The 1,045,558-nt window shown below is 43.7% G+C and overlaps 2 protein-coding genes across 6 annotated transcripts; one reads left to right on the plus strand and one right to left on the minus strand.

Moving 5' to 3' along the window:
- Positions 1-68,898: 68,898 nt before the first annotated feature.
- Positions 68,899-114,917, plus strand: KLHL25 (kelch like family member 25). Of its 4 annotated transcripts, XM_030189713.1 has the most exons (4): positions 68,928-68,968; positions 86,611-86,651; positions 87,740-89,570; positions 111,356-111,438. In XM_030189713.1, exon 3 carries the CDS (start codon positions 87,758-87,760, stop codon positions 89,525-89,527), a length of 1,770 nt encoding a protein of 589 aa, XP_030045573.1. In that variant the 5' UTR covers positions 68,928-68,968; positions 86,611-86,651; positions 87,740-87,757; the 3' UTR covers positions 89,528-89,570; positions 111,356-111,438. The 4 variants fall into 4 exon arrangements, with proteins under 4 accessions (XP_030045575.1, XP_030045572.1, XP_030045573.1 ...); XM_030189715.1 differs by lacking the exon at positions 86,611-86,651 and having other exon boundaries at positions 68,899-68,968; positions 87,740-89,366; positions 111,356-114,917; XM_030189712.1 differs by lacking the exon at positions 86,611-86,651 and having other exon boundaries at positions 68,899-68,968.
- Positions 114,918-164,585: 49,668 nt separating this feature from the next.
- AKAP13 (A-kinase anchoring protein 13) lies at positions 164,586-807,478 on the minus strand. Of its 2 annotated transcripts, XM_030189716.1 has the most exons (39): positions 807,408-807,478; positions 708,849-708,940; positions 687,222-687,265; positions 634,125-634,272; positions 606,729-607,028; positions 575,612-575,795; positions 499,487-499,679; positions 484,491-487,422; positions 465,886-465,953; positions 385,836-385,917; positions 378,566-378,702; positions 342,782-343,152; positions 341,149-341,202; positions 336,972-337,034; positions 334,340-334,499; positions 324,596-324,704; positions 305,062-305,104; positions 299,292-299,424; positions 252,662-252,833; positions 239,075-239,142; positions 235,665-235,728; positions 232,865-233,003; positions 229,106-229,218; positions 226,896-227,042; positions 223,253-223,503; positions 215,882-216,007; positions 215,672-215,789; positions 213,119-213,367; positions 195,515-195,591; positions 194,984-195,165; positions 194,807-194,889; positions 191,503-191,691; positions 190,532-190,693; positions 189,242-189,312; positions 184,857-184,898; positions 180,553-180,603; positions 178,437-178,886; positions 176,215-176,530; positions 164,586-166,447 (listed from the first exon to the last, which is right to left on the minus strand). In XM_030189716.1, the coding sequence occupies exons 3-39, from the start codon at positions 687,252-687,254 to the stop codon at positions 166,398-166,400; spliced, it is 8,130 nt and encodes a 2,709-aa protein (XP_030045576.1). In that variant the 5' UTR covers positions 687,255-687,265; positions 708,849-708,940; positions 807,408-807,478; the 3' UTR covers positions 164,586-166,397. The 2 variants fall into 2 exon arrangements, with proteins under 2 accessions (XP_030045576.1, XP_030045577.1); XM_030189717.1 differs by lacking the exons at positions 465,886-465,953; positions 484,491-487,422; positions 499,487-499,679; ... (4 more) ...; positions 708,849-708,940; positions 807,408-807,478 and adding an exon at positions 404,098-404,249.
- Between the last annotated feature and the right edge of the window lie 238,080 nt (positions 807,479-1,045,558).

Consider the following 1,045,558-nt stretch of genomic DNA (forward strand, 5'->3'; position numbering starts at 1 on the left):
AAGCTTCTCCTTCTTACCTACAAATGCACTCAGTCTACTGCCCCTCACTATCTTTCTACCCTCATCTCCCCTTACGTTCCCGCCCGTAACCTCCGTTCACAGGATAAATCCCTCCTCTCAGTACCCTTCTCCACCACCGCCAACTCCAGGCTCCGCTCATTCTGCCTCGCCTCACCCTATGCTTGGAACAACCTTCCTGAACCCTTACGCCAAGCCCCCTCCCTGCCCGTCTTCAAGTCTTTGCTTAAAGCCCACCTCTTCAATGCTGCGTTCGGCACCTAACCCTTACCGTTCAGTGAATCCAGACTGCCCCAATTTGACTGCCCCTATCGGACCGATTGTTCACTTGTCTATTAGATTGTAAGCTCTATGAGCAGGGACTGTCTCTCTTTGTTAAATTGTACAGCGCTGCATAACCCTAGTAGCGCTCTAGAAATGTTAAGTAGTAGTAGTAAGTAGTTATCACTAGGTCAGTGGTGGCAGTAAGGGCTCAGGCAGTAAATAGCTGCACCCTATTTTTATTCTAGTGCACGTCCGTTTACCACCCAAATAAAAAAAAGCCTTATTTATTTATTTATTTATTTATTTTAAAGCATTTATATCCCACATTTTCCCACTGGTTGTAGGCTCAATGTGGCTTACATAGGCTAAATCAGGAATACAGTACTAATGGCATATTAAAACAGTACAGACAGTAAATTAAAGTTTGGTATAATATTAAACAGTAGAATAGTAAAGAAAATAGATTCAAGAGTTTCTGGATTATTTGAGACCAAAGAAATTGAACTGATTATGATGCATCTGGAGAGTAGACCTTTTTGAATAGGATGGGTTTTAATAATTTTCTAAACTTTAGATAGTTCTGGGTTCATTTAACTAATTTAGGTAAGGCATTCCACAGTCGAGTACCTAAGAAAAGGAAGTTAGAGGCATAGGTAAATTTGTGAGCAGGGACTGTCCTTCCATGTTAAATTGTACAGCGCTGCGTAACCCTAGTAGCGCTTTAGAAATGTCAAGTAGTAGTAGTAGTAGTACTTGAGGCCAAAACAATCCGGATAGTGTAGGTTTAAATAAGATCGGGAGGAATTAGATCTGTTCCTGGGTGGTAAATCAACTAAATCTAGCATATAATCTGGAACAATGCGATAGATGATTTTGTGAATCAAGGTGCAGGCCTTGAAGGCATAAGTATTTATTTTACATAAGTATTGCTATACTGGGAAAGACCAAAGGTCCATCAAGCCCAGCATCCTGTTTCTAACAGTGGCCAATCTAGGTTACAAGTACTTGGCAAGATCCCCAAACAGTACAATACATTTTATACTGCTTATCAGGAATAAGCAGTGGATTTTCCCCAAGTCCATCTTAATAATGGCTTATGGACTTTACCTTTAGGAAGCCATTCAAACCTTTTTTAAACTCTGCTAAGGTAACCGCCTTTACCACATTCTCTGGCAATGATTCCAGAGTTTAATTACACATTGAGTGAAGAAACTTTTTCTCCAATTCATTTTAAATTTACTACTTTGTAGCTTCATCGCATGCCCCCTAGTCCTAGTATTTTTGGAAAGCATAAACAGATGCTTCATGTCTACCCGTTCAACTCCACTCATTATTTTATAGACCTCTATCATATCTCCCCTCAGCCACCTTTTCTCCAAGCTGAAGAGCCCTAGCTGCTTTAGTCTTTCCTCATAGGGAAGTCGTCCCATGCCCTTTATCATTTTTGTCACCCTTCTCTGCACCTTTTCTAATTTTTCCCAGCCACGGTAAAAAAATGGCCCAGAGTGCGCCAGTTTCACATGTCAAACTATCACAGGCCACATTTACTGCAGCTTAGAAAAAGGACCTCTTAGTGCACATCATCTCAACGCCTCTTTAACATTGCTTTTGACTCGTAACCACTCGCCTCCACCTACCCTCCTCTCTTCCTTCCCGTTCACATTAATTGATTTGATTTGCTTACTTTATTTATTTTTTGTCTATTAGACTGTAAGCTCTTTGAGCAGGGACTGTCTTTCTTCTATGTTTGTGCAGCGCTGCATATGCCTTGTAGCGCTATAGAAATGCTAAATAGTAGTAGTAGTAGTAGTAGTAGACCTATAGAGAATTACCCCCTAAGAGTCTTTCAGAAGCTAGAAGAAAGGAATATTGCCTCAGGAAAAGCTGCAAAAAGAAATTGATGCAAATTTAAGATTCCTAACGTTAAATATCATAGAACAGTAGTACATAAGTGATAACATCTTAAAACAATTGAGGACTTCTGTAGAAAAACAAATAGAGAAAAGGAGACTTCGGTATATGCAGAAAAAGGAGGAGCCTCAGAAAGGAACAACAGAAGAAAGGTTGGTGGGCTGGCAGGAGTTGGAGCTTAGGAAACGAATATCACTGGAAGAGCTGGTGAAAAGAAAGATGGGAAGGGGGGGAATGGGACTTGATATACCGCCTTTCTAAGGTTTTTGCAACTACATTCAAAGCGGTTTACAGATATTCAGGTACTTATTTTGTACCAGGGGCAATGGAGGGTTAAGTGACTTGCCCAGGGTCACAAGGAGCTGCAGTGGGAATTGAACTCAGTTCCCCAGTATCAAAGTCCACTGCACTAACCACTAGGTTACTCCTCCACTCCAATAGATAAAAACACAAGAAAAAAAGATTCATAAGAAGTCTGAGGTAAAGCTATAGAGAGGAGACTCTGAAACACAAAAGTCTGAGATAAAGGAAGGACAAGCCAGGAAGTCAACTGAAGAGGAAAATGAAAGGCAAGATAAAGATGAAGGAACTGATGATTGAATTGGCTTCTGTGGAAACAGATGAATATGCTGAGATTCAGGAGAAGGGAAGATTACCTAAACTGAATTTAACACCTAAAGCAGAGAGTATAATAAGTAAGATGAATAAGGCCATAGCATGTATAAAAGGACTGTCTATTGATATCATTGAAATAAATTGGATAAAATAATGCTGGAAAAATTATTACTGAAAGAATCCTACCAAAAAGGATACACAGTCAGAAAAAAAGGAAAAATATAACAACTCTTCTTTGTGGGGGGAAAAAAAGGCATATTGAAGGAAAAAATAAAATCACTGTGTGCAGATGTGTCCCTGATAGGTATCTCAAAGGAACGAGAACGTCAGAGATAATGAGAAAGATTCAAAACATCAACTGAGGCATTTTGCTTTAACAAAAGATGACCTTAAATTCATACATTCCAATAATAACTGAAAAAAAAGCAGCCAGAGAACAAAAATGGTGGAGGTATGAAAAAAAACAGAAAAGAGAGCTATTAAAACCAACTCTTTAGACAAAATCCAAAGCAGTTCTATAGAATTAGAAAAAATAATCAATGAAGTGAAAATGTCACCAACTAAAGCCAACAAATAACATAGGAGCCCTATTACTAAGCCGCGTAATAATCTACATGAGCCTAACGCACGCCAAAATGGAGTTGCCACCCACTACCATGTGGATCTTGTGGTAATTTCATTTTTGGCGTGCGTCCTATACGTGCCTCTGAAAAATATTTTTTTATTTCAGACGCGCGTATCGGATGCGTGCCGAGTGACATTTGACGCGCATAGGTCATTACCGCCCGGTTACCGCATGAGTCTTTACCGCTAGGTCGATGGCTGGCAGTAAGGTCTCAGACCCAAAATGGACGCGCAGCAATTTTCATTTTGCCGCACGTCCATTTTCAACAAAAATTTTAAAAAAGACATTTTTTACAGGTGTGCTGCAAAATGGATCTGCGCGTGGCCAAAACACGCGCCTACACTAGCGCAGGCCATTTTTCAGCGCACCTTAGTAAAAGGACCCCTCAAGGTAGTGAAAATGCTGTCACCAACTAAAGCCAACAAATAATATAGTTTCATATCATACCAGACTGTTCACAAAATACATAACCTTCACAAAAGTGTAGTAAATTTAAAACAAATCGGAGAAAATTTTTCTTCACCCAACGTGTAATTAAACTCTGGAATTCGTTGCTGGAGAAAGTGGTGAAGGCGGTTAGCTTAGCAGAGTTTAAAAAGGGGTTGGATGGTTTCCTAAAGGACAAGTCCATAAACCGCTACTAAACGGACTTGGAAAAATCCAAAATTCCAGGAATAACATATATAGAATGTTTGTACGTTTGGGAAGCTTGCCAGGTGCCCTTGGCCTGGATTGGCCGCTGTCGTGGACATGATGCTGGGCTCGATGGACCCTTGGTCTTTTCCCAGTATGGCATTACTTATGTACTTATGTACAAAAGACATGTATGCTGCTAATGTGATATATTCAATTTCAATTTAATGAATGGCTATCTATTACGTGGCTGTTACAGCATGTATTTATGGAGTCAAAAGCCTCTGAGTTCCCGGTTCAGAATATTTGATCTGAATTCTCGGGACAAAATCTTCATCGGCAAGCAAACCTCCCTGATGCAACTGTAGGTATAAAACAGACTTAATTCAACACTTACCTTGATGTTGCGAATTGCAGTTGGTAACTCCGTTCTGTTCCGACGGGGTCCTGTTTCGCCGTCCTCGGCTTTCTCAAGGAAAAACAACCTCTTACTGAAATTGTGGTCTGCGAACCAAAAATATTTTGTCAGCCACTGGAAATTGAAGCTCCCCTCCTGCATTTCACCTTTTACCATATTTTTCGGACTATAAGACGCACTTTTTTCCTACCACAAGTCACACCGACGAGGTGAGGCGTTTTAAAATTCTGAGGGAGGGAGAGAGGGGGGTGTGCCTATAACAGAGGGAGGGAGGGTGCCTGTAATAGAGGGAGGAAGGGGGTGCCTGTAACGGAGGGAGGGTGCCTGGAACAGGGAGGGGGGCCTGTAACTATTTTTCAGACTATAAGATGCACTTTTTTTCCCCTCCAAATTTGGGAGGAAAACCTAGGTGCGTCTTATGGTCCGGTGCGTCTTATAGTCTGAAAAATACGGTAATTTCTTTTTGTCACCATACAATATGAATTTCAAATTCTATGTACTTACTCTTAGCTCTGTAAGATCTCTCTATGGAGGCTTTTTCCTCCATAAATACACGCTGTAACAGCCACGTAGTAGATAGCCATTCATTAAATTGAAATTGCATTTATATCTAATATTTTGGCTAAGTCCAACAAATTCTATAAAAAATGTGATATATTCAACAAGTACTCCTATAACTGTTCAGTGGTGGGAGGCGGAGCTGGTGGTTGGGAGGCGGGGATAATGCTGGGCAGACTTATACGGTCTGTGCCCTGAAGAGGACAGGTACAAATCAAAGTAGGGTATACACAAAAAGTAGCACATATGAGTTTATCTTGTTGAGCAGACTGGATGGACCGTGCAGGTCTTTTTCTGCCATCATCTACTATGTTACAACTCTACTATCTCATTTCACAATTATTGTAAAAATAATAAAGGAAATGCCCTCAGATTGTTCCAATCACTCATATGGTATCCAGCAGGGGACACCACAAAGGTGAAGGTATATTGAAATCTACATCATTGGGTCATTTCCATTACCATCACAAGACAATTCAATGTTCAAGTGTTCAAGTGTCAAAAAATCAAAACTATATTAATAATGTATGTCATGTATATAATAACAAAACAAAAGGCACACAACTGCTTACAAAACAGTAGATAAAAAACAACAAAGCAGTGGAATCAAATGCATTTATTGGAACAATACCCTTTTCAAGCATGGGAAATGTCCCCAAACTGGATCTTTCCTTACAGGTACTGGTAATGCTGATGGTGCTAAGAAATCTTTTCAATTTCTATTTCTCTTAAATGCTGTTTCTCAGAAAAGCATGGTATATTCTGAACAAGTGTCCAATGTTTTCTAAGTATTTTAATAATATCACGTGACACATGGTCAAAATAAAGGGTACACACAATTTTATCTGTATTCTTATCAGGAATATTATTATTTCTATGGAGGAGGTTACCTCTTTGATGTTCTTTTGTTTTTAGCATCCCTTCCTCTATATATCTATGTGGATATCCCCTCTGTTTAAATCTATCAGCCATTACATGCATCTGTTTCTGAAAATCATTAGTATCTGAACATAATTTTTTAACTCTTAAAAACTGACTATATGGGAGGTTACGTTTCAACGGTTGGCTATGACAGCTATCATATTTCAAAAGTTTATTCCTGTCTGTTGATTTACGGTATATTGTAGTTTTAAAATTACCATGTTCAAATTGTATTTTTATATTCAGATATGGTATTTCTTTTCTATTAAAATACATTTGAAATTTCAAATTATTATTACGTGTGTTCAACCATTCGTGAAACTCTCTCAGCTGTATTTCACTACCTTCCCATAACATCAGTATGTCATCTATGAATCTCCTCCATGTTAAAATGTATTTTCTCAAGGGACTAGTCTGTATATATTTCCTTTCAAAATTACCCATGAATAAGTTTGCCAACGATGGGGCTACCGTTGCCCCCATGGCTGTCCCTTTCACCTGTTGGTAGTAACATCCTTCAAATTTGAAAAAATTTTCTTTTAAAGCTATAGTAATTATTTGCATGATGAATTCCGTGGGTATTCTTCTATATGATTTCCTTTCAAGCAATGCTTCTTGAATTACTACCAATGCTTCATCTTGTGGGATACTTGTGTAGAGAGACTCGACGTCAAATGTTACTAAAATAATATTATTATGAACCGGACCCAATTCGTCCAAAATATTAATAATGTGCGTCGAGTCCCTCACATAAGATGGAATAGAGGGAATGATTCCACTGCTTTGTTGTTTTTTATCTACTGTCATGTATATAATAAAGTACTTCTGCTTGTATAAAAGAGTACCTAGATAATCACTTATCTTTTATATACCAACTAAAGCCAAAACAAAAAGATTTGGAGAAATGTATTGAAGGGTCATGCTGAATGGCTACCCAGCTCACAAGAGAATTTAGATAAGGCAAACGTTAAAGCTATGGAGTGGCCTGAAGTAACGAAAAAAAAAAAGGAAAAACAGGTTTTAAAAATCCCAGACTGAAAGACCCCTGAGCAAAATGGAGTGACCAATGTTTGTCTCGGTTAACATCTTTCTTCCAAGATCTAAAACTACAAAAACCAATTGCTCAAGTAGCCAGACTTGACACTTTCATGGCATGCACAAAACTCATCTATCTAGAGACATTGCCCCAGGAGATTTTAAAGGGTTGTTTTGGTTTTGTTTTGTTTTTAGATGAATTCTAGAATACCAGAAGAAATTCCTATAAAAAAAAAATCAACATTTATAAACTCATCTATCCAACGTAGAGTCCAGAAGAGGTGCTGTGAGAGGACTTCCAGAAAGGAGGAGATCTTTACTGGTAAGAATTTGCTGGGAAATTGTTTTTAAACTTGGGTAAAGGTAGACTTAGAATTAAATAGGTAACATCTGGGACTTTATTTTAAGTTATTGTGCTCATTTAGGGGATTATTTTACAGTTACTACAGAATCAGTATAAAACAGAGCTAATAGGCACAGGAAGCCTCAGTTTAGACTTTAATTTCCTCCCACCCACCCCAACTCCCACTCGCTCCTGGTCTAATCTCTGATTTATAGGCCCTTGAACCAATTAGGAGGCTACAAGTTTAATTAGGGCATCTCTATCAGCCAGTAATTAGCTCTTAGAAATACAGTCTACTTAGATCCATAGAGAGTTACCTACTAATAACATTAAAAATAATAATAAAAAAAAAAAAATTAAATATTAGCATAGCCTAGCATATAACTAACAATCTCAGGGGACTTTAGTTTACATATTTCCACTCCATTAGCAACTAAATTAAGAAATCAACAATAATAAGATGCAAGCAGCAGTCTAGCAGCAAGATGGTAGCTATCCAGTCTTCTGCACTGTGTCACATGTTTGATCATCTCCCAATTGGTGAGAAGTCAAATGTGTGTACTCAGTGCAAAGAGCTCCTAGCAATTGGCAAATGGATCCAATCTCTGGAGGCTAGAACAGCAGAGTTAGAGAAGCTGACAAAGACAGAGAGGTTTATAGAGGAGGCCCTCCAGTGACATAGTAGAAAAATCCCACCTCCAGTCTAGCAACATCTGTGCTGCCATGGATGAGAAAGGTCTCCTGAAGGGAGAACATCACTCTGTAGAGGCAGGAAGTGATCCTGTAGCCAGGACCTACCCTCCAGGGGATGTAATATCCTCTCACACGGAGGATGCTTCTCCAGGGGCTTCCATCCAGGAGGGAAGGGTTAGGATGGCCGTTGTAGTTGGAGATTCGATCATTAGGCATGTAGATAGTGGGTGACTGGTGAACATGAGGCTCGCTTGGTCACTTGCCTGCTTGGTGTGAAGGTGGTGAACCTCACATGTCACCTAGATAAAATTTTAGATGGTGCTGGGGAGGATCCTGCTGTCTTGGTCCATGTGGGTACCAATGACATAAGAAAATGTGACAGGAGGTTATGCAGACTGGATGGACCATGCAGGTCTTTTTCTGCCGTCATCTACTATGTTACTATGTTACTATGAAAGCCAAATTTAGGCTCTTAGGTAGAAAGCTGAAATCCAGAACCTCCAGGGTAGCATTTCCAGAAGTGCTCCCCATTCCACATGTAGGACCCTAGAGAGAGGCAATACTATGGAGTCTCAATGCAAGGATGAAGCGGTGATGGTGAGAAAAAGGTTTTGGATTTGTTAGGAACTGGGCTAGGGAAGGGGAAGCCTATTCTGGAAAGATAGGCTCCACTTTAACCAGGGTGAAACCAGGCTGCTAGCCTCAACATTTAAAAAGGAGATAGAGCAGCTTTTAAATTAGAAACTTGAGAAAGACTGACAGTCACTCCAAAACGCATGTTCGGAACAAGGTACAGTGGAACCCCAATATAACGTGCTCTGCAATAACACAAATCCATATATAACATTGATCATGTCTTGTCTCCCCTTTTTTTACATACAGTTCCTATTGCAACAGATCAATTTTGGTTCAGTTGTGTTCATGTTCTATTGACCCCACTATAACACGACCCTGCATTTAGGACAATGATATTTTACGGATCCCAATCATCGCATTTGTCACAAAACCCTGCGGCCACCTGAAGGGTCTGTCATAGCACTGCTCAGGCACACTGCCACTTGCACACATGCTCTACTCTGGCATATCATTCTTTCCACCTGCTGGGTTATACTTGCCTCTGGATGAGTTTCCCACCCGCAACTTAATTCCCTGATGGTTTCTAAGGACACTGGGGCCACCATCTCAGGGATCCCACAGTTGCCAGAAAGCACCCACAGACCAAGCAAGCAGAGCTAATAAACAATTTGGTTTATTGTCATACAAAAAGTAGAACAGTGAACTGAGGAAAAAAGTGTAATAAGCAAACAATAACAGGTAACGTAACAGATGTCAATAATAAAACTAACTAAACACTTTTTCACTACCCGAGTAGTACCTGGGGAGTTTCAGGAAAATGACTGCTCACGGGTCTTGAACAGGGTCTCTGGGAAGATATCTTTCTCTCTCCACTCCCTATCTGAGACTAAAGATTTCTAGCAGATTCAGTCAGAGCCCAGAACATAAAAACAGAGGGCTGAGTGGCATCTGGCCAACAGCAGTGCAGGTTACTTTTTTCCTCAGAGCTTAGGCAGGAAGAAAACAGTCACTTCTGCAACAGCTTTACAAACAAAAAACAGACACCATCTGCTGGCAAAACAAGGGAAATGCATTGGGAACAAATATGTCATACATTCACATATCAAATTACAGACATTAGTCCCCTGTTTCACCACAGCGTTATATCGGGATTCCACTATCTTTAAAAGATATCACCAAAACAGGGAAGATAGGGCATCCCGAGACCATAGTAGTAACATAGTAGATGACAGTAGGTAAAGACCTGTACAGTCCATCCAGTCTGCCCAACAAGATAAACTCGTATGTGCTACTTTATATGTATACCTGACCTTGATTTGTCCTTGCCATTTTCAGGGCACAGACCATAGAAGTCTGCCCAGCACTAGCTTTGCTTCCTAATTACCGGTGTTGAAACCCAATCTCAGCTAAGCTTCTGAGGATCCATTCCTTCTGAACAGGATTCCTTTATGGTTATCCCACGCATTTTTGAATTCTGTTACCGTTTTCAGCTCCACTACTTCCCGAAGGAGGGCATTCCAAGCATCCACCACTCTCTCTGTGAAAAAATACTTCCTGACATTTTTCCTGTCTGCCCCCCCCCCCCCTTCATCCTCAATTCATGTCCTCTAGTTCTACTGCTTTCCTGTCTCCAGAAACGGTTTGTTTGTGGATTAATACCTTTCAAATATTTGAACGTCTGTATCATATCACCCCTGTTTCTCCTTTCCTCCAGGGTATACATGTTCAGGTCAGCAAGTCTTTCCTTGTACGTCTTGTAATACAAATCCCATACCATTGTTGTAGCTTTTCTTTGCACCACTTCAAGTCTTTTTACAACCTTAGCAAAATACAACCTCCAAAACTGAACACAATACTCCAGGATGGGGCCTCACCAATGACCTGTACAGGGGCATCAACACCTCATTTCTTCTACTGATTACACCGCTCTCTATACAGCCTAGCATCCTTCTGGCTACAGCCACCGCCTTGTCACACTGTTTTGTCGCCTTCAGATCCTCATATACTATCACCCCAAGATTTCTTCTCCCTGTCTGTGCATATCAGGCTCTCATTGCCTAACACATATGTCTCCCGTGGATTTCTACTCCCTAAGTGCATCACTTTGCACTTCTTTGCACTGAATTTTAATTGCCAAACATTAGACCATTCTTTTAGCTTCTACAGATCATTTTTCATATTTTCCACTCCCTCCGGGGTGCCCACTCTGATACCAGGTGTCTTTAAATAAAGGGCAGACAATTTTACAGATTGTAAATTATCACTGTCAACTTCTGAACAAGTTGTAAATAGGAACAACAAACATTGTTTTAAACATCTGTATACAAATGCCAGAAGCCTAAGAAATAAGATGGGAGAGTTACACTTTGTAGCGCTCTAGAAATGTTAAATAGTAGTAGTAGTAGTAGAGTTAGAATATATTGCACTAGATAAAAAGATAGATATAATAGGCATCTCTGAGACCTGGTGGAAGGAAGATAATCAATAGGACACTGTCATACCAGTTTTAAAGCCGTTATTTCTGAGGTCTTTTTTTTGCTCAACATTGTTTTGGGGAATGCGTGGCAGTAGGAGGTACCCTGAGTAGAAGACAGGTGATTTTTTTCTTGACTTCAATTACCCCAATATTGACTATGTAAATGTAGCATCAGAGCATGCAAGGGAGGTGCAATTCCTTGATGAAATCAAGGACTGCTTTAAGCCAAGGAGCAGCTGGTTCAGGAACCAACAAGAGGAGGAACAATTCTAGACCTACTCCTTATGGAGTGCATGATCTGGTGCAGGAGGTAATGGTCCTGGGGCCTGGTCAGATTTAATATAATCTCTGGAGTAAGTATACACAGGAAATCTAATACTTTAGCATTTAACTTTCAAAAAGGAAACTTATAGAAAGAGGAGAATGGTCAAAAAAACTTAGATGAGCAGCTGCAAAATTCAAAAATTTACATCAGGTATGGATGCTATTCAAAAATACCAATATGCAAGAGAAGATGTGGAGACGGGCACAATATCTTCCAACCAAGGACAGCAAACCCAAAAAGTCTTTATTAAGCCAAGCACCAGAGTAGAGACCAAAATATTGAAAAATACCACCCTGGAATCTCACTTCAGATATATTCCATGTATTTAAAAAGGAGGAAGAAAGGTCAAACGATAGCCAGCATGATTAAAAAGTTAGGTGAAGGAAGCTATTAGAGCTTCTGAAAATGGAAGAAGGATCTGACTGAAAATAATAAGACAATAAAAACAAACTGGGGAAATAAAGTCAAACCAAAATCTTATATTTAAGTTCACAGCAGACACTGTAACGCCGATTTTTTAAAAACGTTCCAGAGGAGATCCGGGAAATTATAGACTGGTGAGTCTGACGTGGGTGTCGGGCAAAATGGTAGAGACTATTATAAAGAACAAAATTACAGAGTATATTCAAAAGCATGGATTAAAGAGACAAGGTCAACATGGATTTAGTGAAGGGAAATCTTGCCTCACCAATCTACTACATTTCTTTGAAGGGGTGAACGAACATGTGGATAAAGGTGAGCCGGTTGATATTGTGTATCTGGATTTTCAGAAGGCATTTGACAAAGTACCTCATGAAAGACTCCAGAGGAAATTGGAGCATCATGGGATAGGAGGTAGTGTTCTAGTGTGGATTAAAAACTGGTTAAAAGATAGAAAACAGAGAGTAGGGTTCAATGGTCAGTATTGTCAATGGAGAAGGGTAGTTAGTGGGGTTCCCCAGAGGTCTGTGCTGGGACAGCTGCTTTTTAACATATGTATAAATGACTTAGAAATGGGAGTAACTAGTGAGGTAATTAAATTTGCTGATGACACAAAGTTATTCAAAGTCGATAAATTGCGGGAGGATTGTGAAAAATTACAAGAGGACCTTACGAGACTGGGAGACTGGGTGTCTAAATGGCAGATGACGTTTAATGTGAGCAAGTGCAAAGTGATGCATGTTGGAAAGAGAAACCCGAATTATAGCTACATCATGCAAGGTTCCACGTTAGGAGTCGCAGACCATGAAAGGGATCTAGGTGTCATCGTTGATGATACGTTGAAACCTTCTGCTCAGTGTGCTGCTGTGGCAAAGAAAGCAAATAGAATGTTAGGTATTAGGAAAGGAATGGAAAACAATAGGTATTAGGAAAGGAATGGAAAACAAAAATGAGGATGATAAATTGAAGAGTAGTAAATTGCCTGAACTATACATCCAGAGTACTGATAGAACTGAAAAATGAACTTGCAAAGTTATTGTTAGTAATACGTAATTTATGTTTAAAATCAAGCATGGTACCAGAAGATTTGAAGGTGGCTAATGTAATGCCAATTTATATTTAAGTACACAGCATACACTGTAACGCCGATTTTTACAAAATGTTCCAGAGGAGATCCAGGAAATTATAGACCAGTAAGCCTGATATCAGTCCCAGACAAAAAGATAGAGATTATTATAAAGAACAAAATTATAGAGCATATTCTAAAGCATGGATTAATGAGACAAACCCAACATGGATTTAGTGAAGGGAAGTGTTGCCTCACCAATCTACCGCATTTCATTGAAGGGGTGAATAAACATGTGGATAAAGGTGAGCCAGTCAATATTATGTATCTGGATTTTCAAAAGGCATTTGACAAAATACCTCATGAAAATCTTAAGGAAATTAGAAAGTCATGGGATAGGAGGTACTGTCCTACTGTGAATTAAAAACAGGTTAAAAGATAGAAAATAAGAGAGTAGGGTTACATGGTCAGTATTCTCAATGGAGATAGGTAGATAGTGGGGTTCCCCAGGGGTCTGTGCTGGAACCGCTGCTTTTTACAAATGATCTAGAGATGGAAATGATCAGTGAGGTAATTAAATTTGACGATGACACAAATTTATTCAAAGTTGTTAAATCGCAAGAGGATTGAGAAAAAATTGCAAGAGGACCTTACGAGACTACGAGACTGGGCATCCAAATGGCAGATGACGCTTAATGTGAGCAAATACAAAGTGATGCATGTGGGAAAGGGAAACATAAAGTATAGCTACATGATGCAAGGTTCTGCATTAGAAGTCATTGACCAGGAAAAGGATTGAGATGTCATAGTCAGTGATACTTTGAAATCCTCTGCTCAGTGTGCAGTGATGGCTAAGAAAGTAAATAGAATGTTAGGAATTATTAGGAAAGGAATGGAAAACAAAAATGAGAACATTATAATGTCTCTGTATTGCTCCATGGGGTGACTGCACCTCAAATACTGTGTGCAATTCTGGTCACTGCATCTCAAAAAAGATATAGCAGAATTAGAAAAAGGTACAGAAAAGGGCTATGAAATTGATAAAAGGGGTGGGATGACTTCCCTATTAGGAAAGGCTAAAGCAGCTAGGGCTCTTCAGTTTGGAGAAGAAATGGCTGAGGGGAGTTATGATAGAGGTCTCGAAAATACTGAGTGGAGTGGCACTGGTAGATGTGTCTCGAAAATACTGAGTGGAGTGGAACTGGTAGATGTGAATCACTTGTTTACTCTTTCCAAAAATACTAGGACTAAGGGGCATGCAATGAATTTACTAAGTCGAGACACTTGTCGCGGAAAGCTGTTTTTAATCTCAAAAAGGAGTTTTTGGAACCTGCTCAGGCTTGTTGTGCTCTTGAATTAAGTTGGAAAGCAAAACCCTTCTTCTGATTATGCTATTAGGAAAACGTTGCCAAAGACAGCAAAAGTGCTGAGGCCCTTGTCTGCCTGTCACTGCACAAAATTTAAATGGGGACGATTAACTAATTGGATATGATTTGAGAACATCAGTAGATGCTTCATGGAGTTATTCATGTACTGAAGAATATATCTCAGCCCATTAATACACTAAGCCACACCTCACATTTATCAGACCATGAATCTACCCTTTGAGATATGACAAACAGACAGTAGATATATATTGATTCTTGGATGGCTATTACATCACATGCAAACTTTCAAGGGATTCTAAGTATCAGAGATCCGTGGAAAGCATGCAATTAAAAATTACAATCCACTTTAATAAGTAATGTACTTTCTACAGAAATAACAAATAGAACCAGGAAACAAAGTACTCCAAAATACGAGTTCCAAAGTTTATTAATAAAAATATGCATGACGTGGCTACATTTCACCTAACAAGGTTGCATCAGGGCTCAGTAACATAGTAACATAGTAGATGACGGCAGAAAAAGACCTGCACGGTCCATCCAGTCTGCCCAACAAGATAAACTCATATGTGCTACGTTTTGTGTATACCTTACCTTGATTTGTATCTGTCCTTTTCAGGGCTCAGACCGTATAAGTCTGCCCAGCACTAGCCCCGCCTCCCAACCACCAGCCACGCCTCCCACCACTGGCTCTGGCATAGATCGTATAAGTCTGCCCAGCACCATCCCCGCCTCCCGCCACCGGCTCTGCCACCCAATCTCAGGGCTCAGGGCTCAGTAGATGTTTATAAGGCACAAGAACAGTATGACAAAAGTCTTCCAACAAAAAGGAATATACCAAATATTCTATTAATGTCTCCCTCACACACTGGGCAGGAAACCGTTGGCTAGTTAAGATAGTTTCAGTGGATCCAAGATGGCATGTCTGCCTTCAAGCGCTGCTAGAAGACAGACATGCCAAAGACAGAGGCTTCAGGATCCAAGATGATGGGTAGATAGTGGGGTTCCCCAGGGGTCTGTTCTGGGACTGCTGCTTTTTAACATATTTATAAATGATCTAGAGATGGGAGTAACTAGTGAGATAATTAAATTTGCTGACGACACAAAGTTATTCAAAGGTATTAAATCGTAAGAGGATTGTGAAAAATTATGAGGACCTTATGAGATTGGGAGACTAGGCATCCAAATGGCAGATGATGCTTAATGTGAGCAAGTGCAAAGTGATGCATGTGGGAAAGAGGAACCTGAACATAGCTACATGATGCAAGGTTCCACATTAGGAGTCATCAACCAGGAAAGGGATCTAGGTGTCATTGCTTTTGATACATTGAAACCCTTTGCTCAGTGTGTGGTGGTGGCTATGAAAGCAAATAGAATGTTAGGTATACTACTACTACTACTTAACATTTCTAGAGCGCTACTAGGGTTACGCAGCGCTGTAAATTTTAACAAAGAAGGACAGTCCCTGCTCGAAGGAGCTTACAATCTAAAGGACGAAATGACAAGTTGGGGCAGTCAAGATTTCCTGAATAGAGGTGTAGTGGTTAGGTGCCAAAGGTGACATTGGAGAGGTGGGCTTTGAGCAAGGATTTGAAGGTATAATTAGGAAAGGAATGGAAAACAAAAATTGGGACATTATAAAGCCTTTGTATCACTCCACGGTGCAACTTCTGGTCACTGCACTTCAAAAAAGATATAGTGGAATTAGAAAAGGTACAGATAAGGGTGACGGAAGTGATAAAGGGGATGGGACGACTTCCCTATGAGGAAAGGTTAAAGTGGCTAGGGCTCTTCAGCTTGGAGAAAAGATGGCTGAGGGGAAATATGATAGAGGTCTATAAAATAATGAATGGAGTGGAACAAGTAGACGTGAATCGCTTGTTTGCTCTTTACAGAAATACTAGAACTAGGGTGCACGCAATAAAGATACAAAGTTCTGAGAGAAGAGGAAATTTCACTGGATAAGTGACATTATTTTGCTTTGTGCTTGGTAACAAAGATTAGGTTTAAAAGAGGAATTGTAGGATATTGATAAACACAGAATTTAAAAAAAAACCTTTATTAGCTAGTCTCCATACCCTTTTCCCCATAGTTTTAAAACTTGAATTTTTTGCCACAGCTTTAACAGATTCTAGAAGGCACAGTAGGACCTAGTTCAGTACTCATGTTTTGACTACAGAGGTCTAGCTTAACCAGCGATGGTAAGCGTTTAAAAAAACACTCACTTTCTTTGCTGTTGAATTCTTTTCTTGCAATATTTTTGTTGTTGTTGCGATTGTTTTCTGATTATAACTCTCCTTATTTTTGACTGTGCCCCTAATATAATGGACTTTAATTGTAGGGCTAATGTTTGAAGGATTATTTTCCGCTGTGGAGATGATTTTCCTGATTCTTTTGATTTTATCATTTCCCTAATATTTCTAAGTGTAATACTTATTTGTTAATTGCAAAACATTAAAAAAAAGAAAACAATAAAAGAAAAGAAAAAAAACGTTCTTGTCACCAGCTGAATATTGGCCAGGTGATTTCCAAAATTACATCCTCATACTAGTAAAATTCTAGTAGATACTAGTAAAAAAAAGCCCGTTTCTCATTGAAATGAAACGGGCGCTATCAAGGTAATCACCTTCTGCCATTAATGTTTTTAAGGGAAGTTCCAGGGTCCCTCCCTCTCCCTCCCTCCCTCCCTCCCTCCCAGTTCCCTCAATGGATGGCCATCTTGTTTGGGGGGCTTTTCACCCACTGCGGTAAAAAAGGCCCTGGCATGAGGGAGAAACGGCCCCTGCCACTACCGCAGGACCCTTTTCCCCACAGCTTAGTAAAAGCACCCTAAATCTATTAGCTTACCTTAGTAAAAGGACCCCTAAGTACATAAATAGTAAAAATGACTTTTTTCCCCTATAGTTAGAGAATATGGAAAGTCTTCTAAAAATACAGTCCAATATCTTTCTCTTTTATGCACGTCAGGTTGCATTCCATATATCAAATAATTGAAAATTGGCTTTATTAATTTCAACTACCCTGTTGCCCCACATGAAAATAATTATTAAAAAGCGAATTAATGTCTCAACTGTGGATCAGGAGTGACACCTAGTGTTGTTTCATATTATATGCTAAGGATAAAATGAGCTGTTTTGGAAGATCAAAGTTGTAACACATACATTTTACGTATACTTTACCATTGATATGCTTGGAAATGTGATGTATTTTTAATTTTTGCAGAAAACTAGTCTAGATATATATACAACCAGCATAAAGTCCTTTCCACAGTACTGCTGTGTTCATTGAAGGCAAAGCCAAGACCCTTAAAGACATCAAGCGGCATGCAATCCCAGTGTTTAAATATATATTTAGGTAAAACAAAACTAAAGTTCAATGAACAGAAACATTTATTCAGCAGAAATGTAAAATGAGCAAAAACATTTAAGGGTCATTTTAATAACCTATGGTAAAAAGTTGCCTTAACAAGCCCTTACGTGAGTCTTTCCCATGTACTAAGGCCATTTTTTAAACAACTAACTGCTGCTGGCAAGAGCATACTCCTTATGCAGTTTGATATGTCCAGCGCATTCGACATGATTGACCACAACATTCTGTTACACCTCTTGGATTATTTCGGAATTGGTGGAACTGTACTAGAATGTATTAAGGGTTTTCTTTCATTTAGATCCTATCGAGTGAAAATGAACTCAACCTTATCTTATTCATGGAACATAGTTTGCGGAGTCCCCCAGGGATCACCACTGTCACCCATATTGTTTAACATAATGATGGCCCCCACTAGCCAATGCTCTATCCAGGTTAGGTTTAAATCCTTTTATTTACGCAGATGATATAACAATATGCATACCATTTAATAAGAATTTGGATGAAATCACCAACCAAGTCACTCTTGGACTGTCCACAATGGACAATTGGGCTAACTCTTTCCACCTGAAATTAAATGCTGAAAAGACCCATTGTTTAATTCTGTCATCACAGTATAACAAATATAATGGAGATTCAATAGGGCAGTATGTCCCTTCCCTAACAGCAAGTTTAGACATTGCTGTTCACAATATGGACAAGGTTATTCGGCAGTCAAGTGCCCTAAGAAAGGGGTTGGTGGAGGGGCCCTTGCAAGGAAGTAGGGATCCGTATAGTCAGGTGCCCACCCCAGTCAGGGTTCATGCTATGCGCCCATAGCTGCAGCAGAATAACAATAGGGAGGCAGTGGAAGTGTTGAAAAAGGGTTTCACTGAGAGGTTTCTTATCCCATTCCAGGGAGTGCTGGTAAATAACGAGGTACTTAATTCACCATCCACTAGGCGGCTGCATGAGGTCGTGCAGAAAAAACTGGGCAATGAGCTTCACCTGGGAAGGATTGCAGGCCCTTTTACCAGCAGGTCTTTCCCAGTGTTGGTACTCTCTCCTTTGGCAGTGATCCCTAAAAGGGATCCAGGAAAACTCAGATTAATTCATAACCTCTCACATCCATCTGGTTGGGTGGTCAATGATGGGATACTGAAAGAATTGTGTACGGTGCAGTATACTTCGTTTGACTCTGCTCTAGATTTGGTCTGCCTCCTTTCCATTGTTGGGTTTCCAGTCTGATGATGCATTCAATTTTGATGAATGCATGCCCATAGGCAGTTCCGTTTCCTGCGCATACTTTGAATTGTTCAGCTCATTTGTGCACTGGGTAACTCGCAGAAGGCGGATGACTTTCTGTTTGTGGGCCCTGCAGACAGCGACTGTGACAGAAGTGGCCAGACATTTTGGAATACCTCTGGTGGAAGACAAGACTGAGGGTCCTGTCCCTGTTATCACTTTTTTGGGCATTGAGATTTTTTTTTTGTTACATTTGTACCCCGTGCTTTCCCACTCATGGCAGGCTCAATGCGTCTTACATGGGGCAATGGAGGGTTAAGTGATTTGCCCAGAGTAACAAGGAGCTGCCTGTGCCTGAAGTGGGAATCAAACTCAGTTCCTCAGAACTAAAGTCCACCACCCTAACCACTAGGCCTTGATCACAGCCTACTCCTTGATACGCTGTCCTCACTTGGATTTCAGGGCTCTGTTCTTTCCTGGTTTTCTTATCTCTCCCAGTGTACCTCTGGTTGGCGAATTAATATCACTAGGCTACTCCTCCACTAGCAACATTCCATGTAGAAGTCGGTCCTTGCACATCACCAATGTGGCCGCGCAGGCTTTTGCTTCTGTGAGTCTGACGTCCTGCACATACGTGCAGGACGTCAGACTCACAGAAACAGAAGCCTGCGCAGCCTTCTACATGGAATGTTGCTAGAGGAATAGCAACATTCCATGTAGAATCTCAAATAGTAGCAACATTCCATGTAGAATCTCCAATAGTATCTATTTTATTTTTGTTACATTTGTACCCTGAGCTTTCCCACTCATGGCAGGCTCAATGCGGCTTACATGGGGCAATGGAGGGTTAAGTGACTTGCCCAGAGTCACAAGGAGCTGCCTGTGCCTGAAGTGGGAATTGAACTCAGTTCCTCAGTTCCCCAGGACCAAAGTCCACCACCCTAACCACTAGGCCACTCCTCCACTCCTAACTGGATGGTTATTAGATTGTCGAAAGAGAAGGTGGATCAGTTAGGAGAGCGCATTAAGTGCCTGAACTCAGCAACACAACAAAGCCATAACCTGCAATGAACAATATATCGCTCTTCTTCTCTTGATTCTCTAATGTTCTGTAACAACATCACTCTGTATTCGTTTCATCACCGGAGGTGGCTAACACCTCACGGTACCATGTAAGCCACATTGAGCCTGCAAAGAGGTGGTAAAATGTGGGGTACAAATGCAACAAATAAATAAATATTCTGGGTGCTAAAAAAGTTACCTTACATACTGTCCAATCCCTGTTGGTTAGCCTAAACTTTGCTTGCTGTGTCTTGCTGATGGGCAGGGCCTTCTTGCAATGACTTGCTGCAGCTATAGCTGGAATCAAGAAGCCTCATCATTTCATGTGCTCATCAGCAGACATAGAAGGTTAAATAACTATCAGCCATTTTCGTTACCATCCCTTAAGAGAGTGAAAAGGTTCAATCTCTTTAAAAGATTGTTGCCTTTCCAAGCTCCTAAACATAGGCGGTCAGTGGCCCAACTGTTTGGGGAGGCTAAAGGGGGCGAGGTTAGGGGTGGGGCCAGGGGTGCAGCTTAAATCCATAATTGTCTGATAACACGCAGAAAAAAATAAATAAATAAAAATAAAAGTCACAATTAATACCTTTTATTAAATTTAGATATTAGATATGTATCATATGTCAAAGAATAAAGTGGTTGCTCAAAGCATATTATTTATTATTTATTGCATTTGTATCCCACATTTTCCCACCTATTTGCGGGCTCAGTGTGGCTTACAATACATTGTATTAATGGAAGTACAATTTGTTACAACTCGATTGTGGTTACATTGTTATGCATTGCGTTTAAGACAGAGTCTACGTATCGTTAAGAGAATAGTACAATGGAACAAAACAATGGAACAAAGGAAGAACAACGGATACTGATAGGACTATAGAACAATAGCGCGAAAAACTTTCGGGTATAGCATTTTATCTGTAGATTAAGGTTTAAGTATGTTAAAATGATGTATTACTAACAGTGTGCATAGATTTCATGTGTTTTGATCCTTTCGATAGATCTTTTCGAAGAGATGAGTCTTCAATAGTTTGCGGAAGTCGGTCAACTTGTTGGTCGTCTTCAGGTTACGTGGAAGATTGTTCCAAAATTGCGTGCTCATATAAGAAAAGGTTGATGCGTGCATCACTTTGTATTTTATGCCTTTGCAATTTGGGAAGTGGAGGTTCAGGAAAGTTCGGGATGATCTTTTAGCGTTTCTAGGTGGTAGCTCTATTAAGTCAGACATGTAGGCTGGGGCTTCACCATAAATAATTTTGTGGACTAGTGTGCATACTTTAAAAGTGATGCGTTCCTTGAGTGGAAGCCAGTGTAGCTTCTCTCGTAAAGGTTTTGCGCTTTCGTATTTTGGTTTCCGGAAAATGAGTCTGGCAGCTGTGTTCTGGGCTGTTTGAAGTTTCTTCAGTATTTGCTCTTTACAACCTGCGTATAATGAGTTGCAGTAATCCAAATGGCTAAGTACGAGTGATTGCAGTAGGTTGCGGAAAACGGATCTTGGGAAGAATGGTCTTATTCTTTTCAGTCTCCACATGCTGTAGAACATCTTTTTGGTTGTGTTATTTGCGTGATTTTCGAGTGTTAGGTGGCGGTCAATAGTGACTCCAAGGATTTTTAAAGTTTCAGAAATTGGAAGGTTTAGTTTTGGTGTGTTTATAACGGTGAATTCATTCGTGTTGTATTGGGAGGTAAGTATCAGGCATTGAGTTTTTTCTGCATTCAGTTTCAAACGAAATGCATCTGCCCAGGTGTTCATGATGTGGAAGCTTTGGTTGATTTCATTGTGGATTTCTTTAATGTTTTGTTTGAAACGGATATATATTGTTACATCGTCAGCATATATATGTGGGTTAAGGTTATGGCTTGCTAGAAGTTTTGCCAAGGGTGTCATCATTAGGTTGAAGATAGTTGGTGAGAGGGGTGATCCTTGCGGTACTCCACATTCTGGTGTCCATGCTGCAGACGTAGTTGAATTTGATGCTACCTGGTATGAGCGTAAGGTTAGGAACCCCTTGAACCAGTTTAGGACATTGCCTCCAATGCCAAAGTATTCAAGTATATGTAGTAGGATTCCATGGTCCACCATGTCAAAGGCACTTGACATGTCAAATTGTAGAAGGAGTATATTGTTGCCGGTTGTAATCATTTGTTTAAATTTAGTCATTAGTGTAATTAGTACTGTTTCGGTGCTGTGGTTCGATCAGAATCCTGATTGGGCATCATGCAGTATTGAGAATTTGTCTAGATAGTTTGTAAGTTGTTTTGTTACCATCCCTTCGGTTATTTTGGTTATTAGTGGTATGGATGCTACTGGTCGGTAATTGGTTATTTCACTTGCACTTTTCTTTGCGTCCTTGGCATATTCTAACCACAATTGTTCAACTGCAAAACACTATGCACAACTTTGTCCAAAAACACACTCAGAACCTTACTGTACCATAAATATTACACTGGGCAGAACCTAATACACCAATATACCACCCATACGGAAAATGCAGACCGTCAACAATATGAAACAAGGGATCATATAATCACAATTCTCATGTAGAGCCACAAAACACCCTAATTCATGTTTAATGTGGGATAAAATGCCATAAAGAAGTAAATAAATATAAACTTTTAATGTTGAGCACCTGATTCTCAAAGGGAACATATTCCAAACACTATAATGAAAATAAAATGATCTTTTCTACCTTTCTTGTCTGGTGACTTTTTCTGATCATGCTGGCCCAGTATCCATTCTGCTGCTATCTATCCTCAGTGCAGGTCAGGAAGTCATCCTCGTTAAATATCTCCCTGGCAACCCAAGACACCTCCAGCCAACCCTCCCTGCTTTCCCAGCAGTAAGGTAAACAAACCATAAACCAATTTCTACAACTGCTAGAGGGCTTTCACTGCAGCTCCTGCTGTGAGGATGGAGGTAAATCAACAATTTAATCCCCTCCGAGCAGCTGGACTCCACAGCTGAACCATTCTGCTGCAGCAGGGGGGAGGCTTAGCCTCTCCAAGCCTCTTATACCGGGCGCCTATGCTCCTAAAGTTTGGAAAACTGTACTGATAGGTATGGAAATGAAGATAGATTAATTGTGTTTTAGGAAACAACTTCAGACTGTATTTTATAGAAAATGTGTTTAATTTTATTGAGAGTAATGAATTGTATGCTATTTTGTGAGCTATGTAATTCCTAAGGACTATACCTTAGTTTCTTGATTATGTAAATTGCTTAGAACACATGGTTGTGGAGTCCAAGATGGCTGCCGACTGAGTCAGACGTGTTTCTGAGCTCCTGCGGTTTTCTTAAATTTATATTTTTTCCTTGAAAATGCCGAAGAAGAGAGGCAGAGCTGCTGCTGCTGCAGCCCAGCAGCAAAGACCTTCTATCCTCTCAGGCTCGATAGAAACATACCTGCAGAGAGCCCAAGGTTCGTTGTTGCCGTCGGTGAGCGGTTCGCTCGGGAAGCCTGGAACTGGAGATCGTGGGCTGCCCCTTGAACTGGAAGTTTCTTTGAGCCCCGACGGAAGGGCGCCTCCCCCTCAACCTATGCGGTGCAGTTCTCCGCTGGTAGCGGCCGTCACCCTAAACACCGAAGCATTACGGGGTGAGTCTGGGCGGGAGGCAGCCATGGCTACAGCAGAGAAACAGGGAAGTGGTTTATCTTCCTCCCTGTCTGCTCGCATAGTGGAAAATCTACAAGAGGGGGAACGAGAGATAGCTGAAGGTGAGACGCATGCTTCATATGATGTAGCTGAGGATATATCACTCGTAAAAATTTCTCAAAAACCTAAAGAAGTGACTCTGGGCAGTTTGTGGCTGTTAATTGCAGAACTGGGGAAGACTTTACATAAGTACATAAGTAGTGCCATACTGGGAAAGACCAAAGGTCCATCTAGCCCAGCATCCCGTCACCGACAGTGGCCAATCCAGGTCAAGGGCACCTGGCACGCTCCCCAAACGTAAAAACATTCCAGACAAGTTATACCTAAAAATGCGGAATTTTTCCAAGTCCATTTAATAGCGGTCTATGGACTTGTCCTTTAGGAATCTATCTAACCCCTTTTTAAACTCCGTCAAGCTAACCGCCCGTACCACGTTCTCCGGCAACGAATTCCAGAGTCTAATTACACGTTGGGTGAAGAAAAATTTTCTCCGATTCGTTTTAAATTTACCACACTGTAGCTTCAACTCATGCCCTCTAGTCCTAGTATTTTTGGATAGCGTGAACAGTCGCTTCACATCCACCCGATCCATTCCACTCATTATTTTATACACTTCTATCATATCTCCCCTCAGCCGTCTCTTCTCCAAGCTGAAAAGCCCTAGCCTTCTCAGCCTCTCTTCATAGGAAAGTCGTCCCATCCCCACTATCATTTTCGTCGCCCTTCGCTGTACCTTTTCCAATTCTACTATATCTTTTTTGAGATACGGAGACCAGTACTGAACACAATACTCCAGGTGCGGTCGCACCATGGAGCGATACAACGGCATTATAACATCCGCACACCTGGACTCCATACCCTTCCTAATAACACCCAACATTCTATTCGCTTTCCTAGCCGCAGCAGCACACTGAGCAGAAGGTTTCAGCGTATCATCGACGACGACACCCAGATCCCTTTCTTGATCCGTAACTCCTAACGCGGAACCTTGCAAGACGTAGCTATAATTCGGGTTCCTCTTACCCACATGCATCACTTTGCACTTGTCAACATTGAACTTCATCTGCCACTTGCACGCCCATTCTCCCAGTCTCGCAAGGTCCTCCTGTAATTGTTCACATTCCTCCTGCGACTTGTGCCCCCAGATGAAGAAAATAAATGAAGAAGTTGTGGTTTTAAGTGGGAAAGTGAGGGAAATTGAAAATGAGACGAAATCACTTAAATCAGTAGTTGTTAAACAGGAAAAAGAATCTATACAGATGCAGACACTTCAAACGACTATGCTTAAAGATTTACTTAATTTGCGGAGAAAATCAGAAATGCTAGAGAATGGTTCAAGACTTAATAATTTAGGCTTTATCAATTTCCCTCAACAGCCACTAATCTCTCCTAGAGAAATGCTAAAGAACTATTTCAAAGAAGTTTTAGAGGTTGAAGAAAAAGATATACCACCTTTTTCACAGGTCTTTTGTATTCCTACTACTACTACTACTTAACATTTCTATAGCGCTACTAGGGTTACGCAGCGCTGTACAATTTAACATAAAAGGACAGGCCCTGCTCAAAGAGCTTACAATCTAAAGGACAAGCGAGTAGACGATACGATGGGGGCAGTCAATTTGGGGCAGTCCAGATATCCTGAAGGTAAGAGTTAGGTGCCGAAGGCAGCATTGAAGAGGTGGGTTTTAAGCAGAGACTTGAAGATGAACAGGGAGGGGGCTTGACGTAGGGGCTCAGGAAGGTTGTTCCAGGCATAGGGTGAGGCGAGGCAGAATCTATGGCTTGTATGACTGCTCGTGCCAAACCACATATGTGCATACTGTATATACCCGATTAAAGAAAGGTAGGTACCTTCTTTCCCTTATAGAATATGTTCCTATCAGGTGTCTATACATAGGTGCACTGCTAAAGAATTAACCCCTAGGTGTTCAGCACAAGTTTTAATGGATGTTAGTAGTGAGAGAAATAGAAAGTCAACAAAGAAATGATATTCAGAATGATCAACCATTGGACGTTTCAGCTTTTCTTGAAATGCCGGACACAGTGCAAATAACAGCAACAACTCTATTGGCTACAGTGGCGTTATCCTCGGATAAGGTCTGGATTCTAAAGAAATTCTTCCAGAAGAAAGATAAAACTTTCCGTGCTTTACATACTCGTGTTTTTCCAGACCTTGCGAAGGAAATGCAGAAATGAAGAAAAAAGTTTTTTGCAAATGAAGCAAGAGATACTTCAATTGGGTGCTACATTCTATCTTAAATCTTTGCTGCTGGGCTGCAGCAGCAGCAGCTCTGCCTCTCCTCTTCGGCATTTTCAAGTAAATACCTGTGTAAATGTGTAATTTACTATCAATCTGTGAAATATGTGTATTTTGACCCTGATCAGCTTTCTTCTTTTTTAATAGCTAGAAGTGCTCCTAGTTAAAGGAATTCGAACAGAAACACGTCTGTACCTCAATCTTAATTTAAATAGATTATTTTGATTCTTCTTTCTCTCCAGTGTAGGAATATTGTGGACTTTTATGAACCTATAGAGTACAATTTCTTGGTTAAAAATGTAACTTTGTGAATTTAATTATTATAGTGGAATTTTTCCAATTACAAGTGATATGCTGGTTAAATTGTATTGAATATCGAACCCAATGTAGTCTACAATATTCTATGTATAAGGGCAGCTAATTAAGGAAACAAGTTCTTAAAGGTAATTTTTTACATTTAAGAACAGTTAAAATACCAGAGTGTTTGACCCCCTCTGTCTATCCTCTAAATCCCTGACTGAGACTATCAGTATGCTGACCCTTATACATACCTCAAAATAGGTACAAAAGCCAACAGAGAAACTTTTAATAATATAGATGTACACCCAAGCAAAACTGGGAACTCAATGCTGACTGCACCTGACTTCCTTCTGCGACTGAGAAAAGAAAACAGGATCCAACGTGTTGCCCTCCAGTCAAAGAGTATCTGACCCCAATGAAGTACCTCCATGGAAAGGCATGGGGGCTTAGCTCCAAGACACCAGAATCCAGGACATCTCATGCCTAGAAGCTAGCTTACACATTCCTGACTCCAATTTGACTGATTTTGTTAAACTTTATACTCCTGCATGAAGCTTGCATTCAATGGTGGAAATGAAATTGACTAATCAATCTAAGGCTCTCTGCAAATTGAAAGCTTACAGGACAACGAACATTAGTAGGAAAAGGTTCAGAGCTCTGGAATCTGCTTCCATCTGTCATTCGCAACATTAAGAATTATATGACTTTTCAACAAGTTTAAAGACTTGGTCAACAAATATCTGGTTAAGCTTACTTAATCACTAACTCTTCACTCTTTGAAATATTATGATTTATAGCAGCTATATCATTTTGCCATTTTTTTATTTTGTCATTTGATACTTTTGATTTATTAGTTCTTTGTTATATTTATATGCATTAATTATTTTTCAGTATACTGATACTTCTTTTTTTTTTTCTGTAATCTGCTCTGACCTGGCTGGTTGAGGCAGAATATAAAAGACTTGAATTAAAGTCAAATAAATTAAATTAAGCGTGAATAAATGATAGACGATAAACTTGCGGAGCTACTGTTAGAAATATGCAATCTGTCCCTAAAATCGAGTGTAGTACCGGAAGACTGGAGGGTAGCCAATGTTACTCCGATTTTTAAGAAGGGTTCCAGAGGAGATCCGGGAAATTATAGACCGGTGAGTCTGACGTCGGTGCCGGGCAAGATGGTGGAGGCTATTATTAAGAATAAAATTGCAGAGCATATACAAAAACATGGACTGATGAGACAAAGTCAGCACGGATTTAGTGAAGGGAAGTCTTGCCTCACCAATCTAATGCATTTTTTTGAGGGGGTAAGCAAACATGTGGACAATGGGGAGCCGGTTGATATTGTATATCTGGATTTTCAGAAGGCGTTTGACAAAGTGCCGCACGAAAGACTCCTGAAGAAATTGCAGAGTCATGGAATCGGAGGTAGGGTATTATTATGGATTAAGAACTGGTTGAAAGATAGGAAGCAGAGAGTAGGATTGCGTGGCCAGTATTCTCAGTGGAGGAGGGTAGTTAGTGGGGTCCCGCAGGGGTCTGTGCTGGGTCCGTTGCTTTTTAATGTATTTATAAATGACCTAGAGATGGGAATAACTAGTGAGGTAATTAAATTCGCCGATGACACAAAATTATTCAGGGTCGTCAAGTCGCAGGAGGAATGTGAACGATTACAGGAGGACCTTGCGAGACTGGGAGAATGGGCGTGCAAGTGGCAGATGAAGTTCAATGTTGACAAGTGCAAAGTGATGCATGTGGGTAAGAGGAACCCGAATTATAGCTACGTCTTGCAAGGTTCCACGTTAGGAGTTACGGATCAAGAAAGGGATCTGGGTGTCGTCGTCGATGATACGCTGAAACCTTCTGCTCAGTGTGCTGCTGCGGCTAGGAAAGCGAATAGAATGTTGGGTGTTATTAGGAAGGGTATGGAGTCCAGGTGTGCGGATGTTATAATGCCGTTGTATCGCTCCATGGTGCGACCGCACCTGGAGTATTGTGTTCAGTACTGGTCTCCGTATCTCAAAAAAGATATAGTAGAATTGGAAAAGGTACAGCGAAGGGCGACGAAAATGATAGTGGGGATGGGACGACTTTCCTATGAAGAGAGGCTGAGAAGGCTAGGGCTTTTCAGCTTGGAGAAGAGACGGCTGAGGGGAGATATGATAGAAGTGTATAAAATAATGAGTGGAATGGATCGGGTGGATGTGAAGCGACTGTTCACGCTATCCAAAAATACTAGGACTAGAGGGCATGAGTTGAAGCTACAGTGTGGTAAATTTAAAACGAATCGGAGAAAATTTTTCTTCACCCAACGTGTAATTAGACTCTGGAATTCGTTGCCGGAGAACGTGGTACGGGCGGTTAGCTTGACGGAGTTTAAAAAGGGGTTAGATAGATTCCTAAAGGACAAGTCCATAGACCGCTATTAAATGGACTTGGAAAAATTCCGCATTTTTAGGTATAACTTGTCTGGAATGTTTTTACGTTTGGGGAGCGTGCCAGGTGCCCTTGACCTGGATTGGCCACTGTCGGTGACAGGATGCTGGGCTAGATGGACCTTTGGTCTTTCCCAGTATGGCACTACTTATGTACTTATGTACTTATGTAAGATCACCCCCAGGCAGCATCCCATATGGAAGCTGGGCCAACAAAACCCCTGCATCAGTGATGCACTTCAGGTACCCCTCAATTCATCAATACTGTAGAGGCCCAGTGGATCCAAACCTGGAATACCATTCCGGAAAACTCCTTATGAGAATCCTTCAGTGTCCACTGCTGAACACTAAAAGGAAACATAGGCTAAGCAGCTGCTTTCCCCCACCACACCCCCAGGATGAACTGATCTCTACCAGCATGCTTTGCAGCCTGCCCAGCTAGTCCTAGCAGGCACCCATCCAATGAAAGATAGCACAACCATGATGAAGAGGAGAAGCTGAAAGGACCTCCATCACAGGGGGAATCTTTTGACCCAAGCAGGTCAAGAGGTGTACTCCTGCCAATAGAGTATCATGGAAGGCATGAGTTGAAGATAATCAAAATCTTTGAAGTTGGTGATAAACCCAAGATCTGGGGCTGTGGACATAACCTGTCCATTTTGTCCCATGTCAGATGACTGAACCCAAAGAGCTCTATAAGTAAGAGCCCTGGCACCATTCTTTGTGACAGTTCAAAATAGCTAAGGTTACTCTTCTGCTCTTTTATGGATGGAGAGGCTGCCAGTACTACCATAATCTCAGAAATATCCCTCAAATCCTGGCCAATCCAAAGGGAAAGACCTGAGATGATAATGCTTGGCAAAGGATGCAGAGACAAGGGAACTACAGTTATAGAATTGACGCTTAGAATTCACATGTTTGGCACCTAACTTTAACCGACCTTTCTTGAATTTACCCTTAAGCACTTGGAGTGCAAGCTTGTACATACAATGCACTGAAGAGTGGATGTGCACCTTCAGATACCCATATGACATTGTGCTGTTCTAGGCAAAGTATAGTGTAGCTTCAACAGCCAGCTAAACCATCCCCAAGTAGAAACTTTACCAGTAGACTCTCAATTCTTAAGCAAATCTTCTTTATTGAGTACTCATAATAAACAAAGAAAATCCAACTTACAGTTCAATTGCTTAGACAGAATTGTTGCCTTCCTACAAAAGAGTCTGCATCTAGCCACTCCAAAGGCCAGGAGATTGCCAGAACCTCAGCCACACTGAGAAGAAAAGCTGTAACTCTCAAAGGAAATAAGGGGGAGGAACTCAGGGTACATAAATGAGAAATGACTTGGGGAGATGGCAAAGAAATCTTGATTGAATTACAGTAGATTAAGGAGGGATCAGCTTTAGAACATCTGCTGATCACAAAAGAATACTAGTAAGACTCGGCTCTCACACACAGTCCCCTGGGGCAGAGAGGGAGGGCTGGCCCTAGCTCAGAACTAAGAGCCAATAGGGAAAGCTCACAAGGAGTCAATCACAGGATACTGAAAACTATAGGGGGGAAGCCCCAGCACACAGTTCTATCTAATACACAGACAATGCAACTTGAATGCAAATAATACATAACAATATACCCTGCCTCCATGAATATGGGGAAGAGAAAAGACATTCTTTAACAGATACAATTCCTACTAGAGGACTTGCCTAGTACATCTCTAAGTAAATGGACAAATGATCACAAACAATCTAAACAAGTAAAAGAGTCCTTTTTCCATTCTGCAGCTTCCCCTGTATACTAACTAAAGGTCTCAGAGCCAATACATAACAGAATTGAATAACAGAAATCCAATGTACGTCTTTCAATTTTAAGAGACTTTAGCAATGTAGAAACAATTTGTGCTGTATGCAGTATTTTTTACAGGAGTAAATGAGGCATGGTCCTACAAGGAACTTGTAATAACAGTGTGCTTTGCTTATATTTATATTCATAAATTCTAAAATTTTAATCTTAATACAATAGCTTTGTGCTGTTGAAAAAGTCTAGCATCAAGCTCAGGATAATATTATAATTTTGGATAAATGTAATGATTTAATTCAGCAGAAGGCCCTGTGACTGGGAGAGGTGTATGTGTTGGATGGATGTTCTCTCCCCCGCCTATGTTTTCTTTCCACCCCTTACACTCAACTCCCTTTCTCTCCTCCTTCCCTTACGCTCCCCCTTTTCTGTTCCCTCCCTCCCCCTTTCATATCCCCTTTTTATTCTTTTCTTCTCCCTTTCTCTCCTCCTTCCCTTACGCTCCCCCTTTTCTGTTCTCTCCCTCCCCCTTTCATATCCCCTTTTTATTCTTTTCTTCTCCCTTTCTCTCCTCCTTCCCTTACGCTCCCCCTTTTCTGTTCCCTCCCTCCCCCTTTCATATCTCCTTTTTCTTCTCCCTTTCTCTCCTCTCCCTCCCCTTGTACACTTTTCTCCTTTTCTTACCACTTGTACTTAGTACTTTCCTACCCCACCCCACAGCTTTATATTATGTTTTTCAATAGTCCGGCTCTTCCTCTGCCACAGGTTGCCTCCTCTTCTTGTAGCAGCACACTGCTTATATGTGCAGGATGTCAGACTCACAGAAACAGAAGCCTGCGCGGCCGCTTTGCTGATCTGCAAGGGCAGGCTTCTACATGGAATGTTGCTAGTGGAATAGCAACATTAACATTCCATGTAGAATCTCCAATAGTAGCAACAGAATCTCAATAGTAGCAACATTCCATCTAGAATCTCCAATACTGCCTTTCTGAGGTTTTTGCAACTACATTCAAAGTGGTTTACATATATTCAGGTACTTATTTTGTACCAGGGGCAATGGAGGGTTAAGTGACTTGCCCAGGGTCACAAGGAGCTGCAGTGGGAATTGAACCCAGTTCCCCAGGATCTAAGTTTGCTACACTAACCATTAGGCACCTGTCAATTAATGGTGCTTTTGACACATATAAGTTTATAGAATTACCCAGATATTGTTTAGCTCCACCTCCAAAATTAATGAAATTGCATGAGCTTGTCTTTTTGGTTGTACAGGGTTAATGGTTGGTTTGAAAAGAGGATGTTTCTGTGATGTTTGTTTTTGTGTAAACTTTAAAGAAATCATTAACTTATAAGTGCTGCAAAGTAGTGAGGCAAGATTTTTTTTTTTTTTTTAGTCTACAAGTTTGTCAAATTGCAACACTTATTCTCAAGTACGTATGTACAATGCACACATACTTAAGGGTAAGTATAAACACTGTGCCCCTCATTCTAGAACTTGGCAACTTCGATTAGGCGCTAACCCCCAGATTCTATATAAATTGCCCAAATTTGGGTGCAGATCCCAGGGGTGCGTACAAGCTAATCGATCAATTAGGTGCTAGCAATCAATTATCGGGGTTAATTGGCACCGATTTGGATCTGCTCTAGTCACTGTTCTATAACATCCATGCCTATTGGAGGCATGGCCATGGGACGGGCATGGGAGGATCAGAGGCATTCCCAGAAATTAGGCACGATGTTACAGAATACTTCGATTTGCACGCATAACTGCCATCAATTGGGTGTGAGGATTTACGCAAGGTTTCAGTAGGCATAAGTCCTCGTGCGCAAAGTTGGATGCAGGAATCTGCTCTAAGCGCTATTCTATAAAGGTCACTTTATAAGATATTAACTGCAGCTATCTTTGGGCACTATTTACTGAATCCAGCGCTAAATGTGCATGCAGTTTATAGTTTGCTTGCATTAAGATTGCTTAATGTGTAACTGTGAGGGGGTATATATTCGGGCATGCCATCAAGTGACAAGTACAACCAAGGGTGGCCCAAGACAATCTGCCGACTGAGGTGAGGAAAGAGCCTCCACCTCCCCTGAGGCAAGGAATGAGCCGGCGTTGCTGCTGCTCCCCCTGAGGAGAGAAATGAGCTGCCGCCCCACCACAGCCCCTCCCCCGAGGCGAAGAGTGAGCTGCAACTGCCGCCACCCCCCACTATGATCTGGCATCTCCCCCCTTCCTTCCCTACCTCCTCCACCAATTTACCTTTTCTTTCTTGTTTTTCCAAAGGCGGAGGCAGCATTTCCCAGAGGCTGCCCTACTGCCAGTCCCAGCCCCTTCTCTCTACTGCAGCCAGCCTCTCTGACAAAACTTCCTGTTGCCTTGGAGATGGGCCACAGTAAAAAGAAGGGGCCAGGATCGGCGTCAGGGCAGCCTCTGGGAATCGCTGTCACACCGCCTTTGGAAAAACGAGAAACATAGTAACATAGTAGATGACGGCAGAAAAAGACCTGCACGGTCCATCCAGTCTGCCCAAGAAGATAAATTCATATGTGCTACATTTTTATTTGTACTGTCCTCTTCAGGGCACAGACCGTATAAGTCTGGCCAGCCCTATCCCCGCCTCCCAACTACCAGTCCCAACTCCCACCACCAGCTCTGGCACAGACCGTATAAGTCTGCCCAGAAAAAAAATATGGATTGATGCATATATGTGATATATTTTTTTTTTATTACATTTGTACCCCGCGCTTTCCCACTCATGGCAGGCTCAATGCGGCTTACATGGGGCAATGGAGGATTAAGTGACTTGCCCAGAGACACAAGGAGCTGCCTGTGCCTGAAGTGGGAATTGAACTCACTTCCTCAGGACCAAAGTCAACCACCTTAACCACTAGGCCACTCATAAATTGGTGAAAAGGGGTTGGGGAAGTAAGGGCAGGAGGTGATGCCACCTCAGAAGAGTGCCTCTGCTTCAGGTGACATTAGGGCCACCCCTCAGTACAACTGATAGAATACTTAGGCACATCAATGCACACCAGCCATTGACCTGTTATAAGTGGGCACACCCAAATTTTAGTGTGCCAACTCAGTTTTGCACTGGTATTCTATAATACTTTAGGTGTGCCTAAGTGCCATTATAAAATTGATGCTAGGCACGACCCATTGTGGCACCTACATCTTAAGGAGCAGTTCTCATTTTTTTTTTTCAAAGTTATCTTTATTAGTTTTCGTACAAAATAACAACATAGGTACAAATGTAGAAAATCAAAAACTGCAACAATGTGAACAAGAAAAGTTCCAAATGTATTAGATAAACCATAAATGAAAAGGATGGGTAAATATACGTTAAATTTTATAGCCCTGGGAGCAGTTCTAAATTGATGACATTTGCATAAGAGAGGTAGAGGGGTGCACCATCCAGGATCTAAGGCGCCTTGAATCCATTCCCAAATGTTATACACACTTCTTACTAACTTTTTCAACACATCCCATTTTCCCTTTGGTATTGTTTCCACTTAATTATCTGACCCAGCTTACATTATCCAGCAAACTGTGTGCATGGCTTTGCAATTGTCCCTTTCAAAATGTGACTATCATAAGATTTATTCCCCCTTTTCTGTCTTTGTTCTTAGTGCAAAAGATATCACAATGTCGTCTCTGCTCCTGAAATACTCTGGGGCTCATTTTCAAAGCACTTAGACACACAAAGTACCACATTAGGATAATATAGTACACTGAATGTCTAACTACTACTACTACTTATCATTTCTATAGCACTACAAGACGTACACAGCGCTATACACTTGAACATGAAGAGACAGTCCCTGCTCCACAGAGCTTACAATCTAATTAGGACAGACAAACAGGACAAACAAGAGATAAGGGAATATTAAAGTGAGGATGATAAAATAAGGGTTAGAAGTTAAAAGCAGCATCAAAAAGGTAGGCTTTTAGCCTAGATTTGAAGACGGCCAGCGATGGAGCTTGACGTACCGGCTCAGGAAGTCTATTCAAGGCATATGGTGTAGCAAGATAAAAGGAGCGGAGTCTGGAGTTAGCAGTGGAGGAGAAGGGTGCAGATAAGAGAGATTTACCCAGTGAACGGAGTTCCTGGCGAGGAATGTAGGGAGAGATGAGAGTGGAGAGGTACTGAGGACCTGCAGATTGAATGCACTTATAAGGTCAATAAGAGGACTTTGAATTGTATGCGGAAACGGATAGGAAGCCAGTAAAGTGACTTGAGAGAGGGCTAATATGAGCATAGCGACATTGGTGGAATATTAGTTGTGCAGCAGAATTATGAGCAGATTTTACTCCATTCAGTGTACTTGTTTTTTCACACACAGGCTAAACAGCTTATGCTTGCCTTTCTTTCTTCAACTGCCCCGTGCAGCAGATGTGAAGTCCTCAGGCTGCACCTCACTGCACCTAGGAGGCATATCCTGCAGAAGAGCGCATTCATTTCCCATCAAATCTGCAAATGTAATAGCTACAGATGAAACTGGTTTCCATGTACAACCCTAAACAGTGCCCCGTCATCTCTCTGGGTTGTTTAAATTATCTTTTGCTAGGTTAACCTTCCTAAGTTAACCTTGTCTAAGTGCTTTGAAAATGGCCCCTCTGTGATCTAGCACTCCTTCAGAGACTGCTTTCTGAGACTCACCTAAAGGAAATCCAGAAACCCTGCCCCTTACTGGTTGACCACTTGAGGGCAGTATAGTACACAACCTGACCAAATAAACATTACTGTACAACTCTTCTAATCAGGGAAAAAGAAGGTTGAACTCCTTGAACAAGGTAGCTATGTTTTGCTTTGTAACAATCTACTTTGCACATACATTTTAAGGGCATGCTATAAATCTATACCATTCAGATTATCTCAGATATACTCCTTAAATCAGGCCTTTCTAAATTCCAAGCCAGATGTTCAGGACATCCTTAAGCAATATGCATGAAGTAGGTTTGCATACCCACTACCTTCACTGTATGCAAATCTCTCATCCAAATTCATTATAAATCTCTCTGCCAGTTAATTCATTTTTAGAAAATACCTTTATTATTTATTTGCTTACAAAACCTAATACCTTAACATATCATTCCTTCATACACACTCATGCACACTCACTTACAAATGTACTCTCATACACATTTCACAATAAAACCTTAATGGAGCAAACCCACTAATACATGTTATATCCTAACTGTTCAAAATGCCCAGTAACCTCAGCAGGGTATTTGTTCAAAAAGTTCCTCTGATGCTAGTGCTGCACTGCCCCCACAGGGTGTGCCTGTTGCTTCAATCTTCCATACTAGTCACAGCACTGCACTGCACTGCAAGTTCAAAAAGTTCATCTAATTTTAGTGCAGCACTACTCCATAGGGTATGCTTGTTGCTTTAAACTCCCATCATAGCCACAGCACTACACAACATCCAATCCTTTTCATATGTGCTGGGTCCAAGGAATTCCAAACGAAAATGCAAACATTTGCTTAGAGTTCTCCACTCCTGTGGTCAATCCACTTCCACTCATGCGATGTGCTTGAAACTCTTACAGTCATCCGATATACCCCAGACTCTACACAGCCTGTGTTTCGCTACATCCGCGTCATCAGGAGTCGGGACTGTGTAAACTTGTAAATCCCTTATGGCTGCAAGACGGTGGGGATTCTACTTCCACCTCACATCTGCCTACCAAACGTACCAAATGTGTATGAGAGTACATTTGTAAGTGAGTGTGCATGAGTGTGTATGAAGGAATGATATGTTAAGGTATTAGGTTTTGTAAGCAAATAAATAATAAAGGTATTTTCTAAAAATGAATTAACTGGCAGAGAGATTTATACTGGTAGTATTGTTGGTTCAGTTAGCAAGTAGGGTATAGCCCAGTATTGTAAGGTTGTTAATCCAAATTCATTAGGGATATGCTGAAAGTCTGGCCTTTTTGCAGCCCTTAAAAACTGAACTTAGACAGGTCTATTTTAGAAAACACATGCAAGTTATTGTGATGAAAAAAAATCAGTGATTGTGATGAAAGAGCTCCTCGGTTGATATTTAGATTCATATCCCCTTTATTACTTAACATATATCTAGCCCATTTGGTACTATTGGTTCAGAGATTTCAAGTAGCATGCCATCTCTATGCTATTATACAGCCCCAATATAAGGTAAGTGAAGTTATAAGAAAATCATCAAAAACACACCCCACTACAAATAATAGGCTGAAAAAAGGAAGGCAAAATGCCTCAGAGATCAGCACTATGTTGAAATTTCAAGGGCTTAATCAGTACATTCATAGGCTAAAATACCTTTCTCTTTATAAACCTATCAAATATGTCTTCTGAAAGCTTCATAAACTTCAGAAAGCCATAAGTATTTGGGGAGGGGAGAAACTCTTAACTTTAGCAGACTGACTTGAGTATAATCTTCAAAAAAACGATCTGGGACTTCTGGGATTGACATCTGCTAAAGTTAATTTTTTTGTAAATTCTCCTCATGTATCGTTGTTTCCTCAAACCTATTTAATAATTCTCAATACCCAATTTAGGAATCTCTTGCAGATACCTCTGTGTTTTATAACAAGAGCTACAGATACCAGCAGATCAGAAACGAGAAGTACTCCTTCTGTTTTACTTTCATCAACAGCAAAACAGGATGTATACCACAGTTGCTGAGACAATCATTGCAGAAAATATACTGGGCTAGTCAGTTATATTAAGGAGTTTCTCTTACTTTCTAAGATCTAAGCTGACATGTCCACATAGAACCTCTCAAACACAGAGGGGTCCATATTCAAAGTGATTAAAACGGCCAGAGGAGGCTCCTGGCCATTTAAATTACTTAAGGGCTATCCGGGGATATTCAGTGGCACTTAACCACTGAATATCCCTCTGACTGCCTATACCTTTAGGCCTTTAATGGAAGAAGTAACTAACTTGTTAGTCTCACTCACACACACAAGGAGTGACACGGGCTGCACATACTGCAGCGGGACATATCTCTCTATATAAAAAGCAACACCAACGTTCTATGAAGCCTCCAGCCGGAAGTGTGAAGGGGGCGAGATATCCGGTTTCCCTATGAGTGTCTGCCCCGCCCTCTCTGTAACACAGTCAGTGAAGGAAAACAGCAGAGCAGGAAATCAAATCGCTGGCTCTGTAACAGTGAAGGACTCAGAGGGGGGAGGGGAGAGAGGCCAGAGCGCAGGGACACACACACTCCCACATGCACACAGAAGAAAACATTGCTAGCCCCCCGTTTCATTTGCATCAGAAACGGGGCTTTTTTACTAGTATATACAGTGGGGGAAATAAGTATTTGATCCCTTGCTGATTTTGTAAGTTTGCCCACTGACAAAGACATGAGCAGCCCATAATTGAAGGGTAGGTTATTGGTAACAGTGAGAGATAGCACATCACAAATTAAATCCGGAAAATCACATTGTGGAAAGTATATGAATTTATTTGCATTCTGCAGAGGGAAATAAGTATTTGATCCCTCTGGCAAACAAGACCTAATACTTGGTGGCAAAACCCTTGTTGGCAAGCACAGCGGTCAGACGTCTTCTGTAGTTGATGATGAGGTTTGCACACATGTCAGGAGGAATTTTGGTCCACTCCTCTTTGCAGATCATCTCTAAATCATTAAGAGTTCTGGGCTGTCGCTTGGCAACTCGCAGCTTCAGCTCCCTCCATAAGTTTTCAATGGGATTAAGGTCTGGTGACTGGCTAGGCCACTCCATGACCCTAATGTGCTTCTTCCTGAGCCACTCCTTTGTTGCCTTGGCTGTATGTTTTGGGTCATTGTCGTGCTGGAAGACCCAGCCACGACCCATTTTTAAGGCCCTGGCGGAGGGAAGGAGGTTGTCACTCAGAATTGTACGGTACATGGCCCCATCCATTCTCCCATTGATGCGGTGAAGTAGTCCTGTGCCCTTAGCAGAGAAACACCCCCAAAACATAACATTTCCACCTCCATGCTTGACAGTGGGGACGGTGTTCTTTGGGTCATAGGCAGCATTTCTCTTCCTCCAAACACGGCGAGTTGAGTTCATGCCAAAGAGCTCAATTTTTGTCTCATCTGACCACAGCACCTTCTCCCAATCACTCTCGGCATCATCCAGGTGTTCACTGGCAAACTTCAGACGGGCCGTCACATGTGCCTTCCGGAGCAGGGGGACCTTGCGGGCACTGCAGGATTGCAATCCGTTATGTCGTAATGTGTTACCAATGGTTTTCGTGGTGACAGTGATCCCAGCTGCCTTGAGATCATTGACAAGTTCCCCCCTTGTAGTTGTAGGCTGATTTCTAACCTTCCTCATGATCAAGGATACCCCACGAGGTGAGATTTTGTGTGGAGCCCCAGATCTTTGTCGATTGACAGTCATTTTGTACTTCTTCCATTTTCTTACTATGGCACCAACAGTTGTCTCCTTCTCGCCCAGCGTCTTACTGATGGTTTTGTAGCCCATTCCAGCCTTGTGCAGGTGTATGATCTTGTCCCTGACATCCTTAGACAGCTCCTTGCTCTTGGCCATTTTGTAGAGGTTAGAGTCTGACTGATTCACTGAGTCTGTGGACAGGTGTCTTTCATACAGGTGACCATTGCCGACAGCTGTCTGTCATGCAGGTAACGAGTTGATTTGGAGCTTCTACCTGGTCTGTAGGGGCCAGATCTCTTACTGGTTGGTGGGGGATCAAATACTTATTTCCCTCTGCAGAATGCAAATAAATTCATATACTTTCCACAATGTGATTTTCCGGATTTAATTTGTGATGTGCTATCTCTCACTGTTACCAATAACCTACCCTTCAATTATGGGCTGCTCATGTCTTTGTCAGTGGGCAAACTTACAAAATCAGCAAGGGATCAAATACTTATTTCCCCCACTGTATATAAATACTGAAACCTGCTATTATGCGGGCAGTCCAGGGGCAGAGTTAGGGCGTGGCAGAAACTTAGTTGGTTAGCAGCCATTTTCAGTCTGCTAACTGGCTAACAGAATAAAGTTAGGACAGCAAAATAGCTGCTTTCAGGGTTGGTATTAGACATTCAGGGGCCCAGGGCAGAAACTGAAGAGGGGGCCCCAAAGCTGCTCTTCAGCCTATGCCTTCTTCAGCTTGAAGCAGGTTTGGAGGCACCCTGAAGTATGGGGGCCCAGGGCAATTGCCCTGTTTGCCACCCCTTAACACTGCCCTGCTAACTTTATCCACTGAGTTAACTGAGCAATGGTCTGAATATTAGTCAGTGGCCGGTTAACTGCCAGGACGGTGGTCATATCATAGATATTCAATACCAGGATCCACATATGCCCGTGCATTAAATATCTTGAGGTTAAGGCGGCCTGCAGCTGAAAGCAGTTTGTAAGTCACTCTCCATCATGGGCTGAATCAGGGACTTAGCCAGACGTCGGCAGGAGGGGGGTACAGAGCCCCCCCTGGCGCCACCACCACCACCAACTTTGAGCCCCCCCTGCCGACGACCCTCTCGACCCCCCCTCCCACCAACCCTCCCCCGCCGTCGTCTACCTTTGCTGGTGGGGGACCCCAACCCCCACCAGCCGAGGTCCTCCTCTTCCTTCGTTCTGTTTCTGAGTCTGACGTCCTGCACGTTGTACGTGCAGGACGTCAGACTCAGAAACAGAACGAAGGAAGGACCTCGGCTGGCGGGAGTTGGGGTCCCCCGCCAGCAAAGGTAGGCGACGGCGGGTTGGTGGCGGGAGGGGGGTCAAGAGGGTCGTTGGCAGGGGGGTCCAGGGCCAAATCTACAGGGGCCCAGGCCCCCTTGGCCCCACGTAGCTATGCCCCTGGGCTGAATACTGCCCCACAAGGCCGGTCTTAGCAAGTGCGGGGCCCTGTGCAGACCGATTTGGTGGGGCTCCGCCCCCACCCTAACTCCGCCCCCATTAACAAGATTATTAAATTTTTAAAAAACTTTTTATGAAATTTCAAATAAAGACATTATTGAGACTCGGACTTTGATTGTTCTTCTGTTCCAACCCCTCCCCCCCAAGTTAGTACTCACTCGTTTCTGTCCTCAGTGGTCAGTTCTGCTGAAGTGAGTGCTGCCTGGAACTTTCTGCCCTGACCCGCCCTTGAGGAAGGAAGTTACCTCAGGGAATGGGCCACACGGCAGACAGAAGTTACAGCATCAACAACCACGTCCTCAGTGGACCAGGTGGGCGGGGCATCAATTCAGGATGACCGGCAAGTGCCGCAGCTGCTTGGCGTATCGACATGGCAGAGAAGATATGCACAGGCAGCGCAGCAGCAGACATCGTTGTGGCGGGCTGGCGGCAGGAGTGGGGTGAGGGGTGCCTAGGCGGCCAGCGAACGCACAGAGTCAGATGAGAAATTGCGGCAGGAGTGGGCTAGGGATCAGGCAGGCGGAGATTGATCGCAACACAACAGGGACGTGACCGGCTGCGGGGCCTCTGTGAGCGGAAGACCCTGTTTGGTCGCCCCTGTTGCCCCTGCCTAAGACCGGCCCTTGCCCCAATAATAAATTGGATTTCACTTTCTGTACAAGAAAAGGTGCAAAAATGTTATGTAACTAGTAAAGTAACTGCAGAAATTTCACTTTTAAAGATATTTTTCTGATGGATCAGTATTTAAACCAGGGTTGTCCAATTTCAGTCCTCGAGGGCCACAAGAAGATTTGGAATATTATACACCGAATCTATCAATGCAGATTTGCTCCTCAAGGCGACATGTTGGACTGATATACAACGCGATAAGTTCTTTTCATTACAAATGACACTATTTTTATTTTGTTGAATTTGACCATCATTTTTTTGTGACTGTGGCCATAAATGAATGAGATAGCGCAATGATAGAAAAAGGTGGCTATTTATGTGAGTTTCACTTGAGTCACACTGGGTTCTCAGCATTGCAAATTGTAATATATTATATTTATAGTTAGCCTGGGATTTTTGAGTTCATATACTTTTAGTGTTACCCTGGGTTTAGAAATAAGAAAGATAATTGGTTGAATCTCATGAATAAATTCCAATAAATATGCATGAGATCTATATGCACTGCCTCTATTGTATGCAAATAGACCTCATGCATATTCATTGGGGAAATCCTGAAAACCCGACCTGGCGAAGGCCGAGGTTGGACACCCCTGATTTAAACTAGCATTCCCTTTAAACATTGGCCACAGCATTCAAAGATATACCTGAATTATTCCGTATCAGCTGATATCTGGTTATTGGTGAATATTGGGATATAGCAATTCCTGCTAGCATTTAGAATACGTCCGTACATATATGAGTAAATGTAAGCCCTATTTTGCAAATACCCACTTGATTTACAAAGCATGTATTTTGAAGGGGGCGTACAAAGGGGAGGAGCTTGGGTGGGACATAGGTGGAGCTCCTACTTTCATAGGTAACTTACAGAATACCGTCAGTTGGATGTGTCCCTGTTGTATTTAGGCACCTGAAGGAGGATGATCAAATCCCCTGCGCTGTTTTGAATAGTGCTCTAAAATCAGCCTTGGAAAAGTGTGGGGAAACAATGCCCCTAAGATCGAAGCTAATACCATGCAAATTTAAGTGCACTATTAGCTTCGATCATGGGGGTATTTCTGGCTCAAGGCACAATCCTCCGGCAGAAATTGGCAGGTCCCAGCTGTCAAAAAAAAAAAAGCCCTGACCTGTCAAACAGCAGAAGCCCCCCCCCCCCAAACACACAGGTGATCCAGTAGGACTGCTAGCACCCCCCAACACTAACAAGACCCTGGTGGTCCAGTGGAACCGCTCTCTTCACCCTCACCAGCAACCCCCCTCCAGCGGTCTACCTTGAAGTTGGAGGAGGGAGGGATTAGCACTCCCACCCTCCTCTTTGGGCACCTCCTCAAAATGGTAGCACCCTGTTCTGCCCAGTTCGTTAACCAATTACGTAGCATACGTTGTTATAGAATACTCTTTGATTTCTGCACAGAAATTTCAGGGAAGGAGAGAAGTGACTTTTATAAAAGCCTTATGCAGACAGCCTTAGACATCAGTTTAGTCACCTTCAGGGTGAGGCAAAAAAATGTAACCCCCCTAAAGGTTTTTTTACAGATTTGATTGTAAGCTCTCTTGAGTAGGGACTGTCCTTCCCCTTGTTTAAAATTGTACAGCGCTGCGTAACCCTAGCAGCGCTATAGAAATGCTAAGTAGTAGTAGTAGTAGTAATTTCAACAAGGAATTTTACATTCTTATTTCATCATCATACTTATGTTTTACTATTAAACAATATTTAATTATCTCAAGCTATGTTTATGTTACTGATATTTTAGTGTTACTACCTAGCGATTTTTGTTGCAGGCTGTCCCAGATCATCTGTAGCGCTTACTTGAGTTTGGCGATTGTTTGTGGCTTTGGGTGGAGCTTATGATAACTCTGCAACATTGCTCCCCAGACAAAAGTTTACGTCACTGTGTCATCATTAACAGTAAGCTGGTTCCGTTTTATTTCAAACTAGTAAAAGAGGCCTGTTTCCAACAGAAAGGAAACAGGCGCTTGCAAGGTTCCAGGGCCCCCTCCCCACTCCTCCTCCCCCCTCTCCCTCTCCTCATCCCCCCTCCCCCAGGACCCCCCACCCTCTCTCGTCTGAGGACCCCACCCCCTCCCATCCCTCCCCCCTCTCTTCTCAGGACCTCCACCCCCTCCCCTCACCGTCTCAGGACCCCCCCTCGTCTCAGACCCCCCTCTCCGATTTCAGCCACCCAGCGCCTCCCTCCCTCTGTGGCCTCCGAGTGCAAGGAGGACGCGTGCGAGTGCCCCCGCCCTTCGTACATGGCAGCTACTGTTTAAAAAGTTTTACCTCCTGCTCGGCCAGTAACACTGAAGTACACCAAGTACAGACGCCGCTTCAGACAGGCTGTGGTTCGCTGTTCCTCTGGTCCCGCCCTCATTTCCTGTTTGCGGAAGGGCGGGACCAGAGGAACAGCGAACCACAGCCTGTCTGAAGCAGCGTCTGGACTTGGTGTACTTCAGTGTTGCCGGCCGAGCAGGAGGTAAAACTTTTTAAACAGTAGCTGCCACTTACGAAGGGCTGGGGCACTCGCACACGTCCTCCTTGCACTCGGAGGCCACAGAGAGAGGGGGATGATGTACAGGGGAGGGGCCGGACTGCTGAACTGGGAGGGGATGGAGATGGTGGTGCAAACTCGTAGTGCCCGTGCTTGAGTCGCATCACGGTTTACCAGGCAACACGGTGACGTCACCAGAAGGCTTCAGACATTTCGAACCGGGCTTCAACTTCCTGGCAGTCAGCTTCAGAACACCGGAGGTGCAAATTGTTATAGTAGATAATGGTAGTTTTACAATGCAAATATTTTTGAAAGTGCGAAAATCATTGGGTGGTCAGGCTGAAAAGTCTGCAACTTCTCTGTGTTTAAAGCTAATCTCATTCCACTTGGCACATAAATGTAGATAATAACAACAAATAAAGCTGTAAAATTTCACATTGAAATTCCAAGTGATTGCTGAGTAAACAGCAAAGAAACACTAGGGCGTTACTTTTTTTTTTTTTTTTTTGCTTCATCCTGTATCTGCCACTTTGGATTTATGTGCTTTTCAGGAATGCCTTCATGTTTCCTCAATGGCATTCATGCCATTTTTCTCAGTGTGTTAATAACATGAAAATACACTTCTGGTTAGAAAACTTACACATAGCTAAGGAAACAAACTTTTTCCTTTCTTCTTAATTATTACAAGACATGTTTGTGTTGAAATATTTTCTGAAGACAGTTACTGCTGGAAGTGACTTATAAAAGAAAAAGTGTGCATTGTGGTGGGAAAGTATTGTATTCGAGGTACTCAAAGAGAAAAAAAACCTCTGCTGAATCATTGCAATCTTTCACAAATTCTTTGGAACAGTACTAGCTGCCAGATAATCTGTCATATGCAGAGCAAAGATCAGTTCACAAGCACCGATCTTTGATGTAGAAATGCTGCTGACAGACATCTGTAACATGAATCATTCAGGAAGAAGCTTTGGTAAATACTGTTAAATAAGCCCATGTCATTATCACTAAGTCAATAACAGGTTTTCAGAAGATGTTTTCTTTTCCTTCTCATGACAACAGTTTCCTAATCAACTAATTAAACAGTGCTGGAAGCTTGCATGGCAACTTTCTCTTTTTTATCATGTCTTCTTCTGTGCCTTTGAGCTCCCAGCTCATTCAGAACCAGGGCTAGATACTATGCCATTGAGAATGACACCAGGGCAAAGTTTCTCCCTGTCCCTGCCCCATCCCTGCAGGCCCTGTCTCCGTCCCGCCTCATCCCCCCACAGGTTCTGTCCCCATCCCTGCCCCATCCACATGGGCACTGCCTTATCTGTAGAAGCCTCAAACAATTATGATTTTATATTTAAATCTTTTCATTAACAATATGTTGTGCAACTGTTGTGTATAAAAACAATAATAACAACTAGCAGCTATAATAACCCTCCCACCACCACCACCCTTCCAACCCCATCAATAGCTGATTTCTACTACCCCAAGGAATCCTAATCCACCCTGTTAAAATGTCCAGGGGTACAAAACACTACCTGTTCTGTATGCCATAGAGGGGAGAAATATGCCCTATGAAGGTAAAATTATGTATAATCATACCTGATAATTTTCTTTCCATTAATCATAGCTGATCAATCCATAGACTGGTGGGTTGTGTCCATCTACCAGCAGGTGGAGATAGAGAGCAAACTTTTGCCTCCCTATATGTGGTCATGTGCTGCCGGAAACTCCTCAGTATGTCGATATCAAAGCTCCATCCGCAGGACTCAGCACTTAGAGAATTACACCCACGAAGGGACACTCTGCCCAGCTCACCACCGCCGAAACGGGGGAGGGGAATTAACCCAGCTCATCCCCACACAAGTGGGGGAGGGGAATCCGTCCAGCTCATCCCCGCGGAGCGGGGGAGGGACACCACACCCGCCGATGCGGGGGGATCTGGCTTATCCTGCAACCGCAACCGCGGGAGGAGCTGACTGACCCTAACACCGCCGAAGCGGGAGGGGTACAAAGCTGCCCTACAGCCGCACGAAGCGGGAGGGAGTGCCGGCAGAATTTATGTCTCAATCCAGCCCCGTAAAACGGAGGGGAGAGGAATGCAGCAGCTCACTGTAACACAAACTCGTCTCAACTCTTGAAGAATCCAAGTGAAAGAAGAACTTGAACACGAAGTCCTCCTGAAGTAACTGAAGGCTAAACTTGAACCTAAAATTCAACCAGAATATAAACAGTACAGATATCTGGGAGGGGCTATGGATTGATCAGCTATGATTAATGGAAAGAAAATTATCAGGTATGATTATACATAATTTTACCTTCCATATCATCAAGCTGATCAATCCATAGACTGGTGGGATGTACCGAAGCAGTACTCACCCAGGGCGGGACATAGAAATCCCTGACCTCAACACTGAAGCTCCAAACCGGGCCTCCGCCCGTGCAGCCACAGTCAAACGGTAATGCTTGGAGAATGTATGAGCCGAAGCCCACGTTGCCGCCTTGCATATCTCTTCCAGGGAGACGGATCCGGCCTCTGCCATCGAGGCCGCCTGAGCTCTCGTGGAGTGAGCCTTCAGCTGGATAGGCGGCACCTTCCCCGCGGCCACATAAGCCGCTGCAATGGCTTCCTTGACCCATCTTGCCACTGTAGGCTTAGCAGCCTGCAGACCCTTACGAGGACCTGCAAACAGGACAAACAGATGATCCGATTTCCGGAAATCATTGGTCACTTCCAAGTATCTGATGATGACTCGTCTCACATCCAGATATTCAAGAGCGGAGTACTCCTCTGATTAGTCCTCCCTACGAAAGGAAGGGAGACAGAGCTGCTGATTCACATGGAAGCGAGAACCAATCTTGGGCAGGAAGGCAGGCACTGTGCGCATAGTCACTCCTGCCTCAGTGAACTGCAGAAAAGGCTCTCGACATGAGAGCGCCTGGAGCTCGGAAACTCTTCTGGCTGAAGTGATAGCCACCAAAAAGACTGCTTTCAACGTCAGGTCTTTCAGAGATGCCCTCGACAAGGGTTCCAAAGGCGGCTTCTGCAATGCTCTTAGCACCAGGTTGAGATTCCACGCAGGCACCACTGAGTGCAGAGGAGGGCGCAGGTGATTAACTCCCTTGAGAAAGCGCACCACATCTGGCTGCGAAGCCAGGGAAGCACCCTTCAGGCGGCCCCTGAAGCAAGCCAGAGCCGCTACCTGGACTTTAAGGGAACTGAGCGACAGGCCTTTCTCCAGACCTTCTTGCAGGAACACCAACACTGAAGAAATTGGAGCAGTGAATGGAGAAAGTGAGCCTGCTTCACACCATGCTGCAAAGATACGCCAGACCCTGGCGTAAGCAGTAGAAGTAGAGCGCTTCCTCGCTCTCAGCATAGTGGCGATGACCTTGTCTGAGAAGCCCTTCTTCCTCAGACGCTGCCGCTCAATAGCCAGGCCGTAAGACCAAAGGGAGAGGGATCCTCCATCACCACGGGACCCTGATGTAACAGGCCCTGCTCCACTGACAGCCGCAGAGGATCGTCGACTGAGAGCCTGAACAAGTCCGCATACCAGGGACGTCTGGGCCAATCCGGACCCACCAGGATTACCCTGCCGGGATGCTTTGCCACCCGGTCTAGCACCCTGCCCAACATGGGCCAGGGCGGGAACACATAGAGGAGCTCTTGTGTCGGCCACTGTTGGAGAAGAGCATCTACTCCCAGGGATCGAGGGTCCCGTCCTCTGCTGAAAAAGCGCGGCACTTGGCCATTGGCCGATGACGCCATCAGATCTAGGCTCGGCTGGCCCCAGCGCTTCGTGATGTCCAAGAACGCCTGAGCAGATAGTTGCCACTCTCCGGGCTCCAAGGTATGGCGACTGAGAAAGTCCGCCTTGACATTCATGACTCCGGCAATGTGGGCCGCTGAAAGCTGCTCCAGGTTCGCTTCCGCCCACTGGCAAAGACTCATAGCCTCCTGGCTAGAGGGGCGCTCTTGGTACCTCCCTGGCGGTTAATATAGGCCACAGCCGTGGCATTGTCCGACAGGACCCGTACAGGCTTCAACACCAGTACCGGGATGAACTCCAATAACACCAACCGAATGGCTCTGAGTTCCAGGAGGTTGATAGACCACTTGCCTCTGCAGGAGACTAGAGCCCCTGCGCTGTCCTTCCCAAGCAGTGGGCTCCCCAGCCCATCAAAGAGGCGTCTGTCGTGACGACAATCCACTCCGGGGTCACCAGAGACAATCCTGCAGACAACTTGTCTGTCTGCGTCCACCAGCTCAGCGCCTTGCGCACTGCTGGGTCCACGGGAAGGCGCACAGCATAATCCTCCGACATCGGAGTCCAGCGCAGCAGCAGAGATAGCTGTAGTGGTCTCATATGAGCCCTGGCCCAGGGCACTACTTCCATCGTGGCCGTCATAGAGCCAAACAGCTGCACGTAGTCCCAAGCCCGAATAGGAGAGGCTACTAGGAACTAGTCCACCTGAGCCTGAAGCTTGACAATCTGATTGTCTGGCAGGAACACTCTGCCCACTTGGGTGTCGAATCGAACTCCCAGATACACCAGGGACTGAGTCGGGCGCAGCTGGCTCTTCTTCCAGTTGATGATCCATCCCAGGGAGCTCAAAAGAGCAACTACCCGGTCCATAGCTTTGCCGCACTCTGCATAAGAGGGGGCTCGGATCAACCAGTCGTCCAGATAAGGATGGACTTGTACTCCTTCCTTTAGCAGGAAGGCCGCTATGACCCCCATTACTTTGGAAAAGGTCCGCGGAGCAGTAGCCAACCCGAAAGGGAGGGCTCTGAACTGGAAGTGTCGTCTCAGGACTGTAAAACGCAGAAAGCGTTGGAGAGGAGGCCAGATGGGAATATGCAGGTACGCTTCCTTGATGTCCAAGGAAGCCAAGAACTCTCCTGCCTTCACTGCCGCTATAACAGAGCGGAGAGTCTCCATGCGAAAGTGCCTCACTTTCCAGGCCCGATTGACCCCTTTGAGGTCGAGGATAGGCCGGACAGAACCTCCTTTCTTTGGAACCACAAAGTAAATGGAGTAACGTCCCTTGCCAATCTGATTTTTTGGCACCGGAACGACCGCACCCAGGCGGATCAGGTTGTCCAAGGTCTGCTGCACTACCACAGCTTGACCGGAGACTTGCAGGGAGAGAGTACAAACCCGTCTCTTAAGGGTTGGCAGAACTCTAGCTTGTAGCCGTCTCTGATGACTTCCAGCACCCACGCGTCTGAAGTTATAGTGGTCCACTCGCCCAGAAACGAGGACAGCCGTCCTCCAATCTGCACTGGGGCGTGGACCAAGGCCCCGTCATTGGGTACGAGACCCTGGGGGAGGACCGGAGGGAGCACCTCCGGGACGGCGGTCTCTGCGAAAGGAATGCTGCTTGGGGGAGAAATTCCTCTTGAAGGAAGAGGGGGCAGAGGAACCCGACTTGCCCGGGCGGTACCGATGGGCTTCCTGCAATCGTCCTCTGGAGGTATCGGGACGAGTACTAACCCGAGCCCTGACCTCTGGTAATTTCTTGCCCTTAGACGTGCCGAGATCAGTCACGATTTTGTCCAGCTCGACCCCAAAGAGCAGCTTGCCTTTAAAAGGCAATCTAGCCAGGCGGGATTTAGAGGCGTGGTCAGCAGACCAATGTTTCAGCCAAAGCCACCACCGCGCAGAGACTGTCTGAGCCATGCCTTTAGCTGAGGCTCTCCAGACATCATACAGCAAGTCTGCCAAATAGGCTAAGCCCGATTCCAGGGCCGGCCAATCAGCCCTCAAGGAATGATCCGAGGGGGAAGCCCGCTGCACCATAGTCCGGCACGCCCTGGCCACATAGGAGCCGCAAACTGAGGCCTGCAAACTTAAAGCAGCTGCCTCAAAGGACGACCTTAAGGCCGCCTCCAATCTTCTGTCTTGGGCGTCCTTTAGGGCCGTGCCACCTTCCACCGGCAACGCCGTTTTCTTAGTCACCGCAGTGATTAAAGAATCCACGGTAGGCCACAGATAGGCCTCACGTTCACTCACAGCCAAAGGATAGAGGCGGGACATAGCCCTAGCCACTTTAAGGCTCGTTTCCGGGACATCCCATTGAGCCGCAATTAAGGTGTGCATGGCATCATGCACGTGGAAGGTTCTAGGCGGGCGCTTCGTCCCCAGCATAATGGCAGAGCCAACAGGGGCTGAGGGAGAGACGTCCTCCGGAGAGGAAATCTTCAAAGTGTCCATGGCCTGTAACAACAGGTTGGGCAAATCCTCTGGGCTAAAAAGCCGCGCTGCAGAGGGGTCATCCGCTCCATCCGAGCGGGGATCTATCTCCTCCAAGGAATCCGCAAAGGATCGTTGGGAGACCTCAGACACGCTGCCCTCATCTACATCGGAGGAGACAAAAGTCCTCCAAGGCCTGGAAATCAACCCGAGGGCGTTTACCTCTGGGAACCTCAACCTCTTTATCAGAAGAGGGAGCAGGGGCAGCGTTTGCATGAGGAAAGCCTGATGCAGCAGCAAAACAAACTCGGGGGAGAAACCCCCCAGACTGTGCACTTCCGCAGCCTGGGCAACAGCCCTAGACGCACTCTCAACCGGCGCTCGCAATAGCGGGGGAGAGACATGCTGCGCATCCAAAATGGCGTCCGGCGCGAAACTCCGTGAAGGAGCCGCGCGGGAAGAACGGCGCTTAACTTTAGCCGCTTTTGTGCCGTCGCCCAAATTAAGGGCGTTCATGGCATTAATGTCTCCAACCTCAAGGGCGGCCCCGAAGAAGCCGTCCGAGCCGCGTGGCCGGCCAAGATGGCGGAGGCGAGGAGCGGGGGATGGGCGTTTATGGCGGGAAAAAAACCGCCACGCCGGAGGAACGACCGGGACATTCATCGGTCACTAAACTATCACCCATCAAGGGCGAATCAGGTTGTAAAACCCCCGCATCCCCTCTAGAAGCGCTCCAGCGATCCGGGGAGCGACCCTTTGCGCCCTCGCCCTCCGACGCCATTGCCACGAGGAGAAGAATCGGGGAACCCCCTGCCCGCTATAAAAAGGTAAAATTACCTGCTTGCCGCTCCGAGCTGTAACGAACTGGTGTCCCAGTGAGTAGCTGCAATGAACGTTTAAAGAAACGTCGAATTAAACGCCTTTAAAGACGTTTAAAATTTTTTTTTTTTTTTTTTTTTTTTTTTTAAACGGAGCCAGCGGGAGGGGGAGAAAAGGAGGGACCTGGCACCACCAGGTTTGCACTTGCTCAAAAGAGCCCTCAACCCCAGGCACTCAACAAAACCTAAAAATTAGGCTTGGAGGCCTAGCCAGAGCTGCTGCTGTGTGTGACCACCACCTGCTGAGATAGAGAACATACTGAGGAGTTTCCGGCAGCACATGACCACATATAGGGAGGCAAAAGTTTGCTCTCTATCTCCACCTGCTGGTAGATGGACACAACCCACCAGTCTATGGATTGATCAGCTTGATGATATGGAAACACTGTTATGATTTTTTAATCTGTGGATGAATAAAAAGTCATCAACAATCTCAAGATTCAGTCTAGCTCTCCTGTCTTCCACAGTCCTCCCTGCAATAGAAGATGTCTTCTTGGAAGATGTGTTGGTAGCAAGATGTACAGGATCCCCCATGCAAATTTTGCTAGTTGTGGCCAGCATGTTTGCTTGTTTTTCCAAAAAATCAAAATATTGATGTAGGCATCACTCGGACATAAATAACAGTCCAGTTCATTAACAGGCTTCAAAGTAGAAAATGATACGAGGACAAAGTTTGTCCCCATCCCCATCCCCTTGGTTACTGCGAGTCCCCATGTCATTCTCTACTATGCCATGGATAGAGCCATCACAAGGACCACTACAGGCCTAGGGTACTAAGCTGGTGAGGGGCTACTGACTGAGAAGTGTAGCACCCATCTGACAATGCCACCTCTCCTTTGCTTTTCTTCCCACAGCCCATTCTGTTTACAAGTCAGCTATTTGGGGCACTGTAGATACAGAGTACCTCATAGTTTAAACAGATGATCAGTGAACTACATGGACACTGAAGAAAAAGCAGCCTGGAGGCCAAAGCAGGAGGAGACAGTGCAATGATACTACAGGACAGGGGGAGAGAGCAAGGACAGTCTCTGGAGTCAATAATAAACTCCAGTGGGGTCACAAGAGGGTGCTGTTAAGCGATAGAGGTGCAGAATTGGTTCTGGTTACTGAACATGGGAGATGCATATCTGCAGGAAGCAGAACAATGCCTGTATAGGGCCACTGAGGAAGCCACCATTTTCACCGAAAAGGAAAGTGTCTAGACAGCACTGTGACTGAGCCCCCACCAAAGCAGGTGGATTCAAGAGTGCTGTACCAAAGTGGCATCAGAAGGAGGAGGAAGGCTTCTTTCTGTGGCAGTGTGAGAGAAGGATGTTCTTGCACAGCAGAGAGAGACACACACACACAGAAAAGGAGGAAGATGCTGCACAGTATGGAAGGAGGAGGGAGAGACAGAAGTAATTAGGGATGTAATGGAACTGGGAAAAGGGTGGTGACAAAGAGAGGCAACAGCACGTATTACCGAGCAGAGGGAAGGGAAAGAGAAATGCTATGCCAAAACCACTATCATCACTAAAGGAGTGCCAATGTTAGCTTTCACATAGTATGCAGGTTAGCCTAGAACCGGACACAGTAAGGGGATAAGAACGAAAGTCAGTCCTGGCTATGAGCTTTCATTCACAATTACTGAGGATTTGGGGGAACTATTTTACACCTCTCAGCATACATAGTTTTTTATTTATTTATTGCATTTGTATCCCACATTTTCCCACCTATTTGCAGGCTCAATGTGGCTTACAGAGATTTGTTATGGCGTTGCCATTCCAAGTTAACTACAGTGACAATCCCTTGCCAAAGAATATGCACCAGGGCTCCTGCAGTCATGCACTCTGAATCTGGCCCCTAGGATTTACCTCCAAGCAATGACCAAATTCCTTCCCCAGTGGTGACTGTGAACACTACATCTGCAGTAACTCTAGTCAACCCAGAGAGCGGAAGAGCAAACTTGGAACAAAACAGCACCTTTTCATAATGTCAACCCCCCTTTTTTTTAACCACCTCCGGAATTATGTAAGCCACATTAAGCCTACAAATGGGTGGGAAAATGTGGGATAACAAATGATATATACTCAAATCAATACACTCCTATATTTTCTACTCACTCGGTAACAAATTATTAAATAGGAGGAAAAAAGCCTCAATTACGGGTAGAACACTCCTTCATTGGGCTTCAACTCAGGGAGTGTCTACCTAATCATCATGGGCTAAAAAAACCTCCTTATTGTGAATTTCATATCTCCTAGCTTCCACTTTTATTTATACTAGGATCATTTAACTTACCTTATAAATTTATCGTCTCTGCATCTCTCAGCCACGGCCCGACTCTGGCCGAGTTTCGACTCCTGCTTCAGGGCACAGTGGATTGTGCAGTTCGATATTTAACTTACAACATCTACGGAAGGGAATTACTAAGGTGGGGATAGTAAGGGTCCTGAGCAAGTGAGTAGTGGTTAGGAGTTCAAAGCAGCATCATAAAGGTGGCCTTTTAGGCTAGGTTTGAAGACATTCAGATACACACATTGCTGACACTACTCCCCCCACCCTCCCTCCTCCTGTCCCCCAATTGTGTAAAACAGAGTGTAGTGCAGCAGCACAACAGATACCCCAGCTTCATAAGGGTCAACCTACCTGTGCCCTCAGGCTGTGCTGATGTGTCAAGGGTCCCAGGGATGCCATGAATGCCCTCCTGGGGTAACAGGCGGTGAACAATCCCTTCCAGGGGCGTCAGGTTAGTAGTGTCATGTGCTGGGGGGGTTCCCACCAGCCTTCCTTCTCACATCCCGCCTCAGTCTGCGCCACTTCCACCTCTCTGCCACAGTGGAAGACTGCATGCAGGTGGTCCCAGACCGCCTGCCATTTCCGCTGCTTGGTAGTAGCAGCGAGTCTCTGGCCTGTGGGAGCAAACAGAAATGTGTGTCTCCTGTCTATCTCCTGCACCAGGAGCTCGATTTCGGCATCGCTAAAATTACCCTTGCGGGTGAGAGGCAGCCTCAGTGCCATTGTAGCAATGCGATTCGAAAATCCGGAGAAAAACGCCTGAATACTCGCCAGAGACGCCCATGTTGAAAGGGGGATGGGCAGCCTTGAGATAGGCGTTATGGACAAAATCCCTACACGTATCCATCTCCTCTAGCGATTTGGCGCGCGCGATTTCGATTATGGGCTGAGCACTATGAGCGTCTCCAGCTGCTCTGTGTTGTGGGTGCGATTCTGATTATGGGCGGAGCCGTATAGGCGTCCTCACCTGCATTCCTTTTAGTGCTGGCCTTTTAAACGCGCTGTTTGCTTGCACTTTACCGATTGTTCTTTACATTAGGGGGGGGGGGGTGTATGCGTTTCAACACCTGTTTGTTTGTAGGGTTTTTATTTTTCGTGTCATCTGCTGGGGGGTTGGCCTCGGCACCTCTGTTTGCAGTGTTCCACATCCCTTGAACTCCATTTCCGCATCAGTGACATTTCCCTTGCAGGTGGGTGCTTGCTTAGAATCTTGCCACACACGTTCAAGGTAAGCTCATAGTTCTCATCCACTTGTTCAAGGGCTCCCCATTCTCTGGATGTGCTTTGCATTCAACTTTTACTTCTATTTTCACCAGGTTTGCCAGTGGATGCTGTGCAGTGGAGGACATTGAGGGCACTTATTGGTGGTGCTTCGAGGCTGTACTGTGTGGTGTTCCTGTTGGAGTTGCTGGACCATATCATGTTGGGCCTGTGGGACTCCCCGGTAGGTTCCATGCTTTATGTGCTGCACCCCAAGTCCCCATTTATGAAGTGCTCACCCATTGTGAAGGTTGCTGGGAGGGGAAGAATATATGCAATGAATGTCTTTTCCACATTATTGAACACACCCCTATAATTCTCCATAGTTATGGAAGTGAAGCATTTCTAACTTTTAGTCTGCAAACGATTTGCACAGTGGCCACAGGTACCTGCCTACTGAGCCCTTCAGTCATGGTGACGGTGAGGGTGTTTGATTACAGTTCCTAATCTAAATTACCTGCAGCTGCCTGCAGCCTGGTGGCTGGTGTGGCATAGTGGTTACAGCACCAGTCTTGAAATCCACAGGTTGCCAGCTCAAATCCCAGCTGCTCCGTGTGAACTTGGCCAAGTGACATTACTGTCCTTTGCATCAGGAGGAAACTTAACACCCTCCTGGGACTGAGACAGATCCAGAGTGCCTGAATGTAACACACCCTTGAGCTACCACTGAAAAAGGGGTGACCAAACTCAATGTAAATAAGCACATATATATTTGGGTGCCCTTCTGTACCTGTTGTATTATATTGCAATTGTGCTGATATAAATATCCATCAAATACTGTGACTATTGTTTTCCCTTTTCTCCTCAGCACTATATACCATTGTTGAAGGATTAGAATGTGAAAACATGACCCAGCTGCTTGTAGCTCCTTGGTGGCCCCACCAATGTGGTGTGGTTGTGGGTAAGGGTGTCTGGTGATCAGAGAGCAAACATCGTCTATGCGCTACCTAGGGTTATCTGCAAGTTTCTACTTGGCAGATCACTAGTGGCAGACAACAAATCTATTATTTACAGCACTCTGTGCTGTGGGGCTCTATGGTAAGGGGGAGGGAGGGAGAGAGGCTGGATGGCCATGTGTGCCTCAAGAGTAATGGCCACACACCCTCACCCCCCCCCCCCCCCCCCCCCCACACACACACAGCCATGCAGGTTGGAATGAACAGGTGGCCTTCTGTATGGGCACAATTATCACAGATATGCATCAAATTTCTCTTTCACACTTCACATTTCAAGCAATGCATATTGCTGCCTCCTCTCACATCAACACCAGCATTTGATAATATGTAATGCACAACGTACAGCCACACACACCCTGTTATATGCAGTATAAAACACATATATTTATTTAAACACGGAGACACAAATTCCCCCCCCCCAAAAAAAAAACATACACCCCCCAAAACCCTACAAATCCCCCCCCAACCCTACAAATCTCCCCACCCCCCAAGGTTTTTCACAGGCGGCCAGGCCCCAAGTGTAGTGCCCTTTGTAGCAGGGTAATGAGCAGCGCCAGAAGCACCCTCAGTGGCCTGTGGAGCTGCTCATTACCCTGCCTTATGGCTCTCAGCTCCTGCAGCACCTGGTTCTGGCCATCTACCAGGTGCTGCAGGAGGCGCAGTGCTGGAGCTGGGCCAGGGGATGAGGGTGATGGAGCTGCAGCTGGTGAGAGCTCCTCCATAATGCCCTCATCGATTATGAGGACCCCCTCCTCCTCCTCCATCATGGCCTCATCGATGAGGAAGACTTGCTCCTCCTCCTCCTGTTGGGCCTCCTTGGCTGCTGCCGCCGCCGCTGCCTCCTCCTCCTGTTGGGCCTCCTCGTCTGCCTCCTCCTCCTGCTGCTGCTGGAGGCCTGTATATGTAAAAGGATTGTGGTTGAGATCAGCACATGCAACATGGCTTGCATAGTACAGGAGCTGGGTGGCTTGAGGCGGGGGATGGGGAAAGGTGTGGTGAGGCGTGGCCTATACCCATGGGGACTGAGATGCGTCAGATGACATGACAGGGAACCCTGGAAGGTGCTCTGACACAGAACACACAGGACATGTTGGCAGACCACTCATTGGTGCCCAGCATGTTTGCATTATGATATGTGAATAGGGTTGGCTGACCTGTTTTTGTTCTTTGTATTGTTTTTTTGGGGGGGAGGGGGTTTAGCACATAACTTTAATATGAGGCAATGACATCCACTAAAAGTAGGACCTCAGGCAGAACTACCAGGAAACAGTATCCACCCACCCAGAAAGGGGGATACTAAAGTGAGGCATGTCATCTCATTCATCTCGGAGGAGGTTGGTTGGAAGTTGCAGCCACACTCATGGGAGGGCACCTGCAACCTGAGGCCTTGATCTGGGACAGAAGTGTTATGACTTACTAGTTGCCTATTAGCCACATGGAAACTGATATTGTACAGTACATTTGCATTATTCAATAAATACATTTACAAATCAGTACGTGTCCTGTTTTGAATACTTACGTCGAGCCCTCAGGTGGCGTCGCACTGCCCTGATGAGGTCAGGGCTTTCCCGCCTGACTCACCAGAAACTCCTGTGCAGGGACTCTAGGTCCCTGTGAATGCCAAACCGTCTGTAAGATATAAGTTTGTACAGCAGGAGTCAGGGGATGGTCGTTCTTGCCTTTAGCACAGATATTCATTTGTAAATCCAATAGCACAGAGGCACAACACTGTTGGGGGGGGGGGAGGGGGACAAACACTTACCTTTCCAGCCTGTCCCTTATCCGGGACCAGGCTCTCATTGCCTGTATCCTGGGGGGGAGGTGATGGTGGTGGATAAAGAGCCTGTGTCAGTGCCTAAGGCACAGCCGCACCAGCAGCAGGCTCTCGGCCTCAGTATAATTGGGCTACCTATGGAACTCCTCCATTTTTCTCAGTGAATAAGCATTGGAAAAAAGCGCCTTATATGGACGCCCTTGCGTGACGGACGTCATTTCGTGCACAGCTCCATATATGGATTACCATCCCATATATGGCCAAGTCAGCACGTGGACGCCGTCGAAAGCATAGACGTCCTTGACGTGCATGAATGGTTGTTATGTGTGCGGGCCCTTGATGCGTGCGGAGCTTGCCTTATATAGATGAGTATGAAGATTGCGAACCTTTTCACATATACACAAAATGCATATAGCTGCATGTTCCGTAGGTACAGTGCATGTAGTTACGGACATCCAGATACGGAAAATATGAGGAATATTCGGTGGACCGGCATGATCCTCCTGTAGTTTACGCTTATGAACGTTCCTCATATTTCCCGTACCTAGATGTCCGGAACTGCATGCACTGTACGTGCGGAACAACTAGGTACATTCTTTTGACTATAGTTTATGCGGGCCACATTTGGTCGTTTTCAAATGCGATAATCAAATGTGTAAAGGTGCCCTTTTAACTACCCTTTGTGCGGCCGTTATTTGGCCGTTTTGAACTGCGATAATCGAATGTCTAAGGACGTCCATATTAGTTTTCAGTTATACCTACCTGAATTTGGCCGACTTCGCAAGGGCGTCCTAATTTGTACTTGGACGACCTATCGATTATGCCCCTCCACGAGATCATCCATCCACGGAGAAGTACCACTACAGTTAAGTCACTTTCATTTCTCCCCAGACTTTCAGATCTTATAACCACACAGCTGAAGTGACATCACGGTGATGTTACTGACCTGGCCTTTTTAAAGCTCAGAAAGCTCTAATGGAGGTCTCTGCGCATGCCCCTGGGCTCGTGCCCTACTGTACCTACTATATACACTGTCCACTATCACTTCCCTTCTCAGTTTTATTTTCTCAGCGGTTGTGGTAGGACCCATGTTGCCTTTCAGTCACTTAAAAAATTATATTTCTACTTTTAGCTTTTATTTTACTTTCTTTTATATTTCTTAGTACTTTTTCTTTCACTTTTTAAAATTTGCAGATTCAGTTTAGAGATATTTCCTTGTCGGGTCTAAACTGGGTTTTTAGCAGTGTCAGTTCTACACCAAGAAATTATCCGATACTGCCCTGCATGTTCACTGCTGGACTCTGTTTCTATTACTTTTGGTGACATATAGTGAAACTCACTGTATGTCACCAAAAGTTATAGAAATAAGATCTTAGAAACTGAATAATGTCTGCAGTCTCAGTCTTCTCTTCACATAAGTGCCAGCTTCAGGCTCTACTCACAAGTAACATTCTATTACTAATGTTCTTCATAATGAGCCGCAGTCTGTTCCATCTGCTGTTGCAGTTGAAAAATTCAACCACATCTGACCCTCCTCGATCCCATGCGGTGGCATTGGTAGATCAGGAGCAGGCTCATAATGGGGTTCAGAGCACAGTCAGTGCCATACCAACTATTGACATCGACTCAAATGACTCGACAAGGACGTGCAAAGACACTGGGAGGAATTCCTGCTCCAATGACCCTCCTTGATCCCATGCATTGGTGCTGGTAGATCAAGAGCCAGTTCATAATTCAGTCCAAAGCATGTTTGGTGCCATTACAAATGTCAACAATGACACGCATGGCTCCTGCAAGGATGTACTCAGACATCAAGAGACAGTCATTGGAGTCAAGATGGGGATCTCCATGCCGAAGCTGCCGGCGTAATAAAACTTATCCATGTGTCCTGGGAATTCTCAATGCCGTCATTGGCAAGCCAACTTTCTAAAAAAGTGCATGTTCCCTCACTTTCTCATGCAGCGCTGCTGGAAGGTTCAGAACAGGATTACAATGATGGGCAGCACACAATCAATGCCATGCCATCTGTTGCATTAAGTATGCACAACTCCTGCACAGCTGCAGAGATGTCTACAGCAAGTAAGGTAAATGGCTTTTTTTCTGGCATGCCTCAACTGTTTTTTTTTTTGAGGTACCGCACCTAGCTGTTATGTGCTGGTCTCAGTTTCAACTGCGACACTGACATAAGCATCGTAATACTCCTTGGACTGACAGTCGACGCTGAGGCTGGTATTGGTAATGGACTTCCTCTAGGGAATCTTACCCTGGTTGTTCAATCTGGTACATCTTATATCAGACATCAGCCTTTTTCTACTGTGTCTCTCTATGCTTTCCAGACAGGCACCTGTATGAGATGTGGTTTTTTCTTCTATTAACTTACTTCAGCTGCTCACTGTATTTATTTAAAAGCAGCAGCAGCACCTAATAGTTTACACAGCCAGCTGAAAGCCAGTGCAGAGCTCGGTAGTTTGGCAGTTCAACTCCTTCTGTCATCTTCCGACTTTACACTCTCCTTGGGGGGGGGGGGGGCTCTTTCTTTTTCTAATAAACAGGTAAGAAGGATCCTTACTTCCAATTGAAATCCAGACTTACTTCATCTACTAGCCTGTGACTTCCTCTAGAAAGTTTTAATGCTTCATTTCTCACTAGTAAAAAAGGCCCTTTTCTGGCTGAAATGAAACGGGCGCTAGCAAGGTTTTGCGCGGAGTGTGTATGTTTGAGAGAGTGTCTGTAAGAGTGACTGTGTGAGAGTGAGAATGTGCAAGTGTGTGTGTGTGACAGAGAGTGGGTGTGAGTGTGTCTGTGAGAGAGCGTGTGTGTATGTGAGAATGAGTGTGTGCGAGTGCTTATGTAAGACAGTGAGTGTCCTTCCCTGTCCCCCCTGTCAGGTGTCAGGACTGGGGGGACTGTGGAGAGTCATGAAGGCAGCCCCTACCAAAATAATGAAAGCAAGACCATTTGTATAATAATCACTGCATTCCAGAGAACAAAATGGAGCAAGATCCCACATGCTATCTTTTGCTTTCTGTATTCAGTAGCTGACAGGCTTGCTAGACTTACCTAAGTGGCTGCAGCTGCAATACACTGAAAAGAAAGCAAGGAAACCTATGAGACGTAGATACGGCCATCCCCTTGGCCTCTGACGCTCCTCCCTTCTTCTATTTGACTTCCCTCTGATAGGTCCGTCATTCGGTGTGACGTTCCTCCCTTTTCCTGTTTCAGTTCCCTTTGATAGGTCAGAGCGGTGCAGCTGTGACACTCCTCCCTTCTCTGATAGGTCAGGGCGGGGCAGAGATGTAGTGTGCTTAAAAATGGTTACAGAGCTTCGAACATACGAACTGTTGAAGCCTCAGAGTGTGCTTTAGAACGTTGAGGGTGCTTTTTATGTGCAGATGGGGCGTGGCCTACGGCCCAGATGGGCGTGGCTGAGACTGAGGGTGAGTAGTCCGAATAGTCTAGCCTACCAGGAGGACAGGAGTTCAGGACAGATGGAGTGAGCTTCAGAACGTCTAAGGGGGGATTTTATTTATATAGATTTGGGTCTTTCAAGAGCATGAACTTTATTTCTTAGTGCCCTTATGACCCCTAAACTACTATAGTAACATATCTGCTCCTCCTATATCTCAGATTTCTTCACCTACCACATAGCACCAATGTGGAGGAATAGCCTAATGGTCAAAGCAGCCAGCTGAGAGCCAGAGCAGAGACCTAGAGGTTGTAGGTTCAAGTTCCACTGCAGCTTTTTACAAACCTTTCTCAGTGAATTTCCCTGCTAATAAAGAACTGGGACACCAAGCAGATGCCTCTTATTCTAAACTTTTTACCATAGGAGTTCTGGCTTCCTAAAGTGTTTAAGTTGAATATACTGAATGCTCAATGTACAGTATAGGAATATTTGACTCTTAATAGTGTCTCTATAGCACTGCCAAAGGATGGTATTGTACAAGATTTTTTTTATACATGTAACATATGGTCAGATCCTTACACAATTAGCCTGACTAACCAAATCCTAGATACTTCATGACATGTTCATGACATATTAAGGCATGCTAAACAATGATTTATGTAATCCTGCACTCGTGATGAGATCAATGATGAGGAGGCATAAATTGGCTATGGACTGTTCAGCTCAACTACCTACTGAAAACCTAAAATCTATGCACTTAATAAACAAACACATGCATCAGACCATATTCCTTCTATTCCAGTCCATACTTATGATTCCATATAATATCTTTACAATATCAGACATAGAGGCATATTTTCAAAGCACTTAGACTTACAAAGATCCATAGGTTGCTATGTAACTTTATAAGTCTAAGTGCTTTGCAAATGAGCCCCTCAATCTACATCGATCCATTGAAGAATTTCCAGTAACAACTAAACCTTCTTTCAATCAGTACTCAACAACTTGGAAGGTTGCTCAACAATATGATTCCTTCAGCAAATGATAGCTATGACAGTATGGTTCGAGGAGCCGTTGTGGCAATCTTTATCAGATGTCTATCCTACCTTAGAGTGTCTGCATTCTAGAGGGATGTCTAAAACTGAGTGGCACCTATCCCCATATGAGGGAATCTTTATTTCAGAATGAAGTCACTGAAATTCAGAATAGGTACCAATTTAACTTCATTCACTCACCACCATCATGAATACTATCTAATTTGAGAACTCTAGTACAAAACATACATCTGCTGGAAATGTACATGTCCAAAATCGTAGCAGCACAGGCAATGTAAAGAGTGCATCCCACACAACAAGAATACTGAGTTTTTACTCTGAATATTTCTTTATCCCAAAGAGGAAAAGAGGAGATTTTTCTGTATGATTCTGAATCTCCAAAAATTCAGCACAAAAAATTCTGGATGTTTACACTACCTACTATCCTTCCAATCTTGCAATGCAATGTATGACTCATGTCTTTGGATTTACAAGATGAAAATCTTCATGTTCCAATGCATCAAGTATGAAAGCAATTCTTTCCCTTTATTCCGAGTACAAATTGCTCTCGCTCTTTGGTACTTCCGTCCGATCCGTCCTCATTACTATGACTGTTTGCAATATGTGTGATCACAGTAGTGGCCCATCTTCATCAGAATGGTCTAGTAGTATTCTTGTATTTAGAACTTTAGTTAATTCTAATCTGAATATCACAGGATATCTTTCATGCATTGCAGGTTATTGTTTGTTGTTTTAACAGCCTGAGGTTTTTCCTCATATTTATTTATTTTATTTATATCCCACATTTTCCCACCTCTTTGCAGGCTCAATGTGGCTTACAATACATCATGAATAGTAGAGATACATGAGAATTGAACATTTAGTATTACAGAAGGCTCTTGGGTAACATGATAGTGAAAAGCATGATATTAATATAATAAGCAAATAGTAAAGACAGTTCTGGGTATATGTGGAGGAGTTCATATTTGTTGGTCTTTGTGGTATGCCTTATTAAAGAGATGGGTCTTCAATAGTTTGCGGAAGTTAGTTAGTTCGTAGATCGATTTTAAGTTGCGCGGCAGCGCGTTCCAGAATTGTGTGCTCAAGTAGGAAAAGGTTGATGCGAGCATTAGTTTGTATTTTAGTCCTTTGCATTTGGGGAAATGAAGGTTGAGGAATGTGCAGGATGATTTCTTAGCATTCCTAGGTGGTAAGTCTATCAGGTCTGACATGTAGGCTGGAGCATCTACATGAATGATTTTGTAGACCAGGGTACATATTTTGAACGTGATGCGTTCCTTAAGAGGGAGCCAATGCAGTTTTTCTCGTAGGGGTTTAGCACTCTCATATTTTGTTTTACCGAATATGAGTCTAGCTCATAGGCGCCCGGTATAAGAGGCTTGGGGAGGCTAAGCCTCCCCAGCCAGAACTTAACATTAACAGCAGGATCAGCAGTTTCTAAATTCAGCGTCTTTCTCTTCCTCCAGACCAGTAGTCTCTCTCTTCTTTGCAGTGCCCCGCGGTTTCTCCGCTTTCCCTCCCCAACGCGACACTCACTTCGCTACCACTAGTGGTACTAGAGATCGGCGCCATCAACTCTGCGCACGTCGGGGGTGGGGACCTATGGGCAGTGGCGTACCAACTCTGAGGGCGGGGCGTTGGGGGCGGGTTCAACTCCTTCGGGGGTGCGTGCTGCCATACATTGACGCTGCCATCCATTGACGTCTTCCCCCTCCCCCAACCGGTGCGGTCCTGCATGGCATGTCCCAGCTTCTCCCCCCCCCCCCCCCCCGACTAGTGCGGTATCACTCTCCTCGCTCGCCCCATTCTGCTAGTGTTCAAATTTGGAAGCCTCCGGCAGCATCAGCAATGTGAGTGCTGCCTTCAGCCAGTCCCGGAAGCATTCTCTGTTCAGCGTCCCGCCTAAGCGGGAAGTTGTATAGAGGAGGCTTCCGGGGCAGGCAGAAGGCAGCACATTCATTGCTGCTGGCAAGCCTAGAATCTTAGAGGCGTGCAGGAGCGGCTGTGGAGTGAGGAGGGGGAGTGCAATACTGCAGTAATCGGGGGGGGGGGGAGGACGGAGGGAGAGTGATTCCAGCCAGGCCAAAGGGAAAGGGGGGTGGGGGTGGAGAGAAGAGGATGGAGAGATACTGGCCCTGGGGTGGGAGTACGGGAGAGAGGGAGAAAGAAGGGTGAGGAACATCAAGGGACGGGGATGCAGGGCAGATACTGAACTTGGGGGTAACAGGGATGGGAACACAGAGAGCAAATACGGAACATAGGGGGAATGGGGATGGGAACACAGAGAACAAATGCTGAATATGGGTGGAATCGAGACAGAGACAGAGGGGACAGGGGAGGTTATGGATAGGAATAGTGAGTCAGAGGGAATGACAGTGGACATGGAGAGAAAAAAGTCAAATAGGAGGTAAGTAGAAGATGGATATGGATGGGGAATAGAGGAGAAATAAAGATGGAGGGGGGAGATACTGGAATGCATATGTACAAAGAAAAGAGGAAGACACAGGCAGAAGGGAAAGAAAAGGCAGGCAGTGGATGGAAGGAGCAGAGAAAGCTGCCAGACACCATATGAAAAGGGGAAAAGGGCAGACAGTGGATGGAAGGGGCAGAGAAAGCAGGCAGACGCTGGATGAAAGGGAGAGAGAAAGAGAGCAGATGCTGGATGGAAGGCAGAGAGTGAAGAGAAGAGGAGGAAAGCAGAAACCAGAGACAACAAAGGTAGAAAAAAAGATTTATTTGCTTTAGAATAAAGTAGTATTGTAGCTGTGGTGATAAATAGAAATGAAAATAAGGTGATTTTTTGTTGGACTAATTTTAATACAGTTTTGACCAACTTTCAGAGACCAAAACCTCCATCCTTAGGTCAGGACAGGACCGTAACAGCAGTACTGACCTGAGGAAGGAGGTTTTGGCCTCTGAATGCTAATTGAAAAAGTATTAGTCCAATAAAATGGTATTATCTTATTTTCTCTGTTTTGTTTTATTTCTATTTTGTAATTTGTAAAGTGGTGATTGGTATTTGTCAGTTTTTTTCAAATTTACGTCTGCTATCTTTATATTTTGCACAGTACTAGGGATATGCATCACTGTTTCTGTGGTGTTGCATTGAATGTGGAATCTGGCCTCTTGGGGGGTTCAGTTTAATTTTTGTCTATATATTTCTATTTTAGTTTGTGGTTACTTATTCTATACTTGGTGAGGATGTATCTGTGTTCTATGTGTTTTTGATGACTTATACTGTGCCAAAATTGAAATTTGAAAACTCTTATCTCTATCTGGTCGTTAATAAAAGGAGCTCATTGTGAATACCATACACCCTAAAATGATGTTTTGTGGCTGTACATGAGAATTGTGATATGATCTCTTGTTTCATATTGTTGACGGTCTGTGATGTTGTTCGTATGGGTGGTATATTGGTGTATTAGGGTCTGCCCAGTGTAATATTTATGGTACAGTAAGGTTCTGAGTGTGTTTTTGCACAAGTTAGTGCATAGTGTTTTGCAGTTGAGCGATTGTGGTTAGGATTGAGCAACCACTTTATTCTTTGACATATGATACAATTTAATAAAAAGTATTAATTGTGACTATTTTATTTTTACTTATTTTTTTTTGTGTGTTGTCAGACAATTATGGATGTAAGCTCCACCCCTGGCCCCACCCCTAACCCCGCCCCCATTAGCCTCCCCAAACAGTTGGGCCACCGACCGCCTATGGTCTAGCTGCCGTGTTCTGGGCTGTCTGAAGTTTCTTGATTATTTGTTCTTTGCAGCCAGCATAGAGTGCATTGCAGTAGTCTAAATGACTAAGTACTATTGATTGTACCAGGCCTCATATACATTGGAAACTAACATTCATTTACTACAATAACTGGAGTGTATGGGAGCTCACATCATCACTTCGTTACCTCTCGCACAATTACCACTCTCAACAGTGCAGGGTATCATCTCGCTCATACTTCATATTCAAGCCATGAAGATCTGACAACCAGAGTCTTTCTCCCATTATTCGGCTATGTGGTGACAACACTCCATGTTTTACCTCTAGCAAGGTTCCACATAAGAAAGCTGCAGCAGTACTTACAGACTGGTGGCCGCATCTCGATCAGCCGTTGACAACCAAGATACCAATTACTCTTTACTTCAGATGATCACTTCCGTGGTGGGCCATCCAAGAACATTTTATGTGGGAACACCTTTTTAACCTTTGTCCTCCTCCATATTACTACCGACAGAGGCTTCTGAACAAGGCTGGAGAACGCATCTGGCACAACATACATTCCAGGATACTAAGACAGTGAATGAGCAGGTGCAAAGCATCAGTCTGTTAAACCTGAAAGACATTTGATTGGCTCTTTGTGGTTTTTTTTTCTATAATAATTTCACAAGTCAGATAATTCAAATACTGTCAGACCTGTGAGTTCTTGTACCAAGTAGAGCGCTGCCGAGCCTGGTACTCGGACCAGGTTCTGCTTGGCGCCAGACAACCCTGGGTTTCACCTGCGCTGACCGCCGTTCCCCAGAGGTTGAACCCCTAGCTGCGGACGGCCTACAGGGTTTTCGAGATGGAGCAGGAAGCGGGGTGATGAAAGTGACGGCCAGACAGGCAAGAGAGTGATTCAGGTACAGGCAGAGTCAGTAGGCAGGAAGCAATTCAAGAGAGTAATCCAGGTACAGGCAGAGTCAGTAGGCAGGCAGCAGTCACAAGAGTAATCGAGGTACAGGCAGGCAGCAGACATAAGAGTAATCCAGGTACAGGCTAAGTCAGCAACGAGGAACAAAGTAGAGGAGAAGCACACTACTGAGCAAGTAACACCTACCAAAGTAGAAGCCGAAGCAAGGAATCTAGGGAGAGCTCAGCTGATAAAGTGCTGGCGTCTGACATCAGCAGGGAGAAGGGGCACAGCCATAGGACAAGAGAAGGGAGGAGGAACCGGAAGACCAATAGGAGAGAAGCAAGGGAAGCCAGGCAGAGGAAGAGCAGATCCAGGTGGGTGGAAGCAAAGCAATCAAGGAGCCTGGAAGCCAGGCAGAGAGATGGGAAACTTTGTTTAACACCTGACTCGCGCAACAGATAAAATTTGAACAAAATTGGAGAACATGATGGTGGGAACTTTCTTTTTAAATTTTAGACCAGTTGGCATGGAATGACCCTTTTACAAAAGTACAACTACATATTGTTGTGTTCTCCAGACGTTTCAGGGGTTGATATATTTTCATCCTCCTCCATTAGCGTGGAATTTTAATCTGGTACAATCTAGCTCTCTAGACAGTTTTTCTGATTACCATCACATCTGCATCACGCATTGGTGAGATTCAGACACTAGTTCACTATGAACTGTTTACTAACAACTTATTGTTTTGTCCGCACCTACAATTCCTCCCTCACATGCCATCTTTTTTCCATATCAGTCCATCTTTTATCCCCCCCCCCCCCCAAGTTTTTCTTCCATCTCCACACATTTTTAAGTATGAATTTCGACTGATTAGTTTGATCTGTTCCTGTGCATTTTGGATTTACCTTGCCCATACAAGATATTAGACCAGACCATCTCATATAATGCAGGCCATCTCAATCTGTCTCTAATGGATCTTCTCACTCTTACGTGGATTCTTGCATGTATTGATTTCTATTATCAGCAAGCAAGTCAATAACATTGTACACAGATTCCTCACGTTCTTGCACATCTTTCTTGAACAGTGCCCAGTACAGCAGCTCATCTTTACAGTGCTTCTTCTGTACATATTTCTTTACACACTTTCACAAAGCACTTGCAGATTCTAATTTTTGGACAGGCTGTTTGTTATCTTTCCTACGAGCAGGGCTTTTTTTTGAGGGGGTACTTGGGGGTACTGAGTACTGGCACCTTTTCCATTGTCCGCTAAAATTGACTCATGGTCCCCAAATTATAATGAAAGAGCTCTGCCTCTACACACCAATTCTGCTTTGTCATACATTCTGTGACTGGTTGCAGGGTCTTGGCTATTGTGGGGTGGGTCCCTCAGTGATCACCCCCACCCCTGAAGGGTGGCCTGGCATTTGAGTACCGGCACCTTTTTTGATAGAAAAAACGCACTGCCGCACTCCTCTCCTCCAATACCAGGAAACAGTCAACGAGAAGCTCCAACCATGTCCTTTAGTCCTTATTGCCACGGCTGTTCCCTGTTTCAGCTCGCGAGTCTTCAGCTGTGCGGCCATGAGATCGGAAAATCCGCGGGAAAAATGAGAGTTGCTCACCTGTAACGGTACTTCTCCGCGGCGCACAGACTGAGGACTACACAGAGGGACACTGGTAAGGAAATCGGAGGATCCCGGGAGAATAACCCTCAGCTTTAACTACATCAGCTGTCTTCTTCTAAAAACATTTATTTTTGGAAGATATATGTAAAATGTCCACATGTAAACGTCTGGGCAAAGAAAAAAATTTACTTCGGCACCTAACTCTCACCTTTCAGGAAATCCAGACTGCCCCAATTTGACTACCCCTATCGGACTGACTGTTCACTACTACTACTACTACTTAGCATTTCTATAGCGCTGCCAGGGTTACGCAGCGCTGTACAAGTCTAACATGGGGAAGGACAGTCCCTGCTCAAAAGAGCTTACTATCTAAAGGTTACAAACTATGTAGTCAGTGTAGGTAACATGAATGGGGAGGGTGGTTAGGCGCCAAAAGCAAGGGAGAAGAGATGGGCTTTGAGTAAGGGTGAGGGGCTTGAAGATGGGCAGGGACGGCGCATGACGTATGGGCTCGGGAAGGCTGTTCCAGGCATAAGGTGATGTGAGGCAGAAGGGGCGGAGTCTGGAGTTAGCGGTGGTGGAGAAGGGTACAGATAAGCAGTGTTGCCAGGTGGGCGGTTTTACCGCCCAATTGGGCGGTTTTCCGCGACCCGCCGCGGGAAATTTTTGCCCGCGGCGGGTTGCGGTTTTTTGGGCGGCTTTTTGGGTTTCTGTGCGGTTTTTTGGGCGGCTTTTTGCCTTTTTCGGCCGCGGGGGGCGGGGTTAGTGACGTTTTTTGGGCGGGGTTAGTGATGTTTTGGGCGGGGCCAATGACGGGGAGGCGGGGCCGATGACGGGGGAGGCGGGGCCGATGACGGCGGGGGTGATGACGCGGGGGTGGGGGTGTCAGGGGCGGGGTTTGTGTTTGGGCGGGTTTTGGGCTGGTTTTTGGGCTGGATTGGGCTAGAAAAAAATTTTCCACCTGGCAACCCTGTAGATAAGAGTGATTTGTCCTGAGAGCGGAGGTTACGGGTGGGAACATACGGGGAGAGGAGGGTAGAGAGGTAATGGGGGGGGGGCTGCAGATTGAGTGCACTTGAAGGTCAATAGGAGAAGCTTGCACTGGTCCTTTAGACTGTAAGCTCTTTGAGCAGGGAGTGTCCTTTATGTTAAATTGTACAGCGCTGCGTAACCCTAGTAGCGCTTTAGAAATGTTAAAAGTTTTTAAATGGGATCCTCTGTATCCGTTTTTTACCTTTTGCCCTACAACACAGCTGTCGCCAGCTCTTAGGGACTAACCTGAGGGAAAACCCTTCCCGCCTCGGGTAGTTCTTCAGCTTCGGGTCTGGGTGACTAAGAAAAAGCGAATCTTCTTACTTCAGCCCGCGCGCGCCGCCGTGCGGAGAACTACCGTTAGTAGCGACGCGTTAGGTGGTTGCTAAGGAAACCCCTGGCGTCTTCGTTGTCCCGCCCCTTTTGACGTAACTTCCTGTTTGCGGCTAGGCGGGAGGGGGAGAGGAGGACGCCGCCGAAGGAGCGCAGCTGCTTCAGGACGGAGGAGGAGGACTGCTCAGTGGCAGGTAGCGTCTTGCTGGTTGTTGGAGTTCTTAAGACAAGTTTGGAGGTAGGGCGGACGCGGGAGCTTCAGAAAGAGAGAGAGAGAGAGATACCCGTGGGGGAGGGGGACTGAAGGGAGAGATACTGGACCGTTGAACGGGGAGGAGAGAGGACTAGAGGCACGCTGGACCACCGGCAGGGGGGGAGGGTCTCGGGACGCCCCCCCCCCCCCCCCAACCTTCGGGTTTCTCGCACTAGCGTCGTGTGAGGTGCAGTGAAATGCGTGTGACTTGGTATCTCTGGCTTAGCTGGGGGACAGTGACAACAGAACGTCTGGCTTGTAATTGTTCCTGTTGCGTTCGGGCAAAATGTTTGATGAGGAGGCCCGTGGCCCACTCGGTTCCGCCGTCTCTTTTACGGGGACACCGGGGCTAGGGTTACCATATGGCTCCAGAAAAAGGAGGACGGATTGAGCCAGCCGGGTTTTACTTCCATTGCTTTCAAGCAATGGAAGTAGAGGAGTGTGGTAGCCGTGTTAGTCCACTCTTAAGGTTATCAATAGAAATCAAAATAAAACATGGAAAAGAAAATAAGATGATACCTTTTTTATTGGACATAAGTGAATGTTTTCACTTATATACACTGTCAGCTAGCACATTTGCTTATTTCCGATCTGAGGAAGAAGGGCGACCTTCGAAAGCTAATCAAGAAATGTATTAAGTTATGTCCTATACAAAAGGTATCATCTTATTTTCTTTTCCATGTTTTATTTTGTTTGATTTCTATAGATTCTACATGGAATATTGCTATTCCACTAGCAACATTCCATGTAGAAGTCGGCCCTTGCAGATCACCAATGTGGCCGCGCAGGCTTCTGCTTCTGTGAGTCTGACGTCCTGCACGTACGTGGAATAGTGGAATAGCAACATTCCATGTAGAATCTCCAATAGTAGCAACATTCCATGTAGAATCTCCAATGGTATCTATTTTACTGTCATAGTAATGCTTGAATGTTTTCACTTATATACACTGTCAGCTAGCACATTTGCTTATTTCCGATCTGAGGAAGAAGGGCAACCTTCGAAAGCTAATCAAGAAATGTATTAAGTTATGTCCAATAAAAAAGGGATCATCTTATTTTCTTTTCCATGTTTTATTTTGTTTGATTTCTATAGATTCTACATGGAATGTTGCTATTCCACTAGCAACATTCCATGTAGAAGTCAGCCCTTGTAGATCACCAATGTGGCCGCGCAGGCTTCTGCTTCTGTGAGTCTGACGTCCTGCACGTACGTGCAGGACGTCAGACTCACAGAAACAGAAGCCTGCGCAGCCTTCTACATGGAATGTTGCTAGTGGAATAGCAACATTCCATGTAGAATCTCCAATAGTAGCAACATTCCATGTAGAATCTCCAATGGTATCTATTTTACTGTCATAGTAATGCTTGAATGTTTTCACTTATATACACTGTCAGCTAGCACATTTGCTTATTTCCGATCTGAGGAAGAAGGGCAACCTTCGAAAGCTAATCAAGAAATGTATTAAGTTATGTCCAATAAAAAAGGTATCATCTTATTTTCTTTTCCATGTTTTATTTTGTTTGATTTCTATTGATAAGCAATGGAAGTAAAACCCGGCTGGCTCAATCCGTCCTCCTTTTTCTGGAGCCATATGGTAACCCTAACCGGGGCGCTCCTCGTAGTACGAACGAGAGTCCCGGGAGAGCTGCAGCGAGGATGCCTGGTGATCTTTTGAGCGCTCTTCCCGGTGCCCTGACTGAAATGGAGCGAAAGGAGGGGATGACCGGGCTCGGGTTTCCCTGGACTTACACGGTCCGGCTGAAGGGGGGGGGGGGGGTCATGGGTTTTGCGCACAAGCCAACGTTGGTTGGACTCCGCACTTTGGATGTTTAGGTGAACCAAGCGCATCCTCTTTGCTAGTTCAGGTTTTATTGTCTGGAAAATAAGGATCTATTTTTCGTCGTGGCCTTAAATAACATTAACGCGTTCTTTCCTGTAAACTGCGCTGTTACTGTTGGGTGTGCAATGAATGCACGCTATTACAGATTTCATATTTGTATTATTATTTTTTTTTATTTTTTCTTCTTCAGTTTTCCTATGTGTGACCTTTTAAAGCGATGTTTCAAGGCCACTGCATGTCACCTCATCTTACCCATGAAACTGTCCTCGGAGTAGGCGTTAAAAGCAGGATGAAATAATTTGGCCATAGGAGCCAACTTCTCAAAATTATTGGGGGTTGCAAAGCCCAGTGGAAATACCCCTTCCTTGTACAAATGCAAGGAATTTTCTCAATATTGAGGGTGCTCAAGCACCCACAGCACGGCTGCTATGAATTTGGCTGTGCTTTAAATTGTATTGTACTCTGTTGTACTTAAAATACAGTAACTTACAAAAATTCTTAGTAGTTTTTTTCCTTCAGACTTGCTTGATTTTTGGTCCTAAAGGATATCTCTCCCTTGAACTGATCAATGATCTGAGCCATATGAAGTCATAGTACTAATGAAAAGATAGAAAGCGTAACTGAAAGAAATTTGTTTTTAAGCATTTAAGAACTTGGCTCTTATGAAATATGTAGTGGTGTGGTACCAGTAGCTTACTTAGGGTATTTGACACCCAGGGCCAGTCATTTTTTAATACCGTCCCTCCAAAATCCAGTGGTAGGCATACTGAGAATACAAATCACTCGGTACTTATAGAGCAACACTACCATACCATAAACAGTAATTTCTATGAGTCACGTAAGGAAAAGGAAAGCATCTTAAACACTGCAGTGAGCACTAGAACATCAATTCACCTATTGTAAAATGAAACCAGCAAGAATAGTGCAGGTCTTCAATCCTGCACAGTCAGTGTCAACCGAAAGCCATGTCTTTTTCACATACACAGATACATCCAAATCCACTATAGAATAAGAAACCATAAACTTTCTATTTAGAAAAAATTAAACTGAACCCCCAAGATACCAGATTCCACATACATTGCAACACACCACAGAAACAGAAAATGTCTCCTAGTACTGTGCAAAATATAAAGACAGCAGATGTAAATTGTGTGGTGGTTTAAAAGAACTCCTTTGGATGGATTTCCAGATATAGGGGCCCTTTTACAAGCTGTGGTGAGCACTAACACATGCATACTGCTTCAAAAAATGGACTACTGCTTTGTGCGCTGAGACATCCCGTGGTAATTTTGCCACGTGTGTGTGCTACCCATACTCTAAAAAAAATAAAATAAATTTTTGGATGCAGGGAGCATGTCTAAGGGGGACAGAGAATTGGCATGTTCTTCGCTAATTGGGTAACGCAGCTACATTACCGTGTGCTGACCAATTAGCGTATGCTTGGTGCAGGAGCCCTTACCACGTAACAGGTGGTAGTAAGAGCTCATGCACTAATCGGTTTTAATGGCCACTCTCTAATGGCAAAATTAGCATGTGGCCACTAATACAAAAAAATAGGAAATTTTGCCATTTTACTCCAGTGGTGAACATAGCCTTAGCACGTGGGCAAGACGCATAAGGGCGTGCTATGGCCACTGTTTACTATTGTTGGGTAAAAGGGCCCCTTTAATGATTAACTGCTGGGTACACTCTGCTTTGAAGACTTTAGCTTCTAGTGGGGCTGTAACAATTTGTAGTGGTGAGAACTACCCTCATGAACTTTCTTAAGCTATATACACAGTATGTACAAAATTAATAAAGTAATTCCTTAAATCCAGGGAAGAGACGTGCTAGAAATCTGTTTTTATTCCAGATAGTTTACATGCTGTTAAATTTTCCCTTGTTTCTGACATCTTACAGGAGCACCGTTTCCTAGTGATATTATGTTTTTGTTTTTAATGGGGAGAGGAGGGTGGAATTTAGATCTGTGGTTTATGCAGTACTACTACTTAACATTTCTAAAGCGCTGCCAGGGTTACGCAGCGCTGTACAATTTTAACACAGAAGAACAATCCCTGCTCAAAGAGCTTACAATCTAATGGTCAAGTGTAGAGTCAGTCAAGTAGGGGCAGTACCAGAGATGATATGCTCTGTAGTAACTACATTGAATTAGCAGGAATGCTTTTAGATTAAATTCATACACCACAATATTGTCATTAAATAGGAACACGTTTGCAATTAGCATTACTATAATTCGCTCCTTGATCTTACTTAGAGGCAGATGCAGCAACCAAACGTAAAAAAATCAAAATCGTTAAAGTCCCTAACGATTTTTAAAAAACGAAGAATGCACCAAAAAAAAAAGTCACACATGCTCAGATCGGTATTCAAACGTACAATGTATCAAAGAATCACAATACACATCGGTAATCGGCCCCTAAATCATGCGCAGAGCAGCCAAGCGTTTTGCTGGCTGCTCTGCGCATGCTGCAAACGTAAAAACAAACAAAAAAAAAAGCCACAACACATACACGTGGCTACCCGGTCTGCACCAATATAAAAATACAAAACCAAAAGATCGGGAGGGGGCAAGGGCGCTCATCAGGAGCGTCCTGTACGGACGGCCTTGCCCCCCCCCCCCCCCCGCTGCTCCCCACTTTCTGCCGCTCCCCCCCCCCCCCCGAAAAAGCAAAATGCTAGCTGGCTGCCCCGGTCCCCCTCCCTTCCTGGTTCCTGTGTTCTGCAGAGCTAACTCCGCCTCCCGTCATTCTTTCGCACCGTGCCCCGCCCCCGCTGCCCCCCCCTGAGGTCGACTACGCCGCTCCCCCCCCTCCACCGAGACCCCCCTCCCTATTAACGACCCGAGCAGCGCCTCTCACCTCTTTCAGAAGCGCTGCACGGGCAGGAAGATCTATTGTGTTGGTTGTAGAGTCTCCATGACGTCTCTTCTAACCTGGCCCAGGCCCCGCCTCCTTCTGACGTAAGTAACCTACGTCAGAAGGAGGCGGGGCCTGGGCCAGGTTAGAAGAGACGTCATGGAGACTCTACAACCAACACAATAGATCTTCCTGCCCGTGCAGCGCTTCTGAAAGAGGTGAGAGGCGCTGCTCAGGTCGTTAATAGGGAGGGGGGTCTCGGTGGAGGGGGGGAGCGGCGTAGTCGACCTCAGGGGGGGCAGCGGGGGCGGGGCACGGGGCGAAAGAATGACGGGAGGCGGAGGAACACAGGAAGGGAGGGGGACCGGGACAGCTAGCATTTTGCTTTTTCGGGGGGGGGGGAGCGGCAGAAAGTGGGGAGCAGCGGGGGGGGGGGGAGGCAAGGCCGTCCGTACAGGACGCTCCTGATGAGCGCCCTTGCCCCCTCCCGATCCTTTTTAAATTTTTTTTATTTGATGTGTTTTCTGACGTCCTTTGGACCAATCACAGCGCTTTTAGCTCTGCTAATGCGCTGGGATTGGCTCAAAATTTGTTTATTTTTTCACTTAATGATTTTTCCTGGCACAGAGCTGTCCTAACGAGAGGTCCAGACCTCTCGTTAGATTTCCTGCTTTTTTCCTGCGTAAAGGCAATCGTAAAAGGTTAGTGCATGTCGTTTCAATGGGGTTTTCACACTAATTGCTCATCTCCATTCCGTTTTCGTTAGCTGCTGGCTTCCTCGGTAAAAGCCCTTTGATGCATGCAACGGATCAAATTTTCCTCGTTGGAGGGTCATTAAAGGCTCATTTAGCTTTAGTGCATCTGCCTCTTAGAGGAGTAACTTGGTAAGTGTGAAGCATTGTGTGAGGAAATATTTTATACTTTTTGAAATCCATTCTTAGGCAGGAGGAAACATGAAATCATTGAGGATCTTTAACATGCTCAAGGACTTCACTGATTCCTAGTACGAAGATCTGTTAGTTGGGAGTTAGAAAGGTTGTATGCCCCATATATTCTATTTACAGAGTTGAATAAATCAGATGTTTCATGGCTTATATGAGCAGTACTTTTTATTCATGGTATCTGATGCCTCATATGACATCATAAAAGGCAATGACCAGCTTGTGAAGAAGCTTCACATTTTCACTGTCCCATCTGAAAATTCCATACACTGTTTTCTGATCTTACAAACCTCTCGGTAGCGGAATCTGGATATTAAGACAGCTTGGTAAAAGGTACAGAATGTTGTATGTTTTACCTGGAGCTATCAGTGAAGACCTTCTCTGAATTAAGGGTTTGCAGTTCTCACTGTTGAACATAGAGCAGATTTGATTGAAATTACTAGGGAAGTTCTACACTGATGATGAAACTGTGGGGATAGCTTCCTCTTTTGTTTTAACTGTATAGACATTTGCTTATTTCCGATCTGATGAAGAAGGGCAACCTTCGAAAGCTAATCAAGAAATGTATTAAGTTATGTCCAATAAAAAAGGTATCATCTTATTTTCTTTTCCATGTTTTATTTTATTTGATTTCTATTGATAAATTTTAACTGTATGAAAAGCCTTTGTATGAGTGAATTAAAAGTGACTTGAAATAAATACAACTATTATGGGCCTAATATTTAAAAAGACTTATCCAGCCAGTGTTAATACCAACCACATAAGTTCTTGTTTTCTAAAATATTAGTCCTAGCTAAACACACAGTTTTATGCATAGGCCACGCCATTGCGAGCAATATACCTAAAAAAGATGTGTAGCCAGGAAACTTGACTATGGGCCTCTGGCACAAACATGAGTGATGAAATTTATAACTTAAGCTGCTTTTTTCACTGGTCTAATGCATATGGGCTGGTGCTTCTGACTGTAAGCATGGCATTGGCACTTATCCCTGGATTCTATAAACTTGTGTGCCGAAATTCACGGCTTGGTTGCAAATTGTAGAATAAAGGCAGCTGCAAATGCAACTTTATAATTGGCTGGTAATTGTCAGCATGAATGTAAACCAATAATTGGGTGTTAATTGGTATCAATTAGCATTTGCATGTGCAATTGCCCTTAATCGCTATTTTAGAAGTTGCACGTGCCAATTCCATTTTCAGGGGGTGTGGACACAGGAGGGGTATGGGCGTGATTAGGCGTGAAGTGCACAGATTATAGAAAACAAAGAGGTGTGAGCACTTAAACAAGCCTTAGAAATGGCGTAAGAGTTTTAGTCTAAAGTTAGTCATGTAATTACGGACTTACGCTAGTATCATATAATGGGAGTTCTGCACAGAACTGCCTTTATAGATCTTGCGCTTAGTGCATATCGTCCCAGTGCCTAAATTTTGCCCTCTACCCCTTAATGCTTAACTTTGCATTAGGTGTGCTGATTGAATATAGGCCCTGTGTTTTTGTTTGAACATGATAATTTAAGTATTAAAACATAATATCAATAGGAAACAGTGCTCCTGTAAGATGTCAGAAACCAGGGAAAATTTAACAGCATGCAAACTATTTGGAATAAAAAAAACTATAACCCAAGAAGACAGTTCTTAAAGAAAGAATAGCCTGAAGATGTTGTGTATTCAGGTGCACTCCCTCAGTATCTTCAAACAAGATGAGCTCATGTTTCATTTCAGGCAAGCATACATTGCATTTCTTTTGCACTGTTTGCATGTGGGCCTGTCTTAGTACATAGTAACATAGTAGATGACGGCAGAAAAAGACCTGCACGGTCCATCCATCTAGTCTGCCCAACAAGATAAACTCATATGTGCTACTTCTTGTGTATACCTTACCTTGATTTGTATCTGCCATTTTCAGGACACAGACCGTAGAGGTCTTGTCCAGAACTAGCCCCACCACCCAAACACCAGCCCCACCTCCCAATCTCGGCTAAGCTTCTGAGGATCCATTCTTTCTGCACAGGATTCCTTTATGTTTATCCCACGCATGCTTGAATTCTGTTACCGTTTTCATCATAGGAGCCAACTTTTCAAAATTATTGAGAGTACTAAACCCAACCCAAATTCTCTCTCCCCGGACACAGTCAAGAGGTTTGTTCAGTATTGGGGGTGCTCAACCACCCACAGCACCCACAGAGCTGGTGCCTATGAACTACATTATGATATTCCCATGTTGTATGTAAATACAAGTTAAGTAGCTCATATGGTAAAGGGAAGGGGAATGGATTTAGCTCATGCCTTTGTAGTATTAGTTCAAGGTAAGTTACATTCAGGAATAGCTTGAGGTAACCTTTTTTTTTTTTTTTTAGCACATGATGCCATTTCCTCACTGAATCCAAAAAATTAATGCAGGTTATATTCAAATTCAAAAACTTTATTTCTCAGGGCTGCAGACATGTATTTTGCTGCTTATTTTTGGATTAATTTTCTATTCATCTTCATTATCACTTACATTTCTACCTAGACTCTCACTGGTTAGATCTTCTTTATCCACTAAAATCTTGTCCTGATAGACCAGTTCAGACTAATGGGTTATATTCCGTTACCAGCAGATGGAGGCTGAGAAACAAAAGATTCCAGTGAGATCACCAGTATATGAGGTGGTACCGCCAGAATCCTGTATTTCTTTGCTTTCAGCTGCCCCTGTGGCCACTCATTGCTCAAGCAATGCACAGGATATCAAAACATCTGTTCCTGGTGATTTCAATAGCTGCAGATTGACCTCATCATCCTTGGTATGCAGATCTTGTGCATCTCCTAGTAGGCCCTCTGGTTGGGCTTTTCTATTTATTTTTGGCAGTCCTTTTCAATTTTTAGTTTTGTTTTTATTTTTACGGCAGTATAAACCATTTTGACTTGGGTTCATGAGAAACGGTATAGCATACTCAATGATAGACAATACTGTTACTGAGAGGACTGGGCAGGGGGGCACCGGATCTCGCCCTCTGTGTCAGGAAGCCGTCCAGGTGTGGCTTTGGGCACTCCGTCACTGCACTTTTCTCCAAGCCACTTATCTGGCAGGTGTAAACAACAGTCTGCCCAACAGACTGAGCAGGATAATGCAATCTCACGAATGGTCTCTAAACATGGGTGTAGTCCGCAAAATCTTCAGAGCGTGGGGCACCCCCTCGGTGGATCTTTTTGCCACTCGGATCAATCACAAGGTCCCTCAGTTCTGTTCCAGGCTTCGGCCCCACGACAGACTAGCGTCAGATGCCTTTCTCCTGCATTAGGGGACAGGCCTTCTGTATGCGTATCCTCCCATACCTCTAGTTTGGAAGGCTTTGCTGAAACTCAAGCAGGACTGCGGAACCATGATCCTGACAGCACCTCTCTGGCCGCGTCAGATTTGGTTTCCTCTTCTTCTGGAGTTGTCCTCCGAAGAACCGTGGAGGTTGGAGTGTTTTCCAACCCTCATCACTCAGAACGAGGGGCCGCTTCTACATCCCAACCTTCAGTCTCTGGCTCTCATGGCCTGGATGTTGAGAGCTTAGAGTTCACCGCTGTGGGTCTTTCAGAGGGTGTCTCCCGAGTCTTGCTTACTTCCAGGAAAGATTCCACAAAGAGATGTTACTCTTTCAAATGGAGGAGGTTTGCCCTCTGGTGTGACATCAAGGCCCTAGATCCTCTATCTTGTCCTACACAGACCCTGCTTGAATACCTTCTACACTTGTCAGAGTCTGGTCTCAAGACCAACTCCGTAAGAGTTCACCTTCGTGCGCTTAGTGCTTATCGCTTTATGAGAGGTTTGCTTTTGTCAAAGCCCCCTGTCAAACCTCCACCAGTGTCATGGGATCTCAACATCATTCTCACCCAGCTGATGAAAGCTCCTTTTGAGCCACTGAATTACTGCCATCTGAAGTACTTGACTTGGAAGGTCGTTTTCTTGGTGGCAGTTACTTCAGCTTGTAGAGTCGGTGAGCTTCAGGCCTTGGTAGTGCATGCACCTTATATCACGTTTCATCACAATAGAGTAGTCCTCCGCACGGCACCCTAAGTTCCTGCCAAAGGTGGTGTCTGAGTTCCATCTGAATCAGTCAATTATCTTGCCAGCATTCTTTCCCTGTCCTCGTACCCGCCCTGGCGAAAGCAGTTTGCACACCTTGGACTGCAAGAGAGCATTGGCCTTTTACGTGGAGCGGACGAAGCCCTTTAGACAGTCCGCCCAGTTGTCTCTTTTGATCCCAACAGGAGGGGAGTCACCATCGGAAAACGAACAATCTCCAATTGGGGAAAGGGAAATGGGACTTGATATACCGCCTTTCTGAGGTTTTTGCAACTACATTCAAAGCAGTTTACATATATTCAGGTACTTATTTTGTACCAGGGGCAATGGAGGGTTAAGTGACTTGCCCAGAGTCACAAGGAGCTGCAGTGGGAATTGAACTCAGTTCCCCAGGATCAATGTCCACTGCACTAATCACTAGGCTACTCCTCCAATTGGCTAGCGGATTGCATATCCTTCACTTATGCCCAAGCTGGGCTGACTCTGGAGGGCCATGTCACGACTCATAAAGTTAGAGCCATGGCAGCGTCAGTGGCTCGCTTAAAGTCAGCCTCCATTGAGGAGATATGCAAGGCTGCAATGTGGTCATGAGTCCACACGTTCACATCTCACTACTGCCTCCAGCAGGATACCCGACACGACAGTTTGTTTGGGCAGTCGGTGCTGCAGAATCTGTTCGGGGTTTAGAATCCAACTCCACCCCCCAGACCCATTTTTGTTCTGTTCCAGGCTACACTCTGTTATTTATGGTTTCAGGTCAATCTATGTTATGTCCTCGCCGTTGCGAGGCCCAATTGACCAATGTTCATTGTTTTGAGTGAGCCTGGGTGCTAGGGATATCCCACATGTGAGAACAAGCAGCCTGCTTGTCCTCGGAGAAAGCGAAGATAAATACCTGTAGCAGGTATTCTCCGAGGACAGCAGGCTGATTGTTCTCACAAACCTCCCCTTTGGAGGAGTTGTTGTTTATTTGCTTTTTGATTTAACTGAGCGGGAACGCTCAAGCGACGGGCGGAAGACGGCCGCTCATGCGCACTGCACGCGCGCCAGAAGACTCTGGAAAATGTTTTAATATTTTGCTGGCAAAATTGCCAGTTTCCTGGGCCAATGCGGACATCGACCCACATGTGAGAACAATCAGCCTGCTGTCCTCGGAGAATACCTGCTACAGGTATGTATCTTTGCTTTCTCTGCTGGTAAGCGGGCTTAACCCATTAGTCTGAACTGGTCTAGCAAGGCTTAAGGACAGGTGAGAGTAAAGCTTACCTTATTCATTTATACTCTCTGCAGGTTTAAAGAGAGAGGGTAGGGCCTTCACTGAGATCGGCACATGTACACTGTCTGCAAGTGCTGCTGAGGTCTATTTCTCATCTTCATGTTTTGCTATTAAACATGTTAATACAATATAATTAGAAGCTATCTTTGTGATATCTTTGAGCTTGGTTCAGTTTTTACAAAACATTTTTAAAAGTTCTGAAAGTTTTTTTTTTAATATTGTATATTTTAAATCGCTGATTTTTTTTTTACCCCTTTTTTTTTTTTACTGAAGTATAGCTAAGTATAATTGTGGATTATTGTTTATACATTTTGGTGCCTTCCTGCTCTTGTATTGCAGTTCAATAGGCAGTATGTATCTAATAAATACAAAACTGCTTTGTATTCTGACTTGGTGGAGAGATTGTAAGTGCTGACAGAACCTTATTTATCTGTACACATGGAGTGAACTTTCAAAAACTTTGAGGCATGTAGCTAGAAAACGAGTTTTTCAGATTGCCATAAGCACTTCGCACCTGCTCCCATAAAAGTGGAAAGTACATAGATACTGCATTTTCATTAATGGCTGTCTTGGGGGTTCTTTTGCTAAAACTTAGTGTGCGCTAACGGACAGTATCGTATCCTAAATGCTGTACATCCTACTTTATACCTATGGGCCATGTGGCATGTAGTGCACACTAATATGAGCCTCTTGATGTATATGCATTGTGTATGTCTTGTAGCGCTATAGAAATAAGTAGTAGTAATAGTGCTTGTCCTTTAGTAGCCGCTCTGGCTGACCAGAGGTATTGAAACCATGCACATTACTACCTAAAGTAGTAGTGTCATCTGATATTGGAAAATTCATTAAGGAGTTGAATCAAATCCAAGCTAAAAGCCCACTTTTTTGAGACTGCTTTTAATTCTTAACTCTTTTACCTGTTCAAGATCCATGCTTTTTAGTCATTCCTGTAATAAATTAAACTCCTTGGTCCTATTTTTCTTGAATAGATTGTCCCCTCACCTTCCCTTAGAGTTGTATTCCTTCAGATATAGTATTGTACTGCTGGACCCGCACTTGAGTGTTGGGGGAGGGGGGCACCTGCGCAGTGGGATGCAGCCAAAGACCTGTTAAAGAGATGATATGCTGGGCAGTGTCTGCACTGGGCTCCATTGGATGACGTTGCCCATATATGAGAATACATGTCCTGCTGTCCTTGCAGAATACCTGTTACAGGTAAGTAACCAATTTATTAAAGGGCTGTATATTAGACTTTAATCATATAAATCCCAGCATGCAAATTATCTTGATAGTTACAGTTAATATTATTTCCAAAGTGTTTCAGTTTGCCCATGTCAATGACAGAAGTCTTCTAAAATGGATTTGGAATGGGCGAAATACTAAAAACTAATTAGAGGTATAGCAAATGCACGTTCTTCAGTCATGTGTTTTGTACCTTTAAAAAAAAAAATAAGTATAGTATTTAAGAGCCATACTAATTAAATCAAATAAAAATGGTTCCTAGATCAGGCGTAATCAGAAACATTTGAAAACTATTCATGGAAATCAGGCCTATTTGTCATTCTTGAGGACTAGAGATAAGAATTGCTGGTTTTGAATGTTTTATTCCCTCAAGCTGCTTCCTTTCAAGAAGTGTTTTGGTCCTGTAACTGCCATGCTCCTGGGAACATGATGGCCTCTGTTTTATTATGCTGACTTTATAATAAGCCTAGTGTATAGTGTTACTGAAAATCTGCAATTTGTCCATTTTTTTAAAATTAGGTGGCATCCATAGGAAGACTAAAAAAAACAACTGGGAACCAAGTTAAGTGAAAAAGGAAATTGGTGGAAAACCAATTGTGATCTAGTTCTGGAAATTCTTGTTCCAGTGAACTCTGCATAAATTGGGCTGTTCGCCTTCCATCATTATGTTAATTTGTGGCCTAAAAGGGTGATTGTATTGCAAGCTAATGTATGCAGAAGGGAAGGAAGAAAGTGTCCCTTTGCTCAGTAGCTGATCTTGGGTTTGCTGGAGTGCATATGTACTTAATCCACTGAATTAAATCTGTCTGCAGGCTTTGTTAAATGGGTGTTTCTGTTGCAGAAAAAATAATCAGGCAGTTCTGATTAGTAAAAAGGGCCCCCTATGTCACAAAAGTGAATTAAGCACTTGTATGTAAAATAGCAGGAACTAATGATTACCACAGCTGGCTTGACTCTTAGCACACACAGTTTTACACATTGAAGTGCATAACCTGAGATGATATAGGAAATGGAGGTGTACTTCTTCTTGCAGTTAGCAACTTAACATGGCAGTCACCTCCTGCCACCTCAGTATTTACCTCAGAAGCTTTCTATTATCACACACTAGAGGTAATTCTTTAGCTGAGCATCATTTATGTGGCAAGGTAGATGCCTATTCTATTACAGAACCTAGGCACCTAGATTAAGTACATAAGTATTGCCACACTGGGACAGTCCAAAGGTCCATCAAGCCAAGCATCCTGTTTCAAACAGTGGCCAATCCAGGTCACAAATATCTGGCAAGATCCCAGAAAAGTGCAATACTGTGAAGCCTCCCGCTTCGGATCCCCCTGGGCACGCCCTACTCCGCCCTCTAAGTACAGGTCCTGCTCATCACGGAGGCAGTTTGCAGTTTATTTAGGCACAAAACATATAAGACTAGTAAAAGAGGCCTGTTTTTGATAGAAATGTAACGGGCGCTAGCAAGACTCCATGCCCCCTCCCTACGTCCCTCCCTCCCCTCCGAGTTCCAACCCCCTCCCCTCCGAGTTTCATGCCCCCTACCTCTTTCCCGCTCTCCCTCTCCTCCGAGTTCCAGGACCCCTCCCTCCCCTTCGAGTTCCATGCCGCCCCTTTCGTCTGAGTTCCAGACCCCAGCGCCTCTCTCTCCCCTCTGAATGCAAGCACGACCTGACCGCCTGCCCCTCGCCTTCCTAAGTGCCGGCTGTAATTTAAAACTTGTTACCTCATGGTCTGGCGGCAACGGTGAAGTGGAGCAGGCACGGCTCTTCAGACTGCCTTCCCTTCTGTATCGGCTCTGCCTCTGGTCCCGCCCTCATTTCCTGTTTCCGGAAGGGCGGGACCAGAGGCAGAGCTGAGACAGAAGGAAACGCAGGCTGAAGCGCCGCTCGCCTTCACTGCTAACGCCGGACCCCGAGGTAAGAATTTTTAAATTCTGGCCGGCACGCAGGACGGCGAGGGGCAGGCAGAGGACAGGTTGTGCTTGCACTCGGAGGGGAGAGGGAGGGAGGCGCGGGGGTCTGGAACTCGGAGGAGAGGGCGGGCATGGAACTCGGAGGGGAGGAGAGGGATGGAGGGGGGCAGGCGGGCATGGAACTCGAAGGGGAGGGGGGCCTGGAACTAGGATGAGAGGGAGGTAGAGGGTCATGGAACTCGGAGGGAGAACGGGGGGGAGGGAGAGGGGCAGACCAATGGGAAGTGTGTTACGAACCCAGGCATCCAGACGTAGAACGTTGGAGGTGCAAATTATTATATAGGATAATTTTCTAGGTAACAGTATGATAATCCACCGAGTAAATAAGGTACTGACTCTGCTGTCCAAGCGGCTTGGCCCCCAATGTCCAAAACCTCGCACTCCAAAAAGGAATGATTCCCAAAATACAGTAGGTAACCCAAAGAAAATAGTTCAAGCACCCCAGCAGTTCATATAAAGCAGTTTATGCCAAGCAATTCCCAAAACAGTAGTTCAAAGGGTTCAAAGAAGAAATCCCATCAGTTCATGTAAAGCAGTTCATGCCAAGCAATTCCCAAAACACAGCAGTTCAAAGAAAAAAAAAACCCAGCAGTTCATATAAAGCAGTTTAAGCAGAGCACTACCTTACCCCTCTCCCTCCTCTCCTAATCACCACAGGGAGAGTAAAAGGGTCCCACCCAACTTGGCCAGCACTACCTCCTGACCACCACCCCAATACCCAACATTTGTAAACATGTTCTCTTAACTCCCCTTCAGGGCTAGCCACATTTTCCCTTTTTCTACCAAGCCTTCATACCATGCAGCCAGCTGCTGTTTTACTTGGGTGCCCAGTTTAGCCAGAGCAGAAGTATCCATCAGCTTGTCTTCCCTCCTCCCCCTTCCCCTTGCCAGTCCATGGGTTCTTCACCACACCCATCACTCAGCTGCTCCTCATCTCCCTGATTGGGTAGGCTCAGAACCTTTTCCCTTAGCCTGTTTCTTTGTGACTGGTTTTCCCAATTCCCCCTTCTTGTCCTTCTCCTAGCAACCTCTGGGGGCTGTTGGGAATGGAAGTCCCTGTTTCTATGGTATGTCCTACTCAGGGGCTGTTGGGAGTTGTAGTTTTTCCCTTTCCTCATTCTTCAGGGGAGAAAAAGAACCCTCTCTTTTTCTCCAGCCCCCTTCTTCCCCCTTGCGCTTTCATTCTCCCTCTCCTCCTCATATTCCTTACAAATACATTTTATGCTGCTTATCCCAGAAGTAAGCAGTGGATTTTCCTCAAGTCGTTTTAATAATGGTCTATGGACTTTTCCTGTAGGAAGCCACCCAAACCTTTTTTTAAACCCCACTAAGCTAATCTGGCAACAAATTCCAGAGTTTAATTACATGAGTGAGTGAAGAAAACTTTTCTCCGATTCTTTTTAAATTTACTACTTTGTAGTTCATTGCATGCCCCCTAGTCCTAGTATTTTTGGAAAGAGTAAACAAACGATTCATATCTACCTGTTCCACTCCACTCATTATTTTATAGTCCTCTATCATATCTCCCCTCAGCTGTCTTTTCTCCAAGCTAAAGAGCCCTGGCCACTTTAGCTTTCCTCATAGGGAAGTCGTCCCATCCCCTTTATCATTTTCTTTGCCCTTCTCTGTACCTTTTCTAATTACACTATATCTTTATTGAGATGCGGTGACCAGAATTGAGCACACTATTTGAGGTGCGGTCGCACCATGGACCAATACAAAGGCATTATAACGTCCTCATTTTTGTTTTCCATTCCTTTCCTAATAATGTTTTTTGGGATTGTCCTATTGCATCCTTTTGGGACAAAATAGGTACATATATTGGATGTTTCCTGGGCTCTCATATAACCCTTTCTTTTGCATCCTGGATATTGCATCGTGGGGGGATATGGGTGCCCAGGGTCGGGGTCCTAAATTGTTTATCCATAAAGCAACCCTAGTGGGGAAGAAATGTGCCATTTTAGCAGTGGGTTGCCATGGAATGTCACTCGGCACTGTGGACAGTGAAGAAATTGGCTGCATGCCCTTTTGTTGTGGGAGGCTCATATGTACAAGCGCGCTAAACGCTTTCGTAAGATCTGGTCTATGTTCAGTCTCTTCCCCTGTGGGCTCGGAGTCTCGTTTTGATCAAGTTGCACCTTAATGCCTCATATTGCTTTCCTACAGAGGCTTGCTCTCTCTCTTCTGTAGTCACAGCTCTATTAGGTTTCCAGGGTTGGGTTTGGAATGGAGGAAGGGGTTTGGGGGCCAGGGTACTAGGAGATTTATGGGGTATGTTTTGGGATGGGGTGGGATCAGGGGAGGCTATAGAGTCCAAGCCTCTCTCCTTCATTATGGGTGAGCATGTCTTGGTAAAGTTTGATTTCATCTGAAGCGTTTTGAGAAAGGTATGTTTTTGCTGTCTTACAATTAGCTTTACATTTTTTAGCTGTTTTTGCCATATGATGTTTTGTAGAAAGTATCCTTTGCCACTTTGTCATTTTCTTCAATAAAAATATTCAACTAAGTAGTAAATTTGAGAACAAATCGGAGAAAATATTTCATCACACGGCAGCCATTTCGATTTTTCAACTGGCATAGGCAGGAGCAATCCCCACTCACTCATGCCCATGCCGTATCCAGTCTGAAAATGACTGCCCCAGCTTCCAGCAGCAACCATTTTGGAGGCTGCTGTGGGAAGTCGCAGAAGCCAGTTTGACTGTGAAGCCAGCGGGGGCAGGAGCAGATCAGGATTGTGAGGCTACTAGACCATCATGGCTTCAAAGGTGAGTCCAGGGAAGGTAGAGTTTGTGGTTAGGAGATGGACGGGCTTTCTTCTTGGGGGGGAGGGGGGAGGGAGGGAATCTGCAACGGTTTCGGTTTAGTTCTGGCTGTAACCAAGAGACGAATTTCGGCTGCAGATTCAGTTTCAGCTGAAACAGAAAGCCCCTATTTCAGTCACCCTCTACTATCTAGAATGCTAAGTAGTAAGGGGACCCACTCAGAGGTGGACTACAAGAATTGTAAGTTTCATCCATCTTTTGTTTCTCTGTTTCGCCTAAAACACCAGGCATTTTATGGCTTGGGAATCACTCCTGGCAAACTCCCCTTAAACTCACAACTGTAATTTGCTTAGTATCGTAGCGTTTCATCCAGTATCAGATGCAAAGCAAGAGGGTTATAAATGCTTAAGAAAAGTAGTTTTCCTCATTGTAATTAACCTCCTCCTATGATAGTGATTGCATAGGTGTGTATGTATTTATTAAGTATATATAGTAAATATGTATATGGAGAGGCAATGTGGATGACCTGGCTGAGCTCCTAGCCTGCTGTCTCATCAATTTAATAAGCTTTTGATCTGTTACCAATCAACCACACTACCAACCAGTGACTTAACGCCGCTGTTTTCTCTTGTTGCAGAAATGATCTACATACGCAGTACATATCTCTGCATAGAATAGGTGATTATTCTAGTTCAGTTTATATGGAAAGTTGACAAGCAGTTTGTTGAATAAATCTGTGGCAGTTCAACTAGTTTGTTATACAGATGCACAGTCTCGTGTCTGAAATCTTTGGGATCAGACACATTTTGGATTTTGGAACTTTCAGATTTCGGAATGCTAGTCAGAAAGTTTAGCGATTAGGAGCGTATTGAAAGTATTACACAATTTATCAGTACTAATTGGTAAATATTGTTCCTTTTTCTGCTTCTCACTGTTACCGTTAGGGCAATCTACAGCTCTTTTGGGTTGAGTTTGTGCCACATTGGAACATGTTTGGCACCAAATATGAGCTTTGCTGTATAGACAAACCCCCATGGAAAAAAAAATTCAAGGTTTTCAGAATTTCAGATAAGAGATTGTGTACCTGTATTCTTTATTCAGTTGTTCTATGGTCTCTACTTCAGAGAGTCTGTATCCAGCATTTTGAAAAACCTCTTAATTACAAAAAAGAAAATTAAATGCACAAATTTTTCAAATTATGTAGTATTTAACTTGTAGTGCTTAATGTATAGAAGTCACTTTTATCCTTAAAGCCTCATAAAAATTATTGCCATATAAAACTGTCTGATTTCTTAGCTAACATCATTCAAGAGAATGAGCAATGTCTAGTGTTGCCAAGCCCTGAAAAACTCATACCGAGTCCTACTGAATATAAATCTTAAAACCTCAAGTAGGTCAATCTAAAAATAGAGATATATAGGAGCTCTGAGTTCAGGTGTAGCCTATGCTTTATTCCCTTGGGATTAATTAAGTTAAATATTGCAGTGGTTGTTTCTAAGAGAAACATATAATGGCTTATGTGAACACCACCACAGTCAGCCAGTTTCAGGAAAAGCTATGCTGTCTGCTTGGAGCATGTCACTTGATCTTTTATGATTAGAGAACCTTAGTCATAGTCAACAGAATAGGGGATAAAATGATCTGTGGAAATAATAAACCCGGGGATAATATGGGAACAGAGCATCTTAAATTTGTTTGTCATGATGAGAAGAATGTATTCTACAGCAAAGAATATAATGAACATGATTTGCTTTGCTTTCCAACAGGTTGTTGCAGAACCCATCATGTCAGTCAGCGTTCATGAAAACCGGAAGTCTCGCACAAGTACAGGCTCCATGAACATCTCACTGTATCATAAACCCACTCATCCAGATTGTGTATTAGCTCATCTGAACACACTCCGCAAGCAATGTCTGTTCACAGATGTTACCCTCTGGGCTGGAAACAAATCCTTCCCCTGCCATCGGGCTGTGCTGGCAGCCTGTAGCCCATATTTTGAAGCAATGTTTAGCAATGGTCTGCGAGAGAGCTTAGATGACGCCGTGAATTTCCATGACAGTCTTCATCCTGAAGTTCTAGAACTCCTGCTAGACTTTGCTTATTCTTCTAAAATCATTATTAATGAGGAAAATGCTGAATCCTTATTGGAGGCTGCGGACATGCTTCAGTTCCATGACATACGCGATGCAGCAGCTGAGTTTTTAGAGAAGAACCTTTACCCATCAAATTGTTTGGGGATGATGTTGCTTTCAGATGCACACCAATGTAGAAGACTTTATGAACTATCCTTGAGGATGTGCCTTGTTAACTTTGAAACAGTAGTGGAGAGTGAAGACTTCAACAGCCTCTCTAAGGATATCCTGTTAGACTTGATAGCTAGTGATGAGCTAGAAATAGAAGATGAGCAGATTGTTTTTGATGCCATTCTCCAATGGGTAAAGTATGACTTGACTAAACGGAAAGCTTTCCTTCCCGAACTCCTTAAGAACATCAGACTGGCATTGCTGCCTTCTGACTGCCTCAAAGAAGCTTTGGTTTGTGAAGACTTAATTGTGGCAGATGAAAAGAGTAAACTGATCGTGAATGAGGCTGTTCATTGCAAGAACAAAATTCTTCAGAATGTTGGTGTGGTTACCAGTCCTTGTGCTAGACCTCGAAAAGCAGGCCATACGTTACTGATTTTGGGTGGGCAGACATTTATGTGTGACAAGATCTACCAAATAGATCACAAGGCAAAAGAAATTATTCCCAAAGCAGACTTGCCAAGCCCAAGAAAAGAATTCAGTGCTTGTGCCATAGGTTGTAAAGTTTACATTACTGGGGGGAGAGGTTCAGAGAATGGGGTTTCCAAAGATGTTTGGGTGTATGACACGGTACATGAGGAATGGTCCAAGGCTGCACCAATGCTGATTGCTCGGTTTGGACATGGCTCAGCTGAATTAGAAAACTGCCTTTATGTTGTGGGTGGACATACTGCAGTAGCTGGAATCTTTCCAGCATCCCCTTCTGTTTCTTTAAAGCAGGTGGAAAAGTATGATCCCATATCAAATAAATGGACAATGGTAGCCCCTTTAAGGGATGGAGTCAGTAATGCTGCAGTAGTAAGTGCCAAGCTTAAGCTGTTTGTCTTTGGTGGAACCACTATACACCGTGATAGGGCATCTAAAGTCCAGTGTTATGATCCAGTAGAAAATCGTTGGTCTATCAAGGCAGAGTGCCCTCAACCTTGGCGCTATACAGCAGCTGCAGTTCTTGGCAGTCAGATTTTCATTATGGGAGGTGACACAGAATTCACTGCTGCATCTGCATATCGCTTTGACTGTGAAACAAACCACTGGACTAGAATAGGAGATATGACTGCTAAACGCATGTCATGCCATGCTTTGGCATCTGGTAATAAACTTTATGTTGTGGGGGGTTACTTTGGAACCCAGCGTTGTAAAACTTTAGACTGTTATGATCCTATCTCAGATTCATGGACTAGCATCACTACTGTGCCTTATTCACTTATACCAACTGCTTTTGTTAGCACATGGAAGCATCTGCCAGCTTAAGAAGATCCGATGTGCAACCTGTAACAATGAGGAGTTTAATGAAGTAAGACTTAATTGACCCCAATAAATTGATTTCACATGCTCTAATTTTTAGCCATAATTTGAGGGGAGTTGCATGTGCCATAATAACATAAGAATAGCCATACTGGGTCAGACCAGTGGTCCATCTAGCCCAATATCCTGTTTCCAGTAGTGACTAATTCAGGTCACAAGTGACTGATAGATCCCAAAGAGTATCAAGATTTCATGCTACTGATTCCAGGGACAAGCAGTGGCTTCCCCCATATCTATCTTAACAGCAGACTATGGACTTTTCCTCCAGGAACTTGTCCAGACCTTTTTAAACCCAGATACACTAACCACTGATACCACATCCTCTGGCTATGAGTTCCAGAGCTTAACTATTCAACGAGTGAAACAATATTTCCTCCTATTCATTTTAAAAATAGTGCCACGTAACTTCTTTGAGTGTCCCCTAATCTTTTGTATCTTTTGAAAGAGTAAAAAATTGATTTATGTTTACCTCTCTACACCACTCAGCCTGTAGTAAAAGACTATACAAAGGTCCCCTCGACATTTCACTTGACTGAAAAATATCGAACTGTTTTGCTGAGAAGGTCTGCTTTATAGTGTTTATGGCATTTATAAACTGATTTAAGAAAGCAAAATTATAGGTAACTGTTAGTCACACAGTCGTAATTTATGTTAGTCATTTTTAAACATTAGCTGTTGTAGAATCTAGTGCAGAATTGTTGTAGACACAGCAACCATCCTATGACTTTGAATACTCAAATTTTGACTTTCTCATTCACAACACCTTAATTGGTTATAAAACAGAATTTCTTAGCTTGGCTATTTTTATCATTCTTGCCCCTCTTTGGTAGTTACCCTCCTGTTGTCAAAGTTAACTCAAGAGGGCTTGAAAAGTACAGCATTGCCTGTGTGTTGAGCCTTACATGGAGAAGCTTAGGGGTTTTATTTATTTAAGCTTTTCTCCATTCTTTTCAGGAATTCTGGGAAAGCTTAGTAAATCAACCACTGTAAGAGTAGGGTATCCTTATTCTACAAGAAAAGAGGAGAAGAGACAGTATGGAAGGAAGCATTCATATATTGAGGAATAGTTTCCATAAATCAGAAGTTGGAGGGGAGGAAGCTGAAAAAAATGAGAATACTCTTTACAGAGATTGATAGCTAGAATAAATTCAGTGACGGTGATAGAGGAGTCAAAGTAGTGACAGATAAGGCCTCAATGATTAAGCAAAAAAGGGAGGTAGCTAGAAAGTTGAAGTCAGCATGGGCACGGGATTTCTGCCAAAGGCATTCAGCAGAGCGGGCACATGAACATAGGTAGCGGATTCTTGCTGACCTCCTTCCAGTCTGCTCTTTTACTTGCCAAACAGGACTATTACATCCAGTTGACAAATTCTCTTGGCTCAAAACCTCAACGTCTCTTTGCCACACTGAACTCTCTCTCTCCTCAAAGTGCCTTCACCTCCAACTCCCCCTTCATTTTCCCCCCAGACTCTGGCTGAGTACGTTCATGATAAGGTTCACAAGATTAAACTTGAATTCTCAACCAGGTCACCTCCACCTCTCCTTCCCTTAGTCCATTCTCTCAACCCTCCAACCCCTGCCTCCTTTTCTTCCTTTTCTGAAATTACTGAAGAGGACACTACACATCTTATTTCCTCCTCAAAACTAACTACCTGTTCCTCTGATCCTATTCCCACCCATCTACTTAACACTCTCTCTCCTACTGTCATCCCTTTTATCTGTCATATCCTCAATCTTTCACTTTCCACTGCGACTGTTCCTGATGCCTTCAAACATGCTATAGTCACACCACTCCTTAAAAAATCTTCATTGGACCCTACCTGTCCTTCCAACCATCGCTCCATCTCCCTCCTCCCTTTCCTATCCAAGATACTTGAATGTGCTGTTCACCACCGTTGCCTTGACTTTCTTTCATCTCAAGCTATTCTTGATCCACTTCAATCTGGGTTTCGCCCCCTTCATTCAACTGAAACAGCGCTTGCTAAAGTCTCCAATGATCTGTGCCTGGCCAGATCCAAAGGTCTCTATTGTATCCTCATCCTTCTCGATCTATCTGCTGGTTTTTTCAGTATGTTTTTTTTTTTTTTTTGTTACATTTGTACCCTGCACTTCTCCGAGGACAAGCAGGCTGCTTGTTCTCACGACTGGGTGACGTCCGCGGCAGCCCCCACCAACCGGAAAGAAGCTTCGCGGGACGGTCGGCACGCAGGGCACGCCCACCGCGCATGCGCGGCCGTCTTCCCGCCCGTGCGCGACCGCTCCCGCCAGTTCCTTTTTTTCCGCGCCTGGAGAGAGTCGTGTTTTGCGCTCTCTCTGTTCAGCCGCCGGATCGTTCGATCGCGTATACGCTGATCGTGTTTTTTTCTAACTTTGTTTATCGGTTTTAGTTACCGCCCGGTTTCCTTTTAAAAAAAAAAAAAAAAGAAACCCTGCGCGTGTGGGACACGCGCTCCCTTTTTTCCCTCGCTTCCAGCGGGGACGCCACATTGCGGCCTAGTGGCCGCTCGGTCGTTTGTTTTCGTGGTGTGATTTTAGCCACCATTGACGACTTTGACTTCGCCGACGCGATTTTTCCGTCGATGTCCTCGAAGGTCAAGAGTGGATTTAAAAAGTGTGGTCGCTGCGGCCGGCCGATCTCGCAGACCGACACCCACGCTTGGTGCCTCCAGTGCCTCGGGCCGGAGCACAATCTCAAGTTGTGTTCTTTGTGTCTCGGTCTCCGGAAACGGACTCAGGTTGCGAGGCAAGTTCTGCGGGACCGTCTTTTTGGAACTTGCGCCGGCCCCTCGACGTCGACCTCGAAGGCATCGGTATCGACGCCCGGCCCTTCGGTACCGGTATCGATGCCCGAGACATCGGCACCGATGGCAGCGACCCCAGGAGAACAGGTCCCGTCGGCCCGCCGGTCTTCCGGTGAGAGTGGGGGTGAGAGGCCGCGTGGGCAGTTGGCCCCGGTCACGCCCTCAGCTCGTGGGCCGCGGGACCGAACCCTGTCTGACCCGGTACCTCGAGACCGAGGGGGATCGACCTCCTCCTCCTCCATGCCCTCCGGCGCCGGTGACGTGCATCGGAAGAAAGACAAGAAGCGTCGTCACCGGTCGCCTTCGGTGCATCCCGATGTCGGAGAGGAGACGACGCCGAAGCGTCATCGTCGTGAGGAGAGGTCTCCGTCGGTTGTGGAGGTACCGACGCGTCGGGGTTCCGGCACCTCGGTGCCGTCTCCTGGCCCCCAGCAGCTTCCGGCACCGACACCCTTACCGGCCCCACCGCCTTTCCCGGCAGCGGGCCTGGACGAGTGCCTCAGAGCCATCCTTCCGGGGATCCTGGAAGGGCTGATGCGCCAGGCTGTGCCGGCGCCGGGGGTGCTTGCGCCCTTGGCGCCGATGACTGTGGCGCTGGCGAGCTCTAGCCCGGCGCCGGGGCTGTCGACACCGCCGCCGCTTGCGGTGCCGGTCTCGACCGCCACGCAGGTGGAGTCGACGTCGATGGAGGGAGCTCCGTCCCCGCCGGCGCGGGAGTCCACCGCTCGACGACACCGAGACCTCGGTGCCTCGACGTCGAGCCGGGCCCGGTACAGGACTCAGCTACATGAGCTAATGTCCGATACCGAGGATGAGGACTCGTGGGGGGAAGAGGAGGACCCTAGATATTTCTCCTCAGAGGAGTCTACGGGCCTTCCCTCGGACCCCACGCCTTCACCGGAGAGGAAGCTCTCACCTCCTGAGAGTCTCTCCTTTGCCTCCTTTGTGCGGGATATGTCTATCAGCATTCCCTTCCCCGTGGTCTCTGTGGAAGAGCCGAGGGCCGAGATGCTCGAGGTCCTCGACTATCCATCACCACCTAGAGAGTCCTCCACGGTGCCGCTGCACAATGTCCTGAAGGAGACGCTGCTCCGGAACTGGGTGTGACCATTAACTAACCCCACCATTCCCAAGAAAGCAGAGTCCCAGTACAGGATCCACTCTGACCCAGAGCTCATGCGGCCCCAATTGCCCCATGACTCAGCGGTCGTGGATTCTGCTCTCAAGAGGGCACGGAGTTCGAGGGATACCGCCTCGGCGCCCCCGGGGCGGGAGTCTCGCACTCTGGACTCGTTTGGGAGGAAGGCCTACCAATCCTCCATGCTCGTGACCCGCATCCAGTCATACCTGCTCTATATGAGCATCCACATGCGGACCAATGTGCAACAGCTGGCGGACCTGGTCGAGAAGCTCCCGCCGGAGCAGTCCAGGCCTTATCAGGAGGTGGTCAGGCAGCTGAAGGCGTGCAGAAAGTTCCTGTCCAGGGGTATTTTTGACACCTGTGACGTGGCATCTCGTGCTGCGGCCCAAGGTATAGTGATGCGCAGGCTCTCATGGCTGCGTGCCTCTGACCTGGACAACCGCACCCAGCAGAGACTGGCTGACGTCCCTTGCCGGGGGGATAACATTTTCGGTGAGAAGGTCGAGCAGATGGTGGACCAACTGCATCAGCGGGAAACCGCTCTCGACAAGCTCTCCCACCGGGCGCCTTCAGCATCCACCTCCACAGGTGGACGTTTTTCCCGGGCCCGGCAGGCTGCACCCTATTCTTTTGCGAAGCGTAGGTACAACCAGCCGGCCCGAAGGCCTCGTCAGGCACAGGGACAGCCCCAGCGCGCTCGTTCTCGTCAACAGCGTGCGCCTAAGCAGCCCCCTGCGCCTCCACAGCAAAAGCCGGGGACGGGCTTTTGACTGGATCCACGGGAACATAGCCGCCCTACAAGTGTCCGTACCGGACGATCTGCCGGTCGGAGGGAGGTTAAAATTCTTTCACCAAAGGTGGCCTCTCATAACCTCCGACCAGTGGGTTCTCCAAATAGTGCGGTGCGGATACGCCCTGAATTTGGCCTCCCTGCCTCCAAATTGTCCCCCGGGAGCTCAGTCTTTCAGCTCCCATCACAAGCAGGTACTTGCAGAGGAACTCTCCGCCCTTCTCAGCGCCAATGCGGTCGAGCCCGTACCACCCGGGCAGGAAGGGCAGGGATTCTATTCCAGGTACTTCCTTGTGGAAAAGAAAACAGGGGGGATGCGTCCCATCCTAGACCTGAGAGGCCTGAACAAATTCCTGGTCAAAGAAAAGTTCAGGATGCTTTCCTTGGGCACCCTTCTGCCAATGATTCAGAAAAACGATTGGCTATGTTCCCTGGATTTAAAGGACGCATATACTCACATACCGATACTGCCAGCTCACAGACAGTATCTCAGATTCCGCCTGGGCGCACGGCACTTTCAGTATTGTGTGCTGCCCTTTGGGCTCGCCTCTGCCCCACGAGTGTTTACCAAGTGCCTCGTGGTGGTAGCGGCCTACCTACGCAAGCTGGGAGTGCACGTGTTCCCATATCTCGACGATTGGCTGGTCAAGAACACCTCGGAGGCAGGAGCCCTCCGGTCCATGCAGTGCACTATTCAACTTCTGGAGCTGCTGGGGTTTGTGATAAATTACCCAAAGTCCCATCTCCAGCCGAATCAGTCTCTGGAATTCATAGGAGCGCTGCTGAATTCCCAGACGGCTCAGGCCTACCTTCCCGAAGCGAGGGCCACCAACCTCTTGGCCCTGGCTTCGCAGACCAGAGCGTCTCAGCAGATCACAGCTCGGCAGATGTTGAGACTTCTGGGTCATATGGCCTCCACAGTTCATGTGACTCCCATGGCTCGTCTTCACATGAGATCTGCTCAATGGACCCTAGCTTCCCAGTGGTTCCAAGCCACCGGGAATCTAGAAGATGTCATCCGCCTCTCCACCAGTTGCCGCACTTCACTGCTCTGGTGGACCATCCGGACCAATTTGACCCTGGGACGTCCATTCCAAATTCCGCAGCCCGTGAAAGTGCTGACGACGGATGCATCTCGCCTGGGGTGGGGAGCCCATGTCGATGGGCTTCACACCCAGGGTCTGTGGTCCCTCCAGGAAAAGGATCTGCAGATCAACCTCCTGGAGCTCCGAGCGATCTGGAACGCACTGAAGGCTTTCAGAGATCGGCTGTCCTGCCAAATTATCCAAATTCGGACAGACAATCAGGTTGCAATGTATTACGTCAACAAGCAGGGGGGCACCGGATCTCGCCCCCTGTGCCAGGAGGCCGTCGGGATGTGGCGTTGGGCGTGTCGGTTCGGCATGCTTCTCCAAGCCACGTACCTGGCAGGCGTAAACAACAGTCTGGCCGACAGACTGAGCAGAGTCATGCAACCCCACGAGTGGTCGCTCCATGCCAGAGTGGTACGCAAGATCTTCCGAGCGTGGGGCACCCCCTCGGTGGACCTTTTCGCCTCTCAGACCAACCACAAGCTGCCTCTGTTCTGTTCCAGACTTCAGGCACACGGCAGGCTAGCGTCGGATGCCTTTCTCCTCCATTGGGGGACCGGCCTCATGTATGCTTATCCTCCCATACCTTTGGTGGGGAAGACCTTACTGAAGCTCAAGCAAGACCGCGGCACCATGATTCTGATAGCGCCCTTTTGGCCCCGTCAGATCTGGTTCCCTCTTCTTCTGGAGTTGTCCTCAGAAGAACCGTGGAGATTGGAGTGTTTTCCGACTCTCATTTCGCAGAACAACGGAGCGTTACTGCACCCCAACCTTCAGTCTCTGGCTCTCACGGCCTGGATGTTGAGGGCGTAGACTTCACTGCGTTGGGTCTGTCTGAGGGTGTCTCCCGGGTCTTACTTGCCTCTAGGAAGGATTCCACTAAAAAGAGTTACTTTTTCAAGTGGAGGAGGTTTGTCGTGTGGTGTGAGAGCAAGGCCCTAGAACCTCGTTCTTGCCCTGCACAGAACCTGCTTGAATACCTTCTGCACTTATCAGAGTCTGGCCTCAAGACCAACTCAGTAAGGAATCACCTTAGTGCGATTAGTGCTTACCATTATCGTGTGGAAGGTAAAGCCATCTCTGGAGAGCCTTTAGTCGTTCGATTCATGAGAGGCTTGCTTTTGTCAAAGCCCCCTATCAAGCCTCCTACTGTGTCATGGGATCTCAACGTCGTCCTCACCCAGCTGATGAAACCTCCTTTTGAGCCACTGAATACCTGCCATCTGAAGTACTTGACCTGGAAGGTCATTTTCTTGGTGGCAGTTACTTCAGCTCGTAGGGTCAGTGAGCTTCAAGCCCTAGTAGCTCATGCTCCATATACCAAATTTCATCACAACAGAGTAGTGCTCCGCACCCACCCAAAGTTCCTGCCGAAGGTGGTGTCGGAGTTCCATCTTAACCAGTCAATTGTCTTGCCAACATTCTTCCCCAGGCCGCATACCCGCCCTGCTGAACGTCAGTTGCACACATTGGACTGCAAGAGAGCATTGGCCTTCTACTTGGAGCGGACACAGCCCAACAGACAGTCCGCCCAATTGTTTATTTCTTTCGACCCTAACAGGCTAGGGGTCGCTGTCGGGAAACGCACCATCTCTAATTGGCTAGCAGATTGCATTTCCTTCACTTACGCCCAGGCTGGGCTGACTCTTGAGGGTCATGTCACGGCTCATAGTGTTAGAGCCATGGCAGCGTCAGTGGCCCACTTGAAGTCAGCCACTATTGAAGAGATTTGCAAGGCTGCGACGTGGTCATCTGTCCACACATTCACATCACATTACTGCCTCCAGCAGGATACCCGACGCGACAGTCGGTTCGGGCAGTCGGTGCTGCAGAATCTGTTTGGGGTGTAAATCCAACTCCACCCTCCAGGACCCGAATTTATTCTGGTCAGGCTGCACTCTCAGTTAGTTGTTCTTCGTAGGTCAATTTCTGTTGTTTCCTCGCCGTTGCGAGGTTCCATTGACCTGGGTTCTTGTTTTGAGTGAGCCTGAGAGCTAGGGATACCCCAGTCGTGAGAACAAGCAGCCTGCTTGTCCTCGGAGAAAGTGAATGATACATACCTGTAGCAGGTGTTCTCCGAGGACAGCAGGCTGATTGTTCTCACCTACCCTCCCTCCTCCCCTTTGGAGTTGTGTGTTTCATCTTTTGCTAGTCATTCAACTGGCGGGAGCGGTCGCGCACGGGCGGGAAGACGGCCGCGCATGCGCGGTGGGCGTGCCCTGCGTGCCGACCGTCCCGCGAAGCTTCTTTCCGGTTGGTGGGGGCTGCCGCGGACGTCACCCAGTCGTGAGAACAATCAGCCTGCTGTCCTCGGAGAACACCTGCTACAGGTATGTATCATTCACTTTTCCCACTCATGGCAGGCTCAGTGCGGCTTACATGGGGCAATGGAGGGTTAAGTGACTTGCCCAGAGTCACAAGGAGCTGCCTGTGCCTGAAGGGGGAATCGAACTCAGTTCCCCAGGACCAAAGTCCACCACCCTAACCACTAGGCCTTGATCACAGCCTACTCCTTGATACGCTGTCCTCACTTGGATTTCAGGGCTCTGTGCTTTCCTGGTTTTCTTATCTCTCCCAGTGTACCTCTGGTTGGCGAATAAATATCTGACAGCCTGAGACTGCACGTTAAGTTCCCCTTGAGAAAGCCAGGAGGGCGAAACAGGCTCCTGTTGGGGTGTGCTTGTCTAACGGTATGCAGGTAAGTTATAAGTTATTAAAGCCATCTTTGGCAAGTTTGCTACAGTAATATGAAAGCTAGCAGCATGTTAGAATAATATAAAAAACAAAAATAAGAAAAAAAGTGATGCAAAGAAATCAGCATTGCTGCTAGCTGAGATCAATGGTAGGAGGGAGGGCATGTGTCTATGATTAGAACGTTAGCAGCAAACAAGTTTAAAATCAGCTGCGACTTGAATATGAGACTTTGCCCGTAAATTCCACCATAGTGATTCTCCCATAGCCCTCTACTTTTTTTGTGTTGTTATAAGTGCTATATGTGCAGTCTTGGGTGATAGTATGTAAAAAAAAAAAAAAAAAAAAAGAGAGAGCATACTTTTTAATTGACTGCAATATCCTTCTGGACATACCACATTATTTTAGGCTCTCCATACATCTACCGATATAAACTTGAGTGACTTGGATTTTTATTTTGTTATGAACCCCCCCCAAAAAATCAGCTCTACCTGTGACTAGGGATAGGCAGCCAGAGATTTTTTTTTTTTTTTTTTTTGGGGGGGGGTGTTGCTTTAGTGATGAGTTTGTTTTTTCGTTCTGCATGTGTACACTGTTAGAAAAGAGTGCATCCTCTTTGCACATACTGCACACTTGTTTATTTTATTTTTTTTATTTATTGGGATGTATTAACTGCCTTTATGAAGAAGTTCACCCAAGGTGGTGTAAAGCAGGTACAGTTTAACATTAAACTTCTAATTTTGTTAACAGCATAACAGTAGTAAAATGACCAAACACATACCACACATGAAGAGTGCACTATTGTCATAAGTACATAAGTATTGCCATACTGGTACAGACTGAATGTCCATCAAGCCCAGCTTTCTGTTTCCAACAGTGGCCAATCCAGGTCACAAGTACCCAGCAGGATCCCAAAAAAGTATAATACGTTTTATGCTGCTTATCCTAGTCTGTTTTAATAATGGTCTATGGACTTTTCCTTTAGAAGGCCATCCATACTGCCATCCATACCTTTTTTTAAACCCCGCTAAGCTAACTGCTTTTACTACATTCTTTGGCAATGAATTCCAGAGTTTTATTTATTTATTTGTTGGATTTGTATCCCACATTTTCCCACCTATTTGTATGTTGAGTGAAGAAAACGTTTGTGATTCATTTTAAATTTACTACTTTGTAGCTTCATTTCATGCCCCCTAGTCCTAGTATTTTTGGAAATAGTAAACAAGCGATTCACTTCTACTCTTTCCACTCTACTCATTATTTTATAGACCTCTATCATATCTCTCCTCAGTCGTCTTTTCTCCAAGCTGAAGAGCCATAGCCGCTTTAGCCTTTCCTCATAGGGAAGTCCCATCCCCTTTATCATTGTCTTTGCCCTTCTCTGCACCTTTTCTAATTCCACTATATCTTTTTTGAGATGCGGTGACCAGAATTGCACCCAGTATTGAAGGTGCGGTCACACCATGGAGCGATACAAAAGCATTATAACATCCTTGGTTTTGTTTTCCATTCCTTTCCTAATAATACCTAACATTTTATTTGCTTTCTTGACTGCCACCACACACTGAGTAAAGGGTTTCAAAGTATCATCAACAATGACACCAAGATCCTTTTCCTGGTTTATGACTCCTAATGTGAAACCTTGCATTACGTACCTATAATTTGGGTGCCTCTTTCCCACATGCATTACTTTGCAGTTGCTCACATTAAACGGCATCTGCCATTTAGACGCCCAGTCTCCCAGTCTCGTAAGGTTCTCTTGTAATTTTTATTTTATTTATTACATTTGTACCCCGCACTTTCCCACTCATGGCAGGCTCCATGTGGCTTACATGGGGCAATGGAGGGTTAAGTGACTTGCCCAGAGTCACAAGGAGCTGCCTGTGCCTGAAGTGAGAATCGAACTCAGTTCCTCAGGACCAAAGTCCACCACCCTAACCACTAGGCCACTCCTCCACTGTTGCTACTATTTGAGATTCTACATGGAATGTTGCTATTCCACTAGCAATTCCACTAGCAACATTCCATGTAGAAGTCAGCCCTTGCAGATCACCAATGTGCATCAATGTGGCCGCGCAGGCTTCTGCTTCTGTGAGTCTGACGTCCTGCACGTACAGAAGCCTGTGCAGCCTTCTACATGGAATGTTGCTAGTGGAATAGCAACATTCCATGGAGAATCTCCAATAGTAGCAACATTCCATGTAGAATCTCCAATAGTAGCAACATTCCATGTAGAATCTCCAATAGTATCTATTTTATTTTTGTTACATTTGTACCCTGCGCTTTCCCACTCATGGCAGGCTCCATGTGGCTTACATGGGGCAATGGAGGGTTAAGTGACTTGCCCAGAGTCACAAGGAGCTGCCTGTGCCTGAAGTGAGAATCGAACTCAGTTCCTCAGGACCAAAGTCCACCACCCTAACCACTAGGCCACTCCTCCACTCATGCAGCTTTGAGAATGCAGATGTGTTTGAGGAAGTGTTTAAGTGGTTACAACAGAATCTGTTAAAACTGAATGTGGTTAAGACTGAATTACTTTGTGAGTACAGATAGATCTTTGGTTTCCCCGATACTGTTTTGGGTTTTTTTAATCAGGAAACTCTGAAGATCTCAACTCGGGTGCGGATTTTGAGAATATTTGTTTGACTGGCTTTTCTTTAAAACCCTGGATTCAGCAGCTGATTCGAAGCACTTTTTAAAAATTGCATCTGTTGAGTCAGTTGTGGTGCTTATTGCCAAAAATAAATTTTGTGAGAGTGGTGGAGGCCATGGTTTTCAGTGGCCTAGATTACTGTAATATTGTTTAGCTGGGGTTGCCTGCCATCCATATCCAAACATTTCAGGTGGTACAAAACTTTGCAGTTCATTTAATTTTTGGTTTGCCAAATTTGAACATATTTCAGTATATTTGAAAAGATTGCGATGGTTGCCTATCACATAGTGGAGGAGTGGCCTAGTGGTTAGGGTGGTGGACTTTGGTCCTGTGGAACTGAGGAACTGAGTTTGATTCCCACTTCAGGCACAGGCAGCTCCTTGTGACTCTGGGCAAGTCACTTAACCCTCCATTGCCCCGTGTAAGCCGCATTGAGCCTGCCATGAGTGGGAAAGCGCAGGGTACAAATGTAACAAAAATAAAATAGATACTATTGGAGATTCTACATGGAATGTTGCTACTATTGGAGATTCTACATGGAATGTTGCTATTCCACTAGCAACATTCCATGTAGAAGGCTGCGCAGGCTTCTGTTTCTGGTCAGACTCACAGAAGCAGAAGCCTGCGCGGCCACATTGGTGATCTGCAAGGGCCGACTTCTAGTAGAACAGCAACATTCCATGTAGAATCTCAAATAGTAGCAACAGTGGAGGAGTGGCCTAGTGATTAGGGTGGTGGACTTTGATCCTGGGGAACTGAGGAACTGAGTTTGATTCCCACTTCAGGCACAGGCAGCTCCTTGTGACTCTGGGCAAGTCACTTAACCCTCCATTGCCCCATGTAAGCCGCATTGAGCCTGCCATGAGTGGGAAAGCGCAGGGTACAAATGTAACAAAAATAAAATAGATACTATTGGAGATTCTATGTGGAATGTTGCTACTATTGGAGATTCTACATGGAATGTTGCTATTCCACTAGCAACATTCCATGTAGAAGGCTGCGCAGGCTTCTGTTTCTGTGAGTCTGACAGGACGTCAGACTCACAGAAGCAGAAGCCTGCGCGGCCACATTGGTGATCTGCAAGGGCCGACTTCTACATGGAATGTTGCTAGTAGAACAGCAACATTCCATGTAGAATCTCAAATAGTAGCAACAGTGGAGGAGTGGCCTAGTGGTTAGGGTGGTGGACTTTGGTCCTGAGGAACTGAGTTTGATTCCCACTTCAGGCACAGGCAGCTCCTTGTGACTCTGGGCAAGTCACTTAACTCTCCATTGCCCCATGTAAGCCGCATTGAGCCTGCCATGAGTGGGAAAGCGCAGGGTACAAATGTAACAAAAATAAAATAGATACTATTGGAGATTCTACGTGGAATGTTGCTACTATTGGAGATTCTACATGGAATGTTGCTATTCCACTAGCAACATTCCATGTAGAAGCCTGCGCGGCCACATTGGTGATCTGCAAGGGCCGCTCCTTGTGACTCTGGGCAAGTCACTTAACTCTCCATTGCCCCATGTAAGCCGCATTGAGCCTGCCATGCGTGGGAAAGCTTGGGGTACAAATGTAACAAAAAAAATATCAGGTAAAGTTTAAATTGTTAATGTTGGTTTACTGTACGCTACATCAAGATTCCCCTGCTTATTTGAGGCATGCAATTATGAGATATATATACCATCATAAGAGCTAAGATCAATGGCAGTTGACAATTTGGTTGTACCTTCACTGAATATGACCAGAAAAGGGTCCTTTTCAATTGCTGGGCCTACCGAATGAAAGAAGCTGCCCTCTGGATTGAAACATGAGACTCATTTGCTGACATTTAAATGCCATTTGAAAGCATACTTACTGTGTATGGCTTTTTTTTGTCCCTGCTGAACATACATATCTTTCCGTTTGGAGGTATGCATTCCTTTTATGGGATGCTAATGAGGTGCACTGTATAGATTCTTTGATTGAGTTTGATTGTTGTATGGTTTTTTTTGTATATTTTATGTATGTTTTATTTGTACCTTGCATGGATAAGGATGGGTTATAAATAGTAAATCTAATCCAAGGGCTTCAGAGTGCAGGTATAGTACCAGAGATCAGTTGCTTCTGCCACTGGGCAGAGAGCGATTTCGGAGTGATATTGGCAGCTTGCTTAGCTTTGGGTTTGGGGTTGTGCAAGTGGTCTTTAAGCACAAAATACTATGCATGGCTCCTGACATTTGGGAGTTGTGGGAATAGCAAATATTGTCCTCAACCCGTAAAGGGTTCACCATGTCAGAATTCAGTTTGGCCAGTTTTATTAGTCACAGTGTGTGGGACAGATGCAGTTGGTGTCTGCTTCAACCTTGTACTCAGCAAGATATTCCATATGTTATTTCTCCTCGTGCTTTCATTTAAGACAAAAGCTTACATATGTTTGTGGAGTTTTTTTTTTTCCTGAACTCTGACCAGGCTTCACTGGTCATGGCATACTAGTGGGTTCAGACCGTGTTCAGTCTCTCTATTGATGTCCTGTGAATCGGAGCTTCTCTCCATGCGAGATGTTCCTTTTGGAAGGTTTCATTTTTGTAGGCATTACGTCTGGACCCTGGTCTGAAGCAACAGAATAATGCAGTGATGGACTTCATGTGATTAGGGTGGATGGTGCAAGCACCCCTCTGGCTGTGTGGCTGATGTTTAGGCCTAGTCTTTTTTTTTAAGTTTTAAGGTGGAGGCAAAAGTCACTTGTACTAGTCATATGGCAGGAATGCATTGTCCAGGTTCCTTTTGAGATGCAAGGAGGTGGTCTTCTCCTCCTTCTTACCTACAAATGCACTCAGCCTGCAGCCCCTCATTACCTCTCTACCCTCATTTCCCCTTACGTTCCCGCCCGCCTGCTCACAGGACAAATCCCTCCTCTCAATACCCTTCTCCACCACCGCCAACTCCAGGCTCCGCTCATTCTGCCTCGCCTCACCCTATGCTTGGAATCAACTTCCTGAGCCCTTAACGCCAAGCCCCCTCCCTACCCATCTTCAAATCCTTGCTCAAAGCCCACCTCTTCAATGTTGCTTTCGGCACCTAACCTTTATACCTTTCAGGAAATCTAGACTGCCCCTATTTGACTGACTGTACATTTGTCCTTTAGATTGTAAGCTCCTTTGAGCAGGGACTTAAATTGTACAGCGCTGCGTAACCCTAGTAGCGCTTTAGAAATGTCAAGTAGTAGTAGTAGGTGTAGGAATTAAGAGCAGTGGTCCCAGACTTGTGATTCAATTGGGGAAACTTTGTATATAGACAGCCCCATCTGCCTACTGGTTTCACAGTGGGATCTTAGGTCCTGTTTAGCCTGATAACTACTGCTTCAGTTTTTTTTTATTGCAGGTTGTTTCACTGCCCCTAAATATCAGACAACGAAACTTATACCAGAACTGGACAAAACCGAACTCTCTATACCTGACTGCTTCATTTACTTTGTCTCTAATTTATTTATTTATTTATTGCATTTGTATCCCACATTATCCCACCTTTTTGCGGGTTCAGTGTGGCTTACAGTATGAGATGAATGATGGAAATACAGTTTGTTACAAATTGGTTATGGATTACATTGTGCAGAGATATGCGAGACAATCGAAGTGTCGTTAAAGAATGTAACAATGGAACACAAACATTGAAACGTTGGAAGGAGACAATGAGAGCTTAAAGGGCGATAATAAGGCATAAAGACATATGATATGCATATTTCTGTGAGTAGGTATGAGTGATGTGAGATTACGGGGGATGAGAGTTTAGAAGTGGATGTATGATGCATTAGTGAACAGTGAGTGAGGACTTTATGTGTTTTGGCTCTTTCCGTAAATTTTTTCAAAAAGATGGGTCTTCAATGATCTGCGGAAGGAAGCTTGCTCGTGGATCGTTTTTAAGTTGCGCGGCAGTGTATTCCAAAACTACGTGCTCATGTGAGAAAAGGTTGATGCGTGTAGCGTCTTGTATTTCAAGCCCTTGCAATTGGGGGAAGTGGAGGTTGAGGAAGGTTCGGGATGATTTTTTTGCGTTTCTGGGTGGTAAGTCTATTAACTCAGACATGTAGACATGTAACGCAGTACCACTTTGTATTTCTCATTCGGGAAATGGCGATCGCCATTGCGGCATAGTGTAAGCCACGTTGAGCCTGCAAATAGGTGGGAAAATGTGGGATACAAATGCAACAAATAAATAAATGCTGCGAGTCATCTTGTTCAGACTCACTTTTCTTTCCTCTTCTTGGGAGTTCCGGTTGCCTTTGGTAGGCGGCAGATGTTTTCCCTTAATATTGCATGGTGGACATCCTCATCTGCTGAACCAAGTCCGCTTTGTTCTGATAGATTAAGCAGGTGCTTGGGGTAGTGTTTGTGTTACATTTTGATGAGCAGGATGGTTGGGGCTTATAATCCACTCAACTAGGACACGAGGAGGCTTCCTGGATGGTGCATAGGGTGATTTATTCTAGTATCCAAAATATAGAACAGGAAAAGTTCTCTACGATGACGAATCACAGAAGGCAAAAGTAGAGACTAATAGACGATTCACCACTGGAGACGTGAGTCCAACAGTCTTTATTATATCACAGATAACGACCCGACACAGGCCGTGTTTCGACGCTAAAGAGCGTCTGCATCAGAGGTCAATAAATACACCAAGTAATGAATGCAAAACGAAGAGTCCTACTTGTATATGTAGCACGTAGCACCAAACAGAATACAGTGGTGGAAATAAGTATTTGATCCCTTGCTGATTTTGTAAGTTTGCCCACTGACAAAGACATGAGCAGCCCATAATTGAAGGGTAGGTTATTGGTAACAGTGAGAGATAGCACATCACAAATTAAATCCGGAAAATCACATTGTGGAAAGTATATGAATTTATTTGCATTCTGCAGAGGGAAATAAGTATTTGATCCCCCACCAACCAGTAAGAGATCTGGCCCCTACAGACCAGGTAGATGCTCCAAATCAACTCGTTACCTGCATGACAGACAGCTGTCGGCAATGGTCACCTGTATGAAAGACACCTGTCCACAGACTCAGTGAATCAGTCAGACTGTAACCTCTACAAAATGGCCAAGAGCAAGGAGCTGTCTAAGGATGTCAGGGACAAGATCATACACCTGCACAAGGCTGGAATGGGCTACAAAACCATCAGTAAGACGCTGGGCGAGAAGGAGACAACTGTTGGTGCCATAGTAAGAAAATGGAAGAAGTACAAAATGACTGTCAATCGACAAAGATCTGGGGCTCCACGCAAAATCTCACCTCGTGGGGTATCCTTGATCATGAGGAAGGTTAGAAATCAGCCTACAACTACAAGGGGGGAACTTGTCAATGATCTCAAGGCAGCTGGGACCACTGTCACCACGAAAACCATTGGTAACACATTACGACATAACGGATTGCAATCCTGCAGTGCCCGCAAGGTCCCCCTGCTCCGGAAGGCACATGTGACGGCCCGTCTGAAGTTTGCCAGTGAACACCTGGATGATGCCGAGAGTGATTGGGAGAAGGTGCTGTGGTCAGATGAGACAAAAATTGAGCTCTTTGGCATGAACTCAACTCGCCGTGTTTGGAGGAAGAGAAATGCTGCCTATGACCCAAAGAACACCGTCCCCACTGTCAAGCATGGAGGTGGAAATGTTATGTTTTGGGGGTGTTTCTCTGCTAAGGGCACAGGACTACTTCACCGCATCAATGGGAGAATGGATGGGGCCATGTACCGTACAATTCTGAGTGACAACCTCCTTCCCTCCGCCAGGGCCTTAAAAATGGGTCGTGGCTGGGTCTTCCAGCACGACAATGACCCAAAACATACAGCCAAGGCAACAAAGGAGTGGCTCAGGAAGAAGCACATTAGGGTCATGGAGTGGCCTAGCCAGTCACCAGACCTTAATCCCATTGAAAACTTATGGAGGGAGCTGAAGCTGCGAGTTGCCAAGCGACAGCCCAGAACTCTTAATGATTTAGAGATGATCTGCAAAGAGGAGTGGACCAAAATTCCTCCTGACATGTGTGCAAACCTCATCATCAACTACAGAAGACGTCTGACCGCTGTGCTTGCCAACAAGGGTTTTGCCACCAAGTATTAGGTCTTGTTTGCCAGAGGGATTAAATACTTATTTCCCTCTGCAGAATGCAAATAAATTCATATACTTTCCACAATGTGATTTTCCGGATTTAATTTGTGATGTGCTATCTCTCACTGTTACCAATAACCTACCCTTCAATTATGGGCTGCTCATGTCTTTGTCAGTGGGCAAACTTACAAAATCAGCAAGGGATCAAATACTTATTTCCACCACTGTATGCTGGATACAAACTATCAGAGCAGAGTAGTCATGAATAAGGCAGTGTTCACTAGGCTGCCTTGCCAGGTGTTACAAGTTAAATTATACAGCCTAGGATTCACACTGTCTTGGTTTGGTTGTGCCCCCCCCCCCCCCCCCCCCCCCCCCCCCCCCCCACCAAAAAAAATCATTGACATAAGCCAGTGTGGCATTGTTTTCCCTTCCCAGTGTGTTAAATCTTTGGTAAGTCTCATCAGACTGGACTGGTCTAGCAGGATAAGGCAGTGCTTTTCAACCCAGTTTCAGGGCACACCTAACCAGCCTAAATAATCATGGAGAGAGATTTGCTTATGGTGTCTCCTTGGTATAAAAAATCTCTCTCATGCATATTTATTGTGGATATCTTGAAAACCCAACTGACAGGGTGTGCCTGAGGACTGAATCGAGAAGCACTCCTGCTAGACTAGTGCAGGATCCACCTGGGAAGGCAAAGTCACTTCATGTTATTGCCATCGAGAGCTCTCTGTAGTTTAATTTTCACTGTTTTATCCTTGTAATGTTCCAGGGTCACTAGGGAGCAATTATGTTGGGGTTGGGTTCTGAGTATTTGTCTAATTTTTCTTACGTTCTGTTGTGTTTTGGCAGTAGTATACTGGTAGGTTCTTCCTCCTACGGTGATGACATCACTGAAAGTCAGTGTTCCCTGCTTCCATCTGCTAGTTAGGGAGCATAACCCATCAGTCTGGGCTGATCTAGCAGGAATCAAAGAAAGAAAGGAAAGAATATATTTTGCCATGAATTGCTTAGCGCACTTTAGTAAATAAGGATCATGTGTACTATGCTGATATGAGTGTCATATTATCATTATAATTAGACAGTTTACAGTTGCACTTGCTGTTCATTACCCTGTGTGAATTTCTTCACAAAGGCAGTAAATCTTAAGTAAAATAAATGGTGTGCCTCATGATCTATAGAAAAGAAAATGCATTCTGTTCCCCCCTGAATTTGTTTTCCATTTATATCCCATCAAATTCAAAATATTTGTTCATAGCAATATGCAGCGTGTGTGTGTCATTTGGAAACATTATTATTATTAACATTTGTATAGCGCTACCAGACGCACACAGCCCTGAACACCTGACACAGAGAGACAGTCCCTGCTCGATAGAGCTTACAATCTAAAAATACAGACAGACAAGACAATTAAGGGCGAGGAAAGTACTGGGTGAGAAGGAACAAGGATAGGGGAATTGAGTAGTGGTTAGGAGCCAAACGCAGTGGTGAAAAGGTGGGTTTTCAGCATAGATTTGAAAACAGGTAGAGATGGAGCTAGGCGTACAGGCTCAGGAAGTCCATTCCAGGCATAAGGTGCCGCGAGGGAAAAGGAACGGAGCCTGGAATTAGCAGTGGAGGAGAAGGGGGACGACAAGAGAGATTTGTCCAGCGAGTGGAGATTACGGGGAGGAATGTAGGGAGAGAGGAGAGGTAATGGGGGGCTGCAGAATGGATGCATTTAAAGGTCAGTAAGAGACGTTTGTTCGCGGAAGCGGACAGGGAGCCAGTGAAGTGACTTGAGGAGTGGGCTAGTGTGGGTAAAACGATTTTGGCGGAAAATAAGTCGTGCCGCAGAATTTTGGACAGACTGGAGAGGAGAGAGATGGCTGAGCGGAAGACCAGTGAGAAGCAAATTGCAATAATCCAAGCGAGAGGTGACAAGGGTTTGGATAAGGGTTCTGGTAGCGTATTCAGAGAGGAAGGGGCGAATTTTGCTAATGTTGTAGATAAAGAAGCGACAGGTTTTGGCCTTCTGCTGGATGTTAGCAGAAAAGGAGAGGGAGGAATCAAAGATGACTCCTAGGTTGCAAGCAGATGAGACAGGGAGGATGAGGGTGCCATCTACTGAAATAGAGAATGAGGGGAGGGGTGAGGTGGGCTTGGGGGGAAAGACAATAAGCTCAGTTTTGGCCATGCTCACAACCATCACCTGTTTATATATAGACAGCATGCCATTAGTCACAAAATGGAAGTGCAAATAAAGGAGCCTTAACTTGTTTTCCTAAAACTTTATTGCTTTCAAACTGAACCTTTACTAGAAGGGAATTCCACAATGGTCAACCCTCTGTCATGAGTTGCTGATAGGGGGAACCATCAACAATCCTATATTAGAGGACCTTAGAACATGATTATTCATATGTGGTCAAAACACAGTCATCCACTAATAAGGAACTTCCAATGTGATTTAAATATCAGCAGTAGAACCTTAATTTTCATTTCCTAGTACATTGGCATCCAATGAAGTACCTTTGAATTTGGAGTCAGTCATATACTCAAAATAACCTCAGTCAGTTGTCAGTGTAGCCTGCAGCATCTTTTGTTTTCAGAACCATTGGTGTGGAACCTGACCAAATATGTAAAACTAGGAAAAAATGCCCGTTTGAGTGCAATGAAACGGGCGCTAGCAAGGGGCCCCCTCCCTCCGTCCCTCGGAGCTACTTGCGTTACTTGTTCGGGATTCGCCTCGCGTTTCGGCCCTCGAGTGTTATAGCTCCGCCCTCGACGTCATGACGTTTTGACGCGAGGGCGGTGCAGACACTCCAGGGCACACCGGATATCTCGGGCGCCTCAACTTCCGTGGAGGCTTCAGAACGTGGGGGTTGCCTTTTATATAGAGAGATGTCACACCAGGCAGGAGAGGTCTTTGTGCTAGAGTGAGAAGAACCTGGATCCTACAATGTTCACATTTCATTCTGTTCCATCTATTTTTCCGTTTAGCTTTACATTGCTCTGACACAGCTCCTATATCATGCCTTGAGGATTGGCTAACTTGGAAGATGAGAGTGAGGAAAGGTTTTATGGCATGGAGTGTGTTTTGATACCGAGTTTAGCTGGCAGATGCCTTTTTAGAGAAGGCTTTTCCAAAAAGGGTTCCTGCAGTTGGCAGAACAATGGTGCTGACCTTTTTGTTCTGTAGTTGTAAAGATCTTGCTACTAGCAAGATATTGAGGATTATTGTTATTTCCCTGTTATGTGATGGGGCTAAAACAGTTTATTTCCCTTTTCTGCCATTTGTATGTATTGTACTTTGTGACAAGAAATAACAAAGAAAACCCCTCTGATATTTTTGCATGCATCTGTGTGCTGTTTTGCTCTTTAACACAGTTCAGTTGGGACACATTGTTGGTGCTCTTTTTTCATATAAATGTTTTCTTCATCGTGGGTGAATATGATTTCTCTTTTCCCTTAACTCTTAACCAAGACTGATTGATGAAGTACCGTATATACTCAAATATAAACTGAGATAACATTCCCCTCCCCCATGTTTTAGGAGAAAAATGTAAACTCAAGTATAAGCCATGGGTTTATATTCCAGCATTCCTCCACTTCCTTCTCTCCCTCCCACTGACCTGAAGTCTGGCATTCCTACCATTTCCCCCCCCCCCCCCCCCCCCATAATGTCCCTCTGAAAGAGAATAGGAAATGCATGTAGTTTGTTTACATTCTGTATCTTCCTTCCCCCCATCCCCCAATAATTTCAAAACACATAGACCTCACTATACTACTACTACTACTTAACATTTCTAGAGCGCTACTAGGGTTACGCAGCGCTGTACAAAATAAACAAAGAAGGACGGTCCCTGCTCAACCAAATGTCATCCTTGGTGAAGGGTGCTTAATCTATCAAAAGGCTCTCAATACAGTCAAATCACCTCAAATTAACAATGCAACAAGTAATGGGCCGAGTGGTTCACTATTGAAATATATATATATGGATGGATAGGGAGAGATTAGTGGAGTGTTAACCCGGTGCTAGATGAGACTTTTCTCCATCCATCCATGTATATATATTTCAATAGTGAACCACTCGGCCCATTACTTGTTGCATTGTTAACTTGCTGAAGGGTGGACATCAACCATTTTCCATTTTTCAAATGTGGAAGGACATCGTAGGGGCAAAACTTAGTAAACATAGGGGTAAGCTGAAGCTATATTGAATGTCGCACTTTCTACTTTTAAGAATGCTATACTTCAGTGTTTGTCACCAGACATCAGTTTTTAACTAAGCATTATTTTGGTTTTATGATGCTGTCTCATCTAAGAACCAATTAACTTTTCAAGCCAGAGAGTGCATATTTTTTTACCATATTCAGCCTACAGTGAGTCTAAATGCTATCAATGTTTTTGACATGAGATCATCTTTAAATTGATCCCCAAGCTAGTCAGATATGTTTACCATAGTCTAAAAACATGTCACAGTGTAAACAAGCAATGCAAGTTGGGTTTTAATGAGCTTTCTCTTTTTTTTTTCCTTTGACTTTTCCCTAGATGCTGTCTTAAAATGTTCTGTTGGTACACTGTTAATGTGGACTGGCTTTGCTCCCGTCACAGCTGAGAAAAGGGACTTACCAACTTTTTCATCACCAGCAGCAGAAGAATGACCGAAGAAAAACTGTTCTAACACACGCCCTCTTTTTTTATTCAATGTGAAGAAAATGATAAAGATGGTTTTTTAAAGGACAAAATAGTTCTTTTCAGCAGCTTTTCTCTGACTAACTTTTTTCTATGAGAGCTCTTGTATACATTTTCCGTTGCTCAACTTGTGAAGAATTCAAAGTGGGTTCACTTGCTGGTCTTTTTATAAATGTGTGAGGTCAATCTTGTTTTTTATGCATGGCATGTTTTTCGAGTCAATGTTTACGGAACCGGTATGGGTTCCTAGCAAAGCTGAATATGTGAGACGCTTTTTAGTTTGTATGTTTAAACAGAAACTGGGTTTTGGTTTTGTAAAACAGCAACTATCTTAACTAACCAATTTCCTAAGGTACATTTTCTAACGTTGGTTTTTTTGTTAACTAGTTTACAGAGGGAGATAGGAGAAGTAGTGTCATTTCTACATTTGCAGCTTTTAATACATTTTGGTTTAGTTATGCATAAAACGCTGGCATTTGAGCACTGTTGCGAACCTCTGGGTGTCAGATACTAGCATAGAAAGATAAAATGACAGCAGATAAGACTGTAATATTCATCTGAGTCTGCCTGTTTTCCTTTGCTGCTGTCCTATCACAGCCCCTGCTTGATCCGTTTTAAAAGTAAGTTCATGTTAAGCATCCTCTGTTCTTGCCTGGTGTTTTCTTGAATTCTGTTTTTAGCTCTTTTCATATATCTACTAACCTGTCTGTGAAGAATATTTCCTTAGGTTACACCTCAGTCTATTTTGAGTGTTGGGACAGTAATGTGCAGTTTCTGGTCTGCTGAAAAACGTTTACCTTTTGTGCATCATTTATACATTTAAGATAGTTTTATATAATACCCTTTTTATCTAGGGTATATAGAGTTAGAAACATAATTGCAAAAAAGGGGCAAATAAGTCCACCATTTATGACTGCCTTTTGTGCTGTTACAGATTGGTGGCTGCTTCCAACCCCTTTTGTCTGTCTCATTCATTGTCATCTGTAAAACATAGAATATATGTTTTTCTCTGTTATCATTTTCTTTCCTGAAATTGCGTAGGTTAATATATCAATGCTGTGTACTTTTCTGTTTGTTTACATTTGGATATTCTGCTTACACTGCTGCAAACTGATTCCTTGTCCAGTGTCCTGGGACTATATCCCCATGATATGGTAGTAAGTGATGCAAGGCTTTTAGGCCCCATATGTCCTACAGAAACCCCAAATCCAATTAACTAGCAATTATGCCTGATTTGATGCTACATACATAAACGCCATTGGGTTTAGTTTCTTAGTTTGCTTATTTAAACAGCAACAACATTTTTTAGTATCCTGTTTTTCTGATCAGGTCCACTAAACATCTGCTCTATATATTCCTTGGTATATAACAACGTTTTTTTTCACAGGTTTTCTTCCATGGCTTGTTTGGCACATGTATATCCCAAAAGCTGTTCTTAATGTGAATGGTTGCTGTAATTCTATCAATGCAGCAGTCGTAATTGTCTTTGAGAAAACTAAAGTCTATGGGCCAGATGTTCTAATTGTTTTTCCTGTAGCCATCTGGAGCAGAGAATTGAAATGTTGAGGTTGGGGCATAGACAGTTCCCCCTGTATTTTACAATGCCGTGCTAAACAACCTTTTGTAAAATACATGGAGGATGGGCAGGACTGCAAATCCAGGTCTTCTCAGGTGTGTGGGAGCAGATTTCTAAAACTGCTGCTCTTGTTCTCTACCACCACTTATCACAGTCATCTGCCATTGATCTCTCCCCCCCCCCCCCCCCCCCCTCAGTCCCTTCACCCTAGCTCTTACAGGGTCCCTGGTGTCCAGTGGAAACAAGAGCAATGCCTAATCACCCCTTCTACTCTGTGTTCCCAGCTTCAAAATGCAACCTGTGACCTCTAGTGGAAATATGGTAGTACTGCTTATCAATCATTCTGTGGTCATTACTCCATTTACACAGTTAGAGCCAAGTGCATAACCCCCATGTTCTACCTTTGGTAGATACTGCTGCTGTACCTAGTCCTCTTGCATCGTTAACTGTAATACAGACATCCATTCTTTGCCTGCTGTAGAGCCCACACAGGCCTAATTTTAGAGTAGGGTCAATGACTGGTGTGGACCACTGACTTTACCTACTGTGGTCATAACCATAACTGCAAATTTTGTAATGCCATTTGGGAATCACTGTATTAGACAGTATGTATGGTAGGTCCCCAGGTGGAGCCAGGAGGCGGAATCACATAGTGAAGCTGGCCTCAGCCTTCTCACCTTCCCTTCTAGCAGGTACATGTGTGTCTTGGTGTATAGAACAAGCATTGGTGTTTCAGTTTCCCACAGTATTCCCTCTTCCATCCCCTAATAATACCTCTTTGTCATCTAGATGTGGTGTTGATCCTCACATTGTAGAATTGGCTTTACACATGTATGACCATCTAAACTTGTAAAAGTTATTTACACACGGAGATCATCCTAAAATAAGGACCAAAGTGTGCATCTGACCCAAAATGATACTTTTCAAAGAATGTACCAAGAAAAATGCACGTGCTGGTTTTATGAGCTATGACTTGTGTATGTATCTATATATGTATGTAGCTTTTGACAATGCATAGGCCTCTTATTCTGACAAAGAGGTCCATTAACATGTCATAGCTCATAAAGCTAGCACATGTGTGTTTCTTGGTCAATTCTTACTCCTTAAAAGAAGAAAAAAAAAAAAAAAAAACCTGTGACGACCCACTCAGTGTAAGCACATGCTCAAAAGGCTTTTTACGTTGGGAAATTTCCACCATGTTAGTCTGACAAAAATTAGGCTCTTCCTGAAACTTTTTTTTATGCAGTTTAACAATTCACAAGGTTCACCAGTAAGAAAATTCACAAAATTATTTCAAAGGAAAAGCAATTAAGGAAATATGTGCATAATATAGTCTATAATTCAAAAAGGGAACCAATCGCAAATAGATCAAAAAAAGGAACATACTCTGGGCGTACAAACACTTTAGGGAGTAAAACTTCTTTACAAGTCAAAAACTCTTGAAGCTGCCTGGGATCGAAAACCAAAAAGGATTTACCTTCAAACGAAATTGAACATACACAAAGAAATGTCAACCTATAACTAGCTCTGACTGAGAAGACTCTAGGCTTAAGCAGTAGAAATTCTTGATGTCTCTTCTGTTAGGAAAAATACGAACTGTAGATACCAGCAAAGTTTGTCATATAAGTAGCCGGTTTCGCTCGGTTTCTAAAGCAAATGAAACTACAAGAGCAGTCCTTTGCATGATTGCTTCCAACAATGTCTCTAAAAAGCCTCTCAAATCCATGGTCCCCTCATTTTCTGTTTTCTAGCAGATCTTTTGGGCAAAGATACATAAAGAGGAGTGGCCTAGTGGTTAGGGTGGTGGACTTTGGGCCGGGGGCACTAAGGAACGGAGTTCGATTCCTGGCACAGGCAGCTCCTTGTGACTCTGGGCAAGTCACTTAACCCTCCATTGCCCCAGGTACAAATAAGTACCTGTATACAATATGTAAGCCGCACTGAGCCTGCCATGAGTGGGAAAGCGCGGGGTACAAATGTAACAAAAAAAAAATTGTTCTAACTAGGGGAGGCAAAGCCTCTGATGGTATTTCCAGTACCTCCGTCAAATATTTACATATATTCAAAGCTGCAATCAAAGGTGACTTAGGAAAGCTTAACATTTATAAAATGCTCTTAACTGATGCTCCAAGTATTCTATCTTTTGGTGTGTAAATTCTTTATCCTTAAAGCAATGTTGCCTTCTTGCAAAGATGTTAATTTATGCTCCATAGCTTCAAACTTTAAGAGGAATGAGAGTCCATTACAACAGCCTGATCAACCTGCACCTTCTTGAAACTAGCACAGTCACAAAATGAGAACTCACACCATTGGGCACGCACCCATTGAGAGAAGCATTCACGCCCTGGATGGCCTCCCGAAGCGACTATAAAGTCACAATGGCTGGTCCCTTAGCAGCGGCAGTCCAGCTCGCAAGATCTATCTCCTGAAGGCAGGCTCACCAGGACAGGCTCTCCCTCCAAGGGCGCCATACCTGTTCCTTGCCCAACTGAAGAGGAACCTGCAAGAGAGGGGTCCCTCCAGCAGGATTCCCAACACAGTTACCAAATTGGATGTGCCGCCCTGCTCCTCTCCAACACTCTGCATGCAGTTTTGGGTTGGCGAAGAGCCATTCTCTCCTTGAGGCTCAACGAAGCTTCCTCCACACTATGGGCCGCAGCCCAACGGCCCCAGCTGATATAGCACCTCCAATTTCCCTGATTCAGACCTGACAGGCTTCCAAGGTAAGCTGCCTCGAAACTTGGACAGTGCCAGCAGTCGAGGGAGAAGACTTAAGTGGCTCCCTGCCTTTTCTTCCCATTATGCTAGGGAAGAAATGTATTGAAGCAGTATTCCTCATTACACTGCAGGAACTCAAGTCGGCACATTCATGTCTGACACCATCTTGGTTCCCTTTGGAAAGGCTTTCTGAAACTTTAATTTGTGGTGCTGATGCTGTAACTCAAAACTAACTATGGTTCTCTCTTTTATTTATTTATTTTTTAAGCTGCTCCTGTGAGAACTGTTACTAGCTTTGACATCAGTGTTGATCACAATGTTGTAATAAGCTATTGTGAAGTACCCAGATGGGATTTTTTTTTTAAATGAGGTTTGAAGAAAATGCTAGGAAAAACATGGCAAACAGCATATATTGTTGATGCTGGTGACTTTGCAGTTACCTCCTTCTCTGCTGTTTTATCTTCAGATTTAAAGTACTAGTTTTGCAATGGGATAGAAATGTACTGCTTGATTTTTGGTTGTTTATTTTTCAGTTCCTAGTCACATTATCATACTTAAGGATTCATTTGCATCAAATCCTAGTCTTGTACTATCGTCTTATAAAGTCTTTTAGAACAAACTACCAAGGCTGTATGTTTTGATTTTAATTTTGTTTTGTAAATGGGCTTATGTTCATTTGACATGCTAGAATCTGTGTTCACTGTGTGTTAAACACATTTCTATGTTAATAATACTAGCACACTAATGCATTCACAGTTTTAAGGAGCTTAATCTGTGCCTGCAGCTTGTTAATATGAAAGTGTATCAATCTGCATTGTGTGCTAGATAACTACACCTAAAAATGGCTGCTGACTTTGCCCAGCATACCCCTAGTAATCGTTCTTGCTCCTCTTGTAGCTGGAGCCTCTGCCAGTTTGAAAGAGAGTGGAGGAAGCCATAAGCACAAGAGGGTTGCTTATTTTGCAGGGGAGGGGGTGGAGAGCCAGTGTAATGTTTTGAAATGCGGTGTCATATGATGATGTCAGCAATGGGGCAGCAGCATTCTGCACCAGTGTGCTTTGTGCATTCTTACGTATTTTGGAGTTGACAAATGGGCATAGACTACAAACCCACACTAAATAGGATATGATAGATATCTTTGCATATGATGCTAGCAGAATAATCACCTCATACAGTTTGTGATTACAGATGAACGGTCTTCATGGTAGTCTCTAACCTCCATGCATGGGAAAGGGGCAATGAAGTGTCTGGCCTGTGGAGACTTGCGGCTTTATCTTCATGGTGCACGGAGATGGAATATTAGAGCAAAAAGCCAGCACAGGTGTAGAACCTGAGCAGGATGATCAATCAAATATGTACACAGGAGCAGAGTATGGCCAGGGTAACGTTCACATCCACAAAAAAAGGGGAGGGGGGGATGTCGTTGATACATAGAAACCTTCTGCATCACAAAAAAGATATAGTGGAATTAGAAAAGGTACAGAGAAGGGCAACCAAATGATAAAGGGGATGGGACGAATTCCCTATGAGGAAAGGCTAAAACAGCTAGGGTTCTTGAACTTGGAGATATGATAGAGGTCTATAAAATAATGAGTGGAGTGGAATGGGTAGATGTGAATCGCTTGTTTACTCTTTCCAAAAATACTAGGACTAGGGGGCATGCAATGAAGCTACAAAGTAGTAAATTTAAAATGAATCAGAGAAAATATTTCTTCCCTCAACGTTTAATTAAACTCTGGAATTCGTTGTCAGAGAATGTTATAAAAGCAGTTAGTGTAGCAGGATTTTAAAAAAGAGGTTTCGCTGGCTTCCTAAAGGAAAAATCCATAGACCATTATTAAAGTGAACTTGGGAAAATCCACTGGTTATTTCTAGAATAAGCAGCATAAAATGTATTGTACTGTTTGGGGATCTTGCCAGGTACTTGTGACCTGGATTGGCCAGTGTTGGAAACAGGATTCTGGGCTTGATGGACCTTCGGTCTGTCCCAGTATGGCAATACTTATGTACTTATGTAGTAAATTTAATATGAATCAGAGAAAATTTTTCTTCACTCAACGTGTAATTATGTTACAAGAAATGATTTATTTTGGGGAAAATAGCTCTAGAGAGCACTCGCTACTGTTTATAATTTAAGAGCAGGTGCTGTATTTATAAGTTTTAGGATATTAATTTCTCCACCAATCACCAAAGGTGATAATTGCAATAAATTAAATAAATTAAGTATATATAAAAGATACCATATACTCAGAACACAAAGAGACCGTATTTTTAGCTTCAAAAAGGTTGATTTAATATACAATTGCACACGAGAGGTAGGTTTTAAGAGATCTTTACAGATAATCTGTGCTTAAGTAAGGTAAAGTAGAGTAGCAGGTCTAGATCAAAAGTTATAACTTACAAAGCAGTCTGTTGCAAAAGCATTTTGTGGTCCATTGAAGAGCCATGAGGCAGGTGGACTGCAGATCAGGAGCAAGGCATCTGGATTGGTGCTGAAGAGAGAATCTCCTGGAGGGAGAGTCGAGAAGAGAGAGAGAGCGTCCTTCTGCAGTGAGTGGATCTGAGTTGCTTGCAGTTGAAGAGAATCTCCTGGAGAAACAGCTTGTCCTTTTATACCTTGCAAGCTGCAGGAGGATATGCCATGTGGATCTTTGTCCTGGTTTCCACACGACCTTGGGCATTTGCAAAGCATTGTGGTATCTTGGTCTCATGTCTGCACACGACCCCTGAGTCTTGGTCTCATGTCTTATGACATCACGAGACTTGCTGTCTGGATTTTGCTGGCAAATGGTCTTTTGATGTACAGGGCTTCCTGCTCAGTCTCTGGAGCAGATACACATTACAAGTCCTTCCTTTCTGCACATGTCTGAAAGCTGATGGGAGGGGCAGGTATACCTTTGACAAGCAAATGTCCTGTTTATGGTTTCCCCTCTGAAGTCTTCAGTGGGGTATTCCAGACTTTCGGTCTCTTGGGTCTTTGGTTTTCAGAGATGTCCTGATGAGCGTCCAGGTACCCACCTTAGTCATGCTTTTGTTCAGTCCTTTTAGGTGGGAGGGCAGACAGAGTTATATATCTCTCTTTTGTCTTTAAGTGTTTGTAATTAACTATCCCTGCTATCAGAAGTTCCCAGAAAAAGGGGCTTGAAATGAAACTATTTTCTCTGCTGCAGTGTCAAATATATATATATTTAAAAGCTGCACAAATATATTGGTGTATATATATGTATCTGATAATAAACTGATACCATTACAATTAAACTCTGCTAAGCTAACTACTTTTACCACATTCTCTGGCAATGCGTTCCAGAGTTTAAATTACACATGGAGTGAAGAAATGTTTTGTCCAATTTGTTTTAAATTTACTACTTAATAGCTTCATTGCATGCCCTCCTAATCCTAGTATTTTATAGACTGTACAGGGACAGCCTAATCGAGCCAGTGTCTTGATGGTGTTGGGTTGAAAGCCCCTAGGTTTGGAGGGAGTACAAATAAGGGCAGATCATGGGTGTATCGCTGAGACATGTACATAACTTATAGAATGCTATATGTTATGTGCATTTCAGGGCATATTTAGGTGTCAACAGTTACAACTGCCATTGACTTGGCATATCTGTTGTCGCCCAACTTTAAGCGATCCAATGGCAACTTACACTTGTATCCTAGAACAGAATCTTGGTGGCCAGATGCTATGATAAAATTGGAACTAAGCACAAAGAATTGGGGCATCTTAAATCTTGGTTCCAATTTATAGCATTGCCAACTTAAAACCTTTGCTTCAGATACACTTGATACAACAGAAACAGTTTGATTCTTCATCCAGAAATGTTGGAATCAGCTCAATTGCTGTGACTGGACACGGATGGACTCTATTTAACTTAATATGGATCTTGTTAAAGTAATTTTTGGAACCAGAACTAATGTGGGGTTGCTCTGACGAAGAAAGTAAAGATTTATATACGGTAGTCAAAGCTTTTTGATTTGTTTTTAAATTCTTAATTCCTTTTGAATGTTTCTATAATGGTTTTTCATTTTAAAAGTGAAGCATATGTTATGTAGATCAGTGAAACAAATTCCTACTTTAATGCATTATGGATTTGTACTTTTTAGATAGCAGAATGTAAAAAATGCAGTATTATGAAACCGATATCTTTTCAGGCAATGCTGTTTTGTGTAGCATAAGCTCAGAGAGAGAGAGAGAGCATGTACAGGGCCTTATCTGTACGCGCTCGCGCTCTCTCTCTGAGCTTATGCTACACAAAACAGCATTGACTGAAAAGATATCGGTTTCATCCAGTGCAAAATCCTAGATTTCCATTTTCTTTTTAATGAGAATAGAACGACCTTGTAATTAAATGCAGCACTGGCCTTTCCCTCAGCCATTGCTATGGTGGAAGAAGAAAATTTTCAATGCACCTTAATACAAACTAGGATTTTTAGATTATTGTATTTGTAATTTCTTTTACAAAGAATCCTGCCTTTCTATGTCACATGCAATACCGGCTGTTATGATAAAAGTGGTGCAAGGGTTATTTGAGGTAGTGACTCCACTTCCAACCACAATAGAGGAGTACTTGAGGTCATTAGTATGTTCAACTTGGCCATTCTACCATCCCAAAGAAAATGGGCATTAGCAAGAGCTTTCCATTCATTGGCTTGTCGAGCATTCACACGTAAAAGCATGAAGACCTTCCCATCGGAGTTCAGTAGCCCCCTGCATTGCAACTCTCACACTCAGATATTGCTGAGCTCTTCGCTTTCCTAACTTTTGAGTTGTTCAGCATCCATCACAAGCATCATTTTATTTATCCTTTCATGTTCTTCCCAGGGGCGTAGCCAGCCTTCCGTGGGTGAGGGGTCCAGAGCCCGGGGGGAGGGGGCACATTTTAGCCCTCCCCCCGGCGCCGCCCCCCCCCCACCGCCGAAATTGCCGCCCCCCTCCCACCGCGACCCCGCCGCCGCTGCAGCCTACCTTTACTTTTGCTGGCGGGGGATCCCATTCCCCGCCAGCCGACGTCTTCTTCTTAGTCGCTTCCCGCTCTTCAATTTGTTTGCTGACGTCCTGCACGTACAATTACGTGCAGGACGTCAGCAAACAAATTGAAGAGCAGGAAGGACTGAGAAGACGTCGGCTGGCGGGGAGTGGGATCCCCCGCCAGCAAAAGTAAAGGTAGGTGGCGGCGGGGGCGGGTTCGCCGGGAGGGGGGTCCTGGGGTGAATCTGCGGGGGCCCCGGCCCCCTCAGGCCCCACGTAGCTACGCCACTGGTTCTTCCACCATAGCATCAAAACTAAACCATTCCTGGCTTATGAGCTTTAGTTCCCAGTAAGAGCAATTTTTTTTTTTACATTTGTACCCCGCGCTTTCCCACTCATGGCAGGCTCGATGCGGCTTACATGGGGCAATGGAGGGTTAAGTGACTTGCCCAGAGTCACAAGGAGCTGCCTGTGCCTGAAGTGGGAATCGAACTCAGTTCCCCAGGACCAAAGTCCACCACCCTAACCACTAGGCCACTCCTCCACTCAAATACTGATGTTATCAAAGACATATGAACTAATTGTTTCATAACAATGCAATCAAGCAGTAGAAGAAAAATATGCAAAAAAAAAAAAATAAAGCAAGGTTTCTGACGTCCTTAAAGAAAAATACTTTAATACATCTTTCCTTTGTAGTATGTAATAGAACTGCAGGAGGAAGTTCTCTTGCCAAATTGATTTTTGGTCTAGGAGAGGGGACAATAACCATGCAAATAGAAGGGGCTACTACTACTACTACTATTTAGCATTTCTATAGCGCTACAAGGCGTACACAGCGCTGCACAAACATAGAAGAAAGACCAGTCCCAGCTCAAAGAGCTTACAATCTAATAGACAAAAAATTAAGCAAATCAAATCAATTAATGTGTACAGGAAGGAGGAGAGGAGGGTAGGTGGAGGCGAGTGGTTACAAGTGAATTGTGTTTTATTCTGATGTAAACAATCGATCCTGAAGGTCCAAGTTTGTTTTAGGAAAAGAGATCTCTCCATCTCTTTCAGTGGCTTTCCATACAGGCTGGGTCAAGCACCAGGCCAAACAGAGAGGAAAGCTTTACAATTCCTCACCTCTCTTTAGAGAACAATAGAAATGATAGTTCAAGCCATACAATTATTCCACTCTATATTCTTGTAACAACTTAAATTTGATAGAGGGCTTCGGTGGACATTCACATTTCATTTATATCTGATATACTGCCTATAATATAAAACAGTTAAGAGTTTACAACAGAGAAAATGAAGAGAGAATTAAAAAAAAAAAGAGAGAAGGAACACAAAATGAGCCCAGGTTAAAATTTATCCAAAGAACATTAGCATTGGGGAAAACCAATAAAACGTATACTGAAACAGAAAATGGAAGGAGGTAGTGGCAGCTGGGTACTGCCCAAATGGGAAAACCCTGGTTAGGATTGGAGGGAAGGCCTTCATAAAGCAAGTTTTTAACACCTGTTTATATACAGTAATGATATAAAGAACGAGTATAGTAGGGTATCTCTATAAAAGATCTGGTGGGCTATGATGAAGAATTCTGAATTGTATCCTACAGGATACAAAGAGCCAGTGTTCTTCCTTTAGAAGGGGGGTGACTGTCAAATTTCTTCATCCTTTCATAAGAACATAAGCGTTTGCCATACTGGGACAGACCGAAGGTCCATCAAGCCCAGTATCCTATTTCCAATAGTGGCCAACCCAGGTCACAAGTACCTGGCAAGATCCTAAAACAGTATAAAATATTTTATGGTGCTTATCATAGAAATAAGCAGTGGATTTTCCCCAAGGCCATGTTAATAATGGCTTTTAGGAAGTTATCCAAACCTTTTTTTAAACCCCGCTAAGCTAACTCCTTTTACAACATTCTCTGGTAATAAAGTCCATAGCTTAATTACACATTGTGTGAAGAAGTATTTTCTCCTATTTGTTTTAAAATTACTACCTTGTAGCTTCATTGTGTGCCCCCTAGTCCTAGCGTTTTTGGAAAGAGTAAACAAGCGATTCACGTCTACCTGATCCACTCCACTCATATTTTATAGACTGCTATCATATCTCCCCTCAGCCGTCTTTTCTCCAAGCTGAATAGTCCTATCTGCTTTAGCCATTCCTCATAGGGAAGTTTTCCCATCCCCTTTATTATTTTTGTCACCCTTCTCTGTACCTTTTCTAATTCCACTATATCTTTTTAGAGATATGTCTAGCCCCGTCTTTGGCCGTTTTCAAATCCAGGCTAAAAGCCCACCTCTTTAACGCTGCTTTTGACTCCTAACCACTACTCACTTACCCTGTACTCTTTTATCCCCTCTTTAATTCCCTTATCTCTTAGTTGTTCTGTCTGTGTGTTTGTCCTATTTAGATTGTGAGCTCTTTGAGCAGGGACTGTCTTCATGTATGGTGTACAGCGCTGCGTATGCCTTGTAACGCTATAGAAATGATAAGTAGTAGTAGTAGATGCGGTGACCGGAATTGCACACAGTACTCGAAGTGCGGTCGCACCATGGAGTGATATAAAGGCGTTATAACATCTCATTTTTGTTTTCCATTCCTTTCCTAATAATACCTAATATTCTATTTGCTTTCTTAGCCACCGCTATACACTGAGCAGAGGGTTTCAACATATTATTTTATTTATTAGGATTTATTTACCACCTTTTTGAAGGAATTCACTCAAGGCGGTGTACAGTAAGAATAGATCAAACATGAGCAATGGGCAATTACAGCAGTAAAAATATTCAACTAACAATACAAAGTATGGCATGGTATACTATTTACAATGTTAACACAATCAACAATGACACCTAGATCCTTTTCCTGATCGGTGACTCCTAATGGGGAACCTTACATCATGTAGCTATAGTTCAGGTTCCTCTGTCCCACATACATCACTGCACTTGCTCACATTAAATGTTATCTGCCATTTGGATGCCCAGTCTCCTAGTCTCATAAGGTCCTCTTACAATTTTTCACAATCCTCTTACGATTTAACAACTTTGAATAACTTTGTGTCATCAACAAATTAAAATTACCTCACTAGTTATTCCCATATCTAGATCATTTATAAATATGTTTAAAAGCAGTGGTCCTTGTACAGACCCCTGCGGGACACCACTATCTATCCTTCTCCATTGGGAATACTAACCATTTAGCCCTACTCGCTTTTTTCTATCTTTTAACCAGTTTTTAATCCACAATAGAACAGTACCTCCTATCCCATGACTCTCCAGTTTCCTCTGGAGTCTTTCACAAGGTACTTTGTCAAATGCCTTTTGCCTTTTGAAAATCCAGATACACAATATCGACTGGCTCACCTTTATCCACATGTTTGTTCACCCCTTCAAAGAAATGTAAATAGATTGGTGAGGCAACATTTCCCTTCACTAAATCCATGTTGTCTTTGTCTTACTAATCCACGCTTATGTATATGATGTGTAATTTTGTTCTTTATAATAGCCTCTACCATTTTGCCCAGCACCAACGTCAGGCTCTGGGATATATACCATCCGGTCCAGGTGATTTGCTATTCTACTCTAATTGCTCCGTTACATCCTCCAGATTTATAGAGATTTGATTCAGTTTCTCTGACTCATCTGCATTGAATACCATTTCCAGCACCAGTACATCTCCCACATCTTCCTTAGTGAAGACTGAAGCAAAGAATTCATTTAATCTTTCCGCTATGGCCTTGTCTTCCGAGTGCCTTTTTTTACCTGTCCGTCATCTAGGAGTCCAACTGATTCTTTTGCTGGCTTCTTGCTGCTAATATACTTAAAAAAAAAAAAAAAAAAGTTTTCACTATGTGTTTTTGCCTCTAACGCAATTGTTTTTCCAAATTCTCTCTTTGCCTTTCTTATCAGGACTTTGCATTTGACTTACCATTCCTTATGCTGTTTCCTATTATTTTCATTTTGATCCTTTTTCCATTTTCTGAAGGATTTTTTTTTTTTTGCTCTAATAGCTTCCTTTACTTCACTTTTAACCATGCCAGCTGTCATTTGGCCTTTCTTCCTCCTTTTTTAATACATGGAATATATCTGGCTTGAGCTTCCTGGATGGTATTTTTGAACAGCATCCACGCCCGATGTAAATTTTTTTGACCTTTGCAGCTGCTCCTCTGTTTTATTTTTTCCGTTCTGCTTATTTTATCATAGTCTCAACGTGTAATTATACTCTGGAATTCGTTGCCAGAGAGTATGGTAAAATCAGTGAGTTTAGAAAAGGTTTGGATAGCTTTCTAAAAGAAAAATCCATAAGCCATTATTAAAATGGGAAAATCCACTGCTTATTTCTTGTATAAGCAGCATAAAATGTATTGTACTTTTTGCGATCTTGCCAGGTACTTGTGACCTGGATTGGCCACTGTTGGAAACAGGATGCTGGGCTTGATGGACATTCAGTCTGTCCCCGTATAGCAACACATGTACTTATATACTTATTCTAACTCTCCCATCTTATTTCTTAGGCTTCTTGCATTTGCATATAGACATTTCAGACTATGTTTGATGTTCCTATTTGCATCTTGCTCAGCAGTTGACACTGCCTGGTACCAATGGTATATCTGTCAGTCGTAAAAGCCTCTGGTAGCTCTAGATTCATTCTCTGTGAAGCCCTTTCAGGGACCAGGTGGAGGAAGGGCCACATAATATGTTATAAATTGAATTTGACAACATGTTGTATTAAAATAGCAAGTACATTTCTGTCAGATTATTATTATTAGGAGATTTTGTGAAGAATGCAGCTGCAAGCCAAGGATCATCAGTCATTTGAAAAATCCCATAATCCTTCAAAGCTACATACCCTAGTCATGGGCGTAGTTTGACTGTTTCATTTGGGGGGGGGGGGGGGGCAAAGGATGGGGCGGAGCATATTAGCATATTCTTTTGTGTGCGTGTGTGTGTGTGTGTATGTATGTATATATATCTAATATAATAAAACGCACCCTCAACGTTCTGAGGACAACGTTCTGTGAAGCCCTGAAGCCTTGAAGCCATCTGACGTCACTTCCAGGCTGAAGGGTTCGTGGATTCGTGGTGTGAAGCCTTCAAGCCAGCCAGCCGTCTCTGCCCTGCCCTCGCCTCAAACCAAACAAATCCGGAAGCGAAGCGTCAGGGAAGGAGGCGGCGCTCCCGACGTCTAGCCTTGCGGAACACAGCGAAGGGAAAGCTAGACGTCGGGAGCACCGCCTCCTTCCCTGACGCTTCGCTGCACGAACCGCCACGGAGGTAAAGTTAAAACGAAGAAGAAAAAAAAAAAAGGATGCATAGATGCGAACGGGGGGGGGGGGCATGGATGCGAAGGGGGGGGCATGGATGCGAAGGGGGGGGAGAAGAGGGCGGGCCAGGCTGGGACATGGGAGAGAGAGGAGCATGGATGCGAGGGGGGGGGGGTCATGGAAGGGAGAGAGGGGACTTGCTGGAAAAGGATGAATGGAGGCGGCAGGGGACAGAGGAGCATGGATGGGCATGGATTGGGAGGGCAGGGCTTAGGGAGAGAGGGGAATTACTGGAAATGGATGAATGGAGGGGGCAGGGGACAGAGGAGCATGGATGGGCATGGATTGGGAGGGCAGGACTAAGGGAGAGAGGGAATTTGCTGGAAAGGGATGAATAGAGGGGACAGATGGGCATGGATGGATATGGATTGCAGGGCAGGCCTCAGGTAGAGAGGGCAATTGCTGGATAGGGAAAAATGGAGGGGCCAGGTGACAGATGAGCATGGATTGGAAGGGCAGGACTCAGGGAGAGGGAAATTGCTGGATAGGGATGAATGGAGGGAACAGATGGGCATGGATGGATATGGATTGCAGGGCAGGCCTCAGGCAGAGAGGGGAAATGCTGGATAGGGAAAAATGGAGGGGCCAGGTGACAGGAGCATGGATGGGCATGGATTGGAAGGGCAGGACTCAGGGAGAGGGGAATTGCTGGATAGGGATGAATGGAAGGGACAGATGGGCATGGATGGATATGGATTGCAGGGCAGGCCTCAGGCAGAGAGGGGAAATGCTGGATAGGGAAAAATGGAGGGGCCAGGTGACAGAGGAGCATGGATGGGCATGGATTGGAAGGGCAGGACTCAGGGAGAGGGGAATTGCTGGATAGGGATGAATGGAGGGGACAGATGGGCATGGATGGATATGGATTGCAGGGCAGGCCTCAGGCAGAGAGGGGAAATGCTGGATAGGGAAAAATGGAGGGGCCAGGTGACAGAGGAGCATGGATGGGCATGGATTGGAAGAGCAGGACTCAGGGAGAGGGGAATTGCTGGATAGGGATGAATGGAGGGGACAGATGGGCATGGATGGATATGGATTGCAGGGCAGGCCTCAGGCAGAGAGGGGAAATGCTGGATAGGAATGAATGGAGGGGGCAGGTGACAGAGAAACATGGATGGCCATGGATTGGGAGGGCAGGGCTCAGGGAGAGAGGGGAATTGCTGGAAAAGGATGAATGGAGGGGGCAGGGGACAGATGGCCATGGATTGGGAGGGCACGGCTCACACTCTCTCTCTCATATACAATGTCTTTCTGACTCTCACTCTCACACACTCTGTCTCACACTGTATCACATTCACTCTCTATGTGCCACACAGTCACTCACACACTCGCTTGGTCTCATACACACACTCTCTCTCACACTGTGTCTCACATACACACTTGCACACACTCTCATTCTCACACACACACTCTCTCACAAACACACTCACACCCAGACTCACTCTCTCACACACTCACACTTTCACTCTGACTCTCAAACAGTCACTCTCACATACACTCTCCCAAACATACACACTCCAAGGAAAACCTTGCTAGCGCCCGTTTCATTTGTGTCAGAAACGGGCCTTTTTTACTAGTATATATATATATATATATATATATATATATATATATATATATATGCATGCAAATGAATATGCTAATATGGAGGAAGGAAGGGAAACAGCTGGCTTTTTTGGGGAATAACCATAATGAATATGTATGAGATATCAAGCCATCTCTTTCTCCCTTCCTTCCTTCCTTCTTTCCTCCTTACCCAGCACTCCCTCTTCCTCTCCAGTAGTATTTCCCCACCCCCTTTCCCATACCATGCCAGTGTTGACCTTAGAAATGCATAGGCTCTATATGTAGATCCTTCAAGAGGTAGTGTGTGTCATGATTTAGGCTCTAAAACCCTTTCTGATGTTTTGGTGCCACCTCAGTAAGGCCAACACACAATCTCTCCACTGCAAAACGCTATACACAAACTTGTGCAAAAACACACTCATAACCTTACCAAACCATAACAGCATTAATTCCAAGGACAGGACGAGCTACAACCTTATGCGTGGAAAGGCAACACTGTAATTACACCAGGATCTAAAACACTAGTACACAACCTAGTGACAAAAAAACAAACAAACAAAAAGGGCTGCAAATACTACTCACTAGCAGAATACTGCACCTTGATCACACATGAAAAACACATGACACAACAGACATGACACAAGGAACTAGAAATAAAAAAGTATGAAGGCAAACTACTGAACTGGAAAGTTAACTCAAGAAGTCAGACTCAGCATGCAGCAATACCAGAAAAATTGAAATTTACATGCAAAATATTACAGATGCATATTTCAAAAAGCTGACATATTCCAATTAATACATTCTGAATAAAATACTTTTTTCTACCTTTGTTGTCTGATCATTTAGTTTTTCTATTTGCTTTGGTCCCAGTGTCTGCGTCCCGCCTTCCTCTAATGTCATTTCCTTTCGGGCGGGATGCTGAGAGGGAAGCAAAGCGGACGGAGATGAGCGTGCCTGTTTCTTTTACTACTGGCGCCAGTCGTCGCCATCATCGTTTTGGGGGGGCATTGCCCCCCTCCAGTCTACGCCAATGACCCTAGTGCATCCTATTTCTACAACAGTGTTTCTGAAATGCAGACACCAGTTCAACAACCAAAGATGTAGTTTTCTCGGCAAAGGCCAGCTTAAGTACACAAAGCAGGAATTAGTTTACAGCTGAGGCATGCCTGAAAATAAAAGGGCCAGTCAGCAAGTGTAAGTTAATACCTTTTTTTGGTCTAACTTAATGCATTTGTGACAAGCTTACGAAAGTTGTCCTCTTGTCAACTGGGTGCAGAGGAAGAGCACTGGTGGAAGGGGTGTGTGTTTTGTATGAAAAGCAGGCTCACAAGGGCCAGAAAGAGACACGATTCAGAGAGAAAAACCTGCCTCCATGCGCTGGGTGCTAGAAGAGTAGAAAGAGTAGGGATGGAAGAAAGAGTAGACACAGTACAATGAGCAATGGGAAAGGGAAAATGTCGAAGCAGAAACAAGGGCAAAAGGATTGAGGAAAGGTGAGGGAAGAGGAAAAGAAACGGAGTGAGAAAAAGTGAACAGAGAAAGGGGAAAGGATCAAGAAGCAGATAAGGGAAGGAGAAGTGAAGTAAAGAGGATGAAAGAGTGGGTAGGGGGATTGAGGAGCTCAACCAGATTCAGGTATAGACAACTGCCTAGGGCTCCAAATACCCATGTTGAAGAGAAGCCTTCTCTTGGATAAGGCCCATGAGCCTACCTTGCTTCAAAGTGGAGCTGTCATAGTTCTCTCTAGTCCCTTCCCGCCCCACTTGCTTCAAGCGAAACCTCATTCTCTCCCCTCAGGAGTGGGAATAGCCCCCCAACCCCATCATCATATATGCAAGCTCTGTGGGTGCTTAAACATGGGTAGTATTGAACAAACATCTTCCCTGTGTGTCCTCATTTATCAACACCTTGTCATTTTGAAATGTTGGCTGCTACGGGCCCTGCTCTGTGCCACCAACAATCTGGCTTGAGGAGGGAGAGATGAGAATCAGAAGAAACAGTGAAATGAGGGGAGGGGTTATGATAAGAAGGAAGGGAAGAGATGTATGGAGAAAAGAAGAGGAAAGAGAGTGAGAGGAAGAACAATGCAGGAGACAAAGTGAATGTAGCAATCGCCCAAAAATGTATTGCTAGAATCTCTACAAAATGTAATGTTCGAAAAGGCCAAATGCACACTTTTATTTGGGATTATCATCATTGGTAGGGCACACTAGGAATGTATATTCATTAGCATCTTAAAATTGTAGTGTGTACAAAATTGATTTGATGTGCATTAACCAATGAATTAAAATGAATACAATTTATTTGTATACCCTGAAAAGTTCTAATCCATATTAACATTAGTATGTCCAAAATCTTCAAAAACAATTGAAACATTTATTTTTTGTGTTGCTAAATAATTTCAAGCAAAATACAAATAATCATAACCAGCTCAAAAAAAGAGACAAAGATTAAAAACAAATTCTACATACCAAGCTCATGTTAATAAGAGGAGAGAATAATAGAAAAAAAAGCAATTTAAAAAAAAGGAAAACCCATGATAAATAAGTCAACATTTCAGAAGCATCTCAGAGACTCTTTTATTTAAGGGTTTTCATTGTTTTGATTAAGTGACATACTTGTGATGTCTTCTGATTTTTCTGTTTTGTACTTTGTTTATTGTATATTTCATGGATGTTTTTATCGTAATCCACCTTGGATAAGAGCGGAAAACAAATAATAAATCTAACCTTTCATACCTTACTAACTCCTCCTCTTGGACAAAAATTTCTCCAACCATATAAGGTAATCAATAGAAATAAAACAAAATAAAACATGGAAAAGAAAATAAGATGATACCTTTTTTTATTGGACATAACTTAATACATTTCTTGATTAGCTTTCGAAAGTTGCCCTTCTTCGTCAGATCGGAAATACACTGTCAGCTAGCACATTTGCTTATTTCCGATCTGACGAAGAAGGGCAACTTTCGAAAAGCTAATCAAGAAATGTATTAAGTTATGTCCAATAAAAAGGTATTATCTTATTTTCATTTCCATGTTTTATTTTGTTTATTTCTATTGATTACCTTTAAAAGTGGACTAACACGGCTACCACACCTCTCTACTCCAAACATTATAGGATCTAAAAAGCAATATTTAACGATATGAAAATCAGACATTTACAGGGAAATTTTACATAAAAGTGCCCTCTCACTCTGGGCTCTGACCTCCCACCTCAAAGTCTGGCTACACCTCTGATTCACAGATGATCCCAAGTTCATTTAATATTTGCTACCCCACCACATCAGGAAATACATCTGAGTGATTTACAATTTCTATAATAGGTGGAAGTAGAACAGTTAGGAAGAGTAAGTAAAGGAAACAGAACTACAATTGGTTGACAGTTCAGAAGAAGGAGAGAACGAAAGCATAGGAGGCACCAAACCTCCTAACTAGGAAAATCCCTGGGTGTCTAGGTGGGGAAAAATACAAATAAGATTAACCAAACGCATCTGCAAATAAGTGGGTTTTTAGTCGCTTTTTAAACTTGTCCAGGGCCTTCTCCAATCTAAGATCTCACAGAAGCGCATTCCAGAGACTAGGACCTGAAACTGAGCAAATAGAGTCACAACTGGAGACATATCAAATTTGCTGAAAAGTTGGAATTAAGCGATTCTGATGAGTAGACCTTAGGTCCCATACAGGACAGAAAGGAATTAAGTAGCGGGCTAAGAAGAATGGGAAATTTGATTGACAGATCTTGAATACAATGAGCAAAATGTTGTAAACAATCCTGTGAGTGATAGGAAGCCAATGTGCAGACTTAAAGTGTGTGTGTGTGGGGGGGGGGGGGGGGGGGATTCACATGATCACATTTCCTTTATATTGTTGTAAGCTTGATGGCAGTATTCTGTACAAAATGCAAATGCCATATGTCTTTAGCAGTTAAATCTTTTTATAGGGCATTACAGTAATCAAATGTGCTAAGCACTAGGGAACAGATGATGAATCAAATGGAGCATTCTTCAATTGGAAGAAACAACAGCCAATAACAGTTGAAATATGAGCTTGAAAATTAAGGGTAGAATCGATTATCACTCCTAGAATGACACACAGGTACCTGAGTGTTGAGAAGAATAATTGGCATTGAAAGAGTGGTGTCTCCATGTTCCTGAAATGATGAAGGCTTTGAATTTATTTGGATCGATTTCAAAATACTGGATAGATCTAAATTCTGAGAGGTGATTACTTCCAAAAGGCCTTCTCTCACTGCTTAACAAAAATCGTTTTGGTAAGAAGATAATCTCATTTAGAAATCAATCACATTGGAATTAGGTAGAAACAACAACCGCATTAAAATATTGCATAAGTAAAATTTCAGGCAATAACACTATGGAAAGAGAATGGAATCAAAGCAAAATTTAGCTGTACTTAGATAACAAATCCAGTAGTTGGGAAGTGCAAAGCAGATTTCTGTGTTCTGACCCAATTATGGCTAGACCAATCTAGTTGGGCTGGAGTGGACTTCAATGGCAACTCCAGTTATTGAAAATTAAGCCAGTGCTGGGTTATAGCCCTGAAAATGGCAAGGACAGATCAAGATCAAGTATGGATATATCATATACTATGAGGTTTTTTTGTTGCGTAGTCTGGATGGCCGATGGCAAGTCTTTATCTGCCGTCATCTACTAACTAACAACTTACAAACTGGAAATGGCAAAAACATAACTTTCTAGCTTTTTTTCCCCAATTTTTCAATGATTCTATCTTATGATATAAGAATAAGGAATCTCTACTAGAAGAGACTCCAGTTGCGTGTAAAGTAGTGATCTGGGTCTCACAACATTCTTCATTTTATTGTCCACCTGAGAAAGGGGCTCATTTTCAAAGCACTTAGACTTACAGAGTACCATAGGTTACTATGGGGCTCATTTTCAAAAGAGAAAAAAGTTCAAAAAGTGGCATAAATCTGCATTTGGACATTTTTCTCACAAAAACATACAAATTGATATTTTCAAAACCAATTTTTAGACTTTTTCTATGAAGTCCATCAGAAGGGGATGTGTCAGGGGCATGTTAAGTGCGGGATCTGGGCTTTCCTAACGTTTGGATATTTTTCTGCCATAATGGAACAAAACAAAACCGTCCAGGACTAAAACTAAGATGTTTTGAGCTGGACCAGATAACCACTGGAGGGAATCAGGGATGACCTCCCCTTACTCCCCTAATGGTCACTAACTACCTCCCACCCTCACTCCCAAAATGTGATTAAAAACATTACTTGCCAGCCTCAGATGTTATGCTCAGGTCCATTAGAGCAGCATGCAGGTTCCTGGAGTAGTCTAGTGGTGGGTGCAGTGAACGGCAGACAGGTGGACTCAGGCCCATACATCCCCCCTACCTTACACTTGTGGTGGAAACTATGAGCCCCCCAAAACTCACCAGAAACCCTCTGTACCAATATGTAGGTGTCCCCTTCACCCATAAGGGCTATTGTGGTGTACAGTTGTGGGAGGTGGGTTTTAGAGAGCTCAGAATATAAGATAAGGGAGCCATGGTGAGATGTGTACCTGGGAGCTTTTAGGTGAAATCCACTGCAGTGCCCCCCTAGGGTGCCCCACTGCTCTTCTGGAATGTCTGTGTGGAAAAAAAAGAAACTGAGAGAAAAAGGATAAAGGGGATAGAGGTTAAGAAATAGTACATAATTGAATAAGAAAACCGTTCAAAAATTACACAGTTCTAGATACCACATGCCAAATATCTTTCAAAGAAATATCAGAAAGCAAAAACTGGTTTCAAAAGCAGCAAAGTATGTAATGCAGACCCAGGATTAGGCAAAGATGTAAACAAAGAATACCCCCCAAGGGAAGATGAGGCAGTTTGAAGGAACAGAAGATGAATGGGGGCAAACCTACTATCGGGAGCCTATCGAAGCACCCAAATCCAATGCTGCCACAGTCTTGAGTAAATTAAGAAGGGGTACTCTGAGATAGCTCTTGTACATGCCTATCCATAGGGCCAGTAGCATTAATAGATGTGGTTTTAATGGGGGAAGAGAAAAATTAAATCAGACTGCAAGAGCCTCAAGTCTTCGAGCCATTGACTACAGTGAAAATGAAAGTGGTAGGTGATATAATGCCACAAACGTTCATTACACCACTGTGGCTCTGCCATGGCCCCAAAGGGGTAGGACACGACCCTTTGGGCATGTTCCTGCGACGGCCCAACAGTAGATAGTTCAGCAGCTGATGTCCATGAGTGTCCACGTCCTGTGCCACCTCCACAGATCTTGTCTCACAATTCAGCAGCAATAACACCCCAAACTACAGGCCAAACATTCTCAACAGCCAGGTAATCCCTGAAAAAACTGAATTTTTATGCATGAGCAGCTCTGTATTACGCACATGTATAGAGGTTGATGTAATAAGGTATTACTTAGTGTAGTGCACCTCTTCAGAAGTTAAACGTTAGTCATAATAAGATTTTAATGCATAAAAGTGGTGCACTAAAACAGGAGTTAAAATGTGCGCTAAAATTAGTGCGGAGGTCTGTCAGATATGCTACATGGTTGGATTAACGGAGGTCAGATAAACGAGACTGTATTATGTGTGTGTGTGTGTTAGTCTTGAGTCAGAAATGAAATAAAGTTCAATCACAGGTCAAAGTCCCTCGGGCTCAAGTGTCCTGCATCTGGGTCTTCTGGGTATGGGGACCCTGGACTTCGGAGTTCAGAGGGGATCCTTGTATGCACAAACTTTAGGTCTAGGACCACACCAGCATAAAATAACACTAGACCAAGAAATGCGAGTTAACTTTACCTCATCTTCCACCCAGTCTTCCATATTGATCTCTGGCTATTAGCACAAATATGTCCATTGGGCCAGGCAAGGAGACAGTTCCCTGCTGTGAGATATCATACCCGGAATTCATGCTTCAGCGTGAGTGCTCTCACCTTCTGGAATGCCCTTTCTTTATTTATACGGAATGTACCATCATTCCAGCACTTTAAAGCATCACTAAAAACATTTTGATCTGCTTCTATTCTGAGTAAACTGATCTGGTTACTCATATTTTGGGGGCGACTCCAGTAGCAACTTCCTTTAGTGCTCATGGTCCTTGTATTTTTTTTTTAAATCACCTTTTCTTCCAAATGTCTCTTTGTCTGCTCTGTAGTTAATTTTATGGAATTGGAGCTGTTTATATTTATTATTAGTAGTATTCAAGCTCCTCTTTGAACCAGAAAAGGGATCCAAGATGGCTGCCAGCACCTAGGCAGTGAGAGAAGCCCAACGTTTTCTAGTGAGAAATGCCGAAAGATGTGGGAAGGCAGTAGCTCGAGCTTCGCAACCCCCTTCCTTACCTTTCCTGGGTCCTATGGACAGATATGTGGGAGCCTTGGGATGGAATTATTCGACTGGGAGCGGACCCCTAGAGATCGCCGGCTTGAAGCAGGAAGTATCAGCGACCTCGGGGCAGGATGTTACTCTGAGCCCCGATCAGCGAACTCCACCCCCGCAGCCGCAGATGACTAGTTCTCCCCTCGATAGAGCACCAGGACCTCAGCCAGAGAACGAGATGGTAAACCCGGTGTTGGAAGCTCAATTACAACCCGAAGGGCAATCCGAGGGCCAATTAAGGCCGTCTGAGTTGAGCAGTCCTGCTGATATGACCGCGGGGACACAAGGTATGAATTTGTTGAAAATTCCGGAGCAAGTTGGTAATGTTCCTCTAAGAATATTGCAGAAACTGGCAGAGGTAACGCTGGACTCTCTATGGGATTTAATTTACCAACTTATATTAACCTCTACATCCTAAATAAAGCTAGAAAAATTTATTTTCAGATTTGATGCAGTTTTATAACAGAGTCATGACATCTGGATTAAACTGGATTAATATAAGCATTAGTCAAAAATGTTATACATGATCTGTTGAGACCACATAGATCCCTTCTTTGAATATGGATAACGTCTTGGATGTGACATCTAATGAAGTGACCTAGAAAGCTTTCTAAAAGTTTTCACCCCATTATACATCTTCCACATTTTGCTGACTAAAAACACAGCTCGTTAGGTATTAAAGTAGGAGGTTATTTCACTGATTTACATAACATTCTATTCTTTCAACGCGAAGGAACAATGAAAGCAATAGCATAAGTATTCACACCCTTCATCATAACAAACCCACAGATTAGCCCTGGTTCCAAACATTTCCTTTATAACACCCATAAGAAGCTAAATAGAACACACCTCAAATCATAGTAGCTGAGCTGATTAAGAAAGCTGGTTCTGTTGCATGAAGTGACTTTGAAGCTAAAGTCTAAACATGCCAAAACAATTGTAGCATTCACAGGTGTGAAGGATTTATAAACCTTTTAAAATATTTCTGCAATCGTTCTTTGACTTTGAAAATGTAGAGTGTGCTCTGTAGATCAGTGAAAAATTCCTACCTTAATGCAGCTTCAACTATGTTTTTTAAACAACAGAATGTGAAATGTACAAGTGAAGACTTTAATAGGCTCTGTAATTATTATTTATTTTATTGTATGTGGTTTAAAAATCCCATGTACAGTGTGTTTACCTAATTTGTATTCTGATCTAGTAGAGTATGTCAGAATCTTCCCAGATCCTCATGATTGGAATTTAATTTGAATCTTAAGTTTGTAATTTCAATGTTAAGTTTCTGTGTGCAGAGAGATGTGGTGGAAGGTTAAAAAATTTGTGAATGCAGAGTTCTGCCACTAAATGGAACAGAGCTTTTGGGAGTTCCTTAATGAGATATTGGCAGCATATCACTGAACATCCCCAGAAGCTTCACGGGGATTGGGTGGCAACACTGGTAATTGGGAAGAAAAACCAGTGCTAGGCGGACTTCTACGGTCTCTGCCCTGAAAATGGCAAGGATAAATCAAGGAATCCACTAAAAAGTAATATGTGGTATGGATACAAATCAAAGTTCAAAAAAGGCAAACAAATCCACGTAGTATGAAATAACAATCAGGGAAAAAGCCTCAAAGAGCTTGGGGACTAAACAATGAGTCTCAACAAGCTAAACGGACAAAAAGTTCTCTCTTCATCATAGGCAAAAAACCCCGAGGCTACAGCAGTGTAAACAATTTTTTGCAGTAGCCAAAACACTTTATTTAAATGTTTTGAGTTTTTTCATTAGTAGATACATTTTCTGTACATTGAACGCTCCAATAGGAACACAGAAAAACATCCATAAATAACTGGTTCACTTATCTGTTCAACGTTCTCAATCAAAAGCTGCTCCCGCTGTGCGGTCCCTCCAAAGTTGCCCTGAGCCGACGGTGGCCAGCGTTTCGCTGCTTCTTCAGGGTCTCAGGCTGCAAATAGAGTACTCGCACAGCTTCCTTTGGCAGCGTATTGGCTACTGCAAAAAAAATTTTACACCGCTGTAGCCTCAGGGTTTTTTGCCTATGATGAAGAGAGGACTTTTTGTCCGTTTAGCTTGTTGAGACTCATTGTTTAGTCCCCATGCTCTTTGAGGCTTTTTTCCCTGACTGTTATTTCGTACTACGTGGATTTGTTTGCCTTTTTTGAATAAGGATAAATCAAGGTCAGGTATACATATGAAGTAGCACATACCATGTGAAATGAGTCTATCTTGCTGGGCAGACTGGATGGACCCTACAGGTCTTTACCTGACATCATCTACTATGGTATCATGTAAAAATCAACCAGTTTGGCATCTCTCCTTAGCTCTTCCACTGTGATCAGTGTCCATTTTTAAAAAAGTGCCTCTATAAGGCAACAGGATATCAGTAACAGAACTATTCACTGCTCTGTGCTTTAATAGAAACATTTTTTTTTTTTTTTGGGGGGGGGGGGGGGGGGGGGGGGGGGGGGGGGGGGGGGGGGGGGGGGGAAAAGAGAGGAAAAATCTTGCTTGTTAAATTTACATAAGTGTTGCCATATTGGGACAGACCGAAGGTTCATCAAGCCCAGAACCCTGTTGCCAACAGAGGCCAATATAGGTTACAAGTAACTGGCAAGATCCCAAAACAGTACAATACATTTTGTGCTGCTTAATAAGCAGTGGATTTTCCCCAAGTCCATCTTAATAATGGCTAATAGACTTTTTTTTAGGAAGCAATCCAAACCATTTTTAAACCCTGCTAAGCTAACTGCTTTTACCACATTATCTAGCTTTGAATTCCAGAGTTTAATTACATGTTGGGTGAAGAAATATTTTCTCCAATTTGTTTTAAATGTACTACTTTGTAGCTTCATTGTGTACCTCCTAGTCCTAGTATTTTTGGAAAGAGTAAACAAGCGATTCACGTTTACCCATTCCACTCATTATTTTATAGACCTCTATCATATCTCCCCTCAACCATCTTTTCTCTAAGCTGAAGATCCCTAGTCACTTTAGCCTTTCCTCATAGGAAAGTCGTCCCATTCCCATTTTCGTCATCCTTCTCTGTACCTTTTCTAATTCCACTCTATCTTTTTTGAGATGCAGTGACCAGAGGCACCAGGAAGGGGTTGGGCACCACCGTTTTGGAAGTGGGTGGGCCCGAGGCAGGAGGGAGTCTTTCTGCCTCCAATCGAAAGGTAAGTGGGAGGGTGGGGGATAGAGGGAATCCTGTTAGACCACCAGGGCTTTTTAGTAGCCACTGGGGGCCCCGCCCCAGCCCAGATCGGGTGATGGTGGGGTCCACTGGACCACCAACAATGCTCTTAGGAGAGGGGAAGGGCGGGCAGGCGGTCAGGGATTTGTTTAGATGGGGGGTTGAAAGGAATCAGGTTATTCTTTGGAGGGGGAGAGGTTGGGGGTCCAGTGGACCACCCAGGAAGTTTTTTGAGAGGTCCACTGGATCTGTGCCCAGAAAGCTCTGTTTGGGGGGGGGGGGGGAGGGGTCCAGTGGACCACCAGGGAAGCTGTCAAGGTGCCAATGCATAATTGGCAGAACAATCCTGTTCTGCGCATCAGCTAGGCACCCGACTCGCAAACAGCAACCGATGCACAAAGAAGAATCCATGCATCTCATTTACATGCCATCCCCTTGCATTGGTCACAGTTTGCAACTTGATAAGCTCTCCCATGGCCTTTCATTTTTATGGGGACTTTTGTGCATCAGCGCCTCAGTGTCCAGGGAACCAAATTAGACCATAAGTTCTTTGTGGCTGGGATATATTGACTGGAACTCATTCAATAAAGATCTGTTTGGACTTTTTCCTGTCTGCTTTGCCATTTGCCTGTATTCTGTCTGGGATTCATATCACCTCTGTACAGCATTGTGCATGCCAGATAGTGGTGTAATAATGAGTATGATGTAGAAATATCTGTACCAAAGAAGAAAACCAAGCATCATGAAACAGTCATACTTTTTGGGTAGGGGGAGGGGTTAAGAAACAGGAATCTAGAATAGAGAATTACTGCTTTAGAAAATGCAGAACCCGACACCTTTACTGATTTCAGTGAGACATCTGGAAGCTTCCTACACGCCGCTTTGGATATTACTACTACTACTACCCAGAAACACCAAAAGATCATCCCGAACCTTCCTCAACCTCCACTTCCCCAATTGCAAGGGCTTGAAATACAAGACGCTACACGTGTCAACCTTTTCTCACATGAGCACGCAGTTTTGGAATTCACTGCCGCGCAACTTAAGAACGATCCACGAGCAAGCTTCCTTCCGCAGATTATTGAAGACCCATCTTTTTGAAAAACTTTATGGAAAGAGCCAAAACACAGAAAATCCACACTCACTGTTCATTAATGCATCATACATCCACTTCTGAACTCTCATCCCCCGTAATTTCACATCACTCATACCCTTACTCACAGAAATATGCATACCATATGTCTTTATGCCTTATTATCGCCCTTTAAGCTCTCATTGTCTCCTTCCAACGTTTTAATGTTTGTGTTCCATTGTTACATTCCTTAACGACACTTCGAGTGTCTCGCATAACTCTGCACAATGTAATCCATAACAAATTTGTAACAATCTGTATTTCCATCATTCATCTCATATTGTAAGCCACACTGAACCCGCAAAAAGGTGGGAAAATGTGGGATACAAATGCAATAAATAATAATAAATACTTATCATTTCTACAGCGCTACTAGACGTACGCAGCGCTGATATCTGCATTATTACAATGGATCACTATAAAAGAAAAAAAAAATCAGAATATGAATGAAACTGAAAAAAGAGAATAGACAGAGAGACTGATAGCTTCTTCTATAATTGTTATATATTAATCCTTGACTACACAACTCATCAAATAAAGATTAGTCATTTACAGAACAGGAATGCTGAGCACAAGAAAGCCAGGTGTCTTGCTCAAGGCTACACTGAGATTGGGAGTTGAATTGGATTCTGGGAACCTCAGAGCTCTCACGTTTCATAATTCTGAGCATCAGACAAACCGGCAAACTAGTTGAACCAGTAAAGTGTTGATTACTAGTAGCAACATGAGTAAGTCCTTAAGTGGAAAGAAAGAAAGAAGGAGCTAAGTAACTATCACCATATAGCAAGGACAGACAAGGAAGCTGAAACCTTAAATCATTAATGAGAGAGGACAGAGACTGTACACAGGATAGCACTTCTGACCACCCAATTTCAGTGCCTACTAAATCAACAAATTAAGAACATAAGAATAGCCATACTGGGTCAGACCGATGGTTCATCTAGCCCAATATCCTGCTTCCAACAGTGGCCAAGCCAGGTACAAGTACCTGGCAGAAACCCAAAGAGTAACAACATTCCATGTAGAATCTCAAACAGTAGCAACATTCCATGTACAACCCTAACGAGTAACAACATTCCATGTAGAATCTCAAATAGCAGCAACATTCCATGTAGAACCCTAAAGAGAAACAAAATTCTGGAATCCTAAAGATTAACAACATTCCATGCTTCCAATCCCAGGTCAAGCAGTGGTTTCCCCATATTTTTTTTTTTGTGGAACATATGTTAAGTACAAGGGTTCCTTATTCTATTTGGTTAATAAATATGTAGTAAGTGTGTAATACTACTGCTACTACTAATCATTTCTATAGTGCTACTAGATGTACGCAGCGCTGTACACATTATATGCAGGTACTTTACTTGTCCCTAGAGGGCTAACAATCCAAGTTTTTTGTACCTGGGGCAATGGAGGATTAAGTGACTTGCCCAAGATCACAAGGAGCTGCATGTAATAAGTTTAATTCTTCGAAGACAAGCAGGCTTATAACTCTCACAATTGGGTATCACGGTCCTGTGTTGCCCAGACAAGAGCTTTTGACAAGCTTTACAAGAGCTTTGTGGAGTGCGAGACATGCCACGAAAGGGCAATTCCCACAGTTATTTTTCTACCATGCTGAGAAGCTGCTTTTGTGGCGTCTCTTCATGTCTGGTCTGGAAAAGAGTTTTTTTTTGTGCCTCTTGGCGTGTATTTTCACCTTATTTTTGGTGTGACTGTGTTCTGGTCTTCTTTTTTCCCACTTGTATATTCTCTAGTTTCATTTTTTCCTAGTTTTTAGTTTCCTTTATTTTCCACGTCTTTAGGCCACATTTAAGCCTTGACTTTGGCCGGGATTTTTCCCTTGTCTTTTGCTGGTGCCTTGCCTCTTTTTTTCAGGCACTATCGCTTTGTTTGATTTGGCTGCAAAGATTTCTCTGTCCATGTCCACTCAAGTTCCCAGTGGCTTCAAGCACTGTATCGGTGCAATCGACCATCTCTGGCAAAGACACCCATTCTTGGTGTCTTCAGTGTTTAGGGCCAGACCATAGCCCTGCTGTGTCCTCTGTCTTTGGATGAAGAAGAGAACTCATGTTGCCAGGGAGGCTCAATGGAAGAGGATTTTTGGAGCCAAGCCCGATTCCTCGATGTCGGCTTTGACGTTGAGAGCTACACTGGCATTGTGAGCATCTGTCTGAATGACTGGTAAGGCTCTCTTGACACTGGGAGCAGTAGTGCATCGAGTGGGTCTCCACTTGTCTTGACGAAGACTGCTATGCAGGGCCCCAGGTACTATCCAGTGTCAACGTCATCCTTGTTGGCACTGAGGAGCCTCGATGGGAAGCTTTGGACAAAGGCTAAGAAGAAGTACCAGCATCGATCATCCTCGATGCACAGTGCCAGTTGCTCTGGGACATTGAGAGATTCAACACCTGAGAAGCATTGGCGCCAGGAGGACCGCTCCCCCCTCCATCTAGGAGGAACCGATGCATCAGTCCCCTAGAAGCCAGAATCCAGCTCCAGTCTCGACCCTATCAGTTCTGCAGTCTTTCTCTGAGCCGGCACCCCAGCCTTTCCCAGTGTCGGCCCTCGATGAGCTTATCCAGGCTTTGCTCCTTGAGTTGCTGGATGGCCTGTTGCAACAGTGTGCATCGGCATCAGGGGTATTTGCACCTAGGCTGCCACCCATTGTGGCCCCAACTTGGCCCTCATCCTGCAGTGTTGGCCTCTGACTCCGGTGTCAATTGCCACCCAAGCCGGTACTCCCTCGATGTCGGTGGAGGAAGATTCACCAGAATTAAGGCATGAGTCGACTCTTTGACACCCTTCTCAAGGACATGGTTCCTCTAATTCAAGGCAGGGTTGGTCTCAGACCTCCCATGAGGAGTTTTTGACTGACACTAATGAAGAGTGCTCATGGGACTCATCACAGGAGGACCCAAGGTACTTTTCGGCAGACGAGTCCTATGGCATTCCCTCTGAATCCTCCCCTCCACTTGAAAGATGAAAATCTCCTCCAGAGAATCTTTCATTTCCCTCTTTTGTGAAGGAAATGGCTGAGGCCATTCCATTTCCTTTAGAGGTGGAGGATGAGCCCAGGGCTGAGATGCTTGAGGTCAAGGCTATGACTATCCCTCTTCATGAGGTACTCCAGGATTCTCATCCGGAATTGGGAGTCCCCTCTATAAGTCCCTGTCCTGCCCAAGAAGATCGACACTATGTACCGGATCCACAGCACACCTGGATTTGATAAGCCACAGTTGCCTCACTAGGCAGAGAAGCTAGGACCTTGGACTCTTTTTGGGAGGAAGATGTTTCAGGCCTCAATGCTCGCGTCCCATATACAATCCTACCATCTCTTCATGAGCTTGTACTTGTGGGACTCTGTGCGCAAGTTGCTAGATTTGGCTGAATCTCTCCCACCAGAGCAGGCCGAGACAGTGCGCCAGTTGGCCAAGCAGTTCTTGGCCAGGGGTGCCTATGACACTTTTGATATAGCATCCAGGAACTCTGCCCAGAGTATAGCAATGCGCAGACTCTCATGGCTGTGCGTTTCTGACTTGGAACCTGCAGCTTAGCAGAGGTTTGCAGATGCCCCATGTCGGGGGGGGGGGGGGGGGGATAACCTTTTTGAAGAGGTCACTAACCAAATCAAGAAACATACTAATACCATCTCTTCTCTCTCCCGCTGGACATCTTCTGCATCAACCTTCTCATTTCAGAGGTCTTTTGGCAAGTCGACGAGGGGTGCCTACTACTCCCAGAGACGTAGGTATGCCACTTCCTCTTGCCAGCCTGTTCAGGCTCAACCCCAGCATGCTTGTTCTCAACATCATGTGCCTAAGGCCCCTGCTGCTCCCCAGTCAAAGCAAGGGATGAGCTTTTGACTGGCTCCAGGTGAGCATAGTCATTGTCAAGGAGTCCATCCAGGATGATTTGCCAGTCGGGGGGAGGCTGAAGTTTTTCCATGAAAGGTGGCCCCTTAGAACCTCTGACCAGTGAGTTCTCCAAAAAGTCCATCTCGGATATGCCCTAAATTGGCATCAGAAACCACCAAATTGTCCACCAATTACTTCAGCTCTCAACACAAGCAGATACTTGCAGAGGAATTCCCAGCCCTTCTGAAGGCCCATGAGGTTGAGCCCATTCCACTAGGGGAGGAAGGGTGGTGATTCTAGTCCAGGTACTTTTTCATATAAAAGAAGACGGGGGGGGGGGGGGGGGGGGGGGGGGGGGGTCCCATCCTACACCTAATGGCCCTGAACAAATTCCTGGTCAAAGAAAAGTTCAGGATGGTTTCGCTGGGCCCCCTTCTCCCAATGATTCAGGAGAACGATTAGCTATGCTTTCTGGATTTATTTTTTGTTCCATTTGTACCCCGCGCTTTCCCACTCATGGCAGGCTCAATGCGGCGGGCAATGGAGGGTTAAGTGACTTGCCCAGAGTCACAAGGAGCTGCCTGTGCCAGGAATCGAACTCAGTTCCTCAGTTCCCCAGGACCAAAGTCCACCACCCTAACCACTAGGCCACTCCTCCACTAAAGGATGCATACACTCACATCCCGATACTGCCATCACTTCCAGTATGGAATGTTGCCCTTCGGTCTCATGTCAGCTTCCAGGGTATTTACCAAATGTCTAGCAGTAGTCACAGCTTTGTTACACAGACTGGGAGTCCATGTGTTCCCTTATCTCGACAATTGGCTGGTGAAGAGCATGTCAGAAGATGGTGCTTGGGAGTCCATGCAGAGGACTATTCGGATGCTCAAGCTACTAGATTTCATTTTAAACTACTCCAAGACCCATCTTCACCCTGCCCAGCAATTTGAATTAATTGGAGCCCTGCTCGATACACAGAAGGTTGATATTGTGTATCTGGATTTTCAGAAGGCATTTGACAAAGTACCCTATGAAAGACTCCAGAGAAAATTGGAGAGAAGTTCTGAGGAGAGAAGAGGACATCTGAGTGTGGGTAAGTGACATTATTTTATTCTGAGCTTGGTAACTTAAAGTTTAGGGTTTAAAAGAGGAATTGTAGGATATTGATAAACACAGAATTTTAAAATAAAAAAAAGCAAGCAAAAACTTTATTAGCTAGTCTTCATACTCTTTTCCCCATAGTTTTAAAACTTGAAGTTTCTGCCATAGCTTAAAGATTAGGGTTTAAAAGAGGAATTGTAGGATATTGATAAACAGCAGCTGGAATTTTAAAATAATTTTTAAAAAGCAAGCAAACTTTATTAGCTAGTCTCCATACCCTTTTCCCCATAGTTTGTATCTGCCACAGCATTAACATAGTCTCTAGAAGGTACAGAAGGGCCCAGTTCAGTTTTAGAGAAAAAATAAAAATTTAATAGAGGGAAGTATTATTAACTAGCCTCCATAGTGTACAATCCCTTTTCCCTATAGTTTTAAATTGAAAATTTCTCTAGAGTTAGAAACTTAACAGCCTAGAGTATAAAAAGGATAGTAACTAGGTTGAACTGTTCTAAAAGAAAGTTATTCTTTGTTCTTGCCTGCTGGAGAGGTAGCACTATAGTTGACCTGAATTAGGTATGAATTAAAGTGTGAAGAAGCAGGGGCATAGCCAGACAACAGATTTTGGGTGGGCCTAGGCAAGAATTGGGTGGGCACCAAGTGTTCTCCCCCCCTCCAAAAAAAAATCTCAGCTGGTGGGAAAATGCTTCTTTCCACCTTGGCAGCAGGAATGCACTGAAAACTGAGCATGCACAGGTGCCGGTGTTGTGGAGAGTAGCGTTTTCGTTACCATCAGGGGGAAATCTTCAGCTGGCGGAGCTTGGGATTCTCCGAGGACAAGCAGGAAGCTTGTTCTCACTGATGGGTGACGTCCACGGCAGCCCCTCCAATCGGAAACTTCACTAGCAAAGTCCTTTGCTAGCCCTCGCGCGCCCGCGCGCACCGCGCATGCGCGGCCGTCTTCCCGCCCGAAACCGGCTCGAGCCGGCCAGTCTTCTTTTGTCCGCACTCGGTACGGTCGTGTTTTCGCCGTGTCGAGCCCCGGAAAGTCGACCTCGCGCGTCCAATTTGTTTTGAACGTGTTTTTTTTTTCCTTCGGGAAAGCTTTGTCCTAGTCGGGAAGTGCTCCGGAAACCCCCCGCCGGGTTTCGTGTAAATCCTCCCCGTACTTCCAGCTTTTTTGCTCCGGTAAGTTTTCTTTCGTCGTCGGGGTAGGCCTCTTTTCGGCCTCGGTCGAGATTTTTTCTCCCTCTAAATTTGGTGCTTCAAATTTCGCCATTTCGGCTTTTGATTTCGCCGGCGTGATTTTTCCGCCCATGACATCGAAGCCTTCCAGCGGCTTCAAGAAGTGCACCCAGTGCGCCCGGGTTATCTCGCTCACTGATCGACACTCGTCGTGTCTTCAGTGTCTGGGGGCCGAGCACCGCCCTCAGAACTGCAGTCTGTGTTCCCTGCTTCAAAGGCGGACTCAGGTAGCGAGACTAGCCCAGTGGAACGTGTTGTTCTCGGGCTCTTCGTCGGCATCGGCACCGGGATCTTCGAGTGCATCGACGTCGTCAGCGTCCAGACCATCTTCCTCGGCCGCCCCTGCATCGAGTGCATCGAGGCATCGGGCCTCTGCATCGGCGCCGAGACATCGGATAGCTGCATCGACGTCGGTGGTACCAGGACCCTCGTCTGCTGATGTCGTCGGACGGTGGTGCATCGGGTGGAGTGCAGGTGAGGGCTGTCCATTCCCCTGCTGGTGGCGGTGAGCCCTCGGGTGGGTCTCCTCCTACCCTGAGGGCTCCCGCGGTACAGCCCCCCCGAGATCGACCTTCTTCAGTCTCGGCCCCGAGGAAGCGACGGATGGATTCGACGTCCTCCTCGTCGGTGCCGGGGAGCTCTGGTGACATGCTTCGGAAGAAATCGAAGAAGCATCGACACCGGTCTCCTCCCCGTGTCGGCACCGAGAGCTCTGGGTCGCCGAGGGATTCGGCACCCAGCAGGCATCGGCACCGAGAGGACCGCTCACCCTCTGTTCAGGAGGTGTCGATGCGCTCCGCTCTGGACAGCCCGGAACAGCCTCCACGCCCGGAACAGGTACTGACGTCGACGCCTGCATCGACCTCTCAGCCTTTCTCTGCAGCCGCTCTAAACGAGAGCCTCCGGGCCGTTCTCCCAGAGATTCTGGGAGAGCTGTTGCGCCCTACCCCTCCGGTACCGGCGGTGCTTGCGCCACCGGTACCGTCGAGCGTGGCGCCGGCTGGCCCATCGCCCAGGTTGAGGTCCCCGACGTCGGTACCGCGTGCGGTACCGACCGCGGCCACCTCCCAGGAAGGCTCCCCGACTACGTCGGCGGAGGGAGCTTCGCCGATGCGGGCGAGGGAGTCTACCTCTCGACGCCCCCATCATGGACGGGGTTCCACGGAGTCGAGCAGGGCGAGGTTGCAGACACAGGTCCGTGAACTTGTGTCTGACACCGAGGGTGAGGCCTCGTGGGAGGAAGAGGAAGATCCCAGATATTTCTCTGACGAGGAGTCTGAGGGTCTTCCGTCTGATCCCACTCCCTCTCCTGAGAGACAGCTTTCTCCTCCCGAGAGTCTGTCTTTTGCCTCCTTTGTCCGGGAGATGTCTACGGCCATCCCCTTCCCGGTGGTTGTGGAGGACGAGCCCAGGGCTGAAATGTTTGAGCTCCTGGACTATCCTTCTCCACCTAAGGAAGCGTCCACTGTTCCCTTGCACCATGTCCTGAAGAAGACATTGTTTGCGAACTGGACCAAGCCATTAACTAATCCCCACATTCCCAAGAAGATCGAGTCCCAGTACCGGATCCATGGGGACCCAGAGCTGATGCGCACTCAGTTGCCTCATGACTCTGGAGTTGTGGATTTGGCCCTAAAGAAGGCTAAGAGTTCTAGGGAACATGCTTCGGCGCCCCCGGGCAAGGACGCTAGAACCTTAGACTCCTTTGGGAGGAAGGCCTACCATTCCTCTATGCTCGTGTCCAAGATCCAGTCTTACCAGCTCTACACGAGCATACACATGCGGAATAATGTGCGGCAGTTGGCGGGCTTGGTTGATGCTCTTCCCCCTGAGCAAGCCAAGCCTTTTCAGGAGGTGGTCAGGCAGCTGAAGGCGTGCAGAAAATTCCTGGCCAGAGGAGTTTATGACACTTTTGATGTTGCGTCCAGGGCCGCTGCTCAAGGTGTGGTGATGCGCAGGCTCTCATGGCTGCGTGCTGCCGACCTGGAGAATAGAATCCAGCAGCGGATTGCGGACTCGCCTTGCCGTGCGGATAACATTTTTGGCGAAAAAGTCGAGCAGGTGGTAGAGTCTCTCCACCAGCGGGACACCGCATTCGACAAGTTCGCCCGCCGGCAGCCTTCAGCTTCTACCTCTACAGGTAGACGATTTTTCGGGGGAAGGAAGACTGTTCCCTATACTTCTGGCAAGCGTAGGTACAATCCTCCTTCCCGACAGCCTGCGGCCCAGGCTAAGCCCCAGCGCGCTCGCTCTCGTCAGCAGCGTGCGACTCAGCAAGGCCCCGCGGCTCCCCAGCAAAAGCAAGGGGCGAGCTTTTGACTGGCTCCAGCAGAGCATAGCCGACATCCAAGTGTCAGTGCCGGGCGACCTGCCTGTCGGAGGGAGGTTGAAAGCTTTTCACCAAAGGTGGCCTCTCATAACCTCCGATCAGTGGGTTCTCCAAATAGTCCGGCAAGGATACACTCTCAATTTGGCTTCAAAACCTCCAAATTGTCCACCGGGAGCTCAGTCCTACGGCTTCCAGCACAAGCAGGTACTTGCAGAGGAACTCTCCGCCCTTCTCAGCGCCAATGCGGTCGAGCCCGTGCCACCCGGGCAAGAAGGGCTGGGGTTCTATTCCAGGTACTTCCTTGTGGAAAAGAAAACAGGGGGGATGCGTCCCATCCTAGACCTAAGGGCCCTGAACAAATATCTCGTAAAAGAAAAGTTCAGGATGCTTTCCCTGGGCACCCTTCTCCCCATGATTCAGCAAAACGATTGGCTATGCTCTCTGGACTTGAAGGATGCCTACACACACATCCCGATACTGCCAGCTCACAGACAGTATCTGCGATTTCAGCTGGGCACACGCCACTTCCAGTACTGTGTGCTACCCTTTGGGCTCGCCTCTGCGCCCAGGGTGTTCACAAAGTGCCTAGCTGTGGTAGCAGCGGCGCTTCGCAGGCTGGGGGTGCACGTGTTCCCATATCTCGACGATTGGCTGGTGAAGAACACATCCGAGGCAGGAGCCCTGCAGTCCATGCAGATGACTATTCGCCTCCTGGAGCTACTGGGGTTTGTGATAAATTACCCAAAGTCCCATCTTCTCCCAGTGCAGAAACTCGAATTCATCGGAGCCCTGCTGGATTCTCGGACGGCTCGCGCCTATCTCCCAGAGGCGAGGGCCAACAACTTGTTGTCCCTCGTCTCGCGGGTGCGAGCGTCCCAGCAGATCACAGCTCGGCAGATGTTGAGATTGCTGGGCCACATGGCCTCCACAGTTCATGTGACTCCCATGGCCCGCCTTCACATGAGATCTGCTCAATGGACCCTAGCCTCCCAGTGGTATCAGGCCGCCGGGGGTCTAGAGGACGTGATCCACCTGTCCACGAGTTTTCTCGAATCCCTGTATTGGTGGACGATTTGCTCCAATTTGACTCTGGGACGTCCCTTCCAAATTTCTCAGCCTCAAAAAGTGCTGACCACGGATGCGTCTCTCCTGGGATGGGGAGCTCATGTCGATGGGCTTCACACCCAAGGAAGGTGGTCCCTCCAAGAAAGCGATCTACAGATCAATCTTCTGGAGTTGCGAGCGATCTGGAACGCTCTGAAGGCTTTCAGAGATCGGCTGTCCCACCAAATTATCCAAATTCAGACAGACAATCAGGTTGCCATGTACTATGTCAACAAGCAGGGGGGCACCGGATCTCGCCCCCTGTGTCAGGAAGCCGTCAGCATGTGGCTCTGGGCTCGCCGTCAAGGCATGGTGCTCCAAGCCACATATCTGGCAGGCGTAAACAACAGTCTGGCCGACAGGTTGAGCAGGATTATGCAACCTCACGAGTGGTCGCTCAATTCCCGTGTGGTGCGACAGATCTTCCAGGCGTGGGGCACCCCCCTGGTGGATCTCTTCGCATCTCAAGTGAACCACAAGGTCCCTCAGTTCTGTTCCAGGCTTCAGGCCCACGGCAGACTGGCGTCGGATGCCTTCCTCCTGGATTGGGGGGAAGGTCTGCTGTATGCTTATCCTCCCATTCCTCTGGTGGGGAAGACTTTGTTGAAACTCAAGCAAGACCGAGGCACCATGATTCTGATTGCTCCCTTTTGGCCGCGTCAGATCTGGTTCCCTCTTCTTCTGGAGTTATCCTCCGAAGAACCGTGGAGATTGGAGTGTTTTCCGACCCTCATCTCGCAGGACGAAGGGGCTCTTCTGCATCCCAACCTCCAGTCCCTGGCTCTCACGGCCTGGATGTTGAGGGCGTAGACTTTGCCTCTTTGGGTCTGCCAGAGGGTGTCTCCCGCATCTTGCTTGCTTCCAGGAAAGACTCCACTAAGAGAAGTTACTTCTTTCATTGGAGGAGGTTTGCCGTCTGGTGTGACAGCAAGGCCCTAGATCCTCGCTCTTGTCCTACACAGACCCTGCTTGAATACCTTCTCCACTTGTCTGAGTCTGGTCTGAAGACCAACTCCGTAAGGGTTCACCTTAGTGCAATCAGTGCATACCATTACCAAGTGGAAGGTAAGCCGATCTCAGGACAGCCTTTAGTTGTTCGCTTCATGAGAGGTTTGCTTTTGTCAAAGCCCCCTGTCAAGCCTCCTACAGTGTCATGGGATCTCAATGTCGTTCTCACCCAGCTGATGAAACCTCCTTTCGAGCCACTGAATTCCTGCCATCCGAAGTATTTGACCTGGAAGGTCATTTTCTTGGTGGCAGTTACCTCGGCTCGTAGAGTCAGTGAGCTTCAGGCCCTGGTAGCCCAGGCCCCTTACACCAAATTTCATCACAACAGAGTAGTCCTCCGCACTCACCCTAAGTTTCTGCCAAAGGTTGTGTCGGAGTTCCATCTAAACCAGTCAATTGTCTTGCCAACATTCTTTCCCCGTCCTCATTCCTGCCCTGCTGAACGTCAGCTGCACACATTGGACTGCAAGAGAGCATTGGCCTTCTATCTGGAGCGGACACAGCCCCACAGACAGTCCGCCCAATTGTTTGTTTCTTTTGATCCCAACAAGAGGGGAGTGGCTGTAGGGAAACGCACCATATCCAATTGGCTAGCAGATTGCATTTCCTTCACTTACGCCCAGGCTGGGCTGGCTCTTGAGGGTCATGTCACGGCTCATAATGTTAGAGCCATGGCTGCGTCGGTAGCCCACTTGAAGTCAGCCACCATGGAGGAAATTTGCAAAGCTGCGACGTGGTCATCCGTCCACACATTCACATCTCATTACTGCCTGCAGCAGGATACCCGACGTGACAGTCGGTTCGGGCAGTCAGTTCTTCAGAACCTGTTTGGGCTTTAGGATCCAACTCCACCCCCCGAGGGCCCTGTTTGTTCTGTTCCAGGCTACACTCTCAGTTAGTTGGTAAATTTTTTAGGTCAATCTCAGTTATGTCCTCGCCGTTGCGAGGCCCAATTGACCAATGTTGTTGTTTTGAGTGAGCCTGGGGGCTAGGGATACCCCATCAGTGAGAACAAGCAGCCTGCTTGTCCTCGGAGAAAGCGAATGCTACATACCTGTAGAAGGTATTCTCCGAGGACAGCAGGCTGATTGTTCTCACAAACCCGCCCGCCTCCCCTTTGGAGTTGTGTCTTCCCTTGAAGTGTATTGTCTTGCTACATACTGGACTGGCCGGCTCGAGCCGGTTTCGGGCGGGAAGACGGCCGCGCATGCGCGGTGCGCGCGGGCGCGCGAGGGCTAGCAAAGGACTTTGCTAGTGAAGTTTCCGATTGGAGGGGCTGCCGTGGACGTCACCCATCAGTGAGAACAATCAGCCTGCTGTCCTCGGAGAATACCTTCTACAGGTATGTAGCATTCGCTTTCCCACCAGTTACCACTAAACATGTGGTATTGTTGGGTGGGCCTGAGCCATAAATGGGTGGGCCCTGGCCCACTCAAGCCCACCTGTGGCTACGCCACTGTGAAGAAGTAGAACAGTTGCTAAGGTTACTAAGAGCAATTTGATTACTGGGCTAGCTTCAAAGGGTTTGTTTGAAATAGTCTCCTTAGAATCCAAACTATATAGATAGGAAAGGTCCCACTCAACTTTCTTTCTGAGACGTTCTGAGAGAAGAGGACATCTCTGTGGGTAAGTGACATTATTTTATTCTGAGCTTGGTAACTTAAAGATTAGGGTTTAAAAGAGGAATTGGCCTTAAGTCATATGTTTGTGCAGAGTTGAACATATGACTTCAGGACAGATGACTTTATTCAAGCTAAGTACTTAATCCTGATGAGTTTCTTTTTGAAACATTTGATACCCTAAGTTAGTGGGCTTTTGGGTTTTGCACGTTTTGACTTATACAAATTTTCAAACATTTTTCAAGTTGAATCGTTAAAGAGGGAAGGTTTTTTTTCAGCCAATGATGAGGAACAGATCAGATTGATCGCTTTCAGCTCTATAGACCAGCTGGTCTGGAGCTCTTTGAGGCTTTTTCCTTTCCTTCAAAATAAATTGTGCTGTCTTGTCAAGTTTGGTTGTTTGTTTTCAAGATTTTGGATGGAACTGGCCTGGGACATACCTAAAAATAAGCATGTAATGCCTGTCTCCTTGCAGAAGAGGAATGCTCATTTATGTCCAAAGAAGATTGATAAAGGGATTTACACCTGCTACATGGGACATCTAAGTTTCGGAAAAGTTCTCCTATTGAGCAAAGGGGAGGGAGTAGTGGAGTGCCTCAGGGATTATTATTGGGATCAATTCTATTTAATGTGTTTGTGATCAATATTGCCAAAGGAATAGAAGGAAAGGTTTGCCTTTTCTGGACACTACAGAGAGAGTAGAAAACAAGAGAAGAGATGTACAGAATTTGCATAAATAGTCTAAGATCTGGCAACTAAAATTGAATGAAGAATTGCAGTGATGCATTTGAGGGGTAGAAATCTGAAGGAGATGCATGAGATAGGGGGTGAGAGGCCTTGGAGTGAAAGTGTCTGAGGATCTCAAGGTGGCAAGACAATGTGGATGACTCAGTCCACAAAGGCACTTGACCAGGAGACTACCACTAGGAGCTGACAGCACCATTTTGAATCCAGTGTTAGGCGGAGCAGGAGTGTCTGAAGATTGCTCCTGCTCTGATCCCAGTACATTCCCGAGGATTTACAAGATAGATCCATGGGAGCCTATGAGGGGTGGAGAGCAATGGGGTTGTATGGGGGGCATTTGGTGGGGTGGGGATCTGATTTGGGGAGGCCATCTTGGGGGTTCAGTATGGAGGGGGGGGGGTAGCCATCGAGGGAGGAATGCTTCAGGGTTGGGGGAGTTCTGTCCGGTCTTTTAAATTAGCCAATGCTCCTGGAATGGAAAAATTATACCAGCTTTTTGCCGACAGTATCTTTCCATGAATAATGATTTAGATAGTAATGAGCTGTTTGCGTGCTTTGCATTTCATTACTGTGTACCCCACAGTAATATAATGCATATAATTGCCCTTTAACATGATTTAAGGCACAAATAAAGCACATTAATAACTACCCCTCCCCGTTAGTGCGCAATACTTTTTTTAAAAGCACAATACACATTAACCAATGTCTAGACAAAAGTATGCTTTGTTGCCATCTTGATTGCTAGTGATTAGTAGAATTGCTTTTGGCATTTTTTTTCCCGATTCTCCAGCATGTCAATGGAATAGAAAAGAAATTCACTACTGCTGTATGAAATGCTAATGTTTGGAAGCTGAGAAGAGCCACCTAGATTAAGTGCACAAACTCCCTAGATTAGTATCTGCTTAACTGGCAACCATAGTTGGAATATCTCTTAAAAATCTTCAAATTTAACATATCATAAACCTGACGTACACTGCTGCACCAGTGAAAAAGCTAAAATTGCACTAGGCAAGGATGAGATGAAAACAAGTCAAAAATATCATCGTATGCGCAACCTAAGTTCCATTCTTGGTTTAGGAATCTGCTCCCTGATCGGACCAGAACTGCAGAGTTTAATGGGGCCTGAAAAGATGGGGAATCTGCAACAGGAGCATCTAGCAATAATTTTCTGAAAATTTTGAAAAAAAAAAAAAACCCGCACCTTTTGAAAACTGTCTTCCACCCAGTTTCGGAAAAACGGATGGCACCTGGGTTGTCCAATGTACATATGAAGGGTTTATTTTTTGAACTCCCCTGGTGGTTTTTTTTTTTCCAACAGGCAGTCTTGCACATGCAACATGAGTACTTTTATACCCGCAGTCCCTTCCAGGCAAAAAACTTCACTAATAACAAGGCTCAGGCTGTATGGTTCCAGGAGAATCCAGAGTCTGTGGCCCCCGGCCAACAATTCCTGGACTAAGGATTTTGAAAAACATATAAAAATACTAGGAAAAAAGGCCCGTTCCTTAATGCAATGAAACGGGCGCTAGCAATGTAATGAGTTCCTGCCGTTAATGTTTCCACGGTTGTATTCTGAATATAATTGTTGTTTACATGTGTAAGATTTCTTTATATACAATAGTTTTTGTGTAAACTGTGTTACAATGTGGTAAAAGTTTTCCTTGTTCAGGCCCTTCAATCAGTTTAACAATCACATCAGAAGAGCTCCTTACTCCTGAGAATGCAACATACAGTTGCCCATGTGAGAGACTGAGAGTGACAGTGTGTTTTACAGACAGCGTAAGAGATCTCTCTACACAGAGTGATTGTGTGTGTGTGATGTGTGTGAGTGACAAAGTGATTAAATGTTTGTCTTCCCTTCCGTTCTGTTCACTTTCCTCCACTGATGTTCGTACTTCCCTGTATATGATTGTTAGAGACAGGGTTGCCAGGTGGAAAATTTTTTTCCCACCCAAACGAGCCCAAAACCAGCATACCTGGAAAAGAAGGCGCTTTTTTTGTGCTGGAAAATGGACATGCAGCAAAATTAAACCACTGTGTGTCCATTTTCGGGCTGAGACCTTACTGCCACCAATTGACTTAGTGGTCTCATGCGGTAAGCGGCCAGAGCACGTAAACTGCCGATTACCACCGGGTAAGCGCCACACGGTAGAAAATAGAAAACATTTTCTACCGTGTTTTGGGCTTGCGTCAAAAATGGAATTACTGCCCGGGGCATGTGGTAGCCAGGTGGCAGTGCTGTTTTGACACACGTTGGATGCGCATAGGCCCTTGTAAAAGGGCCCCTTATTTAGTTATTGAGATTAACCACCTTTATGAGGAGATTCACTGGTAAGCGGCTTAAAATGGAATACAGTGGGAAGTGCTCATGCAGAAAATATGCAATTTAGTAGCAGTCTCAAGCAGAGGCGTAGCCAGACTTCGGCGGGTGGGGTGTCCAGAGCCTGAGGTGAGAGGGCACATTTTAGCCCCCCCTGCCATTGCCAATCCCCCCCCCCCCGCCGCTGCCACCACCTTTGACCCCCCCCTGCCGCCGCCATCACCTACCTTTGCTGGAGGGGGACCCCCGCCAGCTGAGGTCCTCTTCTTCCGGCGCAAGGCTTTGTTCTGTTTCTGTGAGTCTGACGTCCTGCACGTGCAGGATGTCAGACTCACAGAAATAGAACGAAGCCTTGCAGATCAGCCAGCAACGCGGCCGCTGGCTGATCTGCAAGGCTTCATGCTGTTTCTGTGAGTCTGACGTCCTGCACGTTGTATATGCAGGACGTCAGACTCACAGAAACAGAACAAAGCCTTGCGCCGGAAGAAGAGGACCTCGGCTAGCGGGGGTTGGGGTCCCCCGCCAGCAAAGGTAGACAACGGTGATGGCGGGTTGGCGGCGGGAGGGGGGGGTCAACAGGGGGGTCCAGGGCCAAATCTACAGGGGCCCAGGCCCCCAAGTAGCTACTCCACTGGTCTCAAGACACAACTATTTAGGAAATATGTCTTGAATGCTAGAGAATGACTCTTTAAAGTAGGGGCATTACACTGTTAAGTATTGCTGTTATATTAAATTTGTCAGTTAGGTTTAAATTGATTGTAATTTAACTGGTTTACTGTACGTTCTTGGTGACTGCCCAGCTTCTAAAAAAATGCAATCCGTGTAGAACCGAGAGGTTGACAGCGGAGTATAAATCACACTGTAACATGTCCTTAGTAAACTGCCAAATTAGTGCATGCTAATACAAGTCAATACATACATCCAGCTTCTCATACATCTGTGCGCAACGATGGAAGGAATTACCAACCACTATAAGAAAAACACGCTACTAGATGACCTTCCGGAAACTACTGAAGACTTACTTGTTCAGAAAAGTGTACAAAATGGATCCCTCATAACGATCTGACTCCTAAACTACACCAGACACAATGTATATTGGAACCTCCTATTTTATTTACACCCTAATTACTGATAATCATACCCTGTCCTGATATTGTTATCCTTTTATCCCAATTACTGACAATTATACCTTGTCCTGATATCATGTTATGTTGTTACCCATCTACCCACTTCTTAATCAACATAATTTTCGTATGAACCTTAACAGCAATAATTCTGAAATTCTTCTCTGTTAATATGATTACCATAATATTCCTATGCACCTTATCTGTTATATATAGTCTGATTCTCTGTTCCATCAATGTGATTGTAGTTGTATTATATTGTAAGCCACATTGAGCCTGCAAATAGGTGGGAAAATGTGGGATACAAATGCAGCAAAATAAATAAATAAATCTATGCTCTAAAAAATATTTGTTTTTTTTTTTGGGGGGGGGGGGGCGGGGAGAAGGCATGTCAGGGAGCGGAGAGTGGGTGTTCCTATGCTGAACAGCACCTCCATACGCTAACTGGTTAGTACAGGAATACCACTTGAGCCTTTACAGCCTACAAAATGGGATGCGGTAAGTGCTCATGTGGGTAATATTTTTCTTTGTCCTTGGATTGAAGTGTTTGATCGGAGCTCTGAGAGCGACAATTTAGAGGACAGACCTTATAGCATGACCGCCAATGTTTTTGAATCAATAATGTTAATGGTTATTGGACTATAATCACCTCAGTGGCATTTGACTCCTGATGCAGTCTGGGTGGCTGAAACACAGGCCTGTGTCGAGTCAAGCCATGCTTTGATTAAAGTTTCACAGTATCACCACTGACTTGTGTGTTTTTCATTGTCATCTTCGCTGTGCCCGTTTGCAAGGTTTCTTATGTATTACTTTCTTTCTTCAACATTTTGTAATGCAGATCTCTTAATTTTTTTTTTTATTGGTCCTCTCCTATCTCTTTTTCATTAATATTTCTTAATGGCAACATTAGCACTTGGCCACTAATACCAAAAATAGAAAATTGGCCATTTTATAGCAGTGGTAAAAACGGTCTTAGCATTTGGTTTGGGGAAAAACCCACGTAAGTGTGTGCTAAGGCTAGTTTTTGCTCCAGCTTAAAAGACCTTTGTTAGGTTGATTGAGATCAATCAACAACCAGAACAGTGTTCCTTTAAATGCATGAAACACAGCATTTAATATCCTGTGCATGAAATTTTCTATCATGCCTCCAGAGAATTTTTACTTATTTCCCAAAGATATCTCGAAGAGGAATTGGTGAGAGCAAGAAAATCAACAGAAGCGTAAAGGAAATAGAGCAATAAACTCACATCAAAATTTTTTAAAAAAAGCCTGGGATTTAGAACAAAATTTATTTCAAGGAAACTTACTTACAATAAAGTCTGCAGATGTTAACTAGACAGCAGGGATAAATACAATCTGTTACCAAAAAAAAAAGAGTGCTGACAAATTACGTAAGACAATTGAAAGACTTTTGGAGTTATAATTTGCGTCTAGCTTACTTTTTACATAATTACAAATTAACATACAATAATTAAATTCTGATTTTTCCTTTTCAGGAAGAAAAAAAAATACAATATATGTACCTTGGTACAAGTATTTAAAAAAATATGAAAGTACAGGGTATAAAGTGTGTTCTAAACCTCCTGAGCATTCAATCAATTACTCTAGTGCATTACAAATAAGAAGATAAGCAGTTGAAAACACAAAGCTAACTCTTAACTTTAGACAAACTGAAACTGAAATAAAGTCTCTGTTGGTATGTGCAATGAATGCAGAATTTGATCAGGTCAATAATATTCTCAAAATACACAGACTTACAAAAGGTTAAATGGTGCTCCTTTGGATTTCCAGTTCCAATTCAGGTAGGAAGTGAAACAGACATCAGAGGGGAAATGGCACATTTGAGCTCTCTAAGATTTGACTGAGTTTCTATTTTTTCATAGACAAAAGGACAATCTGATAGGTGCCAAGATATCAGACCTTGTTTTGCAGTCCTCTGAGTTCTGACACTCTTCAAATGATACTATAGCAGTTAGATGAACACATTTCAGCTTGTCTATCCTTAAAACTTAGCTACATTGCAGAAAGGGAATCGGGCTGTTGGCTTCCAACAAGTGCAGTAACTAGGAAAGTACTGATTAATTTGACTGAAAGGTTTCATTTCATTATTTGAATTTGGCAAACCTGACCAGCAGGCCGCATCTCCAGATTTTGGTTAACATGGAATGTTACCTCCCTTTGATAAGCTTTGTTCCCCAAATCCTAGGAATCGTTTTATAAAAGCTCTGGGATGTCTAGTCACCTGACCCGAAAGAAGGCATGATGCTTACCACACACTAAAAGAGGCATTTTTCTTTGAAATTTGCAGTTAGGCTATAATTACAATAAAGCAAAGCACGAAAACCCATATTGTATGGCTTTATCTAGGGTGACACCCACTTTTCAGCTATGCGCCTTTGAATTTACGCACATCACTTTACAGAATACGCTTAGACAGTTGACGTGTAAATTCTAATTAGTGTCAATAATTGCGTGTTAAGTGGCAATTATTGGCACTGATGGGCTTGTTAACTAAGTTGCATGTGCACGACCAGATTTGCGCATGCAACATAAGTCGCAATGTATAGAATCCAAGGGTAAAAGGGCAATTCTGTGAATTGGCACCTGCTCTACATGTGCAAGGGGCATGTAAATGTATAGAATAGTAGCACTGATGTGCATACGTGTACACTAACCACAAAAGTGCAGACAGGGCACTTAGGCTGTAGTCTACAATTTCACACATAAGTGGCATATTGAGTCAGTACAAGGGGGCATAAACATGGGTGGGGCTCCCGCTTACACAAATAACTTACAGAATATTATAAGATGCTTGCGTTCCTACCAGACTTATGCCAGGTCTATGGCTGGTGTACCTTGCCAGCACAAAAATGTAAGGCACCCCGATGAAGGGTTATGCTTCTATTCTATAATGGAATCTGGTTGCTCAGATGCCATTTTAGCATAGGTTCCCTAAATGGAGGTGACCCAAGGCCACGCAAATAGGAACCTACTCTATTACAGACCCTGGACGCCCGAGTTCTATTATATTATAGAAGCGTTGCCTGGTTTCGGCGTACCTAACATATAGGCACCCACATGTAGATGTGTAGAGATGCGCACAACTATGTGTAAGTGGCACACAGTCTATGTCCCGCCCATTCTCGTCCCCTGCGTGTCATCCTCTTGCACATACCCACTATGTGTGTTACCAGATAGTCAAAAAGCAGCAAGGCAGGTGTTCCGCCAAATCACAAGGAAGACCTTGCAAAAAAAACAGTTTTTATTAATAGATTAAGAGTTCCCAGAAATTTAACATAAAATGCACAACATGGCCATGTTTTGCCAGTATAAAATGGCTGGGGCAGTGGGTCACCAGCTGATTTAAAATTCCAAAAATAGCCTGGCTGGTAAAACTAAAACACAGCAAGCTAGATTCAGGATCAAATGCTGCCATTTTATACTGGCGAAACATGGCCATGTCGGGCATTTTATGTTACATTTCTCGGAGCTCTTAATCTATTAATAAAAACTGCTTTTTTAGAAGGTCTGCCTTGTTGTTTTATCTTCCACGTTACCAGATAGTTACAGAATAGCACTTAGGCAGATTATTAACATGTATGCATTGATGTGACTTTAAATGTCAGTATTCTGTACAGTCATGCACATGTGTAGAAATAGAAGCACCCAGTTTCTAGAACTAGCCTTCACATGGAAAAAAAGTGCTCTCTTCCATTTCAAAGTAATATTGCATGAGGTCAACAGCAGAAGTAAAAAAAATAAATAAAAAAAAAGTGGTTACATAGATGCCTTACTAAATCGGCTTTGCAAGACCCCAAATTATAGTGATTATAAGTGTATTTTCCTTTCTAGTTCTCTCAAATATTAATATTGTGACCTATATTTAAAAAAATACTGAGCTCTTTAATTTAGAAATATAAATTAGATGCCTAAATAAATGTTTATTTCAAAATTCACCTAAATCTAGGTGCTTACAAAGTTACGCTTTTAAATTTAGGCCTGCCATTCATTTGCCAGAGATAGGAGCCTAAGGGGCCCCTTTTACTAAGCTGTGTGTCTACGTACGCCCAACACGAGCCAAAATGGAGTTATCACATGGCTACCATGTGGCTCTTGCGGTAATTTCATTTTTGACGCGCGTCTGATACACACTTCTGAAAAATATATATTTTTTTACTTTCGGACACATGGAACGGACACACGCCAAGTGGCATTTGGCGTGCATAGATCATTACCTTCCGGTTACAGTGTGAGTCTTTACCATTAGGTCAATGGCTGGCGGTAAGGTCTCAGACCCAAAATGGACGCACAGCCATTTTCATTTTGCCTCACGTCCATTTTTGCCAAAAATTTTAAAAAAGGCCTTTTTTCACAGGTGCACTGAAAACTGGATCACCGCAAGCCATTTTTCAGTGCGCCTTTGTAAAAGGACCGCTAATTTAGGTGCCTAGTGCTGAAAATCAGTGCTGAGTACCTAACTCCCTCCCTCCCCCCACCAATCTTAAATCCCCTTCCCCCAGCTGCCACCCACCATTTGAAGTTTCTTAACTTAGGAGCCAAGTGAAACTAGAAGCATAAACCTAGGCATTCAGTCCTAGTAAATTTTAAAAGGTGCCAATTTGAGAGCCAAATTCTTAAAGTTAAGAGCCTAAATCATTGGAATACTGGCCTCATTTTGTTTTTCCCAATTTTGCATCTCCTACCATTATTAAAGTTAAATGATAGAAAAGGAACAAGAGAAAGGCCCTGCGATGCTCTCCAACATGATACAATACTACAAATCTCAAGTTCATTGGCAGCTTTCCTCTTCCCTGTGCCTTAACAGTATCACAGTGCAATTTTTCACCCAAATGGACTTTCCTTAGATCCAAAGAAATTCTTCTTTTCATCTTTTCTACTAACTAAATAATTAGTTTCTTTGGACACAAAGGAGTCAGACTTGGAGAAAATCCACAATTGCAGAATAGCTCAAGATAGTGGTTTTTCAGTGGCATCACCCTTTGTGAATTAAATTTATGCTTTAACTTTGTATTCTGCTAAAAGACCACCTGGCTTTTCATACGCTTTATAGTTCCAATCTTCATGCTACTTCTACCCCCCCCCCCCCCCAAGACAATTTAGCTTGCACTGCTTTAGTGATCTGTGCATTTCCAAAGTTGAATGTGTTGCTGCTTTCATAAAAATAAGATTTACAAAACAAAAAAGTAAGATTTTGATTGTCTCATTTTATGACAAAGCAAAAGAGAATGACAAAAGATGCCTTTTAAAGTGCTTTGTGGCACCAAACCATGATAGATAATGGAATTAGATGATTACACAGAGAAAAAGTTACAAGCAGGATATTTGTTAATCTCACTAATTCTTGGAAACTGTAATTACTATATACTAGTGGAACTTAGAACTCTGCTCACTTTTGATATATGTATAAGCACAACGCTTAGCTGCATTTTCTCATCTACTGACCCATCCCTTACACATGGAATTGCTTTCTTGTTCATAGATTTTGCCTTGTTGTACACCTTACTTTCATGACAATCTATGCCATAAAAGGGAAAGCATGTGTGATCCTAACAGCCCACGAATTTTGTCAACGAGGACTTACACACAGAAAGCTGGGTGTCATAACCCTCCTCTAACTTCTTTCCCTGAGTAGACACGTACTATTTCCAACAACAACAAAGGATCCAAACCTAAAAGGGCCATCTTTGATTTCATTAAAAGTAAAACATATCAGCTCTCTCTCAACCAGGTACTGTTTCAAGGTATTCTTTTCTAATATTTTCTAGTATGTCTGGGTAAGTTGTTTCCATGAATAAAGGTTGGAGTTTAAAAGAATCACAGAATTAATTTTTACATTCTTAAATCTGAATGGGGGTGAGCGAACAGTAGAACAAATAAATATGACATTTAGTCTAATTCCTCTGTAATATCTTCCAAACTGAAACTACATGCTAAAAGCAGTACATTCTGAGAGAAGTTTCCAAGTCCCTGGTGTATTTTTAAATCCACAGATTAGCTGAGAAGACTGTAGGTTACGGGGGAAAGAAAGGGCCTGTCCTCCTCTAGAAGGAAAATATGTATTCCTATAAACATATCACAGTTATGCATTCGTGGAGGACTTAAACGAAGGACCCAAACCACAAGATCTAAATAAAAAGCAATACAGTTCACCTCCTTTTACCGTTTAATATGTGCCAGGCATATCCATTCTATCAGTGGATCCTAAACAGCCACACCAATAGCCCTGCCCTTGTCACAAGTTCAAGCCACGTGACTAAATGCTTGTGTAGGCTGAAAAGGGCATGGAAAAAAAAGTGGACACTTACAAAAACTATAAAAGAAATTGTTTTACACTAATTGGGGTCCTTTATAAAGTATATACACCCTAGAAAGTCACTACCAGATCAACACTAGACAATCTATTTTCTGCTTTTAAGTGCACTCTGCTGGTCACAATCACCAATGTCTAAAATATACAACTCATATACAGCTTTCTCCACAAAGCACCTGAACCTGAATTCAAAATGGCCTGAAATGTCATTTTAATATTTTCCAAATGAAAGTAAGTGAAATGTGCACTAGGGTCATCAATGCAATTCATTTCCAAATACAAATTACATGCAGCAACAGCTTAACATGAACAAAAATACATGCAGAAAAGAGGTTGATGTACTAAAATGGCCTACATATCAAAAAAGTGGAGGAGTGGCCTAGTGGTTAGGGTGGTGGACTTTGGTCCTGGGGAACTGAGGAACTGAGTTCGATTCCCACTTCAGGCACAGGTGCAATGGAGGGTTAAGTGACTTGCCCAGAGTCACAAGGAGCTTAACCCTTGTGACTCTGGGCAAGTCACTTAACCCTCCATTGCCCCATGTAAGCCGCATTGAGCCTGCCATGAGTGGGAAAGCACAGGGTACAAATGTAACAAAAATAAAATAGATACTATTGGAGATTCTACATGGAATGTTGCTACTATTGGAGAATCTACATGGAATGTTGCTATTCCACTAGCAACATTCCATGTACAAGGTGCGCAGGCTTCTGTTTCTGTGAGTCTGACGTCCTGCACATACGTGCAGGACGTCAGACTCACAGAAGCAGAAGCCTGCGCGGCCACATTGGTGATCTGCAAGGGCCGACTTCTAGTGGAATAGCAACATTCCATGTAGAATCTCCAATAGTAGCAACAGTGGAGGAGTGGCCTAGTAGTTAGGGTGGTGGACTTTGGCCCTGGGGAACTGAGGAACTGAGTTCGATTCCCACTTGGCACAGGGGCAACGGAGGGTTAAGTGACTTGCCCAGAGTCACAAGGAGCTTAACCCTTGTGACTCTGGGCAAGTCACTTAACCCTCCATTGCCCCATGTAAGTCGCATTGAGCCTGCCATGAGTGGGAAAGCGCGGGGTACAAACGTAACAAAAAAAAAAATGTGGAAAAAATGTTGACATTTTGGCATTTGTGCGTTTTTCATGCATTGGCCCTTTAAAAGATTTTGCATACTTGGCCATTTGCAAGTAGTTTGTACATAGACTGCTATACATGAAATTTTACCATGATTCTGAATTAATTAGCTGCTGCGATGCAATAGTACACACAACTCAGCAATTCAGAATATGGTGAAAACTGGTGCTTTAAGATTTGGTCTAGCCTGTAACAAAATTTTTAGCAAATGCAGAGCTCATTTGTGTATGTAGCAAACAGGCCATTAACACAAGAAAAATCCTGCAGGTTAGTACCTCAGCTCCCATTTTTTCTCTTGATATATTTCACGTGCTCAATACTGGAAAAACAGTACTGGAGGACATGAGATGAGAAGCTCCACTCAAAAGGACACAGCAGCAGAAAATACCAACATAGAAAGTTAACAGTTTGGAAATGTTAATATGTCAAATTACTTGGCAAATAAACAGTAATAACAGGCCAGCAGCCATTGCATTTATCCTGAAGAAAAGTATTACTTTTACAAATATTACTCTTTCAACAAATCAAACTGTGCTTAAAGACATACTTCAACTAAGCTAAATGAACGTGGATACACCAACATGCCTTCCCACAGAATAGCACCAAGGAGATATCTATCTAATTCAATTTTTTTCTTTGTATCTTTTGAACTTTCTGCCAGGTAATGTGCATCTTGTTACCTTCTGTTTCCAAGCTTGGACCCAGTGAGGATTCTGGTGCAATGGATTCCCTGATAGGTTTGGCTAGGGCAGAAGCACCAGTAGAGGGGAGCAACGGTTCTTTAATTTAAAAAAAAAATACAACATTTTTTTATCTTTTCAAGGGCATATATCACTGTAGTGGCGTAGCTACTTGGGGCCACGGGGGCCTGGCCCCCCCCCTAAAAAAATTTCCTCTGGTACCCTGGTTTTGCTGGCAGGGGTCCCCAAGCCCCCACCAGCTGAAACATTGTCCAGTGCCGGTCTCCAGCGAAGCCGCGTTGCCTGGCCTGCTCCATCTTCCCCTCACGTCCGACACGCTCCTTTTACCAAAACTGAGCATGCTCAATTTCACTAAAAGGAGCGTGCCCGACGTGAGGGGAAGACAGAGCACGGCAGGCAATGCGGAACCACTGGAGACCGGCGCTGGACAACACTTCAGCTGGAGGGGGTTGGGGACCCCCCGCCAGCCAAGGTATTTGCTGCAGCAGTTGGTAGGGAGTGGCAGGGCAACGGGGGCAGCAGGGAGGTGGTGGTGGGGTGTAGCGGCAGCAGGTCGGCAGACCAAAATGTATCCGCCCATCTCGGGCTCTGGCCCCCTCCCACCACAAGGCCTGGCTACGCCCCTGCATCACTGACCTTTAGAACACGTTCCCCCCCACCTTTAAGGGAAGCATTTCCATCTGGCCAATTTCTGAGTTGGATACATTGAAGTGCTGCAGTGAAGAGCAAAGAAAGATTTGTTTTGGGATGAGGGCTTTTGCCACAATGTAGTGAAACTAACTGGATTATGTAAATCATTCCTTAAAGATTCATGAAAAGACAGGGCCAAAAGGGGGCATGAGTTGTCTTTTGCCCTTCTCCCCCAGGCATGACTTACTTTTTAGGACTTGTAAACAAACATTTTTTTTTATTAGAATTCTCTTATATTTAGAAGGATACATAAGGATTTTTTTTTTAAATTTGCAAGCCCTGCTTGCAAGTCATAGCATGTCCTAAATTAAAATATAAAAACAAATCTTGAGAAGCACTTACTCATCTCAGAGTGAAAACTGCTCGCAAGAATCTACACGGCGGCTAGAAAATATCTAGAGATAATTCTCGGAGAGCACACACTGCCCAGTCAGCTTAGACATATACGCTGTGAGCACTCTATGAACTCATTGTGCATGCCTCAAATCTTTTGCTAAAGGCTTATGTTTTTAAAACATTAACTATGTTGGACTAGTTACGAAACAATTAAATTTGCAACAGACATGATAAAAATAAAATATACATATATATATATATATATATGGATAAAATAATGCCCATGGGTAAACACTGGAAAAGAAATTATGCGTAACTGCTTAAGCACTAAACAATAACAGAATGAATTGTAAAACTTTTGGGCTAATGTCTTTCCCCTCTTGTGCTAAATTCTCAAAGCAGCTTAGTAACCCAAAGTCACTGTACGGTACAGTTCTGTACAGAAACAATTACGTAAAACAAACCAAACCAAACCAATTTAATTGGACAGTGTAACATATGCTCCTACAGCATGTAAGCTATTCAATCATTTAAACACTGCCAATACACTACAATTACCTAATTTACACATATAAGCAAGGCAAGTACAATGTTCTCTTCCTCAGGATCAGGTGAGCCTTCCCGCAATACTGTCTCTGATTCTGGGCAGTACGTAGTACAATATTTTTTTTTAGAATGAGCACACTGTTAAAAATAAACCTATTTCATAGGGCTGGTATTTTACATTTTCTCCTCCTCTAAATAAAAATAAATTAAATAAATGGAGGTGGGAGAGAGCTCTTGGTTACATAACGTACATTTTGGAAGGTTTTCAGTAGGCACTTGGTAGATGGCATTTGAACTAACCAACCATATAATTTTATATTTGAAACTGCATTTACAACTACTGCATGGGTTTTCGGTGTAACTACAACCCACGGAGATGTGGGCCAATTGCTAAACACATACTTCTGGAAAGATTTGCAATAGAAAATTCCAGTACATATTTTTTTTTTTTTTTTAAATAATGCTCTTCTCTTCCCCTCATCCATTTTATAAGACCCACTTTTTCCTATCACTTGAAACCAACATGGCAAGTAGCATTCAGCTAAAAATTACAGTGAGCAGTTGCCATTTTCAGTCAAATCTCAAAAAGTCAATGTGGACAAGGCACATATAGTATTCAGAAAGCACATGCACCAAGTTATCTTCGCCTCCCATTAATGCACAAATTGCACGAAGAATCCTCAGTAGTATGGCAAACCCATTCTGGGATTCCACACTCAGCAGGTTCGTCTATTGAACAGGCAAGAGCAAAAAGGATAGCTGGAAAGCTTTAGCCATATCTGGTCCTTTATACGATCTGCTGAAATCCATCCTGCAGAGAGGCAAGAAGAAAGGAGATTTCCTGCTAGGCAGGTGACGGACATGAGACTAGCAGAAGATCTCCTCACCATCTGGTGCTGCTTCTGAAGACTGAGAATCTGAAGAATAAAACAAACAAACAAAATTACCACAAAACCATGAGCTTCCACTAAAAGTAAATGCAAAAACTATTACTACTACTACTACTATTTAGCATTTCTTTAGCGCTACAAGGCGTACGCAGCGCTGTACAAACATAGAAGAAAGACAGTCCCTGCTCAAAGAGCTTACAATCTAATAGACAAAAATAAAGTAAGCAAATCAAATCAATTAATGTGTACAGGAAGGAGGAGAGGAGGGTAGGTGGAGGCGAGTGGTTACAAGTGGTTACGAGTCAAAAGCAATATTAAAGAGGTGGGCTTTCAGTCTAGATTTAAAGGTGGCCAAGGATGGGGCAAGATGTAGGGGCTCAGGAAGTTTATTCCAGGCATAGGGTGCAGCGAGAGAGAAGGCGCGAAGTCTGGAGTTGGCAGTAGTGGAGAAGGGAACAGATAAGAAGGATTTATCCATGGAGCGGAGTGCACGGGAAGGGGTATAGGGAAGGATGAGTGTGGAGAGATACTGGGGAGCAGCAGAGTGAGTACATTTATAGGTTAGTAGAAGAAGTTTGAACAGGATGCGAAAACGGATAGGGAGCCAGTGAAGCGACTTGAGGAGAGGTTTAGTATGAGTAAAGCGACCCTGGCGGAAGACGAGACGGGCAGCAGAGTTTTGAACCGACTGGAGAGGGGAGAGGTGACTAAGTGGGAGGCCAGCAAGAAGCAGATTGCAGTAGTCTAAACGAGAGGTGACAAGGGTGTGGATGAGGGTTTTGGTAGAGTGCTCGGAAAGAAAGGGGCGGATTTTACGGATGTTGTAAAGAAAGAAACGACAGATCTTGGCGATCTGCTGGATATGAGCAGAGAAGGAGAGAGAAGAGTCAAAGATGACCCCAAGGTTTCGAGCTGAGGAGACAGGGAGAATGAGAGCCATCAACAGAAATAGAAAACGGGGGGAGTGGGGAGGTGGGTTTGGCGGGAAACCCACCTATGTAGTTAAATCTTAAATGCAACAAAACCCCCTACAACTTCTATATTTACAAATGATAAAACGCATCCCAATTACTGTTAATGACTCATACAACACATCCTGGGCATGCCCAGTTGCAGCTATGAAGTAGTTCAGTTTAGATTCAGGGGAGGATGTAGCTGGGATCTCTACGATGAGTTCTGTCTCCATTGGGATTTTGGTGAAGCCAGGGGAAGGGAGAGGATATATGGTTAAAAATACAATAACATTTATAGAAAAAAAAATAACAATTCTGTAGTAAAAGGGGACATTTGTATGGAAACATGGAATCCTAGACAGGTGAGAAGTCCTTTTTCAGATATACTGGGGAAAGGACAAAGGCTACGAATGGAATTGGTAGAATGAAAGATGCTGAGAATAGCTTTGTGGAGAGTGATTAGGACAAAGCGAATGTACAAAAGAAATACTTCTCTTTGGTTTTCATAGAGGAAATTCCTGGAGAACAGTGGTCGGCTGTCATGGGTATATCTGGGAACGAAGTGGATATTGCACCATTCATGGAAGAAAGTGTCTGAAAGTAGACAAAGCTATGGGGTGTTTACATCCCAGAATACTGAGAGAGGTCAGAGAAATCCTGGCGGGACCTCTTTTAATATTTAATAGATCTTTAGAGATGGGAGAAGTTCAGCAAGACTGGAGCCAAGCGGATGTAGTCCCTCTTCACAAAAGTGGACACAGGGAGGAAGCGGGAAACTACAGGTCAGTAAGACTCATGTCGGTGGTAGGAAAAATAATGGAAATCGCTACTGAAGGACAAGATAGTTAATTTTCTAGAATCCAACAGGTTGCAGGATCCAGGGCAACATGGTTTTACCAAAGGAAAATCCTGCCAAATGAATCTGATTTCTTTAACTGGGTGGTCAAAGAACTGGATGAAGGACATGTGCTAGATGTAATATACTTGGATTTCAGCAAAACCTTTGATACAGTTCCTTACAGAAGACTCATGAATAAGCTGAGAGGGCTGAACTGGATTGGAAACTGGTTGACCGACAGGTGACAGTGGGTGGTGGTACATGGAATTCACTTAGGGGAAAGGAAGGTGAGTAGTGGGTAGTGGAGTGCCTCTGGGGTCAGTACTGGGGCCGATTCTCTTTAATATATTTGTGAGAGATATTGCTGAAGGGATGGAAGGAAAAATTTGCCTGTTTGCAGATGACACAAAATCATCAGAGTGGATACCTCAGAGGGAACCATGAGAAGAGATCTCCAAAAATTAGAAGAATGGCCAAAGGTCTGGCAGTTAAAATTTAATGCAAAGAAGTAAAGAGTGACGGACTTGAGGTGCAGAAATCCACAAAGATGGGTGAGAGATCAATAAGCCCAGCTCAAGAGAGGGACCTTGGGGTGATGGTGTCAGAGGATCTCAAGGTGAAGAAACAATGTCACAAGGCAGTGGCCATGGACAGAAAAATGCTGGGCTACATACAGAAGGATATAACCTGCAGAAGGAAGTGTTGATGCCCCTGTACAAGGCCCCACTTGCAGTAGTGTGTTTGCTAAGGACATAAAAAGACTTGAAGCGGTTCAGAGAAAAATGATGAAAACGATAAGGGGTTTGTGCCACGAGACGTAGAAGGAGAGACTTGAGGACCTGAAGATGTATACCCTGGAGGAAGACATTCACACACCTTTTCCAGAGACAGGAAAGTGGTAGAACTAGAGGACATAAATCTAGGTTGCAGGGCGGCCGACTCAGGAATAATGTCAGGAAGTACTTTTTATGAAGAGGGTGGTAGATAACCTGGAATGCCTTCCTGTAGGAGATGGTGGAGATGATAACAGTAATGGAATTCAAAAATGTATGGGATAAACACAAGGGAGTACTGAGAAGTCTGCCATTCACCACTGCTATCATCTTACAGACTTTCCAAGGAGTCCTTTTTTGCAAAGTGCTACTGACCTCTGCACCATTATTCCTGGGTGTGGGAGCAAGCTCCTCCCCCCAGTGACATCATATGCTGTTCCTCCTTAGATTAGCGGGGTTTAAAAAGGTTTGGATGGCTTCCTAAATGAAAAGTCCAGACCATTATTAAAATGGACTTGGGGAAAATCCACTGCTTATTTCTAGAATAAGTAGCATTAAATGTATTGCACTGTTTTGGGATCTTGCCAGGTACTTGTGACCTGGATTGACCACTGTTGGAAACAGGATGCTAGGCTTGATGGACCTTCGGTCTGTCCCAGTATGTCAATACTTATGTACTTATGACTAAGGTGCAAGACAAAGGTGCACTCCTTTGTGTGATGACGTGAGCTGCAGTGGTAGGACAATTAATATTTAGCTCTTGTTTTGGATATTTTAATCAAAGTTGATAACCATGGCTTAGTTTTGGTCATTAATGTTTGGCTTACTAGTTATTTATTTATTATTTATTTGTAACGCTTATACCCCACGTTTTCCCACTTATTAGCAGGTTCAATGCGGCTTACATAGTATATCAGGTTTACAAAGTGACATAGAATGGATATAGCTGCAATATAGTAAATAAAGAGGTGATCGTTTAGATGAGGATAGGTAAGATAGGCAAGGGAAGAGGAAGGGAAGTGGGAGGAGGGTGTGTATTGGGATTAGCGTGCTCTTTAGTATGTGAGAATATATAGGGAGGGGTAGGAAGAGGGATGTACTTAGGATTAAATAGGGGAGCATATTCCAGGTTCCGTCTTCATAGTCTGATTCCGTCTTGATAGTTCTTTCTAACACTGTTATTGCAATATCAAATTTTATGCAACTACTGGTTTAACTTTGTCCGCCATTAGGTTTGACAACTTTGATGAACGATTGAAGTTAATTGAGACTGTTAGAATTTTAGTAGATCGTTCTCAAATTATGCCTTGTTGTTTTGAAGTATTGACTGGCAATAGTCCTAATTCTCGCAAACAAATACAAGGATGCCAGAAAAGCAATTTGAAAACCATTAGTACATTTTATGATGCATCTAATTCTGTTTTACATTACCTGTTCCTTGTAGTTATTTTAATGCTAGATCTGTTTGCAATAAGGTGGAACTAATAAGGGATTTTATTAGTGATGCTGATCTAGGATTAGCTTTTATCACAGAAACATGGGTATCCAATTATTCTACACTGATTATTAATGACCTTTGCCCCTTAGGTTATTCTACGATTAGTCCACCATGAGAAAAAAGAAAGGGATGCATTTTAGTGATCATTTATAGAGATTTTTCTTTTTATCTTTAACCCTAGTAAACGCTTTCACTAAGCCAGGATTAGAAATGATGGTTTGTCAACTATCAGTACCTGATATTATTAGTACAATTGGTTCGTTGTTAGTTTATAGAGCCCCTAGTTCATGGTCTACCATTGTGCCAGACTTATATGAACAAAGTCTTGATGCAGGTACTGAATTTACTAGTGATTTTAGGAGATTTTAATTTGCATTTAGAAAATAGATCAGATACTATGGTACATGACTTTTTATCATTTTTGCCCAATTAAAAACTTTTTATTACCTACAGTTACTGTAAGTCATGAGAAAGGCCATATGTGCCAATGATTCATCTTTATTGACTTTTTCTAAATTGGAACCTATATTTTGGTCAGATCATTATCTTTGTTCTTTTACTTAAACTATTATTCATCTAAATTATCTCAGCCTTCTTTTGGAGTAACTTGAAAATCATGGGGTAAAGTTGACACATCTCTGTTTTAGTCCTCAGTTATTCCTTTTTTCAACTAAATTTGAATCGGATCCTGAATCTATATTTTCAAATGAGAAGACGTCGTTGTCATTTAGAAAGAAAATGGAGAAAATTAAGGACTGATGCTGTTAAGTCTGAATGGAAATTGGAGCTACAGTGTGCCAATACTTATGTAAGTATGATTCAAATACAGCTAAGAGAATCTATTATTCCTCTCTAGTGGGACTTGAAAAATCTAATGTAAGAAAACTGTTTATTTTGGCTGATTCTAGTTTATCATCCTCTCAATCAGTTAATGTCTCTCAGCCTACAGCTGAGGAGTTCGCTAAATTTTTTGCTAACAATGTGAATTGTATTTATCATTCATTTGATAATTCTCTTTATAGTGATTCATTAGATTTCAATTTTACAACAGTAGGGTAGCTTGTTCTAGTTGCCCATTAATATTCCTTCATGTTTATTGAAAGATCCTCCGAATGAGATAATACATTGGACCATCTCATTTGTCAACACAACCTTGGTTAAAGGTAGGTTTTCTTCTAATATGGGTAACATTGTGTTAACTCCAGTCCCAAAGCAAGTAAATAGTGATATGTCTTTGACTTCCAATTATCTACCAATTGCCAGTATTCCATGTCTAACTAAATTAATTTAATTTGTAGTTAGTTCTCAAGAAATAGACTATACAGAGCAATCCAATTTATTTCGTAATTCTCAGCATGGATTTGAAACCTTTCACAGTACTGAGACGTTGCTTATATCTTTGACTTCAGAAGTTAAAAAAGTCCTATCGGGTGGAGATCATATGGTTCTGCTGCAATTCGACATATCAACAGCGTTTGATACTGTCAAACCATACCTATTGTAATGGTATCAGTTTATTACTGAAATATGTAGCATATTTGCTGGATTATATATACACCAATATATTTGTGTATCTTTTAAAAATATATATTTGACACTGCAGCAGAGAAAATAGTTTCATTTCAAGCCCCTCTCCCCCCCCATTCCTCTTTCTGGGAACTTCTGAGAGCAGGGATAGTTAATTACAAACACTTAACAAACACAAAAGAGCTTCCTCTGCCCTCCCATCTAACAAAGGCATGACTAAGGTGGGCACCTGAATAACCCATTGAAAACAAAGAACTCAGAGGAAGCATAAACAGGACATTTGCTTGTCAAAGGTATACCTGCCCCTCCCATCAGCTTCCAGACATGTGCAGAAAGGAAGGACTTGTAATGTGTATCTGCCCCAGAGACTGAGCAGGACATCAAAAGAAAATCCAGACTGTAAGTCTCGTGATGTCATAAGACATGAGACCAAGACTCAGGGGTCGTGTGCAGACATGAGACCAAGATACCACAATGCTTTGCAAATGCCCAAGGGTCGTGTGGAAACCAGGAAAAAGATCCACATGGCATATCCTCCTGCAGCTTGCAAGGTATAAAAGGACAAGCTGTTTCCCAAGAGTCAGATTCTCATCAACTGCCAGCAACTCAGATTCTCTTCACTGCAAACAACTCAGATTCTCTTCAGCTGCAAGCAACTCAGATTCACTCACTGCAGAAGCCCTGATGCCTTGCTCCTCAACATGTGCTCATCAATCAGCTGGACCACAGCATGCTTGTAACAAGGACTTGTAAGTTAACCTACCTGCTACTTTGTTCTATTTTATGCACAGATTATCTGTTCTAAGATCCTTTTAAAACCTACCTCTCATGTGCAATTGTATATTAAATCAACCTTTTTGAAGCTAAAAATACGGTCTCTTTGTGTTCTGAGTATATTGAGTATATATATACTTAATTTATTTAATTTATTGCAATTATCACCTTTGGTGATTGGTGGAGAAATTAATATCCTAAAACTTATACATACAGCACCTGCTCTTAAATTATAAAGAGAGGCGAGTTGCTCTAGAGCTATTTTCCCCAAAATAAATCATTTCTTGTAACACTATTACTGAATTTACTTTCTACCTTTGGTCTGACTGGTTCTGTTTACTTATGGTTTGAATCTTTTCTAACACACACATTATTCTGTTTTTAAAGATAACTCTTTTTCAAATCCTTGGCGTTTACTATGTGGCATTCCTTAGGGATCTTCCTCGTCTCAAGTACTATACAATTTATATATGAGTACATTAGGTCAACTCTCTTTTGAAGATAATGCTAAACTTTGGTCTTATGCAGATGATATTTTTCTTTTGGTCTCGGTAGATACTGTTTTGGAAATGTTTTATTCAAAACTTAGTTGGAAATATAACTGATTGGTCTAAAACTTTAAAACTAAAACTAAACAAAGATAAAACAAAAATCCTTTGGTTAAACTTTCCATGCAAATGTGTTATAAAGTTAAATTATGTTAAATATATATTTTATGATTCTAAACAATTGACCTCTTTTTTGGAATCCAAGTTAGCTAGCTCGCCCGTCTCGTTACCAGGACCTGTAATAACTTCTATGCCGTAATGTTTAACACTCAGACCTTCTGCTTAGCCACCTTTTCCTTAGTTGGTATTAATATAATTTTCCTGATGTATAGTTTAGTACTGCCTTCATATTGTGGACTAAAGATGAGAAATAGATCATGATTTAGTTTAATCTAGATTGTTTTATGTATTTCCTTTATATTATAAATGACTAATAGTCATCTTTGCTGATTTCAAGAATTGTACTTGAGCCAAACTGTAAAAAAGTGATAAATAAAATAATTAAAAAAAACAAAAATCCTTTGGCTTGGTTTTGATCAATCAATCAGTTATTCCACATACCATTACGTTATAAAATGTTTTTTTCTATTAAAATTGAGTGGGACTCTAGAGTACTGGGTGTCATCCTTGATACCTCAGTTTCAATGGAATCTCAAATTAAAAATATTGTTCAAAAAGCTTACTTCAAATTGTAACAATTACGTTTAATTTGTTCATATTTTTCATTTGAGTACTTTAAAATTATAGTTCAGTTGACTATTCTTTCATTCTTTGTACATTGGACTGATAAAAAGACGTCTAGATTTCAGATGATTCAGGACTCAGCAGCCAGGATGATATTTTGTCACTCACATTATGAGACTGCATCCTCTTTTCTAGCGGATCTGCATTGGTTGCCGGTTCAAGAGAGAGTTCATTTTAAGACACTATGTCTTGCTTTTACATTTTTGCATGGAATTTGCTCTACTGATTTTTTAGATGAGCAAGCTCTTAAAGAATTTTATCACATCAAGAATATGTAATTTTTTGTTATTGGAATGTTCCTCAACTAAAAGTATTCGTTTTAAAGCATTATTTTCTAGATCGTTTGTATAGTCTGCTATTTGCTTATGGATTTGATTGGCCACTGTCGGAGACAGGGTGCTGGGCTAGATGGACCTTTGGTCTGACCCAGTGTGGCGATGCTTATGTCTTAATAGATTACCGGTTCAGCTTCGATTAATATTGGATCATTTTGCTTTTTGAAAAGCTTTAAAAACTTCTCTTTCCTCATTATAAATAATTGTAATATTTATTCTGCTCTATTATGTAACATCCTGTATCAGTTTTTATTTCTTTTTATTAGCTTGCCTTGAATTCATGTTGGAAGATTTGGCGGGTTATAAGACTCAGATAACATAACATAATATAAGAACGGGAACCAAACAATCTTAGCGATGTTTAGATTGCAACTCCAGTAACTGGGCAGCAAGGCCAGTATTGGGCAGACTTCTATGGTCTGTGCCCTAAAAACGGCAGACATATTAAGATCAAGTATGCATATATAGTTATTGCATCATACCTTATGAGTTTATCTTGTTGGGCAGATGGAATGGACCACAAAGATCATGGTTTGTCGTCATCTACAACGTTACTATGTTAGTACTAGTCTTGTGCAACTACCACTAGAGCCCTATTTTGACAGAAGGCGCAGGCAAGGACACGTGTGACTGGGGATCACTCCTGCCCACAGACCCACTACAGCCCCAGGTTCTGCCCAGTAGGGTCCACAGGTGGGGGTCCAATGGGGTGGGGCAGGTGAAGTACTGGGCCATGCTTTGATGCCCGATGCTCCTGGGATGTAAAATAATCCCAGTTTTTCCATCTTAGCTGGAAAATGGTCATATATGCATGTAAATGATTAGAATGCTGAATACTGGCATTTATGTGTGCATGTGCTGTCCAAATCTAGACAGCTTCGTACAGAATGACCACTTTACTGCATGGCTGCAACAATTACTGCTCTCTAATTCACAAAGTAACTGCTTGCTGTGGCAGGGATGGAAGAATGGACAAGTTATGGGTATGAACAGTGCCTGCAACTTGCCTATGGTAAGTCACTGTGTGCTGTCATTGCAGCAAATAGCATGGGTTCACTTAATACCTCATACTCACACCACTGGCATTCTTTGAGCATGGCCAGTAGAGTAGAAAAAAAACAAAAACAAAAAATAATTGCCTGGTCAGCATCCAGAGCTTCTCCCCCCCCCCCCCCCCCCCCCCCCCGATAAGCATCTTGGCCTCCAATCTTCATACACTCCCATCCCCTAATTCTCCCATGCCCATACTGGAGGGTTCCAAGTTAGTTTGGGGGAGGGGGGGGGGGGAGGCAGGATCAATCTCCAGATGCTCCTGTCGAACTGCAGGCACAGATTCAAAATGGTAGTTCTGGCCTCTAGTGGCAGTCTCATGGTACTACTGCTAGTGGTCAATCTGCCAAATTGGGTCTTAACTGGTAAATAAAAACATGCACAAATGTGATCCCTTACTGGATATAATTACGCAGTTAAAACGCAAATCGATCTGGGTAAAAAGTGAAAAAAAATCTATCTGGGTAAAGAGGGGCTGAGCTCGAGAAGGAGCAGGCTTTCAAACTTTACTGGCTAGGATGATAGCCCAATGTAGATGATTAAATTTAGCCAGATAATCCTTACTGTGCATACATTTAACTGGATAGTTGGCTATACAATTAACTAATAAATACAGTTGAATATCTGCGTAAATAAAATTCCCTGATTGCCTGATCTGCTCAATAGAAGTTTTTTTGCCTTTAAAAAAAAAAAAAAAAAAAAATGTTAAATATTGATATTCATGCCCACCCGATACTCATTTTGAAAAGCTTACCAGAAGGTTGGGAACGGCTTCCTTTGTTCTTTTTCTTCTTTTCCTTCTTCTCCTTTGGTTTGCTTAAACCAAACAAGCGACTGGTGTTCTGATTCTGCGCCTCCGCTGACTTGTTTGTCTGGTTTGTGGAAGAAAGCAAGTGAAACGGACCCTTCCCTTTTTGTTTACAGTCTGTCCTTAGGAAGCTGTCCCTTTTGGGTGATATAGACAGTTCCGTATCCAAATGTTCTGGGTTTGAAGAAAAAACACTATGCCGTTTTGTGTATTCCACAGGAATGGATGAAGTCCTTCCAATTTTATCATGCTGATATGAAACCTGCAACCAGCAGAAAAGCAGTATTTCAATAACCCAGTACATGATGATACATAATCAAAACACCTATTCAAAATTTTATTGTCTTAAGAGTTATTAAAGGACTCAGAAGATGACTTTTATGACTTAATTAAAGCCACAAGATTGTCTCAGGATGTGCTCTTTGATAGATACTGGTCTATAATTTCCATCAAGCACCACAGAAGACCTCAAGTTTCCTAATGCCACAGCTGAATTCCACATCCCAGGCAGCAAGCTGGCTAGCAATCCACTGACCAATTAGAGAAATGGCAAAGTAAAGCAACAGACAAGGAATATGATGCATGCAAACCAGAACCATTTCACATGTTTAGCGAAGTTAAAAAAAAGAAACAAATACAGTACATCACCTTTTCTCCAAAAAAGGCTGGGACAACTGTTGGTCTGGATAGTGAATATTTACAAATGCATGGTAAGTGCAAGGGCAGGGCAGTGCAGTAGCTATTGAGGCTCAGAGCCGCTGAGAGGGGGGGGGGGGGGCAAGATTCCCCTGGGCCCAGTCTCCAAGGGGGATCCCGGCACCAGGGTTTCTCTCTCTCTCTCCTGCTCCTGATGGGACCCGGGTGATCACATGCCAACAGGAGCAAGACAGAGAAACTCCAGTATCGGGCCCCCCTTAGAGGCTCATGGAAATCAGGGATAGGGAATTGGGGGCAGAGCAAGGTGCGTGAGATACAATGCAGACTTTTAAAATATTATGCATGGAATTTTCAAAAATTTTGCATGCAGCATTCACCCAGGCGTAACTGATGTATAAAAAGCTTGTTTGATATTTTTAACTTCGTAGTTTTAAATTGTAAAAACATTTTGATTCTGGGTGCACAGAAAATGTCAAAGGTTTTCTTTCCAGAATCCAGTGGGTTGTTCTTTTAAAATAAACCTGTTGTTTCTTTCTCTATAATATCACCAAAATTTGGCCTTTCCTTTTTGAGCACACTACCAGAACCCTTATCCACACTCCTATCACCTCTCGCTTAGACTATTGCAACTTGCTTCTCACAGGTCTCCCACTAAGCCATCTCTCTCTCCTCTTCAATCTGTTCAAAATTGTGCCACACGACTTATATTCCGTCAGCGTCACTATGCTCATATTAGCCCTCTCCTCAAGTCACTTCATTGGCTCCCAATCTGTTTCCGCATACAGTTCAAACTCCTCTTATTGACTTACAAGTGCATTCACTCTGCAACTCCATGATTTTCCATGAGCTAAGGCTTATACCTCTAAGTCACCTTTACACAGTGATTCTAAACCCAGTCCTTGGGACATAGCCTCACCCCATGCTTGGAATAAACTCCCTGAGCCCATACGCCAGGCCCCCTCCCTGCCCATCTTCAAATCCTTGCTCAAAGCCCATCTCTTCAATGTCGCCATTGGCACCTAACCACTATTCAAGAAATCTAGACTGCCCCAACTTGTCATTTCGTCCTTTAGATTGTACGCTCCTTTGAGCAGGGACTGTCCTTTTTTGTTAAAATGTACAGCGCTGCATAACCCTAGTAGCACTATAGAAATGTCAAGTAGTAGTAGTAGTAGCCAACCAGTCAATAAATATTTACGAGATAGATTTGTATACAGTGGAGGCAGTGCCTTCAAATGTACCTATGAATATTCATCAATACCCTGAAAAGCTGACTGACTAGGAGGCATATTTTCAAAGCACTTTGGGAGGCTAAGTTCCATAGGTTTCTATGGAACTTTGGGAGGCTAAGTGCTTTGAAAATGAGCCTGTAGGTGTGTTCCGAGGACTGGATCCTGAACAAACTGGACACAAAGGCTTAACAAGGCACAGAAAGTATACTGGAAATCCTAAGTTCACTGAAAAATGTATTAAGGAGGAGGAGGAGGAGGAGGAAGGATCGTGTTTATTACCTGTTTAGTATCCATTTCTGTAGGTCTTAGGGATGTTCTCTCCATGTTCCTCTTCAGTTGTTCCTGCTCTTTTTCCAACTGCTTTTGGGCTGCTCTGAGACGCTCCAGGTCATGCTGATACTCTTCTTTCCTGACCTGAAGCTCAACCCTTTCCTTTTCCAGATCTTGCTTATCCTTCACTGCCAGCTCCTCCCTCTGTGTCAGCCGTGCCTCCCTCTCCATCAGCTCTTTTTCTCTCAGGTCCCATTCCTTTTCCCGTTTGCGTTTTTCCTCCAGGTGCTGAGCTTGCTGCTTCTGGAGGTTTGCCAGCTCCTGGCGTTGTTTTTCTAAACTGCGCTGTTTTTCTTGCTCTATTAAAGAATTTGGTCTTGATAAGGTTCTGGTTAAGGCCCTCTCGCTCAACAGCAGCTTTTGGTCTTCTATGTAGGTGTCCTGTAACAAAACTACAGCCTGATAAAGGGAAAGACAAAAGTCGACATTAATTTGGATGCACAGTGCTATAAAACAAGCCACAATCCGACACAGATTATGCTTTTCTAGAGCTGAAGGACTAGCACAATTGGTGTGATGGGATGTTCTTTATCTATATTTCAGTACTGAAACAGCTGCCCGTCTCGTCTTCCGCCAGGGTCGCTTTACTCATACTACCCCTCTCCTCAAGACCCTTCACTGGCTCCCTATCCGTTTCCGCATCCTGTTCAAACTTCTTCTACTAACCTATAAATGTACTCACTCTGCTGCTCCCCAGTATCTCTCCACACTCATCCTTCCCTACACCCCTTCCTGTGCACTCCGCTCCATGGATAAATCCTTCTTATCTGTTCCCTTCTCCACTACTGCCAACTCCAGACTTCGCGCCTTCTGTCTCGCTGCACCCTACGCCTGGAATAAACTTCCTGAGCCCCTACGTCTTGCCCCATCCTTGGCCACCTTTAAATCTAGACTGAAAGCCCACCTCTTTAACATTGCTTTTGACTCGTAACCACTTGTAACCACTCGCCTCCACCTACCCTCCTCTCTTCCTTCCCGTTCACATTAATTGATTTGATTTGCTTACTTTATTTATTTTTTGTCTATTAGATTGTAAGCTCTTTGAGCAGGGACTGTCTTTCTTCTATGTTTGTGCAGCGCTGCGTATGCCTTGTAGCGCTATAGAAATGCTAAATAGTAGTAGTAAACTAAAATTTTGAGTACGTTTAACAAAACATTACAAATTTCTCCAGAAGTTTCTTGGTGCGATTCAGGATAAGGCTTTCTGCATACCAACTATTATAATCAATCATATATTCTGGTTCACATCTCAAATACCCAGGGCTTTTTTTGAGGGGGTACTTGGGGGTACTGAGTACCGGCACCTTTTCCACTGTCTGCTAAACTTGACCCATGGGTCTCGTATTTTAATGAAAGAGCTCAGGTTCTACATACAAATTCTGCCTTGTCATAGATTCTATGACTGGTTGCAGGGGTCCTGGCTATTGTGGGGTGAGTCCCTCAATGATCACTCCACCCCTGAAGGGTGGCCTGGCATTTGAGTACCGGCACCTTTTTTTGCTAGACAAAATGCACTGCAAATACCTTACAACAACTATGAATCCTGTTCAAATGTCTTCTGAAACAAACTTTCAATCTTTTTCTACAAGTCAGAATCTTAGAGCAAAATACAGAAAAGAGTACTTTACACTATAAAGCATCATAAGACAGTAATCCTATATTTGAGGAAACAAAGTGTCTTGGTGTTGATCTGATAAGTCTCTTGCTGCCAAGTTGAGCATATTTCTCCAAGATCTCTTGCCTCATGTGACCACTGGCTTACAAATGATGTTTCTTGGTATCCTTCAGATGACAGGCCTCCTTCGTGCCAATTAAATTCATTTGCCTCACAAAGCATTACAATTATATAATCATCACCACAGACTACCTTTTTTGGATTGATTTTCAATTTGTTGTAACCTGGACAGGAGGGGCAGTTTGTAACCCATGTCGCTTTAAACATTCCTATGATAAATGTAACACTCTAATCCCTTATTTGTTCCGTTCGTCTGCCTTGAATAGATTGGACGCTCTGTCGGGTGGGATAGTCTCTTATGGTTGTGCACAGTGCTGTAGACATAAGTACCTGCAATGTGCTGAGTAGTTCGTGGAGCTGAGCAACACTGTGAAGAACTTGCTGGAAGGAAAGAAAGAAAGCAAAAGTACGTTGTCATTACAGATACGTTACCCATTGGCTGCCCTGCAAATACATTTTTTTCAATGGCCATTTAATAATAAATGGCAAATTCTAACTCTGAAATGATTCTGTCTTTCGAATAATGTCATCGGGAGGAGGAGACTAATTTCTCATGTGGTAGGACAGATAGCATGAGAGTAGAACTGAGTTTACAGAACTTCCTTGAATTAATATGGGTTTCCTGAGATCTATCACACCCTGAACTCCATGGCGTGCCATCAACTTTCAGATTATTGGATCTATAAGGAACTAAAAGTTTTAATGGAAGCCACAGGCAATCACTTAGCTGGCCTGGCACATCAGCTGCAGTGGAAATTCTAGCAGCTGAGTTCTAGTGGAAATGCAGGTATTCATGTAGCTGGGGATTTGTCTGGAACCCAAGAGGTGGAATCTATTTTGATTATTACAAACTCTGTGCTTAGACATGGGAAGGGAGGGGTGCTGGGTGTGAATTACATAGAGGATCCTGTATATTCTTATGCCCAAGATAAAAGAGTATAAATGAGGAGACATCAAAAAATGTCCTGGATTTAAAACAAAAATCCAAATAAAATAACATATTCCACTTCACAAAAGGAGAGTTAAATTTCAAAATAGGAAGGAAAAGCCTCAAAGAGCTCCAAATCTAATGGTTTGTATGCAAGACTTACGAGCCCTGATGTCTAAAGAAAACTATGTGATCAATAAAGATCTACTCTTCATCATCGGCATAAATCTTCCATTCATGTGCAGATATACTACCCATAAAGCGTTCAAATGAAATAGTGCAAATATTCAGCAAACAATGCACTTATCTTTAAAGAAATTGTAGAGAGTCAGCTTCATAAACATGAGCAGGATCCCTAAGGACCAACAATGGCCAGCATTTTGTAAAGCTGTTTCAGGGTCCACAATACCAGAGGCCCCCAGTATTTGGGTTTAAAGATTTATACAGCAAACCTTCTGATATTATGATTGTCATGAAACGCCTAACCACCTGCCTGGGGCTACACCGTGGCTACTTAGAGGGTCTATTCTCATCACAGCTCAGGTCTGCCTGCACCTGCCACTTGTGCTCTACACTAGCACCCTCCTTCCACCGACTAGGTCACAACCGTCTCTGGGCGAGTCTTCCGCTCTCAAATTATCCCCAGTGATTTCTAGGTTACTGGAGACCACACTCCCAGAAAGCACTCACAGACCCAACACACAAACCACCAGGATTCTTTATTAGCCCAGACAAGCAGAGGCAATAAACAAAAGGAATGTTTATTGCCTGAAGAACTGAACAGTGATGCAACCAGCAGAACAATAACAGGTAACTGAAATATGGATCAATTATAACACTAACTAAACATCTGCATGCTATCTAAGTAGTACCTGGGAAGATCAGGTCATATAACTGTTTTCACAGCCTCTGCAAAGAGATCTATCTACTCTCTTTTCATCTTGGCTAAGACTGGAGCAAAAGCTAGTACATTCTAGAGGAAATTGAGCTCCTGGGCCAATCAGAGCTCAGAACAAGTAGTTTCAAAAATAGCTTGCAACATCACTGCAGGTATTTTCTCTGTAACAGCTTTAAACAAAGATGTATCACCTGCTGGCCAAGCTACAGAAATACACTTCAAGAAATAATTAATACAAGTTACAGGCTTAAAACCCACTGTTTTGTCACACTGATATTAGAATATTTGTTCACGCAATGAGTAATTAAACTCTGGAATTCGTTGCCAGAGAATGTGGCAAAAGCAGTTAGCTTAGCAGGGTTTAAAAAAGGTTTGGATAATTTACTAAAAGAAAAGTCCATAAGCCATTATTGAGATGGACGTGGGAAAATCCACTGTATATTTTAGGATAAGCAGCATAAAATCTGTTTTACTATTCTGGAATTGGCCACTGTTGGAGACAAGATACTGGGCGTGACGGATCTTTGGTCTGTCTCAGTATGCCAATGCTTATGTTCTTATGGTACAGGCCTTGACATTTAAAAAAAAAAACAACTGACCCTATAATTTTGTCTCTACTGCTTGCCACATGTTGTAATACATCCACTTCAACTAGAGCAAAATGCTGCTGCTAGAATTATTACTTGGAGGTCAAAATTCGCAAGTATTTGTACATGATATACCGTACTTTTCGGACTATAAGACGCACTTTTTTCCCCCCCAAATTTGGGAGGAAAATGGGGGGTGCGTCTTATAGTCCGAAGGTAGATTTGGCTGGCTGGCAGGCCGCCCGCCCGCCCTCCGAGTTCGGGATCGCCATCAGGGTTACCTCCTCTCCCCCCCCCCGGCCCTGTCACCACTTCTCCCTACTCACGCGATCTTCCCTGGTGGTAACCCTGACGGCGATCCCGAACTCGGAGGGAGGGATTCGGACAAGATGCACCGGAGCACCTAGGTTTTAGAGGAGGGAAAAAGGAAAATTTTTTTTTCCTATTTCCCTCCTCTAAAACCTAGGTGCATCTTATGGTCTGGTGCGTCTTATAGTCCGAAAAATACGGTACTTTGGAACTTTGAGCGCAGGAGATATTGTACTGTCTTCTGTGTTGTCTCCTGTTCTTTACCTTTTCTGTCAGTATTTGCAGCTCCTTTCTTTTAAAATTCTTGTTTTAATTTGTAAACCGCTCTGTTTGGCTACATCAGCTGGGCAGTATATCAAGCTCGCAGTGAACAACCTTTTTTGTTTTTTTAATTGGTACTGATTTGATGTCCAGGTGAATTATTTACAATCCTGCTCATATATTGCATTCTAGTCAGCAAGAATTGTTAGAGATTCCACCTGTTTCAGTTCAATACACATTCAGGCTGTTTTTTTTCCATCGCAGGACCAAAGATGTGGAATGTGCTACTTTTAGATATCCATTTTGAGCAGAATTAATTACATTTCATAAGACACTGAAATCGTACTTCTTTAGACAAGCTTCCTCTGTCTTATGAATGCTGCCCTTGTTTTAATGTTATGAATACTAATTTGAGATCTGTCTCGGATTGTAAAAATAGGTAGAATATGCATATATTAAATGAAATGAAATGAAATGAAATATTGCTTCCCAGGGAAGCTGAGTACAGGTACAGACTTTCTTGCCCGACCACCATACAGAGCAGGGGCGTAGCTACGGGTGGGCCTGGGTGAGCCCAGGCCCACCCGATCTCGGCTCAGGCCCACCCAATTTTACAGCAGCTGAGCAGCCACAGACTTAGTTTCTGCCCAATCGGCTGTCGGCCCGCTCAGCCACTCCCACCTGGTTTTCTCAGCAGTCGCACTCACTGGAAGCTCCTCCTTGGCCAGACGCCGGGCCGCATGTAATCTCGTGCACAAGTCTTAAGGAGTTGCAGCTGGCACCACGCACGCACACGCGCTGGAGCCACGCACGCCACCACACTGCTGTCTCCGCCCCCCCCCCCCAAGCCTGGCCAGGGCCCACAGTGTGCAGTTGCGCACAGCACGATGGCGCCACACCACATCACGTCACACGCAGCGCCGCATGGGAACGGTCGCGGTTGCGGCACCAAGTCCACCCTGTGCCCTGTCCTGCTCGCTGGATCTATGCACAGTCACAGCAGCAGCACTCCCCCGCTGCCCCACACAGCTACGGGAGCCAGGTAATAAATACATATGTATTTTAAAATATTTTGTGTCATGTTTTAATTGATTTGTGTTTTTGTCTGAAAATACTTGCTGGTGGTGGTGGGCTTCTGGGTGGGGTAAGCACCACTGCTTAAGGCAAAAAAGGTATATTTAATGATTAAAATATACCTTTTTTTGGTCCTAGGTAGTGAAGAGCCCACCACCACCAGCGAGCATTTTGATTACTCTTGTAACCAAAATGATGGCTCTGGTGGTGGGCTTCTGGGTGCCCACCCATATTAGCTCTGGGCCCACCCAAAAAGTCAGGTCTGGCTACGCCACTGATACAGAGACAGGTTCCACGAGACTTTCAGTTCTGTTGACTTAAATAGGGGCTGTCATTAGAGTAGCTCCAGGACACCATCAGCATTCACAGTCATAGCGCACATTAAGCCAAGTATCAAAAGCTACAGTCGAAAATGCAGAGCATATGGTACCCTATCACTGAACTGGTAGCTCCATTTGTTGCTTCTATACTTTATCAGTATTAAAAAAAACAAAGTTACCTGAAGCTAAAACCATTTATCTAACATCAGTCTCCAAAACGTCTAAACTTTATCTTTGTCTTGCACTATTTTTCTTACCTCATTATGTCTCTTAAGCAAGGTCAGATTTGCATTTCCACCCTAGAAAACAAAATTAAAAAGCATCATAAACAGAAATGAATGCACTAAAAATGTAAACCTAAAGAAAAGCATCATGTTTCACCTTCTATTCTTATCTACCAGTTAATATTCATAACCAGACCAGAGACTATTTTACGGTAGCCCCTTCATTATAGTACTACAAGGTCGATGCAAGAGTTTGCAGCAGCCATTTTGTTGGGGCAGGAGCAAGTGGGCTTCGCTCCTTCCTCCACCACCCTCTACCTGACCACCAGAGATCCCAAGTAGGCCCAGAGGTGTATTAGGATTGAGGGTCTTAACAGGACCAGGGATGGGCAGGAGGGAGGGGGGGGTGTCTTCTCCTTTGCCTGGGGGAGGGGGATTGAAAGGGGGAATGTTCCAGGGTGGAAAGGCTGATTTCTTTAAAAAAGTTATACGGGCCCCTGCTGAATATTGACCAGGTCCCGCATAAGCTCCAGCAGTCAGCCTCACTTAAATTAGCACCAGATAGTGCCAGTTCCCAGACATGCATCGGCACTGAATATCTTGGAACTAAAGATGATGCTGGCAGTCAAGTGTTTAAAAACAAAAATACAAAAACGCTGACCGATAGCTGAATATTGGCCCATATATGTATATTTTCCATGGACTTACATGTATTTTGCAAAAGGCTCCTCATTCAGTGAGCCTTTGTTATATACCTTGCTCATCCTGGACATCCTTTATTTACGTATTTGACCTGTGCAAATCAGGCTTCTACTGATTCAAGTTGAGAAAGGGGATAGGAAACAAGTTTGCTTTTGTTCCTTTCAACTCCCAGCTCAATCAGGACCAGTCTTTATTGGACTATGCTGTCATAAACCTTTATTTCAACTACCCAGAGCTTTTCTATTCCATTTTTATCCTCTGCCCAACTCAGCCCAGATGATGTGAATACAGTCTACAGTAGACCCAGTACTAAACAACTAATACATCAATATAAGAACAGCAAATACAAAACAACCACTCAAAAGAAATAAAAGGGCAATTTTATTTAGTTTTTTTAATTATTTCATTTTTCTTAGAAATGTTGCACTTTTATAACAACTCATTTACATTTACGTGCCAAGTGTGTGCCTAAATGTACAGAATATCACATAGAGGCCTAAGTGTACACTTACTGTGGAACATGTCATTTGGACGCCCAAAGGGTATTCTACAAATAGGCATTCAAATGGCATAGTGCGTATTTGTAAGGGAGGCATTCACATAGGCAGGGAATGGGAAGGCTGACATCTAGGCAGGCAACTTACAGCATACTGTAAGTTGTTCGCGTGCCTGCTACATTTAAGCACACTCATTTATATCAGGTCTAAGGCACTTAAATATACACCAATATTCAAGCAAATTCTCAAAACCTACCGCTGGTGGTAAGATAAATCTGCGTGGCATGCTCAGAGGGCTTTAGCGCAGGAAATAACATGTGCGGCAGAGATGGCCGCAAATTGTACTTAAATGTATGTTAAAGATGTTATTTGCTAAGCCTTCCCAAAGCGTAGAGAACAGCGCACAAACGCTGCTCTTAATGCTGGAAAAATAACGCCAGCTTGGAGCTGGCGGTGGAAGGTTTGAATAGAGGATTTCTTTAGTTTTCAAGTTTAAAATCTGCTGGTTTTAATTTATTTTGCAAGCCTGTAAGCACCAGTGCTGAGAAACAAATGTGTGCGAATCCGAGCAAACCCGAAAGTGAAAGCGCACATTGGCAACTGCTTTCTGTGCTTAAATATAAGCCTTTCAGGTAAAAAAAAAAAAACGAAAAAAATTGAAAAGCTTATATTGAAAGGCACAGAAGAGCAGCACCAATGTGTGCTTCATTGTCGAGTTTGCCTGGTGTATGTGCACAAGAGCTATGCTTACCACAAAACTCTACCACGTATGCACCAAGTACATTCCCACCCCTCTGTTTTACAGCATGCATATAATTTGAACATCATTTCCTTTGAACATTGGAGAGCTGCTATTTTTCTGCATTGTCCCGGTGGTAAGGGATCTACACTGTTGGCTTTACTGCAGGAGTTCTGAGAATTGGGCTGAGTGCCCACACGTAAATCAGTATTCAATGAGGAATCCAAGTGCCCATATAGAATAAGCTCTCACCCCAGGATACAAGGTCACCTAAATGAAGGTGCCCTGTTGTAGAACTGCCTCCTAAGAGGCTAATTTTATAACAGGTCACCTAAATTGGTGGTGGGAGGGGGGAAGGGGTACACTTTGAGCCTATTTTATAAAAACACATGAGGCATATTTTCAAAGCACTTAGCCTTCCAAAGTTCCATAGAAACCTATGGAACTTTGGAAGGCTAAGTGCTTTGAAAATATGCCTCATATATAGACACCTATGTGTCTTTAAAACATTGCCCCAGAAAAGCTGCAGAAATGATGGCTAAAACGAAGTTACAGTTTACACCTGCTCAGGAGCAGGTGTAAATGTTTGTACAAATTTTATAAACTATGCATGTGAATCACGATTCAGCCCACACTCTGCCTAAAACCCACCTCTGAACACGTCTATAGTCAAGTCACATAAAGTGCACATGTTCTTTCATCTTGGGTACTTTTATGCAGAGGTAATTTTATGTGGATACAGTGTCATATATGAACAAAAATGCCTTTATAAATTACCCACTAAATAAATTTCAACCAAAAGAAAATTCTCAAAAATCATCACATTTTAGAGCCACTGCCCTTTCTTTGGAGGTAAGTTAAGAGGCTTTCAAAGATATTCCATTTGTGCATACTGTATGGAAATTAGGACCACGAAAAATACAAGTCACATCAAAATAGTTTTTTTTTCTTGTAGAACACCCATCTGCACTAATTTAAAAGTTGTTTCAATATTATATTATTTTAAATACACTTGGTCGTCTTCTACTGTGTTGCTCTGTAGTATAGCTATAGGTTGGCCCACAACTCTCCCCCTCCCCCACTCTAATTCAGCACTTTTGCTGGTGGCAGCAGTAATACACATCCACCGCCTTGCCTGCACAGGTTCCCCAATGCCACGTCCTGCTTCCTCTTTGGCAATGACGTAGCCAGACCTCTCAGTGGAAGGGGGCCAGAGTCTGAGGTGGGGAGGGCACATTTTAGTCTGGCACTCTGCCGCTGCCTCCCCCCCCTTCGCCGCACCCCAAAGCAGCAAATACCTTTGCTGGTGGGGGTCCCCAACCCCCGCCAGCCCTTCTTCAGCACCGGTCTCCTCATCACCCCCACCGCCTCGCTGCTCCCCCCATCGCACCCCACAGCACCAAATACCTTTGCTGGCGGGGATCCCCAAAACCCCTGCCAGCCGAAGCCTTCTTCGGCGCCAGTCTCCTCGCCTCCCCCCCCACCGCTCCCCACTACACCCAATACCTTTGCTGGCAGGGGTCCCGAACCCCCACCACCCGAAGCCTTCTTCAGCGCCAGTGTCCGGCGCACTGCGTTCGCTGCCCTGTGCTTTTTTCCTCCTAACGTCCTGCATGGTCCTTTAAGTGAAACTGAGCATGTGGAGTGCGGTGGGGGGGAGCAGCGAGGCAGTGGGGGTAGGCAAGAATGGCGCTGAAGAAGTCTTCAGCTGGCGGAGGTTGGGGACCCCCGCCAACAAAACCAGGGGCTCGGACGAAATCGGGGGGGGGGGGGGGGGGGAGGGAGAGGCCCCTCCTAGCTATGCCCCTGCTCTCTGTAAAGACACAACAAAGGGAAGCCGGCAGGGCCTGTGCAGGTAGCAGAAGTGCATTGCTGCTGCTGTCTATGAAGGTGCGGAGGTAAAGTGGGAAGGTGAGTGGGGGAGTTGCTGGGCTGTGGCCAAAGGGCCAATGTTGGATCCAGGAGCGAAGGAGAGGGAGAAACATGTAAACATGATGGCAGATAAAGGCCAAATGGTCCATCCAGTCTGCCCATCCTCCGTAACCACTAATTCTTCCTTTTCTTTAGGGATCCCATGTGCTTAAGATGCAGTACAAGGGGGGTAGGGGTTTGGAAGCCCACCCTATCTTAACTCTAGGTCCACCCAAAATGACAATTCTAGCTACGCCCCTGTCATTGTTTGGTTTGACTAATAAAGATGTATGAAAAAAGTCACAGATGAGAGGAGCTGATAACACACAAACCTGAATACATTCTGAATTTTCTTTGGCATCTGTTTACAATCTAAAGACTATTAAACAACCAAATTGTTCATAATTGGAAACCTTATGAGACTTTTCTTGTCAATTTTAACAGCACACACATTGTGCGAAAATAGAAAGCATCATGCAAGAAGTCAACCTGCAAACCAAGCACATCATATTTGCATACAGGAATTGAATAATAAAAATAACTAAAAATAAAAATGTAGACACGCATACCTTTTTCAAAACACCGTCTGATTCTGTCCTGCGAAGATCTTGACCATCTTCTCCTTCATCTTTCTCTCCATCTGAAATAAGTCACAAGGCATATTTAGTTTTTCCAACATATTTCAAGAACTCTCTGTTTATATAAGCAAAGGGGATGGGACCCTACATCTTCCACTGTTAAAATGACGGTATGGACTTGATACCAACATGTTGAGATCTGGTGTAATACTGCATCATTTATGGATCCAAATTATTTAATAAGCAGCCTGTCACTAAAACTCTCATGGTTTCACAGGTGGTGGTGGTGGTTTCACAATGTGAAACGTCACCAATACTACTGTGAATTTCAGTGCTTCTTTAACTTGACATCTCAAGCCTTGTACCCAATTACTGTTCATCACTACATATTATTAATCTTTAAGTTACTGGTATGCCCATTTCAAAGACACAGACCACTACAGAGGGTAAATGGACAATGCTTAATTAAGTTGAGAATGAAGGGGTGGGGGGAAGCAAGAATAAAAGAATTCCCCCCCCCCCATAACTGAAAATGACATGAACTAACTCAAAAGTTGCTGCAACAACATTCTTGATGGTTACTCACAAATCATACACCATTTAGTTTTTGCCATACATTATTTCCTAAAATTAAAAAAAAAAAACAGCAACAAAACAAACCATGGATGAAAGAAAATTGGGTTTGTATAAGAAGGAGTGTATACGAAGGAGAGTATACGAAGGAGTGGAGGAGTGGCTAGTGGTTAGGGTGGTGAACTTTGGTCCTGGGGAACTGAGTTTGATTCCCACTTCAGGCACAGGCAGCTCCTTGTGACTCTGGGCAAGTCACTTAAGCCTCCATTGCCCCATGTAAGCCGCACTGAGCCTGCCATGAGTGGGAAAGCGCAGGGTACAAATGTAACAAAAATAAAATAGATACTATTGGAGATTCTACATGGAATGTTGCTACTATTGGAGATTCTACATGGAATGTTGCTATTCCACTAGCAACATTCCATGTAGAAGCCTGCGCGGCCACATTGGTGATCTGCAAGGGCCGACTTCTACATGGAATGTTGCTAGTGGAATAGTGGAGGAGTGGCCTAGTGGTTAGGGTGGTGGACTTTGGTCCTGGGGAACTGAGGAACTGAGTTTGATTCCCACTTCAGGCACAGACAGCTCCTTGTGACTCTGGGCAAGTCACTTAACCCTCCATTGCCCCATGTAAGCCGCACTGAGCCTGCCATGAGTGGGAAAGCGCAGGGTACAAATGTAACAAAAAAACAAAACAAAACAACTTACTTCTTGATGCGTTCATTTGATGACTGTCAAATCCCCCAAAGGTTTCAGCTCTCCTGGGGAGAGAGATTGGACCAACACCTGCTTCCAGCTCAGTGGGACTGCTAGCCTGCTGCCCAAGAGTGCCTGCTAGATTTTTATTCATCATGATCTGGAGCATCTCCACTAACAGAATGAAAAACAAACAACATTATATAACTGATAAGAAGCATTTAACCAGGAAATTTAAGGCATGATATAGGGATGACCCCCCCCCCCCCCCTCTGGAAGAAAAGGGGACTGGAAAGTTCAGCCTTGGAATTGTGCTTATGTTCAAGCCCTTGGACTGCAAAGCATTTCTGTGAGATCAGTGTAACCATCATGGAGATGGAGGCGGTCTAAGGGTGGAAAATAAAATCACACATACACATGCAAAAGGTAGAGAAAGTCAACAGTAAAATGCTGAAGATCTTATCATGAATCATAGATTCATCAAAACTATAATCTCTAAACTTAGCATAGTGAGAAAACCAGATATGTGGTCTTGCCTTTTTTTCTTCACAGATGTATTAAGCTAGTCCAATAAAATAGTTATAACCCTACAACTTATTTTTTGACCTCTACTTCTGCTAATCCAGGTGAATTAATAAGGCCATCACACTACGTTATTTCTTCACATGAGAAAATAATGACAGAAAGTAAACTCAGATTTGAAAACAGACATGAGACTACATCTCATAGTAGCATGTAAAATTCAACTGGTTTAATTATATTGTCCAAATATCTATTTTTTTAGAAACAGAATATGACAGCAAATACGGACACCAAGATTTGTCTAACTTGTTCAATTCCATTCCTGCTGCATTGCTGTAGACTTCAGTTAACTTTGGCTTTTAAAAGAAAAGACTATAAAAAAAAACACATGTCATGGTGCAAATAATAATAAATTGTGTGCTTTGCAAAGGCAAAACCCAAATCTATATGAGTTTGCTCACCCTCTTTGATTGCTTTCTTCATGGTTGGCTCCCCTTTGGGTGCCTCTTCTGTGTTTGCTCTGAACAGAACTCTTGCACCAGGAGCTGGGCAGCTGTCATCCAGACCATTACAGTCATTGAGGTCTCGGAAAATCTTCTCTTTCTCTTCTAATAATGTCAGGATCTGCTGGTCCTTCTGCTGAAGTTGATCTGCAGGTGAAAAGAGAGGAAAATAGGGAAGAAGTATAGTTAGGATACAGTATGCTCACAACTCAGCAAATCTAACTGGCTAATAGTACTGAACATCAATCTTGTAATGTTCCACAAAGGAATGCAGCAAGGACCAAGTGGTTACTCTGCAGATTTCCTCAGAGCTGATCAGTTGAACTTCCACTCAAGAAGTTACCTGAGCTTTACTTGAGTGAGTGTAGAGATCTACTGGAAACTGTTTCTAACCGAGGAGGTAAGTTGCTCCTATAGTTTCCTTAACCCCAATGGGCAAAGTAGACTGGTGCCACTTTGCCTTTGCACAGTCCATGAAACAATACAAATAGCCTACTTGATTTCAGGGGAAAAACCTTTCATGACCGCCAAGTAATACAAGAGGGATCTGCATACATCCAGTTTTATGAAAACAGGAAAGCATGATCACCTATTTTATATGAAAGGGAGAAAATCATCTAATGGAAACAGAGTGAGCCAAAAAGGATCTCTGCAAGAAAGCCTGCAACTCAGATATGTTCCTGGCCAAAAAAATTACCACTAAAAAGAGTGTTTTCAATGACAAATCCTTCAAAAGAATTATTCAAAGGCTCAAAGGGCAACTTGAAAAGAGCTCTCAGGACCAAAATGAGGTTCTAAGGGGGCACTAACATTCACAACTGGGGCTGAACTTGCTTAACAGTCCACAACAAAAACCCAGCTTGGGCCCTGGAGGGAAAGATTAACTCCATGTTCAACCAGAGGACAATGTACCTGGGAGCAATACCTCCAAGGCTCAACCTCAAGGGCTGCAGGCCATGGGCTGCACCCTGGGTAGGCAGACATGAGCAGAAAAAAATCCTGCTGCACCAGTCAAACTGTCCTATCTGCTGGAGGCTGAGAAATAGGCTGCACAATTTGAGGAGAGGAGTGGCCTAGTGGTTAGGGTGGTGGACTTTGGTCCTGGGGAACTGAGGAACTGAGTTTGATTCCCACTTCAGGCACAGGCAGCTCCTTGTGACTCTGGGCAAGTCACTTAACCCTCCATTGCCCCAGGTACAAATAAGTACCTGTATACAATATGTAAGCCGCATTGAGCCTGCCATGAGTGGGAAAGCGCGGGGTACAATTGTAACAAAAATAAATAGAAATAAAATAAAATAAATATATTGATGACATCAGAATCTTCAAGTCTTTGCCTCCATCTGCTGACAGAGAGCCATAACCATTACTCTGGACTGGTTTAGCAGGATAAGGAATTAATATAGCTAAAACAAATTGTAGAAAATATTTTTTCACTCAATGTATAGTTAAACTCTGGAACTTGCTACCAGAGGATATAATAAAGCAGTTAGCGTAGCTAGGTTTAAAAATGGTTTGAAAAAATTTCCTGGAAGAAAATTTCAAAAACTGTAAAGGCAGACCTGTGGAACGTAGCTGCCTATCCCTGGGGGTAATTAGCAAGAAGTCTTGTAACTTTTGGGGATTCTTCCAGGTACATGTGGTCTAGATTGGCCATTATTGGAAACAGAATGCTGGGCTAGAGGGAGCTATGGTCTGACCCAGTATAGCAGGTCAGACATGGGGGGAAGCTGCAAAATTTTCAATTATGGACTGTGAGATGAAGACAACCAACCAACCAACCAACCAACCATTCTGACTGTTGGAGCAGAGACTGATTGCCATAGAGGTTAGGATAGTGGTTTATATCCTATGGTTCAGAGGTGACGTAGAACGGTCTTCCTTTGTGAAGCAGAAATCAGACTAGCTTAGTGCATCGTTCTCAGTTTTAAATCATCAACAAAACTATTGGTTTACTTGGAAAGAATTATTAGTTGTCCTGCTATTACTAGAGTGGATGAGTAGCCTATTGGTTAGTACAGTGGCCTGAGAACTAGCGGAACTGGGTTCAATTCCCACTGCAGCACCTTGTGACCATGGACAACTTAACCTTACATCCCCCCAGTTACAAAAAAAAAGGTACCTGTATATAAGTAAATCAACCTGTACCCCAGAAAGGTGGTAATATCAAATTTCTTCCCCTTATATATTTTTAAATGTAATTGCTACTAGGGATTATTGCCATATGCTTTGACTGCCATATGTATATTTTATTTTACCATTAAATTATTTTCAGAACTAAACACATTCCTCCTTATTGCTAGCATACATAGTCTGAACCTTCTCAATCCTACCAAGAGTAATTACCTTATCTTTTGCACCTACAGACTAGTTAACAGTATCATTTTGGTAATGGGTTATTTTTCTTCTGGCTTATTATTAAACAAATGTAACATAGTAACATAGTAGATGACGGCAGAAAAAGACCTGCACGGTCCATCCAGTCTGCCCAACAAGATAAACTCATATGTGCTACTTTTTATTTGTACCTGTCCTCTTCAGGGCACAGACCGTATAAGTCTGGCTAGCACTATCCCCGCCTCCCAACCACCAGCCACACCTTCCACCACCAGCTCTGGCATAGACCGTATAAGTCTGCCCAGCACTATCTCCACCTCCCAACCACCAGCCCCGCCTCCCACCACCGGCTCTGGCACAGACCGTATAAGTCTGCCCAGCACTATCCCCACCTCCCACTAGCCCCGCCTCCCACCACCGGCTCTGCCACCTAAACTCGGCTAAGCTCTCAAGGATCCATTCCTTCTGAACAGGATTCCTTTATGTTTATCCCACGCATGTTTGAATTCTGTTACCATTTTCATCTCCACCACCTCCCGCGGGAGGGCATTCCAAGTATCCACCACTCTCTCCGTGAAAAAGTACTTCCTGACATTTTTCCTGAGTCTGCCCCCCTTCAATCTCATTTCATGTCCTCTTGTTCTACCGCCTTCGCATCTCCGGAAAAGATTCGTTAGTGAATTTTCTTCACTAAGGATTTGTAGTGTTGGCTACTGGCCTCACAAGGACAGAACCAGCTGTCCAGAACTGTAGTAGCATATAATATCTGCAAATGATAAAACTTACACTTTTGGCTTTCACAACGTGCCCATGAGCTTAGAGGGACAGCCTTTCAAACTTGAAATTTACAGGCAAAACATTTTGACTGCTCCCACAACAGATACGTTATCCCGGGTTTTACCATTATCCCTGTAAGTACATTTACCCTTTAGTTCTCTGGCTTTGGTGTCCAAAACTTTCTTTTCTTCTTCTGACTCGCTAGGGATTCCTTCATCTTCGTCCTTGTCCCTAAAAAGAAACCACCTTCCAATTAGCAGCCAGCTACGTAGCAAGAGGCGTCTGAACTAGTGAATCAGCTTTGCAGAATTACAGTCTCACTTACATGGTATTTATAGTGTCCTGAATGATTTGTATCCAGCTGTTCCTCTCTTCTTTGGAACTAGCATAGACCTCTACCATCTCTGGATCCTTCCCTCCCATGCTAATCAGAAACAAACCTCTCTCTTCATGAGCAACGTCTCTCACTATCAGCCTTTTCAAGGAGATCACTGTTGATTTCTGGTCCTTTAACAAGGAAGAACACAAAATTACACATGGATGATTGCTAACAAGATAACATAGAAGCTACAACTATATGCTTGTTGGACTGCGAAACTACTAATCTGTTAATTAGGTTTTGGTAATAAGAACAGTTCAAGGGATTCAACACAGATAATATAGGTTTGTATGAGTCATATGACGCATACACACACATATTTACAAACTGCATCAATTCTTCCTATGTGAATGGAAAATTACAGACTAAAGTTACCATTTCAGATATACTACTGTTTCATTAGACTACATAGAAGCACGTGTTAAAGGAACACGATTAACAAATTCATCAAAATGTAAAACAAAACCAACTCCTTACCAATGAAGAAAACACATACTTCTGGTCCTTTTCTTGAAGAAATACTAAAACGTCAGAGAGGAGCACAGCTTGTACCTCTGCAGAAAGGGAAATGGGTCTTAAAATGTAACTTGAAAATGAGGCATTGCATCTTTCTTACAATTGCTGGACGTATTCTTTAATGGTACATGAACATCAAATTCTACGAAGCTAAGAAGGTGCTCCACGCTCACAGTCATGTATGTATGTGCAGAGCCAAAGTTATTTTGTGACAACTGGAAAATCTGCTCAATTGTAAAACAGCTCTGCATAGACTATAAGGGGAGCATTTTCATCCTGAAGGCAGGAAATAGTGAAAACTGTGAATTCTGCAGTATTTTGCACCCTTTTAAAGGGTATTTATAAAGGTAACAGGAAAGAGGTGTATTTCTCCTAAGCTTTTTTGAAAAATATTATTGCGAAAAATTTGCAACAGACATTTTTGGGGTAATTTTATAAAGCATTTAAAACATGTTTTATACACAGACAATGGCTATTATAAAATTGTGCAAGGGTGTACACATGTTAAAAAAAATAGGCCTAACAAAAGACAATCTGTGCACAGGCATTCTAGGGGGCATAGTCTGGGTGGAGCTGGACTAATAGACATTTATGCACACAGAGTACAAGCAAACATTTACGCTGGTTTTTTCAAACAAATATACATTTACATGAGAGAATCTGTGTTCTACTGGGTATCACTGTATGAGGTACGTAGAAGGATATGACACCATGTAGTGGCAACAGAATAAAAACAGCGGGTCTTAAAAACCCCAAAATGGAACCAGCCCAAATTAGATACAAAACTGATTAATGTTCAAAGCACAGCTAAAGAAACTCTTTTTCCGGAGATATAAAACAGACTTTAATATTCAATCCATCAGCCAATGTTCGTGACACAGGTAAAAGGAGTCGACCCGTGAGAGACAGCATGGCAGTGAAGCACCAGTTTGTGCGTTTCTTTCAGATTGTGTGCAGCAGTCTGGTTTGACTGTCTTTAACAATTCATCAGTCTTCTTTTGTGGCTTGATTCTTAGACTCTGTGACTCCTGACACGGGCATTTTTGCTGAAACACAGCCATATTGAGTCCTTTTAGCTGTGCCACGAACATTGGTTGAGGGACTGAACATTAAAGTCTTTTTTTATATCTCTAGAAAAAGTTTCTTTAGCTGTGCCATGAATATTGGCTGATGGATTGAACATTAAAGTCTGTTTTATATCTAATGGTTCCATTTTGTTCTTGTTTTGACCCACTGTTTGTATCTTGCTTGTTATCACGGTATGACCCATTTTATAGACACGTAGGCACTTTTGATGCCTTTATAAAATACTAGTAAAAATGGCCCGTTTCTGGCGGCGATGAAACGGGCGCTAGCGGGCAGGGGACTCCCTTCCCCTCCCCTTACGCGTGTCTCCCTGGTGGTCTAGAGGTACCTGTTCGGAGGGGGCAGGAAAGAAAGAGCCCCCTCTTTCCTGCCCGTAGCGGTGGTGGTAGTTTCCTTGCTGCATCGTGTGGGAGTCCGGCACTCGGCGTTTCAAAATGGCCGCCGAGAGTTGAAGTCTCGCGATGCAGCTTGAACTCTCGGCGGCCATTTTGAAACGCCGAGAGCCGGACTCCCACACGATACAGCAAGGAAGCTACCACCACCGCTACGGGCAGGAAAGAGGGGGCTCTTTCTTTCCTGCCCCCACCGAACAGGTACCTCTAGACCACCAGGGAGACACGCGTAAGGGAAGGGGAGGGGAGGTGACAGGGGGGGGAGGGACGTTGCTGAGGGTGAGTGTGGTACCGTGGGCGGGGCGGTAACTTCTAAGGGGCGGGGCTATGTGGCGAAAGGGGCCGGGTTGATGTGGACGTCGTGGGCGGCTGGGATTTTTAATTAGCCTTGTTTTCGTGTTCCGCCCTCGACGTCATCACGTGTGACGCGAGGGCGGGGCATGAAGATGTTGTGGCTTCACCACCATGAAACCACGAACCGGTGTGTGAGTGACGTCAGTGACGTGAGTGTCCTCAGAACGTTGAGGGTGCGTTTTATTATAGTAGATGTGTTTCATTTCACATTTCACTTATACGGTCTGTGCACTGAAGAGGACAGTACAAATCTAGAGGAAGTAAAAGTATGTTCCCACCCGTAACCTCCGCTCTCAGGACAAATCACTCCTATCTGTACCCTTCTCCACCACCGCTAACTCCAGACTCCGCCCCTTCTGCCTCGCAGCACCTTATGCCTGGAACAGACTTCCTGAGCCCATACGCCATGCGCCCTCCCTGCCCATCTTCAAGTCCTTACTCAAGGCCCATCTCTTCTCCCTTGCTTTTGGCGCCTAACCACCTTCCCCATTCCTGTTACCTACACTGACTGCGTAGTCTATTACCGTTAGATTGTAAGCTCTCTTGAGCAGGGACTGTCCCTCCCCGTGTTTAAACTTGTACAGCGCTGCGTAACCCTGGCAGCGCTATAGAAATGCTAAGTAGTAGTAGTAGTAGTAGTAGTAAAAGCTCCTTGTTATGAAATTACCTCCTTTGTGTCTGTGAGAAACAGGCTTAGGACTATCTGGCCCATTACTATTAAGTACAATCAGCTGATTACCCACAGAGCAGTTTTCTTTCATAACACTGAACAGAAACTTCATGAGCTTCTTTGTTCATTGGTTTAGAATTCTAAACATTAAAAAAGCCACACACACAAATTTATTAATACCATTTCAAAGCTTCATTTTTTTATGCTGAATACGATTTCTGTGTCTGTTACATGAAGCATGAAAATCAGTACTTCTATATGGCACTACGCACACACATGCGGAATCAGGGAAAGTACATCAAAACGGTCTTCCTCATGCCTCATCTACTCGGAAATGCTTTTGATGTGCAATGTGATATTTTGTGCACAACACTGATATTAAAAGAAGCAAGTATAATCTCATATCCTCAGGAGCTTAGCCTAGAATGGGTGGCAGAGCTGGTAGTTGGGAGGCGGGGCTAGTGCTGGGCAGACTTATAAGGTCTGTGCTGGGGCTGGTGGTTGGGAGGCGGGACTAGTGCTGGGCAGATTTATATGGTCTGTGCCGGGGCTGGTGGTTGGGCGGTGGGGATAGTGCTGGGCAGACTTATACGGTCTGTGCCGGGGCTGGTGGTGGGAGGCGGGACTGGTAGTTGGGAGGTGGGGATAGGGCTGGCCAGACTTATACGGTCTGTGCACTGAAGAGGACAGTACAAATAAAAAAAGTAGCACATATGAATTTATCTTCTTGGGCAGACTGGATGGACCGTGCAGGTCTTTTTCTGCCGTCATCTACTATGTTTATATCTGTTTCCATGCTAAAGGGATTCAAGCCCAAATCCTACTTCAATCCAGAATACTAATTATTATAAACCCAGGGCTAGTGGACTAAGGAAAAACTAATGTTCCTAGGAAAGGTAGAGGCCGGGAGAACTTGTTGTCTATGGCAACATCCCATTGCAGGTTAAGTATGACTAACAGTGCTTCAGATTTTCTCTAGAATCAAATCACAGAGAAATCCATTCAATGAAAAAGAGCATAGTTCCCTACAAGTATTTTGTGCTTGAGTTTGTTTTGTTTTTTTAAACAGGAGTTCAACCTAATGTGAATTAACCCACTGATTTCATCCAACACTTGACAAACTGCTATACAGTGTAAGTAAAAGGTGATAACTCCTTCTTCATTTTAAGACAGTTCTAAAGAATACCAACTGCCGATCTAGTTTGTGAAAAGAAATCCTGAGAGGTTGCTAACATATGAAGAGGGAAGGGAAATGGGACTTGATATACCGCCTTTCTGAGGTTTTTGCAACTACATTCAAAGCGGTTTACATATATTCAGGTACTTATTTTGTACCAGGGGCAATGGAGGGTTAAGTGACTTGCCCAGAGTCACAAGGAGCTGCAGTGGGAATTGAACTCAGTTCCCCAGGATCAAAGTCCACTGCACTGACCACTAGGCTACTCCTCCACTAGCAACATTCCATCTAGAAGCCTGCCCTTGCCGCGCAGGCTTCTGTTTCTGTGAGTCTGACGTCCTGCACGTACGTGCAGGACGTCAGACTCACAGAAACAGAAGCCTGCGCAGCCGCGTTGCTGATCTGCAAGGGCAGGCTTCTACATGGAATGTTGCTAGTGGAATAGCAACATTCCATGTAGAATCTCCAATGGTAGCAACATTCCATTTAGAATGTCAAATAGTAGCAACAAAATCTCAATAGTAGCAACGTTCCATGTAGAATCTCAAATAGGGAAAGGGAAATGGGACTTGATATACTGCCTTTCTGAGGTTTTTGCAACTACATTCAAAGCGGTTTACATATATTCAGGTACTTATTTTGTACCAGGGGCAATGGAGGGTTAAGTGACTTGCCCAGAGTCACAAGGAGCTGCAGTGGGAATTGAACTCAGTTCCCCAGGATCAAAGTCCACTGCACTGACCACTAGGCTACTCCTCCACTAGCAACATTCCATCTAGAAGCCTGCCCTTGCCGCGCAGGCTTCTGTTTCTGTGAGTCTGACGTCCTGCACGTACGTGCAGGACGTCAGACTCACAGAAACAGAAGCCTGCGCAGCCGCGTTGCTGATCTGCAAGGGCAGGCTTCTACATGGAATGTTGCTAGTGGAATAGCAACATTCCATGTAGAATCTCCAATGGTAGCAACATTCCATTTAGAATGTCAAATAGTAGCAACAAAATCTCAATAGTAGCAACGTTCCATGTAGAATCTCAAATAGGGAAAGGGAAATGGGACTTGATATACTGCCTTTCTGAGGTTTTTGCAACTACATTCAAAGCGGTTTACATATATTCAGGTACTTGTTTTGTACCAGGGGCAATGGAGGGTTAAGTGACTTGCCCAGAGTCACAAGGAGCTGCAGTGGGAATTGAGCTCAGTTCCCCAAGATCAAAGTCCGCTGCACTAACTACTAGGCTACTCTCCTCCACTCCAGAAGGAGAAGCTCAAGAGCGAGCTACTGGGCATTATGAGCAGGGTTCTGCTCAGAGCGTACACATAAATGAGAAGCAACAGGAAGGCTCAACAGTGCACACTTGAGTGTCTGAAGTCGGACTCATAATGAAATCGAGGAACACAAATGACTCCAGTCTTCCTTATTCTTGTGAAAGTCAACTTTTGTATTAAATGGCATCATACAGTTTCTGCACTTTTTTTTAATGAATCCTCCTCTTTTCTAAACTGTCAGAGCAATTGAGAATGGACAGTCACATCCATTTTATTGCTTGACCAAAAATATATATAGTAATAAAAATAAAGTAAACTTTACGATGATTTGGTTCAAATTACCAGTGCTGGTCACAATTTTTTAAACTGGTAAACTTCATGTCAATATATATATAACAATCTGATTAAAAATAGGAGAACTGTGGGAGATTGTTTGCCTTCAATGATACACTGGAGGGAGAGGGACCTTTTCCAATATATGACTAGTGATGGATATGCCACTGGAGGAGGACCAGTTGGCTACAGAAATAAAGATTACTTCCCCTGATGGAGGTGGCATGGAGCACTGGCACTCAACTCGCCTGCAATGCCAATGGCCCTGCTTAAAAACAAGTGTTCAGGACCAACCTAAATGTTCAGTGGCAAACCTATACACCGTCATGCAGATCATGGTTCAATTCCTGAGCTGCAGAGATGGATAGGTTTGCCTGGAGGATAGTGGTGCAGAAGATCCCGGATACATACTCGTTTGCTCTGGTAGGTTATGACAGGATGACGATCTGGTGGAGGAAGAAAGCGAGATTTATAATAGCGATATGTTTGGCAATTGCCACAAAGTGAAGGCATATGTGGGCACCAAGGCTCACTGAATGGCATAATAAAGTTTGGAGGATACATACAATGGAAAGACTGACAACACAAGTACAAGGGACAATGGCAGACTTAAAAGAAATGGGCAGTATTTGAGTGCCATGGATTGCCTGGGGGACTGTGAAACATCGGGAATGGGGGTATAGATGGTTACGGATACTCTATTAGATTGGCAGGGCTGGATCCATGAAAGGTTACTTGCCTAGAAACTGCCAGTATTTTCTTTAACAAGCAGTGTAGCAAACTCCACATGAACTCTTGGAGAAACCCAACAAAAGATAAATGAAAATGTAAAATACAAGCTCTACTAGAAGCAGCATAGATGGACAGAAAACCTTGCAAGTACCATATCTCTATAAACGTACATTTGTAAAGCTATATATAAAACTTAGTCAATAAGTAGATTCTGGATTGGTCTGGTGGGACTCAAGGAAAGAAAAATTAGCAGATAAGAATTTCATCTTACCAATTATTCTTCCAAACTAGTCCAGATGCTTGGTTCTCCTCAACGATAGAAACTAGTGCAAACCGGCCCCAAAAGCTGCACTTTGCCTGTCATGTACATCTAACCTGTAGTGTTTTACAAAGGAATGCAATGACAACCAAGTGGCCACCTTGCAAATCTCGAAGTGGAATGAGTTTGTGTTTTGTCCAAGAGGACACCTGGGCTTAAGTGGAATAAGGTTTGAGAACAGAAGGAACTGAATGGCCTGATAAAATATGAGCAGAAGCAATTGCCTGTAATCCAGTAAGCCACTTTAGCTTTCAAAGTTGCTTTACCATTTCTAGGACCAGCAAAAAGGACAGTCTATCCAATAAACTCACTTGTTCTCAACAAAACAGTGGAGTGACCGTCCAACATCCAATTTATGACACCCATCACCATCATTCAGCTGCCTAAAGGCTTTCCCTTCAGAAAACACCAAGAATAGCTCCTGGCAGGAAAGAGCCTGCAACTCTCCTCACCAAACAGATAACTATCAGGAACACCAAAGTAGGATCTTTAGCAGAAGAATCATGAAAGGCTCAAAGGAAGAATGCGACAAGATTCCAAGGGTGTCGTCTAGGAGGTCTGAGCAATTTCACTCCCTTGAAAAATCAAGATATCTGGGTATGCACCCAAGTACCAACCCAACACCAATCTTCTGTAGAAGGCCACAGCTGCTAAATTTATTTTATTTATTTATGCATTCTTGTATCCCACTATTATCCAAAAACAAGTTTTGGTTCAAAGTGGCTTACAATTTACATTTTTGTGGTGTTACAATAGTTCTGTGCAATGTGGACAGAAGAGAGCACCCGACTCTTATTTAAACTATCCTCAAGGAACTCCCGACATCTCAGAAATTGAGGTCTAACTTGCTGTTCATGCAGTTGACCACCTAACTGAGCTTTTGAAGCAGCTGAATCACTCTACTTGTGGCCTCCTCACTCTCCACAAATGGCTTCCTCTGAAGAAGCCAGTCATTTAAGTAGGGGTCTACCAGGATTCTTTCTGCACAAGGCTGCTGCAACTACAACTATCATACTGGAAATGTGGTGCTACTGCAAGATCAAACAGGGCATGAAATTAATAATGCTATCTTAGAACTGATAATCTGAGAACACACTGATGTTGCTTCCTACAAGAAAGTTGTAAGCATGCCTCCATGAGATCTAATGAGGTCAAAAACTCCCCTTATTGAAGTGCTAGTATTATCGATCTCAAGGTTTCCATGTGAAAATGAGGAACTTGTAAGGCTCTTTTTATCCCTTTGACATCCAAACAGGATGAAACGAACCACCCTCCTTTGGTACTACGAAGCAAACAGTAACACAGCATATGACAGCAAATAAAGACCTGCATGGCCCCATCCAGTCTGCCCAAAAAGAAATTCATAGCATGTGTTGCAATATAACACATTTTTGATTTTGATCTGTCCTTACCAAGAATATCTTCCTATCATTCTGTTCCACCAAAACAGATTAGTTTGTCCAAGGAGGTTCTTACTGCTGCCACTCTGACTCAAGAAAAGCAGGGAGACTCAAATACCTTTGACAGAGGACAGGCAAACTTGAAGGCACAGCCTTTGTGAACAACTTCTAGAACCCACTGATCTGAGGTTAACAGAAACTACCTCTGATTAAAGTTGAATTCTACCCCATATGAGAATCGTGGTCAATCAAGCACTGACGGTTCAACTTGAAAAACACTATGAAACTTGCAGGCTGTGACTGTCATAGCGTTTTTCAAGTTGAACCGTCAATGCTTGATTGACCACGATTCTTCAAAGGGGTACAGCTATCCATTATCCCCTGAAGAAGCCTTATGGTGAAACGGGTCCGTCGGGATTGGATACCCGTAGCAGGGACGGTCTAACACAACCAAGCCAAGCTAAGTTCAATTTAGATCTGATACATTATGATCAGAGAATTGCTGTGGAGAGCTTTTGTTGTATGAATGCTGTTTGCACAAAAGCAATAAAATAACAAGAAAATTGTGAACACACATCAGGTTGGTTCAGAGGTTTTTATGACCAATGATTAAAGCGAACAACTGTGGTTTGAAAGATACAGATTGATTTTTAACCGGCCACTGAGACGGTGACCACAGCTTTCTGAGGTCTTTTCCCCTGTTTATTTCTTTTAAAGTGATTCACCTGTGCTGACTACAGTCCGCTATTGGTTTTGTTTTAAGGAGTGAGAGGAGTGGCCTAGTGGTTAGGGTGGTGGACTTTGGTCCTGCGGAACTGAGGAACTGAGTTCAATTCCCACTTCAGGCACAGGCAGCTCCTTGTGACTCTGGGCAAGTCACTTAACCCTCCATTGCCCCATGTAAGCCGCATTGAGCCTGCCATGAGTGGGAAAGCGCAGGGTACAAATATAACAAAAATAAAATAGATACTATTGGAGATTCTACATGGAATGTTGCTACTATTGGAGATTCTACATGGAATGTTGCTATTCCACTAGCAACATTCCATGTAGAAGGCTGCGCAGGCTTCTGTTTCTGTGAGTCTGACGTCCTGCACGTACGTGCAAGACGTCAGACTCACAGAAGCAGAAGCCTGTGTGGCCACATTGGTGATCTGCAAGGGCCGACTTCTACATGGAATGTTGCTAGTAGCAACATTCCATGTAGAATCTCAAATAATAGCAACAGTGGAGGAGTGGCCTAGTGGTTAGGGTGGTGGACTTTGGTCCTGGGGAACTGAGTTCAATTCCCACTTCAGGCACAGGCAGCTCTTTGTGACTCTGGGCAAGTCACTTAACCCTCCATTGCCCCAGGTATAAATAAGTACCTGTATACAATATGTAAGCCGCATTGAGCCTGCCATGAGTGGGAAAGCGCGGGGTACAAATGTAACAAAAATAAAAATACAAATAGCTTGTATCTTCCCCATCAGAAAAAGCAAGCTCAATACCATTCTGACAAGAAATCTCTTGCAAAAAGGGTCATCCTTACTAACATGTTCAGCTGGAGAATATATACAGTACGGGAGCTAGAACTACAGACAGCGCTCAGTACTGGTTTATTTACAGACAAAACCGTAGCGTGAAACAACCTGTGTCCTTAATGGCATGTCAAACTCAGAATTATATATCATGAAAGTTGAGGCCACAGAAAATATTCTGTGTTCATGAGTTTGCAAACAGCATTGTGGCATAAAACAACCTCCTTTTATCTGGTGAACGCGCAAAAGGGATCAAAATTGGTATTCTCAACCGTGGGTTGCTGTAAAATGCTGTACACTGCGTATGCAGAACGCTTTGTTCACATATATGGTAAAATTAAGTATCATACCTGATAATTTTCTTTCCATTAATCATAGCTGATCAATCCATAGACTGGTGGGTTGTGTCCATCTACCAGCAGGTGGAGATAGAGAGCAATCCTTTTGCCTCCCTATATGTGGTCATGTGCTGCCGGAAACTCCTCAGTATGTCGATATCCAAGCTCCATCCGCAGGACTCAGCACTTAGAGAATTGCACCCACAAAGGGACACTCTGCCCAGCTCACCACCGCCGAAACGGGGGAGGGGAATTAACCCAGCTCATCCCCACACAAGTGGGGGAGGGGAATCCGTCCAGCTCATCCCCGCGGAGCGGGGGAGGGACACCACCCCGCCGATGCGGGGAGATCTGGCTTATCCTGCAACCGCAACCGCGGGAGGAGCTGACTGACCCTAACACCGCCGAAGCGGGAGGGGTACAAAGCTGCCCTACAGCCGCACGAAGCGGGAGGGAGCGCCGGCAGAATTTATGTCTCAATCCAGCCCCGTAAAACGGAGGGGAGAGGAATGCAGCAGCTCACTGTAACACAAACCCGTCTCAACTCTTGAAGAATCCAATTGAAAAAACTTGAACACGAAGTCCTCCTGAACCGGAACTGATGACTAAACTTGAATCTGAAATGCAACCAGAATATAAACAGTACAGATATCTGGGAGGGGCTATGGATTGATCAGCTATGATTAATGGAAAGAAAATTATCAGGTATGATACATAATTTTACCTTCCATATCATCATGCTGATCAATCCATAGACTGGTGGGATGTACCGAAGCAGTACTCACCCAGGGCGGGACATTGAAATCCCTGACCGCAACACTGAAGCTCCAAACCGGGCCTCCGCCCGAGCAGCCACAGTCAAGCGGTAATGCCTGGAGAAGGTATGGGCCGATGCCCAAGTTGCCGCCTTGCAAATCTCTTCCAAGGAGACGGACCCGGCCTCTGCCATCGAGGCCGCCTGAGCTCTAGTGGAGTGAGCCTTCAGCTGGATAGGCGGCACCTTCCCCGCGGCCACATAAGCCGCTGCAATGGCTTCCTTGACCCATCTTGCCACTGTAGGCTTAGCAGCCTGCAGACCCTTACGAGGACCTGCAAACAGGACAAACAGATGATCCGATTTCCGGAAATCATTGGTCACTTCCAAGTATCTGATGATGACTCGTCTCACATCCAGATATTTGAGAGCAGAGTATTCCTCTGGGTAGTCCTCCCTACGAAAGGAAGGGAGACAGAGCTGCTGATTCACATGGAAGCGAGAAACAATCTTGGGCAGGAAGGAAGGCACTGTGCAAATAGTCACTCCTGCCTCAGTGAACTGCAGAAAAGGCTCTCGACATGAGAGTACCTGGAGCTCGGAAACTCTTCTGGCTGAAGTGATAGCCACCAAAAAGACTGCTTTCAACGTCAGGTCTTTCAGAGATGCCCTCGACAAGGGTTCAAAAGGCGGCTTCTGCAAGGCTCTTAGCACCAGGTTGAGATTCCACGCAGGCACCACTGAGTGCAGAGGAGGGCGCAGGTGATTAACTCCCTTGAGAAAACGTACCACATCTGGCTGCGAAGCCAGGGAAGCACCCTTCAGGCGGCCCCTGAAGCAAGCCAGAGCCGCTACCTGGACTTTAAGGGAACTGAGCGACAGGCCTTTCTCCAGACCTTCTTGCTGGAACGCCAGCACTGAAGAAATTGGAGCAGTGAAGGGAGAAAGTGAGCCTGCTTCACACCACGCTGCAAAGGTACGCCAAACCCTGGCGTAAGCAGTAGAAGTAGAGCGCTTCCTCGCTCTCAGCATAGTGGCGATGACCTTGTCTGAGAAGCCCTTCTTCCTCAGATGCTGCCGCTCAATAGCCAGGCCGTAAGACCAAAGGGGGAGGGATCCTCCATCACCACGGGACCCTGATGCAACAGGCCCTGCTCCACTGGCAGCCGCAGAGGGTCATCCACTGAGAGCCTGATCAAGTCCGCATACCAGGGACGTCTGGGCCAGTCCGGACCCACCAGGATTATCCGGCCAGGATGCTTTGCCACCCGGTCTAGTACCCTGCCCAACATGGGCCAGGGCGGGAACACATAGAGAAGCTCTTGTGTCGGCCACTGTTGGAGAAGAGCATCTACTCCCAGAGATCGAGGGTCCCGTCCTCTGCTGAAAAAACGCGGCACTTGGCAATTGGCCGATGACGCCATCAGATCTAGGCTCGGCTGGCCCCAGCGCTTCGTGATGTCCAAGAACGCCTGAGCCGATAACTGCCACTCTCCGGGATCCAAGGTATGGTGACTGAGAAAGTCCGCCTTGACATTCATGACTCCGGCAATGTGGGCAGCTGACAGCTGTTCCAGGTTCGCTTCCGCCCACTGGCATAGATTCATGGCTTTCTTGGCTAGAGGGGCGCTCTTGGTACCTCCCTGGCGGTTGACATAGGCCACAGCCGTGGCATTGTCCGACAGGACCCGTACTGGCTTCAACGTCAGTACCGGGAGGAACTCCAAAAGCGCCAACCGAATGGCTCTGAGTTCCAGGAGGTTGATAGACCACTTTGCCTCTGCAGGAGACCAGAGCCCCTGCGCTGTCCTTCCCAAGCAGTGGGCTCCCCAGTCCAGCGCTGCAGCAGAGAGTGTTGTAGTGGTCTCATATGAGCCCTGGCCCAGGGCACTACTTCCATCGTGGCCGTCATAGAGCCCAACAGCTGCACATAGTCCCAAGCCCGAAGCGGAGAGGCTACTAGGAACTGGTCCACCTGAGCCTGAAGTTTGACAATCCGATTGTCCGGCAGGAACACTCTGCCCACTTGGGTGTCGAATCGAACTCCCAGATACTCCAGGGACTGAGTCGGGCGCAGCTGGCTTTTCTCCCAGTTGATGATCCACCCCAGGGAGCTCAAAAGAGCAATCACCCGGTCCACAGCTTTGCCGCACTCTGCATAAGAGGGGGCTCGGATCAACCAGTTGTCCAGATAAGGATGTACTCCTTCCTTTCTTAGGAAGGCCGCGATGACCACCATTACTTTGGAGAAGGTCTGCGGAGCAGTAGCCAACCCGAACGGGAGGGCTCTGAACTGGAAGTGTCTGCCCAGGACTGCAAAACGCAGAAAGCGTTGATGAGGAGGCCAGATGGGAATATGCAAGTACGCTTCCTTGATGTCCAAGGATGCCAGGAACTCCCCTGCCTTCACTGCCGCTATAACAGAGCGGAGAGTCTCCATGCGAAAGTGCCGAACTTTCAAGGCCCGATTGACCCCTTTGAGGTCGAGGATAGGCCGTACAGAACCTCCTTTCTTTGGTACCACAAAGTAAATGGAGTAACGTCCCTTGCCAAGCTGATTTTCTGGCACCGGAACGACCGCACCCAGGCGGATCAGATTGTCCAAGGTCTGCTGCACTGCCACAGCTTTGACCGGAGACTTGCAGGGAGAGAGTACAAACCCGTCTCTTAAGGGTCGGCAGAACTCTAGCTTGTAGCCGTCTCTGATGACTTCCAGCACCCAAGCGTCTGAAGTTACCCTGGTCCACTCGCCCAGAAACGAGGACAGGCGTCCTCCAATCTGCACTGGGCCATGGACCAGGACCCCGTCATTGAGTACGAGACCCTGGGGGAGGACCGGAGGGCGCACCTCCGGGACGGCGGTCTCTGCGAAAGGAATGCTGCTTGGGGGAGAAATTCCTCTTGAAGGAAGAGGGGGCAGAGGAGCCCGACTTGCCTGGGCGGTACCGACGTGCTTCCTGAAACCGTCCTCTGGAGATACCGGGGCGAGCACTGGCCCGAGCCCTGACCTCTGGTAACCTCTTGCCCTTAGACGTGCCGAGATCGGTCACAATTTTGTCCAGCTCGACCCCAAAGAGCAGCTTGCCTTTAAAAGGCAACGTAGCCAGGCGGGACTTAGAGGCGTGGTCAGCAGACCAATGTTTCAGCCAAAGCCACCGCCGCGCAGAGACTGTCTGAGCCATACCTTTAGCTGAGGCTCTCAAGACATCATACAGTAAGTCTGCCAAATAAGCCAAGCCCAAGAAGAAGCCGTCCGAGCAGAGTGGCCGGCCAAGATGGCGGAGGCGAGCAGCGGGGGATGGGCGTTTATGGCGGGAAAAACCGCCGCACCAGAGGAAGACCCGGGACACTGACCGGCCTCCGAACTGACACCCAACAAGGGCGAATCAGACTTTAAGACCCCCGCATCCCCGCTAGAAGCGCACACGCGGTCCGGGGAGCGATTCTTCGCGCCCTCGCCCTCCGACACCATAGGCCACGTGGAGATCGATCGAGGAACCCCCTGCCCGCTATAAAAAGGTAAAAATTATCTGCTTCTCGCTCCGAGCTGTAACGACCTGGTGTCCCAGTGAGTAGCTGCAATAAACGTCGAAATAAACGCCTTTAAGAACGTCCAAATTTTTTTTTTTTTTAACGGAGCCAGCGGGAGGGGGGAGAAAAGGAGGGACCTGGCGCCACCAGGTTTGCACTTGCTCAAGAAGAGCCCTCAACCCCAGGTACTCAACAAAACCTAAAAATTAGGCTTGGAGACCTAGCCAGAGCTGCTGCTGTGTGTGACCACCACCTGCTGAGATAGAGAACATACTGAGGAGTTTCCGGCAGCACATGACCACATATAGGGAGGCAAAAGGATTGCTCTCTATCTCCATCTGCTGGTAGATGGACACAACCCACCAGTCTATGGATTGATCAGCATGATGATATGGAATGCACATGCTGTGAGATTCCAAAAGAATTTATAACACCATGTTTTGATTACTGCAACAGTTTGTTACTTGGGATTTCAAAATCCCAATTGAGGGCATTACAGATTGCACAAAATGATGAGAGTTTTAGGAAATATGAGTAGATACGAACATATCTCACCAGTGCTAAAATCTCTACACTGGTTACCGATTGAGTATTGTGTGAAGTTTAAGCTTTTACTTTTAGTTAAGATCTTAACTGGATCAGTTTCAAAAATATTAGCAGCAAAATTACACAAGTATCAACCGCCTAGAACTCTAAGATCGATGCAACAATTAAATTTAGACATTCCTTCATTTTGGGTTATAAGATTGAATGAATACAGGGCATCTATAGTTTTTGTAATGTGTCCAACACTATGGAACAGTTTACCATTGAGACTTAAGAAAATATAGGAAATTAAGCAGTTTAAGAGAGAACTGAAGACCTTTCTTTTTTTGAAAGTTTATGGGTCAGATTTTTTTTTTCTGTTTGTGTTTGCTGAAGGGATTCTCAAATGAGGGCACTCAAGAGGCTCTCTTCCTGAATCAGGGAGAGAGGACTGAAGCACAACAGGGGCAGATGGGTGGGGGGAGGGAGGATAGGGAGAGGGATTTGGGAAACCCCAGGTCTAACATCCCAAGGCACTCAAATTCATTGAAAAATTTGAAGAAACATACCTCAGATTTTCAATGCCTTATCCTTAAATTTATCTTTCCTTGTATTTTTTCCTTCTACCTGACCAACTAGACAGCACAGAATATGTCATCTACCAACTGTTGATGAATGAGAGGATACTAGCTGTTTCTAGGCAGCATAGAATATTATATACAGTGACCCCATAATTTATTATTTCTCAGTTGCCACCTGCTGGCAGGAAAGCATATACACCAGCATCTATAGTGGTCTGGAGGAATGATAAGTAATGTATCTCTTTCTCCTTGCTGTTTACGTTTCAAATGTTATACTTGTCGGACAAAATGCTGGATAAATGATAAAGAATCAAAACACCTGGGCTCTGGAGGAAGCCGCAGTCTACAGCCCCTGAAGAATGGCCATGAAGAAGATTAGGCTAGATAGACAAAGAAGGGTGATTAAAATGGGGAAACCACCCAGGGAGTTGTAAATGAAGGTGCAGTGTCACATCACTTGTGAGGGCTGGTTCTCATTGAGCTGATAACAGCATTTAAGCAATAATGAGCTCTAATTGGAATGCACTATTCGCTAAGCGTATTTTGTAATGAAGCACACCAAACTGCTAACGTGCGCAGGAATAAAGAGGTGTGGTAACTGGAGTTTCGTGTGGGCTCCAAAATTCACAAGCTTAGTTATAGTAAATGGCCTAGTGAACCTAAATTTACACACAGGGATTTACACCAAGTTTTCATTGGTGTAAATGGATGCGCGTAGATTTAGGTACTGAAATATGAACTAAGCGTATTCTATAATCGGTGCCTAAATCTAGAATACTGTATACAGTATACACTGATTTCAGTGCTGCTTTTTTAGGTGCCATATATAGAATCTGCTCCTTAATGTCTAACAGATTTAACTTCTGCCAAATTTTGTGGAAATTGCTGATTCTGATGTAAGCAAATGCTGTCTTCAGCCTGATCATATTTGGCGGTATCAGCTTGTGGCTCTTACATAGAATGTGGGAGTTAGAAAGCCTTGGATAGCATTTTATTCTGGAATGGGTGATGAATAATTTTCTTTCCAAGAAATAAAACTAGAAACTCTTCTAACATGTTTAACCACACCACAAAGAACAAGAGGATGTATGGATGAAAGGTGTTACATGCAAGCACTACATTCCTCTTTGGGTGCGACACTGCATTTTACAACAGAAACTTCTTTTGCAGTAGTAGCACCAAAGCACAGTACTGACTTTGTTCAGCTGTGATCTGTATCCTGCAAGACTCATTCAAAAGGTTTCTTACTAATGGTGAATTTGGGCTGGGACTCTATTTCTGGATGTTTATATTGGTTAAAAGGGAGGCATTAGCAACCTCAAAGAGATACTGTGCTGTGATCCTTCAACGACTGAGCTGGGGAAAATCTTACAGGGCAATGGAAAACTTGGCCATGGAAAAAGTATACAACAGTTGCATACTAAAGCCACAGGGTCTCTCTCAACAGAAGAAATTATATAGGTATTACGTGTTCTGAGTTTGGTTACTCAATTCCCAAAGTTTAAAAGATATAATTTCACTTTAAGACAGTCACTGCACTGTTGAGAAGCATACAGGCTATGAAATATAATCTGTACTACCTATGAAGCCTAAGTAATGGTCATGGGGTGTTTAAAAAAATAGCTTTGGACAACCTAATGTAGACTACATACAAGGAAGTTAAAAACACAGTAGGACCCCCCCAACCAGGGGCGTATCTGCGTGGGGCCACAGGGGCCTGGGCCCCCGCAGATTTCGCCCTGGACCCCCTACCACAGACCCTCTCCACCTCCCCCTCCCGCCCGCCCGCCACCAACCCGTCGCCGATCTTTGCTGGCGGGGGACCCCAAGCCCCCGCCAGCCGAAGTCCTCTCTTCCGTGCAGGATGCAAGTTTCAACGCTTCCTGTTCTTCTGAGTCTGACGTCCTGCACGTACAACGTGCAGAACGTCAGACTCAGAATTTGGAATTCAGTCTGACGTCCTGTGCGTTGTACGTGCAGGACGTCAGACTCAGAAGAACAGGAAGCATTGCAACGTGCAGCGGCGCAGCCTGCATGGAAGAGAGGACCTCGGCTGGCGGGGGGTTGGGGTCCCCCGCCAGCAAAGGTAAGTGACAGCAGCGGGGGAGGGTGTCATTGGTGGCGAGGGGGGGGGGGTCCGGAAATGGCGGGGGGGGGGGGGGGGTAAAATGTGCCCCCTCCCTCTGGCTCTGGCCCCCCCTACCGCCCGAGTCCAGATACGCCCCTGCCCCCAACCCCCAAAGATCTATAACAAACAGAAGACAATTAAATCTAATGAGTTGTATGTCATTATGATAGAAGTACTATCCCTTCTATTTTGAGTGTGTGCGTGGATATTTTCTTGGGTGGGGGGAGGAGGCAGCACTCAGAAAATCAGAACTGGCCTCTACTGGTTTATGGTGCTATGGATCTTTAATCACAATCACCTCTTTTTTGAAACCTATTTTATAACCACCCCCCCTTTCCCCAGCCAAGTCATTGTAGTAATCTAACCCGAGTCTTCCCCATGCAGTCCTGCCACTGAGCCACTGGCCAGCCCACATACCATTATTTTTAAATAGCCCACATCATCAGTTTCTTCTCTCACCTTTCAGCCTTCCAGCTGCAGTTTTCAAAGAGACGGGACCATCTCGGACTAGTTTCCTGCGTTTCAGGTCCTCCTTGGCAAACATTTGGCCACTCTTCATTCTCTGGATAGACTTGCTATCTGTTCTGTTGTAGATTTCATTGAGTCGCTTCTTTTTTTCATAGTTATTGACTTTACTGTTCACTGCTGCTATCACATCCTTCACCAGATTCAATGACTGTGTCACATGCTCATATTCCTCTTCATTTTCTTAAATACAAAGAGAATTCATTGCACTTAGAAAATAATTCTTTTTTGTTTACAGTAAGCTAGGAATGAATTTTGACTACCAATAAAGGAATGCTGGTTCACCAAGCACAAGTGGAATGATTAAAGATGGGTGCCATGAACTATGATGCAGCAACCAAAGTACAAAATATATCAAAATATCAATTTGAAAAGGCTACATGGATACATAGTAACATAGTAGATGACGGCAGAAAACGACCTGCATGGTCCATCCAGTCTGCCCAAGACAAACTCATATGTGTATACCTTACCTTGAATTTGTACCTGTCCTTTTCAGGGCACAGACCATATACGTCTGCCCAGCAGTATTTCCCGCCTCCCAACCACCAGCCCCATCTCCCAACCACCAGTCCCGCCTCCCATCACCGGCTCTGGTACAGACCGTATAAGTCTGCCCTCCCCTATCCTCGCCTCCCAACCACCACCCCCTCTTCCCCCCAACTGCTCCGCCACCCAATTTCAGCTAAGCTTCTGAGGATCCCTTCCTTCTGCACAGGATTCCTCTATGCATATCCCACGCATGTTTGAACTTCGTTACCGTTTTCATCTCCACCACCTCCCACGGGGAGGTTTTAATGAAACAGCCCTCCTGACATGTGGGTACAAATGTGTGCATGGTCCCTATACATATGTACTTTTACCCATAGCCTTTACAAGGGTTTCATAGGGCAGGGTTTTCATTTACATACAAATGTTTTTATGTTGAAAAGTCTGTGTATAAATCAGATGAGATCAGCTATATATTCTAGCAGGTGTAGAACGTGTGTGAGCAGTTTTGCTGGGGTAATTTTCAAAGTGAACTTGCACACCAGTGGCGTAGCCACAGGTGGGCTTGGGTGGGCCTGGGCCCACCCATTTATGGCTCAGGCCCACCCAACAGTAGCACATGTTTAGTGGGGGGGGGGGGGGAGAACACTTGGTGCCCACCCAATTCTTGCCTAGGCCCACCCAAAATCTGTTGTCTGGCTACACCCCTGTTGCACACAAATGTAAAATGACTTGGTGAGGGGACCAAGGGTGGTAGGGTGGTGGGTAGAAGGGATGATCCTAAGAAAGGCCATGGGGGAAAGCAAGAGGAAAGGCATTTGAAAAGTGGACAACAGCGGGTGAAGCAGAACAGGAGGGAAAGAATTCAGAAAGGGGGCCACAGAGGTGGAAAAAGATGACTGCTTGAGATCACGAGGAAGGAGGCCCTGAGACAGCTGATAGAGATCAATTGTGGGGGGGGGGGGGGGGGGGGAACAAACGACCCTCATGGGTTATTTTGATATTCCCACATCTAAAATCTGCAAGTACTTAATTACCTTCACTGCCACTGGACCAAGAATATTCAAAGAAAAACCCTGTGGAAGCTATTCTTTGAAAGTTCATCTGCAGGCCAATGGATACAAAGCACAACATTGACTACTGGGGAGGGGGGGGGGGGGGAAGTATTAAAGAGAAAGAGGCATGTAGAGAGGAAATGGACAGAAGAGAGAGGAGGACTGGAGAGAAATTGCTAGGGAGAGACTGAAGAGAAAATGAGAAACAGACTAATGTGTTTGCATCTTGAGAAACTATGGAGTGGTATGGGAAGAGAGAAGACTAAAGGTGGTGAGAGGGACATGCTGGTAAAAAATGGCTGAGAAGAGAGCGAGACAGAGAGGACTGAGAAAGACTTGTGAGAAGAGGCTGATGGAGGGGACCTGGGTAACAGGAACTAATGTGAAGGGGTTGGAAGAGAGAGACTTGTGGGGAGTGACTTGGCTGAGGAAGAGAGACATACTAGTGGGAAGAGGCTTAGGTAGAGGAGAGAGATGGAAGGGAAAAGGCAGAAGGGGGTCTCTAACATTTTTGGGAAGTTAAAAAGGATCTAAAGTGGCCCTAACTTTAAAAAATAGTGAAGACCACTGTTCTAGTTTATTTTTTGTATTTCATAAAAGACATGGTGGGGGAGGGGGGGAGCTAGATTTAGCTCACACCTTTTTCAGTTGATGTGAATTACATTCAGGAATGGTAGGTCATTTGCACTCTCCAGAAGGCTTACAATTTAATTTTGTACCTGAGGCAACAGAGGGTTAAGTGATTCGCCCAAGATCCCAACCCAAGCAGCCACAATGGATTTGAACCCTGGCTTCCCTGGTTCTCTAACCATTATGTTTCCCGTCAACATGATGTGGTCACTGTGGTCCCTTATGCACATTTTCAACTACTGCATAATTAAGAGTGTAAATTTCTATTACACCTTTTTTTAAAAGTTTTTATATCAACACATCTAACACTCACCTTTGGTATATTGCAATATTCTTTGCAGTAGTACTGGGTACTTTGTGATCCTTTGCGTTACCAGCAATATACATTCTGGTATTCCTAACCTCCTTACAACCGAACTGCTAATTTTTTTCTGAAATGATGAAAAACATGAATTAAAGCCCCTTCAGCAATATGTAGAACATGCAGCTCTAACACCAGCACATACTTTACAACCTCCAGTACCTTGACAAATGCTTGAAACCGTTTTTCCTTTGCATGTAGGTCTTTGAAATAATTCATGGCTTCATTGTGGTGCCCACAGAACTTTCCATATGTTTTTTTCATTTGCTCTGCGTTCTCACCAGAAAACTACAAAATATAAACAAATGGCAGGAAATTGAGTTAAACTAATTTGTGTCAGCAAAGCATATTACTTGCAGAAAGGGGTTGAACCTCTAAACCTCCCCTGACTCACGAAAATAAGATGTTTTTAGAAAATTATCGTGATATATAATAAAGTTGGTTTCAACTGTATCATCTTTCATAAGCCTCAAATTATTTCATTCTATGAGGGGATTCCTTTAACAAGCACATTCTGTTTTTAAGGACATTTATAGCTGGTGGTGTGTGCTCTTACAAACTGAATAGCCTACTCAATGAAAAAAAAAATGTAAGTACATTCTGAACCCCATTTTACACAGAACATAAAGATCAGAACTGAGATGTCATGGTCAGGACACACTCAATTATAGTAGCATTTTAGAAAAGGATCTGACGACACAAGAGTCTTTTCTAAAATACCTGCAGGAGTGTGTGTATTTGCCGGCAAAAGCAACAGAAGCAGCTATTTTAGAAATATATACACTGAAAAAAACAAATGGCACAGACCTGGCAACTTCCACGTAGAGATGTTAGAACTTCCACATGTAGGTGGTTTCACTCCCATGTGTAGCTGTGCCATTTCACAAATTTACACAATTAAGTAGCGAGACCTCAATTTTAACATGGTTTCATTTTAGAGGGAGAAATAAACTATATGAGATTAAGGAGACTAACCAGCTTATAATTGAAAAAGAAAAACGCCTATATTGCGACCCAAATCGGGAGATAGACGTTTATCTCACAAAAACGAATAAAGCGGTATAATCGAAAGCCGAATTTGGACGTTTTCAACTGCACTCTGTCGCGGATGCGGACAAAGTTGATGGGGGCGTGTCGAAGGCGTGGTGAAGGCGGAACTGGGGCGTGGTTATTGGCCGATCAGAGATAGGTGCCTTTCGCCGATAATGGAAAAAAAATATGCGTTTTTAGCGAAAATTTAGGGCACTTTTCCTGGACCCTGTTTTTCCACGAATAGGGCCCCAAAAAGTGCCCTAAATGACCAGATGACCACTGGAGGGAGTCGGGGATGACCTCCCCTGACTCCCCCAGTGGTCACAAACCCCCTCCCACCACAAAAATATGCCGTTTCACAACTTTTTATGTTCACCCTCAAATGTCATACCCACCTCCCTGGCAGCAGTATGCAGGTCACTGGAGCAGTTATTAGGGGGTGCAGTGGACTTCAGGCAGGTGGACCCAGGCCCATCCCCCCACCCACCTGTTACACTTGTGCTGGTAAATGGGAGCCCTCCAAACCGCCCCCCAAACCCACTGTACCCACATGTAGGTGCCCCCCTTCACCCCTTAGGGCTATAGTAATGGTGTAGACTTGTGGGCGGTGGGTTTTGAGGGGGATTTGGGGGGGCTCAACACACAAGGGAAGGGTGCTATGCACCTGGGAGCTCTTTTACCTTTTTTTTTGTTTTTGTAAAAGTGCCCTCTAGGGTGCCCGGTTGGTGTCCTGGCATGTGAGGGGGACCAGTGCACTACGAATCCTGGCCCCTCCCACGAACAAATGCCTTGGATTTATTCGTTTTTGAGCTAGGCGCTTTCATTTTCCATTATCGCTGAAAAACAAAAACGCCCAGCTCACACATTATTGAATAAAACATGGACGTCTATTTTTTTCGAAAATACGGTTCGGTCCGCCCCTTCACGGACCCATTCTCGGAGATAAATGCCCATGGAGATAGACGTTTTCGTTCAATTATGCCCTAACTCTCTTAATCCTTGTGTAAAGCCCTAGACAAAACAGGCATGTTTTATTTTTTTATTTATTTCAGCATTTGTACCTCACATTTTCCAAACTAATTGTTGGTTCAATGTGGCTAACGGATAATTTAGATTATGACATGTAACATGTTACAGCTCAGGTTAGGGTTGGTTTGGGCCTTGACCAGTGTTGTAGCGTTCAGGTATTGTGGTATGTGGGCCGATGGTTTGTTGACTATGAGGGTTCGACAAGATGGGATTGTCTGAAGAAGTGAGCTTTGAGATGTTTTCAGAATGTGAGATAATTGTTTCTTGCATTTGATGTCTTTTGATAGTGTGTTCCATAATTTGGTGTGCACATGTATGAGAAGCTGGTTTCTTTTGTTGATTTGTATTTTAGTCCTAGACATCTGGGGAAGTGCAGGGTGAGGTAGTTTCTTACGTTTGTGATTGCATTGCATATTGGAATTTCTATTAGGTTTGTCATATATTCTGGTGCGAGGCCAAAGATTATCCTGTAAATTAAAAAGCATACTTTTAAGGACATACATGCTTTGATTGGCAGCTAGTGTAGGTCTTGTAGTAGTGGTCTTGTGCTTTCAAATTGATTTTTTCCGAATATTAGTCTGGCTGCTGTGTTCTGTGCAGTTTGAAGTCTCTTTAGTGTTTATTCCTTGCATCCAGCGTATATTTCATTGCAGTAATCTGCATGGGCAAGGACCATGGATTGGACTAGACTGCGGAATGTGTTTGTTGGGAAATAACTTTTAATTCGTTTCAGTTTCCACATTGTCTGAAACATGTTCTTTGTGGTGTTAGAAATCTGGGTGTCAAGTGTAAGAATGCGGTCTATGGTGATTCCTAGGATTTTTAGTTCCTATAGCATTAACCTTAGTGAAGTGTTCGGAGTTGTATGGCGATGTTAGTATTAGGCAGTGTTTTTTCCCCCCTATTCAGCTTCAGCTTGAAAGTTGATGCCCAAAATTCCATGGTGTTTAAGCCATTCGTGATCTTGGTCATGATTTCGGGCAGGTTCTTTTTGAAAGGTTCAAGATGAACAAGTCATCGTCATATATGAAGCGGTTGAAGCCTTGTCTGAATAGTGATCGGGCAAGGGGGAGACAGTGGCAAGCCCTGGGGGACTCCGCATTCTGTTTTCAATGGAGGAGAGGTTGTGGAGTTCATTTTTATTTGATGGGATTTGGAGGACAAAAATTCAGTGAACCAATCAAGCACCCTCCCCTCCGATGCCAATTTTGTCGAGTATTCTTCTTAATATTTGGCAGTCGACCATGTCAAATGCACTTGACATGTCAAACTGAAGGAGCATGTTGTTTCTGTTTGAAACTTCCTTTTTGAAATGTAGTCAGTAATGTGATCAGTACTGTTTCTGTGCTGTGCTGAGGGCGGAAGCCCAATTGGGATTCATGTAGTATAGAATACTTGTTAACATAGTCAGCTAGCTGGTTGGCTGCTATTCCTTCCATAACTTTAGTTATTAGTGGTATGGATGCATCTTCTGTAAGTGATACAAATGCACTCGATCTGCGGCCCCTCCTTACCTCTCTACCCTCATCTCCCCTTACGTCCCTACCCGTAACCTCTGCTCTCAAGACAAATCCCTCCTTTCAGTACCCTTCTCCACCACCGCCAACTCTAGGCTTCGCCCTTTCTGCCTCGCCTCACCCCATGCTTGGAACAAACTCCCTGAGCCCATACGCCAGGCCCCCTCCCTACCCATCTTCAAATCATTGCTCAAAGCCCACCTCTTCAATGTCACCTTCGGCACCTAATCACTACATCTCTTCTCAGGAAATCTCATCTACCCCAACTTGACATTTCGTCCTTTAGATTGTAAGCTCTTGTGAGCAGGGACCGTCCTTATTCGTTAATTTGTACAGCGCTGCGTAACCCTAGTAGCACTCTAGAAATGTTAAGTAGTAGTAGTAGTGATGCATATGGTTCTCTTTGTTGCACCTTTAGTGAAATGGAAAACGTTTGAAAAATTAGGTGCGACATTCTTTAACATACTTCATAGCGAATATGCGTTTTATACTTGGTTTAAGCGCACATTTTAGGTCTGGAGAATGTGGGAAACTGATTACTTGAATAATATTAATAATGCAGCTTATCCTTTTGTTGTTGTTAACTAAGTTATCTGTTACAGTTCCCTTAGTATGGACCCTCAAGGACATTTCCCTACCTGCGGGAAAATAATAAAGGCAGTAACTAGTCTGCAGTCTCCTTAGTATGGACCATCACAGACCAAACAGGTCAATTGCTTGTTCACACGATAGTTCTTTAATTATTGGCCATTACCAAACTGAACTTTATCCAAAATTTTTAAAAAATATAAATAAATAAATAAATAAATAGAAGAATGCATCTTGTAAAGATTAACAGCTTATTAGCCAGGGTGGACTCTCATGGGTCTCGCTGCTCCCTATGCCTGGAATAGACTCCCTGAGCCAGTACGTCAGGCTCAGTCTCTGGCTGTCTTCACGTCTAGGCTTAAAGCCCACCTCTTTGCTACTGCTTTCGACTCCTAACCATGACTCTCTTACTCAACACCCTCACTTATCACCCCTACCACTGCAATTTCCCCACTCCTAGCTGTCTGTTCGTCTGTCCAATTTAGATTGTAAGCTCTGTTGAGCAGGGACTGTCTTTTCATGTTCATTTGTACAGCGCTGCGTAAGTCTAGTAGTGCTATAGAAATGTTTAATAGTAGTAGTAGGTCCCAAAATGGATCACGTTTCGCTGCGGCTGTTTCAAGGAAACCACACTGAAAACAAACTGAAACTATTCGGTATGATTTAAATCTCTCATACATTCACAATGGTGTTTTCTGATGTAAAACAGAAGAGACTGCATGAGAGATTTAAATTACACAAAACTGTTTCAGTCTGTCATCAGTGTGGGGTTCCTTGAAACAGCTGCAGTGAAATATGGTCCATGTCGAGACCCATGAGAGGCCACCCTGCCTAATAAGCTGCTAATCTTGACAAGATAAGTTCTTCTACTTATTTATTTTTGAAAATATTTAAAACATTTTTTGGATAAAGTTCAGTTCGGTAATGGGCACGAGGGTGTGTCACAATGCTAACTGTGTGTGCAATGATTAAATGGGGAAAGGGAATGGGACTTGATATACTGCCTGTGTTTTTTGCAACTACATTCAAAGCGGTTTACATATATTCAGGTACTTATTTTGTACCAGGGGCAATGGAGGGTTAAGTGACTTGCCCAGAGTCACAAGGCACTGCAGTGGGAATTGAACTCAGCTCCCCAGGATCAAAGTCCACTGCACTAACCACTAGGCTACTCCTCCACTAGCAACATGCCATGTAGAAGCCTGCCCTTGCAGTTCAGCAATGCAGCCGCACAGGCTTCTGTTTCTGTGAGTCTGACGTCCTGCACGTCAGACTCACAGAAACAGAAGCCTGCGCAGCCGCGTTGCTGATCTGCAAGGGCAGGCTTCCACATGGAATGTTGCTAGTGGAATAGCAACATTCCATGTAGAATTTCAAATAGGGAAAGGGAAATGGGACTTGATATACTGCCTTTCTGTGGTTTTTGCAACTACATTCAAAGCAGTTTACATATATTCAGGGACTTATTTTGTACCAGGGGCAATGGAGGGTTAAGTGACTTGCCCAGAGTCACAAGGAGCTGCAGTGGGAATCAAACTCAGATCCCCAGGATCTAAGTCCACTGCATTAACCATTAGGCTACTCCTCCAACTATCGTGTGGACAAGCAACGGACCTATTTGGTCTGTGATGGTCCGTTTCAAATTATGAGCACATTTGGTAATACTTTATTTAGTATCTTTAAATTGATATATAGATATGTTTTACTGTGGGATGATTGACTTTAGATCCTCTCAGTAACACATTGGTTCCTCTCTTGTATTTGTTGGGTCTCCTCAGTATGGGCACTCAAGGGCACTTTCCTATCTAAGGGAGAATGACCGAGGCACAAACAGTCTAAAAAAAACCCCAATTATTATTTTACTGGGGTGAAGAGGGACCTAGGACACCCCCTGGTTCTACATGAATGGGAAACTACTCTCAGCCACGACCACTAACCCTAGAGCATGGTAATTAAATAAAGCCTTTTAAAAAATTCCTCACAGAAAAATAACACAATCAAATCCTACCACACCAAACCCAGGCTGCTAAGGATAGCTCATCCTACCACCTGCTGGAGACAGATGTACTGACTGACCACTGGCTACATGGGATACTTAAGCTGTGAGGTCAGAAGTCATTAGTTCTCAGTCTCTATCTGTAGGCAGTAGAGCATAAACCCAAACGTTTGAACTGGTCGGGAAGGAGAATAAGGAAATGATTATTTTACACATGCAACATAGGTGGCCTATGTGGCTTGATAAAATAGACTCCTATACACCTACTCAGAAGATGTAAATGTGTATAAATATTCTGTGTGCGTACATGCTTATTTTATAAAAGATGCTTGTATATTACAATTCCATGTCAGCTCCACTCAAACTATGCCTCATTCCGGGTTCCCATAAAAGTAAATGCAATATTTCAGTCTACTATTTATGCAAGTTTATGCCCATGCAATTTTTTAAGAGCCATTTTCCAATGTGTAAACATAGAAACATGATGGCAGATAAAGGCCACATGACCCATCCAGTCTGCCCATCCTCTGTAACCCCTAATTCTTCCTCTTCCTAAGCAATCCCACATGCTTATCCCATGCCTTTTTAAATTCTGGAACAGTCCTCAACTCCACCACCTCCACCGGGAGGCCATTCCATACCTCCACCACACTTTCTGTGAAATAATACTTTCTTAGGTAACGCCTAAGCCTATTCCCTCTTAACTTTGTCGTATGTCCCCTCATTCCAGAGCTCTCCTTCATTTGAAAAAGGCTCTCTTCCTGTACATAAATGCCCTTGAGATATTTAAACATTTCTATCATGTCTCCTCTCTCCCTCCTCTCTTCCAGTGTATACATGTTGAGGTTCATAGGCCTGTTCCTATAATTTTTGCATTCAAGACCGCTTACTAATTTCGTAGCCGCCCTCTGGACTGACGCCATCCTGTTTATATCTTTCCGTAGGTGCGGTCTCCAGAACTGCACGCAGTACTCCAAATGAGGCCTCACCAGAGACTTATACAACAGCACTATCACCTCCCTTTTCCTGCTGGTCATGCCTCTCTTTATGCACCCAAACATCCTTCTGGCTTTGGCCGTCACTTTTTCTACCTGTTTGAAAGCTTTAAGGTCATCAGACACAATCATCCCCAAGTCCCGCTCTTCCTTCGCACACTGAAGCACTACACCCCCTATACTGTACCGTTCCCTAGGTACAGTATAGGGGGTGACTTATACATGGAAACAGCTTTATAAAATTACCTCCATTATGTCCGTTTCATAAAATCATTTGACTACAAAGTGAATGGCTGTATTTTGAGCTTCTCATTGCATTCAATGTCTTCCCAATTATATACTACTATTGTGCTTTTTGACATAGTCCAGTACTCACCTGATTCACCAGAACGTCACCTATCTTCTTGATGACAAAGTTCTTTTCGCTTTTTTCTGACAGAGACTCTCTTTTGCGTTCAAGAATCCGTTGAAAAAACTGGCTGTGAATGTTGAGCAAGTCATCAAGGCATGGGAATATCTTTTCTACCATTGGCTGCTCAAACTGAAGTTCTGTCAACATCCCTCTGCTGTACACGTCGCTCATGATCTTTAGGGTTCGGACGTGGTGCATCTCAGTCTGCATCAGTTCTGCACAGGACATCACAACGCTTAAGACAAACCACTTAGGGCCAGTGTTTAAAGAGATACTAAGCGAGTGTCAGATTACAGAAAGAATGAAAAAAAAGGATAGACAGGAATGCATTGAGGTTTGACAGACATCAATATGAATGTTACATTTTGATTCTTGATTAAGGGAGCTCTCTTTTTGTTTTTTTTTTTACTAATAAAGGAAAAGGTCACCAGACAGTTTAACTTTTTCTATTTAACTAAAAACATAAATAAATGAAATTAATAACTGTAATCTTGTGTAATGATCCATTTACATCCCACTGGTGGGAGAATGTAGTATTCAGACAACAGCATAATGGAATGATAAATCCGCATTACTACAATTTGTCTACAGTTCATTAATGATCCTCATGTTGATGTCAAAAACCAAATTTGATTTGTAAAACTATCAAAGAAGATTACTTAACAAATAGGAAGAGTACTGATACTCTCCTTGAGGTCTTTGTTTCATATTTTTTCACCTAGGGGCCCTTTTTACTATGCTGTGGCAAAAAGTGGCCTGCAGCAGTGCGAGCGCGTCTTTTGGGTGCTCAATGGGCCAGTTTTTACTACGTACTGGAAAAAAAGGCCTTTTTTTAAGGATCCAGAAAATGGATGTGTGGCAAAATAAAAACTAGTATGTCTCCAACTTTTGGCCTGAGACCTTACCGCCACCCACTGACTTAGCAGTAAGGTCTCACATGCTACCTGGGCGGTAGGCATGCAGCATGTGCCCACTGCAGTTTATTGCTGGGTAAGCACCACGCGGTAGAAAACAGAAAATATTTTCTACTGTGTATTTTTGGCGCACGCCAAATTCAGAATTACCGCCCGGGGCACGCTGGGCGGTAATGCCGATTTGGCATGCGCTGGACGCGCGTAAGCCCTTACATGCCTTTGTAAAAGGGCCCCCATATTTGTTTCCAGGGGTGTAAAACTGCTCAATAACTATTATGCAACTGACGGAGCCAACAGTACAGTTTTGGAAGAATTGTTTTCATCTATTTTGGTGACAGTTTTGCCTCTCATTCTATATATATATATATTTTTTTTTTTTTAATTTAAATTTCACAAAGTACAAGCATTTACATCTTGTTACAGAAACTCAAAGTATTTTGTAAGAAATACATCAAATTTTAAAAGAAAAATAGCTAACTCTTTCTTAGAGCACCTAATCAAAAAAAAAGAAAGAAAAGATAAGATAAGGGTGTTAAGTAAAATCGGTGGCATTTATATAAGAAAAGAAAAGAAAATGAACATAGAAGGCCTGGAGATACTCCACATTTTCAAACCATTAATCCAGATTTTCTTAACACTCAGATAACTACCTAGCTACTTTTTTCATTTGCAAAAATTCTTTCAGCTGCTCTGGTTCAAAGAAAACATATTTTTTATCTAAGTAATTTACTAAACATTTACAAGGATATGAAAGAAGAAATCTAGCACCCAAATTTCGTGTCTCTTCTCTAAGCATCAAGAAAGCTTTACGTCTATCCTGAGTGGTTTTCACCACGTCCGGATATATCCAAATCCTATCACCAAGAAACTCCTCTATTTTATAAACAGGTAAAAGTATGAACATAGTCCTATTTCACATATAAGTTTGTTTCTCTCATACTCATTTTTCAATGTCATTTCATTTTTGTAATTTGTAATCCGCCAATGCCATTGAAAAAAAATGCTTGGATCAGTGGAATATACATAAAAAAAAACACATACCTGTGATGGGGAAGGTGTTTATATGTTTTTTTTTGTCTTTTAAAAGTATTTGCACATTTTTAGTAAAAAAAAATACTCACATTAATTAGCAGCTATTTTTCCTGGGAAAATTTACATCATGAAAGTGCAAGAACACAGACATTTTACTTTGAGAACGCAATTTTATAAACCTTTTTCACATGTGTGTGTAACAGACCTCTTATAAAATTAGGTCACGCCTAAAAGTACATGCTGGTGTGTACTTGTAGAGAAGGCATGCTCAGAAGAGGAGTGTGGGCGGAATGTTATAAAATACATGCTAAACGGGCCTTTAAAAATGGAACACAGTTCTTTAATGAATGAGCCTTGACAAAAAGACCCGACACGGGCCGTGTTTCGGTGACTAACACCTGCGTCAGGGGTCACAGTGACCCCCATTTGAATACAGAAAGTGAAAGTGCCTTGGTGCTTTGTAGCTTTTACTATATGAGACGTGAGGTAAGGAATAATAATATATTGTAGAGGAATATATTCGAGTTATTCCCCAAGTTTTCCACGTCATCACTGTGACCCCTGATGCAGGTGCTAGTCACCGAAACACGGCCCGTGTCGGGTCTTTTTGTCAAGGCTCATTCATTAAAGAACTGTGTTCCATTTTTAAAGGCCCGTGGTGCTGTTTTTTTGTTTGGACTTTAGTTTGTACTTCGTTCCCTCTCTTTTGTTATAAAATACATGCTAACATTTAAGCCTGCTCCTGAGTCCACAATCTAGGTGCTATTTCTGCAGGATTTGTTCTGATATTTTATAAAGACACATTAGCGCCAATGTGTCTTTATAAAATAGGCAAAAAAAAAAACCCAGGTGCCTTCCTGTTATAAAATTACTCTGAATACTCTGCAAAAATCCACAGTTAAACATGGATGTGTACTTTTTACTAATGCAGGCAATATATAAAGCTGCCCCCCTCAGTTACAATATATAAATAAGTGCTCCACGGATAGGATGGGTAGGGAGTCTCCTTCATTGTGTAATGGTGACACATGGAGAGTATTTCATTTATAACAGGCCACTTAGGTGTGAAGGTTAATAGGTGCCTATGAGGCATATTTTCAAAGCACTTAGCCTCCCAAAGTTCCATAGAAACCTATGGAACTTAGCCTCCCAAAGTGCTTTGAAAATATGCCTCTATGTGTCTTTAAAAAATGAATAGGATAAACCAGCTAAATTGAAGCCATGGACATTTAAGCAGGCATAATTGTTAGTATATAAAGTACAGACGTATATGTGTATTTTTCTAAAACAAACAAAAAAAACCCACATGAAAATCATGACTCTACCTATACTCCATCCAAATTCCGCCCTGAACATACCTACATGCAGGTCATGTACAATTACATGCCTTCTTGGCACCACGTGCACTTTTATGAATGCAACCTTGGGATAATTTTCTAAAATCCTTTTACCCATATTAAAAAGGCCTTTCTAACATTATTCCCTCAGTGGTCAGATTAAGGGCCCACTGCAGGAGCCTTCAGTTGCAAGAGACTGGTTCTGACAAAGCTAGATGCCCACGGAGCTGAAAATCTGCTGAGCAAAATAAAAAAAAAAAAAAATAATCTAGAAAAAAAACAACTTAAGTCAAACAGAACCACAGAATCAATGTGTAATCTCACCATAAATAACATCCTGACGTTTGACAACATCCTTCTTCTGTTGCTTCAAGAACTTGCTGTCCACCACTTGGCTCCAGGATTCTGCCTCTAGCTGTTTTGAGTCCACTTCAAAATCACCCATGAGTTGCCCTTCATTCATGTCAGTTCCTGCAAGAAAACCAACATCTGATTCGTGGGCATAGTGTCAAAAGTGCACAGTGGTGCATGTGCATCACCGACTTGGACGAGGAGCATCTCAAAATTTGTGCTTTTCTACAAAACGGCAGCAGAAACATTTCTGGTGCACCATCATCTTAAAATATCACCCTACGTTCTTGATCTGATCCTATTGTATACAACCTTTAAAGGTTAACTACACAGTAGAAGCTCAAATTGGTACTGTTTGTTTACACTGCTGATTGTTTTGTTTTGATGGTGTCTCATGGTGTTATTTTATTATGTATGCAATTCTGTTCCTCACTTAGAATTTTACAATAATGTGGGTTATATATATATTTTATTATTATTACTCAGGATATCCTGAGTAATATCCAAGTGTACAGCGCTGCATATGTCTAGTAGTGCTATAGAAATGATAAGTAGTAGTAATATCCTAAATGAATATGCATGAGATACATTTACATAGACTAGAGGCTGTAAATGCAGATCTTTCTCGTGTATATTGATTTGGAATATTAAAAAAAAAAAATCTGCTGGAAAATGGTGGCGAAGGGGAGAATGGATGACTGTTTTGAGGTCTACCATGTCAATCTCGAAGCAACATTTAGCACAGTTGACTAGTTAGTCAGTATGCTAAAAGTCTTATCCTTGGAGTGTACTGCAATACGTTCATCCATTAAAAGAAAGAAAAACAAAACAAAGAAAATTTGCAAATCTGAATGTTATTTCCTTTTAAATTTTCTCTGTCATTGATGCTATTTTCTTTCATCTTTAGCATGCTTCAGAGGCCCTGCTGGATGCTATTAGATAATCTGCAACTTGCAAACTATTATTTCTCAGCATGGCTGCTTCTGGTACAAGGCAGCTATTTTTTTTTATTTAAAGCTATTTTATCTTTGCAGAATAGACTATATCATGGTACACGCATTGGCTTGAACATTTCAATGCACATGACCTTCAACAGAATGTACTAAATTTAACAACATATCTGAGCGCACAGGATAAAACACTCCTTTCAACCACTAGATATGCAAAAATACTTAAAGGGGCAACTCTGTAGCTGGGCACCTCCACTTATGAGCTCCAAGGGCGGGTGGTAGGAGTCTATTCTATGATGGGACCAAGGTGCATAGGTTTCATTTTAGAATGCTAGAGTAACCCAGTATTGGTTCACCTAAAACTCAAGAGCTCGCACTTACACCAGTCAAAGAACTTGTCTGTGTAGGCGCCGAAATGTAGCAGGGATGTACGTAACTTACCGCATTCTATAAGTGGGAGCTCTGCCCATCAGCTTATCTTCCCTTGCAAACATGCTCTATTTAATTATGTATGTATAGAATAGCACCTGCAGCAAGAAAGCAAGAAAACAGCACCAAGAGCCTTCAAATAGGGATGGGTCTTTAATTCATAGACCTGACACGGGCGCCTGCATTAGGGATCCAAATAAAATAACACATTAAAATACAAAAATCACATCTGGTATACAAAACCACAGATAAGTGTGAACCACCAAAGAAAAAGACTTGATTAAATGTGAAATATCATTTTTGGGATTATGTAAGCTGTACATCTTTTTCTTTGGTGTTTCAAACTTATTTGTGGTTTTGTATACCAATTGTGATTTTTGTATTTTAATGCATTATTTTACTTACACTTCTGATGCAGGCACTGTGCATCGAAACACGGCCTGTGTTGGGTCCATGAACTAAAGACTTGTCCCTATTTTGAAGGCTCTTGGTACTGCTTGTTTTTTTTTGTTTTACTTTGACCCTCTCTGTGTTACTGTCTAGAATAGCACTTAATGCAGCATACAGACATGTGTATTTGTTAGTAATCAAAACATTTGTGCATGCAACAGGCACACAAATTTTAGCATTCAGTTTATAGAATTGCCTTTCACAGCCATCTTCCAAACTCTTCTCGTGTCTTACAAAGAAACTAGAAAACTCCTCCTTTCATAGTTGAAAATGTCTTCCTCTAAATTGATAAGATTTTTGATAAACTGTTTCCTATTAGCTCCTTGAGATGAATGAATATTAATGATTCCTTACCCTCATCAGTTAAAGACTCCATGGACTCGTTGACCTTGTTGATTTTGTGTAAAGAGTCTGTTGACTGTGAAAGGACCCTCCAGGAACTTAAAGTGTTTTCATCCATACCAACTCTGCAGACAAAATAACAAATCAGTGAGAAAACTGAATGCCTCTTTTTTCTAAAATGCATACTGTAAGACTGCCTACCTATGCCAAACGCAGACTGCAGAGCCCTCACAGTATTAAAACAACAAAACAAAAGCCACAAGTGGAAATGGAAAAATACTACTACACATTTAAACAGCAAAGGTTTTAGATATAAAGGTGGCCATTTTACAAGCATTATTTGCACTTTAAACATCCAAATCCCAGCACTTATATGTTTTTGTGGCCAAAACATACAAGTTGGTATTTTATAATAGGGCAGGCCAACATGTATAAGCCATTAAAATGTCTAGGACCTGCGAGGACATGTCAGGGAAGTGTCACAGGCAGTGTGGCGTTTTCTCTGTCCATCTCCAAATCCGGATAGCACATTAACCTACAGGTACTGCAGAATCTACGCTGGAACTTAGATCACCTTTAAATCATAAATGAGTGCCGTCACAGCATGTCCCTGTGACTGTGTTGGTGCTGACTGCGAGACAGCAAGAGTGAGTCTGGGAGAGCCAGATTGCCATTTCTGTCCTAGGTCTGTCGTCTGAAACCCCTCCGTCTCCACACCTGCTACCTCTCCTACTCTTCTAACACCGTCAAATACCTCTTACCCTTCACCTGTCCCATTCACCTCAACCCCCTTAGGGGTTTCAATGGGTTCCTTCGGTGATCTTGGCATGTTCATCATTCTGGCCGTATCCCCTTGTACTGTCTGAGTACCTGGAACAGTCCTCCATCACTATGGCAGATCCTAACCCATGCCTTTTGTATGGTGTAGGCACTGAGCCCTTGTCCTGCTACAACAAAAAGATGTTTGTGGTGTCTCAGCACTTCCCCCCACCCTCCCTTGTCCTCTGAAGAGAGGTTTCCCTTGAGGGGAAAAAAAAACTTTTGCTTTGGAGTCAGACAAACCTTCCCATGCAGCTTCTGCCAGAGACTGTAAAATGAAAGGCATGATGCTTAAATATGTCTTATAAAAATGTCTAGGTAGGAGGACTGCGAATACTTCTATTTAGTATGTCCAAGTTTCTGAAGCTGCTGGAAGCTCTAAACATTAATGGGCAGATGATCAGTTCCCTGTGCTGTTCCAAATAGTGTGGGGAAAAATACCATCGGAACAGAGTCCCGCCCACCACAAAGGTCTGGAGGTCCAGGTCCAGACCCCCACTACCCCCCCCCCAAAAAAAAAAATAAAATAAAAATACCCCCACTCCACTAGGTGGGCTGGTCTGGTGGTCAACTGCCCCCCCCCCTTCAGATCCCCCAATCTCTGGTACCTTCAATGTAGGAGAGACACAGTCCTAGTCCCTCGTCATATGAGTGCTGCCTCAAAATGGTGGTATTCTTGATGAAGGCCTTCTGGCCGAAACACAGCTTTGTATTCAGCAGGGGCGTATCTGCGTGGGGCCTCAGGGGCCTGGGCCCCCGCAGATTTCGCCCTGGACCCCCCTACCGCTGCCAACCCTCCCCCCTCCGTTGCTGTCGCCTACCTTCGCTTGCGGGGGACCCCAACCCCCGCCAGCCGAGGTCCGCGTCCTCCTGCCGCTGCCGGCTGCCTGTAAAAGAATTCCGTCAGCTGGCGGGGGACCCCCAACCCCCGCCAGCCAAGCCGAGGTCCTTTCATTTCTTCTACTAAAGCTGGCGCCGAAAGTTTCTTCTGAGTCTGACGTCCTGCACGTACAACGTACAACGTGCAGCGACGTCAGACTCAGAAGAAACTTTCGGCGCCAGCTTTAGTAGAAGAAATGAAAGGACCTCGGCTTGGCTGGCGGGGGTCCCCCGCCAGCTAACGGAATTCTTTTACAGGCAGCCAGCAGCGGCAGGAGGACGCGGTCCTCGGCTGGCGGGGGTTGGGGTCCCCCGCCAGCGAAGGTAGGCGACAGCAACGGCGGGGGGAGATTGGCAGCGGCTGGGGGGAGGGGGATCGGCAGTGGCGGCGGGGGGGGGGGGGCTATAATGTGCCCCCTCACTCTGGCCCTGGCCCCCCCTACCGCCGCACTTCAGATACGCCCCTGGTGTTCAGTCACTTTGATTTTCAATAAACACTGTTTCACTCAAGATCATTTGCGGTCCTGTTTCTGGAAACTCTGGTTTTTACTCCCACTCCCCTTCTTGACGGTGCCTTGCCCAGTACATCCTAGGATACAATGGGTGGGGATTCAAGGATATAAGGGAGAAACTCCATATATGGAAGTTAAGTCCCATCCAGTGCATCCTGTATGCACCAGGCAGGGCGCCACCATTTTAAGGCAGTGCTCCTAGGAGAAGGGACTAAGACCTTGTCCCTACTCCACTGAAGGTACCAGGGGTTTGGGGACAGAGGGGATCGCCAATAGGCTACCAGTGATGTCGGGGGGGGGGGGCTTGAAAGGGGTCCCACTGGACCACCAGGGTGTTAGCAATTGTGGGGGGTCCAATGGACCCCTGGGCTCTTCCATTTGGGAGAGGTTAGGGCAGGACAGGGGTCCCACTGGACCACCAGGGTATTTGTATTTGGGGGGTCTATGACCCCAGGAGCCATACCCATTGAGGATGGGGGTCTGGGAGGGTCCACTGGACCCCCAGGGCAGACAGTGAGAGCCTGGGTGGAGAGCTGCATTCTGCTGCCCAGCTGCTGTCCTGCTTCCCCTCCTGCCCTATTGCCAGCTCCAATGTGGGATAGGGTTTTAAATGGTAGAGCGCTGTTATTCAGCGTGTTCTACCTTTCCATGGGGCGCCACAACAAAAGAGCACACCAGCATAAGTTAACATGTATTAGCATGCTACTTGTGTCAATCTGCTGCGCGCTCTTTCATTCCGACACTCCAGGTAGCTGATCATGAAGTGCAGGTAAATGCGGGTGCTAGTCCGGCGCTAATGGCCTTTATCACCCGCATTTACCTCTTATCTTTGGCTTTTTCAGGTTGCAAAATGCCAGATAAGCAGCCATTTTACAAGGTTGGCTGCTTATCTGGCACAGTATCTGTCTCCACTGCCAGGGAGTATAACCATTGAAACGTGAGCCAGAGTTGTTTACAGAAGATTTGGGTGGTACAACATTCTTTTTCTTTCAATTGCTTTTTGTGATTTGATGCCCTTTATATAGTATTTGCTAACGTGCATATACCTTGTTCCATTTGTGTGCAGTGCTGATTAAATAAAGGTTTAAAAAAAAAAAAAAGTCAGCTGCTAAATGTTTTGAACTGCCAGAGAATATGGTAAAAGCAGTTAGCGCAGTGGGGTTTATTTTTTGTTGGATTATTTTTTTATGTAATTTTTTTTTTCTTTTATGTGGGTTTTATCAGTGTATTTTGTACCTCGCTCTAGATAACAGTCGTCTTTTCTCCAAGCTGAAGAGCCCCAGCCGCTTTAGCCTTTCCTCATAGGGAAGTCGTCCCATCCCCACTATCATTTTAGTCGCCCTTCGCTGCACCTTTTCCAATTCTATTACATCTTTCTTGAGATACGGCGACCAGAACTGACCACAATACTCAAGGTGCGGTCACACCAAGGAGCGATACAACGGCATTATAACATCCTCACACCTGTTTTCCATACCTTTCCTAATAATACCCAACATTCTATTCGCTTTCCTAGCCGCAGTAGCACACAGCAGCACACAGTTCATTACATAACACTTACCCCGCAATGTTTTGAATTGACATGCTCTTGGCCAGGGCTATGGCAGTCGTCTGGGGTCGTCTGTTATTCATCAGTGTAATAATGGTGTTCTCATCGGGTGCAACTATGGCAGATCTAGGACGCTCCTTAGGTTGTGAGGCTAAATAAACAGAGCAAAGGGTAAAAATATAGTCATAAAAGTCACAGAAATGTAGGATGCTGCTAAACCTTACCAGCCCTACCTGTGTTAGGTTCGTTCAAATGCAACCATTTATTTTACTTCCTTCCCTAGTCAAACATGTGTTATCACCACCACCCAGCTTCCAAAACACACAGCCTTCCCATTTCTAAACAGCATTGCTGAGATTAAAACCACACTATAATTCTGCTTTAGTACTGTTAAGTAAACATAGTGACCATAAACAAGGCCTTTTCCACATAAGTACAGCAGGTGGTTTGATTTACTGGTTAGAAATCACAAACCACATTTTTGTGACCTTGTGGAATGAATTTCCTCTCCCCACACCTCACTTTATTCAGCTGCATGCAGATAATAATTTAGGATAATTTAGGGGCCCTTTTACTAAAGCACAGTAGATTGTGTTATTACCATGCCTTAATGCAATAAATTAATAAGTGGTAGGTGCTAATTTAACATCGCCTATTGAGGGTGTGCCCAGCCTGTCCTCTGCATGTCCTGCATAAAAAAAATCCATTACCCCACCTAGTTACTTCCCCCTAACACAAAATGCCCTTAATGCATGAATTAGCACAGGCTGTTAAAATAATGCAATGACAGCTTACGTATTACCCCCCCCCCCCCCCACGGATTCTATATAGCGCGACTGAAACTGAGCGTGCAAATCCGGTCATATTATGGATTTGCACGCACAATTTAATTACTTAACAAGCCAATCAGCACTGATAATTGCCACTTAAGCAATTATTGACACTAATTGACAATAATTAGAATTTACGCGCACAAATTGCTAGGCGTATTCTGTAAATTAGTGTGTGTAAATTCTAATATGTGCTGCCAAAAAGGGGGGCATGACCATGGAATGGGTGAGCAATGGGCGTTCCAAAACTCAATGCGCATGGTTACTGAATAAACCTGCTCCATGCCTAACTTAAGACGCCAGCACTTACACTAAATGGATGTGCCTAGAGTTAGGCGGAAGCATGGCCACTAGGCGTATTCTATAAACTGTGCCTAAATCTAGGTGCAGTTTACAGAATACGCCTAGGCTGAAATATTTTCAGCGCCAATTTTTCTGGTGCCATATATAGAATCTAGTCCTGCCTATTACACTTTGATAAAAGGGCTCCTTATTTCCCATTTCCGTTCACAGGATAGGCCATGCATTACCACTGCACTTAAAACTCGTTGCAACATCCATGCCATGGGTGGCTGATTCCTGAATATAATTGCTGTTATCCATGATAGAAAACTATTGTTTCCATGGGCAGGAAACGCACACATGATTAAGCCTGTGTAAAAGGTACCAAAGCAAGTGCACTTTGTTAATCCAAAGCACAGAGTGGGTAATTCTGCAAGGGGGTGACTATGTTTTGGTGACAGGAACACGCACAAGCGGCCACTTACATGCATAAATGACCTCTTAAAGAATGCTGACTAGGATAAAAGTACATGCCATATTTTGGCGGTGCAAACTTTGCTGCTGGGCATGTGCTGAGTTTGGGCAGAGCATGCAAACAAACACAAATTCTAGTATTCTCTAATTAATGCACACTCTGGCTAATATCTGGGCACGGGAATTTATGCACAACTGTTTTATAACAACAAAAAAGCAAGCATCTACTTTTCTTTGCAGAATAAGCTTGGAACAGGCACATACTTATCCTTTTATCTTAGGTGCCCTGTTAGACCTTCACAGGGGGTAATTCTAAAAATTGGGTGCTAACATTTAGCCACCAACCACATATGAAAATGATTAGAAAACCAGTATATATGTGTGTATGTGCAAGCAAATGCTCCAAATCTATCCAAGCACTATTCCGTAAATACAGGCATATCTTACAGATAGGCTTACATATAGGCAAAGTCTGAGCAAGGCATGGGCAGGACTCACGGGCCTAATTTACATGCACATCTTACAGGTAGGCTGACACAATGATGGAGTCTGGGCAAGGTATTGGGGGGGGGGGGGAATCATAATCCTAATTTACACGCACATCTTACAGGTAGGCTGACACATTGATGGAGTCTGGGCAAGGTATGGAGGAGGCGGGACTCATAATCCTAATTCACACACATACACATCTTACAGGTAGGATGACACATAGATGGAGTCTGGGCAAGGTATTGGGGGGGGGGGGGGGGAATCATAATCCTAATTTACACGCACATCTTACAGGTAGGCTGACACATAGATGGAGTCTGGGCAAGGTATGGAGGAGGCGGGACTCATAATCCTAATTCACACACACAAACACACACACACACACCTTACAGGTAGGATGACACATAGATGGAGTCTGGCCAAGGTATTGGGGGGAGGGAACTCATAATCCTAATTTACACGCACATCTTACAGCAGGCTTACACGTTGGCAAAGTTTGGGCAGGATACATGCACATGTATTTCTGCATTTAGGCATGGGCACTTATACCAGCTCTATAGATGCCATTAAGTGAACATGCCTAAATGCACAAGTGCATATATACCTGGTTATGCTACTATTTTATAAAGGAAAGTAGGTGCCCTTTTATGCACAAACTGGGTCACTGTTTTGAAAGTTTAAACTTTTATTATGGAAACATTCTTATTTCACATAGCACTCTAAGAAGAAATACGTACATCTAGTTCTCATAACAACTGTGGGCAATGAAGAGCTGTCCTGAGCCTGAGGAACTCTTGGATACTGAAAGGAAAACAGAAATGAATTAAACATAAAATACTAAACTGCAAATGCTACCTAAAGGCAGGGAATAATACACGGGTATCTGTGCAGTTATAAAGATAGTTTGCAACCAGACCACCCTGAATTTGCTTCCATAAGATCGTATGGCCAAAGGGAAAGTGAAATGGGACTTGATATACCGCCTTTCTGAGGTTTTTGCAACTACATTCAAAGCGGTTTACATATATTCAGGTACTTATTTTGTACCTGGGGTTAAGTGACTTGCCCAGAGTCACAAGGAGCTGCAGTGGCTGCAGTGGGAATTGAATTCAGTTCCCCAGGATCAAAGTCTACTGCACTAACCACTAGGCCACTCCTGTGCTAGCAACATTCCATGTAGAATCTCAAATAGAAGCAACCACTAGGCTACTCTTCCACTACTTGGGATTCCGGAATCTTGCTATTCTTTGGGGTTCTACATGGAATGTTGCTACTCTTTGAGATTGTGCATGGAATCTTGTTAATGGCACTTGATATACTGCCTTTCTGTGGTTTTTGTAACTACATTCAAAGCGGTTTACATATATTCAGGTACTTATTTTGTACCAGGGGCAATGGAGGGTTAAGTGACTTGTCCAGAGTCACAAGGAGCTGCAGTGGGAATTGAACTCAGTTCCCCAGGATCAAGGTCCACTGCACTAACCACTAGGCTACTCCTCCACTAGCAACATTCCATGTAGCAGCCTGCCCTTGCAGATCAGCAACGCGGCCGCGCAGGCTTCTGTGAGTCTGACGTCCTGCACGTCAGACTCACAGAAACAGAAGCCTGCGCAGCTGATCTTCAAGGGCAGGCTTCTACATGGAATGTTGTTAGTGAAATAGCAACATTCCATGCAGAATCTCAATAGCAGCAACATTCCATCTAGAATCTCAATCAGGGAAAGGGAAATGGGACTTGATATACCGCCTCTCTGAGGTTTTTGCAACTACATTCAAAGCGGTTTACATATATTCAGGTACTTATTTTGTACCAGGGGCAATGGAGGGTTAAGTGACTTGTCCAGAGTCACAAGGAGCTGCAGTGGGAATTGAACTCAGTTCCCCAGGATCAAGGTCCACTGCACTAACCACTAGGCTACTCCTCCACTAGCAACATTCCATGTAGCAGCCTGCCCTTGCAGATCAGCAACGCGGCCGCGCAGGCTTCTGTGAGTCTGACGTCCTGCACGTACGTGCAGGACGTCAGACTCACAGAAACAGAAGCCTGCGCAGCTGCGCTGCTGATCTTCAAGGGCAGGCTTCTACATGGAATGTTGTTAGTGAAATAGCAACATTCCATGCAGAATCTCAATAGCAGCAACATTCCATCTAGAATCTCAATCAGGGAAAGGGAAATGGGACTTGATATACCGCCTCTCTGAGGTTTTTGCAACTACATTCAAAGCGGTTTACATATATTCAGGTACTTATTTTGTACCTGGGGCAATGGAGGGTTAAGTGACTTGCCCACAGTCACAAGGAGCTGCACTGGGAATCAAACTCAGTTCCCTAGGATCAAAGTCCGTTGAACTAACCACTAGGCTACTCCTCCACTCCACTCCACTCCAAACAAGCACTTGGACTGAAAATTTGCGGGGAACACTGGCTACTGCAAGAAACAGTACATTTGTCTGAGAAGAAAGGAAAAACCACCGTTGTTCAGAGGTAAAGCAATTCTTCCCAGTTATCTTTCAAAAAGAACATTTATATATTTATTTATACTTTGCCTTTCCATGTAAGACTCAAGGTAACATACAAAACAGATAATGCAAATACAATAAAACAAAATATAAATTTAAAATATTATATATTAGTCCACCCTTATAAATAATTTAGTTATTCATATACAATACACTTTACAATAAACGGTGAAAACTAAGGTTCCATCTTCACAGTGGGCTTTAAAGCTGCCCCGTTACTTTCCGTGAGAAATAGGATTTAACTATGACATTAAGACTAATATTCCTATTGTGGATTAAAAACTGGTTAAAAGATAGAAAAACAGAGAGTAGGGTTAAATGGTCAGTATTCTCAATGGAGAAGGGTAGTTAGTGGTATTCCCCAGGGGTCTGTGCTAGGACCGTTGCTTTTTAACATATTTATAAATGATCTAGAGATGGGAGTAACTAGTGAGGTAATTAAATTTGCTGACGACACAAAGTTATTCAAAGTAGTATAAATCACAGGAGGATTGTGAAAAATTACAAGAGGACCATACGAGATTGGGAGACTGGGCGTCTAAATGGCAGATGACATTTAACGTGAGCAACTGCAAAGTGATGCATGTGGGAAAGAGGAACACGAATTATAGCTACGTCATGCAAGGTTCCACGTTACGAGTCACGGACCAAGAAAGGGATCCAGGTGTCGTCGTTGATGATACGTTGAAACCTTCTGCTCAGTGTGCTGTGGCGGCTAAGAACGCAAATAGAATGTTAAATATTATTAGGAAAGGAATGAAAAACAAAAATGAGGATGTTATAATGCTTTTGTATCGCTCCATGGTGCAACCGCACCTGAAATATTGTGTTCAATTCTGGTCACCACATCTCAAAAAAGATATAGTGGAATTAGAAAAGGTGCAGAGAAGGGCGACAAAAATGATAAAGGGGATGGGACAACTTCCCTATGAGGAAAGGCTAAAGCGGCTGGGGCTCTTCAGCTTGGAGAAAAGACGACTGAGGGGAGATATGATAGAGGTCTATAAAATAATGAGGAGAGTGGAACAGGTTGATGTGAAGCGTCTGTTTACACTTTCCAAAAATACTAGGATTAGGGGGCATCCATCTAGTTGGGTTTTCAGGATATCCATAATGAACATGCATGAGAAATCTAATGGCTGGAGATTCTCCAGGCCAACCAGTGTTCTAGAGTCACATCAACACCTTGTGCTCATCTCATCAGCATTCAACACCTGGGAAATATCAACTAAGCAGAGTTTAAAAAACGTTTGAATAGCTTCCTAAACGAAAAGTCCATATGCCATTATTAAGATGAACTTGGGGAAAATCCACTGTTTATTTCTAGGATATTTATTGAGTAAACTGTTAAAATCCAAGGGCACTTCTCTACTAAAATATAAATTCAAAAAAACCAAAAAGAGTAGAGGATATCTCAAAGTACTCTACTCTTTTTGTTGCTTTGAATTTATATTTCTAGGATAAGCATCATAAAATGTATTGTACTATTTTGGGATCTTCCCAGGTACTTGTAACATCGATTGACCACTGTTGGAAACAGGATGCTGGGCTTGATGGACCTTACCAGTATGGCAACACTTATGTTCTTATGAAGAAACACAACTGCTCAGTTATTTGGCAGGTCTTACCTTCATTTTGACCTTGGCACAAGCCATGTAACTCTCCCTACAGCCTTTATGGACAATTGAATTGCAATCTGTAAAGAAATCAAAAGCAAAAGAAAGTCAGATGATGTTTTCCTCTCTTATGTTTATGTTTTTCGTGGAATTCTTGAGTTCTGGATTACCAGGCGAAGAACAAAAATATTTGTGTAGCGAGCAACATAGCCTGAAGACACAGACCAGATCTCAGAAAATGCATTTGTTTTTGGTGTGCCTTCCTGAGCAATATGCACTTAACCCCTATGCTTTTTAAACATTTGTCCTTCTGTCATAAATAAGAGTGATCTGGTTTCATCCCTCCTCACTGGCTATGCCTTGCCATCCTCTGTTTGTACAGTACTTTATAGGATATACTCATATAAGAGGTGCAATGTGAACCCACATGTGCTAGTTACAATAAATGGTGTTAAGGATACTTTACTATGATAAACTTATAGTGGGGTTTTGTGCTTTTCTTTTTTATAAACCTTTTCACTCTGATTTCATATAACATAGCTACTGGATACCAATGGTAAGCTACGTACTATGAAAAAGTTTATATTAGTTAAACAGATCTAAACTTCCAGTACCTTGTTAAAAGTGTCACTTTTTTCCCATGAAGTTGACATTTCCCAGGTATCCAACAGGTTTTTCAATACTCGCTTAATGAGCATTTACAACCTTTTCATCTACTTCAGTTTTATGGTGACTGAAGTACCCTTTATTTAGAGATGTCAGGACCAAAAAGAAAAGAGAAGATTTTAGAGTAGAAAAGGTATGTAGTTTCCACTGTTCTTACTTGTGGCAGGAGACCCACCCACCCACCCTCACTCTCAAATGCTTTACATTCCTCTGTAAGCAATCAGCTGACTATATGTTTACACATTATGGTCAAACTAGCTTTTGGAAACATGTACAATGTAATACTGGGTTGTACGGAGATGGGCACTGTTGTGTCCCATCACAAAGAAAAGAAAAACCAACCATGTAGTTGTATTGAGATTTTCCATCCAATATTCAACTGCAGTGGTCAGCATTTAGGCGAAATGCCGGCCACCACATCACACCACAGGGTGATGAATACAGTGCAATGCCCCTTATTACACTGGCCTCTTTGTGGGCAAATGTCCCATGGAGAGCCAAACTGAGTTTCTGAATGTTAATAGAAAAGTTGAGAACGGAATCTGCTTCTCATTATTTGGTTCAATCAAAGCTAGTGTTTGGATAATGAACAATATCAGCAGTTACATCTCCATGAAAAGCCATCAGCAAGTAAACTATGAACCAATTTGTTGCACTAGCCAAGTCAATTTGAAATCAAGTTTGACAAACATAGTAACATAGTAGATGATGGCAGAAAAAGACCTGCATGGTCCATCCAGTCTGCCCAACAAGATAAACTCATATGTGCTACTTTTTGTGTATACCTTATTTGTACTCACATTGATAAGCCCTGCTGATGCTTAAGATGAACATTTACATTTTACATAGTAAATGACAGAAGATAAAGACCTGTATGGCCCATCCAGTCTGCACAACAAGATATACTCATTTTACATGGTATGCGATACTTTATATGTATACCCGAGCTTGATTTTTCCCTGCCATTCTCAGGGCACAGACCGTAGAAGTCTGCCCAGCACTCTTCTTGTACTAAAAGTTATGAAGCTAACGTCGAAACCCCTTAAAATTTACACTCAAGCCCATCCATATCTATTTAGTAATGATCAGGGCGTAGACCGTAGAAGTCTGCCCAGCACTGGTTTTGCTTCCCAATTACCAGCATCGCCACTCAATCTTCGCTAAGATTACGTGGATCCATTCTTTCTAAACAGGACTCCTTTGTGTTTATCCCACACATGTTTGAATTCCATTACTGTTTTCATCTCCACCGCTTCCCACGGGAGGGCATTCCATGTATTCACCATCCTCTCCGTGAAAAAATACTTCCTGACATTACTCCTGAGTCTGCCCCCCTTCAACCTCAATTCATGTCCACTGGTTCTACTGCCTTCCCGTCTCCAGAAAAGGATTGTTTGTGGATTAATACCTTTCAAATATTTGAACGTCTGTATCATGTCACCCCTGTTTCTTCTTTCCTCTAAGGTATACATGTTCAGGTCGGCAAGTCTCTCTTCGTACAGTTTGCAACACAAACCCCATACCATTTTTGTAGATTTTTTTTTTGCACCGCTTCCAGTCTTTTTACATCTTTAGCCAGATACGGCCTCCAAAACTGAACACAATACTCCAAGTGGGGCCTCATCAACGACTTGTAGAGGGGCATCAACACCTCCTTTCTTCTGCTGGTTATACCCCTCTCTATGCAGCCTAGCATTCTTCTGGCTATGGCCATCGCCTTGCCACATTGTTTCTTTATCAATATCTATCCCATCACATGAACTGATGGGGTAGATATTGAAAATGTATTAAACGGTCAAATCATGCTGAGCGGGCAGCCGCCAATATTCATCAGCACGTAACTGGGCAGTGCCACTGAATATCAACTTTAGCCACTACAGTACTATCCGGGCAGTGCCAGGGTGGTCCCTAAAGTTATTCAGGTACCAGCAACATTCTGTGCCAGTGCCTGCACAGCTGAGTAAATGGGACTGCCTAAATTAAAATCTAACTTTGCCTGGTTATATATGCGGGGTTGACACTGAATATTAGCAGTACTCACATAACTTTTGGATATCGCTGCTCACTAGATATTTAATACCAGTGCCCAGTAATGGTCAGACATTGAATATTCAGGTCAAATTTGGTTGATGGTAGTGTGTTCTTAAAAAAAAACCCCAAAACAAAACAAAATGCTCATCAATGATTGAATATCGATCGTAATGTTTCTGAGCAGGAGTCTTGCCATTTTTGAGTCAAACAGGAAAAAAAAAATTCATGACTATATCCTCCATTCTATCACCAAGTTCTTATATACCTAGGTTGACAGACCTTGCTTTCAACATTTAAGCTTAAAAGGCCAAGTTTTAGCCAACAGAACTTCAAAGGGCCTAAACAAGATCCTCGTGATTAGGTATACCCGTGCACCATGAAAAAATGGGTCACATGATCTTGGTCAGGTTGTGAACACATGTTAATTCAGAGCTAAACAGATGATTACACAATAGAGCAACATAAAAACAGTTCATACACTAAAGTTCAAACAAACTGAAACTATCCTAGATAGCTTCCTTAAGCAAAGAACAGTGACCTCTGAATACAAGACACACTTTCAATGAAATATACTGCTTTCCTACTGGATTTGAAACCAAGACAGCATGAATAATGTTGCCTGTACAAATGTCCTCCTCCTGAGAATCAACAGTGAGTTTTACAGCAAGTAGGATTCCAACATAAACCACTTACCTGGTAGCTCCATTACAAATAACCAGTGACTTCTTTGATTCTAATTTCAATCTAAAATTCCAGTTCAATTTTTACTTGCTTGAGGCAGGGGCGTAGTCCAATTTGGGCTCAGGCCCACCCAGCAACGGAGCACCCAATGGGCCTTCTTTCCCCTCCCTCCGTCGGGCAGCGCGTGCCAGCCTAACTGTACAACAAAGCTGCACGGCACCGGGTCCGTCAGTATGCTGCCGCTAGCTCCTACCTGTCATCTTTCGGCAGAGCAGAGGTGTTAGTTCTGCTGCTAAATCTGCAGCGGATCCACGCGGTGCCAGGGCTGTCTCTCTGTACACTGCTGCGACTGCTTCCTCTGCGCTAGCCCCGCCTCACCTCCGATACTCTTTCTGAAGAGGCGGGGCTAGCGCAGAGGAAGCAGTCGCAGCAGTGTACAGAGAGACAGCCCTGGCACCGGGTGGATCCGCTGCAGATTTAGCAGCAGAACTAACACCTCTGCTCTGCCGAAAGATGACAAGGTAGGAGCTAGCGGCAGCATGCTGACGGACCCGGTGCCGTGCAGCTTTGTTGTACAGTTAGGCTGGCGCGCACTGCCCAACGGAGGGAGGGGAAAGAAGGCCCATTGGGTGCCGGTAGGTGGTGCCGGAGAAATCTGCAGTGGTGGCTTGGCGGGGGGGGGGGGGGGGGGGGGGGGGGGGGTAGACAGCCAATTTTGGGGAGAGAGAAAATTCTGTGCCCAACCACTTTGTGCTCAGGCCCACCCAAAATTGGCTGTCTGGCTACGCCACTGGCTTGAGGCTCTCTAGATTGGTTTAATTTTCCCTTTCTGCTGCACAAGCTCACTAAGGAGCACTGCAGATATTATACAGAATTCCTGGGTACGCATAGTACATTGTTCTATTTCAATTTTTTTTTGCCTTCACAACAGACTCAAGCTGGGTATGAGAAGCATTTTTAACAGCAAGATAAAATCACTGGCCCTTCACAATTTCTAGGTTTCATTATTTCTCAAAATTGCAAAGCAAGCATGATACACGCCTTCACTTACTCATTCTACTGCTTCCATACAGCTGCATCTGTCTGTCTGTTCACGGGACCTGTGGTCTCTCTCACAAGCTAGAAGCTCTGCGTATGACTTCAAGTGAAAAATAGCTACTGACGGAGTAACTTCAAGTATAGACCTCTCAGCGGTGAACAAAAAGGGTGGAGTAATGGCAATTGTTTAATACATAAACAGAGAGATGTGCAGATAAAACTAGCATGCTCACCAGGAACAAAAACAGAGAAAAACTATACTTCTCTCCCATCAATTGCAAGGAAGAAAAACTCCTGAGAAACAGAGGAAAAAAAGATTGGGGATGTTTAAGTCCTGGGCATCATTCAAATGGGTTAACTTTATAGACCTCTCAAGCATGCCTGAAGGACAGGGATAAGGCTGCAGCACTACTGTGCAATCTAAATCAACCTGGGAAAATGTGTGGCCACAGTAACTGTTCCCTATAGCTGGCAAGTAAGCAGGGGTTTATTCCATATTTGCGAGTGAGTTTCTAACAGGTCATCTGTCTGAAGGCCTATTTCCAGCCTATGTTATAAAGATATACAGCTGCCTGTGGGCTGTTACAATATACTACGGGCAAAGCTACATTGAAAGCATGGAAACTGAATACTACCAAGAAGCAGGTATTTGAGTGGTATTCATGCACTGCTGCATTTATTTGAAAAAGATCTTAGTATTGTTGGCTTTGTGTCATACCTCAATTTTTCTGTGAAACAGTGGCCACTGTATACACACATACTCTGACTCCTGAAGCAGGCATACATCTGCCGAAACATGGGACCATGTCGAGTCCATTATATCTAGTTTTTGAGTCTATTGTATTTGGTCTTTTTAACAAATTTATATAATTTTTATCATCTACCTCTGTAATCTTGCCTGGTGTGGTTGCCCTACGTCTATTCTCTACAGTTTTGGACATTTTGACTCCTAATATGAGAACATAGGAATAGCCATATTGGGTCAGACCAAAGGTCCATCTAACCCAGTATCCTGTTTCCAACAGTGTCCAATCCAGGTCACAAGTACCTGGTAGACACCCAAATAAACATTCCATGTCACCAATCCCAGGGCAAGCAGGGGCCTCCCCATATGGCAAAAAATTCCAGAACTTAACTTTTCGTTGAGTAAAAATCCACTTCCTCCTATTTGTTTTAAAAGTATTCCATGTTAACTTCATTGCGGGTCCCCTGGTTTTGGAGGAGTAGCCTAGTGGTTAGTGCAGTGGACTTTGATCCTGGGGAACTGAGTTTGATTCCCACTGCAGCTCCTTGTGACTCTGGGCAAGTCACTTAACCCTCCATTGCCCCTGGTACAAAATAAGTACCTGAATATATGTAAACCGCTTTGAATGTAGTTGCAAAAACCCTAGAAAGGCAGTATATAAAGTTCCATTTCCCTTTGTACTTTTTGAAATAGAGTAAAAAAATTGATTCACTTCTACTCATTCTACATCACTTAGGATTTTGTAGACCTCAATCATACCTCCCCCTCACTTTTCCAAGCTGAAGAGCCCTAACCTCTTTAGCCTTTCCTCATATGAGAGGATTTCCATCCTCTCTATCATTTTGGTCCTCCTTTTTTTAACCTTTTCTAATTCCGATATATCTTTCTAAAAATACGGCGACCAGAACTGAACACAATACTCTATGTGAAGTCGCACCATGGAGCTATACAGAAGCATTAACGCATTCTCAGTCTTATTTACCATTCCTCTCCTAACAATTCCTAGCCTCCAGTTTGCTTTTTTGGTCGCCACCACCACATACTGGGAAACAGATTTCAGCATATTATCTACAATGACACCTAGATCTTTTCTTGGGTGCAGAACCCCAACGTGGACCCTAGCATCAGATAACTATGATTAGGATTGTTCTTCCCAATGTGCATCACTTTGCATTTGTTCACACTATATTTCATCTGCCATTTGGATGCCCAGTCTTCTAATTTCCTAAGGTCTTCCTGCAATTTTTCACAGTCCAATGTGTTTTAACAATCTTGAATAGTTTTATGTCATCTGCAAATTTAATCACCTCATTTCTGATTTCCAGATTATTTATAAATATGTTAAATAGCACTGATACCAGTAAAGCTCCCTGCGACACTCCACTACTCACCCTCTACCATTGAGAAAAATGGCCAAAACCCTACCCTCTCTTTTCTATCCAATAACTAATTCCTAATCTACAACAGAACATTGCAAACTATCCAATGATTCTTTAATTTTCTCAGAAGTCTCTCATGAGGAACTTGTGAAATGTTTTCCGAAAATCTAGATACACTACATCAACTGGCTCATCTTTATCCACATGTTCAAAGAAATGAAACAAAAAGGTGAGGCAAGACTTCCCTCGGCTGAAACCATGCTGACTCTGTTTCATTAAAACATGTTTTATGTGTTACATAATTGTACTCTTTATAATAGTTTCCACTATTTTATCCAGCACTCAAGTTGGCTTTGAATGTAGATGCAAAAATCACAAGTCCCATGCCTTTCCATTTCCCGGATCACTCCTGGAACCCTTATTTAAAAGTCATTATTATATAGGCCACTCTCCAATCTTCAGGTTCTACGGACAATTTTAATGACAGCTTACAGATTACTAAGTGTATAGATATACAAGCTAGAAGGATGAAACGAGAGAACACAACACAGTGTACAGTTAGCAGATCAAAAAGGTCTCTCTCAAAAATGAGTAAAAATTAAGCACATTTATTTATTGTTATACAAAACTTCAATCCAATCAAACAGTCAAAATATTCAGGATAACTTGATGATAGCTAATGTGTAATTATTTCAAGAGAAACAAAACTTAAAGCTTCTCAAACGGATAACACATCCACATCAATATTTAAAATGTCGTGATCTAAACGGTCCCACGGATTCCCTTGCGGTCTTTCTACATCTAATGTACTTGGAAAAGCTTTTACTGTGAGTTTTAGCCTCTGCTGCAAGTTTCACTTCATATTCTCTTTTAGCCTTCTTTATCAATACTTTGCATCTAACTTGCCAGTGCTTATGTTGCTTCTTATTTTCTTCATTTGGGTCCTTTTTCCATTCTTTGAAGGTTTTTCTCGTGGTTCTAATAGCTTCTTTCACTTCACCTTTTAACCAAGTTGGCTGTGGGGGATAATTGGTATGGATATCAGAGGCTTGCGTGCATGGCATGGATGGTTGGGGGGGGGGGGGTGAGTGTGTTTGGTCTGGGGGCTCATGTTCTCTTCTTCCCAGTCAGGAGGCCCCTTGGCTGTGTGGGGGGATTTCTGGCTCATAGATGTTGTGTGCTATTTGGGGGGGGGGAGGAGAGGGGATATGTTTTATTTGGGAGGGGGGTTGCTGGGTTCGGGGCAGGGGTTTTTGGAGTTTGGGTTCAAGAGGGGGTAGGTTATGAATGGCACCAGGGATGTGTTATTTTGCATTAACCTATGGGGTGTTTTGCTTTTGTATATGTCCCATGGCTGATTTAAAATTCTTGACTTATGTCAAGGGATTAAATTTGCCTTATAAACAGCAATATCCGAAGGGATCTGTACACCCAAATATCGAATTTCCTTGGAAGCCCACTTAAAATAAAAGGAAGTCTGCAACGTCTCCAGGACAGCCGGAGCTAACCCCACAGGCAAAACCACAGACTTGGTGGCATTTAATTTGCAGCCCGAAACTGCAGAGTAAGCTTCAATCTCCTTCTTCAAAAAGTTTGGAAGGGAAATCAAAGGATGACTTAAGAACAAAAGAACATCATCTACAAACACCACAATTTTAAATTCCTGGCCCCTTGAACCACCCCCTTGTGCCATGCCTCCAAGCCTCTCCAAACATTGGGCCAAATGAGCCCTTTGAATTTTTGCTCTCTGGATAGCCAATTAAGAAAATAGCCTTGAGAAACAGCTTTAATTGCATCCCAGACATCACCAAAGAGGGTCCCAAGGATATATTGATGTCAAAATACTCACGAAGGGTCTTTGCAAAATCCTAACAGAGATCCCCATCTTGTAACAAAAATTATTAAAAGTCCATCATTTACTCCAGACCTCCTCACACAAAGTAAGTCATAAATGTTTATGTAGCTGATGTCAGAGGAACACCCCACATGAGGAAGACATCCATAAAAATATAGTTCAAGTATGAATACATAGCATGAGCATGGAATTAAAGTGTGATCCTACACGTGGGCTTGGGTTAATTGCCAAACATCAAACCCAAACAATACACCATCTGCACAACGAGAGTTTTGAACATCCATAGCAGATAGAGGGACCATGCAGTACAGAACAGGCTGCATGATGGCATTAAAATCCCCTGACAAAAAAATTTTTTCCCTTTGCAAAACTCTAGAGAGCAGTAAGAAGCTGGGCAAATGGGTAAAAAAAAAATGATCCTGATGCTCATTAGGAGCATAAATAGAAGGGTTAATTGGGAAAAGGAACTGGGGATCTCTACTTCTGCTGATGAGTGGACTGTTATGGAGATGGCCTTAATGAAAGCTTCTTTGGCACTTTGGATTAAGGAAAATGCCATAAAATTCTTATTGCTGGTACCTTATGTCAGCTCGATTACAGCATGTGTTTCCTGGTACTTCTCCTTGCTGTTGGAGAGGATGTGACGCCTTGGGGACTATGGGTCACCTTTGTTGGTGCTGCCCCAAGGCCAAAGCGTATTGGCATGCTGTGCAGGTACGGCTACAATGGTAACTTGTTCGTCCCATGCAGTGGCATCCAGATGTGTTCTTGCTGGGCAAGATGTCCCAGTGCCTTAACCTGTACCAATCCTTGTTGGTCCGCCAAATTGCTTATGGTGCACGTATTAACCTGGCTCGCCACTGGCAGCAATGTGTAGTTCCTTCATTAATACAGTGGAATACTAAGTTATGGTACAACTGTGACAATGAGCATCTGCAGGCTGTGAAGCGGTGGACCCTTGCCAAGTGGGAAGGTGTCTGGACTCCCTTCTTGACTGCTTCAACTCATTGCGGGTCTCATGTTTGGGGTGGTATTGTGTTGTCTCACTGCACTGATTCATTCACAGAAGGGAAGGGGGTATTAGTTGGGGGAGGGGGGAGTTCACTGTAAAATTTAAATCATGGAAGTTAGTTCATTGGATACCATTATGTTGGATTTTCTTGACACTGTGCAGCATTCTTACGTCATTTTCACTTTTGCCAGTATTTGGTACCTGTTGTGCTTCTTTGTGTTGAGATTCTTAATAATAATAATAATAATAATAAATTGTCCCTTTCTCTGTCAATGACTAATGTGGTGGCCTAATTCTTCCGACTTTCCATAACAAAGACACATTAAACAATCACAAGAGATAGCAAAACTAATAATCACATTTTGCAACGATTGAGATTTGCTTAGACATGATGCTCTAAGAAAGGAGCATCCCAATGTTGAAAAATCATCCAGAAATATAACTGTTACCTCAAGTCACAAGCACACAAGATCCAACTTATGTCACCTAGATCAGTATTGCCACACAGAGTCTTCAGATTGGAACTACTTTCCCATATCAATGAAAAGAAATAAGGCAAATATTTTTGTTGCTCCGTCTTGCAAACTTGTTCACCACTTTTAATGATGACAGTAGTGATGACTCAGAAGGGTTGAGAGCAGCAATGGGAAGGCAGAAGAGGCTGTAAGGTATTTTGAGGGGAGCATTGCCTCATATGGATACCAGGCAGGCTACTCTGTCTCCTCCTTCTCTGATAGCAGACCATGTTTGAGACACCCAGAAATGCCCCAGATAACTGAACTGCTTGCTGTATACTAAACCCAGCTCTGAGTAACCCAATATGGAAATAAAATAGTGTGAGCTGAGTCTCCCTTCCACGTGGTGGCCAGAGCTAATCCTGCTTAGCTTGGCTGACTGTTTCCCCGGTATGGGCTCCAAACCACCTCCTCACTGCACTGCTTGTCCTGGTTTAACCGCTTCCCAGTTGACCTGCGCCCAGGATCAGCTCACGACCGGGACACACAAAACTTCAGCAGTCTTATAGTTCTTGAAAACCACAGGTCTTTATTTTCTCAGCACCTTTTAATACAGTCTTAATCTTCAAGCAGTTTCCTCATCAACAATGCAAAAGTCAATTCAGTTTTTCCACATTCAGCTTATTAACCCAGTCCCATCTTAACTCAGGATATCACAAACAGCAAACCTTTGTCTTGCTCCCAATTGTAGCCTCCCCTCATCAGCACTATCTTCTACCCTTAGATAGTTTATGGGTTAGATTCTTCCACCAGTGGCTTCCCCACTGGATTATTTTCTCCTCTCCAAGTATACACGGCTTGGGCCACACGCCCGCCACCAGAGCCTTTCCCTTTCCTGAGGAAGTTTGAGCAAGCCCTCCAACCTCCACGCACTTCTCCTCCTTCCTCTATTTCCCATTCCATCTCCTCCTCCACCCTGGGTTCCTCCAGCTGCTGCTCATTCCCTGGATCAGAACTAATTTCCCAATCATTCACCCCTCCCTCCAGTTCCTGAGAGTCCTGCTGATGCCCCAGTGGTTTGTGGGACTGGTAGTTTCTCTCCCTAACTAGTGTTTTCACTGGGGCTTTGACCACTAGAGGGCGAACCTTTTGTCTAGAAGGGATTAGTGAAGAAGAATCATTACATTTCAAAGGAAAACCTCTTCGCCGCCCCGGTCTCAGCATGACTGGAACTGGACTCCTTTCAGAGTCCTCACAATAGATATAAGTAGTTTCCCTCAGTGACCCTCATCTACTGAGATAACATGAAAAAAAATAAGCACGCAATTTTATACTAGTGTGTCATTAGATTTTTCAACGTATTTTATTTTTCTTTTACAGGGAGTTTAATCCTCCCAGTTTGGCCACAGACTAAACCAGGGGTAGGCAACTCTGGTCCTCGAGAGCCGCAGGCAGGTCAGGTTTTCAGGATATCCACAATGAATATGCAGGAGATAGATCTAAAAGCACTGCCTCCATGGTATGCAAATCTATCTCCTGCATATTCATTGTGGATATCCTGAAAACCTGACCTGCCTGCGGCTCTCGAGGACCGTAGTTGCCTACCCCTGGACTAAACCATTACAACCCCAGTGATGTTGGCAGTACGCTAACTCCCCATGTTGTACAAGTCGTGTGTGTTAAACAAAAGGCCATGAAAGCAAATGTCTTCAAAATCACGACTCAAGAGACCACGATCTTTAAAAAAGGTAATAAGGTATCAAGAGAATTTACTAGAAAGATAGTTTTAGTAATTTCATGCTGCAAATCCTAACATCCAGTCATTAAAAATGAAGTGCTAACATGCATTTTAGTAGTAATGAATTGGTGCAATTCAGCCACCTGACTTCTGTGAGATCTTACAGGAAAACAGCTGATCGGAATATAAACAGAAGATTACATGAGCACATCTGCAGAACTGGCTTTTTGTTTTTCTTTGAGAGGAGGAGAAAATTTTAATTTGGATGTTTGAAGAAGATGAACACTATGGGGACAATTCATAGTTATTTATTTAATTGGATAATTTACTGCCTTTTTGAATGAATTTACTCAAGGCAGTGTACAGTATATATAACTGGGCACCTAAATGCAGCGGGGATGTGAATAACTTACAACACTCCGTAAGGTAGACGTGTAAGTGGGAACCTTACCCATGTACACTTTTCCCTTGCATTCATGTGCTATATATGTTAGGCGTGCTGTTACAGAATGGTGCTTAGGCGCTCTGAGGGGTTAAGTGCTAGAATTCTATACATTTACACAAGCAAGGGCCGTGTAAATGCAGGAGCCTAGTTTACAGAATTACCCCTTATACCCCACCAGCAGCTTATCACACTGCTAACATACATATCGGCCTACAATGTATAGTCAGGAGTAGAATTTAATTGTTGTTCTGTACATTCCAGGGACTAACAACCAAATCTTCCTTAAGGGCACCATTTTATGACACAGTAATAATTACTTTAACTGGAGGAGTGGCCTAGTGGTTAGGGTGGTGGACTTTGGTCCTGGGGAACTGAGTTCGATTCCCACTTCAGGCACAGGCAGCTCCTTGTGACTCTGGGCAACTCACTTAACCCTCCATTGCCCTATGTAAGCCTGCCATGAGTGGGAAAGCGCAGGGTACAAATGTAACAAAAATAAAATAGATACTATTGGAGATTCTACATGGAATGTTGCTACTATTGGAGATTCTACATATGGAATGTTAATGTTGCTATTCCACTGCAACATTCCATGTAGAAGGCTGCACAGGCTTCTGTTTCTGTGAGTCTGAGCAGGACGTCAGACTCACAGAAGCAGAAGCCTGCGCGGCCACATTGGTGATCTGCAAGGGCCAACTTCTACATGGAATGAGTGTTGCTAGTGGAGTTCGATTCCCACCTCAGGCACAGGCAGCTCCTTGTGACTCTGGGCAAGTCACTCAACCCTCCATTGCCCCATGTAAGCCGCATTGAGCCTGCCATGAGTGGAAAATAGATACTATTGGAGATTCTACATGGAATGTTGCTACTATTGGAGATTCTACATATGGAATGTTAATGTTGCTATTCCACTGCAACATTCCATGTAGAAGGTTGCGCAGGATTCTGTGAGTCTGACATCCTGCACGTACGTGCAGGACATCAGACTCACAGAAGCCTGTGTGGCCACATTAACAGTGGAGGAGTGGCCTAGTGGTCAGGGTGGTGGACTTTGGTCCTGGGGAACTGAGTTTGATTCCCACTTCAGGCACAGGCAGCTCCTTGTGACTCTGGGCAAGTCACTTAACCCTCCATTGCCCCATGTAAGCAGCACTGAGCCTGCCATGAGTGGGAAAGCGCAGGGTACAAATGTAACAAAAAAAAATAATATGTATGGTGCATTTTTTTCAGTCAAGCTCAGGTGGCTATATGAGTTCAAGGAGCACAGAGACCACAATACATAGCATTAGTACTTGAGTGTAACGTAATGCAAAAACAAAATAAAACAAAACATAAAGCAAACAATAAAAAACAGGTCTCACAAGCTATATCAGATCATTAAACATTCAGTACTTTATGTACTTATATTTAAAATATAAACTATCTGATATGACCTACTTCTGACCAACTGTGGAGGATGAGGAGAAAGCTAAAGCATGAAAAATCAGCCTCCCAGAAAGCCTTCAGTCTCTTTTCATGTCTTTCAAAAGGGAGTACAAGAAAAGGGCCTCTTACTTGCACAGAGGTAGGCTTCTTTGCTGGTGAAGTTCTTTGAGCAGTGATAGCAGTTAACAGGACCCACTATTGGGACTGTGCTGAAACTGTGTCCATTTAGGGTCTTCTTATCTTTCTCCTTCTCCTTGACATCTTTATCTTTCTCTTTAATCTTGTCTTTGTCTTTTTCATGCTGCAAAAATAAAAAAAAGGGGGAAATGATGAAATACAGAACTTGACAGCAGATAAAGACAATACAGCCGATCCAGTTTGCCCATCCAAACCAACTGCTTCTTCCTCAGAGACCCTTGGCGTTTGCCCACACTTTCTTGAATTCTGATACTGTCCACATCTCCAACACCTTTACTAGGAGGATGTTCTATGCATTCAGCATGCTTTCTGTAGAGAAATATTTCTACCCCCTTTCATGACTGTACTGAACTATAGCTGTATCCTCTGTGACTCACCCCCTCCCCTGCCAATTTCACAACCAACGAAAAGAGATGGGGGTGCTGAGAGCAATTTTTGTGTCCCTCCATATCTTCACCCTGTGTAGCCACATTGCTCACGCAGCCCTTGGTAGAGAACTGCCCTCTTGCACCCTTATCCCATAAATCCAGCGCTTTAGGATGGAGGTGTGGCCTAGTGGTTAGGGTGGTGGACTTTGGTCCTGGGGAACTGAGTTCGATTCCCACTTCAGGCACAGGCAGCTCCTTGTGGCTCTGGGCAAGTCACTTAACCCTCCATTGCCCCATGTAAGCCGCATTGAGCCTGCCATAAGTGGGAAAGCGCGGGGTACAAATGTAACAAAAATAAAATAGATACTATTGGAGATTCTACATGGAATGTTGCTATTCCACTAGCAACATTCCATGTAGAAGGCTGCGCAAGCTTCTGTTTCTGTGAGTCTGACGTCCTGCAGGACGTCAGACTCACAGAAGCAGAAGCCTGCACGGCCACATTAACAGTGGAGGAGTGGCCTAGTGGTTAGGGTGGTGGACGCTGGTCCTGAAGAACTGAGTTCAATTCCCACTTCAGGCACAGGCAGCTCCTTGTGACTCTGGACAAGTCACTTAACCCTCCATTGCTCCATGTAAGCCGCATTGAGCCTGCCATGAGTGGGAAAGCGCGGGGTACAAATGTAACAAAAATAAAAAAAAGTAAAATAAAATCATGGAAGACAATAAACACACATAAGACAGTCAACAACAGGCCAGTAAAGGACATCACTTTTCTTCCACAGCCAAGTTGTTGAAAGAGAAAGAAAAAGCTTGTTTCTCTGAACAAATTCTGTTTCGCTGGTCGCCCAGGTTGCCATCTCAAAACTTTTCAGGCTACACACACCACTGTTTTGAACTCTTGTCTTAGTTGCTCTAACCACATCCTCCAGCAACTGATTCTGCACAGCATGGGGGAGGGAACATCTTTCTAAGACTTGTTTTTAGTCTGCTGGTCATTTGTTTCATTTAATGTCCTCTTGTTTTGGTGTTATTTGAAAAGTTAAAGAACCACGTCCTATTTATCCATCCCATCCTACTCTGTTATCTTTTTGTTTCAAGATTAAGAACCCTAATCGATTCTGGGCCCGATGCACAAAGGCAGCTGTAAAATACGGCTGTCTTGGTAAAATTTAGTGAGTTGCAACAGCAACCAATGCACAAAGGGATCACATGCAAATGAGCTGCATGGATCCCTCTTTGTGCACCTCTCTGTTTGAGACTCTGAGCTGTCAAATGCATTTGACAGCTCTGATGCAGAGGCGAGCTGAGCCAACCCCCGCAAGGATCGAATACTGGACTCCTGAACCCCCCCCCCACACACACACACACCTCCTCCTGGCCCCCCCATGCAAGCAATTCCTAGTGGTCCAGTGGATCCTGACACCATGAACCCCCCCCTTGCACCCTCTCCTGGCCCCCCCTGAAGCAAGAATGGCCCTTGTGGTCTAGTGACCCTGACCCCTCTCCCACCAAAGGTAACAATGGCCCTGGTGGTCTAGGCCCTCCTGCCTCCATCGTTTTTCCAGGTACGAGGGGAGGAGGAGAAGAGGAAGGTCATTAGACCACCAGGGCGATTCTAGCTTTGTGGGTGGGGGGGGGGGGGGGGGAGAGGAGGAGGTTCAGGGAGTCTGGGTCCACTGAACCACCAGAGATTTTAATCAGGTATACCAAAATGTTCACGGGGGAGGGGTTAGGGGGGTCCGTGTACTTGAGCGCATAGCTTATGGGGAGCAGTCTGTTTGCACTACTATACAATGCAAGCAGACTTCTCCCCATAACAACAGGTCCAGACCTGCTATAAAATTTAGCACATTAAAGGTAGGCGCTCCATGCACGGAACTGTCTATGAATTACTCGGAATGCTCATTAGAATACTAATGAGCTCCTTGTAATGCATTTGCATAAGGTTTCGATAGCTGCTAACTACTCATGTTAGAGCCACGGAAAACACCTTTGTGCATTACTGGCTAGATAATGTTTGCTTTAGACTGGCTACAAGCCAGACATGAGGGAGGCCGTTTCCGAGTATTTAAGGAAAGCAGGTATGCCAAAATTGACAGAGGCAGAGGTGGAGTCCCTCAACTGCCCGGTCACGGCAAAGGAGCTGCAGAGAGCTATCACGGCTCTGAAAACGCACTCAGCGCCAGGACCGGACGGATACACAGGGAAGTTTTACAAACTCTTGAGGGTGCAAGTGTTGGGTCCCCTATTAGATTACTACCGAGAGGTGATGGAGGAGGGGCGCTTCCCTATACATGCAAACACGGCGCTGATTAGCTTAATACTCAAAGCGGGGAGGGACCCACTCCTGCCCGGGTCGTTTAGACCTATTTCATTGATAAATGTGGATGTCAAAATCTTATCATGTGTGCTGGTGGACAGATTAGCCCCTTTGATGGGGCGACTGATAAAGGATGATCAAGTAGGATTTGTGCGGGGTAGGCATTCATAGTAACATAGTAAAAAGTAAACATAGTAAATGACGGCAGAAAAAGACCTGCATGGTCCATCCAGTCTGCCCAACAAGACAAACTCATATGTGCTACTTTTTGTGTATACCCTACTTTGATTTGTACCTGTCCTCTTCAGGGCACAGACCGTATAAGTCTGTCCAGCACTATTCAGTGCAGAATGTATGTAAGTTAATTTCAGCAGTGTTGCAAGCACCGGGGGAGAGGGAGGGTGGCCTAGTGGTGAGCCTGTATGCTGAACGGGCATTCGACTGTGTACACTGGATGTTCCTGTTTGAGACGCTACACTGGGTTGGGATGAGGGGCTGGTATATGCAGGCAATCTTGACTTTGTATTCGGAGCCCAAAGCCCAGGTACTGGTCAATGGGGTAAGGACAAAAGAATTCATGATTAGATGTGCTACTAGACAGGGGTGCCCGCTCTCCCCATTACTGTTTACTCTATCACTGGAGTCGCTACTCTGTAGGATTAGATTAAATAAAGAAATCAAGGGAATGACCCTATGGGGCCACCCGGTAAAAGTACTCGCATATGCAGATGATCTGTTGCTGCTTTTGAAATCCGCACAAACTTCGCTAGTGCACCTCCTTAGCACAATAGCCCGCTATGGGGAGCTTGCAGGGTTCCATTTAAATCTAGATAAATCATTAGCAATGCCACTGCACCCAGATATGAGGAGCACTTGGCAAAGGCAATTCCCTTTGAAATGGGCAGAGGGGCAACTGAAATATTTAGGAGTCATAATACCAAAAGACTTGAGCAGGCTATATGGGGAAAATACAGGTGCCCTATTAGAAGGGACCAGACGCACTTTGAGGCTATGGGGTGATTGCCCACTATCTTTATCAGGAAGAATAGGGCTGGTCAACATGATGGAGATGCCCAGATGGTTATATGTGTTTCAGGTGTTACCTCTGTTTCTGAAACAGAGAGATGAGAAATTGTTACATAAGGCAATGCAACAGTTCTAGGAAAGCACCCCAGGCTCCCAATAAGCGTGCTGCAGAAGCCCAAAGAGCATGGGGGAATGGGACTACTAAATATCCGATGTCTGACAATGGCGTGTTCTCTGAGACATGTACGGGATTGGTTAACAGGGCAGCAGGATTTCACTGCAACACAGATAGAGCAGGATATGTCTCCCACGGCACACTTGAGTTGGTTGCTACATACGCCCGGGGGCCATGTCACAACAGGGAATATCTGGGAATTTGCTAATAAACACAGCAAGGTCAGCGTGGAGGTGGCTGTGCAGAAGACACGGCTTTTCGGCGAAAGTGACTCCTTTTGTGGCACTGCATCGGAATCCCGATTTTCCTGAAGGAACCACGTCAGCAGCCTTTGCACGCTGGCGAAGGCTGGGTATTTGCTATATTTACCAGCTGGTAGACGAGGAAGGGAAAATCAAATCCTTCGCAACTTTGCAGAGAGAATATGCGGTGCCACAACTGGACTTCTTTGCATACATGCAGGTACACCACTATGTTCTATCCTTAGGCGCACAGAACATGGTTCCTTTAAGGTTTCACCACAGATTTTTGCAGGACACCACAGAAGATCTGGACTGCATAAAGAAAGTGAGTGCCTGGTCAGTAGAACTGGGAGCGGAGGTGTCAGAGGATCGATTTTGGAGATATGTGTGGACTATCCAAACGAGCTCCCCTTTTATTAAATTTTGGGAACTTCAATATAAATTTGCACTCCGCCTCTACATCTCCCCAACTAGGGCGAATAAAGGATTTGGGGAGTCAGGGGCATGTTTTAAATGTGGTAAAGACTTGGCCACCCTTGGACATATGTTTTGGACCTGTAAATACATAGAGAATTTCTGGGCTCAGATACTGACAGAAGTACATGGACAATAGGGATGTAAGGTGCATAGACATCCAATACTGCTGTTTGAGAAGTTTTAATATGTAAAGCCAGCCCAGCCGGGGTTCCTCTGGTTTCTGAAAAAAGCAGTCCTTGTAGGGAAGCAGGCCATTCTGCTGTATTGGAGAGAGCAGGAGGCCCCCGCTTTGGGAGTGTGGAGAGTTCATATGGTAGAACTATTGAAGATGGAGAGATGTGGAGTGGCGACTCTGGATTCAAAAGAAGGGAAAGCTCTGCAGAGGACTTGGGAGAGATTTTGGGACACATTACAACCTAGAGCAAGAAGTAGGATTCTTAATTAAACGTGCACACACACAAACGGACTATGTTTAAGAACAATGTCGAAGGCATCGGGGTGGGGGGGGTGGAAGAGGGGGGAGGGAGGGGGGATGGGAGAAGGGGATAACGGGGGTTCGACGAGAGTGAGGGGGGGGGGGGGGGGGGGAAGGTTGAATTGTTAATTTGACGGTGTGGCAGGAAGACGTTGTAATCTGTTATGTGTTGTGTTTGAGCCATACAATAAACATGATTTTAAACATAAAATTTATAGAAAGGAAATACGTCAATTGCTTCAAGATTCTGTGGCTGTTAATAACTTGTATGATTTGCCTAGGTCCTCTAACGAGTCAAGTAGCCAAGGAAGGAGTTTTGTGATGTTCTGAATTTGCCGACTAGTTTAGATATATCCAAGTTTCTTGAGTCATCACAGGAGCCTATTACTAAGCGCCAAATGGTTGGTTTCTTTTCAAATGGAAGAACATAAGTGAATTTCAAAAGCATGCTTTACTAAGAAAATAATCTCTTTCTCTTTGAACAGAGGATTGTGATCTTCCATGTTGCCAGAGCTACTCAATTAGGTGTAAGGCCTTCCTACAGTTAAGACCAAGAGTCTTGACTTTGGAGGCCTCTTTTTTCCTGAAGTTTCCCTATAAGTGTCTAGTAACGTTTGGGAATAGTTCCTATTTATTCTTAGAACTGACTCATTTGTAGACTTTTTTGTTAGAGAAGGAAAAGTTGAAAAAATGTCTTATCTTTTTAATTTTTTTTAAATAAACGGCAGGTAAATAGGGTTTATATCATTTGTGTCTCACTGTGATTTTGTTTATTTTTGTTTAACAGTATCTATGGCTAATATGTGATGCTTGTTGCTCATTTGGCTCTGCATAATATGGACTACAATGCATTGTGTTTTCTATAATGATTTGTATTGTTTCAATACATATTTATAGTTTTGTTGAGACAAATGTAAATTGAAATTTCACTAAGAAAATATTCTCATGGAAAAGTACTCATAAATGCACAGGAGGTGACTCTCAATTGAAAGGAAGCTCTGGAACAAGGCGGCATTGGGTGAAGGTGATAGGGGATAGAGTAAGAAGTAACTTGTGGAAATAATTCTTCATGGAAAAGGTGGCAAATTTGTGGCATGCCTCCCAGTGGAAGTGGTGGAGACAAAAACAGTATCTGAATTCAAGAGAGCTTGGGACAAGTACATAAGATCTCTAAGGGAGTGATAGGGAGAGTAGACGGTACGGATGGGCAGACTAGATAAGCCATATGGTTTTTAACTTGCCTATATTTTTCTATGTTTCTTTGATTCTTGCTTACACAATTTTGAAAATTGCCCATCTATTCCAGTACCATGGCTGCCAGTGCTTGCAAATGTTTATCCAACCTCTATGTACGGTAATACTACCACTCTCCTAGAATACCAGCAGATCAATGTTGATGCCAAGACACCTTCCAGGACTTTACCCAATCTTCCCTACCACTGTCCTCCTAAGCAGGTTTAAATTCCATTAAAGCGCTGGCCTCCAGCATCTTCATTGGTATGCTATTTCTGGTATATTCTGGTAGCACAGGAGTACTTATAGACAGAAATTTCCTAGACTGTTACTTCTGCCTCTTGAAGGTAATTTTACAATACCACAACTATGCTGAAAAGTCTAAGGTGACACTTGTTGTATTCTTATCTTTATAAAGGCAACATAGCCATCTATGTGCCTTTATAAAATACATAGAGGGGCATAATCGAACGCGAACGCCCATGTGTAAAAATGTCCATCTCCGGAGACGGCTCCGCGAAGAGGCGGAGCGAACCGTAAAATCGAAACGAGATGGCCGTCCATCTTCGGTTTCGATTATACGGTTCGGCCCGCTGAAATCCCATCATTTGTGTCGACTCTAGAGATAGACGACACAAATGGTGAGATCGCTGTACCTAGAGATGGCCGTCCGCGGTTTTCAGCGATAATCGAAACCGCTGCCGGCCATCTCAAAAACGGACCTAATCCAAGCCATTTGGTCGTGGGAGGGGCCAGCATTTGTAGTGCACTGGTCCCCCTGAGATGCCTCTATGCCAGCCTCAAATATCATACCTAGCTCCATAACAGCAGTATGCAGGTCCCCCGAGCAATTTTAGTTTAGTTGGTGCTGCGCGGGACCCATGCAGAGAGCAAAAATCGGAAGAAAAAAAAACCATGCAAGTGCAGTCAGGGACGTCCAAATTAAAACAATAGTAATAGTGGGATTTGAACCAGCCATCTTCTGATTACAAGACCTGTGCTCTAACCACTGCACCACTTATTCAGCTGCCTAGAGCTCCTTCCCTTTCCATTAAGTCCCTCCAAGTTTCTGTCAGCCAATCACAGCTCGTTTAGCTGACATGGATGTCAGGTAAATGAGCTGTGATTGGCTGACAGAAACTTGGAGGGACTTAATGGAAAGGGAAGGAATGTCTAAGCAACTGAATAAGTGGTGCAGTGGTTAGAGCACAAGTCTTATAATCAGAAGGTGGCTGGTTCAAATCCCCCTATTACTATTGTTTTAATTTGGACGTCCCTGACTGCACTTGCATGTTTTTTTTTGGACGTCCCTGACTGCACTTGCATGTTTTTTTTTTCTTCCGATTTTTGCTCTCTGCATGGGTCCCGCGCAGCACCAACTAAACTAAAATTGCTCGGGGGACCTGCATACTGCTGTCATGGAGCTAGGTATGGTATTTGAGGCTGACATAGAGGCTGGAAAAAATATTGAAACAGTTTGTTTTTTAGGGTGGGAGGGGGTTAGTGACCACTGGGGGAGACAGGGGAGATCATCCCCGATTCCCTCCGGTGGTCATCTGGTCAGTTTGGGCACTTTTTGGAAGCTTGGTCGTGAAAAAAACAGGACCAACTTCGTGTGGACTAAATGCTCATCGGGGACGTCTTGCTTCTTTCCATTATCAGGCGCGGAGGTCCATCTGTTAACCAGGCCCCGGAACGCCCCTGTCCCGCCTTTGCTACCGTTCGGCCATGCCCCCGAGAATTTCGCCCGTCCCCGTGATGGAAAGCAGTTGGGGCCGTCCAAATTCAGCTTTTGATTATACCTGTTTTTGAGACGGATGTCCATCTCCCGATTTGTGTCAGAAGATGGGCGTCCGTCTCTTTCGAAAATAAGCTCGATAATCAACCGGAACCAGGCTCAACAACAGTATGCAAATTCAAGCATACAAATGCACACATTTCCACCTTTGCACAAATTATGTTCCAAAAACACCCGAGTATGCACAACGTTTAGCATATAATATAATATTTGCTTGTTATACTACTATCATGCTTTATCACTTTCATGTTACCCAAGATCCTTCTGTAATACTAAATGTCTATTTCCTTATGTATTTCCACTATTCATAATGTATTGTAAGCCACATTGAGCCTGCAAAGAGGTGGGAAAATGTGGGATACAAATGCAATAAATAAATAAATAAATAGTACCTACTCTTTATATCCATATACAGCTGCATATATAAAGGTTTTTTTTTTCTGTATGTAAAAGGGGCTTGACATACAAAAATTACTTTGTAAAATTATCTCCTCTCTGACTTAAAATAAATGACTGTTGCAGAGAAACAAACAATGGCGTTAGGAAAAGTAGAATTTGTATTTATATGCAAAATAGGGCAAAACTCTAAGCTACCTAAAGGTGTCTTTCTGAAGGAGGCATGCCTTCCTTATTCCCATGCAGCACACCCTACTAACTGAAATAACTGTCTCTGGACAGCAGAGTTTGACAGCTTTATTAAGAACTCTGCCAAAATAGTACAGCTGTTTTGCAAAAATCAAAAGACATTTTAGCCTACCCAAAGCCACAAAACCCAATTAAATTCAGTTGCTAGTGAACATGCGATACAGCAAGAAGGGCCACTGCTGGCTTGTAATTATGGTTTCTGAAGAAATGCTTATCATATCCAACATTAGGAAGACAAACTGAAACATCGTCTTCACTCACAAACAGGAAACCGAGATACAGTTCAGTGAGCAAAATGTAACAACGTAATCTAAGTACGCATGAGGATATGATCATAACCTCAATGCAAAAGATACGATGAACATTCATAAATGTATTACTGAGCTAACATGATTTCAACTACAGATCTGCTTTTTCTAACATTGCTCCAGTACTTAAAATATTGCTAAAATGGAGCCTAATGAACTCAATGACTTCTACAACACAGTGCCTTAAAAGTACATTTTTCTGGATGCTTATATGACAAACTTGTACCTTTTAATGATTTTTTCTGAAAAGTGAGCATTTACATTTAAATTCTAGCAATGCTTTCAAATATGTTGAAGCAAATTTCATTAAAAAAAAAAAAAGTAATCTCTTACCTTCCCATACCTAAGTCCTACAAATGTCACCATTATTTGGGGCAGTTCAGAGCTTTTGCCCCATGACATGTTGCCCCCAGTGACAGGAAGCTCTGCTACATGTTCGCATTAGACTGTCTTGGTTCCAGCTGCCATGACACTGCTCTGCAAGAGGAAGCTAGTGCCTAGAGACCAGGAAGAAGGACTGCCTGTGACTTCCTTACAGACATTTAACCATTTGGAACCTGCCTGCTGCTAAGAAAAAAGTTACAACAATAAAAGAAAAAAAAATGCATGCAGCAGTCTGGTTCACACGCAACCTTAGCTTTAACCCTTAATTATAACTTACATCAGCCCTAGATCATTCTACAATTACCTAATGAAGTTACACAAAAAAAAGTTTTAAATGAATCCAATTAAAAAGGCATCACCCACAATTTGCTTGTTGATTTTGGTTTCCATATTTCTCTAGTGGATCAGCACAACCACATTACCTCCTTAAAGCTCCTTAAGTCATTTAAAATACAGTATTGTATAGAGATGAACAACAATGTACTTTTTGTTCCTTACACATTTATCACAGTGAGGCATTTTGCTGCTAAATCTGAAAGTGTGTGAATTGTTTTTCAGTCGTGTGTGTGTGTGTGTGTGTGTGTGTGGGGGTACTTTTATAAAGTTTTTTTTTTTTCAAATTGATAGCATGTTTTACACTTGGAAAAGTACATTAGTACATAAGTATATAAGTACATAAGTATTGCCATACTGGGAAAGACCAAAGGTCCATCAAGCCCAGCATCCTGTTTCCAACAGTGGCCAATCCAGGTCACAAATACCCGGCCAGATCCCCAAAAAGTACAAAACATTTTATACTGCTTATCCCAGAAATAGTGGATTTCCCCCAAGTTCATTTAATAACGGTCTATGGACTTTTCCTTTAGGAAACCGTCCAAACCTTTTTTAAACTCTGCTAAGCTAACACACAGCACAAGGTCACACATACTTTTATGTAGACTGTGTGTAGGCATTCCCAGGGGAATAGTTTGGGCAGGGTGAAGATAGAATTGCGACATATGCTCATTGTATAAAATAAACAGGTCCACCTGTGGGGTATACGCTGTCACGTCTGTGGCCGTGACCACCCTCAGCCTTACCTTGTTTCTGGGGGTCAGCCTCTGTGCTGGCTTCTGTCTGTCTCTGTGTTAGTTTTGTCTCTGGCTCTGTGTGCTAATTACCTCACTAGACCTCACCTGTGTGGGCTATGCCTCTCTGGGGAGCCAGCATCTAAGATGGCTGCCGCCTACTCTGTGCCAGCTCCCAAGATGGCTCCTGCTTGTCTTTCCTGTGTGTTCACTTCCTATGTGTTCCCAGCCTCCCCTTGGTGTGAGTGTGTTTCCTGCTCCTGGCCTGTGCAGGTGTCATAATCAGTGAGGACCTTCATAAGGAAGTGCTGTGCTAGCATTCAGGGCCTTTGCATGGTGTTATGCCTTTAGGCCAGGTCAGGTTAGTTAGTGTTCTGCTGCACTACTGCTTAGCCTTTCTCTGGGTTCTGGCCCAGCTTCTCTTTGTGTCTGTGGACTACTAGTCCTTCTGTGTGGGCTCTGCCCTTCTACTCCCTTGCTCTGTGTTTGCAGTCTGAAGCCTTCAGCCACTCTCCCTCGGTTTGTGGTGGGAGTCTGTAGCTTCAGCCTGACTTTGATAGTTCCTGGTGTATTCTATCGTCTGCTGCCTGTCTCCGACTATTGCCTGAACCCCGATATTCTCTGCTTGCTGCCTGCCTCTGACTATTGCCGGAATCCCGATATACTCTTCTGCCTGCTGCCAGCCCTCAGACTCCATTAGTTCCTGGTTCTGCTTCTGTTTGCCTGATGAGTTTGACTCCTGCTTCTTCCTGACTTTCCTCGCTTGCTGCCAGCCCTGACCTCTGCCGGTTCCTGTCTACTACTACTACTATTTAGCATTTCTATAGCGCTACAAGGCATACGCAGCGCTGCACAAACATAGTTAGGGCATTTACCCTGAGGGGTTATCCTGAACCCTGCCTCTGCCTAGCTAGGGCGTTTACCCTGAGTGCCTATCCTGAACCCTGCTTGTATATCCTGAGGGTATATCCTGAACCCTGCCTCTGCCTAGCTAGGGCGTTTACCCTGAGTGCTTATCCTGAACCCTGTCTCGCTAGGGCGTTTACCCTGAGTGTATATCCTGAACCCTGCTTATATATCCTGAGTGTATATCCTGAACCCTGCTTGTATATCCTGAGTGTACATCCTGAATCCTGTCTGTCTAGCTAGTGTGTATTTCCTGGGTGCTTCTTGTTGGAATGTAATTGTATTTTACATGCATTGCCTGTCACCTATTATTTCTCTGTGATTACTCTGTGACCTCTGATGTGAATTACTTAGAGAGGTCACACAGCTATGCAACTTCCTGTGGGGGTTAGACACAGTAGATGCAGCAGATGCAGCACATGGAGCACATGGAGTTCATGATCTCTCCTAACCTGAGAGGATCTATGGTGGTGTGAGCATCCATTACCATCTAAGCACATGGAAGGAGCTGATAATACAAATGTATAGTAATATGTATATATAAGCCTGTCTGATTATAATCTAACTGCAAACTGTGAGTAAACAGATGTTTTGTTACTTCAACTTTAAAGTGACTCAGCAGTGAATTATTCAGGGGTGAATGAGAGAGAGATGAAGAAAGAAATTAACATTTCTAAAGCTGAAGCTGTGTGTACTAAAATCTGCTAATTATTTACTACAAATAATCCAACAAAAGGGTTATGGGCCCAGGGTCCAGGAATTGAAAAAGAAGAGAAATATTACCAGGCAGAAAAAAAGGCCACATTTTTCTCTTAAGTTTTAAAGGAAAGATTCAGTCTGTCTCTCTCTCCCCCCACACAGCAGACAGAAGGCTAAGAAAATGGCTGAGGGAAGAAATTCACCATTGTTCTATTCTCTCAAGGTGCCTAGATTAACTGAGTTTAATTATCGGCAGTGGGAACTAAGATTCATATGTCTCCTTCGAGCAAAAGGATTAAATATATGCTTAGACCAAGACAGAACAGCTGAAAATATGGCTGAATGGGACAATGCAAACTATTATGTGAAGTGCATGCTTTTGGAAGCTCTCTCAGAGAAACAAGCCATATTAGTGGAGGGAAAAGATACACCAAAGGACATTTTATATAAACTGAGAACTATGTATGCAACTACATATGCAAAGCAGCAACCAATTTGGCTGGCAGAGTTGAATGAAACCAAATTAAGGGATAAAAGTAAATGTAATGATCACATTATGTATCTTATGTCTTCATTTCAAAAGCTAGAACTTTCTGGAATTCCCATGTGTGATGCATTGAAAAGAGCATTTCTTTTTACCTCACTATCAAAGAAGTTTGATGTTTTTAGGTCTGTAAATGAGGCCATTGAAGGGCAATCTTTTGAACAGACAACATCAAAACTAAGGCAGGAATGCATAATAAATGATTCTGAGGAGATGTGTTCTCAAAGTCAGTCAGAGAGAAATGAAACAAATTTCTTGGCAAAGAACAGAGGAAGGCGGAGCTATGGGAAAACTCCACCCAAGGGCAAGCTGATTTGCTACTCATGTGGAAAGGAGGGACATGTATCTAAATGGTGTAAGGAAACACAAAACACTCCCTCTAGCTCACCTAAGCCAATGGAACTAAAGAATTTTCAAACCAGGAATGTATGAAGGACAAAGATAAACACAAGGGCTTTCTAATGGCAGAAAAATCTTTGACTATGGTAAATAATAATTCAAATGAAAGTACTTGGATTTGGATTCGGGGAGCACATGCCATTTAACCAATTGTAAAGATTTCTTTCAGGAAATGTGTCCAGAGGAAGGTATTCTTAAAACTGCAAACGCAGGGACTGCTAAGATCCAAGCAAAAGGTATTGGATTCTTAAAATGCAAAGTGTCTAATGAAGTTAAAGAAATTCCTGTAAGTGATGTCTTGTATATTCCCCAAGCAGTTTGCAATATGCTTAGTGTATCTACATTAGATAAGAAGGGATTTGCGATTCATTTTGAAAACAGTAAGTGCACAATCTCTAAAAATGATGAAGTGTATGCTGAAGCTTTTATGCATAATGATGTTTATAAACTGAGCATTTCAGGTGAAGCCTCACATATGGCACAAGTAAGGAAGAATGATGGTAAATGTAGTCTGGAAATCTGGCACCGCCGCCTGGGACATCGTGATTTTAAGGTGATCCAGGATCTTTACAGTAAGCAACTGGCCACCGGCATTCAGATAAGTGCAGATGCTGGTAAAATGGAGAAATGCATAGACTGTGTTACTCAAAAAGGTGTGAGACCCTCATTTCCTGCATACACAGGAAATAGGAGTAATAAAGTGCTGGACTTAATACACAGTGACTTATGTGGACTGTTTAATATCCCATCATTGGGAAATAACAGATTTGTGCTAATATTCTTGGATGATTTCTCTAGATACTGTGTGGCCTATTTGCTGAAAGAAAAAAGTCAAGTCACAGACATGCTGAAGAAATACGTAGCCATGGTGAGCAATAAATTTGAAAGAAAACCAAAGGTTCTTCAGACCGACAATGGTGGTGAGTTCACTTCACAAAGCATGCGCACATTTCTAGAACAAGAAGGCATTCAGCATATCACAAAGTAGCTTATACACCAGAACAAAATTCTGTTGCAGAGAGAAAATTTAGGTCACTTGTGGAAATGACCAGATGTATGCTGTCAGATAGCAATCTCCCTAAAAGACTATGGGGGGAAGCCATTCTCACAGCAGTGTACCTACAAAACAGAATGCCAACTAAGGGCGCTGAGCGCACACCACATGAGACATGGCATGGTAGGAAGCCAAACCTGTCACACATAAGAACATTTGGAAGTACAGCATATGCTCATGAACCAAAGCAAAGAAGGCATAAGCTGGATTCCACAACAGAAAGGGGCATTTTAGTTGGCTATGCTCCAGGACACAAAGGATATAGAATTTTGAATCTGAAAACTGGCATTGTTGGCATAAGACATGTTACATATTTTGATGAAAACAAAAGGGTTGATAAAGGCTGGATTATCCCAGATGAGCCTTATCATCCAGAATATGAAACTAGAACCATAATAGACATGCCAGTGTATATAAATGCCATACCAAGGCAGATGTCTGAAAGCAACTCATCTGTATCTAACGAGGAACAGGCAGAGGAAGCAGACACAGAAAGGATCATTGAAGAAGACAGTACAGTTGGAGAAGGGGAATCAATTGGAGAAGTACTCTCAGATATAGAGGATGCAGAAAGGTCAGACCAACCTGTTGTCAGACGCTCATCCAGGGAAAACAAAGGTGTTCCACCCCCAAGACTGTCTTACCTAACAAAGTCAGCAGAAGCTCAAGAGCCCTTAACATGGGATGAGATTGAGAAAATGCCAGCAGAAGAAGCTGCTGAATGGCATAAAGCTGCACAAGAAGAAATTGATGCATTGGATAAAAATAATACTTGGATTCTTACAAAATTACCTCCTGGCAAGAAAGCTATAGGATGCAAATGGGTATTCAAGTTAAAAAGGAATGCACAAGGAAAAGTGGAAAGGTATAAAGCCAGATTAGTGGCAAAGGGATATCTTCAAAATTATGGAGAAGATTTTGATGAAGTGTTTGCACCTGTAGTGAAACACACGACAATAAGAACACTTCTGAGCATTGCAGTCTCAAAAGGCATGCAAGTCAACCACATTGATGTGAAAACAGCGTTTCTTCACGGAGATATAACTGAAGACTTGTACATGGAACAGCCAACAGGTTTCATAAATACAAAACAAAGACAGCTAGTGTGTAAATTAAACAAAGGTCTTTATGGATTAAAGCAAAGTGCAAAATGTTGGAATGAAAAATTGCATGAAATATTGACAAATTTAGGATTTAAGCAAGGTGAAGCAGATAAATGTTTGTACACTAGGTGCACAAATGGACAATATGCATACATTTTAGCTTTTGTTGATGATCTGCTCATTGCAAGCAAAAGTGAGCAAGAGTACAAGGACATTGTAAAGTGTTTAAACCAGAATGTTGAGATAAAAGAACTTGGTAATGTGTCATACTATCTTGGTATAGAAATTGAGAAACAAAATGATGGTTCTTATCTTCTAAGCCAGAAGCAGAAAATAAATGAGCTTATTGAAAGTTTAGGTATGCAAGATGCCCAAGTTGTAAGCACTCCCATGATCACTGATTTTCTGAAGGATGAAACAGTAAGAGAACCTTTACCAGATAACATCCAATATAGATCAGCCATAGGTAAGCTTTTATATCTAGCTACCACATACAGGGCTGATATAGCAAATGCAGTAGGAATTTTGAGCAGAAGGGTCAGCTCACCTACCAAATCAGATTGGACTGCAGTTAAAAGGATGGTAAGGTATTTAAAGGGTACCATTGATTGTAAATTAAAGGTTTCAGCCAATAGTAATCCAAAACTAATATGTTACTGTGATTCAGATTGGGCAGGGGATCATTCTGATTATAAGTCCACAAGTGGATATGTGTTTATGTATGGAAATGTACACATTTCATGGGCCAGTCATAAACAAAGTATTGTGAGTTTGTCTTCTACAGAAGCTGAATATGTGGCCGTATCGGAAGCGTGCAGAGAACTGATGTGGATTGAAAAACTTTTGCTGGATTTCGGAATAGCTGAAAAGAGACCAATCCAGTTAATGGAAGATAATCAGAGCTGCATCCGACTGTCACAGAATGACAAGGTTCAGTCACGCACCAAGCACATCGCAACGAAATACCACAACGTGCGAGAGTTGGCGAAAGAAGGGGTCATCAGTCTACACTATTGTCACACCAGTGAGATGACAGCTGACATCATGACCAAACCGTTACCCAGAGAACATTTTGTGAATCTGCGTATAAAGCTTGGACTTTGTATGAATAAATAATTGCATGACAGTTATGCATGAGAAGGGGTTTGTTGGAATGTAATTGTATTTTACATGCATTGCCTGTCACCTATTATTTCTCTGTGATTACTCTGTGACCTCTGATGTGAATTACTTAGAGAGGTCACACAGCTATGCAACTTCCTGTGGGGGTTAGACACAGTAGATGCAGCAGATGCAGCACATGGAGCACATGGAGCTCATGATCTCTCCTAACCTGAGAGGATCTATGGTGGTGTGAGCATCCATTACCATCTAAGCACATGGAAGGAGCTGATAATACAAATGTATAGTAATATGTATATATAAGCCTGTCTGATTATAATCTAACTGCAAACTGTGAGTAAACAGATGTTTTGTTACTTCAACTTTAAAGTGAATCAGCAGTGAATTATTCAGGGGTGAATGAGAGAGAGATGAAGAAAGAAATTAACATTTCTAAAGCTGAAGCTGTGTGTACTAAAATCTGCTAATTATTTACTACAAATAATCCAACACTTCTTGTATCCTGCCTCTACCTAGCTAGTGGGTTTACCCTGTGGGTATTCCCTGAACCCCGCTCTGCCTAGCTTGCTGTGTGCCCTAGTCCTTGCTTCTGATACGTGTTTGTTCGTCTTGTCTCCCTGGTCTGTCTTGTGTTCCTTGCTAGTGGCAGCACAGCAGCTTTCAGTCTGAGTCTAGTAGTTAGTCTAGCTTCATTGTGTTCCCTGACCCAGGGTGGTTCCTCTGGATCTCCAGTTCCGGCCTCGTCCTGCCAGTCCTGCCGGCCACCCGCACTCCGGAGCTCAACTCCGGAGGAATGGTGGCTAAGTGCAGGTGAAGCTGTTCCTGTTCTGCCAGTTCCAGTTGCCTGCCTCAGTCCCGTCCAGTCCAGAGGTCCAGCCCTGTCCTTCCGTGTATCCAGTTCTAGGGTGGTCTTGCCTGCTGCTGCTGCTCCTCGGCAGTGGTCCAAGGGCTCACGTCTTCCGGCTTGGCCTCGAGGACCTGACATATGCACAGATCTGCAATATCTACATGGCAGGTACAAGTTTCTATATTTGAATTTGCATTGTACTGGGGATGATTCTGGCAGCCTAAAGGCACATAGATGGCTATGTTGCCATTATAACATATGGATAAAATAGACATCTTCTTGGATGTTCAACACTGGCAACCTGTTAAAAAGTGCCCCATTGAGGATAATTAACAAGGCCATCTTGTCTGTGCAGTCGAAGGCATATATGTTGTGCCTATTTTATAAAAACAACATAAGCACCCATGTGGCCTTTATAAAGTAGATCCTCCACCCTGGAAAAGAGAGATATTTAGTCTTGCTCTGAACCAGATGCAAATGATCCAATAAAGTTTTAATGAATACATCTGTGCCAGTAACATGGGGCACAGTAGTTACACGGTGCTCTCAGCACAACTAATGCAGAATGCAATAAACTGCATAAAGAGTTCCAAATTGGCAATTAACATCCATGGTAACATAACATGGCAGATAAAGACCTGTACGGTCCCATCTAGTCTGCCCAAGCAGATGAACTCATTTCATATACAGTGGGGGAAATAAGTATTTGATCCCTTGCTGATTTTGTAAGTTTGCCCACTGACAAAGACATGAGCAGCCCATAATTGAAGGGTAGGTTATTGGTAACAGTGAGAGATAGCACATCACAAATTAAATCCGGAAAATCACATTGTGGAAAGTATATGAATTTATTTGCATTCTGCAGAGGGAAATAAGTATTTGATCCCCCACCAACCAGTAAGAGATCTGGCCCCTACAGACCAGGTAGATGCTCCAAATCAACTCGTTACCTGCATGACAGACAGCTGTCGGCAATGGTCACCTGTATGAAAGACACCTGTCCACAGACTCAGTGAATCAGTCAGACTCTAACCTCTACAAAATGGCCAAGAGCAAGGAGCTGTCTAAGGATGTCAGGGACAAGATCATACACCTGCACAAGGCTGGAATGGGCTACAAAACCATCAGTAAGACGCTGGGCGAGAAGGAGACAACTGTTGGTGCCATAGTAAGAAAATGGAAGAAGTACAAAATGACTGTCAATCGACAAAGATCTGGGGCTCCACGCAAAATCTCACCTCGTGGGGTATCCTTGATCATGAGGAAGGTTAGAAATCAGCCTACAACTACAAGGGGGGAACTTGTCAATGATCTCAAGGCAGCTGGGACCACTGTCACCACGAAAACCATTGGTAACACATTACGACATAACGGATTGCAATCCTGCAGTGCCCGCAAGGTCCCCCTGCTCCGGAAGGCACATGTGACGGCCCGTCTGAAGTTTGCCAGTGAACACCTGGATGATGCCGAGAGTGATTGGGAGAAGGTGCTGTGGTCAGATGAGACAAAAATTGAGCTCTTTGGCATGAACTCAACTCGCCGTGTTTGGAGGAAGAGAAATGCTGCCTATGACCCAAAGAACACCGTCCCCACTGTCAAGCGTGGAGGTGGAAATGTTATGTTTTGGGGGTGTTTCTCTGCTAAGGGCACAGGACTACTTCACCGCATCAATGGGAGAATGGATGGGGCCATGTACCGTACAATTCTGAGTGACAACCTCCTTCCCTCCGCCAGGGCCTTAAAAATGGGTCGTGGCTGGGTCTTCCAGCACGACAATGACCCAAAACATACAGCCAAGGCAACAAAGGAGTGGCTCAGGAAGAAGCACATTAGGGTCATGGAGTGGCCTAGCCAGTCACCAGACCTTAATCCCATTGAAAACTTATGGAGGGAGCTGAAGCTGCGAGTTGCCAAGCGACAGCCCAGAACTCTTAATGATTTAGAGATGATCTGCAAAGAGGAGTGGACCAAAATTCCTCCTGACATGTGTGCAAACCTCATCATCAACTACAGAAGACGTCTGACCGCTGTGCTTGCCAACAAGGGTTTTGCCACCAAGTATTAGGTCTTGTTTGCCAGAGGGATTAAATACTTATTTCCCTCTGCAGAATGCAAATAAATTCATATACTTTCCACAATGTGATTTTCCGGATTTAATTTGTGATGTGCTATCTCTCACTGTTACCAATAACCTACCCTTCAATTATGGGCTGCTCATGTCTTTGTCAGTGGGCAAACTTACAAAATCAGCAAGGGATCAAATACTTATTTCCCCCACTGTAGGTATAAAGTGATACATGTGTATACCTGATCTTCATTTGTTCATTCCAGTTTTAGAGCATAGATCGTAGAGGTCTGCCCGGCACTGTTCTTGTTCTATAACTTTATGACGTGAATTCCAAAGCACACCCTCTGCCCTCTAAGTGGCCCTTTTACAAAGGTGGCCTGCACTACTTTTAGTAGATGATTTCCCATGCACTCGGGCCATCTCTTAGCACGTATGCCAAAAAGCCGAATTTCTATTTTCAGCAATAATGGGCACTAGTCCAAAATTGGCACCTGGACCTTTATCGTATGAGTCCTTACCACCTATTTACTCGGCAGTAAGGGCTCATGTGCTAACCCTGTGGTAATTGGGCAGCGTGCCGATTACTGCTGGGAACACTCCCTGCAATAGGAAATAGAAAATTAATTTTCTACCACAGGAAACTGCACACACCAACTTCGGAACTCCTGCACTATCCTGGCAATAGGGCCGATTTGGTGCACCCTACCGCGCTTTTGTAAAAGGACCCCTCAATGTTTAATGTGGCAGCCTAATGTTTGCTGTTAACATGATGTGCCAACATAGGGCTCAAAAAGCACCTTACATTTTAACACGTTAAAACCAACATTGAACACCTAAAGTGATCTGGTAAGAAGACCCTTAAGCAACAAGCTGACACTTAATGTAATCTATATAAAAGAAGTTATATCTTATGAGCTAAAATACTTAAGTTTTTAAAAATGTTATGTTATATGGTGAACATTCATCAAGGATGGAAGCATATTTGCCCACACTATATTGAAGCATGAGTCCTGGCTAGAGAATGACAAAGTTTGTCCCCGTCCTGTCCCCTTGGGTTCTGTCTCCATCCCCGCACCATCCCCACAGGTTCCGTCCCTGTCCCCACCCCGTCCCTGTGAGTTCTGTCCTCATCTGCAGAAGCCGTGAACACTTATGATTTTATATTTAAATCTTTTTCTTAAAGTATAAAAAGGAACAATATGCTGTGTAACTGTTGTGTATAAATTACAAATAGAAAACAATAACAACAATGAGCAGCTATAATAACCCTTCTTCCCACCAACCACCCTCTACCCTTCCATCTAGAAAATGATACGGGGACAAAGTTTGTTCCTGTCTCTCTGGGCTCTGTCCCCATCCCCACCCCGTCCCCATGGGATCTATCCCTGCCCCGTCCCCACAAGCTCTGTCCCCATCCCCGCGGTTCCCCGTCCCTGTGTCATTCTCTAGTCCTGGCCACAACATTAGCGTGCTCATTTTGAAAGCACGTAAACTTTTAAGTCTATGTGCTTTGAAAATGAGCCTCTAAATGTATTTATTGTTTTATACGTTACTAGTAAAAAAGGCCTGTTTCTGACACAAATGAAACAGGCGCTAGCAAGGTTTTCCTCGGAGTGTGTATGTTTGAGAGAGTGTATGTGAGAGTGACTGTGTGAGAGAGAGAGTGAATGTGCGAGTGTGTGTGTGAGAGAGAGAGAGTGTGTATGTGAGAATGACTGTGTGAGAGAGAGAGTGAATGTGCGAGTGTGTGTGTGAGAGAGAGAGAGTGTGTATGTGAGAATGACTGTGTGAGAGAGAGAGTGAATGTGCGAGTGTGTGTGTGAGAGAGAGAGTGTGTATGTGAGAATGACTGTGTGAGAGAGAGAGTGAATGTGCGAGTGTGTGTGTGAGAGAGAGAGTGTGTATGTGAGAATGATGTGTGTGCAAGTGCGTATGTGAGACACAGTGTGAGAGAGAGAGTGTGTGAGAGACAGACTCTCTGTGAGTGTATGAAACCAAGAGAGTGTGTGAGTGACTGTGTGACACATAGAGAGTGAATGTGATACAGTGTGAGATGTAGAGTGTGTGCGAGAGAGAGAGAGAGTGTGTGTGTGTGACAGAGATACCTACCCCTCCCCTCTCTGGTGTCAGGCTCCCCCTCCCTCCCTCTCTCTGGTGTCAGGCTCCTCCTCTCTCTCTGGTGTCTGAGCATTACTGTGCAGGACGCTGAGCTCTGGCTGTGCTTCAAGGAACTGACCAATCCTATTTCATAGAATGCACCTCCAACATTCTGAAGCCGAGAAACGTTGTGTGGTTGGTCACTTCTGCTTGTGACGAACCCAGAAGTACGTGATGTCAATTCAGGAGATGGATACAGAGAGCAGGAATGCCTCAGCCATGCAGTCAGCTTCAGAATGTTGGAGGTGCGTTTTATTATATAGGATGATTTGATTATTTTGGGTTCAGTCCCACTACAGATGGCATGCCTACACAACTTTCAAGAACGCTTATTGGCCTTGTCAGCTGCTTTTGATAAAATAGAGCAGGAGCTTCTTATAGTTTAAATCTAGTGTGTTGAGAATTACTGGTTCTGCACTTCCTTGGTTTAGAGAATTTTATCATACAGATCCTATAGGTGTTCTGTCTTTCTCCTGGAAAGTTTCATGTGGAGCTCCTTAAGGGTCTCCTTTATCACTAATTCTTTTTATATGTTTATCAGTTTTTCTAGATGGGGATTGCAAGATTTTCAGTCTCCTTTTATAGGAATGCAGATGACATTCTCTTGCTAGTACTGGTTTTGGATGAGATGGATGCTGCAGTACTTACTCTCATTTAAATGAGGACTTACGCCTACTGGAAAATTGGATAAATATCCAAAAATTGCTGCGGTTTAAGCAGAGCCGTAGCGAGGGGAGCTAACACCCGGGGCGGGTCGCATGGTGCACCCTCCTCCCGCTGGAGCGCACCGCCCCCTGGAGCGCATACCCCCCCCCCCCCCCCCCCCCGGAGTGCATACCTGCGGCGAGGGACGGGCGGGACGGCCGATCCGCCCCGACTGCACGTTGCTGGGGTGTGTGGGCTCCGCGCTGGTTCACTGCTCTCTCTGTCCCGGAACAGGAAGTAACCTGTTCCGGGGAAGAGAGGGCAGTGCACCAGCGCGGAGCCGACACCCCCCAGCGGCGTGCACCCGGGGCAGACTGCCCCCCCCCCCCTTCCTATGCTACTGGGTTTAAGCAATCTCCCAGAGACTATACCAAATCCAAATCCAGTGCTTTCAGGAATCACTATTCCTTTTAATCTTATTGTAAAGATTTTGGGTATTATACTGGATTCAGCATTAATGGATAGTTAGCTACATTCATTAGTAAAAAAAAAAAACAAAAATTGAAACTGCATCATTTGAGTCAGCTCTTATTTTTTGAGGGTTATTTCAGATTGTTAGTGCAGGCATTTATTGCTAGTCAATTGGACTATTTAAACTTTATTTGAGAATAATGAACTATCTGTTAAAGTTACAACTACTACAAATTTCAGCAGCTTTTATTAGAACTTTTAATATTAAGTGCATAATCATATAATTACAAGAAATATAAACAATTTCACATCATGGGAGAGCAGATAAGAATATTACAAGAAACAATATTTCACGAAAAGCAAGGATAAATATACCTTAAATACAGATCCCAATATTTTGGACCGCACATTCCACCTTTTCCTTTAAAAGTAAAAAAAAAGATTCCAACCAAGAAAAATCATAACAAACGTATCTCTGTGATTGAAAAGGTAATCAAACAATGACAGGGATACTGAAGAACAAATAATTCACCCAGAGTTACGACTCGTCCCTTAAGAGCCAAAAATTGTTGGCTTTAGTTACATCAGGGAAAACGTTCGTCAATTTTCACTGGCTTCCAAGTTCAGGGCCAAATTATTTTCAAACTGCTCTGCTTTATGTTTTAAATTTTTGAGGGATTAGCCCCAGAATACATAATTTATTTATTATAGTTTTCCAACCACTAAAAGATCTTTATATGTTCCAATGAAGAGCTAACTTTACATTCTCCTAATGCAAATAAGTATTCAGAGTAATAAATTATTTGCAAGATCTTTTCCATATGCAGCAGTTTTTGAGTGGAGTAATCAACCAGTAGAATGTAGGTTTCATTGTTAATTTTCTCTTTCACCACACTGGTAAGACCTTTTTGTTCTATACATTTTTAGGGACGGCTTTGAATTGAATTGCTTTACATAATTTTAAAGCTTAGGTTATATCTCCTTTCTGTACCTTTTTTTCTTTTTGTTACCTGCTTTGAACTATGGGGGATTTAGCAGGATTATAACAATCCAGATGAGATTGGATTAAATTAGATTAGCAGAAAGTCTTCCCCGAGGCTGCTTTCAGTGCCTCAAGGACCGGCAGGAGTAATAATTTTCCACTAAATACGTTGCTTCTGTAGCAGGGGCGTATCTGCGTGGGGCCTGGGCCCCCGCAGATTTCGCCCTGGACCCCCCTACCACAGACCCTCTCCACCTCCTCCTCCCTCCCGCCACCAACCCGTCGCCGATCTTTGCTAGCGGGGGACCCCAAGCCCCCGTCAGCCGACGTCCTCTCTTCCGTGCAGGATGCAAGTTTCAACGCTTCCTGTTCTTCTGAGTCTGACGTCCTGCACGTACAACGTGCAGAACGTCAGACTCAGAATTTGGAATTCAGTCTGACGTCCTGCGCGTTGTACGTGCAGGACGTCAGACTCAGAAGAACAGGAAGCGTTGAAACTTGCAGCGGCGCAGCCTGAATGGAAGAGAGGACCTCGGCTGGCGGGGGGTTGGGGTCCCCTGCCAGCAAAGGTAAGTGACAGCAGCGGGGGAGGGTGTCATTGGTGGCGGGGGGGGGGGGGTCCGGAAATGGCGGGGGGGGGGGAACCGGTGGCGCCGAGGGGGGGGGCTAAAATGTGCCCCCTCCCTCTGGCTCTGGCCCCCCCTACCGCCCGAGTCCAGGTACGCCCCTGTTCTGTAGCAGCCCCAGGTTCTGTCATCCATACAGACAGCTGACTAAAACATGTCTCTTTTTAGTTTTGGGTGTCTTCTTGTGTGATATAGAGGCACATTTTCAAAGCACTTAGACTTACAAATCTAAATAGTAACCTATGGAACTTTTAAGTCTAAGTGCTCTGTTTACTAAGGTGCGTTAGTGTTTTTAGTGCGCGCGCTAACCATGTAGGCACCTATAGGGATATTGTAGGCACGTACATAGTAACATACATAGTAACATAGTAGATGACGGCAGAAAAAGACCTGCATGGTCCATCTAGTCTGCCCAAGATAAACTCATATCTTGAATTTGTACCTGTCTTTTTCAGGGCACAGAACGTATAAGTCTGCCCAGCAGTATTTCCCGCCTCCCAACCCCCAGTCCAGTCTCCCATCACTGGCTCTGGTACAGACTGTATAAGTCTGCCCTCCCCTATCCTAGCCTCCCAACCACCAACCCCTCTTCCCCCCACCTGCTCCGCCACCCAATTTCAGCTAAGCTTCTGAGGATCCATTCCTGCTGCACAGGATTCCTTTATGCTTATCCCACGCATGTTTGAATTCCGTTACCGTTTTCATCTCCACCACCTCCCGCGGGAGGGCATTCCAAGCATCCACCACCCTCTCCGTGAAAAAATACTTCCTGACATCTTTTTGAGTCTGCCCCCCTTCAATCTCATTTCATGTCCTCTCGTTCTACCGCCTTCCCATCTCCGGAAAAGATTTGTTTGCGGATTAATACCTTTCAAGTATTTGAACGTCTGTATCATATCACCCCTGTTCCTCCTTTCCTCCAGGGTATACATGTTCAGGTCAGCAAGTCTTTGGTCATACGTCTTGGAACGCAAATCCCATACCATTCTCGTAGCTTTTCTTTGCACCGCTTCCATTTTTTAAACATCCTTCGCAAGGTACGGCCTCCAAAACTGAACACAATACTCCAGGTGGGGCCTCACCAACGACTTGTACAGGGGCATCAACACTTCCTTTCTTCTGCTGATCACACCTCTCTCTATACAGCCTAGCAACCTTCTCGCTACGGCCACCGCCTTGTCACACTGTTAACGCCCTTACATAGTTAATGCACATTAAAAACATTAACGTGCCTATAACACTGCTTAGTAAACAGGGCCCTAACTGCTAAATGAACCCTATAGAGTTACTGGTTCTGGTCACTTGACTGGTGTTTTGACATTGTCATCATCTAAATAGAACGTGTTATGAAAGCAAATGATCCCAGAGTTCAAAAAAAAGGAGCTTTTATTAAAAAGTTTTTGATGTCTCCATTCCACACTAGGCCCTTAAATAACTATAAAGTAAATAGGAGGCAGTGAGGGCTTCCTAGGAAATGGCCGAGTGGCAAGTGTTTAACTTAACGTACGGCCAGCTCCTTCTTAAAAAGGGGACCTCAGCGTGCAGCAAACCCAAGCACCCAACGCCATCACAGGGGTCATTTTGTTGCAGCTTTTTTTTTTTTCTTACATTTGTACCCCGCACTTTCCCACTCATGGCAGGCTCAATGCGGCTTACATGGGGCAATGGAGGGTTAAGTGACTTGCCCACAGTCCCACTAGCAACATTCCATGTAGAAGTCGGCCCTTGCAGATCACCAATGTGGCCGCGCAGGCTTCTGCTTCTGTGAGTCTGACGTCCTGCACGTACGTGCAGGACGTCAGACTCACAGAAACAGAAGCCTGCGCAGCCTTCTACATGGAATGTTGCCAGTGGAATAGCAACATTCCATGTAGAATCTCCAATAGTATCTATTTTATTTTTGTTACATTTGTACCCTGCGCTTTCTCACTCATGGCAGGCTCAATGCGGCTAACATAGGGTTAAGTGACTTGCCCAGAGTCACAAGGAGCTGCCTGTGCCTGAAGTGGGAATTGAACTCAGTTCCTCAGGACCAGAGTCCACCACCCTAACCACTAGGCCACTCCTCCACTGTTGCTACTATTTGAGATTCTACATGGAATGTTGCTATTCCATTAGAAGTCGGCCCTTGCAGATCACCAATGTGGCCGTGCAGGCTTCTGCTTCTGTGAGTCTGACGTCCTGCATGAACACTCACAGAAACAGAAGCCTGCGCAGCCTTCTACATGGAATGTTGCTAGTGGAATAGCAACATTCCATGTAGAATCTCCAATAGTAGCAACATTCCATGTAGAATCTCCAATAGTATCTATTTTATTTTTGTTACATTTGTACCCTGCGCTTTCCCACTCATGGCAGGCTCAATGCGGCTTACATGGGGCAATGGAGGGTTAAGTGACTTGCCCAGAGTCACAAGGAGCTGCCTGTGCCTGAAGTGGGAATCAAACTCAGTTCCTCAGGACCAAAGTCCACCACCCTAACCACTAGGCCACTCCTCCACTGTTGCTACTATTTGAGATTCTACATGGAATGTTGCTATTCCACTAGCAACATTCCATCATCAATGTGGCCGCGCAGGCTTCTACATGGAATGTTGCTAGTGGAATAGCAACATTTCATGTAGAATCTCCAATAGTAGCAACATTCCATGTAGAATGTCCAATAGTAGCAACATTCCATGTAGAATCTCCAATAGTAGCAACATTCCATGTAGAATCTCCAATAGTAGCAACATTCCACGTAGAATCTCCAATAGTATCTATTTTATTTTTGTTACATTTGTACCCTGCGCTTTCCCACTCATGGCAGGCTCAATGCGGCTTATATGGGGCAATGGAGGGTTAAGTGACTTGCCCAGAGTCACAAGGAGCTGCCTGTGCCTGAAGTGGGAATTGAACTCAGTTCCTGAGGACCAAAGTCCACCACCCTAACCACTAGGCCACTCCTCCACTCCACTCGGTAAAAGGACCCCTTATTGTATTTATGTTACTATTTGATCATTTTACTATAGTTATATTGCTAACAAAATTGTAAGTTTTATGTTAAACTGGACCTGCTGTACACTGCCTTGGGTGAATCCCTTCATAAAGGCAGTAAATAAATATCGATAAATAAGGAAAAAATGAAAGTAAATACATTGATGGGTAGCCAACGTAACAAAACTTCACAGTCAGCCACAAGGCCAAAAATATCATAACTTAATGGTTTCTGTTAAAATGAAAATACTTTAAGCTACATCTACATTAACATTTAATTAGATTTTCTGAATAGTACATATCTTCTCTCATTGGATTTTGAATTATTTTGTTACAGCAAACTCTCATTCCTTAGTGCATAGCTGGTGTTAAAAATGCTGGGGCCCAGGGCAGAAATTTAGCTGGGGGCCCCAAAGCCCATCAAGCCAGATCTATCCTCTTCAGCTTCCTTGAGGGCCCCTGTAGCCTAGGGGCCCAAGGCTATTTATCTGTTTGCACCCCAACCCCCCAAAACATTGGCCTTGCTTTACTGAAAGATACTGATCTGCAGAAAGTTGCATGTTGCAAGGTTTTATTAAGCTTATAAAACTTTGCCTCCTCTTCCCGTTCCCTCTACAAAACAAATGACAGTTAAGACTTGCTGCATTCCGGAGTTGCTGAGTTTATTGTTCTTTCAAGCACCATATACACTGTTTAAGACTTTTTATACATTTGATAAAATTAATGACTGGGGCTTTTTTTGGAAGGGGAATCCCTCTCTTTAATTTTAAGTCACAAAATTGATCATGAAAATGATTTATGAATGCTGCAAAATCTCATTTTAAAAAGGGGGCATGGGAGGTAGAATAGCGGGTACACACACTCAGGGCCGTGCCAACACGGTAAGCGGGGTAAGCACCGCTGGGGGGCGTCTGGCTTCAAGGGCGCTGCTGCGGTGCTGCCCCGCCATACTGCTCCACTCACGCTGCTCCGCTCGTCTCCTGCCACCACCCTGCCTTTTTTGTTTTTAATCCATGCAGCAACGCAGGCAGCGCCTCACGTCTGCCCTGCGTGCGCTGTGAAAAGGAGAAAATCGCCTCGCTGGCGTCGGGCCTTCCCTCGCTGTGTCCTGCCCTCTTCTGAGGTAACTTCCTATTTCCTTAAGGGCGGGACACAGCGAGGGAAGGCCAGACGCCAGCGAGGCGATTTTCTCCTTTTTACAGCTCACGCAGGGCAGACGCGAGGCGCTGCCTGCGTCGCTGCATGGATTTTTTACCCAGCCGAAGTAAGCCTGCATTAGGATACCTTGAACCAAAGGTAAGTTCCTTGTCTATCTCTTTATTCAAAGCTCATTAAAACAGGTCTGAAGATCGCATGAGATATGCCAACCAACCTCAGCTTGAGGGAGACAGGCTAGGGACTGGTATGGAGTCAGATATCAGGTGAAATGTTAATGCTTAGAAGCTGTTCTTTCATTTTCGACTTTTCAAAGAGCTTTTAATGTTCATCTTTTCCTATAAGCACTGAAGAAACTGTTTAGGGACCAAATTACCCACTCTATTTCTTTTACAGATTGCTTGTAGAGCAAAGATTTAATTATGGACTAATTCACCAATTACATATAGTGATAATTCTTTTAAACATTTTCAATTAAAAATGCCCCTCTTCTTTCATCCTACTTACAACCCATCTGATTTAATTCTTTCCTATCATGGTCTCAGACAGAGCTCTAGACTCGAGGGTCTATTTTTCAGTTTCTAAGGACAGTGGTGTAACCAACCTTCCGATTTGGGGGAAACCCAGAAATGGGCTGTGGGGAAACGTATTCCCTCCCCCCACCCCTGCCTGCAACTCGGCTTCACAAAATTGTTTTTAAAGATAGGGTGGTAGCAGGAGAGTCGGGAGGGGATTCTCAGATGGGAAAGGGGTGTTGTGGGGGTTCTCAGATGGGGAGGTGAAGGGGTATTTTATGCTAGACGGGGGGGCGCCAACTGATAGTCTGCAGGGGGGCGCCAGAGACCCTAGGCACGGCCCTGCACACACTGTAGTCACATCAGAATCAACAACTAGCATGTCTTTTTCCAAAGAACTATATCACTGTAATTAAAAGGAAACCACTCTTTTCTAACTAAAAGTTACAAAAGGTTTGCAGTAACACTGGCAGGAACTGTAAAATTATTACTCTGAAATGCATTAAAAAAGAGCTTCTCTTTAAGTTATGCCAGGGGTAGATTTCAACTCTACATTACATACAGTACATTCGTTGTGCAGTTTCTTAATTGTGTCAATCTACAGCAAGCAAACATTTGCTGACGCCCCATTTTTCTGAGCCTCACTAAAAGCAACTTCCTGTCAATCTACAGCAAGCCAACATTTGCTGACGCCCCGTTTTTCTGAGCCTCACTAAAAGCAACTTCCTTTGAATTCCACACCTCACTGTAGGTGTACAGTGGCTACAGAAAGTCTCTACCCCATCAACTTTTTCACATTTTTCCCACCAACTTTAAGGCAACAAAATATGCTTTACTGGGGGACAAAGCCTATACCCAGAACAAAACTGAAGTGTGATAATTGGATACATTCGCTGTCCTCTGAGTCGGTCACTGGTGGAACTGCCTTTGTCAGCTGTGAGTCTGTTGAGATAGCTTTGTCAAAATTAGACCATCCTTTTTGATAAAACTGTTCAAACACTGTCAGTTTATTTGAGTCATGCCACAGATTTTTGATTAAACTGAGATCAGGGCTCCGAGTGGACTCTCAAGAACACTTACTTTTTTTTGTTACTTATTTATTTAGATTTTGCTCACACCTTTTCCAGTAGTAGGTCAAGGTGAGTTCCATTCAGGTATTCTGGATATTTCTCTGCCCCAGGAGGGCTCACAACCTAAGTTTGTACCTGAGGTAATGGAGGGTTAAGTGACTTGCCCAAGATCACAAGTAGCAGCAGTGGGATTTGAACCGGCCACCTCTGGATTGCAAGACCGGTGTTCTAACCACTAGACCACTCCTCTGTAACTTTTGCTGTGTGCTTCAGGTCATTTTCATGATGAAAAGTAAATTCCATCCCAGACTCCGTTTTCTTGCAGAGGGCAACAGTCAGGGGCTCTTCTGTACTTTTCTCTATTCGTTGTCCTTTCTAACCTGACAAGCACTCCATCCCCATAACATGATGCTGCCACTGTCATGCTCCACAGTAGGAACAGTGCTCTCTAGATAACGTGCTGTGCTGTACCATACCAGGAATGGAACAAATGTAATGTTTTGTATTCAGGCCAAAACATTCTAGCTTAGTTTCAGACCACAAAACATTTGCAGGTTATTATTCAAAGTGATTTAACCGGCCAGAAACAGCTCCTGGCTGGTTAAATCAATTGTTCAGGGCTAACTGGTTAGTGCTGCTGAAGATCTCTGGTTAGTGCCCATCTTAAAAACCAGCTACTTTGGGGGCATTCTGAGGGCAGAGTCAGCATTTGGCCAGTTAAGAATGTGGCTGCTCGAGTTTTAGTGGTACTACCAAATTTCTCTCATATTTCCCCAGTGCTTCAGCAGTTGCACTGGTTACCAGTTCAACAAAGAGTATACCAGCCGTTGTATGCTGCTGCACCATATTATTTGAAACGAGCTTTGTCCATCTACCAGCCAAGATGGGTACTAAGATCAGAGACTGCCATGCGACTGTCAACACATGAGGTAGTGAATTACAATATGCTGACGCAAGGGTTTCTGCATTTGTGTCAGCGGGAATTTCATAATGGAACACTCCCTGTACAGTTTTGCCTTTTGTTGATAATCTTGTGCAGTTTAAAACATTGTTGAAGGCTAAGCTTTTTGTGGCTGCATTTCTTTACTATTTTTCTGACATTGCGGGGACTTTCTTGTATCGTGTTCTGCTATGTATTGTTTTGTGCTATAATGTGTAATGGATTATGGATATTTTATTGGAAACCACCTAGTTTTAGGTGGTCTATAAATTATAAAAATAAATAAATAAATAAAATAAGTGCCGATTCAGCACTTAACCAGCCAAGGTAACCTCATAAACGGGACCACATAAAAGTAAGTCCTATCTTTATGCAGTGCCCCATAGCTGGTTAAGCACTGAATATCGCACTTAACCGGCTCCACAAACCCAGAAATGCAATGCTGAAGCCCGGATGTGGCCCAGCACTGAATTTCTGGGCATAACACTGGCATCAGTCAGCAAAATGCTGAGCGCCGCCACCTGAAAATTGATCACCCTGTGGCTTCCATCCTACCACCTTGCTATACACATCAAATTTGTGGAGTATTTGAAATATTATTGTTACATGCACACTTTAACTAGTCTGGACCTTGAGAGCCTGTAGCTGCTTTAAAGTTGCCTTTGGGCTTTTAGTTGCTTCTTTCATGCTCCTCCTTGCTCAGGTGTCCGTTTGAAGGAATGGCCTGATCTAGGTACAGTCTTATTTGTGCCATATGCCTTCCAGTTCTTAATAATTGTCCTAGTCATGTTCCAAAGATATTCAAGAACTTTGCAGTTCTCTTGTACCCTTCCCTGATGTGTGCCTTTTTCACAATTTGTCTCACATTTTGCTTGGTGCTCATGGTTGGGATTTTGGTACATACAACAGAAGGAACCAAACAGAAAATGTTCAATTAATCCTGTCGTCAGGTGGATGAATACAACAACACAGGTGGGCCAGTTCACTTGGTATATGCCTTTGGAAGAGGTTGATTATACCAGAGTTTAAAGTATTTAGGACTGGTTAAAAGATTAAAGATTAAAAAAAACAGAGAATAAGATTAAATGCTCAGTATTCTGAATGGAGAGAAGAGCAGATAGTGGACCAGGGGTCTGTGCTGGGACTGCTGCTTTTTAACATATTTATAAATGATCTAGAGATGGGAATAACTAGTGAGATAATTGAATAACTTTTTGTCATTAGCAAATTTAAAGTTGTTAAATCGTAAGAGGATTGTGAAAAATTGCAAGAGGACCTCACAAGACTGGGCATCCAAATGATAGATGTTTAATATGAGCACATGCAAAGTGATGCATGTGGGAAAGAGAAACCCAAACTATAGACGCATGATTAAAGGTTCCAGATTAGAAATATCTGCCCAGGAAAAGGATCTAGGTGTCATCGATGATACGTTGAAATCCTCTGCTCAGTGTGCAGCAGTGGCTTAGAAACAAACAGAATGTTATGTATTATTAGGAAAGGAATAGAAAACAAAAATGAAAATGCTACAATGTCTTTGTGTTGCTCCATGATGTGACCGCACCTCAAATACTGTGTGCAATTCTGGTCACTGCATCTCAAAAAAGATGCAGCGGAATGAGGAAAGGTACAGAGAAGGGTGACAAAAATGATAAAGGGGACGAGACAACTTCCCTATAAGAAAAGGCTAAATCGGGCTAGGGCTCTTCAGCTTGGAAAAGAGACAGCTGATGTCTATAAGATACTGAGTGGAGTGGAACAGGTAGAGGTAAATCACTTGTTTACTCTTTCCAATTATACTAGGGACTAGGGGGCACACCATGTTGCTACTAAGTAGTAAATTTAAAACAAACTGGAGAAAATATTTCTTCACTCAACATGTAATTAAACTCTGGACTTCGTTGCCAGAGAAAGTTAGCTTAGTAGGGTTTTAAAAGGGTTTGGATAGCTTCCTAAAAGAAAGTCCATAAGCCATTATTAATATGGACTTGGGAATCTGTTTTACTGTTCTGGGATCTTGCCAGGTACGTATGACCTGGATTGGTCACTGTTGGAACAGGATACTGGGTTTGATGGACCTTCGGTCTGTCCCAGTATGGCAACAATGGTGGAGAAACACATTCATCCAAGCTATTCTATGGATTTTTTAGTCCTTTATTTTCTAAGGATTTCTGAAATATATTTCTCTCTTGAGTGTTGTGGGATGGGACGTATGGATCTACTACCACTACTACTACTGTGGCAAACAAATTACTTTCAAAGGCCACACCAAAGGAGGAAATAGACCTCAGAAACCATCCAACCAGATGCTATACGGTCTATGTTGAATCAGTTTCAGTTTCAATCAAAGGTCTTAAAAAACCTTCTCTGAATTTTATATTAGTGCCAATAATATCCAAACTGTGAATTACTGCTTAAGTTTCGTTCATTTATATATTTATTTATTTATTGCATTTGTATCTCACATTTTCCCATCTATTTGCAGGCTCAATGTGGCTTACATAGTTTAGTTATGACATTTTGTCATTCCAGGATATCAGATACAATTAGTATTATATACTTAAAACAAAGAACGTCATCACAACAAAACATTTTTAACAGCAGAGCACTTATATTAATGGAGACCCAACAGAGGCTACCGTTTCACCAATGAATGCCTTCCAAACACGTCAATTGTCAGCAGTGTCTTTTTTTCACAGAAGGTGCGAACAGAGATGCTCATGTTGCAAATTCTTAAGTGGCGCTTCTGTATCCGGCCTTTTAATAGACTTCTACAGTTTGAACTATACAGAAGGTATACTCTGCATTGTGAAATAAAATATCTTTTTATTTATTACATTTGTATCCCACATTTTCCGGAATAGCAGTAGGCTCAGTGTGGCTTACAGGTTCCGTAGAGGAGAGTACCAACTCCGGGTTATATATACAGAGTGGAAAATAGAGTAACAGTAGGTGCAAGGAAGCTGATAAGGTTCCGGAAAAGTAAATACAACTCTGGAACGAATATATGGTAGCATATAGAGAGAAGTAATCCCAATGAGGTTGATAAGTCTCTGGAGATGGGACTATAGCTTCTAGTGAGCAATACAGAGCAGGATAAGGGTAGAAATACACTTAATTATAACTGGAGTGGTAAAATTCGTACAGTTTGAAGTAATAGGATTATGTGGAAGGGGTAATGTTCATTTCTTAGATCGAAAGATGTGATACATTGTTCATGAATTAGTTCGGGTCTGCTGGGTAGGCTTTCCGGAAGAGGTGAGTCTTGAGGTCTTTTCAAAATTTTAGATGGGTGTTCACAGTTCTAATGTTTCTAGGTAAAGCACTCCAGAGCTGAGTGCAAATGTAGGAAAAGCTGGATGCATATGTTGATTTGTATTTTAGTCCTTTACAGTTTGGGTAATGCAGGTTTAGAAACGTTCTTGATGATTCGATGATGTTTCTAGTTGGTAAGTCAATAAGTTCGGTTATGTAGGTTGGGGCCAGACCATGGATTAGTTTGTGGACCAGAGTGCAAATTTTGAAGGCTATTCGTTCCTTGATTGGTAGCCAGTGCAGTATTTCACGAAGGGGTTTAGCACCTTCGAATCTTGTCTTTCCGAAAATGAGTCTAGCTGCTGTGTTCTGCGCAGTATGGAGTTTCCTTAAGATCTGTTCTTTGCATCCCACATATACGGCGTTACAGTAGTCAACATGTGATAGTACCATTGTTTGAATTATGTTACAGAAAGTTTCCCTTGGGAAGAATTGTTTGATCCGTTTGAGTTTCCACATTGCATGGAACATTTTCTTCGTGGTGGCAGAGGCTTGGCTCTCCAGGGTTAGGTTGGTGTCAATAGTAATTCCAAGGATCTTCAGTTTGTCCGATATTGGGAGAGTATGTTCCGGGGTTTTTATGGATGAAGGGAGGTTTGTTTTGTGGTGAGAAGAGAGAATAAGGCAGTGAGTTTTTTCCTTGTTGAGTTTGAGTTTGAATGCCGATGCCCAGGCATCCATTAAACTTAAACTAGTCTTTATTGCAACAGCGATTTCTGTTGGATTAGAGTTGAACGGTATGTAAATGGTGACATCATCTGCATACACAAAAGGATTAAGATTATGCTTGTATAGGGCATGAGCAAGGGGGATCATCATCAGATTAAATAATATGGGTGAGAGAGGTGAACCCTGGGGTACTCCGCAATTGGTACTCCATGATGGTGATATGTTTGAGTTTGCTTTTACTTGATAAGATCTCGTGGTTAGGAAACCCTTGATCCATTTGAGTATATTCCCTCCTATACCTATCTTGTCGAGTATTCTTAATAGTATATAGTGGTCAACCATATTGAATGCGCTTGACAAGTCGAATTGCCTAATGCGATTTCCTTTTTGAACTTGGCTAGGAGAGTTACCAGGATAGTTTCCGTACTGTGGAGAGATCTGAAGCCCGTCTGTGATTCATGAAGGATTGAGAAATTGTTGATGTATTCAGTAAGTTGTTTAGCTATAATGCTTTCCATCAGTTTGGTTGTAAGTGGGATGGATGCCACAGGTCGGTAGTTGGTGATATCGTTAGTTTTCTTTTTGGTCTTTTGGTAATGGTGTGAGTAGTATATTACCTTTGTCTTTGGGGAATATACCATGCTGGAACAAGAAGTTGAGGTGGGAGGTAAGTTCAGTGATGAATCGAGCGGTGGGGGGGGGAGGTCATTAGATAATTGGGGCAGGTGTACAATTGACAGTAGGCTGTAAAGATCTTATTGGTTGCTAGTGCTATTGTTTCTTGTGTGATCTGTGCGAAATTTGTCCAAGTTCAGTCGGCTGGGTATTCTTCTGAGTGTGGGTCTAGCTCATTAAGGAAGGAATCAAGTTTGGTGTAGTCCTGTGACATATTTTTGCGTACATCCACAATTTTGCCTTTGAAGTAGTTAGCAAGATCGTCTGCTGTTGGGATTCCTGATTTTGTTGAGGACACTGGTTTTGTGTCTAGTAATTTATCCAGTAGCTTATACAGTGGGGGAAATAAGTATTTGATCCCTTGCTGATTTTGTAAGTTTGCCCACTGACAAAGACATGAGCAGCCCATAATTGAAGGGTAGGTTATTGGTAACAGTGAGAGATAGCACATCACAAATTAAATCCGGAAAATCACATTGTGGAAAGTATATGAATTTATTTGCATTCTGCAGAGGGAAATAAGTATTTGATCCCCCACCAACCAGTAAGAGATCTGGCCCCTACAGACCAGGTAGATGCTCCAAATCAACTCGTTACCTGCATGACAGACAGCTGTCGGCAATGGTCACCTGTATGAAAGACACCTGTCCACAGACTCAGTGAATCAGTCAGACTCTAACCTCTACAAAATGGCCAAGAGCAAGGAGCTGTCTAAGGATGTCAGGGACAAGATCATACACCTGCACAAGGCTGGAATGGGCTACAAAACCATCAGTAAGACGCTGGGCGAGAAGGAGACAACTGTTGGTGCCATAGTAAGAAAATGGAAGAAGTACAAAATGACTGTCAATCGACAAAGATCTGGGGCTCCACGCAAAATCTCACCTCGTGGGGTATCCTTGATCATGAGGAAGGTTAGAAATCAGCCTACAACTACAAGGGGGGAACTTGTCAATGATCTCAAGGCAGCTGGGACCACTGTCACCACGAAAACCATTGGTAACACATTACGACATAACGGATTGCAATCCTGCAGTGCCCGCAAGGTCCCCCTGCTCCGGAAGGCACATGTGACGGCCCGTCTGAAGTTTGCCAGTGAACACCTGGATGATGCCGAGAGTGATTGGGAGAATGTGCTGTGGTCAGATGAGACAAAAATTGAGCTCTTTGGCATGAACTCAACTCGCCGTGTTTGGAGGAAGAGAAATGCTGCCTATGACCCAAAGAACACCGTCCCCACTGTCAAGCATGGAGGTGGAAATGTTATGTTTTGGGGGTGTTTCTCTGCTAAGGGCACAGGACTACTTCACCGCATCAATGGGAGAATGGATGGGGCCATGTACCGTACAATTCTGAGTGACAACCTCCTTCCCTCCGCCAGGGCCTTAAAAATGGGTCGTGGCTGGGTCTTCCAGCACGACAATGACCCAAAACATACAGCCAAGGCAACAAAGGAGTGGCTCAGGAAGAAGCACATTAGGGTCATGGAGTGGCCTAGCCAGTCACCAGACCTTAATCCCATTGAAAACTTATGGAGGGAGCTGAAGCTGCGAGTTGCCAAGCGACAGCCCAGAACTCTTAATGATTTAGAGATGATCTGCAAAGAGGAGTGGACCAAAATTCCTCCTGACATGTGTGCAAACCTCATCATCAACTACAGAAGACGTCTGACCGCTGTGCTTGCCAACAAGGGTTTTGCCACCAAGTATTAGGTCTTGTTTGCCAGAGGGATTAAATACTTATTTCCCTCTGCAGAATGCAAATAAATTCATATACTTTCCACAATGTGATTTTCCGGATTTAATTTGTGATGTGCTATCTCTCACTGTTACCAATAACCTACCCTTCAATTATGGGCTGCTCATGTCTTTGTCAGTGGGCAAACTTACAAAATCAGCAAGGGATCAAATACTTATTTCCCCCACTGTATAACTTTTTCATTTCTTTGTAGTCAGAACCTAGTTGTTCATTATAGTAGTTCTGTTTGGATTTTTTGATTTCATATTTGTATTTTCTATGTGATTCTTTCCAAGTGTTTAACATTTCGATCGTTTTTGTTTTTTCTCCAGGCTCGTTCGAGTTGTCTGGTTCTAGATTTTAATTGTTTCACATTTTCATTGAACCATGGGGTCCTGTTTGGTTTGTGAATGTTTTTTGTTTGTAAAGGAGCTAATTCATTTAGAACGGTGATACATCTCGATTCCCAATCTGCAAGAAAATTGATGGAATCAGATGGACTAGACCAATTGTTGTCGTAAATTGACTGTCAAAATGCAGTTGTGTCCACTTTACCTCTGGTTTGGTAAGATTTTTTTCATCAGCTTTGAGATACCCATTCTTCAGCCAATGTAGGGTCAGATTTAACTTGAAGTGATCTGACCATGGAATTCCGTCCATTGGTGGTCAATGACTTTAATGATTTGGTCTGATGCGAATTTATGGGTTAGCAGGTCAAGTGTGTGGCCTTTTCTGTGGGTGGCATTCGGATGTGGCCATTCGAAATCCCATAGTTGGAAGAATTCCATACAATCTTGGACACCACTTGAGTCTGGGTCTTCTAAATGAAGGTTTATGTCCCCAATGACCAGTATGTTTGAGTTAGATGTACAAGTGGCCGATATGAAATCCATTAGGGTTAAATATGCTTCTCTCCAAGTGCCTGGTGGTCTGTAGAATTTAGATTGCCGGCTACACTTTTATGTTGCAATCTGATTGAGGCAATTTCTAGTTGAGGTGTGATTGATTCAGCAGTGATTTCTAAAGTGAGATGGGATCTGTAGATTATGGCAAATGCCTCCGCCTCTTATCTATTCTGGTCCAGTATGTAATGTTGTATTCCGCAGGGCAAAGGTCCAGTATTATGGGATATTTTTGGTCATGGATCCAGGTTTCGCTGATGAAGAGTAAATCTAAGGTTTCCGATGTGATCCAATCTTTTATAATTTCTGTTTTGTTTACTGTTGATCTGGCATTGATGTAACCTATTTGAATTGTAAGGTATGGATCTTCCATAATGGTGAAAGTGGGAACCTTTATTAGTTGTCGTTTGTATGTTGATTTGGATTTATTAGAGCTTTTTTGTTTTAGGCACATTTCATTTAAACAATAGCACCTACTGGGGAGCATCCATCTGTATCTCTGTTTATCTGTCTGTACATATTTCCTAGCTCATGCACAAACAGGTGGGTAGGGCTTTCCAAACAGCTGCACTAAACCATGGAACACACTGAACAGCCGGTGGGAATCCCCATCTCCTATCAGCAGAGAGAAGGACAAGAGCTGTGTGAACAGTCTGCGGGAGTCCATACTTCTCACTGGCACAGAGATGGAAGAGAGCTGTGTGGAAGGCAAACAGGAATCACCAAGTCCTACCAGCAGAAAGAAAGCAGAGCCATAAGGAATTCTCAGGCCCTGCTTGCAAAGACTGCTCAAGCTTCAAAGAAAGGATGAGTAAGGAGGTGGGGTTAAAGAGGATGAAAAGACAGATGGGGAGGGGTGCAGCATAAAGGAAGGGGGTGGGAGGAGGAAAGAAGGGAGGGAAAGGGGGAGGGACTGGAGCATAAAGAAGGGGTTCAGGGTAAAACCAGTGTACAGCATTGCGTACGTCTAGTAGCGCTATAGAAATGATAAGAAGTAGTAGTAAAAGAAGGGAAGGAAGTGCAGTGCGAGGACAGAGTGGAGGGAGGGAATGGAAGCAGAGAAGGTAGGGGAGACACTGCAGTAAAGGACAGGAGGAGGGAAAGGAGAATGGTGAAGAAGAGTAGGGAAGGGGAGCAGTGCAAAAGAGGAACAGGGAGTTTGAGTAAAAGAATAAGGGAAGTGCAAAAGATTATACGCCCAAGGCCACACATACACACACCAGCAGCACACCCGTACCCCACCCACACCACCACTCCATGACATTCTCAAATATATAACATGCACACAGCCTCCAAAACATACTGCTGACATATACACACATCCCCCACCTTACATTTCCACAGATAAACTATTTCGATAGAGATATACATGTCATACCATTGTTCTCACAAACATCATGTTACTAGCCTTACTATGCTCACCCATTCGTACGTCCCTTGCTACTCTACCAAGACATGACATGACTATTTATTTCAATCAAATCTCCCATAAAAACACACCTGAATCTGCAAATGGAGAAAACATGTGACTGGGTCTCACTGTAAGCATGCACTGTTCAACTTTTTTTTTTTTTTTCTCTTGCTGTCAGTTGACAAGGATGCTTCAAGTATAATACAAACCAAAAATGTGGCAAAGCTCTAGAGCCAACCACAGAATGTGTCCTCTGCCCAAAAACAAGAACTAGCTTCATTTGCACAATATCCTAGTGGTGATGTAATAAAATCCAAGGAAGAAAGTCTCACACACACAAGCATTATGATTTTATATCTCTGTTTATCACCCTCCTCTCACCTTCCCACACCATCCTGTTAGAATATCAATGAAATGCTTTGATGTCCCCATGCATACCCCCACCCTGCCACTCTGTCAGATTGTCAAAGTAATGCTTTGATGTTTCTCTTATATATACTATCTGCTACCACATTTGCTTATTTCCGATCTGACGAAGAAGGGCAACCTTCGAAAGCTAATCAAGAAATGTACTAAGTTATGTCCAATAAAAAAAGGTATCATCTCATCTTTTCCATGTTTTATTTTGTTTGATTTCTATTGATAACCTTTAAGAGTGGACTAACACGGTCTACTTGATATAGGACACAGAAACATGACAGCAGATAAAGGCCAAATGGCCCATTTAGTCTGCCCATCCTCTGTCACCCCTAACTCTTCCTTTTCCTAAGCGATCCCATGTGCTTATCCCATGCCTTCTTAAATTCTGACACAGTCCTCGACTCCACAACCTCCACCGGGAGGCCATTCCACGTTCCCACCACCCTTTCTGTGAACTAATACTTTCTTAGATTACTCCTAAGCCTATTCCCTCTTAACGTCATCGTATGCCCCTTCGTTCCAGAGCTCTCCTTCAGTTGAAAAAGGCTCACTTCCTGTACATTGTCCTTGTGATATTTAAACCTATCATATCTCCTCTCTCACTTCTTTCTTCCAGTGTATACATGTTGAGGTTCATAAGCCTGGCCCTATAATTTTTGTGTTCAAGACCACTTACTAATTTTGTAGCTGCCCTCTGGACCAACTCCATCCTGTTTATATCTTTTCGTAGCTGTGGTCTCCAGAACTGCACACATTACTCTAAATGGGCCCTCACCAGAAACTTCTGCATGGGCACTATCACCTCCTTTTTCCTGCTGGCCATCCCTCTCTTTATGCACCCAAGCATCCTTCTGGCTTTGACCGTCACTTTTTCTGTTTGGAAGCTTAAAAGCCATCAGACACAATCACCCCCAAGTCCCGATCTTCCCTCGTACACTGAAACACTTCACCCCCTATACTGTATCGTTTCCTTGGATTCTTGTGACCAAGTGCATGACCGTGTTTTTAGCATTAGAGCTTAGTTGCCAAATATCGATCCATTCCTCCAGCTTTCCTAGGTCATTAGCTAATGCATTTGATGTTGGTGTGCTGGGTATTAGGAAGTACTATTTGGTGGAACATATGAGTTGATCATGATAGGTTACATCAGTCTCATTTAAGAATAAAAACTTCCAGGAGACATCTATCTATAGATTTTCAAAAGTAAAGCCCCATTAGCTAAGGTATATAGTGTGGGACATACACAGCACTATATGAAGATACACAACAAGGGCTATATAGGTAGCAGGCCACTGGTTGGAGAATTACCTCAAAGAAAACCAGGGGCCAAGCTGAAAACTCAATCTAGGATTCCATTCCTAAATATCAGGCCAGTGCTGGGCAGACTCTACGATTTGTGCCCTGATTGTGGCTGAATACATTTAGCTGGGTTGGAGTGGAGCTTTTCAGGGGCTTCGATGACATCTTCTGAAGTTTTAGAACAAGGACTGTGCCGTGCAGACTTCTACAGTCTATGCCCTGAAAATGGCAAGGACAAATCAAGATCAGGTTTACATATGAGGTATCACATCATATCTTATGTAATCAGTTTATCTTGTTAGACAGACTAGAGGGACCATACAGGTCTTTATCTGCTGTCATCTACTATGATCCTTTGGGAATTTTTAAGGATTTTTTCATGGCTATTATAATTCTATTTGACAGATATTGTGGGGTTGGGTAGGGAAAAGCTAAATGACTTCCCACACAATTCGTGAAGCTCAATCACTGCAGTAGCAGTCCTTGAGTTCAGGGCCAGTTTTAGACATGCTGGGGCCCAGGGCAGAAATTAAGGAAGGAACTCCTGATCCTATACCCCCTGCCCCTCCCCCGATCTCCCCACCTGCCATTACTACCACTAATAAAACAACTTTAAATGACTTCTTTCACACATAAAACAGAGACAGATCTTCACCAAATACAGAACAAATAGTAACACAGTAACATAGTAGATGACGGCAGAAAAAGACCTGCATGGTCCATCCAGTCTGCCCAACAAGATAAACTCATATGCGCTACTTTTTGTCTGTCCAGTACTATCCCAGCCTCCCAAACACCAGCCCTGCCTCCCACCACCAGCTCTGGCACAGACCGTATAAGTCTGCCCAGCATTTTTCCCGCCTCCCAACCACCAGCCCCGGCACAGACCGTATAAGTCTGCCCAGCACTATCCCCACCTCCCAACCACCAGTCCTGCCTCCCGCCACCGGCTCTGGCACAGACCGTATAAGTCTGCCCAGCACCATCCCCGCCTCCCGCCACCGGCTCTGCCACCCAATCTCGGCTAAGCTCCTTAGGATCCATTCCTTCTGAATATGTTCACTCAAATCTAATCAATCTATAAGGGTATATAAAATAATTTGTTCCTGGATTACAAAACATTGAATTATACCTTACACATATCTTACAGAAATAAACTAGTAACATAATGGGGTTGATCTTAGAAATGGAACTGGGAACCCCAGGAAATTAATCTCAGCAAGTACTACACCACTAGAGAAATAAAAACAGATAAGCACTTCTTTTTGTACTGAACACACAAGGGTCCCAGGCCCAGTCCCCCCCCCCCCTCCCAATAAATTAGCCACCTCCCATGTTGTGGTTGGTGGGGATCCCGAAGCCCTGCCAGCTGAAGACCACCTCCTCCAGTCTGGCAGCCAGAAATCTCCAAGCTCTTTAGCTAGCAGCAATGTCCCCGAGCTGCCACCAACTGCAGAGCTTGGAGAGTTCTGGCCACCAGACTGGAGGAAGAGGTCTTTAGCTGGCGGGGGCTTGGGGATCCCCACCAGCTTAGGTATTTATATTTTGCATTTGGGCAGAGGGCATGGGAGAGGGAAGGGAAAAATTTTTATGCCCACTCACTTTGGGCTCAAGGCCACTGCCTCCCTCCCTCCCTCTCTCAGCTGTTTGGCTAAGCTACTGAACACAATACAAAGATCTGTGATGCACATATCCCAAAGCTAACATATTCCACTTAATAAATTCAAAATAAAAACACTTTTTTCTATCTTTGTTGACTGGACATTTTATTTTTCCATTATGTTGGTCCCATTTTACCTCTTCTGCTTTCATGTGTCTTCTGATAATTCCATTTCCAGTGGTTGCTGTCCATTTGTCTTTTCTCCTCTATCCGGTCTTGTTTCATTCTTTCACTACACGTGGCTCTGATCTTTCATTTTTAGTTCTTCCCTCCATTTTTTTTTCTTTTCTGCCTTTTGATCCAATCAAATTTTGCCCCCTTTCTCTTTTTACTTTTCAGCTACCTTCCAACTTCTCATCTCTATTTCTCCTGCTCAAGCTCTCCCATTGCCCATCTCACTCTTTCTCCACCTTCCTAATCCCTTCTATCTTTCATCTACTCCTCATTACCACATTTCAAACTTTGTACTCACTATCCTCCTCATTACCACATTTTCACCTCTATACTTGCTATCCTCTTTTCATACATCTCCTTGCCACCCCCACCGCCTCTCCCACATGACTCCACAATTCCTGGTATAACCTCTTATTCCATTCTTGTCAGGCCACGATGGGGAGAGGGCGAGAGTATGCTGGCTTACATCTCTCTGTCTTCTTTTCTCTGTCATTTTCCTGTGCAATCTATTTTCCCTCCTCTCCCTCCCCCCATTGTCCATCATCTCACCTCCTCTCGCTCCTCCCCCTCATGGTACAACATTGCACCCGCTCTCTTTCCTACAGTTCTTCCCCCCTCTCACCCCGTGATCCGGCATCTATGGCTCCCTCCTGTCCGCCCCCAGGTCCAGCACTTCTCTTTCTCTCCCTTCCTCTCATCCCCTGGTCCAACATCTCTCTTTCTTCCCGACTGCCCTTGCATCCAGCACCTTCCCTTCACCCGGACCCACCTCCCCTGGGTCCAACATCTCTGCCATTCTCATTCCACTGTCCATCATCTATCTCTCTCCCCCCTCTGTTTCCGGGCCCATCATTTCTTTTTCTAGTCCCCTTCCCCTTTTTGAAAAAAAAAAGGTTACCCTGGAAATTGAGAGTGAGACTATTGTAAATGTGGAGTGATAGAAAGAAAAAGGCACTGTGCCTGGTTGATTTGAGATGGGCAAGTTTAGAACTCAGGAGAACAAGATGATGATTGTTCAAGGACTGAAGAACTCTAGCTGGAGAAGTCACCTTGAGCTACTACTGAAAAAGGTGCGAGCAAAATCCAAGTAAATAAAATAAAATAAAATAAATAAATAAATAAATAAGGAATAATGAGACAGGAGAGATAGCTAGGAGAATATAGCCTGAAAGCCTTAAATGTTAAAGTTGCCACTTTATAAGCAATGCGTTGTTGAACCGGAAGCCAGTGATATTGTTTCAGCATGGGTGTTGTGTGGTCAAGACCCAAATAAAACAGGGGCTCCCATGGATCCTTAACACAAGTGGTCACCTAACCCAACAAAACATTCTTTTTGGGAGCTATGAACGCCCCCTTAAATCACAGTTTAGGAACCTTGGGGTGCAGCTGGACTTAACACTTGTGCAAATCCCCAAATCCAAGCAATTTTCAGGAGCTGCCTCTATCGTCTGCAATAATTGCTCACACCATCATAACACTGAATGGATTACTGCAATGCACTTTACATTGGTCTCACTATAAAGGGTTTGCTCCAGTGCTGACTGATGTAGAATTCCACAGAGCAACTGATTTAAAGTCATAAGTGATATGATCACATCACACCATTTCTGCAAAAACTTCCCTGGCTACCACTGCAATACAGGGCCAAATTAAAAATGGGACAAAGCACTTAAGAACAGGATCTCCTTCTATGCACCTTCAAGGTCACTAAGGTCCTCCCAAGGAGTATTCCTAACTACACCCTCTTCAAAGGAAATCACACCCTCCAACGAGCCTTCTCTGGAGTAGCCCCCATGCACTGGAACACACTCCCAGAAAAGCTTTACCTAACGCAAGACTATCTCTACTTCAGGAAGCAGGTGAAAGTGTGCATTCGTGGAGATAGAGGTGGTCCCCTTGGAGCAGGCCACATACTAGGGGGCTCAGGCCCCCAGGCTGTGTGAAAGGAGGGCTGAGAGTTCCTTGATCTTCACTGAACTTCGGCAATGAGTTAGTTTTACATACATAAGGACTAACACTGGCTACACTTACTGTAGGATGGGTTTTTTTTTTTTTAAACGAGGAAGAAAAGCGGGGTAATTAGTACAGTCCAAAACCAAAACAAAACAAGAAGCACAAAGTGGACCTTCAGGAACAGGACAAAGGAAACTCTTTTATTAAGTGGACCCAACACGGTCTGTGTTTCGGCGACCAAGTGCCTGCGTCAGGGGTCACAATACTGTTGGATATCAATGTTTATGAAAGCATCATCAAATTAAAGACAGAAACAATCTTGAAACACTATTGCCGTAACTCAAAGTTTCCCACTTTGAAGATGGGAAGAAAAAGTTGCTTCTGTCTGTAGTAGGTCTGAAGTCCTGCTGTGATGAGTCTGTTATGTCACATGACACACACACCTTTTATAACTAGATGTACAATTCTGCTTAACATATTCATGCTTACCTTCCATCTAAGCTCGTATTACTCTGTCTTATGTGTCTATAATGCATGTTGTGTTAACACTGGAAGTGGCATACTGTGTTACAGTATGTACTGTTACCTCAAAAAAATGTTTTTAACTTTACTGCTGTAACTGCTTATTTCTTATATGCGGGTTTTTCTTGCTGTATACTGCCTTGGGTGAATTAATTCAAAAAAGGCAGTAAATAAAATTCTATTTGCCTCTCTTTGCTAGAAATTTCTCTTCCACAGCTTTACCATCTTGAATACATAGATCAAGTGCAACAATATTTCTCCTAGGAGTATTGCAAGAAGTGCAACAAACTGCTGTACTTCACTGGCTCCCTATCCGTTTCCGCAGACAGTTCAAACTCCTCTTAACGACCTATAAGTGCATTCACTCTGCAGCTCCTCAGTACCTCTCCACTCTCATCTCTCCCTACATTCCTCCCCGGGAACTCCGTTCACTAGGGAAATCTCTCTTATCTGCACCCTTCTCCTCCACCGCTAACTCCAGACTCCGTTCCTTTTATCTTGCTGCACCATATGCCTGGAATAAACTTCCTGAGCCGGTCCGTCAAGCTCCATCTCTGGCCGTCTTCAAATCTAGGCTAAAAGCCCACCTTTTTGATGCTGCTTTTAACTCCTAACCCCTGTTCACTTGTTCAGAACCCTTATTTTATCATCTCCACCTTAGTAATTCCCTTATCTCTTATTTGTCCTGTTTGTCTGTCCTAATTAGATTGTAAGCTCTGTTGAGCAGGGACTGTCTCTTCATGTTCAAGTGTACAGCGCTACGTACATCTAGTAGTGGTATAGAAATAATAAGTAGAAGTAGTAGTAGTAGTGCTGTATACAGAGAAGGCAGTGCACTTCTGGAATCCATTATAAAGAATAACTCAATACTGAAACAACATATGGAAAGATATCTGAACCAGTAATCATGTTGTGTCTGTGCCATGGCACTTTCCCAGCTATGAATGCAGACGAATTCAGCATACTGCTTTGTGTTGAACCCCTATCAATCAAAAACACATCACACGGCATGGACAAAGACTTACTTTGCTCTTCTTGTTGCTGGACATTTTATTCCGGAGGTAGCTGAAAGTACGACTGACTTTAGTTGGACCCTTCCCATCTACGTCTTTACGGGAAGGACTGGGAGGTAACTGGTTACAGCTCTCTTCAGATATACTAAGTAAATAGAAAACAGGAGATTTTTGTTGTCATTGTTGAATATCACAAGGATCATTGAGTAGATAAGATTATGTAGAAATTACAGGTCAAAAAGCCAAACTTTTGATGGGCAGTACCGATACAACTGTGACTAGCTTTTGAGATTCAGGCTCCCTTTATCGGGCCAGGCAGCCATAACACTATTTTAGCTAAGATCAGAAGCAAAAAAATAAAAAGTCATGTCATAGGAAATAATTCTGTTACAAAAAGGTCATTCTTTCTATTGTCTTTGTGCTCTTCAACCATTGTTGGTATGATCTGTCCTGTTAAAAATAACATGCCTCTCTCCTTCTTCATTACCAAATCAGTGCTATCATCGGCTTCTATGAGAAAGGCACGTGTGCAGAGACATTGCATATGATAACTAGTCTGTGCTTACTACAAATTGGTCATGTTTCATACTACTGTCTTATTAAGGTTAACATAAGTACATAAGGAGACACGTTGATAAAATCAGCTGAGAGAAACTTCATAGTTAAATTGTTTCAAAATGCATATGTGCTGGTTATACTTATTCTAGAGGACTTGTAGCTCTGTAAACATTTATAGTACATAGAAGCAGGGTTGCCAGGTGGAAAATTTTTTTCCCACCCAAACGAGCCCAAAACCAGCCCAAAACCCGCCCAAAGTCAAATCCCGCCCCTGACACCCCCACCCCGCCGTCATCAACCCCGCCCCCACCGTCATCGGCCCCGCCTCTTCCGTCACAGCCCCCGCCTCCCCGTCATTGGCCCTGCCCAGAACGTCACTAACCCCGCCCAAACGCCACTAGCCCCGCCCCCGCGGCCCGAAAAACCGCAAAAAAACCGCCAAAAGACCCCAAAACGAGCCCAAAAAACCGCAACCCGCCGCAGGCAAAAATTTCCCGCGGCGGGTCGCAGAAAACCGCCCACCTGGCAACACTGCATAGAAGTTAAAAGGGCAGCTTTGTTTGCAGGCTATTACACACCTAACTTGCATCAGTGTCAAAATAAATTCAGCAAGTGCTAATACACAATAGCATGTATTATTTACCACAGGTCCTACTTTATGCAAAGGGGCCTGCTTACAAATAATGCATACTAACCCAGTAGTGCACTTTAATAAATGCAGCCCTTTTTCTGCAAAACTGTGTGAACAAAATTATACCTGCTCATTGTGTGCATTTTGTTCACAGAGAGGCATATTTTCAAAGCACTTTGGGAGGCTAAGTTCCATAGGTTTCTATGGAACTTTGGGGGGCTAAGTGCTTTGAAAATGAGCTTGAAAGTAAACCTCAACCTCCTCATCTAGAATGTATCTCCAAAATGCCTCTTTGCTATGTGCTTAAAACTGTATGCAAAGTATATGAACGTAACTTTATGTATATAATGGGAGAGCAAGTTTCAAAGGGGTCATTTCTGCAGGTGAAGTATTATTTTACCCAAAGAAGTTCCTTTGAACATTACCCTCTAAAATCTCTGAAAAAAAAAATTCATGATTTTCTAGGATTATGCTTTATAGAAACTGCTGCACCTTACAGATGGCATTTTATGTATGGATGGGCAAACATTTTCTGATTTATTTCAGCTCACAGCTCTTGCTGCACTGCAAACATTTCACCTGGATAATGAAGTCAGCTTTGACCTGCTCTGCATCTGGCCAAATGACTTGGATGCAAAGTTTTTCTAAACATCAGAAGGCATGATTGTGAGTTCAATATGCAGACATTCTTTTTCAGAATGGGATCAATTTACTTAAGGTAAGGTACTATGGGGAGCCCACCAGTAGTCTGTGCCTCCAACTTTGACCAGGCTGGGGGCCTAGGGTAACTGCCCTGGTTTCATAGCTTCCCACCCATAATGCATGCTCTTAGGGATCACTGTAGTAAAGTTTGTTAAGGACAACAAGATATTATACAAAAAAAATAATTCTGTATCAGCTTTGTTGCTTATGTAGAATAACTAAAGAGTGCGTTGGGGAGTGAAGTGGGGGAGGGGGGCAACAAAGTACTTGTATGAGGTTGTTGGTGCCAATCTGCAAGACAGAGCCAGTGAAACAGGTCCTTTCTTCTAACCTTTCAGCTTGTGGAAAGAGCTGATGAGGTTGTCAGTGAGATCTTGGTCCAGAGGACGAGCAGATCAGCCCATAAGGTTCACTGCCTTGAGGAGAGTGAGCTTTATCAGTCTTGCGAATTGCCTTTGTGTGACTACAGCTCATAGTGGACCTTGTGAAAGTCACTGCCATTAATGAATTGGTGTCATTGTCCATAAAACTCTAAGTTTAAAGCCTCATAGTACACTGGATGCATGCTTAATCTTTTGTTCTGCACAAGCAATAATGTATGGTTTTAGTTTAGTACAAGATTCATTTAACTGCGGATTTGATATTGAAAATAAATATATGTTCACTCAAATCTAATCAATCTATAAGGGTATATAAAATAATTTGTTCCTGGATTACAAAACATTGAATTATACTTTACACATACATATAGAAATAAACTAGTAACATAATGGGGTCGATCTGGGCAGGAGAGGCTTCTGTCTGGTTAAATTAAGCTGGACAGCCCAGGAGCCAATATTCAGTGATATTTAACCAGACAGCACCACTGCATATTGGTCTGTTGTCATATTTGCTGGTTAGTGACTGGGTGGAGTCAGGGAGGATCCAGGAATTATGAAGTCACTGGCAATACTCAGTGCTGGTGTCCACAAAGCTAACCAGGCATGGAGGACTGCATAAAAGGCCAACTTAAACTTGTCTGGATAGCTATACAAATATGGCACTGAGTATCCGCTGTGCCTTCATAACTTCTGCAGCACCACTGAAGACCAGGATATTGCGGATCTAAGTTAGCTGGCCACAGTCATCTTGAAAGAATCAGTGACCACCACCAGCTGAATAATGACCCAAACATGCTTGGAGAATTGCAGGGACAGCTCTAGGATGGGTGGCATCTTGGGCAGGGTTGTTGGTGTTCACCTGCTCCCCACCATTCTGTGCCGGAATGGTGGCTCCTCCTCCTCCACTGTTCCCTTAACCTTATTCACCACTTTTTGATTTTTTTTTTTGAATGTAGTAAAGGAAGCCTGGAAAGATGAAGTGCAGCAATGCCAAGGCACATAAGACTGCAAACTATTCTAAGACAAGCACTTACTTATGACTTCTGGTAAGAGTATGAGGCTCTTCTTCCGATTTGCGCATGCTCTCCACTGTATGTCCTCCTTCCCTGGTGCCAACCTCAGCTTAGGGCTCTTGAGGGCACCCAGAGCAACTTCCCTGCTTGCCCTATGCTAAAGTCCAGCCTTGGTTAAGTATTTTACATACTCAGATATGTAGCCAAATTAAAAGACCCTTTTACTATGCTACATTAAGCAACTAACATGGGGTTTACTGCATGGTAGACATTAGCAAAGGCCCAAGTTGTTTCCTGTGCTAGAAAGGCATGCATCATGGTAAAAATCCTGCATTAGACATGGAATCTGGGTGTGACATAGGTGGGCGAAGGCATGGCCAGCTATGATTAGTGCATGGGTCATTACTATGCACTAGCGGTCACGACCGAAGAAAGCGCAACTGAACTTGCTGCCACCTCAAGAGGAGGCAGTAAGAGCAGCTATGCTACTGACAGCTGGGTTGCTCAGTGTGCTGTCACTGGTCATGCAACAATGCTACCATCAACTCCCCCTCCCCCAGAGCTGAAACACTCCCATTGGCAACCCAACTCTCCCAATTCAAGACCTGACCTTCCAATCCAAGATCTGACCTCCCTGAACAGAGGGCTGACTCTCTCATTGCAAGTCCTGAGCCCCCTGATCCATACACCCCACTCCACAGCAAGAGCTTCAACCCCCCCCCCCCCGTGCCCTGCCCTCTACCATTCCCAACCCTCCTGGACTTACCCAGTGGTCAGCAGAGGTGGATAAATGGTCCTGGGAGCAGCGATCCTCCTCCACTGCCACCCAGGAGTGGAGGAGTGGCCTAGTGGTTAGAGCACCGGTCTTGCAATCCAGAGGTGGCAGGTTCAAATCCTACTGTTGCTCCTTGTGATCTTGGGCAAGCCACTTAACCCTCCATTGCCTCAGGTACAAACTTAGATTGTGAGCCCTCCAGGGACAGAGAAATATCCCGTGTACTTGAATGTAACTCACCTTGAGCTACTACTGAAAAAGGTGTGAGCAAAATGCAAATGCAGGTCAGTGTCATAATCCAAAATAGCATTGATGACACCTAGTGATAGCCTCATATTACTACCATTAGTGGGTCATCCTAAATAGAAGGGGGCTCTGTTTGTGTAGGAGGGGTTTCAGACCTTGGATTGGGGTTGTGACTGGTGAATGCTGCGATGGGTATCTGTCAAGTAGGGTGTTAATGCAAGGCCAGTGTTACATATTCGAAAAGATTGCCGTGCTGCAGTATTGTCTAGAGTCTGAGGCTCGTAATGTGATACAAAGTGTGCAGTGACTCTAGAACACAGATTTAAAAAAAGTGTGCTTAAAAGTGGAGAAAACCCTCAGAAACCTGGGACAGACTGTCACAGGTTTAGAGCGAGGTTACTAATATCACAAGTAACACACGCCCAGATTCTATCATAGGGTATAAAAACTCCACTATGTGTTTGTTTTTAAAGTTATATCAAACATGTATGCTTATTATTTCAAAGTTTTATCAAGCATAATAAGTTTGTCTAAAGGTATGGTTCTAAATTATTGCACTGTTAGGCTTCCAGCATTGCTTCACTTAATAAAAAAAGTTAAACACTCTTATCTTTGTGTTCGACGGGGGCCACTTTCGTTTCACCCTAACATCAAGGCTTCCTCAGGAACAGAGCGTTGATGACACCTAGTGATAGCCTCATATTACTACCATTAGTGGGTCATCCTAAATAGAAGGGGGCTCTGTTTGTGTAGGAGGGGTTTCAGACCTTGGATTGGGGTTGTGACTGGTGAGTGCTGCGATGGGTATCTGTCAAGTAGGGTGTTAATGCAAGGCCAGTGTTACATATGCCTGAGCCGATAGCATGAGGGCCCACACTGTTGGCCCAGGCACATAACATGGCTGTGCATTAACTGTCTACCCTGTGATCTATATGCAGGGCAGATTCAGGAAAGGCTCTTTCATTTATTGTACAAGTTTTGAATTTACCGCATATTATATTTTGTGTTAAATGTGCAGTAAGTGCAAAAACTACCACACTTTAGTAAAAGAGCCCCAAAGCATGGAAAAAAAAAACCAGGTCTGAATATTTTTTCCTCCTTAACACAATGTATTCCATATACCTGGAATGAATGAATTTATTTATTTACTTACTTATTTTTATAAGATATGGAGCAGGTTTGAAAGTTCAAGATGTGACTAATGTTTAGACACTATGCTCAGTCTGGTTCACATCAAATATTCAATACATGCATTTTTTTTTTTTTTGAAACAAAGTAGCATGAAACATAAATATCTTAATCAGAAGAGAGAAAAAAACAGACTCTTGAAACAGTAAGACCTGCTCAAATTATTACTGAAGCAGTAAGCATAGCTGTGCTCTTAATTTTTGAGGGAAAAACTCGCTACTACAAGATTTCTCTCAAGGCATTGTTTGAACTGGAAGAAATGCAAAGACAGCAGACGTGTATATATTACCTTTGAGCCAATGTGCTAGTGGTTCCAGTGAAGGATTGGTTATCTGGAAAACAAAAACAAGAAAGGTTATGAACTCTGGAACCAATAATCTATACGTGCCACTGGTCTCTAAAATATGGAGGAGGCTGAAGGGAATATTGTACAAGTTTATTAGTAAATCTGCAGCTACAGATGTGCTCTAAATAAGTTTTCATAACTGTTTATACAGTGAAATATCTAAAACTACAAACCCTTCAAAACACAGACATAAGACTACTGTGTTCTGCTCATACAACTCCTTTACTGAAACAATATCAATGGCTACCGGTTCAACAATAAATCATTTATAAAGTGACTATCCTTACATTCAAAGCCTTCAGGTTCGGCTTCCCTGACTCTCTCTCCTCTCACTGTCCCCTACTCACCAGCCAGGGTTCTCCGATCAATCAACAATGATCACCTGATCCTCCCGAGTCCTAAATTTGCTCATCTTGAATCTACTAGACCAGCCATTCCAAAACCAGTTCTTGTGGCACACCTAGTCCCATTGGCTTTTAAGGATATCCACAATGAATATGCATGAGATAGATTTGCATGCAACTGAGGCAGTGTATGCAAATCTAACTCGTGAATATTCATTGTGGATATCCTGAAAACCCGATGGGACTAGGTTGGGAATGGCTGTACTAGACACAGTGCCTTCTTTTTCTTATCACCAAACATTTGGAATAATCTTCCCTTTCTTCCCAGTAACCTCTCTTTTCATAGTTTCAAATCCGAACTGAAAAAATGCCAGCATGGTTTCTAAGTGCCATGCTGCAAATACCTGCTTAATTTACATAGGGTGTAATTGCAGCGGGACATACACAGGGATGGGGCATGGATGTCTCAAAGGCAGGGCTCCCACTTAGGCGTGTAACTTACAGAATACTCTAAGTTAACTGCATCCCTTGCTGTACTTGTGTGCACACTTATAACAGCTCTATGCTGGAGAAAGTGTGAGCTCCTAAACACAAAGCACATTAATACCTGGTTACACTTGTCCTATATAATAAAAAGCACCTCCAACATTCTGAAGCTGACTCTGTGGCACTGTAGGGTATGTAAGTCTGTAGTTCAGCATTTCATTGGCTCTCACTGTCCCTGCCCTCACCAATTAGACAGAATGGAACTTGGAGGAGGGAAGTGGAGTGGATTGAATCTCTAACAAACAATCATATACAGGGAGGTACGAACATCAGTGGAGGCAAGTGCACAGAACGGAAGGGAAGAGAAACATTTAATCACTGTCACTCAAACATATACACACACACACACGCAATCACTCTGTGTATCTCTCTCTTACACTGTCTGTAAAACACACTGTCACTCTCAGTCTCTCACATGGGCAACTGTATGTTGCATTCTCAGGAGTAAGGAGCTCTTCTGATGTGATTGTTAAACTGATTGAAGGGCCTGAACAAGGAAAACTTTTACCACATTGTAACACAGTTTACACAAAAAATATTGTATATAAAGAAATCTTACACATGTAAACAACAATTACATTCAGAATACAACCGTGGAAACATTAATGGCAGGAATTCATTACATTGCTAGCGCCTGTTTCATTGCATTAAGAAACGGGCCTTTTTTCCTAGTTTTCTATAAAGGAAAGGAGACAATTATCTTCCTTTGTAGAATAAACTCCTATAGAGCAGTGTTTCCCAAGTCGGTCCTTGAGTACCCCCCCTTGCCAGTTAGGTTTTCAAGATATCCACAATAAATACAACATGAGATTCATTTCCATAGATTGCCTCCACTATATGCAAATCTCTTTCATGCATATTCATTGTGGATATCCTAAAAAACCTGACTGGGAAGGGGTTACGCCAGGTCCGACTTGGGAAACAGTACTACAGAGAACCCTCCAGGTACCTAATCGGAAGTACCCAGTCATAATTAAGGATCAATTCCATGATGGTTACCTAATAGTTATTTAACTATTTTTCCTTAAATTTACACTAATGACTCCTTAGAATGAAGAAAAATTCAGAACATAAATATAGGATCCTAATGACAAAGACTTGTCTTGAGCTGGAGGAGAGCTGTAGCACCATGGAGTAATTAGAATGTCGTCACCATCCAGTGTGGCTGCATTCCCCGGCTGTCTGTACAGAGAACCCCCATTAAAGGTAGGTTTCTTTTCTTGTAATGTTTATATTTATTAATGCATATGATCCGGTGGTTCATGCTGATACTTTCAGCTGATTTTTCCTTAGTGTTGAAAGAGACATATGGTGAAAAACTGAGCACCAGCAATGTGGATAGCTGCCCATATTTAAAGCGGATGCCCCTGTATTACTCTTAAAGAAGGAAGTCACTGGATGGAGTAGCATTTATACATAGTTTTTAATCTGGTGGCAAAGATTGTTAAACAATAGTTTATGTGGAGTGTCTATATGGTTGTAGTTGATTTGGATGAATACAACTACAGTTTAAAAATACAATGTAACTCAATTAAAGCAGAATTACAGGAAAAAGCATGAAAAAAAGTATCCAGCACTATGGAGTGATCAGTATGGTATCACCATCCTTGCCTAAATGTCCCCTGGTTGTCTGTGGAAAGAGCTTACCTGTAACAGGGGTTTTCCATAGATAGCATGAGAATGCAGCCACACTCCACAGTGATGTCATCCAATGGAACCTTGTGTGCCAGAGCCTCTGGTTCAGAGAAGTCTAATTTTGATCTCTCTAAGCATATACAGGGGTTCGTTCATGTACTGCCTCAGTTGCCCTTCCTTCTTTATTCCATATCCAAGCAAAGATGTAAATAGGAGTTGAGTTTTACCTTTTTATGAGGAGATGGAGGGAGAGCGTGTATGGCTGCATTTCCCCTGCTTTCTACAGAGAAGAAGTTACAGGCACACAACTTCGCTTTCTCCACAAAGAAGCAGGGAGATGAAAGCACACTCCACTGTAAGTTTCAAGCAGCAAGCCACACCATTTTCATTACTGGGATGACCCATGACTACTGTATTAGGGAGAGGGAATACAGTATGCATACTGTTGAGCTTTCATTTGGGAGAGAGGATGCAAAGTTATGCTTGGTCGAATTCTTGGGCTGAAGAATAGTCCAGGCAGTAATGCCCAGCGGAAGTGTGCATTGAAGTATATATGGCTGCTCTGTCAATGTCTGCAATGGAAACGAATCTGTGGTTTACAACACAGGTAACTTTACATGTACGTTAATGTGCCCAGATGTATCTAGCAAGTATATAACAAAAGAAGTACACATCTGATAACCAATTAGACAGTGAGTCTGGAGGCAGGACAATGGGGTATTGGAACTCTTTCTGAAAATGGAACGTAAGGAGGCTTATAGTTATTGGAACTCTTTCCAGAAATGGAAAGTAACTCATATCAGCAGTAGTAAAAGCATCAGGAATGAGCAGAAGGCACAGGTCAGTGCACATTATGTACTTCACTCACATGGAAAAATGTCCATCCAATACTTGTTTTATGCTGGCGCATTACAAATTGGGCAGACAAGAAAAAATGTTAAGGTTATACTTGTAAACCAGGACGTGAGCTTGAACAGGTGAGACCAGGGAGTCCAAAAGGTTTATACCATTAATGCAGTTAAGTGGTAGCTCGGGCATGCAGAATAGGATTACGGTATGACCATTAGGAAGACGGGTTTAATTTAAATGAAAGCTACATAACTCAGGTGTTCACAGGCCCATTTGGAGTGTAATGTCAATTTACAAACCCACGTGTACTTGTAAGAGTAGGCATAAGTACATAAGTACATAAGTAGTGCCATACTGGGAAAGACCAAAGGTCCATCTAGCCCAGCATCCTGTCACCGACAGTGGCCAATCCAGGTCAAGGGCACCTGGCACGCTCCCCAAACGTAAAAACATTCCAGACAAGTTATACCTAAAAATGAGGAATTTTTCCAGTCCATTTAATAGCGGTCTATGGACTTGTCCTTTAGGAATCTATCTAACCCCTTTTTAAACTCCGTCAAGCTAACCGCCCGTACCACGTTCTCCGGCAATGAATTCCAGAGTCTAATTACACGTTGGGTGAAGAAAAATTTTCTCCGATTCGTTTTAAATTTACCACACTGTAGCTTCAACTCATGCCCTCTAGTCCTAGTATTTTTGGATAGCGTGAACAGTCGCTTCACATCCACTCAGGGATGGAGTGTGGGCAGAGTCACAATTTATACATTTACATTAATACTTGCTCTCCAGAAGGCGTGATATCCCCAATTTCAAACTAGACACTATTTCTTTATGATTTGTGCTAGGGGAAGTTATCCTTATGTGTTTGGACTGCTTGAACCAAGAGTAACATGGAGGCATATTTTCAAAGCACTTTGGGAGGCTAAGTTCCATAGGTTTCTATGGAACTTTGGGAGGCTAAGTACTTTGAAAATGAGCTTGATAGTAACATAGTAGATGGCGGCAGAAAAAGACCTGCATGGTCCATCTAGTCTGCCCAAGATAAACTCATATCTTGAATTTGTACCTGTCTTTTTCAGGGCACAGACCGTATAAGTCTGCCCAGCAGTATTTCCCGTCTCCCATCACCGGCTCTGGTACAGACCGTATAAGTCTGCCCTCCCCTATCCTAGCCTCCCAACCACCAACCCCTCTTCCCCCCACCTGAGTAAATCTGAAGTACTAAAGTCCAAGAACTGACTGAAGTCTTATAGCTCCCAAGTAAAACGGATAATGACATATGTTTTTATTATTGTAAACATTATGACAAGGAAGAGGGAAATTGGCATTTTTCCTCTCTCTACCAAAGGTCCAATGATAAGGGCAAACAGTAGTGAGGATAGTAAGCACTGTTCCCAGCGTAAATGTCAGAGTATTCATTTATTCTTAAACAGTCTTCCAGCAAAATCGACATCACTTGTACCCATTTAAGGACATTTATTCTTATATCTATTTTTTTTTTGAGTAATTTGAAACAAAATCCCAGTGTACCTTGTCAAAGGCCTTTTTTTTTTTGGCATCAATAGCCAAGAGCATTGAATGTGAACAGCTCTGATGCATAGTCCAAAGAAAATGTGGAAACTGGCAGTGTCAACAGCTTGACTGCTTGGGATAAATCCTAATTGATTTTCATGGACTATGAGTATAACACAGTAGCTTTAATTTTAGCGAGTTATATTTAAAAGGACTCAGAATGTGCCCTGTCCTTGTATTTTTCAGGTATGAAAGTGATCCCTACCACTCCTCCATAAATTATGTCTGTGAATCTATTGAAACTTGGTGCCATTCCTAATTTTCCACAACATAATGGCTAGCAGTAACTCGGCATCAAAGATTTTGCTATCCAATCTTCTATTACTACCTCCATGCACACATTAGTTAAGTATGCGTGCATGGAGGCACTCAGAGAAATAGATGGATCTTTGTTATATAGTTTCTTATAGAATTAAAGCAAGCTCAGATTGTATTATCAAATCAAATCAAATCAATTCTTATATACAGCTAGTATCCCTTTTTCCAGGGTTCAGTGTGGTTTACATTCTAGGTGAGACAAAAGCCCATAATGTTAGTGTGAGGGATGAAAACAATTAAGAGACCACTGGTGTAATGCATGAGACCAAAACACTATAGGAAAGGATAATGGATGATACTAGGTGGTAGACGTCAAGATGGATTGTTATGAAGCAGGCTTTGGGAAAAAAAAGGTTTTTGGCCTGTTCCTGAAGGTAAGATAACTGTTTTCTGTTCTGATGGCAACAGGTAGAGAGTCGACAAACACAGAAGAACAAAGGATCCTCGCTCAGGTAAAAGCAAGCAGACAAACACAGCGAAGGTGACAACAAAGATGATGGAAATACAAAACGTCCAATGGACTCAGTGAGTTCACATCAGAAGTTTTATTCACAATCTGCAATGGACTCAACACAAATAGTGTTTCGGCCACAGAGGCCTGCATCAGAAGTCCCTGTAGTGTACAACAATTTAACTCCTCAGCGCTCTATAACGTCTGAAAATAACGCACCTAATAACAGATGTTAAAACACAGGAGCATTCACAACCAAAGTCATCACAAATAGGTAGAAAGTTCCATATTTTAACTCCAAGTACAGGGAATAGAGAGCTGAAAATCTTCTGATTTCAAACTGTCTTTTGAAACAATGATGCTAGCATCAGTTGTTCTTTCAGTCTGTTAAGACTGGACCAAATGTAGCAAAGCGGTCTTGAATAACATAGAGGCATATTTTCAAAGCACTTAGCCTTCCAAAGTTCCATACAAACCTATGGAACTTTGGAAGGCTAAGTGCTTTGAAAATATGCCTCATAGTAACATAGTACATGACGGCAGAAAAAGACCTACACGGTCCATCCAGTCTGCCCAACAATATTCAGGATATCCTGAATATTCAACCAGCTTGTGACACTCAAGGACCAGGGATATCTACTCTTGCCTAAGCCAAGCAGCTCTGAAACCTGCATAAATCACTACAATGTTTGTATCTTACTAATAAGGTACAATTGTCATGCATCACAACCAGTCTAATAGGTGACACAATTGAATAATATCCATCATTCCAGCCATACATACAGAGCAAGTGTTAGTCAAATACTGTACAGCTATTCAAAAGAAAGTCAAATCGGCATGTTAGATATGTTCTTTCTTTTCTAACGCCTTGTCACTGGAAGAAGAGCCAATAGAAAAGACGTTTTTAGACTTTGGAACGAGAAGTGGATTAGCAGTAGACATTACAGCATGCACGAATTTTGAACTGAGACAAAATAAGCACAGGAAAATTTAATAAAAAAGGAAAAACAAATAGCAGCTCCTCTTAGAAAAGCAAATGCTGACCAGTTTTTAATCAGTTGAATCTCTAAAGTTGGTTTGAAAGAAATCTTTTACTTATGGGCAGGCTATATTTTGATAAGCAAATTCTGGTTTAATATCTAGGTAAACATACTTGATGTTGGCTCTCAGCTGTTTGGTTCCAGGGTTGTTGTTTTTTTTTTTTTTTTAGTAGGCAGAGAGAATAAGCACATAATTATATTGCATTTCAAGGCACTTTTTTTTCCTGCTGGTTTTAATACTTAGTAAAGGTGTCAGACTAATTAAACTGGAAAATTAGCCACTTGGCTATCTGCTAAGCAGACATGGTATAGGCATTGTTAGGGTAAGTTTCATCATGCCAGTCGTGGGGTAACAAATTTATTTATGACATTTCTACCCCGTATTTTCACAAGAAAGCTCAGGTTCAATGCGGCTTACGTAACAAATTAAGAAGCAACATTACAAGACAATTAATATTAATACAAGAATACAACTATTAAAAAAAAAAAAAATTCACAAACACTGTTCATATTCCACATCCATTCAGTTCATGGCCTCTCATATAAGATCATCAACCAAAGAGACAGTTGTGATTGTGCTCTTAATTATATACATGCCTATGTGGTAGGACTACACGTGACATTAAAAAAACCCCACAATGTGGCCTTTACTTATTATAAGCCCGCTATAATCTAGCACCTCACCTGCATGAAGTTTATTTACCTCTGCGAAAGTACAAAATGAATTTGAATGAAAATGGCTAATTGGTGGAGGGAGGTAAGCGACTGAATTTTTAACAGAGTAAGAAAATAAACATATTTTAAATGTTGCAACAAAAGCTAGACTTTTAAGTTCAACATCTTTCGAGGACTAACTTTACCCTAACCTTGATTCCAATGCAAATGGAAAACTTTCTATGATTTAAAATATATAATGCACCACATCAGCTCATCTCCGCTCACAAAATCTGAAATGAAATCTGGGCTTTTAAGAAGCATTTTAAACATTTATTTATTAGGATTTATTTACTGCCTTTTTGAAGGAATTCACTCAAGGCGGTGTACAGTAAGAATAGATCAAACATGAGCAGGAGGCAATTAGAGCAGTAAAAATATTCAAACAACAATACAAAGTATGGCATGGTATACTACTTGCAATGACAACATAATATGTACTAGAACATTATGATTGGTAGTGAAGGGTAGGGGAAAGTTGTAACATATAGATGAGTAAGAAAGTAGGAAGAATTAGAAAGTAAGGTGACTGATTTGAAGAAAGTTGCATGTGAGGTCAGAGAGATGGTTAAATATTATCTCAGCTAGGGTAGGAGTGGATAAACATGTCCCGCTGCAGTATGTGCAGCCCGAGTCAATCCTTGTGTGTGTGAGTGAGTGAGACTAACAAGTTAGTTACTTCTTCCATTAAAGGCTTGGTTGAAGAGCCAAGCTTTCACCTGCTTCCTGAAGTAGAGATAGTCTTGTGTTAAGCGGAGCCTTTCAGGCAATGCATTCCAGAGTGTGGGGGCTACTCTGGAGAAGGCTCCTTGCGGGTATCACATCGTGTAATGTCTTTTGGAGAGGGTGTAGTTAGTGAAAGTCCTTGGGAGGACCTTAGCGTCCTTGGCAGTGTGTGGAGGATCAACCATTAATATAATAACACAATTACATTTCTGTATTTACAAAAAAATGAAATCTAATGCATTAAAAGAACTGTCAGTAAATGTTGAAGCTCAAAAAAAGGTAACCAAATAATTTATCATCCAAATCAAAACCAAACATTCCCTTTTCTGTAAGGATTCAGAGCAAGAATAAGAACGCATGATTCTGCACAGTTAGTATAAGCTGAGAGAGAAAAGAACCACTACATCTTTACTTCATTTAGGAAACCGAGACATAGGACATGTTTGACTTGCAACTACTGTACAGTCATTTGTTATCGCTTAGAGTCAAAACAAAGGAGAGGTCGGTGCTGCACCAGTAAAAAAGTGAAAGAGACACCAGGAAAAAACCAGAACCAAATTAAAATAATAAAAATTACACTTAAGAAATAAATTACATGCCATGTTTTACTTTTTGGCTGCTTCAGGGCCAAAACGATGGAACAAAATTCTAACTTATGGATGAAGCTTCTAGCACAGTGTGAATCGAGATTTAGAAGCTAAATCTTTTCAAAAGGTGATGAACTTTGAAGACTAGAACCCTTCGCCCTCCACACACTGTGGTAGCAAAGTAGGACCTTCACAACTTGAGCAAAGAAGGGGCCCTCCAGTGCACACAGCCGCATAACCAGTCTATGGACACAACACTACACCAGCAACAAAGAGGTGGTCATGGCTTGCTGACATAGTGTCCGTGTCTGGAGGCAAAACATGGCCATGACAAGTTTTATTCTGGATGCTTTTATTACGTAATTTCTCTCTTATTAAATGTGATTTTTATAATTCTAACTTGGTTCTTTTCTTTTTGGGGGGGGGGGGGGAGGAGGGAAGAGAGGTGCTGCTTCTCTGTTTCTTCTCATCACTTAAGGGGGAAGTTATCAAGATGTAGTAAGAGACATGCTTTTATTATTTATTTACAGCAAAGGATTTACCAAAGGAGTCAGCAAGTGTTATTACAGCAACCTGGGAGAATCGGGCTTCAAAGCTCAGCCGGAGCTTAAAAGGGCCACTGTGCTGATCAAAATCCTCCACCGTCCTAAAGAAGCAACTGCTTGCCCTTGGACTAGTAGCATGGAATGTTGCCATGATTTGAGTTTTTCTACCAGGTATTTGTGACCTGGCTTGGCCACTGTTGGAAACAGGATGCTGGGCTAGATGGACCATTGGTCTGACCCAGTATGGCTACTCATGTTCATATCAGCCCTGTACCTGGTGATCCAATGGTCCTAGGGCATTGGCACCCCTAGTGGAAGTCTCACACTACTACCACTAGGGGGGTCATATTTTCATAATGCAACTTGCAGTGTACATCTGGTGTTATATACAATTGCATGTTTTGCATCTCATTACAATGTAAACTGTGGTGACCTAGATATCACTGCATTAAGGCAAGACAACCCGTGTTAGAACACTAAGTCACATTAAGGGGCTAATAATGCAGGTTATTAATCGAGCACAGCTGGATAATTTCCCCTTAAAGTCTACAAAATAGGGTAAAACCACAAGTGGGAAATTAAGAATATGTCCAAGGACAATAAACAGGGTAGACTCATTTTTTTCATCTTCCCACTAACCAGGCTCTACTTTTTATTCTCTGTTTGAATAATTTCATGAGAATGCTTTGTTCTGCATGGGCTACAACTGTAGCTTCAGTTACACTTTTCCATGATAGACTACTGCACAGAACTCGACATGTTTATTGTTTTAGCTCCCACCCACGTCAATTCTATATGTAGGTGCATGGTATTCAGGCAGCATAAAGTTTCCACCAAGATTTTCCTTATTAAAGGAGGACTGTACATGCTCACTAAATTTATAGCTGGCTTTCCATAAGACTTCCATTTCAAAAACAGCCCACCTCTTTAACATTGCTTTTGACTCGTAACCACTCACCTCCACCTACCCTCCTCTCCTCCTTCCTGTACACATTAATTGATTTGATTTGCTTACTTTATTTTGTGTCTATTAGATTGTAAGCTCTTTGAGCAGGGACTGTCTTTCTTCTATGTTTGTGCAGCACTGTGTACGCCTTGTAGTGCTATAGAAATGCTAAATAGTAGTAGTAGTAGTAAAAACAGCTGAAGCACTATATCTAATCTCTCTCTGTCTCCTCGTCTTTCTATATATCTTTGCTTTAAAAACAATGGGCCTGATATTCAAAGTGACTTAACTTGGAAGGACAGGCTTCTGCCTGATTAAACTGCACTGAGTGCATGAGGAGAAAATATTCAGCAGCATTCAGCCACACAATGGTCCTCAGTGTCCCCTCTAATTGCCACAGCACTTTCCAGGCAGCACTGGGATGGTCTGGTGGCAGAGATCGGGTGGTCCTGAAAGTTATATTCAGCTGCTGGTGCCTGCACAGCTAGCTGGGCAAGTAGAATCTAACTTTGCTTGGTTATCTGTGCATGCATGGTACCGAACATTGGCCGTACCTTCAGAATTTCCGGGTGCTGCCACTGAGAAGGATATACAATGTCAGTGCCTGGACATGGCCCAGCACTGAATATCTGGGTCTAATTTAGCCAGCGGTGGTCAACGGTTAAAAAGATGTTCCCACATAAGGTTGGGAGCTGGTGGAGAGGGAGGAACTCCTTGCAGCTTCCCCCTGCACTTAGGTATCGTAAACTGCAACAAAAGGTAAAAAGAAATTACCAATGTGGGAGCACCCAGCACTAGCGTCTTACTTTGACACCAACTTGGTTCTAGTAATAGTGGCTTGTTGCATAAGGCTGGGAGCCGGTGGAGGAGGAGGAAAGGGTACATCTTTTTAAGAAAAACGCTATTATATCTTATGCGGTACCCTCTCCTATTGTCAGGCGTTTCTGCTGCTTGGACAGCGAAACTTCGCTATGCCCTGGAGGACCTACTCTCCGCCCCCCCCCCCCCTGATTCCCAGAAGCATCACGCAACCTCTTACTAAGAGGAGTGGAGGACGCCAGTAATTCTGGAATCAAGGAGGTGGTTCAGCAGGTGAGCTCTGGTGTAATGGATCCAGCTGTGGCACAAATAGAATCTTTAGAACCAGTATCGGGGAAAAGTAAACCGGAGAGTCCAGTGGAGCAGGAGGAGATCATTCTGGAAGCTGTGTCATCACAGGCAGGTGATCTGCCTGAATCTTCGGTTGGTTCTCTTCCATTGAGACCACTGGTAAAGCCAGATATAGTGACCCTGGACACGCTGTGGACTACCATCCACAGTTTGCACCTCATTTGTTTCAATTTTTACAACCTCTTCTGTTAAACTGCAGAACTTGGAGACTAAAGTTAACTCCTGCATCCACCAGGGTTGACATGTTGGATAAAACTACAGCTGAGATTAAATCTTCTCAATCGCTTCTAATACAAGGTAAATCACTAATGTTGAGGAAATTTGAAACCTTAGAGAACTCTCATAGAGGTCTGAATTTACGATTTTTAAACTCTTCATAATCAAGATGGACCCTGGTGAGAGATCTCTCTCATAATTTTTTGCAAACTATGTTAATATATGGAAGCAGCTTTCTACCTCTGCAAAAAATATTTTGTGTGACCTCAACAAAAAAACAAAAATAACTGATGTCTCTGAAGACTTGAATATTTCAGAAATTTTGGAATGTTCAGAAGTAGACGTAACAGTTAGAGCTAATTTATTAGTTTCCTTTGTTTTCCATCGGGATAGAGACTTGATATTATAAGACAGCAGATACCTCATACATGGGTGAGAAGGTGCAGACGTTTCCTGAGGTCTCTAATTGGACGCAATCTAGACGGAAGAAGTTTTTGGATTTATGTTCTGCTGTTACCTCTTTAGGAGCTTCCTTTCAACTTAGATTTCCTTGTAAATGTTTGGAGTTATATCAAAATGTTCGGTATATTTTCTACGACTCAGTTCAGCTAAGATTTTTTTCTTGAAGGGAAAGGTGTTACCCTTCCTCGATGTACAGCTTGTTAGGATCAATTCTGGTCTGTTATATGAGTGGGGGTTTCTTACTCTTTTTTTTTTCTTTCAACTATTTTCTTATAATTTATATCAATCTTCCAATGTTAATATGCAAATAAAAAAAAATAAAAATAAAGAGATGTTCCCAGCTGCCTGCTGAATATTGACCTGAATAAGCAACCTTTAAAAAAAAAAACAGAGGTCTTAAATTTTAAATAAAAAAAGATAAACAAAGCAACTTTCCTAGTCATTTTTATTGGTTAAGCTGGACTGCTTCTGTTTTAGCTTGAAGGAAAATAATTTGGTCTTAGTCTGTATTGTGGGACAGAAAGAGACCGGAGGAGTTGACAATGTGTGAAAATATTTATGAGCTATCGTCTTTCATCCCTGGTGAAATCAGCAGCACCGATTCTATGGGGGTATTATCCAGAAACTGTTACACTTTAATTTAATCGTGGATGATGGCAGCAAATGTGCTTATTCCCTAGGCAAATCCAGCACAAACTTTCCCATGAACAGGAAGACAGAGTTGCCATGAATTCTGGCAGTCAGTACAAGTCTGTTTTCTGTGGCTAACTGCGTTATTTATAGTGTTGGTTAGCAACTGAAAATGGTGCCAAGAAAATTGTTTTGTTTTAAATATGAAGTGCTGCAGTCACGAAGTACAGAGGGTGCTCTGCAACACAGACTGTGATATGTTATGTCTGCTGGTATTTTGGGATGTTGCTCTTTTTGTTGCTATGGAACTTATCTGGGAAATCACAGAATCCTCAAAATTACTTTTGGAGGGGTTTGCAGGTGAGGAGATCAATAGAAATCTAACCAAATAAAACATGGAAAAGAAAATAAGATGATACCTTTTTTATTGGACATAACTTAATACATTTCTTGATTAGCTTTCGAAGGTTGCCCTTCTTCCTCAGATCGGAAATAAGCAAATGTGCTAGCTGACAGTGTATATAAGTGAAAACATTCAAGCATTACTATGACAGTCTGACAGGGTGGGAGGATGGGGGTGGGTCGGAGGTATGCATGGGGACGTCAAAGCTAATCAAGAAATGTATTAAGTTATGTCCAATAAAAAAGGTATCATCTTATTTTCTTTTCCATGTTTTATTTTGTTTGATTTCTATTGATAACCTTAAGAGTGGACTAACACGGCTACCACACTCCTCTACTTCAGGTGAGGAGAAAAACAGCAGAAAACTTAAAAAGGTAATTTATATAGAGCACAGCTCCACCAGCTCTGTCTTTTTCACAGATTACATGGGTATTTCTATAACGGCGTGACTGATTTCTTCTTATCTCTCCCATCGTACTTATAGTGTATACTTGGGTGGATCCTCCTCCACTTCTATCCCACTGTCAGTTGGTGTACCTCAGGGATATGTCCTGGGACCGCTTATTTTCTCCATCTATACTTCTCCCCTTGGTACTCTGATCTTATCCCATGGTTTTCAGTATCACTTTTACGCTGACGACTCCCAGATCTACCTCTCCGCATCAAAAATCTCAGCAGGAATCCAGGCCAAAGTATCAGCCTGCCTGTCTGACATTGCTGCCTGAATGTCTCACCGCCATCTGAAACTAAACATGACCAAGACTGAGCTTCATATCTTCCCCCTAAACCAAACTCTCCTCTTCCTCTATTCTCTATCTCTATGGATAACACGGTCATCTTCCCTGTCTCATCTGCTCGTAACCTTGGGGTCATTTTCCGACTCCTCTCTCTCCTTCTCTGCACATATTCTACAGAGTGCTAAAACCTGTCATTTCTTTCTCTATAACATCACCAAAATTTGTCCTTTCCTTTCTCAGCACATTACCAGAACCCTTATCCACACTATTCTCACCTCTCGCTTAGACTATTGCAACTTGCTTCTCACAGGTCTCCCACTAAGCCATCTCTCTCCCCTTCAATCTGCTCAAAATTCTGCCGCATGACTTATATTCCGCCAGTGTCGCTATGCTCATATTAGCCCTCTCAAGTCACTTCATTGGCTCCCTATCCGTTTCCGCATACAGTTCAAACTCCTCTTATTGACTTACAAGTGCATTCACTCTGCAGCTCCTCAATACCTCTCCACTCTTATCTCTCCCTATACTCCTCCCCGGGAACTCTGTTCACTGAGTAAATCTCTCTTATCTGCACCCTTCTCCTCCACCGCTAACTCCAGACTACGTTCCTTTTATCTTGCTGCACCATATGCCTGGAATAGACTTCCTGAGCCGGTATGTCAAGCTCCATCTCTGGCCGTCTTCAAATCTAGGCTAAAGGCCCAACTTTTTGATGCTGCTTTTAACTCCTAACCACCATTACTCACTTGTTCAGTACCCTTATTTTATCGTTCCCACCTTAGTAATTCCCTTATCTGTTATTTGTCCTGTTTGTCCCAATTAGATTGTAAGCTCTGTCGAGCAGAGACTGTCTCTTTATATCCACTGTATAGCGCTGAGTACGTCTAGTAGCGCTATAGAAATGATAAGTTGTAGTAGTAGCAGTGGTACATATTCTGTAACAGAAAGTAGGCATATACTTTCCTTTGTACAAATTTTAGTGTAACCAGGTGTACAAGCGCAAACCAGCTTAGGCATGAGCATTTACATGCAAGTATGAGCGCCTGTGTTCCAGAGATGTGTATAACATAGTATGCTATAATTCATGCATATGACTTTGTGCTCTGCCCATGGGTATGCTCACCTGCAAACTATGCTCTATAAGAAATATGCACACAGTTTAAAAAAAAAAAAGGCCCGTAGGCGCATGTCTGGTATGTGCATGCATATGTTCGAGGCTCAACTTTATTTAATATACCGCAAATCACAAAATCTAAGTGGTGTACAGTAAGTAATACAAAAAAAAGAGATTAAAAGAAAAAAAAGGAAGCTTAGAAGAACACATCAGGAAATCTAGGTTACAATAATTGTACTTATAAGGGAGGGGGACAAGGGTAGGGAATGATTAAACCGAAATTAAACAAAAAGAGGGAAAAGGAGAAAATGGTCAAAGTGACCAAGACAATTCCAAGGGCCCACAGAATCATGAATGAGTCAATGGACAGAAACGCGATATCCTTAAGACAGAATTATGTAATACTGAAAGCTTTTATGAAGAGGTATGTTTTCAAAGCTGCCCTAAAGTTCAAAGAAGAAAGCTCAGTATGAAGATCTAAGGGTATAAGATTCCATTGGGTAGCGCAACCATGGAAAAGCAAGTTAATCTGGCATGATGTGAATGGATCTGTAAGTGAGAAAAGACACTGAGATGTTGGTTGAAAGAGCACAAAGAACGAGAAGGGGCATAAGGGACAAGTGACCTAAACAGAAACTGTATTCCAGAATGAAGAATTTGTTGCCAAAATCTTAAATGTAAAGTGGAACTGAATGAGAAGCCAATGCTCTGACCTCAAGAGAGGTGCAACACTTATCATTTTGGACCCATGAATGAGTTTAACTGCAATGTTTTGGATGAGTTGTAAACGAAGGAGCTGATAAAGTGGAAAACTGCGACAAAGGGAACTATAATAATCAAGGCGGAATATTACTAGGGTGTGCGTTAGCAGGCAGAGTGACTTGTGATCAAAAGAATGAACGGGCAGCTCTAATCTGCCATAAGATGAAGAATTACCTTTGCACAACAGTAGAAATATGTTGAGAAAAAGAGAGGCTGTTATCAAACACTACCCCAGGAACTTTGACAGAATTCTGCAGAGGAATAGACAAACCATAAAGGGATGGGGAGAACGGAAGATCGAATGGACTAACTAGGGGAACAAAATACCACAACGGTTTTAACAACGTTAAGTTTCAGCTTATTGGAACCAAGCCAATCGGCAACATTAGAGAGTTTTGCGGTAACTGAGTCAATACAAGAGGCAGAATGGCTTTTGAATGGGAAGAGTAACTGAATATCATCAGAGTAGATATAAAAGGTAACATCAATTGTTGGCAGAAGTGGTGTTAGTGGAGAAAGGAATATCTTGAAAAGAATACATCTGAGAACGTACCCTGTGGCACCCCAAAAGAGAGAGAAACAGGATCAGACTGAGATTTATGCCACCACACCCAAAATGTTCTGCCAGAGAAGTAAGAACTAAACCAGGAAAGGGAAATGTCAGGAATACCGACAGATTTCAAGCGGTCTAGGAGAATACTGTGGTCAATCAAGTTGAATGCTGCACTAAGATCAAAATAAACAAGGAGACCTCCTGGCCCCTGTCATGATTAAGGTGAATGAAATTAGAGAGGGAAAGGAGAGTTCACTCAGTGCTAAACCAGGCACAGAAGCCAGGAAAAATCTGTTGGAAGTCAAAATCTGCAACATTTATGCTCATGGTGACGAAGTTGGTGTTTCAACAGGTGAAGGCCATCGTGGTACCATGGATGAGTTTTGTTTATGAGAGGACTGTACAGAAGATAATGGAGCAGTCTTATCTAGGACTTCAGACAAAGTGATATCCCACAGCAAAGACTGAACATCTAGAGAAAGCGATGCAAAGTCTGACAGAAAAGGAGTACAAAAAGTGAAAAAAACATTAAGGAGTGAGGTCTCAGTCTCCTAGACAATATGGGGTATGAAGTAGTCAGACAGGAAACTGAAGAAAGCGGATAGCAGAAAGTTAAAAGAGAATGGCCCGATGAAGGGACTGGAAAAATTGGAAACAGAAAGAGGAACAGCTAAAGAAGGGTGTGGCCTGCAGAATGGTCTGAAAAGAGATATATTGGTTTAAGGCAGTCTCAGAGAGGAAAGAAACAAAATCTGCGGTGATATCATCAGACTGGTCCTCAACAGGGATGTTAAAGTCCCCCAACAGAACAAGAGTGGATGGGTTAATGAGATAAGGAGAAAGGACATCATAAAGAGTTTGCAAGGAGGAAAAAGATATAAGTGGAATCAGATAAACCAGAAGGAGAGTAATAGCGGGTAATGATTTTAGGTGGAGTGAAGGGACCATAGCCTCGAGAATGGGGGGAGAGTATATCCAGTCCACCGCCACGCTTATGTGGGCAATTAGAGAAGAGAAAATGATAGCCTGGAAGACAGAATTGTTCTAAGTGACAGAGATCAGAATCTTTCAGCCCAGCTTCTGTAAGACAAAGGCAGTCCAATTCGTGCTCCAAGAAATCATAAATAAATTGGGATTTACGATGTAGAGAATGCGTGTTTTAACAGACCAACAAACAGCCGTTGTGGAGAGTCAGGTAGACAAGGAACAGAGGAGGGAAATGGAAGTAAAAAGCGCAAACTAACTTGAGAGAAAAGGTATTGTGGCCTAGGTGCAAATACACAGGCGTATATTTGCACACTAAAGTTTTATGCACACTAACTAATGCACAAATGTTGTATGTGATATGCATTAGCCATGGAGTGCTCCATGAACAACAAAAAAGTCCAAATATCAACACCTAACTTGCTAATGATTACATACCATAAAAAGGAATAAAAACATTTACAGGTAGGTTCTTTTGCTGTTCATGACTGAGTGTCTTGATTTTGAAAACTGGTGCAAAGTCCACAGGTAAAACTTACAGGTGGCCTTTGTCCAAATGTGGACAGTTTGAAAGTAGTCTAAAAAATAATCATATTTCCAAACTGCTGGAGAATTCCGTAAAACAGTTACATATAAGCCCCCTTATTTTGGTGGTGGTGGGAGGGGGGGGGGGGAAGATATATTTTATAAAGCAAAAAAAAATAAAACAAAACAAAAATCAGCAATGTTTATCCTTGGTTCACTAGGAGAGGCTTATCAGATCTAATCAGGGCCAGTGTTAAGGGGTGACAACCAGGGCAACTGTCCTAAGCCCCTATGTTACAGGGAGCCCCAAGACTGCTTTAAACTCAAGGAGACACAGCCTATAGGCAGGCAGGCTTTGGAAGCCCCTCACCAGGTTCTGCTGTGAGTTCCTCAGTGTCTAACACTGGCCCTGGATCAAACTGATGATTGAGTACGACCCCTCCCCTCATCTCCTTATGACATGTAAATAGGCAAATCCAGGTCAATCCAATTTGGTGAATAGTTAAGTTCTTTGGGGGGGGGGGGCACTAGATTATTTTAGTTTAAAACTTGAGGAATATTGTGGGAGGGAGAATAGGAGGGAGGCCCAATTCCGATATTTATAATACAAAAGGTATTGGGCCTAGAATCAAGACTAGATTAAACAAAATTAGAATAAGCAACATTCTAATTCAAATGAAATAGGTTCAAGTGCATAACTTTGCATGTGTCATACAGAACCATTTTCAGGCATGCAAATATATACACCTGATTAACAGTCTGCACTGTCCATCACATTTGTGTATCAGTTGTGTAGGGATGTGCATTCGTTAAAATGCATTTTGTTTCTTTGAGCACCCTAAAAAAGTGCAAGCAGAATCGACCGTCTGCATACAAACCTGAAGTACAATTGATTTCTGTCTGTAGAAAAGTTCTAACGTGCATAAATTATTTTTTTTTTATTAAAATGTGTGAAATGAACAAAAAAACACAGCTGAATATGGAGAAAAATTCAGGAAAAACAAAAATGAACAGAAAATGTTTTTGTTGTACATATCCCTCACTATTGCTGTCTTAACAAATGGTAGATTACTGTATGCTACCTTCAAGGTGCACTCCATGCCCATTCCATGCTATGCAGAAAGCAAGAATTAGCACGCACTATGATTCAACAGCAGAACACTAATTCCCAAATTAAGTGCTTAACACTTTAGTTAAGAAGCCCCAAGTTATTTTGTTTGGCATAATCCATACAAGCAAGGTTGTTTCTTATTGATGTTAAAATACCCTGTGTAAAATTTAACTGCAGAGTCCTAGATAGGTAACCTGTTGAAATGACAATATAGATCTACGTTATTCAAAAATAATGCACTGATATAACTTGAAAGCTATTGAACAAACTTTCAGATGGCATAAAGTCTGCAGAATAATGTTTAAATTTCAATTAATAACTGGTCATGCAGGCATTATTTGAGTTACAGAAGCATTAATTTCAGCTTTATAAATTTGAGATATTAATACCTGTGAGGAAGGAACAATCAGAGAAACATATATGCAGGCTACGAAGGAAACACGGATTCAGCACCTACCTTGGCACCAGCAATTTTAAAATGGGGTTACAATTACAGATGCAGCATATGAGATGGAAGTGAAAATCCGGTATACTCACTTTCCAAGCCTGGATGGTTTATTGTCATCAGCGACATGGATTTGGTAAGTGGAGAACATAGAGCTGAGGTGGAATAACTTAATCCTCGTGGCTGAAATATCTGGTGAGCCTGTACAGCAAAGTATGGAAGAACAGACAGGACCATTGAGGAAACAGTGGATTAAAAACCACATTAACCATCTCACTTTAATGCATCATTGTATAAAGTAGTTTTTCTCTCTTTTTTTTTTTGGGGGGGGGGGGGGGGGTGCAGAGATTACAAACAACTTACAGAAGAATCAGATCAGAAATTGCCATCAATACCAACTTCCATCAAGCATACTTCTCTGATTTCTATGCTCTAAGAGAACAATTCTATTACAGAGGTGCTAACACTTACTTGCAGTTGTGTTTAGAATAATGGCATTTATGTACGTGTTTGTGAACATACACATGTAAATGCCAAAATGTTGCCCAAATGCTATTCTGCAAATAACCTTATAACTTAACAGTGTGTACTTGAAAAGGAGGGAGAACATGGGCGGGACTCAAACTTACATGCATAATTTTTAGAATTCTATAAATTATATGCATATCTGGGCAATTAGGTGCTAATACCTACAACTAGCTCTACGGCTGGAGTAAGTACTCACACATACTAGGCACCTATATATCCACTTAGGCTAATATTACAGAACAGGCTCCTACTAGGCAGCCGGTTAAAGAATGACCATGTACAAGGGGAATTCTATATATGGCGACTAAAGTTGTGCATGAATTTGGCAGTGTGGCCAAATTAACAAGCCAATCGGTGCTGACAATTGGGCAATAACAAGCAATTATGGGCACTAATTAGAATTCACTTGCACAACTTTCTAAGCATATTCTGTAAGGTGGTGCGTGTAAATTCTAAAGCGTGAATCTCATAAAGAGGTGTGGCCATGGGAGGGCCATGGGGGCATTCCTATAAATTACACGCAGTTATAGAATATGCCTCATCCGTGTCTAAGTTAGGTATGGGCATTTACACCAGATTCTAGTTGGGGTAAATGGTCACACCTAAATTTTAGTCATGGGGACAGGCGTACATGTATTCTATAATCCCCACCTAACTGTAGGTGAGGTTTATAGAATAGCGTTAAGCGCAGGCCTTTTCAGTACCATATTTTATTTATTTATTGCATTTGTATCCCACATTTTCCCACCTCTTTGCAGGCTCAATGTGGCTTACAATACATCATGAATGGTGGAAATATATTAGAAAATAGACATTTAGTGTTACAGAAGGATCTTGGGTAACATTATAATGATAGAACATGATAGTAGTATGACAAGCAACTATTATAAGACAGTTTTGAATAAGTGTGGAGGAGTTATGTGTATTCACATTGGTTGATCTTTGTGGTAAGCCTTGTTAAAGAGATGGGTCTTCGGTAGTTTTCGGAAGTTCGTTAGTTCGTAGATCGTTTTTAAATTGCGCGGCAGTGCGTTCCATAACTGTGTACTTAAGTAGGTAAAGTTTGACGCGTGAATTAATTTGTATTTTAGACCTCTGCAGTTAGGGAAGTGCAGATCAAGGAATGTGCGGGATGATCTTTTGGCATTCCTGGGTGATAAGTCTATAAGGTCTGACATGTAGGCTGGTGCATCTCCATGAATGATTTTCTGAACTAGGGAGCAAATTTTGAACATGATGCGTTCCTTAAGTGGGAGCCAGTGTAGTTTTTCTCGTAGGGGTTTAGCACTTTCATATTTTGTTTTGCCGAATATGAGTCTAGCTGCAGTGTTCTGGGCTGTCTGAAGTTGCTTGATTATTTGCTCTTTACAGCCGGCGTAGAGTGCGTTGCAGTAATCTAGATGACTGAGCACCATTGATTGTACCAGGCTACGGAAAACATTCCTTGGGAAGAAAGGTCTTACTCTTTTTAATTTCCACATTGAGTGGAACATCTTCTTGGTTGTATTTTTCCCCCCTAAATGCACAGATCTGCAAATTTTATCACTTAATCTTACCTGTCAACTTCTCATCTACACCTGAAGCTTTATTTTTATTAGAGCATTTTTTTATTCAGGGGTGTCTGCTCAGTTTCAGATCCTAGTTTTTTTTCTGTGAAAAGGCAAGCTTTTCTCTTTAACCTCTCTGCAATATCATTTAGACAGATACTGAGCACAGCAGGTTCCTGGACACATTCTGAGGCACTTCCCTCATCGCTTTCTTTGTTCAGAGAAATTTCCATTTATTGCTACGCCCTATTGTCTATCATGCAACAATTTCTTATGTCAACTCTCCAACTAGACACCCTACCCGTGATGTCAAGTTTATTTATGAGCCTTTTATAATGAGACTAGATGTTAATTCATAGGAGATTTAAACTAGAGAAAATAGTCCCAACAAAAATATGTCCAAGTTCTAGGAATATAATATAAGGCATCAAAAAAAAATCTTTTTTTTTTTTTTTGGGGGGGGGGGGGGGGAGGGGAGTGGAAGTGTCTTATAAATAAGAACAGAAAAGAGCACAATAACTAATTGTTTGAACAATAAAGTGCACAATTGATTTTTAATATGTACACTAATGGAAACAAATTACTGAGCATTGAGAAATCTCCAAAACATGAAGCATTGTATCATATGATTGGGACAGCTGTTACTAGGTATAATGCAGCAGCTGAAAGCATCTAGATATCTGTAGCATTTTCAGGATAAACAAGTGGTCCCACTGAAGGCCAGGATGACGCAGTGGCAATTTGCAACAATCTGGGGACTAAAACAGTCACTGCCACAGTTCAGTTTGATCTTAGCGGAAATAGCCAGACCTCTGACTACATCCTAGGCCAATTATACTGACCTCCAGCTCTCAAGACCCCGGACACCGGTCAGGATTTTATGCAATGGAGCTGGTATGCATACAAGTCTATTTCCTGCATATTTATTAACAGTGTCCTGAAAACACAATGTGACCCCTTAAAGGTTGTCGGTGATTACCACTGTTCAAGACTGACAACAGGACCCAATGATTGGCACCTCTAAATGCTTTCTCTTCTGGAGTGTGTACAGGGTATTGCTTCACCATATGCTTTTTTTTCTAAGGGACTCTGGGTTTGTTAATCCATATTAAAAACCTAAAATGGATGGTGGCACAAAGGCTCTCACAAAGTTGTGCATACTACAAAGTAGGTCCTGCAACTATGTATATGTATTCTAAGCAGGTATGTGCAAATGTTATATGTGTGCACCTCACAACTCCTCCCACGTCCTGCCTAAACTACATCCATGGGAACACCCAAACACAAGTCAAGCAAAAATATGTATACTAATTTAGGGCAGTGATGGGCAACCTTTTGAGCTTGGTGTGTCAAAATTCGCCAAAAAACCGAGCATAACTCGGGTGGTGTGTCACTTCGAGAAAAAAAACCATAATTTCGCGATATTTATAGTTTAAATAACAAAAATGTATAATTGTAATATATAACTGTATTTAATAAACCAAAAACTAATTATTTAACTTACCTGCTTAGTGACTTCTTTGTTCATCTGTCAGTCGGTTTCTTTTGTTGGTCTTGATATTATTTAACTTGTGTGGGGTGCCGTGAACTAAGATAAGTGAGGGGGAGGGGGAATTCTTTAACTAATCTGCCTATTAGTGACTTTTTTGTTGCTGAATTTCATTGGCTAAATCTTCACTTGAAGGTTGGTATTTTGTACACTTCAAGCCCAAGCAAGCGCTACTAACATCATCTGTCAATCTGTTTCTTTTGTTGGTTTTGATATTATTTAACGCTGAGAATAAGGTTTCACAAAAGTACGTAGAGGGAAAAATTGTGAGCCATTGCTATATTTTTCAGGGTGCTAAAAGTGTCTGGTAATTGGTTCCAGGCACTCCAAATTTCCTGTTCGTAGTGGCACTCCTCTTGATTCTCCAAGCGGCACCTTTCCAGATTCTCAAGCTTTGTCCTCAAGTCGACAAACACCTGAGCCCAGATGCTGTCTTGAAATTCTACAAGTTGCATCTCCAAATCATCAATTTGCATCCATTGGAAACCATTTAATTCCAAACTACTGTAGACTACTACATCAGGATACTTAATTATTTTCATGGTCTGTTCTAGGCTTCTAAATTGATTAAATCTATCACTGAACTGCTCAAGTAACGAGTCTAAAACATGCTGGTACTTTATATGCAAGGGTTCCATTTCATTTTGTATAGCTGCACTGGCCTTCTCAAAATACTTTGTTACTCGAGGAAAATACTTATAAGTTTTAGTTTCTACATCTCGCTTGAAAATTTTAAGTTTACTTTCAAAAGCTTTATGTATCCAAACATAACGTCAATACTTTTGCCAAAACCTTGTAACTTTAAGTTCAGGTCATTAATATGAACAGAGAGATCTGTAAAAAACATCTGGGTGTTGACCCACTTATCATCATTGAGCTGAGGAAAGTTTCCCAGATCCTTATCCTCAAGAAATACCTTAATTTCTTCAAAGCACTCCACAAAGCGCTCAAGAACTTTGCCTCGGCTCAACCATCTTACATTATTGTACATCAGCAGTCCACTGTAGGTGGAATCAACCTCCAGTAAAAGTGCAGAAAATTCTCGCTTGTGAAGGGGGCGAGCAGCTATTAAATTAACTATTTTTGTAACAACTGACATTAAGTCATTTAAGTCGGTGAATCCTGCCTTGGGACATAAAGCCTCCTGATGGATAATACAATGAAAAGGCACAATCGGATGTCCAATAGCTTCCGTAAACAATTTGACAAATCCAACTTTTTTCCCCACCATGTTTGGTGCCCCGTCTGTCGTCACTGACACAACTTTAGAGATATCAATGCTTAGGTCACGGAATGTTTGTATAACAACCTTACATATTTCGCTTCCTGATGTACTTGTTGGCACTGATACTAACTTTATCAACTCTTCTCTCATTGTGTGACCATCAGAATATCGACCAATAATGGCCAACTGAGCATGCGATGTGACATCAGTAGTTTCATCAAGAGAGATCGAAAAATATTTACAATTACTTATGTCTCTCTTTAATTGATGTTGTACGTTTCTGTTCAGTCTCATTATTTGGTCTTTTATGATATTTCTACTGAGTGGTAACTCAGATATTCTCTTAATAATTGCATCTTTATTCTGCATATCGTGAAATAGAACTGGTGCACATCTTAGGAGAGTTTCTTTAATAAATTCTCCCTCACTGAGTGCTTTTCCATGCTGAGCTATGGAGTGAGCAATGCTCAAACTTGCAGATGTTAAATTTGTAGAACCTTTTACAAATTTAAGGATGGAATTAGATTGGCTCTTATAAAAGTGTAGCTGCCTGAAAATGTATTCCTTCCTTTCATCCTCACTTTTTTTCAAGAGCTGGGAATGATTAGTTTCAAAATGTCTATTTATATTCCACGTTCTGCTTACTACCGTTTCAGTACATAGAACGCAAAATGATCTGCCATTTTTTTCTATAATGCCATACATCTCGGTCCATGTCTCTTGAAAGGGTCGGCTACTGCTACTACCACTTCCTTTACTTAACCTTGTTTTTTTATTTTTTGGGTTCTCCATCAGGGGGGCAGTGACAGAAGATAGAATTATAGATAGCCTGTTAGCCCTGCAGGCAATTAGGGGTTAACTAGCCTAACTGACCACCTTATGTAAATTAAGATGGCTGCCGCTATTTCTAATGGCGGGAAACGGCACCCATAGCACATGCCCTCGCCTCTCCCAGCCTCCCCCTCACCTATCTCAGTAATGATGGTCAATTACAAATCCATGACACCCCAGAACAGTAGATTGGATGATGGTTGCTGTGGTTATGTGGTTGCTGGTAATGGCGATCACAGGGCCCCCAGAGATGCATCCCCCACGGCAGAGGGAGCAGCAGGGAGGGAACGAATGGAGGACTCGGAGGGAGCCAATAGGAGCGCACACGGCACCCCCCCCAGCGGGTAAACATGCACCGGGGGGGGGGGGGGGGCGGTGATTTCGCCAGGGGGGAGGTCGCGCTGCACTTGGGGGGGGGGGGCGCATCGGCGATCCGCCCCGGGTATCAGCAAGGAACGCCGCTGCTTCTCTATATGCGGCCACATGCGGCCGCGTGTCACCGAAAATGGCTACGCGTGTCAGTACTGACACGCGTGTCATAGGTTCGCCATCAGGGCTTTAGGGATAGCCATTTTCTTATTGCAAAAAATTGCTTTATTTATTTAATTGTAACATTTGAATCCCACATTTTCCCACTCACTAGCAGGCTCAATGTGGCTTACATATTACTGTAAAGGCGATCGTCAAGTCCGGTGGGGGTAAACAAATACGATTTGAAGTAAGGGTCAGGTAAGGGGAGGGTATTAAGGTACAGTAAGGGTCAAAGATAGTAAGGAACATATAATGTCCAATACAATCTAAGGTTTTGTTTTGTTGCAGAGTTGAGGCATCTAAGTTGGGTCGGTTGAATAGGCCTTGCAGAACAGGTAGGTCTTTAATGATCTTCTGAAGTTTAGATGGTCATAGATCGTTTTCATAGTCTTTGGTAATGCATTCCACATTTGTGTGCCTAAATAAGAGAAATTGGATGCATAAGTTGATTTATATTTGAGTCCTATGCAGCTTGGATAATGGAGATTCAAATAAGTACATGATGCTCTGGTCCTGTTTCTGATTGGAAGATTTTTCCAAGTCAACCATGTATCCTGGGGTTTCACCATAGATAATCTTGTGGACCAAAAAGCAAATTTCGAAGATAATAATTCCTTGATAGGAAGCCAATGCAGATTTAATCGGAGAGGTTTGGCGCTATCAAATCGTGTTTTGCCAAATATCAACCTGGCAGCTGTGTTTTGGGCTGTCTGGAGTTTCTTCATAAGCTGTTCTTTACATCCTGCATATAATCCATTGCAGTAATCTGTATGGCTCAGAACCAAAGACTGATCAACTTACGGAATATTTCCCTTGGGAAATACTACTACTACTACTTAGCATTTCTATAAGGCTGCCAGGGTTACGCAGCGCTGTACAAGTTTAAACATGGGGGAAGGACAGTCCCTGCTCAAGAGAGCTTACAATCTAAAGGTCTTAGACATTTAAGTTTCCACATAGAATGAAACATCTTCTTTATAATGGAGTTAACTTGGCTCTCAAGTGTAAGGTGGCGATCAATTGTAACACCTAAAATTTTGAGGCTATCAGAAATAGGAAAGAATGATCAGGAGTGTTTAGGGTTGTGGGTTTATAATTATTATATTGGGATGAGAGAATAAGACAATGTGTTTTTCGGTGTTTCATTTCAATTGAAATGAGTTTGCCCATGAGTCCATGATGTTCAGACTTCGCATGGTATCGTTGGTGATTTCAGAAAGGTCGTGTCTGAAAGGGATGTAAATTGTGAAATCGTCTGCATAAATGAACAGGTGAAGAAGACCTTGATTGGATAAGAATTTGGCCAGAGGGGACATCATTATATTGAAGAGTACTGATGATAATGGGGAACCTTGAGGTACTCCACAATGTGCTTTCCACGGTAGTGAGATGTTTGTTTTTGATTTAACTTCGTATGTTCTGGTGATTAGGAAACCCTTGATCCAATTCAGTATATATCCTCCAATCCTGAAGTGATCAAGTAAACGTAAAAGTATATTATGGTTTATCATGTTGAATGCGCTCGACGTGTCAAATTGGAGGAGAAGTGTACTATTACCGATTGCAATTTCATGCTTGAATTTAGCCAGAAGTGACCAATACAGTTTCAGTACTATGGAAGGGGTGGAGTGAGAACTTGTCCATATAATCCATAAGCTGTTTGGACACCATGCTCTCTATCACTTTAACTACTAGAGGGATGGATGCAACTGTGCGATAATTGGTGAGGTCGTTCGATTTATTCTTTATATCTTTCGATAATGGGGTGAGTAGGATGTTGCCATGTTTCTCGGGGAAGAGACCTTGTTGGAGCATATAATTTAGATAAGAAGATCTTCAATGAAGCAATTGGGGCGGATTTAAGTAGGTAACTGGGACAAGCATCCAATTTACAATGTGTATTGGAGAACTTTCGAATCACTTGGGTAACGGATTCAACAGTGATAAGAGCAAATTTAGACCAGCAACGGTCAGCTGGGTATTCTTCATAGTTTGGATTCAGTCCATTGATGAAGTAATCAAAGTCAATGTTGTATTGAGGAAGTGTATTACGTAATTTTATTATTTTTTCCTTGAAGCAGATGGCAAGTTCATCTGCAGATGGAATGCCTGTGTTAGTTGCTGTGAATTGAGTGGTATCTAGTAGCTTGTCTACTACTCGAAAAAGTTTCTTCAAATCTTTGTAGTCTGGTCCTATCTTACATTTGTAATAGGATCTTCTAGTTCGTCTTATTGTATATTTGTATTTTCTCTGTGTTTGTTTCCATGCATTAAGTGTATGCTCATGTTTTGATTTTTTCCATGCTCGTTCGAGCTTTCTGGTTAGTGTTTTGAGTTTTTTTAGTTCATCATTGAACCATGGGATAACATTTTGTCTTCGTGAAATTCTTGTACTAAGCGGAGCTATTTCGTCCAATACGATACTGCATCTATCATCCCAGTTAGAGAGGTAATGTGGGGAATCCGTACGACCTTTCCATTCATTGTCATATATCTGTTGCCAAAATTCTGATGGGTCAATATGACCTCTTGTGCTATAACTTATATGTACTGGTGAATGATATGATCCCTTCTTCCGCCAATTTAATGAGAGGTTTAATTTGTGATGGTCAGACCAAGGTGTTTCTGACCACTTAAAATCTGTTACTAAAATATTATGGTTAGTGGATAGTTTGTGAGAGAAGAGGTCCAATGTGTGCCCTTTAATATGGGTAGCACGCAATTGTGGAAGTATGAGATCACAAGTGTGGAGAAAATCCTTGCAATCTCGTGCATTGGTAGAGTTGGTGTCTTCCAGGTGAAGGTTTATGTCACCTAAGACTAAGATGCTAGGGTTGGATACACAGATGGTAGATATAAAGTCCAGAAGGTTAGACTGACATTCGTTCCAGTTGCCACTCTATAACTTTATTTTACCTATTTACTGCACTAATGTTATCTACTAAGTGTTATGCTTGAGTATTGTAAATTTGATATTAAATTTAAAAAAAGGCAAATGGAAGCTGAAAGCACTATGACAACTTTCTGTCCAGAATCACATGGGAAAGGACTGATCAACTCTGAACCTTGAATAAAGATCAGCAATAGTCCTACAAACAAACTTTTGCAGCTGGGCAGTACTTGATCACTGATACAAGGTGCCAAAAATATGTTCATTCAAATGCATGATTTCACTATCTTGCATCTTCTCTACAACTGACAAGAGGCTGCAGCTGGTTTGCTGTGGCAGCACAATGGTTTTAGACAAATTCTGAAGAACACCAATTTTGTTTTTTTTTGGAAACTGTGTATTTTCCTTCTTAGAACTTAATCTGTCTTACATTACATGTGGAAGACAAACAAATATCATTAATAGCTAATGTTCTGTACAAAATCTCCTATGAAATATATCTAAAGTTTTCAAAATATAAGACGATAAAATATCATGTCAAAGTAAGAAGTAAGCCATGTAACAGAATTAAGCTACTCTTATGAGATTTATGACTATTTTCATATTGTTACAACTATATGGCTTTAATCAAATTGATGAGATTATTCGGTTTCAGAGCTGCATTTTATTACTATGATTTTTGGCAGCTGATTTTTTTTTTAGAAACACAATTCACTTAAACCCTACTGCTTTTACCTGATGGCTGAAAGTTCTGTCTCTCTGCATGGATTCCAGCACTTCCTCATCATTGGGAACTAATGGCATTCTTAGCTCTGTGGAACTCACAGATGATGGCTCCGAAGACGAAGAACACTTCTTCTCGTCAGCATCTCCTACCAGGCCTTCCAGACTGTAACTAAGTGAAAAATTCTACATGTTACTTCTCATAATTTTTGAGATGATGAACAAGGGGATGGGGAAGGAGTGATCAAACTTGCATTTTTCTAATCATCTTGAAGTAGCCATCCTTATCGTTTCACTGTGACCCATCTTCCATTTTACAGGAGCCAGTGAAAGCTGATAAGGCCTAGGAGTATAAGATTCTGCTTTATGTTTCCCTAACAACAGACTAACATCTGTGTATTACCATGATGCTCTTGGAAAAGGAGACTAAAAAGTATATTGCTGTTAATGTGCAGCTTCCCTGTTTTAATCCTTCAGAATTCCCCAGAGACAGAATTTCAAGAAATGGCTGTAATGTGCCAATGCCAATTTATTTAATGGCTGAATTTAATAAATACACATTTACATCTAAATTATATGGGGATCCTAACCACCAATGCACACAGTATTTGTGTTATAATGTTCACTGCTGCATCAAAACGAAAAGAAATCTCTTGCAGACTAGTGCAAAAAAGGTAATACTCTCTTTATTTAACACAATAAAGAGATTCAGCCCACCCTATTCTATTGGAGTCTTACATACTGCCCACTTTCCATAAAGGATTCATAGTGCTTTACAATAAGGAAAGTGAAGCTCCTCATATAGAGCGAAGTGACATCCCGATGAATGATAATAGGAATAAATCAGTTGCACGGGTGATCTGAAACCGTTCACATAATACCTATTGTCAAACAGATAAGACTTCAAAGCCTTCCTGATGGAGAAGAGGAATCTTTAATTGGAATGTACATGCTTAACAGGAAGGTTCTTAGACAATGAGGATGAGGTAACGTAATCTGAAACACTCATATCAAAATAACCATCCATAAAGCAGCTCTGAAAGGGATGGCACGTAAAAATCCATTCTTCGCAGGGATATGTCTAAATTGCTATACCACATATAATGGGATGGCTTAGTGTTTTTAATTTATTTTGTCTCCCCCTTCCCTGCTGTCTTACACAACCCAAAATAAAACTCTAATCTTGCAAGTTCAAATATTTGAGCATTCCAGTCACTGTCATCATGCTAAAGTATTTCATGCGTCTACAACTGAAACGTATTAGTAGTTTCAAATATTTTCTTATTGACGTTTAAGGCTGACCGATGGCAACATACATGTTAACTTCCCAGTAAAATCAAGCATTTGCCTGAAGATAAACAGAACACAAAGTTAACACTCAGGTTATGCTTCCACAGCTCTGATGAACTTTAGGCTCCACTGCGACAGACACACGAGTGCACATAAATGCGCTCTCTCTCTCCTTGTTAGTTGCTACCACACATGCATTATTTTGCAAGCTAAAGCTGTTATATAATCTTGGGCCAGAAAGCACAGGCTTTGGTTCTGTACGACCACGTTCACTGCAATCAACAACATACAGTAGTATTCTTCTCAAAAGTGAAACTACTTCAGCAACCTGTTATTTGCGTTGTTACCCATCAGCACTGCAGCCAACTCTACAATTAGGACTTCTGAGGTCTTACGCCTTATGTAACATAGTAACATAGTAGATGATGGCAGAAAAAGACCTGCACTGTCCATCCAGTCTGTCCAACAAGATAACTCATATTTGCTGCTTTTTGTGTATACCCCCTACTTTGATTTGTACTTATGCTTTTCAGGGCACAGACCGTATAAGTCTGCCCCGCACTATCCCCGCCTCCCAACCACCAGCCCCACCTCCCAACCACCGGCTATGGCACAGGCACAGACCGTATAAGTCTGCCCAGCACTATCCTCACCTCCCCAGCCCTGCCTCCCAACCCCGGCTCTGGCACTATCCCCGCCTCCCAACCACCAGTCCCGCTTCCCACCACCAGCTCTGGCACAGACCGTATAAGTCTGCCCAGCCCTATCCCCGCCTCCCAACCTCCAGCACACTCAGTAGTTTACTTTATTTAGGATACAAGTTAGAAAGCTGAAGAGTGCTCCAAATCTGCTTGAAATCCACGGTTTAAAAAATTGCTGTTAATCGTTTAATATGGGCTTTCAGGTTTGCATACCACATATCGCCTACAATTACCTGAGAAATGACAAATCAGCTGTACCCTATTTTACTTGAGGAAAGAAATTTGACAGAACATAAATGCACGTTAAAGAAATGTTAATCTAGTGAAGCCGTTTATTCTTCTCTTGTCCAGTTATTTATTTTTTGCATGGTTCTTACAACTTAGCAGTTATCGTGATAAGAAATGTAAACCGAAGAATACTACAATTCTCTGCATGCTAAAAACTGAACTGCGCATTCACTTCTGCCCTTCACATCCAAGGCACTGTGATTGTAAAAGCTCAACACCAAAAGACAAATCAAACACAAAAAGCTGGCTTGTGCATACCACATTTCAGCTGAAGCAAACGTACATGGACAACACACAAGCTTCATGATGTGTTTTGCAGTACCCCCATATGCTACTTTTAAAGCATATATTTAATGATACCATACCTTCTATAATTAAATTCACTTCCCATGGGAATGCACAGTGCATCAGAAGGACACCAGCTCATACTGGGAACAGCAAAGGCAGAAGAGAGGACAAAAGGATGGGGGTTAAATGGATTGTACAGATGACCACAATGGACATGGTAAAAGGTTATTAAGGAATGTGTTATCTCTTTGGAAAGTCACCTTGCTTACAAGTTCAAAGCATGAGTAAATTTCATGAAACATAAGGTGTGTTGTTATAAATATTACAGAAAGATAAGTTAGATAAGTACTATGGTCTACCAAAACAGGAGTAATAAGCTAGTAAATTCAGATTCAGGAATGTTTTAGAGATGAAGGAAAGAAGAGATGTTAATTGAGCAGCTAGATTAGTAAATTAAACAACAAAAAGATGTCTGTCTTAACTTGTGACAGAATTTGAACCACAAAGTTTAAAACTTTGTTTTCAGGCAATAGCTGAATTTCTCCACGTTATCTACATATGCTCTGAGGGGTCCTTTATATTGCCATGGCACTAGGCATTTTCAGAACCCAAACATCTATCTAATGTATTTGCAGTGGCGCTCCTAGGGGGGCTGACACCCGGGGCGGATCGCTGATGCGCCCCCCCCCCCCCCGGGTGCAACACGACCCCCTCCCCGGCGAAACGCGACTATCCCCCCCCCTCCCCTTACTCTGCTATCCCAATCCCTGGTGGTCTAGAGGTACCTCTTCGGGGCAGGAAAGAGCCCCCTCTTTCCTGCCCGGAGCTGCTAGCTGCCCTGCATCCTCCTGTCCTGTGGTGAGTCCGGCTCTCAGCGTTTCAAAATGGCCGCCGAGAGCTGAAGTCTCGCGAGGCCGCTTCAACTCTCAGTGGCCATTTTGAAATGCCGAGAGCCGGACTCACCACAGGACAGGAGGATGCAGGGCAGCTAGCAGCTCCGGGCAGGAAAGAGGGGGCTCTTTCCTGCCCCGAAGATGTACCTCTAGACCACCAGGGATTGGGATAGCAGAGTAAGGGGAGGGGAGAGGAGGGGGAGGAGAGATGACAGGGGGGAGGTGAGAGCGTGGAAGGGGCGGGACAGGGGACGAGAAAAGGGCAGCTCCCCCCAGCGAAACGACAACCCCCCCGGTGCATCTTTACCTGCTGGGGGGGGGGGGGGGGTGGCGGCGCGCGTCTGTCAGCAACGCTCGTTCCTTGCTCCCTCTGCTCCATTATAGGAAATAACCCGTTCCAGGGCCAGAGGGAGCAGAGAACGAGAGTTGCCGACAGACACACGCGCGGGGACACCCCCCCCCCCCCCCCCCGCGGCGTGCACCCGGGGCGGACCCCCCCCACTGCCCCCCCCCCCCCCTTAGTACGCCACTGTGTATTTGGGTCTGTAAAATACTTGAATTTTGGAGTTATCTGGCAACCTCATCTCACCCCCACCCTAAGAGGTATGGCCTAACAGCCTATTAAAAATCCCAGGAAAACTGGTAGAAAATAAAACTACAATGTTACAAAGGAAATGGCCAGGATCCTTTGCATCAATGAATGCCGTTGCATAGAAAAACATTATGTCTGTGTTTTTGTGGTAAAGGCACAACAAAGACCATTTTCCATGGAAACTGACAATTACTCTTCTTTGAATGGTGCAGCTGAAATCAACCTACTTAAGTATATAAGTACATTAAGTACTGCCATACTGGGACAGAACGAAGGTCAATCAAGCCCAGCATCCTGTTTCCAACAGTGGCCAATCCAGGTCACAAGTAACTGGCAAGAGCCCAAAAACAGTACAATATATTTTATGCTGCTTATTCTAGAAATAAGCAATGGATTTTTCCCCAAGTCCATTTTAATAACAGTCTATGGACTTTTCCTTTAGGAAGCCATCCAAACTTTTTTTAAAACCCCGTTAACCTAACTGCCTTTACCACATTCTCTGGCAACAAATTCCAGAGTTTAATTACACGTCGAGAGAAGAAATATTTTCTCTGATTCATTTCAAACTTACTACTTTCTACTTTCATTGCGTGCCCCTTTGTCCTAGTATTTTTGGAAAGAGTAAACAAGCAATTCATGTCTACCCATTCCACTCTATCATATCTCCCCTCAGCCATCTTTTCTCCAAGCTGAAGAGCCCTAGCTGCTTTAGCCTTTCCTCATAAGGAAGTCATCCCATCCTCTTTATCATTTTCGTCACCCTTCTCTGTACCTTTTCTAATTCCACTATATCTTTTTTGAGATGCGGAGACCAGAATTGAACAAAATATTCGAGGTACGGTTGCACCATGGAGCAATAGAAAGGCATTATAACGTCCTCATTTTTATTTTCCATTCCTTTCCTAATAATACCTAACATTCTATTTGCTTTCTTAGCCACCACTGCACACTGAGCAGAGGGTTTCAAAGTATCATCAATGATGATGCCTAGATCTCTTTCCCGGTTGGTGACTCCTAATGTGGAACCTTGCATTACCTAACTATAATTTGGGTTCCTCTTTCCCACATGCATCACTTTGCACTTGCTCTCATTAAACGTCATCTGCCATTTAGACGCCCAGTCTTGTAAGGTCCTCTAGTAATTTTTCACAATCCTCTTGTGATTTAACAACTTTGAATAACTTTGTGTCGTCAACAAATTTAATTACCTCACTAGTTACTCCCATCTTTAGATCATTTATAAATATGTAATAAGGTTTCAAATATCTAAGGACCCTATTTTGAGATTCATTACTCCAAGAGATTATGTCCCTACATAGTTATTTGGTATTTCAAAAAACTGCAGAGATCAAGTTTTTAGGTTAACTAATTATTCATAATTGTATTCTGAATTAGGTGGGCTTCTGTGAGTGTTCAAGTTGCTGTAGTTATACTACACTCTATTATATTGTATTTTATTTTTTGTTATATTGATTTTATATTTTTTAATGGGCTGTATTATTTTAATAATTATTAATATTGTACTTGAGTCGTGTTGCTGTACTAAGGTCATTGTATGACTAAGCATAGAATTATATATAATAAATATTGGAGTATTTTGAAGAGAAATAAGAAATGGAAACAGTCAACGGAAAAACATGGAGATCAAGAAACTGCATGTACAGGGTTTTTTTTTTTTTTTTGGGGGGGGGGGGGGGGGGGGAAGATATACTAGAAAAAAAAATATTCACCAATAATAATCTCAACTACAAACTGTAACCCTCCATGAGTCTGTTTTTCCTTAATTGTGGGTAAAGGGCATTCATTTATTTATTTATTAAATTTTGTAGCCTGCACTCTGTAAAAAGTCTACATGGGTTAAATGTAATTATGGACTGTAATGTAACTGCTTCACAGCAAGACAGTGGCACATGAATTCAACAGGAAACCGTATGACCATTTAAGATAAGAATGTAGGCAGTAGCATAAGCCCTCTAGAACCTTTAGAAAGATATAGATGAAACTGAGGTGACTCACAGTATAGTCATCATGAATACCAAGTATCTTTGCAACAAAAAGCAAAAGACAAAATGTTCTCAGAGATTTAGGAGAGGAAATCTGCAAACACTGCAGGATTTTTAGGTGTTTAGGCAAGGATAAATGAGGTGAACAGCGTAATAAGTTACTACTAAGGAGTCTTCCATAAAGAATGATGGGTGAAAATGGCACTCAAGATATGTGCAGTTAGAAAAGCGTATAGTACATGGATTACTACTACTACTACTTTACATTTCTAGAGCGCTACTAGGGTTACGCAGCGCTGTACAATTTAACAAAGAGAGACAGGCATGTAAACTACTGGAGGAACTGACTAAAGTTAATAGGGCTCAAGACATAACACCTACTACATATCAAAAAGCAAACAACATTTGGACTTCCAAAGTCACAATGAATGTTAATTTGCAAAGTTGTTGCACCTAATTCTAAATATCTTATCATAGAAATTAACAAGTGGAGGAGTGGCCTAGAGGTTACAGCAGCAGAATGAGAATCAGAGAAGCCAGAGTTTAAAGCCCACTGATGCTCCTTGTGATCATGGGCAGATTACTTCATCCTTTATTGCCTCAGGTACAAACTTTGACTGCAAGCACTATAGGGCAGGGAAATGCCTACTGGACTGGACTGCAACTTCCTTTCATCTTGGGTTTGGAAAGGTGAGGAATTATAACTCCAAATCCAAATGTTAGTGTATATTGAAATATAAAATGGTTAGATTAGTAAACAGTATACCTTCTTCTATGAATTGGAGGCTTCTTTATAACATCCCCCAGAAAGCGCATTGAACTGAAAATGAATCATGAAAAGCGGTCAGCGAATCATAAGGGATCAAATGAAACACTTAGATGAAACAATGATTCCCAAAGGGGGAAAGCAAGGATATGATACATGTACGAGAACAGATCATCAGAGGAAAAAAGATGAACCATTTGTTGTCGGGATAGAAATATGCATCATAACAGATATTTCTTACAATGTCACATCTAACACATCATCAATACATAAGCTATAAACCATTAAAAACATTCTATATCAAACCTCCAGTGACAAGAAAAGGAAAACAGAATGCTAAGCATTGGTCTTAAAACTAAAATCAAAAAAACACCCTGGAAGTAGTGATTCCACTGAGCAATGCTTGAAAAGAATTCCCATATTCTCTAAACTAACAGTATTTTGGTCTAAAAAGTTTCTTTTTAACATACATATATATTCTACATATTACTATGCAGATCCTAACATACAAATCAAATTCAACAGACATCAGAAACATAAACCCAGTTCAAACAGACATCTGGATTTCAGAAATATCACCATGAATATTTGTGAGATATAGAAGTAAACATCTCATTTATGAGACAGTGAGTCATATTTTCAAAGCACTTAGCCTTCCAAAGTTCCATAGAAACCTATGGAACATTGGAAGGCTAAGTGCTTTGAAAATACGCCTCAGTATATTTTTATTATTTTGCAAACCAAATCTCTATGGGCTTGAAGCACCAGAATTGAGACTCTGAACTCTATGGTAACAGAAGCAGGAATTGCTTAGTACCATGTTTTGCATTAGATGTAATTATCAAATACATGGCATTTATTGCTCCCAGCAATGCCTTTAGCATGCACCATTGCTGCAGATTTTGCACTTTGAAACTACACCCAGCTAAAAGAGGGATTAACTAGCCCTTTTATTTTTGTTTTGGTGCTTATTCATTTAAAGCTATGGGATGGTCAGACACCACAGCAAGACCATAAATCAACTGTAAATGTAGATGCAGGCCTAGTTTTACTGTTTTAAAACATCCCCAGAGGAGGCTAGGAGCCGCGTCAGTGGACCAGAAACGGCAGATAAGCAGGCGCTCCATCTCTGTGGAAGTGGACTGAAAGACATCATTGGTGGCTGTTCACAATTTAGTCATCCTGGAGAGAAAGATCACCCTTGAAAGCAAAGACAACTTTGAAATGTCAATGTTTGCAGTCCAGTGAGGGTTAGACATCGCCAACAGCTTCTGAGATAAAAGGCTGGACCACTACTATACAAAACTTAATTGTACTAATTAACGATCCATGACAAATACATTGGCTAGGAGCGGTGTTTATTTAGAACCACCTAGGTGAAACACCCAATGATTGCATAATAAAACTATTAAAAACAGAAGATTACGATTCAACTCTTACAGGTCTCTTCAGAACAAAACTAAGGCATATGTTTTATCCATTATTTTTTGGGGGGCGGCCAAAAAAAAATCCCAAACACATATGTTTACTCATCAGGCATTTTCTTCTGAATTTGACTTCTGTAAAATTGCCAGATCTGTGTTGCACATGTACCACCACAAAAGGTGTTAAGAAATATAAAAAGTACACTTACCTCCTCTGATTGATTTCGGTCTCGTTTCCTGCATTCTTTCCTGGTCCCCAGCTGTGCCGCCTGAAAGGCGACAGAGAACGCATAGAGCTCCGTGAAAGGGAGGAGTGTGCGGGTACTTCAGTGATGCTGTCCATTTCTTCCCCTTCCATCTCACCCATGCCAGACTGACCACTCTCTTGTCTCTCTAGTGCGACTGCCACAGTACTGCTGCAGGTGCTGTCCAGGCTGTGGTTATCCTTCTGCCATTTTAGGCTGAGGCTACGAGGAAGGGAGATGTCACTGCCATGGGGAGAGTTCCTCTCCAGAGACACCACATCATCTGCAGAAGAGCTGGAGCTAGTGACGTCACAGGTACAATGTTCCTCTTCGGGCTGCAAAATAAAGGCCCCCCAAGATGAGCTAATGACAGATAGTGACCACATTTGCCTGCATTTCTACGTAACACCTCCATTTTACCAGCACCTCTTATGATCTAGGCCAGATTTTAGCTATTGCACAATGAAAAAGACTCTGCATTAGCCAGTGACACAACCTAATTCCCAGGAAGAAAATGATGTATCCAAAGATATAATCAGCTCCTGAAAAGCAAGGGTTACTAGTTTCTTCCATTTAACAGAAACTCAAAATGCAGAGATTTTTCAGCCAACTTGAAATTGGAAGATACTCCACTTTATAAAGAAAGATCAGATTTTATTACAGCTGCGCATGACTCATAATTTTAGGTTCAATGCTCCTTAAACCATAGCAGGAACCCATGTTGGCCTTTGCTGGATACGGACTGCATACTGATGGTAATACACTAGAACAAGGTTTTCATTATGCTCTGTGCCCATGGGACTCACTCCCCAGTCTATGAAAACAAACATCCTATAGCTTTGACAGTACTTTAACTTGTGGTCTGACATGGTGCTTTTCTCAGGGACTGAAACAAACCTTAAATCATAAGAAAATGGCTAATGAAAAACACTGCCTAGGGAACCCCAGAGATGTGTACTGATTTATAGGACAGTAAAAATGGCTGTGCAAATTTGGAGATAAGTACTGGGGTACTTAGGTAAAAGGGCTGACCACCACCCATCTTAAAACACAGATAAAAATATGTGTCGGGTTCCGCATGCAGTTTGCCATATTAGAAGCAGGTATTCTCTAGAGTATGATTGGGTCAGGGAAGGAAATATAATTCACATGGACTGCATTTTAAAAACTATCTATATATATATATAAAAGGCACTTTGAAGCCTCAAGCCGGAAACTTGAGGCGCCCGAGATATCCGGTTTGGCCTGCAGGCTCCAGTCACTGTAGCTCCGCCCTCGCGTCAAAACGCGATGACGTTGAGGGCGGGGCGGCCCTCGCAACCACCTCACTGAGGGACGAAGGGACGAAGAGGAGAGGTGTGCAACTTGGAACGGAGGCACGGAGGGGGTGTCTGCAACTCGGGAGGGAGGACGGGGGTGGGAATTACCCTGCTAGCGCCCGTTTCATTTTTGCCAGAAACGGGCATTTCTTACTAGTGTGCAATATTTTTCATGGAAATTATACCTGTGGGAAAAGAGCTGGAGTTGTCAATCCCCGGGTATAACGCAGAAAACAAAAACAGCTAACTAGATTGGATGGGTCTAATGCTACTTTGCTAACTCACTCTGGGCTTCATTTTGAAAAAAACGTGCAATCTTCAAAATAATAAAACCGTCTTGTACACAGAAGCGCAGAACATCATTGAGCCTGCAAAAAGGTGGGATAATGTGGGGTACAAATGCAATAAATAAATAATGAATCAGTATGAGCATGTCTCTAGCTTGTCCATGTTCCTAACTTCCTGCAACAGGGAAATCCTTCTTCATTCTGGCTCTGTTCTTACTCATCACTTCTGCTGGTTTAAGATCTTCTCCCCTTCTGCTCCTATTCTGCTTGTTATCTCTACTTCCTTTTTATTTTCTGCAAGATATACTTTTAGAATAAAAATGAAAGAACCTTTTACAAAGAAATTTTTATTTAAAAATCACTTCTCCCTGTTATAATTATCTATATATATAAAAGGCACCACTGAAGCCTCCAGCCGGAAGTGTGAAGCGCCAGAGATATCCGGTTTCCCCATGAGTGAAGGAAAACAGCACAGCAGGAAATCCCAGGAAACAGTGAAGGACTCAGAGGGGGGAGGGGAGAGAGATGCCCTCACTCTCTCTGTAACACAAACACAGAACAGCAGGAAACAACACTGAAGGACTGGACTCAGAGGGGGGAGGGGGGAGGGAGAGAGGGCAGAGGGCAGGGACACATACACTCCCACATGCATACTCTGAAGAAAACCTTGCTAGCCCCCGTTTCCATTTGCATCAGAAACGGGGCTTTTTTACTAGTTTATTCATATTTATACCCCACATTAGCATGAAATAGATTCAAGTTCAATGTAGCTTACAAAGTGAATAAAACATAATAATGTACAGAATATAACACAAATTACAATAAGTTCAAGAGGCAGATGAAGACAATTACCATGTATCAGTATGATACTTGCACAGGATGCCTGCTAACACACAGCCATCCAGGGTCTATTAGGTCTACAGTGCTGGAAGCAACTAAGAATAACTAGAATACAAATAGCTGGTATGTAAGACTAAAACAAAAATTATTATTTCCGCATTTGTACCGCACATTTTCCCAACTGTGGTAGGTTCAATATGGCTTACAGGAGACTAGGTTGAATGGGTTACAGTTTAGATAGAACAATGTTAACGTTCACATGGAAGAGTGGGGTTTACAGTTCTCTTCTATTTTGCACGTTATGTTTTGCATTTGTTGTGGGTAGAATATCTTGACTGTTTATGTTTGGGAGTTTAGGTTGTCAGAAACCTACTACTACTACTACTATTTAGCATTTCTATAGCGCTACAAGGCGTAAGCAGCGCTGCACAAACATAGAAGAAAGACAGTCCCTGCTCAAAGAGCTTACAATCTAATAGACAAAAAATAAAGTAATCAAATCAATTAATGTGTACAGGAAGGAGGAGAGGAGGGTAGGTGGAGGCGAGTGGTTACAAGTGGTTACGAGTCAAAAGCAATGTTAAAGAGGTGGGCTTTCAGTCTAGATTTAAAGGTGGCCAAGGATGAGGCAAGACGTAGGGGTTCAGGAAGTTTATTCCAGGCGTAGGGTGCAGCGAGACAGAAGGCGCGAAGTCTGGAGTTGGCAGTAGTGGAGAAGGGAACAGATAAGAAGGATTTGTCCATGGAGCGAAGTGCACGGGAAGGGGTGTAGGGAAGGACGAATGTGGAGAGATACTGGGGAGCAGCAGAGTGAGTTCTGTCTATTGTCTAGGTCGGTTCTGTCTATTGTCTTGGTCCTGTAGTTTTTGCAGGAGGTCTGCGTGGTTAGGTCAGGTCGGCTTGTCCGGGAGGAATGTTCTGAACAGATGGGCTTTCAGATGTTTTCAGAAGATTAGGTAGTGGTCCACGAGCAAAAAGCAGATGACTTAGTAGCAGAGCTGCTCAAACAGACTGCATTCCTGAGCCTGGAGTACTGGGCTGCGTTTGGTTGCTATTATAAAAAACTCAGGCTGAGTTAGAAGAAAAAAAGGAATCTTTATTTCTCACTAGCAACAGCACAAGAAATATTATTGTCTCTTGGCATTAGTAGTTTTACAGAACAGAGTCGAACAATAGGAAAGAAGAGAAAGAAAGGAAGGAAGGAAGGAAGAAAGAATAAATGAAAGAAAGATTCTTAGCTGTAAAAAATTTGTTTTTACGAGGTGGGGTAGGTGAGTTTTTTTTTTAGTAAATAAGTAACGAAAGTAAAGAATTTAATTAAACAATAAAGCTTTGGAGGCAAATAATTGATGAAATTCTAAAGAGCTTGGATTTGGAATAGCTATGCACTATAAGAGAATCAATAGCTCACTTTATGTATCCATCTGATGCCTCCATGCTTTTTAGTAATTTATCATAATCTATAGTGGAAATATTCTGAGTGAAGTTTGGGATATTAGATGTTTTGGTTTTTTTTTGCTGCTACATAACTACTACTCCTTTTTACCATTTTGATATTATTTGGGATTCTTGTAACCTGGATTGGCCACTGATAGAAGCAGGATACTGGGCTAGATGAACCATTGGTCTAATCTAGTATGGTTATTCTTATGTTATGTTAACAAGACAGTTGATATTCAAGAGGACTTCACCGGCAAACATCAGCTCTTTACCAAAAATAAGTCTTGTTTTATATACTCAGTTCAGAGGTATTCTGGAGTTAACTGGATAACGGCAATATCCAGCCGCTATCTGATTAATTTTATCCATTTTTCTCCGCTCCAGATTTAGCAGGCCTAAGATTTACTTATTAATCATCCTCATCAACTTTGCATATCATTTTACAATAAAAAAATAATTTAAAACAATAAATTCTCCGCTCCTTCCCTGCATTCAGCTGGTGGCGGTCAGCATTTTTTAATCGCTGACCATCACCAGATGAATTAGATCTGGATAGTCAATTCCAGGCAAATGTCCAAGCATCAGCATCGAATATCCAGGGCTGTCCAGGAATGTGATGGCTGCCAGCTATTATGCAACTCTCAGCCAATATTCAGCTGTACATTTGTATCCCACATTTTCCCACCTATTTGTAGGCTCAATGTGGCTTACATCGTGCCGGAGAGCTGTGTACAGACTCCGGAGTAAACAAATACAAGGTGATGTTGTGGTAGGATGAAGGTTCATGTGGTAGGATCACAAAAAGTAATCCTACAACGGAAGAGTTGTGTAGTGACTATTTCGAACTTTAATGTTGGTGTGTTGCAGAGATCAGGCATTTATGTTGGATCGGTAGGGTAAGCCTTTTTAAAAAGATGGGTTTTAAGTGTTTTTCTGAAGTGTAAGTGGTCATACGTGGTTTTCAGGGCTTTTGGTAGAGCGTTCCACATTTGGGCACTGATGTAGGAAAAGCTGGATGCGTAAGTTGATTTGTATTTGAGACCTTTGCAGCTTGGATAGTGGAGATTTAGGTACGTTTGTGTTGATTCGGATGTGTTTCTGGTTGGTAGGTCGATCAAGTTTGTCATGTATCCCGGGGGCTTCACCGTAGATAATTTTGTGAACCATAGTGCAGATTTTGAAGGAGATGTATTCTTTGATTGGGAGCCAATGTAGTTTTTCGCGGAGGGGTTTTGTGCTTTCAAATCATGTTTTTCTGAAGATGAGTCTTGCTGCCGTGTTTTGTGCGGTCTGAAGTTTCTTTAAGGTTTGTTCTTTGCAACCCGCATAAAATCTATTGCAGTAGTCTGTGTGGCTTAGTACCATTGATTGTATCAGGTTGCGAAATGTTTCCCTTGGGAAGAATTGTTTCACGCGTTTGAGTTTCCACATTGAGTAGAACATTTTCTTTGTTGTGGATTTTACTTGGCTCTCTAGTGTTACGTTGTGGTCCAATGTAACGCCGAGGATTTTCAGGCTGTCTGAGACGGGGAGGGTGTGGTCTGGGGTGTTGATAGTTGTGGGGTTGTCCGTGATATGTTGAGATGAAAGGATGAGTGTGTTTTTTCTTTGTTGAGTTTTAGTTAAAATACATTTGCCCAAGAGTCCATGGTGTTCAAGCCAATCTTGATTTTGATAGCAATTTCTGTCAGTGTGGATCTGTAAGGGATGCATATGGTGACATCGCCTGCATAGATGAAAGGGTTAAGGCCTTGGTTGGGTCCTGGCTGAATATCAGGTGGGACCTCACATAAGAGAATATCAAATCCCTTCCCCCAAATCCCTCCTGACCTCCCCTACATGTCCTGACCCTCCTCCCAACATGTCCCCCTCTTCCCCCAGGATCCTAGTGGTAGTATGACAAAATTAGCGCTAGAGATTGAAGCCACCATTTTTTAGCATGAGCCACTGGGGCAGGCGCAAATGAGGCTCGCTCCTGTCCCCTATAACCACTGGACTCCCATGGAAGTTTACACCGCTTAGATATAAGAAGGACAATAAAACAAACAAACCCATAAGTAGGCCTGATGGAGGTGGAGCTACTGGGGCTTGGAGGGTGTCCAAGTGCAGGGATCAGGATGTGTGTATTGAGGGGGGAGGTCTTACCATCAAATGCTAGAGGCCGATAACTGGAAGCTATGTGACTCCTGACTCAAAAAATTTTGCATTTAAAGTGTGGTATATATATATGATCTTGGACACTTGAAGAGTACAATTTGATGTTATTGGTGTCTCAATAAGTTGTTGCCATTCTACCTGAAGTTGTGATATTCAGTGACGGCACATGCTTAGCTAAACAGGCATAGTTATGACTTCTTTTGTGCAGTCCTATCTGCCAGCTTATCTATGCAAGCACTGGCACTTAATATGTCAGCACCCACATAGCTCCTCCCTGAATTCACCCTCTGGAAGGCCCCGCTCTGCTGAATATCGGTGGCCAGCTCACTGAGCACAATCACTTTGATCTTAAAAGCTTCTAGAGAAAAATGACAGCACCGCCAAATAAAGAAACAAAGTCATCATCTTTAAATTGCTTTATTTAGTGGTACCAGGATAACAGGATATTTTGTTGGCTATTTAACTAAAAATAAGCTTTTCTAATTATCATTAGCCAGATATAAATATGCATCAAAATTCTCATATCCTGATAAGCTCTTTCAATTTACATCTCAAGGTGCACTGTGAAACATCTTTTTCCATCTTGCTCTGTCGCTCCAATTTTTCAAGCAGAAACAAAAAAAAAAATGAAACAGCTTCCAGTTTTCACAACAGGATGTGAAGCAACTCTGAAGTGATTAAATATTGCTTTTTCTGGGCTCATAGACTCCAAGTGTGATTTTCTGTTGAAGAAAACTGTTTAGCTATTGAATTTCTCAAACACTTTACGTAACGTACAGAGGTTCTTGAACTATGGTGATGAAATTTAGCTACAGGAAAATAGTACTTTCAGCTGACAAATGACACCCCACAAACAGCATCAACTTCACTGTCTGTAGGTGCCAGAAGAGATTGTTTTTTTTATGCATTATGAAGCAGAGAATTAGTAGATTAATTACCAGTGTTTTATTTTATAAGGTCTAGCCCTTAGGAGTGTGGGAGACCAGGAGAATAGTGAGAAAGGAGAAGCGGGAACAAAGCAAGCTGATAGAAAGAAGATGCGAAAGATGACTGCAAAATGAAGGGGCAGCTGGACAACCTAATGAAGTGTCCACATGAATGGACAAAACCATAAAATGAAATGTGGGAGAGATGGGCTTCCCTATAAAAATAAACTGCTCACAGTCCTTCGCAAATAAACCTAGCACTCTTCCAGGAGACACATCTTAGTAAAGTTGAGCATGGCAAACAAGCAAGAATGGGAGGGTAAAGTGCTATTACCATGGCTTTTTTTGAGGGGGTACTGAGTACCAGCACCTTTTCCATTGTCTGCTAAAATTGACCCATGGACCCCAAGTTTTAATGAAAGATCTCAGGCTCTACACACCAATTCTGCCTTGTCATAGATTCTGTGACTGGTTGCAGGGTCCTGGCTATTGTGGGGTGGGTCCCTCAGTGATCACCCCACCCCTGAAGGGTGGCCTGGCATTTGAGTACTGGCACCTTTTTTGCTAGAAAAACTGCACTGGCTATTACTCAACGGCTCATCAGGTTGCCCAATTCATTGAGCGGGTAGTTTTGAAGGACACAGCTCAGAGAAGGGTGATAGTAAAGGGAAAGGTGTTTCACAAGCAGATGGCAGTAGAGTCCATATATGCACCTAATGTGTACAACAAAACTTTTTTCCTAGGTAGCTCAGAGATTTGATGTGGTTTTTGGAAGTGGGAGTGTTAATTAGAGGAGACTTCCTAAGATGGATTGGGAAAGTCAAGCAACAAGGATAGAAAGATTTGAACAATGGGGAAGCTGAGTGCTATGCTCAGGCTTGGGAATACCGGATGTGTGGACAAAAAGGAAGTGGAACTGAGGAATCAGAAAGGAAGGCGGGAAGACCAGCTGCAGGAGCAACAGAAGAAGAGGGACTGGAGTAGGGTAGAGGGAAACTGTTTTCTGCTCCGCTCCAGGCTTACTTCCTACTAGAAAATGACATGCTACCGTTACCGCAAATATAACTGTGGTAACGGCAGCAATCTAAAAAAAAAAAAAAAAATTACCGCCGATGTGAGAATAAAACTTTTTACCAACCTGGTAAAAAGCCTTGTTCCCGCAGTAAAAAAAAAAAAAAAAAAAAAAATCCTCTCCTCCCCACGAGTGTCACTCAGGTATTGGAGCCATTTACACTAAACCGCTTGGATGATATCATATTGTTGAGAGGAAGGGGAGCTCCTTCCTTCATGCTTCTAGAGGCTGCACCAGAGTCTACAGTGGGGAGTTTATAAAAAAACAAAACAAAACACAGTGGCTGGCTTCTATCTGGCCTGTTGGTGTCCTTGGGAAAATCTGTTTGTTGAATATAAAGTCACAGGTGATGGAGGAAGCTTTAGCACAGTGTTAAAAAGGAACCATAGATCTTTCTCATCCTGTGGATCCGATGGCGGCAGCTCAGCCTAGTTTGATTTGGGATAACAATAGGATTCACAGAAGGCTGGAAGATTTTGATATTATACTAAGTGTCTAAACTTGAAATGGTCGGTTTTTTAGAGTCTAATTTGCCCCCTCAGATCTCTTCAAGAAATAATTGAATAAAGTTTTAAAGATTCCCGTAGAGGCATATCTATTCTTGGCTAAAATCTGTTATGTTCCTGTGAGTCTTTTGGTAAAGCAGTCTAGAGACGGACAAGGCGAAGGGAATGTATCTGTGGACAGCCTTGACCTGACCAATCTCCACTGAAGAAGTAGAAAGATCCACTTTGCTTGCTGTATTCAAATTTTGTTAAGATAGGAACTCTTGTTTTGCTTCTCCTTTTCCACAACCCTAGTATTAATTTTATGGTTGAAAGGATTTGGATTCACCCATATTAACATAAGGTTATTCTAGATCAAAGGAACACATTTCTAGCAATAATGAAAGAGTTTTCAGATCCTCAGGCACATTTCTTGCTTTATTTTCTTTGTACATGCACTGTTTCCAGACAGGCAGAGTTCAGTGAGGAGTATGGAAAATCCATGGGTTTGTGCCAGCTTTATATTTTGCACAGCACAGGAGTAAATACATCTCTTTCTAGATCTCTGGCATCATACTAAAAAACAGTTTGAGGCTTGTGCAGATGGGGGTCAGAGCTCACGCGGACAGAGAGAAAATGGGGACAGAGTAGGGACAAAGTTCGCGGGGACGGGGGGGGGACAAACTTCTCGAATCCTTCTCTACTCCTTTTCACTCCAGACTGCCTGGAAAGGAGGGAGGAGCAGAACTTCTTCCCCTGATGCTCTGGAATATGAGAAGTGGCAGAACTGCATTCCAGGACATCCTCCCAGAAATTACGCCCTGGAGTTATCATCAACCCCAGACAACCCCATATCTAAAGAATCAGCGTTTACTATCTAATTCCACTGTAACTGAAATAAATTTCTCCCTGTTTACTGCCCTCACCGCTCAGGCCATCTTCCATTCATGCTTATTTCAAATCGCTACTCAGGAAAAGTATCTAATAAATACTCATACATACTAATATTACACAACAACCTTTAAGTTCAATGCGGAGTGGCCTAATGGCTATTTATCGATTTATGTGCATTTTTACCCCACATTTTCCCACAGGAGCAGGCGCAATGTGGCTTACATTAATTCAAGAGGATGCAATACAATACATAGATGGAACAGATACGGAATGAGACAGGAAAGGAAGGAACATGGGTTAGCACGGGGTGATTGTCAGGGGTGAAGCAAACGGCGAATAACCTGTACAGTCAACAACAGAAAGAGGTTAAACAGTGGAATAAGCCTTGTCCAATAAGAATGTTTTTAAGGACTTCTTGAACATGTATTCAGGGGCTTCTCCACATATTATCTTGTGCGTGAGTGAGCAGATCTTTAATCTAATACGGTCTTTTACAGGGAGCCAGTGTAGCATAAAACATAGTGGTTGAGCATGATCAAAGCGCGATTTGCCCAGTATTAACCTTTGGTTAGTGCAGCTGACTTTGATACTGGCAACCTGGGTTTGATTCTCACTGCAGCTCCTTAATCCTCCATTGCCCCAGATGCAAAAAGATTGTAAGCCCTCTAGGGAAAGAAAAAGTACCTGCACATAATGTGTACAGCGCTGTGTATGTCTAGCAGTGATATAAAAATAATTAATAATAGTAGTAGGATTACATCAATCATAAGAATACACACAAACTCAACAAATTTACAAATCAATAAAAATGCATTAATACTATCCTCACCATGTAAGCAGTTCTAAACTCAAAACATCTCTTTTATATTTCACATATTATTCCCCCCACACCCTCATTACTGCTTTCACTATTTGCCAAAACAATCCAGAGGTGTCTGCATATTGTTGATTGTTGCAGGGGGCTTTTTACAATGGATTTATGCAATGCTACACTACTACTACTTATCATTTCTATAGCGCTACCAGACGTACGCAGCGCTTCACACTTGAACATGGAGAGACAGTCCCTGCTCAATAGAGCTTACAATCTAATTATGACAGACAGACAGGACAAGTAAGGGATAAGGGTTAGGACAGAAAGGACATATCAGGGATAGGGGACAGTTGAAGGGTTAGGTCCTCTATGTTCAAAGCAAGAGCACAAAATGGGCCAGGGACAGAGTGGAATATTCAGAGGAGGATATACAGGAAAGGATGGTGAGAGGGGAGGGCTTAGTTGATAGTGCCCAATTAAGATAGATCCATTTTAAGTGGTTACATCAAATGTATAATTATCTGAAATGGGTAAAGGTGGCAGATTTGAGTAACGTTAAGATTTGTGATAAACCTAAGGGAACTTTTGTGCACTGTGTTTGGGACTGATCACCTATAATGAAAACCTGGGAAGAAGTTTGAATTTATTTGGTAGCATTAACAGAGGTACAGATGAATTAAAAAAAAAAACAAAAACAGACGTAAGTCTGGGTTTCACATTCACTATGATGTTTTTAAGATATATCAGTATGATACAAACTACCTCTGGACTATAAGGAAGGAAATTTTAAAATCAAAGTTTATTTGTACACAGAGCACATCTTTTGAATCTAAAAATTTGTAAAAGTAAACAAAAATATAAAAACACAGGCCTGTTTGCTACAGTGAAGTAAGCCGTTACTGCATAATTAGCACATGGTAACTGTTAGTGTACAACACCGGTAGGCATCACAATTGTTCAACTTCCACTGTCTCCTCTTCTTGGCTGCAGCACAGTGGGTGAAGGGGAGGGGGAGGAACAGGGCAGCTGCCCTGTGTCCCACAGCTCCAGGGGGCCCCCCCGCGGGCCAGCATGTGTTTTCCTTCTCTCCATCCCTGACCGGCATGTTTCCCACCTTCTTTGCAGAGGGTTGCCGGCGCAGCAGCGATTCAGACATGCTGCGTTTGGCTGCCTCAGTGCTCTCCCTCTGCTGTGGTCCACAAAGGAAGAAACAGGAAGTTGCGTGAGCAGTGGGGCAGACCGCGGCAGAGGGAGAGCACCGAGGACAAAAGCAGCACGTCTGAATCGCTGCTACACTGGCAACCCTCTGCAATGAAAAATGCATTTACCGGGAAGGTAAGGAAGACACCAGATGGGGGAGGAGGAATGCTGGACCAAGGCAGAGGACGGAGGAATGCCGGACCAACGTTGTGTATGTGTGTGTGTGGGGGGGGGGAATAATGGGCGCAGAAACAGAGGAAAGGGAGAGAGAAGGTGGACAATAGGATGGAGGGAGGGAAGAGAAAGGGGCAGAAGTTGGATGGGGTATTGGTACAGAGGAAGGGAAAGAGAGATATTGGTTGGGAGGGCAGTAGTGAAGAGAAAGGGAGAAGTCGTGTTCTCAGGAGTGGTGGGTGGGGAGCAAGGAAGGAAGAGGAAGCTGGGAAGAGAAAGGGAGAGATGGTGAACCTGGGGGTGGTGGGGAGGGAGGGATAGATGTTGAAAGAAAGAAAAAGAAGTTGAACCAGGGGATGGGAGGGAGGGAAGAGAGAGGGAGAAATGTTGGGTCTGGGGATTGAAGGGGGGGGGATTGATGCTGAAGAATGGGATGGAGGGAGAAAAGAGATGCTGCATTGGGGGGGGGGAGAAGAATAGAAAAGAGAGGGAGTAATGTTGGACCATGGGGGTGTGGAGAGAGGGGTGTGGAAAGAGAGATGAGGAGAGATGTACCCATGGAGGGGCAGGAGGGAAACGAGGTGAAACAGGAAGATGCAAAGTGGGGGAAGGGACAGGGTGATAGACAGTGAGACTGGGGTGGGCTACAAGAGTGAAGAGAGAGGGTGGCAAGAAGATGAGTGAGAGGAGAATAGTGAGTACAGAGGTAGAAATGTGGTAATGAGGAGTTGATGGAAGGAGATAGGAGGATTGGAAAGGAGAGATGGGAAATGTGTGATCTAGAGACTGAGAAGAGATGGAAAACTGATAGGTAGCTGAAAATTTAAAAGGAGAAGGGTGTGAGAGAGGTTGAATTTGAGTGGACAGAGGCAGAGAAGGAAAAAAAAAGGGAGGAAATAGCTGAAAGGAAAAAAAAATCAATATAAGAACATAAGAGTAGCCATACTGGTTCAGACCAGTGGTCCATCTAGCCCAGTACCCTGTGCATTGAGGGAATAAAGAGAAGAGAGAAGAAAAGAAAATGGACAGCAGACACTGGAAAAAAAAATAGTGGAAGACAGACAAGAAAGAAGAACGAGAAAAAACTGGGACCAAGATGATGGAAAAAACTAAATGTCCAGACAACAATGGTAGGAATCATCTGCTCAGTGTGTGGTGGCGGCGCCAAAAAAGCAAACAGGCTGCTAGGAATTACTAGGAAAGGGATGGTAAATAGGACTGAAAATACTTTAATGCCTCTGTAGTGCTCCATGGTACGACCCCACCTTGAGTATTGCGTTCAGTTCTGTTTGCCAAATCTCAAAAAAGAAATAGTGGAATTAGAAAAGGTTCAAAGAAGAGCAACCAAAATGATAAAGGGGATGGAACTCCTCTCGTATGAGAAAAGACTAAAAAGGTTAGGGCTCTTCAGCATGGAAAAGAGACGGATGAGGGGAGATATGATTGAGGTCTACAAAATCACGAGTGGTGCACAACAAGTAGAAGTAAATCGATTTTTTACTCGTTCCAAAAGTACAAAGACTAGGGGACACTCAAGGAAGTTACATGGAAATACTCTTAAAACAAATCGAAGGAAATATTTTTTCACTGCCGGAGGATGCAGTAACTAAGTTTAGCGTATTTGGGTTTAAAAAAGGTTTAGACAAGTTCCTGGAGGAAAAGTCCATATTCTGCTATTGAGACAGAAATTGGGAAGATGCTGCTTGCCCTGGGATTGGTAGCATGGAATGTTGCCAGTAATTGAGTTTCTGCCAGGTACTTGTACCTGGCTTGGCCACTGTTGGAAGCAGGATACTGAGCTAGATGGATCATTGGTCTGACCCAGTATGGCTATTCTTATGCTCTTATCTAGAAAAAAGTGTTTTATTTTGAATTTATTATGTGGAATAGGTTAGTTTTGTGATATGTTTTTTTTTTTGTTGTTGTTACATTTGTACCCCGCGCTTTCCCACTCATGGCAGGCTCAATGCGGCTTACATGGAGCAATGGAGGGTTAAGTGACTTGCCCAGAGTCACAAGGAGCTGCCTGTGCTGGGAATCGAACTCAGTTCATGATAGATAGTTTTCTTATTGTATTCAGTGGCGTAGCCAGATGGCTGATTTGAGGGGATAGGGGGCTTGAGCCCAAAATGGGTGGACACCATATTTTCTCTCCACCCAAATACAAAATAAAATTACTCGATCTGGCAGGGATCCCCAAGCCCTGCCAACTGAAGACCACCTCCTCTCATTTGGCGGCCAGAAATCTCTATGCTCTGCAAGCTGGTGGCAGAATCCCTGAGTTGCCACTGCCACCCCCTCAACCACCACACATTCGATATTCCTGCATGTGTGAAAGCTGAGCAGGAGTGGAGGGGGAGGGTCAATAGCAGCAGTTCTGAAATGCAGCAGCTGGTTGCAGAGCTTGGAGAGTTCTGGTTACTATACATGAGGAGGGGAAGGATCTGGTCATCAGCTGGTGAGGCTTGTGGAGCCCCACCAGCTACAGCAAGGAAGATGTTAACCCCCTTGTGTTCAGTACAAAATGAAGTGTATTTCTATTTTTATTTCTCCAGTGTTGTACTGTTCTGTATTTGGTGAAGGTCTGTCTGTGTTTTGTGTATGAAGAAGTCATTTAAAGTTGTTTTATGTGTGGTAGTAATGGTGGGTTAGGAAATCGGGGGAGGTGCAGGGAGGAGAGGAGATTGGGGGTCCCAGCATGTCTGAAAGGGTGGAGCAGGGTGTCAGGGAGCACACTATCCAGGGTATATTCTGGCTCAGTATGCTGCTGCAACACTAGGGGGAGGGGGGGAGGAGGTTATCAACATGGGCTGAAAACTTATTTTAATGTTAACCTGAGTTATTATTAACTAGGTCTAATTACATGAAGTGGGACCTGCTAGTGGGGGAGGGCAGGAGCAATCCCCGAACTAATAAAGCTTACTCCCAGCAGTAGTTTCACAGTACTACCACTAGGGGGCAAACTTTCAAACAAGGAACGTGCTCCTGCCCCCTACTAAACACCAGAGGGACCCTAATAGCTTGGGGGGGGGGGGGGAGAGGAGAATTTGAAATCTGCTGTTCCAGGGGGAGGGGGTGGATGGTCATTTAACCTCCATCAGCTATGATACAATATCTACAACCTTATCAGCAATGAACTTCCCATATAGTAAAAGCATGGGCAAAGGCTGGTCACTCCCCCAACACTTACTGCAAAAGCTTTCAAGAGACTATGCATTAATTTTAGCAACACACCAAGATTAAAACTTTACCGCACTTTAATAAACAGGCTCCCAAGACAAAAGGAAGCAAAATTTGTTAATGTGAAACATTTATATAGGATACACACATACAATGGCAACAGGAAGTAAAAATCAGAAGGAAAAACAATTTCATCCTCAGAATAGAAACAGCAATTTTTCCAATGATGCAATGTAATTACATTTATATAGGAAACTTTCAAATCTTTTTACTGAGATGCGTCTCCTAAAATTAAAGTAATCCAATAAACTCACATGACTTGTTTAACAACATTCAACAGCTGATTGAACCGATGACAAGCCCACCTACAATATCAACACTGTCTCTTATTCTGAGTTATCATTTCTGTGGCTACATCACTCTTCACAACTTATAACACATACTTTAAAGAAACAAAAATAATCATTTGGGTCTATATCCAAAGAGGAACCTAAAATGTTTGCATAATTCTAAGACTCTGTGCTGCAAAAACTTCCCAAAAATTGATGAAGGGAGACAGAGCATCGAAATTATGTAACTGATGAAGATGGACAAACTAAAACAAAAAGATACAAAGGGGCCCTTTTACAAAAAAATGTGTTAAACGTTTTGCACTTATTGCGCATTACATGAAAATGTTAAGTGCAATGTCTGTGTGCTGGTTGAGACATTTCTGTAGTTGCCTGTTAGCATACAGGGAAACTACAGCACCGCATGGTACTTTGTCACATGCTACCATTAATTCAAGTTTCAAGTTTTATTAAATTTTTTTAATTTTTGTTTCATTTGTACCCCGCGCTTTCCCACTCATGGCAGGCTCAATGCGGCTTACATGGGGCAATGGAGGGTTAAGTGACTTGCCCGGAGTCACAAGGAGCTGCCTGTGCCTGAAGTGGAAATCGAACTCAGTTCCTCAGTTCCCCAGAACCAAAGTCCACCACCCTAACCACTAGGCCACTCCTCCACTGTTGCTACTATTTGAGATTCTACATGGAATGTTGCTATTCCACTAGAAGTCGGCCCTTGCAGATCACCAATGTGGCCGCGCAGGCTTCTACATGGAATGCTGCTAGTGGAATAGCAATATTCCATGTAGAATCTCCAATAGTAGCAACATTCCATGTAGAATCTCCAATAGTATCTATTTTATTTTTGTTACATTTGTACCCCGCGCGTTCCCACTCATGACAGCCTCAATGCGGCTTACATGGGGCAATGGAGGGTTAAGTGACTTGCCCAGAGTCACAAGGAGCTGCCTGTGCCTGAAGAGGGAATTGAACTCAGTTCCTCAGGACCAAAGTGCACCACCCTAACCACTAGGCCACTCCTCTAATACCCCTCCCAAAAGGGAACCTGTCAGCACAGTTTACAAGTGGATAAATATGATATAGTGAGTGAAAGGAACTACAATCTACAATAGAAGAAGGGAAAAAAGAAAGACATTTAAAAAAGAAGGGGAGAGGGAGGAGGAAGAACAGGGCTAAGAAAAAGGCAGGATTTATGCCACTTTTTGGATGTTTTTCTCTTTTGAAAATGAGCCCCAAAGTATTTTATGGTTTCGCTCCAGACTACTTGGTAGATATTCTTATTCTTGGAAATTCAGGTCGGTCCCTTAGGTTGCAAGACCAAGGTTTTTTGCGGTTTCCTATGCCCAAAGGAGTCAGTTATAAATATATTCATGCAATGAGTTTTGCTTATTTCTAAGCACAATGTTTGAACTTTCTGCCTTTGGAATTAAGACTAACTCGTAATCATCTACGTTATCATAAGATGATAAAAACTTGTTTGGATTACATCCATAGTTATATGAATGAGGTATTTATTTAGTAGTATTGGCCATTCGCTTAGGGCAATGTTACTTCCTAGAGTTGTTTAGTCTTTTTTTATATATTGTAATCCGGATGGATCCAGTAATGGAATATAAATTGAATTTTTATTTCATCCACTTGCTTTTTTTTTGTTTGTTTTGTTACCCCTGATGCAGCAGCCATTTGGGCAAAACATGGCCATATTAGGAGTGGCCTAATGGTTAGTGGAGCGGGTTGCGGACCTGAGGAACTGGGTTTGATTCCCGCTGTTGCTTGGCTGTTGGCAGTGGGTTGAGATCCTGGGGAACCAGGTTCAATTCCCTCTGCAGTTCCATGTGACCCTGGGCAAGTCACTTAGCCCTCCATTGCCCCAAGTGCAAACTTAGATTTTGAGCCCATTAGGGACAGTGTGAAGTTATTTAATACAAATTTAAATTGCATAGTCACCCCCGGGATCACTTGCGGTATATTACCAAGTGCTGAAAATAACTAAATAAATAAACTGTTCATAAAATAATAAATATTGGTTTTATCCTCTTTTCTGGGACCATGCCACTCGTCTTCTCTTTCTTTATAGTCTATTGCATCTCCATATTCTTTCATTTTAATATGAGCTGTTCCAGGGCCTTGCCCCAAAGTATCCTTGAGCTTTAGGCCCAGCTCTAAGCTCTGAGTGGTAGCTTGCAAGGCCTCTACTATTTCCTAAGGTGGACCTGTCTGCATCCTGAGCTCTTCGGCGCATTTCCAACCACCACAGAGACCTCCCACTCCCTTATTGGTGACACTGCTCCTGGCAAACTTGCCGCAGAGCTCACTGGCTCTGAGGTTGATCCATCAATCATGCTCAGCTTAGTGGGCGGGGAATCTGAACCTCCAGGCTGAGTGTTACAACCATCTTAAGGGACTTCATCACCTGGCCCTATCCTGCCTCCAGCATTTCTAGCGAGTGCAACGAAAAATTCAATGCCATACCGAAGGTATACATCGGCATGCATACTACTACTACTACTATTTAACATTTCTAAAGGGCTACCAGGGTTGCGCAGCGCTGTACAATTAACAAAGAATGACAGTCCCTGCTCAAAGGAGCTTACAATCTAAAGGACAAAAAGTGCAGTCAATCAAGATTGAGGCAGTCTAGATTTCCTGGATAGAGGTACAATGGTTAGGTGCCGAAAACGACATTGAAGAGGTGGGCTTTGAGCAAGGATTTGAAGATGGGTAGGGAGGGGGGCTTGGCGTATGGACTCAGGGAGTTTATTCCAAGCATAGGGTGAGGCGAGGCAGAAAGGGCGGAGTCTGGAGTTGGCGGTGGTGGAGAAGGGTACTGAGAGGAGGGATTTGTCCTTTGAGCGGAGGTTACGGGTAGGAGCGTAAGGGGAGATGAGGGTAGAGAGGTAGTGAGGGGCTGCAGATTGAGTGCATTTGTAGGTTAGTAGGAGAAGCTTGAACTGTATGCGGTACCTGATCGGAAGCCAGTGAAGTGACTTGAGGAGAGGGGTGATATGCGCACACTGGGCCAACTGTCTGTGCCACTAAGTGCTGCTACACCTTCTGACCCATAAATAAGAAAAACTTCAAAGGCAAAAGCAAACGCCACAGAAGCCCAGCTCAGATGCACCCAACTTCAGCCATCTTGCTTTTCCCCCTCACACATTTGCTTTAATAAAAATACTTAATACACACTAACCTACAAATTAACATGTAAAGTGGGCTTGCACTTGTTAAACTGATACTGCACCATAAATTTAGTGTGTGCAAGAACAAGCCAAATGCTTATTAATGAATACACATGCCTAGCAGCAGTCAGCCGTCTCCAACACTGTTTCACATCTACTCTGACACTAGCCAAGAAATGTCACCATGAGATCCTGAACCTCTCTACTCTCGTGCTCTAAAAGTAGCAATTCTGACCCACTCTCTTGCTCTTTTTTTTATGTTTTTATTTTTAATTTACAAGGGCTGGATTTCAAATTTCAGCTCCCATAAGCAACTGAGAGGCAGGGTTGGTCTCCTCAGAAACTATCAAAAATTCAGAGGGGAGAGGTACTTCTCTCCAAATTACTCTTACCTAGATCCTCCCCCTCCATCTCATCTCATGTGCCCCACTCTTGTCAAGAGCTGCCATGCTGAAAATTCTTATTAAAAACCTCTGTGTGGTGCGCCACTGAGTCAGTCTGCACACTCACAAGCCTTGTGGTAGTCTTCCTTCCTCCTTCGGCACTGCCTGCCTGAAAGCCAGGCAAGAAACTGACAAAAAGGCCCTCCTGTATCTCTCCGCAGACATTCAAGATAATGCTCATAACTCACCTCTTTGCTGAGGCCTTTGGCCCTTCCTCACCTTAATAACCTTTCCTCTCACCCTGCTCTGAATGCCATCCTTTCTACTCCTTCCCTTCCCCTTTTTATTCCAGTTGTAAATCACATAGATACCATCACTGGCCCTCTTGCAGTATATCAAACTTTGTGAAAAACTAAACAAAAACCTGTGTTCATGTGCTCCAACTTAGAGGTTCAAAATTAAAGTTTTATGCAGTAACTAACACAGGAACATGGCTTGGCTGATGATGGAAGCTCTCTTCTACCTATGAAAATTTAGCACTAGAGGCAGCTTTGCCTATGTTGCTTGCGTCTAAATCTGGGCTCCAGTGCTATCACAGTCTGCATGAGTCCACATCTACATACTTTCACTAGAACTTGTTGCAGATAACAACCACTAATTCTACACTGTACTCAGTGGCGTACCAAGGGGGGGGGACAGTGGGGGCGGTCCGCCCTGGGTGCACGCCGCTGGGGGGGGGGGGGGGGGTGCCGCGGCGCACGCCTGTCAGCTGACTTTGCTAACTTTGCTGCAGCTCCCTCTGCCCCGGAACAGGTTACTTCCTGTTCCGGCTGGGGCAGAGGGAGCTGCAGCGAAGTTAGCGAAGTCAGCTGACAGGCGCGCGCCGCGGCACCCCCCCCAGCGGCGTGCACACGGGGGGGGGGGGTGTCATTTCGCCGGTGGGGGGGGGGCCGTGCTGCACCCGGGGGGGGGGGGGGGCGCGCATCGGCGATCCGCCACGGGTGTCATGCCGGCTAGGATTGCCACTGACTGTACTTATATGACAAAAAGAACTGTCAGAAAAAGTATGCAACACAGATTTAAAGCTGGTGATGACTTGCACACAAGCAGTGCTCTGAAAAAAAAAGGGGAGATGACAAAGACAACTGAATGCAAGTAGGAGACAGATTTAAGAAACTACAGAACTAACAAAAAAAAAAAGTCTGCAACAAAGGCTAGATTAACTGGCAAGCTTGAACATGATGAAATGAATCTCATCAGGGTGGGGTTAGACAAAAGATGAGAGGAAGTGACTTCAACTCATGAACTGTCTTTCAGAGAAAAAGCTGCCACAACATCTGGCTAATAATATAAACCATTCGTGAGAGCAGGTCGAGAAAAGACTGTTAAAAGAAAAATAAGAGCACTAGGTCCCGGGACTAAACACCGGAATACAGTCTGGTGCCGTTATAGTGATTTATAGTGGAATGCATGAAAGACCGTGATTCAGTGCACTCCTAGCACAACCATATTCACAGCATGAAGAGAAACGCCTGAATCCACTACAGAAAATAGACAATCTCCAAGAAGGACCTTGTCAGAGACAGTATTAAAAATAGCTCCTTCACATATCCACAACCTATATGAGTTATTTTTCCTTTTTTTGGAGACAGAGGGTGTGAGAATTAAAAGATCTGTTTGCATGCTGCCTTTAGTAGGGTAATTAGTAACTGTTCCTTAAAGAGAAACAGTTCCAAAATCCAATTAAAACCAATGAATATCAATCAGTGCTTCATGCCCAAGAAAGGTATCCCTATCCTAAGACTATACCTTGTAGGACCCTTTTTTGTTGTTTTTAAAGAATCATAGTAGATGACGGCAGAAAAAGACCTGCACGGTCCATCCAGTCTGCCCAAGAAGATAAATTCATATGTGCTACTTTTTTATTTGTACTGTCCTCTTCAGTGCACAGACCGTATAAGTCTGGCCAGCCCTATCCCCACCTCCCAACCACCAACCCCGCCTCCCAACCACCAGCTCTGGCACAGACCGTATAAGTCTGCCCAGCACTATCCCCGCCGTCCAACCACCAGCCCCGGCACAGACCGTATAAGTCTGCCCAGCACTAGTCCCCCCTCCCAACCACCAGCCCCAGCACAGACCGAATATGTCTGCCCACACTAGCTCCGCCTCCCAATCACCAGCTCTGCCACCCATTCTAGGCTAAGCTCCTGAGGATCCCTTTCTTCTGCACAGGATTCCTTTATGTTTATCCCACGCATGTTTGAATTCTGTTACCGTTTTCATCTCCACCACCTCCCTCAGAGACTGCAGTAACAAGTAGATACAAAAATCTGACACGTTTTAAGAACATCCTGAGGGAGTTGGCTGGACCATTACTAGATGACAGGGTTAAAAAAGGCACTCAGGAAGGACAAAGCCATACAGGAGAGAAAAAGGAGACCAGTTACTAAGCTTAGCATTTTACTGCAGTTTAATTTACAGTGGGAGACATGGGCTTGCACTAACTCTGTCTGGTAACTCCTGTGGTAAATGACCACCACAACTTGCTATCAACCTCACAGTTACATTTATTTTCTCCTTCCGGGAGAACTGGGCCACTAACACGTACTTCTTTTGGAGGGTATGGGGGGAAGGGGTAGGTGCAAACGTCTTCATATATGGATCTATGTCAAGTTCCCCACCAAGACCACTGAGGGGAGGGGGGCATTCCCTGGTGTCTATAGGCTAAAGCGTAGAACAATACCAACTAGTTCCTGTCCTTTTCGTTACTAGGCTCAAAATGGCATGCATCACCCCTGGTGACAGTCATCATTAGAATTGTGGTCAACCCACCAATTTCTGAAAAAGTCCAGGGGAGATCTACGAAATAACAGACTGGTGATGCTGATGTTGGTGTCGAGTAAATTTGTAGAAACTATTATAAAGGACAAAATAACTCAACCTAATCAACACAAGCAAAGTAAATCATGCCTCATTAATCTGCAATATTTTTGTTTTTTGAAAGTGTGAACAAACACGTTGGAAAAAGTGATCTGGGATCTATATAGGCCCTGGTGCTTTTTAACATATTTAAAAATGATCTGAAAATGAAAAGCATTAAGATGTAATCAAATTTGGAGATGACACAAATTAAGTTGCTACATACATCTTAAGAGAATTGTGAGAAATTAAAGCAGGGCCTAGCAAGACTTGAAGATTAAGCATGCAAGTACAAAATAAATTTTCACAACTGCAATATGATGCACTTATCAAGGCTTAATTTGTAGACAAAATTAAATGGAACTATGGAGCCCATAGAAGGGGCAGCAGGCCAAAGACTGGAACAACAGGAGAAAATAAATTGAATAAAAGCAGTGGCGTAGCCAGAAGTCAATTTTTGGGTGGGCCAACAGGTTGGATGGGTGGGCACTAGACAGTGGTGTGCTAGTAAATGTTTAACAGGTTCTCTCCCCGGTCCACCTCTGCCCAGAGAATAATTCAAATTATAGCTACATGATGCTAGGTTCCACATTAGGAGTCACCATGCAGGAAAAGATTTAGATGTCACATAAGACACAGTATTGAAATTCTCTGCTCAGTGTGTGAATGTGGCCAAAGAACCAAACAAAATTAGGAAATATATTTATATCACAGATTTGTTATACTGCTCTTCATATCAATATATATCGAAGTGGTTTAAATTATAAAAAATGATCAGAACAGGGAAAAAAAATTAAACTTCTCTGGGTCCCTAACACAAGTGGACACATACCTGACATCAAAATCCCTTTTGGGAAGTATGAACTCCCCCACAAATCACAAGTCAGGAACCTTGGAATACAGTTAGATTCAACACTTACTCTGATTCACCAAATCCAAGCAACCTTCAAGAGCTGCTTCTACTATTTGCGACAGCTACGCTGCCTCTCTCCTTACATCAAAAAGGTAAATCTTATCCCAGTTGTGAATGCCATGGTAACATCAAGACTGGATTACTGCAATGCACTATACAATGGTCTGACTACAAAGGGCCTGCACCAGCTCCAGTTGATTCAGAATGCAGCAGCAAGACTCATTGAAGGTTGCAAGTGACGTGACCACATCACACCATTTTTGCAAAAGCTTCATTGGCTACCAGTACAATACAGGGCTAAATTTAAAACTCTTATGTCTGATCTTCAAGGCCCTGAAAGGAAATGGCCCCGAGTATCTGAAGAATAGGATGATCCTCCACACACCGCCAAGGACACTAAGGTCCTCCCAAGGACTTTCACTAACTACATCCTCTCCAAAAGACATTACACGATATGATACCCGCAAGCGAGCTTTCTCCGGAGTAGCCCCCACACACTCTGGAATGCATTGCCTGAAAGGCTCCGCTTAACACAAGACTATCTGTACTTCAGGAAGCAGGTGAAAGTTTGGCTCTTCAACCAAGCCTTTAATGGAAGAAGTAACTAACTTGTTGGTCTCACTCACACACACAAGGATTGACTCAGGCTGCACATACTGCAGCGGGACATGTTTATCCACTCCTACCCTAGCTGAGATAATATTTAACCATCTCTCTGACCTCACGTGCAACTTTCTTCAAATCAATCACCTTACTTTCAAATTCTTCCTACTTACTTACTCATCTATATGTTACAACTTTGCCTTACCCTCAGTACCAATTATAATGTTCTAGTAGAACATTGGAGAAGAGACGGCTGAGGGGAGACATGATAGAGGTATATAAAATAATGAGTGGAGTGGAACAGGTGTATGTGAAGCGTCTGTTCACGCTTTCCAAAAATACTAGGACTAGGGGGCATGCGATGAAACTACAGTGTAGTAAATTTAAAACAAATCGGAGAAAATTTTTTTTCACTTAACGTATAATTAAACTCTGGAATTCGTTGCCGGAGAAAGTGGTGAAGGCGGTTAGCTTAACAGAGTTTAAAAAGGGGTTGGACGGTTTCCTAAAGGACAAGTCCATAAACCGCTACTAAATGGACTTGGGAAAAATCCACAATTCCGGGAATAACATGTATAGAATGTTTGTACGTTTGGGAAGCTTGCCAGGTGCCCTTGGCCTGGATTAGCCGCTGTCGTGGACAGGATGCTGGGCTCGATGGACCCTTGGTCTTTTCCTAGTATGGCATTACTTATGTACTTATATTGTGTTGTCATTGCAAGCAGTATACCATGCCATACTTTGTATTGTTGTTCGAATATTTTTACTGCTCTAATTGCCTACTGCTCATGTTTTATCTATTCTTACTGTACACCACCTTGAGTGAATTCCTTCAAAAAGGCAGTAAATAAATCCTAATAAATAAACCATAAAACAAGAAAAACACACAAGGTAGGGAATGTAGCAATAGCACAACAATTTAGACATTGCTAGGAAATCAGGGACACAGTACAGCGAAGAAGCTTACCCGTAGCAGGTATACTCCAAAGACAAAAGGCCTTCTATTCTCACAAGTGGGTAATGCAGCACCGTGTTGCTTGTCAGGGCTTTATACCAAGCCTTAAGGATTTTGTGGAGCAAGAGACAAACTCCACGTGCAATTGTGGGTGTGTCTTGCCTGCTGCAAGGACACGGTTACCACAGATAAATACTACAGCAAGAAAAAGAAAAATAGGAGACAACTCCTAGGAGGGTTTGTGAGAATACAAGGCCTGCAGTCCTCAGCGAATACCTGCTACTGGTAAGTATCTTTCTTTTCTACAAGGATAAGCCTGGGCATAAGTGAAAGAAATTCAACTGCTAGCCCATTAGGGATTGTGCATTTCCCAGTGGCGACCCCCCCCCCCCCCCCCCCCCCAAAAGAAACAAAAGTTGGACAGACTGTCTGTGGGGCCTTGTCCGCTCCATGTACTAGGCCCATGCTCATTTGCAGTCCAAGGTGAGCAAGGTGCTCTCGCCAGGATAGGCATGAGGTAGGGGAAAGAAAGTTGGCAAGACAACTGATTGGTTCAGATGGAATTCTGACACAACCTTTGACAGGAACTTAGGGTGCATGCAGAGGACTACTCTGTTGTGATGAAACTTAGTATAAGGTGCATTCCACTACTAAAGCCTGGAGCTTACTGACCCTAACAGCTGAAATACCAGCCACCAAGAAAATGACCTTCCACAGCAAGTACTTCAGAAGGCAGGAATTCAGTGGCTTGAAAGGAGCTTTCATCAGCTGGGTGAGAATGACATTGAGGTCTCATGACACAGACAGAGGTCTGACAGGGGGCTTTGACAAAAGCAAACCTCTCATGAAGCGAACAACTAGAAACTGTTCAGAGATGGGTTTACCCTCTACACGATGATAAGCACTGATTGCACTGAGGTGAACCCTTACTCGGAAAAGTGCAGAAGGAATTCAAGAAAGGACTGTGTAGGACAGTAAACAGGATCTAGGGCCTTGCCCTCACATCAGACTGCAAATCTCCTCCATTTGAAAGAATAACACCTCTTAGAAGAATCTTTCCTGGAAGCCAGAAAGACCCATGAAACACCCTCTGACAGACCGAAAGAAGCAAATTCTAGGCTCTCAACACCCAGGCTGTGAGGGCCAGAGACTGAAAGTTGGGATGTAGAAGAGATCCCTCGTTCTGTGTGATGCGGGTCAGAAAACGCTCCAATCTCTATGGTTCTTTGGAGGATAACTCCAGAAGAAGAGGGAACCAGATTTGTCGAGTCCAGAAAGGCATGATTAAGATCATGGTCTCAAGGTCTCACTTGAGTTTCAGCAAAGTCTTGCCCACAAGAGGAATGGGAAGATATACATACAGCAGACCTCTCTCCCAATGCAGGAGGAAGGCATCTGATGCTAGTCTGTCGTGGGCCTGAATCAGAACTGAGGGACATTGTGATTCAACTGAGTGGCAAAGAGATCCACAGAGGGAGATCTCACGGCAAAAGCCATGCGGTTGCATGACCCTGCTCAGACTGTCAGCCAGACTGCTGTTTTTGCCCACCAGATAAGTGGCCTGAAGGAACATACTGCCCAGCACCATATGCGGACGGCCTCCTGACACAGAGGGTGTGATCCGGTGCCCTTCTGCTTTTTGGTGTAATACATTGCAACCTGGTTGTCTGTTTGAATGAGCACTATTTGGTTGGACAGCTGATCTCTGAAAGCCTTTAGAGCATTCCAGATCACCAGGAGCTCCAGACGATTGATCTGAAGACCTGGAGGGACCATACTCCCAAAGTGTTCAGCCCATCTACATGAGCACCCCAACCCAGGAAAGATGCATCTGTCCTTAGCAATTTTTGAGGTTGAGGAATTTGGAATGGAAGTCCCAGGGTCAAACTGGATCGAACAGTCCACCAGAGCACAGAGTGAATAAGGACTGCAGACACTCGGATGACATCTTACAGATCTCCCGTAGGCCTGATGCCACTGGGAGGCTAGGGTCCATTGGGATGATCTCATGTGATGGCGTATCATGGGTGTCACAAACTGTGGAGGCCATATGGCCTAAAAATCTCAACATCTGCTGAGTCGTGACCTCATGAGAGGTTCGAAACTGAGAGGTCAGAATGACTAGAGTGTCCCAGGCGGAAAGCTTGAACCTTCTGAGTATCGAGCAGGGCTCCAAAGAATTCCAATTGTTGTGCAGGGTGAAGATGAGACTTGGGGTAGTTTATAATGACCCCTAGGAGTTTCAGCATCCAAATAGTCCTCCACATGAATTTCCGAGCACCGTTCTCAGACGTGCTCTTCACCAGTCAATCGTCGAGGTAAGGGAACACATGGACTCCCAGTCTGCGTAGCGACGCTGCAACTACCACTGGATATTTGGTAAAGACTCTGGGAGCTGATGCAAGGCCAAAAGGCAACACACAGTACTGGTAGTGATGTGTTCCCTGCCAAAATCAAAGATACTTCCGGTGGGCTGGAAGTATCGGGATGTGAGCCACGTTGAAGGTGTCACAGGCGCCCCTGGCAAAGAACTTTCAACACACCTTCTGCTGATTGGCCAGCTGGTGCACTGACCTGGCCTGCTCCTGTGGGAGAGAGTCTGCCTAGTCCATCAGCTTGTGCACCGAGTCCTGCAAGTACACACTCGTAAAAAGCTGGTAAGACCATTTCTGTGACACAAGCATTGAGGCCTGGAACATCTTCCTCCCAAAAGAGTCCAAGGTCCTAGCTTCTCTAAGACATAGTCTATAGATCTCCTGGCTCTCTTAACAGCGGATTCCAACACTACGGAATTATGAGGCAACTGAGGACTATCAAAACCAGGTGTGCTGTGGATCCGATACTGGGTGTTGATCAAAAGAAGGAAATGAAAGGCTCTCTGGAGGACACTTTCTCCTTTCAAGTGGAGAGGAGGGTTCAGAGGGGATGCCATAGGCCTCATCCTCCCAAAAGTACCTTGGATGCTCCTCTGACTCCCATGAGTGTCAGTCAGAAATTCCTTGTGGAAGGGCTGAGACCGAGCCTTCCTCGACTTTGAGGAGCTATGTCCTCGTAAGGGACGTCGCAGAATAGGGTCCCATCTCACTACCAGCAAAGCTTCCTCCACTAACACTGAAAGGGTACCGGCTTAGGTGACAGAGTTGACACCAGGGCTACACGTGACGCTGGCAGCTGCACTGCAGAATGAGAGTCAAGCAGGGCCACAGTGGGCAGCATAGCAGCACAAGCACCCCTGATACCAATGCACACCATTGCAGAATGCTATCCAGCAGCTCAGGAAGCAAGGCCCAGATACGCTCATTGAGGGCAGACACGGGGAAAGGCTAGGGTGCCAGCTCTAACACAGGCTGCAGAACTGATGGGACCAAGATGGGTGCTGGGTACTGGCTGCCCGGAGACAGATGCATTGGCACCTCCTGGATAGAGGGGGAGCGATCTTCCCAGCACTGAAGCTTCTCGGGTGCCAAATCCCTCGACGCCCTAGAACTCCCAGCACCATGCATTGAGGATGACCGATGCCAATGTCAAATCCTCACATTGCCTCAGGGTCGGGCATGACCTGTCCAGCAGTTGGCATCGAGACAGCTGGAGACCCACTCAATTCACCACTGCTCCCAGTGTCAATGGGTCTCAAAGCAGCCATATAGACTGATGCTCCCGATGCAGTCTTTGACGTCGATGCCGAGGACTTAGATCTTGCTCCAAAAATCCTCTTGCGTTGAGCTTCTCTGGCAACCTGGGTCCGTTTCTTCATCCAAAGATAAAGGACACAGTTGGCAGGGCTTTGGTCAGGGCCTAAGCAATGAAGACACCAAGAATGGGTGTCTTTGCCAGAGACTGTCCGAATGCACCAGGAACAGTGCTGAAAACCACTGGGAACTTTAGTGGATATGGAAGGAAAAACCTCCGAAGCGAAATGAAAAGCCATGATGGTGCCTGAAGAAAAGGCAAGGCACCACAGAAAAATTCACAGGAAACACTTGACCAGAGAGTAGGCCTAAACGCAGCCTAAGGCAAGGAAAATAAAGGAAACTTAAAAATTGGCAAAAAATAACTAAAAAGGTATAGGAAAATAAGGGGAGAAAAAGACTGAGAAAGAAGTGCGAAAAATCGCACATAAAGAAGCCAAAAAGGCACTAAAAAAAGAAGCTCTTCTGAACCAGATACGAAGAGAAACTACAGATGCAGTCCTCTCTTCACTGTGGTAGAAAAACAACTGCGGTAACCTTGCCCTTGTGGCAGGCAGGAAGGCAACCGTGCATGCACGGTGGAGCATGTCTTGTGCTCCACAAAGCTCTTAAGGATTGTTAGAAAGCCCAGACTGGGCAACGTGTTGCTGCGCTACCCACTTGTGAGAATTAATGGCCTGCTTGTCCTCAGAGAAGAAAACTGATCATCCTGGAGTGCTTAAGCATAGTAACATAGTAGATGACGGCAGAAAAAAGACCTGCACGGTCCATCCAGTCTGCCCAACAAGACAACTCATGTGTGCTACTTTTTGTGTATACCCTACTTTGATTTGTACCTGTGCTCTTCAGGGCACAGACTGTATAAGTCTGCCCAACACTATCCCCGCCTCCCAACCACCGGCTCTGGCACAGACCGTATAAGTCTGCCCAGCACTATCCCTGCCTCCCAACCTCCAGTTCTGCCTCCCACCACCGGCTCTCAAAATCAGACCATAAAAGACTGTAAACAACCATGTTTTCAAAGCCCTTCTAAATCTTGGTACCAATTCCAGTGGAAGAGAGTTCTGTAGAAGTAGGTGCTACAATATTAAAGACAATTCTACTAGAGTAGTACAATCCAAGTCGAGAGCAAGAAGGAATAACTAAAAAAATTAGCTTAAGAAGACCAAAGTTTTTGAGTAGGTTGATAAGGTGGAGGAACTCCAATATAACGTGTCTGGTGGGCTAACACCAAAATTGTATATTTGATCCACGTTAGAACAGGCAGCACTATATTTTCCCTTCAACAAGGGAATTACAGAAACCTAGATCTTGACATTGCAAAGTAGCCTAATTGCTGTATTCTCAATCAACTGTAAATGACTCAGTGGTACAATGGATATCCTACAAGCAGAGAATACAATAGTCAATTTACACTGTGACTGAAGTGTGCAAAAGTATATTCCTCACTCTCTTATCCAAAAAGTGGCTCGTAGACCTAACTTTCCTTAAAAAAAAAAAAAAAAAAAAAAGAAGAGGTTTTAGCAATATTCAAAATAAAGCGGCAAAAAGAAAGTTTTGCGTCCCAAATCACCCCTTAAGTGTGACAGTCTCTTTAATAAATATTGGATGATGTTGAATCTGGAGTAAATGGCAACACTCTCTTAGGAAAGGAGTGGAAAATAAAATTAAGGACATCATCATAATACCTCTATATTGTCCCATGGTGCAGCCACACATTGGAGGCTATTTTACAACCGGGTACCTGCATTTAGACATCTCAAGGGCAGGCGTTAGCAGCCTTTTCAATAACAGAACCTAGGCACCTAGGTTGTTATATAATACCAGCATAAATGCATTTAAACCATAGAGCTGGCCTAAGTGTGGATAACTAAATGTAGCACGGAATGTGTAACTTACAGTATTCTTTAAGTTATTTATTTTTAGGTCATTTATACCCCGCCTTTTGCCGCAGTTTTGCAGCCCCAAAGCGGCTTACAATGAACTAATAAAATAAAATAATTACAATGGAAAGTGAGAGGGAAGGAACGGAAAGAGGGAGAAAGGAAGGGAATAAAAATACAATCTTAAAACAAATAAATAGGCAGGCATGGGAGAGAATAGGAAGAGAAGGAGGAGGAAGGAAGGAAAAGGAAGAGAAAAAAGTTAAAAGTTATACAAGTAAAAGCCCTCCCTATGCCCTGTCCATGCTCTGGCCCTATGTGTGCTCCCCCCCCCCCCTTTTGTAAATATGTGCTATGTAAGATAATGACTTTCTTTGATTTCAAGCTATTCTTGATCCACTTCAATCTGGCTTTCCCCCTCTTCATTCAACTGAAACAGCGTTTGCTAAAGTCTCCAATGACCTGTTCCTGGCCAGAACCAAAGGTCTTTATTCTATCCTCATCCTTCTCGATCTATATGCTGATTTTGACACTGTTAATCACCACCTACTCCTTGATACGCTGTCCTCACTTGGATTTCAGGGTTTTGTTCTTTCCTGGTTTTCTTCTTATCTCTCCCAGCGTACTTTTACCGTATACTCTGGTGGGTCCTCCTCCACATCTATCCCACTATCAGTTGGTGTTACCTCAGGGATCTGTCCTGGGACCTCTTCTTTTCTCCATCTATACTTCATCCCTTGGTACTTTGATTTCATCCCATGGTTTTCAGTATCACCTTTATGCTGATGACTCCCAGATCTACCTCTCCACACCAGAAATTTTAGCAGGAATCTAGGCCAAAGTATCAGCCTGCCTTGATGTCTTACCACAATCTGAAACTAAACATGACCAAGACTGATCTTCTTATCTTTCCCCCTAAACCAACCTCTCCTCTTCCCCCATTCTCTATCTCTGTGGATAACACTCTCATCAGCTCGTAACCTTGGGGTCATCTTCGACTCCTCTCTCTCCTTCTCTGCACATATTCAACATACTGCTAATGCCTGTTGTTTCCTTCTCTATAATATCACCAAAATTTGTCCTTTCTGAGCACACTACCAGAACCCTTATCCACACTCTTATCACCTCTCGCTCAGACTATTGCAACTTGCTTCTCACAGGTCTCCCACTAAGCCATCTCTCTCCCCTTCTATCTGTTCAAAATTCTGCTGCACGACTTAAATTCTACCAGTGTCGCTATGCTCATAATAGCCCTCTCTTCAAGTCACTTCATTGGCTCTCTATCCGTTTCCGCATACAGTTCAAACTCCTCTTATTGACTTACAAGTGCATTAACTCTGCAGCTCCTCAGTACCTCTCCCTACACTCCTCCCCAGGAACTCCATTCACTGGGTAAATCTCTCTTATCTGCACCCCTCTCCTCCACTGATAACGCCAGACTCCGTTCCTTTTATCTTGCTGTACCATATGCCTGGAATAGACTTCCTGAGCCAATACGTCAAGCTCCATCTCTGGCCGTCTTCAAATCTAAGCTAAAAACCCATCTTTTTGATGCTGCTTTTAACTCCTAATGCTTACTCACTTGTTCAGTACCCATGTTTTATCATTCCCACCTTAGTAATTCCCTTATCCCTTATTTGTCCTATTTGTCTGTCCTAATTAGATCGTAAGCTCTGTAGAGCAGGGACTGTCTCTTCACGTCCAGTGTACAGCACTGGGTATGTCTAGTAGAGCTATAGAAATGATAATAGTAGTAGCATATATTTAGAATAGTGCTTAGGTGGCATACTGACATATATGCATGTGAGTGTACACCTATGCATGTTTATGCTAGTATTCTAAACATGCACACATGCAATGGGTGTGTAAATGTTAGCATCTAGTTTATAGAATTGGTCTTGAGTATAGTGTGCAATTCTGGTTGCAGGATCTCTAAGTAGATATAGTAGAATTAGAAAAGACATAGAGAAGGATGACCACAAATGATAAAAGACTGAAAATAGGTTAGGACTCTTCAGTTCAGAGAACAGGCAATTGAGGAAAGATATGACAGAGATCTATACAATTATCAGAAGAGAGACAGATAAATGCAACTCAGTTGTTTACTGTTTCAAAAAGTACAAAGACTAGGGAACACATCATGAAATTACTCAGTAGCAAATTTAAAACAAATTGGAGGGAATATTTCACTCAATGCACAATTAGGCTCTGGAATCTTTTGCTAGAGGATGTGGTGAAAAGCAGTTAGCATAGCTGGGTTTAAAACAGGGTTGGACATGTTCCTGGAGAAAAAGCCCACAAACTGTTATTAACAAGGTAGACTTGGGAAAGCTATTGCTTTTTAGGATCCTGCCAGGTACCTGTGACCTAGATTGGCCACTGTTGGAAACAGAATTCCGGGCTGCATGGACCTTTGGGCTGACCCAGTCTGGCAGTTCTTATGTCATGCCATATATTCTATTTTTCCATTAAAACCACAATTGGCAGTTCCATGTTTGCTGCTTACGCTGTGAAAAGCTCTCTCCCATTCCCGCAAAGTGCTAGAACTGGTGTGCAGCTTCAGGCTGTGGTTAGAACAGGCTTCAAATTACAAGCAGCGAACGTTTTTTTCTGATTCATGCTCTCTGTGGATATGGTATCACTGTACAGAAACTGTTTTGTCTGTGTGCTAGGAAGCATGCCCACCATTCACAATGGCAAAAGCAACAACGCTCTGGGACAGGCTGAAGGGAGGGGATGGGTGATGTCACCAAGGCCAGTAGTCCCAGGAGTCCTACCACATTCATTAGTGTAGCTCAAACTAATTTATAGTACATGACATCACTTTGTCTAGGCTGTGGTCTCTCACCACGCGCTGGAAAATGTTCCCTGTCATCCCATTTGATTTAAGCCAAAGAAAATTCAATTTGTACATGTCTGAACATCCAGCTACTAAAGTGCATTCACAAACCTAAAGACAACTATTATACCACACTTTTATATTCATGTCATGAGCTGAATGTTGATCTATAAAAGGCTGGTGGAATTATTTTCTTTGTAATACATTTCTGGGCCTTTTCTCAGACAGTATGTAATGGCATCAATAGATATTAGTAGCTTCGTGATAGCAGAAAGGCCTATTGCTGAAGGATAGGAAACAGAGGGCAGGGTCTCCTTGCTCATAGTGGTCACTAAGCATTGCTACATCTCACAGAGCTGCTCTTACCCTGATGGAAGGCACACAGAACTATGAACTGTATATGCCTTCCACTACTCATGTGCTCTCAAGACAACTGGGAGACAAACAAACATGACCAGAACAAATGCCTTTTATATAGAAAGGCGGCTATACAAAGGTAAAAGGATCAATTATATTCAAGTTTTGATCATTCTTGCCTTGGTCTAATAAAAATTGTCTACATATGAAGATATACATTAGCTTTCAAAACCCCAAAGGTCTCATTCTCTTAATGTGGTCTGAAAAACTAATCCTCTTCCTTGTCTTTTGATAATTTATGTTGAGCAAGTAAATCTTATCGAGAACACACCAGGCTATTATCTGCCCTTAAGATGATTAAAAATGTCAAAGGCAACATATGTTGGCTGATATAAGATCTTATTTCAAAAAGAAAATCCATCTATTTACCTGATCACAGGACCTTCTACTGGTCAAGTGGCTGAAATAAGTAGGGACACTTGGATACTGAACCAGTAAGAAGTCAACTTGGAGACAATTTTATAAAGAACTTGTACATGTAAAACAGCGACTTATATGCTCAGTCTGTTACAACATTTCTTGGGGTTATTTTATTTTTTATTTTTATTACATTTGTACCCCGCACTTTCCCACTCATGGCAGGCTCAATGCAGCTTACATGGGGCAATGGAGGGTTAAGTGACTTGCCCAGAGTCACAAGGAGCTGCCTGTGCCTGAAGTGGGAATCAAACTCAGTTCCTCAGTTCCCCAGGACCAAAGTCCACCACCCTAACCACTAGGCCACTCCTCCACTGTTGCTACTATTTGAGATTCTACATGGATTCCACTAGCAACATTCCATGTAGAAGTCGGCCCTTGCAGATCACCAATGTGGCCGCGCAGGCTTCTGCATCTGTGAGTCTGACGTTCTGCACGTACGTGCAGGACGTCAGACTCACAGAAACAGAAGCCTGCGCAGCCTTCTACATGGAATGTTGCTTAGCAACATTCCGTGTAGAATCTCCAATAGTAGCAACATTCCATGTAGAATCTCCAATAGTATCTATTTTATTTTTGTTACATTTGTATCCTGCGCTTTCCCACTCATGGCAGGCTCAATGCGGCTTACATGGGGCAATGGAGGGTTAAGTGACTTGCCCAGAGTCACAAGGAGCTGCCTGTGCCTGAAGGGGGAATCGAACTCAGTTCCTCAGGACCAAAGTCCACCACCCTAACCACTAGGCCACTCCTCCACTAGTGGTTATATGAATGTAGCATCTATTTGATATCAATATTTATAAAATAAATTTTGCTCAAAAGACTGGTGCAGACTAGTCCCCAAATGCTATAAACTGCAAATAAACAGTGAGTATTTTAGCTTCCGGTTTGCTAAAATATTCACTGTTTGCAGTTTATAGCATTTGGTGATTACACCAGTCTTTTGAGCAAAATTTATTTTATAAATATTGATTTGCATCTGTTTTGCTCTCCATATTGAATATTGTTTTAACATCCATTACATAGACGGGACTTAATTCTATGAAATATACATGTAAGCATTTCTAGGGGAAGAGAACAGGCAGAAGGCAGAGCAAAGGTAGGACAGGCCTTTACAGTATGTGTATAGTTAATAAAATATCCTTATAATAAAGACTCCTAAAACTAATAAATAAACTTAAGTCTCACCTTGTTTAGTTTATTTATTGGTTTATAAAATACACATATATGTACCTCTTCTTTCAGGCATATAGGAACCAATACCACTAGCCTCAGAGCAGGTGCAAATGTGTACTCCTGCTTTAAGTGGGGCAATTTCATAAAGGCACACAGAAGCATACATTACATTTATAAAACACTTCAAAGGCTATAAAATTATCCTCTCCACCACCATGCTCATCGTTGCCAGAGAATGTAATAAAAACAGTTAGCTTAGCAGGGTTTAAAAAAAGGTTTGGATGGCTTCCTAAAGAAAAAATCCATAGACCATTATTAAAATGGATTTGGGGAAAATCCACTGCTTATTTCTAGAATAAGCAGCATAACCTGGATTTGCCACTGTTGGAAACAGGATGCTGGGCTTGAGGGACCTTTGGCCTGTCCCAGTATGGCAATACTTATGCACTTATGTAAGTAGGTGGACCATTTTATTTCACTGTGTCAGGGAAATATTTGAAATGAATTTTGTTTTTCAGGAAATCAGTCGAAACATTAACAGCATTTCAAGTAATCTTCAACGCACTGCTTGCTAAAGATTACTTGAAATGTTGTTAAAGGTTGCACTGTCTGCAAATGAAATTTGTTTTTCAGGAGATATATCCTTGATACAGTGAGATGAAACATGATATCATGTCCGATTATCTTTATCTGAGAAGTGTTCCTTTTTAAAGATAATAGTGTGGTTAATTCCATACATAAACGGTTATGATATGGAAGTCCCAGACCTACTGATGGTTCGCCTACTTTTAAAACAATGAGTGTGGTATGGGAATAGTTTGTAGCATTTCAAGTATTTTATAATTTAACTTTCTGATATTTACCACTATTTTCCTATGGACATTTATAAAACAGGCAGAGCATGTGTGCCTATGCACCTTTCCTTCCTAGGCAACCTCTTATAAAATAACCCTCCAATGTCTCCACAGCTAAAATGCTTCAAAACTTCACATGACTATCAGCTGAAATCTAGGCAGTTGTACTGAAAAGCCAACATGATAAATACAGTAACTGTTTGAAGCTTGTGATTATTTGACAAATGTTTAGGCGATTTTGACAGGGAAAACATGCTGCCTGTCCTCATGCAAAATAAGTTAATTTTATTGAATTTCAGAATTACCACGTGAGGTATTCTGCGGAGAAATTCGGTGACTACTATTTTTTGTAGTGTTGAAATAATTCAGAAAGTAGACCATACCTTTGTAAAGACCATGTCTTCGATTCCTTCTCCAGACAACTGAAAGATGTCAGAGTCACTCCCAGATTCTGTCTTAAAGACTCCCTGCGATGAAGAATTATTGCTGCCCAATCCATCCTCCAGAAAACTGTCACATTCTTGAAGAATGAAAACAAGAGGAGTATTTTAATTTTACTTTGCATGTATTGTGAAAAATATTTTATTTAAAATAAATTTATATTGTATTATTATAACTGTTATATGAAGGGTCACATATAATGATTATAGCCTAATATACATATGGCTAAGTATCAGCTAAAACAGCATATTAGTGATGACACAGAAATATAGGAAGGTACAGCTCAGTAGGGAAAAAAATACTTTTGCACCATGAAATGCCATTAACACACATTTCCACTGATGATTACTATTTCAAAGGCAAAAATTCAATACATTGGCCGTATAAATACAAGCTTCTATTCACAACAAAACTATAGGGTCCTTTTACTAAAGCTTAGCACATGCATGTGTTGGAGCAAAATAAGCACTATAAACAGCACTGTATGTTCCTATGTATATAGGATTATAATACATGCCACTATCCAGCATTAACAACCTGTTTTTAAAATGCAGACTCGGACTTATTTCATCTTTCAGTGCTAAAGCCTGTTGCTTAATGAGCCTTGGCCTTGCATACAGAGAAGAGAACACTGCCAAGGGTGCCAATGTACCACAATAACAATGTGGTTATCGGTACTGACGTCATGGCCAGACCAGTCAAGGGCTCTCAGAATTTCCCTTGCAACCAGAGAGGCACTGTGGCTGGCAAAACTGCACATTGTTTATGAAACCCTGGCTCATTGTCAAGGTGACCTCTTCAACATCGTGCTAGTGAGAAATATTGTGGCCCTGGAAGTCACAACATTTGGGATGTAATTTGTGAATCGACAACAAGGCCAAAAATGTACATCATTAGCCCAGCTGCAGCTCGTGATTTCTGTATAAAAGATGCTCATATATGAGGCAAAAGGCTGCTGGTTTTGTATTCCATCTGACAGAAGCCCTGCTGTCCCGCTTGACCGGGTCCTTCTGAAGAACACTCTACCATTTTCTGGATGTCTCCCTTCAGGTTGTATAGTTGCCACATATAGGTTTAAAGTAAATGGATAACGGTGAGCCGGTTGATATTGTGTAGCTGGATTTTCAGAAGGTGTCTGACAAAGTGCCCCATGAAAGACTCCAGAGGAAATTGGAGAGTCATGGGATAGGAGGTAGTGTTCTATTGTGGATTAAAAACTGGTTAAAAGATAGAACACAGAGAGAAGGGTTAAATGGTCATTATTCTCAATGGAGAAGGGTAGTTAGTGGGGTTCCCCAGGGGTCTGTGCTGGGACCGCTGCTTTTTAACATATTTATAAATGACCTAGAGATTGGAGTAACTAGTGAGGTAATTCAATTTGCTGATGACATAAAGTTATTCAAAGTTGTTAAATCGCGGGAGGATTGTGAAAAATTACAAGAGAATTTACGAGACTGGGAGACTGGGCGTCTAAATGGCAGATGACGTTTAATGTGAGCAAGTGCAAAGTGATGCATGTGGGAAAGAGGAACCCAAATTATAGTTACGTCATGCAAGGTTCCACATTAGGAGTCACCGACCAAGAAAGGGATCTAGGTGTTGTCGTTGATGATACGTTGAAACCTTCTGCTCAGTGTGCTGCTGCAGCTAAGAAAGCAAATAGAATGTTAGGTATTAGTAGGAAAGGAATGGAGAACAAAAATGAGGATGTTATAATGCCTTTGTATTGCTCCATGGTGTGACCGCACCTCGAATACTGTGTTCAATTCTGGTTGCCGTATCTCAAAAAAGATATATTTGGAATTAGAAAAGGTGCAGAGAAGGGCGACAAAAATGATAAAGGGGATGGGACGACTTCCCTATGAGGAAAGGCTAAAGCGGCTAGGGCTCTTCAGCTTGGGAGAAAAGGCGGCTGAGGGGAGATATGATAGAGGTATATAAAATAATGAGTGGAGTTGAACGGGTAGATGTGAAGCGTCTGTTCACGCTTTCCAAAAATACTAGGACTAGGAGGCATGCGATGAAGCTACAATGTAGTAAATTTAAAACGAATCGGAGAAAATTTTTCTTCACTCAACGTGTAATTACACTCTGGAATTCGTTGCCAGAGAATGTGGTAAAGGCGGTTAGCTTAGCGGAATTTAAAAAAGGTTTGGATGGCTTCCTAAAGGAAAAGTTCACAGACCGCTATTAAATGGACTTGGGGAAAATCCACTATTTCTGGGATAAGCAGTATAAAATGTTTTGTACTTTTTGAGATATTGCCAGGTATTTGTGATCTGGATTGGCCACTGTTGGAAACAGGATGCTGGGCTTGATGGACATTTGGTCTTTCCCAGTATGGCAATACTTATGTACTTACGTCTATTTATGGATTCATATGCATTTACTCTATGCTATTTTTATAAGACAAGACCTTCATTGTCTTCATTCTTGCCTTTTCGTTTTTTTCTTGTTGCTAATGTAAATAAATAAGCAACCTATTTTTATAATATCCTTGGGTGTGGAAATAGTTCTGTTATTATTTGGGTGTTATGAACTCAGGTCTATAGGTAAAAGGGAAAACAATTTCTTCCAGACAGTACTCTAATGCCAGAATATGGCAGAGTCTGGTCAATCTATAAGTGTCACATTCCCAATAATACTCCAAAAGGTTGTTATCTGTGTACATTCCACATATGAACAGTATGCACTAAGTGAAGATCTGAAAGAGAGTAGCGGAAGACACACGGTGCTCAAGATGGGAAATTAAAAATTGTTGTCTTTATAAGTACCAAAAAGATGACCCGAAACAGGCCTGTGTTTCAGCGGGGGAGCTGAATGCATCAGGGTCACAAGACTCTGTGATAGCTGGTCTTGGCATGTTACCTATGGAGGGTATATGGGTTTTCAGCAAATAGCTACCAAACCACGGGTCAATCCAACCAAAATGTGGCAGCATTCACAGATTCTATGACAACATAATCTCTGAACATTGCCACATTTTCGTGGGATTGTCCCGTGGTTTGTTTAGCTGCAGTTTGCTGAACAACCCATATACCTTCCATAGGTAACATGCCAAAACCAGCTATGTCTTGTGACCCCTGATGCAGGCAAGTCACCTGTCAAGACACAGGCCCGTGTCGGGTCTTCTTTTTTTGTGCTCAATAAAGACTTCAATTTTCAATTCCCCCATCTTGAGTACAGTATGTCACCTTCTACTCCCCTTCAGTTCTTCACTGCTTTTTGTAAAGGATACCTTCCTGTTGTCCTTCGTGGACAGCGTGCCCTAAGTGCCACGTGGCCAATAGACATATAATAGAACGTGCTGCACTTAGTGCACACTGTCCATTAGCGCACCCTAAGTTTTATTATAAGGTGGAACTTTCCTTACTCAATATAATCCAAAAGTTGTTTAGGCTCTTAAAACAAAATATTTTCAGAACCATAACAAACCGACAAGTAAATTGCAAAAAAAAGTCCCCTCCAGGGCTAAGATTCCAAGCCGAAAGGCTAAGAATTCTTTTCACCTTTTTTGGGTTTCACTACACAGATCAGGATATATACTCTTACCATAGAGCCTAAAAACATTGCATCCATTTACCTGAGCAGTGGTTCTCAAACTTTCTCAGGTTATGGCACCCTAATGCTGCACATTTCCTCTCAAGTCTCTCCCCCCCCCCCCCCCCCCCCACTACTATAGAGTCCTACCTTCCATTCACCTTCTGTCCACCTTCCATCCACGCTTCTGCCCACCTTCTCTCCCCCTTTCAACCAGCTTCTGCCCAACTTCTCTTCCCTTTTCCATCCAGCTTCTGCTCATCTTCTCCCCCGATTCACCCTCTGTCCCCTCAGCTTATGCCCTCTTTCTTTCCCCTCTTCCATCTAGCCTAAGCCCCCTGTACTCCCCACACACAGTCTAGCTTCTGCTTCCTCTATCCCTCCACCCCCGCTGCTTCTCTACACCAGCAGCGGTGGCACAGTAAGATTAAAAGCATCGTTCCCCCACCACCACCACCATAGCAGTCCCAAATTGTGTGCCATGGTTAGATTGCTACAGAGAGCTGAAGCCACAGCATAACAAAGCCCCCTGCAACCTGGATCAAGAAGGATACTTCCCTATTAAGGTGGGAGTGGGGGCACTTTTAAGAGGAACACCATGGACAAGCTTGTTTTGTGGCTGCCGCTCATCTACAGAAGTAGCGGCGGCGGCTTAGGTGGTGGCAGGAGGGAGGTGCGGAAAATATGCCGTGGCACACAGTTTGGAAACCGCTGCTCTAGAGCAAAGGAAGCGCTCATTTCTCAGTCACCACCAGTGAACTCTCCAAGAAAGATGTTAAATTCATACTTCCATGAGATTAATCTTCCACACTCCTTCCTGATGACAAAGATAGATAGTATGCCTTCATAAGAAGTGGCAAATTATAAATTGAAAATTCCAAGACCTCTATCACATATTTATGAAACATATTTCAAGGACTTATCACTGGATATTTGGGAAAGTTCAAAAATTGAAGATATAAAGTTCTACTTTGATTTTCTAAATATTCAATATTTTTGAAAAAGCCTACTGTATTCCTGGTGCAGTTAGCACTTCTGCCTTGCTCTTGTTTGGGTGCCTGGTGGCACTTCTGAATCCTGCCTGCTATTGGCTTCCCTTCCCTCCTGTCTGAGTACCCTGAACCCCTGTCTGCCTTGCTTTTGTCTAGGTGCTTGTGGGCACTTCTGAACCCTGTCTGCCCTGCTTTTGTCTAGGTGCCTGTGGGCACTTCTGAATCCTGATTCCTGGTGTGCCAGCCTGCTAGTTCCAGTACCGGTTTCCCTCCAAGTCCTGCCAGCTGCCTGCACCCAGGGGCTCAACCCCTGGGGAATGGCGGCTAAGTGTAGGTGAAGCCTGGTTCTAGTCCCGTGTGTTCCTGTCCAGTGTGCTCTAGTTCAGTGCGTACCAGTCCGGTGTGTTCCCGTCCAGTGTGTTCAAGTTCAGTGCGTATCAGTCCGGTGCGTTCCAATTCAGTGTGTTCCAGTTCAGTGCGTACCAGTCCGGTGCGTTCCAGTCCAGCGTGTTCCAGTCCGGTGTGCTCTAGCCCAGTGTTGGTTCGTGGGTTTTGACTGCTGCTGCCTCTCCTCGTCAGCAGCCCAAGGGCTCACGATTACTCCAGAGTCCGTGCCTACGTGTTTTGAACCTGAGAACCTGACAACTGGTTGAACTCATTTGCACATATGACTTCTTCCTTTCTATCATTCTTTTTCAATAATTCTTTTCTATCACATGATCATGACTTTTTCTGATTTACAGGGGTAGCCCCTTTCTGAGAATCTGCCTGTCATGTCATGTGCCTAATTATTGAAGTCAGACTCATCTGAGAAGAGGCGTTCGGTCTGAGAAATTGACCATATGACAGGTTCTTCTTTTAAGTTTCTGCTGTGGCAGCTTTCAAAGTGTAAGAGTTTGTTCTCATCTGTCTTTTTCCTGTATTTGCTAATATATATCTTCCCTCTATCCTTTCCTATTAAAATGTCTAAAAACATGATCGCATTCCTATTATACTCTAATTTAAATCTCAAGTTTTATTCAGGCTATTAATCCATCCGCCACTAATTGTTCTTCCACACTAAAAGTGAAATCAAAATAAGGTTTATCAGTTAACAGCCTCTTCTCAAATTCAGCCACATATAAACTGGGAAATGGGGAGCATCATACAGTCCATCGCTGTACCCTTAATTTGTTTTTAAAATGTTCTATCAAAACAGATATAATTCTCTCAATATAAATTCTGCTAAAGTCAAAAGGGGGACAATAGGTATTCTGTTGTTCTTATAATGTTTCACTAAAGTTTAATAATTTCTAGTGCATCTGTCTGACGAACATTTGTAAATGGTGCATCCATATCCACTGCTGTCATAAGGAAGTCGTTTTCAACATTCGATGTCTCCCAAAAATTAAACATGTCTGTTGTGTCCCCTATGTAAAAGGATATAATCGGTACACTGGGAGGCTTATTTTCAAAGCACTTAGCCTCCCAAAGTTCCATAGAAACCTATGGAACTTAGCCTCCCAAAGTGCTTTGAAAATATGCCTCTGGGTCTCTTAATGGACAGGGTTGAAAACCACTACTGTAGAGTACTTGAAGCCACTCAAAACTTTTGAATGAGTCAAAACACTTGAAAAATCATTAACTTGTAATTCTGAACAAATGAAAGAAGAGTCCAAATATCTATTATGCTGGAATCAACTAAAGCTGCAGCCAGTCAAATCTACTTATAACCCAATCCAGCCAGACTCAATTAGCAGAGGCAAGGTTTTGATTACTACATGAAAATGCTGACAACCTTAATTAGATATAGCTATGTTGTTTTAGAATTACCGTATTTTTCGGACTATAAGATGCATCGGACCATAAGACGCACCTAGGTTTTAGAGGAGGGAAATAGGAAAACATTTTTTTTCCTTTTTCCCTCCTCTAAAACCCAGGTGCTCCGGTGCGTCTTGTCAGAATCCCTCCCTCCGAGTTCGGGATCGCCCTCCCCCCAGCCCTGTCACCACTTCTCCCTACTCACGCGATCTTCCCTGGTGGTCTAGTGACGTCGGGGCAGGAAAGAGCCCCCTCTTTCCTGCCCAGCGCGCTGCTCTCCATTCTCCTGTATGCATTGCTGCCTGACGGTCTCGGCGAGATTCAAAATGGCCGCCGAGAATTGATGTCTCGGCGGCCATTTTGAATCTCGCCGAGACCGTCAGGCTGCAAACAGGAGGATGGAGAGCAGCGCGCTGGGCAGGAAAGAGGGGGCTCTTCCCTGCCCCGACGTCACTAGACCACCAGGGAAGATCGCGTGAGTAGGGAGAAGTGGTGACAGGGCCGGGGGGGGTGGGGAGGAGGTAACCCTGACGGCGATCCGGAACTCGGAGGGCGGGCGGCCTGCCAGCCAGCCAAATCTACCTTCGGACTATAAGACGCACCCCCCCATTTTCCTCCCAAATTTGGGGGGAAAAAGTGCGTCTTATAGTCCGAAAAATACGGTAACAAGTACAAAGCTATCCATACAGAATTAGCCTATGTCTAACTTAACAGCATATGTATATTACTGCATAACTATGACCAAAAACGTCAATTGCCAATAAAAACAAATATTGAAATGGCATGTTTCTATCTTAAGTTTGAGGCCCTTTCTGAAATGATGTTTTGCTGAAATATATTATGTTAGTCCAAGAGGAAACCTAGAACATGGTTTACTCACCTGTAGAGTCATTGGACTGCTTTGTTTCCAGCGGCAAGTCATCGGGGCAAGGTTCTACTGAGCTCCAGCTCCCATGATTGATCTAAAACCCATTAAGAAAAAGAAATAATAAATGAACAGAGTGTAACCTAAGAACAATAGCCATACTGGGTCAGACCAATGGTCCATCTAGCCCAATATCTTGCTTCCAGCAGTGGCCAATCCAGGTCACAAGTACCTGGCAGAAACCCAATTAGTGCCACCATTCCATGCTGCAAATTATAGAGCAAGCAGTGGCTTCCCCATGTCCATTTCAACCAGACTATGGACTTCTCCTCAAGAAACTTGTCCAAACTCTTTTTAAATCCAGAAACACTAGTATCTCAAACAATTAATTATTACCTGAATTGGTTACTACTCTACTTACCATTCAATTTTCTCTTAACTTCAAGTACGATTTCTCATTCATAATAGATTTTCTAAATGTTACGCATCCATAGATATCTCAGTATGTTTATGATACTGTATTGTAAAATTGGATTCTTACAAGAAATTATTTTCTTATGCATTATTCTTTATTATATATCCTATACTGTTTATTGTAAGCCACAATGAACTCAAACTTGATTGGGATAATGTGGGATATAAATGTCACAAATAAATAAACTGCCATTACCACATCCTCCAGCAACGAGTTCCGCAGCTTAATTATTCCTTGAGTTAAAAAATATTTCCTCCTATTTGTTTTAAAAGTATTTGAGTGGAGGAGTGGCCTAGTGGTTAGGGTGGTGGACTTTGGTCCTGGGGAGCTGAGGAACTGAGTTCGATTCCCACTTCAGGCACAGGCAGCTCCTTGTGACTCTGGGCAAGCCACTTAACCCTCCCCATTGCCCCATGTAAGCTGCATTGAACCTGCCATGAGTGGGAAAGAGCAGGGTACAAATGTAACAAAAATAAAATAAAAATAAAATTTCCATGCAATTTCATTGAGTGTCCCCTGGTCTTTATACTTTTGAATGAGTGAAAAATTGATTCACCTCCACCTGATCCACACCACTCAGGATTTTGTAGACCTCAATCATATCCCCCCTCAGTAGTCTCTTTACCAAGCTGAAGAGACCTAACTTATTTAGCCTTTTCTCATATGGAAAGAAGACATAAAACACACACACACACACACACACACAAAAAACAAACCTTGTGTTTCTCAAGCCAGTCCTGTAATAAGCCCTAGAGGTCTGCTTTTCAGGATATCCACAAATACATGCTACATATGAGACTTTCAAGAAATGGAGACAATGCTTCTAGATCTCTCTTATCTACTCACTGTGAATATCGTGAAAGCCAGACTAGCATGGGGCTACTCCGGGATCTGCAAGAAAGTCACCTGTCTGATGCCACTTAACACCATGCCTGCCAATTATTCTGTCACTCCTGATTGAGCAATTATTTCCTGTGAAGCATGATCAATGCTAGTTTCATTTCTATGCTAGAAAGTTGGTTTGAATAAAAGGTCACAAAAGTGTAATGGGATGGAGGGGTGCCTCGAAAGATGAGGAAAAGTATAATCATATTTATTCAAGGAAGATAAATTACATTCATGACAAAAAAAAAACTTGCAGCAAATGCAGAGATGAGTACCTGAACTAAACAATACTGTATTAAACATTTATTTTAAAAAAAAAAAAAAAAAGACAAAAGCATATAATTATATCAAAATATCAAGGCACCAAGCATTTTATATATTTGTAATTATGACATTAGAAACATCACAGTTCAGAATTTTTTTAAATGCAACAATTGACATTATTCTTTTTTATTCTTTAAGTATATTTATTATGAAAATATGTAATATGGACAAACACAGCAAGATAAGGGGTGATCTTCCCCCAAATTCTATAAAGGTCACCCAAATATGGGTGTGGATCCCAGATCTACATGCAAACTAACTAATGAGTCATTTACAATCAATTATTGGTATTAAATGGCACTAATTAGGACTTATGCATAAACCTGCCTATGCGTTATTCTATAACACTGGGCACCTAAATTGTCATGTGTGCAACATAAAAGGGCCATGGCCATTGGAGGGATATGGGCAGGTCAGGGGCATAGCGCTTAGTTACAAAATTCTTGGATTTGCATGCTCAGCTACCATCAGTTGGGTGTGAGGTTTTACAAGTGTTTGGCAGGTTTAAGTCTTTACACCCAAAGTTGGGCAGGGGAATCCATGCTAAGCGCTATTCTATAAAGGTTGCTTAATATTAAGTGACCTTTACAGAACTGGTGCTTAGTGTGAATTTTAACGGCACCTAACTTAGTACGCTATTTATTGAACCCGGCTCTCTGTGGTTATACTCTAAAAGCCATTCTTTGAAATCTGACAGTGGCATCTAATGGTTAAATATATTATCACACTTGGTTTTACCTGGCTTGGCCATTGTTGGAAACAGGATACTCGGTTAGATGGACAATTGGTCTGACCTGGTATGGCTATTCTTATGTTCTGAATGGAGCAGATCTTAAGACTTTTCCTGATCTCTAGGTCAGAGACACACACACAGATGACTCAGATTACAAAGGATGGCTTTTTAGAGTTTAACCACAGAATATCTATGTCCTGTGACAACTACTACTACTTACTACTACTTAACATTTCTAGAGCACTACTAGGGTTACGCAACGCTGTACAGTTTAACAAAGAAGGACAGTCCCTGCTCAAAGGAGCTTACAGTCTAAATATGGAATGTTGCTAGTGGAATAGCAACATTCCATGTAGAATGTCAAATAGTAGCAACATTCCATGTAGAATCTCAAGTAATAGCAACATTCCATGTTCCACTGCACTAACCACTAGGCTGCTACTCCTCCACTACTACTACTACTACTTAACATTTCTAGAGCGCTACTAGGGTTACACAGCGCTGTATAGTTTAACAAAGAAGGCCAGTCCCTGCTCAAAGGAGCTTACAATTTAACAGTTATCATGTTTCTCTACAACTAGTTTGCAGTACACATAACCAGTAGCAAACTGCCTTGTTGAATCAGGAGTTGTCACCACAAATAGCAAGAATAAAGACAGCTATGACTAGAATACTTTTATAACCACACTAGTAAGAGAGGCCCGTTTCTGGGAGAGATAAAACGGACGCTAGCAAGGTTGTGGGGCAGGGGGAGATGGGGTTTGCAGCCTGTACAGGCATGTTCAGCGACCGAGCTGTCCCCGAAGCACCCTGCAGACACGGGGAGATAACATTTGGATCCTCGCGGGTGGACGTCAGCGAGCCAGTTGTCCCCCAACCTCCCCCCCCCCCCGGTTGTCAGCGAGGCAAGTGTCCCCGAACCCCCCTCGAGGCACCTGCAAACTCCGTAATGGTGTTTCCGTCGCCGGGATCGCACGTTACTTTCGTGCAGTGGCGCAGATATTTCCTCCAGTGTGGTCCGCCCTCATCGTCATGACGTTCTGACACGAGGGCGGGGCATACAGCGGTTCACAGTTCAGACTTCCGATTTGCAGGCATGGGCAAACAGGATATCTCTGGCGCTTCACTGTTCCGGTTTAGAGGGGCTTTTGAGGCTTCATTTAGAACGTTGGGGTTGCGAATTATGTCCGGAAGGGGCGTGGCTGAGGGCGGGTGCTGAGTGACAGTGAGTGGTGCATGAGTGAGAGTGAGTGTTCCTGGCAGCCTAGCCTTCAGTGTTTCCCTCCCACAGAGTGAGCTTCAGAATGTTCCAGGTGAGAATTATTATATAGGATATCCCTGGATCTCAACAAAATCTCAGTGGTGTAACTCAATAGCATGCATTTTCTTTAGGTATTTTCAGATTCATACACACACCTCGCCATCAGTCTCCACGCAAATAATTTAACCAATTCTACAATCCTTCATATTCCATCCAAATCTTGAATCTTTCAACATTTATTACAAAAAAATACTCATCTGAGATTTTTAAACAAGTTGGTCAGGGACCTCTTCCAACATGACTCACGTTTTACCCTCAGGCTGTCTCAAAGATTGTTCCCTATAAGAGACACAGATCTATTAGAACCACAAATACAGATATATCCTCCTTCCTTTAGACAGAACCCATCTCATTGACACATAACTTTTCAGCGTCAAAGATGGCAGTGGTTTGATGCTCTTCCTCCTATTTATCACATCCCCATAACCACATGACCCTTCCTCTAATCACAGCACAGAAGTCACAGTCAATTCACACGAAAGGCATCCAATATCTCTAAATTTAACCCAAAGGGTTGCACTAAATTCATTTGGAAAATCCAGTTTTGTTGTTTATAATTAAGGATCTGATTAACATTTCCACCTCCTACCCCACAGAAACCTGATCTATAACTCTCCACTGAATATCTTGGACCAAGTGTCCCTTTGTCAACCAATGTTGGGACTAATGGTGCTTGTACAGTAGCTGTTATATATGTGATTTATATTCTGTCAATCTTACATTTTTTGGGCAGCTACTCCACCCCACATAAACCATTGCACACGGACAGATGATAATGTAAACCACATACAAAGTATCACATGTAGTCATACTATGAGACAACAATACATCTATCCATTGGCAACCCATTAACCGCATCCTTAATTATAAAGAACAAAACTGGATTTTCCAATTGAATTTGGTGCAACCCTTTGGGTTAAACTGAGAGATAGATTGGATGTCATTGGTGTGAATTGACTGCAAGTTCTGAGCCATGATTAGAGGATGGGTCATGTGATTATGGAGATGAAATAGATAGAAGAAACATCAAACCACAGCCATCCTTGACGTTGAAAATTTGTGTGTCGATGAGACAGGTTCTGTCTGATGTAAGTAAGGTAGGAGTAAATTTTTCTATGAGAAGGAAGGGGGATAAATCTGTATTTGTAGTTTTAACAGATGTGTCTTTTATAGGGGACAATCCTTGAGAAAGCCTTTTTTAGATAACCCCTACTTGCCAATCACAAACTGTCAAGCGGGCCACAATAAAAATATACCAAATATAGCAATTAAAATCTAATATTACACACTTAAAAGGACACATTTATGGTCTCATTTTCAAAACAAAAAAGGAAGTTTTCGCTCAAAAATGTCCAAGTTGCAATATTCGACACCCGAATTTAGACATTTTGCTCCAAAGTTCATACAAATTTCAGGAGTGCGTGTTTTGGTGGGAACTGGGTGGCACCAAAGACAGAAGTTTTTCTGCAATAATGGAACAAAATGAAAACATCTAGGGCCAAAACTGAGACATTTTTGTCTAGACCTGTTTCAATCACAACTAAGTGACCAAAAGGTGCCCTAAATGACCAAATGACCACTGGAGAAATTAAGGCATAACCCCCCCCCCCCCCATACTCCCAGCCCCTCTAAGACGTGACAGTGACAGTACATACCAGGCTCTAAGATGTATTCATATATGATAGCCATTCCTATTAGAGCAAGTTGGTCCCAGGAGTAGCCAAGTGGTCAGTGCAATGGACTGTAGAGAAAGTGACCTAGGCACATATCCCACTCTAACTGATACACTTCTGGTGGAACATCGAGCCCTCCAAAAAACGCTTAACACTTAAGGTACCTACATATAGGTGACATCTGCACGCTTGAGTGTTATTGTAGTGGTGTACAGTAGGTATTTTTCTGCTCCTGGAGCTCACATAAAATATAAGGGGGTTAGGGTGAGATATGTATCTGGGACCTTTTAAGTAACATCCACTGCAGTGTCCCCTAGGCTGCCCCACTGCTCTGCTGGGATGTCCGTGTGGCCAGTCTACTAAGAATGATGACCCCCCCCCCCCCAAGACATCACAAAGGCTGCTTTTTGGGGTGTTTTTCTCTTGGATGTTTTATTTTTCAAAATGGTCCCAAAAGAAAAATGTCCTGAGCACAAAACGTCTATAACAAGGCGATTTTTGAACCAAAGAGACAGACTTTTTCAGGTTCAAAAATGATTATCTTCACCACTCAATTTCTGGCCTCCGCATCTTTCCCTGAGTGTCCTGTTATTACCCCCTTCTTAGTCATCTCATAAACAGTCATATCAATCATTTTTTCCTGAGCAAATGATTTTTCTCTTGTTAAGTATCACAGAAGGCTATTCTATTTCAGTGGTGCTGAGCACAAAGTTGTTCAGGCCCCATTATTGCCAACCTACCAAACATAACAGAAAGGATTCTAAATAACATATCATTTTGTGTACATAGGACTCTTAAAGGAGAATAAACCTATACCTCCTCATCCACATATCTTAGGCTTTGTCCCAAATGATCTTATGTATAATGGCTAATAACTTAAATCTAAACCAGTGCAAGTTTCATAATAAGGAAGTGGCCCTATCCCAGCTTTTAGCATTAAAACTGATCTTTGCCCCTGCATTATGCTTTCCATAACTCTAAGTAGATCAGATTGTAATAATCTAGGTTAGAAATAACAGTTGCCTGCGTAATCTGCTTTAGGTGATTTCTCTTGGAGGAAAACCTAACTTAAAGGATTAATCACAGCCTTGAAAAAGACTTACTCACCACGTAAGTTATCTGACTTCCAACATTAATATATAGTAACATAGTAAATGACGGCAGATAAAGACCTGTACGGTCCATCCAGTCCGCCTAACAAGATAAACTCATTTTACATGGTATGTGATACTTTATATGTATACCTGAGTTTGATTTGTCCTTGCCTTTCTCAGGGCACAGACTGTAGCAGTCTGCCCAGTACTGTTATTGTACTAAGTTCTGAAGCTAACATCGAAGCCCCTTAAAATTTACACTCCAGCCCATCCCTACCTATTCAGTCACGATCAGGGCGTAGACCATAGAAGTCTGCCCAGCTCCCATTTTGTTTCCAATTACCGGCGTTGCCACCCAATCTCCACTAAGATTGCACAGAACAATTCCTGCTAAACAGGATATCTTTGTGTTTATCCCACGCATGTTTGAATTCCATTACTGTTTTCATCTCCACCACCTCCCGCGGGAGGGCATTCCATATATCCACCACCCTCTCTGTGAAAAAATACTTCCTGACATTAGTCCTGAGTCTGCCCCCCCTTCAACCTCAATTCATGTCCTCTAGTTCTACCGCCTTCCCGTCTCCGGAAAAGGTTCATTTGCGGATTAATACCTTTCAAATTTTTGAACGTCTATATCATATCACCCGTTTCTCCTTTCCTCCAAGGTATACATGTTCAGGTCAGCAAGTCTCTCGCATGGTTTGCAATGCAAATCCCATACCATTTCCGTAGCTTTTCATTGCACCGCTTACAGTCTTTTTAGATCTTTAGCAAGATACGGCCTCCAAAACTGAATACAATACTCCAAGTGGGGCCTCACCAACAACTTGCAGAGGGGCATCAACACCTCCTTTCTTCTGCTGGTTATGCCCCTCTCTACGCAGCCTAGCATCCTTCTGGCCACGGCCGTTGCCTTGTCGCATTGTTTCTTCACCTTCAGATCTTCCGACACCAACACCCCAAGGTCTCTCTCCTGAGTCGAGCTTACTAATCTCTCCCCTCCTATTCGGTATCTCTTGGGTTTCCGCACCCCAAGTGCATCACTCTACACTTCTTGGCATTAAATTTTAACTGCCAGACCCTCGACCATTCTTCTAACGTTCGGAGATCCCTTCTCATTGTTTCTACTCCCTCCAGGGTATCCACTCCATTGGCTATTTTTGTGTCATCCGCAAAAAGGCACACCTTTCCTTCCAACCCTTCAGCAATATCTCCCACAAATATATTAAACAGAATAGGCCCCAGCACCGACCCCTGAGGAACTCCACTGCTCACCTTCCTTTCCTCCGAGCGGATTCCGTTTACCACCACCCTCTGCCACCTGTCGGTCAACCAGTTTCTTATCCAGTTCACCACTTTCGGTCCTAAGTTCAACCCTTTCAGCTTATTCACGAGTCTTCTGTGGGGGACCGTATCAAAGGCTTTGCTGAAGTCAAAGTAGATTACATCTAGCGCACGTCCCTCATCCAGTTCTTTGGTCATCCAATCAAAAAAGTCAATAAGATTCGTTTGGCAGGATTTTCCTTTGGTAAAGCCATGTTGCCTCAGGTCCTGTAACCCGTCGGTTTCTAGAAAGTTAACTATCCTTTCTTTCAGCAGCGACTCCATTATTTTTCCTACCACCGACGTGAGACTGACCGGTCTGTAGATTCCCACTTGTTCCCTGTCTCCACTTTTGTGAAGAGGGACCACATCCGCTCGTCTCCAATCTCGCAGAACCTCTCCCATCTCTAAAGATCTATTAAATAAATCTTTAAGAGGTCCTGCCAAAACCTCTCTGAGCTCCTTCAGTATCCTGGGATATATCCCATACAGCCCCATAGCTTTGTTCACCTTCAGATTCTTCAGCAGTTTATAAACTCTTTCTTCCGTAAACAGCGCAATATCCACTCCATTCCCAGCCATCCGCGGTCCTTCTCCAGGATTTTCCTCCGTGAACACCGAACAGAAATAATTGTTTAGCACATTCGCTTTATCTTCATCACTCTCCACATAGCCATTCTCATTATCTTTCAGTCTCGCAATTCCATTCCTATCTCTTCTCCTTTCTCCAATATATCTGAAAAAAGTCTTGTCACCTCTCTTTACATCTTTAGCCATTTTTTCTTCTGCTCGTGCTTTCGCTAGCCGTATTTTCCTCTTTGCTTCTTTCAGTTTAATCCGATAATCTTTTCCGTGATCCTCTTGCTGCGTTCTTTTGTATTTCTTGAACATAGTAACATAGTAGATGACGGCAGAAAAAGACCTGCACGGTCCATCCAGTCTGCCCAACAAGATAAACTCAAATGTGCTACTTTTTGTGTATACCTTACCTTGATTTGTATCTGTCATTTTCAGGGCACAGACCGTATAAGTCTGCCCAGCACTATCCCTGCCTCTTTTGCTCTTATTTTTTCAGCTACTTCTTTGGAGAACCATATAGGCTTCCCGCTTCTCTTGTTTTTGTTTACTTTCCTCACAAAAAGATCAGTTGCCATATTTATAGCAGCCTTTAGCTTGGGCCACTGTTTTTCCACTTCTCCTACGCCTTCCCACGCCAACAGCTCCTTCTTCAGGTATTCCCCCATTTTATCAAAATCAGTACGTCTGAAATCCAGTACTTTGAGTTTTGTGCGTCCGCACTCCACCTTTGCCCTTATATCAAACCATACGGTGTGATGATCACTATTACATAGGTGGGCACCCACCCAGATATCAGAAACACTACCTCCATTCGTGAGCACTAGATCCAGCATCGACCATTACCTCGTGGGTTCCGTCACCATTTGTCTGAGCATGGCACTTTGACAGGCATCCACAATCTCCCTACTTCTTTCCGATTCCTAGGCCGGAACATTCCAATCCACGTCAGACAAATTGAAATCTCCCAACAGTAGCACCTCCCCTTTCATACCAATCTTTTGAATATCTTTTATCAGATCCTTGTCTAACTTCTCCGTTTGCGCAGGAGGTCTGTAGATAACTCCCGTGTGGATACAGGTTCCATCTTCTCTTTCCAGGACGATCCATAAAGCTTCTTCTTTTCATCAGGTTCCCCGCATTTTAGCCGCTCTGATATTCTCTCTCACATACAGAGCCACTCTTCCACCTCTTCAGCCCTCTATATCCTTCCTAAAAAGATTAACGCGGGAGCAATGATAATTCCTAAGCTTCTGATATGATATTTTTAAAGGGAAAACATGTGGAAGGGCATTTTCAATAAGTTGTACAAGTCCAAATTGGGACATTTTGCTTATTTTGTCAATCTTCAAGCCATTTTCAACAGGAAAAAAAAAGTCTGGATTTCCATTTCAAAATGGCTCAAAGATGGACGCTTTTGCACAGAAGACATCTAAAAAAAAAAGAGCCATTTTCCAAGCTGACACATCCTTATAAACCTCAAAGAAACAGGCACAATAACGTCTGTCTGGCATCATTTTAAGAGAAATGACCACACAGACATCCCTGTAGATCAGAGGGGCAGCCTAGTGAAGTGGACTTTAGACAATGGTACCCAGGTACAATTCACACCATAACTCTTATTTTGTATTGTGAGCCTTCAGGAACAGAATAAAACCTACTATACACCATTACAACTGCCTTCCACCCTGTAGGTGTCTCCTATATTTAGATACGCATCAAAGAATCGGATTCACAATCTAAATAAAGTGGTAACGATATAAACTACCATAAACTACCATCAAAAATCTTACATAAAATATTTTACTACTGAACACTACATTGGAAAATGTTGTGACAGAGTAAAAGTTATTACTAAACTCTTCTTCAATGTGGTACATTACAACCTCCTGGTAGCTTTTCTGTAAGTCATAACTAATCATGCAAAATAGCTGAAAGTCTGTGTTGTTCCAAACCAAATCCATAAAACACTCTCCCAAAACTTCTGTAGGCAAAACACATCCAGTCAATTTTAGAAAAGCTGTCCACTCAAACCAAGAGGTATTTCCACCATCTGCTGAAGTGCTAAATCGTAAATTATTCTCTTGCTTCCATATATATAAAAAAAAACATTGAGCATGTCTGAGCTCTACACATGCTGTGTTTCGCCAAAAACCAGCATCTTCAGGAGCCGAGACTAAAATCAAAACAAACAAAATTCACATTTACCACAAACCATAGTGCTAATAAATAATATAAATATATAAACTTGCGTTACATCAATTACAATTATTGCATTATTCTGCTACTTTCCAAACACTCTCGGGCCAGCTAGTGGCATCACTCTTAACTGAGTGAAAAACATTCACTGGGCGTCTGGATTTCCTCGGAAATGTTACATAGCAGGTCAACAACATCCCAATAGCGTCCAATTCACTTCCTTATTCAAAACTGATGGTCCCACTGTCCTCCAAGTGTAAATCAATTTTTGTTCTTTACATAACACCTCTTCCCCTACTAGTGCTAATTTGTAATATAACACAACGCAAATCAGTGGGCAAAGGATTATACTGAAGCCAATGTTGAATTAATGGAGCTTCTACATGATTTAATTTCAAATTGTTTAAATGTTGGCAATTCTAAATTTAATGGGCCTGATGGTTTCCCTTATATACCAGTATCCAGATGGGCATTCTATCCCATATACTACGTTCTTCAAGTTGCAGTCTGTTTTCACTCTCAAGCAAAACTCCTTGGAGGAATGGGGGACCCATATTCTCATCAGCTGCATCCACACCACCTCAAAGAGGGATAGCAATCCAACAGTGGGAGGGGGCACCTCGACCACACTGCAATGTTAAACACTGAATGTAGAATTTCATTTATCTAAAAGGTTAACAGCGTCAACTGCAGGTTTTGCAATTGGGTCTCTCATTTGTACCATCACAGCAATATATACTATGTTTACAGTGCATAGATATTTGTACAGAGGTTTTAAGAAACTGAAATTGTGAGTTTATTTTGGAGCTAATAATAAGGAATCTGCGTAATCACATATTGTTACTTCCTTTTCATAAAAATATAATTTATCATCTAGTTGGATCCCATTGCCATCTAGTTGGATCCCATTGGGTCCTGCAGATCCTGTAATAGAGACTTTTCACACATCAGTACTGTGTGATGTGCATAAATTGGGCTTGAATGATCAGGGGAAATGTAATAATTTAATAAGGGCATGAGAGACTCTTCAACAACTAAGAGAAGATAGGAGTTTGATTATTATGAGAGCAGATAAGAGGGGGAGCTGTGGTAGTACAAGACAGGGAGCAGTATTTAAAAGACGCTAACCGGCAGTTAGGGAATTGTCAATGTTATGTGGAACTGGCGGAGGACCTCACACGGGATAATGTATTGATGGTGCAGAACATTGTGACCTAAGCCCAAATGCAGGGGACAATTACAGCTATAGAATACAAATACTTAGTAAAAACGTGTCCCCGAATTCCGGCAATTTATTTTGTCCTGAAGATCCATAAAGATCTTAAGGCCCCTCCGGGAAGACCTATAATGTTTTTTGTTTTTTTTATTTGTACCCCGCGCTTTCCCACTCATGGCAGGCTCAATGCGGCTTAGGTACTTATTTGTACCTGGGGCAATGGAGGGTTAAGTGACTTGCCCAGAGTCACAAGGAGCTGCCTGTGCCTGAAGTGGGAATCGAACTCAGTTCCTCAGGACCAAAGTCTACCACCCTAACCACTAGACCACTCCTCCACTGTTGCTACTATTTGAGATTCTACATGGAATGTTGCTATTCCACTAGCAACATTCCATGTAGAAGTTGGCCCTTGCAGATCACCAATGTGGCCGCGCAGGCTTCTACATGGAATGTTGCTAGTGGAACATTCCATGTAGAATCTCCAGTAGTATCTATTTTATTTTTGTTACATTTGTACCCTGCGCTTTCCCACTCATGGCAGGCTCGATGCAGCTTACATGGGGCAATGGAGGGTTAAGTGACTTGCTCAGAGTCACAACGAGCTGCCTGTGCCTGAAGTGGGAATCGAACTCAGTTCCTCAGGACCAAAGTCTACCACCCTAACCACTAGGCCACTCCTCCACTGTTGCTACTATTTGAGATTCTACATGGAATGTTGCAATTCCACTAGCAACATTCCATGTAGAAGTTGGCCCTTGCAGATCACCAATGTGGCCGCGCAAGCTTCTGCTTCTGTGAGTCTGACGTCCTGCACATACGTGCAGGACATCAGACTCACAGAAACAGAAGCCTGCGCAGCCTTCTACATGGAATGTTGCTAGTGGAACATTCCATGTAGAATCTCCAGTAGTATCTATTTTATTTTTGTTACATTTGTACCCCGCGCTTTCCCACTCATGGCAGGCTCAATGCGGCTTACATGGGGCAATGGAGGGTTAAGTGACTTGCCCAGAGTCACAAGGGGCTGCCTGTGCCTGCAGCGGGAATCGAACCCAGTTCCCCAGGACCAAAGTCTAAACACTCTGTGGAAAGGCTCAGTGTTTAAACCTTTATCACAGTTCGATTTTTATTTATAACCCTTTGTGGTTCAGGATCTGTCATATGTATGAGATTCGGTGCATATGTGTGGATTTTGGAACAATTAGATACTGCTTCAAGTTCATAGGGGAGAGGTAGAAATGTTGGACATGGCAGTGGAGGAAAGGAGAGAATGCTAGAGGGAAAATTGAGATGTTGGACCTGGGACACAAGGGAGGGGGAGGGGGTGAGAAAGAGAAATAGTAGACAATTGGAGAGAGGGAGAGATGTTGGACATGGAGGTGGGTAAGAGGGAGGGACAGATACAAAGGAGGTGGAGAGGGAATACGTTGGATCAAAGAGCAGAAAGGAGTGATGGCGAGATGCCAGAAAATGAGTGAGGGAAGAGAGAGGGAGAAATGCTGGACTATGGGGGAGAAGGCAGGAGGGAAAGGACAGGGGGATATCATGATATGAGAGTGGGGAGGGGAGAAAGGAGGAGCATATGCTGGGCTAGAAGGATGGAGGGAGAAAGATGCTGGGAACAGTGGTGCCATGTGGGACAGGCCAAGAGGGGGTTGGCAAAAAAATAGTGATTACAGAGGGTAGAAATATGATAATGCAAGGGAATGGAGGGCTGGGGAAGGAGTGAGATGGGGAGTAAATGCTTTACTTTTTGTCTATTAGATTGTAAGCTCTTTGAGCAGGGACTGTCTTTCTTCTGTGTTTGTACAGCGCTGCGTACACTTTGTAGCGCTCTAGAAATGTTAAATAGTAGTAATAGTAGTAGAGTGAGATGGGGAACGGGAGAGCTAGTGGGTGAGAGAAGATGGAAATTTGATAGGTGGCCGTAAAGTAAAAAGTAGAAGGGTGAGGGAGTTGACAGACAGAAAAGGAAAAAAAAAAAAAGAGGAAAGTGCTAAAAAGAAATGATCGATATGTCAGAGGCAGGTGTAGTGAGGGAATAGACAGAAGAGAGCAGAAAAGACGAATGGACAGCAGCTGCATGAAGGAGAATCAGCAGACAGGAAAGCAGAAAAGAGAAGCTGGAACCAACATGATGGAAAAATAAAATGTCCAGACTACAAAGGTAGAAAAAAAAAAGCATTTTATTTTAAATGTTTTAAATGGAATATGTTAGCTTTGGGAAATGTGCATAGTAAATGTCTTTGTATTGTGTTCAGTAGAAAAGGAAATACATTTCTGTTTTTATTCCTCCAGGTCTGTACTACATGCTAAGTTTAACTTCTTGGGGTTCCCAGTTCAATTTTTTTTTCTAAATATTTTTTATTTCTAATTTGTGATCCCTTGCTCTGAATTTGGTGAGGGTCTGTTGGTGTGATAGTAATGGCAAGTTGGAAAAATCAGAGGGAAGGCAGGGAGGAGAGGTGTTCAGGGAAGGGGGCCCTCCTTTATTTTCTGACCTGGGACCTAACATGTCAAACACTGGTCCTGACCCTTGCTGTATAGCTGGTTTGGGGTCCCCAAGCATCCCCAGCTGAGGACCTCCTCCAAAGACAGTCAGAAGCCCCTTCAATCAAGCTCTACAATCAGTGACGGCATTCTTGAGCCACCGACAACTAAGTATGCATGAGGTGCCGGCATCAGTGCCTTAGGGACATTGCTGTTGCCTGCCAGGCTTGGTAAAAGGGAGTTCTGGCCACTTTCAGAGAAAGTGTGTTTATATTTTGAGATGAGGAGAGGGCAGGGCAGAGAAAATTTTATGCCACCCACTTTGGGCTCAGGCCCACCCAAAATTGGCTGACTAGCTACGAGACTGGGCGTCTAAATGGCACATGACGTTTAATGTGAGCAAGTACAAAGTGATGCATGTGGGAAAGAGGAACCCGAACAATAGCTACGTAATGCAAGGTTCCACATTAGGAGTCACCGACCAAGAAAGGGATCTCGGCGTCGTTGTTGATGATACGTTGAAACCTTCTGCTCAGTGTGCTGCGGCGGCTAAGAAAGCAAACAGAATGTTAGGTATTATTAGGAAAGGAATGGAAAACAAAAATGAGGATGTTATAATGCCTTTGTATCGCTCCATGGTGCGACTGCACCTCGAATATTGTGTTCAATTCTGGTCACCGCATCTCAAAAAAGATCTAGTGGAATTAGAAAAGGTGCAGAGAAGGGCGACGAAAATGATAAAGGTGATGGGACGACTTCCCTATGAGGAAAGGCTGAAGCGGCTAGGGCTCGTCAGCTTGGAGAAAAGACAGCTGAGGGGAGATATGATAGAGGTCTATAAAATAATGAGTGGAGCGGAACGGGTAGATGTGAATCGTTTGTTGACTCTTTCCAAAAGTACTAGGCCTAGGGGGCATGCAATGAAACTGCAGAGTAGTAAATTTAATACAAATCGGAGAAAATATTTCTTCACTCAAAGTGTAATTAAACTCTGGAACTTGTTAGAGTATGTGGTAAAGGCGGTTAGCTTAGCAGGGTTTTAAAAAGGTCTGGACGGCTTCCTAAAGGAAAAGTCCATAGACCATTATTAAATTAACTTGGGAAAAATCCACTGCTTATTTCTGCAAGTCATTTTTTTGCCAGTATAATTAGGATGGTGGTGGCTGAGTCAATGATTAAGACATAAAACACGTGCAATTGATTCACCTATTGAGTGAAAGAAATATTATCGTGTATTATATATGAGACTCTTCCTCACTTTAGTCTAATAGCCCTTAAGACTATTATATTTGCATTCATACATTCTGTGTATATTTTTTGATATCTTGTTTCATGGGAAGACGGTCTAAAATACATTTAACAGTTATTTCTGGGATAAGCAGCATAAAATGTTTTGTACTTTTTTTGGGATCTTGCCAGGTATTTGTGATCTAGATTGGCCACTGTTGGAAACAGGATGCTGGGCTTGATGGACCCTTGGTCTGTCCCAGTATGGCAATACTTATGTACTGCCCTTTACCACACCTTAACTTCCCCCCTTAATCTGGGCCATGTTATGGATGCTGAGAGGTTAGGAAAATACAAAATTAAAATAAAAAGCTAAAGTAAAATTTCCTCTCCTTTTCTTCTTTTTGGCTTGTATATGATGAACAATGCCAAAAGTATGTGGAGCAAAGTGTGTTGTTTTTGCATCCACTGGGGGGGATGGCTGCATGCAGGAAAGGTTTCACATGCTCAGAACTTTTCAAGTTGTTGAGTGCTGTCCTGTCCTGTCTCTCTCCCCCCGCCCCCCCCCCCCCCCCGGCACCAATGACATCACCTACTTGGGTGCCTGATTATACCCTGCTTGTTGATGAAAACAATTAGCTGACAGCCAGAAGACATTTAAAGAAAATTTCCTAAAATTTTCAATAATGTCTTTCAAGATCACCATCCCTAAAATGTGGGCCTCTCCCAGCTAACACACAAGGCAAGCCAAGACACTAAGCCATTTTCACCACTCTCCAAATTTGATCTACTCTGCTCAAGCTGTTCTACTTTCAAACAGATCTGTTACAATGGAACAACATTCCCAGACTGCCAATCTAAAGATTTATGGAGCATTTACTAATTTTAGAAAAACAATTCATAACTAAACAATTAGCCAAACTGCCATTACTGCTCATTCCTCTCCTTATCTTACAAAAAACAAAAAAAAAAACCCAGAAAAGAATAATCACAGGCAGAGACAACAGCTCCGTCAAAGCAAACAGAAAATACCGGGTCACATTTGTAGTCACACTAGGCAGGGAGGATCCTCTGAATAATGTACACTACTGTGTGGTGTTTGATTTGAAAATAATCAATGACAACTTACTTCTAAGCTGTTACAGCATGATTAGACTATTAGCCTTACACGTGCATTACAACATTCTGTTTCTTTGTGTTAACACTGAGCTGTAAATGTTTATAAACCAAATACGAACCCTGCTACTGTATAATTTAAGCTTCATTTCACATTAGAACAATATAATTGTACAGTACATTGTATAAACAGTACACATGTCATGGCAGAAATAATTTATGGGCTTTTTTCTTTTTAAGCTGGTTATAAACGATCCATTTTTAAATCTGCAGAAAAAAATATCTATATAATGCTTAAATATCTCACTGAGAATATATGTGAATGCACCCTATCCCACTCAGAAATCAGTTCTTAAAATCCTCTCTTTTGCATTGCAAGAAAAATGGATATAGAATACGAGTAAAATGCAACAACACATGTACTAAGACGTGAATACTGACAGGGCACCAAGACCCCTAAAAGAAAACAAAAATGTAAGCAAAGTGGTTCCAGCCAGGGTTTTCCACACTCTGGGGTTGGGTTGGGCTGGTGCTGACAATGCTGAGAAGGCAGCATTCACACCCCTGGAGGAGAGGGAATCATCTGATAGCTGGATTTAGAGCCCTGATCCCAGCCTCAGGACCACCACTACAGTGAGCAGATTAGGAAGACAGGTGGTCTAACAAAAATAAAGAGGGTGGTGGGTGAATCCACAGCTAGTTGTGAATGAAAGCTTATTACAGTGCTAGAATATCAGAGCTGGTTCCAACTGGGCTGGAAAAATAAAACGGGAGAAAAGAGAAGCTGCCAGGCAAAACTTTTTTTAAAAAATGGCTCAATAGTTCAACTGACTGCTTTATCCTACTACTACTACTATTTAGCATTTCTATAGTGCTACAAGGCGTACGCAGTGCTGCACAAACATAGAAGAAAGACAGTCCCTACTCAAAGAGTTTACAATCTAATAGACAAAAAATAAAGTAGGCAAATCAAATCAATTAATGTGTACAGGAAGGAGGAGAGGAGGGTAGGTGGAGGCGAGTGGTTACGAGTCAAAAGCAATGTTAAAGAGGTGGGCTTTCAGTCTAGATTTAAAGGTGGCCAAGGATGGGGCAAGACGTAGGGGCTCAGGAAGTTTATTCCAGGCGTAGGGTGCAGCGAGACAGAAGGCGCGAAGTCTGGAGTTGGCAGTAGTGGAGAAGGGAACAGATTACTACTACTATTTAGCATTTTTATAGCGCTACAAGGTGTACGCAGCGCTGCACAAACATAGAAGAAAGACAGTCCCTGCTCAAAGAGCTTACAATCTAATAGACAAAAAATAAAGTAAGCAAATCAAATCAAATAATGTGAACGGGAAGGAAGAGAGGAGGGTAGGTGGAGGCGAGTGGTTACAAGTGGTTACGAGTCAAAAGCAATGTTAAAGAGGTGGGCTTTCAGTCTAGATTTAAAGGTGGCCAAGGATGGGGCAAGACGTAGGGGCTCAGGAAGTTTATCCCAACCCTTTCCTTTAGAACTCAACTTCTTTGCATGTCACCTGCCCTCCCCCTCTATCAAGCCCTTTACGTGACCAAATACAACAGGTGTGAGATTTTAGGACCTATATACAAAGAAAATATAAAGACACAATCACACACATTACCTTGAGCAGGACAACATCTACTGCTCTGTCCACTTTGGAAATGTCACACAAACTGTAACGCCTCTTGTATCGCTCGTACATTTTGCTCTCCCAAAAAAGCAGAAATGGAACAAGCACAGTACACTCCACACCATTAATTCCAGGATAAAGTGTTTCTGTGGCATACACTTCAGATCGTTCACATGTAAGCAGATGTTTCCCCCACCCCCTCTTGCTTGTCACACTCTGAATCACTTCATATGCCCCCCCTCAAAAAAAAAAACCTCCACAAGTAGGACATCTGAGAACCAAAATGTCACATATTGCAATGTAGTTTTTTGCCTGCTTAAAAACTAAGGTTGGTAAATACTTCAAAAAGGAAAAAAAAAAATAATCAGGTTAGGCACAGTTCAACTGATCTCCAAAAGGGACGACACACCCTGGACAATTTCAGTATACTTTTAGCTCATAGAAACGAAAAATAAAAATGAACCAAGGTCAATAATAAATCCAACAGATCCAAATAAAGGTTGCTCATGCATAAATCCTCCACTTAATGACAGGTACTATCTAATTTTTTTTCTACTGTGTGAAAGGAAAACATCCCCCTAATGAAATCAAGTCCACCATTCAGAAGGCTCAGTCTACTCTGTTTTTGGTAAAGTTCAATTTCAGATGACAGCTTTCAGGGGGAGGGGAAGAGGGAAGTTACACCTCCTTTTTTGGACGTCACTGGTTGTTCTTTCTGTACTGAGCCAGCCTTCTTCAATCCTTGATTCATATTCCCACAGCTGCAATTAAGTCCTACTTTCTAATATATTAAAAAAGAAAAAAAAAACTCTTCCATTAACCAGTTGTTTCCAAAAACGGAAGGGTGTTCACTCGTTTTGGGCAAAGCTGCTCTGGCTCCTGCTCACTAGTCGTGACAGCTTTTGCTGTAATTTTTTTTTTTTTTGGGGGGGGGGAGGAGGAAACGGGTCCATATTAAAGGGGGAGGGAGTCCTACTAGAAATAAAACCCAATCTGCATCTAGCTAGCCCTCCCCTATGAAAGCGGAAACCGTTAGGTTTCATGCTTGCAAAGAAAAAAAAAAAAGGGAATGAAAAAGTAAGCACGAAAGTCGGTCTTTATCTTTGCACATGTGATTCATCAGGCTGCCAAACCCCCACAGATTCCATGACATCAGGGTTGGGGGGGGGAGGGGAGGGGAGGATCTTTGAACATAGTCCCTTTTTTGAAATGAAGGAATGAGAAAGCTTCTTTTTCTCTCTAGGACAGTTTTTCTGCTAGGCAAAACTGCTGGCGGCTGAGCAGAGCCTTCTCTTGCTCTGTCAATGCTTCCATTCACATCAGCTGGGTCGTGTGAGCTCACTCACTGCCACATGGCTTCCTGTATTCAAATCTATTCCACCTCCCCCCCCAAACGGAGGCCCCGAACACCATCACCACACCCCTGAGCCCTCATGGGACAAACGTTTTTTCTTCCTTCCTTGCTCATAATTCTCATATTCAAATAGAAAATAATAGATTTTTTTTTTTTGTTGGGGGGGGGGGGGGGGGGTCAGTGGATTTTTCCTTCTTGGATGTACATAGTACAGATTTTTACTGCTTTAAACTGTTGCACAACCCGATGCGCCAGAGTCACACGTAGCTCTGCACTGCTTTTTCACTATAGTTTTTTTGAGATCAGTAAAGCACTAACTCACTTGGAGAAACTGCCCCCCGACAGAATGAAGCTAAAATATTTACAAACATGCAAAAATATTTAATTGTGTCTAAGACTCCGTACTTTAAAAGCTGATGATTTAATATCAATTCAATGAATGTCTTCAAAGGAGTGGGGGGGGGGGGGGGGGGGGGGGGGGGGGGGGGGGGGGGGGAAAGACAGTAGCTGAAAAGAAAGAAAAACAGAAACGCACAATTCCAGTCCCCATAACGAAAGGCAGCTTAAAACGTTCTTCAGTCTGGCTCTGTGTTTGCAACTCAAGCTACATCACAGCATCTCACAGCACCAGACTGACAGGCTGCAGTTGGAGGAAGAATTAAAATTAATGTTTAATTTCAATGTGTCCTCATTGGGGGGGGGGGGGGGGGGGGTCACCCCTTGAGGAACCTCATACAGTGCCACTGGGAGCATTGAGAAGAAAGTTGTGTTATATTTTGGGAGGGGGAAGATTTTTTGATCAGCTTAGTTGATTTAGATTCACATTTAAGAATATGTATTTTGCACTTTGTCAATAGCAAAATGGATCGCTATCCACTGACAAATTGAACACACTTACATAGCAATATACTAAAGTAACAACCAAAATTGCCCTTACAGTATGCCCAACCATAATATAGCCATTATGTGTAAATGCATATAAAGTCCATATGGAACCGATCCTAAGAGAATTGTGGAAAATGAAGAGGTTATGATAATCTGGGACATACACACCCTGGCCGATAAAAAGCTGGATGCAAGAAAACAGGATGTAGCAGTAAAAAAAAAAGAAAAAAAAGCACCAGAACAACATCAATCATAGCAATTTCAGTCTGAAGCAATTACTCTGTACATCACATGGAGAGATTCTCAAGTACCAAAAAATTCAGTCTGAAACTAAGAAAATGCAGCAAAAGATACAGAAATCTTTCCCATCATCTTGTGTGCCACAGGCTTGATCAAAAACAATTTCGAAGCACACCTGGATAAGTTGCCTATATATATATATATATATATATATATATATATATATATATATATATATATCCATCCTATGAACTCCAGAGGGATGCTCTCTTTGTTACGATATAAGTGTTAGCCGTAAAATTGAGAGATTCATACACATGCCTTGGCTTAGGAGTGAGGTTCATTCTTGTCATGGTACGCGCAAAACTAACCTATTTGGAGAAATTGCCCCAATACAACACATATCTAAAAGGATCAAGATCACTCAAGATAACTGAGTAAGATCCAAAATATCAAAATGGAACATGCATTAACAGAGAAAGATCCTAAATTCATATGCTCCAATAAATTGAATATAACAGTTAAAGTACAAAAAATGCAGAGATTCGATGTAAACAAAAAAGAAATCAAATAAATGTAGAGAAAACCCAAGAGAGTTTTATAGACAACTGGGAAAGAACCTCAGTACAGTGAAACCAACTAGAGATTTTTTTTGTTGTTGTTACATTTGTACCCCGCGCTTTCCCACTCATGGCAGGCTCAATGCGGCTTACAGGAGGCAATGGAGGGTTAAGTGACTTGCCCAGAGTCACAAGGAGCTGCCTGTGCCTGAAGTGGGAATTGAACTCAGTTCCTCAGTTCCCCAGGACCAAAGTCCACCACCCTAACCACCAAAGTCCACCACCACCCTTGCAGATCACCAATGTGGCCGCGCAGGCTTCTGCTTCTGTGAGTCTGACGTCCTGCACGTATGTGCAGGACGTCAGACTCACAGAAGCAGAAGCCTGCGCGGAATAGTGGAATAGCAACATTCCATGTAGAATCTCCAATAGTAGCAACATTCCATGTAGAATCTCCAATAGTATCTATTTTATTTGTGTTACATTTGTACCCCGCGCTTTCCCACTCATGGCAGGCTCAATGCGGCTTACAGGGGGCAATGGAGGGTTAAGTGACTTGCCCAGAGTCACAAGGAGCTGCCTGTGCCTGAAGTGGGAATTGAACTCAGTTCCTCAGGACCACAGTCCACCACCCTAACCACTAGGCTACACCTCCACTAACAACATTCCATGTTGAAGTCGGCCCTTGCAGATCACCAATGTGGGCCGCGCAGGCTTCTACATGGAATGTTGCTAGTGGAATAGCAACATTCCATGTAGAATCTCCAATAGTAGCAACATTCCACGTAGAATCTCCAATAGTAGCAACATTCCATGTAGAATCTCAAATAATAGCAACATTCCATGTAGAACCTCCAATAGTATCTATTTTATTTTTGTTACATTGTACCCGCGCTTTCCCCACTCATGGCAGGCTCAATGCGGCTTACAGGGGGCAATGGAGGGTTAAGTGACTTGCTTAAACAAACATTCTGGGAAAAAACATATGAAGAACCTGTGGGGCACAACCAACTTGAAACAGGCAAACATTACAGCTATGGAAGGAATGGCCAGAAGTAATGAGAGAGCTGTAAAACAGAGCCTCATCCTGGAAGCACCCTGGCCAAGATGGAGTGATCAATTTTGGCTCGAACAGTTAATATCCCTTCACTAAAACACGGTGAACTGCAAAAATCAATTCATTAGACAGCCAGATTTGACACCACGTTGGCTAATAACTGGAAAAACATTTCTATTTCCAAAGGGAGATGCAAGTAAGCGTCCCCAAAATTACACACCGATATCGTGTCTCCCTACAATCTATAAGTTGTTCGCTGCAATAGATGCCAACAGAACATATGATCACATTGACTAACATCATGGCATTAGAGCAGAAGGGCAACAAGAGAGGAGCATATGGAACAAAAAAAAATCAGCTTTTATAAATAAAGCCATCATGCAGAAATCTCATGTAGCATGGATTGAATAGTAACATAGTAACATAGTAGATGACGGCAGAAAAAGACCTGCACGGTCCATCCAGTCTGCCCAACAAGATAAACTCATATGTACTACTTTATGTGTATACCTGACCTTGATTTGTATCTGTCATTTTCGGGGCACAGACCGTAGAAGTCTGCCCAGCACTAGCCCCACCTCCCAACCACTAGCCCCGCCTCCCCCACCGGCTCTGCCACCCAATCTCGGTTAAGCTTCTGAATATAAGCTTTTGGATAGTATGCCACACTCCTGGATAAATAAATTGGCTTAAAACGTACAAAATAAATGCCGAACTGGTTCATTACATAAAATTCACCATGAAAATGTGGCAAACCACTCTACATCTACAATATGAACATGGACAGTATATCATTCCATATATCAGAACACAGCAAGGAATATAGCAGTACATTTGAGAGACTGAAATCATAGTCCACATACCCTGGCTTAGGAGTGAAGTTCATTCCTGTCATGGTATGTGCAAAATGAACACATTGGGAGAAATTGCCTCTGAAAGAAACCCAATATGACCCTTCCCCTCACACATACATGCAGTAAATAAACACTAATTCCATCACACAATGGCTGCAGATACAGATTTGGATAATGATGCCAAAAGGATATATCTTTGAGGAACTGCACTGAGGTAAAGTAAACCATTTAGAAACTTTTTTTTCCAGCCAAACACACCTATTGAGTTTGGTTCAATAGATGAATTAAACCATTTCAAAACATTTGCAGCAATGCCATAACCTGATCCACTTCTTAAAGGATGAGTAATATTTCAGCTGACACCATATGGTCTGTCCCCTTACGTTCCCGCCCGTAACCTCCGCTCACAGGACAAATCCCTCCTCTCAGTACCCTTCTCCACCACCGCCAACTCCAGGCTCCGCTCATTCTGCCTCGCCTCACCCTATGCTTGGAATCAACTTCCTGAGCCCTTACGCCAAGCCCCCTCCCTACCCATCTTCAAATCCTTGCTCAAAGCCCACCTCGTCAATGTTGCTTTCGGCACCTAACCTTTATACCTTTCAGGAAATTTAGACTGCCCCTATTTGACTGACTGTACATTTGTCCTTTAGATTGAGGAGTGTGGTAGCCGTGTTAGTCCACTATTTAGTTATGTCCAATAAAAAAGGTATCATCTTATTTTCTTTTCCATGTTTTATTTTGTTTGATTTCTATTGAGTCCTTTAGATTGTAAGCTCCTTTGAGCAGGGACTGTCCTTCTATGTTAAATTGTACAGCGCTGCGTAACCCTAGTAGCGCTTTAGAAATGTCAAGTAGTAGTAGTATGTAACATGGGTGTTTTTTTTTTCTTAAGTGAAAATAGTGATTTTAATAGGCACACAGCTTTGGGGATTTCAGATTGCCTGGGGGAAACACAGTATCTTTATATAATCATAATAAAAGAGGTACACCCAGCAAAATATTCCTGTTTTTACATCAGAGATGAAAAACTTTTCAAATGGGCATTACCAGGGCTGCAGAATCTAGTGAGCTACTTGGTTCAAAGGAAAACAAATTTTCAAGACCCACGGGGAAAATTCCTCACATTTTCCAACTTGATGGATGTCAACCAAAGACTGGATGATTTACAAAACTCATGGCACTGATTTTCCACAGCTCCACAATGTACCTTCAAATCTAAATCAAAATTGTCTTAATATAAAAAGCATCAAAGACACACACAGCAACTATGGTAGGCGACATGAACTAGCTTCAGTTCCCCAACCTACATTCAGTATGAAACCTTTCAGCAAGTAATTTAACCTCGCTCTCAAACTTACAATAAGCCTACAAAGTGTTGTGATGTTACCTGACCAGGTAAAAGAAGACTGTTGTAGCTAGCGACCTGCACAGGAACAGGGTTCCCACAGGGATGGAAGCAGTTCCTACGGGGTTCCCGTGGAAGTGTAAGCTGCACCTGCACTAGCCTCTCACCTACCGAGTACCAAGTTCTTTGAGTGCTGTCTCCTCCTCCTTCTCCTTGCTTTAACAACACAGATGCAGAAAGTCTTCCATTAGGTGGTGATGGCATTCAAAAAGGTGTGGGATAAACACAGAGGATCTCTAATTAGAAAATGGAAGTCATAAAAAACCTAAACTTAAATGGCTGCCTGTGTGTGGATGTGTCGAGTAACGCTTTGCGATGAACTAGGACTGATACTGGGCAGACTTGTATGGTCTGTTGTCTCATAAATGGCAGCCTGGTTTACGATGGGCTAGAAAGGGCTTAGACAGCAACTTCAGTGGCTGGAACATGAGGACAGTGCTGTACAGACATTTTCAATCTGTGTCCTACAAATGAGAAGACGGAATAGGCTGGAGCGGGCTTCGATGGCAGCTCTAGCAGTTGAAACATAAGGATAGGGCCAGGAAGACGTCTATGGTCTATGTCCCAGAAACACCTAAGAAAGACGATAATCAAGTATATAATATCACATTCACTGTTGATTTAATCATGAATTGATGAGTGTGACTATTGGGCAGACTGCATGGACCATTCAGGTCTTTATCTGCCATCATTATGTTACTACTAATCTTCTCTGCTCCTGGGATGATGCACAGACCTCAGCTAAGGCACGAGCATATGTCACCTGGCCTACTGACTCATGCATGTGGCGACCTATCAGCACACAGTGCCAGTGGATCAGAGACAAGTCTTACATGTGCGAACCAGAATGTTCCAAGTTCCAACTTCCGTTCCTTCCTTGTCTGCAGTGCTGCGGCTCAAACCCAGAGAGAGACAGAGAGCCGACTGGAAATTTTTTAATGTACCCTTAAATTCTTGCGATACTGGGTGGGGATAAGTTAAACTCTTGCGGGGATAGGTGGGGATAGATAAGATTCCAGCAGGGATGGGTAAGATTTCTGTCCCCATGCATCTTCATAGTTGTAGCTAGGTCTTCTATACGTCCTGCACTAGACCATAAAAGCTGAATGAGTGTGACATTGTTCCAGACCAGATCATTGCCATCCTCAAAGGTCTGAGGGCTACTAAAGCAGGATGAATCTCATTTGTTTTTCAGTGAATGAGTCTTTGCAGACATATCTATCGGTGGACCACAGCACATTAATGGATCCTGCATGTATGTTTCTCGTTCTTCTCCAAATCTCTCTTTCAGGGATTAGGGGAAATGATTTATTTTATTTTTTTATTTTTGTTACATTTGTATCCTGCGCTTTCCCACTCATGGCAGGCTCAATGCAGCTTACATGGGGCAATGGAGGGTTAAGTGACTTGCCCAGAGTCACAAGGAGCTGCCTGTGCCTGAAGTGGGAATCGAACTCAGTTCCTCAGTTCCCCAGGACCAAAGTCCACCACCCTAACCACTAGGCCACTCCTCCACAATAGGAATATCAACAGGAATATCTCAAATATATGGTTTTAAAAATACTATTAAGCTCCAATTGGGTGAATCAAGCATAATAACAGATTCAAGTGTTATATATGAGATTTATTTTGAAGGGCAAGGCTTCAGTTTGTTCTAAGCACTGCTTGATTGAAAGGGTTTGTCAAAGAGAGAGAGAGTATTATGGTACATACGATGATTGAATATTTTTCCCAGCAAATTAACAATAAAAGATTCAACAGGAAGCCCTATACATCTATAATCTGCATGGCAATGTACTTATATGTATTACAACTGAAACAACTTGGAAACTTGTGATTAAAGATTGTGTTTAAGGTTAGTAGCATAGCTAGATTCAAAGAAGGTTTAAACACATTTCTGGAAATTATGTTCACTAAAACTACTTATTAGCCAATCAGACTTTGGGGCTGCCATCAAAATATTAGTTCAATACATAACACATCACAAGTAAATTACATCAGCATAACACTGAAACCTAAATACATATGTGGAGTGGAGGAGTGGCCTAGTGGTTAGGGTGATGGACTTTGGTCCTGGGGAACTGAGGAACTGAGTTTGATTTCCACTTCAGGCACAGGCAGCTCCTTGTGACTCTGGGCAAGTCACTTAACCCTCCATTGCCCCATGTAAGCCGCATTGAGCCTGCCATGAGTGGGAAAGCGCAGGGTACAAATGTAACAAAAATAAAATAAAAATACGTACGTGCAGGACGTCAGACTCACAGGAGCAGAAGCCTGCGTGGCCACATTGGTGATCTGCAAGGGCCGACTTCTACATGGAATGTTGCTAGTGGAATAGCAACATTCCATGTAGAATCTCAAATAGTAGCAACAGTGGAGGAGTGGCCTAGTGGTTAGGGTGGTGGACTTGGTCCTGGGAACTGAGGAACTGAGTTCGATTCCCACTTCAGGCACAGGCAGCTCCTTGTGACTCTGGCCAAGTCACTTAACCCTCCATTGCCCCCTGTAAGCTGCATTGAGCCTGCCATGAGTGGGAAAGCGCGGGGTACAAATGTAACAAAAACAAACAAAAACAAACTGTAAATCAACAAAACCCATCCCAAGCTCATAATAATCCAACCTCTCACAAAGGGCTTGGCACTATATGGTCTATAATTCTTAAAACAATAGCATCATCCATAAGCTCCACAATGCTGCTATCTATACCAGAAGTATTCCACACAACCACAGAACATACCCTAGCTGCTCCTGATTTGCTCCCAAGCAGCAAACAACATTGGAGACATCCGACAGCAAGCCTACAATGACACTATGGGAAGGGTGTCATCCAAGGTCCCCAGTGTCAGTCCTGCACAGTGTCTGGAGAAAATGTGAGGACAGCCATCAGCAAGGAAGAGCGAGTATGAGATTTATTTAAAGTAACAGGTATGACTCACTGTTGCCTGAGTGGCCTGGAGCACTGTCACTGCCGCATCCTCCAGTGATTGATGGAGCTCTCTCCCCTCCCCCCCCCCCCCCCCCCCCGTTATAACCCGAAGCTAGAGCTTCTCCCAAGTAATTACTAGGATCCCTTTTATTAAGCTGCAGTAAGCACTAACTTGTGCTTACTGAAGCAAAAAAGTACTTATTGTGGGGCATGCTGAGGTAATTTTTGCATGTGTGCATGCTTCCCATGTGCTAAAAAATAAACTGTTCCTTAGTGCTGGGACGGGTCAGGGTGCAGAGAGTAGGCAAGTTCTCTAATTGGTTAGCGCAGCTACATTGCACTGGGCTAACCGATTAGCACGTGATTAGTGCGTGAGCCTTTACCACTTACAAAATAGGTGTATTTAAGTGCTCACGCACTAATGGGAAAATTAAGATGTAACCATTTATGCTGAAAATGGAAAAAAAATCGGCCATTTACCCACATGGTACAAACGGAAGCTCGCGTTAAGGACACTCTTTACCACAGCTTAGTAAAATGGCTCCTATAGGTCCAAACATTTTTACATTAACAGATTATATAATAACCTCCATAAGCAGAGGACTCATTCAGTACAGCTGCAAATTATTTTATAAATCCTCAAAGGAGAGATGCTTTAAATACCCAGGTAGTAAAATTAAACAGACCTTCCAGCTAAAACAGAAACACAATTTAGATCAGATAACACATTATTAAACAGAGACTGTCAGAAGCTGGTTAGGAAATTACTCCAATCCATCTAATCTTTTTTGTCTTGAAAAAAAATAATTGTTTCAGATAGTGGAGAAATTCCTAGAAATTAATTTGGACTCTTATGAAAGGCTTTTGTTTTGTTTTTCTGTAATCCAAAAAGAACCAAATCCCCTAAGGCTCTCTGACGGTCTAAGTTAGTCCACTTCACCACTCTCTTCCTAAAAGATCCATGTTCAGCAAGCAACACATGAGAACTACACATCATGAACACATGGGCAAATGCATTTCGTTTGAAATTAAATGCAGAAAAACTCAATGCCTGATACTCACCTCCCAATACAACACAAATGAATTTACCGCTATAAACACACCAAAACTAAACCTTCCAATCTCAGAAACGCTAAAAATCCTTGGAGTCACTATCGACCGCCACCTAACACTCAAAACTCATGCAAACAACACAACCAAAAAGATGTTCTACTGCATGTGGAAACTGAAAAGAATAAGACCATTCTTCCCAAGATCCGTCTTTCGCAGCCTAGTGCAATCCCTCGTACTCAGCCATCTGGATTACTGCAACTCATTATTCGCAGGTTGCAAAGAGCAAATACTGAGGAAACTTCAAACAGCCCAGAATACAGCAGCCAGACTCATCTTCGGAAAACCAAAATATGAAAGTGCAAAACCCCTAAGAGAGAAGCTACACGGGCTTCCACTCAAGGAACGCATCACTTTTAAAGTATGCACATTAGTCCACAAAATCATTCACGGCGAAGCCCCAGCCTACATGTCTGAGTTAATAGACTTACCACCCAGAAACGCTAAAAGATCATCCCGAACTTTCCTCAACCTCCACTTCCCTAATTGCAAGGGCTTGAAATACAAGACGCTACACGCGTCAACCTTTTCTCACATGAGCACGCAGTTCTGGAATACACTGCCGCGCAACCTGAGAACGATCTACGAGCAAGCCTCCTTCCGCAAATTATTGAAGACCCATCTTTTTGAAAAAACCTACGGAAAGAACGAAAACACATAAATCCACACCCTATGTCCATTAATGCATCAATACATCCACTCCTGAATTCTCATCCCCCATAACCTCACACCTCACTCATTCCCTGACTCACAGAACTATTGCTATATTCCTTAATGACACTTGATTGTCTCGCATAACTCTTCACAATGTAATCCATAACCAAGTTGTAACAAATTGTATTTCCATCATTCATATCGTATTGTAAGCCACACTGAGCCCGCAAAGAGGTGGGAAAATGTGGGATACAAATGCAATAAAATAAATAAATAAATAAAATAAAACTCACAACCAGTCTAAATGAAACATTGCAAGCTCGGTTTGATTTGAGCATTGGAGCCTGGATCCTTTAATTCAGTCAATCACAGCTGTTCCTAATGCTGCAATTCATTCCACCAACCACATGAACTTGCTTGTTTGTTATCTAGCTGAGCCAACTCTTTCACATGCTGCACTCATGCAGGAATTAGACAGGATTTTGGTTCCTCCTTTTCCTGTCCCCAGGATCTTGCATTTTCTGTGGGAGAACTCTGTGCAAATTCTGCATTGTGCAGTTTTCCCCCAGTAAAAATTCACTGTGTGGTTTACCCCTGGAACAAAAGCAGGCCCTACTCCGGCCTGCCCCCAAACAAAGGCAGGCCCCCACCCTAAGCAATCCCCCAGGTCTATCTTACAACCCCTGGTGATCTAGTCGCCTCATCAGGGGCAGGAGCAACCCCCACTTCTCCTGGCCAGTGGCGTAGCCAAGGGTGGGCCCGGGTGGTCCCAGGCCCATCCACTTTGTGCTCAGGCCCACCCAGTAGCAGCACACCTATGATGTGGCTGGCATGGATTCCCAAGCCCCACCAACCAAAAACTTCCAACAACTGTCCCTCCTGCACACCTTGTAAATAGCAGATCTTCACCTGCAGCGACTCGCACTGGCTCCACAGCCTTCTCTTTGATGTATTCCTGCCTATGCGGAAACAGGAAGTTGCATCAAAGGGAAGGCTTAAAAGGAATGTTGGGGAGGGGAGATGTTTGAGAGACCATATGGCATGCAGAAGAGAGAGGGAGAAACCAAATCACTTGTGGGACAGGGTGGAGTTCTGCCCACCCATCTTGAGCCCAGGCCCACCCAAAATTGGGTGTCTGACTACGCCCCTGCTCCTGGCAACATCTTGAGCCTGGCACCGGCAGGGGCTGAAGCGACAAAAGATTTGGGCAGACTTTTCTATTCCGCACAATAGGCACAGTGCCTACAGCACATGAAACGTTTTTAATTTTTTTTAATAAAAAAATTAAAATGAAGTATATTGTCTAGTTTCATGTCTTGCCATACACAACAGAATACAGATACAAAAAATATAAATCTAAGACAAATAAAATATACATACAAGGCAAATGTGCCTAGGGTCCATGAGAGTCATAATGCAACCCTGCTAAAGATTGCTCCTGCCCTGGAATCTCCACATCTCCAGGGATTCTACAAGTGGGGGGGGGGGGGGGGGGGGGAAGGATCTCTACAGGTGGTATCTTGGAGAGGCTGGTCTTTTCAAGATGAAATCTGGGAGAATCTGTCATGGGTTAGTGGCCCCAATGCTCCTGGACAGGAAAAATAACTCCAGCTTTGAGCATTATTTGATTTGCATAACATACTAACATAGTAGATGACGGCAGAAAAAGACCTGCACGGTCCATCCAGTCTGCCCAACAAGACAACTCATGTGTGCTACTTTTGTGTATACCCTACTTTGATTTGTACCTGTGCTCTTCAGGGCACAGACCGTATAAGTCTGCCCAGCACTATCCTCACCTCCCCACCACCAGCCCTGCCTCCCAACCACCAGCCCCGCCTCCAAATCACCGGCTCTGGCAGACCGTATAAGTCTGCCCAGCACTATCCCCGCCTCCCACCACCGGCTCTCGCACAGACCGTATAAGTCTGCCCAGCACTATCCCTGCCTCCCAACCTCCAGTCCCGCCTCCCACCACTGGCTCTGGCACAGACCGTATAAGTCTGCCCCGCATTATCCCCGCCTCCCAACCTCCAGCCCCGCCTCCCACTACCGGCTCTGCTATCCAATCTCGGTTAAGCTCCTGAGGATCCTTTCCTTCTGCACAGGATTCCTTTATGTTTATCCCACGCATGTTTGAATTCCGTTACCGTTTTCCTCTCCACCTCCCCCCGCGGGAGGGCATTCCAAGCATCCACCACTCTCTCCGTGAAGAAATACTTCCTGACATTTTTCTTGAGTCTGCCCCCCTTCAATCTCATTTCATGTCCTCTCGTTCTACCGCCTTCGTATCTCCAGAAAAGGTTCGTTCGCGGATTAATACCTTTCAAATATTTGAACGTCTGTATCATATCACCCCTGTTTCTCCTTTCCTCCAGGGTATACATGTTCAGGTCAGCAAGTTTCTCCTCATACGTCTTGTTACGCAAATCCCATACCATTCTCGTAGTTTTTCTTTGCACCGCTTCGATTCTTTTTACATCCTTAGCAAGATACGGCCTCCAAACTGAACACAATACTCCAGATGGGGCCTCACCAACGACTTATACAGGGGCATCAACACCTCCTTTCTTCTGCTGGTTACACCTCTCTCTATACAGCCCAACAACCTTCTAAGATACAGCCACCGCCTTGTCACACTGTTTCGTCGCCTTCAAATCCTCAGATACTATCACCCCAAGGACGCTCAAGGACCTTTCTGACCTCATTTGCAACTTTCTTTATCTTAGCTAGTATTGTGAATACATTTACTTCTCTTTATTATGTCTCCCACTGTGACAAACTAATAGGAGTGGAGGAGTAGCCTAGTGGTTAGTGCAGTGGACTTTGATCCTGAGGAACTGAGCTCAATTCCCACTGCAGCTCCTTGTGACTCTGGGCAAGTCACTTAACCCTCCATTGCCCTGGTACAAAATAAGTACCTGAATATACTATGTAAACCGCTTTGAATGTAGTTGCAAAAACCTCAGAAAGGCGGTATATCAAGTCCCATTTCCCTTTCCCTTAATATTTTTTATTTATTTATTTTTGTTACATTTGTACCCCGCGCTTTCCCACTCATGGCAGGCTCGATGCAGCTTACATGGGGCAATGGAGGGTTAAGTGACTTGCTCAGAGTCACAAGGAGCTGCCTGTGCCTGAAGTGGAATCGAACTCAGTTCCTCAGTTCCCCAGGACCAAAGTCCACCACCCTAACCACTAGGTCACTCCTCCACTGTTGCTACTATTGGAGATTCTACATGGAATGTTGCTATTCCACTAGCAACATTCCATGTAGAAGGCCGCGCAGGCTTCTGCTTCTGTGAGTCTGACGTCCTGCACGTCGTCATACTCACAGAAACAGAAGCCTACGCGGCCTTCTACATGGAATGTTGCTAGTGGAATAGCAACATTCCATGTAGAATCTCCAATAGTAGCAACATTCCATGTAGAATCTCCAATAGTAGCAACATTCCATGTAGAACCTCCAATAGTATCTATTTTATTTTTGTTACATTTGTACCCTGTGCTTTCCCACTCATGGCAGGCTCAATGCGGCTTACATGGGGCAATGGAGGGTTAAGTGACTTGCCCAGAGTCACAAGGAGCTGCCTGTGCCTGAAGTGGGAATCAAACTCAGTTCCTCAGTTCCCCAGGACCAAAGTCCACCACCCTAACCACTAGGCCACTCCTCCACAATATTGCTATTTAGCGTACATTAAGAGGCAAATATCATGCATTATATACTTAATGCATGTTAGCAACTACCCTCCCCACCCCCAAACTACAATTAGTGATTGGGGCCTACAAGTCAAGTTTTACAACACACACAGAAGGAGAAAATACTTTAAGCACGTCTCTGTTCATAATGTAAAAAAATATATATACATTTGTAGGATGTCTGGTAGCTCAGTATCAAAACTGTGTGCTCCCCAGATCAACCAGGGATACAACACAGGCTTAAATAGACTCGGTGTGTGTGTGGGGGGGGGGGGGGGGGGGGGGGGGTAGGCTCCATCATTACACTCTGGTACTCAATATCACGACTGAGCCGAATTCCAACTGAGCTGCAAGCCCAGAAAGACAGAAGGGGAAAGGGAAATCGGACTTGATATACTGCCTTTCTGAGGGTTTTTGCAACTACTTTCAAAGCAGTTTACATATATTCAGGTACTTTTTTTTTTGTACCCCGTGCTTTCCGACTCATGGAAAGCTCAATGCGGCTTAGGTACTTATTTGTACCTGGGGCAATGGAGGGTTAAGTGACTTGCCCAGAGTCACAAGGAGCTTTAGTGGGAATCGAACTCAGTTCCCCAGGATCAAAGTCCACTAGGCTACACAAGTGGGTTGTTTTTTATTTTTTTCATATCAGCTTATGCTACAAAAGAATCCTTATAATTTTAAACTTACTGTACCATTTTCAAAAATAAAAATAAACAGGTGGAAGATTACAGAACAAGGGTTTGATTAACCAAAGTGTTTCTTCCATGCCTCAAAGTGTTCCAAAAGCAGGTTTATCTTAAATGTCCACAAGCTTGAAGTATATTCACCATCCATAAAAACCAAAATCCTTTAATGACTTTTAAGAATCCTGTTTCACATACTTTAGCTAACCCCACATTAAGCGCAGCATAACCTATTGCTGGGATTGAAACACTGCGTAATTTATGAAAAACAAAAATACAGTGTTGGATACTGGGGGGGAAACAGACCACAAGTTTTTGATGTTAAACAGATCCAGCATACGGTCTCAGAGTTAATGAATTAGGAGAAACAAGGCTATCCTTTACTTCTCTTAAACCTCCACAGAAATAATGCCCAATATCTTTACTGAGAAACCAGGCTAATAAATATCATATGGCTTATCAGGTTTGTGAATCCATACCCTCTACTCAGGGGTGTGCTGGTAAATTTTTAACAACGGGCTCTCTCTCCGGGCATAGCTGGCCCTGAAATTTGGGGGGGGGGGGGAAATAAATGCCTCTCTCTCCCCTCCCTTGTGCAGGCACGCTAGGCATACCTTTGCCGAGCCCCACCAACCAATAAATGGACTGCCACCATTCTCTGCTGCTTGTTTCTGGCTCTGAGCAGCATGATGGAACCTTCTTGCGCTTGCATGAAAAGTCCCAGCCTGATGCTCAGAGTCAGAAACAAGGAGCAGGGAGCAGCAGCAGTCTGTTTACTTGGCTGGTGGGGCCAGCATCACCGCCAGCAAAGTAAAAGAGAATTCAGGAGGGGGCCCAAGCCCGCATTTTGGAAGTCAGTTGTTAAAGTAGCCATGGGGAGGCCTACTTTAACAACCGGCTCCCAAAATTCTTAAAAACTTAACAAACGGCTCTCGCGAGCCCGTGAGAGCCCGCTCCAGCACACCACTGGGTCTACTAGTCCTTTCTCTCCCAAAGATCCTACATGCTTTTCCCATACTCTCCTGAGAATCAGTCTCTCTCTCTCTAGTGGAAGGCCATTCCATGCATTTACAATCCTTTCCATAAAAACATTATTTCCATAGATTACACCCAGGGGAGCCAACTTTTCAAAATTATTGGGGGTGCTAAACCGAATAGAAATGACCTCTCCTTGGACACAATCAAGGAATTTGCTCAATATTGGGGGTGCTCAAGCACCCACAGCGCCGGCTCCAATGATTACACCCCAGTCTATCTCCTTTCACCTTCATCCTATATCAGTGATTTCCAAACATTTTTGGTTCACGGCACCCTTTTTGTCCTAGCAATATTTCACAGCATTCCCCCCCCCCCCCCCCCCCGGCCAGACAGGTCGCCACCCCCCCCCCCCCCCAGACACAGGTCTCCACTGACCCCCTGCCACACATTTTTTTCCCAGTGCTCACCATCTGGAGCAGCCCTGGGGGGGTGGGGGGGCTCCTCTGCAGTCTCCAGATCCACTTCATGCTCCCTGCCACTGCCTGCTTCTCTAGACGAGCAGCAGCAGTTACAAAACAAGCTGCAGCCATGCAGGACCGGACTCTCCAGACACGTACTGCCGGCTGTGCCCCTGAACAGGAAGTGATGTTCACGCGTGTACAAAGAGTCCGGCCCCGCGCCCATGTGGCTGCAGCTTGTTTTGCCGCCACCGCTGCTGCTCATCTAGAGAAGCAGCAGGAATGGGTATGTGTGTGTGGGGGGGGGGGGGGGGGGGGAGCAGAGAGGAGGCGGTTCAGGTGGCGGTGGGAAGGTGGTCAGGATTTTCCACGGCACCCCTGAGAGTTTGGTCCGGCGCACCAGGGTGCCGAACTGCATAGTTTGGGAACCGCTGTCCTATATCCTTGTTCCAGAGCTTCTTTTCAATTTAAAGAGGCCTCCCCTCCTGTGCATTTATACCATGGAGGTATTAAATGTCTCTCTTATATCTCCCTTCTCCTTTTTCCAAATATTTTATTTATCGACATGATGTACCCCCACTCATAAGAATACATCAAGGTGGTTCACAATCAATAAAATATTAAAAAGGCGAAAAGGATGGAAAAGAGGAATAAATCCAAAAAAAGTCTATTCGGAAAAGGTACAAAGAACAGCCAGGTTTTAAGAAGTGTTTTGAACAATGTGTAAGAAGGTTCTGGGCTTGCTATCAAATGGCAGGCCATCCCAAAATTTGGGGGCTGCATACTGAAAACTGTTTCATGGGTGATGTCAAGGCGGATCTGTGTTGGGTAATGTAAATGAAGTTGTAGACAGAGGACAGGAATGTATGAGAGAACATATGAAATACTTTGATGTCCCCATGCATACCCCCACCCTCCCACTCTGTCAGACAGTCAAAGTAATGCTTTGATGTTTCTCTCATATATACTATCTGCTACCTCATTTGCTTATTTCCGATCTGAGGAAGAAGGGCAACCATTGAAAGCTAATCAAGAAATGTATTAAGTTATGTCCAATAAAAAAGGTATCATCTTATTTTCTTTTCCATGTTTTATTTTGTTTGATTTCTATTGATAACCTTTAAGAGTGGACTAACACGGCTACCACACCTCTCTACTTAGAGAACATATAGAAATCAGAAATGTTGATAAATAGGCAGATGCTACTGGAATTAATCCTTTATTTACAGTACAGCCAATTGTCCGACCTCTGGTAATCCAACCACCTGACATAATCAACAGACACCCCCCCCCCCCCCCGCCCCAACCCCTGGTGACATAATTGTATTATTTCTATTAAAAATCTTTGTTTTAGAACAATTATTGAAAATCAGGATCTCTGTGCCTTTGTTTACGCATTGTTTGAGGGGTTTCTGCAGTGTTTTCCGTATTATACAACTTTTGGTTATCCATCAACAGATCAGTCCAATTTAGGTCAGATAATCGAGACTGTACTAGACTAATGTTAATAGTTTATACTGTATACATGCTGATACAGGGAACCAATGGTCTCTTGAATAAAAGTGTTACGTGATTGAATTTATGTGCTCTGAATAATAGTTTGTTGGCTGTGGATTGGACCAGTTGTAATCACTTATGCAAAGAGTGAAAAGACCAGAATACAGAGAGTTGCACTAACCACTAGGCTACTCCTCCAGGTCACAGTAGTGGATGTAATTCCAATTACAGACAATCTAAGAGAAAATTGTGATTGACAAAATCAAATGCTGACGATAGATCTAAAGAAGTTACAACAGATGATTCCTGATCTAAAGCAGTTTGTATTTCATTGCTTTCAAAATCTGCACCCTGGTCCACAAAATTATCTATGGTGAAGTCCCAGGATACATGACAGACTTGATCGACTTACCAACTAGAAGCACATCAGAATCAACATGAACATATCTAAATCTGCACTACCCAAGCTGCAAAGGTCTTAAATACAAATCAACTTATGCATCCAGCTTCTCCTACTTAAGCACACAACTGTGGAATGCACTACTAAAAGCCTTGAAAACGACGTATGACCATCTAAACTTCCGTCAAAAACCAACCTGTTTAAAAAGGCATACCCTACTGATCCAACTTAAACGCCTGATCTCCGCAACACAACAAACTAAAGAACGTAATGGACATGACACAACTCTTCCGCTGTACGATTCCCTAGTGTGGCTATGCCACATGAACTTTATCTTACCACAACATCACTGTGTATTTGTTCACACGGGAGTCTGCAAATGCCTCTCCGGTACTATGTAAGCCACATTGAGCCTACAAATAGGTAGGGAAAATGTGGGATACAAAAGTAACAAATAAATAAATTATAAAAGGCAGATAAGAGAGTCTCTGTACTGTGTATTGGTCTGAATCCAGCCTGCCTGGGATAGAGTGCCAATATTTTATCTGAAAAGGCTGTCAGTTGATTGAAGACTAGTTTCTGCAAAAGCTTGGAAAAAAGAGGTAAATAGGGGTATAGTTAATATCTTTCTCTGTCTCCATACACTTTATGATGAAGACTGAGTCCATCTCTCTCTTTGAAGGTGAGGTCTTCCAAATTGTACACAGTACTCCAAATCAGGGTTTACCAGAAAATTATACAGCAGCATCTTCACCATTTTTTTCCTGCTGGCCTTTCCTCTCCCTATGTATCCAAAGAGTCTTCTCAATTTTGCGGTCGCTTTTCATTTCATCCCCTATATTGTACCACTCCCTTGGATTTTTGCAGCCCAAATTCAAGACCCTACATTTTTGGCATTAAATCTTAGCTGCCAAATTCCAGACCATTCTTTAAGCTTACCTAGAAACCTCTTCATGTTATCCACATCATCTGGGGTGTCTACCCTATTACAGATTTTGGTGTCATCTGCAAAGAGGCAAACCTTAGCAGTTAACCCTTCTGTAATATTGCTTACCAAAATGTTAAAGAATTGGATTTATTTATTTGTTGCATTTGTATCCCACATTTTCCCACCTATTTGCGGGCTCAGTGTGGCTTACAATAAGACTTGAATAATAGAAATACATTTGTTACAACTAAGTTATGGATTACATTGAACAGAGTTGTGCGAGGCATTCGAATATCATTGGTAGTATAACAATGGGACAACAACATAGAAACATTAGAAAGAGACAATGGGAAAAAAAGGGCATTATTAGGCGCCTAGCCATATAATGTACATAGTTCCGTGGACGAATGTATGGTTGACTGGATAAAGGGATGATGGATCAGATGTGGATGTGTATTGCATTGTGGACAGTGAGTGGTCTCTATGTGCTTTGGCTCTTTCCATAAGTTTGTTCGAACAGGTGTGTCTTCAGTAGTTTACGGAAGGAGGCTTGTTCGTTGATTATTCTTAGGTTGCGTGGTAATGTATTCCAAGACTTCGTGCTCTTGTAGGAAAAGGTTGACGCGTGTATCGTTTTGTACTTCAAGCCCCTGCAGGTTGGGTAATGAAGGTTGAGGTGAGTTCGGGATGATCTTTTGGCGTTTCTAGGTGGTAGGTTTATTAAATCAGACATGTACGCTGGGGCTTCACCGTAAATGATCTTATGGACTAGTGTGCAAGTTTTAAAAGTAACGCGGTCCTTGAGTGGAAGCCAATGTAGTTTCTCTCGTAGTGGTTTTGCCCTTTCATATTTAGGTTTTCCGAAGATGAGCCTGGCTGCTGTGTTCTGGGCTGTTTGAAGTTTCCTTAGTATTTGCTCTTTGCAGCCAGCGTATAATGAGTTGCAGTAATCCAAGTGGCTAAGGATGAGGGATTGCACTAGGCTGCGGAAGACGAATCTTGGGAAGAATGGTCTAATTCTTTTCAATTTCCACATGCTGAAGAACATCTTCTTGGTTATGTTGTTTGCGTGAGTTTCGAGTGTTAGGTGGCGGTCGATAGTCACTCCAAGGATTTTTAGTGTTTCTGAGATTGGAAGTTTTAGGTTTGGTGTGTTTATCACGTTGAATTCTGTTGTGTTGTATTGGGAGGTGAGTATCAGGCATTGGGTTTTTTTCTGCGTTCAGTTTCAGGCGGAATGCATCTGCCCATGTGTTCATGATGAGTAGACTTTTATTGATTTCGCTGGAGATTTCTTTGATGTCTTGTTTGAATGGGATGTATATTGTCACATCATCGGCGTATATGTACGGGTTGAGGTTATGGTTTGATAGGAGTTTTGCTAAAGGGATCATCATTAGGTTGAATATAGTTGGAGAGAGAGGTGATCCCTGTGGGACTCCACATTCAGGTATCCATGCCTTGGACGTGGTTGAATTTGATGTGACTTGATACGAGCGCAGGGTTAGGAACCCCTTGAACCAATTCAAGACATTTCCTCCGATGCCAAAGTATTCAAGTATGTGTATTAGGATTTCATGATCAACCATGTCGAAGGCGCTGGACATGTCGAATTGTAAGAGGAGTATATTGTTGCCGGATGCAATTCTTTGTTTGAATCTGGTCATTAGGGTGACTAATACTGTTTCTGTGCTGTGATTCGAACGGAATCCTGATTGGGCATCATGCAGTATTGAATGTTTGTCTAGATAGTTTGTGAGCTGTTTGGTTACCATACCTTCGGTTAGCTTGGTTATTAGTGGTATGGATGCAATTGGCCTGTAGTTGGTTATTTCGCTCGTGTTTTTCTTTGTGTCTTTAGGAATTGGTGTGAGTAGGATTTTTCCTTTTTCTTTGGGAAGAGTCCATTTTGTAGCATGTAGTTTATGTGATTTGTTAGGTTTGTTATGAATTGTTGAGGAGCAGTTTGCATGAGGCTATTTGGACATATGTCTAGTTTGCAGTTGGATTTGGCATATTTTTTGAGAGTTTTAGAGATGAGTTCTTCTGGTAATAGTTCAAATTCGGTCCAGGTTCTGTCTGCTGGGTGTGTTCCTTCTTCTGGATCTAGACAGTCTAGGAGAGTGGTGTATTCTATAGTGCTGGCGGGTATTTTTTGTCGTAATTGTACAATCTTCTCTTTGAAGTATTTTGCAAGGTTGTCAACACTTGGTGTATCTTTGCCGTTGGTTGTAACAGGTGTGGTGTCTAACAGTTTGTTCACGAGGTTGAAGAGTTTATGTGTGTCTTTGTAGTTTGGTCTTATTAATGTTTTATAGTGTAGTCTTTTTGTCTGTTTGATGGTGTATTTGTATTTTCTCCGAAGTTGTTTCCAGTCGTTTAATGTTTGTTCATCTCTCTTTTTATTCCAGGCTCGTTCAAGTCTCCTGACTTGTGTTTTCAGTTTTTTCAGCTCTTCGTTGAACCATGGATTTGCATTTTTCCTGTGTGATGTTCTGGTTTGGACTGGGGCGATTTTGTCTAATGTTGTTGTGCTTATATCGTCCCATTCTTGGAGGAATTGGATGGTGCCAGCGTTTGCAGTCCATTCACTCTGGTAGATCTGTTGCCAGAATGTTGATCAAGAATCAATGCCTGTGGCACATCACTTCTAATGCCCCTTTTCTCAAAGTCAATTCCGTTTACCACTACCCTTTGTCACCTTTCCACTCAACCAGTTTTTAATACAGTTACTTTAGAGCCCATACTGAGGGCGCTCAATTTATTCATGTCACCTATGTAGAACTGTTTCAAAAGGATTTGCTGAAATCTAATTACAGCATGTTTGCCATTTTTCCTCGATCCAAATCTCGGGTCACCCAGTTAAAGAAATGAATGAGATTTGTCCGACAACCTGCTGATATACTGCCTCAGGTGCAACAATCCACTGGATTTCAAAAAACAGTACTATCTTCTTTTTCGGAAACATACCTATTGTGGATTAAAACTGGTTGAAGGATAGGAAACAGAGAGTGGGGTTAAATGGGCAGTATTCACAATGGAGAAGGGTGGTTAGTGGGGTTCCTCAGGGGTCTGTGCTAGGACCGCTGCTTTTTAACATATTTATAAATGATTTAGAGATGGGAGTAACTAGCGAGGTAATTAAATTTGCTGATGACACAAAGTTATTCAAAGTCGTTAACTCGCGACAGGATTGTGAAAAATTACAGAAGGACCCTACGACACTGGGAGACTGGGCGGCTAAATGGCAGATGACGTTTAATGTGAGCAAGTGCAAGGTGATGCATGTGGGGAAAAAAGAACCTGAATTATAGCTACGTCATGCAAGGTTCCAAGTTAGCAGTTACGGACCAAGAAAGGGATCTGGGTGTCGTCGTCTATAATACACTGAAACCTTCTGCTCAGTGTGCTGCTGCGGCTAGGAAAGCGAATAGAATGCTGGGTATTATTAGGAAAGGTATGGAAAACAGGTGTGAGGATGTTATAATGCCGTTGTATTGCTCCATGGTGCGACCGCACCTTGAGTATTGTGTTCAATTCTGGCCGCCGCATCTCAAGAAAGATATAGTAGAATTGGAAAAGGTGCAGCGAAGGGCGATTAAAATGATAGCGGGGATGGGGCGACTTCCCTATGAAGAAAGACTAAGGAGGCTAGGGCTTTTCAGCTTGGAGAAGAGACGGCTGAGGGGAGACATGATAGAGGTATATAAAATAATGAGTGGAGTGTAACAGGTGGATGTGAAGCTTCTGTTCACGCTTTCCAAAAATACTAGGACTACGGGGCACGCGATGAAACTACAGTATAGATATAAATGAGCTGCAGGGACTTTGACTGTGCAGCTCAGGCCAGGGCAGGCGCATAGCAATCAGTAAGCGTGGCTGCTGTGCAAAGAACACTTTCACTACACACGTCAGTGGCATAGCTACAGGTAGGCCTGAGTGGGCACAGGCCCATCCTGCGGCGGCAGCCCACATCAATATGCGATGAAACTACAGTGTAGTAAATTTAAAACAAATCGGAAAAAATTAAACGCATAATTAAACTCTGGAATTCGTTACCGGAGAAAGTGGTGAAGGCGGTTAGCTTAGCAGAGTTTAAAAAGGGGCTAGACGGTTTCCTAAAGGACAAGTCCATAAACCACTACTAAATGGACTTGGGGAAAAATCCACAATTCCAGGAATAACATGTATAGAATGTTTGTACGTTTGGGAAGCTTGCCAGGTGCCCTTGGCCTGGATTGGCTGCTGTCGTGGACAGAATGCTGGGCTCGATGGACCTTTGGTCTTTTCCCAGTGTGGCATTACTTATGTACTTATTAATTTTGACCTTATTTGTCAGTTTAACACCTGGTGATAATGCCACATAATTACTGCTAGGAGTTGTGTGCACCATTTTGAACCAGTGAGCAGGAGCATATCGGCATCATTCCTACTGTCACTAAACACCAGAGACCCTGGTAAAACCCAGGGAAAGGATCAGGGGGTAGGGATGGAGAAGATCTTGCAGGGAAGCGGACTCAGTGTTATTTCTGTAGGGGTTGGGGTCTTCATGCTGGCTGTGAGGTCAGTTAGGAGGATCAGATGGCTGGGGTAATCTGTTGACCTGGGGGGGAGGAGGGGGATCAGCAGGTTCTGATGACTTAGGGGAGTTAGAAGGGGGTATCGGTTATGCGAACAAACAGGAGATAGAAATTTTGAAAATAAGCTCCCATGTGCATAAACACAAAGCTATATTTATAAATTTTTTTTGGCACGCATGCAGCTTTTTAAAAATCACTGCTCTCTCCAGACATGAGAAGCCACCTACATACAGTTCTGCACATATTTTAAGAAAGGCTCTATGTATGAAATTTTCCATCTAAATTCCTCTCTCCAATTCCTATCTAAAATCTGCCCTCAAATGTCCTTTGGGGGGGGGGGGGATGCATATATTTTCATAACAGACTGCCATATGACATGCTTACTACATAGCTTTCATTTTTCTATTCACCTCAGTCTTCTGGAAATTTGCCCTCCAGACCCAACAAACATCCTCATGATTTGAAAAACCTGTTGCAAATCTTTGGGTTGGCTAAGTAATGATACTTCAGATCAGATGCAAAATCTGGGCCACAAACTGAAACAATTTGGTTTTGCTGAGTTGAACTGGAGCAGCATTCTGTCCACCTCCTCTGGAATCTTTTATAAACCAGGTTACCACCGGTTGGATTTTAGCAATTACTTATGAGACAGCTAACAATATCAATCAAAAGAGGACAAGAAAAATGCTGCTCAGCTTAACAACGATCAGACAGAACTGAACCACATACATCTCAAAACATAACCTTTATGTCTGTTTGCAGTTCAAGTTCAGCCTTTTCTAATACAGTATTACTGGTAGAGACGCATATCAGAAAAACATCATGGGCCTCATTCCTTTCTTTAATATGGGTCAGCTACAAAACAGAAGGCAAGACGTTGACTTCAGGGAAACAAAACACCTATTAAAATGAGATCCTTTTACATTGTTTTAAATGGAAATAAAGATAATTAGTTTTTCAAAACATCTATTGAGATTTAGTAAAAAGCATTAATAAGTGGGAAATGTGCACCTAGAACAGAGCAATGGCATCTTTCCCCTTTTTCCTGCAACACCACTTGCCTGTCCCCTTCCTGGTCTGTGTACGGAAACACATTGAATTTTGGACTTATCTAGGGTCCAATTGTGATGATGACAGGAGCAGACTAATTAGAAATGCAGGTTAATCAATGTGCACTCTTCAGGCTATCTGCCCTCTCCCGTCTTCCACATAGCTGGTGGAAGCCTGGCAAAGGAACATGCACTTATGGCCCCACAAGTCTTAAATGTTTGCTCCTTCCATCACTGAGCCCTGGACTGGCCCCAGCTTTATTACATATTTGTACACGGATGAGGGGTTCAGTGGATGGAAAGGAGGTCAAGGGCTGGCAGCTGGTTTTCAGTCTACTTCAAGTGATGGATCTGTGCTGTGTACCATCTCAGCAGCTCCTAGCTCCTCAATCCTGCCCTCCTGTCTGTGCATTTGTTTGGCCAGACAGACACAAATGCATATGTCCGTACATACAGACAGATGAGTGGACTCTCAACAAGCAAGTGCTACCACCTGTTGTAAAACATTCCATTTAAAAAAAAATGGCATGGAGTACATTTTCTCATTTATTTTGATTTCCACCAACACTGGACCATCAATACTCACCAGAAACTATTACAAAATTAATCAAATTCATTTTAACTCACAACTACTTCCACTTTAACAATGATATCTACCTGCAAATAATGGGCACTGCGATGGGCACCAGGACAGCACCCCAATATGCCAACCTTTTTATGGCTAAGCTGGAAGAGACATTTCTGAATACACACCAGACCAAACCTCTAAAATACTAGCGGTACATCGATGACATTTTTATGATTTGGACGGAGGGTGAAGAAACTCTGAAACAATTTTATTCTGCCTTCAATACATACTATCCTACAATCAGATTCAAAATTGACTACTCCCCAGAAAAAGTCAATTTTTTGGACACCACGGTCTCAATCAGTGATGGCTGTATACAAACATCTATATACAAGAAACCCACAGATAGATGCAGCTACCTCCACAACTCCAGCTTCCATCCTTCACATACAAAAAGATCCATCATTTACAGCCAAGCCACAAGATACCACCGTATCTGCTCTGACCCAGGGGACAGAGACAGACACCTTAAAAGCCTGACTGCATCCTTCAAACAGAAAGGCTACAACCCCAAAATAATCTCCAAGAATATTGCCTCCTCCCTCAAAACACCCAGGGAGAATCTGCTACAGTACAAAAAGAAAAAATCCACAGACAGAATCCCGCTTGTAGTGACATACAATCCAGAGCTGGAAAAACTGAGGAAAATCATAAGAGATCTACAACCTATACTCCAGGAGGATGAATTACTGAAAGAGATATTCCCATCCCCACCAGTACTGGCCTTCCGACAGCCACCCAATTTAAAACACAAGCTAATCAGAAGTAAACTTCAATCATAGACTGAAAAGGAACAGAAGGGCACACTTCCCTGTAATTTATCCAGTTGCAAACTATGCCAAAATATTTCACAGGACCCCAAAGTCATCCACAAAGGAAAGATATTCAACATAAAGGGATCTTTCACTTGCTCATCTTCCAATGTGGTATATATCATTCAGTGTAAAAAATGTAACGAAGGATGCTATATTGGAGAAACAGGCCAGATGCTTAAGACAAGATTCAATTTACATAGACATCATATGAACAATACTGGTGCCAGCAGGGTTCCCACGCCTGTTGGTCAACATTTTACAGGACCAGGACACTGTACCAGTGACTTCACAGTGAGAATCCTGAAAGGTAACTTTAAAACCATACAAGAACGTAAGACCTTTGAAGTCAGAATGATTGAATATTTTAACACCCAACAGAAAGGACTTAACAAGGACCTGGGGTTCCTAGCCCATTATAAACCATAAAGCTGTATGTCTCTGTTGATCACCCCACCCCTCACCTATCCACACCCATCCTGTTAGAATATCAGTGATATGCTTTGATGTCCCCATGCATACCTCCTACCCACCCCCATCCTCCCACCCTGTCAGACTGTCATAGTAATGCTTGAATGTTTTCACTTATATACACTGTCAGCTAGCACATTTGCTTATTTCCGATCTGACGAAGAAGGGCAACCTTCGAAAGCTAATCAAGAAATGTATTAAGTTATGTCCAATAAAAAAGGTATCATCTTATTTTCTTTTCCATGTTTTATTTTGTTTGATTTCTATTGATCACCAACATGGAGCAATCATAATCATCTTATAAAGTTTTTATATAATGCTGACAAGTTAATAAAAACAAGGCAGTGTACAAACAACAAAAAAGCAACCCACCCTTCCTTTTAATCATCTCCCTCCTCCCCACCTCCAATATAATAGTAACATAGTAACATAGTAGATGATGGCAGAAAAAGACCTGCACAGTCCATCCAGTCTGCCCAACAAGATAAACTCACATGTGCCACTTTTTATTTGTACCTGTCCTCTTCAGGGCACAGACCGTATAAGTCTGCCCAGCACTATCCCCGCCTCCCAACCACCAGCCCCGCCTCCCACCACCAGCTCTGGCACAGACCGTATAAGTCTGCCCAGCACTATCCCCGCCTCCCAACCACCAGCCCCTCCTCCCAACCACCAGCTCTGGCACAGACCGTATAAGTCTGCCCAGCACTATCCCCGTCTCCCAACCACCAGCCCCGCCTCCCACCACCAGCTCTGGCACAGACCGTATAAGTCTGCCCAGCACTATCCCCGCCTCCCAACCACCAGCCCCGCCTCCCACCACCGGCTCTGGCACAGACCGTATAAGTCTGCCCAGCACTATCCCCGCCTCCCAACCACCAGCTCTGGCACAGACCGTATAAGTCTGCCCAGCACTATCCCCGCCTCCCGCCACCGGCTCTGCCACCCAATCTCGGCTAAGCTCCTTAGGATCCATTCCTTCTGAACAGGATTCCTTTATGTTTATCCCACGCGTGTTTGAATTCTGTTACCGTTTTCATTTCCACCACCTCCCGCGGGAGGGCATTCCAAGCATCCACTACTCTCTCCGTGAAAAAATAGTTCCTGACATTTTTCTTGAGTCTGCCCCCCTTCAATCTCATAGATTTAATACATGTCCCTCACTCACCACTAATAAGCAGGGGTATTCAAAGGCTAATCGCAACATCAAATTTGTTAACTGGTAAAACAAAAACCAGAAATCCCTGCAGGCACTTAAAATCACCACCAGAATACCCTTTCACCACAGAACCATCACCTATCAGCCCCCTCTGGGAAATTTAGCAGTAGAGCTGTACCAAATATTTGTATTTGATTCAATTCAGTTCCGGAATACGTTATTTGTATTCAGCTGAACAGTGATTTAAATTTGAATACGAATAATCTGTGGCTCCACTGTGCTAAATCCTACTAAACACCACTTCTGATTTCACATTGCTTCTTTTATTATTTGTTACGTTACACGCATTCTGCCTAATATTATTTTTCATTATTCATATTCAGCAGAATAGTACAACATGCTATTCAGTACAGCTTTATTTAACAAACAATTATCTCCAAGAATGTTTAGTGCTGACAGTGGCTGCTCCCCCTTTCCTCCACTGGAGGGGCCAGAAAATTCATAATCAGCTGTACAAAATGTGGATGTTACTATGTCCCCTCCCCCCAACTTGGAAGCTATGCATCAGGTACCAACAAACATGTACATTTGCAAATCAGCAATTTATTCATTCACAATAGTAGCTTTGCTCATCAAAGATCATATATTAATTAATATTCCCAGCAGCAGAGTATTTCTACCATCCTAGAAGCCAGTCAGGAATATCTCATGATGCACACAGCTAGGCAACACTGAGACAGATGTCTCACACATATTCTGGTACAAATTTTCCATGACTAGTCATACAGGGAATAGTAAAAATAACTGTTAGCTGTTGCATACACCCATTTTTGTGTAAAATGAAAATTTAAAAACTGAGGGGTCATCTTAATGGCTCCTCGAGGGGCTTGCACCTTCCAGAAGCTGCCACTGGCATGCTAACAGTCAGTTAAAATATCATCGACCAGCAATTCACTCAGTCCTGGTTGCTCTACCCAACACACAGTCCAATTAATAATTAGCCAGATGAGAGATGGAAATGTAGATTTATTTATTTTATTTTCACAACTTATATACTGCCTACACCTAAGCAGTTCACACACAGGTATTTGTACAGGTACTTTCTGTCCCATGTGGGCTCACAATCTATGTACCTGGTGCAATGGAGGGTTAAGTGACTTGTCCAGGGTCACGAGGAGCTGAGGTGAGAATTGAACACAGTTCTCCAGGATCTCAACCCACTTCATTTTTTACCATGAGGCTGCAGTGGGAACTGAACCCAGCTGCCCAGGTTCTCAACCCACCACACAAACCATTTGGGAGACCCATGGCCCTAAAAACCATGACCAATCTAACCAGCTTTCGCAAAGCTTTGAAAACACATCTCTTCAACAGAGGCTACAAAAGTCACCCTCAATGAAACAAATCATTCCTTAAACCACCCAAGTACACCGAAACACCTCTCACACGACCTTACCTAACACCTTTCTACCTAAATTCCTCTTTCACCTCAGCTTATGATCGACTGTTTTTTTTAAATCATATAATGACGTTCTCATTTCCATACTCTGTAAGCCACATTGAGCCTGCAAAAGGTGGGAAAATGTGGGGTACAAATACAATAAATAAATAAATAAACAAACTGCTTTTCCCTCTTGCTTCTGCAATCATCTGTGTGCTGCCAATATGAAACTTTTCAAAGAAATGGATAATTTTCTAAGGCATTAGCAAAGAAAAGAACCTAAGATGGGTCCCTTCTCACTGATGCCTTCACCTAGTACTCTGCAACATACGAGAACTTCTCTTTAGGATCTTTCATCAATTGATTAAAAGGAAAGGGAGAGTCTAGGCACACTCAGCTGTTCCTCTCAGTCTGCGGGCTCTTTGACAGAATTCCAGGATGCAATTCATGGTTTCTGCTAAGTTCAGGGGCCCTCTGGTTGTCTCTGGCACTGGTGGGATGTCATTCACTTCAGAGGGAAGAGCGCAACTGTCAATGTCTGGGCCGATGAATGCTGCTTCTGTGGTCTCCTTTCCATCTTTGCAGAGGAAGTGTGTGAGGTAGTCTCTGCCAGGGAAGCATCACTAAGGGCTACACTGCTGATTGAGACTTGTTATAATTAATGCACAGGCTGATGCAATAAGACTGGGTTAGGAACCTGTGACAGATTTCTAATGCAATTTGCTTTGTTTCTGCTTCTGTGCTATTTTACTTTACTTCCAAAGAAACAGGTTATTTAATTGTAACCATTTATATACCATAAAATTTGTTGGAAACATCCTATATGGATATGCACAAAGAAGGAAAGTAAAACAACTGCAAAGGACACACAAAAGTGTGAAACTTGGAACAGTGTTAACTAAACAGTACATTCCATTTCAACAGTCCTTTTCAACTTCAAAGGCTCTCTGGTCCATGGACCTCTGACCCAGGTGTTCTAAGCCAGGGACATCCCTTCAGCCTCGAGATCTCCAAACCACTACTACTACTACTACTACTTAACATTTCTAAAGCGCTACTAGGGTTACGCAGCGCCCTGCTCAAAGAGCTTACAATCTAAAGGACAAGTGAGTAGACAATACGATGGGGGCAGTCAATTTGGGACAGTCCGGATATCCTGAAGGTAAGAGTTAGGTGCTGAAGGCAGCATTGAAGAGGTGGGCTTTAAGCAGAGACTTGAAGATGGGCAGGGAGGGGGCTTGACGTAGGGGCTCAGGAAGGTTGTTCCAGGTATAGGGTGAGGCGAGGCAGAATGGGCGGAGCCTGGAGTTGGCAGTGGTGGAGAAGGGTACTGAGAGGAGGGATTTGTCCTGTGAACGGAGGTTTCGGGTGGGAACATAAGGGGAGATGAGGGTAGAGAGGTAGTGAGGGGCAGCAGATTGAGTACATTTGTAGGTAAGAAGGAGGAGCTTGAACTGAATGCGGTATCGGATTGGAAGCCAGTGAAGTGACCTGAGAAGAGGGGTGATATGAGTATATCGGTTCTGGCGGAATATAAGACGTGCAGCAGAGTTCTGAACAGATTGAAGGGGGGATAGATGGCTAAGTGGGAGTCCGGTGAGGACCACCCCCCCCTTCCCCCCAACAGTCAACCAATACTTACTGGACCCTGTGAATCACTGTCCTTCCATCCTGACACTGCCAGTGGTTAGCATATCTGGGTTTTAAAAAGTTTTGGACAAGTTCTTGGAGGAAAAATCCATAGTCTGATATTGAGATAGACATGGGGAAGCTAATGCTTGCCCTGGGATTGGTAGCATGGAATCTTGCTACTATTTGGATTTCTGCCAGGTACTTGTGATCTGGATTGGCCACTGTTGGAAGCAGGATACTGGGCTAGATGGACCATTGATCTAACCCAGTGTGACTATTGTTATGTTCTTATGTAAAATGGCCAAATCTATGTTGTACCCAGTTTGATTGGCCAATTTGGATAGATAGTCATACAAATTCCCACATGGAATCCAAAACCCATTTTCAAAATACCACCATTGTCTTTTATGTTTTTTAACTGCCACTTCATACAAGCTACCCCCTGATGCTATCTTGCTGTTCTGGGCTGCAACTGAGCCCTACATGTAAGTAAACCAAAACCGAGACACCTTTCTTAGAGTGGCTTGTCACTGCAGGAGCTTCAAACCTGACAATTGCAATCTACGAGTGAAAAAAAACATACACATTTGGAATGAAAATTAAAAGGGTAATTTAACTGGCAGCTTGAGGCAAAAAAGCTTAAGTAATTTTATAATTAAAATCTCATTCTCAGGCATCTGCTAGAGAAGAGTGTAGATGATATTTAAAAAATTAAACAATGTACCTCCAGCCTACCTGTCGTCACATTTTTTAGGAAATTCACGTACTTCAAGATGAGAAGCCTCTGTCCAGTAATCTACACAATCTCTCTCATGCCCATGGACAGCCTTTGTCAGCTGCTGAGTTTACAACCAGAAAAAACTGTGGTGTCCAGAAGATAGATATGGGATCTTTCTATCTATTCGAACAGACTTTTTATTCCCTTTTCGTTGATTCAGATTCCACATTCTGTGTTCTGTAGTTCTTAACATAGCAAGCAATAATTCTCATAGATCTCAAAGAATTGTGCTGCTTTAGTGTCCCTTTGGTTAAGGCAGAACCTGACTTTTAGGAATGGGCAGCTGTCCCTGGAGCAACACTGCCATGCCTAAATCCAGGGTTACCACTGTGACACTGAACCCCCCCCCCCCCCCCAGTGCTTATTTATATAATAACTTGTACCTCAAGGTTCTCTGGATGGCTGGCTGGGTTCGTAACATATTGGTGACGTCGGCTCGCCTCCAGCGTTCCCTTCCCTCTCATTGTCCTGCCCTCGCGTAGAGACGAAATGACGTCAGAGGAGGGCGGGACACAGAGGAAACGCTGGAGGCGACGCGAGCCCAGCCTGCCTGCCGCCGCTCAGATGGAGGGGAGGACAGAATCGCGGGACATCGAGGGGAGGGGAGGGCAGGGCAGAGGAGAATCGCGGGACATGGAGGGGAGGGGAGGGCAGGGCAGAGGAGAATCGCGGGACATGGAGGGGAGGCCAGAATCGTAGGACACGGAGGGGAGGCCAAAATCGCAAGACACAGAAGGGAGGCCAGGGCAGAGGAGAATCACTGGACATGAAGGGGAGGTCAGAATCAAGGGACACGGAGGGCAGGGCAGAGGAGAATCGCTGGACATGAAGGGGAGGCCAGACTTGCGGGACACGGAGGGGAGGGCAGGACAGAGGAGCATTGCTGGACATGGAGGGGAAGCCAGAATCGTGGGACACGGAGGGGAAGCCAAAATCGTGGGACACGGAGGGGAGGCCAAAATTGCGAGACACAGAAGGGAGGCCAGGGCAGAGAAGAATTGCTGGACATGAAGGGGAGGCCAGAATCGCGGGACACAGAGGGGAGGCCAGGGCAGAGAAGAATTGCTGGACATGAAGGGGAGGCCAGACTCGCGGGACACGGAGGGCAGGACAGAGGAGCATCACTGGACATGGAGGGGAGGCCAGAATCGCTGGACATGGAGGGGAGGCCAGAATCGCGGGACACGGAGGGGATGGGAGGGGAGGGAAGAATGCTGGACATGGAGGGGAGGGCAGGAGAGAGAGGAGAAATTGCTTAGACGAGAGCCTTCCTAGGGCCCATTTCATTTTTGACGAAATGGGCTTTGTTGCACTAGTCACTCAATAAACAGTAAATGGTTCTGCTGACACAGCCACTTGACAGCCTTCTTATGACATCATTCAAACATTGTATCATTATATGAAGTTACAGCTCAACAATGAAAAGCAGCTTTTGTAGACTCATCTGAAAGAAGAACCTTTGAGGATGCAAAAGGGCTAGGTACTGACTTTTTTTCATCCAGTATTCAGGTATTGTGGTATAGCCATTCATATCAATTGCTTTTGAATACATGAAAGAACCGATTAGGAAAACAGAAACTTAAAATAAATAAAAAGTCTGATGACTTTTCAGAAACTTTACTCAGGCTTCTACCAAGACTTAACTTGAGCTCTCTGAACTTCTAGATTTGTAGCTCTGTCATTGCCACCAGAAAGCTCTTGCTGCAAATGAAGCCCTGCATGGCAGTACCGAAAGAAGTCTCCGCACCTCCTTGTCTTGCTTTTGGACTGTTGTGAGGTATGGACACTGAGCTGCCCTGTACTCGATCCACTGAAGCAGTTTAGCAGTGGAAAGATCGTCAGACTTCTAAATAAAAAGTAAGGCTGTGATCATTCATTGTTTTATGTTGGGTTATTTAAAGCAGAAATTTTATCTTTAAGGAGAATTTATTAGTGTTTAAAGAAATTATACAGAAATATCTATATATATATAAAAGGCAACCCCAACGTTCTGAAGCCTCCACGGAAGTTGAGGCACCCGAGATATCCGGTGTGCCCTGGAGTGTCTGCACCGCCCTCGCGTCAAAACGTCATGACGCGTCAAAACGTCATGACGTCGAGGGCGGAGCTATTGACACTCGAGGGCCCAAACGGCCCACAGCGAACAAGGCAAGTAGCTTAGAGGGACGGAGGGAGGGGGCCCCTTGCTAGCGCCCGTTTCATTCCGCTCAGAAAAGGGCATTTTTTCCTAGTAGTTTCATATATAGACAGTTTAGTTAACTTCAAACACCTGATGTGAATAGTTATTTTCTCACCTAATAACCTCCTATTGGTAATCTAAGTTACACTCAAGAGTTGGTGTGTCTGATAAATCAGGCTCCATAGGTGCAATTCAGCTTTTGCATCTAGGGTGCCTCTCTGTCTTTTTAAATGGCCGATCCGCAAGCAACAGCGTGAAGTCAATGGTGAAACCTGAGGAAGAGGTGGAGCGCTGCAGGGCCTATCAGTCTGTGAAGTCTGCAGTCTTTGTGCTAAACTTTGTTGCCAGAATTGCTGCTACTCCTTAGGGATTGACTGCTTAACAAAACAGCAGCATAGGTGAGGGGGCAGCTTGATAAGACAATCTAAGAAAAGGGGGGGGGGGAAGACACAGAGACCCTCTTCCATCTACACCTATGGGTGCCCAGAATTATAATTCAGTCTTGAATTAAGGGCATATACTGTAAAATGTATGATTTCTGGCATGCAACTCCATCAATCTTTTACCTCAGCTACATCAGGGAAAGCCTGCAGCTGCCTCCCATGGACACAGTAGATACACTGAGGCAAACATCCCTGTGGCTCAGGTGTACCTACCAGGCTTGGGTTTGAGCTGCAGTTTCAAAATCAAATGCAAAAGGCTAGTTTATGGGCACTGGGGCATAAGTTTAGATCTCTTTTTTCCCTTTACAATTCCTGAAAGCGCAGCACACTCAATTTGTAGGCCTGCACTTTTCATTTTTCTGCCTCTTGACTCAAGAGTTTTGTCTTCAACAAGCAAGAACACATTTTTTTTTTTTAAACACACCATTGAGAAAGGAGTAGATACTTTAATTCTGAGGCTTTTTAACATGGCAATTTAAAACTTGCCTCTAGCTAGAATCCCCAGTCTTCCCTTTCTCCAGAGCTGGAGTCTAAAGAACCTGCCATCAGAAATCTTCAGTTTCTATTTCTTCCTTGGCCCTTCTAGGCTCCCAAAGTTTCTGGATCCTGGTCTTCACATAAGCCAACATGAGCTTGACAGCAGCCTAAGCGGCACTCTGAACACTTTCCTTCTCAAAACTGTATGCCAGAGACTTTCTCCCCCTTCTATGCGCCTTTATTTGTTTTAGATATAGAGAAATTTCTGTAACAAACGTACACTCTTTTACATCTTCCTTGTTTGCAATCACCAGTAATCCCGTTTTCTTTAGATCCTCGTGTTGTGTGCTAACATTTTATAGAGCTCTTTAGTTACAGAAATCCTCTTATATTTATGCTCTGGCATGTTTTCCACTGGGGCTACTTTGGGAGGCTGTGCGTGGTGTCTCCTTGTGACTCTAGTCTTAAGCCTTCTAGTTCTGTAGTGGGCAATTTAGACCCTTGTCACAGTGGCACATTTACACACACAACCTGAAGAGAGCGAATGATACATACCTGTAGCAGGTGTTCTCCGAGGACAGCAGGCTGATTGTTCTCACGACTGGGTTGACGTCCACGGCAGCCCCCACCAACCGGAACAAAACTTTGCGGGCGGTCCCGCACGCAGGGCACGCCCACCGCGCATGCGCGGCCGTCTTCCCGCCCGTGCGCGACCGTTCCCGCTCAGTTGAATGACAAGCAAAAATGATCAAAAACGCAACTCCAAAGGGGAGGAGGGAGGGTAGGTGAGAACAATCAGCCTGCTGTCCTCAGAGAACACCTGCTACAGGTATGTATCATTCGCTTTCTCCGAGGACAAGCAGGCTGCTTGTTCTCACGACTGGGGTATCCCTAGCTCTCAGGCTCACTCAAAACAAGAACCCAGGTCAATGGAACCTCGCAACGGCGAGGGCATAACAGAAATTGACCTACGAAGAACAACGAACTGAGAGTGCAGCCTGACCAGAATAAATTCAGGTCCTGGAGGGTGGAGTTGGATTTAAACCCCAAACAGATTCTGCAGCACCGACTGCCCGAACCGACTGTCGCGTCGGGTATCCTGCTGGAGGCAGTAATGTGATGTGAATGTGTGGACAGATGACCACGTCGCAGCCTTGCAAATCTCTTCAATAGTGGCTGACTTCAAGTGGGCCACCGACGCTGCCATGGCTCTGACACTATGAGCTGTGACATGACCCTCAAGAGTCAGCCCAGCCTGGGCGTAAGTGAAGGAAATGCAATCTGCTAGCCAATTGGAGATGGTGCGTTTCCCGACAGTGACCCCTTTCCTATTGGGGTCGAAAGAAACAAACAATTGGGCGGACTGTCTGTGGGGCTGTGTCCGCTCCAGATAGAAGGCCAACGCTCGCTTGCAGTCCAATGTGTGCAACTGACGTTCAGTAGGGCGGGTATGCGGTCTGGGAAAGAATGTTGGCAAGACAATTGACTGGTTAAGATGGAACTCCGACACCACCTTTGGCAGGAACTTAGGGTGAGTGCGGAGCACTACTCTGTTATGATGAAATTTAGTATACGGAGCATGAGCTACCAGGGCTTGAAGCTCACTGACCCTACGAGCTGAAGTAACTGCCACCAAGAAGATGACCTTCCAGGTCAAGTACTTCAGATGGCATGAATTCAGTGGCTCAAAAGGAGGTTTCATCAGCTGGGTGAGGACGACGTTGAGATCCCATGACACTACAGGAGGCTTGACAGGGGGCTTTGACAAAAGCAAGCCTCTCATGAATCGAACGACTAAAGGCTCTCCAGAGATGGCTTTACCCTCTACATGAAGATGGTAAGCACTAATTGCACTAAGGTGATTCCTTACTGAGTTGGTCTTGAGGCCAGACTCTGATAAGTGCAGAAGGTATTCAAGCAGGTTCTGTGCAGGACAAGAACGAGGTTCTAGGGCCTTGCTCTCACACCAAATGGCAAACCTCCTCCACTTGAAAAAGTAACTCTTTTTAGTGGAATCCATCCTAGAGGCAAGCAAGACCAGGGAGACACCCTCAGACAGACCCAACGCAGTGAAGTCTACGCCCTCAACATCCAGGCTGTGAGAGCCAGAGACTGAAGGTTGGGGTGCAGAAGCGCTCCGTCGTTCTGCGAAATGAGAGTCAGAAAACAGTCCAATCTCCATGGTTCTTCGGAGGACAACTCCAGAAGAAGAGGGAACCAGATCTGGCGGGGCCAAAAGGGCGCTATCAGAATCATGGTGCCGTGGTCTTGCTTGAGCTTCAGTAAGGTCTTCCCCACCAAAGGTATGGGAGGATAAGCATAGAGGAGGCTGGTCCCCCAATGGAGGAGAAAGGCATCCGACGCTAGTCTGCCGTGTGCCTGTAGTCTGGAACAGAACAGAGGCAGCTTGTGGTTGGTCTGAGAGGCGAAAAGGTCCACCGAGGGAGTGCCCCACTCTTGGAAGATCTTGCGTACCACTCTGGAATGGAGCGACCACTCGTGCGGTTGCATGACTCTGCTCAGTCTGTCGGCCAGACTGTTGTTTATACCTGCCAGGTATGTGGCTTGGAGAAGCATGCCGAACTGGCAGGCCCAACGCCACATCCCGACGGCTTCCTGACACAGGGGGCAAGATCCGGTGCCCCCCTGCTTGTTAATGTAATACATTGCAACCTGATTGTCTGTCCGAATTTGGATAATTTGACAGGACAGCCGATCTCTGAAAGCCTTCAGTGCGTTCCAGACCGCTCGGAGCTCCAGGAGGTTGATCTGAAGATCTTTTTCCTGGAGGGACCACAGTCCCTGGGTGTGAAGCCCATCGACATGAGCTCCCCACCCCAGGCGAGATGCATCCGTCGTTAGCACTTTCGTGGGCTGTGGAATTTGGAATGGGCGTCCCAGGGTCAAATCGGTCCGAATGGTCCACCAGTGCAGTGAAGTGCGGCAACTGATAGAGAGGCGGATGACATCTTCTAGATTCCCGGTGGCCTGGCACCACTGGGAAGCTAGGGTCCATTGAGCAGATCTCATGTGAAGATGAGCCATGGGAGTCACATGAACTGTGGAGGCCATATGATCTAGGAGTCTCAACATCTGCCGAGCTGTGACCTGCTGAGACGCTCTGGTCTGGGAAGCGAGGGACAGGAGGTTGTGGGCCCTCGCTTCGGGAAGAAAGGCCTGAGCCGTCTGAAAATTCAGCAGAGCTCCTATGAATTCCAGAGATTGGACTGGCTGGAGATGGGACTTCCGGTAATTTATCACAAACCCCAGCAGCTCCAGGAGGTGAATAGTGCACTGCATGGACCGGAGAGCTCCTGCCTCCGAGGTGTTCTTGACCAGCCAATCGTCGAGATATGGGAACACGTGCACTCCCAGCTTGCGTAGATACGCCGTGACACCACGAGACACTTCGTGAACACCCGTGGGGCAGAGGCGAGCCCAAAGGGCAGCACACAATACTGAAAGTGCCGTGTCCCCAGGCGGAATCTGACATACTGTCTGTGAGCTGGCAGTATCGGGATGTGAGTGTATGCATTCTTTAAATCCAGGGAACATAGCCAATCGTTTTTCTGAATCATTGGCAGAAGGGTGCCCAAGGAAAGCATCCTGAACTTCTCTTTGACCAGATATTTGTTAAGGCCTCTCAGGTCTAGGATGGGGCGCATCCCCCCTGTTTTCTTTTCCACAAGGAAGTACCTGGAATAGAATCCCTGCCCTTCCTGCCCGGGTGGCACGGGCTTGACCGCATTGGCGCTGAGAAGGGCGGAGAGTTCCTCTGCAAGTACCTGCTTGTGCTGGGAGCTGAAGGATTGGGCTCCCGGAGGACAATTTGGTGGAGGGGAGGCCAAATTCAGGGCGTATCCGCTCCGCACTATTTGGAGAACCCACTGGTCGGAGGTTATTAGAGGCCACCTTTGGTGAAAAAGTTTTAACCTCCCCCCGACTGGCAGATCGTCCGGCACGGACACTTTGATGGCGGCTATGTTCCCATGGATCCAGTCAAAAACCCGTCCCCGGTTTTTGCTGTGGAGGCGCCGGGGGCTGCTTAGGCGCACGCTGTTGACGAGAACGAGCGCGCTGGGACTGTCCCTGTGCCTGAGGAGGCCTTCGGGCCGGCTGGGTGTACCTACGCATGTTGTAGGCGTAGGGCGCAGCCTGCCTGGCCTGGGAAAAACGTCCACCTGCTGAGGTGGATGCTGAAGGCGCCCGGTGGGAGAGCTTGTCAAGGGCGGTTTCCCGCTGATGTAGTTGGTCCACCAACTGCTCGACCTTCTCACCAAAAATATTATCCCCCCGGCAAGGGACATCGGCCAGCCGCTGCTGGGTGCGGTTGTCCAGGTCAGAGGCACGCAGCCATGAGAGCCTGCGCATCACTATACCTTGGGCCGCAGCACGAGATGCCACATCACAGGTGTCATATATACCCCTGGACAGGAACTTTCTGCACACCTTCAGCTGCCTGACCACCTCCTGAAAAGGCCTGGACTGCTCCGGGGGGAGCTTGTCAACCAGGTCCGCCAGTTGCTACACATTATTCCGCATGTGTATGCTCGTGTAGAGCTGGTAGGACTGGATGCGGGTCACGAGCACTGAGGATTGGTAGGCCTTCCTCCCAAACGAGTCCAGAGTGCGAGACTCCCGCCCCGGGGGCGCCGAGGCAGTATCCCTCGAACTCCGTGCCCTCTTGAGAGCAGAGTCCACGACCGCCGAGTCATGAGGCAATTGAGGCCGCATTAACTCTGGGTCAGAGTGGATCCTGTATTGGGACTCCGCTTTCTTGGGGATGGTGGGATTAGATAACGGTCTCAACCAGTTCCGAAGCAGTGTCTCTTTGAGGACATTATGCAATGGTACCATGGAGGATTCTCTAGGTGGTGATGGATAGTCGAGGACCTCGAGCATCTCAGCCCTCGGCTCATCCACAGAGACCACGGGGAAGGGAATGCAGATCGACATATCCCTGACGAAGGAGGCAAAGGAGAGGCTCTCAGGTGGCGAGAGCTTCCTCTCTGGTGAAGGAGTGGGGTCGGAGAGAGGGCCCACAGACTCCGCTGAGGAGAAATATCTGGGGTCCTCCTCCTCCCCCCACGAGGCCTCTTCCTTGGTGTCGGACATGAGCTCCTGTAGCTCAGACTTCAACCGGGCCCGGCTCGACTTCGAGGCACCGAGTCCTCAGTGGCGTCGTCGAGCGGTGGACTCCCGCGCCGGCGGGGATGAAGCTCCCTCCATCGACGTCGACGGGGACTCCACCTGCGTGGCGGTCGAGACCGGCGCCGCAAGCGGCGTCGGTGTCGAAGGCCTCGGCACTGGGCTAGAGCTCGCCGGCGCCACAGTCAACGGCGCCGAGGGCGCAAGCACCCCCGGCACAGCCTGGCGCATCAGCCCTTCCAGGATCCCCGGAAGGATGGCTCGGAGGCACTCGTCCAGGCCCGCTGCCGGGAAAGACGGGGGGGGGGGGGGGGGGGGCCGGTAGAGGCGTCGGTGCCGGAAGCTGCTCGGGTCCAGGAGACTGCACCGAAGTGCTAGGACCCTGACGCGTCGGTACCTCCACTACCGAGGGGGACCTCTCCTCTCGACGCTGACCCGGCGTCGACTCCTCTCCGGTGCCGGAGGCCGGGTGCATCGATGGCGACTGATGACGGTGCTTCCTTGGCTTCTTGCGGTGCCCGTCATCGGCGCTAGGTGGTATGGAGGAGGAGGAGGACGATCCCCCTCGGTCTCGAGGGGCCGGATCAGACAGGGTTCGGTCCCGAGGGCCATGAGCAAAGGGAGTGACCGGGGACGACTGCCCACGCGGCCTCTCACCCCTACCCTCACCGGAAGACCGGCGGGCCAACGGGACCTGTGCTCCTGGGGTCGATGCCATTGGTGCCGATTTCGCGGACATCGATACCGGTACCGAAGAACCGGCCGTCGATACCGATGCCGTCGAGGTCGACGTCGAGGGGCCGGCGCAAGTTCCAAAAATACGGTCCCGAAGAACTTGCCTCGCAACCTGAGTCCGTTTCCGGAGACCAAGACACAAAGTACACGACTTGGTATCGTGCTCCGGCCCGAGGCACTGGAGGCACCAAGCGTGGGTGTCGGTCTGCGAGATAGGCCGGCCGCACCGACCACACTTTTTAAATCCACTCGGGACCTTGGAGGACATCAACAGAAAAATTGCGTCGGCAAAATCAAAGTCGTCGATGGTGGCGGTAAAATCACACCTCGAAAAAATAATCGAGCGCGCGGTCACAAGGCCGCAACGCGACGCCCCCGCTAGAAAACGAGGGAAAAAACAGCGCGTTCTCTTTTTTTTTTTTTAACAAGAGAAAAAACCATTGCGGAACGCGCGACAACAACAAGGAAAAAACAAAGAAGGTTCGCGAACAACGCAACGGTTTTCCGGGGCTGACGAAGAGAGAGATGTGCGACACGTCTCTCTCCAGGCGCGGAAAAGAAAAGACTGGCGGGAACGGTCACGCACGGGCGGGAAGACGGCCGCGCATGCGCGGTGGGCGTGCGTACCGCCCGCGAAGCTTCTTCCGGTTGATGGGGGCTGCCGCGGACGTCACCCAGTCGTGAGAACAAGCAGCCTGCTTGTCCTCGGAGAATCCTAGTTATGCTAGTTATACTTAAAAACAATTAATGAAATAACCAACTTTTGTAAATCATTAAAAACCTCTCTCTTCACTAAAGCTTACCATAAGAATCCATAACTAACCACAACATACCATCACGACTCCTAATTATAACTGTTTCCTTTCTATAACTGTGACTATATTGGTATGTTAACCTTGTTATTCTTGACATCTTTGTAACATCAATTGTATTTCTTTACCCTGAAATGGCAATGCCATGACAGGTATTTGAAAGCCACATTGAGCCTGCAAATAGGTGGGAAAATGTGGGATAAAAGTGCAATAAATAAAATAAATAAACATATCAAATCAATAATTCCAAACAGTAACGTGACAAACTGATTGCAAAACAATGCGTGAATGTGGGCAGGGCTGGCTTGGGAAAAAAAACTTTGAAGAAAAAAGGCTGTCTTGCTAGCATAATGCTATTTTTTTAATGTTACATTATCTGTTTATTGTTTAGATGAGCCTTGCATTTGTTAGCCTTCTGCTTTTGTTTTTTTTTACTTCCAGTCAAGATTCAGCTGGTAGCAATGAGCGCTTTCTTTTTAAACACTGATTGCTGTTATCAGTGGTGTACCGCAGGGTTTGGTCCTTGGGCTGGCTCTTTTTAACATCTTCGTGAGTGATATTGCGGAAGGACTATCTGGTAAGGTTTGTCTCTTTGCAGATGATACCAAACTCTGTAATAGGGTGAACACCCCGGAGGGTGTGGATGGTATGATCTAGCGAAGCTTGGTCTGATAATTGGCAACTAGGATTTAATGCTAAAAAATGCAGGGCCATGCACTTGGGGTACAAGAATCCAAGGGAATGGTACAGTATAGGGGGTGATGTGCTTCTGTGTATGAAAGAAGAGCAGGACTTGGGGGCGACTGTGTCTGATGACCTTAAGGTGACCAAAGAGATTGAAAAGGCGAAAACCAAAGCCAGAAAGATGCTTGGTTGTATAAGGAGAGGGATGACCAGAAAGAAAAAAAGAGGTGATAGTGCCCTTGTGTAAGTCTCTGTGAGGCCCCATTTAGAGTACTGTATGCAATTCTGGAGACCGCACCTATGGAAAGATAGAAACAGGATGACGTCAGTGCAGAGGGCGGCTACAAAATTAGTAAGCGGTCTCTGTTGTAAAACATATAGGGACAGCCTTAGGAACCTCAACATGTATACACTGGAAGAGAGGCAAGAGACAGGGGGTATGATAGAGACATTTAAATACCTCAGTGGCATCAATATACAGGACGCGAGCCAGGAAAACTCCGTATGAGGGGGCATACGATGAAGTTAGGAGAAAACAGACAGAAGGTATCTAAGGGAAAGGGAATGGGACTTGATATACCACCTTTCTGTGGTTTTTGCAACTACATTCAAAGTGCGTTATATAGTATAAATAGGTACTTATTTGTACCTGGGGCAATGGCAGATTAGGTGACTTGCCCAGAGTCACAAGGAGCTGCAGTGGGAATCGAACCCACTTCCTCAGGATCAAAGTCTGCTGCACTAACCACTAGGCTACTTTTTCATCGAAAGGGTGGTGGATTCGTGGAATGGCCTCCCGGTGGAGGTTGTGAATACGAGGACTGTGTCAAAATTTAAGAAAGCAAGGGACAGGGATGTTGGATCCCTTAGGAAAGGAAGATTTCGTGGTTACTGAGGATGGGAAGACTAGATGGGCCATTTGGCCCTCATCTGAAGTCATGTTTCTATGTTTCTAACTTAGACCCAGATATTCAATGCTGGGCTGATTTTCAGTGCATAGCTGGCATAGCTAACTGAACAAAGGCAATTCTATACAGACATAGGAACTGAATATTGCTGATGCCCACATAACTTCCAGAACTGCTCCGACTGACCCTGGATCATGCTGGCCCTGTTTGGACAGTGTTGTGGCTGTCAAAGGGAAAATTCAGTGGCACTTCCCAGTTAAGAGCTGCTGAATATCACCCTCCTGAGGCACTGGGCATCATTTAACTGGCAGGTGTCTCACCTGACTGGTTAAATCCTTTTGAATATCAGGCCTCTTATTTTTTTTATTTCTAACTAAAGTAATTTACATGATGCAGCTCTGAGGTACCACGAGGCAGGGTAGGCAACTTAAGAGTACTAATTACCCCAATTTATACATCTTTATTGCTGCATCAAAGAGAAAGAAACAAGTTAAATAAAAACTGTAAAAGTGAGTCACCTTTAAACTTTTACACTGCAAATTAAAGCAGGCAATAATCAGGTTTTTTTTTTTTGTTTGTTTTTTTAATTGTTTTTCATATGTGGGCTCAATATGGTATGAGCTACCTGTGGTTCATTACTAAATTTTTAAGCAAAAATAGATGACTTGGGTATTTACTCAGTGAACCTGATTTTGAACTGGTGTTTTATTATGATTGTCTCTCTTTTATGCAGTTTACTAAGAGTTCACAGATCATAAGTGCAGCATCAAATTTAAATAAACACACCAGGAATAGAATGTTGATCCTAAACACTACGAAAGTACCAGAGAGGCAAATGTTTGGTATTAATTTTAAAACAGGCATGAACTTGAATGGGTTATCTTACTGTAACATTAATGCATTCTCCTTCTAGGAAAACTGAAGGGAATGTGAACAATACCACCACATGTGGATGCAAAGCTGTTTTAACTAAGAAAGCTGCTGCAATACACTCTCTGGAACTGGAGGGAAGGAGGAACAGGGGTGATATGATACAGACGTTCAAATACTTGAAAGGTATTAATCCGCAAAAAAATCTTTTCCGGAGATGGGAAGGCGGTAGAACGAGAGGACATGAAATGAGATTGAAGGGGGGCAGACTCAAAAAAGATGTCAGGAAGTATTTTTTCACGGAGAGGGTGGTGGATGCTTGGAATGCCCTCCCGCGGGAGGTGGTGGAGATGAAAACGGTAACGGAATTCAAACATGCGTGGGATATGCATAAAGGAATCTTGTGCAGCAGGAATGGATCCTCAGAAGCTTAGCTGAAATTGGGTGGCGGAGCAGGTGGGGGGAAGAGGGGTTGGTGGTTGAGAGGCTAGGATAGGGGAGGGCAGACTTATACGGTCTGTACCAGAGCCGGTGATGGGAGACGGGACTGGTGGTTGGGAGGCGGGAAATACTGCTGGGCAGACTTATACGGTCTGTGCCCTGAAAAAGACAGGTACAAATTCAAGATATGAGTTTATCTTGGGCAGACTAGATGGACCATGCAGGTCTTTTTCTGCCGTCATCTACTATGTTACTATGTTAAAGTCCCTAATAAATAAAGTCAATTAAAAAAAAAAAGAAAGTTATGAAACATCTATATGCCTGTTTTTGCCTGGGAGCAGAATTTATTTTTTCTAATCTATCATTTGAGTGCATCAAGCTTTATTTATAAATCTGCAGCAAGTTATTTTAAAACTTAAGCTATTTTTGTTTCAAACTTAGCAACAGGAAGAGTCTGTCCCAACTCCTACAGCAAACTTTCCATTCTCCTAGTTTCATACCAAACAAAGCCAAAGGAAGCTGCCAGAGGATTCGTCAGGGCCATGTAACATCTACAGTCAGGGAAAATGCAGGGCCCACTGCAGAGCAAGATAAATTAACAAACAGCCACCCCAGAGTTGTTCTGTGAAACTTACTTTGTTCACAGCTCCATGTTCTGAACTTTGGGAGGCAGATGTTACAACAATGCCTTCTGTATAAAGTACAATTTTTAAAAAGCAGGCGGTGAATTCCTGTCTGAAGCAACAGTGGCATTTGTTTGGGTTCTCCTTGTAAGTGCTAGCAGGGACTGTGTTTAAATTTTTTTAATTTGTTACATTTGTATCCCACATTTTCCCACCTATTTGCAGGCTCAATGTGGCTTACATAGTACCGTAGAGGTGATCGCCAATACTGGTATGAATAAATACAGAGTGAAGTTGTGGTAAAGTAGGGTCATGTGTGACAGACATATTGGGGAATCATGAGGAGGAACAGTTAAGCTATGTCCAATACGAGTTTTGGTTTTGTTTGGTTGCAGGGTTAAAGCATTTAAGTGGAGTGGAGGAGTGGCCTAGTGGTTAGGGTGGTGGACTTTGGTCCTGGGGAACTGAAGAACCGAGTTCGATTCCCGGCCCAGGCAGCTCCTTGTGACTTTGGGCAAATCACTTAACCCTCCATTGCCTGCCGCATTGAGCCTGCCATGAGTGGGAAAAAGTGCGGGGTATAAATAAAAATAAAAAAAAAAAGGCATTTAAGTTGGATCATTAGGGTAAGCCTTTTTGAACAGGTTGGTTTTTAGTAGTTTCCAGAAGTTTAGGTGGTCATATGTTGTTTTAATTTATTTTATTTATTCATTTTATATTACATTTATGTCCAATACATAAATGGGAAAAAAAAAGAAAATATCCATATTTATTGAAACAAACATAAAGGAAAATTATTATCTTAATTAGTCCACATTAAATGATCCAAGAACTAGGTACTTAAATTAACTAAATCAAGGTTGAAGTGGAATCCCACCTCAAACAACAGACATTTGAACACTAAAAAAATACAAAGAGAAGGACAAGAGCTCAAGTCTAAGCAGCCGATTAGCTTTCATCAAGGGTAACAACACATTACTCCTTACTAACAATAAGTTCTATAAGCTTTCCAGGTTCAAAAGTCATATGTTGTTTTCACGGCGCTTGGCAATGCGTTCCATAGTTGCGTGCTTATATAGGAGAAGCTGGATGAGTAGGTTGATTTGTATTTGAGTCCTTTGCAGCTTGGGTGGTGGAGATTTAGGGCACCTTCTAAAAGCACTATGTAAGGCGCCTATTTTATTTATAAGATACCAGCAGAAGTGGCCAAAAACATATCTCAATTTATGTCATGATCACTTACATCAGCCCTAGAAACTAATGCCTATGCCTAGATGTTAACAAGGATGCACATAAATCATAGTACTTTATAATACATGCATGTACTTGTACACTCTGTCCAAACTCCACTCATGTGCATGTCTACCATCAAAATGCATACAATCAAGCACCGTGCATACTGTTACGTTGACTACATTTTTATAAGAAGTTATTTACATACATGTTACCGACTAAATAAATCATGCCCCTTTATAAAATTACCCACTGAAATTCTATTTACATATATAAAGAGGCATCCACAGTTGATAAAACACAGATTCGTATATGAAAATTAATGTTTAAATTAGCGCAAAATTTATTAGTTCAAATTAAGGCAGTATTTGCAAAATATATTCTGTATTTTTACTGAGAAAACTGCACATTTCCTAGGTCATTTCTTTCTTGGGTAGGTATGCCTTCTTTTATGTCCAAAAATATTTTTGTCCTTACATCTTCCAGAGGGCACATTCCCTAAGGGCCCTATTTACTTAAGTGTAATAGTGCGGTAAATGTCAAAGAAGTGAGAAGCATCTGCCCTACACTTACCACAAAGGCCTGTGTTATACGCATAAGCAGACAGAGCAGTGCAGCCACACGACAGGCCCTCGGCACTGCCAATATTACTAATAACTGGGGGGTGGGGGAGGAAGAAGTCAGAGGTGTGGAGGGTTCAGTCTTGAGTAAGGAGATTGGACTGGGGTGGAGATCTTATGTTGAGCGATCATATCAGGTAGAAGCTTAGCTGGCATGATTGGACTGGGAAGGAGTGGGTTGCATTGGAATGAGGTTCTTGGTTCCAGCTATGTTCTCTCTGCCCACAACCCACCCACATCTTATCCCAATCTGCACTAAACAGCACAGGAGTTTTACTGCACTGGATAGTTTTAGCATGTGGTAGCCATTAGTTCGGGTCTACATTAAGAGCTACTGCATAATGATATGAATTATTTATTTATTTACTCCTTATTTTTCTGTTATTTTCTATGTACCTTAATTGTATTAATAATATGAATTTCTCATCCCGTTAATGGCGATCGCCGTTGCGGCATAATGTAAGCCACATATGTGCTACTTTTTTATTTGTACTGTCCTCTTCAGTGCACAGACCGTATAAGTCTGGCCAGCACTAGTCCCGCCTCCCAACCACCAGCCCCGGCACAGACTGTATAAGTCTGCCCAGCACTAGCCCCGCCTCCCAACCACCAGCTCTGCCACCCATTCCAGGCTAAGCTCCTGAGGATCCCTTCCTTCTGCACAGGATTCCTTTATGTTTATCCCACGCATGTTTGAATTCCGTTACCGTTTTCATCTGCACCACCTCCCGCGGGAGGGCATTCCAAGCATCCACCACCCTCTCCGTGAAAAAATACTTCCTGACATTCTGACCACCTGCCAGAGCTGGTGGTTGGGAGGCGGGGATAGGGCTGGCCAGACTTATACACTAAAGAGGACAGTACAAATAAAAAAGTAGCACATATGAATTTATCTTCTTGGGCAGACTGGATGGACCGTGCAGGTCTTTTTCTGCCGTCATCTACTATGTTTACTATGAATTATTTATTTATTTACTCCTTATTTTTCTGTTATTTTCTATGTACCTTAATTGTATTAATAATATGAATTTCTCATCCCGTTAATGGCGATCGCCGTTGCGGCATAATGTAAGCCACACTGAGCCTGCAAATAGGTGGGAAAATGTGGGATATAAATGCAGCGGTAACACAAGACAATGGGGAAAAAAATTTAATATATGCACTAACAGTGTATGAGTGAACACCTAGGGAGGTCGGTAGAGGACCTATGATTAAATTATGGTGACCAGATCTATGCAATCTCATTGATTAAGATATCACCAGTCTGAGGTCCTCTCCCTTTTCCATTATTGATTCACTATCTTACAATTTATGTAAATTATCCGCTGCTTTTGGCTGTAGTTTTGGATATAAATGCAGCAAATAAATAAACAAACACCACCCATGCTAAGAGTCACTCTGATGTCTCTTTTCAGCTGTCTGTGGACCTTAAAACAACTTCTTCTGTGCCTCTGGAGAAAATATTTACTGCACACAACCCTGTATCTTCTAGATTACTATCTTCAGCAAAGCACAGCACTGGGGGTCACACTACTTACTAGCAGCAAAGCAGTCAGACTTGTTGCAACTCATGAATCAAATCAAGGGGATCATATTACTATCTTCAGCAATGCAATGCATGCATCTACCTTTTCCTATACGAGCACGCAGCTCTGGAACGTGCTGCCACGTAACCTGAAAACGGTCTATGAATTGACCATTTTCCGCAAACTATTGAAAACCTCTCTCTTCGACAAGATACATCACAAAGATCAACATGTGTAACTGTATAATCTTTAAAACTTCCAGAACTGCCTTGTAATGTCTTTTGCTTTAACACCATCATGTATTTCACCACCATGTAACACAAAACCCTCTGTAAACCAAATGTATATTCACTTCTATTTCCATTATCCATGAAGAATTGTAAGCCACATTGAGCCTGCAAAGAGGTGGGATAATGTGGGATACAAATGCAATAAATAAATAATAAAATATTCCCTGTCACACTGCCATATCCATAGCCAGGTAAGTTCATGCAATTTTCATTTATGAATATGCTTCTGAGGTAAGCAAAAAAATAAATAATCAAAACCTGAAAATTTCCACAAGATAATCTGACTTTCAGTTTACTAGTTAAGTGGATGTGATAGTACTCCTTGTTGCTGACTTGCAGCTGTGCATCCACTAGTCAAATCCTCTGCCTAACCTGCTGTTCAGAAACAGCGGAGAATGCAGATTCAGAAAACTATTTGGTATTCTGCTAGGTTTCTCTCTCTCTATTCCCCCTGAGTTACAGTTTACATATGCTTCATTTACAATACATCTCTCATTGCAGAAACTAACATACAAAATGAGTGAACATTAAAAGGAAAAAAAAAACCCACGGAGACACTATTGCTTATGGCTCAGATTTAAAGCTTCAAAATTGCACTTCTTTGAGCTGTGAACAAACAGCGCTAGCTACAAAGGCAACAGGAAACAAAGCCAAGGAGAAGAGGTCATTTTCCATATGAGCAGACAAGGTCAAGAGAAAATTAATCTTAACTTCACAGTGCAGTTCCTATACTGTACACATGATGGCTCACTGGCTACATTTCATCATCAGAATGAAATAACCTGAATCCAGAACTAAAATCTAAATATTGTATTTATTGATGTTGACATCTATAAAAATTGAAGATTTCCACAAGATAATATGACTTCAGAACTAAAGTCTAAATATAGTATATTAAGACCCTATTTTTTCTTGGCCTTTTTGTTTTTCCATTATGTGCCTTGCTCAAGCAATACCAGTGGAATGGGGCCACAGGCCTCTTCCTTCCAGTCTCCCTTCTCATCCTCCACAGTTAAGACAGCTCTTCTTATGTAAGCCATCTTGCCCTACCTATGTCTGCAATATCTGTTGGTCTCAACACTTGTTCCTTATGATCTAAACCTCATCTCACCACTGACCTTCTGACCCACGATCCGCACCTTCTTTGTCTCATGGAAGCCTGGTTTCATCATGCTGATATCGCCTATGTTAACCAAGAGACCCCCCGGGGAGGGTTCAACCAAGGCGCTATAAGCCTAGCTGTGATATGGCTCCACCACTTCACCATACTCTTGATTTTATTTTTTTTTATTTTTGTTACATTTGTACCCCGCGCTTTCCCACTCATGGCAGGCTCAATGCGGCTTACATGGGGCAATGGAGGGTTAAGTGGCTTGCCCAGAGTCACAAGGAGCTGCCTGTGCCGGGAATCGAACTCAGTTCCTCAGTTCCCCAGGACCAAAGTCCACCACCCTAACCACTAGGCCACTCCTCCACTCCAATCTGATCCTATCCTCCGCGAATAACTCACACCTTTTGTCACGCTTCTGTGCTGTCCTGCTTGCCTAGACAGATCACTCACTATTAACTTATACAATCCCTCTCCTTGTCCTTCCAGCTCCCTTGTCCCTCCCTACCAGAGACTTTAGTAAAATTACCAAAGACTCCTTGCTTAATGCATCTAAACTAGAGCTCCCTTCTTTCTCCAATCTCCCTTTAGATGATAGACTAACTACCTGGAATAGCTCCCTGTCCTCAGCTCAGACTACCCCCAACTCCCTCCACTCACCCCATTGCTTTTAAGGAGCCATGGTATTCTATGAATCTACATCGACTAAAAGGCCAACTGCGCCAATCAGAACGCAGGTGGAAACACCTTTGAACTTCAACAGCACTGGCAGCCTATAAAAGCCATGCTGCTGCCTACAAATTGGCACTTGTTGGCTCTTGTACCAGCTGCTTCATAAATCAGTCCTTTATTTCGTCAAGGATTTTTACCTCCCTAGCATGCCCTGATGTTACATTTACCCAGTCAATATCAGGATACTTGAAATCACCCATTATTATTGTGTTCCCCAGTTTGTTAGCGTCCCTAATTTCTGATAACATTTCTACATCCGTCTGTTCACCCTGGCCAGGTGGGTGATAGTACACCACCATCACTATTCTTTTCCTTTGCACTTGGAATTTCATTCCATAGCGATACAAGGATGTGTTTTGTTTCCTGCAGAATTTTCAATCTATTTGATTCAAGGCCCTCTTTAACATACAATGCTACCTCTCCACCAATTTGATCCATCCTATCACTACGATATAATTTGTACCCTGGTATGACAGCGTCTCACTGGTTATCTTCTTTCCACCAGGTCTCAGAGATGCCTATTATATCTAATTTTTCATTTAGTGCAATATATTCTAACTCTCCCATCTTAATTCTTAGGCTTCTGGCATTTGCATATAGACATTTCAAACTATGTTTGTTGTTCCTATTTACATCTTGTTCAGTAGTTGACAGTGTTAATTTGCAATCTTTTGTCTGATTTTTATTTAAGGACACCTGATCTACAATGGTCTTTTTTGCAACCTCGCTATCGGGATACCCTATTTTCCCTGTTTTGATGATATCTTTCAAAGATACTTTGTTCCAAACCATGTGTTTTTGAACGACTGTTGGCCTTCGCCCAGGTTCTAGTTTAAAAGCTACTCTACCTCCATTTTAAATGCTGATGCCAGCAGCCTGGTCCCACCCTGGTTAAGGTGGAGCCCCATCCTTCAGGAATAGGCTCCCCCTTCCCCAGAATGTTGCCCAGTTGCGTCTGGTAGCGCTATACAAATGCTAATAATAATAATAATAAATCTAAAACCCTCCTCCCTGCACCAACGACTCATCCATGCATTGAGACTCTGGAGCTCTGCCTGTCTCTTGGGCCCTGCACGAGGAACAGTAGCACTTCAGAAAATGCTACTCTAGAGGTTCTGGATTTGAGCTTTCTACCCAAGAGCCTAAATTTGGCTTCCAGAACCTCTCTCCCACATTTTCCTACGTTACTGGTACCTACATATACCAAGACAGCCTATCTAAAATCCTATCTTGGTGACACATGAGGTCCACCACCCTTGCACCAGGCAGCCAAGTGACCAGGCAATCTCAAGTCCACCAGCCACCCAGCTAGTTACATGCCTAATAATCAACTCACCAACTACAACAGCCATCCTAACCCTTCCCTCCTGGGCAATAGCTCTTGGAGACACATCCTCGGTATGAAAGGATATTGCATACCCTGGTGTGCTGGTCCTATCTACAGGAGTACTTCCAGCTGCACTGGGGTGACGCTCTCCTTTTAGAAGGCCAGCCTCCCTCCTCCAAGGCAGCACAGAGGATGTCAGATTGGAGGTGGAACGTTTCTACAATGTCCCTTGTAGTCCTCATCTATGTACCTCTCTGTCTCCCTCAGCTCCTCTAAGTCTGCTCTCTAGCCTCAAGAGAACGGACTCATTCTTGGAGAGCTAGGAGCTTTTTGAATCGACACACATATGACCTCTCACCAACTGGGAAATAATCATAGATGTGACACTCAATGCAAAAGACTGAATAGCACCCCTCTCGCTGCTGGACTACTGTCTCCATCTTAGTATTATAGAGTTGAAATTAAAACTTCTTAAGGTACTAGGAATATCAGATGAATATAAAGCACCTTAACGTTGGTTTAATCTGTAATTTATTTATTGTTTGCTTCTCAGAAACTAATTAAATGTAATTAAAACTCTAATGAAAACTGTCCTCTTGTCCTAATTAGAATAATTGACTATAAATGAAGAGTTGAGCTAGGGGTGGATGGGAATGAGGACCGAACTAGGCCCTACTGTGACTTCTACAGACTATTTGTTAATGCTGTGGCAGAAAATTCAAGATTTAAAACTATGGGGTATGGAGACTAGCTAATTAAATTTGCTGTCTTTTTCAATTGTTTATCGATATCCTACAATTCCTCTTTTAAACCCAATCTTTAAGTTACCAAGCACAGAATAAAATATTCAGGCATATTTTCAAAGCACTTAGCCTTCCAAAGTTCCATAGAAACCTATGGAACTTTGGAAGGCTAAGTGCTTTGAAAATATGCCTGATTGTCACTTAACCACAGAAATGTCCTCTTCTCACAGAACCTTAGGTTTCAAACAACTCCCACACTTTTAAAGCAGCCCTGAAAACTTATTTATGAAGGCTTACTCCTAACTGACCGCCCATGTAAGGGGTCTTGTGTGTTCCCCTTCCCTTCTTTTCTATTTACATTGTAGTTTCTCCCCTTTTCCTCCTCTTTATTAGTTTGTTTTCCTCTTCTCTCACTTTTGATTTAGATTCTAAGACGTCCAGATATTTACTTTGAGGGGCGGGAGAGTAAGTTCTCGAATAAATGTGACACAAATCTTAATTTGGCAGGTTCTATGATATAGTGGTTTTATCCTTTTGTTCTCTTTTATAACATTCTTTTTCTCTTCACGGAATTAAAAAAATAAAAAAGCAGCGAGTGCACTCCAAAGCATGTTAGACTTTCACCTCTTTTTCCAACTAAACCAAAGTTCAAACTTTTCAGATTTTTGCCTGAAAAAATGTTTTCCAATTGCCAAAATGCACTATTACTAATGGAAAGAACTCAAAACTCAGAGTAAGATGTAGACACACACTGTGTAACATACATATCTAAAATTACCAACACCACACAATCCTAGGGCATAAACCACTAGTCAGCACTGTTGAAATAGTCCCAAATATATACTATTTATTTTTATTTTTTTGTTACATTTGTACCCTGCGCTTTCCCACTCATGGCAGGCTCAATGCGGCAGGCAATGGAGGGTTAAGTGACTTGCCCAGAGTCACAAGGAGCTGCCTGTGCCGGGAATTGAACTCAGTTCCCCAGGACCAAAGTCCACCACCCTAACCACTAGGCCACTCCTCCACTGTTGCTACTATTTGAGATTCTACATGAGTGTTGCTATTCCAACATTCCATGTAGAAGTCGGCCCTTGCAGATCAGCAATGTGGCCTCGCAGGCTTCTGTGAGTCTGACATCCTGCACGTACATGAAGGATGTCAGACTCACAGAAACAGAAGCCTGCGCAGCCTTCTACATGGAATGTTGCTAGTGGAATAGCAATATTCCATGTAGAATCTCCAATAGTAGCAACATTCCATGTAGAATCTCCAATAGTAGCAACATTCCATATAGAATCTCCAATAGTATCTATTTTATTTTTGTTACATTTGTACCCTGCGCTTTCCCACTCATGGCAGGCTCAATGTGGCTTACATGGGGCAATGGAGGGTTAAGTGACTTGCCCAGAATCACAAGGAGCTGCCTGTGCCTGAAGTGGGAATCAAACTCAGTTCCTCAGGACCAAAGTCCACCACCCTAACCACTAGGCCACTCCTCCACTGTTGCTACTGTTGCCCATGCAGATCACCAATGTGGCCGCGCAGGCTTCTGCTTCTGTGAGTCTGGACGTCAGACTCACAGAAACAGAAGCCTGCGCAGCCTTCTACATGGAATGTTGCTAGTGGAATAGCAACATTCCATGTAGAACCTCCAATAGTATCTATTTTATTTTTGTTACATTTGTACCCTGTGCTTTCCCACTCATGGCAGTCTCAATGCGGCTTATATGGGGCAATGGAGGGTTAAGTGACTTGCCCAGAGTCACAAGAAGCTGCCTGTGCCTGAAGTGGGAATCAAACTCAGTTCCTCAGTTCCCCAGGACCAAAGTCCACCACCCTAACCAGTAGGCCATTCCTCCACTACTCAATGTCCTACAGAAATCTCATATTCACCAACAGAACACCAACTGTATTGAAACTGAAATATATGTGATTTTATACCGATAAGCAAGAAGGTCCTACTTATTTACATATCACTACAGAATACATTCTAAGCTTCCCTTTCCAATACCACTGTGGATTATAAGACTGAAGAGATATGGGGGCTCCCTTATCTGGCAAAAGGAAGATTAAATCAATAAGCATTGAAGCCTTAGCTGGATGGTACTGATTTAATAAATATGACATACTTCTCCTCAACACAAACTTTGGTGGCAATTTATATTCAAATGTACGACTCATCTTGTGTATCACATTACACTAAAGAACCCCAGTTAGTAGGCATCAGTTGCTCAAAAGTAAATGAATCTCACATTGAAAAAAAAAACACACACACAACAAAAGAACAAGAGAGAAGGTAAGGGATTCTGGATTTAGCTCATACCTTTTTCATCTGTAGCTCAAATTGAGTTACATTTGGGTAAAGTAGGCATTTTCTTGCTCCAGAAGGCTCACAACATCACAAGGAACTGCTGCCAGGGCCAGCCCAGCCACTAGGTAGACCAGGCAGCTGCCTACAGAGGCAGATTTGGGGGGGGGGGGGGGGGGTAGAGGCGCAGCTCTAGAAGTATTCCCCGCTTCCCTTCTCACTGCTGAGCCTGCACTCAGTGCCGCCCTCTATTACCTCCCAGGTTGACCGGAAGATTAAAGCAGCATCAGAACTGTGCAGGCCCTGTAAGCACAAACCCATGCTAAAGCACCACTTTGTCCTAATCCCTCTGACAAAGTCTGCCTCAGAAGGGGGTGGGATAAAGCAGAGCCTGTGCATTGCTGATGCTTCTTTAATCTTTGGGCTGGCCTGGGAGAAGGTAGCAGGCAGCAGTGGAAGGCCTAGAGGTAAGAAAGGAAAGGAGGAAGAGATGCTGGGTGGGGGTAGGAAAAAGGAAATGAGAAGTTGGCCAATTTGGGAGAGAAGGGGGTTTAGAGAGAGAAAGGAAATATTGGTCATCTGCAATGGTGGATACAGAGAGTAAAGGGAGATGCTCAACTATGGGGGGTGGGAGGGGGAAGCAGTACAAGCTTCACCAAATTAGGGTTATCAATAGAAATCAAACAAAATAAAACATGGAAAAGAAAATAAGATGATACCTTTTTTATTGGACATAACTTAATACATTTCTTGATTAGCTTTCGAAGGTTGCCCTTCTTCCTCAGATCGGAAATAAGCAAATGTGCTAGCTGACAGTGTATATAAGTGAAAACATTCAAGCATTACTATGACAGTAAAATAGATACCATTGGAGATTCTACATGGAATGTTGCTACTATGGGAGATTCTACATGGAATGTTGCTATTCCACTAGCAACATTCCATGTAGAAGGCTGCGCAGGCTTCTGTTTCTGTGAGTCTGACGTCCTGCACGTACGTGCAGGACGTCAGACTCACAGAAGCAGAAGCCTGCGCGGCCACATTGCTGATCCACAAGGGCCGACTTCTACATGGAATGTTGCTAGTGGAATAGCAACATTCCATGTAGAATCTATAGAAATCAAACAAAATAAAACATGGAAAAGAAAATAAGATGATCCCTTTTTTATTGGACATAACTTAATACATTTCTTGATTAGCTTTCGAAGGCTGCCCTTCTTCACCAAATTAGGGAAAACTTCAACCTCATCTTCTTTACAATCATTGTGTACCAATTCCCAGGCAAACATGGGCTTCCCCAGATGCTTCAATTCTTCTGCCCATAAACCCTGATAGGCAGATGATCAAAAGCAAACATGAGCGCTAGAGGCCAATAGTGTTGTACTAGCACCCACATTGGCTCCCGCCCAATGATCAGAGCATGTAACAATGAGCTCGCCAGCTCTGAACTCAATGATCATGCAAATGCATGCTAAACAGGCATTACCTATTCCTCCCCAATGTTCAGTGGGCAGCGTGCCAAACAAGGGCGCTGCTCCCATGGCAAACCCTTTGCCAGCTGGCATTAGGGTTTGCCTGGACATTGGGAAGGAATGGGGAGACACTGTCCAGCATGAATTCACATGCTCACAGGCCTCCTCCTCCCCGCACACAAAAACAGGTGGAGTCCGGTGGACCTCCAGAACCCCTTTCCCTACCCCCCTGACGGTCCCCCTGATGGTCCCCCTCCCAGCAAAAGTCCCTGGTGGTCCAGCGTGACCCTAGTAGCCCACCTACCCCCCCCCCCCAACACAGGTATATGGTAGGATGCACCGGGGATGACATGGTAGGGTGCTGCCATTTTGAAGGCGACATTCGCAGTAGGAGGGGGAGTGCTACTCCCTCCTCCAGCTTACAGGTATGGGGTCAGGGGCTTGAGGGGACACTAGGCCACCAGGGCAGGTGGAGGGGGGCTACCAGAATCATACTGGACCACCATGGATTTGATCTTTATTGCAGGAGGGGTCTGGAGGTCCACCAGACCTCCAGCCCCATGTCTAGGGGTGGGTATTGGGTAGGGGATAGGGGAGGGGTCTGGTGGTTTGTTTGATAGCTCCAGGATTTTTTTTGACAGTCTGGACCTGTCAAACAACTCTTCTGCAGGAGGATTGTGTCTTCGGTGCATGCCCAGGAATAATTCTCCCACACACATCCCCCCATGATCAAAACTAATAGCACATGTAAATTTGCTATTAGTTTTGATCATTGGGACTTTAAAATCAGCGCCGGAACAGTGTGAGGAATTACAGTGCTATTCGGAATAGAATGGGGAATTTGATCAGCCCTCAATGTCTCTATTTTGCCCCAATCAAGATGTTTAAATGTCTCAATGGTATTTGCTCCTCCAATGCAGTTGGGGTCTCAAGAAATATTTGCTAAGGTTCCTTCAGTTATAACTGCGTAATTGTGCATTCTTACAGTGCAACAGCTTAGCAGCAGCTAAGCTTTAGCCCTGCTTGCCTCCATTAGCCTCTACATAGTGGATAAAGCAGGTCTTACCCTCCACATTGCTGGGGACATCTTATAATATGTATTATGTATTTACAATATTTGATATACCGCCTTTATGAGCACTCAAAGTTGTTTATAATGGCTGACTAGACAGAATAAAGAGGAACAAAATGAGGGAAGGGAAAGACAGCAAGAGAAAGCACAGATAAAGAATGCATAATTAGCTCCTGCGCCATCCGTCCAAATCATGCACTCATCAGCCAAACAACGAAGGGGAACAAAATTCTGTTCTCAAAAGTCAGAGAAAAAAAAATAGGCCCTTGACACCTTTCTTAAACCTTGAATAATTAGCTTCTATTCTCAACTATGCCAGAAGGAATTCCAAGGGTAGGTAAGAAAACGTAAAAAACCAAGTGAAGATTGTTATCAAGTATCACCTGGGAGGACAGAGGAATAAATAACCTATTCGAGACTGATATATATATATATATATATATATATATACTAGTAAAAAAGGCCCGTTTCTGTGAGAGATGAAACGGGGGCTAGCAAGGTTTTGGTGTCCAGCGAGCCTCCTGTCCTCCGGGGCCCCCTGCAGCCACCCATCGTCAGCGACCCAGCTGTCCCCCAACCCCCCTCCAAGCACCTGTCCGCTCCGTGATGCGGGTTCCGTATGAAAAATGGCCGCCGAGGGGCGGGGGAGATCGCGTTTTGTGGAGTGTCAGTTATCCGCCCTCGTCGTCATCATGTTGTGACGCGAAGGCGGGGCACACAGTCATGGGCAAAAAGGATATCTCGACGCCTCACACTTCCGGTTGAGGCATCATTTACAACGATGGGGTTGTGAATTATGTGTGGATGGGGCGTGGCTGAGGGCGGGTCTATGAGTGACAGTGAGTGGTGCATGAGTGAGAGTGAGTGTTGCTGACAGCCTAGCCTACCAACAGTACAGGGCTTCATTGTTTCCCTCCCACAGAGTGAGCTTCAGAATGTTGCAGGTGAGAATTATTTATATAGATTATATATATATACCCTGCATGGGCTAGGATAACTTATCTTGAATTTAATTCAGTAGTTCACACATAACCTTTGTACTTTTTGTAACCTCTGTAAGAACTGTATGTTCATATTTACCCACACCAGCAACAATCTTGCTAGCAGCGTTATACACCAGTTGCCCTTCTTCACCCAGTCCCCTCAGGATACACACGGTTTTGGAATACCCATAATGAACAAAATGGAGCAGAATATGCAAATCTCTCACACATATTCATTGTGGATACCCTAAAAACCAGACTGCTCTTTCTTCCTATTCCCCACCAAGTCAAAAGGTAATGGTTCATCCCTCAAGTTACAAATCATGATCCCCTTACCCCTGATGAAGTGTGAAAGAATAAATCATTGGAGTTAGCTGCAGTGCTCCATAACTTTTATTATATTACATGTAGTCTTACTCACACAAAAGTTTAATCCTAAGTCATTTACACAAAATATTTGATAACTGTATGATCATAATACAAAGTAGAATAAAATAAGTCTAAAATACTTCAGTAAATACAATACCACACAACAGTCTAGGACCAAAACTCAAACTGCAGTACTCCCCCCCAAAAGGGATAAGATACTAGTCCATCTACTTAGACCTAATTGCAAAGTCCTATTCAACTGACGGCAAAACACAAAGTTAACAGAGAAAAACAGCTCTATGCAAGGTATCTGAATCATATCATTAGCTCCCAAAGGCATGATCCTCTTTGGTTTTCCCCTTTGAGAGTACTTATCTGAGAGGGACCTGTCCCCAGCAGCTGACCTACTCGGATGGCAATTAAGAATATCATTATCCAACATGAATTTCAATATTTTTGTAATCATTGTAAATCATTAAAGTCAAGATAACTTATCCTAGCCCATTGAGGTAAAAAAAAAAAAATATATATATATATATATGTTTTTTTTCTTATTTATTTGTACCCCACACTTTCCCACTCATGGCAGGCTCAATGTGGCTTACATATTGTATACAGGTACTTATTTGTACCTGGGGCAATGGAGGGTTAAGTGACTTGCCCAGAGTCACAAGGAGCTGCCTGTGCCTGAAGTGGGAATTGAACTCAGTTCCTCAGGACCAAAGTCCACCACCCTAACTATATATATATTCTGATTTGCTAATTCCATATCATCTTGCTAGGAGTCTTCCTTCCTGGAATGAGAATAGATTATTTATTCCTCTGTTCTCCCAGGTGAGGCTTGATAACACTCATCCCTTGGCTTTTTACTTTTTCTTACCTGCTCTTTGGAATTCCCTGCTGGTATATTTGAGAGCAGAAGCTAATTATTCAAGGTTTAAGAAAGGTCTCAAGGGCCATTTTGTTTCATACACTAATAGTATCACCCAGCACTTATGGAGTCTTAATGTCTTGTCAGTTAATCAATGGAAGGGCTGAGGGGCAAAATTGTTGGGCTGTACTTAGGGCATCAGTTGGCCTTAATCTAGCCCTGGATATCATCACTACTGGGAAGAAAGTCAGGAGGCATACGGAAGGTAGCGCAGGTAGAAAAGGCTTTCCCTCAGCAGCAGATGACTCTCTCCCAGTAGCTGTCCTTTTCTTATAGAAACCTTTTGTTCATTTTCATTGTTTGACACAACAACATAATGTTTGGATGAGTGCCAAAGAAACACAGTTTCCTGGGCAGACAAAGAAATGCACTGGCAGTCAACATGGGCTAACAGGAAAATATACGGGGAGGTAGGCAGGCATTGGTGACCAAGGAAAGCTACAGTCCTTCAGAGGTTACAGTTCTTCCTTAATGGGGAAACACATTACTGTCAGAAAACGAACGTGAATCTTAAGCATCATTATAGAAACTAGAGCTGGTTAATTTAACTGGTCTGTTTTACAAGGATATTGTCTGGGGTGGGGGCCGCCGTCTCCAAAGAGATTCATTTCACACATACCAGGACAGGAACAAACCTCATTTGAAAGCCAGGGTTATAAGCCATATGGTCTCTGTTTCTTACATTTGTTGTCTCATGGCACTCCCTCTAAATGAGTTAGTTTTGCATATTCCAAGACAGTAATGAACCTTGCTGCTAAGCCAGAGAATGCGAGTGGAGGAGTGGCCTAGTGGTTAGGGTGGTGGACTTTGGTCCTGGGGAACTGAGTTCGATTCCCACCTCAGGCACAGGCAGCTCCTTGTGACTCTGGGCAAGTCACTTAACCCTCCACTGCCCCAGGTACAAATAAATACCTGTATATGTAAGCCGCATTGAGCCTGCCATGAGTGGGAAAGCGCAGGGTACAAATGTAACAAAAATAAAATAGATACTATTGGAGATTCTACATGGAATGTTGCTATTCCACTAGCAACATTCCATGTAGAAGGCTGCGCAGGCTTCTGTTTTTGTGAGTCTGACGCACGTACGTGCAGGACGTCAGACTCACAGAAGCAGAAGCCTGCGCGGCCACATTGGTGATCCGCAAGGGCCGACTTCTAGTGGAATAGCAACATTCCATGTAGAATCTCAAATAGTAGCAACAGTGGAGGAGTGGCCTAGTGGTTAGGGTGGTGGACTTTGGTCCTGGGGAACTGGGTTCAATTCCCACTGCAGGCACAGGCAGCTCCTTGTGACTCTGGGCAAGTCACTTAACCCTCCATTGCCCCATGTAAGCTGCAATGAGCCTGCCATGAGTGGGAAAGCGCGGGGTACAAATGTAACAAAAAAAAAAAAAAAGTATGATCTCAGTATCTCAGACTTACATGGTCCTTTATCTATCAATCAATCAGGGCATTGAGCCGCTATTTATAAAGCACAAGAAAAGTAATAAACACTTACCAGATATGCTGACTTTTCTAAATTCTTTATAAAATCTACTTCATCTTCGGTTTTCATGCCCAGGTTTTCTATAAAGACAAAATTTCCACTGAAAATTAAAATCTTCTGCACAAGTGTGTAGCTCTTTTGTCAACATGTCAGGTTTGTTCTGCTTTGTATATACCAACATAAGCCTTAAAAGATATTATAATCATCACTATGCAAGGAAGATATTTTTCAGAATTATTATTATTTTACTTTCAACAACTTTCTTATAAACAATCCAAAATGCAAAAAAAACTTGGAAAGCTATAGACGAAATAATTGAAAACTACGATGGGGGGGGGGGGGGGGGGGAGGGAGTAGGCCAGTTAAGCTTAATGAGACTATCAGAAGAAGGGGAAGATTGATCCTTAACACTCCAAGCTTTGGGAAGTGCCATCAGTGAGATGTGTATCTATAGGCCTTTATCACTGGTGTAGATACCACAGGACATTTGGATTTAACTTTGTTCTTGCCATAGGATATAGAATACAATGCTCTCGCAAGTCAAGATTTCAACAAATAATCAGCAGTAAAGCAGTCCAACAAGACCCAAGATCTAAGGCCACAGTCAGAACTCACACGGAACTCTCCCAGTGACGAGGCTGCTTAAGGCCTCTTGCCACAAATACAGCTAAGTTCTATAGGCCCCTCAGTCATGACAACGACATAACTGGGTTTTCTCCATGCCAACAGTGACTACTCTTCCACGAGTAAGCTGACACAAGCGCCCCTTACCCCCTTTTTTTGTATATTTTATTAAATATGCACATATTCACCTATATGTACACAACTATACCTACCTCAGCGAATGTAAATGTGTGTGGCTACCTTCCCTGGTGTACTATTATAAAGGTACATAAGCACATATGTTGCCTATATGCCTTTCTTGCCTGGGCACCCGGCTATAAAATTACCCTTCATTCACAGATTGGTATCTACATATTTGGTGGGAAGAGTTATAAAAACCTATTTCCATAAGTAAAGCACTGTTGTATCCCTGGAAACAAATTTAAAAATTATCCCCCATATGCACAAATTTGCTTCTTGATTTACAATCAGTTATTTTGTTAGTTACACTTTCTTACATGCCTTACTAGCACACAAGGGGCCCTATTTACTAAGTCGCACTCTACTGTTAGTAGTTAGTAAACAGAGCCCATGGTGTGGTACAATTAAAAATACAATCACCTCATCCTCACAACCCATAAAAACAAAATTTAAGTCTCTGCTAGAAGCTCTCAACTCTGCACAAAATAAAGATAAAAAAGCCAAGCTTTGACATGTTTACAAAACAACATATAATTAGTTTCTGAGCAAATCAAAAATGGTAACTGATACTTATGTAGGGCCACATCTTTGGTAACAGAGTAAATGACAGCAGATGTATGGTCCATTCAGTCTGTCCAACAATGCAGCCAATGTTGTAACTGCTGCTCTATTCAGGTTACATCCATGCTGTTTAAAATGCTAAAGTTTCCCTTTAATTTCATCCTTTTCTATAAAGAGATCCTCTGTGTATATCCCACACATTTTTGAATTCCATCCCTCTGTTTGACCTCACTATCTTCCCTGGGATGGTATTGCAGGCATCTACCACCCTATTCATGAAAACATATTTCCTGATGTTACCCCTAAGTCTACCACCCTGCAACATCAATTCACGTCCTCTAATTCTACCACTTCCCCATCGGTGGAACACGTTTGTATATTAATACCTTTCAAGTATTTAAATGTCTATCGTCCCTGTCCCTCCTTTCCTATAGGACAGTGGTTCCCAAACGTAGTTTAGAAGGCACTCAAGCAAGTCAGGTTTTCAGGATGTCCACAATGAATATTCATAAGACAGATTTGCATGCACTGCCTCCACTGCATGCAGATCTCTCTCATGAATATTCATTGTGGATATCCTGAAAACCTGACTAGTTGGGGTGCCTCCAAGATCAGGTTTGGGAACCACTGTTCTATGGCATGCATATTTAGGTCTCCCAAGTCTTCTCATGTGTTGTGGCACAACAAACCTCACACTGTCACCTTCTCCTGAACCGCCCCATGTCTTATGTCACAAAACTTGAACAAGGGCATTCAACACCTCCTTTCTTATGCTGCTTATGATTTTTCTATGCAGCCTAGCATCTTTCTGGCTTTGGCTACTGCCGTGTCACATTTTTTTGCCACCTTGAGATCCTCATTCCTCAGACACTATCACCCCAAGGTCCCTCTCCTGGTCCATGCACATCAACCTCTCACATGCTATTCTATATAGCTGCTTTAGATTTCTACACTCCAAGTGCATCAGTCTGCACTCCTTCACATTAAATTTTAGCTAGTAAACATTAGACCATTCTTCTAATTTTTGTAGATCACTTCTTAAAGGTGTCTGCTCCTTTTAGTGTGTCCATCCTGTTGCAAATCTTCATGTCATTTATAAAAAGGAAAACATTTCAGTCTAACCCTTCAGCAACCTTACTCACAAATATACCAAACAGAATCAGCCTCAGCACCAATCCCTGAGGCACTTCACTACTAATCTTTCTTTCCCTAGAGTGAATTCCATTTACCACTACCCTCTGTTTTGCTGAAATCCAAGTAGACTACCTCGAGTGTGTGTCCTCGATCCAGTTCTTTGGTCACACCCCCCCCCCCCCCCCCCCACACACACACACACACAAAAAAAAATCAGATTTATTGGGCACAATTTTCCTTTGGCAAAACCATGTTGCCTCGGATCTTGCAAGCTGTTGGATTCTAAGAAGTTCACGATCCTTTCCTTTAGCAGCACATCCATAACTTTTTCAACCACAAAATTGAAGTTTCCCATTTCTTCTCCATTACTATTTTTGTGATGAGGTCCTACATCTACTTTTCTCCAATTCTGTGAACCCTTTCTCATCTGCAAAGTTTTATTAAGCAAATCTCGAAGAGAACCCACCAGAATATCTCTGAGCTCCTTTAATATTCAGAGATGTATTTCATCTGACCCCATGGCTTTGTCAACTATGTTTTTACAAGCTGTGCATGAACACTTTCTTCCATGAATGGTGTAATATCTACTTCATTCCCATATATACCTTTGTCAACCAACCATGTACATAACTACATAAGTATTGAAATACTGGGAAAGACCAAAGGTCCATCAAGCCCAGTATCCTGTTTCCAACAGTGACCAATCCAGGTCACAAATACCTGGCAAGATCCCAAAAAAGTACAAAACATTTTATACTGCTTATCCCAGAAATAGTGGAATTTCCCCAAGTCCATTTAATCATGGTCTATGGACTTTAGGAAGCAGTCCAAATCTTTTTAAAACTCCGCTAAGCTAACCGCCTTTACCACATTCTCTGGCAACAAATTCCAGAGTTTAATTACACGTTAAGTGAAGAAACATTTTCTCAGATTCGTTTTAAATTTACTATATTGCAGCTTCATCCCATGCCCCCTAGTCCTAGTATTTTTGGAAAGCGTAAACAGATGCTTCACATCTACCCGTTCAACTCCACTCATTATTTTATAGACCTCCATCATATCTCCCTCAGCCACCTTTTCTCCAAGCTGAAGAGCCCTAGCCGCTTTAGCCTTTCCTCATAGGGAAGTCGTCCCATCCCCTTTATCATTTTCGTTGCCCTTCTCTGCACCTTTTCTAATTCCACTATATCTTTTCTCAGATGCGGCGACCAGAATTGAACACAATAGTCGAGGTGTGGTCACACCATGGAGCGATACAAAGGCATTATAACATCCTAATTTCTGTGTTCCATTCCTTTCCTAATAATACCTAACATTCTATTTGCTTTCTTAGCCACAGCAGCACACTGAGCAGAAGGTTTCAACATATCATCAATGACGACACCTAGCTCCTTTCTTGGTCCATGACTCCCAACGTGGAACCTTGCATGATGTAGCTATAATTCGGGTTCCTCTTTCCCACATGCATCACTTTGCACTTGCTCACATTAAACGTCATCTGCCATTTAGATGCCCAGTCTCCCAGTCTCGTAAGGTTCTCTTGTAATTTTTCACAATCCTCCCGTGATTTAACAACTTTGAATAACTTTGTGTCATCAGCAAATTTAATTATCTCACTAGTTAATCCCATCTCTAGGTCATTTATAAATTTCTTAAAAAGCAGCGGTCCCAGCACAGACCCCTGGGGAACCCCACTAACTACCCTTCTCCATTGAGAATACTGACCATTTAACCCTACTCTTTGTTTTCTTTTAACCAGTTTTTAATCCACAATAGAACACCACCTCCTATCCCATGACTCTCCAATTTCTTCTGGAGTCTTTCATGAGGTACTTTGTCAAACGCCTTCTGAAAATCCAGATACACAATATCAACCGGCTCACCTTTATCCACATGTTTGTTCACCCCTTCAAAGAAATGTAGTAGATTGGTGAGGCAAGATTTCCCTTCACTAAATCCATCTTGACTTTGTCTCATTAATCCATGCTTTTGAATATACTCTGTAATTTTGTTCTTTATAATAGTCTCTACCATTTTGCCTGGCACTGACATCAGACTCACTAGTCTATAATTTCCCGGATCTCCACTGGAAACTTTTTAAAAAATCGGCATTACATTGGACACCCTCCAATCTTCCGGTAACACACTCGATTTTAAGGATAAATGATATATTATTTATTTATTGCACTTGTATCCTACATTTTCCCACCTATTTGCAGGCTCAATGTGGCTTACACGGTGTAGTTATGATATAGTCTACAGGATATCAGATACAGTTTGTAATATGCAAAGATTAAATCAGATACAATTGGTAATGTGCCAAAGTTAAGTAAGGGAAGAGAGAGGGGAGGTGCTAGGCTGGGTGATATAGACGGTGGATTTTAATAACTGGATGGGTTGATGAGGTAGTTTTATAAGGTTAAGGGTTATCTTTGTAGGCCTTGTTAAAAAGATGTGTCTTCAGAGATTTGCGAAAGTTAGTTATTTCTGCAATAGTTTTCAGGGCTGTAGGTAATGCATTCCACAATTGTGTGCTCATGTAAGAGAAGGTGGAGGCGTGTATCAGCTTGTATTTCAGTCCTTTACAGCTGGGAAAGTGCAGATTGAGAAATTTACGGGCTGATCTTATGGCATTTCTGGGAGGCAGGTCCACGAGGTTTACTAACAATAGCTCAGCAAGCTCATTTTTCAGTTCTATCAGTACTCTGGGATGAATACCATCTGGTCCAGGAGATTTGCTATTCTTCCGTTTCTAGAACTGTCCCATTACATGCTCCAGGTTTACAGAGAATTCATTAAGTTTCTCCGACTTGTCAGGTTCGAATACCATTTCCGGCACCTGTATCCCACCCAAATCTTCCTTGGTGAAGACCGCAGCAAAGAATTCATTTAATCTCTCCGTTACGGCTTTGTCTTCCCTGATTGCCCCTTTTACTCCTCGGTCATCTAGCAGTCCAACCGATTCTTTTGCCGGCTTCCTGCTTTTAATATACCTAAAAAAAAATTTTACTGTGTGCTTTTGCCTCCAACGCAATCTTTTTTTCGAAGTCCCTCTTAGCCTTCCTTATCAGCGCTTTGCATTTAACTTGACATTCCTTATGCTGTTTCTTAGTATTTTCAGTCGGTTCCTTCTTCCATTTTCTGAAGGATTTTCTTTTAGCTCTAAAAACTTCCTTCACCACACTTTTTAACCACGTCGGCTGTCGTTTGGTCTTCCGTCTTCCTTTTTTAATACGCGGAATATATTTGGCCTGGGCTTCCAGGATGGTGTTTTTGAACAGCATCCACATCTGATGTAAATTTCTGAACCTCGCAACCGCTCCTCTAAGTTTTTTTTTCACCGTTCTTCTCATTTTATCATAGTCTCCTTTTTTAAAGTTAAACACTAATGTATTTGATTTCCTATGTATACTTACTTCAAAGCTAATATCAAATCCGATCATATTATGATCACTGTTATCAAGCAGCCCATGCACTATTACCTCCAGCTGAACAATCATATACAATAATGAAGGAGATAGGTGAAGACTCAACTGGCATTTAATCTGACCGTACATTAAATTTATAGAGTGAAGAGGTGATGCCTCAAGAAGCCCCCGGCTAGATAACTAAAAAGCTCACAGGGGCTGGGCTGCTTCATCATCAGCAAACACCCCTGGACAATTCAATGGTCTTCTGCAAATAATTAGTTTCGTCACCTGCCTCAGGGTCAAATGGTCTGCGTCAATCTTAGCTTAGAGAACACTCAGCCCGTTGAAGCTGAGTGTTCTCTAAGCTAAGATTGACGCAGACCATTTGACCCTGAGGCAGGTGACGAAACGTTGGCCACCGTTGGTCATGGTCGTATTCAGCGTCCCGAGAGCTTAGATGGAATAAAAGCTAAATAATTTGTATATTTAAACCTTTAAGTAAAGAAAAAGTCCCCTCCGAAGGGACACCACCTTGCAAGTGGTGGAGGGGCTTCTGTGTTTCAATGACTCAGAGGGCTATGCTGTAGGGTTACCCATATCAGACAGGCCTCTGAGGAGAAACCAGACAAAGAGTGTCCCAACCTGGAGGATCCAAGATGGCGTTGAGGGAGGACGTACGCTAGTTGAGTTCCCGTTTTACACCAGAATGCCTGAAGAAGAAGGCGCGCTCCCCAGAGAATGGGGAAGAGAAAAGGCAAAGCCGTGGTGCTGTCCTCCTCGAACACGGCTGGGGTTCCCACCACTTCTCAGTCTATTTTGGAGAAATTCGGGGTCAAAACGTCGGGGATATCGGTTCTTGCTTCGGGGAACAGCAAGGCTTTATTGCTGAATCTCAGTGGCGGGAGTGACTTTGAGTCCCCCTGTTGGCACGACCCCTCCAAGACCCGGAAATAGTAATGCTTCGCTATGGAGGTCAATAATGGAAACGCCCGAAGTGGGTTAGGATTTTCATGTGACCCGAGGAGGTCCTGGCGCAGCATCGACTCCAGATAATAAACCAACTGGGGGATTGGAGAGTGAGCTCTTCCCCCCGAAGATATCTGGAGCGGTTTCTGTGGAGAAATTGGACTTGGTGAAGCCAATAATGTCATAAAGGACATACTATAGGAACTGCAGCAGAATGTGAATAACTGTCTTCTTCAAATGTTTAAAATTTTTCACTATGTGAGTTAAAGAATTTATATTAATACTTATCTAACAAAGTGGAAGTCCAAGATATAAAAAGAGACTTTGATTACGGAAATGGCTTCTCTATGAAAATTAGATAATTTGGTAATGAAGAATAGTTATTTTTCTTGTAAAAACTGGAATTTCTGGAGAACCAATTAAGGGAAAATAACTTGAGAATGATAAATTTACCTATAATATCCTATATATTAGCTATTGAATTCTTGAAGAAATATTTCTCTGATACTTTGCTAATACCTTCTGATAGCTACCTTTTGGTGACAAATTATATTTCCTTTAAAATCTTCTTTCAGAGAAAAGAGATGTGTTTAACTGACATTTTGGAAAAGTCAGAAGTTATAGATAGTTATATTATTAGTGACTTTCGTCTTTGATTAGATAGGAACAACGTTTTGAAATTGTATTTCCGATATATGGTTGATAGTTTTTTGGGTTCAAAGATGAATATATTTCCTGACACATCAAGGGAATCACAGACTGGGAGGTGTGAAGTCTTGGCTTTTCAGCCAGGAATCATTGCCCCAGGTGGGACCTTCCTAGCACGATTCCCTTGTAAGTGTTTTATTTTCCTTATTACTTATTTGTTTGAACCTAAGAAATTATAGAGTTTGTGGAAACAGATTAAGAATCCTCTGCAGCAACTTCCTTCAGTTACCACTGTACCGGCTGCAATAACCGATTAACCTTCCTCCCTCAGAAAATGTGTAAGATTAACCGTTTTGAGTTTTTCTTATTTTCTTTAAGATTGTTTTCCTGATCTTGGATCTTCCAATTGTGGACAATTATGTAAATATATATTGTTGAGAGAAAATGTTTTCCTTTTTATATTAATTTCTGTATTTCCTTACATTTATGTGATAAATGTGAATGTAATTAAGTAAAATGATAAATAAAATAATTTAAAAAAAAAAGTAAAGAAAAAGTAAGCAATAAGAAAATAATTATTTGCAGAAGACCATTGAATTGTCCAGGGGTGTTTGCTGATGATGAAGCAGCCCAGCCCCTGTGAGCTTTTTAGTTATCTAGCCGGGGGCTTCTTGAGGCATCACCTCGTCACTCTATAAATTTAATGTACGGTCAGATTAAATGCCAGTTGAGTCTTCACCTATCTTTTTCATTATTGTATATGGTTGTTCAGACAGAAGTACTAGGAGGAGATTGCCTTCATAATTTGCTTTAATCATTCTATTACCTCCAGCACCAGATCATGTTCTCCACTAAGGACTAGGTCTAGAATTTTTCCTTCTCTCGTCGGCTCCTGTACCAGCTGCTCCATAAAGCTGTCCTTGATTTCATCAAGGAATTTTACCTCCCTAGCGTGCCCCGATGTTACATTTACCCAGTCAATATTGGGGTAATTGAAATCACCCATTATTATTACATAAATATTTATTTATTTATTATCACATTTGTATCCCACCTTTTCCCACTGATTACGGGCTCAAAGTGGCTTACAATAATACTGTAGTATAGTTACAATGCAAGAAGTACAATTTTTTTGCAAATTTGGGAGCAAGAAAAATAACAATCAGTAGTAAATAAGAACATAAGGTGTATTCATAGTCCATTGGATCTTATAATAGTAAGGGATAATTCTGATTATGTTGAACCTGAGGAATAAGCCTTCTTGAACAATACTGTTTTCAATGATTTCCTAAAGTTTAGGTAATTCTGGGTAGTTTTTGTTAATTTGGGTAAGGCGTTCCACAGTTGAGTGCCAGTGAAGTTTCTCTGACTCGTACATCTGAAATACCATTTCCGACACCCAGTTTGTTTGCGCCCCTAATTTCCTTTAACATTTCTGCATCCGTCTGTTCATCCTGGCCAGGCGGACGGTAGTACACTACTATCACTATCCCTTTCCCCTTTACACATGGAATTTCAATCCACAGTGATTTCAAGAAATGCTTTGTTTCCTGCAGAATTTTCAATCTATTTGATTCAAGGCTCTCGTTAATATACAATGCTACCCCTCCAACAATTCGATCCACCCTATCACTACGATATAATTTGTACCCCGGTATGACAGTGTCCCACTGGTTATCCTCCTTCCACCAGGTCTCAGAGATGCCTATTATATCTAATTTTTCATTTAGTGCAATATATTCTAACTCTTCCATCTTATTTCTTAGACTCCTGGCATTCGCATATAGACATTTCAAACTATGTTTGTTGTTCCTATTTACATCTTGCTTAGTACTTGACAGTATTAATTTGTAATCTTTTGTCTGATTTTTAAGGACACCTGAACTACTACGGTCTCTTTTGCAACCTATCAGGATACCCTATCTTCCCTGTTTTGGTGATATATTTGAAAGGTACCTTATCCTGAACCATGTGCTTCTAAGCGACTGTTGCCCCCCCCCCCCCCCCCCCCCCCCCGTTTCTAGTTTAAAAGCTGCTCTATCTCCTTTGTAAATGCCAATGCCAGCAGCCTGGTCCCACCCTGGTTAAGGTGGAGCCCATCCTTTCAGAATAGGCTCCCCCTTCCCCAGAATGTTGCCCAGTTTCTAACAAATCTAAAATCCTCCCCCCTGCACCATCATCTCATCCACGCAATGAGACTCCGAAGCTCTGCCTGTGGAATGGGTAGCATTCCAGAAAATGCTACCCCTAGAGGATCTGGATTTGAGCTTTCTACCTAAGAGCCTAAATTTGGCTTCCAGAACCTCTCTCCCACATTTTCCTATGTCATTGGTACCCACATGTACCAAGACAGCCGACTCTACTACTACTACTACTACTATTTAGCATTTCTATAGCGCTACAAAGCGTACGCAGCGCTGCACAAACATAGAAGAAAGACACCTCCCTAGCACTATCTAAAATCCTATCTAGGCGACGTGTGAGGTCCGCCACCTTCGCACCAGGCAGGCAAGTCACCAGGCGATCCTCACGTCCACCAGCCACCCAGCTATTTATATGCCTAATGATCGAATCACCAACTACAACAGCTGTCCCTTCCCTCCCAGGCAGCACTTGGAGACATAACCTCAGTGCGAGAGGATAGTACATCCCCTGGTGGGCAGGTCCTGGCTACAGGAGTACTTCCTACTTCACCAGGGTGGTGCTCTCCTTCTAGGAGACCTCGCTCCTCCAAGGTAGCACAGGGGCTACCAGAATGGAGGTGGGACTTCTCTACAACATCCCTGTAGGTCTCCTCTATGTACCTGTCTGTCTCCCTCAGCTCCACCAAGTCTGCTACTCTAGCCTCAAGAGAACGGACATGGTCCTTCACCAGGATTTTCTTCCATGAACAGAGAAATATGTGTTTAGCATATCTGATTTTTAAACATCATTCTCCACATAGCATTGGTGGAAGGGTAGCATCATGTGTTAAAGAGGGTCTTGAATCAAATAGATTAAAGGTTCTGCAGGACACAAAACACCTTGGAATCCCTATAGATAGAAACTCCATGTGTAAAGGGGAAAAGGATAGTGATAGGAATGTGTTAACGTCCACCTGGCCAGAATGAACAGACACACCATACCTCACCTCACTGACAACAACCAAAATGAAGGAAGAAAAGTAGATAAGTAATGCCACACTGGGAAGAGACCAAGGGTCCATCGAGCCCAGCTTCCTGACAACGACAGCGGCCAATTCAGACCAAAGGCACCTGGCAAGCTTCCCAAACACAATCAAATGGACAACCTCAACAGAAGGGAAAGAAAGATCATAAAAAACCCCACACAAACTAAGAAACGACAACTGACAAAAGTCCACATAACACCGAACACAGAAGACCCATACAAAAAATTCAAGTAGGTTATGTTAATGCCAGATCCGTGGTAAACAAAACAACAATAGTAACAGACTGGATCATGTCAGAAAAACTTGATCTACTCTTCATCACTGAAACCTGGATCCATGATCAAGAGGACCCTATGCCCTCCAGGATACAAAATCACTCACTGGACCAGAAAGGAAAAGAGAGGCAGAGGCATAGCACTAAAATATTGATCCCATTTTACCATCGAACCCACTGCCAAGTCCATAACAACCCAATTCAAAATAGCCTCAATCAGAATCCACCACAAAACTCTGCTCGACTACTACTACTATTACTTATAATTTCTAAAGCACTACTAGACGTACGTAGCGCTGTACACTTGAACATGAAGAGACAGTCCCTGCTCGACAGCTTACAATCTAATTAGGACACACAAACAGGACAAACAAGAGATAAGGGAATATTAAAATGAGAATGATAAAATAAGGGTTCTGAACAAGTTAGGAGTTAAAAGCAGCATCAAAAAGGTGGGCTTTTAGCTTAGATTTGAAGACGGTCAGAGATGGAGCTTGACGTACCGGCTCAGGAAGTCTATTCCAGGCATATGGTGCAGCAAGATAAAAGGAATGAAGTCTGGAGTTGGCAGTGGAGGAGAAGGGTGCAGATAAGAGAGATTTACCCAGTGAACGGAGTTCCTGGGGAGGATTGTAGGGAGAGATGAGAGTGGAGAGGTACTGAGAAGCAGCAGAGTGAATGCACTTATAGGTCAATAAGAGGAGTTTGAATTGTATGCAGAAAGGGATAGGAAGCCAGTGAAGTGACTTGAGTTGAGGGCTAATATGAGCATAACAACACTGGTGGAATATTAGTCGTGCAGCAGAATTTTGAACAGATTGAAGAGAAGAGAGATGGCTAAGTGGGAGACCTGTAAGAAGCAAGTTGCAACAGTCTAAGCGAGAGGTGATAAGAGTGTGGATGAGGGTTCTGGTAGTGTGCTCAGAAAGGAAAGTTCAAATTTTGGTGATATTACAGAGAAAGAAACGACAAGTTTTAGCAATCTGCTGAATATGTGCAGATAAGGAGAAGGAGGATGACCCCAAGGTTATAAGCTGATGAGACAGGAAGGATGAGAGTGTTATCCACACAAATAGAGAATGGGGGAGGAGGAGAGGTTGGTTTAGGGGGAAAGATAAGAAGCTCAGTCTTGGTCATATTTAGTTTCAGATGGCGCTGAGACATCCAGGCAGAAACATCTGACAGGTAAGCTGATACTTTGGCCTGGATTTCGGCTGAGACCACCTAAATTGCGTCTTGTTTTACAAACCACCATGCAATTGGAACGAAATCCAATCAAACTTCATGGACTTCATTTAAAATAGTTGTGTATCCAACTCCAATATTACTAGTATTAGGAGACATTAACCTTCACCTAGAAGACACAAACTCTACCAACACACGAGAATGCAAGGACTTCCTTCACTTATGGGATCTTAAATGGCCACACAGGCAAACAACCCATGTGAAAGGGCACACACTTGACCTCATCTCAAACAAACTGTCCACAGACCAGAACCTAATTAACAGAAACTAAATGGACTGACCATTACAAACTAAACCTATCCCTAAAATGGCGGAAAAGGGGTTCTCTTCGCATACGAGAACACACAACCCACAGCACAAGAGGCCAAATAGACTCAGAAACCTTCTGGCAACAGAGATACCGTAATGATTGGACAGCACAAACGGACTTTATATACTACCTCTCAGAATGGAATAAAAGATGTATAAGCATATTAGACAAAATAGCACATTTATGAATAAGAACCTCACACAGACATAATTCGATACTGTGGTTCAACGAACTGGAAAAATTAAAAACACAATCCAGGAAACTCTAACGAGCATGGAAAAAAATAAAAGATGAACACACACTCAACACATGGAAACAAATACAAAGAAAATACAAAGACGCAATAAGACAGACCAAAAGGTCATACTATAAAACTAAAATAGGGCCAGACTACAAAGATATGAAGAAATTATACCAACTCGTGAACAAACTACTAGACATATCTCCGGTCACCACAACCAATACTGACATCCCATCTGCAGACAATCTTGTTAAAGACTTCAACGAAAAAAAATTGCAAACATACGCAAAAACTCTACCTCAGGACAACATGGATACTGAAAACTTCATCAATGGTTTGGACCCAACCCCTGGTGAATATCCAGCAGACCAAACCTGGTCAAACTTCGCTCTCCTCACTGCCAATACAGTTACCCAGGCGATTAACAGGTTCTCCAACACTCACTGTCAATTGGATACCTGTCCCAGCTACCTAATAAAATCCGCCCCCCACCGCTTCATAGCAGAACTCACATCCCACTTAAACTACATGCTTCAACAAGGTCTCTTCCCTAAGGAAAAAGGCAACATCCTACTCGCCCCAATACCAAAAGACACCAAGAAAAAAACAAATGACATCATCAACTACCGCCCAGTAGCATCTATCCCACTGGTAGTCAAATTAATGGAAAGCATGGTAACCAAACAATTGAATGATTATATAGCAGGATCCAAGATGGCCGCCATGTGAGACGGACGTCAGTTGTGTCTCTGCGTTGATCCACTAACTTGAGAGATGCTAAAAGGGAAAAGCCGGGCCGCTGCCGGTTCATTCTTACCTATATGCAGTGAACTCCGGATTTAGAATTGTCGGTAGGAGGCTCGCTTATTCCATCCACAGCAAATGGAGGCCCGGAGCGGAACCATGAGCTGGAAATCACTTTGAGCCCCGGCATTAGAGTTACTCCCCCACAGCCACGAGGAAGCAGTTCCCCTATTACGGCGTCCTGAAGGACACAGGAAATGGAGGACAGGAGGTACAACAAGATCAAGTAGGGGAATTGGGGAGTTTACAAACTCCTCTGAAAATTGCAGAGACGGCTTTGTTGGTTGAATGTCAAGCTTCTAACCTTGAAGTAGAAAATTCTTCTCAACAATCTGAGGTACTGATCACTCAATCTGCTTCTTTCTTCAATAAACCTAATGAAGTGACCTTAGATAATCTTTGGACATTAATTGCTGACTTTGCTAAAGTATTATGCCCCCAGGTTAAAAAATTGTCAGAAGAAATAGTAACCTTAAAGGGGAATTTGAAAGAAACTGAAAGTGAACTAAAAGTTTTGAATCAGCAGGTTCTAAAACAAGAAAAGGATATCTAGCATGTTCATCAAGTGCAAAATAATATGCTCAAACACTTGATGAATCTCAGAAGAAAGACTGAAATCTTTGAGAATTACTCTAGAAGTAATAATTTACACTTCATTAATTTTCCTTTACAGAAAACAGTCTCTCCTCGGGAAATGCTAAAAACTTATCTTAAAGAGGTTGTGGAGGTTGGGGAAGACAATATTCCCTCATTCTCACAGGTGTATTACCTCCCCATTAAAGGTGAAGAAAAGCAACAATTTCAGAATAATCAGGTTTTAGATGTTTCAGCACTGCTGGAAACATCAGACTTGGAACAACTAACAACAACTTTGGTGGCTACAGTTGCATTAACACCAGATAAAATTTGGATTTTGAGATTATTTTTTCAAAATAAAGATATTTAAAGGTTTTAAAGTCCGAATTTACCCGGATGTTTCGAGGGATATTCAAAAAAGACGTCAGCAATTTCTTCAAATTAAATCACAAGCACTTCAAATAGGAGCAACTTGTTTCCCTTAAATATCCTTGCAAATGTTTGATCAGATACCAGTTACAGAACCTTCTCAATTGGCAGCTTTCATATCAACCAGACAACCAATGGGAAGTATTACCATCTAGTAATAACTGTTAGTAATAATGTAAATCTGTTATCCATCCAGATTTCCTAACTTAAGTTTGATGATGTTTTTCTCCATTTATTAGGTATCTTGGATCCACATTGTGGACTTTTGGGATCTTGCCAGGTACTTGTGACCTGGATTGGCCACTGTTGGAAACAGGATGCTGGGCTTGATGGACCTTCGGTCTGTCCCAGTATGCTAATACTTATGTACTTATCTCTGGATCTGAACTCGCAGCTTCATGGCTACAAATCAGGGCTCTAATGCTGAGCTAAAAGATAGCAAGCCAGCTGAGCTAGGTGAAAGATAACTAGCCTTCTTATTTGCAGGTGATTACCACTCTATCGTGTCCCATATTAACATCAGGGCTGGTTTTAGACCAGGCGTAGCTAGGTTGGCCTCCCACTTAGTCACCTCTCCAAACTGTTCAAAACTCTGCTGCCCATCTCATCTTCCGCCAGGGTCGCTTTACTCATACTACCCCTCTCCTCAAGTCGCTTCACTGGCTCCCTATCCGTTTTCGCATCCTGTTCAAACTTCTTCTACTAACCTATAAATGTACTCACTCTGCTGCTCCCCAGTATCTCTCCACACTCGTCCTTCCCTACACCCCTTCCCGTGCACTCCGCTCCATGGATAAATCCTTCTTATCTGTTCCCTTCTCCACTACTGCCAACTCCAGACTTCGCGCCTTCTGTCTCGCTGCACCCTACGCCTGGAATAAAACTTCCTGAGCCCCTACGTCTTGCCCCATCCTTGGCCACCTTTAAATCTAGACTGAAAGCCCACCTCTTTAACATTGCTTTTGACTCGTAACCACTTGTAACCACTCGCCTCCACCTACCCTCCTCTCCTCCTTCCTGTACACATTAATTGATTTGATTACTTTATTTTTTGTCTATTAGATTGTAAGCTCTTTGAGCAGGGACTGTCTTTCTTCTATGTTTGTGCAGCGCTGCTTACGCCTTGTAGTGCTATAGAAATGCTAAATAGTAGTAGTAGTTTAGACCAGGCGTAGCTACGTGGGGCCACGGGGGCATGGGCTTCCACAGATTACGCCCTGCCCCCTCTACATCTGACACCCCACCCCCCCAATCAGGTACCTTGTTTGCTGGCGGGGCTCCCCAAACCCCGCCAGCCGAAGAGTTTTCTTCAGTGCCGGTTGACTCCGGCGCCTTCGTTGTGTGATCTTCTGTTTCTGACGCCTTACGTCCTGCATGGGGCTACATGCACGGTGCAGGACGTAAGGTGTCAGAAACAGATGATCCCACAACGAAGGCGCCGGAGTCGACCGGCACTGAAGAAGACTCTTTGGCTGGCGGGGATTGGGGACCCCCGCCAGCAAACAAGGTACCTGATGTGGCGGTGGGGCGGCTGTTGTGGGGGGGGGGGGGATGGGTTTGCGGTGGTGGTCCAAAGTGGCGGTGGCGCTGGGGGGGGGGGGGCAGCTAAACAGTGCCCCCCCACCTCGGGCTCTGGCCCCCCCCTCCCGCCAAGGTCTGGCTATGCCCCTGTTTTAGACACATGAGAGAGCAAGGTACAAATGTGGGAATGGGGCACCAGGTTCTCTGTGCCCTGACCCTCCCCTCTTCCTGTACACCAAGATCTTATCACACTGCTGCCCTCAATTCCTGTTCTCTCATCTTGTAACCTCCCTTCCATGGCCTTGACCCAACTTTCAGATTCCACTGTCAACCCAAAAGAAAATGCATCATGGGATTCCCAAAAAATGTGCCCTCCAATGAGCTCCCATGATGCATTTCCTTGTGAGAAAGTGAGATGTGGCGGTGCACTTGAGCAAGGGACTGCACAGGAAGATCCCATACCAGCACAGGACAAGAGCATCAGAAGAGGCATAGGTGACAGCAGTTGTATGGGGAAAGGAGGGGGAGAAGATGCTGGCCCCTAGACCATGTGGGAGCACCGGAGGTGAGATGCTGGACACCCAGGGGTGGGGGGAGGGATAGGGAGGGAAAAGGGAGATGCATCAAGGATGGGTAAAGAGAGAAAGAGAAATGCTGGATACACTGATAGATTCATGTATAGGTCATCTCCCAGATTTAACTTAGTCAGAGTTTGCCATCTATATAAGTAGGATAAATACTTGTGTTTATCAGATATATTACCCAGTGCATAAGATAGTTTTGGTTTAAATAAGGAAAAAATATAGCTATTTAAAAAATAAAAACACCTTTAGTCCGATTACAGTTTAAAGTAATACATAAGTTTGTAATAAATCACATGACATATGAAGAGAAAATTAGATTTCACTCTTCATGCACAACTGCTGAGGCACTATCATCATTTCAAAGACTAATTACATGCATGAAGGAAGTTTTTTCAGGAGAGAGCATAACAAAAACAAAACAAAACAGGAATATATTAAAAAAAATGAAACTAGCCATTAAAATCCTGGTGTGTGCTTATTGTTGGAAGAGGGGAGGGTTACGGGCTGGGAATAACCCTCCCTATCTCCTCTTCAAGGTACCTTTGACAATCATATACCTCAAATCCCATATGGAGCAGTTAATTTCTCAGAACCGTGATAAGGAGATTACATATAAAGTATCACATACCATGTAAAATGAGTTTATCTTGTTGGGCAGACTATGGACCGTACAGGCCTTTATCTGCAGTCATTTACTATGGGGACTGGTGGTTGGGGAGGCGAAGATAATGCTGGGCAGACTTATACGGTCTGTGCCAGAGCTAGTGGTGGGAGGCGGGGCTGGTGGTTGGGAGGTGGGGATGGTGCTGGGCAGACTTATACGGTCTGTGCCAGAGCTGGGGGTGGTTGGGAGGCGGGGATAGTGCTGGGCAGACTTATACGGTCTGTGCCCTGAAGAGGACAGGTACAAATCAAAGTAGGGTATACACAAAAAGTAGCACATATGAGTTTATCTTGTTGGGCAGACTGGATGGACCGTGCAGGTCTTTTTCTGCCGTCATCTACTATGTTACTATGTTACTATGAATATAGAGCAGAAAAAAAAGTGCTAGTGCATCTCACAAGAAAGACTAAGGAGGCTAGGGCTTTTCAGCTTGGAGAAGAGAAGGCTGAGGGGAGACATGATAGAGGCATATAAAATAATGAGTGGAGTGGAACAGGTGGATGTGAAGCGTTTGTTCACGCTTTCCAAAAATACTAGGACTAGGGGGCATGCGATGAAACTACAGTGTAGTAAATTTAAAACAAATCGGAGAAAATGTTTCTTCACCCAACGTGTAATTAAACTCTGGAATTCGTTGCCGGAGAATGTGGTGAAGGCGGTTAGCTTAGCAGAGTTTAAAAAGGGGTTGGACGGTTTCCTAAAGGACAAGTCCATAAACCGCTACTAAACGGACTTGGAAAACTCCAAAATTCCAGGAATAACATGTATAGAATGTTTGTACGTTTGGGAAGCTTGCCAGGTGCCCTTGGCCTGGATTGGCCACTGTCGTGGACAGGATGCTGGGCTCGATGGACCCTTGGTCTTTTCCCAGTATGGCATTACTTATGTACTTATGTAACAATGCAATGGGCTCATGAGAACCTAAAATAGAATGTACAAACCATACAATAGCTACCCTCCCTGCTGTCTCCCCCACCCACCAAAGAGAGTTTTAAATTAAAGAATAACATTTTTCAGTACATGATTATCTATAAAGTTATCTTTTTTGTAGAATCAGACTGCAAACTTTCAGAAAATAAACTTTTTTTTATAATGCACAGAACATGTTCAATCCTGTACATATGACCAATTCTTTTGCATTTTTCTGAGTTCCTTTCAGTTTTTGTGCATCCAATACTCTCTTTTCAATATACATTTATTTATCCATAACAATATGTATTCTATGCTAGGCATGAACTTTGTATCAAAAAGTCTGTTCTGACTTTTAGTCTGCTTACCTATCACAGGCTTGATTTCCAACAGATTTGGGCTCAAACTCTGTTTTTCTTCTGTTCTTGTAGTCAAATCCAAATCCCTTTCATCTTTCTGTATTACTGTATTTGATTGGGCAGTTTTACTCTCTCGCCCCATATCATTGCATTTCCATGACTCAGAGAAACCACAAGACTGTACAAAATCCTGCGTTGTCCTGAGAACACTGACATTTTTAATACTCTCAGCCTTTATATCCATAGTTCCATCAGCAGTTTGCATAGACATTTGTATATATGTCTGGTGATGATCAATGCTCTCTTCTGATGCAGTGGTATTTTGAGGTGTGAGTATATCCAAATTCTTTTGGCTTTGCTGCAATCTATCTTCATTAGATTGTGATGATCCCCCCTCTGTTTCAGTCCCTGAAGAACAGCTTTCACTATCGCTGCTTGTTGATGTTGTGTCCACACTGGAATCGCTATCGCATGGTGCCTCTTCTGCAATAGTATGAAGGCATGCTCTAGGGATATCTACACCCTCCAAGTCCTCCTCCTGCTTAGCATGATCTGGTGGAAGAACCTCTGCTGGGTCTTCTGGTTGCCCTTCACAAGTACCCGCAGACACTTCAGTCAGTTCCTGCACCACACCGGATGGTGAGTTCATTTGCAGACACTGACTGAGATCAGATTCTTGCTTTACCATTGTGGTAAGTGTACGGTCATCTTCACTCTGTGTCTCATCTGGTTCCAGTGCTGGTTCATTCTGCACAGCATCCACTGCCAACGTATTGCTTATTTCCTCAACCAGGGCTCTCTCTTTGACTAACTTTAAGTCTTGCTCCTCACTGGTAAATACGTTAGGCTCGTTTTGATCTTGACCTTCAGAAGATTTCAACAACGTAGACTCAGATTCAGTACTGATTCCGTCACTTTTACAGAGCAACTGAACAGGGCCGATTTCTTCAGTTAAAGCAGACTGAAGCACATTGTGCCCTTCCTGGTCTTTTTCATTCTGACAGCTTGAAGGCAAAAAACTTTCTAATACTACGTTCTCTTCAATTACAGTACTCTGGTCAGTAGGTACAACAGTTTCTGCTTCTATTTCCTGGGTTTGTTCAGATTTTCCATTAGAAGAGGGAATGTCTATGAAATTATCCTTCAAACACTGTTCGCTTTTGGGATGCAAGGACACTTCACTGTCATTATTGTGAACAGATGCCTCCTGTCCAGTAGATGGCAATATGGCATTTTTATCCTCATCCAAAATCTGCTGCTCCTGTTTGTCGTCATTATTTTTATGAAAACAAAAGTTATCAATTCCAATTTCCTGGACAACTGTGTCCACAGAAGGCACTGTCCAAGCTTCAGAGCTAACATTTTTTAGAGAGTCTTGCTCCTCGTGTACGAAAGAGCTTCCTGATGTCTGCTCTTGGGCAAGTACTTTTTCTGCCTCAAAGGGAAGAATATCAGAGCAACTAATGCCTTGGGCAGCGACACAGCTGAATACTGAAGGGCTGTTAACTTTAACATTTTCAAGGATTTCATTTTCTACAGCTTGGCCCTCAGTGTTACAAGGCCCAGTTTCTCGATGTACTTGTGCAGTGTGCATGTTTTCTGTGCTACTTCTGCTTGCAGTTTCACTTCCTGCCCAAGCTTCCTCAGCCTCAAGGCTGCTTGCTGATGTTTCACTGGGCTCAGCCACTTCATGAGAGAACACAGATTCAGTTGTGCTTTTATCAGTGACTTTGTCAAAAGCATCGCATTTCACTTTAGTAGCAGGGCTTCCTGTAACAACCACGCTCTTCCTTAAATTCACTTCATTTAGCCCTTCATTTATATTTTCATCTTTGTTTGTTTCCAGGTTATTACTCTTACCATTGTCATCCTTCTCTACGACCCCATGATCTTCTCCAGATGGAGATTCTTCATCTTTTGTTTCCTTTATTAGCAGCATTTGCTCTTTACCATCAAGAAAATCACTGTGGGTCTCCTGTACAGTGCTTTTGTTTCTAACAAAGTTGTCTCCTACACCATTTTCCATCTTTTCACTTGCTAAGCTTTCCCCACTGTCTTTATCATTGTCCCCATTGTTATCAGCAATATCTTGACTTTTGCAGTTTACCTTTTCTTGCTTGTGATCATATTTCTGCACATCCTCCAGAGATATGCTCTCTGTTTCCTTACCTCCGCCCTCATTAATATCACCAGTAAAGTGCTCTGTGATACCGATTAACATTGTAGTCTCTAAGACTGTCGGCAATTCTTCCAGACATCCAGTTCCAGCCACAACAATCTCATGGTCTCCGTTCTCCATCTGCTCTTTGGTTTGCACGGTATCTGCAGATCCAGTGCAGTTGCTAGATACAATTTGCCCCATATCAACCTTCTCTTTGATGGCATGGGTTTTATTTATAGTTTCCTCTGTCGCAACATTTCCAGTTGTACTCTCTCCAGCAGTGTTCACTTCCTGATTAGTTTTATCACTACTGCACAGGCTTTCTTGATCCAAAACAAGTCCAGTGGATGTCATTTCAGCTTCCTCGTTTGTATTCCCACAGGATGAAACACTTACGCTACCATTTACTCCACTGGTTGTGTTCCTTGTGTGTTCATTTTTATCCGACACATTCTCAGGGATTACAATGGGTGCTTGCCCCTCCTCTTCCTTTTCAGTTTCTGAATTTTTATTTTTACTTTCAGAGGGAAGAGGTGTAATTTCACCACCCAGGGCATCCAGCTGATTCTCTGATATGCCGTTAACTTCTGTTGCTGTATCAGTTCTGTTACCAGCTGTAAGATACTCCACATTAGCAGCAGCTACTGAAGTAGGACCACCAACTTCGCCTGCCTCCATTTCTGCTGAACTCTGGATCTTGGTACTCTGACTCTGCTTTGCATCTAGTCTCGCATTATCTTCAGAAATCTTCTGCACAGATTGCGATTTTGTAGCTGCTTTCTGTAAAAGGAAAATACACAAAATAAATGTATGCACAATCTATTGTTACTGTCAAGCAAAAAGTATACAGTAAAGAGAAACGGGCACATTGAAAAAAATATGTAGTATAACGGGGCACATTAATTTTGGTTATAGAATACTGCATACCACAGTAGCAACATTACTGAATGATTTTCTTACACCTCTTCCATCTGTATTTTATTTTATTATTTTTTTTGTTACATTTGTACCCCGCGCTTTCCCACTCATGGCAGACTCAATGCGGCTTACATGGGGCAATGGAGGGTTAAGTGACTTGCCCAGAGTCACAAGGAGCTGCCTGTGCCTGAAGTGGGAATCAAACTCAGTTCCTCAGTTCCCCAGGACCAAAGTCCACCACCCTAACCACTAGGCCACTCCTCCACTGTTGCTACTATTTGAGATTCTACATGGAATGTTGCTATTCCAACATTCCATGTAGAAGTCGGCCCTTGCAGATCACCAATGTGGCCGTGCAGGCTTCTGCTTCTGTGAGTCTGACGTCCTGCACGTATGTGCAGGACGTCAGACTCACAGAAACAGAAGCCTGCGCAGCCTTCTACATTCCATGGAATGTTACTAGTGGAATAGCAACATTCCATGTAGAATCTCCAACAGTAGCAACATTCCATGTAGAATCTCCAATAGTATCTGTTTTATTTTTGTTATATTTGTACACTGCGCTTTCCCACTCATGGCAGGCTTACATGGGGCAATGGAGGGTTAAGTGACTTGCCCAGAGTCACAAGGAGCTGCCTGTGCCTGAAGTGGGAATCGAACTCAGTTCCCCGTATTACACAACTCAAGGGTTTATGCTATAAGTAAATGCTTTAACACAATCTTTATTAAATGACCATCCCAGTAATGATCTGGATCCTTCAAGCATGAATATAGACACACGCTATATGATATTGCTGACACCCCAGGGACTATAACTTGCATGTCCTCACTCTGAAAATAGAATATGACTTCCTGTAACCTCAGAATTTACACTGACTAGGTTAGTGGTCTTAATACTGCTGTAGACACACCTAACCTTTCTGGTTTTCAGCAAAATATGTGCAAGATATTTGCCTTCATTGGAAATGCACAGTATACAACCTGTCTCATGCATATTCCTTGTGGCTAATTTGAAAACCAAACTAGTTAGATATGCCTACAGAGCAGAACTATGAACCAGACTTAGTTATTTATTGAAATTTACAAATTTCTCTCTTTTTTCCTACTGGTTTCTTATTCTCCATTTAGGGGGTAGTTTTAAAAGTCATTTATAGAAATAAAATAAGGTTTACGTGCAGAAATGGTTTCTATTATGATTAGCCAAGCCAAATGCAAGTAATAACAAAAGCACATATTGCCATTTTGTGCATACTTTTACCCATAACAAGAAAAGGGGTTACCAGAAGCAAAGCTGCCACAAGATTCCTATTTATGGATCTATTTACTGATTGTATATGGAAACCTATAACTTGGTCGGATCACTACAAATTGCAGTTGATAATTCAATGGTTTGAAATGTTAGTAAGACTAGAAAAGGTATGTCACAAAATCAGACCAGAGGTAAAGCTAACAGTAATTTTGGAATAAGATAACTGATATCTTAAAACAACAAATTGTAATAGAGCCATTGCCTTATTGGGATAATATCTGTAAAGAGATTTTGGATGATATAGCTCCTATTTATGTCAAGAAAGGTCCAGGTAAAAAGAAATCCAGCTGGTTTAATAGGGAACTGTTCAAGAGTAAAATAGTATGGTGTACAGATCCAACAGAGCTACACAGAGAATAATGCAGAAAATTGATGAATGCATATAAATCATGATAAACGAAGTTACTTACCAATAGCAGGTATTCTCCAAGGCCAGCAGGCCAAGTATTCTTACACGTGGGTGACATCCATGGAGCCAAGTGCGGAAATGCTGCCCAGCGTCCTGTTTCTCTAAAAGCTCAAGGCAGTGCTCCCACAGCATATGCACGGGTGCCTTCCCACCTGACTAGCAAGCACGGGACCAATTAATACAATAATATAGCTAAAGGAAACAACTTCAAAAGGAGGTGGGGGGGGGGGTATGTGAGAATAAGTGACCTGCTATCCTCAGAGAATACCTGCTTACAGGGTGGACCGTCTGTAATTTCATTTTCTCAGAGTACAAGCAGGCCAGCTAATTCTCACATGTGGGCATCCCTAGCTAACAGGCTCACCAAAAACAACATTAGAACAATAGGAACTCACAATGACAAGTTTAAAGAGGTCAATTAAATCTGAAAACATATATACACTGTAGTGAAGGCGAGGCTGGGAACAGAATAAAATGGACATAAAAGTAGAGTTGGCTTCTAGACCTCAAACAAATTCTGCAGAACTATCTGTCTAAACCGACAGTTGCACTGGGTGTCTTGTTCAAGACAATAATAGGATGTGAATGTGTGGACTGAAGACCACACCACAACCTTGCAAATCTCTTCATGTAGAGGCTGCTCTCAAGTGGGCTACCAATGCCGCCATGGCTTCGACACTGATAACCTTAACATGACCCTCCAGATTGGGAAGATATACAATCTGCTAGCCAACTGGAAATTGTGCATTTACCAATGGCAACCCCCATCCTGTTGGGATCAAAAGAAATGGGTGGACCATCTGTAGGGCCAAGTCTGCGCCAAGTAAAAGGCCAATCCTTGCTTGCAGTCCAAGGTTTGCAGTGCAATTTCGCCAGGATGGGCACTAGGTTTGGGAAAGAATGTTGGAAGGATGACTGGTTCAGATGGCATTCCAAACCACCTTAGGAAGGAACTTAGGGTGTGTGTGGAGAATTACTCTGTTGTGATGAAATTTTGCATAAGGTGGAGCCAATACTAGGAGCTGACGCTCACTGACCCTGCAAGCTGAAGTTAATGCCACCAAATACAAGACCTTCCCAGGTCAAGTACTTCAGAGGACAGGTATCAAGTGGCTCAAAAGGAGATTTCATCAGCTAGGTAAGGATGATGTTGAGGTTCCATGACACAAGCAAACGCTTGACAGGGGGCGCTGCCAAAAGCAAGCCTCGCATGAATTGAACAACTAGGTAAACGCTAATTGCTCTTATGTGAACTCTTACAGAGTTGGTCTTAAGATCAGACTCGTAGAGGTGTAGAAAGTATTCAAACAGGTAGTGTGTAGGGCAAGTAAGTGGATATAGGGCCTTGCCTTCGTACAGGCAGCAAACCTACTCCATCTGAAATAACATCTCTTAGTGGAAGCTTTCCTGGAAATCAGCAAAACCTTGGAGATGCCCTCCGGGAGATTGAAGAAAGTAAATTCTAAGCTCTCAACATCCAGGCTGTGAGGGCCAGAGACTGGAGCTTGGGATGTAGAACGTTGGAGGTGAGAATTATTATATAGGATTTTTTACAGTTTGCTGTGAGAAGACGTGGGGTCCAGCTCCTTATGAAGCATTGAGCCAAACAGGAGCTCACTGTTGGGTGTGGGCATACTCAGTAGTCTCAGCACAGATCACAGCTAAGTACTAGTTTCTTAAAACTTTACAAAATGGCATAACAGAATTTGAGGTTTTTCTGACTGATGACAATACTCGCCAGCGTATTTACCTTATGAACGTTGGTTCAAAGTATATGCGGAGCACGACGGTCAGCTGTACTAACGAGATTAATATCAGCTGGAACCGAGTGTCTGAACTCTTTTCCTCTTAATCTACAAAAGCAGAGAGTTTCACTTGCCTGTGGTGGACTTTAGAATAATATGTACAATTTTGGAGAACACACATTCAAAAAGATAAAAACAAGATGGAGTAGGTCCAGAGGGTGGCCACTAAAATGGTCAGTGGTCATCATCAAGCTTATGGAGACAGACTGAATTAAAGAAAGCTTGGACCAGGTACAGGCATGAATACAAATGAGGCGAGTCTTTTTCAATTAAAAACAAGTTCTGGAATAAGGGAGCATAGGATGAAGGTGAAAGGGGACAGACTCCGAGGTAACCTGAGCAAATACTTCTTCGTAGAAAGCATGGTGAATTCGTGGAACAGCCTTCCCAGTGGAGGTGGTGGAGACAAAAACTTTATCTGAATTAAAGAAAGCTTGGACCAGGTACAGTAGTACATGGCATGGATGGGAAGACTAGATAGGCAATAAGGTCATTATTTGCCTTCGTTTTTTTTCTGTGTTTCTGTATCAGTCTTATTCAACCTTTAAGAGCCACAAACAATCCACAACTCTGGTTCCCATGAGCTGCAAACTTCTCCAGATCACCAAGCTATGAAAAGTAGCCTATATGCACATACGCCTTATTATTCATTGTGGATAACCTGCTTTAGCTCAATAGCTTTCGGCAGGGTTGTGGAAAGCTTTTGATTAGCTTCTGAGCAGCCTATACCAGATAAAGCACTAAGGAATTCAATTGGAATTGCTTTCCAGAGAGTTCCTATGCAACTTCCATGCTGTCTGGAGATACAGAGTCAGTCTTGGATTTACCCCACTACAGCCCTAATTCTTTTCTAATAAAAGTAGAAATGCAAGTGAAAGGAATTAAAAATGGGGACTTGCTCATTTTGTTCAGATGATATACAGCCAGCTGGTAATGCTATCCAATGATTAGTCAAACAATTCAATGTCAAACTATTACTAAGAACTATCATTGCTAACTTTTTAAATATTTGATCAGGTTCAAAATAAATGTCAGCTGCGCTGATGGATATTATCCTACAGGTGAAAGTGGAGGAAGCTTTTCTGACTAGAAGGGCCAAAAAGCACATACAAGTGGCACTTGTACAGCAACATATGCTCAACAGAGCTCTTTAGAGTGGGGAAAACTCATATCATTAGCCCTGCCGACCTGCAAAGATAATGCTTCCTGAACCAACAGGTCTGGCCTTTACTGGCACTGACCCCCATCTGCTCTTTAATCCAAGTAATTACAAGGCTGTACTCCATAAACTCAAATCAGAGTGGTTTAATTTTGACTGAGAAATCAATGCAGTAGAGCAGCTCTTTCATTTTGTGCTTTGATGGTAAAAATAAACTATTGATAAGCTCTATAAGTAGGTCAATCAGTCAACCAAAAATGAAGAACAGTCCCTCCAAATATTTTTTTTTATTATAACATTGTCGAAATCTACATTCAGTCCAAAGTACTCATAGCATCTGGCTTAATATCCAATCATAGCAGTGGCCACTGAATATATATGAATGATGGTACTGCTGCCAGCTATATGTGTAGAAGTGATACTCAGCTGCTATATGCATAGCTAAGCAGTTTGATTTAAGCCAACTTTGTTTTGGGTCTAAATTAAACCACACAGCTATACAGAGAAAGCAAAGATACTTACCAGTAGCAGGTATTCTCCGAGGACAGCAGGCTGATTGTTCTCACAAGTGGGTCGACGTCCGCGTCAGCCCAGGAAGTGGCAAATTTTTTAAGCAAAAAATATCAAAACTTTGCCAGAGTCTTCTGGTGTGCATGCAGCGCGCACCGCGCATGCGTGGATGACTTCCCGCCCGTCGCACAAGTGTGCCCCTTCAGTTAAATCAGAAAGCATATAAATAAATAAGAAAAAACAACTCCAAAGGGGAGGTGGGCGGGACTGTGAGAACAATCAGTCTGCTGTCCTCGGAGAATACCTGCTACAAGCCGGTTGTTCTCACAAGTGGGGTATCCCTAGCATCCAGGCTCACTCAAAACAATAAACATTGGTCAATTGGGCCTCGCAACGACGAGGACATAACATAGGTTAGCCTGAAACTATATACAGCTAGCTGAGAGTGCAGCCTGGAACAGAATAAAATGGGCCTAGGGGGGGGTGGAGTTGGATTCTAAACCCCAAACAGATTCTGCAGCACTGACTTCCCAAACCGACTGTCGCGTCAGGTATCCTGCTGAAGGCAGTAGTGAGATGTGAATGTGTGGACTGATGACCATGTTGCAGCCTTGCAAATCTCTTCAATGGAGGCTGACTTTAAGAGAGCCACTGACGCAGCCATGGCTCTAACATTATGAGCCGTGACATGGCCCTCCAGAGTCAGCCCAGCTTGAGCATAAGTGAAGGAAATGCAATCTGCTAGCCAATTGGAGATTGTGTGTTTTCCGATGGTGACTCCCCTCCTGTTGGGATCAAAAGAAACAAAAAAACTGGACGGACTGTCTGAAGGGATTCATCCGCTCCACGTAAAAGGCCAGTGCTCTCTTGCAGTCCAAGGTATGCAAACTGCTTTTGCCAGGGCAGGTATGAGGACAGGGAAAAAATATTGGCAAGATAATTGACTGGTTCAGATGGAACTCAGACACTATCTTTGGCAGGAACTACGGTGCATGCGGAGGACTACTCTGTATGATGAAACTTAGTAAAAGGTGCATGTACCACTAAGGCCCGAAGCTCACTGACCCTACAAGCTGAAGTAACAGCCACCAAGAAAATGACCTTCCAGGTCAAGTACTTCAGATGGCAGGAATTCAGTGGCTCAAAAGGAGCTGTCATCAGCTGGTGGAGGTTTGACAGGGGGCTTTGACAAAAGCAAACCTCTCATAAAGCGAACAACTAAAGGCTATCTAGAGATAGTGCTTATCATTGGCGTGTAGAGGGAAAGCCTAATTGCACTGAGGTGAACCCTTACAGTGATTTTCTTCAGACCAGACTCTGACAAGTGTAGAAGGTATTCAAGCAGGGTCTGAGTAGGACAAGAAAGAAGATCTAGGGCCTTGCTGTCACACCAGATGGCAAACCTCCTCCATCTGAAAGAATAACACCTTTTTGTGGAATCTTTCCTGGAAGCAAGCAAGACTGGGGAGACACCCTCTGAGAGACCCAAAGAGGTGAATTCTATGCTCTCAACAACCAGGCCATGAGAGCCAGAGACTGGAGGTTGGGATGTAGAAGCGACCCCTCGTTCTGAGTGATGAGGGTTGGAAAACACTCCAATCTCCACGGTTCTTCGGAGGACAACTCCAGAAGAAGAGGAAACCAAATCTGGCAAGGCCAAAAGGGAGCAATCAGATTGATGGTTGCACGGTCTTGCTTCAGTTTCAGCAAAGACTTACCTACTAGAGGTATGGGAGGATATGCATACAGAAGGCCTGATCCCCAATGTATGAGAAAGGTATCTGACGCTAGTCTATCGTGGGCCTGAAGCCTGAAACAGAACTGAGGGACCTTGTCATTGATCTGAGTGGCAAAAAGATCCACCGAGGGGGTGCCCCATGCTCGGAAGATCTTGCAGGCTATGCCCACGTTCAGTGACCACTCGTGAGGTTGCATTATCCTGCTCAGCCTGTCGGCCAGACCGTTGTTTACGCCTGCCAGATAAGTGGCTTGGAGAACCATGCCGTGAAAGCAAGCCCAAAGCCACATCTGGATGGCTTCCTGACACAAAGGGCGAGATCTCGTGCCCCCCCCCCCCCCCCGGCTTGTTGGTGTAATACATGGCACCCTGATTGTCTGTTTGAATCAAGATGATTTGATTAGATAGCCGATCTCTGAAAGCCTTTAGAGTGTTCCAGATCGCCAGAAGGTTGATCTGTAGACCTTTTTCCTGAAAGCACCAGGCTCCCTGAGTGTGAAGCCCATCTACATGAGCTCCCCACCCCAGGAGGAATGCATCCGTAGTCAGCACTTTTTGTGGCTGAGAAATTTGGAATGGTCGTCCCATGGTCAATTTGGATTGAATCGTCCACCACTGAAGAGTTCCAAAAATCGATGGACAGTTGGGTCACATCCTCTATATCCCCCACAGCCTGATACCACTGGGAAGCTAGAGTCCATTGAGCTGATCTCATATGTAGACGTGCCTTAGGTGTTACATGTACTGTAGAGGCCATATGTACCAAGTCTCAACATCTGCCGAGCTGTGATCTGCTGAGAAGCTTGAACTACAGACACCAGGGACAGAAGGTTGTCTGCCCTTGCCTCGGGGAGATAAGCTCGAGCATTCCGAGTGTTCAGCAGAGCTCCAATGAATTCCAATTTTTGGACTGGGGTGAGATGGGACTTGGGATAATTTACTACGAACCCCAGTAGCTCCAGCACCTGGATAGTCATTCGCATGGACTGTAGAGCACCAGTCTCCGAGGTGCTCCACCAGCCAATTGTCGCGATAAGGGAACACGTGCACTCCCAGTCTGCATAGCGATGCTGCAACTACCGCAAGACACTTTGCGAACACTCTGGGCGCAGATGCCAGGCCAAAAAGCAGTACACGGTACTGAAAATGCTGTGTTCCCACCCAAAATCGAAGATACTTACTGTTAGCTGAAAGTATCGAGATGTGTGTATAAGCATCCTTTAAGTTCAGAGAGCATAGCCAATCGTTCTCCTGAATCATGGGAAGAAGGGTGCCCAGGGAAACCATCCTGAACTTTTCTCGGACTAGAAATTTGTTCAGGGCCCTTAGCTCTAGGATGGGACGTATCCCCCCTGTTTTCTTTTGCACAAGTACCTGGAATAGAATCCCAGCCCTTCTTCCTCTGGTGGGACGGGTTCGACCGCATGGGCCTTCAGAAGGGCGGAGAGTTCCTCCACAAGTACCTGTTTGTGCTAGGAGCTGTAGGACTCAGCTCCCAGTGGGCAATTTGGAGGTTTGGATTCCAGACTGAGGGTGTATCCTAACCGGACAATTTGAAGAACCCATCGGTCGGAGGTTATGAGAGGCCATCTTTGGTGAAAAAACAATAACCTCCCCCCAACCGGCATGTCGTCCGGTACGGACACTTTTTCTGTGGCTATGCTTAACTGGAGCAAGTCAAGCACGTCCCTTGCTTTTGCTGGGGAGCAAAAGGGGCCTTAGGCGCACGCTGTTGATGAGAACGAGCGCATTGGGGCTGAGCCTGTGCAGGCTGCTGAGAAGGAGTGTACCTACGCCTAGCATAGGAATAGGGAGCACTCCTCTTCCCTCCAAAAAACCTCCTAGATGAGGAGGGTGTAGCAGAAGACGCCTGGCGGGAGAGAGAATTCATAGCATCATTATGCTTCTTGATCTGGTCAACTAGATCCTCTACTTTACACCAAAAAGGTTATTCCCCCTGGCAAGGAACATCCGCCATCTGCTGCTGGACCGAATGATCCAGGTCAGAGATACGCAGTCATGAGAGTCTGCTCATCACTATACCTTGAGCAGCGATCCTGGATGCTACATCAAAAGTGTCAAACGTACCCCTGGCCAGGAATTTTCGGCATGCCTTCTGCTGCCTGACCACCTGGCAAAAAGGCTTGTCCTGCTTCGGAGGGAGTGCATCAACCAAGCTGGACAGTTGCCTCACCGAGTTCCGCAAGTGCACGCTCATGAAGAGCTGGTATGATTGGATCCTGACGGCGAGCATAGCGGCCTGATACGTCTTCCTCCCCAAAGTGTCCAAAGTCCTAGCTTCTCTGCCTGGGGGCGCAGAGGCATAGTCCCTAGTACTTTTGGCTCTCTTGAGGGCGGAGTCCACCACCATAGAATTGTGGGGTAACTGAGACCTCATCAATCCAGGTTCACCGTGGATCCGATACTGGGAGTCAGCTTTCTTCGGGATCACGGGGCCAGACAAAGGGAATGACCAGTTCCACAAAAGGACTTCCTTCAGTACCTTATGCAGAGGAGCCATTACAGCCTCTCTAGATGGAGAAGGATAGTCCAGGACCTCGAGCATCTCAGCCCTGGGCTCATCCTCAACCTCCATAGGGAAGGGAATAGCCATAGCCATTTCCCGGACAAAGGAGGTACTCTCCAATGGAGACAGTCTCCTTTCTGGTGGAGGGGAAGGTTCAGAGGGATTCCCATAGGACTCATCCAACGAAAAGTACCTGGGATCCTCATCTGACTCCCACGAATGCTCCTCAGTTTCGGATAAAACCTCCCTCAGGGCACTCCGAGACTAAGCCTGTCTCGATGCAGAGGAACAATGTCCTCGATGGCGATGTAGAGAGGCCACGCCCGCCTGGACTGTGGCGAAGCTTCCTCCACCAATGTAGGAGAGTTGACCTGGGTGGCCGCCAACACTGAAGTAGATTGGTGCAGCAATCCTTCCAGAAGCTCTGGAAGCAGGGCCCGGATGTGCTTGTCGAGAGCCACCATCGGAGAAGGCTGTGGGGTCAGTGGAACAGCCGATGGTGGAATCTGTTGAAGCTCGGGAGCACGTACCGGGCTGCCAGGAGACCAACGCATTGGCACCTCCTGTATAGAGGGTGAGCGGTCCTCTCAGCACCGACGCTTCTCGGGTGCCGATTCCTTCGACGCTCCGGAGCTCCCGGCACCGTGTGTAGAAAGAGAATGATGACGGTGCTTCTTCGCCTTCACTCGTCATTGAGACTCCTCAGTACCGATGAGGAAGACGTGGAATCTTCACATCTCCTCCGGGTCGGGTCCGACGCATCAGTAAACAGGCCCGGTGTAACAGCAATATAAACTCCAGAGAAGACAAAGATCCTGATGCAGCTGAATGCACTTTCGGGCCCAGAAGCTGTAAAACGGTGCTTGTGCTCAGCGTGTGATCAGACAAAATGGCGCCCATTCCAATGTTCTCCCACATCAAAGTGTGCACCGGCCCTGCCAGAGAGACCAAAGACCTTGGCATATTCAGATTCTGCACCAAATCTGAAAATGTACTGCCGACGACCACTTCCTCCGCATCCTGCAGGATTCCCGGCTTGCACCCATTGCAATGTTCTGATGCCAAATGGCTGCCCCACTGCGGGAACACCGCTTAACTGCCTCCAAGGGAGTCACCATTCACCCCAACTGTCACAAACACAGCACAACATGTCTCTAGCAGTGAGTCAGGATCCTTCCCCTGCACCAAGTAGAACTTGAGCCCTCCAAGAGGTTATGAGTCAAACTTCCCACTGCCGGCTGCTTTTCCCAAGCTCACAGTTTCCAAAAGTCTTACCACAGATGAGAAAGGTTAAGGACTGATACTCTGTCCCACGCTCTCCAGCAGACCTCTCTCTTTTCTTTTTTTTTCTTTTTTTTAATGTTGTGAGGGAAAAGGAGAGCTCCACAGGAAACAAGGGAGAGGTGAAGGAAGGAAAGTAGTAAATTCACAGGGCACCAGAGACAGGGATCTGAAGACATCCACAACATAAGACTGATAACTCAAGCCACTCGCAAAGCTCAACTGGGGACCAACTGGACCAGGAGCAAAGCACTCAGAACCAGAGGCTGAAAAATGTGTCCATCCATCTGCTGGAGATAGAAAATACTGAGGAGCTGGACTGAGAGAGATATGTTTCAACTCAGTTTTAAGTTCTCTATTTCCACCTGCCAGTTGATGGACACAACTATCCATAGGTTCTGGAATAGTAGGAAACTACAAAAATGGAATATATGCTATAAAGTTTTCTATAAATATAAACAAACAAATCATTATTATGTAGCATGAGTTGCAGTATACTAATGTGTATTAAGGGCAAACGCAGAATCGTAACATAAGTTCAGAGGTAAAAATCCTGTTTCTTCCTCTTAAAACACTTTGGTAACTACTTCCCTGTAGCAGATGCCACAACTTCATATGGTCAAGATGACGCGTGTAAACTCTTAACTTTGCAAATAAAATTAAATAAACCATAGTAGCTTTTAGATTATCTTTTCATTGTGATTCTGCATGATTTGTTTGCTTTTCAGTATGTGCATCCCAGTCTTAAATCAGGCAAGCGTCTGCAAAGTACACCATCATCTTAAGGGAATAAAGAATGGAGAATCTTGGAGGCTAGACATACAGACAGGACCAATCCTGAGTGCTCTGCGAGCAGTGTGGCTGCACAGGGTAAAAGGGAGACAGGGGCACAAAAATCATTCCCGTGTCTCCCTTGCAGTGACTGCTGCACATGGGGTGAGGGTATCAGGGGGCCTGTCACATAGGGAACAGTTCCAGTTTGGGATGCTCCCACCTGCGGAGAGCCTTTGAAATATGCAATAGCTAAGTATTTCTACCTCTAAGAAGACTCATAAAAACAACTGCTTTCCCTAATTCTTTTATAGTTTACAATAATATTCCTGCCTCATCATTAAGAACTTGACCACCAAGTAATACAAAAGGACATGACCCCTTATTCTATGCTATTTCTAGACACCCCTTTCTCACCAGCTGTTGGGAGTGGCTCTTCATGTGTTTCCTCAGCTCCCCTATGCTGTCCTCCATGCTGGACTCGGCTCCTTCTCTGCATTTCTCCGTTAGCGTATAAACATTCAGTCCATGATGATGTTTCACATGAAAATCTCCAGAGTAGATAACATGGGAAATGTCGCTCCAGGAGTCTGGCTCACCAGGTTCTTCACTGAAACAAAACAACCCAGCATGTTAATGTGTAAACTCCACTTAAGAGCTGCAGCACTGATTGTTAACCACACTGGTTAGAGCCTTCCCTAGCCTGATTATTACATGTTTGTTTTGTTTCCATGTAAATCAGAGAAGCTATGCCCCCACACCAGGTTCAGACAGAGAGGCATGCAAGCAGAAACAAATCTTTGTTCAAAAATGAGGGGGAAAAGGGAGAATGAGGGGGGAAAAAAATCCTCAGCAACATTTAATAACAGGTTATGCAGGCTTTTTCAGTTTCAGTCCACTTATGTAAGGACTACCGATATAAAATAAAGCAAGCGTATGAACAAAGAAGTACACAAGCTGTTCCACAGTACACAAACCTTAGGCTTTACATTGCACATCAATTTCATAAATACAGAGCATATACATACACGTCTGTGGGCAAATATAATGCTTGTGTCCAAGATTTACTTATGTCTTCAGTAGTTATCAGTAAATACCCAGCTATGCAATGCAAAGTCATCACTTAACTAGGTAGGAGGCATTCCCACTCGGTAAAGTAGTGCTGACTTTTTTGCAGTACATTACCGGATAGCGCTGCTGAAAATCTGGCAGATTGCCCCGTTAGTATACAGTTAGTGCCGGGGTGATCCAGGGTCAGGGTCTGGGTGCAGCCAGTACCCAGATAGGGGCCAGCTCTGAATATCCAGGTCTAATTTAGCCAGTGACAGGCAGCTTTCAAAGAAACAATGACCTCTGTCAGCTGAATAATGCACCCTTTATTTTAGCTTTTTAAAATCTTGGTATTTTTTTTTTAATTCAGATTTTCTATCCAGTCACCCACAATTGCTTAGCTCTCTGCAGTTTTCTATAGATCTATTTATTTACATAGTAACATAGTAGATGACGGCAGAAAAAGACCTGCACGGTCCATCCAGTCTGCCCAACAAGACAACTCATGTGTGCTACTTTTGTGTATACCCTACTTTGATTTGTACCTGTGCTCTTCAGGGCACAGACCGTATAAGTCTGCCCAGCACTAGCCCCACCTCCCAACCACCAGCCCCGCCTCCCAACCACCGGCTCTGGCACAGACCGTATAAGTCTGCCCAGCACTATCCCCGCCTCCCACCACCGGCTCGGGCACAGACTGTATAAGTCTGCCCAGCACAATCCCTGCCTCCCAACCTCCAGTCCCGCCTCCCACCACTGGCTCTGGCACAGGCCGTATAAGTCTGCCCCGCACTATCCCCGCCTCCCAACCTCCAGCCCCGCCTCCCACTACCGGCTCTGCTATCCAATCTCGGTTAAGCTCCTGAGGATCCTTTCCTTCTGAACAGGATTCCTTTATGTTTATCCCACGCATGTTTGAATTCCGTTACCATTTTCCTCTCCACCACCTCCCGCTAACCTAACACTAAATAAATCTCTCTTTAGAGAGATAGATACATAATAGGTAAAGTAACCCCCATACCAGAGAAGAGCCACATCCATTAGACTGTTCAAAGTGTTGGGTGCTCACAAACAGAAAATGATCCGTTGGAGAAGCAACTCTCACTCTTTTACATTACATTAAGAACTTCTGTTCCACAATATCCTGTTCAATTCCATGCAGATTACATAGTTAAAAGAAAACCAGAACAATCATCTGGGAATTTACAAAAGCTGAAAACAATACCGCAAATATGATCATTTCACATATATATATATTTTTATTAATAAAACCATCTTCAGTTGTTTATGGAAAGACCACAAATGATTTATAAAATGGAGAGAAAGAAGATAATTCCATATTTTTGCGGCTTGATATGGAATTGAAGCCAAACGGACTTAATTTGCCACTTCAAAAGTTATCTTTTCAAAAGAGAAAAGAATCCCGCCCAATAAACAGGAATATTTCCTTGTATAGTTAGATGAATCAGTGTACACAACTTAAAATGACAGCTTGCTGTAACCAGGAGCCAATGTAACTTATAGTAATAAAAAGTAATACATACATCCAATCTTAAAGAATAAACAAAACACTCTTATAGCTAAATTCTCCATTGTTTGCAACCTCTTCAATAATGTATTGGTGCATCCCACATACACAACATTACAATAATCTAATTTCGATAGTAATAGAGATTGTACTGTAAGTCTAAAAGACTGTTCTTCAAAGTTTTTACAAATCAATTTTCTTAATACAAAGAGTGAATGCTTTCTCCTGATTAAGATTCAATCAGAATTCCTTTGCCCAATTTTCAATAATATTGATGCACTTTTGAATTTCACTCAAAATATCCATAGACTAGCCGTTATGCCCGTTAAAACGGGCGAGATTTCCAGCTACCCTCCTCACCAGGTCGCCACCGCCACCCCTCCCCCCTGAGGTCGCCGCTACCGTTCCCCCACCACCCCCAGAGTCGCCGGCCCGGGCCCTCTCTTCGCGATGCAACTTAAAGCGCCGAAACCGTAGCAGGCAGATCAGCTGAGCTGCCATCGGCCTTCCTTCTCTGCCTGTGTCCTGCCCTTGTGTGACGTAACGTCGGCGAGGGCGGGAGAGAGGCAGGGAAGGAAGGCTGACAGCAGCTCAGCTGATCTGCCTGCTGCATTTTCGGCGCTGTAAGTTGAATTGCAAAGAGGGCCCGGGCCGGGTGGAGGGGGGCGGTGGCGGTGCCTCCGGTTGGGAGGGGGGAGCGGTAGCGACCTCGGCGGTTCCCTCCCTCCCTCCCTTTCGTGCAGTTTCCCTCTCTGTCCCGCCCCCATCATCACGTATTGACGCGGGGGCGGGACAGAGAGGGAAAGTCTCTACTGCGCATTTGCGGGTGAGTACGGTCACTCGCAATTTATATGTTTGATGCTTTAGGAGCTGCTAAAAGTATAATATCATCAGCATATATGTAAAAAAAATAATTTCAACTGCTCCCAGCGTCTCCCTAATGGCTGTAGCAGGACATTAAATAAGATGGGGGACAGAGGCAAGCTCTGCGGTATCCTGCAAACAGGTATCCAGCTGTCTGGTATAACAACATAAGTACATAAGTAGTGCCATACTGGGAAAGACCAAAGGTCCATCTAGCCCAGCATCCTGTCACCGACAGTGGCCAATCCAGGTCAAGGGCACCTGGCACGCTCCCCAAACGTAAAAACATTCCAGACAAGTTATACCTAAAAATGCGGAATTTTTCCAAGTCCATTTAATAGCGGTCTATGGACTTGTCCTTTAGGAATCTATCTAACCCCTTTTTAAACTCCGTCAAGCTAACCGCCCGTACCACGTTCTCCGGCAACGAATTCCAGAGTCTAATTACACGTTGGGTGAAGAAAAATTTTCTCCGATTCGTTTTAAATTTACCACACTGTAGCTTCAACTCATGCCCTCTAGTCCTAGTATTTTTGGATAGCGTGAACAGTCGCTTCACATCCACCCGATCCATTCCACTCATTATTTTATACACTTCTATCATATCTCCCCTCAGCCGTCTCTTCTCCAAGCTGAAAAGCCCTAGCCTTCTCAGCCTCTCTTCATAGGAAAGTCGTCCCATCCCCACTATCATTTTCGTCGCCCTTCGCTGTACCTTTTCCAATTCTACTATTTTAACTCTATAGTTCCTATCCATCAGAAATCCCTTGAACCATTGCATTACTGCCCCAGATACACCAAATTTATCCAACAATGCTAGAAGAATAGAATGATCTACTAGGTCAAATGCACCAGATCAAACTAAATAACTGCCGCATTCTGACCTCTACTCCACAAGCATCTCGAGTGACCAATGCAGCCAAGATGGTCTCTGTATTCTGTCCCTTTCAAAACTCTGATTGTAAATAATGCAACAGATCAAATTTAGACAAATAATCTTCTAATTTCATTGCCACCCAATCCTCCATGATCGTTATCAACAACGAAATTGATGCCACTGGTCTATAGTTCACAACATCCTGTATATCTCCCTTAGAGTTTTTAGGGATGGGTATTAGAACTATACTACCACCTGTTTTTGGAAACATGTCCTTACGAAGATAATTTAGCCAATCTACTAAAAGTACGTAAAAAGCATATATATACACCAATTTGGACAACAGAGAATGATATTTCTTGCTTTTTGTCTATTTGAAAATCAGTACTGAAATGAGAAAACATCCAACTTTCACTGTTTGTTCTAACTAGACCATTCATTGCGCATAAAAACAGTAACAGAAAGGTCTTTAAAGGAAAACTGTAAGGAATAAGACAATATAAACCTATTACCTTACATAAATTTAAGCTTAATATTTCACATGCAGATTTCTGTACCCTCTTTTGATGTGCAGAACTGCACATAGATTTAGGGAATTCCTGTACAGCAAAACATCCATATGTTTTCCTGTGAGGCAAAGGAAGCAGATTATTTCCCGTTTCCTGGTGACAAAAGAAGCATGCAACTCAGCAAGCAGAACCCCCCCCCCCCCCCCCCCCCCAGTAAAGACACACTTCAAGATTCCAAGAGAATGTCTAGCTCTAACACAGGAACAGCATGGCTAGTCTCAACAATGTGTTGCTATTAATTTAAGATAACATACTGATGAAAAAACTGGGTAATGAAAACCTAAATTGTTCAGCTCAAACACTAATCTTGCTCTAGGATCTGGTCTGCTACTGGGTACATCATACATTATATTAGTGCTCTAACTGCAAAGTTTAGAAACACAGGGCCCGATATTCAAAGCTAAATATCCTGTTAACAGAATCTACTGCCTGGATAAGTAGCATTGACTGTGACCATCCATGGTTTTTCTGTATTATCTGTATAATCACTATATACCTGGGGTGGAGTTGGGATTTATCCAGAGACTGGCAATATTCAGCACCAGCATCCAGATAACATAAGAAAATACAGCTTTTTTTTCCCCTTAGTTATCCAGATGGATAACAACTCTGAATATTACCATTATCCAAATATTTGAAGTGCTCAGTGCCATACCTGGATATTAACACCACTGTTGAATATCTGTGTAAAACTTTTAAACACCCTGGCCAGTGTTTAAGAAATGCCAACTGTGGAGTATAAATAACTTTCCAACAGAACATGATAGCAGATAAGGATCATATAGCCTATCAAGCCTACACACTTTACTTCCTGTACCACGTGCTAGAGACCCTCATATGATCCCCTACTGTTCACGTCTTCCTCTGTACTTTTGACAAGCTCTGAAATTCCATTCCTAGTTTTGCCTCAACCACCTCCAATAGAATGTCATGCCATACATCTACCACCCTTTCTATTAATAATTTTCAAAATGTTATTTCCTGCCCTCTTGAGCCATAACCTTATCCTAGAACCTCTTTTCCACTGAAAAAGGTGTGCTTCTTGCCCCTCTATCCTTCTATTACTTTTTCAACTCACTTACCAAAGAGACAACACATCATTTCCCTGAGCTCTCTAACCCTTCCCATATATTGGTCAAGTAGGGCAATGACCTTCTCTAACTTAAAGGGCAGCATGCAGATCCCTAAGTGCTGCTTTAGTGGTTGCTCTTTTACTGATGAATAGGTACCTCTCAAAGAGCAGTTATTTGGCTCTGTCTCCCACCCAGGAGCTATAAATGCTGTCCTTGCAGTCTATCTACATCTTTACAGCATGACGAGACAATAACCAAGCCAGAAAATGCATCCAAGTTTGGAAATGATGACCATCAATCAGTGGGTTGGCCTGGCCTATGTACAACAAAAAACCAAAATGGTTCAATGAAAAATGATATGGCTGTTTTAATATAAACTAGAGTTTGGAGCTTAAAGACAGGTAAGTGCTAAATAGTATTATGGTGTTATAATAACAGTGTATGCTTTTCTTCAAAGAAGCTACAACAATGGAAGCCAACTAATATCTAATGTAATACAAACATTATCGTTGGAATAAGTTATACAGAATTGTCAAAACAATTTACAAAAACATTCTATAATCCTTAATTACTTCTCATTAAATGAATTCTTCTCTTAATTTTTTTTTTTTTTTTTAATGCTAACATACTCGGCATACTGTAAAGTCACAAGATACCAGAGCCACTGGATGTTGTACTTCACAGAACAGGGCATGCCACAAAAATAGTCTCAAATCTCGACATACATATTGTAAAATGCAATCACTACTTATCTACTAGAGAATGGCTAATAAAAGCACACTGGACTGCCAGACTACCTCACTTCTGGTTTGCACTATTAAGAACATAAGAGTAGCCATTCTGGGTCAGACAAATGGTCTATCAAGCCCAGTATCCTGTGTTCCAAACAGTGGCCGAGCCAGGTCACAAGTACCTGACAGAAACCCAATTAGCAGCAACAGTCTTTGGAGTCAGGGTCTCTTTCAGCTCTATGCTATCTCTTTGCCACTATTTTCTTCTGTCCACTAGACCTTGAAAAAGCAACAGCAAAACGCTAGCCAATGTCGGTCAGGGTGCAAAGTGGACAGCTAAAGACAGCAAAGGACTGCCACGAAGTGTATTATTTACTTATCTAATAGTGGAAGAAGTGGCTGAGATACAAGTTTGTTGTTGAAAAAATACAGTGGTGTCTATTAGAAACAGCAGCTTGAAAAAAATTAAACTAATTTAAAAGATTTTAAAAACATTTTACAGAAGAGATGGAAAGGTTTTTATGCTGATGAAGAGTTATTTAGCTCCGAGGGTGTGTTCAGCTGGAGGTATTTTTTCCTTCTACCTTAAATCTGCTTTGTAGGTTGTGCTATTCAAGACCAACAACAAATTACCTAATTTCATTTTTTTTGAAAAAAAAAAAAAAAAAACACTTTCACTAACATGCACTAAGTACTTAGCACATGAAACAGAGTGCGACAGCTTAGCACATGGCTGCAGTAACCATTACTGTGCTGGAATGATGATTAGCACACACCAATTTATGAACTAAAAATGCAGACAGGGCCTGTTATGGGACAGGAAATGAGGTCATGGGCTTGTTGCAATTAGCATGTGGTCAGTTATCATGCTTTAATCACTGGTGTGGTTAGCGCCGATATATTTATCGTCTCTCGAAACTGCACTTAACTCATGGTAAAGTACTTCTGTGTGCAGTAACACGCTAAGACAGCCCCCAACAATTAGTGAACAGACATTGTACTTGCTGTTCATTATTATTATTTTTTTTGTATCTAAGGCACAGTAAATCCAAAACGTAACCTACATTAGTAAAAATGGCCCCTATTTGTAATATGAAATTACTATCCTAGATGGGCACAAACAAGAGAAAGGTAACCACAATCCTTCTGTGGTTTGAAATGGAAGGTCTAAGGTAAATAAGATATAAAGCCTTTTTGATAAGTATCACTGCTTGTAAAATATGAATACAGTCCACCCCTGTCATTAAGTAACAAGGGAATAGCAAAAAATAATTTAAAATACAACCCAATCTTTACTTCAATTGTGTCACAGTCATACTCAAATTAATGGGACAGTACAATGGAATTTCAATTTTCAAATGTTAAATTTAAAGCAGCACCTTAACTTAGTACATCAGTTTTGCAGAAGATATCATCAATGGGAAATAAAACAGAAAAAATGCTTTACCAGACTTTAATTATATCACTGTTGTGAAAGTGTTCCTACTGTGTTTTAAGATGATTGCCAAAATAGGTAGACTTGGGAAGTGCCATTGCTCACCCCTGGAAATGAGCAATGAGAAAAATGTTTTGCGATCTGCCAGGTACTTGTGACTTGGACTGGCCACTGTCAGAGACAGGATGCTGGGCTCAATGGACCATGGTCCGACTCTTATGTTCTTGGATTTACCTCATGCCTTTCCAGAAGTAGTTCAAGGCGAGTGGAGTGGCCTAGTGGTTAGAGCACCGGTCTTGCAATCCAGAGGTGGCCAGTTCAAATCCCACTGCTGCTCCTTGTGATTATTGGGCAAGTCACTTAACCCTCCGTTGCCTCAGGTACAAACTTAGATTGTGAGCCCTCCTGGGACAGAGAAATATCCAGAGTACCTGAATGTAACTCACCTTGAGCTACTACCGAAAAAGGTGTGAGCAAAATCTAAATAAATATATATTCCTCTGTCCTCTGAGTGCTTACAATCTTAAGGGTTAAGGAGTCCTTTTACTAAGCTGCGGTAAAAGGTGGCCTGCGGTAGTGTGGGAACATGTTTTTGGCGTGTCTCAGGCCAGTTTTTTCTGCGTCTGCAAAAAAAGGGCTTCTTTTTTTAATGGGACAGGAAAAGGGCATGCAGTAAAACTGAAACCAGCGCATGCCTAAAACCAGCCTGAGCCCATAATGCCACCCATTGATCTAGCAGTAAGGGCTCATGAGCTACACTCACGTGGTGACTGGTTGGCGCATGCCAACTACCGATTACTGCCAGAAACGGCAGTCAGAGGAAGAAATTAATATTTCCCGGCGCCATTGGCACACGGAAAATCCAAAATTACCACCAAAGGGACACGGTAGCCTGGTGGTAGTCTCGTTTTGGCAAAAGCTGCATGCACATAGAGCCTAATGCGCCTTTGTAAAAGGGAAAGGGAAATGGGACTTGATATACTGCCTTTCTGTGGTATTTTGCAACTACATTCAAAGCAGATGATTACATATATTCAGGTACTTATTTTGTACCTGGGGCAATGGAGGGTTAAATGACTTGCCCACAGTCACGAGGAGCTGCAGTGGGAATCGAACCCAGTTCCCCGGGATCAAAGTCTGCTGCACTAACCACTAGGCTACTCCTCCACTTTAAGTGATTTGCCCAAGATTACAAGGATTATTAACCCTGGCTTCTCCGATTCTCAGTCCACTGATCTAACCATTAGGATACTCCTCCACATAATGATGGCTAAAAATGCCCCTAAAGGAAGTTTTTGGATTGCTAAATAAAGATAACAGAATGAATAGAAAGTTTGCAATTTTATTCAGTTGAAATTCAATCATATTAAATAAGATTAAGACTATATGTTATAAATTATGCCTTTTCCATTTTAGGTTGTTTTTAGGAGGATAAACTACTATTTGGCAAATATGGTAAACATGTTTTTGGAAGAAGATATAATTCCTGGGTCCTCAAAACAACCCATTTGGCCAGTGTTAAAGCACCACTCTTTACACATAACCCGGTGGAAAACGTATAAGCACAGTTTCAGGAAAATATCAAGAGCTTTGACTTTTTCATTTGGACTTGCATTCTTAGTAATCTGGATCAAGGAAAGTTTATTTTAGTAATTATCTCAGGTTTGTTTTCGGACTCTGATTCAATGAACCATTAAGATCTGCAAGACATATGATTAGAGTTGAGGTGTCAATGTGGATGTTGATACCAAGGTTCCTATTAATGGGTGAACCATCTCCTTTACACCTTTACTGTTTCATATATTCCTATAGCTATTAAAGCTATTATTAGGAATCATGGTAGTGAATGGCATTACACCACACAAGACTATATTTCCCACACACACTGGAAAAAATGCTAAATATGTCATACAACAGCTTTTACTACTACTTAACATTTCTAGAGCGCTACTAGGGTTACGCAGCGCTGTACAGTTTAACAAAGAAGGACAGTCCCTGCTCAAAGGAGCTTACAATCTAAAGGACGAAATGTCAAGTTGGGGCAGTCTAGATTTCCTGAAGAGAGGTATAGTGGTTAGGTGCCGAAGGCGACATTGAAGAGGTGGGCTTTGAGCAAGGATTTGAAGATGGGGAGGGAGGGGGCCTGGCGTATGGGCTCGGGGAGTTTGTTCCACGCGTGGGGTGAGGCGAGGCAGAAAGGGCGGAGGTTGGAGTTGACGGTGGTGGAGAAGGGTACTGAAAGGAGGGATTTGTCTTGAGAGCGGAGGTTACGGGTAGGAACGTAGGGGGAGATGAGGGTAGAGAGGTAGGGAGGGGCTGCAGATCGAGTGCATTTGTAGGTTAGTAGGAGAAGCTTGAACTGTATGGTTGGATTTCTAGAAAGTAATAACGTAAAAGCAAACTCAAAAATTGTGAAACATTTATGTATTTATTTCTATTTATATTCCACACATAAAACTATGCAGATTACAACAAACATATATAATATCCAACCTAAAATATAATCAAATGAATAGCAGCAAAGCAAATGATAATGATCAAACACAAACACACAAGAAAGACAATTGTTAAAGACAAAAATAAGACAGCCTCCTTGCCCTATAGTCAACACCTAACCTCACACAAACACTGATAATCATGCTATCCTTAGATGAAGCAAAATACCAAAAACTACAAGTCATATGTTAAGAGCCTTCAAACTGTTTCTAAAAATTATGTGTGTCATGAATCGCAACTGCACTGGAAGATAGTTTTACTCATCCAGGCCTCCAAAGGCAAAAAAAATCAATGCTTATAAAGTTTCAGAAACATACTGGACTAGAGAGCCTCTGGGATGCCTAGACAGTCTAGATTTTCTACACCAACATGAAAATAGCAAAAAATAATTTAAAAAACAACCCAATCTTTACTTCAATTGTGTCACAGTCATACTCAAATTAATGGGACAGTACAATGGAATTTCAATTTCTAGCTTAAAATTTAAGGAGTGCTATTTTAAGGAGAAAATAAGAAATCTAGCAATTAGCATGGAAGGTACGTATGAGTGAGGCACGGGTTACAACAGTGATTAGAAAAGTGTTATTTTAAAATCCCAACTGAGATACAGATTCCTATCTTAAGGAATTAGGGTCTCTGGACAACAACAATCTTCTCCCTTATATATCACAAATACGTGGAGGGGCATAATCGAACAGGGCGCACAAGTTTTCCTGAGGGCGTCCTCGCAGGACGTCCTCGCGAAGGGGTGGGGAAACCCGTATTATTGAAACAAGATGGGCGTCCATCTTTCGTTTGAATAATACGGGCGGGGACACCCAAATCTCCACATTTAGGTCGACCTTAGAGATGGTCGTCCTTAGATATGGTCATCCCTGGTTTTCAGCGATAATGGAAACCCTAGGATGCCCATCTCAGAAACGACCAAATCCAAGCCATTTGGTTGTGGGAGGAGCCAGCATTCATAGTGCACTGGTCCTCCTCACATGCCAGGACACCAACTGGGCACCCTAGGGGGCACTGCAGTGGACTTCAGAAATTGCTCCCAGGTGCATAGCTCCCTTACCTTGGGTGCTGAGCGCCCCAACCCCCCCCCCCCCAAACCCAATGCCCACAACTGTACAACACTACCATATTATAGATACCTTATACTGAGAGTAATTTACACAAGGCTCAGACGTTATTATAAAAATAGGAAAGCTGTTTATTATATAGTACTGGCAGCAAATATGAGCAGAGACAGTGATTTATGCAAAATCACCCAAAATGATGGAATAGTATGTTAAGTACATATCCAGGGAACTAAGAACTAAGATAGCACACACCAGCCTAATCCTGAAATATAGGATACCTAACAACCCAGGTACAATCAGGAACCAAGGAGATAGCAGTTCAGCCTGACAGATGCTAACATCACTGGATGGTCCACGATCAGAAACTCAGGCACTCGAAGCAGGTAGTTCTCCCAGCCAGGAGAGGGATGTAACAGCTTAATGAGCTGTCATCCTGTGGCAGGCTCCGAGCCAGCTGATGGCCATTATTTCGGTTCCGTCAGAAAACAGCTCACTGGTAAACTAACTGATAACATCTTCAAGGAAGAGTCTTGGTGTTCTTGTTCTGTCCCAGGTACAGTAAACAGGAGGAGGAGTTGTAAAACAGTTGTTTTGCTTTTGTCAGCCTGGATGTCTCCACATTGTCCTAGAGATCTTCTACAGTATCCAGCCTCTGCATGAGAACTGACAAGGGTCCTCCTTAAACGTCAGGTTCACAATGTAGAATAGTGCTTCGTGGTAGTGCTTTATGCAGGGTTTTGTCCCTACACCCACATTTTGTAACAGGATTGTTGACAATTAAAACATTCTGCAATAACAGCTTCATATTTAGCAATGTGGCACATCACATTCCACCAGACTTTGTAATCTATGGACAAAACATCTTTCCAATTGTGCAGAATGATGGCAATTAACAAATCAAAAAGCTTTTGATGAGGTTTTGCAACGGCCTATGACAAAGCTAAAGATTTCCAGGTTATACGTTTAAAATGGATTGCTTCTTTAAGATGAAAAATAGTGGAAGCTCAGATACTGAAGAGGCAGTGGAGCTAGCTGACCATGTGGCACTGTGAAATTTGAATGCTCTCTGTCTCCCCCTGCTGGTTGATGGACACAACCCACACGTAATGGCTTCATCTGCTATGACTAAAGGAAAGAAAATTACCAAGGTAAGAACCTAGTTTTCCCATTTCTTGGACAGACTAGGTGGACCGTGCAGGTCTTTTCCTGCCGTCATCTACTATGTTACTATGAAAAATTGTACTATGTTTCCCCCATACTCTCTGTCAATAATCACAGAGCATAGAAGTGATACAGCATGTGAGAAAATGTACTTATCTCATTTTGACAAAAAACAGCACTCGGCAGAGGAGTGTCTGAATGACTTGGCAAACTTAAAAGGTGAATCAATATAACAGCACACTTTACTGTTCAATAAGTAGGTATTCACATTTTTGCACTGTGAATCTGATCTGTGGATATTGTTTATGTTGTGTATAAACTTATAAGGTGTCCATATTGCCCTGTGGAGGATAAAGACACCGCCTGCGTTAGGGAAGCAATGAGGAACAAATCTGTTGCAAATCCAATTCCAGGCAGTGGTACCGATTTGGCCATCACACTCCTTTCCCAAAAAGGACCTGATGGTGACACAACAAAACATTTTATAAAAATTAAAAGCTACTCCAGAAGATGAGATTCCTGTGCTATTAGCAAGATTACTTTCAAAACTAGAGGTGATTCAGAATATTACCAATGAGAATTATTCAGAAGAAATCATGAAAGAAGATATCCACACCAATGTTACAAATATTACACTGCTTACTAGTTGGGCAGGTGTTGCATTAAAAATATGTCTTACGTTTCAAATTCATAAGCTTATTTCTGGGATAAGCAGCATAAAATGTATTGAACGTTTTGGGGATCTTGCCAGGTATTTGTGACCTGGATTGGCCACTGTTGGAAACAGGATGCTGGGCTTGATGGACCTTTGGTCTGTCCCAGTGTGGCAATACTTATGTACTTAAGTACTTATGTAAGCAGAGAAAAAGCCAGCTTATTTACTGAAAGATTTGTTGCACTAGGGAAAAAGGTGGCTTAGATCTAGTCAATATTTGAATTAAGGGGTCCTTTTCCAAAGCCACGGTAAAAAGTATCCTGCGGTAGTGTGGGCTCATCTTTTGCATGTGCACTGGACCACACAGCTGGGAAAAAGGCCTTTTTTTAATGGGTATGCATAGAAATTTAAACTAGAATGTGCCTGCTTACAGCCTGAGCCCTTACTGCCCAGGCACTACCTGTGCGGAAACCATGCAGCGTGCACCAATGTGGCCACGCTGATTATTGCCAAGAACATCCCCCCCCCCCCCCCCCCCCCCCCCCCTCCAATGGTAGAAAATAGAAATATATTTTCTAACGCGGGATTCGGTGCAAACCAAACTTGGAATTACTGCCGGGTGCACACGCTACCCTGGTGGTAGTGCTGATTTAGCACATGCTACCCATGTATTAGCTCAAGGACTAAAATGAGAACCAGAATGTTTTCATTAGCAGAACTAACCCTGTGGAATAGCTTATCAGAAGAATGGAGAACAATAAAAACTTGGCTATTTCTGGTGGAATAATTCCATGTTTTAAGGACACCAAAAAATTATGAGAAATAATACATAGATATATTTTTAAAAATTTCAAGTCCACAGGTCAAGTAAGCAGGCAGAATGGTTAGACCTGGTGAGAAAATTTGCATAAGCAAAAAAGATAAAGTGAGTATCCAAGTTTATAGTAAGTTAAAAGTTCCTTTTCTGCTTGCCAATACCTTTTAAGTTTCTACATAAAATGAATCCTCTGGCTGACCACTGTATGGGATGACTACTAAGGAGGGCAGAAATGTAATAGCTCTTAGTTGGATAATGAGAATCAACTGCAGCCTGTGAAATGAACAGTTTGGGCCTTAGAAAATGGATGGCTGCTTGACATTATGCCATGGCAAATAGTGCTGTTAATAAATTGTCCCCCAGGCCTGCTTATTAACAGCTTGCCTAGTATCATATCACATATCTCCATTTATATCCATTGCTGGCAACTTTTACCCAGTTCTCTATACTGATATTTAGTTCAAGTCCTTTTCCAAGGCATCCTTATGGTGCAGTTTAGGTCCCTCATCTGTCACATCTCTTTTCCTTAAGATAACACAAGAGGAGAATTTTTGGACATCAATATTCTGCCATAACGATCACAATTGCAGAGTTTCTACTCTTTCCCCAATCATTAAAAGTTCGGGTGCTTATTTGGATTGTTCTCTCTCATTAGAATTTCACATAAACTCGGTTATTAAAAAAATGTGTTTTTTTTTAAATAATGAAAAAACTGAGCTTTAAAAGGACATTTTTTGCATTGGCTCAGTTTGAACAGTTCGGCAGTCTGATTGATATTACTACTACTACTATAAATCACTTCTATAGCGCTACCAGTCGTACGCAGCGCTTTACAATTGAACATGAAGAAGAAAGACAGTCCCTGCTCAAAAGAGCTTACAATCTAAATCAGGACAAACAGACAGGACCAAAAAGGATAAGGGAAGGACAGACAGAAGGACACATAAGAATAAGATAAAAGTTACAAGTCAGGAGTCGAAAGCAGCATCAAAACAGGTAGGCCTTTAGCCCGGATATAATACTGTTTCCCCTTTCTACAACAGATTACACTGGTTGTCTATAGAGGCTTGGGTAAATTTTAAATTTGTGTGTCTTTATAAAAGATTGCATGGTCAAATTCCTAGTTATCTATTAACTCGTTTCTGGTTTGTTTCATTTCAAAGAGCCAGGAGAGGTGACATTAATGGGTATTTTACTTTTCCATCAACTAGAGGCATAAGGAGATTTTCAATTTTTGATAGACTGTTGGCCGTTCAAGCAGCATGTCTATGGAAGAATTTTGTAGTACAACTTTCTTTTTCTCATTCGTATCTCTCCTTTAGAAAAAGTCTAAAGATTATTCTGTTTAGAAAATTTACCTCTTGATTATGATCTCTTGCTGATCTAATATCCTAGGAGAATGTCCTACCTCTCCTGTTATATGTAACCCGCTTAGAACTTAGCGGTAATAGCAGGATATAAAACAGGAGTGTAATGTAATGTAATATGTTTTAAATGGCCTTTATCTCAGCTGCAGAGCTGTTCCAAGTGCCTTGGTACTGGTAATGCCAGCTCATCTCAAATCTTCAGAGTTTGGGAACTCAGTCTTACACAGTAACATAGTAAATGACGACAGATAAAGACCAGTACGGTCCATCCAGTCTGTCCAACAAGATAAACTCATTTTACATGGTATGTGATACTTTATATGTATACCCCAGTTTGATTTGTCCTTGCCTTTCTCAGGGCACAGACCGTAGAAGTCTGCCCAGTACTGTTCTTGTACTAAGTTCTGAAGCTAACATCGAAGCCCCTTAAAATTTACACTCTAACCCATCCCTATCTATTGAGTCACGATCAGGGCGTAGATCGTAGAAGTTTGCCCAGCTCCCGTTTTGTTTCCAATTACCGGCGTCGCCACCCAGTCTCCGCTAACATTCCACAGAACCAGTCCTTTTTTTTAATATTTATTTCAAAAAATTATTAACAAGAATACACTTGTCAAAGAAATACAGCCCATAATTACAAAATAAGAGATTTTCTCATATCATCAGCTTAAATTAACAAAGAAAATATAAATGAATAAGGAAAAATAACACAAAGAATTTTAAATTAAATTCACAATTATCCAAGAATTACTGATTAATTTACTATTTAATTTAAGCCAAATAACATATTTTCACTTTCTTAGACCACTATTATCCCTGGGGGGTGTTATGAATAGAGAAGATTATTATAGGTAAATTTTCTTTTTAAACATTGCAGCGTATCTCAAACTATATTTTAATATTCATTTCAGTTGTTTCATATCTAGAAAAGATTTTAGCTGATCTGGAGAGTAAAATACATATTTCATTCTATCCAATTTAACTATGCATTTACATGGATAGGCTAGAAAAAAGGATCCCCCTATTTCCATTGCCCTCTTTCTTCATGGCCAGAAAAACCTCTCTTCTTTGTTGGGTTTTGTTTTGTGACATCTGGAAATATCCACACCTTTTGTCCTCCAAAAAGAATTATCAGCATATTTAAAGTAGAGTCTCATAATTGAATTTAAATCGTATTCAAACACAAATGAGACAATGAGAGTGGATCTTTCTGTTGTATCATCTAAGGATTGTTCTAATAATGCTGAAATATTATTCATATCAATATTTGTATTTCTTGTGTCTCCTGTCCCTCCTTCTTTCCCTCTGGGATTTGAAATATAATACAACTTATTTATAGGAGGCATAGCTTCTAAAGGTAATTTCAGATTTTTGTTTAGAAATATCTTAAATAATTCAACTGGAGCACTCCCAGGGTATTTAGGAAAGTTCAAGAGTCTCAAGTTTAAACGTCTATTATGATTCTATATTTGCTCAATTTTTCGATGCAAATCAGTATTGTCTTTTGCAGTTAGATCTTTAAATTGCTGTAATTGTTCCACTTCTTTTTGCAGATCTGTAACTTTAGCTGTTATTTCCTGTTTAACCAAGTCTATTGAGGATTTCAATTAACTTCCGAAATTTCACATGATGACTTTTGTAAAATTATATCCATATTACTCAACTTCAGCCATATCTTTTCTAAGTTTACCTCCGTTTTTTCATCTGAGGTTCCTGCCTCGGGTCTCGGCGTTTTCTTCGGCACTAGTCCCCCACTCAATGGCCCAACCATCGCACTTCCGGCAATGTGTTGGGAACACTCTAGAGCCGCCATCGATGCTGGACACGGTGGTAACATTGATCCAGATGGTGACAAGGAAATTTCCTCTCCCCACAGGGATTCACCTTCTCTGATCTCTCCCGCTATGGGATCCATTTCCTTAGTAGTTTGAGCAGTCGTGGTCAGGTAACGCTCTATATTTGATTGAATTGGCGAGGAAGTTGAGGAGGGTGGGGGCACCATTCTCACAGTTCCTTTACATTTTGTATGCGGCATAACTCTTAGAATTAACTATATTAGTTCCAACCAAGTAGGAGCGTTTCTCTGACCTCCGATTACGCCGCCATCTTGACACGCCTCCCACCTCGGAACCATTCCTTCTAAACAGAATTCCTTTGTGTTTATCCCACGCATGTTTGAATTCCATTACTGTTTTCATCTTCACCACTTCCCATGGGAGGGCATTCCAAGCATCCACCACTCTCTCCGTGAAGAAGTACTTCCTGACATTAGTCCTGAGTCTGCCCCCCTTCAACCTCAATTCATGTCCTCTACTTCTACCGCCTTCCCGTCTCTGGAAAAGGTTAGTTTGCAGATTAATACCTTTCAAATATTTGAATGTCTGTATCATATCACCCATGTTTCTCCTTTCCTCCAAGGTATACATGTTCAGATCAGCAAGTCTGAACGTCTGTATCATATCACCCCTGTTTCTCCTTTCCTCCAAGGAATACATGTTCAGGTCAGCAAGTCTCTCCTCGTACAGTTTGCAACGCAAATCCCATCCTTTGCACTGCTTACAGTCTTTTTACATCTTTAGCAAGATACGGCCTTGAAAACTGAACACAATACTCAAAGTGGGGCCTCAGCAATGACTTGTAGAGGGACATCAACACCTCCTTTCTTCAACCTGGTTATGCCCCTCTCTATGCACATTAGCATCCTTCTGGCCACAAATATCTCAAATGTGTGCTTGTGAAATTTTTAATAAAATAGACCACCAGAGACCATAAAGGTACGCCTGGGGGGATGTACAGGGGTGGGGAGTGGGAGTGCCTCAGATCTGCCCTGAATTTTCTTTGGGGGTGGGGAGGTGGGATCGGAAAGGAGCCAGCCAGAACCTCTCTGCCACTACCTGGAGGTTAACCAGGCAATGGCCACTATTCAGACTGGAGACCAATTGCATCTGCCTTTAGCTGCTTAGTTAGCCAGTTAGTGGCCGCTGAATATGGCCGCTAATTGGTTAAGTCCTGGCTGTACCCAAGCTCTACTCACAAACCGCCCTAGCACTAATTAAATAGTGCAGGGGCAGTCTGTAAAGATATTTAGCAGCACTCTCCTGTTGCAGCTGAATTATCAGTGCTTAGGTCAGTGGCGTTCCTAGGGGGGCTGACACCCGGGGTGGATCGCCGATGCGCCCTGCCCCCCCGGAACAGCGCGACGCCCCCCCCCCCCCCCCGGCGAAAGAACCCCTGATCCCCCGGGTGCACGCCGCTGGGGGGGGCGGGGGTGCCGCGCGCCTGCCAGCTCTTCGTTTTCATGCTCCCTCTGCCCCGGAACAGGAAGTAACCTGTTCCGGGGCAAAGGGAGCATGAAAACGAAGAGCCGGCAGGCGCGCGGCACCCCCCCCCCCCCCAGCGGCGTGCACCCGGGGCGGACCGCCCCCACCCCACCTTGGTACGCCACTGGCTCAGGTAGACCTAGGTGATTTACCTGGGCAGAAGCCTCTCCTGCCTGGTTCAAATCACTTTGAATATCAGGCAAAAACGCTTAATGATTTTTTTTATAGAAACCTATTCACCTTTTATGAATGACAATGGGAGACATTTCAAAGTCAGAAATATATCTGCCAAGCAATTTTATTCCAGTATTGAGTACAAAAAAAACGTGTTCCTATTCTTAAGAAGACAAACCTGAACGGTATATCCATAAGGAACTATAACTAAAAACCATTGAGAAAAAGGACTGCAGAGACCATCTCCTCACACCAACTGTGTGATACTACAATGGTCACTACAATCATTGGACTAAAACAAAAAAAATCATATTCATCATAACAGTCCAATATCTCAAAAACTACTACTACTTATCATTTCTATAGCGCTACTAGACGTACGCAGCGCTGTACACTTGAACATGAAGAGACAGTCTCTGCTCAACAGAGCTTACAATCTAATTAGGACAGACAAACAGGACAAATAAGAGATAAGGTAATATTAAAGTGAGGATGATAAAATAAGGGTTCTGAACAAGTGAATAAGAGTTAGGAGTTAAAAGCAGCATCAAAAAGGTGGGCTTTTAGCTTAGATTTGAAGACGGCCAGAGATGGAGCTTGACGTACCCGCTCAGGAAGTCTATTCCAGGCATATGGTGCAGCAAGATAAAAGGAACGGAGTCTGGAGTTAGCAGTGGAGGAGAAGGGTGCAGATAAGAGAGATTTACCCAGTGAACGGAGTTCCCGGGGATGAATGTAGGGAGAGGTGAGAATGGAGAGGTACTGAGGAGCTGCAGCGTGAATGCACTTCTAGGTCAATAAGAGGAGTTTGAACTGTATGTGGAAACGGATAGGAAGCCAGTGAAGTGACTTGAGGAGAGGGCTAAAATGAGCATAGCGACATTGGCGGAATATTAGTCGTGCAGCAGAATTGTGAACAAATTGAAGAGGAGAGATTATTACTAGAATAAACAACAAGTAAGCAACGTCTGTATACCATCACCTAGATGAGGATTCATCTGAAATATTTTTTATATATATATTTTTTTAACAGATCCATTGGTTGGAGTTGTTCAAGTGCATGCTCTGAGTTTCCTTAATTCTTCAGAGAAAACTTTTTTTTGGATTTTTGGACACTTAAAATCCCTGTCTTCTTTGTTGCTCAAACTTCATAAGGATGTCAGTTTTCCTCCCGGCCATCCTATTTTACCTTCTAGGACAGTGGTGGCGAACCTTTCAGAGACCGAGTGACCAAACAGCAACCCAAAATCTAATTATTTATCGCAAAGTGCCAACAGGGCAATTTAACCTGAATAACAGAACTTTAAAAGCATTTGGCATGCTTTTGAATAATTAATGTGATTTTTGCTGTTGCATGCATGCTGATAACTCCCTTCCCCTCCATCCATGTGCATCTCCTTCCTGTCTTCCCTTCCCTCCATCTGTCCAACAATTGCCCTCCCCTCCATTCATCCATACCCAGCGATTCTCTTCTCTCCCCTGCCCCCCTCCATCCATCCATACCCAGCAATTCTCTTCTCTCCCCTGCCCTCCCCTCCCATCCATGCCCTGCATGTAAATCTTTTTTATTACCTCCGTCAAAGCGGCCGGGTCTTTTTAAGCCCTGCCCGTCTCTAGCCTTCCCTTCGTGAGTTCGTTCCATCAGAGTCAGTCCCACCCTCGCGGAAATGTCAGAAGGCGGGACTGACTCTGAGGCAACGAACTCACGAAGGGACAGCTAGAGACGGGCAGGGCTTTCAAAGACGCAGCCGCTTCGACGGAGGTAATCAGCGCTGGTGGGGAGGACATGCGAGATGATGTTGGGTGGGCGGGCCTGGAGGGAAAGTGGCTTGGCCTGGGCCTGTCCAGGCCCACCCATGGCTACACCCTTGGCGATGGCGCATGTGCCAACGGAGAGAGCTCTGCGTGCCCTCTCTGGCACACGTGCCATAGGTTCGCCATCACTGTGCTAGGGGGTCTATTTTAGAATGAGTATCCAAATACATTATTTTATATAGCCTTTTTAGATATTATTCCTTCTTATTTGAAGGACACTACACATTTTTTGAATAAGCTTGCAGAAATGAAAGGACCGCCAGAATCTATTTCATTATTGACTTTGGATAAGAACATAAGAATAGCCATACTGGTCCATCTAGCCCAATATCCTATTTGCAAAAATTGCTAATCTAGGTCACAAGTACCTGGCAGAAACCCAGATAGTAGCAACACTCCATGCTACCAATCCCAGGGCAAACAGTCACTTTCCCATGTCTGTCTCAATAGCAGACCATGGACTTTTCCTCCAGGAACTTGTCCAAAACCTTTTTAAAACCAGATACACTAACCGCTGTTACTACACCCTCCGGCAAAGAGGTGCCGAGCTTAACTATTCGTTGAGTGAAAAAATATTTCCTCTTATTTGTTTTAAAAGTGCTTCCATGTAACTTCATCGAGAGTCCCCTAGTCTTTGTACTTTGTGAAAAAGTTAAAAAAAAAAAATTTGACTTCTAATCGTTCTACACCACTCAGGATTTTGTAGACCTCAATTATTATCTCCCCTCAGCCGTCTTTTCTTTGTACACTAGCAATCCACATTCCAAAGTTATTGAAATATTATGCACAATTCTGGGGTCATGTCTACATCATCATTTAGTACCCATCGATTTTTTTTGTTGTTGTTGTATTTGACATCCATTGCACTGAATACAAATTTTCTTTTTCACCAGAAAATTTTTTTTTTATTTTTTTTGCAGTTGTCTGGTGTGGCTTTTCCTCCATTCATTGCTAATTTATTTAAGGCAGTTTTTCTGCAATAGTGGGTATATTCTTTATTGTTTTTTTCTGATGTTCTTTGTTGGTGGCATTTCATTGATGCCTGGTGCTTGAACATCTGCAGCCATCAATACATATGGGTGATATTGGCCAACAGATGCGGTAAAAGAAGCAAAGAGCTGTTTGTTTTTGGCTCAATACAGTAATGCCTGATGGATTAAATTCTATGATTGCATGGAATCCATTTTTCTAGTTTTTGTTTCATTTTATGGTTTGCTGTTTTCCTGAAGTGAACATCAGAACATAATCATGAGAAGATGACCACTCATTGGTCAGTTTGAAATAAGAGTGGCAGCCTTTTTGAAGTTCAGCCCAACTGAGTTTCCAGATCCCCTGATGCAGCTATTGGCAAAACAGGGGCCCTTGTCGGGAGATGGATTGTATGTTATGGACTCAAATACAGACAAGTACTTTCCTTTATTGTAATCATATTTTGGCTTTTTTTCCATACTTGCATTCATGTCCTTTACTTGTTATTTATTTCAATAATAATCTATTTGAGCAACTGGAGTGGCCTACTGGTTAGGGTGGTGGACTTTGGTCCTGGGGAACTGAGGAACTGAGTTTGATTCCCACTTCAGGCACAGGCAGCTCCTTGTGACTCTGGGCAAGTCACTTAACCCTCCATTGCCCCATGTAAGCCGCATTGAGCCTGCCATCAGTGGGAAAGCGCGGGGTACAAATGTAACAAAAATAAAATAGATACTATTGGAGATTCTACATGGAATGTTGCTACTATGGGAGATTCTACATGGAATGTTGCTATTCCACTAGCAACATTCCATGTAGAAGGCTGCGCAGGCTTCTGTTTCTGTGAGTCTGACGTCCTGCACGTACGTGCAGGACCAGGACGTCAGACTCACAGAAGCAGAAGCCTGTGCGGTCACATTGGTGATCTGCAAGGGCCGACTTCTACATGGAATATTGCTAGTGGAATAGTAACATTCCATGTAGAATCTCAAATAGTAGCAACATTGGAGGAGTGGCCTAGTGGTTAGGGTGGTGGACTTTGGTCCTGGGGAACAGAGGAACTGAGTTTGATTCCCGGCACAGGCAGCTCCTTGTGACTCTGGGCAAGTCACTTAACCCTCCATTGCCCCATGTAAGCCGCATTGAGCCTGCCATGAGTGGGAAAGCGCAGGGTACAAATGTAACAAAAATAAAATAGATACTATTGGAGATTCTACATAAAGGGAGTAATCTATTTGGAGCAGCAGTAACAACCATAACCACATTACTAGGGAATGGAGTGGCCTAGTGGTTAACATGGTAGACTTTGATCTTGAGGAACTGGGTTCAATTCTCACTGCAGGCACAGGCAGCTCCTTGTGACTCTGGGCAAGTCACTTAACCCTCCATTGCCCCAGATATAAATAAGTACCTGTATACAATATGTAAGCCGCATTGAGCCTGCCATGAGTGGGAAAGCGCGGGGTACAAAACTGGACTGATGAGATGGAATTTTATTAAACAGATGATTGTAGTATCTCATAGTTGGTGATAGAGAGTAATTCTATAAAGAGCTGCTTAAATTTAGGTGGAACGTACGCACTTAAATGCCAGTATTCTAGTAATTTACATGTATCTGTCAACATACAAGCTCATAACTGACAATAATCCAGCTATGTGCTATTCTGTAAACAGAGGGCTGAAATATTTCTTTAAATACTGTTTCTAAAATCAGAGCCTGAACAGTATTTATTTGCCTCACAATCCTCTTGTGATACACTGCAGTAGTAGTTAGCTGTATTTCCACAGCTGCAATTACTTAACCAGTCTTAAATTTGATGTATACAAGGAGAACAAGAGGATTATATAATGGCTTTCCCAATATTATCTCAAATAATAAACAGAAAAGGGCTATTATTTACAGAAAATTGTCTCTTTAATAACCATAACATCAAGAACTTCACAGTACTGCAGCAGAATATCCAAATACACCCTCTGTACCATGTTCTCCATAATTAGCTTACGGAACGCTATAACCCAGCTTGTTTCAAGTTATTATGCAGCCCATCTAATAATCATGCAAGTTAAATACAACTTCATGGTAATGCACAATACAAATATAAGAACATTAAGTTTAAAATACATAAGAATGTTATGATGTGTCAGTTTAAATTTTGCCATTTGGTCGATCACATAGCAACAGATTTGGGAAAATGTGATGGTTTTGCTTCACAGACAAAGCCTTGTCATATCAGTTTGGTTTGTGAGTTATATATTGAAAGTGAGGTTCGTTAACCTCAAGGTGTATCCTTGCAACAATCTCAAAATTACAGTCCAGGTCCTTTCTGATCAAATGCTCAACAAACTCTTCTCAGCAATGGGATGAACAATGAATCATAGCCAATACTCAGCAGATGTGTCTGATTTTGCAAGAGAGTTGATCAAGCCGCATGGATTCATACACCTTAAATACTCACTAAGGCAAAGGACATCAGTGCTCCCCCCCCCCAAACAAAAAAAAAGGTAAAAGTGCTCCCACCATTGATTATTTTAAAAAGGAAACTTGGAATGCAGCATCTAGTCATGCAAGGGGAAAAAAAAGGCACAGAAATGGGAGGACTAGAAATCCAAAACTAAAGGATGTTGTCATTTTGTGAGTTACTGTCAAAAACTTTCACATTTCTGCAGAAGAAGAGTCTTTAATTTCTATAGCAAACACTGGAAAATATTGACACCAGTGGTTCTGCCTATTTCCCAACACACAAATTACATTCCTCATATGATAAAACAGTCTTATCCATGTTCAGTACTCAAGGGCTGCACAGTGACCATGTTTTCAGGATATCCCCAATGAGTGGAGGAGTGGACTAGTGGTTAGAGTGGTGGACTTTGGTCCTGGGGAACTGGGTTCAATTCCCACTGCAGGCACAGGCAGCTCCTTGTGACTATGGGCAAGCCACTTAACCCTCCATTGCCCCAAGTACAAATAAGTAACTAAGCCGCATTGAGCCTGCCATTAGTGGGAAAGCGCAGGGTACAAAAAAAATATGCATATGAGGATGTGAACACAATGGAGGTAGTGGACACTGTAAGAGGTAGGGTGTCCTCTGCCAGCACCAAGTGTCCACGCACTTGAAGTATCCATGTGGTAATCCCACAGGATGTCGCAGCACTCCGCCAAGTAAAGAGCCCTTCATCCAAAATGAAGAGCCCAAAGCTATTGGTGGCCCCAAAGGAACGACGTTTATTATATTCTAATGACTGCTCGAAGGGTCCTGGGTCTGGGCCTCCTTCCCACTCAGGGTGAACAAACCAGTTGAAAATCCTAACAATCAGCAAAGTACTATATAGTTTAAGATCAGTTTGTATAAGTCCACATAATAAATTCCAATCCTGGATTGCTTCTCCCCAACAATTTATAATCCAGTGATTTTAACTGTCAGCAAGATGCATGCAAATGAGGTTTGAAAGAATCCAGTACCTTCTTTTTAGTCTCTTCCCTGGTTTAGTCTCTCCCAGGTTTAAGAGCTCTAGGACCCCAGACAGCTCCTCTCCTTGGGATATGTTTCTCACATAACAGGCACTATCCCCCACCCTATAGCTATAGAGCAGAAAGTTGTAGATTAGTTTTTCCCGGATAAAGGAATTCTTGCTCTTTTTTCATATTTCTATACCCTGTGGTTCTGTGAAATTGTTTGCATCAGAGTAGTCCATAAACTCATCATCGGACATTTGGTCCACTTTGTGTATCTCAGGTATCTCTATTTCCATAGGGATGGGGTTCCCCAAGCCTCGTGTCTCACTAATGGGCCGCTGCTCAGAAATCCAATGGTAAGCCAACAGAGCAGAAATCTAGCTCGCCAATGCTCAAAGGAAATGGTATTCAAATTATATGTGTGCTGTAAAAGAGACAGAAAGGAGGGGAATGTGCTTGGCACATGCACAGAAGAGTTTCACAGTAAGCTCGGCTCCTTGTGCATGCGCCTGGAAAACCCCAAAATAAAGCACACATTGGCATATGTTTTCTGTGCCTTTAAATATAAGCATTTTCATTTTTTTTTTTTTTTTTACTTGGAAGGCTTATATTTAAACGCAGGAAACACACCAATGTGTGTGTTCACATTTTGGTTTGCTCAACTCGTACACATTTGTCTCTCACTACCAGCACTTAGGGGCTTGCACGAACTTCCTTCTGCTTCCAAATTATATAAAGCCTGGCAGATTTTAAAGAAAGAATAATGAGAAATCCTTCTCTTCAAACAGCCTAATGCCTGCTCCGAGCTGGCGGCGTTATTTTTCAGTGGTAAGGTGGCTTTGTTTTGTGCGCTGTTCTCTGAGCATTGGGAGGGAATAGGAAATGGCCTCATTAACATCTGTTTAACTACATTAGTAAGTTATTTGTGCTGATCTCCCGCACTAGAGTCTCTGAGCATTCTGTGCTCACTAATGTGGGCACTAGTCCGGAACTAATCGTCTCAAGGTTGATTTAGACCATTGGCCTACTAAGCACAGCTCCATTCACAGTCTGTTACTCATCAAGATATTAGCAGAAAACAAGAACTGAACAATTTAGAGATGATAAATGTGCAAACTGAACGAAAGGAACCCAGAAATCAGCTGTGTTTATATAGAGAGACTTCCAAAGGCCCACAGTATTTACAAAGGCAGCAATATGCTTAACCATTCAGCACTGCAATTTAAAAATTATTCTATTCTAGTCTCCATCAGCAATTTAAAAAGATTCTGCCCAAATTTCTGGAGTTAGATATCTACTTTTTGAACCTGCACACTCAAAGGATTTTCTTTTGAAAAGGTTTTCTTTACAGGCATCTGGTGATGCAATTGAAACAGAAAATCTGATTTAGTGTCTTTATAAATTTAATTTTATTCATTTATTAAGTCGCTGATTTTTTTCTGTTGGGTCCACTCCTTCATATTATAGAGGGTTTGACAGAGGATGAGTATGCGAAATGCAATTTAATTGATTCTTTTTTTTTTTTAAGTTGTTTTAATGATTTTAATTCTTTTGGTATATTTCTCACAACTCTTATTTATATGCAAGGTTACTTTGTCTTGTATATTTGTAACCTGAAAAATAAAATAAAGTTCTGCCATGAGAGCTAATAAAAATGGACTCCTGACACACACTGTATTTGAACAAACAGGGTTCCCAAAGCCTTCCTGGAACTTGGATTGCTTAGCCAAAAGAAATAGGTTGGCTTTGCCAATAATTCTTTTTTTTTTTTTTAATGGTCTGCATTTTACAATGTTGGTCCTCAGAGTGGAGGAGTGGCCTAGTGGTTAGGGTGGTGGACTTTGGTCCTGGGGAACTGAGTTCGATTCCCACTTCAGGCACAGGCAGCTCCTTGTGACTCTGGGCAAGTCACTTAACCCTCCATTGCCCCATGTAAGCCGCATTGAGCCTGCCATGAGTGGGAAAACGCGGGGTACAAATGTAACAAAAATAAAATAGATACTATTGGAGATTCTACATGGAATGTTGCTACTATTGGAGATTCTACATGGAATGTTGCTATTCCACTAGCAAAATTCCATGTAGAAAGCTACGCAGGCTTCTGTTTCTGTGAGTCTGACGTCCTGCACGTACGTGCAGGACGTCAGACTCACAGAAGCAGAAGCTTGCGCGGCCACATTGGTGATCTGCAAGGGCCGACTTCTACATGGAATGTTGCTAGTGGAATAGCAACATTAACATTCCATGTAGAATCTCAAATAGTAGCAACAGTGGAGGAGTGGCCTAGTGGTTAGGGTGGTGGACTTTGGTCCTGAGGAACTGAGTTTGATTCCCACTTCAGGCACAGGCAGCTCCTTGTGACTCTGGGCAAGTCACTTAACCCTCCATTGCCCCATGTATGCCGCATTGAGCCTGCCATGAGTGGGAAAACGCGGGGTACAAATGTAACAAAAATAAAATAGATACTATTGGAGATTCTACATGGAATGTTGCTACTATTGGCATGGAATGTTGCTATTCCACATTGGTGATCTGCAAGGGCTGACTTCAACATGGAATGTTGCTAGTGGAGGTGTAGCCTAGTGGTTAGGGTGGTGGACTTTGGTCCTGGGGAACTGAGTTTGATTCCCACTTCAGGCACAGGCAGCTCCTTGTGACTCTGGGCAAGTCACTTAACCCTCCATTGCCCCATGTAAGCCGCATTGAGCCTGCCATGAGTGGGAAAGCGCAGGGTACAAATGTAACAAAAATAAAATAGATACTATTGGAGATTCTAGATGGAATGTTGCTACTATTGGGGATTCTACATGGAATGTTGCTATTCCACTAGCAACATTCCATGTAGAAGGCTGCGCAGGCTTCTGTTTCTGTGAGTCTGACGTCCTGCACGTACGTGCAGGACGTCAGACTCACAGAAATAGAAGCCTGCGCAGCCACATTGGTGATCTGCCCGACTTCTAGAATCTCAAATAGTAGCAACAGTGGAGGAGTGGCCTAGTGGTTAGGGTGGTGGACTTTGGTCCTGAGGAACTGAGTTTGATTCCCACTTCAGGCACAGGCAGCTCCTTGTGACTCTGGGCAAGTCACTTAATCCTCCGTTGCCCCACGTAAGCCGCATTGAGCCTGCCATGAGTGGGAAAGCGCGGGGTACAAATGTAACAAAAATAAAAAATTTTGAGGCAATGACAAAAATAAAAGTCTACAAATGACTAAGGGCCCTGTCTATTAAGGTGCACTAGCATTTTTAGTGAGCGCTAATGCTAAAGACAAGAATATATGGGTGTCTCTAGATTTAGCATGCGCTAAAAATGCTAGCAGCCTACAGCACAGCTCAGTAAACAGGGCCCTAAATATCAATTACTGCATATCAGGAAAGATGGTCCAGCAAATTGAAATAAACCAAAAGGCCTTAATGATACTTTTCCAGTACAATAACTTGATAGTGAACAGATATTGTGGTTCACTTTTTAAAAAGCCTACTGAGTGTATTACACTGACAGACTTTTCTTTTCGTTTATAAGCTCGGATAGGCCAGTCTAAATTTAGCAGATGCATTAGGTGCTTTCAGTAACCTCTCTTTGCTCTGCCCAAGTCCATAAGGATTTAAGAACTTGTACAAGCTGTGAGGCTTGGCTGTCAAGAGAACACACCTCTTCTTCTTCCCTTAGCTGTGCTGAATTTATTAACCTGAATGACGTAACTACTTAGACAACATGAACAAGACACTCCCCAAGCAGATATGTACACACACATTCCCACCCCCACTCCAAAACAGACTGAATAATAGCAGAAGAATGTCTGTGTACAATTACCACATACAAACAACAATCCAGACTGAGAAATATGTTGCAGAACACCTACCGTGAGGGTCTCTCTCTCTCACACATATTAAGGCCCTGATGCTCAAAACTCCAGCGTTGTTCCGAATAGCTCTGTAAAAATACCACCAGATCAGTGCACAACACCGCACTAATGCTCAACGCTAATGAGATGCAAATATAGGTGTGCTCATAGCGCTGAGCATTGAGTTTGGCGGGAAGATTGTGCTAGTCGCATGTGCAGAAGAGTTCTGTATGCTTGCACCTGGTAAAACCGAAATGTGAAGCACACATTGGTGTCCGTTTTCTGTGACCTAAATATAAGTGCTTTTTTTTTTTTTTTTTTTTAAAGCTTGGATGTTTATATTTAGACGCAGGGAACAGACGCCAATGTGTGCTTTCACTGGGCATTTTTAATTTTTTTTTTTTAGCAGATGCTTTAAATTTAAACGCAGAAAACAGATGCCAATGTGTGCTTTTGCTTGGATCTGATGTTTCACACGACCAGTGTATAAGGGCTGGCACAGACTTCCTTCTGCTTCCAACAGCAATCAAAACTGGCAGATTTTGCAAAAAGAATCATGAGAAATCCTCTTTTCCAAAACCCTAACGCCTGCTCCGATCTGGTGTTATTCTTTTGCAGCGGTAAGGCAGTTTTATTTCGGGCACTCTTTTCTGAGCATTGAGGAGGAATACAACATGACCTCATTTACATAAGCTTGACTACATTTGCATGCTATCTGCGCTAATGCCTGGCACGCTTGTTTCCCGCGCTAGACCCCTATGAACATTCTGCGCAGATAAATATGGGGGCTAGTACGGCGCAAATGGCTTCCAGCACCCAAGTTTACTTTTGAGCATCGGAGCCTAAATGACTTTGAATAAAATAAATCCCTTTTCACCTGCATGCCATGATTACTAGCACCCCACCAAAGGGAACTGCAACTTTGAAAAAACCTCCCACTGGTAACTTTAATACTCATCTTTCCCAAGACCACCCTGCCCTGTGCTTATTTCTTTTCATCAGGGCACAGGAACGTTAGAGCTTCTCCAATACCTGTTAAAAGTTTTTAGCAGCCTCACTATTAGGGTGTATCAGGATGCATAAACACAGTGGAGCACCAAACACATCAACAAAAAAACTCAACTTCAATACTGTTAACCATTTATTTATTTACTGGATTTAGCTCACACATTTCTCAGTTATAGCTCAAGGCGAGTTTCATTCAGGTACACTACATATTTCCTTGTCCTTGTAGGGCTTACAATCTAATGTTTGTATCCGAGGTAATGGAGGGTTAAATGAGGTGCCCAAGATTACAAGGAGAAGCAGTGGGATTTCAACCAGGCTTTTCTGGTTGTCAGTGCAGCGCTCTAACCACTAGGCTATTCCTCCATTTTAATGCATTCAGGACCTGTAACCTGAATCTACATTCTTCCAGTAGTCAGTCAGCAAAATCAAGCATGCAAAACAATATAGTTAAGAGATCAGCTTTGTTACACACACGGCACATATGAGAACATGAAATAAATTCTCTATGAATAAGAGGAAATGCACTACTAGTGCGCTTTCAAGTAAGTCGTATTAAGTCCTAGTAGTTGAAAGCAAAACTAAAACTATATTTATCACTACACCTAAAACAAACTGCTCACTGAAGCTATCACACAGACAAAGGCATCACGGTTGCAAATGTCGCCTTACCTGCCACTTTCTTATGCTGTCTGTATTCACACAAGCAATTCACCAGAGGCCTCTGAAAAATACTCATCTCTAAACATTTAGGCTGAACAGCTCAACTAAACAGGAGATTCTTGTTTTGCCCTGTAGTTTTGCAAGGGTGGGACAAAGTTTGGTTGCTAGCTTGCAAAACAGTACTCTGACTGCACCTGATGAAGTAATTATGCTCACTGGAGTTCCCATTTCAGTGAACAGAAGTACAACCCAGCTCCTCCTCCACAAGGAAGGACAAGGTTTAAAAAAAAAAAAAAAAGCAAACAAACCTAGCAACCCGCAGCTGCCTTCTAATCTATATTTTATTGAACATAAGACATCATTGATATTGCTGCATGTGATTGACCCTGAATGTGTGAGCAAACATTTCTCCTTACACTTGTGGTGAGATTGTGCACCCTGAAGGCCACAGAGATTACTCTTATAGCCCAACAATGTCTTTTAACTTGTACTACAGAACAACGGCACAGCCACAGGTGGCCCAGGACCACCCAGTAGCAGCACATCTTTACTGCGGCTGGTGGGGATCCCCAAGCCCCACCAGCTGAAGGGCCTCCTCCAATCCTCCAAAAGCACTCAGTGGCTCATGACGTCATTCTGCCAAGCTCTGCAGTCAGATCGGGAAAAGAATTCCTCAGTTCAAGCCAACACTTAGTACGCTCACTTTTCACACGCGTGAAACTAAGCATGTGAAATGTGCTGGCACTGGACACTGGCACATCATGCATGCGCAAGAAGTGAGCAGGCTCAAAAAACGCTGCCGCTGAGCCGACTGGAGAACTTAACAGCACACTGTCCTGGACTGCTGGGTCCCTTTGGAGGTCTGGCGGATGTCTTTAGATGGTAGGGCTTTGGGATCTCAGCCAGATCAAGTATTTGTATTGTAATCTTCCTTTACCCATACGCCATGCCCCCTCCCTACCCATCTTGAAATCTCTGCTTAAAACTCACCTCTTCAATGCTGCCTTCGGCGCCTAACCGCTCGAGAAATATAAAATACCCCAATCTATCCACCATATCAGATTAACTGTTCACTCGTCCTCTAGATTGTTCACTTGTCTTTAGATTGTTCTCTTGTCTTTTAGATTGTAAGCTCTTTGAGCAGGGACTGTCCTTCTATGTTTGAATTGTACAGCGCTGTGTAACCCTAGTAGCGCTTTAGAAATGATTGTTGTTGTTGTTGTAAGTTGGTGGGCCAGAGGAGGCAGGGAGCAGAGAGGACATTGCTTACCCGCCCCATTCTCCCCCTAGACCCACCCAAAACGTACTACTGCTGTGGAACTGCACACTATAAATTGTTACTGCAGCAAAAAGCTTTTCTGCTCAACCAGCCACATTCCATTCTCCCTACTTTCTTAAAGGATAAGCTCCATGGATAAATCCTTCTTATCTGTTCCCTTCTCCACTACTGCCAACTCCAGACTTCGCGCCTTCTGTCTCGCTGCACCCTACGCCTGGAATAAACTTCCTGAGCCCCTACGTCTTGCCCCATCCTTGGCCACCTTTAAATCTAGACTGAAAGCCCACCTCTTTAACATTGCTTTTGACTCGTAACCACTCGCCTCCACCTACCCTCCTCTCCTCCTTCCTGTACACATTAATTGATTTGATTACTTTATTTTTTGTCTATTAGATTGTAAGCTCTTTGAACAGGGACTGTCTTTCTTCTATGTTTGTGCAGCGCTGCGTACGCCTTGTAGCGCTATAGAAATGCTAAATAGTAGTAGTAATAAGCACTGACGCCATGTGAATTGGTGGAGCTTTAAAAAAATGCTGAATTGAGAAGAGCCAAAGAGAGAGCCTGAATTAGCTGCATGGCACTCCCCTTTCACAGGTCAAGAATCAATATTATCTAAAACAGATTTCAAAAACCTAGTATTATGAAAAAGGAATTGCATAATTACACAAGTAGGCATCTAGACAGCGATTTTCAAGCTTTGTGCCTTGTAGCAAAGACCACACCTACCTTTACAATTTGCTAAATAGATACTTTTGTTCTGTTTTCACTGAAGAAAACCCTGGGGAAGGACCGAGAGGGACTAGCAAAAGTACACCTGAGAATGAGGTGGATAGAGCGCCGTTCACAGAAGAGAGTGTGTATCAACAACTTGGAAAGCTGAAGGTGGACAAAGCCATGGGGCCGGACGGGATCCACCCCAGAATACTGAGGGAGCTCAGAGTGGTTCTGGCGGGTCCTCTTAAAGATTTGTTTAATAAATCCTTGGAGACGGGAGAGGTTCCGAGGGATTGGAGAACGGCGGAGGTGGTCCCTCTTCACAAAAGTGGGGATAGGGAAGAAGCTGGAAACTACAGGCCGGTAAGCCTCACTTCAGTTATTGGAAAAGTAATGGAAGCCATGCTGAAGGAAAGGATAGTGAATTTCCTGGAAGCCAATAAGTTGCAAGATCCGAGACAACATGGTTTCACCAAAGGGAAATCGTGCCAAACGAATCTCATTGAATTCTTTGACTGGGTGACAGGAGAATTAAATCAAGGACGTGCTATGGACGTCATCTACTTAGATTTCAGCAAGGCTTTCGACACGGTTCCCCACAGGAGGCTCTTAAATAAACTAGACAGCCTGAAGATAGGACCCGAAGTGGTGAACTGGATTAGGAACTGGTTGACAGACAGACACCAGAGGGTGGTGGTGAATGGAGTTCGCTCGGAGGAGGGAAAGGTGAGTAGTGGAGTGCCTCAGGGATCGGTGCTGGGGCCGATTCTATTCAATATATTTGTGAGTGACATTGCCGAGGGGTTACAAGGTAAGGTTTGCCTTTTTGCGGATGACACCAAGATTTCCAACAGAGTGGACACCCCGGAGGGTGTGGAAAACATGAAAAAAGATCTGAAGAAGCTAGAAGAATGGTCTAACGTTTGGCAATTAAAATTCAATGCGAAGAAATGCAAAGTGATGCACTTAGGGAGTAGAAATCCAAGGGAGACGTATGTGTTAGGCGGGGAGAGTCTGATAGGCACGGACGGGGAGAGGAATCTTGGGGTGATAGTATCTGAGGACCTGAAGGCGACGAAACAGTGTGACAAGGCGGTGGCAGTAGCTAGAAGATTGCTAGGCTGTATAGAGAGAGGAGTGACCTGCAGAAGAAAGGAGGTTTTAATGCCCCTGTATAAGACGTTGGTGAGGCCCCACCTGGAGTATTGTGTTCAGTTTTGGAGGCCGTATCTTGCGAAGGATGATAAAAAAATGGAAGCGGTGAAAAGAAAAGCTACGAGGATGGTATGGGATTTACGTTCCAAGACGTATGAAGAGAGGCTTGCTGACCTGAACATGTACACCCTGGAGGAAAGGAGGAACAGGGGTGATATGATACAGACGTTTAAATATTTGAAAGGTATTAATCCGCAAACGAATCTTTTCCGGAGATGGGAAGGCGGTAGAACGAGAGGACATGAAATGAGATTGAAGGGGGGCAGACTCAGGAAAGATGTCAGGAAGTATTTTTTCACAGAGAGGGTGGTGGATGCTTGGAATGCCCTCCCACGGGAGGTGGTTGAGATGAAAACGGTAACGGAGTTCAAACATGCGTGGGATATGCAAAGAGGAATCCTGTGCCGAAGGAATGGATCCTCAGAAGCTTAGCTGAAATTGGGTGGCGGAGCAGTTGGGGGGAAGAGGGGGTGGTGGTTGGGAGGCGAGGATAGGGGAGGGCAGACTTATACGGTCTGTACCAGAGCCGCTGATGGGAGAGGGGGTGGTGGTTGGGAGGCGAGGATAGGGGAGGGCAGACTTATACGGTCTGTACCAGTCGCTGATGGGAGGCGGGAAATACTGCTGGGCAGACTTATATGGTCTGTGCCCTGAAAAGGACAGGTACAAATTCAAGGTAAGGTATACACATATGAGTTTGTCTTGGGCAGACTGGATGGACCATGCAGGTCTTTTTCTGCCGTCATCTACTATGTTACTATGTTACCCATGTTTTACACCAATTTTCAAAAGGCAAAAGGACATGCAAAATTTGATAAGGGATTCAAGGTGCATACTTTTCCCTCCTATCACCTAAACACACCCCCTACACCGCCACCACCTCTGAATGCAAATAAAAGTACCTGCATTGCTCAGCAATATGCAACATTTAAGTGATCCAGGGCCCAATATTCAAAAAAAGGTGAGGGGCTGATTAGGGCTGTCCAAACTATAAGCAAGGCTAGGTGGTCACCCAGGGTAGCAGCTAATGGGAAGCAAAAAAGGCAAGCGGCCATCAAAGCAAAACAGTAAGAACTGAGGAGCACACAAATGTAATGATCCATCAGGATTTATATTCTCATATGTGGGTAATGCAGGCCTCATTGCCCAGTGCGGATCTTATGAGAAGCATAAAAAAAAGCTTTGTGGAGCACAAGACACGCTTCACCACGCATGTGCAAGTGGCTTCCCACCCACTGCGCGAACGTGGTCACTTCAGTTGAGTATAACAGCAAAAAAGGAAAAATAATAAAACAAACAACTCCAAGGGGAGGTGGAAGGGATTGTGAGAATATAAGGCCTGCCGTACTCGAGAATACCTGCTACAGGTAAGTATCTTCACAGGCCTATCTATTCTCACAAGTGGGGAATACCAAGCATCCAGGATCACCAAAACAACAAACACTGGTCAATCAGACCTTGCAACGGTGAGGAAATAATGCAGATTAACCTGAAACTATATACAATCTGAATGAGAGTGCAGCCTAGAACAGAATAAAATGGGCCCAGGAGGATGGAGTTGGATTTTATACCCCAAACAGATTCTGCAACACTGTTTGCCCAAACCAACTGTCGAGTCGGGTATCCTGCTGAAGGCAGTAGTGTGATGTGACTGTGTGGACTGAACAGCACATCGAAGCCTTGCAAATTTCTTGAATGGAGGCCAACCTCTAGTGGGCTACTGATGCAGCCATGGTTCTGACATTGTGAGTCGTGACTTGTCCCTCTAGAGCCAGCGCAGCCTGGCCATTAGTGAAGGAAAGGCAATCTGCCAGCAAATTAGAAATGGTGTGTTTCCCGATGGTGACCCCCATCTTGTTGGGATCAAAAGAAATAAAAAGTTGGGCGGATTGTCTGTGGGGCCTGGTCCGCTCCATCTAGTAGGCCAATGCTCTCTTGCAATCGTAGGTGTGCAAGGTGCTTTCACCAGGATAGGCATGAGGTCGAGGAAAGAATGTTGGCAAGACAATCGACTGGTTCAGATGTAACTCCCAACACCACTTTCAACAGGAATTCAGTGGCACAAAAGAAGCTTTCATCAGCTGGGTGAGAACGATGCTGAGGTTCCATGACACAGGCAGAGGTTTGACAGGGGGCTTTGACAAAAGCAAACCTCTCATTAAGCGAACAACTGGAGGCTGTCCAGAGATAGGCTTACCCTCTACACGCTGATGAAAAGCACTAATTGCACTGAGGTCAACCCTTATGGAGTTGGTCTTGAGACCAGACTCCGATAGGTGTAAAAGGTATTCAAGCAAGGTCTGTGTAGGGCAAGCAAGGTAATCTAGGGTTTTGCCCTCACACCAGACAGCAAACCTCCTCTTAGTGGAGTCTTTCCTGGAAGCCAGCAAGACCTAGGAGACACCCTCCAAAAGACCCAAGCAAATTCTAGGCTCTCAACATCCAAGCTGTGAGAGCCAGAGACTGGAGATTGGGATGTAGAAGAGACCCCTCGTTCTGCATGATGAGGTTCAGAAAACACTCCAATCTCCACGGTTCTTCAGAGGATAACTCCAGAAGTAGAGGGAACCATATCTGCCGCAGCAGTATGGCACGATCAGATTCATGGTTCGCAGTGTTGCTTTTGTTTCAAAAACATTTTCCCCACTAGAGGTATGGGAGGATATACATACAGAAGACCTGTCCCACAATGCAGGAGGAAGGCATCTAACGCTAGTCTGTCATGGGCCTGGAACAGAACTGAGGGGCATTGTGGTTGATTTGAGTGGCAAAGAGATCCCGGGGGGGGGGGGGGGGGGGGGGGAGGTGCCCCATAGGCTAAAAAGATCTTGCGGGCAATACTCATATTGAAAGATCACTCATGTGGTTGCATTATCCTGCTCAGTCTGTCGGCCATGGTGCTGTTTTTGCCCACCAGATAAGTGGCTCAAAGGAACATGCCATGCTGGTGAACCCAATGCCAAATCCAGCCAGCCTCCTAACACAGAGGGCGTGATCCGGTGCCCCCCTGCTTGTTGATGTAATACAGGCTGATTCAGAAGGCATCAAGAGTAAATCTAGGAGGTAGAGGTTCGGGATTCACCTGTTTGTGGGTTTGCTTCCTGTTTTTTTCTGAGTTCGGTTTGTCCACTTGTTCCTGGTGTGTTTTTTTTCTCATGTTGGTGCCACAAACCCAGAAAGTCAATGCTGGTGTCCATACATGGCCTGGCATTGAATTTCTGGGTTTTGTGCCAGTGGCAGTCAGCAAAACACTAACTGCCACTGGCTGAATATTGGGCCTATCCATTATATATTAATGCAGCTAGATTTATCATCTGCTTTCAATTTAGTTGATTGTGACCTACTACTGTTTAGATTAGAATCAACTGGAATTGCCTGGATGGGTTGTCTTGGTTTTCAGGTTTGAGAAATCATAAATATGCAGTTAAAATGTCAAATGTAATATTAGATGAATGGTGACTAAGTGTGCGGGGGTCCCACAGGGATCCCCCACTTTCATTAATGTCTTTCAGCTCTTTAAGTAAGAAGCTAGAACTAATGGGACCAACTTTATACATTTATGCTGATGTGCAGATAATCGTTCCAACAACAAATTCCATAGTTTAAATATGTAGATTTATGGCAGCTAGTCTGGAACATATATCTCATTGGATGTTTGATCAAAGATTGAAATTAAATACTGATAAGAGACTCATTACTTTGGGTAGGAGGAAAGACGTTCTCATTACCTACTTTGAATCCATGTTTGATGGGAAGACTATTCCTCTTCACGTAACTGTTTGTAATTTAGGAGTATGATTAGATTCAGCTTTAGATGAAATTCTAAAGTTAATCATATAATTTCTTCAGTTTTCCTAGAGATGCATTTTTTTACAACAAATACATTTTTCTTTATCCTCTCTGGATGAGCTACAGAAGCTGGTTTTGGCACTGATATTTTTATTGGCTAGACTACTGTAATTCCTTGTATCTAGGAGTTTCTAAATCATTACTAGACTACTGTAAAAACCATTACTACCTCGTTTACAGTTATTGCAAAATACAGTGCTAAGGATTACTTTGTATAAAAGTATGACAGTGTTACTCCTTTGTTAAAGGAGCGCAACTGGCTACCTGTTGTGGCAAAAGTTGATTTCAACATTTTGTGCTTTACTTTTAAGGTTTTATATGGAAACTATCCTTCATATTTGTCAAATTTATTAGCAGTTTGACCATGTTTGGTATTTAGATGCTCTGCGCATGTCAACAAATTTGAACTCATACCACCCTCTCTTATTCGATTAGCCTCATTAAGTAAAACACATTTTAATGCAGTTACTCATTCAGAGTGGAATTCCTTGCCTTTGAATATCAGATGTGAAATAAATTATCACCAACAGGCTTATTTTCGAAAGAGAAGGGCACACATCTTCCGACACAAATCGGGAGATGGGCGTCCTTCTCTCAGGGTCACCCAAATCGGCATAATCGAAACCGATTTTGGGTGCCCTCAACTGCTTTCCATCGCGGGGACGACCAAAGTTCACAGGGGCGTGTTGGCAGCGTAGCGAAGGCAGGACTGGGGCGTGCTTAAGAGATGGGCGTCTTGACCAATAATGGAAAAAAGAACGGTGTCCCTGATGAGCACTTGGCCGACTTTACTTGGTCTAAGTCTTGCGACCAAGCCTCAAAAAGGTGCCTGAACTGACCAGATGACCACCGAAGGGAATCGGGGATGACCTCCCTTTACTCCCCCAGTGGTCATCAACCCCCTCCTACCCTAAAAAAAACTTCTTTTTTGTTGCCAGCCTCAAATGTCATACCCAGCTCCATCACAGCAGTATGCAAGTCCCTGGAGCAGTTTTAGTGGGTGCAGTGCACTTCAGGCAGGTGGACCCAGGCCCATCCCCCCCCCCTGTTACACTTGTGGTAGTAAATGTGAGCCCTTCAAAACCCACCAGAAACCCACTGTACCCCACATGCAGGTGCCACCCTTCACCCCTTAGGGCTATGGTAGTGGTGTACAGTTGTGGGGAGTGGGGGGTTGGGGGGCTCAGCACCCAAGGCAAGGGAGCTATACATCAGGGAGCAATTTCTGAAGTCCACTGCAGTGCCCCCTAGGGTGCCTGGTTGGTGTCCTGGCATGTCGGGGGGACTAGTGCACTACAAATGTTGGCTCCTCCCATGACCAAATGCCTTGGATTTGGTCGTTTCTGAGATGAGCGTCCTAGGTTTCCATTATAGCCGAAAACCAGGGACGACCATTTGGGCGTCCCCGGCTGTATTATCGAAACGAAAGATGGACGCCTATCTTGTTTCGATAATACCGGTTTCCTCGCCCCTTCACAGAGCCATCCTGCGAGGACGGCTCGAGGAAAACTTGGGCAACTCGTTCAATTATGCCCCTCCATGTATCAACATAATGTAGAGAAGAGACTGCTAAGGGAAGAAATGATAGAGGTCTATAAAATACTGAGTACAGTGGAATGGGTGGACATGAATTGCTTGTTTACTCTTTCCAAAAATAAAAGGACACGGGAGCACCCAATGAAACTACTAAGTAGTAAATTTAAAATAATTAAAAAAAAATTGGAGAAAATATTTATTCATGCGATGGTATTAAACTCTGGAATTTGTTGCCAGAGAATGGGTAAAAGCAGTTAGCTAAGCAGGGTTTTAAAAAAGGTTTGGACCACTTCCTAAAAGAAAAGTCCATAAGCCATTATTAGGATAGATTTTGAAAATTCATTGTTTATTTCTAGCATAAGCAGCATAAGCTCTATTTTACTCTTTTGGAATCTTGCCAGGTATTTGTGACTTGGATTGGCCACTATTGGAAACAGGATCCTTTGGTCTGTCCCAGTATGATAATGCTTATGTTCTTAAGTTTATTTTGTATTAAATGCAGAGTTTTGTGCTCTGTACTATAAACTGTTTGAGCTAACAGGATGGTTTATTATTATTATTAATATAAAAGACAGGGGGCTCTTCCATTCAAGGAATCTATTTCTTTTGGACTGACCAGTTTACTTCTCTGTTGGCCTTCCAGTTCACTAAGAACCACAGCTGGGAACTGGTGCCACGGAGCTTTCATTAAAAACATTTTTTCTCCTCTCTGAACCTCCTTTCATTCAGTAATTTTAGCAAAATGTTGTCAGCTAAACTGCTACACACCAGGACTCCTTCCAGAACCCTGCAATCATGAGTCCTAAATTTATTCACTAGGTGTCACCATTGTGCAAGGGCTAACTTGACCTCCCTTTCCTCAGGAGCTGAAGTCCGAATCTGCAACTTCCCCATCCCAAGTAGTAGTCAAACCATGAATTGCACCCAGCTCCTTCCATATGGGGTTACCCTAAGCCACTGGATCCAGCCTGGAAATTAACTAAGGGCCCTATTTACTTAGGTGCATTAGCATTTTTAACGCAAATACAATCAGCACACGCTCTAACCATGTAGGCACCTATGGGGATATTGTAGGCATGTACACTGTTAACGCACGTACATTGGTTAATGCGCATTAAAGATGCTAACACGCCTATAACATGGCTTAGTAAACAAGGCCCTAAGCAGCGTATTCTTTACCCCTGGTGACCTCCAAGCCAAAAAAAAAATCAAAAAACGTGGACAGCTCTAACTGAGCAAAATGCAGGCACATAAATAATTGCTCCCTTCTTCTATTCTAGAGCTGACTGTGCATGTGTATTGGTTACATTGCCATTAATTCAAATTATTGTTTATACTGTTGCAAAATTATGGGTGTGCAGGACTGCTAAATTATAATGCCAGCTGCATTCAAACAACAAATTCTCCATGTCCCAAAACATTATATTGCTTTTCTTTCTTAAACTGTTATAACCTTAGGCAATTATTCAGCCTCTAATTCAATTATGTAGTCAGTCCATCATTCAAATACAAAGAAACCCATGTTTGGTATAAAAGCTGCCCAGTCAATATTCAGAATGATTTAATCATGTAGGAGTGGCTCCTGCCTAATTAAAATCGATCTGCCTGGCATAAACACCAATATTTAGCAGCTCTTAACCAGATATTGCTGCCAAATATTAGCTCTGACCAGCACACCATCTTCTGGTTAGTACTGGGATGGTTCAGAGACGGAGTAAAGGTGGACCCAGAATTTATCCTGGCACCATATTCAATGCTAGTGACTACTACTACTACTACTACTATTTAGCATTTCTATAGCGCTACAAGGTGTACGCAGCGCTGCACAAACATAGAAGAAAGACAGTCCCTGCTCAAAGAGCTTACAATCTAATAGACAAAAAAAAAAATAAAGTAAGCAAATCAAATCAATTAATGTGAACGGGAAGGAAGAGAGGAGGGTAGGTGGAGGCGAGTGGTTACAAGTGGTTACGAGTCAAAAGCAATGTTAAAGAGGTGGGCTTTCAGTCTAGATTTAAAGGTGGCCAAGGATGGGGCAAGACGTAGGGGGCTCAGGAAGTTTATTCCAGGCGTAGGGTGCAGCGAGACAGAAGGCGCGAAGTCTGGAGTTGGCAGTAGTGGAGAAGGGAACAGATAAGAAGGATTTATCCATGGAGCGGAGTGCACGGGAAGGGGTCTTGAGGAGAGGGGTAGTATGAGTAAAGCGACCCTGGCGGAAGATGAGACGAGCAGCAGAGTTTTGAACCGACTGGAGAGAGGAGAGGTGACTAAGTGGGAGGCCAGCAAGAAGCAGATTGCAGTAGTCTAAACGAGAGGTGACAAGGGTGTGGATGAGGGTTTTGGTAGAGTGCTCGGAAAGAAAGGGGCGGATTTTACGGATGTTGTAAAGAAAGAAACGACAGGTCTTGGCGGTCTGCTGGATATGAGCAGAGAAGGAGAGAGAAGAGTCAAAGATGACCCCAAGGTTTCGAGCTGAGGAGACAGGGAGAATGAGAGAGCCATCAACAGAAATAGAAAACGGGGGGAGCGAGGAGGTGGGTTTGGGGGGGGAAATGAGAAGCTCGGTTTTGGTCATATTTAATTTCAGGTGGTGTTGAGACATCCAGGCAGCAATGTCAGACAAGCACGCTGAAACTTTGGTTTGGATGCAAGGTGAGATATCAGGGGTAGAAAGGTAGATTTGGGAGTCATCAGCATAGAGATGGTAGGAAAAGCCATGGGATGAGATTAATGAACCAAGGGAAGAAGTGTAGATAGAAAAGAGGAGGAGACCAAGAACAGAACCCTGAGGTACGCCGACAGGCAGAGGGATAGAAGTAGAAGAGGATCCACCAGAGTGAACACTAAGGTGCGGAGGGAGAGGTAGGAAGAGAACCAGGAAAGGACAGAGCCCTGGAAGCCAAGTGAGGACAGGGTATCGAGAAGTATGCTGTGATCGACAGTGTCAAAAGCAGCGGAAAGATCAAGAAGAATGAGGATGGAATATTGACCTCTGGATTTAGCCAGTAATAGGTCATTGGAGACTTTAGTAAGCGCAGTTTTGGTTGAGTGGAGAGGGTGAAAACCAGATTGTAATGGGTCAAGAATAGCATGTGAGGAGAGAAAATCAAGGCAGCGGCGGTGAACAGCACGCTCAAGTAATTTGGAGAGAAAAGGAAGGAGGGAGATGGGTCGGTAATTAGAGGGACAAGTAGGGTCAAGTGAAGGCTTCTTAAGGAGAGGTGTGACCACAGCATGTTTAAAGGCAGCAGGGACAGTCGCAGTGGAAAGTGAGAGGTTGAGAATGTGACAGAAAAAAGGAATAAGAGTGACTAGATAACTGTCTGGGCAAGTCGGACCATATAAAATGAAATCCTAACTATGCTCAGTTAGTTATCTGGGTACCGGGACTGAATATGAACTGGATCAGGATAACCTCCAGCAGCCCATTTAGATTCAGATATTTAGCACTGGTAGTCAAATTAGGCATGGCAATGCATATCCAAGTCTCATTCAGCATGCAGCAGTCGGCGCTTTAAAAAAAATGCTGATCACCATAGTGAGCTGAATACTGACACCTTAGTTTCCAGTGTTACAAATCTGTGTGTGTTGAGAGATACACTAGCAGAATTGTTTTGGCTGAAGCTGGATCTGTACAGAGATACATATCTCAGAAATCAATTCCCTTTCTATATGAAAAATTAAAACCGCCGTCATGCTTGTAACAGATTTCAGTTAAAGAACGCATTGCGTTCAAAGTTTGCACCCTGGTCCACAAAATCGCTCATGGGGAAGCACCGGCCTATATGTCAGATCTTATAGACTTGCCTACTAGGAATGCAAAAAGATCAGCACGCTCATTCCTCAATCTCCACTATCCCAACTGTAAGGGATTAAAATATAAATCCACATACGCAACCCGTTTCTCCTACGTTTGCACGCAGCTTTGGAACGCACTACCGAAGGCCATAAAAACAACGCAAGACAACTATCTTTAGAAGGCTACTGAAAACTGATCTATTCAAGAAAGCATACCATTAACATTCATGATCTAGAAAAATCGAACTCATATCACATGACTGACTAACCTCTTTTTTTTTTTTTGTTACATTTGTACCCCGCGCTTTCCCACTCATGGCAGGCTCAATGCGGCTTACATGGGGCAATGGAGGGTTAAGTGACTTGCCCGGAGTCACAAGGAGCTGCCTGTGCCGGGAATCAAATTCAGTTCCTCAGTTCCCCCAGGACCAAAGTCCACCACCCTAACCACTAGGCCACTCCTCCACTGTTGCTATTTGAGATTCTACATGGAATGTTGCTATTCCACTAGCAACATTCCATGTAGAAGTCGGCCCTTGCAGATCACCAATGTGGCCGCGCAGGCTTCTACATGGAATGTTGCTAGTGGAATAGCAACATTCCATGTAGAATCTCCAATAGTAGTAACATTTCATGTAGAATCTCCAATAGTAGCAACATTCCATGTAGAATCTCCAATAGTAGCAACATTCCATGTAGAATCTCCAATAGTATCTATTTTATTTTTGTTACATTTGTACCCCGCGCTTTCCTACTCATGGCAGGCTCAATGCGGCTTACATGGGGCAATGGAGGGTTAAGTGACTTGCCCAGAGTCACAAGGAGCTGCCTGTGCCTGAAGTGGGAATCAAACTCAGTTCCTCAGTTCCCCAGGACCAAAGTCCACCACCCTGACCACTAGGCCACTCCTCTTTCACTTTAACCCTATGTTGAATATGGCTTCTCTACAGCCGATGATCTAATGTATATTAGAATCCTATCTATCATGCAGGAACCAATACACACTACCACAATATACCCTTCTTTACCATGTATGTATGCAACGTAATGAAATGCCGGTTGTACTCTTCTTTCTTATTCTTTTGCAATCCTCTTTGCCATGTACGTATACACCTTAATGTAATGCCTTTTGTACTCAGTTACTCGGAAATGGCAACCGCCATTACAGCAAATGTAAGCCACATTGAGCCTGCAAATCTGTGGGAAAATGTGGGATACAAATGCTACAAATAATAATAACTAGTAACGAAGGCCCGTTTCAAATCACAATGAAACGGGCGCTAGCAAGGCTCCCCTCCGTCCCTTTGTGTCTCCGTGTGTCGCCAGCCCCCCTGCAGCCTCCGTGCGAATGTGCTGTCACCCTGGCCCTTTTGGCATGCCCCCCCAGCGTCCATGACCGTTCCCTTCCCCCCCGATGTGTGTGTTGCCAGTGCACCCCCTTCCACCCCCACCGATGTCGTCGCTGCCGGCGCTCCCCCCTCTCCGTAGGCCCCCCCCACACCACTGACCTGGCGAAAGGAACTGATAGAGTAACTTGTGCCCCGCCCTCGACGTCATCGCGTTTTGACGTGAGGGCGGAGCACAGCTACAGTGCAGTACAACGTTGGAGCTGAGAATGTGCTCCGCCCTCAACGTCATAACGTTTGACGTGAGGGCGGGGCCCAGAGACTGTGATTTTGTGTGGCTTCAGAGCTTCGAACTTACGAACCTGGCTTCAGTGACGTCAGTGCAAATAGAACGTTGAGGGTGAGTTTTATATATATAGATAACAATAATAATAATTGCATCAACAATGTGGATTAATAGGCAAGGTTATACAAACAAGCCCAGCTTCTCCCATTTTGACCGACACTGAGCATTTCTGACTTTCTGCAGCTGCCATCTCAAATTTCTTTTAGCAATACAGATGCTATTCCACCACATCTGAACAGTCAAGACCTCATTATTCCATCAGTTAGCTGTCAACTAAGTTCAGAGCTATTGTTAGTAGGAAGTCTAATACATAAGTTTTCTCTTTTGATGATTAAGTTTGAATTGCAAGGGATTTCCAAATAAGTATCTTAAAGGTAAAAATACAGTTATGCACTTTTCTAACAGCTGGGCTTTGAAATAGCAGAGGACTTCAGTACACTACTGTACATGACCAAAAAAGGAGCAAAAACACAATCTGTATGTCACAAAAAATCTTTTGTGAGCTATTGCGAAAGCTTGATTATTTGACTCAGGCATCTGGCTGTACGTAACACTCCACTGTTCTTTCCATTATCCATAAGAGAAAAAAAAGAAAAATACCTATTGACTTCAGGACGCTGCTTATTTACATTGGATGCTCTAACTTCAATCTACTTTAAATTCTGTTTTCTAACAGCTGCATGTACCTAATCTCAGCACACAGCAAAGGCTCTGCATAAAGAGATTTCAGCAAAAGCAACACTGGGCTGGCTAAGACAGAAGAAGAAAGGCAGTCTCTTTCTGGCCTGATCTCCTCTGCTCCACTTCTACTACTAGTACTATTTAACATTTCTAAAGCGCTACTAGGGTTACGCAGCGCTGTACAATTTAACATGGAAGGACAGTCCCTGCTCAAGGAGCTTACAATCTAAAAGACAGGTGTACAATCTAAAGACAAGTGTACAGTCAAAAGACAAGTGTAGAGTCCGTCTGATAGGGCATACTATATTTCACGAAAGGATTAGGTGCCGAAAGCGGCATTGAAGAGGTGGGTTTTAAGCAGAGATTTGAAGATGGGTAGGGAGGGGCTTGGCGTAGGGGTTGAGTAAGATTGTTCCAGGCATAGGGTGAGGCAAGGCAGAATGAGCGGAGCCTGGAGTTGGCAGTGGTGGAGAAGGGAACTGAAAGGAGGGATTTGTCCTGGGAGTGGAGGTTACGGGCGGGAACATAGGGGGAGATGAGGGCGGAGAGGTAGTGAGGAGCCGCAGACCGGGTGCATTTGTAGGTAAGGAGGAGAAGCTTGAATTGTATGCGGTATCTGATCGGAAGCCAGTGAAGCGACCTGAGGAGAGGGGTGATATGAGTATATCGGTTCTGGCGGAATATAAGACGAGCGGCAGCGTTCTGAACGGATTGAAGGGGGGATAGATGGCTAAGTGGGAGGCCGGTGAGGAGTAAGTTGCAGTAGTCAAGGCGAGAGGTAATGAGGGCGTGGATGAAAGTTCGGGTGGTGTGTTCAGAGAGGAAAGGGCGAATTTTGCTGATGTTGAAGAGGAAGAAGCCACAGGTCTTGGCAGTCTGTTGGATATGCGCAGAGAAGGAGAGGGAGGAGTCGAAGATGACTCCAAGGTTGCGGGCAGATGGGACGGGGAGGATGAGGGCGTTATCAACTGAGATAGAGAGTGGAGGAAGAGGAGAAGTGGGTTTAGGTGGAAAGACGAGGAGTTCAGTTTTGGACATATTCAGCTTCAGCTGTATATTAACTTCTAGTTAACATACAGTAGAGGCCAACCGAATTTCGGTTATGGTGTCAAAACTGGCCCAAAATCTGTACTTGGCCTCGTTTGGGTTTCAGCTGAAAATGACTGTGCATTTTTGGCTGGAACCAAACTGCATGCAGCCCCCACTCCCTCCCCTCCTCTCTCTGACCAGAGAGCCCCCTTCCTAGATCCAAACCCTGGCAGCAGCCCCCTCCTGGGCCTACCGTGTCGGTAATGGGTAGTGGATACAGGAGCGATCCTTGTTCGCTACTGTGCACGGCTGGGTCTTGCTTCAAAATGGTTTCTGGAAGTTGTAACAGCCATTCTGAGATTGGAACCAGTATGGGCAATTTCAGAATAGCTGCTGTGAGACCGACACTGGAAATCCCAGAAGCCATTTTGAAGAGCTGGCCATGTGCAGGAGCAAAGGGGGGTGTCGTTCCTGTGCCCACTATCTACCAACGATATGGTAGGCCCAGGAGGGGACTGCTGCCGGTGTGCTGGGTTCATGAAGGATGCAACCACAGGTAGGTGGGTCTAGAAGAGAGGCACTTTTTGGTTGGGTAGTGGACAGCGGTGCAGGGTCAGTTTCATTTTCATCTTCAGTTTCAATTGAAACCAAGCAACCAATTTAAGTTGCAGATTTGGTTTCATAAGAAACCGAAGATCCTGGCTTTGGTAGGGCTCTAACAGAACACAAATGTTCAAAGAATGAAGGATACAGTGGGAGTGTCAAATAGTTTTACTCTAGCTGATTTCAATTCATTCATTCATTTTAGCATTTATTTACCACTTAGACCTAAGCAGTTTACAGTTTCAATTTACAGGTACTGGGTCTGTCCCTAGTGTACTCACAGTCTAAGTAGTACATTGTACTACTGTTGTACCTAGGCAATGGAGGGTTAAGTGACTTGCCGAGAATTACACAGAGCTGCAGAGGAAATTTTTATTATTATTTATTATTATTATTATTATTTATTGCATTTGTATCCCACATTATCTCACCTCTTTGCAGGCTTAATGTGGCTTACAATGTGTTATTGTTAGTAGATAGTAAAATAGTAAATAACTGTTAGTGTTAGTTGGAAAGTAGTATCATCGAAGATTAAGCAAATGAGAATACGTAGAAAACATATTGTTAATAGGCCTAGATCGAGATTCGAGTAAGTAGGAATGAGCAGGGGCATTGTTGATGATAGGTAAGGTTGCTTTGTGTTACATTTCTACTTGTTGATTTTGTTGGTATGCCTTGTTAAATAGGTCCCCAGGATCTCAACCCACTGCCAACCATCAGGCAGCAGTGGGGATCAAACCCAGTTCCCAAGGTCCACAACTCACTACACGAACCACTAGGCCTCTCCTATTCAACAAGATCATCACAAATTCAAGAAAACACCTCACATCAATTGGGTTACAGAAATTACTGGTAGATAAAAGCCTTTATTCTACCCAATCTGTGAACTGTGTACCTGGCCATTATGGTGCTATAGGTCCTAAATGACTGCTGAACAACTCCCACTGAGATCCCTTTGTATCCGTCACTCTTTTGGCTCCTTATAGTGTACCAGAAAGAACCATTTCCAGAGAACGAGCAGAACAAAAACAAGGAGTCACGTGAGATGCTGGAGAGAGGAATGCAGAGAGAGAATGTGAGAATTATTTTTTCCACTGAGAGCTTGGACAGACACCTGAAATAGCCTTTGAGAGGAAGCAATAGGAGCCAAGAGGGTGACAGATACAAAGGGATCTCAGTGGGAGTTGCTCAGTACTCAATTAAGACCTATGGCAGCACAGTGGGCAGGGTCCACTTTGCATAGACTGGGTAGAATAAGGGCCTTTCTAGTACTCTAACTTAATCCACTAGATATCTGAATGTTTCTCTCTCTTCGTTTTGTTTGTTTGTTTTTACAAAATATAGTGTTTCTGTGGCAAAGAATGAATCTGTGCTGGGGCATGTACTTTCCATCACCATACTGAGTAAGAGCTCACTTACTTGATGTATGGCAGGACTCGTGGAGCTTTAAGACTCTTCTTCTAGTCACCCTTCTACCTGCATAGTACAGACATGCACAAACACAAATAGATGTGTCCCCCAACTTTGTAGAATGTAGCCCTGACCCCACAGCAGGAAAAGAAGTATGAGGAGATAGGGCTAGAGATGGCGGTAGAGATAGCAAACATTCTGCAAATGCAGATAATACACCTGTTGCAGAAAAGGACAGTAGTGGACTTGTTCATAGACCCAGTACAGCAGGAGATATCTCACAGACTTTAACATTTATATTCTTTCTTGATATCTTTGGCACATAGCCACACACTGTTTTCAATCCATTGGTTATTTATATTGATATAGAGGCACTTCCTCGTGCCCTTCCTGACTTTTGATACTGTACACCCTGGTTTGTTGTGACTCATGTGAAGTCCAGATGGCAGAACATTTCTATACAGACAGACACAACAAGGTGGCATGTCCCATTTCATTGTAAAGATTGGGAACATTCATCAAATCCATTCCAACCAATAAAAAGCTAGATGCAAATTAGCCAAACATAGTCGTAAATCAGATAAACATCAGAACAGCATTGCTCATAGAAGTGTTGGTCTCAAGTGATCACTCACGACAGGTAGAACTGGTAGCATTCTAACTTCCCATGCAAAAGACCTGGGGTTCTATTCCCAGCCAGTGTAGTACTGCCACACATCTTATCTGTATGGAGTTGCCTGTACAACCTGGAGAACAGGATCTCCCTCTATACACCTCCAAAGATTGCTAAGATCCTCCCAATACCCCTAACCACATCTTCTCCAAAGAAAACCACATGATGTGACATCTAGCAAAAAAGCCTTCTCTAGATAAGACTCAACACTCTGGAACTTAGAAAAACTTTGACTATCTTTAATTCAAGGAAGTAGATAAAAGCTTGGCTCTAGTTATTCACACACACAAGGACTAACACCAACTGCAGATACTGAAGCAGAACTTTCTTGTTAATGCCTAACTATCTGAAATCATTATCCTGCCCCTTTTCTAAATTTCATGCAACTTATTTAGATTTTGCTCACACTCTTTCAGTACTAGCTCAAGGTGAGTTACATTCAGGTATACTGGGTATCCTTATTTCTATCAAACTCCTGGTCAATCTATCTTATGCTAGACCTCTACTTACCACCATGCTGTCTGTTAACATGTTTTAATATGTACTGTGCTGACATTGGAACACCACACATTGTGGCATGGTATGCTATTTGAATATATTTACTGCTGTAATTGTCTATATTTGACTTATTCTTGTTTTACATCAACTCAAGTGAATTTTTTCAAGAAGGTAGTAAATAAATCCTAATAAGATACAGTGCAGGAAATGACCCTCAATTGATTTACTTCTTAGAAATTCTACCTTTTCTCCTTCATTCTCTCCTGCTCTAAACAGATAAAAGATCTGCACACTCCATCCAGTCTGCCCAATAGTCACATTCATTATCAATTCAAGATTAAATCAACAATGAACATGAGATTATGCACTTGATCGTGGTCTTTCTGGGACATAGACCATAGAAGTCCACCCAGCTCTGCCCTTATGTTCCAACTACTGGAGCTGCCGTCAAAACCCACTCCAGCCTATCTGAATCTGTCCTGTCATTTGAGGGACACAAGACTATAACAGCCTGCCTGGCACTGTCCTCATGTTCCAAATTACTGGAATCTCTGTCAAAGTCCTCTCCAGCCCACCTTAAGCTGGATTGCTATATGTGGGACATAGGCCATACAAGCCAGCCCAGCACAAGCCTTAGTTTTTACAACCAGAGTTGTCATCTAACCACCACTTGACATACAAACACATATGTAACCCTTTAAGTTTTGTTTTTTATACCACTCATTTTCTAACTAGAGATCCTCTGTGTTCATCCCATGCCTTTTTGAATTCTGCCACCATCGGGAGGGCATTCCAGGCATCAACCACCCGCTCCAAGAAAAATAATTTCCTGACATTACTCCAAAGTCTACCACTCCGCAACCTCAATTCATGTTCTCTAGTTTCTCTGGAAAATATTTGCTTCTATATTAATACCTTTCAAGTATGTAAACATCTATGGAGACCACATAATACACAGAGTGAGACGAGTTTTCCGCTCTCTGATGCTCCTATGCCCCTTTAATACCAAAAATGCCTGTTTCAAATCGTTTTTCACGGCCATTTAGTACCTATGAGCTGACCTGTTCAATGGACAAATATCTAAATACCTTGTCTGGAGAAATGGCAGGCAAGAACCTCAGACACGACAAGGAGAAACCATGACCATCAGACAGCAAGATGGAGGGAGTGCCTCGGCAAGGCGGGCCATCTTTTACGATGGAGCAGCTTGAACAATTTACCACAGCACCCAAGCTGGACAGATTAACAGATCAGATCGCTCATTTTGAAACTCTTCTAGGGGAAGTCAGCTGGCGTGCGGGAGAGTTGGAACAGAATCTCAGCTCTGGAGGATGCCTCTCCTACGTCAGCGAAGACTCTCGCTGCGTTGGAAACCAAGGTGCGTGATCCAACAGCAAAGGATGATTATTTATTTATTACATTTGTACCCCGCGCTTTCCCACACATGGCAGGTTCAATGCGGCTTACATAGTAACAATATAAAGAATTACAAAGTCGTAAGAAGAATATACAGTTTGTAGTAAATGCAATATTAATGGGGTTAACAGATAAGTAAATTGAACACCTTAGAGAACCACTCACAAAGAGCTAATTTGAGAATAATAGGATTGCCTCTGTCAGTGAGTGGTTAACTTCGGAATTAGCGCTATCAGGCTTGGCAGGGCCGTCGTGTTTGGAGCGGGCCCACAGGGTGGGCCACGTGCAAGATGGCCAACATACTCCACATGCAGTCCTCATAAAAAGTACAAAACTACGTATTGAGAGCTTTCTGACAGAAAAGAGACACGCTGCAGTATGATGGACATTCTATAAAGATTTTTCAGGATTACTCATCATTGCTGCAGGAACAACAAAAGAAATTTACTCCCCTATGTGCGCAGCTCCACACCAAGCAAATTAAATTTATGCTGCATTATGTCGCATTGCTAAAAGTATATCATAATGGCAGCTGACAGTCCTTTGACTCCCCGGATGCAGTGCAGGTGCTAGTCTCTCAGCTCTCTAACCTCCAGCAAGGGGACCCATGAAAACGGGCTGTGCGTTAATTTCTGTGATCTCATAACTCGCTGTGGGGGCTAGGTTGGCTGGCATGTGAATGGATATTAGCTAATGGGTAACTGGAATTAGCGTCTGTGAACACTGTTATATTAGTTGATTATTTCTTCTGTATTGTGCAGAGGCGCGGGACCTCAAAGCACTTAGCGTGGTTCCTACATCCATCTCAGTACATGGGGTGGACTCAGCAGTGATTAGGTGGGATATGGGGAAAGAGGGGGGAGGGAAGATTTGGGGCATAGATTGGTTTGTGGAGTATTACTATCATTGTTTTTGAATTCTTGAGTAGAATTCAGGGTTATGTCTGTTTTTTGAACTATGGATGGGCTGTACACTACACAATGGCTCATGTGCAGTGAGCCCGCATAGTGGGCTGCCTTGGGTTGAGGCTGGGTACCCTGGGGTTACACTTCTTTGATCATACTAATTGGCCTCTTCTATCCTCTCCCTATGGCTAAACATGCATGACATACCATTTGTCTAATGGAATGTGTGTGGGATTACATCCCCTATTAAGAGAACGAAAATACTGTCCGCCTTGAAAAGGCATAAGGCTGATGTGGCTTGCCTACAGGAGACCCGTCTTTCTGCACAGCAGCACCTTAAGTTACGGAGTTTCTGGGTGGGGAAGGTCCATTGCTTTCCACCAACGGGGTGGCGGGGAGGGGTAGCCTTACTTCTACACAAATCCCTAGCTTACCAGTCTAAATTATTATTTACAGATCCCAACAGTCATTATGGGGGGGGGGGGGGTTATAGCTTAATCTCCAAGGCCAGGACATTGTGTTGGTAATGGTATATGGTATATAATGGAAACTCTCTCAGACTACACCTCCCAAATTGCAAAAAAATGATCTACAAAACTGTCCACTCTGCAGACTTCACTTACCTAGGAACCAAATGGTGAACTCCTTACCGCCCAAAATAGGAAATATACAGGAATATACTAGATTCTGCAAAATCCTCAAATCGTTCCTATTCAAACAAACCCTCACAAAGAACAACCATATCTCAAACAATTAATTACCTGAATTGGTTAGTACTCTATTTACCGTTAATTTTCTCTTTGCTTCATGTACAATTTCTCATTCATAATAGATTTTCTAAATGTTAAACATCCATAGATATCCCAGTGTGTTTATGATATTGTATTGTAAAACTGGATTCTTACAACAAATTACTTTAAGCATTATTCTTTGTTATTTATCCTATACTGTTTAGTGTAAGCTATACTGAACTCAAACTTGTTTGGGATAACGTGGGATATAAATACCACAAATAAATAAATAAATGCACCGGTCATCCCAGACCAGGTTTTTTGTATCCTCGCTTACTTTCTGTTTGCCAGAAATATTCCACAATGCCTGTGGTGTTGGCTGGGAATATGAACATAGTATATGATCCTAGATTCGACCAATCTGATCCTTCACGGGTTCGGATTCACGAAGGCCCCTCAGTGTTGGAGTCCTTCTGTACAGCTCTCAACTTAGTGAACCATGGCAGTTCTTACACCCGGATGAGAAAGATTTCACTCACATTTTTTATGCTCATTGGACGCTTTTGAGACTTGATTATATTTTTCTCTCACAGACATTATTTTCACAGATGCTTTCTGCCAGTATAGGAACAGAGGAGGTCTCAGACCGTGCTATCATTTGGATAGACCTAGAAGCCACTCCGTATTTTCACCAAAAATTAGGCTGACCATTTCCTGCCTACTTATTTCCAATGTCCGAGTTCTCGGCCTACTTACAACAGAAGTGGTAGGATTCATGACTTTGAATAAAGAACACATGGATAACCCCATACTTTTTTGGTCCACTGTTAAGGTCGTAAACTGAGGTGATATCATTGCGTACGTCAGTACCCAGAACAGGTGTATCACCCAAGGACTTGTGGACTTGGAGCGTAAATTGTGGGCGCTGAAAAGACGCTATGTTTGACACCCATCCCCCTCCATATACGAGACCCTTACGGCCACAAGTGTACCTTCAATACCTTGTTATACGAGAGGATCACACAATCTTTATTATACCGCAAGTACAAATTTTTTCAAATTTGGTGACAAGGCTTTGCCCATATAACTAAGCATAGGCAGAGGTCTTGCTTTATTCCAGCACTGCGCATGCATGGGGGGATATCTCTAACAATTTGGAGGAGATTGCAAAGTGTTTTCATCATTTTGCCACTTTATATGTCCCGGAGGTAGTAGCCTGGGGAGAGAGGTGCAGATCTTGGGTTACCTACAGACCTCTAGCATGCCCTGCCTGTCAGCCGAAGCCCAGGAATCCCTTAATCAACTCTCATCAGGCAAGCTCTTTTTTGCACCTGGTTCTGATGGATTCTCCAATAAATTTTATAAGCTTTTACCGGAACAGCTGATAGGCCCCTTGTTGGATTTCTATAATACCGTGGTGGAAGACTGTGGATTTCCCCTCTATGTGAATACAGCTCTGATTAGCTTAATACCAAAACCGGGACAGGATTCTACCCTGTTGGGGTCTTACCACTCCATATTGTTTATCAATGTGGATGTGAAGATTTAGTCACAAACCTTGGCGTAGCGCCTGGCACCTTTCATGTACTAGTTAGTAGCAGCATTAATAGCTGCTGTTGGTGATGTTGTGTGGCTGTGAGACAGGTGCTTTGTACCCAGTGATAAGACTCGATGCAGCATGCGGTTTCAACCGGGTCCACTGGCCTTTTTTGTTTGCTAATTTACAGCAGGTAGACATTCAGGGCTGGTTTTTGTGGGTGATCCTGACAATATTCTTCCCCTCAGGCGGCAACCTTGGTTAATGGTAATCAAAAGGCGGAGTTTCCCATAGGCCGTGGAACCAGGCAGGGCTGCCCCTTATCCCCACTATTGTTCCTTTTAACGTTAATGCCCTTCTTATGTAAACTGTGGTTGGATAAAAGGGTGCAAGGGGTTGGGATGCGGGGTTATTCCCTAAAAGTGCTGGCGTATGCCGAAGATTTGCTGCTCACTTTAGACGATCCCCAAAATTCTCTCCCTCAGTTGTTGCATCTCATTACACAATATAGGGTGTTATATGGGTTTAAGCTTAACTTGAATAAATCCCTGGCACTTCCAATTCAGTTGTCTTCTCAAGCAGATTGGAAAGGGTCCTTCCCCTTACAATGGGCTACCTCTCAGTTAAAATACTTAGGGGTTCATATCCCAGATGACCTCTCGAGATTCTATGACTAATGTGCTCCCACTTCTTTCTGAAATCAAGCGATTGTTGCAGCTCAGGGGAGCCTACCCCTTGTCTTTGCTGGGTCATATCACATTATTCAATATGCTATTGGCCCCCTGTTGTCCCTATGTGTTTCAGATGCTCCCTCTATTTTTGAAATGGAGGGATGAGCATTTGTTAAATGGAGGGTTTCAGCACTTTTTATAGAGGAGTGGGCGACCTTGTTTGCCTATATCGGTTCTGCAGAAGCCAAGGGCACATGGTGGGCTAGGGTTACTAAGCATACGATACCTGACAATAGCATGTTCTATGAGACATCTCAACAACTGGCTTAAAGGCGCGGAAACATTTTCTGTAACACCCTTAGAGACTTCTCTTTTTTCCATTACTCATGGACACATTGAGGGGCATAATCGAACGGGGCGCCCAAGTGTTCCTGGGGCCGTCCTCGCAGGGCAGCTACGTGAAGGGTATCAAAACAAGATAGGCGTCCATCTTTCGTTTCGATAATATGGTCGGCGACACCCAAATCTCCTTAGAGATGATCATCCCCAGTTTTCGACAATAATGAAAACCGAGGACGTCCATCTCAGAAACGACCAAATCCAAGCCATTTGGTCATGGGAGGAGCCAGTATTCATAGTGCACTGGTCCCCCTCACATGCCAGGACACCAACCGGGCACTCTAGGGGGCTCTGCAGTGGACTTCACAAATTGCTCCCAGGTGCATAGCTCCCTTACCTTGGGTGCTGAGCCCCCAAACCCCCCCCCGCCCAAAAAAAAACCACTCCCCACAACTGTACACCACTACCATAGCCCTGTGAAGGGGGGCACCTAGATGTGGGTACAGTGGGTTTCTGGTGGGTTTTGAAGGGCTCACATTTACCAACACAAGTGTAACAAGTTTCTTCAGATACTTTTGTTCTGTTTTCACTGAAGAAAACCCTGGAGAAGGACCACTCGGGACTGGCAAAAGTACACCTGAAAATGGAGTGGATAGAGCACCGTTCACGGAAGAGAGTGTGTATCAACAACTTGGAAAGCTAAAGGTGGACAAAGCCATGGGACCGGACAGGATCCACCCCAGGATATTGAGGGAGCTCAGAGAGGTTCTGGCGGGTCCTCTTAAAGATTTGTTTAATAAATCCTTGGAGACGGGAGAGGTTCCGAGGGATTGGAGAACAGCGGATGTGGTCCCTCTTCACAAAAGTGGTGATAGGGAAGCTGGAAACTACAGGCCGGTAAGCCTCACTTCAGTTATTGGAAAAGTAATGGAAGCGATGCTGAAGGAAAAGATAGTGAATTTCCTGGAAGCCAATAAGTTGCAAGATCCGAGACAACATGGTTTTACCAGAGGGAAATCGTACCAAACGAATCTCATTGAATTCTTTGATTGGGTAACTGGAGAATTGAATCATCGACATGCTATAGACATAATCTACTTAGATTTTAGCAAAGCTTTTAACACGGTTCCCCACAGGAGGCTCTTAAATAAACTCGATGGGCTGAAGATAGGTCCCGAAGTGGTGAACTGGATTAGGAACTGGTTGACCGACAGACGACAGAGGGTGGTGGTAAATGGAGTTCACTCGGAGGAGGGAAAGGTGAGTAGTGGAGTGCCTCAGGGATCGGTGCTAGGGCCGATTCTGTTCAATATATTTGTGAGTGACATTGCCGAAGGGTTAGAAGGTAAAGTTTGCCTATTTGTGGATGATACTAAGATTTGCAACAGAGTGGACACCCAGGAGGGAGTGGAAAGCATGAAAAAGGATCTGAGGAAGCTAGAAGAATGGTCTAAGGTTTGGCAATTAAAATTCAATGCGAAGAAATGCAAAGTGATGCACTAAGGGAGTAGAAACCCACGAGAGACGTATGTGTTAGGCGGGGAGAGTCTGATAGGTACTGAGGGGGAGAGGGATCTTGGTGTGATAGTATCCGAGGATCTGAAGGCGACGAAACAGTGTGACAAGGCGGTGGCCGCAGCGAGAAGGTTGCTAGGCTATATAGAGAGAGGTGTGATCAGCAGAAGAAAGGAAGTGTTGATGCCCCTGTACAAGTCATTGGTGAGGCCCCACCTGGAGTATTGTGTTCAGTTTTGGAGGCCGTATCTTGCGAAGGATGTTAAAAAAAATGGAAGTGGTGCAAAGAAAAGCTACGAGAATGGTACGGGATTTGTGTTACAAGACGTATGAAGAGAGACTTGCTGACCTGAACATGTATACCCTGGAGGAAAGGAGGAACAAGGGTGATATGATACAGACGTTCAAATATTTGAAAGGTATTAATCCGCAAACAAATCTTTTCCGGAGATGGGAAGGCGGTAGAACGAGAGGACATGAAATGAGATTGAAGGGGGGCAGACTCAGGAAAGATGTCAGGAAGTATTTTTTCACAGAGAGGGTGGTGGATGCTTGGAATGCCCTCCCGTGGGAGGTGGTGGAGATGAAAACGGTAACGGAATTCAAACATGTGTGGGATATGCATAAAGAAATCCTGTGCAGAAGGAATGGATCCTCAGAAGCTTAGCCGAAATTGGGTGGCGGAGCAGGTGGGGGGAAGAGGGGTTGGTGATTGGGAGGCGAGGATAGTGGAGGGCAGACTTATACGGTCTGTGCCAGAGCCGGTGATGGGAGGCGGGACTGGTGGTTGGGAGGCGGAAAATACTGCTGGGCAGACTTCTACGGTCTGTGCCTTGAATAAGGCAGGTACAAATCAAGGTAAGGTATACACATATGAGTTTGTCTTGTTGGGCAGACTGGATGGACCGTGCAGGTCTTTATCTGCCGTCATCTACTATGTTAAGGGGGGGATGGGCCTGGGTCCGCCTGCCTGAAGTGCACTGCACCCACTAAAACTGCTCCAGGGACCTGCATACTGCTGTCATGGAGCTGGGTATGACATTTGAGGCTGGCAAAAAAAAAAATGTAAGGTTTTTTTTGAGGGTGGAAGGGGGTTGGTGACAACTGGGGTAGTAAGAAGAGGTCATCTGGTCATTTCAGGCACCTTTTTGAGGCTTGGTGGCAAGATAAAATGGACCAAGTTGCCCAAGCATTCGTCAGGGACACCCTTCTTTTTTCCCATTATCAGCCGAGGACGCCCATCTCTTAAGCACGCCCATTCCCGCCTTCGCTACACTGCCAACACGTCCTCGTGAACTTTGGTCGTCCCCGCGACGGAAAGCAATTGAGGGCGCCCAAAATCGGCTTTTGATTATGCCGATTTGGGCGACCCTGAGAGAAGGATGCCCATCTCCCGATTTAAGTCGGAAGATGGGCGCCCTTCTCTTTCTAAAATAAGCCTGAATATGCCTCTTAGAGGCATATTTTCAAAGCACTTAGCCTTCCAATATTCTGTAGGTTTCTATGGAACTTTGGAAGGCTAAGTGCTTTGAAAATATGCCTCTATAGGAATATGCTACTTGTGTCAGCTTTTGAACAATGAAGGTAAACTGAAATCCTTTACTGACTTACAACAGGAATATAAATTACCATCCTCGGACTATTTTGCCTACTTTCAACTATCCCGTTATGTTTAAGGTCTGGGGTGGATAAACCTCAGTAAGGATATACAAAGATGCCAAATGGCACCAACTTTGGGCTCTCAGAATTTAATACCTATGGTATCACCGCTACTTTCACGACAGTACCAAGGATTTGGATTTCAATATGCTTGCCCTTACATGGTCGGCAGAGCTGGCCATGAAGGTACTGCCTAATCAATTGAAAACTTGCTTACTAGGAGTCCAACACTACACTCCATCTGCCTGGCTCTGGGAGATACAATACAAGTTTGTTCTGAGACTGTACATTTCTCCTCTCAGGGCTTTTCGGACTACAGTTGGACACACTGGAGCCTGTCCCAAGTGTTTACAAGATCCTGCCACCTTAAGTGACATGTTTTGGGCTTGCCCCATGGTTGCATTCTACAAAATAAAAAGTTAATTGACAGGACAGCATGCTTTGTATCAGAAAACCTCATAATTACTAATGGGAAAAGTTACAAAACACAGGACAAGCTGTGACTCAGCCAGGTGTAAAGTCCACAGTTTATCTTCATTGCCTAAAAGTACAGAAAAGTAAATAATTCCAGAGCCTCTTGTTTCTGCAACAGTTCGAATGTAATATGACCTTTTCTAATAGCAAGCATTTCTTAAAAATAACGAATTCTAAAGGTGTTATTAATAAAGAGTATAATAAAGCAGTTCGAATGTAATATGACCTTTTCTAATAGCAAGCATTTCTTAAAAATAACGAATTCTAAAGGTGTTATTAATAAAGAGTATAATAAAGCATCAAGCATACAGGCTATTATTTAGAGAAAATTGTCAAAGGGTATTTGTCTAAATTTACGTGAAATTCAGTGTAAGAAACTTCAAATAATTTTTGCTTAAAGCACAAGGTTCTTTTTTTTCCCCACATTGCAGGTATTCTATAAGGAAAGTGCTAATATCTGGGCATCAAGAATTCAGGTACAAGAACAGAATGCCAATATTTTTGGCTATGCGCCATTCTACAAAATGGTGCCTAAATGTGATGGGGTGTGGTTTGAAGGAAAGCAGATACATAGGCAGATACATGGACACTGGGAGAACACGCTTCTACACATAACATATAGAGAACTATAATATACAATTGCTTTTAAGCAATCTATGTGTGACCTTCTTCACTATGTCTGTGGTTAGTGCTAAGTGGCCGTGCCTAAAATATATGCATGTATTTGCACTCATGCACTCGTCTTCTATAAAGAAAAGTAGGCACCTACTTTCCATTACAGAATATGTTCCAAATAGGTGCTTCTTCATAGAATCACCCTCCATGGGAAAAATGCTTAGCAAGTGGGTCCCTATGTTGCATTATGTTTAATGAAGACATTTGAAAATAGCAATATTCATCTACATTGAAATACTATGACCTGGATATCCAATCCCTTTTAGGGCTACGTTGCATCCTAGGTGTTCTTGTTTATCCCACTAAGTCCTTTTAGGAGGTTGGTCTCAGACTGTAGCACCATGAAAAGATCCAGTAAAGGGAGCATAGAAGCTGCCCAGTGCTGACAATATTATTTTCAATGCATTGGAACAGGCTGACCATTTCAACAGCTATTCACCAGAGCAAATGGCTTACAACAACCCTTAAAACAGATCCAGCCTACTCATTCAAAACCAAACTGCACTGATTCTGCTGCATACTTTGCCAATAAAGTTATGTCTCCACCAGGATTTGCAAGCAGGATTTGCAAGCAGTCTCACCCAGGCTCCTAATCTGTTACAGGAGCACACAAATTTGCCCTCTCCTGAAACAAACATATGGCACGCTCAAGAGAGCCTTGACAAAATCCTGAGAGACCTCCAACCAAGGAGGTTGGATGAAAACAGGGGACAGGGTGAGCCTATCTAGTCCATTATATGGGCTGAAGCCAGTAGGCGGAGCTTGCTGCAGTTTTAGTACACCCAAAAAATTGCAAACGCTAATGAAAACAATAGCAAAAGATTATTAGAAATAACGGACTACTTATGCGTGGTCCATTTATAAAAAGTCTAAAGCTGTTGCAGTTGAATAGATAGTGCCTTAAAAGGTGGAGGACAAAAGTTTTTTTAAATGTATTTGACAGCTTTTTAATTTATTTGAAAACTTCCCATATCTAGAAATAAATATCATGAAATAAAAACTAAATATCACTAAAACAGCTTTCTACCATAAGGTCACACATCTCTTGTGCCCTTCAAACCTATAGCAGAGAGAACAATTTGAAAGAACTGTTATGCCCTTCAGTTCTCCAGGAGGAAATTTATACCCCAAAGAGGTTTGAAGGGCACAAGAGATGCAACCATTGTAAGAGGTGTGACCATTGTAAGATGTAGAAACGAAGGTCTTTAGACACCCAACTACTGGGAGAGAGTTCACACTATATGTCAATACTTCTTGTAGGTCTGATTATGTCGTTTACTGCACTATTTGCCCACGTGAGAAACTGTACATAGGACAAACCTCATGGCCACTGCACATTAGACTGGTGGAACATAAGAGTGCAATGAAAACTCAGAAGAGCACTTCCCCTTTAGCTCTCTATTGCGCTAGTTTAAAGCATGAACTTGGAACCTTACGCTGTCTTGTTTTACAGCCACTGGACGAAGAGGAAAGGATAGACGTTGGATCCTCCTGCAGAATGAATGGAGATGGATCTTTAAATTAGGAACTTTAGTCCCTGATGGTCTCAACTCCAAAATAGAGTGGATCCATTTTCTGTAATATATTTACGGGCAACCGAGAGTTACCTTCTTTAAAGCGCTATTCAGCCCTGTACGGTCTTTGAGAACTTTCAATTGGTTAGTTTAGCAATGGCGTGTGACATCATTAAAAGCTTTATAATGAGCCGCCATTTTCCGGACAAGTTGTCTCTTAAGCCTCCGTCGGCATTGTTGAACGGAACCAAAGTGAGCACATCATTAATGAAATATCGATACAAAAAAGAAACGCTTGGTGCGTAAGAACTTATATATCTCTTTCCCCCCTACAGATTCTTCTGGCCTGCGATCCTGAAGCAGTGATTCGAAACGCTGGCCATTGTTGATTGTCTCGCATATAAGTCTCGTGAGCCCTTGGATCCTGCTGGAGGGTTGGAGAGATGATAGCCCCGACCCTCCACGGGACAGCCGAACCACCCCAAGTCTTCACCTGCGGCGACCGCCGTTCCCCGGGAGTTGAGCCCCCAGGTGCAGGCGGCCAACAGGACTTCCGGAACCATGGGGTAGAGCGGGCTGAGGGTCACATGTGGTGCAAGGGCTCAGAGAGCGAGGTAGGCAATACAGGAATGGGTTTAGGAACCAGCAGGCAGTCAGCAAGCAGTGGTCAGATTCAAGGCAAAGTCTCTTGGGCTGGCGGCAAGAAAGGCAGTAGTCAGGTTCAAGGCCCAGTCTCTGGGGCTGGCGGCAAGCAGAGCAGTAGTCAGGTTCAAGGCAAAGTCGCTAGGTCTGGCGGCAAGCAAAGCAGTAGTCAGGTTCATGGCAAAGACTCGTGGGCTGGCAGCAAACAACGCAGTAGTCAGGTTCAAGGCAAAGTCTCGTGGGCTGGCGGCAAACAAAGCAGTTGTCAGGTTCAAGGCAAAGTCAAATCAGGACAGGCAGAAGGCAGCGACAAGAGGTCACCAGGACGCGCAGGCAAGTCTACAAGAGTAGAAGCCGAAGTAAGTTTAAAGGGAAGAGCTGCTCCTTAAATACCCCTCCCATTGGGAGCTTTATGAGTTAGCTGGCAGAGAAACGCCTTCAGCAGGCTGGAAGGAACCCGATTGGCCAGCCCACAGTCAAGGGTGGATCTTCCCGGCCCTCAGCCAATCCAGGTGCAGAAGGTATGGCCAGAGTTCCCGGGCTCCGCACCCGGAAGAGGAGACCTCCGTTCGGGACGCCGGTCGCCAAAATGGCTGACGCTCCTGCAGCCATCACTGCCCGCGATGGAGCCCACATCTAGGCGCCCCGACAGCCCTGGCCCCCAAAGGAAGGAGCGAGGCGTCCGATGCCCCCCCTCCCTAGCGGGGAAGCGAGGAGCGGACCGGAGATGCAGGTGAGGGACACCACAGTTGATCATGGTTGGTGCAATGAGAACCTGAGAAAGGAAGAATAAGAGACCTGGCAGCCTGAGCTAAATTTGCATAATTTAGAGCATTAATTACTTTATGGAGGTTTTTGCTGATGATGATGAGGTCCTGCTCCTGTAAGGCAGTTTAATAAGTCTAGGAGCTTCTCGAGGCTTTTCCTCTTGTAATGCCTTTCGTGCTGACTTGACCTTATAAAAAGAGAACCCCATATATTTATTGTGCATGTTTGTTGGTTTGGGTATCTCTCCCTCAGAGAGATTTAGCTTTTCCTTTAGGAAGCCACCCAAACCTTTTTTTTAAACGCTGCTAAGCTAACTGCTTTTACTACATTCTCTGGCAACGAATTCCAGAGTTTAATTACACATTGAGTGAAGAAGCATTTTCTCTAATTCGTTTTAAAATTACTACTTTGTAGCTTCATCGCATGCCCACTAGTCCCAGTATTTTTGGAATGAATAAACCTTAGAGTCACGTCGGCCCACTCCACTCATTATTTTATAAACTTCTATCATATCTCCCCTCAGCCCATTGGTTTTCTTATATTTTGTTCTTGTGATAAATTATACTGTGCCAAAACAGAAAACTCTGAGCTCATTGTGAACACTATTTACCCTAAAAGGTTGTTTTGTGGCTGTACAGAAGAAATTGTGATAATGAATAAATAAGTGTATGTTTGTGTCCCTAGTCATACATCTAAAGTTTATACAATCCTTTCAAGAAAGCCAGTTAATCATTTAACTTATTAGTGGAACATAACCACAGAGGCATGGTATGGTCGCATTTTCAATATAGTAATTCTAGGGCCCAGCTAAGGAACAGCTTATTTTAAGTTAGTCTTCACTGGACCAAATTTGCTTTCCTTGTGCCATCCAGCAGGATAGGCAGTGTCTTAAAAGGTGGAGGATTTCTTTTTGTTTCAACATTTATATCACACGTTATCCTAAGCAAAGTTGGGTTCAATGTGGCTTACATTTGAAAATACAGTGAGACAGAATAATAGAATTCAGTTATATCATGGGAGCAAATAGATGGATACGTTTGAAACATTTAACAAAGTTGAGATTAGAATATATACCCAACTGGGCATTTAAAATTCTCTCCTTTAATGATAACGCATGCTCAGAAATTATAGCCATATGACTAGACAGTTATTCAAATATTATCATATGCATACACCATCAGGCATCACAAAAGTAAGCAACTTCTTCTACACAGTATATCAAAAACTTTTCATTTCCATCTTCCAAAATTCCAGACAGCAGATGTACAGATCAGCAAGACCCAAAGCAATCCAAAACACATTTTATACCTAACTATTCCACTACCCTAAGGATTCACCTTTGGGTTTAAAAAGCAAAACAATGTGCATGTAAGGAGGATAAACAAATTAAAACAAAGTTTAAAGCAAATGCCCTTAACATGTAATACTTGATACCAATAATGAAACAGTGATGGAATATTCGCATAGCAAGCAGCCTGAGACAACAAATTTATTTTTCATTGAACTAACTTTGGATGAACTTGGCGACTAATAGTGTGCTGAACTGGACAATATTGTCATATTTAGACTGACTTTGTACTTCTGCATGAAGGTACCTCTGACCTCATTATTCAATATCTGTCTTTGTGGCCTAGTGGTTAGGGTGGTGGACTTTGGTCCTGGGGAACTGAGGAACTGAGTTCCATTCCCACTTCAGACACAGGCAACTCCTTGTGACTCTGGGCAAGTCACTTAACCCTCCATTGCCCCATGTAAGCCGCATTGAGCCTGCCATGAGTGGGAAAGTGCGGGGTACAAATGAAACAAAAAAAATAGTAGTAATAAAAAAAATAAAGTATATTTTTATAATATAACACTGCAATCCACAAAACAAAAGGAGCAAGTTTCCATATCTTTCTCTTTTGTTCTAGGCACAGGAAAAAAAAAAGATTTTAAATGCTCCCAGGTTTCAACCTAATTCAAGTTTGATGTGGGATATAAATGCCATAAATAAATAAATAACTGGATAGAAATTCTAAATGTTGAGCACCTGATTCTCATCACATGATGTCTGTTTTAGTGGCCTCTTATCAGGAGAAAAAAAAAATCTTTGCACAAATATAACACATGCTAGGGTATCCCTATAACCAGCCCCGCCAAATGACACACTTATTACGATATTACTACTCTACCTATGAAAAGTTATTCCATTATTATACTTCCTCTGTGTACATCCGTATGCAGCACAAGTAAGATTAAATAAAAATGCTACCAACAATAAAGAATGACAATGTGGATGCAGGTTTGTTTGCTTTGGTTTGAGTGTACTGGAATGATGACTGAGTGGGGAAGGGAAAAGAGAAGCTAACCTAATTGGCTTCAACATTTTGACATCATCCTATCTCTTGTTTTCATCCAACCAACCACCTGCTCCCTTGAAATGTCCATCAAAGGAAGTGCAAGAGGGAGACAGAGGGCTCAAAGAAGAGGCCACAGAAATTGTGAGCTTCTCTCTTTTTAATGTGCAACTACCAACAGCATTATACCAACAATAACCAGAGAAACCCACCATCATCCAGGATATCATCCATAAAATCAAAAACAGCCCACACTATCCCAAAACTCCTAAAATAAGACAACTTGTCAAAATCCGCCCAGCTCTCCAAACCGCTGATCCACACCTATCCGTCCGAATAAGATATATCAATGCAAGATCAGTGGTAAATAAAAGCAAAATCATCACAGAATGGATCACCTCGGACAAACGTGACTTACTCTTCATCACGGAAACCTGGATCCGCAACTCAGTAGACCCCATTACAAACAATCTTTGTCCTCCGGGCTACAAAATATCACACTGGCCTAGAAAAGACAAAAGAGGAGGAGGGATTGCACTCGTCTACAGATCCTACTTCTCTGCAGAACCCATCCATTTCAACTCAACTCGAAATCGCCTCTATAAAACTATATAGCCCCACACTACACGAACACCTAACCTGTATACTGTTCTACAGACCTCCCAACAACTGGAACCAGAACCAAACCACATTCATGGACTTTATATCAAATACATGCGTCAACAACTCCAACATACTACTAATAGGAGACCTAAACCTCCATCTAGAAGATTCCAATTCTGCCCACACACGGGAATGCATAGACTTCCTCCAACTATGTGAATTCAACCTTCCTCCAACAGTACCAACTCATATTAAGGGACACTCACTCAACATCATTACACACAAATACTCCACAGACCAAACCTTCATCTCATCAGATATTAGCTGGGCAGCTTCCCCCTGGTCAAACCATCACACCGCAACCCTCTCCATACAATGGCGGAAAAAAGACCAATCCAAACCACCTGACCCTATAACAATCCAAACCAGAGGACGAATTGACAAGGAAACCTTCTGGCACAAATCTATGACTGATCAACTGATCCAAACTCAAAAAAATTTCTCACAAAATGGGAACACAGATGCAAACTTACTCTGGATGAAATCGCCCCGCTACACTCCAAAACTCTATGCACAAAGAAAAAACCCTTACCATGGTTCAACGAGGAACTAAAACAACTAAAAAAACAAACCAGAAAACTTGAACAAATTTGGAACAAATCAAAAGATGATCTTACCCTGAATGCGTGGAAACAAACACAAAAGAAATACAAGAACAACATTAAATGAGCCAAAAGAACATACTATACAAAACAAATCACAGCCACTGGGACATAAAAAAACAATACCAAATCATAAAGAACCTTATCAACACGACTCCAGTAACAACTTCACCCTCAAACTGCCCATCCGCCAACTAACTGGCCAAACATTTCAACAACAAAATCATTAATCTATGCAACTCAATTCCACATGACAATGCAAACATTGATACTTTCCTAGACGAACTGGACCCCGACCCAGAAGAGATCCCCCGGCAGACCACTCCTGGACAAATTTCACCCCCCTCACTACGAAGGAAATCTCTACAGCATTATCCAAACTTTCCAAATCTCACTGTCACCTGGACCCATGCCCCAATTATCTAATGAAAAATGCCCCAGCTCGATTCATCACGGACCTTACCACCCACCTAAATTTCCTACTTCAACAAGGCTCCTTCCCCTCCGAACACGCGCAATATTCTACTCACACCATTACCAACAAACCCCAAAAAACCAGCGAAAGACATCACTAACTATCGACCTGTGGCCTCCATCCCTCTCCTAACCAAAATAATGGAAAAATCGAGTGACCTCCCAACTCAACAAATTCATACAAATATTCTCCATACTTCATGAGTCACAATCGGGTCACCTTAATATCCAAGTTCAAACAGGAAATCTCATTTGGCAACAACATACTTCTTCTGCAGTTCGATCTATCCAGTGCATTTGACATGGTAGACCACAATATCCTTACAAAACTTCTGGACAAACTAGGGATAGGCGGAAACATCATTAAGTGGATAAAAAGTTTCATCACCACCAGAACATACCAAGTCAAATCAACCTCATCAATATCATCTGCGTGGACCACACAATGTGGAGTCCCTCAAGGATCGCCTCTATCCCCGATCCTTTTCAACATTCTGATGATCCCTCTTGCTAAATCCCTATCTATAGCTGACCTAAACCCTTTCATTTATGCTGATGAGGTCACCATATTCATCCCTTTTCATTGCAACCTTGCTGAAATCTCTGATGAAGTATTCACTGGCATGAACATCCTAGCCTCCTGGGCCAATGCCTTCAAAATGAAACTGAATAAAGAAAAAACTAAATGCTTAATCCTCTCTTCAAGACACTCCAATCCACTCCCAACCACCCTAATCACCCCCTACATCACAATTCCAATATCTGACAACTTGAAAATCCTAGGAGTAACATTAGACAACCATCTAACTCTAGAAACACGCAAAAATAATCACGAAGAAAATGTTCAACATGATGTGGGTATTGAAAAGAGTAAAAGCATTCCTCCCCCAAAAAACATTCCGCAATCTGGTTCAATCAACAGTACTCACCCATGCGGACTACTGCAATAGTATCTTCATTAGCTGCAAAGCCCACATTCTAAAAAAACTCCAAACCACCCAAAACACGGCAGCCAGACTCATTTTCGGTAAATCACGATTCGAAAGTGCAACACCTCTCCGGGAAAAACTCCACTGGCTCCCCATTAAAGAACAAATGCACTTCAAAGTCCACACACACATCCACAAGATCCTCCACGGAGAATCTCCAAGTTACATGACCAACCTAATCGACCTTCCAGCCAGGAACAGGTCCAAATCCTCGCAAACATATCTCAATCTTCACCTGCCTAATTGCAAAGGTCTCAAATACAAATCCTACTATGCATCCAACTTCTCAGTTTTAGGCAGTCAACTCTGGAACGCCATACCAAGATTCATCCGAACTACAACCGAACTTCTAAGCTTCTGAAAGCTGCTGAAAACATACCTCTTCAAACAAGCCTATCCAAACAACCCAACTTAAGTTATGACTGTAACCCACACCACTAACATTAAATATACCTCAATCCTTCCCCCACATCTCTTCTTTTTACCCTTCTCTACACAATTGTATTATCTAAGTGACACTTTTTACCCATACATTGTATTACCTCTTTGATACTTTGTACCCTCAAATTGTGTTATCCCTGTGATACTCTGTACCTATACATTGTAAGCTGCACTGAGCCTGCTATCGAGCGGGAAAGAGCAGGGTAGAAATGCTATAAATAAATAGTGTATCCTCTGCTAAAGAACATGCAACCTCAAATTGTGGAGGAACTAGCCTCTTAGCAACAAGCTACTTTTACCAAAGAGATGCAACACACTGCATTAAATTAGTTAACATTTGTGTAATACCAATTCAACACACATAGGTAGCAGTCTGATTAGCTATGTTCAAATGATGTGTTTAGTTCAGTAAGTAGCTTTTCGATTTCTACATTTTGTTCCTGGAACAGTATAGCCAAATACAAAAAATGTTTGCTCACAGTGCTCAGGAAATATTGCAACATATAGACAAGAGTTTTACAAAATGCTCCTCTTGTTGTAATATATTTCCCTGAGGAACATTCTCCTCAAATATTCTTTATATATGTTTCACTTCTGCAACCAATAGAATATGGCTTTTGAAATATGCTGTCACTTGCTCTCAGTGAAATACAGGCCAAGGGCTCAGGCTAAGAGCTAGGCCTCTAAAAATCACAGATTACTTCTGACATGGATCCATCTCCGCCACCTGAGAGAAGTAGGTCTCATCCAGAAAGTATATCCTTTCCTGGCTTTGTCCATAAGAAGGCTCAAGCCATACCTTTCAAATTAGGGACAGAAGAACCTCATTCAGAAATTTTTGAGTTTCTGTATTATGACTCTCCTCCTAGAGAAGGAATTATTGTTCCACTTCATAGAATTATGAAAAATACTCTACACAAAAACTAGGAGACTCCACTGACAGTTTAGGTAGTCCCAAAGAAAACTGTTATAATGTATAGGATACAGAAATCCGCTGGGTTACCCCATCATTCCCTAGTTGCGGAATCTGCTCACAGTGCAAGATCTCATGCTTCTACTCCAGGAAGAGAAGCCAGAACAATGGACTCTTTTTTTTTGGCAGATAAACATTTCAAGGTTCAATGCTAATCAACTGTATATTCCCAAGGTCCCAAAACAGTACAATACATTTTATGCTGCTTATCCCAGAAATAAGCAGTGGATTTTCCCAAGTCCATTTTAATAATGGCTTATGGACTTTTCTTTTAGGAAGCTATCCAAACCTTTTTTTAAACCCCACTAAGTTAATTGCTTTTCCCACATTCTCTGGCAACAAATTCCAGAGTTTAATGACATGTTGAGTGAAGAAATATTATTTCTAATTCGTTTTAAATTTACTACTTTGTAGCTTCATTGCATGCCCCTTAGTCCTTGTATTTTTGGAAAGAGTAAACAAACGATTCACGTCTACCCGTTCCACTCCACTCAGTATTTTATATACCTCTATTATATGTCCCCTCAGCTGTCTTTTCTCCAAGCTGAAGAGCCCTAGACGCTTCAGCCTTTCCTCATAGGGAAGTCATCCCATCCCCTTTATCATTTTCGTTGTACTTCTCTGTACCTTTTCTAATTCCACTATATCTTTTTTGAGATGCGGTGACCAGAATTGTACACAGTACTCAAAGTGCAGTTGCACCATGGAGCGATACAAAGGCATTAAAACATCCTTATTTTTATTTTCCATTCCTTTCCTAATAGTACCTAACATTCTATTTGCTTTCTTAGCTGCCGCAGCACACTGAGCAGAGGGTTTCAAAGTATCGCAATTGATGACTCCTAGATCCTTTTCCTGGTCGGTTACTCCATATGTGGAACCCTGCATCACATAGCTGTAGTTCGGGTTCCTCTTCCCCACATGCATCACTTTGCACTTGCTCACATTAAACATCATCTACCATTTAGATTCACAGTTTCCCAGTCTCATAAGGTCGTCTTGTGATTTTTTACAATCCTCTTGCAGTTTAACAACTTTGAATAACTTTGTGTCATTGGCAATTTTAAGTACCTCACTAGTTATTCCCTTATCTAGATCATTTATAAATATGTTAAAAAGCAGCGGTCCCACCTGCGGAACCCCTTCTCCATTGTTTCACACCAAACCTCCTATCAAACCACCTCCGGTGGGATCTCAATATCTTCCTAACAGCTCTCACGAAACCTCCATTTCAAGAACTTGATTCCTGTTTTCTAAATTTCCTCACATATAAGATAATGTTCTTAATAGCTCTTCTGCTAGAAGAGTCAGTGAACGTCAAGCTCTTGTGGAAGACCCACATTATAACAGGTTCTACCACGACAAACTTGTACTCCGAACCCACCCCAAATTCCTTCCTAAAGTGGTATCGGAGTTTCATCATAATCAGTCCACTGTACTACCTGTCATCTTTCCCAATCTATACACTAACCACTGCATACCTTACTGCATACTGGAAGCATGCTCTAGTGTGTTATCTGGAGCATGTAAAATCTCTTAGGAAGACCCCCTAGCTTTTTGTATCATTCAGTCCTAACAGATTAGGGAAACCTATCAGCAAATGTACTATATCTATTTAGCAGGCTGGCTGTATCTCTTACACTCAGGCTGGGCTAGACCCTTCATGGCCAGGTCACTGCTCAAAATGTCTGAGCCATGGCGGCTTCAGCAGCCCATTTCCACTCTGCCTCCATTGAAGAAATCTGCAAGGCAGCTATGTGGTCTTCCATCCACACCTTCATTGCTCAACACTGTCTAGAACAGCAGCATTCTAGGTGGGATAGCCGGTTAGTACAAGCAGTTCTGCAGAATCTTTTTACTACTTAAAGCCAACTCTGTCCTCCGGCTCTATTTTTCCACTAGGCTCACAATCAGCTAAGTTGCAGAATACATTTATGTTGTGAGCCTGGTAGCTAGTAAGTTCCGTATGTGAGAATATTATGCCTGCTTGTCCTTGGAGAAAGTTCCTTACCTGTATCAGGTGCTCTCTAAGGATAGCAGGCATATAGTCTCACATCCCCTCCTCCTCCCCTTAAGAACATAATATAAAAACATAAGTATTGCCATAGAGGGACAAAGCAAAGGTCCATCAAGCCCAGCATTCTGCTTCCAACACTTGCCAATCAAGGTTATAAGTACCTGGCAAGATTCCAAAACAGTACAATACATTTTATGTTGCTTATCCCAGAAATAAGCAATGGGTTTTCCCCAAGTCCATTTCAATAATGACTTATGGACTTTTCATTTAGGAAGCTATCTAAACCTTTTTAAAACCCAGCTACTCTAACCGCTTTTACTACATTCTCTGGCAATGAATTCCAGAGTGTAATTAAATGTTGAGTGAAGAAATGTTTTCTCCAATTCATTTTAAATTTACTACTTAGTAGCTTCATTGTGTGCTCCCTAGTCCTAGTAATTTTGGAAAGCGTAAACAAGTGACTCAAGTCTACCCGTTCCACTCCATTCATTATTTTATAGCCCTCTGTCTTATGTCCCCCTCAGCCATCTTTCCTCCAAGTTGAAGAGCCCTAGCCGCTTTAGCCTTTTCTCATATGGATGTTGTCCCATCCCCTTTATCATTTTAGTTGCCCTTCTCTGTACCTTTTCTAATTTCACTATATCTTGTTTGATATGTGGTGACCAGAATTGCACACGATATTCAAAGTGCGGTCACACCATGGAGCAATAGAAAGGCATTATACCATCCTTATTTTTGTTTTCCATTCCTTTTCTAATAATACCTTAATTTGCCTTTTCATATGCAGGCGAACCCAGTGATGATGTATAATTGTTTCCAGTTGTGTGCTTCAGTATCTGCATTTGTTAGTTTTACCAGATTTTCAATGCTGACAAATAACCAGCTTGTCCATAGACCACTATCCCATGCTGCAATTATCAGTCTTTCTTCAATAGGTTTAATCTTAAGTCAGACTTTTTTTCTATTTATGGTTTAATGTGGCAATGAATTGGCCGCATCATCATTAAAAAAAAAAACTCAAGTCATGTAACATACAATTAATATATTTGCATATATTTGCATAGACATATAACAAAAGATATACTGCACAGAGCAGTCTTTACACCCTCTTCCCCACCCCCTATTGGCTAGTTAGAAATGAACTAGCCCCCAAATTAATGACGAGTAAGCAATGATATCGGTCATAACATGGCCTGCAGTGCTTCTGAGTTACACCAACCCTCATGAGTTACACCACTTCACAGGCAACTGACACTGGCATTCATTAGAACTGATGCACAGAAATTGCTAAGCATATTCAGTAAAGTTCTGCGCAAAAATTCTAAGATGCAGAACTGGAAAGGGGCATTGGCCATGGGCGTGGAATGGGCGAGTCGTCTATATTTCTAAAATCTATGCACACTGATATAGAATACACCTGCTCAGTGCCTAGCTTCACTTCTACTTCATTTGACCACAACACAATCTTGTATTTCTTATCAACCGAAATGGCAAACGCCTTTACAGGACTTTGTAAGCCACATTGAACCTGCAAATAGGTGGGGAAAGTGTGGGGTATAAATGTAACAAATAAATAGCGTAGTCACTGGCATTTACACCAAGTTTTACTGGCGTAAATACCTGTGACTAAATTTAGTCACGTGGTTGGGCACTAGCGGCCTTATTTTCGAAAGTGATGGGCACCCATATTTCGACCTAAATCGGGAGATGGGCGCCCATATCGATTTAATCGAAAGCCGAATTTGGGCGTCTTCAACTGCACTCCATCGCGGGAATAAACAAAGTTGACGGGGGCATGTTCGGAGGCGTGGTGAAGGCAGGACTGGGGTGTGTTTATCGGCCGAGGAGAGATGGGTGCCTTCGGCCGATAAGCGAAAAAAAAGGGCGGCAGAAGCGAGAATTTAGGTCGCTTTTGCTGGACCCTTTTTTTTCACGACCCAAGTCCCAAAGAAGTGCCCCAACTGGCCAGATGACCACCGGAGGGAATCGGGGATGACCTCCCTTGACTCCCCCCAGTGGTCACTAACCCTCTCCCACCACAAAAAAAGAACTTTAAAAACTTTTTTTTGACAGCCTGTATGCGAGCCTCAAATGTCATCCCCAGCTCCGACAGCAGTATGCAGGTCCCTTGGAGCAGTTGTTAGTGGGTGCAGTGGACGTCAGGCAGGCGGACCCAGGCCCATCCACCCCCTACCTGTTCCACTTGTGCTGGTTAATGTTGAGCCCTCCAAAAAACCCCAAAACCCACTGTACCCACATGTAGGTGCCCCCCTGCACTCCTTAGGGCTATGGTAATGGTGTAGACTTGTGGGCAGTGGGTTTTGGGGGATTTTGGGGGGCTCAGCACACAAGGGAAGGGTGCTATGCAGTTGGAAGCTATTAAAAATTATTTTTTTAATTTGTAAAAGTGCCCCCTAGGGTGCCCAGTTGGTGTCCTGGCATGTGAGGGGGACCAGTGCACTACGAATCCTGGCCCCTCCCACGACACGCCTTGGATTTGTTCGTTTTTGAGCTGGTCACCTTCGGTTTCCATTATCGCTGAAAACCGATAGCGCCCAGCTCAAAAACGCCCAAATCCTAGGCATTTGCCCCACACAACCCAAATTATCGAAAAAAAAAGATGGACGCCCACCTTTTTTCAAAAATACGGTTTGTCCCGCCCCTTCGCATGGCCGCCCATGGAGATGGGCACCCACTTTCGATTATGCCCCTCTAGGTGTATTCTATAAACTGCGCCTAACTTTAGGCAAAGTTTATAGAACACGCCTTGGTGTATTTTTTTGGGTGCCAATTTTTACAATGCCATATATAGAATCTAGTCCAGTATGTCTGCATGTTCTTGGAGAAAGGAAAGCATCTAGAAGCCTCACAAATGCCATCCTCTGCAATGAGGATCCAAGCTGACTACAGTGGCTACTAGTCATTCTAAAGCCTTGGTGCTGATCATGTAATGTATAGTATGTAATGCTGAAAGCTCATTTTGGGGCACCTTGGCTTCAGGCAATAGGAAGCATTGAGTAAATGAAAGCAAGTCTAGCCTGGGAACCTCCAAAGAGCTCAGCTGCTGTTGCAGTGGTACTAAATTTTGCTCCTGTGTCCCCACACTTTTATATAGAACTGTGTAGGGAGGTGGATGTAAGGTCCAGGAAGAGGTTAAGTCAATTAGAGCATAATCTACTAATATCTGCATAGAAGTACTTCTTTCTTCTTGTCAGCAATCTGCAAGTACCTCTCTAAGTTCATCTTAATATGTCTGTAATCAAACAAGAGTCCCTACAATAGCGAAAGGACATGGAAGCAGGGCTGTGGAGTCGGTACATCAATGCAAAGAAAAGCTACGAGAATGGTATGGGATTTGCGTTCCAAGACGTATGAGCAAAGACTTGCTGACCAGAACATGTATACCCTGGAGGAAAGGAGGAACAGGGGTGATATGATACAGACTTGAAAGGTATTAATCCGCAAAAAAATCTTTTCCAGAGATGGAAAGGCGGTAGAACGAGAGGACATGAAATGAGATTGAATGAAGGGGGGCAGACTCAAAAAAGATGTCAGGAAGTATTTTTTCACGGAGAGGGTGGTGGATGCTTGGAATGCCCTCCCGCGGGAGGTGGTGGAGATGAAAACGGTAACAGAATTCAAACATGCGTGGGATATGCATAAAGGAATCCTGCACAGTAGGAATGGATCCTCAGAAGCTTAGCCAAAATTGGGTGGCGGAGCAGGTGGGGGAAGAGAGGTTGGTGGTTGGGAGGCGAGGATAGTGGAGGGCAGACTTATAGGGTCTGTGCCAGAGCTGGTGATGGGAGGCGGGACTAGTGGTTGGGAGGCGGGAAATACTGCTGGGCAGACTTGTACGGTCTGTGCCCTGAAAAAGGCAGGTACAAATCAAGGTAAGGTATACACCTATGAGTTTATCTTGTTGGGCAGACTGGATGGACCATGCAGGTCTTTTTCTGCCGTCATCTACTATGTTACTATGGTACATGAATGCTATGATTCTGATGCCTCCTCCATTTTTCTACTCCAGTTCCAATTCCGACACCTACTGATACTAGGCCTTAAATGTTTTGTTCTGGATCTAATGTACTGGTAAATGTAACTTATATTTACCAATACTTTAGATCCAAGTCAAAGATCATTTGTATATAAATAAAATGATAAATTTACCATTATAATTAAGTTTGTTTTTTGAAGCTGGAGTTGTTATATTTTTACTGACTCCAGCTCCGCAGCTCTGCATGGAAGTTCAGAAAAGACAGTGATCCAGGTCATGGCTGACACCCAGGTAAACATGATGAGGGTCTGCGTTCTGGAAGTTTCTTTCACGTTGTAGGAAGGAACAAACAGCATACTCCATAGACATGATTAAAAATAAACAGAAAACAAATACAAGGAAGATGATGAAAATCACAAAAGCTGAAAACCTCACAAATAGATGGATGAACTTTGTCTTATTTGGCAAAGTGGAAAAAAAAAACTGAGGAGCTGAGAACATAGTAACATAGTAGATGACGGCAGAAAAAGACCTGAACGGTCCATCCAGTCAGCCCAACAAGATAAACTCACATGTGACTTTATTTGAGAGAGCTGTTGTATCCCAGCGACATATGATGACATCATCCACACGTGTGCCTGACTCAGTCCTGTTGCTGACAGAATTTGTTTATATATTTTTCTAATATACTTCTATGTCAAGTATGAAACTGAAAGTCTGTATCCTAGCCTAAGAAGTAAAACTAAACAGGTTAATATGAAAGCAGAAAACAGTCTCCAAACTACTCTTTTAAACCTAGCCAAAATTGCCCTGCAGTGGTATACAAAGTGAAATTTAAAATACGAAATCATTTTCAAATTCTTAAAAAAACTAAAGCTACTTAAAAATGAGAGTCATCGTGAAGTTTGATTTATATATGAGGGTTGAAATTTAAAGCTATCAGTATTTCTTGAGTCAGCCAACAGCACAATAGCAGAAAAGGAAAAAAAATCAGAACAATGGAAGCACAATAAGTAATATTACATATGGATATTTCTAGCATTCGTTGTTAGAGATATGAAAACTGAATTCAATATTCCTTTTTTTAAAAACACATCTTTTTTTCTTTCTAAAGCAGGGGAACAAAAGAACTAGCAGATACAATTTTCAACTCGCTTATTTCAGTTATGAAAGCATGACCAAGCAGAGTTTTCATAACAGCTCAGCTAGCTGTGGGATTCACAGGATTTTACTACCTCACATCTATTAAATGAAGACGAAAATATTTTATAAGGAAGAAAATCCTTACTCGGTAAGGAGCTGATGCAGGTGCTGAAATCCCCTCTCCAAGGCCAGGCTCACAGGTGTAGCCCCTTGATTATTCGCTATGCTAAGACTTGCTCTTCCACCTGGCTGCTGTAAAAGAAACCACGCCAGTCGCAATAGGCCCAGCCTTGCTGCAAAATGCATCAACGTCTCCCGGGGGACGCCCTCTGGAGAAGAAAAACAGGAACAAGCAGACTGCAGGTTAAGATACACGAAACCAACTCATCTTCACTTACTGAATACCTGGTGCTCCTGCCAAACCACTCACTAAATACAGTGATTACGACAAGATTAGTTACGGTCAAGAAATCAGAACACACTGCTAAAAATCAGACTTTGACCCAGCTGAAAAAAAGATCATGGGGAACTTTTCTCGTGCATGTTATGTCACAACAGAGATTATAAAAAAGTCCACCAACCATATAGTAACATAGTAACAGAGTAGATGACGGCAGAAAAAGACCTGCACGGTCCATCAAGTCTGCCCAACAAGATAACTCATATTTGCTACTTTTTGTGTATACCCTACATTGATTTGTACCTGCGCTTTTCAGGGCACAGACCGTATAAAGTCTGCCCAGCACTATCCCCGCCTCCCAACCACCAGCCCCGGCACAGATTGTATAACCAAAAACAGTATGTTAGAACCAGAAAGAAAAAAAAGTACATAAGTAATGCCACACTGGGAAAAGACCAAGGGTCCATCGAGCCCAGCATCCTGTCCACGACAGCGGCCAATCCAGGCCAAGGGCACCTGGCGAGCTTCCCAAACATATAAACATTCTATACATGTTATTCCAGGAATTGTGGATTTTTCCCAAGCCCATTTAGTAGTGGTTTATGGACTTGTCCTTTGGGACTTATTTGTCTTAATGAAGCACCTTTACATTTCATGAAAACAGAACAATTTAAATTTCTATTGATTTTGGAATGGTTATTTGTTTCCATGCCCGAGCAGTTTCATTTTAACAAAAGAAAAATTCCAAATGAACATTCAGCAATGACAACTTACTGGGCTGGCAACTCTTTACAAGCAGTCTGCTTATGTGACCAAACTTGGCTACAGCACTGAAAAACTTACTTTCTTCCATTCTCACCTCTGCAGAACATCTCAGAGACTCTACCGAATATATTCAGAAATGCTTACTTCAAATTTTTTCAGTTAATACAAGTTCAAGAAACATAACCAGTGATGTGGACATAAAATGTGGACCTTGTTATTCATTTGAAGCAATAATGAAACCTCTCGCTCTCTCTATGGAACAGGTAGGATTTTTTTTTCAGGTTTTTTCACCTCCATTTTTACTCTTCTTCCCCAGATGGCATGATCAGGAAGTTCTTGTGACCCTCATGCCTGAAGGCCACTCACTGGCTGGCAGAAGATGTGACTGTAGCAGCAGCTGGTCTTTACCCCTCCCTAAAACAGACTATGCCACCTTCATGTTGGTTCCTAGACCCAAGTAATCCCTAAACTGAAGAATCCAAAGCTGAATCCAAATTCCTTGTGCTATAACGGGGGGGGGGGGGGGGGGGGGGGGGGGGGGAACAGACTTTTTTCAATATTGGGCCACACTGCAAAAATTTACCCTAAGTGGGCCTACTGGGGGGAGGGGGCAAGAGACAGAACAAAAGCATATATTTGCATATTGAAATAAGGAGGTGTTTTTGTTTGGGGTTTTTTTTTTAATTTTTAAATATAATACAAAATAAAACATGGAAAAGAAAATAAGATGATGCCTTTTTTATTGGACATAACAATACATTTCTTGATTAGCTTTCAAAGGTTGCCCTTCTTCTTCAGATCGGAAATAAGCAAATGTTGGTAGATGACAGTATATATAAGTGAAACATCAAAGCATTTCAGTGACAGTCTAACAGGATTGGGGGGGAGGGGTAGGTGAGAGACAGGGAGATATGCAAAGAGACAGGAGGGTGTCAAAGCAGTACAATTTTATAGTTTATAATGGGTTAGAAAACCCAGATCTTTGTTAAGTCCTGTCTGGTGGTGTCAAAATATTTAATCATTTTGTCTTCAAAGGTCTTACGTTCCTGTATTGTTTTAAAGTCCCCTTTTAAGATTCTTACCATGAAGTCACTGGTACAGCGTTCTGGTTTTGTAAAGTGCTGCCCTACAGGCGTGACATCTTTATTGGTACTGGCATTTTTCATATGGTGTCTATGTAAATTTAAAAAAGCTTCACTGGCTCCCCATCAAAGAAAGAATCTATTTCAAGGTCCACTCAATGATTCATAAGATCATATACGGAGAATCCCCTAGCTACATCAAAGACTTGATTGACCTTCCAATCAGAAATCGATCAAGGTCCTCACGTACCTATCTTAATTTACACCCTCCCAACTGCAAAGGAATTAAATACAAAACCTATTATGCATCCAATTTCTCCTTTTTGGGCAGCCAGCTTTGGAATGCTCTACCTAGACCCATCCGAACAATTAATGACTATCTACCCTTTAGGAAAATGTTAGACACATCTCTTCAAGCAAGCTTACCCTGACGACCCTACTTAATCTTATCAGCCCACTTATACTACTACGTTCTGACCATGACACTGCCTATGACACTGATCATACCTTTAACCTTGTCTCCTAATACCCCTACTCATCCTCCAATCGTTTCTGCTCCATCTCCCTTTTCCATCCCCCTCCCAATCTCCTCTCTTTTTTCCAATCTATCCATATTTACCTTCCCATATCCAATCCATATATTTTTCAAACCTTATTATTATTATGTTATTGCAGTTTGTAATTAGAGGACTCTGTAATGCTTTTTATTTTCTCCGGTATGTAAGCCGCACTGAACCTGCTGTATGTAGGAAAGCTCGGGGTACAAGTGAAATAAATAAATAAATCTCCTCTTTAGCATCTGACTGGTTTCTCCAATGTAACAGCCTTCACTGCATTTTTTACACTGAATGATATATACCACATTGGAAGATGAGCACGTGAAAGATTCCTTAATGTTGAATATTTTTCCATTGTGAATGACTGTGGGGTCCTGCGAAATATTTTGGCATACTTTGCAGCTGGACATATTTCAAGGATGTGTGCCATTCTTTTCTTTTTGAGTCTGTGTTGGGAGCTTACTTCTAATTAGCTTGTGTTTTTAAGTTGGGTGGCTGTCGGAAGGCCAGCACTGGTGGGGATGGGAATATTTCTTTCAGTAATTCATCCTCCTGGAGTAGAGGCTGCACATCAATTCAAGAATGGACTAAAAACAACAAACTTTGCCTGAACCAATGCAAAACCAAGCTTTTATGGGTCCCTAACACAAGCAGGCAAATATCAGACATTAAAATCTCTTTTGATCAAAGTGCCCTATTGTAGATATGGTCATGTCGGACATGACCATATCTACAATAGGGCACTTTGATCATAAGGGTACTCTTATCCTTTTTGAGCCATAGGATAGTGAGGACTTTAATTTTGAAGTTGATCTGCTCACTTATGACGTTATTTAATCAGCTGGCACGGTTTGTCAGTAATAAAAAGACGCCGTTGCCATCTTTAGTTTGATAAAGCAATGGAACACACGCACTTGAGGCAGTTATCGGGTAAGCCATCAGCGATTTAGAATGAATGCATTATACAATGTGTTTTTTAAAAGAAATTTACAGTCCTTTTTTTCTCTCCTTTGTACAACAGAATTGGTGGCTCCCCCTTGATAAAGTTAACACGAAACGGGGACCTGTCGGGGTTTGAGAGTGCACCAACCTGCTAAAGCTAAGTGCTGTGCACATTTTGTTGATTTTGATTGAATTGTGAGAGTTGGACTGACAAAAGTTACAAATTAGTGATTAGTAAAGGTTGGTGGTGGTTGAGTCAATGATTAAATCATATACACTAATTAGACATTCACGTATTGAGTGAAAAAAACTTTTTTCGTGTCAAATATATGAGACTCCACTTCACTTCACAAAAGAACTGCATTCATATTTGTTTGTATATTTATGGGATAGGCAGCATAAAATGTATTGTACTTTTTGGGGATCTTGCCAGGTATTTGTGACCTGGATTGGCCACTGTTAGAAACAGGATGCTGGACTTGATGTACCTTTGGTCTGTCCCACTATGGTAAAAACAAATTTAAGGGGGGATTTTAGCTGGGCATTGGAAAATACAGGAAGGCCATTGTGGATTTTACGCAGGTTGCCTATGTGTTTGTGTGTGTGTATACATATATATATTGGCAATCTTTCTTGTTATAATGTTATATTTTCTGCAGCTTTGTGATAAACACAGGTTTGCCCTACCCCAAGGAAGCCGCCAGAGGGCGCTCTTCTACAAGAAACTGGGAAAATGCCATGATACAGCCAGTAGAGGGAGCTCCAAGGGAATATCTGGGTTATACCCTGAAGGGACAGCTAGAGGGCACTCATGTCATAGGATCAGCTTTTCCCTGTGGAGGCCACCAGGTGGAGCTATCGAAGTGGGGGAGGGAAAGGTAGAGAAGGAGAGTTCTAGACTGAGACCTGACTGGAACCAAGGGGGCAGGGCCTAAAGAGGTGGGGAGTTATTGATCACTTCATAAATTCCTTTCTCCCAGTGGAGAGAGAAAAGGAGGGGAAGCCAGATGCCTAATGTTTGCTGCTTGATGGGGTATGCCTGGTGCCTGGGAGAGAAGGTCTCAAGGAAGGAGGGCCAGGAGAAGCTTCTCAAAATCAGGAAGGTACTAAATGCCCAGATGTTATAAGGCTGTTGGAGCTGATAATTGGCTAAGTGTCTTGATGCTATGCAGCTAAGAATCCTGGCAGGTTGCTGAAGAGTTCAAGCAGGGTCTGTGATGAAATGCTCTGATGTTACAAAGCAACTGATAATTGGCTAAGTAGTGGGAGCAGTGACCTAAGAGACTGAGCACACATTAAGGACCTCTTGGAGAGGTATTCTGGACTGTGTTAAAGGGCCAAGTGCACAATGAAGGTTAGGAGTTGAGTGACTAAAGCTTAAGCCAAATAAAATTCTTAATTTTAAGAAGCATTGGAGTTGCTGTGTGTTTGTCAATGAAACCCTGTTAGGAGGAGAACAGAGGGTGATGATCATTTACAAAGAGGGCTGGAACCTGAGAGTGTTGAATGAGTGCCGGACCGTGGAGTAAAGCTTTCCACCCACGTGGTACTTGGAAAGAAGCTAAACAGGGTCAGTCCTGGCTGGGTCCTGGAAGGGTGACCCAGTTACAATATATATATATATGTATATATATATACACACACACACAGTGCACTAAGTGCACGTCAGATAAGCGCATACTCTGTTTAACTGCACGGCGTACTTCGGTCCCGTTTTTGGCAGCATCAATTTGTATGGGGACAAACTTCGGTTTAGTGCACCACTGATAAGTGCAAGATTCGCTTATATGCATGGTTTAAGAACACTCCTCTGCAGGAAAGACTGCGCATAAGCGTGCGCATGGAATATGGAAGCAGATTGGCGCGTGACAACCAACGAGATTTCAAATTTACCACCCCTTTAACTGCCACAGGCAGAATAAGCAAAAGAACGTTGTAAGAGTGTACACTGGGGTCATCGTCGCGCAACTCTAAGACTAACACTGGCTGAACGAATAGAAGTTCTTACAAAATTAAAAAACAAAAAAAAGACAAGCATCTATTGCGAATATGGTGTCAATCCCAGTCAAATTTCACATGTCTTGAAGCAGAAAGACCAGCTTCTGAAGACTGGTAAAACCATACAAATCCACAACGGAAACGAAAACGGGCGGGAAAAGCTGAAAAGGTAGAAGAACCTCTTCCCTCTGGGCAAACCTGCCAACAATCAAAGACAGCCAATTGCACATCTGACACCTCCATATTAACTACCTGGAAAGTGCTCTGAAGTTCCCCCCCCCCTCCCTCTACCCCCTCCATCTCCAGCCACAGCCAGAAATAAGAGCCTGAAGTTTCCCTGGGTAAGGAGGACGGGTTGGGAAGCAATTAGCTGCTAGGACACAGATTAAAGGAGGATCCAGACTCAGAGCTACTCTCCCCCCTCCTGTCTCCCCTGCTCTATAACTTATAATTGAAATTGAACCCAATACTGATCTCAACAGCTGAAAGGCAAACTAAATTACCACACAAGGCTACAACTCCAGATTCCACACCAAAAACAAAGTCCTATCCCGCATCCAACCACCAGAACACAGTCCTATTAGTAGCTACAGGAAATAGAAACCAATATGAATACCCTCAAACTACTCCTAATAATCTACTCCTTAACATTGATCCACGTAACACTTACCACCCCACTTGCAGAAAGTAACATCATACCCATACTACACAATCATCTAAGATTGACCAGACATACCACACCTCATCAAACTGACAACAACTTAAACAAAGTAAGAACATTAACATGTAGACAATCACAACAGAAGGGAAAGAAAGGTCCAAACAAACTCACCTTAACAAAGAAACGACAACTAACAAAAGTCCACACAACACCAAACACAGAAGACCCATTCCAAACAACCCAAGTGGGCTACATCAACGCCAGATCCGCTGTAAATAAAACAGCAATATTAACAGACTGGATCATGTCTGAAAACACTGACCTATTCTTCATTAATGAAACCTGGATCCATGACCAAAAGGACCCTATAATCCTAGACCTGTGCCCTCCAGGATACAAAATCACACACTGGACCAGAAAAAGATAAAGAGGCGGAGGCATAGCACTAATCTATCCATCCCATTTTACCACCAAAACCACTATAGAGTCCATAACACCCCAACTTGAAATTGCCTCAATCAGAATCCACAACAAAATCCTACGCGATCATTTGAATTGTATCCTGTTTTAAAGACCTCCAGGTAACTGGAACGAAGCCCAGACTAACTTCATGGACTTCATTTCAAACACATGTGTAACCAACGCCAATATACTAGTATTAGGAGACATCAACCTTCACTTAGAAGACCCAAACTATCAACACATGAGAATGTAAGGAATTCCTCCGCTTATGGGATCTCAAATGGCCACAAATGCAAGCAACCCACGTTAAAGGGCACACTCTCTCATCTCACACAAACTTTCAACTGACCTGAACTTAATAATAACAGATATCAAATGGACAGAAACACCCTGGACCAACCACTACAAATTAAACTTGTCCCTACACTGGTGGAAGAAGGGTTTATAACGAATACAAAAACACACATCCTACAGCACAAGAGGTCAAGCAGACACTAAAACATTCTGGCAACTGATATACAATAACGAATGGACAGCACAAACAGACTCCATAAACTACCTCACAGAATGGGATAAAAGATGCAAAAGCATACTAGATGAAGCTGCACCCTTACGAACAAGAACCTCCTGCAAGCACAACTCGATACCATGGTTCAACGATGAACTGAAAATGCTAAAAACACATACCAGGAAGCTCGAACAAGCATGGAAAAAAAAACAAAAGATGAACATACACTCAACACATGGAAACAAATACAAAGAAAATACACAATAAGACAGACAAAAAGATCATACTACAAAACTAAAACAGGGACAGATTACAAAGTCACAAAGAAACTATACCAACTCGTGAACAAACTCCTAAACACCAACTTGGTCACTACAACGAATACAGACATCCCATCTGCAGATAAACTTGATAAGTATTTCAATGAAAAAATAGTAAACCTACGCAGCACACTACCTCAGGACAACACGGACATTGAAAACTTCCTTAACGCGTTGGACCCAACCACTGAAGACTACCCGGCCGACCGGACTTGGTTAAACTTCGCCCCCCTTACCGTCTAAACAGTCACACAGGCGATTAGCAGGTTCTCCAACACTCACTGCAAACTAGATACCTGTCCCAGCTACCTAATGAAATCCGCCCCTGACCGCTTCATAGCAAACCTCACATCCAACCTCAATTACATGCTTCAGCAGGGTCTCTTCCCCAAGTAAAATGGCAATATCCTACTCACCCCAATACCAAAAGACACCAAGAAAAAAACAAATGAAATCACTAACTACCGTCCAGTAGCATCGATCCTGTTGGTAGTCAAACTACTACTATTACTTAACATTTCTAGAGCGCTACTGGGTTACGCAGCGCTGTACAGATTAACAAAAAAGGACAGTCCCTGCTCCAAGGAGCTTACAATCTAATGGGCGAAATGTCAAGTAGGGGCAGTCCAGATTTCCTGAATACTGATATACTGAATACTGAAAACTGATAGAAAGAATGGTAACCAAACAACTTACAGATTATATAAACAAATTCTCAATATTACACGAATCACAGTCAGGTTTCCGCCGCCTCCACAGCACTGAAACAGTACTACTCACCCTCCTAGCCAAATTGTGGAGGAGTGGCCTAGTGGTTAGTGTGGTGGACTTTGGTCCTGGGGAACTGGGTTGATTCCCACTGCAACACAGACAGCTCCTTGTGACTCTGGGCAAGTCACTTAACCCTCCATTGCCCCAGGTACAAATAAGTACCTGTATATAATATGTAAGTCACACTGAACCTGCTATGCACGGGAAAGCGCGGGATACAAATGTAACAAAATAAAAAAATTCAAATGGGAAATAGCAGTAGGCAAAAATATCCTTCTCCTCCAATTCGACATGGTAAGCCATAACATACTAATAAGACTACCAGATAAGTTCGGGATTGGTGGAAACATACTTAGCTGGACCAAGGGCTTCCTAACCACAAGAACATACCAAGTAAAATCAAACTCCAGCATATCATCACCGTGGAAAGCAGACTGTGGAATATCATAAAGATCACCGCTATCACCGACCCTCTTCAACCTAATGATGACCCCATTAGCCAAGACCTTATCCAACCAAGGCCTTAACCCTTTCATATATGAAGATGATGTCATAATATACATTCCTTACAATACCAAACTGACAGAAATCACCAACGAAATCAATCTCAGCTTGAACATCATGGACTCATGGGCAAATGTATTTCAACTAAAACTCAATAAAGAAAAAACACATTGTCTCATCCTCTCATCCCAACACAGCACGGATAACCCCACAAGAATCAACACCCTAGATTACACCCTTCCTATCTCAGGCAGCCTGAAAATCCTCGGCGTTACGATGGACCGCAATCTAACGCTAGAGAGCCAAGCGGCATCCACAACAAAGAAAATGTTCCACTCAATGTGGAAACTCGAACGCTTGAAACAATTCTTCCTGAGGGAAACATTTCACAACCTGATACAATCAATGGTACTAAGCTACATAGACTACTGCAATGGAATTTATGCGGGATGCAAAGAACAAACCTTAAAGAAACTTCAGACCGCACAAAACACGGCAGCTAGGCTTCTATTTGGAAAAATGTGATTTCAAAGCTTAGAACCCCGCCGCGAAAAGCTACACTGGCTCCCAAAGAATGCATTGCTTTCAAAATCTGCACTCTGGTTCACAAAATCATCTACGGCGAAGCCCCGGGATACATGACAGACTTGATCGATCTACCAACTAGAAACACATCTGAATCAACACGTACATTTCTAAATCTGCACTACCCAAGCTGCAAAGGACTTAAATACAAATCAACTTACGCATCCAGTTTCTCCTACATAAGCACGCAACTATGGAATGCACTACCAAAAGCCTTGAAAATGACGTACGACCACCTAAACTTCCGGAAATCACTAAAATCTAACCTGTTTAAAAAGGCATACCCCTACCGATACAACTTAAATACCTGATCTCTGCAACACAACAAAACTAAAGTATGTAATGGACATAACTCAACTCTTCCGTTGTACGATTCCCTAATGTGGCTGTGCTACATGAACTTTACCTTACCACAACATCACTTTGTATTTGTTCACACCGGAGTCTGCAAATGCCTCTCCGGTACTATGTAAGCCACACTATGCCTGCAAATAGGTTGGAAAATGTGGGATACAAATGTAACAAATAAAAATAAATAAATAAAATAAACATTGCCAGTATATATGCTCACTGATCTTAAAGACCTATAGCCATCCAAGACTGGTCTTGAGAGGAGAAAAGATAACCACATGAAAGTCCAGAATGAATGTATGCAGCTGCAACAGAACACTAAGTTCCTTTAAACACTTTTGCGTTTCTTAAGTATTCAGATGTTTAATAACAACACTATGTACACTGAAAATAGTTTCTCTTAACAAGGTAGTATGCTGAGGATAACAAAACTCAGTCTACTTCAGTGGTATTTATAACACAAATGTAACACTCAGTAAAGTCATAACAAAGTCATTACCTAAGTGCCAAGATCATTTTTAGCTTTTTATAAAGAGCTATTCTTATGCGTTACAAAACAGATAAGTACTTTTTAAAGCTACAAAGTCAAGGCTAATGGAAACAAAAAGAAAAAAAGAAGGATTTGTGGTTCCAGAAATACTGTTTAGAAAGTGCTTTATGTATATCAGCTTGCAAAACAGAGTGGAGTAGCAGTTCAATGGTTAGAGCAGTGGACTAAAAACCAGAGGAGCCCAGTTCAAATCCCACTGTAGTTCCTTGTGATCTTGGGTGAGATCATTTAATCCTCCATTGCCTCAGATAGAAACCTAGGGCCCTGTTTATTAAGCTGCGCTGTAGGCACGCTAACTTTTTAGCATGTGCTAATTTTTAGCATACACTAAAAAGTGTGTATGCCTACAGCGCGGCTTAGTAAACAGGGCCCCTAGATTGTGAACCCTCCAGGGACAAGAAAGTACCTGAATGCACTCTGCTTTGACAGCTTTCAGGTGGTATATAAGGTTATCAATAGAAATCAAACAAAAGAAAACATGGAAAAGAAAATAAGATGATACCTTTTTTATTGGACATAACTTAATACATTTCTTGATTAGCTTTCGAAGGTTGCCCTTCTTCGTCAGATCGGTGGTATATAAGAAATTAAAAATTATATAAGAAATGAAACATTAAATTTAAAAAAAAAAAAACTTTTTAAAAAGGATTTTCAGGAAATTTAAGGGAAACCCTCTTTCCCTTTGCCTTAGAGGTTAAGAAAGCAATACCCAGAAGCTATTTTCTTACATAATACCAATTTATTAGAGTAAACTACCTATCTGATGACTGCATAGCCTTGAATCTAATAGTGTGTGTGCTTATCAATAATGTGCACACTTTTAGCTAGCAAAGAGTACATGGGTTTGAAATCATGTTAAGGGTGAGGACAAAAAAAGAAAAGTACTGCATGAAAATTACAGGCTTGATAATCAAAATAATTTAAATGGGCTTCTGCCCAGTTAAACTACACTGAGTGGATCAGGAGGGGGATATACAGTAGTAATTAACCAGGCACAGTGTCTAAATATCCCCTCTGTCATGGCACTGTCCGGGCAGTAGTGGGGCAGTCCAAGGGCAGACCAGGCGTTATGGAGGCATCTGCAATATTCAGTGTGGTGCCTGCATAGCTAAATGGTCAAGCAGAACTGCAGAAGGAGTGGTCCAATATTGGCCATACCCTCATAACTTCTGGATACCACTGCTAACCCAGATATTCAATGCCTGGATAGAGCTCCGCACTTAATATCTAGGTCTAAATTAACCTAACATTTGAAAAATCAGGCTTCACATGTAAATCTAAAATCATGCAAAAAAACGCCTGAACTAACCTATCCTGCAAAGTGAGTTCCTGAGGAAACATGCTTAAATCACCATTACTTCTATTTTTCATGCCTTCATCGTTGCATCACGGTTGTAAACGAACATCCATCATCTCTAATTCTACAAACCTTGAGCATCTCCTTCCAACTCTTCAACTGGAAACAAGCTATTTAAACAGCTTCAGTACTTATATGGAAAACGTTCGTCCCTTTTTACCTGCACGTAACAAATACTTCTAATAAGATTAGTTAAACTCTGACGTATTTGAGAACAGAACACCTTTGAGCTTCGATAAATGGGAGCTGCTAACACAAGAATGTAGAATTCATCCTGGCAACAAAGCGGCTCGCATTAATCCTGTCAAAGCTTCATTGCATTAGAGATCCTGTTTGACAACTGGATTTTGCCTCCTGTTCATCAGGGTAGGGATATGTCTATATAGTTCACAGGACTGAGGAGGAAGTGGGAAATCATTCATACTTGTGGCCAGCAAAGACAAGTCTAAAGGAGTCAGCCTCCTGACACTTGCACCTACCTTCATGCCATAAGGCATAGATCAAGCGTGTCTAACCTTGGTTCTCGAGGGCTGCAATCCAGTCGGGTTTGCAGGATTTCCCAAATATGCATGATATCTATTTACAAATAATTAGCTTTTTAACACTTTTTAATAGTGAGGCTGTGGCCTAAACATCTAGTCTCCTAGGGTCCATCGGATTTTTTTGGATGGTATTTAGATACTAACAACTTGCTAACATAAATCCTGTTAGTCGCTGAATTCTAAACACATGATCAAAAGGTGCAGTTGTCTATGTACTACTAGTAGCTTCTTTTGACAGCAAATCAACAAGAGATCTTCACCTAAGATCATTACTGTACCTCCAATACACTTCAGATATGGATGTTCAACAGACACTTTCACAATATGCACTATGTCAAACAGCACATTTTAACTGATCACACTATGGAAACTGTAATGGATCCTATGCAAAAAGGCACTGAATATTCATACTTTACTGCCAAGCTGTTCTATACTGCACATAACTTAAAATCTCAGGGCCAGATGCACTAAGATCCTCGGAAGAGCCCTTCCCTTACCGAGAACGGCCATGCACCAAGGAAATGGAATGCAAATGAGAAGCTTGTTGTAGCTCACTTGCATTCTCTATTCCCTCGGAAGCCAGTCGGCTAGTCGGCCGATCGAGCATGCACAGAGCAGCCAAGCATTATGCTGGCTGCTCTGCGCATGCCAAGGACGTCCTTTATGGATGTCCTTCACTAAAAAAAAAAAAAAAAAAAAGGATGTCGTACTACTTAATTTTTACTCTCGCTCTTCTGTTTTAAATCTTCCTTTGAGACATTTTTCCCTTCCTCATCGGCAGCTGAAGAGAGGGCTAATGGACGATTGTGAGGCCCCCCCCCCCCCCCATGGCCTCTCGGCCAATCACAGAGCGTTTAGCTGACACCAGTGACAGCTAAACGCGCTGTGATTGGCTGAGAGAGACCTGGAGAAGGGGCATAATCGAGCACCCTTGAAGAAAAGCCTGTCCTGCTCGTCAGGGACGTCCTTCTAAAGTGCCTAACATGGACGTCCTTCACTAAACCAAAAAAGGATGTCCCTGACGAGGACGGGCTTTTCTTCAAGGGTGCTCGATTATGCCCCTCCTCCAGGTCTCTCTCAGCCAATCACATCGCGTTTAGCTGTCACTGGTGTCAGCTAAATGCGCTGTGATTGGCTGAGAGGCCGTGGGGGGGCCTCACAATCATCCATTAGCCCTCTCTTCAGCTGCCGATGAGGAAGGGAAAAATGTCTCAAAGGAAGATTTAAAACAGAAGAGCGAGAGTAAAAATTAAGTAGTACGACGTCCTTTTTTTTTTGTTGTTGTTGTTGTTTTGAGTGAAGGACATCCATAAAGGACGTCCCGGATGAGCACTTGGACGGTTTTTCCCCCAGATTGTTTTTTTGTTAAATTTAATTAAGAAGTACGACATCCTTTTTTTGTTGTTGTTTTGAGTGAAGGACGTCCAAAAAGGATGTCTTTTTGGAGTGGGGTTTTCTTTAAAGGTGAAGGATGTCCAAAAAAGGACATCCCTGACAACATTTTTTTCTTCCGATTCTTTCCTTTGCCCCAACGAGAGGTGTAGACCTGCTGTTAGATTTTCCACGGTAAGGGGATCGGAAAACGGTAGTGCATCTCATTATAATAGCCTTGCAACGGTAGTGCAGCTCATTATAATAGCCTTTGGATCATTTGAATTCCATTTTCGTTAGCTGCTACCGTGATAGGACAATGCCCTTTTGTGCATGTCCTGGTTTACTACTTCCACGTTAAACTGGCTAGAACCAGTTTAAAACCCACGTTAATGGCTCGTTAAGATTAGTGCATCTACCCCTCAGACAGGAACTGTGGTTCAGATTCAAGTTTCAGCTTTGGTTCTTTGTTAAAACACCACTGTTTAGTCTAATAAAAAAAATTAAAAAAAGCTATTTATTATAAAATGTTTCCCACAAAATACATCAGCAAATTAGGAGATACAGGAGAAAAAATACCTAGTGGTTAAAGCAAAGAAGTGGGACCTTTTTATATATAACAACAATTTGTTACTTGCTTCTATTCAGGGGAGTAACCACAAACATGCAAAAAATGTGTCTATCATCTAGAAAAGTCTCAGCCCAGAATGCGTTGCACTTTGTAGCAAAGATACAAGATAATGAGCAGCAGAGAGAGGAAGAGAAATACACCCAAGATTAGAAAAACCACAAGGATGCATTAAAAAACAACACTAGACCTGGGAAGATATATGCAAAACCACAGCTGTAAATCTAATTTGCATTTCTTTTGAGATGATGATCATATTTTTAAAAGTAAATTCTTTAGACTGCAGTGCACTATGGAAAGGGTAATCTAAGGTGCATGTGAAAGAGTTGAGTGTAAAATAAAATGTCTCCCCTCTAACTCAAACAAAAAACGGAGCCCACAAAACACACCAAACATATGTGACTGCAGTTACAAATTATTGAGCAAATTATTTCAAGTTTATAGCAGTAACCAATCAAAACTATGACAACATCTTCACATTCAAAACACACTTACTCTCTGGCCTATATTGTGAACTCCCTTGATTGGCCACAAGCCAGAAGGGCGGTATTATCAAGAGTTCTGAATGGGAAAATTAGGTTCTTACCTTGGTAATTTTCTTTCCTTTAGTCATAGCAGATGAAGCCATTAAGTATGGGTTGTGTCCATCAACCAGCAGGGGGAGATAGAGAGCACTCAAATTTCACAGTGCCACATGGTCAGCTAGCTCCACTGCCTCTTCAGTATTTGAAGCTTCCCAAGCAGTATAACAAACCGCAATGGGAATAACATGAACTTTCCTCACAGCGAATGATGGCCCCATAACAAGGGCATGAACTCAAAAGGAGGGAAGGAACACATCCTCCTGGAGGGAATAAACTCGTCCTCCTCTTTGTATTTATGGAGGGAATACACACATCCTCCTGGAGGGAATGAACTCAACCTCCTACACATGAACTGGAGGGAATGAACTCATCCTCCTATAAGTGAACAAGAATCCTGAAGACTGTTTTCCAACTTTCTCCCAAGGAAGGATTAGAACTTCAGGAAACAAGAACAGAACCTGAAACAGATTCACATCATGCAGACAATCATACAGGGAGGGCTCAAGGCTTCATCTGCTATGACTAAAGGAAAGAAAATTACCAAGGTAAGAACCTAATTTTCCCTTCCTTGTCATCAAGCAGATGAAGCCATTACATATGGGATGTATCAAAGCAATCCCTATATAAGGTGGGAACAAGTCACACCACGTGCTAGCACTTGTGCTCCAAAACGCGCATCCCTCCTAGCAGCCACATCCAGCCTGTAATGTCGGGCAAATGAGAGCTTCGAAGCCCATGTTGCTGCACTGCAAATCTCATGAAGAGAGAGTGCTCCAGTTTCAGCCCAAGAGGAAGAAATCGCTCTTGTAGAATGTGCCTTAAAGGCTACAGGCGGAGGCCGGCCGGCAAGCAGATAAGCTGAAAAGATAGCTTCTTTGAGCCAGCGGGCAATAGTGGCTTTAGACACTGGAGACCCTCTGCGAGAACTTGATAGTAAAACAAACGAATGATCAGAGGTCCTGAAAGAATTAGTAACTCGCAGATACTGCAACAGAGTACTGCGCACATCAACAGGTGCAACTGCCCAAAGGATTCTGGAAACTCCTCCTTAGCAAAAGAGGGTAGAAAAATAGGCTGGTTTAGGTGAAACGCTGAAACCACCTTAGGCATGAAGGAAGGCACGGTACGAACCGTGACCCCGGACTCTGAAAATTGCAGAAATGGGTCTCGACAGGACAGCGCCTGGAGTTCTGACACCCGTCTCGCCGAAGTAATGGCCACCAGAAAAATGGCCTTTAGTGTCAAATCTTTCTCTGAAGCTCGCTGTAGCGGCTCAAAAGGAGAACCCTGCAGAGCCTTCAAAACTAGCCCCAGGTTCCAAGCTGGACAAGGTGCACGCACGGGAGGACGGAGCCGAAGCACCCCTCTAAGAAACCGTGCCACATCTGGATGAGCAGCTAAAGACACGCCTGAAACCTTACCATGAAGGGAGGCCAATGCTGCCACTTGCACCCACAGGGAATTATAGGCCAAGCCTATTTGTACACCATCCTGCAAAAAGTCCAGAATCGGCGAGACAGGAGCCCGCATGGGTGTGATCGCTTTTGAAACACACCAAGCCTCAAACTGGCGCCAGATCCTGGCATAAGCCACGGAAGTGGACCGCTTGCGGGCCTGCAGGAGAGTGGAAATAACATTATTGGAATAGCCTTTGCCTCTCAATGGCGCCCTCTCAATAGCCATGCCATAAGACCAAAACGGCAGGCGTCCTCCACGGCCACCGGTCCCTGCGACAACAGGTTCGGTACCAGAGGTAAAGGAAGGGGAGCCTCCACTAGCATCTGTCGGAGGTCCGCATACCAAGGCCCCCTGGGCCAATCCGGGGCGATGAGAACCACTTCTCCTGGGTGAAGCTGAATCCGCAGAAGCACATGCCCTACCAAGGGCCACGGAAGGAACACATACCAGAGGCCAGGGTTGAGCCAAGGCATCCAACCCGGCTGAGCGAGGATCTCTCCGTCTGCTGAAAAGCACGGGACTTTGGCATTTGAGCTTGTCGCCATAAGATCCATTACAGGCTTGCCCCATTTGGCACATATCTGCAGGAATACTTCGTCTGCCAGTTCCCATTCCGCTGGATCGATTTGATGCCTGCTTAGATACTCGGCTTGCACGTTGCTCTGACCTGCAATGTGAGCTGCTGTCAGAAACTGTAGATGCAGCTCGGCCCAGTGGCAAATCTGTTCGGCCTGCGCGGCCAGCGCTCTGCACTGAGTGCCGCCTTGTCGGTTTATGTAGGCCACCGTTGTTGTGTTGTCCGACATCACTTTGAAAGCCAATCCTTCCAGGGTCACTTGAAAGGCCAGAAGCGCCTGAAACACCGCTTTCAACTCTAGGCGATTGATGGACCACTCCGACTCGTCGGGTGTCCAAAGACCCTGGGCATGCTTCCCCTTGCAATGTGCGCCCCAGCCATTCAGGCTGGCATGTCACCATTAGGCACCAATCGGGGAGTGTCAGCGGCATTCCTCGCCGCAGCATGCTGTCTGAGAGCCACCACTCCATGTTGAGTCGGGCTGCAGGGAGCCAAGAGAGTCTGCATTGATAATCCTGAGATACTGGAGACCATCGTTGAAGCAGGGAATACTGCAGAGGTCTCAGGTGCGCTCTCGCCCAGGGCACCAAATCCAAGGTGGCCGTCATCGATCCCAACAGTTGGACAATGTCCCAAGCTCGCGGGCGGGGCATCCTCAGGAGCAGACGGACCTGATTCTGAAGCTTGCACCGCCTGTGCTCGGGTACGAATACATATCCTGAGTCTGTGTCAAACCGTGCCCCCAAATATTCTAGAGATTGCGAGGGGGTCAGGTGACTTTTGGCTACATTGACGACCCAGCCCAGCCCAGAGATTGAAGTACTGAGACCACTCTGGCTGTAGCTTGATGGCTCTCTGTTGCGGAGTCCGCTCTGATGAGCCAGTCGTCTAGGTACGGGTGAACCCGGATACCTTCTCACCTTAGAAAAGCAGCTACTACCACCATTACCTTGGAAAAGGTTCGGGGAGCTGTGGCGAGGCCAAAGGCAAGGCCCGAAACTGGAAATGTTTTCCCATCACCGCAAACCGCAGAAACTTCTGGTGCGGGGGCCAAATTGGCATGTGCAAGTAAGCTTCTTTCAGGTCTAGAGACGTGAGAAACTCTCCTGGCTGTACCGCCGCACTGATGGAGCGCAGGGTTTCCATGTGAAAATGCCGCACTCTTAGGGACTTGTTTAATTCTTTTAAGTCCAGAATAAGGCGAAAAGACCCACCTTTTCGCGGCACCACAAAGTAAATGGAGTAGCGGGAGGCACCGGGGGGGGAAACCGCCCCAATGTGAATCAAGCCTTGTAAGGTCTCCTCTACCGCCGCACGTTTGGCAGCAGAACCGCATCGGGACTCCACAAACACGTCTCTTATCGGGGCATCGAATTCTATTCGGTATCCTTCTCTGATCAGGTCCAAGACCCACTGATCTGAGGTAATCTTGGCCCACTCCTCGAGAAAGAGGGAAAGACGTCCTCCTATAACAGGAATCGAGGAGGGTCGCCCTTGAACTCCAGGTCTTGAGTCTGCTGCTGCGGAATGTTTGTCCGAGCGAAAGGAGTTCCTCTGCTGAAAACCGGACACGAGAAGTAGACCCAGCAGAATGCCCCGGGTGGTACCTTCTAGCTTCACGGAAGCGAGGTCTATAAGAGGAGTGAACCGCCTGACCCTTGGAGGGAAGCCGCGGCCTATCCTCGGGTAAGCGCTGGGGTTTAGCATCTCCCAGGCCTTTCACAATTTTCTCCAACTGCTCACCCAACAGGAGAAGGCCTTGAAAGGGCAAATTCACCAACCTTTGCTTAGAGGCCATGTCCGCCGCCCAATGCTGTAGCCACAGAAGACGGCGAGCCGCCACTGCTACAGCCATCTGTTTAGCCGAAGCTCTGACAATATCAGAAAGGGCGTCAGCCAAAAAGGACAAGGCCGACTCCATTCGCGGAGCCACTTCAGACAAGGGCTCCGCTCCATCACCGGGCTGTTCCACTGCCTGTTGCAACCATGCCAGGCAGGCTACAGCAGCATAACAACTGCATGCAGACGCCCGAATAGTAAGACCAACAATTTCAAAGGACCGTTTAAGTGCTGATTCCAGTCTGCGGTCTTGCATGTCCTTCAAGGCAACACCTCCTTCAACCGGGAGGGTAGTTCTCTTTGTCACAGCTGTGACTAGGGCATCCACCTTAGGCATTGCAAAGCGAGCCAAATGCTCCTCACTCAGAGGGAATAATTGCCCCATAGCCCTGGAAACTTTCAAAGGTCCTTCGGGGTCAGCCCATTGAGCTGAAATAAGCTCTTGGATGGAGTCATGCAAAGGAAAAGCTCGAGCAGGCCTTTTGGTACTTGCCATCCTCGGATTTCCAGAGGAGGCCACGCCACTCCCAGGATCTTCAATAGAGAGGACCTGTAAGACAATCTGAAATAAGCGCTGGCAGCTCCTCGCAGTGGAAAACCCTCACCGCGGACGGATCATCTGGATCCAGTGGCCCTTCTGCACCTTCCTCTGTTTCCTCTGGCCACGAGGGCCTGCCAGACCCCTCAGAGTCACCACATCCCGACCACGGGGGGGGGGGGGGAAGGGGTGTGCGCCACTCTCTGAAGGGAAATTTACCCTTCTGCGCTTCTCTTGCGGCCAGCTATCAGGGAAAAACGCCTCAGAGGGCAATCCCAGGCCTGCATCCACCGGAGGGGCAGTAAGGGGGGCCGTAGAAAACCCCTGTGGCTGAGCTCTTTTAAGCATATATGCATTATGAAGCAATAATACAAAGTTAGGGGAGAAAAACGCGCCCTGGGCACCCGGTTCCAGTCAATTCGAGGGCCCCCTCCAGTCTCCAGACCCTCCGCCTCAGTGGGGGTCGCGCCATGTGCTGCTTTCAAAATGGCGCCCGCTGCCAACTCCACCGAGCGGGAAGAATTATCGCTCGCCATGCTCGGGCCGGCTCTTACACCTGAACAGCACGTTTTACAGAGCCCCGCTGCTGATCTGCGCTTGCAACACTTGGAACAGCGCTTAACACTTTCTGCAGCCATCGCCGAAAAACGGCGGAAAATTCAAAATGGCGGCTTCGCGCCAAAAAGTCCCGATCGCGGGCCCTCCCCGGAGGAGTCAGAAAACACTCTTACCTCACTGGACCGAGTATACAAGCTCCGGTCATGCTGTAGAAACTGAAGAAAACCTCTTGCTTTTTTTTTTTTTTTTTTAATTCTGTGAGGAAAGTAGAGAAAACAGCAAAAGAGGCAATCAAATACTTTACAGCCGAGTTTGATTTGTCCTTGCCATTCTCAGATTGATTTGTTGTTTATTGTTCCACAATACTGCTACATGTTAAAGACATACAATACATGCACATGGTGCATTTTGCCAAAGACAATACACAGGTCTGAGTTCCCACACACATGGATACTATTAAAAATGCAAGCACACCACTTTCCGATGGGTGGAACACATACGCATAAATACAGACGGCATATTTCTCACACGCGTGCATGCAGATACTATTAAAAAATGTTATCAGATTGCTCCACCGAGAAGTCCCCATGACCATTCTGTGCAAGGCACAGAAAGGAGGACCTTCCATTATAAGTAGGTCCTCCTTTCTGTGCATCAAACGAAATGCTCATTTTAATACAAATGAGCTCATTTTCACAGATTTGCATAGCGTTTTTATTCATTGCTTTCCATGAACGGTAAAAGCAGCACCGAGCCCCTTTGTGGATTAGGCGCGCAATAATTTGCGCACTAAACTGGCCAAAATCAGTCTAAATTAAACGTTGCGATTTGAGCATCTCCCTCTTGGAGAGCTGGGACGATCTGCTGGGTGACCGCTCTAGCGCTTTTAAAGTGGGGAAACTATAGGATGCAGAGGATCCTTTTCTGCGCTCAGTGAGATCCATCGCTTTCCATATTAAAGGCAAACATTTGCTTATTTCCGATCTGACGAAGAAGGGCAACCTTCGAAAGCTAATCAAGAAATGTATTAAGTTATCATCTTATTTTCTTTTCCATGTTTTATTTTGTTTGATTTCTATTGATAACCACATTAAAGGCCAATGCAGCTGCGACCCTGCAGATTCAACTGAAATGCCAGGAGCGAGAAACCAGATCTTCTGATACTTTAAAGCCACTAGGAGGCTGGATCCTCTGCATCCTATATACCTTCCGCTTGAAAAGCCGCTGGAGTATTCGCCAGGAGGGACGTAGCTGTAGCAACTCTGAAGACACAGAATCCAGGAGACTAAAATGATCTCAAGAGTCGGTTATACTATACGAGGCGACTACTCTCTTTCTCTGCGATATATACTCCAGACTCACACTTAAACAGAGCTTTTTCCCCTCGCCGCGTTTACCAGTTAACACACACACACACATACATGAATCTTTCAACACCAAGCTATACTTTTCACATTAATTTCAAGATCTTTCCAAATGTTTTTTTTTCAACCCTTACCACATTCAGACTCCCTACACACATCCTCTCTCTCTCTTTGAAGATACCTCGCAACTGACAAGTTGCAAAACAAAAAGTCTGGCAAGAAACACCTACTCGCACGCTTTTCACTGCCCTCACACACACCGAGCATCCCCTCTTCGCACAGTAGCGCTCCTCGTCTCTTCTCTTCCCCCCTCCCCTCGCACGCGCTCTCCCCCCAGCACCTCCCCCCCCTTTTCCACTATCCGATATCTGTCACACTCGCCACCACCTGGGCGCGTCCTACCTTCAAATTCGCCTTTGAGAGCCGTCGGCAGCAATTTCATACAGGTCGGGTCGCCTTCTTCAACCGGCCACAAAACTTTCAACTCCAGAGGTACAGAACAGTGGGAAAGACGGGGAAAGGCGAACCAATGTGCCTGCATCCACCAAGTATAGAGTGGGAAAGAGCAGGGAAAAGTGAAACTAATGTGCTCACATCCACTGGGGGGATGGGTAAGGCAGGGAAAGGGCTAACCTATGTTCCTTTAAAGTGAAGCTGCTATAGCCTCTAACACCCCGGCTAACAACTGGCAAGCCAGGAGCCACCCCCAGGCAGATTTTTTAAGGAGCTTGATCAAGCTGCAACCACCCTGCTTGGGGAGATAGAGAATACTGAAGAGGCAGTGGAGCAGGGTTGCCAGCTGGGAAAATTTTTCCCAGCCCGAAACTAGCCGTAAACCCGCCCAAAAACCGCCCGTAGCCAATCCCCGTCTTCCATGTCACCGAACCCCGCCCCTTGCGTCACTACCCCACCCCTGCATCAACTAACCCCGCTCCCGCATCACCCAACCTCGCCCCCGCGTCACTAACCCCGCCTCCCACGTCACTAACCCCGCCTCCCACGTCACTAACCCCGCCCCTTACGTCATACCTGGCATCAACCCCGCCCCTGAAAGGCTTCTATTGGTCCAATTTGGACCAATAGAAGCCCCGGAAAAGCTTCTATTAGACCAAATTGGACCAATAGAAGCCCCGGAAAAAACCGCCGAACTCGCACAGCGGCGACGAGAAAACCGCCCAAAAAACCGCATCCCGCGGCCGGCGAAATTTTCCCGCCGCCGCTGGCGAAAACCCGCCCAATTGGGCAGTAAAACCGCCCACCTGGCAACCTTGCAGTGGAGCTAGCTGACCATGTGGCACTGTGAAATTTGAGTGCTCTCTATCTCCCCCTGCTGGTTGATGGACACAACCCATACGTAAGGCTTCATCTGCTTGATGACAAGGAACAGAGGATTCCTACACAGCAAGATGATGGAATCAAAGCAAAACAAATGAGCTTTATACTTTAAATAAGGACATAGAGAGATATAACCTGCATAAAGCAGCAGGTACAACTCTAGCTACCTTACTGGGTAGACTAGACCAAACTGTTCTTTATCTGCTGTCATTCAGTGGCGTAGCTATGTGGGGCCACGGGGACCTGGCCCCCCCCCCCCCAAATTTGCTCTGGGCCCCTGGTTTGGCTGTTGGGGGGGGGTCTCTGGCACTGCCACATCGCCTGCCCTTCTCTCTATTCCCCTCACATCTGGCACGCTCCTTTTAATGAAATTGAGTTTCACTAAAAGGAGCGTGCTGGACGTGAGGGAGAAAGAGAGAACAGGGCAGGAGACCAGCGCTGGATGGAGGCCTCAGCTGGCAGGAGTAGGGGACCCCCACCAGCCAAGGTAATTGTGGCGGCGGTGCTTCAGCTGGCGGGGGTTAGGGATCCCCGCCAGCCAAGCTGTACAGCGGCGGCAGAGGGGGCAGCAAGGCAGGGCGGTGGGTCAAAATATGCACCCCCCCCTCCACCTCAAGGTCTGGCTACGCACCTGCTGTTATTTACTATGTGACTATGCAAAATAAGGGCTGCAATATTTTTGTGTATACAAAGTTATAGGTAACAAATATAATGTGGACTGGAGGAGTGGCCTAGTGGTTAGGGTGGTGGACTTTGGTCCTGGGGAACTGAGGAACTGAGTTTGATTCCCACTTCAGGCACAGGCAGCTCCTTGTGACTCTGGGCAAGTCACTTAACCCTCCATTGCCCCATGTAAGCCGCATTGAGCCTGCCATGAGTGGGGAAAAGCGCAGGATACAAATGTACCAAAAAATAAAAAAAAATGTATAAAAAATAAAATTGAATGCTGCCCTTCATACAAAAAAAAACCTGATTCATATATCTGTTTAAATTTGTTCTTCACAAACTGGATGTATTGTATAGATTGTATGGATATGGAAAGGAGTTGACGCTAAGCAAACGGGAAACAGCAGGACTCATTCAAGAGTTTCTGCTTATCCTTGATTACTAGGATATTAGAGCACTGACCCATATTTGAAAGGGATTGTTATCCAGAACTGGATTCCTCAGAGTTGTATTTCTGGATTTCAAAAATATTCAGTATAGGGTATGACTACAGATTTACAGTGACGAAAAGTGACCGCACCCACCTATTTCCTAACATAAAAAATGATTTAGAAGGATTTCTCTGAAAAACTTTGTACATTAATCTTAGGGCTAGAGAGTACACGAAAACTAAATTTTTCTACTGAACTTTTTAGATCTTATCATAATCTTAAAAGCATTATCCTGTGGGTGTTGAGACATCCACCAACCGGGCCCTTCGAAAAGTGGAGCATGAAATCTCTCTGCAGTCTCAAGCAGTAATGCCAGAACATGGATTACAGGGAACAAAAGAAAAATAATGCAAGTTCAAAATACCTCCTTCCAACTTTTTTCTTAAACAAACAAACAAACAAACAAACAAAAAAGACATATACAAGTGAACGTAAATGTAACAAGATTGAACACATTTTAACATTAAGAATGGTTATGGATCAGTGTATAAGGCCTCTCTCTCTACAGGGCAATTTTCAAAAGCTATCTATACATTTAAAGGAGATGTTTTGGAGTGGAGTTAGGGCAGGAAGCACTACAACTTAATGAATTTTATTTTATTTTTTCTTTTTATTGTCATCAGTACAGTACATGCCTGAAACAGACCAACAATGCCTGTGCTAACATAGCTTGCAATCCAAAAGCGAACCCAAACATATAATCCAATAACACAAACTGAGCCCACCCATGACACATGTGTGCACTGACATTTTCTTTTTAAATCCCCCACCTGTAGAACACCTCCCCCTCCTCTTCCAATAGCTGCACTCTTCAAAAGGAAACAAGGGATATTCACCCCCCCAGCCCTCCCTCCCTCCCACCTGTTGTCCCCCAACCTACCGAAGAGGGTGTGTGTGTTAGAGTACGGATGCAGGGGGGGCTTGTTGTCTGTTCTTGCTGTCTGTTGGGGGAAGGGGCAGGATGGTGAAGTGCTGAATTTTATATTTTAGCTTGAAGTTGTACCCACAGAAAAAGAAGATTCAATTTCTGTAGGAGTTTTTTTTTGTTTTGTTTTTACTTAAAGTAACATTTTCACTCTGAAAACAAGAGTAAAGACAGCTGGCAATACCCACGGCCAGTTTGAAAACTGCTTTCATAACAAAGATCTTTCAAATCATGTTGTGGCAAAACAGGTGTATTTCCTGCCCTATGCATGCCTGTCCTTTTAAGAGCTTTAACCCTTGAGGCTTTAGAACTAAACAGCGGGTGGCAGAACAGGAGCAAAGCGATTGTACAATAGCTGGCTGACAAACTTGTCAGGGTTAAACTTTCAGCTGCCTGAGTAGGAGCATTGGCTGCTGACATCACATTGTGAACTGAGGCAGAATGAAAGTTGCTTTCCCCTGAGGTGAGCTGCAAGCTACCAGAGAGACTATTAGGAACTGACTGAAGGTTACAGCTGAGGGAAATGTTTGTAAAGGCATAACTGAGTTCTTTGAAGTTCTCTTCCTTTAAGAAACAAAGTGATTTGTGTTTGCTCTAACAGAACAGGTCAGAGAGTGATTAAGATTGCCAGTATCCTCAGAACAGACTGTCAAAAGGAGAGTAACTTGGCAGAGGTTTGGAACGGGGATTTTAGATCATAAGTTATTTCTCTGTCCCAGTGGATGCAGAATATAAAAGTCATACTTGAGGCACTGGAAGGAAAGATAAAGTTACGATAAACAATCCCTTTATATAAAGTTTTTTTTTTTTTTAATCTACTGTATGTCCACCATGTATCTCTTTTAATAAAACCAAGTGACTTCCTGCTAACAGGTGTTCTCCGTGAACAGAACACAAGTTCTCACAGCATGATTGCTATAACTGATGGGTTCTGTGCACAGGAAACTACTCCTGCTTAATATAACCAAGAGCTTTACAGCTGTCTCACTGCACGGGTATCTCATATCGCAACTGCTGCTGTGATGCAGGACCACCGCAGTCTATTGATTAGCAAATAGCTTAATACAGCTCCTTGAGGAGTTAGGAGGGTATGTGAGGACTGGTATCCTGCTATCCATGGAGCACATCTGCTACAGACAAGTAACACCCCCCCTCAAGGACAAGGAGGATAGAAAGAGATGCCATCGCTATAGGCTGCCTTCAACAGAGAAAAAGTGGAAACAGGGTGCTACAACATTTTAAGTGGAAAGTAGCCCTTCTATATTCTTTCCCTTTTTCTTTCAGAAAGCAGGCTAGAACAGAAAAAAAATGGGCCTAGGGGGCATGGAGTTGAATTCTAATTCCCAGAGAGATTCTCAAGGACTGAATGACCACACCTATTCTTGCATCAGGACTCCATCCAATGTTTGAACTGATATATCCATGTTACAGCCTTGCAAATGCCCTCAAGTGGGCTACCGATGTCGCCATAGCTCCGATATTATGCGTTGTAATGAGACCCTAAAGAACCAAGCCTTCCGAGGGCATCTGTGAAGGAAATGCAACCCACTAGACAATTGGATTGAATGTTTGTTGACAGCAGCCACCCTCCAGGGTCACAAGAAACAAAAAGTTGGGTGGACTTTCTAAGGCCTTTAGTTTGCTCCAAGTAGAAGGCTAAGACACACTTGCAACCTTATGTCTGCAATATGCTTTCACCTTTGTATGTGAGGCCTGGGAAAAAATAAATATAGGCAGGACAATTAACTGGCTAAGAGGAACGTCAGAACAACCTCTGGAAGGAGCTTAGGATGAGCACACAAACCTACCCTGTCATAAAATTTAGGGTAATGTGGATCAATTACTAGAACCTGCAGCTCACTCACCATGTATGCTGAAATTACTGCTACCAAAAACAAGACCTTCCATGTCAGGTACTTCAGTTCACAGGTGTTAAGTGTCTTGAAAATGTATACTCTGGAGGAAAGGAGGAACAGGGGTGATATGATACAGACGTTCAAATATTTGAAAGGTATAAATCCGCAAACGAATCTTTTCCGGATATGGGAAGGCGGTAGAACGAGAGGACATGAAATGAGATTAAAGGGGGGCAGACTCAGGAAAGATGTCAGGAAGTATTTCTTCACAGAGAGGGTGGTGAATGCTTGGAATGCCCTCCCGCGGGAGGTGGTGGAGATGAAAATGGTAACGGAATTCAAACATGCGTGGGATAGGCATAAAGGAATCCTGTGCAGAAGGAATGGATCCACAGAAGCTTAGCTGAAATTGGGTGGCGGGGGGAAGAGGGGTTGGTGGTTGAGAGGCTAGGATAGGGGAGGGCAGACTTATATGGGGTCTGTGCCAGAGCCGGTGATGGGAGGCGGGACTGGTGGTTGGGAGGCGGGAAATACTGCTGGACAGACTTATACGGTCTGTGCCCTGAAAAAGACAGGTACAAATCAAGGTAAGGTATACACATATGAGTTTATCGTGGGCAGACTGGATGGACCATGCAGGTCTTTTTCTGCCGTCATCTACTATGTTACTATGAAAAGAGCTTTTATCGGGTAGTTTAAGACAAAATAAATTCCATTTACCGCCACCTGTCGGTCAACCAGTTTCTTATCCAGTTCACCACTTTCGGTCCTAAGTTCAACCCTTTCAGCTTATTCACGAGTCTTCTGTGGGGGACCGTATCAAAGGCTTTGCTGAAGTCAAAGTAGATTACATCTAGCGCACGTCCCTCATCCAGTTCTTTGGTCATCCAATCAAAAAAGTCAATAAGATTCGTTTGGCAGGATTTTCTTTTCGTAAAGCCATGTTGCCTCAGGTCCTGTAACCCGTCGGTTTCTAGAAAGTTAACTATCCTTTCTTTCAGCAGCGACTCCATTATTTTTCCTACCACCGACGTGAGACTTACCGGTCTGTAGTTTCCCACTTCTTCCCTGTCTTCACTTTTGTGAAGAGGGACCACATCCGCTCGTCTCCAATCTCGCAGAACCTCTCCCACCTCTAAAGATCTATTAAATAAATCTTTAAGAGGTCCCGCCAGGACCTCTCTGAGCTCCTTCAGTATCCTGGGATGTATCCCACCCGGCCCCATAGCTTTGTTCACCTTCAGATTCTCCAGCTGTTTATAAAACTCTTTCTTCCGTAAACGGCGCAGTATCCACGCCAATCCCACATGTTCCCTCGGCAGTCAATGGCGGTCCTTCTCCAGGATTTTCCTCCGTGAACACCGAAGAGAAATAATTATTTAGTACATTCGCTTTATCTTCATCACTCTCCACATAGCCACTGTCAATATCTTTCAGTCTTGCAATTCCATTCCTATCTCTTCTCCTTTCTCCAATATATCTGAAAAAAGTCTTGTCACCTCTCTTTACATATTAAATAAAGATAACCTGATTCAGGCAGTTTTTGTATAGGACAAAAGAAGAAATTTAGGATGTTCCTCATATACCACACATCAAACCTGTAACATTTAAATCTCTAAGACATTCTAGTAGAAGATTTTCCTGGGAGGACCATAACCCACGAGTATGAAACCCATCTAACATGGGCTCCCCATTTTGGGCACATCTGCTTACAACACTGGTGGCCCACTAGTGCAGTTGGGACATGAGTGATCCCCACTCACTCCTGCCCCTCCCATCTGTTGTCAAAATGGCTGCCACAACTTCAAGTGGCAGTCTCACAAGTCTGCCACCAAAGGTCACAGCAGTCATTTTGTGATTGGAGATGATAGGGATAGGTAATCGCTCTCATCCATGCCAGCTCCAATCTCAAAATGGATGCTGCAAGATTGACGCTTGAAGTCGTAGCAGCCATTTTAACATCGGAGCCGGTAGGGGCAAGAACAAGTGGGAATCTTTACTAAAAATGATGTAAGAGATCTACCTGTACCAGAGATGGTTTTCAAGGGTGACGATGCAGAGGAACTGAAAGATATCTCAGTGAGTCTTGAAGATGTAACGAGCCAAATCAACAAATTAAAGAGTAGTAAAATCACCTGGACTGGACAGTATACACCCCAGGGTCCTGAAAGAACTCAAATATGAAATTGCAGATCTGCTGTTAGTGATCTGTAGCCTGTCATTAAAAATCATCTTTTGTAACTGAAGACTGGACACTGGCCATTGTAATGCTGTTAGTGGATCCAGGGTTGATCCAAAAAATGTAAAGACCAGTTAGCCTGATGTCAGTGCATGGTAAAATTGTGGAAACCATTGTAAAGAATAAAGTCACTGAACACAGATGAACATGGTTTAATGAGACATTCGACATGGATTCAGCCAAGGGAAGTCAATGTCTCACCAATTTGCTTCATTTCTTTGAATGCATGAATAAACATGTGGATAAAGGTGAGCCAGTTGATGTAGTGTATCTAGAATTTCAGAAAGCATTTGACAAAGTCCCTCACTGGAGACACTTGAGAAAACTAAAAAGCCATGGGATACGAGGCAAAGTTCTGTTGTGGAATAGGAACTAGTTAATGGATAGAAAACAGAGGGTAGGGTTAAATGCCCATTTTTCTCAGTGGAGGAGGGTGAGCAGTGAGGTGCCACAGGGATCTGTACTGGGACCGGTATTATAACATATTTATTAATGATCTGGAAGTAGGAACAATCAGTGAAATCATTAAATTTGTAGAAAACACATGCAGATTGTGAAAAATTATTCAAAGTTGTTAAAACACATGCAGATTGTGAAAAATTGCAGGAAGTTAGACTATGAGATTTAATGCGGACAAATGGAAAAGTGATGCATATTGGGAAGAATAATCAAAATCACAGTTATTTGATGTTAGGTTCCACCCTAGGAGTCAGAATATCTAGGTGTCATGAACAATAATCTGAAATCTTCAGCCCAGTGAGTTGCAGTGGCCAAAAAAGCAAACAATGCAAGGAATTATTTGGAAAGGAATAGAAAATAAGACAAAGAATATTATAATGCCTCTATATCACTCCATGGTGCAACCACATCTTGAATATTGTATGCAACTTTGGTCACCGTATCTTTAAAAATAATAATAATAATTAAAAAAAAAAAAAAAAAAAATATATATATATATATATATATATATATATATGAGAATTAGAAAAAGTTCACAGAAGGGCAACCAAAATGATTAAGGGGATGAAACTCATCATCTCATATGAAGAAAGGCTTAAGAGGCTAGGATTAAGCCAAGGGGGGATATGATAGAGGTCTACAAAATCCTGAGTGCTGTAGAACGGGAAACATAAATCGATTTTTTAATCTTACAAAAAGTACAAAGACTAGGGGGACACACAAGGAAGTTATATGGTACTACTTTTAAACCAAACAGGAGGACATATTTTTTCTTCTCAACTAAGATCAGTAGCATGAATCTTGATACTATTTGGGTTTCTGCCAGGTACTTGTGACCTGAATTGGCCACTGTTGGATGCAGGATACTGGGCTAGATAGACCACTATGGTTATTCTTATGCTCGTAGGATCACTCCTGCCCCGACAGCACCACTAGACCACCAACACTTGTAATGCAGGTCCCAGGGAGGGGGGCCTATGGGTGGTACAGGAGGACCGGGAGAGGGGTCGCCAGAGGGGAGCTTCTCCTGTTCAAAGGGGAGGGGGAGCAGGGGCTGCACCAATTTCAGGGACAACACACAGTTTTAGTTTCAGTTGAATCGAAACCCGGTCAGCCTCTATAAGCAGACAAACAGGTGAAGATGAGACATACTTTGAGGTCTTCAAGGTGGACAAGGGCTGACCTGTCGTTTCTTTCTTTACAACATCCGTAAAATCCGCCCTTTTCTTTCCGAGCACTCTACCAAAACCCTCATCCACACCCTTGTCACCTCTCGTTTGGACTATTGCAATCTGCTTCTTGCTGGCCTCCCACTTAGTCACCTCTCCCCTCTCCAATCGGTTCAAAACTCTGCTGCCCATCTCATCTTCCACCAGGGTCGCTTTACTCATACTACCCCTCTCCTCAAGTCGCTTCACTGGCTCCCTATCCGTTTTCGCATCCTGTTCAAACTTCTTCTACTAACCTATAAATGTATTCACTCTGCTGCTCCCCAGTATCTCTCCTCACTCGTCCTTCCCTACACCCCTTCCCGTGCACTCCGCTCCATGGATAAACCCTTCTTATCTGTTCCCTTCTCCACTTCTGCCAACTCCAGACCGCGCTTTCTGTCTCGCTGCACCCTACACCTGGAATAAACTTCCTGAGCCCCTACGTCTTGCCCCATCCTTGGCCACCTTTAAATCTAGACTGAAAGCCCATCTCTTTAACATTGCTTTTGACTCGTAACCACTTGTAACCACTCGCCTCCACCTACCCTCCTCTCCTCCTTCCTCTACACATTAATTGATTTGATTACTTTATTTTTGTCTATTAGATTGTAAGCTCTTTGAGCAGGGACTGTCTTTCTTCTATGTTTGTGCAGCGCTGCGTACGCCTTGTAGTGCTATAGAAATGCTAAATAGTAGTAGTAGTAGTAACCTCTGATGTGTGTTCAGGAGTAATGTGCAAACATTACGTGATACATGTATTTACTACAAGTAATGTTTACTTCTTTTTTTTATTATTATTAATACTTACCATTCAAGTCATTTTTTGTTCCTAAAACATTCCATTCATCAGGCAAACTCAGGTGCTGGAATGCTAATGTGACCTTCTCATCCAGCAAAGCTGTTTCTCCAGAAGGTGGTCTTCTTGGCCTGTCCAGGAATCTGGTGAAAATTAGTGCCTGTTGGTTCCCTGCATTGGCTGCAAGGAACTGGGCCGCATCATATGCCTCATCCTGAATAAATTGAAAGCTTTCTTCTGCCACCACCAGAACAGGAAACCCTTCCCTAGATGCACACAATGATACTTTCACTGTTTCACAGCAGTCATGACCTGTAAAAGAGAAGAGAAGGAAAGAAGCAAAATATTAGCAGATAGAAGAGAAAAAAAAGAATTCCAGAAATCAGTCATCTATCAGTAGTTGCAGTTTTTGAATCTATATGACAAACATGATACACCATACGCTCCTCTGAAGAAAGACTAGTGATAAAACTTCTTAAAGACAGGTCAAATCTACTGGCCAAAATTCATACAGGTGATACCTCAGTCTCCAAAGGGAAGCCAGATTTAAATGTTGTACTGACTTTCATTGACGATAAGCATCCCTGACAAGTGTAAATACGGAAGGGGAAAATTGCTAACCTCAAAACCTGCCATGAAATGTTGTAGTGTCAGGTTGCTACTGCTATAAGTTAATTTCTGATGACATATCACCAATTGCTACAGAGGAACAGGCCTTCTTTCTCATGCCTGAAAGCTTGTTTCATTACAAACTAGTAAAAAAGGCCCGTTTCTGACACAAATGAAACGGGCGCTAGCAAGGTTTTCCTCGGAGTGTGTATGTTTGGAAGAGTGTATGTGAGAGTGACTGTTTGAGAGTCAGAGTGAAAGTGTGAGTGTGTGTGTGTGAGAGAGAGAGTCTGGGTGTGAGTGTGTTTGTGAGAGAGTGTGTGTGTGAGAATGAGAGTGTGTGCAAGAGTGTATGTGAGACACAGTGTGAGAGAGAGTGTGTGTGTGTGGGCGAGAGAGAGAGTGTGTGTGAGACACAGATTCTCTGTGAGAGTGAGTGTATGAGACCAAGCGAGTGTGTGAGTGACTGTGTGGCACATAGAGAGTGAATGTGATACAGTGTGAGACAGAGTGTGCGAGAGTGTGAGTCAGAAAGACATTGTATATGAGAGAGAGTGTGAGCCCTGCCCTCCCAATCCATGCCCATCTGTCCCCTGCCCCCTCCATTCATCCCTATCCAGCAATTCCCCTCTCTCCCTGAGCCCTGCCCTCCCAATCCATGCCCATCCATGCTCCTCTGTCACCTGCCCCCTCCATTCATCCCTATCCAGCAATTCCCCTCTCTCCCTGAGCCCTGCCCTCCCAATCCATGCCCATCCATGCTCCTCTGTCCCCTGCCCCCTCCATTCATCCCTTTCCAGCAATTCCCCTCTCTCCCTGAGCCCTGCCCTGCAATCCATATCCATCCATGCCCATCTGTCCCCTCCATTCATCCCTATCCAGCAATTCCCCTCTCTCCCTGAGCCCTGCCCTCCCAATCCATGCCCCTCTATCTCCAATTGCTACAGAGGAACAGGCCTTCTTTCTCATGCCTGAAAGCTTGTTTCATTACAAATTAAAGAAATCTGGACTCAAACTTCTGAATGAGTTTACTTTAAAATTAACCTTTTGGGGGGGGGGGGAGGGTTGAGTTTCCAGGGGAGGAGGGGGCAGAAGGATGGAAAGATTAACTTCAAATATTTATATTCCACTGAGCCTAGCAGTGCTGGGTAGATTTTAATATAGCATTCATAATCTTTACAAATACATATTAATACCACAAAACAGAAATAAAGACAAATTAGTAAAACATTATGGAAGTAATTTAAAAAAAAAGGTCTTATCGTGCGTGACCTCAGTTTACTTGCATAAAATATCTTTTATAAAATTATCATGCATGCACTTGTATGTGACTTGGGTTTAGGTGTGTTTGGGAGTGGATTTCGCGTGCAGCGCAGACAGAGGGGCATTTTCGATAATGCCTCTAAGTCAGACTTTGAACGTTTTACACTAAACATATCAAATCCGAATAGGTAATATACCTCTTTTCGAAAAAAGAAAAACATGTTTGTTTGTTTTTTTCAAAAATACCAGTTCGAACAAGGTTTTGTGCTTTGTGCGTTTATCATTTTTAGGCCATTTTCATTAAAAAAAAAATTACACAAAAATAAAGCTATTGGGATGTAGGAGGGGCCAGCATTTTTAGCAGACTGGTTCCCCAGACTCTCCAGGAGAGCAATGGGGCACCCTAGGGGGTACTGCTGTGGACTTCATATAAATGCTCCCAGGTACATCTCACCGTTGCTCCCTTACCTGGTCTGCTGAGCCCTCCAAACCCTACCCAAAACCCACTATCCCCAACTGTACACCACTACAATAGCCCTTATGGGTAAAGGGGACACCGGGTTTCTGGCGAGTTTTGGAGGAGGAGGTATGGGCCTGGGTCCTCCTGTCTACAGTGTATTGCAGCCACCACTACTCTACTCCGGAGACTTGCATCTTGCTCTAATGGACCTGGCTGTAACATTTGCGGCTGTCGAATACTATTTTTATTCACATTTTTTTGAGGGTGAGAGGGGGGTCAGTGACCACTGGGGGAGTAAGGGGGGTCATCCTGAATCCCTCCAGTGGTCATCTGATCATTTAGGGCACCTTTTTAGTGTCTTGTTAGAAAAACAGGTCTAGACCAAAACATTGACGTTTTTGCCATAGATGTCTTGGTTTTGTTCTATTATGGTTGTAAAACACCCAAGTGTTAGGCACGCCCTAATCCCGCCCCAAAATCCCCCAACATGTCCTCCTTGTGATTTGAACGCACTGCAGACAAAATGCATAGATGTCTGAAAAACAGGTTTTCAAAAACACCGATATGGGCGTTCTGAGAAAACAAATCTGTCCAAATGGTGCTTTAAAATCCACAAAAGCAGAGCACATGTCTTCTAACAGTTAAAAAGGGTTTATTCTTGCCACTTTAAAACATAACCTGATGTGGACACATTTTGCCTCTCTAGAGGCTGCATCAGGGATTCTTAATTTTTAGGGTCCCAAAGGGCACAAACACCTAATAGTTAAATGTAGCAATGAAAACAGCTCAGCAGCTACTGAGAAAGGAGGAGACACTGTTTTTATCCTGCTGCTAGCTGCTGAGTTGTTTTCATTGCTACATCTCCTTTTAGGCGTTTGTGTCCTTTGAGACCCTAATGGTTGATAATCCGTGACGCAGCCTCTAGAAAGGCGAAACGTGGCCACATTGGATTATGTTTTAAACTGGCAAGAATAAAAGTCTTTTTAACAGTTAGAAGACGTGTGTTCTGCTTTTGTGGACTGTACTGCTCTTTCTAAAGAACTTTTGTTTTCCTCTTCAGGATTTCCTTTCCAAATGGTGCTTTATGACACTTTTTGGATGTTTTTCTCTTTTAAAAATGAACCCCTGAGTAACATTAATAGATAATGGCAGATAAAGACCTGAATGGTCCATCCAGTCAGCCCAACAGTCACACATCACTTTGTGATTAAACAAATGTAATATAAAATGCTTGATCCTGGTCTCTCTGCCATTTCTAGGACATAGACTGCATAAGTCTTCCTGGCACTGTCCTTACACTCCAAATACTGGAGTTGCCATTGAACAATTTTAATGACAGATTACAGATCACTAACAGTGTATCAGCACTTTTATGTTTGAGTTCTTTCAGTACCCTACATAAGTACATAAGTAATGCCATACTGGGAAAAGACCAAGGGTCCATTGAGCCCAGCATCTTGTCCACGACAGCGGCCAATCCAGGCCAAGGGCACCTGGCAAGCTTCCCAAACGTACAAACGTTCTATACATGTTATTCCTGGAATTTTGGATTTTTCCAAGTCTGTTTAGTAGCGGTTTATGGACTTGTCCTTTAGGAAACCGTCCAACCCCTTTTTAAACTCTGCTAAGCTAACCGCCTTCACCACATTTTCTGGCAATGAATTCCAGATTTTAATTACACGTTGGGTGAAGAAACATTTTCTCCGATTTGTTTTAAATTTACTACACTGTAGTTTAATCGCATGCCCCCTAGTCCTAGTATTTTTGGAAAGCGTGAACAGACGCTTCACATCCACCTGTTCCACTCCACTCATTATTTTATATACCTCTATCATGTCTCCCCTCAGCCGTCTCTTCTCCAAGCTGAATAGCCCTAGCCTCCTTAGTCTTTCTTCATAGGGAAGTCGTCCCATCCCCGCTATCATTTTAGTCGCCCTTTGCTGCACCTTTTCCAATTCTACTATATCTTTCTTGAGATGCGGTGACCAGAATTGAACACAATACTCAAGGTGCGGTCGCACCATGGAGCGATACAACGGCATTATAACATCCTCACACCTGTTTTCCATACCTTTCCTAATAATACCCAACATTCTATTCGCTTTCCTAGCCGCAGCAGCACACTGAGGTGAATACTATCTGGTACAGGTCCAAGCATCGACCATCCTCTCCAAGAAAAAGGATTTCCCGACATTACTCCTAAGTCTACCACCCAACCTCAATTCATGTCCTCTATTTACCATTTCCGTTTCTATGGAAGAAATTTATTTCAATATTAATTTCCATACCGTACCCCTCCCAATCTCCTTTCCTTTTGCCTATCCTATCCTATACCTTCCCAAATTGTATTGTTTTTTTTTACTATGTAAGCCACATTGAGCCTGCTATGTGTGGGAAAGTGCGGGGTACAAATGTAATAAATAATAATAATAATACCTTTCAAGTATTTAAAACTCTGTATCACATCTCCCCTAGCCCTCCTAGGATACACATATTCAGGTCTTCCAGTCTCTTCTCATACATCTTTTGGCGCAAGCCCCATACCATTTTTGTCACCTTCCTGTGAACCACTTCAAGTCTTTTTACATCGTTAGTGAGATATGGTCTCCACAGAAAAAATGTATGCATATTCTTTAAAAAAAAAAAAAAAAAAAACAACACAGTGTCACTGTCATTCCTCTACAGCTTGGGCAACTCCCATTGGCCATGAAAACACTTACCCCAAGCTTTCTTATTCTACTTTTACTTCAGGATACTTGGGAAGGTTCTCAAAGGCTAAGGCCAACATGTCCAGTTGCTATATAACTGCTTTATTTAAAAAAAAAAAAAACCATAGCTAAATATCTCCCCTTCATATCATTGGGGTTTCTCTTATGAAGCTTATTTGGGGCTGGTTGGGGAATGCGGTTCAAAGGGCAATAGCTTCCTATCTCCTGCCTCCCCAAGATTTCATCCAAGCAAACATGTTGTTATTTCTCCTTTTCCTGCAGTTTTTAATCCTCTGCAATACAGTGGGACCCTGGCCTGTTCTAGGCTGAATCCAGACTGAGTTTTCTCATGTCCCCTTTTAACCTACAGCCATGGCTCAGCTTGCAATCAATGTACCAAGTGTCTGTGCCGCAGACCCAGCTCCATTGTACCCTACTTCTAGCCAGTTTTCCAGTATGCTCTGTCCTACCACTACCCGGGCTTCTCTTCCCCCAATCCTTCCTTTTAAGAAATGTCCTTTTTTTTCATGCATTCTTCCCTTCCAAGAATACAGATAGGCTTTTCTGCAGAGCACTGTTCAACCTACATATAAAACTGCTTTTATACCCCTCTCCCTTTCTACTAGAAGAAACTTACAAGAGTGATTCATATTAACCACCCCATAGATGCACCATGCTTTCTCCAGGAGTGGGGACTCTCAGAGGTCCTTGGGAATTCTTCTCCTCTTTTCCTCCCAGGCTCTTACCATTCCCTGTGGACACCTATATCAAGTCCAGGAACCACTGCCTGTCAATGAGGCTGGAAGGAGAACTAATTGAAGCCCTCTTTTCTTGGAGAAACTTTCCTTTGCTCTCTCCTACACCTTGTGGCTCCCTGCCCCTTTCCCCGTCTGTCTATCTTCTGGGTTTATGTTTTTCTCCTTCTCTTAAATTCCACTTTCAGCAATGTTAACTGCTAATTACTGTAGCTAGCAAACACCAGCCCTAATAATTAGTGCAGCTGAGAGCTGCTGAGTTGGTCTTTTCCCAGGGTTCCACCAGTTTGATCTTGCTGAGCTCACAACCTGCTGTCTCATGGGACCTGTAGTCACCACTTCTTAAAGGAAAATCCACCTTTTTCTAGCTTCCATTGTTTTAAAATGAGAACGAGAGCTGTATGGTTTGCCTCCTCTTCTTTTGTATGACAAGGACACACTAGTGTTTTATCACATAGTCTATATTGTACATGCAAACACTTGCACAAACTCCTGGGATGGAGGAGAGAGGGCACAGAAAGAAAGCTGGGAGGTTCAAGCAAAGTTGGACAAGAGAACAAGCTGAGGAAGGTGGACCATGGACAGCAATATTGAAGGAGAGGATTGAAGCTGGGGAGGAGTCAGAACATATGATGGAGGAATTCTGCACCAAAAGTTACTAATAGAAAGAATTTTGCAAAATATTAAGTTATTGTGCACAGAATTTTCAAAATATTTACACAAAATTCCCTGAGGAACATAGTAGGGAAAAACTGTGCTGGATGAGTTAAGGGTGCAATTAGCTAAAGGAAAAAATTTGAATATAAGAAAATTTAGATGCTTATTTTTAAAAGTATTACTCAGGTTCTAGATGTGCAAAAACTCATTTGCAGGCTCATTTTCAAAGCACTAGACTTACAAATTTCCATAGGTTACTATGGAACTTTGTAAGTCTAAGTGCTTTGAAAATGAGCCCCCTAGACACTTATATGTCTAAATCCTTATTTTACAAAGGGGGTGTGATCTGAGTGTGTTTTGGGCAGGATTAGGGTGGGCCAAAATAAATAAGCATGTATTCCCCATTTCAGAAGGGAAATGCATGTCTATTGCAAATAGATCAATGTCGGTATTTACACTTGCTATCTGGGACACCTAGGGGTATGTTTACTAAGGTGCATTAGCATTTTTAACGAGCCTGTAAATTTAAGGCACGTTAAATGCTAAGACGCCTATACATTTCTATGGGCATGTTAGCGTTTAACACTTTACGCACATTAAAAACGCTAACGCACCCATAGTGTCGCTTAGTAAACCTAGCCCCTAGATTTTAATAAAGTATTCCTATTGAGCAGCACTCCACTGAAAGGATTAGGGGATGTCACCCTTTACATAAGTACGTAAGTATTGCCATACTGGGAAAGACCAAAGGTTCATCAAGCCCAGCACCCTGTTTCCAACAGTGGCCAATCCAGGTCACAAATACCTGGCAAGATCCCAAAAAAGTACAAAACATTTTATACTGCTTATCCCAGAAATAGTGGATTTTCCCCAAGTCCATTTAATAATGGTCTATGGACTATTCCTTTAGGAAGCCGTCCAAACCTTTTTTTAACCTCTGCTAAGCTAACCGCCTTTACCACATTCTCTGGCAATGAATTCCAGAGTTTAATTACACGTTGAGTGAAGAAAAATTTTATCCGATTTGTTTTAAATATACTACATTGTAACTTCATCGCATGCCCCCTAGCCCTAGTATTTTTGGAAAGCATAAACAGACACTTCACATCTACCCACTCAACTCCACTCATTATTTTATAGACCTCTATCATATCTGCCCTCAGCCGCCTTTTCTCCAAGCTGAAGAGCCCTAGCCGCTTTAGCCTTTCCTCATAGGGAAGTCGTCCCATCCCCTTTATCATTTTCGTCGCCCTTCTCTGCACCTTTTCTAATTCCACTATATCTTTTTTGAGATGCAGCGACCAGAATTGAACACAATATTCAAGGTGCGGTCGCACCATGGAGCTATACAAAGGCATTATAACATCCTCATTTTTGTTTTCCATTCCTTTCCTAATAATACCTAACATTCTATTTGCTTTCTTAGCCGCAGCAGCACACTGAGCAGAAGGATTCAACGTATCATCAATGACAACACCTAGATCCCTTTCTTGGTCCATGACTCCTAATCTGGATCCTTGCATGATATAGCTTAATCCCTTAATCCCTGAGTAGTTGATGCTCCCCCTCCTCCCCCCTTTGAAATCAAAACAAGCAAGGGATACTGGGGTCTGTAACATTTGTGTTTCTAAAATGGTTGACAAGCATTTAAATCCCTGCTCATAACATTTATATTGTCATTTCAAAACATTTTTGTGCTAGTTTTGACCTGCTGATATTTTAATCATTTATGTTCTAACATGGATTCTCCTACACATGTAATAGGTGATAAACCTTTATTTCTCCATGCATTTTCGAACAGACTCTACTTCGACAGATCCTTTTCTAAAATACTAACAGGCATTTCAATTTTGATTTACACATCCTTTCTAAAATCCGCATCTCTCCACTAAATTCTGCTGTGATTCAAGCTCAAGATAATCAAGTTGGAAGTTTAAAGGCTGAACTCTCTACTTTGCAGCTGTTTTCAGGAGAGGTCTCTAAAGAAAGGGATATATTGAAGAGGAAAATAGAATATTTGGACAATCAGGGGAGGAAGAACAATTTACGGTTCATAAATTTTCCTAAAGCTCCTTTGACCTCACCTATAGATATGCTTCGCAGATATTTCCAGGAAATACTTAAAATTCCCGCAGAGGCTTTTCCATCTATTAATAAGGTCCAATATTTAACTGGGATTAAGAAGCCGGACCCCTTGGCTGCCCAAAGTCAGCTTGAAAATTTAACAGCTTTTTTGGAGAACTCACTGGACACTGTGACAGAGAGGACAACCCTTCTGGTATCATTTGCGATAGAGTTCGACAGAAATAATATTTTCAAATTATATTTTAAACATTTAAATGAGAAATTTCTTGGAGAACAAGTTCGCATATATCCAGATTTAAACAAAGATACTCAACTGCGGAGACGAGAATTTATGAGTTTGAGACCTAGAGCAATTGCCCTAGGTGCTTTACTTGTTTTAAAATTCCCATGTCGCTGCATTATATCTATTGATTCAGTCACATATATGTTTCTTGAACCCCCAAAAATGAAGGTTTTTATTAGTTCTAGAGAAAGTAGAGAAACTCAACCTTGAATGTTCAATAGGCTGATACGCTGCTATTCGGCTGTGAGTAATTGCATGACACCGCTCTTTGACTACGTTGTATATTTCCTTTTTTTTTTTCTTTTTATTCCTTGTTTCTTGCCAGATAAATTGTGGTCTAAAAGTATTTTGGATTATTTCATGATTTGTAATATTCTGACAATTTTTATTTCTTTTTTTCTGACATTTATGTTGTATGATTAAATGTATTATAAAATTCAATAAAAATAAATTAAAATCCGCATCTAACCTCTTCAAGTTTACTTTTTGTATATAATCATTAGAGTAGAAGAGGCTGTTCATCAGACCCCACATTTGCACAACAGTGGTGGGCTTCCAGCACCTAGCTAAGGGGCCCATTTGCAAAGCCGTGGGAGGGCTAACGCGCGGGTAACGTGCACCAAATCGGCACTACCGCCAGTGTAGCACACGCGCCCAGTAGGAATTGCGAGTTTGGCCAGAAAATATTTTTCTATTTTCTACCGCAAAGAGCATTCCCAGCGGTAACTGGCTGTGCAGCCACATTGGCATGCGCTACATGGTTACCGTGTGGATAGCACGTGAGCCCTTACCACTAAGTCAATGGCTGGCAGTAAGGGCTCAGACCGTAAATAGGCACACACTAGTTTTAGTGGCCTATTAAAAAAAATGGTCTTTTTCCCAGCTGTGGTAAAACGTGGCCCACTGTGTGACCAAAAGATACAACCACATTGCCACAGGCCACTTTTTAACGCGGCTTTGTAAAAGGACCCCTAAGAGACCAAATCCCCATAGTATTAACCTCCAGAAGTCTGCTGTAACAAAGAAAAATTAGTAGTGTGTGAAAAACTATTAGTCAGACACATGCTGCCAAAACACTTACATCTAAGCTCAGTAAGAAAACTAAATATTTAGGGGCCCTTGTACTAAGGTGCACTGAAAAAAGGCCTGCGCTGGTGTAGGCGCATGTTTTGGCCTTTTTTCGAGGGGGGGGGAGTGAAAATGGACGTGCGGCAAAATTAAAACCAGCACGCATCTATTTTCGTCCCGAGACCTTTACGTCAACCATTGACTTAGCAGTAAGGTCTCACGCATTAACTGGGCATTAATAGTAGGTGCGCGTTCACTGCCGATTATCGCCAGGTAAGCACCACGCAGTAGAAAATTTCTACTGCTTGTTTTGGACGCGTGTCAAAAATGGAATTACCGTCAGGGGCAAGCAATAGCCGGGAGGTAGTTCCAATTTGACACGCGTGGGGCACACGTAGGCTCCTATGTGTCTTAGTGAAAGAGCCCCTGAACCTATAAAGTTTTCCCTACCTGTAAAACCTATTTTAGTACTCACAGATAATAATAATAATGAAAATCCCAATATGAACCATCTGGAGATTAATAATCTGCCTTAATTCCTTAGGATGCGCTATTTGGCACCCTCAACAAGGAAGAGATCAGACTTGGTAGATGCATACGAAATCTTATTTACTCTTCTTCTAGTTTGTCAAGAGGACATGTTAACACGGGCACATTATAGATGAAATGCACAATAACAGTATTACAGAAGACACATGGCAATTGCTCAATATCTTATCAGTATTTCCTGATTCATGAACTCGCAGAACAATTAGGGTTTGGCCATAAGAAAACTGCATCCATAATACTTATTTGATTCCCTGCTCATTCCTACAGCCTCCTTTTACAAAGCTGCGCTAGTGGCTGCTGGTGTGGTAATTCTGACTGCGCTAGTGGCTGCTAGTGCGGCTTTATTATTATTATTATTATTATTTGTTACATTTGTATCCCATATTTTCCCACCTTTTTGCAGGCTCAATGTGGCTTACATATAACTGTTAACGGCGTTAGCCGATTCCGGTCTGAACAAATACATGGTATGAATGAATACAAAGTGATATTGTGGTAGAATGAGGTACATGTATGGTAGGTACAGTTGGGGGGAACTTAGAGAGGGAAAGGGGGAAGAAGAGTCAGGTAATGTCCGTTACTGTCTTTGGTTACATTGTGTCGCAAGTGACCAGGTATTTTTATGTTGGGTCGGTGGGGTATGCTCTTCTGAACACGTCTGTTTTTAGTGCTTTCTGAAAATTTAGTTGGTCGAACTAGTTTTTATTGCTTTTGGCAATGCGTTCCACGGTTGTGCGCTTAGGTAAGAAAAGCTGGATGCATAGGTGGATTTGTGTTTGAGTCCTTTGCTGCTTGGGTAGTGGAGGTTTAGGTATGATCGTGCAGATTTTGTGGTGTTTCTGGTTGGCAGGTTGATGAGGTCTGTCATGTATCCCGGTGCCTCGCCGTAAATAATTTTATGAACAGTCATGCAGATTCTGAAAGTGATACATTCTTTGATTGGTAGCCAATGCAATTTTTCTCTGAGTGGTTTGGCGCTGTCAAAATGTGTTTTTCCAAAAATAAGCCTGTCTGCTGTGTTTTGGGCGGTCTGAAGTTTCTTTATGATTTGATCCTTGCATCCCGCATAGATTCCATTACAGTAATCTGTGTGGCTTAGTACCACTGACTGTACCAGGTTATGAAATATTTCCCTCCTTTGTAAAAGGGGGCCTATATTATCAAGATAGAAGGTAGAAGAAAAGTCTTAAAGAAAATCATCAGAAGACCCATTAAAGATTGAGAACCCTAGTGCTGTTCATTAGTCAGCAGAGGGAATAAAATAATCCATCCTTCCCAATGGGGCTTAATGAGAACTCACGACAAACGACCAGTAATATGACAATCCAAATAAACAAAACAAGAGAATAAGTCTCCAAAATCGTTAATTTAACTTGCATTGTTGAAAACTTTGTTTTCCTTTGAACAGATCCACAATCGTCAAACCCTACGCAATCGATGCGTTTCACTTTGCCGTGTCTTCCGGGGTTTAACTTGTCAAAAGAATGAGGCTGCTTCCGCAGGATGGAACTCCTACAGGTGCCCAGGAACAATGGCGCCTGCGTCCTGCAGAAGCAGTCTGATTCTTTTGACAAGTTAAACCCCTGAAGATGCGGTAGGGTGAAACAGATCGATTGAGTAGGGTTTGACGATTGTGAATCTGTTCAAAAGAAAAAGTTTTGAACAATGCAAGTTAAATTAGCGATTTGAAATTGATAATGGAGACTCATCGCTGAGGTACTCAAGGAGAAGTTTGATAAAGTGACTGGAGGAGCATATCTAGTATGGACATAAGGAGAACAGTCATAACATCTTCTCAAGATTGTTCATAGAATAACTTTGATTGGAGTACATCATGTTTGAGGGCATAATAAGTAGCTGTTCAGCACGGAATGAACTGAAGTTAAGAACTGGACTCAATACATAGTGTATTTTTGAACAATAACGAGGGTCACATATGTTGTGATAATAGTTGTTATACACTGGTATATTGATATAAATGTACCATATTGTCTCCTAGAGAAAAGTGGATGTGAATAAGCAGTAGTAAGGAAAAAAGAGCATGAACTAGTAGCATGAACCACACTGCTGGCTACTTTTGCCTTTGAAATGGACAGGAACAACATCTTTAAGATTTATTTTCAACATATTAATGCAGTTTTTTGGGGTTTGAGGGTTCAAATTTTTCCCGATTTGGCAAGGGATACGCAGAAGAGGAGGAGAGAATTCTTGCAATATAGGGCAAGACTTCTCAACTTGGGTGCAGTTTTCAAATTGAAATTTCCCTGTAGATGTTTAGTATCCCTACAATCAAATAATTACATATTCTTTGACCCCTTAAAACTGCAACAATTTATAGCAGCAAAGGAAAGTGTTAATATTCCTTAGCTGAACCCCAAAGAATGTAATATGCTGTAAAGTTGGCTTGCAGGATAAACTTGCTCTTCAAGCTCATGGACAATTAATTTCCTCCTGTTTGCCTAGTATCTGGATCCTCATTGTGGACAAAGTGATAGAGTAATATTTCCAATGTGTATATATATATATTTTTTTTTCTTTGTAAACAATTTCCTATATTTCCATTACATTTATGTTGTTTAATAAATGTAAAGTCATAAATAAAATATTTTAAAAAAAAACTAGTAGCATGAAAGAAGTGATATACAGTGGATGGATGGAATGCATGAGAACTAGAAGGACCTGGTATAATTTAGGAGTGGATATTTTTTATATGTTAAAGTTTCATATGAATAAAGAATTCAAAGCAAATAAAATGTAGTTACTTGGTATTATTCAGATTTGTAACTAGAGTGAAATTAAGGGATCTCATTACAACGATTAGTATCTTTATTATCAGAGACAAACCATCTGCAAGTCAATTCCAGCTTGATGCCTAACATTTAATATAACAGAAAACATTTTTTTCCTTTAAAGATCGGTTTCTACTACAAAAAATGTACTTCATTCATCTACAGAAGCCCATTGCAATGCTGCAAAAACCCTCACTATTGGATCAACTGTTTCCTCATAGGTCTTATTCTTATGACTCCTTTCTGTCTTCTTCCATTAAAGAAGTATATTCGAAGTTTGCACACCTTTTCATCATGGTTTCGCCCCCAAAGTTAATGCTTCAGCTCTTCCCACAATTTCATTTTCTGTGTGACACCTGCACGGGACTCCCCAAAAGGCCAGCACAACCACACACCAATTTATTTAACATTATTATATAAGCACCTAAGTTACAGAAACTAGCTAGCAGGAATAAGAAAAAGGGTCTCAACATGAATTTATCTGCCAAATAAATTCCTGTGCCCCCCCGCTCCCCCAAAAAACAACTGGCTAAACCACAAAAAGAATAATAAGAATAAAAACTATTACAATATGGATAATACAAAATAATTAGCTATGCAAGATATATTATAAAAATGTATTTAAAAAGAATAAAACCCAATGCAGTCATGTTTTAGCTGCTGCCTGTATTTTTTTTCTTTTTGTTACATTTGTACCCCGCGCTTTCCCATTCATGGCAGGCTCAATGCGACTTACATGGGGGTATTGGGAGTAAAAACTAAAATCAACCTCTTCTGTCACTATCTACTTTGATGGTGAATCTTATTTATCCTTCAAGTTTGTCCTCAAACAGTGGGATTAAGTTTTAGGTGGATTTTCTCAAACTGCAATTGATGAGCAATCTCTCCCGAAGTATCTACAAAAATGAAGGTAGTATTTAATGTCGGTCTACTGTGCGCCGCCTCCTGCCTTTAAAAACAGCAGGATTTTTGTTTTTATCCCTAATGTAGGTAGAAGCTGAAACATTGCCATATTGGGTTTTATGATTTTTAAAAAAATGTTTATATTTTACACAGATAATTATATTGTATTGCACATATTGTTGTAATAAATACAAAATGTAAAAAAAAAAAACTAATTTATAAAACTTTCCAAGTCATAAATACAAGAATCTTCTTGAATGGAGAAATGAAAAATATTAGAAATTCAATTTAAGGAACAAATAACAAAAAAATTCCATTAACAACGTTCACAAATGTGTGTGTAGTGGTGGAGGGTTTTAGCAGTATACCTGGGAGCTTAAGTTAAAAGCTATTGAAGAAAAAAAGGAAAAAATAGCACTATGTTTGGTTTACAATATTTAATTGCATTTCTAGAATAAAAAGATAGGATACAGTTACAGCCTAAAAGGGAGTAGATGTCCCGGATGGTAATTTATCAGCAAGAAATAATAATTGAGATGTATAAAAAAAACCACACACAAATTTACCATCTCTATATTTAACTACACACTTGGAGGGATATTTCAAGAAGAAAAAAAAAAGCAGCCTCAATTTAGAGCATTCTAGGATATGGAATCAAAAACTGTTTGTTTTTTTTTTCTTTGAATGGGTTGATCCACATCTGGAAAAATACAAATTTTCAAACCACAGAAGAGCCTTTTTTCCGAAAAAAAAATTTCCTTAGATGATTCTGGAAACATTCAGATTTAAGCTATCTTCTGACATAGGGTATAGCTGATCAAATTCCATCTCCACCAGTTTTTTTTCTTAAATGAAGACAGAACACTCTAGATATAGGTAGCATCAACTGAACAGGCACTTACAAGACCTTCAGTGGCACAACATTTAAACACATATTATGCAGAAATACCCAGGATACGAGGAAAATTTATCAGACGGAGATTCCTCCTTCGTACTTGACTCTCCAAATTTTCACATTTTACTTCCAAATTTGTTTGGCCTTTGACCAGACTCACTGATAAAGTGTCTAAATGTTGCACTGTGAAAGAAAAAGTGCCGCAAGAATTCTGAAACACAGCCAGATATGATTCATACTCGTCTACCTATTGTTTCAAACTAAGAATCTTACCAGCATGTATAGCAGTCAGTTATAGTCTGACCCAGAGCAACAATGATCTTCCAAATTTCCTCCAATGTACATTTCCAAAACATTTCACAGGACTCCACAGTCATCCACAAAGGAAAGATATTCAACATAAAGGAATCTTTCACTTGCTCATCTTCCAATGTGGTATATATCATTCAGTGTAAAAAACGTAACAAAGGATGCTATATTGGAGAAACAGGCCAGATGCTTAAGACAAGATTCAATTTACATAGACATCACATGAACAATACTGGTGCCAGTAGGGTTCCCACCCCTGTTGGTCAGCATTTTACAGGACCAGGACACTGTACCAGTGACTTCACAGTGAGAATCCTGAAAGGTAACTTTAAAACCATACAAGAACGTAAGACCTTTGAAGTCAGAATGATTGAATATTTTAACACCCCACAGAAAGGACTTAACAAGGATCTGGGGTTCCTAGCCCATTATAAACCATAAAGCTGTATTTCTCTGTTGATCACCCCACCCTTCACCTATCCACACCCATCCTGTTAGAATATCAATGATATGCTTTGATGTCCTCATGCATACCTCCTGTCCACCCCCATCCTCCCACCCTGTCAGACTGTCATAGTAATGCTTGAATGTTTTCACTTATATACACTGTCAGCTAGCACATTTGCTTATTTCCGATCTGACGAAGAAGGGCAACCTTCGAAAGCTAATCAAGAAATGTATTAAGATATGTCCAATTAAAAAGGTATCATCTTATTTTCTTTTCCATGTTTTATTTTGTTTGATTTCTACTGATAACCTTAAGAGTGGACTAACACGGCTACCACACTCTTCTACTCCAATGTACATGTAACAGGTCCCGCTGGTTCAAACATGGTAGCCAAAGTATTATCAAGCTGAGCTTCCATGCCTAGGGTACTACTAGCTCTGCTTTGCTCACCAATTTGGATGGTATTTTTTCACTCCAAACTCACTTTCTACTCATGTATTGTCCTGCTTCGTAGATGCTGACATGCTCGTTGTTCCCAAGGATGATAGCCAAGCGAATGTCTAGCAGACTCCTCTATATCAACACAGGGTTTTGCCCAGAGGCTCTTTTTCATTGCGGGATAGCAAAATGCTACCTCCCAGGAGCGGATAGGGCTCCAATTCACCTTCTTCCACTTCAAGTCGGACTATCATGGCAGCTGGTAAGTGCACAGCAAAAGCATCAATTTTTCTGCTGAGTATAAGACACAGTACTTACTGCCTTCCCCAATGCAAAGGGAGCTGGCTCTCTCGGTCTTATTTTGGGCATTGTCTCAATGAAAAAATGAAGAGCTTTGTGGAAGGCTGCTCTCTAGGGTGCCATCTTAGCTCTCCCTTTAGTGAAATCTTGATTTATATGAGCCTGAAGTGAAAATTGTGAAGGCAGTAGCTGACCAAGTTCTTGTATGGCTAACCACATCGAGCACATTGAGCCCAGTGAGATTTCAGCAGGACGCTGCAGTGTAAAGGTGAACACAGGAGAATTTCCCTCTGGCTTTCCTGCTCCGTTCTCCACTTCTGCATCACCTCAAATTCATTCTGAGGGAGTTACTCCACTAACCTCTGAAGTCCCTGTCACATCGACCATGGGAGCTGCATTCTTCACTGTCACTCCTTCAGCAGAGCCTAATGTTGTACTTGCTTCAGGGTTCGAGGGAGATTGCTGAGGGCCCAGACTTCATATCTGTAAAGCCAAAAAAGCCTCTCTTCAGGCCTCTTGGGCATTCCCAGAGGCAACAGTCCAGGCCAAACATGGATGCTGCAAGTGATGGTCCATTGGACCTATAAACAGAGAGAGGGTAAAGCTTCTTTTGCCACACTGCTGCTTCCCTTTCTTTTCTTCTCCATAGATGGCTAAGGAAATCTGTAGAAAGTCACCAAGCGCTGTAAACCATCTTCCTCTGCCCCCAATCCCAGTTTTTTTTTTCAAATTGATTTTATTCTTATTCTCTCTGTGCTTCCATTTTTGTTTGATGCAGTCACTGTGCCAGCGCTATCTGTTTAACTTAGGCCTGCTATTTGGCAGGCCAAAATTAAACATATAAATAAATCCATACAGCAATTGAATAATGCCAATCTCCAGGTTTTTTGTTTTTTTTTTAGCCTGTCTTCACCCTGCACTGAACCTAGCCTAAAAATATATGGCTAGTATCAGGCCTTACCAATTTTGAACAGCCCTCCAGAGACAGGAAAATACCGTACGTACTGTACTTGAATTTAACTCGCCCTGTAGTACTACTGAAAAGGATATGAGCTAAAATTCATTGCAAAGTTTTTGATATGATGAGTAGGGAGAAGGAAAAAGCTATGGGGAGCTTTGTGAACGATGTCAGACAGGTGCACAGCAGGTAAACAGTCATTTGAGAGACGCTTGCTTAAAGGGTGTTTGTTGATATATGATTTTATATGTTCTCGGTATTTTACATTATAAGCTGCTTTGGACAACTTGTGACAGGTGAGGCGGTATGTAAAATTTTTAAAATAAATGTGCCAGCTGTCACTCTGCACACAAAAGGCTACTGCACTGTATTCCTGTACTGGTGAAGAGCATGGTATCCCAACTTAAGCAGTGTTTTACCAAGAAACTTTTGCCAGCCGGATGGGCATGAAGGAGTAGTCACATAGGGGTGGAGGAGTACTGCGCATTGTTTTTTTTATACTGCCTGCAAACCCAAAAGTTCTTGAAGTGGTATACATTTTAGATATAGGAGGTATTTTTCTGTCCTTGGAAGGCTCACTATCCAAGCGGTCCTTTTACTAAGCTGTGGCAAAAAGTAGCCTTAGCACATCCTCGCACGGGTTTTTCCTTCGTTATTAAGGCCATTTTTACTCCGGTCATAAAATGGCCGATTTTCTTATTAACAGCCATGTACTACACTAGCCATTAGCGTGTGGCCATTAAAAAAAAAGTTACTGCATGAGCACTTATGGTATCATGCTACATTACCACCACACATTTTGTAGGCAATAAGGCCTCGTGCAGTTATCCTACGCTAACTAGTTAGCGCACGCTAACATGGATGTGCTGTTTAGTGCGAAATGCCCTCTCTCCGTCCTGACACACCCCTCCTCCAAAAAATAAAAATATTTTTGTGCCTGGGTTACCGCACGTTGATTTAGCAGTTAACATAGGAAACCTGAGTGCATCCCGTGGTACGCCATTTTAAGCTGCTTTAGGTTTATGTTAGTGCTTAACGCAGCTTAATAAAAGGGACCATAAGTTTTGTACACGAGGCAATGAAGGGTTAAGTGACTTGCCCAAGATTAAATTTTCTGTCAAGTTAGCTGGGTGGTCAGCAAAATCAGGAAGGTGGCGTACCCATTTAAAAGGTCCTGGTGAGAACAGTTAAGAATCACACTGAAAGACCTTGAAAAAAAAAAGCCAGACATTTAAACCAGGTCATAAAAAGGTCAAAAAGACTGACTGGATTATTTCTAACTCTTGGCAGCATATTTCAACCATCTATCCACAGCTGCTGAGTGCTCAACAGGGTGGTTGCCTTTCCCGGGTTGGTCCTTATCACAAAACAAGGTGCGTTGGGAAGCAAAACATTGTTTCAGCCAAACAAAGTTACTGAAGTCATTAATATAGAATTACTTCATTTCCACAGTGCTAAAAGCAGAAATATAATCATTTCCACTTCCTATTTAGAAGATTCATGTTCAATACACACAAGGAAATTCAAGTTCAGCTTTTTAAAACAGAGAGAGAGCAAAGGATTTTTCATCTTTGCCTTTGCAGATGACTGTAGAATATGGAATGCCTTTCCTGATATGATCTTAGCAAAGATCTGTTTAGAAATTAGGGTCCATTTTACTGAACTGTAATAAAATAAAAAAATTCATTACAATGGGCCTGATATTCACCTTCTCAAGTACAATGCTGTGTGACAGCATTAGTTGCAATGTAATATGGTTTGGAAATGGCTCTCTCTCCTGTCTCCATTCCATTTTAAACCATTTTGTTGAGGGAAAAGAAGAGAATCCCAAGACAAAGTACCAAAACTACTGAATGCCATAAAAGTAAAAATTTAATATTCAAGGAGAGGAAGTGACGTCACGACTCTGAATGGCTGCCTAAACTGATAACTCCTTCACTTCCCAGCTTATTAATAGCATTCCTCAGTATTCTATTTGCGGAATAATGGTAAATCTTGCAGTTAATTGACTCCAAAGGCTCCAGGGATCATGAGTAAAAATCATGCCTCAGCGCGCAAAGAGGGTGAGCGCCATTCAAGCCGCCTGTCGGGTAAAGCGGCCCAGTGCCACGTCGCCAGCTCCCCCTTCACTCTCGGACTCTGATTCAGCTGTGTCCGTTGCAGATAATTCAGCTAAGCAGGTGAAAAGGCTGCCTTCGAAGACATTGTAGCAATGTTTGGCCGACATCAGGTCGGAAATAAAATGTTCAAAGGAGGAAATATTAGAAAAGATGGCTGTTATATGTGCGGACTTATGTGAGTTAGGAGGCCGGGTCGAGGATCTGGAAACACGGACAGAAGAGCATGCGAAGCAGCTCAAACAATCTAAGACTAGGTTCACTAGGGTTGTGGACCAGATGGGAGAATTACAATTTAAACTTGACGATCTAGAGAATCGAGGACGCAGGAATAACCTCAGCTTTTGAGGAGTCCCAAAAGCAGGCAACTTGGAGAATGTCCACTCGGTCGTGTGCCATATTTGTGAACAGTTCCTTGGCGATACAGGTGGAGCGGAGAGTTTTGTGCTTGAGCGAGCGCATAGAGTGCTGGGTAAGCCGAAAGGAAATCAGCCGCATGACATCGTGGTAAGATTTGCCAAATATGTGGACAGAGAGACCTTACTGCAAAGGGCTAAACAGGTTCCCGATTTGGATTATAATGGCTCTAAGGTTTCGGTGTTTCAAGATCTTTCTCAGTTCACTCTGGCATAGAGACGTGCTCTGAAGCCAGCATTGAGTTGTTAAACAAGGGGGAAATTGCTTATCGTTGTTCATTTCACTTTGCCCTGTGTTTCTCTGTTCTGGAAGATTCTGTACTGATGCCTAAAGTGGTGCTGGCTTCTTTGACAAGAGTGAAGCTTCAACAATGGCAGAGAGTTTCTTCAAAAAAATGAGACGTGGTCAGTTTGACTGTGTGCTCTATTATACTTTATATCTGAGTATGGTTATACATTAGTATTACTGAACCTGAGGTTGTTTTGGCCAACCTTGATCAATGACATGGAATTCAGGGAGGTGGGGGGAGGGATTTTTTTTTTTTTTGTCATTGTATGAATGAGTATTTTGTTGGAAGTTGAGGGATTAAAGATGTGAGGTGGAATTGTTGGGGTTTGCTGGAAGTGAGCTGGATGAGTGTGGAGGAGGTTTGGGTGGGTTCTATTTGGGGTAAGGGGTTGGTTCCTTGTTTACCCATTCAGGGAGCTTGGTGGTCTGCTGTCTGGTGGTGTATGGATGGTTGGGGTTACAGGTGGGGTTGGGGGAGGGGGGGAGTAAGGAGGGGGGATAATCTTGTCTCCATTATTGTTTGTTTCCTCTTTGTCGGGTGAGACAATAACAGGATATGGGTTGAATGTATATGGGTGAGGAGTATGCTGGTGTTTTACATATCACATTACTGGTACACCACAAGGGGAGGGGGAGGCGCACATTTGAATATATATGGTGGGTACGGTGAAAATACTCTCCTATAATGTTAAGGGTCTGAATTCTCCACAGAAGCACCACAAACTATTTAAAGAGATTTCTCATTACGATCCCCATGTGGTATTGTTACAGGAGATCCATTTCAAGAGAGAACATGAAAACATTTGCAGCATCCACACTTCCCCTACATTTATTGTGCCTCTGCGGATGACGGCTCTAGGACATGGGGTGTGGCTATTTTGCTTCACTCTTCTCTTCAGATACAAGTTGATCACTTGAAAAGAGACCCTTCTGGTAGATATGTACTTATAAATTTGCTTCTTAACAGTTCGAAGGTTACCTTGGCTTCTGTGTATGCTCCTAATGAATCCCAGGAGGGGTTTCTGCGTCAACTGAGATTGAAGTCATCTGCTTTTATCAAGGGTCACCTTATCTTGGGAGGAGATTTGAATACTACTATGCATGCAGTCATTGATAAATGATTATAAGATAGCAAGGGCACTTGGTGTTTTTGTTCAAGATTTGGGATTGTGTGATGCTTGGCGGTTGTGTCACTCCTCGGCCCGTGATTATACTTTCTATTCTCATTCACATGAGTTATATTCTTGGATCGACTATGTGTTACTTGATGTCCAGTTGGTGGAGGCTGGCATTGAGGCTGGAATAGGGAATATTACCATTTCGGATCACGCTCCGGTATGGGTATGGGCTACCATTCCCTTGTTGGGTGGGAGTCCTAGGGACAGAAGGTGGACTTTAAATACCAATTTGTTAAAGGAAGACAACATGGTGGCTGGCTATAGGACCCTTGTTTGGGAATACTTAGAGACCAATTTACATTCGGTTTCCTCTTTAGGGGTGGTATGGGACACCTTAAAGGCTGTAACAAGAGGCTATTTTTTTTTTTTTTTACAAAAAGCCAGTTACAGGGTAAGGCTTCAATGGGCAGAGGTGGCTAAATGCCTATCTCAGCTGAGTAGTTTGGAGGAGCGACATAAGGTCTCGATTTGAGACTTTGCGGGAGGTGCAGGCCATCTGTCTGCGATTAGATGGCATTTACTCTACTCAACTCCAATTTTTGGAGCAGTGTAGCCAACAAAAACATTACCTTCATAGTAATAAACCGGGTAGGTCCTTGGCCTTTAAGTTGAGGCAGCAGCGGGTAGATCATACTATATTAAAAATAGATGATGGAAGGGGGGGAGTTGCGACTGATTCCCAAAAGATACGAATACGTTTTAAAAAGTTTTACAAATCCTTATACACTGCTGATTCATCAATTGTGGCAAATGACATTGATGCCTATCTAGCGGCTCGCTCTCTACCAGCCTTATCGTCGGATCAGTTGTTAATTCATGAGAGTCCGGTTACGACTGAGGAAGTCTCTAAGGTTAATATGCAGCTTCCGACAGCCAAGTCCCCGGGACTGGACAGTCTTCCTAATGAGTTTTATAAGATTTTTAAGGGGGGAGTTGGCTCCTGTATTGACTGAGCTTCTCAATGAGTGCCGTGAGGGAGGTGCTTTCCCGCTATCGATGCGGGAGGCATTGATATCAGTTATCCTAAAGCCTGGCAGGGATAGAGCATGTTGTGCCTCATATCGTCCTATCTCGAGTCTGAATTCCGATGTTAAATTACTGGTGAAGGTACTTGCAAACAGATTGGCTGAGATATTGCCTGCCTTGGTTCATCCTGATCAGGACAGTTTCGTACCCGGTAGACACGCTATGATAAGATTTGTCGTACGATCAACTTGCTTCATTCAGCTCACTGTTATGTCTTTTGGGGCTGGACGCCGAGAAGGCCTTTGATAGAGTACCTTGGACTTTTCTGGATAAGGTTTTAGAGAAATTTGGGTTTGGGGTCAATTTTTGTGGGTGGATTCGGGCTCTTTATGATTCACCACAGGCATGCGTGTCAACGAAGGCAACTCATCTATGTTTTCATTATCTAGGGGGACTCATCAGGGGTGCCCCTTATCCCCAATGCTATTCGCTTTAGTTATAGAACCACTGGCTGAATCCTTGCGGTCGAATCCTAATGTGTCAGGGATTCAGGTCGGAGAGCAGGAGTTTAAGGTGACTCTCTTCGCTAATGACATATTGCTTTCCTTGACAAAATCATTGATATCACTACCAAATCTTCTTTTTGTCCTTCATGAATATTTGCAAGTCTCTGGTTTCAAACTGAATATGCAGAAAACAGAAGCTTTGGTTGTAGGTGCATCTCATCAATTATTGGATTCTCTTTGCAAGAAGTTCTCTTTTCGCTGGGTCTCTAAGGCACTTAAGTACTTAGGTGTTGTTTTGACGCCCCGTTTTTCGGATCTATTCCCTGCTAATTATCTACCACTGATACGGGAGATATATAAGGATCTTGATCATTAGGTCTTTTCGGATGTGTCGTGGTTTGGGTGTATTTTTTTTATTATTATTTTTTTATGCATTTGTATTTTTAAATACAAATTTGATTTTTTCTTGTTTTTAATTTTTGATTATTTTTGTTTGTCATCTTCGCTGTTTTGCTTTTTTGGGTGTATTGCAACATTAAAAATAAATGTTCTTCCAAGACTAATGTATCTTTTCCAGAATGTTCTTCCTCTTAGGTTATCTTGGAGTTTTTTTTATCTGGTTTGCAAGATCGTACGAGTCGATTTATTTGGAATAACAGACGTCCTAGGTTACCACGTTCTCTGATGTATGGTGACCCTCAGCAAGGTGGATTAGGAGTGCCAAATGTGGTTTGGTACTATCGGGCTGCTCAGGCAGCTTTGGAGTGGTTTCAAGCATCCCCTAGGAAGTTTTGGGTTCGGCTGGAACAGAGTGAGGTAGGAGGGTCCCCCCCCCCTCTTCGGTCGCTTTTATGCATACCGAAGAAACATCATAAGATTCCACTAGGTATTTATCCATTGGTCTATAACACCTTTTATTATTGGGATTGTATGTTTTCTAGGCCCAATAAAGTTATCTCTTGTTTGTCTCCCATAGCTCGCAACCCCTTGTTTCCACCAGGTCTTGCTATGGGGTCTTTTTTCCGTTGGGCCTTGGTGGGGCTTTCAATGTGGGGACAGTTATTTGAAGAGGAGGTTTTTAAGCCTTTTGAGGACTTGAGGGTAGAGTATTCATTGCAGCCCCACAACTATTATACATATCTTCAGTTAAAGCATTTTTATCAGCTTTAGCTATTAAATCACAGATTCTCCGTAAGGATTCATTCTTGGAGGATTTTTGTGAGAACTCAAGGGGTACGAAGGGTCTTATTTCCTGTCTATACAAGTTTCTGAGATCTTGGAGTCGGCCCGTAGAGATGCACAGAGCTCAGTGGCAAGAGGAACTGGGGATTGAGGTGGATGAAAATGACTGGACTCTCATGGAGCGGGCCTGTTTGAAGGCTTCAGTTTTGGTGCCTATGAGGGAGAATGCTGTCAAGGTGCTGTACAGATGGTACCTGACCTCGGTCCGTCTTCACCATATGATTTCGGGGGTGTCCCCATTGTGTTGGGGAGGGTGTGGAGAAAGGGGAACAATGGGTCATCTGTGGTGGGCCTGTGTTAAGTCTATGGCATTCTGGAGGGCGATACAATGTAGGCTACAAAGGTGGATTTCTAGGCCGATACAGTGGTCACCCCTTTATTTCTTATTTGCTAAAAAGCCTCTAGGTTTGACTAAATCAGAGGCTCTGTTGGTGAGACATGCCATGGCTGCGGCTAGGGTGACTTTGGCGGTGCATTGGAAACAGCCAAGTGGTTGAACAAGCTTTAGTATATCTGTGAGAAGGAGAGGCTTTGGGCTGTTGATCGCCGTACTTTAGCTAAGTGGGAGGCAATAAGGGGGCCCTTTCTACAACATTGTACATATTAATTTTTTTCCTAGGGGTTTTATGTACTGGTTGTGTATAAACAAGTGTTATCATGGTGGGTGGGGTAGCTTGATTGAGGTTAGGAGGGTCAGGGGGGTGGGGTTGCTGGGGGGGGGAATAGGGGATTATATCTTTAAGAAGTTGGCCAGTGGTGAGTGGGGGGGTGTTAAACTAAAATCTAATAAAGAAAAGTGTAATTTGTTAACCTTGTTAAATAGCTAGTGATTTCTGAGTGTCTTTTAAGGATAAGGGGTTGTATTCTTTTCTGTTATTCGGGGTGGTTTTACCTTGTTGCATGTCTTGTATTAATTAAGTGCCTTGTTGTGGGACACTATTTGTAATGCTTACAGATTTCAATAAAGACTTCTTATAAATTTAAAAAAAAATTATATTCAAACTCATATTCTGCTTCTTTTAGTTTACGAACTGTAGAGAGCAGATAACAATCCAGTCATTTCCTCTCGTTTAAAATTCCTCATATATTTAAAATATTTTCTAAACAAAAAAAAAAAAAGTCTCCAACCTTCTCTCAAATCCTAGCATCATAAAACCACAAATTTTAATGCACTACACTCCTCTACTGTAAAATTTAAATAGTACTTAACATCTTTTAAGATTTTAGGTAATTTATTCCAGAGCCCAGGTACAGCACCTGGTAAACAGCTATCACTTGCTTTTGATAGTCTAAATTTTCTGACTAAAAGTAATGCCAACTTAATACTCTACAGGAACGAAGAGATCTTTTTGAAGCATATAAGCTTCTCGCTTAAATAACCTGGTCTTATATGGCCTTACAGGCTAAACACAGGACTTTAAATATAATTCTAGCACCTAAGCTTTTTTTTTTTTTTTTTTTAAACACAAACAGGACTGTATTTAACTGTGTTAAAAGCACATGGAAACATGCACTTTTTATGTGTGTTCTTGTCAGACCCATTTCACATAATACTGATGTTATCAATAGAAATCAAACAAAATAAAACATGGAAAAGAAAATAAGATGATACCTTTTTTATTGGACATAACTTAATATATTTCTTGATTAGCTTTCGAAGGTTGCCCTTCTTCCTCAGATCGGAAATAAGCAAATGTGCTAGCTGATAGTGTATATAAGTGAAAACATTCAAGCATTACTATGACAGTCTGGCAGGGTGGGAGGATGGGGGTGGGTAGGAGGTATGCATGGGGACATCAAAGCATATCATTGATATTCTAACAGGATGGGTGTGGATAGGTGAGGGGAGGGTGATCAACAGAGACATACAGCTTTATGGTTTATAATGGGCTAGGAACCCCAGATCCTTGTTAAGTCCTTTCTGTTGGGTGTTAAAATATTCAATCATTCTGACTTCAAAGGTCTTACGTTCTTGTATGGTTTTAAAGTTACCTTTCAGGATTCTCACTGTGAAGTCACTGGTACAGTGTCCTGGTCCTGTAAAATGTTGACCAACAGGCGTGGGAACCCTGCTGGCACCAGTATTGTTCATATGATGTCTATGTAATTGAATCTTGTCTAACACGGCTACCACACTCCTCTACTTAAGATACATAATACTGATGAAAGGCTTTACATCCTTTAGGGGTCCTTTTACTAAGGTGCGCCGAAAAATGGCCTGCGCTGGTGTAGACGTGTGTATTGGATGCGCGTAGGTCCATTTTTCAGCGCACCTGCCAAAAAAAAGGCCTTTTTTGGGGGGCTGAAAATGAACATGCAGCAAAATTAAAACTGGCGCTCGTCCATTTTGGGCCTGAGACCTTACCGCCACCCGTTGACCTAGTGGTAAAGTTTCACACGTTAACCGGGCGGTAATGGTCTATGTGCGTACAATGCCGATTACCGCCCGGTTATTTATTTTTATTTATTTTTCTTACATTTGTATCCCGCGCTTTCCCACTCATAGCAGGTTCAATGCGGCTTGCATATTATATACAGGTACTTATTTGTACCTGGGGCAATGGAGGGTTAAGTGACTTGCCCAGAGTCACAAGGAGCTGCCTGTGCCTGCAGTGGGAATCGAACCCAGTTCCCCAGGACCAAAGTCCACCACTCTAACCACTAGGCCACTCCTCCACTCCGGCGCCATGCACCGGAAAATTTCAGGTGCGCTTAGTGGACACACGTAAAAAACGAAATTACAGCCTGGGCCACACGGTAGTTCGAAATTGATGTGCGTAGGACGCGCATACGCACCTACGTGGCTTAGTAAAAGGGCCCCTTAGTGAATAGCAAGTTATTATGCACTTTTCATACTAGAATTTGAGAGATACAATTAAGCCTTTGTATTAATGGCAAAGTTAACCCCGATTTTGTGTTAGCTAAAGCACATTGTAAATGAGCTCATTAGCATAATTTTGAATTTATTTTCTCATTTTCATTTTACCTCAAAAATCTAGGTAACTGGGAGGAAAACATGGACGAGAATGAGACACATTAAACACTTTTGTGTAACCACCGGCACCCAGTATCATCTGTTCTGTTGGTACCTCAAAATCAGCAAAATACACATACATCAAAAATACCACTGAAGGGCTCAGTTACTAAATACATAGAAGCAGTTATGATTTGCTTAACTATTTTTGTGGGGGGAGGGGGAGGATTTTGAGATGCTTACCAGGAGTAATGGTTTCTAAAGTCCCAGAATCCACCTTCCGTGTACTTGCTAAATGCTTAAGAGAGGAGCCAGCAAAAAGCAGGTAAAAGACTACATCATCTTCATTCTTCACTTCCTCAGTCAATAGCACTGTCAGATGTAAGTCACCCTGCAACACAAAAAAAAGAAACCGCCAAGTCAAGGTTTTCAGTATTTTTGCACTACTACTACTACTACTACTTAACATTTCTAGAGCGCTACTAGGGTTACGCAGCGCTGTACAATTTAACAAAGAGAGACAGTCCCTGCTCAAAGAGCTTACAATCTAATAGATAAGAGTGAGACAAATATAGGACAATCAAGCCATTGTGACATCACTGATGAGGTTGGCTCTTAGGCATTGGTGGAATGAGGCATTATGACATCACAATCTCAGCTCTGGTTAAATCACTGCTATATGTAATACTACTACTACTACTTAACATTTCTAGAGCGCTACTAGGGTTACGCAGCGCTGTACAATTTAACAAAGACAGACAGTCCCTGCTCAAAGAGCTCACAATCTAATAGACAAGTGAACGGTCGGTCCGATAGGGGCAGTCAAATTGGGGCAGTCTGGATTCACTGAACGGTAAGGGTTAGGTGCCGAACGCAGCATTGAACGCAGCACTGCCTAGTGACCAGGCTGTATGACACAGTCTTAGAGCCAACCCTTTTTCTAAAGTTGAGCCAAAGAACGGTGATCCAAGACAATGCCTCTAATCCTGGATTTTCCGTATGCCTGGGAATTTAGATTTTTGTGACCAGGACCGTGATGCAATAATCTATTAAGATGAGGAGGGAAGGGTAATTATCTCTAATGAAATACAATCCCCAGAGGGAAAAACATATGTGACCATCTCTGGGAAAAGGTGACTAAAATCACCAAGAAAAAAAAAATTAGATTTAATGAATTCTGTTAGCGCAAACAATTTGTAATACAACAGTCCAAACTCCATCTTAAGTGAAAAAAATAAAAAAGTTACAGAAGTTCAAACAGGTTACTTTTACAGACCGCTTATGGGGACCCCCAACATGAAAAATCAGCCACACTCAACATTTTGGATCCACTACTTTAGTCCCATTTTCCCACAGATGGTCACATATTTGGCCTATAGCTACCTCCATGTTTACAACAGAGGTAGCATACCAATGTACTTATTTATATTTAATTTCTTATATACTGGCCTGCAAGCCCAAAAGCTATTGAAGTGGTATGTATGTATGTATGTATGTATGTATGTATTTATTTATTTATTGTATTTGTACCCCACATTTTCCCACCTTTTTGCAGGCTCAATGTGGCTTACAGAGTATAGATATGATAACGTCGTTACATGGTTTCAAAACAGTCGATCATAAGCAGAGGTGAAAGAAGATTTAGATGGAAGGTGTTAGGTAAGGTCGTGTGAGAGGTGTTTTTTGGTGTACTTGGGTGGTTTAAGGAATGATTTGTTTCATTGAGGGTGACTTTTGTAGGCTTTATTGAAGAGATGTGTTTTGAAAGCTTTGCGAAAGCTGGTTAGATTGGTCATAGTATACAATCAGGAACAGTAGATATTTTTCAGTCCCTGTTTAACCATCTTGAATGGCATTGCCAATATAAAACTGTTAAAACACAATCAGAGTAACAAATGTTATCAAATATTCTGGCCAGGGAAGAAATAAGATGTCAAAACCCTTCTAAAGCTAAAAACTGACAATATTTTTCTTTTTTTTTCTGGTAACAGTTAAAGTTTTATCACTGCTAATCCAATCCTTAACATACCATATTGAAAAAATAACACACACACACACACACTCTTCAGCGGAGAAGTAGCAGACTGTGTGTATCAGATCACAAACTCTTCAAGCCCAGCATCCTGCCTCAGATAATGGCCAATCCAGGTCACAAGTACATGGCAAAATCCCAAGGAACAGATAAAGTGGCCTATTATAAAACACTGTAGAATAAAGGAGGTGGGGATGTTGAATTTCAAGCATTCATTCAGATTTAATCCAAACAATAATTAAATCTAGTTTATTATATAGTTTTGTATAATAAACTAGTTTCCACTGTTATTCAGAACAGTGTGACAAGATTGCATCCTTTGACAAACAATGCTCCTGTGAATGGTCAGTCAACTAGGTACAGTTCAACTAAATATAAAAAGTATTCCACAGAAAAAAAACAAATTGGCAGACTGGGCCCATGACTCTAATTTTCTTGATGCAAACCGTAGGGCTTGGGTATTCAGTAGAGCCGATGAGCTTGAGCCCAAGGACAGAGAAAAGGCACCTCTACTATGGTGTCAACCTTGTTAGCACAACAGCAGCAGTAATGGAACAATTATAAGTGAGGACATTCCTACCAGTTTCTAGCAGGTGAGGAAACCTGCAGTCATCCAACCAGACCAGCAACAGTATACTACAGCCTTTCTAAATCTCCTTTCTCTCACTACTGTCAGGATTGCAGGAGGTCAAAATTATTGCTGGACATACTTATATTAATATGAAATCACTAGGGACTTCAAACAGGACAACCTGTGAAACTTGTCACCTTTCCTGATTTCAGAAAGTATCTGGAGTTCTGTAAAGGAAATAACTGGGAAAGAGAAGTTTTTGATCTCTCTCTGCTCCTGTTCCCTCTCAGTTCTTATTAGGTATAAAGCAGAGCTCACTAGGGCTCTCTCTCTCTCTCTCTCTTTCTCTGTGCAGCAGAGCACAGAGCTCAGCTTGGGGTCTACTGCCCCCCCTCTCTCTGTCCCAAGCACTTCTCTGTGTCCAGGGTACTAGGACTCCCCCAGCAGCGGGCACGGGACTCTGCTGGGCTGTCTGTTTCTTCTTCTTCTTTCTCTGCACACCTCCATCTTTAGCCACCAGAGCACCTGGCTCTGCCCCCCCCCCCCCCCTTCTCAGACAGCCCTAGTCCAAGGTTTCTTTTTTCCTCTGAACAAACACCCTATTCTTTCTTTCTCCCTCCCTCTAAACACACACCCCAAGACAGATTGTACCCTTTTTCCTGTACTAAGTGTTGTGAGCCAATACATATATGCAAATAGAATATACTTTATATATCCAAATCCCTGTGGATTGCGTATTCTTTGGGAACCCACTGCCTCTGTGAAGTGGACCCCGGGACCAACCCTAGACAACGATAGCTGACAACTACCACCATTAAGATGGAAAAGTAAAACTCTATGCAAGATCAATAAATACAAAGAATGAACAAACATTTTCAGACCGGTTTTCAAAGTGGCCAATCTACAGAAACTAACCTGAGTCTCTGATCAAATATCTGCAGATATATCTGATAAATACTCACTACAGTTAGTCTTAGTGGTTCTTTAACTGAAGCGCAGTAAGTTTTGCACTTGTCACATGTTTGCAGCAAAAACTGCAGTTCGTGCAAAGCCTGTGTGGTGAATACAGGGACATGCCCCGTATTAACCACCCAGGGTAGACAGTTAATGCACAAGCACCATGTTACATGAAGCGCCAGAGAGCATGGGAGCTTCTGTGCTATTAGGCACTGCATGAATGGTGAAGCCGGCTCACTCCGAAAAATAACGAAGTCACAACCACAGTGGCACCCCAAGGCTTCTGATCCCCATAAGCCAAACCACAATCTCCCTCCCCCACACATCTGATTCTGCCTTGAAGGTCCAGTCCCCCTATGCACAAACCCTGCCCTTTCCATAAACCATATCCATCCAAAGAAAACTTCCAGCCCTCCAACCCCATCTCTCCCCATTCCCTGACATCTCTTCCCCCAAGGCTTACCCAGGGTGGTCAATTGGTGATGCAGTGGAAGCCAACCAGAGTCCCTTCTGCTACTGCCTAGGCTGGAATCCAAAATAGCCACCATGACCACTGCTACTAATACCACAAGACTACTACTAAGAGTCATGGCTGCCATTTTGGATCCTGGCCAAAGCCTGGGCTGGAGCATAGGGAGACTGCTCCCACCCCACTTCATCACTAATTATGACCCCAAGTAGGTCCCAAGGGGTGGATTAGAGCTCCATATGGGGGCTGGATGACTGGATGGGGAAGGTTTTATTGGGTGTCAGGGAGAGCCATCACATCTAGCATGACAACAGCTAGATAGCTAACAGACTATCAATGGTGCAGTTGCACTAATCACCTCTTGTGGTGGCATTAACTGAGGCCATGCTGTCAGCAGTTGTGACAACTAGCACACAGAACCAACCCACTCACAGCCCACTCGCAGCCAACTACTCCTCTGCCTGCCCAATGTCACATCCAGCTTCTGCCACTTCTGCACTAGGCAGCTAACTCAGGAATTTTAGTACACTGGCTTTTTTATTTTAATATAAACACAGTAGACATTAGCGCGAGCCTGTGCTAATGCCTACCTCATGGTAAAACCCAAGTTAGCTGTTTATGTAGCATAGTAAAAAGGCCCCTTAGTGTTGCTGCATTAAATCATTACAATAACTGTCTTACATGATATGGGTGCCAAGAGCAAATATGAAGATCTTTGAAAGAAAAATTTGAAGTGATTTAGAAAAAAAGAGAAAGGAAAAAAAAATATGAAGTAAAAAAAAAAAAAAGCACTCACTCTGTCTTTATTCAAGTGTGCACTCAAGGGCCCTTGCACACATTTCTTGCCATATTTTTCAATAATGTAACTGTCACAATCACACACTAGACCTATTCTTGAATCCACTTGTCTAATCACCAGTTGCCACCTAACACCTTTCACAATACACCTTGACATCTTCCAGTTAGCACAGTTTTAAGATATTGTGCTTTTTTCTATTAAGCACACTTCTGAAAGGAAATGTAAAAGAAAAACTTCACAATGTGAAGAGTTTAGATGCCCTAAGACCTCTGTCTAAAAACAGGAAAGTAATTTGCTGTGTTGAGATTATCTTGAAAACTGATCTTCCACTATCAGCATTAAACAACTGGTACGTGGGTTATGCTTCCAGAACCAAAAAACTGCAACCTAATCTTGAGCAAAGTGAAGAATGCTTCATTATGGAAGAAAAGGTCCCCCAAAATGGCTAATCTTTCCTACCTCCAAAACTAAAAGGTAAAAGCCTACACTCACTATCAACAGAACATCTCTCCTATACAAAACAGCTGTGGAGGTTCTATGTGTTACTTTCCACCAAGGATGGGGTTTTTTCACCAACACGTCTCCCAAGTTGCATCCTCTTACTTTTACACCTTGCGCCACATCAGTACACTGTTTTCTTGAACTATGATCTCTCAGTGAGCTGTTCCTGGCTCTTGCTATCTCTAAACTTGATTATTGCAACTGCCTCTTACTTGGCCTACCTGTAACCTAGCTGTATTCAGCTATCAGGCTCCTCCGCAGTAAGAAGGTGTGTTAATCTGATTATGCATGTTAAATAACGAAGAAACATTTTGACCATGTCACCCTTCTCTTTTGAATAGAGGAACGGCTTCTAATAGCTTATTTATTTATTATCTCATTTGTTACCCACAGTTTCCCAACAGTGTCAGGCTCAATGTGGCTTACAATGCACCACAGAGGCAGACGCCAATGCTGTAAAATGAAGCTAATACAGCAGAAAACCTACAAGAGATACTGGGGAAGAGTAGGAATGGACGGAAGGAGAAGGGAAACTTTGAGGGAAGAGGGAAGGGGGATGTGTCCAAATGTCTCTAGATCGATGCGCTTCCAGCAGTGGAGACACATGAAAAGGCCGTGGGATAAGCACTTCCAAATAACATGGTCTTCAGAGATTTCCTGAAAGTTAGATGATCTGTGATGGTTTTTATGGTCCTCAGCAAAGAATTCCAAAGCTGAGTGCCAATGAAAGAGGTAGCATACGTGGACTTGTACTTGATGCCGTTGCATTTTGGATAATGAAGGGTAAGATATGAACAGGAGAGTCTGAATGTATTCCGAAGCAGTAGGATGATGAAATCTATCAAATACCATTTATGGTTCTTCTCTGTCAGAAGCCACAACAGCAAAGGTGAAAAAAACAGTCTCAAACAAAGTGGTGTGGTGCAGAAGTTTACTGATTGGTAACATAGACTCGAAATAAGTCGTATTTTGGCTCTAAGGCCTGCTTCAGGAGTCTACAAATAAAATAAACCAAACAAATAACTACCCTACTCCAAAGATCTCTCGTAATTCCTGAGACTCTTATCCTCTTTATCCCTTCACTGACCATAGGCTGATCTTCTTGCTTCATGCATATTAGCTTCTTGATATAAATTGCACCAGCTGCAAGCTAGCATTCAATTGATGTAAACTGCACGAAACCCTGAGGGTGATTTTAGCAGTATATAAGCCTTAGTTTGATTTGTCATTAATCTAAGGACAAAAATAAATTTTTGTGACCAAATATGTGAAAGAATCAATTGAAATATGATGTCTGCACACCAAGCATCTGCCACATGGAGAATGGCCCATGTATTGTAGATGTTCTTTTTCCACATCACTGAGTGCTGAGGGAACTAGTTCTCAGAGATTTTTGTTTCTTGTAAAGACCACCATAAAATCTTTTACTTTGAAACACTCCTGTCTCAAAACATGCCAATTGTTCCTTAAGATCTTACTGATATCTTCTGAAAAATGAGAAAATTTAAGTGTGCAGATGAGTTCTGGTTTTCAGAGATTCCTCTTGGTGTGTAGATCTTCTCTACACTGTGCCCTAGCCTTGCTGACACTTTTTTGTATATATTTTATTTATTTATGTTACATTTGTACCCCGCGCTTCCCCACTCATGGCAGGCTCAATGCGGCAGGCAATGGAGGGTTAAGTGACTTGCCCAGAGTCACAAGGAGCTGCCTGTGCCGGGAATCAAACTCAGTTCCCCAGGACCAAAGTCCACCACCCTAACCACTAGGCCACTCCTCCAAGAATATAGTCACTCGTATACCCTCTTCTAGCTAATTGGCGTGTCATCAGTTCAGCTTCCGTTGCAAACTCTTTGAGATCCATGCAAAGTCTACATAAATGCAAACACTGCGAAAATGGGATGTGGAACGTGGAAAAAATTCAAGGACAAGAATTTCAGGACAGAGTAACTATACAAGCATACTAGAGAATCCGAATCAAGTTGATGCAGGTATGCAAAACAAACTTTCCATAAAGTGCAATTTACATACCAGTAATTTTTGCCTGCAAGCAGAACAGGTGCCAGTTTACTACATGGCCTTGTGCAAGCACAGCAAACTCCATTCCATATGTTCCACTATGGTAGCCTTGTAACGCAGTATGAATCATACATGGGGATGCAGAATATTTTTCCAGATATAAGTTACTGTGGATTTTTGCATGCTGTGTCATGTAAGTCAAGAATAACCATAACTCACTGCTGCCATATTACTCTGTAAAGCAAATACCTAGGCAGGGTTAACATTCCGCCAAATATAAGGGATGCCTCAGGCAACATCATAATTTCAAACTTTTATGTACTTAAACTGATTTAATGAACTATGTGAAAAGTGAATAAGAACCACAGTGATTACAACAGTTCAGGCTGGCTGGGAGCTGCTGAACCTATTCTCTCACTCCATTCTTTTAAAGAAGGTAACAGACTTTCAGTATGAAACCTGATGCCTGTGTTTATATCTTATATTTATCCTCACTTGTATTTGTTTGTTTTTGACCGTGGTCCCTGTATTGTGCACTATGTACTTGTTATTGAAGGAATTTCCTATTTTTCCCTTTTGTGAACCTTTAAAAAGATGGTAGATTCCCTTATTTTTTTTTCTTTCTAAGGAAATGGAAATATGTACAAATACATAATAAAAATATACATTTAAATCTGTCCCTAAGATCCTTTGCTGCTTACCGTTCTGAAAAGCGCACTGCTGACCCGATTACATCTGCTGACTTACAAACTGACAGCACTAACTGGGTGTGGGAGCAAACTCTGCTCTTACAACTGCTGCGGAGAGAGACAGCGTGGGAGTAAGCTCTGCCCACTTTCTGACATTGACAAGACGCTGCGACTTAGCGGCACCCCGCCACCTAAGTCGCACACCTTAGTGCATGCCTTGTGCAGTGACTTTTGCAAGACTTGGATAGGGAGCCGTGTCCGTAAGTTTTATTAATGCAGAAATACTTATTGTTGTACTTAGAACTGTTGCTATAGAAGTGTACTTAACATTAGATCATAGTAACATAGTAGATGACGGCAGAAAAAGACCTGCACGGTCCATCCAGTCTGCCCAACAAGACAAACATATGTGTAAACCTTACCTTGATTTGTACCTGCCTTATTCAGGGCACAGACCGTACAAGTCTGCCCAGCAGTATTTCCCGCCTCCCAACCACCAGTCCCGCCTCCCATCACCGGCTCTGGCACAGACCGTATAAGTCTGCCTTCCACTATCCTCGCCTCCCAACCACCAACCCCTCTTCCCCCCACCTGCAACGTGCCATATTGCTCTAAATCTATTGAAGATCAATTATTTTAAATTATTACTATGGGGTTTTTGCAATATGGGGTTGTGGGATACTACCATATATTTTAGCAGTAGCTGTGGAATGGGGAATTCCTGTTCTAATCTCTTTAGGGAGGCACTATCATGTGCCTTTGTGAGTTCAGTTATTCGGAACAATCTGATAGATTGTTAGTTAGAAATGCAAAATCAAATTTCTACCTTCTTAGCCAGATTCCAACGAGCCTCAAGGATTAATTATACAACTACAACTTCTAATACTTGTTCTTTTTCACCTGTCCTTTGCCTTTATGTGAATAACAAACCTGCAGTAAACAAAGTAGATATTCCAGCTTATAATTGAAAAAGAAAAACGCCTATATTGCGACCCAAAACGGGAGATAGACGTTTATCTCACAAAAACGAATAAAGTAGTATAATCGAAAGCCGAATTTGGACGTTTTCAACTGCACTCTGTCGCGGATGCGGACAAAGTTGATGGGGGCGTGTCGAAGGCGTGGTGAAGGTGGAACTGGGGCGTGGTTATCGGGCGATGAGATGGGCGCCTTTCGCCGATAATGAAAGAAAAATATGCGTTTTTAGCGAGAATTTAGGGCACTTTTCCTGGACCCTGTTTTTCCACGAATAAGGCCCCAAAAAGTGCCCTAAATGACCAGATGACCACTGGAGGGAAACGGGGATGACCTCCCCTGACTCCCTCAGTGGTCACAAACCCCCCTCCCACCACAAAATATGCCGTTTCACAACTTTTTATTTTCACCCTCAAATGTCATACCCACCTCCCTGGCAGCAGTATGCAGGTCACTGGAGCAGTTGTTAGGGGGTGCAGTGGAATTCAGGCAGGTGGACCCAGGCCCATCCCCCCTACCTGTTACAATTGTGCTGCTTAATGCTTAGTCGTCCAACTCCCCCCCCCAACCCACTGTACCCACATGTAGGTGCCCCCCTTCACCCCTTAGGGCTATAGTAATGGTGTAGACTTGTGGGCAGTGGGTTTTGAGTGGGATTTGGGGAGCTCAACACACAAGGGAAGGGTGCTATGCACCTGGGAGCTCTTTTACCTTTTTTTTTGTTTTTGTAAAAGTGCCCCCTAGGGTGCCCGGTTGGTGTCCTGGCATGTGAGGGGGACCAGTGCACTACGACTCCTGGCCCCTCCCACAAACAAATGCCTTGGATTTATTCGTTTTTGAGCTGGGCGCTTTCATTTTCCATTATCACTGAAAAACAAAAACGCCCAGCTCACAAATTGTCGAATAAAACATGGACGTCTACTTTTTTTCAAAAATACGGTTCGGTCCGCCCCTTCACGGACCCGTTCTCAGAGATAAACGCCCATGGAGATAGACATTTTCGTTCAATTATGCCCCTTCTAAATCAGAGATCTGATAGAAGATGCTGCACCAGGTTTGGCATTTCTTACAGAGACCTGGGTTTTCTATTCAAGATGATCCTCATTTAAAATTACTATGTCCTAATTGCTACAAATTTTTATATGCTCCTAGACAAGGAAAAAAAAGAGGAGGTGGCTTGATAATCCTTTATAGATCTTTTATTAATATTAAACATCTGGAAAACGTTTGTTCCCCTTCCCTCAAGGTTATGTGGTGTTCAGTCTCTGATGTTAGATTCTCAGGCACACTATGCGTATTTTTCGGACTATAAGACGCACCGGACCATAAGACGCACCTAGGTTTTAGAGGAGGGAAATAGGAAAAAAAAATTTTTCCTTTTTCCCTCCTCTAAAAAGTGCTCCGGTGCGTCTTGTCCGAGTTCGGGATCGCCCTCCCCCCGGCCCTGTCACCACCATTCAAAATGGCCGCCGGGAATTGAAGTCTCGGCGGCCATTTTGAATCTCGCCGAGACCGTCAGGCAGCATACAGGAGGACGGAGAGCAGCGCGCTGGGCAGGAAAGAGGGGGCTCTTTCCTGCCCCGACGTCACTAGACCACCAGGGAACATCGCGTGACGTGAGTAGGGGAGAAGAGGTGATAGGGCCGGGGGGAGGGCGATCCCGAACTCGGGGGGGAGGGCGGGAGGGAGGGAACTCGCTACCTTCGGACTATAAGACGCACCCCCATTTTCCTCCCAAATTTGGGGGGAAAAAAGTGCGTCTTATAGTCCAAAAAATACGGTAGTTCTCCAGAAAAATGGACAACTTGTAGAGAGACTCTAACTGAGCTACTAATGAAATATACATTGCAATATTCTGAAACGCTGCTGGCCGGAGATGTTAATTTACATCTTGAAAACACATCAGATATTCAGACTCAGGAATTTTTAGATTTTTTTAAATGTCCTTGGCTTTGATTGTCCCTATGTATCCAAGTCACACAAAGGTCACAATTTTGACATTCTTGCAATGTGCTGTCTTAATTATTTAGATTTTAATTTCCAACAGTTTTTATTACTGAAGCACAAAAATAGTGTTTACATATTGAAAGTATCAGTACAATCAACCAACAGACACTAGGTACGATAATTGTCCAATATTACGCATCTTCATTAATCTTTTAACTTTATCCCCCCCCCCCCCCCCCCCACACACACACACTTTTTGTTACTGATAATTGACATTTTATTCAACAAGGTCTATTAACAACAACTCCTTTCCCCCATGCTCTTTCCTTCTACCAAATGACACCATATATTCAAATGCATTAACCCCCGAAATATAACCACTTTCAGATGTCAGCTTTACATTTCACAAACAAAAGCATTGAACTAAAGACAAGCAAAAATGTGGGGTCTTACTCCCCTCAGTAAGAGAGCCAGGGGGCCTGTGTTCGTATGGCCCTCCTACCCCTCTCCGTTAATTATTTAGATTTTAATCTTTCTCTATATGACTATACCATGTTACCACGGACTGATTAATTTTTGTTTGATTTTACAATTTATTGACGAGAATCAGAGGAAGGATAGATGCTAATCTATTTTGGACTAAACTACAGGGACTGATGGATACCATTTCTCCAAATAGTTTATTTAATAACTGGTATGACTATATTTCAGAGTTACTTAATAGTATAGCACCATATAAAATGAAAATCAAGCCAATATGTAAATCAGAGAAATGGTTTGACAATGAATTATTAATTCTTAAAGGAATGCAGAAAATGCAAATGAGTCTGGCAAAGATCTAGGTCTCAAGAAACAAAAAATTATGGCGTTCTAAAATTTCATTCATAAACAAATGACTTAAAAAAAAATAGAAAACGAGTTCTATTCGAATCAGATTGCTGTCAACTAGTTGAATATTCACAAGCTATTTCAACTGGCTGATAAAATGTTTGATGTCACTAACCTGAATACTGAAAAGGGTGCTATCCCCCATCTTCTGCTTTAACCTTTGATACCACCTTTTCTTCAAAATAAGTAGCTATTCAAAGACAATTGCAAAGACTTTAGATGACTATATGCCTTTGAAACTTATGAATGATGTTCCTGCAGATGGCATATAGGTTATGATACATGTTTTATTATCCCATTCCAGTGCTTCAATTTCTTGTGAGACTAATGTTAAAGAGCTTCCAAGCTCCTTGAAATGTTCTTCTGTATCAGCTCGACTCATTTTTCTCCCACTGTAGAAACTGCTCACTACTACTTCTAAACAAGTATCAAGATTAGAGAGTACATTGTTGCTTTGTCAAAGACATTTCTTATGGCATCAATTAGTGCAGGTGACAGTATGGGGGGTCATCTATATCTTCTCTGCTCCGTGAAGATGGCTCTGCTCGAGCTGCCCGCTTCTCTAAAAGATGCCCCTTGACTTCTTATGATTAATCACTTTGGGCCTGGGCCCCCTCCAAAACGACAGCACCCCTTTATCTTTGCTAGCAGGGATACCGAAGCCCCGCCAACCAAATAAATGCATTGCCTCCATTCCCTTCATTCTCAGCTGATTCATGCCTTCAGCCGCCGATGGCGGAACTTCTTGCGAAGTCCTGGCGGTGGCGGCCGAAGGAATGCCTCTGACGTCTGCAGGAAAAAAGCAGCTGCAGAGGGGAGAGAAGAGGGAGGGAGAGGAATGCATTGCCCCCCCCCCCCCCCCCCCCCCCCCCCCCCATCTACCTCTACTTGATCAATCCCCAAAATTAAATCGACCTTTACACAATGTTTGGCTTTCTAGCTGAGCCATAAACAAATAAAATATTAAGATTTCATTGCAGATGCCTGTGGGAGTTGGAACAGCTGAGCTGCTCTGTGTTTTAAGTCCTCACATGATCCATCCCTGCAAGACTAACTTAATATGCCAAATTCTGAAGACCACTGAATATATCAACCCTTTCACCCAGTAACTTTAAACTAAAATAGAACACATCTTTCTGTTAGTGTCATAACAAACCTGCTATTGATATTGGTGGTTTAATGAGCTAACAAATTTTAATAATACTAGGGACAGGACAATCAGGAAAAACAAACTTGGAAACAAATAAAAAACTAGCAGCAACCTTGTAACGTGTGGTGACACGTGGCAGTATTATACAGATGCATTACATTTCTGAACTGAAAGGCTTTTGGCTAACAGACTACTGTTTTAATCAGAAACACTATTCCTGTTATAATACAGTAAATAGGGAAAGAATTTCCATTAGATTTTGTAATGTATGTTATTAGTAACGTAAAAGCAATTAGCTTTAAGTGCTTACTATTTGTAATTAATATCAGTCTATACTGAAGTCATTAAACATAAGGGAGTCCAAAAATTGCCTTGCAAAGGATTAGCATATTATTTATATACATTAGGTAAGGAATGTTATTTTACATCATAGTGGAACCAAAAGCTTAGATACACTTAGCCATGGAGGGACATTTAAAACCTTTTATCGTGGTAATGAACAGTTGTTTAAAAAAAAAAAAAAAGCAAACAAACTTAAACTAGAAACCTTTTGCAAAAGCACAGCAACCAAATAGTTATCAGATAATGATAGGATACAGGAAAGGAAGAGAGTATTAATTACTCAGAATAGTTTTTCTATTACAATCAACAAACGGATTGCATTTGGAAAAGTCATTAGAAATGGGCATCAAGCAGACATTCAGTTTGTTAACGCTCCTTAAACTGGTTTAGTAAATACATGTTCTTTTTAACCTACAAATTCACACCTTAAGTTGATTAGCACACATTAAAAAGTTCTAAACACAAGTTGATTTTTTTTGTTTAAATTAACTGAAATCTGAAAAAATGGGTAAATAAAGTCCAAATAAGCAAAAATCTATCCTATGAACATCTCTAAAAGATATTTATCCAAAAGGGCTTTTTGAAAGCTGCCCTCCCTATATTATTTATTTTATTTTTTTATTTTATTGCTTTTGGATCCCACATTTTCCCACCTATTTGCGGGCTCAGTGTGGCTTACAATACATTGTAACGATGGAAGTACAATAAGTTATAACATGATTATAGTTACATTGTGAGGAGTAGAATTAAAACAATGTCCAGGTATCGATAAGGAGGAGAGAACAATGGAGAAGAGAAAAAGGCTGGGTGTAGTAGAATTACGGAGATAAGAGTATTAAGAGAATGTGTTGATGCTTTGCCAACTGTGTGTGTGGACTTCATGTGCTTTGATCCTTTTGATAGATTTTTTTCAAAGAGATAAGTCTTTAGTAGTTTGCGGAAGTTGGTTAGTTCGTAGGTCGTTCTTAAGTTTCGTGGTAGTTTATTCCAGAATTGCGTGCTCATATAGGAAAAGGTTGATGCGTGCATCACTTTGTATTTTATGCCTTTGCAATTTGGGAAGTGGAGGTTAAGGAAAGTTCTGGACGATCTTTTAGCATTTCTGGGTGGTAGGTCTATTAAGTAAGACATGTAGGCCGGGGCTTCACCGTTAATGATTTTGTGGACTAGTGTGCATACTTTGAAAGTGATGCGTTCCTTGAGTGGGAGCCAGTGTAGCTTCTCTCGTAGTGGTTTCGCGCTTTCGTATTTTGGTTTCCCGAAGATGAGTCTGGCTGCTGTGTTCTGGGCTGTTTGAAGTTTCCTCAGTGTTTGCTCTTTGCAGCCTGCGTATAGTGAATTGCAATAGTCGAGATGGCTGAGTACGAGTGATTGCACTAGGTTGCGGAAGACAGATCTTGGGAAGAAAGGTCTTATTCTCTTCAGTTTCCACATGGAGTAAAACATCTTTTTGGTTGTGCTGCTTGTGTGGGTTTCGAGTGTTAGATGGCGGTCGATAGTGACTCCAAGGATTTTTAGGGTTTCTGAGATTGGAAGGTTTAGGTTTGGTGTGTTTATTGCAGTAAATTCATTAGTGTTGTATTGGGAGGTAAGTATCAGGCATTGAGTTTTTTTCTGCATTCAGTTTCAATCGAAATGCATTTGCCCAGGTGTTCATGATTTGCAAGCTTTGGTTGATTTCATTGAGGATTTCTTTAGTGTCCTGTTTGAAAGGGATATATATTGTTACGTCGTCAGCATATATGTATGGGTTGAGGTTATGGATTGATAGACGTTTTGCCAAGGGTGTCATCATTAGATTAAAAATGGTTGGTGAGAGGGGTGATCCTTGTGGTACTCCACATTCTGGTGTCCATGCTGCAGATGTAGCTAAAAGTATGCACACTGTTCCACAACACATTTACTGTAACCTTTACTTGCATGGAAGCTTCCTATCCTTAGGCTAGGAGAGGTAAGAAGGCTAGGAGACGGCATAAATAAAAGAAATGCAGTCTGATAGCCAACTAGATAAAGTGTGTTTACCGAAGACTGCCCCTATCCTGTTCAGGTCAAAAGAAACAAATAGCTAGATGGACTGTCCATTACAGGTAGAAGGCTAAGGCTTGTTTGCAGTCCAAAGTGTGCAGTGCTTTTTCACCAGGATGGGTAAGAGGCTTTGGGGAAAGCATTGGCAGGACAATTTGACTGATTAAGATGAAACTCCAACACCACCTTAGAAAGAAACTTAAGATGTGTGCAAAGAACTACTCTGCTATGAAACTTTGTGTAAGGTGGTTCAGCTACTAGGGCCTGCTGCTCGCTGTCGAGCTTTAAGTAACTGCCACCAAAAATAAGACCTTCTAGGTCAGGTACTTCAAATGACAGGAATCAAGGGTCTAAAAAGAAGTTTTCAACAGTTGGGAGATGATGACGTTCAGGTCCCATGACACTGTCAGAGGTTTGATGGTACAGGATATAGTTCGTTTCCATTACACAATGAAAACCAAAGTGTAGAAGGAGAAATTGATTTTATTTATTTGGATTTATTAACTGTCTTTATGATCAGATTCACTCATGGTGGTGCATAACGGGTCCAGTATAACATACAATTTTGATAACATAATAGTAAAATGACCAAATATAAACAAATACAATAAATGAGGTAAACTTGGAAATATGATGTTGATATAATACAAACAATAGCATAATAGACAGCATGGAAGACTATTCAAATAGTAGACAATATGATGTCAGCATAATACCAACGAAACACCAAATAAGCAATGTAATAAAACATTCAATAGCATAGATATGATGCTAATAGTCTTAGAAGTTGGTTCATCTTACCAGAAACCTGCAAAGAGAAAAATCAATCTGCTAAACCTGAGAAATTTGTTGGTTACTTCAATGTACTTCTAAGGTACACAACAGACATGAAGCAAAAGCAAAGATCTGATCTACCTGAAATGAGGACACCACCTCTGGAAAAAAAGGACATAATTGTTTAATCAATTTCTTGCTTCCGCAAACTGGAGAAAGGTATATGTTCACGTTAAAAAATGTATAGCTCAATATTCTCTTAGAAAAAGAAATAGAAACCGAGAATAAAGGGCGAGAGTCTTCCAAGATACTCCAATCCAAACAATCTACTTATATCCTGCAAAAGACCAATACTTTGGTGCAGAGCAGCTTACAAAATATAGAAGATAATAAAGACTCTTTAAAGGGAGTCAAATGAAATCAATCCCAGTACCTAAAGAGCAGAATCAAACACCACTCAGGACAGGAGAAGGTGCACTACATGTGGATAAAAGGCTCAAGAGAAACTTTCAGGAAGACTCAAAAGCATAACAAAGTTGCAACCTGAACTTAAGGAACCACCAGCTATTTCTACTTAAATTCCAGCCTGAAAAAAAATGTAAGAATGGCACCAACATGCTTCTTGAAACTACTGCACGTGAAACGCAACCGCTCAACAGCCAAGCTGTAATAGATCAATTGAGAGATTTTTTTGCAGCAGAATCTCTTCTACTGAGAAATTCAAGGATGCTGAAGTGTCTTAAAACAGATGAGACTCATTTTCAAAAGCACATAGACTTACAAAGTTGCATATACTACATAACTTTGTAATGAGAGGAGTGGCCTAGTGGTTAGGGTGGTGGACTTTGGTCCTGGGAAACTGAGTTCGATTCCCACTTCAGGCACAGGCAGCTCCTTGTGACTCTGGGCAAGTCACTTAACCCTCCATTGCCCCATGTAAGCCGCATTGAGCCTGCCATGAGTGGGAAAGCGCGGGGTACAAATGTAACAAAAAAAAAAAAAACCTAAGTCAACTAGCCAAAACCCCCATGGTTAGTTCAGTGTCATAAGGAAACAGTGGCAGAGAGACGCAAAGCTCTGGAGCACAAAACTTATCAAAAGCAACAAATACATACAGATGTTTTCCATGCAACCAAGAATGCAGAAACTATTTCAGACTTTTGGAACCATTCTATGCCTAGTAAGAAAACACGTACAGACCCTTCTTGTAGGTCCTTGTCACAATAGGGTCTAAAATAGTCGGTTTCAACCAATTCTTAGGAGTGCAAGGACTGCAGGAGATAGGAGCTATTCCTCTGGATTGAGGTGTATGCTGAAAAAACAAACCTCTGCTTGAATACTGAATATTGGCATTAAGCACTACAGACAAAAGAAAACACTTCTCCCATCTCCTTATCTGTTGACTAAAGCCACCTCAGTAAATTCTTGGAACACAAATGCCCTCAGTGCTCTTCTATGAAGAGAGTTGAAGGACTGAGACACTATGGATCAACAACAAGCTCCTTGTTCCATCTAATCCTGATAAAGAGCATCGATATTATTCAAATGAAAGTGTCAAGGTTGACATCTTAGTACATAAGAGTAGAGGAGTGGCCTACTGGTTAGAGCACTGGTCTTGCAATCCAGAGGTGGCCGGTTCAAATCCCACTGCTGCTCCTTGTGATCTTGGGCAAGTCACTTAACCCTCCATTGCCTCAGGTACAAACTTAGATTATGAACTCTCCTGGGACAGAGAAATATCCAGAGTACCTGAACGTAACTCACCTTGAGCTACTACTGAAAAAGGTGTGAGCAAAATCTAAATAAATAATGCTGAACCAAAACCACCTTATACAACAGTGTGCTGGGATCTCCAAGGTAGACGATACTCATAGCTCTAAGTAGTGATCAGCTACAGAACAAAGAACTCTTAAGGACATCATGTGAGTCCAAGGTCATGAGAATAAATGTATGGATACTGCCACTGATTCCAACACATGCATCTAGCTCCATGACTGAATATCCATTTGGCCTAGAAGCAACCATATGTAAAATTAAATTGGAATACTCCCTTAACTTGAAGAAAAAAAAATATTACAGTGGCTTGATGACAAATCTCTCACTTAAGAAGTGTAGGCCTTGACAGAAAAAGAGCCTGTCCTTAGGCCAAAAGCTTAGAAGAAACAAGTGGATAAAGGTGAGCCAATTGATATTGTGTATCTGGATTTTCAGAAGGCCAAAGTACCTCATGAAAGACTACAGAGGAAATTGGAGAGTCATGGGAAAGGAGGTAGTGTTCTATTGTGGATTAAAAACTGGTTAAAAGATAGAAAACAGAGAGCTGGATTAAATGGTCAGTATTCTCAATGGAGAAGGGTAGTTAGTGGGGTTCCCCAGGGGTCTGTGCTGGGACCGCTGCTTTTTAACATACTACTACTTAACATTTCTAAAGCGCTACTAGGGTTACGCAGCGCTGTACAATTTAACATGGAAGGACAGTCCCTGCTCAAGGAGCTTACAATCTAAAAAGACATATTTATAAATGACCTAGAGATGGGAGTAACTAGTGAAGTAATAAAATTTGCTGATGACACAAATTTATTCAAAGTCGTTAAATCGCGGGAGGATTGTGAAAAATTACACGAGAACCTTACGAGACTGGGCGTCTAAATGGCAGATGATGTTTAATGTGAGCAAGTGCAAAGTGATGCATGTGGGAAAGAGGAACTCTAATTATAGTTACATCATGCAAGGTTCCATGTTAGGAGTAACAGACAAAGAAAGGGATCTAGGTGTCGTCGTGATGATACGTTGAAACCTTCTGCTCAGTGTGCTACTGCAGCTAAGAAAGCATATGGAATGTTAGGTATTGTTAGGAAAGGAATGGAAAACAAAAATGAGAATATTGTAATGCCTTTGTATCGCTCCATGGTGCGACCGCACCTCGAATATTGTGTTCAATTCTGGTCACCGCATCTCAAAAAAGATATAGTGGAATTAGAAAAGGTGCAGAGAAGGGCAACGAACATGATAAAGGGGATGGCATGACTTCCCTATTAGGAAAGGCTAAAGCGGCTGAAGGGAGATATGACAGAGGTGAATAAAATAATGAGTGGAGTTGAACGGGTAGATGTGAAGCGTCTGTTTACGCTTTCCAAAAATACTAGACCTGGGAGGCATGCGATGAAGCTACAATGTAGTCAATTTAAAATGAATCGGATAAAATGTTTCTTCGCGCAATGTGTAATTAAAATCTGGAATTCAATGCCAAATAATGTGGTAAAGGCAGCTAGCTTAGCGGAGTTTTAAAAAGGTTTGGACAGCTTCCTAAAGGAAAAGTCCATAGATCATTATTAAATGGACTTGAGGAAAATCCACTATTTCTATGATAAGCAGTATAAAATGTTTTGTACGTTTTGGGGATCTTGCCAGGTATTTGTGACCTGGATTGGCCACTGTTGGAAAAAGGATGCTGGGTTTGATGGACCTTTGGTCTTTCCCAGTAAGGCAATACTTATGTAAGTGCAGTGGCATTCCTAGGGGGGGGGGGGGGCGGTCCGCCCTGAGTGCATGCCGCTGGGAGGGGTGCCGCGCGCGCCTGTCCGTCATTCATTCCATGCTCCCTCTGCCCCAGAACAGGTTGCTTCCTGTTCCGGGGCAGAGGGAGCATGGAACGAACGACTGAGAGGCACGCGCAGCACCCCCCCCCCAGCGGTGTGCACCCGGGCGGGGGGGTTCTTTCGCGGGGGGGGGGGGATTCCTTTCGCTGGGGGTGGGGTCGCTGTACCCGGGGGGCGGGGCACATCGGCGATCCGCCCCAGGTGTCAGCCCCCCTAGGAACGCCACTGTGTAAGCATAGTACTCTGGCTACCATCTCTTTGATGTCTTAAAGAGCACTGGCTCAAAACAACAAAAAGTCCCAAATGGGATGCACCCCAAATTCTTTGACAAATAAAAAGTGCAGCAAATAAAACTGTTTCATTGAAACACTTCAGGAGCAGTTGCCGAAGCCCAAACGGAATACACCAGTAAACAAAAAATAAATGGTTTTCAAAGGTGATTAGGCGGAGGATCTGAAAGAAATCTCGGTGAACCTGTAAGATGCACTGAGCCAGATCAACAAATTAAAGAGTAGTAAATCACCTGGACCAAACAGCATACATCCAAGGGTGCTCAAAGAATGCAAGCATCAAATTGCACATCTACTGTTAGTAATATGTAACTTGTCATTAAATCGTCCATAGTACTTGAAGATTGGAGGATGGCCAATGTAACGCAAATTTTTAAAAAGGGTTCCAGGAGTGATCAGGGAATTTACAGACCAGTGATGGGTAAAACAGTGCAAAATATTATGAAGAATAAAATTACAGAACACATAAATAAACATGGTTTAATGGGACACAGAGCATAGGTTCAGCCAAGAGACATGGATAGGAGGCAATGTTCTGGTGTGGATTAGGAATTGGCTATTAGACAGAAAACAGAGGGTAGGGTTAAATGTTAATTTCTCTCAATACAGGAAGCTAAACATTGGAGTGCCGCAATGCTTAGAACTGGGACCGGTGATATTTTAACATATTTATAAATGATATGGAAATCTGAACGAGTGAGGTGATTAAATTTGAAGATTATACAAAACTATTCAAGGTTGTTAAAACACATGGGGACTGTGAAATACTGCAGGAAGACCTTAGAAAATTGGAAGGCTGGGCATCCAAATGGCAGATGAAATTTAATGTGGACAAATGCAAAGTGGTTGTGCTATATGTTTAAAGAGGGAATTGAATCAAATAAAATAAACATGCCACATGACACAAATAGCAGGATGGAATCATTATGGATAGAAATTCCATATGTGAAGGGAAGTAGTATACTTGTAGGGCTGTACAACCGACCGCCGGGACAGAACAAACAGACGGATGAAGAAATTTTTGCAGAGATTAGGAAACCTGGCAAATTGGGCAATGCTATAACAATGGGTGCTTTCAATTACCCCAATATTGACTGGATAAATGTTACATCAGGGAGTGCAAGGGGGATAAAATTTCTAGATGTAATAAACAACTGCTTCTTTGATCAGCTGGTAGAGGAACAGACAAGAGGGGTGCCATTTCGGATCTGGTCCTTAGTGGCATGCAGGGCATAGTGCAAGAAGTGGCGGTGTTGGGTCCCCTGGGAAACAGTGATCATAACATGATCAAGTTTGAGCTACTGTAGAAGCATTTAATTTTCGAAAGGGTGACTATAATAAAATGAGGAAAATGGTTAAAAAGAAACTAAAAGGATCGGCTGAAAAGGTTAGGACACTAATCAGGCGTGGACGTTATTCAAAAATACCATCTTAGAAGCCCAGTCCAGATGCATTCCACATATTTGCAAAGGTTGAAAGAAGAGAAAACGTCAGCCAGCATAGTTAATATGTGAAGTAAAAGAGGCCATTACAGCCAAAAGATTGTCTTTCAAAGAATGGAAAACGGACCCAAATGAAGAACATAAGAAGCAACATAAGAACTGGCAAGTCAATGCAAAGCATTAATAAAGAAGGATAAAACAGAATATGAAGAGAAGCCGCAGAGGCAAGAATTCACAGTAACAACATTTTCAGGTACATCAGAAGCAGAAAGCCTGCGAGGGAATCCGTGGAACCATTAGATCGTGAAGGAGCAAAAGGGGCACTCAGGGAGGACAAGGTCATAGTGGAGAAACTGAACAAATTCCTTGCGTCTGTCTTTACAGAAGATATAAGAGATCTGCCTGTACCAGAAATACTTTTCAAGGGTGATGAGTGATCATGCGGAGGAACTGAAAGAATCTCGGTGAACTTGGAAGATGTACAAATTAACAAATAAGGAATAGTAAATCACCTAGACCAGATGGCATACATCCAAGGATACTCAAAAGAACTCAAGCATTAAATTTCTGATCGGCTGTTAGTAATATGTAACCTGTCATTAAAATCGTCCATAGTACCTGAAATTGGAGGGTGACCAATGTGACACCGATTTTTAAAGAGGATTCTGGGGTGATCCCGAAAATTATAGTTAAATGGTCATTTCTCTCAATGGAGGAGGGTGAACAGTAGAGTGCCACAGGGATCTGTACTGGGACCTGTGCTATTTAACATTTATAAATGATATGGAAATCGGAACGACGAGTGAGGTGATTAAATTTGCAGATGATACAAAACTAGTCAAGGTTGTTAAAACACATGCGGACAGTGAAATATTGCAGGAAGACCTTAGGAAATTAGAAGACTGGGCATCCAATTGGCAGCTGAAATTTAATGTGAACAAATGCAAGACAATGCACGTTGGAAAGAATAATTTTAATCATATTTACCTGATGCTAGGGTCCACCTTGGGGGTCAGAGATCAAGAAACAGATCTGGGTGTCGTTGTAGATAATACGCTAAAATCTTCTGCTTAGTGTGTAGTGGTGGCCAAAAAAACCAAACAGGATGCTATGAATTATTAGGAAAAGGATGGTGAGACCGAAAACACTATAATGCCTTTAAATCACTCCATGGTGGGTCTGCACCTTGAGTATTGCGTTTAGTTCTGGTCGCCGTATCTCAAAAAAATATATAGTGGAATTAGAAAAGGTTCAAAGAAGAGCAACCAAAATGATAAAAGGGGATGGAACTCCTCTCATATGAGGAAAGGCTAAAGAGGTTAGGGCTCTTCAGCTTGGAAAAAAAACGGATGAGGGAAGATATGATGGAGGTCTACAAAATCCTGAGTGGTGAAGAACGAGTAGAAATAAATCGATTTTTTACTCGTTACAAAAGTATAAAAGATTAGGGGACGCGCGAGGAAGTTACATGTAAATACTTTTAAAACAAATAGGAGGAATTATTTTTTCACTCAACGAACAGTTAAGCTCTGGAACTCTTTGCCGGAGGATGTGGTAACAGCAGGTAGTGTTATCTGGGTTTAAAAAAGGTTTGGACAAATTCCTGGAGGATCCATAGTCTGGGGAAGCAACTGCTTGCCCTGGGATTTGTAGTATAGATTGTTATCATGATTTCAGTTTCTGCCAGGTACTTGTGACCTTGCTTGATGCACATTGGAAAAAGTAATTCAAATCATAGCTACCTGATGCTAGGGTCCACTTTAGAGGTACCCTAGAAAAACATCCAGTTGGCACTGTAGATAATATGTGAAATCATCTGTTAAGTATACAATGGTGGCCAAAAAAGCAAACAGGATGCTAGGAATTATTACCAAGGGGATAGTAAATACCGAAAATATATATAATGACTCTGTATCATTCCATGATGCAATCTCACCTTGAGTTTTGCGTTCAGTTCTGCTCACTGTATCTCAAAAAATATATAGTCACACTCTATATATACTCGGGTTTAAACAATTACAATTTACCATATATTCATCCAGGCAGTTATAATGAGTGTTATCCTTTATTTATCCAAATATTTAACAAATTCAAAAACTCATAAATACCTTAGATCTCTCAGCCACACTCTCACATACACATGTACATAACCTGACTAATACATCAAATCCTAACTACCATTTAACACATCTGAACAGCCTGCCCGCCTCAACGATTCCATGACATTCAAATCTGTTCACAACAGCATCAATTTTGAATCAGAAGACTCTCCTACTGCAGTCACAAGTCCTTCTTGTCCTCAGTGCTCCTGAGGTTCCAACTGTTCAAATCAACAGACCATATGCTTTTCCGTTGTACAAAATGTTCACTATAAAGTTTTAAAGTCTTCTATTCATTTGAGTTCAAACTGTTTCAAATTCGCTTGCAAATCTGTTGTTCAAACGGTCTATGGTAGTTGGTCATCAGTTAATAGAGATCGCTTGAAATCAGAAATGCTGAATTCACCATACTCTTGGGTCAAGAGTGGTTCAAAAGAAACAAACAGAAAAGTCTTCCAAGCTGCAAGGTTGTTAAAAAATTGTCCTGGCTGCATGGCTATTACCAATCAAGGTTTCAATTTTGAAGCAATAGGAGTACAATCTGATTCTCTAGATGATTCTGTACATAAGTACAAAAGTATTGCCATACTGGGACAGACCGAAGGTCCATCAAGCCCAGCATCCTGTTTCTAACAGTGGCCAATCCAGGTCACAAGTACCTGGCAAGATCCAAAAAAAAGTACAATACATTTTATGATACTTATCCTAGAAATAAGCAGTGGATTTTCTCCAAGTTCATTTTAATAATGGTCTATGGACATTTCCTTTAGGAAGCCATCCAAAGCTTTTTTTAAACCACACTAAGCTAACTGCTTTTACCACATTCTCTGGCAATGAATTCCAGAGATTAATTACACGTCGAGTGAAAAAATATTTTCTCCGATTCATATTAAATGTACTACTGTGTAGCTTCATTGCATGCCACCTAGTCCTAGTATTTTATTTTGGAAAGAATAAACAAGTGATTCATGTCTACCCGTTCCACTCTACTCATTATTTTATAGACCTTTATCATATCTCCCTTCAGTCGTCTTTTCTCCAAGCTGAAAAGCCCTAGCCACTTTAGCCTTTCCTCATATGAAAGTCGTCCCATCCCCTTTATTATTTTCATCGCCCTTCTCTGTATCTTTTCTAATTCCACTATATCTTTTTTGAGATGCGGTGACCAGAACTCCATTGCCTGCCACATTGAGTCTGCCATGAGTGGGAAAGTGCGGGATACAAATGTAAAAAAAATAAAAAATAAATAAATAACTGAACACAATATTCGAAGTGTGGTCGCACCATGGATCGATACAAATCCATTATAACATCCTCATTTTTGTTTTCCGTTCCTTTCCTAATAATACCTAACATTTCTGTTTGCTTTTTTAGCCACCGCCGCACACTGAGCAGAGGGTCAACAATGATGCCTGGAATAGAAACCCTTCCCTTCTTCCCCCTGTAAAACGGGTTTGAACACATAGATCTTGAGAAGGGCAGAAAGTTCCTCTGAAAGTACCTGCTTGTGCTGAGAGCTGAAGTGATGTTCTCTCGGTGGGCAATCTGGTGGTCTCTGTAGCCAATGCAGGCCATAACTGTGATAGACTATATAAAGAACTCACCGGTCGGTGGATACAAGGGGCTCCCTTTCTTGTTTAAACTTCAGCCTCCACCCAATCAGCAAGTTGTGTAGGACGGTCACTTTTACAGCTACTATGCTCTGCTGGAGACAGTCAAAAACTCGTTCCCTGGGAGCCGTCTGGGCCTTAGGCGCACGATGTTGAAGAGAACGAGTGTGCTGGGCTGAGCCTGCTGAGGCTGGCGAGAGAAAGGGGTGTACTTACACCTCTGCAAGTAATTTTTTTTTGTTACATTTGTACCCCGCGCTTTCCCACTCATGGCAGGCTCAATGCGGTAGGCAATGGAGGGTTAAGTGACTTGCCCAGAGTCACAAGGAGCTGCCTGTGCTGGGAATCGAACTCAGTTCCTCAGTTCCCCAGGACCAAAGTCCACAACCCTGACCACTAGGCCACTCTTCCTCTTGCCCTCTGGTGGCCAGACCTGGTGGCTGCATTGGATTGTCTGTGTGCTGTTTCCCGTTCCAGACTTCAGCCCAGTCCAGTCCGGATCTTCCGGCCTGCCAGACTTGCTTGTCTTGTTTGAGCCTGCACAGCACCTATAGCTGCCTGGCGATTGCTGCAGCTAAATCTCAGCTGCTGCTGGGCTTATTAGCCATTTGGAAACTCTCTGCTTTGCCTTTGCATCGTCTAAGGTCCCTGGTATGTTGGGGTGCGCTGTGCACTTCTGCCTAGTCCAGTTTTAGTCTGAGTTTCTTGCTTGTTTTCTAGTTAGCTTGTGTGTAGCTTATTCTAGTTAGCTTGTGTGTAGCTTAATTCTAGTTAGTATGTGTGTAGCTAGTTTTGGTTCTATTGCGCCTCTGGTCTGTATTCCTGGCTTGGGTCTCTTTCTTACTGGCTGCTTGGCAGCTTTCAGTATTGCTCTGCTCCCTGCCTGTATTTCTAGCTACTGGAGCTTCAGCCATAGTCCTGTCCTCTGCCTGTATTTCTCAGCTATTAGAGCTCCAGTCATAGCTCTGCTCCCTGCCTGTATTTCTCAGCTACTGGCGTTCCAGCCATAGGCCTGCTCCCTGCCTGTATTTCTAGCTGCTGGAGCTTCAGCCATAGTCCTGTCCTCTGCCTGTATTTCTCAGCTACTGGAGCTCCAGCCATAGCCTGGCTCCCTGCCTGTATTTCTAGCTACTGGAACTTCAGCCATAGTCCTGGTCTCTGCCTGTACTTCTCCGCTACTAGAGCTCCAGCCATAGCCCTGCACCCCTGTCTTGATTCCAACCCTGTCTGCTTCTACCTAGTGTGGTATTTGTTTGAGGGTCCTAGTCTAGTATTCTGCCTAGCCTCCCTTGGGTATTCTAGATCCCGTGGGTTTTCTGCTGGTATCCAGTTCCTGCCCTGTCCTGAAAGTCCTGCCGGCCGCCAGCACCTGGGGGCTCAACTCCCGGGGAACGGCGGTCAAGCGCAGGTGAAGTCTAGCTGTTTCTGCTCTGCCTGTTCCAGCTTGTTTGCCTCTGCTGCAACTCCAGACCAGGGTTCCAGTCCTGTTTTGCCTTGTCTCTGGTTTGGAGGTGATTTTGTCTGCCACTGCCACTCCACGGCAGTGATCCAAGGGCTCACAACCCAGTGCTTCTGGGAGAAGCCTGACAAATAAGTACTCCTCTTTGACTAGCCAAAAAAACTGCTACAGGAGTATGCATGAGCAGAAGGTGCCCAGTGGAAGAGAGAATCGATAGTATCAGTGTGTTGCTTGATGAAGTTAGCGACATCCTTCACCTTTTCTCCAAAAAGATTATTCCCTCCCTAGCACGTGGCATCTGCCAATCTCTACTGGACTGCGAGGTCCAATTCAGAGACATGTAGCCAGGAGAGTCTGCACATAGCTATACTCTGGGCAGAGATCCTAGATGCCACATCAAAAGTGTCATAGGCGACCCTGGCAAAGAACTTACAATATGCCTTCTGTTGATTGACTAGCTGGCAGATTCAGCCTGCTCCGGAGGGAGAGAGACTGCTAAATCAGACATACTGAGCATCAAGGACCGCAAGTACAGGCTCGTGTAGAGCTAGTATGATTGGAGATGAGCATGGAGGCCTGATACATCTTCTGCCCAAAAGAATCCAGAGTTCTAGCTTCTCTGCCAGGGAGCACCAAAGCATAATCCCTAGAACTCCTGGCCCTTTTAAGCATGGATTCCACCACCAGGGAATGATGAGGCAACTGGGGCCTATCAAATCCAGGGGAAGACTGAATCCAATACATGGTGTCAATCTTCTTAGGGAGGAGAGGGACCAACAGAGGGGACTCCCAGTTCTTCACTTGAATGTCCTGTAAGATCTCATGAAGTGGGACCATCACAGCCTCTCTAGGAGGAGAGTTGTAGTCCAAGATATCTAACATCTTAGTGCTGTGCTTGCCCTTCACTTTCAAAGGACATGGATGGCAACTGCCATCTCCTTCAAAAAAGAGAAGGAAATACTCTCAGGTGAAGACTTCCTCCTTTCCTGTGGAGGGCAGGGGTCAAATGTGATGACATACGAATCCTCCTCTGAGAAGTACTGTGTATCCTATTCCGAATCCCATGAGAGCTCTGTGTCGATGTCAGCCAAGATCTCCTCGTGGGAGGGCTCAGATCGAGTCTGCCTTGATGAAGTCAGAGGGCTGACATTGAGAGGGGGTGGCTATGTGTCTGCTATGACCTCTTTTCCAGCAAAGCTTCCTCCACCAACGTCAAGGATGTGCCAACACAGGTGGCAGTTGATGCTGAAAATTGCATGTGCCATCAGCATCGGAGACCTCACCACAGGCTGAAGGCCATGCAGGACTGAAAGAGGCATGGTTGGCACAAACACCCCAGATGAAGGTGCACTGCAAGAACCCCACCAAAAACTCATGGAGCAAAGCCCAGAGGCACTCATCAAGGGACAACATCAAGAAAAGCTGGGGCACTGTGTAGAAGCAGGCTATGGAGACTCATGCATCGGCACCTCCTGTATGGAGGGTGAGCAATCCTCCCAGCGCCAACAGTTCTGAGGGACCGGTGAAAACCTCTGTGTCCCGGTGCTCCCGGAACCAAGTGTCTTAGGGGATCAATGACAATGCTTCTTCTGATGCCTGGCATCGATGCTCCCCGGTGCTGAACAGGACAACTTTGAGTCCTCTCATCACCTCACGGTCAGGTTCAACACTGATAGGTTCCGGGGGACGCATAGCAGCTGGTGTTGAGGCAGGTGGAGACCCACTCGATGCATGGTCACTTCCAGTGTGCTAGGGTCTCACAGCCATATGGACTGATGAAAATGTCAACTGATGCCAAAGACACTCATGCCAACACTGACATCGAGGTTTCAGTCCTGCCTCCAAAAATATTTTCTCTCAACCTCTCTGCCAACTGTGTTGCAGGGGTATGATCAGGCCACAAATACTGTAGACACCAAGAATGGGTGTCTTCGCCAGTGATGGTCCTGTTGCACCAAGTGCAGTGTTGAAGCCACTGGGAACAGTCAATGAAATGAAAAGAAAAACAGTCATGACCAAATCCAACAACTCAATGGTGCTAAAAAAGGGGAAAGCATCAGAAAAAAGAAGAGGGAAAAACCCGAATGAAGCTCAGGCCTAAATGCAATCTAGCAAGCATGGTAAAACAAAGAAAACTTAGTAATGAAGCAAAAAAAAATAATAAGAAGGAATAAAATAAACCCAGAAGGAGATATTAAAGAAAAGGGAAGGCACAAAAAGACCAACTGAACCAGCTGTGAGTAGTGGAAACAAACGCGTCCTCTCCTCACCATGGAAAAAAAGAGAACTGCTGATCCTGCGCTCTTGTGATGGGCAGAAAGGCATTTGCGCATGCACGGTGGAGCACATCTCACACTCAAAGACCTATTTCATGATTGTTACAAGCTCCGGACCAGCAACACTGACTCCGCATTACCCACATGTGAGATTTTTGTTTTTGTTGTTGCCTAAATAGCCCACATTTTCCCACCTTTTTGCAGACTCAATGTGGCTTACATAGCATCGTAAACAGCGTTAGCCGATTCCGATATGAACAGACAAGGTATGAACAGTTACAGATAATATTATGGTAGAATGAATTACATGTATGGTAAATACAATTGGGGGCTTAATGAGGGAGAGGGAGAGTTAGGATATGTCCATTACGGTCTTTGGTTACGTTGTATCGCAGGTGCCAGGTTTTTTATGTTGGGTCGGTGGGGAATGCCCTTTTGAACAGATATGTTTTTAGTGCTTTCTGAAAATTCAGGTAGTCGAGCGTAGTTTTTACTACTTTAGGTTATGAGTTCCACAGCTCAAGTAGGAAAAGCTGGATGCATATGTGGATTTGTATTTGAGTCCCCTGTTTGGGTAGTGGAGGTTTAGGTATGATCGTGCTGAATTTATAGTATATCTGATTGGCAGGTCGATGAGGTCTGTCATATATCCCGGTGCCTCGCCTTACATAATTTTGTCAACTGTCATGCAGATTTTGAAAGTGATACGTTCCTTAATTGGAAGCCAGTGCAGTTTTTCTCAGAGTAGTTTGGCGCTGTCAAAGCGTGTTTTTCTGTATATAAGTCTTGCTGCTGGTGTTTTGTGCGGTATGAAGTTTCTTTATAATTTGTTCTCTGCATCCTGCGTAGATGCCATTACAGTAATCTGCGTGGCTTAGAACCACTGACTGTACCAGGTTATGAAATATTTCTCTCAGGAAGAATAGTTTCATGCGTTTGAGTTTCCACATTGAGAGAAACATTTTCTTTATGGTGGTTTTTGCTTGGGTCTCTAGTGAGAGGTTTTAGTCGATTGTTACTCCGAGAATTTTCAGGTTGTCTGAGACAGGGAGGGTATATTCTGGGGTGTTGATATTTGCGTGGTTGTATGTATTATATTGGGATGTGATAAGGCAGTGTGTTTTTTTCTGTATTAAGTTTTAGTTGGAATGTGTTTGCCCATGAGTTCATGATGCTTAAGCTGAGCTTGATTTTGTTGGTGATTTCTTCCAGATCATGTTTGTAGGGGATGTATAATGTAATGTCATCAGCGTAAATAAATGGGGGGTTTTTTTGTTACATTTGTACCCCGCGCTTTCCCACTCATGGCAGGCTCAATGCGGCTTACATGGGGCAATGGAGGGTTAAGTGACTTGCCCAGAGTCACAAGGAGCTGCCTGTGCCTGAAGTGGGAATTGAACTCAGTTCCTCAATTCCCCAGGACCAAAGTCCACCACCCTAACCACTAGACTACTCCTCCACCTTGGATGGATAAGGCCTTGGCTAGTAGGACCATCATGACGTTGAAAAGGATCGGTGATAGTGGTGATCCTTCCGGTACTCCGCAGTCTGGTGACCAGGGTGGCGATATGCTTGAGCTTGATTTCACTTGGTATGTTCTGGTGGTTAGATATCCCTTGATCCAATTAAGAGTGTTTCCACCGATTCCGAAGTAATCTAGGAGTCTTAGCAATATGTTAGGGTTAACCATATCGAACGCACTGGACATGTCAAATTGGAGGAGGAGAATGCTTTTGCCTATTGCTATCTCCCACTTGAATTTAGTTAGGAGAGTGAGTAGTACTGTTTCGGTGCTGTATTGAGGTCAGAATCCTGATTGCGAGTCATGTAGTATAGTAAATTTATTTATGTAGTCATTGAGTTGTATGGTCACCAATCCTTCCATAAGTTTGACTACTAATGGGATAGATGCTACTGGGCGGTAGTTGGTGATATCGTTTGTTTGTTTTTCTTGATGTTTCTTGGTATTGGGGTGAGCAGGATGTTACCTTTTTCCTTAGGGAAGATACCCTTCTGAAGCATGAAGTTTAAGTGGGATGTGAGATCTTTTATGAAGCGCTGGGGGGCAGATTGTATTAGGTAGCTAGGGCATATGTCCAATTGACAGTGGCTGCTGGAGTATCTTTTAATCGCCTGGGTAACTGTGTCAACGGTGAGGAGAGCGAAGTTTGACCATAATCGGTCCGCCGGGTATTCACCAGAGGTTGGGTCTAGCCCATTAATGAAGTTTTCTATGTTCGTGCTATCCAAAGGTATAGTTTTGCTTAGGTTTATAATTTTGTCATTGAAATATTTAGCCAGGTTTTCTACAGATGGGATGTCAGTGTTGTTTATGATGACTGGCGTTGTGTCTAGTAATTTGTTCACAAGATGGTATAATTTCTTCGTATTATTGTAGTCCGACCCAATTTTAGTTTTGTACTATGACCTTTTGGTCTGTCTTATTACATATTTGTATTTCCTTTGTATTTGTTTCCATGTGTTGAGTGTGTGTTCGTCTTTTTTTTTTTTTCCAAGCGCGTTCCAGTTTCCTTGATTGGGTTTTTAATTTTTTTCAATTCTTCGTTGAACCACGGTGTCGAGTTGTGTCTGCGTGAGGTTCTTGTTTGTAAGGGTGCTATTGCGTCTAGCATTTGTCTGCATCTTTTGTCCCATTCTGAGAGGTAATAAATTGAGTCTGTTTGTGTTGTCCAATCATTTTTGTATATTTATTGCCAGAAAGTGTTCGGGTCTATTTGCCGTGTGTGGAGAGAGCCCTTTTTCCGCCATTTTAGGGATAGGTTTAATTTGTAATGGTCATTCCATGGTGTTTCTGTCCATCTAGTTTGTGTTATGGTTATGTTCTGGTCAGTGGACAGTTTGTATGAGATGAGGTCGAGTGTGTGACCCTTCTTGTGGGTTGTTTGCATGTGTGGCCATGTGAGATCACATATGAGAAGGAAGTCTTTACATTCTCGTGCGTTGGTAGAGTTTGGGTCTTCTAGGTGAAGGTTAATGTCTCCTAATACTAGTATGTTGGAGTTGGATACGCATGTATTTGAGATGAAATCCATGAAGTCTGCTTGACTTTCGTTCCAGTTGCATGGTGGTCTGTAAAACAGGACACAATTTAGGTGGTCAAGTAGGGTTTTGTGGTGGATTCTGATTTAGGCTATTTCGAGGTGGGGTGTTATAGATTCAGCAATAGCTTCAATAGTGAGGTGAGATCGGTATATGAGCGCTATGCCCCCTCCGCTTTTCTTTTCTGGTCCAGTGAGTGATTTTATATCCGGAGGACATAGATTTAGGATGATAGAGTCCTCTTGATTGTGAATCCAGGTTTCAGTGATGAGTTTCGCTGACGTGAGCCAGTCTGTTATAATTGTTGTTTTATCACGGATCTGGCGTTGACGTAGCCTACTTGAATTTTTTGATATGAGTCTTCTGCGTTCGGTGTTATGTGGACTTTTGTTAGTTGCCGTGTCTTAGTTTGTGTGAATTTTTTGTAGTTTTTCTTTTCCTTTTATTGAGGTTGTGCATATGTTGGTGTTCTTCCTTTGATCTGGTTAGTGTTGGTTTGATGTGGTGTGGTGATTCTGGTCAGTATTCGGTGATTGTGTTGTATGGGTATATTATTAAAATCTGTGAGGGGGTGGTTAGTATTAGGTGGATCAAGGATAAAGAGTAGATTGCTAGGAACAGTTTGGCAGTATTCATTATGGTATCAGATACGGATATTTTACTCACAGTCAGATGCTCGGAGGTGACGTTCCAGGCGCAGAGTTATATTATAGGCCTGCTGGTCCTCGGAGAGGTACTATTATCTTTTTTTTGATTGTGACCTGCCAAGCACTGTTATGGCTGCCTTGATGTCGGCCAGTGTTTCTCCCAATATACTGCTACCAAGAAGCCTGGACTTTTGTAGCACAATAGAAGAGGGTCTGGACAAGAGCTAACAAGAATACAGATTTGCAGGGTAATGCTCCAGTGTCATTTTGAATTAGCCAGAGAATTCACAGAGCTGCTACATTATATAAGAATGGATTTGTCCTTCCTCCTGCACTTACATGATTATGTGCATGCTCCCAAACCCTACCACAAAGCTTTGCAGAGATAAGAAACCTTTTTAGTTTTATTCATTAATTAAAAAAAAACCTTTCAAGTCACTCATTTAAAAAATTACTCATTAATTTTGTGAAGGAGTAAACCACATACATTTATCAAAACTAACTTTAAGCATGAGTGTTTATTGGTCTACGAATTAAATAATTGGAAAAAGTTACACTCCAAAAAGGATTGTCAGATTTCCTTAAAAAATGGAACACATAGTTGACTGCTCTGACTTATCTTGATTTACGGGTGTGTATGTTAATTACTCATGAGCACACTGTGTTCTCTTTGTCTGAGACACTCACAGTATGTGGAACTGTTACTTTCAATTAGAACCGGACTGTAATTTTAGAAACCATGTGGTTTACAAACATTAATCTTCTGGTAACCATTCATCAGAAAAACTTGCCCTGCCCTGGACACTGGTCCTTAGAGTGCAACACCACAAATGTCTTTCTTCTGGTGTTATTAGCCAGCTCTCTCTTTACCTGCCAGTTGCTCAGTGTTTCCATACTGCTCTCAGCACATTGAACTATACACCATTTGAATCAAAAATGCATAAGCGGTGTACATCTTTATAAGTTATATATGACTTTAAGGTATTAAGTTTCATGTGATCATGTACGGTTATCACATGCTGCCCCTCCAGTCATGCATCACTCCAACAAGAGAACAAAGGAGAAGCAGAAGTCATAAATCTACTCATCTGTGCTGGTCCTGTGAGCATGTTCAAAACTTATGGGCCAGCACAAGCTCAGTACACAGGAAGTGCCAGTCAATGAGTTTTTGATTACACGCTTGTGGCTGGCACAGCTGAAGAGGAATGGAGAGACATCAGCAGCACAGGCTTGCTGGCAGAAGAAATGTCACATGAACTACAACTACTGAGATCCCACCACATTAAAAATCCTATTTTCTTTAAACTAAGATTTTGGCCTGTCCGTGGTTGCTGCAAATGGGACCTGGCTCCTAAAGGGTCCACACCTTAAAACATATGCAGACAAATAAATATTCAAGTTTTCTTCAATGAATGCAGAAAGCAGGAAGATGAAGTCCAGAAGGTCATAGTCTGGTGGTGGTGGGGGGCACAAGCAAGGTTAAAGGCTGCTGAGGCAGTGAAGAGGTATGAACGTTGAGGTAGGATTGGAAAAGTGATGCAGGAAGAATGTCTGGGAGTTGGTGAGTAAAGGCATGAATATCATCATATGAATGCCAGCAGTGTAAACTTGAGCTGTGGGGTAGCTTTCTTCCTCCCCAGGTCTGCAATGCCATGTTTCACTAAAGTGTGGGAAGACCAGGTGAGAGAGGAGATAGTAGGATGAAAGAATTGAAGAGAGGTTGAAAGGAGGTTTATGATCAGGGTTGCCAGGTGGGAAAATTTTTTCCCACCCAAACCAGCCTAAATCCAGCCCAAAACCCGCCCAAACTCAAACCCCGCCCCTGACACCCCCACCCCCGCATCATCACCCCCGCCCCCGCCATCATCAACCCTGCCCCCGCCTCCCCGTCATCGGCCCCGCCCAGAACGTCACTAACCCCGCCCCCGCGGCCGAAAAAACTGCCCAAAAGACAAAAAAGAAGCCCAAAAATTTCCCGCGGCGGGTTGCGGAAAACCGCCCACCCGGCAACACTGTTTATGATCAATAGTAAGGAGAGGCTTTATGCCATGTACTGCCTTCCTTAAACTAAAGATCCAAACCACGCTTTACAAAATAAAAGCCTAAAATAAAATAGTCACTTATTGCATGAAAGCATGTTGAGGGGATAGGTAGCAGGGGAGATACAAGGAGGCACCACAGTATGTGGTGTGTTTTTCTTTCCCTCATACTTGGCAACTCTAGCTCAGTTGCTGGTGGTATGCTTTAGGGTTGGTACAGTGTGGGGTGGGGGGAGGGGGGCAAGAGGATTTTTTTTTTTTTTTAAGGCAGGGGAAAGATGTTTTGGAAAGGGCTGGAATGAATCAAAGGACCCCCCTTTAACAGTGCTAAACTACAAAAGTAATCTCGACAGTAGGGTGCAACAATATCTGAGAACACAGATTATTATTCATTTCAACAAATAGACTGCAGTAGCAAAGATCCAAACCAAACAAGCAGAAATCATTCTTATACACGTACATTCCAGCACTTTTCTCCTGTTCCTTTGGGTATCCATTTCAATCGGAAATAGGACTAGGATCTGGCATCACAGGGCTTCATTTTAAGGATTTTTCCCTTACTTTATTATCCGCAACCCAACTTATTTTTAATCCAGCTACTGCAGTGATGGTCCTGGGCCAAAGTCAATAAACATGCACAGTGCCTCCCTTCCAGGACCCCTGCAGTCTCAGGCCCTAAATCCTGCCATTGTGTGCCACCCTGGCCCCCCATCCCAACGGGCTGTGAATACTGCCTCCACAGCATTCTCAGACCCAGTCAACCCAGAGAGTGGAAGTGGAACCCTGGTCCTCCACAAGGCTGTGCACAGAACAGCTGAGGAGTAGCCAGACTTGACCCTTTCCAAGACTTTTGAACTATGACCCTACTGAAAAGGAGATCACCCATATTGGATCATGGTAATTTTCAATAGCATAAGTGTGAGACTTATGCTCTACTTTCTTCTTAGCTTTACACCTGACGCGTCTGCAAGAAGCTGTCATGCCTACTTTTTCACAGAAACTTGAGATTATGCTTTTTTTTTTTAATATTAAAAGCCAATACATGGGCTGATTCCGAGGGGTTAATTTACAGTAGCAGAGGAGAGTGGATTAATTTAAATGCCAGGACTTCAGTTAATACTTATATTCAGCACTGCTATATGTACTATACGCAGTGCTGAATAATATACTGTATGGTGAACATTGCCATTGCTATTTATTTAGTTTAGGCCTGCTATTGAGGTACAGATTATCTTTCTGGGCTTCTGCCCCCCCCCCCCCCCCCCCCCCCTTCACTATACAGATGGTACTTATGAATGCATAACTGCACTTGAAAATTGATCTCAGAGTATTTCCAGTGTTTCCGAAGGGCATATGCCATACTCACACATTGCCTGCAAGTAACCATGTCCCATGATTTGACTCGGCAATGCCAGCACGTCCATCATCCATATAACATCAAAAGAAACTAGACTGGTTTTTGCCATATGGCTTAAAAAAAAATGGCAACTTCTAAATAGCCATAGATCACAATGAATCAAACTGTATTTAATGTCATGTAATGGCATAAAAATGTTAGGAATTTATTCAGATTAAACAGCTGATGTTTCCGATTTTAGATCTGTTATAAAATACCAAGACTAATTTTGCTCTTGGAGTAAGACACAAAATATGTTTAGCCTGTAACAAAGCTGCATCATAATAGCATACTATGAATTGCACATGAAATGTATTTTACATGAGAACAATTTCAAACACTTAGAAAATTTAAAAGGAGCTTTGGCATTTTAGGAATCCACATATAAAAAGACAAGTGGTTCAGAGAAAGGCAACAAAAACGGTATGTGGTTTGCACCAAAAGATGTATGAGAAAAGACTCAATGACCTGAATACGCACACCCTAGAGGAAAGGAAAGATAGGAGAGATATAATACAGACATTTAAATAATTGAAAGGTATTAATATATAAGGTAGTGGGAGAACTAGAGGACAAGAACAGAGGTTGAATGGGATAGGCTTAGCAGTAGCATCAGGAAATACTTTTTACGAAAAGGGTGGTGGATACTCCGTATAGCCTCCCAGTGGAGGTGGAGCAAACAAAAACAGTGATGAAATTAAAAAATGCAAGAGATAAATACAGAGGATCCTTATATGTGAAGAGAATGAAATCAAAACAAAATTTTAACAACCTCATGGCTGTTGATGTGTTATGATGGACAGGAATAAGTGCTAAGATAGCTACTCCAAAAGTTGGGAATTAAGATCAATGTTGGGCAGATCTCTATGGTCTGTATACTGAAAATGGCAAACAGAGGTCAGGATTAAATATGTGTTATTTTATATCACAATTATAGCATACGATATGAGTGTGGATGTTGTATCTTTAAGGAAGCGGGGAGAAAATGAAGGTTGAAATTGGAGAGTAAAATGTGATTAGAAATGTTTGGAATGCTGGTTTAATCATTAATAATGAATGTTAACATAGTAACATAGAGGCATATTTTCAAAGCACTTAGTCTTCCAAAGTTCCATAGAAACCTATGAAACTTTGGAAGGCTAAGTGCTTTGAAAATATGCCTCATGGTAACATAGTAGATGACAGCAGAAAAAGACCTGCACGGTCCATCCAGTCTGCCCAACAAGATAAAATCATATGTGCTACTTTTTGTGTATACCTTACCTTGATTTGTATCTGTCATTTTCAGGGCACAGACCGTATAAGTCTGCCCAGCACTAGCCCCGCCTCCCAACCACCAACCCTTCCTCCCCCTACCGGCTCCGCCACCCAATTTCGGCTAAGCTTCGGAGGATCCATTCCTTCTGCACAGTATTCCTTTATGTATATCCCACGCATGTTTGAATTCCGTTACTGTTTTCATCTCCACCACCTCCCGCGGGAGGGCATTCCAAGTGTTCACCACTCTCTCTGTGAAAAAATACTTCCTGACATTTTTCTTCTGCCCCCCTTCAATCTCATTTCATGTCTTCTCATAATAATAAAGCCACTCTTCCTACTGCTGACATGGTGTTGAGACATCATATATGGTTATTAAAAATTTAATATACCACTTAACTTAGGAGACCAAAATGAGGATGTTATAATGCCTTTGTATCGCACCATGGTGCGACCACACCTCGAATATTGTGTTCAATTCTGGTCGCCACATCTCAAAAAACATATAGTGGAATTAGAAAAGGTGCAGAGAAGCGCAACGAAAATGATAAACGGGATGGGACGACTTCCCTATGAGGAAAGGCTAAAGCGGCAAGGGCTCTTCAGCTTGGAGAAAAGGCGGCTGAGGGCAGATATGATAGAGATCTATAAAATAATGAGTGGAGTTTAATGGGTAGATGTGATGCATCTGTTTACGCTTTCCAAAAATACTAGGACTTGGTGGCATGCGATGAAGCTACATAGTAGTAAATTTAAAACAAATCGGAGAAAATGTTTCCTCACTCAATGTGTAATTAAACTCTGGAATTCATTGCCAGAGAATGTGGTAAAGGTGGTTAGCTTAGCAGAGTTTAAAAAAGGCTTGGATGACTTCCTAAAGGAAAAGTCCATAGACCATTACTAAACTGGACTTTGGGAAAATCCACTATTTCTGGGATAAGCAGTATAAAATGTTTTGTACTTTTTGGGATCTTGCCAGGTATTTGTGACCTGGATTGGCCACTGTTGGAAACAGGATGCTGGGCTTGATGGACCTTTGGTCTGTCCCAGTATGGCAATACTTATGTACTTAAGTGGTTTATGATAAATTTAAAATTAAAAACACAAAAAAGGAAATAAAAGAACTCCATAATATTGATAGGAAAGACCTATCCAAACATACACAACAGACATTCAAATACCTCATTCTCCTAGAAGGGAATTACCATCCTCAGAGACCCTAATGCACCAAACCATAAAAGCAAGTATCCAAATTAAAAGCCTCCTTAAAAAAAAAGTATTCCATAGAACCTTAAACTAAGGTGAATATATTTAGAACTGCCTATAAGCAACAGACATCGTGAATTGTCATCTGCCCTGGTTGTGATGCTAGTGTTCAGTTATGAAGGAGTATAGCCTGCAGAGTGGTGGATGCAGATCTGGCCACCTTGGACAGACTGGATGAACCATGGAAGTCTTTATCTGCCATCATTTACTGTGGGTTACTGTGTTACAATATACATCTTGGATGAACATAACTAAATCATAACTAAATCAAAGATCGTACTGGACATTATACAACCTCCCTCCTTTCGACCCTAATGGAACTTGGAATATATCTACCTCATTCGAACACAACATAACCTTGCATCTGTTCTCTACCGGATTGGCAACTGCCTTAAGGTACTGTGTAAGTCACATTGAGCCTGCAAATAGGTGGGAAAATGTGGGGTACAAATGCAACAAATAAATAAATAATAACAGATCATGGCAGTATGCTGACATCCGTTTCACTGTACTTCCTATAAAATGCTCAGTGCATACTTTAATAAATAAACTTGAGTACCCTCAGTAAGGGCCCTAAACTGACTGACAGGGCTAGAAACTGGTTTGACTGGAAAGTGCCAGAGGGTACTGGTAAATGGAGTTCATGCTGAGAAAGGGTATGTTACCAGTGGTGTGCAACAAGACTTGGTTCTTTTTAATGTTTCTGTAAGCAATGTTGATGAAGGGCTGTCTGGTAATTGTTTGCCTCTTTGTGAATAATACCAAAATCAGCAATAGGGTAGTCACCCCTGATGGAGTGGATAACATAAGGAAGGATCTAGCAAAGCTTGATGAATGGTCCAAAATTTGGTAGCTAAGATTTAATGTTAAAGAAATGCAGGTTGATACATTTGGGCTACAAAAACCTGAGGGAACAGTTTAGTGGCAAAGAACTTTTGTGCATGAAAGAGGAGCAAGACTTAGGTGTGATCATATGTTATTATCTTAAGGTGGTAAAACAGGAAGAAAAGGCAACGGCAAAAAGGTAGAAGGGTACTTGGGTACATAGCAAGAAGAATGGCCAGTAGGAAGGAGATGATGCCTCTGTATATGACTCTGGTGAGACCTCATTTAGAAGATTGTATTCTGAAGACCACATCTTCAAAAAGATATAAACAGCATGGACTCAGTCCAGAGGGTGGCTACTAAAATAGTCAGTGGTGTTCGTCATAAGGGAAGGGAAATGGGACTTGATATACCGCCTTTCTGAGGTTTTTGCAACTACATTCAAAGCGGTTTACATTTATTCAGGTACTTACTTTGTACCTGGGGCAATGGAGGGTTAAGTGACTTGCCCAGAGTCACAAGGAGCTGGAGTGGGAATCGAACTCAGTTCCCCAGGATCAAAGTCCACTGCACTAACCACTAGGCTACTCCTCCACTAGAAACATTCCATCTAGAAGCCTGTCCTTGCCGCGCAGGCTTCTGTTTCTGTGAGTCTGACGTCCTGCACGTACGTGCAGGACGTCAGACTCACAGAAACAGAAGCCTGCGCAGCCGCGTTGCTGATCTGCAAGGGCAGGCTTCTACATGGAATGTTGCTAGTGGAATAGCAACATTCCATGTAGAATCTCCAATGGTAGCAACATTCCATGTAGAATGTCAAATAGTAGCAACAAAATCTCAATAGTAGCAACGTTCCATGTAGAATCTCAAATAGGGAAAGGGAAATGGGACTTGATATACCGCCTTTCTGAGGTTTTTGCAACTACATTCAAAGCGGTTTACATTTATTCAGGTACTTACTTTGTACCTGGGGCAATGGAGGGTTAAGTGACTTGCCCAGAGTCACAAGGAGCTGGAGTGGGAATCGAACTCAGTTCCCCAGGATCAAAGTCCACTGCACTAACCACTAGGCTACTCCTCCATATTGAGATCTTTAAGTCTGTCCCCATATGTATACTTTGAAGGGAGATAAGATAGACATGTCTAAATACCTCCATGGCATAAATGCACAGGTGGAAAGTCACTTTCAATTGAAAGGAAGCTCTGGAATGAAGGGTTGAAGTGGAAAGGGGACACAATCATTAGCAATCTGAGAAAATATTTCTTCACGAAAAGGATGGTGAATTATTGGATCTACATCCTGCTGGAGGTGATGGAAATGTAAACAAACTGAATTCAAGAAAGCTTAGGACACATAGGATTTCTAGGGGAGAGGAAGGAATAGTAGATGACATGGATAGGCAAACTAGATAGGCCACATAGAGAGAAAAATGAAGAGTGGAGGAGTGGCCTAGTGGTTAGGGTGGTGGACTTTGGTCCTGGGGAACTGAGGAACTGAGTTCGATTCCCACTTCAGGCCCCAAGCAGCTCCTTGTGACTCTGGCCAAGTCACTTAACCCTCCATTGCCCCATGTAAGCCGCATTGAGCCTGCCATGAGTGGGAAAGTGCGGGGTACAAATGTAACAAAAATAAAATAGATACTATTGGAGATTCTACATGGAATGTTGCTATATTCCACTAGAAACATTCCATGTAGAAGGCTGCACAGGCTTCTGTTTCTGTGAGTCTGACGTCCTGCACGTACGTGCAGGACGTCAGACTCACAGAAGCAGAAGCCTGTGCGGCCACATTGGTGATCTGCAAGGGCCGACTTCTACATGGAATGTTGCTAGTAGCAACATTCCATGTAGAATCTCAAATAGTAGCAACAGTGGAGGAGTGGCCTAGTGGTTAGGGTGGTGGACTTTGGTCCTGGGGAACTGAGGAACTGAGTTTGATTCCCACTTCAGGCCCCAGGCAGCTCCTTGTGACTCTGGGCAAGTCACTTAACCCTCCATTGCCCCATGTAAGCCGCATTGAGCCTGCCATGAGTGGGAAAGCGCAGGGTACAAATGTAATAAAAAAAAAAAAAGACAAATAAAAGCTTTCTATATTAGAAAGCAACCTGACTAATTAATTCAACCTGGGCTTTATTTCCTCACACTGTATCAGTAATAGACATCAACATAAACCAAAACCTCAACCTACCCACCTTTAAGGCGGCCTCTGCACAGTCTCAGACTTAAGAGATCTTTACTACCCATTAATCTTCTCCTAGAGTAATTCAATGAAACCTGCAAGTAGCACTGTAAAGACCATCCAGCTGTGCTACTACAGCAGAAGCAGCTGGAGCCTGGGATCAGATTAAGCCACTAAAACCACAAGGCAAGGGTGTGGGCAGAATGCTGCCTTATCCATACTTTCTCACTGTGCAAGTAATAGATCAAAAGTGCTTGAAAGAGAAATTCCATCCTCTCTTGGAACTAGGAGGAAGACAACCAGTGAGTACCTCAATAGAAAGGAAGGACAGCTTCATAGCCTAACATTAGAGCTGTGAGATGAGAACCAGGAAAACCAAGTTCAAATCCTACTGTTGCCTGGGCTACCACTTAGACTGTAAACCTCCCAAGGACAGGGAAAATACCTACTGTGTACCTTAACTCACCTTCCTCTACAACTGGAAAAAAATATGCTAGCCAAATCCAAATAAATAAAAATACTCTAAAAATTCAAAGGCATTTTCAAAAGATGGTGTGATGCTGATCTGGTAGTTACCAACTACTACTACTACTTATCATTTCTATAGCGCTACTAGACGTACGCAGCGCTGTACACTTGAACATGAAGAGACAGTCCCTGCTCCATAGAGCTTACAATCTAATTAGGACAAACAGGACAAACAAGAGATAAGGGAATATTAAAGTGAGCATGATAAAATAAGGGTTCTGAACAAGTGAATAAGGGTTAGGAGTTAAAAGCAGCATCAAAAAGGTGGGCTTTTAGCTTTGATTTGAAGACGGTCAGAGATGGAGCTTGACGTACCGGCTCAGCACTGTTTAGAACCATTCTTCCCACATCACAACCACCACCTCCCAATGTCAAACAGCACACGCTGACTTATATTATTTACTTTACAGCAAAATCAAAATTTTTAAAAATGAAATAACTCGATGTACTTATTACTAATATGAAAATATGAAATTCAGTTACTTATTCTTATGAAATTGGGAGTTTTGGTGGAGGATGGGCAGGTCGGCTGGGGGATAACCATGCATAACTCCAACAACAATGTTTCTTATTTGGGAGATATGCTTATGGATCAAAATGTGTAAAGTGAGCTGTTTCTTTGTAAAGATAGGAAACACAAAAAAAAAAGTTTAAAAAAACTGAAATCAAAGTTAGCACTAACAGTTAACATGGAAAGGCTAAGGGAGTGGAGAGAGTAGGAGGGAACTGGTTTTAAATGGTAACTGATTAAAATACTGTTTTTCAGGGCTTTGAACTACAGCAGCCACTGTTCAATATCAACAAAGCAGTGGCGTACCAAGGGGGGGGCGGTGGGGGCGGTCTGCCCCGGGTGCACGCCGCTGGGGGGGGGGGGGGCATGCGCCGGTCAGCTTGGTTCGTTTCCATGCTCCCTCTGCCCCGGAACAGGAAGTAACCTGTTCCGGGGCAGAGGGAGCATGGAAACGAACGAAGCTGACCGGCGTGTGGCACCCCCCCAGCGGTGTGCACCCGGGGGGGGGGGGGATTCTTTCGCCGGGGGGGGCACGCTGCACGGGGGGGGGGGCGCATCGGCGATCCGCCCCAGGTGTCAGCCCCCCTAGGAATGCCACTGCAACAAAGTCTGAAAGTACACTACAAGTGAATACCAAGTGAACAGTAAGCAACAGGTCTGATAAAATTTATACAAACGGTATACGACCTCTCAGAGATGTACATAAGGATTGTCAGAAATTGTCACTTCATTTTAAAACTTGGAGAGAGAAAAAGGTCACATGTGATGCACTTATTTTCTTAGTTATCACCTCAAGAACTATAATTTGCTCTTTTAGGCAGTCCACAATTTGTGACACTATATTGCATACACATACACAATCATCAATTATCAATGCTGTGGCTAACAAACAGCAGCAAAGCCATAAGAATTCTTTATTGTGATTTTAAGGAGATCAAGCCCTGTGATTTCCGACAAATCCTTCATCAACTTCGGGGTTGGGGGGGGGGGGGGGGGGGGAGGAGGCTGATCATTCTAATTTTTCTTTGTGACTAGCTCAGTAATTTCAGAGATAACCAGAGTACACAGGCAAGCTATGCCACAGAATAGAGCAGAGCATCATTCAGTTAGACACGGTCACTGACCAAAATAAATGAAGCGAAGTGTTTCCTGAATTTCTCTCCTCACTTCAGCAACTTTCAAAACAAATCCAATTTAGGGAAGGGTCTTAGTTCCATTATTAAACCATTATTAAGATGGACTTGAGAAAATCCACTGCGTATTTCTAGTATAAACAGTATAAAATCTATTTTACTGTTATGGCAGCTTGCCAGGTACTTATGACCAGGATTTGGCCACTGTTGGAAACAGAATACTGGACTTGATGGACATTTGGTCTATCCCAGTATGGCAACGCTTATGCTACTTTTAACAGGGCTGGGGAAAAAGCAAACACACTAAACAAATACTTCTGTGTTCCAGAAGAAAATCCTGGAGAAGGACCATGACTGCCTGGCAAAGGTACATATGAGAATGGACTGGATTCACCATTCACAGAAGAAAGTGTTTATGAACAACTTGAAAATTTTAAGGTGGACAAAGCCATGGCACCAGACGGGGCCTATTTATTTGTTGCATATGTATCCCACATTTTCCCACCTCTTTGCAAGGCTCAATGTGGCTTAAAATACATCATGAATAGTGGAAACATATAAGAAAATATACATTTAGCATTACAGAAGGAACATGGGTTATATGATAATGGTAAAACATATTTGTAGTTTAACAAGCAAATATTATAAGGCAGTTCTGGATATTTGTATAGGAGTTCACATTTGTTGATCTTTGTGGTATGCCCTGTCAAAGAGATGGATCTTCAGTAGTTTGCGGAAGTTGGTTAGTTCATACAGCGTTTTTAAATTGCGCGGCAGCGCGTTCCAGAAGTGTGTGCTCAGGTAGGAAAAGGGTGACGCATGCGTTAGTTTGTATTTTAGACCTTTGCAGCTGGGGAAGTGAAGATTGAGGAATGTGCGGGATGATTTTTTAGCATTCCTGGGTGGTAATTCTATCAGGTCTGACATGTAGGCTGGGGCGTCTCCGTGAATGATTTTGTGAACTAGGGTGCATATTTTGAACGTGATGCGTTCTTTGAGTGGGAGCCACTGTAGCTTTTCTCGTAGGGGTTTAGCACTTTCATATTTTGATTTGCCGAATGAGTCTAGCTGCAGTATTCTGAGCTGTCTGAAGTCTATCCAAGGCAGCTCAGAGATGTTCTGGCGGGTCCCTCTTAAAGATTTGTTTAATAAATCCTTGAAGATGAGAGGTTCCGTGGGATTGGAGAAGAGCGGATGTGGTCCCTTGTCACAAAAGTGGTGACAGAAAAGAAGCTGGAAACTACAGGCCAGTATGCCTCACTTCAGTTATTGGAAAAGTAATGGAAGCGATGCCGAAGGAAAAGATGGTGAATTTTCTGGAATTCAAGAGGTTACAAGATCTGAGACAACATGGTTCTACCAAAGGTAAATCATGCCAAATGAATCTGATATTCTTTGACTGGGTGACCAGAGAACTGGATCAAGGATGTGTGATAGATGTAATCTACTTAGATTTCAGCAAAGCCCTTGCCACGGTTCCACATAGGAAGCTCTTGAATCAACTTGACAGACTGAAGATAAGACCCAAAGTGGTGAACTGGATTAAGAACTAGCTGACAGACACCAGAGGGTGGTGGTGAATGGAATTCAATCAGAGGAAGGAAAGGTGAGTTTTGAAGTGCCTCAAGGATCGGTGCTGGGTCCGATTCTGTTCAATATATTTGTGAGCGACACTGCCGAAGGGTTAGAAGATAAGGTTTGCCTTTTTGTGGATACCACCAAGATTTGAAACAGAGTGGACACCCCAGAGGGAAAGGAACATGAAAATAGATCTGCAAGAGTAAGAAGAATGGTCTAATGTTTGGCAATTAAAATTGAATGCAAAGAAGTGCAGAGTGATGCACTTAGGGAGCAGAAATCCAAGGGAGCCGTATGTGCTAGGAGGTAAGAGGCTGATAAGCATAGACAGGGATCTTGGGGTGACAGTATCTGAGGATCTGAAGGCATCGGAGCTGTCAAATGCATTTAAACAGCTCAGACTTGCAAACAGCAAGTCACTACATTTTACCGGGGCAGCAGTATTTTATGTCTGCCTTTGTCCATCAGCGCTTAAATATCTATGTAGATATGCTCTAGTTTACCATCTTTATGACAGTCATGAAATCGCAAATGCACTTCTTTACTGAAAACTTAAACGAGTACATAGAGTCAAATATATGTTCAAATAAAATAGTTGAGTTATTCTCTCTAAATTATAATAATTTATTCCTTTTCCCTTTCCAGAGCTTTAAAAGACAAAGTATTTTGGTTTTTAAGAAAAACAAAATCACTAGGCAAAAAAAAAAAAAAAGTCTTGAAATATTTGAGACTTAATATTTATATCGAGGTTCCTGTTTCTCTCACGTGCTTCTTGAGCATAATTGTAAACAGCAGTCTGGAGTACCACAGACAGAGCTCGGCCGTGACTTCACAGAGCAACACAGCTGAAACTGTGGTTAAAAAATGCTCCACTACTGTCAAGCAGCTTCTTTCAGATGGCTTAAAACCCACTTTCCAAGAAATGGATCTAAACATGAGCTTAAAAATCTGCCTAGTGATGGAGACAAATTTTTTTAAAGGGGGGGAAGGATTTTGCGGTGGGGGATGCAGCAGCAGCGGCAAACGCAGAAATGTTGAATATGTAAAGCAACAGTAACAAGTGGATTTCTGAAAACATTTACCCATCTGTTTTCTCTCTACTTTTAGTCTTATTCCTCAACCTCAATTCTATCTCTACCCCCCCCCCCCCTCCATTCTGATTTGTGCTTCTGGAACTCACTGCTCCCAGCACAGTGAGTACTGCCAGTAGTACAAGTGTTGTACAGTTCTGTGTTACTTAAAAGAGGCAGGGAGAGAAGAAAGAAAACCATAGGAGGAGAAGGAAAGAGAAGCACAGACCACAAAGCAGAAGAGCAGAAAAGAAGGGAGCAAACAGCCACAGGGGAGATACTTCATACTGCTACTTATTTCTACTGTGTTACTAATAGAAATCAAACAAAATAACACATGGAAAAGAAAATAAGATGATACCTTTTTTATTGGACATAACTTAATACATTTCTTGATTAGCTTTCGAAGGTTGCCCTTCTTTGTCAGATCGGAAATAAGCAAATGTGCTAGCTGACAGTGTATATAAGTGAAAACCTTCAAGCATTACTATGACAGTCTGACAGGGTGGGAGGATGGGGGTGGGTCGGAGGTATGCATGGGGACATCAAAGCATATCATTGATATTCTAACAGGATGGGTGTGGATAGGTGAGGGGTGGGGTGATCAACAGAGAAATACAGCTTTATGGTTTATAATGGGCTAGGAACCCCAGATCCTTGTTAAGTCCTTTCTGTTGGGTGTTAAAATATTCAATCATTCTGACTTCAAAGGTCTTACGTTCTTGTTATGGATAACCTTAAGAGTGGACTAACACGGCTACCACACTCCTCTACTGTGTTACTAGAGATTCAGTTGGAGAATGACAGACACCAATGAAAGAAGTCAGTCACTTAACAGTTACTTATGACATTGATTATTTGAATTCAGGTCAAATAGTTTATATTTTAAGACACTTTTGAGAAAGTTTATTTCAGATCCTGATTCTGAACGTTAACACTGTGTGGCAGTAGCGTTTATGGAGTTTTTTTTGGCCACTGATCTTTTTCTCCATTAGTTATTTAGAAGTTTTGGTGAAGAGCCTTTTTTCCTTATACAAGTGTTAATGGGTTAAAAGTAATGATAACAGTTCTAAGCTTTTATATAACCTGTGACAAGTTCTGACAGGTCTCTGGGTTCTGAGGTTTCCATTCCAGCTATTTTAGATACTATTCTAAATATTGTTCCAAACAATGAAATTGTGTTTCAGTCTCTCAACTTAAGTTCTATTTTTCAGCAAACTTACTTGTGTTCTATGTGGATTGATTGTTTGCTGCCTTCTTTTTTTTTTTTTTTTTCTTTATTAACAGAAAACCTAACCCAGGTTAACACACAGCAGATCCAGTCTGGTGTTCTATATATCACATGCACTGAGGAGAGCTGAGCTGCCAAGTTTCCCAGTTCCAGGAGGAAGACTTTTTTGGCTAGTTCTGGTTTTGAGCTTACACTCCAAAGTGGTGTGTGTGTAGTCCCCAACTCTACCCATTGAAACCTGAGCTGGAGGGCCCATAATGTGTCAAGATGGGATTATCAGAAACGCATAACTTGTCTAAAATGTCACTCCTGGACCTGGTAACTTGGCAGCTTTGGCAGCAGGGCATACCCAGGACCAGTTTAACTTCACTTCAGATTGATCTAGTTGAGAATGCAACCCTAGTTAAGGGCTGGCCGAGTTACAGATATGGGCAAATGTAGGCTTTAACAATTCTTCCTCAACCTTCTGAAGTTGTGGTAGTTATCCATGGCTGTAATTAATAAACTCTCAATCAAAAGCTGACCGATGACACTCTCATCACTGTTAAACTTCAATAATTCAGTTCACATCGTAATTAATAAACTCCATCTATATTTGACAATTCAGAATGCAATTGGATGGACAATAATACTGCCAGCCATTCCTTTAAATTATGAGAACACATCAACCTGTATGGCTTTAGAATAACCACAAGAATCAACCACCAAGGTGGAGAAACAAGGTCTGCTACGAGGAGAACAAAATGGGAGCGAGGGAGTAGCAAGACCAACAGGACTCTTCCAAGAATCAAGGGTAACAGGAAAATGATGTAAAAAAAAAAGGGTTCTTTACTGAAGCAGACTCAACACGACACCATGTTTCGGCAATAGTGCTTGCCTGAGGAGTCTGAAAGGTGTAATCAGAAAAAATAAATATGTATAAAAAGTATATACACAGATAAAAATTCTCTGAAGTTCTGACCAATAAAAGCGAATCAAAATATATGATTAAAAATTATACATAATAAAGTCTGTGTACATAAAAAATGTTTTAGATAGATAAAGAAAAGATTGGAGGAATGAGGAAACAGAAAATAGATATGAGATACTAGAAAATGACAAGCCAGTGATTCCCAAACCTGGTCCTGGAGGTACCACAGCCAGTCAAGGTTTTTAGGATATTCACAATGAAAAAGGTGAAAATAAAAGAAATGTCAAATGAGAATATGATAATCAATGCCTACTTAAGGGGAGGGGAAGAAAATTGAGAAGGCATTGATTAGCAATCTGAACTCTCTATCCCTTGCCCCCCCCCCCCCCCCAACAAAGTAGTCAAACTACTTTTCACGGAGAGAGTAGTGGATGCTTGGAATGCTCTCCCGCGGGAGGTGGTGGAAATGAAAACGGTAACGGAATTCAAACATGCGTGGAATAAGCATAAAGGAATCCTGTGCAGAAGGAATGGATCCTCAGGAGCTTAGTCAAGATTGGGAGGCGGGGCTGGTGGTTGGGAGGCGGGGATAGTGCTGGGCAGACTTATACGGTCTGTGTCAGACCTGGTGATGGGAAGCGGGACTGGTGGTTGGGAGGCAGGGATAGTGCTGGGCAGACTTATACGGTCTGTGCCAGAGCCGGTGGTGGGAGGTGGAGCTGGAGGTTGGGAGGCGGGGATAGTGCTGGGCAGACTTATACGGTCTGTGCCAGAGCCGGTGGTGGGAGGTGGGGCTGGAGGTTGGGAGGCGGGGATAGTGCTGGGCAGACTTATACGGTCTGTGCCAGAGCCGGTGGTTGATAGGCGGGGCTGGTGGTTGGGAGGCGGGGATAGTGCTGGGCAGACTTATACGGTCTGTGCCCTGAAGAACACAGGTACAAATCAAAGTAGGGTATACACAAAATTAGCACATATGAGTTATCTTGTTGGGCAGACTGGATGGACCGTGCAGGTCTTTTTCTGCCGTCATCTACTATGTTACTATGTAACTACACCTATACCTGACTCTCTCTCTCCCCATAAACTGCCTCAGAAGTCTGCAGAAAGCAGCAAAATGCCATGGGGATATTCACAGCCTCCTCTCTTCTCTAGAAGTAGGAGCCTACAACTGAACAAGTTACAGGAAGAGAGACCCAGCAGCTGCCACAGAATACCAAAAAGCTCAGCCACCGACTTGAGCAACAACTGAAGCCTTCACTTTCGGGGGCAACTTCTCCAAATGGATTAGTTTTGCTTCACTCTCTGTGAGAAGCCTCCCACTTTGTTTTCAGACACATAGAAAGTGGATAGGGTTGCCCACTGGCCAGTTTTTCAATATTCAAGCTAGCCATCAGCAGACCCCTAAAACTAGCAATACAAGCGCCCTTTTTTGTCCCTGTCGTCACAGCCCTACTCTCCCCCCCCCCCCCCCCAACATTCTCAAATCCAGTGCTTCTCTGTCCCTCCCAACCACGAGTTCGGCATCTCTCCCTCACCTCTATCACCATATCCCTTCCCTGGGGGGGGGGGGGGGGGGTCTTGCAAATTTGCCTCAATCACCGGCAGCAATAAAGGCAAACGGTCTCTGGCCATATTGAGGCCTTCGCTCTACGATGTCCCACTTCCTCTGATGCAACTTCCTGTTTCCACATAGAGGAAAGGTCCTGACACCAGCCAGAAGCAGTCTGCTTAATTGCTCCTGTTGACGGTGACCAATGCTAGTTCAGAGGACCCTGAAGAAGGGTGGATAGAAATACTGAGGAAGAGATGCTAAAACTGGGTGAAGTAGGAGAGGGAGATGCAGATATATGCTGGACTGGGAGGGGGGGAAGAGGGAAGAGACAGCCCAGATTTTTTTTTGGGGGGGGGGGGGGGGGAAGAGAGAGATGGAGATATGCCAGACCACAAGGAAGTGCAGGGGAAAGAGAGCGGGAAAGATATTGGATCCAGGGTGGGAGATATAGAAGGAAAGGAAAAGAGAGGAGGGATAGAGAATGCCTTATTTTATCAGTTAGTATACTTTCTGCATTAATAATTTTCTATTAAAACAAACGTGTGAAACCAGACAAAATACTTCCAAAAAACTGGGAGAAATTTGTGAAATAAACTAAGAACTAACCAAATTTATCTTGACTGTGCACACCACTAACACACACACAGAGCACCTGCAAAATTCCTAAGCAAATTACAGCAGTGTAAGCATAGCAATGAATACTTAAAGTCACCTTAGCACATTTTTTTCATCCTTTCTCAATAAACCTTACACATTTCTCGCCAAAGGAAGGCATCAGTGGGCTGCTGATAAAATCACAACCATCTAGAGATGAGATGAGATGAGCCCCCCCCCCCACCACACACACACATATGTAGGGAAACAAGTGGAAGGGAATGAAGTGCTACAAAAATCCCCTGCCTGAAGGTGACAACTTGTTTGGGGATAAGGTGGAAGTGGAAGAGCTCGTCGTCGTCGTCATCGAGAAACATACAGACACCATCCAAATTCCATCTCGGCACCCTTCAACCAGATCCTCTTCCTTACAAAGCTTTACCAGTGGGCCTAGACTGCGAACCTATTACTCTGAAAGGCAAAGGTTTCCGCCACCTTCCCGCTCTGCCCAGCAGCCCCAGGTCCAGTGTTCTCAGCCTTGCCAGTCCTGTCCACAAAAGCCCCAGACAGCACTCCAATCAAAGCAGGGGACAAGTTTTTGACTGGCATGAAGAGAGCATAGCCGCACTCCAAGTAACCGTCCACAGCAGGGGGGAAGCTGAATTTTTTCCATCACAGGTGACCCCTTGTAAACTCCAACCAGTGGAATAGTCTTGCATTGGTGTCAAAGACCACCAAATTGCCCATAGAGAGCATTGTCACTCAGCTCTAAGCACAAGCAGATACTTGTAGAGGAAACTTCCACCCTTCTCCAGGCCAATGCGGTTGAACCCATGCCACCAGGGGAATAAGGGAAGGGTTTCTATTCCAGGTACTTCCTTGTGCACAAGAAAATGAGGGGATTTCGTCCCATCCTAGACCTAAGGGCCCTGAACAAATTCCTGGTCAAAGAAACGTTCAGAATGATTTCCCTGGGCACCCTTCTCCTCATGATTCAGGCAAACAATTAGCTATGATCTGTGGACTTAAAGGATGCCTCTACCCACATTTCAGTACTTTCCAATCACAGGCAGTATCTCAGTTTTTGAACAGGGAAGCACCACTATCAGTATCGTGCACTTTTAGCCGCATGTCAGCTCCCAGTAATTGTCCAGTGGTAGTATCTATGCAGGCTGGGAGTGTACATGTTTCCCTATCTGGACAACTGGCTGATAAACAGCACATCACAGGAAGGGGGCTTCAACTATTTGGGTGTTGCAGTTACTAGGGTTCGTCAAACTACCCAAAGTTCCACCTTCTCCCAGTACAGCGATCAGAATACACAGGAGCCCTGCTTAGACAAATTGCAGGCTCGGGCTCATCTTCCTCAAGCGAGAGCAAAGGCCTTATTAACACTCACCTCACAGGTCCGAAGTCGCAAACAGGTCACAGCTCAGCAAATATTGAGACTGACTGGCCACGTGGCCTAAACAATGCATGTCACTCCCATGGCACGTCTCCACAAGAGAGGCCCAGTGGACTCTAGCTTCCCAATGGTCACATGCAGTTGGGAACCTAGTGGATGTGATCCAGATTCCTCCAGAGTTGACTCATGCCCTTCTCTGGTGGACTATTTGGATGAATTTGACTGTGGGACTACCATTCCAAAGCCCGCCTCCTCAGAAGGTGTTAACAAAGGATGCATCCAACCTGGGATGGGGAGCTCATATAGATGGGCTTCACACCCAGGGTACTTGGTCTGCTGACTTCTTTATCAATCTCTTAAAGCTCAGGGGCATTTGGAACGCTGAAAAGCAGAGGTTTTCAACCCAGTTCTCGGGGCACACCCAGCCAGTTGGGGCTTTCAGGATATCCATGTTCTAAAGAATACCTAAAGAATATCTCATATTACATTTCCCACATTGTAAAAGCTTAACCTACAGAACTATCCATAATGCTAACTCTTACCAAAGTACCAAACTCTGGAACTCACTACCCAAGTATATCAGACACTCAGTTGATTATATGTCATTTAGAAGTTTACTTACAGCCCACTTCTTTAGATCTGTGTTCAGCTAATCTAAAAAGAAACATTTTTTTAAATAGTAGTATTCTTGTAGTAATATTAATTGTCTTATAATGCTTCTTCTTAATTTGTTATGTAAGCCGCACCAAACCCAGCTTTCTTGGGAAAACACGGGGTAAAAATGTCAAAATAAATAAATTAAATTAACCGATAAACCTAAGGCCTGGCATTGTGAGACACTACCATATCAACCTGAAGCATACAGCCCCACAGCTCTTGTGTCACTTTTTATACAAATACAATCCAACTCTTGAACTGCACAGATCTCATCCAAGTGCTAGAAATTATAAAGCTGGCTTACTAACACTGACCATTGGTCAGAAGACCACTGTTCAGGATGCAGGTATAAACCATATTCAAAAGTCCAGCCCAGCTTCCCAAAACACTTATGTACATGCCAAATATGTCCTCTGTCCCTGTCTTCAAATGAAACGGAATAGCAATGTATCTTGAACAGATGCAGTTCTCATCATTTTTAAATTCAAACAGTGCAAAGTTAAAATTAAAAGCTGGTAATCAAGTACTGTTTTATATATTTGGTGACTGAAAATCCATCCTCAGTTTAATATTCAAAATTTGTACTTACATATAATGGAGCTTTCTGCGGATTAAGTTTCATGACCCAGAACACTGAAAGAGAAATAAGAATGTTACTTAAAAAAAATCAAGCGCCTTCACAGTAAGAAATACTCAGTGTACTTGACCATGTAGCATTGTATGAGAGCACAAACCACTGTGAACTGGGGTCTCAACTTTTTTTTGTTGTTTTTTAAATAGCGGAAATACCTGCATACATTTTTATGCAGTTGGGGTAATTTTGAGGGGTAGGAGGGGGTGTTAACTGGGTTATGTCCTTGGGGGGGGGGGGCAGCATTATATACAATCAATGTTCCAGGAGCCCCAGCTCTCCAATGATTGATTCTTCCTGATCCTTGCATCCTCTTAAGGTCAGCCTGTGTGCAGCACTTAAATTTCTAGTGCTAGATGAACCAGGTCAAGGTACAGGCATCTGCATATGACAGGCTAAAAATAACATGGCAGACTTGGTTTCTCAAAAAATATATATTTTTATTAGAGACATTTTAAACACATGAGAGAAATTCTTTCAAAATGTTGCATAGTAACATAGTAACATAGTAGATGACGGCAGAAAAAGACCTGCACGGTCCATCTAGTCTGCCCACAATAAACTCATATATGTATACCTTACCTTGATTTGTACCTGTCTTTTTCAGGGCACAGACCATATAAGTCTGCCCAGCAGTATTTCCCGCCTCCCAACCACCAGTCCCGCCTCCCATCACCATCTCTGGCACAGACCCCATATAGGTCTGCCCTCCCCTATCCTAGCCTCTCAACCACCAACCCCTCTTCCCCCCGCCACCTTGCTTGCTTTTCACATATTATTGGTGCCAGGGGCACACTGACCATTAGGGCAATAGGGCAGTACCCAAGGGCACATAACAGTAAGAGGTCCATTCTCCCCTAACCTCTATCTAGTTTAATCACTTAATAGATAATTAGGGGCCCATGAACCTTATTACCCAGGGGCCCAGATCACTGTCACTCCGCCCCAACTGGTGCTGCAAAAAATAAATAAAAAGGATGCACAGAGCTGAACAAAATGACAACTGAGACTTACTTAGATCCCCACATTATATAGTAGGTTTCATGTTGTGAAGGCAGGAAGGAAAATAAATCAAATATGGACTGCTAAAATAAAACCATCCCCCTTTCATCAGTGCTGGCACAAGGGTAGTTGGCACCTAGGGGTGTCGATTTGAAGGTTCATCTATCAATTTCCAGGTCTCTAAAGTGCCCCATTCTGAGATAGTAACATAGAGGCATATTTTCAAAGCACTTTGGGAGGCTAAGTTCCATAGGTTTCTATGGAACTTTGGGAGGCTAAGTGCTTTGAAAATGAGCCTCATAGTAACATAGTAGATGACGGCAGAAAAAGACCTGCATGGTCCATCCAGTCTGCCCAACAAGATAAACTCATACGTGTATACCTCAGGGGCATATCTGCGTGGGGCCACAGGGGCCTGGACCCCCCTACCGCCATCAACCCTCCCCGCTGCCATTGTTTACCTTTGCTGGCGGGGGACCCCAACCCCCCCGCCAGCCGACCCGATGTCTCTAAAGTTCTTCTTCGGCCTCCGTGGCCGTGCTGTAGTTGACTGTTCAATCCAGTTCGGATTCTGACGTCCCAGCACGTTGTACATGCAGGACAACGTGCTGGGACATCAGACTCCGAACTGGATTGAACAGTCAACTACAGCACGGCCATGGAGGCCGAAGAAGAACTTTAAAGACGTCGGGTCGGCTGGCAGGGGTTGGGGTCCCCCACCAGCTGAAGAAATATCTTTAAAGGCGGCAAGCGGATCTCGGCTGGCGGGGGGTTGGGGTCCCCCGCCAGCAAAGGTAAACAACGGCAGCGGGGGAGGGTTGACGGCGGGGGGGGAGGGTGGGGAGGTTCTGGCAATGGCGGCAGTGGGGGTCATGGGGGGGGGGCTAAAATGTGCCCCCTCTCTCTGGCTCTGGCCCCCCCTACCGCCAGAATCCAGATACGCCCCTGGTATACCTTATCTTGATTTGTACCTGCTTTCTTCAGGGCATAGACCGTACAAGTCTGCCCAGCAGTATTTCCCGCCTCCCAACCACCAGTCCCGCCCCCCATCTCCGGCTCTGGCACAGACCGCATAAGTCTGTTTTTGATCACTGATCACAATCACCCTACCACCACCTCTTCCCAGGATGATCCTGTAAAAATGCATAACTGAACATTACACTTTTAAATTTTAAACTTTGTTTCATACATATGTACTGTGTAATGAGGACAATTAATATTTTTTTATTGGATCACCAAACAGTTCAATTTAGGGGGAGAACTAGATGTGATGTACCTTAGACTTTAAGCAAAACCTTTGACACAGTTCTGCATAGACAGCTGATAAATAAACTGAGCGCCCTTGGAATGGGCCCTAACGTGACTTACTGGGTTAGAAACTAGTTAAGTGGAAGGAAACGGAAAGGCAGTGGTAAATGGAGTTCATTCTGGGAGGAAAAGAATGTTACTAGACGTGTGCCACTGGGATCGGACCTAGAGCCAGCTTTTTTCAATAAAGAGAAGGTTTACCTCTTTACAGATGATACCAACCTCTGAAGTAAGGGAGACACTCCTGATGGTATGGATAGCATGAAGAGGGATCTACTGAAGCTTGAAGAATGGTCCAGAAACTGGCAGCTAAAATGTAATGCTAAATAACGTAGGGTCATGCATTTGGGCTGCAAAAACCTGAGCAAGTGGTACAGTTTAGGGGATAAAATACTTCTGTGCACAAAATATGTGCAAACTTGTTATCTGATGATCTAAAGGTGACCACACAGGTAGAAATAAACAGTCAAATCCAGAAGGATATTTTGGTACACAGCAGGAGCATAGCTAGGTGGGGCCACGGGGGCATGGGCCCCCACAGATTTAGCCCTGCCCCCCTGCTTTCACCTCCCCCCACCGCCAACCCTCCCCCACCACATTCGACCCCCCCCCCCTTCCCCCGCCATCAGGTACCTTTGCTGGCGGGAGTCCCCAACCCCCGCCAGCCGAAGTCCTCTTCAGCGCCGGTCTCCAGTGCGTTGCTGATCTGGATTCTGTTTCTGTGAGTCCTGATGTCCTGCACATTCCTACATGCAGGTCATCAGGACTCACAGAAACAGAATCCAGATCAGCGAACGTGCTGGACTCGGAGACTGGCGGTTGCGGGGGAGGGTCAAAAGTGGCGGGGGGCCAGCAGCACCGGGGGGGGGGGCTAAAATGTGCCCCCCACACCTCGGGCTCTGAACCCCCCCCCCCTCCCGCAGAAGTCTGGCTACGCCCCTGGTACACAAGGAGAGGAATGGCTAGAGGAAAGCCGCTAAGTCTTTCATGAGGCCAGCAGAGAGTCAGCTAACCAAGTAGAGATAGTATATTTGTTGATGGGAATTCCTAATCTTTTAGGGTAGGATACAAAAAGGGAAAGGGAATGGGACTTGATATACTACCTTTCTGGGGGGGGGGGGTTGTAACTACATTCAAAGCGCTCTACATGTTACATACATGTACTTATTTGTACCTGGGGCAATGGAGGGTTAAAGTGACTTGCCCAGAATCACAAGGAGCTGCAGTGGGAATTGAACCCAGTTCCCCCCCCCCCCCCCCCGCATCAAAGTCTGCTGCACTAACCACCAGACTACTCCTCCACTCAAAAGCTGGGAGGACCTCCTATGAGGTTTTGTATGCTCAAGATAATAGGCTAGAAAACACTTGCAGTCTTAAGTAGGCAGTGCTGCTTCTCCAGGATGACAGTGTGGCTTAAAGAAGACAACAGGAAATACAACGAACTAATCGAGGTGGAACTCCAATACCTCTTTAGGGAGGAACTTAAGTGGGTTCAAAGAACAACCCTGTCATGGGTCTGCAATAAGGGCTTGAAGTTAGTCAACTCTTCTTGCAGAAGAGCTATTAAGAACATTACCTTATATGTGCAGAACTTCAGAGAACAGGAATGAAGTGGTTCAAAAGGAGGTTTCATGAGAGCTGCAAGGACGGCACTGAGATCTGACACCACCACAGGTGGTTTGCTAAGAGGTTTGGTATAAAACAAACCTTTCATAAATCTATCAAGGGATGAATAGAAATTGGTTTGTTATCAACTGTAGAGTGAAAGTGCTAACAGAACTCCAGTGTGCTCAGACTGAGTTAGTTATGAAGCCTGAATCTGAAAGATGGAGAAGGTACTCCATAAAGGTAGGAAGAGAGCATATAGCAGGGTTGAGTGTTCTGGCTGTACATCAGAGGGAAAATTATTTTCCATTTGAAATAGTAACACTCCTGTGTAGGTGGTTTCCTAGAAGTTAATAGTATTCTAGAGACTCCTTCTGGAAGGCTATGTTATCAAAAAGCCATCAGGGCCAGAGAACAGGGGTCTGGATGGAGGAGGGACCCTTGGTTCTGTGTTATTAGGGTTAGGAGAGGATCTAACTTCAATGGTTTCTTGGATGATATCTCTAGAAGAGGGAACCAAATTTGATGTGGCCAGTAAGGAGTAATTGGAATCACGATTCCCTGGTCTCGACATAGCTTGAGCAGAATTTTCCCTATGAGAGGCAGTGGGGGAGTGGGGCAAGATGGCATCTGAGGCTACATGGGTGGGAGCATAGTCTGGAACAAAAGCAGAGAAGCTTGTTGTTGTGAGAAGATGCAAATAAAGGTCTAGGAAACAAAAAAAAAGTTGAGTGTTTTTTTTTTCATTCTGAACCCATTGGGATTAGAACTTTTTTTTTTTTTTTTTTGGGGGGGGGGGGAGGGAGATCGTCAAGAGATTTTGAAAGCATGAGTGAATGTAACATTCATACCAAATGGGCCCTTGGCATGCCTGTAACTCATCGAATATTCCATCTCACAGACAAAGCCAAGAAAAGATATACTTTCTGAAGGAGACTTACGTCTCAGGTGGTAGATAAGGATCAGATGGAATGTCATAGGACTCCTCAGCTGAGAGGTCCTGATTTGTTTCCTAGGAGAGATCAAAGACTCTTCAAAGTACTGCTCTTGGGAAGTACATGGAAGAGTGTGCCGACTAGAGCACCGGCTCTGCACTGAGGTGTGTTAAGGCAGATGAGTCTCCGGGATTAGAGAGAATTCCTCGGCTGATGTCGATGTATGAACTGACTGACTGTCACCACAAACCCAATGTTGAGCCAGTGTGTGGGGCCTCTCCCGTCACTGTCTCTCCGACGGGCTGGGCTTGGGGCTACTGCCTATACGTCTATACTGCCTATACAGTCTATACGTGCTTATAGGGTATGTGTGCTAGCCTAAGAGCTCCACCTTGAGCATTGCCCAGATTTCCTCCTGTAGAGTAGGTGTCAGTACTGGCTGAGAAAGCGGTGTGGCCGTGGTCTGAGTTATAGCCTGTGCAGATGTAGGAGATCTCAAAGACCTCAAAGGTTCTCGATAGGAAAGAAGTTGTATGACAATAGCCAAAAAAGCAAACAGGATGCTAGGAATTATTGGGAAAGGGATGGTAAATAAGACCGCAAATACTATAATGCCTCTGTATCGCTCCACGGTGCGACCTCACCAAGAATACTGCATTCAGTTTGGTCATCACATCTCAAAAAACATATAGCGGAATTAGAAAAGGATCAAAGAACAACCACCAAAATGATAAAGGGAATGGAACTCTTCTCATATGATGAACGGTTAAGAGGTTAGGGCTCTTCATCTTGGAAAAGACATGGATGAGGGGAGACATAATTGAGGTCTACAAAATCCTGAGTGTAGTACAATGAGTAGAAGTGAATTGATTTTTTACTGCTTCCAAAAGTACAAAGACTAGGGAAAACTCAAGGAAATTACATGGAAATACTTTTAAAACATATAGGAGGAAACATTTTTTCACTCAACGAGTAGTTAAGCTCTAGAACTCTTTGCTGGAGGATATAGTAACAGGAGTTAGCGTATCTGGGTTTTAAAAGAGATCTGGACAAGCTCCTGGAGGAAAAGTTCACAGTCTGTTTTTGGGACAGACATGGGGAAGCTACTGCTTGCCCTGGGATTGGTAGCATAGAATGTTGCCACTATTTGGGTTTCTGCCAGGGTTGGTCACTGTTAGAAACAGGATACTGGGCTAGATGGACCATTGGTCTGTCCTAGTATGGCTTTTCTTATGTTCCTACGTAGGAGCGATCACCGAGTCATTGAAGCTTCCCATGCATCAAGGATGTCGATGCAAGGGAGGTGTTTGCAGAATGCCTGGAGAGAGAACGATGGCGATGCTTCTTAGGTTTTGTTTTTTTTAATGCTACAGGTCCCTCGATGAACAAGACACCGACGAAGACGATATAAAGTCCTTAAGTGGTCATGGTACCTAGTCTGATGTCGGAACCTCTTGATGTTACGTCAGTGCACCAGTTGTGGATGCCTACCACAATGCAGGTTCCAAGTCAATTACTGAATCTCCCTGCTATGCTCAATGTGGATGTCGATGCAGAACTAAAATGTTTTTCACGTACATTCTGTGGCCTTTAAGCATCCTCACTTGCATGGGCAACCAGAGGGTACATCGTATGTCCCTGTGCTTGGGACCCAAGAACTGAACACACCTGTTATAGGAGTCTGTGCCTGAAATGGTTCTATTGCATCAAGAACATGTTTTAAAGCCACTTGGCAGCCTTGTTGACATTGAGGGAAAAACAGCTGACACAAGGTCAAAAGGCTCTATGACCTGGGGAGCTCAAGTAGTCACATACCCAAAAATGGTCACTACTTCCCATGCAAAAGAAGGGTTCAGAGGTCCCAAAGGCCAAATAGTTTTAAAAATGATGAAAGAAAAAGAATATGAAGAAAAAATATCCCGAAAAAGGTAAGGCATCAAAAGGCAAGTTTTTTGCACAGAGGAGAGATTAGAAAACCAACCTCTCTGCTCCACAGAAAATGCTAGAATGCTGGTCCTGTGCTCGAGCATGGGGTGGGAAGGCACCTTTGCATGCACAATGGGAGGGGGGGGCACTGCCTCAAAGTTTTAAAGTGGCAGCACACTATAGCAGTGTCCGCACCAGGCTCCCTGAATGACATCACCTACATGTGAGAATATTATGCCTGAGTGTCCTCGGAGAACAAAAATCTTGAGCCTACTCAATGCACATAAACCTGACTAATATAAAACGTGTGGCTATGACAAATGATTTAATACCAGCTTTCTATTAGCAGCAAGACTGTTCCATTATCCTGTAAAACTGATTAAAAACACCCTATTCTCTCATTCCCCACATAAATGAAAAGACAAGACAATAAATATTTCTTGCTCAGGTCTGTATTGTGTAGCTTGACAGATAAAGTATTCACTTGGCGTCAATGGAATGTAAAGATGCCAAACAGGGCCATTAAAAAAAAAAAAATCACAGATTAGCAGCATGCATCCAAACCGGGTGTACTGTAGGTAATAGCTCCATAAAGAAAAGCAGACTGTCCGCTTAATATCCTGAAAGTGAACAGTATAAAGAATGCACCTGCAGTTAGGGAGAAAAGGGATGGAGAGGTCCCACAGGAAATCACTGAAAAGATGGGAGCAGGTCAGAATCTGGGATAAGTATGAAAGGCTGCAAACAGGGGCTCCTAGAACTCAGCATATTCTCCAGAAGAATGGGAGAGAATATAACAAACATTCAAATGTCTAGCAGACTCCAATCAAGTACAAGAAGGTAGAATATTCCATACAAAAAAAAAAGGCACAAGGAAAAAAAAAAGCCAATAAGGAGACATGCACAGTAAATTATTTCTTCTTGTTTCCACTGAGAGGTTAGAGGTGGCATACTCCCGTCCTCAAATCTGTTTTCCAAGATATCCACAATAAATAAGAGCAATGGTCCACTGAGCCCAGCATCCTGCCTCACAGTAGTTAATCCAGGTCGCAAGTACTGGACAGTTTTCCAAAGAGTAGATCAATTTTCTGATGCTCATTCCTGGGGATAAGCTGTAAACTTTCCCCAAAGTCTTCCTGGTTGGAAATGGTTCATAAACTTTTCCTCCAGAAACCTGTCCTTTTATCTTAATTTATGGTAGCTATCTTGACCACATCTTTCAGCAACAAATTCCACACCTTTGTGCATGCAGTAAAAAATGCTTTCTGTGGCTTCTTTTAAAGGTGCTACCCATTATTTTCATGGAGCATTTCCTAGTCACTTGCTGCATATCTTCTCTTCCCCCCCCCCCCCCACACACACTTTCTCCCAGCTGAAGGGTCCTACTCTGTTTAGCCTTTCTTTGTATGAGAGCTATACCATCCCCCTTTATCATTTTGGTTTTCATTCTGAAAACAGCACACAATGCTCAAGGTGCAGCAACACCTTGGATCAATATAAAGGCATCACGATAGTAATTATTTACAAGGAACGAAGAATACAACAGGCATTCCAGGGTCATGACCAGGGGCGTAGCCAGACAGCAGATTTTGGGTGGACCTAGGCAAGAAGTGGGTGGGCACCAAGTGTTCTCCACCCCACCAAAAACATATCTCAGCTGGTGGAAAAATGCTTCTCTCCACCTTGGCAGTCTGCAGCAGGCAGGCGCTGAAAACTGAGAATGTGCAGGTGCCGGTATCGTGGAGAGTAGCATTTTCATTACCATCAGGGGGAAGTCTTCAGCTAGCAGAGATTGGGATCCCCACCAGCTACTGCTAAATGTGTATTACTGTTGGGTAGGCCTGAGCCCTATGTGGGTGGGCCCTGGCCCACCCCAGCCCACCTGTAGCTACGCCACTGGTCATGACAAAAAAGATATATTCAGCACTATGTAGTTATCCGATTATCTGCTAAATTTAATACCGTCAAGCTAAACCTTATAAAAGGCTGCCCTAAAGTTATTCAGTTAACTTAGAACTGCATATTCTGTGGTCCAACTTAATTACATAACTCAGCTAATACTATCTTTCGACAGATTGTGGCCCCTCTGTTTCCAAACTTTTAACCAGTTACCAAGCCACAACAGGCCATTGCCTCCTATTCCATATGAACAGCCAAGATATTTACAATGGAGGCAGTGCATGCAACTCTCTCCCATGCGTATTCATTTTGTATATCTTAAAAATCAGATCCATTTGGGTGTCCGGAGAGAGTGGCTCTGGAGAATGTGAGCTGACTGCCCCGAGGATAGTGGATACAATAAAAGTTATGAACAAGACAAATTAAGAATCTAGGAGGGACACTTGATTCCAAATGTTGCCATCATAGCATGTATACTAAGTTGAAGATTGAAAATCTGTTAATGCTTTTCTTAGATGTACCTGCTTTTCAGACATAGATAATGCAACATAGTAGATGACAGCAGAAAAAGACCTGCGCGGTCCATCCAGTCTGCCCAACAAGATAACTCATATGTGCTACTTTTTGTGTATACCTTACCGTGATTTGTATCTGTCTTTTTCAGGGCATAGACCGTATAAGTCTGCCCAGCACTAGCCCCGCCTCCCAACCACCAGCCCCTTGATTTGTATCTGTCATTTCCAGGGCACAGACCGTATAAGTCTGCCCAGCACTAACCCCGTCTCCCAACCACCAGCCCCGCCTCTGCCAGCCAATCTCCGCTAAGCTCCTGAGGATCCCTTCCTTCCTAACAGGATTCCTTTATGTTTATCCCACGCATGTTTTAATTCCGTTACCGTTTTCATCTCCACCACCTCCCGCAGGAGGGCATTCCAAGCATCCACCACTCTCTCCGTGAAAAAATACTTCCTGACATTTTTCTTGAGTCTGCCCCCCTTCAATCTCATTTCATGTCCAATCGTTTATTGTGCGCTGTTATCAGTTTGGTCGTGCCATCTCAGGTGACTATTCCAGCTTAATAAATCAGTGATGCTGAACAAATAGATAAAGTCACAAATCTTCAGCCTGGGCAGTATATGTTGCTTGCATTTATGGTGGATTGGAAACGTTTGTGAAACGTCAGTGGAACAGAAAGATGCTTTCATAAGCTTTATGCATCCTCATGGTCCCGCTACTTCATTTTATTGGCCAGTAGGACGCGATACTTGCTGGATCCCAGAACACAACTTATCATTGCTGTTATTCCAGCTCCATCAGTGACATCATCTGGTCGGCAATATAGTTTCCCTGAAACCGTTCTCTTGCAGATCAATGATGCTTTCAGAATGATGAAGTAAGTGAAGAAGGCAGGCTTGGGAACCTGCAGTGAAGTAACTAAAGAAGGCAGGTTTGGGAACCTACAGTAAAGAAACACACAATCAGGCTTGGGAACCTGCAGTAAAGAAACACACAATCCGGCTTGGGATCCTGCAGTAAAGATACCCACCCGTGGCTGTTACTGCATGGCTATCGGGCGTGGCCCCTATGGTGCTGGGGATGCTGGTTTCAATGTGATAACCAGCAATGGCTCGGCCATCATGGATGTTATCTTTTAGCATAATGTGATTCCAGGGTCGCTAAGAGGCGTATTTTCAAAGCACTAAAGGGCCCTGTTTGCTAAGACATGTTAACATTTTTAAAGCGCGTACAATTATCGAGCGCACTATGTAGGCGCCTATAGTGATATTGTAGTCAGGTACACGGTTAACATGCATACACAGTTAATGCACGTTAAAAGCACTAACATGCCTATAACGCGGCTTAGTAAACAGGGCCCTTAGACTTACAAAGTTGCATAGTAACCTATGGAACATTATAAGTCTAAGTGCCCTAGTGTTTCTTTCTGAAAGATGCATTTGGCCCAGGCCATCGTATGCAGGCATAGCTTTTGAGGATTTCTGCAGTTGACTCCTTCCTTTTGCTGCATGGTGTCTAATCCCACGCTCTAACACCTTCTCAATCCTTTTCACTGTTTCAGCTCTAATGCATTTCATTATTTACATTTCTGTTGATCACATTTTTATATTACTATAGGGCAGATTGTGACCTATAAAGTTCTTAAAATGTTTTTGTATGCTATAATATGTATGCAGGTATGTACTGTTACTGTTTCCTATGTGCATTTGTACCCTTTTTATGTTTTAAATATGGACCTATTGATTTGGTATAAATGCTCATTTATTGTGTATTATATTGTATAACTATTTATGTTTTAATACTCACCATCCAATACCTTTTTGCATTTTATTAGGCACATCAATAAACTTGTATGATTTAATTTTTTAGCTTCATATTCACGGGCTTATTAATTTAACATGTTTGTTTTTAAATATTCTGTTATGGTATTTCTGATTGTTTTAATTTTTTAGACAGGCCTTACAAGCTGAAACATGGCCCGTTTCGGAAACATCGAATAAATCCAGCTTTACACTATTTATTACTTCTGGTCATCTCTAAGTCTCTTGTGGGTTTCTACTCCCTAAATGCATCACTTTGCATTTCTTCGCATTGAATTTTAATTGCCACACCTTAGACCATTCTTCTAGCTTCCTCAGATCTTTTTTCATGCTTTCCACTCCCTCCCGGGTGTCCACTCTGTTGCAAATCTTAGTATCATCCGCAAATAGGCAAACTTTACCTTCTAACCCTTCGGCAATGTCACTCACAAATATATTGAACAGAATTGGCCCCAGCACCGATCCCTGAGGCACTCCACTACTCACCTTTCCCTCCTCCGAGCGAACTCCATTTACCACCACCCTCTGTCGTCTGTCCGTCAACCAGTTCCTAATCCAGTTCACCACTTTGGGTCCCATCTTCAGCCAATCTAGTTTATTTAAGAGCCTCCTGTGGGGAACAGTGTCAAAAGCTTTGCTAAAATCTAAGTAGATTACGTCTATAGCACGTCGATGATTCAGTTCTCCAGTTACCCAAAGAATTCAATGAGATTCGTTTGGCATGATTTCCCTCTGGTAAAACCATGTTGTCTTGGATCTTGCAACTTATTGGCTTCTAGGAAATTCACTATCCTTTCCTTCAGCATGGCTTCCATTACTTTTCCAATAACCGCTTAGAAAAGTAATGGAAGCCATGCTGAAGGAAAGGATAGTGAATTTCCTAGAAGCCAATAAGTTGCAAGGTCCAAGACAACATGGTTTTACCAGAGGGAAATCGTGCCAAACGAATCTCACTGAATTCTTTGATTGGGTAACTGGAGAACTGAATCATCGACGTGCTATAGACGTAATCTACTTAGATGTTAGCAATGCTTTTGACACGGTTCCCCACAGGAGGCTCTTAAATAAACCAGATGGGCTGAAGATAGGTCCCAAAGTGGTGAACTGGATTAGGAACTGGTTGACGGACAGACGACAGAGGGTGGTGGTAATTGGAGTTCGCTCGGAGGAGGGAAAGGTGAGTAGTGGAGTGCCTCAGGGATCGGTGCTGGGGCCGATTCTGTTCAATATATTTGTGAGTGACATTGCCGAAGGGTTAGAAGGTAAAGTTTGCCTATTTGCGGATGATACTAAGATTTGCAACAGAGTGGACACCCAGGAGGGAGTGGAAAGCATGAAAAGGGATCTGAGGAAGCTAGAAGAATGGTCTAGGGTTTGGCAATTAAAATTCAATGCGAAGAAATGCAAAGTGATGCATTTAGGGAGTAGAAACCCCCAAGAGACTTATGTGTTAGGCGGGGAGAGTCTGATAGGTACTGAGGGGGAGAGGGATCTTGGGGTGATAGTATCCGAGGATCTGAAGGCGACGAAACAGTGTGACAAGGCGGTGGCCGTAGTGAGAAGGTTGCTAGGCTGTATAGAGAGAGGTGTGATCAGCAGAAGAAAGGAAGTGTTGATGCCCCTGTACAAGTCATTGGTGAGGCCCCACCTGGAGTATTGTGTTCAGTTTTGGAGGCCGTACCTTGCGAAGGATGTTAAAAAAATGGAAGCGGTGCAAAGAAAAGCTACGAGAATGGTATGGGATTTGCGTTCCAAGACGTATGAGCAGAGATTTGCTGACCTGAACATGTATACCCTGGAGGAAAGGAGGAACAGGGGTGATATGATACAGACGTTCAAATACTTGAACGGTATTAATCCGCAAAAAAATCTTTTCCGGAGATGAGAAGGCGGTAGAACGAGAGGACATGAAATGAGATTGAAGGGGGGCAGACTCAAAAAAAGATGTCAGGAAGTATTTTTTCACGGAGAGGGTGGTGGATGCTTGGAATGCCCTCCCGCGGGAGGTGGTGGAGATGAAAACGGTAACGGAATTCAAACATGCGTGGGATGTGCATAAAGGAATCCTGTGCAATAGGAATGGATCCTCAGAAGCTTAGCCGAAATTGGGTGGCGGAGCAGGTGGGGGAAGAGAGGTTGGTAGTTGGGAGGCGAGGATAGTGGAGGGCAAACTTATACGGTCTGTGCCAGAGCCGAAGATGGGAGGCGGGACTGGTGGTTGGGAGGCGGGAAATACTGCTGGGCAGACTTGTACAGTCTGTGCCCTGAAAAAGGCAGGTACAAATCAAGGTAAGGTATACACATATGAGTTTATCTTGTTGGGCAGACTGGATGGACCATGCAGGTCTTTTTCTGCCGTCATCTACTATGTTACTATGTATGTTACTATGTTCTATGGTTTCATTGTGTGGAGATTGGTTCTTTTGTTTCTGTCTGCCCTTTCACAGAAAAACAGGAGAGCAGTTGTGATGTTACAGAATTAAGAGTATTTTTCTTCTTCTTTTCTGCCTCCCAATAGGTGACTGAAAGCCTGACAGCTGAAGGACTCAGGCACTAATCCATTTTCTAGGTTTCTATAACTGAATTCAAGAAAGCATGGGGGGACAAGCACAGAGGATATCTAGAGGAGAGGGAATGTAAGGCTTAGTAATTCATATGGACAGGCAAACTGAGCGGGCTAAATACCATCATTTTCTCAGTTCCTAATCCAACCTTGGGATAAATGAAAAAAAGCGTGAATGCTTATGAGATTCTTCATATACAGTCTTTCTGTGGTACAACCAAAACAGTTCATATATTACATACAGGTACAGTAGGAAGGTGCTCCTTAGCGTGTTACAACTCAAGAAAGCAGAGTGATCCAAGAGTGATAGCCAGTTATGATATATTCCAAGACTACTACTACTTAGCATTTCTATAGCGCTGCCAGGGTTACGCAGCGCTGTACAAGTTTTAACATGGGAAAGGACAGTCCCTGCTCAAGAGAGCTTACAATCTAAAGGTTACAAACTATGTAGTCAGTGTAGGTATCATGAATGGGGAAGGTGGTTAGGCGCCAAAAGCAAGGGAGAAGAGATGGGCTTTGAGTAAGGACTTGAAAACGGGCAGGGAGGGCGCATGGCGTATGGGCTCGGGAAGTCTGTTCCAGGCCCATACGCCATGCGCCCTCCCTGCTCATTTTCAAGAGAGGTACTGAAAGGTTTTACTCATCTTTCACTGCCAGACAAAGGCAGTTTATTTTCAGGCAGACCAGTTCCTTTGAGTAAACTTTTTTTTTTTTTTTTTTAGCTCAGTACCTAGCTTTGAAAACTGCCTAAGACCACACAGAAAAGACGAAAAAAAATCTCCTTGACGGTTCAACTACTGCCCTAAAACTAGGATGGCATTTTTTTCAAGCGATTTGTCCTTCCCACTTGCTCACAATACATTCAGAAATTAAAACAATATATAGCGTTTGCCGTTTCCATCCTAAGAAGTTTTGATGTTCTAAAGCACAGCTATGCAAATCAGTAACTAATAAGTCAGCTTTCCAGTATGCAACAGTTAAGAGATCAGCTGTAAGCTCAATTCTAAATTTTCTTTGACTTAAAAAAACAACCACTACTGAAGGCTTTTAAAGAATGACACACTGCATCATCCAGGACAGCATAGGAATAATGCTCTCAGCTACAAAGTGCAAATATCACTTAAGAGAAAAACATTCATGCTTGCCTGCACCTTAAAAGCAACAGGTGACAAACCTAACTTTTTAGAGGACTGTGTTTTGTGCATTACTCAATTCCTAGAAAACAGCAAGGCAAAGGATCTGCAAACTCCAACATGGAAGGACAAAAAAAAGCAGATCAATCAAAGAAAATAGTTTATTGAATGACAACCAAATAAACAAATCAGCCCAAATCAGATTTGTTTATTTGGTTGTCATTCAATAAACTACTTTCTTTGATTGATCTGCTTTTTTTTTTACTCAATTCCTAAACAGGCCACTGAAAAGCACAGAAGAAAAAGTAGCAAATAAACCTAATCCCAGCCATTCCCCCTCCTTCACATCCCTTTCACAACACAAAAAAAATGGGTGCTCTGTCTCTCAAGAGAAATGTTTGCCCTCACTGTGAAAATGTGTGAAGAGCCAGACCTCCACTCACCACTTCATAGAGCATGAGCTGGGCCTAAAATAAATAGAACTCTTCCCAGTAAACTCTGAAAGGATAAAGTACAAAGATAATCAGCTGCTCTAATTATAACAGCTGATCTCATCCTCTTGCCATAATCCCCCTCTTCTGAGATAACATTTGCTTAAAAAGGTTTAGGAAGAGGCAAGAGTGGCTTTCGGTACTTTTCTTGACAAATCACATTTTCCGATATACATGCTATAGGTCAAATGGGTGACATTTTTAGTTGTATTCAAGGGCAGCTACTGTATACAGGAGAGAGTAAAACATTTGCAAAAGTTAAGGCTGACTTAATTTGTACAGTAATTCTGCAGAATACACTACAAGCTTGAGGTTAGTTCCCCCAATTTAGAGAAGTGCTACCTTTCTGCCCGATTCCTCATACTCCCTTTGCATGTTATTTACGGTTTTGCAATTTATTCATTCTCTTATAGATATAGATATATACACATATATACACATACAAGCTATAAAGCAGTAGTCAGTGGCGTAGGAAGGGGGGGGGGCGGTGGGGCGGTCCGCCCCGGGTGCATGCCGCTGGGGGGTGTCGGCGCCTCGCTGGTTCCTTGCTCTCTCTGCCCCGGAACAGGTTACTTCCTGTTCCGGGGCAGAGAGAGCAAGGAACCAGCGAGGCACCGACACCCCCCAGCGGCGTGCACTCGGCGGATTGGCCTTCCCGCCCGCCAGGTATGTTCTCGCGGGGGGAGGGGGTTACGCTATGGAGGGTGCGTCACGCTGCACCCGGGGGGGGGGGGGTGCGCAGCGGCGACCCACCCCGGGTGTCAGCTGCCCTCGCGACGCCACTGGCAGTAGTTTTCAACAATGGCCACTTGATCACAAATCCTTGTGTGTGAGCTGCATGAATATTTTCCTTTTATGGCAGAACTTAATCATTAAAATCAGTCAATCTCTTCTGAAATCCATGTGTGCATAGGATTTAAAAAAAGAGAGAAAAAGATTCTTCTATTAAGGAGCTCATTTTCAAAACAGAAAAACATCCAATAAGCAGCTGATAGACTTTTGCCAAAATGACCAAATTGCTATATTCAAAGGAGAAATTAGGTCTTACTTGATAATTTTCTTTCTATTAGTTCTTCACACTATTCCAGGATGAGTGGGATAGTCGTGTCCATCAATTAGCAGGTGGAGATAGAGAATCCAGAGCTGAGCTACAGCCTATATACAACCAGCCCCAGCTCAGCCCTTCAGCAAGTACACAAGCAGGAGAACCGAACCCCCCAGAGCCTGTGGGACAACACAAAAACAAACAAACAAAAAAACACCATCAATAACCCCGGGAGTCAGTTGCCTACCGGATTGACCCCCAAGGAGCCCATCAACAGCGCCACCCTCTGGATCAGACTCGCAGGCACTGAAAGGTGACCAAGCTAAGCAGACACCAGCCTCGCCAAATCAAGCTGACCCATAGCACGGTCACCACAAATAAGAGAAAGGCTCCTTGAATAGTGTGAAGAAGTAATGGAAAGAAAATTATCAGATAAGACCTCATTTCTCCTTCCATTACATATCTTCCCACTATTCCAGGACAAGTGAGGTGTTCCCAAGCATCCTCTATGTTGGGTGGGTATCTGGCCCGGCTGCTCTTAGAACCACAGTGCTGAAGGCAACTTCCTCTCACGTCACCACATCCACCCCATAGTGTCTATGGAAGGTATGTAATGAAGCCCACGTCACCGCCTGGCAGATTCCACCGATGTGACCAACAAGGCCTCCAACCATGAAGTCGCCATGTCGAATAGGCCTGACCACTGGCGGAGGCTGCTTGTCAGCCAACACATGTGCCGCCACCACTGTCTCCTTGAGCCAACACGCTATTGAAGTCTTCGAGGCCATCAGGCCCAATTTGTTTGCCGAACAGAAAAAATAATCTTTCTGATCTTCTGGAGTCATTGGTGACCTCCAGATACAACAGGAGTACCCAGCGCACATCCAACAGCCATAAAGAAGCTAACTGTGGACCCATGTCCTCCATCCAGAAGGACGGAAGGTCCACCGACTGATTCACATGAAAGGCTGATACCACCTTTGGCAAGAATGGCAGCACTATTTTGAGGGAGACCCCCACTTCAGTAAAATGGAGAAACAGGTCCCAGCAGGAAAGAGCCTGCAACTCCGACACCCTCTGTGCCAATGTGATCGCACCAGAACACCGTCTTCAAGGTGATATCCTTCACCGAAGCTTTATGGAGCTGTTCGAATGGAGGCTCCTGTACTGCTCTAAGAACAACGTTACGATTCTATTCCGGAGAAGAGGCCCGAAACGGGGGGGGGGGGGGGGCACAGCTGCCCCACCCTTCAAAAACACACTACATCAGGATGGTCTACCAATGACAAATGCTGCAACTAGCCATTAAAACAAGCCAGCACCGCCACTTGCATATTCAGAGAGCCCGAGGTCAAACCCTTGCGGACTCCCTCTTGCAGAAAAGCCAAAATGCACCCCTCTGAAGCTGAAAAAGAGTCCACTCCCTGCTCTAAGCACCAATTCTCTAACATGCGCCATACTCGAGCATACGCTGTGCTTGTAAACTGCTTCCAGATGCCATGGTGTCAACCATTCTGGCCTTTGCCGTCCAAGGCAGGCGAATCGCATAGTCCTCTGATACTGAAGACCATCATGCCATTAAAGACTGCTGCAACTGTGCACCTGTGCTTGCACCCAAGGCACCACTCCACGGCCATAGATCCCAGCACTTCCACATAGTCCCAGGCACACGGGCGACCGCACCAGAGAAGAAATCGAATCTGGCTCACAAGCTTCTCCTTTCTGACATCCGTCAAACACCCACTCCTGTTGCATGTCAAACAGGACCACCAGATATTCCAGTCACTGAGAGGGTACCAGGCTGACTCATGTCTAAATCGACTACCCAGCCCAAGGACTGAAGAAGAGCGATGACTTTGTTCGCTGCCGTCACTCCATCCTGGTAGAATGACACCCTTATCAGTCCAGATATGGGAGTACTTGTATCCCTGTTGATGCAGAAATGTCACCACCACAACCAGGACCTTGGAAAACGGTTTGCAGTATTATGGTCAAGCCGAAGGGCACGGCCCTGAACTGAAAATGGCGGCCCAAGATCGCAAACTGCAGGAACTGCTGATGAGGAGGCCAGATAGGTACATGGAGAAATGACTCCTTGAGATCAAGTGCTGTAAGAAAATCCCCCACCCACCTGGAGGCGCCGTCTAAAAGTGAGGGACCCTGAGAAATCAATTCACCCCCTTGATACCCAAAACTGGATGCACCGAGTCCTCTTTCTTCAGCACCACGAAATGCTCCCATCCTTGCTTGACAGGTGGGAAGGGAATAATGGCCTGATGAGCCAACAATCAGTCGAGGGTGCCTTGAACCTGGGCTGCCTTGACTGCCCCCGACAAGGGGATCACAAGCAGGCAGGAGCGACTGGGTGGGAGAACTCAGTTTGCTCAGTTTTGCTGAGAGCTGAATTAGAATGGGTGAGTGGGGATGTGTGAGAATGGCTGAGTGTGACTGGGGTGTTTTGCTGAGGGGTGTGTGAGAAAGGGTGACTGACACTGAGTTTAATACGCCCTTAAATCAGGAAGTGTGGAGACTGGATCCCTACCTAGCACTAACTTTTCTTTTTCAATTAATTTGTTTAGGTTGATTTCTTGATTAGATGTTTCTTTCAATCTAGCAAATGCAAGTCGTTTGGCTTTCACCATTTTCCTATAAAAACACAGCCTTCTTTTCAATGGCATATTGAAATTCAGTTTCCTGCCCTTTTCAAGGAGCATTCCCCTGGTGGGGTAGTGAATTCATTCACAGACACACACTTCCCAGCCTGACCTCAATACCCAATACTTTCTCTCTACCCAGTTCCCAGAAGTCTCTGAACCCCCTTCTACTGAAATTGTTAGGGAAGAGGGTATTAGAGAATGACAGAGGGAAACTGCATAGCTGTTGCCCGTGTTTCTCCCCACAGTCTCTGAGCCTCACCCTGTGCCAAGCAGTTTGTGGCTTGGCAACAGCAAGAAAGAACTTTCTGACCTGCAGCCTATTCATTTGATGGATGGCGGTATTGGTCCCCCCTCCCGAGTGCCCCCGTGAATCGAATCGCTTCAAACTACACAATAACCTCGGCAACGGCAGGTAGAGTCTTCATGCCGAGTTTGGTGGCCGTAGCTCTTCGGAGGCCGGAGGAGTTTGGACACGGACAAACAAACACACGCGTCTGCTTTATATATACAGATACACTTTTACTTGTGGACTTTAAAGAGTGATTTTTTTTTGTTCTGAGTTTTTGCTATGGAAAAGTCAAAAAAGCAACTATTTGCACTATGCAGTGTAGAATGACTCAAACCAGTGTATCATCCTTCTCCTGACACTGCCAAGTGGCAACAAACATAAAAAGTATTCCAAAGCTTCCACAGGATCAGTCTGTCACTGCTATTCTTCTCTGGAAAATGCAAGTGATGCCACTGTGCCCTTTCTAGTTTTAGAAAGTCAGGGAGAGCAGACAGCAAAATTAATTGCAAAGAGCATTCATCCACAGAAACCACAGGAAACACAATTGCAAAGCAAAATTGGAACCCTGTTTGAATGAAGGCTGCTGTACATATTTCAACTGGTGCTACAGGAGACTACAGAGTACAGGAAATTTGATTTTTCTGGTCATTAGCTCTGTACTTTAAACACCCAGGCTCACAGATTTATAGGCAAAATATGCATCACAATATCCCATGCCCTGATCTATGTGAATTCAAATGTTAGCAGCATCTTACATCATGGATCATTACATTTTGGTATTTTATGGCTAACCATTTTGGATGAAATGCACAACACACAAAACATCTCATACTCATCACCCCATCTGTCAAATAAATCATATGCCCTGCACCTATAAAGTGCAGATGCAAATTTTACAAGTTTGCAAATGAAAACAACTTTATTCTAGTAAAACCTGCTCTAGTACAATGAAACAGCAACTGAAGGGTGAGACTCTCATAATGGAGTTAACTGCATTAATCGTTTGAAAAAGACATAGGAGATGACGGCAGAAAAAGACCTGCACGGTCCATCCAGTCTGCCCAACAAGACAACTCATGTGTGCTACTTTTTGTGTATACCCTACTTTGATTTCTACCTATGCTCTTCAGGGCACAGACCGTATAAGTCTGCCCAGCACTATCCCCGCCTCCCACCACCGGCTCTGGCACAGACCGTATAAGTCTGCCCAGCACTATCCCCGCCTCCCACCACCGGCTCTGGCACAGACCGTATAAGTCTGCCCAGCACTATCCCTGCCTCCCAACCTCCAGTCCCACCTCCGGCTCTGGCACAGACCGTATAAGTCTGCCCAGCACTATCCCCGCCTCCCAACCTCCAGCCCCGCCTCCCACTACCGGCTCTGCTATCCCATCTCGGTTAAGCTCCTGAGGATCCATTCCTTCTGAACAGGATTCCTTTATGTTTATCCCACGCATGTTTGAATTCCGTTACCGTTTTCATCTCCACCACATCCCGCGGGAGGGCATTCCAAGCATCCACCACTCTCTCCGTGAAGAAATGCTTCCTGACATTTTTCTTGAGTCTGCCCCCCTTCAATCTCATTTCATGTCCTCTCGTTCTACCGCCTTCGTATCTCCGGAAAAGGTTCGTTTCCGGATTAATACCTTTCAGATATTTGAACGTCTGTATCATATCACCCCTGTTTCTCCTTTCCTCCAGGGTATACATGTTCAGGTCAGCAAGTCTCTCCTCATACGTCTTGTTACGCAAATCCCATACCATTCTCGTAGCTTTTCCCATCATAAACACCACTTCCAAACCCATAAAAAGGAATTTTGCACTTCCTAATCGAGGCTCCACTGGAAAAAAAAAAACTCTAAATGTGTGATTAAGAACACACAGCAATGCGCTAAAATTGTACAATGCATTTTATATTTCATAACCTCTTGCTAAACACAATTGGAGACAAGTAAATCTACCGCTACTGAAATGGGGGATGGGGTAGGACTTAAGCACCAGCTACAATTCTTAGGAACCAAAAGGAATGTTCCCATTTCCTTCGCAATTTACTTTTATTCCTCCATTTTTGATTCATTTTCAACTCTTTTTGACCTTTGTTTTCTTTTATTTCTCCTTCCTCCAGATTTCTCCTCTTTTTTTTCTCCCTCACATCAGCCTTGGGGACAGGGGGACCAGTCCTCCTCCTGCTCTTAGGTCCGAGGCAGTGGCAAGCTCCATAGTTCAGGCATCTGGGCAACCCAGAGCTGGTACTTTTCCAGCTCTGCCACTACCGATTGGCAATACAATAAATGGTCCCTGCAGCAAACAAGCCTTATTATTGTGAGCAAATATTGTCTAAAATCATCAAATAACACAGCAATAAATATAAATATATTTTTTTTAAATCTTACCGTTAAGTGCAAGAGGCTTTTTCAAGGCTCTTATAACACCTCCTCTACCCTTGCAAACATGTGCTGTATGTCACATCAAATATCAGAGTGGTCTGCAACAAACAAATAATACATTATTAGCACTGCTTATTTACACAGCACAACTAGACACGCTCAGCACTGAGATACTTGAGATCCCTTGTACACGGGGTGGACATTCTGGTCAAGAGACAAAAGACAAGGCAAGTCAGAGGCTACAGGTCATGTATTTATTATCAAAAACATAGCTAAATTAACAAGGCTACGGAGATTTACATTTAGAAATGGACTCAAAACGGTGAGCGGGGTATGCAGGATATCGAAAAGCCCACAGATTATGATTTTTTTTAAATCAGTTTTTGACAGGAGACCAGGAGAAAATGGAGAAAAAGGATAAAATGAACAGGCTTAATTTCTACCTCTGTCATGTATCTTTGAAAGAGTAACTCCATAATAATATTCTGAATAGTCAACAGCTGAGCTATCGGTTTCAGGTTCTTCAGTACCTGAGCAAATTAACTCATTCTTATGAAAGTTAATGGGTTATCTTTACATACAGATTATGACTCTATTCTGGAAAAAGTATAATAATGGATAAGAATACTCAAGGATTAAAGCTGCATAATTATGCTTCAGAATTTATATAGTTGATTTTTTTTTGTTACATTTGTACCCTGCGCTTTCCCACTCATGGCAGGCTCAATGCGGCTTACCTGGGGCAATGGAGGGTTAAGTGACTTGCCCAGAGTCACAAGGAGCTGCCTGTGTCTGAAGTGGGAATCGAACTCAGTTCCTCAGGACCAAAGTCCACCACCCTAACCACTAGACTACGCCTCCACTAGCAACGTTCCATGTAGAAGTTGGCCCTTGCAGATCACCAATGTGGCCGCGCAGGCTTCTGCTTCTGTGCGTCTGACGTCCTGCACGTACGTGCAGGACGTCAGACTCACAGAAATAGAAGCCTGTGCAGCCTTCTACATGGAATGCTGCTAGTGGAATAGCAACATTCCATGTAGAATCTCCAATAGTAGCAACATTCCATGTAGAATCTCCAATAGTATCTATTTTATTTTTGTTACATTTGTACCCTGCGCTTTCCCACTCATGGCAGGCTCAATGCGGCTTACATGGGGCAATGGAGGGTTAAGTGACTTGCCCAGAGTCACAAGGAGCTGCCTGTGCCTGAAGTGGGAATCAAACTCAGTTCCTCAGTTCTCCAGGACCAAAGTCCACCACCCTAACCACTAGGCCACTCCTCCACTCCATGCAAGACCTCTTTCAGGCAGAAAGCACTTTCTAAATCTAGACCAGACCTTCACTTTTAACTTTATACTCTTATTCTGCATATTAATCCATATAAAGTGTTAATTCAGAGATTAACAAATGTAAAATCAAATTAGCAATTCATCATGGAGTAAGGACAACGGTGTGGTGTGGAAAGCCTCAGCAAACAACCATCTCGGAAGAAGCTCCTCCTCCCAGCATATCTGTGGTCAAATCTCTAGGGCAAAACTAACTCCAAGCAAGCCTTGAGACCTGCCCCCCCCCCCCCCCCCCCAATCATCCAGGAGATGTTAAGGCCTGGCCTCCTTCAGGCCCTTGAAGGTTTTGTCCAGATCCTATCCAAACTCCCTAACATCAATAGATCATTTTCTTAATCTATAAGACCCTTCACCACTATGCTCCCAAGCAGGCAGAACCTGGTCAGCCTTCTACCCATTTACAACTAATCAAGTCAAATGCACTTTTCACAAATATGCTAAATCACAATGCCTACTTGATAACTGCCCTAGTTACCTTCTCAAATCAGCCCCTAATTTACTCGTAAATTTGCACCAAACATAACTTTAATGCTATCTCAGGGCCTAGTCCCCCCTCAAATGGCAACATTATTTTGACTCCTCAAATTCAACTAAAACAAGGGAATAAGCTGGTAAAAAGACAAAGCTACAAATATGAAACCAGCTTAACTAATGAGTTTATCCCTCTTGATTGATAAAAAAAAGACCAATGATAATACCTTGCTCCAAAGAAAGTTGAGATGCTCCAAAAATAAAACAAAGGGGCAAATACTCAACATAGAATAATCTCAACAGGAAGCTTTGAGGTCTTGTTTTTTTAAAGTATACACATATTAGGAACATCTGTGATTGTAAAATAATCTGCTCATTAGGTAAACTGGTTTCATATTTGTAACATTATTTTGACTGCCATACCGAAGAATACCCAAACCAGACTAAGTATAGTCTCCAACTATAGACCAATGGCTTCAATCCCATTATTGGTGAAAGTAATGGAGGGGTTAGTTGCGCACCAACTAATGGACTATCTCCAACTTCATTCCATTTTACATAGCTCACAATCCAGTTTTAGACCTTTTCACAGTACTGAAACTGTTCTCACCACCCTCCTAGCTAAATTCAGATGAGAACTTAGCTTTGGTAATATTAATACTCCAATTTGATACATCCAGTACCTTTGACACTGTTGATCATAACATCCTTCTAAACATCCTTGACCATTACGGAATCTGTGGAGCTGTGTTAAAATGGTTCTCAGGCTTCCTAAGGTCTAGATCATACCAAGTGAAAATCAAGTACAATTTCATCAGCATGGTCCCGTTTATGGAGTGCCCCAGGGCTCTCCATTGTCCCCCATCCTATTTAACATCATATTGATTCCATTAGGCAATTTACTGGAGAGAACTTTCACACTTAAACACCCTTCTCCTCTGTCCCGTCCTATTCTAACCAACACATTTAGGAATCTACAGGCTATTAACCCTTCTACCCTATCCTCCAGTATCTCAAATCTTTTCTCTTCTGCTATATCAACAAAGTCCGTCAATGAGGCTGTCTCTTCCTATAATACTATTCTGTCATCTGCTCTGGACACTCTCGCTCCTCCCGTGTCTCGTCCTGTAAAATGTACCAAACCCCAGCCTTGGTTGACCCCTACTATCCGCTACCTACGCTCTTGTGCCCATTCTGCTGAATGCCTCTGGCTTAAATCTCGTGCCCATGCTGACTTCATCCACTTCAAATTCTTGCTGACCTCCTTTCAAATCTGCTCTCCAACTTGCCAAACAGGATTATTATATCCAATTGACTAACTCTATTGGTTCAAACCCTCGATGTCTCTTTGCCACCCTAAACTCTCTCCTCAAAGTGCCTTCTCCTCCAACTCCCCCTTCACTTTCTCTCCAGACTTTGGCTGTCTTTCTTCATGTTCAATTGTGAAGCGCTGCGTACGACTGGTAGCACTGTAGAAATGATTTGTAGTAGTTGTAGTAGAGAAATTGGTCTCCCAACATTCATTTATGCAGACGATGTTACCATCTATATTCCATTAACTAAACAAATAAATGAAATTACTTATATCATCAGATTAGGTATCTAATGGAATCTTGGGCATCCAACTTCAAACTAAAACTCAACACCAATAAAACTAAATTCTTAATAGTTACTAATCCTCATCACACTATAAATCATAAATCATTTACCACTGAGAACATCACACATCCCTTTGACTCAACTAAGAAAATTTTAGGAGTCACAATTGACCAACTACTCACTCTAGATAACCAAATTTTCAAAGTGGTCTCAAGTGTCTTCAATTCATTCTGAAAATTAAGAAGACTAAGACCATTCTTCACAAAATCAGTCTTCTGTACCCTAGTTCAACCCCTAGTCCTAACAAAATTTGATTACTGCAACTCTATTTACGCAGGACTTAAAAGGTATCTCCTCAAAAAATTACAAACTGCTCTAAACACTGCCGCACACTCATATTCAGACTACCATGCTTCACCAAAGCAACTCCCTTCAGTACAATTTGTAGTGGCTGCCGATAAAAGATAGAATATCATTCAAGGTATATACATTCTTTCACAAACTTTTGTATGGTTCAGCCCCAATATGTGTGAACAACCTCATCGAATTACCCTCACGTAATGCCTCTAAATTATCTAGAGAATATCTTATCCTACATTTCCTGAATTGTAAGAAAGTAACCTATTAAATAATCCATACTGCTCACTTTTCATATCAAGGCACTAAAATTTGGAACTCCTTACCTAAAAACCATCAAATGCATCAATGATTGTTATTCTGAAGTCTAGCTTTTAAAGAAATAAGCACTCTTCTCAAATAAACTCATGGCATTAATTTTTACCTCATTCCACCTCCCACTATTCCTGCTATCCCAGCTAATCCTAGCCCTTAACCTTTCCCTCCATAATTCAGTTATCTAGCTTAAATCGCTAAGGGGATTTCCCCTGTGGGGAAAAGGGCCCTGCGCTAGTGGTGGGAGCCGTTTTTCCCACATGCCAGGGCCATTTTTACCGCAGCGGGTAAAAAACCCCAGACACACATGGCCATGCGGTAAGAGAACTCTGCCATGCAGCAGGAAGACCTTATCGCTACCCACTGAGGTGGCGATAAGGGCTCCGGCGGTAGCCAGGCAGTGCACGGCAATGCCCGATTACCACCGGGTTACTGCTGCGCAAGCCATTTCCGGGAGTTTTCTTTTTCCCCCCAAAATGGTGCATGCTCAGGGAGGGATTACCGCCGGCAGCCGAGTTGGGCCAGTGGTAGTCCCAGAAGAGCGAGTGGTAAGCCTGCGTTGGGCCCTAAGTATTTAATTACATCTGCTCCTAACTCAAGTTTTACTGGTCTAACATTATCTGATGTATTTTACTTTATGTTAATATATTTTGAACATGTTCATGCTTTTCTAATTGTTATGTAAGCCACACTGAACCTGAGTTCTACGCAGGCTAACACAGGATATAAATGTCATAAATAAATAAAATTATATGGAATGTAGGATTTTCTTAAAATCACAATTCACATTAAATAGTAACATAGTAACATAGTAGATGACAGCAGAAAAAGACCTGCTCAGTCCATCCAGTCTGCCCAAGATAAATTCATATGTGCTACTTTTTTATTTGTACTGTCCTCTTCAGTGCACTGACCGTATAAGTCTGGCCAGCCCTATCCCCGCCTCCCAACCACCAACCCCACCTCCCACCACCAGCTCTGGCACAGACTGTGTAAGTCTGCCCAGCACTATCCCCACCACCCAACCACCAGCTCTGGCACAGACTGTGTAAGTCTGCCCAGCACTATCCCCACCGCCCAACCACCAGCCCCGGAACAGACCATATAAGTCTGCCCAGCACTAGCCCCGCCTCCCAACCACCAGCTCTGCCACCCATTCTAGGCTAAGCTCCTGAGGATCCCTTCCTTCTGCACAGGATTCCTCTATGTTTATCCCACACGTTTGAATTCCGTTACCGTTTTCATCTCCACCACCTCGCACGGGAGGGTATTCCAAGCATCCACCACCCTCTCTGTGAAAAAATACTTCCTGACATCTTTCCTGAGTCTGCCCCCCTTCAATCTCATTTCATGTCCTCTCGTTCTACCGCCTTCCCATCTCCGGAAAAGATTCGTTTGCGGATTAATACCTTTCAAATATTTGAACGTCTGTATCATATCACCCCTGTTCCTCCTTTTCTCCAGGGTACACATGTTCCGGTCCTCATACGTCTTGTAACGCAAATCCCATACCATCCTCGTAGCTTTTCTTTGCACCGCTTCAATTCTTTTTACATCCTTAGCAAGATACGGCCTCCAAAACTGAACACAATACTCCAGGTGGGGCCTCACCAACGACTTGTACAGGGGCATCAACACCTCTTTTCTTGAAATGAAATGCAAAGCTCATTTAAATCTCATATATTTCAAGAGGTGTTCTCTTTCTGACTGTGAGCTACTCAAAGAGCTTGGTAGTTCTAAAAATACTTATCTACCCCCTCATCCGTTCTGCACAAACACTCACCCCCAACCCCCCCCCCCACACACACACACACTAATGACTGCAACCCCAGCACTTACAAAAGGTCTCCCTAGTAGGGGGGAGAGGCCTCACAGGCACAATCCTTAGGCACTCTATTTCATTTTTTTTTACAATTTTTACATTTTATGCAATATCAGAATTCTCAATACCAGAATAAAGAAATAACCCAATAATACATATAGATAACAGGTCACTATCAATTACTAAATTTCAATCTTCGACCACTAGTATGGAAAATTAGATCTAAAATAATAAATAAAGAAAAAGGGAAAAATGAAAAGATAACATATAGAAGATTCATCTCTCCTACACCTATACTATTACCTCAAGTCATCCCCTAACAGTGAACATATGAGATTATACTACAACATTAACATCCTCTCTGGAATTCAGAAAATCTACAAGTTGTTTAGGTTCAAAAAACTGGAATTATTTACCATCAAATACTATATAACATATACAAGGAAATCGCAACACAAAGTTAGCTCCCAAAGCCTGAACCCTAGTCCTATGTGCCAGGATTGCCTTGCGTCTCACCTGTGTCACTCTCGATAAGTCAGGAAATACCCTAATTTCTGAACCCATAAACATCGTTTCCAAATGTCGAAAGGAAAGCTTAAGTGCAGTATTGTGATTAGACTCTAGAGCAAAAGTCACAACCAACGTAGTCCTTTAGGTAATTACTTCCAGAGACGATTCAAAAAATGAGGTTAAATTCAAATCACCTTCCCTCATAGGCTGAATAACCAGGCCCTAGGAAACTCACAGAGCCCGGAATATACTGAGCCCTGGTAATAGGTAGCAAAGAATCTGGAGGCAATTGTAATATTTCTACCATATACTTCTTAAACATCTCAACCTCAGGCAAAAGGGGAGACCTATGGAAGTTCAACAGTCTCAAACTAAGTCTTCTAGTCTGATTCTCCAAATACTCCATACACCACAGGGCAAAATTCTTCTCCTTAACAGAGACTGTTTCCAAACTTTCCAGAGTCTATGTCCTAAATTTTAAAGAATCTAATTCCAGGGTCAATTGGCTAGATGCCCGTGCCTGAAACAACACAGCATCTGAAACAGTTATTTTATCTTTAGTATTTTGCCTAGTAATATTCAACAGAGAGGATTCCATATTGCTTATAATATCCCACAATGACTCCAATGTCACTATGGCAGGTTTCACTATTACCCGACTTTCATCGGAAACAGCCTAGCTCATAACTCGAGTCAAATTACTCACAGTTCCTTCTCCAAGGATTCTGCTGCAGAAAGTTGTTCCTCCTTCAAGGCAGGAGCCACATCTGCTGCAGTTTTGCCCCCTTAGAATGACGACCTCTCCATTCTGAAGAGCCCCAGCCATTCGCTCGCCCACTGCATAGCTGCTTCCAGGTTGCAGAGGAGTCGCCAAAACTGCTGCCCGAAGCTTCCGCCACAGGCAAGGGTGAAACCTATTCATTCCTGCCCTGTGCGGTTGCTCCATTTACAAAGGCTGCCAAGGCTGCCACATGAGGTCCTGGCAGTCATTTTGTGACTGGAACCAGCATAGTGTAGGGCCCAGTGGCGCCCGAAAACACTCCGTGGCTTGTCTCATTGAGGGTATTGAAGAGGGGGGCAGGGAGTACCTCTCCTCTTATGCACTTCAGCTCTCAAGGAGCCCGAAGGAACTCACAACACACCAAGGAAGAGAGCACCAGCAGGTACGTCTCTCATCAAAGCACCATCTTGGATTTTACAGGCATCCTTGGGCACACTTGCCCCAGTGATTGAACATGAGGTTCTCAATGACAGACATATCTAGTGGCCTTCTGAATCGGGGAGTCACTGGGGCAATAGCATACATTATTTGCACCTAAACTCCACTCACTACTTACCACATAGACCCCAGTAGGTGCTGGGGAGGGGGTAGTGGTATGTGCCTGCTTCCTGTAAAAATAGACTTGGTTTCTACTATTATTGTGTTGCTGCCCACAAAACTGTGATATTCCCAACTGCATCAATTAAAGAAAAAAAATAGGGCTACCATGGGATTCACTAAACTGCAGTAGTAAAGTACTACATGTTATTTACTACAGGTTAGTAAGCAGACCCCTTAGTTTTTGCTCTCCATGGAATAGTAACATAGTAGATGACGGCAGAAAAAGACCTGCACGGTCCATCCAGTCTGCCCAACAAGATAAACTCATATGTACTACTTTATGTGTATACCTGACCTTGATTTGTATCTGTCATTTTCAGGGCACAGACCATAGAAGTCTGCCCAGCACTAGCCCCACCTCCCAACCACTAGCCCCGCCTCCCCCACCGGTTCTGCCACCCAATCTCAGTTAAGCTTCTGAGGATCCCTTCCTTCTGAACAGGATTCCTTTATGTTTATCCAACACATTTTTGAATTCCGTTAGCGTTTTCATCTCCACCACCTCCCATGGGAGGGCATTCCAAGTATCCACCACTCTCTCCGTGAAAAACTACTTCCTGACATTATTCTTGAGTCTGCCCCCCTTCAATCTCATTTCATGTCTTCTAGTTCTACCGCCTTCCCATCTACGAAAAAGGTTCGTTTGCAGATTAATACCTTTCAAATATTTGAACGTCTGTATCATATCACCCCTGTTTCTCCTTTCCTCCATGGTATACGTGTTCTGGTCCGCAAGTCTCTCCTCATACATCTTGTAACGCAAATCCCATACCATTCTTGTAGCTTTTCTTTGCACCGCTTCAATTCTTTTTACATCCTTAGCAAGATACGGCCTCCAAAACTGAACACAATACTCCAGGTGGGGCCTCACCAATGACTTACACAGGGGCATCAACACCTCCTTTCTTCTGCTGGTCACACCTCTCTCTATACAGCCTAGCAACCTTCTAGCTACGGTCACCGCCTTGTCACACTGTTTTGTTGCCTTCAGATCCTCAGATACTATCACCCCAAGATCCCTCTCCCCGTCCGTACATATCAGACTCTCACCGCCTAACACATACATCTCCCATGGATTTCTACTCCCTAAGTGCATCACTTTGCATTTCTTCGCATTGAATTTTAATTGCCAAACCTTAGACCATTCTTCTAGCTTCTGCAGATCCTTTTTCATGTTTTCCACTCCCTCCCGGGTGTCCACTCTGTTACAAATCTTAGTATCATCTGCAAAAAGGCAAACTTTATCTTCTAACCCTTCGGCAATGTCACTCACAAATATATTGAACAGAATCAGCCCCAGCACCGATCCTTGAGGCACTCCACTACTCACCTTTCCCTCATCCGAGCGAATTCCATTAACCACCACCCTCTGGCGTCTATCCGTCAACCAGTTCCTAATCTAGTTCACCACGTTGGGACCTATCTTTAGCCTGTCAAGTTTATTCAAGAGACAAAGAAATAAATGGGGTTCACACTCTCCACAGGAACGAAAACCAAACAGTAAAGGGGTGGAAAGGACCCAAAATCAAATGGTCAACCACACAAGGATAAGATGCTCCAGAAGAACCCTTTATTCAGACCCAACACGGTCCGTGTTTCGGCTAGAACAGCCTTCTTCAGGGGTCCGCACCCAAATTTTACAGCACGAAGATTGTGACTCTTGCAAAAGCATCATTCAGACGGTTGGTCAGAGGCGACAAGCAAACCCCATGATCTGTAAACTCTCAGCAAGATCCACCTGTTGCTAGCTGTCCTCTTTCTTAAGAACAAGGTATTTTCGTAAGAAAGAGGACAGCTAGCAACAGGTGGAACTTGCTGAGAGTTTACAGATCATGGGGTTTGCTTGTCGCCTCTGACCAACCGTCTGAATGATGCTTTTGCAAGAGTCATGATTTTCGTGCTGTAAAATCGGGGTGCGGACCCCTGAAGGCTGTTCTAGCCGAAACACGGACCGTGTTGGGTCTGAATAAAGGGTTCTTCTGGAGCATCTTATGCTTGTGTGGTTGACTGATCATTTGATTTTGGGTACTTTCCACCCCTTTACTGTTTGGTTTAAGTTTATTCAAAAGCCTTCTGTGGGGAACCGTGTCAAAAGCATTGCTGAAATCTACGTAGATTACGTCTATAGCACGTCCATGATTCAATTCTCCGGTCACCCAAAGATTTCAATGAGACTCGTTTGGCACGAATTAATTTTTCCACAATTATGTTAATTAAGTTTTGGATGTTACTGAATTCTATTTTTCTGTCTCACTGTATTTCCAGTATAAGTTATCACATGGACAAAATATAAGAAAACCAATGGACTGAATTAGGGGCTTATAGCCCATTTAGTTATGTTTAAACAAATGATAGATCTGCATAAAAGAAAATATCTATTTTTATTATTTTTACTTATGAAAAAAACCACTTGTCTCTGAAACATGCTCAAAACAGAAATGAGGTGAAAATGTGATTCCATGTGCCCCAATGAAAGTAGAGTTTAATTTTACTTCCAATCTTTATAACATCAGGCTTCCCAAGGCAGATTACAGTAACAGTTAAGATGAACCTATCAGTAAACAGGATATCCACACAGAAATCTGGCCATATATTACTGTAATGTATAGAACAGTGTAGAAAAGTGAGCACAAAATAGTCTTTATTAGTGCTGCTTCCACCAGCTACAATAATTTTTGAAGCTGTTTTAGTGAATTTCAGTTTTATTTCATGATATTTATATCTACATATGGGACACTCAAACTAAAAAGCTGTCAAATAAGTAAAAAAAAAAAAAAAATGAAAGAAAAAAGGTTCCAGGGGAGATCCGGGAAATTATAGACCGGTGAATCTGACGTCGGTGCCGGGGAAAATGGTAGAGGCTATTATTAAAAACAAAATTACAGAGCACATCCAAGGACATGGATTACTGAGACCAAGTCAGCACGGCCTTTGTGTGGGGAAATCTTGTCTGACCAATTTACTTCAGTTCTTTGAAGGAGTAAACAAACATGTGGACAAAGGGGAGCCGGTTGATATTGTGTATCTGGATTTTCAAAAGGCCTTTGACAAGGTACCTCATGAAAAGCTACAGAGGAAATTGGAGGGTCATGAGATAGGAGGAAAAGTCCTATTGTGGATTAAAAACTGGTTGAAGGATAGGAAACAGAGAGTGGGGTTAAATGGGCAGTATTCACAATGGAGAAGGGTAGTTAGTGGGGTTCCTCAGGGGTCTGTGCTAGGTCCGCTGCTTTTTAATATATTTATAAATGATTTAGAGATGGGAGTAGCTAGCGAGGTAATTAAATTTGCTGATAACACAAAGTTATTCAAAGTCGTTAACTCGCGAAAGGATTGTGAAAAATTACAGAAGGACCTTACGAGACTGGGAGACTGGGCGGCTAGATGGCAGATGACGTTTAATGTGAGCAAGTGCAAGGTGATGCATGTGGGAAAAAAGAACCCGAATTATAGCTACGTCATGCAAGGTTCCACATTAGGAGTTACGGACCAAGAAAGGGATCTGGGTGTCGTCATCGTCGATAATACACTGAAACCTTCTGCTCAGTGTGCTGCTGCGGCTCGGAAAGCGAATAGAATGTTGGGTATTATTAGGAAAGGTTTGGAAAACAGGTGTGAGAATGTTATAATGCCATTATATCACTCCATGGTGCAACCGCACCTTGAGTATTGTGTTCAATTCTGGTCGCCGCATCTCAAGAAAGATGTGGTGGAACTGGAAAAGGTGCAGCGAAAGGCGACTAAAATGATAGCGGGGATGGGACGACTTCCCTATGAAGAAAGACTAAGGAGGCTAGGCTTTTCAGCTTGGAGAAGAGACGGCTGAGGGAAGACATGATAGAGGTATATAAAATAATGAGTGGTGTGGAACAGGTGGATGTGAAGCGTCTGTTCACGCTTTCCAAAAATACTAGGACTAGGGGGCATGCGATGAAACTACAGTGTAGTAAATTTAAAACAAATCAAAGAAAATGTTTCTTCATCCAACGCGTAATTAAACTCTGGAATTCGTTGCCGGAGAACGTAGTTGAGGCGGTTAGCTTTGCAGAGTTTAAAAAGGGGTTGGACGGTTTCCTAAAGGACAAGTCCATAAACCGCTACTAAATGGACTTGGGAAAAATCCACAATTCCAGGAATAACATGTATAGAATGTTTGTACGTTTGGGAAGCTTGCCAGGTGCCCTTGGCCTGGATTGGCCGCTGTTGTGGATAGGATGCTGGGCTCGATGGACCCTTGGTCTTTTCCCAGTGTGGCATTACTTATGTACTTATGTAAAGGATTCACCTTCTGATGATCTAACTTAGTTAACCCTTACGTAAAAGGTGCATTATTCATTTGGGGGTTCTTTTACAAAGGCATGCTGATTTGCACACGATAAATGCTAGACACCCATAGGAATATATGGGCATCTCTAGCATTTAGTGCATGCATATTTAACCCATGTGCTAAAAATGCTAGCGCGCCTCTATGAAAGGACTCCTTGATTTCCCAAGCTCAAAGCATGGTACAAAGCTAACACAAATACAAATTTTACTCCTTTTCCGTACCTCTCTTAGCCAGCACTTCTTTCATGCTATCAAATCCTTGCCCAGCACCTCTCACACTTTCCCCTTAGAGCATAAGGTAAGGCTTGCAGAGTCTGATGAAGGTTCACCAAGCCCTGCAGCATTTCCCTGATGCTAGCCAAATGGGATCACATATACGTAGCAGATCCCAGAAAGTTGTTCAAATTTCTCATAGCTCATTTTATAAAAAATGTGAATGCTTTCTCCAGATAAACCTAGCTAATTCTTTTTATAGATTTTTCCACCAGAAACTTACCCAAGCCTCTTTTGAGCCTCACCATCAAGATCTCATTCTATGATTTGTTTTCAATCTGCTGGTTGTTAGTTTCATGGAGTGTCTTCTTGCTTTATTGTTGTTTGAAAGGTTAAAGAACTGTTCGCTATTCAGCTTTCCATCCCACTCACAACTTTATAAACTTCTGTCACATCCCTTCTCAGTCACCTTTCCTCCAAACCTAAGCGCTCTAACCTGTTTAGCCTTTCTTCACAAGAGGTGTTCAATGACATTTATGATTTTTGTCACCGAATTATCCTATCTCAAAAAGGATGCAGTAGAGCTAACTGAACTGCACATGATGCTCTCTAGGTGCAACTGCACCACAAATCTATATACACAGGCATAAAAATATTCTCAGTTTTTTTCCTTCTCAATTTTCTTCTTGAATAATACCTAACATTCTATTTGCTGCAACATAGTGAGCTGAAAATGTTAATGCACTGTCCACAATGACTCCAAGATCTTTTTTCCTTGGATGGTGACTCCTGTCACAGATCCCAGCTTTTCAGGCCCGTAGTTAGGATTATTTTTCCCTGTGGTGTATCACTTAGCATTTGTCTACATTAGATTTCATGTGTCATTTACTTGCGCAGTTTCCTAGTCTCACAAATCTCATCTGCAATTCCTCCTAACTCTGCTTTATGAATAGCTTTGAATAATTCTGTTATCTGTACATTTTTTTTTATAATTCAATCTTTATTGAAAGTTTTTTTTTACACCTGATAACACATCAAAGTGAAACTTTGCTATAAGTGGAAAAAAACAAAGATGAAAAACAAACAACAACATCATTCTCTCATTAAAACCTCAAGAAACCCCTTGATTACATGCAATTCAAATTAGTATAGTAATAATAATAGGACTCTCCAAAAGAAGAGAAAAAAGGAAAAAGAAAAAACACATCATCATATGCAGATGTAATACATGTTAACTCAATGACAAACCCCATGTGGTAGAGTTTGAGGCAAGACATGTGAGCATCCTTACCCACACCCTTATCACCTCTTGCCTAGACTACTGCAATTTGCTTCTCACTGGTCTCCCGCTCAGCCATCTATCTCCTCTTCAATCTGTCCAAAACTCTGCTGCGCGTCTTATATTCCGCCAGAGTCGCTATACTCACGTTAGCCCTCTCCTCAAGTCGCTTCACTGGCTCCCTATCCGCTTCCGCATACGGTTCAAACTTCTCCTTTTGACCTACAAGTGCATCCACTCCGCAGCTCATCAGTACCTTTCCGCTCTCATCTCTCCCTACACTCCTCCCCGTGAACTCCGTTCGCTGGGTAAATGTCTCCTGTCGTCCCCCCTTCTCCCCCACTGCTAACTCCCGGCTCCGTTCCTTCTATCTCGCTGCTCCCTATGCCTGGAATAGACTCCCTGAGCCAGTACGTCAGGCTCAGTCTCTGGCTGTCTTCAAGTCTAGGCTTAAAGCCCACCTCTTTGCTACTGCTTTCGACTCCTAACCATGACTCTCTTACTCAACACCCTCACTTATCACCCCTACCACTGCAATTTCCCCACCCCTAGCTGTCTGTTCGTCTGTCCAATTTAGATTGTAAGCTCTGTTGAGAAGGGACTGTCTTTTCATGTTGATTTGTACAGCGCTGCGTAAGTCTAGTAGTGCTATAGAAATGTTTAATAGTAGTAGTAGTAGTATGAGCCAAGTATAGGACAGTCAAGCCATTGTGACATCACTGATGAGGTTGGCTCTTAGGCATTGGTGGACTCTGAGGCATTATGACATCACAATGTCAGCTCTGGATAAATCACCGCAGCTCCTCAGTACCTTTCCGCTCTCATCTCTCCCTACACTCCTCCCCGTGAACTCCGTTCGCTGGGTAAATGTCTCCTGTCGTCCCCCCTTCTCCCCCACTGCTAACTCCCGGCTCCGTTCCTTCTATCTCGCTGCTCCCTATGCCTGGAATAGACTCCCTGAGCCAGTACGTCAGGCTCAGTCTCTGGCTGTCTTCAAGTCTAGGCTTAAAGCCCACCTCTTTGCTACTGCTTTTGACTCCTAACCATGACTCTCTTACTCAACACCCTCACTTATCACCCCTACCACTGCAATTTCCCCACCCCTAGCTGTCTGTTCGTCTGTCCAATTTAGATTGTAAGCTCTGTTGAGCAGGGACTGTCTTTTCATGTTAATTTGTACAGCGCTGCGTAAGTCTAGTAGTGCTATAGAAATGTTTAATAGTAGTAGCAGTGGCGCCCATCGTCTCTCCCACTGTTTCAGATTATTCTTTAGTATCGCTCGAAACCTCTCCCCCTCTATAATGTATTGTAAATTTCCAATCCAATCAAGTATCGTGGGGGGTGGGGGGGGCGTACATTTTTTTCCAGTGCATTGCTATAACCAGCCTTTCTGCCAAAAGTAAGAATGGGAAAAGATGTGTTCTGTCCAACACCCGGGCATTGTCCGTGTCTCGTATCTGCAGCATGACTAGCTCATACCTGCAGGCATAGGTGACAGGGGACACACGACTGCCAACTGTCCAAACTGCAACCCATATGTGCTGAATCTTTCCACAATCCCACCACATATGCTTGAACGTGCCCAATGCTCCGCACTGCCTCCAGCACATGGAGGAGGGTCCAGGACTAAATCTCTGCAATTTGAGTGGAGTGATATAGGCTCTATGTAGCAGCTTATATCGTGAACCCTGATGCGAAACTGCAGTAGCCGTCTTCCTGAGTGCCATCGCAACCCTTTCCCATTGTTCGTCCAAGAAAGAACAGCCCACCTCAGCCTCCCATTGTTACTAGGAGTCTGGGGGAGCAGCTCAACCAATGTGTAACGTTTGATAAAATCAGGAGATAATAGCCCTTGAGCCCCATGACTTCCACAATGTAAATTCTATAGGGTGCAGCTTCCACGTGAAAACAGCCCGGTTCATGTTTAAGAAATGAAGGAGCTGGTTAAGGGCAAAAGGATGCGGAGGCATCGAGCACAAGTCCAGAATTTGAGCCCTGGTGAGCAGAGACCCATCTCGTATGAAATGAATCACTTGGGTGAGCCCATTAGCCTGAAGCCAGTCAAATCAAGTGCCACAGCTCTGGTTCGGAGAAAACACAGGAGAAATTTGTCAAGCCCTGCCACAACTTACTGGAAAATTCTAACTTCCCCATGCTGCCAGTACCTTTTAAAATACCTTACACCAGGGCTACTCAATCCCAGTCCTTTTGGTCCACAGGCAGGCCAGGTGTCCAGAATATCCAGAATGCATATAAGAGATTTGCATGCACTGCCTCCTTGGTATTCAAATCCCTCATGGATATTCTGAAAACATGGCCTGCCTGTGGACCTCAAGGACTAGAATTGAGTAGCCCTTCCTTACACCAAACATGCACTCACAAGCGACTCCAGGCTTCCCTTAAGACCTCATTTAAAAGTTGCTTTATCGCCTATTTAAAGGTTAGTGCCAGCAGCCTGGTTGTAATAGCACTTCTCTCTTTCTAATTCCCTTTCCGAGCACCTCAGCTGTCTCTCCATCTCCAAGTCAGACAGGAAAGCTTTCTCCTATACTGTTACAGCTCCCTGTGTACCTTGAATGTAGGCTTCGGGGGAGGCAACAGCAGGGGAAACAAGTGCTTCCTGCCTGCACTCCCCTGTGGTCCTGCAGCACAGAGCTCAGTGCTAAGGGCAGACAATGCGGGAGGTTCTCAGGCATTACAGCACCAAAAGAGCAGGCACCTATGACTGAACGGAGTTGCTTTAATTTCCCAACAAACATTCTTGTGACTCAGTCCTGCTCTAATTACAAACTACTGTTTGCAACATATTTTTTTAAATCAAACCCTGCATTAAGTCCGGGCTTCCTCTTTTAAATGGCTGCCCACGTAAACCACTTCACGCAAAGTGTGGCAATCACACCTGACTTGATGAGCTGAACTGTTTCCTTTATTGGCATGGGCCAGTGCCAATTTCAAGAACATACAGGTTTCTTAACAATCCTGGAATTATGTAACAGCAAACCATTCTTGTTCTGTTCATAAAAGCAAAAATGCAGGTATACAGAAATCGTAATGGCATTCATCTGCATATAAAGTGGAAGCAGCGCTCAGCCAAAAAGGGTCCTAAACAGCTCGTACTCAAGTTTAGTAACTTTAAGAAATAAACTCAATGCTCTTTAAGTACCTTGCTTATGTATATTTATATTGATCAGGAATAACTGAATTTAATACCGCCGTTATTAGATAAATTTTTAATCAGCAATCAGAAGTAATGCTTGGCATTTTCTTAACTATATTGTTGACTAAGAGAGGCAACAATGGATCAAGAAGTGAATCCTCCTCCACTTTTAGAAATATTTCTTGTACAGCTGATTATTTAGCAGAATTATTTCTGCAATGACAACACCTGGCACTAGAAAAAAAAATCACATCATAATGTGAGATAAGAATAATGCAAAAAAAAAAAAAAAAAAATCGCACATATCCTGACAGCATCTATGCCTTGTAGAAAGAGCAAAGATACTTAAGTGTAGCACGTATTTGAGGCTAGCAGGCCCTTCATTTTCACACGTGGGTGATGTCGTCCACGTCACTCAGTGTAGAGCATTAAAAAGTTAATATTGCTTTAAGAGCACAAGCATCAGGGCTTTTTTTGAGGGGGTACTGGGGGTACTGAGTACCGGCACCTTTTCCATTGTCTGCTAAAATTGACCCATGTTCCCCAAGTTTTAATGAAAGAGCTCAGGCCCTATATACCAATTCTGCCTTGTCATAGATTCTGTGACTGGTTGCAGGGGGCCTGGCTATTGTGGGGCTATTGTAGTGATCACCCCACCCCCTGAAGGGTGGCCTGGCATTTGAGTACCGGCTTTTTTGCTAGAAAATATGCACTGACAAGCAGTGTCCTCACTGCGCATGCGCGAGTGCCCTTCCCACCAGCCGTGAGAGCACAGGACCAACAGTACAATATTATAGCATGGAATCAGCTCAAGGGGAGGTAGAAGGGTATGTGAGAATGAATACCTGCTGTCCTCAGAGAATACCTGCTACAAGCTCTCCCAGGATAAGCAGGCCATAGTCAAACATGTGGTAATCCCTAGCTATCAGGCTCACCGAAAACAACTACCATTGGTCAACTGCATCTTGCAAGCACTAAGGTCAAAATATTAATTAACATGAAACTATATACACTGTGTGAGAGTACGGCCCGTTTTGTTCTGTTTCAGGCTAACAGGGTGGAGTTGGATTCTAGACCTCAAATTTTGCAGCACAGTGAGCTTGATGTCAGTGCCAGGCAAAATGGTAGAGACTATTACAAAGAACAAAATTACACAGCATGGATTAATGAGACAAAGCCAACAAGGATTTAGCCAAGGGAAATCTTAACTCACCAATCTACTACATTTCTTTGAAAAACAAAGATCTGAATAACTTCCTAAAAGAAAAGTCCATAAGCCGTTATTAAAATGGACATGGGAAAATTCACTGCTTATTTCTAGGATAAGCACGATAAAACGTATTGTACTGTTTTAGGATCTTGCCAGGTACTTGTAACCTGGATTGGCTACTGTTGGAAAACAGGATGCTGGGCTTGATGGACCTTCGGTCTGTCCCAGTATGGCAACACTTATGTATATTCTTATGAATAAGCATGTAGATAAAGGTGAACCAGTCGATATTGTGTATCTGGATTTTCAAAAAGCATTTAATAAAGTACCTCATGAAAGACTCCTGAGGAAATTAGAAAGTCGTGGGGTAGGAGGCAGTGTCCTATTGTGGATTAATACAACTGGTTAAAAGATAGAAAACAGAGAGTAGGGTTAAATGGTCAGTGCATCTCATTACAATAGGGTTTCTACACGATTTGCTCATCTGCATTCCGTTTTCATTAGCTGCTAGTCGGTTGGTCGTTGGAAAGAAGTTTTTAGAGCATGCCAGGGTTTACTACTTGCTCGTTAAGGGCTTGTTAAGGGCTCGTTAAGTTTAGTGCATCTGGCCCTCAATGTCTGAACAACCTTTCAGAGAGATGAATCTGAGAATTGCATTTAGCAGAAATTCTAACTTCAAAGTTGTCGAGTCCATCAGATATTGAAAAAACAGAAAGATTAGGTAGAAGTTTAAAGGGTCCACCTGGGAAGCTTTCTAAATGTCAAAGGTATACAGTTTGTGTGAACATGCTAGAATTAAGCAACAGGTGGTTCATTGATCCAGTTTCAAAGAAGAAATATTATTTAAAACACAACACTAATTGTATACCAAGATTATGTGGTATACATTATTATTTTCCCATGTCCTAAATTATATGTAGGACAAACCACATGTACTTTGAACATAAGGTTGAGTGCGCACAAAAGCTGCTTCAATTGATAGTTCATTGAAGCTGCAATAGTGGAAAATGGCAAATGAGACATTCTTTATCCACTTTATAGTGTTGTGTGATAGGATAAGCAGTTAATATAGAGATAATTCGAGTGTTCTATTATGACGAGAAGCACATTGAATCACACTATTAAAGACCGAAGAACCGGTAGGTTTAAATGTGAGAGTAGAGTGGAAAACTGTGCTTTAAATTAGTTTTAAAGTTAGAAGAATGGTCGAGGGTCTAGCAGTTAAAATTTAATCTCAATCCTAATAGGGGATATATATATATATAATAGGAGGTACCTAAAACATTAACAACAAACAGTACTCCTGTTCTATATAAAATTACAAAATCTTTATTAGTGAAAGCAAACCAGTGCATTAAAAGAATTACCAAATAGTATCCCTGCAACTCACTCACACTGCCATCCACACCAGACTTATACCCTGATCACATATGTAAATCCCACAAAGAACACTGAACATAAAACCCTAAATTGCAGTTTCTTTAGTCTCTGTGTATCATCAGAGCACAATCTCAATAAAGATCAGTCAGTGAGCCCTAAAAAAAACACAAGGGCACACAAAACCCAGTTCTTAATAATTGTAGCAGATATTGAACACTAGGAATAAATGCCCGTTTCTGAGGGCAATGAAACGGGCGCTAGCAAGGGGCCCCCTCCCTCCAAGCTACTTGCCTTGTTCGGTGTTGGCGTCGCTGTGTGTGGGTAGGGTTTTGGTTTTTTTTTTGTTTGCTGCGCCTCCGTGGCCGTGCCTGTGGCATTTCGGTTTCGGGCCTCGAGTGTTATAGCTCCGCCCTCGACGTCATGACGTTTTGACGCGAGGGCGGTGCAGACACTCCAGGGCACACCGGATATCTCGGGTGCCTCAACTTCCATGGAGGCTTCAGAACGTTGGGGTTGCCTTTTATATAGAGAGATTGCTGATCTTTGTATCCAACAAGTTCTCAAGTGAAGAAAGAAAAAAACTCCACTGCAATATAAAGCCACTGTTCTTATCCCTGTGATAAAAAAAAGCCACAGAGAAACACTGGGAATTGCAAAGTCACACAAATCTTCTGTGATCCTCCTGCACACAGCCAAACCTTTAAATTAAAGGCAGCCAAAGAATGCTTCAGGTAAGTGGGAGGCTTCCAGGGATAGGTAAATTAAACCCACATAGTTGGTGTACTCCAAAGTTCCCCAATGCGAGACCGCATTTCGTAGCTCTTCCTCAGGGGGAACCACGCCTCATCACCAACGGGACTAACGTATATTCCCACCACCGTCAGAAACCATAAACAGCGGGTGGGAGGGGTGATGAGGCTTTTTCTGCTCATAGTCAAAATCCTCTTGTTTTGAAGTACTTGCATCTACATTGAGAGTGTATTTTGCCAGTAGTATTTTTTGATTATTCATTCTGCAAAGCAGCCATAATAAAAAAAAAAAAAAAGTACAGCTTTTTGGCCTTTCCTTGGAAAACAGAGCTTGTACCAAATGTCTGGTGGTTGTAGCAACTCACCTGCACAAACAAGGACATCTGGTCTCTACATAGATTGACATTTGACTGCCAACACAAGCATTTCCCCCGAAATAGTCCGTGTCAAGTCATTGAGAAGTTCTGAATAAATCTCTAGCCTTTTTCATCCACCCTGCTGTGTTCGTGTCTTGATTTGCACTCTGCAGAGTGTTCCCTCTGCAGTCTGTGCACTGAGAAAGGCAAGAACAAATCAAACTCGGGTTTACATATAAAGTATCACATACAGGGCCGTGCCGATGCGGTAAGCGAGGTAAGCGCCGCAGGGGGGCGCCCACCTTTGGAGGGCGCCGCCGCGGTGCTTACCCTCGCCCCGCCGAGGACTTTAAATCTTTTGGCACCAGAGAGGGGGGTGCCGCCGCTCCCGCTGCTCTTCATGATCCTGGCACCCCCCCCCCCCTCCCGCACCAGCCCTTTAAATTTATTTGCCGAGCGAGCGCAGCACCTCGTGTGCAAGTAAAAGAAGCGGATCCGATCATCTCATTGGGCCTTCCCTCACTGTCCCGCCCTCCTCTGATGCAACTTCCTATTTCCTCTAGGGCGGGACAGTGAAGGAAGGCCCAATGAGATGATCGGATTCGCTTCTTTTACTTGCACACGAGGTGCTGCGCTCGCTATCGCGTCGGCATTGGCAATTTATTTTTAAAGACGGGTGGCAGGGAGAAGACGAGGCAGGGTGAGGGACTCGGATGGGCAGAAGGGACTGGGTGGGAGACAGATGGGGTGAGGGTGGGGGGCACTTGGATAGCAGAAGGGACTGGGTGGGAGACAGATGGGGTGAGGGGGACTCGGATGGGCAGAAAGGACTGGGTGGGAGACAGATGGGAGAAGGGGCATGGAGCTGGAACTGGGGTCTGAAAAGTGAGCAGGAGGGAGAATGGGGTCAAGCCTGGGGCAGGGGTGGATGGGAGAATCAATGGATCTGGAACTAGGGGCAGCTGCAGGTGGGAACTGGGAGCCGAAAAGAGGGGGCAGTGAGAGAGGGGGGATAGATCCTGGATGGAATGGGGAGTGAGAGGGAGTGCAGACCCTGAATGGATGGGAGGGCAGAGAGGCATGGATGGGAGGGCAGGGCCCAGGGAGAGGACAAATTGCTGGAAGGGGAGGGGAGAGAGGATTGCTGGCTATGGATGGAGGAGGGAAGGGCAGAGAGGGACAAGGATGGACATGGGGGCCCAGGGAGAGGACAAATTGCTGGAAGGGGAGGGGAGAGAGGATTGCTGGCTATGGATGGAGGAGGGAAGGGCAGAGAGGGACAAGGATGGACATGGGGGCCCAGGGAGAGGACAAATTGCTGGAAGGGGAGGGGAGAGAGGATTGCTGGCTATGGATGGAGGAGGGAAGGGCAGAGAGGGACAAGGATGGATATGGGGGCCCAGGGAGAGGACAAATTGCTGGAAATGGAGGGGAGGGGAGAGAGGAGGATTGCTGGCTATGGATGGAGGAGGGAAGGGCAGAGAGGGACAAGAATGGCCATGGATGGGAGGGCAGGACCCAGGGAGAGAGGAGAAATTGCTGGAAATGGATATAGAGCAAGAAATGAAGAAGAAAGGAGAAAAGTAAAGAAATAAATGGAAAGGAAGCCCTGGAAACGGAGTTAAGAGGACAGATAGCAGCAGAATCAGATACTGGGCCAGCATGATCAGAAAAAGAAAGTCACCAGACAACAAAGGTAGAAAAAAATCATTTTATTTTCATTTTAGTGTTTGGAATATGTCCACTTTGAGAATTTACATCTGCTATCTTATTTTGCAATGTATAGCAATTTGTTTCTAAGAATATTGCTGACAATTCCTTTCAGTGTGGCAAGTGGTGAGCGATCATTTTCATGGGGGGGGGGGTGATCATTTTCACGGGGGGGGGGGGGGGGCGCCAACTGATAGTCTGCAGGGGGGCGCCAGAGACCCTAGGCACGGCCCTGATCACATACCATATAAAATGAGTTTATCTTGTTGGGCAGACTGGATGGACCGTAAGGTCTTTATCTGTCATCATTCACTAAGTTACTATGTTACTCTTTGGGGTTCTACATTGAATGTTGCTACTAATTGGGATTCCAGAATCTTGTAACTCTTTAGGATTCCAGAATCTTCAGAACTTTTAGTGCAAGAAGAGTGCTGGGCAGACTTCTACGGTCTGTGCCCTGAGAATGGCAAGAACAAATCAAACTCGGGTATACATATAAAGTATCAAATACCATGTAAAATGCGTTTATCTTGTTGGGCAGACTGGATGGACCGTACAGGTCTTTACCTGCCGTCATTTACTATGTTACTTTGTTTTTTGGTATTTTTTAACCAGATACTCCAATTTGTCAAAGGCACTGTGCAAACACTATGCAATTGCATCATGCATATCCCTCACTCAAACGTCTGGTATTCAAACCAATCCTTTTTTTTTTTTTTTTTAAACCTCACACTGCAAAATTGCTGAGATGACTAAGTGGCCAAATACCTTGAGATGTTTGAACTGTAGCATTCTTTCCTATGCAGCAAAAAAAAAAAAAAGAAAAAAAAATCAAATATTTGGCTTGAATCGGGAGATATTCATCTCTGCCCTACGGAAATATATTCCCCTATTCAGCTGTTGAAAAATGTTTCTTTTACAGAAGAGAGTCAAAATCAGTTATTTATGGTCTGTAAGTAATATGCGTAAAATGACTCAGTCACAACATACTGCTTTCATAAACACCTTTTGGGGAAAAATCCATTAACACCAATGAGACATGTATGTAATTTCAGAATTTTAGGTACGCAATTCCTGATTTCCTACAAGACCTATAAGAATGTAGCAAGTAGCAAAACCCCTACAGATTGCATAAAAATATTTTTTAAGAGTGTTCTGAAAGCAAAAGGATCCAGTCAAAATAACACAGGCTAAACCTGGATTTTATTTATTTAAGTATAGCTCTTACCCCTCCCTCTAACTTATCCCATACTAACAGAAAAATGAAAATCGAATCAGAAAGTGCTTAAGTATCTTATATCCCAACATAAACACATTAACCAGCTGCTTGTTTTCAACAAGACTTCTATGGCAACAGCATAAGCAATTGATTGCAAGACTTGCAGTTAAGCAGCTCATGTGTCTCGCCTTCCTGATCTGACCATGAAAAAAAAGAACTTGTTTGCCACAAGCATTCCAGCATTTTGTGGAAAGAAAAGAACACATAAATCAAACTATCTTCTCATGAGTCTTTACTACCAAGAGGGTAGCTGGAACACCATCAGAAACATGTGAAATCTGTGCCAAAATCTTAACACTTTTTCACGTTGAAGCAATGCAACAAAAATTCTAGTTCAACTCTTCATGAGTTGGTCTCGCTTGCATTAAATGTTTGTTCTTGCCTTCTCTCATAATCATATATTATGAAATGCAAGGTGGAGTTTCTTGGATCTACTCTACTACTACATAGGTCATATGCATTCAATTCTCAGTATTCACAGAGGATAGGTTCCTAGAAAATCCCACAAATACTGAAAACGCAAATACAGAACCACTGATCCTATAGGGGGGGGGGGGGGGGAAGGATATGTTCCTGGGAGACCTATTCACCATACACTTTTGCTACCTATCAACATAAAACACATCATTTCATTTAGCCTCGTAAAAAAAACAACTTAGATTTATTTTATACACTATTTTCTTTGTAATAGTACAGTATGTAGTGTCTTCTACTGACAACACTGATTTAAACACCATTTAAAATGTATTGTATAAATACAATTGTATAAAATGTATTGCACGTTTGGATGCCATTATTAATAAAATAATCAAAAATAGTATAAAACTGCAAAAACGAGGATCAAAGGATGCTTCACACACACATCTTAACACAGCAATATCAGAGACAAGGAGGCAGTGCCACCTTGCTGAACCCCAGCCCAATGCTGCACACTAAATCTGAAAACTTTTTGCCTACTGTGCAAGGCCGCAAATACCCAAGAGGTGGCCATGAATAGTGAAAAATGGGTTACTCTCTACTTCACACTAAAGTGACTCCGTGAATGTGGAACACAAGAATACCGAGGACCGACTGCAAATGTTTCATATAAGTTTTTTTGTTCCTCAACATGCTTTAAAATGTAGAGGCTGAAAAATTCAAATTGACAAACATCTTAGGGTCGATTTTCAGCAGGACTAGATTCCTAAAGGGCACAATTAGGTGGTTAGAACCCATGAAATGAGGAGGGAGAGAATTTCTTCTTTCACAGTAGCTAAATTTAATTACTTCAAGGCTGCCAATTTTTGAGGTGCTCCCAGGGTCAAGAGTGGAAAGATTTAGGAGGCCTTTTACAAAAGCTTAATGCACACTAATGGAATTGCTAAGAAGCCCCATTTTATCTCTATGAGCTTCTTAACATTTAGGGGTCTTTTTACCAAGCCGAAATAAAAAGCGGCTAGTGCTGTTGTCAGCACATGGGTTTTCCATGTGCTGCGGCTACTTTTAGTGTGGGGGTAAAATGTCCACCTTTCCATTTCTTTTTATGGCCACATGCTAATTTCTCCATTAGTGCGTAACCATTACTGCAGGAGTCCTTACCACCACCTATTTAAGGGCTCCCACACTACTCATGAGCTAATCAGATACTGTGTGCGGTAATGTGCCCGTACTACCCGATTAGCACAGGCATGCCTATTCTCCGACAATAATCAAATTTTATGGTATCACACGATTCTTTAATAGAGGGGGTTTCTCATATGTACAAATCCATCCATTACCCAACTCTTAATTCATTTCAACACCTCCTAGTATCACATTAATGGGTATTGATAGTATAGGATCTCTCAGATAACTCTGACACCACCATACAGGCTATATCGTGAGCCAGGCACTTTCAATGGTGGGCAGATATTCCTCATTCGATCCACATTTTATATATGTTTTTTTCTATTTCTTTTCTTAAACTTTATAAACTTCTTAAAAGGAATTTTTCACTTAGCTTATTTCACTTTTTTTCATTGTTCAACTTTATAAATCAGTCATTCCGACATGAATCCATGTTTCGCACCTAGTTTATAAAGTTTAAGAAATAGAAAAAAAAACATATATAAAATGTGGATCGAATGAGGAATATCTGCCCACCATTGAAAGTGCCTGGCTCACGATATAGCCTGTATGGTGGTGTCAGAGTTATCTGAGAGATCCTATACTATCAATACCCATTAATGTGATACTAGGAGGTGTTGAAATGAATTAAGAGTTGGGTAATGGATGGATATTCTCCGACAATAGGTACACTTTCCAATTTTCCAGTGCAGGAATAGCATGTCTTGCTTGTACCCTATTAAATATACCTTATTATGGGCCCCCGTTTACCAAGCTGCAGCAAAAGGGGGCCGGCACTGGCACGTTTTACACGTGCTCCGAGGCCCCCTTTTACCGCAGCTGGTAAAGGGGAAGGGCTCGCTTTCCTTCAGGAAATGGCCGGGCAGCAAGTACAGTCCGGTACAGTCCAGCACTAAAAAAATAAATACATTTTTGTAGCACCTGAAATGATGGCATGGTAGGAGTGAGAGGTGCTGCCGGGCTGCTGCGCTAGCCTGGTGGTACTTCCGTTATAGCAAGCGGTCAGCGCATCCCAAGGTAGTGGCCTTTTAACGGATGGTAGGCCTGTGTTAGGCCTACTGCACCTTAGTGAAAGGGCCCCCTTCGTATGCCAATTCCATTAGCGTGCACTAAGCAATAGTAAGAGGACACCTAACATTGATTTTTAATATTAGACAGCTAAATTTCTCCATCTAATCCCAAGCAGCCAAATTGAAGCTTAAATCTCAGTGGCTGAATTCAGAACCCTAGCTATACACAAAAAAACTCTTTTGGAGGTCTAAGGGTAGCTGACTGTCTGCACGTCTTATATTCCGCCTGAACCGATATACTCATATCACCCCTCTTCTCAGGTCACTTTACTGGCTTCCAATCAGATACCGCATACAATTCAAGCTTCTTCTTCTTCTTACCTACAAATGCACTCAGTGTGCAGCCCCTCATTACCTCTCTACCCTCATTTCCCCTTACATTCCCGCCCGTAACCTCCGCTCACAGGACAAATCCCTCCTCTCAGTACCCTTCTCCACCACCGCCAACTCCAGGCTCCGCTCATTCTGCCTCGCCTCACCCTATGCTTGGAATCAACTTCCTGAGCCCTTACGCCAAGCCCCCTCCCTACCCATCTTCAAATCCTTGCTCAAAGCCCACCTCTTCAATGTTGCTTTCGGCACCTAACCTTTATACCTTTCAGGAAATCTAGACTGCCCCTATTTGACTGACTGTACATTTGTCCTTTAGATTGTAAGCTCCTTTGAGCAGGGACTGTTCTTCTATGTTAAATTGTACAGCGTTGCGTAACCCTAGTAGCGCTTTAGAAATGTCAAGTAGTAGTAGTAGTAGACTAATTTAGACAAATTTTCTGGATTTGTGTTTATTTTATTTATTTATGACATTTATATCCCACATTATCCCAAACAACTTTGAGTTCAATGTGGCTTACAATAAACAGTATAGGATACATAACAAAGAATAATGCATAAGAAAGTAATTTGTTGTAAGAATCCAATTTTACAATACAGTATCATAAGCATGCTGGGATAGCTATGGAGGTTTGAAAAAGTTGCCCAAGGTTATAAAATAAAACTGTCTATAAAATATACACTTGCCAGCTACATGTCCACTGAGTGGCTTCCTGAAAATTACTCTTGTTTTCAACTCAGTCCAGATTGTGTGGTGGAGGGGGGGGGGGGGAGGACAGGGCAGGAAGGAAAATCTTCAAAGGAGTCAAAACAATGGAAAAAATTGCCCCATGAATTTCTCTTGGGTTTATAGCACAATGTTGTAACCATAAACTTACTACTCTTATTAAACATCGTAAGCTTCCACTTACAAATAAAACAACTGCATAAAACAAAGATTTCTATGATCCCTCTGGTAATATTAAAAAATATATATATAATAAATACATTTGCAACACATGAAATAAATGTTTTTGCCAGTTTATTTGGTAGTTTAGTGACCCTTTTACTAAAGGGTTACGCTCGAATGCATGTTTAGCATGTGAAAAAAAAGCTTACCACAAAACACATTAAAGCATTTTACAGCAATTTCCCAGTTTGCACATGCTAATCACAGGGTTTTAAAATAATTTTTGGAAGGGGACAGCAAAGGACATGGAAGAGGCACAGGAGTGTTATCCAGCTAACGCATGCAAATGCAAACATGCTATCCTGCAAATTCTATATATTTTATTTTTTGTTACATTTGTACCCCGCGCTTTCCCACTCATGGCAGGCTCAATGCAGCTTATATATACAGGTACTTATTTGTACCTGGGGCAATGGAGGGTTAAGTGACTTGCCCAGAGTCACAAGGAGCTGCCTGTGCCTACAGTGGGAATCAAACCCAGTTCCCCAGGACCAGAGTCCACCACCCTAACCACCAGTGTGCTGCGCTCACATATCTGGGCGTATTCTGAGTTGCATTGGTTAACAATTATTAGTTAACAGCACTAATCAGAACTTATTATGCACATTACTTACAAACCTCTGGTGCCTGAAAATCCATGTGGAAACTGAACCGTATTCTATAAAAATGTTTACGGTTAGATGCTTTGTAAGCTTCAAAATGTGATCTTTATGAGTTACTGTATACACACAACTGGAAGTTTTGGATATGTCTGTGCGAGCACTGCTGTACTGTGTTAATAAAAATAAATATTTAAAAAAAATGTATATCACTTAATTGGTTAACTAGCTAATCAACGCTGTTAATTGGATGGTAAAAAAAACAATCATCAGCACTAATTGGCATTGAGATTTATGTGGACAACTCACTAGATGTATTCTACAATGTGGTGCACCTAAATTCTAAGTTGCACAGTTGAAAAAGGGGCACGGCCAGGGGCAAGAAGTGGGCATTTGTAAAATCTATGCAATTATAGAATACACATGATCTGCACCTAAGATGTTGGGATTCATAGCAAGTAAAATGTGACCTAAAAGATGCAACCAAAATTTGGTCACATGGTGAGCTGTTATATACCGTGTGAAAATTTAAGTCTATTCTATAAAATGTAGGCATATTTCAAAGAATACGGCTAGGCGTAACTTTTTTCCGCACAGATTTTTCAGGCGCCATACATAAAATCTAGCCCTAAGCATATTCTATAAAGTAGTCCACATAAATTCTACCGCATGGACCTCAAAAGTGGGCGTGGGCATGGGAGGAGCATGGGCAGGCTACGGGTGTTCCTAACATTTACATGCAGTTATTGAATAGAAGCTAGGCATGGACATTTACACCAGCTTTTCATTGGTATAAGTGGATGCGCCTAAATTTTAGTCATCTGGACGGCACTATGCGTATTCTATTTTTTAAAAATACCTAAATTTAGACGCAATTTATAGAATATGTATAGGTGAATATTCCATTCACGACAATTTTTTTCTGTGCCAAATATAGAATCTGGCCCTGACTGGATAACGGACAACACGGAAATACTTAATGCCTCCTAAATATATATACTAGCAAAGAAAAATGCTCAGATTCCAGCACACAACGAAAAAAAGCATAGCTGGGCCATCAAGACTGAGACAACAGGATTCCTTTATTTCTGACAGACCTGACACGGGTCAGCGTACAGCTCGTCACATTATTTCTTCACCTTTAGATCCTCAGACACCAACACCCCAAGGTCTCTCTCCTGAGTCGAGCTTACTAATCTCACCTCTCCTATCTGGTATCACTCTCTTGGAGAGAGACCTTGGGGTGTTTGTGTCTGAGAATTTAAAGGTGACGAAACAATGTGACAAGGCAATGGCTGTGGCCAGAAGGATGCTAGGTTGCATAGAGAGGGGTACAACCAGAAGAAGAAAGGAAGTGGTGATGCCCCTCTACAAGTATTTAGTGAGGCCCCACTTGGAGTACTGCGTTCAGTTTTGGAGGCCATATCTTGCTAAAGATGTAAAAAGACTGGAAACGGTGCAAAGAAAAGCTACAAAAATGGTACGGGATTTGCGTTGCAAACCATACGAGGAGAGACTTGTTGACCTGAACATACACAAGTACATAAGTATTGCCATACTTGGACAGACCAAAGGGCCATCAAGCCCAGCATCCTGTTTCCAACAGTGGCCAATCCAGGTCACAAATACCTGGCAAAATCCCCAAAAAAGTACAAAACATTTTATGCTGCTTATCCCAGAAATATTTTCCCCAAATCCAATTTAATAATGGTCTATGGACTTTTCCTTTAGGACGCTGTCCAAACCTTTTTAAAACTCTGCTAAGCTAACCACCTTTACCACACTTTCTGGCAACGAATTCCAGAGTTGAATTACACGTTGAGTGAAAACAAACTTTCTCCGATTCGTTTTAAATTTACTACTTTGTAGCTTCATCGCATGCCCCCTACTCCTAGTATTTTTGGAAAACGTAAACAGACTCTTCACATCTACCCATCCCACTCCACTCATTATTTTATAGACCTCTAACATGTCTCCCCATGTATACCTTCGAGGAAAGGAGAAACAGGGGTGGCATGATACAGACGTTCAAATATTTGAAAGGTATTAATCCACAAACAAACCTTTTCTGGAGACGGGAAGGTGGTAGAACAAGAGGACATGAACCGAGGTTGAAAGGGGGCAGACTCTGAAGTATTGTCAGGAAGTATTTTTTCACAGAGAGGGTGGTGGATACGTGGAATGCCCTACTGCGGGAGGTGGTGATGAAAACGGTAATGGAATTCAAACATGCGTGGGATAAACACAAAGGAATCCTGTTTAGAAGGAATGGATTCACGGAAGAAAGCATTTATAAACAGCTTGAAAATCTGAAAGTGGATAAAAGCTATGGGGCCAGATGGGATACATCTCAGGATACTAAGAGAACTCAAAAGAAATCCTAGCAGGATCGCGTAAGGATTTATTTAATAGATCTTTAGAGATGAGAGAGGTTCCATGGGACTGGAGACTAGCTGATGTGATCCCTCTTCACAAAAGCAGAGACAGGGAAGAAGTGGGAAACTACAGGCCAGTAAGCCTCATGTTGGTGGTAGGAAAAATAATGGAATCGCTGATGAAGGAAAGGATAGTTGACTTTTTAGAAGCCAACGGGTTACAGGAGCTGAGGCAGCATGGATTCACCAATGGAAAATAATGCCAAACAAATCTGATTGACTTCTTCGACTGGGTGACCAAAGAGCTAAATGAAGTACATGCCATAGATGTGATTTAGTTGGATTTTAGCAAAGCCTTTGATACAGTCCCTCACAGAAGACTCATGAATAAGCTGAGAGGGCTGAACTTAGGAACCAAAGTGGTGAACTACATTGGAAACTGGTTGACCGACAGGCGGCAGAGGGTGGTGGTAAATGGAATCAGCTCAGACAAAAGGAAGGTGAGTAGTGGAGTGCCTCAGGGGTCGGTGCTGGGGCAGATTCTTTTTACTGTATTTGTGAGGCACATCGCAGAACAGTTAGAAGGAAAAGTTTGCCTTTTTGAAGATGACACAAAGATAGACAATAGAGTAGCTACACTGGAGGGAGTAAAAACCATGAGAAGGGATCTAACGTTAGAAAATGGTTAACAGTGTGGCAGTTAATGCCAAGAAGTGCAGAGTGATGCACTTGGGATGCAGAAATACAAAAGAGATGTACCAGATAGGAGTAGAGAGAGTGGTAAGCTCAGGAGAGGGACCTTGGGGTGATGGTGTCTGAAGAGTTCAAGGTGATGAAACAGTGTGACAAGGAGGTGGCCGTGGTCAGAAGGATGCTAGGCTGCATAGAGAGGGGTATAACCAGCGCCCCTGTACAAGTCGTTGGTGAGGCTCCACCTGGAGTATTGTGTTGAGTTCTGGAGGCCTTATCTCGCCAAGGATGTAAAAAGACTCAAAGCGGTTCAGTAAAGTGACTAAAATGGTAGGGGGTTTAAGTAGCAAGATGTACGTGGAGAGACTTATTGACTTAAACATGTATACCTTGGAGGAAAGGAGAAAGAGGGGTGATATTATACAGATGTTCAAATATTTGAAAGGTATTAATCTGCAAATAAACCTTTTCCAGAGACTGGAAGGTGGTAGAACCAGAGAGCATGAATTGAGGTTGAAAGGGAGCCGACTCTGGAATAATGTCAGAAAGTATTTTTTTTCACTGAGAGGGTGGTAGATACCTGGAATGCCCTCCCACGGGAGGTGGTAGAGATGAAAACAGTAAAGGAATTCAAACATGCATGGGACAAACACAAATGAATCCTGTTTACAAGGATTGGATCCAAAGAAGCTTAGCGGAGATCAGGTAGGAAAGCCTGTGCTGGGCAGACTTCTACGGTCTGTGTCCTTATCGAGGTTGAATAGATTTAGATGGGCTGGAGTGGAGCTATTCAGGGGCTTTGACAACAATTTCAGAAATTTTGGAATGGGGCCAGTGCCGGGCAGACTTCTATGGTCTGTGCCCTAAAAATGGCAAAGATAAATCAAGATTAGGTATACATATGATGTAACACTTCATACCATATGTAATGAATTTATCTTATTAGGCAGAGTGGATGGACCATACAGGCCTTTACCTGCCGTCATCTACTATGTTATATAAAGTACTGGGAGAGGAATAAGGGGGCAAAAAAGAGGTGAGGAAAATGAAAAGGGATTACTGGTTGAGAGAGACAATGCTGCTCTGAAATGTTGGCAGAAAGGAGATGTAAAGGGAAGAAAGGCTGGGTGATGGAGACATTGATAGTGGAGCTATGGGTCAGGAGTAGACAGGCTATGAGGCTTAGTGGAACTCAGAAAGAGCATGAGCTGTGTGGGGGGAGATTGATAGCAAAAGCAGACATGATCTGGGAGAGAGGAAGAAGAGCAGGCAGAGGGGACACAAGCTGCAGACAGAAGAGGAGCTGAAAGAGATGGAGAGTTGCTGTGTAAGGTTGGGAAAAAGAGTGAGTGAGGGAAAGGGGGGGGGTGGTGATAGTGGAGAGAAGAGACATGAAGATGAGAAAAGGGTGAAAGTGGAGGAGGAAGTACCCTGTTTCCCCGAAAGTAAGACATCCCCCGAAAATAAGACCTAGTAGAGGTTTTCCTGAATTGGTAGATATAAGGCCTCCCCCGAAAGTAAGACCTAGCAAATTTTTGTTTGAAAGCAGGGCTATCGAGAGCCGGACAAGGCCGCCCCCGGGACACCACCCCATCCAAGGTCGCCGGGCCCCCCCCCTCCGTCGCTCCCGGAACTAACCTTAAACGCCTCCTTTCACCTTCGCAGCAAGCAGCAGCAGGGCAGACCTCTCCTTCCTTCCGTGCCCCGTCCTCGAGGATGTTACATCAGGCGAGGGCGGGACATGGAAGGAAGGAATGGCCTGCCCTGCTGCTGCTTGCTGCGAAGGTGAAAGGAGGCGTTTAAGGTTAGTTCCGGGAGCGATGGAGGGCGGGCAGGCCAACCCCGATCCAACCCCGATGTTTCCCCGAAAAATAAGACAGCCCCTGAAAATAAGACCTAGCGCATTTTGGGGGGCAAAAATTAATATAAGACAGTGTCTTATTTTCGGGGAAACATGGTAGGACGAGAAGAAAGTGAGATGAGAGAACTATAGAGAGAAATATACGTGGACGAAAGAAAATTGATGAGGACATGTTATTTGTGAACAGTTTAGGTATGCATAAAAAAAATGAATCATTATTTTTTTGTTTTACACATTCTCAGAAAGTTCCTGTCTCAGAGGATTTCTTAAAACTTTTTATTTTAATCATTCTTTAAAGCTGAGTATGAAGTGAGAAGAATTAAACTGGACCTCTTCCCTGAAGAAGAAAAACAAAACCTGACCATGTCGGCAGAGGTTCTGACTGGTTTTGAACCTTGAAGCTAAGTAGCTTTATTTTTTTTTTACTGCAGTGCTATTCAAACAAAACAAATTTGAAAAATCATTTTGGATCAATGATGATTTATACTCTGCTGCTTAAGATAAGTTGATTCTGCAGCATCTGTGTTATTATTTCTGAAGGTCCAGACTACTAAAATGAAAGGTGTTACAAAGTAGTTTAAGACATACGAGTTGTGTATGATGCTGGGAACAGTTTTGGATATGCTTAAGGACCCTGTACATTAAGATTTTGTCCTATTTGATTTATGTTAGTGCATTTTGGCATTGCCGCACACTGATTAGCGCAGAATTAGTGCTGTAAAATAGGGCGCAGCAAGGGCTCAGACACTAATGGCCACAAGCTAATGGGGAAATTAGCGTGTGGCCAATATTGTAAAAACAGAAAAATCTACCCTTTACCGGCAGCACTACAAGTGGTCTCAGCGCATGGGAAAGACCCGCGCTGGGGCTACCACAGGGCACTTTTTAGTGCTGCTTGGTAAAACGGCCCTTAAGCTCTTTACATTAAAAAATATATATAAGAATGATGGGGGGGGGGGGGGGGAACAAACAGAACAGCTGTAATTGTTCTATTCCTTCCCCCCATTCATATTTTTTTTGTCTCGGAGGATATTTTAACTACAATGCATTGACTTGCAAAGTTAAACATGCCAGATTTGTTGAGAAGTCCTTGTTAAAATGGCTCTCCAAATTGTCAGCCTGTATTTGCAGTTCCTGGGACTGTAAGATAATAATCCCCTGTGAGTTTAGCAGAGGGCTGCCAGTTGCAAACTCTGACAATCCCCAGTGGGCCTCATGGTTCATATTCATACAACCAATCTTTAGTTTTTGGATTTGGTCGAAACCAGGTGATAAGTTCTGGCTGCAGTTTTGGTTTTGGCTAGCCTCCAACAGGCCTTTTTTCTTAGGTTCCCTTGACTTGGATTGACAATAGGAGTGGTTTGATTCAGTTATATTTTAGGTCTATATGGTGGCAGGAGAATTTGATCTTCCTTTACTCTGGGTTTGACTATAATCATTTTTGCAAAGGAAATTTCCAATGACATCAACCAAAGTCTCCAGATCATGCACTCATGGGCGGATGAATTTCGGCTGAAACTTAATGCAGAAAAAACTCAATGCCTAATACTTACCTCTCAACATAATAAGAACAAGTTCACCGCCATTACCACACCAAATCTGAACCTTCCAATTTCGGACACCCTAAAAATCATTGGAGTTACCATTGACTGACACCTAACACTTAAGAGCCACGCGAAAAACACAACCAAGAAGATGTTCCACTCAATGTGAAAATTAAAAAGAGTAAGACCTTTCTTCCCAAGGACTGTTTTCCGTAACCTGGTACAATCAATGGTGCTCAGTCATCTAGACTATTGTAACGCACTCTACGCCGGCTGTAAAGAGCAAATAATCAAGAAACTTCAGACAGCCCAGAACACTGCAGTTAGACTCATATTCGGTAAAACAAAATATGAAAGTGCTAAACCCCTACGAGAAAAACTACACTGGCTCCCACTTAAAGAACACATCAATATGCTCCCTAGTTCACAAAATCATTCACGGAGATGCACCAGCCTACATGTCAGACCTGATAGACTTACCACCCAGGAATGCCAAAAGATCATCCCGCACATTCCTTAATCTGCACTTCCCTAACTGCAAAGGTCTAAAATACTAACTAATGCACGCGTCAAACTTTACCTACTTGAGCACACAGTTATGGAACGCATTGCCGCGCAAATTAAAAACGATTTACAAATTAACGAACTTCCGCAAACTACTGAAGACCCAACTGTTTAACAAGGCATACCACAAAGATCAACCAATGTAAACATACTCAACTCCTCCACATATATTCAGAACTGTCTTACAATATCTGCTTGTTATTCTACTATTATGTTTCATCATTATCATGCTGCCCAAGATCCTTCTGTAACCCTAAAGTTCTATTTTCTAATATATTTCCACCATTCATAATGTACTGTAAGCCACATTGAGCATGCAAAGAGGTGGGAAAATGTGGGATACAAATGCAATAAATAAATAAAGGTCTGTAGCTTCTCTTGATGTGGGCCAATGATGCTATTTTATTTCTTGTTTCTGATATATAGTTTTTCATATTTTGAGTTTCTAGTGTTGGATATAGTAATGTTTTGAAAAGCAAACACCATGAAAATTCATGTGTCTGTTCAACAAACTTGCTAACCTTGAAGCTACCATGATAGAAAAGGAAAACAATACAGCTGCAGTAACTAAATCATGGTTCAGTGTTAAGATCAATCCTAAAAAGTAAACATATCAGGATGTACTTCTTTCAGAAAGGAAAAGACAGCTATAAAATTAAGAGACACGGTTTATATGTTAGAGCCCAAAAAAAAGCCATTAAGAAACCAAGCTTGTGTGAGCTAGAAAACCAAGACTACGTACACAAACATCTCAAAAATGTTGGATGTGTGGAAAACATCTCTTTTGTGTTTACTGCGGATGTAACTCTATGCGACTTCTGCTTCCATGGAAACAGACAAAATGTCTGATAACTTGGTGAAAAGAATACCTAAAAGTAGTGGTAATGTCTTTAATATATCAACTATACAGTGGTCCCTCGGGCACTTACCTGATGGAAGGCACGAATGCATGGGGCGATTGACAATAGCACCAATGAAATGTCATATGCCTGCCAAAACACAGAACTGATCCAGCAGGAAAGGTTTCGCATTACCAACTAAAGGAAAGCACCTTGAGAAATACAAGTGTCACATCTATCCACTTTGCCCACAGCAGCAGCACTTAAAAAAAAAAAAAAAAGTCTGAAATCTAATTGTCCTCAAGTACCAGGATTCAGCCAATACCGCAATAGGCAGCCATCACTAAATCTCTGCTTCTCTTACAATGATTTACTATGGCAGGCATCATGCCTTCGTCGTCAGGTGCATACTGAGTTTCTATACACATGCAGCTGTTATATAGAAACATGAAAAAAACAATGTTTGATATACACCAAATTAAAGCCCCAAAAAGCCTGCCCTACAAAATGCTGAACTACAAAATTACATATGTAGAGGACAAAATGATACTTATTTTAATCATTTTTTTTTTTAGTTACATTTGTACCCCGCGCGTTCCCACTCATGGCAGGCTCAATGCGGCTTACATATACAGGTACTTATATTTGTACCTAGGGCAATGGAGGGTTAAGTGACTTGCCCAGAGTCACAAGGAGCTGTGCCTGAAGTGGGAATCGAACTCAGTTCCTCAGTTTCCCAGGACCAGAGTCCACCACCCTAACCACTAGGCCCAGTGGTGTGCTGGAGCAGGCTCTCACAGGCTCGCGAGAGCCAGTTGTTAAGTTTTTAAGAATTTTAGGAGCCGGTTGTTAAAGTAAGGCCCTCCATTGCTACTTTAAGAACTGGCTCCCAAAATGTGGGCTTGGGCCCCCTGCTGAACTCTCTTTTACTTTGCTGGTGGTAATGCTGAGCCCTGCCAGCCAAGTAAATAGACTAGTGCTGCACCCCGCTCCTTGTTTCAAGCTCTGGGCAGCAGGCTGAGACTTCTGGAGCATGTGAGAGAAGTTGGGAGTGGTGGCTGCCAGCAAAGGTATGCCTAGCGTGCCCGCACGAAGGGAGGGAGGAGAGAGAGGCAAGTGTTGCTCCCCCACCCCACCTCGGCCACCCCTGGCCCTTCCAACTGCAGAGCTGGCTACATCCGGAGAAAGAGCCTGTTGTTAAAAATTTACCAGCACACCCCTGACTAGGCCACTCCTCCACTCCATCAAGTCAAAGTTATAGAGTTTCTTCTGAGGTACCATTTATTCAACTCCCCTCTAACCTCATGTTTTAACGATCTCGCTGCACCCTACGCCTGGAATAAACTTCCTGAGCCCCTACATCTTGCCCCATTCTTGGCCACCTTTAAATCTAGACTGAAAGCCCACCTCTTTAACATTGCTTTTGACTCGTAACCACTTGTAACCACTCGCCTCCACCTACCCTCCTCTCTTCCTTCCTGTTCACATTAATTGATTTGATTACTTTATTTTTTTGTCTATTAGATTGTAAGCTCTTTGAGCAGGGACTGTCTTTCTTCTATGTTTGTGCAGCGCTGCATACGCCTTGTAGCGCTATAGAAATGCTAAATAGTAGTAGTAGTAGTAGTAGTAGTAGTAGTAGTAGTAAAGGGGAGAGGAGAGAGCGAGACGGACAGATGTTCTACAGGTAGATGCCAAGGACCTGAACATCAAAACCTTCACTTAAAAAAAATTACATTCCTTACTGTAGGTATGTTGATCTACTTAAGTATTTTGAAGCTGTTACACTGATGTGTTCTAGCTTCTCAAATGCCAGAGAAATCAACCAAGGTCTAATAGGGAACAACTTAGATTCAAGACATTATGCTAGGAATAAATCTGGGTGGAATGGGCAGACATTACAGCCTTTATCAGCCATCATATTCTATATTTCTATGTAACCGAGATCTATCAATCAGCACTGGCAATATGGTAGCAATGAGTATACAAGACTTAAGCACCAGAAAAGAGATGCTATTTACATCCTGAATTACAGACTAATGCACAACGTATAGCAATTTTTAAATATCTACCAGTTACAGCTGCTTTAAAATATCAACTTCCCCATTTCTTCATTTATAAAAATTTTAGCCCAACTTCCCAACCCAACAAAGGACTGTAAATATAGCACTACAAAACAGGGGGGTGCTCAGAACAGAATAAGCTACTACTACTACTATTTAGCATTTCTATAGCGCTACAAGTCGTACGCAGCGCTGCACAAACATAGAAGAAAGACAGTCCCTGCTCAAAGAGTTTACAATCTAATAGACAAAAAAATAAAGTAAGCAAATCAAATCAATTAATGTGTACAGGAAGGAGGAGAGAAGGGTAGGTGGAGGCGAGTGGTTACGAGTCAAAAGCAATGTTAAAGAGGTGGGCTTTCAGTCTAGATTTAAAGGTGGCCAAGGATGGGGCAAGACGTAGGGGCTCAGGAAGTTTATTCCAGGCGTAGGGTGCAGCGAGACAGAAGGCGCGAAGTCTGGAGTTGGCAGTAATGGAGAAGGGAACAGATAAGAAGGATTTATCCATGGAGTGGAGTGCATGGGAAGGGGTGTAGGGAAGGACGAGTGTGGACAGATACTGGGGAGCAGCAGAGTGAGTACATTTATAGGTTAGTAGTAGCTGAATTTGGAAGGTTATGCCATAGAAACTGAGCCATAAGAGAAAGTGTTCTAGCTTTAATCTGAGCTCTTTTCTTAAAAAAAAAAAAAGCTTCCTGAAAAAGGCTTTGGTTCATACCAACAGTACTTTGGCTCTCAAATACTGAGGCTCATTCTCACATAAGGCTTTGAAGGTAAGAATTAATATCTTAAACTAAGACCGCTATCAAATTGGCAAACATAACTAGTGCCAACATGTCTAGCTACTGCCTTGTTGACAATCTATAATCTGCATGCACACCTCAAAGGAAAGCTCATGCACAGACCATTACATAGACCTGGTTTCACTAAACTAAAGGATGAATCACTGTCCTCAGTGAAGTGAAATCCTAAACATCTCTGAATTCCCTTACCAAATTAAATTTAAAGCTTGCCATCTTATCAATGCCATACCTGGTCCTGGAGGCAATCTAACCAGTCAGGTTTCCACTGCATTCAAATCTGTCTATTCATTGTGGATACCCTGAAAACCTGACTGGTTTGGGAACCACTGGTCAAAAGTATTTCCAAGGTCCTTCACTACTAAAGATGTGGTAATTGGGCCACTGTCCATATTGATGGAAAATGGACCTGCCAACCTACCAAAGGATTGGCTTGTCCAATATGAAGGATCACAGTTTTACCTATATTTAACTAAAGGTTTTAGACAGTAACCAGTCTGAAATGGATCTAAGACATCGATTAATTGAAGATATGACAGATCTCAACCCTCCCCCACCCCCAAGCGTAAAGATGGTTCTATTAGTTACATAGAAACAAAGAAAATGAAGGCAGATAAAGACCATATGGCCCATCCATGCCACCTACTATCCCTACCTCTCACCTAGAGAGATCCTACGTACTTGTTCCAAGTTTATTGAATTCAGATACAGTGTCTCCACCACCTCTACAGGAGGACAAGTCCAAAAATTTACCGTTTCCGTTAATTATTTCCTCAGCTTATTCTTGTCCCCTACACCTTCATCCTATGCCCCCTCATTCCAGAGTTTCCTTTCAACTGAACAAGACTTGTGTCTTGTGCATTTGTGTTACAGAAGGATTTAAGCATTTCTATCATATCTCCCTTCTCCCACCTTTCTTCCAAAGTATACATATTGGGAGTTTTTCTTTAGGTTTCCATGCTAGGTCTCCCTGCATTCACCCAATGCGAACTCATTTGTGTTCCATGGCTATTTCAGATTATCTGTCACGTTCCCTACCCCTGTCCAGGTGGCGTCATCGGGGAACACAGAGGCCTGGGCTGCCGTAGCCACATGGCGAACACATCCGGCACACACAGACTGGGCTGTTTTGCTATTGTCTTTGGCGCTCCGCATCACAGCTCGCCTCACACTGGCTTGGCCCCGACTCGTCCGGATTCGCCACTCCTGTCATCACGGCTCCTCCCCTCTTCCCTCTGCTAGCCAATCTGGTGTCTCCTTTCCCTCGTCTCCTCCCTCCGGCCCTGATTCATCCGAATTCACCACTCCTGTCTTCGCAGCTCCTCCCCTCTCCCCTCTGCTGGCCAATCTGGTGTCTCTTTTCCCTCATAGCCTCCCTCTGATCCTTTTCTATTGGCCCAGATTATTTCCTCTCCTTCCTCGCGCCCTATGGCTCTTCCTCTTTTCTTGCTAGACCCCTGCTGACGTCAGACGCCAGCACTTTATCTACGGATCTCTCTTCCTGCACTCTGCTTCTACTTTGGTAGGTGTTTGTTTTGCCCTGTTACTTGCTTTCTATCTGCTTGATTCCTCATTGCTGAACTCTGCCTGGCTCTCTGACTACTCTTTGTGCCTGCTGCCTGCCTGTTGACCCAGCATTTACTCGGAGTACTCTCTCTCCATGCCTGCTGCCTGCCTTTTGACCCAGCATGTACCCACCCTGACTACTCTCTCTGTGCCTTCTGCCTGCCTTTTGACCCAGCGTGTACCCACCCTGACTACTCTCTCCGTGCCTTCTGCCTGCCTTTTGACCCAGCGTGTCTCCGTGCCTTCTGCCTACCTTTTAACCCAGCGTGTACCCACCCTGACTACTCTCTTCGTGCCTGCCTTTTGACCCAGCATGTTCCCTGACTGCTCTTTGTGCCTGCTGCCCGCCTGTAGACCCAGTGTGTATCCAGACTCCTTTCTGTGCCTGATGCCTGCCTATTGACCCAGTGTGTAACCTGACTACTCTCTGTGCCTGTCCTCATAAGTCCTGTCAGCCGCCTGCACACCTTGGGGCTCAACCTCTGGGGAATGGCAGTCATTGCATGTGAAGCCTCAGGGTTGTCCGACTGCCGAGTCAAGACCTGAGTTCTCCTCTTGTCCAGGAAGCATCCGTGTTCTTCTCGGCACAAGGACTCACAAGTCTGACACTATCAAAGTATTCACATTGTTTCATACTCTGCAGATACTTTTTACCCACTATCTTTGCTCCAGTTTTCAAAACTTACTCTCACTGATAACCACCCAAGGAAAAAAAATTACCTAAACAGATTTTCACCTGCTTTTTGGAGCTATTTTCCGAATATATGCATGGTAGCCTAGTGGTTAGTGCAGTGGATTTTGATCCTGGGGAACTGAGTTCGATTCCCACTGCAGCTCCTTGAGACTCTGGGCAAGTCACCCTCCATTGCCCCTGGTACAAAATAAGTGCCTGGATATATGTAAACCGCTTTGAATATAGTTGCAAAAAACCTCAGAAAGGCAGTATATCAAGTCCCATTTCCCCTTTCCCTTTCTCCAACAACCTGCCCATATGACCAAATAGGAAAAGTATATGCATCAAGCAACAATGTATATACTCTTACCTGCATGCAGATGGGCTGTTTTCAGACAGGTGATGTACCAGGATAAAATACTTTTTCCTATGGAAATCACTTTGAAAACTATCCTCTTCTGAAAAAGGGGCTTTGTGGAAGTCCATTCAAAATAAATAAGCCTAACAATCAAAGTGCCATTCCTTCAATGAAAGGACACTGTGACTAACAGTTTGCAGAATAAAAAGCTTAGAGTTTGCTACTGTAGAACATGAAACAAAAAATAAATGTGGTGTATGTGACAGTGGATAGGAACAGGAAAAAAAGCATGCATGCATGAAAAAAAGACCCGGGAACAACAAAATGCATTGTAGTTCTCCCCTCTTTTGTCATGTTTGTTTTCCAAAAATGCTATCCTTTTTTTATATATAGAGGGGCATAATTGAACGAAAACGCCTATCTCCATGGGCGTTTATCTCCGAGAACGGGTCCGTGAAGGGGTGGACCGAACCGTATTTTGGGGAAAAATAGACGCCCATGTTTTATTCAACAATGTGTGAGCTGGGCGTTTTTGTTTTTCAGCAATAATGGAAAATGAAAGCGCCCAGCTCAAAAACGAATAAATCCAAGACATTTATTCGTGGGAGGGGCCAGGATTCGTAGTGCACTGGTCCCCCTCACATGCCAGGACATCAACCGGGCACCCTAGGGGGCACTTTTACAAAAACAAAAAAAAAAGGTAAAAGAGCTCCCAGGTGCATAGCACCCTTCCCTTGTGCGTTGAGCCCCCCAAATCCCCCTCAAAACCCACTGCCCACAAGTCTACACCATTACTATAGCCCTAAGGGGTGAAGGGGGGCACCTACATGTGGGTACAGTGGGTTTGGGGGGGGGGGGGTTGGACGACTAATAAGCATTAAGCAGCACAATTGTAACAGGTAGGGGGGATGGGCCTGGGTCCACCTGCCTGAAGTCCACTGCACCCCCTAACAACTCCTCCAGTGACCTGCATACTGCTGCCAGGGAGCTGGGTATGACATTTGAGGGTGAAAATAAAAAGTTGTGAAACATCATTTTTTTGTGGTGGGAGGGGGTTAGTGACCACTGGGGGAGTCAGGGGAGGTCATCCCCGATTCCCTCCAGTGGTCATCTGGTCATTTAGGGCACTTTTTGGGGCCTTATTCGTGAAAAAACAGGGTCCAGGAAAAGTGTCCTAAATTCTAGCTAAAAACGCATACTTTTTTCCCCATTATCGGTGAAATGCGCCCATCTTTGTTCGGCAGATAACCACGCCCCAGTTCCGCCTTCGCCACACCTCTGACACGCCCCCATCAACTTTGTCCGCATCCGCGACGGAATGCAGTTGAAAACGTCCAAAAATCGGCTTTCGATTATACCGCTTTATTCGTTTTTGTGAGATAAACGTCCATCTCCCGATTTAGGTCGAAACTTGGGCGTTTTTCTCGTTCGATTATAAGCAGGAAAGTCTATTAGTAGCCCAGGTGCCTTACCGATGGGTGGGATACCAAATTAACAATAAACTTGAAAATTAATAATAAAGAAATAGCATAACAACATAAACAAGTTGAGGAACAAAAGTAGGATTTAAAATTCATAACATGAAAAAAAGCTGTACTTAAAATCATAAAAACAATAACTGTCAGCATGGATATACAATCTTATATTTCCTGGGTGTTTATACCTGTTACCTCATCAACATGGAATGTCCAGATCTTTTCCAATTTTCCACTTAGGTTTATTATAAATATTCATGCAGGTCTGTTTAAAAAATTGTCATACAGTAATGGCACAGCAAAATGCAATCTCTTCAAATGCATGCCTAAGTTCAATGCAAACAATAAGGTAATATTTGGCAAAATACTAATATGGGAGGTAAAGAATGATGCAACAAGGCATTTATTCTATAGCAGATAAAACAAACTGGCAGAAAAATGCAGCAAAATCTTAATCCTCAGAATTTACAGCATATACCAAGACATATCCATATCACAAGAACCCTTATGGCTGCCAATCACAAAATGATTTTTCTTTTAAATAAAAATCTGAAAAGTAAGCACAGAGCACTGGTTTCCTCTCTTTTAGGGTGCAAGTCAAGATTCTTCTTTTGACACACCAGCTTTTCTATACCAGCCTACCACAGTACCTCAGGGGTCCCTTCTGACTCATGTTTGATGTAACTCGGCTTCCTCCTTCACATATCTCGTCTCCAGGGACGGTCTTAAGCAGGGGTGACAGGAGTGGTCGCACAAGGCCCACGGCGCTTCCTCCCACTACCTGCCATTGCTGCGATCTTACTGCTTGCATCCCCCTCCCCTGAGCCGCAGGGTGCCCTCCCGGCACCTACCTGAAGCCACCCTAAAAGTCTAGTGGAGTCTTTGGGGCAGGAAAGATCCCCAAGTCTTTCCTGCCTGCTGCCGGAACTGACCCCTATGTTGCTGCATCGCTCTTTAAAAATGGCTGTCGAGATTTCCAGCAGCGGCCGCCCGAGACTTCCGCTGATGTCTTGGCAAGGCCACCAGTGGAAGTCTCAGCAGCCATTTTAAAGAAGATGGGGCAACAGAAGGGTCAGCACTGGCAGCGGGCAGGAAAGATTGGGGATCTTTCCTGTCCCGAAGACTTCACTAGACCACCAGGGTGGCTTCAGGTAGGTGGAATGCAGTGGAATATTATAAAAATGCACTTGACTTTTTTTTTTTTTATTACTACTATTTCACAGAGAAGGTATTGATTAATGAGAGAAGGGTTTCCATCGTGCAGAACTGTCCAGAATCAGTCTAAATGTGCCAACATTATCCAATTCAGAACACTATTAGCAGCCAAGTTCATACAAATTTAACTATGTTCAGTGGAAAATAAATCTGTTGGCTCAGGCTGCTTGCTATGTGAATATTCAATCACTGTTTCATTATTGATACCAAGTATTACATGTTAAGGGGATTCATTTTAATTCATTGATCCAGTCCTTACATGCACATGGTTTTGCTTTTTAAACCCAAAGGTTTCCTATGATAGCAATTTACATATTTGAATCAAGTTTTGCTTGATTTGTCTTTATTTGAAATAAAAAAATGTTTAAAACACATCTTGTCAACAAAGGGCGGGACACCACTGAACTGGTTTGCACAGGGCCCCGCAGGTGCTAAGACCGGCCCTGCTGGTCTCTCTCCTCCCAAACTCAGACAGGAATCCAATTATTCAAAATTTAAAGCTAGAGTGAAAAACAGGCTTTTTCCCTCTTGCCTGTTCCTGAAATTTAGTCCTTGTGGGTACTGAGCAGAGCCTTCACACTCCACTCAACCTTAAGGCTTCCTCATGTTACAACTGTGCTTCAAACGACCATCAGATTCCTTTTTATAATTTCTCCTCTTGTATCACATTAGCCTAAACCTGTATATTGTTCTGTACATTGTTCTGGATATGTCTTACCTTACATTTCTGCTTTTGTACCTCATGTTTTGCTCGTAAACCACCTTGTTTATTTTTTGAGGAAAGGTGGTCTCTCAAACTTTAAAACAAAAGGCACAGCCACCAGGGTACTAGCATAATCCTCAAGGGCACTGTTATCACTGCTGTGGTTATGGTCTGACACATCCAAGCAGCCATTCAAGAACTTCATCCTAAATAGTAGTAGTTTTATTGGAAAGCCTGAATTCACCCCCTCCCCAAACTAATGTAGAGGACCCCTATGCATTGGGCCCCCTCCTTGGAACAGTGCCCCTCCCCTATTCTTCCCTCAACCCCTTTTCCAATACAGGGCTCCATTTACTAAGTGGCGGTAATCCCAACACGGGCTTACCGCTTGCTATAATGGAAGCAAGCAGCCCGGCAGCACCGCCCACCCCTCCCGTGCCATCATTTCCGGTGCTACAAAAATGTATTTATTTTTGAAGTGCTGGACTGTACCGGACTGTACTTGCCGCCTGGCCATTTCCTGAAGGAAGCAAGCCCTTCCCTTTTACCAGATAAGGTAAAAGGGGGCCTCGGCACACGTGTAAAACGTGCCAACGCCAGTGCCGGCCCCCTTTTGCTGCAGCCTGGTAAACGGGGCCCATAATAAGGTATATTTAATAGGGTACAAGCAAGACATGCAAGATACTGAGGGGAGGTAGAGAACAAAAGACAAACTTCAGCACGCAAAAATAAATCTTTCTTTACACAAACTATTTCCAAGCAATGGGTCCCTAGAGGAAGTTACTGAAGGCATAGTCGTTAATTCAAGCCTATGGGAAAGAACTTGCTATATAAGGGTTCTAGTGAATTCGTATCTACCTCTTTAGTTTTAGGTTGAGATTAATAATGTATGAGAATTTACTGTTCTATATTGTAATTTTATTTTGTTAATATATTTTATTTGCAATCCATATTGCTGCAATTGGCGCTATGAAAAGTGGAATATAAAGTGTACTAGCCGTTGAGCCCGTAAAAACGGGCTAGTAAAGGAAGTGGGGGGGGGGGGTTGAAAGGCCCCCCCCCCCCCGGAGTCGCCGCCGCCGCCCCTCCACCCGGGCCGGGTACCTGGCTTCACTATTCAAACCGCCAGAACGCAGTACACAGTTCATCTGAGCTGCCGTCGGCCTTCCTTCTTCTCTGCGTGTGTTCCACCCTCGTGTGACGTAACGTCGGCAAGGGCGGGACACAGGCAGGTAAGGAAGGCCAACGGCAGCTCAGATGAGCTGTGCGCTGCATTCCGGCGGTTTGAATAGTGAAGCCAGGTACCTGGGCCGGGTGGAGGGTGGGTGGCGGCAGCGACTCCGGATGGATGGGGGGAGCGGTAGCGGCAACCCTGGGGGGGAGTGGTGGTGACGGCGGTTCCATCACTCGCAGGTGCGCAGGTTCCCTCTCTGTCACGCCCCCGTCATCACGTATTGATGCGGGGGCGGGACAGAGAGGGTCTCTACTGCGCATTTGCGAGTGAGTACACCTCTTGCCATTTATATGTTTGATAAGTCAAATCAAAAAAGTTTTGTTGTCATTTATGGCCAAAGGCTACCGAAGATATTCAGAAGTTGAACATCAATTTGAACCTCAAAGGAGAAATTATAACTTACTGGATAATTTTCTTTTCTTTACTCAACCGCTGCAGCTGCAATGATAGACAAGTGAGCAAAACAACAGAGAGTCACTTGCTACCCTGAATATACCAGGATATAGCCATAACCACAAGAACCCCGTACGGCTGCAAATCACAAAATTAACTTTAAAGAAGAAATGAAAAGGAAGCACAAAGCACACCAGTGGAGGAGTGGCCTAATCATTAGTGCAGTGGGTTGCAGACCTGGGGAACCAGGTTCGAGTCCCACTGCCGACCATTAGGTTCAACTCCCTCTTAGGCTCCATGTGGCCCTGGGTAAGTCACTTAGCCCTCCATTTCCCAGGTACAATATACCTAGATTGTGGGACCAACAGGGACAGTGCAAGTACCTGAATAATTACCATATTTTTCGGACTATAAGACACACTTTATCCCCCCCCAAATTTGGGAGGAAAATGGGGGGTGCATCTTATAGTCCGAAGGTAGAGATTTGGCTGGCTGGCTGGCTGGCAGGCCGCCCGCCCTCCCTCCGAGTTCGGGATCGCCCTCCCCCCGGCCCTGTCACCACTTCTCCCTACTCACGCGATCTTCCCTGGTGGTCTAGTGACATCGGGGCAGGAAAGAGCCCCCTCTTTCCTGCCCAGCGCGCTGCTCTCCATCCTCCTGTATGCAGCCTGACGGTCTCGGCGAGATTCAAAATGGCCGCCGAGACTTCAATTCTCGGCGGCCATTTTGAATCTCGCTGAGACTGTCAGGCAGCAATGCATACAGGAGGATGGAGAGCAGCGCGCTGGGCAGGAAAGAGGGGGCTCTTTCCTGCCCCGACGTCACTAGACCACCAGGGAAGATCGCGTGAGTAAGGGGAGAAGTGGTGACAGGGCCGGGGAGGGGGGAGGAGGTAACCCTGAGGGCGATCCTGAACTTGGAGGGAGGGATTCGGACAAGACGCACTGGAGCACCTAGGTTTTAGAGGAGGGAAAAAGCAAAAAAAAATTTTCCTATTTCCCTCCTCTAAAACCTAGGTGCGTCTTATGGTCCGGTGCGCCTTATAGTCCGAAAAATACGGTACATCTAAACCGCCTCGATTCATACTGACATAGAAGGCAAATAGCACTAAATATGCAGTCACATCAGCTTTCTGCTCTCATGGACCTCTCCCCACTCTCCTTTGTACCAGCTTCTCTCGCTCCTTCCCTCTACAGAAATAGTCAAAAGAATTCAGTTTAGTACACTCACACTACCTAGCATGCCCTCAATAAGTATCACACTCATGCTATTCAGTCAATGCATTTTTTAATTTCCATGTAACAAGCATGCACGCCAACATTTTTTTTTTTTTACTGCAAGTGAGCTACATCGTTGGCTTTTTAAAAATGCCCATTAAAGTTTTGTGAGCCCACATTAAAATTAATTTTATATAAATGTTTCTGCATAGGCCCCTAATAACAAAACCGAAGTGTTTGGCAACATGGGTATTTCTCCCCAGGGTTCTAATCTTCCCAGCTATTTCTAAAGGGAGAAACAGCCATAGGGTGAGAGTACTAGGGGAATTTTTTTTTTTTTAAGAAGTAGATAACAATGGTACGGGGACTATGCCAAAAGGTGTATAAGAAGAGATCAGAAGACCTGAATATTTATACACTAGAATAAAGAAGAGAGAGAGAGGAGATACAATACAAACATTTAAGTACTTGAAAGGTATTAATATACAAACAAATCTCTTCCAGAGATGTGGAGGCGGTAGAAGATGTAAATTGAGGTTGTAGGGCGGAAGACTTAGGAGTAATGCCAGGAAATACTTTTTCCCCACAGAGAAGGTAGTGGATGCCTGGAATGCCCTTTCAGCAGAACTTGTGAAGAAATTCAAAAATGTGAGAGATAAACACAGGGAATGTCTAAATAGAGCTGTGGTTCCCAAACCTGGTCCTGGAGGCACCCCAGCCGGTCAGGTTTCCAGGATACCCACAATGAATATTCATGAGAGATATGCAAGCACTGTCTTCACTACAAGCAAATCTCTCATGAATATTCATTGTGAGTATCCTGAAAACCTGATTGGCCACCTTTAAATCTAGACTGAAAGCCCACCTCTTTAACATTGCTTTTGACTCGTAACAACTTGTAACCACTCGCCTCCACCTACCCTCCTCTCTTCCTTCCCGTTCACATTAATTGATTTGATTTGCTTACTTTATTTATTTTTTGTCTATTAGATTGTAAGCTCTTTGAGCAGGGACTGTCTTTCTTCTATGTTTGTGCAGCGCTGCGTACGCCTTGTAGCGCTATAGAAATGCTAAATAGTAGTAGTAGTAGTAGGGTGCTTCCAGGACCAGGTTTGGGAACCACTGAAACAGAGGATAGAAGCAAAATATGGCTGTTGAGGTGTTATATTGGATCAAGAATAGTTGAGAACTAAGGCCACTGCCAGACACTCTTCTACCGACTATCCCCCGCAAATAATAAAAGATGGATGAAGATCAAGTCAGTGTATTATATATCACTTTATTACCATATGCCAGTGGTTCCTAAACCTGATCCTGGATGCAACCCAGCCAGTCAGGTTTTCAGGATACCCACAATGAGTATTCATGAGAGATTTGCATGCACTACCTCCACTGCATGCAAATCTCTCATATGAATATTCACTGTAGATATCCTGAAAACCTGACTAGCTGGGGTGCCTCCAGGGCCAGGTTTGGGAACCACTGCCATACGCTATAACTGAGGGTGCTGTGCATCTCAAGGGGGTTGGGAAGACATAGTAATGTTGAAATTAACAAGGTAAATATTGTTAGCAGTACTTTAGGCTTAACCGTAAATATGATGCAATGTTGAAACAAAATTACTGCCTACATGTGGTTGGCATGATAGTAAACTGCTAACCAGCATTTAATCATGAATGACTAACCCACACAGAGTGGTGGATGCAGTTCTGGCCACATTGTCGACAGACTGGATAGACCATGCAGGTCTCTATCTGCCATCATTTATTGTGTTACTACCCCCCATTTTTGCCTTTGGCATATTTAACAATGTTTAAATCAGTTAAAACCTAAAATCAGTACCCCATATATATATATAATCCTTAAGAATATAATAACCATACTTGATCAGACCCCTAATGGTTTATCTGGCCCAGTATCCAGTTTCCAAGCGTGGCCAATCCAGGTTACAAGTACCTGGCAGGCACCCAAATAGTAGCAAGATTCCATGCTACCAATCCCTGGGCAATCAGTGGCTTCCTCATGTCTGCATCAATAGCAAACTGGGCTTTTCCTGGAGGAATGTGTCCAAATCTTTTTTAAACTCAGCTATGCTAACTGCTGTGAACACGTTCTCCGGCAATGTGTTCCAAGGCTTAACTATTTGTTGAGTGAAAAATTATTTTCTCCTATTTCTTTTAAATAGCCTTACAAAACTACCTCACCAACCCACCCAATTATTAAAGTCCACCTTCTACACCGTCTATCCTGCCTAACACCTTCCTTCTCTCTTCCTTACTTAAACTTTGTACATTAATAACTGTATCTGATATCATAGATTAACTTTGTCATAACAATACTCTGTAAGCCACATTGAGCCTGCAAATAGGTGGGAAAATGTAGGATACAAATGCAATAAATAAAAATAAATAAATAAAAGTATTTCTATGTGACTTCATTGAGTGTGCCCCCAGTCTTTGTACTTTTTAAAAGTATTTTTTAAAAATCAATTCACTTCTACTCATTCTACACCACTTAGGGTTTTGTAGACCTCAATCATATCTCCCCCTCAGCTATCTCTTTTCCAAGTTGAAGAGCTCTAACCTGTTTAGCCTTTCCTTATATGAGAGGAATTTCATCATTCTGGTTGCTCTTCTTTGAACCTTTTCTAATTCCACTATACTGCGACCAGAATTGAACGAAGTACTCAAGGTGAGACTGCACCATGAAGCAATACAGAGGAATTGTGGAGGGGCATAATCGAACGCAAACGCCTATCTCCATGGGCGTTTATCTCCAAGAACGGGACCGTGAAGGGGTGGGCCGAACCGTATTTTTGAAAAAATTGACGTTTTTGAGCTGGGCGGTTTTTTTTTTGTTTTTTTTTTTTTTGCGATAATGGAAACTAAAAACGCCCAGCTCAAAAACGTCCTAATCCGATCCATTTGGTTGTGGGAGGGGCCAGGATTCGTAGTACACTCGCCCCCTTGATATGCCAAGCACACCAACTGGGCACCCTAGGTCAGTGTGGTGGACTTCAGAAAAAGCTCCCATATGCATAGCTCCCTTACCACGGGTGCTGAGCTCCCAACCCCCCTCCCCCAAAAACCACTACCCACAAATGTACAACACTACCATAGCTCTTAGGGGTGAAGGGGGCATCTACATGTGGGTACAGTGGGTTTTGGAGGCCTCCCATTTACCAGCACAAGTGTTACAGGTGGGGGGGGGGATGGGCCTGAGGCCACCTGGCTGAAGTGCACTGCGGTACCCACTAAAAGTGCTCCAGGGACCTGCATACACGCAGGCCTCTAGGACTGGTTGCTGCTATATAACATTGGCACACCAGTTGACACCTGAAGACTAATCTCTCCGAAAACGTCCTTTATTGGAATAACCGCCTTTACTCACAGTTAACTGCAGATCAGAGGTTGTGCCCCACTGGCAACGAGTCTCCCTGGTACTGAGATGAGCAGTAGGTCAGAGCTGGCAGAATGCTGTACAATGCCCTCTTTCAGCCACATTCAAGGGAAGGACTAAGTTCTGTAACGTGGCTAACACAGGAAAAGGAACTAAAACTGGCTTACAAAAATGGCCACTACCGCATGGACTACAACAGGAAACACAACAGGGCACACTCTGACCCAGTAGGCAGGGGGAAAAGCACCATGGGAGAAGAGCCTACCAACTACCAACATCGTGAGACTGTAACACAAGCTAATGAAATCACGGAGCCCAATACCCTACACCCACCACAATGCAATGCTGATGTGACCCTGTACTGCACCCGAGAGCCACATCTGACCCAGGGAAAGGCTGTGACAGGATCGAACACATTCTGCTGTCATGGAGGTGGGTACGGCATTTGAGGCTGGCATACAGGCTGGAAAAAAAGTTTTTAAAGTGGGGTTTTTTTGGTGGGAGGGGGTTAGTGACCACTGGGGGAGTACAGGGAGGTCATCCCCGATTCCCTCCAGTGGTCATCTGGGCAGTTGGAGAACTTTTTTTGGACTTGTTCGTGAAAAAAAAGGGTCCAAAAAAGTGACCCAAAATCGCGGTAAAAACGCCTTTTTTTTTCGATTATCAGCTAAAGACGCCCATCTCTCCTCGGCTGATAACCACGCCCCAGTTCCGCCTCCACCACGCCTCCGACACGCCCCCGTGAACTTTATTCATTTCCGTAACGGAGTGCAGATGGAGACGCCCAAAATCAGCTTTCGATTATACCGATTTGGGCGCCTTTGCGAGACAAACATCTATCTCCCGATTTAGGACGCACTATAGGCGTTTTTCTCTTTCGAAAATAAGCTGGATAGTATTCTTAGTTTTACTTACCATTCCCTTCCTAATAATTCCTAGCACCCTGTTTGCTTTTTTGGCTGCCGCCGCACACTAGACAAAAGATTTCAGCGTATTATTTATGACAATATCTAGATCCCCAAGATGGTCCCCAACTACGATTTGGGTTATTCTTCCCAATCTGCATCAGTTTTTCAGTTCTCTGTTTCCGTCTGCTGTTAGAGGGACAAAAGCCATTCAAGTGGATTGGTCTAGCAGGAAAGGAATGTTAATATACAACACTCAGTGCAGATTAGTAAATGAAGCATAAAAAAATGATGTAAAGTGGAAAAAATAGTTGACCAAAATGCAGTTCAGCGAGTTCTATGGAATCTGGGGAAAACCTTGAGTTATCATATGCTATTTGTTTTTGTTATCTATTCAGCAAATGAGTTACTTATTAATGGTAAATATCAGTGGTTGTTGCAAGGTGATATCCTTTAAGAATATCCAGAGTCAATCATGGTGAATTTTAAGATTACAATGCCTGAAGTCTTGTCCCCTCCAGGCATGAATGAAAATGCTTTAACAGAACTGTCAGACCTACATAAGATCTGGAATGCAATTCCCAACTATCTTCTCTCTCAATGAAAACAGCAAGCAGCTATTTAACAACTGCCCACAAAATGTGTGTAATTTGACTAAAATTACAGGATTGAGACAAAAGCAAAAATCGCCTCTGCTGCTCTGGCCCTGGAATTTTTATTTACATTATTTGAAATTAGTTTTCATCTTAGCACAAAGAATCGCTTCCCATAAAGATCCAATGTTTGATCCTGGAGAACTGAGTTTGATTCCCACTGCAGCTCCTTGTGACTCTAGGCAAGTCACTTAACCCTTCATTGCCCCTGGTACAAAATAAGTACCTGAATATATGTAAACCGCTTTGAATGAAATTGCAAAAACCTCAGAAAGGCCGTATCTTGTTAAGGATGTAAAAAGAATCGAAGCGGTGCAAAGAAAAGCTACGAGAATGGTATGGGATTCGCGTTACAAGACGTATGAGGAGAGACTTGCTGAACTAAACATGTATACTCTGGAGGAAAGGAGAAACAGGGGTGATATGATACAGACGTTCAAATATTTGAAAGGTATTAATCCGCAAACGAACCTTTTCCGGAGATGGGAAGGTGGTAGAACGAGAGGACATGAAATGAGATTGAAGGGGGGCAGACTCAAGAAAAATGTCAGGAAGTATTTTTTTACGGAGAGAGTAGTGGATGCTTGGAGAACTCTTTTATTAAAAAAGAAACGCAAAGCCATACAGAAACATATAACCCCAAACCAAATATATACAAACAAGTCCCCCACCTTAAATCCACCTATCTACCTATATACACTGTCAACCCCCACCCATCCTAAAATGAAATTAAATGAACATAAAATTCAAATAAAACTCAAAGCCAATTCAAAATAAACTGTCCAACCCCTCTATGGAGGTTTCAAGTGCACATGCCTCCACCAAACATTGGTTCTTGCTATCCCCTCCGCCACCCGTTCCCACTGGGCTACCCCCTGGACCACCCGAACCACCTCCCAACTGTCGGCTGATCGGTAGTCCTGGTGCAAGGAGACCCCACACCGAGCCATCCAGAGGCTAAACCGGAGTATCACCGAGATGAGGAACTCCGTCTCCGGATCTAACCACCCACCTCCCCCCTGCCGCCCGTAAACCCAATCTGCATATGAATATGAATTAAAACTCGGGATGCTTGGAATGCCCTCCCGCGGGAGGTGGTGGAAATGAAAACGGTAACGGAATTCAAACATGCGTGGGATAAGCATAAAGGAATCCTGTGCCGAAGGAATGGATCCTCAGGAGCTTAGTCAAGATCGGGAGGCGGGGCTGGTGGTTGGGAGGCGGGGATAGTGCTGGGCAGACTTATATGGTCTGTGCCAGAGCCGGTGGTTGGGAGGCAGGGCTGGTGGTTGGGAGGTGAGGATAGTGCTGGGCAGACTTATACGGTCTGTGCCAGAGCCGGTGGTTGGGAGGAGGGGCTGGTGGTTGGGAGGCGGGGATAGTGCTGGGCAGATTTATACGGTCTGTGCCCTGAAGAGCACAGGTACAAATCAAAGTAGGGTACACACAAAAAGTAGCAAATATGAGTTATCTTGTTGGGCAGACTGGATGGACCGTGCAGGTCTTTTTTCTGCCGTCATCTACTATGTTACTATGTATGTATATCAAGTCCCATTTCCCTTTCCCTTTATTACAATTCTAGCTACTTACTTCATCTTATTTATGGATAAAGTCAGACCCTCCACCTCCTTATAAAAATTAGTTAATATCAAAAGAAAAAAAAAGAAAGAAAACCGTTGTCTTACATTTATTTCTGTACTATAAATTTAGAATGCTTGACAAAATATTCACATTTTCTCATTCAGTAAATGCAGAGCTTCAGGAGGTGATCTTTTATTAAACAACTAAATTGTCCATATCAACGTCACCAACAGCATATTTTGAAACCAAACTATAATACAGCCCAATATAGCACTAATTCAGATATAATGCACTAAACGTCATGGCTCCCGAAAATACATATCAAATTTTTTTTTACTAAAAATATAATTACTAAAATTATAATTAGAATATAACTTGGTTATATCATTGACTTCAATGATTTTGCAGGAAAGAAGCAGAAACATACTTCCTGTGTAAGCATATAATTACCTGTTATTATCACTTGCCTTTTTGATGTTTAATACTTATTTTATGTCTTATTCTCAATTTGTATAATTGTTCTTCTTGTACTGTAGCTTGCACTACAGACTTTGTAAGCCACTTTGAGCCTGTGATCAGTGGGAAAATGTGGGATATAAATGTAATAATAAATAAATAAATATTACCAGAAATCACATTTCCGGGTTGTCCATTGGTAGCATTCATTCATAGTTTCATTTCAGTGTTAAGTATTCCATGTTTGCTCAGTTCTTGTTTTAAAGTCATTTAAATAGAAATGTTTATGACTTCAGGTACGCAAAAATCTCACAATTTTAAAGATAAGCATGATGCGCTCACACAACGCTGAAGTGGCGAACATCAGACTGAAGTCAGCAAAAACAATAACCCAGCTTAGTTTACCTACCTTGGACAAGATGGCCTAAAGCGAAAACGTGCATGGACTGTAAATGACCAAGACTTGAATGCTGCTCTATACACATGGTTTGTCCAAGAACAACAGAAAGTATCTCGGGTCCAATTTTAAAAGCTCAATATGAAAACATGAATAGAGAAATGAACAGTGACAACAGCTAATTCCAGAAGAGTGAAGGTTCGCCTTGGAGGTTCAAAAGCTGTCACACTAATCGATGGTCAATTTCAGATGAAATACTATCTGCTGAGTCAACAATAGAATATCCCACTAAGCAAAGGATAGTAGAAGAATGTGGCTTCTACAAAGAACAAATTAATAATGCAGACAAAAGAGAAATTAGATCTTACCTGATAATTTTCTTTCCATTAGTTCTTCACACTATTCCAGGACATGTAGGATAGTCATGTCCACCAACCAGCAAGTGAAGAAAGAGAATACAGACCCCTGCTACCAGTCCAGTTCTTCAGTACAAGCAGTAGAAAAAGAAAACCAGACCAGAAGAATGTTCAGCAACATAAACCAAAACCAGTCCCAAAATCAAACCCGATAGCATGGCCCCTGGAAGAATTCCACCAAAGGAAAGTGCACAAGGCCACCAAGTAGGGACTCGAACCAAAGGTGGGCTCCTGGAATAGTGTGAAGAAGTAAGAAAATGATCAGGTAAGACCCAATTTCAAGGGAGGGATCCCAGCCCTGCCACACACAGAACCGACGCCCCAAACATGGCCTCTGAGCACACAGCAACATCCACCTGAAAGTGCTTACCAAAAGTATGCAGCTATGCCCAAATCACCGCCTTACAGATATCCACCAAGAAGGAAAATGAGGCCTCCGCCCAGGAAGTCATTGTACACCTGGTAGAGTGAGCCTTCAAGCCTGGAGGGGGAGTCTTTCCCTACAGAACATACACAGAGGCCACAGCTTCCTTCAACTATCGAGCAATAGACGCCTTGGATGCTATGAAGCCTAGCTTTTGCTTTACAAAGAGAACAAAAAAGCCTATCTGAATGGCGAAAGTCATTTGTGACTTTGAGATAGCACATAAGCACCCTACGAATGTCCAGAAACAACAGAGAAGCAAACTGATCCCCCACATCTTCCCAGCGGAAGGAAGCTCCACCAAATGATTAACATGGAAAGCTGACAATACCTTAGGCAAAAAGAAATGCACTGTCCAAAGCGAACCTCCCACCTCCGAAAACCATAGAAAAGGATCTCAACAGAAAAGCACCAATCATCAAGAACAGTTTTCAGTGTAAAATCTTTCAAGGTCACCTTCCGAAGGGGATCAAAGGGAGACCGCTGAAGAGCCCGAATAACTAGACTGAGGTCCCATTCTTTAAAGGGCACCCAAAAAGGCAGATGAAGTCGACTCACACCCTTTAGAAAATGAACCACCTCTGTGTGTGCCGCTAAAGATGAGTTCTGCAAGTGGCCTCGGAAACACGCCAAAGCCGCCATCTGCACCTTCAATGAATCTAATGCCAGACCCTTGCACGCCCCAGACTGCATGGATGAAGAAAAAGAATCCAATCCCCTTTGCACACCAGCCCTCAAATGTGTGCCAAACCCGGGTGTACACCGAAGAATTAGAATGCCTCCAAGCCTGAACACCGCAATGACAGAGTCGGAATAGCCTGCTCAAGAGCCAGGCTGTAAGACCAAAGGGGAAGGGATCCTCCATGAACACTGAACCCTGTCAGAGAAGATCCCGAGTCTGAGGGAATTGCAATGGCACCCCGTCCAGCAACTGCACCAGATCTGCATACTACCATGGGCACTTGGGCCAGTCCAAGGTCACCAGGATCACTTGGCCCAGATGGCCCACCACTCTCTTCAACAGCCAGCAAATCATTAGCCACAGGGGAAAAAAGTACAGCAGCTCCTCGCTTGGCAAAGCCTGCAGAAGGGCATCTAGGCCCAGAGTGTCCCAGCAACGGCTGAAAAACCACGGGACCTTGGTGTTTGCTCATCACCATGAGATCCAGGGATGGAAGGCCCCAACGATGAACCATGAGCTGAACCGCCAACAACTCTCACTCGCCAGGATCTAGAGAGTGCTGGTTGAGAAAGTTGGCCTCTATGTTCATGGACCCCACAACGTGAGCCACAAAGAGGCAGAGCAGTTGTTTCTCTGCCTGGGCTGTCAGCAAGACAGCTTCCACTGTTAGCACCCTGCTGCAAGTCCCCTCTTGCTTGTTGATATAAGCCACTGCATTGTCGGAGAAAACCCATACCGGAGACTACCCCAACAGCGGAACAAAGGTGGCCAGTGCTCTGTGAACCGCTCAAAGCTCCAAGCAATTAATCAGCCACAACACCTACACTGGACATCAAGAGTCCTGGGCCAGGTGGCCCCTGCAATGGGCCCCCCAACCGACGAACTGGCAACCGTGGTTACCACCTCCCAATGGACAATCAGGAAGGGCATCCCCAGGCTCAGAGTCCCACCAACACATACTCCATCTGGCAGACAAGTGTCAAAGGAAGCTGGAATCTATAGTCCTGGGAAAGCAGAGACCAGCAGCGAGCAGGCACTTCTGAAGCAGCCACAAGGCTACCACCTTCATCGCAGCAGTCATGGACCTGAGAACCTGGGCATAATCCCAGGCCCAGGGTCGAGGCAGACAGAGGAGCAACTAAATCTGATGCACCAATTTCATGTGTCGCACCTCCAGCAGAAAGACCTGGGCTTGCTGCGTATTGAACAAAACACCCAGATATTCCAGCCTGCTCTACTCAAAATGGATCACCCAATCCTAGGGCTGAAGAATCTGAACGACCCCGTTGAGGACGTTATCGCACTGTCCTGATAAGACAACACCCTAATAAGCCAGTCATCAGTATGGGTGAACTCTTTATCCCCTGCTGCCTCAAAAAGGCCCCAGCACGACCACAACTTTGGATAAAGTCCTCAGGGTTGTGACCAGCCCAAAAGGCATTGCCCAGAACTTAAAATGCCAGCCCAAACCGACAAAGCAGAGGGACTGCTGATGCATCTCCCAGATGGGAACGTGCAAGTATGCCTCAGATCAAAAGCAGTGAGAAACTCCCCCCACCCGAAAGGATGTGATCACCGACTGCAGAGTTTCCATCTGAAAATGGGAAACCCAAAGGCACTTGAGTCCCTTAAGATCAAAAATCAGCCGCATGGTACCCTCCTTCTTTGGAACCACAAAGTAGATGGAGTGCCTACCGACCTCAGTCACGTTCAGAGAGAGGGAGGGATGGGAACAATGGCCTAAAGTGCCAACAAGGCATTGGCTGTACCCCTGATCTGTGCTGCCCTTGCAAAACCCCGACAAGGAGACCATAAGAAGGGAGGAGCAACTGAGCAGAGAACTCTAATTGTTTCTGTCCCACAGAATGTCCAGCACCCACTGATCCATAACAATAATGGCTCACAAGTCCAGAAACACCTGAAGACATCCTCCAACCATAACGAACAGGTGGACCAGCCTGGCATCAGTGTGATTGCTGGGGTGCAGCAGATATCCGCCTCAACAGACCCGCAGATTTCCCGTTGCCACGAAAGGAAGACTAACGGGACTGAAAACACGACTTGTGGTCAAAGGACTAATGACCAGGCCTATATTTCTTGCTGTCCCGAAACCGGGTTCATGCAGAGCAAACAGAGGACCAAGGCCTATCCTCAGGAAACCACTGCAGCTTAGACTCACCCAGCTCCTTAACTAAGTTGCTGAGGTCATCCCCAAACAAAAGGGTAACAACGAGGCGAGGCCTTGGGAATGGCATCGGCTACCCAAGCCCACAGCCAGAGCTACCATCTTGCAGTGATCGCCAACGACCTGCCCTTGGATGAGGCCCAATGCATGTCATTCACGTTGCCCACCAAATAAGCCAAACCAGCCTCCAGATGAGCAGCTTGTGGGAGGCCCAAAGAACCAGCCTGTTGATGCCACTGCAAACTGGCCCACACAACAAAGGAACTAAAAAATGAATGTCTGCATCCCCAGTGCAGCCATCTCAAAGGCCTACTTCAAGGTCTGTTCCAGCTTCCTGTCCTGCAGATCCTTCACAACAATACTGCCCTTGACTGACAAGGTAGTCATCTTGGAAACCACCATCAGCAACAAGTCCACCTTAGGCAAGCCGAATTTCTCTTTCTCTTCGGGCACCAAAGGATAGCAACAGGCCATGCCCCTTCCCACCTTCAGGCCTATGCCCAGCATGTTCCACTCTGTGGTACTCAAATCCTGAATGTCCAGATGTATATGGAGCGCTTTTGATGGACCGCTGAGGCTCTTCACAAGACCTGCAGACTGGTCCTTCTCCCTGGCGGTAGCCCAGAGGGCTCATCTATAAAGAGCACTGCCACAGACTCCAAAATCAGGGAGCCTAACTCCTCCCTGTGAAATAAGCAGAGTATCCGCAGCTCATCACCTTCCCTCAGAGGGAGCTCACCCTCCTCCAAGGGGTCTGCCAACAAGGGGCCCCTCAGAACACAAAGATGCCAACTCCGAGAGAGGAGAAGCCTGAGACCAGGCCTCCTCAGGGTCCACAGAAACATCCTACCTGGGCCTCTTGGGGGTACAGGGAGCCACTTCAGCCCTCGCAACCACAGAAGCAGAAGATATAACCTGAGGGGAAGCTTCTTGCTTCAACATATAAGCCTGGCAGAGCAAAAGAATAAAATTCAGGGGAAAAAAGCAGGCCCTGACCCAGACCCCATCTCCACCCCAATGCACCACCAACACCTCAGCCTCATGCGCGGGAATTTTCCACACTGCCGCAGACAACATGGTTGCTGTTTCCACCTTCCTCTGAGGGGAATCATACTGGTGCTGCCCCAAGGAGCAAGAGTCCGACAAACGTGACTGCCAAAAGGAACCTTCATTCTCTACAGCTGACGACTCCACACCCTCCCTGACACCCACAAGTACTGGCCTGCACACCTTACTGCAGTCACAGGAATGGCGACCTCCACAAGAACAGCAGTGCTTGACACCCTCCGTGAGAGTCCAGGACAGAGAACTGCACCATGCCCAGCCAGCCTGATTCCGTTTGGTTTTCTGTTACTTTATTTATTTATTTTAACTGCAAGGCTAGTTGCTAAACAGGCACCCAGCTAGTAGTGCAGAAGAAAGGGAGGGAGAGCAAAGGAACACCCCAGGCAAAAGAAACAGAGACCCAGCACCACCAGGTATGTCTCCACTACTACTGATCACTATGCTCAACAGTAGAGCAAGAACCACAGCCTCAGAATCGGAGACAGAGTAGTGTGTCCATCCACTTGCTGGAGATAGAAAATACTGAAAAACTGGGCTGGTAGCAGGGGTAGATATAGTGGAGCTCAGTTCTCTATTCTGTATCTCCACCTGCTGGTCAATGAACATATCTATCCCACACATCCTGGAATAGTGGGAAGTAATGTAATGGAAACAGGGATATTATTCAAAATGCTCCCTGATAAAACCTTAGCAATTAGAAACACTGAAAGAAAGAGGGGTTAAAAGCTGCTAAAGATTGGTTGCAAAATTTTTAACCATTAAGGTCAAAAATCAGGGAGGGGATGACCAATACACTAGTCTACCCCCTACCTACACCAGTTCTAGCATTTTCCCTTCCCTTATTTCCCTCAATCCTGCTGGCAGCAATCACATGCAGTGTCCTCCTCCATGCCCCCACTCTCATCCATACCTGTCCCAGCCTCCAAAGTAGTTTCAGCACCAGTGTGGGGCCTTCCTCTATATACCCACGCTCAGACACACTTCCAAGTTGTGCCTCCTGTCTGGCAGGAAGTGCATCATGCAGGCTCCCATGATGCATTTCCTGTCAGGAGATTGTATGACCCTGAAGTGCGCCTGAGCTAAGGCCTGTACAGGAAGACCCCATACCTGCACTTAAACTAAGCCGGGAACAGGTATGAATATGAGTGGGGGCATGAGGAAGGGAAGGGGGACCCTGTGCATACAGTTGCTGACAGTGGGATCAGGGGCGTTGCCAGGGAAGTGAGGGGAGATGAGATGCTGGAACCAGTGTGGATGGACAGGGAAGGGAACGGATGACCTATATGCAAGTCACTACCATGAACAGTAAAATTAAGTGGGAAAGTAGGGGCATGACCTATAGGTTAATATATATAGTAGTTTAACACGTGCCTTGTTGTGAAAAGAAGGGAGCCAAAAACCATGTAAAGCAAATGTTCCCCGATACATAGTGAACAAAATAATGACCATTTAGACATCGCAGTCCTAGCCAGGTTTTGAAAAAAAAAAGTTTAATATTCACTAGTAAAACAATCACCTTACTTCTCCTTTGGAATAAACAAACCTGATATAAGGAAGTATGAGAGGACATTTTTAGGCTATGGTGTCACTCTTATTGCACTAAGACCTGAACATATCCTATATAGTACAGAGTTGCCAAGTTACCCAGTTCCAGGAGGAAGATTTTTTGGCCAGCCTTGGTTTTAAAGTTATATCCCAAAGCAGTGCAGTATTTGTAGTCCTCAATTCTACCTATTGAAAGCAGCGTAGCAGGATGAAGTTGGCAGAAATCCAGAACTGCCCTTAACCCCACCCCCAAACCTCTTGAAATTGTGAGGCCTAGACACTTTCATAGTATGGAAAAAAAGAAAAAAAAATTAAAAAGCAGATTCCATACAGGTGGTTGATAATTGCTATGTATGTAACTACAAGCCTTAGGTATAAATAGTTATTATAAAAGTAGCTTATTTCAGGGTTTTCTGGAGTGTTCGCGGCACCGCATTGTTTTTCTTCATCAGATCAGTAAAGTGTAGTTTCAAAACCTCGACCTCTGATGTGCATTACAGATTATCCGTATAGTGGACACGCTATATCTTATGCAGCTTGTGCTAAAATAGTTATGGCACAAATCCATGACACCTATCATCACAGGTACAAAAATGGAAGTACAAAATGCAGAATACTTCTCTGAATGAATATTGGCAGTCATGACTTTTTTTTTTTTTTCTAACCCAACAGCTTACTCCTATTCTACTTTGCTTCCGTCCAAATCAAAACTGCACTCTGTTCGGTTACAGTGCAGTGAGTGAACTACCCTGGGATTTTTCCTCCATTTCAACCCCAGCCTATATGTCAGACCTGATAGACTTACCGACTAGGAATCAGGGGCGTATCTGCGTGGGGCCACAGGGGTCTGGGCCCCCGCAGATTTCGCCCTGAACCCCCCTACCACAGACCCTCTCCACCTCCCCCTCCCTCCCGCCCGCCACCAACCCGTCGCCGATCTTTGCTGGCGGGGGACCCCAAGCCCCCGCCAGCCGAACTCCTCTCTTCCGTGCAGGATGCAAGTTGCAACGCTTCCTGTTCTTCTGAGTCTGACGTCCTGCACGTACAACGCGCAGGACGTCAGACTCAGAAGAACAGGAAGCATTGCAACTTGCAGCGGCGCAGCCTGCATGGAAGAGAGGACCACGGCTGGCGGGGGGTTGGGGTCCCCCGCCAGCAAAGGTAAGTGACAGCAGCGGGGGAGGGTTGGCGGCGGCAGCGGGAGGGCGTGGAGAGTGTCATTGGTGGCGAGGGGGGGGGTCTAGCAGTGGCGGGGGGGGGTCCGGAAATGGCGGGGGGGGGAATCGGTGGCGCCGGGGGGGGGGGGGGGGCTAAAATGTGCCCCCTCCCTCTGGCTCTGGCCCCCCCTACCGCCAGAGTCCAGATACGCCCCTGCTAGGAATGCCAAAAGATCAGCCCGCACGTTCCTTAATCTCCATCTCCCAAGCTGCAAAAGGTTTAAAATACAAACTTACGCATGACCTACTTGAGTGCCAAGCTATGGAACGCACTGCCGCACAACCTGAGAATGATCTACGAACCAACAAACATTCGAATATCATTGACGACCCATCTTTTTAATAAGGCATACCTCATAGAACAACAAATATAAATGCATGCATCTCCTATACCTTTACTCAGAACTATTTTTATAATATCTGCTTCTTAAACTTCCACTAGGTTACTCAGAATCTCTATGTAACAATAAGTGATTACGTTCTAATCTATTACCACCAAGAACGATACATTTTAAGCCACATTGAGCCTGTAAAAAGGTGGGGAAATGTGGGATACAAATGCAATAAATAAATAAATAAAATATCCCTGTCCAACTTTAGTCCAGTCGTTCCAACAGTCTTTAGCTGACAGCCATGCAGCAGGGCTCCTTCTGGGACCCCACAATCATGTACCCTGAAGCTGACTACTTACGTAGTATTGCTGTTGCAGAATAACAAGGACTTCCCCCTCTCCTGCAGCATCACAAATGACAACTAAAAGTTTTAAGTGGAATACCAAATGTGTATTACAAAAGTGTATGGCTTTGTTTAAGCATCTTTACAAGAGCGGGTGCCATTTTTTAATGCTGGTTTAATGTTTGTCAGCCAGATAGCACTGAGTGAAGTATGTTTACCAGTTAGACAAGTTCTTGAAAATTAGATTTTTTTTTTTTTTTTAAAATACTGATACCTAGGTTTTTTGCTTGTAGATATATTGTGCAGCGATGTCTCCAGAAGAAGCCTGAAGTGAAACAGGTCCCTGGAGACCTGCACTGTTCTGTTCCTGTGCTCGAGACTGCGTGCGATTATTTTTGGTCCCGACTATGAACATTATATCATTGGTAAGTGCTGTTTTTGTCATTTGATATTTGAGACAATATGAGAAATATGTTTTAAATTATTTTTGGACACTATTTCACTATAAGGAGGTTTTTCACCTATGATTACTGTTTTAGAGAGAGGTGTTGATGCCCCTGTATAAGTCGTTGGTGAGGCCCCACCTGGAGTATTGTGTTCAATTTTGGAGGCCGTATCTTGCTAAGGATGTAAAAAGAATTGAAGCAGTGCAAAGAAAAGCTACGAGAATGTTTTGGGATTTGCGTTACAAGACGTATGAGGAGAGACTTGCGGACCTAAACATGTATACTCTGGAGGAAAGGAGAAACAGGGGTGATATGATACAGACGTTCAAATATTTGAAAGGTATTAATCCGCAAACAAACCTTTTCCGGAGATGCGAAGGTGGTAGAACGAGAGAACATGAAATGAGATTGAAGGGGGACAGACTCAAGAAAAATGTCAGGAAGTATTTTTTCATGGAGAGGTGGTGGAAATGAAAACAGTAACGGAATTCAAACATGCTTGGGATAAACATAAAGGAATCCTGTCCAGAAGGAATGGATCCTCAGGAGCTTAGCCGAGATTGGGTGGCAGAGCCGGTGGTGGGAGGCGGGGATAGTGCTGAGCAGACTTATACGGTCTGTGCCAGAGCCGGTGGTGGGAGGCGGGACTGGTGGTTGGGAGGCGGGGATAGTGCTGGGCAGACTTACACGGTCTGTGCCCTGAAGAGGACAGGTACAAATCAAAGTAGGGTATACACAAAAAGTAGCATGTGAGTTTATCTTGTTGGGCAGACTGGATGGACCGTGCCGGTTTTTTTCTGCCGTCATCTACTATGTTACTATTACTGTTTTAACTGTGAGAGTAAACACTGATAAAATGTCTCACAATACTTATGTTGTTGCCACAGTTTTATGAGATCTTTTCCTCCTTTCATAAAACATTTTTTTCACAAACTTTTCTAGAATTTCAATATTCACTAATCTGGTTTAGGATTCACGAGTCTGTTTAAGATAGTTATGCCTATATTTTTGAGTGAATAAGATCCTGTTTTTGTACTTTTAACTCGTGGCTTTGTTCAAGCTGCACTGCTTTACAGATTGTTATATAAAGGTGCTCTCAACAACTATTAGTCAAACAACAATTGGGAGATGATGCAGAGAGCGGCTTTTGCACAACTTTTTAACCCCCCCCTGCAAACATAAGGGTGAGCACATTGTCTTTTTGTGTTGCTTCTGTGAGTCTTTGACCTGGAGGGGAGAGAGGTGGTTTTAATGGAGCTGTTTGCAAACATTTGTAAAGAATAATAAAATGAAAAACAAGTGTGATAACATATCTAACTATTAGATACAAGTCACTCAACAGATTTCAAGGAATGCATTGTGCATTTAAACCACAGGGTGCGCTTTACTAAGGCAACAGGTGCTATTGCGCTTCTCCACCACTAGCAGGCTATACACATTGCAAACAGTAGCAAACAACACCAACTGACTAAACTATGTAGTCATTCATAGCAACCACTAAAAAAGTAGAATTTAGTCACTAAGATGATCAATAGAAATCAAACAAAATAAAACATGGAAAAGAAAATAAGATGATACCTTTTTTATTGGACATAACTTAATACATTTCTTGATTAGCTTTCGAAGGTTGCCCTTCTTCCTCAGATCGGAAATAAGCAAATGTGCTAGCTGGCAGTGTTTATAAGTGAAAACATTCAAGCATTACTGTGACAGTCTGACAGGGTGGGAGGAGGGGGGTGGGTAGGAGGTATGCATGGGGACATCAAAGCATATCATTGATATTCTAACTGGGTGGGTGTGGATAGGTGAGGGGTGGGGTGATCAACAGAGACATACAGCTTTATGGTTTATAATGGGCTAGGAACTTATATACACTGTCAGCTAGCACATTTGCTTATTTCCGATCTGAGGAAGAAGGGCAACCTTCGAAAGCTAATCAAGAAATGTATTAAGTTATGTCCAAAAAAAAAGGTATCATCTTATTTTCTTTTCCATGTTTTATTTTGTTTGATTTCTATTGATAATCTTAAGAGTGGACTAACACGGCTACCACACTCCGTCACTAAGGTGAAATTCACCCTTACCTGGTAATTTCATTTCCTAAAGTCCTGCTAGACTAGTCCAAACTGACAGCAGATGGAGGCAGAAACTTGAAAATTCCAAAAACATGATTAGTATGACAGCTAGTGCAGCTAGAACATTCCAGTATGCTAACGCCAAAACTAAGAATAAACTCACCTTTCAGGTTGGGTCCCGGAATAATCTGGTCTAGTAGGACTCAAGAAAAGGAAATTATCAGCTAAGCATAAATTTCACCTTCTTTACCATCCTACTAGACTTATGAGATGTACCACAGCTTTATCCCACTAAGTGGTAAGAAGAAAAGATTCCCTACAACACAGCTCTGCCAAAAGCAATACCTTCTCTGGCCTAATCAATCTTCTAATGTTTCGCAAAGTTGCAGTAAGAATCTGGTCATTAACTCTGCAGATATCCTCTGGGTTAATAGCCCAAGCTTCCACCCAGAAGGCACCTCCTAACAATTCAGGAGATAAGCTGCTCTAGAGAATGACGCAGGGACAAAGTCTGTCCCCATCCCCGCAAACTCTATCCCCATCCCAGACCCGTCCCCGCGAACTCTATCCCTGCCCACGACCCGTCCCCACGAACTCTGTCCCTAGCCACAGAAGCCTTGCTGTTTAACCACACTTAAGATTTACCTTTGGGTTTAAACACAAAATCATGTGCATGTAAGGACTGCATACACAAATTAAAACAAATGCCCTTAAAATGTAATAATACTGGACTGGTCTGGCAAGCAATAATGAAACAGTGATGGAATATTCATTCACATAACAAGCAATAATGAGCACTAATTTTTCTAATCATTTTACAACTCCAAGCACAGTTAATTCTTTTCTCACTATACAAAACAGGGAACCACAGAAAAACTGAAATAGAGATCTCCCTCAAGAAAGCCAAGTAAACACTGGTAAAAGAGAAACAGATGGTAAAATTATGCCTTACCTGCTGATAATTTTCTTTCCTTTGGTAGCAGCAGATGAATCCAAGAACTGGTGGGTTGTGTCCATCTACCAGCAGGTGGAGATAGAGATTACAAAGCTGAAGGCAGTGATACCAGACGGCCAAGCTCCTCCTTCACCTCAGTACATATCTCATCACAAGCAGAATCAGACAAGAAACCAGGAAGCCTTCCTCACCAACCATACAAAACAGAAACTTGTCAGTCTGACTTAAGAGAAACCACGACTGCGATGGAGTCCTCTTCAGTGGTTTCTGTCCTCTTTCCTGTTCTTTTTTTTTTGTTTTTTGGAAACTAAAGACCAGAACAAGAACAGATAGGCAAAACAAGAGCAGCTGACAAAGGGCGGGATCCTGGATTCGTCTGCTGCTACTAAAGGAAAGAAAATTACCAGCAGGTAAGGCATAAATTTTACCTTCCTTAGCGTATGCAGCAGATGAATAAAAGAACTGGTGGGATGTACCAAAGTAATCCCTAAGTAGGGTGGGAAGTCGCTGTTCCCCGAGACAGAACCGTCACTACAAAGGCAGCACCTGAATAGTGAAAGCACACCCATTCCGCCCAAGAAGTTGATAGCAAACTCGTGAAACGAGCCTGCAATACCACCAGCGGGATGTGACCTTTCCAAAAAAATCCACAAACTATCTGCAATCCAATGAGAAAAAAATCAGATCAGACCAGAGGCTGCCGTCCCACAGCAAGAACCAGCGACAAAGACAAAGAGAAGATCTGAATGCTGAAAAACATGCAGCATCTGCAAATACCGGAGAGGCCTCTAAACATCCAGAAGACGAAGCGCCATGTACTCCCCCTCACGAAAGAAGGGAAGAAAGAGAGGCTGAAAAAGAAAAGCCAAACCACAGCCAGAAAAGAAAGAAGGAACCGAAAGCAAGGTCACTCCAGACTCAGCAAATTGCAGAAAAAACAGCTCGGAATGGCTGCACTAAAAATTCAGACACGCTTGTAAGTTCCTGAGTGAAGAATTCTGCAAAGGAACAAAAGGAGTCCGAAGCAATGCTCGATAGACAAGGAACCCCAAGCTATACTCGGAGAATATGAATGAGGTTCCTGGGAGAAGAAGAAAGCAGCAGCGGAGGAGAAAAGCACTCTGCAAGAAATGCACCACCTCCGAGTGCAAGGCCAGGCCAGGCCCTTCTGCAACCCATCCTGCAGAAAGAACTCAATCGCTGAGGAACAGACACCCACAATGAAGACTAAGCGTGGGCCGCAACCAGCCTCAAAAAATCCTCAACATCTGAGAATACGTGGTTGCAGTGGACCTTGGACAACATACAAGATCACAACAGAACAGTAACCATAGCATCCAAAGAACTCTGTTCCTCAAAGTCGACCTCTCAAAACACCAGGCCATAAGACCAAAGCGAGAGGGATCATCCACTCAGGAGCAGACCCAGAACGAAGAGCCCGGAGTAAAGCGGATCCAAAATGAAGGCACTACCAGGAGCCTCACTATATCCGCATACCAAGGGTGCCGTGGTTAATCCAGAGCTACCAGAATGACTCGACCCCTGTGGAGAGCAATCTGAAAAGAACTCAGCCGCAGAGAAGCCACGGAGGAAACACTATCTAAGAACGTCCTCCGGCCAAGGATGTGATAGAACAATCAGCCCTGCCGAATCACCCTATCACCTTTCTCTGCAGTGAGCGGAAACAGGAAGTCGCAATAGAGAGAAGGCTTCCGGGATGCGCGAAGGCAGCGTGCTTACATTGCGAATGCTGCCGGAAGCCCGGAAGATGGTAAGGCTGCAGCGGCAGCACAGCGGAGAGGTGCAGGAGTGATACCAGAGCTTGCGGGGGGGGGGGGGTAGTAGGGAGAGTGCAATACAGGACCAGGCGGGGGGGGGGGGCATGGAGAGCAAGCGAACGACACCGGACTTGGAAGGAAGGGAGGGAGGATGAGAACAAGGTAGGCGTCTTTTGTACCACGGGTGCAGGGGTTATCGTTTATTTACTATACCGTTTCAAATTGCATTCACAAAACAGAACGGTTTACTCACCTCCCAACACAACCTGAGCAAATTCACCACCATCGATACCCCAAAACTAACTCTACCAATTTCGGAAAACCTGAAAATTCTTGGAGTCACCATCGACCGGCACCTAACACTTGAGAACCACGCAAAAATCACAACCAAAAAGATGTTCCATTCAATGTGGAAGTTAAAAAGAGTAAAACCATTCTTCCCAAGAACCATCTTCCGGAATCTGGTACAATCATTAGTACTCAGTCACCTAGACTACTGCAACTCACTATACGCTGGCTGCAAAGAGCACATACTCAAAAAACTCCAAACAGCCCAGAACACAGCAGCAAGACTCATATTTGGAAAACCAAAATACGAAAGTGCAAAACCCCTACGAGAAAAACTACACTGTCTACCACTCAAAGAACGCATCACGTTCAAAGTATGCACCTTAGTACATAAAATCATCCACGGCGAAGCCCCAGCTTACATGTCTGACCTGATTGACCTACCACCCAGGAATGCCAAAAGATCATCTCGCACATTCCTCAATCTTCACTTCCCAAATTGCAAAGGCCTAAAATATAAACTAATGCACGCATCAACCTTTTCCTACATGAGTACGCAATTCTGGAATGCACTGCCACGCAACCTAAAAGCGACCTATGAACTGACCAACTTCCGAAAACTGCTGAAGACACATCTTTTCGACAAGACATACCACAATGACTAAAACATATGAAAAACCCACATATATCTAGTAAGCATTGTTAACATGCCCCATATCATATCTTCATCATACTTTCCATTACCCAATATACTTCTGTTACACTAATATTAACTCTCCTCTCATTTCCACTTTCCACTATATATTGTAAGCCACATTGAGCCTGCAAAGAGGTGGGATAATGTGGGATACAAATGCAATAAATAAATAAATAAATAAATAAAATCATAATATAAACAAAACATCTAGGAACCACTTAAAATGCCCCCTCCTCCAGTTTAGACAAACAAAAACCCCAAAATGAGAGAGGTGAAAAAAATACATGTGCTGCAAACCTACCTACTCTTGCGACTACATCAGTGTAATTTTTTTTTTTTAAAGAGAGGATATTCAGCTTAAAGACCCATTTCATTCAGGCCACAGTGATAATATGAATATGCTCAATAATAACGCTTTAAAAAATACTACTATAGAAATTAATCTAAAGTCTCTAAACACAGAGACAAACTATTTGAAACCTTTTTAAATAGGTTTAAATTTTACAATTTTTACAAATTTTTGATGTTGGTTCTCAGAATTGTGAAGTATAGCCAACAGTGGACAAGCTCACACCTTGCAATAATCACACCTCCTGTGAGGAGATCTTAAATATAGTAACATAGTAAATGACAGCAGATAAAGACTTGTACGGTCCATCCAGTCTGCCCAACAAGATAAACTCATTTTACATGGTATGTGATACTTTATACCCAAGTTTGATTTGTCCTTGCCATTCTCAGGGCACAGACCGCAGAATTCTGCCCAGCATTGTTCTTGTACTAACATTTCTGAAGCTAACGTCAAAGCCCTTTAAAATTTACACTCCAGCCCATCCATATCTATTCAGTTACGATCAGGGCATAGACTACAGAAGTCTTCCCAGCACCAGTTTTGCTTCCCAAACACCGGCGTCGCCACCCAATCTCCGGTAAGATTCTGTAGATCCATTCCTTCTAAACAGGATTCTTTTGTGTTTTTCCAACGCATGTTCGAATTCCATTACCGTTTTCATCTCCACCACCTCCTGCGGGAGGGCATTCCATGTATCTACCACCCTTTCCATGAAAAAATATACTTCCTGACATTACTCCTGACTCTACCTCCTTTCAACCTCAATTCATGTTCTCTAGTTCCACTGCCTTTCCGTCTCCAGAAAAGGTTTGTTTGCGGATTAATACCTTTCACAATTCGTGCAGAGCATAACGTTTATCAGACTGAAAAACCTTGACTAGTGTTCCATCTAACGAGATGGTGAACTACTCCTCAAATAAACAGAAAAATATATTATTATCTTTTGCTGGCAATAGTTCTCACCCAGGAGATGGTCATGCAAGTCCACTGTTAATTAAATCCTCACCCGAAAAACCAATGTGTCCAAAACTTCCATAATCAAAAACTGTATTCTCAGTTAAGCATAAAATACAAGGGCCCTGTTTACTAAGCTGCACTAGAGGCACGTTAGCGTTTTTAGCACGTGCTAAGCATTAGCAAGCACTAACCGTATAGATGCTCATATTCCTACTGGCATCTACGTGGTTAGCGCGCGCTAAAAACACTAGTGCACCTTAGTAAACAGGGCTCTAAATGTCCAAACTACCATTCTCCACAATGAATCTTCATTTATTTTTCAAAAATGCATAATCCAAATTGATTCTTCTGCAGAATTCACCACAGTACATCAAAAAATTTTAAATTTAGAAATTAAAAAATTTATAGTTTTTAAGTCTCTGTCAATAGTTGAAGAAATAACGCAGTTTCTCGTAACACTGCTCCTTAATACCTCTCAGCTGTGTTACCCCCTCTCAATTGTGCTGGGTAGCACAATTGAGAAGTATAAAGTAAGGAGTAATTCTGGGAGTATAATATTGTGTCATTCATTAAAAAGATTTTAAAAATTCATGTCTATAGTGCTAACTTCTGACAACAATATATCAAATCATGACTAGAAAACCAAAATGTCAGCCATGCGTATCTCATTGTTTATATAGTAGAGAATTTACTTCTTTACTGCAGAGCACTAATAACCTGGACTCAATGTGAAAACAGAGCAGACAGATTAAATTTATGACTTTTCCTTTCAGCAGTTAGTCTCTAATTTATCATCCAGGTCTGAATATTTTTAGAACTTGCTACTGCCATAATACTGTATGTATTTATTAGAAGACTAGTAAAAAAAAGCCCATTCCTGACACAAATGAAACGGGCACTAGCAAGGTTTTCCTCGGAGTGTGTATGTTTGAGAGAGTGTATGTGAGAGTGACTGTGTGTGAGAGAGTGAATGTGCGAGTGTGTGTGTGTGTGTGTGTGAGAGAGAGAGAGAGAGTGAGTCTGGGTGTGAGTGTGTCTGTGAGAGAGAGTGTGTGTGTGAGAAAGAGTGTGTGTGTGAGAAAGAGTGTGTGCAAGTGCGTATGTGAGACACTGTGTGAGAGAGAAAGAGTGTGTGTTTCACACAGATACAGTGTGCGAGAGTGTGTGAGACACAGACTCTCTGTGAGACTGAGTGTATGAGACCAAGAGAATGTGTGAGTGACTGTGTGACACATAGAGAATGAATGTGATACAGTGTGAGACATAAGAGTGTGTGAGAGACAGTGTGTGAGAGAGAGAGAAAGACATTGACTGTGAGAGAGAGAGAGTGTGTGACAGAGATACCTCCCCCCCCCCTCTGGTGTCAGGCCCCCCCTCCCTCCCTCTCTCTGGTGTCAGACCCCCCCCCCCCCCTCTCTCTGGTGTCTGAGCGTTACTGTGCAGGACGCTGAGCTCTGGCTGTGCTTCAAGGAACTGACCAATCCTATTTAATAGAATGCACCTCCAACATTCTGAAGCCGAGAAACCTCGTGTGGTTGGTCACTTCTGCTTGTGACACACCCAGAAGTACGTGACGTCAATTCAGGAGATGGATACAGAGAGCAGGAATGCCTCAGCCATGCAGTCAGCTTCAGAATGTTGGAGGTGCGTTTTACTATATAGGATACTATAATAAAAAATTGCCAATTAGCCATCTTTTTCTTAAATTTTTAATATATGTTCCTTCAGCAGATTTCAAGTCCTAGGTTCTATGGATCAGGGATAGCACTTTTTTCAGTGGATCTATTGCACCCTGCTTTTACTTCTAATTACATAGTGTTTGCTTAACTTAGGGGCCCTTTTACAAAGTGGCAGTAAGCCCAACGCGGGCGTACCATGCGCCAATTTGGAGCTACTACTAGCCCAATGCAAGCACCAGTGGTAGGTTCCAGTCCCAGTGAATGCCATTTCATGCGTTGAGAAAATAAGGCTCGATTTTTCTGTGTGGCAGTTATCCAGCAGTAATCGGGCGGTGCCGCACGCCACCCGGATACCATGGGGTTAGTGCAGGAGCCCTTACTGCCACCTCAATGGGTGGCGGTGTCCCCCTCCCCCCCCCCCCCCCCCCCATGGACACACAGTAAGAGCAATCTTACCATATGGCCACGCATTTTTGCAGCCTTTTAAGCTGCTGTGGTAAAAAGTGCCTCAGTGTGTGGCAAAAACAGCCGCTAGGCCCTATTTACTGCAGCTTGATAAAAGGGCCCCTCAATTACTAAAATTTTCCTGGTCACCAAGTAGGGTCAAGTTATTTATACCATTTACTGCCTGGGTGGGGTTTGGAGTGTTTGTAGACTCCGCAAATGAATCTTTTCCGGAGATGGGAAGGCGGTAGAACGAGAGGACATGAAATGAGATTGAAGGGGGGCAGACTCAGGAAAGATGTCAGGAAGTATTTCTTCACAGAGAGAGTGGTGGACGCTTGGAATGCCCTCCCGCGGGAGGTGGTGGAGATGAAAACGGTAACGGAGTTCAAACATGCGTGGGATATGCATAGAGGAATCCTGTGCAGAAGGAATGGATCCTCAGAAGCTTAGCTGAAATTGGGTGGCGGAGCAGTTGGGGGGAAGAGGGGGTGGTGGTTGGGAGGCGAGGATAGGGGAGGGCAGACTTATACGGTCTGTACCAGAGCCGGTGATGGGAGGCGGGACTGGTGGTTGGGAGTCGGGAAATACTGCTGGGCAGACTTATATGGTCTGTGCCCTGAAAAGGACAGGTACAAATTCAAGGTAAGGTATACACATATGAGTTTGTCATGGGCAGACTGGATGGACTATGCAGCTCTTTATCTGCCGTCATCTACTATGTATGTTACTATATGTTTGTTACAAGTACATAATATGCCACACCATATATTGATATGTATAGGCAAAAAGGCCTTAATGCCCCTTACTATGTAGCAGGAGCAGGAAAAGCATGTCACCAAAAAATATATTTTTTAAAATATATAAAACAAGCTGAGATTAGTGCAGTGAGGTCAGAGGAAGTTGATGATGTACAGGGAGTGGAATGTATTTTGGTGGGACTAAAAAATTTAAGAAATCTGGCAATTCTTTTACACAGAGCTCCAAGGGAGGGGGGGGAGGGGGAGGACTGTTCTGTCAGAATTATTACATTTAACCTATACTGCAAATATGAATTTCCAAGATGTAATCCTTTTAGGTGATTTTATTCTATTGTAAATCCAAAAGATGAATTAAGTTTAGAATTTTTAAATTATCATACAGCCACTAGAGTATGGAAAAATTATATCTTACCTGCTAATTTTCTTTCCTTTAATCCTACTAGACTAGTCTAGAACCTGTGGATGTTGTGCCTTGTGACCAGTGAATGGAGACAGTGAAATCAAATAATTCAGTGTGATTTGCCCTTTAAGGGCACTGTGCAGTACTTCGTCTCACAAACTAGTGTGCCATCTCTTTAGGTTGAACTGTCACACTAATAATTAGTGCTAATTGACACTAATTTGCAGTTACACACAACTACCACAACTATCATGGACGTGCTATAGACGTAATCTACTTAGATTTCAGCAAAGCTTTTGACATGGTTCCCCAGAGGAGCCTCTTGAATAAACTTGACAGGCTGAAGATAGGACCCGACGTGGCGAACTGGATTAGGAACTGGTTGACGGACGGATGCCAGAGGGTGGTGGTTAATGGAACTCACTCGGATGAGGGAAAGGTGAGTAGTGGAGTGCCTCAGGGATCGGTGCTGGGGCCGATTCTGTTCAATATATTTGTGAGTGACATTGCCGAAGGGTTAGAAGGTAATGTTTGCCTTTTTGCGGATGATACCAAGATTTGTAACAGAGTGGACACGCCGGAGGGAACGGAAAACATGAAAAAGGATCTGCAGAAGCTAGAAGAATGGTCTAAGGTTTGGCAATTAAAATTCAATGCGAAGAAATGCAAAGTGATGCACTTAGGGAGTAGAAATCCACAGGAGACATACGAGCTAGGCGGTGAGAGTCTGATATGTACAGACAAGGAGAGGGATGTTGGGGTGATAGTATCTGAGGATCTGAAGGCGACAAAACAGTGTGACAAGGCGATGGCCGTAGCCAGAAGGTTGCTAGGCTGTCTAGAGAGAGGTGCGACCAGCAGAAGAAAGGAGATGTTGATGACCTGTATAAGTCGTTGGTGAGGCCCCACCTGGAATACTGTGTTTAGTTTTGGAGGCCGTATCTTGCTAAGGATGTAAAAAGAATTGAAGCGGTGCAAAGAAAAGCTATGAGAATGGTATGGGATTTGCGTTACAAGAAATATGAGGAGAGACGATGGCCTGAACACGTATACCCTGGAGGAAAGGAGAAATAGGGGTGATATGATACAGATGTTCAAATATTTGAAAGGTATTAATCTGCAAACGAACCTTTTCCGTAGATGGGAAGACGGTAGAACTAGGACAAGAAATGAGATTGAAGGGGGGCAGACTCAAGAAAAATGTTAGGAAGTATTTTTTTCACAGAGAGAGAGGTAGATACTTGGAATGCCCTCCTGTGGGAGGTGGTGGAGATGAAAACGGTAACGGAATTCAAAAATACATTGGATAAACATAAAGGAATCCTGTTCAGAAGGAATGGATCCTCAGAAGCTTAGCGGAGATTGGGTGGCGGGGCTAGTGCTGGGCAGACTTCTACAGTCTGGGCCCTGAAAATGGCAGATACAAATCAAGGTCGGGTATACACATAAAGTAGCACATATGAGTTTATCTTGTTGGGCAGACTGGATGGACCGTACAGGTCTCTCTCTGTCGTCATCTACTATGTTACTTCCATTAGTCAGTATTCTACAAAATTGTGCACACAAAATTTATAATGCACAACTGCAAGAAGGCTGTAGACCTGAGAGGGACATGGATGGGTCGCAGGCATACCTGGGTTCTAGAATACTAGCAGTTACACACATAAGAGAGGAGTGGCCTAGTGGTTAGGGTGGTGGACTTTGGTCCTGGGGAACTGAGGAACTGAGTTCAATTCCCACTTCAGGCAGCTTCTTGTGACTCTGGGCAAGTCACTTAACCCTCCATTGCCCCATGTAAGCCGCATTGAGCCTGCCATGAGTGGGAAAGCGCGAGGTACAAATGTAAAAAAATAAAAAATAAGAATAGCTATACTGGGTCCATCTAACCCAGTATTCCTACTTCCTAAAGGGGCCAAACCAGGTCACAAGTACCTGGAAGAAAACCCATTAGTAGCATCATCCCACCAATCCCAGAGCAAGCAGTGGCTTCCCCTATATCCATTTCAATAACAGACTATGCATTTTTCCTCCAGGAACTTGTTCAAACCTTTTTTTAAACCCAGATATGCTAATCACTGTTACCACATCCTCCAGCAGCAAGTTCCAGAGCCTAACTATTCGTTGAGTAAAAAAATATCTCCTCCTTTTTTGTTTTAAATGTATTTCCATGTTATTTCATCGAGTGTCCCCTGGTCTTTGTACTTTTTCAAAGAGTGAAAAATCAATTCACGTCTACCTGTTCTATGCCACTCGAGATCTTATAGACCTATCATACCCTCAATCATACCCCCCCTCAGCTGTCTCTTTTCCAAGCTGAAGAGTCCTAACCTCTTTTGCCTTTCCTCATATCAGGGGGGGGGGGGGGGGAGTACCATCCCCTCTATCATTTTGGTTGCTCTTCTTTGAACCTTTTCTAATTTCACTCTATCTTTGAGATACGGCGACCAGAATTGAACTCAATACTCAAGGTGAGGTCGCACCATGGAGCGATAGAGAGGCATTATAATATTCTTGGTCTTATTTTTACATCCTTTTTCTAATAATTCCTAGCATCCTGTTTGCTTTCTTGGCTGCCGCCACAGCGTACTGTCCACAATGACACCTAGATATTTTTCTTGCGTGCTGACTCCTAAGGTAACTGATTCGGATTATTCTTCCATTCCCAGTTTTTATAGGTCGCAAATTTCCTGACAGGAATCATAGCAGTTTACAATAAAAATGTAACAATTTAAAATTTCATATATCAAAGTACTTATCAAATAAAAAAAAGTTTTCAAGGCTTTTCTAGAATCAAATTCCCTAACCTAACTGCAGACCAACTGAAAGAGCTATCATAAAAGCATTTATACTGCACTTTACTAAACGCTGGGAGATTTAAATTCAAAGAGTAATTATAGCTAGAAGGCCAACATGATGATGAAGGCACTAAACATATATGGTCTAATAGACAACTACCATAATAAATCTTATAGATCAAACAAAACATCTTAAAATCAACTAGGAAAAAATGCCCGTTTCAGAGCGGAATGAAACGGGCGCTAGCAAGGGGCCCCCTCCCTCCGTCCGTCGAAGCTACTTGCCTTGTTCGCTGTAGGCCGTTTCGGCCCTCGAGTGTCAATAGCTCCGCCCTGGACGTCATGACGTTTTGACGCGTCATGACGTTTTGACGCGAGGGCGGTGCAGACACTCCAGGGCACACCGGATATCTCTGGCGCCTCAACTTCCGTGGAGGCTTCAGAACGTTGGGGTTGCCTTTTATATATATATAGATTATAGCCCTAACTGGCAAGCAATGTAATTCCCTCAACAATGGTGTATCATGCTCAAACTTTTGCAGCAAAAAATTAATCTAGCTGCACAATTTTGCAAAAATTGCAACCTCTTCTGGAGATCTTGATCAATGCCATTGAGAGCTACAATAATCCAATTGTGGCAGAATAATATAGCCTGGATCACTTTGCATTTGTCAACATTAAATTTCATCTGCCATTTGGATGCCCGGTCTTCCTGCAATTTTTCAGAATCTGCATTTTTTTAAACTTTATTGTAGTTTAAAGAAAAAAAAACATGAACAAAACTGATCAGTACAAAAGAAAAATACAAAAAACAGTGAAAGAACACATTTGTCAACCACAACTAATGTTATACCATCATTCTTTGGGTACAAAGCAAGAAAGTAGCCAGACATTGCAAAAGATGCTCAAACCCCCTCCAAAATCCACCCACCCCCATCTTTACCCACTCAGGGTCCTCTGTACGAGAAGAACCAAAGACAAATATGGTAAAACCCCCAAAAAAGGGACATATCAGCCAGCTTGCGTCTCTCTCCATGTCAAATATGGTTATCTGCATGTGTTTTAACAACCCTGAATAGTTTGTGTCATCTGCATATTTAATCACCTCACTCATCATTCTGTTTTCCAAATCATTTATAAATTTGTTAAATAGCACCGGTCCCAGTACAGATCCCTGCAGCACTCCATTATTCACCCTCCTCCATCACGAATAATGGCCATTTAACCCTACCCTCTGTTTTCTGTCCAATAACCAATTCCTAGTCCACAAAAGGACATTGCCTCTTATCCCACAACTTTTTAATTTTCTCAGGAATGAAGAACTTTGTCAAGATGTTTCCTTCCCGGTGAAGGGAGTAAGAATGTAGGATTTAGTTTGCAACTTTTTCAGTAGCAGCTTGAGTCGCATGCAGTTCATGTTCTGCATCTCTCATTCTCGCATTTCATCTCCATTTCTTGTTACACCACTGGACAGACTTGTACGGTCTGTGCCAGAGCCGGTGGTTGGGAGGCAGGGCTGGTGGTTGGGAGGTGAGGATAGTGCTGGGCAGACTTATACGGTCTGGTGGCTGGGAGGAGGGGCTGGTGGTTGGGAGGCGGGGATAGTGCTGGACAGACTTGTACGGTCTGTGCCAGAGCCGGTGGTTGGGAGGAGGGGCTGGTGGTTGGGAGGCGGGGATAGTGCTGGACAGACTTGTACGGTCTGTGCCAGAGCCGGTGGTTGGGAGGAGGGGCTGGTGGTTGGGAGGCGGGGATAGTGCTGGATAGACTTGTATGGTCTGTGCCAGAACCGGTGGTTGGGAGGAGGGGCTGGTGGTTGGGAGGTGAGGATAGTGCTGGGCAGACTTATACGGTCTGTGCCAGAACCGGTGGTTGGGAGGCGGGGCTGGTGGTTGGGAGGCGGGGATAGTGCTGGGCAGACTTATACGGTCTGTGCCAGAGCCGGTGGTTGGGAGGCGGGGATAGTGCTGGGCAGACTTATACGGTCTGTGCCCTGAAGAGCACAGGTACAAATCAAAGTAGAGTATACACAAAAAGCAGCAAATATGAGTTATCTTGTTGGGCAGACTGGATGGACCGTGCAGGTCTTTTTCTGCCGTCATCTACTATGTTACTATGTAAAAGCTTTCTGAAAATCTAGCTACCAAAACAAACTGCATTGCATTATCTGTCGCATTAGCAGTTAATATGCAGTAATGGCCTGCTAACTTCCAAGGCTCAGCCCCTAACCACAGCACTTCTAGGAAGTGGAATTTGTGTCAGATGTTTCACATGGCAATTAACATGTATTAATAGTTTATGCACTTTAACAATTTAACACCTAATGCGACTTAAGGCACGCTAATGCAGCTTGGTAAACAGATCCTTAAGTGATAGCTTCCAATAATCACTTATTTAAGGAAAGAAAAAAACATTTTCTCAAGTGAAGCCTAGTTTTTAAATGTGGCAAGAACAATATTTTTGGAATTTTATCATCAGGTCTTGTACAATTTCACTGTAAACTGCTTTAATACTCTGCTTATACTAAGCAGTATATAAAGTAAATAAATCAAGTAACAGGTTTGGGCAGCCCTAGCACTGGATGTCCAGATGATCCCACAGAAGTTGGAGTTTTCAGGATATCCATGACTATGCATAAAATGTATTTCCATGTGATGGGTCTCCAGTGTAGGTAATCTCTCTCATGCATAGCCTTTGTGGATATCCGGAAAACACAGCTGGCTGTAGGCCTATCAGGACAGCCCTACTTCTTGGCAAGCGGTATAACAGAACCACACCATGCAAGAATCCGTCCTCTCTCAGGTTTGTGTGGAAATACACCTTGTGAGGTGGAGGGAAACATTAGGTACTTTCTGAGAAACTTCGAAAAGGCATTCTATTGCATAACCTGTAAGACATCAAGAGACTCTTTCCACCCTCTCCCTCCCCAATTATTGCTTCTAGGCCATTTCTGGGCTTTTTCTGGCTCACATTTCCTTCTGGTGCTATGACCTACCCATCAGAACTACTGGAATTTGCTCCTCCCCCTTCCCTTTATGTGCCCTATCTCCACCCTGTAGCAATGGCCCCCAACCAAGAAGTGCTAGGCACAGTTGTGCATTGTGGTTAGCATGTTAGCTTCACACTTGTGTGATGATCAGAACGCCCTCTCTCTGCCTTCCAAGGTGAAGTTGGGGGGAGGGGGGGGAGTGAGAAAGATGCAGCAGATTGTGGAGAATGGACAATGAATACAACTTTTAAGACCTGGTTTGGCCATAGAATCATGGATCAGACTGCAGACTGACAACCAAAACTGGCCCTTCAGTCTAAAAACAGGAGGCCATGAAGCACAGCCAGTTTTAACAAGTAAAATGGTTCACACCCTGCAAAATACAAAATTAATTTATCATTTTACCCAAGCAAGATATCAGAAAAGAGAAAAAAAAAAAACCTAAGACAGACAGACGGTGCACATGTGTGAAAATCAATTGCTTTTCACCAACTGAAGAAGTTATCCAATTCAAAAATTGATTTCTCTTTATAGATAATAATTTGGTAGGCTTTCATCTCATTAATATGGAACAAGGTGATGTCTACAGTGTATCAATGAAGTCTAAACACACCCTACTGCTAATTTGTCTATCTGGCTTTGTTAATGGGAGGTGGGGCTGAGGTGAAGGAAAGAGGAAGAGAACCCCTTGGCAGCACTGTAGGAAAACAGACCAGAATCCTGTGGCAAGCCTACGGTAAAATATTTATCTTTCACTGGAGCCAGGCAGAACTGTTGTGCAAGAGGGAGGTACCTGTGTGAACCAATTAAATACACCCATCATTAGTAGACATTTGCCAAATTATCATGACTGTGAACATCCCACAGATGTGTGATCAGATTTTAAACTGCATCTGAAGTTGGTATGTAAAATATACAAAAAAAAACAGAAAGGCACACAACTGCTTACAAAACAGTAAATAAAAAACAACAAAGCAGTGGAATCAAATGCATTTATTGGAACACTACTACTACTACTACTTATCACTTCTATAGCGCTACAAGGCATACGCAGCGCTGCACAAACATAGAAGAAAGACAGTCCCTGCTCAAAGAACTATGTAATAAAAGTGAGCCAAGTATAGGACAATCAAGCCATTGTGACATCACTGATGAGGTTGGCTCTTATTGGTGGACTGAGGCATTATGACATCACAATATTAGCTCTGGTTACAAGAGACTACTACTACTACTACTACTACTGATCACTTCTATAGCGCTACAAGGCATTCGCAGCGCTGCACAAACATAGAAGAAAGACAGTCCCTGCTCAAAGAACTATGTAATAAAAGTGAGCCAAGTATAGGACAATCAAGCCATTGTGACATCACTGATGAGGTTGGCTCTTATTGGTGGACTGAGACATTATGACATCACAATATTAGCTCTGGTTACAAGAGACTACTACTACTACTTATCACTTCTATAGCGCTACAAGGCATACGCAGCGCTGCACAAACATAGAAGAAAGACAGTCCCTGCTCAAAGAGCTTACAATCTAATAGACAAAAAATAAATAAAGTAAGCAAATCAAATCAATTAATGTATACAGGAAGGAAGAGAGGAGGGTAGGTGGAGGCGAGTGGTTACAAGTGGTTACGAGTCAAAAGCAATGTTAAAGAGGTGGGCTTTCAGTCTAGATTTAAAGGTGGCCAAGGATGGGGCAAGACGTAGGGGCTCAGGAAGTTTATTCCAGGCGTAGGGTGCAGCGAGACAGAAGGCGCGAAGTCTGGAGTTGGCAGTAGTGGAGAAGGGAACAGATAAGAAGGATTTATCCATGGAGCGGAGTGCACGGGAAGGGGTGTAGGGAAGGACGAGTGTGGAGAGATACTGGGGAGCAGCAGAGTGAGTACATTTATAGGTTAGTAGAAGAAGTTTGAACAGGATGCGAAAACGGATAGGGAGCCAGTGAAGGGTCTTGAGGAGAGGGGTAGTATGAGTAAAGCGACCCTGGCGGAAGATGAGACGGGCAGCAGAGTTTTGAACCGACTGGAGAGGGGAGAGGTGACTAAGTGGGAGGCCAGCAAAAAGCAGATTGCAGTAGTCTAAACGAGAGGTGACAAGGGTGTGGATGAGGGTTTTGGTAGAGTGCTCGGAAAGAAAGGGGCGGATTTTACGGATGTTGTAAAGAAAGAAACAACAGGTCTTGGCAATCTGCTGGATATGAGCAGAGAAGGAGAGAGAAGAGTCAAAGATGACCCCAAGGTTTCGAGCTGAGGAGACAGGGAGAATGAGAGAGCCATCAACAGAAATAGAAAACGGGGGGAGCAGGGAGGTGGGTTTGGGAGGGAAAATGAGAAGCTCGGTTTTGGTCATATTTAATTTCAGGTGGCGTTGAGACATCCAGACAGCAATACCCGACGTGGCCACGTTTCGCCCTCAGGCTGCGTCAGGGGTACAAATGCATATCAGTTCAGTTGGAAGTAGCAGATAAGTGGTTTGTACCCCTGACGCAGCCTGAGGGCGAAACGTGGCCACGTCGGGTATTGTTCCAATAAATGCATTTGATTCCACTGCCATGTGAAATATACAGACACCAGATAAACACTTGGGCTGGGGGGGGGGGGGAGGGAAGAAAGGATCAGGCTGGTTTTCTCAATAACAGAAAGACTACTGCTATTGCTTTGCAAGAAATCATGAACACAGAAGGCTACATGTCTACAGGACCAAAGAAAACTAAGATCCATCAAGCCTAGTATCATGTTTCCTACAGTGACCAATCCAGGTCATAGGTGCTGGCAAGATCCCCCCAAAATAGCAAGATTCCATGCTACTTACTACCAAAGATAAGCAGGTCTTTTCCCAAGAGTGGAGAAGTGGCCTAGTGGTTAGGGTGGTGAACTTTGGTCCTGGAGAACTGAGGAACTGAGTTCGATTCCCACTTCAGGCAGCTCCTTGTGACTCTGGGCAAGTCACTTAACCCTCCATTGCCCCATGTAAGCCACATTGAGCCTGCCATGAGTGGGAAAGCGCAGGGTACAAATGTAACAAAAATAAAATAGATACTATTGGAGATTCTACATGGAATGTTGCTACTATTGGAGATTCTGGAGATTCTACATGGAATGTTGCTATTCCACTAGCAACATTTCATGTAGAAGGCTGCGCAGGCTTCTGTTTCTGTGAGTCTGACGTCCTGCACGTACGTGCAGGATGTCAGACTCACAGAAGCAGAAGCCTGCGCGGCCACATTGGTGATCTGCAAGGGCCGACTTCTAGTGGAATAGCAACATTCCATGTAGAATCTCAAACAGTAGCAACAGTGAAGGAGTGGCCTAGTGGTTAGAGTGGTGGACTTTGGTCCTGGAGAACTGAGGAACTTAGTTCGATTCCCACTTCAGGCACAGGCAGCTCCTTGTGACTCTGGGCAACCTGCCATGAGTGGGAAAGCGCGGGGTACAAATGTAACAAAAATAAATAAATAAAAATTCTAACAACAATTTATGGATGATTCTTTCAGGAACTCATCCAGACTTTTTTTTTTTTTTTTACCCCAACTACACTAAGTGCTTTTATCATATCCAAAAGATACTAATTTCAGTTATTGTTTCTCTCTCAAATCCAAATATAATCAAGAACACAAAAAACGTCATTGTGAGTGGAAGAATAGCCTAATGGTTATAGCAGCAGACTGGTAAACAAGAATGCCACTGATGCTCCTTGTTTAACATCCTACTGCCTCCCGTAGAAACCTTTGCAAGTCCTTTCAGGGACAAGAAAGCATCTATTGTAACTAAATTTAACTTGCCTTGAGCTGCTAGTGAAGAAAAAAAACAAGCTAAATCCAAATCGCTTCCCTTCATAAGCCCCATTCGAGATAAGCAAGATTACTAGTTTTATCAGTATCACGGAAGTAAAGATGAAATTCTTTTTTTAACAGAAAAGTGTCAAAATAAACCTCATCTCTTTCAAGACAAAAAAAACATATTCAGTATTAAAACTGTATTAGATGCATTGTTAAAAGTACTCAACAAATCTTAAACTCGACTTTGTTACATATTTCAAGCAGTTTATCCTCCGGATTTGAACAGCTTTGCATCACAAACTGGCAATTTGTGCCAAGTTGAACCCATGTACCATCAGCAGCACCAGCACCCTACGAGATGTTCATACAAGTGTTCCAAAACTCATGAGGGCCATGCTGCCCTCAAAATATTTATGTATATACTAGTAAAAAAGGCCCGTTTCTGCCTGAAATGAAACGGGCGCTAGCAAGGGTGCCCCCCTCGCTCCGTTGCTGTCTCCCTCTCTGTCCTCCGAGTCCCACGCCCTCCTTTCGTCCCCTCCGAGTTCGAGGCCGTCCTCCCTCTCCTCTCCCACTCCCCTGTAACTCACCACTTTGTCGAACGACGACCACGATTGTGGCGGGGCCATTTGTGGAGGGGTGGTTGGAGGGTAGCTCGCACGTTTTTAGTCGGTGGTGACTGTGGGGTTCGTCGAACGACAACCGCGATTGTGGCGGGGCCATTTGTGGAGGGGTGGTTGGAGGGTAGCTCGCACGTTTTTAGTCGGTGGTGACTGTGGGGTTCGTCGAACGACAACCGCGATTGTGGCGGGGCCATTTGTGGAGGGGTGGTTGGAGGGTAGCTGGCACATTTTTAGTCGGTGGTCACTGTGGGGTTGATCGGTTGAAGCCATCTATCTCTGGCCATGTCTCCGCCCTCGACGTCATAACGTTTGACGTGAGGGCGGGGCTAGGAGACATGGGCAGAGAGAGATGGCTTCGGTTGGGCACATCCTCGGCCGCTTTTGTTTGTTAGGCAGTCTGCAGCGATTCGTTGGAAGGGGAGGAGTAGGTACTCCTCCCCGTTTGTTCATTTTCGTTGTTTTGTAATTGTTCCGCCCTCGACGTCATCACGTCTGACGCGAGGGCGGGGCATGGAGACATGGTGAGTGTTGTGGCTTCACCACCATGAACTTACGAACCGGTGTCTGAGTGGCTGCAGTGACGTCAGTGTCTTCAGAACGTTGAAGGTGAGTTTTATTATAGTATACATATATATATATATATACTAGTAAAAAAGGCCCGTTTCTGGAACGAATGAAACGGGCGCTAGCAAGGTTTTCCTGGGAGTGTGTATGTTTGAGAGAGAGAGCCAGAGTGAATGTGCGGGTGTGTGACAGAATGAGACTGTCTGTGTGACAGTGTGTGTGTGAGAATGAGAGTGTGTGACAGGGCCCCCTCCCCTGTTCCTAATGCCCCTCACCCCGTTCCCTCCCCTCCTTTTCCTCCTCCTTTTCACACTTTGGGTTCCTTAAGGCTTTCAAAAGTCTATGTACCCCCATGGCCCTAACGCCCAGTATCCGGATACCCCACCGCTTTCCTCCTGACCCCTCCCCCAAGATGTAATACTTTCACGTCCTTCATTTTTTTAAAAAAAAGTGTCCTATCTACCCTGTGTACAAATGCCCGGCATTCAGATTGTGTTCCTCTCATAAATTTTCATTTCTTTCATTCATTCAGAACTTGCCCCCCCCCCCCCCCCCCCCCCACCGAACACTTTTGTTCCTTCAGTCTTTTAAAACTGTCCTATGTACCCTGTGTGCTAATGGCCAGCATTGAGATTGTTTTCCTGTCCCAAATGTTCATGTCTTTCAGTCCTTCAGAACTCCCCCCCCCCCCCTTCTCCAGTTTAACACTTTCATTTCCTTCAGTCTTTTAAAACTCTCCTATCTACCCTGTGTCCTAATGGCCAGAATTCAGATTGTTTTCCTTTCCCAAATGTTCATGTCTTTCAGTCCTTCAGAACTCCCCTCCTCCCCCCATTTAACACTTTCGGTTCCTTCAGTCTTTCAAAACGCTCCTATCAACCCTGTGTCCTAATGGCCAGCACTCAGATTGTTTTGCTTTGCCAAATTGTCTGTCACTGATGTCACTGAGGTCAGTGCGTGCCTGCCTAGCAGACCACTTCCGGCAGGCACGGTCCCAAGCACATCCTGTTGGAGGTGAGAATTATTATATAGGATATAGATATATAGATATATTCACACACACACTTCAAAATAATAGCTGTAATTTATTTTAAAAAATAGCTAAAAGTATAAAGATCAGCGATACATAAAATTTTCAAATTTCAAATTTATTGGTATTTTCTTGGTACGCCTGTAAATACCAATAAATACCATCTAGGCAGCTTACAGTCTAATAAAAGAATAGAGATAGTGATCTTCATGTGATAGACAGCATTGGAAGGGAGGGCAGAACTACTATAAAAATAGGAAAGATAGGGAGTACAAGCGAAAGATAAGCTTCAGTGTCTTCCAGGCCTGTGAAATATATGAATAGGTTAGCCGAAGGCATCATTAAAAAAGAATGCTTTAAGATAATTTTTACCATCTTCTAAAATATAAGAACAATTAGTAAGCACCAGTCATGAGGAGTAAGACCATGGCAATGCACTGGACCATCTTCTACCCTTTTCCTAGTTTTACCACAAACACTAGGCATTTAAACACCTTCCAGCTGTTTATACACTGCTGGTTTAAATTTCTCAGTTCCAGACTTGACTTCCTACTAGATAAATTTTTTCCCCTAAAGCAATTTCCGGAGACATTCTTCACATGAGTACAGGAAGAACAGCTCTCAGTTAAAAAAAAATAAATATATATATATATATAGGGCAATCAAGGGACAAGTATCTTCATTACACTTAATTGGTCAATCCTAATTCTTGTTATTCCCTCTCATAGTTCACCTTTTCACACTTGTGAATCACATCATTATGACCTTCATTCAGTTATGTTCTGCTTTAATCCTAAGGCAAACTATCTGGAACCTTAGAGCTTGTCCTATCTGCCTCCAAATATCAGCCTTGAAAGAAGAGATCAACAAACTCAAGAAGGAATTAACTACAATTAAAGAAGCGTCCAGGATTACTCATGTCCCAGCTAATTTACCACCACCACTGCCTCAGAGAATGAAACATCAGAGGAATATATGTGTCACAGTAGGCTCTGGTAGACTAAGATCTGTGACACAGAAACACTCGCCCTTCCAAGCTCTGCCCCTGTCAAATCTTTTGCAGCGTTGCATCATTATGATGGCGAAAAAAGAAGTACTGTGGTAGAACCAGAGGCAATGAAAGTAGCACAACCCAAGAAATATCCCCCAAATAATGATAGAATGGTGAAAAGCATAAAATTATTACTGCTCGGAGACTCCATTATCAGAGGCATTAACTTAGGAGCACAGTTCAGGGGTTCCAACGTAGTGAAAATGTCTTCCAGGATCTTCAGCTACAAGATGTACAGACCAAATACTGAAAGTGATCCGAGAAGAGACTGAGGCTTCAAACGCTGATGTAATTCACCTGGGGACAAATGACATGGCCTACAATAGCAAGTTTACAGCACAGAGAGCGTTCCAGAAGCTTGGGGAGGGACTGAAATCTTTGGTTCGGACTGTGGCTTAAGTAATTCCTACGTTGGGGACCGGAGAGGAAAGAGTACGCAAAACAGAGGAATTCAATAAGTGGCTTGAGTCTTGGTGTAAAGAAGAAGGTTTTAGATACATAGGAGAATGGGGTAATACGTGGAAAAATAGTAGGCTGTATAATGATGGGCTACATCTTTCTATGATGGGAAAAAGGATCCTTGGGGAGAAATTCAGACAGTATGTTTCTAGACATTTAAACTAGAGGGTGGGGGGTGACAAAAGGAAACAGGGGATTTCAGAAAGTTACCCCCAGAATAAACATGATGGCAGAGGGAAAGGTCATGTAAATATAAAAAACCACCCAAATTCACTAAGCACATGGAAAGCTATGTGCACAAATGCTCATAGTCTAAGTAAAAAGGTTCAAGATTTGCAAGCCCTGATGTTTGAAGAAAACTTGGATATTGCTGCTATTACGGAGACGTGGTTCAACGATTCTCATAAATGGGATGTGACCGTACCGGGCTATAATCTTTTTAAGAAGGATAGAGAGGGCCGACGAGGTGGAGGAGTGGCTCTGTATGTGAGAGAATATCAGAGCGGCTGAAATGCTGGGAACCTGAGGAAAAGAAGCTTTATGGATCATCCTGGAAAGAGAAGACGAAACCTGTATCCACACGGGGGTTATCTACTGACCTCCTGCGCAAATGGAGAAGTTAGACAAGGATCTGACAGAAGGTATTCAAAAGATTGGTATGAAAGGGGAGCTGCTCCTGTTGGGAGATTTCAATTTGTCTGACGTGGATTGGAACGTCCCATCTGCGGAATCGGAAAGAAGTAGGGAGATTGTGGATGCCTGTCAAAGTGCCTTGCTCAGACAAAAGGTGACGGAACCCACGAGGGAAGGGTCAAAGCTGGATCTAGTGCTCATGAATGGAGGTAGTGGTACGATCTACAATGGAGGAATGGAGGTACAATCTACAAATAGCTGACGACAGCACTGATGTTGAGATATGCGCCTACACGCAGGCAACAACAGCTGATGATGAAACAGATGAAGAAATGAGCAGCGAGGCACATGCTGACGAAATTCAACAACCTCCTTCTGTCACTTTTGCAAGAGTGCTGGAGAGTCTCAACACCGTGCGGGCCTATCTGGAGGCCACTGGATGTAGTGCTGAAAGTTTTTACCGTCTGGCAGATGTAGCCTATGGAACTCACAGACAAAATAGTGTACAGAGGACTATAACCGATTACTTCAAGTAAGCCTAACGTCAGTTAATGGAGACTGTATACTGTACATATAATCAACAATACTGTACATATGTTTATCAGATGTCAAGCTTCTTTGGGTCACAACGGTTAAGTGCACACTCCGGTTAACTGCATGCATTTCTTCAGTCCCAGACCCTTGCACTTAAGTGGATTTAACTGTATTTGCATGTGAAAAATCAATATTATATAGACTGCACAAAACCCATTGACTGTGAATTAAATGTTTTCTCTCTGTTGACAATGCAGTGTATTATTCTATTTAAAAGCTTTACAGTGACCTACATCTCTGTGCACGATCTCATTGTCAGATTCAAGAATATAATTGTAGTTTAAGAAAAAAGTGGAGCCAGTCAATGACGGTCGGAACCAGATAATTTATTTATTGTACTTAAAGGCTGAAAACAAGAGTCACCCGACACAGCTATGTTTCGGCACACTATGTGCCTGCCTCAGGGGTGGCTATTTGTTGTTGAAAAATGTCAGATGTTAAGGAATGAAGAGAAAAACTGGTTCAGTATTCAATAATTTCGTTGTCAGCAACTTGCACAAAAATCAGTGAGTGAAAATGCATTCGGAGGAGTGGCCTAGTGGTTAGGGTGGTGGACTTTGGTCCTGGGGAAGTGAGGAACTGAGTTTGATTCCCAATTCAGGTACAGGCAGCTCCTTGTGACTCTGGGCAAGTCACTTAACCCTCCATTGCCCCATGTAAGCCGCATTGAGCCTGCCATGAGTGGGAAAGCGCGGGGTAACAAAAATAAAAAAATTAAAAAAAATGTTTCACCCAGCTCTGGGCTGCATCAGGGGCTCATTAACTCTTAATAAATACATAAAAACAAGTTAGTAAATACAACCAATGACAGTAGCACCTTAGGGAGTTCCGATATAGATATATAATTTTAAAAACTGGGGCGTATTTTCAAAGCACTTAAGATTTTATTTATTTTTATTACATTTGTACCCCGCACTTTCCCTCTCATGGCAGGCTCAATGCGTCTTACATATTGTATACAGGTACTTATTTGTAACTGGGGCAATGGAGGGTTAAGTGACTTGCCCAGAGTCACAAGGAGCTGTGCCTGAGGTGGGAATCGAACTCAGTTCCTCAGTTCCCCAGGACCAGAGTCCACCACCCTAACCACTAGGCCACTATGTTCCAAAAGGCTGGAAACAGTAAATAAGGGATATGTTACTGAATGTTTGTTATATTGATCATAATGAACTTCTTCATCCTACTCAATTCGGTTGTAGAAGAAACTACATTATGGGGACAGTGATTGGTATGCTTGTAGCTCAGGGCAAATGGCTGCTCAGTAAAGGGCAATGCACTGTTTTACAATTTCACTCATCCAGCACGTTCGATCTGGTACGCTGGCAGATTCTAACCACTATTTGTTCCCATTGTGGGACTCAAGCTAACGTTCTTTCTTGGTTACAAGGTTTTTTTGATGACAAGATGGTATATGATTTAAAAAGATGGCATTCTATCTGAAAAATGGAAGGCATTAAGTGGGGTCCCTCAAGGATCATGACTTTCTCTGATATTAATCTATTAATGAGATCACTAGGTATGGTGTTAGATAAATCTCAAGTTATGCATTTTATTTACCCAGACGATATCACCATCTTCCCATTATGCTTGTCATCTTGGACCGAAACACTGTCTTGTATATAACTATGTATGTCTCTGATTCCTGGATTTTCAATAAGTACATAAGTATTGCCATACTAGGAAAGACCAAAGGTCCATCGAGCCCAGCATCCTGTTTCCATCAGTGGCCAATCCAGGTCACAAATACCCGGCAAGATCACAAAAATGTACAAAACATTTTATACTGCTTATCCCAGAAATAGTGGATTTTCCCCAAGTCCATTTAATAACGGTCTATGGACTTTTCCTTTAGGAAGCCGTCCAAACCTTTTTTAAACTCCGCTAAGCTAACCGCCTTTACCACATTCTGTGGCAACGAATTCCAGAGTTTAATTACATGTTGAATGAAGAAAACTTTTCTCTGATTCATTTTAAATTTGCTACATTGTAGCTTCATCGCATGCCCCCTAGTCCTAGTATTTTTGGAAAGTGTGAACAGACGCTTCACATCTACCCGTTCAACTCCACTCATTATTTTATAGACCTCTATCATATCTCCCCTCAGCCGCCTTTTCTCCAAGCTGAAGAGCCCTAGCCGCTCATCTGAAACTCAGCAAAGGAAAAAAACTAAGTTTCTCTGGATAGGCTCAGATTAAAATGAAAGATTTACATCTAGGTTTGTAAATTGATGGAAATGAGCTTACATTAGATCTGCAGCCAAAAATACTAGGGGGTTAAACTGGATAATTTGCTATCAATGCAACCTTATGTTTCAACGATTTTGAGGAAAGCTTTTATCATCTTGAAACTCAGAGGTATTAAGAAATACTTTGCAATTGATACTTTTAGATTAATTATACAAGAGCTTGCATCGGTCAGATTTGACTACTGCAATTTGGTTTTAATTGGTTGCTGAGATGGTTAGATCATTTGCAAGTTATGCAAAATATGCATGCTATGACTCAGTGAAGAAATTTATTTGAAACTACATTAGTTGCCAATTAAAGAGCGTATCAAATTTAAAGTGTGTATAATGATATTTAAGATCTTGTCAGCAACAGCTCCATTATATATGACTAGCCGTTAAGCCCGTTAAAACGGGCGAGATTTCCAGCTACCCTCCTCGCCGCCGCTCCCTCCTCCGTGCCGGGCCCCCTGCACTGACCTGACAGCGCCTCTCACCTCCGTGTGAAAGCTCTGCTGCTGCCTGCAGCGCTTCCACACGGAGGTGAAAGGCGGCGGCACTGTCAGGCCAGTGCAGGAGGCCCGATACGGAGGGGGGCGGGAGCGGCAGCGGGGATGGGGGGGAGGGTGGAGGCTGGTGCGCGCGATGTTCTTTTCCAGGCTCCAGCTCCAGCAGCCGACTCCGTTTCCCTCTCTGTTCCGCCCTCTGACGTCATCACGTCTTGACACGAGGGCGGGACAGAGAGGGAAGTCTCTACTGCGCATTTGCAGGTGAGTCGGTCATTTGCCATTTATATGTTTGATGGATTTAGTTAAAGTCCTTCACAGACCTTATACACAATCAATTTATTCTTCAATTTTCCAGTGCTGCAGCTCTAAAATCGATCACTTTTCTGAGTCACTTTACTGTCAGATTGCCTCACTGTGGTATTCACTTCCTTTGGCCTTGCACTATTGCCCACGTTATGTATTGCATAAAAGAATCTGAAAACATTTTTTTGTTTCCACGAACTGAGTCATAAATGCTATATTGGTCAATATATATTGAATTTGTTATTTTAATTCCTAGAATGTATGACCTGGTTTTTTAGCCTTTGTAACCCACCTTAAACTGACAAGGGGATAACGCGGGATACAAGACATATTGTAACATAACAATGAATGGAGTGAGTGAGTTGGAAGGGAACTAGAAGAACATTTTCCAGATGCTTATGAATGAAGGCTGATGGTGAAAGATGCCAGCTCTGGGTGATTAACCAAGAAGCCCAAAACAAGAAGGAATGAGGAGGAGAAAGTGACCAGACCTCCTCCATCCCTCCCAAAAAGTATAAGTATATTTTTATGTGTGTGTGTGTATATATACAGTGGGGGAAATAAGTATTTGATCCCTTGCTGATTTTGTAAGTTTGCCCACTGACAAAGACATGAGCAGCCCATAATTGAAGGGTAGGTTATTGGTAACAGTGAGAGATAGCACATCACAAATTAAATCCGGAAAATCACATTGTGGAAAGTATATGAATTTATTTGCATTCTGCAGAGGGAAATAAGTATTTGATCCCCCACCAACCAGTAAGAGATCTGGCCCCTACAGACCAGGTAGATGCTGCAAATCAACTCGTTACCTGCATGACAGACAGCTGTCGGCAATGGTCACCTGTATGAAAGACACCTGTCCACAGACTCAGTGAATCAGTCAGACTCTAACCTCTACAAAATGGCCAAGAGCAAGGAGCTAAGGATGTCAGGGACAAGATCATACACCTGCACAAGGCTGGAATGGGCTACAAAACCATCAGTAAGACGCTGGGCGAGAAGGAGACAACTGTTGGTGCCATAGTAAGAAAATGGAAGAAGTACAAAATGACTGTCAATCGACAAAGATCTGGGGCTCCACGCAAAATCTCACCTCGTGGGGTATCCTTGATCATGAGGAAGGTTAGAAATCAGCCTACAACTACAAGGGGGGAACTTGTCAATGATCTCAAGGCAGCTGGGACCACTGTCACCACGAAAACCATTGGTAACACATTACGACATAACGGATTGCAATCCTGCAGTGCCCGCAAGGTCCCCCTGCTCCGGAAGGCACATGTGACGGCCCGTCTGAAGTTTGCCAGTGAACACCTGGATGATGCCGAGAGTGATTGGGAGAAGGTGCTGTGGTCAGATGAGACAAAAATTGAGCTCTTTGGCATGAACTCAACTCGCCGTGTTTGGAGGAAGAGAAATGCTGCCTATGACCCAAAGAACACCGTCCCCACTGTCAAGCATGGAGGTGGAAATGTTATGTTTTGGGGGTGTTTCTCTGCTAAGGGCACAGGACTACTTCACCGCATCAATGGGAGAATGGATGGGGCCATGTACCGTACAATTCTGAGTGACAACCTCCTTCCCTCCGCCAGGGCCTTAAAAATGGGTCGTGGCTGGGTCTTCCAGCACGACAATGACCCAAAACATACAGCCAAGGCAACAAAGGAGTGGCTCAGGAAGAAGCACATTAGGGTCATGGAGTGGCCTAGCCAGTCACCAGACCTTAATCCCATTGAAAACTTATGGAGGGAGCTGAAGCTGCGAGTTGCCAAGCGACAGCCCAGAACTCTTAATGATTTAGAGATGATCTGCAAAGAGGAGTGGACCAAAATTCCTCCTGACATGTGTGCAAACCTCATCATCAACTACAGAAGACGTCTGACCGCTGTGCTTGCCAACAAGGGTTTTGCCACCAAGTATTAGGTCTTGTTTGCCAGAGGGATTAAATACTTATTTCCCTCTGCAGAATGCAAATAAATTCATATACTTTCCACAATGTGATTTTCCGGATTTAATTTGTGATGTGCTATCTCTCACTGTTACCAATAACCTACCCTTCAATTATGGGCTGCTCATGTCTTTGTCAGTGGGCAAACTTACAAAATCAGCAAGGGATCAAATACTTATTTCCCCCACTGTATATATATATATATATATATATATATATATATATATATATATATATAAATATACATACAGACACATATATATATATATACACACACAGAGTGTTTCAATATTAATTTCTTTATGAATTTATATTTCTTCTTTTAAATAGTAAATTCTATGCGTTTATATTGTTTCTAAACCATTCCTAAAACATATACTACCAGAAGTGCAGTACGGGTTTTCACTTACTGTACATTAAGAAAAAGTACCACACTGCAAGTGCACAGCCTGTGCAGTAAATGAAGTGGTGGGGGTGGGGGGGTGCATTCCCTGCATTTACTAAACTGAGAAGAGGAATACTGCACAGCTCTGCATTACGCGTGCCTGGCACTGCAGATAACACTGAGTGGCCCTTACAGAAATACAGTGGTGCTTCCCCCCCCCCCCCCCCACATACACACCCATTTCCCCTTCCCATCATCCAATTTCCCTGACATCCTAATCCCCATCCTGTCACCACCTTGATCCGTCCTCTCCTCCCCCCCCCCCCACTACAACCATACCAATTTTATTCCTCTGCCTCCCCATGACATTGCTTTTGACTCGTAACCACTTGTAACCACTCGCCTCCACCTACCCTCCTCTCTTCCTTCCCGTTCACATTAATTGATTTGATTTGCTTACTTTATTTATTTTTTGTCTATTAGATTGTAAGCTCTTTGAGCAGGGACTGTCTTTCTTCTATGTTTGTGCAGCGCTGCGTACGCCTTGTAGCGCTATAGAAATGCTAAATAGTAGTAGTAGTAATACCCCTCTGATCTTCCTAACCCCAACTCCCCCCAAACGACAGGTCAATAGGCCCCTCCTACTACCCAAATCCCTGCCCACATTCCTTTCAGAACTCTCTCCCACGCCCACCCCAGGCCTTACCCAGAGGTGATCTTTGGTGATAAAGTGGAGCCAGGTAGGAGCGGTTCCCCTCTGCTCCTGCCCATCAAGCTAAAAACAAAAATGGCCTCCGTGACCCCTAGCAGTAGTCTCATGGTGCTACTAACTGAAGATCTGTTTACTACACATATGAAGTGTCTCTCCATTACATTTTCACCTACCAACAGAACCAAAGTACAAGAGAGAGGTCATTTTATAAAATCAAATTTCATACACACATAATCAGCCTCTTATAACATACCGATTGGCGTAAAAGTACACATTTTGGTACGATTACACATTATTTTGCTGGTAGGTGTGTATACAGAGGCAGGATTTGTTTGGAGCATGCGCAAAACATGTATGCCAGTAGATTATAAAATACAGTAATCTACATGTGTACTTACATACAGGCATGGATATTTACAGCTGCTCTGCAACGTAGGCACGATTTCTGCCATTTGCACTGTATATTTTTTTTAAATGTTGGGGTTTCTTAGCTGTAAAATTTAATAAAGGGGCCCCATTTACTAAAGGGTACTAACATCTGCTGTTAACATGGCTTAGCGCTCAAAAGTGGCATGGGCTAACGGCAAAATTAGTGCGCCTGTGTGTGTACAGACATTCCCAACATACTGGTTATTCAGTCACATGCTAACACTGGAATTCACACATGGCCGATAGGCACCTGTTTTTGATGTGTTTTTCCAGCAGCTATTCCTAATTTCCATGTAAGTATCTTTTCTAGTGTTCTTTAGGAAACTGCAAGCCTGCCTCTACTAAACCAACAAGAAAGCCTAATTCCCTATTGTAGCACTTCCCAAAATAGGGTCACGCATGCTACATTTGGAGTCATGACCTAGGCAGGCACTACAGTGGCCGGTTCAAATCCCACTGCTGCTGCTTGTGATCTTGGGCAAGTCACTTAACCCTCCATTGCCTCAGGTACAAACTTAGATTGTGAGCCCTCCTGGGACTGAGAAATATCCAGAGTACCTGAATGTAACTCACCTTGAGCTACTACTGGAAAAGGTGTGAGCAAAACCTAAACAAACAGGAGGAGTGGCCTAGTGGTTAGGGTGGTGGACTTTGGTCCTGGGGAACTGAGGAACTGAGTTCGATTCCCACTTCAGGCACAGGCAGCTCCTTGTGACTCTGGGCAAGTCACTTAACCCTCCATTGCCCCATGTAAGCCGCATTGAGCCTGCCATGAGTGGGAAAGCGCGGGGTACAAATGTAACAAAAATTTAAAAAAAATTAAAATGTCTAACTATTCACTTAAAATAACAATATGACCTGTTTATACAATTCTAAATTTGCTTTCTATTTTCAATAAAAATTCTTCATCATTCACATTTTCCTCATTCATTTACTCTCATGCCAGTACAGTATTGTAACAATTGTATCAAATATTAAGTATACACTGAGTAACAGAAAATAATACACAGTATCACTTCAGAGCAGGGTGGAGACATTCTTATCTCTTAAAAGTCAGCAAACACTTTCAAAGCAATTTTATTCACAATGGAAGTTTTAACTCTGTGGTTCAAACTAGTCTAGGTAAAAGACGGATTTAATGTATTTCACCTTAAATGGAATCTGCAGAGGATCTGGCTTTTACCTTCTACTCTGGCCTGGATAAAGGCTGGATTCCGCCAGTTGTGCATGCTACGGTGGACAAGGGGAGGATGCTCAAAAGTCACCACTTATGTAAACAGCCACCGCTGAACTTACCAATCGTGGAACAGCAATCCATACTCAAAGGAAAGCAAATGCAAATAAGGTATGCAGAAAGTCTACATGCACTTGTTAGCAGTGAAAGGGCATAGCACGTGTGCAGAATGGTCTCACAGTAAGCGGGAATGTTCTGCGCATGTCCAACAAAATAAAATCACAATAAAAAAAAATCACAATTTCACTGGTAGTACGTGATTTTTCACATACTTCCTGTGTGCATCTTATGTTAGTACTCACTTCCTGGTTTGTTTTTTTTTTGGTCAACAACAACAACAAAAGGAACGGTAACAATGGTAACTGATGTCATATGTGTTCATGAGGATTACATAGTGAAAGAGACAACAAAACAGCAGATACAAAACGGAAGAATGTTCAAAAATTTATTGATGATGTCAAATACCAGACTTATTGCCCGACACAGGCCGTGTTTCGCCCAAGAAGGGCTGTGTCAGGGGCAAAAAATCTCAGAAATATCATTCGTCGTAATAAATGTTATTCACATGAACCTTGAAATGCTAGGGGCAGAATAATGAGTTCTTGAAAAAACAGCAGGAAAGATATACTAATGACGATCATCACATGCCTTTCCTCCACCATTTCAAGGTTCATGTGAAACACGGCCTGTGTCGGGCAATAAGTCTGGTAACATAGTAACAGTAAATGACGGCAAATAAAGACCTGTGCGATCCGGCAGATAAAGACTTGTACAGTCCATCCAGTCTGCCCAACAGGATAAACTCATTTTACATGGTATGTGATACTTTACAGCCGAGTTTGATTTGTTGTTTATTGTTCCACAATACTGCTACATGTTAAAGACATACAATACATGCACGTGGTGCATTTTGCCAAAGACAATACACAGGTCTGAGTTCCCACATACATGGATACTATTAAAAATGCAAGCACACCACTTTCCGATGGGTGGAACACATACGCATAAATACAGACAGACGGCTTATTTCTCACACGCGTGCATGCAGATACTATTAAAAAATGTTATCAGACTGCTCCACCGAGAAGTCCCCATGACCATTCCGTGTGAGGCACAGAAAGGAGGACCTACCATTACAAGCAGGTCCTCCTTTCTGTGCAAACGAAATGCTCATTTTAATACAAATGAGCTCATTTTCACAGATTTGCATAGCGTTTTTATTCATTGCTTTCCATGAACGGTAAAAGCAGCACCGAGCCCCTTTGTGGATTAGGCGCGCAATAATTTGCGCGCTAAACTGGCCAAAATCAGTCTAAAAATTAAACGTTGCGATCTGAGCATCTCCCTCTTGGAGAGCTGGGAGGATCTGCTGGGTGACCGCTCTAGCGCTTTTAAAGTGGGGAAACTATAGGATGCAGAGGATCCTTTTCTGCGCTCAGTGAGATCCATCGCTTTCCATATTAAAGGCACACATTTGCTTATTTCCGATCTGACGAAGAAGGGCAACCTTCGAAAGCTAACCAAGAAATGTATCAAGTTATGTCCTATACAAAAGGTATCATCTTATTTTCTTTTCCATGTTTTATTTTGTTTGATTTCTATTGATAACCACATTAAAGGCCAATGCAGCTGCGACCCTGCGGATTCAACTGAAATGCCAGGAGCCAGAAACCAGATCTTCTGATACTTTAAAGCCACTAGGAGGCTGGATCCTCTGCATCCTATATACCTTCCGCTTGAAAAGCCGCTGGAGTATTCGCCAGGAGGGACGTAGCCTGTAGCAACTCTGAAGACACAGAATCCAGGAGACTAAAATGATCTCAAGAGTCGGTTATACTATACGAGGTCTCTTTCTCTGCCATATACTCCAGACTCACACTTAACCAAAGCTTTTTTTTTTCCCTCGCCGCGTTTACCAGTTAACACACACACATGTATCTTTCAACAGCAAGCTACACTTTCCACACTAATTTCAAGATCTTTCCAAATGTTTGGGGTTTTTTTCAACCCTTACCACATTCAGACCCCCCTACACACATCCTCTCTCTCTTTTACGATACCTCGCAACTGACAACAAGTTGCAAAACAAAAAAGTCTGGCAAGAAACACCTACTCGCACGCTTTTCACTGCTCTCACACACACCAAGCATCCCCCTCTTCGCACAGTAGCGCTCCTCCTCTCTTCCCCCCTCCCCTCGCGCGCGCGCGCTCTCTCCCCCCAGCACCTCCCCCCCCCCCCCTTTTCCACTATCCGTCACACTCGCCGCCACCCGGCGCGTCCTACCTTCAAATTCGCCTTTGAGAGCCGTCGGCAGCAATTTCATACAGGTCGGGTCGCCTTCTTCAACCGGCCGCGAAACTTTCCTTCAACTACAGCGCCCGGCCCCGCCCCCTCCGACGCCACTTCTTTCACTCGGCGACGGGCCACCTCCCGCCCTACCGGAAGCAGGAAGTTGTGACGCAAGGGGGAGGGCGGGACGTCGAAGCGGGAAGCTCTCTGCGGTGGTTGGTAGGGCGGGTGATTTGAAAGAAGTCTGAAGGGAGAGTGGGTGTGGACTAACTTGGAGAGAGAGAACGCCAGGGCAGGGACCGGCTGGGAGCCGAATCGTTTGTGGGTTCTCGAACGCCTGCTTCTTCCGGTTTTCCTCACCGCATGTTCAACATATTGAATACAACATACAAAGTGAATTACTACTACTACTTAACATTTCTAGAGCGCTACTAGGGTTACGCAGCGCTGTACAAATTAACAATTAAGGACGGTCCCTGCTCGGAAGAGCTTACAATCTAAAGGACTGTGGTAGCCGTGTTAGTCCACTCTTAAGGTTATCAATAGAAATCAAACAAATAAAACATGGAAAAGAAAATAAGATGATACCTTTTTTATTAACAAGGATCTGGGGTTCCTAGCCCATTATAAACCATAAAGCTGTATGTCTCTGTTGATCACCCTCCCCTCACCTATCCACACCCATCCTGTTAGAATATCAATGATATGCTTTGATGTCCCCATGCATACCTCCTACCCACCCCCATCCTCCCACCCTGTCAGACTGTCGTGGTAATGCTTGAATGTTTTCACTTATATACACTGTCAGCTAGCACATTTGCTTATTTCCGATCTGACGAAGAAGGGCAACCTTCAAAAGCTAATCAAGAAATGTATTAAGTTATGTCCAATAAAAAAGGTATCATCTTATTTTCTTTTCCATGTTTTATTTTGTTTGATTTCTATTGATAATCTAAAGGACGAAATGTCAAGTTGGGGTAGTTAAGATTTCCTGAGAAGAGGTGTAGTGATTAGGTGCCGAAAGCGACATTGAAGAGGTGGGCTTTGAGCATTGATTTGAAGATGGGTAGGGAGGGGGCACGGCGTATGGGCTCAGGGAGTTTGTTCTAGGCATGGGGTGAGCCGAGACAGAAGGGGCGGAGCCTGAAGTTGGAGGTGGTGGAGAAGGGTACTGAAAGGAGGGATTTGTCTTGAGAGCGGAGGTTACGGGTAGGGACGTAAGGGGAGATGAGGGTAGAGAGGTAAGGAGGGGGCCGCAGATCGAGTGCATTTGTAGGTGAGTAGGAGAAGCTTGAACTGTATGCGGTATCTGATTGGGAGCCAGTGGAGTGACTTGAGGAGAGGGGTGATATGAGTATATCGGTTAAGGCGGAAGATAAGACGTGCGGCAGAGTTCTGGATGGACTGAAGGAGGGATAGATGGCTACGTGGGAGGCCGGTCAGGAGTAGGTTGCAGTAGTCAAGGCGAGAGGTGATGAGAGTTCGGGTGGTGTGCTCGGAGAGGAAGGGGTGAATTTTACTAATGTTATAGAGGAAGCGACAGGTCTTGGCTATCTGCTGGATATGCGCAGAAAAGGAGAGGGAGGAGTCGAAGATGAATTATTATTATTATTATTTGTATAGCGCTACCAGACGCACGCAGCGCTGAACACCTGACACAGAGTGACAGCCCCTGCTCAATAGAGCTTACAATCTAAAATACAGACAGACAAGACAAAAAGGGGCGAGAGGCAAATGAGAAGTGGCTAGGGGCCAAAAGCAGTGGTGAAAAAGGTGGGTTTTCAGCATAGATTTGAAAACAGGTAGAGATGAAGCTAGAATGGGTTTGTCTGCACTACCGCAGCTTGATAAAAGAGGCCCTAAAGACGTTGGTACATCGGGTTGACTGCCACCTCGTTGACGCAGAGCTACCAAGTTACCCCATTCCAAGAGGGAGACTTTTTGGCCGGTCCTAGTTTTAAGCTTGTAGCCCAAAGAATTTACAAGTCCAGCAAATTAAGTCTTGTCAACTGAGGATGCTGTTTTGTGGGCACAATTTGTTGTGCGTTTCTACATTTTGCCTCATAGGGTATACAGTGGGTGATAAATGTAGCCAGTGGTGATTATCTTGGCCACGTGTTTTGGACTTGACCCCCCCCCCCCCCCACCTTATTCATGACTTTTGTACTAAGATAAATGGACATGTTTCTGAGATGTGGAAAATTGGGTGGTTTCTGTCATCTTGTCAATTGTTTGTATTTTTGCTTTGGGACCAGCCACTTCCCGGACTGAGTTGATGGGCAAAAAGATTAGCTTGTAGTGTTGGCTGTCAGCAGAAGACCCCCCCCCCCCCCCACACACACATACACACACACTGTATCTCATTGGAAATCAGCTATGATCATGCTCTGCTCATTTTGAGTGCTTACCTGTCATCTTCAAAAGAAGATGCCTTCTTTAAAACACCCGTTTGGGATACTCTGAGACTGGTGGCACCCAGCTGGATTTTTGAATGCTTCCCTGGATAGCAGCAGTGGCGATGATGATGAGTGGGGGGGGGGGGGGGGTGGAAGGAATTAAGTGCATAGATGAACATTTATGATGGCACCTCTTGTTTATTTGTAGGCCTATTGTTTCTTACATCATGTTAATTGTTCCATATTGGTTGTATGTATCTTGTCTATTTTGCTGCCAATAAAAAGTGTTTTGAAATCTATCATTCTACCCTTTGAAATCAGTGCTGTATGTTTCATAATGCACCAGGATGAGGTTGGCAGAAATATGACCAAAATGTCTGGTTGCAGTGGGTAACTTGGTTGCTCTGGTTGAGGTGCCTGTGTGGGGCTTTTTTGGGAGCTGCCTGGAGAAAGGGTGCACAACTACTACTACTAATCATTTTTATAGTGCTATTAGATATATGCAGCACTGTACTGTACACATTATATGCAGGTACTTTGTTGCTAGAGGGCTCACAATCTGAGTTTTTGTACCTGGGGGCAATGGAGGGTTAAGTGACTTGCCGAAACTCACAAGGAGCTGCAGTGGGAATCGAGCCCAGGTTGCCAGGATCAAAGCCCGCTGCACTAACCATTAGGCCACTCCTCCACTCATTACACCACTCCCATTCTTGGAAGTCCCTCCCATCCCAAGCTGCATTTTGCCTGAGTCTTATGTGTGTCCAGTAAAGGGCATCAGGAACTTGTGAAGTGTCCATTACATTCTTGCATTGTATTCAAGTTGGCGACGTGTACGGACTTGCGTTCGCACTGAACTTCCCACACGTACTGGTTTTGAATCTATATACAGGCTGATCTTGGTGTGTCCTGTAGCTTTATTTTACTGTTGTGATTTTGAAAAAACAACCGCTTTGAATATAATTTCCACAAGAACTGTCTGTGTGTGAGAGTAGTCTATATGTGGAAATGGCTTTTATAAAATCGTGTGAATGTGCATGCGTGTGTAAATACAAGTGTCAGTAAGAACATGTGTATTTTTAAGAGGTCTGCCTGTAGGTGGAGCTGTTGTACGTATGCCTGTATATTTTTTATTTTATAAAATAAGTATGTGCCTGCATATAGATGCACTTTTGTTGAATCAGGTGTAACTTTATTTATAAAACTTTGTGTGATACTAGGGATTATTGTAGGAGCCTCTTGTGTAAAGGTGGCTAAACAGATAGGGGCACTTTTATCAACCTAATGTTAGGGCTAGCATGTGGCAAAACAGCTCCACTGCCGGGCACACCCAGGCTCTCTGCAGTAGTTTTGTGTTTGCCGCACACCGTTTCCTGCGCCAGAAAAATAAATCTTTATATTTTCTAGCGCAGGGGTGGGGAGTGGGTGTGCTCGACGGTAATCGGGCAATGCCACACACTGTCCGATTACCACCGGGTTACAGCATGAGCAATTCCATGGTCACTTTTCACTGTGGTAAACTAGGAGTATGGGTTGTTGTTTTTTTTAATTAGCACTGTGTTGTAAAATTGTTTTCTATATGTACTACTTGTATTACACATCCCACAAGTTACCTAGCATAAAGACCCACTATTTATCTAACGTAATAAATGCTTGGAATGCCCTCCCGCGGGAGGTGGTGGAGATGAAAACGGTAACGGAGTTCAAACATGCATGGGATATGCATAGAGGAATCCTATGCAGAAGGAATGGATCCTCAGAAGCTTAGCTGAAATTGGGTGGCGGAGCAGGTGGGGGGAAGAGGGGGTGGTGGTTGGGAGGCGAGGATAGGGGAGGGCAGACTTATACGGTCTGTACCAGAGCCGGTGATGGGAGGCAGGACTGGTGGTTGGGAGGCGGGAAATACTGCTGGGCAGACTTATATGGTCTGTGCCCTGAAAAGGACAGGTACAAATTCAAGGTAAGGTATACACATATGAGTTTGTCTTGGGCAGACTGGATGGACCATGCAGGTCTTTTTCTGCCGTCATCTACTATGTTACTATGTAATACACCAAAATATGTAACAGTCTAGAATAATTTCTGTAAACCATAGTGAGACCTCTCAGTGGATACAGCGGTATTCAAATAGTATATTGATACTTTGGCAACACATGCTAGGCTAATAAATTTATCTGAATCTGTAAAGGATGTTCCATCCTGATATGAGAGGAACTCCATTCACCTATTAACACTGCCCCAGTCTAGTGGCTAATGTGCCATGGTGAAATAGGTGAAGTTCTTACACTGGTACAGTCCTGCATTTATGTAACAAAACTAAGCAAAATGTTTCTGAGTGTTAAATAACTGAACATAGAGGTGAATGTAAAGAAATCTGAAGTTTTTGTTTTGTAAGAGTATTCTTTATTGTCCCATTAGACCAGTCCAGACCAACAGGTTCTGTCTTTTTCTGACCATCAGATAGAGGTAGATATGCTTTTCCAGTTTCATCATTGGTATAAGGGCTGGTGCCTGCTGGAATCTAGCTGGTAGTTGGGCTGGTTTTGGTTTGGATTGGATTTATTAGCTTGATATACCACTTGATACTAATGTGCATCAGCAGTTTTTTTTAATTCTTTATTCATTTCACATTTATATTAATAACAGAACATAAATGTATGGAAATATCAGAAATATAATATGGCATTACAAAATACCACATAAGACTAAAGAAAAACCTTTTTTCATTTTGTCCACAACATGTCAAACCAAGAACTAAGGAATATAAAACAAATGGAAATATTAAATAAATTTAAATAGCGGACGGGAAAGCAAAACATCCACAGCCAATTTTACAGCACTCTCCTTAACTATGGGACGATATGTATTGGCGGTACAGCTTTTTCTTTTGACTCAATAAATTCGAGTAATTTTTTAGGACTAAAGAAAAGATAATTTACCGATTCCAAAGAAATACAGCATCGACAAGGAAACTTTAAATTGAAGGAGCCACCTAACCTCAAAATTCTAGATTTATAGGTTAAGAATTCCTTCCTTTTCTTTTGAATAGTTCGCGCTAAGTCCGGAAATACTTGAATTTTTTGTCCCAAAAATAACTCATTAATATGTCTGAAGTAAGACTTTAGGATATTGTTACGATCATATTCAAGTACAAATGTGACCAATAATGTCGTCCGTTCAGAGATCAACTCCAGGGAAGACTCCAGAAATTCAGTTAAATTTAAATCTTGAGATGTAGCTGGTTGCTTTTTATCTTGAGGCCCACTTTAAAGTATTTCTTAAGCATATCTGAAGCGTTAATCAGAGGAGACTTCAGAAAGTTAAGAAATCTTAAATTATTTCTACGAACATTATTTTCTAAATATTCTATTTTTCTTTCCTGAACTTCTCGTTCTTTGATCAAAGTTTCCGTTATTTGTTGAAGTTTAGCAATATCTTGAGTTTTCAAATTCTTGACACTCTGTTCTTGAAATTGAGCGTTCAATACCTGATTCAAATTTTTTAAATCCGTTATTTCATTCTTAAAGGAAGCATTAATCAAAAGTAGTGTGCTGTTCACGCCCTGGATAGCTTCCTATAGCGAATCCATAGTCACTACATTTGGTCTTAGTAATCCTCCGCTACTCACAGTGCAATCTGCACACTTCCCCGAAGGGATTCCTGCACTGATGATTCCTTGCCCGGGGTTGATGTAATTATGGGCCCTCCTTCCACCAGCGCCGAGGCTCTAGGCTGCTCCAAGGGTTCCAAACGCTGTTCTCCCATAACTAACAAATCGCTTCCGGGTTGCGGAGGTGCAGTGAGAGACAGGGGGCTGAGCGTCGCTCCTTCAATGCTGCGTTCGGCGCTAGATAGTGCCGGACCAATCGAAGTGGACATCTGCGCTCCAGGGGTTCCAGCCTGAAAGCCCTGTAGAGTTGTCTGGCGAAAGACAGGAGTTGACGGCGGTACTTTGGAGGTAGTTGTCGCCGTTTTCCCTTTTCCCCATCTTAAGTTGGGGAAAATAGTTGCCCGTCAGGCTGCTTGTGGGCGTTCAGGAGCTGAGAATCCCAACGTCTGCTCTTGACGCCATCTTGATTCTCCCCATCGTATCAGCAGTTTACAACCAAAAAACATACATTACACATCAGTAAATCCTACAAAGGTTTTAACACTAAGAAATTAAAATATATCATGCAATTATAAAATCAACTAAAATGTTGCTGCAGTAGAAGTGTCGTCAGTACTTTACAAAAGCTATGTTATGAAGAACAGTCAGAAAAGCAATGCAACCGTGAGTTCCATAAAGCAGGTCCATTGTAAGAAAAGATTACTCTAACAGTGACCAAACTGGGCAATTTAAGAAAGCCTTTCTGAGAGGACTTCAGCTCATGTGAAGGAGAGTACCTAATTAGATTCTTAAATAACTACCCAAAACTGTTCAAATTCAATGCTTTAAAAACAAGACGCAACGTCTTAAATTCTATCCATTTTTCAGTAGGCAATCAGTGCAGTTCATACAGGAGCAATCTGGTAGTGGTATTTCTTACCAATTGTAAATGTTTTAAGGTAACTTTGCTCCAGCCAATTAATGAGTTACAGTAGTCTACTGGTGATGAATGTACGAACCAATTTTGTCAAATTTTCAATTGCTTTAACATGCGTAGATGGTAAAAGCATGATTTCACGACATGATTATCTGAAGATGAAATGACAACTCACTATCACAGTGAACACCCAAAGAAAAAATACTAGGGGACAGTGACAAAGGATAGCCACATTGTTGAACACTTTTCTACATTTAGACTCAGTTCTTTTGAGCTTAACCAGCCTGCTAGGACTCTAAGCATACTATTGAAAGAAGAAATTGTTTCCTCTTGATTATATCTCTCGTAATTAATTGAATATCATCTGCAAAAAAAAAGTGAAAATTTACTTGTTAGTTATCCAATAATCAGGCCAAGGGTGCTCAATACAAATTAAAGAGAATCAGAGACAAGAGCGAGCCGTGAGTGACTCCTCTTTGGGAATCTTTTTTTAAAGAAAGCTCAGAATTCCAGTAGACTGACAGAGGTGTATTTTCAAAGCACTTAGCCTTACAAAGTTCCATAGGTTACTATGGAACTTTGTAAGGCTAAGTGCTTTGAAACTGAGCCCCGCGTGAGCTTGACCTGTAAAATATGACTCAAACCACAGAAACACAGTAGAGTCAATACAGATATCTCTTAAACTTTGCAGTAATTTAGAATGAGAGATTGTATCAAAGGCTGCAGAAAGATCTAATTGTACACAAAGGACATCGTACCCTTGATCTGCCTTGCAGTGGCGTAGCCACAGGTGGGCCTGGGTGGGCCGGGGCCCATCCACTTAGGGCTCAGGCCCATCCAACAGTAGCACATGGTAATGAAAATGCTGCTCTCCACAATACTGGCACCTTTGCATGCTCAGTTTTCAGCACATGCCTGCTGCAGACTACCAAAGTGGAGACTGGAGAGAAGCATTTTCCCACCAGCTGAGATATTTTTTTGATGTGGGGGTGGGGGAGAGAACATTTGGTGCCCACCCATTTCTTGCCTAGGCCCACCCAAAATCTGCTGTCTGGCTACGCCCCTGCTGCCTTGAGTAGAATTTTATCAACTATCTCTAACACAAAGACTCTGTACTGTGATAACACTGATATCCTGACTGTTGAGGATGTAAGATTTTATTAATATCCAAATAATCAGTTAATTGGAATAAGATAACTTTTTCTAGTGTCTTAGCCGATAATGACAAATTTGAAATAGGCCAAAATTCTGAATAGCCATCCTTAGAACTGTTCCCTTTCTTTACTATGGCTTCTTTTAAATAATCTGGAGCATCACCACTATCCAGTGAAAGATTCACTAAGGGGGTCTTTTACTAAACCTTAGCTCGAGTTATCTGCAGCAGGGCCCAATTTATTCCAACGGGCCCTGCTGCAGATAACTCAAACTAAGCTTTAGTATAAGACCCCCTAAATTTGTTAGGATCTGAATAATAGTATCCTTATAAATTGACAGATAACTAAATGGCAAAAAAATCCAACTATATCTATATATATAAAAGGCAACCCCAATGTTCTGAAGCCTCCACGGAAGTTGAAGCGCCCGAGATATCTGGTGTGCCCTGGAGTGTCTGCACCGCCCTCGCGTCAAAACGTCATGACGTCGAGGGCGGAGCTATTGACACTCGAGGGCCGAAACGGCCCACAGCGAACAAGGCAAGTAGCTTCGAGGGACGGAGGGAGGGGGCCCCTTGCTAGCGCCCGTTTCATTCCGCTCAGAAACGGGCATTTTTTCCTAGTAACAACATAAGTCTTGCCATACTGGGACAGATAGAAGGTCCATCAAGCCCAGCATCCTGTTTCCAACAGTGGCCAATCCAGGTCACAAATACCCGGCAAGATCCCAAAACAGTACAATACATTATATGCTGCTTATCCTAGAAATAAGCGGTGGATTTTCCCCAAGTCCATCTTAATAATGGCTTATGGACTTTTCTTTTAGGAAGTTATCCAAACCTTTTTAAAACCCCACCAAGCTAACTGCTTTTACTACTTTGGCAAGGAATTTCAGAGTTTAATCACACATTGAGTGAAGAAATATCTTCTCTGATTTGTTTTAAATTTACTACTTTGTAGCTTCATTGCGTGACCCCTAGTCCTAGTATTTTTGGAAAGAGTAAACAAGCGATTCACGTCTACCCGTTCCACTCCGCTCATTATTTTATAGACCTCTATCATATCTCCCCTCAGCCATCTTTTCTCCAAGCTGAAGAGCCCTAGCCACTTTAGCCACTCCTCATAGGTAAATAAATCCTAATAAATAAATAAGTAAATATACTCTGTAATTTTGTTCTTTATAATAGTCTCTACCATTTTTCCCAGCACCGACATCAGGCTCACCAGTCTATAATTTCCCGGATCACCTCTGGAATAGTTTTAAAAAATCAGCATTACATTGGCCACCTTCCAATCTTCTGGTACCATGATTGATTTTAAAGATAAATTACATATTACTAACAATAGTACTAATGGATTGCAGGATCTATAGAATCTCTGTGGAAGATACTGAACAAAATTTGCTCCATCTAAGTAAACATGTTTCCACGGTTGTTGAAGACAGAGGCTGATCTGCCTTAGATAAATATTAAAGTGACACTCGTTTAGCGGATTCAACTTCAGTCACCTCCACTAGAGACTTGTTCTCAACTACTTCCAAAGAATGAACCAGAAGTCTTCGCTTATTGGTGGTGTAGGAAGTTGAGGTAGGCCTGATCACCTGGGAGGCATTCTCCCTGGGGATAGTTTCTGTGCTGTTTTAGCCCTGAGGCTTCAGACCATGTTCCTTACCCCAATAGAGCCAGGAGTACTGCGCTGTCTTCTGCCCCTAGCTTCAGCCCACAGGCTCTGGCTCATTGGGCTAGCTGGTGAAGATCCAAGTTGGTTACATTGATGATAGTAGCCAGGAAGTGGTTGTGGCTCTGTAAGTGGGCAAGGGAAGTAGGCTCCAAGGTGCTACAAACCATCCTCCTCCAGCAGAGCACTGGGAAATTCCAGTACAAGAAGGAAGGGACCTATTTCATTCAGTGGGAACACAAGACAAGGATTGATACTTTCATGTAAATAAACTTGAAGTACTACTGATCATTTCTCTAACACTACTAGATGTACACAGTGCTGTACACATTATATGCAGGTGCTTTCTCTGTCCTAGTGGGCTCACAAGCTAAGAGGTCCTTTTACTAAGGCGCGCCGAAAAATGGCCTGTGCTGTTATAGGCATGTGTGTCGGACGCACGCAGATCCATTTTTTAGCACGCCTGCAAAAAAGGCCTTTTTTTGGAGTGAAAATGGACGTGCGGCAAAATAAAAATTGGCGCGCATCCATTTTGGGCCTGAGACCTTACTGCCACCCACTGACTTAGGGGTATGGTCTCATGCGTTAACTGGGCGGTAATCGTCAGCGCATGTACATTGCCAATTACACCCCCCCCCCCCCCGGTTAGCGCCAGGCGGTAGAAAATAAATAATATTTATATCTGCGTGTATCAGATGCGCATAAAAAATGGAATTACCATCTGGGGCACATGGTAGCCGGGCGATAGTTCCAAATTGACACGCATTGGACGTGTGTATGCGCCTTAGTAAAAGGGCTCCTAAGTTTTTATATCTGGGGCAATGGAGAGTTAAGTGACTTGCCCAAGGTCATAGGGTGGTGCAGTGGAAATTAAACCCAGGTTTCCAGGCTTAAAGCCTGCTGCACTAACCATTAGGCTACTCCACTCCTACATCTAATGAAGTTGATAGCACTTTAAGAAAGACTAGGAGAGATTTTGGAGTAAATTTTCCCATCTGTGCAAACAGATTGTATGACCCTTTCATCTGCAAACAAGCTCATGAGGGGGTCGTTTTACTAAGCTGTGCTAAAAAGTTACCTTAGCAGGCCCTTACGCAAGTCTTTCCCACGTGCCAAAGTCATTTTTAGCACAATCCTAAGTAGAGGAGTGTGGTAGCCGTGTTAGTCCACTCTTAAGGTTATCAATAGAAATCAAACAAAATAAAACATGGAAAAGAAAATAAGATGATACCTTTTTTATTGGACATAACTTAATACATTTCTTGATTAGCTTTCGAAGGTTGCCCTTCTTCCTCAGATCGGAAATAAGCAAATGTGCTAGCTGACAGTGTATATAAGTGAAAACATTCAAGCATTACTATGACAGTAAAATAGATACCATTGGAGATTCTACATGGAATGTTGCTACTATTGGAGATTCTACATGGAATGTTGCTACTATTGGAGATTCTACATGGAATGTTGCTATTCCACTAGCAACATTCCATGTAGAAGCCTGCGCGGCCACATTGGTGATCTACAAGGGCTGACTTCCACATGGAATGTTGCTAGTGGAATAGCAACATTCCATGTAGAATCTATAGAAATCAAACAAAATAAAACATGGAAAAGAAAATAAGATGATACCTTTTTTATTGGACATAACTTAATACATTTCTTGATTAGCTTTCGAAGGTTGCCCTTCTTCCTCAGATCGGAAATAAGCAAATGTGCTAGCTGACAGTGTATATAAGTTCCTAGCCCATTATAAACCATAAAGCTGTATGTCTCTGTTGATCACCCACCCCTCACCTATCCACACCCATCCTGTTAGAATATCAATGATATGCTTTGATGTCCCCATGCATACAGTGGTGGAAATAAGTATTTGATCCCTTGCTGATTTTGTAAGTTTGCCCACTGACAAAGACATGAGCAGCCCATAATTGAAGGGTAGGTTATTGGTAACAGTGAGAGATAGCACATCACAAATTAAATCCGGAAAATCACATTGTGGAAAGTATATGAATTTATTTGCATTCTGCAGAGGGAAATAAGTATTTGATCCCCCACCAACCAGTAAGAGATCTGGCCCCTACAGACCAGGTAGATGCTCCAAATCAACTCGTTACCTGCATGACAGACAGCTGTCGGCAATGGTCACCTGTATGAAAGACACCTGTCCACAGACTCAGTGAATCAGTCAGACTCTAACCTCTACAAAATGGCCAAGAGCAAGGAGCTGTCTAAGGATGTCAGGGACAAGATCATACACCTGCACAAGGCTGGAATGGGCTACAAAACCATCAGTAAGACGCTGGGCGAGAAGGAGACAACTGTTGGTGCCATAGTAAGAAAATGGAAGAAGTACAAAATGACTGTCAATCGACAAAGATCTGGGGCTCCACGCAAAATCTCACCTCGTGGGGTATCCTTGATCATGAGGAAGGTTAGAAATCAGCCTACAACTACAAGGGGGGAACTTGTCAATGATCTCAAGGCAGCTGGGACCACTGTCACCACGAAAACCATTGGTAACACATTACGACATAACGGATTGCAATCCTGCAGTGCCCGCAAGGTCCCCCTGCTCCGGAAGGCACATGTGACGGCCCGTCTGAAGTTTGCCAGTGAACACCTGGATGATGCCGAGAGTGATTGGGAGAAGGTGCTGTGGTCAGATGAGACAAAAATTGAGCTCTTTGGCATGAACTCAACTCGCCGTGTTTGGAGGAAGAGAAATGCTGCCTATGACCCAAAGAACACCGTCCCCACTGTCAAGCATGGAGGTGGAAATGTTATGTTTTGGGGGTGTTTCTCTGCTAAGGGCACAGGACTACTTCACCGCATCAATGGGAGAATGGATGGGGCCATGTACCGTACAATTCTGAGTGACAACCTCCTTCCCTCCGCCAGGGCCTTAAAAATGGGTCGTGGCTGGGTCTTCCAGCACGACAATGACCCAAAACATACAGCCAAGGCAACAAAGGAGTGGCTCAGGAAGAAGCACATTAGGGTCATGGAGTGGCCTAGCCAGTCACCAGACCTTAATCCCATTGAAAACTTATGGAGGGAGCTGAAGCTGCGAGTTGCCAAGCGACAGCCCAGAACTCTTAATGATTTAGAGATGATCTGCAAAGAGGAGTGGACCAAAATTCCTCCTGACATGTGTGCAAACCTCATCATCAACTACAGAAGACGTCTGACCGCTGTGCTTGCCAACAAGGGTTTTGCCACCAAGTATTAGGTCTTGTTTGCCAGAGGGATTAAATACTTATTTCCCTCTGCAGAATGCAAATAAATTCATATACTTTCCACAATGTGATTTTCCGGATTTAATTTGTGATGTGCTATCTCTCACTGTTACCAATAACCTACCCTTCAATTATGGGCTGCTCATGTCTTTGTCAGTGGGCAAACTTACAAAATCAGCAAGGGATCAAATACTTATTTCCACCACTGTACCTCCTACCCACCCCCATCCTCCCACCCTGTCAGACTGTCATAGTAATGCTTGAATGTTTTCACTTATATACACTGTCAGCTAGCACATTTGCTTATTTCCGATCTGAGGAAGAAGGGCAACCTTCGAAAGCTAATCAAGAAATGTATTAAGTTATGTCCAATAAAAAAGGTATCATCTTATTTTCTTTTCCATGTTTTATTTTGTTTGATTTCTATTGATAGCACAATCCTAAAATGGTTGCTGTTCCATTTTCCAAATTAATGGCCACATGCTAATTATCGCTTATCAAAAAATTAACAAATCTGCAAAGAGCAAACTTAAATGATATGCTCTAAATAGCTCTATAAGGTGACTATCGATAGATACATATTAAATAGTTTTAACAAAGAGGCCTCAATAGCCCAGGGTACCAACTCAGTGGACACACCTGATAAGGCTTTTATCATTGGCCAACAACCCTCTGAAAAACCTACAGAGTGAAATAATTCAAACAATCTGTAGTAAAAAAACACAGAAAGGTTATAATGTTAATTACATATTCAACCAAAATATCAACACAGTCAACATTAATAGAGTTTGTTGATATGATAGTATAAATCGGAAGAGAAAACAGTTATTATTATCAAGAAGAAAAAGCTGACTAAAAAAACTGCAAAACAACTCAACAGTAACTGGAGTACTTAGTTTTAAACCCGGGGGAAAAAAAACATCCGACGGGAGGCGCCTCCACATGAGAAGTTTTACAAACAGTCAATTTCTTGATCTCGTTCCATTTCCATTTCTCTCTCGACAGCCATAGAATTCTCATTGTTTCTTCCTTCTTCAGGAGAGCATACAAACATCTTCCGTATCGCATAGTGGTTAGGGTGGTGGACTTTGGTCCTGGGGAACTGAGGAACTGAGTTCAATTCCCACTTCAGGCACAGGCAGAGCCTTGTGACTCTGGGCAAGTCACTTAACCCTCCATTGCCCCATGTAAGCCGCATTGAGCCTGCCATGAGTGGGAAAGCGCAGGGTACAAATGTAACAAAAATAAAATAGATACTATTGGAGATTCTACATGGAATGTTGCTACTATTGGAGATTCTACATGGAATGTTGCTATTCCACTAGCAATATTCCATGTAGAAGGCTGTGCAGGCTTCTGTTTCTGTGAGTCTGACGTCCTGCACGTACGACGTCAGACTCACAGAAGCAGAAGCCTGCGCGGCCACATTGTTGATCTGCAAGTGGAATCTCCAATAGTGGAATAGTGGTTAGAGTGGTGGGCTTTGGTGCTGGGGAACTGGGTTCAATTCCCACTTCAGGCACAGGCAGCTCCTTGTTACTCTGGGCAAGTCACTTAACCCTCCATTGCCCCAGGTACAAATAAGTACCTGTATATAATATGTAAGCCGCATTGAGCCTGCCATGAGTGGGAAAGCACGGGGTACAAATGTAACAAAAAAAATAGATACTATTGGAGATTCTACATGGAATGTTGCTACTATTGGAGATTCTACATGGAATGTTGCTATTCCACTAGCAACATTCCATGTAGAAGGCTGCGCAGGCTTCTGTTTCTGTGAGTCTGACGTCCTGCACGTATGCAGGACGTCAGACTCACAGAAGCAGAAGCCTGCGTGGCCACATTGGTGATCTGCAAGTGGAATAGCAACATTCCATGTAGAATCTCAAATAGTAGCAACAGTGTAGGAGTGGCCTAGTGGTTAGGGTGGTGGACTTTGGTCCTGGGGAACTGAGGAACTGAGTTCGATTTCCACTTCAGGCACAGGCAGCTCCTTGTGACTCTGGGCAAGTCACTTAACCCTCCATTGCTCCATGTAAGCCACATTGAGCCTGCCATGAGTGGGAAAACGCGGGGTACAAATGTAACAAAAAATATATGCGCATATATGTTTGCATTCTTTATAATGTGAAGTGTTGTGGGCGCTAGTGTAGATCAGTGCTGGCCTCCAGAGAAGTCTAGTCAGCTGGAAGTAAGTGTCATAGGGTTGGGTGGGTTTTTTGTATTTTGGATTAAGTGTAGTTGGAATTTTGTAAGTGGTTTGTTAGCATATTGTGTGTAAATGTTATGACTGTTCTGAGTTTAATACATATTTTCTTCATCTTAGATTTATACCCCTGTAACCATGTTTAAACTGAGTGGTTCCTGATGAAGCCCGAAGTGGGTGAAACGATCTGGGCCCTGTTGAATGAAAGTTAACAGTTGGATTGTGGGGTTACCAAGCCAGTCATGAGAAAGCTAAGTTCACTTATGCTATGCTGTAGCTTGGAAAGATTTTATACTCAGTAATGCTTTGAAACATAGGTTCTATTGTGAACAGTTCTGATTGAGAATAGGTGGGAAAGTTTACCCCATGAAAGAGACAAGATCACAGGCACAAAAATCTCATGTAGATACTAGTGTCTTGGTGGTCAGACCTTGGTGGAAACCTTGGTTTCTGAGGGTATTTCCCACCAGTTAGTCATTGCTGTGCATTTATTTTACACGACACTTTGAGATTGTGTTTAGCTGTTTTTCAGTTTTTGTAGTATTAGATTACCCAAGTAGGATTAACAGCCCATACTGTTTTTTGAATAATTGTCAAAAATCCACAGTTCCAGGAATAATGTGGAGTGGAGTGGAGGAGTGGAGGAATGGCCTAGTGGTTAGGGTGGTGGACTCTGGTCCTGAGGAACTGAGTTCGATTCCCACTTCAGGCACAGGCAGCTCCTTGTGACTCTGGGCAAGTCACTTAACCCTCCATTGCCCCACGTAAGCCGCATTGAGCCTGCCATGAGTGGGAAAGCGCAGGGTACAAATGTAACAAAAATAAAATAGATACTATTGGAGATTCTACATGGAATATTGCTATTCCACTAGCAACATTCCATGTAGAAGGCTGCGCAGGATATTAGACTCACAGAAGCAGAAGCCTGTGCGGCCACATTGGTGATCTGCAAGGGCCGACTTCTACATGGAATGTTGCTATTGGAATAGCAACATTCCATATACAATCTCAAATAGTAGCAACAGTGGAGGAGTGGCCTAGTGGTTAGGGTGGTGGACTTTGGTCCTGAGGAACTGAGTTCGATTCCCACTTCAGGCACAGGCAGCTCCTTGTGACTCTGGGCCAGTCACTTAACCCTCCATTGCCCCACGTAAGCCGCATTGAGCCTGCCATGAGTGGGAAAGCGCGGGGTACAAATGTAACAAAAAAAAAGTGTATAGAATGTTTGTACGTTTGGGAAGCTTGCCAGGTGCCCTTGGCCTGGATTGGCCGCTGTCGTGGACAGCATGCTGGGCTCGATGGACCCTTGGTCTTTTCCCAGTGTGGCATTACTTATGTACAACATATAAACTTGAAAACAGAATGCTTCTCACCATATGTCCACAATCATATCATAGAGAGAACCACACGATGGCAGGAAGTTGCAGTAGAGAGGGTGGGACGCAGCAGAAGGAAGGCCACGGAGATGGTTTCTGACTGTGAATCACTGCGGACTGCAGGATTTTATACTGCAGGAACAAAACGTTTTCCGTTCCCGTGGGGTGGTAAAAAGTTTTGTCCCTGTACATGTGGTGATTATCGGTGTCTTCCAAAGGCCTGGCGCCGGGCCTTCCTTGGAGGCCAGGCCCATGGAATTATGCTTCCCTGCCCCCCCTCTCTCGGCAGCCCTGGCACCTGGTAATTTTGGGACAAGCAGGGCTGGGGCGGACAGTAGGCATGTTCAAAATTCAAATTTCTATTCTCGATTTTTTTTGAGTGTAATAAAATCAGCCAGAATCAAGAAAAGCGCCAAACCCTTACGAGAAAAACTGCATTGGCTCCCAATCAAAGAACGAATTGCGTTCAAAATCTGCACCCTGGTTCATAAAATTATTCACGGTGAGGCCCCGGTATGCATGGCAGACCTCATAGACTTACCAACCAGAAACACAAAAAGGTCATCACGTACATACCTAAATCTCCGCTACCCAAGCTGCAAAGGACTAAAATATAAATCAACATATGCATCCAGCTTCTCCTACATAAGCACGCAACTATGGAATGCACTACCAAACGTCATGAAAACAATGCACGACCTAACAAACTTCCGGAAATCATTAAAAACCAATTTGTTCAAAAAGGCATACCATAACGATCCAACCTGAACCCTGCAACATAACGAAACCTATGCCAGAACTGGACAAAACTTAACTCTCCCTCCTTGATTACCTAACTTACTCTGTCACTCATGAACTTTAATACAATACCACTCTGTATTTCTCATACCGGAATTGGCGATCGCCATCACGGTACTATGTAAGCCACATTGAGCCTGCAAATAGGTGGGAAAATGTGGGATACAAATGCAACAAATAAATAATAAATACATAAATAAAAATGAGAAATAGCACTGTCTTAACTAGGGCCTCTTTTACTTAACTGCACTAGCGATTTACGCATAGCAAATTAAATGGGCTGCGACACATTTGCTGCACCAGGGATCACAAGTTCGGTTTTATTAAAAGAGGCCTTAAAAAATTACAGAAGAACTGAATATATATTTTTGGACTCACTACAACTTGAGCAGCTTCTTAAGGGACATGAAGAGAGTTCTGTGGGTTAGTGGGGTGTAATATAGTATACTAGTAAAAGAAGCCCGTTTCAGAGCAAATGAAACAGGCCCTAGCAAGGTTTTTGTCGCCAACACCCCCCTCTTCCCTCCCTGGCCAACCCCTTGGTTGTTCTGCCATTGCTCCGCCCCCAACGTCATGACGTTTGACGCAAGGGCGGGGCCCGGAGTGATTTGCCACCCCCGCCTCCCTGCCTCCCTCCCTGCCAACCCTTTCGTTGTTCTGCCATTGCTCTGCCCTCGAGGGCGGGGCACAGAGCGATTTCCCCCCCCCCCCGCCTCCCTGCCAACCCCTTCGTTGTTCTGCCATTGCTCCGCCCTCGAGGGCGGGGCCCGGAGCGATTTTGGTGGCTTCAACACCACGAACCTTCAAACCTTTTTGAAGGAAGTCAGAGCTTGGCTTCACTGACGTCAGTGTCCTCAGAACGTTGAGGGTGAGTTTTATTATAGTAGATATGTGCTATATTTAATAGGACCCTGTTTACTAAGCCACGTTTTTAGCGTGCGCTATAAATTGGTGTATGCAAATGCTGGAAATACCCGCACTCTGCAACACAGAAAAATCAAAGCTTGTAATGGACTCTTTATAAACTTTCCCTCTCCTCAACCCCCTCTGTATCTGAAACACAATATCTTGCTCGACCACAATATCAAATTGTATTTGTTTCTCTACCGGACTGGCGCACGCTTTCACGGTATTATGTAAGCCACATTGAGCCTGCAAATAGGTGGGAAAATGTGAGATACAAATGTAACAACCAAACAATGAAAATCTGTTTTGTTCTGCTTCCTGATATGTTAGTAAATGTGAAGAAAGGATATTTCTGCTTGCTATATTGTAGTAATTGCTCAGTGTGAGATTACACCCATAATTAAAACATTCTGGAGATCCTCTTACAAAGCCGCGGTAATAATTTGCCTGCAGTAGTGTGGGTTTGTCTTTTGGGCATGCGCTGGGTCACTTTTTACCGTGGCTGGGGAAAAAGGCCATTTTTTTAAATAGGCCTGGAAAAGGGCGTGCGCAAAACTAGCGCTTGCCTATTTATGGCCTGAGCCCTTACCACCAGCCATTGACTTAGCGGTAAAGGCTCACACGCTACCCACAGGGTAATCATGCAGCACGCCAATGTGGCTTTGCTGCTGATTACAGCTGGGAACGCCCCCCCCTGTGGTAGAAAATAGAAAAATATTTTCTACGGCAAGATTCGGCGCATTCCAAACTCAGAATTACCACCAGGAACACACGCTACCCCGGCGGTGGTGCTGATTTGGTGAATGCTACCCGCACGTTAACCCTCCAACATCTTTGTAAAAGGGCCCCTTAGAGCTGCTAAATACATCAAGCATATCCAAGACATAAAATATTTTAATGGTTCAGGACAAAAATACATTTCACATATGATAATCGCATTCTTCCATTGTTACGTTCATTTTTAATAAGTAGCTTAAAGCTCAATATATTTTACTGAACTGTAACTGGTTATATTAAGCTTTTTGGTACACACCTGGTCATGCTACATAGGGCATATAACCAACACTGAGCACAAAACTCACAAAGGTTAAATGCATACCACAGTGTAAATAAGTTTAACCAATTCCAGAGGTCAGCAACTGCTCTGCCTGGATAATATGACCACAGGTGCAACAAGTGTAACCCAGCAGCAATTAAAAATGCATGCCAAAAAATATAAGTACATAAGTATTGCCATACTGGGAAAGACCAAAGGTCCATCAAGCCCAGCATCCTGTTTCCAACAGTGGCCAATCCAGGTCACAAGTACCTGGCAAGATCCCGAAAAAGTTCAATACATCTTATGCTGCTTATCCCAGAACTAAGCAGTGGATCTTCCCCAAGTCAATTTAATAATGGTCTATGGACTTTTCCTTTAGGAAGCCGTCCAGACCTTTTTTTAAACCTCGCTAAGCTAACTGCCTTTACCACATTCTCTGGCAACAAATTCCAGAATTAAATTACACAAGCTTAAATGCAAGTGTTCCTCCTTTCAAAAATAAAGTATGCAATATTTATGTTTCAATCATTTTTATTAAGGCTCAACACGAAACAACAAGTCAAATACAGAAAACATTTATATGTTATACCCCTCCTGCCCAATTCTTCTCATCCTGCCCAGTCCTTATTCATAGCTAAGCATGAATGTTCATAAGTTGAGTAAATTACTTCACACCATTGGAGACGTATTCCAAAAAGGGGACCAGCAAGCCTGAAATTGTAATCCTGAGGGGGAAGAGATATCGCGGATTGCTATTTGTTCTACATATAACTAACCAATTATCTGAGAGCGCCACCCTTGCAGGGACGGACTGTTAGGGGACAACCATTCCAGCAAGATTGTCCGTTTGCCAATGATGATGGAATAAGACACAAACGTTTTATATCCCTTTGGTGATGGATGCCTTAGGTGAGGAAGCCCAAAAAGCATTAATGGTTCATATAGCCATCCAGATTTATACATGCGAGAAACCATTTTTACCAGGGCTTTCCAAAAGGCTACAATCTGTGTGCAGATCCAAAACACGTAACCCAATGTAGCTCCAGGGGCGTTACATTTCGGACAAGACCCGGTTGAAGAGAAACCCATATGGAAAGCGTGCCTCAGGGACACATATAACCAAAGAACAAATTTATATTGTAGTTCCAAAGCAAAAAATCTGCCTACGTTGATGACTGTATTTATTTATTTATTTATAAAAATTCATCTACCCTCAACTTGACATCAGAAAATAACAATCAAAATGGTGAACAATCATAAAACATTAAGGAGCTCTGTTAAAAAATTGCAGTAAGCACTAACTCATGCTTACCAGAACAAAAATGGCTTAACATAGGGCATGCTGAGGAGTCACACAATTTTTGGATGTGTGCATGCTACCCATGCGATAAAAAAATACAATTTATTTTTTAGCGCTGGGGGCGGGTCTTGAGACAGAGAGTGGTCGTGTTCTGCACTAACCAATTAGTACAAGCCCCTACTACTTACAACATGGGTCACGATTGGAGCTCACACGCTAATGGCCACACACTAATGGGAAAATTAGCAGGTGGCCATTAACATGAAAAATAGCAAAATTGTCCATTTTACCCTACGGTAAAAATACTACTACTACTACTTATCATTTCTATAGCGCTACTAGACATACGCAGCGCTGTACACTTGAACATGAAGAGACAGTTCCTGCTCGACAGAGCTTACAATCTAATTAGGCCAGACAAATAGGACAAACAAGAGATAAGGGAATATTAAAGTGAGGATGATAAAATAAGGGTTCTGAACAAGTGAATAAGGGTTAGGAGTTAAAAGCAGCATCAAAAAGGTGGGCTTTTAGCTTAAATTGGAAGACGGCCAGAGATGAGTGTGCAGGAATGCCCCACATAAGGATGTGCTAAGGCCACTTTTTACCACTGAGTGGTTAAAGGACCCCTTTTACTAAGATGCGCTAACAGATATAACACCCCCCCCCCCCCCCCGTTTACAAACTGTGCTAATAGCTGCTGCTCGGCATTGCCGACACATCCCATTCAAAGTGAATAGGCTGTGTCGGCAATACTACTACTACTACTTAACATTTCTAGAGCGCTACTAGGGTTACGCAGCGCTGTACAAAATAAACAAAGGACGGTCCCTGCTCAAAGGAGCTTACAATCTAAGTAACGAAATGTCAAGTTGGGCAGTCTAGGTTTCCTGGGCAGAGGTGTAGAGGTTAGGTGCCGAAGGCGACATTGAAGAGGTGGGCAATGCTGCTTTGGAAACAGGGGCCTTAACGTGCTATGTGCTAAGAAGCCCATAGAAATAAAATGGACATCTTATCATTTAGTGCACCTAGGGGCCCTTTTATGAAGCAGGAAAAAAAGAGGTCCATGCCTTCCACAAAAAAACAAATGAGCCAAACCAGAGGTGGAAGAAGACCAAGTCCAACTGACAGCACAACAGCTGAGTAGGAGCTTCAAAACAAGTTTATTATGCCCTCCCCCAGCGTGCGCCATTTCCAGCACTGCAAAAATATTTACAGTTTTGTAATGCCGTTGTGTACCCAGTGGTAATCACTTCCTGGTTACCGCTGGATTAGCCCGGGAACTTTTATCACCACCTCAATGGGTGGCGGTAAGTGCTTCCTCCCGAAATGGCCATATGGCAAATGGTTCACTTGCCACATGGCCATTTCTTTAAGGAAAGCAAAACCTGCCTTTTACCCGTTGCGGTAAAAAGGGGCATCGGCACGTGTTTTTTGATGTATGCCAACGCCAGTGCGGGCCCCCTTTTGCCGTAGCTTTGTAAAAGGATCCCCTAGTAAAAAGAGCCCTAAAAAACTCCAGATGACATAACATCAAGGAAAGCGCAAAGCCTTCACTACTTTCCTAAACCACAAACCCAACTCCTCCCCCCTAAGTTCATCCAGAAATATATTGCACTCTAACACAGCTCTTCCCCTTAGTGCCCTCTCTCCACACCTATATTCTTATCACAGCTATATTGGGATGTGCCGAAAGACCTTTAGAGGAGGACTGAAGAGGACATGTAGGTGCATACTGCACCAATCAAGATGCCAACAATTATGGCCAACCACCACGCACAACTTCAACTGAGTTTCCACACAGGCGTCATAAGCTAACTTACCACCCAGAAATGCCAAAAGATCATCTTGAACCTTCCTTAACCTCCACTTCCCCAATAGCAAAGGCGTGAAATACAAAACGTTACACGCGTCAACCTTTTCTCACAAGAGCATGCAGTTTTGGAATACACTGCCGCGCAACCTAAGAACAACCAACAAGCAAGCTTCCTTCCGCAGATTATTGAAGACCCATCTTTTCGTACAAGTCTACGGAAAAAAACAAAACACATAAAGTCCATACTTACTGTTCACTAATGCATCGTACATTCATCTCAGAACTCCCATTCCCGTATTATCACATCACTCATACCTTTACACACAGAAAGTTATATACCATATGACTTCATGTCTTTTTATCGCCCCTAAGCTCCCATTGTTTCCTTCCAAAGTTGCAATGCCTATGTTCCATTATCACATCCCTTAACGACACCTCAATTGTTTCGCTTAACCCTGCATAATATAATCCCTAACTATCTGTAACAAATTGTATTTCCAACATTCAACTCATATTGTAAGCCACACTGAACCCGCAAAAAGGTGGGAAAATGTGGGATACAAATGCAATAAATAAATAAATAAACTTAGGAATGGGCAGCAATTGAACTTTACCCACAGCTCTCTGTTTTCACCATGATCGTTTAGAAAGCATCAGATCTATTAATATAACTACTTCTACTTTCTGCTCGCCTCACCCCACGCCTGGAACAAACTCCCTGAGCCCATACGCCAGGCTCCCTCCCTGCCCATCTTCAAATCCTTGCTCAAAGCCCACCTCTTCAATGTCGCCTTCGACACCTAACCACTATACCTCTATCCAGGAAATCTAGACTGCCCCAATTGACTGTCTGCACATGTTGTCCTTTAGATTGTAAGCTCCTTTGAGCAGGGACTGTCCTTCTTTGTTAAACTGTACAGCGCTGCGTAACCCTAGTAGCGCTCTAGAAATGTTAAGTAGTAGTACTACTACTACTATTTATCATTTCTATAGCGCTACAAGGCATACGCAGCGCTGTACACCATACACACAAAAAAAGTCCCTGCTCAAAGAACTTACACTCTAGATAAGACAGGTAAACAAATAAGGGTAAGGGAATAAATAGGCGAGGTAAAAGGACAGGGCAAATGAGTAGTGGTTAGGAGTCAAAAGCAGTGGTAAAGAGGTGGGCTTTAATATAAAATGATTATCTATACGAAAGATCATTTATTCAAATTATTGACATAAAAATCAACTGACCTAATTTTGGTATTAACAGCATCTGTCTTCAATTGTACAGATTATTTTTCTATTTCTTTTCTTTTCTGTTTTATTTTTTTAATATATAAAAAAAAGCTACATTTAAAGCCATGTAAGAATGCCATCCGTTTCAAATTATGGTTGAATTTGAATGTTACCAAGATCAAGGAATGTTTCCAACAGCCAATCAAAGGAAAGCCTGGAGCACACAATAGTTGACTTTAAAAGCATACTAAATTTTCCAGATTGTCCAACAGTTAAAAAAAAAAAAAGAGCATATTTAAAGCTACGTTTATTTAATTTTCTAGAAGCAACTGGGCCTTTAACAACAGACATTATCAGCTGATTACATTTACATCTGATCGGGTATTTATCATCGTGGGCAGTTATTTCACCATATTAGTGGTTACCATGGCTACTAGTGCTTTTTTTTTTTACTGACTGATTGACGCCAACATTCTTTATTACGTTTAGACAGATGCAAGGAGCCTAATTTCCTAAATCAGTTGTCCTCTTAAATGTAATGGTTTTTGCTCAATGTAACTATTATCAGGCAATGCTGAATGGCACTTATTTAAAAGCTCAGAGCACAGTGTGGACAATAATCTCTTCTGCAAAGTTACAGTGATCTGTTCCGGTGAAACCTTTCCAATTAAATCTTACTAATATAAGATGATAGGCAATAAGAAGGTGTCACCTTTGTGTTTGCTTAGTAACCTTTAAGGTGGACTATCACATCAACCACAGTACTAAAAAAGTAAACACAAATGCGACCTGTTAAATAGCATTCAAGGCCCCTTAGGGGGCCAGCGCTGGCGTCGGCGCGTGTATTACCCATGCGCCAAGACCCCCTTTTACAGCAGCTGGTAAAAGGGAAGTCTTGACTTCCTGCAAGAAGTGGCCGTGTGGCAGGTAAAGCGCTTACCGCGTGGCCATTTTGGGGGCAGTCCTTACCCACCACCCATTGAGGTGGCGGTAAGGGCTCCCGTGTTATCCCGGCGGTAACCGGGCAGCAAGCGGCACTGCTCGATTACCGCCGGGTATACTCCAGTGCTACAAAAAGAAATACTTCCTGTATAGCGTTGGGCTTACCGCTGCTCAGTAAAAGGAGCCCTCTATAACTACGCAAGTAAATTTCAGAACACCCACAAAACTCCCATTTCCCCACCCATAACATGCCCATTTTTGCCTGCGTACATTAGAAGTTCAGTGCACCTCGTTACAGAATACGCTTAGCGAGTTGTGCAAATCATAAACTTCAGACCGCCAAAACACAGCAGCCAGGCTTATATTTGGAAAACCGCGTTTTGACAGTGCCAAACCACTCCGAGAAAAACTGCATTGGCTACCAATCACTACTACTACTACTTATCATTTCTAAAGCGCTATTAGGGTTACGCAGCGCTGTACAATTTAACATAGAAGGACAGTCCCTGCTCAAGAGCTTACAATCTAAAAGACAAGTGTGCAGACAAAGTGGGGCAGTCTAGATTTCCAAAAGGTTAGGTGCCGAAGGCAGCATTGAAGAGGTGAGCTTTGAGCAAAGATTTGAAGATGAACGTATCACTTTCAAAATCTGCACAACTGTTCATAAAATACTTTACGGTGAAGCACCGGGATACATGACAGACCTCATTGACCTGCCAACCAGAAACACTACAAAATCCACACGATCATACCTAAACTTCCACTACCCAAGCAGCAAGAGACTCAAGTGCAAATCCACCTATGCATCCAACTTTTCCTACTTAAGCTCACAAATATGTAACGCATTGCCAAAAGAAGTAAAAACTACGTTCGACCATCTAAACTTCCGGAAAGCTCTAAAGATGGAACTGTTCAGAAGAGCATACCCCACCAACCCAACGTAAAAAACCTGGCCAACAGCGACACATCATAACCAAAGACCGCAATGTACACTACTTGTACCTCATTCCACCACATTATCACTTTGTATTCATTCATACCATGTGTTTGTTTAGACCGGAATCGGCTAACGCCGCTAACGGTAATATGTAAGCCACATTGAGCCTGCAAATGGGTGGGAAAATGTGGGATACAAAAGCAACAAATAATAAATTCTAATTAGTGCTTATTATTGCTTGTTAAGTGCTGTTATCAGCACTCATTAGCTGGTTAAGCTTGTTAAGTTACGCCCATTGTTATAGAATTCATGCCGACTTCAGCGCAGATCTCTAGGTGCGCTATATAGAATCTGGGAGATAGCGGCTAACTGGCTGTATCAGGCGATATAGCTGGTTAAGACATAAGCATCGCCACACTGGGACAGACCAAAGGTCCATCTAGCCCAGCACCCTGTCTCCGACAGTGGCCAGTCCAGGTCACAATCATTTTGTACTGCTTGTCCCAGGAATAGTGGATTTTTCCCTACGTCCATTTAATAACATTCTATGGTCTTTTCCTTCAGGAAGCCGTCCAAACCTTTCTTAAACTCTGCTATCCATGAATATTCAAGTGCTGGCTGGCTAAGTTTAGTGGCCAAATCGGACCGCCTAAATAGCAGTCCTATCTTTGGCTGCTATAAACTCAGGGCCGTGCCGATGCGGTAAGCGAGGTAAGCGCCGCAGGGGGGCGCCCACCTCTGGAGGGCGCCACCGCGGTGCTTACCCTCGCCCCGCGCCGCCGAGGACTTTAAATCTTTTACCTCGGTCGCAGCAGCGTCGGTGAAAGCGCTGCCGACATCTCCCTTCCCTTGCACTCATTGGTTCCCTCAGTGTCCCGCCTTCTTCTGACGTCAGAAGAAGGCGGACACTGAGGGAACCAAGAGCGCGGTGGGGGCGGTCCGCCCCGGGTGTCAGCGGGTGGGGGGTGCTCCGCTCCCGCTGCTCCCACCCTACCTTCTTAAAAAAAAAAGAAATCAGTAAATCGGCGTGGCAGGCAGCGCAGCTTCGCGTCTGCTCTGCTTGTAAAACAAGTAGATCTCCTCGTCGGGCCTTCGCTCACTGGGTCCCGCCCTCGAGGAAATAGGAAGTTACCTCAGAGGAGGGCGGGACCCAGTGAGCGAAGGCCTGCCACGCCGCTTTACTGATTTATTTTTTAAAAGAAGGTAGGGTGGGAGCAGCGGGAGCGGAGCACCCCCCCCCCCCCACCCGCTGTCATCTCGACGGAGCTGGTAGTCGGGTCGGATCAGGGGTGCCCAGATGACAGAAGGGGATGGGGTGCGGAGCCCAGATGGCAGAAGGGGATGGGAGCCCAGATGGCAGAAGGGGATGGGGTGCCCAGATGACAGAAGGGGATGGGGAGGGGAGCCCAGATGGCAGAAGGGGATGGGGAGGGGATGGGGAGGGGAGCCCAGATGGCAGAAGGGGATGGGGAGGGGAGCCCAGATGGCAGAAGGGGATGGGGTGGGGTGCCCAGATGACAGAAGGGGATGGGGAGGGGAGCCCAGATGGCAGAAGGGGATGGGGAGGGGAGCCCAGATGGCAGAAGGGGATGGGGTGGGGTGCCCAGATGACAGAAGGGGATGGGGTGGGGTGCCCAGATGGGAGAAGGGGATGGGGAGGGGAGCTCAGATGACAGAAGGGGATGGGATGGGGTGCCCAGATGACAGATGGGGAGGGGAGCCTAGATGACAGAAGGGGATGGGAGCCCAGATGACAGAAGGGGATGGGGAGGGGAGCCCAGATGGCAGAAGGGGATGGGGTGCCCAGATGACAGAAGGGGATGGGGAGGGGAGCCCAGATGGCAGAAGGGGATGGGGAGGGGAGCCCAGATGACAGAAGGGGATGGGGTGGGGTGCCCAGATGACAGAAGGGGATGGGGAGGGGAGCCCAGATGGCAGAAGGGGATGGGGTGGGGAGCCCAGATGGGAGAAGGGGATGGGGTGCCCAGATGGGAGAAGGGGATGGGGAGGGGAGCCCAGATGACAGAAGGGGATAGGGAGGGGAGCCTAGATGGCAGAAGGGGATGGGGTGGGGTGCCCAGATGACAGAAGGGGATGGGGTGGCCAGATGGGAGAAGGGGTTGGGGTGCCCAGATGGGAGAAGGGGATGGGGTGCCCAGATGGGAGAAGGGGATGGGGAGGGGAGCCCAGATGGGGTCTGGAGCTGAAAGGGGAGGCCCTAATGCAAGGCATGTGGATGAAGGGAGCTGGAACTGGGGGCTGAAAAGGAGGGTAGGTGGGATAAGGGGGCTAGTACTGGGACTGGGGGCTGAAAAGGGACAAGAGCTGAAACTGTGGGGACTGGGGGCTGAAAAGAAGACAGGGAGAAGTGGCTAGGTCTGAAGCTCGGGACTAGTGAGAGAAAAGGGCTGGGTTTGAAACTGGGGGCTGAAAAGGGGACAGGGAGAAGTGGCTGGGGGCCGAAGCTCAAGACTGGTGGGAGAAAAGGGCTAGGGCTGAAACTGGGGACTGGTCGGATAGTGGGGCTGGAACTGGGGGCTGAAAAAAAGGGGCAGAAAGCGGGGACAGATCCTAGATGGAAGGGGGAGTGAGAGGGAGGGCAGACCCTAGATGGATGGGAGAGGGAGGGCAAATGGTGGATTGAGCGGACAGAGAGAAAGGGCAGACAGTGGATGGAAGCGATAGAAAGGGCAGACAGTGAATGGAAGGGGGGAGAGAGAGAGGGCAGACAGGGGCAGATGGTGGATGGAAGGGGCAGAGATAGAGGGCAGATGTAGATGGAAGGAGCAGGGAGAGAGGGCAGACATTGGATGGAGGGGACAGCAGAGAGGGCAGACACTGGATGGCAGAGAGAGAACAAAGACAGATGCTGGATGGAAGGAAGGAAGACAGTGAAAAGAAGATGAGGAAAGCAGAAACCAGAGACAACAAACTGTAAATAAAATATTTACTTTTATTTTTTTGCTTTAGGATATAGTAGTATTGTAGCTGTGTTAATAAATGTTTATAATAGGTAATCTTTTTATTGGACTAATTTTAATACATTTTGACTAACATTCGGAGAACAAAACCCCCTTCCTCAGGTCAGGATAGGATACTGTAACAGCACTATACTGTATTGACCTGAGGAAGGATGTTTTGGCCTCTGAAAGCTAAATGTATTAGTCCAATAAAATGGTATTATTTTATTTTCTATATTTGTTTTATTTCTATTTGTTAATTTGTAAAGTGGTGATTGGTTCTTGTTAGTTTTTTTCAAATTTACATCTGCAGTCTTTATATTTTGCACAGTACTAGGGGACATTTTCTGTTTCTGTGGTGTTGCATTGTATGCAGAGTCTGGCATCTTGAGGGTTCAGTTTAATTTTTGTCTAAATAGCGTTTGGAATATGTCCACTTTGAGAATTTACATCTGCTATCTTATTTTGCAATGTATAGCAATTTGTTTCTAAGAATATTGCTGACAATTCCTGTCAGTGTGGCAAGTGGTGAGCGATCATTTTCACCGGGGGGGGGGGGGGAGGGCGTGATCATTTTCACGGGGGTAGGGGCGCCAACTGATAGTCTGCAGGGGGGCGCCAGAGACCCTAGGCACGGCCCTGTATAAACTTAACCGGTCAGTGTTGATTATTTACTTACCCCCCCCCCCCTGTTTACTAAGCCGTGCTAGCAGTTGCCATGTTCTAATGCCAACACAGCCCATTCACGGTGGTGGTGGTGGTGGTGGTGGGGGGGTGTTAGCCAGTTAAGTTTTGAGCTGGCCAAAAAAAATCTCAGATATTCAGTGCCGGTCACCGGAAATGGGCCGACATTGACTATCCGGGGTCAGCTCCGATCACAGTACTTATGTGAGCTACCTCCCACGGTCTGAATATTGGTCTCAAATATATATTTAAAGAATAGCACATGGCAGTCTAAGCAAAAATGTAGCATCCTATGTCTACCGACCAGAATGTGTATATTAATAGTGTTTGAAGTGGCACACACCCTTAGCAGAGGCATAGCCAGACTCGGTATTTTGAATGGGTCCAGAGGTAAATTGGATGGGCCCTTTCACGTGCATGTGCGCCCCCCCCCCCCCCCCCCCCCACAACCAGACACCACAAATATCTTCCCGGAGGTATTTTTTAAGAACATAAGAATCATTTTTCATCGCACCCGTAAAAAAATGACTTTTTAAAATTTTTGCCGAAAATGGAAGTGCGACAAAATGAAAATTGCTGCGCGTCCATTTTGGGTCTGGGACCTTACCGCCAGCTATTGACCTGGCAGAAAGGTCTCACACAGTAACTGGGTGGTAATGGTCTACGCATGTAAAATGCCGATTACCGCACGATTACCACCTGCACACCAGAAACTAAAATTATTTTCCGGTGCGCGTAAAAAATGAAATCACTGCATGGGCCATGCGGTAGCCGGGCGGTAACTCAGAATTGGTGCGCGTAGGCGCTTAAGCGGCTTAGTAAAAGGGCCCCTTAATGTGGAAGTTCAAATCCACTGTTTATTTATTTATTTATTGCATTTGTATCCCACATTTTCCCACCGTATGGCAGGTTCAATGTGGCTTACATATTGCTAAAAAGACGGTTACAAAATTTAGATTTGTAGAAGTCTAGTACATAATACAGAAGTACAATAAATGCTTAGGTTGATATATTAGCATATTGTGAGAGAGATTAATATTATTGTTTTCCATTTCCATTTTCATAATGTAAGGTGGTGTGGGATTACGCTAATCCAGGGGGAAAAGACTTCTTGAAAAGATGTGTTTTCAGTTTTTTTTCTGAATTTCAGTTCTTTGAGTAGTGAGTTCCAAAGTTGTGTGCCTATAAACGAGAGGCTGGCGGCATGTGAACATTTGTATTTTATACCTTTGCAATTGGGGTAGTGAAGGGTTAGGTAGGTTCTTGCTGTTCTTGTCATGTTTCTTATTGGTAGATCAATAAATTCCGTCATGTAATCTGGTGCGAGTCCGTAGGTGATTCGGTGGACTATTGTGCATATTTTGAATGTTATGTGAGCGTTAATAGGAAGCCAATGCAAGCTTCTTAGGAGGGGTTTTGCGCTTTTGAAGTGTGTTTTTATGAAGATGAGTCTGGAAGCCGTGTTTTGTCCTGTCTGTAGTTTTCTTATGATTTGATCTTTGCAGTCTATGTAAATACTATTGCAGTAGTCTACATGGGTTAGCACTATGGTTTGGATCATTTTGTGGAATGAATCCCTGGAAAAGTAACGTTTTATACGTTTGAGCTTCCACTTAGTGTGGAACATTTTCTTGGTCGTGCTCTTAGCTTGGCTTTCTAGCGTTAGGTTGTGGTCAGTTGTTATGCCTAAGATTTTCAAGTGGTCTGAGATTGTGAGGGATGAACCCTGTGCGTTAATTGCCATTTATTGTATTGGGACGAGAGAACAAGATATTGGGTTTTATCTCTATTGAGTTTTAACTTGAATGCCGATGCCCAGGGTTCCATGATGGTCATGCAGTTTATTATTTCCTTGGTGATTTCTGTGGGGTTCTGTTTGAAGGGAATATAGATGGTGATGTCATCTGCGTAGAGAAATGGATTGAGGCCTTGTTTGGATAGAGATTTTGCCAGTGGTGTCATCATTAGGTTGAATCATATAGGTGAAAGCGGTGATCCTTGTGGTACTCCACATTCCACTTTCCAAGGTGGAGATATATCTGGGTTTGATTTGACTTGGTATGTTCTGGATGGCAGAAATCCCTTGATCCAGGAGAGTTCTTTTCTTGTAATTCCTATCTTGTCGAGGATTCTCAGTAGTATGTGGTGGTCGACCATATCAAATGTGTTCGATAAGTCAAATTGAAGTAGGAGGATGTTTTTACCCCTTGCTATTTCCTGCTTGAATCTGGTCAGGAGTGTGGTTAGTATTGTTTCTGTACAGTGCTGAGGTCTGAAGCCAGATTGAGACTTGTGCAGTATGTTGAAATCAGTGAGGTATTCTGTTAGTTGTTTGGCGACTATGCCTTCTGTCAATTTGGTTGTTAGGGGTATGGATGCTATCGGTCTATAATTTGAGGAGTCTTCTGCTTTTTCTTTTGGTGTCTTTTGTGATGGGAGTTAGTAGGATATTTCCTCTGTCCTGTGGGAATAGGCCTTTTTTGAATAGATAATTAAGGTGGTCTGTGAGTTGTGTGACTTATTGATTGGGGGGGGGGGTTCATTATACAGTTGGGGCAGGTGTCTAGTTGGCAGTGGGTGGAGGAGAATTTTCTGAGTGCATGAGCTATTATTTCGGTGCTTAGATGAGTGAAGTTATTCCAAATACGGTCTGCTAGGTATTCCCTTGGGTTCGGATCCAGTTCATTTATGAAGGTTTCTGGATTAATATTTCCCTGATGCAGATTCTTGCGTAGATTGGTAATTTTTTCTTCAAAGTATTTGGCAAGATTGTCTGCATGTGGGAGATTTGCATCAGTGGCGTAGCCAGACTGCCAATTTTGGGTGGGCCTGAACCCAAAGTGGGTGGGCACAAAATTTTTTCTCTACCCCCCTCCCCCAGCAAAATTTAGTCACACTTTTCAGTGAGCTTTCAGAGGCCAAAACCTCCTGCCTCAGGTCAGTATAATGCTGTTACGGTATCCTCTCCTGACCTAAGGAAGGAAGTATTGGTCTCTGAAACTTTATTAACACAGGTACCATATTACTTTATCCTAAATTAAAATAAAATTATTTTCTTTACCTTTGTTGTATGGCCATTTACTTTTTCTCATTGTGTTGCTCCCAGTCTCTAGATTCTGCTTTCCTTCGTCTTTCTCTTGCCAGGGTTTCCTGTCCATTCATCACCTATGGCTTTTCATCATCTTTTCCTCACCCTTGTTCGCCACATGCCCCTTCCTCTTATTCTCCAGTCTTTCCCTACTCTGTCCTCTCCCTCTTTCCATCCAGCAGCTCCCCTCTTTCTCTCCCCATCCTTCCAGTGTCTCCCCTCTTTCTTTTGCATCCAGCGTCTCCTTTTTCTCCCTACCCTTCCATCCAGTGTCTTCCCTCATTCTCTCCTTATCCTTCCACTCATCTACCCTCTCTCCTGATCCTTCCATCTAGTGTCTCTATCTCCCCTCTCCTTCTATCCAGTGTCTATCTCTCTACCCTTTTCTGTTCAGCCTCCTCCTTCTCTCCACATCCTTCTAGTTTCTCCCCTTTCTCTCTGCATCCTTTCATCCATCTCCCCTCTTTCTCTCCCTATCCTCCCATGTCCAGCAGCTCTCTTCCCTCTAGTCCCTTCTTCCTCTTCCTTCCTTGTCCAGCAGCCCCTTCCTCCTCTCCCTCCCATGTCCAGCAGCTCTCTCCCTTCCATCCAATCCCCTCCTCCTCTCCATCCCATGTCCAGCAGCTCTCTCCCTTCCCTCTAGTCCCTTCCTCCTCTCCCTCCCATGTCCAGTAGCTCTCTCCCTTCCCGCCAGTCCCTCCATGTCCCAGCAGCTCTCCCTTCCCGTCAGTCCCTTCTTCCTCTCCCTCCCATGTCCCAGACGCTCTCTCCCTTCCCTCCAGTCCCTTCTTCCTCTCCCTCCCATGTCCCAGCAGCTCTCTCTTCCTTCCCTCAAGTCCGTTCCTCCTCTCCCTCCTATGTCCCAGCAGCTCAGCCACTTCCCCCCCAGGCCAGCGAATCCACTTCCTTCCCGCGCTGTCGCTGCCCTTTTGTCCCGCGGAGGCAGCGTTCAGCATTTCCTTCCTGCCCTGTCTTCTCCCCAGGCTCCGCTGCATCGTCCCTGCAAGTGGAATTCTTTTCCTTTTCGGCCGTCGCGCTGCGCTGCCATACACACAGGCAGCTTCGCTCCTCCCCCGCCGCATCCATTCTGGCCCTCTCTGATGCACTTCCTGTTAGGGCCGGATGAACGTGGTGGGGGAGGAGCAAAGCTGCCTGTGTGTATGGCAGCGCAGCGCGACGGCCGAAAAGGAAAAGGATTCCACTTGCAGGGACGATGCAGCGGAGCCTGGGGAGAAGACAGTACAGGAAGGAAACGCTGAACGCTGCCTCCGCCGGACAAAAGGGCAGCGACAGCGTACGAAGGATGGGCGGGCCTGGAGGGAAAATGGGTGGGCCTGGGCCCGTCCAGGCCCACCCGTGGCTACGCCCCTGATTTGCATTCGGTGTAGTTACCATTTTGGTGTTAAGTAAGTTGTTTATTAGTTTGTATAATTTATTTGTGTATTTGTAATCTGTGCCTGTTTGTTCTCTGTCTTCCCTCCCCTCTATCCATCCATGTACAGCAACTCTCCATTCTCCCCTGCCCTCTCCTCCATCCATGTCCAGCAATTCTCCTCTCTCCCCTGCACTCCCCTCCATGTCCAGTGATTTCTCCTCTATACCCTGCCCTTCTCTCCCATCCATGTCCAGCGATTATCCTCTGCCCTCCCCCATCCATGTCCAACGGTTCTCCTTTGACCCCCACCCTCCCTCCTATCCATATCCAATGACTTCCCCAGCTCCCCCTTTTCAGTCCCCAAGTTCAGTTCCAACCCTGCCCCACCTGTCCCCCCCCCCCCCTCAGCTCCCCCCCTGTGTTTCAACCTTTTATTTTAAGTTGCAGCGACGGCACTGGAAACAGCACAGCGGGCTCGCCTCCAGCCTTTACCTTCCTCTCAGTGTCCCACCCTCGCGGAAACAGAAAATACATCATCAGAGGAAGTTGGGACACTGAGAGGGAAGGGAAAGGCTCTTTCCAGTGTCGTCGCTGCGAGTTAAAATAACAGATTGAAACGCAGGGCGGCAGGAACGGAGAGGAGGGCTGTCAGGGAGCTGAGGGCGGGAAGGAGGGACTGATAGCTGCCTGCAGCTGGGTTCTGCCGGCCCTGCATTTAGTGGAGCAATGCCCCCCCTCGCCCCCCCCCCCAAACCACACCCAAGGAGGAACAATAAAATGGTCATCACATCACCTGCTTTATAATCTGCCAGCTGCTCGGATGTCTGCCACACACTACAGCCCTCCTCGGTCCTACCTTTAAAGGCGCGCTGCTGGTGATCTAGTGGCCTCGGGGGGGGGGGGGGGGGGGAAGGGGAGGAACCAGTAAGATAGATTTTCCTGCAAGAGGTATTCAGTATATGTAGCTTTATCTCATGCTTATTCATTGCGGTAATCTTGACAACCTGACCGGCTAGGTGTGCCTCCAGGAAAGGGTTGACACATCGATTATTATTGTGATGCTGACTTAAGGGAGACAAGGGAAAGGGAAATGGGACTTGATATACCGCCTTTCTGAGGTTTTTGCAACTACATTCAAAGCGGTTTGCATATATTCAGGTACTTATTTTGTACCAGGGGCAATGGAGGGTTAAGTGACTTACCCAGAGTCACAGGGAGGTGCAGTGAACTCAGTTCCCCAGGATCAAAGTCCACTGCACTAACCACTAGGCTACTCCTCCACTCTGATAGTAAAAATTTTCCATTAACAAAGAAGCCAACTAAGGGGTCCTTTTACTAAGCTGCTGTAAATTTGGGCTGAGCACAGGGCAAAGCCCCATGTTACTACACGCTAAGCCCAGATGTACCATTGCAGTACATTAAGGATTTTTTTTTTTTGCGTGTCCCGTGCTAATTTTCCCATTAGTGTGCAGGACCTATGTAGGAGGTGCATTATCCAGTTGGAGCATGTGCAAGCTGGCTAACGCTCCTATGCCCATGCCATGCCCCCTCCCAAAACATATTAAAAAAAAAACAGTGCACAATCAACACATGCTAAGAGACAAATTACTGCAAAATGCTTTAACATGTTTTGTGGTAGGCTTTATTCCTGCATTAATCATGAGTTAGTGCTTAATATGATTTAGTAAAAGGGCCCCTAAAAAAACAAAATTGAAATAATACCATGTTATTTTTAAAATGCCAGTCCTAGGTCTGACGTCATACGAAATATTAATTTGGGTATACTGCCAAAGTTGGCTTTTTGAAAGTGACCTAAAAATACTCAGGAAGTGAAACATTTCCGTTTTGCTAAAGCAAATAGTTCTAGATATTGAGACCTCTCATACCTTGAGTGGAGTGGAGGAGTAGCCTAGTGGTTAGTGCAGTGGACTTTCATCCTGGGGAACTGGATTCAATTCCCACTGCAGCTCCTCGTGACTCTGGGCAAGTCAGTTAGCCTTCCATTGTCCCATGTACAAAATAAGTACCTGAATCTATGTAAACCACTTTGAAGGTAGTTGAAAAAACCTCAGAAAGGCGGTATATCAAGTCCCATTTCCCTTCCCTTTTCCTGAGGATGAAAACAAATCCTGGGGGGTTCCCGTGGAAGTGTACGCTGCACTTCTGTCAGCCTCTCACCTACCGAGTACCAAGTTCTTTGAGTGCTGTCTCCTCCTCCTCCTTGCTTTAACAGCACAGATGCAGAAAGTCTCCGTTAAGGAGGTGGTAGAGACACAAATGGTGATGGAATTCAAAAAGGCATGGGATGAACACAGGGGATTTCTAATTAGAAAATGGAAGTTATAAAAAAAAACCCTAAACTTAAATGGCTGCATGTGTGTGGATGTGTTGAGTAACGCTTAGATGGTGATAAACTAGGGCCGATACCGGGCAGACTTGTAATGTCTGTGTCTCATATATGGCAATCTGGTTTAGGATGGGCTGGAAAGGACCTAGACAGCAACTTTAGTGGCTGAAAAATGAGGACAGTGATGGACAGACTTTTATGGTCTGTGTCCCGCAAATGAGAAGACACATAGGCTGGAGTGGGCTTCAGCGACAACTCCAGCAGTTGGAACATAAGGATGGGGCTGGGCGGACTTCTATGGTCTATGTCCCAGAAATGACAAATAAAGACTGTAATCAAGTATATAATATCACGTTCATTGTTGATTTAATCATGAATTGATAATGAGTTTAACTACTGGGCAGACTGGACGGACCATTCAGGTTTTTTTTTATCTGTTGTCACTTACTATATTACTATTAATCCGCTGCAAATCGAACCCAGAGAGAGACAGAGAATTGACCAGAATTTTTTTTTATGTACCATTAAATTCTTGCGGGACTGAGTGGGGACAGGTTAAAGTCTTGTAAGGGATAGGTAAGATTCCCGCGGGGACGGTTGTGGATCGGTAAGATTTCTGTCCCTGTGCAACTCTCGACTATAGAAGGAGATCAATTTTGCTGCCCCAACATCCTTTGCTCCCTGTGTATTTATTTATTTTTATTTAATTGCATTTGAATCCCACATTTTCCCACCTATTTGCGGGCTCAGTGTGGCTTACAATACATTGTAAATGATGGAAATACAGTTTCTTACAATACGATTATGGGTTATATTGTGAATAGATTAGGAAGACAGAGTCAGATCAGTCGCCTTTGGAGCGTAGAAATTAAAGGATATGGTGTTGGGGAATAACTACACTGATCGAATAATAGCAAGTGAGCGATGGGGTAGACAGTTTTTATCTGTGGGTAGATATTGAATGGGAAAGAGTACTGGGACGTGGGGTACGTGGGGTAATATCTTGAGGCATTGTTATGATGTATATGGGATTTATATGTTTTGATCCTTGCGGTATGTTTTGTCAAAGAGATAGGTCTTCAATCGTTTGCGGAAGTCTGTCAACTCATAGACCGCTCTCAGGCCGCGTGGCAGTGCGTTCCAGAGTTGCGTGCTCTTGTAGGAGAAGGTTGATGCATGTAGTCCTTTGTACTTTATACCTTTGCACTTAGGGAAGTGGAGGTTGAGGAAAGTTCTGGATGATTTTTTGGCGTTTCTGGGTGGCAGGTCTACCAAGTTAGACATGTATGCAGGGGCATCACCGTGAATGATTTTGTGCACTAATGTGCATAATTTAAAGGTGACACGTTCCCTGAGTGGGAGCCAGTGTAGTTTCTCGCTTAATGGTGCTGCGCTTTCGTATTTTGGTTTTCCGAAGATGAGTCTGGCTGCTGTATTCTGGGCTGTCTGAAGTTTTCTCATTATTTGTGTGGCTGCATTACCCTTGGTTCTGCCCTGCATACCAAGCAGTGTGAGCTGGGAAGAACTATATACAGTAAATGTCTCCTTTGTGGGTTTGACCATTTCCAGTAATTCAAAACCAACATTTTTTTTCTGGATGGCATTGTCCAACACATCTGTTCCCTTAAGTACATCTAATTAGCTGACTATTTTTAGCTACCCTTAGTGTGTCTTTTTCCTTCCTCCCAGTCCCCTTTGCTCATTCACTGCTTTATGTTGAGGAGTGTGGTAGCCGTGTTAGTCCACTCTTAAGTTTATCAATAGAAATCAAACCAAATAAAACATGGAAAAGAAAATAAGATGATCCCTTTTTTATTGGACATAACTTAATGCATTTCTTGATTAGCTTTCGAAGGTTGCCCTTCTTCCTCAGATCGGAAATAAGCAAATGTGCTAGCTGACAGTGTATATAAGTGAAAACATTCAAGCATTACTATGACAGTAAAATAGATACCATTGAAGATTCTACATGGAATGTTGCTACTTTTGGAGATTCTGCATGGAATATTGCTACTATTGGAGATTCTACATGGAATGTTGCTATTTCACTAGCAACATTCCATGTAGAAGGCTGCGCAGGCTTCTGTTTCTGTGAGTCTGACGTCCTGCACGTACGTGCAGGACGTCAGACTCACAGAAGCAGAAGCCTGCGCGGCCACATTGGTGATCTACAAGGGCTGACTTCTACATGGAATGTTGCTAGTGGAATAGCAACATTCCATGTAGAATCTATAGAAATCAAACAAAATAAAACATGGAAAAGAAAATAAGATGATCCCTTTTTTATTGGACATAACTTAATACATTTCTTGATTAGCTTTCGAAGGTCTCCCTTCTTCCTCAGATCGGAAATAAGCAAATGCGCTAGCTGACAGTGTATATAAGTGAAAACATTCAAGCATTACTATGACAGTCTGACAGGGTGGGAGGATGGGGGTGGGTCGGAGGTATGCATGGGGACATCAAAGCATATCATTGATATTCTAACAGGATGGGTGTGGATAGGTGAGGGGAGGGTGATCAACAGAAACATACAGCTTTATGGTTTATAATGGGCTAGGAACCCCAGATCCTTGTTAAGTCCTTTCTGTTGGGTGTTAAAATATTCAATCATTCTGACTTCAAAGGTCTTACGTTCTTGTATGGTTTTAAAGTTACCTTTCAGGATTCTCACTGTGAAGTCACTGGTACAGTGTCCTGGTCCTGTAAAATGCTGAACTGCTATGTTGCAATGGTAGAGAGCTTTACAGCACAATCTGGAAAAGTATAATTCTTGCATATACCCTGCAACTCATTTATATAAATACCTACAATCACTTGTACCTGCCACAGCCATAGGAGCCAGCCCCGTGGGAGCTGTGGATGCTTGAGCACCCCAAATATTGAACAAACTCCCTGACTGTGTCCAGGGAGAGGTAATTTCCATGAGGTTTAGCACCCCCAATAATTTATTTTTGTATTTTCATTTTTACTACTCCTAATCTATCTATCTATCTATCTATCTATCTATCTATCTATCTATCTATCTATCTATCTATCTATCTATCTATCTATCTATTTATCTACCTATCATTTCTATAGCACTACAAGGCAGCGAAGGGCAACAACAATGATAGCAGGGATGGGACGACTTCCCTATGAAGAAAGACTAAGGAGTCTAGGGCTTTTCAGCTTGGAGAAGTGACGGCTGAGGGGAGACATGATAGAGGTATATAAAATAATGAGTGGAGTGGAACAGGTAGATGTGAAGCTTCTGTTCACGCTTTCCAAAAATACTAGGACTAGGGGGCATGCGATGAAACTACAGTGTAGTAAATTTAAAACAAATCGGAGAAAAGTTTTCTTCACCCAACGCATAATTAAACTCTGGAATTCGTTGCCGGAGAACGTGGTGAAGGCGGTTAGCTTGGCAGAGTTTCAAAACGGGTTAGATGGTTTCCTAAAGGACAAGTCCATAAACCACTACTAAATGGGCTTGGGGAAAAATCCACAATTCCAGGAATAGCATGTATAGAATGTTTGTACTTTTGGGAAGCTTGCCAGGTGCCCTTGGCCTGGATTGGCCGCTGTCGTGGACAAGATGCTGGACTTGATGGACCCTTGGTCTTTTCCCAGTGTGGCATTACTTATGTACTTATGTAAGGCATGTGCAGTGCTGTACACCATACACAGAAGACAGTCCCTGCTCAAAGAGCTTACAATCTAGATAAGACAGGTAAACAGACAGAACAATTAAGGGTAAGGGAATAAGAGGTGAGGATAAAGGACAGGGTAAGTGAGTTAGGAGTCAAAAGCAGTGGTAAAGAGGTGGGGTTTGACTTGGACTTGAAAACGGCTCTATCTATAGCACTACTAGACGTATAGTCAACACTGTACATATTATATGCAGATACTTTCTCTGTCCCTAGAGGGCTCACAATCTACGTTTTTGTACCTGGAGCAACGGAGGGTTAAGTGACTTGCCCAAGGTCACAAGGAGCTGCAGTGGAGGAGTGGCCTAGTGGTTAGAGTGGTGGACTTTGGTCCTGGGGAACTGGGTTCAATTCCCACTGTAGGCACAGGCAGCTCCTTGTGACTCTGGGCAAGTCACTTAACCCTCCATTGCCCCAGGTACAAATAAGTACCTGTATATAATATGTAAGCCGCATTGAGCCTGCCATGAGTGGGAAAGCGCGGGGTAGAAATGTAACAAAAACAAAACAAAGGGCTGCTTGAAAATTAATGACATCTCAGGTACCACCATCCCCCATAGCACTTATGCAACTGGGCATGCCTACCAGAGATGAAATAGGGAACCTATTCCCCCACAACTTCTCCAGCATTTGTCAGATGGAATCACACAAAAACAGAAGTAAGGAAGAGGTTAGGAACTACAGGCCACAGTAAGTCTGACTTCTGTGGTAAGTAAATTAACAGAAACACGTTTAAAACAGAGAAAGCAGTTTTTGAAATCCAGTGGATTACAGGACCCGAGGCAACATGGTTTCACTAGATGCAGGTCTTTAGTTCGACAAAGCTGATTAATTTCTTTGGGTGACCAGAGAGCTGGATTGAGGGAGAGCGCTAGATGTGGTATATTTAGATTTTAGCAAAGCCTTTAACATGGTTCTGCATAGATGACTAATAAATAAACTGAGTGCCCTCGGTATGGGCCCTAAAGTGACTGACTGGGTTAGGAACTGGTTGAGTGGAAGGCGACAGAGGGTAGTAGAAAAGGATGTTACCAGTGGTGTGCCACAAGGTTCAGTTCTTTGGCTGGTTCTTTTTACCATTTTTGTAAGGAGGGTTCACCTCTTTCTGGATGATACCGAAATCTGCAATCGGGTAGACACCCCTGATGGTGTGGATAACATGAGGAAGGACTTAGTGAAGCTGTTGGAATGATCTGGAATTTGGCAGCTTAGACTTACTACTACTACTACTACTATTTAGCATTTCTATAGCGCTACAAGGCTGCACAAACATAGAAGAAAGACAGTCCCTGCTCAAAGAGCTATGTAATAAAAGTGAGCCAAGTATAGGACAATCAAGCCATTGCGACATCACTGATGAGGTTGGCTCTTATTGGTGGCCTGAGGCATTATGACATCACAATATTAGCTCTGGTTACAAGAGACTACTACTACTACTTATCACTTCTATAGCGCTACAAGGCGTACACAGCGCTGCACAAACATAGAAGAAAGACAGTCCCTGCTCAAAGAGCTTACAATCTAATAGACAAAAAATAAATAAAGTAAGCAAATCAAATCAATTAATGTGAACGGGAAGGAAGAGACGAGGGTAGGTGGAGGCGAGTGGTTACAAGTGGTTACGAGTCAAAAGCAATGTTAAAGAGGTGAGCTTTCAGTCTAGATTTAAAGGTGGCCAAGGATGGGGCAAGACGTAGGGGCTCAGGAAGTTTATTCCAGGCGTAGGGTGCAGCGAGACAGAAGGCGCGAAGTCTGGAGTTGGCAGTAGTGGAGAAGGGAACAGATAAGAAGGATTTATCCATGGAGCGGAGTGCACGGGAAGGACGAGTGTGGAGAGATACTGGGGAGCAGCAGAGTGAGTACATTTATAGGTTAGTAGTAGAAGTTTGAACAGGATACGAAAACGGATAGGGAGCCAGTGAAGCGACTTGAGGATAGGGGTAGCATGAGTAAAGCGACCCTGGCAGAAGACGAGACGGGCAGCAGAGTTAATGCTAAAATTCACAGGGTCATGCATTTGGACTGCAAAAACCCAAGAGAATGGTACAGTTTAGGGGGTGAAAAACTTTTGTGCATGAAAGAGGAGCGGGACTTGGATGTGATCGTATGTGATGATCTTAAGGGGGCCAAACAGGTAGAAAAGGCAACGATGAAAGTGTTGGATTATTTGTAGTAAATAATTAGCAGATTTTAGTACACACAGCTTCAGCTTTAGAAATGTTAATTTCTTTCTTCATCTCTCTCTCATTCACCCCTGAATAATTCACTGCTGAGTCACTTTAAAGTTGAAGTAACAAAACATCTGTTTACTCACAGTTTGCAGTTAGATTATAATCAGACAGGCTTATATATACATATTACTATACATTTGTCTTATCAGCTCCTTCCATGTGCTTAGATGGTAATGGATGCTCACACCACCATAGATCCTCTCAGGTTAGGAGAGATCATGAGCTCCATGTGCTCCATGTGCTGCATGTGCTGCATCTATCCCCCACAGGAAGTTGCATAGCTGTGTGACCTCTCTAAGTAATTCACATCAGAGGTCACAGAGTAATCACAGAGAAATAATAGGTGACAGGCAATGCATGTATAATACAATTACATTCCAACAAACCCCTTCTCATGCATAACTGTCATGCAATTATTTATTCATACAAAGTCCAAGCTTTATACGCAGATTCACAAAATGTTCTCTGGGTAACGGTTTTGTCATGATGTCAGCTGTCATCTCACTGGTGTGACAATAGTGTAGACTGATGACCCCTTCTTTTGCCAACTCTCGCACGTTGTGGTATTTCGTTGCGATGTGCTTGGTGCGTGACTGAACCTTGTCATTCTGTGACAGTCGGATGCAGCTCTGATTATCTTCCATTATCTGGATTGGTCTCTTTTCAGCTATTCCAAAATCCAGCAAAAGTTTTTCAATCCACATCAGTTCTCTGCACGCTTCCGATACGGCCACATATTCAGCTTCTGTAGAAGACAAACTCACAATACTTTGTTTATGACTGGCCCATGAAATTTGTACATTTCCATACATAAACACATATCCACTTGTGGATTTATAATCAGAATGATCCCCTGCCCAATCTGAATCACAGTAACATATTAGTTTTGGATTACTATTGGCTGAAACCTTTAATTTACAATCAATGGTACCCTTTAAATACCTTACCATCCTTTTAACTGCAGTCCAATCTGATTTGGTAGGTGAGCTGACCCTTCTGCTCAAAATTCCTACTGCATTTGCTATATCAGCCCTGTATGTGGTAGCTAGATATAAAAGCTTACCTATGGCTGATCTATATTGGATGTTATCTGGTAAAGGTTCTCTTACTGTTTCATCCTTCAGAAAATCAGTGATCATGGGAGTGCTTACAACTTGGGCATCTTGCATACCTAAACTTTCAATAAGCTCATTTATTTTCTGCTTCTGGCTTAGAAGATAAGAACCATCATTTTGTTTCTCAATTTCTATACCAAGATAGTATGACACATTACCAAGTTCTTTTATCTCAACATTGTGGTTTAAACACTTTACAATGTCCTTGTACTCTTGCTCACTTTTGCTTGCAATGAGCAGATCATCAACAAAAGCTAAAATGTATGCATATTGTCCATTTGTGCACCTAGTGTACAAGCATTTATCTGCTTCACCTTGCTTAAATCCTAAATTTGTCAATATTTCATGCAATTTTTCATTCCAACATTTTGCACTTTGCTTTAATCCATAAAGACCTTTGTTTAATTTACACACTAGCTGTCTTTGTTTTGTATTTATGAAACCTGTTGGCTGTTCCATGTACAAGTCTTCAGTTATATCTCCGTGAAGAAACGCTGTTTTCACATCAATGTGGTTGACTTGCATGCCTTTTGAGACTGCAATGCTCAGAAGTGTTCTGATTGTCGTGTGTTTCACTACAGGTGCAAACACTTCATCAAAATCTTCTCCATATTTTTGAAGATATCCCTTTGCCACTAATCTGGCTTTATACCTTTCCACTTTTCCTTGTGCATTCCTTTTTAACTTGAATACCCATTTGCATCCTATAGCTTTCTTGCCAGGAGGTAATTTTGTAAGAATCCAAGTATTATTTTTATCCAATGCATCAATTTCTTCTTGTGCAGCTTTATGCCATTCAGCAGCTTCTTCTGCTGGCATTTTCTCAATCTCATCCCATGTTAAGGGCTCTTGAGCTTCTGCTGACTTTGTTAGGTAAGACAGTCTTGGGGGTGGAACACCTTTGTTTTCCCTGGATGAGCGTCTGACAACAGGTTGGTCTGACCTTTCTGCATCCTCTAAATCTGAGAGTACTTCTCCAATTGATTCCCCTTCTCCAACTGTACTGTCTTCTTCAATGATCCTTTCTGTGTCTGCTTCCTCTGCCTGTTCCTCGTTAGATACAGATGAGTTGCTTTCAGACATCTGCCTTGGTATGGCATTTATATACACTGGCATGTCTATTATGGTTCTAGTTTCATATTCTGGATGATAAGGCTCATCTGGGATAATCCAGCCTTTATCAACCCTTTTGTTTTCATCAAAATATGTAACATGTCTTATGCCAACAATGCCAGTTTTCAGATTCAAAATTCTATATCCTTTGTGTCCTGGAGCATAGCCAACTAAAATGCCCCTTTCTGTTGTGGAATCCAGCTTATGCCTTCTTTGCTTTGGTACATGAGCATATGCTGTACTTCCAAATGTTCTTATGTGTGACAGGTTTGGCTTCCTACCATGCCATGTCTCATGTGGTGTGCGCTCAGCGCCTTTAGTTGGCATTCTGTTTTGTAGGTACACTGCTGTGAGAATGGCTTCCCCCCATAGTCTTTTAGGGAGATTGCTATCTGACAGCATACATCTGGTCATTTCCACAAGTGACCTAAATTTTCTCTCTGCAACAGAATTTTGCTCTGGTGTATAAGCTACTGTTGTGATATGCTGAATGCCTTCTTGTTGTAGAAATGTGCGCATGCTTTGTGAAGTGAACTCACCACCATTGTCGGTCTGAAGAACCTTTGGTTTTCTTTCAAATTTGTTGCTCACCATGGCTACGTATTTCTTCAGCATGTCTGTGACTTGACTTTTTTCTTTCAGCAAATAGGCAAATAGGCAAATAGCAAATAGGAGACAATATCTAGAGAAATCATCCAAGAATATTAGCACAAATCTGTTATTTCCCAATGATGGGATATTAAACGGTCCACATAAGTCACTGTGTATTAAGTCCAGTACTTTATTACTCCTATTTCCTGTGTATGCAGGAAATGAGGGTCTCACACCTTTTTGAGTAACACAGTCTATGCATTTCTCCATATTACCAGCATCTGCACTTATCTGAATGCCGGTGGCCAGTTGCTTACTGTAAAGATCCTGGATCACCTTAGAATCACGATGTCCCAGGCGGCGATGCCAGATTTCCAGACTACATTTACCATCATTCTTCCTTACTTGCGCCAGATGTGAGGCTTCACCTGAAATGTTCAGCTTATAAACATCATTATGCATAAAAGCTTCAGCATACACTTCATCATTTTTAGAGATTGTGCACTTACTGTTTTCAAAATGAATCACAAATCCCTTCTTATCTAAAGTAGATACACTAAGCATATTGCAAACTGCTTGGGGAATATACAAGACATCACTTACAGGAATTTCTTTAACTTCATTAGACACTTTGCATTTTAAGAATCCAATACCTTTTGCTTGGATCTGAGCAGTCCCTGCGTTTGCAGTTTTAAGAATACCTTCCTCTGGACACATTTCCTGAAAGAAATCTTTACAATTGGTTAAATGGCATGTGCTCCCTGAATCCAAAATCCAAGTACTTTCATTTGAATTATTATTTACCATAGTCAAAGATTTTTCTGCCATTAGAAAGCCCTTGTGTTTATCTTTGTCCTTCATACATTTCCTGGTTGGAGAATTCTTTAGTTCCATTGGCTTAGGTGAGCTAGAGGGAGTGTTTTGTGTTTCCTTACACCATTTAGATACATGTCCCTCCTTTCCACATGAGTAGCAAATCAGCTTGCCCTTGGGTGGAGTTTTCCCATAGCTCCGCCTTCCTCTGTTCTTTGCCAAGAAATTTGTTTCATTTCTCTCTGACTGACTTTGAGAACACATCTCCTCAGAATCATTTATTATGCATTCCTGCCTTAGTTTTGATGTTGCCTGTTCAAAAGATTGCCCTTCAATGGCCTCATTTACAGACCTAAAAACATCAAACTTCTTTGATAGTGAGGTAAAAAGAAATGCTCTTTTCAATGCATCACACATGGGAATTCCAGAAAGTTCTAACTTTTGAAATGAAGACATAAGATGCATAATGTGATCATTACATTTACTTTTATCCCTTAATTTGGTTTCATTCAACTCTGCCAACCAAATTGGTTGCTGCTTTGCATATGTAGTTGCATACATAGTTCTCAGCTTACATAAAATGTCCTTTGGTGTATCTTTTCCCTCCACTAATATGGCTTGTTTCTCTGAGAGAGCTTCCAAAAGCATGCACTTCACATAATAGTTTGCATTGTCCCATTCAGCCATATTTTCAGCTGTTCTGTCTTGGTCTAAGCATATATTTAATCCTTTTGCTCGAAGGAGACATATAAATCTTAGTTCCCACTGCTGATAATTAAACTCAGTTAATCTAGGCACCTTGAGAGAATAGAACAATGGTGAATTTCTTCCCTCAGCCATTTTCTTAGCCTTCTGTCTGCTGTGTGGGGGGAGAGAGAGACAGACTGAATCTTTCCTTTAAAACTTAAGAGAAAAATGTGGCCTTTTTTTTCTGCCTGGTAATATTTCTCTTCTTTTTCAATTCCTGAGCCCTGGGCCCGTAACCCTTTTGTTGGATTATTTGTAGTAAATAATTAGCAGATTTTAGTACACACAGCTTCAGCTTTAGAAATGTTAATTTCTTTCTTCATCTCTCTCTCATTCACCCCTGAATAATTCACTGCTGAGTCACTTTAAAGTTGAAGTAACAAAACATCTGTTTACTCACAGTTTGCAGTTAGATTATAATCAGACAGGCTTATATATACATATTACTATACATTTGTCTTATCAGCTCCTTCCATGTGCTTAGATGGTAATGGATGCTCACACCACCATAGATCCTCTCAGGTTAGGAGAGATCATGAGCTCCATGTGCTCCATGTGCTGCATGTGCTGCATCTATCCCCCACAGGAAGTTGCATAGCTGTGTGACCTCTCTAAGTAATTCACATCAGAGGTCACAGAGTAATCACAGAGAAATAATAGGTGACAGGCAATGCATGTATAATACAATTACATTCCAACAGAAAGGTAGAAGATGCCCCCCGATATTCAAACCTTCTGTAGATATCTCAAACACTATAGTTAAAAATTTCTTCCAGATTAGTCAATGGCATTTCTCTTCTCTCTCCAATATCTATATATATAAAAGGCAACCCCAACGTTCTGAAGCCTCCACGGAAGTTGAGGCGCCCGAGATATCCAGTGTGCCCTGGAGTGTCTGCACCGCCCTCGCGTCAAAACATCATGACATCGAGGGCGGAGCTATAACACTCGAGGCCCGAAACCGAAACGCCACAGGCACGGCCACGGAGGTGCAGCAAACAAAAAAAAAAACAAAACCCTACCCACACACAGCGACGCCAACACCGAACAAGGCAAGTAGCTCGGAGGGAGGGGGCCCTTTGCTAGCGCCCGTTTCATTGCCCTCAGAAACGGGCATTTATTCCTAGTATATTCATAACACACAACACTATGTAATAAATGTGGATCTTCAGATTTAAACTGGCAGCATACACCTTCTAGGAGACTTGTTCCAGCATTTTTGGTGTTCATTAATCACATCCTCATTGATCCAACATTTTAACTTTTTCTTCAAATCTTAACGATCTGTTTTTTCAAAAACTCCATCTTGTTCCCCTAAAAAACTTTTTTTTAAACTTATTTTAGATTTTATACAAATATGTAATAATCATGACACTTAGCTTTTAAATAACGTTCAGCAGCGATTTTTCTCCTGAGTCAAACCCCCGCCAACATGGCCAGGTTTCGAAAATCTTCGTCAGGGAAGAGGTTCGCATTTGAAAACTTGTAAACACATATCGAAAAAAAATGGCTGCAACATATCTACAGAAGGGTTGATGTATAATCTCCACACGTTTGAATAGAGGCCCCGATATTCAAAAGCATTTAACTCACCAGGATTGGCACCTGGCTGGTTAAATGCTCTATAACTGGGTATCCACGAATTTTCAGCAGGACATGGCTGGTCATAACCCGCTGAAAATTTACAGCTTGCGGCTAGCCGGTTATATCACACTGTGAGACTTGATCAAATTGATTATTTAATGGAGGAAAAGACCTCAAAAGTCCTTGCTCAGCGGCAGACCAGAATTTCAAAGTGCCGGTGTAACAAGTAGAAAGATTTAAATATTTCACAGTGAGGATTATTTGTAAAACTACAAGATGACTGATGGTTTTAACTTCTTTTCAGGATTGTGGCACAACAATAAGATTAGAAAGCGCTTAGTCCCCTGAAGAAGCTCAATGCAAGAGTGAAACGGACAGCCCCGTTGGGCAGAAAGTGAAGCTAAGTGTCTTGAAACGTTCGTGTCACTTTTGAATAATGAGTGAGGTTAATTAATTAATTAATTTATTTGTAACACTTATACCCCATGTTTCCCCACTTATTAGCAGGTTCAATGCAGCTTACATAGAATATCAGGTTTACAAAGTGACATAGGATATGGCTGTAATATAGTAGATAAAGAGGTGATCGTTTAGATGAGGGTAGGTAAGGTGGGTAAGGGAGGAGAATGGTAGAGGTAGGGGAGTGGGAGGAGGGTGTGTATTGGGATTAGCGTGTTGTTAAGTGTGGGAGAAAGTATATAGGGAGGGGTAGGAACAGGGATCATAGTCTGATCAGGGTAGCGCAGATGGACTCATAGTTTAAGTCGGGTCATTTGTGTAGGCTTGTTTGAAAAGGTACGTTTTTAGTAACTTCCGGAAGGGTAGACGATCAGTGACTATTCGAATGGATCTTGGTAAGGCGTTCCAGAGTTGGCTGCCTATAACGGAGAAGTTGGATGCGTAATATGTTTTGTACTTAAGTCCTTTGCAATTGGTAAGATGTAAGTTGAGATAAGTTCGAGAGGATTTAGAGCTGTTTCTAGCTGGAAGGTCAATCAGATTGTACATGTAAAGGTTAAGTGCCTTTAATAATATAATCATGTTTTAGAATCTGAAGAGAAAAGAAAGATAGATAATTTATTGAAAATATATATTTTTTTTAAATCACTAAAATAAATAAAAAATATGGAGGTTTTTGACCAATGATAATACTGGAGTCTAAGAAGTGCCGGCACTTAGAAATTGAGGTCCCTTCCTCCATTAAATAATCAATTTGATCAAGTCGCACGGTGTAAAATTTAGTTACAATAATAGAGTTTCAGCTTATCATTTAATCATGCACTAACATTACCATTAGCACATGGTCATATACAAAAATAGGGCATCAGTACTTATCACCACCCATTTTATGGGTGGCAAAGGCTCACGTGCTAATCTTACTCTAATCAATTAGAGTACAGTAATGCAGATACACTAAGGAGCTGACCAAAGACGAATCAACACTGGAGATATGAATCCAACAGTCTTTATTGATGTAAATAAAAGGATGACCCAGCACGGGCCGTGTTTCGACGCATGCAAGCGCCTACTTCAGGGGTCAAATAATGTACTCCGGATTGAAGCATGGGGCCACAGCTCTGTCGGAGTACGAAGCTCTAGACCATTCGAAAAAGCTGTAACACTAAAAACAAAATGAGCACACACTTGCAACGACCGCAGGAACAAAACTTGCAGCGGGTAAAAAGGCCGAAAAAAAAGAAATGGCCATGCGGTAAGATTTCACCTACCACATGGTCATGCGGGGGGAGGGGGGGGGGAGGGGGGAGCACTTACTGCCACCCATTGAGATGGTGGTAATGGCTCCTGAGCTAATCCAGTGGTAACCAGGTAGCACACAGCAATGCCTGATTACCGATGGGTTAGCGCCTGTGGAAATATCATATATAATAATTTGCACCTCTAACGTTCCATGTCTGGCTGCCTGGGTTCGTAACATCTCCTGACGTCAGCCAGCCTCCAGCGTTCCATTCCCCCTCACTGTCCTGCCCTCGCGTAATGACGTCAGAGGGCGGAACACTGAGAGGGAAGGGAACGCTGGAGGCGAGCTGACGTCAGGGGGGATGTTACGAAGCCAGCGCCAGCCAGCCAGAGAACGTTCAGGTACAAATCAAGGGGAGGAGAGAATCGCGGGACATCGAGGGGAGGGAGGGAGGAATGGGAGGGCAGGGCAGAGGAGAATTGATGGACATGGATGGGATGGGAGGACAGTAGAGGAGAGAATCGTGGGACACGGATGGGAGGGAAGAGGAGAATCGCTGGACATGGAGGGGAGGGCAGGGGAGAGAGAAAAAAAAAAGCTTACATGACAGCCTTCCTAGGGCCCGTTTCATTGTTGAGGAAACGGGCATGGTTCCACTAGTTTTTGAATATTTCCACTAGTGCCGGAAATGCCGCACGCTGGGGGTGTAACTACCACTGGCACCCACGTTGGACTGGCGGTAGCTCCAGATTGGCATTCGGTAAGATTTTATCATTGACAATTAGGAAAACAAATATGCTTTCACTTAAAGAAATGCAAGAAGAAAGGAAATCATATAATCAAACCGTGGGCCCTGTTTACTAAGGGGTCCTTTTACTAAGGTGTGCCAAAAAATGGCCTGCACTGTTGTAGACATGTGTATTTTTTATTTTTGTTGCATTTGTACCCTGCGCTTTCCCACTCATGGCAGGCACAATGCGGCTTACATGGTACAATGGAGGGTTAAGTGACTTGCCCAGAGTCGCAAGGAGCTGCCTGTGCCTGAAGTGGGAATTGAACTCAGTTCCTCAGGACCAAAGTCCACCACCCTAACCACTAGGCCACTCCTCCACACACACAGGTCCATTTTACTTTGCACCTGCAAAAAAGGCCTTTTTTTATGGGCTGAAAATGGATGTGTGACAAAACGAAAATTGGCCTGAGACCTTATCGCCACCCATTCCCTTAGCAGTAAGGTCTCACACGTTAACCAGGCGGTAATCATCAGCATACGTATGATGCCAATTACTGCCCGGTTAGCGCCATGCGCCTGAAATGTTCTGGCGTGCCTACTGGACGTGCATACAAAATGAAATTACCACCCGGGCCACTCGGTAGTTCTGAATTGGCGTGCATTGGGAGCACGTTGGAGCCTACTTGGCTTAGTAAAAGGGCCCATAAGCCATGCTGTAGGCACGCTAACTTTTTAGCGGGCGCTACAAAATTAGCACGCGCTACTGCTAGAGACACCCATATATTCCTATGGGTGTCTTTAGCATTAGCACACGCTAAAAAGTTACCGCGCCTACAACACAGCGTAGGAAACAGGACGCCAAGTTTTCATCCCTTCCTTTCTTCTTATTCTACTACTACTACTTATCATTTCTATAGCGCTACTATTCCAGGTAAAGAAGGCATTAATGGGGGGAGGAAGAGTAAGGTTTTGTTATTTTAAAGTAAACATAGTAGATGACGGCAGAAAAAGACCTGCACGGTCCATCCAGCCTGCCCAAGAAGATAAATTCATATGTGCTACTTTTTTATTTGTACTGTCCTCTTCAGTGCACAGACCGTATAAGTCTGCCCAGCACTATCCCTGCCGCCCAACCACCAGCCCCGGCACAGACTGTATAAGTCTGCCCAGCACTAGTCCCGTCTCCCAACCACCAGCCCTGACACAGACCGTATAAGTCTATGTATGTTTACTATGTTTACTAAGCTGTAGTAAAAAGTGGTTTTAGCATACTAAGGCTGGCTTTACTGCAATAGGCTGATTTTCCATTTTCAAAATTAATAGCCATGCGCTAATGTTGTCATTAGTGCATTGCTATTACAAAGAAGTAGCACTTGAGCCCCCAGGAGAAGATCTCAGATATCCACACTCAGTAGGCTATACCCCTGTCTGTAGTCTCTTATTTCATGTCCCTGTTTAACTTAAGGTGAGCACTAGATTAACATCCAATCTACCAAACTTGATATAAACACAAAAAGATCCAGAGCTATTTTTTCACTCCTTCTAACATATAAGTATTTGGATTACTTTTTCCAGGGTTTAAAACATAGAAAGAGAGTCAGATTAAGTAGATCAGAACTTCTATGCAAATGAGCCTCAAAGCTCCATTAGTGACTTCTAAACCAAACCCTCCAGAACAGTCTTTTCTAGCTTCATTTTCGAAGAAATTCACCTTCAGGCAAACCCACACTTATAGAACCTAAAACCTGAACATTTTGGCAGGCATCCTTAGCAGGATGAAAAAGGAGTAGGAAGAACTATTTAAACAAGTACTTGGGTAACCTCTTTGATGTGGAGATTTGTTTGAGCTATTAACTTTTCATAAGAATGTATTTTAACCTTATCGTTCTACAGTGACCTCTTTGTGAGCTGGAGCTGCCCTTAGGTGTAATATTTTGCTGTCAGTATTTCAGCCTGTTTTAGCTTTTCTTGCCTGAACTAATGATCGGGCTTGTCAACTTCCAGACAAAGGGGTCTATCCATTAAGCTAAATGAAAAAAGAGGGAGAGAGAGAGAGAGAGAAAGAATGAGAATATTTTTTGCTACCTTCCCCTCCTCTCCGCCCAAAAGGTTTCCAGATACTAGGGTTATCACAAGGACATATTGTTGGAAAAGCACTTTTTATAAATCCAAAGGCCTTTCATTTGAACATCACACTATGGGGCCCTTTGACTAAGCCACGTAGGCGTGTATGCGTGCCCTACATATGTCAGTTTTGAACTACAACCAGGCTACTTCGTGGCCCAGGCGGTAAGTTCATTTTTGACGCGTGTCCGCTACAAGCGCCGGAAAATATTTCTTATTTTCCGGTGTGCGGTGCTAATTGGGCAATAATTGGCATTGTAAGTGTGCTGATGATTACCGCCTAGTTAAGTGTACAGCGCTGCATACGTCTACTAGCGCTATAGAAATGATAAGTAGTAGTAGTAGTAGTTAACGCGTGAGACCCTGCCGCTAGGTGAATGGGTGGCAGTAAGGTCTCAGGCCCAAAATGGACGCATGCCAATTTTCATTTTGCCGCACGTCCATTTTTGGCCAAAATAAATGGTCTTTTTTTGCAGGCGCACTGAAAAATGGACCCGAACGAACCCAATACAAGCGTCTACACCAGCGCAGGCCATTTTTCGGCGCACCTTAGTAAAACAACTCCTATGTAGGTTGTCCATAAAGTCTTTTTCAGGTATTTGTGCCCACATACATACTCAAATGGGCTCTGTTAAAATACCAACCAGCGTAAAAGTCTGCACGGTGAGATGATGGGGTATACTTTGCTAGGAGGCATGTACAGGGGCAGAGTATGAGCTAGGAATATGTGTAGATTAGAAAATATTCTTATCCATGTGCATACATGTATAATCTAGGTGCAGACATTTGCGTGTTTCACCATTGTTAGTGAAGCTTCATTGGCTGCCTGTCGATGCGTGGATTATGTTTAAGCTTTGTTGTTTGATTTGTAAAACTTTATATGGGTATTCACTGGTACTTTATATGGTACTTTCCATCCCTAGTGCGCCATCATTTCCGGCGCTACAAAATGTATTTATTTTTGTAGCGCCGGAGTGTACCCGGAGGAATGGGGCAGTGCTGACGCAGGAGCCCTTACCGCCACCTCAGTGGGTGGCGGTAAGGGCTCCAATTCAAAATGGCCGTGTGGCAAGTGCCATTTCCTGTAAGAAAGCGAGACTTCCCTTTTAGCAGCTGCGGTAAAAAGGGGCCTCGGCACGCGTGTAAAACACACACCGATGCCAGCGCTGGCCCCCTTTTGCTGCGGCTTGGTAAAAGGGGCCCCTCTTGCGTTCCATAAATGAGTGACCGAAATACTGGTCATCTTCTCTTGGCATTTCCGCCTGTGAAAGGTTTAAGAGTTAAGTCGGTTCATGAAAAGCCATTTAGCTGTTACTCAATGAAAGTATTGAATTCGTTACCACTTAACATTCAATTAGCGCCTACTTATTTCTGCTTTTGGAAAACATTGAAATCATAAGTTCTATTCTATGTAATTTTGAAATAATATATAGTAGTGTTATTCTGATGATGATGTTATCCACTTTGAAGCTGCTTGGCAGGAAAACTGATAGAGACTAGAACAGGGAAAGAGGGACAACCACAGCCCCAGATGAAGATACAAAGGAGGAGGAGAAAGAGGAAGGTAATAAGGCCTTTGTGTTTTTAGGTCTAGAAGTACCTTATGAAAGGTTATTCCAAAAGTGTTACAATTTACATCAGTGACCCCTTAGGCAGCAGGACGGAGGGGGCCAGCAGAGTCATGGCCAGATCAACCTTTTCCCTATCCTGGCATCAGCAACTGCAAAGCTTGAAGGGACAGAGGTGGATGTTGGTTTGTTGGGTCCCCTCAACCACAAAGGTGCGCAACTGCCTACTACTGACATTGCATTGACCCAATAGGGCACCCTAGGAGGCACTACTGTGGACTTCATATAAATGGTCCCAGGTACCCATCTCACCATTACTCCCTTATCTTGTCTGCTGAGCCCTCCAAAACCCACCCAAACCCACTATCCCCAACAGTACACCACTACAATAGCTCTTATGGGTGAAGGGGGCACAAATAAATGGGTACAGTGGGTTTCTGGTCAGTTTTGGAAGGCTCACAGTTTCCACCACAAATATAACAGGTAGGGGGAAGAATGGGCCTGGGTCCTCCTATCTGCAGTGCACTGCATCCATCCATCACTTCACGACTCCAGGGATCTGCATGCTGCTCTAATGGACCTGAGTATTACATATGAGGCTGGCATAGAGGCTGGTGAATATTATTTTTATTCATATTTTGGGGGGATGGGAGGGGGTTAGTGACCACTGGTGGACTAAGAGGGGAGCTCATTCCTAAATCCCTCCAGTGGTCATCTGGTCATTTAGGGCACCTCTTTGTATCTTATTCATTAGCAAAACAGGTCTGGACCAAAACGTTGAAGTTTTCACCCTAGACATTTTCTGTCTCTATGGATAACACTCTCATTCTCCCGGTCTCATCAGCTCATAACCTTAGGGTCATCTTCGATTCCTCTCTCTCCTTCTCTGCACATATTCAACAGACCGCTAAAACCTGTCATTTATTTCCCTATAATATCACCCAAATGTGTCCTTTCCTTTCTGAGCACACTACCAAAGAACTTATCCACACTCTTATCACCTCTGATCCTCTCAGCCAACGGTCCAGCACTGAGATGTTGATATGGTGAAGATCAGAGGTCTGATGGAGGATACACCCCAGCCTGAAATGAAAAAATTGTCATCCTGTGAATGCGAAGCAGCCCTCCAATGGTATTTAAAGTCTTAAGCCTTCAGATTCAACCGTTCTTACTGTAGAACGCTCTCCCCTGGAAAAGAATAAAGGATTCTTTGTGAACGAGTCAGAACTTCTTCTCTGCTGTGATTCTAGAACCAGTGGCTCCTTTGCTCTCAGCAGAACAGGCTACCTCATTACCAAAGAGAAGAAAGACATGTTGCTGCATCGGGTGCACTTGGTAGCCTATATTCGATGACATGCTACACATTCTAAATTCGGTCGAACTCCACTTGATCGAAGAGATTCCCCATGCTGAAGACAAGCTGGACTAACTCTTCAACATTACTGGCGTGAAGAACCAAGAAACAAGCCAAAAACTCTCGGATTCTGACTCTGCATCTTCTTTATCTGTTGCAAACAGTGGTCTGCGTGCCCTGAATGTTACTTGTATTTGCAACTTGCCAGGTGGTGAAAGATTGGCAACAGCATGCAAGCAGGATTTTCATAATCTTTATCTAAAATGTGCTGTTAAATAAGATCCACCAAAAGTATATTCCTAGTTTTTTTTTTTTTTAATATTGTAAACTGCCTTGGACCAGCATTTTTTGGGTAATGGCAGTATATAAGAATCTGTATTGTATTGTACTGTGTGGGGAGAGAGAGACAGGAAATGCTGGATAGAAGGATGGGAAAAGAGGGGAAGAGTCTAGATGGAAGGCGGACGGAAAGAGGGGAGAAGCTGGATGGAAGGGTCGAGAGAGGAAGAGGGGAGATCCTGGATGGAAGATTGGGGGGAGAGAAAGGGGAGAAACTGGAAAGAAGGGAGAAAGGGAAAGCGGGGACATGCATGATGGAAGGGGAGGGAAAGAGAAGGTTTCTGTCGTCTTATGACTGGTGTAAAGTACGTAGAAGGACCAGAAGGTAGATTTCCTGGTAATAAGCGGAAAGAGGTATTAGAAGATTTATGGGGGAGAGGGAGGGAGGGAGAAAAAGACAGAGAAAGAGAACAAATTTTGCTGAGGTGTTTTATAGGTTCTGAAGCCTCATCTCTTCCAAAAGGCATACAAGGAAAATACATAGCCTACAAACCACTTCAACAGCTCACACAATGACCAAAGCTCACCTCTAACTGACCTAACACTTCCCTGTCTATCCTCCATTACCCAATCTTTAAACAGCAATAATTGTACTCGTCATCAGGAAATGACTATGCTTATCTTCTCTTAACAACATTCAAACTATAAGAAATGTACTTGTTAATACGAAATGATTATGTCATAACCACACTCTGTAAGCCACTTTGAGCCTACAAATAGGTGGGAAAAGGTGGGATACAAATGCAATAAATAAATAAAGATGGAAGAAGTGTCTCAGTGCCTGTTTTTTTTTTCTTTTTGTGTCTGTGACGCCAACAGAAATGAGTTATTCTGATTTTATATAACTAAGCGAAAAAATATGTTTTTATATGTGCAGCCAAACCCTGGCCTGTAGTTTGACTCTTTTGGTTGAGTGGAGGAGAAAGTGACACATTGATTACCATATAAAAACATCCACAGAGGGAGAGCCTTGAAGCAATCCTTTCCCTGTCCCTCAAGTGCTCTTTACCTTCATCTCTGCAGCCCTTGGTAAACCTATCAAAAGACAGTTGCCTGAGGGACCAGCTAATATATGCTCATTTTCAAATGTATATGCACAACTGCTCTCACAAATAGCAGATATCAAAGAGTCAGATACTGTGGACACGTGTACTTTATACTTACTGATTTTCAGAGAAAAACAATGCAGCTTAGTCTGATGTGTGTACTTTGATACTGCCTGCATTCAACTAAGCAGACTGTTTAGAAAATGTCTCATTGCATTTCAAATGTATGTAACATTTATTTATTTATTTATTACATTTGTACCCCGTGCTTTCCCGCTCATCGCAGGCTCAATGCGGCTTATATAGTAACAAGAGAGAATACAATCTATAATATCAGAATCAACAAAGGAGGTATGTGGTAGGACAAATGAACAAGGAAGGGGTGAATGGGATAAAAGAGGTATGAGAGAAAGGATAGGTAAGGAAGTGGAGTGATGAAGAAGAGGTAGGGGAAGAGCAAGGAGGGTAAGAAGATTGGTAGGAGGTACTTTCTGAGTCAGAAGGAGTGGCCTAGTGGTTAGGGTGGTGGACTTTGGTCCTGAGGAACTGAGTTCGATTCCTGGCACAGGCGGCTCCTTGTGATTCTGGGCAAGTCACTTAACCCTCCATTGCCCCATGTAAGCCGCATTGAGCCTGCCATGAGTGGGAAAGCGTGGGGTACAAATGTAACAAAAAAATTATTGTTAATGATTAGATGAACCAGTAAAAGGATGGGTTGCTTAGGTTTGCCTCTGGTAGGTCAAGTCGTTCGGGTAAATCTGTTTGAATAGATGGGTTTTCAATAGTTTCCTAAAGTGAAGGTATTCATTAGTTGATCAAATGTATCTAGGTAGAGCATTCCAGAGTTGGGATCCCAGGTAGGGGAAATTAGATGCATGATATGTTTTATACTTTAGTCCTTTGCAATTGGGAAGGTGCAGGTTAAGGTATGTTCTTGAAGATGTTGACCTGTTTCTAGATGGGAGATCTAATAGATTGACCATGTAATTTGGTGATACTCCATGGATGATCTTGTGGATTAGTGCAATGTTCCCTTTAAGCCGTGTGTGCATTTGCACGCACAACTTTTGTCATGGCTGTGCACAACATTTTCATGTGGGGCACCGGTATTTACCTGCTGCTGCTGTGCATCAGCCTGTAGGAGTCTTTGTTGAGCAATGACTGACAATTATCCTTCCAGTTGAGCCAGGGAATGGAAGACCTGAACAGGGAATAGAATGCAGGTGACACCAGCTGCCTCAATTTAAAAGAGCATTAGTAATAACTTTAAAACCGTGCTCAATAAATTACAGAAGACGATCTTAAAATGTACAGATTTATCTCTAAGCTAGTGATTGCCAGGGTGTTGAACCTCTTGAAATGTTGCCTATCCCATGATCCACTCCATCAGTCAGGGAATGGGATCTGGTGAGTGCAATGAGAGATACAGTTGTGGCATATGCGAAATGAAAAATTTAAGGGCTGATTTAGTAGCAAATGTTTCCATACTTAGCACCAGATTGGAAGATATTGACTGGTTCTAGGAATGAAGCATTGCACAGAAGTCAGGCGCATGCCGCATTTGTGCACACGTTAACCTACCGTCATGAAGGTGTCTTTTTTAGAAGCATTATTTGGATTATAGATGTGCCTAGAGACCTTAGGATCTTTGCGGTGGGGATGCTCTACACTAATCCATAAGGCCCTACCATTAGCATCTCTAATTTGAATTGTAGAGTGATTTCACTTGCAGCTGGGTTATTGCTCTACTACTACTACTACTACTTATCATTTCTATAGCGCTACTAGATGTACGCAGCGCTGTACACTTGAACATGAAGAGACAGTCCCTGCTCGACAGAGCTTACAATCTAATCAGGACAGACAAACAGAACAAGAGATAATGACAAACTGTAGCAAGATTCCAGAATCTCAAAGAGTAGCAAGATTCCGGAATCCCAAAGTGTACCAAGATTCCGGAATCCCAGAGACTACTACTACTACTACTTAGCATTTCTATAGCGCTACTAGACATACGCAGCGCTGTACACTTGAACATGAAGAGACAGTCCCTGCTCGACACAGCTTACAATCTAATTAGGACAGACAAACAGGACAAACAAGAGATAAAGGAATATTAAAGTGAGGATGATAAAATAGGGGTTCTGAACAAGTGAATAAGGGTTAGGAGTTAAAAGCAGCATCGAAAAGGTGGGCTTTTAGCTTAGATTTGAAGACGGCCAGAGATGGAGCTTGATGTACCAGCTCAGGAAGTCTATTCCAGGCATATGGTGCAGCAAGATAAAAGGAACGGAGTCTGGAGTTAGCGGTGGAGGGGAAGGGTGCAGATAAGAGAGATTTACCCAGTGAACGGAGTTCCCGGGGAGGAATGTAGGGAGAGATGAGAGTGGAGAGGTACTGAGGAGCTGCAGAGTGAATGCACTTATAGGTCAATAAGAGGAGTTTGAACTGTATGTGGAAACGGATAGGGAGCCAGCGAAGTGACTTGAGGAGAGGGCTAATATGAGCATAACGACACTGGTGGAATATTAGTCGTGCAGCAGAATTTTGAACAGATTGAAGAGGAGAGAGATGGCTAAGTGGGAGACCTGTGAGAGAAGCAAGTTGCAATAATCTAAGCGAGAGGTGATAAGAGTGTGGTTCTGGTAGTGTGCTCAGAAAGGAAAGGGTGAATTTTGCTGATATTATAGAAAAAGAAATGACAGGTTTTAGCAGTCTGCTGAATATGTGCAGAGAAGGAGAGGGAGGAGTTGAAGATGACCCCAAGGTTAGGAGCTGATGAGACAGGAAGGATGAGAGTGTTATCCACACAATTAAATAAAGAATGGGGGAAGAGGAGAGGTTGGTTTAGGGGAAAAGATAAGAAGCTCAGTCTTGGTTGTTTAGTTTCAGATGGTGCTGAGGCTTAGCCCATTTCTTAGGGGATGGGATTTGATATGCTGCCTTTTTGTGGTTATAATCAAAGCTGTTTACTTATATATAGTTTTTGTACCTGAGACTATGGAGGATTAAGTGACTTGTTCAGAGTTACAAAGAGCTGCAGTGGGAATTGAACCCCCTTCTCTTGGTTCATCAGACCATTGCACTAGCCATTAGACTATCCATCCACTTAGTACAGTGTAGTAAAAGGATTGGAGGAGTGGCCTAGTGGTGGACTTTGGTCCTGAGGAACTGAGTTCAATTCCCAGCACAGGCAGCTCCTTGTGACTCTGGGCAAGTCACGTAACCTTCCATTGCCCCATGTAAGCCACATTGAGCCTGCCATGAGTGGGAAAGCACAGGGTACAAAAAAAAAAAAAAAGCCCAGTGCTAGATGGTTAATTTTTTTCCCCTGCCCTAGCTCAAGCTAACTATAGGAATCTAAATTTAGATGTCTGGTAAACAATAGGCACTTAAAATTTAGGTGCTCAACCCAATTTTCAAAAGAGAGAGAATCAATTAGGCTTCATAATGCCTTAATTTAGTTGCCTAAAACCTTTGAAAATGGGCAGCTATGTATTTTAGCCTGATGGTTCATCTCTACCCTGTAGTTATCATTCTGTGCTTTCACGAGGTATCTTCTAAGTGGTGTTATAATTAGGAACACAAACAGTGAGATATCCAGCTGCTATGAAGGAGCCAGCTGGTCCTGAGAAACCCTGCTGCGTTTCTTCTCATTATGTCAAGTTGCATTCTGCTAGGTTGTGAATGAATGCTGCTGGCACTGGATCCCAACCTGGGTCTAACTGAACTGGAAACTCAAAAGAGGAGGAGACTGCTGCTTGCTCCTACCCCCCCCCCCCCCCTCCAGTATCTATCCCCCCTTCAGTCTGTTCAGAACTCTGCTGCACGTCTCATATTCCGCCAGAACCGATATACTCATATCACCCCTCTCCTCAGGTCACTTCACTGGCTTCCGATCAGATACCGCATTCATTCAAGCTTCTCCTTCTTACCTACAAATGCACTCAGTCTGCTGCCCCTCACTACCTCTCTACCCTCATCTCCCCTTACGTTCCCGCCCGTAACCTCCGTTCACAGGATAAATCCCTCCTCTCAGTACCCTTCTCCACCACCGCCAACTCCAGGCTCCGCTCATTCTGCCTCGCCTCACCCTATGCTTGGAACAACCTTCCTGAACCCTTACGCCAAGCCCCCTCCCTGCCCATCTTCAAGTCTTTGCTTAAAGCCCACCTCTTCAATGCTGCGTTCGGCACCTAACCCTTACCGTTCAGTGAATCCAGACTGCCCCAATTTGACTGCCCCTATCGGACCGACCGTTCACTTGTCTATTAGATTGTAAGCTCTTTGAGCAGGGACTGTCTCTCTTTGTTAAATTGTACAGCGCTGCGTAACCCTAGTAGCGCTCTAGAAATGTTAAGTAGTAGTAGTAGTAGTAGTAGTATGAGGAATGTATAAACAGCAGGTGAATGTCTTTCAATTGAAAGTGATTTAACCAGGCACTGGTGGGAGAGGATCCTGCCTGACTGAATTGTGTTAGCAGGCCCTAGAACAGACATCAGTGAGCTTTAACCAGATAGTAGGTGCAGGGCCTACTGGCTAGTGCAATGTCCTTAGAGCCTGGGGGACTAAGTTTAATTCCCACTGCAGCTCCTGGTCACCCTAGGCAAGTTACTGCACTCCCTATTGTCCCAGGTACAAAACTTAGGGGTCCTTTTACTAAGGTGCGCCAAAAAGTGGCCTGCACTGGCGTAGATGTGTGTATTGGATGTGCGTAGGTCCATATTTCAGTGCACCTGCAAAAAAGGCCTTTTTTTCAGCCGAAAATGGATGTCCGGCAAAATGAAAATTGGCGCGTGTCCATTTTGGGCCTGAGACCCATTGACTTAGCGGTAAAGTCTCACGCATTAACCGTGTGGTAATCGTCAGCGTGTGTACAATGCTGATTACCGCCCGGTTGGTTAGCGCTGCACACTGGAAAATAAAAAAATGTTTTCTAGTTTGTATAGCGGACACGCGTCAAAAATGAAATTACCACCCGGGCCACATGGTAGCTGGGTGATAGTTCTAAACTGACGTGTGTAGGATGCGAATACATGCCTATGTGACTTAATAAAAGGGCCCCTTAGATTGTGAGCCCACTAGGGACAGAGAAAGTACCTGCATATAATACATTAAGTGCTTTGGTTATACCACAGAAAGGCAGTATATCAAATCCAGATAATACTAGTGGATATCTGCATTGACTACTATCCAGTTCACGGGTGGACAACTATAATCCCTGAGGGCCAAACCCAGTTGGGTTTTCAAGATTTCTGCAATGACTATGCATGAGATTGATTTGCATGTGCTACTTCCATGGTATGCAAATAGATCTCAAGGACGGTGGTTGCCCACCCCTGATCCAGTTAGGGTCAAGGTAGAGTTACCCAGGCACCACAGATATTCAGCAGTGCCACCTGAATATCTATCCAGTTAAATTAGGCTGCCTTAAGTTAACAGGGTAGCTATCCAGGTAATGCTGTTCAATTTAGTGGTACCCAGGTAACTCCTAGCAGCCATCTTGTGTCCAGATCAGTGATTCCCAAATCTATCCTAGATGAACCCCAGCCAATCAGGTTTTCAGGATATCCACAATGAAAAGGCACGAGATTGATCTGCATACACTGCTTCCTGTTGCTATACAAATTGATCTCATGCCTATTCGTTGTGGATATCCTGAAAACCGGGTTCTCCCGGGGCAGGTTTGAGAATATTGGCTTAGATATTCAGTGGATAGGGACCAGATTCTGAATATCTGATTTTTAATTCAGCCAGCAGCGACCAGCATTTAAAGAAAGGCTGATCACTTGCCAGCTGAAAATTGACCAGCAATAATAATAATCAGTTTCTTCACCCCATAAAAAAAAGGAACTCTCAGATGTGATACCTGTAATTTCATAAATTCTTAAACAAATAGAAACCCTCCTGGGGGGATAAGGTATGCGCTTCTTGGAGATAAGATTCCAATTGCTCCTTCTCTCTCTTCTTAAGTTATTATTATGACCAACTGTCCCCATCAGGACCCGATACAAGTGTTGATGGAAGCCGAGTAACACGTGCCTCGTGACAGCGTTTTCTTGCATCTGCTGGGCAGCTGTTATTTTAATGCAGCAGGCTCAATCTGCTCGCATTTTTGCAGGACAGTGGGCAATGCGCACAAAGGATACTTGTCGGAAGACTGTCTTGGCAGTGTCTCTCATCATCTGCCAGTTGGAAGGAAGGGACAAGACGGGTAACCAAAAGATCAAACACTTAAAAGTTGGTCTGAAGGACATAAGTGCTTCTGCATTTTCAGAGTAAACAGCTCACACATGAAGCCTGCTTATGTTTTAACACAGCAACATAAGTACAAAACATTCAAACAGATATTTCTCCACACCAGTAGCAATCTTTATTTCAATACATTTATTCTCCTAATAGCTTATTCTACAAAGTGCAGGATTTTTTTTGTTGTTTTTTGAATGTTGCCCTACTGGACTGTTCTTGTTGCTCCATCTGACCATGTGGCTCAGGAAATGATCAGATAAGTCTTCTGATCAGGGGCGTATCTGAGATTCGGCGGTAGGGGGGGGCAGGGGCTAGAGTGAGGGGGCACATTATAACCCCCCCCTACCGCTGCCGCCCCCCCGCCGCCGTCAACCCTCCCCCCCACCGCCGTTAACCCTCCCCTGCCTACCGCCAACCCTTTCCCCGCCTACCGCCGTCACCTACCCCGAGGTCCGCTCCTGCCGGTTTTTTAAACTATTACTTCAGCTGAAGCCCAGCCGAGGTCTTCTTTAACTTCATCTTCATCCTCGTGCAGTTAAAGCTGCATGATGCATCCTTCCAGTTGGACGGAGTTTGACGTCGCAGCACGTTGACGTCCGTACAACGTGCTGCGACGTCAAACTCCATCCAACTGGAAGGATGCATCATGCAGCTTTAACAGCACGAGGATGAAGATGAAGTTAAAGAAGACCTCGGCTGGGCTGGCGGGGGTTGGGGTCCCCCTTCAGCTGAAGTAATAGTTTAAAAAACCGGCAGGAGTGGACCTCGGGGTAAGTGATGGCGGTAGGCGGGGGAGGGTTAATGGCGGTAGGGGGGTCCAGGGCTTCTGATACTTGTTTATTTTTGTTACATTTGTACCCCGTGCTTTCCCACTCATAGTAGGTTCAATGTGGCTCACATATTATATACAGGTACTTATTTGCACCTGGGGAAATGGAGGGTTAAGTGACTTGCCCAGAGTCACAAGGAGCTGCCTGTGCCTGCAGTGGGAATTGAACCCAGTTCCCCAGGACCAAAGTCCACCTCGCTAACCACTAGGCCACTCCTCCACTCCCTGTAAATTTTAGCATTAAAGTTTCCTCTTTTCTCCCATCACATCTCTTTCCTACCCAACAACCAGGCACTGCAGCTGTTATTCCCATTCTGAGAATAGATGCTGAGAAGTTCCGAAAACTCAGTTGTATTTTCATGAACATCTACTGCTCTGGCTTAAATGAGGAATTTGATTGAATGATTCTAATTTCAACTGATTGGCTGCTCTCTGTCACATGATGGAGATGGACACACCAACACCATTTTCTTTTTGTTGTTGTTTTTTTTTTTTTGTATAGTTGTAAGAAGGAGATTGGTTGGAGTTATCTGTCTATAGTAAAGGGACATTTCTTTGCAGTGGTGTACTCCAAACTAAACTGAATACACCCTGATGAAGAGCAGAAGCTTGAAATGCAGTGCTCTGTTGAAGTCTCTCAGTATAAACATTAAGATAAGTTTGTCATTTTGATTTTTTATTTGAACACTTAGACATTAGTATATAATACACAGCAGAGGTGTAGCTATGGGTGGGCCTGTGCCCACCCAGGCCCACCCATTCTTGGCCCAGGCCCACCCAGTGGCGGCACCCCACATCAACTTCTCTCCTCCTCCTCCTCCTCCATGGTGTCCCAGCATCTGCCTGCCTGTCGCTGAACCCCGGCCCTCCCTGGTGTACCTTAAAGGCCTCACCAGCGCCTGCAATGATTCAATTATTGCTGCCTTTGCTGGCCCTGCGAGCTTCCATCGGTTGGATCCCATCCTCGCCTTCATCATTTCCTGTCTGGTGGGGGGTTAGACGAGGGGGGGGGGGTTAGACAGGTTTGAGATCCACGGGTTCTCCAGCCCCCTATGAACTTGTGTCGAGGGGTTGGAGGGACTGGAGGTGTGCTGGACCTCCAGCCCTGTGTCGCTGGCTTGGGGTGGGGGTTCGGTGGGGGCACTAAGCTGTTTGGGGTCCGGTAGTCCCATGGACCGCCAGCCCCTATGTTTGACAGGTCTGTGCTTTTGACAGCCTGGACCTGTCAAACAAGCATGGGAGGATTGCTCAGGCACAATCCTCCCGCACTTTATGATCAGAGATAATAGCGCGCCTAAATTTGCATGCTATTATCTCTGATCTTAGGGGCGATAAAGTAGGGCCGCTGAGAGACTGGGCCGGGCCCGGGGCAAGGCCACCCCCAGGGCCCCACCCCCGCCACCCCCCAGAGGTTGTCGTCGCTGCCGCCTCATAGCGCCTCACCTCGACCTCGCTCCATGTAAAAGAAGCACAGCACTGGCAGTCTGCAGATCGCCTCCCTTCAGGCTTTCCCGCCCTGTGTCCTGCCTTCGTGCAAGTTACGTCAGACGAGGGCGGGACATAGGGAGGGAAGGCCCGAAGAGAGGCGATCTGTAGACTGCCGCTGTTGCGCTTCTTTCACACGGAGCGAGGTCGAGGTGAGGCGCTATGATTTGAATTCAGGGGGTCGTGGACGGGGGGGGGGGGGTGGAAGGGACTACGGCGCCGGGCCCCCCTTGGAGGTCCGAGCACGGGGAATTTTGTCCCCCCTGCCCCCCCTCTCGGCGGCCCTGAGGTAAAGTCCCGCACCCCGCTGCTGCGCTTCTTTCACACGGAGCGAGGTCGAGGTGAGGCGCTATGATTTGAATTCAGGGGGGCCCGGCCCGGTGGTGGACGGAGGGGGGCGGGTGGAGGGGACTGCGGTGCCGGGCCCCTCTTAGAGGCCGGGGCCCGGGGAATTTTGTCCCCTCTGCCCCCCTTCTCGGCGGCCCTGCGGTAAAGTCCCGCGCCCCGCTGCTGCACTTCTTTCACACGGAGCGAGGTCGAGGTGAGGTGCTATGATTTGAATTCAGGGGGGCCCGGCCCAGTGGTGGACGGAGGGGGGCGGGTGGAGGGGACTGTGGTGCCGGGCCCCTCTTAGAGGCCCGGGGAATTTTGTCCCCTCTGCCCCCCTTCTCGGCGGCCCTGCGGTAAAGTCCCGTGCCCCGCTGCTGCGCTTCTTACACACGGAGCGAGGTCGAGGTGAGATGCTATGATTTGAATTCAGGGGGGCCTGGCCCGATGGTGCACGGAGGGGGGCGGGTGGAGGGGACTGCGGTGCCGGGCCCCTCTTAGAGGCCCGGGCCCAGGGAATTTTGTCCCCCCTGCCCCCCTTCTCGGCGGCCCTGTGGTAAAGTCCTGCGCTGTTCCAGCGCTATTTTTAGAGTGCTGTTTGGAATAGCGTGGGGCTTTCGATCATCTGGGCATAAAATACATTGATGGAGAACTAAGGCTTTTCACACATTGACTTTGAGGAAAACCTGTCTCAGAGAATGTGTTATGGCTTTATTGCACGACTGTTTTCAATGTATTATATATTCCTTTCTCAGCAGAAGTGGTAAAACTGTTTTCTTTCCTTTTCTGCAACACATTTCTCGCTACCCCTAAAGCAAACAATTTTGGCCGTCCTTCTTCTTCCTGCTTGTCCTAGTTGATTGTATTGAATGACATTCCCTAAGCTGGTCCTCCCAGACATTGTTATTTAATGATTCAGAAGCCAGCTGCAAGTATGAATTTCAGCATGAATTATCTGATTCTTATACACTGCAGATCAGCAAACTATTCAAAACTGAATATTTTTATTTGCATGACTAGCTTGTTAACCATGAACTTGAGCGCAGGAGATGGTAACTAAATGCACTTAGAAAAGAGGTTTGTTGATTTTTCTGGCCTGATGGTTTCCTCCTGCTACTCTGGGCTTCCAGCTCAGTCGGAAACAGGACTGGGATCTGGCGCCGTAAGCTTTTATTCACAGCTTCCTGGGGATTTTTATCCTACATTGTGTCCCCCGAGTTAGACCAGTGATAGTAGTTACAATCTTTAGCCAGGGACTTTTAGAATCTTGCAACAGTGAATGAAAAATCCAAACCCCTAAGGGCCCATTATGTAGTAAGTAACACTCAAAGGGGTTTTCCGTGGCTCTAACGTGAGCCGTTAGCAGCCACTGACAACCCTATGCAAATGTATTACAGTGAGCTTATTAATATTCTAATGAGCATTCCGGGCGATGCCCAACTTCACAGCACCTAGCTCTAATGAACAAATTTTTATGGCTGCTCTGGAGCTGATGGAGAGGAGGGAAGCGCAAATAGGCAGCTGTGAAGGCTACCTGCTGGTGCTCTCTACCTCCCCCTGCACCATGACCTCTCGAATCTTTTAAAGATTCCCTGGTGGTCTGGTGGACCCCGCACCCCCTCCCAACCCCCTCAAGTAAAATCACCATGGTGGTCCAGTGGACCCAACCCCCCCCCCCCCCACACACACACGCCTCCTACATAAGTACATAAGTATTGCCATACTGGGAAAGGCCAAAGGTCCATCAAGCCCAGCATCCTGTTTCCAACAGTGGCCAATCCAGGTCACAAATACCTGGCAAGATCCCCAAAATGTACAAAACATTTTATACTGCTTATCCCAGAAATAGTGGATTTTCCCCAAGTCCATTTAATAACAGTCTATGGACTTTTCCTTTAGAAAGCTGTCCAAACCTTTTTAAAACTCCGCTAAGCTAACCACCTTTACCACATTCTTTGGCAATGAATTCCAGAGTTTAATTACACGTTCAGTGAAGAAAAAGTTTCTCCAATTCGTTTTAAATTTACTACATTTTAGCTTCATCGCATGCCCCCTAGTCCTAGTATTTTTGGAAAGCGTGAACAGACGCTTCACATCTACCCGTTCAACTCCACTCATTATTTTATAGACCTCTATCATATCTCCACTCAGCCGCCTGGACCCCCTTGCCAAGATCTAGCTGCTGGTCTAGTGACCCCCTCCCTCCCTTTACCTTAAAAAGTTGGAGGCAGGAATGCACTGGGTGGTGCTAAGCTCCATATAAGTCGTTTTTTTTAATGGTGCTTGGCCCTGTCCAGTGCATCCCAGAATGCACTGGGCAAGGGCTGGGTGCCACCATTTTGTTATGGCCAGGCCCAGAGGCAGGAGGGAGAAGGTGTTGTTCCTGCCATCCTGCCTCCAACTTTTTAAGGTACGGGGTGAGGGGGTCACTAGACCAATAGGTAGATCTTTGCTAGAGGTTCCAGGAGGGGGTGCAAGGAGGATCAGGTCCACTGGACCACCACAATGATTTTACTTGGGGGGGGGGGGTTGGGAGGGGGTTACAGGGTCCACCAGACCACCAGGGCTCTTATGCATGGGGGTCTGGGAGTGGGTGAGGGGTGTTGGGGTCCATTGGACCACCAGGAGATTTTAAAGAGATCTTTGGGGGGGCAGATCTGGAGGTGGTCCAGGTCGGTTAGATTTGGGTGGTTCACTGGACCACCAGGGATTTGGTGCAAGCTGTCAAATACATTTGACGTCACTGCCAAATGCATTTGACAGCTTCCAGTTGCAAACAACGATCGATGCACCCGGTAATTTTTTCAGCAGCACCGGTATTTACCTGCTGCTACTGTGCATCGGCCCCTTGGTGTCTTTGTTGAGCAATGACAATTATCCTTCCAGTTGAGCCAGGGAATGGAAGACCTGAACAGGGAATAGAATGCAGGTGACACCATGTCAGACTTTCTAGGGCAATCTGGATTTGTGATCCCTTGGGCCACTGCCGAGGAGCGGCAGGAAATCCCCAAACAGGAGACCAGGCAAAACTCAGACAGGCTGGTAGGAACAGGACTGGAACCGCCAGACTGGAGCTGAAGTAGAGTAGACTGGAACAGGCAAGGCAGGAAGGCTAGGCTTCACCTGCGCTTGACCGCCGTTCCCCAGAGGTTGAGCCCCCGGGTGCGGGTGGCCGGCAGGACTATGAGACAGAAGGGAAAACCCAGAACTGCAGGGTCCAGCAGGTGGCCAGCAAACAGACAAGTAGCCCAGGAAACAAGCAGGAACAGAGGCAGGCAGTAACAGTAGAATACTCCAGGAACCAAGCGGGGTCAAAGGTAGGCAGCAAACAGAAGAATACTCCAGCAAACAGTAGAATAATCCAAGAACCAAGCAGGGTCAAAGGCAGGCAGCAAACAGTAGAATACTCCAGCAAACAGACAGGGTCAAAGACAGGATAAGAAGTAACAGGGTAGCACTGCAACAACATTCGCTGACGAGAAGCTCATCAGACGACCTCTGTTGCAAAGGCAAACCAGAAAGTTCCCAGGTGCCTGATAAAGGCAATCCCAGCTGAGGTCACGAATAAGGGTGAGGCTTGATTGCAGGAAGAGCAGAGCACGGCTTGGCAAGAACCAGATCCAGGAACGGACTAGCCTGGACTCGACAGGATTTCAGGATTTCCCCCTAGGCTTCAGGATTTACACATAGACTTGGCATGGCTGGAGGAACCCCAAAGCAAGTCCAACCGGGAACATAGTCACAATCGTGACACACCAGCTGCCTCAAATTTAAAAGAGTATTAGTAATAACTATAAAACTATGCTCAATAAATTACAGAAGACTACCTTAAAATGTACAGATTTAAATCTAAGCTAGTGATTGTCAGGGTTTTGAACCTCTTGAAATGTTGCCTATCCCATGATCCACACCATCAGTCAGGGAATGGGATCTGGTGAGTGTAATGAGAGATACAGTTGTGGCATATGTGAAATGAAAAATTTAAGGGCTGATTTATTAGCAAATGTTTCCATACTTAGCACCAGATTGGAACATTTAGGTCGACCTTAGAGATGGTCATCCTTAGGTCGTCCTTAGAGATTATCGTCCCCGGTTTTCGGCCATAATGGAAACCGAGGACGACCATCTCAAAAACAACCAAATCGAAGGCATTTGGTCGTGGGAGGAGCCAGCATTCGTAGTGCACTGGTCCCCCTGACATGCCTAGACACCAACCGGGCACCCTTGGGGGCACTGCAGTGGACCTCACAAATTGCCCAGGTGCATAACTCCCTTACCTTTGGTGCTCAGCCCCCCAACCCCCCACCCCAAACCCACTCCCCACAACTGTACACCACTACCATAGCCCTAAGGGGTGAAGTGGGGCACCTACATGTGGGTACAGTGGGTTTCTGGTGAGTTTTGAAGGGCTCACATTTACCAGCACAAGTGTAACATGTAGGGGGGGGGGAATGGGCCTGGGTCTGCCTGCCTGAAGTGCACTGCACCCACTAAAACTGCTCCAGGGACCTGCATACTGCTGTGATGGAGCTGGGTATGACACTTGAGGCTGGCATAGAGGCTGGCAAAACATTACATTTTTTTTAGGGTGGGAGGGGGTTGGTGACCACTGGGGGAGTAAGGGGCGGTCATCCCCGATTCCCTCCTGTGGTCATCTGGTCAGTTTGGGTACCTTTTGAGGATTGGTCATGAAAAAAAATGGACCAAGTAAAGTCGGCCAAATGCTCGTCAGGGACGCCCTTCTTTTTTCCATTATCAGCCAAGGATGCCCATCTCTTAAGCACGCCCCAGTCCTGCCTTCGCTACAGCTCCGACACGCCCCTGTGAACTTTGGTCATCCCCGCGACGGAAAGCAGTTTAGAATCCTGTAACATAGCAGGCTTTGATCCTGGTGACCTGAGTTCAATTCCCACTGCAGTTCCTTGTGACCTTGGGCAAGTCACTTAACCCTCCATTGCCCAAGGTAGAAAAATTTAGATTGTGAGCCCTCTAGGGACAGAGAAAGTACCTGCATATAATGTGTACAGTGCTGCATACGTCTAGTGGCAGTATACAAGTGATTATTAGTAGTAGTAGTGGAAAAACATTATTTCCACACAAGACTAGCTACCAACATCACTATTCTGTGGCCTCTGAAGGGTCTCCCAGTGAAACATAAAGTGAGAACCCTCTCTGATGCTGCTTGACACTACTTGATACACTGCTCTAAAGGGAATGGGACTGCCTTTCTGTGGTTTTTCCAACTACATTCAAAGTGGTTTACATCAGGGGCGTAGCTACTATGGGGCCACGGGAGCCTGGGCCCTGGACCCCCTGCTGCGACCGTCTCGACCCCCCCCACTTCCCGCTGTCAACCCTCCCCCGCTGCCATTGCATACCTTTGCTGGCGGGGGACCCCAACCTCCACCAGCTGAAGTTCTCTCCTTGGCCGCGCGGCGTTGCTTGCTGAATGATCTGATCAAGTTTTTGTGCATGCTTCTGACAGGACGTCAGACGCACACACAGAAACAGATTCAAACTTGATCAGATCATTCGGCAACGCCGCACAGCTGAGAAGAGGACTTCGGCTGGCGCGGGTTGGGGTCCCCCGCCAGCAAAGGTGAACGGCGGGAGAGGGTTGGCGGCAGGAAGGGGGGGTCAAGAGGGTTGCGGCGGCGGCAGGGGGTCAGCAACACCGTGCGGCCGAGAAGAGGACCTTGGCTGGCAGGGGTTGGGATCCCCCGCCAGCAAAGGTACTCGGCGGGAGAGGGGGTCGCTGCGGCAGAGGGGTGAAGGTTGGTGGCAGCGGTGGGCGGCTAAAATGTGGACCCCCCTCCCATCAAAGTCTGGCTATGTCCCTGGTTTTCATTATATACAGGTACTTATTTGTACCTGGGACAATGGAGGATTAAGTGACTTGCCCAGAGTCCCAAGGCGCTGCAGTGGGACTTGAACCCAGTTCCCCAGGATCAAAGGCTGCTGCACTAACCACTAGGCTACTCCTCCACTCCACAGCATATTCACATATCTTTAAGTGAAGGAGAGCTGATTAAAAGGAGCGAAAGTACTGTGTAAATAGTTTGTGACTGCTGTCGCTGCTACTGTGATTTATTGCTCTGCTTAAAGACATTAGTAAAAGAGTTGGTTCAGAACAGACTTAAAGTACTGGTCTGAAGTACTGTGTGAAAGCAGAGTGCAGTCTGTAGGCTTTTGAATGAACCTTCTGTCTGTCAAGTTCGTCTTGCCGAACATTGTGCTCATTTATTTTTTTGTCGCAGGACCAGTTATGTGCAATGCACTCCTTTTAGAAATACAGTAGGTTAAATTGCCTCTACATCGATGCTTAAGAAACAGTTCAACACTTTTTTTTTTTGTTGCATGGGGCATTTTGCTAATTATGTAAGCTGATTCTGTGCTGAACACTGTCTCCCCAATATTGAGACAGTGGAGTTAGACCAGCTAAATCTCAGTGTTGCTAGTGAACCTGGAAATTCAATGCCGGGGGCAGTATCCGACCACCAGCATTGAATTTCCGGGGTTTTTTTTTTTGGCACCTCAAACAGTTAAGTCGATATTCATCGGCTGACCGGCTAGGTTCTAGTGGCCAAAGATAGACCTACTGTTTAAGTGGGTCTATAGCAGGTCTATCTAGCTGCTAAACTTAACTGGTCAGCTGCTGAAAATCAGCAGTAACCAGCTATGTCACTGGATATAGCCGGTGACCAGGATATTTGGTGGATAGCCAGCTTGAGTGTTCAATACTTTTGAACATCAGGTGCTGTGTTTCTTTTAGGGATTGTTGTATGTTTTTTGTTTTATTGCATAGTACGTTTTACTTTTGAGTTATGTATTAATCTTTATGGGTGTAAGTTGTAACCCATTTAGATGTTTTGGATAGGCGCAGGGCTTTTTTTGAGGGGGTACTTGGGGGTACTGAATACCGTGACCTTTTCCATTGTCTGCTAAAATTGACCCATGGTACCAAACTTTTAATGAAAGAGGTCGGGCTCTACATACCAATTCTGCCTTGTCATAGATTGTGTGACTGGTTGCAGGGGGCCTGGCTATTGTGGGGTGGGTCCCTCAGTGATCACTCCACCCCTGAAGGGTGGCCTAGCATTTGAGTACCGGCACCTCATTTGCTAGAACAAACGCACTGGATAAAGAGACCCACATGTGGGTGATCAGGTCTTTGTGACATCACTGATGAGGTTGGCTGTTAGCCATTGGTGGAATGAGGCATTATGACATCACATTATCAAAAGTGAGCCAAGTATAGAATAATCAAGCTAATTACAGGGGTTAACAGTAAAATAACATGTCTTAACAATAGCTCATGTTGATAAGCCTCCTAAATGAAAGAAAAAAGAAATGCCTGTAGAAATCAAAATCACTGCTACATGTGATAAAAGCAGGGCTTTTTTTGAGGGGGTACTTGGGGGTACTGAGTACCGGCACCTTTTCTATTGTCTGCTAAAATTGACCCATGGACCCCAAGTTTTAATGAAAGAGCTCAGGCCCTACACACTAATTCTGATTTGTCACAGATTCTGTGACTGGTTGCAGGGGGCCTGGCTATTGTGGGGTGGGTCCCTCAGTGATCACCCCACCCCTGAAGGGTGGCCTGGCATTTGAGTACCGGCACCTCTTTTGCTAGAACAAATGTACTGGATAAAAGGGACCCATGTGTAGGTGATCAGGCCATTGTGACATCACTGATGAGGTTGGCTGTTAGCCATTGGTGGAATGAGGCATTATGACATCACATTATCAAAAGTGAGCCAAGTATAGAACAATCAAGCTAATTACAGGGGTTAACAGTAAAATAACATGTCTTAACAATAGCTCATGTTGATAAGCCTCCTAAATGAAAGAAAAAAGAAATGCCTGTAGAAATCAAAATCACTGCTACATGTGATAAAAGCAGGGCTTTTTTTGAGGGGGTACTTGGGGGTACTGAGTACCGGCACCTTTTCTATTGTCTGCTAAAATTGACCCATGGACCCCAAGTTTTAATGAAAGAGCTCAGGCCCTATATACCAATTCTGCCTTGTCATAGATTCTGTGACTGGTTGCAGGGGGCCTGGCTATTGTGGGGTGGGTCCCTCGGTGATCACCCCACCCCTGAAGGGTGGCCTGGCATTTGCGTACCGGCACCTTTTTTGCTAGAAAATATGCACTGGATAGGCGGGATATAAATTTGATAGATAAATAGAATTGCTTCCAGCCTTCTGTTGTCAAATCTTTTTATATATGAGGTTTGATCTGATACCAGGAACATACTAGGCAGCCACCTAGGTGAACTCTAAAACACCCTGGTTACACATAAAGGTAGCATGTGTAAACATCTTAATCCTGGCTTTACAAAGCCAGAGAATTTACATATCTAAAACCGATGTGTTTTACACGCATGCTCCCTTTTATCACAGCTGGTAAAAGGAAAGTCTCGTCTTCCTAAAGGTAATGGTGGTGGTGGTAAGGGCTCCTGCGTTAACCCGACGGTAGCTGGGCAGCGCGCAGCACTGCCCAATTACCGCTGGGTACACTCCGGCGCTACTGATGGTGCACTAAGGGTGGGAAGTACCACCGGGCTGCTATCGTAGCCCGGCGGTACTTCCTGTACAGCAAGCGGTAAGCCCACGTTGGGCTCACCACCCCTTAGTAAAAGGCAGGGGCATAGCCAGACCTCAAGGTGGGAGGGGGCCATAGCCCAAGGTGGGGGGGGCACATTTTTGCTGCGCCCCACCACCATACCCCTCTGCCGCCGACGTCCCCCTCTGCCGGGGTCCCCAACCCCCACCAGCTGAAGCACCACCGCCGCAAATACCTTGGCTGGGGGGGGGGGTCCCCAACTCCCGCCAGCTGAAGACTTAGTCCAGCGCTGGTCTCAAGCGCTGCCACATTGCCCCGCCCTGCTCTCTCTTCCCCTCATGTCTGGCATGCTCCTTTTAGTGAAACTGAGCATGCTCAATTTCACTAAAAGGAGCATGCCCTACGTGAGGAGAAGAGAAAGCACAGCAGGCGATGCAGTGGTGGCGCCACAGACCAGCGCTGGACAAAGTCTTCAGCTTGTGGGGGTTGGTGACCCCCACCAGACAACCAGGGGCCCGGAGCAAATTTTGGGGGTGCCCTGGCCCCACCTAGCTACGCCAGTGGTAAAAGCATCCCGTAGTTAGGGGCTGATTCGGCACTTAACTGCATACATGCCGACTCCACCTCTGGACCACTCACAAAATAGTGGGTTTTTATCTTGGGGGCTAACTGTGAATATTCAACGATGCTATCTGGCTAAGCGCTGCTGAATATCCACAGTTAGCTCCAGACAAGTGATTTAAATGGCCAAATGCCTCTCTTGGCTATTTAAATTACTTTGCACATCAGCCAGTCTGAATTCTATCATGTAAGTCTTTTTGAGGAACGATTGTCTCCTCTCTGTCTGAATTAGAAATTCAGATATTGCCATCTGCTGGAGTTGGAGGAAAATAACAATCACATTGTACAGTTGTAAGGATAAGAATTTCAGAGCCACTAAGCTGCAGTGGGACCTAGTTACTAATGACACACATTCGTGGCTAGTGTCTGCTAATGCAATAATGCTTGTTAGTTACTCTCATGTGCCACAATACACACAACATAAGACAGAATGAGCTTGGTTTGTTACGGCCATTGCTTTCAATGGAAGATGCATCTGAGGGCATGGTTTTAGCAAGTACATGCCCCTGAAGATACAATAGGTATTGCTTGTGTTACGCTTAGTTATTGAAAGAGCTCCAGGGTTGTGAAAAAAAAGTCACTAGTGTATTTATTCTATGCAAGAGCTGCAGGCTATTGAAAGTAATTTTAAGCTTTAAGTGTTATGTCTCTTGAAACACACATGCCTAATGGCTTTTATGTAATCCTGCCACTGAATCTTGTTCTATACTAAAGTAAAAGGACAAAAAAAAAAAAAAATATATATATATATATATACACACCCTCACTTAATATAAGTCAATAAATATTGGAGAGAAATGTAAATATGTGTAGCAGACTCCCTAAACAAATAAGTTACAAAAAAGTTTGTGTTGACTGTACCGAGAAGGCAAGTTGGCACCAGACACATATAAGAACAAGCTATAAGACCTCGTATAGCACTCAGCTATTTCGGGGCATTGGGGAGGAATAGATAATGCCCTGTTTTGCATACATTTGCATGCTACTCGTGGCAGGGGCGTAGCTAGGTGGGGCCACGGGGGCATGGGCCCCAGCAGATTTAGCCCTGGCCCCCCTGCTTTCACCCCCCCCCCGTCGCTGACCCTCCCCTGCCACATTCGACCCCCCTCCCGCTGCTGCCAACCCTCCCCCGCCGCCGCCATCAGGTACCTTTGCTGGCGGGGTCCCCAACCCCCGCCAGCCGAAGTCCTCTTCAGCACCAGTCTCTGGCGCGTTGCTGATCTGGATTCTGTTTCTGTGAGTCACAGAAACAGAATCCAGATCAGCGAACGCGCCGGACTCGGAGTCTGGCGCTGAAGGAGAATTCGGCTGGCGGAGGTTGGGGACCCCTGCCAGCAAAGGTACCCGGCGGTGGCGAGGTAGGATTGGCGGTGCCGCCGGGGGGGGGGGGGGGGTCGAAAGGGACGGGGGAAGGGCGCTGCCGCCGGGGGGGGGCTAAAATGTGCCCCCTCATCTCAGGATTTGGACCCCCCTCCCGCCAAAGTCTGGCTACACCCCTGACTCGCGGTCAGAGCCAAAGAGCTTGCTTCACGCGCTCACTGGCTCTGATCATGGGGCAGGAGCAAATGCGGGTGCGAATAGCCTGTAGCGTCCGCGTTTGCTTCTGATCATTGGGGTATGACTTTTTGTACCCTTTCTGCACTGACAACTCCTATATGACACAAATGTACATATTTGATTCCACTGGAAAAGTTTCCTAGCAATCTTACCTGTGGCATACAAACACTGATAAGCACAGATTTTTTGTACCCTCAAAGAACTGTTAATCTTGAAGATAAAGAACTAAACGTACAGTTTATCAACACCTAAGATTAGAAGCTCTATTTATAATATTATATGGGTGTATACATGCATAAAAGCAAACAGATATTAGAGGTTAAAATCTGCAGTGGATGGATGGATGGGTCAGAGGATCCAGAGGTAGAACAGAACCGAAGATTATATTTCAAAACCTTTTATTACGTCAAAGATTAGGTCTGCACATTGCTAATGCAAATACCCCAGAATTCTATATATGGCACTAAAATTTGCGTGCACAAATTTGGACGCACACGCAATCTGCACACGCAATTTAACTGAGTAATGAGCCAATTAGCACCAATAATTGGCTACCAACAACCAACTGATGTTAATTGGCAACAATTAGGATTTGCACATGCATCGTGCTAAGCACTATTCTATAAAGATGTGTATGCCAATCCTCTAGTGCGTAAGGGAAAAGGATGGGTCAGGGACATTCGGTAAAGATGAGCGTTGTATTATAGAACACCTAATTTACACATGAGTAGGGTTACCATATGTCCGGATTTACCCGGACATGTCCTCTTTTTGAGGACATGTCCGGGCAACCAGGCGGGTTTTGCCAATCTGCCCGTTTGTCCGGATTTCTGGACAAACGGGCAGGCTGGTGGGCGGGCCGTCCTATAGGGCGGGCAGATTGCTAGCCTCCCCTCCCCTTACTTACTACTGCCCTGGTGGTCTAGTGACCTCTTCCACCTTCGGGGCAGGAAAGAGCCCCCTCTTTCCTGTCCGGAGCGCTGCCCTGCATGCATCCTTCCTGTTGGTGATCTCGGTGCCGATTCAAAATGGCCACCGAGAGTTGAAGTGACCTCGCGAGACTTCAACTCTCGGCGGCCATTTTGAATCGGCGCCGAGATCACGAACAGGAAGGATACATGCAGGGCAGCGCTCCGGGCAGGAAAGAGGGGGCTCTTTTCTGTCCCGAAGAGGTCACTAGACCACCAGGGCAGTAGTAAGGTAGGGGGAGGGGGAGTGATGGGGTGTGTGACAGGGGGGAGGGTAAAATGTGACAGGGGTGGAGTGAGGGCGTGAAAGGAGGTGGGGTGGGGCGTGAAAGGCAGCATAGCATGTGTCTTCCTTTTTCGGGGACAAAATATGGTAACCCTACACATGAGGACTTACACCAGGTTTCAGTTGGTGTAAATCCTCACACCCAAAGTTGGGTACAAATCCCAACGTTACATGCTAATCAGTAAATGGCACTCAACTCGGAGCACTGTTTACAGAATAGCGTTCAGTGCATATTGTTTTTCAGTGCCCAAATTGGCGTATATAGCACTAAGGGGACCTTTTACTAAGGTGTGTAGGTGCCTGTGTGCATCCAACGCAACGCTGAATTGGAACTACCGCCTGGTTACCGCATGCCCCGGGCGGTAATTCCATTTTTTACGTGCATCCAAAAGACGTGGTAGAAAATATTTTCTGTCTTCTACCGTGTGGTGCTTATCTGGCAGTAATCAGCAGTCCATGTGCGCTGGCTACTTACTGCTCCTGTTAGCGCGTGAGACCTTACCATTTAGTCAATGGCTGGCAGTAAGGTCTCAGGCTGAAAATGGACGCGTGCTGGTTTTAATTTTGCCACGCGTCCATTTTTGGCCACAAAAAATGCCTTTTTTTCCAGGCACGCTGAAAAAATGACCTGCGCGCCTACAAAACACACGCCTAGACCAGCGCGGGCCACTTTTTGGCATGTCTTAGTAAAAGGGCCCCTAAATGAAGAGATAGATATCCTAGTTGTTTCAGAGATCTGGTGGAAGGACAATCAATGGGGCATTGTGTTAGCAGGGTACAAAGAATATCTTATTTTGAGTGGAGGAGTCGCCTAATGGTTAGTGCAGTGGGCTTTGATCCTATAGACCTGAGTTCAATTCCCATTTCAGCTCCTTGTGACCTTGGGCAAATCACTTAACCCTCCATTGCCCCTCTAGGGACAGAGAAAGTGCCTGCATATAATGTGTACAACACTGCATATGTCTAGTAGCACTATTTATTTATTTATATTTTGTTTGTTACATTTACAGTGGGGGAAATAAGTATTTGATCCCTTGCTGATTTTGTAAGTTTGCCCACTGACAAAGACATGAGCAGCCCATAATTGAAGGGTAGGTTATTGGTAACAGTGAGAGATAGCACATCACAAATTAAATCCGGAAAATCACATTGTGGAAAGTATATGAATTTATTTGCATTCTGCAGAGGGAAATAAGTATTTGATCCCCCACCAACCAGTAAGAGATCTGGCCCCTACAGACCAGGTAGATGCTCCAAATCAACTCGTTACCTGCATGACAGACAGCTGTCGGCAATGGTCACCTGTATGAAAGACACCTGTCCACAGACTCAGTGAATCAGTCAGACTCTAACCTCTACAAAATGGCCAAGAGCAAGGAGCTGTCTAAGGATGTCAGGGACAAGATCATACACCTGCACAAGGCTGGAATGGGCTACAAAACCATCAGTAAGACGCTGGGCGAGAAGGAGACAACTGTTGGTGCCATAGTAAGAAAATGGAAGAAGTACAAAATGACTGTCAATCGACAAAGATCTGGGGCTCCACGCAAAATCTCACCTCGTGGGGTATCCTTGATCATGAGGAAGGTTAGAAATCAGCCTACAACTACAAGGGGGGAACTTGTCAATGATCTCAAGGCAGCTGGGACCACTGTCACCACGAAAACCATTGGTAACACATTACGACATAACGGATTGCAATCCTGCAGTGCCCGCAAGGTCCCCCTGCTCCGGAAGGCACATGTGACGGCCCGTCTGAAGTTTGCCAGTGAACACCTGGATGATGCCGAGAGTGATTGGGAGAAGGTGCTGTGGTCAGATGAGACAAAAATTGAGCTCTTTGGCATGAACTCAACTCGCCGTGTTTGGAGGAAGAGAAATGCTGCCTATGACCCAAAGAACACCGTCCCCACTGTCAAGCATGGAGGTGGAAATGTTATGTTTTGGGGGTGTTTCTCTGCTAAGGGCACAGGACTACTTCACCGCATCAATGGGAGAATGGATGGGGCCATGTACCGTACAATTCTGAGTGACAACCTCCTTCCCTCCGCCAGGGCCTTAAAAATGGGTCGTGGCTGGGTCTTCCAGCACGACAATGACCCAAAACATACAGCCAAGGCAACAAAGGAGTGGCTCAGGAAGAAGCACATTAGGGTCATGGAGTGGCCTAGCCAGTCACCAGACCTTAATCCCATTGAAAACTTATGGAGGGAGCTGAAGCTGCGAGTTGCCAAGCGACAGCCCAGAACTCTTAATGATTTAGAGATGATCTGCAAAGAGGAGTGGACCAAAATTCCTCCTGACATGTGTGCAAACCTCATCATCAACTACAGAAGACGTCTGACCGCTGTGCTTGCCAACAAGGGTTTTGCCACCAAGTATTAGGTCTTGTTTGCCAGAGGGATTAAATACTTATTTCCCTCTGCAGAATGCAAATAAATTCATATACTTTCCACAATGTGATTTTCCGGATTTAATTTGTGATGTGCTATCTCTCACTGTTACCAATAACCTATCCTTCAATTATGGGCTGCTCATGTCTTTGTCAGTGGGCAAACTTACAAAATCAGCAAGGGATCAAATACTTATTTCCCCCACTGTATATCCCACATTTTCCCACCTATTTGTAGGCTCAATGTGGCTTACATAGTGCCGGAGAGGCGTTACAGACTCCGGTGTAAACAAATACAAAATGATGTTGTGGTAAGATAAAGTTCGTGTGGCACAGCCACACTAGGGAATCGTACATAAGTACATAAGTAGTGCCATACTGGGAAAGACCAAAGGTCCATCTAGCCCAGCATCCTGTCACCGACAGTGGCCAATCCAGGTCAAGGGCACCTGGCACGCTCCCCAAACGTAAAAACATTCCAGACAAGTTATACCTAAAAATGCGGAATTTTTCCAAGTCCATTTAATAGCGGTCTATGGACTTGTCCTTTAGGAATCTATCTAACCCCTTTTTAAACTCCGTCAAGCTAACCGCCCGTACCACGTTCTCCGGAAACGAATTCCAGAGTCTAATTACACGTTGGGTGAAGAAAAATTTTCTCCGATTCGTTTTAAATTTACCACACTGTAGCTTCAACTCATGCCCTCTAGTCCTAGTATTTTTGGATAGCGTGAACAGTCGCTTCACATCCACCCGATCCATTCCACTCATTATTTTATACACTTCTATCATATCTCCCCTCAGCCGTCTCTTCTCCAAGCTGAAAAGCCCTAGCCTTCTCAGCCTCTCTTCATAGGAAAGTCGTCCCATCCCCACTATCATTTTCGTCGCCCTTCGCTGTACCTTTTCCAATTCTACTATATCTTTTTTGAGATACGGAGACCAGTACTGAACACAATACTCCAGGTGCGGTCGAGTTGTGTTATGTCCATTACGTTCTTTAGTTTTGTTGTGTTGCAGAGATCAGGCATTTATGTTGGATCGGTAGGGTCTGCCTTTTTAAACAGGTTAGTTTTTAGTGTTTTCCGGAAGATTGATTAGTAGTAAATGATAAGTAGCAATAATAGAGTGAATCGAATTGGAGGAGGAGGGTTGCGCTATATGTTAAAGATGGACTTGAGTCAAACAAAATAAACATTCTACATGAAATGGATAGCAGCATGGAATCTTTGTGGGAGACCTTACCGCCACCCATTCACTTAGCAGTAAGGTCACATGTTAACCGGGCGGTAATCGTCAGTGTGCGTACAATTCCAATTACTTCCTGGTTAGCACCACAAGCCAGAAATTAAAATATATTTTCTGGCACACGTGGAGGGGCATAATCGAACTGGGCGCCCATCTTTAAGGGCGCCCATCTCTAAGAATGCCCCGGCGAAGGGGCGGGGCATCCCGTATTATCAAAACAAGATGGCCGTCCATCTTTCATTTCGATAATATGGTCGGGGACGCCCAAATCTCGACATTTAGGTCGACCATCGTGACATTTAGACCGACCTTAGAGATGGGCGGCCTCGGTTTTCGCCGAGAATGGAAACCGAGGACGCCCATCTCAAAAATGACCAAATCCAAGCCATTTGGTCGTGGGAGCAGCCAGCATTTGCACTGCACTGGTCCCCTCTCATATGCCAGGACACCAACTGGGCACCCTAAGGGGCACTGCAGTGCACTTCACAAATTGCTCCTTGGTGCATAGCTCCCGTACCTTGGGTGCTGAGCCCCCCAAAACCCACTACCCATAACTGTACAACACTACCATAGCCCTTAAAGGGTAATGGGGGGGCACCTAAATGTGGGTACAGTGGGTTTTGGGTGGGTTTTGGAGGGCTCCCATTTACCACTACAAGTGTAACAGGTAGGGGGGATGGGCCTGGGTCCGCCTGCCTGAAGTGCACTGCAGTACCCACTAAAAACTGCTTTGGGGACCTGCATACTGCTGTGATGCAGCTGGGTATGACATTTGAGGCTGGCATAGAGGCTGGGAAAAATGTTTAAAAAATTTTTTTGGGGTGGGAAGGGGTTGGTGACCACTGGGGGAGTAAGGAGAGGTGATCCCCGATTCCCTCCTGTGGTCATCTGGTCAGTTCGGGCACCTTTTAGAGGCTTGGTCGTGAACAAAAAAGGACCAAGTAAAGTCGGCCAAATGCTCGTCAGGGACGCCCTTCTTTTTTCCATTATCGGCCGAGGACACCCATCTCTTAACCACGCCCCTGCCCCGCCTTCAGTACACTGTCGATACACCCCCTTGAACTTTGGTCGTCCCCGCAATGGAAAGCAGTTGAGGATGCCCAAAATCGGCTTTCGATTATGCCGATTTGGGCGCCCTTAGGAGAAGGACGCCCATCTCCCGATTTGTGTCGGAAGATGGGCGCCCTTCTCCTTTGAAAATAAGCTGGATAGTGGACACGCATAAAAAAAATGAAATTAAAACCCGGGCCATGTAGTAGCCGAGTGGTCGTTCCGAATTGGCGTGTGTAGGCGCCTACACGGCTTAGTAAAACGTACCCTTAGGTAGGTGCCCAATTTTGCTTCTGTCTTACTTTTGTATTATTTTGCATCATTGTTCATAGTGTACTTTTAGTTTTGTATAGTCTTTATTTAATATCCATATGCCATGGTACTTTATATCATATTATTTCATATATTTTGATGTGAGATATTTTCCTGTTTTTATTTAGTGATCATATTCATTTTACATATCAATATAAGTAAGGTATTGGAACATAATTATTATTTTGATTTACTTTTTAGCCCCTGGTGCCAGTGGCGTAGCCACAGGTGGGCCGAGGCCCATCCACTTAGGACTCAGGCCCACCTAACAGCAGCACTCATTTAGTGGTAGCTGGTGGGGATCCCAAGCTCTGCCAGTTGAAGACCTCCCCCTGTTGGAGCTGAAAACATTGCTCTCCACTTCAGCAGTCTGAGCTTCCTAAGCTGGCACCTGCGTATGCTCAGTTTTCGGCGCATGCCTGCTGCAGGCTGCCAAGGTGGAGAGCAGTGTTTTTCCGCCAGCTGAGATATATTTTTAAGTTGGTGGGGGAGGGGGTAGAACCAGTGGCGTAGCCACAGGTGGGCCAGGGCCCACCCATTTAGGGCTCAGGCCCACCCAACAGTAGCACACGTTTAGTGGTAGCTGGTGGGGATACCAAGCTCGGCCAGCTGAAGACTTCCCCCTGATGGTAACGAAAATGCTACTCTCCATGATACTGGCGCCTGAGCATGCTCATTTTTCAGCGCTTACCTGCTGCAGACTGCCAAGGTGGAAAGAAGCGTTTTCCCGTCAGCTGAGATATTTTTTGGGTGGTGGTTGGGGAGAACACTTGGTGCCCACCCATTTCTTGCCTAGGCCCACCCAAACTCTGTTGTCTGGCTATGCCCCTGGGTAGAACACTTGGTGCCCACCCACTTCTTGTCTAGGCCCACCCAAAAGCTGCTGTCTGGCTACGCCCCTGCCTGATGCAGCCCTTGTGTGAGCGAAACACTGCCTGTGTCGGGCATTTTGGGCATTGTTTGCATGTTTTCAATAAATTTCATTTTACCGTCCATTTGATCTACTCAGTTTTCATTACCATCTGGTGGATCATTTGCCCTGCTCTTTTCTCAGTCAAAGCCACCTTTCCTAAAAGGACTGATGTCTAGTTTACAGCGGTTAAGATATTGCCAAATAAACTCTCGGGAAGAAAGCAGTGATGCTGATGGAGGAGGTAAGAAACTTTTTATTTTATTTATTTTCAGTTTCCTCCAGCATGAATGAGTAAGCGAAATATCTGCTTTCTGTCTGAAGTGCTTGAATGGAAAGATAAATGTTTCTTTTGCCACTTCCTCTTGCGCTTAATTGGAAACTATGATTAAATATTTAACAGAAGATCTTTTGTTAAGAGTTATCCTGAATGGAAACAAGGCACCATGCTAAGCTAAAGTTAACACTAGGGTTCTTGAGCGTGTGGTATTAAATATATTTTTATACCATTATGTAAGTCAAATGAAGAAAAGTGGAACCCTTTTCCCGATTGCCTGATAGTTTTCTTTACATGGCAATTCAGGTAATTCTGACAAATTTGGGAACAACAGTATAGATGAAATCACTTGATCACTATGCACCCAAAGAAGATACTGAGTTGATTTCACACTGATCTCAGGAAATAGACTTTTCTCCTTAACTTTCAATGGCAACAGCTTCTCATTTTGATTGCTTACTACTAAGTGGAAGCACTTTCCAAGTCTTCAGATATTAATTAACCCAGCAACCTAAAGACAGAGAAAAGAAGCAGATTCAGACACAAATCTTATTTTCATTGTAGGCAGAGAGATTATGAGATGGTTTATGCAGAATTACTTTCGGGGTTTATGTAGGCTAATGGAAGATTCTTTCTGCTCCAAGGCCTATAGTCATGGCTATAAGTAAAATCTTCAATGCTGCTTTCGGCACCTAACCTTTCGTGAAATATAGTATGCCCTATCAGACTGACTCTACACTTGTCTTTTGACTGTACACTTGTCTTTAGATTGTATACCTGTCTTTTAGATTGTAAGCTTCTTGAGCAGGGACTGTCCTTCCATGTTAAATTGTACAGCGCTGCGTAACCCTAGTAGCGCTTTAGAAATGTTAAGTAGTAGTAGTAGTATGTATATATATATATATATATATATATATATATATATATATATATATATATATATATATATAATATGAAATCTTATGGATCTCTCCTGTGAATCAACTCTCTTGAATTTTTGCGCATTCTTCTCTCTGGCTGAAATAGGCTACATTTTTTATTTATTTATTTATTTATTTATTGCACTTGTATCCCACATTTCCCCACCTATTTGCAGGCTCTCTTTTCAGGTAGATAGGTCTCAGCTTAGAGGCAGACTGAATTTCAGTTTACCGTCCCAAAATTCGGGTTCGGGTTTTGGGCGAAAATGCCTGCGCATTTTCAGTTGGAACCGAAAACATGGCCCTGCCTCCACCTCTACTGGCGACCCACCCATGGGAGAAAACTCATCCCCCCACTGGCACGCCCACTAGCTCCACCCACCCTCATCCCCATAGGCCCTCCTCAGGCCTACCTTTTAAAGGCCTACTACTCATACCATTCCCAGTTCCAAAATAGCGGCCTTGACCTCCCGCAGCAGTTTCGCCAGGCTACTGCAGAAAGCACGATCACTATTTTGAACACGAAGCAACTGGGGGCAGGAGCAACACGGGATGCTACTGCCCTAAAGAAGCCACTAGACCACAAGGGCCCTTATTTATTTATTTGCTGTATTTGTATCCCGCATTTTCCCACCTATCTGCAGGCTCAATGTGGCTTACAATACGTTATAAGATAATCACGTTAATGGAATAAGAATTTCAGAATATTGTTACAAATAAGGTGCATAAGAATATATATATTTTTTGTTATATTTGTACCCCACGCTTTCCCACTCATGGCAGGCTCAATGCGGCTTACATGGGGCAATGGAGGGTTAAGTGACTTGCCCAAAGTCACAAAGAGCTGCAGTGGGAATTGAACTCAGTTCCCCAGGATCAAAGTCCACTGCACTAACCACTAGGCTACTCCTCCACTAGCAACATTCCATGTAGAAGCCTGCCCTTGCAGTTCAGCAATGCAGCCGCGCAGGCTTCTACATGGAATGTTGCTACTGGAATTGCAACATTCCATGTAGAATCTCCAATAGTAGCAACATTCCATGTAGAATCTCCAATAGTATCTATTTTATTTTTGTTACATTTGTACCCTGCGCTTTCCCACTCATGGCAGGCTCAATGCGGCTTACATGGGGCAATGGAGGGTTAAGGGACTTGCCCAGATTAGAAGTAGATAAATGGATAAAGCATAACATAATGAGATCAGGCAGTATATCATATTCAGTAATGAAGGTGTAATTAAAATGAACAAATTAGAGGAGTTCCAAGTAATTAAATCTGGTGAAATTTAGGAATCAGTTCGTTATGGAGGATCCTTTTTGTACGTCTTTGTGAACAGGTTAGTCTTCAATAATTTCCGGAAGATTGTCAAATCATGTGTAGTTTTTATGGTGATCGGTTATCAATAGAAATCAAACAAAATAAAACATGGAAAAGAAAATAAGATGATACCTTTTTTATTGGACATAACTTAATACATTTCTTGATTAGCTTTCGAAGGTAGCAAATGTGCTAGCTGACAGTGTATATAAGTGAAAACATTCAAGCATTACTATGACAGTAAAATAGATACCATTGGAGATTCTACATGGAATGTTGCTACTATTGGAGATTCTACATGGAATGTTGCTATTCCACTAGCAACATTCCATGTAGAAGCCTGCGCGGCCACATTGGTGATCTACAAGGGCTGACTTCTACATGGAATGTTGCTAGTGGAATAGCAACATTCCATGTAGAATCTATAGAAATCAAACAAAATAAAACATGGAAAAGAAAATAAGATGATACCTTTTTTATTGGACATAACTTAATACATTTCTTGATTAGCTTTCGAAGGTTGCCCTTCTTCCTCAGATCGGAAATAAGCAAATGTTTTATTTTGTTTGATTTCTATTGATAACCTTAAGAGTGGACTAACACGGCTACCACACTCCTCTACTTATGGTGATCGGTAATTCATTCCATAGTTGTGTGCAGATGTATGAGAAGCTAGATGTATGTATAGATTTGTGCTTGAGTCCTCTGCAGCTGGGGTAATGGAGGTTTAAGAAGGTACGTGATGAACTTTTGTTGTTTCTCTCTGGTAAATCTATCAGGTCAGACATGTGAGATGGGGCGTTTCCATGAATGATTTTATGAGCCAACGTGCAGATTTTGAATACGACTCGATCTTTTAGTGGGAGCCAATGCAATTTTTCTCTAAGGGGTCTGGCACTTTCATATTTTGCCTTTCCGAATATCAGTCTGGCTGCAGTGTTCTGGGTAGTCTGGAGTTTCTTAATGATTTGTGCCTTGCATCCCGTGTATAAGGAGTTACAATAGTCTAAATGACTCAATACCAATGATTGCACCAGTTTGCAGAATGTCTCCCTTGGGAAGAAATGCTTCACTCTTCTAAGTCTCCACATTGCATAGAACATTTTCCTTATAACATTTTTCACATGGCTGTCTAGATTAAGATTTCGGTCAGTTGTTACACCTAGGAGTTTCAGGGTGTCCACAACAGGAAAAGTATGGTTTGGTGAATTTATATTGGTATAATTGATTTTATTATACTGCGATGATAATATAAGGCATTGTGTCTTATCTGCGTTAAGCTTTAACTGGAATGCATCCGCCCATGAGTTCAAAATTTGGAAGCTGAGGTTAATTTTATCTGCAATTTCTGATAAGTCATTTTTGAACTAAATATATATCGTCACTTCATCAGCATAGATAAATGGGTTGAGGTCTTGGTTGGATAATGATCTGGTCAGTGGTAACATCATCAAGTTAAAGAGAATCGGTGAAAGCAGAGATCCTTGAGGCACTCCACATTCAGGTCCCATTGGTGATGATAGAAGGTAGGCCTTTAGAAGGTAGGCCCAGGGAGGGTGAGGGTGGGTGGAGCTGGTGGGATGAGGACATTATAATGCCTTTGTATCGCTCCATGGTGCAACCGCGCCTTGAATATTGTGTGCAATACTGGTCACCACATCTGAAAAAAGATATAGTGGAATTCCAAAAGGTACAGAGAAGGGTGAAGAAAATGATAAAGGGGATGGGACGACTTCCCTATGAGGAAAGGCTGAAATGGCTTGGGCTCTTCAGCTTGGAGAAAAGACGGCTGAGGGGAGATATGATAGAGGTCTATAAAATAATGAGTGGAGTGGAATGCGTAGATGTGAATCGCTTGTTTACTCTTTCCAAAAATACTAGGAGTAGGGGGTATGCAATGAAGCTACACAGTAGTAAGTTTAAAATGAATCAGAGAAAATATTTCTTCACCCAATGTGTAATTAAACTCTGGAATTCCTTGTCAGAAATGTAGTAAGAGCAGTTAGCTTAGCGGGGTTTAAACAAGGTTTTGCCAACTTCCTGAAAGAAAAGTCTATAAGCCATTATTAAAAAGACTTGGGGAAAATCCACTGCTTATTTCTATGATAAGCAGCGTAAAATGTATTGTACTGTTTTGGGATCTTGCAGGTATTTGTAACCTGGATTGGCCACTGTTGGAAACAGGATGCTGGGCTTGATGCACCTTCAGTTTGTCTCAGTATGGCAATACTTTACCTACAAATGCACTCAATCTGCTGCCCCTCACTACCTCTCTACCCTCATCTCCCCCTACGTTCCCGCCCGAAACCTCCGTTCACAGGACAAATCCCTCCTCTCATTACCCTTCTCCACCACTGCCAACTCCAGGCTCCGCTCATTCTGCCTCGCCTCACCCTATGCTTGGAACAACCTTCCCGAGCCCATACGCCAAGCCCCCTCCCTGCCCATCTTCAAGTCTTTGCTTAAAGCCCACCTCTTCAATGATTCGTTTGGCACCTAACTCTTTCAGGAAATCCAGACTGTCCCAATTTGACCGCCCCCATCAGACTCACTGTTCACGTGTCCTTTAGATTGTAAGCTCTTTGAGCAGGGACTGTCCTTCTATGTTAAATTGTACAGCGCTGCGTAACCCTTGTAGCGCTTTAGAAATGTTAAGTAGTAGTAGTAGTAGTATGTGGTGGTATGTTAGTATCTAATTGCAGTAGATAGAATGCAGAAACTTGTGCACATATCATTTGCATACCCGCTTGCAAATACATGCTGGGGTAAATTCTACAAATGACGCCTAAAAGTCGGTGCCAAAGATTTTACACGCTGAGAGCTATTCTATAAGGATTATGCATTATGTACTTAGGGCAGAGGAGTGTGGTAGCCGTGTTAGTCCACTCTTAAGGTTATCAATAGAAATCAAACAAAATAAAACATGGAAAAGAAAATAAGATGATTCCTTTTTTATTGGACATAACTTAATACATTTCTTGATTAGCTTTCGAAGGTTGCCCTTCTTCGTCAGATCGGAAATAAGCAAATGCTTGAATGTTTTCACTTATATACACTGTCAGCTAGCACATTTGCTTATTTCCGATCTGAGGAAGAAGGGCAACCTTCGAAAGCTAATCAAGAAATGTATTAAGTTATGTCCAATAAAAAAGGTATCGTCTTATTTTCTTTTCCATGTTTTATTTTGTTTGATTTCTATAGATTCTACATGGAATGTTGCTATTCCACTAGCAACATTCCATGTAGAAGTCAGCCCTTGTAGATCACCAATGTGGCCGCACAGGCTTCTGCTTCTGTGAGTCTGACGTCCTGCACGTACGTGCAGGACGTCAGACTCACAGAAACAGAAGCCTGCGCAGCCTTCTACATGGAATGTTGCTAGTGGAATAGCAACATTCCATGTAGAATCTCCAATAGTAGCAACATTCCATGTAGAATCTCCAATGGTATCTATTTTACTGTCATAGTAATGCTTGAATGTTTTCACTTATATACACTGTCAGCTAGCACATTTGCTTATTTCCGATCTGAGGAAGAAGGGCAACCTTCGAAAGCTAATCAAGAAATGTATTAAGTTATGTCCAATAAAAAAGGTAACATCTTATTTTCTTTTCCATGTTTTATTTTGTTTGATTTCTATTGATGTACTTAGGGCATAAACCGCGCCTAACTTTAGGCGTCCGCAATTACGCCTGCTGAATGCTGATGTAAATACCGGTGCCTAAATTAGGTGAGCTTCAGCTGATTTCTGGATTTACACACATAAAATTTCGGAATGCCTCAGAATGTCCTTAGCCACGCCCCCCCAAATTTACACATATTAGGAATTATGTATGGACCGTTATAGAATTTGATCTGTGCGTAATCCTAATTAAGGCCAATTAAGGCCAATAGTTGATTGTTAGCAGCCAGTTATTGGCACGGATTGGATTGTTAAGCAAATTAAGTTCTGCGTGCAAATCGGCTATGGCGCTGATTTGCACATACTTTAGTCACCATTTATAGAATCCGGGGGCTACATAAGTTCATTGGGTATTTGCAGAATAGCACACTACTACTACTACTTATGCATAAACACCATTTTTTCAAGTATTTATGCTATGCATGTAATGGGATAGACTCAGTACATGGTGCTCAAAAATCAGCACCAGAGAAACCCTGCGCTCAAAGGTCGCTATGGGCTGAGCACCTTCATAGGATAGTGCATAGCGCTGATTCCCATACCCTTATTTCATCTATTTATGGAGTGGAGGAGTAGCCTAGTGGGTAGCACAGCGGACTTTGGTCCTGGGGAACTGGATTTGATTCTCACTGCAGCTCCTTTTGACTCTGGGCAGGTCACTTAACCCTCCATTGCCCCAGGTACAAAATCCTGTAAGTACCTGATCATACTATGTAAACTGCTTTGAATGTAGTTGCAAAATACCACAAAAAGGCAAGTCCCATTACCCTTTCCCTATTTGAGATTCTACATGGAACATTCCATGTAGAAGCCTGCCCTTGCAGATCAGCAACACAGCCGTGCAGGCTTCTGTTTCTGTGAGTCTGACGTCCTGCACAGGACATCAGACTCACAGAAACAGAAGCCTGCGCAGCCGCACTGCTGATCTGTAAGGGCGGGCTTCTACATGGAGTGTTGCTAGTGGAGGAGTAGCCTAGTGGTTAGTGCAGTGGACTTTGATCCTGGGGAACTTGGTTTGATTTCCACTGCAGCTCCTTGTGACTGTGGCCAAGTCACTTAACCCTCCATTGCCCCTGGTACAAAATAAGTACCTGTATATATATGTAAACCACTTTGAATGTAATTGCCAAATACCACAGAAAGGCAGTATATCAAGCCCCATTTCCCTTTCCCTTCCCCTTATTTGGGTGCCAGAATAGGTAATTCCGCCAGGATATGTAATTCCTGGCACCCAATTTGGACGCACATCCCTGGTATTCTACTAAGCTGCTTGCAAATTTTCGGAATGCTCCTGCCCATCTTATGGCCACACCCCCTTTTTGGGTTGTGCACTATGGGATTTGGGCATCCAGCATCATAGAATGCCTGTGCAAATCCTAATTGGTGGCAATTAACATCAGCAATTAATTGTTAGCTCCCAATTATTGCTGCTAGTTGGCTCGTGAGCCAATTAAGTTGCAGCACATCTCAGATTTATAGAATCCAGGGGGAAATGGGTATGTAAATGTTACCATTTATGTTATTGAATTACTCCCTTAGTGACCTGGGTCATACATGTATTACATATGTACAGTGGCGTAGGAAGGGGGGGGCGGTGGGGCGGTCCGCCCAGGGTGCACGCCGCTGGGGGGGTGTCGGCTCCGCTGATTCCCTGCTCCCTCTGCCCCGGAACAGGTTGCTTCCTGTTCCGGGGCAGAGAGAGCAGGGAACCAGCGGAGCCGACGCAGCTCCCAGCGACGTGCACTAGGGGCGGATCGGCGTTCCCGCCTGGCCCCCTGCTTTCGTATGGCAGTAAGAATGCGCTCCGGGGGTGGGGTGTGCGTGCCAAGGGGGGGTGCGCAGCAGTGACCCGCCCCGGATGTTAGCCGCCCTCGCTACGGCACTGCATATGTAGAAGAGTTAACAGTGAGGACATATAGCCCACTTGAGGCAGAGGCACAGGACAGATTAATCTATAACCTGGACTCTGCCACTGGGCCAGGGCGCCTCCCTGTGTTTGTGGCGTACCTACCTTGGTTGCCACCCGGGTCAGAACACCCCCCCCCCCCTCCAGTCGTGCCACCCCCTGCCCTTCCTCCTCCAAGCAGGCGCATGGATGTCGGCTCTGCTGGTCCCGTGCCCTGGAACAGGAAGTTGATGTCAGGAGACCAGCAGAGCCGACAGTCGTGCGCCTGCTCAATGCACCCCCTTACTGCCTGCACTCGGGGCAGACCGCACCCACCGCCTCACCCTTGGCACAGCACTGTATCCACCCCTCACCTTTCTGTCCTTATTCCTTTATTCAGACAGCCCACAATGATCCATTATCTACAAAAGCTTGAATGAAAATAGCACAGTATTTTTATCAATGTAAAATGGGTGATGATTTCAAAGCAAAAAAAACATATGCTTTTGTAGATTTAGTTATTTGAGGACATGCTATAAAATTTAAAACAATATACAAAATCCACTCTATGAAAAGTGACTAGTACACTTTTTTGTTAAGGGGAAGGAAAAGCCTCAAAGAGCTCAAAATCCCATAAAGAGCCTTTAAGAGCTGCAATTCGATCGCTTAATTGTTCATCGTTGGCAAAAACCTTCCCTGAAGAACTTTCCAAAAAGAACATGTGCCCTTATTATTTATCAATGCATTTCTTAAGCGGTGTAGCACAAAATAACATTTAGCGCTTACCTTTATAGCGTTACTGTAGTGTGCAGATTCAGAGCTGAAACGCCACTGTTCATGCTGTGCACACGCCCCCCAGGCCAACGATGGCCAGCGTTTCGCTTAGGCTGCTTCAGGGTCCCGGTTGGCTTGAGTGTTTTAAGCACGGCACACAATATGCTTGTTCTATGGCTGTCTCCAACACTTTTCCTTCCCCTCAACAAAGAAGTGTGCTAGTCACTTTTCATAGAGTGGATTTTGTACATTGTTTTAATTATATGCTATAAAATTGACTTTAATAGTTGTCCGTGCCTGATATTTTCTTTAAATACACATCAAGAGTGTGGAGAAATCAGGAATGTTTACAATTATCAATAGGAGAGCAGATCTTTTCCATCTTAGAGAGGGTAGCAAGTTTTTCTGCAATAGATTTTTCATACATATGAAATGAACAAACCTGATTCCGCCACTGAATAGCTACGAGAATGGTATGGGATTTGCGTTGCAAGACGTATGAGGAGAGACTTGTTGACCAGAACATGTAAACCCTGGATGAAAGGAGAAACAGGGGTGATATGATACAGACGTTCAAATATTTGAAAGTTATTAATCCGCAAACGAACCTTTTCTGGAGATGGGAAGGCGGTAGAACTAGAGGGCATGAAATGAGATTGAAGGGGGGCAGACTCAAGAAAAATGTCAGGAAGTATTTTTTCACGGAGAGAGTGGTGGATGCTTGGAATGCCCTCCCGCGGGAGGTGGTGGAGATGAAAACGGTAACGGAATTAAAAAATGCGTGGGATAAACATAAAAGAATCCTGTTCGGAAGGAATGGATCCTCAGAAGCTTAGCCGAGATTGGGTGGCAGAGCCAGTGGTGGGAGGCGGGGCTGGTGGTTGGGAGTCGGGGATAGTGCTGGGCAGACTTATACGGTCTGTGCCCTGAAGAGGACAGGTACAAATCAAGGTAGGGTATACACAAAAAGTAGCACATATGAGTTTATCTTGTTGGGCAGACTGGATGGACCGTGCAGGTATTTTTCTGCTGTCATCTACTATGATACTATGTTAGTACAAGGTAGTACTGGATATTTTCAAAGGGCCTGCAGATTATAATGGCCATCAATATACTGGATGTTTCCAGAAAGACACTTTGATTGGAAGTAACACTTTGTGCGAAAGACTTGCTTTTCTAACCACTTTTACACATATCATGTTTCTCATTCCCCAATTACAACTCCACTCCCATCTGGTGTTTTTTTCAAAAAGCTTTAAAATTTGTGGGTTTTTTTTTTTTTTTGCCTTTTGCATCTTTGGGATCCCCGAGCAATAACATTTTCACTTTCCAGAATCTTTCAGGCCTTTAATTCTTTAGCTACATCTAAACAGCAAGGATCAAAACATGTAAGAAAGCGGTAAAATATTCATGACTATGGTTTTGACTTGCACTATTAACTAAAAAAAAAAAAAATCACTCGTTCTCCCACATCAATATATTTTGAATTATACATTACTGCAAAGTGAAGGCTCATTTCTTCTTCGAATGGAATTACTCAGTGGGCCACAATTTACAGGGGAAAGGAGGCAGGCAAAAAAATACTGTGTTTGAAAGTATTAAGGGGCACTTTTACTAAAGCTTAGCATGTGGAGGAGTGGCCTAGTGGTTAGTGCAGTGGACTTTGATCCTAGGGAACTGAGCTCGATTCCTACTGCAGCTCCTTGTGACTCTGGGCAAATCACTTAACCCTCCATTGCCCCTGGTACAAAATAAGTACCTGTATATATGTAAACCACTTTGAATGTAGTTGCAAAGTACCACAGAAAGGCCCATTTCCCTTTCCCACTTTGAGATTCTACATGGAATATTGAGACTCTACGTGGAATGTTGCTACTATTGGAGATTCTACATGGAATGTTGCTACTATAGAGATTCTGTTGCTACTATTTGAGATTCTACATGGAATGTTGCTATTCCACTAGCAACATTCCATGTAGAAGCCTGCCCCTGCAGATCAGCAATGCGGCCGCACAGGCTTCTGTTTCTGTGAGTCTGATGTCCTGTGGCAGGCTTCTGTTTCTGTGAGTCTGACATCCTGCACGTATGTGCAGGACGTCAGACTCACAGAAACAGAAGCCTGCGCGGCCGCATTGCTGATCTGCAAGGGCAGGCTTCTACATGGAATGTTGCTAGTGGAGGAGCAGCCTAGTGGTTAGTGCAGTGGACATTGATCCTGGGGAACTGGATTTGATTCCCACTGCAGCTCCTTGTGACCCTGGGCAAGTCACTTAACCCTCATTGCCCCAGGTACAGAGACACCTTAGATTACATCTTGTCATTTCTACAAGCGATCTGAACTTTCTTTCAGCTACAGAATTTTGTTCTGGTGTATATGCAACTGTCTTTATGTGCTGAATACCTTCTTGTTCTAGAAATGTTTGTATGGTATGTGAAGTAAACTCACCACCGTTGTCAGTCTGTAGAATCTATGGTTTTTTATCAAATTTATTGCTTACCAAGGCTACAAACTTCTTTAACATATCAGCAACTTGATTCTTTTCTTTTAATAGATAGGCCATACAGTATCTAGAGAAATCATCCACAAATATTAATGCATATTTGTTATTCCCTAGTGATGGAATATTAAATGGTCCACATAAGTCACTATGTATCAAGTCCAGTATTTTACTACTTCTTTTTCCTTTATATGATGGAAATGAGGGTCTTACCCCCTTTTGAGTAATACAATCTATGCATTTTTCCATCTTACCATTACTGGCACTTATTTTTATGCCTGTTGCAAGTTGCTTACTTTGCAGCTCCAAGATCACCTTTGGATCTCTGTGTCCCATTCGACGATGCCAGGTCTCAAGATTACATTCTGTATTCTTCTTTGTTTTTATAAGATGTGATGATTCACCTGTAATGTTTAACTTATTTTTTTTTATTATTATTATTATTTTTATTAACACAGTGCAACAGTGTTTTTACAAACTCCACAACTTCCAATTATAGTTATATAGACATTATTATTCATATAACCTTCAGCATAAATTTCATTACCATCAGAAATTGTACATTTACTATTTTCAAAATGAATTGAAAAACCTTTCTTGTCTAATGCTGATACACTGAGCATATTACAAACTGCTCGTGGAACATATAAGACATCTTTTACAAGAGTTTTTTTGACTCCATCTGATACTATGCATTTTAAATGTCCATTTCCTTTTGCTTTGATCATTGTTGAGCCAGCATTTGCTGTGTGAAGACTACTATCTTCTGGTTTCATATCTGTGAAAAATTCTTTATTATTGGTTATATGTTTTGTGCTGCCAGAATCTAATATCCAACTATTTTTATCTGAAGTGTTCTTCATTATATTAAAAGATTTTTCTGTCATTATACAGCTCTTATTCTTACTGTTGTCATGGTCATAATTTTTTCTTTGACCATGCTTATTCTCCATTGGCTTAAATGAGCTAGAAGGGGTGTGGTTTTTCTTGTTACAGTATTTTGATACATGTCCCTCTTTACCACATGAATACCAAATCAGCTTGTTTCTGGGCAGGCTTTTTTCATTATAGCTCCGCCTCCTACTATGCATCGCTGAGAAAAATGTTTCATTCTGATTAATCTCTCTTGGTGAACAGATCTCCTCTGTTATAATACATTCTTGTCTAAGCTTAGAGACAGCTTGTTCAAAAGATTGTCCCTCAATTGCTTCATTCACTGTCCTGAATACTTCAAAACTTTTAGACAGAGATGTAAACATAAAAGCTCTCTTTAAAGCATTGCAGATAGGTATACCCGATAATTCTAGCTTCTTAAACAATGACATTAAATGTGTTATATGATCATTACATTTTTTCTTGTCATTCAACTTCAATTGAATTATTTCTGATAACCATATAGGCTGTTGTTTTGTATATGAAGTACCATACATGGTTTTCAATTTTTGCAATATTTCTTTTGAGGTGTCTGTTCCATCAATCAATATTGCCTGTTTCTCTGTCAGAGCTTCATATAGCATACTTTTGACATAACAGTCTGCAGTATTCCATTCTTCAAAATTGTCAGCATTTCTTACTTGATCCAAACATATATTTAGCTTCTTTGCTTCAATAATACATTTAAATCTCATCTCCCACTGAATATAGTTATATTCATTCAGTTGGGGCACTTTGAGAGAACATAGTAATGGTGCAGCTGCCATCTTGTCTTTTGTGTGGAGAGATAAAAAAAAATTTCTTAATGTTTTTTTTTTTTTTATTTTAGTGGTCTGGGCCCATAACCCAATATGATGGGGAGAAATGAAAAAATAGACTTTTACTTCAGCAGATTTAGCCCATACGCAGCAGAGCTTTAGAAGTGTTAACTCCCATTTTTTTGTTCTCTCTCTCTCTCTCTCTCACACAGACTCTTGAATAAAAAAATTCAATTACTCTCTCTTCTTTAACTTCCAAACAAAAAATGATGTTTACTTACAGTTTCTTCAGATAACTATTTACATCATACTTGCAGTAGACATGGTAAAACTACTGAATACAAAATTCTGTCAGTTGGTTATCATACAGCTTGAAGAGAGATTGCTAACACCATCTTATGCTGACACAGACTGACTCACTCACTGAGCAACTAGAGTGACTCAGACACACCCACAAGACATTACACTATATCCAATGACATCATAGCTCATAGAATTGTTGACAGTTAATGCATGCAGCACTTGTCTTTCACATATTCCTACAATAGTAACATAGTAAATGACAGCAGAAAAAGACCTGCACGGTCCATCCAGTCTGCCCAACAAGATAAACTCATGTGTGCTACTTTTTGTGTATACCTTACCTTGATTTGTATCTGCCATTTTCAGGGCACAGACCGTATAAGTCTGCCTAGCACTATCCCTGCCTCCCAACCACCAGCCCCACTTCCCACCATCGGCTCTGGCACAGACCGTATAAGTCTGCCCAGCACTATCCCCGCCTCCCAACCATCAGCCCCGCCTCCCACCACCGGCTATGCCACCCAATCTCAGCTAAGCTTCTGAGGATCCATTCCCCCGGAACAGGATTCCTTTATGTTTATCACACGCATGTTTGAATTCAGTTACCGTTTTCCTCTCCACCACCTCCCGTGGGAGGGCATTCCAAGCATCCACCACTCTCTCTGTGAAAAAATACTTCCTGACATTTTTCTTGAGTCTGCCCTCCTCCAATCTCATTTCATTCCCTCTAGTTCTACCTCCTTCCTATCTCCGGAAAAAGTTCGTTTGCGGATTAATACCTTTCAAATATTTGAACGTCTGTATCATATCACCCCTGTTCTCCTTTCCTCCAGGGTACACATGTTCAGGTCAACAAGTCTCTCCTCATACGTCTTGTAACGCAAATCCCATACCATCCTCGTAGCTTTTCTTTGCACCGCTTCAATTCTTTTTACATCCTTAGCAAGATACGGCCTCCAAAACTGAACACAATACTCCAGGTGGGGCCTCACCAACGACTTATACAGGGGCATTAAAACCTCTTTTCTTTTGCTGGTTACTCCCCTCTCTATACAGCCTAGCAACCTTCTACTTACGGCCACCACCTTGTCACACTGTTTCGTCGCCTTCAGATCCTCAGATACTATTACCCCAAGATCCCTCTCCCCTTCGGTACCTATCAGACTTTCACCACCTAACACATACGACATCTATAAGTTGAATTTAGCAAGTCAAACGTTGTTAGTAATACTGTTGTATTGTTGGTTTAATCATGAATTGATAATGAATGTGACTACTGGGCAGATTGGCTGGACTGTACAGTACTGTTCCCTCTAAGCTGAGCGAGAGTCCTCCAAATCCATTGCTGCCAGTGGGGGGGCGGTGCTTCAATATTGTGTTTTCAGTCACTAGGGGGCAGGTAGGTTCCCTGGAGTCCTGCAGAGCTTGCCTGTCCCTTTTACTATTGAAATAGGATAGTGAAACAGCGCCCCCTGCTGCTAGGACAGTAGATGGAAAACTCCTGCTCAGCTTAGAGGGAACAGTGCTGGGCAGGTCTTTATCTGCCATCGTTTACTATGTTCCTCTGACTGTAGCCGGCAATGTCCAAATTGGAATGGTATTTTAGAAAGGATGTCCAACTCAGAATATGGACATCCATTTCTTATGCATTTTAGAACAGGATCTGCTGACATACAGCCTGTTCTAAAAAACCTGATGTTATGACCTGGTAAATGTGAGCCCTTGTGCCCAGACTGAGCACGGTGAGGATGGAGTGACACCGCACTTGGTCAGGCAGCCAGACTACCCCTAGCTTCACCTGGGGAGCGACCGCCATTCCCCGAGAGTTGAGCCCTCAGGTGCAGGCGGCCACCAGGACTTCTGAAACCGGTGGGGTTGCACGATCACTGACCAGACAGGCGGGCAATAGACACAGTCCAAGAGCCAGGTAAATGGTATAGCTGAGAATAGTCAAAACACAGTCCAAGGTCAAAGGCAGGCAGCAACACAACGTGTGGTCAAGAAACAAGCCAAGGTCTGGAACACAGGAAACTCTGGAATCAAGATAGCCGACAATGGAACACAGATGTGGACCACAACCTCTACGAAGCAGAAGCCGAAGCAACTAAGGACTGGAGGCAGGGCTTTAAATAGGGTAGGAATTAGGCTCAGACATGTGCAGCTGATCCAAGATGGCTGCCCCATCAGCAGAGAAGCCCAACGCCCAAATATGGACTTCCTTCCTGCAGCTGCCCACTCCAAGATGGCTGCCACAACCTGAGATGTCCATCCCAAGATGGCCGCCCTATCCTGGCGATACCACATCCAAGATGGCTGACTATCTCCGCCGGACCGCAATTCGCCAGCGAATCGGCTGCACAGGCCTGGAGTAGGTGAGGAACGTAACACCTGAGAAATGAATGTCCATGTTCTGGTGATGTCCAGCATGACTCTCTGTTTTATGAAATGAAACATCCAACTTATGAACAGGGAGAACAAAGTACATGGATGTCTTTGTGGCAGCAAAAGAGTGCAAAGGTATAAAATGGTCAGGCTGTCCATGTGGAATAGAGAACATTAGGCTGAGAACCAGGGGATCCAGGTTCAAATCCCACTTCAGTGCTTTTGTTTTTAAATTGTGAGCTCTCTTACTGTACCTGAATATATTCTGTTTCAATAGCTCTCAGGCTTGCAGGTTTCTTATACTTTCAGGCACAATAGGTATTTTTCTGTCCATGGAGATATATATATATATATATATATATATATATATATATATATATATATATATATATATCACACAGAGCTGAAATAGGATTTGAAAATGGGTCCCTTGGTTCTCAGCCTACTGCACTAACCATTAGGTTACTCATCAGCTCTGGATGGAGTTCTATTAAAAAACTTAATTTAAAAAAGATTTTAGTACCATGAATGTCCATAGTTCCTGAAGCTGTCATAGAGCCTATTATCCTTTGCCAGTTTCACATTCGGGAGAGGTAGGGGAACGGCAGCCTCTGGGGATTAAGGAGGTGTTGTGCCTTAGACCTTCCAGTGGACAACTGTTTAATCAGAGCACCTTTCCGTAACCTGGATGTGCCAAGTATGAGGTCTAAATAAAAAATTCCAACTTTTTGGACATAGACTCCCTTCCCCTTCTGAGGCCAAAGCTGGATGTCCATATTTTGGCTCCACCCTAGTCCCAACAAAATACATCCAGACCACACCCACTTGCCATAAGGATGTACTGCAGTGTTAGATGTCTATATCCTAGCTGTATAAAATAGGGATGCAGCAAGGTGGGGGCATGGGCCCCCGCAGATTTAGCCCTGGCCCCCCTGATTTCACACCCCCCCCCGCCGCTGACCCTCCCCACCACATTTGATCCCCCCTCCACCTACAGCTAACTCTCCCCTGCCGCCGCCATCAGGTACCTTTGCTGGCGGGGGTCCTCAACCCCCGCCAGCCAAAGTCCTCTTCAGCACTGGTCTCCGGCACGTTGCTGATCTGGATTCTGTTTCTGAAAGTCCTGACGTCTTGCATGTAGGAACGTGCAGGATGTCAGGACTCACAGAAACAGAATCCAGATCAGTGAACGCGCCGAACTCGGAAACTGGCGCTGAAGAGGACTTTGGCTGGCGGGGGTTGGGGACCCCCGCCAGCAAAGGTAACTGGCGGTGGCGAGGGAGGGTTGAAACTTGGCAGCAGTGGGAGGGGGGTAGAAAGGGACGGGGCAGGGACAGTGGCGCCGGGGGTGTGTGTCAAAAGTGGCGGGGGGTACATCATAGGTACAAAGAACCTGCAGATTTTCCACCTGGTTTTTTTTTCTACTAGATATTTGCTTAAACTCCAAAGTACTAGTGATGTTTTTCTACCAAATCCTAAGATTATTGCTGGGAATGCTTCCATTCAATTACTGCATTTGCTCAAGTTAAATGTATGTGAACCCCCCTCCCCCCATGAGGTGGGTTTTGATGCGAGTAAGAGAACATAGAAAATCCTGGTAAAGTGCTTTTAAAATACAAACAGGTTTATTCTTCCCAAGGTGAACTGTCAGTCTTCTTGCTGTAGTAGAGCAGCCCACGAAATGCTGAACTTAAGTACATAAGTACATAAGTAATGCCATACTGGGAAAAGACCAAGGGTCCATCGAGCCCAGCATCCTGTCCACGACAGCGGCCAATCCAGGCCAAGGGCACCTGGCAAGCTTCCCAAACGTACAAACATTCTATACATGTTATTCCTGGAATTTTGGATTTTTCCAAGTCCGTTTAGTAGCGGTTTATGGACTTGTCCTTTAGGAAACCGTCCAACCCCTTTTTAAACTCTGCTAAGCTAACCGCCTTCACCACTTTCTCCGGCAACGAATTCCAGAGTTTAATTACACGTTGGGTGAAGAAAAATTTTCTCCGATTTGTTTTAAATTTACTACACTGTAGTTTCATCGCATGCCCCCTAGTCCTAGTATTTTTGGAAAGCGTGAACAGAAGCTTCACATCCACCTGTTCCACTCCACTCATTATTTTATATACCTCTATCATGTCTCCCCTCAGCCGTCTCTTCTCCAAGCTGTATAGCCCTAGCCTCCTTAGTCTTTCTTCATAGGGAAGTCATCCCATCCCCGCTATCATTTTAGTTGCCCTTCGCTGCACCTTTTCCAATTCTACTATATCTTTCTTGAGATGCGGCGACCACAATTGAACACAATACTCAAGGTGCGGTCGCACCATGGAACGATACAACGGCATTATAACATCCTCACACCTGTTTTCCATACCTTTCCTAATAATACCCAGCATTCTATTCGCTTTCTTAGCCGCAGCAGCACACTGAGCAGAAGGTTTCAGTGTGTTATCGACGACGACACCCAGATCCCTTTCTTGGTCCATAACTCCTAACGTGGAACCTTGCATGACGTAGCTATAATTCGGGTTCTTTTTTCCCACATGCATCACCTTGCACTTGCTCACATTAAACATCATCTGCCATTTAGCCGCCCAGTCTCCCAGTCTCGTAAGGTCCTCTTGTAATTTTTCACAATCCTGTTGTGATTTAACGACTTTGAATAACTTTGTGTCATCAGCAAATTTAATTACCTCGCTAGTTACTCCCATCTCTAAATCATTTATAAATATATTAAAAAGCAGCGGTCCTAGCACGGACCCCTGAGGAACCCCACTAACTACCCTTCTCCATTGTGAATACTGCCCATTTAACCCCACTCTCTGTTTCCTATCCTTCAACCAGTTTTTAATCCACAATAGGACATTTCCTCCTATCCCATGACCCTCCAATTTCCTCTGTAGCCTTTCATGAGGTACCTTGTCAAACGCCTTTTGAAAATCCAGATACACAATATCAACCGACTCCCCTTTGTCCACATGTTTGTTCACTCCTTCAAAGAATTGAAGTAAATTGGTCAGACAAGATTTCCCCACACAAAAGCCATGCTGACTTGGTCTCAGTAATCCATGTCCTCGGATGTGCTCTGTAATTTTGTTTTTAATAATAGCCTCTACCATTTTCCCAGGCACCGACGTCAGACTCACCGGTCTATAATTTCCCGGATCTCCCCTGGAGCCTTTTTTAAAAATGGGCGTTACATTGGCCACCCTCCAATCTTCCGGTACCACGCTCGATTTTAAGGATAAGTTGCATATCACTAGCAGTAGCTCCGCAAGCTCGTTTTTCAGTTCTATCAGTACTCTAGGATGAATACCATCCGGTCCAGGAGATTTGCTACTCTTCAGTTTGCCGAACTGCCAAACTTGTTACAGTTTGCAGGAGAGGGGATGGGTCCTTCAGCTTCCTGCATGTAAATAGGGACAGACAGATGCATGGGAGCATAGGAGCCAACTTTTCAAAATGATTGGGGGTGCTTAATTTTTATTTTTTTTTACAGGTGGTGCATTTCTCCTCCCCTCCTCTCCCCCCTTCCCGCCTCCTCTCCCCCCTCCCCTCCCCTCCCCTCTCCCTTCCCTTCTCCTCAGAGTTCCAGGCCCCCCTCCCTCTCCAATGAGTTCCAGCCCCCTCTCTCCTCAGAGTTACAGGCCCCCCTCCCTCTCCTCAGAGTTACAGACCCAATCCCTCCCTCCCTCCCTCCTTCCTCAGAGTTCCAGACCCTCCCTCTTCTCAGACTTCCAGACCCCAATCCCTCCCTCCCTCCTTCCTCAGAGTTCCAGACCCCCCTCCTTCCGAGTTCCAGACCCCCCTCTGAGTTCCAGACCCCCTCCCTCCCTCCGTCCCTCCATCCCTCCAAGTACCAGACCCCCCTCTGAGTTCCAGATCCCCCTTCTGAGTTCCAGACCCCCTCTCCTTCCCTCCCTCCCTCTGAGTTCCAGCCCCTCCCTCCCTCCGACTCGAGTTCCAGCCCAACCTCTTCTCCCACTCCCACAACAGTCCTTCGCCTGCCCCTCGCCTTCCTGCATGCCGCCCATAACTTAAAAGTCATCTTATCGGGGTCCCGGTGGCAGCAGTAGTGAAAGGCGAGCATGAGCAGGTTCGGCGAGTTGTCGCTTCAGCTTGCCTTCCCTTCTCGTTGCTCTCAGCTTTGCCTGTGGTCCTGCCCTCATTTCCTGTTTCCGCAAGGGGGGGGACCAGAGGCAGAGCTGAGAGGAACGAGAAGAGAAGGCAGGCTGAAGCGCCGACTCGCTGAGCCTGCTCGTGCTCGCCTTTCACTATTGGACGTTTAAGTTATGGGCGGCATGCAGGAAGGAGAGGGGCAGGCGAAGGACTGTTGTGGGAGTGGGAGAAGAGGTCGGGCAGCGAGCTGGCTCCTGGGGAACTTCCAGTTCCGGCGGGGAAATATTTGGGGTGCTCGAGCACCCACAGCACTCACGGAGTCGGTGCCAATGCATGGGAGTATTTCTACACACTTTGAGCAGATTAATTCACTCAGGGTAATAAAGTTTATGGGTCAAACTATCTATACACACTGTATGGAAAGAGCGGAATCAAAATAAGGGAAATGTAAACCTTGTCCTCATGAGCTTAGGGGACAAATTGGTGGCACATTGGGGATTCAACCAGAGAGTTGTTTTTAGTCTTTGAAAGAGCTTGACTTGTGCTGAACCATCTGTATGGTTCTGGCTTGGTGTGGAGATTGCTCTCTAGTGGGGAAACTCTGGAACTGGTGATTACAGAGCCTTGCTAGAGGCTGGTAAATCTGAATCCTAGCATGGAAAGTACCTTTAGAGGTTTCTCTGAAGACACAGAGAGCGGACGCCATTGGGAGCTGGGCTCAAGGCTAGGAAGCCTTTTGGAGCAGCTCAGGGCAGAAGAAGGAACAGCATCTCATGGGAATAGGCACTGCTTAGGGCAGAAGAAAATGGCCTGCAGGGGCATTATTGTTGCCTGTGGTCGAGAAGAGCAGAGGTAGCCCTCTAGTGGGGAATCTTGCAACTGGTGAATTCAGAGTCTGCAACTGGTGAATTCAGAGTCCTGTTAAGGGCTGGTAATCCTGAAACCCAGCAGGGAGAAACTCCAGAGGCTCCTCTTGAAGAGAAGACCAGTGAGAGTGAAGGCCTCCAGGGTGCGATCGGTGCTAGGGCCGCAGCAGAGGAGGACAGCCCTTGGGAGGACAGCCTGTCCCCAGAGCCCAGGGAGAGCTTCCAGGAAGCTGCAACAGGGACAGCCAGTCTGGGATCCAGCACAGCAGCCACGAGCCCAAGAAGTCTCCAGCAGGACGGGTGAGATCTGAGGGGCCTGGGAGAGGGTGGACTTGCAAAGAAAGGAGAGGAAGGACCTAGGCCACTCAGCCATGCCCATAAACTGATTTGACTAAGCAGCAGGGAAGAGCTTAGAGCTGCTACCTTGGTGAGCAAGACTGATGGGGTCTGAACAGTATGTGAAGGACTAAGTCGCTGATTCTGAATACCTGAGTTCAGGGGCGTAGCCAAACCTCGGCGGGTGGGGGGGTCCAGAGCCTGAGGTGGGGCGGCACTGTTTAGCCGCCTCCCCCAGCCGCCGTTGACCCCCCTCCCGCCACTTTAGACCCACCCCCAAAACCGTCCCCTGTCGCCACCGCCAGGTACCTTGTTTGCTGGTGGGGGTCCTCAACCCCCGTCAGCCAAAGAGTCTTCTTCAGCGCCAGTCGACTCTGGCGCCTTCGCTGTGTGATGATCTGTTTGTCTTGGTATTATAACCAGTAGTTAGACAATAAGACACCCCAACAGTAACAACTCAGCAAGCCACAGTCATAACAGTCCTCATGTACCCAGCCCCCTCACCCCCCCCCCCCCCCCCCAGATGCCTACCATAACACACCAAATGAATAGCACTATGATACTTGGAGGCATAATGCCAGAACATATCAAATAAATTGTAAGTGAGAGAATATTCAAATACCTGTTGCCGGGTTTAGCCGCTACGAGTTAGACCAGATATTCAAAACCGGAAAAGGGGAATTCAGCGGAAAACCAGTCCTAACTGTAGCCAGCCATATGACAGATGCTGACTTGTAAACACAGTGCCGACATGCCCCATTAGACTGGGGAACTGAGGAACGGAATTCGATTCCCACTTCAGGCCCCAGGCAGCTCCTTGTGACTCTGGGCAAGTCACTTAACCCTCCATTGCCCCATGTAAGCCGCATTGAGCCTGCCATGAGTGGGAAAGCGCAGGGTACAAATGTAACAAAAATAAAATAGATACTATTGGAGATTCCAAATGGAATGTTGCTACTATTGGAGATTCTACATGGAATGTTGCTATTCCAGTAGCAACATTCCATGTAGAAGGCTGCACAGGCTTCTGTTTCTGTGAGTCTGACTCCAATCTTCGTGGAAGTTGGTCTCTGCTTATCTGTTGCCCACTGAATACTGGCTTTGTCCGGCTTTGGAGGTTATATAACTGCTTAAGTACTATTTTGGCTAACTTTTGAATATTGGGCAGACTGTGTTCCTGCTTATTTCCTTTTCTCTCCTTCCCCCTCTCTGTTCCTGCCTGCATCTCTACTGGAGCCTCATTTTTTCCTGTATACATATTCCCACTCCTCTACTCCCTTTTTTCCCCCCTCTGTTTATCTTTCTTCTCTTATTTTATTTTTGTTACATTTGTACCCTGCGCTTTCCCACTCATGGCAGGCTCAATGCGGCTTACAAGGGGCAATGGAGGGTTAAGTGACTTGCCCAGAGTCACAAGGAGCTGCCTGTGCCTGAAGTGGGAATCGAACTCAGTTCCTCAGGACCAAAGTCCACCACCCTGACCACTAGGCCACTCCTCCACTGTTGCTACTATTTGAGATTCTACATGGAATGTTGCTATTCCACTAGCAACATTCCATGTAGAAGTCGGCCCTTGCAGATCACCAATGTGGCCGCGCAGGCTTCTGCTTCTGTGAGTCTGACGTCCTGCACGTACGTGCAGGACGTCAGACTCACAGAAACAGAAGCCTGCGCAGCCTTCTACATGGAATGTTGCTACTGGAATAGCAACATTCCAAGTAGAATCTCCAATAGTAGCAACATTCCATTTGGAATCTCCAATAGTATCTATTTTATTTTTGTTACATTTGTACCCTGCGCTTTCCCACTCATGGCAGGCTCAATGCGGCTTACATGGGGCAATGGAGGGTTAAGTGACTTGCCCAGAGTCACAAGGAGCTGCCTGGGGCCTGAAGTGGGAATCGAATTCAGTTCCTCAGTTCCCCAGGACCAAAGTCCACCACCCTAACCACTAGGCCAGTCCTCCACTCTTTCTTCCCTGTGGGTACACCTCTCTCTAGCTCTTTCTTTTATTTCTGCCTGCCTCCTTATGTCCCTGCCTTTTTCTCGTGCCTATAGAAATCAAACAAAATAAAACATGGAAAAGAAAATAAGATGATACCTTTTTTATTGGACATAACTTCATACATTTCTTGATTAGCTTTCGAAGGTTGCCCTTCTTCGTCTGATCATCAGGGCAACCTTCCAAAGCTAATCAAGAAATGTATGAAGTTATGTCCAATAAAAAAGGTATCATCTTATTTTCTTTTCCATGTTTTATTTTGTTTGATTTCTATTGATAATCTTGTGCCTTTAAAATCCCTGTTCCTCCATCTCTCTTTTTTATTCCTGCCTGCTTCCTCTTGCCCCTGACTTTCTCCTGTGTCTCTCTCTCCCCCTTGCTCCATCTCTCTTTCTCTGGTCCCACCTGCCTCTCCTTATTTGTCTCCCTCCACCATCACTCCGCCTCTGCCTGTGGGAGCAGTGGCAGCAGATAGGACATGCAGCTCTGTTCTGTTTTTACTGGGATTCCCTCTGATGCATCATTAACATGCATTGTCAGTCAGGACTGCATCACTGGTAGGGGGAGATTCCAGTGCAGTGATTCTTCCTGACCTGAACTAAGGAGAGCAGGCTAACATCCTTTTGAGCACAGGTAAGGACAACCCTGCTTTTCTCCCACCAGCAAGGCTAGATTAGCGGTTACTGGTTGGATGTACCAGTTGTTCTGCTGCTGAGCTGAGATAGAGTGGAGCTGTTTTTCATTGCGTATCCTTTGAAAGAATAGATGGGATCAAATCCAGAGCGAAGGTGACCTCAAGGGCACTGCACATCTATATTAAACCTTGGAGTGTAAATACAGAATATTGCAGAGTACAGCTTCCTTCGACTTGCTCAAGGTTATCTGTGAATTTTCTAGTGGAGAGCAAAGAGTGTGTAATTCATTGTAAAAACCTAGCGGTGCAGTTTATTGCTTCATTTGTTTGTCTCAGACAAGCGTAACTGTATCTTTTGCTTCCTATAATTACAGTGTTCCTTACTTTAAGAACCAAAGATTAAATTAAAGTGCTAAAAAAACCCCCCATATATCAAAAATCAGCGTCCGTGTGGGCATAAGTGACTTAAAGAGGAAAGGTTTTTGCAGTTTGCAGCTATCAGGGACTTATTCCTGAGATCAGTGGGGACGTCTGATTCTTGCTCTCTGCAGTTGTAAAGAATGGGTTTGCCCTGCAGCTCTTCATTTCCATGTGAGCCAACCTGCATCCACAATTCTGCAAGCTTTGCATTTTAAACATAGAAGCATGGAATCGGAGCTGGATTTAAATAAGTTGCGAAGTGAACACAACGGGGCACTTCTCTTTTCTACATTGATGGTATCAGGGTGTGGTGTATGGGGGTTATTGGTTGGGTGATGTACACAGAGGGTTTGTATGGGAAGGCTGTGCGTAAGGGTGGACGTGGCAGGCAGTATACATATAGGGACGTATAAGGTGGGGCAGAATTGGGTTGTATGAGGAGGGTGTGGGGATATGTGTCTGCATGTGTGTAGAAGGGTGTGTGCGCATTGTGGGGTTCCGCATGTGGAGCCTGTTGTATGTGGGGGATGGAATAAATATGCATGGGTGTTTGTGTGAGTCTGTGTGAGGGGGAGATGAAGGGCTCTGTGAGTGTATGGGAAGTGGAGAGAGGGAGGTGTGTTTGTTGGGGTGAGAAATATTCATGGGTGTTTGGGTATGTGTGGAGATGTGTGTGTGTATATATATATGGCAGGGCGCCATTGCAAGTGGGATTGGTATAGGGTGGGGGTGTGGAATGGGGTATGGTAGGTTGTGTGAGGTTTGTGTGTGTGTCTGTGAGGCAGAGGATGGCAGGTCTGTCATGGGAGATAGGAGAGAAGGATGTGTATATGTTGGGGTGGTGAATATGAATGGATGTTTGGGTATGCCTGGAGGTCAATGACTGTGTGTGTGTGGTGGGATCTGCATGTCTGTGTGACAGAGGCCTGTACTGCATATTCCTTTCTCCCACTCTCTTTTCCCTTCTCCCACACCTCCCCCAATCCCACCCCCTTTCTTTCTTTCCCTAGTTCTCCTCCTCTCTTTTCACACACCCACCCACCCACTTCCTCTCTCTCTCTTTATAGCCCCTTCCTGTTCCTTTTTTCCCTCCTCCTTCCCTCATAGCACTTCCTCTCATCCCTCCCCCTCCTCTGAGCTCCCTTCCAGACACTCCCAAATTCCATTTCTCTTAACTCCTTGTCTCCACAAAGTACTTCTCTGGACAATATCCCACTTCACCCCTCTCTGCACCTAGGGGCTTGTAGTATTCTCCCCTTCTTGTATCTACATCTTTCCTCCTCTGAGTATGAAACAGGCAAAGACTCCTCTCCTTGTATCCTCTCAGTTTCTCTCCCTCAGTAGAGGAGTGTGGTAGCCGTGTTAGTCCACTCTTAAGGTTATCAATAGAAATCAAACAAAATAAAACATGGAAAAGAAAATAAGATGATACCTTTTTTATTGGACATAACTTAATACATTTCTTGATTAGCTTTCGAAGGTTGCCCTTCTTCCAATTTTCCGATTTTCCGATCTGAGGAAGAAGGGCAACCTTCGAAAGCTAATCAAGAAATGTATTAAGTTATGTCCAATAAAAAAGGTATCATCTTATTTTCTTTTCCATGTTTTATTTTGTTTGATTTCTATTGATCTCCCTCAGTATAATTAGTTTACTTCTGACACACTCAGGCTGTGGAGTAATGAGCTCCCAAAGGTTAAAAGTGAATGGCCTTTTTGGAGACTCCTACTCCCTCTGTGGTCAACATCTTACTCTGACCCTACCATCCTCCTTGGACTCTTCCACATGGGCAGCACCTAAGGGAAGAGCCCCCCCCCCCCCCCCCACACGAAATCTCAGGTTTTATATTCCCCTCCAATTTCAGGGAACTACCCTGTACTGTCTATGAGTGACACATCTCTGGAGCAGAATCTTCTTCCTGCTACACAAAAATGGACACACCATGACGTCCTGCTACCTGAACGTAACCATCCAGCTCACAAAGTCACACTCCGGGTTACTCTGTTAGACTCTTCCACTTAGTTGTTGTTCTGTTTAAAATATCACAGTGGAGACGAGATGTATGGTTCTCAAACTAACTACAGAAATTTGATATTGTATTGTATTACATAGTAACATAGTAGATGACGGCAGAAAAAGACCTACACGGTCCATCCAGTCTGCCCAACAAGATAAACTCATATGTGCTACTTTTTGTGTATACCCTACCTTGATTTGTACCTGTCCTCTTCAGGGCACAGACCGTATAAGTCTGCCCAGCACTATCCCCGCCTCCCAAACACCAGTCCCGCCTCCCACCACCAGCTCTGGCACAGACCGTATAAGTCTGCCCAGCACTATCCCCGCCTCCCAAACACCAGTCCCGCCTCCCACCACTGGCTCTGGCACAGACCGTATAAGTCTGCCCAGCACTATCCCCGCCTCCCAACCACCAGCCCCGCCTCCCCCTACCGGCTCTGCCACCCAATCTCGGCTAAGCTCCTGAGGATCCATTCCTTCTGAACAGGATTCCTTTATGTTTATCCCACACAAGTTTGAATTCCGTTACCGTTTTCTTTTGTATTGTAACATTTATATCCCGTGCTTACCCACTTATTAGCAGGCTCAGTCCGGCTTACATAGTATATGATAGGTTTACGAGATAACACAAAAAGGATAAAACAGCTAAATACAGTATATAAAGAGGTGAACAATAAAAGTGGGTAAGTAAGATGTGTAAGGGAGGAAGGTGGTAGAGGAGGAAGTGGGAAGAGTGTGTAAATTGGGATAATGTGTTGTAAATTAAAGAAGAATGAATAATGATGGTTGGGAGAGGGATGAATTCAAAAGGATAAATGAGGAAGCATATTACAAGTTCAGTCATATAATCATATTTGGGTAACTCAGATGGATTCCTAATTTAAGTTGTCATTTGTGTAAGCTTGTTTGAAAAGGTGAGTTTTTAGCAGCTTCCGGAAGGGTAAGTGGTTACCCTTTTATATATGAAACCTGAGTTACACTTCAAGTGAAAATATTTCCTTCCAAGAAGCACGTACGTCTTTCATTAAATTCTGAAATGAAATTGGTTATTATACTGACTCACACTGACGTGTATTGAATGAATATTGTGCTCATTCACAATCACAATGCTGGTTTAGCTAATGATGAATATTGAAGATAAATAGATTGGCTAATGAACATGGCCTCCAAATGGACAAACACTTGAAACTGCTTTATTAGCATGCAGTTCCAATTCTTAAAACCAACAACATATTTATTACCACATGCGACTTGCTTTGGGTAACTTGTTTCGATAGTGTAGGTGTATGAGTGTTTTCAAGGTTTGAAATTTTTTCATTAAACTAAATCAAAATTATGACCATATGTCTGAGATACTTTGGGCAGTAAAGCAGGACTGGGACCTCTTGGTCATCTCTCTCTGTTTAGCTCAGGCCCTGGTGAAACTGGTAAAGATGGCCTCAAAGTCAAGGTAAGAGGTAGAAATATCGGAATAATGTGCCATATCTTTTGGCCAACATACTTGTCGAAGATGCATGACTTCAGTTTCTTGCCATTTTGAGGCAAGGGCACGGAAACAACCTCTTTATTGACTGGTTTAATGTTCCATCAGATATATGCTATATTATAGTGCTGGAAGTCTGAGGCAGATGAAACCTTTCTTAGTTGCTGGAGCTAGTGTTGTTCTAGGTGGCAACAAAAACCACAGAAGTGGACTGGAGAGAGCACAGATATCTCACAGAGAATCACATGAAAAGACAAAGAGTGAGAACGGAGTCAGGCTCTCCAAGAAGGACCAGAGACGCAGGATGAGGGTGGTAAACTTTAATAAAGGATGACTCAACAAGGTACCATGTTTCGGCACACAGGGTGCCTTCTTCAGGAGTAATTAAAAAGACCTTTTTAGATCACGTTGAATGCTGCTACTGCTCCACAGCGGCTGTCCTAATCCTGGGGTCCTCAAATCTGATTCTCGAGGTCTACAACCCAGTCTAGTTTTCAGCATTTCCACAATGAATATGTACGAGATCTATTTACATTCAAATATTTGAAAGGTATTAATCCGCAAACGAACCTTTTCCGGAGATACGAAGGCGGTAGAACGAGAGGACATGAAATGAGATTGAAGGGGGGCAGACTCAAGAAAAATGTCAGGAAGTATTTCTTCATGGAGAGAGTGGTGGATGCTTGGAATGCCCTCCCGCGGGAGGTGGTGGAGATGAAAACAGTAACGGAATTCAAACATGCGTGGGATAAACATAAAGGAATCCTGTTCAGAAGGAATGGATCCTCAGGAGCTTAACCGAGATTGGATAGCAGAGCCGGTAGTGGGAGGCGGGGCTGGAGGTTGGGAGGCGGGGATAGTGTGGGGCAGACTTATACGGTCTATGCCAGAGCCAGTGGTGGGAGGCGGGACTGGAGGTTGGGAGGCAGGGATAGTGCTGGGCAGACTTATACGGTCTGTGCCAGAGCCGGTGGTGGGAGGCGGGGATAGTGCTGGGCAGACTTATACGGTCTGTGCCAGAGCCGGTGGTGGGAGGCGGGGATAGTGCTGGGCAGACTTATACGGTCTGTGCCAGAGCCGGTGGTTGGGAGGCGGGGCTGGTGGTTGGGAGGCGGGGATAGTGCTGGGCAGACTTATACGGTCTGTGCCCTGAAGAGCATAGGTACAAATCAAAGTAGGGTATACACAAAAAGTAGCACACATGAGTTGTCTTGTTGGGCAGACTGGATGGACCGTGCAGGTCTTTTTCTGCCGTCATCTACACTGCTTCTATTTTATGCAAATATATTCACACATATTCAGTGTGGAAATCCTGAAAACCAGGCTGGGTTGTAGATCTTGAGGGCTGGATTTGAGAACCCCTGTCTTAATCTCCATAATCCATTCCTCTGATTCCTTTACTAATGTGGTGCTCTGCTTTATGTCCATAGAGTGAATCATATAACATAAGGTCCATCAAGACCAGCATCCTGGCAAGATCCAAAAAAAGTACAATACATTTTATGCTGCTTATTCTAGAAATAAGAAGGATCCTAAGGAGCTTAGACGAGATTGGGTGGCAAAGCCGGTGGCGGGAGATGGAGATGGTGCTGGGCAGACTTATAGGGTCTGTGCCAGAGCCGATGGTGGGAGGCGGGACTGGTGGTTTGGAGGTGGGGATAGTGCTGGGCAGACTTATACGGTCTGTGCCCGGAAAAGGACAGGTACAAATCAAGGTAAGGTATACACAAAAAGTAGCACATGTGAGTTTATCTTGTTGGGCAGACTGGATGGACCGCGCAGGTCTTTTTCTGCCATCATCTACTATGTTACTATGTTACTAGATTTTCCCCAAGTCCATTTTAATAACGGTCTATGGACTTTTCCTTTAGGAAGCCATCCAAACGTTTTTTAAACCCAGCTAAGCTAACTGCTTTTACTACATTCTCTGGCAACAAATTCCAGAGTTTAATTACATGTTGAGTGATGAAAAAATTTCTCTGATTCGTTTTAAATGTACTATTTGTAGCTTCAATGCATGCCGCTTAGTCCTTAGTCCTCACCTTCAGAGTTCACTCTCATGGATCTTCCTCCACCCCCATCCCGCTATCTGTTGGTGTTCCCCAGGGATCTGTCCTTGGACCCCTTCTCTTCTCAATCTACACCTCTTCCCTGGGCTCCCTGATCTCATCTCATGGCTTCCAGTATCATCTCTATGCTGATGACACCCAGCTGTATCTCTCCACACCTGATATCACCGCGGAGACCCAGGCAAAGGTATCGGCCTGCTTATCCGACATTGCTGCCTGGATGTCCAACCGCAACCTGAAACTGAACATGTCCAAGACCAAGCTCATCGTCTTTCCACCAAAACCCTCTTCTCCTCTTCCTCCACTCCCCGTCTCATCTGCCCGCAACCTCGGAGTCATCTTCGACTCCTCCCTCTCCTTCTCTGCGCATATCCAGCAGATAGCCAAGACCCGTCGCTTCTTCCTCTTTAACATCAGCAAAATTTGCCCTCTCCTCTCTGAACACACCACCCGAACTCTCGTCCACGCTCTCATTATCTCTCGCCTTGACTACTGCAACTTACTCCTCACCGGCCTCCCACTTAGCCATCTATCCCCCCTTCAATCTGTTCAGAACTCTGCCGCACGTCTTATATTCCGCCAGAACCGTTATACTCATATCGCCCCTCTCCTTAGGTCACTTCACTGGCTTCCAATCAGATACCGCATTCAGTTCAAGCTCCTCCTTCTTACCTACAAATGCACTCAGTCTGCTGCCCCTCGCTACCTCTCTACCCTCATCTCCCCTTACGTTCCCGCCCGAAACCTCCGCTCACAAGACAAATCCCTCCTCTCAGTGCCCTTCTCCACCACCGCCAACTCCATGCTTCGCTCATTCTGCCTCGCCTCAACCTATGCTTGGAACAACCTTCCTGAGCCCTTATGCCAAGCCCCCTCCCTACCCATATTCAAGTCTTTGCTGAAAGCCCACCTCTTCAGTGCTGTTTTCGGCACCTAACTCTTACCTTTCAGGAAATCCAGACTGCCCGAATTTGACGGCCCCTATCGGACTGACTGTTCACTTGTCCTTTAGATTGTAAGCTCTTTGAGCAGGGATTGTCTTTCTATGTTAAATTGTACAGCGCTGCGTAACCCTTGCAGCGCTTTAGAAATGTTAAGTAGTAGTAGTAGTAATTCACATTTACCCATTTCACTCCAATCATTATTTTATAGTCCTCTATCATATATCTCCCCTCAGCCATCTTTTCTCCAAGCTGAAGACCCCTAGCCACTTTAGCCTTTCCTCATAGAAAAGCCATCCCATCCTCTTTATCATTTTCATCGCCCTTCTCTGTACCTTTTTCAATTCCACTATATTTTTTTGAGATGCAGTGACCAGAATTGAACACAATATTCAAGGTGCGATTGCACCATGGAGTGATACAAAGGCATTATAATATCCTCATTTTTGTTTTCCATTTCTTTCCTAATAGTACCCGACATTCTATTTGCTTTCTTAGCTGCCACTGCACACTGAGCAGAGGGTTTCAACGTATCATCAACGATGACACCTAGATCCCTTTCTTGGTCGGTAACTCCTATCGTGGAACCTTGCATGACGTAGCTGTAATTTGGGTTCCTCTTTCCCACATGCATCACTTTGCACTTGCTCACATTAAACGTCATCTGCCATTTAGATGCCCAGACTGCCATACTCGTAAGGTCCTCCTGTAATATTTTACAATCCTCTTGCGATTTAACGACTTTGAATAACTTTGTGTCATCAGCGAATTTAATTACCTCACTAGTTACTCCCATCTCTAGATCATTAAAAAGCAGCGGTCCCAGCACAGGCCCCTGGAGAACCCCACTAACTACCCTTCTCCATCGAGAATACTGAACCATATAACCCTACTCTCTGTTTTCTTTCTTTTAACCAGTTTTTAATCCACAATAGGACACTACCTCCAATTCCACCCCCTCAAATTTACTGTGCAGTTACCATACACACTTTCAAAAGCAAATGTGAGATGCGTTAGCATGTCCCACGCTAGACCCGTTTTTGCTGTGTTAGGTACGTGTTAGCACCTGGCGTAACTTAGTAAAAGGATCCCTAAAACAGAACATTGATTACCAAAAATATTCATTCAGCCTTAAGGCATGCTTCTGGCTCCTTATTTACCCCTCTGGCTACCTCTTTCCTGCATCTTTTCATCTACCTTGTCTCTGTCTTTTGTCTCTGCTGCCTCCTTCCCATCGCTGCTCCTCATCTCCAGCTTATTTTCTCATATCTTGGTTGCTTCACCATTATTATTCTAATTGTAACTTTGATTCTTTCTGGCTCCTTTAATATATTCTATTATCGTGCCTCGTATACCTTTCTGTCTTAGCTTTGCCATTGTAAACTGCCTTGTGGAATATTAAACACAGCAAATTAAATGAAACAGAAGAAGGTCATAGCAGAGAAATATGGTCTTGGATGAGAAATTCTGCCCCCCCCCCCTTTTTTTTCCATGTTGCTTCCTGTGTGGCCAAGGAGAATCTGATCTCTGATGGCCCCAGGACTGCAGTGCTCTAAATGAAAAACAGAGCGATCAAATCTCCCAGCACAGATCTGATACACAAGACTCTCTTTTGACTGTAGGCCTAGAAGATTCATCGGTCAGTTTGTTTACAAGCTACAGATCATCATCATAAAAAATAGTGGTTTTAGAAACGAAGACCATTTTTAAAAAATCTTTTATTTATGAATTTTTCATGTACATGTATGCACTTACACAGACATGAGCAAATCAGAAAGACCCTAAGGTTACATCATCATATAGGAAAAACAAATAAAAAGAAAATATTAATATTGCCTTTGTTCACAATATAGTGATCCAAGCACTAGGAAAATTAGAGGGGCATAATTGAACGAAAACGCCTATCTCCATGGGCGTTTATCTCCAAGAACGGGTCCGTGAAGGGGCGGACCGAACTGTATTTTCAAAAAAAATAGACGCCCATGTTTTATTCAACAATGTGTGAGCTGGGCGTTTTTGTTTTTCAGCGATAATGGAAAATGGAAGCGCCCAGCTCAAAAACGAATAAATCCAAGGCATTTGTTCATGGGAGGGGCCAGGATTCGTAGTGCACTGGTCCCCCTCACATGCCAGGACATCAACCGGGCACCCTAGGGGGCACTTTTACAAAACCAAGAAAACAGGTAAAAGAGCTCCCAGGTGCATAGCACCCTTCCCTTGTGTGTTGAGCCCCCCAAATCCCCCTCAAAACCCACTGCCCACAAGTCTACACCATTACTATAGCCCTAAGGGGTGAAGGGGGGCACCTACATGTGGGTACAGTGGGTTTGGGGGGGTTGGACGACTAATAAGCATTAAGCAGCACAATTGTAACAGGTAGGGGGGATGGGCCTGGGTCCACCTGCCTGAAGTCCACTGCACCCCCTAACGACTCCTCCAGTGACCTGCATACTGCTGCCAGGGAGCTGGGTATGACATTTGAGGGTGAAAATAAAAAGTTGTGAAACATCATTTTTTTGTGGTGGGAGGGGGTTAGTGACCACTGGGGGAGTCAGGGGAGGTCATCCCCGATTCCCTCTAGTGGTCATCTGGTCATTTAGGGCACTTTTTGGGGCCTTATTCGTGAAAAAACAAGGTCCAGGAAAAGTGTCCTAAATTCTAGTTAAAAACGCATACTTTTTTCCCATTATCGGTGAAATGCGCCCATCTCTGTTCGGCAGATAACCACGCCCCAGTTCCGCCTTCGCCACACCTCTGACACGCCCCCATCAACTTTGTCCGCATCCGCGACGGATTGCAGTTGAAAACGTCCAAAAATCGGCTTTCGATTATACCGCTTTATTCGTTTTTGTGAGATAAACGTCCATCTCCCGATTTAGGTCGGAACTTGGGCGTTTTTCTCGTTCGATTATAAGCAGGTATGTCAGTCAATCAACTTTACATATAATAACTAAATAGAGCAGAAGAAATGCAAGGATACACAGCCGAGTAGCGTAACTTTCAAGGATAATCACAACTTCTTACTATTTATAAATTCCAATAATTTCCCAGGTTCAAAAAAAAAAAAAACGTAATTAGTTGAACTTAAAGAGATAATACAAGGAAATGTAAGGAGGAAAATTCCTCCTATTTTAACAGTTCTTGGTTTTAATGCCAAAAACTCTTTTCTTCTTTTTTGGGTATCTCTTGATAAGTCCGGAAATATCTGAATTTTAGATCCTGGGATGTGCACACCAGGGGCGTATCTGGAATCCGGCGGTAGGGGGGGGCCAGAGCCAGAGAGGGGGGGCACATTTTTGCCTGCCTCCCTCCCCCCCCCGCCGCCGCCTCTGCCTCTCTCCACCCCCTCCCCGCCGTCAACCCTCCCCCGCTGCTTACTTTTGCTGGTGGGGGGCCCCAACCCCCGCCAGCCGAGGTCCGACCCGCAATCTCCATATTTCGTCTTCCGAAGTTCCTCCGTGGCCATGTGCTTCAAGGAAGTAACGCTGCAGTGCTGATTGGTTGAATCCAGTTTGGCGTCTGACGTCGCAGCACGTCAGACGCCGAACTGGATTCAACGAATCAGCACTGCAGCGTTACTTCCTTGAAGCACATGGCCACGGAGGAAGACGAAATATGGAGATTGCGGGTCGGACCTCGGCTGGCGGGGGTTGGGGCCCCCCGCCAGCAAAAGTAAGCAGCGGGGGAGGGTTGACGGCGGGGAGGGGGCCAGGGCGAAATCTGCGGGGGCCGAGGCCCCTGTGGCCCCACGCAGATACGCCCCTGGTGCACACATGCAGTGAGGCACAGTGGCGTGTTTCATCTTTCCACCATTTTACAGACTTAGGTATGACTATGTGGGAGACATGGTTGAAACAACCATGTCTCAGTAGGGTAGCAGGGTGTCTGGGTGAGTCAGCATAGTATGGATGGTGATTGACCATGTATGTGAGGTGCATGTGTGTGTGTGCGTGTGTGAACCAATGGTATGATGAGCATACCTGTCTCTACATGCAAATATTATCCGGGGATGTGAGGTTGGGATGTCAGAAGGTGGGGAATGTGTGAGGGGTATGCAAATGTTGGCAACGTGTCTTAGGACTCCTGTACTTGTGCCAGCCTTAACCATTAAGCAAAATAAGCACATGCTTATGGCACCAATGGAAGGGGGGCACCAAAGAGTGTTTTCCCCTAACTATCATGCCCTTAACTCTTTCACTGTCGTCTGCCACACCCATTGACAATCATTTTCTATCTATCTATCTATCTATCTATCTATCTATCTATCTATCTATCTATCTATCTATCTATCTATCTATCTATCTATCTATCTATCTACACTGTTGGGCTGTGTGCTTAAGTCATCAGTTGGCCTTGATGATTTAAAAATCAAATTTGATAATTTATTAGTCACAGTGTGATACCCCGAGCAAGGGTTGAGGGTGGGCCTGTGAAATAATACAGCCGGACAAAGGGATATAAATGGAAACAAGTGTTTATTTAATTGAATCCTGAGGCCTGTTACATCACAGGGCCAGGAACACAAGGTAAAAATGCCTCTGTAGTTCAAGAAGCGTAGTCTTAGGCAGGCCTCTGCCTCGCAGGCCCAGAACACAGTCTGTGGCTGGTGGGGTTGCCATGCACCAAAGATAGGGTTACCATATTGGCGGAGACAAGAAAGAGGACAGAAAAAAATCAAAATGGTTGCTACCGTTGCTAAAGAAATATTTAATTGCAGTTAATGAGCACACATCAAACAGTGACTTACTTACAGCACAGCAGTAGACAATCTACTTTTCAAGAAATTCCAGATTTGAGTTTCACTGAGTCTGAACCCAAGCGTACTTATCAGAAAAACGCATATCCCTCAACAACTTTGGCTGGCTTCTGAGATACGTGTCTGGAGTATTGTGTTCAGTTTTGGAGGCCGTATCTTGCTAAGGATGTAAAAAGAATCGAAGCAGTGCAAAGAAAAGCTACGAGAATGGTATGGGATTTGCGTTACAAGACGTACGAGGAGAGACTTGCTGACCTGAACATGTATACCCTGGAGGAAAGGAGAAACAGGGGTGATATGATACAGCCGTTCAAATATTTGAAAGGTATTAATCTGCAAACGAACCTTTTCCAGAGATGGGGAGGCGGTAGAATGAGAGGACATGAAATGAGATTGAAGGGGGGCAGACTCAAGAAAAATGTCAGGAAGTATTTTTTCACGGAGAGAGTGGTGGATGCTTGGAATGCCCTCCCGCGGGAGGTGGTGGAGATGAAAACGGTAACGGAATTCAAACTTGCATGGGATAAGCATAAAGGAATCCTGTTCAGAAGAAATGGATCCTCAAGAGCTTAGCCGAGATTGGATAACAGAGCCGGTAGTGGAAGGTGGGGCTGGTGGTTGGGAGGCGGGGATAGTGCTGGGCAGACTTGTACGGTCTGTGCCCTGAAAAAGACAGGTACAAATCAAGGTAAGGTATACACAAAAAAGTGGCACATTTCTTGGGCAGACTGGATGGACCGAGCAGGTCTTTTTCTGCTGTCATCTACTATGTATGTTACGTGTGAAAGTTTTTGCATGACATATGCTTAAAGTTGTGCTGCCTGAACAAACTTCCTTTGACAGAGTCAACCAGCAGGGGAACAGAGAGGAGTTCAGCAATGCATTTCTTTCTCTTTAGCACCCCCATGTGTCCAGACTGACTAATAAGCCAGAGAGAGTTTCTCTTATTATATGGGTAGGTGTGTTGGTCATAGGCGCATAAAAAAAAAGAGGACATTTCCCTAAAAATGAAAACTCCTAGAGGACATCTCAAAGACATCCAAAAAGAGGACATATCCTCTTAAAAGAGGACATGTGGTAACCTTACCCCAAACCAAACACAGCTTGTAAGTCCTTCTCAGTTCTTCTCTGAGTTCTAGGGTCTGACTCCAGCCAGACCTAGGAAACAGAAGTGGCTTACCTTAGCCAGGTCACAATCATTAAACGTGAGTTGTAGTGGTGTATGCTGGGGCTTCAATTCTTTCTTCCTTGGGCCTCCTTAACCTCAGTCTGGCCCTGTCTTTTATACTTCCTGGTTCTGACTCCATCTCTCCTGATTCACTTTCTCCTGGGGCGGGACCAATGATCTTAAGGTGGCTCAGGCTATTTGAGGGACTATTCTTAAGGGTGAGGTGCAGTGTTCTATAAACCCCCTGACACACTGTAATAAATAAATTCAATATGATGCAAAAATATTCAAGGTACCAGAGTGAGGGAAGCGTTAATTAATTAGGATGTAGATCCACAAACGAGAAGCAGTCTGCCAGATCAAACCTACTTCTAATGACTACAAGTTTCTCTCCGCATTATATACTTTAATAGATATGCCTGGTCACCTGACTGACAAACTTGATTGATCCTGGGCATTTAGCTTGCCCAAGCATGAGTTAGTCTGTTATCTTTACAGTTTATGTTTTTAGAGGCTGGCCAGGACTTGCCCTCTTGACCTCTGTGTTCCCTATTCGGGCTGGGTCCTAGGCCATCTGTTAGGCTCCAGGATTTGGCAAGACCTTACTTCCTTATCTTATTTTCAGCAGAGGGATTGGGGTCCGCAATCTTTTCTGCCTGCTGCACTGTTTCTGGCCTGACCCTGATCTTAGATTAACTATTTCTACTTATTTCTGTAATACTGTGAACACCCATCTAAAATTCCGAAAAGACCTCAAGACTCACCTCTTCCAGAAAGCCTACCCAGCAGACCCGAACTAAGTCATGAACAATGCATCACATCGAACTATGAAATGAACAATACCCTTTCCACATAATCCTATTACTTCAAACTGTACGAATTTTACCACGCCAGTTATAATTAAGTGTACTTCTACCCTTATCCTACTGTGTATTGCTCACTAGAAGCTGTAGTCCCATCCCCGGAGACTTATCAGCCTCATTGGGATTACTTCTCTCTATATGCTACTATATATTCGTCCCAGAAAGGAGGTTTTAATGCCCCTGTATAAGACGTTGGTGAGGCCCCACCTGGAGTATTGTGTTCAGTTTTGGAGGCCGTATCTTGCTAAGGATTGAAGCGGTGCAAAGAAAAGCTACGAGAATGGTATGGGATTTGCGTTACAAGGCGTATGAGGAGAGACTTGCTGACCTGAACATGTATACTCTGGAGGAAAGGAGGAACAGGGGTGATATGATACAGACATTCAAATATTTGAAAGGTATTAATCCGCAAACGAATCTTTTCCGGAGATGGGAAGGCGGTAGAACGAGAGGACATGAAATGAGATTGAAGGGGGGCAGACTCAGGAAAGATGTCAGGAAGTATTTCTTCACAGAGAGGGTGGTGGACGCTTGGAATGCCCTCCCGCGGGAGGTGGTGGAGATGAAAACGGTAATGGAATTCAAACATGCGTGGGATAGGCATAAAGGAATCCTGTGCAGAAGGAATGGATCCACAGAAGCTTAGCTGAAATTGGGTGGCGGGGGGAAGAGGGGTTGGTGGTTGAGAGGCTAGGATAGGGGAGGGCAGACTTATAAGGGGTCTGTTCCAGAGCCGGTGATGGGAGGCGGGACTGGTGGTTGGGAGGCGGGAAATACTGCTGGGCAGACTTATACGGTCTGTGCCCTGGAAAAGACAGGTACAAATCAAGGTAAGGTATACACATATGAGTTTATCTTGGGCAGACTAGATGGACCGTGCAGGTCTTTTTCTGCCGTCATCTACTATGTTACTATGTTATTCTCTTTTCCGGAACCTTATCAGCTTCCTTGCACCTACTGTTACTCTATTTTCCACTCTGTATATATTCCCGGAGTTGGTTCTCTCCTCTCCGGAACCTGTAAGCCACATTGAGCCTACTGCTATGCGGGAAAATGTGGGATACAAATGTAATAAATAAATAAATACTGATTTGCTAGTTAATTAGCCTTGTCTTAATGTTAGTTTCTTTACAATGATATTCTATATTCTATTGTTAGTTTCCTTACATCTGTGTTGTTCTTCAATTCTGTTAATTCTGTTTCATCAGCCTTAATCCCATACTGGGTCAGACCAATGGTCCATCTAGCCCAGTATCCTGTTTTCCAAACAGTGGCCAAGCCAGGTCACAAGTACCTGTGTGTCTGTGTATCACAGATGTGTGTGTGGGGGGTGGGCATGTGTCTTGCACTTTCTCCTGTCCTGTACAAAGTCACTGTCCCTCTCACCCTTTTGCAGTACTCTCCGATGCTCTCTCTCCTTCTCTGCTACTCAACCATTGTACTGTGTCTGCCTTCCTGGCTACCTCTCCCTCACTCCTTTCATCTCTTTTTTTCTTGCATTTTTCCTACCTTCCCTGCTCTTTGCATTCTCACAATTCACCTCCTCCCTTCCTCTCTTCCCTGTCCCTGCACTTTCTCCTTTCCTTCCCTCCTTTCTAAACTCTCCCCTTCTATTATGCTCCACCCCCTTACTTCTCCTCTCTTTTCCTCCTCTCTAGGCCCACTCTCCCTTATGCTATGTCCCTTTACCCCTCCCCTCTCTCTTTTCTTTCTCTAACTCCATCCTTCCCTTATACTTTGTCCCTTTACCCCTCCCCTCTAAACCCATCCCTCTATTTATGCTGTGTCCCCCTTACCCTTCTCCTCTGTCTTTACCACCCTTTCCTCTCTAACTCCACCCCTTTATGCTATGTCTCCTTACCTCTCCCTCTTTCCTCTCCTCTAACCCCAACCCTTCCATTATGCTTCACTTTCACCTTTCCATTCCCGTTTTTCCTCCTCTCTACCCTTTTCCTCCCCTTTTCCGATGCTCTACCATTCTTCTCCATTCTCCAGCAGGACTTGGTGACTCCCACCAGCTCTTTATGCTGCAGGGATTCTCTTCATTCTGGCAGAACTTGCAGACTTCCTGCTGGCTTTTCTCTGCTGCTGATTTGCCCTGCTCTGGGAGATGGAGTGAAATCCTGGGCATCTCTGAGTGTGCAACAAACAGATGTGTACACAGATTTATGTCTGCCGAGAGTTGAAGCGGCCTCGCGAGACTTCAATTCTCGGCGGCCATTTTGAATCCCGAGACCGTCACAGCAACAGGATGCAGGGCAAGGACAGAGCTCCGGGCAGGAAAGAGGGGGCTCTTTCCTGCCCCGAAGAGGTCACTAGACCACCAGGGCAGTAGATAGTAAGTAAGGGGAGGGGAGGTGACCCAGGGGAGGGGAGGTGACGGGGGGCAGGGGAGAGGAATATGTGACAGGGGGCGGGATGAGGATGTGAAAGGGGCGGGGTGTGGGGGGGCAGGGGCGGGACATGTGTCCTCTTTTTGAGAGGACAAAATATGGTAACCCTATGTATAATGAACTACAAGTCCCTGCAGTTTGGTAGTCTTTAGGTGATTGGCCTTTTCTGAGTACCTGCGCTCTATTCCCAGTGCCTTGTGGGATCTTTCTCGTTAGCTTGTCTGCCCTATGCATGCTGGGAGGGCAGTTCCGCCCCTCCCACTGAATGCTTGTATGACTGAGGCAAAGAGTCCAGAAGGCAGTGTACTGAATGAGCTGCACTTGAACGACAGAGCCAGCCTGTTGAGAGAACTGTAATCTCTCCATGCTGAGGCAGTGCTACTGCTGCTTGTCTTCTCAAACCCTAAGCAATCCATGGGGTTTTTCACCCTATAATGTTTTTATATTACCGGCCAGTGACAGTCCATCCTTCTTGCGAGAGGGGGCTAATCACAGTTCGAGCTCACGCTGTAAAGGCAGAAATCCTGATCCAGCTCATTACAACTGGCAATGTCTGTTTTTCTTTGCCTTGTCATCAACTGCATTAAAGGACGAATTTGGATTAAGAATTGGTGTCCTGGCTCTCTCTGGTAATAAAAGTACTGGGTTTCACTTTCTGAAAGCAAGCAATGCTGTGTAAAAGTCAGAATATATTATGTGACTTCTCTGTTGCTGCATCTGAGTCCAGCAAAGATTTTGTTCCATAGTGTATAATGCTTGCTTTTATTTTGCTGCTGTTACTTTGAGCGAAATTCTTTTTTTTTTTTTAGCACTTCAGGATCGGGTTAGAGAGAGAACCAGGAATAGCCAGAGATTCATCGAATATTTCAATAAGCAGCTTCTGGGGAAGTTTTGCAAAGCTTATTGTTCAGTCTAGGATATAAAGTGAACATAGATTTTAATTCTAGGCATGCTTTACTGCTGCATCTGGCTGCTCAGAAGGCTGAGGTAACCTGCATGGGAGTGGCCATGGTTTTAAGCCTAACTTCAATGAAAATGGAGCAGCCAGATAGTTTGGATAACAGCTTCACCAGTTTTGCAGTGATGTGACGGTAGGACATGGGAAGGGTTCGTTACTAGTCTTGGAATAAATATGGGCTTTGGAATTAGTGTGGAATAAAGCTGAAGATCGTAGTGTGTAGAACAGCCGAGGAGGCTGAGGCTGGCACTAAAATAGAATTTCAAAATGCTTGGGTTAGATATAACATCAGAGAGTTACCCAGTTCCAAGAGGGCGATTTAGGCCAGTCCTGGATTTCAGCCAGTCAGGATTCTCTATGAGATCAGCAAGATTGGTCATGTTACTCCTTTGCTGTTTGATCAACATTGATCGACAATTATCTTTTGAATACGTTTCAAAATGTGCCTCCTCTCTTATCCTGCATATTACACAGGACAGCCGCAACACCTGACATCTCCTGATATGTCTATAAGGGAAATCAGATCAATATTAGTACTCCCTTTTTATTCTTACCATCTGACCATGTGACCCCCTTATTTGATCCAACTTCACTGGTTTCCTTTAAACGATAGAATGGAATTTTAAACATTGCTTTTTGTCATAATTATCTAAAACAATTTGTTTCTTTACATGTTCCAAGTAGACAACTTCAACCAGGCCTGGAATCAAAATTAATTAGACCTTCAAAAAGGTTTTTGCCACTTAAATACAATTCATAATAGAATGTTAATTGGCAAAGGTTCAGAATTGTGGAATTCTCTTCCACAATTGAGTAACATAACGTGGAGGGGCATAATCGAACGGGGCGCCCATGTTTTCCTGAGGGCGTCCTCGCAGGACGTCCCCGCGAAGGGGCGGGGAAACCCGTATTATCGAAACAAGATGGGACACCCAAATCACCACATTTAGGTCGACCTTAGAGATGGTTGTCCCTAGAGATGGTCGTCCCCGATTTTTGGTGAAAATTGAACCTGAACTCAGAAATGACCAAATGCAAGCCCTTTGGTCGTGGGAGGAGCCAGCATTCGTAGTGCACTGGTCCCCCTGACATGCCAGGACACCAACCGGGCACCCTAGGGGGCACTGCAGTTGACTTCAGAAAAAGCTCCCAGGTGCATAGCTCCCTTACTTTGTGTGCTGAGCCCCCCACTCCCCCCCCCAAAACCCACTCCCCACAACTGTACACCACTATCATAGCCCTTAGGGATGAAGGGGGGCACCTAGATGTGGGTACAGTGGGTTTGTGGTGGGTTTTGGAGGGCTCACATTTACCACCACAAGTGTAACAGGTGGGAGGGGGGATGGGCCTGGGTCCGCCTGCCTGAAGTGCACTGCAGTACCCACTAAAACTGCTCCAGGGACCTGCATACTGCTGTCAGGGAGCTGGGTATGATATTTGAGGCTGGCATAGAGACTGTACAAAATATTTTAACATTTTTTTTGAGGGTGGGAGGGGGTTAGTGACCACTGGGGGAGTAGGGGGAGGTCATCCCCGATTCCCTCCGGTGGTCATCTGATCATTTAAGGCACATTTTTGTGGCTTGGTCGTAAATGAAAAAGGACCAAGTAAAGTCGGCCAAGTGTTCGTCAGGGACACCCTTCTTTTTTCCGTTATCGGCCAAGGACGCCCATGTGTTAAGCATGCCCCAGTCTCGCCGACACGCCCCCGGGAACTTTGGTCATCCCCGCGACGGAAAGCAGTTGAGGGCACCCAAAATCGGCTTTCGATTATGCTGATTTGGGCGACCCTGGGAGAAGGACGCCCGTCTCCCGATTTGTGTCAAAAGATGGGCACCCTTCTCTTTTGAAAATGAGCCCAATTGTAGCATAGTAGGTGACGGCAGAAAAAGAACTTTACGGTACATCCAGTCTGCCCAACAAGATAAACTCATATGCTCTACTTTATATGTATATCTGACCTTGATTTGTACCTATCATTTTCAGGGCACAGACCGTAGAAGTCTGCCCAGTACTAGCTCCGCCTCCCAACCACTAGCCCCGCATCCCAACCACCGGCGCTGCCACCCAATCTCGGCTAAGCTCCTGAGGATCCATTCCTTCTGAACAGGATTCCTTTATGTTTATCCCACGCGTGTTTGAATTCTGTTACCGTTTTCATTTCCACCACCTCCCGCGGGAGGGCATTCCAAGCATCCACCACTCTCTCTGTGAAAAAATACTTCCTGAAAATTGATAAAATCATTAACTACTTGAGCTATTAGTATCAACACCATTTAAAATATGGCTATTTTTGAAGTTTCTTGGTACTGACTTGTCAGAAAGTAGGAATAACCGAGGGCTTCTTTTACAAAGCCGCGCTACCAATCCTTGGAGCGGCAAATGAGAGAAATCCCATTCAATTCCTATGGATTTCCTTTCATTTGCTGCACGGGAATCACTAGCATGGCTTTGTAAAAGAAGCCCGATTGCCTATTTGTCTTGAGAAATTGTCCGTATAAGGAGATATTTATTTAGTCATAAATTGTTATTATTGATGAGCTTGAGGGATGGAAAGGGAAGGGTAGTTGTGGAGATTTGTGTTCTTATAATTATTATTATGTTGTCTAGGAATGAAATGTACTTACTCGCGAATGTTTTTTGAATTCTGTAAATGATCAAATTGTTTTGGTTATCCTGTTGGAAATTTTTGGCATTTATTTTTGAAGCATAGGGACATCTCAAAATGACCAAATGGACATCCGTGTGCTTGAAACACCTACATCCCAATTTTGTAAAGGTAGAAAAGGGATGTCCACCACTGCAGTACATCCAAATTACAAGGGGGCATGATGTGGCCGTGTTTTGGGCTGGACTAGGGAGGTCCCAAAATCAGGACCTCCAACAGCGATTACTGAGGGGCCCTTTTACTAAGCCATGTAGGTGCCTACAAACGCCCAACACGCATCAATTTGAAATTAACGCCCAGCTACCGCATGGCCTGAGCGGTAATTTCATTTTTTACACATGTCCACTGCGTGGCGCTACTGGGCGGTAAAAGGCATTCTACACGCGTAGACCATTACCGCCAAGTCAATGGGTGGCAGTAAGGTCTCAGACCCAAAATGGACATGCGTCAATTTTCAATTTGCCGCACGACCATTTTCAGTCAAAATTTTTAAAAAAGGGCATTTTTACAGGTGCGATGAAAAATGGATCTGCGCGTGTCCAAAACATGCGCTTACACTAGCCCAGGCCATTTTTCAGCACACCTTAGTACAAGGACCCCTGAAAGGGAAGAAATGTCCAGGCCTAAAAAGAAGGATGTTTTCATCTCAACCACCAGTGGGAGGTGGTGGAGATGAAAATGGTAACAGAATTCAAAAATGTGTGGGATAAACGCAAAGGAATTCTGTATCGAAAGAATGGAACCAATTTTACGGTGATTAGATGGCAACTCCAGTAATTTAGTCTGTGCCCTGATCATGGCTGGACAGATTTGGATGGGCTGAAGCGGGGCTTTGAAGACAGCAGCAGTAGATGGAGAACAAGGCCAGTGCCGGGCAGACTTCTATGGTCTGTGCCCTGAAAATGGCAAGGACAAATAAAGATCAAGTATACATCTGTAGGGAGGGATTAAGGCATGACACTTCCTTAATTTGCCAGTGGTTGCTGTCCCCTTCCCTCTCCCCTGAAAGTAAACTGAAAGGGGATACCAGGCTCTATGACAGCTTCAGGTAACATAGTAACATAGTAAATGACGGCAGATAAAGACCTGTACAGTCCATCCAGTCTGCCCAACAAGATAAACTCATTTTACATGGTATGTGATTATATGTATACCCGAGTTTGATTTGTTCTTGCCATTCTCAGGGCACAGACCGTAGAAGTCTGCCCAGCACTCTTCTTGCACTAAAAGTTCTGAAGATTCTGGAATCCTAAAGAGTTACAAGATTCCGGAATCCCAATTAGTAGCAACATTCAATGTAGAACCCCAAAGAGTAACATAGTAACTTAGTGAATGATGACAGATAAAGACCTTACGGTCCATCCAGTCTGCCCAACAAGATAAACTCATTTTACATGGTATGTGATACTTTATATGCTTAGCTGAGTGTGATAGGTATTGTAAGCATTCTTAGCAAAGCAGGAAGTTAAGTCTGAGGAGTAGCCTAGTGGTTAGTACAGTGCAGTGGCGTTCCTAGGCTGCCTGACACCTGGGGCGGATCGCCGATGCGCACCCCCCCCGGCGAAATTACACCCTCCCCCCGGGTGCATTTTTACCTGCTGGGGGGTGCCGCGCGCCTGTTGGCCGAGTCCGCTCGTTCCCTCCCTGCTGCTCCCTCTGCCCCAGAACAGGAAGTAACCTGTTCCGCGCAGAGGGAGCAGCAGGGAGGGAACGAGCGGACTCAGCCAACAGGCGCGTGGCACCCCCCCCCCAGCGGCGTGCACCCGGGGCGGACCGCCCCCACCACCCCCCGCCCTTGGTACGCCACTGGTACAGTGGACTTTAAACCAAGGGACTCAGGGGAAAGGGAAGGGGACAGCAACCAATGGGGAATTAAGGAGATGTCATGCCTTAACCCCGCCCTACATATGCATACTTGATCATTATTTGTGAATAGATAATATGAATAACTTTCTCTACTGCATTCCCTAAGAAAAGTAGGATCAACCCTGCCAGCAAAATTTGGAACCATTGCTAACCCTCATGCCTAATATTAATCCTGACGACTAAATCTAAGGAAATCATGCACGAGCGAACCAGACTCTCTGACTGGTATGAGAGCCGGGACAACAGCTACTCATTATCTGCTGATACAGAAGTCACCATAGCAACATGCTTTGAAAAGCAAAAACAAACCAAACATTTTCTACTGTATTTGTATGTGGTTTTTAACATTTTTTTTTTTACTTTGTGTGACATTTGAAATGTTAGTTGTAATCACAGCTGTCTGAGCAGACATGTCCTCTGCTAGGTCTTTGACATCTGACTCCTAGTGCAGGGCTCTGATCTCTCTGTAAATATCACTCACTGCTTGCTATTTGACAATATTTAATGCACTTATCCGATTAGCATGTGCTACGGACCACCTCGGCAGCTTCCTTGCACCTACTGTTACTCTATGTTCCACTCTGTATATCAGGGGCGTAGCCAGACTTTGGCGGGAGGGGGGTCCAGAGCCCGAGGTGAGGGGGCACATTTTAGCCCCCCCCCTCCATTGCCGACGCCACCACCACCAACTTTGCCCCCCCCTGCTGACGACCCTCTCTGGCCCCCACTCCCGCCGCCAACCCACTGTCGCCTACCTTTGCTGGCGGGGAACCCCAACCCCCACCAGCCGAGGTCCTCATCTTCACGCAAAAGACTTCCTTCTGTTTCTGACGTCCTGCACATACAATGTGCAGGACGTCAGACTCAATGTCAGAAACAGAAGGAAGCCTTTTGCGGGAGGACCTCGGCTGGCGGGGATTGGGGTCTCCCGCCAGCAAAGGCAGGCGGCGGCGGGTTGGTGGTGGGACGGGGGGGCCAGAGAGGGTCGTCGGCAGGGGGGTCCAGGGCGAAATCCACGGGGGCCCAGGCCCCCCAGGCCCCACGTAGCTATGCCACTGCTGTATATATTCCCGGAGTTGGTACTCTCTTCTCTGGAACCTGTAAGCCACATTGAGTACATAAGTATATAAGTATTGCCATACTGGGAAAGACCAAAGGTCCATCGAGCCCAGCATCCTGTTTCCAACAGTGGCCAATCCAGGTCACAAATACCCGGCAAGATCCCAAACATGTACAAAACATTTTATACTGCTTATCCCAGAAGTAGTGAATTTTCCCCAAGTCCATTTAATAACAGTCTATGGACTTTTCCTTTAGGAAGCTGTCCAAACCTTTTTTAAACTCCGCTAAGCTAACCGCCTTTACCACATTCGCCTACTGCTATGCAGGAAAATGTGGGATACAAACGTAATAAATTAAATAAATAAATAAATGATTAGCATGTGCTAAACGCTAGAGACGTCCATATTTAATGCACGCGCTAAAAACGCTAGTGCGCCTTTGTAAAATAAAAACCCTAACTACATAGTGCCAAGGAGGTCAGAGCACATATTGAGTGGCCTGATCTGGACAGCGCCGGGGTGGTCTGTAGGTGAAGCTTGGGCTGAGATGGAGGCTATCCAGGGAGCGGTGATATTCAGTCATCTAACCAGATACCAAACCGAATAAAGGGCTTCTTTTACTATACTGTGCTAGCGATTCCCGGCGCAGCATATTTGAATGGGCTGCGTCGCATTTGCCGCACAGGAATCATGAGTGTGGTTTCGTAAAAGAGGCCCTAAATTAGTCTGTCCCAGCTTTATCCACATAGCTATCTGGTTAGTGGTGTGAGTATTGCTGCTAATTAGATAGCACCAATAGATTTGAAAGCCGGTGCTGGGCTGACTTCTACGGTCTGTGCCCTGATTGAAGCTTAGAGTTGGATGGGCTGCAGTGGAGCTTTTCAAGGGCTTTGACGACAACTTCAGAAATTTTAGAACAAGGCCAGGGCATCTAAATGGCAGATGACGTTTAATGTGAGCAAGTGCAAAGTGATGCATGTGGGAAAGAGGAACCCGAATTATAGCTACGTCATGCAAGGTTCCACGTTAGGAGTCATGGACCAAGAAAGGGATCTAGGTGTCGTCGTTGATGATATGTTGAAACCTTCTGCTCAATGTTTGGCGGCGGCTAAGAAAGCAAATAGAATATTAAGTATTATTAGGAAAGGAATGGAAAACAAAAATGAGGGCGTTATAATGCCTTGGTATCGCTCCATGGTATGACCACACCTGAAATATTGTGTTAAATTCTGGTCACCGCATCTTATAAAAGATATAGTGGAATTAGAAAGGGTATAGAGGAGGGTGATGAAAATGATAAAGGGGATGGGACGACTTCCCTGTGAGGAAAGGCTAAAGCGGCTAGGGCTCTTCAGCTTGGAGAAAAGGTGGCTGAGGGGAGATATGATAGAGGTCTATAAAATAATGAGTGGAGTGGAGTGGAACGGGTAGATATGAATCGATTGTTTACTCTTTCCAAAAATACTAGGACTAGGAAGCACGCAATGAAGCTACAAAATAGTAAATTTAAAATGAATCGGAGAAAATATTTCTTCACTCAACATGCAATTAAACTCTGGAATTTATTTCCAGGGAATGTGGTAAAAGCAGTTAGCTTAGTGGGGTTTAAAAAAGGTTTGGATGGCTTCCTAAAGGAAAAGTCCATAGACCGTTATTAAAATGGACTTGGGAAAATCCACTGCTTATTTCTAGAATAAGCAGCATACAATGTATTGTACTTTTTGGGGATCTTGCCAGGTATTTGTGACCTGGATTTGTGATCTTTGGTCTGTCCCAGTATGGCAATACTTATGTATTTATGTACTAGGGCCAGGCAGACTTCTATGCCCTCTGCAATGAGTTTAACTTGTTGGACGGAGTGGGTGGTCTTTATCTGCCGTCCTCTACTATGTTACTATGCAAAGTTAGTCAGTGCTCAAACTGGATATTCAGTGCCCAGCTAGTACTGGAGACCAGTGCTGAATATCTACTGTTATTTTAACTGTGGCAGTAAATTGTTTTAAAAATGCCGACTGCCGCAAACTGAGTAAGGACCACAATCTAATCAGTGCTTGTGATTGTAGGTTCAACTGATAAACAATGACAAAACACTCTCAATGCAAAAAATGTCAATTGTCTTTTATGGGATAAACACTGGAAAACACCACTTCCCTCAGTACTCTCTCCTCCTCCCCTTGCTTAAAGTGTAAGAGTGTAGTGGCCTAGTGGTTAGGGTGGTGGCCTTTGGTCCTGAGGCACAGGCAGCTCCTTGTGACTCTGGGCAAGTCACTTAATCCTCCATTGCCCCATGTAAACCACATTGAGCCTGTCATGAGTGGGAAAGCACATACAGTGTAGTAAATTTAAAACAAATCAGAGAAAAGTTTTCTTCACCCAACGTGTAATTAAACTCTGGAATTCGTTGCCGGAGAAAGTGGTGAAGGCGGTTAGCTTAGCAGAGTTTAAAAAGGGGTTGGACGGTTTCCTAAAGGACAAGTCCATAAACCGCTACTAAACGGACTTGGAAAACTCCAAAATTCCAGGAATAACATGTATAGAATGTTTGTACGTTTGGGAAGCTTGCCAGGTGCCCTTGGCCTGGATTGGCCGCTGTCGTGGACAGGATGCTGGGCTCGATGGACCCTTGGTCTTTTCCCAGTATGGCATTACTTATGTACTTATGTACTTAGTACCTGCTGCGTGAAAGCACAGCTCAACGCTGCCTTTTGTGTACCCTCATAGAATCCTTATGGCCCTGTTTACAAAGGCGCGCTAGCGTTTTTAGCGCACACTAACCATGCAGACGCCAATAGGAATATTATGAGCCTAAAAAGAAGGATGTTTTCATCTCAACCACCCGTGAGAGAGAGAGGTGGCAGAGATGAAAATGGTAACAGAATTCAAAAATGTGTGGGATAAACACAAAGGAATTCTGTATCGAAAGAATGGAACCAAACAAACTTATGGTGATTAGATGGCAACTCCAGTAATTACATGGTTTTTTAAATATGAGTTATTTGCATATGTCTCCTGATAAACATTCTGAAACAACAAAACTGTGATATTGACAAGGGCCAGAAAGTCAGCATAAAAAAAAAATGAATTACCTCAAGGGAATGGGTATCAGTAGTAAATGTAGATGACTATAGGAATATTATGGGCATCTACTAGGTTAACGTGCGACAATTTTTATCGTGCACTAAAAATGCTAGTGCACCTTTGTAAACAGGGTCCTTAATTAGCTGGAAAATAAGCACCTAAGCGTGCAATTTATAAACTCCTTAGAACTGAAGCCCTACACGGGAGGTGGTAGAGATGAAAATGGTAACGGAATTCAAACATGCGTGGGATAAACATAAAGGAATCCTGTTCAGAAACTTTGGACTTCTCAGAGTTGTTCTGTCAAAGGACCTATAGAGCTTCAAATCCATCTACAAAGAGTAACATAAGAACGTAAGCATTACCATACTGGGACAGACCAAAGGTCCATCAAGCCCAGCATCCTATTTCCAACAGTGACCAATCCAGGTTACAAGTACCTGGCAAGATCCCAAAACAGTACAATACATTTTATGCTGCTTATCCTAGAAATAAGCAGTGGAGTTTCCCCAAGTCAAGTTATCCACACCTTTTTTAAACCCCACTAAGCTAACTGCTTTTACCAAATTTTTTGGCAACAAATTCCAGAGTTTAATTACACATTGAGTGAAGACATATTTTCTCTGATTTGATTTAAATATTGTGTGCCCCCTAGTCCTAGGTTTGACTAGATTTTGTATAGAATAGTTTTCAGTTTTAAATAATTATACAACAAGTCAAAAGGCAGTACATTGCCACAGTTTATGGCCTTTCTGATTCTGAAAGAGACATCTAGCACTTGGAAAACATTTTTAGGTGCAAAAAGAGACTGTTATTTGAGTAAGTATGCAACATCAGCATGATAACCTAGATAGGGCTCTTAAATACTATTGTTTTCAACATTAAACTACGATTTGATGGTGTGGATATTTGATGTAGCAGAGGTAGACCACGAAAACAGGAATAAGAACTGATCTAAATTTAGTTGATGCCTTGCTGGCTGATAATCCTCTTTCAGTGAAGTATGCAGCCTGGCGATTAGATAGCTTGATCTCTTAAATTGGACCCCCCCCCCCCCCCCCCTCTTTACAATGCTGTATTCGAAGAGATGAGCTACACATTGTTAAGGCAGAAAAAATACTGAGAATGCTTATTTTAGGGTGGGCTACTTTTATTGGTTAAATTTGTAAGAAACCTAACAAGTCCAGAAATGATTACGGTTGAGACTTAGTTCTTGTAGGCATCTTTTGGCAAAAGTTATGATAAGATAGAGGAGCCCATGTTTAAATTAACCCCTTAGAATTGCTCCACCATATTCTCTTACATGCATCCAGGACAAGAGGATGACCACAACGGCAACTGAGAAAGGCATGACCTATTTGAAAATAGTTAGTAACTATAGAAAAATCTATTTGAAAATCATCAGTAAATATGGAAAAATGATTTATAGCCAAAGACACCATACTTCTACTGGTAGTCAATCAATGAGTGATGAGATCAAGGCTGTTGAATGAGAACAAGAGAAAATTATTTGTGATAGCTATGGGTGTCGTATTTGTGATGATTGATGGGAGCATGCTCATTGTGGTAGAGAACCAAGGTTATCTGTTTCTTGTAACGATCTCATCTCAACAATCAAACAACAGAAAGGGTGAAGACCATGACATGACTGAGGATCTATGCACAGTCAGGAGTATCAAGGCCAAGAAATGATGCTTGGACTTTAGCATCAGAAAATAATGTATACAAATGAGGGCAGAGTTTTACAGATGGTGAAGATGCAACTCATAAGAGGACTGGACTGCCACGAATGTTTTAAAGTCAAGTTAGCATGTCATTACTTTCAAAGTATTCACGAAGAGGAAGACAAAGGAGATAACACCATTGGACCTCATGCACAATGATCTGATGCAACCACTTAACATGCAGACCTGAGGTGAAATAAGGTACATTTTTAATTTTGCCAACAAAACAAGATATGTGGATGTAGTCTTCCGGCAGTACAAAGAAGGTGTTCTGAAGCATGCAAGAGGCTGAGCAACAGATTTAGAAAACCCTATAGGAAATCCAAACCAACAAAGGACCTGAGTTCTGTTCCATGGCCTGGACCATGCTCGGTACAGCTCAGGAATTGCGCATGAATGTGCGATGGTGTATACCTGAAGTTGGATTCCCAGTTCAGGCACAGGCAGCTCCTTGTGACTCTGGGCAAGTCACTTAACCCTCCATTGCCCCATGTAAGCCGCATTGAGCCTGCCATGAGTGGGAAAGCGCGGGGTACAAATGTAACAAAAATAAAATAGATACTATTGGAGATTCTACATGGAATGTTGCTACTACTGGAGATTCTGTTGCTACTATTGGAGATTCTACATGGAATGTTGCTATTCCACTAGCAACATTCCATGTAGAAGCCTGCGCGGCCACATTTGTGATCTGCAAGGGCCGACTTCTACATGGAATGTTGCTAGTGGAATAGCAACATTCCATGTAGAATCTCAAATAGTAGCAACAGTGGAGGAGTGGCCTAGTGGTTAGGCAGGATTTCAACTGTTGGCATTTATAGACAAATGGGGGGATGGACAGAGGCCTGATGGTTCACCATTCTGCCCTGATTGCCCCTGCCTGATCCTGTCTTCTCCATTTAACTCTACTTTCTGTTTTCTATCTTTCAACCAGTTTTTAATCCACAATAGGACACTACCTCTTATCCCCTGACTCTCCAATTTCCTCTGGAGTCTTTCATGAGGTACTTTGTCAAACACCTTCTGAAAATCCAGATACACAATATCAACCGGCTCCCCTTTATCCACATGTTCGTTCACCCATTCAAAGAAATGTAGTAGATTGGTGAGGCAAGAATTCCCTTCACTAAATCCATGTTGGCTTTGTCTCATTAATCCATGTTTTTGAATATGCTTTGTAACTTTGTTCTTTATAACAGTCTCTACCATATTCCCAGCACCGAGGTCAGGCTCATCGGTCTATAATTTCCCGGATCTCCTCCTTTCTGAAATGGGGAATACATACATGTGTATGTTTTTGGTCCATGGCCAAACCACACCCCCTTTCCATATACAGGTAGCTCAGATTTACATGTGTAAATCTCAGCTTTCTAAAATTGGGTTTTCTATGTGTTTTTTTGAAATATATATTTAAACACGAATATTTATACATGTAAATTGCATATAGACCTTCTATAATAAGGACCAACATGTAATAAAGCACAGTGTCAAATTAAGAATGGCTGAAAATCCACCTTAAAAGAAATGAAGCAGGCAGTTTCAACGAGCAGTTGGTACAAGTGCTGTTCGAGAAATATGTGCTGAAGTTTGCCAAGTTTACAGGACTAGTATGGCAAATCTGAGCAGACATTTCTTGAGAACACTTGTTATATCAGCTGCTATTTAATACAGCTGACTGATGAAGCATGGTTCATGTTGATACATGACATTCCTGAACCTTTGATGGTGCTATTTGGTCAACGAATGAGTCTTCTTGTTGGATAACTGTTTTTCTGTGATGTGTTTTGTGACATTTGAGGGCTTTTTTTTTTTTTTTTTTTTGGAATTTTGTAATTTGGTTTCAGAATCGATTAGTTCTTGAAAGTGTTTTTTTTTCGGGAGTGATTGAGAATTAATCAGTCCTGTTCTGTGGTCGTAATACCACTTGGACTTTTTTATTCAAATATTCCTCTTTTATCATTTCCTTTTTCACATTTTTCTTTTTTTTTCTTCTTCAAGTTTTTAAAATATCTGGTGTAACGATTACTTTATGAAACATACTGTGTGAAATTTGTAAGTTTGTGACTTTGCTTTACCCAATGGATTGCATATATAAATCATGGACATATATATCCACTCCTACCCTAGCTGATATAATATTTAACCATCTTTCTGACCTCATATGCACCTTTCTTTAAATTAGTCACGCTGGGCCCTATTTACTAAGCAGCGCTATAGGAGTGTAAATGTTTTTAACACTTGTTAACCATGTAATGCATTAACCGTATACATGCCTACAATATCCCTATAGGCGCCTACATGGTTAGCGCGTGAGCTAAGTGCAGGCGTACTAAAAACATTAATACACCTTAGTAAACAGGGCCCCTTATTTTCTAACTCCTCCTACTCTCTTACCTATCTATACTAGCCGTTGAGGCCGTAAAAACGGGCTAGTAAAGGAAGGGGGGGTTTGAAAGGCCCCCCCCGGCTAGGTTGCCGCCGCCGCCCCCCCCCCCCGGAGTCCCCTCCGCCACCCCTCCACCCGGGCACCTGGCTTCACTATTCAAACCGGCGGAACGTAGCACACAGCTATCTGAGCTGCCGTCGGCCTTCCTTCTTCTCTGCGTGTGTTCCGCCCTCATGTGACGTAACGACGGCGAGGGCGGGACACAGGCAGGTAAGGAAGGCCAACAGCAGCTCAGATGAGCTGTGTGCTGCGTTCCGCCGGTTTGAATAGTGAAGCTACCCGGGCCGGGTGGAGGGTGGGTGGGGGGAGCGGTAGCGGCAACCCTGGGGGGGGGGAGCGGTGGCGACGGCGGTTCCCTCACTCGCAGGTGTGCAGGTTCCCTCTCTGTCCCGCCCCCGTCATCACGTATTGACGCAGGGGCGGGACAGAGAGGGTCTCTACTGCGCATTTGCGAGTGAGTACGCCTCTTGCCATTTATATGTTTGATGTTAACCATCTCTCTGACCTCATGTGCAACTTTCTTTAAATTAGTCACCTTACTTTCTAACTCCTCCTACTCTCTTACCTATCTAGCACTTGCATGTTTTTCAGCCACAATGGAACAAAACAAAAGTGTCCAGGACTAAAACTAAGATGTTTTGAGCTAGACCTGTTTTTGTAATGTATAAGGCACAAAAGGGTGCCCTAAATGACCAGATGACCACTGGAAGGAATCAGAGGTGACTCCCCAATACACCCCCCAGTGGTCACTGACCCCCTCCCACCCCCCACAAATGTGAATATAAATACGATTTGGCAGCCTCTGTGACAGCCTCAGATGTTAGAGCCAGGTCTGTTAGAGAAGTATGCAGGTCCCTGGAGTAGTGTAGTGGTCAGTGCAGTTCACTATGGAGTGGGTGACTCAGGTCCCTATCTCCCTCTACCTGTCACATTTGTGGGAGAGAGCGCTCCAAAACTCACCAGCAACCCACTGTACCCACATATAGGTGCCCTCTTCACCCATAAGGGTGCAATGGGTTTTGGGTGGCTCAGCAGACAAGCTAAGGGAACAATGATGAGATGCCAAGCCCCCTCCCTGCCCATCTTCAAGTCTTTGCTTATAGCCCACCTCTTCAATGCTGCGTTCGGCACCTAACCCTTACCGTTCAGTGAATCCAGACTGCCCCAATTTGACTGCCCCTATCGGACCGACCGTTCACTTGTCTATTAGATTGTAAGCTCTTTGAGCAGGGACTGTCTCTCTTTGTTAAATTGTACAGCGCTGCGTAACCCTAGTAGCGCTCTAGAAATGTTAAGTAGTAGTAGTATGTGTACCTGGGAGCATGTTTTAGAAGTACTGCCTAGGGTGCCCCATTTATCTCCTGGGATGTCTGGGAGACCAGTCTACTAAAAATGCTGGCCCTTCCTACATCCCAATAGCTTGATTTTCTCTGTTTTTCACTTGGACGTTTTTTTTTTTTTTTTAACGAACCATAAAAACAAAACATCCAAACCACAAATCCTTGTTAGAAACTGTATTTTCGAAAACAAAAGATAGACATTTTTCTTTTTTGAAAAAGAACTTCTTTCCTATTCAGATTGTGGATGTTTTTTTTGCAAAACGTCTAAAGTTGGACTTAGACGTCATATCGAAAATGCCCCTCCACGTAATTTTGTAAGTCGAAGTGCTTTGAAAATACGCCTCCGGGTGTCCAATTCTTTCATGATGGCTTTCAAACACTTGTCCATTGTTGGCAGAAATATGCGGCCAATGGTGGCAACTATATAGAAAAGTAAATCATGTTATCAAGGAGCACGTTTCAAGCATTATTTTCATTTTTTATTCATTACAATATCTTCATTTAAACAAAATTATTTATTTATTTGTTACATTTGTACCCCACATTTTCCCACCTATTTGCAGGCTCAATATGGCTTACATAGTGCCATAGAGGCTGTTGCCAGTATGGTTGGTAACTGATACAAAGTTATATTGTGATCAGGTGAGGTAGGTTTGGACCAGGTATCAAGGGGTCGAAAGAGGTGAAAATTATAAATTGTCCAGTACGATCAGTGGTGTGCTGGTAAATTTTTAACAACAGGCTCTCTCCCCGGTCCACCTCGGCGCCCCCCATCCACCTCTGCGCCCCCCCCCCCCCCCCCGTCCACCACTGCGCCCCCCATCCACCACTGCTCCCCCCACCCGCCTCTGCACCCCCCCAAAATTGCAGAGCTGGCTAAAGCCGTGGGGGGGGGGGGGGGGGGCAATGCATGACTCTCTCCAGGAAAAAAAATTTAAATGATCCCAGGTTCCAATCTAATTCATGTTTAATATGGGACAAAATGCCATAAATAAGTAAATAAATATAAACTTTTAACATTCAGCACCTGATTCTCAAAGTGGACATATTCCAAACACTATAATGAAAATAAAATTATTTTTTTCTACCTTTGCTGTCTGGTGACTTTGTTTCTCTGATCATGCTGGCCCAGTATCTGATTCTGCTGCTCTCTATCTGTTCCCTTGACTCCGTTTCTAGGGCTTCCTTTCCATTTATTTATTTTCTTTCCTTCTTTCTTCTTCATTTCTGGTCCTCCACAGACTTGACTGTACAGTGGATCCAGCTTCTGCCTATTTTCTCCATCCATGTGCAGTTTCTCTCCTCACTTCCTTTTCCCTCATCTAATCTCCTTCCTCTATCTTCCCTCCATGTCCAGCATTTCTTCTCTCTCGTTCCCCTCCATCCATGTCCAGAATTTCTCTTGCCCTCCCCTCCATCCATGTCCTGAAACTCTCTTCTCTCCCCTGCCCCTCTCTATCCATCCATGCCCAGCAATTCTCTCCCCTGCCCCCCTCTACCCATGCATGCCCATCAATTCTCTCCCCTGCCCCCCTCTACCCATCCATGCCCAGCAATTCTCTCCCCTGCCCCCTCTACCCATCCATACCCAGCAATTCTCTCCCCTGCCCCCTCTACCCATCCATGCCCAGCAATTCTCTCCCCTGCCCCCCTCTACCCATCCACGCCCAGCAATTCTCTCCCCTGCCCCCCTCTACCCATCCACGCCCAGCAATTCTCTCCCCTGCCCCCCTCTACCCATCCATGCCCAGCAATTCTCTCCCCTGCCCCCTCTACCCATCCATACCCAGCAATTCTCTCCCCTGCCCCCTCTACCCATCCATGCCCAGCAATTCTCTCCCCTGCCCCCCTCTACCCATCCACGCCCAGCAATTCTCTCCCCTGCCCCCCTCTACCCATCCACGCCCAGCAATTCTCTCCCCTGCCCCCCTCTACCCATCCATGCCCAGCAATTCTCTCCCCTGCCCCCTCTACCCATCCATACCCAGCAATTCTCTCCCCTGCCCCCTCTACCCATCCATGCCCAGCAATTCTCTCCCCTGCCCCCCTCTACCCATTCATACCCAGCAATTCTCTCCCCTGCCCCCTCTACCCATCCATGCCCAGCAATTCTCTCCCCTGCCCCCCTCTACCCATCCACGCCCAGCAATTCTCTCCCCTGCCCCCCTCTACCCATCCACGCCCAGCAATTCTCTCCCCTGCCCCCCTCTACCCATCCATGCCCAGCAATTCTCTCCCCTGCCCCCTCTACCCATCCATACCCAGCAATTCTCTCCCCTGCCCCCTCTACCCATCCATGCCCAGCAATTCTCTCCCCTGCCCCCTCTACCCATTCATACCCAGCAATTCTCTTCCCTGCCCCTCTACCCATCATGCCAAGCAATTCTCTTCCCTCCCCTGCCCTCCCGCTCCCATTCATGTCCAGTGATTCTCCGTCGCCCCCACCCTCCCCTCCCGCTCCCATCCATCTTTTTGTGTTACCTCCGTCGAAGCGCCGCATTATTTAAAGCCCTGCTGCCCATCTCCAGCTTTCCCCTGCTTCCTTCGTGATGATGTTCGTTCCCTCAGTCCCGCCTTCGCGGAAAAAGGAAGTGACGTCAGAATGACATCAGAAGGCGGGACTAAGGGCACGAACTCATCATCAGAAGCAAGCAGGGAAGGCTAGAGATGGGCAGCAGGGCTTTAAATAAGGCGGCGCTTCAACGGAGGTAATACAAACTGACGGATGGGAGCGAGAGGGGAGGGTGGGGGCGAAGGACATCGTTGGACATGTTTGGGAGGGGAGGTAAGCATGGCCTGTGATGGTGCCTTCCTGCCATGCTTACCTCCTGTAATGGAGCCGGCTCGCCCCCAAGAACAACCGGCTCGCAAGAGCTGTCAAAATTTAACAAGCGGCCCTTGCGAGCCGGCTCCAGCACACCACTGAGTACGATCATTAGTTATGCTTTGTTGCTGGTTGTTGGGATTTGTTATGGAGGTGGAGGTGGAGCTCTTTGAGCAGGGACTGTCTTTCTTCTATGTTTGTGCAGCGCTGCGTACGCCTTGTAGCGCTATAGAAATGCTAAATAGTAGTAGTAGTAGTAGTAGTAGTGGAGGTATTACGTTTCATTCAACCCTTGTATGTCTCAAAAAATTACCCCATCAGTCTTTTATACCTGTTGCAAGTCACACATAATCCTGACATATAGCATGTTTTTTAATAAATCCTTAGAAATGGGAGAGGTTCCGAGGGATTGGAGAACGGCGGAGGTGGTCCCTCTTCACAAAAGTGGTGATAGGGAAGAAGCTGGAAACTACAGGCCGGTAAGCCTCACTTCGATTATTGGAAAAGTAATGGAAGCGATGCTGAAGGAAAGGATAGTGAATTTCCTGGAAGAAAATGAGTTGCAAGATCCGAGACAACATGGTTTTACCAAAGGGAAATCGTGCCAAATGAATCTCATTGAATTCTTTGATTGGGTGACCGGAGAATTGAACCGTGGACGTGCTATAGATGTAATCTACTTAGATTTCAGCAAGGCTTTTGACACGGTTCCCCAAAGGAGGCTCTTAAATAAACTGGATGGACTGAAGATGGGACCCAAAGTGGTGAACTGGATTAGGAACTGGTTGACGGACAGGCGCCAGAGGGTGGTGGTGAATGGAGTTCGCTCGGAGGAGGGAAAGGTGAGTAGTGGAGTGCCTCAGGGATCGGTGCTGGGGCCGATTCTGTTCAATATATTTGTGAGTGAAATTGCCGAAGGGTTAGAAGGTAAAGTTTGCCTTTTTGCGGATGATACTAAGATTTGTAACACAGTGGACACCCCGGAGGGAGTGGAAAACATGAAAAAGGATCTGAAAAAGCTAGAAGAATGGTCTAAGGTTTGGCAATTAAAACTCAATGCGAAGAAATGCAAAGTGATGCACTTAGGGAGTAGAAATCCAAGGGAGACGTATGTGTTAGGCGGGGAGAGTCTGATTGGCACGGACGGGGAGAGGGATCTTGGGGTGATAGTATCTGAGGATCTGAAGGCGATGAAACAGTGTGACAAGGCGGTGGCCGTAGCTAGAAGGTTACTAGACTGTATAGAGAGAGGTGTGACCAGCAGAAGAAAAGAGGTGTTGATGCCCCTGTACAAGTCGTTGGTGAGGCCCCACCTGGAGTATTGTGTTCAGTTTTGGAGGCTGTATCTTGCTAAGGATGTAAAAAGAATTGAAGCGGTGCAAAGAAAAGCTACGAGGATGGTATGGGATTTGCGTTACAAGACGTATGAGGAGAGACTTGCGGACCTGAACTTGTATACCCTGGAGGAAAGGAGGAACAGGGGTGATATGATACAGACGTTCAAATATTTGAAAGGTATTAATCCACAAACAAACCTTTTCCGGAGATGGGAAGGCGGTAGAACGAGAGGGCATGAAATGAGATTGAAGGGGGGCAGACTCAAGAAGAATGTCAGGAAGTATTTTTTCACGGAGAGGGTGGTGGATGCTTGGAATGCCCTCCCGCGGGAAGTGGTGGAGATGAAAACGGTAACGGAATTCAAACATGCGTGGGATAAACATAAAGGAATCCTGTGCAGAAAGAAGGGATCCTCAGGAGCTTAGCCTAGAATGGGTGGCAGAGCTGGTGGTTCTGAGGCGGGGCTAGTGCTGGGCAGACTTATACGGTCTGTGCCGGGGCTGGTGGTTGGGAGGCGGGACTAGTGCTGGGCAGACTTATACGGTCTGTGCCAGGGCTGGTGGTTGGGCGGCGGGGATAGTGCTGGGCAGACTTATACGGTCTGTGCCAGAGCTGGTGGTTGGGAGGCGGGGTTGGTGGTTGGGAGGCAGGGATAGGGCTGGCCAGACGTATATGGTCTGTGCACTGAAGAGGACAGTACAAATAAAAAAGTAGCACATATGAATTTATCTTCTTGGGCAGACTGGATGGACCGTGCAGGTCTTTTTCTGCCATCATCTACTATGTTACTATACGATTGCTTGATGTTGGTGACTTGTTTACCACTCTGTCCCTGGAGTAGTGGATTTCATTGTTAAAGAGGAACCTTTAGAGGTTCCGCTAAGATTCCATGAAACCATTCCTTCTAAACAGGATTCCTTTGTGTTTATCCCACGCATGTTTGAATTCCATTACCGTTTTCATCTCCACCACCTCCCGCGGGAGGGCATTCCACATATCCACCACCCTCTCCGTGAAAAAATACTTCCTGACATTAGTCCTGAGTCTGGCCAACCTCAATTCATGTCCTCTAGTTCTACTGCCTTCCATGTGGTATGTAGCTTGGGGTGCCACTGTGCATGCGGTCAGAAAAGTGGACAAAACAGAAAAAAATCCTCTGTTCAGGTTTAGGTATTTTTATTGCTTGGTCCCTTTAAAAGGGGTTTGACTACAATTCCCAGAAGGCTATGTACTGTGAAGCCAGGAAGGCTGTGCTCAGAGAGGGAAGCTGCTGATTCATCAGGCTTCCAGCTGGGCTAATCAGCAGTGCCTTCCTAGGATGTAAAGGTAAAATTATGTCTTACCTGATAATTGTGGGAAGATTTGCAGCAAATCTTTGGTAAATCTGAAATGAGTCCACAGAGCCACTTGGGATGTTTGCAGATCTGCTTCTTATTCTCTCTAGACCTGTGAAACACTTTTCTAACACTTAGAAAAGCTGTGGAAAACACAAACTCATTCTGTAATTTGGTGCCTATCATTATTGCACCTTAACGCAACACCAACTGTAATTCTGTTACCCGGAAATGGCAATCGCCATTACGGCAAATGTAAGCCACATTGAGCCTGCAAATCGGTGGGAAAATGTGGGATACAAATGCTACAAATAATAATAATAATGCACCAACCCCCAGATTCTCTATACGGCTGCTAAAATTGGGTACCAATCTAAGAAGTGTGCCCAATTGAGTTGACCAACAAGGCAATCAGTGTCAATAATCCTCGGCGTTACAATGGACTGCAACTTAACACTAGAGAGTCAAGTGACATCCACAACAAAGAAAATGTTCCACTCAATGTGGTAACTCAAACGCGTGAAACAATTCTTCCGAGGGGAATATTTCGCAACCTGATACAATCAATGGTACTAAGCCATGTAGACTACTGCAATGGAATTTATGCGGGATGCAAAGAACAAACCTTAAAGAAACTTCAGACCGCTCAAAACACGGCAGCTAAGCTTATATCTTCGGAAAAACGTGATTTGAAAGTGCAAAACTCCTTCGCGAAAAACTACACTGGCTCCCAATGAAAGAACGCATTGCTTTCAAAATCTGCATTCTGGTTCACAAAATTATCTACGGTGAAGCCCCGGGATACATGACAGACCTGATCGACCTACCAACTAGAAACACATCCGAATCAACATGAACGCACCTAAAACTGCACTACCCAAGCTGCAAAGGACTCAAATATAAATCAACTTACGCGTTCAGTTTTTCCTACATAAGCACACAACTGTGGAACGCATTACCAAAAGCCTTGAAAACTACGAACGACCACCTAAACCTCCGGAAAACACTAAAAACTAACCTGTTTAAAAAGGCATGCCCTACTGATCCAACATAAATGCCTGATCTTTGCAACGCAACAAAACTAAAGCACGTAATGGACATAACACAACTCTTGAACTTTATCGTACCACGACATCACTTTGTATTTGTTCACACTGGAGTCTGCAAATGCCTCTCCGGTTCTATGTAAGCCACATTGAGCCTACAAATAGGTGGGAAAATGTGGGATATAAATGTAACAAATAATTGCCCTCCCGCGGGAAGTGGTGGAGATGAAAACGGTAACGGAATTCAAACATGCGTGGGATAAACATAAAGGAATCCTGTTCGGAAGGAAGGGATCCTCAGGAGCTTAGCAGAGATTGGATGGCAGAGGCGGGGCTGGTGGTTGGGAGGCGGGGTTAGTGCTGGGCAGACTTATCCGGTCTGTGCCCTGAAAAAGACAGATACAAATCAAGGTAAGGTATACACAAAAGGTAGCACATATGAGTTATCTTGTTGGGCAGACTGGATGGACCGTGCAGGTCTTTTTCTGCCATCATCTACTATGTTACTATGTTATAATTGGGTGCTAATTGGCACCAAACAGGGAAAATGTGGTAGCCAATCTTTTCTTAAAAAGGAGTTGCATATCCTTTCCTCTATGTGCGACTTAAACATTCTCTACCCAGAATTGTAGTTGGTGCCGATTACAAATATTTTTAATAAATAAAAGGTGGAACAAAGTCCAGGTTGTGGGATCCCTTAAATCAGTCTCAGTGAAAAGGGCTTGATTTAAAAAAGAGCCACTTTTTCTTCAGAATACCTCAGTAATCAGATCTGCATAAAGGGTATGGGAGGACTTCCTTATGAGGAAAGGTTAAAGCAGTTAGGGCTGTTCAGCTTGGAGAATAGATGGCTGAGGGGAGATATGACAGAGGTCTATAAAATAATGAGTAGAGTGGAATGGGTAGATGTGAATCGCTTGTTTACTCTTTCCAAAAATACTAGGACTAAGGGGTATGTAATGAAGCTACAAGGAAGTAAATTTTAAAGCAAATTGGAGAAAATATTTCTTCTCTCAACATGTAATTAAACTCTGGAATTATTTGCCAGAGAATTTAGTAAAAGCAATTAGCTTAGCAGGGTTTAAAAAAGGTTTGGAGAGCTTCCTAAAAGAAAAGTCCATAAGCCATTATTAAAATGGACTTGGGAAAATCCACTGCTTATTTCTAGGATAAGCAGCATAAAATGTATTGTAGGAAACAGGATGCTGGGCTTGAAAGACCTTCGGTTTGTCCCTGTATGGCAATACTTTTGTTCTTACGTTCTTATGACTGAGCCTCTCTCAGGTTCCCGGTTGGATGCACCGCCTGATTGATCTGCAGTACTGAAATGGTCCTGATCCCTCTTCTAGGAGGTTCTGTACCGGTACTATGGACAACAGCTCAGTGGTTCCATAGGCATCATGAAACTTACTAAAATAGAGAAACTCTTCTACTACTACTACTACTACTTAACACGTCTAAAGCGCTACAAGGGTTACGCAGCGCTGTACAGTTTAACAAAGAAGGACAGTCCCTGCTCAAAGGAGCTTACAATCTAAAGGACGAAATGTCAAGTTGGGGCAGCCTAGATTTCCTGACTAGAGGTATAATGGTTAGGTGCCGAAGGCGACATTGAAGAGGTGGGCTTTGAGCAAGGATTTGAAGATGGGCAGGGAAGGGGCCTGGCGTATGGGCCCAGGGAGTTTATTCCAAGCTTAGGGAGAGGCGAGGCAGAAAGGGCGGAGCCTGGAATTGGCGGTGGTGGAGAAGGGTACTGAAAGGAGGGATTTGTCGAGAGCAGAGGTTACGGGTAGGAGCGTAAGGGGAGATGAGGGTAGAGAGGTAGTGAGGGACTGCAGATTGAGTGCATTTGTAGGTTAGTAGGAGAAGCTTGAACTGAATGCGGTACCTGATCGGAAGCCAGTGAAGTGACTTGAGGAGAGGGGTGATATGAGCATACAATAAATGAAAGGGAAATAATGCTCAATTAGCAAATGCTCAATTAGCAAATATATTTCCGTCAAAGTATCACGTGTTTCGTCTTTGATGTGATGAAAGTAGCACAGTCTTGAAACCTGTGAGCAGTAACATCAGTTGTGAAGGTGATGCTTTAGTCATACATAATTCATACAGTCCTAATTCAATCATTTTAAAGAAAATGCCCCGACTGTGCCTTGAGTGGACAGGCCAGTATATCTCACATTTACTTACCTCTTATTTATGAATGTACATGAAAGAGGGGTGAAGCGTTGATGAAGACGTTGCTGTGCAAAAGTTTCAAACGAGCTCATTCAATGAATCCCTTCCTGTATCTGTTACCATATTTGCTTCCTCATAATGGCACAGATACTATCGCTTTGGAAGACAGGAAAAAGAAAAAGCAGGGATGGAAGGAGGAAGATTACGTCTTTGAACCCGCTTTATATTTTAACCTTAGCTACTGCTGCTGTTGCTCTGTGTTCAAGACCATCAATTTCCTCTTTCATTTAGATGTATTGCTCTGTTTGTCACCCTTCTCTCACCTATCCACCCCCATCCTGTTAGACTAGCACTGGAATGCTTTGATGTTCCCATGCATATCTCCTGTCCTCCCAGAAATGCCAAAAGATCTGAATCTACACTTCCCCAGCTGCAAAGGACTAAAATACAAGCTTATACATGCGACTTCCTTCTCTTACATGAGTACGCAGTTATGGAACGCACTACCAGCTGACTTGAAAACAATCCATGAACTACTTACCTTTGGTAAATCCCTGAAGACATATCTCTTCAACAAAGCCTACAAATAGGACCCTTAGCTTAGCTTTACCACCACACCAATCCTCACCAGACTGAAAGTCATCTTTCAATATCTATTTTCTTAGAACTTTCTTCCCATTCTCATTCTCTTTACATCACCAATTGTATCTGACTCCCTGGAATGGCAATGCCGTAACAGATCTCTGTAAGCCACGTAATGGACATAACACAACTCTTGAACTTTATCGTACCACGACATCACTTTGTATTTGTTCACACTGGAGTCTGCAAATGCCTCTCCGGTTCTATGTAAGCCACATTGAGCCTGCAAATAGGTGGGAAAATGTGGGATACAAATGCAATAAATAAATAAAAATAAATAAATATCCACCCCCACCCTGTTAGACTGTCACCCAAGTGCTTTGATGTTTCACTTATATATACTGTCATCTACCACATTTGCTTATTTCCGATGTTTCGCAAATCTCTGAAGACATACTTCTTTACAGTAGCGTTCCTAGACTTGACGACACCCGGGGCGGATCGCCGATGCACCCCCCCCCGGGTGCAGCGCCCCCCCCTTGCGAAATGACACCCCCCCAGGTGCATGCCGCTGGGGGTGCCGCGGCACGCGCCTGTCGGCTGCGAGTTTGAATCGCTACGCTAAATTCTCTCGTTCGCTGCAGCTCCCTCCCTCTGCCCCGGAACAGGAAGTAACCTGTTCTGGGACAGAGGGAGGGAGCTGCAGCGAATGAGAGAATTTAGCATAGCGATTTGAACTCGCAGCCGACAGGCGCGCGCCACGGCACCCCCAGCGGCGTGCACCCGGGGCGGACCGCCCCCACCACCCCCCCTTGGTACGCCACTGCTTCTTTAACAAAGCCTACAATGAGAACCGATAACCGACAGCCTCACTAACATACCCCACCAACCTAATTAGTTATGAAAGCCCATCCTCTATAACTACTCTAATCACTCCTTTCCTTCTTCTATCCTTCCTCACTCAATGCACAATTCTACTGTATCTGATATCCTGGTATGACAATGTTAACATAATCATGTAAGCCACATTGAGCCTGCAAATAGGTGGGAAAATGTGGGATACAAATGCAATAAATAAATAAATAAATAAATCTGAAGAAGGGCAACCTTCCAAAGCTAATCAAGAAATGTATTAAGTTAGGTCCAATAAAAAAAGGAATCATCTTATTTTCTTTTCCATGTTTTATTTCTATTGATTACCTTTAAGAGTGGACTAACACAGCTACCACACCTCTCTCTACTCTTTCATTTCAAAAGTCACTACGATCTGTCATGTTAACATTTCTCCTCCCCCTCCTCCCATCTGTTCTCCTCCCTGCCCTCCCCAGGCTCCCACTGCTCGGTTCGGGTTTGCAAGTGGGATGAGCTCAGAGCATTTAATCATAATCTCCAGCCTGTGACTGCAGGACAAATCCTTTTGTGTGTCTGCTCCCTGCAAGGACGCAAGGTGGACGCCTGGTGCTTCTGGGATTCCCAGGATCCTGATTCTGGTAAGAGATGCTTTCGGTCGTTCTCACGTTTCCTTCACGTTTCTTTAAAGCGGAATTGGACCGGGTTGAAAAGGCACAGTGGTGATTAAGCCAGTGTAAAACCCACTGCAGTTGTGCAGGAAATAGAGTGCTCCACTCCTTTCAAGCTACTTGAAATACGATGAATATCTTTGCATTTCTGTACTGAGGTCTTTGAATATTGTTAATGTTTATTATTGTGATAGACTGCACTGGTATAAAATGTCCCCCCCCCCCCCCCACCCCCTGTACGACCGACTGATCAGCATCTCAGCATGAGACTGCAGAATCTCTTCTGTTCTAAGGCTTTTACCTATAATGTATCAGTTCCCTAGAGGGGAAACATAGTAATTCAACTTTTTCCTCCTGCTTCTTTCGGCATCTAGTTGAATCGGAAGGCAGGCTGAGAGCTTCCTGATGTGACACCACTGTTTTATATTTCTCTCAGTTCCCTTTAGTCCGGTCCCTGCGCCGAAAGTTCTTGGGTGCGGACATTGACCAGAGCTTCTTCCCAAACTTGGCTATCACGGGCCAAATTTTGGCCTCCAGGTGTCACTACTACTACTACTATTAAACATTTCTATAGCGCTACTAGACTTACGCAGCGCTGTACAAATGAACATGAAAAGACAGTCCCTGCTCAACAGAGCTTACAGTCTAAATTGGACAGACGAACGGACAGCTAGGGGTGGGGAAATTGCAGTGGTAGGGGTGATAAATGAGGGTGTTGAGTAAGAGAGTCATGGTTAGGAGTCGAAAGCAGTAGCAAAGAGGTGGGCTTTAAGCCTAGACTTGAAGACAGCCAGAGACTGAGCCTGACGTACTGGCTCAGGGAGTCTATTCCAGGCATAGGGAGCAGCGAGATAGAAGGAACGGAGCTGGAAGTTAGCAGTGGGGGAGAAGGGGGACGACAGGAGACATTTACCCAGCGAACGGAGTTCACGGGGAGGAGTGTAGGGAGAGATGAGAGCGGAAAGGTACTGAGGAGCTACGGTGATTTAACCAGAGCTGACATTGTGATGTCATAATGCCTCAGTCCACCAATGCCTAAGAGCCAACCTCATCAGTGATGTCACAATGGCTTGACTGTCCTATACTTGGCTCAAAGCAGTGATTTAACCAGAACTGACATTGTGATGTCATGCCTCAGTCCACCAATGCCTAAGAGCCAACCTCATCAGTGATGTCACAATGGCTTGACTGTCCTATACTTGGCTCATACTACTACTACTACTACTATTAAACATTTCTATAGCACTACTAGACTTACGCAGCGCTGTACAAATGAACATGAAAAGACAGTCCCTGCTCAACAGAGCTTACAGTCTAAATTGGACACTGTTGTGTGATGACTGGGAACACCACCTGTCCTCGGGGTTGTGAACAGGGGCATAGCCAGACCTCGAGGTGGGAGGGGGCCAGAGCCCAAGGTGGTGGTGGGGCACATTTTGGTCCATCGCCCATCCGCGGCCTCGCAGCCCTGCCGCTCCCCACCCAATGCTGCTGCATGCTCAATTTCACTAAAAGGAGCGTGCAGGATATGAGGAGAAGAGAGAGCAGGGCAGGCAATGCGATGGTGCCGGAGACCAGCGCTGGATGGAGGCTTCAGCTGGCGGGGGCTGGGGTCCCACACCAGTCAAACCAGGGACCCAGAGCAAATTTGGGGGGGGGCCTGGGCCCCCATGGCCCCACGTAGCTACGCTACTGGTTGTGAATTCAGCCATTCCAGTTGATTCTGGGAGTGGTTGACCTCAGCTAGAAATTGAAGGCTGATTCGTCACACTGCAGTGCCATTGGGTCTGTGGATCAGCCCAGTTAAACGTTCAACAAGATAAAGGTAAAGGGTCATGGGCTTGTTATAATGCCTTCCTGTGTGGCAGAGGTGTAGCTACATGGGGCCACGAGGGCCTGGGCCCCTGTAGATTTCATCCTGGACCCCCCCTGCCGACGACCCTCTTCACCCCCCCTCCGCTGCCAACCCTCCCCCGCCGTCGCCATGGGCTACCCTTGCTGGCAGGGGACCCCAACCCCCGCCAGCTAAGGTCCTCTTGTTTCCCGCACAAGGCTTCGTTCTATTTCTGTGAGTCTGGCGTGAAAATGTCAGAAAGAGAATGAAGCCTTGTGCGGGAAGCAAGAGGACCTCGGCTGGCGGGGATTGGGGTCCCTCATCAGCAAAGGTAGGCAACGATGGCGGCAGCGAAGAGGGTTGGCGGTGGGATGGGGGGTCGAGAGGGTCATTGGGAGGGGGGTCGAGAGGGTCGACGGCAGGGGGGGCAAAGTTGTTGTTGGTGGTGGTGGCAGCGGGGGGTCAGCAATGGCGGGGGGGTCGGCAGCACTGGGGGGGGGGCTAAAATGTACCCCCTCACCTGGGCTCTGGACCCCTCTCCCGCCGAAGTCTGACTACACCCCTGCCTGCGGGTACAACCAAAGCGGTTTACATATATATTTTATTGCAGGTACTTTTTTTCTGTTCCTAGTAGGCTCACAATCTAAGCTTTTCCTATAAGAATGAAATTTACAGTACGGCATTATTGACCGTGAAATGTCTTTCAAGAATCTGCATACTGATCAGCTTAGAAAGGGAACATCTCTGTCTTGCTATACTGATAAGATAATGGGGCTCAAAAGTACAAAGAAATAAGAAGGTGGCAAAAATTCTATTTCTATTTATTTTACCGGAGCGGAGTAGGCAGATGTGATCTGTGTTGAGTTTACATTTTCCAGTCTCTAGGTACAGAGGAGCAGGTGAACTAGTAGCGTGTGGGAGGCAGCCAGTATTTGCATAACAAGAAAAAGCAAATCTAACATATAATAGATGTCCTGTGACTCATCATGAATGCTCTCTCTCTCCATTGTTCCTCTACTGATGACAGTGAAGAAGAACACAGAGGCTCATGCAGGCCAGATTTCCAAAACAGCCTAGAAGTAGCAATCTTCTAGGTGGAGGAGTGGCCTAGTGGTTAGGGTGGTGGACTTTGGTCCTGAGGAACTGAGGAACTGAGTTCGAGATTCCCACTTCAGGCACAGGCAGCTCCTTGTGACTCTGGGCAAGTCACTTAACCCTCTATTGCCCCAGGTACAAATAAGTACTTGTATACAATATGTAAGCTGCATTGAGCCTGCCATGAGTGGGAAAGCGCAGGGTACAAATGTAACAAAAATAAAATAGATACTATTGGAGGTTCTACATGGAATGTTGCTACTATTGGAGATTCTACATGGAATGTTGCTATTCCACTAGCGACCACTCAAAATCTCCTCTGTAATGAAATCTTTGGTAAATTCAACTAAATACTACACCAACCCAAAGAACAGAACTCGCTGTTAGCACTCCATCCACCCATAAGGAAAATAGTGTTTCTTCAATTTACTCTTTTGTTCTTCGTTGTTACAAAAACGATTCAAAGAAAATTCAATTGCAAAAATGCATAAATATATTGAGATTTATATGGGAACCCTCAGAAGACACCACTTACGGCATAATCATAAATGTTTTTTTACCCAGTGGCATAGCGTCTCCTCATCGGGCGATCCCTTGGTGAACTATTTTATAGTGCTAATATTAACTAATACACTACAAAAGTGCTCGAAGCTATTCCACTAGCAACATTCCATGTAGAAGCCTGTGCAGGCTTCTGTGAGTCTGAAGTCCTGCACGTATGTGACGTCAGACTCACAGAAGCAGAAGCCTGCACGGCCACATTGGTGATCTGCAAGGGCCGACTTCTACATTGTAGTGGAATAGCAACATTCCATGTAGAATCTCAAATAGTAGCAACAGTGTAGGAGTGGCCTAGTGGTTAGGGTGGTGGACTTTGGTCCTGGGGAACTGAGGAGCTGAGTTTGATTCCCACTTCAGGCACAGTCAGCTCCTTGTGACTCTGGGCAAGTCACTTAACCCTCCATTGCCCCATGTAAGCCGCATTGAGCCTGCCATGAGTGGGAAAGCGCAGGGTACAAATGTAACAAAAATAAATCTATTCAGCAGAATCCATCAAACTAGCCCAGCAGTCAAGGAGGATTTTTACAAGATTACATCATGACACAGACATTGTACTTTCTGATCAATTTATTATTTCAAAAATAAAACTCTCTGTCTCTCTCTTTCTCTCCCCCCCCCCCCCCCCCCCCCACAATATGGTTACTTTTTTTTTTTTTTTTGCAAATGGTAAATATTATCAGGGAACTGTGATGAAGGAAGGAACACCATGTCAACTAATACATAGTAAGGATAGTAACATAGTAGATGACGGCAGAAAAAGACCTGCACGGTCCATCCAGTCTGCCCAACAAGACAAACTCATATGTGCTACTTTTTGTGTATACCTTACCTTGATTTGTATCTACCATTTTCACAGCACAGACCGTAGAAGTCTTACCCAGCACTAGCCCCGCCTCCCAACCACCAGCCCCGCCTCCCACCACTGACTCTGCCACCCAATCTCCACTAAGCTTCTGAGATCCATTCCTTCTGAACAGGATTCCTTTATGTTTATCCCACACATGTTTGAATTCCGTGACCGTTTTCATCTCCGCCACCTCCCACGGGAGGGCATTCCAAGTATCCGCTACTCTCTCCGTGAAAAAATACCTCCTGACATTTTTCTTGAGTCTGCCCCCCTTCAATCTCATTTCATGTCCTCTCGTTCTACTGCCTTCCCATCTCCGGAAAAGGTTCGTTTGCAGATTAATACCTTTCAAATATTTGAACGTCTGTGTCATATCATCCTTATTTTTCCTTTCCTCCAGGGTATACATGTTCAGGTCAACAAGTCTCTCCTCATACGTCTTGTAACACAAATCCTATACCATTCTTGTAGATTTTCTTTGCACCGCTTCAATTCTTTTTACATCCTTAGCAAGGTACGGCCTCCAAAACTGAACACAATACTCCAGGTGGGGCCTCACCAAAGACTTATACAGGGGCATCAACACCTCCTTTCTTCTGCTGGTCATACCTCTCTCTATACAGCCTAGCAACCTTCTAGCTACGGCCACCGCCTTGTCACACTGTTTCATCGCCTTCAGATCCTCAGATACTATCACCCCAAGATCCCTCTTCCCGTCCGTACATATCAGACTCTCACCGACTAACACATACGTCTCCCGTGAATTTCTACTCCCTAAGTGCATCACTTTGCATTTCTTGGCATTGAATTTTAAATGCCAAACCTTAGACCATTCTTCTAGCTTCTGCAGATCCTTTTTCATGTTTTCCACTCCCTCCCTTTAGGCCCCATCACCCACAAACATTTTATCATGTTTTATCGAGCCTTAGATTTAATTATCAATTAAGTATAAGGACACTGAACATAAGAGTGTGTAAACATAACCAGCCACATCTTCATTTACCGTAAATAGAAATAAGTATCCATTGAAAACATACACAACCCCTCCCCCCCCCCCCCCCCCCCCACATCTGAGCTGAAGTATAAATTTGAATATGGAAATTTTTATCTGGTCATATGAGCTACCCGCCATGAACAGCTACGTAGCTAATTCCACCACTCGTGACGCCCCAATCCATGCCCCTTCGTAATCAGCTAGGGTTTAGGAAGCAGGCATGGATCTCTATCCAGATCACCAGGTCAAATAATCTATAAAATATACCTTGACTTTTCATTGCCCAGTGAAAAATTTAGGTTCTTAACTCATTCCCACCCCCCCCCTGCATAACTACCGCCTATGTTTACTAAGCGGCGCTGTGGTCACGTTATCATTTTTAACATGCGTAAATGGTTTACGTACCTTAAACAAATGTACAAATGTAACAAAAAAAAAAAACCACTAATGCAGCCATAGAAATGTATGGGAGTGCTAACGTTTAACGTGCCTTAAATTTAAAGGCGCGTTAAAATCGCTAAGGCACCTTAGTAAACATACCGCTAAATTAGTTCTGGTGTCTAGCAATTGCAACAATTACTAGTTTCCATCCTGGTATTGCAGACATTCCATACCCATTAATTCAGTACTGTCATAAAATAAGAGCGGATGGGTAAGTAAACCACCTCTAGGGAACAGGAATCAGGCCTGGGATATTTTCAGACACTTCCTCAGCTGGATCCCCGCCAACCAACCAGATTTTAAATGTAAACAGTCCAATGACAATTTTTTTTTGTTACATTTGTACCCCGCGCTTTCCCACTCATGGCAGGCTCAATGCGGCTTACATGGGGCAATGGAGGGTTAAGTGACTTTGCCCAGAGTCACAAGGAGCTGCCTGTGCCTGAAGTGGGAATCGAACTCAGTTCCTCAGTTCTCCAGGACCAAAGTCCACCACCCTAACCACTAGGCCACTCCTCCACTAGCAACATTCTATGTAGAAGTCGGCCCTTGCAGATCACCAATGTGGCCGCGCAAGCTTCTGCGAGTCTGACGTCAGACTCACAGAAACAGAAGCCTGCGCAGCCTTCTACATGGAATGTTGCTAGTGGAATAGCAACATTCCATGTAGAATCTCCAATAGTAGCAACATTCCACGTAGAATCTCCAATAGTATCTATTTTATTTTTGTTACATTTGTACCCTGCGCTTTCCCACTCATGGCAGGCTCAATGCGGCTTACATGGGGCAATGGAGGGTTAAGTGACTTGCCCAGAGTCACAAGGAGCTGCCTGTGCCTGAAGTGGGAATTGAACTCAGTTCCTCAGGACCACAGTCCACCACCCTAACCACTAGGCCACTCCTCCCTGTGTAGGTCCTCCTTAGCCTGCCAGCCATCCAACCCCCTCCCTGACCTTCTAGCCCTATCCTAGTCTTTCCTCATTGTCTCTGCCTGGCTGCCTAGACTACAGCACAGGGGACCAGAACTTAGGGCAACACAGCCCCCTGTTAAGTGGGGTGTTGTTCAAGGCTGATTTACTATAATGTAATTTACATCGGCGTGACTACAAAGTTTGCCGCAGCTCCAAAGACTGATAGAAGGCTGTAAGTGATGTGATCACATCATACCATTCCTGCAAAATCTTCACTGCCTACCAGTATAATACAGGGCTAAATTTAAAATTCTGTTTCTGATCTTCAAGGCCCTTAAAGGAAATGGCCAGAGTACTTGAAGAACAGATCTCCCTCTCCTACCAGTCCTTACCAATCTTTTTGGGGGGGTTACGGCCACAGCATCCATCACAATCATCCCGAGGCAGGTCGTAATGATGTGCCTGTGAACTTTAGGGCTAGGTTGCAATCCCATTTGGGAAGCCCTGTTCTATGCACGTTCAAGGTTACTAAGGTCCTCCCAAGGAAAATCCCTAACCATATCCTCTCCAATGAAATCACACAGTGACATCCAGCAATGAGCTTTCTCCAGAGTAGCTCCTGTACTCTGGAATGCACTCTCAGAAGGGCTTTGCTTAACGCAAGACTGTCTATACTTCAGGAAGTAGGTAAAAGCTTAGCTGTTCTTCCAAGCTTTTGATGGAACAAGAAAATAACTAGCTAGTCACACATGTGGAGGGGCATAATCGAATGGGGACGACCATCTCTAAGGGCGCCTGTCTCTAAGGACGTCCCGGCGAAGGGGCGGGGAAACCGCTATTATCGAAACAAGATGGGTGTCCATCTTTTGTTTCGATAATACAGTCGGGGACGCCCAAATCTCAACATTTAGGTCGACCTTAGAGATGGTCATCCCTGGTTTTCGGCGATAATGGAAACCGAGGACGCCCATCCAAGGCATTTGGTCGTGGGAGGAGCCAGCATTCGTAGTGCACTAGTCCCCCTGACATGCCAGGATACCACCCTAGGGGGCACTGCAGTGGACTTCACAAATTGCTCCCAGGTGCATAGCGCCCTTATCTTGGGTACTGAGCCCTCCAATCCCCCCCCAAAAAACCCACTCCCCACAACTGTACACCACTACCATAGCCCTAAGGGGTAAAGGGGGCACCTACATGTGGGTACAGTGGGTTTCAGGTGGGTTTTGAAGGGCTCACATTTACTAGCACAAGTGTAACAGGTAGGGGGGGATGGGCCTGGGTCCACTTGCCTGAAGTGCACTGCACCCACTAAAACTGCTCCAGGGACCTGCATACTGCTGTCATGGAGCTGGGTATGACATTTGAGGCTGGCATTCAGGCTGGAATAAAAGTTTTTTTTTTTTTAGGTTGGGAGGGGGTTGGTGACCACTGGGGGAGTAAAGGGAGGTCATCCCCGATTCCTTCCGGTGGTCATCTGGTCAGTTTGGGCACCTTTTTGAGGCTTGGTCGTGAAAAAAAATGGACCAAGTAAAGTCGACCAAATGCTCGTCAGGGACGCCGTTGTTTTTTCCATTATCGGCCGAGCACGCCCATCTCTTAAGCATGCCCCAGTCCCGCCTCCGACATGCCCCCATGAACTTTGGTCATCCTCACGACTTACTGCAGTTGAGGACGCCCAAAATCGGCTTTCGATTATGCCGATTTTGGCAACCCTGAGAGAAGGATGCCCATCTCCCGATTTGTGTTGGAAGCTTTTCTCTATTGTTCAAATTTCTGGCATCCAACAAGACCACTGGCTCTGTTTTCCCCAAAAGCAAACATGGACAGCTTAAAGGAGGAGACATATAATAATTGTGCTTAAGTTTTGCCAATTGCTGAGGAAGGTGAAGGAAGCACTACTGACGCATAGGGATAATAGTAGTTTGAGTTGGATATGGATTTTTATCTTATTTTATATTTCTGTCTGTCATTTTGTTTAACTGTGTCTTTATGCCTCTTGTTTATGTTGTAGGTTTGTGATGGGTGTGTTTATTGTTTTTTTATGTATTAATTTTGTTAATTGTATATCTATATATTATATATCTATATTTTATTTATTTATTTATTTATTTGTTGCATTTGTATCCCACGTTTTCCCACCTCTTTGCAGGCTCAATGTGGCTTACAATACATTATGGATACTGGAAATAGAAGAGAATATACATTTGGTTTTACAGAAGGATTTTGGGTTAAATGGTAGTAAAATACAAGATATCTATCTATATATTTTTTAGAGAACAGAATGACATGGGGACAGGGACCCACAGTAACCGCAGGGATGGGGACGGGGACAGAGCCCACGGTGGTGAGATGGGGACAGATCCCATGGGGATGGGGCAGAGATGGGGACAGAGACTGTGAGGATGGGAACAAACTTTGTCCAGATATCTCTTTCTATTTTGAAGCCTGTTAATGAACTGGATTGTTATTTATGCTTGAGTAATGCAGACGATATTTTGATTTTTTGAAAAAAACAAGCAAACATGCTGGCCACAACTAGCAAAATTTGCATGGGGGATCCTGTACATCCTGTTACCAGCACATCTTCTAAGAAGACATCTTGTATTGCAGGAAGGACTGTGGAAGACAGGAGAGCTAGACTGAATCCTGAGATTGTTGATGACTTCTTATTTATCCACAGATTAAAAAATCTTAACAATGCTTCATAGGGCATATTTCTCCCCTCTAGGTCATATAGAACTGGTTGTATTTTGTACCCCTGGACATTTTAACAGAGTGGATTAGGATTCCTTGGGGTACTGGAAATCAGCTGTTGTTGGTATTGGAAGGGTAGAGGGGTGGTGGTGAGGAGGGTTATTATAGCTGCTCGCTGTTATTATTGTTTTCTATTTGTAATTTATACACAATAGTTGCACAGCATATTGTTCCTTTTTATACTTTAATAAAAAGATTTAAATATAAAATCATAAGTGTTTGAGGCTTCTGCAGATGAGAACAGAGCTCACAGGGATGGGGTGGGGACAGGGACAGAACCTGCGGGGGCAGGGACGGAGACAGAGCCTGCAGGGATGGGATGGGGATGGAGACAGAGCCTGCGAGGACATGGTGGGGATGGAGACAGAGCCTGTGGGGATGGGATGGGGATGGAGACAGAGCCTGCGGGGATGAGGTGGGGACAGAGACAGAACTCAAGGGGACGGGGGACAAATTCCCTGTGTGTCACATATATATATATATATATATATATATATATACACACCAAATAAAGAATATAGGGGCCCTTTTACTAAGCCGCGTAAGCATCAACACGCGCCCAATGCATGCCAAAATGGGGTTACCGCCTGACTACCGCGTGGCTCTTGCGGTAATTTCATTTTTGGCGCACGTCCGATACACGCGTCTGAAAAATATTTATTATTGGGTGCACATAACGGACGTGTGCCATGGCATTTGGCGCTCATAGGTCATTACCGCCCTGTTACCATGTGTGTTTTTGTTACATTTGTACCCCGCACTTTCCCACTCATGGCAGGCTCTATGCGGCGGGCAATGGAAGGTTAAGTGACTTGCCCAGAGTCACAAGGAGCTGCCTGTGCCGGGAATCTAACTCAGTTCTTCAGTTCCCCAGGACCAAAGTCCACCACCCTAACCACTAGGTCAATGGCTGGCGGTAAGGTCTCAGACCCAAAATGGACGTGCGGCAATTTTCATTTTGCCGCACATCCATTTTCGGCAACCCCCCCCAAAAGGCCTTTTTTACAGGCGCGCTAAAAAATGGATCGGCGCGCACCCAAAACCCGCAAGCCATTTTTCAGCGTGCCTTAGTAAAAGGACCCCATAGTAGTAAGAAGGCAACATACTTTCACAAGGGGAAAGAAAGTCTTGCCAAAGTAGCTTTGATGAAGTGGCCAGAACAATAGAAGCAGAAGTTCTAGTGGGGTGGGGAAAGGGTACAGTAGTTGTAGCCTGTCCTGATCTCAGTAAAAGCTTTAACACTATTCCGCACAGAAGACTGGTGAGAAATGTAACCCATTAAGGATTTGGATTAAAAATCATGAACTGGGTGAAAAGCAGGCTGAGCAACAGAGCTCAGAGAAATAATTACGAGCAACAGAGCTCAGAGTAATAGTTAATGGAGTTCATTCTGGCAAAGGCAAAGTGAAAAATGAGGTATTATAAAGATCAGTGACAGTTTCAGTTCTTTACTTTTACAGACCTTGATAGCATGTTTCACCAGAAAGCCTGAAACATGTTACAGATCAGCAAAATAAAGCAATATTCCCTCCCTGTCACTTCTAAACCCCAGCATTCTCCCCTTGACGCAAAGAATAGTTAAGTTCTGGAACTCGCCGCTGGAGGATGTGGTAATAGCTGATAACATATCTGGGATTAAAAAAAAGGTTTGGACAAGTTCCTGGTGGAAAAGTCCATAGTCTGTTATCGAGATAGACATGGGGAAGCCACTGCTTACCCTGGGTTTGGTAGCATGGAATCTTGTTATTCTTTAGGATTCCAGAATTTTGTTTCTCTTTGGGGTTCTACATGGAATGTTGCTGCTCTTTAGGGTTCTACATGGAATGTTGCTACTCTATGGGATTCTGCCAGTTACTTGCGACCTAGATTGGCCACTGTTGAAAGCAGGATACTGGGCTAGATGGACCATTGGTCTGACCCAGTATGGCTATTCTTATGTTTGTGTTTTATCTATTATGTTGTTTAATGTTGTATTTTATGTTTTACTAGCCGTTGAGCCCGTTAAAACGGGCTAGTATGGGGTTTTGGCAAGGCCCTCTCCCCCCCGAGGTTGCCGCTACCAGTCCCCCGGAGTCGCCGCCACCACCCTTGCACCTGGCCCGGGCCCTCTCTTCGGTATTGAACTTACGTCGGTGAAACGCAGGCAGCACGCAGATCAGCTGAGCTCCCGTCGGCCTTCCTTCTCTGCCTGTGTCCCGCCCTCGTGTGACGTAATGTTGGCGAGGGCGGGACACAGGCAGGGAAGAAAGGGCGACGGGAGCTCTCTGCGTGCTGTGTTTCGCCGATGTAAGTTCAATACCGAAGAGAGTGCTCGGGCCGGGTGGAGGGGGGGCGGCGGCGACCTCGGGGGGGAGCGGTAGCGACATTGTGTGGCTTCGCGCAGTTTCCCTCTCTGTCCCGCCCCCGTCATCACGTATTGACACGGGGGCGGGACAGAGAAGGGAAGTCTCTACTGCGCATTTGCGAGTGAGTACGGTCACTCACCACCATTTATATGTTTGATTGTACCATTGCACGAGTTAGTGATAAAATAATCTACCTTAACAGTAGTTCACACTGATAACTTCCCCCTCCCCTTAGTTCACACCTTTTTGAGTGGTATCTCAAGGTGAATTACATGCAGCATTTTCCTGTCCCCAGAAGACTTACAATTGAAGGACCCTATTTACTAATCTTGGGTCCTGCTCCCTGTGGTTTGCTATAGTCAGGAATGCACTACATTTACAGTAGCAGGAACGGAAAAGTAAAGGTACTGCAGGTTAGTAATTCCTGTGATAAATTTTTCCTTGGTAAAATATTGCAACAATGTGCTGTTTTACCATGGGTTATTAAATAGAAGGTTAAGTTTGTATCTGAGTCAATTTTTTTTTGTTACATTTGTACCCTGCGCTTTCCCACTCATGGCAGGCTCAATGTGGCTTACATGGGGCAATGGAGAGTTAAGTGACTTGCCCAGAGTCACAAGGAGCTGCCTGTGCCTGCAGTGGGAATTGAACTCAGTTCCTCAGAACCAAATTCCACCACCCTAACCACTAGGCCACTGTTGCTACTATTAGAGATTGTACATGGAATGTTGCTATTCCACTAGCAACATTCCATGTAGGTCGGCCCTTGCAGATCACCAATGTGGCCGCGCAGGCTTCTGCTTCTGTGAGTCTGACGTCCTGCAGGACATCAGACTCACAGAAACAGAAGCCTGCGCAGCCTTCTACATGGAATGTTGCTAGTGGAATAGCAACATTCCATGTAGAATCTCCAATAGAATCTATTTTATTTTTGTTACATTTGTACCCCGCGCTTTCCCACTCATGGCAGGCTCAATGCAGCTTACATGGGGCAATGGAGGGTTAAGTGACTTGCCCAGAGTCACAAGGAGCTGCCTGTGCCTGCAGTGGGAATTGAACTCAGTTCCTCAGAACCAAAGTCCACCACCCTAACCACTAGGCCACTCCTCCACTCCACTTGGGGAATAAAGTGACATCTAAGGTCACAAGAGCATCAGCAGGATTTGAACGTTCGTTTACTTGGTTATCAACCTGCCAGAGTTGGTAAGCTCCATTTCTGGAGAGGTATGCAGAAGACAAACAAGCAGAGTCTTCCACCTCTTTCCAGTCTAAGATATCTGTTCATTAAGATGGTCACCTGGATAATTATATAACGCTCGTGATCCCAGATAAGCATAACCTTTGGGATTATCAGGAATTTTAAAATTCAGATGAGAAACATCCAAAATGTCCTCAACCCAAGGATCTTCCACTTCCAAAATTGCAGACAAAACATAAGAACATGAGCGTTGCCATAATGGGACAGACCGAAGGTCCATCAAACCCAAGTATTCTGTTTCCAATAGTGGCCAATCCAGGTCACAAGTGTAAAACAGATTTTATGCTGCTTATCCATCTTAATAATGGCTTATGGACTGTTTTTTTTGGGAAATTATCCAAACATTTTTCAAACCCCGCTAAGCTAACATCACATTTTCTGACAACAGATTTCCAGAGTTTAATTACTACTACTACTAATCATTTCTATAGTGCTTCTAGATGCATGCAGTGCTGTACACATTATATGCAGGTACTTTCTCTGTCCCTAGTGGGCTTGCAATCTAAGTTTTTGCTCCCAGATGCACAAAACTTTAACGACCCTTTAACAAGGAAATTTTAAACCGTAGCATGCATTAAAGGACATTTCCCAACAATGCTAGCAGCTAACGAAAACGGAATGCAAACGAGAAACTACCATTGAAATGTGGTCAATTCAGAATGCACTAACCATACTGACAACTGCAACGAACCATTTACCGTCAGAAATTTAACGTCAGCTCAGACCTGTCGTTTAGGCCTGAGCTGTCATCTCCCCGCTGCCCCCTGCACCATGAAAAACCAAATAGTTGGCATGTTTAAAAAGAAAACTGGCTCCCCGCTTCCCTGTGCCTAAAATAAAAAACGAAACTAAAATTAAAAAAGGATCGGGAGGGGGCAAAGGCGCTCATCAGCAGCGTCCTGTATGGACGGCCTTGCCTTGCCCCCCCCCCCCCGAGGTCCCCGCTGCTCCGTTTGTGAAATAAAAGCTGTTAAAAATCAAACTTCTGCAGTTGCTGGGCCCCCCCTCCCTTCCTGTCTCTTCTTCTGTCGGCAATGCTCCGCCTCCCGCCATCCTCCACCTCCGTGCCTCCCCGATTTTGTCGCCACCGCTCCCCCCTCCACCGGACCCCCCCTCCGCCATAATGGCCGGTGCAGCGCCTCTCACCTGTGTGTGAAGGCGCTGCACGGGATGGATCAGCTGTTCCTCGATCGTTTCTGTCTCCTCCGACGTCTCTCTCCTTCTTCCTGTGCCCGCCCACGTGTTTATGTTGTTTTATTTTTTTTTTACATTTCTGGCATGCGCAGAGCAGCCAGCATAACGCTTGGTTGCTCTGCGCATGCTTTAGGAGCCGATTACTGACGGGGATTGATGCATGGTTCCTTACAATACCGCACCGAACTTGTGCGACTTGTTTTTTTGGAGCATTGTTCGTTTTTTAAAATTCGGTAATGGCTTTTTTTACGTTTGGTTGATGCATCCGGAGCGAAACCCCCCGGACTGCATTCTTACCTGTGGGAGGGCCGATCCGCCCCGAGTGCACGTTACTCGGAGCTGCGTCGGCCCCGCTGGTTCCCTGCTCTCTCTGCCCCAGAACCAGCGGGGCACCCCACGAGCGCGTGCACCCTCCCGCGGTGGGAATAAAATCCAGTTCACCAGGATCAAAGTCCACTGCATTAACCATTAGGCTACTCCTCCACTGCACATTTAAGTGAAGAAATATTTTCTCCAATTTGTTTTAAATTTACTACATAGTAGCTTCATTGAGTGCTCTGTAGTCATTGTATTTTTCAAACGAGTAAATAAGCAATTCATGTCTACCCATTCCACTCCACTCAGTATTTTCTAGACCTGTATCATATCTCCCCTAACCATCTTTTCTCCAAGCTGAACAGCCCTAGCCACTTTAGCCTTTCCTGATAGGGAAGCCATCCCATCCCTTTTATCATTTTTTGTCACCCCTCTCTGTACCTTTTCTAATTCTGCTGTATCTTTTTTGCGATGAGGTGACCAGAATTGCACAGAGCATTCGAGGTGCAGTCACACCACGGAGTGATGCAAAGGCATTATAACATTCTCATTTTTGTTTTCCTTTCCTTTCCTGATAATTCCTAACATTCTGTTTGCTTTCTTAGCTGCCGCTGCACACAGTGATTATTCAAATCATTCTCTTGAGAGATCCTTTTACCGTTCTTTAATGTCTGAGATCCTACATGGCACTCCTCTCTCTGTATGCTAAAAGCTGATTCATCATCCATTTAGAGGTCTGCTGATCAGAACATAAAATAAATGCACACTTAAATAGGGTGGTGGACTTTGGTCCTGGGGAACCGAGTTCCATTCCCACTTCAGGCACAGGCAGCTCCTTGTGACTCTGGGCAAGTCACTTAACCCTCCATTGCCCCATGTAAGCTGCATTGAGCCTGCCATGAGTGGGAAAGCGCAGGGTACAAATGTAACAAAAAAAAAAAAATAGATACTATTGGAGATTCTACATGGAATGTTGCTACTATTGGAGATTCTACATGGAATGTTGCTATTCCACTAGCAACATTCCATGTAGAAGCCTGCGCGGCCACATTGGTGATCTGCAAGGGCCGACTTCTACATGGAATGTTGCTAGTGGAATAGCAACATTCTATGTAGAATCTCAAATAGTAGCAACAGTGGAGGAGTGGCCTAGTGGTTAGGGTGGTGGACTTTGGTCCTGAGGAACTGAGTTCAATTCCCACTTCAGGCACAGGCAGCTCCTTGTGACTCTGGGCAAGTCACTTAACCCTCCATTGCCCCATGTAAGCTGCATTGAGCCTGCCATGAGTGGGAAAGTGTGGGGTAAAAATGTAACAAAAAAAATAATAGGGATGCATGAAACTAAAATGCTACCATTTCTGATTTAGAGCATGGATTTAATTGTACATTTTGGTAAGAGGACACAGGAATGTCATATGTATTCTAAATCTATCATGACTGGTATAACTGGAACATTACCCTCTGATACCAAGAGCTCCACTGAGACCTTTATTACTAATACTACTATTACTGATTTAGATTGTAAGCTCTTTTTTTTTGTTACATTTGTACCCCGTGCTTTCCCACTCATGGCAGGCTCAATGCGGCTTACATGGGGCAATGGAGGGTTAAGTGACTTGCCCAGAGTCACAAGGAGCTGCCTGTGCCTGAAGTGGGAATCAAACTCAGTTCCTCAGGACCAAAGTCCACCACCCTAACCACTAGGCCACTCCTCCACTCCTCGTTTGAGCAGGGACTGTCTTTTCTTCATGTTCAATTGTGAAGCGCTGCATACGACTGGTAGCGCTATAGAAATGATTTATAGTAGTAGTAGTAGTTATCATTTCTATAGCACTACTAGACGTACGCAGCGCTGTACACTTGAACATGAAGAGACAGTCCCTGCTCAACAGAGCTTACAATCTAATTGGGACAGACAAACAGGACAAATAAGAGATAAGGGAATTACTAAGGTGGGGATGATAAAATAAGGGTACTGAACAAGTGAGTAATGGTTAGGAGTTAAAAGCAGTATCAAAAAGGTGGGCTTTTAGCCTATATTTGAAGACGGCCAGAGATGGAGCTTGACGTACCGGCTCAGGAAGTCTATTTCCAGGCATGTGGTGCAGCAAGATAAAAGGAACGGAGTCTGGAGTTAGCGGTGGAAGAGAAGGGTGCAGATAAGAGAGATTTACCCAGTGAACGGAGTTCCGGGGGGGGGGGGGGGGGGGGGGAGGAGTGTAAAGAGAGTCTACAGCAGTTCAACAGTTATAGAAAAGCAGTGTAAGGTTTAGTCCTCTCTGCAGGAAGCTAGGGTAGCTGCTTTCTGCACTGGATTTATAGCAGTCTCGTTAAAGGTCAGCCAGGATACAGGCCTTTGAAAGTATTGACTTCTCAACTTATTTAGATGTTGTTCAAGTTAGATAACCCAGAGCATTTCAAGGAAGCATTTTGTGCTCACTATACCTGATCTTTTTGTCTCCGCACTCACTCCATTTGTTGAATTATTCATCACATGCACGGATCTTTCTTTCTTTTTTTTTTCACGCGAGATAAGTCACATGTATTCATAACTAATAAGCGCTGTGTGATTCATAGTGTGAGGACTATTTGAAAGCACTCTGCAAGCCTTTCGACTTTCCAGGCCGTGCTGGATTATGCTGATATTCGCTGCACACCCACGTCTTGCTTTCATGCTATTTGGGGCTGTGCTGCTTCAGTTTATTGATTTTTTTTTTTTAATAGCCATTATCCTTCACACAAGGCCTAGCACTACTATTATGGTGAGAGAGGCTGGTACCAATTATAGGCTTTGCTTGTTGTAGCAGAAGCGATTTTGTAGGGAGAAAAGATGATATGGCCTGCCTCGCTCGGGACTGGATTTATATTTCAGGCGCTGCTAAGCAGAGGATCTGCAGCCTCATTCTCCGCACTGGCAGAAAGGAAGGGAAAACGGGCATACGACTTGGACATTGAATCACAGATCCCCCCGAATATACTCATAAGACCTGGGAGGCCTAGGCATCCCCACCTTATCCATTCTTTTCTTGTGCATAAATAAAGTACATAAATATTGCCATACTGGGACAGACCAAAGGTCCATCGAGCCCAGCATCCTGTTTCCAACAGTGGCCAATCCAGGTTACAAGTACCTTTCAAGATCCTAAAACAGTACAATACATTTTACGTTGCTTATCCTAGAATTAAGCAGTGGATTTTCTCCAAGTCCATTTTAATAATGGCTTATGGAAGCAAAGATACTTACCTATAGCACGTATTCTCCGAGGACAGGATGTATTTCTAAGTTCTCTCTACATCCTTGTACTATCTCAGGTTATAGATAAATGTGTAAGAGAAAAGTCTCAAAAGTCCTTATGATATTACTTCTCAGAGTTATTTCGTCAAAGGACCTATAGAGCTTCAAATCCATCCACAAAAAGTAACATAAGAACATAAACGTTACCATACTGGGACAGATGGAATGTCCATCAAGCCCAGCATCCTGTTTCCATCAGTGGCCAATCCAGGTTACAAGTACCTTTCAAGATCCTAAAACAGTACAATACATTTTACACTGCTTATCCTAGAATTACTGTCAAAACAAAAAATAAGCCAACACTCTGTCGAGTGTAAAAAATCACAAAATATATAAACAAATATGAATGCAATTCTTTTATGAAGTGAAGTGGAGTCTCATATGTTTTACACGAGAAAAGTTTTTTTCACTCAATACGTGAATGACTAATTCGTGTATATTGTTTAATCATTGACTCGACCTCCACCCACCTTTCCTTATCGCTGATTAATAACTTTTATCAGTCCAACTCTCACAATTTAATCGTAATAATCAAAATATGCACAGCACTTAGCTTTGGCAGGTTGGTGCACTCGCAAACCCCGACAGGTCCCCGTTTCGTATTAACTTTATCAAGGGGGAGCCACCAACTCCGATAACTGCCTCAAATGCGTGTGCGTGTATTCCTAGAATTAAGCAGTGGATTTTCCCCAAGTCCATTTTAATAATGGCTTATGGAAGCAAAGATACTTACTTATAGCAGGTATTCTCGGAGGACAGGATATATTTCTAAGTTCTCTCTACATCCTTGTACTATCTCAGGTTATAGATAAATGTGTAAGAGAAAAGTCTCAAAAGTCCTGATGATATTACTTCTCAGAGTTGTTCCGTCAAAGGACCTATAGAGCTTCAAATCCATCCACAAAAAGCAGCATAAGAACATAAGCGTTACCATACGGGGACAGATGGAAGGTCCATCAAGCCCAGCATCCTGTTTCCATCAGTGGCCAAAGCAGGTCACAAGCACCTTGCAAGGTCCCAAAACAGTACAATACATTCTATGCTGCCCATCCTAGAAACAAGCAGTGGATCTTCCCCAAGTCCATCCTAATAATGGCCTATAGACTTTTCCTTTAGGAAGCTATCCAAACATTTTTTTAAAACCCTGCTAAGCTAACTGCCTTTACCACATTCTCTGGCAATGAATTCCAGAGTTTAATTACACTTTAAGTGAAAAAATATTTTCTCTGGTTTGTTTTAAATTTACTACTTTGTAAACAAGAGTAAACAAGCGATTTACGTCAGTGATGACGTCGAGGGCGGCGGACCTATCAGAGGTGCGAGGGCGGGGCCGAGAGAGATGGTGACAGACTGACGAATCTGACGAACCTTACGAACCCTTCACTTCAGTGAAGCCACGGAGTCAGCTTCACAACGTTGCAGGTGCTTTTTATTATAGTAGAGATTTTTATTTATTTGAACATTTGTTATACCACCTTTCAAATGAATATCAAAGTGGTTTACAATAACTCAATAAACATTCAGTAACATTAAAAACCCAACACTTCACAAATAATATGAAAGGAAAGGAACATGAATTGCACAACAATTATTTTCATAGGCACTATTTAAGTGGGACACACAAGAGATAATCAATTCGGTTACATAGTCTTACTTGCTCCTAAAATTCAAAATTTGAATACTTTAAACATTAGAAGAGTTCCAGTAGGTTGGAGCTACATAATTAAGGGCAGAAGGCCTAGATGAATCAAGCCATGTTTTATTATGAGAAGGGGTCCTTTTACTAAGGTGTTTAGGGAACACCTTCGACATACTCCTGGCCATGCCCCCTTTTCAGATACGCCCCATAGGAGTTGCGTGTGGATCTTTATAGACTAGTACGCAGCAAGATGTGCACACAACTGCCATTCAAAGCCAATTAACTGTATTAATTGATTGTTGTGTGGGCATCTTGGGTGCATGCTCAAAATTCGGTGCACAATTTTTGGAGTGATTAGAGGTAATCAATAGAAATAAAACAAAATAAAACATGGAAAAGAAAATAAGATGATGATACCTTTTTATTGGACAAAACTTAATACATTTCTTGATTAGCTTTTGAAGGTGTGGAGTGGAGGAGTGGCCTAGTGGTTAGGGTGGTGGACTCTGGTCCTGAGGAACTGAGTTCAATTCCCACTTCAGGCACAGGCAGCTCCTTGTGACTCTGGGCACGTCACTTAACCCTCCATTGCCCCATGTAAGCTGCATTGAGCCTGCCATGAGTGGGAAAGCGCAGGGTACAAATGTAACAAAAAAAAAAAGGTTGCCCTTCTTCATCAGATCAGAAATAAGCAAATGTTGGTACATGACAGTATATATAAGTGAGACATCAAAGCATTTCAGTGACAGTCTAACAGGATGGGGTGGATAGGTGAGAGACAGGAAGAGTCAGGTGGATGAGGGACAGGGAGATATGCATGGAGACAGGAGGGTGACAAAATAGTACAATTTTATGGTTTATAATGGGCTAGAAAACCTAGATCTTTGTTAAGTCCTGTCTGGTGGGTATCAAAATATTTAATCATTCTGACTTCAAAGGTCTTACGTTCCTGTATTGTTTTAAAGTTCCCTTTCAGGATTCTTACCATGAAATCACAGTGTTTTGGTTTTGTGAAGTGCTGCCCCACAGGCGTGACATCCTTATTGGTACTGGTATTTTTCATATGGTGTCTATGTAAATTAAATCTCTTCTTTAGCATCTGACTGGCTTTTCCAATGTAGCAGCCTTCGTTGCATTTTTTTACACTGAATGATATATACCACATTGGAAGATGAGCATGTGAAAGATTCCTTAATGTTGAATATTTTTCCTTTGTGAATGACCGTATGAGACATATGAGGAGAGACTTGCGGACCTGAACATGTATACCCTGGAGGAAAGGAGAAACAGGGGTGATATGATACAGACGTTCAAATATTTGAAAGGTATTAATCCGCAAACGAACCTTTTCCGGAGATGGGAGGGCGGTAGAACGAGAGGACATGATATGAGAGTGAAGGAGGGCAGACTCAAGAAAAATGTCAGGAAGTATTTTTTCATGGAGAGAGTGGTAGATACTTGGAATGCCCTCCCGCGGGAGGTGGTGGAGATGAAAACGGTAGCGGAATTCAAGCATGCGTGGGATAAACATAAAGGAGGACAAGGGTTCGAAACAAGTCTCTTGGAAGGAGGTATCTGATGCGCCGAAGCCTCCACATTGCCTGGAACATTTTTTTGGTGACCAAATGTACATGATCAACCAGCTGGAGATGTGAGTCCAGATGTATTCCTAAAAGTCTCAGGCTGTTGGCAATCGGGAGGGCCGAGCCCAGAACTGGAAGCATAGTGTCAGATACATGAGCGTACGTGGACGAGAGGATGAGACAGTGAGTTTTTTCCCTGTTGAGCCTGAATCGGAACACCTTGGCCCAGTGTTCTAAAGTGGTGAAACATGCATCTATGAGGTTGGCAACTTCTGATATTGAGGATTGAAAAGGGATGTAAACTGTAATATCATCCGCATAGATGAAAGGGTTGAGGTTTAAGTTTGCAAGTGCTGTGGCTAACGGCATCATCATAATATTGAACAGGGTAGGTGAAAGAGGAGAGCCCTGAGGGACCCCACAGGAAGCATTCCACGGTTCTGAAGTGTGGGAGTTCACCATGACCTGATAGGACCTTGAAGTCAAGAAACCCTTGAACCAATGCAAAACTGGCCCTCCTATACCGAAAAAATCCAGTAGATGGAGCAGGAGTTCGTGATCCACCATATCAAAAGCACTAGACATGTCAAATTGTAGTAGAAGAATCTTCCGTCCAACCGATAGTTCTCGTCTAAAGTTAGATAAGAGAGTGACCAGGACTGTCTCCGTGCTGTAATGAACTCGAAATCCTGATTGCGAATGGTGGAGGATATCAAAATTAGTCAAAAACTCGTTGAGCTGAACATTGACCAGACTTTCCATCAGTTTGATAACTAGAGGTATCGAAGCCACTGGACGATAGTTGGAGATGACATCTGGCTTGATCTTAGGATTCTTTGGGATTGGGGTGAGAAGGATGTTTCCATGGCCTGACGGGAAAAAACCTGCGTTTAACATATAATTGAGGTAACAAGTCAATTCTTCAATGTAACATTTTGGTGCAACTTTTAGGAGGTGGGTTGGACATACATCTAATCTGCAGCTTTTATTTGTGAATTTACGTAAAGCCATAGTCACCTTGTCAGGCAACAGGCGATTGAATTTGATCCAATAGCGGTCAGCCGGGCAAGCGCCCAATGGCACGACCAGGGATGCCAGGAAGTCGTCCACCTCAGAGAGGTTACTGACGGTTGAAGACCGCAGGGTAAGGATTTTCTCCTTGAAGTAAGATCCTAGTTGTATAGCTGAAGGAGGATTAACACTGGAGCATTCTAACTTGCGAGTATCTAGAAAGGTGTTTAGTAGCTGGTATATCTGTCGGATGTCCCGGCCTGCCACCTGCATCTTAGATGAAAAGTAGGTGCGCTTTGCAGATCGGATAGCATATTTATACTTGCGATGACTACTTTTCCAGGCCTCCCAAGCCAGATCGGTTTTGCATTTTCGCCAAGTTCTTTCCGTACGTCGTACCTCACATTTCAAAGCTCTCAGTTCTGTTGAGAACCAAGGTGATAATCTACGATTGTACGAGGATTTAAGACGCAGGGGTGCAATTGTATTCAATACTGTTTTGCAAGTGTGGTCCCAATCGGAGAGATAATTGGGCGAGGATGGTTGCAGATCCAAGCCATGACTGTAGAGAGATCTCCAGAACAAGCTGGGGTCGATGACGCCTCTGGTGTAATATTGGTGAGACTGACGAGGTCGGAGGGGACTTGAGGTTTGCCAATGCAGGGTGAACTGCAATTTAAAGTGATCCGACCAGGCCGATTCCAGCCAGTCAATATCATGAACAGAAAAGTTACGATCTTCTAAAATGGAATTAGTACATAAGTACATAAGTACATAAGTAATGCCATACTGGGAAAAGACCAAGGGTCCATCGAGCCCAGCATCCTGTCCACGACAGCGGCCAATCCAGGCCAAGGGCACCTGGCAAGCTTCCCAAACGTACAAACATTCTATACATGTTATTCCTGGAATTTTGGAGTTTTCCAAGTCCGTTTAGTAGCGGTTTATGGACTTGTCCTTTAGGAAACCGTCCAACCCCTTTTTAAACTCTGCTAAGCTAACCGCCTTCACCACTTTCTCCGGCAACGAATTCCAGAGTTTAATTACACGTTGGGTGAAGAAAAAGTTTCTCCGATTTGTTTTAAATTTACTACACTGTAGTTTCATCGCATGCCCCCTAGTCCTAGTATTTTTGGAAAGCGTGAACAGACGCTTCACATCCACCTGTTCCACTCCACTCATTATTTTATATACCTCTATCATGTCTCCCTCAGCCGTCTCTTCTCCAAGCTGTATAGCCCTAGCCTCCTTAGTCTTTCTTCATAGGGAAGTCGTCCCATCCCCGCTATCATTTTAGTCGCCCTTTGCTGCACCTTTTCCAATTCTACTATATCTTTCTTGAGATGCGGCGACCAGAATTGAACACAATACTCAAGGTGCGGTCGCACCATGGAGCGATACAACGGCATTATAACATCCTCACACCTGTTTTCCATACCTTTCCTGATAATACCCAACATTCTATTCGCTTTCTTAGCCGCAGCAGCACACTGAGCAGAAGGTTTCAGTGTGTTATCGACGACGACACCCAGATCCCTTTCTTGGTCTGTAACTCCTAACGTGGAACCTTGCATGACGTAGCTATAATTCGGGTTCTTTTTTCCCACATGCATCACCTTGCACTTGCTCACATTAAACATCATCTGCCATTTAGTCGCCCAGTCTCCCAGTCTCGTAAGGTCCTCTTGTAATTTTTCACAATCCTGTCGCGATTTAACGACTTTGAATAACTTTGTGTCATCAGCAAATTTAATTACCTCGCTAGTTACTCCCATCTCTAAATCATTTATAAATATATTAAAAAGCAGCGGTCCTAGCACGGACCCCTGAGGAACCCCACTAACTACCCTTCTCCATTGTGAATACTGCCCATTTAACCCCACTCTCTGTTTCCTATCCTTCAACCAGTTTTTAATCCACAATAGGACATTTCCTCCTATCCCATGACCCTCCAATTTCCTCTATAGCCTTTCATGAGGTACCTTGTCAAACGCCTTTTGAAAATCCAGATACACAATATCAACCGACTCCCCTTTGTCCACATGTTTGTTCACTCCTTCAAAGAATTGAAGTAAATTGGTCAGGCAAGATTTCCCCACACAAAAGCCATGCTGACTTGGTCTCAGTAATCCATGTCCTCGGATGTGCTCTGTAATTTTGTTTTTGATAATAGCCTCTACCATTTTCCCCGGCACCGACGTCAGACTCACCGGTCTATAATTTCCCGGATCTCCCCTGGAGCCTTTTTTAAAAATGGGCGTTACATTGGCCACCCTCCAATTTTCCGGTACCACGCTCGATTTTAAGGATAAGTTGCATATCACTAGCAGTAGCTCCGCAAGCTCGTTTTTCAGTTCTATCAGTACTCTAGGATGAATACCATCCGGTCCAGGAGATTTGCTACTCTTCAGTTTGCCGAACTGCCCATTTACGTCCTCCAGGTTTACCGTGAAGTCAGTAAGTTTCTCCGACTCGTCCGCTTGAAATACCATTTCCGACACCGGTATCCCACCTAAATCTTCCTCGGTGAAGACCGAAGCAAAGAATTCATTCAGTCTCTCCGCTACGTCTTTGTCTTCCTTGATCGCCCCTTTTACCCCTCGGTCATCCAGCGGCCCAACCGATTCTTTTGCCGGCTTCCTGCTTTTAATATACCGAAAAATTTTTTTACTATGTTTTTTTGCCTCTAATGCTATCTTTTTTTCATACTCCCTCTTGGCCTTCTTAATCTGCGCCTTGCATTTGCTTTGACACTCCTTATGCTGTTTCTTGTTATTTTCAGACGGTTCCTTCTTCCATTTTCTGAAGGCGTTTCTTTTAGCCCTAATAGCTTCCTTCACCTCACTTTTCAACCAGGCCGGGTGTCTTTTGGACTTCCGTCTTTCTTTTCTAATTTGCGGAATATGTATGGCCTGGGCCTCCAGGATGGTATTTTTGAACAGCGTCCACGCCTGTTGTACAGTTTTTACTCTCTCAGTTGCCCCCCTAAGTTTTTTTTTTACCGTTCTTCTCATTTTATCATAGTCTCCTTTTTTAAAGTTAAACGCTAACGTATTTGACTTTCTGTGTACAGTTACTTCAAGGTTGATGTCAAAACTGATCATATTATGGTCACTGTTATCAAGCGGCCCCAGTACCATAACGTCCCTCACCAGATCATGCGCTCCACTAAGGACCAAGTCTAGAATTTTTCCTTCTCTCGTCGGCTCCTGCACCAGTTGCTCCATAAAGCTGTCCTTGATTTCATCAAGGAATTGTATCTCTGTAGCGTGTCCCGATGTTACATTTACCCAGTCTATATTTGGATAATTGAAGTCACCCATTATTATCACATTGCCCATTTTGTTCGCGTCTCTGATTTCTTTTATCATTTCTGTGTCTACCTGCTCATCCTGGTGAGGCGGACGGTAGTACACTCCTATCACCATTTTTTTCCCTTTTATACATGGAATTTCAACCCACAGTGATTCAAAGGTGTGATTTGTGTCCTGCTGAATTTGTAATCAATCTTTGTCAAGGCTCTCTTTAATATACAATGCTACCCCTCCACCAGTCCGGTCTACCCTATCATTACGATATACTTTGTACCCCGGTATGACAGTGTCCCACTGGTTATCCTCCTTCCACCAGGTCTCAGTAATGCCTATTATATCCAATTTTTCATTTAGTAAAATATATTCCAACTCTCCCATCTTATTTCTTAGACTCCTAGCATTTGCATATAGACATTTCAGAGTATGTTTGTTGTTCTTTTTTGCATGATGCTTAGTACCTTAGTGTGTGCCAAATGCTGAGAAGTCCATAGGTATAAAATGGGCTTCTTAGTATTTATCACATACTAATTCTGTTAGCACGTGCTAAACCTTAGTAAATGGGCCCCTTAGATTGTAAACTCTCTAGAGATTGCCAAGACCTGTCGTTTCTTTCTTTACAACATCCGTAAAATCCGCCCCTTTCTTTCCGAGCACTCTACCAAAACCCTCATCCACACCCTTGTCACCTCTCGTTTAGACTACTGCAATCTGCTTCTTGCTGGCCTCCCACTTAGTCACCTCTCCCCTCTCCAAAACTCTGCTGCCCGTCTCATCTTCCGCCAGGGTCGCTTTACTCATACTACCCCTCTCCTCAAGACCCTTCACTGGCTCCCTATCCGTTTTCGCATCCTGTTCAAACTTCTTCTACTAACCTATAAATGTACTCACTCTGCTGCTCCCCAGTATCTCTCCACACTCGTCCTTCCCTACACCCCTTCCCGTGCACTCCGCTCCATGGATAAATCCTTCTTATCTGTTCCCTTCTCCACTACTGCCAACTCCAGACTTTGCGCCTTCTGTCTCGCTGCACCCTACGCCTGGAATAAACTTCCTGAGCCCCTACGTCTTGCCCCATCCTTGGCCACCTTTAAATCTAGACTGAAAGCCCACCTCTTTAACATTGCTTTTGACTCGTAACCACTTGTAACCACTCGCCTCCACCTACCCTCCTCTCTTCCTTCCCGTTCACATTAATTGATTTGATTTGCTTACTTTATTTATTTTTTGTCTATTAGATTGTAAGCTCTTTGAGCAGGGACTGTCTTTCTTCTATGTTTGTGCAGCGCTGCGTATGCCTTGTAGCGCTATAGAAGTGATAAGTAGTAGTAGTAGTCTCTTGTAACCAGAGCTAATATTGTGATGTCATAATGCCTCAGTCCACCAATAAGAGCCAACCTCATCAGTGATGTCACAATGGCTTGATTGTCCTATACTTGGCTCACTTTTATTATATAGCTCTTTGAGCAGGGACTGTCTTTCTTCTATGTTTGTGCAGCGCTGCGTACGCCTTGTAGCGCTATAGAAATGCTAAATAGTAGTAGTAGTAGTAGAGAAATACCTGCTGTAGCTGAATATAAACCTAGAGCCACTACTGAGAATGACGTGAGCTACATATAAAATAAATGAGTGTGATGGAAAGAGAATGGTTATTTACCCTTTCAAACAGGATGAAAATTAGAGAAAATATTTTTTAACACAGTGAAACTGTGGTATTCGTTGCCAGAGAATATGGCGAAAGAAGTCAATATAGCTGGGCATTAAAAGGGGTTGGAGAAGTTCCTGGAAGGAAAGTCCATAAACCATCATTAGCCAGGTAGAGGTAGGGAAAAAACATTCCTTTTCTCTTGTTATGAGCAAGAAAAATTGGATCTGCTCTTTGGGATCCTGCCAGGTACTTATGACCCGGACTGGCCACCATTGGAAACAAGAAGCTGGCTTGATGGACTTTTGGTCTTACCCAATATGCCATTTCTTCTGTTCTTGTAGTAAAATGATATGTTTGTTGTTTGTATTAAATTTGTACTAAGGGTGTTTGAGTAAAGATAAAACAACCAATATAATGTGTGGTACCTTGCAGGGCATCAGCCACAATTTTAAAAGGCATAACCAAAATGTTGGGCATTCGCTACTTTACGTTTTCTTCTTCTCTCATTCTTTTTTTTCTTTATCTATCCCCAATTCTCTCCTTCACCATATGTTAGGCATTATTTGGCCCATCCATTTAGGGATTGGTAGCATGGGATTCCGGAATCTTGCTACCTTTTGGGATTCCGGAATCTTGCCACCCTTTGGGATTCTGGAGTCTTGCTACTCTTTGGGATTCCGGAATCTTGCTTCTCTTTGGGATTCCAGAATCTTGTTACTATTTGGGCTTCAACCAGGTACTTGTGGTCTAGATTGGCCACTGTTGGAAGCAGGACACTGGGCTAGATGGCCCATTGGTAGGACTCCTTTTATTAAGTTGTGGTGAGCACTAGTGTGTGTTTATTACAGCTTAAAAGGGCTTTTACTGAATGTGTAGGAGCAGGTGTGTCTGCAGTAATCAGTGCATCTACATTGCTGTGCACTAACTGATTAGCGTGGGATTAGCAAGTGGTGGTAAGGGCTCACGTACTAATTTTTGGTAATGGCATGTGGCCATTAATTCAGAATATGGAAAATCAGCCATTTTCCGGCAAAGGTAAAAATAGCGTTAATGCATGGGAAAGATCCACGTAAGAGTCTGCTAAGGCCACATTTTACTGCAGCTTTGTAAAGGACCCCTTAGCCTACTACATAGTTCATGAGGTATAATAACCAAAATACCTGCTTTGATCACAAGACAGAAATGGGACAAAATTAGAGGTAATAATTATTTGCCAGGAAATGATAAATGGGGCTGTGTGCATTTACACCCATTTATCCATATTTTAATGCCTTTGTAACTCCAAAAGCTCTAAGAATTTTCACTGAAGGCAGGAAGTAGAATTGGATTTCCTTTTGAAGGTACAATAGCTTTTTCATGCGGCTGTATGCGGTATCTTCCATCTTAAGTAGAGGAGTGTGGTAGCCGTGTTAGTCCACTCTTAAGGTTATCAATAGAAATCAAACAAAATAAAACATGGAAAAGAAAATAAGATGATACCTTTTTTATTGGACATAACTTAATACATTTCTTGATTAGCTTTCGAAGGTTGCCCTTCTTCGTCAGATCGGAAATAAGCAAATGTGCTAGCTGACAGTGTATATAAGTGAAAACATTCAAGCATTACTATGACACTCTGACAGGGTGGGAGGATGGGGGTGGGTCGGAGGTATGCATGGGGACATCAAAGCATATCATTGATATTCTAACAGGATGGGTGTGGATAGGTGAGGGGTGGGGTGGGGTGATCAACAGAGAAATACGGCTTTATGCTTTATAATGGGCTAGGAACCCCAGATCCTTGTTAAGTCCTTTCTGTTGGGTGTTAAAATATTCAATCATTCTGACTTCAAAGGTCTTACGTTCTTGTATGGTTTTAAAGTTACCTTTCAGGATTCTCACTGTGAAGTCACTGGTACAGTGTCCTGGTCCTGTAAAATGCTGACCAACAGGGGTGGGAACCCTACTGGCACCAGTATTGTTCATGTGATGTCTATGTAAATTGAATCTTGTCTTAAGCATCTGGCCTGTTTCTTCAATATAGCATCCTTAGTTATATTTTTTTACACTGAATGATATATACCACATTGGAAGATGAACAAGTGAAAGATTCCTTTATGTTGAATATCTTTCCTTTGTGGATGACTGTGGGGTCCTGTGAAATATTTTGGCATAGTTTGCAACTGGATAAATTACAGGGAAGTGTGCCCTTCTGTTCCTTTTCAGTCTGTGATGGAAGTTTACTTCTGATTAGCTTGTGTTTTAAGTTGGGTGGCTGTCGGAAGGCCAGTACTGGTGGGGATGGGAATATCTCTTTCAGTAATTCATCCTCCTGGAGTATAGGTTGTAGATCTCTTATGATTTTCCTCAGTTTTTCCAGCTCTGGATTGTATCTCACTACAAGGGGGATTCTGTCTGTGGATGTTTTCTCCTTGTACTGTAGCAGATTCTCCCTGGGTGTTTTGAGGGAGGAGGCAATATTCTTGGAGATTATTTTGGGGTTGTAGCCTTTCTGTTTGAAGGATGCAGTCAGGCTTTTAAGGTGTCTGTCTCTGTCCCCTGGGTCAGAGCAGATACGGTGGTATCTTGTGGCTTGGCTGTAAATAATGGATCTTTTTGTATGTGAAGGATGGAAGCTGGAGTTGTGGAGGTAGCTACATCTGTCTGTGGGTTTCTTGTATATAGATGTTTGTATACAGCCATCACTGATTGAGACCGTGGTGTCAAAAAAATTGACTTTTTCTGGGGAGTAGTCAATTTTGAATCTGATTGTAGGATGGTATGTATTGAAGGCATTATAAAGCCCATTATAAAGCATAAAGCTGTATTTCTCTTTTGATCACCCCACCCCTCACCTATCCACACCCATCCTGTTAGAATATCAATGATATGCTTTGATGTCCCCATGCATACCTCCTACCCACCCCCATCCTCCCACCCTGTCAGACTGTCATAGTAATGCTTGAATGTTTTCACTTATATACACTGTCAGCTAGCACATTTGCTTATTTCCGATCTGACGAAGAAGGGCAACCTTCGAAAGCTAATCAAGAAATGTATTAAGTTATGTCCAATAAAAAAGGTATCATCTTATTTTCTTTTCCATGTTTTATTTTGTTTGATTTCTATTGATAACCTTTTGAAGGTACAATAGAAGTTCTGTGTATTTCACACACCCAGGAATCTTCAGTTGAGCCGAAGTGGCATTTTGATGGGATCAGATCTGCTTCGATACTGACAAATGGTGATTTAGTAAAGGACTGGTGGTCAGGTCTGTTGTTAAACACTTGCAAAGAGTATAGACAGATATCAGAAGACTCTGTGACATTCAGAGTTAAACAACAGTGACAGAATCCAGCTAAGTGAAAAATAAAGCTCAGCTGATGTGAGAAAATGCGAAGTGTATAGATGTTTGTAAATGAGACAGATGGTGCTTAGAAACTAGATTTATTTTGAGAGCTTTGCTAATGGTTTGAATGTTGAAATCAAGGTTATCAGTCTGCTGACATCTCAGTGGAACAGAGAGTGATGGCTTCGGGCATGAAGGAGTAGCTTAGTAGGTAGAACAGTGGGCTAGAAACCAGGGTTCAAATCTGCCCTTTCCGCTGCTTGGGTAGCCTTTTTCACTCTCCATTATCATTAGCATACACACGCTAAATACACATTTACATTCATCAGTAGTTGCATATGTGCTCACTTCCTTTTGCACACACTCTCATTCACATGTACTGAGGGGGAGAGGGATCTTGGGGTGATAGTATCCGAGGATCTGAAGGCGACAAAACAGTGTGACAAGGCGGTACAAGTCGTTGGTGAGGCCCCACCTGGAGTATTGTGTTCAGTTTTGGAGGCCGTATCTTGCTAAGGATGTAAAAAGAATTGAAGTGGTGCAAAGAAAAGCTACGAGAATGGTATGGGATTTGCGTTCCAAGACGTATGAGGAGAGACTTGCTGACCTGAACATGTGTACCCTGGAGGAAAGGAGGAACAGGGGTGATATGATACAGGCGTTCAATATTTGAAAGTTATTAATCCGCAAACAAATCTTTTCCAGAGATGGGAAGGCGGTAGAATGAGAGGACATGAAATGAGATTGAAGCGAGGCAGACTCAAAAAAGATGTCAGGAAGTATTTTTTCACGGAGAGGGTGGTGGATGCTTGGAATGCCCTCCCGCGGGAGGTGGTGGAGATGAAAACGGTAATGGAATTCAAACATGCGTGGGATATACATAAAGGAATCCTGTGCAGAAGGAATGGATCCTCAGGAGCTTAGCCGAAATTGGGTGGCGGAGCCGGTGGTGGGAGGCAGGGCTGGTGGTTGGGAGGCGGGGATAGTGCTGGGCAGACTTATACGGTCTGTGCCAGAGCCGGTGGTGGGAGGCGGGGCTGGTGGTTGGGAGGAGGGGATAGTGCTGGGCAGACTTATACGGTCTGTGCCAGAGCCGGTGGTGGGAGGCGGGGCTGGTGGTTGGGAGGAGGGGATAGTGCTGGGCAGACTTATACGGTCTGTGCCCTGAAAAAGACAGGTACAAATCAAGGTAAGGTATACACATTTGAGTTTATCTTGTTGGGCAGACTGGATGGACAGTGCAGGTCTTTTTCTGCCGTCATCTACTATGTTACATATTCTCTCTCTCTCTCTCTCTCTCTCACACACACACACACACAAAAATCAACAACAGCAAAGGTGACAAAAAAAGTCCCAAAGCAAAGAAGACAGAGCTGTTTAGCAGCACTACATAATGGCAGATTATTCTTTATTGCGCAGTATCGGCTCAGTTGTCGATGTTTATTTTAAAATTCTTTTCAATCCTTGTGAGATTGTTGGTATAGACTCCTGAGGCAGGCCTACCGGCCAAAACGCGGCTCGTGTTGAGTCTTTGATTCCTACCAATAAATTTCTGCACCACACCATTTGCTTTGGGACTTTTTTTTAGTCACCTTTGCCGTTGTTGATTTTATTTTATTTTTTATGCAAAGGCCAGTTCTTCTCCTTGTTTTTGTGTTCTCTCTCTCACACACACATGCATATAGAGTTTCTGACACCACCCACTAAAAGACATATATATATATATATATATATATTTTTTTTTTTAAATTTAGTTGTCTATAAAGAAAGGAAATGTGAAGGACAGGATATAAGCACAGCACACATGAAGGAAATCGGAATGGAGACATAAGTGATCAAGGGAGGAGGAGTAGCCTAATGGTTAGTGCAGTGGGTTTTGATCCTGGCAACCTGGGTTCAATTCCCACTGCAGCTCCTTCTGACCTTGGGCAAGTCACCTATCCCTCCATTGCCCCAGATACAAAAACTTAGATTGTGAGCCCTCTAGGGACAGAGAAAGTACCTGCATATAATGTGTACAGCACTGTGTACATCTAGTAGCACTATAGAAATAATCAGTAGTAGTGATCAGGGGCATAGCCCCTGGAGGGGCGTCCAGAGCCTGAGGTGAGGAGGCACATTTTAGCTCCCCCCCCCCCCCGTTGCCGCCGACTCCCCTGCCATTGCCGACCTTGCCCCCCTCTCTGCCGACCCCCCCCCCCCCGCCATTGCCGACCTTGCCCCCCTCTCTGCCGCCCCCCCCCCCCCGCCATTGCCAACCTTGCCCCCTCCGCTGCTGACCCTCTCGACCCCCCTCCCACCGCCAACCTGCCATCGCCTACCTTTGCTGGTGGGGGACCCCAACCCCCTCCAGCTGAGGTCCTCTTCTTCTCACAAAAGGCTTCCTTCTGTTTCTGACGTCCTGCACGTACAACGTGTACAACGTGTCAGAAACAGAAGGAAGCCTTTTGCGAGAAGAAGAGGACCTCGGCTGGCAGGGGTTGGGGTCCCCCACCAGCAAAGGCAGGCGACGGTGGGTTGGCGGCGGGAGGGGGGGGAGTCGGGTGGGTCGTCGGCAGTGGGGTCCAGGGTCAAATCTACGGGGGCCCAGGCCCCCCGTAGCTACGCCACTGGTAGTGATCAATCCTCTTCTACAAGGGAAAAATCCGTGTTTTCCAGTAGAAGGAGTTTGATGGTTGCTCTCCCTGTAAACATAGCTTTAGCCCCAACAGAAGGTAGCAGTGCTCTGGGTGGAGTTGAGGGCAGGGACAGATGAATATGGATGGCGAATTTTGGTTGAAATACATGAGGTTGCTCTTTGCACAAAATTCCACCTGCTTTCATTCAAGTGCAATGTATGTAGGTATTTCATACTCAGTGGTGGGTACCTGGCCCAAATTTTCAAAGTTTAATTTGCGAATGAACTTGCAGAAACATGGGTACAAAGCTCTGGAACTCTTTGCCGGAGAATGTGGTAATAGTGCTTAGTGTATCCGGGTTTAAAAAAAGGTTTGGAGAAGTTCCTGGAGGAAAAGTCCATAGTCTGCTATTGAGACAACTGCATGCCCTGGGATTGGTAGCATGGAATGTTGCCACGATTTGGATTTCTGCCAGCTAGTTGTGACTTGACCACTGTTGGATGCAGGATATTGGGGTAGATGGACCACTGGTCTGACCCACTATGGCTACTCTCATTGTCTTATGCACATCTGGGCCTTTAAACTCCCAGTGGATTTCCATTCTTGTGCTCACTGATCGTTCATGCTCATGGATTGCCCCTCTCCTGTTCCCAGAATGACTAGATTGAAACTTTTGCTAATGCTAAGTATAGTAAATTCATTGTGTTAATTTAAATTGTAGTAAAGTAAAACACTGAAATCACATTTCAGTGCTTATTTTAGAAACTCTATTCATGTTTGGATGTCTAAAAAACAGAATTTAGTTATCCATATTGCATGGACATCCATATGGCAATTTATAAAGCCAGGAAATGGTTGTTTAAAACTGCTGTACGACTATATGGTAAGGGGGTGTGGTCTAGGAGTGTTTTGGGCAGATCTAGGAAGGGGGCCAAAAGATTTTTTTTTTTGTTACATTTGTACCCCATGCTTTCCCACTCATGGCAGGCTCAATGTGGCTTACATGGGGCAATGGAGGGTTAAGTGACTTGCCCAGAGTCACAAGGAGCTGTCTGTGCCTGAAGTGGGAATCTGAACTCAATTCCCCAGGACCAAAGTCCACCACCCTAACCACTAGGCCACTCCTCCACTGTTGCTACTATTTGAGATGCAACATGGAATGTTGCTATTCCACTAGCAGTCAGCCCTTGCAGATCACCAATGTGGCCGCGCAGGCTTCTGCTTCTGTGAGTCTGGTGCAGGACGTCAGACTCACAGAAGCCTGCGCAGCCTTCTACATGGAATGTTGCTAGTGGAATAGCAACATTCCATGTAGAATCTCCAATAGTATCTATTTTATTTTTGTTACATTTGTACCCTGCGCTTTCCCACTCATGGCAGGCTCAATGCGGCTTACATGGGGCAATGGAGGGTTAAGTGACTTGCCCAGAGTCACAAGGAGCTGCCTGTGCCGGGAATTGAACTCAGTTCCTCAGGACCAAAGTCCACCACCCTAACCACTAGGCCACTCCTCCTGGACATCCAGCTCTGATTGCAGAAGGGGAAGAGACATCCACGTTCAAAGAGATGGACATTCATATTTAGACCTGGCACTTGGCACGGCTGGGTTACAGAAAGGTGGTCTGATTGAGCAGTTCTCCACTGAATGGAGCAAGGGAAGTCACAATAGGTATTTTGCTGTCCCTGGAGGGCTCACAATTAAAAAAACAAAATTACAAAAGCTGCCCTAGGACTTGAACTGGAAACTTCTGGATCTCTACTCTGGTTCTCAGTAGTCTGTGCTGTTAGGCTACTTCTCCACATGGTTATCTATGGGTCCATTTTATAACATGGACATTCCTCGTCCGTGTCCTTTGCTTTGACCGGTTCATAGTTTAGACTTCGTTTCAGAAGCAGAGCCAGGTTGACGACGCGGGGGGAGCGAAAGCCGACTTCTGCCGGCACTGGCGTACATTTTCAATGCAACACATTGAGAAAAAAATAGGCGCCGGAGCTGGCAGAACTCCATTTGGGGGAGCAGTCGCTCCCCTGGCACCCCCCTGGCTACGCCACTGGTTGTAGGGTGGTTGTTTGTAAAGTAGATGTTGATGCTGGACATAGGGGTCCTTTTACAAAGGATTGCGGTAGTGTAGGCGTGGATTTTGGGAGGGCGCCGATCCTTTTTTTAGCACGCCTGTAAAAAGGCCTTGACATGTATTATACGATGCACATGAAATAATATGTAAACTGCGTGACAATATGATGACTGATGAAGATCGGATGAAGAGAAACTTCACTGGCTCCCACTCAAGGAACGTATTGCTTTCAAGATCTGCACATTGGTACACAAAATCGTTCACGCAGATGCCCCAATTTACATGCTAAATCTTGTGGACCTACCTCCCAGAAACGCCATAAGATCATCCCGCAAATTCCTCAATCTGCACTTCCCCAGCTGTAAAGGACTAAAATACAAGCTGATACACTCTACCACCTTCTCATACTTGAGCACACAGTTGTGGAATGCACTACCCACAACCCTGAAAACTAACGACGAAATAACTAACTTTCGCAAATCTTTAAAGACACATGTCTTCAACAAAGCCTACAAAGAGAACCCATAGCCTTACAAAACTACCCCATCAATCTACCCAGCTATGGCAATTCCCTTTATATACAATCCTCCCTAACACCTACTTCACTCTTCCATTACTTAATCTTTGAACATTACCAATTGTATCTGATACCCTGTAATATCCATGTCATAACAAAACTCTGTAAGCCACATTGAGCCTGCAAATAGGTGGGATAATGTGGGATACAAATGCAATAAAATAACAAATAAAATAATATGTGTCATCAATAAAAATTGTTTAAAAAAAAGTTTTGCCAAAAATGGACGTGCATTTTGGGTCTGAGAGCTAGATGTACTAATCAATCATTAGATCCCTTCCCTTACCGATTCCCTTAGCGAATTGGTAAGGAACGGGCATGCATCAAGGAATAGGAATGCAAATGAGCTGGTCGCTGCTAGCTCATTTGCATGGGATTTCCTTCCAAGCCAGTCGGCCAGCTGAGCATGCATAGAGCAGCCAAGTGTTATGCTGGCTGCTCTGCGCATGCCAAGGACATCCTTTATGGACGTCCTTCACTATAAAAAAAACTCCCTCTAAAATGACGTTCTTTTTACAGGCTACAAGCTAATGTACAGTTCAGAGGCAAGAGAATAAAAACTAACCTGATGATACGGAGAAGCCTTCTAGCCCAGAAAAGCTGCTTTTTATTTTCTTTCAGCCTGGCACAAAGGCAAGCGACGCTTAAGCAGTTTTCAGCTTGCGCCCCCCAGGATCGGGACGTGAGAGGACACAAATCAAAACTTTTTGGACGTCCCGCCAGGTCTCTCTCAGCCAATCACAGCGCGTTTAGCTGATACTGGTAACAGCTAAACGCGCTGTGATTGGCTCAGAGACATCCAGGTCTCTCAGCTGAGTGAAGCACGGCCAAAAAGGACGTTTTTAATATTCCGGGGTTGAATGATGTCCAAAAAAGAGCTTGCAGGATCAGAGCCTGTTTGATTTTTTTTTTTTATATATATAGGGAAGAACGTCCATAAAGGACGCTCTTGACGAGCACTTGGACGGTTTTTCGGGTGTAGAATGGCCATAATGGCCGTCCATGATGAGCACTTGGCCGTTTTTGCACCCCCCCAATTTTTTTTAACGTTTTAATAATTTTTCCAATCCCGCGCAGCCCCAACGAGAGGTACAAACCTCTCGTTAGATTTTCCAGCATTTTCCAGCGTTAAGGCAATCGGAAAAGGTTAGCGCATCTCATTACAATAGGGTTTCTACACGATTTGCTCATCTGCATTCCGTTTTCGTTAGCAGCTACCGTCACCAGGAAAAAAGTGTTTAGTGCATGCCAGGGTTTACTACTTGCTCGTTAATGGCTCATTAAGGGCTTGTTAAGTTTAGTGCATCTGGCCCTGAGACCTTACCGCCAGCCTTTGACCTAGCGGTAAAGACTCACACAGCAACCAGTAATGACCTATGCGCACCAAATGCCATTTGGCGCGCGTCCATTACGCGTGCCTGAAAATTAAAAAAATATATATTTTTCAGATGCGTTTATTGGACACATGCCAAAAGTGAAATTACCGCAAGAGCCATGCGGTAGTTGGGCAGTAACTCTATTTTGGTGTGCGTCGGGCGCACGTAGACGCTTACGTGGCTTAGTAAAAGGGCCCCATAGTCAGCACTTGGATGTCCATTTCTCAGGCATCTCATGTATTTTAGAACAAGCTTTTTGTTGGTAGATCTAAAATACATGAGAAATGCGATGGCATAGCCAGACCTGATATTTTGGGTGGGCACTATGTATATATGTAGAGTAAATTTTCTTGGAATACTACTAAATAATGCCAAGTGCGCTTGATGATGGATCTCTAAGTAAATAGTTTGCCCAACATAAACCACAAACACATCGGCATTTTTAAATATAGTTACATTATCCCATGGCTTAAACTTAAGTACATAAGTATTGCCATACTGGGAAAGACCAAAGGTCCATCAAGCCCAGCATCCTGTTTCCAACAGTGGCCAATCCTGGTCACAAATACCTGGCAAGATCTCAAAAAGTACAAAACATTTTATACTGCTTATCCCAGAAATAGTGGATTTTCCCCAAGTCCAGTTAATAATGGTCTTTGGACTTTTCCTTTAGGAAGCCATTCAAACCTTTTTTAAACTCCGCTAAGCTAACCGCCTTTACCACATTCTCTGGCAACGAATTCCAGAGTTTAATTACATGTTGAGTGAAGAAATATTTTCTCCGATTCGTTTTAAATTTACTACATTGTAGCTTCATCGCATGCCCCCTAGTCCTAGTATTTTTGGAAAGCGTGAACATACGCTTCACATCTACCCGTTCAACTCCACTCATTATTTTATAGACCTCTATCATATCTCCCCTCAGGCGCCTTTTCTCCAAGCTGAAGAGCCCTAGCTGCTTTAGCCTTTCCTCATAGGGAAGTCGTCCCATCCCCAGGGGCGCTGAGAGACTGGGCCGGGCCCGAGGCAAGGCTTCTCCCTGGGCCCCGCCGCTGGCGCTCCCCCTCCACCCCCCCGAGGTTGCCGCTGCCGCTGCTCCTCCCCCTCCACCCGCCCCCTCCGTCCGCCACCAGGCCGGGCCCCCTGCACTGAAATCACAGCGCCTCTAACCTCCGTGTGAAAACGCTGCAGGCAGCAGGGCAGCAGATCGCCTCCCTTCGGCCCTCCTTCCCTCCTTGTGTCCCGCCCTCGTGGACCAGGGGCGTAGCTACGGGTGGGCCTGGGTGGGCCCAGGCCCACCCAATTTCAGCCCAGGCCCGCCCAGCGCCAGCGCCAGCTCCCATTGCCGGCCACTGCTGCTTTTCCTGATGAGCAGCAGGGCCGGCGCTACAAAAAGAAGAAGCGCTCAGCTGACTGAGCTGAGCGCCAATGCGTCGCTAAGGACGAGAAAAAATGTTTTTAAAAAAACGCGGCACTGCAGGCAGCCTCGAAGCATTGGCTGCTGGCTCTGCAGGCTCCTCCCGTCTCTTACATCAGTGCCCCTGTAGCGAAGCAGGGGCAGTGACGTAAGAGACGGAAGGAGCCTGCAGAGCCAGCAGCCAATGCTTCGAGGCTGCGTGCAGTGCCGCATTTTTTTAAAAACATTTTTTCTCGTCGGGTTAGCGTTGGTGCTCAGCTCAGTCAGCTGAGCGCTTCTTCTTTTTGTAGCGCCGGCCCTGCTGCTCATCAGGAAAAGCAGCAGTGGCCGGCAATGGGAGCTGGGGCTGGTAGGCCTGAATGGGAGAGGGAAAATGGATGGCAGGATGGGGAGAAAGAGGGAAAACAGATGGGAGGATGGCAGAGAAAGAGGGAAAATGGAAGGATGTGGAGAGAAAGAGGGAAAACAGATGGGAGGATGGCAGAGAAAGAGGGAAAATGGAGGATGGGGAGAGAAAGAGGGAAAACAGATGGGAGGATGGCAGAGAAAGAGGGAAAATGGAAGGATGTGGAGAGAAAGAGGGAAAACAGATGGGAGGATGGCAGAGAAAGAGGGAAAACGGAGGATGGGGAGAGAAAGAGGGAAACCAGATGGGAGGATGGCAGAGAAAGAGGGAAAACGGAGGATGGGGAGAGAAAGAGGGAAAACAGATGGGAGGATGGCAGAGAAAGAGGGAAAACTGAAGGATGGGGAGAGAAAGAGGGAAAACAGATGGGAGGATGGGGAGAGAAAGAGGGAAAACAGAAGGATGGGGAGAGAAAGAGGGAAAACAGATGGCAGGATGGGGAGAAAGAGGGAAAATGGAAGGATGGGGAGAGAAAGAGGGAAAACAGATGGGAGGATGGCAGAGAAAGAGGGAAAATGGAAGGATGGGGAGAGAAAGAGGGAAAACAGATGGCAGGATGGGGAGAGAAAGAGGGAAAACAGATGGCAGGATGGGGAGAGAAAGAGGGAAAACAGAAGGATGGGGAGAGAAAGAGGGAAAACAGATGGCAGGATGGGGAGAAAGAGGGAAAATGGAAGGATGGGGAGAGAAAGAGGGAAAACAGATGGGAGGATGGCAGAGAAAGAGGGGAGATGGATGAAAGGATGCAGAGAGAAAGGGGAGAGACTGGAAGGATTTGGAGAGAGAAGGGACACTAAACAGAAAAGGGTAGAGAGATAGACACTGGTTAGAAGGAGGGAGAGAGACATTAGATGGAAAGATCAGGAGAGAGGGTAGATGGGTGGAAGGATGGGGAGAGAAAGAGGGAAGACGCTGGATGGAAGGGTAGGGAGAAAGAGGTGACACTGGATGGAAGGATGCAGAAAGAAAGAGGGGAGGCTATTGGAAGTATGGGGAGAGAGAGGGGAGACACTGGAAGGATGGGGAGAGAAAGAGGAGAGCTGATGCATGGAAAGGGGGAGTAGTGAAAGATTGGAGAATAAGAGGAAGGGGCATGGGGAGAACAAGGGTGAGAAAAAGATGAAAAGCCATAAGTAGATGAAGGAAATTAAAGAATGGATAGTAAGAATGAATTAAATCTGGACACAGAGAGAGGCAGAAAAATATTGAAGAAAGCAAAGAAAAAGGAGAGAAAAATGACAAATGGCCAGGAAACCCTGGCAGAAGAGTCAAGCGAAAACGAAGGAAAGCAGAATCTAGAGACTGGGAGCAACACAATGAGACAAAGTAAATGGTCATACAACAAAGGTAAAGAAAATAATTTTATTTTAAATTTAGGATAAAGTAATATGGTGTTAATAAAGTTTCAGAGACCAATACTTCCTTCCTGGTCCATAAAATCATCCACGGTGAGGCTCCGGTATATAAAGACTTACCAACCAGGATCGCAAAAAGGTCAGCACGCACATTCCTGAATCTCCACTACCCCAGTTGTAAAGGACTTAAATATAAATCAACATATGCATCCTGCTTTTCCTACATTAGCACAGAACTCTGGAACACTCTACCAAATGTCATAAAAACAACGCACGACCTAACAATCTTCCGAAAATTACTAAAAACCAACCTGTTCAAAAAGGCATACCACAATGATCCATCCTAAACACCAAACAATGAAACTCTTCCAGAACTAGACAAAACCGAACTCTCTGTACCTGACTGCTTAAACCACTCTGTCAATAATGAACGTTAACGCTTCATCAACTAATCTCTCACGCCGGAAATGAACTGATTATTCCAGCTTGTTCCAGTCCGTCTGTTCCAGCTTATTCCAATCCGTCTGTTCTGTTCCAGCTTGCTCCAGTCCTGCTGCTCCGCTCCCATCTGTTCCAGCTTGTTCCAGTCCTCCCTACCTCTGCATTGTTGACTCTAGCCATACTGTTCCTATTTGTTGAATATAACCATACTGCTAAAGTACCTCAGTCATTTATGGCCCCTGTACACATTCTCTTCCTAGCCCTGTCCCTTCCTAATCTTTTCCCTCACCCTCTACCTCTCTCCGCTACAGGAACTCACAGCCCATCCTTCGACTTCATCACCTCACCTTCTCTCCTACCCTCTTCCTCCCTCTTAGCTTTTAATCTTCATCTCTTTCTTCCTTCCATTTTGCCTTCCCCATTTCACCTAACTACCTCTCGCCTTTGACGCCTTCGTGACCACACCTCTCCTACTCTCCTCCGCTCTCTTTTACTCCTTCTCTTACTCTCAGCCGGTGACATCAATCCTAATCTTGGCCCTCCTCACCAACTATTATCCCAATTCTACAGATCTCACTGTGACCTCTCTAAGCCTCATCTCTATTTCTCTACTCCCCTCCTCTTCTCTGCCCTTCTCTTGCGCCCTATGGAATGCCCGCTCTATCTGCAACAAACTTCCCTATATTCATAACCTCTTTATCTCGCGTCATCTCCATCTCCTCGCCATAACAGAAACCTGGCTCTGCCCTGATGACTCTGCTTCAGTCGCAGCCCTCTGCCATGGCGGTTATCTTTTTTCACATACTCCTCGCCCTGCTGGTCACGGGGGCGGTGTTGGATTACTTCTCTCTCCCTCCTCCAGATTTCAACCCCTTCTTCCACCTCAATCTCACTGTTTTTCCTCCTTTGAAGTCCACTCTATCCGCCTTTTCTCTCTTCTGCCTCTTCGAATAGCGGTCATTTATCGTCCCCCTGATAAGTCCCTTTCCTCCTTTCTAAGTGATTTTGATGCCTGGCTTGCCTTCTTCTATGATCCTTCCTCCCCTTCTCTCATCCTTGGTGACTTTAATATTCCTGCTAATGATCCTTCTAACTCTTATATTTCCAAGTTACTCGCTTTAACATCCTCCTTTAATCTCCAACTATGCTCCACCTCCCCCACTCATCAAAATGGTCACTGTCTTGATCTTATCTTCTCTTCCAACTGTTCACCCTCTAGTTTCCTTGCCTCTGATCTTCCCCTCTCTGATCACCATCTTATAACTTTCACACTTAAATCTCCTCCCTCCCAGTCCCGTCCTATTTTATCTAATCTAGCTAGGAATCTTCATGATATTGACCCTTCATCTCTATCCTCCAATCTTTCAAACCTTCTCTCTACTGTGACACCATCCACGTCTGTCAATGAGGCTGTTTCCTCTTACAACAATATTCTATCCTCTGCCTTAGACACTCTTGCACCTTTGATGACCCGCCCTATAAGGCGTACAAAACCCCAACCTTGACTGACTTCTAATATCCGCTACCTACGTTCCTGTACCGACTCCGCTGAATGCCTCTGGCGGAAATCTCGGGCCCTTGCTGATTTCTTACACTTTAAGTTCATGCTGACCTCCTTCCAATCTGTTCTTTTACGCGCCAAACAGGATTATTATATCCAACTGATTAACTCTCTTGGCTCTAACCCTCGACTTCTCTTCACCACATTGAACTCTCTCCTCAAGGTGCCCCCTCCCCCAACTCCCCCTTCATTATCTCCTCAGACCCTTGCTGAATTCTTTCACGACAAGGTTCAAAAGATAAACCTTGCATTCTCTACCTCGCCACCTCTCCCTCCACTAGTCCGTTCCCCTCTCTCTCCTTCCCCTCATTCCCTTTCCTCCTTTCCTGAAGTTACTATTGAGGAAACGACACTTCTCCTTTCTTCCTCAAAATGTACCACCTGCTCCTCTGATCCTATTCCCACCCACCTTCTTAACGCCATCTCTCCTGCTCTTATTCCTTTTATCTGTCACATTCTCAATCTCTCACTTTCCACTGCGACTGTCCCTGCTGCCTTTAAACATGCTGTGGTCACACCCCTCCTTAAGAAGCCTTCACTCGACCCTACTTGTCCCTCTAATTACCGTCCCTCCTCCCTTTTCTCTCCAAATTACTTGAGCGTGCTGTCCACCACCGCTGCCTTGATTTTCTCTCCTCACATGCTATTCTTGACCCACTACAATCTGGTTTTCGCCCTCTCCACTCAACCGAAACTACGCTTACTAAAGTCTCCAATGACCTACTACTGGCTAAATCCAGAGGTCTCTATTCCATCCTCATTCTTCTTGATCTTTCCGCTGCTTTTGACACTGTCGATCACAGCATACTCCTTGATACCCTGTCCTCACTTGGATTCCAGGGCTCTGTCCTTTCCTGGTTCTCTTCCTACCTCTCCCTCCGCAACTTCAGTGTTCACTCTGGTGGATCCTCTTCTACTTCTATCCCTCTGCCTGTCGGGGTACCTCAGGGTTCTGTTCTTGGTCCCTTCCTCTTTTCTATCTACACTTCTTCCCTTGGTTCATTAATCTCATCTCATGGCTTTTTCTACCATCTCTATGCTGATGACTCCCAAATCTACCTTTCTACCCCTGATATCAGCGTGCTTGTCTGACATTGCTGTCTGGATGTCTCAACGCCACCTGAAATTAAACATGACCAAAACCGAACTTCTCATTTTCCCCCCCAAGCCCACCTCCCCGCTTCCCCCATTTTCTATTTCTGTTGATGGCTCTCCCATTCTCCCTGTCTCCTCAGCTCGAAACCTTGGGGTCATCTTTGACTCTTCTCTCTCCTTCTCTACTCATATCCAACAGATCGCCAAGATCTGTCATTTCTTTCTTTACAACATCCGTAAAATCCGCCCCTTTCTTTCCGAGCACTCTACCAAAACCCTCATCCACACCCTTGTCACCTCTCGTTTGGACTACTGCAATCTGCTTCTTGCTGGCCTCCCACTTAGTCACCTCTCCCCTCTCCAGTCGGTTCAAAACTCTGTTGCCCATCTCGTCTTCCGCCAGGGTCGCTTTACTCATACTACCCCTCTCCTCAAGTCGCTTCACTGGCTCCCTATCTGTTTTCGCATCCTATTCAAACTTCTTCTACTAACCTATAAATGTACTCACTCTGCTGCTCCCCAGTATCTCTCCACACTCGTCCTTCCCTACACCCCTTCCCGTGCACTCCGTTCCATGGATACATCCTACTTATCTGTTCCCTTCTCCACTACTGCCAACTCCAGACTTCGCCCCTTCTGTCTCGCTGCACCCTACGCCTGGAATAGACTTCCTGAGCCCCTACGTCTTGCCCCATCCTTAACCATCTTTAAATCTAGATTGAAAGCCCACCTCTTTAACATTGCTTTTGACTTGTAACCACTCGCCCCCACCTACCCTCCTCTCCTGTTTCCTCTACACATTAATTGATTTGCTTGCTTTATTTTTGTCTATTAGATTGTAAGCTCTTTGAGCAGGGACTGTCTTTCTTCTATGTTTGTGCAGTGCTGCGTATGCTTTGTAGCGCTATAGAAATGCTAAATAGTAGTAGTAGATTATCTAACTTACTCTATAAGTTACTCTATCATTTATGAACTTAATGAAATTCCACATTGTATTTCTCATTCCGGAAATGGCGATCGCCACTGCAGCACACTGTAAGCCACATTGAGCCTGCAAAAAGGTGGGAAAATGCGGGATACAAATGCAACAAAATAAAAACCAGTAATTTGCATGTCCCTTTGCTGCATTTGGGTGTCTGCAGGAATACCAGATCTGTGGCTGGTGCAGTGGCGTTCCAAGGGCGGGGCGGTGGGGGCGGTCCGCCCCGGGTGCACGCCGCTGGAGGGGTACAGAGAGCAGCCGTGCGCCTGGTTCCCTGCTCCCTCTGCCCCGGAACAGGTTACTTCCTGTTCCGGGGTAGAGGGAGCAGGGAGCCAGCGGAACCGAGAGCCACGCGGCTGCTCCCAGCAGCCAAGATTGCACCCGGGGGGGGGGGGGGGGGGGGGGGGGTTGTCATGCTGCACCCGGGGGTGGGTGTGCATTGGCGATCCGCCCTGGGTGGCAGCCGACCTAGGATCGTCACTGGGCTGATGTAACTGTGAAGGCCTAAGCGTAAGGTACACTAATGCTAGGTTCTGTTTGAATTCTATAATTGAATCTGGCTGCCCAGATGCTATTTTGGAACAGGTTTTTACTGCACAGCATTAGAGCACCCAAAAGGAGGTACCCACTTGTAGAATAGTGTTCTAAGGGGTCCTTTTACTAAGCTGCGGTAAAACGTTGCCTGTGGTAGTGTAGGCACGTATATTGGGTGCGCGCCGGGCCAGTTTTTACCGCGTCTGCAAAAGGGCTTTTGTTTTAATGGGACGGGAAAAGGGCCTGTGGTAAAACTGAAACCAGCGCGCGCCTAAAACTGGCCTGAGCCCTTAACGCCACCCATTGATCTAGCGGTAAGGACTCACATGCTACATGAGCGGTGAGCGGTCGGCGCGTGCTGAGTGCCGCTGGAAATGGCGCATGTGGGAGGAAATAAAATCTATAAATGATCCAGGTGGTATGGGCATGCACCAAATCTGAAATTACCGCCAGGGGAGCATGGTAGCCTGGTGGGAGTCTCATTTGGGCGCACCTAACACCCCTTTGTAAAAGGGCCCCTGAGCGACTCGCTCAAGTCACAAAGAGCATGAGTGGGTGGAAAGGGACTATGAGCCCCAGATTTCCCCGGTTCTCAGGCTGCTTCTCTAACCACTAGGCTACTCTGTAAATATAGAAGCACCCCCTCCCCCCCACCCGCGGTATAAGCCAGCCCCCCCAGATTTTCACCTGCAAGCAAGCGACATGAGGATCTTGAAAATTGTCCCTTAAGATTTTTTTTCCACAAGTACAGAATGGGAAAAACATGCCTTTAGGTCTATTAAAGCCACTTATGTTGAAGCTTCAAGACATATGCAAAACATGCTTCAGTGTTAATGCATCTTGATGGCTAAGATAAAAACATTTAGCTAAACTTCCCTGGTAAATAATTACATCAAAGCTCAGTGTTTGTAAGCATCATCTTCTTTATGCAAAGCACTCTCTGTGTGATAGGCAGGGGAAGCTAATTATTGAGTGAACAGTTGTCAAGTCCTAGGGCGTCTGCAGAACTTTCCATATATATTTTATGAGGTGGTAATCCCCCAGAGCTTTGGCGTGTGCTGTGCTCTCCTGCAGCAGGCTCTTTTCTGCATTCCTGAATTTCTGCGTTTTACAGTATTTTGCTTTGATATTCTGCTAGAGATTTTTCTGCCACCAGCTTTTCCCAGTAACATGAAAGATGCCTTGTTTAACCCTAATGAGGGTTCAATATGAATTTATATCCAAAATCAGGCCCTGTGTATATCTCTTAATGCAATCTGTGTTTCAGGTAAGTGCCTCATGTTTAATATATCTTTTTTTTTTTTTTTTCAAAAGCCATTTATAAAGGGATGGCAGGGTACTTAGGTTATCAAGGCAACATATGTGCCTAGCAGGCTTATTTTCGAAAGTGATCGCAGGTGATCTTCCGACATAAATCGGGAGATGGCCGGTGATCCCTCAAAAGTGGCGAAATCAGTATAATCGAAAGTGGCTTTTTTGACAGCATCGCATGCACCCGGGGCGGACCGCCCCCACCGCCCCGCCCTTGCTACGCCGCTGTTTATATCTGTTCTGAATAAGATGCAAATTTGTGTATACGTAGCCGTGTAGTTTGTAAAATGTGTGTGTACATTGCAACTCTGCCTTCATTCTATCCAAAAGATGCCCCCAGAAATGCCTGTGCAGAGATTACGTAAAAGTAGGTGCATTCATTCAGCACGCTCACTTTTTACACAGAATTTAATTATACGGTGGTGGGAGGTGGGGCTGGTGGTTGGGAGGCGGGGATAGTGCTGGGCAGACTTATACGGTCTGTGCCAGAGCCAGTGGCGGGAGGCGGGGCTGGTGGTTGGGAGGCGGGGATAGTGCTGGGCAAACTTATACGGTCTGTGCCCTGAAGAGCACAGGTACAAATCAAAGTAGGGTATACACAAAAAGTAGCACATATGAGTTATCTTGTTGGGCAGACTGGATGGACCGTGCAGGTCTTTACCACGTTACTATGATTTGTTCTAAATGCATTACTTATTTACTTATATACTGCTTGCAAGCTAATAATGTGGTCTACAGCAGTGATGCCCAAGTCCAGTCCTGGAGTACCCCTTGCCAGTCAGGTTTTCAGGATATCCACAATGAATATGCATGAACTTGATTTACATACACTGCTTCCATTATATACAAATCTTATGCATATTCATTGTGGATATCTTGAAAACCTGACTGGCAAGGGGTACTCCAGGACCGGACTTGGGAACACTGGTCTACAGTCAGGTACAGTAGGTATTTTTCTATCCCTGGGGATCTCACAGTCGAAGCTTGTACCCAAGGCAATGGAGATTGAAGTGACTTCCCAAGATCACAAGGAGCTGCAGTGACATTTGAACCTGGTTCTTAGCTCTCTGCTCTAACCACTAGGTTATTCTTCTACATCTCAAAATTGACAGTGCTCTTGTTAATTTTTAAATGTATTTTGGATTTAGCTCTCACCTTATTTCTTTTTTAGTAGTAGCTAATGAAGAGTTACATTCAGGTACACTTAGGGTTGCCATATGTCCGGATTTACCCGGACATGTCCTCTTTTTGAGGACATGTTCGGGCGTCCGGATGGGTTTCGCCAGTCCGTCCGTTTTTCTGGATTTCTGGACAAACGGGCGGGCGGAGGGCCTATCCTAGCCTCCCCTTCCCTTACGTACTATCTGCTCCTCTGGTGGTCTTGTGACCTCTTCGGTGCAGGAAAGAGTCCCCTCTTTCCTGCCCGGAGCGCTGCCTTTGCCCTGCATGCTGTTGCTGCGATGGTCTCGGGATTCAAAATGGCCGCCGAGAGTTGAAGTGGCCTCGCGAGACTTCAACTCTCGGCGGCCATTTTGAATCCCGACACCGTAACAGCAACAGGATGCAGGGCAAGGACAGAGCTCTGGGCAGGAAAGAGGGGGCTCCTTCCTGCCCTGAAGAGGTCACTAGACCACCAGAGCAGTAGATAGTAAGTAAGGGGAGGGGAGGTGACGGGGGGGGGGGGGGCGGCAGGGGAGGGGAATATGTGACAGGGGGCGGGGCGAGGATGCGAAAGGGGTGGGGTATGGGCGGGGCAGGGGGTGGGACATGTGTCCTCTTTTTGAGAGGACAAAATATGGTAACCCTAGGTACACTAGATATTTCCCTGTCTCCAGAGGGCTTACAATCTATGGGGTCCTTACCAAGGCACACTAATGATTAGCAGATTCTATATAGCACGACCAAAATTGCACGCACAAATCTGTTCATATTTTGGATTTGCATGCACAATTTAGGGGGTCTTTTCCTACGGTGTGCTAGCGTTTTAAGCTTGCGCTAAAAATCAGCTGACACTAAATGCTGAGACATCCATTGTATTCCTATGGGCGTCTCAGTGTTTAGCGTCAGCTGATTTTTAATGTGAGCTAAAAACGCTAGCATACCTTAGTAAAAAGACCCCCTTAATTACTTAAGCCAAGCAGTGCCGGTAATTGCCACTTAACGAGCAATTATTGATACTAATTGGCGTTAATTGGAATTTATATGCCCAACTTGCTAGGTGGATTCTGGAAAGTGGTGCACGCAAATTCGAACGCGTGCTGCCAAAAAGGGGGCCTGGCCATGGGTATGGAATGGGCGAATTGCGGGTGTTCCAAAACTCTACGTGCACGGTTATAGAATAACACCCGCTCTGCGCCTTTCTTAGATGTCGGTATTTGCATTAAAGTTTTACTTGGTGTAAATGGACGCGCCTAGAGTTAGGCACAGGCGTGGCCACTAGGCATATTCTATAAACCCTTCCCAAATCTAGGCGCGGTTTACAAAATACACCTACGTGGAAATATTTTCAGCACCGATGTTTCAGGCGCCATATATAGAATCTTGTCTTAAATGCCACGCAGCCCGTTGTATTCCAATGGGCTCATGGCAACTAGTACACACTAATTACTTGTTCAAAAAGACGTACAAAAAAGATCCCCCATAAGAAACTGACAGCTAAACTTCATCGGATACATTTATAATGGACCTTTCTAATTTGTTTACTTTAACTTACACCCTAATTACTGAATATTATATCTTGTCCTGATCTCATGGAGGAGTGGCCTAGTGGTTAGAGTGGTGGACTTTGGTCCTGGGGAACTGAGTTTGATTCCCACTCTAGGCACAGGCAGCTCCTTGTGACTCTGGGCAAGTCACTTAACCCTCCATTGCCCCATGTAAGCCACATTGAGCCTGCCATGAGTGGGAAAGCGAGGGGTACAAATGTAACAAAAATAAAATAGATACTATTGGAGATTCTACATGGAATGTTGCTACTATTGGAGATTCTACATGGAATGTTGCTATTCCACTAGCAACATTCCAAGTAGAAGGCTGTGCAGGCTTCTGTTTCTGTGAGTCTGACTCCTGCACGTATGTACGTGCAGGACGTCAGACTCACAGAAGCAGAAGCCTGCGCGGCCACATTGGTGATCTGCAAGGGCCGACTTCTACATGGACTGTTGCTAGTACAATAGTGGAGGAGTGGCCTAGTGGTTAGGGTGGTGCACTTTGGTCCTGAGGAACTGAGTTCGATTCCCACTTCAGGCACAGGCAGCTCCTTGTGACTCTGGGCAAGTCACTTAACCCTCCATTGCCCCATGTAAGCCACATTGAGCCTGCCATGAGTGGGAAAGCACGGGGCACAAATGTAATAAAATTATGCTATCTTTTATCTATTTTCCACTTCTTATTATACATAATTTTGTTATGCACCTTATCTGCAACAATGCTGAAATTCTTACTCCGTTACTATGGTTGCCATGATATAGTTTTTGCACCATTATCTATATTCTGATTTTCTGATTCCATCAATGTGATTGTTGTTGTATTATATTGTAATATCCACACTGAACAGTTTAGTTGTGTCTGCGAGGGAAAAGTCTCAACTTTACGGCAACAACTTTTGAACTGTTATGTTGCACGTACAAAAAGTCATCATAGACATTAAAAACCCTCGAGTGATATTTTTTTTGAATAATTTTTCAAAATTATTGGTACAAAAAAGTTTATATGTTAATGAGCCAATCAGACTGAAAAAATGTATAATCAGTAAATATGTCGAATGACTCAAATGCACTTATCTTGCAACTTTGCACTCCAGCTTGCCAGATGATTCCAACGGTCCCGTTTCGTTCATCTTCCTCAGGGAACCATGCAGCAAAGTGTTTCAAAATCGCTTACAATGCTATGTTGACTGGCTGCGTTATGTGGCCTTGTGCTCCCTGAATTCTCTTTTTACCCCTTGATCAATTGATTCTCTTATGGATTTCATGCTTCAAATGTACCTTAAAAATTTGTATTATGTGTTTTTGCCTCAAAGTCTCTCTTTGTCTTCCTTATCAGTGCTATTCATTTGACATACCGTTTCTTATGCTTTTTCCCTTTCTCTTCATTTGTATCCTTCTCACCGCCACCTGAAGCTCAATATGTCCAAAACTGAGCTCCTTATCTTCCCACCTAAACCAACCTCTCCCCTTCCCCCACTCTCTATTTCTGTCGACAACACACTCATTCTTTCTGTCTCATCTGCTCGTAACCTTGGGGTCATCTTCGACTCCTCCCTCTCCTTCTCTGCACATATTCAACAGATTGCTAAAACCTGTCGTTTCTTCCTCTATAATATCGCCAAAATTCGCCCTCTCCTTTCTGAGCACACTACCAGAACCCTCATCCACACTCTCATCACCTTTCGCTTGGACTACTGCAACTTGCTTCTCACCGGTCTTCCACTCAGCCATCTCTCTCCTCTTCAATCTGTTCAAAATTCTGCTGCACGATTAATATTTCACCAACGTCGCTATGCCCATATCAACCCTCTTCTGAAGTCACTTCACTGGCTCCCTATCCATTTCCGTATACAGTTCAAGCTCCTCTTATTGACCTATAAGTGCATTCACTCTGCTGCCCTTCACTACCTCTCCACCCTCATCTCTCCCTACACTCCTTCCCAGGAACTCCGTTCACTAGGCAAATCTCTCCTAATTGCACCCTTCTCCTCCATCGCTAACTCCAGACTCCGTTCCTTTTATCTCGCCGCAACTTATGCCTGGAATAGACTTCCTGAGCCATTATGTCAAGCTCCATCCCTGGCCGCCTTCAAATCCGGGCTAAAGGCCTACCTGTTTGATGCTGCTTTTAATTCCTAACTTGTCACCTGCTCATAACCTTTATCTTGTCTTCCTCTCTTCATTAGTCCCTTCCCATATGTCCTGCCTGTCCTACCCTTATCCCTTATTTGTCCTGTCTGTCTGTCCTGATTTAGATTGTAAGCTCTTTTGAGCAGGGACTGTCTTTTCTTCATGTTCAATTGTAAAGCACTGCGTACAACTGGTAGCGCTGTAGAAATGATTTGTAGTAAGTTGTTACATTTATTTTATCCCGCGCTTTCCCACTCATGGCAGGCTCAATGCGGTGGGCAATGGAGGGTTAAGTGACTTGCCCAGAGTCACAAGGAGCTGCCTGTGCCTGAAGTGGGAATGGAACTCAGTTCCTCAGTTCCCCAGGACCAAAGTCCACCACCCTAACCACTAGGCCACTCCTCCACTATTGTACTAGCAACATTCCATGTAGAAGTCGGCCCTTGCAGATCACCAATGTGGCCGCGCAGGCTTCTGCTTCTGTGAGTCTGACGTCAGACTCACAGAAACAGAAGCCTGCGCAGCCTTCTACATGGAATGTTGCTAGTGGAATAGCAACATTCCATGTAGAATCTCCAATAGTAGCAACATTCCATGTAGAATCTCCAATAGAATCTATTTTATTTTTGTTACATTTGTACCCTGTGCTTTCCCACTCATGGCAGGCTCAATGCAGCTTACATGGGGCAATGGAGGGTTAAGTGACTTGCCCAGAGTCACAAGGAGCTGCCTGTGCCTGAAGTGGGAATGGAACTCAGTTCCTCAGTTCCCCAGGACCAAAGTCCACCACCCTAACCACTAGGCCACTCCTCCACTATTGTACTAGCAACATTCCATGTAGAAGTCGGCCCTTGCAGATCACCAATGTGGCCGCGCAGGCTTCTGCTTCTGTGAGTCTGACGTCAGACTCACAGAAACAGAAGCCTGCGCAGCCTTCTACATGGAATGTTGCTAGTGGAATAGCAACATTCCATGTAGAATCTCCAATAGTAGCAACATTCCATGTAGAATCTCCAATAGAATCTATTTTATTTTTGTTACATTTGTACCCTGTGCTTTCCCACTCATGGCAGGCTCAATGCAGCTTACATGGGGCAATGGAGGGTTAAGTGACTTGCCCAGAGTCACAAGGAGCTGCCTGTGCCTGAAGTGGGAATCGAACTCAGTTCCTCAGGACCAAAGTCCACCACCCTAACCACTAGGCCACTCCTAGTTCTGTTTTCTGAAGGATGGAATTTAATAGCCGTTTTCATCTCACTTTTAAACCAAGCTGGCATGTCTAGTTGAACATATGTGCCTTTACCCAATAGGAGGACTAGAAGTAAGCCTATGAGACAGACTTAGAGGCCTTTTTTACTAAGCCATGTACGCATCTACGCGTGTCCAACGTGTGCCAAAATGGAGTTACCGCCCGGCTACCACGTGGCTCTTGCGCTAATTTCATTTTTGGCGTACGGCCGATACGCGCGTCAGAAAAATAATTTTTATTTTGGGACGTGCGTACTGAACGCGCGCAGGTCATCATCGGCCGGTTACTGCGTGAGACTTTACCGTTAGGTCAATGGCTGGCGGTAAGGTCTCAGACCCCCAAATGGACGCGTGGCAATTTTCATTTTGCTGCACGTCCATGTTCGGCAAAAATATTTAAAAAGACATTTTTTTTACAGGTGCGCTGAAAAATGATTCTGCGCACGCCCAAAACACGCGTCTACACTACCGCAGGCCATTTTTCAGCGCGCTTTTGTAAAAGGGCCCCCCCCCCTCCTTAGTCTTAAGTTGGCAGGGGTTTCAGCAGTCCTTCTAGGACTGAAAGCATCATCTTTATAACATGCAGGGGCCTTGCCATTCTTTTCAGGCAAGAGACCATAGCTCACTTCTCTATACACAGTGTACATTGCTGCAGCCAGAGCCATGGGACCAGACAATGAAAATTCAGTTTTAACGTGAATCACAGAGAACCTTCTTTGGCAAAAGATTGATTTATTTGAGAAACAATACACAATAATAACTGCATGATGTCCAAAGGATGATATAATAATTAATCATAGGTTTTCTGAAAGGAAAAGCCTTGAGAATACAAATCAGAGCAGAAAATGAAAATCCACCCCTTCGGATTTCAATTCATTACTTGCTACAGAAATTCAGTACTCTGTGTTCTTTTTATTTTTTTAAACTTTGCTTTTATTAAACCAGCGTCAAGTAGTACAGAAAAAAAATGATAACAAAACAATTTCAGTCTATCAGTCTATAAATGTAAAGCATTTAGGGCTGGATTCTATATATGGCAACTAAAATCCAGGCGCGTCCGATTCATGTGCCTAGCAGTACTCTTTAAGCTGCGTCTACATTCATTTATAGAATAGCACATAGGCTGAGTGGATGTGGCTAGATTTAGGCGTAAAGAGAATCCACGTACGCGGAGAACTCAAAAAGTCCCACGGAGAAACTCAAACAGAAAGGGAAGTGGGGGTGAGAACCAGGCTATCCAAAGACAGGACCACTGAAGTGGTGAAATGAAGCAAAGTTTATTGAAAAACAAACTTACTCGACACAACGTTGCGTTTCGGCCAGATAGCCTACATCAGGAGTCTTAAAAACTTGGTTCAAAAATGAGAGTCCAGAAGTAATAACATTGAATTGCAATGGTCTTCAAAAAGACCTTTGTTGTGAGCTGTAGCTGGATCGTGAATTGTACTCAGCTGTTCAACAATGTTGAAAAACGTTTTTAAGACTCCTGATGTAGGCCATCTGGCCGAAACACAACGTTGTGTCGAGTCAGTTTGTTTTCCAATAAACTTTGCTTCATTTCACCACTTCAGTGGTCCTGTCTTTGGATAGCCTGGTTCTCACCCCCACTTCCCTTTCTGTTAGATTTAGGCGCAGCCATTTACGCCGGTGGTGTAAATGCTGTGCCTAAATCTAGACGAGCTCTCCCAAATTCTATAACCATGCACATAGATGTGATTGATGGCCCCAATATGCCCCCTATTTGGCTACGCCCATGGGAATTTAGAATATGCCTAAAAATAAATGCGTGTAAATTCCAATTATACCCAATTAGTGTTGATAATTGGTCATTATTGGCCAATTATCGAGACTAGCTCGTTACTTAATTTAGTAGCGTGTGTAAATTGGCTGCATGCATACATTTCCGCACGCTACTCGGCGCGCCATATATAGAATCCAGGGGATGACGCCTTCCTGACCAGATGGGTGTATTGACATAGAATATAATGATACATAATACTATTTTCAAGATAACCCCAATACAGCATCCTTCTTGTGTAAGCCCTCATTCAGTAATCACAGTCATAAGAAACACGGTCACACTCTAGGGATGAAAAATCTCCTCTTCTGGAGTAAATATATTTAGATTAATTTTTAAATTTGGGGATTGAGGCACAAAAGTCATTTCCATAAATTATTATAGTGCACCCATTCAGGTGTTGATTTTAAATGATAAATGCACAGTTCGGAGGCAGCTATATGACACATTCTGGTTAACCACCCTGAAAAAAGTGGATCATTGGTTGGTGCCCAGGACTATAGCACTGGTTTTTTTAACCAATAAAATTCCTATGTAAAGGAATTTTCTTGTCTGTTTTGAGTATCTTCCAGTAATAGGGCCTGGTAATTCCATTCCAAAGAAATCTGTAAAGTATTTTTTAGCATAGAGAAAACCCTATTCCACATCATCAATTTAAGACATTCTAAGAAAGAATCATATGCGCCCGGTATAAGAGGCTTGGAGAGGCTAAGCCTCCCCTGCTGTGCTCTGAGGGGTTTAAATTGTTGATTTACCTCCATCCTCACAGCAGGAGCTGCAGTGAAAGCCCTCTAGCAGTTGTAGAAATTGGTTTATGGTTTGTTTACCTTACTGCTGGGAAAGCAGGGGGGGGGGGGGGGGTTGGCTGGAGGTGTCCTGGGTTGCCAGGGAGATATTTAAGGAGGATGACTTCCTCACCTGCACTGAAGACAGATAGCAGCAGAACGGATACTGGGCCAGCATGATCAGAAAAAGTCACCAGACAACAAAGGTAGAAAAGATCATTTTATTTTCATTATAGTGTTTGAAATATGTCCACTTTGATAATCAGGTGCTCAACATTAAAAGTTTATATTTATTTACTTATTTAGGGCATTTTATCCCACATTAAACATGAATTAGGGTGTTTTGTGGCTCTACATGAGAACTGTGATGATATGATCCCTTGTTTCATATTGTTGACGGTCTGCATTTCCGTATGGGTGATATATTGGTGTATTAGGTTCTACCCAGTGTAATATTTATGGTACAGTAAGGTTCTGAGCGTGTTTTTGCACAAAGTTGTGCATAGTGTTTTGCAGTTGAGCGATTGTGCTTAGAATATGCTTTGAGCAACCACTTTATTCTTTGACATATGATACATATCTAATATCTAAATTTAATAAAAGGTATTAATTGTGACTTTTATTTTTATTTATTTATTTTTTCTGTGTGTTATCAGACAATTATGGATTTAAACTCCACCCCTGGCCCCACCCCTAACCCCGCCCCCTTTAGCCTCCCTAAACAGTTGGGCCACCGACCGCCTATGGAAAGAATATAACATTGTACCTCTAAAAGATTGACACTTAGTACATGTATCATCTGTCCAGAGGTTCATTTAGACCCCCCCCCCCCCCCCCACACACACACACACTTACTCTGGTCGAATATATTCCATGCAAAATTTTATATTGGGTCTCTTGTAGATTAGGATTCCTTAACTCCTTCAGAGAGACTCTGGAACAAATTCTGCAAATCTTTAACGGTGACTTCAAGTGACAACTCCTGGCTCCAAACAGGGGCCATTTCTTTCAAGCGAGTTTCTTCCTGTAAATCACATCCCAACTTATGCCAGGCCATGAACCTATTAAGCATTGTAAAAATGCCAACAAAGGCTATACTACATTAGCCATACTCCCATTTGTCATTGTATTTAGTGATTAGCATGTGATAGTCATGTCGAAGTTGCAGATATTGTAAATAATGAGTGGTGGGTATTTCCCATTCTTGTTATTTGAGAAAAAGATGGGAATTGTCCTCCACTCATCTGTAAGAGTGCTCCCAGACTAGTATTACTTCTAGCATCCCCCCAGAGAGAAAAATGACCTTCCATGCTTGGCAGGAAAGCTGTGCTATGTGTATTGGTTAGGAGAGGAGACACTGAAGCAGGGGTGTGCTGGTAAATTTTTAACAACAGGCTCTTTCTCCGGACGTAGCCAGCTCTGCAGTTGGAAGGTCCAGGGGTGGCCGGGGGGGGGGGGGGGGGGAGCAACACTTGTCTCTCTCTCCTCCCTCCCTTCGTGCAGGCACGCTAGGCATACCTTTGCTGGCAGCCAATAAATGGACTGCCACCACTCCCAATGTCTTGCTCTGAGCAGCATGCTGGAACTTCTCTCACATGCTCGAGAAGTCCCAGCCTGCTGCCCAGAGCTGGAAACAAGGAGCAGGGAGCAGCAGCAGTCTATTTACTTGGCTGGCAGGGCTCAGCATCCCCACCAGCAAAGTAAAAGAGAATTCAGCAGGGGGCCCAAGCCCACATTTTGGGAGCCAGTTGTTAAAGTAGCCATGGAGGGCCCTACTTTAACAACCGGCTCCCAAAATTCTTAAAAACTTAACAACCGGCTCTTGCGAGCCTGTGAGAGCCTGCTCCAGCACACCACTGCACTGAAGCTGTCTTTGCTTCTCTGGTTCTCCATCACTTCCAAGCCATTCAAAAAGGATGTGGGAAGGGGACTATCGGAGACCCACGGAGTCCCCTCTCCCCCACTCCATGTAAAAAATTAAGAAGAGGAGGCGCAGAGCAATTGTCCAGAAGGCCACGAGGATTATACCTCATGGACCCACTTCATGGACCCACTGTCTGAGGGCAGCCATATTGTAAATGCTTAGATCTGGTAGACCCACTTCCCCTTGTAGTGGATTTTTGTGCCAGGACTCTACATGATTTACCCACAACTGCAAAGCCTCCCATTTAATCATAATTTACCTTTAGGCACCTAAAGCTACTGAAGGTATCTATAATAGACACAAAATGTTTCATGTTGTAGTCTGCTTGTGCCACATAAAGTAGCATATCATCTGCGAACATAGTAATATGGTGCTCATGATCCTCTACATGAAGTCCCTGAATGGTCCAATCTGTTCTTATTTTTATAGCTAAAGATTCTGTTGACTGTAGAAACAAGAGGGGTGAAAGTGGACACCCTTGTCTCATTCCATGTTGTAATTGAAAAGCCATTATTAAACATCCATTACTAATAGTTGTGTAGTCGGTTCTGGGTAAAGTACTCTCACCCAATCTATGAACATCCCAGAGATTCCAAGGCTCTCTAGTATCCAAAACAAATAGGTTCAGGACACCATGTCAAAAGCCTTTTCAACATCCAGGCAAGCTATTAATACTCTATCAGCAATATTGCTGGTGGATTGTAAGACTGACAGTACTTTTAGTAGATTCATAGATGCATAGCAGCCTAGAACAAACCCAACTTGATCTTCATGGATGAGAAGAGGTAGGAATGAATTCAACCTAGATTCCAATATTTAATTGTTTTGGTTAAAGAGCGAAATTGGGTGGTAAGAGCCCAATTGGTCAGAGGCCATCCCTGGTTTTGGAAGAATCATCATCCTGCTTATAATCGAAAGAGAAAAACGCCTATATTCCAACCTAAATCGGGACATGGACGTCTTTCTCACGCGGGTGCCCAAATCGGTATAATCGAAAGCCGATTTTGGGCGTTTCCAACTGCACTCCGTTGTGGGAACGAATAAAGTTGATGGGGGCGTGTCGCAGGCGTGGTGAAGGCGAGACTGAGGCGTGGTTATCGGCTGAGCAGAGATGTGCGTGCTCAGCCGATAATGGAAAAAAGAAAGGCGTTTTTAGAGAGAATTTAGGTCACTTTTGTTGGACCCGTTTTTTTCCATGAACAGGTCACAAAAAAGTGCCCTAAATGACCAGATGACCACCGGAGGGAACCGGGGATGACCTCCCCTGACTCCCCCAGTGGTCACTAACCCCCTCCCACCAAAAAAAAAACGAACGTTAAACACTTTTTTTCCAACTTGTAAGCCAGCCTCAAATGTCATCCCCAGCTCCATGACAGCAGTATGCAGGTCCCCGAAGTAATTTTAGTTTAGTTGGTGCTGCGCGGGACCCATGCAGAGAGGAAAAATTGGAAGGAAAAAAAAAACAAGCAAGTGCAGTCAGGGACGTCTAAATTACCAGGATAGTAAAAGGGGGAATCAAACCAACAACCTTCTGATTACGAGCTCAGTGCTCTAGCCAGTGCACCACATTATTTAGTTGCTTAGATGTCCTTCCCTTTCCATTAAGTCCCTCCAAGTTTCTGTCAGCCAATCACAGCTGTTTAGCTGACACAGATGTAAAATTGCTCTGGGGACCTGCATACTGCTGTCATGGAGCTAGGTATGATATTTGAGGCTGGCATAGAGGCATCTCAGGGGGACCAGTGCACTACGAATGCTGGCCCCCCCCCCCCCCCCCCACGACCAAATGCCTTGGATTTGGTCGTTTTTGAGCTGGGACGCTTCGGTTTCGATTATCGCTAAAAAACAAAAACGCCCAGCTCAAAAAACGCCCTAATCCAATGTATTTTTGAAAAAAAAGATGGGCGTCCATTTTTTTCGAAAATACAGTTCGGCCCGCCCCTTCACAGACCTGTTCTCAGAGATGGACGTTCTTACACATAGGCGTTCGCGTTTGATTATGCCCCTCTATATAGGCCCTATTGCATATGGACTCATGATTACCCCCCTTCTAGTATCCCATGTTTCATAGGGGTGACAATAAAATCAGATAGGATTTTATAAAATTCAGGGCCCATTCTGTCAGGTCCAGGTATCTTAGCCAGCTTTAGTTTTTGAATGGCTCTGCCAGTTTCCTCATTGGGCCACCGAGAGGGAGGGGGGGCAAGATGCCCTGGGCCCAGCCTACCGAGGGGGCCTGGTGCCAGGGTTTGTCTCTCTCTTGCTCCTGTGTGTTGGGACCTGGATGATTCACTGTTGACTACGTGAAATTGAGATAAGTTGTCAAGCCCGTATGGACTTTGGGGCGTTCAGCAGTGACTGTGTATTATAGCTAGGCAAAAGGTCTTTTTTGTGTCTATGTTTGTATATGGTTTTGTATGGTTGACCTAGTTCACCATAGACAGTATTGAAGATTAAATTAGACACATGAACCTCCCTAGGGATTGTACGTATTAGAATTGAAATTGTATACATCAGTTTCACAGGAAAGGCAATAAATAATTTAGCATGTTCATAGCATCAAACCTATTTGGTTCTTTTTTTAACAAAAATGTGTTATTAATGTTTAATGCATGTTTAGATTTATAATAATTCATTTGTGATGCAGTGTGCCTTGTTAGTATATGATATTTCTTTCTACCAGTGAAATTGGGATTCTTTTCTGTTTGATATCTTGGACTAGGTCATGAATACAGGGAGATTTCAATGAGCCTGGAGAAAATGGGTCACTTGCAGCATTCAGCCTGTAAGTTTTCATGACTCTTGGCGGAAAGCTGAGTAGCTCTAGACTGCACAGTTCACAGGAATACAACAGAAACGTGCAAACACAAGCTATGTAGACAGCACAGATAATCTTCTCATTTGGAAAAGATTCACAGGTTCTGAATGGCTCTGAGTATGGGGATCAAAACAACATTGCAAGCTGGGCGACAACCGATTTACGCGAGAAATCTTTGCCAAAAATTAGCATTCTCATCCATTTCTAACTTTTTGGCAGCGAGGCCCTCATAATGTCCCCTGAAGATCCTTTTCTTTTTTTCCAATACATCAGAACATTACAGATTGTTTTATTCTTTCCTCCAAGTCCTCAGGATCAAATACCAACTGGCATCCCATCTGCTGTGGGTGACTCAGCAGCAATATAAATTCTTTGGTTTGTCACTAAAACAAGCTCTCTTTCTGACCGTGATTTTGGATATTGTGAAACTTTATTACCATAGATTTATTTATTTATTGCATTTGTACCCCACATTTTCCCACCTATTTGCAGGTTCAATGTGGCTTACATAGTACCGTCAAAGGCGCTTACCCAGTTGGTTGATAACAGATACAAGGTTGTATAGTGATCGTATGAGTTATAATTGGAGGGTCGGAAGGGATGAAAATTGCGTATTGTCCAGTACGATTATAGTCTTGTTGTGTTGCAGGGTGGGAGGTTTACGTGGGGTCGTTGGGGTAGACCGTTTTGAAGAGGTTGGTTTTTAGTGATTTCCTGAAGTTCAGGTGGTCGTGTATTGTTTTCATAGCTTTTGGGAGGCCATTCCATAGTTTTGCGCTCATGTAGGAGAAGCCGGAAGCGTAAGTTGTTTTGTATTTCAGTCCTTTGCAATTTGGGTAGTGTAGGTTTAGGTGGGATCTTGACAATTTGACTTTGTTTCTTATTGGCAGATCTATAAGGTCTGTCATCTATCCTGGGACTACTCCTTATATGATTTTGTGGACTAAGGTGCAGATTTTGAAGGTGATCCGTTCATTGATTGGGAGCCAGTGCAACCTTTCTCGAAGGGGTTTGGCACTTTCGAAGCGTGTTCTGTTGAATATCAGCCTGGCTGCTGTATTTTGGGCGGTCTGGAGTTTTTTTTTGAGTTCTTCTTTGCAACCCACGTAGATTCCGTTGCAATAATCTGCATGGTTAAGGACCATTGATTGTATTCGATATCGAAAGGTTGCTCTTGGGAAGAAAGGCTTTAATCGTTTCAGTTAGAGTGCCTGTATCATAGGGTAATCCTCTGCCTACTTCAGACCTTTTGTACTGCTGTTGCATGCTGTGCAAATGCTGCTGTCAGTCTACTGTCTCCAGACCAGTGGTGTAGCTACGTGGGGCCACGGGGGCCTGGGCCCCTCCAAGTTTTCTCTGGGCCCCTGGTTTTGCTGGCAATAGACACCGCTTCAGCTGGCGGGGGTTGGGGACCCCCACCAGCCAAGGTACTTGCTGCGGTTTTTGTTTAGCCGCTGCGAGGGTCAGAGAGGAGGAAAGCAAGTGAGATGCCCAAGCCACAGGGCAGCTGGATGCCGCCGCAGCCAGGAGGGGACCTGAGCCACCCCAGCCCAAATCTTGGGAGCCGGATGTTAAAGTTTAACAACTGGCTCCCAAAATTCTTTAAAAAATAACAAACAGCTCTGGCAGGCTGTTACGAGCCAGCTCCAGCACACCTCTGGCTATGATACAAAACAGGATGTCCTTGAGTCATTATTCTTTTGAGTATTTCATTTACATAGTAACATAGTAGATGACGGCAGAAAAAGACCTGCACGGTCCATCCAGTCTGCCCAAGATAAACTCATGTGTATACCTTACCTTGATTTGTACCTGTCTTTCTCAGGGCACAGACCGTATAAGTCTGCCCAGCAGTTTTTCCTGCCTCCCAACCAACTGTCCTGCCTTCCATCACCGGCTCTGGCACAGACCGTATAAAAGTCTGCCCTCCCCTATCCTCGCCTCCCAACCAACAACCCCTCTTCCCCCCACCTGCTCTGCCACCCAATTGTAGCTAAGCTTCTGAGGATCCATTCCTTCTGCATAGGATTCCTTTATGCACATCCCATGCATGTTTGAATTCCGTTACCGTTTTCATCGCCACCACCTCCCGCGGGAGGGCATTCCAAGCATCCACCACCCTCTCCGTGAAAAAATACTTCCTGACATCTTTTCTGAGTCTGCCCCCCTTCAATCTCATTTCATGTCCTCTCGTTCTACCGCCTTCCCATCTCCGGAAAAGATTCGTTTGCGGATTAATACCTTTCAAATATTTGAACGTCTGTATCATATCACCCCTGTTCCTCCTTTCCTCCAGGGTATACATGTTCAGGTCAGCAAGTCTCTCTTCATACGTTTTGGAACGCAAATCCCATACCATCCTCGTAGCTTTTCTTTGCACCGCTTCCATTTTTTTGACATCCTTCGCAAGGTACGGCCTCCAAAACTGAACACAGTACTCCAGGTGGGGCCTCACCAACGTCTTATACAGGGGCATTAAAACCTCCCTTCTTCTGCTGGTCACACCTCTCCCTATACAGCCTAGCAATCTTCTAGCTACAGCCACCGCCTTGTCACACTGTTTCGTCGCCTTCAGGTCCTCGGATACTATCACCCCAAGATCCCTCTCCCCGTCCGTGCCAATCAGACTCTCCCCGCCTAACACATACGTCTCCCTTGGATTTCTACTCCCTAAGTGCATCACTTTGCATTTCTTCGCATTGAATTTTAATTGCCAAACGTTAGACCATTCTTCTAGCTTCTTCAGATCTTTTTTCATGTTTTCCACTCCCTCCGGGGTGTCCACTCTGTTGCAAATCTTGGTGTCATCCGCAAAAAGGCAAACTTTACCTCGTAACCCTTCGGCAATGTCACTCACAAATATATTGAACAGAATCGGCCCCAGCACCGATCCCTGAGGCACTCCACTACTCACCTTTCCCTCCTCCAAGCAAACTCCATTCACCACCACCCTCTGGCGTCTGCCCGTCAACCAGTTCCTAATCCAGTTCACCACTTCGGGTCCTATCTTCAGCCCATCTAGTTTATTCAAGAGCCTCCTATGGGGAACCGTGTCGAAAGCTTTGCTGAAATCTAAATAGATTACGTCCATAGCACGTCCTTGATTTAATTCTCCCGTCACCCAGTCAAAGAATTCAATGAGATTCGTTTGGCACGATTTCCCTTTGGTGAAACCATGTTGTCTCGGATCTTGCAACTTATTTGCTTCCAGGAAATTCACTATCCTTTCCTTCAGCATCGCTTCCATTACTTTACCAATAACCGAAGTGAGGCTTACCGGCCTGTAGTTTCCAGCCTCTTCCCTATCACCACTTTTGTGAAGAGGGACCACCTCCGCCATTCTCCAGTCCCTCGGAACCTCTCCCGTCTCCAAGGATTTATTAAACAAATCTTTAAGAGGACCCGCCAGATCCTCTCTGAGCTCCCTCAATATCCTGGGGTGGATCCCATCCGGTCCCATGGCTTTGTCCACCTTTAGCTTTCCAAGTTGTTGATAAACACTCTCTTCCGTGAACGGTGCTCTATCCGCTCCATTCTCAGGTGTACTTTTGCCAGTCCCTAGCGGTCCTTCTCCAGGATTTTCTTCTGTGAAAACAGAGCAAAAGTATCTATTTAGCAAATTGGCTTTTTCTTCATCATTTTCTACATAGCGTTTTGTTGTATCTTTTAGTCTCACAATTCCGTTTTTAGTCTTTCTCCTTTCACTAATATACCTGAAGAAGTTTTTGTCTCCCCTTCTTACATTTCTAGCCATTTGTTCTTCCGCTTGCGCCTTCACCAGACGTACCTCTCTCTTGGCTTCTTTCAGTTTCATCCGGTATTCCTCCCCGTGTTCCTGTTCTTGAGATTTTCTATATTTCTGGAACGCCAACTCTTTAGCCTTTATTTTCTCAGCCACTTGCTTGGAGAACCATATCGGTTTCCTTTTTCTTTTGCTTTTAGTTACTCTCCTTACATAAAGGTCTGTGGCCCTATTTATTACTTCTTTTAGCCTAGACCACTGTCCTTCCACTTCTCGTACGTCCTCCCAGCCCATCAGCTCCTTTCTCAGGTATTCGCCCATTTTACTAAAGTCAGCACGCTTGAAATCCAGGACTTTGAGTTTAGAGTGTCCGCCCTGCACTTCAGCCGTCATATCAAACCAAACCGTTTGATGGTCACTGCTTTTCAGGTGTGCACCCACTCTGACATTTGACACACTATTCCCATTTGTGAGCACCAGATCCAACGTTGCTCCCTCCCTCGTGGGTTCCGTCACCATTTGTCTGAGCAGAGCACTTTGGAAAGCATCCACAATCTGTCTACTTCTTTCAGATTTGGCAGATGGAACCTTCCAATCTACATCTGGCAGATTAAAATCTCCCAACAACAGCACCTGTCTTTTCTTCGCCAACTTATGAATATCAGCGATCAGATCTTTATCTAGTTCCTCCAATTGTGTCGGGGGTCTGTAGACAACGCCCACGTGGACAGAGGTTCCATCCTCTCTTTTAAGGTGATCCATATCGCTTCTTCCTTTCCCCAGTTTCCTGTCATTTCAGTCGCTGCGATATCATTTCTCACATACAGAGCTACTCCTCCACCTTTACGCCCCTCTCTGTCCTTCCTAAAAAGATTATAGCCTGGTATGTTTACATCCCATTCATGGAAACCATTGAGCCATGTCTCTGTGACTGCAACTATGTCCAAGTCTGCCTCCAACATCAGGGCTTGAAGGTCATGAATTTTATTGCTTAGACTATGAGCATTTGTGGTCATCGCTTTCCATCTACATTTCCTAGTATGTGTTTTGGTTTTAGTGATTTGGGGGTGTCTTTTCTCTTTGGGTATCTTCTTATCTTTTTGTTCCACCTTCCTTGGTTTTTGTTGATTTATTCCTCTGTGTTGATTTATTTAAAGGTTTATGAAGGCATAAGGGTTTATTGACTTGATTAGCTCTCTTAACAACATCATAGTGGTGAACATAATGGTTAAAACTGGTAACCAAAAAAACACAAAACTATAATCTATCACGAGACTTTACAAACAAAATAGATTTTATTTTTGTTACATTTGTACCCTGCGCTTTCCCACTCATGGCAGGCTCAATGCGGCTTACATGGGGCAATGGAGGGTTAAATGACTTGCCCAGAGTCACACCAATGTGGCCGCGCAGGCTTCTGCGAGTCTGACTCGACTGCACATACGTGCATGACATCAGACTCACAGAAACAGAAGCCTGCGCAGCCTTCTACATGGAATGTTGCTAGTGGAATAGCAACATTCCATGTAGAATATCCAATAGTAGCAACATTCCATGTAGAATTTCCAACAGTATCTATTTTATTTTTGTTACATTTGTCTCCTGTGCTTTCCCACTCATGGCAGCTTACATGGGGCAATGGAGGGTTAAGTGACTTGTCCAGAGTCACAAGGAACTGCCTGTGCCTGAAGTGGGAATCGAACTCAGTTCCTCAGGACCAAAGTCCACCACCCTAACCCCTAGGCCACTCCTCCACAGGTGAACTAATACAAGATTAGTACGTAATAACAAATACAAGCTTGAGCTTGATACAACAGATAACGGAGGGGGAAAAAGTACAGAATATAATGTGGAAGGGTAGTTAGTGGGGTTCCCCAGGGCTCTGTGCTGGGACTGCTGCTTTTTAACATATTTATAAATGACCTAGAGATGGGGGTAACTAGTGAGGTAATTAAATTTGCTGATGACACAAAGTTATTCAAAGTCGTTAAATCGCGGGAGGATTGTGAAAAATTACAAGACGACCTTACGAGACAGAGAGACTGGGCGTCTAAATGGCAGATGACGTTTAACATGAGCAAATGCAAAGTGATGCATGTGGGAAAGAGGAACCTGAATTATGCAAAGTTCCACGTTAGGAGTCACTGACCAAGAAAGGGATCTAGGTGTCGTTGTTGATGATACATTGAAACCTTCTGCTCAGTGTGCTGCTGCGGCTAAGAAAGCAAATAGAATGGAAAGGAATGGAAAACAAAAATGAGGATGTTATAATGCCTTTGTATCGCTCCATGGTGCGACTGCATCTCGAATATTGTGTTCAATTCTGGTCGCCGCATCTCAAAAAAGATATAGTGGAATTAGAAAAGGTGCAGAAAAGGGTGACAAAAATAATAAAGGGGATGGGATGTCTTCCCTATGAGGAAAGGCTAAAGCAGCTAGGGCTCTTCAGCTTGGAGAAAAGGTGACTGAGGGGAGATATGATAGAGGTCTGTAAAATAATGAGTGGAGCTGAACGGGTAGATGTGAAGCGTCTATTCACTTTTTCCAAAAATACTAGGACTAGGGGGCATGCGATGAAGCTACAATGTAGTAAATTTAAAATGAATCGGAGAAAATATTTCTTCACTCAACGTGTAATTAAACTCTCGAATTCGTTGCCAAAGAATGTGGTAAAAGCAGTTAGCTTAGTGGCGTTCAAAAAAGGTTTGGACGGCTTCCTAAAGGAAAAGTCCATAGACCGTTATTAAATGGACTTGGGGGAAAATCCACTATTTCTGGGTTAAGCAGTATAAAATGTTTTGTACTTTTTTGTGATCTTGCCGGGTATTTGTGACCTGGAACTGCCACTGTTGGAAACAGGATGCTGGGCTCGATGGACCTTTGATCTTTTCCAGTATGGCAACACTTATGTACTTATGACAGAACGAGAAACAAAAGAGAGAAAAAAATTGATTTTATATGTTCTTCTGTGCTTAGTATAGAATGGATTGTTGGAACCTAACACGTCATTATCCAGCTGCTATGGTTAGTAGTTTTTTTAAATGCCAGCTGTGGTGGATAAAACAAATATCCAGATATTCAGCTCTGGTATCTGGATCATGGCTGACACTGAATATGCAGATACGCCAGTCAATGGCAGCATAATCTGGATAATAGCGATATTCAGTCCTCTATTCCGGAAATTCTATAAATAGCGAATAACATTGTACTCTGAAATTTGGATACACACCTAATTTGTGTGCGCAATTTAACTGACTAACAAGCTAATTAGTGCCAATAATTGGGTGCTAATAATCAATTATCAGCATTAATTGGCAATCATTAAAATTTATGCACACATTTTTAGGTGCGGGGATCTGTGCTTAAAAAAGGGGGCACAGCCATGGGAGGGTCACGGATGGATCAGGGCGTTCCTACAATTTATGTGCGCATTATAGAAAAAGGGGGATCCGTGCCTAATTTAGATGTGTGGATTTACACCAAGGTAAATCCTCACTTCTAAAGGTAGGCACCGATCTTGATGCTAAGCATATTCTTTAAATGGCACCTAAGTTTCAGTGCTGTTTATAGAATATTCGTTAGCGCATTATTTTTTTGGCGCCAACTTTTCGGCACTTGGTCCTATGTAGATAAGTTATCTACACAAGTGGATTGAATATCGCTACTATATGAATAATCTTTGGCCCTGCCAAGGCACTGCGGGAGCAATTCTATAACTCAAAATTGCTCTTTCAGTCAACTTTGATAGAAAAGGAAGGCTTGAGATGGGCCTATAATTGCAGGTTAAGGATGGATCCAAAGACGACTTTAAAAAAAAAAGGCTTAATGATAGCCATTTTCCAATCTGATGGGAACTCTCCAAGGGAAAGGCTGTTGGCAGTGGCGTACCAAGGGCGGGGTGGTGGGGGCGGTCCGCCCCGGGTGCAGGTTACTTCCTGTTCCGGGGCAGAGGGAGCAGGGATCCAGCGGAGCCGAGAGCCGTGCGGCTGCTCCCAGCAGCTAAAAATGCACCTGAGGTTGGCATAGAGACTGGCAAGTAATGCTTTTCATCACATTTTTGTGTGGTGAGGGGGAATCCCTGATTCCCTTTAGTGGTTATCTGGGTATTTAGGGCACCTTTTTGTGCCTTATTTGTTATAAAAACAGGTCTAGCTCAAAACGTCTAGGTTTTAGTCCTGGATGATTTTGTTTTGCTCAATTATGGCAGAAAAAGGTCTAAGTCCTAGGAACGCCCAAATCCCGGCCTGAACACTCCCTTGGCATGCCCCCTTGAGATCTGGAAGCACTTCTGACGGACTTCATAGAAAAACGTCTAAAAATAGGTTTCGAAAATACTGATTTGGACGTCCCGCCCTCGTCTGATGTAACACAGGGAGGGAAGGCCCGAAGGGAGGCGATCTGCAGACTGCCACTGCTGCGCTTCTTTCATACGGAGCGAGGTCGAGGTGAGGCGCTATGAGGCGGGCAGAGGGGGGCTGCGATGACGATGACCTTGGGGGGGGGGGGCGGCAGAGGCGGGGCCCCGGGGGCGGCCTTGCCCCGGGCCCGGCCCAGTCTCTCGGCGGCCCTGTCTGTAGCATTAGCATACACTAAAAATTAGCGCATGCTAAAAACTGTAGTGTGTCTTAGTAAACATGGCCTATAATTTGAAAAGACAGATAAGTCATCTTAAACATGATGCGCTTGTTGACAGGAAGCCAGTGCAGCTCAGCAATAAAAGAAGAAATGTTACTAATCTGCTTAAGCTAAAAATTAGCCTAGCTGAAGTATTTTGAATTAGCTGCATTTTCTTCAGAAGTCTAGATGACAAATCCAAATAAAGAACATTGCAACAGTTGAAGTGTAACAACACCAACATATGAACCAGTAAAGTAAATGCACCTTGATCAAAATACGATTGAATTAAACGCAATTGTTTCTCACCACAAATGAGCAATTTGAGGATCATAGGTCAATGACGAGTTCAGGATTATGCCCCAAAACTCTTGATTTAATATCTACTGCAGTGGCGTAGCCACAGGTGGGCCTGGGTGGGCAGTGGCCCACCCACTTAGGGCTCAGGCCCATCCAACAGTAGCACATGGTAATGAAAATGCTGCTCTCCACAATACTGGCACCTGCGCATGCTCAGTTTTCAGCGCATGCCTGCTGCAGACTACCAAGGTGGAGACTGGAGAGACGGGCCGTGTTTCGGTGACTAGCACCTGCTTCAGGGGTCACAGTGATGACGTGGAAAACTTGGGGAATAACTCGAATATACTCCTCTACAATATATTATTCCTTACCCCACGTCTCATATAGTAAAAGCTACAAAGCACCAAGGCACTTGTGATACAGAAAGTGAAAGTGCCTTGGTGCTTTGTAGCTTTTACTACATGAGACGTGGGGTAAGGAATAATATATTGTAGAGGAATATATTCGAGTTATTCCCCAAGTTTTCCACGTCATCACTGTGACCCCTGACGCAGGTGCTAGTCACCGAAACACGGCCCGTGTCGGGTCTTTTTGTCAAGGCTCATTCATTAAAGAACTGTGTTCCATTTTTAAAGGCCCGTGGTGCTGTTTTTTTGTTTAAAAACTCATCAAACCATTTAAGAATCTTCCGTGTTAATCCAATTGAGCTTAATTTCTCAATCAATAGTTTATGGTCAACTGCATCAACAGCTGACTCAATAGTTCTCTCACCCTAGAGGTTAATGTTAGTAAATGGGGTTCAGTGCTATGGGCCGGTCTAAACCCAAACTGTGAATCATGTAAACAAGATATAAAGAAAACTGTTAACTTGCATAAAGCTTAATAAATTTAGTAAACAGAGGGATACTAGCCACTGGACGTTAGTTGGATGGTAGAGTTGAATCTAAACACAGTCTAAGTGGTGGTGGGTGGGAGTAGCTATTGAAACACTATTATTAAAACTCACGACTCCCCCTGCACTGTAAAAAGGAGATGGTCTGCTCACATATGAATGTTAGCAAATTCTGTGTCATTCTTGACTGATGGGTGGAAAAAATGGATCCCCTTAAGACCGAGTAATTGGTCAATGGGATCGACACGTTGCTTGCGAGAGCGTTTGACCCAGGCACCTTGAGGCTTTTTCCCCCCATCAGTCACGAATGACACAGAATTTGCTAACATTCATATGTGAGCAGATCATCTCCATTTTACAGTGCAGGGGGAGTCGTGAGTTTTAATAATAGAGTCGAATCTAAACCCACTCCCTTAGGTATTGGTGTTAAGGCAATCTGACCCATATCCTGCCTCTCCTGCCCACTCTAATCATGTTGAATATCAGCCAGACTGAGTTATACCTGATTAAAAACTGACTCCAGTATGCAAGAAATAATATTCAGTTTTGCATGAAGGACTGCTTTGCTCTGCAGATTTGCACATGAAGATCGCACCTTTCATTTTAAAGATAGTTGTTCAATATCGGAGCCCTATTTTATGAGGATTTGATAGTTTTATTCATTTTCTTTGATTTCTCATTTTTAAAAATAGAATATTATATTCTTTCCTTTTTTTGTGATCTTATTCATTTTTCAATGTAATTCATTATTGGATTCTTGTTTCTAATTTTTATCGCATTTCACTGGCATCCTTAGGCTTTTTAATATACATGAGATGACATATTTTTGACATCATCAGACTCTGTTTTTAAATGTTGACGAGAAGTGCATTCCCAGACATTTTTGCTTAACGGTCATGAAATACTTGTGGAGAAGTTGCAGCGAGTGGTTTTCTTTGAGGACGTATTTCTAGTGTTTCGGACAAGCTGAACTTGACTTTTTATATAATCAGGGAATGCTTGTTATTGGGTATGCATTGTTATTTCAACTCGGTTTTATGTATTGCCTTTTCAGCACACCATCAGGCTCATTTTCGAAAGAGAAGGACGCCCATCTTTCGACACAAATCGGAAGATGGGCATCCTTCTCACAGGGTCACCCAAATCGGTATAATCAAAAGCCAATTTTGGGCATCCCCAACTGCTTTCCGTTGCAGGGATGACCAAAGTTCATGGGGGCGTGTCGGAGGCGTAGCAAAAGCGGAACTTGGGCGTGCCTAACACATGGGCGTCCTCGACCCATAATGGAAACAAAAAGGGCGTCCCTAACGAACACTTGGACGACTTTACCTGGTCCTGTTTTTCTTACGACCAAGGCACAAAAAGGTGCCCGAACTGACCAGATGACCACCGGAGAGAATCGGGGATCACCTTCCCTTACTCCCCCAGTGGTCACTAACCCCCTCCCACCCTCAAAAAACATCTGTAAAAATCGGGACATCATATGATCAAAAGATCTTCCTAGAGTAAAAAACCGGAAGTGAGCAATGACTGACCTTTGACATCTGTACTAATATAAAGGAAGTCATTGCTCACTTCCGTTTTTTACTCTAGAAGATCTTTTTGATCATATGATGTCCCGATTTTGAGCGCGATATTGCTTGGGAAGAAACTGACCTGCTGTTTATATGCTTTTGCTTTGTTTGATATTAAAGCAACTGAAAGCCCCTGACGCAGCCCTTGTGGGTGAAACACAGTCTGTGTCGGGCGATTATTTCTTCAATAAAGTCTTATTAATACCACACTAGTGATCTGCTCTTTTGTTTGCTTCCACGTTGGATTTTGCGGATCATCTGCCTTCTTGTTTTCTTGGACCTGTCAATATTCATATACAGTGACGATCCTAGGTCAGCTGCCACCCGGGGCAGATCGCCGATGCGCACCCCCCCGGGTGCAGCACAATACCACCACCCCTCCCCCGGTGCAATGACCCCCCCCCCCCGGCGCATCAACCCCACCCTCCCCAGGTGCATTCTTAGCTGCTGGGAGCAGCCGTGTGGCTCTCGGCTCTGCTGGCTCCCTGCTCCCTCTGCCCCGGAACAGGAAGTAACCTGTTCCGTGGCAGAGGGAGCAGGGAACCAGCGGAGCCGACAGGCACGCGGCTGCTCTCTGCACCCCTCCAGCAGTGTACACCTGGGGCGGACCTCCCCCACTGCCCCGCCCTTGGTACGCCGCTGTTATATATATATATATGTAATGTTGAGCAATGAGGGATCCACTTTTTTGCTTTGGGTCTTTTATCTATGTAGTATAGGATTTATGAGAATTACTGCATAGATCAATTTGTATGTGATATGTTGCATAAATCAGTGTAGTAATATTTCAGCAGTAATGTTCTCTTAGCAAACCATAACATTTATTCAATACTAGTAAAAATGGCCCGTTTCTGGCGGCGATGAAACGGGCGCTAGCGGGCAGGGGACTCCCTTCCCCTCCCCTTACGCGTGTCTCCCTGGTGGTCTAGAGGTACCTGTTCGGTGGGGGCAGGAAAGAAAGAGCCCCCTCTTTCCTGCCCGTAGCGGTGGTGGTAGCATCCTTGCTACATCGTGTGGGAGTCCGGCTCTCGGCGTTTCAAAATGGCCGCCGAGAGTTGCAGTCTTGCGATGCAGCTTGAACTCTCGGCGGCCATTTTTAAACGCCGAGAGCCGGACTCCCACTCAATGTAGCAAGGATGCTACCACCACCGCTACGGGCAGGAAAGAGGGGGCTCTTTCTTTCCTGCCCCCACCGAACAGGTACCTCTAGACCACCAGGGAGACAGGCGTAAGAGAAGGGGAGGGGAGGTGCCAGGGGGGGAGGGACGTTGCTGAGGGTGAGTGTGGTACCGTGGACGGGGCGGTAACTTCAAAGGGGCGGGGCTATGTGGGGAAAGGGGCCGGGTTGATGTGGACGTCCTGGGCGGCTGGGATTTTTTGGAAGGGGAGCGTGTTTCCCTACTGCTCCCCGTGCGTTAATTAGCGTTGTTTTCTTGTTGCGCCCTCGACGTCATCACGTGTGACGCGAGGGCGGGGCATGAAAATGTTGTGTGGCTTCACCACCATGAAACCATGAACCGGTGTGTGAGTGACTTCAGTGACGTCAGTGTCCTCAGAACGTTGAGGCTGCGTTTTATTATAGTAGATGAATTTTGTTACGCTGTGGGTTGCTTAGGATACGTTAGTATTATTTTCTTTTTTAGTAATTGTTTGTATAGGAAGCTGATGTATATGTTGTTCTGTTACAGTGTATTTTATCAGTTTAAGAAGAACCTGCAGGGATTGTGGTTTATATTTATATTATACTTTGATATTGTTCTGATTTGCATGTATTAAATATTTATTAGAGGAAGCGTACTTAAACTTGCCATCTGCTCTTTTTCTCACATTTCAAGACCTTGTTGGTAATGTATTGGTGATGTTCTTGCCTTTTTTTGTTTTTATTATTTACTAGTAGAAAAGGCCCGTTTCAGGCACAAATGAAACGGGCGCTAGCAAGGTTTTCCTCGGAGTGTGTATGTTTGAGAGAGTGTGTGTGAGAGTGACTGTGTGTGAGAGAGAGAGAGAGTGAATTTGCGAGTGTGTGTGTGTGTGAGACAGAGTGAGTGAGACTGTGTGTGAGTGTGTGTCTGTGAGAGAGAGTGTGTGTGCCTGGGGTCCCTCCCTCCCACCCAGTTCCAGTGTCCCCCCTTCCTCCATGTTCCAGGGTCGTCGTCCCCTTCCTCCGTGTTCCAGGGTCGTCATCGTCCGCCCCCCCCTCCCTCCCTCCCTCTAAGTTCTAGGGTCTTCCCCTCTTTTCTTTTTTTTAGTTTTTGTACAGGTGGTGCATTCCCCCCCTCCTTCCCTCTCGTTCCCTCCTCCGAAGTCCAGACCCCCATCCCTCCCCCGTTCCAGACCCCCCCTCCGAATTCCAGACCCCCTCCCTCCCTCCATCCGAATTTCAGACCCCCCCTCCGAGCCAGACCCCTCCCTCCCACTGTCCGAGTTCCAGACCCCACCTCCCTGCCTCCCTCCCTCCGATTTGCAGATCCCACCTTCCTCCGATTTCCAGACCCCCCCCTCGTTCCTGACCCCTGGACCCCCCTGTCGCAACCCTCTCGAGGCCCCCTTCCCACCGCCAAACCTCCCCCGCCGCCGTCGCATGCCTGTGCTGGCGGGGGACCCCAACCCCCACCAGCCAAAGTCCTGTTCTCGGCCGCACAGCGTGTAGTCGTGGAGGAATGATAAAGTTTGAATCAGTTTGTATTCGTGTGTCTGATGTTTGACGCACGCACACAAACAGATTCCAACTTGATCACGTCAGCTGGGGCTTCGGAGCCCAAAGTTATGGACACAGGCAGCCAGGTTCATAGTGAGTATTATTATATAAGAAGATATGTGTGCATGTGGAGGGGCATAATCGAAAGGGACGGCCAAGTTTTGCTGAGGACATCCTCGCAAAACGTCCCGGTGGAGGGGCGAGGAAACCCGTATTATCGAAACAAGATGGACGTCCATCTTTCGTTTCGATAATATGGTGGGGGACGCCCAAATCCTGAAATTTAGGTCGTCCTTAGAGATGGCTGTCCGTAGACTTGGTCGTTTCTGATTTTCGGCGATAATGGAAACCAAGGATGCCCATCTCAGAAACGACCAAACGCAAGCCCTTTGGTCATGGGAAGAGCCAGCATTCGTAGTGCACTGGTCCCCCTCACATGCCAGGACACCAACTGGGCACCCTAAGGGGCACTGCAGTGGACTTCACAAATTGCTCCCAGGTACATAGCTCCCTTACCTTGTGTGCTGAGCCCCCCAAAACCCACTACCCACAACTGTACACCACTACCATAGCTATTACGGGTGAAGGGGGCACCTAGATGTGGGTACAGTAGGTTTGTGGTGGGTTTTGGAGGGCTCATATTTACCACCACAAGTGTAACAGGTGGGGGGGGGGGGGGGATGGGCCTGGATCCACCTGCCTGAAGTGTACTGCACTCACTAAAACTGCTCCAGGGACCTACACACTGCTGTGATGGACCTCAGTATGACATTTGAAGTTGGCAAAAAATATTTTTAAAGATTTTTTTTTTAGGGTGGGAGGGGTTTAGTGACCACTGGGGGAGTAAGGGAAGGTGATCCCCAATTCTCTCCGGTGATCATCTGGTCAGTTCGGGCACCTTTTTGTGCCTTGGTTGTAAGAAAAACAGGACCAAGTAAAGTCGTCCAAGTGCTCGTTAGGGACGCCCTTTTTTTCCATTATGGCTCGAGGACGCCCATGTGTTAGGCACGCCCAAGTCCCGCTTTCGCTATGCCTCCGACACGCCCCTGTGAACTTTGGTTGTCCCCATGACAGAAAGCAGTTGGGGACGCCCAAAATCGGCTTTCGATTATACCGATTTGGGCGACCCTGTGAGAAGGACGCCCATCTTCCGATTTGTGTCGAAACATGGGTGTCCTTCTCTTTCGAAAATGAGCCTGTTGGTACACTAATGCCGACACAGCTCGTTCACTTTGAATAGGCTGCGTCAGCATTGCTGTGTGGCATCCGCTAGCGTGGCTTACTAAATGGGGAAGGGAGGAGGTTTGATTTTTTTAACATGTTGTTATGTTTTTATTTATTCACTTTTATTTGTACACTAGTAAAAAAGCCCCGTTTCTGATGCAAATGAAACGGGGGCTAGCAATGGTTTCTTCTGTGTGCATGTGGGAGTGTGTGTGTCCCTGCCCTCTGCCCTCTCTCCCCTCCCCCCTCTGAGTCCTTCAGTAAAAAAAGCCCTGTTTCTGATGCAAATGAAACGGGGGCTAGCAATGGTTTCTTCTGTGTGCATGTGGGAGTGTGTGTGTCCCTGCCCTCTGCCCTCTCTCCCCTCCCCCCTCTGAGTCCTTCAGTAAAAAAAGCCCTGTTTCTGATGCAAATGAAACGGGGGCTAGCAATGGTTTCTTCTGTGTGCATGTGGGAGTGTGTGTGTCCTTGCCCTCTGGCCTCTCTCCCCTCCCCCCTCTGAGTCCTTCAGTAAAAAAAAGCCCTGTTTCTGATGCAAATGAAACGGGGGCTAGCAATGGTTTCTTCTGTGTGCATGTGGGAGTGTGTGTGTCCCTGCCCTCTGCCCTCTCTCCCCTCCCCCCTCTGAGTCCTTCAGTAAAAAAAAGCCCTGTTTCTGATGCAAATGAAACGGGGGCTAGCAATGGTTTCTTCTGTGTGCATGTGGGAGTGTGTGTGTCCCTGCCCTCTGCCCTCTCTCCCCTCCCCCCTCTGAGTCCTTCAGTAAAAAAAGCCCTGTTTCTGATGCAAATGAAACGGGGGGGGGGGGGGGGCTAGCAAGGTTTTCTTCTGTGTGCATGTGGGAGTGTGTGTGTCCCTGCCCTCTGGCCTCTCTCCCCTCCCCCCTCTGAATCCTTCACTGTTACAGAGCCAGCGATTTGATTTCGTGCTCTGCTGTTTTCCTTCACTGACTGTGTTACAGAGAGGGCGGGGCAGACACTCATAGGGAAACCGGATATCTCGCCCCCTTCACACTTCCGGCTGGAGGCTTCATAGAACGTTGGTATTGCCTTTTATATAGAGAGATGTTGTTAGACCCCTGACAGACATTCACTTGAAACTTGGCCAAGTTGGGTCATTAATAAAGTACATAGGGCAAATCCGTGGTTGCCTTCTCCTTCTCTGGACTGCCTCTACTGTTTGTTGCTGCCAATATCCAACGGCACCAGCATTGGGTATCCAGTTTTAGATTGGCCTCTAAATCTAATGCCGTTAACTGCAGTATTCAGCCTTTGACCCCATAAGCCGAATCGCTTAGAGATAGGATTGCTATTTATGCAGCCTAATGTAAGTGGTTATCTTATGCGATCCAGGGCTGAATATTAGCACTTAACCGCATATGGTGGCAACTTCGCCCCCAGAATGCCCACAAGTTAGCCAGTTTCAGTGCAAGCACTAACTGCAAATATTCAGCAGCGCTAACCAGTTAAGTGCCGCTGAATAACGGCAGGTAGCCACAGACAAGCGATTTAGGCCCAGATGCACTAACTCCACGCTAAATGCCCTTCCCTTACCGATCCCCGGTTGCTGCTTACCGATTTTGAAAACAACGGGCATGTGTGAAGGAAATCGCATGCAAATGAGCTGCTCGCTGTTAGCACATTTGCACGCGATTTCTTCCAGCCAGTCGGTCAGCTGAGCATGTGCAGAGCAGCCAAGAGTTAAGTGTGGCTCTAAGCTCATTGTTCAAATTTAGTCTTGGGTTACTGATGATGAAAAAATACCGTAGATCTGATTCATAACTACAATCTAGCCCTTTGTGATATGTTTGTAGGGAATTTTTCAAATAGCCCACATTAAGCCAAGTTTGTAGAGGTTATCTGGGTTGGAAAAGGGTCATTCAAGTTGGGATTTGTCAGCATTTAAGCTAAATGGAGCAGCTGGTAAGGGTGGCAGGCACAGAGATTGTTTAAAAATACCATCCTGGAAACCACGACCAGATGTATTCTACGTATTAAAAAAAGCGGAAGGAAGTCATGATTAAAAGGTGATGTGAAAGAGGCTATTACAGTCAAAAGAACCTCTTTAAAAAAATAGAAGAACGATCTGAATGAAGAAAGCAGGAAGCAGCATAAGCACTGGCAAGTTAGATCGAAAGGAAGGCTAAAAGAGAATTTGAAAAGAAGCATGCTCTAGAGGTAAAAAGCTTTTCAGGTACATTAGAAGCAGAAAGTCTGTGAGGGAGTCGGTGGGACTGATAGATCATTAAGAACTTAGGGGCACTCAGGGAGGACTTCTACTACTTATCATTTCTATAGCGCTACCAGACGTACGCAGCGCTGTACATTTGAACATGAAGAGACAGTCCCTGCAAGAAAGCACGAAAGCAGACGGTCTGCAAACTCCAAGATGGAAAACAAAAAGAAGCAGATTGTGTAGAAATGAAATGCAATTTATTTAAACAATACAGCAATATTTATATGAATACAAACAGCCCGACACAGGCCGTGTTTCGCCCAACTGGGCTGCTTCAGGGGCTATAAAAAATATTTAAAAAAATAGATAGAATTGGTGAGTAATCTGTTATGATATTACATATCTAGGTAACATATATAATATATATACACATACATGTATAGGGCATGTTTTATGATATATATTATTTTAGATTTATGTATGTATATACATGATATATTTGTTGTGTGTGCATATACATGTATGTGTATATATATTATATATGTTATAGCCCCTGAAGCAGCCCAGTTGGGCGAAACACGGCTGTTTGTATTCATATAAATATTGCTGTATTGAGACAGTCCCTGCTCCACAGAGCTTACAATCTAATCAGGACAGACAAACAGAACAAACAAGAGATAAGGACAAAGAGTAGCAAGATTCCAGAATCTCAGAGACTACTACTACTACTACTTAGCATTTCTATAGCGCTACTAGATGTACACAGCGCTGTCAGGACCGCCGAGAGGGGGTGACAGGGGGGACAAAATTCCCGGGGCCCGGGCCTCCAAGGGCGGCCCGGTGCCGCAGTCCCACCTGCCACCGCCACCGGGCCCCTTCCACCCAAACCCCCGCCAGCAGAAGTGCTGTCTTCTGACTCTGGCGTGCGTGGCCCACACAGACACGCTCCTCTCAGCTGATCTTCGCTGTACTCTGCAGGGCTTCTGTGCATCTGATGTCCTGCATGCAGGCGGGTGGGACTGTGGCGCCGGGCGGCGACAACCTGGGGGGTGGCAGTGGGGGCGGGGCCCAGGGGGCCCGGGGGCGGCCTTGTCCCAGGCCCGGCCCAGTCTCTCGGCGGCCCTGAGCGCTGTACACTTGAACATGAAGAGACCGTCCCTGCTGACAGAGCTTACAATCTAATCAGGACAGACAAACAGGACAAATAAGAGATAAGGGAATTACCAAGGTGGGGATGATAAAACATGGGTACTGAACAAGTGAGTGAGGGATAGGAGTTAAAAGCAGCATCAAAAAGGTGGACCAAATGGCCACTGCTGCTAGCGTAGGGCCCCTTTTACCACAGCTTAGTAAAAGGGTCCCTAAGGGAGCTGCCTGTGGCGGAAATGGTATTTAAGGATAGTGATATGAAGGAACCGATACAAATCTTGTTGAACCTGGAATATGTAATAAGCCAAATCAACAAACTAAAGAGGAGTTAATCACCTGGACTAGGTTGTATAGACCCCCCAGAGTACTGAAAGAATGAAATTGGTGATCTATTAGTAATTTGTAAACTATATCATTAAAATTGTCCATGGTACCTCAATGGTCTTCTCCCGAAACACATGTTGTCCCTGATATTGCTTTATTTATTTTAAAACATTTCTAGACTGCCCACTCTCTAAGGCCTGGCCACAAATAGATTAGTCAGCATGAAGTCTTTACACACGAGCACATGAAGGGCAATTCTAGAAACTATTTATTTAAATGTTTACAAAGCTGCCATATACATGCCTATAGGTGCACTTACCCAGGGCCACCGATAGACAAAGCTGGGCCCGGGGCAAACACACCTCTGGGTCCGTGCACGCCCCTCCTCCTGGCCCACACATGCCCCTCCTCCAGGCCTGCTTACTTGTCTCCTCTCCTGCTCTGCTGCACTGGACAGGTCCTTCTTCCTGCCGCATCCAAACAGGAAGTACTTCACACAGGAGGCGGGATGTGGCAGGAAGAAGGACCTGTGGCCGGCAGAGCAAAGTTAACGCGATAGCTCGATAACTCTGCTCTGCGGTGCACAGGAGCAGGACAGTCATGTAGTGTCAGGCAGGCGCCGAGTCCCCCTTGGAGGCCAGGCCCTGGAGAATTTTGCCCCCTGCCCCCCCCCCCTTGGCGGCCCTGCACTTACCTGCTGCCTAGGAGCTATTCTGCAAAGAAGAACTTAACTTCCATAGCATGTATGTACACAGGAACAGAACATGGGCAGGACCTAGGCAGGGCTCCATTTACACACTAAATTATGGACATCCCTGCTTTCACGCTGTAAGTGCAGCTGCCAAATGTTAGGCACAAGGATACTGGGCTATGCTAGTATTTTATAATGCAGTGTTTCCCTGGTCTGGTCCTGGAGTACCCCTTGCCAGTCAGGTTTTCAGGATATCCACAATGAATATGCATGAATTTGATTTGTATACACTGCCTCCATTGTATGCAAATCTCTTTCATGCATATTTATTGTGGATATCCTGAAAATCTGACTGGCAGGGGGTACTCCAGGACTGGACTTGGAAGACACTGCTATAGTGGAACTTGGGCTCCTAAGCCAGTGGTTCCCAGGCCTGATCCTGGAGGCACTCCAGCCAGTCAGCTTTTTGAGCTATCCACAATGAATGTTCATGAGAGACATTTGCATGCAGTGGAGGCAGTGCATGCAAATCTCTCTCATGAATATTCATTGTGGATATCCCCAAAACCTGACTGGCTGGGGTGCCTCCAGGACCAGGTTTGGGAGCCACTGTCCTAAACCCATGACTGAAATATAGATTCCCTGGGCAGAAACTAGAGAAGAGGCCCCAAGGACCACCTTCAGGTAATGCCTACTTCATTTATTTATTTATATTTTGCTCTCATCTTTTTCAGTGGTAGCTCAGGGTGAGTTGTATTCAGGTACACTGAATACAGGCAACCGCACCTTGAGTATTGTGTTCAATTCTGGTTGCCGCATCTCAAGAAATATATAGTAGAATTGGAAAAGGTGCAGCGAAGAGCGGCTAAAATGATAGCGGGGATGGGACGACTTCCCTATGAAGAAAGACTAAGGAGGCTAGGGCTTTTCAGTGTGGAGAAGAAACGGCTGAGGGGAGTCATGATAGAGGTATATAAAATAATGAGTGGAGTGGAACAGGTGGATGTGAAGCGTCTGTTCACGCTTTCCAAAAATACTAGGACTAGGGGGCATGCGATGAAACTACAGTGTAGTAAATTTAAAACAAAGAGAAAAATTTTCTTCACCCAATGCATAATTAAACTCTGAAATTCGTTGCCAGAGAACATGGTGAAGGCGGTTAGCTTAGCAGAGTTTAAAAAGGGGTTAGACGGTTTCCTAAAGGACAAGTCCATAAACCACTACTAAATGGACTTGGGAAAAATTCACAATTCCAGGAATAACATGTATAGAATGTTTATATGTTTGGGAAGCTTGCCAGGTGCCCTTGGCCTGGATTGGCTGCTGTTGTGGACAGGATGCTGGGCTTGATGGACCCTTGGTCTTTTCCCAGTGTGGCATTACTTGTGTACTTATTTCTGTCCCTGGAGGGCTCATGATCTAAGTTTGTACCTGAGGCAATGGAGGATTAAGTGACTTGCCCAAGATCACAAGGAGCAGGTGTGGGATTTGAACTGGCCATCTCTGGATGTCAAGATTGGTGCTCTAATCACTAGGCCACTCTTCCACTTGAAGCAGCCCTCTGGGCTCAGGGCAATTGCTCTGGTTGCTGCCCCCAAACACCAGTCCTGCCTGCCCTTCTGGGGCTTAAATGGAGTCATCTCATTATACGATTGCCCCTTTATGCAGTTATCACCTGTTATCAGCATAAGTGGTTTAGAATTTTGACCTCAATAATTGCAGTTAAATGTTGCAGGTTGGTAGATTTCATTTATTAAGATTTTTAATGACCTATAATTACACATCTATGCAATTTACCATGATATTTTTTAGTGCAGGATCGACGTGCGCCAATCCCAGAACTACCCCCCAGGATGCCCAAGCTCATCCCACGGTAGTGCCTTTTTAGTGTGCAGTAAGCACTGTAACCAGGTTACCCTTCCCTTGCATAGCTTCCACCAACTTTTGCAGGCCGTGCACTTTGGTTCACCTCTCTGCCGGAACTTGCTCCCTCCCACCGGGTCTCCCCCTCCGTTAGTCCGAGCCCATCCTGCTCTTTCTCCACACTACTTCAAGGACTCCAGCCAACTCAAGGTTCTTAGAAAACCATAAGACTTTATTGCTCAAGCATTTTTAACACAGCATTACAGTGATGTACCAAGGGGGGGGGGGGCGGTGCGGGTGGTCCACCCCGGGTGCACGCCGCTGGGGGGGTGCCGCGCGCCTGTCTGCTCTGCTCGTTCCGTGCTCCCTCTGGAGGGAGCACGGAACGAGCAAAGCAGACAGGCGTGTGGCACCCCCCCAGCAGGTAAAAATGCACCCGGGGGGAGGTGGCCTTTCGCCGGGGGGGGGGGGGGGGGGCGCATCGGCAATCCGCCCCGGGTGTCAGCCACCCGAGGAATGCCACTGCATCATTAGTCTTCATTTGGTCCCGTCTTCTTCAACATGAAGGAGCAATTTTAGCATTAACATTCACTGTTTCAACATAGATCAGTCCTATCTCTAATCAGCACTTGTAATCCTGCTTACAATCCTATAATAACTCTTCTCAGCATTATCATCAATGAACAGACAATTTCTGGGTTAGTTGCCTCCACCAGTTTCTTCCCCCACTGGCTCATTTTTGCCTCACCCACCATCCACAGTCTAGGCAATACGGAGGCCACAAAAGCTTTTACCTTCTCCCCTCGAGTTTGAGCCAAACCAGCCACCTCCATACACTCCTCCTTCTCTCCTCCCTCCACTTCCTCGTTATTGTATTCCATGTCCTCCTCCTCCTCCCTGAGTTCCTCCAGCTGCTGCTCATCTCCTGGATCAGAACTCATCTCCCAATCATTCACCCCTCCCTCCCCTTCCTGAGAGTCCTGCTGAAACCGCAGTGGCTTCTGGGGAGAGTAGTTTTTTCCCTGAACTAGAGACTTCAACGGCACTCTGGCCACTAGAGGGCCAGTTGTTTGCCTAGAAGGGATGAAGGAGACAGGACGCTGACGTTTAAAGGAACAGCTACCTCCCTGTTCTCGCCCCAGCACTGCAGAGTGCTCACAGCTCCTATTAGTGCTTTCAGAGGCCCTATATAAATATTTTGGGTCCCTTTTACTAAGCTGCTGTAAAAGGGGCCCTGCACTTGCTGTGGCTGTTTTTGTCACGTGCCAGGGCCCCTTTTAACGCAGTGGGTAAAAAGCCCCAAAAAAGAAATGGCCCTGCAGTAAGTTCGCACTTGCCACACGGCTGTTTTGGAGGGAGCACTTGCTGTGCTAATCCAGCAGTATCCGGGCAGCGCACAGTGCTACCCGATTACCGCCGGGTAACCCTCTGCGGAAATATTTTTCCGATATTTCCGCTAGCACCGAAAATACAGCATGCTGGGGGTGGAACTACCACCGGCACCCGCGTTGGGCCGGCGGTAGTTCCGGATTGCCGTGCGGCAAGCCCGTTGTTGCGCGGCAGCCCTTTAGTAAAAGGGCCCCTTTATACTGTCAGTCAGTAGAGGAACTGCTCCAAGAACAGATCTCTCATATAGAGAAATTTAGGGGCCCTTTTACTAAGCCCTTTAACAACCTTCCGGAAATCGTTAAAAACCTACCTGTTCAAGAAAGCCTACCACAACGATCCCACCTAAACACCCGAACCCTGCAACACAACGAACCTCGTACCAGAAAATGACAATTTATTTATTTATTTATTTATTTGTTGCATTTGTATCCCACATTTCCCCACCTATTTGCAGGCTCAATGTGGCTTACATAGTACCGGAGAGGCGTTTGCCCAGTTAGTTGAATGCAAATACAAGGTTTTATAGTGATCGAATGAGGTATATGTGGAGGGTTGGAAGGGGTGAAGATTGTGTGTTGTCCAGTATGATCATTAGGCATGCTGTGTTTCTGGGTGAAGAGGTTTACATAGGATCGTTGGGGTAGGCCTTTTTGAAGAGGTTGGTTTTTAGTGATTTCCTGAAGTTCAGGTGGCCATGTATTGTTTTCACAGCTTTTGGGAGGCCATTCCATAATTCTTCCTCCTCAACTACCTCAGACACTCTGTTACTCTTGAACTTTAACGCAATTACCACTATGTATTTCTGATACCGGAATTGGCGTTCGCCAGCACGATACTATGTTAGCCAGATCGAGCCTGCAAATAGGTGGGAAAATGTGGGATACAAATGCAACAAATAAGCTGCGTCAGCGTCTATGCGCCCCCAATGCACGCCAAAATGGAGTTACCGCCCGACTACCGCTTGGCTCTTGCGGTAATTTCATTTTTGCTGCGCGTCTGAAAAATATTTTTTAATTTTCAGGCATGCGTAACGGATGCGCGCCAAGCGGCATTTGACACACGTAGGTCATTACCGGCCAGATTCTTTACAGCTGGTGGTAAGGTCTCAGACCCAAAATGGATGCGCGGCAATTTTCATTTTGCCGCAAGTCGGTTTTCGGCCCCCTAAAAAGGCATTATTTTGTAGGTGTGCTGAAAAATAATTCTGTGCGCACCGAAAACACGCGTCTACACTACCGCAGGCCATTTTTCAGCACACCTTAGTAAAAGGACCCCTTAATCTATTAAAGTACAGTATATCACTCCAGCCAGTTCTTGGGTGAATAAGATGTATTCTAAAATGCAAAATATCACATCAGTTGCAAATGGCCTGAACTGTTTCCTTTTTAATACAAATTGCTATCGGAATAAACAAGTGTTGTGTTCTTTTCCTATGGAATAAGAGACGCAACAGCATCTAAAATTAAATCCGTGGACTTGCTGTGAATAATAGTACCACTTGTCCAATCCTTTGGTGATGTCTGTGGTTCTGAAAGTTCTTCAGACCACGATGGAATCAACGACCTTCAAAATGTTTCTTTGTTCCAACAGACAGAACCAGCTTTGAGGAATAAATAGCTCGCTTAATAAGCTCCTTGAGATTTTCCTGGCTTGCTTCACAGTTTTGTGGGAATAGTCACAGCATTGCAGAGGTTTTCACTGCCAGGCCAATAGCTCAGTTGCCAACTATGCGATGAAAAACTTTCCAGAATAACATTTCTCTTTAAATCAGTTAGATTCATTTCAGTTAAGCAAATGTATCTCCCTCATCTTGCATATATTGCGTGAACATTGAGAAGATATGAACATGATGGACTAGATCTGGGTGTACTTTAAACAATAAGCCTAATTTTCCATGCGGATTATAGAATACGCCAAGTGCCCATTCGCATGACTAAATGTAGTCGCTGGCAGTTATGTATTTCCTAACACCTAAATTAGGCGCAGACCGGGTGTGCTCTATAACAAAGTGCATAGATTTGTGAAACGCCCACGACCCGGCTGTTCCACACCCCATGGCCACACCTCCTTTTCAACCATGCAACTTAGAATTTAAGCGCATCACGTTACAGAATACGCTTAGACAGCTGTGCGTGTAAGTTCTAATTAATGACAAGTAGTGTCAATAATTGCTTGTTAATGAACAGCGCTGATTGGCTTGTTAAATAATTAAGGGGCCCTTTTTACTAAGGCGTGCTGAAAAATAGCCTGTGTAGGTATAGGCACGTGTATTGGACGTGTGCAGGACCATTTTTCATCGCGCCTGATAAAAAGGCCTCTTTTTTTTTTTACTTATTTTAAAATATTTTATTATATTCATGACACATTTTTGTAATAAAATTCATTTTGGAAGTATATCATTTTCAATTAAATGAATTTTTTATTCACACTTATACATTGTTCATTTTTATTCACACTTATACATTGTTTATTTGTACAATTGGACATAATTTAAGCATTGATTAAAACACGTGGAGGGGCATAATGGAACAGAAACGCCTATCTCCATGGGCGTTAATCTCCGAGAACGGGTCCGTGAAGGGGCGGACCGAACCGTATTATCGATAAAAAATAGACGCCCATGTTTTATTCGCCAATGTGTGAGCTGGGCGTTTTTGCTTTTCAGCGATAATGGAAAAGGAAAGTGCCCAGCTCAAAAACGAATAAATCCAAGGCATTTGTTCGTGGGAGGGGCCAGGATTCGTAGTGCACTGGTCCCCCTCACATGCCAGGACACCAACCGGGCACCCTAGGGGGCACTTTTACAAAAACAAAAAAAAAGGTAAAAGAGCTCCCAGGTGCATAGCACCCTTCCCTTGTGTGTTGAGCCCCCCAAATCCCCCTCAAAACCCACTGCCCACAAGTCTACACCATTACTATAGCCCTAAGGGGTGAAGAGGGGCACCTACATGTGGGTACAGTGGGTTTGGGGGGGTTGGACGACTAATAAGCATTAAGCAGCACAATTGTAACAGGTAGGGGGGATGGGCCTGGGTCCACCTGCCTGACGTCCACTGCACCCCCTAACAACTGCTCCAGGGACCTGCATACTGCTGCCTGGGAGGAGGGTATGACATTTGAGGGTGAAAATAAAAAGTTGTGAAACATCATTTTTTTGTGGTGGGAGGGGGTTAGTGACCACTGGGGGAGTCAGGGGAGGTCATCCCCAATTCCCTCTGGGGGTAATCTGGTCATTTAGGGCACTTTTTGGGGCCTTATTCGTGAAAAAACAGGGTCCAGGAAAAGTGCCCTAAATTCTAGCTACAAACGCATCCATTATCGGCGAAGGGCGCCCATCTCTGTTCGGGTGATAACCACGCCCCAGTTCCGCCTTCGACACGCCTTCGACACGCCCCCGTCCACTTTGTCCGCATCCGCGACGGAGTGCAGTTGAAAGCGTCCCAAATTCGGCTTTTGATTATACCGCGTTATTCGTTTTTGTGAGATAAACGCCCATCTCCCGATTTAGGTCGGAACTTGGGCGTTTTTCTCGTTCGATTATAAGCTGGATAATGTTTAATTGTACAATTTCAATTGTAATTTTATTCCATTTTATCGTGCCACGACATTACATACAATATGTTTATTTGATCAACTAGAAACATTTCATACAATCATGTATTGTTCAAAATACTAACCATGTGTTTTTATAATAATATTGTACAATTTATAATAATATTTTTTTAACTTCATATATATATTTGATCATGTTATTATTTTAACGAGTTAAAGATAATTCATAAGTTTGTACAATCCATGCTATCATTTTAGACAATGTTAGTTCATTATATTTATGTTCATCAAATATTTGTGAAATCAATATATACTTTTTAATATATTTTATTGTTTAATTTAGGTTATAAAGACCCCTGAAGCAGGCCATTGTGCTGAAACACGGCCGTGTCGGGTCGCTGTTATGTACACATAATTTTTTAAGTGAATAAATATAAAACAGTTGGTATCCTCATCCATTCTCCTCACTTTTTTGTTTCATCTTTAATCTTCCACAACATCACTCTGTATTTGTTCGTACCGGTATTGGCGATTGCCTTTACGGTACTATGTAAGCCACAGTGAGCCTGCAAATAGGTGGGAAAATGTGGGATACAAATGTAACAAATAAATAAATAAAATAAATACAAATTTTGGGCTAAGACCTTACTGCCACCCATTGAGTTAGCGGTAAGGTCTCACGTGTTAACTGGGCGGTAATCATCATGATGAGTTCACTGGTGATTACCACCCGGTTAGTGCCCCATGGTAGAAAATAGAAATTATTTTTTGCTGCGCGTTTTGGACACGCGTCAAAATTAGAATTACTTTTCCTCCAGGAATTTGTCCAAACCTTTTTTTAAACCCAGATACGCTAACCACTGTTATGCCCCATGTTGAAGAGGCCACCAGAGGGAGCTCTCACAGTGAGAAGCCTATGAAATGATGTGAAAGGGCCATTAGAGGGAGCTCCAGCAAGAGCCAGGAATCTATAGGCCGGAGAGGACCAATAGCAGAGGAAAGAGGATGGTTCCCCTTTAAGAAGAAAGCACCTTGGATGCTGCACATCCTACTTTTATATCTATGAGCCATGTGACACTTGCACTAATATCCATTAGTGCAAGCTAAGCTTTAGTAAAAGGGTCCCTAAGTTTAGTTTATACCTGAGGCAATGGAGGCTTGCCCAACATCACAAGGAGCTGAAGTAAGATTTAAACTGGGCTCCGTTGGTTTTCATCCTGCTGCTCTAACCATTAGGTTACTCCTGCTCAGATAGGCAACCTCTTATATAAGGGAAAGGGAAATGGGACTTGATATACCGCCTTTCTGAGGTTTTTGCAACTTCATTCAAAGCGGTTTACATATATTCAGGTACTTATTTTGTACCAGGGGCAATGGAGAGTTAAGTGACTTGCCCAGAGTCACAAGGAGCTGCAGTGGGAATCAAACCTAGTTCCCCAGAATCAAAGTCCACTGCACTAACCACTAGGCTACTCCTCCACTAGCAACAGTCCATGTAGAAGCCTGCCTTTGCAGATCAGCAATGCGGCCGCGCAGGCTTCTGTTTCTGTGAGTCTGACATCCTGCACATACGTGCAGGACATCAGACTCACAGAAACAGAAGCCTGCGCGGCCGCATTGGTGATCTGCAAGGGCAGGCTTCTCCATGGAATGTTGCTAGTGGAATAGCAACATTCCATGTAGAATCTCCAATAGTAGCAACAGAATCTCAATAGTAGCAACATTCCATGTAGAATCTCAACTAGGGAAAGGGAAACTGGACCTGATATACTGCCTTTCTGAGGTTTTTGCAACTACATTCAAAGCGGTTTACATATATTCGGGTACTTATTTTGTACCAGGGGCAATGGAGGGTTAGGTGACTTGCCCAGGGTCACAAGGAGCTGCGGTGAGAATCAAACCCAGTTCCCCAGGATCAAAGTCCACTGCACTAACCACTAGGCTACACCTAATCACGCTCACAGTGTCATACCTTGACACTTCTATCATTTTTATTTTTATTTTGTTACTCTGGTATCACAATGCTCTACTGATAATCCTTTTTCCAGCAAGTCTCTGAGATGCCTATTAAGGTGTGTGAATAGCTTTATTTAGTAAGTTTCCATTATGACCCCCCCCCCCCCCCACCTTTTACAAAACTGCACAGTAATGCCAACACAGCCCATTCACTATGAATGGCCTGTGTCGGCATTATCGCCCCAGCAGCTGCTAGCGTGGCTTTGTAAAAGGGGGGGGGGGGTAATTTTTACACTTCTGACATTTGCATTCAGACACCTATTTTTATTCTCTTTTCACAACTCACTGGCAATCAGTTCATGTAATACAGAATCAAATTTTTACACATCCTGTCAGGGTACACTAATGTTCCTCGTTTGATACTGTCCTTTGTTGATATCTTGAAAGCCTTTCTTAATTATCAGAAAGAAAACAAACAAAATGAACCCCTTCGTAACACAAGCATAGTAGAGACATTTTTTGAAGTTTTAGAATGCATGTATTTTAGGGATCTTGAGCCTATGTTAGCAACCAACAAAATTCTGGGTAAGGTTAATTCCTCAAGATTTTACCCCTGAGTTTTTGGCTCATTCTAGTCTACTCCACAGAAATATCTAAAATACTATTTTCCTTTTTGAATACATTTCCAAAAAATTCAAAATCGACTACTCTGGAGAAGTAGGCCATGCCACTGTAGCATTTTTGAACAGTATGGGTTGATTTCAAAGTAGGACAGCTAGAAAATGAAAAGGTCAGACATAGCAAATGGCGGAAAAAAAAAACACTTGAGAGAATGAGCTATAGGAACCTGCTGGAATGTATAAATAAATATGGGGTTTCAAGTAAGAAGAAGAGAGGTGTGGGAGCCGTGTTAGTCCACTCTTAAAGGTAATCAATAGAAATAAAACATGGAAAAGAAAATAAGATGATCCCTTTTTTATTGGACATAACTTAATACATTTCTTGATTAGCTTTCGAAGGTTGCCCTTCTTAGTCAGATTGGAAATAAGCAAATGTGCTAGCTGACAGTGTATATAAGTGAAAACATTCAAGCATTACTATGACAGTAAAATAGATACCATTGGAGATTCTACATGGAATGTTGCTACTATTGGAGATTCTACATGGAATGTTGCTATTCCACTAGCAA

Source organism: Microcaecilia unicolor, chromosome 1, assembly GCF_901765095.1.
Source record: "Microcaecilia unicolor chromosome 1, aMicUni1.1, whole genome shotgun sequence".
Lineage (NCBI taxonomy): Eukaryota > Metazoa > Chordata > Amphibia > Gymnophiona > Siphonopidae > Microcaecilia > Microcaecilia unicolor.

Excerpts from the sequence above, each read along its gene's own strand:
- KLHL25 (XM_030189712.1), top strand. The coding sequence starts at position 87,758 with ATGTCAGTCAGCGTTCATGAAAACCGGAAGTCTCGCACAAGTACAGGC.
- AKAP13 (XM_030189716.1), bottom strand. The coding sequence starts at position 687,254 with ATGAAACTTAATCCGCAGAAAGCTCCATTATAT. Across the intron at positions 575,796-606,728 it reads AACAAAAAATGACTTGAATG|AGGGCGTCCCCCGGGAGACG; the intron begins GTAAGTATTAAT and ends TTTCTTCTCCAG. Across the intron at positions 229,219-232,864 it reads TCAATTCAAAACATTGCGGG|AGTTGGTATGGATGAAAACA; the intron begins GTAAGTGTTATG and ends TTTTGTCTGCAG.